Source organism: Pleurodeles waltl, chromosome 3_1 (genome assembly GCF_031143425.1).
Source record: "Pleurodeles waltl isolate 20211129_DDA chromosome 3_1, aPleWal1.hap1.20221129, whole genome shotgun sequence".
Classification (NCBI taxonomy): Eukaryota; Metazoa; Chordata; class Amphibia; order Caudata; family Salamandridae; genus Pleurodeles; species Pleurodeles waltl.
The window spans coordinates 1,827,019,029-1,827,866,818 of NC_090440.1; the positions used below are offsets into that span (position 1 = coordinate 1,827,019,029).

General features: G+C 46.1%; 1 protein-coding gene across 8 annotated transcripts; it reads left to right on the forward strand.

Annotated features, from left to right (window-relative positions):
• The first annotated feature begins 301,453 nt into the window (after positions 1–301,453).
• On the forward strand, positions 301,454–834,733 carry STAT1 (signal transducer and activator of transcription 1). 8 transcript variants are annotated; one of them, XM_069225881.1, is made up of 27 exons: positions 301,466–301,575; positions 303,009–303,093; positions 320,354–320,482; positions 374,785–374,929; positions 396,225–396,323; positions 402,935–403,024; positions 434,496–434,574; positions 443,044–443,135; positions 460,151–460,302; positions 510,886–511,044; positions 541,923–542,015; positions 558,940–558,999; positions 580,828–580,857; positions 580,942–581,035; positions 586,248–586,289; positions 587,135–587,218; positions 587,364–587,462; positions 603,226–603,361; positions 623,682–623,734; positions 640,457–640,551; positions 657,778–657,917; positions 668,125–668,310; positions 673,105–673,180; positions 704,810–704,912; positions 731,229–731,261; positions 826,580–826,629; positions 833,923–834,733. In XM_069225881.1, exons 3-26 carry the CDS (start codon positions 320,355–320,357, stop codon positions 826,589–826,591), a joined length of 2,280 nt encoding a protein of 759 aa, XP_069081982.1. In that variant the 5' UTR covers positions 301,466–301,575; positions 303,009–303,093; position 320,354; the 3' UTR covers positions 826,592–826,629; positions 833,923–834,733. The 8 variants fall into 8 exon arrangements, with proteins under 8 accessions (XP_069081980.1, XP_069081978.1, XP_069081985.1 ...); XM_069225879.1 differs by lacking the exon at positions 303,009–303,093 and having other exon boundaries at positions 301,454–301,575; XM_069225878.1 differs by lacking the exon at positions 826,580–826,629.
• The last annotated feature ends 13,057 nt before the right edge of the window (positions 834,734–847,790 follow it).

The window sequence follows — 847,790 nt, forward strand, 5'->3', positions numbered from 1 at the left end:
GCGGTGGTACTATAACACTTTTATATAGCTGGGTATCCAGATATACCACTCTCAAAAGGATGTAAGAGAGGGCATGTGGACAGGGTGATGGGATCCATTCACAGCCCCATGTCCTTTAAGCACTTAGTACCCTTGTACCCATTGGGCCAGGTAACGGTCTACAAGACTCTGATTCTCCCCCACTTGCTGTACTTCTTCATTGCACTCCAGACAGTCCTACACAAGAGATTTTCTGGTGAACTACATTGCCTCCTACTCAAATTAATATGGAACAAGAGTCGTCGACAGGTAGCATTCATCACCCTGCAACGTCCCTTAACTGAAAGGAGTCTTGATGAGCCCTCTTGGACCCAAAAGAGTGCTGAGATTGTACATAGATCATACCAAAGGACACCAGGTGGATGATTGGCTCTTTGTAGGGTTCTCTGGTGCAAAAAAGGGCAAGGCAGTGAAGAAAATAACCATCTCCCGCTGGATCATCCCCTACATTAAGATCTACTACACATTGGCAAAAGAAGCCTCCGGAAGATTACATTCTCATTCTACTAGGGCCAAAGCTGCTACCACTGTATTGGCACATGGAGTCCCTGTCCTTGACATTTGCCAGGTGGCTACATCGTCGTCCCTCTCTATGTTCACAATACACCATTGTATGGACAGTCAGGTTCAACGTGAGGGGAACTTTGCCGGCTCAGTTCTGTGTGACAGTCTAGTTTGAGTCCATTCACAGACCCACCTCCAAAAAAGCGTTGATTTGGTATCTATTCACCAGGTGAAGAATCTGCAGCTAACATTTTCTATCAGAGGAACAAGTTACTTACCTTTTGTAATGCTCTTTCTGGTAGAGACTTTATTAAACTGCAGATTCCTCAAGGATCCTCCCCATTGTGTGGTTGGACTCTATGCATTAATAAGATTCCACGTCTAGGAATCTTTACACTGGTCAGGTTAATTTGATTTTGGGGCTCTGTGTCTGGGGTTGTGGACACTCTCGAAATTAAATGCCATCAGCACACAGGAGTGGTGCCTATATAGGCTCTGCATCTCATTTCCAGAGTGGAACCACTTCAGTGTGAAACCACAGGGTGCCACCTACTTGTGCACAAAGGTACTGCTGAAAAGTTTCCAGATCTAGTCTCACACCGGTGGAATATTAAAAAGGTGAGGAATCTGGGCTAGATAGAGTCTCCACCGAAAGCTTCTTACTGAAAGCAAGTAACTTGTCCACCACAGCACCTGCAATGAGATCAATATTGCTTGGAGAATTTGGGGAAAGAAAAGGGGCACCACTCAGATTACAGAGAGCATATAGCAGTGTGTCATTTGAATCACTGAATTAAGTTTGTTCTAAATTTTCCAATCAAAAGTGTCCTCTTCGGGGCCTCTTGACTTTTCCAGCAGATTGCGGATGCCAAGGGATGTAACACATTTCTGACTACAACTGTTTTTAGACGATGGAGAAAGTGGGAGTTGAGAAAATATTTTGCAGAACCAATCACTTAGCATTCAACAATTACACAAAGAGTACTAGACAATTGTCGAAAGAAGCACCTACACATAATAAAATGCTTGCAAAGGCCAAATATTTCTAATGTAAAAGCTACAAAGTCTGCCTTGTGTTACAATTTTAACAAATATCGCTCTTTATGTCTTTAATAATGTAATCCGGAATGCAGGAAATGCACTGCTGAGGGTCGGTGGCTTAAACTTCAAAATGGATTGAGCATTTCGAGTTAATTTGCAAAACATTCTAAACTTAAATGATGAGCTTTCTTCCATGTGTATCGATTTACAAATAGAAAATGTATATGTCCTCGAATGAACTTCTGTGCTAAAACTACAACTGAATTTTTAATTACCCAAACTTTTAATGCAGGAAACAATGTAATTTAGTTTAGAGTGATTCTAATTTGTAGGCTTCGGTCCTAAAGGAACGCATCTTGAAAACCACCACCAAAATCATACACTACAAACATATTGTTTGCATTCATTTGGAATAAAAATCACCTTAAACCAATGTCGAGCCTCTGAGGAGAGAGTTCTTCATAGAATGTCAAGGAGAACCTTCCCCATAAATTGCAGTCAATCCCAGCATATATTCTATTTACCGAATTCGATCAACAGTTTGTCAACCACTCCTGCAAACAAATAGTTTTGGCATGCTGTGTTGTCAGAGGTAGATAAATGCCTTATCTGGGAACTTTCTCTGCTGTTCACCTAACAAGTAAACAGTGATGATGCAAAGAGGCCTCGTTTTTAACATGTACATGGACAATTTTATATAAATGCTTAATGGAGAAAGGAGCTACATAAATGGACTAATGCATGCTGGCATTGATGTAATTGAAGCACCAGATTCACGGCTAAATGTTTTTATTGTTGCCTCTAATACAGCACAAGTGAAAGGGACAGACACGCATATAAATAAGTAAAAATAAATGATAAATGTGTACAAGAACGCAATGCTTAATTTGTACTTGTTGTTTCCGGTGTGAAGCACCGGCACTTATTTTTGAGGGCTTATTCTTCCTCAAGCATTCGATGTGAGCAAAAGACACATATGGGAAAGACGGAGGAAGAGAAAAACGAAAAAGCGTCACAATGAGAGAAAGCAGAAAGCTGCAGAAGTGAGCTGAAGAGACAGGGGTTGGCTTTAAATGGATTGACGAGGCCCCCGATGACTTCAGGATTACACTGCCTCAGTATTCCGTGTTCCCACATTTAATTGCAGCAGGCGCTTGTTTGAGAGGAGGGCATTGAGCACCGGCACGTTTTTATTTACAAATTTAGCACTACAAGCACCTAAGAAGGATATTCGGGATTTGTCGTGTTATACAAAAAGGCGGTTTGCTTGCTCATGCTGGTGCTCAATTCACACAACAAGCAATCCAGTACGGCTGCTGAACATTGTGCACCTGTTCTGAGACTGTGCAAAAGCAAGCTCTTCATATCCTGTTGTTTGTGTTGTGGACGACTGTACTGCAGCTCTACCTAGCTGTATGTTAGCGAAGCATAATGAAAAGACACAATATACAAAAACGAAAGCTATTCAGGTGAGGGCAAGGAGAGAGGAATGTGTAGAGGACAGCAGAGAAGGGAAGGCTGAATGAAGAGTACAGGGGAGAACGTGCAAAAAGTAGCAGGCCTCCTTCACAATCACAAAACTGGTGCACCACAAATCGCAGTATTGCATACTCCCACTCATGGATTACATGAACATCAAGAGTGCAAATTTACTTCACACATAGGTGTGCATTGATGTCTGTATGTAGATTATCTGTTTGTGTATGCATGTTCACGCTAATTGTATGTAGTCAGAGGCAAGTCGGGGAACGATTGAAGAGATAACGAGTTTCCAAATGCAAAAGAGTAGACTGTGTCTTGTGATGTAATTTTCCTTAAATTGGAGCATCTTCACGTCTTTATTAAACTGGAGTGTGGTTGGGGATATCCCAAATCAAGCCTAACTGCTTTTGTGGCAAGCTACCGGAGGATTAAGCACAGGTTAATTTAGTAACGTTTTGTGGTTTACTCTGACAAGGACTGTGGATGTTATTTGCGTAGGGCCTCCATCCCTCTCAACTAATAACCCAATTTCTTATAATCATTCTGCAAATCCTTTAAAAAACATTGACCAAAATTCACATAGTCCAAGATATGAATGTAGCTGGTCACCGTCCCATTTGCCCTGAACACACATTCGTCTTTCTTGAGTGTGGAACAGTGTAATTTAGGCTTCACCCTTACATGTCGCAGAAGCAATACATATGTGTACCTGATATCATACACTCTGTGTGCCTTAACCTAATTAATGTAAAGTGAAGCACCAAAACGTATTACTGAGGTGTATTGACTGTAGAAACTACAGTTTTATATAAATATGTTTAACTTCACATGAAGATTTGTAGTTTTCATTTACATTTACATATTTTTTTCAAGATACACTGAATTTATTGAAAGTACGCTGCATATGAAATCGTGAATTCATTTATTTAAGCTCTGCATTTATTCTGACATTATGAGTGCACATATAATCATGCATTTGAAGCGCACATTGAAAATAATTAACTAAAGGCAGCTTGACTAGACCTTTATTTCTTAACCTTCCTTGCTTTAGATGTTCTTAACTTTGCACATTCATTTTTGTGATGTCAAAGCTAGACAAAGAAGTATTGTGTATTAGAGACAGTGCGGTCTTAGAAGAGGAATCTTGGTAAGAACAGGACAAGACTTGGTCATTCGAGTTCTGTGTCGGATTGAAAAGTCAACGATGTTGTCGATGCACACTGTGAGAAAGAGAAGTAATTGGATTTTTGGTAATGCATTAAGAGATATGGATGCTTCTGAATCTTTTGGTCTTACATTAGTGTTCACATTGTTAGACGGTAAAGCAGATTCCTTTTGACATTGAGAGGTACATACCTTTCGGCTTCCTTTTGTCCCTGTGAGTGTGTAGCTTCATGCTAAATGTTGATTTCCCTTTTAAGAAGAATTCTATTGGAGTCTTCATTATGCTGACACCTTTCTTCTTTTATTCTCGAATACTTTGAGATCTCTATTCTAAACATTCCCATTCTTAGCTTAGAGCCTGGTTTAAATAACCCTTAAATCTGTTCATGTTTAGAATGGGTGACCCGAATTTTTTTAAGAAGCGCCAATTTCTGTTTCTTAGTATCTATGTTGCTGTGACTGTATTCTTTGTATGACTCATGCTACTTAGACTGAACCTATTCCGGTGCTTCAACTTGCTGGTTCTGATTCTGTATCTTTATAATATAAGCTTGATATGCAATTATATTGGATTGATTACTACTTTGTAATAAACCTACTAAACTTTACATACCAATTCCTGGTCCTCATTGTGTGGCCTAATGGGCTCCACGAACCTTAAATTGTAAATTTGCTGTCAACTCCCCTGCTTCCTAGTCAACTAAAAAGATCCATTGGATGATGACTGACCTCCGTTTCTATGCATGCTTCATCAGACGGTAGCCTGTGGGATGGTTGGTTAGTTACTAAAGCAGGGAGTTAGAGTGCCTCATTCTAGACTTGCCCGTAGCTAATCCAAGCCCCTAAAGCACATGGTTCAATTTGGAGGACTGATGGAGTTCAAGCAGTTCGGTAAAGAGTTGTAACAGTGGGTGAGTGAGTATTAATTGGGTTGTGTGTTGTAATTGCATATGTCTAGCTTGCAGTGTTTTGCGGAAATAGTGTGTGGTGATATGGCATTGTTTTAAGTTGTTGTGTTAGTGTGGCACTAAATGCAGAGAAGTTGAAGTTGTTATCAGGTTTGATGTAGCCTAAGATCCAAGTATAGTAATATGTCATTGGTGGAGAAAACACCGTCTTATGTCTGCTACGTTTTGTGGTGCTCATCATGAGATTTAGTCAATGGCTAATTGAGACAGAACTTATTCTCACATTACTTGTGAATAATCACAATGGTCTGAAAGGATCTAAACATGAATGATAAAACATACATCAACACCTACTAGTTATCAATAGAATATATTAGAAATATACATATGTCCACATAAACTTGTTTTTTGGCATCAACACTGCATACCCTCCTGCCTGGATCACAGTCCAAATTACATCCAAAATCCAGGATAGAGAAGTACAGCACCTCTTGACTTCAACCATATGCATTCAAAGTCCCATCATAATCAGTTCCTGACGCGTTCACAAAGTATGTCAGTGAGGTGTCATAGTCAACCTTTGGGTCCTAAATGGTCATCCAGCCTCCATCAGACCATCTTCAGGACTCAATTTTCACTGTTAGTCAGTGTGGCTTTGGTGTTGTCCATGACTTTGGACAGGTATGGACACAACAGGGATTCATGACCTCTTCAGAGTCTCCTATAAGAAATGGGGAGTAAGTCAACAAACTGATTGAAGCATTACAGTTCCCTACTCCAATTGCAGTTGTGAAATGCTCTGGGCGCCACAGTAAAGATGACTATGTGACAGTAGGTAACAAGTATGCAGATGATAGCACAAGTTATTGTGCTCATGGTGCTCATGGAACGTGTACATTTAATGGTGAGTACTCAAATGAGGCTACAGATGAGACCAACTGCAACCTTTTTTAACAACAGCTGATACATGGGAAGAAGTTAAGAGATTGCAAGAGGAAGTGTCAGAACAGAACAGCAAGGTTGGGTCAGAGTAGGTTGTGTCAAAAGGGATGATGACATTTGGGTTTCAGTAGGTGTAAGACCTGTGTTGCCAGATAGTCTGTTGCCCCCAATGGCTGGGCATTTTCATGGTCCTGCTCGGGTAGAGAGGGATGCCATTGTCCGTCTGGTTTAATCCCATATTTAGACTAATGGCTGAAGGATTGTGTCACAGATGTGTTTTGTGCAAAAAGATGAATGTAGGGAAAAGAACTGCAGTAAAGCTGAGCCGGATAGGAAGGTACAGGTCGTCCCTTCAACAGGATGCAGATAGACTTTATTGCAATGCCTGTGTACAAGGGGCTGAGATACGTCCTAGTGATTGTGTGCATCTTCTCGCGTGAGTTGAAATTTACCATATGAGGAGGAATGACAGTCTCACTGTATTTAAATTGTTGTTGAGGGAACTGATCCCCAGGTTCTGAATTATAAACTGTGCCAGAGTCAGCCTGAGGGATTCATTCCAACAATGAGGTCCTGAAACTGATGTGTCCAGCATTACAAGCAGAACAAAGACTACATTGCAGTTATCGACCTGAGACTTCAGAAATAATGGAACAGGTGAATGGCACACCGAAATCCAGACTAGCTAAAGTGTGTACTTCGACATCTTTGAAGTGGCATGATGCTTTGACTCTTGTGTCTATATACCTGATCAGAAGACAGGACTTCCCCCCTATAATATAATCATGGGCAGAGCAATGAGACTGCCATATGCACTTGTCAACATTATAGGTGACATGATTCTTGATTACTGCAAAGGACTGACTGACGTGGTGAGTTCTACATCCCTCCACATTAGAACATCAAGAGTCTCACTACTTCAGGAGCAGTGCCATGACCTTAGTCCCGGCGACTGGATCCTCGTGAAGAAACATGAGGAAAACATGCTTAGAACCTCATTAGTGTGGGCCTTAACAAGTCATCCTGGTGACAACTACTGCTGTCAGATATGGAGGTCTCCCCAAATGGATTCATGCCACCCATACTCGCAGAGTTGAGTGTCCCCTTGATGATGTGACAGCACCTCTCCCTGAAAGTGCCAGCTGTGATAGAGATACAGTGTGAGCAGGTTAGACAAACTGTTGATAACCGAGAAGAGCCTGAAACAGCACATGCTTGGTCTGAGGGGGTCTGGATGACTTAACAGCTGAAACTGGGACAAGAGAGTCTCGCCCTGTGGTGCTGTGTTTAACAGCCGGGCTGGAGAAACTGCACAGACCCCATGACTGTATCTGAGCAGCAGTCCGTGCTGCTCAGACCAATCCTGGTGCTGCTTTCATGCTAAGCTTAGCATGAAAGCAGCACCAGGATTGAAGCAGAGCCTGTGCTGGTGTCCCAGCAGTGAATGCTGGGACACCAGTAGAGGAGGGATGAGCGAGGTGGCAGAGACGAAGGCAAGGTAAGTGCCCTTTTTTTTTTTTTCATCTCATCTCTTCCCCTTCCCCTCACCCTTTCCCTTGAGCTATGCGGCGGATGCCGCTGTGCAAGATAACAGTCTGTCTTGCACTTTCTTAGAATAGCTTGGCATGTTATTTGAGCCCCAATCCTCTGCTAATAAACCACCAAACTTTACATTTGCTGGATATTTCTTTCAGTGCTCTGACAAAATCTTTGTTAGGTTCGGCTGGACCTTGTGTCCATGTAAAAGAACTTTGTTGATGTACCTCGAAACACATTTCAAACTGCCTGACAACAACTTGAAATGTATCCAAATACAATTCACCATCAAGAGCTATTTATGGCAGAAGATTATGGGGGTCATTACAACATTGGCGGTAAAAGCCGCTTACCGCCGTGCAGAAGACCGCCAAAACACCGCTGCGGCCGTGGAATTCCGCCACAGCTATTATGACCCACATCTCGGAATCCGCCGAAATTCAGACACCCACACAAGTCCGCCACACCAAAGGTCAGTGTTAAACTGGCAATAACAAAACCTCCACCGTCACGCCAACAGAAACACGCCCATGCTCTCACGACCCACGAATCCACGCGGTGGTCTTTCAACCACGGTATTCTATTGGCGGTACACACCGCTGCGCTCAAAATACACACACATCTCCAAAACACCACCACATTGGACAATTCCAAATACACACACCTGATACAGATACAAATACCACTCCCACACAATCAATACAATATAAAACACACACCCACATCACCCACAAACCCCTGCGACCCTGTAGTGTGGTTAGTTTTACGTATCCTTTGCGCGTTAGCTTCAGGCTTTAGGCCTTTGTGAACTTTGCCCTGGATGTATTTTATTCATTTGCTGGCAGCTTAGAGCCTATGTGCACTTTGCTCTAAATGCTTTTTATTAGGCTTTGTACTGTTATTTTTCAAATAGCCAGTTCTACGGTTTTGTTTTTTATTCATATCACACTGTTTAGCCTACTTCAGCACTGGAGTTCTCCATAACACATTCACTCTGTGCTTCAGTCAAGGATACAGTCTGGTACATTGCCGATAGACGTGGTAGGAGTTTAGACTTGGCATTCTTGCGTAGGGACATTTTGTGATCACGCTGACATGTTAGTTATAAAATCACTTCCTTGTCCCAATACACGCAAGAGGGAGATTCCGACCAGGGAACCACAACTAGACGCTGACTGCCTCGTTGCAGATGCTGAACCAAGATCACAGGCCTTTGCTCAGGTATGAGGGCTGATGTCTCCCCAGTGATAAAGACAGGCAAGCTAGAAGCTTAACATGCTGTGCTCGAAATAGAAAAAGCAGGGGGAGAGTAGAAACTATTAGACACGATGATCGCTTTGTTCCTATGTTTGACTCTCCTGGTGACTATTTCAATCCTACTGTGTTGTATGGTTCTGGTTATTGCGGCTCATGCCTTATTATCTAAAATACAGTCGTTTTATTAAAACATTATATAAAACTTATACTGTCTTTGTCATTTGTATATGAGATCATATTGTAAATGAGAGAGTTGGTTTGGATCTGAGTGACCACGACTTCCCTGAGAAGTTCCAAAGATGTCATGCGCTCGGCTGCCCAATCATCTCTTCCCCGTGGGAGAAATGAGGCACTGCTAGTTAGCCGCAGCAAAAACCGGATTTAGGGTGACAGAGTTCCTTACACGTGGGTCAGACTCAGTCCCCCACACCGTTATCGATCCTGCTGCCTAGAAATCCAGTAGTCTTATTTAGTATAATGAGAGCCCATGCGACAACCCAAAATCAGAGACGAAGGCGACAGAGAGAGAGCACAGCAATAGAGAACCCCACCACACAGAGGCACACAACACCATCACCCATACAACATTCCACACACAAAACACATCACACCACTACACATCACCACACTCATCAACACATACACCACCCCACACATCACCTACACCACCCCATGGCACGCCAAAGACACCCCAGGTTTTCCGAGGAGGAGCTCAGGGTTATGGTGGAGGAAATCATCCGGGTAGAGCCACAGCTATTTGGATCACAGGTGCAGCAGACCTCCATAGCCAGGAAGATGGAGCTATGGCGAAGAATCGTGGACAGGGTCAACGCTGTGGGACAGCATCTAAGAAATCGGGAGGACATCAGGAAGAGGTGGAACGACCTACGGGGGAAGGTGCGTTCAACGGTCTCCAGGCACAACATCGCGATTCAGCGGACTGGCGGCGGACCTCCACCTCCTCCCCCACAACTAACAACATGGGAGGAGCAGGTCTTGACGATCATGCATCCAGAGGGCTTCGGAGGAGTCGGTGGAGGAATGGACACTGGTAAGTCAAATCTTAACTATCATATCCCCCACCCTACCTGCATGCTATCACACACCCCCACCCTCATCCCCTCCCCTATCACTCCAAATCCTCACTAATGTACTAATAACACAAACCACCCATCCCAACACCAAGCCCTGCATGCAACAACTAAGCATGGTCACCCCTCACTAAAGCATGCTCACTGCACATACCCATAACACCCCCCCAACCATCATCACACAAGCCCACACACAGGAATGCTTGCACTGGGGTACATAAACACCCACCCATTACACACCATGACACACACACCTGCAATAATCATGCTCTTATACCCCTGCAGGACCACTACGGAACGTTACCAGACAGGAGGGTCCAAACATCTCCACTCCACCCACAGAAGAGGCCCACAGTGATGACAGCAGCTCTGGCCAACTGGATCCTGATGACCAGCCCGGACCATCGTGGGCCTCGGGACAGTTGGTTCCCCTTGCAGAGGCACAGCCCAACACTGACCTTCCACCCTCTGGTAACACCAGCACAGTAACCACCCAGCGGGCCCATACCTCCGCACCCAAGACACGTCAATCAGCTGTGTGTCCACCACTACAGGGAACCCAGGATAACCCACCACCCCAACAACAACAGGGACCTGGGGGCAGTGGTAGTGGGCACACGGTCCAGGGGACGGAGGCCCAGGAACACAGGGGAACTGGGAGGGCTGCTGTGCGACAGGGGGCGGACAGGCCAAGGGAACCCACTCTCCACGAGGCCCTATCCTCCATCATGGGAGCATACCACCACTCCCAGGAGACGATGGCTACGGTCCTGGCCAAGTTTCAGGAGACCCAACGCATGCAGGAGGAACAGTATTTGGGGTTCAAGGAGGACCTCAGAACCATCAGCTCCGCCCTGGGCACCATCGTAGGGGTGCTGAAGGACATACAAAAGACCATGAGGGACACTGTGGCACTCCAAGGGGCCCCTGACACTAGCCTGGATGATGAACTGCCCACCACCTCCGCCGGCGCTAGTGGACAGGATGCCCCGCCACAGCACTACCACACCAGCACCCCACCCCCTGCAGACGGAGAACCACCCCGCAAGCGGTCCCTGAGATCCAGGAACAGGACAGAGCAAGATGGCAAGAACCCCGTCAGGAAATGAGACCACCCTGATTGTCCTCCCACTGTCCCACTTTGTTACCCTGTCCAGATTGGAACTGCCCCAGCTCCACTTCCTATGCCCATATGGGCAAAGCACCTGTGAGACGAATAGACGACTCTGCCATGGATATTCCTCCACCATCACCATTTTCCCACCCCGTCCATTTTTGAGCACTTAAATAAACACCCTTGAAGCACAAAACAATCTGGAGTCAGTCTGTGATTTTGAAAATGTGTATTAGTTATGTCTATGACAAAATCCTTTCGAAATTTTAATGTCAACATACCTATGTCACACAGCACAAGTCCATGAAGGAAGCAAGCAGATGACACACGTTGGTAACCACACATGTGAAACCGTAATAGAAATGTAAAACTCAGTTACCAAATACCGCTGCAAAGTGACAGACAGGATAGAGGTAGAAGTGCGAAAGTGAATATAATAGTAAACTAATCTTCTCACCTGTGTGTCACTGGAAATATTGCTGTATGACTGACTCCCTGTTGTCAATGTCTTCTTCCTCAGCTTCATCCTCATCACTGTCCACAGGCTCCACAGCTGCCACAACACCGTCATCTGGACCATCCTCCTGCAGAAAAGGCACCTGGTGTCGCAAAGCAAGATTGTGAAGCATCGAGCAGGCGATGATGATCTGGCACACCTTCTTTGGTGAGTAGAATAGGGAACCACCTGTCATATGGAGGCACCTGAACCTGGCCTTCAGGAGGCCAAAGGTGCGTTCGATCACCCTCCTAGTCCGCCCATGGGCCTCATTGTAGCGTTCCTCTGCCCTGGTCCTGGTATTCCTCACTGGGGTCAATAGCCATGATAGGTTGGGGTAACCAGAGTCCCCTAATAGCCACACACGGTGCCTCTGGAGTTGACCCATCACATAAGGGATGCTGCTATTCTGCAGGATGTAGGCGTCATGCACTGAGCCAGGGAACATTGCATTTACCTGGGAGATGTACTGGTCTGCCAAACATACCATCTGTACATTCACCGAATGATAACTCTTCCGGTTCCTGTACACCTGTTCACTCCTGCGGGGGGACCAGAGCTACATGGGTGCCATCAATAGCACCTATGATGTTGGGGATATGTCCCAGAGCATAGAAGTCACCTTTAACAGTAGCCAAATCCTCCACCTGAGGGAAAACGATGTAGCTCCTCACGTGTTTCAGCAGGGCAGAAAACACTCTGGACAACACGTTGGAAAACATAGGCTGGGACATCCCTGATGCCATGGCCACTGTTGTTTGAAATGACCCACTTGCAAGGAAATGGAGCACTGCCAGCACCTGCACTTCAGGGGGGGATTCCTGTGGGATGACGGATTGGTGACATCAGGTCTGGCTCCAACTGGGTACACAGTTCCTGGATTGTGGCACGGTCAAACCTGTAGGTGATGATCAAATGTCGCTCCTCCATTGTTAACAGGTCCACCAGCGCTCGTTACACCGGAGGATTCCGCCATCTTCTCAAATGTCCCAGCTGACGGTGCCTAAGAAGGACAACAGCGATCACAGAATCAAATAAAATCTCAGGTATGTTCCCACAGCTACACAGAACACGACACCAAATACAAAACTCTTCCTGTATGTGTGTTGAGTGTAGGCCTAGGTATGTGTGATGCAGTAGTAAATGAAGCCATGTGGGCCCCTGAAATGGCGGCTGCCTGACCTCTAAACTGGGACAATGGGATGTGAGGTAACAGCGCTGGCGTTGTACACCGTCGCAGTAGGGGGACGTAGACCGCGGCGCAATGCTGCATTGGTTAACATTATGGGTCCCAGGAGCCAATGATGAAGTGCGCCGGCGGTGATGATACGCACCACCGCGGACGTCACCGCCGCGGACGTGACCGCCATTTTCTATCTTTTCAATCACTCGATACCTGATCTTCGACAGGAGAGGACCTACACTGCAAGTGCTGCTGTGACCTCGGTCTGGAAGAGACAATGGCTGCTGCGTCTGGGGAAAGGGCCCCTGCCTTCACTGCTCAGGAGTTGGAGAAACTCGTGGACAGGGTCCTCCCTCAGTACACGCTACTCTACGGTCCTCCAGACCAACAGGTATGTACATAGGGAGCACGTTGTATGGGCTATGCCTGGGTGGAGAGGGCTGGTTGTAAGATGGAAGGGGGCAGAGTTCTGCGAGCATGAAGGACTGTGAATGCATGTGCCACATGGCAAGGGTAGGGATGTGGGCCACTCATTTCGACGGTGCAGTTGATAATGACTTCTCTTCTTCCCCTGTACTTGTCATGTAGGTCAGCGTCCACCAGAAGAAGGACATTTGGCGTGCCATCTCCAAGGACGTCCGGACACTGGGGGTCCACCAGAGACGGGGCACCCACTGCCGGAAAAGATGGGAGGACATTCGCCGCTGGAGCAAGAAGACGGCAGAGGCTCAGCTGGGGATGGCCTCCCAACGTGGGAGGGGTGCCCGTTGCCCCACGACCCCCCTCATGTTCCGGATCCTGGCGGTGGCCTACCCTGAGTTGGATGGGCGCTTGAGGGCATCACAGCAGACACAAGGGGGTGAGTACACTCTCATTCTGCAGACTTTGCGTGCAGTGGAGGGGTCTGGGTGGGGGAGGAGGACTGTGGCTTTCCCTAGGCCACGGCAAGTTACGTAGGCTGGCCCCTCCCTAATGCAGGCCATGTGCCACTCCACCCCACCTCTGTAGAGTGCCAAGTACAGGTATACATGCCCCTGTGTCCTCTATGTGGGCAGATGACACCCATAGCCATGTAGGTCATATCCCAGGAATTGCATCTGTAGAGGCCAAGAGCACGGCGTAGTGCAGGGGGCTGCTGTGTCTGTATTGCCCGCCAACGGTAGCGGTACGCCATGCACTCAACCTGTCTTTCTTCTGTCGTCGTCCCCCCTTTTTCTGCTCTCCCTGTTCTTTTGTGCATCAGCATCATCAGGCGGAGGTACAGTGGCACCGGAGCACGAGGGAGCTGCATCCCACATGGCCATGGAGGGCCACACCACAGACTCTGAATACACCAGTGGGACGGAGGGCGAGGGGAGCTTCACGTCGGTCACCGGATCAGCAAACAGCGACACAGACTCGTCCGCCGATGGGAGCTCCCTTGTAGAGGCGGCACCATCTGTGCCCCCCACTTCTACAGGTACAGCCACCACCCCCCCCTACCAGCACCGCCCTCCCAGCAGCCCCTCAGCCTTCGCTCCGTGCCCGATCACCCAGGAGGGTGGACATCACCTTCGCCCGAGGCACCTCAGCCCCTGCCCCAGTCACCCCTGCTGCCCTCAGTGAGGAGGCCATTGACCTCCTCAGGTCACTCACTGTTGGGCAGTCGACCATTGTGAATGCCATCCAGGGTGTAGAAAGGGAGTTGCAACACACTAATGCATTCCTGGAGGGCATTCATTCTGTTCAGGCTGCCCATCATCGAACCATGCAATCTCTGGCCTCAGCACTGATGGCAGCCATTGTCCCTGTGTCTAGCCTCCCCCCTCCAACTTCCTCCACCCAGACCCAATCCCCTGTACCCCAGCCTTTCCCAAGAACACCATCAGACAAGCATGCACACACTTCAAAACACAAAAGTAGCTCAGGCAAACATAGACACCACACAACCCACAGGCACTCACACAAGCATCACCCACATACAGACACAACAACATCCACTGCCTCCACTGTGTCCCCCTCCTCGTCGTCTCCCTCCTCCCTCCCAGTGTCGTCTACACTCTCACCTGCATGCACTACATCTACAGGCACTAGGACTCGCACCAGAACACCCAGCACCACACCCCGCTCACCTGCACTCACCACCCCCACTACCATTTACACGTCCCCTGTGTCCACTCCCAGTGTGTCTGTGACGCCCCCTCCCAAAGTACATAAACGCGGCCACCCACACACCCAACATCCATCCACCTCACGACAGCCTCCAGTACCTGCACCTGCACCCAAATCACCTAAAGGTACACCTCCTACAACCACCTCCTCTTCCTCCACTCCCAGACCCCCTCCAGCTACCCATCCCAGTGCTCGTCAGAAACTCTTCCTGAGCAACGTTGACCTCTTTCCCACCACCTCCACCCCTCCAATTCATAGGTCCCGTAGTGGCACCTCAGCCAAAAAAAGTCTGGTACCAGTGGTGTGTGTTAGAGGTCTGTGGAGTGCACCGGCCACCAGGGCAGCCAGTGTGACACGGAGCCAAAGCACTGCCAGTCCACCCCCTGTAAAGCACCTTAAGTTGGACAGTGCCAGACGGGAGGGGGTGAAGACTCCTGCCGGCAAAACTTCTCACAAGGGTCCCGGGGGGAGTGCCGAGTCAGCTGTGACTCCTCCCAAGGTGGTGAAGGGGCCAGAAGAAGTCTCCAAAGTCTGGTAGGAGCAGCACGGCGGGGAAGGCCGCAATCCTCCCCGCTGGCCAGGACGGCACCGCCAGCACTATTGTCACTGGTCCGGAGACCACCGCCAGCGTCAGTGCCCTGGAGGGCACCAGTATCGTCACTGGTCCGGAGACCACCGCCAGAGTCAGTGCCCTGGAGGGCACCAGTATCGTCATTGGTCTGGAGACCACCGCCAGCGTCAGTGCCCTGGAGGGCCCCGGCAGCCACAGCCCCGCTGGGCACTGAGGGACCGTTATGCCACACACCAATGCACAGGTCAGAGACAGCAAAGTGAAGCTCCGCTGAACAGGGCAAAGACCGCCATGGCAAAGCACCGCTGAACAGGTCAGAGACAGCAAAGTCAAGCACCGCTTAACAGGGCAAAGACTGCCATGGCAAAGCACCGCTGAACAGGTCAGAGACAGCAAAGTCAAGCACCGCTGAACAGGGCAAAGACGGCCATGGTAAAGACTGCTGAACAGGGCAAAGACCGCCATGGCAAAGCACCGCTGAACAGGGCAAAGACCACCATGGCAAAGCACCGCTGAACAGGTCAGAGACAGCAAAGTCAAGCACCGCTGAACAGGGCAAAGACAGCCATGGCAAAGCACCGATGAACAGGTCAAAGTCCGCCATGGCAAAGCACCGCTGAACAGGTCAGAGACAGCAAAGTCAAGCACAGCTGAACAGGGCAAAGACCTCCATGGCAAAGCACTGCTGAACATGTCAGAGACAGCAAAGTCAAGCACCGCTGAACAGGTCTGAGACAGCAAAGTCAAGCACCGCTGAACAGGGCAAAGACCGCCATGGCAAAGCACTGCTGAACATGTCAGAGACAGCAAAGTTAAGCACCGTTGAACAGGTCTGAGACAGCAAAGTCAAGCACCGCTGAACAGGGCAAAGACCGCCAACTCAAGCATCGTTAGCCCATGTGCAGCTGGGACAGTGACGGAACTGGGACCGTCAGGGGGAGCGTGATGCACTCTGGGCACCAGTCCCCCTCCAGAACCAGTGGAGACATGCATCCACTACCTCAGTCCTGCACAGGATGAAGCACTCTGGGCACCAGTCCCCCTCCAGAACCAGTGGAGACATGCATCCACTACCTCAGTCCTGCACAAGAGGAAGCACTCTGGGCACCAGTCCCCCTCCAGAACCAGGGGAGACATGCATCCACTACCTCAGTCCTGCACAGGATGAAGCACTCTGGGCACCAGTCCCCCTCCAGAACCAGTGGAGAATGTTATCGACTTGAGAGACTGTGGCTTTGCACTCCCCAGGATGTAACAGTGGGCAAACCACCCACTGTAGAGACTTGAGAGACTGTGGCTTTGCACTCCCCAGGATGTAACAGTGGGCAACCCACCCACTTGTGAGACTTGAGAGACTGTGGCTTTGCACTCCCCAGGATGTAACAGTTGGCAAACCACCCACAGTAGAGACTTGAGAGACTGTGGCTTTGCACTCCCCAGGATGTAACAGTGGGCAACCCACCCACTGCAGAGACTTGAGAGACTGTGGCTTTGCACTCCCCAGGATGTAACAGTGGGCAAACCACCCACTGTAGAGCCTTGAGAGACTGTGGCTTTGCACTCCCCATGAGGTAGCAGTGGGCAACCCACCCACTTGGGAGACTTGAGAGACTGTGGCTTTGCACTCCCCAGGATGTAACAGTGGGCAAACCACCCACTGTAGAGACTTGAGAGACTGTGGCTTTGCACCCCCAGGATGTAACAGTGGGCAACCCACCCACTTGTGAGACTTGAGAGACTGTGGCTTTGCACTCCCCAGGATGTAACAGTGGGCAAACCACCCACTGTAGAGACTTGAGAGACTGTGGCTTTGCACTCCCCAGGATGTAACAGTGGGCAAACCACCCACTGTAGAGACTTGAGAGACTGTGGCTTTGCACTCCCCAGGATGTAACTGTGGGCAAACCACCCACTGTAGAGTCTTGAGAGACTGTGGCTTTGCACTCCCCAGGATGTAACAGTGGGCAAACCACCCACTGTAGAGACTTGAGAGACTGTGGCTTTGCACTCCCCAGGATGTAACAGTGAGCAAACCACCCACTGTAGAGACTTGAGAGACTGTGGCTTTGCTCTCCCCAGGATGTAACAGTGGGCAAACCACCCACCTGTGAGACTTGAGAGACTGTGGCTTTGCACTCCCCAGGATACATCAATGGGCATGGAGCCCCGTCGTGGATCTGGAGTGGTGCTGTAATCCGGCTGAGGTGACCCCACTTCCCCCTGAGGTGCCTGTTGTATTTCTATCTGATGCCCCTGCAGTGTTCTCTCCGTTTGTGGACAGGTATCTAGTGTGGGCGTCACCCATGCTTTGTGGGCCCAGTGGTCCACGGACATTGATATGTGCATACCTGCACTACTAATCGTAATGTATAAATTCTATAATGTGTATATATATCTATATATATTTGGTTACTGTGTGTTGATACATTACAATGGTTGAACTGATTTCCATTTGTCTTTGCATTCTTCCGGGGGGGTTGTGGGTTGTTACTGTGATGTTTGGAAATGCATTGGTGTGTGTGTTGTAGTGTGTGAGGGTCGGGGAGGGGATGGGGGTGTTGCGTGTCCCCTCCCCTGACTTTTGCCTCCCCCTCCCCTATGTCGTAGGTGCAGTACTCACCGTTGTCTTCGGCGCCGCCGTTGCTGGTGTTCGTAGACAAGCAGGAAGACAAGGGCAGAGAGTATTTGTAGTTCCGGCTCCATGGTGACCTCCTTCCTCGTGGAGTGTGTTAAGCTGAGCGTTTTCCAATTGCAATTGTTTTTATCTGCGGTGAATCAGCCCCGGAAAAGGTGGCGGATTGGTGGGTTGTGATACTATGGGCGGTACATTGTCTTCCGCCTGTCTGTTGGCGGTGACCACCGCGCTGCTTGTCTGTACCGCCATGGTGGTCGGAGTGTTAAAGTGACTGTCTATGTTGGCGGTTTTCGCCACGGTCATAATTCCCTTTTTTTTTTCGCCGGCCTGTTTGCGGTATTACCGCAGCTTTAACACCGTCCGCCAGGGTTGTAATGACCCCCTATATCTATTCTGCCTTTCATTACGTAAGTACTAATACAGACCGTATAGAATCTTAAACCGTCTATGACACCTAAATAAAGTGCACATGCTGTTATTGAATGACGCAACTTTAGGATATCCAGAATCCTCCACAAAGGTGAAGGAGCTGTAACACTCTACATGTTGGAATTGGCAAACAAAGTACTTCAAAAAATGTCAATTGCTGATGATTCAAGAAGGAGAAAAGAAAAAACATGAATCTTCAGAGTTTAATTGTAAAGTGCATAAACATCATCACAGTTTGTTTCCTTTGGCAAATTTAGTTAAGTGGTCAAGACATTAAGGCCCTCATTACAACCCTGACGGTCGGTGTTAAAGCAGCGGTAATACCGCCAACAGGCCGACGGTAAAAAAAATGGAATCATGGCCACGGCAGAAACCGCAAACACATACAGCCACTTTAACACTCCGACCGCCACGGCGGTAGCAACAAACACCGCAGCGGTAACAGACAACAGTCAGGCAGAAGACAATGTACCACCCACAGCATTACAACCCGCTCATCTGCCAGCTTTTCCAGGGGGGTACCAATGCCATCAAAAGCACGGCGGAAACAGTGTTCTGAAGGGAAACTACTCACTTCTCAACACTCAAGGAAGAACCAGGACGCCATGGTGCCCGAGCTGCAGGTTTTCCCCATGCTGGTGCATCTTCTTATACACCAGGAGCACCAACGCTGGCGACGACTACCACAGTGAGTACTGCATCTAGCACACAAGGGAGGGGGTAGGAAAAAGAGAGTGCGTACACATGCAACACACAACACCCCCACCCTCACCCCAACACCATACACACAAACACATGCAACAACATTACATATACACCTCGTAACCCTCAGGAAGAACGCAAGAACAAAAGGAATGGAGTCAAATGAGTGTACTATTACAAATACTTAGAAATACATTCATAAATTAAAAACAGTATTTACAATATATACAATATACACAAAAGGCGCAATGCCCACTCAAAAATGTCCGTGGCCCACTGTGCCAAAACACATAGGCCAAGCCCACATTTGTCTCCTGCCTCAATACGGAGAGAAAACTGCAGGGGCATCAGGTCAAAAACACACAGGCACCTCAGGGGGACAGGGAATGAAGGGGCACCTCAGCCGGAAGATGAACACCACTGCTCCTGGAGAGGGCTCCATGCCCACTGCTTGGTCCTGGGGAGTGCAAAGCCACAGTCTCTCAAGTGGGTGGTTTGCCCACTGCTTGGTCCTGGGGAGTGCAAAACCATAGTCTCTCAAGTGGGTGGTTTGCCCACTGCTTGGACCTGGGGAGTGCAAGGCCACAGTCTCTCAAGTGGGTGGTTTTCCCACTGCTTGGTCCTGGGGAGTGCAAGGCCACAGTCTCTCAAGTGGGTGGTTTGCCCACTGCTTGGTTCTCTCAAGTGGGTGGTTTGCCCACTGCTTGGTCCTGGGGAGTTCAAGGCCAGAGTCTCTCTAGTGGATAGCTTCTCCACTGGTTCTGGAGGGGGCCTTGTGCTCAGTATGCTTCATTCTGGAAAGGAGGGGGTGAGTGGATACCTTCTTCCACTGGTTCTGGATGGGGCTTTGTGCCCAGTGTGCTTCATCCTGGCAAGGATGGGGTGAGTGGATGCCTTCTTCCACTGGTTCTGGAGGAGGCTTTGTGCCCAGTGTGCTTCATCCTGGCAAGGATGGGGGTGAGTGGATGCTTTCTTCCACTAGTTCTGGAGGGGGCTTTGTGCCCCATGTGCTTCATCCTGGCAAGGATGGGGTGAGTGGATGCCTTCTTCCACTGGTTCCGGAGGGGGCTTTGTGCCCAGTGTTCTTCATCCTGGCAAGGAGGGGGTGAGTGGATGCCTTCTTCCACTGGTTCTGGAGGGGGCATTGCACCCTGTGATACAGATGTTTTGGAGTGCAAGGTCACAGTCTATCACTTGGGTGTCACAACAACAGCTTTTGCAGGGGCCAGGACACACTGCAGCCCATGTAGTCACCACTACACACTGCTCTCCGGCGGTGACGGCTGCTCATTGAATCGCAGTTGTGCTGCAGGTGGCGGTGCTGGCAGTGATGGTAGCCTCCAGGCCTTCACCTGCAGCCTCGGACGGCTGCCCACTGGGGCTGCTGCTGCTGGCAGTAGTGCTGTTTGTGGCAGTGCTGGTGGCGGTGCTTGCGGCGGTGCAGATGGCAGTGCTGCCCGCGGAGCAGGTGGCAGTGCTGGCGGTTGTGGTGGTAGCCTCCAGGCCTTCACCTGCAGCCTCGGACGGCTGAAGTGCCCTGGCTGGTATTCTGTGCCCCTTCCTGCCCTCGGCAGATGGTGGTGCGCCTTGCTTCTGCCAGCTGGAGTCTTTCACTTGGCCTTGCTGGCTGGTTCTGCCTCCTTCTCCTTGCTGGATGCTGTCCTCTTCTTGCCCTTGCCAGGTGGTGGGATCTCCTTGGCCTTGGCAGGTGTTGGTGGCACACTGGCTGGGCTGATGGGTGCCTCCTTGGAGCCTCTCACAGCTGCAGAAACCACAGCAGACGTGGACTTGGTGGCGGAGGTGCTGGGCTGGGTTCTGGGTTCTGGGGTAGGGAAGAGGTCAACGGTGGTGAGGTAAAGCTTCTTAGGGACATTGGGGTGGGAAGAGGGTGAAGGTTTGGGAGTGGAGGAAGAGGGAGTGCTTGTAGGAGGTGTCAGTCTGCTGTGTTTGGGTGCAGGTGCATGAGCTGTATGCTGTTGGGTGGGTGTGTGCTTGCGTTTGTGTACTTTGGGAGGAGGGGTCACAGACACAGTGGGAGAGGACACAGGTGACGTGTGCATGGATGTGGGGGTGGTGACTGCCAGTGAGGGGTGTGTAGTGGTAGGCGTGCTAGTGATGGAGGTAGTGGATGAAGATGTAGTGCATGCAGGTGTGAGTGGAGAAGCTACTGGGAGGGAGGTGGACGAAGAGGAGGAGGGGAACGCAGTGGATGTTGGTGTGTCTGCATAGGGATGGTGCGTGTGTGAGTGCCTGTGAGATGAAATGTGGTGCTTGTGTTTGCCTGAGCCACTTCTGTGTGTTGATTTGGGTGATTGCTGGTCTGAAGGTGTGCTTGGGATAGGATGAGGTTGAGGGGATTGGGACTGGGTAGAGGACGTTGGATGGGGGAGGCTGGAGACAGGGACAATGGCTGCCATCAGTGCAGAGGCCAGAGCCTGAAATGCTCTCTGTTGGGCTACCACACCAGAGTGAATGCCCTCCAGGTATGCATGTGTTTGTTGCAAATGCTTTTCGACACCCTGGATTACATTCAGTATGGTTGACTGCCAAACAGGAGGTCAATAGCCTCCTCACTGAGGCCACAGGGCTGACTGGGGCAAGGCCTGAGGTGCCTGGGGCGAAGGAGATGCCCACCCTCCTGGGTGAGCGGGCACGGGAAACACGCTGAGGGGCTGCTGGGAGGGCGGTGTTGGTACGGGGGTGGCGGCTGTACCTGTTGTTGGGGTGGGCACAGAGGTGTCTGCCACCGCCAGGGAGCTTCCATCAGAGGAGGAGTCACTGTCGCTAGTGTACCATCCTGTCTACGTCGTGGTACTCCCCTCGCCCTCTGTCCCACTGGTGCCCTCACCGTCGGTGGATTCGAACTCCAGGCCCATGTGGGACGCAGCTCCCTCCGTCTCCGGTGCCTCTGCTCCTCCGCCAGATGATGCTAATGCACACAAGGACAGGGTGACAAAACAAGAAGGGGGGAGAGACAGAGGATACACTTGGACAATGCCAGCAACAACACTACAGTTGGCATACACAACACACAGGGATCAGCCCTATGCACTAGGCCATGCACTACCAGGTACAAAGCTAGTCACCAGCCGATGGGGTACATTGCCTAACGCCATTAGCTGCACACCTGAAACCAACAGGACCCTGCCCAGTAGTAGATGCCCACTAACACTATTGGGGGTTGGAGTGCTTCAGAGCCTGCCCAACAAGGGACCTAACCTGCTAGTTCGCCCTGGCCTACGGGCACCCACAGCCCACATCCCCCACCCAGGTAAAACCTTAACACGTGCAAAGTCATGATTCAGAATCTGTACTCACTCCCTTGTGGCTGCTGTGATGCCTTCAAGCGCCCATCCAACTCTGGATAGGCCACCGGCAGGATGCGGAACATCAGGGGGGTCAGGGTATGACGGGCACCCCTTCCTCGTTGGGAGGCCAGCCCCAGCTGGGCCTGCGCCGTCTTCCTTGTCCAGCGGCGCAGGTCCTCTCGCCGTTTGCTGCAGTGGGTGCTCTGCATGTCAAAGACCCACAGGGTCCGCAACTCCTTGGTGATGGCACACCAAATACCCTTTTTCTGATGGCCGCTGACCTGCAGGAAAATATGCATAGAAAAAATTGATTACTCATACCGTCCGGACTGTTACACTCATGGCCCACAATATCCATCCCATCCCCTTACGCACAGACATTGACCACCAGACATGCAGCACTCTGTCCAGGACCCCTCAGCCCCCCTACTACATGAGGCTTACACATGCAGCAATAGAAACAAATGTGATGCAGTCATTGAGAATATCTTATACAGCAAACATATGTAACCATCTTATTATGTCGCAAAAACAGTCCAATAATGATGTTCAGTTTGAGAAAGTCACGTCGGTATTGATATACAAGTTATCAAGTTCTACTAGTTTTGGATTTATCTTATTTTGGACACTTTTGGGCATCGCTTTTTTCCATTGGAAAGATTGCAATTTTCGCATAGTTCATTACCAGATTGAAGAGACTCCATTTGATGAAATCTCAGCCCTGAAGAAGTCGTTTGGGGGAATTCCCTAAGACGAAACACGTGTTGGCTGTCATGATGGTTTATATCGACAAACTTTCATCCATCAACTGAAATCCATGCAGTACTTAAGTACTTATCGATTTGTCTTTTTACATACCACGGAGTACGGTCTATCACCCAGGACAACTTGAAGTTTTTATGAATAAATCCTAAAGAACTGAACATCATTATTGGACTGTTTTTGCAACATAATAAGATGGTTACATATGTTTGCTGTATAAGATATTCTCAATGAGTGCATCACATTTGTTTCTATGTCTGTATGTGTTTACTTTGTAAACCAGTTAGGGGATTTGGGGTGTTCCCCTGCGTTTGCACCATTTATTTATGATTCAAAACTTTGATCCCTGAGCGCCGGATCTTTTTCCCCCAACTTACACCCTATCAGATTACACACACAGCAATCCATACATTCATGGCCCATGCATCATGCTCACAGTGTACTCACCTGTTTGTCTGGAGGACCGTAGAGTAAAGTGTACTGGGGTAGGACCCCATCCACAAGTCTCTCCAACTCCTCCGAAGTGAAGGCGGGGGCCCTTTGCCCAGACACTTGAGCCGTTGTGGCTTCCAGGCACCGGTCACAGCAGCACTTGCAGTGTAGGTCCTCTCCTGTTGAAGATCAGGTAGCAAGTGAGTGAACAGATAGAAAATGACAGTCACGTCCGCGGCGGTGCGTACCGTCACCACCGGCGTACATCGCCATTGGCTCCTGGAACCCATAGGGCCCAATGATAACCAATGCGAAGTTGCGCAGCGGTCATCGACCGCCGACCGTAATGGCGCACAACCACAGCGAAATTACCTCATTTCCACTTGTCTCTCCTCACAGGCCAGGCAGCCGCCATTTCAGGGGGGCACAGGCCATGGCACCTAATTGCGTCACAGCAGACATTGGTACATCAACTGACTCTCAAATTCACATACTGTTTCTGTAAAGGAAAAAATGAATTTTTATTTTCACATATGTGTGAATATGACCCTCTACTCACCTTTTTCCATTCTAGAGTTCAACCGCTGAGGATGAATAGGAGATGGCGACATCCCACTGTGTACAGACCCCTGGTGGACCTGACGACAATGGAAGACAGACACATTATACTTACCTACAGACTTGATAGGGCCACAATCCAAGAACTGTGTGCCCAATTGGAGCCAGACCTGATTTCAGCTATCCGCTAGCTCACAGGTATCCCCCCTCTAGTGCAGGTCCTGTCAGTGCTCCATTTCCTGGCAAGGGGTTCCTTCCAAGCGACAGTGGCCATGGCATCAGGGATGTCTCAGCCAATGTTCTCCAACGTGTTGACCAGAGTGTTGTCTGTCCTGCTGAAACACATGCGCAACTACATCGTATTCCCCCAGGTGGAGGATTTGGCCACAGTGAAGGCTGACTTTTAGACCCTGGGACATGTCCCCAACATCATTGGTGCCATTGCTGGTACACATATATCATTTGTCCACACCCCCGGAGAAATGTACAACTGTTCAGGAATAGAAAAAGTTTTCAATCTCTGAATGTGCCAATGGTGTGTTTGGCAGACCAGTACATCTCCCATGTGAATGCCAAGTATCCTGGCTCTGTGCATGATGCCTTTATCTTGAGGAATAGCAGCATTCCGTATGTGACGTCTCAACTCCGGAGGCACCGGGTGTGGCTAATAGGTGAGCCCATGGTCCCCACCCAGTTGATGTAGGTATATGGGTGTGGGTTTGGCCCTAAGGGTGAGTGTGTGGCTAACAGGTATCCTTCGATATTTGCAGGTGACTCAGGTTACCCTAACCTCTCATGGCTACTGACCCCAGTGCAGAATGCCAGGACAAGGGCAGAGGAACGTTACAATGAGGTGGATCCCTGTCCTACTCACCCAAGAAGGTGTACCAGATCATCGTTGCATGTTGCATGTTGCACAACCTGGCCTTGAGACGCCAGGTGCCTTTTCTGCAGAAGGATGAGCCTGGAGATGGTCTTGTGGCAGCGGTGGAGACTGTGGACAGTGACAAAGAGGTGGCAGAGGAAGAAGGTGTGGACAACAGAAGTTCACTCATCCAACAGTACTTCCAGTGACACACAGGTAAGACACTGTAACTTCACTTTCCATTGCAGTTTTGTGTTAGACATTGAACATGGCAACCTGAATTTCCTATGTCTATGGCCACTTACTGTACCCTTTGGCTCTCTATTTTCAGATCTCACTGACTTTTGGGCTGGCGGACTTGTGTGGGTGTATAGTGGCGGATTTCTCTGTGTGGGTCATAATACCCGTAACGGTATAGTGCCGCGGGCACGGTATGTTGGCGGCCATCAGTGGGTTATCAGGCACACTTTTGGGATTTTTGTTAGATAGCCAGGTAGTCAGGGGAATCCCCTGCAGCCGGGCCGCCAGCCATGCAGATTCAGCTGTAGTAGGCCTGTGGAGCCAATTCAATATCCACTGTAGCTGTGCAGCAGCATAATAAAGTTCAAAATTGGGGTCTCCCAGTCCGCCTGCACCTATTGGGCGCTGCAGCGTGGAGAGTGCTACGCGCGGCCTGCCCCCACCCCATGTAAGCTGCATCAGCATTGCATTAAGGTTACGTAAGAAACTTTTGGGGACATTGAGTGGCAGTGCCGCAAAGTAATATAGCAGCCTGGGTAGTATCAACATATTTGCCACTGCCACCCTGCCCAGTGGTGACAGTGGGAGTTTATTCCAGAAGCGCAACAACCCCTTCATTGAAGCCAGCGCTCTTCCCAGATTACCGTCTCTGAAGTCCTCAGTTTTATGATATATGTATACCCCTAGATATTTAAACGTTTCAAAGCACCATTTCAAGCGTCCCACTGGGGCATTATCTTGTCTTATCAACGACCAACTAGTTAATGGATACACACACGATTTTTCCAAGTTTACCACCAGGCCAGATATCCCTCCATAGTCGGACAGTAGTGATATTATAGAGGGTATCACTTCGCTTCCTTTCCGTGTGTATATTAATGCGTCATCGGCGTATAATGATATGGCATGGTGTGTCCTGTTCCTAATTATTCCCCAGCTTTCTGCTCTGGCACGTATTCGTGCCGCTAATGGTTCCATTGCTATGGCGAACAACAGTGGGGAGAGGGGGCAGCCCTGCCTTGTGTCCCTAGTGATCGGGAAGCTATCAGATATAACTCCCCCCATTTTCACTCTGGCTTTCGCCCTAGTGTATAATGTCTGCACCCAGCGTGTGTAATTACCAATTCCCACACGCTGCATAGTAGCGAGTAGGAAGTCCCACTCTAGAGTGTCAAATGCCTTCTCGATGTCTAGTGAGAGTACCATTTCATCTTGTGCATCCGGGGGGTATCTCCTATTACGCTCAACAGTCTACGAATATTTAAAAAGGTGCTACGTTTTGGGATGAATCCATTTTGGTCCTCATGTATCAGGGTGTGCATAATGGGGGCTATCCTGTTAGCGAATATTTTACCCAATATTTTACACTCTAAATTTAGGAGCGAGAGTGGTCTGTAAGATTTGACATCTGTAGGGTCACATCCTTGTTTAGGGAGGACCACTATCATTGCTTCTCTCTGAGTTGGGGGCAGTATTCCGTTGGCCCATGCTTCTTCAAATACTTTCAACAGATGAGGCCTTAAGCATGCCGAATAAGTAGTGTAATATTCTATCGGGAGGCCATCTATGCCTGGCGCTTTATTCCTAGGCATCTGCGCTAAGGCTAAATCTATTTCCCCCAGGGTCAGAGGAGCCTCAAGTGTCTCCCTGTCTGCCTGTGAGAGCTGCGGCAGGGGTGAGCGTGCCAAAAAGGACTCCAGTTGTTGAAACGTGCATGAAGTGCGTTTGGTATACAAGATCGCGTAATATTCTCTAAACGTCTCATTTATCTCATCTTGCGTGGTGACCATTGTGCTTGCACCTACCCGAATTGCCCCAATGGGGGATTGCTGCCGGTCCTTCCGCAGGAGCCACAACAGCAACCTTCCCGCCCTATCTCCCTCTGTTTGTAGTTACATTAAGTGATAATTATGGTCATGTCGGCGAAGTCTGATATCTGCCTCGTTGTATTTTGTGTGTGCTTCTTTTAGTACTGCATAGGGTGTTTCCTTGCGTGCCACTGCAATTTCTGCTGCCCTGAGTTCCTTTTCTAATTTACTGATCTCTGCATGTAGGGTGGCCTTACTCCCCATGTAGTTGAGATACATTGTCCTATGGCCACTGCCTTATGTGCATCCCATTCTACAGCTCTTGAATCTGTGGATAGATCATTTGTTTCCCAGTACTGTCTCAATGTTGTGCTCAATGCTTCTGCGCATGCCTGATCTTGAAAAGCATCCACCTGTAATCTCCACGTGGGGATCCCCTGGCGTTTCCTGCCCCAATTCAGTGTTATTCTCGACGGTGAGTGATCCGATAGTGTCTTAGCTAAATATTCTGTCTTATTAACCAATGCACCTATTTCCTGGGTTCCCCATATTATGTCAATTCTGGTGTGTATTTTGTGTGGAATGGAATAGAATGAATATTCCCTCTGTTGTGGGTGCCTCAAGCGCCATAGGTCATAAAGTCTCATGTCGCCTGCACACATCTGCAGTGGGCATTTGGCATTTCTGTTTGCTCCCACTTGGGTGCTTGACCTGTCTAATATTGCGTTTGGTGTGCTATTAAAATCACCCCCCCAAATGGCCGGGGTCGCTGGGTTTGTCAATAATGACGGCGTGAGCGTGCCCAGAAATCCCGTTATTCCACTGTTAGGGGCATATATGCCAATTAAAGATAGCTGCCTACCATCCAGCTGGCCTTCCACCACGACATATCTGCCCCCTTGGTCTATTCTGTGTGACGTTTGGACAAATAGGACGCCTCCTGCTATCCATATCAATACTCCTCTTGCAAAAGCTGAGTATGATGTGCCTATAACCTGTCCTCCCCACTTCGCGCGCATCTCCTGTAGATCCGGCTGCAGCAAATGTGTCTCTTGTAAGATGGCAATATGTGTGCCCAGGCGCCTGAGGCGTGCGTATACTCGGGATCTTTTACTTAGTGCCCCCATGCCCCTCATATTCCATGTCACTATATCATATTGGTGTGTGTCGCGTTTTGAGCCATATGACATTAGAAGTAGTGTCTACTTGTGGCGCACTCTTATTTACCAATCCCTTCCAGTCTCCTCCCCACCCTGTAAGGTGTTTTGTTGAGCTTACCAGTCCCAGCAGTGTTTCCTGTGTTGTAAGTAGACCCCTAGTGTACACCTTAACTGTTTCCCCCCTCCCCAACTAGTTCCCTAACCCAACTGTTAACTTGTGCTAAACTACTCATCCCTTGAGTATGTAGAGAGACCTGTATCTGTATGGATAACTGTGGTGGAGCTATCATGTCAACCAGATGTGGCTCTTTTACGGGGCTCACATCCTTCTGCAGACTTAGGCCCTCATTCTGACCCTGGCGGTTTGTAACCGCCAGGGCAGAGGGCAGAGAAAGCACCGCCAACAGGCTGGCGGTGCTTCCGGGGCAATTCTGACCGCGGCGGTAAAGCCGCGGTCAGAAAAGGGGAACCGGCGGTTTCCCGCCGGTTTTCCCCTGCCCCAGGGAATCTCCCGCCATGGGGATTCCGACCCCCTTCCCGCCAGGAAGAGGCTGGCGGGAACGGGTGTCGTGGGGCCCCTGGCCACATGGCCACTGGCATGGGCCCTGCAGGGGCCCCCTAACAGGGCCCCATTAAGATTTTCAGTGTCTGCAAAGCAGACACTGAAAATCGCGATGGGTGCCACTGCACCCGTCGCACCCCAGCAAATCCGCCGGCTCCATTCGGAGCCGGCTTAATCTTTGCTGGGGCCTGTCCCGCTGGGCCGGCGGGCGATCTCCTTGAGATCGCCCGCCGGCCCAGCGGGAAAGTTGTGATCACCGCGTGGTCATTTGACCGCGGTGCGGTGTTTGGGCGGTTTCCGCCCGGCAGGCGGCGCCCGCCGCCCGCCGGGGTCGGAATGACCCCCTTAGTCTGCCGATGCAGTTGGGTGCCACCGGGGTGCCCGCCTCCCCCACCTCCCCTGGCCGGGCCCAAGTGTCACACTCATCAAAAAGAAAAATGGAGGTTTATACAAAAGATACTCATTGTTTGGGACTGCAGCCACCAGCATGCAATCCCGCTCACGGGCACCCTGTGACTTCCTCTGGGGTCTGCGATCAGTTCGATAGGGGAAACGGTGCGGCTGCATACAGCCAAAGTTCGGCCGTAGATCTGGGGGTAAGTTTCGGAGCTTTCAGCACGTCTGTCATTGTAGAATCTGAGCTAGCTGCAATCAGAGTCCAAACTGTCCACGGGGGTCGCCTGGAGTGCCTCAAAAGCATTCTGTGTAAGCAGGGGAGTTTCCCTCAGTACTCTTGCCCTTTCTGCCGCTGCCTGTTTTTCAGTGGGTTGCCCCTTAGATCGCCTCCAGGAGCGCCTCTGTGAGGTAGAGGTTAGCCATTCCTCGCCTTCGTGCGCGCACTCTTGGGGGCGTGCAAGCCCCTTGGCGTGTAGCCATGTCCAGGCATCCTCAGGAGAGGTGAACACGTGGATGCGTTCCTCTGTTATCACTCTTATTTTAGCATGGAACAATAGGGCATATTTTATATTGTGCTCACGTAATCGCTGTTTGATTTTAACATAGGAGTTGCGTTGTCTTTGTACCTCTTGTGTGAAGTCTGGATAGCCATTAATAACTGAGTCCTCATAACTGAATGGGCCTTTGTTGCGGAACTTCTGTAATATTGCATCACGGTCTCTATAATTTAGGAATCTGGCTATCAGTGGTCTAGGTGGTTGACACGGGACCGGCGGTCTCCCCGGAACTCTGTGCGCCCTTTCCACAGAGAAGAACTTCAATGGAACACCGTTAAGCTCTTCTTTGATTAACCATTGTTCTAGGAATATTTCCGTGCTCAATTCCTGTAAATTTTCGGGGAACCCCAGAAAGCGAACGTTATTGCGGCGCGATCTACCTTCTGCCTCCTGTGCTCGCCTCCAGAGTATCTTCATCTCTGCGTCCAGGAGTTGGATTTGTTTTTGATTATCCGTAGTCATGGGAGTTAGTCCAGTCAATGCCTCTTCTGCTGAATTCACTCTCTCTGTCAATTTGCGGTGGTCCACTCTGAGTAAATTCAAATCTTGTGATACTGTATCTATTCTATTTTCCAGGGAGGATTTAGTGTCCATTATTGCCTGTAGCACTTTTTCAAATTGTGTGGAGTGGGCTTGGAGCGTACTTTCTAGTGATTGTAAGGTTGGGAATATTTGTTGATCACTAGGAGCTGGGCCCTGTGTGTTTCGGTCCTGTTTTTTTGCTGATTTAGATCTCCCAGCCATGTTGCTTAACTATGTGGTACCTTTTGGGGTATAGCAGGATGTGTCCAAGTGCAGCCCACTCCGCGGATTTCACTTTTGGTGTATCTTTGGTTTAGTGCTGATGTCTCTGCACTATGAGGCTGCCGGAGGCACTCGAGTTCCCTTGAGCAGGCAGGGCAGAGGTGAGGTCCGTTGCAAGCGTGGCTGATGGGCCCTCACTCCTGCTTTTTTACGTTCTTGAGCGGAAGCTTCCCTCCGGCCGGTCATCCCTGACTATACAGAGCCTTTAGTGGGCTGAAGCGCCCCCTATTGTATAGATTTTATGTAGTTCCTGCTTGTCTGTGTGGCCCCCCGAGAGGGCAACGGTGGGGGTGGGTGGCAGCAATGCCCCAGGAGGAGCGGCGAGAGGGAGAAGATAAAGGAAAAAGGAAAGATGGGGGAGAGAGAAGGTGGGGAGGACCTAGATTGCCTGGCCAAGATTCTAGAGCCACCGGGCAGGGGAGAGATCCGCCAGCGGCGGCAGCCAGCAGGCCCGGACCCCAGCTCGGGACTGGCCAAATCCCTAGTCAGTAGGCCTCCATAGTTGGTGGACGTGAGGTTCCAGCACACAGCACTGGGAGCCTGCCTCTGATGACTGCCAGCGGCACCCGGTGCCCCGAAGTGTCTCTGCTCCAGTGGAGGGAGGGAGGGAGGAAGTCCCAGCCGCGCACCGTCTCCCGCAGCCAAGGCTCCCGCCCCCGTTCACTCACCGCTCCTGATTGCCCCGCGCCGCTCCAGGCAGGAAGCCGCAATCTCGGCCCACGGCCGTCAGCACCATGCCCGGGCAGACGAGCGCCGGGGCAGCGCGGTGAGCAGATGTCCTCGTTCCGGCCGGTCCTGATTCCTCTCGCCTGTCTTGATGACAGGCTGCCTCCCACGTTGTGGCCCTCGGCTACCAACACCCCAGGGCCGGCGCCGATCCAACATTACCTTTACCATGTAATAACTAAACACTCTAGCCCACAAGTACAACCACAATACCCGATTACAAATGAAGCTAAAGTACTGGTGAGAAAGATTCTCTCACAAGTAGAGTACCAAGGTATATTCAACTCTGTGTATATCCTATGAATAATCCACTTTCTCCTTTAATTAAACCATATCATCCCTATCATATAGTCCTAAACTACAGACATTTAAACAGTCATACACACACTTTTGCAATTCAAAACTCCCACAACACGGCCTTAATGAACAATTTACAAAACAATATTTCCAATGGCTTTTTCTTCCAAAACATAGTATCTGAAAGCAGAGACTTAACTGTATTTAGCACTTTAGGAGTCCAGGGAAATTCTGCGAACTTCCACAGGGGTTTAAGAACAGTCCAGGACTGTTTGTTGTCTGAATAACGTAAATTTTACATGAAATTGACTCATAAGCGTAGTCCTACATTGATGACATATACCTCACAGACAATTACTTAAATACACACTTAGCCAGAGAAAATTGCATAGTTTTGGGATTAAAGATTGGTTGCCATGGGCTCATGTAATTCATATATTGAGTCATCAACATGTTGAAGTACATGTTGCAGGGAATTCTCTGGCTGATGAAACTGCAAACGCAGCAGTTCTGAAAGCTGTAGTAGCTGCGATTAGTCGTTCACACATAAGAGTGGATAATGACATCATGGCTGCTTTCACAACCTGTCACAGTTGCACTCCAGTGCCTAAAAAATACCCTGCAAAATATGACTATCTGTTGAATGCCCATGACATTCCCTTTGCTCGCATTCCCGGGGTGGGTGATCGAGTGATAGACAATCAGGACCACAGGCTAGAATTAATCATTGCTGCTCTTGAGGGATTAGCATCTGCCCATACAGGTGTGGCGACCACAGTTTTCTTAGTACAGAAACGCTATTGGTGCCATGGCCTGTATAAACCTACAAAACAATATGTTCTCAGTTGTGACGTCTGTCAGCAAATTAAAAGTTCCACAACAGCTCTCCCACCACAGACATCCCTCTCAGTTTCAAACAAACCTCTACAATGTGTGCATTTGGATTGTTGTTGACCTCTGCACTCAGATGGCGTGCTCAAATTGATTCTATCAGCCGTAGATTCATGTTCTAGATCTCTATGGATGGGGCCACAGTGATTGGCTGATGCTTGAACTGTTATTAAAAATTTGCGAGTCTTTGTCTGGAAATATGCAGTAGCAGCATTCCACCTGGACCAGGGACCAATGTTTTCCTCTAAGGTTTACCAGGATACCATGGGAACCCTGACTGTTTCTGTGCATTATTCCTCCTCCTATCATCCTGAGGGAAATTCAATAGTGGAAAGGAAGAACCATCACTTAAATCAGTCCTTAAAAGCTAGAATATTAAATTCAGGTTGTAGTTGGATTCATCACCTGTATAGAGTCCAGAGATCTTTAATTAATATGCCTAGAAGATCTTTGGGTGGCCGGGCCCCCTATGAGGTCCTGTTTGGCATCCAGCTATGTGTTGCAGATCTTGATAACACTGGCAGATACGCCTTTCAACATTAATGAACATTTTACAGCCTTACATGAACTACAAGACTTCCGATATGAGCTCAAACTAAATTTCCAAATATTCTGCCACTGACAAAGTGAAGGAGCAACCAGCATCTTCTGGCTGGATTCCTAAAGTTGGGGATCTTATTTGAGAGTAGGTTATGGATAAGAAATAGTTTGGTCCCTCGTACTGAGCACCGTTGCCAGTCCTTGTCATTTAGGGTCCCAGAACTGTAATTTTGCCACCACTTGCTGGTTGTAGAAACAAACAATTTGTTTTAATAGAACTGATTAAGCTACATCATGTGGCCAGTCCTACACATTAGGCCATGAAGGCTCCTGGGTAGTTCCCTGACTCCTTTCGCAGTCATACAGGAAAACTCTCCACAAGCATTAAGTGATGCCAATATTGCTGCTCCCCGGCTGGGGACTTCAGATGCTATACTTACACTAGTTGCTGTTGCTAGTGCTAACACAGGATACACATCAGACATAAGTCTACAGTTTTCAACTAATGCTTCTAACAAAGAAGCTGTTTATTATCAACCAAATGTGAGGTACCTACCAGTTCCCCTTCACCATGTGAAGTCCCTGTTTTTGCACAAACTTAAAGATCAATTGATAAACGTACAAAAACAACACTGACTGTCCAAAGTGACAAAAGAAACGCAATCTAATCAAGGCTTGAGCTACTACTTATTCCAAAGTTACAGTGCAAATTAATAGCAAGAATAACTGTGCAAACAATATTACATACATTTAGATTCAGCAAAGAAAAGACATCAAATATCATTCGATATAGCAAACTTCATCTGTGAGAACCCTAACTCACACCGGATTAGAATTAGCATGTTCATGCAAAACAATTTAGTCAACACAAATTTGGAAAAACATCTAACTATAGCTCTGTTAAAATAACGTGGGTGGTACCTAGAAACAAAAGCAAATAGACTTAGCAAACAACATTATAGTCAATATACCTATCCTCACTTTAGATCAGCGAGCAGTGACAGTCTTCATCATCAAGACATCAGTCTGGTCAGCAAGGCATCTGGATTCAGCATCAAAGTTCAGAAAAGGCAAAGTCTTTAAGCAGTAAAATTAAGCTTATCTCTTCTCAAGACGGTCAAGAAAATAACGGCAGTCTTAACGGCAAGATAGAAAATAGGCAAATGGTGTCTTCTTCTCAGTGCAGTACTAAGTTAGATTTGCTAAAACTGCTTCCCAAGTTCTTATTGGTGAAGGGATTGCATTTTCACACTTTGTCCAATAAAACTAAAATTTCAAATCTACATTTCTACTAGTACATGGTTCACATGTTGATGATTGGCTGCTTCCGTACTGTTCTCATCCATCCAGCTCGTCAGGTAACAATATTGTTGCAGGCCATACTCCAGTCAGAATGGTCATTGTTCTCTTCTGAGAAAGTCAGTCTTACACACATTACATTTACAAAGTTGCATTCGCAGGAACAGCATCTTCTAGCAAGCAGTTCTCATGAGAAAAGACGTTTAGCTGTGAGCACATTAAGTCAGCACAGTGGAAAATCACAATTTAATTCTCTAAGCAGACATTTTATTAAATGCCTAAAAAATACAGCTTGACATAAGGATGTGCAACTAAGTTAAGGCCTACAATTAATAAAGCTAATACATAATGCATAACCCTTAATAGGATATATTACTACATTAACCAAAAAAATCTCAACATTTCATATTAAGAAGTCATTAATAAGTACACTTTGTAAATATTAATGGCCACTCACGTCGTCACACTTTCAAATGTGTGCATTATTTTTCTCTAGATTATATAATTTTCTACGCAAATTCAACACTCCAATACATTAATATTAATTGATAAAATCAGCTTTAACAGTGGCACTTCATGGGGCGGTTAACACTTACATGGTCAATTTAGCATGTTATCTGACGGGTGTCCAGCCTCCTTGATTCAGCCAGTGTTTCGATTGCTTTCAATTTGAAGGTATTTGGTCCTGAATGGCCAAGCTTGTTGGGGGTTGAAGCCAGGTGTCCCATATTTGGTGACGGTTCCCAGGGTCGTGACCTACTGTAATAACATGCTATTTCCATCCACACATATGGTTAGAGAAATTACTTTATGGCCCTCCATTCCTATTTTTAACATTAACTTTGATAAGTCGACTGAAAGCCTAATTGTTTCAAAAGGATGTGGCATTAATACCTCCTCGAGAAACTTTTGATCTTCAAGTTGCAAGCTCTACCTCTGAAGTCCAATGGCTATTGCACACAAACTTGCAGCAGCATTTTGTTGAATTTGTTCACCAAATATTTAATGCATCAAATACTGTGGAGTGGTACACTTTTTTAAAGCGATTCAATCTGGCTTTGTGAGCACATTCCAGGCTGTATTGGGAGTGATACCGTCCTTTTTGCACTCCTTTGTTTCCAGTGTAGTTGGAGGCATACCGCTTGTTTAATTCCTAGTCATTGCTATTTTAGTACTATTTTTGTTGCTCCGCAATGGATATTCCACCTTGAGGCCAAATGGTGATGTACCTACCACATATCCTGCTGTATTGTAAATGCATGATACAGTACCTTGGAGTGCCTTTGCTCCAGGAACTGAACCTGAACTGGTCTTTGTCCTTCAGAGCTGTGTGGTTACAATGTGTACAACCTGTATTCCGCTGTCACTGGTGCCCTTTAGAGTGTGGAATTGCCATCTGTCTGGCTATGCAATTGGTTGATTCTACTGACACGTAGCTGCTTAAGCATCTGTTGAGGACCCATGTTCATTTCTGTCCTGTGAGGCTGCCATTGCTGCTGGATGCTTTCTATGAGCCATTGTTACCAGTCGATATGGGTGCTTCGCCTCCTGCAGTTGCACTACCGGATGTCATGCCTTCAATATCTGTTGATTGGGCTGGAGATGACCATGTTTGTTCCTTGTAACTTGCTTCTCACGCAAATGCTAATATGTCGAATATGGATGCAGATTCTTCCCTGTCCCCAATGACTCTCTGAATATGGAAACAATTGGCCTCCTACTCTTTAAGTTCGGTCCTGTTTGTTTAAAAAAATGTTTTTATTAGGTTCTATTAGTTGTGTGCTTTTAATTGACATTTTTACTGGCTTTCATCTACTTTTATCATTAAAGTACATTTTACATAAAATTTTTACTGACAATTTAGGCTAGCTTTTAGGATATTATGTGAGCTGAGTCTCACACATAGAAGGGCAGGGTGTGGTGAAGCACATTAAGGTCAGCGCTGAGTCTCCATTTTAGATTGTACATTTTAGCTTGATGTCTTTTTCTGATGAGTTTTTACATGTTTTTAAACTTATGCAATAATGTACTGAGAAGACACTGTAAGTGCAGCTTATTCCTAGTAAATGTTGCTGCCATGCAGTTTGTACACTCCGTCCAAGGCTAGGCAGACAGAATATGATGCCCTTGTATTATGATTGTTCATTGGAGACAGTTGTGATGCTCCAGACAAACCAGTGCCTCAGCTCTGCACCTTTGGCACAATGCAATATGAAGAGTACTTTTACTGTATAAACTGCTTCTCTGCTACGTTCGGTAGAGGAGCACTTCTGATGGGATTATGTTGGAACGCAGTGCGCTGTGACTGAGATGCAGCCCTGCTGACTCTGACCTCCAGCCCAAAAAGGATGAAAGTCTGCACTACATCAGATGGCTTCCTGGCACATTTTACCAAGGTATGAGGGGTAAGGCTCTCCCAATGGATCTGGCAGAGGGTGCTTCCAGTATGCTTTTGATACTATAGCTAGTAACAGATAGGAGTGTAACAACATAGTAACATTACCATGGTTAAATGGTTTATCCTTTTTTACCATTTTTATAATGCTGGTTACCATGCTTTGTTTCATCTGCCTAATAATCACAGCTCAAGATTTCTATACAAGAATACAATTGTTTCAATAAATGTTTGAAACGCCATTTTCATATCTTTCTTGTATTACCTTGGGCATGCAAAGTAATAACAAAAGGGTTGATCTGTTTCCATGAGTGTCTTGGGAATCGGAGTGGTCATGTTTGAGGTTGCTGATACTATCTGGTGTTCTGATAAGTTTAGGGGTTCAGATGGAGCACTGTGAGCTAGCTAGGAAATGTGTCACCATTGCCTGATGGTAAAGACAGACCAAGTTCCTATTTCCTGAAGTTTATGTTGACCTGATACACAGACCTACTTAATTCGTAGAAACTGTATAACAAGGGCGGCATCTGTGGTAGCCAGAGGGAATGTGCCTGTAACCTGGCCTTTCCAGCAATCCTTTGGTTGCTGGCCCCACCCAGGATGTTATTCTGAGAACTATATATGGGCGTACAGCAAGTGTAGTATGCATTCACCCATTGATTGGTGCCTCTGTAAACTAAGCATGCTGTCTATGTGCAAAGATGGTGCAGCTTGTGCTTATTTATTGGGAAGTGTGCACATTCATTGAGGTGTATATTTTGAACGTTTACAGCTTCTAGGTTTGTGTCTGTACTCAGCCACTGTTAAGCGTGTATGCACATGCTTGTGTGCAATTGAATACCACATTGTGCATATGTGCACAGTGAGTATGTCCCTATAATGTGATGGTATTTGTGGGCCGCAGGTAACTATGCAAATCAAACCATGAGGACTGCTGAAGACCCTTACAGTCTCTCAGAGACGGAGGTGATCCAAGGATTTCTTCCACTGTTTGCCTACCCTGTGCAGCTGCTCTCACTTTCATGGGTTACGTACACAAGGAATGTAGTGTGCGCAGTGCGTTAAATGGAAATATAGAAGTGCAGGTACTCTCCCCTTGAAATTAAAGAAGTGCAGGTACTCAGTACCGGACAGTACCTGCCCATTTAAAACAAGAGTCTGTGGCAATGAATATATGTGAGCACAGACATCGTGTTTATTATTGTGCATATTGTCTTGTGTGCACTGACAGAGAGGCGTCTCTGCACAGTCAACTGTATGTGAATGCCTACAACCAGTTGGAGAGGGTACATACCTCCCGTGGTGAATGCACGCAACTGGCATATGTGCACAGTCATTATGGCATGTGTGCCGGTTTGGAGATTGTACAGACAGCGTTCTGTGTGTGCAGAGTCTAAATACTGGATGTGTGTGCAGGCAGTATTGTGGAATGTGCCTACTCAGCCAAGAAAATGTGTGCACATCCTGCTATTAGTGTGTGTATAGCTAATGCAGTGACTGCATGCACAGTGGGTGTGTTGAACCTGCTTAGCCACTTGTGCTTCATTGTGTGTGGAGGGTTGTGTGATGTTGTGGCGTGTGGGCGGTGGTGAATTGGTGCAGGTGTGTTTAGAGTGCATCAGCAAATATCTCTGATTCCGCTTCTTGCGATAAGCCACCCGTCTGATGAAGAGCAGGCTGTAGAGAAGGGACAACAAACAGGACATATATGAGTGTATCTCATCATGGTGGTGGGAGTGAGCGTCGTGGATAGCAGGAAAGAGTGCAGCGACAGCTGGGACAACAGTGACAACCAGCAGTGGCGAGAACAAAGGACACCGATGGGGAAGAAACAGTAAGGGAGAAAAAAGATGCTGGAGAGGAAAAGGAATATAGAAAAGGCAAGAAGGGAGAGAACAGGTGCATCTTGGGTTGAGAAGAGACGAGGGGGAAAGCAAAGAAATAGCAGGGGACAAAAGAGAGACAGCAGGGCACAGAGGGAAAGCTTGTAGCTAGTAGAGAAGAGGCAGCAGGAGATATCAGAGTCACATCGGAAGAGAGAATAGAGAGCGCATGGCTATACAACAGAGACAGGATGGGATGGAGACGTGAGAGACATAGTGAGAGACAGCAGAGGACACATGATTAAAACGTAGGTGAGAATACAGATAGGAGAAGCAGAGAAGAGACGTCAAAGAAGAGGACAGAGACAATCGGTGCAGAGGTGAGCCAATGTGAGAAGACGAGGCAACGACAGATAGAAAAGAGACGACAGGGGAAAGAACTCAGACATAAAGGTCACTGGAGACACATGAAGGAGCAAAAAAGAGATCGAATGAAAGTGGGAACATAGGCACACTCGAGGCAGACTGGGTCTAAAAGAACGAGTAGTGAAAAGAGGAGCAGAAAAGCAGAGAGATGGGGGGGCGGGAGGTAGAGAGCAGGTGTCAAGGCAGAGAAATCAACATAGAGCACTGGACAGCAATGAGAGAGAACAGACACACTGCGGAGAGTGTGGGGGAGCAGGGGATGAGAGAAAGATGATACTAGTGTATGGGGAAGAAAGAGTAGAAGGAGGGAAGGAATTGGGAATGGCTGAGAGCAGAGACACAGCAGAGAGATCAGGACATAAAGTAGAGAGAAAGGACACAGCAGAAAGAGCAGGTGCAGAGGAGGGAGAGCAGTGGCACAGCAGAGAGATCATCTGAGCATTGAAGATTGTGAAAGTACACAGGAGGAGAGGAGAGAAAGCAGGGACTCTGCAGACAGATCCAAGCATGGAGGAGAGAAAGGACACACCAGCAGCAGCAGAGGAGAGGGGGCAGGGACGAGGAGTGGAGAGTAAGAACACAGACGGAAGACTGCAAGGAACTGAGGGGAAAGGGCAGGGGTAGAGGAGTATGTGCAAGAGAGAGCATGGACACAGAGAGTGCGACAGACAGAGTAGAGGGAGTAGGAGCGAATGAGATTAAACAGGTAAACAGCAGAGAGGGCTAGAGACAGGAAGTATCAAAGAGAGACACTTGGGCTTAGCTTTCATTGGGCAGGTGCAGTGGCATTAGGACCCAGAGCGCCCGAGGGGCCCAGCGAACCCTGATTATTGTATTTTATAATTTAAACAGCAGCAAGTGATCCCATTACCTATATTGCTTTAGGACCCATAGCACACTACTGGTTAGTATAACGTTTCTAAAAGAAAAACGTCACACTCCATTATCTGGGGCTATGCCCCCCAGCCAAATAAAGCAGATAATACACTAACTGGGAAGACTGTATCATAACTATTGTGTGCATTTCAAACCACCACTAACCCAAAGTGGGTCCCAGTGGCTCCAGCATTCACATGCTTGAAAACAACATGGAGTCCTGCTCCTCCTATCTTTTCAACCAACACCAATTTGTTCATGTGGGCAACTTGGTGGTCACAAAAGATCGCTATCACCTGTGGTGGCTCCGTGGGCTCTATCCTGTCTCCTGTCACTTTCAAACTATACATAGAGCCACTTAGTACTCTGTTCACATAGAACAGCATCAAGATTAACAAATATGCTGATGATACACAACTGCACTGTTGGAATTTTTTCCTTATGCAGGGTCACCCCCAATCTTTTTGCCTCCTGCCTCCTATTTTTTCTGCCCTGTTGCTGGTGGCTTTCGAACTCCGAGCACATTACCACTGCTAACCAGTGCTACAGTGCATATGCTCTCTGTGTAAATGGTATTGTTGATTAGTTTATCCATGATTGGAATATTTGATTTACTAGTAAGTCCCTAGTAAAGTGCCATAGAGGTGCCAGGGCCTGTAAATCAGATGCTACTAGTGGGCCTGCAGCACTGGTTGTGCCACCCACATTAGTAGCTCTGTAATCATGTCTCAGACCTGCCACTGCAGTGTCTGTGTGTGCAGTTTTAACTGTAAATTCGACTTGGAAAGCGTAGTCGCTTGCCAGGCCTAAACCTTCCCTTTTCTTACATGAAAGGCAACCCTAAGGTAGGCCCTACGTAGCACCAAGGGCAGGGTGCAGTGTATGGTTAAGGTAGAACATAACGTAATGTGTTTTATATGTCCTGACAGTGAAATATTGCTAAATTCGTTTTTCACTGTTGCAAGGCCTGTCCCTCTCATAGGTTAACATGGGGGCTACCTTTAAATCTGATTAAAGTGTAGATTTCCTTTGGGAGTGGATGGACATGTGGAGTTTGGGGTCTCTGAGCTCACAATTTAAAAATACATTTTTTAGTAAAGTTGATTTTAAGATTGTGTGTTTCTTGCTTATACCATTTCTGTGACTCTGCCTGTTTGTGGATTCCCTGTCTGGGTCAGTTTGACAGTTGGGCTGGTTGCACCTCACACTAGACAGTGACATAAAGGGATCTGGGGTGTAGTCTACATTTCCTGATGAGCCATCTGTGCTGGGAGTGAGGGGAGGAGTGGTCACTTACACCTGAAAGGGCTGTGCCTGTCCTCACACAATGCAGTCTCCAATCCCCTGCTGAGTGTCTGGGGCCTGGCCTGGGCAAGGCAGGATTTCACATTCAAAAGAGACTTTACTTTGAAGTAGGCCTACTTCAAAGGAGAAATTGGGTATAAGAAGGGCACCCAAAACCACAGACTTAAGAAGACTTCTGGAAACCAAGAGAAACCTCTGCCTGGAGAAGAGCTGAAAAGCTGAGGTAGAAGAGCTGCCCTGCCTGAGACTGTGCTTTGTGGAGCTATCCTGCAGAGGGCAAAGACTGGACTTTGTGTGCCTTCCATCTTGAGAAGATCTCCAAGGGCTTGATTTAGAGCTTGCCTCCTGTTGTTTGAAGTCTCAGGGACAGCAAAGACTTCTCTCTGCCAGCACCTGGAGTCTCTGGAGAAACTCCTACTCTGCCCTGTGGTGCCCATCTGGCTCCTGGGACCCTGAAAGGAGAAGCTGGCAGCTTAAGAGGAAGAAATCCACGCACAGAACGCCATGCGGGGAAGGATCGACGCGACTGCGATCTGTGGCTGGGAAATTGACACGCCGCCAGCTTCGCGGCTGAAAATCGACACTCACCTGTAACGCATCCGAAGAATCGATGTACGGAGCTGGACAAATGATGCGCAGCTGATGGAGGCTGGGAGATCGCAACCCGCGCTGTGTGGTTTTCGCATCATTGTGCGGCTGGATTTCCAACGCAAACACCTCTGGGCATGTAAAAACAACGCAAGGCCTGCCCGGACGCGAGAGTGCTGACCGGATCAACGCATCGCTCTCCTGCAGAGAGAAGAAACAACGCGCCCGACCCGACAAAAGGAGAAACTACGCAAGGTCTCACTCGTGAGTGGAATCGATGCATCTCAAGCCCTTTTTGACGCAGACTCGCCCGTGCGGGGTTATCTTTGACGCACCCAAGGTACATTTTCACGCTAACAGTGTTAGTGTGTGTTTAAAACTACACAAAGACTCTTTTTGGTTTTTAATTGATAACTTGACTTGTTTATTGTGGATTTTTTTCGTTTTGGTCTTGTTTTGTTTAGATAAATATTTTCTATTTTTCTAAACCTGTGTTGTGTCATTTTGTAGTGTTTTCATTAAGTTACTGTGTGTGCAGGTACAAATACTTTACACCCAGCACTCTGAAGTTAAGCCTACTGCTCGTGCCAAGCTACTAAGGGGGTAAGCAGGGGTTAGCTGATTCTCTTTTACCCTGACTAGAGTGAGGATCCTTGCTTGGACAGGGGGTAACCTGACTGCCAACCAAAGACCCCATTTCTAACATGTACTTTATACACAAAGGCCCGTATTTATACTTTTTGACGCTAAACTGCGCTAACGCAGTTTAGCGGCAAAAAATTTTGCGCCGGCTAACGCCATTCTGAAGCACCATGCGGGCGCCGTATTTATTGAATGGCGTTAGCCGGCGCAAGCAGACCGGCGCTGCCTGGTGTGCGTGGAAAAAAACCACGTACACCAGGCAGCGCCGGCATTGGGAAAAATGGCGTTAGGGCGTCTTAAAATGGCGCAAGTCAGGTTGACGCTAAAAAATCGTCTTAACCCGATTTGCGCCATTTTAAACGACGCCCAGACGCCATTTACATGACTCCTGTCTTAGTAAAGACAGGAGTCATGCCCCCTTGCCCAATGGCCATGCCCAGGGGACTTCTGTCCCCTGGGCATGGTCATTGGGCATTGTGGCATGTAGGGGGGCACAAATCAGGCCCCCCTATGCCAAAAAAAATATATAAAAAAATGTATACTTACCTGAACTTACCTGAATGTCCCTGGGGTGGGTCCCTCCATCCTTGGGTGTCCTCCTGGGGTGGGCAAGGGTGGCAGGGGGGGTCCCTGGGGGCAGGGGATGGCACCTGTGGGCTCATTTTGAGCCCACAGGCCCCTTAACGCCTACCCTGACCCAGGCGTTAAAAAGTGGCGCAAATGCGGGGTTTTTTGACCCGCCCACTCCCGGGCGTGATTTTTGCCCGGGAGTATAAATACGACGCATTTGCGTCGCCGTCATTTTTTTAGACGGGAACGCCTTCCTTGCATCTCATTAACGCAAGGAAGGCGTTCACGCAAAAAAATGACGCTATTTGCCCATACTTTGGCGCTAGACGCGTCTAACGCCAAAGTATAAATATGGTGTTAGTTTTGCGCCGAATTTGCGTCGAAAAAAATGACGCTAATTTGACGCAAACGGAGTATAAATATGCCCCAAAGAATCTCAAACACTGCTTGTGCATCATCTAGATCTGGATATCCAGCACCTACCTTAAGCTCAACCCATCCAAGACAGAATTTCCTTTATTTTCCAAGGTCACAAAACAAGATACAGTATAAACCAGGCTCAGTGACATGTACCTTGACAGCTTCAATCCCCAACTTTTACCGAATGACAGGTAACTTGGATTCGCCATGGACACCAACCTCGCCCTGAAGGAACACATTGCCAAAAAAAAAGAAAGAAAAACCAAAGACAGTCTCTGTCTTCTAAAGAAAGTCAAAACATTTCTTGAAGAATGCAACTTCAAAACTGCTGTTCAAGCCCCCCATACTCTTGCATCTGGATAGTGGTAATGCCATACTCCATGGCCTCCAAGATGCCACATTGACACTCTTTAGGGGCCTCTGGCATGCTGCAACACATCTTATCAAGGACCTAAGACATACCATCACACCATCTCATCCTGATTGAACTACATTGGCTACCCTGGCTGGCCCACACCATCTTCAAAACAAGCTGCATCATTTACAAAGCTATTATAGCCAGCACTCTTTCTTGTCTTGCAGACAAGCTCACTATCTCTGGTGGATATCGGCATACCCGCTGACAGGACACCATCAGGTCACTGGCCTAGAAGTGTAAAAAAGAATAAACAAGACAGCAGGCCTTTTCCATTGCTGCCTTTTGGGTAGGTTTGCACTACAGAAATACCATATACATATATACATGCCATTCACCATGGTTACACAAACACATTCAACGCACTAGGATGGATGCCAATACAGGGACTAGGAACAACATATAAGCAGAACATTATATGAGCAGCCCGTAGGTGGCACAGTCTCATTTGGTGCAGGGAAAAATACCTGTCCAACACTATGAATTCAAAAATGGTATGCGCCCCCACCTCTCACAGCACTTTTCATAATGGCACAGACAGTAGTCTCATGTCTGCTAGTTGGTAGATATTTGGTGCCACTCCTGAACTCACAGTCAGGCCCTTGGTCCCATGGTCAGTTTCAGGCCTAGCTTTCAGTGCACATGTATGATTTAAAATGTGCTAGGGTCAAAAGAAATTTAGGATATCAGTTTCACATGCAGTCATTTTGCCTGTGACAGCGCTGCACATCCGTTAGCATGCATGAAACAATCCCATCCTAACAGACACATCTGCCAGATCCTCCTATATCCTTACTCCACAGTTGGAAAAGTTCAGTCAGCGGATCGACAAAAGTGGCAGGAAAGTCCATCTGTATTCCCATGCTGCATTCCGGCGTTGTGTTCCATAGTGAAATCTACAATTAGATGGACAATGTCAGATGTGTGGTATTCTTACCCTTTATTTCTATGAACCATTTGAGTAGGTTGTAATCTATTTGGAGCACAAAACTGGAACCATGCAAGTAAGGTCAGAACCTCCTCAGGACCACACAATCGGATAGCATTCCTTCTCAATGGAGCTCAGTTTGGTTCCGTTGTTGGTTGCCTATGACTAATAAATGCCTCTGGGTGCTGTCTATGCTTGTCATAGAATTGAGTCAAGAGAGCTCTTGTATGAGGTGTTGGTCTGCAGAATGAAAGGCTTATGATAGTCAGGTGCCTTCAACAGAGGTGGCATTGTGTTGCCGCCAGGCCCTATGACATTCCACAGCTGAATAGCTTTCTCAGGCTACTGCATGGATGTTAGGTCTGTTTAAGGGCCCATCAATGCCCCCCGGGTTGGTCCTTAAGTTCCTGTAATAACCTGTGAGCCTTTAAAATGCTCTTGCTCCATCACAAACTGGATGTGCACATTCACTAGGTGGTTTTGCCAACCTTATGCCCAAGATAGGAATTTGTTTCTTTGGTGGTCATTGTCACTTCCTTTATCCTAGCTAGTACCTGTTCTAGGTGCCTCAGTTGGCCCTACCACCGATGGCTAAAGATGGCAGTGCCTTGCAGGCAGGCCATAATTAACTCTTCTAGCCATGATAGAACAGTTTACCATGCACTGAGAAGTGGTAGGAGCATTATTGAGGCAAAATGTCATGACCTTAAACTGACAGAGTCTGTCTCCTCTTTGGCACTAGGTGCTAATGTGATCTGCCACTTGACACTGGTCAGAAAGCTGCTCATGAGTCGGGCAGTGCTAAGCCTTTCCACCATATTGCCAGCTTGGGGAATATGATGTTCCTTGGTCTTGATCACTACACTGAGAACCCAATACCACACAAAAGCATAGGTCTGTCAATCCTTGCTCAGAAACCAACTTGAATGGGCTGGCCCATGCACTCTTAGAGCACTCAATCACTCCCAGCCCAGCATCTTAGCAACCTCCATCTTGATGCCCACTTCTGACATCCAGAACATCCTACCTGTCACGGGCAAGCATGTGTCTATGTCATGTATAGACAATTGTGCCAACCAAGGGGTTAGCAAGCAGAGATGGAAAAACATCTCAGTACCTTCCAACACTATTATTGCTGTCAAGGCATTGGATAAGAGGAAAACAAATACTCTACAAATACTTTTTTCATATCAATGTGCAACAGTTGTGGCTCATTGTCCTCCTTGGTTTTCTCTACTTTTTCACAGTAAAATCCCTCCAGGGGGTTGGTTTCAGCTTATTCATATGAAACACCTGCTTGTATTTTATCTGTCGGATTTAGGGTATGGTCTGATGAAACACCATACATCATGATGGAGGACAATTAATCACCTGATCTTCAACGATTGTAGGTAACTCCCACTCACCATAGACAGATACAACTTCCCCATATTTAAAGTTGTTGACCATCAGAGAGGAATAGAGGAACCCTCATTAAGGAAGACAACAGTGGGAGATGGGTTTTCTGACAGAGCACATTATTAGGTTTATGGATGCTTCTGTCAACACACACTTGTTCAAAATCAACTTATCAACAGTACCTGCAGATCACACTGCAAAACATGCTCCTCAAACCACACAAGCCATTTAACACTCACCACACAACACATCAGCAACAACCATATGTCACCTTTTCTTCTATTGAGCCACAGTTGTTTGGACCCCTGGTCAATGCAACAATTGTGAGCCAGAGAAGGCAAATGTGGGGCAGAATTGTTGATAGGGTGAATGGTGTCTACAACACCAGACACTCACAGGAGGGCATCCACAAGTGATTGAATGATCTGCAGTGGAGTTTGTTCCCTCACTTCGAAGCACACAAAAATGCTCTGGCAACTGACGGTGTCTCTCCCAAGTCCTTCAACCTCATGCCTGGAAGGAAAGGTTGTTGTCCATATTTCACATTGAAGACATTATGAGAATTGTAGGTACATTAGACACTGGTAAGTTCCAACACCAGCTCTCAATAATTAACAAATTCAACCTCACTACATTTTGTCACCTTAACTCCCAAACCCAAATCTCTCCACTATCTACAATCTATTTACACAAGTTTGCTAAATGATGTCTGTTACAACTCACTAGGCACTCTACCTAATCACAATCTAATGTTTCATAACTCTGTAACACTTTTGTCTTTAACAAAATTCATAATAGTAGCTTATTGAAAAACATAATATTTTCAGCACAGATCACGCCATCCTATATATAACGCATACATCTAAACATTTAATTATAACAGTTTGAGCTCTACCCACTATGACCTCATTCAGATACAACATACTAACTTTCTTTATATCATACAGTCTAAAGTACAGTATACGATAGTCAAAGTAAGAACAGATTAATTCATGTTACTAGGACTACAATTTTTCTAGTCTGGTTTAGAAAATTGCATATCACTGCATGATGTGGTTTTACTTTTATTCATTAGTTAGCATATCATTCAAAAAATATCTTTTGAAATATAAAAAAACTAAAAAATGGCAAAGTGAAGTTTGAATCAAATGCTCACATTTTATCTAATATGTAAACTCTGCTTTTGCACACATTATAATACAAAATAATGTTTCTCTTGTTCTTTACAGTTTTCTGCAGCAGTAACTACAGACATGTACATGGCCTTAGAAGTTGTCTAGAGTGCTCTATTTATAAATCTACCCAAACACTAAAAAGTAGCCAGTGTCTGCTGACCGGGTGTTTCAGCTGTCTTACATTCTGTTGTCAACATAAAATGAAAGAGAGTGTATATTAAAAAAGGTACAAAGGTACAAAAAATCTTTATTGTTTGGGTTAATAAAAACTGTAATAATGTGACTACGAAATACAAATATATCAAATATAATACATGATTAATAAACAAGATTTCATAAAATACCACAGTCTCATCGGAGACTAAAGTCTTCCTAAATGGTTTCTGGGAAATAACATCAAGATATCACAGTTCCAAGAGGTTAACGTACTGACATGATGGTAAATAATCCTCAGTAAAATGCCATGGTGCTGTTAAACTGCCTAGATCATTAATAAATAATAATCAACATACGCAATCCATTTTGCCAATAAATAATGTTGACCACTGTTAGCGCATCAGACCTTAATAAGTCGGGTAACAATATTGTTGCAGATTATACTCTAGTCAGTGTCTGCATTGTTCTTCTCCTGAGAAAGTCAGTCTTAAACATTTTACATTCATAATGTTACATTGAGCAAGAACAGCATATTCTAGCTATCGATTCTCATGAGAAAGACTTTTAGCTACAAGCACATTTGAACAGCACAGTGGAAAATCACAGTTTAATTCTCTGAGACAGCCATTTTATTAAACATTAAGAAATACAGCTTGACATGAGGCCGTGGAACTAGGCCAAGACCTCCACTAAGCTAAGGCTTTCAATTAATAAAGCAAATACATAATGCATTACCCTTAAGATGATTATTACTACATTAATCAAACATATGCCCCACATTTCATATTGATAAGCCATTAATAAGTACGCTTCGTGAACATTAGTGGCCACTTCTCGTGATCACACTTTCAAATCTGTGCATTATTGTTCTACGTTATTACGTTTTCTAAGCAAATTCGACACTCAAGATACATGAATATTCATTAATAATTCTTTGTTAAAACTCCTGCGCTAGCACCACCATACCTGCCAACTCACACAGTGCCACAGTGTGACACACTAAACCGGCTCTAATCACCAGGTCACACGGTGAGGAGCCGATATTACACAGTGGCAGGGAAAACGGACGCTTTTAACTGCCAACATCCATTAAGTGGTGTGAAAACACCTGTGGACATTGGCAGCAGCCTCAGTAAGCATTTTATTGTTTTTTTTGGAGAAGGAGGCTTGGGGGTGCGCTGAGTGCAAAAGTGCCACTTGGTACTTCTCGGCACAAGGCCCCACCCTCTCCAAGGCCCGCCCCCTCCTCCAAGGATGAGATTTTAATTTGAGTTTATTACTGTTGACCACTAGTAAAAAACAGCAGAACCCATGCTTTACCTATTATTGTTTTCCAATATATTCAACTAAAAAACACCAACAGTTCATCCGCCATAAGGTGTCTTTTAAACCTTAATTCTCATACCATCCAGTGATCTTGTTCCTGACCACCCAGCAAAAAGTCACCTAGCGAGTCGTTTTGATACAAATTGAATTGCTTTTTCATGCAAAATCAAATGTTTCATCATCTTACAGTTAAGCTGAGGGTCTGCTGGGGCAAGACCTTTTATAATTGCTGCCCTGACATTAAAACTCTTTTTCAGTAGTAATACACATGCTTTTTTTTAAAAGGGGCATATACAAATTAGAGGAATAAAATCATTTTTCTCGGCTCCACATAATCTACAGCATATAGGGCCATTGTATTCCTAGGATGTTTGATCTGCCAAGTAAGATAAAAGGCCAAATCAGATTGCCATTAGCTTTTTCTTTACATGTGCTGAATATGTCACATTTAAGGATGAAGCCATTTCAATTTGTCATAAGTTTGAAGGACAAGTCAATCTGTTTTTATCACCTAAATAAGAGTGCATTTTAGCAGCTTTATTTTCAACTAGCCAACATACAGTAAGGACAGATTCTTATTTCAGAGAGCGGCTGTGTTTGTTAACTTAATTGATGAATAAAAATGGTTGTGGTGAGTGGATTGAGAATCTCTTACCCATGCCAACCATAGTTAATTATTTAATACATTTCTTCGATTTGACCTGATCTTATACCAGATTGTTATTGTGGAATAACTTCTCCCTAGAACTTGTTGCATAAGACCGAAGTTCAAGAGATCTTGTGCTCGAGAGACATTCTGTCAAGTCTAAATACCTGCTTAAATGCGTTGACTTGCAGTCTGTCCAAAAGAGATGCATCTTTCCCATGCATGAAAACACTTGGGTTGGCCACAGTTGGTAGAGATTTGGCCACTATTACAGCCAATAGTGGCTTAAAGGAGGGACCATCCAGTTTCTTAGTGAGTGTCCAAAATGCATAAATTGGGGCATTGCCTTTTCTTGGAAATGTACAGTTTGTGATCTTGAAAATGTAGCCTATTTACGTACATTCCTAGATACTTGTAACGAATAACCTCCTCTAAAACATCATTGTCCAGCTTGATATTGAGTGGTGGCCCAGGTCGATCCCTATTAATTATTGTTTTAGTTTTGTTGTATTAAATTCAAGTTTATTAACCCTTTAACTGCTAGGCCTCCCCACCACAGTGCCTTTTTTTTTATTTCGGGTGGTAATGTTTTGTCCACATAAGGTATGTAAGAATATATTTCACCTTGGTTGCTTGGGAAACTCTTCCCCAGCAAAAAATATCCAAATGAAAAAATATCCAAATGAAATCCCTCTGGTGCCCGCACAAGAGGGATTTCATGTGCCATGTGCGTAGACAGCCGGGAGCTGTCTGATGCACATGAGCACTGCAGTGTCGGACGCTCACGCCCGTCCGACGCTCGCAAAGGTTTAACAGTGACATATTTTTTTAATTCGGTGAGTGATCTTTGGAGTCACACTCTTTTTAAACTGAGCAATACTACATCATCCGCATAGGAAAGGTGTGACAAACCTAAAGGTTCCAGACTCGGTGGTTGAGAATTTACCTGGTCTAGTCTTGGGGGTCTAATCTGCTATGAACAAATTAAACAGATGTGGGGCCAACACACAGCCTTGTTTAAGGCCTTTTTCCATAGTGATTTTCTTTCATAATCCTGTACCATCAGCCACTTTAACTGGAATCCAAGTGCATGTCTGCAATTATTCAATGGCGTGTAATAATCTAGCTGAAAGGCCCTACTCCCTTCACAGAATCCCTGATCTACATGGTTAAATGCTGCTTTAAAGTCTTTGAAGCAGAGGTGCAGCTTTCTCCAAAGGAGCTTGCACTTGTCTGGTATTAGGGTAATGGCTAGAGTGATCATGGTTGTTTCAAACACTCTTCGAAACCCTGTCTGATTGACTGGGACCAAGTTGTTTGTGTTTAACCACTCTATGAGCTCTGCAAGCAACTCATAAAACTTTGCTTCAGAGTCTATTAACTCTATGAGCCTATAGTTGGCAGAACTGGACCGTTCTCCACCCTTAAAGACCGGGTTTGTTATCGGCCCTCTCTAGCTCATTTGGATCAAGTCTGTTAGTTCGACTTCCTTGTATAGCCTGATAGAGGATTTGCCCAATATTCAGGATCTAGTCTGAAAATAACCTGCGGGTTGCCATTTGGCAGAGGTGCTCCATCTCTTCACCTTGCCCAGGTGGACAGCCCATAGTAATGCACAGATTGCTATTTCCCACTCTTTTGGGGTTTCTAATATCTATTGTTGCAGTTTCACCGGTGTTGCGGCTGCTTTCTTTGACCTCCGATTTTTCCATGTTGTTCTAAATAGGCACAAGTTTTAGTATAATAGAGAACCCTTTCCTTAATAGAAAGTCTCATACATTCAGCGCGCACTGGGTTCTTGAAGCGTGTGCCGTCGGTGAACATCTCAGTCAGATGGGCGACCTAAGCTTTCTCCAGCAAGCTTAAATTGTTTATTATGCTAGTAGACCTGCCAAGAGCATTTATAATCTCCCAAAATGCCCTGTAGGTCTATTGCTTAGCACTAAATAGCAGCTTTCTCCAGAATGCGTCTGTTTTCATTTTCCAATCTTCTCAAAGTTGTTTTTGGCATTGTTTTCACAAGTGACCCCACACAAAGTACTGATAACCCCCCACAAATCTTCTGGCAGACAGGCATGGTTTGAAAGCGGAACTAGTACACTTCAAAACCACTCTTTGAGGTCTCCTCCACTATTAGGGCACATTCGGGTATATGTACTGGGCCTGTGACCCCCCTAAAAAACAGACACTTCTGGACCTATAACTAGACCCTGTCAGAGGGGCTGCAGTGCAGCTCAAAGGACTCAACTAGACCGGGTTTCTGAAAGGACTGCTCTTCTGCTTGTTGCCCTGATGCCTGCTTCTCCCTGGCTCTGCTGGAAAGACTTTGCCTTCCCACTGCTAGTGATCTCCAAGGGCTGGTCAGCTTGCCTCCTAATAAGAAGAAGTCTCAGGGCCATCAAAGATTTCAACTAAAACAGAAAGTCCATGCATCAACACGTCACAGCTGAAAAATTGATGCAACCCCTGTCCCACAGCTGACAAATCAATGCAGCGCCTGCTGAATCGATGCAGCACCTGTTTCATTTTGGTTCCATCATCGCAGCACTTCTGGATTATCTATGCATCATCCCGGGGCGTCAATTTGTCATCAACCCCGCACCGTAGTAAGGAACTGAGGCTGCGTGTCTAGATCATCGATGCATCGCCTTTCCTGTGAGGAAAGAATCGACGCATCGCCTTCCCTGCACAGTATGGAACCGAAGCATTGCTTTATTTTTGACATATCTCAGGTACCTTGTGCTAAAGAAATACATCCATTGATTCCAATGGATTAAGATTTACTTACACCTCTAAAAAGTGATATCTTGACTGGTGCATATTGGGTTGTTGTCATTTTGGTCTTGTTTTATTCAGATAAATGGAATCTATTTTACTAAACTGGTGCGGAGTACTTTTTGTGGAGTTTTCACTGTTACTGTATGAGTTATTGCACAAATACTTTACACATTGCCTTTTAAGTTAAGCCAGCCTGCTCTGTGCCAAGCTACCGGAGGGTGAGCACAGGATAATTTAGGTTGTGTTGTGACTTACCCTGACTAGGATTGTGGTCTCTACTAGGACAGGGTGCATACATCTGCCAACTAGAGACCCAGTTTCTAACACTAGTGATCAGCAATGAGGATAGGACTTGTGTTTGTGCAGTGCCATACAATAGCTACATTTGAAATACATACCCACATTTAAAGGCCATTTCAATTTTTTTTTTATTCTTCTGCAATTTGCCCTGCTTTGCATTTTTAATACCTTCTATACATTGTTTGTCTGGCTGGTTCTACAAGTAGAGCCATAGAGTTTGAGCTGGCTAAGCTGGAGGTGTACGCAGTTAACTAGTTGAAAAGCTTTTGCAAAGGAATGGGGTTACCTGCCCAAGGAGCCACCAAGAACCACCAAGAAGGTAGAGATTCAAATGGCACTGAGGACCTGGGCAGAGTCCCCGCTCCCAAGAGAATGATGCGTTGAAGGAGCTGTGAATGGTGTAGGAAAGTACCATCTTGCCTGGTATGTTACCCCCATATTTCACTGTATATATGTTGTTTTAGTATATGTGTCACTGGGACCCTGCCAGGCAGGGCCCCAGTGCTCATAAGTATGTGCCCTGTATGTGTTCCCTGTGTGATGCCTAACTGTCTCACTGAGGCTCTGCTAACCAGAACCTCAGTGGTTCTGCTCTCTCTGCTTTCCAAATTTGTCACTAACAGGCTAGTGACTAAATTTACCAGTTCACATTGGCATACCGGTACACCCATATAATTCCCTAGTATATGGTACTAAGGTACCCAGGGTATTGGGGTTCCAGGAGATCCCTATGGGCTGCAGCATTTCTTTTGCCACCCATAGGGAGCTCTGACATTTCTTACACAGGCCTGCCAATGCAGCCTGAGTGAAATAACGTCCACGTTATTTCACAGCCATATACCACTGCACTTAAGTAACTTATAAGTCACCTATATGTCTAACCTGCACCTGGTGAAGGTTGGGTGCAAAGGTACTTAGTGTGTGGGCACCCTGGCACTAGCCAAGGTGCCCCCACATAATTCAGGGCAAATTCCACGGACTTTGTGAGTGCGGGGACACCATTATACGCGTGCACTGTACATAGGTCACTACCTATGTACAGCGTCACAATGGTAACTCCGAACATGGCCATGTAACATGTCTAAGATCATGGAATTGTCACCCCAATGCCATTCTGGCATTGGGGGGACAATTCCATGATCCCCCGGGTCTCTAGCACAGAACCTGGGTGCTGCCAAACTGCCTTTCCGGGGTCTCCACTGCAGCTGCAGCCAACCCCTCAGACAGGTTTCTGCCCTCCTGGGGTCCAGGCAGCCCTGGCCCAGGAAGGCAGAACAAAGGATTTCCTCTGAGAGAAGGTGTAACACCCTCTCCCTTTGGAAATAGGTGTGAAGGCTGGGGAGGAGTAGCCTCCCCCAGCCTCTGGAAATGCTTTGATGGGCACGGATGGTGCCCATCTCTGCATAAGCCAGTCTACACTGGTTTAGGGACTCCCCAGCCCTGCTCTGGCGCGAAACTGGACAAAGGAAAGGGGAGTGACCACTCCCCTGACCTGCACCTCCCAGGGGAGGAGCCCAGAGCTCCTCCAGTGTGTCCCAGACCTCTGCCATCTTGGAAACAGAGGTGTCTGTGGCACACTGGACTGCTCTGAGTGGCCACTGCCAGCAGGTGACGTCAGATGCTCCTTCTGATAGGCTCTTACCTCTCTTGGTAGCCAATCCTCCTTCCTAGGTAGCCAAAACTCCTTTTCTGGCTATTTAGGGTCTCTGCTTTGGGGATCTCACAAGATAGCGAATGCAAGAGCTCATCAGAGTTCCTCTGCATCTCCCTCTTCACCTTCTACCAAAAGATCGACCGCTGACTGCTCAGGACGCCTGCAAAACCGCAACAAAGTAGCAAGATGACTACTAGCAACCTTGTATCGCTTCATCCTGACGGCTTTCTCAACTGTTTCCAGGTGGTGCATGCTCTGGGGGTAGCCTGCCTCCTCTCTGCACCAGGAGCTCTGAAGAAATCTCCTGTGGGTCGACGGAATCTTCCCCCTGCAACCGCAGGCACCAAAAGACTGCATCACTGGTCCTCTGGGTCCCCTCTCAGCACGACGAGCGTGGTCCCTGGAACTCAGCAACTCTGTCCAAGTGACTCCCACAGTCCAGTGACTCTTCAGTCCAAGTTTGGTGGAGGTAAGTCCTTGCCTCCCCACACTAGACTGCATTGCTGGGCACTGCGTGATTTGCAGCTACTTCGGCTCCTGTGCACTCTTCCAGGATTTCCATTGTGCACAGCCAAGCCTGGGTCCCTGACACTCTAACCTGCAGTGCACAACCTTCTGAGTTGTCCTCCGGCGTTGTGGGACTCCCTTTTGTGACTTCGTGTGGACTACGGTTCACTCTTCTTCCAAGTGCCTGTTCAGGTACTTCTGCGGGTGCTGCCTGTTTCTCTGAGAGCTCCCTGAGTTGCTGGATGCCCTCTCTGTCTCCTCCTCCAAGTGGCGACATCCTGGTCCCTCCTGGGCCACAGTGGCACCTGAAAACCTCTACTGCAACCCTTGCAGCTAGCAAGGCTTGTTTGCGGTCTTTCTGCGTGGGAATACCTCTGCAAGCTGCATCGCGACGTGGGACATCCGTCTTCCAAAGGAGAAGTCCCTAGCTTTCTTCTTTCTTGCAGAACTCCAAGCTTCTTCCATCCAGTGGCAGCTTCCTTGCACCCTCAGCTGGCATTTCCTGGGCTCCTGCCCACTCTCGACACTGTCGCGACTATTGGACTTAGTCCCCTTGTCTTACAGGTACTCAGGTCTAGAAATCCTCTGTTGTTGTATTGCTGGTGTTTGTTCTTCTGCAGAATCCCCCTATCACGACTTCTGTGCTCTCTGGGGGTAGTAGGTGCACTTTACACCTACCTTTCAGGGTCTTGGGGTGGGCTATTTTTCTAACCCTCACTGTTTTCTTACAGTCCCAGCAACCCTCTACAAGCTCACATAGGTTTGGGGTCCATTCGTGGTTCGCATTCCACTTTTGGAGTATATGGTTTGTGTTGCCCCTATACCTATGTGCTCCTATTGCAATCTATTGTAATTCTACACTGCATTACTTTTCTTGCTATTACTTACCTAAGTTTGGTTATTGTACATATATCTTGTGTATATAACTTATCCTCATATTGAGGGTACTCACTGAGATACTTTTGGCATATTGTCATAAAAATAAAGTACCTTTATTTTTAGTACTTCTCTGTATTGTGTTTTCTTATGATATTGTGCATATGACACCAGAGGTATAGTAGGAGCTTTACATGTCTCCTAGTTCAGCCTAAGCTGCTTTGCCATAGCTACCTTCTATCAGCCTTAGCTGCTAGAAACACCTATTCTACACTAATAAGGGATAACTGGACCTGGCACAAGGTGTAAGTACCTCTGGTACCCACTACAAGCCAGGCCAGCCTCCTACAAATGGCTCTTCCATGGACCTACCTGCAGCAGTGGTCAGGGTTCCCACCAGAAGAAAGAGGGGAGATAAAAGCTTAAAACTAAGAAGCTCTCTAAAGGCCCTCAAAATAATTCCCAAGGGAGTAGTGGCAACCAGTCCCAGTCTGATTCTAAAAAGAAAGGGTTCATTGACCATAAGCCAGGGAGGTTTGTACAGAATGCTACAAGTATGGTCACTCTAAGGATGACTTCAAATGCCCCAAGAGGGTACAGCCCCTCACTGGTGGGCAGACACCTGGTTTGACCTGGGCAATGGGTGGAGGCTCTGGTTGACATAGGAGCCAGCATGACAACTGTCAAGTGTCAGCTGGTGTCAGCAGAGCAGGTCCTACTGAACACATTCCACCAAGTCATAGTCACCGACAATTGTGAGAGCTATCTACTGGTGGCTCTGGTGCCCTTTGAGTAGGGGGGTCTCTGGTACTCTGAAACTTGTTGCGAAAGTTCAGGTCTGCTTGTATATGAAGGGATTCCCTGAGTGGGCCTGTATGTCGATAAAGTCCATGGCTGACTGGGAAGGGAGTTAAGGGTACCTGGAGCCTGGAACGAGGGCCCAGACCACTGCCAAAGAGAGGGTCAAGGGGCGCTGGAAACCAGTCTCTGAAGTTGGCACCTGAGGTGGAGGCCCCTGTGCCAACCGGGGAGGACATTTCTGCCCTAGGTGATCTACCTGAGCTTGCTTGCTGGCAAGTTGAGGGTGGGCCCACCAGAGAGGAATTCTGCAAAGTGCAGAGATCGTGCCCCACTTATGAGGGCTTGAGGTGGCAGGCCTCAGCCCATGCCGGAGGTGAAGCCTCTGGGGATCACCTGATATACTGAGAGAATGATCTCCTTTACAGCAGCCTAACTCTCTGGGTACTGGGGCATCTCGTTTGCTGGTGGTCCCCCAGTGTTACTGGGCCTTCATACTGGGTTTGGCTCATGACATACACTTGGCAGGACATTTAGAGCAATACAAGACTTTTGCCAGGCTTATCGCCCACCTTTATTGGCCCAGAATGAAGACAGCCTCAGATACATTCTACAGCTCTTGTCTCACCGGCCAGGCCAGTTGGAGGTCAGGGGAAAATCTGAAAGCTCCCCTGTTCCCACTTCCCATCATTGGCACCCCTTTGAAAGGGTGGGCATCAACATCATTGGCCCATTGGACCCCAAGACAACCCTAGGCAACAGGTTCATTCTGGTCTTGGTGGACCATGCCACACGCTACCAAGAGGCAATCCCTCTGAGGACGTTGACTGGACCTGTGGTGACCAGAACCCTGATGGGGATCTTTTATTAGTGTGGGGCACCCCAAAGAGATAGTTTCTGACTGAGACACTAACTTCATGTCTGCGTACAGCCATAGTACTAGCAAAAACAAGGGTGCATCCTGTATTTCAAGGAACATGGGTATGAAAGTCATGAAGAAAAACAATGATTCCCTAGGAATTGTTCAAACATTATCCTAAGCATCAGTAAGGAACTACAATATATTGCATCCCTGCTTTCTGTACGCCTTATACAAAAAGTATGCAATGTGCAAACAAATGAAACAAGTGCACATTTGTATCTTGTCCACATATCATAAGGACATGGCAGACAGTTAAAACATAAGAAGGTGCTCCTGATGATGACAAAGTGCTAGAAAAAAATAATGAACCAAATAACATTGTGACCCCTCTTAGTGATTCAAATGGTGTCTTCCTCATAGCAGAACAAACAGGCAGCAACCTACAGAAAAATAAGAACTGGCAGTAACCACATGCCATGTGGCACAGCCAAGGGTGAGCTAATAAAAATGTCTGCTCATCTGACCATAGCATTACGGTGTAATCAGAAAACATCCAAGAACTGCATCTTGATTAGTGGACATCTGTCAAACAAAAGACTGAATTAAGTAATCAGGTCTACTTCATCCATTGATCTCCTAGTTCTCCTTCTTATTACCTACTTACCCCTTGGGATAAACGCGTGTGATCTCTTTTTGGGATTTTTTATAAAGTCACTAGCACTTTCAGTGCCTTCTACCTGACCTTTGGAGTGTGTGTTCATAAAAAAATACAAGTCTGAAGTCTTAAGAATGCTCTTAACAGAAGAGAGGTAGTACATATTATGCCAGCATGCTATAAATTGGTGACACCATTTCTAGTTTGCACTGGATCATTGATAGATCACAAAGGTCTTGTTAAAAGTTTCATTCTTTGAACTCAAGGACAGTTTTTAGTTAATAACATAGTTTACCTCATGTTGGCTGTTCTCTTTTGAAACACAGTTTTATAACCATTACCAAATATTCTACAAATAAGCATTGTAACAAAATACTCTAAAGATTGTCTTGATTCTCCAGTGTTCTCCCGTGCTTATGATTATGGGTAAGATATAATCAACAATGAGGTTCCACACACGTGCTCTGCAGAAATAGATCAATAATGGCCTAATAGGAAATACTCTCTTAGCTCTGGTTGTTTCTATGGCCATATAGTAGATTAGTAGACATCAGGTAGACCAGTTAGTGAACCACTTCCTTCCACATACTCAATGGAAAGTATCAAGAATCGGAAGGGTGTGGTATTTAGAGACCCATTTTCAAAATATCCACCGAGATTTCCAACTCTCATGAGACTTCCTCAGATCTCACAAGAGTTCAGGTCAGCAACATGCAAGATCACACTTGAGATCACTTAAAAGACTCAAGCCAGATGTAGGGGTGCAAGGGCTCAGATCTTCCTTAATCTCAGATAAGGAAGAATACAAATAGCAGTTTACATATTTTAGATGCCTCTTAACATTTATGTAAATACCTATATATGGAGCAATGTCATTGTAATTGTGTAATTAATAAACCACATTTTGTGCATTTCAAATCATGTTGTGTGTGCACTCCAAGGGCACTCCAACATTGCCCTTTTATTCACTGAGTGGGATTTTAGTGTGCAGTTTCCTCGCACTTACAAGAGATCTCCAAGTGTGTATCTTAGGGGTGCCTACGTTTTCATGAGTTATGCTAATTATGGCTCTTGGGTGCTGGACTTACAGGCAAATTAAGTTAGTGTATTAGGGGTAATTAAATTTAGCCATATATATTTTTTTTTCTAACCAACTTTTTATTATTTTTATGAAAGCAAAACCTCACATTTGTATAGTTGCATAGTTGCAGGAGTCAAGCATAACATATTGATGCCCGGTACAGCTATCAGAGCCCAGATTTACAGCATACAGCATCAAGACAATTGATGAAGCCAATATTGTCCACTGTGTTGTTCATCCCATCTACAATTGCGCTGAATCTAAACCAGACTGAATGTTCCCCAACCATCAAGCCCAAATCATAGCATGCTTCTGTGGGCATCCACGGGCCCTATACACCTATTGTTCCATTTGGGGGCACCAGTCCACACCTCGCCTCCACTGCAAGAGTGGGGGCAGACTGCTCGCTGTCCACTGTACTGCAAAATCTCTCTTAGCCACCAGTAGGGCTGTACCAAGTAAAGTTCTCTCCGCCCGTGGCCTCCCCATCCCCTCCATGACTCCCAAGAATACCACCAAGGGGGAAGGTGCTATAGTGTGACCCAACACCATGAAGAGTTCAATTAACACCTGCCTCCAATATCACGTAAAGACTGGGCAGTTCCGCACCACATGGAAAACATCAGCAGGCGACAAAGTACAACGGTTGCATTGAGGGAATGACCGAAGTCCATCACGCTGCAATCGTTCAGGAGTAAGGCAAGCGCAATGCAAGTAATATAGTTGCACCAGTCGCAGCCTGGATGAGATAGTCATTTCACAAGGTGCCATAAGGGCATCCCTCCAGTCAACATCTTCCACGATCCCAGTCATGTCTTCCAACAGGATCTCAGGAGTTGAAGGGGATCACCTGAGTTCAATATCAGAGACTTATATAGCTGGGAAACTCCTGCCCTCTCATAACCACTTTTGCTTCCATTGGGCTAAATTCAGGCACCAAGGCGTCCCTGGGTATATGCCTCCCCAGTGCATGTCGTAGTTGTAGAAATTTATGAAATTGTGTACCTGTTAGGGCATGGGTTTTCTGCAACATCTGGAAGGAGATCATATGGGAACCCAACCAGATATCTCCAGCCAGTGTTATACCAATGACGTCCCATCGAGAAAAGTCCTCCAGGGCACCCACCTCATGCAAACATTTCCCCTGCCATGGGGGTGTGCCGTGTAATTTTCCCCCACCATCCTGTGCGGCATTGTGCTGCACGCCACCCCACAAACACCTTCCTGGTGATCTCTGGAATACTGTTGGAGATTAGGCAGCCACAGAACAGGGCCAACACGCAAGGAAACCTCAGTGTTAGCTCTAAGCGTTATGCCGGATCGTCCCACCTCCCATAAGTCATTCATTGATTATCAAGATTTGGGCCAACAAATAATACAAGTAGAGATTGGACAAACCCAGGCCGCCCTCACAAGAGCAGCGTTGGCATGTATCCCAATTGATATGCAGTCTTTTGTTCTGCCATAGAAATGTGTTAGCCACCACATCCATTTTCTTGAACCAGTGACACGGTATGCTGATGGGAAGATTCTGGAAAAGATACAAAAATCTAGGTAGCACCAACATTTTGTATAGTGCCACATACCCATAATATGAAAGAGTAGGGAGTGCCACTTCTTGAGATCTGCCCCAGCCATACGTGCAATCGGGGTAATACTGAAGGCCTGGGTCATAGATGGGTCCAGGGCAATCTTAATGCCTAAATATGTGAAGCTAAGGCGTGGGATGGGAATAGTCGACAGCCAATCAATGACTTCCTGAGTCCTTGATGGTGCTAAGAGAAGGGATTTTTGGGGGTTTAGCTTCAGACCCAATGCCTCTACAAACAGACCCAGGAGGTGAAGGCAACAGGGACCACTCTCAGCTGGATTCAACATACACAATAATACATTGACAGATGCGGTCTTCGTCACCTGTTGGCCACCTCCAGCCGGTGGATAACAGATCACTGCATGTGAGCCATGCAAGAGGCTCTATGGCCAAGGCAAAAAGGAAGGGAAACAGGGGACAACCCTGCCTTGTCCCCCAGTGGATGCTAAAAGCCTCTGACAGTGTCCCATTAGCAAGGACATGGGTGGTTGATCACATATATCACAGTTGGACCATGTGCTGAAATGTGCCACCAAAACTAGCCTTACTGAATACCGGGCCCAGATAATCCCAGTCTACAGTATCAAATGCCTTCTCAAAGTCTATCAGGAGTAAGGCCAATGGTTTGTGAAGTTTATGATGATCGAATGCAACATGCAGATGCCGTAGACAGTGTCTGGTAATACGAGTTGGCATGAAGCCACATTGGTCCGAATGAATCAAGGAGCCCAAAACTGGACATAGCCAGTTCGCCAAAACAGTGGTGTAAATTTTTATTTCCCCATTAAGTAAAGAAATTGGATGAAAGTCTGCGAATGAGATCAACAGGGGCTGCGTTTTTGAGAGAACCACTATCATGGCTTGATCAAGATCGTGGGGGAAGGTGCCCAGTGTCACCGCCTCTGCATGTAATGCATGCAGACGTAGAACCAGGACACCTCTAAATTTTGAGTAGAACTTAGTAGGGGATCTGTCCAGACCAGGTGTTTTCCCAGTCTTGAGGGATGAGATGGTCTCACCGATCTCTTCTATAGAGATAGGCTGCATTAGTACCAAAAGCTGAGTGCTGGGAAGGCAAGACATGGCGACCTCCGTGAGAAGTGGCGTCTCTATCTCCAGGGCAGATTCTGGTGCCCCTTTATACAAAGGGGCATAATATTGTGCAAACGTAGCCGCTATGTTACAGGATTAATTTTGGAGAGACCCTGTAGAGCCAGTGACTTCAGGTATGAACTAGTCCAGAGAGCCTCTTCCGGCAACTTTATGAATGCTATGCTATGTGACAATCAGGAGCAAAACAGGGAAAAATAATACTTGAGCAGGTAAGTGTACAGAAAGCTCATCCAAAACACCCCAACTCCCTACACCCCATATTTCCCCCCTAAATGAAGAAGCATCTCTCACCCCCACCCAATCCCAACAGAATTGAGACTGAAATCTTTTATTACAATGTGGAGGGGTGGACTCCTCCAACAGAATGTCATGTCCGTCATTTAAGACCCATCAGCCTACTCCCCATGGGAAGTGATGTCATAACATGGGTGTTTAGCTTAGTCGCTCCCCATTTCATGCTGAGTCCTGGCCTCCCACTTCTGCACCCAGAGAGGAATCTCTTTGATGCAGGGATAACTGTGGCGATGGCCCCAAGCTCAGTGATCGTGAGTCTCGCTGGTTTCGCTCACGTTGTCTTATCTATATTTAAAAGGAGAGTACAGACACTTTAGTTCTGTGTAGCAGTGCAAAAAGTTCTAAATCCAGCAAAACACATATAACAAATATTGGAGGGAAATCAAGCAAAAGATTGTCATTTCCTACACTATAATTTACTAAATCAGTTTTTGTTTCTGCTTTCCAAGGTCAATCAGCACAGTTTTACACATTAGCATCAACTGTGTTGGCCCCTCAGCTGCAGGAAAGATTTGTAGCCTTCAGTGGAAGCAACACTCCTGCAAAGGAATGTGATCTAAAAGAGTAGCCAGGGCCATCAGGGTTGTATGGCAAAAGTCATATTCCTCCCTCTCATCCTCAGGGCACAAGAGCTGATACAGCCAGCAGAGTCACTTCTATATTACACAGCTGTTTGCACCCACAATCTACCAGTGGCACCACAGCAAGAACAAGTGTGGCAACCTCTGTCCTGGCTCCTGTGACAACAAAGGCAGCCATATCTGCTGTGCAATGTACATGTGGCCAACGCATCAAGGCTGAAGGGTGTTTTGGAAAAGGCTGGGGCAGGACCTTCTGCAGGAAAGGTGGCTCAGTGTGCAGCCATTAATGTCAACATCATGGTTAGAAATCTGACGGAACAGTTGGAACAGATTAAATAACTTTTAGGGGCCTAGACCTATCTGATGAGCATCTAGATTACTACCAGAAGGCTAAAATTTATGTCAAGGAGCATCACCTTAGTGTGAACACTTTGCATTCTGGGGTGGTACAGGATTGTTTCTGAGTAGGGCGTCACCCCCCTTGTTTGTTTGTCCCATTTTAAATGGTTACTAACTTCTGTGTTCAATTATTTTTTTTGCAGTGTGCGCCTTGGCCCAGGAAATGTTTAATTTACAGAAGAGTGAGGATGGGGTGGGACTGGGAGCTTTCTTAAGAGTGATTGACAGGTCAGGATGCCGGGCTTCCTTGGGGTGAAGAATGCATGTTGGTTTGGATGGGTGCCTTGCTCCCACCAGCCCAACATGCACTCTTGGAGCGTTCGCAGCAACTGATCGAGCTACGCTGCTTTCATGCTGTTTCGGAACTTAAACAGCAAGGGAGCAGCATCTAGGTTGGCTCAGGAGTTGCAGGGGTGGGACTGGGGGATGCGCCTGGGGGTGGTATGGTCACAAGTTTGATGCACGTGCACCTGGAGGTACGACACACCAAGTGATGAGTGTTCTTCTTCTCGCTGTCTCACTCTCTGTCTCTGAGACAGGCCAGGCTGGTGGCACATGGTGAGTGAGTGTGTGACTGAGTAATTAAATAAAATAACTTTCCACAGTGGTGCACATATTGATCAGAGAAGCTGCAGACTGTCAAGCAGCACAGCTTTCTTTTCCACGACTGTGCTGCTGTATATGCCTTGCACTTAACAAAGATTACTACCTGGTATTAGCTGAGGCTTGCTGTGTGTTGGGCCGGCCAAGACACATAATTTGGAGGGATAATGAAGCGGTAAGGATTCTATTTCTGCAACGTGCTGCTGCGCATGCCCTGCCCAATGAAACAAATGAATTATAATGTTTTGAATTAAGCATTGAACTTTCTTTCAGGTTTTGATCCTTCATATGTGTTGTTTTATGTATTGTGAAAAGTCTGTTTGATGCATCTCTGTCTAAAGTTGAGCTCATAGCTAATAGTCATTGCTCGCATAATCCTGTGTACATATTTCCCCACAATTAGAGTAGAATTTAGGATTAATTAAAACTCAAGAAAGGTAGAACTTTGCCAGTTCCTTAAAAAATGTCCTAACCAGTCATGGAGTCACCTTTAAGCCACATGCTATCTAGATTCCCCACGCAGGCCAAAAAGCTAGATAAATATTGCTGTGAATGACACACACATACTAAGGCACACACGTTCCCCTGGACAGAGGGGGGAACCTTCAACACCAATATTATATTTGACAAAAAATAAAAAAATGTATTGCTAATTGCAATATCTTCTCAAGTCATCAAACATCTCTACAGTTAACTACATTGTTGTCAGACTGAAAAAAACAACCTCATTTTAAAACAGGGGTCTACAACCTTTTCTGTAACAAGAGCTACTTATGTTCAATAAAAATGATCACAAGCTACTAATATCAGTGATGAAGTAGCGACCACCCCATCCAAGATTGTCAGCAGTAACCACATCAGAGCATTATGCAGGGCTGGATGCCTCTAAATAGGTAATACATAACAGCCATACCTGCATACCGCTGGCACTAGAGTAATAATGTGAATAATAAATCTCTCCAACTCAAATAATAGATTTAAATACATTTTGAAGATCCAAATAACACAATTTTTCTCCAAATAACACCTTATGAGTACTGAAAATACCCACATTTTCATTACAAATGTATGCTTTTTAATTTTGGCACACATATAATAATTCAACCAAGCAAAAGCTTCTATAGTAGTAGGCTGTGCTGCACACAGGAGAGCTACTGACAGGGAGCTGGAGAGCTACTGGTAGCTCACAAGCTACTCTTTAGAGACGCCTGCTTTGAAACCTAAATGTTATAGACAATATTTTTAATTTAACTGTGCAATCAGAGTTTTTTTTTGTATTATTTGATGCAAAGTCCATCAAGGTTGACATGCACTACACTGCAGACCATGTATCTCTGTATTTTGTTTGAAAATGTTATAATTGTTTTGATATAAGCAACGTGATGAATGACGTATACTTGCGTCGAAAATGCATTACTTTTTGCTATATTGCTACACATAACTAATCCTAGCATGTAGGTTTATGGCGGAGGATGTAACATAACGGCTACCTGATTTGTCTATCTTTAACAAAGGTCTACTAAGTGGAGTCAATACCTACATTTTCCGGCATCTGAGTTTCCCGCATTGGTTAAAATGATCTGTGATTGACAGAATCCATTATACATTGCTTAAGTGTTCATTGATATAAGCTGTGTCATGTGGGCATTTGCATTTTTAAGGGCATTTTGTCCCTTGCCTCCTAACTTTTAAGTATAGCAAATCTACTCATCTGTTCCCACTCATTTTCTGTTGCTGGGACCCACCATGCCTGAAGGAGAAGGTGACCGGGCTCCCAATATAACTCAAGAAGATTTGTATATTCTTGCAGATTGGTCCCTGACCATCCTCAGCCAGTTGTATGGGCCAACAGAGAATCAGGTAACCTCCAGATATTAAATGCACTTTGATTAACATGTATGATTTTTTTAAACGATTGTGAGTGACTTCACATTCTCCAAGCAATGTTTTAATACTCCCATCGGCCATAATTTTACACTTAATTATAGATAGTGTACTAGAAGCAGAAACACAAATACTAGCATCTATGTTATCATGGTATCACTAAACATTTCATATTTTAATGTGAATGTTGTTTAAATGACATCTAAGATTCTTTGACATGGGGCGTGGCCAAGATGGTGGCCGGAGCGGACGCTTGAACGAGGAGCTCCGCTCTCGGCCCACTAGAATCCTTCATCGATCCTGACCCCAGCGCCAAAATAATACTAAAATTGTAAACCGGAGCCTCTCCTAAGTCCTCTCATAGGATTGCTAGGCTCCGTAACACATGCAACAACTAGAAACGTGCGACGCGTGGTCTCATGGGGCCAGAGCCGAAGAGGATATCAATCGGCGCCCCGGCCGATAAGACCTCACGAGACTGGGATCGCGGCCCAGGACTTCGGACGAAAGGGACGGATCTTCGGCAAAGTGCGGCTATGTAGATTGGAGCTCCTCGCGGCCACACACTCGAGGCTCGGGGAACCGGAAGAGGTGTCGGCGGGGCGAGGCAGAGCACGTGGCTCAGGACGGGCTGGATTGGACCGTCGCAGAACTTGGAGCGGCGGCCCGAGGTAAGAAACGCAGTGGACACACTGCGATCCCGGGGAAGCGCTTTTCACAAGCTGATCGCGGCTCGATCGGGGCTATGAACGGTGGGGCGGCCTGATCCCCCGCTGGGTGCTCCCCTTTGCATGGCGGCCCGCAGGCCCGGAAATGGCAGAAGTGGCGGATTCGGGGCGAGGCAGTGCCCGCGGCCCCGAATGAGCTAGTCCCGAGACGAGAAGAATAAAAGTATTTAAGCGGACTTGAGGGGCGCTCCCTGCTGCCGTTCGCGGCTCGCCTTGGACAGTGGACACAGGGCTTCGGCCCCGAAGCCGAGAGGGGGGCCAACGATTGGAAGGACAGTATCATTGGGCCGGGTGCCTGCAGCGCCGCAGACGCCTGAAAACAAACACAATGCCATGGCCCAAGTGCGCAAAATATGCAATGACAACCCGTTCTAGCAGATAAACAACGTGGGCCCTCCCGCATAGCCTACCGCTTAAAAGCCGCCCGCTGGAAGACAACACCGCTTAACCGCAGCACTCAACGACCCCGTGTGGGCAAAGCACGATACCCTCGGATGATCCACAAGCATACTACAGAAGGCATAATGGTCAAACCAAAGCTACCCAAATTGGGACCCAGCTCGAACAGCGGCACCCAACCAGAATCACAAAGGACAACAATATCACAAGTGAATGAGACACTTCGCAAGCACTCGTTACAATTCGAAAAACAGCTGCAGACAGTCATGGACACTAAGGGCCTCATTCTGACCCTGGCGGACGGCGGAGGCCGTCCGCCAGGGTACCGCCGCTGAATGACCGCACCGCGGTCAAAAGACCGCGGCGGCCATTCAGACATTTCCTCTGGGCCGGCGGGCGCTCTCCAAAAGAGCGCCCGCCGGCCCAGAGGAAATGCCCCTGCAACGAGGACGCCGGCTCAGAATTGAGCCGGCGTAGTTGCAGGGGTGCGACGGGTGCAGTTGCACCCGTCGCGTATTTCAGTGTCTGCTTAGCAGACACTGAAATACTTTTCGGGGCCCTCTTACGGGGGCCCCTGCCGTGCCCATGCCATTGGCATGGGCACGGCTGGGGCCCCCAGGGGCCCCGCGGCACCCCCTACCGCCACCCTGTTCCTGGCGGGCAAACCGCCAGGAACAGGATGGCGGTAGGGGGTGTCAGAATCCCCCATGGCGGCGCAGCAAGCTGCGCCGCCATGGGGGATTCTAAGGGCAGCGGTAAACCGGCGGGAGACCGCCGGTTTGCCTCTTCTGACCGCGGCCGAACCGCTGTGGTCAGAATGCCCTGCGGGGCACCGCCGGCCTGTCGGCGGTGCTCCCGCCGACCCTGGCCCCGGCGGTCTTAGACCGCCGGGGTCAGAATGACCCCCAAAGACTTCCCTCGAGAGTAAAATTGACTTTGCAATCTCAGAAATCACCATTCTTCGAGCGGATCACCACAAACTTACAGATAGGGTTGCGGACACAGAAACAGCATTAGAAAATGTCCAACCAGAGGTAACTGTCATGAAAAACAAAATACAGCAACTAGAGGCGGAAATCACACAGCTACAGCGAAGAACTGAGGAGGCAGAGGGCCGGTCCAGACGCAATAACATCAGATTCTTGGGAATCCCAGAAAGAGCAGAAACATCACAGCCTGAAGTATTCCTGGAGAACTGGCTTAAAGACACAATGAAACTACAAGACTCTACTAAAGTTCCAATTTAGAAAGATTTCTAAATTGTAGAGACAGGGACCTTGTCTTACAGCATTTCAGAACCTCTGGCACGGCCAGCATGGAGAATTGCATTATCACTGCCTACCCGGACTATACGACTGAAGTTCCCAGCTCGCCTCCGGATAATTTCAGATGAAAAAACACTCATATTTCCAACGCCGGAGGACGCCTGGACCTGGGCACACGCGAAAGGCATAGTCGACCCAACTAAAGAAGACAAGCCAAAGGAAGAATGGATAACCCCATATCCCCATAGAGGGAAAAAAAAGAAAAACAACTTGGTGAGACCAACCAAAACACAAATGGCAGATGATCAGGCGCAAGCCTTAAAAGAGATCAGCACATTAGCACGTTCGCAATTGAGTACTAAGAATGAACCAGAGTGTATCGACAGTAGCTCGCAACACAGTGATACCAGCCCCTCCCTCTCTCCGTTGGCGAGGGGGCCGTGCCTCACCCCACGTGCGGCCGACGTAATATGAGAACCACTCTCTGGTATCCCCAAAGGGCCGAAACTAAAGACACCTGCCCTAAAATGTCTACGGACATAATACGAGGGAAAGCTCACTTCAAAAGTACACTGGTTGCATGCTGGTCCGGTTCGGCCGCGCGCTGAAGCTGAAATAACAACACCTAATTATAAGGAAACTCACATGCTGCCGCTGGGAACAACCTGTACTAATACGGTCCAGGGGCGAGAGACTAGCCTTCATCTACGCGCGCCCACCACTACCTACACGGTACCTGAATGGAACAGTACCCATTCGGACACGATTTAGGCACCGGTTGTGCCAAAACACTTAAAGTTGGGCTTTGCCCAGTGTATCCTTTTTATTGGTTTCTGTTGCTTTCTTCTATTCTACTTTTCTTAGTAGGTGCTTACACCAATTTCTCGGGGTCCTTAATATCCTACACATGCGGGACGGTAATCGGACGGGGGGCCAAAGCGTGCGACGATACTATGCCGGGCGATGCAAAGAGCCAACATTATCCCCTGAGGAGGACCCTCAGGGGGATAGCCAACACAACGTAAAATGACACACAAGGACACAACATACAACATAATAACATGGAATGTAAAAGGCATGGCCGTTGCAGTTAAACGCAACAGGGTACGGGCACACCTAAAACGCCATCATATACACATTGCTATATTACAGGAAACACACATCACTCCAGCAGATGCCAAATCATTGGAAAAAAGTTGGGCAAGACAACTATACACAGCAGGCAAATCATCTTTCGCGAGGGGGGTCATGATATGGATAGCGCCCAGGGTGCCATACTCTACAAAACATAATACAATAGATAAAGAAGGCAGGTATATCCAGTTGATCGGCACACTAGATGGAGAGCCATTAGCGATTACTGGGTTATACACTCCTAACGTTAAGCAGAGCGAATTTCTACAAACCACCATATCTCACCTATCAAACACCTTAAACATACCCAACATTTGGGGTGGCGACATGAACTGCGTGCCACAAATAGATATGGACGGATCACACGCCCGCTGGTGTCTGCCCCAGTAAGGAAAAACTCACAAACACTGCAATCCTGGATATCTGAGCGCCGACTGATTGACGTGTGGAGATACCTCCACCCATTGGACAGGGAATACTCTTACCACTCACCTGTGCACCTCCTACACACCCGCATAGACCTAATACTGTGCTCACTTGAACTGACATACAAATTCACCAAAGCTGAATACTCCGCTAGAGTGATCTCAGATCACAGTCGGCTCATAGCACAAATCAAGTGGGGCAGACCACGCACACGCATCCCAACGTGGCGTTTGCAACCACAACTTTTAATGGACCCCCCCTTCAGGAAAGAGATAGCCACTCAAATTACCACATATTTTGCACTTAATAAAGGAACCACAAAGTCCAGAGCAAATGAATGGGACGCACATAAAGTGGTGGTCAGGGGCATATGCATGTCATTGTCCAAGGGGGTAAGACAAACATTGACAAACGAAATCCGAATGCACGAGCAAAATGTGAGAACCACAGAATGTAAATTCGCAGAGGGAGCAATAGACAATGCGGGCCTCACAGCTATGCGCACATTGTGGAAGGACGCAGACCACCGACTGAGACAATACGACTATAAATATCATATGGCCCGTAGGCATTCAGAGGGCGATAGACCGGGCAGACATCTGACATGGCTCCTGAAAAATGAGAGACATAGTGCTCCTATCGGGGCGATACGGCTAAGCTCGGGAGCAATCGTAAACACCCAGGCTGAAACAAATGACGCCTTCAGAGAATATTATAGCACATTATATAGAGCGCACACCCACCCCACACAAGAACAACTGCGTAAGTTCCTTAGTGGAATACAAATAAAGCAACTCACACTAATACAGGCCGAGGAACTAGATAGACCAATAGACATCGCGGAAGTGCAACAGGCATTACGTCTGCTGACACACGGTAAAGCACCAGGAGTTGATGGCCTCCCCATAGAATATTATAACACCTTCCAAACGCAAACGCTAGCGGCATACTTTGAAATGCTGGGTGAAGCCCTTGAACGAGGTCAACTTCCCGAATCACAACGTGAGGCAATAATAGTGGTGCTGCACAAGCCAGGCCGAGACCCAATGGATGTCCGCTCATACCGACCTCTGTCACTATTAAACACAGATTGCAAACTACTAGGCAAAATACTAGCAAACCACCTTCTCCCACTGCTGTCGACTCTGGTGCACCACAACCAATCGGGATTCATACCCGGCCGCAGCACACATGTCAATATTAGGAACTTACTACGATTAATGGCAAACACCCCTGAAAATTAATACGGACGAGTAGCGGTGTCACTGGACATTGAAAAAGCGTTCGACACACTGGGTTGGCCTTTTCTGCTAGAAACACTTGAACTCATGGGCTTTGGCAAGACATTCGTTGGGTGGATTAAAACTTTATACTCTGAACCGACAGCTAGAGTTAAAACAGGCAAAACTATATCTGAGAGGTTTAGAGTTGAAATAGGCACAAGGCAGGGATGCCCATTATCTCCTCTGCTGTTTGCTCTCGCCATTGAGCCCCTGGCCGCCCGACTTCGCACGTATGCGTCCGACTGGGGCATTCCAGACAGCCCACGGCACCGTATAGTTTCTCTGTATGCAGACGATGCATTCATATTTTTGCGTGACTATGCCACCTCCCTTCCTGGTATGCTCGAGCTACTAGATCAATTTGGTACTATGTCCGGGCTTAAGGTCAACTGGTCGAAATCCTGTCTATTTCCAATGCGTGCGATTCCAGACTCATGCCGCATAGTCCACTCTTCGACTGAGCTGCAATGGTGCTACACTACATTTAAGTACTTGGGCATAAATATTTACCATGACACCCAGGATCTAAAGGAAGGTAATCTAGGACGCGCGATCAGAGCCCTCTCCGTGGATCCTCACCCTTCTGGTGCTCGCTCCCACTCTCCCCTCTGGGCAGAGTGGCCATTGCAAAGATGGTGGTCTTACCACGCCTGCTATTCTTTTTTTCTGCGCTACCACTGACACTCCCTGCCTCCTTCTTTAAATCCCTATCCTGCATATTGTCAGACCTAATTTGGGGTAACTGCCGTCGTAGAGTGGCCCAAAACAAAATACACTACCCACTGGCACAGGGCGGGATGGGGGTACCACGACTAGAACTATACTATGCATCCGCCCAGCTGCAGGGGGTGCTTAAATGTGTACGTGACCCTGCAAACACAGAAGCACAAAGTGTATACGGCGAATTAGGACATACTAACATAGTACGCCACCTATCAGATAGGGACGACACATGGCGTACGCAAAATATACTACTGCATAATGCACGACGAATATGGCACAAATATGTGCTGTGTGGTGACAGGACACCACAATACTCCCCCAAGATACCCTATTAGACATACCCAAAATTGAAATAATAGCTGCAAAACTAGATTTATCAACCTGGCCAGAGAAAGGCATACAAACAGTGGGCGACTTATTCAACGACGGGCAACTAAGCACATATGAGGCACTAGATGCCGCTCACAACCTAGGACGAGGTGATTTCAACACATTCGGAGCGGTGCGACAATTAATACACGCTACATGGAAATGCGGGAACAAAGAACCTACTGTAGCCCCAATCCTACACGAATTGTTAAATAACCCGCAAAACCTACCGAATATCTCGGGAATATATGGAACCCTGACCACACAATTCACACAAGGCCAAGAACAAGCTAAAAGTAGATGGGACCAGACCCTCACTTACACTCTATCACAACACGAGTGGAACCAGGCCATAATATCGACACACACAGTATCACGTAACCCCAGGCTCAGATGCACACAGTTTAACTACTTACATCAGACATACTTATCACCACACCGACTCGCACAAATGTTTCCTCAATCAACCCAGAAATGCCCAAGATGCGGCACCATCGAAGCTACTCTCCTTCACATGACATGGGAATGTCCCCCGATCTTGAATGCTTGGAGCAACATAATAACTCAAATAACTACATGGCTCGAAGTTCCATTGGCCCTCAGCCCAGCGCTATGTTTACTGGGAATAAGAGAAAGACCTAAAGGCAGAAAGCAAATACACAAATGTATAGACTTAGGGCCTCATTATGACCCTGGCGGTAGAGAACCGCCAGGGCCAACGGGGGCGGGAGCACCGCCGACAGGCCGGCGGTGCTCCCTTGGGCATTCTGACCGCGGCGCTTTGGCCGTGGTCAGAAAGGGAAAACCGGCGGTCTCCCGCCGGTTTTCCACTGCCCCTAAGAATCCTCCAAGGCGGCGCAGCTCGCTGCGCCGCCGAGGGGATTCTGACAATCCTTACCGCCATCCTGTTCCTGGCGGCTCGCCCGCCAGGAACAGGATGGCGGTAAGGATTGTTGTGGGGCCCCTGGGGGCCCCTGCAGTGCCTATGCCAATGGCATGGGCACTGCAGGGGCCCCCGTAAGAGGGCCCCGCTAGTATTTCACTGTCTGCGTAGCAGACAGTGAAATACGCGACGGGTGCAGTAGCACCCGTCGCACCTTCCCACTCCGCCGGCTCGATTACGAGCCGGCATCCTCGTGGGAAGGGAGTTTTTCCCTGGGCTGGCGGGCGGTCTTTTGGAGACCGCCCGCCAGCCCAGGGAAAAACTCATAATACCCTCCGCGGTCTTCTGACCGCGGAGCGGTATTATGGAGGGCGGCATCCTGGCGGGCGGCCTGCGCCGCCCGCCAGGGTCGTAATGAGGCCCTTAGCGTTAGTCTTGTACAGGCCATTAATAGCTATGCACTGGAAAGCTCCCAACGCACCAGGGCTGACACTATGGCACACAGAACTATTGCGCTGGGCAAAAGCAGAGACATACACATTGCAATCGCTACAGGATAGAGGGATCAAAGTGAAGGGCCTTACAACCTGGAATTCCTTTGTCACAACACTTGAAAGCAAGGACGATGAGCGCCCCCCCGACCACAAAAACACAAACACTCAAATGAACAGCAAACAATAGGAGTAATAGTAAACAGTGCATAACCTAAATAACAACACTAAATACACCCCGAACACCCACTAACCGAAAGAAGCCGAATAACACCGCTACAACAATGAAGCCGATCCTCTTGGCTCCCTATATCTGCCCCTTCCCACGCTCTTTACCACTATTACACTTACCTTTTCTCTTTAGTTCCTATCTCTCTTCTCTCACTCAAACGATCTCCGTGAATACTAGCAACAAACACCAAACGAGCCATTAATATAAGAAAGCAGAACACAAAGGTGTGACGGTAATATTGGTGCTATACATAAGTGTATTATTCAAAAGGTACTAATACTACGTATGGAGATTGTTTCTCATTTCTAATTTCGCTATTTAGCTTATATCTGTGTGTACTGTTCAATAAATACAAATAAGATGTTAAAAAAAAAAGATTCTTTGACATGACACTCTCAGTGCCAAGGAATACCCCAGGTGTGGAAATTAACTTTCAAAATGTGAGGTCACAGCCGAAAGTCCCTAGAAATAGATTACACTGCACTTGACTTACACAATGACCGTAGATTTATTAATTTGTGGACATTTTGAATGAGTTAACCTCTACAAAGAACACATCATTGTTGAGTTACATTTAGGCATAATGACTGCTCCATCACAATATGACATATAGGCCATGCTTAAAAATAAAAGTGGTGTACTTGATAAGGCAGTAGTACTATAGTGCATTGCCCATTTATCACATTTTCATGCACTAGGGCTTAATATTCCACAAATCTAAATGAACAAGGTCAGAAATGGCATCACACAACATTGTGCCATAGCCTAAGGAAAAGATCAATACACTTTTCTAAACCATAACCACCAATGTATTGCCCTGACCTAATACAACAGTGTACAACATATCTTTAGAATAAGATTTATAGTATTTCTGTCACTGTAGTGACAAACTAACACTTAAAACAAAAATGCCGCCAAACAATCAAAATGTCATTCGAGTTTTAATCTTTAGGCTGCCAGGCTTATGTCATATTTTGTGATTAATATTGCCATATGTTTTAGTCTTAGCAAATGTTCCTCCTCTTGATTGTACCCAGAAGGAAGATACTCATGCGTTAATAAGGAAATGTGCACATTGGATGAGCCAAAAACTTAGACATCAAGATGATCTAAATAATAGAATAATTATGGCTAGAAGGGTGAAGTGGTTAGGTTTGTCTAAAAAAGTATATGAAGGCGATTGTATAGTGATCAATTTCGCAAATTCTCATTGTGTTAATTATTTGTTGGCATCTCTACCATCGAGTCCAAAAGGGGAAGGTGGGATTAAAGGCTATCCATTAAGCTTCTTCTACAGGCCGCCCACTTCATCACTTCCTTCTACGAGGGCCTCCCATGGTAAAACATTTTTGTTTGACAAAGGCACCTTTACAGAATCCCACCCTTGACCCTGGGAGTACCCAAAATTACTCTTCCCTTGATGCAATTGATTGACAATTGGAGAGTTTGGGGCTCCCAAATGATTGTTTACAGGAATTAGAGCTGATGGGAGTGCATACACTTTTGGAAACACCCACAGGGTCTGATGAGCTAGCTAGCTTTCCACATCTTATAACAGATACAGCCATAATTGAGGAATTTGGGAAAATGCCCCAGCAAAGTAATGCATTGTTATCTTTAATTAGTTGGAATATTGCTGGGCTTCGTTCTAAAGCTGAAAATTCAGAATGGCTGGAGTTTATTTCCACATTTGATATCATTTGTTTTCAAGAAACTTGGCTTACAGCACCCTTCCATTTAAATGGCTACTTCTCCGTGTCTCAGCCAGCTACCCCATCTAGAGCAGGCAGAGCAAGTGGAGGTCTTCTGGTACTTGTGTCATTACTACTCCCAAAAATTGAGGTTTCATTGATTTGGTCTTCTGCTTTTTTTTGGGTAGTTTTATTATCAATATCTGGACGGAAAGATATTCTACTCTTAAACTTTTACAATAACATTCCAAGTGGTGCCCTGCTAGGAAGTCTCGAAGAGCTTACAGACCTGCTAGACTCTGCCGGGAAACTCCAGGACAGGGAATTTGATATGATCTGGGTTGGAGATTTTAATGTTCAGTTATGCAAGTAAGAATTACCCCACTTATGTGGTGTTGCTACAGAAGCCAGAGAATCACTTACTCATTTCATTCACTCTAATTTAGGAAATGCCTTGAATACCCTCATTTATAAATTTGATCTTGCCTTTGCAAGGGATATGGCAAACAGTCGGATAAGAGAAATTCCCACCTATACAGGGAGTACTAATGGTAGCATTATTGACTTTATTCTTATTAATTCCTCACTTTCAAGTTCAATAGTGGATTTTAAAATTAAATCTCACTGTGCCAGTGACCATAACCCTTTGAGTATAAAATTATCCTTTAAAACTAGAGTAATCTTACCTAGGATTGTATATAAAGGGAAAGAGGTGCTTAAAAGAAATTCTGGCCCTCGCATGAGGTGGGAGAGAGTAAACCCTAACACTCTTCACATGAACCTTATAACTCATAATAAGGCTGACATCAATACTTGCTTGTCCCTGCAATCCACTCCATTCCACCTTATAACTGCCTTTGAATCTTTAAGCTGTGCTATTTCTGAGGCTCTGACGTATGCCCAATATCCCAAAGGCGAAAAACCTCAACGGTGGTTCAATTCTGCCTGTACGGCGGCTCATAGAGATCTAAGGTCAGCGATTAAAACTATTCCTTGTAATCGGGATTTAGTTAAACAGGCCAGGGGCCGATACAAATCAGCCCTTGAAGAAAGAAAGAACAAAATACGCACTAGCGCTTGGGGAGACCTTATGGCAGCGACAGAACTACGGGATCCCTCTCAATTTTGGAAGGTGGTTAATCACCCATATTTCTCAGGAAAGGAAAATAGGGATGATGACTGTCTGATACCAGAGGGGGTTTGGGTAGACCATTTTTCTACTGTATTTCAATCTGCAAATAATCCTAATGATGGAGGGGAGGTACGTGGCCTCCCATGTTTCGGATACTCTAATTCCATTTAAGAGCGGCATTTTATTTGAGGCACACGAGGTCAGTACAGCAATAACTAAAATGAAATTAAGGAAAGCCCCTGGCCCCGATGGGATACCGGTGGACCTATTTAAATCTTTACCTGATCTGTGGGTTCCATTAATTACAAATGTTCTGAACAATGCTATTCAAAGTACTATCCCCTCCTCATGGTTAATGGCAATAATCGTCCCGATCTTCAAAAAGGGTAATAGGCTTGACCCTTCTTGCTATAGACCCATCTCTTTAATAGACTCCACGGCAAAGATATTGGGGGGTGTCATTCTGTCCCGGCTTGAGGATTGGGTTACAAGGACAAACATTTTATCGCCAATTCAATATGGGTTTAGGCCTGGATTAGGCACAGTGGATCAGGCCCTAAATTTACATCTTATCCTCAGTAAATATGTTATTGCCAAAAGGGAACCTATCCACTTAGCATTTATAGACCTGTCCAGTGCATTTGATATGGTGAACAGAGCAAAACTGTGGGACATAATGGATACAATGGGGATCGAGCAGGATTTGCTGGATTTGATCAAACGTTTATACTCTGACCTCTCTATTTTAATTCAGTTTGGACAACATGGTGAAAGGTCTCATCCCCTTGCTTCCAATCGAGGTGTTAGACAGGGCTGCACACTGGCACCTTTTCTGTTTCTACTGTACATAAACGGCTTGTACAGTTGTTTGGTCCAAAATGGTAAGGATTTCCCCAGGATGAGTTTTAGACAATTGCCAATTTTATTATATGCCGATGATGCTGTTTTAATTGCCCGCACGGCCAATAGTCTACAGACCCTCCTGGATCTTTTTTTAACACATACACGAGAGCTTGATTTGAAAGTCAATTTTAAAAAATCATACGTTATGACCTGCGGTCCTAAATCCACTCGCACCAAATGTTTTAGAATGGGGGGGAACACCTTGACAAAGGTTAAAGACTTTTGCTACCTAGGTCTGTATCTAAGTTCCACTTTGTCTTGGAAATTCCATTTGAATTTTAAGTTCCAACAACTGGCAAGAAATGTTGAGGTAATCTTTCGTTTTGCCCGCAGATTAGGGCACAGACCGGTCCACCAGATCATCACGCTATACAACTCCAAATGTGTTTCGGCAGCGATATATGGGGATGGCCTTTGGGGATATATCAGTCCAAGCATTCTACAGCTTGCAGAGAACAAATTCCTTCATCGGTTACTTATGGTACCTAAGAACATAGCAAACATTTTATGCCATGAGGAACTGGGAATCCGCTACATTACAGATTTGATAGATATTGCCCCACTTTTGCTATGGATAAAAGTATGGTCAAATCCGGCGGCTACTTTAACACATGATTGCGTAAAAGACTGTATTTCATTAACAAACTGTAACAAAATTCCATGGCTAAATTTTGTTCACAATGGCTTCCGAAACTTGGACTTGGAGTATATGTATTTTAAACCAGAGCTCCTGCCAGCCAATGCGAAAGAAATTGTTAAACTTCGACATAAGGAGCATGTTATGAATCTTAGATACCAAGTGGCAGAGAAATTTAGTTCTTTTAATTCATACATACAAATTCTATCATCAGACTTGTTAGAACCTTATTTTGTTTGGTTCCCGACCCATTCTTTATACTCTTTACTCGTACTTTTTAGATTTAATATGATCCATTTTAGAGTGGCGTTCCCGATAAAATGCGCGTGGGAAAAAACACTACCGCCATGCCCTTGTGATAATTTTTCGAAACAAAGTACTTGCCATTTTATTTTATTTTGTCAACTTTACTCAGTTCCCAGGAAATCCTTTCTATTACCCATTTTGCGTAACTTGCACACTTCTTCCTACAAAGACGGATTGATTGGCATCCAAAGCCTCTCATCCAAATAAACATGCATTTCTATTCTTAGTTTTATAAAATCTGCTATCACTATTAGAAACCGATATGAACTGGTAATGTGACCATTTATTAAGAGAAACTAGGCATTGTCTTATTACTATATTGTCCTATTATTATATATGTTTTTATAAGTATTTATTATCTTATACTGTTTTAGTAAGCTGGGGCGGTAAACTTAGATTTAATAGATTTGCTGTTGACGTATGCAATAAGTACTGTATTTTATGATGATTTTTATGTATGCATGTGCACTTTTATGGCAAAACGCCGAATAAAGTTATTTTGACTGACTGACTGACTGATTAATATTTGTTTTTCATGACCACAGTATGTCTGCTAAGGATATCGTGTGTGTATGTTTGCAGGGTTGTTTCTATAAGTGTATCTGTGATATTGCGCTGTGCACTCTTTTTTAAGTTATGGTATTTTTATACTGTTTTCATATGTTGCAGCCCTGATGAAGCCCAATTTCGGGCAAAAAGCAGTTGCTGCGCTTCTGTTTGTGTGTGTAGAAGAATAAAATAATTCAAGAATTTTCTTGACCAATGCTGTGTATCTGAGTGATTGTTACTCAGATTTTGTGTGTTGAGTCTTCAATGTATGAAATTGTGGTATTTGATAGTGCACAATTTGTTTCAAACCACAATCTCTTTTTATCTTTTTGTTTTTGTAAATACACCTAGAGGAGGACAATTTTGTGTCCCTTTTTCTTTTTAGTATAATAAAAATATCAATTTATACTAATTGTGTCTGTAGTTTACTTGAAGATATATTGTGTTTGAAAATTGTAAATAAATGTCCCATATATGATTACAGTATGATGGGTGTGTTAGCCATTTATTTTCATTTCCCGATTTTACACAAATTATCATGCCATGTACAGCTATCTGATCAATATTTTACTGCAGATGTTACAGTAAATTTATTAATTATGTAATGAAATATGTATTGAGTGCTGTAATTTGTGGGGTAATTAGCAGTGCATGGAGAGGGTGCAAGTTATAGTTACTTTACAGCACAAGTTATAGTTACTTTAAGTAACTCTAACTGTTTGAATTTCTCTGGTTTTGTGCAAGTGAATTCAGAACCTAACTATAACATCCCTGTAATCTTTGCTTTCAAAGTGAATTTCTAAGTTTTTTTTTATTGTAAGATAATTTACATTACTAATCCAAACACCACAGCTCACGGCCTTCAGCCATATGCGTCGGCGGTTGTCCAACCTCTATAACCACCAGACCTCGTGCAGTGCATGGCCAACTCCCATAACCCCCCAACCTCGTGCTGCACATGGCTTTTGGCTGCACGAGGCAGGGGTTGGCCACAGTTCCGAGTGCCCCCCCTCCATTGGCCGATTTCCGCACTGGGGACCCCATCCCCCAGGGCCGCACCTTCCAAGGGGACGGGAGCTGCGCAGCACATTCCCAGACGACCCCCTCCCCAGGCCAATCTCGGCCCCGGCGACCCTGTCCCCTGGCCTAAATATTTAATTTTTGGGGAAGGCAAGGGGGCTAGAGCAGTTTTATGTGCAAGCCACTCACCTGAATTCCAGGCGTTCTGATGGGCCAATGACCATTCCCTAATCCCGGTGAGGACTAACATGACCGTGATGAAGAGTACATTGCCCTCTCGCAAGTCCTCAAGGGGAACAGGGTTTTGGAAAAAAAAAAGAGAAAATACCAGCTTATGCTTTGTGGACTGAAGAATCGGACTGCTGGAACCTGGAATGTGTGTCGTGTTGGGCATCATGACGTCCGATTTCTCAAAATACTGGGTTCTTGGTTTTTAGAATTCTGGGCTGCAAAATAATTACCTCATTAATACATAGAACTTGCACAAACTTTTGTACATTGCATAATGTCATTATTGTTGACACATTGTGCATACATTTCTAGAAGGCTGAACATGTCCCTTCCTCTTTTTACAATATTTTCAGAGTCTCTGAAGCAATGTCCAAACTCAAAAACAATCAACTTGACTAAAGGACTTCTTTGTGTTCTATCATAATATCTTGCCAATAATGGTTTTGATAAACTTGCTCTCCTTCCAATCTCCTAATTCTCAGTGGAGAAATTGTTACTGGAAATGCATCTTTCCTTAATGTGTCTTTAGTGGTATCTTGGAATCCCACTCAAACAATAAATCATGCGAGTTCTTATTGTCATAAATTATTTAAAATACAGAGCTCTGTTTTGTTTCATTTAACCAAATAATCTTTCTTTACCTTGAAATGAAGTTACTTGCTTGAAAATTTCAGAAGAACACAAACTGGGTTTTTTCACCTTTCTTATTTTCTCTCCTTTACAGGAAATGTGGGATCGTCAGCAGAAAACGGAAGAGGAGAGCGACACTCCGCAGGAAGCCGACCAGAGGGCGAGGACTGCCGGAACTCGACTGGAGGCTGTCCAGAGGACGAGAAATGTTAGAACTTAACTGGAAGCTGATAGAAGAACGAGGAACACTGGAAATCGACTGGGGGCAGGGTGGTGAACAAGGAACTTGACTTGCACTGGAACTCGACTGGAGGCTGGAGGACAAGGAACTTGACTTGACTGGAAACAAGTGAGCAGAGCAATAGGCACGGAGCCCAGCAAGGCCTCAGACTCCCAAACATCCTTAAATAATCAAGTATGCACATGGGTCTTTTGGTAATTGATAGCTTGTTAAGAAAATGAGCAGTTATCCTCCTGGTTGTGCCACATGTTCAATAGTGATCACATTGTAAAGAGCACATGTTTTGGCAGTTACTGTTGGAGCAGGTGGAAAGGCAGTTGATTGCTTGTTAAGAAAATGAGCAATTATCCTCCTGATTGTGGCACATCTCCAATACAGATCACATTGTGAAAGCACGTTTTGGCAGTTACGGTTGGAGCAGGTGGAATACAATGTTCATAATCAACAAGCATTGTTATAATAAATGAGACATTTAACAAGCATTGGTTATTGCAAACTTGATATTCAAGGATGTAATGAATATGTTCAAATAAGTCTGAATGTTGCAAGCAACAGCACATTACTGTAATCGAGATCTCTGATGGGCTAATATACCAACAACAAGCAGCTCCCTCTCTGTGAGTGCAGTTTCCTCTGTTTCCCTGCCCGCATCTCTGCGGTCACGGAAAAAGAGTAAACCTCTGATTCCATGAAGCTTGCATCCGAACAGAGTGTTTGCTGTGACTTGGCGGGAGCTGTGCCCGCCCTGGGACATAGCAGGAGCCACCCCTGGAAGTGGCATTTCCCAGAGCCATCAATGTCTCTTCAAGGGGGGCTATTCAGCCCCAGCCAACATTTCAAGTAGCCCCAGGAGGGGTGGTCTCGGGCAGAGTGGCTGCAACGGACCCCTACGTTATTTTTATTCAGTAACGCCCCCCCCCCCGGCATTACATTTTTTAAAGCTCCAGAGAAGTGCCAGTCCCTGGTGCTGTGGGTGGGCCATGTGCCCCCCCACATTACATTTATTTAAAGTCAAGGGAGGTGGTGGTCCCCAGGGCTGCAGGGGAGCTGGGCGCCCCCCCACATTAATTAAGTTTAAACCCTGGGGAGGTGGTGGTCCCTGGTGCTGTGGGGGGAGTGGGCAGCCCCCTGCATTACACTTATGTAATGCCCGGGGAGGTGGTGGTCCCTGGGGCTCCGGGGGTGCCGCATGGTCCCCGCATTAATTTACTTTAAAGCCTCTGGGAGGTGGCGATACCTGGGGCTGCAGGGGAACGGGTGGCCGTCCACATCTATCTTTTATAAAGCCTTGGGGAGGTGGTGATCCCCAGGCGGCCCCCCGCACACATATTCAGTTTAGACCGGGCGAGGTGGGGTTCCCTGGGGCTGCGAGAGGGCCCCCCACATTAACAATAGCAATGCCCCAGGACTTGGTCCACGCAGGTCCTTCAGAATATGCTGTGAATTTGGTGCAAAAATCTTTTTTTAAGAGTGTTTGTTGACCTGGTTTGGGGTCCCTTAGGAACCTTTTTTGTTTTGGTGTAATTCCGTTCGGTAGTTTTTGAGAAATGTAATTTGTATATATAGGGACGCAAAGGATTTGTGACCCCTCCCGATCTCGTGCTGAGATCTGATTGGCTGATAATACTTCAACAACAGAAGCCGTTGAAGTGTTGTCAGCCATTTTAGGACTCGGCTGAAGCCAAGCTACAGCAAACACTTACATTTTTAACAGCTGGACCTGTCAAATGCATACAGGGGACAGAGATGCAATCCTTCAGCAAGCACGGAGCAGCTGTTAAAGCAGCTCTGTGCTTGATGAAGCAGTGGCACTGCAAGGGAGGCTTTAAGGCTTCCCCCACAGTGACAGATAGCCTGTGAAGGTCATTTTATAAAGTAAAAAAAATACAATAAAATAAGGAGGGGTCTCAGATAGCAAATTAAAGGGCTGACAAATAAAATAAAAAAAATCTATAGCTCAGTGTGAAGGTCGTAGACCACTCAGGGTTCGAGTCCAGCTTGCCTCGCTTCCCTCTACAAAATATTACAATTTTTAAAAATGAGAGATACATTTTTTTTTTAATTGGACAGAAATGTCTAATTCTAAGTATATCACACATCAAAGCCTAAACAACACTGTATCACTCTGCCTCATTCCTTCTCTCTCTCTCTGTTTCTCTTTCAATTTCTCCCTCACACACACACACTCAGACCCTTATGCACCCACTCACAGACCCACTCAGACACTCATGCACCCACTCACAGACCCACTCAGAGCTTCGTGTAAACACACACAGCCCCAGTCAAACCCCCACGCACACACTTACAGACCCACACAGACAGTTAATCACCCACTCACAGACCCATTCAGACTCTGACACATCCACTCAGAGATCCACTGAAAGCCTCATACACCCACTAACAGACCCACTGACAGCCTCATACACCCACTCACAGACCCACACAGGCACTGACACACCCACTAAAACACTGATGTATGCACTCTGATGTGCGCAGCGGTGTTGGGATTACTGTTTGGATTACTGTACAGTAATGTAAATTACTACGCATTAAAAAAATAAAGAAATTCACTGAAAAAAACAAAGGTTACAGGGATGTTATAGTTAGGAAATAGAATCAAAAGAGCCCATAGAACTTCACTTACAAAAACAAAGATTATAGGGACGTTATAGTTGGGTGCACATTTTAAATGTACCAAACCCTAGAAAGTCACCAGTTATAATTGGAGTTATTTCAAGTAACTATAACTCGTACCCTAAGGTAACTATAACTCGCTCCCTCGCCCTGCACTGCTAATTACCCTACAAATTACGGCACCCATGACATCTTTGATAACATCCTTGGAATATTTGCAGTAAAAATAAAAATGTAAGACAAAACTGTGCACGGCAGGGGCTCGGGTTATAGTTACCGTGGGGCACGAGTTATAATTACTTGCGATAACTCTAACTATAACTGGTGAGTTTCTATGGTTTGGTATGTCTAAAACTGTGAGCCTAACTATAACCTACCTGTAACGTTTTTTTTTTAAAGTGAATATAAATAGATATATACTTACCTGTAAGACCTTTACAATGAATTACCCTTTACCATTCATGCCTTTACAACAACATTTGTTGTAAAGGTATGTGTGGTAAAGGCATATTAGTTGTAAAAACACATGTGGTAAAGACATGGGTTCTGCCTTCGTGGTAAAGGCTGTTGCCCCATGACTCCACTACTTTATTTCTCATACTATGCAGTGGTACAATTATCTCACCTCTCATCAGTTTTTGCCCAACACAGATAATTCATCACAAACATCCCAGAACTTGTGACACTCTTCTGCAACAAATTTCTTCCCTGGCCAACTGTCTGTCACATATGATTTCACTCTTTCTAAAGCAGTGTCCTTGCCAATAGCTTCACACCACTCCTCCTTAGCTATCACACTATTTTTCTTTCCTTCTGCCCATGCTCCACTCAATTCCTCTCAATTTTCCTCTGGAACTGCACACAAAGGTAAGGGCAACGTGCTCAAGCAGTGGGTTACTTTGTCTTTTACACCAGGTACATACTGCAACTTGTATTTATAATCCCAAACTCTTATGCATAACCTGGCAAATAAGCAATCAACAACCGTTCTGTGAATAATATTTTTCCAAAAAGGTTTATGATATCGTCTGATTAACCCCTTCGCTGCTAAATCTTTCCCCCTCCTGTGCTAAGCCTTTTTTTGGCTACTTGGGGTAGTACGGGTTCAGGCCCCCAAAACTTTTTGTCCACATAAGCTATCCACGCCACATTTTCATCCTTTTTTTCAACATTCTTGTGATTCTAAAGGTACCAAGGGTGTGTGGAATCCCCAAGTGGTGACTGAGAAATTAGCAAAAATACAGCTACAATTTGGGGGGAATGGGAAGAAAGTGCTGCAGAAGAAAGCATCTGTTTTTTCCTTGCAATGACATCAACAAAGAGTTTGTGGTGCTAAAATCACCAACTTCCCACCTTTCAGGAACAGGCAGACTAGAATCACAAAATGAACATTTTCAACACAGTTTTTGCATTTTACTGGGACATACGTAATTTTTACTATTTTTAGTGCTTTCAACAGAAATTGGTGTGAAACCAATGGGGGATCCTGGAAAGTAGAAATAAGTCTGAATTCAGCAAGGGGTAATTTGTGTAGATCCTTCAAGGTTTTTCCTATAGAAAGTAACAGTTGCAATAAAAAATATTGAAATTGAGTTGAAAAAACAGCTATTTCTGTCTACGTTTTATCTGTAACCTTTTCCAGCTATGCTAGATTTTCAAAAGCAATATACCGTTATGTCTGATGGACCCTTCTGGTTGCAGGGATACATAGGTCGTGTAGGTTCTCTTAGGACCCAAGGTACCCAGAGCCAATAAATTAACTGCACCTTGAATTGGGTTTTTATTGCGTATTGGGTATACAGCAATTCATTTATACATTTAAAGATTGATAAATAGGTATCAAGGAAACCTATCTATTTCCGAAATGGGCACAGGATACAGACTTTGAAAGCAGTGGTTATTTGCACATCTTTGAATTTGAGGGTACCCATACTAGCATGTGAATTACAGAGCATTTCTCAAAATGAGTTATGTCTCACACACTATCTTACATTTGGAAGGCACAAATGCAAAGAAAGTAAATGTTTAATAACACTTGTTCTGCTATTCTGTGTTCTCCCCCGAGTCTCCCAATAAAAATATTACCTCGCTTGTGTAGATAGGCCTGGTGCACGTGACAGGAAACACCACAAAGCGCAACATGGACACATCACATTTTTCCACTGAAAATTGACACATGTTTTGCAGTGCCTAGCTGTGGACTTTGGTCTCTAGCGCAACCATCACTTAGGGAAACCTAGCAAACTTGCACATTTTTTAAAACTAGACACTCATGTGAATCCAGGATGGGGTGACTTGTGGGGCTATCATCAGGTTCTCTCACCCAAAATTTTTTGAAAACCTCAAAATTTGTCTAAAAACAAATTTTCCTCATATTTCTGAGATGCAAAGTTCTGGAATCTAAGGGGAGCAACAAACTTCCTTCCACCCTGCATTCCCCCAAGTCTCCTGATAAAAATGGTGCCTCACTTGTGTGGGTAGGCCTGGTGCCTGCAACAGGAAATGCCCCAAATCTCAGCGTGGACACATCACATTTTTCTACTGAAAAGGGAAGCGTTTTTTGCAAAGTGCCTAGCTCCGGACTTTGGGCTCTAGCTCACACACTGCAAGCCAATCTCCAGCTCACACACATCACCAGCCAAGCACCAGTTCACTCACACCACCACCCAAGTGCCAGCTCACTCACACCGCCAGCTAAGCGCCAGCCCATGCACACCACCAGCCAAGCACCAATCCACTCACACCACCAGCCAAATGCCAGTCCACGCACACCAACATCACTTTTTTTAACAAAAAAAACCCACAAACCACCTGTAAGTAAATAAAAAAATACAAACACAACAGCTCGGACTAAATACATCACACTAATGCCAACCGTGAAAGTAAACAACAAATATAAAACTATACAGACCAGGGAAACTCTCACTGGTGCTCCCAAAACGTTTTTTTATGTGGTACTGTTGAAAACTGGTGGACACACACAGCCCAGGTTTAGAAGGACAATCAGGGCAGTGCATACAGCTCTCCTTCCGCATGCCTTTTAACATACAGACTCTACATCGCTTACAGGGTTTGTTTTTTTGGGCATGGGAGGAGTGTGATCCGGAAAGTGGCAATCTTTCAATCTAGCCACATCCTCCACCACTCCAACTCTAGGAACACTAGCCTGTTCCACTACAACAAGGTTGCCTATCACAGATTTCTGAAACTGAACAAAAGTCTTCTTTGACTCTGGAAAACAATCCTTGAACACAACAAAAGCATTAAAGATTGCTAAATGGAAGAGATGCATAGCCAACTTCTTATCCCAAACGTAAGCCTTACGAACAGCATTGTAAGGTTCCAACCTCTTAAGTACTCTATTTACACCACCCTTGTGCTTATTGTAGTCTAAAATGCACACAGGTTTGCGCACTTCAGCAACCTGACCCCAAACAGTCACAGGCGAAGTACTTTCATCATGGACGGTAGTCAGCATGTAGACATCCCTCCTGTCTGCAAATTTCATAGCTAGCAGTTCATCATTACGCAAGGACCTGCACTGTTCCCTCTCAAGTTTTTTACACATAAGCTCCTTTGGATAACCTTTACGGTTAGAGCAGACTGTGCTACAAGCAACAGTGTGCACTTTGAACAATTCCCTGAATAATTGCACACCAGTGTATAAGTTATCTAGGTACAAATGGAGACCTTTGTTAAACATTAGTCTTCCAAGTTCCCTTACAACTTTCTCACTAACTCCAAAAGTGGACAGACAACCAGGGGGTCAACAGTGGAATCCCTACCAGTGTACATGTGGAAACTATAGACATACCCTGTACTATTATCAGACAGCATATAAATCTTAATTCTATAATGCGCCCCCTTTCTAGGAATTTACTGCCTAAAAACCAAATGGCCCTTGCACAGGACCAAAGACTTGTCCACAGCTATTTCTTTCCCTGGAACATAGATCTCTGGAAATCGATTGAAAAAGTGATCAAGGACAGGTCGTATCTTACAAAGACGGTCACAATCAAGGTGATCTTGTGGCAATACTAATGTATTATCAATAAAATTCAGCATCTGAAGTAGAAGCAAATACCGATCACGACTCATGATTGCAGGAAATGTGGCCGTTGCCATCAAGGGACTGGTAGACCAATATGAAGACAGCAACAGCTTCCTTATCAACCCCATCAAAAAAGTCAAACCCAAGAACTTCTTCAACTCTTCCAGAGTTGTGGGAGTCCACTTTGTAGCTCTAGAGTGTGACCCAAGTCTGGCACTGTTGTCCCTCAAATACTGTTCAGCATACAAATTAGTCTGCTAAACAAGCTCACTCGAAAATACATCGCCCATAAACAAGTCAAAGAAATTTATAGGCAAAATGTTTTCAGAATTCACTCTACACCCTGCAATACCAGTAAAGGCAGGCAGCACCAACTGCACCATGTTTGGGGCAATCCCGAGTTCAGATCTTCCACTAGGATGCCTTTCAGGCTCAGGCTGCTGCACTATCATCACATCAGTGTCCTCCTCTAAAACAGGCACTTCTTCTGCACTGAGAGTCACTTCATCATCAGATGATTCCTCTTGGTCAGAAAATATACTGCCAGAATCTTACACGTGCCCTTTTGCCTCAGATGTAGAGTCAGTCTCATAATCACAGTCAGAGGAAGATTAAAAAAGCATACCAACAACCTGCTGAGCTGCTTCCTGCAGACAGCCATGATCCTTCCTTATAAAAGTAACTTGACAAATACATCAACAACAATCAACACTGTGTAAAATAAGTAATAAACAAAGTGTGGCTTTATCTCAAAGACCTATATACTCAAAAACAATACCACGCACTTGCCTGAGACACCTAGACTCTACTCTACACAGCAAGCACCAGTGATATCCTACTGTAATGATATGTGAGTTTTGACTACTGACTCCACGTTGCACTTAGCCTAGCACTACACCGTCACATTAGTGACCACCAGTTTTATTTTCCCTATTGACTTTATTTTAGCATTAGCCACTGCCACGTTAAAAGCTGCAAGTAGTTTTCCACATTGTACAATGTGCACGTGTTTTATTTTTCGTGTTCTTTTCCCACCAAGGGCTTAGGCTGATAAGAATGTTCTCAGACTGTAGGGAACGGACTTGTTTTGAATTGGCACCTTGGGATTGTGGCCAAGTCTTGACATGTTATTTTCAAAGCAGGCCTAAAACAATCAGCATGTTTTTAAATAAAGAAACTTCTGCAGGAAGAGGGAGGTTCTAGACTTTTCCTCTCTTGTTTGTTCAAAGTATAAGAGGCCGAGGACAGATGGACCGGGGACAGAGAGTGTTTGCAGATCTCAGGCACATCCAGGACACTGGAGTGTGCTATCCTTCCCGTAAGGATAATTGATCTCTCTCTCTCCTCGATCGATTCTAGGATCTGGCGATCTGATGCTGAATAGGAGGGAGATGAAGCAGTGATACCCTTTTCTTATGGTGATGCATATTTTTTAATTCATTATTTGCTTTGCATTATAATATAGATACATATATTTTTTGTGTATATTGCAGTGGAGAATTATTTGTACATTCTTTCATTTCATTGCTGTGACCATTTTTGAACGTGTGCTTTCAGCATGCTAATCTCCTTTTAGGAACCTTGCCTAGTGAAATAATAAATATCTTCTTTGGACTAAGAAGCGCATTCCAGAGATTTTTGTCAGTGCATGAGTGTTTCAGCTCGGTCATTAGTGAAGCAAAACATTTTGGCGCTATCTGCAGTCTAAAAGGAGGTTGGAAGTTCAAAGTGTATGATTTAAAGGTTTTTATTCAGAAAGTTAAAGGAAGCACCGCAAACCATTTCTGAAAATACATGTGAAACTAAAATGCCTTATGGTGTCTTGGCAAATGTGTTTTCGTGTTTATCAGGACTTTCTAAATTATGGGATGGGTGCTTGGATAAAACAGAATTAATAACTGCAGTTATATGCTTTTTGAATGGAAACAGTTAGAAAATGAAAATCAGGAATTGAGGGAACAACTTGACACAAAAAAATATTATAACTATATTGTGTTGTCAGAATATGTTATTACAAGATAATGCTGATATTTACCAAGCCGTCACAGGGAAATCTGATTTTTCACATTCCAATAGTGAAGAGGTTAAAAAAGGTGGGGGTCAGTGTGAGCTACATGAGCAGAACATAGTTCGTGCATAAGCAATATTTAGATGAAAAATACAGAGTAGCCCACAGAAATTGGCAGGAGTTGAAATGCATTCTTTAAAAGATTACAGATAGCAAAGAGTTAAGGATGTTAACAATATATTCAAGGAGTTTTTGCAGAGTAAAATGTGGGCAGGACATAGACCGATGTTGCTACAGGTAAAACAAAGGATTCTGGAGATTGTTACTTCTAGCACCAAGCATGAGACACCGCAAATCATTAGATTGTTTCATTTTTGGAGACGGTATGACCCTTATCTGAGTGAAATCGTAACCCTTTGGTACAAAGTGACAAGGAAAAAACATGAGTTTGAATGCGGTGAAGTGCAGCAGTGTGCTTTTGATTTAGCAAAATAAATAATTCAACAAGCTTTAGACTTGTGGACTGTGCAGGAGGTAGACATTGTGCTACATGTAATTATCCAGGGACAATATGTGGATTGGAGCAGGTGGCAAAAGCAGAGAAGAACAGGAGTGTCCCTGGGGTTTTGGACTAAAAAATTATCTGATAGGACTTTGAAAAACTGAAGTGAGCATTTAACTGAAGCCCTCCAGATTCTGAATAACAGACCATTACAAAATGCTAAAACTGCCCTGCTGAAAATGTTAACTCAGATACAACCACATGTGGCCACCAACACCATTGTGTGCTGGGAAATAAAACCTGGAGCTTCAGCTCCTCACAGAGCCACACCAGAATCTACAGGCCTTGACCTGCATGCTTCCAAAATTACCCAACTCGTCATAGGTCCAGTGTATGGAGCTTTGGTGAGGAAAGGGACTGCCCCAGCCCTTCTGACAGTACAAGGAAAAGGAGGTTTTGGTTCAACTGACAAAAACCCTGATGCTAAGGTGTGGGTGGAATCCCCAAATGGCCCTCCAGAACCTGCAGAAATTATAGCCAAGGGCCCTAATAATGTCTTGCTGAGAATAAAACAAGGAAAGGAAAAGGGGAACACATTTCAGCTGACAAATGTTATTTGCAAGAAAGATCATACTTGTTTTTTTACAGATCATACTACGACTTGCCTTTGACCCTGAATATGCAGTATGGTCTCCCTTTGAGTGTGTGCGTGTGTGGTCAGGTGGAACAGCACCCCCAACCAGAGCCTGATTGATCAATTACATTGCACAACATCCCTGCTGCTTTTGAAGGGCAAAACCTATGGATTAATTTGGCGCTAATTGTGTTTCACAGATCAAAGTTCTGCATGGGAATACTGCAGAGTACCATGGATGTTCTTTCAACCTGTCTGATTGCACTCTAATGGAACAAACAACATGGCTTGTTATCACATGATGACTGCAGCCAGTCACATTAAGCATGTTTAAGTTTCCAGTTGGATGACTATTCGCATATGAGAATCTCACTTTTACTTACATTCTAGCAAACCTTACAGGTGGACCGTGTACCTTCACATGATTAGGACTCATGATGTTTCCATCTAACCCCATACCAACTCGTTATCCTAGAGACACTATTCAATCAGTTACTACCCAAATCAGAATATATAAGCTTCAGTCTTTTTATCGTAGGTGTGCCTGGTTTAACTGCTTATAATATTAATCCCACTTCCATCACTTTATAGTGATTGCTCTTGTCATTTCGTTATGTTGCTGTGTACGATACATACCTAATTTGCTTGTAATGTTTAAAAAAAAAAAAAAGAGAAGTTGATTTTAGGACTATAGAGTAAGAGTCATTGGTCAAAAGGGTGGAATGTAATGATATGTGAGTGTTGACCACTGACTCCACGATGCACTTAGCCTAGCACTACACCGTCACATTAGTGGCCACCAGCTTAATTTTGTCTATTGACTTTATTTTAACATTAGCCACTGCCACGTTAAAAGCTGCAAGTAGTTTTCCACTATGTACAATGTGCACATGTTTTATTTTTCATGTTGTTTTCCCACCAAGGGCTTAGGCTACTAAGCAACTACTCAGACAGCAGGGAACGGACTTGTTTTGAATTGACACCTTGGGATTGTGGCCAAGTCCCAACGTGTTATTTTCAAAGCAGGCCCAAAGCAATCATCATTTTTTGAATAAATAAACTTCTGCAGGGAGGGGGAGGTTCTAGACTTTTCCCCTCTTGTTTGTTCAAAGTATAAGAAGCCGAGACCAGATGGATAGGGGACAGAGAGTTTTAGCAGAACTCAGGCACATCCAGGACGCTGGAGTGTGCTATCCTTCCTGTGAAGATAATTGATTTCTCTCTCTCCTCGATCAATTCTGGGATCTGGCGATCTGATGCTGAATAGGAGGGAGATGAAGCAGTGATGCCCTTTTCTCATGGTGATGCATATTTTTTAATTCATTATTTGCTTTGCATTATAATATAGATACATATATTTGCTGTGTATATTGCAGTAGTGAATCATTTGTACATTCTTTCATTTCATTGCTGTGACCATTTTTGAACGTGTGCTTTCAGCATGCTAATCTCCTTTTAGGAACCTTGTGAAGTGAAATAAGAAATGTATTCTTTGGACTAAGAAGGGCATTCCAGAGATTTTTGTCAGTGCCTGAGTGTTTCAGATTGGTCACTAGTGAAGCAAAACACCCACTAAAAAGGAAAAACAAAATAAAATTACACATAAGACAATACAATTCACATTGTGCACAAATCTAAGGAGAATTTCACACACAACAAAACACAGACTAAATATGCTATTATTATTACATCATTCACAAAAATCTCATTCATGCATGGCAACAATACTCATTTGGAATAAACAGTACAAAATTGTTTTTCTTACCAAACACATGCAACTACGCAAACTGCAGGTCTACCGCTGCCAAAACCACAAGCAGGAGTCACAGCAAAGAAATCAAAAGCTTTGAATAAAAAAGAGAAATAAAACATTATGATTACAAATGCAAATAATGTGCCAGTCCACAAACACCCTGCCACCAAACATTCAGACAATTTCCCTGGTGAGTAGTGGTTTTCTGCACCTCTGGGGGCAGATGGTCCTAACATAAAAAGGCTGATCTGCCCCCTGGGGGGAAAGAAACTGCCAAACGGGTTGCCCCTCAAAGGGGAGCGACATGTTCCCAAGGGTCCGCCCCTCAAACAAAAAACAAACATACAAGAAAAAATCTCTGGTGCTAGTGTTTTCTGCCCCACTTGGGGCAAGAGGGCCTAACATAAAGAGGCAGATCTGCCCCCAAAAGGGACAGAAACAGCCAAAATGAATGTCCCTCAAAGTGGAGCAATCCTTGCCCAAGGGGCTGCCCTAAAACAAAAAACAAACATACAGGAAATAATTCCTGGTGCTTTGTGGATTCTGCCCCCTTTGAGGTAGATGGGCCTAACATAAAGAGGCTTATCTGACCCCAAAGGGGGCAGAAATGGCCAAAATGAATGCACCCCAAATGGGACCGACCCTTGCCCAAGGGTCCGCCCCCCCAAACAAAAAACAAACATACAAGGAATAATTCCTGATGCCTAGGGTTTCTGCCCTCCTTGGGGGCAGATGGGCCTAACATAAAGAGGCCAATCTGTCACCAAGGGGTGGCAGAAGCAGCCACAATTATTGTCCCTCAAAGGGGTGTGACCCTTTCCCAGGGGCCCAGACAAACAAAAAACAAGCATACAAGAAATAATCCCTGGGGTCTAGTGGTTTCTGCCCCCCTTGGGGGCAGATGAGTTTAACAAAGAGCTCGATCTGCCCCTAATGGGGCCGGAAACTGATAGAATTAATGCCTCCCAAAGGTGATCAACCCTTGTCCATGTGGCCGCCACCCCAAACAAAGAACAAACTTACCAAAAAATAATCCTTGGTACCTAGTGGTGTCTGCCTAACAAAGTGGTCGATATGCCCCCAAAGGGGTGCAGAAACACCAAAATGAATGCCCCCCAAAGGAGAGTGACCCTTGCCCAAGGAGCCACAACTCCAAAGAAAAAACAAGCATACACAAAATAATCCCTGGTGGTTTCTGCCCTCATTGAGGGCAGGTGGGCCTAATATAAATATGCCGATCTGCCCCCAAGGTGGCAGAAACAGCCAAAATGAATGCCCCCCAAAGGGGAGCAAACTTTGCCTAAGGGGCCACACCCCCCACATAAAATTTTAAAAAACAGCAAAATCCCTGGTGTCTATAGGGCATTCCTGCTGCACGATCGCTTTGTGATCATGCAGCAGGAATGCGTAAAGAGAAATTGGAGAAAAGGAAAGCCCATTCCTTTACTCCGGTGCCTTTTTGTTCAGTGTAACACCCCCCAAGCAAAAAGTACCTGTTCCTCCGAAGATGTGCTGGAAGCAAATGGCTTCCAGTGCGTCTGAGGCAACCTCTAATGATATTGGTGCGCGCTAATATAATTAGATGCCGTGGGGAGGATCCGCTACTATCCCTGCTGGGGCTGTGTAGGGGGGCATCCCACATGGGGAGCTCCAGCACGTTTGCCGTGGATGTGTGCTAGGCCGGCAATTACTAGCACCAAAGGGGTTAATACAGCAAAACCCCACACAAAGTTCCTAAAATGTTCATGGTCTCACACCACAGCCAATATTTCCCTTTCCACCACTGAGTAACATTCCTCGGCTTGAGACAATGCTCTGGGTGCTAAAGCCACAGTCACTTCAGTGCCACATAGATCTATTTGTGACAACACTGGCCCAAACCCTTTGTGTGGGTGTTGATTATACACTTACTGCTGGGGTCAATCAATCAATCAATCATTGAATTTATAAAGCGCTCTACGTACCCGTGAGGGTCTCAAGGCGGCGGGGGGGCTGCTGATTTTACTGATCGAAGAGCAAGGTTTTGAGGAGTCTTCTGAAGGTGAGTAGGTCTTGGGTCTGTCGCAGGTTGGTAGGGAGCGTGTTCCAGGTTTTGGTGGCGAGGTATGAGAAGGATCTGCCACCGGAGGTCTTTCGTTGGATGCGGGGAACGACGGCGAGAGCGAGGTTTGCAGAGCAGAGCTGACGGGTGGGGGTGTAGAAGCTGAGTCTGTTGTTCAGTTAGGTTGGTCCGGTGTCATGGAGTGCTTTGTGAGCGTGGGTAGAAGCTTGAAAGCGATCCTCTTGTCCACGGGGAGCCAGTGAAGGTTTCTCAGGTGGTGGGAGATGTGGCTGCGGCTGGGTACGTCGAGGATCAGCCGGGTGGAGGAGTTTTGGAAGCGTTGGAGGCGTAGTTGGTCTTTTGCTGGGATGCCTGTGAACAGTGCGTTGCCGTAATCTAGCCTGCTGCTGACGAGGGCCTGTGTCACCGTTCTTCTTGTTTCTGTCGGGATCCACCTGAAAATCCTACGGAGCATGCGGAGTGTGTTGTAGCAGGAGGAGGAGACTGGTTTGACCTGTTTAGACATGGTGAGGGAGGAGTCGAGGATGAAGCCCAGGTTGCGTGCGTGGTTGGTTGGTGTCGGTGGGGTTCCTAGTGCGGTAGGCCACCAGGAGTCGTCCCAGGCGGAGGGGGTGGGTCCTAGGATGAGGACCTCCGTCTTGTCCGAATTGAGTTTCAGACGGCTGCCTTTCATCCATTCGGCGATGGATTGCATTCCCTCGTGGAGGTTGGTTTTGGCTGTGCGCGGGTCTTTGGTTTAGTTTAGTTTAGTTTTTTGGATTTATAGAGCGCATAGTTACCCAAGGGCATCCCAGCGCTAACAGCATCAGAAATCACGTACAGGTAGGAGGACAAGAGTTAGTTACGGAAAAGAATAGTTTTAAGTTTTTTCCTGAAGAGTCGCTCTGAAGATTCATGGCAGAGCTCCGAGGGAAGGGCATTCCAGAGACGGGCAGCTTTACTGGAAAAGGAGTTGCTACCCCAAGTTCTCTTAGACCGAAAAATGTGAACATACCTAAGAGAGGAAGACTGTAGATTCCTAGATGGAGTATACAGGAAAATCCATTTTCTTAAGAGAATTGGGCCCCTAACATGTAGGGCCCTGTGAACAATACAAAGTGATTTAAAGTGAATCCGCTCCTTGATTGGGAGCCAGTGAAGAGTAGAGATAGCCGATTTGGCAGAAGAGTATTTTGGTAAATGAATAAGAAGCCTGGCTGCTGCATTTTGCACTCTCTGCAACTTCTTTATTACGTAGAGCAGAGAGCTAAGGAACAAGGAGTTTCCGTAGTCAAGCCGAGAGAGAATTATGGCTTGGATAAGAATTCTTCTAGCAGTGGGAGGAAGAAGGGTGAGAGAGGAGGATGAGCTGGGTGTCGTCGGCGTAGGTGAGAATGTTGAGGTTGTGGTGTTGGACCACTTGTGCGAGGGGGGCCATGTAGATGTTGAACAGCGTCGGGCTGAGGGATGAGCCTTGGGGGACACCGCAGATGATGTCGGTGGCTTCGGAGCGGAAAGGGGGGAGGCAGACTCTCTGGGTTCTGCCGGAGAGGAATGAGATGATCCAGTCAAGGGCTTTTCCTTGGATTCCGGTCTCGTGGAGGCGTGTTTTCAGGGTGCGGTGGCAGACTGTGTCGAAGGCGGCAGATAGGTGATCAAATCCACTGCCTGGATCAGGTGGTCAAATCCATGTAAGGCATTAGCTGAACTTATATCCTTTTTGAGCAACTCAACTTCTACCTGCATTTTCTCTAACCAATCAAATTTGCTCTTGTTCTTTGACATTTGTGGATTGGATTGGTGTAGGGTGGATTGGACTGTTGTGGAGTGGATTGATTGGAAAGAGGTGTACTGGATTGAAGTGAGGTAGATTAAGGTGGTTTGGAGTGGGGTGGATTGGACTGAGTAGTGTGAATTCATGTTGAATTGATTGAACTGGAGTGGGTGGATTAAAGTGGATTGCAATGGAGAGGGTGGATTGTATTGGAGTGAGATGGACTGGGTAGTGGTGGACTTGATTGGAGTGAGGTAGATTGGATTGGAGTGGGGTGGGTTGGACTAGAGTAGGGTGGGTTGGATTGGAGAGGGGTGCGCTGGATTGGATTGGGTTGGGCTGGATTGGAAATGGGTGGGATGGATTGGACTTGAGTGGGATGGACTGGATTGGGTGGGGTGGAGTAGGTGTATTGGATTGGGGTGAGCTGTATTGGGTTGGAGTGAGGATGTTTGGACTGGGCTGACTTGGGGTAGATTGGACTGGGCTGAATTGGGGTAGATTGGATTGGCGTGGGGTGGACTGGACTGGTGTGGGGTCGACTGGGTAGTAGTGGGGTCGATCGTGGGGGATTGAAGTGGGATGAATTTAGATGAAGTGAGGTGGATTGGATTAGAGTGGGGCAGATTGTTTTGGATTGGAGTGGGTTGTTTGGGTCTGGAGTGGGGCAAATTGGAGTTGGACAGGTTGAAATGGATTACAATAGGGCAGATTGTTTTGGATTGCAGTGGGGCAGATTAGACAGGAGCAGATTATTTTGGATTGAAGTGGGGCAGATTGTTTTGGATTGGAGTGGGCCAGATTTTTTTAGAGGGGGACAGTCTGGAGTGGGGCAGATTGCTTTGGAGCAAATTGGAGTGGGGCAGATTGTATTAGGGTGGGTTGGTGTGGGGTGTATTGGATGGGCGTGGTGTGTATTTGATGGGAGTGGGATGGATTGGAGTAGAGTGAACTCGGATGGATCTTGGTGGATTGGATTGGGGTGAGGTGGATTGGATTGGAGTCAGCGTACTGTTTGGATTGGAGTGGGATGGACTGGAATGGGACAGACTGTTTTGGATTGATTGGTGCAGAGTGGAGTTGGGTGGATTGGGCAGACTGTTTTGGAATGGAGTGGGGCAGATTGGAGTGGTGTGGGTTGGAGTGGGACAGATTGTGTTGGATTGAAGTTGTTTTGGATTTAAAGCGAGGCAGATTGGAGTGAGGTGGACTGGAGTGGAGCAAATTATTTTGGACTGTAGCGGGGCAAATTGTGTTGGAGTGCAGTGGGGCAGACTGTTTTGGATCGGGCATATTGGGGTGGGGACCATTATTTTCGATTGGAGTAGGGGAGATTGTCTTGGATTGGAATGCTGCAGATTGGAGGGTTCAAATTGTTTTGTATGAGAGTGGGGCAGATTGTTTTGGAGTGGTGCATATTGTTTTTCATTAGAGTTGGGTGAATTGGAGTGGGGCAGAATAGTCTGGGGTGGGTTGGAAGGATTGGAGTGGGGGTGGGTTGGAGTGCATTGGATTGGGGTGTGTGGTTTGGATTGGAGTGGGGTGAATTGATGTGGGGTAAAGTGGTGTGGATTGGGGTAGATTGGAGTGGGGCGAAATAGGGTGGATTGGTGTGTACTGCATGATATGTGTTGAAGCATCATTTCAGAAATTACACATAATAAAAAGACAATGTAACTTTGCAATATTTGGAAAAAGCTAATCGTCATCTTTTGAGAAGAGCGCCCACGAGCAAAAACAAATGAAAAAATAAGTTTAAAGTGAGAAAAGATGACTTGGCAAAATAAAAGAAAGATAGCTTTTAAAAATACAACTTTGCAATTTTGTTTTGTCCTGCTGGGCAAGTTTTTGACAGTCACAAGCCTTTGAAGTGCTTGCAGTGCACGAGAAGTTAAAAAGAACAAAATAGTACCTCAATCACGTCAGGAGCCGTGGGCAGGCACTAATAAAGTCAATCAGTGCTTGGTCCCTGGTTCAAACAGTGGAATGGAAATGATGCCAGACTTGCCTTGACGACTTACGAGGCTGTAAAGAAGAGTGCCACGCAAACCAGCAAATGGTGAAACACATGTAGGCTCCAAACCCTTAACTGTACACAACAGGGTCACGCAGGTGAGATGCATGCGCTAGCACAGTGGTTCCCAATCTTTTGAATTCTGTGGACCCCCACTTTAACATTAATGGAATCCAGGGACCCCCACTGTATCATCATGGGAATCCGGGGACCCCGCCTGAGTCATTACTGGAAGCAGGGGACCTAATTTGTCAATATTTGTTAATATTTTTTAATTTTCTAGGCTCTCGCGGACCCCCTGCAAAGGCTTTGCGGACCCACCGGGGTCCCCGGACCACAGGTTGGCAACCACTGCACTAGCACATGCACTTGCAGGCTCAACCCTAAAAAGGGCCTACTAAAGTAGACTTTATACAGTTTACAGCCAAGTAAAAAGGAAATGTAGCAAAGTGGAATAGGTAGGTTGGGGAGGTGGTGTTTGACTTGCAGACTAACGCTAAAGTAATACCAGAGACTTACAGTTTAGAAAGAATTAAGCCACATGTCCTTAGTATCTGAGAAGACACTTGCCCAATCCAAAGGGACAGAACTATGCCACTTGCCTCAAATTTATCCGTAAAAGTAATAACAAAATTGTGTCTGCCTCAGCTAAATCCATGGCATCTTGGTAAAAGAAATAAATGAATGCAAGATCATTTCCATTATCCACAAGTCAATCCAGTCACTCCCCAGGTACCTAACCAAACACTTTTGATCTCCCAGCCTCTAAAGAAAGATCTATTCTCCTGAACCTGCTGGCTACCTACTTGCATAGGCTCAGTGTTTAGAAGATCACTCGGTGTGCAATGATGTACTCTATGGAATGACCCCTTGCTGCTCAGTTGCTCTCCTCCCACACAGCCCCCATCTCCTGTACACTGCTCCTTTTTCCTCTCACCTCACACAGGAGGCAAATTCTAACTGTGTTCCTGAAAAGCAGTCACTCCCCCAGGCCTTGCTGTCACTCCTTGAGGTTTGGGATTATTTGTTATGGGAAGTGGTGCACATTATATTGTGCTTACCCAGACCAGCCCATTGTCATTCTGCACATGACAATGAGCTACATGTCTTTGTAAGTACAGTCACACTGGCTCTGTGCACACCAACCTTAAGGCTGTTGCATCCATTGGGTTGTGCACCAGTGGTCAAGCCAGCCCAAGCAAGGCGTTTATCCACAGTAATAAAAACATCTTCTTACCAAGTGGCTTGGTCATGGGCCGTCAGTCAACTGTGGATTCTCTACCTTCCCTACTTGAATCAAGCCCCTTCTTTGGGCCTCGCAGCACTTAAATCTGGCAGGGTGACAGCTGTCCATTATCAATTTGCAGGACACTTTTCACACACAGATATTGTAAGATGTTTGTTTGGTACTGGGGGACTATTAGTCACAGAACCCATGTTTTGTTGTCTCATTCCATTACCAACTGCTCTAAATCAGTCATTTATTAAAAGGCATTGCTAGGCTGGCTAAATAACTTGCTAATCTAATGTGATAAACATGACATACATATTTGAGTTTCATAACCGTTATCATATCTTGGAGAGAGCTTTGACTATTACTGCTGTTATGAGACATGTTTCCAAAAGGAATAACACTTAAACATTTGAAATTAAATAGTCTTAACTTCTGAAACAGCAATCGTAAACAAGGGTATCCACTGCTGATGCTGCCAATTATTCACCTATTGTCCTTGACCTAATGAAAAGGTCTCACAACATACTTCAGCTTTTTTCCTCTTACAGAAAAATATTGTGGGACATTTCAGAAAAATGTAGCAAAGAAATGTCAGACAACACAGAGGAGTTTTTAACCAGATGAAGGCATTTTAAACAGAGAAACACCCACAACTTGTTTAGTTTTTACATTGGTTGGAACGTACGACAAGGCAAGCAAGATATCGCAAAGGAAGGTGGTGGCAGGAGCAATGATCTCTAGATCTCCGGTCAGAACATGTGCAGGAAAGGGTCACACAGGGAGTGAGATTTATTAGAAAGATCAAGAGGAGTAATAGAGTAGACAGAGAGCAAGCTGAAATTTAGCAGACACATTGAGGATGGTTCAGAATCATAACCCCTCCAAAACTATGACCTAGAGCATCTATTTTAGGACATCCTCATTCCTCACTCCTCATCCCTACTTCTCATCCATCATCCCTACTTCTCATCCATCATCCCTGCTTCTCTTTCATCATCCCTGCGTCTCATTCCTGCTTCCCATCCATCATCCCTACTTCTCATCCGTGCTTCTCATCCCTACTTCTCATCCATCATCCATCATCCCTATTTCTCATCCATCATCCCTACTTCTCTTCCATCATCCCTACTTCTCATTCCTGCGTCTCATCCCTGCTTCTCTTCCATTATCCCTACTTCTCATCCATCATACATCATCCCTACTTCTCCTCCATCATCCCTGCTTCTCATCCATAATATATCATCCCAACTTCTCATCCATCATCTCTACTTCTCATCCATCATACGTCATCCCAACTTCTCATCCATCATCCCTACTTCTTATGCATCATACCTGATTCTCGTCCATCATCCCTGCTTCTCATCCATCATACATCGTCCCTACTTCTCAGAAGGGATGATGGATGAGAAGTAGGGATGATGGATGAGAAGTAGGGATGATGGAAGAGAAGCAGGGTAATGGATAAGAAGTAGGGATGATGGATGATTGATGAGAAGCAGGTATGATGGATGAGAAGTAGGGATGATGTATGATGGATGAGAAGCAGGGATGATGGATGAGAAGTAGGGATGATGGAAGATAAGCAGGGATGATGGATAAGAAGTAGGGATGATAGATGAGAAGTAGGGATGATGTATGATGGATGAGAAATAGGGATGATTAATGAGAAGTAGGGATGATGGAAGAGAAGCAGGGATGATGGATGAGAAGTAGGGGTGATGTATTATGGATGAGAAGCAGGGATGATGGAGGAGAAGTAGTGATGTATGATGGATGAGAAGTAGGGATGATGGACGAGAAGTAAGGATGATGGATGAGAAGCAGGGATGAGAAGCATGGGTGAGAAGTAGGGATGATGGATGAGAAGCAGGGATGAGACGCAGGGATGATGGAAGAGAAGTAGGGATGATAGACGAGAAGTAGGGATGATGGATGATGGATGAGAAGTAGGGATGATGGATGAGAAGTAAGGATGAGAAGCAGGGATGAGAAGTAGGGATGAGGAGTGAGGAATGAGGATGTCCTAAAATGGATGCTGTACTCCCAAAACTAAGACCTTTTTTTACATTTTTTATATTTCTTGCCCAGCCTCTTACCTACTCTCACTACTTCAGTCCCCTCTTATATCCACTTCACCCTTGCATTATCTCCTGTACACGTATCTCTCCACAAGCATCTTACATTCTCTCTTTGATTCTGCCAATCTTGAACACATCTTTCCCCTTAATACTCTACTCATTTCCTCTCATCTTTCAGTCCAATCTGTAATCATCTCTTGCCTCAACTTTTTTGCTGGTTCTGCCCCCTTTAAATATATTACTCCCTTCCCCCTTCCTCTTTTTGCTGGATCTGCCCCTCTTACATTCACATCTTCTATCCTTTTGCTGCTCTTTACCACACTTCTCCCCCTAGTCCTTTACCTTATTTCAGCTGTTCTCTTCCTTTATATCCATCTCCCCTTCCACCCTCACACTTTCCAAATATTTTTATACATTTTGCATGGATTCTGTTCCTCCTAACTTTACAGTCTCTTGCATGCTATTATAGGTGGGCTAGCCACTGAAAACTTGAGCCGGAGGCCTTGCTCTGCTCAGATCAAGGTGCTCTTGTAACCCGAGCCCAAAATCAAGCAAGCGTTCACAGGAGGCAATGTGGCCTAGTGCCTACAACTGACCCTCTGCATTAAGGGGGACAAGGCTGCAATCCCTGCCTGAGCTCAGCATCCGGTGAATCCAGGCAAATCTCTGTGCTGGAAAAATATTACTGTAGTCTGTGTTTGTTGTGAAGTGCTCTTACATCCATGGCCAAAGTTTGTGCTTGGTAAAACTTCCAAAAATACAATGTGGATCCTGCCTGCCACCCAGACTGTAGTCTCATCCTCCAAGAATTAAAGATGAAGCGTTAAGCTTTAATGCGACAAAGAGATGCCCATGTAGTTGCTGAATTGCACCATGAGAAACTGGAAAATCTAGGATCAATCCCAGCTTCCCTGCTTGACCAAATTGTTTGATTCTAGGCAAATGCTTTATTTCACCAACCTTATTTTGTTTACTACCAGACATCAAAACACATTCCAATACGTGCAGTCAGGGTGTGTGCTGCGCAACACTTAATTTGTTTGATGACATTTTGCTGTATACTTTATGAGAATGTAGCTCACATACGTGGTACAATTTTGGATTTGTCGCATTTGCTGCATAATCCATCTGCTCCATAATCTGCAGCTTTTTTTTAATAACAAAAATACATTTGTTTCTATCTGAAAAGGATTAAAAGTTACTAAAAACACAGCAACACTTTGTCCCTTCACAATGGATAGCCATTTGCAAAGGTTAACTGGTCGAACTTTATATTGCTTATCACTGTATTTGGAGGAATGTCAAAATAAAGAGTTAATACTATCACAAAAAGTGCAACCTTCTACCACATAATTTGCCTTTTCTTGCTGCATAAATTAGTAAACCCAGCCAACTAATTTGGTACTTTCTTTGCACATTATTCCAGTTGCGCTCCTCTTAGTTCATGAAAACCATCATCATCAGGGCATCATCAGGACAGGGACTGCAATGTTTCTAAGCTCATGTTAAAAAAGACACATTGCTTTTCATTCAGGCAAGGACAGGGCTCACTTCACACCTAACTGTCCATCTAATCGCTGTTATCATGCAGATGAAGCAATTAGATATCTGATTCCCTTTCAGTATACGGATGAGAGGCCCAGGAGGCTCACAGCGCTGAACCAGGGGCATAACAAACCCCCTCCCCCCAGCCCCACCCCCGCAGCCCCACTGAGAAACATCAGAGTCAGGATTTAAAACAACACCGTGATTAGTTGTCTGTACTAACAAGACTGTATTATTACTACTACTACTACTACTTTATTACAATGCAGAAGAATCCTTCTTTGCTAACTTAGATTAACAGCAGATAAAAACAATAAGAATCTAAACCCATGACTTGACGTTTGCATGCAGCTCATTGATGCTGGTTACAACACCATGGGTGATATTAAAAGGATTGCATCTGACGAACTGGAACAAAAGGACCTTTGCTTCAAAAGCGGGAGCCCACTTCTTCTTGTTACAGGATTTTGCAGCAGGCACATTAGCCCTATATACTGCTTTGAGAGTCAAAACGGGGTCTATACAAAACACAGATCTCGCCACCAAAGCAGTAACAGCCAGTTTTCGATTTTTGCCACTATTATTAACCACTGAATTGTGCTAGGCACACAATGATGTCTGCCGCAGATGTATAACCCGTCTTAAAATGCAGTCACTTTATGACAAGGTAATTAAGCAGCACAAATTTACTTTCACATTTATCTGTGTTGCCAATTTCTTGGCGACTTTATATTAAACAATAAATGTATTAGTTGACAGACTGCTTTTAATGACTTTGTTTCTTGTAGCTCCACCCTCTTTTCTTTCCCACACCGTGACTCTAATTTTTTTCAATTCCAGCGCTGTCACCATCTGCAGAATTAGACTCTGAAACAACAAACAAGACAACAGGTTAGTGGGTGAATGGTTGAGGCGGGGAGAGCTCGGGACTGCTTCCTTTACTGTCAAGTGGGCACTGATCTCTGCTATAAGGGTTACAAAACTAGAAACATCCGTGACAACTGTGACTTTCACTCTCGTTTTCCTCCCAACGCTGAACCACCAGGATCTTTTCTCGTAAACCACGTGGTCGGCTCTTCCGTCTACTAGCCAATCCACCTCCGTGGCAGCCATTTAAAGAACAAAGACGTGAGTCTGAGCAGCCCGCTGGGGGGCAGGGGAAATATGACTCCAAGGTTCGCAGGACTGAAAGAAATGTAGGACGTTTTTCCAACACCACACTTTTCATGCCATAAAACCAGAATGGCAATTAATTGTTTCAGTATCTACAGCAGCTTGCATCCAGATATGTCTATGCTCACCTTGTTTGGGAATTTGCAATCGCGTTATAATTATTTATGTGGATTTTCCCGCACAGCAGAAACACAATTTATGCATCAAGCGTTTAGCGGGACATTGAAAGGAGAGAAGAGACATTCTACAAATGGCCATGTGCGATTCGGTCAGCTGTCTCCGCAAGTTCGGAGTGCCTTATTACTACGTCCAAGCCATCATTTTAATAAGAAAATTGGTTCTGGCATTTTCCCTGAAATATGTTGTCAGTGAAATTTACGCATCACCCCATTTTCAGTGTTAGAGGACATCGCTGCAAGGTTGAGAATGATGCAACTGAGAAACATTGATGTTAAGGAGTTCAGGGCAGACGAGGGTTTGAAAAAAATTGCGGGTTATATCAACTTATAATGCATGATGCTCTTATTCGCTGCTGGGGCTTCTTAGTGTTCTGTGTCAGCACACCCGCGCATAGCCTTATTTGTCAATTGCAATAATTCTGTCTCTTTCAGAGGGAGTCTGGGTGTTGCTAACACGGATGCTTTGCATAGTAGCTGCAAAATGCCCAGTTATGGTACATGACAGCAACTTTCACGTTTCACGTTGCACTGCCCCCCCTCTTCCGATTCTAGTAGCAGAAATCCTGTGACAAACGGCGAAGGGTCATTTGTGCTTTTCATAGTTTCTGGGGCCTTTTTGTTCTTTTTTGGTCCAGTGAAAGCTATCCCCACCTCTCTCTTACAGTTTTAAAATTTAAATGCAACTTTGCAGATTTTTATAAAATGGTACTCCAAGCATTTAAAGGAAGAACCTTTCTAACCAGGTGCGCAACACCCTTTAGGCTGAAGGGGCTTCAGCACCCCCTGTTTATGTTCCATAGTATGGGCCAGAGGTCTTCAAAGTGGGGGGGGGGGGGGGAGGGGGGGGGTGTGCCTCAAGTGATCCCAGGGGGTCGCCAGACTCTGGCCAAAAGAAGCATTATACAGATAATAGGCCTTTGATTTAAGCAGAAGCATGTTATTGCATTTTTAAAAAGGTAACAGTACTGAAACGCAATGATGAAATAGGTCTAGACATATTTAAACATTGCCATCTTTATAAAAAATTGTGAGAACGTCTGAAGGGGGGGCAATGATTTTTATTTTTCAACTGGGGGGGCGCGGCATTAAAAAGTTTGGAGACCACTGGACTCTGCGCTGAAGCTGTGTGGGTGTTTGCTCCAGGGAAAGCCTGGGCGAAGTACGTCTGAAGGCGTGCATCCGAAAAAACATTTTGTTTTTTCAAGTGACAGCTTATCTTGCTGCTTTCAGAGTCACAGGTGATTCACAATATCAAGGACAAAATCCCCACAGTAGGGGTTCTAATTGTGCAAGTCAGTGTGCTTTACTGATCTCCCTTTGTTTCAAAAGGGAGACAATGCTTGTACATTGTCGCTGGTATGTGAGACCACATATGCACTTTAAAGGCAATCTCTGCCATCTTTCTATGCTTCCAAACAAACAAGGCTTGATTTCAAATTGCATTTCTATAGTGCTTACTAGTCTTGTGAGGGGTATTACGTGCTAAATAAATGCTAAAAAGGGAAGAAAGAGTTTTGTTTTTTTTCAAATGCAGTGAACATCCAGCAGTCCAGACTTTTATGTCAATATCAAGGGTGGTGGGATTTGTGGGTTTGGTGCTAAAAGCGCTAGGTACTGACTTAAATATAAGAGCATGCAAAGTGATGTTGTCAAAATAGGGGTGGGGTGGATAAATAGCAAAGAGAGACAGTGGGTAGCAGTCACAATCCTCTAGATAAAATGTTCCTGGCGTCTGTCGTTTTTTTATTTGTGCAGTTGTATATGGAGCAAAGGCATCAGGGTGCATTACATGAGCACCAAATTACAGTGCACAAAATCAAAAAAAATGTAGGCACATTGTGATTAAATCATTTACCCAGCACCACAGAATGTTGAGCTGTTGCTGGGATTCAAACCTTGTTCTCCATTTCTAAAGTTGGCAGCTAAGGCCGTTAGGCTGCACGTCGTCAGTTAGTTTGGGCGTCATTGGTGGCTGGTGGTCTTTGAAAGTAGTGAGGCGTAACATCACCCAGGAGTTTACTCAATTTTTTTCAAAATTTGCCTCACTCATACTCATTCCTGCTCACATGTAGACCCAGATAAACAACCATTTCTTTATGTTTGCATCACAAAAGTGATGCAAAACTGTGCAATTTTGTTTTTTAATTTGCTTTCCAGTGCCAATCCTGTTTTGCACTGAAAAGTTGCCTGAAAGTCATGCAAAGCTTTGCAAATCGCTGCTTTGTGTTACTCTGCGTTAAAGGGGCACTCCATGGGTCATACACAGGCATTCCCATGCAGCCACCTATGGTTTTGACATAAAAACTAGACAGTGTTTTGTGTCAAAAAATAAATGCCACTTGAAACCTGGACTGTACAGCACAAATCCAAAGTAGGAAAAGTTTTAATGTTAGTCAAAGCATAGCATTTTGTACTAGTATGGCATCCTTCCAGGCATCCTTCTAATACAAAACTTATGCTAGATTCACGCAGACACCTCTGCACTATGGTGCAAAGGTGCGTGCATGGTGCTGACAACATGATTCTGTGGCATCATTAGAGGAGAAAAAAAGGTGCCATATCCCTGTAGATATGGTGATTTCCTGCTCTCTCACCCTCACGCAACACAGCATTGTGCTGCGCTGTGTGGAAGTTTGGGTAATCATAGGGCTTAGTCACTTTTCCCTCCCTCACTCTAACTCTCACTTGCTCATTCTCACTCATACTCACTCCCACTTACTTTTACTCACACACAAACATGCTCATATTCACTCATTCTCACTTGCTAACACACTTACAGATACACCCACTAACTCTGGGCCCAGGTGCAACCACACCTGCTGCACCATTGATAGCTACAACCACAATTCACTTCAACTACCTCTCACAACCTCCACTCAATAACACATTCTGACACACTCTTACTCCGTCACTCACTCCCTGTGCTCACTTTCACTTATTCATTCACATTCCCAAACTCTGGTTCTCACTTTCACTCTCATTGACACTCTCAAACACACATGTCCACCCAATCCCATTCACTCTCACTCATAAACACATACACAAACACATAGAGAACTAACATTTTCATTTTACTTACCTGGCTTACTTAGCTGGCATCTCAGAGGAACCAGCAAGCAATAATTCCCAACAAGGAATCGGATGGAGCACCAAGGGCAAGATTAAAGGGGAAGACCCACCTCAATACCTCTTCTAGCTTCTTGATACGCAGGGTCACTGGAATTATGCATCAATTATGCATCACAGGAGGGCCAAATTATGTGGCGCAGTGATTAAACTATGCGTCAAGTAAAGGCAAAATATGCAGTGTAATGGAGCACATTTTGTAATAGTATTATTTCATTACTTTCTCATTTTTATACCTGTTAACACTTTCTGGGCATAGGTTGCACCTTGCTGGTGCCAATGTAACACCTAACTATAGCAATAAGAAACAGAAAGGCGACCATTCAACCTTTGCAAAGGTACTTCTGCTGCACAGCAGCACGTCTCTGCGATTTTAGTAATTTTTGCAAAGTTTGAGGTAGAAAACACATTTCTTTAAAATCTGGAGATTATGCAGCAGATTATGTGGTAAATGCACCAAAACAATAACTATGTAGAATAACTCCACAGCCGCACAATTGTACAATTCTAATGGCCCTGTTGACAGAACTGGAAGCACAGGCCTATAAAAAGCTGGGCTAATAATTGGGATCCTGCCCCTGCTGCACATTGGGGCATTTCATTTGCTTCAGGGATGCACTGGGTGCACCCTATTTTAACAGATATGCTGTGCTGCCTGAGGCATGTGCAGCACGCTTGCTAAATACAATTGATTGTGTCTGTATTAGGGAATCACAGTTGAACTACACCACTCAGGCATTTCACAGTCCACCTCTCAGAAGGCACCTGTGTGCCTCTTGCAGTTTTTTGTTTGATGGGCAGGCATAATAGCCTGAAGAAGTGGATCAGAATGATAGTGTGTATAGACCGCACCTGGCACTTCTCTCACCAAAGCTTTCTGTCACAGCAGCATTGTGTTCCCAGACTACTCTGTCTTCATGTGTTCTACCTCTTGATCATTCTTACTATCTCTGCAAGTGGCAGTTGGTGGTTGGAAAACCTTGATCCAAAGGGAGAATGGTGCCTGCTCTAAATCCAAGACACATTTACATTTCAAAGGATCCAAACTAGTAAGTGTAACACTGTGGGTTAAGACACCTACTTCAGAGACATACTCCACCTGACTGCCCTCTTTTCAGAGTCCACAAGTTTTAAAGCTTGAACTTGGTGCTCAGAGGCAAGAGTTCAGTTTTTATGTTTATTCTTTAGCTTAGCTTTTCTGCCCAGGCCCACTCTTTCCTTCCCATGTGCTACAATGCAGTTTAATTTCTATTGCAATGCCCATAGGTAGTCATTTGGATGTCCCTCTTGTCACTCTACATGTTGCTGCCTTCTCTCTTCTTCCCTGTCACCCTCCCTTTTAATGTTTTTCAACCTGCCTCTTTCCTCCCCATACATTTCACCTTTTTCTCATTTCATATGGTCTCCTTGTCTCAGGCTTATAACCCCCGCTCTTTCTAAATTTCCTCACTACAAATGCAGACCAAAAGCACATACCAAAATGACATAAAATCAGTGAACATCAAGAAGACGTTCACAACAAAGTGCCATCTGAGAAGGAAGAGGGTGGGCCATTCAGACGGGATTAGAAGACAAGGTAAATAGGGATCAATACCATGTGTCCATACTTTTGCAGTGTAAAGTCAATTGAAAAATCACCATTCAAAAGTGTGAAGTCTGCTCAGTATCAAGAAGCTCATTTCAGTGCCTATTTTATCAGGAAAGGAAGTTGGTTGTTCTTCTGGAGATAGGCTCTGGGCAGATTAAGCTGAGCTTGTCTGTACCTGAGGAAACAGGACCAGCTACTATTCTTTTGGAGTTTCACACATCTCTCTCCTGGATTAATTTTCCACAAGGCCTGATTCTGATAGGGAGTGATGAGAAGGTGGGAGGAAGTGTACGAAAGTATCATCTTGCCTGGCATGTTACCCCCATTTGTACTGTATGTATGTTTGTTTTTGTCTATGTGTCACTGGGATCCTGCTAGCCAGGACCCCAGTGCTCATAAAGTGTGCCCTGTATGTGTTCCCTGTGTGGTGCCTAACTGTATCACTGAGGCTCTGCTAACCAGAACCTCAGTGTTTATGCTCTCTCTGCTTTTAAAACTGTCACTGGAGGCTAGTGACTAATTTTACCAATTCTCATTGGCACACTGGAACACCCTTATAATTCCCTTGTATATGGTACCTAGGTACTCAGGGTATTGGGGTTCCAGGAGATCCCTATGGCTGCAGCATTTCTTTTGCCACCCATAGGGAGCTCAGACGATTCTTACACAGGACTGCCACTGCAGCCTGAGTGAAATAACATCCACGTTATTTCATAGACATTTTACACTGCACATAAGTAACTTATAAGTCACCTATATGTCTAACCCTCACTTGGTGAAGGTTAGGTGCAAAGTTTCTTAGTGTGTGGGCACCTTGGCACTAGCCAAGGTGCCCCCACATTGTTCAGGGCAAATTCCCCAAACTTTGTGAGTGCGGGAACGCCATTTCACACGTGCACTACATATAGGTCAATACCTATATTTAGCGTCACAATGGCAACCCTAAACATGGCCATGTAACATGTCTAGGATCATGGAATTGTCACCCCAATACCATTCTGGTATTGGGGGCACAATTCCATGCATCCCCGGGTCTCCAGCACAGAGCCCGGGTACTGCCAAACTAACTTTCCGGTGTCTCCACTGCAGCTACTGCTGCTGCCAACCCCTCATAAAGGATTCTGCCCCCCCTGGGGCCTGGGCAGTATGGTCCCAGGAAGGCAGAACAAAGGATTTCCTCTGAGAGAGGTTGTTACACCCTCACCCTTTGGAAATAGGTGTGAAGGGCCTGGCAGGAGTAGCCTCTCCAGGCCTCTGGAAATGCTTTGAAGGACACAGATGGTGCCCTCTCTGCATAAGCCAGTCTACACCAGATCAGGGATCCCCCCAGCCCTGCTCTGGTGCGAAACTGGACAAAGGAAAGGGGAGTGACCACTCCCCTGGCCAGCACCTCCCAGGGGAGGTGCCCAGAGGTCCTCCAGGGTGTCCCAGACCTCTGCCATCTTGGATGCAGAGGTGTGAGGGCACAATGGACAGCTCTGAGTGGCCAGTGCCAGCAGGTGACATCAGAGACCCCTCCTGATAGGTGCTTACCTTTCTCAGTAGCCAATCCTCCTCTGTGGGCTATTTAGGGTCTCTCCTGTGGGCATCTTACCAGATAACGAATGCAAGAGCTCACCAGAGTTCCTCTGCACTTCCCTCTTCGACTTCTGCCAAGGATTGACCACTGACTGCTCCAGGATGCCTGCATAACCGCAACAAAGTAGCAAGAAGACTACCAGCAACATTGTAGTGCCTAATCCTGCCGGCTTTCTCGACTGTTTCCTGGTGGTGCATGCTCTGAGGGCTGTCTGCCTTCACCCTGCACTGGAAGCCAGGAAGAAATCTCCCGTGGTTCGACTGAATCTTCCCCCTGCCAACGCAGGCACCAAACTTCTGCATCACCGGTCCTCTGGGTCCCCTCTCACCCTGACGAGCTTGGTCCCTGGAACACAGGAGTTGGGTCCAAGTGTCTTCGACAGTCCAGTGGCCCTTCTGTCCAAATTTGGTGGAGGTAAGTCCTTGCCTCCCCACGCCAGACAGTAATCTTGTGTACTGCGTGAACTGCAGCTACTCGGGCTTCTGTGCACTTTTGCAAGACTTCCTTTGTGCACAGCCTAGCCCAGGTCCCCAGCACTCCGTCCTGCATTGCCCAACTCGCTGAGTTGGACTCCGACGTCGTGGGACCCTCCATTGTGACTCTGAGTTGACTGCTGTCCTCAGATCTTCTAAGTGGCTGTTTAGGTACTTCTGTGGGTGCTGCCTGCCATTGCATGGGCTCTCTGTATTGCTGAGCACCCCCTCTGTCTCCTCCTCCAAGGGGCGACCTCCTGATTCTTTCTGGACCCTGGCAGCACCCAAAATCCTTAACCGTGGCTCTTGCAGCTAGCAAGGCTTGTTTGCAGTCTTTCTGCGTGGAAACAACTCTGCATCCTCCAGCACGCTGAGGGACATCTTCTGACCAAAGAAGAAGTTCCTGGCACCTTCCGTTGTTGCAGAATCTTTCACCCAGAGGCAGCCCTTTTGCACCTTCAACCGAGGTTTAGTGGGCTCCTGCACCCCCGGACACTTGCGTGACTCTTGGACTTGGTCCCCTTCCTTTACAGGTCCTCAGGTCCAGGAATCCATCTTGAGTGTTTTGCAGTCAGTTGTTGTCCTTGCAGAATCTCCTATCTCGACTTTACTGTCTTTCTGGAGTAGTAGGGTAACTTTACTCCTACTTTTCAGGGACTTGGGGGGTATCTTGGACACCCTTAGTGTTTTCTTACCCTCCCAGTGACCCTCTACACACTACACTATGCCTGGGGTCCATTTGTGGTTCGCATTCCACTTTTGGAGTATATGGTTTGTGTTGCCCCTAGGCCTATTTTTCCCTATTGCATTCTATTGTGTTCTACATTGTTTGCACTACTTTTCTAACTGTTACTTACCTGAGTTTGGTTTGTGTGTATATAATTTGTGTATATTACTTACCTCCTAAGGGAGTATATCCTCTGAGATACTTTTTGCATATTGTCACTAAAATAAAGTACCTTTATTTTTAGTAACTCTGAGTATTGTGTTTTCTTGTGATATAGTGCTATGTGATATAAGTGGTATAGTAGGAGCTTTGCATGTCTCCTAGTTCAGCCTAAGCTGCTCTGCTACAGCTACCTCTATCAGCCTAAGCTGCTAGAACACCTCTATTCTACTAATAAGGGATAACTGGACCTGGCACAAGGTGTAAGTACAACAATGTAACCACTATAAGCCAGGCCAGCCTCCTACAGGAAGGATGACATTGAGAGAGAAGGGATTGAGAGAAGCAATTGACAGAAAGAGAAAGAGAGAGAGAGAAAGACAAAATAGATAGTAGTGAAGTAGAATTAAGCATGTGTGTAAATATAGACAGAAAGGTGAAAAAGAAATGAGGAGAGTGTGACTATGATGGAAAAGAACAGAGACGGAGTGTGAAACGGGAGACACCAGAGTTGGATATGTATGAACAACACCACAACAATAAAATAATGCTACGGCAAGCTTTATGTTATGTTAACGGTATTTGTGATGTGCACATCTCACCTTGGAGAGTATCCTGGTACTGAGAAAGCGGGAAACATGTTGGCTGTGACTTGTCCCAGTGAAGAGTAATGTTTTCAGATTCTTTCACAGCTCACATACTGAAGAGGCAGCTCTAATGTGTAGGGGCTGGTCGTTCCAACCTTTGTGCAGAAGGTAGAGGAAAGCCTGACAGCCAACTCTGGTTCTTTCTATATGGGGGATGTGTGCGAGCAGGATTCCGGCTGAGCTGAGGTGTTGGTGAGTGTGTTGCGTGTTGGTTAGTGTGGGTTAGGGAATAAGGGGGCAAGCGGAGGTCTTTGTTGACAGGGGTGATGTGAACATTGGGGAAAGTCTATGTGTGAGTCTGGCCACACATTTTTTTATAGTCTGAAGTCTTCTAGCAGTTAGACAGTGATTCCAACAAAGTGTGTTGCCGTAGTCCAGCTTGCTGGTAACGAGGGCCTCGGTGACCATTCTGCATGTGCTGACTAGGAGCCATTTGAAGATTATATTGAGCATTTGTGAGGGTGGAAGTGGAGGCGGTGACTACATTGACGAAAGCAACCTTCACAGAATATTTCACCCATTTCTTTTCCTCCCTTCATACGAAGTCTGCCTTTCACTGTGTCCATGGGCAGTGCTGTTTGTGGACGGTGCAAATACAAACCTCCAAAGAAACATTTTCATCACCAGCACACATTTTTCTAGCAAATAAAACAGTGGGCTGGGGTGAAAGTGTTACTCATATGTGACAGATTCACTTAAAGGTAGTCTAGTCAATTTTGATATTGTGTTTCATGAGGAACATCAAACACAATCCCTTCACATACTGAAGTAGTTTGGCATTTTATACTTCCTTCCCTGGTGTGGTTGAAGCAGGCAAACCCCAAAGTGAGAGGATGGAGGAGTAAAGCACAATGCTTGGGACGGCAGGTCAACTTCAAGGGAGCAATAGGAGTGATTTCTTGCAGGAGCCTCTGATAGTGCATGTGTGCTGCCTATTCATGTATGGCTTGGTGGCACCACAAACAAAGGGAAGGACTCCAATCTTGGTGCCCTCAAATCATGGTGTCTTCAGCGGACAAAAGCTCTGCATACTCCCCTGTTCTGCTAGCTCTACCTTCCATCTTCCTGCCACAGAGCACCTGGCATCTGTTCTGGTGAAGGAACATGAGCCCTGCACTGCCACTGGGTGCAGGCATTGTGCACCAACAGGAGCTACATAAGCCCTTTGAGAGCGGTGAAACAGGGTTAGTGGCATGCACACACTTCCCCACAAGCATGGGCCTACTCATATGTCTCCTTTTTGCTACACCGATAGAAGTGTCTTATGCTGTTAATGCTTACCATAAAAAAAAAAAATGTCTTTTTTACATGGGTTCACCTGCCAACATTATTTCCCATGATGAATTTCTGTTGCAGCAAGCACATACGTAAATGTGTGCATCTTTGTCTAACCATTTTTCATCTGGAGAGAAAGAAACAGTGACTGTGTGCAAGTTTGGCTTACGTGTAAATGTGTATTTTTATAAGAAAATTAATCTAGAGCTAACAAAGTGGGGCCTGGCTGTATAGTTGTAATGTACAATAAAGCCTCATTTCTCACACAGCATTGTTTAGCTATTTTAAAGAAGTATTGCATGGCCAACAACTGAAAAAAAGATTAAAACACTCATTTGAACACTACCTTGGATGACATAAAATACCACATTTAAAAGATACTGATGGCTACAATAGAGATTATTGAGAAAACATAACATTTTGGAGTACAAAATGTGTATATTACACATTTTGGTACTTTTATTGCACAGAAGCAGATGTATTAAACCCACATATCAGTATGGTACCATGAAATATGAAAAATATTTCATGGTTACGTGTGAAATACAGATTTTGTTGACACTGTGGAAAGTTTTTACATTATTCAGGGAGTGGTGAAATTGTATTTTTGAAGTTTTTTTGAAAGGTCCAGTACATCAACTAAGGAAGGAGATGTGGTCTAGTGGCGAAGCCAGCAATCTGAGGACCTTGATTTGAATCCAGCTTGGCACTGACTGAAGATTGTGCAGTTCTGGGAAATCACTTAATCACAATGTGGCTAAAATTCAAATGTGTGAGATACTAGTGTAAATATGTATAACAAAAGATATAAGCCACCACTTGATGAATAGAATCTTGCATCATTTTCCATCACCTCCCATAACGGGCAACTCTGTTGGTCTTGAGCAAGGTCCATGCTATCGAAATACCAACACATGCATGCTTCTACATTGTGAACAGGTATCTGGCTTATTATGCTATGGATACCCCTTCCTTTGGAGCTGTTGGTGAGCCCACCTAATATTGCGACAGCTAGATAGAAGCTCCCACAATTTTCTTTATCCCGGTTTATTAATCACACCTCAAGTCCACTTCTCAATGTCTTTAGGAGGACTTTATTGGGCACATTGGGAGATTCCCCCACACACATCATCTTGTTCCCTGGAAGCATGCTATCACTATGCAGTTCATGCTACTCTTAATCAGAAAATAAACCTTTTCAGTAAGCCTTCAGTGCTTTCATGTGATATTCAAAAGACTTGCTTGGTACCAAACTTCTTGCAGACATCCGATGCTTGCAGGTCTGGTGGACACTCTGAGCTCCAGCAGTGCTTGGTGTTACAGGGGAATCCATTGGAAAACACAAAAGATCTGGGTTTAGTGTGCTACTGCAGGAAAAAGCAGGCATGGACATATGCCTTTTCCATGCATTGGCACATTACATTTGGACCTATTGACCTTCCAAATGTGTATTCTAATACTGTCTCGACCCCCAGTGTGCAAAGTGGTAACCCCACAACAATGTATTGTACAAGATCACCACCACTCCACTGAAGTTCGGGTCTAGTTGTGCCCTGCTTCTAACCCTGCAAGGCTGCCAGCTGCAGGCACCACTTTTGTAAAATTATCTTTTTTCAAGTTTTATCAGGCCATTCAAAATACAATCATCAAGGCTTTAAGCATCAATGGATGGAAGCAGATTTGTACAATATTATTGTCTCAATAGGCAAGATCACATACATGCCAACATTTTAGAACAGGACAGTGGGAGATTTTGAAAACAAATTGAGGGAATGTATTTTCCCCATTGACTTCTATTAAAGTAATGGCAATTTCAGGTGCAAGACAACCAAATCATAGCCATTTTGCCTTCAAACATCAGGAGTCTTCTGTCTTAATTGGGTCTGTTGGGGTATATGAGATCAATTGCAAAGTACCAGTACGTAAGCAAATGTTGCTGTTGATAATAGGCTAAAGGGGATTGAGGCAGCGATACAACCTATTATAATCGTTAAATACTTCACTCTTTCCACAGTGTATTATTGCATCTGATTGTTATGTTTGCAACATTGAGCACCAAAGAAAGCATCTGGCACGGTGTCCAAATAGCCTGCTATTGGTCTCCTTCAGAGATCCCTTTCTAGGTCTTGCCTAACAGTGTGCATACACTGTTTGCTGCGAGGGGTATTGTTTGCAGGGAAGGGCATGGAGCCTTCCCTTACTATCCATTGGTTCGCTCCATCTTCACTCTTCACTCTTCAATGCAGCCTCTTAATTGGGCATCATAGGCCATTGCAGCAGGTCCATTCCTTCAGTGCAGCATAGACAAAGTAATTTAACTTAATTAGTGGCGGTCAAATGCTAGCGGTACTACTTAGTTTTTCTTCAATCCCCCTTGTTTTTCTATCCCCTTTAGCGGGAAACGCGACTCGAAGGTATCGGAATGGTTTACATGATCACCAGTTATGTTACGTTCATGATTTTTTATTTAGGAATGGAGACACATTAAACAATATTACATTGATTTTCTATTTTTTTTGTTTGAGCACAGGCAATTAGGTGATTTTCTCAGAATGACACAATGTTGAGCTGATGCCGAGACTCAAACCAGGCCTTCCGTACCATTTTCCAGCAGTTGGTGCTTTGAATTGATTGAGCCACCTAGCCTGTACTCTGTCATGGTAGTCGTCCCTGCTTCCCCATAGTTGCTTCCTCGTTGTTGTTGCTCCTTTTTGTTTTCAAGCACTCCATACGAGTGCTTGTCTTCAGGCCCATCCAATACTTCTCCCACCTCCCCCATCTCTATGCCATCTACCACTTCCCTCCCCCTTGTGGACTCATTACAAGTAGGAGCTTCATGAAATGTATAATGAACAGGACAGCATTGGTCACCATTTCAACAGTGTACATTTAAATGTAGATCCAGCACACACAATGGCCCTTATTATTACCTTGGCGGGCGGCTACAGCCGCCCGTACAAGATCTGATCGCCGGGCGGCCGCCAATGCAGCCGCACTCCCACGCAGTCATTTTGAGATCCCCGCCAGCCCAGCGGGGATCTCGGCCGCTCCAAATGGAGCCGGCGGTGTTGCGCCCATGCGACGGATGCAGTTGCACTCGTCGCGCTTTTCACTGTATGCATTGCAGACAGCAAAAAGCTGCATAGGGCCCTCAGGGGCCCCGCGACTCCCCGTACCAAAAGGCTGGCGGTTGGGGACTCGTAATCCCCTGGGCAGCACCACCCTGGCGGATTATCACCGCCGGGGCAAATGTGGTGGGAAACCGCTGGCCCTGGCGGTGCGACCGCGGCGCTTCCGCCGTGGTCAAAATACACAAGATTGCACCGCCAGGGTTGTAATTACCCCCTATGTTTGGTCAGAAAAAATTATAATGTGTGTAAAAAATATGTGTGGCCTATAATGCAAATGATATGAAATAGAATTTATGTGTTCTTTCATTTTTACTAAATTGTTATATACTTTTCATTTTTACATCCCATGGTTTTTAAGTGCACTATTCTTACAGATTATGAAGTTAATATACTTAGAAGGTTAAAGTATTCCATTGTTTTCTACCCTGCTCAGGGATGTTGGTGAATGACTCCTATATCTATTCAAGCATGCCAGTTGCATCTGCTCACTGTGTTTTCACAACTTGTTCACTGTTCGCTCTCACTGATGGGCCAGGCTAGCATGGTTCTCGGTTCCTACTACAGTGAGTTAAGAGGTAATCATAAAGAATGCTCCATTATGAAACTCAAGATGTGACAAAAATAGACATACAATTAAAATCTTTGATTACTCTTATTCAGAGTGTTGGTTAGCCCTATAAATAAATCTGATTATAGTGTTTCAAAATATACGTTGCATACTGGCTAAAATACATTGCCAGAAGCTAATAGCTCTCATATAGGCAAGATCTATTGGCTTTGCCAATGCTTGTTCTTCCTTTAGGAGAGTGGCTGATGCCGGCACCACAATGAACCACTGCAAGCACCACACTGAGTCTAAGCAAGGAAGTCCACTGGACCTATACAGCCACTCTACTGAACTCTAGTCGGCACCCAACTGAGCTCTGGAAAGGATCCCACTGAGAAGTAGTAGGCGTGTAAAAGGTTTCCTGCAGGCATTCAATCGAACTTCTGAAAGGAGCCATAATTAGCATCTGTAGACCACTCAAATGAGCCCCTTTAAAAAAAACTTCTAGTTGTGTTCCCCAGAGGGCTCTTTTAACGGTTGTTGTATCAACTTATTTTTATTAAGACTCTGACTGCAGTCCCAGGCCTTCCTTTGACAATATGTTGTGCTCTGGGAATTGCAGCATGGAATTTCTTCCATTCAACGTGTTTGACTTGCACACAAATTGAAAAGATTTGTTTTAACAGAAAAGGTCAGCTTTGGAAATGTGGTATCCCAACAAGATGGATCTAGATTCCAGCAGAAGAAAGAGGGGGGAGAAAGGCTTCCAGAATGACCCCCTAAGTGTTGTACAACACGCACCCTGACTGCACGCATTTGAATGTGTTCTGATGTCTGGTAATGAACAAAAGAAAGGTTGGTGAAAAAAAGCATTTGCCGAGGATCAAGCAATTTGGTCAAGCAGGGAAGCCGGGATTGATCCTAGATTTTCCAGTTTCTCATAGTGCAATTCAGCCATTAAATGGGTATCTCTTTGTGGCATTAAAGCTTAATGCTTCATATTTAACTGTTGGTGGCTGAGAATAGAGTCTGGGTTACAGACAGGGTCCAAATTGTATTTGTGGCAGTTTTACATAACACAAACTTTGGTCATGGAGGTAAGAGCACTTCACAACAAACACAAACTAGAGTAATATTTTTCCAGCACAGAGATTTTCCTGGATTTACAGGATGCTGAGCTGAGGCAGGGATTGAAGCCTTGCCTCCCCTCTTAATGTAGGCACCAGGCCACATCGCCTCCTGTGAACGCTTGCTTCATCTTGGCCTCGGGTTATAAGAGCACCTTGAACTGAGCAGAGTAAGGCCTCTGGCTCAGGTTGTCAGTGGCTTTCCAATCTATAATAGCATGCAAAAGAGAGTAATGTTAGGAGGGGCAGATTCCATGCAAAATGTAATAAAACATTACGAAAACGTGAGGGTGGAAGGGGGGATGGATATAAAGGAAGAGAACAGCTGAAATAAGGTAAGAGAATAGGAGGAGAAAAGTGGTAAAGAGCAGCAAATAGAGAAAAGATGTGGATGTAAGAGGGGCAGGGCCAGCAAAAAGAGGTGAAGGGAAACGTTGAGGCAAGAGATGATGAGAGGTTGGGCTGAAGATGAGAGGGAAGGAGTAGAGCATTGACTTACCCCCGTGCACCGTGTGATTTGCAGTTGCCACTTGTGTGTGACCTTCCAAGAAGTTCTTCGTGCAGAGCACAGCTTAGGCCCCCAGCACTCCATCCTGAGACGCACAGCTTTCTGAGTGGTTCTCCGTCAGCATGTGATCCCTTTGTGTTGTGCTGCGTGGGCCTCCATTTGCACCTTCTTTGTCCCAGGCTGTGGGACTCCTGTGTGCGCTACTTGGTCTTCCGAAGGCTTTCTGAGTTGCTGAGAGCCCCCTCTGCCTCCCCCTCCTGGGTAGAGGCCACCAGGTCCCTCCTGGTCCCAGGCAGCGTCATTTTCTGCTAACGGCAAGCTTTGTGTGCCGAGGTTTGTTGGCGGAATCCAGTGACCAATCATCCATCCGGCGTGGGACATCTTCTGCACCAACCAGGAACCCGCATCTGTTTTATTGGGTGCATAAATGACTTTGGCCCTCATTCTGACCTTGGCGGTCGGCGGAGAGGCGGCAGTCGGACCGCGAACAGACCGGCGGTCAGAAAAATGGTCACCGCCGCGATCGACCGCCACTTCCCCACTCCGACCGCCACGGCGGTCATGACCGCCGGGCTGGAGTTTGCGCACTCCGGCCCGGCGGTCGTCCCAAGACCGCCAACGGTATCATGACCCTGCCTACCGCCGCGGTTTCTGGCGGTCGGGAACCGCCATGCGAACCATGGCGGTAGGCACTATCGGGGCCAGGGAATTCCTTCCCTGGCACTGATAGGGGTCTCCCCCACCCCCCACTACCCACCCGAGTCCTCCCCCCACACCCTCCACCCCCCTGCCACCCCCCAGAGGTGGTACGGACCCCCTCCCCACCCCCACCCCGACATGCACATACATGCACCCCGACATGCACACACCCCCAACATGCACAAATACACACCCCCTACACACACATACACAACGGGGACACATACCCGCACACATACATGCAGACATGCGCACCTGCCGAACAGCACACATTACCCATAGACACAGCAGCACCCCCGCCCGCATACACGCACTCACACACCCCCTCTACACACTCACACGCACACCCCCATGCACGCCCACATCACACAACACCCCCCCTCCCCCTCCCCTCACGGACGGTCAACTTACCTTGTGCGTTGGTCCTCCGGGAGGCGACGGGAGCCATGGGGAGGTGACCGCCAACAGAACACCGCCAACAGAAGACCGCCACACAGATATGTGGGTCGTAATTCTGTGGGCGGTGTTCTGCTGGCGTGGCGGTGGAGGTTAACCAGTCTCCACTTTTCCGCCGACCTCCAGTGTGGCTGCTGGCGGTTTCCCGGCGGAACGCTCCCAGCGGTCGGAATGCGCACAGCGGCATACTGCCGCGGTCGGCGGTCTTCACCGCGGCGGTAACTCGGCGGTCTCGCGAAAAGACCGCCAAGGTCAGAATGAGGGCCTTTGTCTTCTCATCGGTGGTTCTTCTTTTGCACCTTCATCTGGGTTAGCAGGGAATCTTCAGTGCTTCTTGGACTTGATCCCCTTCTTCCACAGGTCTTGGGGTCCAGGAATCCATCGTAGGTGTCTTGCAGTCTCTTCTGGTTCTTGCATAATCTTCAATCACGACTTCTTGAGTGTTTCAGGAAACCTACTGTGATTTACTCCTGTTTTCCTGGGCTCTGGGGGGGTTCTATTACTTACTTTGGTGTTTTCTTACAGTCCCAGCAACCCTCTACACACTACACTTGCTTAGGTGGGAAACCGACTTTCGGATTCCACTATTTTGTATATGGTTTGTGGTCCCCCTAGGTCCATTACAACCTATTGTGATTTTCACTATTTGCACTGTTTTCTAACTGTTTACTTACCTGTTTTTGGATTCTAGTGTATACGCTGTGTGCATATTATTGACCTCCTAAGGGGGGTATAATCTCTAAGGTATTATTGGCATTTGTGTCACCAAAATAAAGTACCTTTATTTTTGTAACACTGAGTATTTTCTTTCATGTGTGTGAGTACTGTGTGACTACAGTGGTATTGCAAGAGCTTTGTATGTCTCCTAGTTCGGCTTTGGCTGCTCAGCTACAGCTACCCCTAGAAAGCCTGGCTTCTAGACACTGACTACATTTCACTAATAAGGGATAACTGGACTTGGTATAAGGTGTAAGTTCCTTTGGTACCCGCTACAAACCAGGCCAGCCTCCTACATTGGTGGTGCAGCGGTGGGATAAGTACTTGCAGTTGCCTTATCACTCTGTCATCAGTGCTTTCCACAGGAAAATGTACTCTATACATAGAGCAATACAAAGGTATACCTAGTCTTTTCACTTGCTTTCTAAAAAGACTACGGCCCTCATTACAACAGGTTGGCGTTAACTACCGCCAAATTATGACATTGACAATGTACCACACCATCGGCCAGGGCGGTAACGACTGCCAGGCTGGAGACTGCTGTCTCCAGTCTGGCGGCCGTCACTAGTAAGCCTGCGGGATGATGACCCTGCATACTGCCATGGTTTTCGTGGCAGCTGTACTGCCACGAAAACCATGGCAGTAGGCACCATCAGTGCCAGGGAATCCCTTCCCTGGCACTGATAGGGGTCTGCCCCGCCCACCTCCCCCTCCCCACAGTCCTCCATCAACAGCCACGGCCCCTCTACCACCCACCACAGCTGATAGGCCTCTCTCCCCTCCCCCCAACCCCATTGCCCCCCCCATGTATACCCCCACCCCCCACTCACGTATTCACACACACTACACACACATACACGCGCACACACATGCACACACACATACACGATACACCCCCTGACACACATCACCCCCCCGCCTTCATACACGCACTCACACACCCCCTCTATACACACACAGCCACACTCCCATTCACGCACACACCACACAACGCTCCCCCACTCCCCTGTCGGACGATCACCTTACCTGCCTCAGTGGTCGTCCGGGAGGGAACAGGTTCCATGGGGCCTGCTCCGCGGCCAGTCCCCCGTCACCACAACACCGCCACGCCGAATACTGTAACGTAATTCGGTGGGCGTTGTTGTGACGACATGGTGGTGACGGTGGAGCAACCTCCACTGCACCGCCGACCGCCAGTATGGCTGCTGGCGGCTCTCTGCCCAAATTATGGGGGAGAGTCGCCAGCAGTCATAATATGGTGGTCAAAAGACCGCCAACACTGGCGGTCTTCGGTCTGGTGGAACTTCGGCGGTCTTCTTAGAAGATCACCAAAGTCATAATGAGGGCCTAAGAGTTAGGTGAAGTAGGCCTTTTACTTTCCGTTCACTTTAGTCTAACTCACTACACTATGGCCCTCATTACAACCCTGGCAGTCGGTGATAAAGTGGTGGTAATACTGCCAACTGGCTGGCGGTAATTACCACCAAATTATGACCATGGCGGTGAGAACTCAGAAAGACAGCCACTTTACCACATTGAACGCCAGGGGGGAAACAACAGCCACCACGGTGGTAGCCACCTACAGCCAGACGGAAGCCAATGTCCCACCCACCAAATTAAGACCCTGCAATCCGCCATCTTTTCCGGGGCATCAAAGGACTTACCATTGGAGACACAGGGAACAACCACGCTGTCATGGAGCCCGAGCTGCATGTCTTCCCAATGATTTTCTACTTGCTGCTCCACCACGAACACTAACGACGGCGAAGACGACGACGGTGAGTACAGCCGCCTAGCACACAGGGGAGTGGGGGGAGGAAAACGAGAGTGACACACGCAACACCCCCACCCTAACCCCCAACACTATACACACAATCAGCTGCAGTAATAAAAAATAAGTTAAAAAATAAGTACCCCGTACCTCGGATGAATAATGCAAGGACAACAGGAATTTATTAAAGTGAGTGTAATAAGATCAACACAATATAAATAAGAAATAATCAATGTAACTGGTATTTACAAATGTACAGTTCAAGGGACACTGCCCAGTCCTCAGTTTGCGTGGGCCACAGGCCAAAGTCCAAGGCCCCACTTGCCACCTGCATCAACACTGAGAGAACACTGCAAGGGCATCAGTTGGAAAATAGGCAGGCACCTCAGGGGGACAAGGAATGGGGGGGCACCTCAGCTGGCAGATGGAACAAGACCACTGGTTCTGGCGGGGGCAACATGCCTTATGCTTGGTGATGGGGAGTGCAAGGCCACAGTCTCTAAAGTGGGTGACTTGCCCACATGCTCTGGAGGAGGCAACATGCCCATTGCTCTGCCCTGGGGAGTGGGTGACTTGCCCACATGCTCTGGAGGGGGCAACATGCCCTGTGCTCTGTCCTGGAGAGTGCAAGGCCACAGTCTCTCAAGTGGGTGACGTGCCCACATGCTCGGGAGGGGGCGACATGCCCTGTGCTCTATCCTGGGGAGTGCAAGGCCACAGTCTCTCAAGTGGGTGACTTGCCCACATGCTCTGGAGGGGGCAACATACCCATTGCTCAGTCCTGGGGAGTGCAAGGCCACAGTCTCTCAAGTGGGTGACTTGCCCACATGCTTTGGAGGGGGCAACATGCCCTGTGCTCTGTCCTGGGGAGTGCAAGGCCACAGTCTCTCAAGTGGGTGACTTGCCCACATGCTCTGGAGGGGGCAACATGCCCTGTGCTCTTGATCCTGGGGATGCTGGGTTTGGTGGGTGTCTTACCCACTGGTTCTGGAGGGGGCATTGTGCCCTGTGCTCCTGATCCTGGGGAGGCAGGGGTTGGTGGGTGTTTTACCCACTGGTTCTGGAGGGGGCATCGTGCCCTGTGCTCTTGATCCTGGGGATTGCATGGTCACAGTCTCTCAGGTGGGTGTCATACCCACTGGATTTGCAGGGGGCACGCCGCACATCAGCCCATGGATGCAGGATTACATACCGTCCAACGGCGGTGACGGCTGCTCAGTGGTGGTAGTGGTGGTGATGCTGCTGCTGGGGGGAGACTCCAGCCCATCCCCTGCAGCCTCGGACGGCTGCCCAGTGGTGGTGGTGATGCTGCTGCTGCTGGTCGGGGGAGGCTCCAGCCCATTCCCTGCAGCCTCAAATGGCTGCCCAATGGCGGTATTGGTGGTGGTGCTGCTGCTGCTGCTGGTGGGGGAAGGATCCAGCCTATCCCCTGCAGCCTCGGATGGCTGCCAAGTGGTGGTGGTGGTGCTGCTGGTGGGGGGAGGCTCCAACCCATCCCATGCAGCCTCAGACGGCTGCCCAGTGGTGGTAGTGGGGGTGCTGCTGCTGCTGATGGGGGAGGCTCCAGCCCTTTCCCTGCAGCCTCAGATGGCTGCACAACCATGGTTGGTGGTGGGGGCTCCGTCTGAGTCCCTGCCCAGTCCCCTTGTCCTTCCTGCCTGCTGGTGCTGTCTCCTTGCCCTTCCTGGCTGCAGCTAGGGTTGGCTCCTTGCCCTTCCTGGCAGCAGCTAGAGCTGGCCCCTCACCCTACTGGGCAGCAGCTGGGGCTAGCACCCTTTCCTTGAGGCTGCCTGGTGCAGGCTCCTACACCCTCTGCACAAGTGCCCTGGATCCTTTCCCACCACAAGTGGGTGAGGAGACTACTGGGCCCATGGACTGGTTAGCTGAGGTGCTTGCCTGGGTTTTTGCCACCCAGGCCAGGCCTGAAGGGTGGGGGAGGGAGGGGTGGGGAAGCGGTCAATGGTGGAGAGGAAAAGCTTCTTATGGACATTGGGGCGGGAAGAGGGAGAACGTTTGGGAGTGGAGGAAGACGGAGTGGTTGCAGGAGGTGTCTGTCTGGTGAGTTTGGGTGCAGGTGCATGGGCTGGATGCTGTTGTGAGGTGGATGGCTGTTGGGTGTCTGAGCATCTGCTTTTGTGTACTTTAGGAGAGGGGCAGACACAGTAGGAGAGGACACAGGGGACGTGTGCATGGTTGTTGTGGAGGTGTCTGCCAGTGAGGTGTGTGTTCTCCTAGGTGTGGTGGTGATGCTGGAAGTGGATGAGGATGTAGTGCATGCAGGTGTGAGTGTAGACAAAACTGGGAAGGAGGTGGAGGAGGGGGTAGGGGAGACAGTGAAAATTGTGGATGTTGGTATGTCTGCATCTGGATGGTGTTTGTGTGAGTGCCTGTGGGATGATGTGTGGTGCTTGTGTTTGCCAGTGCCTCTCTTGTGTGTCGTCTTGTGTGCATGCTGGTCTGCCTGTGTGCTTGGGATAGGTTGGGGTTGAGGGGAATGGGATTGGGAAGAGGACGTTGGAGGAGGGAGGGGGGAAACAGGGACAATGGCTGCCATCAGAGAGGAGGCCAGAGCCTGGATCGATCTCTGTTGGGCTGCCAAGCCAGTGTGAATGCCCTCCAAAAATGCATTAGTTTGTTGCATCTGGGCTGCCAGCCCGTGGATGGCATTCACAATGGTTGACTGCCCTACAGAGATGGATCTCAGGAGGTCAATAGCCTCCTCACTCATGGCAGCAGGGCTCAGTGGGGCAGGGCCTGAGGTGCCTGGGGCGAAGGAGATGCCAACCCTCCTGGGTGAGCGGGCACGGGCAACTTGATGAGGGGCTGCTGGGAGGGCGATGCTGGTACGGGTGGCGGCTGTAACTGTAGATGGGTTGGTCACAGAGGTGTCCGCCTCCACCAGGCAGCTTCCATCGTAAGTGGTATCTGTGTCAGAACTGTCCCCTCCAGTCTCCACCGTGATGCTCCCCTCACCCTCCATCCCACTGGTGCCCTCACCGTCGGTGGACTCTGCCTCCTGGGTCCTGTGGGATGCAGCTGCCTCCATCGCTGGTGCCTCTGCACCTCCACCAGATGATGCTAATGCACATAAGGACAGGGTGACAAAACAAAAAGGGGGAGGAGAGACAAAGGATACAGCTGGTCAGTGGCTGCACCAACACCACAGTTGGCGTACACAGCACACTCACAAACAGCCCTACGCACTATGCATTGTACTACCAGTTATATTGCTAGCCGCCAAGGCATGGGGAGAGGCACACACTGCCAAATGCAACACACCTGGGACCCCCGCAGCCCTGACCAGTTGTGGATGCCTAGGAGCTAGGTAGCAGGATTATCCCTTCAGGACCCTTGCCACCAGGGGACCTACTCTGCAATGTCAGGCCTGGGCTAGGGGCACCCACTGACACACATCCCCCACCCGGATACCACCCTACCATGCGTAAGTTGATGGACACTGTACTTACCCCCTTGTGGCTACTGTTCCCTCATGCACCCATCCAGCTCAGGATAGGCCACCGCCAGTATGCAGGCCATCAGCGGGGTCAGGGTTTGACGGGCACCCCTTCCTGGTTGGGAGGCCATCCCCAGCTGGGCCTCCGCCGTCTTCCGTGCCCAGCATCTCAGTTCCTCCCTGCTGTAGACCCCCAGGGTCCGCACGTAATTGGCGATGACACGCCATATACTCTTCTTTTGATGGGCGCTGACTTGCAGATGGAATACACACAGGAAAATAGTCTCAGTCAGACAGTCCTGCCTTTTACACTTATGGCCCACCATACACCTTCACATCACAATTTGCACACACATGGGCCAGCACACAACCTATACACCACCCAGAGGACATCCACCCACCGCCCTTACACAAGGCCTTCACACACCACTCCAGTATTCATGCCACATGCATCGTGCCCACTGTGTACTCACCTGTTGGTCTGGAGGGCCATACAGCAGTCCGTACTGGGGTAGGACCCCATCCACCAGTTGCTCCAACTCCGCTGAGGTGAAGGAAGGGGCCCTTTCCCCAGTCACACGGGCCATGGTAGGTTCCAGACACAGGTTACAGCAGCACATGCAGTGTAGGTCCTCTCCAGTTGAAGGTCAGGTAGCAAGTGAGGGATCAGATAGAAAATGGCATTCACGTCTGCGGCGGTGCCTACCGTCACTGCCGGCGTAGATCATCATTGGCCACTGTACCTCATAGGGCCCAATGTTAACCAATGAGGAGCTGCACAGGACAGGCGGACACCATTTAAGGAAGGGGCAGGCCTGGGATAATAACTGCGTCACAGTTAAAATTTGGACATACAGGGCAAATCCTACTTACCCATTACAAATTGATATCATGCATTGTACTGTTGTGGCTCCTATGTTCAGTTTGTGACCAGCTACTCACTCTTCTGTCCCTTAGATTGCTACAGCTGTGGATGAATAGGAGATGGAGACATACCCCTGTGTACAGACCCCTGGTGGACTTGTCTACACTGGAGGACAGGCACATCATCCTCACCTATAGACTGGACAATCACAGAGCTGTGTGCCCAATTGGAGCCTGACCTGATATCTGCTATCCGTCACCCCACTGGGATCCCCCCTCTTGTGCAAGTTCTATCTGTGCTCCATTTCCTGGAAACTGGTTCTTTCCAAGTGACAGTGGGCTTGGCAGCTGGAATGTCACAGCCAATGTTCTCAATAGTGCTGACCAGAGTGTTGTCTGCCCTGATGAAACACATGTGCAGCTATATTGTTTTCCCCCACGTGGATGATTTGGCCACAGTGAAGGCTAACTTCAATGGAATGGGACAGATCCCCAACATAATTGGAGCAATTGATGAAACTCATGTTGCATTTGTCCCCCTGAATGTACAGATGGTGTGCTTGGCAGACCAGTACATCTCCTATGTCAATGCTAAGTATCCTGGGTCAGTGCATGATGCCTTTATCCTAAGGAATAGCAGCATCCCATATGTGATGGCCTAACTACAGAGGCACAGGGTGTGGCTAATAGGTGAGTCCTGGTTCCCACCCAGTAGATGTTGGTGTGTGGCTAAATGCTGTCCCTCGATATTTGCAGGTGACTCTGGTTACCCAAACCTATCATGGCTACTGACCCCTGTGAGGAATGCCAAGACAAGGGCAGAAGAACGTTATTATGAGGCACATGGGCGAACATGAAGGCCAGGTTCAGGTGCCTCCATCTAACAGGTGGATCTTTGAGCTACTCACCCAAGAAGGTCTGCCAGATAATCGTGGCATGCTGCATGTTGCACAACCTTGCCTTGAGACGCCATGTGCATTTTCTACAGGAGGAGCAGGCTAGAGATGTCCGTGTGGCATCAGTGAACCCTGTGAACAGTGAGGATGAGGAGGCAGAGGATGAGGATGAGGACCACAGAACAGCAGTGATGCGACAATACTTCCAATGACACACAGGTAAGACAGTGTTACTTCACATTTCATTATCATTATTTTGAACATCTTTGGCACTGGCATTCTGTTATTTCCCACTTCTATGTCTACTTACTGTACCCTTTGGCAATTCCTTTTACAGATGTTGGTGACCCACTATCGCTCCTGGTGTGATCACTGCAGCCAACTACAGGTCTTTCCTATGTGCACAATTACTGTACAGTTGAATTGCAATGTTTCAACCTGGTTAAGGAAATACATACTTTAAAAATGTAACATACTCCATACTTGTATTTTTTCCAAGGGTGTTTATTGAAGTGCTAAGAAGAAAAGGGGCAAGTATATTGGGATGGGGTGATGATGGAGGAAAGTCCAGAGTATTCTTCCATTCTATTTGTAGCACAGGTACATTGTCCAAGGGTCATAGGAAGGGGAGCAATGTCAGTTCAAGGTGGGCAGGGTGACAGAGTGGGACACAAGGGTGACAATAAGGAGAGTCTTGTTTCTTGGAGGGGGTCTTGGCAATAGCCTCTGGCTTCTGCCTGGATCACAGGGAACGTTTGCAGGGTGGTTCTCCTTCTGCAGGGGGAGGGGTTCTTGTGGCCTGTGAGTCCTGTGGCGGGGCCTCCTGTCCACTAGCGGCACCGGAGGTTGAAGGCAGTTGTCTGGCTAGTGGCAGGGGCCCGCTGTTGTGAGACTGCCTCCCTCATAATTTTGGCCATGTCTGCCAGCACCCCTGCAATGGAGACCAGGGTGGTGTTGATGGCCTGCAAGTCCTCCCTGATCCACTGGTACTGTCCTTCCTGCAGCTACCTGTTCTCCTGCACATTGTCCAGGATCTGGCCCATCGTGTCCTGGGAATGTTGATATGCTCCCAGGATCTCAGTGAGTGCCTCCTGGAGAGTCGGTTCCCTGGGCCCGTCCTCACCCTAGCGCACAGTAGTCCTCCCATTTTCCCTGTTGTCCTGTGCCTCTGTCCCCTGAACGATGTGCCCAATGCCACTGACCCAGGTCCCTGATTGTCTTGGGTATGAGGTGTGCCCTGGGGTCCCTGTAGAGGTGGACACACTGCTGATTGACGTGTCCTGGGGACAGAGATGTGGGTAAGCTGGGTGGATGCTGTGGTGGTGTTTGTTGATGGGGGAGGCTCTGTGGTGGTGTATGACTGGGCCTGGATAACCGACTGTCCAGAGGTCCCTGATGGGCCAGGTTGGTCATCCAGATCCAGGCCACCAGAGTTGCTGTCATCACTGTGGGCCTCTTTAGTTGGGGGACTGGATAGTGCTGACACCTCTTCTCCAGTGACATTGGCTGGGATACCCGTGGGGATGTAAATGATGTGTTATTGTTTCTATGTGTGACATATTGTGCATCAGTGGGTTGCCCTATTTGGTTGTATTTTCCCTGGCAGCTTCCACTTGTGTAAGTTGGTATATGGTGGGCTAGCTGATTCTCTCTAGTGTGCATGCTTTGGTGATAGATGTCCATGCAGGGCTGTGAGTGATGTCCATGCATTGGTAGTGTATGCAGGGCTTGGCATTGGAATGAGTAGGATGTGATAGTGGGGTGTGATGGTGGGGTGGGTGGGAGGTGGTGGAGTGATGGGAGTGAGGGAATGTGATGGCATGCAGGTAGAGGGGTAGTAGTAGTATAGAGTTGACTTACCAGAGTCCAGTCCTCCTCCTACTCCGGCCAGGCCCTCAGGATGCAGGGTTGCCAAGACTTGCTCCTCCCATGTTGTTAGTTATGGGGGAAGAGGTGGGGGTCCACCGCCAGTCCTCTGTACAGCTAGCTGGTGTCTTGCTGCAATGAAACGTACCTTCCCCCGTAGGTCGTTCCACCTCTTCCTGATGTCATCCCTACTTCTTGGGTGCTGTCCCATGGCATTGACCCTGTCCACAATTCTCTGTCATAACTCCATCTTCCTAGCTATAGATATCTGCTGCACCTGTGCTCCAAATAGCTGAGGCTCTACCCTGATGATTTCTTCCACCATGACCCATTGCTCCTCCTCTGAGAATCGGGGGTGAGTTTGGGGTGCCATGGTTGTTGTGTAAGGGGTGTAGGTGAGGGTGTGTAGGGTAAGGTGTTGGGTGTGTGATGTGGGTTGCTGTAATGAAAATATATATGTTTGACCACTGACTTTGTGTTGCACCACTTTGCATTTGGATTAGTTGTTCAGTGTTCACCAGTTGCAGATTACATTTTGTATTCAGTTTAGCTTCCTATTGACTTTATCGTGGCGTTAGACATTGCAGTTGAGCTGTGTTTTTCCACATGGTAAACTGTGCTTGTTTTTTGTATTCTTTCTCACAAAACAGTTAGTCAGTCAACATGATGAGAATGTACATGTTTTTTTTCAGTGCAGGGAACGGTTCGGCCTTGGGAGGAGAGCCTTGAGATTTTGGCAAGTTCTCAATGTCTTTCTTCCAACTCTGACCTACAGTAGCAAGCATGTTTGAATATTTCTCTTTCATGGGAGAAGCCTTCTCTAGAAAGCCTTTTCGGTTCTTTAAGATATAAAAAGGTGGCCCTGCTCAGTAGCGGTGGAATTTCCAAGACCTCGGCCAGGATTAGACGGCGATTGTCTGGCTTATCTGTCCCATGAGAGTGGAAACCTCTTTCTCGCAGTTGAACGGGTCATCTTCTTGCTGGCATGAGAAAGATGAAGAGCTTGGCAGGCCCTACGGTGATGAGTTTTTACTTTATTCTTTGCTTTGCAATTATGCTATAATATAATCCTATGTAATTGCTGTGTACATTGCAGTTGAGAATCATTGTGGGTATATTTTCCTTTCATTGCAGTGACTATTTTTAAACATGTGCTTTCAACCTACTAATCTTCTTTTTTGGAACCTCAAGGTGAAATAATAATAAATGTCTTCTTTGAACTGAGAAGTGCATTCCAGAGATTTTTGTCAGCTTGGTCATTAGTGAAAGCAAAACAGGTGCGTGAGTGGTGTATAGGTGTGAGTGGTATGTGGCTCTGGTTGTGTCAGTGCTCTTGCTGTCTCTCTCTGGTGGCAATTATTTGTAGTCATAAAGGGTTGTGGGTAACGTGGATGTGTGTTTTATAGTTGTGTGAATGGGTGGGTGTGGTGTGTGTATGGGTGTCAGGTGTGTGTTATTTAAATTGACCAATGTAATGTTGCTTTGCTTGTGTGTGTGTATTTTGAATGCGGCGGTATGTATCGCCAATGGTTTACCTCCGTTGAATGTCCACTGTGGTGATTTGTGGGTCATAATGTGATGGGCGTTGTTTTGTTGGCGTAACGGTGTGGGTTTTGATACCACCAGTTTATCGCTGACCTTTGGTGTGGTGGACTTGTGCCTGTGGCTGGATAGTGATGGATTGGTGTGTGTGTGTCATATTATGGTGGATATCCGCCGCAGTGGTGGTATGTTGGCAGCAGTCAGCATGGTGGTAAGTGGGATTTACCGACAATGTCATAATGAGGGCCTATGTCTTCCTCTAAGGCCACCCCGGGAGCCATGGGAACTTCCTATGAGAACCTGACTTTCAAAGTCCTAAGGGGGCTTTGCTCAGAGAGAAGCCTAGAGGTAGGGAAGAACCCTAACAAGAATTTCCTTTTAAGTCTCCTTCTTCGGGATGACCAGGAGCGGTATGGTAACCAGGAGGAGGAGAGGGAGGGGGATTCTAACCCTTTAGAATCAGGGGAACAGCTGGAGGATTCAGGGGAGGGTCCTTCACAGACTCTTCCCCCTAGCAAACCATCTAGTGTAGCTGGCATTAGGAAGGGGTTCACATTTAGGTAGAGCTCCCTTCACACCTAGTGGTCAGGTCAGTAGGGTTACCAAAGCTAGGGAAAGATCTGCCTCTGCACATTCCTATGTCACCTCAGTTTCTGAGGGGTCCCACACATCCAATCCAGGGGATGACTCCCTAGAGAGGGAACTCAGAAAGATGAGATTGGAGGAGGCTAGGCTGAGGTTGCAGCAGCAACAGCTGGCCCTAAAGAAGCAGGACTTAGCTTTGGAAAGAGAAAGGCAGGGGTTGGGGTTAGTTCCCCATGGTGGCAGCAGCAGCAGCAGTTTCAAAAGTTATAGGGTCAGGGAGGACACAGTTGACTCAAGAAACGTACACAAAATTGTTCCCCCATACAAGGTGGGGGATGATATCTAAAAGTGGTTTGCTGCACTTGAGAGGGCCTGTAAAGTTCAGAGGGTCCCTTATAGGCAGTGGGCTGGAATTCTTTGGTTGCCCCAGACTCCTCACTATTAGGGAGGAGGATTAAGACAATTATGACATTCTTAAACATGTAATCATAGATGGTTTTGGGCTCACCACAGAGCAATACAGAATCAAGTTCAGGGAAACCAAGAAAGAATCCTCACGGGATTGGGTTGACTTTGTGGACTGTTCTGTCAAAGCTTTAGAAGGTTGGTTACATGGCAGCAAAGTGTCTGACTATGAGGGTCTATATAATCTGATTTTGAGACAGCCTATTTTGAATAGTTGTTTGTCTGGTTTGGTCCACCAATACTTGGTAGACTCAGATCTGACCTCTCCCCAAGAATTGGAAAAGAAGGCAGACAAATGGGTCAGAACAAGGGTGAGCAGAAAAGCTAATTCAGGGGGGTGACAAAGAAAAGAAGAAAGATGGTGAAAAATATCAGGACACGTATGGGGACAAACATAAACATAAAGATTCCTCTTCAAGTCCACAACACTCCTCAGGGACGGGGATAAACCTTCTTCTCCATCTTCTATACTCAATAAAAAGCCTTGGTGTCATGTATGCAGAGGTAAAGGCCACAGGCCAGGGGATAAGTCCTGTCCAGGTAAAGCCCTTGAGCCTATCACCACTACTACAACCACTTTAACTTCTAGTGGCCCTAGTAGTAGTACTAATAGTGGTGGGACTACTGACAATAGTCAAACTACAGGTGTGGTTGGGTTCACTTTTGGGTCCATCATAGAAACTGGGGTAGGTGTAAAAAAAAAACAAGGCACTTTCTGTCTTACCTGGTGGCATTGGCCTTGCCACCTTGGCTGCTTGTCCCGTTAACATGGATACGTACAAGCAGTCAATTGAAATAAATGGTGTTGAGGCCCAGGCCTACAGGGACACAAGTGTCAGTATCACTTTAGTGACTGAAAACTTGGTGTCACCTGCACAACACCTCCTTGGATAGAAGTATCAGGTTACTGATGTCAACAACTCCACTCAGTCTCTCCCCTTAGCTGTAGTGCAACTTAGTTGGGGGTGGAGTTACTGGCCCAAAGCAGGTGGTGGTGTCACCTAGCTTACCTGTAGACTGTCTCTTAGGATTCTGCTAACAGGACCCCAGTGCTTATGGTGGCCTTGTCAGTATGTTTCATTGTTTTTGTTAGTATGCTTGACTGTGTCACTGGGATCCTGCTAACCAGGACTCCAGTGCTTAAGCTCTCTCTGCTCCCAAATTTGTCTCTACATCATGGTAACCCAGTATTGCATCCCAAATTGGCACACTGGTGCCCCCTTATAAGTCTCTAGTATTAGGTACAGAGATACCCAGGGCATTGGGGCTCCAGGGAATCCCTATCGGCTGCATCATGACTTTTGCCACCCATAGTGAGCCCATGCAAAGGAGCCATTGCAGCCTGTGTAAAAGGGTGTATGCACCATTTCACAGCCATTTCCACTGCACCAGGTCACTTATAAGTCACATATATGACAGGCCTTCCAACCCTGAAGGCTGGGTGCAAAGTAGCTGTGTGTGAGGGCACCCCTGCACAAGCAGAGTTGCCTCCACGTCGTCCAGGGCCATTTTCCCAGACTTTGTGAGTGCGGGAACGCCATTTTACGCGTGCACTGGACGTAGGTCAATACCTATGTCCAGCTTCACAATGGTAACCCCGTATATGGCCATGTAAGGTGTCTAAGAACTGAGAATTGTATCCCAATACTGATTCTAGTATTGGTTGCACAATCCCATGCACTCTGGGGGCTCCACAGTGGACCCCCAGTTCTGCCATACCAGCATTCTAAGGTTTTCCAGGCAGCCCCAGCTGCTCCCACCTCACAGACAGGTTTCTGCCCTCCTGTTGCTTGAGCAGTTCAAGCCCAGGAGGGCAAAACAAATGATTTCCTTTGGGAGAGGGGTGTTACACCCTCTCCCTTTGGAAATAGGTGTTACAGGCATGGGAGGGGCTGCCTCCCAGAGCCTCTGGAAATGCATTGAAGGGCACAGATGGTGCCCTTCTTGCACAATCCAGTCTACGTTCGTTCAGGGACCCCCAGTCCCTACTCTGGTGCAAAACTGGACTAAGGAAAGAGGAGTTACCACTCCCTGTCCATCACCCCAGGAGTTTTGCCCAGAGCTCCTCCAGAGTGTCACTGGGTTTTTCCATCTTGGATTCCAAGGTGGTGGGGCACTCTGGGAGCATCTGAGTGGCCAGTGCCAGCAGGTGACGTCAGAGCCCTCCCCTGATAGGTGCTTAACTGGGTAGGTGACCAATCCCACTTTCAGGGCTTTTTATGGTCTCTCCTCTGGGTGTTTCTTCAGATTCGGATTGCAAGACTCCAGCAGGAATCTTCTGCATCCTTTACTTCATTTTCTACAGACGGAACCGCAGCTGAACCCTCCAGGAACTCCACAAACTTCAACAAAGAAGCAAAGACGACTTCTGCAACATTGTATCTTTAGCTCCAACTGCAACAGTTTCCAGGTCATGCAACCTCTGAGGGATGCCTGTCTTCAACCTGCACTAGAAGAACCGAAGGAATCTCCCATGGAGTGATGGAGTCACTTTCCTGCTTCAGCAGGCACCTCTCTGCAGCGACGGCTGGTGGTGTGGGTCCCCTCTCCAGATGACGAGCGTGGATCCAGCAACATGGGTGGTAGACTAAAGTGACCCTGACAGTCCCAAGGTCCAGCTGTCCAAAGTTGGTGGAGGTAAGAACTTGCCTCCCCACGCAAGACAGTACCCCTGTGCACCGCGTGACTTGCAGTTGCCGAGGCTTGTGTGCGACCTTCCAAGAAGTTCTTCATGCACAGCACAGCTTAGGCCCCCAGCACTCCATCCTGTGACGCACAGCTTCCTGAGTTGTTCTCTGACAGCGTGCGATCACTTTGTGTTGTGCTGCGTGGGCCTCCATTCGCACCTTCTTTGTCCCTGTGCTGTGGGACCCCTATGCATGCTGCCTGGCCTTGCGAGGGCTCTCTGAGTTGCTGAGAGCCCTCTCTGACTCCCCCTCCTGGGTAGAGGCCACCAGGTCCCTCCTGGCCCCAGGCAGCGCCATTTTCTGCTACCCACGAGCTTTGCGTGTGCCAAGACTTGTTGCCGTAATCTAGCGACGCAAACCAGACTGCAATCATCCATCCGGCGTGGGACATCTTCTGCACCAAACAGGGAGCCGCATCTGTCTTCTTGGGTGCAAAACTGACTTTGTCTTGTCACCGGTGGTTCTTCTTTTTCACCTTCATCCGGGTTAGCAGGGTCTCCTGTTCTCCCTGGAATCTTCAGTGCTTCTTGGACTTGGTCCCCTTACTCCACAGGTCTTGAGGTACAGGAATCCATCGTTGGTGTCTTGCAGTCTCTTCTGGTACTTGCACAATCTTCCATCACGACTTCTTGGGTGTTTCAGGAAACTTACTGTGTTTTACTTCTGTTTTACTTCTGTTTTCCTGGGCTATGGGGGGGTTCTATTACTTACCTTTGGTGTTTTCTATCACTCCCAGTGCCCCTCTATACACTACCCTTGCCTAGGTGGGAAACCGACTTTTGCATTCTACTATTTTAGTATATGGTTTGTGATCCCCCTAGGCCCATTGCACCTTATTGTGATTTTCACTATTTGCACTGTTTTCCAACTGTTTACTTATCTGTTTTTGGATTCTAGTGAATAGACTGTGTATATTACTTACATCCTAAAGGGATATAATCTTTAAGGTATTTTTGGCATTTGTGTCACCAAAATAAAGTACCTTTATTTTTGTAACACTGAATATTTCCTTTCATGTGTGTGAGTGCCGTGTGACTACAGTAATATTGCAAGAGCTTTGCATGTCTCCTAGTTAAGCTGTGGCTGCTCCGCTACAGCTACCCCTAGACAGCCTGGCTTCTAGACACTGACTACATTTCACTAATAAGGGATAACTGGTCCTGGTATAAGGTGTACCTTTGGTACTCACTTAAACCAGGTCAGCCTTCTACATACAGTTGCTGCGTTTTCCACATAATTATGGATTTGTCGCATTTGCAGGATAAATGATCTGCTCCATAATCTGTAGCTTTTTTTAACAAGAACAATATTTTTGTTTCAGGCTGAAAGGGATTGAAAGTTACTAAAAACACAGCAACACTTTCTCCCTGCACAGTTGAAAGCCCATTGTGAAGGTTAACTAGTCAACTTTATATTGCTTATCACTGTATTTTGATGAATGACAATATAATGAGGTAATACTCTCACAAAATGTGCAATATTCTGCCACATAATTTGTCTTTCCTTGCCCTATTAATTAGTAAACCCAGCCATCTAATTTGGTACTTTCTTGCCACATAATTCTAGTGGCCCTTCTCTTAGTTCACTAAAACCATCATCATCAGGACAGGGCCTGCAATGTTTCTAAGCTCATGTTAAAAACTCTCACTTTTACTAAATACACCTCAACACAGTGATATAATCCCATGTACCAAGGTAAAACGCTTCTCTCTGTTAAAGAAGTGTGTGCGTGTGTGTGTGTGGTGTTTTTTCTTACATTTTGATGATGCTGGACTCCCTTTCCTCCACTCAAAGGTAATGGGACATTTGTATTTCTTTTCTTGTGAGCACTGCTAGACACGTGGCTTTTCATTCAGGCAAGGGCAGGGGTCACTTCACACCTAAGGGTCCAGCTAATGGCTGTTATCATGCAGATGTAGCAATTAGATATTTGATGCCCTTTCAGTACATGGATGAGGGGCCCACGGGCCTCACAGCGCTGAACCAGGAGCATAACTAAGGGCCCCATAGCCCAAGAGCACAGTCAGTATTTAAAACAACACAGTGGCTTGGTTGTCTGTACTACCAGTGCTTTAAATGGGCCGGTACTCTCCGGTACTGAGTACCGGCACTTTTTTATTTTGAGAGCAAGAGTACCGGCACATCTAAAGAAAAACGTAATACTTTTAATTGGAGAGTACCGGTACTTTTTGGAAACAAGCAGGTACTCTGGCACAGAGTACCTGCACTTTAATTTTTCCATTTCAAGCACTGTGTACTACTAAGACTCTATTACTACTGTTATGTCTTTGTTATTCTAAGGCTTTATTACTACTACTACATCTTTGTTACAACACAGAGGAATCCTTCTTTGCTAACTTAGATTAATAGCAGATTGAGAAAAAAGACAATAAGAACCTAAACCCATGGTTTGCTGTTTGCATGCAGCTCCTTAATGTTGGTTACAACACCATGGTGGTCATTATAACCCTGGCCGGCTGTAAAAAAATGGGAATAATGACCGTGGCGGAAACCGCCAACAAAGACAGCCACTTTAACACTCCGACCGCCATGGCGGTACAGACAAACAACGCTGCGGTCACCGCCAACAGACAGGCGGAAGACAAAGTACCGCCCACAGTATCACAACCTACCAATCCGCCACCTTTTCCGGGGCGGATTCACCGCAGATAAAAGCACGGCGGAAACAGGCCTTTCAAAGGGAAAACGCTCACCTCTACACACTCCACGAGGAACAATGACACCATGGAGCCGAAACTCCATATTCTTCCTGTACAAGTCTTCCTGCTCCTAAACGACGAACATCAACGCTGGCGGCGAAGACAACGGTGAGTACTGCACCTACGACATAGGGGAGGGTGAGGCAAAAGACAGGGACACACACACGCAACACCCCCACCCCCACCCCGTCCCTCACCCACTACAACACACACACCAATGCATATCCAAACATTACAGTAACAACCCCCAACCCCCCCGGAAGAATGCAAAGACAAAAGGAAATGAGTGGAACCATTGTAATATATCAAAATACAGTAACCAAATAAATACATATATATATATATACACATTAAACAAAATATACACCACGATTAGTAGTGCAGGTAATGCACCATTCATTGTCCGTGGACCACTGGGCCCAAAATGCATGGGCGAGGCCCACACTAGATACCTGATCAAAACGGAGAGAACACTGATGGGGCATCAGATAGAAATACAACAGGCACCTCAGGGGGAAGGGAAGGGGGGGCATCTCAGCCGGATGAGTGCACCACGCCAGATCCACGAGGGGGCTCCATGCCCATTGATGTATCCTGGGGAGTGCAAAGCCACAGTCTCTCAAGTCTCTACAGTGGGTGGTTTGCCCACTGTTCAATCCTGGGGAGTGCAAAGCTACAGTCTCTCAAGTCTCTCCAGTGGGTGGTTTGCCGACTGTTCAATCCTGGGGAGTGCAAAGCCACAGTCTCTCAAGTCTCCCAAGTGGGTGATTTGCCCACTGTTCAATCCTGGGGAGTGCAAAGCCACAGTCTCTCAAGTCTCCCAAGTGGGTGGTTTGCCCACTGTTCAATCCTGGGGAGTGCAAAGCCACAGTCTCTCAAGTCTCCCAAGTGGGTGGTTTGCCCACAGTACCATCCTGGGGAGTGCAAAGCCATAGTCTCTCAAGTGGCTAACAGTCTCCACTGGTTCTGGAGGGGGACTGGTGCCCAGAGTGCTTCATCCTGTGAAGGACAGAGGTAGTGGATGCATGTCTCCACTGGTTCTGGAGGGGGACTGGTGCCCATAGTGCTTCATCCTGTGCAGGACAGACGGCTAACAGTCTCTACTGGTTCTGGAGGGGGACTGGTGCCCAGAGTGCTTCATCCTGTGAAGGACAGACGGAGTGGATGCATGTCTCCACTGGTTCTGGAGGGGGACTGGTGCCCAGAGTGCTTCATCCTGTGAAGGACAGAGGTAGTGGATGCATGTCTCCACTGGTTCTGGAGGGGGACTGGTGCCCAGAGTGCTTCATCCTTTGCAGGACAGACGGAGTGGATGCATGTCTCCACTGGTTCTGGAGGGGGACTGGTGCCCAGAGTGCTTCATCCTGTGCAGGACAGAGGTAGTGGATGCATGTCTCCACTGGTTCTGGAGGGGGACTGGTGCCCAGAGTGCTTCATCCTGTGAAGGACAGAGGTAGTGGATGCATGTCTCCACTGGTTCTGTAGGGGGACTGGTGCCCAGAGTGCAACACTCACCCCATGAAGGTCCCAGTTGCCTCACTGCCCCTGCCGCCCATGGGCTAGCGGGGCTTGAGTTGGCGGTCTTTGCCCTGTTCAGCGGAGCTTGCCATGGGGGTCTTTGCCCTGTTCAGTGGTGCTTGAGTTTGCAGTTTTTGACCTGTTCAGCGGTGCTTGCCCTGTTCAGCGGAGCTTGCAATGGCGGTCTTTGCCCTGTTCAGCGGTGCTTGAGTTTTCAGTTTCTGACCTGTTCAGCGGTGCTTGCCCTGTTCAGCGGAGCTTGCCATGGCGGTCTTTGCCCTGTTCAGCGGTGCTTGAGTTTGCAGTTTCTGGCCTGTTCAGCGGTGCGTGCCCTGTTCAGCGGAGCTTGCCATGGCGGTCTTTGCCCTGTTCAGCGGTGCTTGAGTTTGCAGTTTCTGACCTGTTCAGCGGTGCTTGCCCTGTGCAGCGGAGCTTGCCATGGCGGTCTTTGCCCTGTTCAGCGGTGCTTGAGTTTGCAGTTTCTGACCTGTTCAGCGGTGCTTGCCCTGTTCAGCGGAGCTTGCCATGGCGGTCTTTGCCCTGTTCAGCGGTGCTTGAGTTTGCAGTTTCTGACCTGTTCAGCGGTGCTTGCCCTGTTCAGCGGAGCTTGCCATGGCGGTCTTTGCCCTGTTCAGCGGTGCTTGAGTTTGCAGTTTCTGACCTGTTCAGAGGTGCTTGCCCTGTTCAGCGGAGCTTGCCATGGCGGTCTTTGCCCTGTTCAGCGGTGCTTGAGTTTGCAGTTTCTGACCTGTTCAGCGGTGCTTGCCCTGTTCAGCGGAGCTTGCCATGGCGGTCCTTCATTGCCCAGCTGGGCTGGGGCTGGCGGTCCTTCATTGGGCAGCTGGGCTGTGGCTGCCGGGGCCCTCCTGGGCAGCTGGGATGTGGCTGGCGGTGGCCTCCTGGGCACTGACTCTGGCGGTGGCCTCCTGGCCAGTGACGATCGGGCTGCCCTCCTGGGCACTGACTCTGGCGGTGGCCTCCTGGCCTGTGACAATCGGGCTGCCCTCCTGGGCACTGACTCTGGCGGTGGCCTCCTGACCAGTGACGATCGGGCTGCCCTCCTGGGCACTGACTCTGGCGGTGGCCTCCTGGCCTGTGACGATCGGGCTGCCCTCCTGGGCACTGACTCTGGCGGTGGCCTCCTGGCCAGTGACGATTGGGCTGGCAGTGGCCTCCTGGGCAGCGGGGATGATGGCGGTCTTCTCCGCCGTGCTGCTCCTCCCAGACTTTGGTGTTTTCTTCTGCCCCTTACCCACCTTGGGAGGAGTCACAGCTGAGTCGACACTCCCCCTGGGACCCTTGTGAGCGGCTTTGCTGGCTGGAGTCTTGACCCTCTCCCGCCGGGCACTGTCCAACTTCTGGTGCTTCACAGGGGAGGGACTGGCTGTGCTGTGGCTCCGTGTCACACTGGCTGCCCTGGTGCCCGGTGCACTCCACATACCTGTAACAACAGGCACCACTGGTCCCGGAGATTTTTTGGCTGAGGTGCTAGTACAGGACCTATGAATTGGAGGGGGGGTGTGAAAGAGGTCAAGCTTGGTCAGGAAAAGTTTCTTAGGTACACTGGGACGGGTATCTTGAGGGGGTTTGGGAGTGGAGGAAGAGGTAGTGGTTGTAGGAGGTGTACGTTTGGTGACTTTGGGTGAAGGTGCATGTGCTGGAGGCTGTCGTGAGGTGGATGGCTGTTGGGTGGGTGTGTGCCTGCGTTTGTTTACTTTGGGAGTGGGCGTCACAGACACTGGGAGAGGACACAGGGGAGGTGTAAATGGTAATGGGGGTGGTGAGAGCACGTGAGCGAGGTGTGGTGGTGGGTGTGCTGGTGCTGGACGTAGTGGCTGTAGTGGTAGTGCATGCAGGTGAGAGTGTAGACGAGACTGGGAGGGAGACAACGAGGAGGGGGACACAGTGGAGGGAGTGGATGTTGCTGTGTCTGTATGTGTGTGATGCTTGCGTGAGTGCCTGTCGGATGTGTGGTGCTTATGTTTGCCTGAGCTTCCCTTGTGTGTTGACGTGTGCATGCTGGTCTGATGGTGTGCTTGGGATAGGCTGGGGTACAGGGGATTGGGTCTGGGTGGAGGAAGTTGGAGGGGGGAGGCTAGACACAGGGGACAATGGCTGCCATCAGTGCTGAGGCCAGAGTTTGCAGGGTTCAATGAAGGGCAGCCTGACCAGAATGAATGCCCTCCAGGAATGCATTTGTGTGTTGCAATTCCCTTTCTACACCCTGGATGGCATTCAAAATGGTAGACTGCCCAACAGTGAGGGACCTGAGGAGGTCAATGGCCTCCTCACTAAGGGCAACAGAGGTGACAGGGGCAGGGGCTGAGGTGCCTGAGGCAAAGGTGATGCCCACCCTCCTGGGTGAGCGGGCACTGGGCGAAGGCTGAGGGGCTGCTGGGAGGGCGGTGCTGGTAGGGGGGGGGTGGCGGCTGTACCTGTAGAAGTGGGGGGCACTGATTTTGCCACCACCACAAGGGAACTCCCATCAGCGGACGAGTCCGTGTCGCTGGTTGCAGATCCTGTTACCGCCGTGAAGCTCCCCTCGCCCTCCGTCTCACTGGTGTATTCCGAGTCCGTGGTGTGGCCCTTCATGGCCATGTGGGATGCAGCTCCCTCGTGCTCCGGTGCCACTGTACCTCCGCCTGATGATGCTGATGCACACAAGAACAGGGAGAACACAAAAAGGAGGGGGACGACAGAAGAAAGACAGGTTGCGTGCATGGCTTACCGCTACCGTTGGCGGACAATACAGACACAGCAGCCCCCTGCACTACGCCGCACTGTTGAGCTCTACAGATGCAATTCCTGGGATATGGCCTACGTGCCTATGGTTGACATCTGCACACATAGATGACACAGGGGCATGTATACCTGTACTTGGCACTCTATGTGGTGTGGGGTGCCACATGACCTGCATTACGGAGGGGCCTAGCCTACGGAACTCACCCTGGCCTAAGGAAACCCACAGCCCTCCTCCCCCACCCAGACACCTTCACTGCGCGCAAAGTCCACTGAATGATGTTGTACTCACCCCCTTGTGTCTGCTGTGAAGCCCTTAAGCGCCCATCCAACTCAGGGTAGGCCACCGCCAGGATCCGGAACATCAGGGGGGTCATGGTTCGACGGGCACCCCTCCCACGTTGGGAGGCCATCCCCAGCTGAGCCTCCGCCGTCTTCTTGCTCCAGCGGCGAATGTCCTCCCATCTTTTACGGCACTGGGTGCTCCGTCTCTGGTGGACCCCCAGGGTCCGGACGTCCTTGGCAACGGCACGCCAAATATCCTTCTTCTGGTGGGCGCTGACCTACATGAAATGCACAGGGGAAGAAGAGAAGTCATTAGCAACTGCACCGTCGAAGTGAGTGGCCCACATCCCTAGCCTTGCCATGTGGCACATGCATTCACAGTCCTTCATGCACACAGAACTGTGCCCCCTTCCTTCTTACAACCAGCCCTCTCCACACAGGCATAGCCCATACAACGTGCTCCATGTGTACTTACCTGTTGGTCTGGAGGACCGTAGAGTAGCGTGTACTGGGGGAGGACCCCGTCCACAAGCTTCTCCAACTCCTCTGCAGTGAAGGCAGGGGCCCTTTCCCCAGACGCACGTGCCATTGTCTCTTCCAGACCGAGGTCACAGCAGCACTTGCAGTGTAGGTCATCTCCTGTCGAAGATCAGGTATTGAGTGATTGAACAGATAGAAAATGGCGGTCACGTCCGCGGCGGTGCGTAGCATCACCTCCGGCGTACATCGTCATTGGCTCTTGGGACCCATAGGGTCCAATGTTAACCAATGCAGCATTGCGCTGCGGTCTTCGACTGCCTACCGCGACGGTGTACAACGCCAGCGCAGTTACCTCACATCCCATTGTCCCACTTTAGAGGTCAGGCAGCCGCCATTTCATGGGCCCACATGGCCTAATTACCAACTGCGTCACACAGACCTAGGCCTTGTCTCACAACACAAATACAGGCCAGATTCTGTGTATGAATGGGGTTCTGTGTAGACTGTGGGTACATACCTCTGAGTTGTTTGACTCTGTGGTCGCTGTTGTCCTTCCTAGGCACCGTCCGCTGGGACATGTGAGGAGATGGCGTAATCCTCCGGTGTACCGACCACTGGTGGACCGGTTGACAATGGAGGAGCGACATTTGATCATCACCTACAGGTTTGACCATGCCACAATCCAGGAACAGTGTACCCAGTTGGATCCAGACCTGATGTCAGCAATCCGCCATCCCACAGGGATGCCCCCTCAAGTGCAGGTGCTATCAGTGCTCCATTTCCTTGCAAGTAGGTCATTTCAAACAACAGTGGCCATTGCATCAGGGATGTCCCAGCCTATGTTTTCCAACGTGTTGTGCAGAGTGTTGTCTGCCCTGCTGAAACACATGCGGAGCTACATCGTTTTCCCTCAGGTGGAGGATTTGCCTACAGTGAAAGGTGACTTCTATGCCCTTGGACATATCCCCAACATCATAGGTGCCATTGATGGGACACATGTAGCTCTGCCCCCCCCCCCCCACAGGAGTGAACAGGTGTACAGGAACCGGAAGAGTTATCATTCCATGAATGTACAGATGGTATGTTTGGCAGACCAGTACATCTCCCAGGTAAATGCTATGTTCCCTGGCTCTGTGCACGACGCCTACATCCTGCGGAATAGCAGCATCCCTTATGTGATTGGTCAACTCCAGAGGCACCGGGTGTGGCTATTAGGGGACTCTGGTTACCCAAACCTGTTATGGCTACTGACCCCAGTGACGAAGCCCAGGACCAGGGCAGAGGAACGCTACAAAGAGGCCCATGGGCGGACTGGGAGGGTGATCGAACGCACCTTCGGCCTCCTGAAGGCCAGGTTCAGGTGCTTCCACATGACAGGTAGTTCCCTATTCTACTCACCAAGGAAGGTGTGCCAGATCATCGTGGCCTGCTGAATGCTTCACAATTTGGCTTTGGGATGACGGAGTTGTGGCAACTGTGGAGCCTGTGGACAGTGATGAGGAGGAAGCAGAGGAAGAAGTCATTGACAACAGGGACTCAGTTATCCAGCAATATTTCCAGTGACACACAGGTGAGAATACATTCCTGCCTACTACAAGTACTTTCACACTTCTACCTCTATCCTGTCTGTCGATTTCAACCAGTATATGGTAACTGAGTTGTACATTTCCATTACGGTTTCACAGGTGTGGTTTCAAATGTGTGTTATCTGCTTAGATTCCTCATGGACTTGAGATGTGTAACATAGGTATGTTGACATTACATTTGAAAACGCATTTTGGCACTGTCACTGCAAATACACATTTTCAAAATCACAGACTGACTCCAGATTGTTTTGTGCTTCAACGGTGTTTATTGTAGTGCTAAATATAGGAGGGGGGGTTGTAAAATGGTAAGGGGTGATGGTGGAGGAATGTCCATGGCAGAGTCCAGTCTATTAGTCTCACAGGTGCATTGCCCATATGGGCATAGGAAGTGGAGCTGGGGAAGTTCCAATATGGACAGGGTTACAAAGTGGGACAGTAGGATGAAAATCAGGGTGGTCTCATTTCTTGGCGGGGGTCTTGGCATTGTGCTCTGTCTTGTTCCTGGATCTCAGGGACCGTTTGAGGGGTGATTCTCCGTCTGCAGGTGGTGGGGTGCTGGTGTGTTGGTCCTGTGGTGGTGCCTCCTGTCCACTAGCGCCGGCGGAAGTGGTGGGCAGTTCATCGTCCATGCTAGTATCAGGGGCCCCTTGGAGTGCCACAGTGCCCCTCCTGGTGTTAAGTATCTCCTTCAGCACCCCTACGATGGTGCCCAGGGTGGTGCTGATGGTTCTGAGTTCCTCCCTGAACCCCAAATACTGTTCCTCCTGCAGGCGCTGGGTCTCCTGAAACTTGGCCAGTACCGTTGCCATTGTCTCCTGGGAGTGGTGGTATGCTCCCATGATGGAGGAGAGGGCCTCGTGGAGAGTGGGTTCCCTAGGCCTGTCCGCCCCCTGTCGCACAGCAGCCCTCCCAGTTCCCCTGTGTTCCTGGGCCTCCGTCCCCTGGACCGTGTGCCCACTACCACTGCCCCCAGGTCCCTGTTGTTGTTGGGGTGGTGGGTTATCCTGGGTTCCCTGTAGTGGTGGACACACAGCTGATTGACGTGTCCTGGGTACGGAGGTATGGGCCCGCTGGGTGGGTGCTGTGCTGGTGTTACCAGAGGGTGGAAGCTCTGTGGTGGCCTGTGACTGGGTGTGGGGAATCGACTGTCCCAAGGCCCACGATGGCCCCGGCTGGTCATCTGGATCCAGTTGGACAGAGCTGCTGTCATCACTGTGGGCCTCTTCTGTGGGTGGGGTGGAGATGTCTGGACCCTCCTGTCTGGTGATGTTGGGTAGTGGTCCTGCAGGGGTGTAAAGGCATGATTATTGCATCTGTGTGTGTCATGGTGTGCAATGGGTGGGTGAGCGTGTACCCCAGTGCTAGCATTCCTGTGTGGGCGCTCGTGTGATGATGGTTGAGGAGGGTGTTATGGGTATGTGCAGTGGCCATGCTTTAGTGATGGGTGTCCATGCTTTGTTGTGTCATGCAGGGCTTGGTGTTGGGATGGGTGGTTTGTGTTATTAGTACAGTAGTGAGGAGTTGGAGTGATAGGGGAGGGGGCGAGGCTGGGGGTCTGTTATAGCATGCAGTTAGGGTGGGGGATATGATAGTTAAGATTTGACTTACCAGAGTCCATTCCTCCACCGACTCCTGCGAGGCCCTCAGGATGCAGAATAGTCAAGACCTGCTCCTCCCATGTTGTTAGTTGTGGGGGAGGAGGTGGGGGTCCGCCGCCAGTCCGCTGTACTGCGATGTTGTTTCTGGAGACCACGGAACGCACCTTCCCCCGTAGGTCGTTCCACCTCTTCCTGATGTCGTCCCTATTTCTTGGGTGCTGTCCCACTGCGTCGATCCTGTCGACCATTCTTCGCCATAGCTCCATCTTCCTAGCTATGGAGGTGTGCTGCACCTGTGATCCAAATAGCTGTGGCTCTACCCGTAAGATTTCCTCCACCATGACCCTGAGCTCCTCCTCCGAGAACCTGGGGTGTTTTTGCTGTGCCATGAGTGGTGTCGGTGATGTGTGGGGTGGTGTATGTGGTGATAAGTGTGGTGAAATGTAGTGGTGTGTGGTGTTTTGTGCGTGGAAGTAGTGTGGGTGATGGTGTTGAGTGCCTGTGGCTGCTAGTTTGTGGATAGTGGTGTCTCTCTCTGGGCTTCTTTCATATTTGTTTGTCGTAGGGGTTTGTGGGTGATGTGGGTGTGTGTTTTATATAGTATTGAGTGTGTGGGAGTGGTGTGTGTATGTGTATCAGGTGTGTGTCTTTCAAATTGTCCAATGTGGCTGTGTTTTGGAGCTGTGTGTGTATTTTGAGCGCGGCGATGTGTACCGCCAATGGAATACCGCGGTTGAAAGACCGCTGCGTGGATTCGTGGGTCGTGATAGTGTGGGCGTATTTCTGTTGGCGTGACGGTGTCGGTTTTGTTTTCGCCAGTTTATCACTGACCTTTGGTGTGGCGGACTTGTGTGGGTGTCTGAATTTTGTCAGATTTCGGGATGTGGGTCATAATAGCGGTGGCGGATTTCCGCGGCCACGGCAGTGTGTTGGCGGTCTTCTGCACGGCGGTAAGCGGCTTTTACCGCCAATGTTGTAATGACCCCCTATGTGTGATATTATAAGGATTGCAACTGACGAACTAGAAAAAAAGGACCTTTGTGTCAAAAGTGGGAGCCCACTTTTTCTTGTTACATGACTTTGTTTGCAGTAGGCACATTTGCTCTATTTGCTGCTTTGAAAGTCAAAACTGGGACTATACAAAATACAGATCTCTCCACCAAAGCAGTAGCCACTAGTTTTCGATTTTTGCCACTATTATTAATCACTGAAATTTGCTAGGCACACAAATATCTGTGCAGCAGAAGTTTAACCCGTTTTAAATGCATTCTCTTTATGACAAATTAATTAAGCCGTACAGATTTACTTTCACTTTTGTCTGCCAATTTCTTTGCCGTTATATTACAAAATAAATGTGTTAGTTGCCAGACTGCTTTTAATGACTCTGTTCGGGACTGCTTCCTTTACTGTCAAGTTGGCATTGAACTCTTTGGAAGTGTCAGAAAACTATAAACATCCATGCCAACTGTGACTTTCACTCTCGATTTCCTCCCAACGCTGAACCACCAGGATCTTTTCTCGTAAACCACGTGGTCGGCTCTTCCGTCTTTTAGCCAATCCACCTCCCGTTTGTAGTCATTTAAGAGCAGCCCGCTGGGGGGCAGGGGAAATATGACTCCAGAGTACGCAGGACTGAAATAAATTTAATTAATGCATGATGCTCTTATTTGCTGCTGGGGCTTCTTAGTTTTCTGTGTCAGCACACACACGCATTGCCTTATTTGCCAATTCCACTGGAAACTTGCCTGAAAGTAATGCACTGCTTTGCAAATCACTGCTTTATGTTACTCTGCGTTAAGGGGTCACTCCGTGGGTCATACATGGGCATTCCCATGCAACCACCTATGGTTTTGACGTAAAACCTAGACTGTGATTTGTATACAAAAAGAAATGCCACTCGAAACCAGTTGTTAAAAAGAAGAAATGCTTTTATTTCTCATACCTTTTCCCACTTTGCATGTGTACTGGGCTATTCAGCACACCTCCAAAGTAGGAAAAGTTTTAAAGTTAGTCAAAGCATAGTATTTTGTACTAATATGGCACCCTTCCCGTACAAAACCAATGCTAGACTCACGCAGACTCCTCTGCCCTATGGTGCAAAGGTGTTGGCATGGTGCTAGACAGCATGATTCTGTGCCAGCACTAGGGAGAGAAAAGGATGGTGTCATATCTTTATAGATATGGTGATTTCCTGCTCTCTCACGCAACACAGCACCTTTGAGGGCATAACTTGCACCTTCTTCTTACCAATTTAACACCTAAATATAGCAATAAGAAAGAGAAAGGTGACCAGTCAACCTTTGCAAAAGGACTTCTGCTACACAGCAGCACGTCTCTGCGTTTTTAGTTCTTTTTTTTACTATTTGAGGTAGAATCACGTTTTTTTGTTTAAATCTGGAGATTATGCAGCAGACAATGAATTATGTGGCAATGGAGCAAACCAGTAATTATGCGGAAAAACTCCACAGACACCCTATTGTACATTTCCAGTTGCCCTGTTAACAGTACTGGAAGCACAGGCCTATAAAAAGCAGGGATAGTACTTGGGATCCAGCCCCTGATGCACCCCATTTTAACATATATACTGTGCTGCCTGAAGCATGTGCAGTATGCTTGCTAAATACATGAATTGTGCCTGTATTAGAGAATCATAGTTGAATTACGCCCCTCAGACATTTCACAGTCCACCTCTCAGAAGGTACTTTTGTGCTTCTTGCCCTTTTGTGTTTGATGGGCAGACATAATAGGTGTATAAAGAGCACCTGGCACTTAGCCCACCAAATCGTTCTGCCACAACAGCATTGTGTTCCCAGATTACTCTGTCTTCATGTGTTCTACCTCTTGATCATTCTTACTATCTCTGCAAGTGGCAGTTGGTGGTTAGAAAACCTTGAGCCAAAGGGAGAATGGTGCCTGCTCCACATCCAATACACATTCACATTTCAAAGGATCCAAACCGGTAAGTGTAACCCCTTGGGTTAAGACACCTACTTCTGCAAGAAACCCCAGGCCAGCTGCAGGCACCATTTTTTCTTTAAAATGATCTTTTTTCGAGTTTTATCACACCAATTGAAATACAATCATCAAGGCTGTAAGCGTCAATTGATGGATACCGATTTGCACAATATTATTGTCTCAGTAGGCAAGATCACATACATGCCAACATTTTAGAACAGGAAAGTGGGAGATTTTGAAAACAAATCAAGAGAATGTATTTTCTCCATTGACTTCTATTGAAGTAGAGGCAATTTCAGGTGTGAGACAACCAAAGTAAAGCCATTTTGCCTTCAAAAATCGGGAGTCTTCTGCCTTTAATGGGTGTGTTGACGTTTATGAGATAAAGTATTGCAAAGTACCAGTACTTAAGCAAATGTTGCTGTTCATAATAGGCTGAAGGGGACTGAGGCAGTGATGTAACCTCTTATGATTGTTAAATACTTCAGTGCAGAGTTGCATCTGATTGTTATGTTTGCAACATTGAACACCAATGAAAGCATCAGGCACGGTGTCCTAATAGCCTGCTATTGGTCTCCTTCAGAGATCCCTTTTTTAGGGCTTGCCTAACAGCACACATGCACTGTTTGCTGGGAGGGGTATTGTTTACAGTGAAGGGCTTGGAGCCTTCCCTTACTATCCATTGGTTCGCTCCATCTTCACTCTTCAATGCAGCCTCTTACTTGGGCATCATAGGCCATTGCGTCAGTTCCATTCCTTTAGTGGAGCATAGATGAAGTACAAACAAATTAAACCTAATTAGTGGGCGTCAAATGATTGTGGTATGATTAAGGTACTATTTCGTTTTTCCCCCCACTTCCCCTTGCTATTCTTTCCCCTCTAGCGGAAACCCGACTCGAAGGTATTGGAGTGGTTAGCATGAGCTCCAGTTACGTTACATTTATGATTTTTTATTTTATTTATTATTTAGGGATGGAGACAAATTAAACGTTACATTTCATTTTCTATTTCTTTTTTTTGTTTAAGCACGGGCGATTAGGTGATTTTCTCAGAATCACATTAAGGTGAGCTGATGCCGAGACTCAAACCTAGCCCTCTGTGCAATTTTCAGGCATTTGGTGCTTTAAACTGATTGAGCCACCCGGCCTGTACTCTGTCATGGTACTCATCACTGCTTCCCTCGTAGTTGCTGCCTCGTCGTTGTTGCTCGTTTTTGTTTTCAAACACTCCACACGAGTGCTTGCTTTTCAGGCCCATCCATTACTTCTCCCACCTCCCCTCCCCCCTGTATCTGTGTCATCTACCTGTCCCATCCCCTTTATTGGCACATTACAAGTAGGAAACAGAAGCCTCCATGAAATTGATAATGACCAGAACAGCATTGAAATAAACATGATGGCTGCTTCAACAGTGTACATTTTAATGCAGATTCAGAGCACGCTAATTTTGGTCAGAAAAAATTATAATGTGTGTAAAAAAGATGTGTGATCTATAAAGCAAGTTATATAAAATAGAATTTATGTGTTATTTCATTTTTACTAAATTGTCATCTATATTTCATTTTTACATCCCATGCTTTTTATGTGTGCTATTTTTACAGATTATGAAGACAATATAAGTAGAAGGTTAAAGTATTCCATCACTTTCTACCCTGCTCGGGGATGACTGTGAATGACTCCTATAAATATTCAGGAATGCCAGTTGTATCTGTTCAATGTGGGATAGGACACGGGAGTCCTTCTATTGTTTTCACAACTCGTTCACTGTTCGTTCCTGCCAATGGGCCAGACTAGCATGGTCCTCGGTTCCTACTACAGTGAGTTAAGAGGTAATCATAAAGAATGGTCCATTATGAAAGATGTAACAAAAATAGACATACTATTAAAATCTTTGATTACTCTTACTCAGATGTGCGGTTTAGCCCTATAAATAAATTTGATTTTAGTATTTCAAAATATACGTTTCACACTGGCTAAAATACATTGACAAAAGCTAATAGCTCTTGTATAGGCAGGACCTCAAAGAGATTACTTTGCGGATCTGGTTGAGTGCTAAATCAAACCTAAGAGGAATTAGTGGCGTACTTGTTGGTAAGTGTAGCAAGGAACGTATATACTTATTTTTAACCAGGGTAAGTTTCTGGGAGTTACAATAACCCCATAGTTCGGCACCATAAGTTGCAGCTGCACTGCCGCAGCATTGTATACCATGACAGCTGACGAGGTTTGCCCTCCCTAGAGTTTTTGATTTTCCTTCCAATCACCACTGACCGCTGCTGGAGGGCAACAACACTCTTCTTGATTTGTGCCGACCATGAGAGATTGTCAGATAGTCTTATCCACAAGTAATCAAATTGGCTAACCTGTTCTATGGATAAGCCCCCAACAGTCATTTTCCCCCTAAATGTCTTGTGTGGATTTAAAGCCATGAACTTAGTTTTGTCTGGATTAATTCCAAGGCCCCTCTTCTCTCAAAACATGGTAAATGCGTCTAGTTCATTTTGAAGTCCCAATGGAGTTCTTGACATCAGTAACGTGTCATCTGAAAACATAAGAATTGGGACAGGTGCTCCTGCTAGCTTAGGGGTGTCGTGGTTACACCGCATTAGTTGGTCTATGTGCACCATTGATCTAGAGGCTAAATAGGGTGGGAGCCAAAACACACCCCTGTCTCACCCCTCTGGCAATGATAATTAAGGATGTCAGGACGATACCTTGGGTCCATCGGACCCTTGCTTATGTTCCCTTGTGCAGATGTTTTATCAGACTCAGCAGTTCAATGTCTAGTTTATAAAGTTCCAAGACGCCCCATAGGAGCTCGCATTGAACCAAATCAAATGCAGCCTTAAGTCAATAAAGGCGACATACAAATGATCCCTTTTCAACATTAGATACTTCCAGCATAGGAGTTTAAATCTACAAACCTGATCAACTGTGCTGACCCCCTTCCTAAATCCGTCCTGAAAGTCAGAAAGGATCAAATGATCCTTGATCCAAGTGTGCAACCTAGCCAGGACCTGTTTGCAGAACACCTTTTGACTAATGTCAATTAGACTTATGGGTCTATAGTTACCTGGTAAATCTCTTTCCCCCTTTTTATAAATAGGTACTATTGTTGCTCCTCTCCACTGAGGGGGGAAATCACCTCCCCTTAAGATAGCGTTGCTTAGAGTATTTAGATACAACGCCCAGGTTCCAGGACGTGATAGATACAGATCGCCTGGTATACCGTCTGGGCCGGGGGCCTTCCTTTTCCGCAGTGATTGAAGAGCCAAAACAGTTTTCTTTCAAGGCGAAAGGGGCCAAGTCAAATCCTAACAGGCCTGAATTAGTGACAGGTGGAATAAAAGTAGTGGGGTTCTCTGTGGGTGTTCATGGAGATACATTACTACTGCTACTAGGGCCTACTCTAAAAAGGTCCTGAAAATGTGACACCCAGCTTTCAGGCTGGATTGATGGACAACTCTCATCTTTTTGGGGATCTTTCCTCACTGCCACCATCTTCCAAAATGATTTTGTATTGCCTTCACGAAGGGCATCAACTAAAGTATCCCATTTGGTGTTTTCCCACTCTTTTTTGGCTTTTTTCATAGTCTTTTTTATAGGAGTTCCTCGCCACCCTTATCTCGGGGTTGTTCCCTGTTTCTGCTGCTCTCAACAACTGGGATTTAGCCTGCCGACAAGAACTGGTGAACCACCTCAATGATCTACCCGTGTCTGCCCCTCTTTTCCTTGCTACCACAAACAGCGGTCTCAACCGATTAATCAGGCAACAGTGTACCTGAATAAAGTCCACAGATATAAATTCCGTAGACTTCAAAGGGGATAGATTCTCTTTAACTATGTAATAAATTGCAGCCTGGACTTTTGTGTCACTTACCACCACTGCCCACTTAACGTTCTTCTTATCATTAGTTGCCATTATATTGTTGCCAGTCACCCATTGTGGCAAGTTGTTACTTCTAAAAAAGAAGCTGTAAAGGCTACACAGAGGGTTTGATGATCGCTATCGGCCCTAGGAATAACTGCCATATCACTAAGGGACTGCCAAAGCACGTCATCTACGAAAATGTAATCTAGGAGGCTCACATAAATTCCTTTTTTATACGTGGGCAGGGCTGGGGTATCTGACTTGGTAGTCCTATTAACCTGCCTTAGCCCTGCATTAATTATTAGGTTCTCTAGCAGGGCTGCCGCTCCCACAGTTTGCCTTGTCACTTTCTGCACTGGGCCTGATCTATCCCAGGGGTCTGCGTACTAGATCGTAAGGAATCTTCATCAACACTTAGTTGCGTATTGCAATCCCCTGCAACAATCAGGCCCATTCCCCCAGGCAACTGGGTCAGAAAATCCAAAAGGTAGCTCAGCATGGGGTTCTGTGAGCTTTGTGACACGGGTCTGATGTAAATATTTACAATCACTATGCGAGTATACACCCTTTGTTTCCTGATACTCAGCTCCACAGCCAGAATGTCACTGTTAGAGCTGAGTATCTCTTTTGCCCTTGGAAATATATCTTGTTTTAACCAGATTACCAACCCTCCGAGGCTCTCCCAGAGGGAAATGGGAGAGCAAGATTCTGGAAGGTCAGGTAGCCTATTCTATGCATCACTTGTGGTGCCCACGTTTCCTGGAGCAAAATAACTTGCTGCTGGTCAATAAAATTACACCATTCTGGGTCACTAATTTTGGATTTCAGATCTGCCATATTCCAAGATGAAAGTTTTATTGGATGGTTGTCATACCCTCCCAGCTCTCGCCTCTATTCCAGATCCTTGGGTAGATTAATGATTACTTCACACCCCCACTGATCCTGGTGAACACTAGAGGTATTCTGGTATATTATTTATAAGGGGGAGGACACTAAGGAAGCTGGAGTTTAAACGTTGAATATTCTACTTCAACTCACCAATATAAGGAGTTGCTGTTGAAAGACCTGCCTCTTCCTGGCGCCGCCCCCTGCATCCCTGGGGCAGGGCGGTGCGGCAGGCAATGTATCCCATGCCGCGCCTCGGCTGGTGTGCTAAGTAGCACTCTGGCAGCCGGCGTCTGGGTCCTGGCGCCGCCCCCTACATCCCTGGGGCCGCACGGGGCGGCAGGCAACGTCTCCCACTCGGCGGGAAGACTGGTGCACTAAGTAGTGCTCTGGTGGCCGGGTCCTGGCGCTGCCCCCTGCGTCCCTGGGTCAGTGCGGCGCGGCAGGCAAAGTATACAGACATTAGGACACTGATTTCAGTCCTGGGCTTTCCTTTGACAACATATGGTGCTCAGAGGATTAAAGCAGGAAATTTCTTCCATTAAACACGTTTGACTTGAACACATATTGAAAAGATTTTTAACAGAAAAGGTCAGCATTGGAAATGTGGTATCCCAAAAACATGGATCTAGATTCCAGCAGAAGAAAGAGGGGGGAGAAATACTTTAACATAAGGAATTCTCTGAAGGCCTCCAAAATAATTCTCAAGGGAGTAGTGGTAACCAGTCCTAGTCTGATCCTAAAAAGAAGGGGTTCTTTGATCACAAGACAGAGAAGTTTGTGCCCCAGTATGCTGAGTGCTACAAATATAGACACTCCAAGGGTGACTCCACTAATGGACAGACACCTGGGTTGGCAAGCGTAGTGCTCGGGGAGGAGATAGTCCCAGTTAGCTTTAGGGAATAGACAGAGGTGACCCTAGTTTCCGTTTGGGATAAGAAGATGTAACCAAAAGCCCTCTTACTACTTCCAAGTATAGGCAGTGGGTCACCATAAATGGGCAAAGGGTGGAGGCTCTGCAAGACACTGTAGGCAACATGACTACTATGAAGTCAGCTGGTGTCTGCAGAGTAGATCCTACAGAACACATTCCATTAGTCAGAGTCGCCTACAGTCTTGAGAGTCATCTACCAGTGGCTCTGTCCCTTTGAGAGGGGGAGGGTCTCAGGTTCTCTGAAAGTAGCTGTGAGCGCTTCCATGCCGGTAGGTTGCCTGTTAGGCAACAACCTGAAGCACACTACCTGGAAAGAGGAAGAACTCAGGTCAGACTTGGAGACGTTGGGATTGCCTGAGTGAACCTGTCTGACCACATGGTTCATGGCTGCCTGTGAAGGGAGTCAAGGGCATCTGGAGTTTGGAACAATGGCCGGAACAGCTAACAAGAATGAGAAGGGCAAATGGTGTGGGAAACAAGCCCCTAGAGCTCCCACGGTGGCGCCTGACTGAGCCCATAAGGAGGAGGCCACCAAGCCAAATGGGGAGGACACTGCTGCCCTAGGTAACCTGCCTGAGGTTGGTGGCTAACAAGTTGAGGGTGGGCCGGTGGGCCCACCGGGAGGAGTTCTGCAAGATGCAAAATGAGTGCCACCTGACAGCCTTAGTTTGGTCTTCCTCCCAACATTTTGCCTGCCTCTCCACTATTCTACGTTGGCTCTGCTGATACTAGGACTCGGTGCACTTTATCACTGCTAACCATTGCTAAAGTGCTTGTGCTTTCTCCTCTAAACCTGGTAGTATTGGCTTATCCCCAATTCACATATTTAATTTACTCATAACACCCTAGTAAAGTGCACTACATGTGCCCAGGGCCTGTATATTAAATGCCACTTCTGAACCTGCAGCACTGATTGTACTACCCACTCAAGAAGCCTTTTAATCATGCCTCAGGCTTGCCATTGCAGAGCCTGTGTGCCCAATTTTGAACTGCCATGTCGACTTGGAAGAATAACCCTTTTGCCAGACCAACACCTTCCTTTTTAATACATATGTCACCCCCAGGGTAGGCCCTGGACAGCCCAAAGGGTAGGGTGCAATGTACAGGACATGTACTTCTAAGTTTTACATGTCCTGGTTGAAAAAAATAAAACATTAATTGTTCACTACTGTTATGACTACTTCTCCAATAGATTAACATTGGAGTTGCCTTATTACTATTTATGAGTGTAATGTCCAAATGAGAAGAAACAATTCTCTGTAATCACACTTTAAAAAACAAAATTATAGAGAAGTCAGATTTTACATTGCAATTCTGAAAATGCCACTTTTAGAAAGTTGACATTTTCTTACTTTGGCCATTTAGTGCCCGCTGCTTGTCTTTGATCACATGTCTGGAGTGGGTGATAGCTGGAATTTGTGTATTCCCCTTAGAGAGAGACACACAATGGAAGGTTAGGCGTGACTTGATGGGCCATCCTGGCAGGATGGGTGGGAGAAGCTGAACCCATCCACCCACCTGAAAAGGCTGTGTCCTGTCTCCACAGAAAAGGCTGCATGCCCTACTGTAGTGAGTCTGGAACTAGGGTAGGAAGAGAGGTTTTCTGTGCAACTCAACGGCATGTCTTTGAAGTCTCCCCCACCTCAAAGGCACTACTGGGTATAGCTGGACCTCAGACACTGTCACTTCAGTACACTTCTAGACCTGTGGATACTCTGTTGGATTGTACTCTGCGGGGCTCCTGCTTTACTGCTGTGACCTGCTGCCTGCTGCCCTTTTCCTGGGTGAGAAGGACTGGGCCTGCATTACGTGAACCCAGAACCCTCAGTGAGTCCTAAGGGTAGTTGGCTGAAGTCTCATGGACATAAAAGATTTCCAAGCACTCTGCTTCTTCACCTGGCCTCTGCAATCTGTGAGTCTAGCCTGCTAAGTGGTGCCATCTCAGTCCTGGACCCTTGGAAGTTGGTCTAAAGAACCAACACATCCTCTCTGCTGAGCGAAGCATCCCCGAGCAGAGCCAATGCATCTCCTTAGCTAAGCGGTGCATCCTTAAGCAGAACTGTCACATCGCTTCTCCTGTGTGAATTGGAATTGTTGCAAAAGACTTTCATCACTGCAGCATCCCCGCATCTTGGTTTTGAAGGATCACCTTCTGAACCACTGCTGGGCAATGCTTTTCTTAGCGCAAGCTCCTCACAACTCCTGTTGACGCACTGAGACATAGCCTTGACGGCGCAATGCATCCTTAACACCAGCCTTCCCATTGCAAGCCCCGTCAACGGGATCCTCAATGATGCAACATAATCTCGCACCACAACCTTGCTGCATCTCAGAACTAACGCATCACATCGGCCGCGTGATGCATATGCGACACAGATCCAGGCAACACTCCCTAGGATTTAAAGTACTTTGGTTCAGCAGGCCTAACTGGGTCCCTGTAGCCACCCTAAACTCCATTGCAGTTGTGCTGACCTTTTGACTTTTTCTCGCAGTTCGGTGCGACCACATACCCCCAACAGCACTATTTGCTTCTTGGTGCTATTTTTACTTCAAACTTTGAAATTAAATATCTCCAGTTCTACTAATAGGATTTGTGTTGTTTTGGTCTTGTTTCATCTATTACATTTTTATCTATTTGTCTAACCTGGTGTGGAATATTTTTGTGTGGTGTTTTCACTGTTTGAAGTTTTGCACAAATACCTTATTCACTGCCTCTAAGCTAAGCCTGACTGCTTTGTGGCAAGCTACCAGAGGCTGAGCAAAGGTTAATTTAGGGTTTACCTGCACCTTATTCTGGCTAGGATTGTGGTTGCTGCTTGACCATGGGGCCATACCTCAGTCAATCAACAACCCAATTTCTAACACCATAGCATAGAAAACTCCAGTCAAAGTATAGCAGCAGCTCCAACTCACTAATCATAATTGATCAAAATAACTGCCGGCAAGGTATACACAGCATGACCTCATCACGTATAATGTTTTAATCAGCAGCTCCAATGTTGCTAAGCAATGAGTCTTTGACGTAATGCATGGCTAAACACAGGGGTGGAGCGTAAGCAGGGCAAGCAAATGGCAGAAGGCACACAGAGCACGTAGATGCTCATGCCTAATCATAGGCTTGCGTTAAGCCATGCTCGTGTCCCTCAGTTGCTCACGCCTCTGCAATAGATCCACCCAATAAGCCACTCAATTTGGGTACAGGTACACAATGCATATTCTCTGAGGCTGCCTCTGCTATAAACCTCCACAGTAAAGCTGCTCTCCAATAAATAAAAAAAGAGCTTTCGCCGCACTGGTCTGTGGCTGAAGCTTCTCCAGTTACCATAGGCCTTACTTGTGAGCTCTCTGGACAGGGCTGAAACTCATCACCATTCTGTGATGTGCATAAACTCAGTCTCAATCCAGGACTGGAAATGTAAGTATGATTTTTGTTCAACCCAGTAAGCAGCCAGCACAGATATCGGCCTCCTTCTCCTACCAGTTCCAACTGACCCTATTCTAGTACCCTTTGAAATATAACATTCCATAACCCATTCCATAACTTATCATACCAGAAGATACCACAAGTACAACACATCAACCCATATTAAAGAATTTTCAGAGCCAGGGTAAGACATTTATATTTATGGATGCCAGCAATCATGGGTTAGGTGCAGTATAAGTATAGACAGTGGATGGTTAAGAGAAAATAGTAGGATTAGCATATGGAAAATTGAAAAATGCACAATTGTCATATTTGGTAACTGAAAGATAGGTAATGGATGCTACAGGGTGGTGAAATTTGTAAAATATTTTGTGTGGGCCCAGTCAAGACTAATCATAGACCCGAATTAATATTTTCAAATGTGGAAGAGAGTTGGATGGAAATGTGACCCTCAATGTGACACCCAACATAACAGGATGGATATTATGTGTTTTGCATTTTAGCTATACATTTCTGTCTGAAAGGACTGAAAATGTGTTGGCAGGCTGCATGTTTCGGCTTTCAATTGAAGAAGAAATTGATAACATGATTGAGGAGTTTGTGATACGTTTAGAGTGACAGTGGTAATTGAAAATGAATTAGCAAAAGAGGAAGAATAGGAGACAGATTACTTAGAGAGGGAAAGATGTAAGTATTTGGAGTGAAGAAGAAAAGAGATTTTACAAATGTAAATATCACAGGAGAAGCACAACTAAACACAAAAGCAGAGTTTTTGGTGGCCCCATGTAGAGGACTGCGATGTTAAGGAGGAAGTGAAATGTTATTATGTCTCTGTTAAAGGTGATGAAACTAAAGCTGTCGTAGACCCACAATTTTTTTTTTTAAACACCCAGTGGACCATAGGAGAAATTAGCACTTGATTTTCTAGGAATGGTTTAGATAGTAGAATCTACAGATAAGGAATCTGATTATCAGTCAGAGCGTTTGTAATAAACTGTATGAAGAAGGTGACAACAGAGATTATCATGTAATTCTTAACAGAAATTCTCATTTAAAGACTAATTCCCAAGACCATAATCTCGGATGATTAGTTGAAATGTGTCTTCAAATTCGTGGGAGGATTTTGAAGCAGAGTAGTAATTTAGCTTGGGAAAATATCATTATTCGGACTTCAAGTGTATGCATTAGTTGATAAAATAAATCAGACTGTGATGGAAAATATCTTATTGCCGAAGGTGAATGGTCTGTGTTAGAAACACCCACTTTGGTTGCTCTCACTCCTGCCACCCTCCCTTCCTCACACTCCTTGCTACAAGAGGCACCAGCAGCAGTGGCCATGAACAACATTCATATACCAATAATAACTTGTTTTTAAGGATTCTTGTGCATATTAAACACACTACTATTATATAATTTGTGATTTTCCATTTACCAACGTTTGGAGAAGATATAAACTCGTAACATGCCAATCACACTTTGTTCAAGTGATTGCTATCCCTCGGGCATGCTTACAGATATTTTACAGGTAGTTCCTCAGTTGTGAGAAGAGTTTAGCACCAGAGAGCCCATGTATAACAATATTAATACCTTGTTGACTTAGCCTTTACCCTTGAATATGTGTTTATCCAAAGTGTTTTAAACATATAAATTCAAGTACATGGCTAAAAGTTAAAACAATGTCAGACTTGGGCCTCAGTATGACTCTCCAGCTGCCCGGAGTTTATTGCAGGAGGCAAACAGGGGCATAACAAGAGAGAGAGTGTGAGACAGAACGAGAAAGAGATATAGGGAGGGAAAGAGAGAGAGAGAGAAATGAAAAAGAAAGACAGACAGATGTGGGGTGGTTTGAACATGTTTACCGCAGCTGCTTTTGGTTCCTAGCTTAGGGCTGTACCTGTGCCATCTTATGAAAGGATACTAAGGCCCACTGTCAGCATGGAGATGTGTTACTACCAGCTGCAGATCCGTTTTGATCTACACAAAGATTGTTAAAGAATTTGGAATTGGTATATGTTGCACTGTAGTGTGCCTTTAATAAAACAATCTGTAAGTGTTGTCATAGTAGCCGTGATATTCTACTTCAGACAGTTGTAATGAGCTGGCTGAGGGAGAGGTCACGTCCTGTTTGCTGGCTTATTAAATGTTAATTTACATGAAGATTGGTGTCATTACGGGTCCTTTACAACATATTTTGGCAACGAGCTGAAGCCAGCTCTAACTGCAAGAGACCGGTGTGACCTTCATCCCAAGAGGGTGTGAAGCGGACTGGAAAAGATACACGCAGGATTACATTCTATTTAACAGCTTTGTGATCAGAATTTCAGAAGGTAAGCGCTGCTGGGTGACCAGTGCAGTGCACAGACCACTAGACTACTCAATATATGTCTGTGCAAGTTTCTTTTGTGACTTGAAATTGAAAGGGGAGTGTGAAGTACCAGCGAGTGGAGTTTCAACTTCGGACTGCCTGTCTTCATTATTGCATAGAGTTCGGCGTTTGCATTTGATGAACGGTATCGAAGACCCATGCCCCTCTTATCATCATATTAAGTTGGTTACGAGCAGTGTGTACGGACTGTCTCCTCTCATTGTCACACGGAGCTCAAGCGCTGCATTTGAAAAGAAACATTGAAGTCACATGCCAGTACAGTCAGCATACGAAGTGGGTGTTGAGGAGCGCGAGCGTACTTGATGAAAATCAACCGAAGAATCACACGCTTGTAAAATTACCCGTCACACTCATTCTCTGAACATAGAGCAATAGATTATTGAGAATTTCAGCGCAATAAACACAGAGTAGTACCTTCTACCTGCTTCTAAACTTCATCACAACGTTAACTTCTTCTAACTGCTTATAAACTTCATCACAACATTACCAGAACTTAATCCTGGAACAGGGGAATACTTCCGGCTGCTTGAATTAAAGGCCCAATTAGGTGCATGGTGGGAGTCTACAGCATGATAATTGATCAGAACTGCTTTTGAACTTTGAGACCAGTAAACATTTCCTGTTTATCTTTCATTGTTTAGAGGAAAGGTCCTACGAGGGTCTGCAGTGGAAGTGGTTATAACGTATTAGTGGTTTCTATACGTTATTGTTGGGAACAAATCTGAAGAGGTTGGTAGAATTTATTTATGTTTTATTTTATTTTTCTTGCCATCACTTGTCGATAGTTAGCATTTTTAAGGAGTTTGTTAATTCATACATAAGATGGATATGCACTCTATTACAGCACCACCTCCATTCTTGTCTCAACCAGGAGAGCCGCCTGTTGAATGGGAGGAATGGTTGGACATGTTTGATAATTATCTTGAAGCATTAGATGGCCAAAGTTTCTCACCCAGCAGGAAAAGGGCAATTTTGCTGATTGCATTAGGAAAGCAAGGGCAGCATATTTTTAAATACTTACCTGCATTACTCATTCAGGAAGGGCAACCTGACATGGACGTTTATGCTAAAACACGGAAACATTTAGAGCTTAGGTTTGCAAAAGGTCAAAATATAGTACTAAGGCATCATACATTTCATACTCAGCCACAATGGGCAGGGGAGTCAATTGATGATTTTGCTACCAGATTGAGAGAGTTATCAGTAAAATGGCAATTTGGTCAGATGCCTGATGAAATGATACGTGACCAACTAATTGTGCAGGTTAGGAGTCGCACAATTCTAGATAGATTGTAGGCTGCGAAGAATCCTACGTTAAAATATGCCATAGAGATTGCAACAGTAGTAGAGGAATCTGAAAATTATATAAGGGAGATGGATAAGAGGGAAACAAAGGCTGATGTGCCGTTGGTTTAACAGCATACAAATAATGCAGTGGTAGGAAACACAGGTGGAACGATTGTGGGCAAAGTGAGCAAGACTGGTCAATTTGTGAAGATGAAAAACAAGATGTGTAACAGATGTGGCAGTTATAGTCATATTATGGGGGCAAACAACTGTTTTGTCATTGGAAAGTAGTGTAGAAAGTGTGGACAAAAAGGATATTTTGCAAGGGTGTGTCGTAGGTTGGCAAAGACGAAAGTGGATGTTCTGTCAGATGATCCTGATGAAACCTTCAGCTTAAATGCAGCTAGAGTATTATTTGTTGAGGATCAGGTAAACAGGAGACGGAGACCAACATCAGAATTTCTTGTTCAGGGAAAGTTGGTTCATCTAATGGTTGATTCTGGGTCGCTGTATACTATTGTTCCGAAAAAGTTGTTTACAAGTGAATGGCCAAATGTCAGGTTATTGCCTAAAGATATCAACCCTGGTGGCTATCAGGGTGAGGAAATAGATATCTTAGGATATATGTTGGCTGACATTACTTTTGTAAGGAGGAAAATAAGTGGGAAAGTATACGTTGCAGAGGCAGGTCCACCAATTTTGGGGTGGGTTCATCAATATGATTTACATATAGTAATATATCCACGTGCCGTTATTCCCATTATGGTAGTAGAGGAAGTGTCTTTGGAAGACATTATTAGAGGTGCGGATAAGGCGTTTTCTGATGAGATGGGAGAGCTAAAGGAATACTCACACAAAATTAGGTTAAAACAAGGGGCAATTCCAGTTCAACTCAAAGTTAGAAGGATACCTTTTATGGTCAGGGAAGAAGTTATCAAATGCTTGCAAGAGATGTTGGATGGAGGAGTAATAGAGCCGGTAGAGACTTCCAATTGGATATCTCTAGTAGTTATAACTCGCAAGGCTGATGGCAAGTTGCGATTTTGTGTTGACTTGAGAAGTTTGAATCAAAACGTGATTGCAGATAACTTTCCACTTCCTAATATAAATGAGCTTCTAGCCCTGTCGAAAGGTGGCAAATTTTTCAGTAAGTTAGATTCGAGACATGCCTACCACCAGGTCAAGTTGCATGAGGACTCCAAACCTCTCACAGCGTTTGTAACCATGGAAGGCACGTTTCAATTTAGTAGAATGCCTTCTGGTTTATATTCAGCAAGTGTTTTCCAAAGAGTAATGACAGATGTTTTTCGAGAGTGAAGAATGTCATTTATTTTCATGATGACATTTTACTTTTCGGAGATACTGTTGAAAATCATAATTTTACTTTGAAAACAGTATTGGACAGAATTTCAAAAGCTGGTTTGACTTTGAGAAGAGAAAAATGTGTATTCTTGGTCAGAGAAATTGAATATCTAGGTCATACTTTATCAGCGGAAGGTATCAAACCTAAGAATAATTTACTAGATGCTATAAAGTTAGCTCCTCCACCTCAGGACAAGGATCAGCTAAGATCCTTTTTATGGTTAATCAAGTATTACTCTAAATGTGTGAAGAACTTCACCTCCAAAACTGAGAATCTCAAAGTTCTGTTAAGAAAAGGTGTAAAACTTTCCTGGTCTTGTACACAACAAAGAAGTTTTGAGGACATTAAGGAAGATGTGTGTGGTGCTGGCATAATAACTCCTTTTGATATAAAGGAAAAATCTGTGGTTACTGAAGATGCAAGCGCGTGTGGAATAGGAGCTGTTCTTTCACAAATTCATTCAACTGGGGAAAAGACAGTTGCTTTTGCTTCTAGTTTCTTGACAAACACTGAGCAAAATTACTCTGTCATCGAAAGAGAGGCTGCATGGGGAATGGAATATTTTAGAATACACATTTGAGGATCTCCAGTGAAGTTTTGATCTGACCACAAACCTTTGATGAAAATTGTATCTTCTGGAGGAGCTGGCAAAAGTTCAGCAATACTGGCTCGGTTAGCAGCGAGGTTACAAGACTATAACTATGTCTTAGAATACATACCTGGTTGGAAAAATTTTCAGGCAGACTGCTTATCACATTTGCCTTTGGATTGGAAGTCAGTTGACAGAGAAGCTGTAATAAGGTGTGAGAGTGAAGGTGCTGTTATGAGTGTTTACGATGTGGTACAGTGCACATTTGGTACCGTGAGTAAGGAAGAGTGGAGTGATGCTATGTCACAAGATGATGTGTTGAAAGGAGTGTTCAAAATGATCTTGAATGGAGGAAGAAGAGAGAGTACGCTACCCAAAGCTTTAAGGATATTTGGGAGGGTGTTGGATGAATTGTCTATTGTGGGTAATAATATTTTGGTACAAGGTGAAAGGTTGGTACCACTATTTGGAGTTTGGAAGAAACTATTCCATATAGCTCATCAAGGTCATCTAGGATCTTGGAAGCCTAACACAAAATTGACACCGTCATGATTGAAAGCCTTGTTAAAAGGGAATGGAGAAGTACAGGAGTGCCAAATGGAGGCAGGGGGGACACAAAAATAAGATAGTGCTGGTGATTGGGTGAAAATAAAGTCTGGACGTAATACTGGAGGATTAAATACGTTTCGAGGGCCTTTTCAGGTTAAAGAGATTCATAAGTGGCATGTTGTATTAAAAAATGGCGAAAAATTGAATTTCAGAATAGTAGCAAAATTTGGTAAGGAGGATCCTGCCTGTAATGGAAGACAAAGACATGACTTCAGCTTCTCCAATTTTTGAGGGTGTTCAGTCCGATTCTGAGGTTGTTCAAAACCTAAACAATGGTTGCTTATCGAGTTTAGGTAACAGTACTAGTGAGAAAGCTGTTTCCACAGAATATAATATCTCTAGTTCAAGTTTAGCAAGGGCTGAAAGACAAAGGTGTTCTCCCTTGTATTTACGAGATTATGTGAGATAGTTATGATAGTTAAGTAATCCTTCTTTTGTTTTTTTATGTCAAATTGTTTTTTTTTCTCAATGTTGCATTCATATGAAATTGTAGGGAAGGAAGAGGATATGTTGTACTATAGTGTGCCTTTAATAAAATAATCTGTAAGTGTTGTCATTGTAGCTGTGACATTCTACTTCAGACAGTTGTAAGGAGCTGGTAACGTCCTGTTTTCTGGCTTATTAAATCTTAATTTACATGAAGATTGGTGTCATTACGGGTCCTATACAACAGTATAAACTCACCAACAACTCTCTCCTAAAGACCTTTCAGACGTGTGACAGATGTGAGTTAATGCAGCTGCTGCACTGGCCTGTTGGCGATGAAGTTAACTTGTAACTAAATCTGCTTTAAGATGCCAATTATTTGTAGTTTCTTCCTTTAAGAGTTTGTTTATGAACAAAAACACAAAGTTTTATTCGGTTTCCTTAAATTGTGTTGCCTTTCTTGGTCAAGACACATAGGGGCTCATTATGTGTGTGGTGGTCTACAGACTGCCACACTCAGGGTAGCAGTCGGAATGCTGCCAATGCGGAGGTCCGACTGCCACATTACAACTCTGGAAAGGACAGCTCTGCCAGGATCTTGGATCCTGGCGGTGGGGGCGGTCCTAATCCGCAAGCAGCCTTGCCCTGGGGATTACGACCTTGTTCTCCACCAGCGGTTTCATGTCGGTAGCACTCTGCAGGCGACAGCAGTATGGTGGGCTCGGTTACGAACCGGGGACAATGCTGTAACCTGTTTACCGCTAGGCCAGTGGGCGGAAACGTATGTTTCCACCTGTTGACCTAGCAGGAAACCCATAATAGCTCCGGAGGGGGAATTTGGCGGATGCAGTTTTCTATAATCAACCTCATAGTGTGTTGTGAAATGAAGCCTAGCTAGCCTCTGAACTGCTACTGGTCCTCAAATTTTGATCCCTTCCAAGTAACCCGATCTCCCAAATAAACCAGATTTGGCTATGTCCTTAATCTGCAAAATAAATAAAAAATAAGCGCAGGGACCCAAAATGTTTCTTAAAAGCCTACCTCTGGTTCTACCAAGTTCCTGGGTTGCTTATTGTCCAGACTTCCTTGTCCTGATTCCACCGCATGCCTGTTTTCCACCACCCTACACTTGCTGTCTCTATCTTACATTTGTGGCTTCTTTTTCATGCTTGCTTTCTCCAAATGCCATTGTTATATTATGCAATTGTTCTCCCTTTTCTGTGCCAAAGGTTCTGGCATTGAAAATCTTGCAGTTTATTTCTACTATTACTAATAATAATGAGAAACCTATTCAATGTGCTAAATCACATTTAGCAAAAATATACAAAATATAAAATTAAAGTGGGTTGGCTCATTCCCTCATATAGCACGGTTTGGTGGCCGAATGCAAAATGGAAATTAGACTTGACCAGACTAGTTCTTGAGGAAGGCTGACCAACCCCCCCCATGTATGTGTGTTTATGTGCTTTTATTCTGATATTTAATAAGGTTAGAAATAAATCTAAAGCTTCCTCTAGGCTATACCTAATTGGTCCGCTGCCCAGAGACCACCTCCAGTGTAGGAAAGGAGGAGATCCCACTGGTTCTCACATCTATTTCTGTGTTGAGATGGGATTTAGTCAACTCAGTAAAATATGCAGAATTTTTTCTAGTGTCATTTTCTGACACTGTACATATTTCAGCAGCGTCCACACTTCTTTCTATTCAGAGAAGCAACCTACAGGCGGTAAGTGGGCTTTCTTATTTTCCCTTACAGCTGAGCCCAAATGAAAACCTGATTTAACAGGGCATCAGCCCTCCTTTTGTTCTGAGTATCATCCTGGCTGGGAGCCATCTGGAGCCTAACAGCTAGATTGCAATGCACTAATGCAATGGAAGGAAACGAGGGCACATAACTTACCACTTCACAAGTACTTTAAAGAATTTATGCTTTGAAAGAAGGTTTTTAACTTTATTCAGTCCCCATATGAGAAATGTGCATGCACTGTAAGAATGCTAAATGTGTCTGCAGGTATGAGTGAATGCATAAATAACAATTTAAATGGCACTTACTAATCGATTTTTAATTATTTTAGTGTATCCTAGTGTAAGGTATTATAGCACTTACATCACACACCAGAAGACAATAAAACAAACAAGTGCTGGAAATGATAAATAAGACAATGAGTGTGAGTGTTAAAAGGTATAGGAGTCACATGTTGGCAACACTTGTAGGCATTATATGTTAAGTGCTTTGTTGGGACAAATACAAAGGTCCTCATTACAACATTGGCACCGCCATTGCTGCAGGGAGTTTGCCACCGCCATGCCAGTGGCATCCGCCCCAGTCGTATTACAATAGTCCTGCTGGGCTGACCAGCGGGAAAATCGTATTACGACATTCCATCCAGGCTGACCGGCAGGAACAGTGCTAGGGTATTGGCCTAGGATCTTTAAGGGAGCCGAGGCCAATACAGTAGCACACCAGCACCCTCAGAATGCGCGCGCTGTATGCAAAGCAGACAGTGCGCATTCTGATGGTGCTGGGAAGGGGGTGTCCCTGCACTGCCCATGCCCTGGGTATGGCCAGTGTAGGGGGCCCCCTTTTACTCCAGGCACAGCCTTTCTGCTAGCCTTTTAATGGCTGGGTCTCCACTATGAAAAGGCTGGTGAACAGTTGAGTTGTATTCAGCACTGCAGCGCTGAGTACAGCGCCGCAGTGGCTGATCACAACTTAGACCGCAGTCAGCCCGTCGGGAACAATGTTCCTAGTGGGGACGGCGGTCTTCAGGTGCTCCCGCCCGCCTGTGTTGAAATGTGGCAGTCGGACCGCCTGGAGTGAGGCAGTGCAACCGTCACCACGGGAACTAGACTGTATTACTACTTCTACTACTTATGCAGAAGAACCATTCATTGCTAACTTAGAATAATAGCAGATTGAGGAAAAAACAATAAGAATCTAAACCCATGGCTTGCTGTTTGCATGCAACTCATTGATGCTGGCTATAACACCATGTGTGATATCATAAGGATTTCAACTGATGAACTAGAACAAAGAGATCTCTGTGTCAAAAACAGGATCGCACTTATCTAAGCCTGTGGTCTGTGTTGTATCCTGAAACATGTTATGTTTATGCATGCTTATTCTCAAAAGTATTTGCACGTTATTGTGGTGTTGGAATGTTCTGTCATGGGCGTTCTCTTCTGGATGCATGCATGCATTCTGATTCCAGATTGCTGCCATTCAGGCAGTTGATGGTTGGAGCCGGCCTGCATGGATGCCAGCTGGTGGGCATGCTTCATTATCTTTAAATCTACAATAAGTATTGACTTAGTAATTTACCTTTCGTCTGGAGAACGATCATTTGAACACAACATATTTGGCAATGAGTTTGGAAGTGGAAAGAAGTGGCTCATCAGTATCATCGGCGGCAATATAGACATCCTTCAGCAGTGAAGAAGTATATCGGCAATATTGTGGCATCTACTGGAGAACATTGTCTATCACTGAGGAGGTGAAGGTGTTTTGAAGAGGTCAGATGGTTATCGTGAAAGGAAAGGCCTTCCGACAGCAGGAGGCAGATGAAATAGCATTGTGACTTGTCATGTCCAGGCACGCTGGATGACGGACCAGGTGGAACTGATTACACGGAGACTGCAGACATTTCAACTCAGGCAACATGCGCATTCGCGCACAGGAAGCTTTTTTGGAAGCAACAAAATCAGCTTCTGAGAACGATATTTTGTTCTTTTGTGCAAGTTTATTTATATTTTATTTCTTTGAAAAGGTCGTGCTCCAAATTTATACTGGTGTCTATCAAGTGTGCTCTGTGTACTATACGCTTACTCTAAATACAAGGTCAACTTTTCATTGAATATCAGCATTATTACGCCAGAGATAGTAAAAAACATACTAGTCCTTTAATTCTTATAAGCCTTATTCAACATGACTAGTGGGGGACATGTCAACAACCTCCACACTTTCTGGTTAGTACTGGGAAACCAGCATTAGAATGGAAAAGGTGGTTTCACGCATTTCAAAACTATCTGTTGGCTATAGATGCTAGTGATTATTCACCAAATAGAAAGTTTACTCTCCTATGTAACTGTTTAGGTAATGAAGGACAGAAGGTTTTAGGGCATTTACCAGTCATACTACCACCTAGTGGTGATTCGGGGGATTCTGTGAATTGGAATAACTTTATTGAGGCAGAGAAAAAACTGTCACAGCATTTTTCAGAGGAGTCCAGTATTGTAGTAGAATGTTTCAAATGTTATTCTTGCAAGCACGACATAGGAAAATCTATTGCTCAATATGTAGCTGCACTAAGAGTATTGGCTAGTACATGTAAATTTGATAATGCAGTTGATCAATACATTAGGGATTGAATTGTTTTGAATTGTCATATAAAAAATACAGGCGCAACTACTGTGCTGTACAAATCCAACCTTATATAAAACAATGAAAATTGCAAAGGGGATTGAACGCTCTGTTCAGTCTGTAAAAATACTGGAAAATGCTGTGGCAAGTCAGAGAGTCTAAATGTGAGGTTAGTTAAAATAAATTCAAATGGAGAAAAAGTGAATAATGTAATGCTTTGCAGTGGTGTATGCTTTAGGTGTGGTTTTCGTTACCATATGGGCAACAGCACAAGGAAAACGATGCAACAAATGCAATAAAATAGGTTACTTCATGAGATTATGCAAAACTGTAAAAAGTGAAGTGAAAATGAGTTGTGTTTCAGAAGTTGAGCAACAGGATGTCAGTAATATTACAATAACAACTATTGTTATAGTGGATGCAGGTGAGGTTTCAAGTATGAATGGCCCGTTTTGCACCATGAAGATTGGTGATGTGGGCTTAACTATTATGGCGAATTCTGGTTCCCCAGTGACAATGTTATCAGAAGAAACATTTAAGTCCTTATGGAAAAATATGCAACATAAGAATGCAGACATTAAAGCTGTAGCTTATAAAGATACTGAGATTGAAACATTAGGTTTTTTTGAGGATGAGTTACATTTTAGAAACAGAATGGTTGCTAAAAACATGTATTTGTGCGTAAATGGTAAAGACATTATAAGATGGATAGATCAAGGCAGATTTGATATTGTATTGAGACCTTGTACGAACGTTCCGACTATGATGGTTGATTGTAAGTATGACACCGTAAATGATATACTGGACAAATACCCACAAGAATTTGTTAATAAGATAGCCAGTGTGAAGGAATTTGAACACAAAAGTATTTTGAAGCAAAATGCTCCACCTATGGCGCACTGTTTGTGATGTTCATTTTATGTATAAGAGAGGGGTTGAGGAAACATTTAGATCAAAGGTGTGAAGATAAAATAAATGAACCAGTGAATGCAGCAGAGTGGGTAAGTGCTGCAGTGATACCAAAAAAATAAAGATGGCAACATTCAATTGTGTGTTGATTTACGCTTGTTAAATAAAAATATTGTTGTGGACTGTTATCTGCAACCTAAACTTCATTCAATTTTGACAACTTTATGGGGAGCAGAATTTTTTAGTAATATTGATCTTAAGGCAGCATACCATCAAGTGCCATTCAAGGAGGAATCACAGTCACCTACAACATTCATTACTCCATTTGGAGCTTATAAGTATTTACACTTACCATTTGGGCTAGCGTCTGCTGCTACCATATTTCAAAAGCTGATGTATTGTTTATTTAAAGATGTAGCTGAGGTACAGAACTTTCAAGACGACATCTTAATTTTTGCAAAATCCATCTACAAACACAACGGTATTTTAGATAACGTATTATCTATATTGAATGATCATGGAATGATTGTATCATGGAATAAATGCAACTTTTTAGAACATCTTGGTCATTGCATAACATCGGAAGGTATAAGGCCAAAGGAGGATTTGATCAGAGCCTTGAGAATTGCATCGGCTACACAAAACAAGTAGGAACTTGAATTGCTCATTGGTTTAAGAGATTATTATGCAAGATTTGTGAGTGGATATGTAACACTTATGAAACAACTCAAAAATGTTTGAGAAAAAAAGAAAAGTTTATTTGGGAAGATACTCAAAAAAGGTATTTGAGGATATAAAGAAAATACGTACTGATGTACCTGCTCTTAAATCCTTTGTTAGTGATTGTACATGTATCATATCTGTGGATGCTACTGCTGTGGGACTAATGGCGTTCCTTTGTCAAAGGGTGGGTACAGATGAGCATACCATAGCTTTTGCTTCAAGGACACTTTCAGAAGTGGAGAAAAGATATAGTACAATCAGAAGAGAAGCATTAGCAGAAATATAAAACATTTGTGTGGGCCACGAAATTTGTGTTATGGGCTTATCATAAGCCCTTGATGTACCTATTGGATGAAAAAAGATGGTCTGCAGCATCTTCTAGACTAATTCGTATTGTTTCAAAATAGCAAGAATACAATTTTGGTATCGGGTACATACCAGGAGGAATAAATGCTAGAGCAGATTGTCTGTTGAGATTACTTCTAAGGGAGGAAGAGGAAGCTTTGGATTTGATGACTGATGATTCTGAGTGTGTAGTGGCTGGTATTGATGTGATTGATATATGTTATGGAACTGTGAGTAAGGAAGAGTGGAACATAGTGTATGAAGTGGACATTATTTTATCTAAAGCGATAGATTATGTCAACAAAGGGTTGCCATCACTCAAACAGTTACAATTAGATTTACATTGTTGTAGTCAGATGGCAGATCAGCTCAATATTGAATCTGGTATTTTATTGGGAGCTGGCAAATTTATTCCACCAAATGTAAGATCTAAAATACTTGGTATGGCACTTGGGAACTACCGCTACTAAGTTGTTTTTTTCATATATCCCTTTATTGGGGTTAACACAACCAAACATTAAGAGATAGCGATATACAGCAATAAAAAGAAAAAGAAGGTAAGAAAATTAATATTAATATTGAAAAGAGAGAAAATAAAAATACAACATCTAACTATGCCACTTAGCGAGAGATGTTATTCCAGTAGAATTTACAGAGGTGGGGAACCATCATTTAGTTATAGGGTCAAATGCCCCGCAGTGGGTTAGAGTGTATTTCCACCGTCTCTAGGTGTTCTTAGCAGTGCCACGCAGCATAGCAGGTGTAGCAGGGAGGAGCACTGCATATGTACCAATAGCTAATGAGGGTATAAAGGGACATCATGTACGTGTGGGTATGGGCAACGGTGGGTTACCCCAACAAGAAGCAAGTGGAGTCACCAGAACAGTGTGGTCTGACCCTTAAATCTTAGTAGCAGCATAACTGCCTGGAAGGTGTGGTGGGGGTCCCGAAGTGCTCAGGGTGGACGTGTGTTATTTTGGCTTTGATAGTCACAATGAAAGCATCCCATATCTCATAGCCACCACCCGTCAACCCCTTAGACTGATGAGGTGCAAGGTTTGGGCCTTCGCGCTGGACCACTGAAGCAGACCTTGAAGCCTCTTAGTATAGCTAGAGGCATGAGAAGCCTTCCAGTGTGTGTCTATTAAGCTTTTAAAAGTTAAGAAGGCCAGATCAATAAATCTATGGAGCTGTTTATCTCCTTTAGCCCGCCGGCGCAGACCCAATAAACAGGACTCTGGGCTTAGTGTCAGGGCGTGATCAGTTATTTCCGCAGTTGCTTCAATAATGTGTTGCTAGCGGCTGGCAGTCCCAAATTATATGGTAGAAGTCGGCAACTGGTGTCGCGCAGCGGGGGCACACAGGGTCCGACGTGGGAAACATGCGTTTTATGCGGGATGGGGATAGGTAGGAGTGGTGTAGGTAGTTAAATTGAGTGTAGCGAAGCCTGGGATTACGTGAGACACATTTAACAGAGGAAAGCGCTGCTGTCCAGGCATGCTGAGACAATGGGGTGGGGAGTGCTACATCCCATCACGCCCGCGCGGCCTCTAGACTCGGGCAGGCCTCCCTCAACAATGTATTGTATAGCCGTGATATCACTTTTTTGGTGTTTTGGTTCTTTGGATGAGTATCTGCGATGTCTGGGGTTCGTCATCTCCTGTGTCCCACGTGGTTCGTAGTAGATGATATTGTGCAGTATGTCAGGAAGGCACCTGCGTGTGTCCCCACATTTTCCACCAGTTTGTTAAACGTTAACAGCGTAGCTTCCAAATAGAAATCGCCCACTCTCTCAAAACCAGTTTCCCGCCATGGAATCATGTTGTGATGTGCCAGCATTTCACGGGCCCTAGGCAAGTGCAAAAGTGGAATCAGTATGGTATGTTAGGACCCTTACCATGGACATAACATAGCCAACATGTTTTAGCAGTATCCAGTATGACGTTACCACGCTGTGTGGGACATGCTCTATTCGATAACCAGGTATATGGTGGTGTCGGAGTGAGTGTTTCTATTATTACTTTTTGCTCTGCAGTGCATTCTTCCCCTGTCCAGCTGATGGGCCACTGTAGCTGGGCGGCAGCATAATACAATTCGAAATTGGGCATACCTAGGCCCCCATTGTGCTACGGGCATCGTGTTGTTGTCAATGCCATGCGACGTCTGTCCTTCCCCCATAGTAAATCAGTTAGCAGAGTCTGTAGGGACTTAAAGAATGAGCGGGGAGAACAACTGGTAGCGCTGCAAAGTGGTGTAATAGTCTAGGAAGAATGAGCATTTTAGCTATGGCTACTCTGCCCATGGGCGATAGTGGGAGAGAGCCCCAGAAGGGGAACGATCCCCGTATGGAGCGAATAGTCCTGTCTATGTTGCCCTCTCTAAGGTAATTAACCGAGTGATACACTTGTATTCCCAAATACTTAACGGTGGTATGGCACCATGGTAAGTAGTATTCTGGTAGGTCCAGCTAGAGATCCACGGGGACTGGTGTTAAGGGGAATATGCAGGACTTAGACCAATTAACTCGCAGCCCAGATGTTTCGGGAAAGGAAACTAGTGTGGCCATTACCCCCGGCATAGAGACTAGGTGATCTCGTAAGTAGGTCAAGGTGTCGTCTGCATATAAGGATATAATGTGATGCGTGTGGAGTTCCGGAATGCCCCATTGACGTGCATGTGTGCGCAATTAGGCGACCAGGGGCTCTATAGCCATGGCGAACAACAGTGGAGAGAGCGGGAATCCCTGTGCCCCTATGTATAGGGAATGGGTCTGAAATTATTGACTCTGTCCTAACACGAGCTGACGGGTTAGAATATAATGTAGTGATCCATGTTATATATCCATTTCCAAAGCCCATTGCACCCAACGTTTTAATGAGGAAGTCCCAGTTCAGTGTATCGAATGCCTTCTCGATGTCTAACGAAATGGCCACTCCATGGTGGTATGTCCCTGTGTTACTGTGAAGTACTGCAAAATGTGAAGTAGTCTCCTGATATTCAGGAATGTGTGTCTGCCCGGAATAAATCCGGACTGATCCTCATGGATCAACTGAGGAATAAATGGGAGGAGTCTGTTTGCCAGTACTTTGCCCGGACCTTACAATCTGTGTTTAGCAGAGAGAGCGGGCGGTATGATCTGACATCTAGGGGATCCCGGCCGTCCTTCAGAAGCATAGCTATGAGGGCCTCGCATAGAGATCCCAGCAGCTGCCCCCTATTGTGCGCCTCATTGAACATGGTTAGCATGGGCTGCAAGAGGTAGCTCGCCTGTGTCGCATAGTATTCTATCGGTAAACCATCAGTGCCCAACGCCTTGTTGCGGGCCATTTGGGATAGTGTGAGACGTATCTCCTCTACGCATATGTGACCGTCATGTGCAGCCAATTGCTCCGGCTGCAAGCGCTGCAGGGGAAGGGTATCCAGGAAAGTGGATGCGCGCCCAGGTGGAGGGGTGGGGGGAGCTGCGTACAGCATTTGGTAGTATGAATAGAAAGTCTCATTGATAGCCGCCTGAGTGTTAACTATTACGCCTGATTCCATTCTGATTGCCCCTATGGGTGAGCGCTGCGGGGAGTCCCGGACCAGCCAATCCAGTAAGCCGCCCGATCTGTCGCCCTCTGCGTATTGTCTTGCCATGTAGTATCTATAAGCGTGTTTGCCCAGTCTAGCGTCAGTCTCATTATGGTTGGCCCGCAAGGAGCAAAGCTCCTCAGAGCGCAGCTCGCCTTTGGCCACAGCGACCTCCGTTATCTGCATTTTGGACTCTAACGCGGCCAGCTCCTACCAACGGACTCCCACAGAGGCGGCCATGCAATGGCCGCGTACTACTACTTTATGTGCATCCCATTCAGTTGCTCGGTGTGCTGTTGTGTTATTATTTTGCAAGAAGTAGGTGGATAAGCACGTGGAGAGCTCTTCGCGAAAGGCGGGGTCAGATATTGCCTCAACTCGCAGGCACCACGTAGGTATCCTTGTGTTCGTGTGGCCCCATCCCAAAACTACCCTTAAGGGGCATTGGTCTGACGCAGTGCGTGCCAGGTATCCAGAACTATGCACCCGCAGTGCCATTGTTGACAGTGCCAGAATCATTTCTATTCTAGTGTGAAGGTCATGAACGGGGGAGTAGAAGGAGTATTCATGCTCTGTTGGATGTCCCATTCGCCACAAGTCGCACAATCCATTCCCCGCTCTCCAAGCCTCGAACTCAAGGGAGATGTGACTACTTGGTGCATTCGGTAGTGGTGGGAAGGAGGGATCCAGATTAATATTAGGAGCACAATTAAATTCACCCACCCAAAGGCTCTCCCTGGCAGGGTCTCGAAGCAGACCGGTAGTCGTTCTATTCAAGAAGCATCTTTGGGTAGTATTGGGTGCGTAAAGCGCTACCAGGGACAAGGGCGCACCATGGAGATAGCCCTATGTCACTACATACTGACAGTTGGGGTCCACTTGTGTGTGGTCAGCTTCATAGGGCACTCCGGGAGCAATCCATATCGCCACAGTGCAGGCAAATGTTGAGGAGGAGGTTCAAAAGATTTGACCCTTCCAGCTAAAGCATAGCCTCCCAAGAGTGGTCTCTGACAAATGTGTTTCCTGAAGCATGGCTATAGGCACTAGGTGGGGTTCAAGTATGCTTGGATACGATGTCTCTTGTGTGGTGTGGCCATGCCCCTTACAGTTGATGTGATCACACTGTAGTGTGGTGCATAAGCTTATGTCTGTATAGCCATGTCTGTGTAATAGTCCAATCTGCGCTAGACCCCAGGGTGCCCCACCCACTCTCATACTAGTGAGGCCCGCCTGTGTCCTCCCTGAGGATGTAGTACCGCACTTGAGTCTGTGATCGCACCCGTTCCCTTCTCTCTAATATTGAGTAGTGGCAATAATAAAACAATCTAAAGAAAATACTGAAGGAAAAACATATGTGGGTCTAACAGAAGACCAAAACTGTGCTTCACTAACAACACACATCCAAAAAAGAAACAGAGTCTGAGATCAGGCGTAGGGATCAACTGGTCCATACGGGATAAGGCATGGAGGGTGAAAGCCAGGAAATACGACCTAAGCACTCAGCCATCCGGATGGTGACCTGGGTCCGACAACCCCAAACAACCACTGGGGGATCCGGGAATCCTGCACAAAGTCTTGACGTTGCTCCTCTTAGGGCTCATGTGGTGTGATCTGTTTCTTACAAGGAAGTATGGGCTCCTCCGACAAAGGGAGCCGGGCTCAGATATCATCCGCTGACCGCAGAGTGAGCAGCGGGCCATGAGGAGAGTCCTCAGAGTCGGAGCGGTCTCCCTGTTCAATGTCAGAGTCTTGGGGCTCCCGCAGGGCAGAGAATGGGTTAGTCGTGAACTGCGTAGCCTTGAGCAGTATACGGAACCGTTCCTCGACCGCTTGGGTTGGTATAGGCCTGGCCCTCATTCTTGTGCGACGTTTACGCTTCCCCTTTGGGGTCGACCACTGCCCTTCAGCTTCTTCCAGATGTATGGGTTGGGCAAGACCTTCCTTTGGCATGGAGCCAGGTCCTGGCGTCTGCTACTAAGAAGATGTTAAGATGTCATTGTTTTGGCCATATATGGATAAAATGTGGAGGAGTATGTTGACAAATGTGAAGTGTCTGCTATTGAACAAACATTGGAAGGTGAGGGAAACACCTTTAGTGCCTACTCCACTACCTGATTGTCCTTGGAGTAAAATAGCACTTGGTTTTCTGGACCCGTTTTGATTTTACTTGAGTATTTAACGTGCATGATAGTACTTAGTGATTATTATTCTAAGTGGGTCTATTATGGGTTTGTACAGGAAGTAAGCACACACGTCGCCAAGGTTATCCTCAAGAGCTGGTAATTGATAATGGTGTTCAATCACTTTCTGAAAAAAGGGAAAGCAGTATTTAGTCCAAGTTCTAATGGAGCTGTTGAAAGGGTAAATAGATCACTTAAGGAAACAATTCAAACAGCCTTGACCCGAGGTATGAATGTAGAAGAAATTGTGAGGGAAAAAGTATGGACATAACTTAACACCTCTCATAGCGTTACTGGGTTATCACATTTTTCCTTGTTGAGGGGTAGAAGTGCTTGTACTGGTTTATTTCTGGGCAGGTTAGATGAAAAATGATCTTCCAGAAAAGTAGAAGAGCAGATGGATATGATGAAATTCAAATTAAACGTAGAAGAATCACATAAAGAAATTAAAACATGCTATGATCATGATCATTCAGTGAAGGACAAATTAATTGTTATTGGGACTTGGGTAATGTTGAAGAATATGAGATATATAAAAAAAAAATGAGTTTCACTATAATGGACCATTCAAAGTAATCAAAGTTGCTCGTACACCTGTGCAGTTGGAAGATGGACGTTGGTGGTCCAGGAGGAATTTCATTCCTCTACAATAATTTCAAAGAAAGTCATAATGAGAAGGTTGGATGTACAAAGTAGTAATTTACTTACCTTTTATGTATCTCATCAACATGATGCTGTAAAAGGTTCACAACAAGAAATGCCTAGTGTACATTTTTCACCTTCCGAAGTGGCTGAATCTTCTGTATCTAATCAAGGAGTGATTTCTTTAAATCATGATCAATATAATGAGGAAAGTGTTAATATAAACAATCATCAGTACCCCCAGGTGTGGTTGCGTTTCCAGGAAATCTATAAACTTGCTGGAATTTGAAATGTAAATGTTTGGTTACTGTAGTACCAGATATTTAAGGTGGCATAAGTACTATCACCATCTGCAAAATGTAGGTTCTGGAGCAACAACAAGAGAACTGATTAATGGTTGAAGGGTGGAGAGCTAAGAACTGCCTCCTTTAATGTCAAGTTGGCATTGAACTCTGCTGGAAGTGTTACAAAACTATAAACATCCTTGCCAATTGCAAATTTGACTCTCCATTTCCTGCTGAACCACCAGGAGCTATTCTCATAAACCGCGTGGTCGGCTCTTCTGTCCTATCTACCCACGTCCTGTTAGTCCTTTACCAAAGACGTGTGTCTGAGCAACATGTGCGCATGCTTCGTGACACAATCATTACCACAATCCAGTACAGTGTCAAAGGCCATTTATTAGGACAGGAACTTCATCATCTGAACAACATTATCGTATTAACTTGCAATTTCTCAAGACCTCACCACCCCTTTTGTATCCCCACCTTTTCCTTCTGTTCCCCACTTTCACATCAGTTCACCTAGTTTCCTCTTTCCAATCACATCTTGACCATGCTCTTATTCCATGCCCCACCTGAACTGGGCATCCCACACCCTGTCATCCTTCACCCATGCTTCTCCCCAAAATCCCTTCCCCTGAAGGGGTGGACAGGTCTGCATCTGACTCTCTCTCCACCTCCCTCAGCAGGGCTGGCTTTAGGGGGGTGCGACTGGTGCGACCTCACTGGGAGCTGACCTGAAGTGGGGACGCTGACCTCGGGGGCTGTGTTTAGCAATAACTTACAATTTAAAAGCACCTAAAGCAGAGTGCCTTGTGCCTCCAGTTGTCAGGAAATGATAAAAAGGCCAAGATAACTCTTGTGATTAAATGCTCCTGATAAAGATCAAGTTTTGTCTGGTGGCAGTTTTGACTCGCCATAAAGTAGCGCAGAGGGTTAATATGACTACTACAAAGAACAGATCAGTATTTTATGTGGAAAGCTGAGTGGATTAGTAAAGCCAGCCTTTACCAGCGCTTCACAACACATGAAATGTATGTGAGAGAGAAGCTTTGGAAAGCTGAGGGGCACTATTGCCAGATTATCGTGCGGTTATCCGAGGAGGAGGTTATGTTAGGGGGAAGACCAAAAATAATTGTCACACAGGGCATCACTAGGGCTAAAGCCGGCTCTGCCCCTCAGCTAATGCCAACCAGCAGAACCACGGGAGGTGTTTCATTGCCACACCAGCTAACCCACTGCAACCGCATCCTTCAAACATTACTCCTGCACCAAACTCTCTCACCCCACAGTTCCCCCAGCAAATCACGCAATTCCAGGTTGTAGTATGCAATGCCCATGTCTGAAAGATGCACTCCATCATCATAAAAAAGTGCTGCTTCCTCCTCAGTAATCCCCACATGTGCCAACACCTTTATGTCATAAGCCCAGCATAATACCCTCATCGCCTGAACAGCTTCCTTCTAGCTCTTTCAATTACCCTCTGCTTCATTGCCCCCCTCCATTTGATACGAGGCATAAATTCAGTCCATACCAGGCAAGTCCCTGACATTTTATGCCACAATAACAAAAGGTCCTGTTGCTTGTGTTGCTGCAGGGTGAGTCCTGATAAGCAACCCAAACCATTCTCCCCCAGGTGAAGAACCATAATATCAGGACATACCCAGTTCAGAATCACAGACATTAAAAAAGAAGAGTAAATTTCCCCATCGAATCCCACTCTTCCTCCACCAGAGAACCTCATGGAGACTGCCAGGCAATCCGAGGGAGCATCCATAGCTCTGCTTCTCTGCATACTTCACTGCCCAATGGATAAAAGAGTGCCTCACCAGCCGAGTAACCACCTTGGGCCTCTCCGGACCACTCACACATCCTGTGAAAAGAGACATGAGTCAGTAGTGCTCTCAGTGACCTCTACCCCTCCCCTTAAAAAACTCTCCCTCCCCAGCAAGACCCTCTATGCTGAACGAGTGGGACCCGAAGTTGTCCGCCTTCTACCCAATCTTACGCAAAGCCACCCTCAAAACCTACAACAGCTGAAAGGCAGTAAGCTTCTCCCAGCCTGACAGAAAACAACTTCATTCGTGCCCTACACCCATGCCTTGAAACTTCGCTACTCATGCACCGGGCAAGCTTTGCAATTCCCACTTTACATCAGCCATACCCATTTAACTCTCTCCTTGTGGTCAGTTTTGGATTTCCACAACCAGATGCCCGATTTTTCACCTTCCATTCGTATCTCCGCATTCGCCACACCAATAGCTTTGCCCACACCCAACAGCTCAGATACTCTAAACGCCCCAAAAAACATTCATATCATATAAAACCTGAAACGTGACACCTCCTGATCATACCTGCAGCAAACAGGCAGCACAATCAACAAGTTGAACAGTAAATCAAACATGATAGCTTCTCTCATTACCCTGTCCTGCCCAGTCCTTTCCTTCCCCCACCCTTTTAACATTCTACTGATGATGTCGTCTCTGGCCGGATTGAAACCTAAGAACAATTTATCATAGAACGATAAACCTGATAACTTACCTGCTATTGTCATGGATGACAACCCTCTATGAATCAAAAACAGCACAAAACGTAACACTCTTGCTTTTATCGCACCTTGATCCTGACCCCACCATTCATCCCTGTTCCCATCAAAAGATGGAAATTCCACCTATGCTAAATGGTAGCTCCTCCGAGTGGACTCAGCTAAGGACTTTTCGACCAGCCTAATGACCATCAAGGCCCCAACTCCCAAATCTGTGCCGAAATAACTGTCTTGTGTTCATCTGCTCCAGGTGCCAGGCTGTGAAAATTGTGCCACTGTCAACGAGACAGCAAATCAGCTGTGGAGTTGTTGACTCCTGGGATGTGTGTCACTTTGAAAAGTACATTCAGTCTGAGGCAAATGAGCATAAACCACCAAAGCAGCCATAGCACCCTAAGATCCTTGGCCTTTTGCTGTTCACCTGCTCGACCACTTTCATGTCATCCACATGGAACATAACTGTCTGATTGGCCAATTCCTCCCCACAAACTGCAAGCACCAGAAATAATGGTAAAAATTCTAAGAAAGCTATGCTGCACCCTTTCTCCAACTATCGCTTAGGCCACTCTTCCACGCATCACCTGCCATCCCTGAACAAACCAAAACCTGAAGCCCCTGCCCACTCAGAAACAATTTGTACCTGCTACACTGTGTTATCCTTGCGAAAAACCATTGAAACCCTGTTGAAATCTGCCAAGAAAGTCTCCCAAACCCTGATGTCCTCCCTTATGACCACTGAAACACGTATCCGGTGATGTGGTAACACTGTACCATACATGGCCAGGCCCATTCTCCTGCAGAAAGTCTTTCTCCCCGCACCACTCTGCATGCAAAATTCAGAAAACCGAGTAGCTGTTGCCCCATCCTCAACTCAACTTTGTTCAGTTCCAGCACAATCCATAGAAAAATCACAATCTCTTCCACCTTGTCTGAAGGCAATGCACCACCAGGGCCACAGTGTCTAATTTGATACCCAGAAATGTCAGCACCCTGCTAGGGCCCTCCGTCTTTTGGGGCCAAAGGAACTCCAAACTCACGAGCCAGTGTCTCAAAACACCTCAAAATCTACTGCAAAAAAGTGCTGAATGATTCAAACAATATGTAGGAGACTGCACAACCCATCGGAAGACCCTGCCCACACATCTGGCCCCATCGCTTTGCAGGCCCATTCAAAAAAAATCAGCCAGGTCGAAAAGTAGCAGCTGAAACGCCACCTTGATGTTACACTTCACCAGTTCCAATCCCACATCGCATCTACGAATCATGAGAATGGCATCATCCACCAAAGCATAGACCACCAGCGTGTCCTCAGTTGCAATGAAATCACTCACTGATGCCCCCTCTGGCCAAGACAAATGTTGTATGAGGCAACATTTTCACTTTTTCTTTTTAGGCATCACCCCAAAGGTGAAATCATCAGATCATCGATGTGCCACCCGGGAAAAGAGCCCACAATCCTCCCTCCCTTCACTGACCTCCTTGCGCAACTTTTCCCTCATCACCCATGGTGATTTATTGGCCGACCACAAATTGTCGACCCATAGCTTCACTCTCAGTCCCTGATATCCCACCCTGAAACCTACTCTGAAACCCCACTCCAGCCTCAATGCGGCCTCTCTATCAGGGTAGCAACTCAGTCAGGGCAGCAACTTGTTCAGCTTAGTTGACATAGGCGCCCTTTGACCCAGCAACATCCAAAGCTCCTTGCCTTCTGGACGTCCACCATTATTCTGCTGGGCTAGCCAACAAGAAGCATTGCATGACTGGGTGTTTACCTCTGCACATGGAGCACTGATGCTCAAATTTACAGGGGTGTCAGGAGCAGAAACCTTTATCGAATTCCAGCAGGCTCACAAACTGGGCACGGGGGGCGCTGTGTGATACACACATCCGTCAGGGCGGGATGAGGCTGAAAAGACTTATAAACAATATGCAGACCACTCGATGTATGAGTCAATGCCGCCGACTGAGATGGCGACATCCACTGCATCCACAAATCAGAGTCTACGTCCTCCCAAGGTTTATCAGGATTCACACTCACCCTGGCCCCGAACTCCTCATCGTCATTAAGCCACTCATAGCACCCAAAATGCATTTGCGCTTTTCCAGATGATGTCCATGTATTTGAACAGAGCAATAGCTCTATCTAGGTATTTATCACAATAAATATTTGCATATATTTAAAAGGCAGAAGTCCAGTTCTCCATTGTGATGGGGACTCAGGGCCTACATGCTAGTTCCCACTCTTCCTCCTTGGACCCCTCTTTGGCCTGTATGTCCGGATGTAACAGTTTAAACACATCCAATTATTCATGTTTTCATATCCTGTCTTTTGTCTTATCAGAGACATGGAACCCACGCAGCATCGCTAACCCCATATAGGGAAGCCTCTTCTTGTATCCCCCCTTTCCTTGTCCTTAACCTCCTCATTTAATTTTACCTCTGCATCCATCCCCACATCCACCTTATTCGACGTGTCCACTTTATCCTGCCCTAGCATCTCCCTGTCACTCTTGTTTGGACTAGTCTCCTCATTTATGGACACCTCCCCCACTCCTGTCGATTTGTACTGTACTTCTTTCACAACACGCTGCAGGGCTTCCCACGTGGACCACCACTCACCCTTACCTTTGATCCCGTTCCTAGGTTGGCTTGCCAACTTCTGGCCCCGTCTGAGTTCTTCTTTGTGCTTCCCTGCCATGACTCCTTTGTCTGCACTGGACATCTTTAAAAAATCAACAGAAGAGTGTGTTGTGCCGCTGCTACGCCCTTTTCCCTTGCCAGCCACTTTACTCTCCTCCTCGTTGCACACCTCCCCATCTTCCCATTCATCGCTGTCATCCTCATAATCAAGCTCCACACCATTCTCCTCCTCCATTTCACGCATCTCATTCAGCAACTCAAAATCACCCTGCTGTGTCTCACTTCCATCTCCCACATGGAGCCTGCCTTAGTGTGCATTTGAGCGCTCCCTCGCTGTAGAGAAGGCTGCGGCTGGCCCTTAGTCCTTCGGGCCAACGTTCCGGGGCCGTCTTGACGCTACTTGCGTCACCTGGCCGCTCTGGCCATGTGTGTATTTCATGCTGCTGGCCCCATAAACTGCACTTGCTTCCTGTTCTTCCTTGCCACTTTCTTGCGGCACCCATACCCAGCAGCCCCCTACGCTTGCCTGTCCCCCATATTTGCTCCCCATCACAAGCCCTCTGTGTGGTTCTTCCTCTTCAACTGCCCTTCCCGACCTACAGCCCATTTTCTTTCCCTAAACAACCTCTCCCATCTGTCCTCCGTTTTAGCCACCAACCTGTGCTGCTCCTGTATTTTTACATCAATATCCACTGTGGACCAATCAGTGTTCAATGCCATTTTTCCCTGTACATCCTTTTTATTGGCTCCTAGGCCCTGTAATTGCACCTGCTGTACGTCAGTGTCCACCTGGCCATCTCAAACTGCCCTTCTGGGATGTGGCCCCTTTCTCTCTCCCTGCCTTACTCTTACTCTAGCACTTGTTTGTGTGTCCTCCTTCTGGCCCCTCATGAGCTGGCTGGCTACCTTTCCAGCCCCCTTGCCTGCTTCCCATGAAAGATCCAGGGGCATCTTCTCATTTCCAGCCTCATGCTGCCCAACATCAAAATAATTCTCCTTCCCTTCAGCCCTCTCCCCAGTCACACTAAGAGGCTCCTCCCCTTGTTGAGTCCCAGCCACCTCATGACCAGTAGTATTAGGCCTCTTTACCCCGTCTCTACTCCGCCATCTCCCCGGGGCCTTTATCGATGCAGGCGAGGTAGATGCACTGCATCCCCACTCACCTGCTGCCTTTTTTGCTACTCCCTTTGCCTTCGGCGATTGGCACACGGCTACTGCCACTGCCACACTGCTGCCCATGAAGGGTGCGACATTCCAACCCAGACCTGGTCAAGTACACCAGGCCTGAGGAGGTCTGCCCTACTGTTGGTCCAATAAGAGATATCCCCACCTCTTTCCTACAGTTTTCAAATTTAAAAGCAACTTTGTAGATCTTTATAAAATGGTAGTCCAGTACTTAAAAGGCGAGCCTTTTAATCTCAGGCGGATGGATCTACCAGACCCCTGCTAAACCCCTCTGCTGAGCTTCTACAAGAATCCCCTAGGACTACTGCAGGCACCACTTTTTATTTTAAATTATCTTTCTTCAAGTTGTATCAAACTGTTCAAAATACAGTCATCAGGTCTTTAAGCATCAACAGCTGGAATCAGATTTGTGCAGTATTATTGTCTCAATAGGCAAGATGACATACATGCCAACATTTTAGAACAGGAAGGTGGGAGATTTTGAAAATAATTCAGGAAAATGTATTTTCCCCATTGACTTCTATTAAAGTAGAGGCAATATGAGGCAAGAGAAAGCCAAATTAAAGCCATTGTTACCTTCAGAAATCGGGAATCTTCTACCTGAATCAGGTCTATTGGAATGTATGAGATCATTTGTAAAGTACCAGTACTTAAGCAAATGCTGCTGTGGATAATAAGCAGAAGGGGAGTGAGATAGTGTTGTAACTTATAAGAATCATTAAATACTTAACCCTTTCCACTGTGTAGTGTCGCATCTGATTGTTGTGCGTGCAAAATTGAACCCCTAAGGGAAAAAAACAAAAGTATACATGAACGGCCGCCCCTTCCCACTCCTCAAATGGGAACCCACAGCAGCTGCAGGGGACAGTGGGAGACTCAAGGCCAAAAGTCTGCATTAGTGCCTGCGCCTGGAAAGTACTCCAACGATCCAATGTATCAAAAAGAGGGAAGAACCATTTCAGCCCCCAGCTAGATTATAAGGTTTTATAAGAGGGAATGGGCAATGAGGTAACACTCCAGATTCAGTATGGCCACGATGGTGTGAGTGCATAAGCGGTGCAAGTAAGGAGTCTCTCTTACAGCTCTGAAATGATGGTGCAGCAATATGATTGGCAACAGCACAGACTTAATTAAGGTGGCATTACATCATCTTTAGCATGTTCATGAAGGCATCAAGCAAGGCAGCATTATAGCCTACTACTGTAGACCCCTTTTCTCCTTCCCTGAGGAGAGTTGCTGCTGCATGCACCAGAGTGAGCCACTGCGAGAACTACACTGAGTCCAAGTAAGGAAGTCCACTGAGCCTTTGCAGGTCCTCTACTGAGATCCAGAAAGGACCCCACTGACATCTAGCAGGTGTGTGTAAAGGTTCCCTGCAGGCATACAAGCGAATTCCCTGCAGGCATACAAGCGAAGACATAATTATCAAAATGGAGACTACCCAAATGAATCCCTTTAAACACCACTTTTAGTTGTGTTCCCCAGTGGGCTACTGTAAGATTTGCTGCACCAGCTCATTTCATTAGGGCATCATGTTTCCACTCCTGGGCTTTCCTTTGACAACATATTGTGCTCTGGGAGTTTAGCACTTTGGAATTCTTTGGAATTTATTCCATTAAAATATTTCACTGGCACCACTATTGATAAAGGTTTTAACAGAAAAGATTAGCATTGGAAATGTGGTATCCCTATGAGACAGATCTGGATTACAAATGGGAAGCCCATTGAGATCATGCACACATCGCACTAAGTTTGTGCATACAATGAGTTCCATAGGTACCTAACAAATTTTCACAGCTCCTAAAAGCACACTGAAAATCTGCACCAAATGAAGTATCTGCAGGCAGCTAATTGACCTTGTGCAAGGACTTCAGAGATTTAGCAGGGTGGCACACTGAACTACTTCAGGAAAACTCAGGCAAGGTCATCAAACGTTTGCAGGCAGTCTTACTGAGCTCCCAGGCTAAAGCCTTCAAGCACCTAGAGACAGCTCCATTGAACCCTTGTGGGTACTAAGCTTCTGCAAGATCGCTTCACAGCTTCCTGCAGTCATTCCCTTGAGCTCCAGCAAGTACCACACTAAACACAAGCTGGGTGGCAAACGAGCCCTGTGTCCTGTAGCCTCTCCACTGAGCTCCATTTAGCTGCATCACTGGGTTCCTACAGGTAGGTGAACTGAGTTTCTAAATAGACAGTGGACTGATCTAAAGAGTGTGGGAAGACTGAATGAGCCTACACACCCTTTAAACATTTAGTGGGCTGTGAAAATTAGAAAAGAGTGTCTTCCCTTGCCTATCGAATATGTATTTAGTAACAGTGGTGCTGGTACAATTTTCAAAGTGGTGGTATTGCCATCAGTGATGTGCAACAGAAGTCATAAAGATTTTGAAATTTCCAAGAATCACTCAAATGTCAAGGGTAGCAAATGAGCCACCACCATTCAGCAGGAGAGTGGTAAAGGTGTGGTATGTAGCCTGCAGTGCGTCTTGGAGCATACTATTGCAAATATATTACCAAAAGCGCACTGTTGTTCATCAACAGCACAATTTCCATAGAAGTAGCCCCTAAAGTTGCACAGACATGTAATTTTACTGATAACTCTATAGACCACACACATAATGTGTGGAAATTGGGTGATAGTAAATATTTATCATTTGTGCACCACCGTGTTAAGTGTCTTGATTTGATTTTATCCTAATAAAATATGTTTCTATTACACTTATTATATAATCACAAAATAAAGTGCTTAGTTTGTGCCTTAATAACTGTTGTTATATTTTTAACTTATTTGTACAGTTGACGGTTCATTGTGTGTTGAAAAAAAAAATCATACACTCTTTCCTTTCACACTAAGTACGATTGTCACATAGTTCACATTACAAAATCCTCTCACTTTGCAGAAAAAGAAAAGTAAAGACCAGTTTGCATGTTAAAAGAATAAGCAGCAAGTTATCAGAAGACAATGTCTGACGTTGGAACTTTAGGATAAAAACCATTTAAATGCATCTTTATTGCTCATTCACATTCTGAACTCCAACCTTGTTATTTTGGAGGTGCTGGAGCAGCCCCTGCACCCATAATTCCAGCACCTATGTTTACTGAAAGAGATCTGCAGTATGTTTTTAGACAATTTTTAACCAGCTAAAACTGAAATCCCTACCTTCATCTTTCTCATTTCTTTTAACTTTCCAAGATCCTTTTTATTTGCTTGAGAACTGAACAAACAATAACGTGAGGAAGCAATGAGTCAACATTTTTTTTTTTAAATTATGTCATCATGAAATATGCAATTAAACAGCAGAATCGTTGTGTACAATAAAACAATTAAGAATTATTCCAGGATGCATCTCATTTCCTCTGAATAGTTAGCTTTTAATTGTTTTAGTATGACCTGTTGTACTACTTGTGTAAACCACACCCTTAACTACACAGTTCATGACCTATTTAGAGATACACCCCACACACATTTTAATCCCACTTAAAATTCAGGATTCCAGAAAGTTTTCTAATTAATTCATCATTTCTAGGGTATGAGGGGGAGCTGGAAAGCTAATAGTAAATCAGACAGAATTTATTAAGCCAGGGAAATTTGTGTTAACTCGGGATTTAACATCATAAACAATAGACAGATAAGTAGATTAAGCTAGGTATTCAAAGCCACATTTTTGACAGGTCTGGTATTATAACTTATTTTATTTGTAGTTTACTTGCAAGTGTAATATAGAGGTCTCTGTTTCACATAAAAGTAATGTTATCCCAAAGACATTACAATTAACCATGTAAGCTCTAAGCGCCCACCCTCAGAAAGATCCTGGAAATCATTGGTGTGGTTTTCCCCATCACTTGCCTTCACCCCTCTTGTTTTCTGAAATTTGTTTTTGTTGATATTAGCACTCTGTGCACTTTACCAATACTAACCACTGCTAAAGTGCTTGTGCTCTCTCCTTAAAACATGTTACAATGGGCTTACATCTGATTGGCATATTTAATTTACTTATAAGTCCCTAGTATGTGGTACCACATGTACCCAGGGACTGAAAATTAATTGATACCAGTGGGCCTGCAGCAAATATTGTGCCACCCACTCATGCAGCACTCTAAAACATGTCTCAGGCCTGCCGTTGCAGACTGTAGTGCAGTTTTAGACTGCTAAATCAACCTGGCACAATAAACCTTTGCCAGGCCTAAACCTTCCTTTTTAAACCATAAAAGACAGCCCTAAGGAAGTCCTTAAACAGCCTTGGGGCAGGATACAGTGTATTTAAAAGGTAGGAAATATGTTTTAAAATTTACATGTCCTGGTAGTGAAAAAATCCTAAATTCTATTTTGGCTACTGTAGCACCTTTCTCTCCCATTGGATAACTTTGGGGTACCTTATTACATTTAACAAGTACTAACATTTGATTGGGAACAGATAGAAAAGTCACGTTTGGACGCAAGTTAAATATAATTTAAGATCCTCTTTAATGGTTACGTTGGATTTTAAGTCACATTCTGAACATGGCACATTTATGAAGTCGCAATAAGCATACAAAACAGTGATTAATGGAGCGCTTGAATTGATCCCAGCCACTGGTAGTATCCCAATCCATCATTATTTTGCACGCCATGCCACCACAGTTTGGACCCAGCTATATGCAAAGCAGTCTTGACCCTGCTCCAATAGGGACAGTCCAGCCTGAAATGCCAAGTCAAGTCCTCCCTGAAGCGGAAAACAAGCAACCCAGGACTGGTTTCTCCCTAGTTATAGACTCATCAGCTGGGTGCAGCTTGGTTCCAGGGACACAGTGTGACTGGGACCCTCATCTGGGCATACCTGTCCCACTTAGGGTGACACAATAAGTAAACAAAACAATGATGGATGGAATGCTTGAATTAATCTCAGCCACTGGTAACCATTCTGGGCCGCATTCCAATTTATTGTAATTCTGCACACCTTGCCACCTTTTATAAAGTTGGCATCTTTTTGTCCTAACCTTTGGTGTCTGCAGCCTGTGACCTGGGGCACATGACTGTGAATAGTTTGGCATTTGGCTTTTGTGTATTCCTCCAAGACCGTGGGACTAGGTATTGGCAAGATGCACCATCCTGCTGTCAGGATGGGTGGGGCACTTACATTTCAAAGGGCTGCCTTCAGCAAACACACAAAGGAACCTGACACCAGTCTTTTGTCATCTCAGACTTCTTGGAGCCTTGGTAGGGGAAAAGTAGAACTTTCCAGAACCAGATGTGGTGGTAGCCAGGATATCAACTCCACTTCAAAGACTGGCACCAGGTATAATTATTGGACCCCTTGACCACCTCTTCAGTACACTCCTGGACCTGTGTAAGAATTCAGAAAGACTGCTTTGTTCTCTGGAGGACTGCCCTGCTGCTACTAGAGGACAGGTCCAGAGACCTTGAACCCTGCCGCCGGCCTCTGTTGAGTGAGTCCTAACCCCTCAAGTAGTACCCTCTAGGTCCTGTACCCTAGGAAGTGGAGTTAGAGGTGCTGCTCCTGCCTGACCTAAAAATGTGGGACTTTCACCATAAAATGCCAGAAGAACCTACAGAAAACCAAGACCAATCTGCCTGCCAAACCGCCCAAGGTACATCGCTTGTTCGCCTGCTTTCACAGTAGTCCCCACTACCTTCTTCTCCGCAGCAGCATATCCTGTTTAGCGGGACCTACAAGCAACAGTATCCTGCCCATGGAGCTCTCTCGGCTATGGCTTTTAGTTTTATCCAGCTGGAGATTTTCTACTTCCAAAAAGTTGTCTCTGTCCAAAGGTAAAAATCTTCACTGGGCTTGACTGTGACAGGTTCCCCATCAATGAAATCCATCTTCTCCTGCTCTGAGGTTTTTCCTGTCATTGTCAATGGCTTCGTCAAGACTTTGTCAAGACTTTGTCCAGTGCTCTCCGGGTATGATGACTTCTCCTTTGATACAGCCTTCTGCCTGGCCCTGCTGAACTCTACCTTCTACTAAACTTTTCTTTGAAATTTCTTCTAAGTCCGAAGGTAAGCCGAGACTGGGCACAATCCACCTCGTGTATCCGAACTGCACTCCATCATGAACTGACTTAACTTTTGACTTTGCTCCAGTCGGTCATGACCATATACTAGCGGTTGGCACTTTGATTTTATAGGCGTAAGATTCTGCTAAAAATTTAAACATGCATAACTCTGGTTCTAATGATTGAATATATTTTGTTTGTGTCATTTTATTTATCAACATTTTCTCTATTTTTTTTAATTTGGTGTTGAATGTTTCTTGTGTTATGTTTTCATTTTATTACAGTTTGGGTACTGCATGACTACTTTACACAGTACCTTCAAGTTAAGCCTGACTGCTTTTGTGACAAGCTACCAAAGTGTTAAGCACAGGTTAGTTTATTGACTTTTTTGGTTCACTCTGACAGGTACTGTGGTTGTTTCTTGAGAAGGGTTTTCACCCCTTCAACCAAAAACCCATATTCTTACAAAAAGTTAGCAAAGTACTATTGCAAGAATGTGGAAGTTAACAATCTACATTACGAACACACTTCAAACCAACCTGGGGAAATGTAATTATGGTGGTAGACATTTTCAAGGAACTCAGTTGGTTGAAAGTTAGTGGAGGAAGGACTGACAGTCTTTGATTGTATCTTGACGTTTTGGGGTCAGAGCCTTTCATGCACTTGTAAGTAAAGCATGGAAACTAGAGGGAAATTCTTATGTGCATCGAGAACAAGCAGAGGCTTCTAAGACATTTTCAAGGAACTCAGTTGGCTGAAAGGTAGTGGAGGAAGGACTGATAGTCTTTGATTGTATCTTGACGTTTTGGGGTCAGAGCCTTTCATGCACTTGTAAGTAAAGCATGGAAACAAGAGGGAAATTCTTATGTGCATCGAGAACAAGCAGAGGCTTCTAAGTTGTAAAGCAACAGGTGTGAGCCATTCTACAGCTTTGTGGCATGCTGGTGTTCTGCATTGCTTCAGACTGAGAGCGAACAAAGTCAAAAGGATGCAAAGAATGTAGCACCCTTAGTCTGAGTAATGAATTTATTAAGGCACTTCACAGGTTACACGAAGATAATAACACAAGCACTTAATGTGAATGCAGCAACACACGTGCAAATCTTAAAATAATCACCAGTGGAATATTAATAATCAGAGAAAATGTAATACATCAACGATGAATATATAAATAGTGACTATGTATATTTATGCATGCACACAGCAAAGCTAGATAGTAAGAATTAAAAATGCATTACTATGGGGCTCGAATCCAACATCATCCTTTGTCTGCCAATGTCAAGCTGTGGAACCCGTGACAACTGAGACAAAAGAGACCGACCCCAATAGGAGTACTCTGAGCAATGCATCCATCCTCAGAGATGAGTTCCTTCTCTCTCAGTGTCAAGCTTTCCTACTTTATATACTTTAAATAAACTTAAGAGGAAGGCTTTAGAAAAACCTCCTGCTGTTGAGTACGTTGTGAAAGTTAAGCACTGGCTGTACCAGGTCAATGTTGAAAAAGCACGCTGGAGCCCAAAGTGTATTTTCAAGACCGAGCTGTACCATTCTGTACCATAAACATTCTCAGCCTGCACAATTTTATCATGGTTTCAGCCCCCATATTGTGTTTCCTTCCCTAGTGAGAAAAGTGCAAACATTTTAACAAGCTGTGCATGGAAAAGTAACTGCGCCGCCAATGTGAAGGCATTTGAAGCTAAGCAAAGCACAACATTGAGTCAGTGGTCAAGATGGAGATATCATTACAGCTGGCGAGCCTACATGCTATAGTCCAAATGGCAGTTAACTAGTACTCCAAATACTTTGGGACAGATTTCAGGAAGTGCAAAAACATTTTGTGGGTCAATATCAAGTAGTACAATGCTGTCTGCTCTACCATTTCTTCTGAGACTGAGGTCTGTATTTCTCACAGTATCTGTGACAAGGATTTGTCACAGAAGAAGGTGGAGGGTCATAAGAAGTTCAATAGTTTGTGTAGGTTGGGTGGGCCTAGTCCCACTATCTCAGGGAAAGAACTGCACACCAAAAGCATCAAGCTACATCATTTTAGATGTCTGTAGACAATACTCACATCCCTCTTTGTCTGGAGCTGGATGAAGGAGGGTCTCTTCTGCATGAAAAACAGATGTAGTGAGCCTTGTTTCAAAATCAAGCAACACTCTGACTTTTACATGGCAAAAATAGTAAGAAAAGCCTCCAGGCCAGTGCTACATGAGTTTCTTGTGTGGCTCCCAGATCGCGTTCATTTCTGTCATGAGTTGCTCGCTAAATGCCCATACTGCTTTTGTAGGAAAATGCCACTGTTGGCATGGTTACCCCTTACTTTTTGCCTAGTGCTGATGCCAACTTTGATTGAAAGTGTGCTGGGATACTGCTACTAGGCCCCAGCACCAGTGTTCTTCCCCTAAAACTGTACCTTTGTTTCCACAATTGGCACACCCAGGCACACAGATAAGTCCTTTGTAAATGGTACCCTTGGTACAAAGGGCCTTGTGGCCAGGGAAGGTCTCTAAGGGCTGCCGCATTTATTATGCCACCCTCGGGCCCCTCACTCAGAACATACACACTGTCTCATAGCTTGTGTGTGCTGGTGGGGAGAAAACGACTAAGTCGACATGGCACTCCCCTCAGGGTGCCATGCCCACAACCCACTGCCTGTGGCATAGGCACCCTGCCTTACAGCCCTAAGACAGGGTGCACTATACCACAGGTGAGGACATAGCTGCATGAGTACTATGCCCCTACAGTGTCTAAGCCAACTCATAGACATTGTAAGTGCAGGTTAGCCATAAAGAGTATATGATCTGGGAGTTTGTCAAACACGAACTCCACTGTTCCATAATGGCTACACTGAATACTGGGATGTTTGGCATCAAACTTCTCAGCACAATAAATCTACACTGATGCCAGTGTGAGATTGTTTGAGAAATGCACTCAGAGGGCATCCTGGAGATGAACCCTTCATGCCAGCCCAACTGCTAGTGCTAGGCTGACCGGTCTCTGCCAGCCTGCCACTTCCAGACTAGTTTCTGGCCACATGGGGTGAGTGCCTTTGTGCAGTCTGTGACCAGGAACAAAGCCTGTCCTGGGTGGAGGTGCCTCACAACTCCCCCCGCAGGAACTATAACACTTGGCGGTCAGCCTCAAAGGCTGAAGCCTGGTGTTACAATGCCCCAGGGCACTCCAGCTAGTGGAGATGCCTGCCCCCTGGACCACAGCCCCTACTTTTGGTGGCAAGTCCGGAGGAGATAATGAGAAAAACAAGGAGGAGTCACCTTCCAACCTGGACAGCCCCTAAGGTGTCCAGAGCTGAGATGACCCCTTCCTTAGAAAATCCTCCATCTTGGCATGGAGGATTTAGCCCAATAGGATTAGGGATGTGCCCCCCTCCCCAAAGGGAGGAGGCAGAAGAAGGGTGTAGCTACTGCCCTCTAGCCCTAAACACACCTCTAAATCTAGCATTTAGGGTGACCCTGAACCCAGGAAATCAGATTCTGACGACCTAACAAGAAGAAGGACTGCTGACCTGAAAACCCCGCAGAAAAGAAGGAGACTACAACTGCCTTGGCCCCAGCCCTACCGGTTTGTCTCCAGATTCAAAGAACCTGCAACAGCAACGCAACCAGCGGGCCCAGTGACCTCTGCTGACTCCCTGTAACTCCAAAGGACCAAGAAACTCATGTGGACAGCAGCTCTGTCCAAAGCAACAAAGAAGAAACCATATTTAAAGGGACTCCCACCTCACTCCTGAAGCGTGAGTCCCCACCACTCTGCACCCAATGCCCCCGGCCCATGTCCAGAGAAACCAACACCGCAAAGAGGATCCCCAGGAGAGTCCAACGACGTGTCCACCCTGAGATGACCTCCCTGCACCCCCACGACGACGCCTGCAGAGAGAATCCAGAGGACCCCCATGACTGCGACTCCCCAGTAGCAAAGAACCCGATGCTTGGAAGAAGCACTGCACCTGCAGCCCCCAGGCCCGAGAGGAACCAACTATTGGTGCAGGAGTGACCAGCAGGCGGCCCTCACCTTTGCCCAGTCGGTGACTGGCTCGAGAAGCCCCCCTGTGCCCTGCCTGCATCGCCAGAGTCACCCCAGGGTCCCTCAATTGATTCCAATACAAAACCCGACACCTTGCTTGCACACTGCACAGGGCCGCCCCAGGCCGCCCCTGTGCCGTTGACGGTGTATTTTGTGTGCCTGTTTGGGACCCTCCCAGTGCTCTACAAAACCCCCCTGGTCTGCTCCCCGAGGACGCAGGTACTTACCTGCTAGCAGACTGGAACTGGAGCACCCCTATTCTCCATCGGCGCCTATGTTATTTGGGCCCCTCTTTGACCTCTGCACCTGACCGGCCCTTTGTTCCTGATGCTGGGTGTTTGGGGTTAACTTGAACCCCCAATGGTGGGCTGCCTATGCCTGGAGACTGAACTTGTAAGTGCTTTACTTACCTAACAAACTAACCTTTACTTACCTCCCCCAGTAACCGTTGAATTTTGCACTGTGTCCACTTTTAAAATAGCTTATTGCCATTTTGTGATAAACTGTGTACATTACTGTTTTGATTCAAAGTTCCATATTTACCTATGCCAAGTACCTCACAATTTATGTACTTGATTGAAATCTGAATCTTGTGGTTCTAAAATAAATTAAGAAAAGAATACTCTTCCATGTAAAAACCTATTGGCCTGGAGTTAAGTCTGTGAGTGTGTGTTCCCATTTATTGACTGTGGGTTTACAACAAATGCTTAACACTACCCTCTGATAAGCCTAACTGCTCGAACACACTCCCACAAATAGACAATTAGTATTATCTATTATTGCCACTATCAACCTCTAAGGGGAACTCCTGGACTCTTTGCACACTATCTCTCACTTTGAGATATTATATATAGAGCCAGCTTCCTAAAGCTTTTGAAACTGAGCTTTCAAAAATGGAAGCATTACAAGACCTCAAACTTTGTGGTAAGAACCATTTCATTGCGGTCGCAGGTGGTGGAAATGTTGGCAAGACATAGGTTAACAGAAGTATTTTTCCCTCTCCAAGATGGCCACTATGTTTACAATGAGAATGTGATTTGAATCAGAAACTATTGCATGATGTGATTGGAGAACATGCATATAAATAGCTACCATGCCATCGCTCTGTGTCTGCTATTGGGAAATTCTGGTGTCCAGGAAGTTCGTGCTTCAGTGGGAGAAATCCTTGTATGATAGTCGAGTGGTGGAGTTTGTCGTTCGGTTATCGAGACGTGAGACGTTCACCCCTAGGAGCATTGCTGGCGGGACTTCGTCCGTCAGGAGACCTGAGGTATTTATTTCCCAACGGATTGCCCGTCTGCCGTTTGAAGAGACATCATGAAATACAATTGTTACGTCCGTTTATTCAATGCTATCAGCTGTATACTTAACCTTGCTGATTTGGGGACCTTGATTCTTCTTTTATTTAACAGCGCATGCATGTTTAATTTTGACTTCAGTTTTGTTTGTTGACCTTGAAGTGCGGCACTCGCGATTCATCTCCTTAGTTATTTGATAAACATTTGTTTTCTCAGACTTATATACATATAAATGAACCAACAATAACAAAGGATATATATCGGATTGAAAGTGTCACAGATTGTGTATGTAATTGCTCAATACTTTCATGATAGTGAACATTGTTTCATCTTGACCTTACTTTTCATTTCTATAGAAGGATAGTGTAAAAGGCTTGCTCAATTTATGGTGTACACCTATGGTGTGGCACCCTATACTGAGTTCAGGCAACCCTTAGTGATAGTGTTTAGGTGTCCAGATGGCAAGAGCTCTATGGGGTAGCTGTGGTAAGCAGCAAAAGCTTAGCCAGTAGGATTGTAATACACTTGCAATACCACAATAGTCAGTCAGTAACTAATCACAAGTAAGAGCCAGAGAAGTGTTTATTACAATACTAAAGCTATACTAACATTGGTATTATCTACACACAAAATATACACTTAGCAACAAGCCGAAAAGGCATAGAAATTCATGGAACTCTATGGGGGGGCATATACTAAGAAGATGGTAAAAGAATGGAAGTGTCCAATCAAGGTAAGTGTGTTAGAACCCCAGGGGCTGGGGGAGTAGGAAATTACCAGTGGTAAGTACTAGAAATCCCACAGGAGCCTGGGTGCAGAGTGGTTATCAAGCTGGGTGTCCCGTAGGCTAACACAGGACCATCATGGCTGTATTTTTATGGATTCAGGTCTTTGCACAGTGACCCAGAAGGAAACCAGTTGGCACAAAGAAGGTTGGAGCATGCCCCCTGTGAATACCCAGAAGACCCGAGTACCTACACAAGGGAGCCCAGGTGCGTAGGGGTGAAGTGGCGTCTTAAACCTTTGCTGGAGTCAATGGAAGCCTTGAGTGTCCATCTGCTGTTGTGAACTGTGTACTAGGTCGGTGGAACCCAAAGGTGGATTCCAGACGTGAAGAACCTGAAAAAGAAGGGGACAATGTCCAGACCACTCGGAGATGTCCAGGCAGGGCAGGTAGGCAATTCCCACCCTCTTGGGGATTAATTTCCTGCAGGAAAGTGAAGGAGGGAAGTCCAGCACATGTAGTCCAGGGGATGCAGGAGATCCTTGGATTCACCCACAAGCTTTCCCATGTCAGTCACTGGATTGCAGGAGGGTCAGTTGCCAGCAGGACCACCAACAAGCCTTGGAAAATGCAAATAGTTGTTTCAAGGAAGATTGTAGGTTTTTGGGGACCAGCAAGAGCCTAGTGACTCGGCCCTTGAAGGGGAATCAGGGCAGGGCTTCAGTAGGAAGGAAAGCTAGCCAGAGTCAGAGGAGTCTCCACGAGTGACCCACTGGCAGCAGGCACAGGGAGCCATAGGGAGGCCTCAGCAGCACAACAAAACAGGAGTCCCACATCGCATGAGCTGCAGGGTGGAGTCTGATCTTGGAGCTGCAGAGTGCTGGAGGCTGGGGTTACTTGGAGCGCAAGGATCTCTTGGAGGAAAAGTCAACAAGTCTTGGTAAAAGCAACAGTCACTGGGCACAGGGGTTCCGTTCCAGTGGCTCCAGCAAGGGTCCACCAGCCACCAAGTTGGTCAGAAGACCTTGAGAAGACCACAGTACCACCACCTGTGAGCAGAGCCTTTGCGTTGTCTGTGGGACAGCAGGATCCACCAGCTGGTCACTGTCATCTTGAGGTACCTGCTCATGCAGGTGACTCCTTCACTCCATGGGAGATTCCCTCTTGCTTCTTTTATGCAAAGAGTCCTTGGGACCCTGGAGGATGTATAGCCACAGATGCTGCAGAAATCTTATGGGATCTGGAGAAACAATGTTGTAGTGGGAGCCCTCCCAACTGGCTACAGTCTTGTTTCAGTTCCAGACCAGCAGCGATTGCGGAGGCCAGGAGCAGAAGATGTCTTACAGAGAGTTTCTTGAAGAGTCTTGCCCGACGAATCTGAGGACCCACCTTTGGGGTAGCCCTTAAGTAACCTTAAAAGTGGGTTGGTCACTCTCTGTAGTTACCAACCTATCAAAGGGGGTTAGGGACATCATCTACCTGGCCTAACCATTCAAATGCTCTCAGGGGCCTCTGCCCACCTTGGTTCTAAGATGGTAGAATCAACCGGCCTCATGGCAGAGATCTGTGCACCTACCTAGGGGAGAAGCTGTACTGGGGGGTGGTCACACCCTGGCCCTTTGTGTAGTTTTGCACCAGAGTGGGACCTGGGGGTTCCTGAACTGGTGCAAACTGGATTATGCAAGGAGGACCCTTCAAAGCAGTCTAGTGGCACTCAGTCGCCACCGCATCCCAGCCCAGAGACACCTATTTCAAAGGGAGAAGTGGTCACATCTCTCTCTTGCAGGAAATCCTTTGTTCTGCCTTCCCCTGCTTGAGTTAAGCTCATCCGCAGGAGGGCAAAATAATGTCTGGGGTCGGCAAGAGCGTGGGCTGGCAGTGAAACCCTTTAAGGCTGCACAGGCAGAGCAGGGGGATCTTCTAAGGAACCCCCAGAGTACATGGGATCATGCAACTAGCACTGGAATCGGTGCAGTTGCATGATTCCAACATGTTTGATGCAAAACATGCGTAGGTTTGGAGCTGCCATTATGTAGTTGGACCACTCGTGTTGGCCAGTGTCTACTACATACCGTAAGTTGGCTTCCCCGCACTTACTAAGCCCAGGGAATGGAATCTGGGGATTGTAGGGGTACCATGCTCATGCAAGAGTACCGTCACACTTAGAGACATGCACCCTCCCCTTGGGCTGAAGGGCCTACCAGAGGGGTGACTGACTGTGTCCATGTGTATTGATGCGATATAAGGCAAGCCTTACATTGGAAGTGAAAGGTGCATGAACCATTTCACGCAGGCTGCAACAGCATGCCTGCAAACACAGTTTGCATGGGCTCCCATGGGTGGCATAATATATGCTGCAGCCCATGGGAGACCCTAAGTGTACCAATGCCCTGGGTATCTAAGTATGATATACTGGGGAATTACATGGGTGCATAGGTATACTAATTGTGGGGTGTAAAGGTTTACCAGCAACCAAATTTAGAGGAGAGAGCACAGACACTGGGGTCCCTTTTAGCAGGAACCAGTGTAATAAAGTCTAAACACACTGACACCAAGAAAAAAGTGGATGTAACTATGTGTGAAAGATGCTACTTTCCTACCGATTGTAACTCTTATTCACATGTTTGAGAAAGTACATACATCATACTCCTTGATCATTTATGAGTAATGTTGATTTCCTTATTATTATCGAAAACATGAGTATTTTAATGTTTTCGGTGTATTCTCATTTAATCTTTATTTCTAACAATCATTTGTTGCTAGCTGATTGTAGTATTGGGATTTGGACCATCAACTTAACCATTTTCTTCTTTATTTTTGCCGTTTTTTTTTTTTCGAAACATGTTTCCTTGTACTACGATCTCATAGAAACTTCTACTGCAAATACGTACAAGGTGAATCATTTTAGTAGTCATATTGATATGACTCATATCTATTTGTTTTTCAGATCTCATTCCCTGCTGTAGCCTTTCTAATCCCCACCACCATTTAGCCACACAGTTCCTCTGTATTATACATCTAAGCCAGAGACAGAGTTGCTGAAAGGTGGGATTCTAGAAGAGTGATGGTCCTGAGGATCTCTCAAACCCAGTCGTGTCAGTTTTCCAGATCAAAGCAACATTAAGGGCACAGTTCCAAATGACCATGTGTTCACAGTCAATACTGTTGTTTGACAATACACTTGCTATAATTGACTAGATTTATAATCCTAAAAGTGGGACGTATCACTCCTTCCCAAGACCAGATTAATTCAAAATGGTGGTTTAAGGGCCTTTTACTTATCCAAAATATCAAGGCGCTGGATCGGGGTCCTTATAAAATCACAAGCCATACTTGTTTAAAAGTTTGTTTGGACAGTCAAAACGGGCAAATGGTATATCCACCGAATTTGCTACAGAGGAGCTGAGGCAAAACTGTAAGCAATTGGCCCCGGTTGGCCCAAATATATGCATCAAGCACCATAGCCAATAATCTTCGAAAGATATGGGGAGGGTGTAGGAGGCTGGACTGGCTTGTAGTGAGTACCAAGGGGTACTTACACCTTGCACCAGGCCCAGGTATCCCTTATTAGTGTATAGTGTGTCTAGCAGCTTAGGCTGATAGATAATGGTAGCTTAGCAGAGCAGTTTAGGCTGAACTAGGAGACGAGTGAAGCTCCTACAGTACCACTAGTGTCATATGCACAATATCATAAGAAAACACAACACACAGATATACTAAAAATAAAGGTACTTTATTTTTAGGACAATATACCAAAGTATCTCAGTGAGTACCCTCAGTATGAGGATAGCAAATATACACAAGATATATGTACACAATGCCAAAAATATGCAGTATAGTATCAGAAAACAGTGCAAACAATGTATAGTTACAATAGGATGCAATAGGGATAGGGGCAACACAAACCATATACTCCAAAAGTGGAATGCGAACCACAAATGGACCCCAAACCTATGTGACCTTGTAGAGGGTCGCTGGGACTGTAAGAAAACAGTGAGGGTTAGAAAAATAGCCCACCCCAAGACCCTGAAAAGGGAGTGCAAAGTGCACTAAAGTTCCCCAAAGAGCACAGAAGTTGTGATAGGGGAATTCTGCAGGAAAGACCAAAACCAGCAATGCAACAACGATGGATTTCCAGACGAGGGTACCTGTGGAACAAGGGGACCAAGTCCAAAAGTCACGATCAAGTCGAGAGTGGGCAGATGCCCAGGAAATGCCAGCTGTGGGTGCAAAGAAGCTGCTACTGGACAGTAGAAGCTGAGGATTCTGCAAGAATGACAAGGGCTAGAAACTTCCCCTTTGGAGGATAGATGTCCCACGCCGGGGAGAGTCGTGCAGAAGTGTTTTCCTGCAGAAAGACCGTAAACAAGCCTTGCTAGCTGCAAAGCTTGTGGTTGGCGTTTTTGGGTGCTGCTGTGGCCCAGGAAGGACCAGGATGTCACCAATTGCGTCAGGGGACAGAGGGGGCGTCCAGCAAGACAAAGAGTCCTCTCAGAAGCAGGCAGCACCCGCAGAAGTGCCGGAACAGGCACTACAAAGTGGAGTGAAATGGTGCTCACCCGAAGTTGCACAAGAGAGTCCCACGCCGCCGGAGGACAACTCAGGAGGTCGTGCAATGCAGGTTAGAGTGCCGTGGACCCAGGCTTGGCTGTGCACAAAGGATTCCCTCGGAAAGTGCACAGGAGCCGGAGTAGCTGCAAAACACGCGGTTCCCAGCAATGCAGTCTGGCGTGGGGAGGCAAGGACTTACCTCCACCAAACTTGGACTGAAGAGTCACTGGACTGTGGGAGTCACTTGGACAGAGTTGCTGAGTTCAAGGGACCTCGTTCGTTGTGCTGAGAGGAGACCCAGAGGACCGGTGATGCAGTTCTTTGGTGCCTGCGGTTGCAGGGGGACGATTCCGTTGACCCACTGGAGATTTCTTCGGAGCTCCTAGTGCAGAGAGGAGGCAGACTACTCCCACAGCATGCACCACCAGGAAAACAGTCGAGAAGGCGGCTGGATCAGCGTTACAGTGTCACAGTAGTCGTCGTTGCTACTTTGTTGCAGTTTTGCAGGCTTTCAGCGCGGTCAGCAGTCGATTCCTTGGCAGAAGGTGAAGAGAGAGATGCAGAGGAACTCGGATGAGCTCTTGCATTCGTTATCTAAAGAATTCCCCAAAGCAGAGACCCTAAATAGCCAGAAAAGAGGGTTTGGCTACTTAGGAGAGAGGATAGGCTAGCAACACCTGAAGGAGCCTATCAGAAGGAGTCTCTGAAGTCACCTGCTGGCCCTGGCCACTCAGAGCAGTCCAGTGTGCCAGCAGCACCTCTGTTTCCAAGATGGCAGAGGTCTGGAGCACACTGGAGGAGCTCTGGGCACCTCCCAGGGGAGGTGCAGGTCAGGGGAGTGGTCACTCCCCTTTCCTTTGTCCAGTTTCGCGCCAGAGCAGGGCTGGGGGATCCCTGAACCGGTGTAGACTGGCTTATGCAGAGATGGGCACCATCTGTGCCCATCAAAGCATTTCCAGAGGCTGGGGAAGGCTACTCCTCCCCAGCCCTGACACCTTATTCCAAAGGGAGAGGGTGTAACACCCTCTCTCTGAGGAAGTCCTTTGTTCTGCCTTACTGGGCCAAGCCTGGCTGGACCCCAGGAGGGCGGAAACATGTCTGAGGGGTTGGCAGCAGCAGCAGCTGCAGTGAAACCCCTGAAAAGGCAGTTTGGCAGTACCCAGGTCTGTGCTAGAGATCCGTGGGATCATGGGATTGTGCCAACAATGCCAGGATGGCATTGAGGGGGCAATTCCATGATTACAGGGCCATATTCGGAGTTACCATTGTGAAGCTACACATAGGTAGTGACCTATGTGTAGTGCACGCGTGTAATGGTGTCCCCGCACTCACAAAGTCTGGGGAATTTGCCCTGAACTATGTGGGGGCACCTTGGCTAGTGCCAGGGTGCCCACACACTAACCTTGCACCTAACCATTACCAGGTAAAGGTTAGACATATAGGTGACTTATAAGTTACTTAAGTGCAGTGGTAAATGGCTGTGAAATAACGTGGACGTTATTTCACTCAGGCTGCAGTGGCAGACCTGTGTAAGAATTGTCAGAGCTCCCTATGGGTGGCGAAAGAAATGCTGCAGCCCATAGGGATCTCCTGGAACCCCAATACCCTGGGTACCTCAGTACCATATACTAGGGAATTATAAGGGTGTTCCAGTATGCCAATGTAAATTGGTAAAATTGGTCACTAGCCTGTTAGTGACAATTTGTACAGAGAGAGCATAACCACTGAGGTTCTGATTAGCAGAGCCTCAGTGAGACAGTTAGGCACCACACAGGGAACACATACATATAGGTCACAAACTTATGAGCACTGGGGTCCTGGCTAGCAGGGTCCCAGTGACACATAACAAACATACTGAAAACATAGGGTTTTCACAATGAGCACTAAGCCCTGGCTAGCAGGATCCCAGTGAGGCAGTGAAAACACCCTGACATACACTCACAAACAGGCCAAAAGTGGGGGTAACACGGCTAGAAAGAGGCTACTTTCTCACACAACCCCCCCCCCCAAACGAAGGACAATAAGGCTAACCTTGGCCAGTTGAGACTTTATTGTCTAAGTGGTGATAAGTAGAGAGTAGCTCTGCAATAGACTGGTTACTCCCTTTATCATCCACTATATGGTTACTTCCCTGTGGGGATGTAAACCACCCTGTTTGAAGTTTTTTAGCTAAGCAACAATGTGAAGATGCATTTTCAGAGTTTCTATCAGTAAGTTTTAGTTTAGAGCTGTGGGAATTGTCCACTGAACCTACTTGTAGTGATGGAAATGCCAGACAGGGATGCTGTCTCAGTAAAGCCATAGCTGGGCAAAAACTTTGTCCATATGGCTGGAAGAGAGAACAGGGATGCTGTTTCTCTTGAGTTGGAGCAGGGCAGGGATGCTGTCCTGTGAGTTCCACACTAGGGCAGGGATGCTGTCCTGAGTGTTGTGAGGTAGTGCAGAGTTTCTGCACTAAAGTTTCTCTGGGAGGGTTGGAGGGATGCTCCATGTTAACTAAAATGGTGTTCTTTTTGTCACCAATGTTAGTTATCCCACAGAGAGGTACTTCTACCTCAGGGAGTACAGCTTTGCCAGCTGATGATTCCCTTGGAACAGGTGCCACCCCAGGAGAGGTTTCTCCCACCACAGGAATGATATACTGATTGGCAGGGTGGCTAGGGGATACTGTGATACCCTTTTTATTTGTTGATGGAGAGGGATCCTGAGTTTTCAGGCCTTCTCTCCTTAGCTTTTTCATTTCAGTAGAAATGAGAGGGAACAATTCCTCTGGGATGCCCAGCATGGCTGCAGGGGCATAAAACTCTACCTCAGCCCAACCTGAGGCCTCTAGGTCATTACCTAATAGACAGTCTACAGGTAAGCTAGGTGATACTACCACCTGCTTAGGGCCAGTAACTCCACCCCAACTAAACTGAATTATAGCTAAGGGAAGAAACTTAGTGGAGTTATGGACATCAATAATCTTATACTGTTGTCCAATGATGTGTTGTTCAGGATACACTAGGTTTTCAGTCACCAGAGTGATACTGGCACCTGTGTCCCTGTAGGCCAAGGCCTCAACACCATTTATTGAAACTGTCTGCCTGTACTTATCCATTGTAAGGGGACAAGCAGCCAGTGTGGCAAGGCCAATGCCACTAGGTGTGACAGAAACTGTCTTGGGACTGACTACCCCAGTTTCTATGATGGACCCATAAGTGAACCCAACTACACCCTTAACTTGACTTTTGCCAGCAGTCCCACCACTAGTACCACTACTGCTAGGGGCACTAGAGCTTGATGTATTAGTGGTGGTAGGCTCAGGGGGTTTACCTGGACAGGACTTATCCCCTGGCCTATGGCCTCTGTTTTTACACACAAAGCACCAAGGCTTTTTAATGTGTGCAGGTTGTGAAGAAGAGGAAGAATTTGTTTTATCCCCACCCCCTGAAGGGTGTTTAAGATTTGAAGAAGGATCTTTGGTTTTACCCTTATCCCCATGCTTATCTTGAGATTTCTCACCATCTTTCTTCTTGCCATCCTTGTCACCCCCTGTATGAACTTTTCTGTTCACCCTTGTTCTGACCCATTTGTCTGCCTTCTTTCCCAATTCTTGGGGAGAGGTCAGATCAGAGTCTACCAGGTACTGGTGTAACAAATCAGACACACAATTATTAAGAATATGCTCTCTCAGGATTAAGTTATACAGGCTTTCATAATCAGTAACTTTACTGCCATGTAACCACCCCTCCAAGGCCTTCACTGAATGGTCAACAAAGTCTACCCAGTCTTGTGAAGACTCCTTTTTGGTTTCTCTGAACTTCATCCTCTACTGTTCAGTGGTTAAGCCATAACCATCTAGGAGTGCATTCTTAAGAACTTTGAAATCATTGGCATCACTTTCTTTTACAGTAAGGAGCCTGTCCCTACCCTTTCCACTAAATGATAGCCATAGGATAGCAGCCCACTGCCTTTGAGGGACATCCTGTACAACACAGGCCCTCTCAAGTGCAGCAAACCACTTGTTAATGTCATCCCCCTCCTTTTAAGGGGGGACTATCTTGTGCAGATTCCTAGAATCATGCTCTTTTGCAGGATGACTATGGGGAATACTGCTGCTGCCACCATGGGTTTCTAAACCCAATTTCTGTCTTTCTCTTTCCACTTCTAAGGACTGCCTATCTAAATCCAGCTGTTGCTTCTTGAGCTTCAGCCTGGTTTGTTCCACTCTCAATCTATTGAGCTCCCTTTCTAACACTCTGTCATCAGGGCGGGTGGGTGGGGCATGCCTTGAAACAGAAGTATGGCGAGAATGAACAGAAGGAGACCTGTCCCTAACAGATAGCACCCTAACAGCGTGGCTAACAGAAACAGCACTTCTACTATGATGAGAAGGAATACTCTTACTGTGATGTGAGACAACACTATCAGTGTGATGTGACTCTACATCAGTACCAGCTAAGCTAGGTTGTCTGCTAATGGGCAGGCTAGGAAGTTTCCTTTCTAAATCTTTTGCTAGGGGTGCCCCAGGGTCAGATTGGGAATGAACCATCAGCTAATTTCTCAACAGAAGTGCCACCTCTGGCCTTATCCTGTTCAACAAGCATATTAACCAACAGTTCTCTAGAGGGATTCTTCCCTACACTTAAACCTCTTTCTATGCAGAGACTCCTTGCTCCTTTCCAGCTAAGGTGATCATAAGCAAGTTTGGACAGATCAACAGTTTGGCCTGTGCCATACATTTTAGAAAGTGTTTAAGTGATAGAAAAAGTGAGAAAAAGTTTTTCATAACTTTTTGAAAGACAGCAAAAAAACTTTTACAACTTTTTAAGAACTTTTTAGAAAGTTTAGAGGTACTTTTCAGCACTTAGAAAAGAAGTGAGAAAAGAAAAGCAAAACTTTTTTGTTAGGTGTACATACACTGAACTTGCTTTGTATACTTTTCTCTTATGAAAAGTACAATGACAAAAGTGGTAAGTAGTTGCAAAGTACTTATACCACCGCTGCACAACCAATGTAGGAGGCTGGACTGGCTTGTAGTGAGTACCAAGGGGTACTTACACCTTGCACCAGGCCCAGGTATCCCTTATTAGTGTATAGGGTGTCTAGCAGCTTAGGCTGATAGATAATGGTAGCTTCGCAGAGCAGCTTAGGCTGAACTAGGAGACGAGTGAAGCTCCTACAGTACCACTAGTGTCATATGCACAATATCATAAGAATACACAATACACAGATATACTAAAAATAAAGGTACTTTATTTTTATGACAATATGCCAAAGTATCTCAGTGAGTAACCTCAGTATGAGGATAGCAAATATACACAAGATATATGTACACAATACCAAAAATATGCAGTATAGTATTAGAAAACAGTGCAAACAATGTATAGTTCCAATAGGATGCAATGGGGACACATAGGGATAGGGGCAACAAAAACCATATACTCCAAAAGTGGAATGCGAACCACGAATGGACCCCAAACCTATGTGACTTTGTAGAGGGTCGCTGGGACTGTAAGAAAACAGTGAGGGTTAGAAAAATAGCCCACCCCAAGACCCTGAAAAGTGAGTGCAAATTGCACTAAAGTTCCCCAAAGAGCACAGAAGTCGTGATAGGGGAATTCTGCAGGAAAGACCAAAACCAGCAATGCAACAACGATGGATTTCCAGACGAGGGTACCTGTGGAACAAGGGGACCACGTCCAAAAGTCACGATCAAGTCGAGAGTGGGCAGATGCCCAGGAAATGCCAGCTGTCGGTGCAAAGAAGCTGCTACTGGACAGTAGAAGCTGATGATTCTGCAAGAACGACAAGGGCTAGAAACTTCCCCTTTGGAGAATAGATGTCCCATACCGGGGAGAGTCGTGCAGAAGTATTATCCTGCGGAACGACAGTAAACAAGCCTTGCTAGCTGCAAAGCTTGCGGTTGGGGTTTTTGGGTGCTGCTGTGGCCCAGGAAGGACCAGGATGTCGCCAATTGCGTCAGGGGACTGATGGGGCGTCCAGCAAGATGAGGAGCCCTCTCAGAAGCAGGCAGCACCCGCAGAAGTGCCAGAACAGGCACTACAAATTGGAGTGAAACGGTGCTCACCAGAAGTTGCACAAGAGAGTCCCACGCCGCCGGAGGACAACTCAGGAGGTCGTGCAATGCAGGTTAGAGTGCCGTGGACCCAGGCTTGGCTGTGCACAAAGGATTCCCTCGGAAAGTGCACAGGAGCCGGAGTAGCTGCAAAACACGCGGTTCCCAGCAATGCAGTCTGGCGTGGGGAGGCAAGGACTCACCTCCACCAAACTTGGACTGAAGAATCACTGCACTGTGGGAGTCACTTGGACAGAGTTGCTGAGTTCAAGGGACCTCGCTCGTCGTGCTGAGAGGAGACCCAGAGGACCAGTGATGCAGTTCGTTGGTGCCTGCGGTTGCAGGGGGACGATTCCATCGACCCACTGGAGATTTCTTCTGAGCTTCTAGTGCAGAGAGGAGGCAGACTACCCCCACAGCATGCACCACCAGGAAAAGAGTCGAGAAGGCGGCTGGATCAGCGTTACAGTGTCACAGTAGTCGTCTTTGCTACTTTGTTGCAGTGTGCAGGCTTCCAGCGCGGTCAGCAGTCGATTCCTTGGCAGAAGGTGAAGAGAGAGATGCAGAGGAACTCGGATGAGCTCTTGCATTCGTTATCTAAAGAATTCCCCAAAGCAGAGACCCTAAATAGCCAGAAAAGAGGGTTTGGCTACTTAGGAGAGAGGATAGGCTAGCAACACCTGAAGGAGCCTATCAGAAGGAGTCTCTGACATCACCTGCTGGCCCTGGCCACTCAGAGCAGTCCAGTGTGCCAGCAGCACCTCTGTTTCCAAGATGGCAGAGGTCTGGAGCACACTGGAGGAGCTCTGGGCACCTCCCAGGGGAGGTGCAGGTCAGGGGAGTGGTCACTCCCCTTTCCTTTGTCCAGTTTCGCGCCAGAGCAGGGTTGGGGGATCCCTGAACCGGTGTAGACTGGCTTATGCAGAGATGGGCACCATCTGTGCCCATCAGAGCATTTCCAGAGGCTGGGGGAGGCTACTCCTCCCCAGCCCTGACACCTTATTCCAAAGGGAGAGGGTGTAACACCCTCTCTCTGAGGAAGTCCTTTGTTTTGCCTTCCTGGGCCAAGCCTGGCTGGACCCCAGGAGGGCAGAAACCTGTCTGAGGGGTTGGCAGCAGCAGCAGCTGCAGTGAAACCCCTGAAAAGGCAGTTTGGCAGTACCCAGGTCTGTGCTAGAGACCCATGGGATCATGGGATTGTACCAACAATGCCAGGATGGCATTGAGGGGGCAATTCCATGATCATAGACATGTTACATGGCCATATTCGGAGTTACCATTGTGAAGCTACACATAGGTAGTGACCTATGTGTAGTGCACGCGTGTAATGGTGTCCCCGCACTCACAAAGTCCGGGGAATTTGCCCTGAACTATGTGGGGGCACCTTGGCTAGTGCCAGGGTGCCCACACACTAAGTAACTTTGCACCTAACCTTTACCAGGTAAAGGTTAGACATATAGGTGACTTATAAGTTACTTAAGTGCAGTGGTAAATGGCTGTGAAATAACGTGGACGTTATTTCACTCAGGCTGCAGTGGCAGACCTGTGTAAGAATTGTCAGAGCTCCCTATGGGTGGCAAAAGAAATGCTGCAGCCCATAGGGATCTCCTGGAACCCCAATACCCTGGGTACCTCAGTACCATATACTAGGGAATTATAAGGGTGTTCCAGTATGCCAATGTAAATTGGTAAAATTGGTCACTAGCCTGTTAGTGACAATTTGTACAGAGAGAGCATAACCACTGAGGTTCTGATTAGCAGAGTCTCAGTGAGACAGTTAGGCACCACACAGGGAACACATACATATAGGTCACAAACTTATGAGCACTGGGGTCCTGGCTAGCAGGGTCCCAGTGACACATAACAAACATACTGAAAACATAGGGTTTTCACTATGAGCACTGGGTCCTGGCTAGCAGGATCCCAGTGAGGCAGTGAAAACACCCTGACATACACTCACAAACATGCCAAAAGTGGGGGTAACAAGGCTAGAAAGAGGCTACTTTCTCACAGAGGGGAAGCTGCACAGGGCTTCTACCTGTACTGCAGAAACTGAATCTTCCAATAGGGGAACTACCATGTGTCGATGCTTTCTGATCCTTTCCACAGGACTTGAATTGTATTTTCTACATGTACACATCATGTGCCCTGAGCATCACACGGACTTCCAGCCATGCACTAACTGGCTTTAGCACAGACACATGCAACTCTGTCATGTTCATGGCTCACCCCAAGGCCAGACCGGGGCGCCGACCTTACAATAGTACAGGGACTTGTTATGGCAGAGAACACAGATTTAACATAGGAAAGAGCAGGAGACCTCTCCCCATAAACTCGTAACAAAAACAGCTTTACCATAATTGCTCACCACATAGAGTGGAAGTGGAGGGAACCTACAGCTCCTCACAACTATGAATGTTGACACTGTGAGAGGCTCCAGACTCAGCAGGGTCTAGAACGCTACTCGGGAGCAAAGCAGGTGAAAGCTTAATGGTGGTAATGAGCAATGCAGCAAATCTTCAGACAAAACTAATAGAATAACAGGGCAACTAACCGTACAGTACAGGGACTTTCTTCCTAATATTTTGTTTTGAAAGCACTCCAGTGACAGCCAGCAGTACACTTGGTAAAGTTAAGATCAAATGAAACATGCAGAAAATCTTCTCAAGTATCTGCAAATATACCTACATACAAAAGGCCTACCAAAAATGTGAGGTAAAAAGGCGTGGCATTGGCATGTCAAGTTACAATACAACATAAGGATCACAGCGGCCAATTGCACTGTCATTAAGGCTGGATGACTTACAGAGACTGCTGTGGAAGATTTGTCATTGTAGCAAAGGATGGATAGTTAGGGGTCCTCAGCACCTTTGTGGGCTGAAAACTTAAAATCTGCAATGGCAAGAATCTGGAAGACGTTGTGCAGCAGGAATCAGGAAAGTATCAGAAGGTCTGCAGCCAAATGTCCTGAACACTATCCACAGTATCCAATAGAGCCTAAAGTAGCAAATTAATCTGTTGCAAACGTCAAACTCATGGCGGTGTGTATGAAGTTAAATCTCTGTTAGCACATCTGTTTCTGAGTAGCCTATTTTGGCACAGTGGTGGCTGCCAGTTCCGGTATTTGCAAATGGCCATGTTGAGTTGGACTGAGGGTCAAGTGGGATAAACCTAGGTCTTCATTTACGAGGTTTTGGCGCAGGGCAGCGCTTGCTGCCTGCCTCCAAAGAAATAGGCATGCATCGTATCTATGATATACGGTGCATTCCTGTCCTTTTACCCTGTGCTGGCGCACAATGGGCTAACATGCCTCAAAGCAGACACCCTTGCACCATGGTGCAAGGGTTTCTGGGTTGTAGGGATGATTGTTTTTGAGCAGGAAGGGACACTTTGCTGCGCAAAAACAATCATAAGAGGCGTTTTCCTTTTCTATGTGTGCTGCAGAATAAAGGAATTTCTCTCCTCAGGGAAGTCGTAGGCTTTTGTGCATCCCAGGTTTACAAAATCTTGTAAATCTGGGAATCTGTCAAATGCCGTAGGTGTTAAAGCCCATGGCATGGCCCCCTATCACAGGGTGAGGCAATGCAGTGACTTGTGCCTCAATCCATATCCACAAGGCCATGAAAAGCCACAGAGGGTGGGTTTACGTCACCTTGTAGATAGGGCCCTGCTGTGTGCGCCACCTGACCGTCACTTAAAGTGATGTTACCCACCTGACCGTCACTCAAAGTGATGTTACAGTGGCTCACAGTGGCTTGTAAATACGCCACCTTGTCTTTGGGACGGCCCTTGACATTGAGCTTCCAGCGAGGACACAAGTGAGAAGGAGAGGGCATTATCTAGGGCAGTGATTCCCAACCTGTGGTCCGGGGAACCCTGGGGGTCCGCAAAGCCTTCTCAGGGGGTCCGCAAGAGCCTAGAAAATAAAAAAATATTAACAAATATTGACAAATTAGGTCCCCAGCTTCCATTAATGACTCAGGCGGGGGTCCCTGGATTCCAATGATGATTCACTGGGGGTCCCTGGGTTCCAATAATGTTAAAGTGGGGGTCCACAGAAATCAAAAGGTTGGGAACCACTGATCTAGGGCACTAATGGAGTAACAGGAGCATCAATGAGCACCTGTGGTGTATGTGTTTATTAAAGAGAAAGTGTCTTGAGCCTGGAAAAAATGGAGCAAGAAGCGTCATTCCTTTAGTGTGGACACTAAATAGTTGTCTCTCTACTCATGTTTCCCCAAATGATTGTAGGAACAGAGCCTACAAAGTGACCATTCAGGTCACTATACAGGCAAAGAGTACCACATCTTTGTCCTTGCTCACAAGGTAGCAGCTCCTGGTTTTCACCTACTAACACAGTTTCTTTAGCGACAAACGCAAATCATAGCATCAGGCAATGGAGTAGCCAGAAAATTAAAATATCCCCCACTATGAACTAAAGCTCTGAACCAAACCCTCATGATAAAATCACTCCTGTCTTTCCTCCAAGCATCTACTATTTCACCTTTACATTCTGTCATCCATTCATTCTTTCATCTATCATTCAATCTTTATTATTTCCACCCATCCATCCACTCAGCCAACTACCTATTCACTATGCCATCTACTCTGCCATCCAACCATCCACTCTGCCATCCATCCATCCACTCTCACCTCCATCCATCCATCCATTCAGCCACTCAGCTGTCCATCCACCCACTCTGTCACCCATCTGTCTACCAACTCTTCCATTCACTTACTGATCCATCCACTCTGCCATTCATTCTATCATCCATCCACTTTGTCATCCATTCACTCATCCTTTCACACACTCATCCATCCCTCTACTCTCTCATCATTTCATCTGTCCATCCACCTAGCCATCTCTTTACTCTGCCATCTTTCACTCATCCATCCATTAATCCATCCATCCCTTTACTTTGCTGTCCTTTCTGCTGTCCATCACCTATCCTTTCACTCACTCATGCATCCATCCATCTCTTTAATCTGTCATCCTTTTACCTGTCCATCCTCCTCTTTACTCTGCCATCCTTTTAGCTGTCCATCCACCTATCCATTCACTGATACTTTAGCCTATTCATTAACCTACCCATTTATTCATGCATTCTCTAATCCTTCTACCCACTTGTCCATTCTTCCTTTCACCTTTCCTTGTTTCCCTTTTCCATTTATCCAGCCTTCATTGAGTCGCACATAGCAGCGCACAAGTGCTGCTTTTCCGACGTGTTGGTATCAATGTAGGCTCTTAACGCCTCCCACCTCACTCCCCTCACTTGCACCCATTCGTGGGCTTGCCTTTCAAAAATCCTTTGATGACATTGGTAAATGTTCTATGTTTGTCCCGGGCCTGGGGCGGTTTTGATACCGCCTTGGGGACTGACCCTGGTATGTAGATAATTGCACGTTTGCCGATATGTTTGACCGCAAGTGAACTTCTTTTGTCTTTTGTGTCTCTCCTTCGCATTTATGCTCATGGCGGCCCTGGCGCTTTGAATTGACTTGCTTACGTCAACTGTTTTACTTTACATTTTCAATTTTTGTGCCAAAAAAAGTCCAGTTAGGAATTTGCAACGCAAATAGCACTAACTCGAGCAAATGCGAGACCCATTGCATTGCAAATGCTTGTGTTTTGTTTCTTCAGTGCAGCTGTCTTTGAAATGTTTTAGTCACAAATCAAAATGTCCATCACACCTAATAACTTTGCCTACATTTTGTCATGTCAGAGCTTCAGAACGACCAGGTGAAATCTATAGGAGTGGTAGCATGGTCTATGAAAAGGACTACATAGAAGAAAGTAAATAGATTTGCTTTATTAAAGGAGCATGTGGTGGTGCATAAACCGTGTTTATGCAAATGGCAGCTTCGCCATTTTTTAATGTGAGTTTGTTATCAGTTAAAATACAAGCTAGAATTTGGGTGGCAGGCCTGCCTCAGAAATCATTGACCTCTGGGTACAGCATTACTGTTATAAAGTACAATGGTCACCAAGGAAGATTTTTGTCTGACTGGAATATGCCCTGTCGCCCGGGAGCCAATTGTCCTGTACCGTCTTCTGGTCCTTTGTCCCGCTGCGTTTGACCTCTGTGACTTTCTTTTCATACTCTATTGGCCAGTTCTTGGAGAAAGGAGCTCTATGTCTGGCCTGTGTGGAGGCCCCGATTTTGTGCAGTGAAGGAGCGGAGGGTCTAGTGTGCCCTGTGTGACATTTCCCATGTCCACAGCTTCCTTCCAGCCAGAGACTATGGGGGTCATTTTGACCTCGGCGGTCTTTTGTCAAGGCCACTGAGGGACCGCCGTGCTGAAGACCGCCAGTGGTGGCGGTTTTCTGCTCGGCGTATTATGATTGTTGGCAGCTCTCCGTCCTTTTTCGGACAGAGAGCCGCCAACAGCCATACTGGCGGTTGGCGGGGAAGTGGCGGTTGCTCCATCTCCACCACCACGTCAACAGAACACCGCCCACTGAATCACGTCCTGTGATTCAGCGTGGCGGTGTTCTGTTGACTGTGTGGTGTCGGCGGAGCAGCCCCCATGGATCCCGTCCCCTCCCGGAAGATCGATGGCCCTGGTAAGTCAATCGTCCCTTAGGGGAGGGGGGTGTTGTGTGTTATGTGCGTGCATGGGGGTGTGCGTGTGTGTATGTAGTGGGGGGTGTGAGTGCCTGTATACTTGCGCGGGTGTTGTGAGTTTGGGAATGAGTGCGTGTATGTCTGTATGGTTGTGTGCGTGTATGTTTGAATGTGGGTGTGCGTGTCTGACTGTGTGTGTGGATGTTGGCATGTATGTCGGTGTGTGTGCGTGTATGTGCGTTGGTGGTGCCTGCTTGCGTGTCATGTGTGAATGAGTGATGTGATGTTGGGGGTCGGGGTGGGGAGGGGGGTCCTGCCACCTTTGGGGGTGGCAGGGGTGGTGGGGGCTGTAGGGGAGAGAGTCGGGGTGGGGGAGTGGGGGAGACCCCTATCAGTGCCAGGGAAGGAATTCCCTGGCACTGATAGTGCTTACAGCCATGGATTTCATGGCGGTTCCAAACCGCATGAAATCCATGTCGGTCAGCCGGGTCCAAATACTGCCGGCGGTATAGTGACAACCGCCGGGCTGGAGACCCAGGTCTCCAGCCCAGTGGTCGTCTCCGCCCTTGCGGGCAGAACGGAGAAGCGGCAGATGACAATGGCTGTAACCGCCATGGTCATAATTGCAACGATTTGACCGCCAGCCTGTTGGCGGTCTTACCGCCGCTTCTCCGCCGTCCGCCAGGGTCGTAATGACCCCCTATATGGCGATCCGTTTTACTATATGGCTATCCACCTGCCCCTCCCCAATCACTCTATCCACTATTTATGGGTTCTGCCAGGCCCAGATGAAGGATTTTTAAACCTGGTCCATGGGGGTCTTTCGTCATTTCCTCCCCAATTGCCATTTCCAATCTGCACTTCCTCTGCACTTGCTAATTCAGGCTAGAACGTAGTAGAACATGTGTCAGGTAAGAGACTGTCAGGCCCTTTTTTTAAGGGCCGTTTTTAACAGCATAAGAGGAGGCCGATTAGCACTGTACATCAGATAGGGATGAAACCGATTCTGGGATAAGAGGAATTATTCAGGAGAGACTTGATGCCTCGGGGGATCAGGGGGAAGATGCCACTGGTCTCGGGGCTTCAAGTAATACTCTTCTTTTTTTCTGCTGGCTCTATAGAGAAACACGCTGTGATGTCTTCATGTATAATTGCTTTAGCACATAACACCATACATGATCATGCATGATCACAAACACACATTTGGGGACATCCAATGCTGCTGCACCTTATGACCTATTTGGATGTGAGGATGAGTGCTTTACTGATGTCTAGGTAATAATTGTTTAAATAAATGAAGGAAGCTTGCATTGTTCTAGAGATATTAACTGCTCTCTGTGTTTGAGAATGCATGAACTTCTGCTACCTGCACGAGTACTGATCTTTACAGGTTAGGGAAGCTTGCACTGCACCAGAGACAATATCTGCTCTGTTTCTTGAGAAAGCATGAACTACTGCAACCTGTGCAAGTACTGTTCTTTGTATGTGAGGGAAGTTTGTACTGCACCAGTGACAATTCCTGCTCTGTGCGTTTGAGAACGCTTGAAATGTTATCTGTGCAAGTACTGTTCTTTGTATGTGAGAGAAGCTTGCACTGCGCAGGAGACAACACCTGCTCTGTGGGTTTGAGAATGCACAAGCTGCTGCAACTTGTGCAAGTACTGCTCTTTGTATGTAATAGAAGCTTGCACTGTTCCAGAGACTATACCAGCTCTGTGTGCTTGAAAAAGAACAGACTGCTGCTACCTGTGCAAGTGGCATCCTTTGAAGATTGGAGAAGCTGCTTTGTGTGTTTGAGAACGGATAACCTGTTGCTATCTGTGCAAGTAATGTTCTTTGTATATGAGAGAAGCTTGCACTGCTCCAGAGACAATACCTCAACTGTGTTTTTGTGAAAGCATGAACTGGTGCTATCAGTACAAGTACTGTCCTTTCCATATGAGAGAACCTTGCACTGCTCCGAGACAACACCTGCTCTGTGTGTTTGAGAACGCTTGAATTGCTGCTATCGGCACAAGTACTGTTCTTTGTGTGTGAGAGAAGCTTGTACTGCTCCAGAGACAATACCTGCCCTCTTTGTTTGAGGAAACATTGACTGTTGCTACCTCCACAAATACTGTTCTTTGCAGTGTAGAGAAGCTTGCACATCTCCAGAGACCATACCTGCTCTGTATGTTTGAGAACGCACAGACTGCTCTAACCTGTGCAAGTACTGTTCCTTGTATGTGAAAGAAGCTTGCCTGCTCTGTTTGTTGAGAATAAATTGTTGCAACCTGTGCAAGTACTGTTCTTTGAGTGGGATGAAACTCAAGTGGGATGAAAAAACTGGAGGGTCTCTGAAAGGGGCATGGGCAATAAAATTAAGGGAGAGGCTTGAACAAACGTAAGTTAAAAATCTGTGCTGAGCATAGTGTGCTGCCCCACTGGTATTTTGCTGATTCTTTCTGTCGTTGCATCCAGATATATAATACAACAAGTAACATTACACCTACAACAAGCCAAGACTATTGAATTTGTCAGTGGTTGCTAGATGCATAAGATAAATAAGTTACAGCTTCTTTGTATAAAATATTTAAAATGCTTCAGTTCTGAAATTATGAGACTGTGAAAGAACTGTAATAAGTATCTTTGAGGTTACGTCAAAGGCAGGGAAGGGTGGTACTGCTGCAGGGTTATGATTTTTCCTTCACCCCAAGGGTGAGGGCAAAATAGGAGATCTCGATAGGGACCCGTCTCAGCCCCTGCTTTTTATAACTGGTACTGCTGTGCACCGGCAGAACCCGACCCACTTAAAGCCCTGTTTGTGAGAGAAGCTTGCACTGGACCAGAGATAATACCAGGTCTGTGTGTTAAGACTGTTGCTATCTGTGTAAGTACTGTTGCTTGCACTCCTCCAGAGACGATACCTGCCCTGTGTGTTTGAAAATACACAAAATGCTGCTATCAGTGCAAGTGCTGTTCTTTGCAGGTGAAGGAAGCTTGCACTGCGCCACAGGCAATATCTGCTCTGTGTGTTTAAGAATGCATGAACTGTTGCTATCTGTGCAAGTACTGTTCTTTTGTATGTGAGGGAAGCTTGCCCTGTTCCAGAGACAGTACATGCTCTGTGTGTTGAGAACGCACAAACTGCTGCTAGCTGTGCTATTACGGTTTCGTATGTGAAGGAAGCTTGCACTGCTCCTGCATATGCTGTACCTGAGATGGGAGTGTTGTGTGAGAGTGAGTGGGTGATTTGTGTCTTGCACTACTGCTGCTGCATCCACCTTCCCTGCACTTGTTCTATGTTTTAGTAAACCTCGACCAGGTGGACCTTTGTTGTGGTTAGTAAGGCTTAGTAAGAATCTTTCTACGTATTTCCAGTGTTTGAGCTTCTTTTCAGCTGTTGGTTGTTGGTGCACCAGGCCCTTCGCTCAAGTAATTTAGACCCAGCAGACCCCTAGTTTCCCTCTTGACAACCTGCTCCCACCAACTGTACTCAGACCGTGCTGAAGGATGCCAGCAATGTGAGTCTCTCCTTGCAGCTTCAGGTAACTCATGTCTCCCTGAACACTGATGCAATCTGTAGGAGGCTGGCCTGGCTTATAGTGGGTACCTTGTGGTACTTACACTCTAATCCAGGCCAGGCTCCTACATTGGTGGTGCAGCGGTGGGATAACTACTTGCAACTGCTTTACCACTTTGTCATTTGGTACTTTTCATAAGAGAATCATATACCAAATAGTTCAGTGTATGTACACTTAACCAAAAAAAGTTTACTTTTCTATTCTAAAACTTTTAACAAAGTTCTGAAAAGTTTTTGAAAACTTCTAAAAGTGTTCTCAAAGTTTGATAACGTTTTCTTTCTGTGCTTTCTAAAGTTCTAAAACTTTTTCCCTCACTATCCTTAAACCTATACTATCATGTCTGTTGTACAGCCCACTCCCAAAACTGTTAATGCAACATATGAGAGTTTGAACTATAAAGGTTTGAGGGGTCTCTGCCTGGATAGAGGTTTAAAGATAGGTAGGAATCCTACAAAAGAGTTTCTCTTTAACATGCTCATTGTAGATGACCAGAACCAGTCTGGCCCATCTCAGGAGAGGTTAGAAAATGGGGAAGCTTCCCAGTCTGACTCAGAGGAGTTCCATGAGGAAGCTGGGGAGGGTTCTTACAAAGTCCTGCCCCCTAGCATGGCACCTAGTGACACTGGTTAGTGTTAGAGGGCTCCACACCAGTAGGGCATCTTTCACCCCTAGAGGCCAGGTTACTAGGATCCAGACAGTTAGGGACAGGTCTCCCTCTGAAACTTCGCACATTTCCTCTGTGTCTAAACATTCCCAACCCACCCACCCTGACGATAACTTGTTAGAAAGGGAACTCAAAACGTTGAGGGTTGAAGAGACCAGACTGAAGCTTAAACAGCAGCAGATGGCCTTAGATAGGGAATCCCTAGACATAGAGAAGAAAAGAAAGAGGTCAGGGTTAGTTCCCCATGGTGGCAGCAGCAGTATTTCTGATAGCAATCCTGTTAAAGAGCAAGATTCCAGGAATCTGCACAAGATAGCCCCCCCTCAAAAGGAGGGGGATGACATTAATAAGTGGTTTGCTGCACTTGAGAGGGCCTGTATGGTACAGTTGGTCCCTCAAAGGCAGTGGGCTGCTATTTTGTGGCTATCTTTCACTGGAAATGGTAGGGATAGGCTCCTTACTGTCAGAGAAAGTGATACCAATAATTACAAAGTTTTGAGAGATGCACTCTTGGATGGATTTGGCTTAACCACTGAACAATACAAGATTAAGTTCAGAGACACCAGAAAAGAGTCTTCTCAAGACTGGACATATTTTGTGGACTGTTCAGTGAAGGCCTTGCAAGGGTGGTTGCATGGCAGTAAAGTTTCTGACAATGAAATCCTGTATAATCTTATTCTGAGAGAGCATATTCTTAACAATTTTGTGTCTGACTTGTTGCACCAATACTTAGTGACCTCTGATCTGACCTCTCCCCAAGATTTGGGAAAGAAGGCAGACAAATGGGTCGGAACAAGGGTTAACAGAAAAGTGCATACAGGGGGTGACAAGGATGGCAAGAAGAAGGATGGTAAGTCTTCTGAGAAGGGTGGTGACAAAAGTAAGCATTCTGAGTCTTCATCAGGCCCACAAAAATCCTATGGGGGTGGTAGGTCCAAATCCTCTTCTAACAATAATCAGAAAAAGGTCTTGGTGTTATTTGTGTAAAGTCAAAGGCCATTGGGCAAGTGATTCCACTTGTCCAAAGAAAAACACCAAACCTCCCACCACCACAACCCCTGCTGCAAATTCTAGTGCCCCTAGTAATAGCAGTGGTGTAGCTGGGCTCACTATTGGCAATGTAGTTGGGGTTGGTCTTGTTAGGGAGACCACAGAGGCTGTTTTAGTCTCTGATGGTGGCATTGATTTTGCCACCTTGGTTGCTTGTCCCCTTAATGTGAGTAAGTACAAACAACTTCCCCTAATCAATGGTGTTGAGGTTGAGGCCTACAGGGACACAGGAGCCAGTGTAACTATGGTGACAGAAAAACTGGTCCACCCTGATCAAAACCTACTTGGTCAGCAGTACCAAGTGACAGACGCTCATAACAACACTCTTAGCCATCCCATGGCTGTTGTGAATCTCAACTGGGGGGGTTAGAGGGTCTCAGACAGCAAGCTGTCAAACAGCAGAATGGGGATGTCAGTGACAGTCACAGGGTGTACTGGGAAGACAACCTCTTGTACACAGAGTCAAGGGACCCAAAACCTGGAGCTGCCAGGAGATTGGTCGTTCCCCTGCAGTACAGAGAGTTTCTTCTCACCCTAGCACATGACATTCCTTTGGCTGGGCATTTGGGCCAGACGAAAACTTGGGGAAGACTTGTCCCCTTGTTTTACTGGCCTCATACATCAGAGGACACAAAAGACTTTTGTAAATCTTGTGTGACCTGCCAAGCTAGTGGCAAGACTGGTGGTGGCACTCCAAAGGCCCCTCTAATTCCACTTCCAGTGGTTGGGGTACCCTTTGAAAGGGTAGGGGTTGACATAGTTGCCCCCCTTGACCCTCCAACTGCTTCAGGCAATAGATTTATCTTGGTGGTAGTGGACCATGCCACAAGATATCCTGAAGTCATACCTTTAAGGACCACTACAGCTCCTGCAGTGGCAAAAGTCCCTCCTAGGAATCTTTTCCAGGGTGGGTTTTCCTAAAGAGGTGGTGTCAGACAGAGGTAGCAACTTCATGTCTGCATACCTAAAAGCAATGTGGAAGAAGTGTGGTGTTACCTACAAGTTCACCATCCCTTACCATCCACAAACAAATGGTCTGGTTGAGAGGTTTAATAAAACTCTCAAAGGTATGATAATGGGACTCCCTGAAAAACTCAGGAGGAGATGGGATGTCCTGTTGCCCTACCTCCTTTTTGCTTACAGGGAGGTACCCCAAAAAGGAGTCGGCTTCAGCCCCTTTGAACTCCTCTTTGGGCACCCTGTAAGAGGTCCACATGCTCTTGTGAAGGAGGGTTGGGAACAACCTTTAAAAGCTCCTAAACAGGACATAGTAGACTATGTACTTGGCCTAAGATCCAGAATGGCTGAGTATATGAAAAAGGCCAGTAAAAACCTTTAGGCCAGCCAGGAGCTACAAAAGCAATGGCATGAACAGAAGGCTGTCCTAACCCAGTACCAACCAGGACAGAAGGTGTGGGTATTGGAGCCTGGAGCCCCAAGAGCACTCCAAGACAAATGGATTGGACCCCATCTAATTGTTGAGAAGAAGGGTGAGGTTACTTATTTGGTAGACCTGGGCACTGCCAGGAGTCCCCTTAGGGTGATTCATGTCAACCGCCTAAAACCCTACTATGACAGGGCTGATCTCACCCTGCTCATGGCAACAGATGAGGGACAGGAAGAAGAGAGTGACCCTCTCCCTGATCTCTTCTCCACCACTGAAGCAGATGCCTTAGTGGAGGGAGTAGTTTTAGCAGATTGTCTGACTGCAGAACAGAAAGACAACTGCATCAATCTCCTAAGCCAATTTTCAGACCTCTTTTCACTTGTACCAGGTACAACATCCTGGTGTGAACATACAATTGACACTGGAGACAGCCTGCCTGTCAAAAGTAAAATGTATAGGCAGCCCGACCATGTCAGAGACTGCAGCAAACAAAAGGTGCAGAAAATTTTGGATTTAGGGGTGATTGAACCTTCTGAAGGGAATTATATGGGTGTACCAGTGTGCCTGGGCTAGCCCAGTTGTGCTTGTACCTAAACCTCACACCAAAGATGGAAAGAGAGAGATGAGGTTTTGTGTAGATTACAGAGGGCTCAATCAGGTAACCAAAACTGATGCTCACCCTATTCCCAGGGCAGATGAGCTCATTGATACACTGGCTTCTGCCAAGTATCTTAGCACTTTTGATCTAACTGCAGGGTATTGGCAGAAGATGCTAAACCCAAGACTGCATTTTCTACCATTGGAGGGCACTACCAATTCACAGTAATGCCCTTTGGTTTGCAAAAGCACCTGCCACTTTTCAGAGGTCGGTGAATACAGTCCTGCAAGGATTGGAGGCTTTCAGTGCAGCATATCTAGAAGATATTGCTGTCTTTAGCTCAACCTGGGATGACCACCTGGTCCACCTTTGGAAAGTTTTGGAGGCCCTGCAGAAGGCAGGCCTCACTATCAAGGCCTCAAAATGCCAGATAGGGCAGGGGAAAGTGGTTTATCTGGGCCACCTGGTTGGTGGAGAACAGATTACACCACTACAGGGGAAAATCCAAACTATCATGGATTGGGTTCCCCCTACAACTCAGACCCACGTGAGAGCCTTTTTAGGCCTCACAGGGTACTACAGAAGATTCATCAAGAATTATGGCTCCATAGCAGCCCCTCTTAATGATCTCACTAGCAAGAAAATGCCTAAGAAGGTGTTATGGATAGCTAGCAGTCAGGAAGCTTTTGAGGAGCTCAAACAGGCCATGTGCTCTGCACCTGTCCTAGAGAGCCCATGTTACTCCAATAAATTAATTGTTCAAACTGATGCATCTGAATTAGGGGTAGGGGCAGTACTATCACAACTGAATTCTGAGGGCCAGGATCAACCAGTTGCTTTTATCAGCAGAAGGTTGATTCCTAGAAGAAAAGAGGGAGGCCTTTGCTGTGGTCTGGGCACTGAAAACGTTGAGACCATACCTGTTTGGTAGTCACTTTATTGTTCAGACAGACCACAAACCTCTACTTTGGCTAAAACAAATGAAAGGTGAAAACCCTAAATTGTAGATGTGGTCCATATCTCTACAGGGAATGGACTATACAGTGGAAAATAGACCTGGGCGTACCCACTCCAATGCAGATGGACTCTTCAGATATTTCCACTTAGACAATGAAGACTCATCTGGACAAGGCTAGTCTTATTGTCCTTCGTTTGGGGGGGGGTTGTGTTGGAAAGTACCATCTTGCCTGGCATATTACCCCCATTTTCACTGTATGTAAGTTTGTTTTAGCCCTTGCGTCACTGGGATCCTGCTAGGCAGGACCCCAGTGCTCATGTTATGTGCCCTGTATGTGTTCCCTGTGTGGTGCCTAACTGTATCACTGATGCTCTGCTAACCAGAACCTCAGTGTTTATGCTCTCTCTGCTTTCTAAATTTGTCACTGCAGGCAAGTGACTAAATTTACCAATTTTCATTGGCACACTGGTACACCCATATAATTCCCTTGTATATGGTACTTAGGTACCCAAGGTATTGGGGTTCCAGGAGATCCCTATGGGCTGCAGCATTTCTTTTGCCACCCATAGAGAGCTCAGACAATTCTTACACAGGCCTGCCACTGCAGCCTGAGTGAAATAACGTCCACGTTATTTCACAGCCATTTTTCACTGCACATAAGTAACTTATAAGTCACCTCTATGTCTAACCCTCACTTGGTGAAGGTTGGGTGCCAGGTTACTTAGTGTGTGGGCACCCTGGCACTAGCCAAGGTGCCCCCACATCGTTCAGGGCAAATTCCCCGGACTTTGTGAGTGTGGGGACACCATTACACGTGTGCACTATACATAGGTCACTACCTATGTGTAGCGTCACAATGGTAACTCCGAACATGGCCATGTAACATGTTTAAGATCATGGAATTGTCACCCCAACACCATTCTGGTATTGGGGTGACAATTCCATGATCCCCCGGGTCTCTAGCACAGAACCCGGGTACTGCCAAACTGCCTTTCCGGGGTTTCCACTGCAGGTGCTGCTGCTGCCAATCCCTCAGTCAGGATTCTGCCCTCCTGGGGTCTGGGCAGCCCCGGCCCAGGAAGGCAGAACAAAGGATTTCCTCTGAGAGAGGGTGTTACACCCTCTTCCTTTGGAAATAGACGTGAAGGGCTGGGGAGGGGTAGCCTCCCCCAGCCTCTGGAAATGCCTTGATGGGCACACATGGTGCCCATCTCTGCATAAGCCAGTCTACACCGGTTCAGGGATCCCCCAGCCCTTATCTGGCGCAAAACTGGACAAAGGAAAGGGGAGTGACCACTCCCCTGACCAGTACCTCCCAGGGGAGGTGCCCAGAGCTCCTCCAGTGTGTCCCAGACCTCTGCCATCTTGGATTCAGAGGTGCTGGGGGCACACTGGACTGCTCTGAGTGGCCAGTGCCAGCAGGTGACATCAGAGACACCCTCTGATGAGCTCTTACCTCTCTTGGTAGCCAATCCTCCTTTCTTGGTAGCCAAACCTCCTTTTCTGGCTATTTGGGGTCTCTCCTCTTGGGTATTCTTCAGATAACGAATGCAAGAGCTCACCAGAGTTCCTCTGCACTTCCCTCTTCGACTTCTGCCAAGGATCGACCGCTGACTGCTCCAGGACGCCTGCAAAACTGCAACAAAGTAGCCAGACGACTACCAGCAACATTGTAGCACCTAATAATGCTGGCTTTCTCAACTGCTTCCTGGTGGTGCATGCTATGAGGGCTATCTGCCTTCACTCTGCACTGCAAATCCCGAAGAAATCTTCTGTGGGTTGACGGAGTCTTCCCCCTGCTAACGCAGGCACCAAACTTCTGCATCACCAGTCCTCTGGGTCCCCTCTCATCCTGACGAGCGTGGTCCCTGGAACACAGGAGCTAAATCCAAGTGACCCCCACAGTCCAATGATCCTTCAGTCCAAATTTGGTGGAGGTAAGTCCTTGCCTCCCCACGCTAGACTGCAAACCTGTGTACTACGTGATTTGCAGCTGCTCCGGCTTCTGTGCACTTCTCCAAGGATTCCTTTGTGCGCAGCCTAGCCTGGGTCCCCAGCACTCCGTCCTGCAGTGCTCAACCCTCTGAGTTGGACTCCGACGTCGTGGGACCCTCCTTTGTGACTCTGAGTCGACCGCTGTCCTCAGATCTTCCAAGTGCCTGCTCCGGTACTTCTGTGGGTGCTGCCTGCTTCTGTGGGGGCTCTCTGATATGCTGAGCGCCCCCTCTGTCTCCTTCTCCAAGGGGTGACATCCTGGTCCTTCCTGGTCCCCAGCAGCAGCCAAAAACCTCCACTGCAACCCTTGCAGCTAGCAAGGCTTGTTTGCAGTATTTCTGCGTTGAAACACTTCTGCAACATCCAGCACGCCATGGGACATCTTCCGTCCAAAGGAGAAGTTCCTAGCCCTTTTCGTTGTTGCAGAATCTTTGGCTTCTTCCACCCAAAGGCAGTCTCTTTGCACCTTCATCCGGGGTTTCCTGGGCTCCTGCCCCCCCGGACACTATCACAATCCGTCTTCAGTGCTTTGCTGGTGTTTGTGGTTCTTGCAGAATCCCCCTATCATGACTATTGTGTCCTTTTGGGGTAGTAGGGGAACTTTACTCCTACTTTTCAGGGTCTTGGGGTGGGGTATCTTGGACACCCTGACTGTTTTCCTACAGTCCCAGCAACCCTCTACAAGCTCCCATAGGTCTGGGGACCATTCGCATTCCACTTTTGGAGTATATGGTTTGTGTTGCCCCTAGACCTATGTTCACCTATTGCATCCTATTGTGATTCTACATTGTTTGCACTACTTTTCTTACTGTTACTTACCTGTTTTGGGTTTGTGTACACATAACTTGTGTATATTACTTACCTTCTAACTGAGGGTAATCACTGAGATACTTTCGGCCTATTGTCATAAAAATAAAGTACCTTTATTTTTAGTAACTCTGAGTATTGTGTTTTCTTATGATATTGTGCTATATGATATAAGTGGAATAGTAGGAGCTTTGCATGTCTCCTAGTTCAGCCTAAGCTGCTTTGCCATAGCTACCTTCTATCAGCCTAAGCTGCTAGAAATACCTCTGTTCTACTAATAAGGGATAACTGGACCTGGCACAGGGTGTAAGTACCACAAAGTACCCACTATAAGCCATGCCAGCCTCCTACACAATCTCCCTGATTGCTTAATAAATTCCTGAGTATGACTGTAAAAGTTATTTTAATGCATCTGTCAGGTTTCTTTCCTTTTTAGGTCGAGCATGCAAGCGCTTTGACCTGTTATAAGTATTGTGGGCTTTAAACCATGCCCATTGCACACCTATCATTTTCACTCATTCGTGGGCTTGCCTTTCAAAAATCCTTCATCATCATTGGTAAATGCTTTACGTTTGTTCCTCCTTGCAGCGGTTTTGTTACTGTCTTGCAGACTGCCCCTGTTACATGGGTATTTTCACGATTGCCAATACGTCTGAATGTGAGCGAACTTATTTTTCTTTTTATGTCTCTCCTAGAACTCATGCTCATGGCGGCCATGGCGCTTTGAATCGGCTCACTTATTTCAACTGTTTAACTTTTCATTTTCAACTTATGTGGCAAGAAAAGTCCAGTTAGGAATTTACAACGCTAAGAGCTCTAACTCGAATGCGAGACCCGTTGCATTGCAAATGCTTGTTTTACCTTGCTCTTGCTTGCTCTTCAGTTACCGCTGTATTCCTTTATAGCATAGCAAGAAGAGATCCATAAAAAAAACTCAACCCGCTGTAGTTGCTAAAGCTGAGGGTTCACAACACCCCTGGCTGACAGGTGCTGATTCAGGGTGTCTACTTAAAACGTTCTTTTATGTTTGTAGCGTTTTCATTCTAAGAGTTGGTAGTCTAGCTCGATTGGTGAAATTCAGTGTCTACCGTCATAGAGGCTGGAATAATCTGAGTGAGGGCATCTTTCGGTTCCTCACAGGGGGCACAGAAGAGCAAAATTAGTAATGAACAGTTTGGGCCTGATTCTAACTTTGGAGGACGGTGTTAAACCGTCCCAAAAGTGGCGGATATACCACCTACCGTATTACGAGTCCATTATATCCTATGGAACTCGTAATACGGTAGGTGGTATATCCGCCACTTTTGGGACGGTTTAACACCGTCCTCCAAAGTTAGAATCAGGCCCTTTATCTCCAATTGCAGTGGCGGAACTGGGCGATCTAATCGTGTAGGTGGTATCTGGCCCCTGAAGGATGGTCAGTAATTAGGTGCGTCTGGGGTGTCAAGCTCCCTGACCTTGAAACACGCCACACATCTTGTGTTTTGTAGCGGTAGAGTACTTCAGCACACGGCTATTATTTTGGTGTAAACACATTGCGCTCTTGGAGATAATAAATATGACCTTCACTAAGTTCTCGGGAAGTACATGAAAGTGGAAGAGGCATGGAGTCTGAAAGGCAGCGTTATTTCTCTGGGATTCCGCCTAAATGGTCCGGAAGGCTTTCAGCATAGCCATGTCCTGCGCTGCTGTGAACACAGAGAATCGCCTGCGTCTTCGGGCAGATGGGATACTAAGTGAGGAATAAGGGCAGACCATGTTCACACATGGGCCCTTCAGATGGTCCAGCCTGATCTAGATCATATTTGTGCAGTCCAGTAGGTTTGAGTTCTCCTGGCGACTGGCCAGTGCCTGAATTTTGACCTTTTTCGTTATTCTATAACAGGATTGACCAGTTCTTGAAACCTTGAGTATAGGCTCCAAATAAAATATGATAAACAAGAATTAAATTATGGGCTGTAATAAATCAAAGACTTGAAAAAACTAAAATCGTCACTGCCCTCTTCCCACATACACCGTGGAAGGAGCAAAAAGCCAATGTTATGCCTGAACTCAGTCCTCTAAGCATAAGGTTCTGCCATCCATAACATTTTGGGAATGGACCAGAAAGTAGCACCACTCGGTTTTATCGTTCCTAAAATTTTGCAAAAAAGTCAACAATCCTTTTGCTTTTTATAATTTGCGTAATAAAATTACAGTAATGCTTTTCCACCTAACCTGCACTGAAAGAGATGGGTGTTTTGGGTAACAAATTATATTGTTGACAATATTCTTCATTTCTTTTGTAAAATGTTTTAATATTGTCCTAGAATGGAAAGAAGGTATAGAAGTTGTATAAAAAGAAATACAATAAATCACCCAATATACGAGGGTGCTCTGTGTGTGAGATTATAATGTGGATTGTTTTAGTGCAAGATAATGGAGTTCGTAAAGAATGTGTTGGAAACATCCAGTACCACAGAGTCCCTATGGTAGCCCTAGCGCGACTTGTATAATTGTATGACGTTTGCGACCAAATGATAATGGCACATAATGAATATTCTAAAGGTGGTAATTAACACTCATTCTGATTATTCACTCTCTCCCAAGTAGCTGTCGACGCAGTCAGAACTCCCACTAGGCCACACTGCAAAGCAACATCACTTGCACACACTGGCATGCACTAAACTTACCTCAAGCAGTAAAGAGGCCCAGTGTCATATTGAGCATTTAAAGTCGTCAGCCAACCTATAATCTACCACGGAAAGACCACATCTTATGCTGCGTTGTATGCAGCACCAGACGACTTCATGTCACTGGGTCACAGTATTCCAGTCCTGGGCTTGCATTTGTCAAACTTTGTAATCTCCAGATTGCTCAATTTATGTGAACTAAGGTAGCAACTCCCAGACTACATTAGATGTTAAGTAAAAGCCGGAATCGGAGCTTAGTGTTTCAACAACATTACATCATCTATTAACACTACTTAAGTCACAGGTGGCAAATATTTGAAATGCCAGAGGTCTTTCTTGAACTGCTGGCATTTGATCCAGAATAATTTATAATTTATGACCACTTCTTCGTCCCTTCGACCACGACTACAAATTACTGGTGGGATTCCGCACCTTTCAGCATGGAGGTCAATTCACCAAAATGCCAGTGGTAGCGGAAGTGACATCACACTCCATTTCATCTTTACTTTCACACACACACAAACACATTCAGTAATACACACCTCTCTTTTACATAAACATACTCTCACCTGCAAGCAAGCACAGAACAAACATTTAAAAGTATTTTTTTACTTACCTCAGCTACCAAGGAGGGTCATATTCCAGCTAAATGTGCTCCAGTTTTTAATACACTAATGGCGAATAATAAATTATCAATTCGCTGTTAGTACTCTAAAAACGGAGTGAAAACAAGTGAAGCCCCAAGCAAAAGTTTATAAGGAGGAGCTGCTCCAGTGTTCCTGTCGCTGATTTTGCCAGCTCTGAGGCCAGAGGTCGCAGAGGCAGTGCCAGGGGACACAGGGGCAAAGTAGGGGTCGCAGCTGTGACCCTTGGCGACCCCTACAACACGTCCATTTTTTCATATGGGCCAGTGTTCCTCGGTGCATGAACACGGGGCCGAGTTTACCTTTGCATGGGGAATGTGCTGAAGTGCAGTTGAGTCCCAATCCGACCCTCTGCCTACACAGAGAGGAGCAGGTGACGCTCCACCGTCCAGGCAACATTCTCTCCTTTCCTGTCCTCCTCCGCCTCCCTTTCCCCCATTTTAAACCAGTTGCCTTTCACGTTTACCACCTGCAAAGAGCAGGTGGTACCTATGTGTGTTAAACGGCATTGAACTGCAGACTGCATGTGATTCCACCTGGTAACACGCCCATATTTATACTTTTTTAGCGCCGCATTTGCATCGTTTTTTGACGCAAAAACGGCGCAAACTTACAAAATGCAAAAATGGCGCAAACTTTCAAAATACAACTGTATTTTGTAAGTTTGCGCCGTTTTTGCGTCAAAAGACGACGCAAATGCGGCGCTAAAAAAGTATAAATATGGGCCCAAGTCCGCACAGTTATTCTCCATTCCACGGAGTTGAATTTATACTTACTGTGGAGGTACAGGCTGGAGTCTTAATTCCTGCTGCACGGTGCCTCCTCACGTATTCCCTTCTGACTCGTAATTGGCCTTTATTCTCTCTGTGTCTTGGTGCACTTAGAGACAGTAGCAGACATTGTGGTCTAACACCAGTGGACTGACACCTAACTTCAAGGTGTTTATTCTGTCCCAACCTGGGCTTCCAGCTAATGTTCACCCCTCCTTCTTGGCCTACTCCACAGTTCCAGGTGAAGAGTAATCATCTACTGAGCTGGGTGGCAGCCTTCTTTTCCAAGTACAGTCACCCCTTTCAGGCCTGCTAGAAATGGATCTATGTGAAAATAAAGGCTGCTAGAATGACTACACTCACCAACGACTACAAAAAGAAGAATGCATAATGACAATGTTTTCATTTAACTTTAGGTTGACTTTGTCAAAGAATCCATAATAAAGAATGCAGTAAACCTGACTAAACCAATAACCTTAGGCTTAATGCTGACCCATTCTCTCACCCTGAGCTTTATACTTATCCTTACTCTAATCATGGTCCTAAGCATTACTCTGTCTTACCCTTGCTGTAACCACAGTGTTAGATGTCAACTTAACACTTTTGTAACCCGACACTAGCATTTTAATAATTACTAAGCTGCTATTTTATTTTTTTAAATTCAGATAGTTTCAATGTTGTTTATTTTCACATAGTGCTGTAGAACTGGCTTATGTATAACTATCAATTGCAACATGTTCTGTTATTCTAAGGAGAAGTGAAATCATTACAGCTCATTTTAGGAGGATTTACAGTCAGAATCAATACATGATCCTTGAAACACGTGGAACAACGAAAAATGGAACTAAACATCAGAAAACGACTATGGCAATATAGTCATAATGGGCTACAGAAGTACTGGAATCTATCTGTGCGAGCTAGAACATAAACAGAGAGTAAGAACCTGAGTGTGGCTACAAAGAAGCAAGTAATAGAGGTTGGTTGATCTTCCTATTGCAAAATATCAATACGTTGCTAGAGAAGGTAGGACATGCTCTTAGGACAGTTGGCATTTGCTGACCATCATAGTAGTGTCTTGCCTTTGGCAGGGCTCTGAGTTGGCCATGGCCTGCTCTCCCACTAAAGCTAGAGACAATCAATTTAAACTGTAGGTTACATTGATATTAAAGGAGTTACATCCAATAGCCACAATAGTTGAGGGAAGGAATAGGTAGTGTCCATACTGCTCTATAGTCTAAACTAGAGGGAGAACATTTGCAATCTGGTTAGTTAGGTGGAATCATATTAGCGCCTGTTCTTGGGCGAGGCTGGCAGGGGGAGGTTCTTTTGCTTTTGAAAATTTAACTCTAGGTATTAGATAAAAAACAAGTAAAAAATCAAGTATACATATCTATAACACCACAAAACGTGGATTTGCAGTGCATACAGTTGTGTGGTCGGGGGGGGGGGGTTGCTAACAAAAAGAAAACAAAAATCAGAGGCAACAGCTCAACAATATCAATGCAAAGGAAACTACTCTCCTAGATTGTATAGAGACGGAATCAGTACCCTAAACAATACAGTATTCAGATAGCTACTTTGAAAGAAATGCACTGATTACAGCCGGAAATTGATAAACCAAGGAAATAATGGAGGGGGTATAATTTCACAACCCACCACTCCACGTATTCCAAGGAGTACTGTGAACGCTGAATTTTTATTAAAAAATATTCATGTACTTTGAATTATAAATCTACATAGAATTTGACATAGAAAAATAATATGCAACTTGTAAATGTGCCCACTTGAGTGGCCGTCATTAATCACGAAATGTCTTTATTAAAGGCTTATTAATATTAATTGAAGTATTTATACTAAGAAAATGTAGCAGTGTGATGTATTAATGAATTTGAGTTATGTATTTGCTCTGTTAATCGTAGGCCTTAAGTTAGTGAGGTTTTAGGCCTAGTTTGCACAGCCTCATGATAAGCTGTACTGTTCTAATAAAATCGTGGGAAATGTATGACTAGAGAAATAAATTCATGTTTTGTTTTCCGCTGTGTTGACCAAACTTTAGTAGATGTCTTTAACTTTCTTATGAGAACTGCCTGCTAGAATATCTTGTTTTAGTTATTGTTAATGTATATTTTGATGCGTGAGACAGCGATATTCCCAGGAACTGAGAGTGAATGCACTGACTGGAGTATGGATGGATACAAAAATGTTTCCTGACGAGCCTGACGGTGGGAACAGGAGAAGAGGAGCCAATCATCGACATGTGAAAGACAGTTTAGCTATATCTTAGATTTGAACTGTTATTTCTATTGGACTAATTGCAAACGTACAATTCTTTGACCAAAGGCAATGTGGGAAGTACTTTAGATGATTTTCAACTTAACCCGACTGCACAGAGAAGAGGAAACTCATTCCTATTGTACCTCCATAGAGTTATGCTCATTCCTATTTTGATTCCTCCTGAGAGGTTTATACTTAACTTCATTGCTTATACTTCTGATGCTGAATTCTGACCCCTTACACATTTCTTTCTGATGGTTTGGATAACTTAGAGTCCCCAGTTCTAAACCATTCCCTTTTATGGTCCTTTACTGATGCTGACCTAACATATATCCAACTGACGAAGATAATCGCAGATTGCTTATCCATATGAGGAGAGGTATAACAAATACTAATGTTCTTGTTGTAATTTTGTTTTTTGCTTCTAGGCACCAACCACTGTTTTGACAGAGCCATAGTTAGATGTTTTTCCACATTAATGTTGACTAAATTGTTTTGCTTGAAGCCCAAACATGCTATTCTAATCCTAAAGTAAGTATGGGAAACCCTGACAAGTTAACAGTTGCTATTAACACATATTTGATGTTGCTCAATTGCTGAACCTGATGTCTGCTATTTCCATTGCACAGTTACTTCTATTGCTAATTTGTACTGTGAGTCTAGAATATTTAGGGATCAATGCATTAATTAATTGAGATTCTTTAGAAGGTTTGGCCAACCAGTGTTGTTCTTATATGTGTACTAGATGGTTCTGAGACTAATTTACGTAATATTAGCATTGTTAATCTAGTGAAATAAACGTTCTAACTTTTACTAAAAGGTGTGGTTATTCACGGCCAAATGGGTCATGGTGCTCAAAGATTAGTGACTCCAAAAGTATTTACTGTTATTGTCGCGCCGCACCACGCGGCGCGAGCCGAGCATTCAGCTCGCGCCGCACAGCGCGTCCTTAGGACACGGCGCGCCCCGAGCCTTCTGTGCACCTCGCGAGGCCCCAGATTTTGCTTGGGGCCTCGCTCTGCTTTTCCTTGCGTCCCTGGTACCCCCTGACCCCTCCTTACCTGTTCTTTTTTCTTCTTTTCTTCTTTGAGGCATTTTATTGTACTTTCTTTATGTCTTTTCCCCCTTCCCATGTTACCTTTTTCTTCCCAGCATTCCTTGTTCCCTATTCTCTATGGTTCCTACTCTATTCTGTCCTATTTACTTTTCCCTATCTAAGATGGTGTACTTTTACTTCCTGTTGGTCATTTCCTGTTTCTTGGTATTTAAGGGCTCTGTTTTCTTCCTTTCCTTGCGCTGCAACACTATCTGCTCTGATTGTGTCTTCGCTCCTGATTCTTTGCCTTCGGTTCTGAATCTTGTCAAATTTCGTGTTTACTGCATTTTTGTTTCTTTTTGATTCCTGGTTTTTGTTCTTGTTTCAGGAATCTACTATTTGGAGGTTTTTTCCCCTTTTTAGGTTTTTTTTTCCCTCTGGCGCTATTTCTAAAGGGCACGTCTGTTCTTGGCGTTTCCATTGCCTACAGCACCGTGGCTACTAGAAAGAGTCGCCCCTTTCTGGGCCAAAGCCAAACCTTCAAGACCCACGCCACTCGATCTGCGGATTCCAGGCGTAAGCAGCACGTGAGTCGTGACAGATTGCAGCGCCAAACCATCCCGACGTCTTCTGACACCATGGACGATACAGTGGCGGCTGCTGCAGATCCTGATCAATCTCTTCTGAATACTATTCAGCAACAAGCTCAGGAATTGCAACAACTACGCAATGAGAATGCTGTGTTACGACAGGCTTTGGCCTTCCGCAGTGGCGATGTTCCGACTATCTCCGCTTCTTCTCCTCGTTTCTCTGGTGAACTGCGTGAATTCCTTGATGCATTAACGGTGTACTTCGCCTTCCGACCTACCCAATTCTCCCATGACAGGACAAAGGTGGGATATCTTATCAGTGCATTATCCGGTCCTGCCTTGGCCTGGGCAACCCCGATGGTGTCATCCAACGATCCGGTATTGTCGGACTACTCTGCTTTCGTGACTCGCTTCAAACAAATGTTTAGTCGTCCAGGATTGGAGGCCTCAGCAGAAGAAGCCTTATGTGACATCCAGCAAGGCTCCCAAGATGTCCTTCAATATATTACACGTTTTCGTCAACTAGCGGCAGAGACCACCTGGGTGGAGCGTACCCTGGTGACTTTGTTTCGCAGAGGACTTAAAGAAGAAATAAAAGATGAATTAGTACATTCCACCAGAGTTGAAGATCTTCGTGGCCTGATGGATCAAGCACTTTCCATCGAGTATCGTCTTCAAGCGCGACGAATGGAGAAGAGAAGGAGTAGAGGGTCTTCCCAGCCAAGCACTTCACGGGTGTATCTGCCTCGTTCTGAGGAATCTCGTCCTCCTGCTAGAGACATAGAGGGGGAACCCATGCAAGTGGATACTACTCGAGGGCCGCTCTCCGCTAGTGAGCGGGAAGACAGACGTAAGAAAGGATTGTGCCTATACTGTGGTTCCGCTGGTCACATGCTTCGTACCTGCCCTGTACGTCCACCAAGACCTTCGGGAAACGCCACTTCCCGTCCTCCTTAAGAAGGGAGGGGACAGATCGTCGGCTATACCTTCCATCAGTTCATTTAATGACAATACGACATACTTGTTCATGTTACCTGTCATATTACAACTACCTGATGGCCGTCAAGAAAGGACTATGGCATTACTAGATTGTGGTGCTAGTGGTATTTACATGGATAAGACTTGGGCCACTAATCAACAGATTCCAACACAACCCAAAGACATTCCTGAACAAGTGCACACAGTGGATGGTTCCTTGATATCCTCTGGTCCACTCGATACTACGACCTTGATGTTAAATTTACAGTTTGGTAATCATCAAGAACACATCTCCTTTGATCTCATTTCATCTCCCAACCATACCATCATTCTCGGAATTCCGTGGTTTACAAGACATAATCCGTATGTGAACTGGGTAATCCGGACTATTTCCTTGTCCTCACAGTTTTGCCATGAGAACTGTTTTGCTTCCGACAAATATTGGTCACCGAACAGATTAACTCCTATTAAAAGTACTACAGAATATTCCATCAATACGGTCCAAGGAGTCCCTGAACACTATTTAGAGTTTCAAGATGTGTTCCAAAAACCATCCAGACCTGTATTACCTCCACATCGAGAGTACGATTGTGCTATTCCCTTGGAACCTGGAACTGTCGTTCCCTTTGGGAGGATGTATTCTCTCACGGAACCTGAAAAGGAAGTTCTAAAGGAGTATCTGGAGGAAAAGGTACAGAGTGGTCTTATTATTCCATCGTCTTCTCCGGCAGGGGCTCCTCTCTTTTTTGTACCCAAGAAGACTAAAGATCTTCGTCCTTGCCTGGATTTTCGAGGCCTGAATAAGATAACTATAAAGGATCGTTATCCTTTGCCCCTCATCAAGGATATTCTAGAGGCAGTCAGAGGGGCTCAACGTTTTACCAAATTGGATCTTCGGGGAGCCTACCACCTCTTACGCATTAAGGAAGGAGACGAGTGGAAAACAGCATTCAGGACACCATTTGGTCATTTTGAGTACAAGGTCATGCCTTTTGGTCTTACGAATGCCCCCGCAATATTTCAAAGATTTATGGACTCAATATTTTCTGATCTCTTGAACCAGACAGTTGTAATCTATTTAGACGATATCCTTATTTATTCCAGACATCCCGAACTCCATTCTTCCCATGTGAAACAAGTCCTTCAAAGACTCCGGGCACATCAACTATCCTGTAAACCCGAAAAATGTGAGTTCGATAAGACGGAAGTCAAATATCTGGGTTATCATTTAAGTCCCACCGGCATAGCTATGGACCAAGAAAAAGTACAAGCAATTCTCGATTGGCCTTCTCCCTCTTCTATTAAAGAAACACAATGTTTCCTATGATTAGCTAATATTTATCGGCAGTTCATTCTAGACTTTGCTAAACAGACCAGCCATATAACTCATACTTTAAAGAAGGAAAATTTAAAGAAGGGGTTTGTCTGGACTAAGGCGACTGAAACAGCTTTTCAAGATTTAAAGAAGGCTTTCACTCAAGCCCCCATCTTAAGACATCCAGATACCAACAAACAGTTTATTGTAGTTACCGATGCTTCCGAAAGAGCTATTAGAGCTGTCTTACTCCAACAAGAAGAAGATGATGGTCTTGAACATCCTGTTTTCTATCTGTCCCATATACTCTCTACAGCAGAACAACATTACTCAGTACTAGAAAGGGAGTTATTAGCTCTGAAAACAGCCTGCCTAGAATGGAGACAGTTTCTGATGGGTTCCAAGGAGCCTTTTGAGGTGAGAACAGACCACCGTAATCTACAATGTCTATGTAATTTTGTATGCCAGAATAGTCGCCAGGCCCGTTGGGCCTTTTTCTTCAGTCAGTATGATTTTTACATCACCTATATTCCTGGATCCCAAAACATTCTGGCTGATGCTCTGTCTCGCCGTTATCCAGATTGTACTCCTTCCCCATCTCAGTATCTACTGGAACCTAGTAAGATCATTGGAGTTGCTCAATCTTTTCTGGAGGAGGTACAACTGGAGTACTCCAGCCTGTCTAACAGCGAAGTAGAGAAACTAAGAACCTTTTTATGCAAGAAGGAAGGATACTATTATCATCAGAATCTGTTATTCCTCCCTACGAACAGAGTTCGAGACAAGGCTTTACAGATGTGCCATGATTCGCCGGTTGCTGGTCATAGAGGCATCAAGGCCACACAAGAACTTCTCTCGCGATCTTTCTGGTGGCCTACCTGGAAGTCAGATGTTGAAAGATACGTTCAGGCTTGTCCCATATGTGCTCAAGTCAAGATTCCCCGTACCAGACCTGCAGGATTACTACAGCCTTTGCCTGTTCCACCAGCTCCCTGGCATACTATTTCTACTGACTTCATGTGTTCACTTCCACCATCAGCTGGAAACCAGGTTATCATGGTCACTGTTGATTCCTTTACTAAAATGGCTCACTTCACTGCCCTAAAAAAGTTACCTACATCCCAAGAATTGAGCCAGATATTTATCGACCATATTTTCCGTCTCCATGGACTTCCACATACCATTGTATCTGACAGAGGACCTCAGTATATTTCCCGTTTTTGGAAATATTTTTGCAGGACACTAAATATCAATATAGCACTATCATCCGGTTTCCATCCTCAGACCAATGGACAAACCGAGCGTCTGAACCAAGGATTAGAACAATACCTTCGCTGTTTTTGTAATTCTACCCAAAGCAACTGGAACACTTATCCCCCTATTGCTGAATTTTCCTACAACAATACTGTCCATAGTGCCTCCAAGGTCACTCCTTTTTTCTGTTCTTATGGCTATCATCCTACCTCTTTTCCTACTTCTCCTCAATCTACCTCTCCTCTGCCTGCGATTACATCTTTTTCCAAACGTCTCCTGCAAATCCATAGGCTAATTAGATCTAATTTATTGAACACCAAGAGATATATGAAGAAGGTCGCAGATAAGAAACGTGGACCCACTCCAGATTATCACCCTCAAGATAAAGTCTGGCTTTCCTCCAAATTCTTGCCCTCACGCCTTTCTCTTAATAAGTTCACACCTCGCTATTACGGGCCTTTCCGTATTCTTCAGTTGATCAATCCTGTCACTGTCCGTCTTCGCTTGCCTCATACTTGGAAGATTCATCCGGTCTTTCATGTGTCCCAGCTCAAACCTTATGTACCTGACCCGTTCTCTTGTCAGTTTCCTTGTCCTCCTCCTGTGTTGGTGAATGATGTACCTGAATATGAGGTTCAGGAAATTTGTGACTCTCGCCTTTTTCACAGACGTCTTCAGTATTTGATTCACTGGAAGGGATATCCTCTTAGTGAATGCTCTTGGGAAGATGCATCTTCTGTTTACGCACCTCTTCTGATTTCTCGTTTTCATCGTTTGTTTCCCTTCAAACCTGGGCCTTCGGGGGGGGGACCTACTGTCGCGCCGCACCACGTGGCGCGAGCCGAGCATTCAGCTCGCGCCGCACAGCACGTCCTTAGGACACGGCGCGCCCCGAGCCTTCTGTGCACCTCGCGAGGCCCCAGATTTTGCTTGGGGCCTCGCTCTGCTTTTCCTTGCATCCCTGGTACCCCCTGACCCCTCCTTACCTGTTCTTTTTTCTTCTTTTCTTCTTTTCTTCTTTGAGGCATTTTATTGTACTTTCTTTATGTCTTTTCCCCCTTCCCATGTTACCTTTTTCTTCCCAGCATTCCTTGTTCCCTATTCTCTATGGTTCCTACTCTATTCTGTCCTATGTACTTTTCCCTATCTAAGATGGTGTACTTTTACTTCCTGTTGGTCATTTCCTGTTTCTTGGTATTTAAGGGCTCTGTTTTCTTCCTTTCCTTGCGCTGCAACACTATCTGCTCTGATTGTGTCTTCGCTCCTGATTCTTTGCCTTCGGTTCTGAATCTTGTCAAATTTCGTGTTTACCTGCATTTTTGTTTCTTTTTGATTCCTGGTTTTTGTTCTTGTTTCAGGAATCTACTATTTGGAGGTTTTTTTCCCCTTTTTAGGTTTTTTTTCCCTCTGGCGCTATTTCTAAAGGGCACGGTCTGTTCTTGGCGTTTCCATTGCCTACAGCACCGTGGCTACTAGAAAGAGTCGCCCCTTTCTGGGCCAAAGCCGAACCTTCAAGACCCATGCCACTCGATCTGCGGATTCCAGGCGTAAGCAGCACGTGAGTCGTGACAGTTATTTATTGATGATATTGAGTTGTATTGGGACTTTGTGGTGGGAATTACTCTAAGCGCAGTCAAAAGGTCTATCGAACCTCTAACGCGTCCCTTTATAAATTAAAGATAAGAAACCAAATAAGGTCAGACGCGCTAACAGTACTTTTATGGCTAGCTGCAGGGTTTCTATTTCAAAAACAAGAATTATTTACAGGCCCTCAAGTGAGATGTGTTATATTTGTGGGCCTCCTTAATGGCATAGAAACTTGCTTAGTGAACATCAATGCATCCAATGTAGATGACAAATTATTTTGCCTACTTAGGGGGTCATTCTGACCCCGGCGGTCATGGACCGCCGGGGCCAAGGTTGGCGGGAGCACTGCCAACAGGCTGGCGGTGCCCCGCAGGGCATTCTGACAGCCTATACCGCCATCCTGTTCCTGGCGGTTCTCCCGCCAGGAACAGGATGGCGGTATGGGTTGTCGTGGGGCCCCTGGGGGCCCCTGCAGTGCCCATGCCAATGGCATGGGCACTGCAGGGGCCCCCGTAAGAGGGCCCCACTTTGCTTTGCAGACACTGAAATACGCGACGGGTGCCACTGCACCCGTCGCACCTTCCCACTCCGCCGGCTCAATTCTGAGCCGGCGTCCTCGTGGGAAGGCTCTTTTGCACTGGGCTGGCGGGCGGCCTTTTGGTGGCCGCCCGCCAGCCCAGTGCAAAAGCCAGAATCACCGCAGCGGTCTTCTGACCCCGGAGCGGTGTTCTGGAGGGGGGAACTCTGGCGGGCGGCCTCCGCCGCCCGTCAGGGTTAGAATCACCCCCTTAAACATAAGAGTTTTTTTGTGCAAGACACCTGAACCATTTCTTCAATAAACACACCAATAGATTCCCCCCAAATCCGGATTGAAACTGAGAATGTTATCGGCACTAAATGGCAGAAGGCAACCTGATAGACATTTGGAGATTTCTACCAGCCAACTGACCACACCCATCACACCTGCAACAGACTAGACTACATACTTACAAAAGCAGATTCCATACAGGGAATGGGAGATGCAATTTATGTAAACAGGTTCTTCTCAGCTCACTCAAAGGTGGTACTTACACTAAAATAGATACAGACCCAACATGCCATTATGGAGACTTAAATTGAGGCTCTGACCTACATACCCTTTGTTTGACATGTTAAGAAACATACTGCTCAGTTATCCGCATGCCCGGGATGCAAAAGCAAGAGGTGACCCTTAGTCGCAATAAGTGATAAACGCCAAGAAACATCTATCAGATATCTGGGGGAGTCTAGAAATGCTCACTGGCACAAAACAGGGAAAACATTAGACAGGAGGAGATAAGTCAGGTCAAATGCTGAGCTGGCTACTGAAAAAGGAGAGACCCCATGCACACATACTACAACTACAGCAGGAGGGAGGAGCAGATTTTACCACTAGAGAAGGAATTAATGTAAAATGTAAGGAATATCTGGGGAAGACCTACACACAGACTGACATTATAAGACTACCAAAGTTGTTAGTAGATCAGAGAGAAAGATTGAAAGACTCGCAGACCACTGAGGCACATAATGAAGCATTTGCTGGGGTTCAAAAACAAAGAAACACGTGGGAGAGATGGTATACCAATCAACCTATTTCAATGAATACCTGACCTAATTGGGGGCAACTTGCTAACAAGTTTTTGAAGAAGTGCAAGAGGTGGGGCAGCTACCTCCCACTCGATGAGAGGTACTGATTACCTCAATTCTATATGGTGACAGAGATCTAACACAGTTGGCAGCGTATCTCCCACTGTTGATGTCATTTACTTACATGAATGTGCTCAGCAAGGCATTAGCCAATAATCACAGTGACAGGCTTTCTAATTCATAACGACCAGTCCGGTTTCATTCCAGCCATAAGCACTAAGCATAATATCAGAATATTAATACAACTCATGTATTCACCAGTGATCTCAAAAGAAGACTGTGCCCTGGCTGTCTTAGATATAGAATGGGCATTTAATATGGTTTCCTTGCACTACATATGGTTAGTAATGGAAAAGATTAAATGCTGGCCTAAATTTTAAAATGGGTCAAGTTATTGCATGACAACCCCACTCCAAGGGTACCTAGTGAGAGATGGTCGGTGGATGAATAACACTTGAGAGTGGGACACAAAAGTGTTGTACGCTGCTGTGTGCTATCTACACGGAGCCCTTAGCATGTAGACTATGCACAGGCATGACACAACGGGGCATACAAAGTGGTCTAAAAATCATAGAACTAAATGAGCTAAATGGCTGTTGCAAGGGATGTCAGACAGTGGGCGACTTATTCCTTAACAAACAGTTCCTTCCATTTAAAAAAGTATTAGATGCTTTTGGACTATATATAGGCTGGACAATATCTACACCATATACTATTGACGCAGATAACCAGAGAGAGTAGGACCACGTTCTCTGAAGAACCTCCAGATACAGGAATAATGACAAACCTTAACATGGCAGGAAGTAGAAAAATAGGTGGTCATTCTGACCCTGGCGGTCTTTGACCGCCAGGGCGGAGGACCGCGGGAGCACCGCCGACAGGCCGGCGGTGCTCCAATGGGGATTCCGACCGCGGCGGTAAAGCCGCGGTCGGACCGGCACCACTGGCGGGGTCCCGCCAGTGTACCGCGGCCCCATTGAATCCTCCGCGGCGGCGCAGCTTGCTGCACCGCCGCGGGGATTCCGACCCCCCCTACCGCCATCCAGATCCCGGCGGTCGGACCGCCGAGATCCGGATGGCGGTAGGGGGGGGTCGCGGGGCCCCTGGGGGCCCCTGCAGTGCCCATGCCACTGGCATGGGCATTGCAGGGGCCCCCGTAAGAGGGCCCCTACATGTATTTCACTGTCTGCTGCGCAGACAGTGAAATACGCGACGGGTGCAACTGCACCCGTCGCACAGCTTCCACTCCGCCGGCTCGATTCCGAGCCGGCTTCATCGTGGAAGCCTCTTTCCCGCTGGGCTGGCTGGCGGTCTGAAGGCGACCGCCCGCCAGCCCAGCGGGAAAGTCAGAATTACCGCCGCGGTCTTTCGACCGCGGAACGGTAACCTGACGGCGGGACTTTGGCGGGCGGCCTCCGCCGCCCGCCAAGGTCAGAATGAGGGCCATAATGTCTAATCTAAAGCAGCAATGGTACAAGATAGGGGTGAGGACACGGAACGAGTGCAGGAGAACTCAGCACAAGAATGTCCAGAACCTTTGATTCAGATTGGAGGAAAGTCGGTGAACAAGTGAAACGAATTTCACCAATAGTATGCTTCAAGCCAACACAATTTCATTACCTGCACAAAACATATTTTACCCCTAAAACTTGTCAGAATGTATCCAGGTTGAATATCAGCCTTTAATACTAACAGAATGCCTGGGACTGACTTCCTTCATATGGTTTGGGAGTGTCTCTGGGTAGCAGAAATTTGGGATGAAGTGGTAGAGAGGTTGCAGACATTAAGTGAAGTGATGTCAATCACAAAATACATCAAGCAATGTTTATCAGGGATATTTTCAATAAGCAAACACATAAGATGAAAAAAACTAAGACTGGCTTCCCTGGGTACAACGTTGGCTAAAAGCGACATAGCAATACGTTGGATAAACCCCAAATACCACGCATGAAAAAAGACCTAATTGAAAGTGCTGTAGCGGATAAATGACATCTGAAAGCAACAAGGTGAGCTAAATGAACAGACGAGTTATCAGATTGGGCAGATATGCTTTCAAACCTCATATAAACACCCTCCCCCCATCAACAGACCACTTTCCAGTCATACAACATGTAATACATTGCTATGCAAGCATAAGTCTAACTGGATAATGTGCATTTTATCGACGTGTTAAATATGAAAATGTAATGAATGAAAGTAGGCAAAACATGGTATGTAAAACAAATCTAGGTGCAACATTATGGGGGTTATTCCAACTTTGGAGGAGGTGGTAATCCGTCCCAAATGTGACGGATTTACCACCAGCCGTATTACGAGTTCCATAGGATATAATGGACTCGTAATACGGCTGGTGGTATATCCGTCATTTTACCGTCACTTTTGGGACGGATTACCACTTCCTCCAAAGTTGGAATAACCCCCTATATCTATATTACTGTACACTATTATCTGAATTTTGAAAGACAGATGCAAAAATAACACGGAAACATGCATAAAAGAGTGGATTGCGCATAGAGGTCTAAAATGCGTTTATTTTAAAATAATCAGCAAGGATTTTAAAATTCAGCAAGTCAACTGCAGTTTCAATTGACTAAAGAAACTCGGCCCGGGTCAGTTGAAATGTATGATGCTAAAATCCATAAATTTTTCGATTATATCTATACAAGTTTTCTCAATTCAAGTAAATGGAAGTGGGAACGGGTGACAATAGTGAAACTAAATCATAGCATCTATCAAACCGGTACCAGGAACTTCTCATTGGAAGGAAGGTGAGAAGTTCTTAAACAAAAGATACAGCTTACATTGTCAAGAGGTTATACTACTATGCTCTAAAATCCACACTTCACTATACCAACTTCAGAACGAGGCTTTGCTACAAAGGTTCAGCGGAAATATCCAGTGTACAACATGAAGTAGTAGAATTATTGTTAATTTAAAATGTGCGTAAATTTGTAACGATACTTAAGTTTCAGTGATTTTCCAGCTGGTCAAAAACAAAATCACAATTGATTAATGCAATGTGACTATGCGTTAAGGCACATATGAGCATTTACCATTTTCACAGCAAATATAAAAGCACTAAGGCGCTATACGGGTAAATAGAGAGACACGTATCAAATGATCCAAAACAACAAAAACAGTAATTTACAGAAAATACTGGAGTACCAAACCTAGTTAGCTTGAGACTGGTTAATCTTCGATATTAGCAATGTTGTTGCATCCAGCTAATCTCAAATAATAATGCAGAAATTAGAAAAATAAATATAAATAAAAAAAAAAAACAATCATTGGCAAAGCAAGCTGGTCTGGATCCAGTAAACAGTACTTATGCATGCTTGTGTTACCACAATAAAGTTGGACGTTTTTGCTCTGCCAATATTTGTTTCATTATTTTTCTGCAGCGCTCAGGCACAAAGACAAGCCAGACAGGAGTGCGGAAGAAACAAAGTAATTACTGCTTGAGAGGAGAATGTGTTGCTACAAAAAGATCAACCATTCCTAAAATACCAACTTGTACGCTAATAGGAATGTTGAGTTCCCAATCTAAGATGGCAGACGACATTCACCATTACTTGCAGCACCTGCCCTTAAGAGTATTGCAAGCCAATGCTGGAAAGGAAAGTGAGCACAGCTCAGTTGAGAACACTGCTCGCGGCAGAGCAGGAGTGAGAGGTGATCAGCCACACGGGTGAAAGAGAAAGTTGACAAATGCAAACAGGTAAACAAACTGACCACAGGTAACGTTTGTAACAAGACTTAAGTGGCAAAGCACACAGAGTAATAAACAAAAGTAAAGATTAATAAAGACCAAAGGCATCAATGGTTTGATATAGGAAAAAGAAAAAAGTCCCCTTCCCCCACACCTCCAGTTGGGTTATAAGCCCACAGACGGCCTTTATGCCCTGTATACTAACGACGGCTTCACATACATGCACTGTGAATCTGCAGGAAATACACATCTCCTCATAACAGTAGACTGAAAGCTTCTCTAGCATGTGCCAGTATGTTGTCATTCACTGTTAGCTATTTTGTATACTTTTCCAAACACATGCATCGTTCTAAACTGCCCTCTGTATTGTGGTACCTGCCTTTTTGTTTTGTTTGTATTTTATTTTCTTTCTTGTACTTTTTGAAGAGCTTAATAAACAGAATTTGAAATTAAGTTGAGGTATAAAACAGCCCATCATTATTGCATCCTAATGGACAGAGAACGATGCTCCCAAGCAGGCAACTACATAACGGTGAAACTGAAATATTCCTCTGGGCTGATCTGTGATGTGATGTACAGCATTTCAAGTCAGTCGCAAAAGGGGACTGTTTCAAGCATGCTAATGTTTGGAAGAAAGTTGAGTCAAAGCCCACCCTGTCGGAATTCTTTGAACACAACAGACCTCGGGATGTATTCACCAGAACTAAACATGTCTGGTAACAACTAAATAAGGGATGGACAGAGCAAAGAAAATGGCATCTACAAGAGTTTCGGTAATTGAGCTTCTTTAATAGCATAACTAATTACAATGCTTAGCTTGTATCTGCTTATTTAGATGACTGGACATTTAGGGCCATATGTACGAACACATTTTCCCATAGACACAAACTGGGTAAAACCCTTTGCTACATCTGGCCCTCACTTCCTTAATTCCTTGAAACAAACCTCTGTCAAGTAAACCATTTGTGTTTACACCCTGTGGGTGCTTTCACCAAGTCTCAGAATGTAGAAATCCAAATGTTACTTCCAAAGTCAAATAAAGTAACAAAGCAATGTATGAGATGGAGGAACAGCATTTTTGTGTAGATAATGTTTTCACCCTGTCCATACCACATCATAGAATGCATTAATATGATGGGTTTATTAAAGTGCTGCATGCTGCTATAGGGTGCCTCAGGAAATATTGGGAAGGGGAAAGCATTGGGCTAGTACAATTGTGGTGACAATGTGGTTCACATAAGATCAGAATTGTCCAAGGCAATATACTTTCAACCGCCTGATTGAGTGTGTGGATGATAAAGTTGTGGGAGTGAGAGTCCCAGCCTAATTCCATGTGGTCACAATAAAGGCAAAATAATTGCATGGGAATAAAAAGTGTGAGAAATCCGACCCTAGACCCTTTTCTTACCTCTTGAAGGCATCTGTAATTGCTCCACTGACCACCCTCATGTCCAGAAGTCCTGTGAACACAGAAAAGGAAGGGTTAAACCAGGAGACTTTCCCCAATCACTGACATTAAAAAAGGACTACTGTGTTTTGGAACAAGGAGGCGGGACGAGCCAAGGACAAAACCAATCAGAGTAACCCAGAGGGGAAGAAATAGGCACTGTCATCAGACAGGAGGAGGAGAAAGGAGAGAACAAGAGTCTGGAAGGAGAAGGAAGAACTGTCTTGAGGGAGAACTTTTGAACACCGCTGCCGCCATTAAGGACTTCACGGAACTGGAGGGAGTCTCCGAGCTGTGGAGTGAGGAGTGGTGGACGCCATCAAAGGAAGTTGAGAAGCTACCGCAGCTCAGGAGAGTTGTGGCATAGCGGGTGAGTGCTGAGGAGAGGGAAAGAGAGAAGGTGTTGTGTGCAAGGGAGGGAACAGCATGTGTGAGGGTGTTTTTTTTTAATGGTGGTTTGTTGGGCCTGGACACAAGCGGTGGGACCTCATGGGACCATCGTGGAAAGCTTAGCATATTGAGCATACCCCTATTGTTTGTTCCACGTATGCTTTCATTATTAAAACCACCCATATGTAGGGCGTTTTTTTTCTCTTTCTTCTCTGGTATACCCAGGTTGCTGGTGAAACAAGCACCAAAGCGTGTTAAACCAAACGTCTCTTTGAGAATTAATACAGATAACCCAGGTGACGTTTTAACTTGATGTCAAACCCCTGCATGTCCTAGACTACTAATCACCTAAAATTTTCTCCGTTAATCTGTGAGGAATCCTCCATATATAAGCACAGTCATGGTATCATTTGAGTGCATGCTCCCCTCACTTTAGGAACATGGAATCAGGCACAGAGAGAAAAGCACACACACAGATGGTGAAGGTAAGCCATACTTATTTATTCCTTTGTACTTATTGATTTTTTTTCCAGAGACTCTGGGCCGGCGCAATCCCCGAGAAACCACCTGGAGAAAGGCGACAGAAGAAGCATTAGTCATTAGATGTTTCTAACAAACTATGATGTCACACTGTGGACTTACCTCTATATTACTTTATCTTTAACAATTAGTAAATATGAACAAAATGCTAAATTGAGAAGAAAGTGTAGCCTCCTCGTCCATATATCTACCTCCCCCGCTCTTGTGGTGTCAGAAGTACGATTAGGAAATATGGAGGCTGTGGTCAACCGAATGGCGGAGAGTCAGGAGAAACTTGAGAAGGTCATGGAGAAATTCCTAACCACTACTGTAGAGGATAGAGAGACACCCCACAAGGCCCTGGCAAATCAAGCTCAATCTCAAGATATCACTGTTGATAAACTAATCGATGCCCTGGGACAACAGAGAGGTCACGCTGCTTTGCCCTCAATGGAATTACAGAAATATGTCAGAGGGGAAGATCCTGTTTTTTTCTTTAACAACTTTGACAGGATAGCGCAGGCTGCAGCATGGTCTCCTAATAGAGGGGGGCAGTGTCTAGGCCCATTATTGTCAGGTGATCTCCAATCTGCATACCAATTTTCAAATCCACAAGGGACTACTCCAAATGGTGACATAAAAAAGTATGTTGGAACACTTGGGAGTGGACGACGAGTTCTATACGGTCAGAATACGCCAAATCAAAGAGGGACCACAGAAACACCTCAGGCCATGTATTATTGTGTTAAAGACATGACGGACAGATGGCTCAAACCTCTCACCGCTTCCAAAGAGGAGATCCTCGAAAAAATTTGTTTGGGGCAATATCGCACCTCCCTTCACCCCCCCTGTGCAGAAGTGGGCACACCAGCATACCCAACTGGGTATAGCAAGTGTTTTTAGTCGAGCTCAGGAGCTAAAGAAGGGGCAAGAAGACGCTAAGTGGAGGCATCAGGAACAAGAACTCTGAGACCTCCTAAGTTAACCCCGGCCAAGAAACCAGAGGCACTGACTTTACTCCCAGGCCCAATGCCTAGACCTACCCTTCAGGGTCCTCAGTGTTTCCAGTATGGGGCTTTCGGCCATATAGCCTGGTTCTGCCCACAGAAGGAAGAGCCTATGAAAATAGGGATGTTTTGGATCCTGTATTGCACTCCCTCTGAAGCTAAACCTCCCTACCACTGTTATTTGTCCGTAAATGGAGAACTAGTCACCGACCTTATTGTATTTGTCCGTAAATGGAGAACTGGTCACCGACCTTATTGATACAGGTTGTCTACAAGGTGCAATGGAACCTCAGGCCCTCCTGGTTGGGTGACTCAGACTAATGGGAGAGTAAATATCTAGTGTGCTCATGGGGACAACAAAAGGTATCCTATGTCCGAAATACAGATCCAACATCATACCGACCCTGTAGTTCCTCTATGAGTGGGACTGATACCAAAACTACCAGAACCATTGATCATGGGAAACAACTCTCCCTATCTTGAAATATTGGTCCAAGAAACCTGGAAGAAAGGGGATGCCTGGTGGGGAACTGCTCCCTTTTCCCGGGCAGAAGATCACAAATGGGCCTCCCCAAAAATCCAGAAGACAAAGAAGAGAAGAAAAGAAAGCATCCCACTACGTGTTCCCATATGTGCTGATGAATTTATTTGGGACACCAATCAGAATTTCAGGGCTGCCCAGCAAGAAGATCTTACGTTCTGGGAAACTTGGAATGTTGCGTCCGAATAAATCGACCCCTAACACGTAGGTCCACAGTTTTTTATAAAGGGAAGTTTGCTATTTGGAAAAGGAGGGAAAGCTGAACCACAACAACTGCTAGTACTCACACCTTTCTGTGAAAGGTTTTAGTTCCTAGCGCATAGTCATCTGCTAGTGGGCCATTTCAACTCTAAAAAAACTGAGAGGCCTATTCTAGAGCACTTTTATTGGCCAGGAATCTACCAACAAGTAAATCAATATTGTAGAGAGTGGCCCATATGTCAGAAAACAGTAAAAGTCTTCCATGTAAATTCCCCTCACCTGTAATAGAAGAACCCTTCATGAGAGTAGGTATGGAGATTATAGGGCTTCAGGCTCCCCTGGCACAGCGGCTACTATTATGTCATGATTCTTGTGGACTATGCCATTCAATTCCCCAAGGCAGTATCATTAAGCCAACCTAATACTACGAATATAGCAAAAGCTATGATTAATATATTTTTGAGATTGGAGTTCCCGAAGGAGATTCTAACAGACCAGGGAACTCTTTTTGTTTCTAAGCTCATGCGACAGATATGTCGTCAATTGGGAATTAAACAACTCCGTAACGCCACGGATCACTTGTAAACAGACTGACTGATCGTTAAGAAAACTGGTAGACCTTGAAACCAGGAGGTGCGAAGACTGGTTGCTCTTAGCCTTCTTTGCCATCAGATGTAGTGTACAAAAAGCACAGGGTATTCTCCATTTGAGCTTCTTTATGGCAGTCAACCACGCTCCCTCTTGAATATGGCTAGAGAAGAATGGGAACATGAAAAGGATGGGACCAATCCCCTCCTTGAGGACGTAACCAATCTTAAAACCCATCTTGGTCAGATAAGGAGCATTTTTAAGTTCAAATTTTGAAGAGGCACAGAACTCACAAAAAAACTACTATTACAGGAAAGCAAAGAAATGGTCCTTTATTGTGGGGGAATCAGTGCTCTTAATGATGCCCGCATCAGACCATAAACTATTGAGTCAATGGCAGAGCCACTATGTGATCACAGAAAAAAGAAAAACTTGTTACTTGCCATATTGAAATAGATCGGAACAAAAACACATCACAAATCTAGCACATCAACCTTTTTAAAAAATGGTAAGGTCCTGTACCGGTCCCGATGGGTGCCTCTAGAGAAGAACCCCCTTTGTTTGTACAGATTATAGATTCTAATCTCCCCCCAAAATTGAAACAGGAATTAACCGTATAACTGTCAGGTGGTGTGCTCTCTTTTGTCCCATAAGATAGACCTGTTAGAGCACCCCATAAATATGATTCAGGGGAAAACAGTATGCCTACGGCCCTACCACATCCGAGAAGCCAGGAGAGACACCATAGAGAAAGGAGAGGTACAGCTGTTACAATTGGGTGTCATAAAACCCTCCATTAGTGAATGAAACTCTCCAATTGTATTAGCACCCAAGCCAGGTGGATCAGTCCAATTTTGTATCAACGTTAGGGAAGAGAACAACATTTTGCAATTTAATACTTATCCACTTACTAGAGTAGATGAAATGATCAAAAGATTAGGAGAAGCCAAATTCACCAGTACCTTAGATCTTTGTAAAGGGTATTGGCAAGTGCCGCTTAAGAAACAGGATAAAGAAAAAACTGCCTTCTCCACTCCAGGGGGTATTGCCCTTTGGAATTCACAGGGCCCATGAGACTTTCCAACACATGATGAATGCCATACTTAAACCCAATGACTAGTATCCTGCTGCATATATAGATGATATTATCATATACAGTCCCTCCTGGGAACAACATTTAGACCATTTACAGGCAGTCATACAAGCCCTAGATAGAAGCACACTCAAGACCAACTCTGTGAAACATCATTTAGCAGCCAAGGAAGTATAATATTTAGGGTGTCTCCTGGGAAAAAGCCATATACGACCGCAAAAGGAAAAAATAGCTGCCATTGTGGAGGTTCCACTGCCTCAAACCAAAAGAGAGTTACAAGCTTTTTCAGGGCTCCTTGGTTACTAGAGGTGCTTCATTCCTGGTTTCTCCCAGATAGCAAGTCCCTTAAAGGATCTGTTGAAGAAGACAACCAAAGCCAAGATAGAGTTGAATCAGCCCTTCCCAGAAGTTCCGAAGTCCTTCCATACTCTGAAACAAACCCTTACCTCAGAACTTGTTCTATGCTGTCCAGATTATACTAAACCCTTTGTTTTGCAAACAGATGCATCAGATGTGGGTCTTGGGGCTGTATTGTCACAGATACATGAAAAGAGGGAGGAAAGGCCAATCCTGTTTATCAGTAGAAAACTGTTCCCAAGGGAAAGAAAATATTCTGTAGTAGAAAAAGAAGCCCTGGCCATCAAATGGGCTATGGACACCCTGCATTACTACCTAAAAGAAGCGAGTTTACTCTCTTTGCGGCTCATACCCCTCTTGAGTGGATGGCCCGAATAAAGGAAACAACGAACGGATACTTAGATGTTTTTTATCTTTACAGCCATTTTGATTCCCTACCTTCTATCGGAAAGGAACAGAACAGACCAATGCAGATTTTTTTATCTAGATAGCCACAGGAGAGATGTTTTATTAGTAAGAAAGTAATGGAAGAGGGATGTGAGAAATTAGTCCCTGAAGCCCTTTACTTACCACTTGAAGGCATCTATAATTTCTGCACTGCCTGCCCTCACGTCCGGAAGACCTGTGAACACAGAAAAGGAAGGATTAAACCTGGAGGGTTTCCCAAATCACTGACAGTAAAAAAAGGACTATTGTGTTTTGGAACAGGGAGATGGGACCATGCAAGGAGAAAACCAATCAGAGGAACCCAGAGGAGAAGAAAAGGATGCTGTAATCAGATGGCAGGAGGAGAACTGAGAGAATGAGAGTCCGGACGGAGAAGGAAGCTGTCTTCTTGAGGGAGAACTTTTGAACGCCGTTGCTGCCATTGATGACTTCACGGAGCCGTAGGGAGTATCCAAGCTGTGAAGCGAGGAGTGCTGGATCCTCCTGGAGGAAGCTCAGGAGCCCCTGCAACTCAGGAGAGGTGTGGCATAGGGGTGAGTGCCAAGGGAGAGGGAGAAGGTGTGGCGTGCAGAGGAGGGAACAGCATGAGTGAGGTTTTGTTTTATGTGGGGTTGTTGGGCTTCTGACACAAGCAGTGGGACTGCGTGGGACCATCGAGAAAAGTTCTGCATATTGGGCATACCCTTATTGTTCCACGTATGCTTGCATTGTTAAAACCACCCATATGTAGGGCGTTTTATTTTTTTCTTTCTTCTCTGTTGAAGAAAAACTTTATGGTAATGAACCAGCTCCAAAACGTTTTAACCCAAACATCTCTTTCAGAATTAATACAGATAACCCAGCTGACCTTGTAACCGGGTGTCATACCCCTGCATGTCGTAAGCTACTAATCACCTGAGATATTCTATGTTCATCCATGAGCAATCCACCATATCTGGGCACAGTCTTGGTATCATTCAAGTGCATGTTCCCTTCACTTGAAGAACACAGAACCAGATACAGAGGGAAATGCACACATGGAGATGGTGAAGGTGAACTATATTTATTCCTTTGTACTTACAGCTATTTTTTTCCGGAGTCTCCGGGCTGGCATAATCCTAAAGAAACCATCGGGACAAAGGAGACAGAAGAAACATTAGTCATTAGATGTTCCCTACAACCTATGATGTCATACTATTGACTTACCTCTATATTACTTTATATTCAACCATCTGTAAATACGAATAAAAAGCAAAATTTAGAAGAAAACACAGCCCCCTCATCCATATACCTTCCCCTCCCTCCTACAAGAAGTCAAAAACTGCTGCAGCAAGAAGTGGAAGACAATACAATAAACTTATTGAAGTCATTGAAAAAAGATATATGTAAACATTTGTGCTAAGCCTTGTCATATGGATCCTGTAATGAATGTGTCAAAGTTCATGCAGAACACAAATCCTCTGTCAATCGTGAGGACCACACCTTCTTGACTTTATTGAAATTAGACTGTCCTGATGACTTTTGCTCCGTGCTGGTTTTAAATCCTATGGCCTCTATGGTAGTAAAATCCTTAACCTCTTTCCTAAAATCTTAGTGTCATCAAGGGTGGCCCTCTAGGGTTGAATTTTTGTTTTATCAACCCTCTGTTCAAGAAACCGAGTTTGGGGGTCAGCATAAAGTTTAACGATAGAGCAGTCTCCATGTTGCAGACAGTTGTGAAAATGACACATCGGCTCCTGAATCACCCAATTTGCTGGACTCTTTTCAGATGGGTGCCCATCCAGAGATGGTAACTGATACCGCCTTGCCAACTAACAGTGTTGAATGATGATCTTAGGGTAAGGCTGGATGCTAGCCATCCCAGCTGTCTCTTCCTCCTGGACAGCACTACAGCCTTTGATGTGATAGACCAGGCCATCATAGTCCACAGTCTGGCAAGAATTAGCCTGCAAGAGCTGACTTTGGTGTGGTTTCTGACCTTTCTGACTAGACATACCTAATCCTCCCTATATTTCCAAATCTATGCCTTTCTTTTGTGGAATTATAGAGGGGCCCACCCTGCTCCTATTTCTTTAAATATAGACACACTGGTATTATAAGTTATTCCAGTGTAGTCAGTTTCCTATGTGGATAACACCTAGCTGATCCTGTGCCTTAACTGCCTCCCGCCAGAACGACAACATCCTCTCCAGTCCTCTGTCTTGCATTGAGGACCGGAAAATCAGAATTTTGAAGACACTCAATGCTAAAAACATTGAGGTCAGTGTGTGGAACATCATCTTCTGGCCAGCTCAGATGCGAACCCCAAGTATCCTGATTCCCAAGATTACAATTTTCTGCATTGATTATGAATTATGTTTTAGGGAGCAGGTGATCGAAGCTGTCTCCTCATAGTTTCATCAAATGAGAATGTTATGTACGATTTCTTCCTTTCATACCGCAACATCTATTAGTCCCGGTTGGGGGAAAATGTGTCCTTGCAAACCTGGACTGCACCACGTCCTGTTACCTAGAACTACCTTCTTGGACAACTCAGAAATGTTAGAATGTTAGAAATGTTAGAATGGAAAACTTGACCAGGTGTCTAAGACTCAGCAGGGCCTCCGTTGGCTTACCGATGCGCAGTGGCTTCAGTTTAAAATATTCTGTCTTGCATATCAGTCCATTTTCAATCACAGGACTCATTGTATTGGTAGGACACTGAACAGTCACGATCCTTCTTGATTGTTGTGATCTGGGACCATGGCAATACTGTGAACCAAAAGCAGCCCTGGCAAATTGTGCAGACTAGACTCATAATACATGTAGTGAGTGAGTGCAGCAAGCGAGAGAGGCTTGTGGGAAGTTCTCTCCACATGTAATTGTTGAAAAAAATGTCTTATTATACAGCCATGTGCAGTCACAGAATGGATATATGGAGATTGGAGACATGGCTGCATGGCTCAATGAATGAATAAGTAGTTGGATGGGTGAAGAGTGGTTGGATGAAATCATTCAAGAATGGATGATAAATAATAAAGATTTTATCTACGTGCAGCAAATGGTTTCAATATACTACAAAGGGTAGGTGCTCTGATTTTCATTTTAGCTTCTGCATTAAAACATTCCTCTTCCCAAACACTACCACCACCAATCTTTACAAAACATTCATAGCCCACATGGTTTTAACACAGTGCACTGATATAGAACCTCAAATAATTAAACACAATGCATTAAGCTTTGATCTAAAATAAGAGACAGAAAGAGGTAGCCTGTGGTGGTCGAGCTGCACAATATGAATCAGGATACGGTACATGAGTCCCGGCTTCCACTTGACCACATTGTGCAACACTATACAATTACTTTTTTATTCCACACTGCTGCTTTCCCTGCATCATCACATGAGAGCACAGATAAACACATCAAATCAGGGCTTGTACTGCACAAAAACAAAAGACCGCAATGTTACTCCATCTATAGAATCACCCTAGTCCTCGTGTAGGGGGCAAAAGATAACTGGCTTTCCATCTCGGCTCACTAAAAGCATTGTTGTTAGGGCAGTGGCAGAGAGCCATGAAATATTCTGATATGATGATTAAATTCTATTCTTACAATTATGACCCAATGTAATAGTATAAATAATGTACACAACTGAGATGCGTTTACAATGGCCATGATAGAAAGAAATGTAGTATTTTTAATTTTGAAGTGCCCTAATCATGTATGTACCGTACCCTCTGAGCCTAGCAACAGCTGACCCTTCACCCCTTACCTCCTGAACCCCTGAATGTCTGCGCTCCTCGTGGTGACTGCAGAAACCAAATAAATGGCTTTGAAACGACCGTGGTTGACCAGCACGCTTTACAAAACAATGCAAAACAAATTATTTTAAAGTGCGGAAGCCCTGCTGACAGGAAACATAGCTGGTCCGGCCCCAGCAATAATGCAGGCCCACACCAGCAGTACGAAACAGACCTCACCCTGCCACCCTTCCAGGAAAAACACCCAGTGCCAGGTATGACCAGACAAGGCCTGTCTGGGACTTAACTGTTTCTTGAACGGATCCTTATTGATCCTGACAAAGGATTAACAATAGTAGCTAGGCTAAGAAATCATACTCTCTCTATGCATTTTATAGAATGTAAATGTCCAAAGCAAACATTAGGGGAACAGCTACTAAACAGATCCCGCCCCCTGTGAACTCGGACTGTGTATTGGCTAACATATATCAAGAGTGTCCCTAGATTTCACCCTCAGCTAAAACCGGCGGATCTTATTTCACTAGGATTGCCTTTAGGAATTTAAGCAATCAAATTTTAGGATTTCGTGTACTGAAAGATTTTTATTAAAATAGTGAATTTGCCCGATGGAAACAAGTTTTTTTGCTCCCACCCTGTTTTTTTTTTAGCTTTATGCAAATCAGACACTTCTGCAGTGGCTATAAGGTGGGAGAAAAGGTGCTAGCAGATAATATTAGTATATATCAAAATTAACGGGTACAGGCAATTAGTATCAAATCTTGTATATGAAGAGGTGCTGCCAGATTGTATTACCTGGTGAAAGATTGGGACTTCCCATTGGCAACGTCAGAATCAGTTGGTCTCTAGGGCTATTCGAGCACCTAAATATAATAGTGTGGCTTTTTTGAGTAGGTGAATGCTCTATTATACCCCAGCAATAATTCAGAAAATGCATCCAACAGTTACACCCAGCTGCTGAATATGAGCATAACGATTGGCTCCATGTCGGATTCACCTGTCCCTTCTTGATCCAATTTTGAGGAGAAATTTTCTCAGAGATCAGCTTTAAATTGAGGTTTAATCTGATTCCTGATTTGCAGGGTGCTCTTTTTGGTATGGCAACTCAGAAGCCGGAGATCTCAACAGTTCAGCTGCCTTTTCTTTTTATAGCCCCTGTGGTCACGAGATCTTTAATATTGACAAATTGGAAAACTAAGGAAGTACCTATGCTGAGTCAGTGGGCTGCGAAAATGCAGAGAGTGTAGTAATTTGGATATATCTATGCTTTGAGAATATGTTCAATAGAGAGATTTATGAAAATATGGAAAAGTTAGTAAAGTAATTGAATGAAATTATTTAATATCTTCTGCACACTTTTTTGTTTGTTTTTACATTTTAGTCGCGTTTCCCTTGGAAATCTATAATGCATCATCCATGCTTGTTTGATGAAAGAAATTCTGTACGATGAATGAAATTTAAATTGCTTTTAAACTAGCTGCTACATCTAAAAAAAAAATAAAAAAAATATGTACAGTGTGCGCTCAGAACAATAGAACACGAAATGTGTGTAAATACAAAATGAAAATAATGAAAATTAGGACAAATACTGCTGCTGTGGTTCCAATTAATTGATCTTTTTTTATTCATTATTCCAATAATAATGAATATTCAGACAGTGCCCCTTTGGGCCAAATATTATATCCAATCTGGTCTGCCTCACAACAACAAGGCACATCAGCCTCTCAACAACTCCACTTTGTGGTTCACTGTTGCCGGATCTTTGCTGTCTTACATGTGTTTACCGAGATAAAAATTATATTACACTTAGTTACCTTTTTTAGAGAAAGCACAGATAGGGTTAATAAAGTTGACATTTAACTACCATTTTTCCAAAGGTAGCAAGGAAAAAATGTGTAAACAATTGACTCCAAAATCATTAAGGTAAAAATAGGATGTAAGTGCAAAAACTGTGTAAGAACAGGATAGGGCAAGTCACCATCTAGAGCTCTTAAAGACACAGAATGCAAACAGAACTGTGGCATGAGAAACAGTAAGTCAGAGAATACAACTGTTTCTCGTTTGAAGGTGCACACAGCGTAGGGCCACGTGTACAAAGGCTTTTTGTGGTTCCATACGGGCCGATTCACAGAATTGGCCTGTTTGCGTACTAAAAAAAAGCTTTTCCACATGTTCAAAGCCTTATTTGTGATTTGTAGCCAATTACAAAATCGAAATTGAGTTTGCGATTCGGTATTAGTAAGAGGCATGTTTAGGGTGTCCCTTTCTCATACGGAATCGCAGTGGTATGTGTGAATGTTTTGCGACCAAAATGCAGTTGCAGAACATTTGCATTTTCCCTCTTACTTTAAGTGGGTGGTAACCCTTTCACAAATGGGAAGGGGTCCCAAAGGGACCCCTTCCGTTTTGTTAAAGTTTGTAAACCCATTGTTGAGAGTAGGCCATGATCCCATGGACCACTGCCTACTATTAAAAAATGAAAAGAAAACTTTTCATTTTTTTTTTTTTAATCATTCCGTTTTCCTTTATAGAAAACTGGCTGCATTTGAAAAAAAAAGATTGCTTTATTTAAAAGCAGTCACAGACATGGTGGTCTGCTGACCCCAGCCGGCCTCCATCCTTGTGATTTTAACAATTCCCAATGGGCTGCACACTGAGACCTACCTTATTAATATTCATGAGGTAGGTCTTTTGGCAACTCAGAGGGAATCAAAAAATGTGTCAAATACACAATTGTACACTGGTGTTTGCGATTATCAAATAGCAAATTACAAACATTCACTATATGGTAATTGCAAACGATTACCTTTGTACATGTGGCCTGAAGTGTTTGGTTATGTGGCATGTTTAATATTGAAATGTGCAATATTTCAAGATGCTCTAGATAGATAGGGCCAGATGTATCATCCATTTTGCATTGCATTCAGTATTTATGAAAGGCATTCGCAACGCAAAGTTAAGGAATCGCTAAAATAGCGATTCCTTAAAATTGCGAGCCTATTTAGAGAATAGCAAATTGTGATTCTCTCAATAAGAAATAGCAAATAAGGAATCCTTATTTGCAATTTCTAAACCACATGTCACAAGCAATTCCTTAATGCAAATTGGGCATTAAGGAATCGCTATTACCACCAAGTTGAACTTGGTGGTAAGTATGTGCAAATTTTAAAAATGCATGAAAAATTCATTTTTTAAATTGACATGTAACGCAAACATGCCCCTTTGGCATGTGTGGGCCTTACATGTCCTTAAAAAAATTATTGGGGTGCAGCTGAGGGGGCCTTAGGCCCCCACCACCCTGGGTTTTCCATTTCCCAAATTTGTGAATTCCAGTTACAGCCCTGGCCGAAATTACAACGGGTGTGAATGGGGCCAGTATCGCAATTTGCGATTCGGTAATAGCATTTGCGATTGTTAAGAAATCGCTATTACCGAGTCGCAAATATGATACATACCATTTTGCGATTCAGAAATAGCAATTTCTTTAAAATCGCTATTAGAAAATCGCAAAATGGTTTGCTGATACATCTGGCCCTTTGTCTTTATGGGGAGAAATCATTCTTGTAGCCCTTGAAAAGGTTATCTCCACCTACAGAGCTGAACATGCCTTGCAAATTCAAAATGTCAGTTCTAAATACTTAAGTAAATGGGTGTTTATAGAGCCAGAAAAGTCTATGCAGAAAATTTGGAACCGAATATTGACTACCAAAATATTCTATATTTACCTATTGATAGTTTCATGATATGTTTATGTAGGCAGCATTCTGGCTACAATATTTTTGGAGAACAATACTTATGATTCAGTATTCTGGGTGTATAGATCTAGTTCTGACAGTGCTTAATTAGTGCTGGTGTTTCCTCAGTACTGGCACTTATTTAACAACGCCGGCACTCTGTCAATTTGTTTAGCAGAGCACATCAGCCAAGCATTTAAAACATATTTAAAACGGCAATAAAATTATCTTGTCCAAGCCATTCTTACAAGCTTGTGTGAAACGGAATTGTCATATTTATTGGAGTGTGGTGGTTAGTAGGCAACAGTGGCACTGGCATTAAGTAGTCACTAGCAGGGGCATCGGGTCGTACAAGCCGTAGTACTCTCCCGAATACTTTGGGGCCTGGCACTTACTTTTGTTTGAAAAATTAAGCACTGAGCACCGACATATGACCTTGGTAGAAACTGATTACTTGACTGTTACGTTTTAAGTATTTGGTCCTTAATGGTCTCAACCATTTATGTGCGTTAAGTTAGGTATCTAACTTTCATGAAAACAATCTAGACTCCCTCGCCTATGAGGGCCATTGGGATGTTCCTTTCAGTAGCCTATAAACTGAGAGAGTGTATGGGTCCTGATCTATCAAATCAATCCTGGCCCATGTCATATCTATTTTGGTATATGTTTGGTGAACATCCAAAAGGGAAACAGCCATTACAATGAGGTCATTACTCATATGCCTTCACCATACATGCCTTTGCCACACATCTTTACCATGAATATACTTTTGCAACGAACTTCGTTCTAAAGGCATGAATGGTATAGGCATATGCATGGTAAAGGTTGTAGAGGTAAGTCCAATTTTGTTTAATTTATTTTGTAAAGGCATGAATGGTAAAGGTGTATTTGTAAAGGCATGAATGGTAAAGATGCATGCGTGGTAAAGGTTTTGCAGGTAAGTACAGGTAAGTATTAAGTGTTTTATAAGTATATATCTATATATATATATATATATATATATATATACATATATATATATATATATATATATATAATCTAGGGGCGGCCGCCACTAGGTACTTAAAGTTAGGACCTAGTTTCTATATAAAGAGTGTTGCTTTTTTTACTTGCCTATATCTTTGGCGCTGCTTGACGAATCTTGACGAAACTCTTCAAGAGAATTTGCCAGTCCCGTCAGCTGCTGCCTGGAAAGGTTTGGGGTGATCCGTCCAGGGGGGCCAAGAAAAAAGGGGGTCTCAAAACAAGTTTCCCCCATTTATTTTTCCATAGGGATTTTGAACAGCAAAAGCACAAAAACTACCGGACAGAGGGGGTGATTCTGACTGTGGCGGGCGGCCTCGGCCGCCCGCCACAGTCCCGCCGACAAATGACCGCACCGCGGTCAAAAGACCGCGGCGGCCATTCTTACATTTCCGCTGGGCCGGCGGGCGCTCTCCAAAAGAGCGCCCGCCGGCCCAGCGGAAATGCCCCTGCAACGAGGATGCCGGCTCCGAATAGAGCCGGTGGAGTTGCAGGGGTGCGACGGGTGCAGTGGCACCCGTCGCGTATTTCAGTGTCTGCTTTGCAGACACTGAAATACTTTGCGGGGCCCCCAGGGGCCCCGCGGCACCCCCTACCGCCATCCCGCCAGGAACAGGATGGCGGTAGGGGGTGTCAGAATCCCCATGGCGGCGGAGCGCGCTCCGCCACCATGGAGGATTCTCCTGAGCAGCGGAAAGTCGGCGGGAGACCGCCGACTTTCCGTTTCTGACCGCGGCTGAACCGCCGCGGTCAGAATGCTCGAGGGAGCACCGCCAGCCTGTTGGCGGTGCTCCCGTGGTCGGTGACCCTGGCAGTCACCGGCCGCCAGGGTCAGAATGACCCCCAGAGTTACACCAGATTTGGCAGGAAGGTAGTCCCTGTTCAAGAAAGAGTACTTTTTTTGTTTTGGTGTTATTCTGTTCAGTAGTTTTTGAGAAATTAAACGGAAAACAAATTTGTAGAACTAGGGACACAAAGGATTCGCAACTCCTAACAATCTCCTGCTGAGATATGATTGGCTGCTAAAACTTCCACAACAGAAGCTGTTGAAGTGTTGCTGTCAGCCATTTAGGGACATCGCTTCAGCTGAGTCCCAAAAAAAAAAAAGATTAAAAAACAAAACAAAAGGGGCCAGGGTACGAACACCCTCACCCATTAGCTTTGGTTGTGGTGTCGTAAAGTGTCCCCCCAGGGCTAAAAAGCATTTTTTAAAATTTTACGAGCAGAGACGTGGTGGATCCGTGACTCTGCTTGTAAAATAAAATAAAAAAGAAGCGCATCTCCTGTGCTTAGTTAGCCTAATCCTCCTGAGTGGGCCAAGTCCCAGGGGCTTTTTTTAAAGAAAAGAAAGTGGGGGGAGAGGGCTCCTGCCCCCCCTCCCGATGCTCCGAGGACCACCACCTCCCCGGGGCTTATTCTTTTTTGTATGTGGGGGGAATGTGCCCCCACCCCCTGCTTCCCTGGGACCGTCACCCTCCCAGGGCGCTAGTAGTATGCGGGGACCACCACCTTTGCAGGGCGATCTCATAATTAATGCCGGCGGGGGCCTGTGCCCCCTCCACTGCCCCAGGGACGGCCACCCCCTTGGGCAACACTATATTTTGATTGGGTGAGTTGTGTGGCCCCCCCAGCTTCCCCAGGGACTGCCACCCCCCTAGGCAAATGTTTACAAAAACAAAGGAGGCCAGGCCCTGTGGCCAACCGTCACCGTGCATGGGCAAAGGCCGTGCGCAGCAGTGGCTGGATTAACGTATAGTAATTAAAATTACTATACGTTTAAAAAAAAAATGAAATTCACTGAAAAAAAAAACTAAGGTTACAGGGACATTATAGTTAGAAAATAGAATTTTAAAAAACATAGACATTCACTTAAAAAAACAAAGGTTGAAGGGAGGTTATAGTTAGGCTGTTGGCCCAATCTAGCAGCACATTCAATCATAGCAGCCTACCTGGAAAGTCTAAAAACACTAATCTACAACATAAATGTTGAAATTAAATGTAGAAAACCTCCTCCTAGTTGTTCCAATGACAGATTTTGTTTTAATTCCTATTATCACAGCTCCCACGTTCGTCACACATTTATATAATGTTCCAATTTACATCAAAGGATCATCACGGTATCTTTTTCAAATCTCCATTGGTCAAGTCCATTGTCTGATATTCAATCAGTTCAGCCATCCATTAAGCTAAGCCAACACGTGTTTCGTCTTGGGAGTACCCTTAGACTGCCTCAGGACTTCCTAAACGGCATTTACATAATATTATTATTATTATTATTATATTACAAATTCCATGCTCTCCATGTGGAAACCGTAAAATTTAAACCAAATATTTAAACTAAGTTACTCAGTGAATGTGCCCAAATAATATTGTCAATACCACGCTGTAATTTTACAATATCGTTGTACATTTGCTCCACTCATAATAGTTTTCCATTTAGCCTGGGTACATAATGCCCAAAATGTAATATTATAAAAAACTGTGTTGAGCCTGTATTGTGCTAACACCTTCACCAAAGTGTGCTAAAAATCTGTGCTCAAGGTACCACGTCTGACAACATACCTGTACGATATCTTCAAATTGACATTGTTTACCTTAACCCGTCAATGGTTTCAGATTTCATATACAGCTATATTAACGCATCTAAAATAATTGGGAAAACTCGTTAATAGCAAATTCAACCTTTGCAATTATGAGATAAGCATTGGCAGCTTAGCCCGTTGTTTCCCTTCTTACCTTCACATTAAAGCACAAACCGCGAGTACGTGCGATACTCCAAAAGAAACCTGCCATGATTCTCATTGGCGTTAAAATAGTCTAAAACGTGAAAATGGGCAGCGGACTACCCGACCCATTGAAATAAAAGACGGACTTATGCGAGTGCGCTCCCTACAATGTAAACACGCTGTGATTTCCTTTGGCGTGTTCCATACTCTAAAACCTAAAGAGTAGAAAACGGACTATTCGAACCCTCATCAGTGATGAAGGACTACTTATTCTAGTTTCACTAAAGCATTACGTATTTAATTACATCTATGAGCTTTGAACTAAAATTGAAGCAGGCTCGTCATTTACGATTATTATGAATTGAAAAGGAACTCATTATTTAACTAACTCCGAACTTAAAGACTAAATTATATCTCTAAAACAAAATAACTTGGACTATTGATTATTTCAAGCAAGCTCATAGTTTGGGCTTTATTGTAATTATGTGCTCAAATGCTGAAATTTTAAGTTCTAAACTCTTATGCTGCTTCATTATTTACAACTATAATGAATTGAATGATAGGCCTCCCAAAAGGGATTCTCTATCACAAAATTTCTCCAAACTACACTTCTCCAAATTTTCGCTTTAGCCAGTAAATTAACCACTTTTTCCCATTTAAATATGCAAGAATATTATTCCCAATTAGGGCAAATTGGGAGGCCTATCATTCAGCTTTTCGCATCTTGCGCACCAGTCCATTCCTCGTCTCCATTTAGCGAGGGTCGGAGCTTTTGCAGCCTTCCATTCTGACATGATGTCCCTTTTTGCCACCAAACAGGCTCTCCCTAGGAAAGTGCGATTCGCTCTGCCCAGCCCCAATCCGTCCATGGCCCCCAGCAAAATCGGGATCGGGGATGCCTCTATTCTAGACTGTAGGGTTTCAGAGATCTCTCCCAGGACTGACCCCCAGTATGACTCTATAACTGGACAGGCCAGATCATATGGAAGAAATCAGCGCCTGTCTGAAGGCATCGGGGGCACTCATCTGTGGGGCGGAGGTTAGCTTGATGGAGCCTTTTAGGGGTGAGGTAGGCTGTGTGTAAGTAGAGGGTTTGTAGCGCTTGAAATCGTGTAGATATGGCCAGTGTTCGGGGTGCGGCCAGCGCGTCTCTCCAGTCTAGTTCTTCCAGGGGGCCCACCCAACCCTCCCATTTCCGGCGAAGCTTCTCAAGGGGGGGAGAGGTGTTTGTTAGGATGACCCGATATACCTGGGAGATCCCTCCTTTTTTTTATGTGTCCCATCATTACCTCTGCTTCGAGAGGGCTGTGCTCCGGAATGTTGTCCCCCGGTTGCAGGTGTACTGCTAGGGCGTGCCTTAGTTGAAGGTATTTGTGAAATTGGGTCTTATTCAGATCGTGTGACCTCTGAAGCTCCTCAAAGTTTGTGAGTCTCCCCAGATATCACCCAGTGTGGATATCCCTATGATGTCCCACTTCCGGAATCCCGCCAGCGTGGAAACCTCCCTCAGCCACCTCCCCTGCCAGAGAGGTGTTTGTTGCGTTAGTCGGGGCCACCACCCCATAGTCTTCTGTGTCGCTCGCCACCCCTTCAACACCATTCCAGTGACTTCAGGGATAGTTTGTGGTATCGTTCCCCCATATAGCGCGTCAAAAACCCCATTGTAGCCCAGTGCTTGGAGCTCTCGTCTATATGCAGGGTCCGTCCAGCCCCCCGATAACCAGTCATTTATCACCTGTATTCGCATGGCTAGGTAATAAAAATAAATGTTGGACATCCCTAGGCCCCCTTCATATGTGTCCCTTTGACACGTGGCAAGGGATAGTTTGGTACGGGAGCCGTACCATAGGTATTGGCGCACAGTCGATTCGACTTCACTAAACCACTTCCGGGGGATTGGGTGTGGGAAGTTCTGTAGTTGGTATAAAAAACTAGGGAGTATCATCATCTTATACAATGCGATTCTTCCCAGTATGTTGAGTGGCAAATCTCGCCAGCGTTGAAGTTCTTTTTTGGTCTTTTTAAGAAGTGGTGTGATATTAAGCTCCCACGTTAGTTCGGGAAGCAGCGCTATATGGACTCCTAGATATTTAAAACTGTTACGACAGATTGGGATGTTTTCCTGCCAGTTTATGCAATCTCCAGAGGGGTGTAGGGGGATCAGCAAGGATTTACTAGGATTTAGGGTTAGACCCGAAGCTTCCAGGAGTTCCAAGACACGGGGGCCACTCCTCGCTGGGTTGGAGAGGTAGAGGAGAACGTCGTCAGCGTACAATGCCACATGGTCTTCCGGGCTCTCTGGCCATGCCCAGCCCGTCACCAGTGGGTCCTCTCTCACCATTGTGGCCAATGGTTCAATTGCTAGAGCGAAGAGCAGCGGTGACAGCGGGCATCCTTGCCGTGTCCCGCGACGGATGGGGAATGGATCAGAGGTCACACCGTTTATCTGAACACGGGCTGTTGGATTGGAGTAAAGTAGTTTAACAAGGCTGCGGAACTTGGGCCCAAAACCGTTTTTTATAAGGACTTGCTCTAAGTAAGACCAGTCCACCGTATCGAAGGCTTTTTCAAAGTCTATCAGGAGGAGAGCAAGGGGGGATCCAGTCAGGGTGCTACGTTGAGCCATCGCGACATGCAATCTCCTTATGCAGTGTCTCGTGCTGCGGGAGGGCATGAAGCCGCACTGATCTGGGTGTATCAGTGTGGGAAGTACCGCTTTCAGTCTTGTGGCAAGTATTGTTGATAGTACTTTGATCTCCGCATTTAGCAGGGAGATTGGTCTGTAGACTGATCTATTCGGTGATGGCGGTTGTGACTTTGGGATCACCACTATAGTGGCTTGGTCTATCCCAGCGGGGAAGTGGCCAGCCCTCTCTGCTTCATCAAACATGTTGAGTAGGTGGGGGGCTAGGATATCTCCGCATTTTTTATAGAGTTCAGCCGGAAAGCCATCTGGTCCGGGTGTTTTACCCGATGTCAGGGCAGCTATTGCCGTTGTAATTTCGGCCAGGTTTATGGCTTCATCTAGGCTCATTCTGGTCGTGTGCGAGATCCTAGGGAGAGTAATATCGTTCGAGAGTGGGGACTCCCTTTCAGCTAGTGGGCGATGACGCACCTCATATAACTTAGGGCCAGATGTAGCAAACGATTGCGACTCGCAAACGGGCCGATTCGCAATTTGCGACAGTGCAAAATCGGAAATGGGATGCAAAAAGCCCATTTCCGACTCGCAAAAAGCGATGGGACCCGTTTGCGAGTCGCATCCGTTGCGACCCCATTTTGCGACCCGCAAATTGCAAGTCGCAATTTGCGAGTCGCAAACCTTATGCAATTGCAACTCGCAAATTGCGACTAGTCGCAAAAAGCCCAGTTTGCAAGTCGCATTTACCACTAACTCAGAGCAGGTGGTAACCATTACCAAAGTATAAAAGGAGACCCAGAAGGCATCTGGGTCACTCAAGATGGCGGACATATACCTGATAGCAGTGAGGAGGAGAGTCTACGCAGCCCAGCAGAGGAGGAGGAGGGGCCACAGACAGGAGAAGATATATAGAACAAGGCAGACCCTTTTCCAGCAAACTGAAGAGGAGATCTATGATAAATACCGCCTTAGCAGCGCTGCCATTCTAGAATTAATAGATTTACTAAAACCACAGCTGGCACACAAGACTCTGCGTGGCTGCGCCATCCCTACGCATGTGCAAGTACTATGCACACTGCACCTCTTGGCCTCAGGGAGCTATCAGGGGGTCATTGCCGTGGCAGGTGGGGTATCCCAAAGTGCAGTGTCAAGGTTCCTCAGGGCATTCCTAGATGCCTTAGTAGCGCACAGGTCTCAGTTCATATACTTACCAAGGAATGAGGCAGAAATTAACAGCACGAAGCTGGACTTTTACCGCATTGCCCACTTCCCCCATGTCATTGGATGTGTAGATGGGACACACATTCAAATATGCCCCCCGCTAATCTGGAACATATTTTCCGCAACAGAAAGTGTACCCACTCACTCAACATACAGGTTGTTTGTGATGCCCATTACGTCATCACGGACATCGTAGCTAAGTTTCCAGGCAGTACCCATGACTCATACATTTTTAGACATAGTGGGATACATCAACGCCTGGAACGTGGGGAGTTTGGAGACGGATACCTCCTAGGTAGAGCTGCATACACCTTGCAGACATACACACAGGTCACTGTGCACAACTATCTGGACTTACTAACAGTGTACTTTTGTGCCCAACAGGTGACAGTGCATATGCTCTAAGGCCATGGATCATGACTCCATTTTTAACACCCAGCAATGATTCAGAGAGGCAATACAACAGTGTGCATAAGAGGACCAGGAACCTCATAGAGCGCACCTTCGGACTCCTGAAGGCAAGATTCAGATGCCTCCACCGCAGCGGAGGCGCCCTCCAATACACCCCCATTACCGCCTTCAAAATTGTGGTCGCATGCGCCATCCTCCACAACATAGCCACCAGACGTGGGCTACCTCTCACCCCTGCAGACCCAGATCCTGATGAGGAAGAGCAAGAACAACCACACCGCCATCATGGGGATAGGAGTCTAGCTAATCAAGGCAGACTGAGACGGGAACACATTGCAACGCAATATTTTGGACGGTACGTGTAAACTCCCACCATACTCACCCATTAACCAAACACTCCTTTTGTTAAGTGGAAGAAAAATAACTGTTTTAATAATGTAATGCATGAACTATATACAAGATGAAATTGTCCATGGGCAGGGAAATGCCAACCACTCATGTGGCACATTAAAGCCATGTGCCACATTTGTTTGTCCGGGCTGTTGGCTAACTTCTCCTGCCCCTCCTGCCAGCCTGGCTGGTCCCAGCCGCATCTATGGTGCTCTGCCTCCCACTCCTTAGCAGCCTACTGTCAGTGGCAGATACACTACTCACTGTGGAGCCCTCTTCACTATCTTGGGGTGTTTCCCCGGTGGCCCTCGACATCTCACGTGTCTCCATTAGTTCTATGATATGTGTGAGACGTCCCAGGCCCCTGGCAACATCCCCAGCAAAATGGCCCATCTCAATTTGCAGGCCAACTGTCCTCCTCGACAGGCCTGTTGTGTTGATGGCTAGCCTGCCGATTGATGTGGCCATCCTGTCCAGTCTTAACATAATCTGGCGATCCCTGCGCCGCCCTGCCTCTGCCTGACCCAGCAGTCCGGCCGCCAGTTCCCTGATGGCAGAGGCAATGTCCCCAGTGTTCTGGCACATCAGGTCCATCCGCCTGTTGAGGTGCTGCATGCATGCATGGTTTTGTCTTTCAATGCGGTGCAGCACCCCACTGATCCTGCCCAATATTGTGTTCTGCAGGCGCTGACCCCGCAGCAGATGTGCCTCACTGCTGGTTGGAGGATGAATCCGGAAATCAGATGCTCTTGTCCTGCGACGCCTGCGCAGTGGTGGCTGCCCTGTCCTCGCACCTGTATCCTCCCTGGCTGTTGCTGGGGCAGCTCCTGGCGTTGCTGTTGCAGCAGGCGTTACAACTGCAGGAGTGCTGCTGACTGTGCATGTGGGGGTGCTGGAGGGTCCTGGGGTGTCCTCCTGGGCCTGGGTGCTTGGGGTGTAGGGGGTGTCTTGCTGGAGACCTGTGGGACATGGGGAACACACTGTCAGTGTCTAGTATCTTTTGCACAATTCCTAATAAACATTTGCCTATGCACTGCCTATTGGACTACATTTCCCATAATGCATCATTCTGGCTTTTTCTACCCTGAAATGGAGCTAATTTGGTTGTGCATGCACATGTGTACATGGTGGGTGGGGTATGACATTGATAGGGGTACAGGCTTATCACATGGTACTCACCGGTTGATGTGCTGGGCTCTGAAGTGTCCAGGTCCCCAAATCCACACACTGCCTCCGGCTCAAAGGTTTGCTCAATCCTGTCTTCAAGGGGTGTGGGTGGTGGCACAGATGATGGTCCCCCTCCAGTGCCTCTCATCTCCCGGAGCCTTTCTGCCACCCTCTCCTTGGTCCGGGAGTGGAGGTCATACCACCTCTTCCTTATGTCCTCAATTGTCCTGTGGCTCACCCCCAGGGCATTGATTTTCTCTAGCATTTCCTGCCAGATTTTGTTTTTGGTGGCCTCTGGAACAGTGAGGGCAGCTCTCCCAAAGAGCTCATCATGGTGCTGACAACATTCTTCGGTCAGCACCTCAAGCTCCCTCTCAGAGAATTTAATTTTCCTTTTTCGGGGGGTTCCCTCCATGGCTGCTGCAGCTAGCTCAGTGTGCAGACTGGCAGTTGTAAAAGGGTGTGGTCCAGCCTCCTCCCAGGTGTATTTGTTAACTTCCTGGCTGTGATGTCATCATCATGTGCCAGGAAGTGTTTCCAGAGTGTTTTGGTGTGCTTTCTGGAGTGTTCTGCTGCACCTGCAAGCAATTTTGAGGGAACTTGCAATTTGCGACTCCAACTCGCTAATTGCAAGTTCGTTTTTTGCACACTCGCAAACAGCGACCTCGCAATCTGCGGACTCGCACACAGCGTTGCGAGTCCGGATGCGAGTCGCTAAATCGGACCGGTTTATTTCCTGGCATACCAAATTGCGAGTCGCATTTTGCGAGTCGCATTGACTCGCAAAATGCGACTCGCAATTTTTATTTTTCCTACATCTGGCCCTTAGCGTAATAGGAGGCAAAGCTCCTCGCAATTCCACCAGGGGTTCTCTCAACCAGGCCTGTCTCATCCACTACCTCGGGGACAACTCTGTTGGCCAAGGGGCTCGAGGCCAGCCAATGAAGGAGTTTGCCGTTTTTGTCACCCCATCCATAGACACGGGCCACCGATGCCCTCCAAGCGTGTTTCGCGGCTTCATGTACCGTCTGCTTTATTTCCTCTCTAGTTGCCGTTAGGCGTCTCAGAACTGAAGCCGAAGCGGCAGTGGTCATAGATCGCTCTAGAGCGAGGGCTCTTATCTCGAGGTCTGTCACTCGTTGATCCCGAGCTCTGTCTCGGGCGCGAACGTGATGCTTCGCGTAGCCTCTAAGCGTGGCTTTACATGCCGCCCAGATCGTGCCCGGAGATTGAACTGAGCCCACGTTGTGCTCAAAATATTGGGTAAGGTGCTCCCTTATTTCGGAGGTGTAGTCCTCGTCCTGCAGATACCATGCATTCATGCGCCACGTAGGGCGCTGATTGGAGGTTGCGCTCCCCAATCGGATGCGTATTGGGGAGTGATCTGAGACTCCTCTAGCCAATATCTCTGCGCCAGTGACTCTGGAGATGTCCAGTGCGGGCATGAACACCATGTCAATTCTTGCCTGAGAGTGGTGAGCCGCCGAGGTGTGGGTGTATTGTCTTGCCCTAGGGTGCCATGTCCTCATACCTCAAAGAGTCCCATTTTAGTAGCCCATCCGTTTAAACTGGATGCTCTCCCAATTCTGACAGAGGAGACGGGACCGGAAACATCTAGGTTGGGGTCTAAGACAGAGTTGAAGTCTCCCCCTATGAGCGTGAGTCCCTGGGGGAGGTCAGTAAGCGTCCGGCGTAGTTTTAACAAGTAGTTGTCAAAACCAACTGGGGGGGCGTAAGTACACACCAAGTTAATTGTCGATCCGTGTAATGTTCCAGTCACCGTTACGAATCTACCCTGCGGGTCTGACGTGGTAGATGTGATTACTATTGGAAGTGAGCAATGAAGTAGGATGGCCACCCCCCTAGAACCTCTAGTGAATCCTGCGTGGAAAACCTTGTCAAAACCCCCTCGCGCTAGGAAGGGGCATTTGGTTCCAAGTAGGTGGGTCTCCTGCAGGAGGACCACCTTCGGGGCGTATCTGCGCAGCGTGCTATACACTGCGGATCTTTTGATCCTGTCTAGAAGGCCGTTAACATTCCAGGATAGGATCTGTGTCAGTGGGGGACCAGTTTGTGCCATGTCTGCGTGGTAGGGATTAAAGGACTTGACCTGGGAACCAGAGATGGGCCTATTGCCTGAGGAGAGTTTATACAGTAGGTGTCAGTGTTGTTACGGTAACTTATCTTAACCACTATGCTAAGCCCTAACGTGAGCTTTAAACATCCCAACTTCCCCCCACCCCATACTTCTACCCTTGAAGCATCTGTCGCCCTAGAGCCCAACTGGGGCAATACAGTCGCGTCAACTGCCATTGAGTGGAGTGGTGGACCCCTCCTGTGTGTCGGATCAGTTGCAATTAGTTAGTGAGAAACCCCCACCTTTGATAACGTGTCCGGGGTGTACAACAAGTTTGGAAGCTTTGTGCCCCCTTGTCTCATTGATGTGGGGCGGCGTCCGAGACTGTCGGTAGGTCCAAGCAAGCCGGAGCTCGGTACATGCGGGGGCGCCATCAGCCAAGTTCAGGGGATTGGCTCAAACGATCCTCCAGTTTGTCCTCTCCCCCAGCTCCGTCGCTTGGGCAATCAATCGGGTCTCCCCCTGGCGAGGGATTTCGGTTAAGATGCGGTTCCTCTTCTACTCGGTGGCTGGGGCTTCCAGGCCTACCCCGCCTGGATCTGGTTCGCTTCCGACCCCTTCTCGTGTTCATCCGGGTAATCGGTTGTGTCCCACCCGGGTTCCTTGGCGGGTCGGTTGGGCCCCGTCGGTTTCCCAAACCCTCCTCCGTCAGCCAGTCCCATGCCTGCTCGGGTGACTCGAAGAAATGCGCCCTGCCCGCTAGGATTACCTTCAGGCGTGCTGGGAAGAGGAGCATGTATGTGAGCTGCATCGCTCTCAGTTTCTGTTTCGCTTGTTCATACGAGCGGCGTTTCGTTTGGACTTCACGGGTGTAGTCCGGGAAGACCAAGATTCTCTGGTTGTCCCAAAGGAGGTTGGGTGTGCGTCTGGATTCTCTGAGGACGGCATCTCGATCTTTAAAGTTAAAGAAGCGTGCAATCATGGGTCTTCGAGGGCCCCCAAGCGGGGGTCTCGGGGCCAAGTCCCTGTGTGCTCGCTCTATTGCAAACCACGGCGAGAGAGAGTTCTCCGGCATCCAGGATTTAATCCATGCTTCTAGGAATTCGGCGGGCTTGCCATCCTCCGCTCCCTCTTGTACTCCTACAAAGCGTAGGTTGTTGCGTCTGGAGCGGTTCTCGGCATCTTCGGCTCTGTGGTGGAGTTCTCCAGTCCGTGTCTGCAACTGGGCCACTTTGGTTCTTAGATCCGCCAGTTCATCTTCGGTTTGCGAGACACGGGCCTCCACCTCTGTGATGCGGCCCACCGCATTTCTAAGGTCTTGCCTCACCAGGCCCATTTCTTCCTTCACCTCTCCAATTTTGGATTCCACTGCCCGCTGTGAGGTTTGAATCGCAAGTAGGATGGTGCTGACTCCTTCTGTGGTCTGGTCAGAGGACGCGGTGTCACCTCCGGCCCGGGGAGCCGCCGGCGTGGTAAACTGGTCTATTTTCTGTTGGGATGCTTGCGTTTGCCTGGAGTCTCTGTCTTTCCCCATGCTGCCTATTCTGAAGAGTTACGCCTTTATGTGGGTGAAGTTCAGTTGTCTCGGGGGTTTTCGCGTCTCTTCTTTCCAGGGCCGCTTCGGGTCTATATGATCACCTGTGTGGGGGACTTGGTCGGCAGGGGGCTCGTTAGTCGGATTCCATCCAGTGACTTTAAGTTTCCCGCTAGTCCATGTGAGGGGAAGAGGGCCGACTGGATTACTGCCCGGCGGCCCTCGGACCAGGCTGGGCGGCGGGGGGGGCGGCCGGCCCTCCCTCCCCGACCGGAAGTCAGGGGTCTTGGCGTTCTTTTGGTCTTCTTGAGCACCTCGGACTCTCTTTGGTCGGATCTCTAATTATCTTTGCGCCCCCGAGAGTAGCGCCTCACGGCCAGCCCCAGACGCCAGACGTCTCACTCGGTGCAGGCCACAAGGCGAGCCCCCCAGCGTCCCGGCCCCCTCTTCTCTGTCCCCGCTTGGGAGGGCACAGTACCTCTCACGACTTTCTGTTTCTCCTCCGTGGACCCATGTCAGATGGGACTCGCCATCCGCGCACCCGGTCCTCCCTTGATTTCCAGGACTTTTTACATTTGCGCGGTGTCTTGCGGTGGGCCTCAGGCGTTTTCTCACCTCCCCTTCACTTGCTGCAGGTTCTCCTTACGATCGCCTGTCTCTATGAGTCTCCCAGGCTCCGATCAGTCAATGTCCCGGGACTTGTGGGCACTCCGTTCCTCAGACTGCCTCTGCCCGGCCTGCCACTCTGCTCCCTCAAGTTTTCCCGCAGCTTCTCAGGGGCTCTGGCCTCCGTTCCTACCTCCCGGTCGTTGGATCTTCTCATACCGCTTCCGGCGGTAATTCGTTGCCTCTAGTGTGGGGCCTCGGGCGCTCGTTCCCCCGAGCCTCTAGCTCCCGCCCGTTCTCAGGCGCTCTGGCCACGGAGCTCCGTGGCGCGTCATCGCATTCCTCTTTGTGGATTCTCGCGACCTCTGTCAGCCGCGGTTCCCACTAGGCACGCTGGGGGGGGGGGGGAAGGGGTACCTCTCTCCTCGCTGCTCCGTCGGCCCCAGGAGCTCCCGGTCGGCAATGCTCGCCCACCCGCAAGGGCGTGCTTCGGTCCGGAGCGCCAGACTCCTCCTCTCCGCCGCGCGGCCTGGAGTCCGCGTCAGTCTCTTTTCTCGCGCCGATCCGGCGTCCTCGGATCTCGGACTCGCACCCACGGGGTTCGGAAAGGACCCCCACCGCCCTGGGTCTCGGCTGAAGACTCGAGGGGGTCAGTTATGGTGGCAGGATTCGGGCGGATGACGGAGGGGTCCCGAGCACTCTTAGAGTGCGACCGCCATCTTGACGCCCGTAGTTATTTCGTTTTAGAGATATAATTTAGTCTTTAAGTTCGGAGTTAGTTAAATAATGAGTTCCTTTTCAATTCATAATAAGCCTAAATGACGAGCCTGCTTCAATTTTAGTTCAAAGCTCATCTTCAGTTGAAGAGTCAGGTTTTAAGGTACTTCCTGAACTGATGCAGCAATGGTGACTGCCTGAGGGGCAATGGCAGGGTGTTCCAGCTCTTTGCTGCGAGGAAGGCAAATGATCTTTCACCAGCCGAGGTCTTCTGTATGCGGGTATGGTGGCTAGGGCTTGTTGAGCGGAGAAGTCTGGTGGGGCAGTAGAAGGTGATGCAGTGGTTGAGGTAGGGGTGTCCTAGGTTGTGGAGGGCCTTGTATGCGTGTATGAGGAGTTTGAACGTAATCTTTTTCTCTATAGGAATCTAGTGGAGGTTTCTTAGGGGAATGTCCAGGATGAGTCTAGCAGAGGCGTTTTGGATGTGCTGTAGTTTCTTCAGGAATTTCTGGGTGCTGCGGGCAAAGAGGGTGTTGCCATAGTTGAGTCTGCTGGTGAACAGGGCGTGGGTGATGGTTCGGTGGCAGTCCTTTGGGATCCATTTATAGATTTTCCGGAGCAGTCGGAGAGTGTGAAACCAGGAGGATGCGACTGAGTTGACTTGGCAGTTCAAGGTGAGTGATGAGTCCAGGATGAAGCCGAGGTTGCGTGGTCTGTAGGTGTGGAGGGTGCCAGGGTGGATGGCCACCAGGAGTCATTCCAGGCAACTATAAAAGAAGATTCCATTCCCATTAAAATTAAAGTTGATCAAGAGACTTACACGTCAAAAGACTTTAAAGAAGATTTACTCAAGCATGATCATTCAACAGCATCAGGGAGTACGCTACCCTCAATGTCAGTGAGTTCCACGCTGGTTTACAATGCTACTGCCTTTCTTGAACCACCACCCCCATTTGACACTGTCGAAAAGCAAAATATTGGTGACGCATGGACTGCAGGGATAGAGACATTTGAAGATTTCATTGATGCTCTTGAGAAGACTGATAACAGGAAGAATATAAAATATCTCAAAAATCTTGCTGGTGATGGTGTGAAAGAAGTCATAAAAAAATGCTGAAAACTGACGAAGAAGTCACATACCGTCAGATTAGGAATGCTTTGAATCTCAAGTTTAATCCAGTAGCAAATGTCAATTATGAACGATATGTTTTCAGTCAATGAATTGGCGAAACAATCAATGAATTTGTGGAAAGGTTCAACACATCCATCAAACCAAGTCAGTTCAATTAATTTAATGATGAAGAAGCCATGGGGCTTATAGTGATAGATGGATACTTGTCCGAATGATTCAGATGTCGAAGGCTGAGAAAAACTCTTAGTATGGAGCGAGTGTTGTTGTCTGTCAGAGCTGAGGAAGGTGCTGAGAGACAAGCTGTTGACATAGAGGCTGGAGATGCCTAGTACGAGTCACTCATGAGTGTGAAAAGTCATTTGAAACAAAAGGCTGAAGGACACAAAGGGGGTCATTCTGACCCTGGCGGTAGACCACCGCCAGGGCCAACGACCGCGGATGCACCGCCAACAGGCTGGCGGTGCATCCAGAAACGGAAAACCGGCGGTGTCCCGCCGGTTTCCCGCTGGTTTCCCGCTGCCCTGAGGAATCCTCCATGGCGGCGCTGCAGGCAGCGCCGCCATGGGGATTCCGACTCCCTTACCGCCAGCCTGGTTCTGGCGGTTTTGACCGCCAGAACCTGGCTGGCGGTAAAGGGGGTCGTGGGGCCCCTGGGGGCCCCTGCAGTGCCCCTGCCAATGGCATGGGCACTGCAGGGGCCCCCTAACAGGGCCCCACTTAGATTTTCAGTGTCTGCATAGCAGACACTGAAAATCGCGACGGGTGCAACTGCACCCGTCGCACCCTTCCCACTCCGCCGGCTCCATTCGGAGCCGGCATCCTCGTGGGAAGGGGTTTCCTGCTGGGCTGGCGGGCGGCCTTCTGGCGGTCACCCGCCAGCCCAGCTGGAAACTCAGAATTACCGCGGCGGTCTTCTGACCGCGTAGCGGTATTCTGCCGGCGGGCCGCCCGCCAAAGTTAGAATCACCCCCAAAGTGATGTCTACACACAAAAAGAAGTTGTGTTTCAGATGTGGATTTATATTGTGTGGTAAAGAGAATCATTTTGCAACAATGTGCAGAGCGAAGAAAAAAGCAAGTGCATCACGGCACAAAGACAAAATGGCTGCCAGAGCAATCCAGAAGCAACGTTCAATGCATGCCCACAAGGCCAAGCCGCAACATCAGTTGAGGTAAACAGATACTAAACAAAGTTGATTGTCATCCAAATCATTGTCAAACAGTTCTTCAGCTTCAATAATAAGTGAAAGCAAGCAAAGTGATTGTGCCATGTCAATGTTTCCCTCTGAAAAACTTGCACATGTTGGACTAGTTGCTTCTGAGAACAAAAGTCAGTCAATGAAAGGTCAACATGTCAAAAAAACGAAATCACACAAACACTGTCCAAACATTACACTGAAAATAAATGGACGTTCAATAGCTTTCATCAGTGGTGCTTCAATAAATAAAATGCCTGCAGAAAAGTACAATGAATTGTCTCTAATATCGCAGCTCATGCTGTCAAAGACCACAGTATACACTTGGGCTGCATTGACACCCCTGATTCATTTATGGCTACAGTGAAACATAAGAAAACAAAGGATCAAGCACCGATCCATGTACTTCAAGATACAGCAGCAAGTGTCTTCTTGCTCACCTTGAGCATGGCTGCTGACATTGGACTGATTTCAGTGAATTACAACATGAATGCTCATCACAAGATACTAAGTCAATTCCCTTCATTGTTTTATGGTTTGGGAAAGTTAAAAACTATGGCCCTCATTTTGACTTTGGTGGTCTTTTCATAAGACCACTGAAGCCACGGGCGCCAGAAGACCGCTAGTGCTGGTGGTCTTCCGATCACCATATTACGAGTACTGAAGGATTTCCACCACAATATGGGTGGAAATCCTTCAGTAGTCATGCTGGAGGTCGGAGGCGCAGGGGTGGTTCCACCACCGACCACGCCCAGCCAAAAGGACTCCACCAGCCGTATTACGATCTGTAATACGGCATGGCGGTGTCCTGATGGCGGGAAGCTGCCGGCAGTGGAAGCACTTGTTCCCATTCCCTGCCGGACGACCTCCTCACTGGACAAGGTAAGTCGATAGTCTGACAGCAGAGGGGTGGGAGGGTGGGGGTGTTGTGTGTGCATGTGTGAATGGGTTTTTGAATGCCTTTGTGTATGCGTATGTGTATGGGTGTGTGTATGGATGTTTGCATGCGTGTATTATTGTTGAAGTGAATGGGTGTTGGAATGTTTGTGTGAGTGAATGCGTGTATGTGTTTGTGTTTGTGTGAGTGAATGTGTGTATGTGTTTGTGTGAGTGAATGCGTATATGTAAGGGTTGGTGAATGAGTGTATGCGGGGTGTGTGTGGGCGTGTGTGCCTATATGCGGGGAGGGGCATTGGGAGTGGGGTGCTGTTCTGGAATGAGGGTGGAGGGAGGGGGTGCTGTACTGGAAGGGGGGGTGGGAGGTCCTTGTATGGGGGCTTGGGGGTATTAGGATTGCAGGGGGGATTGGGGGAGTCTTCTGCCGGGGACAGGAAAGAACTTTCCCGCCACAGGTAGCCTTTCTGCCAGGGTTTTCATGGCGGTGCTACCGCCGCGGAAATCCTGGTGGAAAACCGACTCTTAATATCGCCGGCGGTCTTCATTGGACCGCCAGGTCGGAGATGCTAATCTCTGGCCCGGCTGTCCAATCCCCCTGGTGGTTCAGGCAGGGATGTGGCGTGTTGGCAAAGACCAACCTGCCACACATAATGTGTCAGTCTTCACTGCCGGCCCGTCGACGGTGAGATCGCCACCTTGGCCCTGACTGTCATTGGACTGCCAGGTTTATAATGAGGGCCAATTAAAGTAAAACAGCATATTAATGAGGATTTCCGTCCTGTTGCTCAGAGACATAGACAAGATGCTTTTCATTTACAAGAATCTCTTGAAAAAGAATGGGAGTCATTACTAAAGCATGACATTATTGAACGTTCACTCGTCCAACGCTGTGGCTTTCTCTCATAGGAGTAGTGCCTAAAAAGGACCATGAAGGAGCTATGTGCATATGCACTGACATGCACCAAGTGAATAGAGCAATTGAACGAGAGCGACATCCAGGGTCGCACACTGCAGACGTGATTATGCAATTAAATGGTACCAAGATTTTTTCTTGATTTGATTTGAATGAAGGTTATCATCAGTTAGAACTTGAAAAAAACTGCAGATATATTACAACTTTTGCTACACATGTTGGTTTGTGTAGATACAAGAGACTTAGCTTTGGTGCGGCATCGGCAGCAGAACTTTTCCAAGACATTGTACTATGCATCATACAACCTGTTGTGAATACATTTAACTATACCAATGATGTTTTGGCTTTTGGAGCTACACAGAAGGAGCACGATAGAGCGCTCACATAAGTATGTCAATTATTCAGTGATGCATGTTTGACTTTAAATGCCGATAAGTGTGAGCTCAATAAAACAAAATTACAATTATTTGGACACATATTTTAAGATGGGGGGAAATGATTCCTGACCTTGCAAAAGTACAATTGTATGAGGCTGGCTTAGTATATAGTGTACACCTATAGGCGAGGGAGCCTGTACTGAGTACAGGCAACCCTTAGTGATAGTGTAGGTGGCTTTAGATAATCAGAGCTCTCATAGGGGTAGCTGTGGAGAGCAGCTAAGTCTTAGCTAGAAGGGTGTAAAGCAGTTGCAATTACCACACAGGTCAGTCAGTGAAGTACACACAGGAAAGAACAACACAGATGTTAGAATTTTTTAAAATATTTATTATAACACAAACTATAGAACTAACTTAGTATATCTCCTAACTGGAGATATGGTCACACACAGGTAAGTAGAAGAATAAAATAACATGGACCCCTATTGGGGGTGCCAAACCATATACTAAAAAAATGGGATTCAAAAAACCATACCCAACTCACACTACCACCCAAGGACCCTTAGGACTGGGAAAGCACTAACACCCCAAAGGTAAGTAGGTAGGAATCCCCAGGCGCCCGTGTGCAGAGTAGAAATACTGGGTTAGTGTCCATAGGATAACATTGGGAAGTATCGGTTGGAGTATTCATGTTTTAGGACCTTCCCAGAGGACCCTGAGGAATCCTATTGGGACAAGGGAGTTTGGATAGTGCCCCCACCCATGGATACCCAGAACGGTGGAGTACCTACACCAGAGACCCCAGGAGCATACGGGTGACGTTGTGTTGGAACCTCCTGCTGAAGTCAATAGGGATCTCGGTTGTCCAGCTGCTGCCGTGACCCGTAGACCAGTTCGGTGGAATCTATGCATGGATTCCAGAGGAGGAGAACCAAGTGGTGCCCAGGGGGTGCAGGAGGGCAATGCCCACCCTTCTCAGTGATGCTTCCTAGGACGGTGGACGAAGAAGTGCAGCTGGGGAGTCCAGATGATGCATGAGGATCCCAGGGAGTCAGCTATGACAGTCATCAACACTCGCTCCATACTTAGAGTTTCACATGGTACACACTAGCAGTTTCCTTGGACCAAGGCAAACTCTCCAGGAGAGCACTTTCTTCTTCAGGTTACTTATCCCCTATCTCATTGCTAGTTGTAGCATCTTCCCCAGCCTGGTGCCTGCTGAATGACTAGGCCACACACAGAGCTGTGCATCACATGCCTTTATTCCTCTGCTATACCTGTGAACTCCCAACATTACAAAATAAACTCTCATACATTCTATTCTAGCGATTATGTCACACACTCATACAGAAACCTTGGAGCTCTATAAAGGTTCCATTCTAAATCATGCAAGACACTACACAAGAGAGTTCTGGATTATTCTTGGGATTATTGCAAGGTCATGCGGGTTCCTGCATGCACAACATGAACTATAATTAACCCAGTTCTCTTCCCCAAGTTACATCAAAATACCATCCCCTGAAAGACAGAACTTACTCAAGGTTAAACTAAGTTGGGCTCAGTACGTAGTATCCACATTAAAGTTCCAACAGCCTTTTGTGATACCGGGACGACAGTTCTCAAAAAAGTCCAGTTGATATCCCAAAGTTTGGGAAGTCCTTTAGGTCCTTAAACTCAGTTGGGAAGGAAGGTTGGTACTGTACAACTGTTTGTTGATTAGTTTCTAGTGAGGCACAAAGAGAAGCTTCCGATCTGTTCACCCCCTTCTAGTGTTGTGTGGTTGAATTAAGTTGTTATTCTTTTGGTTGTAAATTAGTTGATTTCCTTTATTTGTTTTTGTTAGGTTCGAGGGATCGGTGCAAGCTGCACCATGAGGAGATCATGAATGCCAAAAGTAGTACCTCACTGGATGGCAGAAATTCAAGGTTCAGGTAAGTTCTGGCTCACAAAAACTGCAGAGGCCTGCTGTATCCAAAGGGCAGAAAGCCAAACACATGCACAAATATGGGGTATGGCTTTTATAGCCCTGCAATCCAAGATGCCCAGCAAGTCATGTGACTTGGGAAATCCCAATGAAATCTTGTGAGATCTTGCAAACTCATGTATGCATGAGCCTAAGGCAAGGACAAATGGTGACAGAAGCCACTAGAAGGCCAGCGGGCTAATCTGGACTTTTGGGGATCTGGCATTTAGCAAATGATAAGCCATCTGTCCCCTGAAGGAAAACAACAGTAGTCAGAAGATGCCCAGCGCTGGGTATGTAGGGCCCACAATCATGTCTGGCCCAGGCACCCCTGGCCTTTTAGCAAATAGAGGTGTAGGGGGTCAGCAGAACTGACAGGTCATGACACAATCAAGCCTGGTGTCAGCACCAGTGTACCTCATATCCTTTGATTAGATTTGTCTCACTGGGACTCAAACGCCAAATTAAAGTCTTCTCCCACTAAGGGGGGGGTCAGAAGCCAAGTCCGCAATGACCTGTACTTGCTTGATTCGAAAGGCTTGCTGAGCCTGATGAAAAGTGTATAGAAATCCCAGCGATAAAGGATGGTTATGTGAAGGAAAGGGGAGTATAATGCAGTGGTGCCGGTTCGGCTTCACTATGTAATACTCTCACAATACCCCAAAGATGGTTCCTCAGATTCATAATAATAAATCTTAGCTCAGACCTGGTAGTGTGGCAAAGAGTAGTCAGGCTTTACTGGAGGAACACGTGTTAAGCATTTCAGAGTACTAACATGGACGATAAGTAATTGACACAATTCAAAAGAAATTCCACACCAATATATAAAAATAGAACAGATTTGATATAAATCTAGACACCAGTACAAAGCAAATCAGTTATGTATAACTGGAGTTATGGATTTTAAAGCAGAAATAAAATCAGAGCATTTACAAGCTGTCAAATCTCACTGTTGCGGTCAACAGGAAAAGTCAATAGTGACATTCGGTCACTTGCGGGGTGAGCTCAAAGCAACCCACTCGTGGTAAGGGTGATGTGGATCCCAAGGCCAAGCTGTGACAGGCAGACCAATTTTATCTGCCTCGTAGGGCCTGTGTACAGAGGTGTCCTGGCTGTCCTTGGTGCTGAACCCGGGAGCTGTGGGTGCTGAAAAATGGTACTTGTGACAATCAGTCACTTGCAGGTTGAGTCTGGTGAAGCCAACTAAGGGTTGAGCTTCGGTGGGCTCCTGGACCATGATTTACCAGGCCAAACTACTCCACCTACTCTAGGTGTTTCAGGTGCAGAGGTGTGCTTGGCTATCCTTGGTGCTGAACAGGAGCTGTGGTTGCTGGTTTTATCACTGAGGTGGTGAGGGTGAGGAAACAGATGCAAAAACTTGACAATGGAGCCCCAGGTGACATCAGATGAAGGGGTTGCAGTGTGCCCAAACATAATTGAGCTGGCGACTTCAGGTTTGCCTGGGTGCAAGTCCATGTTATACTATGAAACATTGTTCACTTATAGTAGCCTTTGATGGAAAAGGCCTCTATAGAGACATATAAGCTTGCAGTTATATGTCCACACCTTAAATATAGTGCACCCTGCCTTCTGGGCTCCGGAGTTCTACCTCAGGGTTGACTGATGTATATTAATGGGAGGGCTCGGGCTGTGCCACACATGGGGTAGGCACAGTAGAGTTCAAGCAATTTCCACTGCTTCTGCAGTGACAGGTCTGCTGTCAGTAGTTTGCTTGGGTCACACAGGGTGGCACAAATAGTGCTTCAGGCACTGGTGCCCCTTTAAAACCCATGCCCTGGGTACCACTGGTAGCATAGAGTAGGTAACTATTAGGGGGTTTAAGTACTTGCCAATTGGGGATTCTAATTCACAGTTAACAATTTAGGGAGAGAGCATTGGCACTGGAGCCAGGTTATCAGGTTAAAGTGCATTTTCTGAGTCATGACCAACAGCATCCACAGCAAAAAATGGGGGGTGACCATCCAAAAAGGGCACTTCCCTACAATATGTGAAGGTCCAATTCATTGTACACACCTCCCCTTCCTGTCTTTGTAGCGATGATTACCATTAAGGTGAGTCTAGAGGTCAGCAGATATTTAACCCCTGATGCCTTCTTCACACATACAGACAGATATTCCTAAGGGAAATATCGAAAAGCCAACCCCAGTCAATCTGCATTAGATGAGCCTCCTGTAGAAAACATACTTCTGCCTCGAAAGGCTGGAACTGTTTCATGGGGCGGGATCAATGTGCTAACACCAAGTATTCCATCAGCTCCATGTCCCCAAATGACTCCATGATCGTGGAATATCCTGCCTCCACCTCATGCTAGTTAATTTCTGAAAGTTCCTTTCTAGAGGCGTTGTCATACCCAGTTCAGGGGGCTGCAGGGTAAAGAGTGGCTACTGGGCCTCAGCCATGGGGGTGGGAATTTTTTCCTCAATGTCCCATGGCCTATTATGGCTTTACAAACTATTTACTGTCACAATAGTTGTGTTGTTCATATTATGTCATAGAAGCCAACAAGAGAGAGGGCAGTCCAACCCTTCAACCTTACCAACTATTGAATGACAATGCTGGCCAAGTATAACCCCTTCAGCACTTGACTGTCGATGGTAGCAATGGCAAGGGGTCTCAGGCTTCTCAGGAGGTAGCATGTGGGTGCCTCAAGCACAGAAATGAACAGTCACCCATCAACGAAATAACAGACTAAATAACCCAGTGGTTTACTTTGTTAAAGAAAAATACTTTAATACACAAATAAAGCTCAATACTATACAGGACAGGCATCCGATATGAAGGCTTAACTGGCAGGAGGCAACTACATTCAGGGCCAGTGCACCCCATTTCACTTTCTTCCCTTTTAACAAGTTCAAGTTCTATCTGGCCAGAAATAAAGCACATGCACAGATTACCTTTCTACTAATTTTTGCACTCCGTTCATTTAGAAGTAGTCACATGTTATTTTCTCACCACAGTGCAGTCTAATAATTCCTCTTGCACAATTGGCAGGGATCTGCACCATGCATTTGGCTCACTTCCCCATCGGGAGGAGAAATGCTGCCTGAAGGTGCTCAAGTACTTGGGCCACGACTGGAGCAGGTGGCAGTGGTGGCGACCACTTGGAGTCTTTGCAGGGTACAGGGTTCCAGCATTGTCACAGTTTCCAACTGGTGACAAGCCTACTTCTGAGCTTTGGGTCAGATGGGGACTTGGGCAACTGGGTCAAGGGTCATAAGGCCATCTGGATGCAGTCTTGCTAGGGTGACACAGCCCTACAATGGCTCAATTAATTGTTACCGCGGCACAGTACGATCTGCTACAGTTTGACATTTCAGTGGTACAATCTGCTCTGGCACAATTCATTATCTCAGTGGCACGGTCCACTCAGGCACAGTTTGTCATTGAAGAAACACAGTCTGCTAGGGCACCATTCATTGTCACAGCAGCACAATATGCTAGGGAAATATTCTTTGATGCCACGGTTCCTGACTTGACTTTAGAGACTGTGCTCAAGCTTAATAGAGCACACAGATCACTCTCAACAGTACTCCTTTGTGGACGGACCATCACACCTCTGGCAGGATTATCAGGCTCCTTTCCTCTCCTTAGGCAGGCAGGTTGGCGTGCAGGCCCCTAAGAACAGGGAAACAGCTACCTTCTTACAGACCCAGAGGTAAGACTCCAGGTGGTGCCTCCTCACCCCTAGGAATTTGACTAACAGGAAGACATCAGCTCTGGTTGCACAGCAGTAGTCCCCTGAGTATGCTGTGGAGCTCCCCTTTCCTTGGTCAATGAGACCTTACAACAAATAATGAGTGGCTCCTAATTTTATAAGTCACACCAGACAGGGTATGGGGATTCTTTGTCTGCACTTTTCAGAACCACTCGGGGTGGTCATCTTTTATGTGTCCTCTCCAGGCTCTTCTCCAGACACAGATTTTGTGCAGACTGGTTCATCTCATAGCAGTGTAGTCTCCAGCATGGTCTACCCATAACAAGCACTAACAAACAGGTGTGATCTTTCTAGACCTGGCTATTATCAGCCACACTGAACAGTGGAAGGGAAAGAGCCATATGGTCAGCCTCACCTAAAGGACAACAAGGTGCACAACCTTACTACTGTTGCAAAAATATTGTTAGACACAAACATCGTTTAAAAAATATTGTGATGTCAAGAATATGGTGGGACAGAATATTATAGGCTAGAATATTATTAAGCATTTCATATAATTTTATCTACTACAGTTGTACATAATGTTTTTTCCATAATTTTAGTATTTTGTATTACTTTTTGTGCTATATGTTATGTTAGTTATTTTTAGTAGAGTTCATTTTGACAATATATATTTAAACATTTTATTGATTTTATGTTAATTTCCTTTATTCATTGGTGGGTTGTTGGGTTTGTGGGGAGTTAGGATGGGAAGTTTTGTAATATATAATTTGTAGGTTTTCATAAATTATTTATTTATTTTATTTAGTTAAATTCGCTATTATATTATGAATTATGTACATTATTCATTTTTTAGGTAACTGTATACTTTGTTTTTTTTACATAATTAGCATGTTTAGTTATTATATTTGAAAATTAATTTTGTGAAATTTATTGTTTTCTAGTATTATTTTGATAAATGTTTTTGTGGGTTATTTGGTTTGTATGGAAGCAGGGTGGGGATTGTTTTTGTTATATTTCTTATAATTTTATTAATAGTTTAATCATTTTCAAATGTGATTATGCCAATTTGATTATTAATTATGTAAATTAATTTATTTGTAAATTATGTATTAGATTTTTTCAAAAAATGTGGCAATTCTTCTTTAACTATTAGTTGATTAATTGGGCTACCAATTATCTAAATTATTTAATAGTTTTTTGTTGCAATCATCAAATGTATTATGTTTAGTATTTCTACTCAATAGTTAGTTTTACTGTCTTATACCGTTGAACATTATGTGCTACAATTTTTTCTAGTATTATTTTTATATGCTGTGGGTTGTTGTGTTTGAGGATAGTAGGGTGGAAAGTGTTTGAAATAGATGTAAGTTTTAATGTTTTTGATTGGTAATTGTTTACATCATTTTACCAGTAATCTTAATTGTGAATGTTGTAATATTAATTTCTAATAATTCATATTATTATATATGTTTTAAATATATTTTGTATTTTTAACATATTTGTTGAAAAATATTTTTATGTGTTTTTTTAAATCAATAGTCAGTTCGTTTTTTAAAGTTTCGGATTAGGAACAATAAATCTAAACCCTGCAAAGTCCTACACATTCCCTGCTAGTGCTCAGGTTGTAATGTGAATAATAAATCTGAACCGTTCAAAGTCCAACACTTTGCCTACTGGTGCTGAGGTTGCAGTGGGATTAGGGTTGGAAAGTGAATGCAACACATTCAAAGTCCATCTCTTTTGCTACTGTTGCTTAGGTTAAAGTGGGACTAGTAATTCTGACCCCTCTAAAGCCCAAAACTTTACCTGCTGTTGCTGAGATTGGAGTGGGAATAAGGTTGGAATGAAATAGTAAATCTTAACAGTTCAAATCTAACACTTTGTGTCCTGTTGCAGTGGCTGGAGCTAGAATAGTAAATATTACCCCTCCAAAGTCCAACACTTTGATCACTGTTGCTTAGGTTGGAGTGTGAATAGTAAATTAGACCACTCTAGAGTCAAACACTTTCCCTTCTGTTGCTTACATTAGAGTCAAAATAATAAATCTGAGTCCTCCAAAGTGTCACACTTTACCCTCTGCTGCTTGGTTTGAAGGGGTCAGATTCAATATTGCCATTCTAAAGTCCAGTACTTCCACTTCGATAGCTTAGGTTGGTGTGGTAATAGTAAATCTCACCCCTTCAAAGTCAAACATTTTCTCTACTATTGCTTAGGTTGGAGTGGGAATAGCAAAATCTCCTTTCAAAGCCCAACAGTATCTATACTATTGCTTGGGTTGGCGAGGTAATAGTAAATTTGGCAACAATACAAAATCGTGCACTACCCCTTTTGTTGCTTAGAGTGAAATATGTATATTTTTTTAAACTTCTTTAGTTTGTAATGGTATGTTGATTTTTCTTTTATTTTCCTCACTATTGTCTCTTTATATAGTTTTGTTGTTAATATTATGTCATAGAAGCCAACAAGAGAGCGGGCAGTCCCACCCTTCAACCCTACCATCTATTGAATGACAATTCTCAGGAAAACTATTTAGAAGCCCGTCTCAGCAAAAGAAAGTAAGTGAATTTCTAAAGGAGCCTTGTCTCCTCTTTTCCCACTTCATTGTCAAGGACTCTACCCTCTAGCTTCAGGAATGTCAGCAATACACTGATATTGTCTGGGAAAACAACTTCATCTCCATCTTATGCACAGAAACTGCCATGGGGCTTCAAAATTAAAACATGCATGCTTTCATTACTCTGGTTTGCTCATTCCCACAATGCAGGTACTATACACATCACATACATACATACCATTTACTCAGGATGTTATCTCTAGGTTCTGGGCCAGCACATAGAAGCAGAACTTTACATGAGTAGGCTCGTAGGCCTCCACTCTTGTGATAGAAATAAAAAATGTCTGGTCACAACTGCTGTTTCAAAAAGCACAGAACACTGCAACCCCCACTATACATGCTAATCCCATGATAGGAACGGTAGTCCACTCTCAGAAAACTTAGGGCATGCTTGCTGCACCACTCTAGGTCCAGGACAGATCTAGGACTTCACCCATGTCAAGGGGCAGGCACAGGCTTTTGCACAAAGGCAAGGGATAAAATTAAAAACTGGATAACATATTCTTGCAGTTGGGCACTGAGGGCAGGGGAACACATCTGCAGACCATACAAGAGACAGCCCTGCTCTATGAGGCATTAACACAAAATGAACTATCCTTAAACATGTAATAACCCTAAATGTGTAGGTAGGGGCTAACCAAACAGGCCACGTCTAGCCTTCCATGCCAGGCCCTACCAACACTACTCAGCCACAGTTCCATTCTGCAACAGCTAACGTATATATGCCCCACATTGTTACCCCGACTTTAACAACAGCTCTGACTCAGTTATGGAAATCTCACAATTTTGCACTGAAGATCCTGAGTCACTGCCAATGCTGGATCACTCCCTGCCTGTCCGCTATGATCTCTGTCTTGTTTTATTCTCTTCGGGGTGCAATGGCACTCCTCTATCTGCCACTTCTCCAGCAGGACACAACTAGCAGTGGCCCAGGACTGAGATGATATTCTAGCATCTCCTAATACCATCCATACACCCCTGTGCTTCCTTCAGTGACGGCAATGCTTGTTGCTTAACCTTTACACCCCAATTTCTATCTGATCCCCTTGTTGAATAGATGCTCATTGACTGGGTGGAATGGTTAATGCATGCACAACGTCACTGGTGAGAGACTGTGAAATAACTTGCACTGTGTCCCAATGTATTAGTTTGAGTCACCAGCCCAGGCTTTGTTCATGATCCTCTCTGTGACTGGTAAATGTGGGATCTCTGGCAGAAAGTTTACTGTGAAACCCTCTCAGTCATGATTCCTTGTACTCCTTCGTCTTCTTAATCTGCCAAGATTACACCAAAGAACCCCTGCACATATTTACCCAGCTACCCTCCTTCAACTTTACAGGCAACCCCATGGATGTGGATTTTATCTGCTTTGAGCATTTTTTGAGGTCCTTACATTTGCTCTGCAAAACAAAGCTGCTCCTCCAGAAGCAGTATCAATGCTTGCAGGGACTCTCAGTGTTCAACCTGCCCATCCATCGACTTCTCTAATGTGTCCAGTTTATTGCTGAGCGCCATTACATCTTTGCAGGCCTCTTTCAGTCTCTGCTGTACGGCAGTGCCATTACAAAGTACCCTTCTATGGCACATGTTGCTTTAACTCTTGATGGCTTCTTTCCTGCTGACTTTAGGTGCCACATCTTGTTTCTGCCCCCTGTCTTTCCAAAAGCTGCCTATCACACTGGCCCTAAACAGTGCCCAAGGATGTCAAGTGCTATTTCATTACCAAGGGGCTGCCTTGGACCATGAATGCTATACTACTGTTTGTAATGTGGTCCCTCCTTGGCACCCTACCCAACTGCTTTCTAACAGGCTACCCCAGGCTCAGACAGCAACTGGTTGGGCTCACCTCAACTATCTCTACCCCCAGTGGATAGAGTTTTGTAATCGAGGGCACCACCCTGGTGGGTGAGAACTCTACATGTTAATGGTATGGTGTGGTAGTTGGGCATTCCTCATGTCACTAGGAAGCTTGTTGCCTCCAGAGTCAGTCCTCTTCTGGTGACCACTGTTCATCACTCCTCTAACAGGGACACACAGCATGGCCTCTCTAGCTCACTGCACGGCTATCCTGCCCAATCCACCACTACCCCTCAGACCCCACCACACTCCTCTGCAATGACTGTGGTTCTCAGTTCATTAGCCACCCTCTTACTCCTCCCATAACTGGCAGAGAGTAGCTTCCATGCCTCAGGCTCCACAGCTAATCTTAATTCCCTCAGGCTGCCATCTTGAACTGCCACCAGAGATAATTTGCTGCTATGACGTGGGTAGGGTGCTGAGAAATGTCTGTTAGGATATGCTCGGATGAAGTGCTGAATCTGTGAATGCTTGGCCAGATCCTCCAGATTTCCAAATAAAAGGTTTGTGTGGTCCATAAAGGAAAATCTTTGTAGGATGGCTCCATCAGGAAGAATTAAGGATCGGAATAGATCTGAGATCCAGTCAGTATATGTTATTAATGGTTACTCTGAATTGAATAGCAGCAGTGGCGTAACAAAGGCCCCTGCGTTTTGGGGGCTCTGAGCTCCAGTCACCCCGCTCAGTGGAGAACCCTGGGTGAGAGCTCCTTAGTGAGTGCAGGGGGGGCTCCATGTTCTTTGCTGGGGGACCCCCTCCTGTTTTGATATGCCACTGAATACCAGTTATGCGCAGTGACTGAAAGAAAGTTTTTCTAAATTATATTCAGAGAAACTAAAGAAAAATAAAGGTTTTCAGCATAAAATAAATGTGTTCATTCAGAATTTATGAATCATCAATTAACAATGCAATACAAAAAGAAAAACATAAAGAATCATCATATGTGAAACTCTCCACCCAGGGCATACAGTCTGGTGAACATAGAAGAGCAGGCTAACAAACACACAGCATTATCCTGCAACAGTCTCTATGCAGTGAAGCAGGGATAGGGCATGTTTGGAATGGGATGTGGGTGAGGTGCACGTGGGAGTGGGGATGGAACTGGGGGAAGCCACCAGAGGCTGTAAAAGGGGAGCACAGACATATTTCAACATTGGTAGTCTTGTGGTACACGCTTTTCATTCAATCTGTCCCAAGATGGGTCGGGCGTCTCAATACAGAGAAGGATCTGTGGGAGCCAAGTTGCAGTTGATAATTATGAATCCAGCCTCAGCTACTAATAGGTGGTGATCCTATAGCTGTATCATCTGGGGGTAAATCGGCATTCGCACGAAAGGGGATCTATATGCCCAGGAAAGTGTGTAGCTTATTATTGAGTTGATGAGCGGTCCATTCATGGCAGGCAACTTGGAGACGTTCAAGCAGCCATTCAGTATGTGTCAGAAGGTCTGGCTGTCACTAGTGTCAGAGTATACACAGTTTGGCTTTTGGCAAAGAGGCAGCCAGACAGCAGTGTACATGTGACTATAGATCAGGTAAGTCTTAGACATTGTGCAGTAGAGCCTGTTACAGAGAGGATGTTATCCACATGTAGCTACAGTGTTGTAGGCTATTCCACATTTGGACCCAACAAGAGGAAAGGCCCAGGCAGGTCCATAAGATATGAAGGAGGTCACACAGCTCAGCGCCCCACCTCCAGCACAGGTCGTGGGGCAACACTTTGGCCCGTCTGAGGTTCAGTGGAGTCCAATACTAGTCATTCAGTATCTTTAATAACAGGAATTTCAGTTTAGATTCCCAGAGGACTTTATCGTGAGATAATTGCATTTCTGTCCAGTCTTCCTGGGAGTATGCCTTTCTGGGCAGTGGTTGCCAAGTGAGTCTAGTGACAGCTGGGGTTGGGAGTGAGTGTTGAATTTTAATGAGGATCCCATATAGAACAAATACTAACACCCCCATGAAATGACCCAATGTGTACAGGTAGTGGAATATGTGACACTTTCAGCTCAATAGGGACTGCTCCACAGGCTGAACAGACACAACGGAACAGTTGTCAGTAACTCTAGTGGCTGGCGTTTCAGAGCTGAATTAATCACAGAGTGCGGTAAAGGACTCCAAGCTACCTCCATCCAGCAGTTGTTCCACTCGCCACAGACCTCGCTCCTTCCACGGTGCCCAGTAAAATGGCTAGCCGCCAATGCATAAATCTGCATTATGCCACTTTGGGGCTTTCTGATGCAACAGTGGGGGAATTCCTAACAAGTACGTGGTCCTCCCGCCAGGCAGTAGCTGTTGCCTTATGCCAGGCTACAGTAATCATGGCCAGTGGCTTGCACTTTGACCAGTTGATTTTGTAGGCTGAGAGGGCTGCAAATTCCTCGATGATGGACATCACTGTGGCAATCTAAGACTGAGGGTGAGAAAGAAGTATGATATTATCTGCATAAAATCCAAAAAGCAGAGCAGTAGACAGGCTTTCCCTGACCACCTCAATATTAGTATACACATCTTGACGTCACAGTGCTACACCTTCAACGGGTCTCACTACTCTCTGACCCCACCTTCTCACAGAAAAATCTCAACAGAGAAGAGAGCACTATCAAGTCACAATGGGGCACCTGGGTAATTCAATTATATAGCCATTACCTAGGATATCATTTAGTTCATCAAGATGGCAAGTTTGTCATCCAGTCCATAGATACACAGGAGCCATAATGTGATCTTCAAAACCATTTTGAAGACTCTACATTACAGCTCCCGTGTATCTATGGAGAGAATGAAGAACGTGCCACCTTGATAGCTCTCCCTTCTCTGTTAAGATTAATTTCTGCGTAAAGCACAGCTTTGAGTTCGCCAGCTTCCATAGAAACCCCTTTTATCTCCCAGGTTCTATGATTGGCAGCAGCCAGGGTTTCAATGGCTATGAGGAGCAGCAATGGGAACAGAGGGCCCCCGTGTCTGGTCCCCAAACTCACCAGAATGGGCTGAGAGAGGAGAAAAATAATTTCGAAGGGGAATGCGCTTCCTGTAAGACCTCAAGTGAAGAATATTCCTTTCACATTCAAGAATTAACCTAAGTATCTTTTGAATAATCTAGTTGAAGAGGTGCACATCATACTGTGCTTACCCAGACTGGCCCATCGTCATTCAGGACATGACAATGAGACACGCGTCTTTGAGAGCACAGGCAGACTGACTCTGTGCACACCAACCTTGAGGCAGTGCATCCTTTTGGGTTGAGCACCAGTGGCCAAGCCAGCCCAAACAAGGAGTTTATCCACAGTACTAAAAACATCTTCTCACCACGTGGCTTGGCCATAGACCTGTCAGTCAACTGTGAATTCCCGGCCTTTCCTAGTTGAATCAAGCCCCTTCTTTGGGCCTCGCAACACTTAAGTCTTGCAGGGTGACACCTGCCAATTATTACTTTGCAGGACACTTTGCACACACAGATATTGTAAAACATTTGTTTGGCACTGGCATGTTTGTTACTGGGTTGACATTACACATTTTATTGTTTCATTTCATTACCAACTGCTCTAAATCAGTCCTTTTTAAAAGATATAGGTAGGCTGGCTAAAAAGGGAAGGTGCTAATCTAGTATTATGAATATTCAAGTTTCAGTAAGGTTATCACATCTTGGAGAGAGCTTTAACTGCTCACTATTCCCGCTGTTATACTGAAATGTTTCCAAAAGGAGTAACACTTAAACATTTGAAATGAAATTGCCTTAAGTTCTGAAACAGTAATCGTAAACACTGCTATCCACCACTGATGCTGACAATTAATCACCTATTGCCATTGACCTAAAGAAAAGGTCTCACAATATATACTTCAGCTTTTTACTTTTACAGAAAAATATTTTGGGACATTTAAGAAAAATGTAGCAAAGAAATGACAGACAACGTGGGGGAGTTCTTAACCAGCTGAAGGCTTTTTGGGCATAGAATCAACCACAGTTTGCTTAGTTTTTTAAATTGGCAGGAATGTATGACCAGGCAAACAAGATGTTGCAAAAGGAGGTGATGGCAGGAGCTATGATCGCTAGATTTCCAGTCAGGACACGTGCAGGAAAGGGTCACACTGGGAGTGAGATTTAATAGAAAGGTCAAGAGGAGTAATAGAGTAGACAGAGAGCAGGCTGAAATTTAGCAGACACATTGAGGATGGTTCAGAATCACAGCCCTTTCTGAAGGATAACACATGATTTTTTTTTACAGGAAAATACATTTTTTTACCTTTTCTCCATCTTCATATTTATTTGCTGATTCTGCCCACTTCCATTCACCTCACTCCTCCATGCGCTACTTTTCACCTCATCTGTTGCCCAGCCTCTTCCTACACTTGGTGCTTCAGCCCCATCTTACATCCACTTCTCCCCTAGATTATCTCCTGTTCACGTATGTAGGAAAGTGCCACTGTTGGCATTGTTACCCCTTATCTTTTGCCTAGTGTTGATGCAAACGTTGATTGAAAGTGTGCTGGGATCCTGTTAAGGAAGCACCAGTGTTTTTTTCCAAAAACTATACCTTTGTTTCCATAGTTGCCACAAATCTGGCACACAGTTAAGTCCCTTGTAAAATTTCCCCATGATACTAAGGGCCCTGTGGTCAGGGAAGGTCTCTAAGGGCTGCAGCATGTATTGTGCCACCCTAGGGGACCCCTCACCAAGCACATACCCACTGCCTTGCAGCTTCTGTGTACTGGTGAGGAGAAAAGAACAAAGTCGGCATGGCACCCCGCTCAGGGTGCCATGCCCACAAACCAGTGCCTGTGGCATAGGTACGTCACCCCTCTAGCAGGCCTTACAGCCCTAAGGCAGGGTGCAGTATACCAGAGGTGAGGTCATAGCTGCATGAGCAATATGCCCCTACAGTGTCTAAGTCCATTTTTAGATATTGTAAGTGCAGTGAGGCCACATTGAGTTTATGGTCTGGGAGTTTGTCATTACGAACTCCACAGCTCCATAATGGCTTCACTGAAAACTGGGGAGATTGGTATCAAATGTCTCTGCTCAATAATCCCACACTGATGCCAGTGTGAGATTTATTGAAAAATGCACAGAGGGAATCTTAGGGATGCCCCCGGTATGTTAGCCAAATTGCTAGTGTAGGACTGACCGGTCTGTGCCAGCCTGTGACTTTCAGACAGGTTTCTGACCACATGGGTCTGTGGTCAGAAACAAGGCCTGTCCTGGGTGGAGGTGCTTCACACCCTCCCCAACTCCCCCACCTACAGGAACTGTAACACCTGGCTGAGAGCCTCAAAGGCTCAAGCCTCAGATTATAGTGCCCCAGGGCACTCCAGCTAGTGGAGCTGCCCACTTCCCGGACAAAGCCCCACGTTTGGCAGCAAGTCTGGCTGGAAAATTAGGGGAAACATGGAGGAGTGACCACCCAAGCCAGGACCACCCCTAAGGTGTCCAGAGCTGAGGTGAACCCCTCCTTGCAGAATCCTCCATCTTGGTTTGGAGGACAGGGACCAATAGGATTAGGTTTGCGCCACCCTCCCCAAAGGGAGTGGGCAGAGGGAGGGTGTAGCCACCCTCAGGGATAGTGACCATTGGCTAAAGCCATCTGCCCCCTAAAACGCCCCGAAATCTAGGATTTAAGGGCCTCCCTGAACCCAGCTCAACAGATTCCTGGTGACCTATAAGAAGAAGAAGGACTGCTTAGGTGAAACCCCCAGCAGAGAAGAAGGAAGATGAAACTGCTTTGGCCCCAGCCCTACCGGCCTCTCTCCTGCGTAAAAGAAACTGCAAAAAAACAGTGACACATCCAGCGGGACCAGCGACCTCTGCAAAGCTCCAGAGGACTGCCCTGTACCCAAAAGGACCAAGAACTCCTAAGGACAGCAGCTCTGTCTAAGAAAAACCTACAACCAAGGACTCCCACCTCACTCCGGATGCGTGAGTCCTGATCCCTGTGCACCCGACACCCACGGCCCATGTCCAGTTAGTCCACCTAGCAAGAGAGGGTCCCCAGGTGATTGCGAGCATGTGCCCACCCTGGGTTGACCTCTCAACCCCTACACGACGAGGCCTGCAGAGGGAATCCCAAGGACCCCCTTGACCGCGAAGCTCCGGACAAAGATATCTGATGCCTAGAGACACTCTGCACCCGCAACCACCAGGCCTTGAAGAAACCGACACCTGGTGCAGCTATGTTCAGCAAGCGGTCCTCCTCCCTGTCCGACCAGTGGTGTACCTGAGACACCCCCCTGGACCTCGCCTGCAGCCTCTGAGTGACCCCTGGGGTCTCCTCATAGACCAGCATAGGAAACCCGACTTCTTGTTTGCACCCTGCCCCGGCCGCCCCTGTGCCGCCCCTGTGCCGCTGAGGGTGTGTGTTTGGTGCCTACTTGTGGCCCCTCCAGTGCTCCTCTAATCCCCCTGGTCTGTCCTACAAGTCGGGGGTACTTACCTGCAGGCAGACCAAATTCAGAGTACCCCCTGTCTCCATAGGAGCCTACGTTAAAATTGCTTATCTTTGACCTCTGCACCCGGCTGGCCCTGTGTTGCTTGTGGTGGGTATTTGGGGTTAACTTGAACCCCAGCTGGTGGACTTCCTAAAACCCAGAGACTGAAACTGTAAGTGTTGTACCTACCTGTAAAGTGATCTAACATTTCTTACCCCCAGGAACTGTTTATGAAAATTGCACTGTGTCCATTTTTAAAACAGATTATTGCCAATAATTCAAAAACAATATAACTTATCGATTTCAAACAAAGTACTGTTAATACATGTGTGAAATACAAATCTATTGAAATACTTACCTGCAAGTTGAATCTTGTGGTTCTAAAAATAAATTAAGAAAATATATTTTTGATATATAAAACCATTGGTCTGGAGTTAAGTCATTAAGTGTGTGCTTCTTCTATTGTCTGTGTGTGGACAACAAATGCTTTGCACTACCTCTGATAAGCCTAACTGCTCGACCACACTACCACAAAAGGGGACATTGGTAACATCTACTTTAGCCTCTGTTAAGCACATGGGGAACCTCTGGACTCTGTACACACTATATTTCATTTTGATATAGAATATACAGAGCCAGCTTCCTACAACGTATCTCTCCACAACCATGTTGCATTCTCTCTTTGAATCTGCCACTCTTGTATCCATCTTTCCCCTCAATGCTCTACTCCTTTCCTCTCATCTTTCCACCCAACCTCTCATCATCTCTTGCCTCAACTTTTTTGCTGGTTCTGCCCTCTTTACATCAATTGCTCATTTTCCCTCTGCCTCTCTTTGCTTGTTCTGCCTCTCCACATCCTCTCTCCATTTGCTGCTCTTTACCACTCTTCTCCCATTAGTCTCTTACCTTATTTCAGCTGTTCTCTTCCTTTAAATCCATCTCCCCTCTTCCACCCACACACTTTCAGATTTTTTTTTTACATTTTGTATGGATTCTGACCCTCCTAACATTACTCTCTTTTGCATAATATTATAGGTGGGAAAGCCACTGAAAACTAAAGCCAGAGGCAAGGCTCTGCTCCGTTCACGGTGCTCCCGTAACCCGAGCCCAAAATGAGCCAAGCTTCCACAAGAGGCGAAGTGGCCTAATGTCTCCAGCTGCCCACCTTGAATCAAGGGGGCACAAGGCTTCAATCCCTGCCTCGGATCAGCATCCTTTGATTCCACGCAAATCTCTGTGCTTTTACGTCCAGGGCCAACGTTCGTGCTATGTAAAACTGCCAAAATTACAATGTGGATCCTGCCTGTCACTCAGACTCTAGACTCATCCTCCAAGAATTAAAGATGATGTGTTATGCTTAAATGCCACAAAGAGATACCCATGGAGTGGCTGATTTGCACAGTGAGAAACTGGAAAATCTAGGATCAATCCCGGCTTCCCGGCTTGATCAAATTGTTTGAACCTAGGCAAATGCTTTATTTCACCAACCTTAGATTTTGTTTATTACAAGACATCAGAACACATTCAAAGATGTGCAGTCAGGATGTGTGCTGTACAACACTTTATTTGTTTGATGTGATAGACTGTAATTTTGCTGCATGCTTATTAAGAATGTGGCTCACAAACAGGGTACACATAAACCTTACATGTCTCTTAGTCAGTGCCAATGGAACTATTCGATTTTACAGTTGCTGGATTATCCACATAATTTTGGATTTGTCACATTTGCAGCATAAGCCATCTGTTCCATAATCTGGAGCTTTTTTTAATAAGAAAAATAGTTTTGTTTCTAGTTGAAACAGATTAAGGGGGTGATTCTGAGTTTGGCTGGCGGCGGGCGCCGCCAGCCAAACGGGAACCACCAGAATACCACTGCGCGGTCAAAAGACCGCCGCAGTTATTCTGAGTTTCCCGCTGGGCGGGCGGGCGACCGCCAGAAGGCCGCCCGCCCGCCCAGCGGGAAACCCTTTCCCACGAGGAAGCCGGCTCCGAATGGAGCCGGCGGAGTGGGAAGGGTGCGACGGGTGCAGTTGCACCCGTCGCGATTTTCAGTGTCTGCCATGCAGACACTGAAAATCTTAGTGGGGCCCTGTTAGGGGGCCCCACGACACCCGTTACCGCCAGCCAGGTTCTGGCGGTCAAAACTGCCAGAACCAGGCTGGCGGTAGCAACGCCGCCATGGAGGATTCCCCAGGGCAGCGGGAAACTGGCGGGACACTGCCGGTTTTCCGTTTCTGACCGCGGCTGTACCGCCGCGGTCAGAATGCCCATGGGAGCACCGCCAGCCTGTTGGCGGTGCTCCCGCGGTCGTTGGCCCTGGCGGTCCATGACCGCCAGGGTCAGAATGACCCCCTAAATGTTACTAAAACATAGCAGCACTTGTCGCTGCACGGTGAAAAGCACTTTGCAAAGGTTAACTGTTCGCCTTTATATTGCTTATCACTGTATTTGGATGAATGACAAAATAAAGAGGTAATACTATCACAAAATGTGCCACATTCCGCCACATAATTTTCCTTTTCTTGCTGCATAAATTAGTAAACACAGGCATCTAATTTGGTACTTTCTTGCCACATAATTCCAGTGGCCCTGCTCCTATTTCGCTAATAGCATCATTATCATCGGGAAGGGCCTGCTATGTTTCTAAGTTCATGTTAAAAAACTCTCACTTTTACTAAATACATCTCAATGCAGTGATATAATCCCATGTACCGAGGTAAAACTCTTCTGTGTGTTAAAGTGTGTGTTTTTTTATTTTATTTATTTTTTTAACTTTGATGATGCCTGACTTTCTTTCCTCCATTCTAGGTAATGGGACATTTTTATTTCTTTTATTGTGAGTCCTGCCAGACATTCAGGCAAGGGCAGGGCTCGCTTCACACCAAGGGCCCATCTAAACAATGTTATCATGCAGATGCAGCAATTAGATATCTGATGCTCTTTCAGGACATGGATGAGAGGCCCACGTGCCTCACAGCACTGAACCACTGTTGCTCCCTGAGCTGTAACTTTGAAGTTTTTTTTAACTGGCGATGCGAGGCCCCTTACTTTGGAGCAGGCATTGGTCCCTAGACAGCTGCCCACACTGCTCATGTCTAGCACCGGCCCTTCATGGGGGAGGCCACGAGGAGCAGGGAGAGCATGATTGTTGTTGTAACAAGAAGAGCAGGTCTGGTGTAGTATAGTAAGGAGTTTACAGTGCTGAGCTATAATGTAACGTATTAATATCAAAGCTTCCACATTTTAAAGGAATACCGTTTTTGAATTTTAAAGATAATTTATCATATTTTCAGACCCTCGGCTGTGGCTCAGCTCTTCCTTTTAATTGTTGGCTTGCCCACTTGACTGACCACCCATCTGTAAATTTCATGGACTGCCCATAATTTAGCCCAGCCGTCAATTGTCCGTGATGGAAGGCTTAATGGATGGCATTTGTCTGTGATTTTAACCTTTCAGCAAATGCACAAAAGTTAATATGACAATTTAGTTTCCGCAACTGGAGTGTAAGGGAGGGAGTCTCTGTTCTCTGATCCCAAGGGAGGGGCAGACAGATAAGAAGCAGGCCTTCTTGCCAGGGTGCCTCCTTCCTGAAAGAAATGCAAATGTGGACAACCGGTAAATCTTTGTTTTTGAAAGGTACTGTAAGGGTGTTCCAAGCTGAGCTATGGAGTAAGTGGTTTTAATGGAAAGTTATAAAAAACGTTTGCACTAGGTATAACCTGTATATTATTGAAACCTATAGTTTAGAAGCACATTTTATGTTTAACCTAAATTCACATGCATATTTTGTGGCAGCCTATATTAAGCTGTGTGTAATACATGTTCAAAACGATGACTTGCACATTCACAGTGCTTTCAGGGACCCTGGGGCCTCATAGTACTAACAAACATGGGCAAAGTCAATAGGTCTCATCTGTGCAAGAGTTACTAGATTTGCCAATGTGTTTTAGCCATGTTATACACCAGAGTGGCTGCTATTCAGCATGGCTAAAAGTTAGTGGCAGAGAGGAAAGTGGGGAGGAGTGTCGTAGAGTGAAATGGTGAAGAGTGGAGTAGTGTGTTGTGGAATGGCAGAGAGTATTGTGTTTAGGAGTGGCACACAGTAGATTGGACTGGTGTAGAGTGCATTGGCATGGAGTGTTGCAGAATACCGTGGTGTAGAGGCATTGAGTGCGGCTGCATAGAATGCAGTGGCGTACAATGCTGAGACATAGAATGCAGAAGCATAGAGTGGTGCAGACTACAGTTGTGCAGAGTAGAGTGGCATAATGTGCAGTGGCACAGAGTAGAGTGGCATACAATAGAGTGGTAGAGTGTGCAGTAGTGCAAAGTGGTGTAGAGTGCAGTGGCGTAGGGTGCAGAGTACACTCGAGTGGCATAGAGTGGTTCAGAGTACAGTAGCAGAGAGTAGTGTCATGCAGAGTATAGTATAGTGCTGCAGAGTGCATTGGTTTAGAGCGGAGTTATGTAGAGCAGAGTGGCATAAAGTGTATTGGTTTAGAATGCAAGAGTACAGAGTGGTGTAGAGTACAGTGGCAGAGAGTGTTGTGTTGCTGAGTAGAGTGGCATAGACAGCAGTGGCGTAGACTACAGTGGTGCAGAGCAGAGTACAGTGGCGTATATTGCAGTTGCTTGGAGAGCATTGCCGTAGAGTGCAGTGAGGCAGAGTGGCGTAGAGTGCAGTGACGTAGAGTACAGTGGTGTAGAGTGCAGTGGCGTAGCGTAGATTGTTTCAGAGTAGAGTGAAGTTGCATAGAGTGGAGAGGTGCAGGGTAGAGTGCAGTGGCATACAGTGGAGAGGTGCAGGGTAGAGTGCAGTGGCATAGAGTGCAGAGGCGTAAAGTAGATTGTTTCAGAGTAGAGTGAAGTGGCATAGAGCGGAGAGGTGCAAGGCAGAGTACAGTTGTATACAGTAGCAGAGAATGTAATGGCATAGAGTATAGTGGTGTAGAGTGCCATGGTCCAACCACACCAGGAAGAGAGATGCCTTTCTTAGCCAAAAGGGACAGGGTCAATATATAAAAATAAATAAAGATTCCCTTTCGTACTCACACCCTTATTAGAAATATGTACAGGGGCTGCTTTCCTTAAAGAAGGAATAATGAAGATGAACAAACAATCCCATACACATATATGTCCAAAAAACAACCAGATACTCTTGAAATATAACAAATATATTTAGAGTGCAGGGACATAGAGTTGAGTGTTAAAGAGTAAAGTGCATTGGCACAGAGTGTATTGGCATAGAGTGCAGTGGCGTACAATACAGTGTTGCAGAGTGGCATAGAGTGGAGTTCTGCAGAGTAGATTGGTGTGGCATAGACTTGGCGTGGTGTAGCATGCAAAGGTGCAGAGTGCGGCGGTGTAGAGTGCATTGGCATAGAGTAGAGTGGTACAGAGTAGAGTAGAGAGGCATAGCGTGAAGTGGCATAAAGTGGAGAGGTTTAGGGTGGAGTACAGTAAAGTGTCCCAGAGTGCAGTGGCATTGGGTGGTGTAAAGTGGATAGGTGCAGAGTAGAGTGCAGTGGTGGGAGTGGTGCAGAGTAGAGTGGAGTATGCATGATGTAGTAGCACACTGCCATTTCAGACAACATGTTTTTAATTGAAATGACCATTGCATTGGCACAGACATACAGTTTTACTAATAAAACTATACAGTGCACAGACTATGATGTGTGGAAATTTCATCACCCAGTGTAATGAATGATTTGTTTTAATCATATTAAAGTATTTGTTTCAAGCACAGTTCACAATTAAAAAAATGGTGCTTCATTTGTGTTCCTAGTTCTGATATATTATTCTGAAATCCTTGCACAGTTCATTTAGGGGCAGATGTATCAAAGCTTTTTGCATTCGCAAACGGTGCGAATGCCCGTTTGCGAATGCAAAAAGCCATTTCAGAATGTATCAAAGGCATTCTGAATGCAATTTTAAGGAATCGCTAAAATAGTGATTCCTTAAAATTGCGACCCTGTTAAGAGAGTAGCAAATTGCGACTCTCTAAATAAGAAACCGCAAATAAGGATTCCTTATTTGTGATTTCTAAAGCACATGTAAGAAGCAATTCCTTAATGCGAATTGGGCATTAAGGAATCGCTATTACCACCAAGTTGAACTTGGTGGTAACCATGTGCAAATTTTAAAAATGCATTTAAAATTCCTTTTTTGAAAATTTACATGTAAAGCACACATGCCCTTTTGGCATGTGTGCACCTTACATATTGTAAAAAAATGTTTTGGGGTGCAGCAGAGGGGGCCTTAAGCCCCCAGCAGGTGCGAATGGGGCCGGTATTGCAATTTGCGATTCGGTAATAGCATTTGTGATTTTTAAGAAATCGCTATTACCAAATCGCAAATGTGATACATTGCATTTTGTGAATCAGAAATAGAGATTTTTTTAAAATCGCTATTTCCTATTCGCAAAAGGCCTTTTTCATACATCTGCCCCTTAATTACTGTCATATGATAGAAAAAAAACTCTTTCCTACCCCCATTATCCAGCAAGATTGTCACATAAATAGACTCACTTTGAAGTCAGAAAAAGAAAAGTAAACTCAAAGCTCCCACGGAAGACAGAGCCAGACATTTGACCATGTTATTTGAATGCACAGCAAATGTGATGAGATAAGAATAAGATTTACAGGCCTTCTTTACAGAAAGGGAGCACTTGGAAGGATACTGTACCTATGGTTTGGGCAAGGGAAGGGATGAACTCAAGCTGGACAGCTTAAAACATATAAAGCTAGTAAACTGAAAGCAACAAATCTGATTACAAGGATAATGGCAAGCATTGGGTGGACTGCATTACCAGGGAACCTCTCTTAATGTATTTAGAGTGGCAGCCGTGGGATACTTTGTGGGGAAAGTCCAGTATTTTGGCCTACTCCGTATCTTACAGAGGTTTCAATCAATCAATCAATCAAAAAAATGTATAAAGTGCGCTACTCACCCATGAGGGTCTCAAGGCGCTTGTGTGTGGGGGTGGGGGGTGAAGGGGGAGTTACTGATTGAACAGCCATGTCTTGAGGTTTTTTCTGAAGAGCAGGATGTCTTGGGTTTTGCGAAGGTTGGTGGGTAGGGAGTTCCAGGGAGGTTTGGCCACATCAATCTCCCAGGTAGTATTGCGAGAGGTCCTGCAATGGTCTCCATGTTGTAGGAAAGGTCTTTACACCCATCTTATCAGTTTGCCACCAGTGTAGGTTAGTGAATGGTGGTGGACATGAAATAGGGCTTTTAATGATTTTTTAAGGTGTTTGTAAGTAAGGAGTTGACCCGGGTAAAGATGGTAGTCTGCAACAAGGGTTTGGAAATCTAGTAGATTGCCATCCACAAACAAATCAACCAATTTTGAGACACCTGGTGCATGCCACTGACGCAGTTACCCTGAGCTCAGCCATCCTATGCGAGTGGAAAGGCCTAGCAGAGGTGGAGCAGGAGTGTAGGGTTTTGTGTCAGTGAGTTTATAGGTTCTAGCAAGGCAAGAGAAAGCTGGGCAAGATAACCCTGCATGGTGTTCCCTAAAATTGTCAGTAGGAAACTATGAGTAGTGTAGTACGCTCTCCTTAAAGTCTTTACGGATAAACCCATCTCAGACAGGGGATGGCAAGACAGCCAGCGAGCCATCTGTTGGAGCTGTGCAGCCAAATAATAGCATTCTAAGTCCAGAGGCCTAATCCACCCACAGTCACAGGTAGTTTTAGAGTGGAAAGAGCTACCCAACGGCACCCCAGCAACCAAATCTGATGTGTGGCGTGTCTGAAAAAGGAATGAGGGATGATCAGGGGAAGGTTTGCAGAATAATAAAATAATCAGGTAGCACACCATCTTCATTAGTGCCATGTGGTCCTCCTCTTTTAATCTCTTTGACTAGTAGTCTGGGCTCCCAGGTCTGAGATAAATGCAGAGTCCCGGACGTACAAAACAGACAAGTTGTGGGTACCTCACAATCTGACATTAGGTGTGAGACTGTTACCCACACCATCTGCTCTGCCTCATTATTTTTTTTAAAGTTTAAAATCCACTAGAGGCTGAGGTGAGCCAGATGTTTTTGTTCATCTTGTTTGAACTAGCGTAAGGTTGCTTACCTTAATGTTTCCCAACAGTTTGCCAAGGGTTTTAAAATGTGTAGAACCATAATCAGAATTTTGCCATTGCTTTCTCTCAAAGAAAGATTGGGTAGATCCGGGTAGGGGTGATGGCCTTTACACAGTGCTGAAGGGCATTAATTTACTACTGAACAAGGACATCATGTGACTCCTCAATGTAGCATAGCAGGAGGCAATCACAAAAAGACCATAGTGAATACTGCTATGTTGAAAATATTAAATAAATGCAATTATAACGTAGCCCTCTCCTTGGATGAGTCTGTAAAACGTGTGTTTGTTCATGAATTTGTGTCCTGAATTTTGACCCATTGGCCTGAATTTTTAACAGTGCTGCCCAGAATTTGCCTCCATGCCAGGTGGTAACCCTATTGCCACCTCTACGCCAGACCTAATAATAATAATAACAATAAAATGATCAATAAACACACGTTCAAGTTATTGTGTAACGAGGTGTTGCTGCGGCGGGCGCGAAGGGTCGTTTTCTCATGTTTCAGAAAATCTGAGGTAGTGTTGCAACAGAAGGTGTGTCCATTTGAAGGAATAGCTGAAGTGCCTGCCCTGAACGGCTGCTGATTTTGACGTGTCTTTGCTTAAGCGCTCTGTGATTGGCTACATGGATTCGATGACGTCCAATGTGAATCTGCCTTCCCGGTTACTACTTTCGGTTTCAATAGCTAAAGAAGTGCTGCTGCCGTCAGGAAGTGACTACTCCAGAGGAGTCGTGAAGACAGCTTGGTGCAGCGTTTTATAGGAGATACACCGTCGGAAATAATTCTTTCCAGGTTAGTATTCTCTTTTGTTTCTCTTAGGACCAACTTCCGAGAACGTCCAGTCTCACTTGGGAGGGTCGACGTACGGGTTGCTTCCAGTATAGAATACTTTAAACTTCCCAATTAATTCAGGTAACCTGTTGGTGTCAGCACTTTGAAAGCACATTTTGTCTTGGTTTAGAGCAGGGATACTCAAAGTACGGCCCCTCTGACCTTTAAATGCGAGCCCCTGGCCAACAGGAGCACTGAGCAGGTGTTTGCTCGACTCCACACTAACAATAAAAATATTAGAGACACAATCATTTAAACTTAAAAGAAAGGAAATAACTAGGGACTCCTGCACTCAACTTTAGAAACACCTTCATTTTTAAAGACATCTTGCAGCATAAGTGTCCTAAACTAAGACAGTCTCTTCAAAATTAAAAAAGTGTATTGAGTTAACATGCAGAACCTTTTCACCTTAGAACAATTTATTTTATCAGTGCATTGAGATGTATTAATTTAAAAGTGATACTTTTCAAACATACATTTGGAAACATTAATTCTTCCCCTTACCCTGATAACAGCACCAATAGTAAATTAAAGAGACAAGTCACTTGGTATGTGCACTTTATGGGTGGGCTGGGTTCCTATCATACATGAACAACAACATAGTTTAATAAATAAAACATAGAAGCAGGTTAGAAGCAGCAAATTAAACATATAAGCAGGTTAGAAGCAGCGCACACCATGAAATCATGTAATTCAAGGTCCTCTCATATGTGATAATGCAGAAAAAGGAGAGGAAGTGATATTAAACAATTGCCAAAGCTCACACAATTTAGAAAAGTGGATAAGCCAGGATTAATTCCATGTTTTCTGGTTTCCCATTGTTTATTTCAGCCACTAGATGTATATCCTTCGCTTCTCCTACACCTATCTTGCCACCAATCCCCCCCAGCCACCCCACCCGACCGCCACTGCCCTGGCATTAATGCGGCCCCGGGCACATCACAGACCAAACTTTTTGGCCCCTGGGAAAATGTTTGCGAGTACCCATGGTTTAGAGCGTCCCGGCTGTTGTCTATTTTGAACTTTATCTGTTGAGCTGGCACCTTCATGGAGCCGGAATATTTAGTGAATAACTGGTGCAGTGCATTTTCTTCAACAATCAGTGCAAACTGTGTATTTCCCCGCTCTAGTGTTTTAAATGCACTTTTTACACTGGTCAACATTTGCAAACGCATGTGCACAGTTGAGCTGTGCAAGTTTTGCACTAAGTGACTTGAATCTTAATGTTGTATTGTGCAGAACGTGTATGTTGCTTTCAGAAAAAAACATGATCTCGTGTACTCGATGCCTTCGAGTTCTAAAAAGTACTGAGAATTATACCTTAAAGCCGATTTCAAATGTATCTCTGCAAGTTAAGAGAAATAATTATGCAAGTAAAAATACTCCTGTTACAGAGGAAACATCCTGAACATTTTTCAACCTTAGCAAATGAAAGTGCGAAGAGGAAGAGGAAAGCATCCAAATTTAAAATCGTTTGAGGTACGAGATTATTAGTATGCGCGACATATTGATGATTCTGGACTTCTGCTTGCGTAAGAAAGTTTTGAAATATATTTTTCGCTAACTTTTCGATTATGTAAAAACTATATTACGCGTCTAAATAAAATGCACGCTATGCCTGCTACCATTCAAAGAAGGCAATGAATCATGGTTGAGTTGTGCTCCTATATTTGTTTGAAATTTGAGTTGGCCCTTCTTTTAATAAACTCCACAGTTTGATTGGCTGAGTCCAATTTGCTTACATTTAGAACCCTCAAAACATAAATAATGCAACTTTTGCACTTGAGCTATCAATTAGAATATTATAAATAGGCAACTGAATTGTCACTGTATCTGCTAATTCGATAACAGAACACATTTAAGCCTTTGCTGTATTTAATCTGTGGCAGTATTTACTTTATCAAGTCACACTGCTAACGGCAAAGACTACCGGTAGCTGGTGAAGAAAAGGTACAAAATCTTGTTATTAACACTTTCATCTTACTTTTTACGAGTCTCCTCTAGTTACATTGTTCGTGTCCACATCGTTATCAGCTAGCATACATTGATGCTCCCGGGATGTGTTTCTAATCAATGAACAGTAGACTGTTATCTCACATTTTTATGTCAACATCACCGATAAACACTGGCTGTTTAATATAAATCTGACAGACTTCCTGTAGATAAAAATGTATCTGTTGGTGCTTATTAAGGACTAGAGTACATAAGCAACAGAGAGCAATACAGGGTAGAAGTGGAAGCAAAAAATCTAGGTGGTGTGGAGAATTATTCAGGATTGAGCGCAATGAGAAGGAGAGAAAGGGAGCACATTTCTATAGTGGATGGATGTAGGGTTGTGAAGCCGATAGTTCTTTTCGATTGCTGACAAAGTGCATCCATGACGTCACGAGTCTTTAGTTCCTTTCTGAATCCAGTGGTGTTATTACAAGCTTGATACGAGGAAGATTTGTTACAGATTAAGTATACATAAATTAAAAATGATTATATCTGGTTTTTCTTTCTTGAAGTATACTGGTCTCCCGAGGTTCCTAGTCTTTCGGCCATATAGGTTGTACACACATTGTTATTGGTTTAAAGAAGCAGGTTTTGAGATCATGCGTACATAGAAGGCAGTTAGTGCAAGTCCATTACTGATGAGTAAAATGATCATAGTTCTTACTGTTTTTGATGAGTGGAGGGACAGTGTGTGGGACACCCTTCACAAAACTATAACCATAACCTGTTTCTTTTTGTCCCTAAACAGGTGAAATTGCATTGAGCGTACCATTCAGGCACCAAACTCTTACACATTGAACTGTAAATTAGAAACGCATTCTTAAAATTAAATCCTTGGGAGATGACTTCGTTTCAAGGTACTGTTGTGAGCTATGTAGAAGGGTAGACAAAGAAAATTTATTATTTAATTGATGTAGCAGTTGAATACACGTAAATCCTGGTTGAAGATACAGATCTGCTGGGTGCTGGTCAAAAAACCAAAGGTTAGAAGGGTAAATGAAGGGTGACACACTGTAGGAAGCTGGCTCTGTATATACTACAGGGAGTGCAGAATTATTAGGCAAGTTGTATTTTTGAGGATTAATTTTATTATTGAACAACAACCATGTTCTCAATGAACCCAAAAAACTCATTAATATCAAAGCTGAATATTTTTGGAAGTAGTTTTTAGTTTGTTTTTAGTTTTAGCTATGTTAGGGGGATATCTGTGTGTGCAGTTGACTATTACTGTGCATAATTATTAGGCAACTAAACAAAAAAAAATATATACCCATTTCAATTATTTATTATTACCAGTGAAACCAATATAACATCTCAACATTCACAAATATACATTTCTGACATTCAAAAACAAAACAAAAACAAATCAGTGACCAATATAGCCACCTTTCTTTGCAAGGACACTCAAAAGCCTGCCATCCATGGATTCTGTCAGTGTTTTGATCTGTTCACCATCAACATTGCGTGCAGCAGCATCCACAGCCTCCCAGACACTGTTCAGAGAGGTGTACTGTTTTCCCTCCTTGTAAATCTCACATTTGATGATGGACCACAGGTTCTCAATGGGGTTCAGATCAGGTGAACAAGGAGGCCATGTCATTAGATTTCCTTCTTTTATACCCTTTCTTGCCAGCCACGCTGTGGAGTACTTGGACGCGTGTGATGGAGCATTGTCCTGCATGAAAATCATGTTTTTCTTGAAGGATGCAGACTTCTTCCTGTACCACTGCTTGAAGAAGGTGTCTTCCAGGAACTGGCAGTAGGACTGGGAGTTGAGCTTGACTCCATCCTCAACCCGAAAAGGCCCCACAAGCTCATCTTTGATGATACCAGCCCAAACCAGTACTCCACCTCCACCTTGCTGGCGTCTGAGTCGGACTGGAGCTCTCTGCCCTTTACCAATCCAGCCACGGGCCCATCCATCTGGCCCATCAAGACTCACTCTCATTTCATCAGTCCATAAAACCTTATAAAAATCAGTCTTGAGATATTTCTTGGCCCAGTCTTGACGTTTCAGCTTGTGTGTCTTGTTCAGTGGTGGTCGTCTTTCAGCCTTTCTTACCTTGGCCATGTCTCTGAGTATTGCACACCTTGTGCTTTTGGGCACTCCAGTGATGTTGCAGCTCTGAAATATGGCCAAACTGGTGGCAAGTGGCATCGTGGCAGCTGCACGCTTGACTTTTCTCAGTTCATGGGCAGTTATTTTGCGCCTTGGTTTTTCCACACGCTTCTTGCGACCCTGTTGACTATTTTGAATGAAACGCTTGATTGTTCGATGATCACGCTTCAGAAGCTTTGCAATTTTAAGAGTGCTGCATCCCTCTGCAAGATATCTCACTATTTTTGACTTTTCTGAGCCTGTCAAGTCCTTCTTTTGACCCATTTTGCCAAAGGAAAGGAAGTTGCCTAATAATTATGCACACTTGATATAGGGTGTTGATGTCATTAGACCACACCCCTTCTCATTACAGAGATGCACATCACCTAATATGCTTAATTGGTAGTAGGCTTTCAAGCCTATACAGCTTGGAGTAAGACAACATGCATAAAGAGGATGATGTGGTCAAAATACTCACTTGCCTAATAATTCTGCACTCCCTGTATATCAAAGAGAGATAGTGTGCACAGAGTCCAGGGAATCCCCAGAGGCTTAACAGAGGCTAAAAAAGTTAATAATAATGCTCTATTTGTGGTAGTGTGGTCGAGCAGTTAGGCTTATCAGAGGGTAGTGTGAAGCATTTGTTGCACACACACAAGCAATAGAAGAAGCACGCACTCAATGACTTAACTCCAGACCAATAAGATTTTATATAGAAACATATCTTTTTGTTACTTTATTACTAGAACCACAAGATTCAGTTCAGAAGTCAATACTGTTGCAGGTAGTACTTAACATAGACATCAATGTAACTTGGTTTCACTTTAGTCAAGTTAACAGTTTTTAAGAAAACAGGCAATATTTATTTTAAAAGTGGACACAGCGCATTTTCTGAATAGTTCCTGGGGGAAGAAAATAAAGTACAGTTTTAGAGGTAAGTACACGACTTACAGTACAAGTCTCCGGGTTATAGGTAGTCCACCTTTGGGGGGTTCAAGTCAACCCCAAGCACCCACCACCAGCAACCCGGGCCGGCCGGGTGCAGAGGTCAAAGTTGAGCAATTTTGACATGGGCTTCTATGTAGACAGAGGTACTCGGAATCCGGTCTACCAGCAGGTAAGTACCCGTGGCTCGGAGGGCAGACCAGGAGGGATTAGAAGAGCACTGGAGGGGCCACAAGTAGGCACCAAACACACAACCTCAGCGGCACAGAGGCGGCCGGGTGCAGGGTGCAAAAAGGATGTTGGGCTCCCAATGCTGGTCTATGAGAGGACTCCGGGGGTCACTCAGAGGCTGCAGGCGAGGTTCCAGGGGCGTTTCTCAGGCACCCCACCGGTCGGACAGGGAAGAGGGCCGCTTGTTGATCGTTGCTGCACCGGGTGTCGGTTTCTCCAAGGCCTGGGGGCTGCAGGTGCAGTGGGTCCTTTGGCGTCGGATATCTTCTTCCGGGGCTTTCACGCTCAGGGGAATCCTCAGGGTTCCCTCTGAAGGTGTTGTCGTGTAGGGGGTCAACCCAGGGTGAGCACTTGCTCGGAATCGCCTAGGGACCCTCTCTGGCTGGGTGAACCACCTGGACATGGCCGTGGGCGTCAGGTGCAGAGTAGTCAGGACTCGCGCTTCTGGAGTGAGGTGCGAGTCCTTTAGAAGAGGTTTCTTCTTCTTTTCTTCTTTGGACAGGGCTGCTGTCCATGGGAGTTCTTGATCATCTCTGATGCAGGCAGTACTCAGGAGGTTTTTCAGAGGTCGCTGGACCTGCAGGACGCGTCGCCTTTCTTCTTTAGGTTCTTTGAAGCAGGAGATATGCCAGAAGGGCTGGGACCAATCATTTGTCTCCTTTCCTTCTCTTCTGGGGTTTCAGCTAAGCAGTCCTTCTTCTTGTGAGGTCGTCAGGAATCTGGCGAGTTGGATTAAGGGAAGCCCTTAAATACAAGATTTAGGGGTGTTACAGGGGTCAGAGCGCAGTACCCAGTGGCTACTGTCCCTGAGGGTGGCTACACCCTTCTTGTGTCCACTCCCTTTGAGGAGGGGGGGCACATTTCTATCCCTGTTGGTCCCTGTACTCCAAACCAAGATGGAGGATTCTGCAGGGAGGGGGCCACTTCAGCTCTGGACACCTTAGGGGTGGTCCCAGCTGAAGTGGTCACTCCTCCTTGTTTTTCTCAGGTTTTCTGCCGAACTGGCCAAAGGGGGGCTTTGTCCGGGTGGCAGGCCTTTCCACTAGCTGGAGTGCCCTGGGGCACTGTAACACGAGGCCTGATCCTTTGAGTGTCACCGCCAGGTGTTACAGTTCATGCAGGAGGGGAGGTGTGAAGCACCTCCACCTAGAGCAGGCTTTGTTTCTGGCCTCAGAGGGCACTAAGGCCCTCACCCCCTGGGGTCAGAAACTCGTCTGCTAGTGGCAGGCTGGCACAGACCAGTCAGTCCTACACTAGAGGATTAGGTAAAAGTCAGGGCATCTCTAAGATGCCCTCTGTCTGCATTTTTTAATAAATCCCTCACTGGCATCAGTGGGGGATTATTGTGCTGAGAAGGTTGGTACCAAACTTCCCAGTATTCAGTGAAACCACTATGGAGCTGTGGAGTTTGTAATGACAAACTCCCAGACCATATACTTAATATGGCCACACGGTGCTTACAATGTCTAAGAATGGACTTAGACACTGAAGGGGCATATTGCTCATGCAGCTATGCCCTCACCTGTGGCATAGTGCACCCTGCCTCCTTAGGGCTGTAAGGCCTGCAAGAGGGGTGACTTACCTATGCCACAGGCAGTGTTTTGTGGGCATGGCACCCTGAGAGGGATGCCATGTTGACTTTGCCTTTTTTTCCCCACCAGCACACACAGTCTGCAATGGCAATGTGCATGTAATAGGTGAGGGGTCCCTTAGGTGGCTCAACACATGCTGCAGGCCTTAGGGACCTTCCCAGGTCAAAGGGCCCTTGGTACCACTGGTACCTTTTACAAGGGACTTATCTGTGTGCCAGAGGTGTGCCAATTGTGGAAATAATGGTACCTTTTTAGGGAAAGGGTTAGCAGGACCCCAGCACACCCTCAGTCAAGTTAGCATCAATATCAGGCAAAAAGTGGGGGTAACTGCAACAAGTGCCACTTTCCTACACACACATACTCACACAGATCATTCAGAATATTGTTTTAGTGCAATCAAGTAAACGGCAATATGAAGAGAGCAAATTGTCCAGGAATCAAGTTTCTTCTCGAAAAGTTTTCAAAGCAGTATTAGCACTGTGATAGTTACAAAATATCTGTTTATAGTATATGTTATTAAATTAAGAAACATGAATCTTTGTATTACATCAAACACATGTATACACTGTTAGAACATAAAGCCTGCCACTGACAGCCGGTTACCAGCAACTGGACAGATGGATAGGTTTCTATGCTATTTAACCAGATGTTGAATCAGTAGTGAATTGTTGCAAATGCCCTTCCCTCTAAGGTCACCCCCAGAGAGTTTGCCTTTTCCCTCCACTTTTTGATGAATTTGTTTTTGTTGGCCACTGGAAAACACTGCTAAAGTGCATGTGCTCTCTCCCCTGAGCATGGTTCAATTGGGTTACACCTCTTTGGCAAATTTAATTTACTTGTAAGCCCGTAGGGAAGTGCACTATATGTGCACAGGGCCTGTAAATTAAATGCTACTAGTGGGCCTGCAGCACTGATTGTGCCACCCACTACAGTAGCCCTTCAAACATGTCTCAGGCCTGGCACTGCAGAGCCTGTGTGTGCAGTTGTAAACTGCCATTCCAACCTGGCATCTCTCCCATTGGATAACATTGGGATTACCGTCAAACATCTTTAAAGTGTAATTTCCAATTGGAAAGAGACAGGAGTTTGGTGTCCCTGGACTCACAATTTAAAATCACAACTTATGGTGAAGTTGTATTTTAAATTGTAAGCCTGAAGATGCCACTTTTAGAAAGTTGGCATTTTCTTACTTTAACCATTCTGTGCCTCTGCCTGTCTCTGAATATGCATTTTGAAGTAGATGACAGCTGTGCTTTGTGCATTCACACTAGACAGTCACACACAAAGGGAGCTTGGGTATGGCATTTGCATATTGCTGCCCCATCACCTGGCTGATGAGTCTTCCTAGGCTAGGTCGGTGGGCGGAGCTGATACTTACTCCTGAATAGGGCTGCACCTTTCCTCACACAAAGGGCTGTGTAGCCCCCTGTAGTGTGTCTGGAGCCAGGGAGGACAGGACATGGACCATGTAGACTTCTAAGGGAAGCCAGGAACTTTTTTCCACCTTCTAGAACCAGGGCACCAAAGTATAAATACTGGACCCCAAACCCTGCCAAATCAGATCTCTACTGGAATCAAGGACACTGCCAGGAGCAAGGACTGCTGTGCTGCCAGGAGGGACTGCCACTCAGCAACTACATTGCTGTGTTGGCCTACTGCTGGGTGTGCATTAGGAGGAGCTGCCACTTTGCTACTTGTTTTGCTGTGGTGGCCCACTGCTTGCTGTGCATTTAGGAGAGACTGCCACTTTGTTACTTGCTTTGCTGCCTGCTACCGCTTGCCTGCAGTGAGTGGGACTGGACTTGCTCTCTACATTCTTGAACCCAGAAATCACCAAGGGATTGTTGGCTTGCCCACTGTTTGTCTGTAGTCTCAGGTACATCAAAGACTGCCTACAACGCACCTGCTACAGCATCTGAACTCTGACATCTGTAAGTCTACCCTGCTGAGTTGTGCCACAACAGTCCTGGAACCTTGGAAGTGGGCTGAAGGTACTCTGATGTCTGTGGTGTTCATCAGAACCACTGTGAAGCAATGTAAGCCTCACCGCTCAGTTTCTTCAAACCGACTCTGGACGACACGAAACCTCGGAGAGCCATGCAGACCATGCACCAGGATTTAAGGTACTGTGTACAGTGGCCCAAGTGGGTCCTATTAGGCGCCCCGCGCTCCATTGCGGTAGACCTGAACTTATGACTTAGCAGCGATCCAGCGAGTCCAGATAACCACCATTGGCACTTTGAGCTTCTATGTGCTATTTTCACCTAAATCTTCGAAAATTGAATATCTCAGGATCTACTTATTGGATTGTTGTTGTTTTTGTCATGTTTTAATCAGATAAATATAGCTATTTTTCTAAATTGGTGTTGTCTTTTTGTGGTGCCTTTCACTGTGTTACTGTAATTGAGTGTTGCACAAATAATTCACGCCTTGTTTTGTAAGTTGAGCCTGCCTGTCCCGTGCCAAGCTGCCAGAGGGTGAGCACAGGTTAATTTGGGTTGTGTATCTGACTTACCCTGATGAGGATTGTGGTCCCTACTTGGACAGGGTGTACACCTCTGCCAACTAGAGACCCAGTTTCTAAAAGGAATAATATTGGCTGTGCCATCATGTAGTGATGAAAATCTATTTGTAAGACCACCAGCCAGATAAACATTTATGAGGCACAGCTATGTAAATAGCCACCAGATAACCAGCGAAGCATCTCAACAAGTTGACCAGGAGCTGAAAAATATGAAGAATTTCTAATTCTTCACTGGATGTTGGCTAATTGAAGTAAGAGCATTTGTGGTTTAACTTGCTGCAGGATAAAAAAGAATATTTATTGTTTAACTCGCTGCCTAAAAACAGTAAAATATCAGTGTCATTTAACTGCAGAGAGATACACAGGCAAAGGGCCTCAGAGCAGCTTTTAACCAGGGATGCTGGTCCTAAAGCGTGATTGAGTAGACGTGTGTATTTGGCCAGTTTAGGGTGGATTATCCTCAAAAAGGTCCAAGTGGCCAGCTGAGCTGAGTGCAGTCTAGGAATGTGTGGGTCAAGAACTGCAGCAGCAGTCCGTAACCATTGAAGTTCTCCCCCAAATGAGCCTGGGCTCCCAATAGGTGAGTTCCTTATCCCTGGGAGCATTTGCCCATTCCTGGAATATTGCTGGATGAAATTTGGTACTCGGACATGGATGTCTAATGGGGATTTAGAGCATGCCCCCTTTCTGTATCAACAGCTCATAGCTGTAGACCTAAAGCCAGGGCCTCAATTGATGCATCTGTCAACCTGGCAACTTGCAGTGATTGTCTACAGGTCTCCTGAGTGCCCTACAAGAATCCAGATCTTGGTTAAATCAAACATCTAGCTTTGACCAAGGCAAGACATAGTAAGATGACCTTGTGAGTTAAGGGTGGCCAGGGTACATGGATCAGACATCTATTATGATGTATGGGGATGTGTGGAAGAGTTTGATGGAGTTAGCCAGCAACTACGGGGAAATTAACTCCTTAAACAAAGGATGTCACTCCTTGTGTGTGTGATCACCTGCATCTGCTTTCTGGCGTTTTGCCATAAAAAAATAGTCTGAAATCCTCGGAAGACCTCTGGAAGACAGGCACAAGACTGAGGCAGAAAGCATTCTGGAACAAATAGCAGTCATTGCTTTTGAGAACTAAAATTTTGAAGGTTTGTATCGCCAAATCCAGGCAACAAGACTGGGCTTCTCTTTGAAAATACCAACCGATTGTGCTTCTAAATGGTGGATACTCAGCCAAAACCCTGCAGACTAGAAACACCCAGAAGACCTACAGATTATAGACCTGTAGGCACCAATCCAGAATCGGGAAGAAAACCTAAGGTGAAGAAACGCTAAATTGTCCTGCATTGGCATGAGGGAGTGGACAACTAGTCATGGGATAAAACTTCAGGGTTCTTCTTCTCCATAACAAGATGTTGTTTCCACAAAATCATGTATCGTAGAGACAGTCGTGAATCTGACCTATTATCTCATGGACTCCTTTTCTGCCTCCATTTTCTAAAGCAGTCGAAACCTATTTCTCCTTGTTTTGACAGTAACTGTTATAACTTGAAGATTCTCTTAAAGTTTCCTCCTGCAAGGTCTTGTCTCACTGTGGTCTTTCAAAGTCTCTTGCTTGTTACTTTATAACGTTTTTTTTCCTTGATGACAAACCTTCATTACTACTTAAAATTAGTTTTTAATTTAGGCCACTTTCTTGAAATTTGCCATGTTCGAAATACAGTATTTTTAAATACAATCATTGTTACTATTAAGTCGGTTATTTTCCAAATGCGAATGCACTCCTACCTGACACCAGAATGTTTCTGTGGGCAAGTCTGCAGCTCTCGGGTGCTGGTAGATAGGGGATTCAACAAGTCTCTTAGCATGCTGTACGCGTGCGACTCTCTTCTTCACATGCATCCAGCACACTTGACGTTAAGCATGTGACTCTTGATGTGGTTCACTTTTAAGGTGAAAACCACAATCAAGATGGCTGCAGCTCTTGTCTTGGAATTATGCAACTTATACCCTAATAAATATTCAGTTACCACTTTGAAATAGCAATGTACTGGCTGAGGGTCCTTCTTTCTGAAGAGTTCTGGGTGGCCTTTGCTGTGAAGCGATACATCAGCAGATCACCTTGTACATAATGTATTTATAACATGATTGAGGGATTTTGTAGCCCTTTTCCTGTAACTTTGCCCAGTGCATTATTAGATTACTATGCTTAGAGAGGTGGTATATTTGAAATAATACGTTTTTGCAGGTTCGCTGGCAAATAGGTCCTAGTTTTAGACTCCTAAACCTTCTAACAAGCATAGGCTCTCTGACAATTTACCAACTTGAGCAGGCAGTCGGGGGGACCGTAATGCACATAACTCATTCGACGTGGCAATGGTGCCTGTAGCATAATTATCAGTTCTGTGAGATTAAGGATTATTTATTGGTTATTAGTAAATTCCCTATCCCTAGTTCCCCCATTTCTGAACACACACGAGAAATACTCACTATATATTTAAAGAGTTTGTATTAATAATGCCGTAATCTTGTGCAAATTACATGAATAGATGTTACTACGAAATAAACATCATGGTTTTGATTACAAAAGTAGTTAAAGCATATCACCAAGATTAGCAATTTATTAAATGATGTTCATGAAATCAAAGCATTTAATGATAAGGCTTGCCTGTGGTAAAAAAAAAAAGATCCCTTTCTAGCCTTTAGCTAAATAACTCGTAGCACCAAAGCTGGTCTTGTGTTAATCTCTCCACATTCAAAATGTGGCATGTTTCATTGATTTGTGCTCGAAATCTTAATTGTCAATGGAATGGGCTACTAGATAGATGTTGTCCCGAGGAGGAAGCACAAACAGATATAACTGGGTTGCATGTGGAACTGACCAAGAGTTCTGGATCACTAAATGTGTGGTGTACGGAAGAACCTCAGCAGATTGCCTACTTATTCTATCTGCAACAAAGCTACCATAGTGAGGTAGAATATGTGCTTGTGTTTCAGGACATTTATAACAGCTGTGATGACAAGTAACCATTTTCTGACCATTCAGCACTTGTATGTTTGAACCAGGAAAAGCACTAGAATATCCACCTCTAGGAAAATTGTGAGTTGAATCATTGCAGGAACTAAGGCCCTCATTAAGACCATGGCGGTAAAAACCGTCTACCGCCTCTGCGACGACCGCCAAAAGACCGTCACTGCAGCTACCAGCCGTCTGCCATATTATGACCACAGCCGGATTTCCGCCACAAGAAGGGCGGAAATCCTGCTGTAGCCATACTGGCGGATGGCAGTAAGGTGGCGCTGCTACCACCATCTGCGCCACACCAGTAGACCGCCGCCAGCCGTATTATGAAAAATAATACGGCCTGGTGGTGTTCTGCTGGTGGGCGCTGTTGGCGGTAGCAGCGCCCCCACCTCGTCCCCGGCCGGAAGCCCCCCTGGATCCAGCTAAGTCGGGTTTCTGACAGGGGAGGGGGCGTTATGTGTGTGTGTGTGGGGGGTGTGTGCATGGATATGTGAGTATGTGCGTGAATGGGGGTGTGTGTTTAGTGTTGTGTGTGTAAGTAGGTGTGTGAGTGCGTCAATAAAACTGAGTGTGTATATATGAAAATGTGAATGCATGTCTGCGTGTTTGTTTCGATATGTGTGCGTGAATATCTGTATGTGTGTGTATGCTTGTGTGTGTAGGGGGGTGTGGATCTAGGCAGGGGGGGGCCTCCTATCAGTGACAGGGAAGGAGTTCCCTGTCACTGATAGGTCCTACCCACCATGGTTTTCATGGCATTACAAATGCCACGGAAACCATGGCGGTAGGCAGGGTCATAATACCGCCGGCGGCACAATAGTGGCCGTTGGGTTGGGGATGGTTATCTCCCGCCCGACGGCTGCTACCGCCATGGCGGTCGGAGTGGTACATTGGCGGGTTGACTTCAGCCAACCGGTCAATGTCATAATGTGGCGGTAAGTACCGCCAGCCTGTTGGCGGTACTATCGCCACATTAACACCGACCGCCGGGGTCATAATGACCCCCTAAGTTTTCATTTGGTGTGCCACACTAAACTTGAACAGTATATCCTTATTAGGGATGTATATGAAATGAGACACTAAGCAGAAAATGTTGTCACATTGGAGACAAAATCTTAGCAATTTTAAGAGGCAATTCTTATGCATCTGAGTACGGTAGAGAACATTATGACTGAAAAGAGATTGTCTCAGGAAAGATAAGACTCACTAGATATACACACGTGCTGAAGTGCAAAAGCTACATAAAAAGTGTGACATGATGGGTATAATGCTGTTCATCTGGACTGGTCAGGATTTATTCTATATAAAAATACAACCTTAATTTAAGTCGTTAGACCCATGTCAATTCTCGATGCCACTTCTTTTTGGACAACTTGGAAAAGTTTGGTGAGTTGACAGACATGTACTAAATGGCATCTGGCACCCAACCAGACAGTTTCCATGGTTTTGATGGTGGGATTGATTAAGAGTTTTCGTTATCTGGGAATGAGGTGTCAAAAGGACAATTTTTACCTACTAAGGTAAATGATTTGTACATATTATTAAAGATGCAATAATCCTTAATATCAAGAGGATAATCAAGAACCTTAGTAGACCAGCCACATCTTATGTTTCTCCTCTAATATCAGTAAACAGCTGTGTGGCATTGGTTAAAAAGTTAGTGCTACTACGCTTTCTAGTATGATACAGGGATTCTTCAAACAGATCTTCAAAACAATACAGAAGTTAGTGCACCTTTTATTTTGGTGTTTCACCAGAGCAAGGTAAAGCTGATTACACTGAAACCTCCTTATGAACGAGGACTGAGGCTCTATGACTTTGAGTTCTAATTGGTGTCTCAGCTGCAGAAAGCACTGAGGTGGACTGAATTTAGAAAAGGAAAAGTTGTCATACGGTAACCCATATAGAAGGAAACATTTGGAGCATCTCTTTATGACGGGGATGATACCAGAGGAGGATCCTCCATATCTAATCTACCTGATGGCCCACATCTGGAAGTAGATAGTCATAAAATTGATTAGGATGGATCCCTTTTATATGAAAGCACCCCTATGGGGACTACCAGTTTTCAGACAGTGCAGGAAGATGGGACAATAATAACATGGCTTGAGGGTTGCTGGTTTTGGTGGGACAGTTTTATAATGAGAATAGATTCCTCTATTTTGAGAAAGCTCAAACACATTTTTAGGTACAACAGGGTCAAGTTCTGATTTGTGCAAAAGTGGCTTTAGTAAGTGTCAGACAGTTTCAAGTCCAGTGCAATCAGAGAAATCTTGTCCCTTTCAGAAAGTAGTAGGTTGGTATGGGCTTTGTATAGAGTACTCCAGGCTTAGAAACAGCATTCTGCTCTGTAGGCAATGACCAGAAGGGTACAAAACGCCAGGATATCCATGTTGGAGAAACAGTACTCCCTATAAGTAAAGAAGTTGGCTAACGATGCTCACTTTAAAATAGTCTGGTTTAATTTCCTTCATACACTCTTATCTTGCCCCTACAGTCTTACCAAAAACCACCCCAGTCATTCAGACCAATCTTCCAGATTCAGAGAAGATGGGCCTGACTAGATTTTGTTCCTTGAAGGGTGTAACAGAGTTCAGTACTTACATCAGGACCAACCTAAGAAAGCAGTGAGATTACTAGGGGTGGTAGAACCAAAGCTTTGTTTGTTATAACTGCTGAAAGTTTGGGAACTAGAACTTAAACTGTCTTGTAGCCCAGAAAATAATTATCAATACATTGGTAGCTGCCTGAGGACCCTGGAGTGCAGACGTCCGGTACAGAGACATGAAAGAGTTGACATAGGCAAAGGAATAGCACACTGTCACCATAGAGGATATTGAACCATACCTGCTTTATCCATTGGAACCTCATCAAAGGTGCTATCTTATTAGATTTAGGTTTGGTATTGCACATCCCTTTGTAGCCTACCCGAGCAATGTGTATTTGGAGTTTTCTCTTGATTCCTGTCCATGTGACTCCAATTGTTTGCACTCTCTGTTGCACTTAATCTTCTTTTGCACTTTATATTCTGGGCTCAGGAAAACGTTTTTATTACCGCTGCAAAAAAGTTTGAACATTAGGAGGTGTAGGCCTGCCTTATATTTATCTTCAGCTTTTCCAGTCCGAAAACATATATTTGAGTATTTATAAGTTTATTTCTTCTGCTGTGAGACTTAGAGGTGTGGAGGGGAAGTAAAAGTTGCATGACTGCCCACACATGAAATGCACTGATGAGTCTTTAATCGTATTTGTTATGATATATTTTAATGTTGTACCGCCTTTTATGGTTCTTTTAACCGAATAAATAATGATTGTTTGATTGACTGTTCTGCCAGTGCTTATTTCCTGTGTTTTCCAAGTCTCAGACTTTATAATTTCCATATCTGGTTTAGCATAGTGATCACGTTAAAGGTCAGGGCCTTGAAAGCAATGAAGGAGTGGTATAAGCAATCCAATTTCAGAGGGTGATTTGTATGTGATATTTTCTTTAGGATAATCTTGTCAGTGAATGCACCTCATTTATTTGTAGGAAAGGTACTGTTGTAGAAGCTTGTTCGATATGAAGGATTTGGGAAGGTATCTGTGTGCCTTTGTCGCTTTCCCATTGAAGGTTGAAAACCTATTGGAGTATCTAATCAAAAGAGGAGGAGAACTAATCAGTGCTGTAATTCGGGGAAACAAACATTTTTTTTGCTGCCAGTTGGGCAAAGAAAGGCATTCAGCCTCAGCAATTATGTTAATACGTTTGTAATGTCCACAGTACAGCATTGGAACAATGCAGAGTTTATTGTGTTTATCTGTTTGTATTTATTCATCAAGCTTAAAAGAGTTGGTTGAGACATGAAGGCTACATTGAGGAACGGTAGTGACTACCAGGATTTATGTGAGTTTGGTCCTTGACTGTATTTAAAGCTGTATCAATGTAAGATCAGCTTTGTTCCAACTTATGGTCCAGACTACATTGATTTATTCAGGTATTATGTTGTCCCTTAGGGGATTGTGGGTGATACTGGGCAATGGGGAAGTGTAAAAGGGTGAGCTAGTGGTATAAAAGACAGTAGAGACAATTGTAGGCACCATGTATATCTTAAAACCTCTGCCTTGGTGAAGCTTTGGGGGCTTCAAGGATATCATCGTTTTGGGGGTTGGAGAGCAATCCTTGGCGGTTTATGTGTTTGATAATTGGATTTATTAACTTCTCATAGTCTACAGGGTGATGTGTGGTTCACATTCATGGTTATGGTAGCCTGGGATAGTGAGTTCCACCAACATATGATAAGAGATTTTCAAGTCTGGCTGGAGTTGGCTTTAGCTATTGCCAGAGTTCATGCATCACAACAAAAAACACTTTTTGTTGATTTTCTTCTTTGATGTGCCACTGATTGGGCAACTTATGTGTTAGTCTACCTAGGAAGTGATTTAGTTGCTCATAAAGCAAAGGAACTTAGTTAATGCAGAACTCATCTTTAGTACGTTAGGGATAGTTAAGTATGTTAGCTAGCATGAGGCTAGCCTGTGTCAAATACTTTAATAAAGGGTTTTTCTTTGTGCACTCGCAAACAAAAACAATAAGTAGGGTATTTATATTGTTTGAAATGGAGAGACTTTATTACACTGATCTCTAATTCAGCAGGGGCTAAAGAAGTCTGGTTTACATTGTGCACATTTTGTAATTTTAAATTATAGGCACTGATTAGAAATTGATTTATTACATGTTGTTGTGTGCTTTGCATAGCTATGCGTCTCTAGCCTCCACCTTTGCTTTTGTATGTATGCATTGGACTGCTTTACCTCACTACCATCAGGGACAAGAGCTAAAGGGGTGTAATAGGTGCTTACTTTGGGTGATGTTGCATTGTTATTTCCCAAAGCTCCTGGTCTCTGTGCCAGCTTCCTTCTGTGCATCTCTCCGCTCCTCATCTGACAGCTTGTGCCTTCTTCTCATTTGCCTCTCTCTGCTGTTTTTCCAGGTTCGGCCTCCTTTCTCTTTCGCCTCTCTCTGCTGCATCTACAGTTTGAGCCTCCTTTCCTCTCCTTTGCCTCTCTGCGTCTTTTCCACTGCTCTTGCCCCCTTCTTTCCAGAGTCCCTCCCTCCACCCAGGAGCTACTTAATGGAGGCCGCAGCGCAGATGCACAGCGCGCCACTGGTGCGCAGCGGTTCGTGAAAGGGAAGTCCATCTTCACCATCCATGCCTGGACCACACCCATCGCCAGAAAACCAAGTCTGCCCATCATCTGCACCTACACCGAGCTCTTAGCCTTGGACTCTAGCATCTGCAACAAGAACTGCTGCCACACCACTCCTTGCACTACTGCAGGATCCTTCACCTGCAGCACCGGAGCACCCTCGCACATTTCCTCCATCACCACACCAACCACAACTACTCCCAGACAACTAGACTGTCTCCTGCCTAATGCCTGATCACTCTGCAAACATGCCACAGAGATGTAGACCACCTTTACCTCCCTCATCCCCAACGTTGTCTTATTCACTGAGACTTGTCTCAATCCTGCGTCTACACCCGAGATCGTCGGCTACAGGATAGCACACCTGGACCGCATCAACAAACACAAAGGTGGGATCGCCATCATCCAGAAAGAATTAAACCACTGCACAACTGCCACAGAGGACAACACCCCGATCATGGAACACCTCAACTTCCAACTCGGAATAGACGGCAAACCACCAACAGAGCACTCTCACCCTCAAACCTCCAGGACCACTCCTCGGCTTCTGCGTTGCCATCTCCGATATTATCGCAAGGCATCAACACCAAACACTGCATCGTCTTCGGAGACCTCAATTTTCACCTCGATGACCCCAGTGACAACACAGCCAACCTTCCCGAAATCATGAACAAAATCTGCCTCACTCAACTAATCACTGACCCGACACACATCGCAGGACATACGCTGGACTCCATCTTCATTGCCACCGCCTGAGTCAAGTTCAGGTTTGACTTGGGGGGAGGGGGAGAAATCACTGGGCGCAGAACTTATTCCGCCTAATAAATGCCAGGTGCATTAAATTCCAAATGAATCGAAATAACAATATCTTTCTATGAAGAGTTCGCTTAGAGGTTGGAATTTTACAGCACAGTGATTGGACGTTTACAGCCCATATGTGACTGTGACCTAACTCACAAAGTTACAGAGTATGTGCATGTGATAAAAGCAGCACTATTTTTTTTAAAATTGGGAGCAGTGCTGTATTCTGTGTTAATAATGCTCTCTGTAGTCTTTCAAGCTTATCATTTATCGACTATACCTTGGTTATAAGTGTAGAAGCAGATGTACATTTTAGATGCTTCATATATTTTTCTATGCAGAATGACTCAGTGGTGCGAGTTGCAACAACTTGACGACAAATTCCTGGAACAAGTCCATCAGCTTTATGATGATAACTTTCCTATGGAGATCCGGCAATATCTGGCACAGTGGCTTGAAAGTCAGGACTGGTAAGATTCATTTTTCAGTGATATTCCTTTAAATATATGAAATATAAGACTTCATAAACTACTGTATTAGTTAATTGCCTAATAAATCGACTTTCCTAGGTTGCACTTAGGAACGTGCATTATTTAGCAGTATTTCTGAAAACGTCCATACAGGTAGGCTTGCACATCTTGTCAGTAATCATTAAGTAGAAATAAATACTAGCTAGTGTTAGTTAATGCTCTTTTTCATTTGCATAGGGTTTCGGAAAAGTGTATGTAAAACATACAAAGAGGCTAGTGAGAGACAAATTAATGTGACAATTGCAAGTAAGACTTGTTTGTCTGTCATGGGGGTCTCCCAACCTGTTCTTTTATAAGCATCATGCACTAATATTAAATTGTTCTTTATTTGGAAATTGATTTATTGGATTTTGATTGGTTGAAATTGTGAAAAAAAATTATTTCATTGCTGTGGTCCTCATTCTTCTTTTTATTTGTTTGTTTAAACATCTTCACCAATTGTCATGTCCAAACAAACAAAACTGTGCAAAACTCACTACATCATTACTAATAGAAATGGCACTACAGGCTTCCCCTTGACCTCATTGAGATACATTCATTTTACTGCCGCAGACATTGCATCAGCACTATTCATAGTCCATCATCCTAAAATTCCTTTTATTTAGTGGTTCCTTTTTCCTCCACCTATAGTTAAGACAGTCTGTCCACTTTATTTCCTCACATAATTAGATATAACTCACTAATGGCCTGGCTGCGGTGATTAAAAAAAAAACTTGTGGATGGCTAGCACTAATCTTTGGGTGTTTTTGGCTTGGATCAAAGTATGGATTTCTGGTGTGGCCTATGTGGGATGTGTTTTTGTGTAATGCCTGACGACCAAAGTTAAGTTCTTATCATGTTTGTGTCTCTGCACCTATGATGTGAAGTGATGCGAAGGGTTTCGGGACAGGACATTTAACCTTATAAGGCATAAGTGTATGCATTGAGATGTGTGTGAACATAGTGTAACCTATGTGAAATGTGTACCTGTCTTGTTGGAGAAAGCTGCTTATATTGTGTTGCTGCAAACTGAGAGTTCATGAGAACTAGCTACATTAGTCCATGTTCTAGAGCTATTTAGATAGTTCCATAAACCGTCCCTCAAGAAATAAAAATAAAAATCCGGCCTGATCACTAGTGGAGTTTCTCAGCATGGTCTGGGAGATGGAGCTCATAGGGGAAGGAACTGTTAGGATTTCAAAACAGAGAAAAGCAGGAAAAAGACTTGCATGATGGTTCACATAGCAAGTTCATGTGCAAGAATAGACATCATACCATAATTCCCTGAGGGAATTACAGAGTTACCTGATATTGACAGGCCTTGGGTTGGAGTCTACGGAAGACAGGACAGTGGCACATTAGACTAACTAGATCACTAACCATTGCAATGGTGGCATTTCCTAGTGTGGGAGTACTTGCATTGTCATTAACACCGCTGCAAACATGCCTCTCTGAGCAGCAACATCTCGTGGTTGTATTGGCTGTCCACTCCTGTACAGTTCAGTCACTCAGATTAACATCACCTTTCTTATTTGCTTCCATGTAGGTCTAATCCATGCTCTCTTACTTGCAAATGACCTGCTCTGTGGCATGCTGAGGACCAGTGCTGATATCCTGGTCAACGTCTAGTCCCAACATTGTGCCCTTTCTTTTCGAGGAGGGTGAAATTGTTATCCATATTCAGAACTCTTAGTCAACTTCTGTCTCAATGTAGTGCTCTTCGACTTATCCTTCTTACCCAGAGCACACACTGTCTGCCATTTACTCAGACAAGCATTCTAGCAGTCTGGGATTCAACCCCAATCTCGCCTCGGACTTACTAATGGTGTTCTCCAACAGCAAGTGCATCAGTTTTCTCTTACTCCATTTTCCCCATATTTCATTCTTGAGGTGGGTGAGTGCTCAGCACCTCTAGAAACTTCGAGTTGGGACGTGGACTCGCCGCAAACACTGACCTTCTTGAAGCTTAACTCCGTTACTGCTGAGGATTTCCCACTCTGGTGCTGAGCCCTTTTTTGACAGTTTGGGGTAGTTTATGGCTCCATAACCTTTTTTCCACATTAGGTATCTGCCTCAAAAAGCTACTTTTTTTGCCAAAGTTCTGACATTTTTCAAAGCGAGAGCCCATTTTTTCCTATTTTTTTGTGTGCTTTCAAACTACTTCAAGTTTGTGGTGGAAACCAGTGTTAAACCCATGGGGGATCCAGGAGAGATATAGATTTCTGAAAAGTAGACACAATTCTGAATTCAGCAAACGGTTGTACATGTAGATATCTCAAGGTTTTCCTGAAGAAACATATGGTTGAGATAAAGAAATATTGAAAATCAGCAGAAAAAAATTGCCATTTGTTACAACGTTTTCATCTGTACTTTTTTTTGGTGATTCTCAAAAGCCACATACCCTTATGTCCGCTGGACCCTTCTGGTTGCGGGATATTTAGGGTTTATAGATTCTCTGAGAACCTGAGCTACAGAGAGTCAGCAACCAAGCTGCACTGTACATTGTTTTTTCATTGTGTACCTAATAAGGACCAATTCATATGGTGAAATATGTGGAGTGAATAATGGGTATGCAGGAAACATATGTGCTTCTGAAATGGGCACAGGATATGGAGTTTAGCAGCAGTGGTTATTTATACATCTCTGAATTTGTGGGTACCCATGCTAGCTTGTGATTTAGAGGGCATTTTTCAAAATGTTGTATTTTTTACACAGTGGCTTACACTTGGAATGTACAACTACAGCAAAATCCAATCAGCAATAGCAAACATTCTACTATTCTGTGTTCCAACATGTCTTCTGATAAAAAGGATACCTCACTTGGGTGGGTAGACCTATGGCCTACAATAGGAAATAGTCCAAAATGCAACATGGACACATTACATTTTCCCACTCACAACTGACCCCTTTTGTGCAAAGTGGCAGCTCCCTGGGTTTTCTTACCCAGAATCTCATGTAAACCTCCAACCCTGAATAAAACCACACAATTTCCTCACATTTCTGTGAAAGAAAGTCCTTGAATCTGTGGGGTTCTATAACTTTTGTACCAGCTTTCTCACACCTCCCTTATTACAATGATACCCCAATTGTGTGGGTGGGCCAAGAGACCACCACACAAAAGGCCATAAAGCGCTACTTGGCTAGGCAGATTCATGATGGGCAGCCTTTTGCTTAAAAAAAATCCCTGGTGTCTAGTGGACTTCTTCCATCCAGGAGGGGCAGATTGAGGGTAACTCCCCCCATCCGCCCATGGAGGGGGTGTTGAAGGGGGTGAAAGACTTGCAACATATTTCTTTGGGGTGGGGCCAAGGCCATGCTCATAGTGGGCTGGAGGGGCTGGGATAAGCCCACTGGCTCGATTTCCTTTCACTTTACTGTAATGACATCATAACAGTAAAGAGAAAACAAAAAATTCAGCTGCTCAAGAAGCTCTTCCTGAACAGCTCAAACTAAAACCTCAATAAAAGAATCCCTCTGATGCAGAGCTCCTGAGGGACATTTACACCCCTCTCGAGTTTTGGCCAGTGGCTGACAGACGCACTGGGGAGGGGGTGTGGGTATTGGCAGTTGGCTGACATCTGCATTTAAGAAGTTAGGACAAATCATGATGGACGCCTAGCGTGACAGCTCCTGAGCCCGGAGCCTGTCATCTTGCTTAATCCCATATCCGGCGGCGAACGTAACTTGAAACGGGGCTGTAAGTTCTATCTCGTTATGCTGGAGACTTCAACTGAGCTGCGGCAGTGAGCTGAGAGGACAACTGTAACGCTGGCCAACTCCACAATCAAGGGACACGGCTTTGAGGCTCATGCAGAAGACTCCGAAAATAGGGCATGTAGAAATAACATCCACATTGTGGGAATGCTAGAAGGTGTGAAAGGATCACATGCAACAACGGTGGCCCCAGCAGGGCTGTCAAACTCCTTCGTAGTTGAATGAGCCCACCAAGTTCCTACCAGGAAACCTATCCCTGGAGATCTGCCTAGGCCCATTGTGGCAAAAAATTTAAACTTCATGACCGGGATGTTTTGTTGAAACATCCTCATGGGGAATACAAGGATTTCGATATTCTCTGAATATACTGTGGCAGTGCAGCGCCAATGCTCCTCCTGCCAAGAAGTTTAAAAAAAGCTTGCGGTTGTCTGGGCTTACCTATGCACTACTTTTTCCAGCCAAACTCAAAATAATACACCAGCAACACCTCCTCTTTTTTGACTCTCTTGACTCAGCACGTGAGTGATCGTAACAGAATTTCCCACCAACCAAAAAAAAGTACCCTCCAAAACCACAGCAGAGACGGCGTCATCGCCAGTGAGGTGAGACCGCTCTTAAAACAGAAGATTGAACACCTTCCCCACAGCAAGCCTTGGTGGGTCAGCTAGATCGGCATCCTTTTTTCGTTCTACAACAGTACACATCAGCTCGAGCCCGTCACACAGTAATACCTCAGACTCAGATTCTATGGGGAGTCTGGCACTGTTCCCATCCATAACCCTGCAGACAGCTAACGACTTGTGAGAAAAACTGTGTATCAGCCATAAGGATGAGTGAAGTTGTGGACACCAGATAATGGGTGCTATGGGAGGAAGGGCATACAGCTTACCATCTCCAAATGAACATTGTTGGGATCCTCTGCAGAGTTTGGCTATCTAATCAGAGTATACAGTGCCCTAAAGCAGACATTGTGCTACTTCCATAGCCACCATCAGAGATACTTCTCATAGGGAATCCCGGCTCCGGTGCCCTCTCTTTTTGAACCAGAATGTTATTGGAGTGTACTGACTTAATGTTTCTGCAGGCTACCCATGTTTACCCCATATACGTAGACACGAATTATGTGTTAACTATAATGTTATGGTTTGTTATTCAGTTTGGTCGAGCGCCGACACAGTGCTGGACTGAGTACTATGTAATTACTTTTAGTTGGTTCTTTTTTTTGATAAAGACTTTTTTTATTTTGCAAAGAGAAAAGAAAAGGGTAAATACAATGGTACAAACATAGAACAAGATGCCAACGTGCATCTAACAACAGCCGAGCCCATGCTCCCAGACAGTACAATATGATTGGTGGCTATACTTTGTTTAATCTAAGGACCTGCGGCAGCCTCCCACTTCCCCCATATCTTATCATATTTGTTTGGACAGCCTCTGGCCTCATATACAAGTTTTTCATTCTGCGCACACCAGTCTACCCCTCTTCTCCATTTAGTCAGTGTTGGGGCACCTATAGCCTTCCAGCCCGCCACAATATCCCTCTTGGCTACCAGGCACGCCACCCCAAGGAAAACTCGGTCCGGTCTCCTCAACCCAGTGTCGCCCATGATCCCCAGAAGAAGGGGCAGAGGTCTCCTCTCTATGTCTTCCTGTAGGACCTCGGAGATTTCCTGCAAAACAGCCTCCCAGTATGTCACTATGACTGGACAGGTCCATACCATGTGGAAAAAGTCGGCTGTGGGGTTTCTGCAGCGAGGGCATTCCGCTGTGGGGCGTAAGCCCGCTCTGTGTAGTTTGATGGGAGTGAGATAGGCTGTGTGAAGGTAATATGTTTGTATCAATCGAAGGCGAGTGGCCATCGCTTGGGCGCGTGGGGCCATCAATGCTTCGTCCCAGTCCATCCCTTCCATGGGGCCCGCCCATCCCTCCCACCTTCGGCGGAGCCCCCCCAGAGAACCCGGGGTGCCGGCGACCAGGGCACGGTATATCTGGGAAACACCTCCCTTACCCAGGTCCCCCATCAGCATCCTGGCCTCCATAGGACTGTGCTCGGGTATGTCTTCTCCCATTTGGACATGTGCTAGTAGGGCGTGTCGGAGCTGGAGATATCTGTGGAACTGTGTCTTATTCAGGGAGAATTTTTTTTGGGAGATCCTCAAAGGATCGCATATACGACCCTCTCCAGACGTCCCCCAGAGTAGAGATACCTATATTGTCCCAGTTTCGAAAACCCTCCAAGCCCGCCACCTGCGCCAAGTATCTCCCATGCCATAGCGGGGTCTGTTGGGTGAGACGCCCCTGCCACCCCGTCAACCTCTGAGCAGTCCGCCATCCCTGTAAAATCACCTTCATTACGTCCGGGACGTCTTGAGAGATTGGACCTCCGTAGAGGGTGCCAAAGATCCGAGGGTAGCCCATGGACTGAAGTTCCAATCGGTATGCCGGGTCTGACCACCCACCCCCCACCCAGTCGTTAATTACAAGCAGCTGCGTCGCAAGATAGTAAAAGTGGACATTGGACATGCCTAAGCCCCCCTCGTGTACATCTCTTTGGCAAGTTTTGAGCGCCAGTCGTGAGCGAGCTCCGCTCCATATAAATTGGCGCGCCAGTGAATCCATTTCCCGGAACCATTTTATGGGTATAGGGAACGGAAAATTTTGCAATAAGTAGAGGAGCCTAGGGAGGATCATCATCTTGTAGAGCGCTATTTTACCGAGCAAATTAAGGGGGAGGGTCTTCCAGCGCAGAAGATCAATCTTGATTTTCCTAGTTAACGGCGTAATGTTGAGTTCCCATGACAATTCGGGGAGGAGTGAGATGTGTATTCCCAAGTATTTAAAACTGTTTCTTCGTACTGGGATGTTTCGCTGCCAGTCCACACAGTCCCTAGAGCTGTGCAGGGGGACCAATAGGGACTTGGTGGGATTTAGGATCAATCCCGAGGCCTCCGCAAAGAGGCCTAGGATTTCCAGCACGTGGGGGCCGCTTTTGGCCGGGTTGGAAATATATAGGAGGACATCATCTGCGTATAACGCCACGCGATCCTCTAAGCAGGTGGGCCAGGACCAGCCCTCGATCAATGGGTCTCCTCGGAGTATTATCGCTAAGGGTTCTATTATCAATGCGAAGAGCAGGGGAGATAGTGGGCATCCCTGTCGGGTTCCACGGCCAATGGGGAATGGATCGGAAACCACCCCGTTCACCTGGACTCGGGCTGTCGGCCTGGAATATAGGAGTCTCACTAGGCTTCGAAATTTGGGGCCGAGCCCGTTTCTTTGCAGAACCTGTTCGAGGTAAGACCAGTCCACCGTATCAAAGGCTTTCTCGAAATCGAGTAGGAGTAGTGCCAAGGGTTTGTGCAACAGGGTCTTGTGGTGGGCCAGGGCCAGATGTAGCCGCCTGATGCAGTGTCTGGTGCTGCGGTTGGGCATAAAGCCACATTGGTCAGGATGCACCAGAGTGGGCATTACTGTTTTCAATCTAGAGGCAAGGATCGAAGAGAGCACCTTGACCTCAGTGTTTAAGAGTGAGATGGGCCGGTACGCCGAACAGTGTCGTGAAGGGGGTTGGGTTTTGGGGATCACTACAATCGTGGCTTGATCGATCCCAACAGGGAAGCGGCCCTGTCTCTCAGCCTCCTCGTACATGTTAAGAAGGTGTGGACCCAGAATGTCACTGCCTTTCTTGTATAACTCTGCTGGGAACCCGTCAGGACCAGGGGTCTTACCCGATGCCAGGCTGGAGATCGCGTTGGTGATTTCTTTGAGGCTAATAGTTTCGTCCAGCCTGTCTCTTGTCTCCGAGGGGACCTTAGGAAGGGTAATGTCGTTTAGAAGGGGAGCATCTCTCTCAATGATCGGGCGGGGGTGCCTCGCATATAGGCTGGCATAATACGAGGCAAAACTCTGCGCAATATCAATAGGTGTTTTGGTGAGGGTGCCCGAGGCATCTAAAATCTCTGGGAGAACTCTGTTGGCCAGAGGACGGGTGGCCAACCCATGCAAGAGCTTCCCATTTTTGTCTCCCCAGCCATATATTCGGGCAGTGGAAGCTCTCCAGATATGTTTAGCCGATTCTAGTATTATGTGTTTGATTTCGCCTCTGACTAAGGTCAGTTGTCTCATGGTAGAGGCAGACGGCAAGGTCGCTTGTTGGCACTCCAGCCTTAAGGCCTTGGCCTCCAGCTGGAGACCTGAGAATTTCGATCCCTTTCGCGGGAACGGAGGAGGTATTTAGCTTGCCCTCTAAGGGTGGCCTTACATGCTGCCCATAGTGTTCCTGGAGACTGGACTGATCCTGTATTCAGGTCGAAGTATTGGGTAAGGTGAGTCGTGACCTCGTGGGCATAGTCTTCGTCCTGCAAATACCAGGCATTCAGTCGCCACACCGGGCGCCTGGAGGGGTCTGTTCCGCCCAAACGAACACGTACTGGAGCATGATCTGAGACTCCACGAGGGAGTATCTCTGCCCCCGTAACGCTCGGGAGGTCCGTGGCGAGCATGAATATAAGATCTATTCTGGATTGCGTTTGGTGGGCAGCTGATGTGTGCGTGTATTGCCGCTCCCTGGGGTGCCAGGTTCTCCATACGTCACATAGGCCTAGGCTCTCGGTCCAGCTGTTGAGGGCCGAAGCCCTATTAGATCTACTGGCGGTGGCCCCGCCAGACACATCCAGGGTGGGGTCGAGAACGGCATTGAAGTCTCCTCCCAACAGGGTGGCCCCCTGGGGGAGCTCCGCCGCCACGCGTCGGAGCGAGAGTAGGAAGGGGTCCAGTCCCGCCGGAGGGGCGTACACACAGACAAGGTTTATTGGCGACCCATGGAGCGTCCCTGTGGCCACTACGAATCTGCCCTGTGGATCGGATTGTGTGCCTGTAATCATCATGGGTAGGGAGCGGTGGAGTAGGATGGCCACACCCCTGGAGCCTCTAGAGAAGCCCGCATGGTATATTCTATCATAACCTCCTCGCATAAGCATGGGGCACCTAGTCCCGAGGAGGTGAGTTTCTTGCAAAAAAAACACCGTCTCTACAGCGGATTGCGAAGTCTGGATGGCCTGGAGGATGGCGCTCACTCCGTCCGGCGCCGGGCCCCCACTAGCCGTGTCCCCCTCTCCCCGCTGTCCTGTCGGCGTCGTGAACTGGTCGATCTTTTGCTGAGGCGGTGGAGGTTGTTTGTTCGCCTTGTCTCTCCCCATCGTGGCGCAGGGGGGGGGAGTCGGACAGGTTAAATCTTGCCGTGTTTTGATTTAAATCTTGGGCCTTGGTTCACTTGTTATGATTGGGAATCCAAAGGGGTGGCTCGGATCCAGTCTCCCTGGATGTCGCAGTGTCCCAGGGTCGGTTCACGGCCTGTTTTTAGTCGCATTGGTGGTCGGGCCATTCAGGTCAGCGGCCCCGTCGGGGAGGGTGAGATTGGCCCGCCGGACCGCTTGTCGATAGCTGCTTGAAGAATTGATGGGGTCACCTCTGATCCCCCGAACGACTCAGGCATGCCACACGCTCCCGGCCCCCACCCCAAGACAATCAAGGCACCAGGGTGGGGGGAGGGAATGGGAGCCGCGGGTGGGCATCCTCCATACCACTGTCACGCTGTTCCTCCTCGTGCCAACAGCGTCCCACCTCCCTTCAGCGGGGTTCCGTGGGTCCTCTCCACCGACAGTTCAGCTGGGCGCCCGGAGGTAGTCCCGTTGGCGCAGGGCCCCTCTTCTTGGGCCGGGGCGGCGTTGCCTCCTCCAATCCGTGGGACTTCACACCCAGGGCGCAGCCCCAGTGCTCTCCAGGGTTCCTGGTGCGTCCCCCGTCCAGCGGGTTACCGCGGAGCCTCCTCGTCGATCGTCTCTGTGTGGGCACCCCGGGGCCGCCCTCTCGGTGCAGGGCCTCTCCCCCGAGCTGACATCGTCCCCTCAGTCCGCGGGGTTCCGCGCGTGGGGCGCGGTCCCAATGCCCTCCCGGACCCCCGGCGTACTTCCGGTCCGGCGGGGCCCCGCGGGTCCCTCACTCCGGTGCCTCCGCGCGGGCACCCAGGGGCGGCCCCGCTAACGTAGGGCCTTTTTCTCGGGCCGGGACAGGGCCGTCTCTTCCGTCCACGGGGCTCCACACGCGGAGCACGACCCAGCGCCCTCCAGGGCCCGCGGGGCGCCCCCAGCCCGGCGCCGCGGCGTCAGGAAGGGCAACAGTGTCGAAGCCAAATCAGCCACGGAGACCCCGTCCCAGCCGCCATTTTATTTTTCTTTCCCCTCGGTGCCGGTCGGGCTGCGGCGGCAGATCGGAGCCTGCCTTTCGCCACCGCTCACCTCCACCGGCTCCTCGGGATCCAGGGATCACGGGGAGAGTCGAAGCGGCATCCCTCGCTCGGCAAAACCGCGTTAGCTATGGGCGGATGACGGAGGGGTCCAGAGCACTCTCAGAGTGCGACCGCCATCTTGACGCCCGAAGCCACGCCCCCCTTTAGTTGGTTCTTACAGTCATCTACACATGGGGCCAGATGTAGGAACCGTTTTGCATGGCGCAAACTGCAAAATTCGCAGTTTGCGCCATGCAAAACGTGCATCGCAATGCACATTCCCATTTTGTGAGTCAGTACCGACTCGCAAAATGGGAATGCGACTCGCAAATAGGAAGGGTTCCCCTTCCTATTTGCGATTCGCACCGCGATGCAGAATTGCTTCGTGAACGCGGTCGCAAAGCAATTCGCAGTTAGCACCCATGTGAAGTGGGTGCTAACTCATTCGCAAAAGGGAAGGGATCCCCATGGGACCCCTTCCTCTTTGTGAATGTCGCCCAAAAATATTTTTCCAATGGACCACTGCCTACTCTGAAAAAATGAAACCAAATGGTTTCATTTTTTTGTTTGCATTGCAACTCGTTTTCCTTTAAGGAAAAGGGGTTGCAAAAAAAAAAAAAAACAGCTTTATTAAAAAAGCAGTCACAGACATGATGGTCTGCTGTCTCCAGGAGGAGAGGGTCACTTCCTGGCAGCGGGTTTGGTCTTGGCATCTGCTTTTGCTGAATGTCTGGATGGACGTCTACATTTGTGAGGGGACTTCTTCAACTACAGAGGGAGGGGTGTCTGAGCCATGGCCTTCCATCGGCAGGGCCCTCAATCCACTAGCTGCAGCAGATGTAGAAGGGGCAGATGTAACGTTGTTAGTGGAAGGGGACTCCTGTTGTGTGGAGAAGGTAATCAGGGTGGTGTTGATGTCCCTCAGCGCCCCTGCAATGGTAACCATGTGTGCATTTTGTGCCTGCTGCTGTATGACCTCCTGGTAGTGAAATGTGGGTGTTTTTGTGGGGATCTGGTAGCGGTGGTGTATACGGTGTGTGAGGGTGTTGTGATTGTAAGGGTGCAGTGTTGGGTAATTGGTGAGGTGTGGGTACTGCGATGTGAGTTGTTAGTTGTGGATTGTATGTGCTAGTGATGTGTGTATTGTGATAGTTGTGCTGCTGTGGAGTGTGTGCTGGGTGAGATGTGTATGTATGCCTATTGTGTCCAAGTTGAATTCATTGCTAATTTAGCATCTCAGTGGATGTGAGTGGCGTTTTGTTTCCAAAGGGGTGTGGGCTGTGTAGGGGTGTGTTATATAGTGCTATGAGTATGTGTGTCCGGTGTGTGGATGTGTGTCAGGTGTGGGGTATTCAAACTGTCCAATGTGGTGTGGTGTTCTGACGGAAGTGAGCTGTGACTGCTGCGGTTAACACTGCCAATGGTTTTCTGCCATGGAAGAACTGCTGTGGTTATTTGTAGCTCGAAATCTGATGGGTGAATCTGCTGTGGTAATTTGTTGCTCGTAATCGGATGGGTGGATTATTGGACGGCAGGCGGTGCTGGTGGTGGGACCAACTGTTTTCCGTGTCCTCCAGTGTCATGGCGGTTTCAGAAATGTGGCTGTTTTTTTGGCGGTCTTCACAGCGTGACTCTTAAAACGGTGGTTGGATCACCGCCAACATTGTGGTCTTTTGGTGTCCGCCACTGCGGCGGTCTTGCCAAAAGACCACCAAACTTGTAATGAGGCCCATAGTGTTAGACATTATCCAAGGCAGGGCTGGAGTACATTTGCAACTGTTTTGTGGCATTTTGGTCTGTATTAAGTTTAGAAGTGTAGTCATGAATAGCAATGGAGTGGGTGGGTGTTTCATAATCTTCTCCTAAATCCTTCATTACTCCTCAGTAAGCCCTTTTATTTTGCAGTAAGAATTCCCCATTTTACAACCACCCCAGTCCTCCCCACATTTATTACAAAAATGTATATTTGTGTGTGGAGATCTCCACCACTTTGGCAGAGATCTTTGCATAGAAAAGATATGAGAAAGAGAGGCCGATATCTCCACCTGTAGGTTAGTGAATATCGTTTTGTAGCAAGAGAACAGTAGTACTGAAGTATTATTTCACTTAGTACAAAATGTAGCTTATGAATAGGTAACTGTCCACTAATTCCATGAGCTCATCACACCTAGTAGAAGGCCTAACCACATGTGGCAACTAACTTACTTCAAAGGCCCTGATAAAATAAAACATGTTCTTAGAAGCTAGCCGACCTCTTTCAACCACTATTAAAAAGCTTACTGCAAATAAATCTTGATGAATTTATTCAAGATTTAACAATTAACTATCTAAAGAAAGACCATGTGCCTTCCTATCAAACTATTTCTGTATCTATTCACAAAAAGAAAAAAAACATTTTAAAGTAAAGAATGATTTCTATCACTTTTTAGAATATATTTCAACTGACCGCATTTCTGCCCATGTTTGAGAGGACAAAGGCCATCTTGGTTTGATCATCTGAAAGATTGCAGATTTGCACAAAAATTTAACTGATCCTACTTAAAGAATAATGCCAATTTCTTTTAATCTCAAGAACATACTAATTCTCTGTTAACTGATTTGTTCTCTTATTTAAGTATACCAACTTCCTGTTGTAATTTAATTCTGACCTCCTAGGTCTGAGACTGTCCTAATCCATCAACCTGGTTGGATAATATTGTGGCCAAGGTAATCTGTCAATCTGTCACCAGTGCAATAAACAGGATCCAACAGGAGTGATTATTCCAACCTCTCAGTAACTCTACCACCGATCACTTACACACAAAAATGAGGGCCATTTGTACATTCAGGGAAAGTGACATGGGATTTGAGGGAAAACAAAGACATGGGACTCCACCCCTTCTACCTTGTTACCTGGCAGGTCACTGAGATCTGTTGAATACAGTTTTTGCTAAAAAAACAATGGTGTATTGTAAATGTTCTGCCTTTCAGGGATGTTAAGATCATTATAGTTGTAAATAAAAAATACCCTAAATTTATCTCTGTACACCCAGCTGACTTTAGTTCGATATGCTCAAAAGTAAGGAAAGGTCCCTTGGCTCCCTAGCCAAGAAATGAAAGTTTCATTTCAGGATTGATTTTCTCTCCTGTTCTTTCCCAAACTCACAATCTACAACTGGTAAAGCTTAGTTTACCCTGGATGTCCTACAATCTTCTGTATACTGTATACGACTTACACATCAACACTTTGTACTAGTTTCAACAATTGGGGAAGACAGTCATTAAAGGAACAATTACCAGACAGATTGTTCAAACCATACAATTATTATATTCATAAGTTAACAAAACACTACTATCCAAACCAAGTGCTCACTCCATTATGAATATATCTGCTCCGCTAACTATTTTTGGAATTCTTTTCTTGACACTTATATGTAAAAGCAGATACATGGCTACCTGGTCACACATTTATTAAATATTTCTGTGTAGATGTTCACGTATGCCAAGAAGAGACATTAGTATTATAATCACAACAGAAGCAACCCATATACTTGGGGAGAATAGGGTAGTCATGAAGAAACAAATCTTCCTCTACAGGTTCCTTTAACATTTTTTTTTTTTTTCCAAACCGAATAGAGCATCTCAAAGAGACTGACTGACTCCCTTTGCGCGAGGCTCTCGCCATTTCCCCTCTGCACTTTCCCCGAGGCATCTGCCTAATGTATCCACTCTTCATACACATCCAGTTGCTGCCTCGCAGATGCCCAACAGCGAGATTCACATGCTTTCTTGGAATGTTTCAGGGGTTATTGGCAAAACTGTGGACCTCTTCTGGAACAGCTTTATGAATTAGTTCCCTATAATTTTAATGCAGGAATCCTGGGCTGTTTCTCTGCTTCATAGACCTTTGTATACTACCTACCTACCTACTACAACAATGCAACTCTATCTTCTAAAGGTAGAGCCCCAGGTAGATGGATAGTTCATCTCCTGACATTCCAGGGTTAAACATCAGCCCCTGCAAAGGGACATCTATTAATATTTTGTATTTTTATAACTGTAGGGTCCCTAAAAAAAAAAAAAAAAAAAAGTACTTTAGCCTTGCTATTGTGGAAAATTTCCTTTCTTACTACTTCAGCACCGAGTTTACGATTTTAGCTGGTGAGTTCAACACCACCTACAAACACATAGAGCTCATCACAACTATAATTCAAAGTGAAGGTGAAGCTATGGGCATCCCATCCCTAGAGGCTGACTCTCTAAAAGCTTGGTCTATGGTAGCATTACAGCTTGCCTCTCTAACACTTTCCTTTGGTCTCAGGGCATGTAGTGGCAGATCAGAGTCTGATAAATCCAGATCCTTTATGTTCAAAAGAGCTGACAAAAAAACACAAATCGACTACTGCATCATAGATACAAGACTCTGGAGCAATCTCTGTGATTTCAAGATTCTCCCAAGAGACGACAGTGATCATAATGCTCTAGAGATAACTCTCTCAGAGGTCTTTCTTTGTGACCTACTTGCCCCACAGACACAGGTACAATTCTATTACTAACAACAGAAGAGGCATTAAGGGGCCATTGATAGCAAAAATTGATTTGCTGTCCCAAATTTATACTTTTTTTTATTTTTTAGACAGTGCAGGCCAATGCCAAACACTGTTCTTCCCATAACTGCTGGTATTCGATAACCATCTTTCTTTTTTTTTTTCTTTCAGTCCCTTAAAGATGTATTCTTAAGGCCACATAGACAACCTTGCAATAAACTTTCAAAGTCCACTTCTTGGTATGATGAACATTGTCACTGGGACAAGACGTACCTTCTAAAGGAGATCAAATCCCACAACACAACACTGTTGCTGTTCGTGGTGCCCGACATCCTATAAGTAGATCCCCGAAGATAAACAGTGTACGTGTGATGAAACCATTTGGCAGGACGTTGCCCAGGGCAAGCATGAGGTGGTGTGCTGGAAGATCCTTTCACATGGTCTCTTTGAGGCCAGTTCTCCAACTGACCATTTTATATCTACATCTGCTTGTGAAAAACATTACTCGAAGCTCTGTGCTGACAACCCAACATGAGCAGCCCTTTCTGTCTAGCGTCCTTCTTTCATTCTGGCCGATAATGAGCTTTTCTTTTTATTATCGTACACAAGATTGGCCATTGAATCTTTACATCAAGGAAAGGCACCTGGACTTGATGCGATCCCTGGTGACCTATATAACTCAGAGATGGACATCTAGACCCCTTAAATTAATTTCCTTTCAAATTAAATCCTAAAGGTTCTGATCTACCTGCTACCTGGCCTGGGGCTCATGTTATGCCTATATTAAAAAAAAAAAAAAAAAAAAAAAGGTGACAGGTGATCCGAAAAACTACAGATCCATAGGTAGACAACTTACAAAAAAATTTTTTCTCTCATCGCCTAACCAAACTTGTCCCCCTTCCAGGCTGGTCTTCACTATAAGATCAGTACCTTAGACCAAGTGCTGTGATTTTCTTTCATATCATTTGGAACTATGTTTCCCTTTTTAAAGATCATCTTTACATGGCCTTTGTTGATCTTGGGCTATTTTCAACCTGGTCCCTAGACATATTCTTTGGGAAGTTCTCATTGATTTGGGAGCTCCCTCATTTATCCTAGTTATCCTCATCAGTATCCACCAGTCAAACTATGTGCGGGTCAGATAGGGCCTAGGTGGCAAACTGACTCAGCCCATACCTGTAAGTAGTGGAGTTCACAAGGGGCGCGTATTAGTGCCCACATTATTCTTCTTTTTCTTCAATAGGGTGGTTGATCATCTTAATACTGGGAAAGTTGATGACCCAAGGCTGAGTGGAATCAAGATCCCTGTGTTCCTCTTCACAGACGATACACCTCAAAGCTGAGCGGAATTAAGATCCCTGTACTCCTCTTTGCGGATGATATGGTTCTTCCTTATAGGACCACGTCCAGCCTACAAAACCTCATCTAAATTTGAGGAATTCTGTCTCTCTAGGGGGCTTGAAATTAATTCACAAAAGGTGAAACTACAGGCTCTAAGTACAAATTTACTATTAGACATTACTACCTTACAGTCGGTTCAAACCTTCGACTATCTTGGTGTAAAGATCACTAACTCTCAGTCCTTGTCCCCCAGATTCTCAAAAGCAGTCTGATCATCCCTCATACCTCTGCCATATTCTTAAAATGCATAGATCCTCCCATTTGCAGGCAAATTCCCTAGCCTTGAAGGTCTAGAGGCCTAAAACTCAATCAGCAGCACTCTACGGTGTAGAGATATGGGGAACAACCAACCTTTACCCATTAAAGGTTAAGGAGCTTAAGTTCATTAAAGCATTCTCAAACTACCCCTGACTGCTCTGTCTATACCTATAATCATTGACACTGCCCCCAAAGGAAAAGAACACCGTGCTGCCCTTAAAGCCCTTATGTACCTTAAAGCCCTTCTGTAGTGGGTTGGGCTTTGGTCTCATTACGAACTGGCCCTGTTCAGCAAGAATCTTCTGGAAGTCATGAACCTTGATACAGGAAAAACCAAGTGGTTTTCGCACCTAAACTAATGATTTGCAAAACTAGGCCTTCAGTCAGTCTATACTTCTCCTGAGACTATCAGTTCAAATTCTAAAGCACACTTAATAAAACTTTTTGGGACTTTCTAGTGACATTACTCTACCAACTTGTGATCTCTTTCTAAGCAATTTTGACCCATAAACCATTTCCCTAATTCAGTGCTTTCCTAGATGAAATCTCTCCTCTCCTTGTGAAAAGTCTTTACATTATATTATGTTTAGGTATTCTACCTCTAAAAGCTTTCACCAACAAATGGTCCTCAGGGGCTTCCTCTGCTGAGTGAAATATGCGTGGGTACAAAACTGAGGAAATTGACCATTTCTTGTTTTTCTGCCCTATTATGCAGGCCCTAGGCACAAATTGATCCATCTTCTGTCTTAACCTGGCCCTTAACAGTTTTTTGACTGCTCACAGTATCTTAATTTCTGATTCTTCTAGTATTATAGAGTTCTTGATCAGTAGATACCTGTTTGCGGACTAGTTATACGCTCTAGAAAATCCCTAACCTAGTTACTATTTTATAGAAGCTTAACATGAACACAAAACCTCCCCTGGGAACCCTGATTTTCAAAAAACGTTTACAGCAAGCATAAGGTTTACAGACTCTAATTGATTTATGATGCCTCATCATTATGCGCTTTACCTGATTGCTTTTGTTTACTTACTGCACCTTATTTGAACTTTTTGTGGGTTTTTTTTCCCTCTGTTATTACACTTTGTGATCACATGGCATTTTTATTATTAGTTCTAAAGATTGTGCATCAAGTTTATACTCTGTACTTTTATGGCTTTTGGCGAAATAAAGTTCTTTACTACTTCTACAAATCTCACACTAGGTTTCATTGAACAGGGCTACTGTAAATATTTGAGAAAGACATTCTCTGTACATAAAGGACTCTTGTACTGGTACTGGTCTCTGTTGACATTTGTTTGCTTGTGATGGTACAAATTGACAATCCTATATTTACAGTATTCATGTGTTGAATTAAGTTCGGAAGCAGACTGACGAAGAGGCATTAGGGTAGACAGTTTTAAAACATTTGACTGTGGCCACTCGCACGTCAGGCCCTTCTGCTCAGATGAAACACTTTTTGTAATCAGTGCGCGCATTTGGATGTAGAATAGGTTCATGCTGCAAAAGGAAAAAGTTAATGACCTATAAAAGTAGTTTTCTAGCCACTTGTAACCATTTCTGCTGCACAAATCACAATTTTGTTGAATATTCGTAATGAATTACAAGTATATTACAATCCTTTATCACAGTGGGCAATTAGGGAGCATTTAATCTGAGGATGGAAGATACTTTGTTGGGTATTGATGGCTCACTGTCGATGTTGTCGTGAGACTGTTGTCATAAAGGTGAGAACATTTATTAAGACGCTTTTTCAAGCCCAACCTGTATATGGTGGAATAAGGCACCACATGCTAAACATAAATAGCCTAAAACGACAAAACAACTTCCATGGGTAATCATTGATAGAAAGAATCAAAAATTGTAACAGTAAAAAACTAAAATTATTCCATAATCTTTGGCAAATACTGAAGGTATCCTTGCTGTTTCTCTTGCAGCAACCTGCATTTGCTTCAGCGCCTCTAAGTGAGGGCTGGTCTTAGCAGTAAATTGGTACTGTCCGTACGCACACTGAAAACTCCTTTGACTGTGTTGAATTGGTTTTTCCTGTTGGTGACTCTGATGAGAGTTAGTGACATTTGCTCCAAAGTGAGCAAGGGATATTCAGAATTAACTTCCCTAATGAACTGTGTCAAAGGAGGCATTTGCCAGTGTGTGTTTTTATTTTTATGTTGTTGTTTTTGCAGTGGTACATACAATAAACAGTATCAACTTCTCCCACTCCCATCCTCCCCAGAGAGGATGCTAGACAATCTGTGCTCGTATTATGTTTTCCACCATTCCAAACAATGTAACAAAAGCTGCAGTACAGTCTTTATGCCAAAACTCATTCATATATTCTCCTTATTTAGTATGGGTGTGTTGCATGTCATCCCATCTTTGTGGTTCTTTTTACTTGCTTGTTGCACCCGGATCTCCGCCATATTCCATATCATTCTGCCTCCTTGTCCCAAACCTGTCCGTACTAGTCTTTGTCTCACCCGACATTCAGCACACATCCGTTTCCCAAATTCCCATAGCCACTGCTTGCGTATGGGTGAATGAGTTGTTATCCTCTGTGTAACAATATGTTTCTTAGCCACTGCTAGCCCCAGTTCCAGTATTTTCTCTGCTGGTTTTGTGTGTCTGCTTTGTTTCACCAGTCTCAAAATGTATAACTGAATTGAGGGTCATGCCATGATTCCTGTTGCTTCTTACAGCGTTTCTGTCAACTGTTCCCAAAATGTCCCCACTACCAGGCAATACCACTATGTGTATTTAAGTCCCTATCAATATCTTATATTTGGGGCAATGTTCTACTTTATAGGGATCTATTCTGTGTATCCACTTTGGTGTCACATAGTCTCTGTGTACACATTTGTAGTGAATCAATTTTAATTTCGCATTACATGTCACTTTCCTGCAGTAGCTCAATGTGGCTGTCCAGTCCCGATCCCTTAGGTCTTCCCCTACATCCAGTTCCCATTGTGATTTCAGTTTATCTATTCGGTTAGCAGTCTTCGGTAATAGTAATGCATGCACACGTAATTAGTTTACTCTCTCCTCCCATGTCTGATAGCGCCTGATTTAGTGTGTGAGTGTCTGGTTCTTTTGGAAAAACTTGCCATGCCTTAAGTATTGTGGCAGCTACTCCTGCATATGCCTAAAAACTATCCTTCATTTTACCCCATTAGGTACAAAACTCTGCATATCTCATAATGCGGCCGTTCTCTTATAAGTCACCTAAAGTCTGCGATATCATCACCTCCACTCCATCCCTTGAGAGTAGGGGTGGCATTGGACTTATCCCCGTGTGTCATGGGAACAACTGTTGAGCATATATGTATTCATTTTCCTCCTCTCTGGACCTTGGTTCCATACATTCAAAATAGTCCTGAATTGTAATGGTAATATTGCTTTCCTCTTCCCCTGAGTCAGAGGTAATGCCAATAACTTGAACAGTTTGACCAATCTAGTCACCAAATGAGCTACCATTTCATTCTTTCCCTCTGTAAACTATGGGGCAACATGTTGTAATTGAGATGCCCACAAATGTGTGCAGAGGTTTGGAGCTTGCAATCTTCCTCTATCCCAGGGCAATCTTAAGACCTCCAAGCTTAAACGTGCTCTACCCGTGCCCCAGTATAATATTCGGAGGAGCTTGTCTATCCTTTGAAAACAATTCTCTGGTATTTGTATAGGAATATGTTGTAGGATATATAGCACTCTGGGTGACACAATCATTTTACTTAGTGCTATGCGTCTCATCAATGACATCGGGAACTTAAGCCACCTGCATTTACTGTTTTCTAGGAACTTAAGCATGTGGCCCACATTTGATTTGTAGACCTCAGTTAAATCAGAGTTCAGGTATATACCAAGGTATTTACAAGGAGTTGCTTGGAGGCTGTAATGATATGTGTTTAACCACTGACTCCATTTTGTGCTTAACTTAGCTTCAAACACATTATATTGTGCATGCAGGTATTTTTCTGCGCACAAGTTATGCTAATTTTTTCCGCTCATGTTTTCTCTTTTCGTCTCCTTTCTCACCAAGGGATAGAACATAGTACAGAATGAGGGTAAGATAAGGATGTACCAGGAGACCTGATTTAGCCAGCTTTTGAACCACAACTCACTGAATGGGAAGGGGTATTTCTAGAATCCTCCTCTCCAGCTTGTTAAAAGTATATTATTGGAGGAAACTGGACAACCCTGGATTATTGAACTCTGGTCGGGAAAGGGACGCCTTTGCCTGCCGTCACTCCCTTGTGGGTAGGTCTTTCTTCACGGTCGACTGGGTTCACGACCTGTTGCTGGAAAAGGAATGGAGGAAGCAAGCCCTATGGTGCTGAATTTTTCATTCTTATTTTCTGCTTTGCATTGTGCATGAATTTATATATATATATATATATATATATATATATATATATATATATATATATATATATATATATATATATATATAAATATATTTTCACACTTGATTTCCTTGGTTAAGGAAAAGGCAGCACTCCGAGGGTGACGATACCCTTGGAGTGCTGTCTTTTCCTTAACCAAGGAAATCAAGTGTGAAGTTATAGGCGAGGTAGCGCTCGCCATGAGATGAGCACCGCTGACGTTCTGGAGCAGGATTGGCACGCTAACAGAAAGTGTTCAATATATATATATATATGTGTGTGTGTGTGTGTTTGATGGCATGTGTAGCTGCAGATACACATGCTGTGCATATATCGCCATCTACTGTTGGGTTCGGAGTGTTACACGTTGTTTTTCTTCGAAGACGCTTTTTTCCCCGAGTCACGGGAACGAGTGACTCCTCCTCTGGGTGATAGTGCGCATGGACATCCATTCCTTTGGTAGATTGTTTTCTTTCTGCCGTCCGGTTCGGACGTGTTCCCTCTTGCTCTGGGATTTTCGGTTTGGAAATTCTCTGGAACTTTCTATCTTTTCTCTTACCATTGGTATTGTTTCGAAAGCGGTATCCTTCTGCACGATCTGTTTGTACCGTCTGGATCAATTAAATGACCTTTTGGACACCTGCACCCTTCTGGACCTCTTCGGGCCTACTGCATCATAGGCTCATGGATCGGACTCCTGTCACGCCGCGGCGGCCCCGGCCGCAAGCACGGGCCGCCGTGGCGCGGTATTTGGTAAACACCGCGGCCTGCATGCAAGCCGCGGGGGAAGCCGCGAGTCCGGCCAGGGGTCGCGGCACTTGCCGCGCCCCCTTCTTTCATTTGTGCCGCAAGGGCAGATGCGGCAGGAGATGAGACCCCGAGTTGGGTCTCGAACCTGCCGCGCATAGCGCATTTAGTGCGCTTCACATTCTGGCATGTAGGAAACCCTCTTCTTCACCACTTACCGGTCACAACAGGCAAAAGCCGGATGCCTGCACATGGTGGTGTTTTTATGCATGCCTTTTCCCTTTCCCAGCATGCTGCTCACTTCCTCTCTTCCCAGCATGCATTGTTTCTCTTTGTTTGGACGCATGTTCTTTATTCATTGTTATACTCTCTTCCCCAATCCAAGATGGTGGTGTTCCTACTTCCTGTCTAGGGGTATATAAGGGGAATTCAGCTTCTTGCTCATTGCGTTGCAACACTCCTTTGGTGGTAGTCACGCTCCGGCTGGTTTCCTCTTGTGGATCCAGTTATTCCTGACCTGTCTTCATCTCCAGTTTTCCTGTACTCTCGGATCTTCAGTTCTACCCCTACCTCGGCCAGAGTAGAACCTGCGGGAATCGGGGTCGTTCCCCAACCCTCATCAACTTCGACGGTAAGCCCAGTGAAAACCGTGACAGATTGCAACGCCCAAAAATCCAGTTGCAGTCCGGAACCATGGATAATCCAGTGGCAAATACGAACCCACCAGCCAGACCTTGCTCATGACTATACAACAACAGGCTCAAGAACTCCAACAGCTACATACTGAAAACACCGTCTATCGGCAAGCCTTTACATCCAGGAACACTGATGTCCCCTCAGTATCTGCCACTACACCTCGTTTCTCCGGGGATCCTAACAAATTGAGAGAATTCCTGGATGCCTTGACGGTTTATTTTGCCTTTCGCCCCTCGCAATTTGTGCAAGACAAGACCAAGGTGGGGTATTTGATTAGCGCCTTATCGAGGCCAGCCTTGGCTTGGGCCACTCCTTTAGTGACAAGAAATGACCCCTGCCTGTCTAATTATTCTAACTTCGTCACTACCTTTTAAACAGATGTTTGAGAGCCCTGGACTCGAGTCTTCAGCAGAAGAAGCTCTTTGCGATATCCAACAAGGAAATCAAGATGTATTACAATACATCACCCGTTTCAGACAATTAGCAGCAGAAACATCCTGGGTGGAACATACCTTGGTGACACTGTTCCGCAGGGGTCTCAGAGAGGACATTAAGGACAAACTGGTGCACTCTGCTAGAATAGAGAACCTTAAAGGATTGATGGATCAGACCCTGACGATAGAATATCGGTTGAATGAACGAAGAATGGAGAAAAAGAAGAGTCGTTTGCCATCACACTCAGTGACGTCTCGCATCTTCCCTCATCGTACCGGAGAAGTCCGTCCTGAACCTAAGGGGGCTACCGAGGAAGAGCCGATACAAATTGATACGGCTCGAGGACCTTTATCAGCCAGTGAAAGAGAACACAGACGAAGGAAGGGACTTTGTCTGTATTGTGGTGCAGCTGGTCACCTAATTCGCACCTGCCCCATTCGTCCAACCAAGCCTTTGGGAAATGCAAACTCCCATCCTCAGTGAGAAGGGTGAGGATGGGATATCGTGAAATACCTTCCATTTGTTCTTCCAGGGAGGAAGGAACTGCTCTTTTTCTTTTACCAGTTATCCTTCACTTAACTGATGGCCGGGAAGAAAGAACCCTGGCTTTATTGGACTGCGGAGCCAGTGGCATCTATTTAGATGAAGCATGGGCCAAAGAACGACAGATAGCACAAATACCTAAGGAAGTACCAGAACAAGTCCACACAGTGGATCACTCTTGGCCTCAGGACCCGTACAATATACCACCCCTACTTTCTGTCTACAGTTTGGGAAACACCAAGAAAATCTTTCGTTTGATTTAATTTCATCACCACACCACGTCATGATCCTGGGAATTCTATGGCTCACACGCACAACCCTTACATCAACTGGGAAACAAGAACTATTTCTTTATCCTCTCACTTCTGCCAACACCACTGCTACCTAGCAGGGGATTATTGGTCCCCAAAAGGTCTTTTAGCAGCACCCCCTAAGGTGGGATGCTCTATTAACGTCCTACAGGGAGTACCCAGGCATTATCATGAATATGCCAATGTATTCCAGAAGCCAGAAAAACCTGAACTGCCACCCCATAGAGAATACGATTGCGCCATTCCTTTAGAACCAGATACAGTGGTTCCTTTTGGGCGAATGCACTCTCTAACAGAACCTGAGAAGCAGATTCTTAAGGAATACCTTGATGAGAACCTACAGAGCGGATTGATTGCTCCCTCCTCTTCACCTGCAGGGGCTCCTCTCTTCTTTGTGGCTAAGAAGACGAAAGATTTGCATCCCTGTATTGATTTCAGAGGATTAAACAAGATCACTATTAAGGATCGGTACCCGTTACCCCTTATTAAGGACATCCTAGAAGCAGTCAGAGGGGCAAAGAGATTCACCAAGCTGGATCTCAGAGGAGCATACCATCTTTTAAGGATCAAAGAAGGTGATGAGTGGAAGACCGCTTTTAGGACACCCTTTGGTCACTACGAATATCAAGTAATGCCATTCGGACTCACCAATGCCCCTTCCATTTTTCAAAGGTTCATGGATTCTATTTTTTCCGATCTTCTGCAACAAACAGTGGTGGTTTATTTCGACGACATTTTAATATTTTCTGTCCACCCAGAGGAACACTCTAAGCATGTTCGCCAAGTTCTAGAGAGACTTCGACAACACCATTTATTCTGCAAATGCGAAAAGTGCATGTTTGATCAGACAGAGGTAAAATACTTGGGTTATTGCATTAACCAAACTGGGGTCGCCATGGATTCAGACAAGGTGCAAGCTATATTGGATTGGCCATCTCCCTCTTCCATCAAGGAGACTCAGTGTTTTTTGGGATTAGCCAATTTCTATCGACAATTTATAGCAGACTTTGCCCAGAGAACCAGCTACATTACTCAAACCCTTAAAAAAGACCATCTAAAGAAGGGCTTTTGTTGGACACAAGACGCAGAGTTAGCCTTTCAAGACTTAAAGAAAGCCTTTATTCAAGCTCCCATTCTACGACACCCAGACACCAGCAAACAAATCATTGTTGTCGCAGACGCATCCGAAAGAGCCATTGGGGCTGCCTTACTGCAAAAACAAGACGATGATGATTTAGAGCACCCTGTATTCTACCTGTCACACATTTTATCCGATTCAGAACTGAACTATTCCGTGCTAGAACGTGAATTACTCGCCTTAAAGACGGCGTGCACCAAATGGAGACACTTTCTGATGGGCTCGAAAGAACCCTTTGAAGCCCGGACAGACCACAGAAATCTACAATGCTTGAGAAACTTTCAGTGTCAGAATAGCCAGCAGGCTCGATGGGCTTTCTTTTTCAGCCAATATGACTTTTATATCACATACATCCCTGGTTCTCAGAACATCCTGGCGGATGCCTTGTCCCGACGTTACCCTGAGTGTAACGATTCTCCTGTACAGAACCTATTTGACAATAACAAGATCATTGGTTTAGTACAGACTTTCTTAGACCAAGTCAAGTCCGAATATGCCCGTCTAGAAGATGCAGAGCTGAATAAGTTGTGTCCGCAACTTCATATAGATCAAGGGTATTATTATCATGATAAGGCCTTGTTCTTACCCACTAAGCTAGTACAGACTGAAGCCTTACGTATGTGCCATGATTCCCCCATCGCAGGTCATCGAGGTTTGAAAGCTACCCAAGAACTTCTGCTTCGCTCCTTCTGGTGGCCAACTCTCAAGACAGACACTGAAGATTATGTATCATCCTGTCCTATATGTGCTCAAGCCAAGACAGCTCATACTAAACCAGTAGGATTACTTTGCCCACTATCAGTTCCCCCAGGTCCATGACACACTATCTCCACGGATTTCATGTGCTCTTTACCCTCTTCAATGGGAAATCAAGTAATTATGGTAACCGTGGACTCCTTCACTAAGAGGGCTCACTTCATGGCAAAAGAATTAATCCAAGTCTTTACACAAGAAATCTTTCGACTTCATGGATTACCTCAGGTCATTATATTGGATAGGGGTCCTCAATATATCTCCCGATTCTGGAGACAATTCTGTAAGACCTTGGGAATCGAAGTGGCCTTATCATCAGGGTTCCATCCTCAAACTAACGGACAAACGGAACGACTCAATCAAGGCCTCGAACAATATTTACATAGTTTCTGCAATGCTACACAGAGTAATTGGTCTACCTATTTACCACTTGCAGAATTCTCCTACAACAACTCCATACACAGTGCCTCGAAAGTCTCCCTTTTCTATGGCTCTTACGGTTTCCATCCTAGGGTCTTCCCGACTCCCCTAAAAGATACCTCCAATCTTCCTGCCATCTCCTCTTATGTTCGACAGCTACGGGGTGTCCAACGTGTTATCCATTCAAACCTTGTGGCCACTAAGTCACGCATGAAAATGATGGCTGATAAGAGACGTTGTGAGGCTCCTCACTATTAGATCCATGATAAAGTTTGGCTTTCCTCTAGATTTCTGCCTCTCCGTCTTACTCAGAACAAATTTAACCCCCGTTATTATGGTCCCTTCCTGATTCTCAAAAGGATTAACCCAGTGTCTGTGCGTCTTCGCCTGCCCCAGACTTGGAAGATACACCCTGTATTCCATGTCTCTCAACTCAAACCTTACCTTCCTGATCCTTTCACAGACAATTCTCCTGTCCTCCCCCTCTGCTGATTGATAATGTGCCTGAGTACGAGGTCCAGGAGATCTGTGACTCTCGGTTTTTCCATGGCCGCCTCCAATACCTTATTCATTGGAAGGGCTACCCTATGAGTGACTGTTCCTGGGAGGATGCCCATTCGGTTCATGCCCCTCTTTTGGTCTGTCGCTTTTTTCGGCTTTTCCCTCACAAACCTGGGGCCTCGGGGGGGGGACCTACTGTCACGCCGCCGCGGCCGCAAGCACGGGCCGCCGCAGCGCGGCATTTGGTAAACACCGCGGCCTGCATGCAAGCTGCGGGGGAAGCCGCGGCTTGCAGGCGGGCCGTGGGGGAAGCCGCGAGTCCGGCCAGGGGTCGCGGCACTCACCGCGCCCCCTTCTTTCGTTTCTGCCGCAAGGGCAGACGCGGCAGGAGATGAGACCCCGAGTTGGGTCTCGAACCTGCCGTGCATAGCGCATTTAGTGCGCTTCACATTCTGGCATGTAGGAAACCCTCTTCTTCACCACTTACCGGTCACAATAGGTAAAAGCCGGATGCCTGCACATGGTGGTGTTTTTATGCATGCCTTTTCCCTTTCCCAGCATGCTGCTCACTTCCTCTCTTCCCAGCATGCATTGTTTCTCTTTGTTTGGACGCATGTTCTTTATTCATTGTTATACTCTCTTCCCCAATCCAAGATGGTGGTGTTCCTACTTCCTGTTTCCTACTTCCTGTCTAGGGGTATATAAGGGGAATTCAGCTTCTTGCTCATTGCGTTGCAACACTCCTTTGGTGGTAGTCACGCTCCGGCTGGTTTCCTCTTGTGGATCCAGTTATTCCTGACCTGTCTTCATCTCCAGTTTTCCTGTACTCTTGGATCTTCAGTTCTAACGTCCTTGTGTCCTCCTTCTGTTTCAGGGAGTTCCTGTTGGAGGTTTTTTACCCTTTTGGGGTTTTTCCTCTGGGACTCCTTCTGGAGGGCACGGACTGTAGTGGCTTGCTATTGTCAAACAGCACCGTGGCTACCGGAAGGGGTCGCCCCTACCTCGGCCAGAGCAAAACCTGCCGGAATCGGGGTCGTTCCCCAACCCTCATCAACTTCGACTGTAAGCCCAGTGAAAACCGTGACAACTCCATTCCTATTCTGTCCTCGGTGCTACGCCAAGTTTCCGTACACCAATCAGCACTTGGTGTGTAATCTCTGCCTTTCTCCAGACCACCGGGAAGAAATATGTGAGGCCTGTCGGCCTTTTCGATCGAAGAAAACGCTACATGATTGAAGAGCAAGACGTTTGGAGATGGCGTAGAAATTCACAAAGCCCACCATCGACATCCATGACGAAGAAAAGGCACAAACGGCTGTCACCATTCCAGATTACGACTCCGAGCAGGATTCAGAGGAGGATAGCCAGCCTATATCTACGGTGCAGTACGTGAATACACCAGCCTCAACCCCAACAAGTAAAAAAACACACAAGGCCTTGGCTGCACCACTGCTTCTTAGCCATTGTTCCACCTGAAAACAAACAATCAACGACCAACCCTTGGGTTCGGCGCTGAAAAAGGCCAAGACACTTCCTCAACAGGCTACCAAACCTGTTTCGGTGTCATCGTCGAGCGGAAAGATGCAGGCTTCCACCTCTGAACAGAGTCGGCGTCCTGCTACATCAGAGCCGAAACAAGCGTGCTCCACTTTGGAGCCGAAACATCGGAGTCCATCTTCAGAGCCGTAAACATCTTCCTCTACAGAGAAAACAGGACTTTCGACTCGAATGAAGCATGTTGCCAGGAAGCTTACAGAACACTCCTTTAGAAGCACAAAACATTCTTCAGAACAACAAGGGGATGAATTGGACATTCAACCCCTTCTGGAGGTTATAGACAATAAACAAAGGAGAATTCAAATCCAGAAAGAGACTAGAAAAATTATTGCTTCTCCACCTCCTCATACCAAAAGAAAGTTAGCATTCAAGGAAACTCTGGATACTGCCCCACCACCTGCGAAAATCTACAAGCAAAAGGAAAAGCCAAAAACTGTTGAGCTTTCTCCACCACATTCGCCTCAGCTTTCCTTTTCACCACTGCCTTTACCACACACACTTATACTTCTTCACAAGATGAAGAAGGAGGTGATAATTGTCACACCATAGATCCGTGGGGTATGTATGACTCTGATCCCATCCCACCTAACGATCCTGATTTGTATCCAACCAGACCATCTCCACCCGAGGATACAACAGCATACAATTGGGTTATCTCCAGGGCAGCTGCATATCATGGGGTGCAAATGCTTGCTGACCATTAGAATAGGATTTCCTTTTCAACACCCTATCCTCAACTAACAAGCAGTACCAGTGTTTGCCAATGCTACTTGGTAAGCTCAAACATGCAGACCATATTTCTAAAGAACCTGTTAAAGCTAGAGTTCTAGCACCCAGAATTGATAAGAAATATAAGCCTGCACCAACAGACCCAATTTACATTTTGCAACAGTTACCACCAGACTCCATTGTAGTCAGTGCAGCCAGGAAGCACGCAAACAGCCAGTCTTCTGGGGATACTCCTCCCCCTGACAAAGAAAGCTGTAAATTTGATGTGGCAGTTAAAGGGGTGGTAACACAAGCATTCAATCAATGGCGTATTGCTAATTCCCAAGCCCTGTTAGCTAGGTACGACTGGGCACATTGGGATGAGATGGAAGAATTGTTGCAATATCTCCCCCAAAAAACATCAACAGAGGGTGCATCAAATTGTAGAGGAAAGACAAGCTATCACAAATAACCAAATTGGGTCTGCTCTAGATGCAGCTAGAGTAATAAACACCAGCATTACCATGAGGCGAGATGCTTGGTTGAGATCCTCAGGTTTTAAACCTGAGATACAGCAATCTCATAAACTAAAAAAGCATACAGCAATAATTGATAAACTAAAAAAGGACTCAGAAACAGGAAAGGCCATGGGAACCCTTTATACTTCACCATTTCGAGGTTCCTTTTGAAAACCTCCATTTAGAGGGGGATTTAAGTCCCAAGCTGCAGAGGCCTCCACTTCCCACTCAAAACAGGAACAACAGTATTACACTAGAGGGTAGAGGGTCCTTCAGAGGTTCTTACAGAGGACACAATTTCAGGTCCAGGGGTAAATTCCCTGCCTCAAAAGGTCCTTCTACCTCCTCAAAACAATGAATTCCCATCCGTTCCACAGCAACGTACATCTCCTGTGGGAGGAAGACTGCAGCATTTCCATTCTCACTGGCAACTAATTAAAACAGATCAAGGTTACTGGCAATTATCCAGAATGGATTATTGCCTAGAACACCTCTCTACTCCACCAAACATTCCACCCCGTTTTCACAGGCTTTCTCTCGAACACACTGCTCTGCTGAAACAAAAAGGACAGTCTCTACTTCTAAAACAGGCAATAGAAATAGTTCCCATCGGTCAGCAAGGCACAGGAGTATATTCTCTATACTTCCTCATACCAAAAAAGGATGGTACTCTCAGACCCATTCTCGATCTCGGGCTTCTACATCAATATATCCTGTCAGAACATTTTCACATGGTCACTCTGCAGATTGTCATTCCCTTGTTACAAAAACCAGATTACATGACAGCGTTAGACCTAAAGGATGCTTACTTCCACATTCCTATACACCCAGCTCATCGTAAGTACCTAAGGTTTGTAATAACGGGCAAGCACTGTCGATTCAAAGTACTACCCTTTGAGGTAACAACAGCATCAAGAGTATTCACAAAATGTCTATCTATAGTCACAGCATACCACAGAAGGCAGCACATACACGTGTTCCCTTATGTAGACAACTGGTTAATAAAAGACAGCAACATTCTAAAATGTCAACAGTACACACAATACACAATAGCTACCCTACACAAATTAGGGTTCACAATCAATTACCAGAAATCTCACCTTCATCCAGCACAAATTCAACCTTATCTGAGAGCAATTCTGAATACTCAGTCAGCATTAGCCTCCCCAAATTCACAACGAATACAAGCGTTTCACACTCTCATTTCCCAATTGCAGGTGAATCAAACGTACACAGTAAGATTTGTCATGAAGCTTTTAGGGATGATGGCATCATGCATAGCCATAGTGCCAAATGCACGTCTAAACATGAGACTACTGCAACAGTGTCTTTCGCAACAATGGTCTGAGTCACAGGGTCAACTACAGGATTTAGGGGGTCATTCTGACCCTGGCGGTAATTACCGCCAGGGCGGAGGTCGGCGGTAGCACCGCCAACAGGCTGGCGGTGCTCCGCCGGGCATTCTGACCGCGGCGGTACAGCCGCAGCCAGAAGCGGAAAGCCGGCGGGCTACCGCCGACTTTCCGCTGCCCGTCTGAATCCTCCATGGCGGCGGAGCGCGCTCCGCCGCCATGGGGATTCAGACACCCCCTACCGCCATCCTGTTCATGGCGGCTCTCCCGCCATGAACAGGATGGCGGTAGGGGGTGCCGCGGGGCCCCTGGGGGCCCCTGCCGTGCCCATGCCAATGGCATGGGCACGGCAGGGGCCCCCGTTAGAGGGCCCCAAAAAGTATTTCAGTGTCTGCCCAGCAGACACTGAAATACGCGACGGGTGCAACTGCACCCGTCGCACCTTCCCACTCCGCCGGCTCAATTCTGAGCCGGCATCCTAGTGGGAAGGTTGATTTGCCCTGGGCTGGCGGGCGGCCTTTTGGCGGCCGCCCGCCAGCCCAGGGCAAATGTCAGAATCACCGCCGCGGTCATTCGACCGCGGTGCGGTGTTCTGACGGCGGTACCTTGGCGGACGGCCTCCGCCGTCCGCCAAGGTCAGAATGACCGCCTTAGTGTTGTTGTACCACCAAACTTACAAATCTCTGTAATGGTGGAATCACACCAACTTATCAAAAGGGTGGCCATTCCAGGACCCTGTGCCACAGACCATAATTACAACAGATGCAGCCATGACAGGTTGGGGAGCCCATCTCAACAGTCTTACAATACAGGGGGAATGGGACTCAGACCATCAAACTTCCCACATAAACCACTTAGAATTGCTGGTAGTCTTTTTAGCCATCAAAGCAGTCCAACCACAGATCATACACAAAATAGTCTTAATAAGGACAGGCAACAATGTATTATCCGCAAAAACGGGGGGACACTCTCATCCCAATTGTCCCTCTTATCACAAACAATTTGGAAATGGGTAATTCACAATCACATACACCTGCTAGCGGAATACATCCCAGGGATACACAACCACCTAGCGGACCTCTTAAGCAGGACGCAGCAACAAATACACGAATGGGAGATTCACCCACAAGTAATTCAATATTACTTTCAGATGTGGGGAACACCAAACATAGACCTTTTCGCAACAAGCGAAAACGCAAAATGCCAAAACGTGGCGTGCAGATATTCACCCCCTCAATCCGAGGGCAATGCTCTATGGATCAATTGGTCAGGGATATTTGCTTACGCTTTTCCCCCTCTCCTGTTAATTCCGTTTCTGGTCAACAAATGCATCACACTTCACTCACTATGATACTCATAGCTCCCACATGGGCACATCAGCACTGGTACACAACACTATTGGATCTGTCAGTAGTACCACATCACAAGCTTCCAAACAGACAAGACCTATTGACTCAAAACAAAGGTCAGATGAGGCATCCCAATCCCAGGATGCTCAACCTGGCAATTTGACTCCTGAGGTCATAGAATACGGATATCTACAGCTTCCGTCAGAATGAACGGACAGTCTAAAACAAGCACGTAAACCAACAACCAAGCAGTGCTATACAAATAAATGGAAACGTTTTCTATATTACTGCCAACCTAAAAACATTGATCCACTTAAAGCATCAGTACAAGATATTGTATGTTATTAGCTTCATTTATAGAAAGAAAATCTTGCATATTCATCTATTAAAATTCATTTAACTGCAATATTAGCCTACCTCCAAAACAGACAACATACCTCTCTGTTTAGAATTCGTGTCATAAAAGCTTTTATGGAAGGACTTAAAAGAGTTATTCCATCTTCAGCTCCACCAGCTCCTGCATAGAACTTTAACATTGTACTCACAATACTTATGGGACCACAATTTGAACACATGCATTCTTGCGCTCTTCAATTTCTCTCATGGAAGGTTGCTTTCCTTTTAGCAATTACTTCCTTAAGAAGAGTAAGTGACATACAAGCATTCACTTTAGAAGAACCCTTCTTCCAAATGCACAAACACAAAATAGTACTTGGGACAAATCCAGAATTTCTACCCAAAGTGGTTTCACCATTTCACATTAATCAGTCAGTGGAATTGCCAGTTTCTTTCACAGCCAGATTCAGTTGCTGAAAGAGCTCTTCACACCCTTGATCTTGAAAGAGCTCTAATGTATTATGTAGACAGAACAAAAGACTTTAGAAAATCTAAGCAACTTTTTGTCGCTTTCCAACAATCTCATAAAGGTAATCCTATTTCCAAACAAAGACTAGCAAGATGGATAGTAAAGTGTATTCAAACTTGCTATTGTAACGCTAAAAGGCAGCTATTAGTAACTCCTAAAGCACATTCCACTAGAAAGAAAAGTTCTTCAATGGCATTCTTAGGAAACATTCCAATGGCAGACATATGCAAAGCAGCCACATGTTCCACACCACACCCATTTACTAAACACTACTGTGTAGATGTGTTATCTAGACAACAAGCAAATGTTGGTCAAGCAGTGCGTAGAACACTATTGCAAACTACTTCAACTCCTACAGGCTAACCACCGCTTACTTGGGAGGAGAACTGCTTTTCAGTCTGTGCACAGCATGTGTATCTGCAGCTACACATGCCATCAAACGGAAAATGTCACTTACCCAGTGTACATCTGTTCGTGGCATGTAGTGCTGCAGATTCACATGCGCCTTCCCTTCTCCCCAGAAACCAGTAGTACTTTATCATGTAAATATGTATATACATTGCATGGACATCTTCACTTTCTATGTATATTGGTACATACACAATTCTTCACTCCTTACTTCACCCTCCTGAGGGTGACCAATCTTACAAAGGACTCGATGCCCATACGCACTATCACCGAGAGGAGGAGTCACTCGATCCTGTGACTTGGGGAAAAAGCTTCTTTGAAGAAAAACAACTTGTAACACTCCAAGTCCAACACTAGATGGCGATATATGAACAGCATGTGAATCTGCAGCTACACATGCCACGAACAGATGTACACTGGGTAAGTGACATTTTCCACATAGGATATAAATATATTATCCATTGTTGAAGTCGTGTATTTTCTTTGTCTGTTTATATGATCATTATTATTTCACTGCTGTGACTATCTTTAAATGTGCACCCGTGTTGTGCGTAATTGACCTCCCTATTCGAACCTTGCAAAGTGCCTTAATAAATGTATTTTTCAGACTGAGAGTGTTGCATACCAGAAATTCCTTTAATTTTTTGTGTTTCTCCTCTTAGTCTGTGATGGAGCAAAACAGAGGCATATGTTGGGTATCCCTCTATTCCTTTCCCGGGTTCGACCCATGGGATACAACACTGATTTGATTGTGTCAAGTTTGAATCCCGAGTAAATCTCCACCTCCGTAATAGTATTACATACTGCCTGCCATGTGACCTCTGGGTCCCAAATAGTCAACAAGATATCTGCGTACAAGGAGATGATTTCCCTTTTGCCATCCAACACCACACCATCTGTTTCATGGTTAATTCGATTAAGGGGTGCCAGTGGTTCAATCACTAATGCAAATATAATCAGAGATAGGGAAATCCCTGTCAGGTCCCCCTCCCTATCTGCCAGCTATTTGATTCCCTAGTGCCCACCTTCACCCTCGCTCGGCTGTCGGTATAAAATAAGCGAACCCATTTCAAGTAGTCTGCCTCTAGATTGTATCTTTGCAATGCTTGATCCATGAATACCCAGTCTACAGTATCAAATGCTTTATGATCATCTAAACTCACCAGTGCACAGGCCTCTTACCCTTTTTCTATCCGTTCCATTATCAGTAGTGCCTTCCGGATGTTGGTAGTGGTTGTGCGGCCCCCCTACAAATCCAGCCTGATCTGGTTGTATAGCTTTCTTTCCCCACTATTTTAGACAATCTGTGAGCAAGTATCTTTCCCAGAATCTTTGTGTCAACATTAATCTGTGAGAGAGGGTGATGTAGCCTACATTCTGTTGTGGCTCTGCTCACTTTGGGAAGGACTACTATACAAGCTTATTTTCGGGAGCTAGGTAATATCCCAGTTTCAAACCCCTCCTTGTACATCGCTAATAACGGTGTACATAACAATTCCACATATTCCTGATAGAACTCTACTGAGAGTCCATCATTTCCCGGTGTCCTCTGTATGTTAATTTGTTTTATGGCCCATCTAACATCCAATTCCTTTTCCTGAACATATAACGCTTCTCTTGCTGCGTCATCTACCTGAGGCAGTTGCATTTTATCTAAAAGTTCAGTTATGCCAGCTGTGTTTCTTTGGTCCTGTTGCGTGTATAGTTCAGAGTAAAACTCCATGATGCATCACAATATGTCCTCCTGTGCTGTGAGGGTCACACCATTCGCATTCCTTTATAGTTGCTATTGCATTCCCTCCTCTCGCTCTGTTAACCAACCATGTGACCAATCTGCCTGGTGTGTCCCCTTGTTCATGTTGGGTTTCTGTATATGTTTTATAATCGTGTTTCCCAAGGCTATCCCGCGATTTCTCCAGTTCTCTCTGTAATCTGCTCTTGTTCTCCTATATTGTGTCTGTGTGAGGTGCTTGCCTATCTAAATCGCCTATTTGGCGCTCCGATTGCGTGACTATGTTTGTCAAAAATGTACAAACTCCAGGTGTGGTAGCCATACCTTTAACTCTAATGGTCACCTTGAATGCTTCCCATACTACCCAAGTAGAGGTAACCTATCCTGCATTGTAGGTAAAAATTCTCGAATCGCCTCTCTGATTTCTTCCCTGTACACCTGATCTCTCAGTGCATGGGGCTGAAACCTCCAGTGTGGGTTTGGTGCCCTGTAAATGCATCCGTTCAACTCTGCCATCAGTTGGGTGAGGTCCGATAATGTGCAGTCTAAATATTTGATTTCACTGAACTCCACCACTTGTTCCAGATATACTAGTAAGCAGCCGGTTCTAGAAAATGAACCATGGGGATGTGAGTAAAATGAATATCCTCTAGTATGTCTGTGCGTGGCTCTCCACAGTTCTATTAGATTCAAAGTGTCCATACCTTCCATAAATGCCTTTGATGCCCTTCCCAGTGGTCTAGCAGCCTGTCTGGAGCTGTCCAATATGCTGTTCAGCACACAGTTATAGTCCCCCATCCAAATTATATTGCAATGAGCATGCGGTTTCAGCAAGTCCACCACTGTCTCGAAGAAGTCTGGTGTCTCAATGTTAGGAGCATATGCATTTAATATTATCATGGGTGTCCCACCAATTTCTCTCACTACTCCAATGTAACAGCCATCTGCAGACTTTAATTCAATTTCTACTTGTATAGGGGCGCTAAAATCCACCCTCAGCAGTACCCCACATGCTGAGGAGTTAAAACTAGAATACCACAGTCTACCTCCCCACTTAGCACGCAATTTCCCATGTTCTTGTGGCAGCAGGTGTGTTTCCTGGAGCATAACTATCTTAGCTTGATGCTTGCAAACATATGGCCATATCCTTTGACATTTGATGGGATTATGAATCACTTTACCAACCAGGATAGGATTGTCACCCCCATGAAATGTTTTTCAGATCCCTCTCCTTTGGCTCGTACCACTGTGCTTATCACATCAGTGTGCCCCCCCTTTGCATTCTCTCCCCCTAATTTACTGTTATATCCATTCCACTTCCCCCTTCCCATGTGACCTACCCCAACTTGCCCCCCGTGTTATATGCATTATTTAGTCTCGCGCATGTACACTTATCACCAGATACTTGTGTTAGTTTTTAGTGGTTCTCCTAAAATTGCATGGCTTCTTCCGCTTGATCAAAAAATATTCTTTCCCTTGATGATCCACTCTGTTGTGCCGGCGGTAGTAGAGAATAAACCCAGTCTTTGTCCCTCAGTTTCCTTTCTACTTCTACAAATGTTCTGCGTTTCTTTTGTGTTTCTACACTGTAGTCTGGATAGAAGGAAATATGTGACCCATGAAATTCAATTTCTCCTTGCTGGCAGGCTGCCGCCAGTATGCTCATCTTCTCTTTGTATCTGAGCGTTTCAGCTATCATCATTCTAGGTGGTGCTCTGGGTTTGGGTCTTCCACCTGCCGTTCTGTGGGCTCTATCCACTGTCATGTCTGCTTCTGTACTTATGAACTTTGGGCAACCATTCCTCCAAGAACTGCTCCACTGATACTGTCTCCTTTCCCTCTGACAGCTCCAGTAGGCACACATTATTTCTGCGTTATCTGTCTTCTAAATCAGTACATTAGGCTTCCTGTAGGTTTAAAGGTCTCTCCTGTTCCACCAGTTGGCTAGTATGGGCCCCCAATATTTCCTCTGCACCATCTGCCCTGGTGCCCAGATCTTTCACTCACTCTCATTTTTTCAATGTCTTGACGTAGCATTGGTACTGTTACCGCCACTCCATCTAATTTTTCAGTAATAGCTTTGTTGCCCCCTGATATCAATTTTGTAATATCTAGCATAGACTCAGTGCCATGTCTCCTGTTCGCTATTCCACTTCTGTGCCGTTCCCCTGTGCCATTCTGGCCATGCCTTTCTCTATGGTGTGTCGTGATTTAGGGGTGGTCCCTGCTCCCCGATTAAGTATTGGAGGCATTCACAGTTAAGTCTGTTGTGTCGCAAACTCCACAATTCGGGATCTTACTGCTTTCACTTTATTCCTATATGCATCCACCTATGATCAGTCACTGCGGGGTAATGTCTCACTTTATCTTTTCCCACTTTTGTTTTCTTAGCGCTCCCAATACAGCTCTGGTGTCTCTAGTGAGATTGCAGCTGGTAGTAGTAAGCGTACTTATGGGAGCGAGTCACTTTAATTTGCAAGGGCAGTGTGTTTAACATAAAGAAATATTCCTGTGGTTATCCACCGCTTTCAATGCTTCCACTTTTCTTCCCATGGGCCCCATCTGCCATGTCGTGCAGTATACATCATTCTGAGCGATATCGGTTCTTTTCCTGTCCCCTGAAATGTTCGCCAAAATGTACTTCACTGCTGTAGTGACAAGAGGACAGCTCGTTGACTCCTGTCTGCCCTTCTCGGGTGTGCCATGCAAGCCCCCATATATAATTTTCCTTATTTCTGTGGCTCGCTGTAATTTCTGAGCTTCGCTTTTCACCTGTTGGGCTGCTCTGGTAGCTATGTCAAGTGCAAAGCGCAAGCTCTGGTACTCAATTCCCAGGCCACTATTTAAGCTCTCCATGTCGCAGCTTTTGCCCCCCTGCCACATCAGTTGGCCCCAGCGCCCTCTGCACCTCGCTTCCAGCCGCTCCTCTGTCCCTTCGACCCTGGATAGTCGCTTCCTGGGTGAACTAACCAGGTGTGTGTGAGGAGCGTAGGCCCAGCTGTCGGTTTTCAGATTTCCTACGTGCTCCCTTGTCTTCCACATTGCGGCCTCTGTGCCAGCACTGCATCTTGCTGCTTCAGCCCCTCCTCCACTCAGCTCTCGGTTGACGTGCTGTTTCTCTGCTTTGGCTCTATATATTTATTCACAGTAAGTAGCACCGCTGGCACAGACTGCAGGGGTCCTTGTGCTAGATGTATCAAGCGTTTTTGCATTCGCAAACGGTGCGAATGGCCGTTTGCGAATGCAAAAATGCCTTTCAGTATGTATAAAAGACATTCACTGTGCAATTTTAAGGAATCTCTAAAATTGCGATTCCTTAAAATTGCGAGCCCGTTTAGAGAATCGCAAATTGTGATTCTCTAAATAAGAAATCGCAAATAAGGAAACCTTATTTGCGATTTCTAAACCACATTTATCAAGCTTTTCCCTAAAGTGAATTGGGCATTAAGGAATTACTATTACCACCAAGTTGAACTTGGTGGTAAGCATGTGCAAATTTAAAAAATGCATGAAAAATGCATTTTTAAAATTTACATGTATCGCACACATGCCCCTTTGGCATGTGTGCACCTGATAGAGCAGAACGTGGTAACAATTTACCTGCGTTCGGACGCTCTTTAGGTCGATGAATCTTTTGACTAAGTGGGAACTCTCTGTACTCTTAATTGATCAAGCACCTCTTATCGATAATCAGTAACGAACATAAGCAACACCTTGAACAACATAACACTTAACAATTAATCCAGAATACATTTCGGCGAACCCTGACCTTTCAGCCAGGAATAACCACACCAGTTTATTGCAAAGTTAGTGAATTTATTTCCCTATATTAACAAAGCTAGCACGATATAGATGTGTCTCAACACCAAATGATAAACATAAATGAACATTAATAGCTGTCCATATCGTCGAAACAAGTGTAATCTATGTAGCATTTGAATCACAAGGCACTCGATAATAGCAATGCAAATCACTAATACGATAATCTGTAATGGGCTAATTGCGTACATTTAGTCAGCATAACAAGATCTCAAATTGCATCGTGCGACATATGGAATCCTCATCTAACCTCAAATTAGCATCAGCATGTGGGACTTCATGCAAAAACGATTTAGCAACATCAATTTAGGAAAACTCCTAGCTAGGGTCCTTATCAAAATCAGCAGTTGGTTACCTAAAAGAAACACAATGCAATTTTACAATTTCCTTTCATAATTACCAATTCCAATCAGCAATCAATGAAGTCTTCGTCTCACAGGTATCGTTTCTCGATCAGCATAGAACGGGACAAAGGGGCAGGGGTGAACGGGGCAATTGCCTCACGGCGGCAAAGTAAGGCTACTACTTCATGCAAAGGGGCAAATCAAAGTTAAAGTCTCTAGGGCAAGAATCATTAAAGTCTCTTTCTCTCGACTAGAGAAAGCATCAAAGTCTCTCAAAATGGCGTCGCAGCAAAATGGGTCATAGTAGCTACGAAGTCAAAATGGCGGGATGTCCGAAGATAGAGAGAGCTTTCCTCTCGTGCACCTGGGTTTTATAGACAACAGTTCAAGTCCAGTAGGGTCTCCATTGGAGGGTTCATAGGTTAGCTTCAAATTGACCAATCAAAAACGACAGTTCTCAAGCTTTTACTTAAGCATACATTATCCTTGGAGATGGGTACACAAGTTGCAACATTGTTTCTCGATTAGCTTACTCTCAGAGGCTCCATTGTCCGCACCTGCAAGCCGACCTTGAATTTAAGAGAAAATATGCCATGCTGGCACCAACTTTAAGATAAGCATGCAAGCAGTCTCTGTGGAAAAGTACAGCTTCAAGCAGAAATACACGTTTAATAGCACAGTGGAAAAATACGAACATCTAAACCGTGAGACCAGGCAACTAGGCCAAAGCCTCCGCTAAAGTAATGCTAAGCTAAGGCATTTCAAATAAGCAAATCGTAGCACACGTTTATGATTATGTCGGATTAGTGCAATTCTAATACACCACGTTATATAAAGCACGCGTATAAATGATGGCAAACTATTCTGAGGGCACATTTTGTCCCCGTACAATCTTTATTAATTCGGTTAATGTCACACATGATTAGTTCAGCACTACGTTTATGCGTTAATAAATCAAAACCTTCATTTTCTGCTTCATCAATCCCTCCTCTGATGACTACTTGTCATCACACAAATTTAGCCCACAAATTTTTATCCCATTAAAATTCTGTCAGCTCCCTTTTCCTTTTAGTTCCCCTAGTTTGCTCTTTGTATTCTTCTGCCATTCTCTTCATTATTTTCTCCTCCTTTCTTCTTTTAATTCTCTCCATAATCATTATTATTCCCCTTTTTATTCCCCAAATTCCAAATACACAAATTATCACTATTAATATCCCTTCTATTATTTTCAATAATATTCCATTCCAAATTCCCCCAATCCAATGTCCCACTGAAGCAAGTCCCTTTCCAACCTTCTCCCACACTCCGGGTTCTTTCAGTTCTTTCAAATCTGCACTTTCTTTTGTTAGATTAGCAAGCAATTTAATCTTCACACTATTATCAGGTATATAGGTGCAGCAGTGACGTGCACCAATCATTTTGCAAACGCCTCCATCCTTTGCTAAAAGAATGTCTAAAGCAAGCCTGTTTTGAAGAGTCATAGCTCTTTCCGCTGCAAGTTCAGCATCCATCAGGATTATAGCACCTGAAAACTTTGTCAGCATGTTATCCACTATAGTAGACAACTTTCTTATTTTGATGGAATTCAGCACAACTCCCAATGAAGGAATCATGGCTCCAAATATATCACCTACCACAGCAGCTGCGGTCTCTCTTTTCTGGATACGATGGGATCCAGGTGTCTTTTTAATCATCGATATGTCATCCAGTTGATAAACTTTTGGAAACACTATACCCAAATAACATCTTCCCCACCATCCCTTTGGAAGACGATAATAGGCATTATGCCCACAAATGTAATACACCCCTGGAATGACAGGGTCAAGTCCGTCCATCATGAATGTCCATTTGGCCTTAAAAATAAACGTATGTTTGCATTCACTCGCTCCTACAAAAATATTGTCATAGTAAGATTCACCTCGATATATACAAAACTTCCCTACATGCCAAGCATCCAAAGCGATTTTTCCTTGTGTCTTTATAGCAGCAAAGTCATAATTATCTACTGAAGTTCTCTTATGCAGCTCTTTTTCTAATTTCGCTTTCATTTGAGCCCTTCTATCATCTGTGCGATCTAAAAAGCTTATTTCTACAGCAGAGACGGAGCAAGTAAGGTTCTCCCTATGAGCATGAGCCGTTTCAAAAGGTTGCATTGGCTCGAAAAAGTCCCTCATAATTTTGTAATCCCAATATTTTGCAGTCTCGCTTAGCTGTGCTATTATAGGAACATAAGCAAAGGTAACATCATAATTTGAAAAAAAATACTGTATGTTAGCTTGACCATAAAACCTAGACATTACTATACTACATGTAATCCCGTATGTAAGAGGCATGTGGTGATAAGTCACCCCTTCCTTTACTGATGTCGGTATCTGAGTACACACATAACAATCTTTCGCATCCATAGTCTCAACATACTCTGTTAGTAAGCGATAGAAAACGTTATACGAAAGCTCTTTCTTATCATGCAAGAGCCTCTCATCCATTGCTAGCCTTTTCAATGGTGTTAGTTCAGTGACAGTAACAGGAACAATAGTAGAAGCAGCAATAGTCTCATTCTCACCCTTTCCATGCATTCCAAACACAATTGCCATTATTATTAGTACACATGTTAGTACTAAGCCTATACACACGTATTTACAATACTTCTTTCTATTGTTTTGCATAGCGTACCCAGGCATGATCTGTATAGAATCAGAGAGCTAGAAGCACTTATAAATGAAACTACTTAGCAATTCAGTTACAAAGCTTGAACGAGCACAATCTTCACACCGTCTTCTTTAAAAGGCCAGTCACTTTTCGGTTAGCAGCATTTGTCTCTATTCGGTTTAGCAATGTCTCAGCTGGTTGTTTATCTCACGTTAGATTGCAGCAAGCAATGCCATTTACTACCGTTTCAATCAACAGAGTCTATGAAACTTTTCTTTTCTATTGGTATCTCTTCTTCTTCCTCGATGCTTAGAGATACAAATTCATCAGTCCAATCATCATTGACTGCATATGCCCATTCAGGACCGGAATACCTCTTGTTTGGTATCCTTTTCCTTTTCAATTTTGCTTCTCTCTTTGATTCTGCTTCGCTGGCACTCTCCTCCTTCGCCAAGTCCTTTTCTTCACTTGACGATTGTTCCACGACGGTCACTTCCTTTCTTTTCTCTTTCACTTTCGGCCTTCCTCCTTCGTTCAAACCTTCTTTACCCTTTTCTTTTATCGGTGAGATACTTAGTCTTCTTTTTGCACCATGTCCGTTTGATGGACCTGCGATCCTTTCTGTAGATGTTTGAGCTCTTTCGTTCCGCTCTTCTTTGTCCCCACCTTCAGGGGAATCAGTCACGTTTTCCTTCTCTTTTTCTGTATCGTCTGTTTCTGGGAAAGCCCCCTTCTGCTCAGGCTCTCCTGCCTTCTCACTCTCTTCGAGCCCTTCGTCACCGTTACTTTCTTCAGGCTCCGTATCTCTTTCAGCTGCTTCAGGTTCCTTGTCACCTTCAGCTGCTTCAGGCTTTTTGCTACCCTCAGCTGCCTCAGGTTCTTTGTCACCTGCAGCTTCGTCGTCGCTGTCTGAACTTTCTCCTTGGTCTTCCCCAAGTGAGTCGGACTCTTCGTTCTCCAATAATATCTCTTTTTCTCCTGCTGTTGCTTGTTCGCTTTCAGTTCGCTTTTGTTCTGTCTCAGCCCTCGGCACCGTTTTATCAGGCACTGGTAGTTTCAGCGCTTCAACTTCCTCATCTGTGGGACACAACACCTTCTTTGTATGACTGGCGTGAATCCAGTTGGGAACCCCCGCGCACTTCACAGCGGTAGTTGTCGTCAGGATCACTTGGAAAGGACCTTTCCAACGGGGTTCCAGACACGACTTCCTCACGTGCTTCTTTATCACGACCCAGTCACCTGCTTTCAGTGCGTGTCCTGGACCTTGGATCGGTGACAAGGTGGTCGCCTCCACCTGGTGAGAGAAAGAGCGAACCACATCAGCCAGACCTTTGCAGTAGTCTAACACCATATCATCTGTAATATTCAAAAGCATGTTTGCGGGAACTGCAGGAAGTCTCATAGCCCTGCCCATGAGAATTTCGTGCGGAGACAATCCAGTTTTTCTATCAGGAGTGTTTCTCATTGACATTAGCACTAAGGGCAATGCGTCAGGCCATTTCAAATTTGTTGATGCACATATTTTTGCCATTCTCGATTTCAGCGTACCATTCATCTGCTCCACCAGTCCTGATGCTTCAGGGCGATAGCTACAGTGCAGCTTTTGCTCAATGTTCAGTGCTTCGCAAAGTAACTTCATCACCTCGTTGTTGAAGTGACTTCCCCTATCTGATTCTAAAGAGATCGGGAATCCGAAACGTGGTATTAACTCCCTCAATAATAGCTTGGCAACTGTAAGACTGTCATTTCTACGTGTGGGGTATGCCTCAATCCAATGACTAAAAATGCACACAATCACCAACACATATCTCAAACCTCCATGCACAGGCATCTCAATGAAGTCCATCTGCATACGACTAAAAGGACCGCTTGCCCTACCAATGTGGCTCGCGTTCACACCTGTTCCCTTTCCTGGGTTCATCTGTTGGCAAGTGACACATCGATGGCAAACTGCTTCCGCAGCTTGGAGAAATCTGGGGTTAAACCAATCAGTTTTGAACAATCTTATCATGGCATCTCTCCCTAGGTGAGCTTGCCCATGATAGAACCGCGCAAGCTGTGATAAGAGACCATTTGGCAGAACAAATTTTCCCTCATGTGAAACCCATAGCTCGTCTTGTCTCTTTATACATTGTGATTTAATCCAGGAATCTCTTTCATCCTCCCTGACATTATTCTGTAGTGCTTTTAGTTCTTCTATTGTATCTACGACCTTCAAGGCAAAGGCTTCAGCTGGTTCGAGTTCTGGTTCACTTATTGTATTCCAATCATCCCTTAACAATATACAGTTCAAGGCACAAAATCTTGCGACTTGATCTGCATAGGCGTTTCCCAGAGACACATAGTCCTGTCCTTTCGTGTGAGCACTGCACTTTACCACTGCAACTTCAGCTGGCACTTGAATGGCATGTAACAACTCCCTTATTCTCTCCCCATTTTTCACTGGGGATCCTGAAGAAGTCAGGAAACCTCTCTGTGACCACAGTTGTCCAAAGTCATGCACAATCCCAAACCCGTATTGGCTATCAGTGTAAATGGTGACTTTCATCAATGCAGACAATTGACATGCTCTAGTAAGGGCTACAAGTTCTGCTACTTGTGCAGAATAGACTCCTTGGAGCCATCCCGCTTCCAAGACCCCTGTTACAGTACATACAGCGTATCCTGCTTTCAAAATTCCCACCCCATCTCTTAGACATGAACCATCCACAAAAAGAATTTGGTCATTTTCATCAAGTTTTGTGTCCTTGATGTCCGGTCGGGGTTTTGTGCAAAATTCAGTCACCTGAAGGCAGTCATGCTCGACGTCTTCAGCGTTCTCAATTTCAGCATGTTCTCCAGGAAGCAAGGTAGCTGGATTCAACGTAGTGCACCTTTTCAGCTGCACATTCGGTGAGCCCAGAATAGTCGTTTCATACCTTGTGAGTCTTGCTCCAGTCATGTGCTGCGTTCGGGAGCGGGTCAAAAGTATCTCAACTGAGTGAGGGACCATGACTGTTACTGGCTGTCCCATCACTATTCCTTCACTCTGAGTGAGGCTGATACCAACTGCTGCTACGGCGGGCAAACACCCTGGGAGTGCTGCTGCAACCGGATCCAAAGTAGCTGAAAAATATGCTACTGGTCTGTTTACACCACCATGGGCTTGAGTCAAGACAGACAAAGAACATGCATCACGTTCATGACAAAACAATGTGAAAGGCTTCGTGTAATCAGGCATACCTAAAGCTGGAGCCCTGCACATGCACTCCTTTAATTCAACAAAAGCATCCATCTCATCCCCTTTCAGTTCGATCTGATCCAAGGCATCCTTCTGGGTCAATTTCAGTAAAGGCTTTGCTAGAGACGAGAAGTTGGGAATCCACTGGCGACAGTATCCCACCATTCCCAAAAACTTCCTCACCTCCTTCCTTGTTTTTGGTGGACTCATTTGAAGTACACTTGTAATTCTTTCCTTCATTATTTTCCGTGACCCTTTCTCTATCTGGTGACCCAAGTATTTCACCTTCTTCTGACAGAACTGCAGTTTGGAAGGAGACGCCTTGTGTCCATTCCCTCCCAAATGGTTCAACAGAGCAATGGTATCGGCTGTGCAGCCACTTTCTGTCTTCGATGCAACCAGTAAGTCATCAATGTACTGTACTAGGGTTGACTCGAATGGCAACTCCAACTCTTCCAAATCCTTCTTTAGAACCTGATTGAATATCGACGGTGACTCAGAAAACCCCTGAGGAATTCGGCACCAACTGTACACTCTGTCTAGAAATTTGAAACAAAAGAGGAATTGGCTGTCCTCATGAAGAGGCACAGAAAAGAATGCTTGTGACAAATCGATGACTGAGAACCACTCAGCTTCGCAAGGGATCTGAAACATTATCACAGCTGGATTCGGTACGACAGGGCAGCACTTTATTATGATGTCATTTATTTTCCTCAAATCCTGTACAAGTCGGACTTTCCCACTTGGCTTTATTAGTCCCATTATCGGTGAATTACATGGGCTGCTTAATACTTCTTTCAGTACTCCCTGCTTCACGAATTCGTCAATAAGTTGGGCAACTTTCATGAGGGTATCTTGTGGCATGTGGTATTGTGGGGTCTGGGGAAAGATCGCATTGGGCTTTACCATCACTTTTACTGGTTCTACTCCTTTCATCAATCCCACCTCTTTCCCTGTCATGTCCCACACTTTCTCTCCGACTGTTTCCCGTAGTTCTTCTTCAGTTATCATTGGTAAAAGACAAATCAGAGGATACTCTTCGTCAACTGTTTCTATCTCATCCCCCTCTACACTGTCCTCGTCTTCCCCATCATTGCTCGTCTCTATTGTTATTCCTTCGTTTGAACACATGATCGAGCAACCCAATTTACACAATAGGTCTCTTCCTAGCAGTGCTATCGGGCTTGAGTCACACACCACAAACTGATGTACCCCTTGATAGTTACCAATGTTGACTGGTATCGGATCTGTTATTGGGTTCGTCAGATGCCTGTTTGCTACTCCCACCACTTGAACTGTTCTCCCTGAGAGTGGCAAATTTGGTACTTCACTGCTCTTAACAGTTGAACGTGTGGCTCCCGTGTCAACCAAGAATGAAACACGATGACCCATTACTCTTCCTTCTACGTACGGACCCTTTTGATCAACTTCTAGGGATGCCGCAAGCACACAATCTCCTTCCTCTTCTGAGCTTTCACTCTCCCATACATTGTTTATTCCACTCTCACTGTGTAATGGGAACTGTTGTACTGTGCCATTTGTGCTCATTACCTGACCCGTTACCTGTGGAGGAACCATCATTTGCTGCTGACTCATTGGTGCCAAAGGTATTTGCATTTGCTGATTAGGTACCAAAGGTAACTGCTGTTGCATCGGCTGCATTTGCGTCATCTGCACACGGGGCATCTGCATCTGCTGCGGCTGCATAGGTTGTAATCCCTGCAATTGATTCATGGTCTGAAAATTTGGGTTTAGACCTCTCATTTTCGGTCCTCTCATTGTCTGAAATGCATTGACATCATTGTTTTGCTGACCAACACCTACACCTACACCTGCACCTTCCTGCACCACCAATGGGCACTCGCGTTTCCAATGACCTACGTTTCCGCACGCGTGACACGGCATCACTTTCTTCATTGCCTGCACACCTGTCACAACAGTGTTCAAATCCGGACCATTATTCACAAAACCTCCTCTGCCTCTGCCTCTGCCCTGTGGCTGAAACGCCATGTTTCCTTGCAACTGCGGCTGCTGTTGCTGAAACACCATGCCTCCCTGCAACTGCGGCTGCTGTTGCGGTACCTGCTGTTGGAACCCTTGCATCCCTGGCAACCCTTGCAGTCCTTGCAGACCTTGTAAGCCTGTCTGAGCCGCTTTAAGCTGCATCATCATCACCTTCTCTTTTTCTGTTTCACCTCAATTTCGTCGCTACAGTATTTCGCATAAGTCAAGACTTCATCAATCGGTTTCGACTGCCAGCAGATCAAATGCGATTTTATCATCTGACTTATATCTGGTCTCAGCCCTTCCACAAATCTGACCACAAAATGAAGCATATCTTTCGCCTCGATTGCTTCTGTGCCACTGTAATTCTTGAACGCCTTCAACAACCTCTCATAGTAACTATGAATCGATTCTTTAGCCTCTTGGGCACTTCGATCAATTTTCTGCCAATCCACATTTTTGGCGGCAACCTTCGTCTTCAAATGTTCAATCACCTTATAGTACAGACACATCACCATAGGTGATGGTGCACCCGTCTCTCTGTCTCTCTCTGGTTCACTTGTCGGCCAACCTACAGCTCTTTTGCAATCCTCCCACAAATCCGCCGGAACCACAATCTCAAATAGAGTGTTCAGGTCTTCCCAGAGACATTTGGCAAGCTTCACAAACCTATCAGTCTGTTGATACCATTCGATCGGCTTCTCCCTCAGTTTGGGAAAATCATTCGTAAAAGACTGAATATCACTCCTGTGCCATGGTACATGCACTAACTTTCCTCCTGCCGTCTCCCTCATTGGTAACATGGTTACGGTCTCGCTGCTCTGCGGTCTTTTCTCATTGTGTTCTGTAACACTGTCCCTCCTCTTATCCTTCCTCTTTACCCATCTGCTTTCCCACTTGTCTAAACACCTCCACACTTGGGCACTCTGCAACAATTCCTTAAGGTGTGCCTTCATGCCTGCTGATCTCATGTGTTCAAAATCTGTGGTCCCAAAATCCAATCTATAGCTCCTGCTCAAGTGTTTTGTCTTGCCTATGTCAATCCCGTTCCTGTCTGCTACTTCCTGCAAACTTTTATGTACCTTGTTTACCTCTTTCGTGATCTTTGGACATAGATACCTCAACTCCTCTTCCGTGTAGGACTCTAACCTGTTCACACCCATATTCCCTTCCACCAATTCTTGTGCTTCCATGTTCAGCCTCATCCTGCTCAAGTAATCGTCTCCTTTCAAACTGTCTGAACTTTGTGTTGAATTTAGACTGTTGAACCACTGTGTCAGCTGTTGCGCATTTACCCCCATCAGTGTAGCATTCATATCGACTGCCATCGATGGTTGTGGCAACTTTTCAGTATTCGATGTTAAAGGTATTATCCGTGGGGGGCTCGACCTCACCAGTGTTGATGGAGCGCATACGGGACTAAACTCCATCAAGGACCCAGACCCAGTTGGCTGAGCCACTATCGGGGTTATCCCTGGAGTGTTTTCTATGCACCTTCTTTCTGTCCCATTCTGCAGCATTTGTCCCTGACTGCTCATACCTAAGTTAGGCTGACTATACAAAGGTACCACTGGACCTACAGTAATGGGCAGTGATATCGCATCTGGATTTTGTCCATTTCCCATATTCTGAGGCATGTTCATCCCCATATTATGGGCCATCATTGCCGGCATGCCCATCTGACTCCCCGTGATTTGAGCATGAACACTTCCTCCCTGCATCTGCTTTTGAGGCATCATAAACTGAGTTGATTCAGCCTGTGCCATTGTTGGGTTGTAACCATTCTGTACGCCCCTTACGGTTGGATCTAGAATCATTCCTCCACTGTTATCACTGCTGTAGTACCCTGACATCTGCGGCTGATAGTGTTCTGCTGGTTTCAACACGGGCACATCTGGATACATTCTCCTGATCTGCGGTATCTGTGGAGTGAGCAGTAAGCTCGGATCCTTAGATCCCGATGGAACTCCTGTATTCTGCGTTTCCCCGTTCTGTACCGATGCCGGAGGGGCAGAACTGGTACTTGGACCTTGTCCATTCTCTGCATAAGGTGGTGGACGGTCGTTCAGCAACTCCATTATCAATTCCTCATCCTCTAGCTCCTCTTCTTTTCTCAACTTTTCCTCGTCCTCTCTGTCCTTGGAACACTTCCTGTCTGTCTTACAGGTAGCTTTCTTACCTGTCTCCTCTTCATCTTTAGTAATTGCGGGGAACAATTTTATTCCCTGCAATACATCTGACCTCCACACCTTCTGCGCATTATCCCACCTAGCATCCGCTAGTGTCTTTTCTACCTTCCTCATCCTTGTTTCAAACTTGTTTTTCTGTTGCTGCCTAGCCATGAGTTCCCATATTGCTAGAGCCTCAAACTGTGCTGGCCTTGGAGGTACTTTCATGTCATACATCGTGAATCTCAAATTCTCTAGGACCCTTATATTGAATGTCCCATGTATCGGGAATGCTACGCTCCCATGTTTCTCTGTCCACTTGTGCCATTGTTTTAGCCAAAGGCACGGAGCTACCCCTTTTTCCTCCATTACAATGTAAGCTGGTGTACCCTCGGGCGGCGTTTCCTCTCCTACGCTCGCTTTAATGTAAGTCTCCCCCTTCATCGCACTCCTAAATGCTTTAAGGAATTTCATTTTCTCGTCTTTTAATTCACAAAGTTTATAATCAATAGGTTACTGTTATTCCACAAAATTTGTAATCAATAGGTGACTTTAATTCCCGGAATACTCTTCACCTGCCTTTCCCCTTCCAATCGAGTGCCACGGACTGCGTCCAATCTGTGCGCGACCCTTCTTTCCAACCAACCTATCCCAGCGCGGCTCTTAGTGACGTCACACTCACACACACTGCGGCTGACAAAGCCTCGCGGCTAATCCTCCTTCACTCAGTTCCTCCCGTAACAACTTTTTGCATGTATCGCGAGCTACCAAAAACTAAAACAGATCTGTCGGTTTACTACAGGAAGGGTAACATAATCGCTTCAGGACCTTAGGGACCTTTCACTAACCTTGGCCACTATTCGATCTCTTTCACCAGCCTCGGCCGCTATTCCGTCTTTCTCAGCCCCCACATTCGCAAGCAAATCTGACCCGCAGACCTACTCTCAACTTGTCAATGATCTGTTCTAGTGCACTTAGAATCTCGTCAAAGCCCGAAGTCGAAGTTCCTATCACTCCCTAACACACGTACCCACTCGTTGACCACGCCCGATCAACCTACTAAACCGCCCAGACCACAACATGGATCAACATACTCCGGAGTCTCTTGACCTCGCAGGGCCCGTCTCAACAACAACAACCACGTGGACCTTTTTATGCACAAGCGCCAGACGCACATGAAGTTCGACGACTTCCCTACTCTCACACTCGGAGCCGCACCTCCGCTAACTCTATGAAGTTCGACGACTTCTCTACTTCTACACTCGGAGTCGCACCTCCGCTATCCTTAAAAGAAAACCCTCGCAACCTTTTCACACACCCTGCGGCAATAAGCTGTGCAAGCGCAAAACCCTAACTTCACTCATACCATCACTAGTACCGCCAACGCTGTTTCCACATCTCCTTTCTCTCCATTCGCAAGCTTCGAGATCCCGGGAAAGTCGCGGTGGACCTAGCCCATCATCATCTTGTCAATCAGTTTTATCCAAGAAAATCTAATTCAACTTCTCGAATGAGGCCTCAAAATGCGTAACCGTTAATCCAACACCATGTACTCTAATGGTACAGGGTCCCAAAAGACGTAACCATCCTCTGCTACCATCTACTGATAGAGCAGAACGTGGTAACAATTTACCTGCGTTCGGACGCTCTTTAGGTCGATGAATCTTTTGACTAAGTGGGAACTCTCTGTACTCTTAATTGATCAAGCACCTCTTATCGATAATCAATAACGAACATAAGCAACACCTTGAACAACATAACACTTAACAATTAATCCAGAATACATTTCGGCGAACCCTGACCTTTCAGCCAGGAATAACCACACCAGTTTATTGCAAAGTTAGTGAATTTATTTCCCTATATTAACAAAGCTAGCACGATATAGATGTGTCTCAACACCAAATGATAAACATAAATGAACATTAATAGCTGTCCATATCGTCGAAACAAGTGTAATCTATGTAGCATTTGAATCACAAGGCACTCGATAATAGCAATGCAAATCACTAATACGATAATCTGTAATGGGCTAATTGCGTACATTTAGTCAGCATAACAAGATCTCAAATTGCATCGTGCGACATATGGAATCCTCATCTAACCTCAAATTAGCATCAGCATGTGGGACTTCATGCAAAAACGATTTAGCAACATCAATTTAGGAAAACTCCTAGCTAGGGTCCTTATCAAAATCAGCAGTTGGTTACCTAAAAGAAACACAATGCAATTTTACAATTTCCTTTCATAATTACCAATTCCAATCAGCAATCAATGAAGTCTTCGTCTCACAGGTATCGTTTCTCGATCAGCATAGAACGGGACAAAGGGGCAGGGGTGAACGGGGCAATTGCCTCACGGCGGCAAAGTAAGGCTACTACTTCATGCAAAGGGGCAAATCAAAGTTAAAGTCTCTAGGGCAAGAATCATTAAAGTCTCTTTCTCTCGACTAGAGAAAGCATCAAAGTCTCTCAAAATGGCGTCGCAGCAAAATGGGTCATAGTAGCTACGAAGTCAAAATGGCGGGATGTCCGAAGATAGAGAGAGCTTTCCTCTCGTGCACCTGGGTTTTATAGACAACAGTTCAAGTCCAGTAGGGTCTCCATTGGAGGGTTCATAGGTTAGCTTCAAATTGACCAATCAAAAACGACAGTTCTCAAGCTTTTACTTAAGCATACATTATCCTTGGAGATGGGTACACAAGTTGCAACATTGTTTCTCGATTAGCTTACTCTCAGAGGCTCCATTGTCCGCACCTGCAAGCCGACCTTGAATTTAAGAGAAAATATGCCATGCTGGCACCAACTTTAAGATAAGCATGCGAGCAGTCTCTGTGGAAAAGTACAGCTTCAAGCAGAAATACACGTTTAATAGCACAGTGGAAAAATACGAACATCTAAACCGTGAGACCAGGCAACTAGGCCAAAGCCTCCGCTAAAGTAATGCTAAGCTAAGGCATTTCAAATAAGCAAATCGTAGCACACGTTTATGATTATGTCGGATTAGTGCAATTCTAATACACCACGTTATATAAAGCACGCGTATAAATGATGGCAAACTATTCTGAGGGCACATTTTGTCCCCGTACAATCTTTATTAATTCGGTTAATGTCACACATGATTAGTTCAGCACTACGTTTATGCGTTAATAAATCAAAACCTTCATTTTCTGCTTCATCACACCTTACATGTCCTTAAAAGATTCTTGGGGTGCAGCAGAAGGGGCCTTAGGCTCCCAGCACCCTGGGTTTTGCATTTCCCAAATTTGCGAATTCCAGATAGGAATTTGCAATTTGGGAAATGCAAAAAATCCGCAAATATAGGTGAGAATGGGTCCGGTGTCGCAGTTTGTGATTCGGTAGGAGCATTAGCGATTTTTAAGAAATCCCTTTTACCGAATTGCAAATATGATTCATACCATTTTGCGATTCAGAAATAGCGATTTCTTAAAAATCGCTATTAGAGAATCGCAAAATGGTTTGTTGATACATCTAGCCCCTTGTTTTTTATATAGAGCCTAGAGGAGGGCTCTGCACATGCGGTCTATCATAGCTCCGCTTACTTGCGCCCGTTCAAGTGGCCATACTAGTTCCTCCTGGCCATTTGCCAGGGTTTCCCCTGTTGCCCCTCCTCTTCATATTTCTGCCGGATTCCAATGTCCCCACTAATGAAAAAATACAAGACATTTAAGGATACTTTACCTTTGCTGATGAAAATAAGCTAATGGTATGTGTGGACAGTATATTAAACTTTTTATAGTTCTAGTGCCTTGCTGCAACTGCTCTTAGCATTCTTCCCTTTTTTTGGCTACAGAATCAATTGGGGCATAAGCAGAGTTTTGTCTATGGCTGTTTGTCTAACATTCACGAAAATGATGTCTGTTTATGTCTGTAGCAAAACATGTAAAGTGTCTGGGTATATTGCTCAGCGGGGTTATGTACGCAGTGCCATCAGGTAACATACTGCTCTTCTGGATTCCATAAATGCTGATGTCCTATGCTGATAGAAACTCCATGTTTCTTGATAGGGAAAGTTCTAGACTGGGAAAATGAGAAGTACCCCCATTTAAATTACATGTTGTCACTTACGATTCACAGACATATTCTCATTCTTATCCGTGAACTGATCAAATAGTTTGAGCGGGGTGGTGTCAAGCTTCAATTCAGGGCAGCTTATAAAAGTTCTGATATCCCATAATCTTACAGCCCTCCTCTGCAGCAAACCTAACATGACTGGACCCAATAAAATGAAAGGTGAGTAAGCTTACCAGTGCCTTTCTTTCCATAGCAATCAAGGCATACTGCAAGGGACTCCAGGAGGCAGTTCATCTCGAACTTACCCACCTGACCGGTGATGGTGCCAGAGGGAACCAATGCACCAGTCAAAAAACGCCAGGCGAGGCACCTTAGGAGTGCCTCACTCCTGGCACTATCATTGTTTTCTCCACACCACTGGTCCTTCCCCATGCCATGGACTGCACATGCTGCCAATGACACACAATCTCTTCAGGCACTGTATCACTGTTGCAGTGTTAAGCTCATGAATGCCTTGTGAAGAGATAATAGGGATGTTCAGTGCACCACCTCAAACCACCACTGCTTCCCATCACCGTTAGTAAAACTCCTGAAAGCAGAGGGGGAAATGTCCCAGAGGAAGCTTGTGAGAGGCACAAGCAGTGTAGGCTGTCCTTGAGATATCTAACAAGGAAGAGCATACCTTTTGATTCCCTTTCCAAGACGAATAAGGTTGCCTCATCCAGGGAACCCATCAGCCTCACAATGCGACCCTCACCTGTTTTTTTCAGCACATAGCCGGCAAAATGGTATACTGTTACCGCCCTTCCAAAGTTGACCATCTTTGCTTCTTCAGAGTGAACTCTTGCTCTCCCCAACATTTTGGCCTCTTTTGCTCTCTTTCCACAGCACTGCCCTGCACACTAGTCCATATCAGTGAGCAGCTACTACATGTTCTACACATTTGTCTACACAAGACAATGTCCAATGCCCAGCTTTAACCATTTGAAAATCCTGCCCAGCAGTACATACCAATGCCACCTGGCACTCTGTTTGATTTGGGACACCCTCAGAGTACTCCTTATTCTGTAGGCACTTTTTATTCACCTTTAAGGTTTTCTCTCCCTCAGCTTCAGCTTCAGTATGCCTACAGAGTTTTCATGCATCTTTCTGTAGGTTCTTTCACTACCTCATTGCTAATTTGTTAAGTCTTGAGGGTGGTTTAACATGAAAAATACATATTTTAAGTTACAACTTAATTGCATCACTAAAATCATCTTGTGCTTCGAATGTTGGGTCTAACCATTTAATAGTGAGTGTCTGGGTCCATTATGAACGTGAAAGGGTTCTGTCTAATCCCCTTCATACATTACTTCTCAAGAGTGATGTTTTTTATATTGTTAACTTTTTTTTAAACTACAGATCTCTAAACACCAAATCTAATTTTTAAGGGATCATGCAGCTGGAAATGTGTCTTTGGCTACAATATTATTTGTCAACCTCCTATCCCAGTTGGATGATCAGTACAGTCGGTTTGCCCTGGAAAGCAACTTCTTACTCCAGCACAACATCAGGAAAAGCAAGCGCAATCTTCAGGTAAGCAGCATGTAACCATACACACATTTAACTCCTTTTCATTAGCTCAGCTCCTTAACATTGAAGTACCTGTTGCAGGTTATACCAGTCATACCCTGGACCAGATCGTTGTTCCTCATATCTTCTTGTGATATGCCTTTAATTATATAAAAAATGTTTCTGTACCTGTTCAAAGTACATCTTCCCACAGTGAAGCACCCATACTGTTCTATTGAAATTATATGTGATTTCTAAATTATTTTGAAGTTAATTATTATTTATTGGAAGGAAATGGATTCACCATGCGTTCTTTTGTTTTCTTTTTATTTTTGTGGCGTTCTTGAAATGAATAATACGAAGTAAATTTTTCATCAGGCCAGCTTGCCAAGGCCACACCTATTGACTTTGCCAATGCTTGTTGCTTTCTATGCTCTCTCTGGCCTACACAAAACGTGAAATGCTGAAACTTAGCCAGTTGCACTTAGTTGTATTTTACTTGGTGTCTCGCCACTTTATCACATTTTTAACATTGTCCTGCCAAAATTTAGACTCAAGGATATCACCTACTACTAGATCAAAAGGTAGGTGTATACTGTATAGGTAACTATAGAATTAGTGCTGTATATTTTTTTAGTAAATATTTTTATTTTATTTTTAATTAGCATTTGAATCAAACATAACAACATGCCCAAATGGGGTTCATTCAAAGCAGCCGCAGCAAGGTAGCAAAGTAACATTACAATGTCTGACATTAATACACAGCACAGTGCTTATGTAATCGGGGATTTCTCATTTCAGGAGGGGTCACACCCAAGGGTCCACAACTTCCTATCACGAGTACCCTGGGGAGCACCCACTGCTGCCCTCTCCTAGCTCCTGTAGGCCGTAATATGTCCTCCAGGGTCCCCAAATCTTCAGGAATTTCCTTGGGCAGCCTCTGGCTTTGTACGTTACTTTTTCTGCCAACATGTAAAAGTCCATCCCCGTCCTCCATTCCCTCAAGGTAGGTATCTCGGGAGCACACCAATGTTTTGCCACATCCCTCTTGGCCACCACTAATCCCAAAGGACTGAAAAGGAGCTTATGGCATGCTTTGTCAATCTCCAAAGGTATGCCTAGCAATATGTACCATGGGTCTGCTGGGAGTTCTACCTCTATTATTTATCCAAGTTCTTTCATTACAACACTCCAGTAGGTTTGAATACAGGGACAGGATCAAAGTGTGTGTAGGAAATCCCCCCTTTGTGCCCTGCATCTTATACAGGACGGTGCTGAGGCCCTCCCCATTCTGTGTAGTCTTTCCTATTCAAAATATACTCTTTGTAATGTTTTTAATTGTATCAACCGTATTTGGATTTCTATGGCCAGTTCGTGTGGATACATTAGAGTGCCCTCCTAATCTCTATAATCCATGGGTCCCAGCTCCCCCTCCAATTTATCTCTCGGTTTTCTTAATTTATCAGGCATGTTATTATTCAGTGTGTTATATATCAAAGAGATCGCTTTCTCTGGTATATGGCCCACTAACAGTCTCCCTTCCAGGGGAGCGTACTCATAGAGATCTCAGAGTTATATTTATTTTCTCAACTTGCCAGGCATATGTCATCTGTATGTACTTTTAACGTTGTGTTGTGTTAAGGCGAAATTCCCTCTGTAGGGTCTCAAATTTCTTAAGGTTCCCGTCCCCTATCAGGTCACCTAATTTCACAATGGGGTTTCCCATGTTAAATTCCTACACCAGCCTATTTTTCGTTTTGCATTTTTCCAGGCCTCTATTAATTGGGTAGGCAGTAACAGATTCTGTAACCCTTTCCCCCGTATACGTAGTGAAGATGTGAGTTGTTGCCAAACTGATTCCTCTCCAGGGTATATGTGGGGTGATCACCTGGCATATGTTCCCAGTCATTAATGGCAACAAGATGTGCTGTCCAGCAGTATGCCACATCAGCTATCGGACCCCTCTCTCTGTCTTACTGAAGAGTTCTTCTGATATTCTCACATGTGTATTTTGAAGGGAATATAACAGTTTTGGCAGGGTTATCATTTTATACATTGTCGCTTTATCGAACAGCGTTAAGGGCAGATTTGCCCCATCTTTCTACATCATTGTGAAACTACTTCAGGACTCTCAACCCATTCCTTTCCAACCTACGCCCCTGGTCTAATGTCACGTATATCCCCAGATATGTGAATCCCTCTCTCTCCACTTTCAGATCACCTGGCAGCTCAAGCTGCCCCAAATTGCCTCCCACTCGGTAGGGGCTTGATTTGGACCAGTTAATCCTGTATCCCGAGTGCCTATCATACTCTTCAAATGTGTTAAGGATCTGGGACTGTGTTTCCCCCGGGTGGGTGACATACAAGAGGATATCATTTGCATATAGCGAAATCCGCTCATTGTCCCCCTTGCCCTTCATATTTACGGAAGCCCGGTTTGCCCGGATGGGAGTGGATAACACATGCCAGTGGCTCTAATGCGAGAGCGAACAACAAAGATGAAAGGTGAAAGGGGAAACCCCTCATTTGTACCCCTTAGCAGACATTTTCCCATTCACCCGGTCAGCCGCTAGGGAGGTTTGTAATCTGCAGAGGTTGAGCCTTGTCGACCTCTTGGGCATGAAGCCCGATTGGTCCTGGTGAATTAAGGAATTAATGACAGCCACCAATCTTATGGCCAGTATTGTTGCCAGGATTTTGGTCTCAACAATTAAAATAGAGATTGAACGGTATGAATTGCATTCTGGGGAGGCTTTCTGGCCTTGGGGATCACGACTATTGTTGCTCTGCGGAGGTCTCTCAGGAGAATGCCCACTTCTTTAACCTCCTGAAATAGGGAGAGGAGATATGGACTAAGTATGTTTTTTGTTTTTGTTTTTTTAAAACTTTTATTATTGTTTTATCCATAACATTATAACAGCCATCTTTACAGTTGCACAGTCCTCATTACAAACAGCCAGATGTTAAAAGGCAAGGTAGATCCTATGGACTAGGAATTGGATAAACTGTTGCACAATTAGAAAAACATAAAAAAAATAAAACAACAACAAATGCAATCAACTATGCACGGGTTATTTTGTCTCGTGGTACTCGGGGGTCGGGTCTTTCTGCGGTTTTGTGTTCACTCCGGTATTAGGGTCGCCCCCATTACCCCCCCCCCCCCCTCCCCACCGGGTGGTAGATCTTCCCTTTACTTCACTTTGTACCCAGGGCCCAGCCCGCCCCCCATCCCGGCCGTCCTCTGCTCTGTGCATGATAGCGCTCCTCACCCTTCTTATGGTTAGATATCGACCCAAGAGGGAGGGGCAAGGTCCACAGCTCCCTCCTCGTGGTCCTCCTCTTGTTTGCCCTTCCTCACTCCCAGTCTCCCATTTCCTTAGTCCTCCTCCGCTGTCCTCATTGCTGTTCCACCATCTAGTATCCCCTCTGACCCTTGCCTTCGGGCCTCCCAGGCCTCTAATATTTCCGACCACAGTGGAGCTATAGGTCTCATCCGCATCCCCCTCGCCTCCTCTCCCTGTAGCGCCTGCTGTTCGGCTTGTGCCCATTTTGAGACATCGTTCCTCCAGTCTTCCACTCGTGGGCCAGTCTGAGACTTCCAGGTCAGTGCGATGCGGTGTCTGAACAGTACCAGTGCTAATTCCAGAAATCTACCTCCCACCGTCCTGGAAGATGGGCGGTCATGCAGGCTCCATTTGTATCCCCAAGGCCTTCCCCATATCCTCTAACACCTCAATCCAGCACGTCTGTATACTAGGACATTCCCAGACCATGTGCCCAAAGTCCGGGTCCACTGCCCTACACCTGGGGCAGTCCTTAGGCTCTCCCCCGTAAATCACCCATATTCTGTGGGGGGTAAGATACGTTCTGTGGACGTAGTTGTATTGCAAATATCTAAACCTCGTGTTCCTAGATACCATCCAGGGGTGCGCCAGCACCCTCTGCCACTCTGTGTCTGTCAATTCCCTGCCCCCTAGCTCTTCCCACTTCGTCCTCAGCATCCGCAAGGGACGAACTGTGGAGTTGATGAGGGCCTTGTAAAGTTTGATGACCAGCCGTCTATCCCTCCCTCCCGTTATTAGTAAGTGGAGTATGGCATGTGTCTCTGGTTCTGCATTTATCGTGGGCCATCATTTCCTAACAGCTGGTGTTAACATCCATTACGTTAGAAATTGTCCCCCAGACACTCCGTCTTTGTCTAGTAACTCCGTAAAGGTGCGTAAAACCCCCTCATTGAAGAGGTCCCCCAGCTTCAACACACCGGCCTGTGTCCAAGCCCTCATCTGGTTTGCATTGAAAGTGCAGGCTGGTGCTCCTATCCGTATGGCTGTCAGCGGAATTTTGGGGGAGTAGGGTACCGCTACTTCAGAACATTTGAGGCACTTTTTCCAGCAGATAATTGCCATCCTCAGTAATCCGGATCTTATGGGGGGGGGGGGGGGGTCACCGGCTCCCAGCAACCCCGCTATGAGGCGATTTTGCAACATCTCGCACAACGCACGATCCACTGGAGTTGGCAGGACATATAGTACAATTCAAAATCTGGGACCGCCAATCCCCCCTCCAATGTTGGACGGCACAGAATGGATAATGACGTTCGCTGGCGCCCCCCGTACCCAGAGCAGTCCACTCAGTAGACCATTCAGTTCTCTAAACCAGCCCTTCGGGACTATCACAGGCAGATTAGTAAAGTAGTATAGGAGCTGCAGTAGTATGACCATTTTTGACAAGGCTACTCGGGCCATCATAGGAAGCCGCAGTGAACGGCAAAACATCACCGACGACCTCAAGGAGTGAAGCGCGGTTCCCAGGTTTCCTTCACGTAGGTCATCCAGGTCGTGGAATACCTGGATGCCCAGATATCTGAAGGAGCGGGGTGCCCACGGAATATCGTCCGGGTATGCAGGTGTGCGCTCAGCGCCCCCCAGACATCAGAAATGCGTACGTCTTCCTCCTGTTAATTTTGAGACCCGACCAATCTCCAAACTGTTCCAGTATCGACAGTGCCCATTGTAACCCGGTCTCCCCATTTCTGAGGTAGATCAGTAGGTCATCCGCTTAAAGCAAGATTATGTGTTCCTCCCGTCCCATTATTACCCCCTTACCCTGTCCCTCTTTCCGGAATTGTGCTGCTAATGGCTCAATTGCGATCGCAAACAGTAGGGGCGGAAGCGGGCAACCCTGCCTGGTGCCTTGGCCTATTTGGGGATGAGTCTGACTCCACCACTCCCACTCGCACCCTGGCCTTGGGGCAGTGGTAGAGCAGTTCAACCCATCTTACCCATTTCACTCCCAGGCCCATCCGTTCCATCACTTTACTAAGGTAATCCCATCTCACTGAGTCGAATGCCTTTTCCAGGTCAACCAACAGGAGCAATGCCTTAGAGTCCTGCTTCGCGCTCGGGTGGTGTAGTAACGCAAAGAGACGTCTCAGGTTTAAGGAGGTGCTGCGCTCGGGCACAAATCCGTTCTGGTCCGCGTGAATAAGGTGCGGGATATACAATAGTAGCCTATTAGCCAGTGCTTTACTCAATATTTTAAAATCGCTGTTGAGCATGGACAGGGGACGAAAATCCATCAGAGACGCCCCTGGGGATTTGGTCTTAGGTAGTGGAACCACTAACGCCTCACGCAATGACTCAGGTAACGTGCCCCTCTCAAAGGCCTCAGTGTATAATTCAACGAGCAGTGGTGGCAGAATGTCCCAATACACTTTATAATACTCCATAGGGAGTCCGTCTGTACCCGGCGTTTTACCGGGCGCCAGTTGAATGATAGCCGTTTTCACCTCGTCTAAGGTAATTGGTCCTCCCAGTAGGCCGCTGTCCTCCGCCCCGAGAACGGTCAAAGGGAGAGAGTCCAAGTAGCCCTCCAGCGATTGCGAAAGGTCACCACCCGGGCTTTTGTATAGGGACATGTAGTACAATTTGAACGCCTCGTTTATCCCAGGTGTGTACACTTGTTCCCCCGTCACCACCCGCACGCTTGTCACCAGGGTGCCACCCCCATCAGGGCGCACCAACCGCGCTAGTAGCCTGCCCGCTCTGCCCTCCTCCGCCTGTACCGTGGCCTTGTATCTCCGAAAATAATGGCATCTCAGCATCTCTAATGTCTGGTTATACAATTCTCTAGCCCTACAAAACTCTCAGTTTGCCTCTGGGTCTGTCCCCTGTTTAATCTCCCTATCATGTATGTCCCACTCCCTCTGGGTCAGTTCTTTAGTAAGAGTTCGCCTGATTCCTATCATTTGGGCCATACAGTGTCCTCTCGTCACCAATTTGAGGGCCTCCCACTCCAGTCCAGGCGAGCCCACAGAGTTTCTATTAATTCTGATGTGGTCAACCAGGTGAGCCCTTAGCCCCTCCCTATATACTGAGTCTTCTAGAGCCCTCGGTTGTAGCCTCCATGCGGGGATGGGTGATCGCTCTCCCCACACCCACCAGGTGATGAGTAATGGGCTGTGGTCGGACAACGTACGGCCCAAGTACTCCGAACAGGTCATCTCGTCAACGACAGGCCCCGAACTCATCACACGGTCAATTCTGGTGTGTAAGTGGTGCATTCCCGAATAGTAGGAGAAGTCTCTAGTTTGCGGGTGGTGAAGCCGCCAAATATCCTCCAGACCCCAGTGCCGCGCCCAGTCGCGAAGAATCTCTGCCATAGCATGTGCCTCCGCGCCCGCCGGGGGGAGGGAACAATCCAACCCAGTGTCCAGCACAAAGTTAAAGTCTCCCCCCACCACCAGGCGATCAATAGGGTTCCGAGCCATGCGCCCAGAAAGGGCCTGCCAAAATACGGTCTGTGCCTGATTAGGTGCATATATACAACTTAACATTATTGGTTTCCTGTACAATCTGCCCTCCATTGTGACGTATCTGCCGTCGGGGTCCAGCTCTATGTCTAGGGGCTCAAACGGAACCCCGGCTCCAACCCAGATCAAGGCCCCTCTCGCATACGCTGAGTGCGCGGTGGCAAAGAGCTGCCCCCTCCACCTCCGCCTCAGTTTATCTACCTCCCCAGCAGTTAGGTGTGTTTCTTGGCGTAGCACTATGTGGATCCCCCTCCTCTTTAAATAAGACAAAATCTTATGACGCTTGGCTGGGGTGCCCATCCCTGGATATTCCAAGTCATTAATTTACATTCCATCCCCATGTGCGATTTGGGGGTATCAGGCCCGCCATCCATTCCCAGAGACCTTTGGTTTGCGCACTCGCCCGCCTTCCCACATGTGTCTGTAACATAAATGCATATGTATGTAATTCCCTTTGCAACTGTTGTAACAAAAACATTGTGTCCCAACTCCCTCTCCCCGGGGCAGTGCCGCAACTGGCAGCTGCCCAGAATACATATATCAAACAAAACAGTAAGACTGAGTCAGGTGGAGTTCACGCCATGCAGCAGTTCCTGGTCGAGAGTCAGGGCAGGAGAGCTGTGTTCGCATATAGGCCCTTACCCAAGATGGAACCCCAGGGGTTGCCTTCATTTCCCCCGTTTATAGATCATCTGCTGCCCGCGGGGTCATTTTCGGGGCTTCGTCCGATTGACGAGAGTCCAAGTCCATAGAGTGTGTTCGGTGGTCTGATTCCTCTCCGCTGGCTTCCTCAGTCTCCCTCTCTCGCCACATTGATGCTGCTGCCTCGAAGGCCGATCGTTTGTCATGGTCCCTCTGTTCCGGTGTGGGCTGGATTCTCGGGCGGGACCTAGCCCGACGCTTTCTCGCTTTCCTGCGCTGTTGTTCACGATGTGCCCGCAGCGGAGTCTTGGAGCCTCCCCCCCACATTGTTTGCCTCTAGCCACTCCCAAGCCTCCTCCGGTGTCTGAAAGAACGTGCCACAGCCCTCCTGCATCACTCTTAATCGTGCCAGGAATAAAAGTGAGTATTGCACTCCTGCCTCTCTCATGGCTCGTTTCACTGCCATATATGACGCTCGCTGGGACTGAACCTCGGCAGTGAAGTCCGGAAATATGTTAACTGCTCCATTGTCCACCCTAAAGGGCCCGTCCTCTCTGGCCTTCTGTAGCAGAATGTCCGTATCTCTGTAATGCAGTAGTTTGGCTACTATTGTTCATGGGGGTCTTCCCGGTGCCGCCGGTTTGGCCGGCACTCGGTGAGCCCTTTCCAAAGCGAAGAACGGGGTGAGCAGGCCCGGGGCAACTTCCCGCTGCATCCTGTTTTCAAGGTAGGCCACCGCATCGGTCCCCTCGGCTCCCTCCGGCAGGCCAATTATGCGTACGTTACTTCTGCGATTCCGTCCTTCAGCGTCCTCGGCCGTACGTTCCAGCCTCTGCATGCGGTCCATTAGTTGTGTGTTCGTGGCCTGCATCTCTTGATGCGCCGGGGCCAGTGCCGTGAGCGCTGTTTCCGTGGACTGTACCCTATCTGCCAGCTTCTGGTGGTCCGCACGTAGTAGTCCAAGTTCCGCTGACACTTGTCCGATTTTTTCTGGACGGTGGTCTTAGACTCCTCTATGGCCCCTAATATTTTATCCAGAGTAACTTGTATAGTTCGCGGTACTGTTTCAGCCATGTCTGAAGTGCTCCTTTCAGGAGCGCAATCCTTCTCTAGCGTCCGACCTTTCTTATGGATTTTGGTTGTCATGCGGCCGCACGGGCTCCGGTGCCCTCCTTCCCCACCCCCCCCCCAATGCCAACAGGGGTAGCTACTACTGTGCTCCTGGGTGCTTCTCAGGCGGTTCAGCGCGTGTGGGAGCCATGTACACTGGGAATCGCCGCTGCGTCTTGTCACGGCCCAAGCCGCGGGCCCAGACGTTAACCTCAGCGCATTGGGGGGAGATATACCCTTCCGTTCTCCTTCTGGCCCGCCGGTCAGCGACGAGTCTCCCACCCCCACTATCCGGTAGACTACTGGTCAGTATCAGGTGTGTTGCCTCTCCCCTCTTCTGAGTCTTTATCGCCTACCCCTCACTGGAGTCTTTGCTGCGCCATCCCACAGGGTCTGGATACGGACCCCAACCTCCGTGTCTCGTAAAGTGCGCTGCTGCGGTGACCCTCAGTCCGCAGGGGGGCCCATCTGGCCTCCCCCGCCACACACTCCCGGGCTCTTCCTCACCTCACCCGCCAGTTGTCTCCGCTCTTGACGTCACCTGCTCGCACTACACCGTGTCCTAGCCCTCGTTACAGTGGTTCCTCTTGTGGGCGCGGTCCCCGCCAGCCGACCGCCGGCAGCGCCTTGCTCTCTACCATCAAGTGGGCTGCCCCTGTTCAGCCGCAAGTCCCCCTCTTGTCGGGCGTCCTTTCTAGCGTGCTTCTCGTACAGTAAACCGTTACCACTTCCACATACCACCGGAACGCAGTTTGCGCCGTCTTGTGATCGTCCCGCTCACCCAGCTCCTTTGCGGTCCGCTTCTCGATCCAAGAGCAGGCCGCGCCCCACCTCCAGGCCGCACTTCAGCTGTGTCAAAAAGCCCTTGTGGTTATTTTGTTCTGGCTTTTGGGCGCCGTTCCCTGTCCTCCCCTGTTGCGCTTGTCGCCCTGGTGTTCTCGGCGTCGTATGGGGTCCTCCCGGGGTCAATATACTAGGATGATTTTAAGGCCGTCGCAGAACGATGCTTTTACGCGTCCGCCATTGCTGCCGCTCAAGCCACGCCCCCTGGACTAAGTATGTTGGCTTTCCTTTTAAAGAGTTTTATCGGGAAGGCTGTTTGGTCCTTGTGTTTTCTCTGATTGGAGCTTTGCTATGGCTGCCTTAACTTCTGAGAATGTAAACTTTAACTCAAGGGAGTTATGATCTTCTTCCGACAAGTGGGGCATCACTATTCTATCGAAATATGTTCTGATTTGGAGTTCATCTGTAGAAGGTCGCGCTAGATAAAGCTTTCTGTGGAATACAGCAACATTCATTGGGTGTCTCTTGGTCGGAGTTGTAGCTCTCCCCCGTCACCCCGCACGTCTGTAATTCATGCCTCCCAAGCCACGCTAATAATCTTCCTGCCTTTTCTCCTGTGTTATATAAGTGATGCTGCAGTGCTAGGACTTGTGTTTTGACCTCATCACATGCCAGTGCATGGTATTCCTTGCAGAGAAGCATTATTCTATGCTGAGAGTGGAGAGTCTGTATCTGCTTGAGGATCTCTTTCCAGGTCGAGAAGCCGCTGCTTTATGGACTCTTATTTCCCTCACTGCCCATTTCCTCTTATTTGCTATTATGTTCTGGGCCCTGTCCCTGCGTACTGTTTTATACGCTTCCCAATGTGTGATAGCAGATGTGACTGAATCTTTATTTTCATTGAAGTATAGTTTGGTCCCTACTCGTAATCTTGTGTGCTGCGTGCTCGTCCTTCAGTTCCCAAGCATTCAGTCTCCAGTGATCCCTCCGTCTCTATGTTCTGGCTCCAATCACCAGCCATAATAGAGAGTGATCTGACAGCCCGCTCGGTAGGTACTCAGCCTCTTCTATAATGCCCACCTCTCCAGCTGGTGCCAATATGTAGTCTAAGCGTGAAAAGACTCTATGGGCACCGGCGAAGTATGAGTAGTGTCTAAGCTCTGGGTGGTGATGGCGCCATAGGTCAGTTTTGCCCAGCGGTCTCATCCAGTCGGGCAATTAGGTGTCCCGTGTGGGCGGCACCTGACAGTGGGAGCGATGTTTCTTAGGTTCATGACATCATTAAAATCGCCCCCTATTAGGTGAAAAGATGCACGCGACTCAAGTAGAAATGTCGCTAGGCTGGTATATGTCTGCATTTGGAGACGTGGCAGGGCGTAAACACTTATCAAAGTTACTTCCTTCCTTCCCCACCTTTGACCGCTACGTATGTACCATTCAGGCCATTCATTGTCCTATCTATTATGAAAGGGGGTGTTTTCCTCACTAATATAGCCACTCCTGGGGATCCAGCCGTGAATCCTGCGTGTGTGAGCAGTGTATACGCTCCCTTACCCAAAAAACTGCAACGGGAACCGCTTAGGTGAGTCTCCTGTAAGAAAACCACATCTGGCCTGTGTCTATATATGTTGCTACAAGCCCCAGTTTAATCTTGTTGCCCAGACCGTTTACATTCCAGGACAGCACTCTGTAACTGTGATTATCCTCCATTATCTATGTAAACAATGAGTCTCCATACCCCAGTGCCTATTCCTTTGCCTTCTACCAATCTATTAAAAAGACTTTCACATTGGAACTCCTTGCTTTGTTCTACAGATGCTATTAACTTACCCTCCTCCACCCCCTCCCATTGGCACCCTCACCACACCACCCACATTTCTCTGCAGGTTCTGTGCTCCCTTACTCCGCAAAGAGGACAGAGAGGTCTGTAATCCCACACCCCAATTCAGCGAAACAACCAAAACAGTTCAACCGAAAAAGAATGGGTACATTGCCCAGGTATATGGTGACCCCCAAACTTAAAGGTTTTATTGTGTACCAGATTGGCCAATTAGGCTATAGCTGGTGAATAGAGCTTGTCCATAGGTCAGTGCCCCTATGTTATTTCTTGTGGTTTGGTGATCGAGAACCCTGCCACCTAGGCTAATGCGGAGATACCTGGTGGTGGATTCCCAGAGCCGGCGGGTGTGTGCTCCAAGTTGTCTATAGCTTGTGCCAGAGGTTGAAAGGAGTCGGGAATTGCCTCGGAGTCTGTGTCCGGGGGGTCATTGGAGGGAGGACATGATTTAGTGACCACTTTGCTTCTTTTTCTAGAGACAAGAGGATCATCCTTTGTCTCTGAGGAGGACGGGGGGACAGGGCCACTGTTGTTGGGACGATGCCCGGCCTGCCGTCCTTTTCGGCCGTGGTGGAGTATGTCCCTTCCTATTGGATACTTTCTGATCTTTAGCATGGGGTTGTTTCTGTTGTGATCGCACACCTTTGAGCTCCCGCTACCCTGTTGGAGCCTGGTGCGGTCTTCCTTCAAGCCATTCCCAGACTTCCTCTGGAGTTTGGAAGAAGTGCATTTTGCCTTGGTATATTACTTTTAGACTTAGTATTCTCAACTACACACGTACATAGGTTAAAGGGGAGGGGTGTGTGTGTGTGTGTGTGTGTGTGCGCATATATACAATATATATTGTGGAATACAGTGATAAATTTCATTCAGATCCATCAAACTGTGCCAAAGTCATAATCAAACCAAAAAATTACTTTTCAATGTAAAGTGAATCTTTTACAGTAACACGCTTATCTCTGTCTCTGTAATATATCACACTGAACAGGTGTGAAATACAATTTGTTTATAACTGATTTCATGCAGATCCAGGAAAGCAGAAGACTAATGTGGCTGCAGAGCTGTCATAAACATTTTATCTCTAAAAACAGTTTCACCGTTTGATGTATTTATATGAAACATGAGAAGAAAGAACCGGGCTGTAGTTCCCATTATTTTCCAATTTTAGACAGAGTTATCACAGGGTAGGGTTGGCAAAGTTAAAGAGAAGGTCAAGCTAGCGGTCATTTGTAAATAACCTTTGCATCCTTTACTTAGCCTGTTCGTAATTTAGTAAACTGTTGGCACCTTAATTCCAGTTCAGGTATCAAAGATGTTGTGCAGAACCATCAAATGGTGCCAAAGAGTTTAGCAAATCAGAGTGTTTTCACTTCCCACTACTTTTTCCTTAACTTTACTCCCCTGATAAATCTGCACGAATTCTGGCATGTCAGGAGCAAACTAAATCTGCTATATATGATGACCTGGTTACTGGGATTCAATTGTAATAATTGAAGTTAATCACCACTGATGTCGTGGGACAACTGGACACCAAATTGGATAACCAAGTACTCCTTTCCAACGAGTATCCGACTTTACAATGCAGGGCTTTACAAAGCATGCCTTTTACCCCGCAATGAAGTTGTTCCAAAAGGCATACCCTACTATGGATAGCTTTCATCTCTATCAGACCCCCCTACAGTCGCTGAACATGCACTGAAAAATAAAGTTGATATGAGTAAAGAAGTGGTACTGTAAACAGAATTTACTCTATGGGGAGAGTTTACCCTGTACCACACTGTTTTTGCAGTAAAATTGTCATGTGAAATACATTAGAGAGCATTTCAAAGTATCTGCTAATAACGATGTACACTCTATGCAGCACTTGGCTAAACAAGACGCTATTCACTTCTTGGAAATAGGCCCAACTCGCTACCTGGCGTGTTCAATGCCCTGCCATCCAACATGGCGGGTCTGGGCTGCGAGTGCCGTGTTCCGCTTAGACCCCTTACTTTGCCACCTTACACCCTGCCGTGAGGCATCCCAAGGTGTGTGTTATGTTGTTCGCACACCCCCTTACTAGGTGTGTCCTCCAATGATTTTTTGGTAAAACTTTATCTGCCTTCCGCCACGCTGCCAGTGAGGCTCACGTCTCCTGGCAGCTCCCCTCCTTTTATACATCTATATATATATTTTTTTTTTTAAGACATGTTTTCAGCCAGGTTGGACCAGAAGATGCCCATCCCTTCCTCTGACAAATGCACGCCGTCTGGCGCATACAGCTCTGGTCTCCTGGGGTGGATCAGACCATGGCGGATACTCTCCCAACCATTGTATTTGCAGTACTTTGCGACTGCAGGTTCAGCTTCCTCCTGGAGTTGTCCACCGTCTTATCCGATGTTGCCCCGCACCAAGTGATCCGGGGGATTAGTTCTGACCATATGATGGTGGTGTTTCCCAGCCGCCTGGCAAGGCTCCCTAACACCTCCTTAATGTCGTTGAGGAGCGTCTTTCTCCCCAGCGTGGTCAGATCGTTGCCCCCCAGGTGCAGGATTATCGTATCCGGGTGTTCCTGGGAGGAGTCTAGAATTTTTTCCATGGTGGGGTGGAGCTGTGCCCATCTCATGCCCGGAAAACCCACCATCAGATCATGGTTGCGGGTCTGACCTTTGAATGCAACTTTCCGTTCCGCTTCCACCATGTTTCCAGCCTGGATATGAATGAGTGCCCTATGATCCATGTGAGTTTGGGGGGTGCCCCCACCCCCTGAAATGACAAGATACCGTCACAATAGGTGAGGGCGAATGTAACCCTTGAAAGCGCTGGAACGCCATCTACCGACTGCTTTGATTGCGTTTGCTTCTAAACCTAGGGCGGCGGCTGTGGTGGCTGCCGATGCGGAATGAATGGGAACTGAAATCTGCTGCGAGGAAACCTTCCCTCCCTAGGGCTTTCCGCAAGACCGCAGTGAATTGGAACCTGCTCAGATTGTTCCCATTGGCGTGTTTGAACAAGGGGCCTGGCCCGGCAGGGTGTGCCTGCAAATATTCTCTTATGCTGGCCACGGGACAATACTTTGGTTGGGTTATGCGTTTTAAAGTAATGCTAGTGCCCTGGCCCAGTTGATCCGTTTTGGATCGTCTCAACGTTAGCCGCACCTCGTCTGGTTCTAAGTGACAGTCCCCAACCTGCAAGCATGAATTGCCCCCTGAATACTTGGCTGCTGCCACCAGCTCGCCCACTCTGAATGCCCCGAAGAAAGCAGTGGAGAAGGCTGCCCTGAACAGCTGCTGCTCGTACTGGTTCTCAGCTATGAGCTGCAGGGAATCTAATAACTTTGTTAGTTTGCCGAAGTCAATGGGGTGTCTGGTGTCTTTTTTGCGCCTCTCTAAGCGTTTCCAGCCCTTCATCGCTGTTTTTATATAATGCGAGCTAGTGGGGTCGCTGCCCAATTGTAATTTAGAATGGTGGGTCACTGCCGCCAGGTGTGCTTGTGCCCAGGACTTTGTTTTCCCCTGTTTAAATGCACAAAGTATGAAATGTTCTGTTGCGCGCCTGGTTCCTGCCGCGTCAGATAATGACTCTAAGCCACCAATGTCCAAAAATACCCTGGTATATTTGTCATACCTCCGCTGTGTCTCTGCTGTGAGGGTGCTCCGTACTAGTATTGACAGGTCTGCTTTGCTAATTCCCACAGGTTTACTGGGAAGGGTGTCATCCTGTGGCTTGCTTCGGGCGCGAGTTTTCTGAATCTGTCAATCTGGGAACGAGAAAGGGCGTCCGCCCGTGAGTTCTTTGTGCCCTCTACGTGCCTGGCCCTGATGTCCAGGTTGTTTTTTAGCTGGATGTCTACTAGTCGCCTTAACAATCTCAGTGTGTTGTGGCAAGATGCGGACCCTTTGTTTATGGCCATGACCACTGCCAAGTTGTCTGACCACAGGGTTATTTTCAGATTTTTTAACTGAGATTTCCATATTGTTAGGGCTACTACTATGGGGAATAGTTCTAGGAAAGTGATGTTCCTGGTGATCCCTAGCTCCAGCCACCTGTGTGGCCATTTGGCCGCGCACCATTCCCTCCCTAGGATGGCCCCGAAACCGCAGCCACCTGTGGCATTGGTGAACAGTGAGATCTCCTTTGCTTCTACCCAGCCCTCTCTCCAGATGAGCTGGCCGTTGAATTTCTCCAGGAACGAGTACCACATGGAGAGGTCTCCTTTGACCCCACTTCCAAGCCTCACGTGATGGTGTTTCTCGTGTAGCCCTGCTGTCAACTGGCTCAGCCGCCTGGCGAACACCCTGCCTGCTGGGATAACTCTGGTGGCGAAATTAAGTTTGCCCACCATGCTCTGCAACTCGCCTAGGGTTGCTTTCTGTCTGCCTAATATGGCTTTGATGTCTGCTCTCAGCCCAGTTACTTTTTCGGGTGGAAGCCTGGACGTGCCCGTGACCGTGTCCAATTCTGTGCCTAAAAATACAAGTGTGGTGGATGGTCCTACCGTCTTTTCCCTTGCTAGCGGGACTCCCAACTCTCCTGTTAGTGTTTGGAAAGCCTCCAGGAGGCTAGCGCATGTACCATCATCTGCCCCTCCTATGAATAGGAAATCGTCCAAGTAGTGCATTTTTCCCCCTGCGGGGTGCCTGATGTGGAGTGCCCATTCTAAGAATGTGCTGAACTGCTCGAAATATGCACACGCGATGGAGCAACCCATTGGCATTGCCTTGTCTATGAATGTCTGCCCTTTGTGTTGGAAACCTAGTAGGTGGTAGCTGTCGGGATGCACTGGCAGTAGCCGGAATGCAGATTCAATGTCCGCCTTTGCTAAAAGTGCCTGCTTGCCTGTTGCTCTGATCATGTCAATTGCGTCGTCTAGCGTGGCATAGCCCACCGAGCATCCTTCTTCTGGGATTCTATCATTTACTGATGTGCCCTCTGGGTAAGAAAGGTGGTGGATTAACCTGAACTGGCCAGGTTCTTTCTTGGGTACCACCCCTAGTGGCGAGATGATTAGGTCTGTAGGGAGGGGGGGAGGAGCGGGCCCTCGATGCGACCCAGCTTAAATTCTTTGTTGATTTTTTGTTGGATGACCTGGGGGTGCTCTGTTGCGGATTTCAAATTCTTTGGGGTCCCACCAGCTATCTGTCCCTTTATTGGGATTATGAAACCTTCCTCGAAACCTCTCACTAGTGTGATTGCGTCTCGCTTATTATGGTATGTGTTGGCTAGCTTCCTTAGCGTGTTTGTAATGATCGGTGACTTGGCTAATTTGAAATTCAACTGGTTGGTCTTCAGGCAGGAGGGGGGGTGGCCGTAGTGTTTCTTTTTCTTTTCTTTCCTGTCTGACTTGTGCCTGTTTTTCCTGCAAGCTGATGCTGGGTGTTCTCCCCCGCAAGCGGAGCAGCTGTGTTTAAATTTGCAGTTCTGCCCCCAGGAACACTCATCCGTGTCAAATTTCCAGCATATAGCCTGCGGTCCTTTATCGCCTTGTGACTTCGCGCTGTGCCATGTTTTGTGCCTATGGGGTGTTTTAAATTTCTCGTGCTTCCCCTTGCTGTAGCCGTTCCGAAAGGGCTGGTCCCCTCTGCCCGCCCATGCGCTAACTTCTCTTGCGACCATCATTTTGTGGATGTAGCTGGATACATCCTCTTGGTTCCACTCCATTTCTGGGTGGGCTTGCATTTTTAATCTAAAGCTTTTATCATACTCTAGCCAAGCATCCCACGGGAATTGGCGGTGTGCCTCGTGTATCTTGGATTCATAAAGCCAGAGGTCCGCTGCGCTGTGTGGGAATTTTTCTACTATGACGCAAGCCATTATTCTAAATGCGTCTAGCCAGTTCTCAAAGTTTCTCTCTTTCCTGGCCCTCTTCCTTTCCCTTCTATCATCGTCCTTCTTGTCGCATACAGTGAGGTCTAGGCCTTCCAGCTGGATTTCTAGTAATGTGAAAATATCTATGAATTCTTTACGCCATATTCTTTCTTTAACTGGGAGTGGGATGGCAGTTGCCAGGCCCGCTGCTCTGGTTGTCATAGAGGGTGGGCCCAGTGACGGTCTTGTGTATGACTCAGGAGGGTTACCTGTACTGGGTGTTGGGATACCACCCTTTGCCGCCGCTCCCCACGCCGACAGGGGGTCGCTTGGGGGTGGGGGCTCTAAGGTGATCGCTGGGGTGTTATGTTGTCTGCCTATGGGTTGGGTCCTGTCTGTGGCTGGCCCCGCCCTATCCCCCCGCAGCAGCAGTGGCGCAAGTGACTTAAAACATTCTTTGATAATTGCGCTTATATGCTCACCCTCTGCAGGCGCGCTCGGTCCGCTGTCCACTGGTGTCGCTGCTGTCTCGTCATCTGTGGTCTGGATCACGACCCTTGCCTTCTTTGTTGGTTTGTTTGCTTGCTTCCCTTTAGATCTTCGCCGCCTGCCCGGTTTCTGTGGTGGGGGCGGGGGTCTTTCGGCTGAATTGTCTGCCAGTCCTGGCAGCGCTGTGGTGTCCCCGACGCGTTCTGCGGGTTCCCTGCTCCTGTCCTCCATCTTGGTGCGCAACCAATCTTTGCCCCGCCTCAATGCCTCTGCCCTCATGTGCGCGATCATTGTCTCCAAATCGTCCTGTTGCTCAGGTACCAGGTCCTCCTCCATGGTGATTTGCTTCTCCTGGGTCGCTGTCTGTTCGGCCAGTAGGGAAAAGCTCAAATGAGCACTTAATTTGCTGAGGCTAGCTCTCCCTGGCCTTGTGCGGGGTCGCGTCGCGCCGATGCGCGGTCCCCCCGGAGCAGCAGCTAATAAGGTAACAAACTGGGCGTGTAGCTGACTTACTCCTGCTCTAGGCTGTGTTGCCTGGTTTCTCTTTTATGCGATTTCCGACGTTGTCCAAGTGAGGGGAGGAGAGGGCGCTCTAGACAGGGCCGCGTTGCGCCTTTGCACGGTCCCCTGGAGCCTCTCCCAAATAATAATATGTGTGTCCCGCTTCTGTACGTTTGTGCCCCCTGGGTGCCGCAACGCGATGCTGTGCGGTCTCCTGGAAACCCACTCAGAGTGGGGCTCACTTGCCGCGTGATTTGCGGCTGCGCCTAAACGATGAGGGAAAACGCTGTCTCTGGTGGAAATGCCCGGGGTCGCGTCGCGCACAATGCGCGGTCCCCCGAGCAGAGGAGTGCCTCCCGGCGGCTGTGCGCCCGTTGAGGCCGCTCCTGGGGATCGCCGGCTCCACTTGTGCGTGTCCCCGGCCTGAGCTGTTTGAAAAAGCCGCGCGGACGGTGCCGACTCAGGAAGATCGGGGCGCGTTGAGGCCGCTCCTGGTGATCGCCGGCTCCACTTGGGCGTGTCCCCGGCTTGGGCTGGTTGAAAGAGCCGCGTGGACGGTGCCGGCTCGGGAAGATGGTGCCTGGGGTCGCGTCACGCAGAGAGCGCAGTCCCCCTAGGCAGATGCGTCGGCGCTGCGGGAAAGTGCGGCCAAGTTCGCCTGCCCCCGGAAAACGAGGGGGGCTGCCGCTGGTTGCTGCTTGTCTCTAGCCTCGAAGCAGGCAGTGCCCGGGGTCGCGTCGCACTGTTGCGCGGTCCCCCGGGACTTCTACCGTGGTGCCGCCGGGTCTGGTAGGAGAAGCTGTGGTGAAGAAATCGGCCCGACTGGCCAGGTGCTCCTTCGGTGCGATTTGATGCCGGTCGGAGAGGTCCGGAGTCCGCGTCCTCGGGGAAGAAAGGTGGGTGCAGTGGAGATCAGAGGTTCCCGATGTTTCTTCCGGCTGGCGAGCGTGTTGTCCTGCCCCCGATGGTCCCGATTTTGGGGGGGCCTGCAGGACGCTCGCCTTAAATGCCTCCTGTGCCCCCCCATGCATACCTGCGACGTTTTCTATTGGGGGGTTTGAAAAACGCAAACCCCCCACTATTGGTGGGGTCGTAACTGACCCCCCCTTACCTGATGGTCACCCTAGGGGTGTGGAGGGTGCGTCGCTCCTTCGCAAGGGCGCGCCCTACCCAAACCAGTTTAACCGGTCCCTTCTGGGCCAAGGCGGCCGTTAAGGCACCGGCCCTTTATGCCCCCTGCGGGGGCGGCCTTTGCACCAACATCCTGCCATCGTCGAAGCACACCAAACTACTTCATTCTGAGTAAATTGCTAGTTTCATGTCAAGTTTGGTGTAATTCCAATTAACAATTTGGATGTGGCAGGGAATATAAATTCCTATGCACCCTCTAACCCCCTCTGCTGACAGACCTGCACAGAACTAGGCATGCTGAAACTTAGCTAGATGTGCCAGATTTTACGGAGACAGCACGAACATTATTAGCAAATTATTAGGTCTGGCATTGGCTGTAAGCACCTAGTCATGGGCAATGTTTGTTTTGGTTTGTCTTGGTTTTTGCAAACTGTTGTTGTTGGAGAAGTCCTTGTGGTGTCTCCAGTCTCAAAAGAAAACATTGGCTAACAGTAAAAATATTTTTGGTCGCAAAAGGCACATATTGCCATTGCTTTTTGTATGTGGATATGCTCCCCAAGAAAAAGGAGAATCCCATTACTCACAATGACATCACCAAACTGCTGATTGGGCTAACCGACTGTTGCCTGCTGTATGCGAAAGTGGGTGGGAGAAAAATGTGAATGACACAATAACAGGCCAGTGAATAAAGAGTGCTGGCTAAAAGTCCCTAGAAGTAAGTAAATAAATATATAACATAATTTTCATAAAATCAAAAGGCCTTTGCTGTAGAATCTTACCCATTAAAATAAAGTCACTATTGCCAGTCTAAAAGAACATAAAGTTGCCTCGAGATGGGTATCATCTTTGTCTCTGTGAAAAGGTCCTGGGATTCCAAAAACACGAAGCTTTTTGGTGTTTATGAATTAGAAGATGTTTCTCTGATCTGATGGTACTTTTCTTCTTTTGACCTCATTTTTAAGTTCGAAAGTCTGTTGAAGTACACGCATCTTGATCGCTTCCACTGTGGTTTACAATCATGTATGATGTTTGAATAAGATTTGAAATCATGGGTTTATATTTTGTTTGAAGTAATTATACAAGGGTAACCGAAGTGAAAATAGCAAATGTATTACTCCTGTGGTTTCTAGTACTGAATTGCTTACTAATTAAATTTCAAAACAAAATAACACACATTTACGGAGCAGACAGTATTTCAACCAGTATTTTTGCCTGAACTAAAAGACTATTTGGGTTTATGGGTAACTCACCTCCTTAATTCCTGTTCCTGCCGTTTCACATTAACTTAACAAGCACACTATGAACACGCGCTGAAAAGTTTAAGATTGATCTTTATTGTTCATTTATGATCTCAAGCTCCAAACCTTATCTGCAGGTGGCCCTGCTTTTTGTGTGCCCTTTTAGAAAGTCATAGATTTGTAGCCAATAGCACCTTGCATGCTGCTTATTTTGTTTTTATTGTTTTTTAAGCCCATGCTTGCACTGCTAAAGGGAAACTAGGCATCCCATAATGCAACATGATGTTTGCTGAAATACATACATCTCGACGCATCCGCTTTGGGTGGGTTGTCATGTCCTGATGGCTCTAACACCCATTCTCCCTACGGCTTCCTTTTTTGACTGGCCTCGGCTTCCTTTCTGTGATCTGCAGTCAGCCGATGCCATTTTGATGATGCGACACTGAAAACAGTGATCTGACCATGCTGCCTACTGACTGCTTTAAAGCCAGAGATAAGAGAGACAGAGGAGGCCTTGTATCAAAGCAATGCTGCTTTGAAAAACATGACCCTGTTACAATGTGTTTATACAGTGATTCAAATGGGCACAAGAAATAAGCCAACAATACCTGTAATAAACGTATTTCTCAAAACCTAATGTGTATTTAACCATAAGGCTTCAAATATGATCTGAGACGAAAAATAATATCCCTTTTGGGTAAACTATTAAAGTAATGTTGGAAAGATGAGACCACATCCTGAAATGTAACCCCTCAGGATGCTGCAGAAGGTTGAGAGGTATGAAAATGCCATGACTAGTTTATTACCTCACACAAGACATGAGACTACTGTGCACTCTACGCAACTTGACTATTTTTTATGTGGACAGTCTTTGAATGTTATAGTGATGAACAGATTCATAAAAATTGTGAAGGTTACAGTGGTAACTTTAATCAGAAATTGTAAAAATTGTCACATAGTCATTTGCATATTTATTTTTTGTGACTTTAGGATCATTTTCAAGAAGACCCGTTGCAAATGGCTATGGTCATTAGCAACTGCCTGAAAGAAGAACGGAAAATTTTGCAGTATGCCCGTGAATGTGACCAGGTAAACTACTATAGCAGTGTGAAACACATATTGCAGTATTATGGTCCGCTTTAATACTTTTGGAAAGAAGCTTGCTTTTGTTTTTTTATAAACTTTATTTTCAAATTTTCCACTTAAACAGTTGGAACATGCAAATATTACCAAAAGTACAACAGCTTCACAGTGCCATTACATCATTTCCTGTTACATATTGAGGGTGAGGGCGGAGAAAAAAACTTGAGCTCCCAGGATTAAGCTGCAACAATCATGTCTGTTCGGACTTCTGCAGCACTCCACATTAGCAATAATAGCACAATAGTACCATAAACCAAATCGCTAAGCTAACACTATGACCTAGTGAGGTTATAGGAGTCCCTTACTCATTTGGCTGTCACAAATATAATACAAATAACATTTTATGCAGTTGTCACCCCTCTCTGTCTGCAAGAGACTCTGAGCTAGAGTCATCCCCACCAATGAATCGTTCCAGCAGTAGACCCCCACACAAGACCTTGGCTGCTGCACTGTCATCTGTGCGCACTAACAACATGTGCTATTCCTCTGCCGGCCCACATTCCATCAAGTCTTTCATCCAGTGTGCCAATTGCGGCTTCCTGGTCCCCATCCAGTTGTGGCCACCCTCCTCTACAGTGCAGACTAGTTCCAGGGCCTGCCTCCATTCCACATCTGATAACAGTAACCCTAGTTCTAGTTCGCATGCTCCTGTGCTACACCCGGTACGGTCTGCCTGTCTCTGTTAAGCGCCTTATTAAACAGCTTAATTAAATACCGCCCTTCCCCCCATTTTATGAGCTCCCCCCCCCAAAAAAAAACCAAACAAATCAGATGCTCCTGGGGCATTCGGAAAGTCACTTCAGACCTCCCGTGCCGCACTCTTCAATCCATCGTAGTGCAGGCCCCACTTCAAAGGTCTCCTGTGCTTCCTGAAAGGTTATGAATCACTCACTAGGGTAAAGATCCCCCGCTGTGAGGAAACCACCGTCCCTCCACCGCTTCATTGACATTCAATCATCAGTGGTACGAATTGGCACCAGATCGCATAAAGGCAATTCCCTGTCAAAGGATGTTTGTCGAATAACCTTACGGGACCACCTGTTCCCATAACTTAGCCGATACTTTCACCAGGTGCGGTATTGGGTACGGGGCTCTACCCCTCTTCATCAGGAGCTGTGGCAACGTATCCTTATCTAATAGACCTTTGAGCAACCTTTTCACCCACCCATATTATGACAGTCATCCATCTAGATGCATGTTGTAGCTGAGCTGCATAATAATAAAGCTGTATATCAGGTACAGCCAGCCCCCCTCCTCTAGAATTCTCCGTAACCCTGCTGCAATGACCGTCCCATATCAATGATCTCAGTAGCCCATCAAGCCAATGGAAAAAGTCTAGACTCAAGTGGATACAAGGAGACAGCGGGCAGGAAGGCCATATTAGCCACTGCTGTTCTGTCCATAGGGGACATGGGGAGTCTGTTCCAGAAAACAACAGAGTTCGCTATACCTCCCACCACTCTTTCCACATTAAGATTATTATGTGCCTCCTGCGTATGCGTGACCCAGATGCCAAGGTAGCTGAATCCTTCCAGCTCCCACCGTAACTCTACCTCGGACAATCGATCAGTGGGCTTTCCCGTCAGGCCCACAAGGGAAAACAATAACTATTTCCGGGCATTAATCCTAAACCCAGAAAATCTACCAAATGTTGCCAGCACCTGCATCAACAATGGGACTGACTCTTCTGGGGAGATGAGATAAACCAGGGCATCATCAGCATAAAAGGAGATGACCTGAGTTTTCACCCCAAACCTAATCTCTTAGCATGCCATATCCCGTCACAGCAATAAACCTAGAGGCTCAATCGCCATGGCGAACCGGAGCGGTGACGGGGGACATCCCTGTCTAGTTTCTCTGCCCACTCCCCATGCTTTGGAGAGCTCACCCCCCGGCCTAATACGCATGTAGGGTTTGCTATAAAGTAGGCAAACCCAGCACAAAATTTAGGGCCAAAGCCCATACCCTTAACGACTTCAGCAAGTAAGTCCAATCAATTGTATCAAAAGCCATTTCCAGGTCTAAAGATAATAGAGCCAGATCCTGCACCTTGCCCTTCATCTCATTTAGGGTATGAGCAATTCGTCTCAAATTAAAGGTAGTGCTGTGCGTTGGTATAAATCCACATAGACCTTCGTGGACCAAGCCTCGAATCACACCCCTCAATCTGGTTGCTAGGACCTTGCATTGAATTTTAACATCTGAGTGAGAGGTCTTTAGGAGGAAGGATCCGCCACACCCCCACCCTCAACATGAGATATACACTCCCTTCACGCATCGTAGCTGGTAGCACACCTTTCGCCCGCGTTCCAGAAATACCTCTAACAATTTAGGGAGAAGTGTGGTATCGTATGTTTGGTAGAAGTCTACGGGAAATCCATCCTCCCCCAGGGCTTTTGACTTATTAAGTGTTTTTATAGCCTCTTTCAATTCTGCTAATGTTATTTTCTCATCTAGCACCTGTGTCTGTTCAAGACCCGGGGTAGGGAGACTTATCCTCCTCAAATATTCCACCAGCTCGTGTTCCGGGCCAGCGGGGCCTGCTGCATAAACAACATGTAAATGTTCAACAAATGTAGCCAATATCACGCTTCTATTGGAAATTCCCTCCCCTGCTTTGTTTCTGAGGTGTAGGATATGCAGAGATTCTCAGTATCCATGCTAATAAGCGTCCTGACTTGTTTCCTTCCCTTTGCAGTTTCTGTCAATACAATCTAGAGGTCATTTTGTCAAGCCTATCCCAGTGCTCATTCATGTCTCTGTGTACTTGCAGTATTTGCCCAGCTGTGGTGGGGAAATCTGTTTCCTCTCCCTGTAGTTCCGTTTCCAGTTGACACCGCACTATCTATACAGTCCTCATACAGCCCTCCCACTCCACCACTCGACACTGCGTGGTACCCCAATTCAACTCTAGGAATTCCTGTAAAGATGGTGCCAGAACCTCCCGACCTGCAGAATCCGAGAGTAAATCCGGAGACAAGCTCCAAGTGCGCCTCTCCTCTATCCTGAGGCCCTCATTGCCGCTCCATCAGGATGGCGGCATGATCAGATAGAAATCTGCCTTAATACTTAACTGTGGATAATTGTGAGAGAGTTGATGTGCCCAACAAAAAAACGATCCAAGCGGCTATATGTCCCATGTGTTTTGGAGTGGCATGTATATTCTTCCCCATCTATATGTAATTCACCCCAGCCGTATAGAAGCCCCAAACAGCTCATCACCTTCCAGAGTAATCTCACCATAAGTAACTTACTTCCCTGCTTAGGCCGAAAGCGGTTCCTGTTGCCATTCAATACCCAATTAAAATCTCCAGCCCAGAGTATGGGGGTACCCACTGCCACCTGTAGTAGCTCCAGGATTCTGCCATAGAACATATAATCATCAGTGATGAGTGCATAAATGTTTATGATTCTTATAGTCATCCCATCCAGGATACCCTGTAGGAGGAGATAGCGGCCCTCCATATTGGCCTCGCTATATATATGTGTCTCTGAAAGGTACCCCGGCTGCCACTCAAATTGCCACCCCTGCGCTTAAGAGAAGTAAGCGGATGTTAACAGAACTAGGTTCGTCCAATTTTAAGATTTTATATTTGTTTTAAGTTTGGTGTGACAGCTGTTCTAGTCTGTGTGCTTAATTTTACTGACACCTTTATTGGATCTGTTTTTGGTTACCTTTGGGTGCTTTCTGACCCTTTAGCTTACTTGGCCGGTGTTCAGTGGCCAGTTAGCTTAGCTCGGGAGGGGTCTTATTTTTTTATTTGGGGCTTCCCCACTCCCTCCCGATCATCCCTTCTTGTTCCCCCACTTCCTACTTACCTGGGGGTTGTCCGCATAGTTTCTCTGGGGCTTTTTTTGGCCGCCTCCTTACACGCGGCCACCAATTTTACTCCAGAGTCAGCGGCACGTTTGACAGCCGCCATCTTTGGAGAGTCAGCGGTCTAGTTGATTAAAACTAGACCCTGATAAAACGCGCAATGCTGCGGTTGGCAACAGACACGCCTCTGGCGCACCGAAGGCATGCCTAAGGCAAGCCCGTCTGCGCCGGTCAGCGCCAGAACGGGCCCAGGGGTCAGCCTCTGGCACCCTTTCTCCTATATCATTTGAATTAGAGTAGTATTTAGGTGTCGGAAAGTCTCTGTAGGTATATTAATTGGTAAATTTACAAAATGGTATATAGGTGTGGTAGCATTACCATTTTTGCTAGAGCTATCCATTGGCATCTTTTGTGATTATGGCAGCAGCTGGGGGATCTAAACAACTCCTGTACCAGATTTTCTGATGCCATCTACCATGCTAGATTGCCCTGCACATGTTGAGGCAATGTGATCCTGAGTGTCAGGTCTTGGGAACTCAGATCCCAGTTCTCCAGAATCCATGTTACCAATTTCTGGAGCTGGAAACCTCACCAGGCTACAAGAAAGATTGTTGAGATAAGGCCCCCTTGTAGTCTCAGCCATGAGGACACCCTTTGAGCCTCTTGTCTCAACATTTCTAAAATATGACTCTGAATCTTGGCAGTCGAACATGCTGACAACAGAGCTCTTTCCAGCACAGTTTGCAAATGTGCTCCTGTAAAGGTTAGATATTGAGCTGGTGGTAAATTGGATTATTCCCCGTTTATGAGAATTTCATGCTTCTGAAGCACCTTCAGAAACCTGTTTGTATGTGACACCTATAGGCCTTATGGTGGAGCTTGGATCACCCAGTCGTCAAGATATGGATGAACAAAATTTCGTTCTGAATGTAGGAGTGTGACTAGGGATGCTAGAATTTTCGTAAAGACCCTACGAGAGGATTTAACCCCGAATGGAAGAACTTGAAACTGATAGTGGTCGTCTACCATTGCAAACCCAGGAACATTTTATGTGGTTTTCTGATGGGAACAAATGCACATAATCATCCTTGTAAGTCTATTGATGCCAATCAGTCTCCTGTTTTTATCAAAGGGATTATGTATTATGTACTGCAAATTCACCATTCAAGATTGGAGAGATCTTATCCAAGAATTGATCCATTTTAGTTCCAGGATGGGTATGAATGCTTCTGATACTTTATGAACGAGGAAGATATGGAATATGCTCCCATTTCCCTCTCTAACTGGGGCACCCTGGAGATTGTCTTCTTTTTGTTTTGTAAAGAAGTTGCATCCACCAAAAGTGCAAGACCTATCGGACCCCCTTTTAGTAGATTCATTGTCTGCACTCCACTTCTTGGAGGTCACTGTAAACAGTCTATTGAATAACATTTGTTGATTATTTTTAGTACCCCAGCGTCTGTTACATCAGTTTGACAGCTTTCACAACAGTGATGGATTCTTCCACCCACCAGCATCAGCTTGGGTGAACAGTAGTTGTCGGAATCCTTTTTGGGTGGACCCTTCTTGTCAGCATCCTTTTAGGGAGAAAAGGGCCTTGGCATACATTTCTTCCTTCAGAATGCAGAGATTTTGAATTCCCTTCGCAGAGGTATTTTGGCCCTCTGGACTAAAAACTTCTTTGTTTCTGATTTCCCTTTATATTAAAAAGCATGATTTCCCTTTATATTGAAAAGCATGCTTGCGGTGTTCGAATACCTTAGGAATCATTGAATCTAGTTGCTCTCCGAATGGCATCTTCCTCTGTAATGGATTTCTAAGAAGCACATTCTTTTCACAGCCTCCGTTATCCATTCCCTCATTCAGGGGTTTTTCTGGCTGCAATCGGCACTCCAAATGACCTTGTTGCAGCTTTGACTATGTCTGAAGAGACCTTGCCTAGCAATCACGCTTGTTGTTCCTTGCCTGCCAGGACTGTTCCTCTTCTAACCCTATAATAAAAAGGAGGATTCACGTTTGAAGAAGACCTTTCCAGCAGAGAACATTGCACTTAAGGCAAATATGTATGCAGCTTATACTGCCCAGTCAGTAATTAAGGACCTTGACTAACTGGCAGCCGCTATCCAGGAGGTGAGAACTGCTCAGAGCTACTGGCAGGCATGGAAGAACAAGCATGATTGCTAGACATAATCTCTTCAGACATAGTCCAGGCTACGGCAAGGTCATTCAGAGCACCATGTTAACCTCCAAGTGCAGAGGCTTAAGGAATGGAGGGGCTACCTTTGGAAGAGTTACTTTTTTCTCTCGACCACAGATCTTGTTGTAACTGATTTATACTATCCTACACAGCTGTCTCTCATCTTTGTGTTTTCTGTGAATCTTACTGGGACAGAGAACTTGTGGTACAAGGAGGGCTTTAAATTAATGAGCAACACTTTAATATTACTTTGCATAGCTTAATGTAATGTTATTAATTGCCTAGTGGTTAAATACAGAGAAACTAACAAATGGGAAAGAACCATACACTGTATCAAGGAGAAAGCTCATAGCTACTGGTACACTAGTTCATACACATCAGGCAGGATAACAATTTGTGAGCTTCTTTTAGGAAATAGTTCAATGTATAATGTTGTTAAAACTACTAAGGCCGCCCTAAGCATCACTTTGAATGTTGTTCAAACATGTTGCAATGTATAGTTTTTACTAACATTACCATATAATTCTATGTGTTTGATTGCAGAACCAGGTAGGAAGCACACAGACAACTGTGCTGTTAGATAAGCAGAAGGAGTTCGATAAGAAAGTTAAGGATGTGAAGAACAGAGTTTTGGTAAGTAAAACTCTTCAGAATCAAGTACACCTCTGGTAAACAAATTACTGTATCATCCAAGTTATTTTATACTGATTTAAATAGGGGCAACTGCAATTTAATCCTATCTAGGCTTTAATTTCGGATTGTTTTTCTGTCTTGTATGGCGTAGCTTGTCTCGTTAATTGGAAAGCCTTGCTACAAGTTAGGAATGTAGAATGACTCTGACAGGGAGTTGAAGTTAGTTGCAATATTTTGAGGTTGCACAAAAAAACAATGAACAGAGGAAATGGTGGTGGTCGTCATTTTAGTGTAGATAAGGCAGACAGCCATGCCTTAACAGTGGTTCGGGTTTTTCAGTCTGATCCAGTCTTTCACCAAGATCCATTACGGACTTCTCAGTGTGAGCGACGCTGAATTTCTTTCCTTTTTGGAGTTGATAAGTCGACCACCTCATTCAGCTTTACATTGCGTCTCCCTACCAACTTCTCCAGTTGTCGAAGAATGTGTATGACACTGACACAGATCTTTCGGGATCTGAGTAGAATGTAAATATAAGGTCTCTGAGCTGTCACTGAACTTTTATTTCTGTTAGTTTTGTATGTTTTAAAGCCCAGTAAAAAAGGACCAATTAGGAAAATTTATCCTGGGAGGCAGGTCATAAGGTGTATGAGAGAACAGAGGACAAAACAATGGAAGTAAGTATGTTGCTTTATGATTACATGTTTATTTTTTTTACATAATAGAAGGTTATGTCATTCGGCAATTCTTTTTCTGTTTTCAGTAAATTCATAACTGAAAATTAGATTTTTATTTTAGGTCTGAAACGCAAAGCTGGTCCTATTCAAGAATTAAGTGTACACTCACTTTATAAAGTATGAGATTCAAATAGGTGTCTAATCAAATGATCAGAAAATATTATATTTTTGAAAAGTCAGTTATATCCAAACGTAGATTTTCAACTTGCTGTCCGCAGTAGAACTTCATGTTGCCATTCTCTCATTCTTTTTTCTTGGATTTACTTATTGGAAGATTTTTTTTTTGCTTCAACCAGGTCTCTGTACAGACATTATTTTTAAATTAGCCAAATGTAATGTTCGTGGCATGTGTAGCTGTAGGTACATATGCTCTGCATACTCCTGCCATCTAATGTTGGGCTTTGACTTGTACAACATGTTTTTCTTAAAAGACGTTTTTTGGTTTCTGAGGTATAGTGACTTCAGCTAGGACTAGTACTGCACATGCAGATAGGCTCCATAGTCAGATTGTTTTCGTCCGCCATTGTGGTCAGACGTGCATCGCTTAGGCTCTGAGTCAACCTCACTTGGCGTTGGTCCTCGGGGCCTCTCGAGTCTTCCGCTCCCGTTTGCTGGAGGCTATCTGTTTTCTTTGTGATTTCTATTGACTCCGTCGTGGTTGTTCCATTGGTTGCATACCAGGTGTCTTCGTCGACACCCTGGTGGGGACCACGGCCCTCTTGGGCCTGGTCCATTCAGCTTTGTCCTTGTGAATGCGCAGACTGTGATGGAAAAATGCCTTTTTGTTGCTTTCAACAGTGCGACTTCAAATACTCATGAACAGATTAACACTCAGTCTGCCACCTCTGCTCATCAGCAAAGCACGACAAGACCTCCTTCTATGCCTTTCTCACATTCTGATCCAAGAAGACCATCCAAAACCATCAGTATCTTAGGTTTCCTTGATGCACCGTTGAACAGTGGCAAGACAAGTTATCTTCGAGGAGGACATCAAAGGATAGGAGGATATCGCTTAACAAGTGGCCCCCTCAGCCCACTTCCAGATTCACCTCAGTGACAGAAAATCTGCAGCCCACACCAGGCCGTCAGAAGTGAGTACAGCTCCCCAAAGCTCTCACCATTAGGTCACCCACCACCCCTATGGAAGTCAGGCACTGAGCCCACAATTGGGGACACACCCTTCCAGTCCGTCACTGCATCCAATCTATAGCCAGCCATGCCCAGAGGCTTCGGAGCAGACAACGACTCCATCCCTGGCATAGAGCCAGCTGCCCAAGACCAAGCCTTCTGGTGCTGACAGCTCCCTTCACTCTATCTGAATACCCAGCACCAACACCAATAGACACTTCTCAAGTGAAACACTGTTCAGTGTCAAAACTGGCCTCAAATCCAAAACAGCCCTTGACACCCAGCTGACTGACCATGGTAGACTCAGAGGAACAGAAGCTGCTGATTCTGCAATGTCTCCTGTAGGAGTTGGTAACTTGGCAAAAGAAACTGTTTATTTACCCCCACACAGGGAAAATAAGACATCCTCAGATAGATGACAGAGGGGACCATGAAGAACAAGGCTCCTACTTGCATACAGGATGGAGCTTCATGGGATTATGTCCAACTTGAAACTAGATAGGTCAGCTAGCATAGAAAGTATTGTAACATAACCTTCAGAACAACCTGGGACTAGCACATTTGAGCATCTCAACTTAGTTGACAGGACTGATTAAGGCCTGTTCTTAACAGTGGGTCCTTGAAGCACTGATAACACTATTTAGCCAAAAGTTCAATGCTACAGTCTCTCGATGTCACCCTGTTATGTGTAGCATTGCAGAAGAAATTCATCAAAAGATAGGTGGGCAGTAGGCTTATAGTTAAGAATAGAACACCATCCACAGAGCAACAGTACTTGCTATGGCACAGGGGTTCCAAAGCCATGAGTAGCACACTATGAAGATGGTGATTTCTACACTGTGACCTGCAGAGATTGAAACTATGGATATCTGCTGAGTTGTACTTAATCACCACCAGTGCAGGAATCTGTACACGCCACTTGATTATGATGGTAGATCTATTTATAATAACAACATTAGGACGATGGCTCAAACCAGGTTTTTCCTATCCTTTGAAGCTTTTAAAACCTGCTATATTGTGGCAGCTAGTATTATCCCATCTGAGTGGCATTACTGTGAAATAGCTAAAATACAACAAGAATTTAAAGACACAATTGTTATGATTCCTCAAAATTAAAAAGATGTGGTATTAAAGATAACACCCTTATTTCAACTGAAGTATTGCTAAAGGGTACCAGCAGGTGAAGTTTAGAGTCTAATTTCAATCGATAATCAGGATAAGCTTGACTTTTGCATTCTTACTTCGAGCTGCTATAAGGCAACTGAAAGAATGTTACGGATTCAGTTCTACTCTGCAGTTGTAAATATACCCAGGATGGCTTCATGAAACATCAAAAGCAGCCAGTAGTACTGAGTATACACCGAACCCCTAAAAAAAAAAAAAAAAAAAAAAAAACATTCCTTTCATATTTGGGGTGTGAAGTTTCTTGCTGAACAGTGAGACATGGAGCCACACTGCAAACAAACAAAAGCACCATGCTTACCGGGTACACTTTGTCAGTGTGAAAGGAAAATATTATTTACCATGTAAGCATCTATTTGTGGCATATAATGCAGGAGATTCAGATGCTCTGCATGCTCCTGCCATCTAGTGTTCGACTTAGACATGTACAACTTGTTTTTCTTTTGAGTCACGAGATATAGTGACTCCTCCTCTATATGGTAGTGCACATGGGCATCAGCTCCATAGTTAGATTGTTTTCCCGCACAGTACCCAGATACTTATGGCATGGGTAGCAAAGAGGATCCCTAAGGGCTGCTGCATGAATTGTGCTACCCTAAGGGACCCCTCACCTAGCTTATGCAAACTGCTGTTGCAGGCTGCGTTTCTTTGTGCAGTTAAAAGTGAAAACACAACATGGCACAGCCAGTGTGCTTTGCCCACTGACACTGCATGCAATATATGTAAGTCACCCCTTCAACCGGCCTTCCAGGCCTAAGGCAGGGTGCATTATATTGCATGTGTGCACATATCTGCAAGAGCAGAAATGCATTTGCTATGTCTTTGTCAATTCTTAGACAAAGTAACTGATCATGGAAGCTATTTTAAGTACATGTGCTGGAGCCTGTACAAATTCTCCAGCTGCATGATGGCTTCACCGAAACTAGGGATGTTTTTTATCAAACATCTTGTATTGATAAGTCCTCACTGATTCCAGTGATGGATTTAGTAGTACATGCACCCAGAGGGCACCTTAGAGGTGCTCCCTGAAAAACCTACCAACAACTAGTGTGCTAACGGACTGGTCTTAACCAGCCTGCCACCACAGACATGTTTCTGAACCCCAGGGTTCACCCTTTTTTCCACGTTCACACTGACATGATAGTTCTTAGAACTAACCCAGAATTCCTATTCAAGGTGATATCTTCTTTCAACCTCAATCAAACCATCTTGCTCCTGGTGTTCTTCCCACACCCAGACTCAGGAGCAGAAAGATTGTTTGACACACTCGAAGTAAAAAGGGCCCAGCCCTCATGTATTACATTCATAAGACAAAACCATTTAGTAAAACTCGCAAACTTTTTTCGACTATGCTAAAATGCACAAAGGTAGTGTAGGAAACTGTCTCTTTGCCCAATATAACTCTTTTTAGTATGCTATATAAATAGTCCAGGTATCCATTATAAGTGGACAGGGGCTTGCTGTAGCAATCCCAAGGTGCCCTCTTAGGGGGTAGTGTGGTTGAGGAGCCTTAGGTTTATCAGAGATGAGTGTTAGACATTTGCTGCATGCACACAGTCAATAAATGATAAACATGACTCAATAAGGCGATCCATGGCAATTTATTAAAATAACACCTTTTTAAAAACTTTTTTATTTGAGTAACAATAGCATAGGCCATACATGCTACAAGCATTCTTCGGTGCATCAGCAGGATTGAGCATATCACATCATTCCATAACAACAGCGGGCCTCCCCCAATTCACATTCCAAAGAGCAGGCACCCCCCTAGGGTTTATTCCTTTCAAACTTCTCTGCCCTCCATCTGTACCATCCTCACTCTGATTCCATTCCATCGTCCCGGTAAGCACTCCATTTACCCCAAATCTGTTTCCATTTTTTTTAATGCATCCTCTCCCCAAATACACTATTTCTTCTGCCCGTTGGCACCAGTCCACATTGCTCACCCAGTCATGAAGCCTGGGAGGCATGTGTGTGCCCCAAGCCCTGGCAACATTCCTTTTGGCCATTCTGGCCCCAACCCCAAGCCAGAGAATCATGTATTTCAACCAGGTCATTTCCCCCTTCCCATTCAAGAGCAGCCACTTGGCTTCCATTGGGAACTCCACCACCACTACCCTGGACATGAATTTCGTGACACCTTCCCAATAGGCTTTTTTCAATGGACAGGCCCACAGTATATGGGAAAAAGTGCCCTGTAGGAAGCTGGCTCTGTATATACTATACCAAAGTAAGGTATAGTGTGCACAGAGTTCAGTGAATCGCCAGAGGCTTTACAGAGGCTAAAATAGATAATACTAATGCTCTCTTTTGTGGTAGTGTGGTCGAGCACTTAGGCTTATCAGATTGTAGTGCTAAGCATGTGTTGTACACACACAGAAATGAGGCACACACTCAGTGACTAACTCCAGGCCAGTATTTTGTATCAAAAATATACTTTGTTACTTTATTTCTAGAAACAAAAGTATCTTTGTTGCAGGTAAGTACAGTTTCAAGTATGTATCACTTTCAAGTATCAAATGTACTTTGTTTAGAATTCACTTGTAAAACAGTAAGTAATACTTTTCAATTTCAAAAGTAGACAGTGCAATTTCTTGTAGAAAGCAATGAAGCAATGGAGTCCTAGGGGAGGAAAAGTAACGACACAATATGCAGGTAAGTACTAGACTTACGATGCCAATCTTCAGGGGTTAAGGTGGCCACAGGGCATAGTTTAGGAAGAGTGCACTACCAGCCACACGGGGCCATCCAGATGCAGAGGTCAAAGTTGGTGTGCGGCGCCCAATGGAATCCTATGGAAACAGGGGACACTTTAGAAAGAAACAGCTTGCAGGTAAGTATCCATGACTTCAGGGCACAGACCTGGGGCGTTTAGATCAGCACTGGGGGCCACTGGTCAGCACCAAACACACACCCTCAGCAGAGGGGCGACTGGGTGCAGAGTGCAAACATAGTGGCTGGTGCCCAATGCTTTACAATGAGAGGAACCCCGGGGGTCACAAAGATGAAGAAAACCAACAGCTGGACAGGTAAGTAGAGAGCCCACTGGATGTTGCTGGACGAAGGCCAGGGGGCTGCAGGTGCAGATTTACCCTTAGGCATCTGGAAATCTTCACAGGAGCCGGTCGCAATCAGGTGGGTCCTCTGGATTTGGCTGCCGGTGTTGTTGTGTTGGTCAGGAGGGGTAAACCCAGGGCGGACTCGAGGTCTGAATCGCCTGGGTACCTGCTCTGGATCGGCGGGTCACCTGGACAAGGGTCGTAGGCGTTGGGTGCAGAGTGGGCAGGACTCGAGGATCCGGGGCAGTTCTGGAGTTCTTGGAGGTTTGTTTGTGCACAGGGCTGCTGCCCTCGGGAGATCTTGATCCTTGGGTAGGCCGGTAGTCCTCCGGGAGTTTGTAGAGGTCGCTGGTCATGCAGGATGAGTCGTCTTTTGTAGCAGGAGTCTCGAAGCTGCAGACAGGCCGGTAAGGCTGCGGCCAAGTCAGTTGTCGCCTGGCGTTTTCTCTGCTCGTGCGGGCCTTCACTCCTGCTTCTTCTTTCCAGGTCACCAGGAATCTGAAAAGCAAGGTTCAGGGGTGCCCCTAAATACTAGATTTAGAGGCGTTTAAGGGATCAGAGGGCAGTAGACAATTGCTATTGTTCCCAAGGGTGGCTACACCCTTCCTGGCCCACTCCCTTTGTGGAGGGGTGCACATTCCTAACCCTATTGGCTAATTGCTCCCTAAGCAAGTTGGAGGATTCTGCTAGGAGGGGTTCACCACAGCTCTGGCCACCCTAGGGTGGTCCCAGCTGGGGTGGGCACATCTCCTGGTGTTCACTAATTTCCCACCTGACCTGCTGCCAAAAGTGGGGCTTGGTCCAGGGGGGCGGGCATCTCCACTAGTTTGAGTGCCGTGGGGCACTGTAAGACGAGGCAGGAGCCTTTAAGGCTCACCATCAAGTTTTGCAGTTCTTGCAGGGGGAGGTATGAAGCACCTCCACCCAGAACAGGTTTTGATCCTAACTCCAGAGAGCACAAACCCTCTCACCCCATGGGTTCAGAAAAGTGTCTGTTAGTGACAGGCTAGCACAGACTAGTCAGCCTTACACTAAGAGGGTTGGATGATTTACCCGGGGCATCCCTAAGATGCCCAATGTGTGCATATTTCAATACCTCCAACACTGGATTCAGTGTGGGTTTATTAAGCTGAGATGTTTGTTCCAAACTTTCCAGTCTTCAGTGAGGCAGTCATGGAGCTGTGGAGTTCGTAATGACAAACTCCCAGCCCATGTACTCAATATGGCCACAGTGCACGTACAATGTCTAAGAATGGACTTAGACACTGTAGGGGCATATTGGTCATGTAGCTATGCCCTCACCTGTGGTATAGTGCACCCTGGCTTAGGGCTGTAAGGCCTGCTAGAGGGGTGACTAACCTATGCCACAGGCAGTGGTTTGTGGGCATGGCACCCAGAGAGCGATGCCATGTCAACTTTGCCTTCTTTTCCCCATCAACACACGCAGTCTGTCATGACAGTGTGCATGTGGTTGGTGAGGGGTCCCTCAGGGTGGCACAATACATGCCGCAGCCCTTACCTGGCCATAAGGCCGTGGTACCACTGGTACCTTTTACAAGGGTCTTAGCTGTGTGCCAGTGGTTTGCTAATTGTGGAAACAATGGTACAGTTTAAGGAAAGAACACAGGTGCTGGGGCCTGGTTTAGTGGGATCCCAGCATTCACCCAGTCAAGTTAGCATCAGATATCAGGCAAAAAGTGGGAGGTAACCATGTGAAAAGAGGCACTTTTCTACATGTCCTCCTGCCCGCAACCTTGTATGCACTTGCCCGTGGGAGCCCTACCCATTTTGTGTTGTAATGTCACAGCATAATATCTATGTGCGATTCGAAGATTCATCAGGTGGAACCCAGCCCTCAGAGCTATGACTCTTGGGCCCTGCAGTGCCTCACTCCATTCCTCATCAACCATTTCTTCCATATCCTCCTCCCATCGCTGTCTAAGAGGACCTAAGTCATCAGGGGTGTAATTCATATATTTTTTTTATGATGGAGAAATAGCTTTTTCCATCATTGGGTCAAGAAATAATCTCTCTTCTAGAGGATAAGATTCTTCCACCCGAGTTCCCCCGGGCAAATGCACCATCAGGGCATGTACTACTTATAGGTCGCAATAGTGTTCAGAGTTTGCCAGTTGTAACTCTGTCTTTAAAGCCTTGAAGGGCCGGGGCTCCTGTCATATCCAACTATCTCCTAATCGTTCAATACCTAGGAGTGCCCACTTAAAGAAGCCCTCTAGCCTGCCCACTTCTGACAGCAAATCACTGTCCCATAAGGGGGTTTGCTCCGTCACTTTCCCTGCCCAACCCTGAACCTTCAGGGCCGTCAACCATGCCTCCACCACTGTCTTTGTATGCAATGGTAAGTCTTGTCCCTGCCCTTTTGTATATAGGAGCCTATGGTAGTCTCTGGATCCCATAACCTCCCGGTCCACCCGAAATGCCAGTTCCTGACGTTTGGAATACACCCATTTGTTTATGACCACTAATTGTTCAGCCAGTGACATGGAAGGATATCTGTGATTACCAAACCACATCATACACTCCCCTCTGGAGCTTCTCCTCTATCCACACACTCTCCACCCCCAACCCCATTCTGTAGGAGAAGGTGCATCTCTTGGTCTACTGTGTGGAAGAAAGTCCGTGGCACAGGTGTGTTCTGTAGGGCTTATAAACGTCTGGGTAGGGCAATCATTTTATATAGGGCTTCCCGTCCCATCAAGGACAACGGCAGTGTCTGCCAATGCCTGACGTCTCGCCCTGTCCTATTTAGAATGTTGTACAAATTCCTCCATAGGAATTACATGGGGTTGCGACATCCTTCGTGGCAACTGCGGTATACCACCCGTCAATGGAAATGGACAGGAGTTATCCCAATTAATTCAATTCCCAGAGTATTGTCCATAGATATATATAAAACACCTGTAACACTTTATTGACAATTGAGGGTTGCTTAAGTACAGCAAAATATCATCTGCATAATATGCATTCTTAACAGTTACCCACACCATTAACCCCCCTCTCCCCCCCAAATAAGTGAGTTGTCACAGACCCATGCAGCCAGGTTTTCCAAAGGAAGCGCAAAAATCATTGGGTATAGTGGGCACCACTGCTGGGTTCCCTTGTCCAAATTAGGCATTCGGGACAGCACCCCATTGACTCTGCTACCGGTTTCATATACAGAATGCGGGCCCAGACGCAGAATTTAAGGCCAAATTGTAGACGTCGGAGAACAGCAAACAGGTAATTCCATTCAAACTGTTGACGCCATTCATGTGTCCAAAGAAAGGACAACTCTTGGGTCCGTGTGGGGACCCCTACGTACTCAGGTGGGTACCCCATATAACGGTCATAGATTGAGTCGTGTTCTCCTTTGGGGCATGAGCCCGGACTGATTGAGTGAATTAGAGTGGTGATCACTTTCCGCAGCCTAAGTGCCAGCACCTTGGCCAAAACCTTGGCCTCAACATTTAGCATAGATATAGGTTTGTATAATGAGCACTCAGTCGGGGGTTTGTGGTGTTTAGGAAGCATCACAGTAGGGGCCATTAGCTGGTCAAGGAGGAGCTCTCCCTTTGTTACTGGTCCTTGATACATTGCCAGCATGTGTTTAGCCACCTTGGTGGTCATTCCTTTATAGATCTCTACATGCAAGGCAATTGGGGCTCATCTTTTTCCCGGAGTGTAATGACCTTATTGCCCCCACCAGCTCTCCCTCGGTCATATCACTCACCAGAGCCTTCTTGTCATCATCTGACATAGTTTGAACCTTAATGTTTTAAAGCAGCTCAATACAGTTCTCCAATGAGGCTTCCGGGGTGGGTGTGTACAGCATCTCGTAGTTAGAGGCAAAAGTATCTGTGATCCCTGAGGCCGCCTCTCACAGGTTCCCTTTCATGTCACTTATGGTGAGTACCCAGTTTCTACCTTGATCTCTCTTCTCCAACCAAGCCAGGAGTTTGAACGCCTTGTTTCCTGCTGGGTATCCAGGGTATGTGCCCTGGCCATCTCCTCCAAAAGCGCTTGGAATTCACTTTGTTTAAGCTGCTATTTGTGGCCCTTCTCTTGGTCAGTCTGAGCCTGACTGTCCCTTTCCTATTGGTGGATCCCACCCTCTAGAGTTTCCAGTGCCACCTGGGGCTCCTTTTTAATTCCTGCTATCAAACAGATTGTATGTCCCTGCAGGACGGACTTAGAGGCCTCCCACATTATATTAAGTGAGTCTACAGTGCCTTAGTTTTCTCAGAAACAGTGTATCGCCACATACCTTAGTTGTGCCATCTTAGCCTTGTCTTTGAAATACCAGAGATCTGTTTGTGGCATCGCATCTCGTTTGGGTGTCTGTCCCTTAAATATCCCCTCTGCCCGGAAATGATCCGAGATAACCCCTGGCCTTAAAGTGGGTCTGCGTGAACTTGTGTGCATGTATACATTGTTTCAGTAGGTATGCTAAACGAGAGTGACTGGAGTATGCCGCTGAATAAAGTGAATATTGACACTCACTGGGTGTTGTTTCCTCCACAGCTCTGTCAACCCAAAGGTATCAACAAAAGCTGGCAGACTAGAGGTCCCACCATCCCCGTCCGTCTGGATCTATCAGTTTTAGGGTCCATTACTACATTCATGTCCCTCCCCCTGCAAAATAAGTACCCCAGCGGCATTCCAACTAACGGTAAACTTAGTTTTGGCAGTGTTTGTGTGTGCATCTTGAGCGGAATGTAGACAGAGCACAAGTTCAAGGCACATCCCTGCCAGTTACCCGATTGTGCTACAAACCTTCCCGCCAGGTCATGCCACGTGTGTTTCTTGATAAATGGAGTCGATTTTTTTTTTAACCAGTATTCCCTCCCCTCTGAAATCGGTTGTGAAGACTGAATGTGCTGTAAGGGAATATCCCATCCTTTCCAGCCATTGGTGTCTGTTGTCCTGTAAATGGGTCACTTGCAAGAGGACAATGTCAGGGAGTGTTGTTTCAGATATTGTAATACCATGGTTCTCTTAATTTTACTTGCCAACCCGTTAACGTACCAGACCATTACCTTTAGCATGGCCTGCAATCCCCTGGATTGCTGTCCCAAGGTGTTTCCTACGAGTCATCTCTACCCCAGCTGTAACAACCTTCAATTCCTACACCTCTTAACAAAATCACAATAACACTTTTCTTTATATAATTTTAGGCATCAAGATTATCATGATCAGGTAAGTACGTTTCGAGTTATGAATTTCTACAGATTTGAAAAATCAACACTTGGTGCAGGAATGCTGTCCATTGGAGGAAATACACATAATGCATACAGGTAGTTTACAGTGACTTACGGAACCAATCTTCCAGACTTAAGGTGAATATGGAGCAGGGTCCAATGCAGCACCAACAGGTCACCTCAGGAGGCAGCAGGGCGTCTGGGTGCAGAAGTTCTTTTCAGGTTCCCTAATGTTATCCAGTGGGAAAAAGGAACTTATATACTGCATTCAGGCACTTAGCAACATCTTACAGGACTGTTCTTCTGCAGTTAAGGTAAGTATAAGGCAAAGTCCAAGGCAGGTAATTTTGGGAGGCACTGTGGCATCTGGGTGCAGAGGCGCTTTTTAGCTTTGGGTGCCTTATTGTTATTCTATAGGGAACGGTCCTGTTAGAAAGACTAGGGACCAGTCCGACTAAACCAAGAAAGGTGCTCAGGTCTCATGATGCTAAGGGACATAGGGACACCTTTTATCCTCTTCTCCTCTGGGTGCGGAGGTGTCCTGAGGTGGCGGGTTTTTGTCACCAGAGGCACTTGTGGTAGAGGGGGCCTGTACAAAGAGGCTACAGACAGCGTTCGGAAGTCCACAGTTGGCAAACTCAGGGTGGGCTTTGGGTGTGGAGGATCTGGGGACCACGCTGGCACTGTTGGACGACTTCAACTCGGGCTAGGAGGCACAGGTGCTGTGGTGCTTTCCGGTGTCAGGTTTTTGGGGTCTAGAGTCCTCGCAGCTCTTCTGTGGTGCTTGCAAGATGCATGAGAGCAGCTTTGCTACTCCGCAGGAGTTCATGGGTCTGGAGTGAAGGCTGGCTGTCCTCTCAGGCTTTTGGAGGCATGGGCAGCTGCAGGACGAATCCCAGTGCAATTGTCAAGGACAGCAGGCAGGCCAGCAGAGTTTGTGCCAACCCAGTTGCTGGTGTTCTGCTCTTGCTTTTGTGAGACTTCACATCTGTCGTATTCTTTCAAGTCTCAGGATCTGATTCTGTGGTGCTAGGGGTTCCCAAAAATACTGGATTTAGGGACGATAGAAGAGTGTAGGGTTCTTATCCCTGGGGTTACTATGCCCCCTATATGACCACTTCTTTGGGAAGTGGGCATGATCCTGTCTCAGAGTACCTAGTTCTGCCATCACCAAGACAGCAGACTTTCAGATTTCCGGTCCACCTCAATTTCTCTGACTACTAATTTTCCTGCCTGCCCAGGTGCCAAATGAACACTGGTAAAGGGGAACCGTATCCTCTCACCTCTGAGGGAAGCCAGATTTGCATACCAAAGGCTGCGGGCTCTCCTAAGCCGCCTGCCTTGGAATGCTAATTTGCAGGCCATCCTGTTGGATAGGTGTGTAACACCCCTGCCAGAGCAGGCTTTGAGCCTGGAGTTAACGCCCACGCCTAGGAGAGATTATAGCAAAGAGAAATGCCACTTTCCAAGGCAGAAATTCAGGGACTCAAAAAAGGGCCCCCATAAGCATAGTGAGCACCACATTAAGATTCTAGGGAAGGATTGGGGTTAACTTTGTTTTTTTTTTGGTGGGGCAGGTGTTATCCTTTTAAGGTTCCAAAAAGTCTTTAATACCAGGCATTATGAAAAGTGAAGTGTGTTCACTATTCTGTAGGTATTTTTGCATCTGCAGCCAAGTGTAAGCAAATTGACATGTAAGCTAATCCTGAGCATTGCAGCTTAAAAAGGTAACACTCTTGCACTGCAGGGTTCAGTAGATCATTGTGTTTACATAGGCAGTAGTGAAAAAACTTTCCTACTTGCTGCATAGTAGGCTCTAGTTGTAGGGTGGCAAGCTCCTTGAGGATGGGAGTTCATTCAAGAGGCAACTTGAGGTAGCCGAACTCTAGGACCTCAGGATCCAAATTGATAGGCTGCCTAAGTATTGGGGTGCCTGACTATGCCTTGATGTTGAGTGAGAAGATCCAGCCAGTTGGGGAGCTTCTTGTGAGGGACAACAGACAACACGTGGAGGGTTGTGTAGCACCATTGTCTGGCCCAAGGGGGAACCTCCAGGAGGAGGGAGGTTTGCTGTAGCCTCTGAATCACCTACAGAAGTAGTGGGAGAGGCGTAAAACATAGGAAAATATAGTTGACCAGTTAATCCATAGATCATTACCTAACAAGTGCAGGTGCGAGTACCTGAATGCACAACTTGGGTACTTTGCGTTTTCAGCGGTGGCAAATAGATCAGCCTCAGGGAACCCTTAATGGTGAAAATTTTGGAGCAGGGCTTAGGGGGGTGTGGAGTTCCCATTTGTGAACTTGTTGCTGCATCCTGCTGAGCAGGTCTGCAAAGTTGTGTGCTCTTCTAGAAGGTACTCCTCTAGTACATGGACTCTGTGATGGAGTGCTCAACACCAAATGCTCAAAGAAAGGCGTGACAACTGTGGTATGTTCTGTCCTGTTTCTGTAGGTAGTACATGGTGGTTAAACTGTCGATGCGAATTAGAACTACCTAGCTGAGAATATCACATTGGAATGTTTTGAGAGCAAGCTGGATTGCTAACAGCTTGAGGTGGTTGATATGGAGGCCCCCCTGACGGGGTGTACACAAACTTTGGAGAGTGAGAGAGGTCTTGCAGGTGTGCCCCCCACTCGGTTAGGAATGCAACCATGGTGATGGTCATGTGTGGAACTAGGTCCAGAAAAGATAGTTCCACTACTGCAGAGATTGATGAGTACATCCCCAGATCAACACTGGATTCTCCCAATGATCTTGCTCATGTCACCATTGTGCTGCCTGGCTTTCCTGTAGCGGGTGCATGTGGAGTGTGCATGGGGACTGTGGCAGTGCAAGAGGCCATCATGCTGAGGATGCGCATTACTGTTGACTGCTACCTGGTGAAAGTGGGTGAGAAAAGATTGAAATACTTTAACCCATGTGGGACTGGAGAATGTACACCCTACCACACAATTGAAGACTGTCTCCAAAAAGGGTTGAATTTGTAGGAGCAGAAGGTGATATTCTGTGGTATTGATTGTGAACTCTAGACCAGTGGTTTGTAACTTGTGGCCGAGGACACCTGGATCTTCCCAATGCCTATTCAGGGGGTTCCTGACTGTTTTAGAAAATTAAATAATATTATAGTTAATAATAATAATTTAAAATTATTAAAGCATTAACACATAAAGAAGCAAAATGTAAAATGGGAAAACATTTTCTATATTTGATTGTGAATTAAACAAAAAATGTTAATATTTGAGCATTTGTTTAGTGTATACATGTGTTTTATGGCATGTGTAGCTGCAGATACACATGCTGTGCATTAGTAGTCTACCATCTAGTGTTGGGCTCAGAGTGTTACAAGTTGTTTTTCTTCAAAGAAGTGTTTTCGAGTCACGGGATTGAGTGACTTACCCTCTTCAGTTCCATTGCGCATGGGCATCGACTCCATTGTTAGATTGTTTTCTTTCCGCCATCGGGTTTGGACATGTTTCCTCTCGCTCAGAGATTTCGGTTCAGAAAACTTTATAAAACTATCTTTCTGTCGGTATTGTATCGATCAGGTTAATATTCTTCCATCAACATCGCAGTATCGTCGGGAATACAACTTTGTGAGCCCTTTGAGGGTCGCGCGCCCAACTCGGGCCTATTCGGGCCGACCGTGTGGAAGCCTCATGGATCGGACTCCATTCCGATTCTGTCCTTGGTGGCATGCGAAGTACCGGTACACAGACCAGCATCTGGTTTGCAACTTCTGCCTTTCCCCAGATCATCGGGAAGAAAACTGTGAGGCCTGTCGATCCTTCCGATCGAAAAAGACTCTTAGAGACCGAAGGGCAAGAAGACTCGAAATTGCGTCGAGGAGCGGTGAACATCTCGACGTAGAAGAGGAAGAATTGATGCAGACGGCAGTCTCAGTTTGAGATTCCGAGTCCGAGCAGGAATCAGAAAAAGACAGACAAGTCACAGCAGGACAACATGTGAGTATGTCTGCCCCTGCACCCTAACAAAAGAAAAAGCACAAGGCCTTTGGTACGCCACTGCCGGAAGGCTATGGCTCGGCCCAAAAAAAGACTGTCGGTGACCAACTTTCCAGTTCAGCACCGAAAAACGCCACTCCTCCGAAAACATTGGAGACAAGAAAGAGCTCCGTTTCCGACTCCACTAGACACCACTTTTCAGAGTCAAAAATTAGAAAGCCAGTTTTGGAGCCAAAACTATTGTCGTCCTCATCTTTTTCGATCCCAAAAAAGCAAGCTTTGGAGCCGAAAAGGCCAACTTACACAGAGGAACATGGACTTTCAAAGAGGCTTAAAGAAAGCCACAAAACCTCTGAAGAGGAGTTAGATGTACAACCAATATTAGAAATTATGGATGAAAGACAATCCAGGATCCACATCCATAAGGAAACAGGGAGAATTCTGACAGCACCTCCTTTAAAAACAAAGAGGAAGCTAGCTTTTCAGGAGGAATTGGACACTATGAAGCCTCCAGCTAAAGTGCCAAAGCAGAAGGAGAAACCACCACCTCAGTCTTCTCCTCCTCACCCTCCTCCTCATTCTCCCCGCCTACCTACCTCTCCTCCTACTAGCCCTACACTAGTGCAGTTACCCACTCATTCTTATGATTCATAACAGGACAATGTGGATCCATGGGATCTTTATGACCCAGATCCCATTCCAAGTAACGATCCAGTCAGCTATCCCTCTAAACCATTACCACCTGAGGATAGTACTGTCTATACCCAAGTCATAGCTAGGGCTGCAGCATATCATGGTGTTACCATGCATGCAGAGCCCCTAGAAGAGGATTTCTTATTTAACATTTTATCTTCAACACAGTCTAGTTATCAATGCCTCCTGATGCTCCCAGGCATGGTAAAACATGTGGATCAGATCTTTAGTGAACCTGTTAAAGCTCACATCATAACACCTAGGATAGAAAAAAAATATAAACCTACACCCCCTGACCCTGATTATATCACCCGTCCGGTACCTCTTGATTCTGTGTTCAAGCAAGAAAACCCTACTAGAAAGTGCTATGCAAACAAATGGTTTGTATATTACTGGCAATCCAAAAATATAGACCCTCTTACAGCATCAATACAAGATATTGTATGTTATTTACTTCATTTACAAAAATCTAACTTGGCATTCTCTTCAATAAAAATTAATCTTACTGCAATTTCAGCATATTTACAAAATATACATCATAGCTCTTTATTTAGAGCTCCTATCATTAAAGCTTTCATGGAAGGTTTAAAACGCATAATTCCACCCAGAACACCACCAGTTCCTTCTTGGAATCTCAATATAGTGCTTACACAACTTATGGGACCACCATTTGAGCCTTTGCACGCTTGCCAAATTCAATTTCTAACATGGAAAGTTGCCTTCCTAGTGGCAATTACTTTTTTAAGAAGAGTAAGTGAAATCCAGGCCCTTACTCTTGAAGAACATTTCTTCCAAGTACACAAGCATAAAGTTGTACTAAGAACAAACCCATAATTTCTCCCAAAAGTTGTATCACCATTTCACATAAATCAAACAGTGGAACTGCCAGTCTTTTTCCCACAGCCAGATTCTGTGGCAGAAAGAGCTCTATATACATTAGGCATCAAAAGTGCTTTAATGTACTATATAGATAGAATTAAACTGTTTAGAAAGACTAAACAACTATTTGTCTCTTTCCAGAAACCTCATACGGGCAATCCCATATCAAAACAAGGTTTAGCACAATGGTTTGTAAGATGCATCCAAACATGCTATATTAAAGCAAAATGACAGCTTTTAGTTACTCCTGAAGCACATTCTATAAGGAAAAAAGTTGAAACAATGGCTTTTTTAGGGAAAATACCAATGGCTAAAATATGTAAAGCAGCCACATGGTCAACACCACATACATGCACTAAACACTACTGTGTAGACATATTATCACAACAACAAGCCACAGTAGGTCAAGCTTTTCTAAGAACATTATTTCAAACAACTTCAACTCCTACAGGGTAAGCACAGCTAATTTATGGGAGGACAAACTGCTTTGTAGTCTATGCACAGCAGGTGTATCTGCAGCTGCACATGCCATCGAACAGAAAATGTCACTTACCCAGTGTACATCTGTTCGTGGCATGATCCGCTGCAGATTCACATGCATCCTCCCTCCTCCCTGGAAGCCTGTAGTCGTTTAAGTTACAAACATTTGTACATATGTACATACATTTACATTAGCATGGAAATCTCTCACTCCTTCCTTTACCCTCTGCGGGAAAACAATCTAACAATGGAGTCTATGCCTATGCGCAATGGAACCGAAGAGGAGTTATCACTCGATCCTGTGACTCGAAAACACTTCTTCGAAGAAAAACAACTTATAACACTCCGAGCCCAACATCAGATGGTGGACTACTAATGTACATCATGTGAATCTGCAGCGGAACATGCCACGAACAGATGTACACTGGGTAAGTGACATTTTCCTTTTGTATTTGTGTGTATTGTTTCGAAGTTCAAATCATAGAAATTGCTTAGGCTGGGGTACCCAGCTTCCAGTAATGTCTCAGTGGACCGATTCCAGCATTGTTTTAGTGGTGGTCCACATAAGTCAAAAGGTAAAGAACTACCACCCTAGACACTGCAGCAGGCCTGTGGTGGCCTGGATGTGAGCCATGATCAGCTAGTCATCGAGGTAAGGGAAAGACATGGACGCTGCTCCCCAGAAGATGAGCAGCCACCGCCGCAACTCACTTTGTGAAAACTCTGGGACGGTAGTCACCCCGAAAGGCAGAACTTTGAACTGAAAGTGCTATCCACTTATCACAAACCTTAGGTAGCAGTGGTACGTTGGGTGGTTGTGAATGCGAAATAGGCAACCTTCGGATAAAAGGGCAGTCAGGAAGTCGCCTTGCTGCAACTGAAGGATGATGTCCTGGAGCGTGACCATGTGGTAATGCTCCAACAGTATGTACATGTTGAGGGGCCTGAGATCGAGGATGGAGACCCATTGTTTTTGGGTATTAGAAAGTAATGGGCGTACACACATCCCTTCACCATGTTGGTGTGGTGGCACAGGCTCTATGGCCCCTTAGGGTAAAGGGGCTTGGATTTCCTCTTGGAGGAGGCGCTAATGGTCTGTAGAGCGTGAGTGTTTGTGGGGGAATATTTGGTGGTGGAGTAGTAAGCACTAGACAGTTACCCCGCTCTTTAATGGAAAGTACCAACTGATATGAGGGGATGTGTTGCCAGCGAGTGAGAAACCCCAGCAGCCTTCTCCCGACAGGTATTGAGTGGTCAGGGGGAGGGAAAGAGAGTCACTATTTGGCAGGCATGGATCCCTGCGTCACCTGTGCCTCTGCCCCTGGTATTATTTTTCCTGTGGTTGCCCCTGAAGTAAACACAGGAGGATTGGTACTGGCGTTGCTAGCCTTGGTAGGAGATGGATGCCTTGAGGGAGATTGTTTTGGCTCTGCCGCAAAACTGGTCCCTATGAAAAGAATGACATGTCGATGGGATCTGAAGAGTCCCAACTGCGTTAGCGGTGTCTGTGTCCTTCTTGATTTTCGCTAGCAACTGATAAATGTGAGGTCCAAGGAGGTGTTGATCCGATGCTCCTAGACCTTTGGTTTAGATCCAGAGGCACAGAGCCAGGCATGGCCGCGGGTTAGGACACTCGTCCTTTACACCACTAGAAGTGGTGTCGGCCTTGTCTAGAGCACACTGTTTGGTTTTGTTTGAAATAGTCTGCCCTTTGGTGAGTAATTACTATGCCCACTGCCTATATAGATCCGGAAGGGGTTGGATCAAGACTCCCATGTCATCCTGCTGGCCCATGTTGTATCTGTAGAGTGTGTTAATGAGAGGCCAACGTCTTCCTCGTATTATCAATCTTCTTACTTTCCTAATCTGATGTACTGTCCCCGTCCCCTGTGCAGTAAATTGTTTGAGTGTTTTATGCACCACTAGAGGGTCTGGTGGGAGCTGGCCTCTTAAGTAGGGTGGGTTTGAAGGGGCCGACTTGTATCTTTTATCCACCCTTGGAGATGCCATCCTAGTCTGAACCTGATCTTTAAAGCTGTCCGTGCCCTTGAGCATAGAAAGGTTTGGTACTTCCAAGTAACTTTTAGAAAGCTTTTCCCTGTCTGAGGTTTCTGGAGGCTAAATTTGGATTTGCATTCCCACTTCTGCTTGCCAGTAATTAGTATCTGGATAGATGTGAAAAACGTTTGAAATGTTTACCAGGAGCAATAGCTGGTCTGACCTGGTGGGAACTCTAAGCATCCTTTTTGGTATTACATTGCCAAATCCTACTTGACAGGTCTGCTTGGTTTCATAGAGTATTTTGGGGCGTACTTGAAGGTAAGTGAAACGCGATGCCATCATAATACATATGTATCCACTGTCTGGTTGCTGAGAAACACTAGTTTTGTTCTACCAGATGTATGTCTCTGGATTTTCGCACATAACACTGGGGGCACACTTGAAAGGAAGGAAAACAAGATGCCAGAATGATTCATGTGTATCCAGCGTGTGGTTGCTGGAAAAACCAGCTATGTTCAACCAGACTTCTGTCTCTAGATTTATTGAGTGCACTGTGACAGCTTCAAACGGGAATTTGGTGTTACAGGAGGAAATTAGGATTACCATAGTGTACGCCTCAATACAGCCAGCCCTTAAAGCACAAGTTTAATGTACCTGAAGACTTTCGCCATCTTGCGTATCCTCAAGGTAGGTCCAGTTGGCTACATGGACCTTTATTACATTGGTTAGGGCATACCTAGTAGTCATTCCTACCCACTAGCTCGTGGCAGGCATAAATGTGGCACCTCCGTACACCCAATTAAGAACTCTCTTCTACTTGAGGAAGAACAGAAGAGGACTTGACCTGCTGTCTGTGACCTAGTAGAAGCCCTGAAGGACTATACCTACTCCCTGTTGTATCCAGGGCTCAGAAGTGAACTCCTAGGATCATAAGGTTTATCATAAGGTACAAAAGGACTCTTTCTGCAGCTGGGCCCCGCTATTGGCCTCTGCTGACACCCTTTGAGTCTCTAAGTGCCTCCTCTGAGGTCCTGGTGGACTTTAGAAGTTTACTCCTGTGGTGGATTGGGACTTATGGCACTGAAGTTGGAAGCTAAAATCTTTTTTTTATTTTTATTTTTTATTGATTTTATCATATCAACTTACAAAGGTAAAACAACAGTCCCTTCAAAGCAGTACATCTAACAAGCAGTAACCTTCCATCATAGTATCAATGTACATTCCTAACAGGAGAAGTCAAACAGTTACACATTTATCGCTCCAATCCCGTTGCCCCTCTAATTTCCCCTTCCAATATTGGGTACAGCGTCCGTATCTGATTACCACGGACCGCTTGCCAGCAGTGTTGCAGTAGTAAAAGCATGCAACCGAAGAGGGACATCAACAGATACAAACAGGAGGGGGAGAAAGCCAGACATCAGCAGTCATTCACCTTTCCTAGCGTATATGCCAACAGATAGAGGGGGCAATAACTCAGACCGGGCTTCTTTAGTTATATCACTCGCGCGTCTTGAGCTGCCAAGAAGTTTTTTAGCGGGGCCCATATATCTTTGGGTCTAGACCCTTCAGGCATCAAGCTCCAAAAGATCATAAGCTGATCATGACAGAAAGCAGCATCACGTAACCATTCAGAACATTGCGGCACTCTCCTCCCGCCCCAGTACATGGCCACTCTGCGCTTGGCCAATAGCAGTAGCAGGCCCACCAAGCGCCTATGTGTTGCCCGGATATCCTCCACACACCCAAGCAGCGCGGTTCTAGGAGTGGCAGGAATTTCTGTTTCAACCATTTCCGAGATTGCATTAAAAACTGCCACCCAGAAAGCGTGGACATCCGCGCACTCCCATGCCAGATGCAGAAAACCAGCCTCCGGCGCCCGGCAGCGCACGCATCGCGCATCTTCACGTAACCCCAAGGAGTGAAGCCACACTGGGGTATAGTATAGTCTGTGTAAAAATTTAAAGTGCAGCAGTCTAAGCCTGTAATTGGGTGTCAACGCTCTCATATGCGCGCAACAATCACGCCACAGAGCCTCCGAGATGGGCTCTCCAAGTTCCGCCCCCCACGCTAGTCTAGACGGCTCCCGGAGATTATTCCTCTGCTCCTGCATACAATTATATAATTTGGTGACCAGTCTGTTAGACGACCGCGCGCAGCAAAGGACCTCCAGCGCGCGAAACTCTACCGGGGCCACAGTCGAACTCCACAGACGGCTCCGCAGGAATGAACGAACGCGGATCACATACATACGCTGAAGCGCCGTGCACTCACGACCTGCTAGTATCTCTGATACGTCAAGCAGGCGGCCATCCACCATCCAATCTCTCAGCTCAGTCAGGCCAGCATCCCGGAGGAACCCTCGTACTCCACCGTCTCGATACAACTGTCCATCGGCTATCGCCATGACCGGTAAAGAAGGAGCGCATGGGACCGCTACCCCAGACCGCCGCATCATTATACCCCACGCCCGCATCGTACATGCCACCGTATCAATCCCCCGCACCCGAGACGGGACCCTTCCACCAAATGCCCTCGCCAGGTCGTCTGGCCACACAGTCTCTCTCAGGTGCCAGATGCGGCAGATAGCGGATAGGATTCAGCCAATAGTACGCAAAGTGTGCCTGAGCGCATAGATAGTACAGCTCCATGTCCGGCGCAGCAAGCCCACCCAGCTCGAACGGCAGCGTCAGCCTCTCCCATGAAATACGCGCTCGACGTCCCGCCCACACCAGGGAGATCAGTGCCGAGCGCAGACGTTTTAGGTAGCCCCTCGAGAGCGGGAGAGGTAGATTCACAAATAAGTACAAAAACTTCGGCATGACTACCATCTTTGCAATAGCAATCCGTCCTATCAATGATAACGGGAGGGCACGCCAGGTCACTACCTTCCTCTCCAGCCACGTCAGAGCAGCGCCATAATTAGCCAACCACAACTCCTCCGCATCGCAACTCAGCTGTATACCTAAATACCGCACCGGCCCTTCCGCCCACGCCAGAGGGTATCGAGAGTCATACCGCGTCACCCTGGGGGTCAAAGGTAGCACAACAGACTTAGACCAGTTAATAGTAATACCTGAAAAGGTACCAAAACGCACTATCTCATCTAGTAGTGTATCCAGATTCTGGTCAGGGTTCCGTACATATAATGCAATGTCATCAGCGTACAGAGATATCAAAATTGGCCGCTGCCGGAATTGTAGCCCTCTATTACTATATTTCTGTCGGAGTCGGGCCGCCAGAGGCTCCATCGCCGCAGCAAAAAGGAGAGGGGACAGCGGGCATCCCTGGCGCGTGTCACGCGCAACAGGGAACGGGACAGACACGTTTCCATTAAGACGCAGTCTAGCCGTAGGCATCGTATACAGCAATTTAATTCAACGGAGAAAGCGCACGCTAAGTCCCACCCGACCCAGCAAGGCAAACATATAGTCCCATGTCAAGGAATCAAATGCTTTGGCTGCGTCCAGAAAAACAGCTGCCGCATTATCGTCCTTTCCCAGTGTGCCCGCCACCGCAAAGAAGGTGCGCAAATTGTGACCCGTAGACCTTCCCGGGACAAAACCCGACTGATCCGGAAGCACCAAGTTAGGAAGGAGAGGCTGTAGTCTCGCCGCAATCATTTTTGCTAAAATTTTGTTATCAATATTTATCATGGACAGCGGGCGGTACGAGTCGCACCGGGTTGGATCCTTTCCGGGCTTCAGGATTGTCACTATCAGAGCCTCCCGGAACGAGGCCGGAAGCGACCCAGTCTCCAGGGCCTCTGCATATACCTCCAACAGCCGAGGAGCTAGGATATCTACATACTCTTTATAGAACGCAGGGGTCAGGCCATCCACACCAGGAGATTTCTCTCCGGGCAAACCACGTATAGCCGCGGCCACCTCCTCTAATGAGAATGGTTCGTTTACATATTTCCTATGCACCTCATCAAACCATATTAACGCAATATCCTCAAAGGGCACCTGTGCATCAGTCACGCTAGCGTTCGCCGGAGCCGCATAGAGTCCCGCATAAAACTCAGTGAACACCTGCATAATTCCACCCGATCCCGACACACTCCTCCCTCCTCCATCCACGACCTCAGAAACATAGTCACTGGCCCAAGGGTTACGAAGCAAAGCTGCCATCGTACGTCCCGCCCTCTCACCTTCCCCATATTGGCGTGCTCGGACCTCCCTCCCGAGGAAGCAAATTTCCCTGAGGGAGGCCTCCTCATACAGCGATACCTCACAACGAATCTCGGCAAGAACTTCATTGGACCAGTGAGATACCAGTCGCCTTTCCAGCTCAGCAAGCCGTGTCTCAATTTCAGCCATCTCTCGCCTGAAAGTTTTAACTATACCGTTTTGTTTCGAGAGACATACCCCTCTAATAACAACTTTAAATGCCTCCCAAAGAGTTCCTGGGGACCTCACCGATTCCTGGTTTTCTACAAAGTACAGTCTGACCGCCTCCCGCAATTCCTCAGGTAACCGCCACATAATCGACCGGCCAAGTTCAGTCGGTATCTCCAATTCCAGACTCACCGGCGAGTGGTCTGACAACGTACGGGGGAGATGGTCAACCGCTCTAGTCCAGGCCAATGTGCGGTCAATACGAGACCAACTACCATGCACATAGTTCAAACATGTTCCCTCTCTCGCGTCTCCGTGTCGTTGCCTCCAAAGGTCAGCCAGCGCACCATCTCGCATCACCACCTCCAAGGCTCCAGCCGCCGCAGCATGTTGCATCCTGGCTAGGCTCTCTCTGTCCATCTTGGCGTCTAAGACGACATTAAAATCTCCTCACCAAATCACCGCACCTGGCCCTAACGACTCTATCAGGCGCCACAGCTCTAAAAAGAAATCAGGGTCATCATCACAGCGACAAGACGACACGCCCTGTCCAGAAGCACACCAGTCATCAGCACATACCTACCATTGGGGTCCACCAGAGCCTCTTTCGTGCGCCACTGCAGACCCTTGCGAATTAAGATAGCAACTCGACGGGAGTAACTCGAGTATGTGGAGTAATGCATCTCACCCACCCATCCAGATTTTAGTCTGCTTGTTGTGGACCCCACCAAGTGCGTCTCCTGCAGCATACAGACATCAATTGCATGTCTCTTAACATACGCAGCCACAAGACGAGCTTTCCTACTATCATTAAGCCCACGCACGTTCCAAGTCAAACATCTGACCACAGACACTTCCTCACCCCTCGGCCCCATCAAAAATCAGCCAGTAGTACACACGAATGCCAACCACCACCTGCCTTGTATTTGGCGAAGGGACAAATAAAACATCCATACATGAAGGAAGGAACAATACCCCACAAGCATACAAGAAACCCCCCACCCCCCACCCACACAGGCCCCCCAATCGGACCCAACCAATGTCCCACCCATCTTGACCCCAAAACCCTCCCCGAGAACAATAACAGTGAATAACAGGACTCATCCCAGGGGCAATGACCGGCCTGGTACCTCTCCACCCATCTGACATCGGGAGAGAGGGGCCCGTGAGCCAACTACAAGTCACTAAACAGACGGGGCCAGGCAAGGAGCAGCCAGCGCGCCCACGCAGTTCCAACAGTGAATATCCAGTCGACCGGAGTATATTAGTCATTGTCGCTCAGGGCAACATCTTCGTCGCCTCGGCCCCGGCGTTCTGCGGTCTCCCGACTCTTAGGCAGCTGCCGGGCAAACTTGGTCGCTTGTTTCAGATCTGTAAAGTAGAGCATCTTCCCCTCGTGCCGCACCCTCAACTTAGCAGGGTATAACAAAGCGAAGTTTACACCCGCTTGGGACAACAGTCGCTTAACCGGCAAAAAGGCACGTCTCTGGGATTGCACGCCAATAGTGTAGTCTGGGAAGAAATTTATTTCAGAGTTCTTAAAGAGTAGCGGACGTCTCTCCCTTGCCAGGGGGAGTACGGTGTTGCGATCACGGTAGTTCATCAGGCGCGCAATAATTGCGTGTGGGGGAGTCCGGGGAGGGGGACGGGGTCCCAAAGATCTGTGAGCCCTCTCAACCACCAACATCCGAGAGAGCTCACCCGAGAACAAATCAGATAACATCTGCTCTATAAAGTCTTCCATTCGACCCATATCGGTCGCCTCCGGCAGCCCTACGATACGGATGTTGTTGCGGCGGGATCTTGATTCCAAGTCTTCATTCTTATTGCGTATGACCTCAAGTATTCGATCCATACGTGCAATCTGATCTCTGTCACCCTGGCGTGCATCCTCTATCTCAGATGTGCGTGACTCCAGTGCCTCAAACCTGGAGTTGTGATCATCTACGCGCGCCCTAATGCGATCAAGCTGTTCGGTTACATGGTCTAACTTGGCGTCAATGCCAGCCAAGCTGGCCTTAAGATCCAAGAACATGGACTTCACTGATGCCTCAGAGCTATCCTCTCCGTTCGGCTCCTCGCAGGGCTGGGAGCCAGCGGCAGCGTTCTTCTTTTTCCCCCCTTCAAAGGTAAGTTTGGCCTGGCGTTGATCAGCCTTACCCATCGTTCCAATCTACATCAACACCTCCGACAGGCCAGAGAATTAGAGCCAATCTAATGGAAGCTCAGACTCCAGGACATCCACCCATCAGCGCATTCCTCACCGTAGGCCCCCACATCAGCCGCTGGGGTCGTCAATTGGCGGGACCACAGAACATCAGTTTACCCTCACGGTCCCGATCAGCCTACACTGTACAGCCGGATGTTCGCCGCACATTCACCCACCTCGGGCCGCCACCATCTCGGTCTTCACTGCCTTCCTCCGGGTATACTCTGCATCCTCAGCTTAGCGGCCCGGGGGGCCCCTCCTAAATATGCAGACGGCTCCTCCCCAGAGCCAGACGAGAGCAGCCACAAACTCCAAAGGCTCCCAGAGAGGCATCTCCTCGGCGACCTATCTTCATTTGGGCCTCTTCCCGGCCCGTTTAAGTCACCGGGCCCCGGGTGAGCCACGAGTCTCGGCCGTGACTCCTCCACTGCAGCGCCACTATTCCTCAGCGCGTTGTAGGCCGCGACGCGATCCCGTCGCCGAGTGGCCCCCAGGCGCGGCCTCGCTCGCGGTCACGTACCTCCGGGAGCGGCCGCCGGACTCCACGTCCGCCCGCCCGCTCTACACTCCGCTCAGCTCCTCGCTCTGTCACGCTCCCTCGCCATTCGTCGCGGGCCTCCACGTCCGCCCGTTCGCTCCGCTCTCTGCACACGCGGGCGCGGCCACAAGAAGGCCCGCCCGCGTCTCTCTACAGCTGCTGGTCCGGTCGCCTCGCCACTCCTGAGCTGCCGAAAACGGCCCAGGTGTACCACTTATCAGAGCGCGCCAGACTGGCGCCCGCCAGCACCGTCGGATATGGCAATAAACGGATAAACGGCCCCAGGCCAGGCAGAGCCTCACGAAGTGACGGCCATCTTGCCCGCGGAAGCTAAAATCTTTGACCAGGACAGACCTGGTTTGTGTATCCATCAGCTTTCCATTGTGGCCAGCGTCAAATTGCACTTTCTCCTGGTTCTGAATGCTTCTTGGGGCTGAGAAGTTTAAAACTTGATATCTCTGGTTCCCCTTTTTGGACTTTTTGGCATTTTGGTATGATTTTTGTTTATTAGATTTTACTGCATTTTTCTAATTCATTTTGGAATTTTTGTTATTTTGCATTTTGACTTTCTGACTTTTTTGATACTGCATAAATACTTTGCACATTGCCTCTAAGTTGAGTCTGTCTGCTCTGTGCCACAGTTACCAGGGGGTTCAATTTAGGTTTATTTAGTGATGTTAGTGTTTCACCCTGACAAGTGATGTGATTATTCCTTGGGGTGGGTAGTCACTTATCCCAAATAATGATCTAATTTCTTACAGTGGACAAAAAATTTGCAGGCCTATGTCGCATGGGTGCATCCACAAGTATACAAATGAGTGATACCCAAATACTTCACCTGTACTTTCAGTAGTGGATCATATCCACCATTGACTTGTTTTCCACCACATTAAAAGTAAATGCTTAAGCTTCAGCTCCAGGTACCCACACCCTCCAATCATGTGCAATACACTATGGATGACTTGGCCAGACACATTTGCCTTCACTTTTCATCCTCTACCGCTGATGTCTTGTGTATAGGTCTGAAAGAACCAACTTGTGCAAGGTATACCTGGTTCTCATCACTCCTGGAACTGTCAGTAGATCCACAAGAGACGTCCTACCCCAGGGCAGATTTTCTGAGTTAGAATATCTGCCCTAAAGGGGAGCAACTCGCACGGAAATTAACATTGCGAATTGACACCTGGGTTCATAGAGTTTTTGTATCTCGTTAGCTGAGGAATATATGCAAACCCTTTGGCAGGCCTAGAAGCCCACTATGTTAGTCTGCTATGCTGCAAAGGAGAAACCATTTTCACATTACTGCTTCACTACAAACACAGCAAACAAAGGCACTGGTGTAAGTAGTTGTCTACCATCTCCTGCTCATTCAAAGGACATTAAACCATCAACTGCTGCATATATGCAAATGAGAGAACACTATCATCTCTTCAAAATTCGTGTCAACAAGGGGTAGAGTTTAAAGAGAATAATCCCTCCAAGAAAGCCACTGGTCCCTGCATGGAATCTTAACATGGTACTTATGCTGATTAAGGGGGCTATCCTTTTAGCCACTCTACTCTTTCACAATGCAATATTTTTTGTGGAAGGTGGATTTTCTAATCGTAATCTCTTCTCTGAGTAGAGTCAACAAACTGCAGGCTCTAACCGTGGAAGAACCCTTTGTTCATTTTTATATGGATAGAATTGTTTTGAGACCTAATTCCCATTTCCTACCCAAGGTGGTTTCCCACCCAGAGTTGGTGGAGGTAAGAGTACTAATCACATTAGATGTTAAAAGAGTGCTAATATTTACATTAACAGAACAAAGCCCATTAGCAAGATAAAACAGCTGTTTGTTGTGTTTGCCAAAGCCCACTTAGGAAATCCAACTTAAAAGTCTGGTTTAGCAATGTGGATTGTCAAATGTGTTCAAGATAGCTATACAAAAGCAAACCATCCTCTCTCTTGTTTGCCAAGGTCACGCTCCACCAGAAAAAAGGGGTTACAGTGGCTTTCTTAGCAGGCATTTGCAAACAGCTACCTCGTCAACACCAAATACCCTGCTAAATACAACTGTGGATTTTCAGACCTTTTAAGAGGATTGGTGTGGTGATATCTAAAGAAGACAAATGTAGGTGAATAGCAAAACCAGTACGTTTATTTAGTTTTAGGAAAACAAACTGTCCGGATGTGCATAGTCAGTCCAGTCCAACCACTGCCTTGCTTTTAAACATCAATATTCCATCCCTCACATGGAACCCTGGGACAACATTCTCACATTACTTGATAATGAACATAAATCCTAATCATGTATATATTATAAAAAAACATTTACCCCTTTTTCCCCGCAAAGGAGATAATAAAAATTGTCTTTAGAGCAGTACATTTAAAATGAGGATTATTATATAACTGAGTAGGTATAAAAACACCTAATAATAAGGAACCCTAGTGACCCAGCATATTTATAAACTAATATCCTAGTGATAATTCCCTTAAAATGTAATATCACTTTGACCATTCTCTCGACATTCAAAAAATTATGTCCTTTTATCCTGGCAGCAATATCATAAACATTATTGTTCTTGGTAGAATCTCCAAACTTGTATTCACCTTTCTTGATATGACCCAGAATTTTTATGCAGTTCACAACCCCTGCTTGAAACAATGTTTTTTGTGCTTCTCTTAATACCTACTAAAAATGTATTTTTGTCATGACCTTTATTGACATAGGTTCTCACAATCTCATCCAACTCACCAATAATCCTCCTCTTACCCACTTAAACATTCAAGGAGAACATACTTTTGAATTCATTTCCCTTTCCCACAGAAGCTCAAAAGGTGGCCAGTTACCAAATGAATGAGGAGTGACATGAAAAAATCATAGCATGGATTGTACTACTCCCAAAATCTCACACTTCTTCCCCAATACCCAGTGAATACATTATCCAACAACTCATTCATTAGTTCAACTTGACCATTGGTTTAAGGATATTACAGTGAGCTTATCAAGTGTTTGATACCAACTAACTCTAGTAATCCTAACACTTCTTAGTTTACAAATTACACTTGATTGTCAGGAATTAGAAATTCAGGTAGACCTTCTCTAATAATAAACATCCTTCTTAAAATCTATTATTTTCCTTGAACTAGGGTCTGACGTTAATTTCCTTTCAGCCCACCCACTGTAATAATCCATATTCACAACTGTAAAGCCTTGTTTTACCCGAAAAGCATAAAATGGCCCCACCAAATGAATCCCCACTTTGTTTCAGGGACAAACTGGAAGTTCAGTGGTTTGAAGAGTAGGAAAATTGGCCTTGAAACTCTTCCCACACCTCACAAAAATAACCCAGTTCCTTAGCTTTTCCTCCACTTCCTTGTCCATCCCACGTCGCCAAAATGTAGCTTGGACACATTCCGTCATAGTTAACGCTAATTGTCTGATTTGCACAGGTAATTTACACTTTTGAGTAAGTTTACTACTTTTTGGTATCCACAAACTCAGAGTCCAAGTTACTACTACTACTACAAACAATTGTATGTCCAGGGCTAAAGATGACCTGCCATGCTACTGCAACACCCTCCCATAGGAAATAATGTTAAATTAAATTAGTTATAATTATAAATGAGTGTTAAAAAATAGTAGATCTTTATTATTTTTTGATTTAATAAGAAAATGTTAATAACCTGTTTTGATAAAAAAAAAAAAAATGAAATGAATGTGTTAGTATTTCATATACAAATATTTTAACTATTAATTTTCGAGTTAGATAAAGTTTTTTTTCCTTATTCTTTACTATGCGGAGATCTTAGCCCTGATTGCAGAGTCTTCTATGATAAAGTATAGCCACATTTTTAAAAATAGTGTCCACAGCGGGGTTGGACTCTGGGCTTGGCCTCCGGCCAGGCCCTAGATCACAACCTCACCAATGTAAGAAAGTGGGTTATTAGTTGTGAAAGATGCAAGTCTTTCTCAAGCTATAAATCTGCAACATTCTGTCTACTTGGAAACAAGCATCCAATTGTAGCACATGACTGTCTCTCAAGATAGTGACACAGTCCGAGGTCTTCTCAGGTGAAGTGTTGTGGGATAGCACCCATTCTACAGGTACACAAGGAACAATACATCATTGTCCAGCCAGTGCTTTTATTTATCGTAAGGTACTTTGTTATCATACACTACCTGATGCAGTGCATTTATTTGCAAATATTTACAAGTATGTATTTGGAAATGCATATGGTAACACTCTCCTAACAATCCATACCTCCTAGGAAGCATTATAGCCATGCTCCCAAATAGACTAGGCACGATATAAGGGGTGTAGTTATCAAAAGGCTTGCCTACTGGCTTTTGTCAGTATGTCAAAACATTCATACGAATAGAAACTGACCATAACAGAGAAATGCAACACCAATAAAATCGTTTGCGATGATACCACCTTACAGTGACATTCATTAGAGCAAATATGGACTTACTTCTAACTTTGTGATAATCATCAAAACATTGGCATGACCTTCATTAGGACATGCAAAAGCATCATTGTTGTATTTGTCATTGTCAATAAAACATTACCATTTCAATAAAATATGAGCATGAGCCTTTATTTTACTTTCAACAGACTGGAAGAGAAACCTTTGAATAGCATATGCTCAACTTCTTTGTAGATTTGGTGTAACTCAGTTAACTGTTTTTTCTTTATTTGATAACAAACCTTTCTATGAAAAATAACATTGAAAATTGCTTTTTTGGGACTGCATCCCTCCTTTGTGTTTTTTAGCCCCGCTTACCGGATCAGCACAAAACTTTGTATGAAACAGACAAAATGGATGTGCTTTTTCTAAAAATACTTTGTGCAAATTTGGCGAGCACCAAAATTATTAAATGAAAATGTCTTTCTATGGAAACTTTGATCTAACTGTAAACTATGTACAGTTACAAAAGTACAGTTTGCCAATTTTTTTTTTGTATCTATCCTTTTCTAACCTGATTCTTACTGTTTTGTAGCATTGATTATAATTAGCAATGTATATGAGGGTGATCCTGAAACAAGTAAGACATTGTTAATGTTTTTGCCATGATAGGAAATAGAACAAGACATCAAGACTCTTGAGGATGTTCAGGACGAATATGACTTCAAGTTCAAAACATTGCAGAGCAGAGGTAAAGCATTTCTAAATTCTGCATTTTGAATGATATGACCAGTAAAATTCTTTCTAAGAATGTATCCAAGTGCCAGCCATTAATTGTTGAGTCTTTGATTGGCTCCTCCAACAAAAGTGACTCTCATAAGATTAAAATCGAGCATACAAAGTATCATCAAGTTTGAGTGGTTCATAGACCATTGGTTGGGGGAGACAGCAACATATCAACAGCTCATAACAAAATCAGTCACAGTAATATTATAATCTGCTTTTCTATGTACATATTTATGTTCCGAAAGACTTCGCTGTTTTGTGTCCAGAGGGGTTTCAGAGGAGAGTTCCTAAGCAGTTGTGAGGGCATGTTGTGCGGGCTTTCATAACTTTGAGTTGGGTAAGGGCACTTTAGCATAGAGTGTGTGCAGAGACATGACCCGTGAGAGGTTGCAAACTATAGAAGAGAGATGTGTTGTGAAAGTCCTTAAAATCCTTTGCTAGGAGCACAGTGTGTCTGTTTTTGACAGATAGCCAACCTGTCATCTTCTGGTGTGCAGTGATGGGAGAATCCTGTAGTAGCTTAATTAGTATCTGGTAGGCAACAGTATATTCATACCATGTGACGGCTGTAGTTACATCTGCCTGCAATACTGCTGCCATCTAGTGTGGGGCTCGGAGGTTTGCAACTTGTGTTTTTTCTAAGAAGTCTTTTGAGTCATGTGACTCCTTCTTTAGTCTGTGTTGAGCATGGTCATCGTCTCCATTGTTAATCGTTTTTGCTCTGCCATCGTGTTCGGGCGTCTTTTGGAGCTCCCGGATCAAAGCTTCAACACGTTTCTAGAAACCTTTCCCAGCAACCGACTCATCATCCTTTGACGGCTACTACAGAAAACAGCCTACAACTGGTTTTACAACAGCCTTCGTTCCACCTGCCCTAGCTCAGGCTTAGTTTCCACTTCGGCTTCCAAGTTTGCTGCCACCTTCTTTCACTCAACGCACACAGAGTGAGGGAAAAGACTCCCTTCAGCTTCTTCTACAAGTGTTGTGCCAAATATTCCAGGTAAGATCAACTCCCGGTCTGCAACCTCTGCCTGTCTCCAGAAGATGACAAATACACAATACAGGCACACGGAGCCAAAGATGCACCAGATAACTTTGGGGACCAGCAACAAGGCCTTCATACTGAGGAGGACATCAAAGAGAAGGCAGAAGACCACTTTGCATCGGTGGACAACCCCATCCTACTTGCCTGCAATGGAGAAGAGTCCGACTTTGAGTACAAGCATGAAGACTCTGACGGGGCACATGAGTACACTGGCGAAAGCCTCCCATGTTTATACAAAGACACACATACTGGCTCACAGAACCCCACTGCCCTTGAGCCATGGTGGTGCCCAGCACAAGGCAAAGGCACTTGTCACTCTACCTAAACAAACCTGGAAAGGCACTAAAAAACAAAACAAATGCACTGACCACTCCAAAGTCGAAGCAACTCTTGGCGTTGGTGACGAAGACACAAGCATTGAAACCTTAAAACTATTTGAGGTCTTCAGAGCCAAAATCTACACAAGAGAAACCTGGGACGCCTTTGGAGACAAAATCTCCCTTGGCGCCCAAAACACCCTCTGCCCCCTAATAAAATCTCCCAATGCCAAGCAGACTTCAATGCCGAAAACATCTTCGACATCCAAAGCCTTAGCGCCCACACTATTGGTGCTGAAAACAACAAAAACTGCTACTGAGCCAATTGAGCAGCCAGTTCAATGTATCCTGACCAAAATACTGGAAAAGCTCAACACCAAACAAAATACATTGTTTATAAACCTGTTCACAGAAAGAGTGGTTACCAAACCACATCTCCCACCCACAAAGACGCTCCCAAAGAGAAAGAAGAAATCTTGGGGCCTCAACCACAAAAGCCCCCACTAAAGAAGCATAAGGACAAGGGGACCAGACTCCTATAGTTCCCACAATTTCCACCTCCTCTAACACCTATTCCACCACGTACCTTTATCCTCTCCTCCTCCACCTAGTCTTCCTCTGCTGTCAACACCAACTACAACCCCATTTCATCCAACATCTCCACAATACTCTCCTCATGTCAACCATAAGGGTCTCCCACACCTTTGTCTGTAGGGGACCATAGTACAATTGACCATATTAACCCCTATGACACACTATATTTTCCCGATCCCCAGGACGACTATGGAGATATTGATGAACCATTGGATGACTATGACAGACCCTCTGGGTGATACAGACCATGAGCTTTACCGTTCAAAATCCTCGCCACCTGATGACATATTTACATACCATGAAGTTCTGCGTAGGTCTGCACAATACCATAAAATTGGAATACACACTTTCCAGGATGAGGTTGATTTCCTCGTCAAAACAGTGTACAAGTCACAGCCCAAAGTCAGGTTCTTACTGATGTTAAAAGGCATGCTTAAACCCACAGCAGAGGTATTTAAGCAGCCAGTAAACTCAAGGTTCATTAACCCACGGGTTGACAAAAAATACAAGCCCTCTCCAACTGACCAAACTTACATAAATGGGCATGTTCCTCTCAATTCTCTGGTGGTGCATACTACCAGGAACTGGGCCAGCTCACAGGGTATTGGTGATGTTTCTCCTACTGACAGGGAAAGCAAAAAGGGTGACTCAGGAGGTAAGCATGTGCCAGCGCAAGGAGTCAGCCATCTTATGATAGCTAATTCCACAGGCCTCCTCTCAAGGCACACCAGGGCACAATGGGATGAGATACAGGAATTACGCCAACATCTCCCTGACTAGTATAAACAGAGGGTAAGAACTAGTGGAAGGAGGGAGGATAATATCCAGTGTGACAGTTCAATGTGTATTAGATGCAGCAGACACCAGCACAAGAGAAGCCAATCTCAGCATTAATATTAGGTCCTATGCCTGGCTGGTATCAGGCTTTAAGCCTAATGTCCAGCAATATCTACTTTACTTAATATTTGATGTGGTACACCTATTTGACCCACAAGTAGATAAAATGTTGGAAACAAATAAAAAAATGACACATACTGCTAAAGTTATGGGTGCTTTCCAAACATATCACCACATGGGTTTCTTTTGGAGGGGCCCAAATACAGAGGTATATCCAAAACTGCTACCTCCACGGACACAGCAACCTTTCAAAAACTGCAAAGCCCCCATCAATTGCAGTACACTCGAGGGGCATACTATAGTTCACAGTACAAAGGTTACAGATGTCGTAGTCATGGATCCGCTTTCAAGGGGAACAATTCCTCTAAACAGTAACTCTTGCTGCCTCCCCCTCCGGACTTAACACCAGTAGGGGGATGGCTACTATGCTAATTGGGTACAGATTACATCAGATCAGTGGGTCATTTCAATAATAAAAGATGGACATTGTCTCAAATGCACACCTCCCCCTCCCAGTATCCCACCTCGAACACAAGCTATGTCACCTGCCACTCCTACAAGCTCTGCCAAAGACGGCCATGAGCCAGTCCCAGTGCAATATCAAGAACATGCTGTGTACTCACTGTACTTCCTTGTTCTAAAGGAAGATAGCACCTTAAGGCCAATACTAGACCTCAGGCCACTCAACAAGTGCATATTGGAGCAGTTCCATGTGGTAACGGTCCAAAAAGTAATAACACTGTTACAGCAAAGAGACTTCGGCACAACCATAGAACTAAAAGACGCCTATTTCCACATACCAATACATCCAGTCCATCGGCCCAACCTCCATTTTCAAGTAAGTGGCCAACATTATCAGTTCAAAGTGTTGTCATTCAGAATAACTGCACCAAGAGTATGCGCAAAATGTGTTGCAGTAGTAGAAGCTCATTTCATATGGGAGGGCATACACGTGTTCCCAGACCTAGATGATTGGCTGATTAAGAGTGCAAGCAAACAATGTCTGCAGGTCACTCAAAGGGTTATCAACCTTTTACACAAGCTGCGCTTTATGCTCACTACTACAAAAATCCCACCTTTTAACCTTTACAAGTGCAGCAGTGTGACGCAACCCTAGATTCTATCAGAACAATGGCATAGCCCAGTCCTGCAAGAGTAGGAATGTTCCAGCTTACGTTGCCTCTTTTTGAACCACATTGTCACATAACAGTCGAAACCGGTATAAGTCTTCAAGGCTTGATGGCCTCATGTATCTCCACAGTACTACATGCACAATGGCACATGCTCCACCCCTTCAGCAATGCCTCCAGTCACAGTGGTCTCAAGCGGAGAGGCACATACGGGATCAAGTGTTGGTAGGGCCAGCAACCCATCACTCTGCAGAGGTGTAGCAGCAACAATCTGTTGCAGTGTTGGCACTTCAAAGGCTCTGTCCTGCAGGTCACCATTATGAAAGACGCCTCCTTACAAGGCTGGGCTGTACATATGCAAGACCTCACAGTATGTGGGCAATGGTCTCCAGTGAAATCTATCCCCTAGAGCTTCTAGCAATTCAGTTAGCTCTCAGTGCTTTTCAGCAGCATCTTCACACAATGTGGTTCTAGTGCCCACAGACATGACCGCCATGTACTACTTTCAAAAACATGTAAACACACATTCCACACAGCTCTATCCCGTAGCAGAGCACATATGGTACTGGGCCATACAACATGACATCCACTGCCTAGCACAATACTTACCAAGCGTGGACAACAACTTTGCAGATATGCTCAGGAGAATGCAGCAACAGGCACACGACTGGGAGATCAATTCAACTTCTGTACTCAGACTTCCAACGATGGGGAGCCGCAGAAATAGACTTCTCCAATACACAACAGCACACAAAATGCCAAAACTTTGCCTCCAGGTTTCCCCAGAGATGGTCCAAAAGGCAATGCCCTGTGGATCAGCTGGTCAGGGATATTTGCCTATGCTTTTCCTCCTCTTCTACTCATCCTTTATGTGGTTCCGAAGGTTACTCAAACATCTCTCACACTAATTCTAATAGATCCATCATGGTCTCTGTTGTACTACACAAGAAACTGCCAATCTGCCCTCATCTTCTAACTGAGAAACAGGGAAGGGTCAGGCACCCAAACCCCAAACAATGGAATCTAGTGATATGGCTCCTGAAGTCCTAGAATTTGGGTACCTCAGTCTTCCACAAGAATGCATGACCATTTTAATACAAGCTTGCAGGCACACCACACAGGCATGTTATTCAGCAAAATGGAAAAGGTGTGTGGATTACTGTGTAGCAAAACAAATCCAACAACTTTCCCCTACGGTGCGAGACCTTATTTGCTACCAGCGCCATTTACAACAAGCAGGCCTTGCAAATACCTCTTAGGTTACACCGAGCAGCACATGCTGCCTACATGCAAAACAGACAACACTTCTTTGTTTAAAATTTGTTATTAAAGCATTTATGGAAGGATTTAATAGAGCAATTCCTCCCTTCATCCCAGCAGCACCAGTCTGGAATCTTAATATAGTTCTAACCAGGCTTGTAGGTCCTCCCTTTGAACCACGACATTCATATGATCTACAGTTCTTCACGTGGATGATAGTATTCTTGGTGGCTAAAACTTCTCTTAGACAGATAAGTGAACTTAAAGCACTCTCTCTAGAAGACCTTTTCTTCTAAATCCATTCAAATAATTGTTAGTAATAACAAATCCAGAATTCTTCCTAAATGCTTTACCCTTTCCATGTAAACCAGATGATTGAGCTACCAGTGTTCTTTCTGACACCAGAGTCAGTGGTGGAAAGGGCTCTACACACCCTCAATGATAAAAGAGCATTAATGTACTACATTGAGAGGACAAAGCCTTTCCTTAAAACTCAGCAACTTTTTACATCCTTTTCAAACCCTCACTTGCTCACCAGTATCCAAAGCAAGAATCGCAAGGTGATAGATAGTAAACTGCATTCCAACTTGCTACCCTAGAGCTAAATGTCTGCTACCTTCAGCTCCAAGAGCTCACTCCACAGGTAAAAAGAAAAGGCACATCTATGGCTTTCCTAGGAAACATTCCACTAGTACGTATCTGTAAGGCAGCTACATGGACTAACCCACATACAATCACAGAATACTATTGTTCTGATGTCTTAGCTAACCAACAAGCTAGAGTGGGTCATGCTGTATATGAACACTCCTTCAAGCATCTATGTCAACAAGTGGCTAGCTACCACATTTGGGGAGCACTGCTTTACATTTGATGCTAAGGATATGCATCTACAGACAACAAATGCTACAAGTGAAATATGATACCCTGTAAACATCTATTTGTGGCATGTAATGCTGTAGATTCATATACACCCACCATCCTCCCCAGAAGCTGATGGATGATGTACATATACCGCTGTACTGACCCACTCATCCTTATCAAACTATAACTTACATGTTCTTCTTTACTGTCTCTTTACTGATTCTATCTCGAGATCACACAATCAACCAAAAACAGTCTAACAGTGGAGTAGAGGACCGTGCACAATACAGACTATAGGAGGAGTGACCATACCTTGTGACTCAAAAGACTTCTTCAGACAAAAGCAAGTCGCAAGCATCTGACCTCAACACTAGATGGCAGAATTCTGCTAAGCATATGAATTTATGGTACACCACACTACAAATAGAAGCTTACAGGGTAAGTAACATATTCCTTATGTTGTTGGTGAGGGCAAACACATATTGTGTGAGACATTCCAGTAGGCTGATATTGTAGTCTTAATTTGCTCATGACTGGTATGTTGATGTGGTGTTTGGTTGTTAAGAAGGAGAGATGATTGCAGATGATACTCATATTGAGAAATTGAAATCGGCCTGCTGTTCTAGAGAAGATGATGAAAATTTGAGATGCGTGTATTGTTGAAGAGACCCCTGAAGGTCCTAGCTGTGGGATAAGGTGTCAGGTTGTTGGGAGATTGGATTGTGCAATGGCAGTTGAGAGGGTCAATGGGGCAGACTAGGTAGGAAGGAAATGAACATAGGGGCATTAGCATAAAAGTAGTATGAGAATCCAAAGGAATCTCAGGAACCATGAGATGTGGTTAAAGGTAGAGAGTTAAAGTTAAAGAAAGAGAGAATAGTAAAGGACACAAGATGGATCAAGATGGGGGCAACAGTAGGCAGATGGGTAGAATGATGGAAAAGGAGCAGAATACAATTGAGAAAGAGGATTTAGCACAATATCTTTGGAGACAAGAGTTGTAATGAAGATTGAGTTATCCACTGCCTTGAGTGCTGCTGAATGGTTGGATTCTTTTTTATGTAGCAAGTGGACATTCAGAGCTCAGTAACAATGTTGCAGCAAGCAGAAGGAATGTTTTTAAAATGGATTATGAAATAGGTAATTATGGTGTGAATTCACATGTATGTTTTGGATACCGCCCCAAGATTTGATCTTCTTGTACCAAGTACTCCTCATTACTGTAGTAGTTTGTAGTAATGCTTTACCCTACTGGCAGACAATCTTGGCATCTTTGCAATTCAGTATTCTGAAAGTTGCAGGGTTCCCTGTTGTTCATTCCATTTTCATGCTAGCTCTAATGATTCTTGAGTTTTCTTAGGTTACTAAGAATTATTAGTACTAAAGTACTTAGTAATTAAGTACTTTTAAAATGATAGTTCATCTCTTGGTTATTGGGAGCCTTCTACCAGGCACTCGTTTTAGCTCCACAGATTCTCTCAGCTCCTCTGGACTTGTCTTATAGTTGGAGAAATATTTTAGACTTCTGCTGACAGTTACTGAAAGCTCAGGTATGCATTGTTCTTTTGTTACTCCTAGGGTTGACATGATTTTGTACTGGGTACTGTAGGCTATTTCATCAAAATATTGGTCTGATGCCAATCACTCCTTGCAACTGTACTGGTTACTAAATACCCTTTAAAGAACTACTGATGCCTTTAATAACAAGGTTCTGTTTTATATTTGTGCGACTGTGGAATGATTTGGAATGGTTATTAATTTGCACATGGCCACTATGAAAATAAATATTTGCAGTTGGATTCAGAATGTTATCCTCTATTTGGTTCTTAGTTAATCTTCACCGCTGACCATCACCTATCTGTAGGCATCAGGCTGCAATAGTTGGTGATGGTAATACTTAATCTGGTAAATACCAGAAGTGGCAGGTGCTGAAATTACAGTGTTTGGTACTTCCCATTCTGAGTTTCACACCTAGGAATTGGGAATATTGAGGACACACTGCATGTTTTACCCAATTCTGAGTTGCAAAATTCCATCAGGTTTTTACTAGCTAAAATTTGCAGGAAGAGGTGAGGCACCATGGCACCTGTTATAGTTAAAATTTTAATGCAACCACCGTTTTGGCCCAAACTGGGATCCTCAGTACCCACTCTGTTGTTTCGAGGGAAGTACAAGAAGTAACTTGTGTAAGTTCACATACTCTGACATAAGATTCCCTGAGTTTCTATATTCTGTCAAGCCCACATGAACATTTACATGCAGATTATATCACCAGGAAAGGTTTGACCTTTAATGTTCCTAACAAATCAATGTATTGATTTATTTGACAGAACATGAGCCAAATGGCTTAGCACAGAATGAACACAGGCAAGAACAACTTGTGATCGACAATTTGTTCCGGACAATGCATATAAAGAGAAAGGTGAGATTCAATGTGTACATACTGTGTTTATATGAATCTATACTATGGTGTCAGTGACCATTTCTGAGTGTGTTACCTTTTGTTCTCTGTTAATGAAATGTGAACTGAATCAAAGAGCATTTATGAGGAACAAATTGTAATCCTCTTGCTACTCAACAGTCTCAAAATAAATGTGTTTTTATGAGGAAAATACATTGTTGCAAATTCAATCCAAATTTTTAAGTAAACATGTTCCTTTGATACTGAAGGAAGGAATCCTATCCAGTATGGTCCAAGGCCATTAGTGCCTAACAGCAAGAGTACGGCATTCACACAGCAAGCAAAGCATAGCGTTGTTTGGTGGTGCGTTGAAAGAAAGCGCTTGACATACAAAAGGCAAACAGAAGTAATGTACACTTACACATATATACCCTCGATTTTCACTTGTGTGTTGTCCGTGCAGGCAGTCTGTTGTGTTTTAAAATGTGCAATTGTAATTTGTCGTTGGGGGTGGGCAGTGTACCTTTATGGAATGTTGGGTGTGTGGAGTTCTGATGACTTCATCAGCTCCTGAGTCAGTTGCTGTACCTGGAGCTGTGAGGACGTTGGTGTTGATGTGGAAATAAACTTCGTGTTCAGGAATATTCCTTCTCTGTTTTTCCCTTCTTTTGGATACAACATAAATTGGCGACGAGCTTCTATCAACACCATCCGGACCCACGTAACTGTTATGATATTTATTTCTTGTCCTCACACTCGTTTACTTCATGGTTATATTAAGCGGAAATCTTTCAGCTGACAGAGTATGCTGGTGTTTTTAAATCAATTTTAAAGCAGATTACAATCTCGTTCAGGAATTTTGTTAAGGGCCTTTGCCTGCTTGCGCCCGGCGAAGTACTCTGGTTTCAGTTCCTATTGCCTAGTTACGCCTGTTCAACAAACATTTTACTCAGAGGAACCGGTTTAACTCTTCTTTGTTGCTGTAGTTAATGCGACATTGGGTTAATCTACATATTTTTAAACAACGTGGAGCAAATTCTGGCTACTGTAGTGTATGTTTTGGTTTACAAACAGTGATATATAAATCCGCAAATCGTCAGAGGAATTCTGTGTGCCTCTACTGTGTTTATTCACATAAACAAAGAAAACCTGTGCTGGACTTTCTGCACCAGAAAATAAGAATCCACTATCATCCGGACAGGTGCACAGTAATTCGCGCACTCTTCATTTTAAGTGCACCTTGTGGATTCGTACATATTCTGGTATTTATTTCACTGTTGCTATTGGATGGAGGATATTTCTACGCAATTGTGGATCTTTTCAGTGATTCGCACACTTCTATTCTGACTGCGAGAAAATAAGAATCCACCATCACGCGGACAGGTGCACAGTAATTCGCGCACTCTTCATTTTAAGTGCACCTTGCGGATTTGTACATATTCTGGTATTTATTTCACTGTTGCTATTGAATGGAAGATATTTCTACGCAATTGCGGATCTTTTCAGTGATTCGCACACTTCTATTCTGACTGTGAATTTACAGTGAAAGTACAAATTGTATGGACATGTGGACTTAAAATGTTATGCGCACAGTGATTCGCACATTCATCTGCTTTTCTGGATCTGCAGACCTGTGAATCTGTTTGCAATATTTCACGCACGTATCACGACTACTCTACATTGAAGGCGGTTGCAGATTTGTACATTGATTTGCACACTTATTCAATTTTTATCTTTAGTGGTGTCTTATTAGTCATATACACGTTCATACAGTGTCTATTCCTCGGTATGCAAACAGCAAATTTGCCACTGGCATTTTTGCCTGAACCCGGTATTCCCACGATAAAATGGCAACACTGGTCCAAGTCTTTTGAAAGTTACTTAGTGGCGATAGATGGGGTAAATTTTTCTGCGGTTCGAAAGAGGGCGATTTTGTATAATTGCCTTGGTACAGAAGGTCATAGAATTTTGGATCATCAACCCCAAGTGCAACCTTCATCCAATGATGGTTGGGATGTTTTTACTGAAGCTGTAAAGAGGTTAGAAAATCATTTTAAGGATGACCTTAGTATAATAGTTGAAAGACACAACTTTTTTACTCGAAAACAATTCCAACACGAATCGATTGATAATTTTGTAGCTGAGCTTAGGGTATTAGCAGCCACTTGTGAATTTTTAGGACCCCTCGATCAGTACCTAAGAGATCAGTTAGTGGTGAATTGTTATGATTCTAGAATCCAAGAACATTTTTTATGTTGTAGAAATCCATCTTTGTGTGAAACACTAGAAATTGCTAGAGGCATCGAGCGTTCAGTAACAGCTTCCAGAGAGTTAAGCAAAATGAAAGTAAGTCAGGCAGAAAATGTGAACATAGTTTTACAGAAGTCTAAGACAGTTATGTCGGGCACTCCAGATTTTTAAAAAAATAGTGTTAAAAGTTCACTATGCTTCAGATGTGGTTCTAAGTCACATGTTGCCAATTCCTCAAATTGTCCTGCACTGGGGAAAGTGTGCATAAAATGCAGGAAGTCTGGTCATTTTGCTCGTGTATGCAAGCAATCGCAAAAAGTAATGTTAGTTGAGCATCAGCAAGCCATTGACAAGCTGACAGATGGAGGGGAGGTGGACTTTTCAAAAAGATGTGTTTTGATTGTCGATGATATTAATTCTGATTGCAAATTTTCTAAGGATCCAGTATGTGAGGTTAAAATTGGGGAAGTCAAGCTAAGTGTCACTGTGGATTCAGGCTCACCTATATCAATTGTATCTGATACAAATTATCATTCACATTGGAGTAACCTTCCCTTGTCAGCTCCTGACATAAAAACAGTAGCTTTTGATGGTCAAGAAATTGATATGATGGGGTATTTCTTAGAAAGGATTTGTTATCAGCAGAAGACTATTAGTACAAAAATATATGTAGCCAAGAGAGGGTACAATATTCTGGGGTGGAAAGATCAAGGACAATTTGGGATGGTTCTGAGACCGGGTACTGAACGACCTATTACCCTGATTGAGAAAGTGGACATAAAACTTGATACTCTTAAAGATGTCCTAGACAAGCATACTGTGATTTTCAGGGATAAGCTAGGCTCTGTAAAAGGTTATGAGCATAAAATAATTCTCAAACCTGATGCGATACCTGTGGTACACAAGGTGCGTAATGTGCCCGTGAGCTATGTGCTGATGGAATCATTGAATCGACTAATTTGTCTCAATTGGTTTCTCCGATTGTGGTTGCAGTTAAGAAAACGGGGGATTTGCGATTATGTGTGGACTTGAGGTCTTTGAACAAAAATATTCTAGTTGATTGTTTCCCGCTGCCCAAAATACAGGAGTTATTGGCACGATTGGGGGGTATGAAAGTGTTCTCCACGATTGACCTCAAGTCCGCCTATCATCAAGTTGAGTTGAGTAGGGAGTCTCGTTCTCTTACAACATTTGTCACTCCATTTGGGGCTTACAGATTTTTGCGGATGCCTTTCGGTTTAGCTTCCGCAGCATCTGTGTTTCAGAAGCTAATGTATCAATTGTTTGGGGAAGTACACAGAGTGTTGGCATATCAGGACGATATTCTGATAGGCTCAGAGTCTATTCAGGAACACATACACAAACTTGATAAAGTCCTAGAAATTCTGGAAGAGCACGGGATTACGGTGAGAAAAGAGAAATGTAAATTCATGGTTGAGACGGTTGAATATTTAGGTCACACAATTTGTGCACAGGGAATCCTACCCAAGAAGGACTTATTAGGGGCTATTGGAAATGCTCCATCTCCTAATGATAAAGACCAGTTGAGATCCTTTTTGGGTCTTTGTGAGTACTACTCGCGATTTGTTCACAATTTTGCGTATCTGACAGAGCCATTAAGGAAGTTGTTGAGGAAGGGTGAGAAATTTCTGTGGCAGGATGAGCAGGCTCAAGCCTTCTTAACTCTTTAGACTCTCATAATTGAGGCTCCTGCTCTTCATCCTTTCAATGAAGACGTACCTTCTGTCATTACTGTGGATGCGAGTGTGATTGGCTTAGGAGCTGTTTTAAGTCAAATGATAGGTGGCAAGGAATTTACCATTGCTTTTGCGTCCAGACGACTTTCTGAGGCCGAAGTGAATAATAGCACAATCGAGAGGGAAGCACTAGCTTGTGTTTGGGGTGTCAACCATTTTTCAATGTATGTGTGGGGGAGAGAATTTACTTTGGTAACAGATCACAAGCCATTGGTTTATCTATGGAATGACAACATTTTCAATAAGACTAGTCCTAGATTGACCAGGTTGTTGGCTAAACTTTATGAGTTTAATATGAAAATGAAACATATTCCTGGGGAGAACAATGGTAGAGCAGATTTTCTTTCCAGGTGTCCGGTTCACAATCCAATTGAGGGGAAGCAAATGGAGGATGAGGATGTCATGGTGGGAATGATAGACGGAGTGTTTGTTTCTGGGGAAGTCATTTCCAGGCAGGTTTGGGCGGAAGCTATGAACAAGGACAATTCTCTATTGCTTCTTAAAAAATATATTTGTGAGGGTTGGCCGGCAGGGAATGGTGTTTTAGAAGTAATAAAACCTTTTTGTAAGGTTAGAGAGGAATTGAACGTGGAGGACGACCTTGTCATGAGGGGGGAACGTTTGGTACCTCCTAATGAATTAAGGCACAAGTTGATACAGCTGGCTCATGATGGGCATGTTGGAATCACTGGCACAAGGAAGAGGTTGCGTTTATATTATTGGTGGCCGGGTATGGACACAGAGGTGGAATTTGCAGTTAAGAATTGTAGCATTTGCAAGGGGGCGGATAAAGGTTTGCATACTAGAGAAGTGCCTTTGTGTCCTGTACCGTTTCCTGATAAACCTTGGCAGAAATTGGGATTGGATTTCATTGGTCCAGTTGGGGGTTATAATGACGGGAAGAAATATGTGTTGGTTGCAGTAGATTATCATTCCAAATGGGTTTCGTACAAGTTTTTAAGAGAACCTAACACCACCAATGTGATTGGATTTTTAAAAGAGATCTTTCATTGGGAAGGTATTCCCAGGTTTTTGGTCACAGATAATGGGGTGCAATTTGTATCGCACCAGATGGTTGAATTTCTGAGAAGACTTAATATTAAGCATCTTACAACTGCATTGTATAGTCCGCAGGGTAATGGGCTTGTTGAGAGAGTAAATAGATTACTCAAGGAAACTATTCAACTGGCCATCAGGTCAGGGAAGAGTATACAGGAGATGGTGGCAGAAAGGATATGGTGTTATCACAACACGCCACATTCTTCTACTGGTGTTGCTCCTTTTGTACTTTTGAAGGGTAGACATTCTTGCAATGAACTGTCTCCAGAGTGGGTTGTACAGGAAACTTTAGGAGGTGTTGTTGCTTCTGATATCAATCAGGTGAAAGACAAGGTGATTAAGCAACAGGTCAAGAGCAAATTGAGATATGACGATCTGAAAAGAGTTAAGGAGGTTCAATTTGGTATAGGTGATGTAGTTAGAGTAAAAAAACCTCAGGGGAAGGGAAAGGGATTGTCAAGTTTTTTTCCCACTGCCTAGGTGGTCAGAGTATCCAAACATTCTGTTATGGTTGAGGGTGGCAAATGGTGGAATAAGAGGAATGTGGCGAAAGTGACAGATGTAGCCCCTGGGGTAAAACATTCAGGTGTTTGGGCTGATGTTGAGTTGAAAGATAGTGGTTATGATGGCGGTGCTTTAGGTAGAGGATCAGGTGAGAATGTGGGGTGTGGTAGTTCTCCACATGAAAGAGGATGTGTGTTTTCTGGGCAATTTAGTGATCTAGGAAGAGGGTCAGGAGAAGACATACGAGAAAATAACATGCATGACGGTCGTGGAAATTTTGGCATAGGAAATACTGTGGGGGTGATGGGTGAGGGTGAAGTTGAAAGGTTGGAGGAAGGTGCTAATCTGGAGGGTGTGATGGGTAGGCCCAAAAGAAATGCTGTTAGACCCAAATATTTAAATCAGTTTGTGACGTACTAGGTATTTAGGGAGGCAGTGGGATATTGACTTTATTGCTTATATACAACTTGCCGTTATTGCCTATGTATAACTTGTTTTTCATTTCTTAGTCTATGTATGGAAGGTTTGGAATGTTTATTGGGATTTTTCATTTCCAATGTATCTTTTGTATATTTTATTGTAGCATAGAAGGGAATGTGTAGCATATGTGTTTGTATTTGTTCTGTTTGTTAAGGGGGAAGATGTGTTGTGTTTTAAAATGTGCAATTGTAATTTGTCGTTGGGGGTGGGCAGTGTACCTTTATGGAATGTTGGGTGCGTGGAGTTCTGATGACTTCATCGGCTCCTGAGTCAGTTGCTGTACCTGGAGCTGTGAGGACGTTGGTGTTGATGTGGAAATAAACTTCGTGTTCAGGAATATTCCTTCTCTGTTTTTCCCTTCTTTTGGATACAACACAGTCATATTATTTTTAAGTATCATTATTGAAACTGTACTAATTGAACAAAATAAAACGTCCTCCAGCAAGACTTCCATCAGGAACTCTTTATTGTTTTAGTGCTGGTCCGTCCAGTGGTGATCAAGAGTTGAGAAAATAGAATTTGTGCAACAAAGGGAAAAGTGAATGCACACCTTCCAGATTACAAAATAAATGTGTGTTCTGAATACAATACGGAGCACAGTCTTTAGCCAGATATTAATGAGTCCTCATCAAAAAACATTATTCACAAACTTAATTTAGATAAGTATTGTGCACATTTGCAAATTATCATATTGTGGTCATTTCCAGAACTGAATTTTAAACTTCCTGCCCATATTTGTTCTTGTCACTGTGGTCTGTATCCTCTAGGACTTCTTCAAGGCTGTTATTATGAAAACGTAGATAATAATATTGGCAGTCTACGGCCAGTATTAAGAGCTTTGATTTCTCTGTAGTAAAATCCAATTCAGTGCGGAGATTCCTAGTTAGCCTGAAGTGTGTAGATGGACTCCAGTGATAAAATGTTGGGATTAGTATCACCTGCACCACCATGAATGGTTCACATGCACCTGTATCTGGCATATATTTTGACACTGGGCAAAATGTGCAACTTGATATACAGGGAATTCATTAAAGTCAGAGAAATGATGTAAAGTAAAGTAGATAAAAGATATGTAGTAAATGAAGCAATGCTACATGCGTTGAGTTATTTTAGACATAAAGGAAAAAAGTAAAAGAAACTTTGGGAAATCTAAAGGTCTAAAGCATATTTAATGCCAACTTTGCCAATATGCAAGCAAAATCATGTGTGACCCTTGTCATTTCAATCGAGCAGAGCTTCTTCCCAAAATCCAGTTGGAGCATATCATGCTAAAATCCGTATGTTTACAGACACTTTTTTCCAGTTTTTGCTCTATATAAATCAATGGACACATGAGTATGTGATTGAAACTGTTAATTTGAATGAAACTAACTAATGAGCAGATGGCAGCTTCTTTTCATGAGAAAGAATGTGAACATTTTTTGAAGACTAAATACTAAAACATTAACAAACTCTAACTCCACTACTTTACTGCATTCACGCTTCGTGGGGCCAATCCTCAAAACGAAGCTATGCTTACTTCACAGCGCAGAAAAATGTGCAACTGTACATCACTGAATAAAATGGCTTCTTGGCCTTAGAACTGCATGAAACGCAGTCTTATTAGAACTACTGTGCACTTCAGGTTAATATGAGTAATGTAACATGTCATTTAGTACATGTTAAGGCATACGTGAGCATTACCTTTCCCAGAACAAAGCACTGCCACTAAGGCACGAAAATAAAGGATTCAGCTTTCTCAAACTAAGGATCAATTTGCAAATCCATCTAGTGCTACTTAAAAACAAGTAGAACTACAGCTGTTCAAGGGTATAGCAATAGGGTAATAATCATGGGGGACAGAGGAGAAGAAGATGAATCATGTCTAGCCTAGTGATGTAGGTCAGAAGGCAAAAAGGTAGTCTTAAGATGATGTTGTAGGCAGCTATCCAGAGTTCCGCAAAGAGGTTTATTTTACTGTTAATTATGTCAGAATGTTTGAGCACGTTATCAGCGCTGCAAGTGTAATACAAGCAGGTTGACCATGCGTGTTCAGATATTATAGCAGCATTTTCTCAGTTGGAAAGAACCTTATTTATGAGAAAGAGCAATTCTAATGGGAGGATGCACAGTTTGGCCAGTTTGTTGTAGATTCCTGATTGAATGGACGTACGGGCAGAGCACTTTTGTGTTCACTTTTATGTCTAACATATGCCTTTAGTTATTTATGAGACTCCAACACAGAAGGAGTGGGTCTATTCACTGTTGAACATTAGGCGTCAAAGATGACCTGGGCAATAATGGCAGCACCAACTATAGTCTGTATGTAAAAAAAACAAAAAATAAATAAAACATCTAATGCAGTTTGGTGGTGTCCAACGAGTCACTGTTTGTGATAGTACTGGAAAGACTCTCGAGTTGAAAGAAGATTATACAAGACCATTGTCCCTTTTAAGAATGGCTGGATATTTTCCAGATGAATTTAATTTGATATTGAACTTGGTAGAAGTTTACAAAGTTTTAATACCTTGTTTTTTTTATTTAGCATTGAACTTAAACAGAACTCCCTGTATATACTGTTATGATCCACCTCGACATTAAAATAAGGATTGTAGTCTGGGAAAGCTGCAGAAGTCCATAAAAAGCTGAAGCTCTGTAAAAAATTTAAACCAACAGGAAATCGTGGCCTCTCAAGTCTCTCTTCAAGGAGAGGCCTGCCATCCATTTCAATGTTTTGTTATCCAAAATTTACATCAGATAAGAGAATATTTTTCTAGTAAGCAACTTTTTATATAATTGGAGTAGAGCCAGTGCAGTATCTAGCATAGTGCATTTGGAGTACATCATTTTATGTTTGGTATTTGAAATGATAGTTGTTAAATGGTATGGTCTAAGATGTTTTTTAGTTTCTAGACACGTGTGAAGGCTTTCACTGTGAGAACATAGCCAAAGATCTTCCTGTGTTATAAATTTGCATGTGTATTAATTTGTAATTGTTTGCCAGGTGTACACTGCCCATTTCCTTCCCAAATCACAGTTTGAGCAGGGAAATGCTAGGTTTCTTTTCTTTCCAGATATATGGTGAAAATACCATGTTTTTTTTGTTGTTTTTTATTAGAAGTGCCGTGAGCATACTAAGGAGATAACTGATTTTAGGGTGGCTTTCATTTTAATATTATACACCAAGAAAACTTATTCACAACATAGTCCTAGAGCATTAGTAAGACAAAAAATCTACTTCCCAAACATAGATTTTTCTTTCTCTCCAAGCTAAGTGCTTGGAGGACCATCTGTTTTACATTTATGTAACCATAATATAAACTTGTTTTTGTTCTGCATAGCTGAAATACACATGCTGTTAAAGCAATAAAACCAGGTACTTCAAAGTATAGTAAGTGTAGGAAGCTGGCCTGGTGGGTGTGGTGAGTACCTATGGTATTATCACCTTATACCAGGTCCAGGTATCCCCTACAAGTGAAGTGCAGGCAGTGTCTAGAAGCCAGGCTCTCTAGAGGTAGCTGTGGATGAGCAGCCAAGGCTTATCTAGGAGACATACAAAGCTCATGCAATACCACTGTAGTCACACAGCACTTTCACACATAAAAGAACCACAAAGTGTGACAAAAATAAAGGAGGTAAGTAAACACACTATATATATGTACAGCAACAATCAGGAATAGACATAAAAAGCAATAGAAAACAATGAAAAGCAATAGGCAATACTGAAGGCCTAGGGGGAGGCCAAACCATATACTAAGAAAGTGGGATGCGAAGGTCGGGTCCCAACCCAAGGAAGTGGAATCAGTAGAGGGGAGCTGGAGGTACTAGGAAACCCCAAAGCTAAGTACTGGAATACACTATAGCGACCAGGAGGAAAGAGGTAATTATTCTACCCAAACCAACCTACAGGACTTCTCAGAAGGATATTGCAAGACCCAGACAAGACTTCAAGCAACAAAAGGTGGATCCTGAAAGAGGAAGACTCTTAAAAGAAGGGGACCAAGTCCATTTCCAGTTGAAGTGTCCGGTGGTGGCAGGAGCCAATACTCACCCATCTGTGGATGCAAGAGTTGGTTGATGGGGAGACAAAGATGGTCAGGGATGCAGCACTTGAGCAGATGAAGAGTTCCTTGGTGATGCAGTTGACGTCCCATGCTGGATGAAAGATTGCAGTCAGTCAGTGGTGTGGAAAAACCTACAACATGCCTTGGCAAACCAAATGTTGCGGTTGGAGGAAACGTGCAGCTGCTGGGGACCAGCAAGGTCCAAGGGGGCCTCAACTCACGGGAGAGTCCCAGGCCACCCTCAGCAGTGCTGAGAGTCCAAAGAATGAGAGGCAGCCCCTACAGAAGACCCACAGGCAAGTAGCCCAGGAGTTGCAGAGGGGCCCACGCAGCACACCTGAGGAAGGTCTCATGTGGCAGGAGAAGCACACAGGCAAGACTGTGCATCGCAGGGAACAGTGCTGGGGCTAGGCTACACAGAGCCTGAAGATCCCTTGGAGGAGATGCCAACAAGCCTTTGTAGCTGCAAGAGATGCGGTGCACGGCGGTACTGTCCTGTGTGGGAAGGCAAGGGCTTACTTTCACCAGAGTTGGTTACCTGGCAGAGAGGACCAAGTTGACCACCCTTGATGCAGGATCCAAGCAGCTCAGGATGAGAGGAGATCCACGCAGCCTGTAGTTGTTGCAGTTGGTGCCTGCAGATGCAGGGAAGTGAATCCTTCACTCGAGGGAAGATTCCTTCTTGGTTCTTGTGCAGACGGAAGACTTGTCGCCCTCATAGAATGCACAGCCAGGGAAATGTTGCAGTTGTTGGAAGGAGCTAGAGAAACAATGTTGCAGGGCGACGTTGTCACTGTTGCTGCAGATTGTAGGTTCCTGTGGAGTCCAGTTGCGGTTCCAGTGGCCGGAAGTCAAAGTAAACAGTGCAGAGGAGTCCTGCTGGAGTCTTGCCTGTCGAGTCAGAGGACCCATCCAAGAGTGAGACCCTAAATAGCCCTGAAAGGGGGATTGGTGTCCTATTCTGGTGACCACCTAACAGAAAGGGGCTCTGATGTCACCTGCCTGATCTGGCCACTCAGATGCTCTCAGAAGCCTCTGCCCACCTTCGATTCAAGATGGCAGAATCAAGGGTCCATCTGGAGGAGCTCTGGGCACCACCCCTGGGGTGGTGATGAACAGGAGAGTGTTTGTTCCCCTTTCCATTTTCCAGTTGGGCCCCAGAGCAGGGAGTGTAAGTCCTTGAACCGGTGCAGACTGGTTTATGCAAGGAGGGCACCAATTTTGCCCTTCAAAGCATACCATTGGCTTGGGGAGGCTACCCCTCCCAAGCCATGTAACACCTATTTCCAAAGGGAGAGGGTGGTGCCTCCTTCTCCCAAAGGAAATCCTTTGGTCTGCCTTCCTGGCCTTGAGCTGTTCAGCAGGAGGGCAGAAACCCGTCTGAAGGGTGGCAGCAGCTAAGGCTGCCCGGAAAACCCCAGAAAGCTGGTAGGAGCAATGCTGGGCGTCCTCTAAGGAGCCCCCAGAGTGCATGGAATCATACTTCCAATACTGGCAACAGTATTAGGGTGTGATTCTGACATGTTTAATACCAAACATGCCCAGGGTCGGAGTTCCCATTATGTAGCTGGACATAGGTAGTGACTTCTGTCCAGTACACGCGTAAAATGGCATCCCCACACACACAAATTCCATGAAAATGGAGCTGGAGTTTGTGGGGGCACCGCTGCTCATGGATGGGTACCCTCACACACAGGTACGTGCACCCTTACCTCTGGGCTAGGAGGTCCTACCATAGGGGTGACTTACAATGACCTTGTGTAGTCACCTGTAGTGAAAAGGACGCATGCACCCGTTCACACAGGCTGCAATGGCAGACCTGCAGATACACTTTGCATGGGCTCCTCCTGGGTGGCATAATACATGCTGCAGCCCATGGGGAACCCTTGGTGCCCCATTGCCCTGGGGATCTGGGTATCATATACTGGGGACTTATAAGGGGGCCGTATGTGGTCTAAGTTTAAAGGGAGAGAGCACATTCACTGGGGTCCTGGTTAGCAGTCAAAAACATACTGACAACAGGCAAAAAGTAGGGGTAACCATGCCAGAAAGAGGGTACTTTCCTACAGTAAGGTTGCATAGAAAATGTAAGGCTTGAACTGCGGTTTTGTTTCTGTTTAAGGCGTATGGCAACATATTTAAGTAGTCTTTTGGTTTGTCCTTTCTAGGATACAACAGTTATCTGAAGTTGGTGACGAAATACCTCTCTGTCATAAAGCCTGTTATGGATAACTTAATCTAATCTGGTAGCCCAAATTTTGGCACAGATCGTCCAATTTAAGTTTAGCAGGACTATAGGTTGATTATTCTTGTGAGAGAGGTCTTTTATTCTCGTTTCGATTCACCACAATTGTGGCATCAACTTCAAAGCCCGTGACTTTACTGGTTCTACAAAAGTGATTTGCAAATCTGAGACTGCTGGTATTAGCGAGCCCTTGCGAAGGCTAGGAGTTGTAGCCTTCCTTCAGCTATTTCAGGGAAACTGAAGGGCTCAGCAAGAGATCTCCTTTTGTCACCTGTAAGTCATGCGAGACTCGGGCTCTTCAAGTATTTATCTCACTGTAAGTTCAGCAGATCTGTATAATAAAGCATAGTTCATCTGGAAAATTGCTAAACTTTCAGCATCTATAATGTGGATGGTAGCACTGGTCTTGGTTGGGGAATGGTGTTGTAACTAAGCAACTGTGTACTTCACCCCTCACTGATGTGTTATAATTATCTTCCATACCTCTTATTAGGCACACATGGGGTCATTACGACCTCAGCGGTCTTGCAAAAAGACCGCTGAGGCCGCGGGAGACAGAATACCGCCATTGCCGGCAGTATTCCTGGCTCCCTATTATGACATTTCCGCTGGGCCAGCGGAAATGTCACATCAACATTGCTGCCGGCTCGTAATAGAGCCGGCGGCAATGCTGATGTGCAGCGGGTGCAGTAGCACCCGTCGCGCATTTCACTGCCCGAAATTCGGGCAGTGAAATGCGCGACGGGGCTATGCCTGGGGGCCCCTGCACTGCCCATGCCAAGTGCATGGGCAGTGCAGGGGCACCCCAAGTCCCCTTACCGCCAGCCTTTCAATGGCGGTGTTTACCGCCACGGACAGGCTGGCGGTCGGGGACTCATAATCCCCAGGGCAGCGGTGCTTAGCGGAATCCTGGCGGTATATTGGAGGGGCCGGCGGTATGGCCGTGGCAATTGCGCCACGGTCATAATTGCTGGCGGAACACCGCCAGCCTGTTGACGATGTTACCGCCACCTTACCGCCGACCGCCAGGGTCGTAATGACCCCCATAATCTTGATCAGAGGTATGAATTCCTCCTCAACACTGGGAGTCAGGGGTTCGCATCGGAAAATGGATACTGTGATAAGATTTGGTAAGTGAAACATTCAAAATGGTTCCAGAAGCAGTCAGGCAATCACCATGGTGGCTGATTCCAGGGCAGCTAAGGGAACATCTGTCTCGTTCACCAAAACACCTTACGATGACTCTCTGCTGACCCCCACCCTGTGTTTGCTTTCTTTGGTCTGAACCGCAACCCAGCAACTTTCTAAATGGCTAACACGAAACTTTAGTTTCGGCTGGCGGGGATCGCAAAGCTAACAGTGTGCCAGTGTGATAACCGATGTTTCTGGGATGAAAATGCATGATGACAGAAGGATGCAAGTGCATCAAGCACAGGTACAACACTCTCTTCTGTGCCACTCCAAATGTGATTTCTACATTCGTCTTCCATTTTTGAGGCAGGATCCGATTGTTGCAATACATGTTCCATGAAAACATTGTTCATTTTGCGATGGATTACTTAACATGTTTTACAAGGTAATATGTGCATCAGGTCTTGTAACCCAAGGTACATAAAGCTGCTTAAAAGCCCATGTTCGGCTCTGCTGTTAGGCTCTTAATATTTTATTAATCTTTAATAAGTTCATTATGTAGATTTTATTGTTTTCACCACCCGTTCTTAACTGGGCTCATATGGTGTTATCAGTTAGTAAATTAGGTACCCAGTCTCACCTTCCAGTTCCAAGTTTCACACCCATATCTTCAGCCTCCTGCACAATCAGCTACTCATACATAGCAGTAATGAGCTACAATATCAGTTGCTACCCAGTATCAGGCAGCTAGAACATGATGTTTATAATGTCTTGGCAATATTGCCCCTTACTGATATTTAATTGTGACTCACTGACTGTAATAAGGTAACTGCATAGTCTTTACCCTTGAATATTTGTTCAAAGATTCTGAGACCTAATTTGAAGAAACACAAAGGTGAGTGTCACATAACTTAATTGCTAAACCACATAGCGGTCTCACTTCCCACTTAACCAGAAGAGGCCCTATTGAAACAACCTTACTCTTAACTAGCTAGTTCACTACCTTTTTAGTAGACCTTGGCAAAAGCAAAGAATAGATAACAGAAAATGTCAGTTCTTAACAGGATGAAAGATGAGCCTCTGATTCACTCATCGGCCATTAAGGGGGAAGACTGATCCACCTAGTTCGGTATGAAAATACTTCCAGCCATGTGCAACCTAATTTAGAGAACCACAATTGACACTAACCTAATGCAAATGGAAAGAGCAGGCATCAGGAAAGATTTAAGCAATTTGTCAATTTTTGTCACTGAAGTAGAACCGAGGGCTGGGCACCTGGAGGACTCTGAGATCGCATTAAAATAATTATTTGATGTAAGAATATGGACAAGGAGACTGAAGTTATCGACTTGTGAAACAGGAACGTCAGCGGCAACCTACACCGCACTGTCCGGCCAGAAGAAACTGGGGATGTTTCAAATTAGATGGACCCTTCGGTGTGAAGTGAGCCATGCTCTTGCCTGAATGTAATGCAAAGTGTTTACAGGGTTAACAACAAAACAAATAAAAATGCCCCATTACCTAGGATGGAGGAAAGGGAGTCGGGCATCATAATTGTTTTTTTTTTTAAACACACCGTTCTTTAACACAGAGAATCATTTTACCTTGGTACATTGGATTATATCATTGCATTGAGATGTATTTAGTAAAAGTGAGAGTTTTTAACATGAGCTTAGAAACATTGCAGGCCCTGCCCCGATGATGATGGTTTTAGTGAACTAGGAGCAGAGCCACTGGAATTATGTGGCAAGAAAGTACCAAATTGATGGCTGGGTTCACTAAATTATGCAGCAAGAAAAGGCAAATTATGTGGCACATGTTGTGATAGTATTACCTCATTATTTTGTCATTCATCCAAATACAGCGCTAAGCAATACAAAATTCACCAGTTACCCTTTGTAAAGGGCTTTCCACTGTGCAGCGACAAAGTGTTGCTGTGTTTTTAGTTACTTTTAATCTGGTTCAGCTAGAAACAAAAGTTTTTCTTATTTAAAAAAAGCTACAGATTATGGAGCAGATGGCTTATGTTGCAAATGCGACAAATCCATAATTATGTGGAAAATGCAACAACCGTAAAATCGAATATATCCAGTGACACTGACTAAGAGGCATGTCCAGGTTCATGTGTGCCTTGTATGGGATCTACATTCTTATTAAGCATGCAGCAAAATTACAGTCTATTACATCAAACAAATAAAGTCTTATTCAGCACACACCCTGACTCCACGTTTTTTAATGTGTTCTGGTGTCTGGTAATGAACAAAACAGAAGTTGGTGAAATAAAGCATTTGCCTAGGATCACACAATTTGGTCAAGCTGGGAAGCCCGGATTGATCCTAGATTTTCCAGTTTCTCACCGTGCAATTCAGCCACCACATGGGTATCTCTATGTGGCATTTATGCTTAACACTTCATCTTTAATTCTTGGAGGATGAGACTAGAGTCTGGGTGACAGGCAGGGTCCACATTGTATCTTTGGCAGCTTTACATAGCACAAATGTTTGCCATGGACGTAAGAGCACTAGAGTAGTACTTTTCCAGCACAGAGATTTGCCTGGATTCACAGGATGCTGAGCCGAGGCAGGGATTGAAGCCTTGTCCCTCTTAATGTAGGGTGGGCAACTGTAAGCACTATGCCACATCGCCTCCTGTGAAAGCTTGGTTCATTTTGGGCTTGGGTTACAACAGCATCTTGACTTGAGCAGAGTCAGGCCTCTGGCTCAAGTTTTCAGTGCCTTGCCCACCTATAATAGTATGCAAAAGAGAGTAATGTTAGGAGGGGCAGAATCCATTCAAAATGTAAAAAAACATTTTGAAAGTGTGAGAGTGGGGGGGGTGGATATAAAGGAAGAGGACAGCTGAAATAAGGTAAGAGACTGGGGGAAAAGAGTGGTAAAGAGCAGCGGATGGAGAGAAGATGTGGATGTAAGAGGGGCAGAACCAGCAAAAAGAGGCAGAAGGAAAAGGAGCAGTTGATGTAAAGGGGGCAGAACCAGTAAAAAAGTTGAGGCAAGAGATGATGAGCGGCTGGGTGGAAAGGTGAGAGGAAAGGAGTAGAGTATTGAGGGGAAAGATGTATTTAAGAGTGGCAGAATCAAAGAGAGAATGTAAAATGCATGTGGAGAGATATGTAAACAGAAGATAATGCAGGAGTGAAGTGGATATAAGAGGGGACTGAAGCAGCGACAGTAGGTAGAAGCCTGGACAAGAGATTAGGTGAAAAGTAGAGCATGGAGGTGTGGTGTGGATGTAAGTGGGGGGGATCAGCAAAAAAGTAAGAGGCTTCAGAAGAGGTAAACAAATCTCATTTTCCTGTAAAAAATGGCCTCACTTGTTATCCTGCAGTTGGTAGTTTAAAGTATTCTGGAATAACACATGAAAGAGCACTGTGTTTCTATTTCAGTTCTTCAAAATTGCTTGGCTAGAGAGGCAATATATATTGTAGTGTAAGCATTGGCTGTATGCCATCTGCTTATGGGATAAAGACAATTTCACATGATCTACACACAAATGTAAAGACACAAATACACAACAAAGTGTCATTTAACCACTTATTATTTTATCTAGGACGTCGTACAGAAAATAGCTGAACTGCTACACGTAACTGACCTGACACAGAGTGCTTTAATTAATGAAGAATTGGTTGACTGGAAGCGCAGACAGCAAATTTCCTGCATCGGAGGGCCACCCAATGCTTGTCTGGACCAGTTGCAAAACTGGTAAGTTTTTCTCTCAGGCAACAAATCAGGGCTCCTTATTTAAATGATGCTTTCCGAAGTCAGGGTTGTGGGATTTAATAAAATATGTACTTGTCCATGGGACAGGTTGCTTTTTAAATCTACTTGTCCTGTAAAAAACAAAATAAATCTACTTGTCCCTTTGTCCCTTTGTTGCCATGTAATGCGGCGAAAAGTTATGGCAGCAATCTCATTATGTAAGAGCTCCGATAATAGCCGCTATGATTATGCCAGGGCTAATAATATAGTAGGGCTTGAATACTAGCAATGTCAAGCACTACTATAGCAATTTCCTTATTTTGCCACCTCTCCGCCTATCCACACGTTGGGGCAGGAGCAAGCAGTAAGCAATAGTTCCAGGGCTGGAATGCATTTGAGTCTGTAGAAACCTACTAACTTGCATGTTTTTTGGATTTTCACCAGCTCTTCTCTAATCTTTTCCCATACTCAGAAATATTGGAAATTTACTCCTGACAAGGGCAGAAGTAGAATTTCTTCCAGGGTTGGGAAATAATGTGGTTGGAGGGAAAGCAGACCTGTAAACACTCAATAGATTTTCATTTGAGTCAGTCTAAGCATGCATAATGTGCTTGTGCTAAAATACAGTTCACAGATATGTTCTAGAAGTATGATTTTCTTGTCTACTTCCGTGAATTCTTAAAAGGCACTGATTCAAAGACATATACCATGATTGCACTTTTGCAACTTTCTTTAAGAATTGGGCACCTATTTAGATGTGGCGTTAACCAAGACAAATTACTTTATTAAAATGCTGTATCTATTGGCTGGCTTTACCATGAGTTATAGCATTCTGCTCTTCCAGTAGGAGCATATTGTAGTTTTGTTTAGTGCCAGGAACTACTGTGGCAATGTGTGCTTTTTGTGACCCAAAAACTTTTCTTTCCTTTTTGCCAATGCCTGTTACAATGGTGATTGCTTTGCAGCTCCCGCAACAATAAAGCCATGTCAAAACAAGACCAGCATTGACAAAACCAGAAGACTGATAACCAATGTTGGATTGGTTGGCGTTTGTCAGTGCTTGTTTATTGCCATGTTTCCCATAATCTTGTTGAAAATGGTTACACAGTTTTTCCGTTATGAATATTTAAAAAAAATATTAGCATGCATCAACACATTTTACTAAATGATGCTTCAAAGAAATTGTTCCTAAAATTTCACAGTATTTTAGCACGTTTTTATTTTTCTATTTGCATTTTATTTTCTGGACATTCTATTTTGAAAGCAAAGAATCATTAATCCTGTCAATCATGCATACAAGCTTCTGCAAACATTTGCATCTAATCAGAGAGCATTCTGGGAGCAATATACGTAGCCTTATATTTATAAACTTTTGAATCGTGTGCACACTTTTTTTTTTTTTTACTGGAACCACTGTCAGTAGTGCAACGTTTATTTACAGCTCCCACCCCAATAATAAAGGCTTTGCATTAATGAATCTTAAATACAAATTCAAACCGCATTAACATATGGGCACATATATTACCTCAACTACAGACAGTTTCCTTCCTTGCAAACTGGCAGCCAGAGGGTTTGTGCTGCAGGGGGTAAGGCCTAGTTGTCCTAAGGACAAAATAAACATGAAGACCTGTTGCCCTTGACCCCAACAATATCTCCTGGGCATCGGGCTGTAGGAAATCTACACCCCTGAGAAATGGAAGTAATTAATTTTAAGTTATTATTTGCAGCAATAGTTAATAACAATATAAAAAGCATCTCCCATGTGCAACCAGAGCTAATTACATGTAAGCAAAAAGAGGCAAAGAAAATAATTAAAATGTGTCACGCTAGTCTTAATTTAGAAAATATTTACCCCAAACAAATCTGAATGTATTGAATAATTTTGCAGAACTCGCCTGGTAACCTCACTTAGCTCTATCTTTATTTCCACCTTCGAGCACCCCATGTGCAGGTTTCCTTTATTTTGTCTTCATAGGTATTTGGAAACTATACTCTAATAATGTATTTTTGAATTGCAATAGGTTTTAGTATCTCCGTCTCTCTGGCTACTTATTTAATGTTAATTCTATAGCCATATATATATTTGTTTAGTTCTACCCAGTTTTGAATGTTATTCTTCTTCCATAACCCATTTCTTTATTTCTACTGATGCTCCCAATTTCTCAAAATGCATGACCTCTACACACCATATCTATCTGCCCTTACTAGAGGACAATTTTAATGATAGTCATCTAGAAGAGGCATCAAAGGCCTGATTCACAAAGGTAAGCTTACAGTTTTGTATAAGTTTACTCTTTTATTTTTTTAAATTCACAAACTACGAGTTAATAGTAGGTTTACGACTGCAGAGACTCCGCAGTCAGGGAGGAGAACTCCTCAGGACCTGATTCATGAAGGTAGCAAGTTTACATTTTTTTGGTATTCACAAACTACGAGTTCATAGTATGTTTATTGTCATTTCATTTATCTAGCGCTGACTACCCTTGGTGAGCCATTGAAGCGCTTTACGGTGAGTAGCACACTACTCCTAAACCCAAATTTAGTTGTTAATCTAGTAGTCATTTTTGGTTATTGGAATTAGTCATGTGCTCTCAGGAAAAATATGCCTGCAGTTACTCCAGGTATTATTATTAGTTGGGGCTATGTGTTTTCAGGTGAATGGTTGTTACATTACATATAATAAACTGAGGCTTGTGGAGATTAGCTAATGTTAGATTACAGGGATGGGGTTTTTCAGAGGAGAGATTGTAATCTATAAAAAGTGGTATCAGACAATTGCATTATTACGATAAGAAGGATTGAGGCAGACAGGCATGACACTGAGAGGAGCCATATTCAGAAATGGGAAATATTTAGAAGATGGAAGGTAAGAAGAGGGTCACTCTGAAGATAGAAAATATGCCTAGATAACTCTTCAGCATCGTCAAGGAGTTCTCCAACCCCAACGCCAACGCCGTCACGCCCTCACAGGATTTGTGCGAATCCCTCGCCACTTTCTTCCATCGCAAGATCAGCAACCTCCACAACAGCTTCGGACACCAGACCCAACATAACACCACCGAACCCGCACCCCCGGCCATTACCCTCAACAACTGGACCCACATCAACACTGAAGAAACCAAATCCATCATGAACTCTATCCACTCCGGCGCCCCTTCGGACCCCTGCCCTCACTTCATCTTTAACAAAGCCGACGACATCATCGCCCCGCACCTCCAGACCGTCACCAACTCTTCTTTTTCTTCTGCTACCTTCCCCGAATGCTGGAAACACGCCGAAGTCAACGCCCTACTAAAGAAACCTCCGGCTGACCCGAGCGACCTGAAAAACTTCCGCCACATTTCTCTTCTGCCTTTCCCAGCCAAGGTAATAGAGAAGACCGTCAACAAACAGCTGACCACCTTCCTGGAAAACAACAACCTGCTCGACCCTTCACAAACCGGATTCTGAACCAACCACAGCACGGAAACCGCCCTCATCTCAGTCACTGACGACATCAGAACCCTGATGGACAACGGGGAAACAGTCGCCCTCATTCTCCTCGACCTCTCGGCTGCCTTCGACACCATCTGTCACCGCACCCTAATCACCCGCCTCCGCTCCACCGGGATCCAAGGCCAGGCCCTGGACTGGATCGCCTCCTTCCTCTCAAACCGTTCCCAAAGAGTTTACCTCCCTCCGTTTCGCTCGGAACCCACCGAGATCATCTGCGGCGAACCTCAAGGCTCATCGCTCAGCCCGACACTCTTCAATGTCTACATGAACCCCCTCGCCAACAACGTTCGCAAGCACGACATCATCATCACCTCCTACGCCTACGACACCCAACTTATACTCTCCCTCACCAAGGACCCCGCCAGCGCCAAGACCAACCTACAAGAGGGTATGAAGGACGTCGCAGATTGGATGAGGCTCAGCCGCCTAAAGCTGAACTCTGAAAAAACGGAAGTCCTCATCCTCGGCAACACCCCGTCCGCCTGGGACGACTCCTGGTGGCCCACGGCCCTCGGCACCGCACCGACCCCCACAGACCACGCCCGCAACCTCGGCTTCATCTTCGACCCTCTTCTCACCATGACCAAGCAAGTCAACGCCGTGTCCTCCGCCTGCTTCCTCACCCTCCGCATGCTCCGCAAGATCTTCTGCTGGATCCCCGCCGACACTAGAAAAACCGTGACCCACGCCCTCGTCACGAGCCGTCTGGACTACGGCAACACCCTCTACGCCGGGACCACAGCCAAACTCCAAAATCGCCTGCAATGCATTCAAAACGCATTGGCACGCCTCATCCTCGACGTACCCCGCAACAGCCACATCTCCGCACACCTGAGACACCTGCATTGGCTCCCAGTCAGCAAAAGGATCACCTTTCGACTTCTCACCCACGCACACAAAGCCGTCCACAACAAGGGACCGGAATACCTCAACCGACGCCTCCGCTTCTACGTCCCCACCCGCCTCCTCCGTTCCTCTGGTCTCGCACTCGCTGCCGTCCCTCACATCCGCCGCTCCACGGCGGGTGGGAGATCTTTCTCCTTCCTGGCGGCCAAGACCTGGAACTCCCTCCCCACCAGCCTCAGGACCACCCAGGACCACTCTGCTTTCCGGAGACTCCTAAAAACCTGGCTATTCGAGCAGCAGTAACCCCCCCTTTCCCCTAGCGCCTTGAGACCCGCACGGGTGAGTAGCGCGCTTTATAAATGTTAATGATTTGATTTGATTTGATTTTCATGCAGGGTTTTAGGAGTTCAGTGGGAGTACATTTTCTGAGATACACACATTTGGAGAATGGATGCTGCAGAAAGAAACAACATTATACATAGTGCTCCATATCTGTGGCAGACAGGTTAAACATGTGATTTTGACTGTACACAACATTTAAACAGGTCTTGCCTGTTGTGTACCAATCCTAGGAACCCCCTTTTAAACATTGTCTGGTGTGTCCCAACCTTTTTACAAGGTCTGTACGCTGCTTGGGAGTAGGCACTGAAAATAAAAACATCTCGTTTCAAGATCTTCCCTCAATATTTTAAAGATCTCCCCTTAATCTGTAATTAAAGATATTTAATTCACTCACTAAAGTAGTTATTTGGGACTGGCTGAAAGTGTCTCGTCAAAGCATAATCAGATGTATGCCCTGTTTTCTCATCTAATCCCATCCATGTGTATGTGCGAGTGTTTGTGTACGTGGCTATTGTATTAGATGAATAATCGAAACAGAGTGATGGATACCTGTATGCTCCATTATGACCGCTCCTTCCCCACCCCCCTAGGCCTGTTCCAGTGCACAAGTTAGGGTAATGTCAGTGGGACAGTGGGAGTGTATCACTATGCAGGAAAAAAGGATACCTAGCCAGAAAAGTGTGGATAAAGGAGGTTAGGCTCCTATAGAAATATCAGTTAGGTCCTTCCCACAGCACTGCCACGTTGGTAGATGGTGAAGGTGGCTGATGTCTGTTGTTCAGAGTGAGAACAGTCTTTTAAGTAAAACCACCCTTTTGTCTCTTTCCTGATCACTGCCTTTGTGCCAGTTCACATCCAGGTGCGGGTGGTTCACACCGCTATGTGCCTCTGTGGGTGCTCCAGGTTAGAGGCTACTTGGTTAGGATAATCACCCCACACAGAGGCTATGTCTACGGAACTGCATAGAGAGGTACTTGAATTGGAAGCCACCCCACACCAGTCCGCTTGCCTGCAGATTTCTGAAAAAATAGCACTTTACGGATTTCAGAGGGTTAACAAAAGATTTCCCTGCTTTTAGGTGGAGTGAATGAGAAAATCACAAGTGTGCACATTGTGCTGCAGGTCCCTTTGAATATCTTTTTCCCTGAGAAGTTACTTTTACAATATGGAGCTTTGGTAAATGCACCCCCGAGAGCAGAGCCTCATGTGCTGCAAAACATTAGAAAACAAAAAGTGTAATCTATACTCTTTGCATGGCCCAAAGGAAAAATTATATTTAAAAAAAAAAAAGCACGCAGAAAGACGATGTTTCGCTTTAGAACAGTCATTTCCCTCAGTCTAGTCTCTATAATATGTGCAGCCTCTGTTTGCTTAGGTATCACAAAACGTGGGAGGGCACATTACATCCAAATGGAACTCAAAGTCACAATAGAGTCTCCAGAAGGGGCATTTGAGGAAGAATCCAAGGAAGCCACTGAAATGAAGGTTGTTTGCGAAGAGAAGGAACCAAGACTGATTCCATCTGAGGTAGTTTGATGCTGGACAACAAAGGCCTCCTTTTACTCCAAATAAACCTGCAGTGCCCAGTCAGTACATCAAACCTCAGCCACACATGACAAGAACTCAACATTTTCAGTGGCCTCCTGAAAAGGGCCATTAAAACCTTATCAATCTCAAAAAGGCGATTAACTTTTAGAGGCAGACTGCCCTTAAAAAGAGTATAGATGTCAAGTTGGGGACTGACCTGTGTGAAAAATAGTTGGAGGGAGGTGGAATTAAGTCACAAGAAGTTGTTGCCTAGAAAAGAAAACCAACCAGATTGGCATTGACAGTTATGATCAGCATGATCAGCTGTTCAATTTAGAGTGTGATATTCAAACCAGGCGCATTTCTCCAGAAAACCAAAAATGCATTTTCGAGCTAAAAAAAAAGAGCTTTGTGCAGACACTTGTGTGAAACAAAGGATTCATATGATGATGATTGCATGATGTGTAACAACTTCCACAAACATGCAGTTTGTGAATACCACTTAGCTCCCTGAAGTTACAACTGTCTATAGTGACCACTCTGTCCCTCTCTTTTCAAGCCTTGCACTATCGGGCACTCCATTCATCTCTCAAGCTTTTTCCTGGTTGTGCTTCATGATGACTTTCTTTGCTTTTTGGGGGAGGAGGGGAAAATCAGCAGAAATAGACTTTGATCGCCAACTAATCCTTGCTACTGAAAGCCTGAATAAAGGATAAAGCTTTGATCTTTGTCATATGATCGAAGGAAACACAATTCATCCAAGGCCCAGTGTGCTGTTTTTCTGTCTCTTTCTTGAGGTGTCTGTTCAGTTTAAAAAAGCATGTCTGCCAGGTCCATGTGTGACTAATAGGTCCAATCCAGTTTTGTTTTTTTATTTGCATTCTAGGACTTGCAGCCCTGTTCTTATAATGGTATAAACTAGACAACAAGTTCAAGAATGCAAATTAAGGGGGGGCCAAGATGGCTGCCGGAGTGGACGCTTAAGTGAAGAGCTCCGCTCATGGCCCACCAATACTTCATGATCCTGTGCCCTGCCGCATCCTAAGTCGGGGATTGATGCGGGCAAAGATCTCACTTCCCGGCCTTGAACGCACCGGAAGATTCCTGAGCTCGTGGAGGCGGCGCCTGGTGGGGAACCGTAGACATGGAGGCGGTGGCGTGGCCTTCGTCTGGGTCCGCGGGCCTTACCTGAGTGCACCGCGCGCTGGCATCGCGGGATCTGTCCGGTCCCCCTGTGTCCCCGCCGGAGCTTCTTTTGATCGACGCTGCCGGGACGCCCGGGAGTGTGAGCCGCGGCGCTGGGGGCCATCCCCGGGGAGGTGAGCTGCGCGCGCTGCGCTCCAGCCCGGCTGCGCCCTAGCTGGGCGACCCGAGGGTTCGCCTGACTTGTGCGGGCAAGCGCGCACGGCGCATGGGAGCCAGCTCCTGGTTTCGCCCTTCAGATCAGCGGGATGCTGGAGGGGCTGCACTGGGGTTGTCGCCGGGACGAGGCGCAGCCCCCCTGGCTCCCAGCTGGATCGAGCTCGGAGTTGGGCCTGGCGCGCTGGGACGGGAGGGTGATTGGCCCCCCACGGCACGGAGGAGAACGCGCAGAGTCATTGGAGCCATAGAAAAACAGCGCAACTTAAAAACTAGGCATAAAAGTGGACTAATTACAACAGGGGACAATAGAAAAAAATCAAACATACAAATGAATAGAAACAAAGAAGACCAAGTTAAAGTTCAATATAACAAAGGGTCTCCTGACAATTCATTTATCTAAGTGGTAAGGCGACTGCCATCACCAGAAGTAAAACAATCAAAGGGGGAAAGCACAGCTTGAAAAGGGGACAAAGTTGTAGCACTCCGGGAAAAGACAGGAAACGGACAACAAGAAACAAGGTGTGCTGGGAGTGGAGTGGCTCGCGTACTGAGCGGTGTGCTGGGCTAAGGGCTGTATAATTTATAACCTAAGCGGGCACATGACTGGTCGTAGCCCTGGGTGAACAAACTCTCTGGGGCACTACTCTCGGCCCACAATCACACAGTGCATCCAGCCGCACCACCCATGCAGTATACATCGGCCCATCTGACAACACCGTGTAGCTTCTCTGCAGGGCAGAGACCCCCGCAATCGCCTGGCCTGGGCCCCCCGACTGCCCCACCCAGCTCAGTTTCGTGGAGCGGGTGGGGCTCCCCCTGGTCAGCTGGTCATTCGGACATGCAATCAGCTACACTTCTTCAACTGAATGAAACACTGCGCGCGCATTCCCTCCAGTTCGACAAAATCATGCAAGCAATAATGGACACTAAATCTTCATTGGAAGGGAAAATCGACGCCACGGTACTGGAAGTCTCACTGCTTTGTGCTGACCATCGCAAACTAACAGAAAGGGTGCACAACACAGAAACTGCACAAAAAAACGTCCAACCAGAAGTGGCAGACATGAGAACCAAAATCCAACAAATGGAAACGGATATAGCTCAACTGCAGTGCAGGGCTGAAGACGCTGAGGGTCGATCAAGACACAATAACATCAGATTCCTCGGCATTCCAGAACGTATTGAGTCCCCAAAAGCAGAGGAATTCATAGAGAGTTGGCTGAAAAACACACTGAACGTGCAGGACCCCGCCATAGCTCCAGTGATAGAGCGAGCCCACAGAATCCCAGGCAGATCCCCACGGCCCAGAGCGCCACCTCGCCCGCTGATAGCACGTTTCCTAAACTACAGAGATAGAGATTTGGTCCTCCAACACTTCAGAATCTCAAACCAAATCACTCTGGAAAATAGCAAGGTAACGGCCTACCCAGACTATACGATGGAAGTACTGCGCAAGAGAGTCGCATATGTCCAGATCAAACAATTACTGCGTGAACATGACATCACCTACTCACTCATGTTCCCAGCACGCCTGCGCATAGTCATAGATGAAAAAACTCTAATGTTTTCCACACCTGAAGACGCATGGACATGGATACATGCCAAAGGATTGGCAGACCCAGCCAAGGAAGATGCAGCGAACGAAGAATGGATTACCTCCAGCTCCAGAAAGAAGAAAAAAGCTAAAGCAACCTCCCGCACTACAAAATCACAAATGGCAGCAGACCAAGCACAAATCCTAAAGGAAACCAGCTCATTCACCCGTTCACTATTAGACACCAGGAGTGAAACAGATACCAATGACACCACCTCACATGGGGGGGACTCCAGCCCGTCCCCCTCCACGTTGCTGTTCGGCCCGGACCTCACCCCGCGATCGGCGGACGAACTCTAGGTGCTCGTAGTGGACGCCTGCAGCGCCTCCTCCGGGTGTTGCGGCAACCGTAGCGGGACCTCCCCCTTCCTCAGTAGTTTCATGCCAAGGACTGCGACGGCTATTGGAGGGGAGGTAGCTGACAGCCGCATCGGAAGCATTAACTGTCTCTTATAATATAACACTGACACACACAGGATCGCACATGCAATGGATCATCCTGGAGGTGGGCCAACCAAGGGCCTGACCTCAATCAATCCATGTCCCCCACTACCTGAACGGTACCCGAATGGAACTGAACTTCCTGGACGCTAGTCTAGGCACCGGTTGTGCCACTTTGTTTAAAACCGGACACCGTCCGGAATATTCTTTTTGTTGTTGTTTTTTTTGCTTTTCCTTACCCTCCTCTTTCCCACTCTGGGCTTTTTCTTCCTCTCTCAGGATCCGGGTTGCATGTGGGCGGGTGTGTGGGGTGAGGGGGTGGCTGGGGTGGATGCGCGGAGGCGTGGCGGCGAGGGGATGATGCACATAAGAATGGGATCTCAGGAACAGCCCATATAGTTCCTTTTAAAACCACTCAATACAATGAAGAAGGAACCCGTATATAATATAATAACCTGGAATGTGAAGGGTATGGCCGGAATAAATAAACGAAATAGGATACATGCATATCTAAGACGCCACCATATCCATATAGCAATCCTCCAGGAAACACACATCACACCGGAAGACATTACGCGGCTAGAAAAGAGCTGGGCGGGATCAATATACAGCTCTGGTAACTCGTCCTTTGCCAGAGGCGTGCTGATCTGGATAGCCCCGGGGGTCCCTTACACAGTGCAACGCAGCATAAAAGATAAGGATGGTAGGTTCATACAATTAAAGGGACTGTTAGATGGGGAGGAGCTTATGATTAATGGGTTATATGTCCCGAACATTAGACAAGGAGAATTTCTACAAAAAACAATATCACAATTAACAAATGACTTAACTACACCCTGCGTATGGGGCGGGGACATGAATTGCGTCCCGCAAATAGATATGGATAGATCACACCCCCCACTGGTGGCCGCCCCAATAGTGAAAAATTCCCAGACATTACGATTATGGATAAAAGAGCGTCGCCTGATTGATATATGGAGGCATTTGCACCCGCATGACAGAGTATACTCCTACTACTCCCCAGTACACCTTCTACACACCCGGATTGACCTCATCCTTACATCACAGGACCTCACACATAGAAAAATGAGTGCAGACTACGCCGCAAGGGTAATCTCAGATCACTGCCCACTTATAGCGCAAATCAGATGGGGCAGACACCGCTCCTGTATCCCAACCTGGCTCCTGTAAACTCAACTACTACATGACCCCCCTTTCAGAAAAGAGATAGCCACGCACATCTCTTCATATTTCACCCAAAATGATGGGACAACAAGCTCCAGAGCTATTGAGTGGGATGCACACAAGACAGTCTTAAGGGGGATATGTATATCAACGACAGTAGGTGTACGTCAAACACTGACTCGCGAGCTCCGTAAACTAGAACAAGAGAGTCACTCTTCTGAGTGCGAATTCGCAAAAGGCACGATAACACAAGCGAAGCTCTCTAGTATACGCTCTAAATGGAACGAGACAGACAACGACTCCGGCACTTTGACCATCGACATTACATGGCCCGTACACACGCAGAAGGGGATAGATTCGGCAAATTACTAGCATGGCTCATAAACAATGAACGTCATAATTCCCCTATAGGCGCCATTCGCCTCAATACAGGATTAATAGTTAATACAAAGGCAGAGATAAACAGTGCCTTTAGAGAGTACTATAGCTCACTATACAAGGCGCGGCCCCCACCTACTGAAACACAACTAAGCGAGTTCTTCAACAGCATTACTCTGAACCGCCTAACGGCCACACAGGTGACGGACTTAGACAGGCCGATAGATATTACTGAAGTGCAACAGGCACTGCAACAATTAACACATGGCAAGGCGCCCGGTAGCGATGGTATACCCATTGAATACTATAGTACGTTCCCATCCCAAACCTTAGCCCCATACCTAGCAATGCTAATGGAGGCTCTAAAACGGGGCTAGCTTCCTGACACTTGCCGTGAGGCGCTGATAGCAGTACTACCTAAAGCAGGCCGCAATGCATTAGATGTACGCTCATACAGGCTATTATCGTTGCTAAACACAGATTGCAAATTACTTGGCAAAATCCTAGCCAACCGCTTGCTCCCATACATATCAGAATTGGTCCATCAAGACCAATCGGGCTTTATCCCTGGCCGCAATACTTTCAGCAACATTAGGAATCTACTGCGCCTGATGGAAAACTCCAGTGAAGGCGAGTGGCATCTGGTAGCAGTATCACTAGACATAGAAAAAGCAAATGACACACTAGGGTGGCCCTTCCTGACAGAAACACTCTGTCGCATGGGCTTTGGCCAGACTTATATTGACTGGGTGAAAGTGTTATACTCCAATCCAACGGCTAGGGTCAAGACAGAGGATACGATCTCCGAGGCACTCAACATAGAAAGAGGTACCTGGCAAGGATGCCCATTATCCCCGCTCCTGTTCGCGCTGGCCATTGAGCCACTGGCCGCCCGTCTCTGCACAATGGCCCCTACATGGGGCGTCCTTGACGGCCGAGCACATCGGATAGTGTCTTTATATGCAGACGATGCACTGATTTTCCTCCGAGATTATACAGAATCCCTGCCTGGCTTATTGGACCTACTACAACAATTTGGCTCGGTGACTGGGTTGATGGTGAACTGGGCAAAATCATGCATATTCCCTATGCGCCCGGTCCCCGAGGTCCACAGGACACTATCAAGTCCGGGTGACCTGAAGTAGTGCCATGCCACTTTTAAGTACCTAGGTATAAACATATATCACGATAGTCGGGACCTAAGGGACGGCAACCTTGGCCAAGTGATAAGATCCATAAGGGGCTCCCTGCCCTTTTGGTGCTCGCTCCCACTGTCACCTATGGGCAGAGTGGCCATAGCAAAGATGATACTATTACCACGCCTTCTTTATTTCTTTATGGCACTGCCGTTGGTACTGCCTACTTCCTTCTTCAAACCCTTGAACAGTTTACTGACTGATCTAATATGGGGCAATGGCCGAAGATGCGTTGCGTTATCCAAAGTATACCAACCACTTACTCTGGGGGGACGAGGGGCCCCCAGATTTGAATTATACTACGCAGCTGCACAATTGCAATGGATATCTACCTGGATCAGGAATCACACCAGTGCAGAAACACAGAGGGTGTCATTGGATCTCGGCGGTACAGAGGTATTGCATTATCTCATGAATCGCGAGGGCCCTAAACATGTACGCAACATCCTATTGGCTACTGCGCACTGGGTCTGGGGCCGATTTCCACTACTAGGTGATAAAAACCCACAGTACTCCCCTAGGATTCCACTGTTGGCTCACCCGAAACTTGCGAAAATAGCAACTAAGGTGGGTTTGAGTACATGGGGGAAGCAGAGGCGTACATACAATCGGTGACACATACAACAACGGGCAACTCCAAACATATGAAGCACTGGTTGACAAATATACCCTAGGACAAGGTGGCTTCATAGCCTACGGAGCAGTGCAACAAGCAGTACGAGCATGGTGGAAAAGCGGCAACGCAGAACCCAATATTTCCCCCCATGCTTCACGAACTGCTAGGAAGCATAACCGCCTCAACAAGCATATCGAACATATACAAAACCCTCACTACTCAGACTGAACACAAACAGGAACAAGCAAAAAACAGATGGGACTGTGTACTGTCTGAACCCCTAACACAGCACACATGGGAACAAGCTATGAAAATGATTTACGAAGTATCCCGCAACCCTCGCTTCCGGTACACGCAGTTCAATTACGTGCATCAAACATACCTATCGCCGCACCGCATAACGCGCATGTTCCCCCGGTCGCCGAAGTTGTGCCCCAGATGCGGAACAGTATCAGCCACTTTCTTTCATATGACATGGGACTGTCCTCCAATCCGAAACACGTGGACTGACATAATAACTTTACTAGCCGAGTGGACAGACACCACACTAACCCCCAACCCCGAATTATGCTTACTGGGCATAGGACCCTGTCCCAAAAAACGCAAACAAACACTTTGATGTATCGCCCTAGCCCTAGTGATATACAGGCGCCTCATAGCCATGCAGTGCAAAGCGCCGAGCGCCCCTAGTGTTGCCCAATGGCGGGCAGAGCTGCTACGGTGGGCTAAAGCGGAAGCGCAGACACTGCAGAACCTATTGGACAAAGGTATCCTGGTTAAGGGCCTAGACATTTGGAACTCGTTCGTGATTGCTGTAGAAAACAAGGATGACGAGCATCCTCCCTGAAAATAGTAAAAAACAGACAACACCCGATATTCAGGTGAGAACCCCAAGACACTAACACAGGCGCTCACTGACACATACATAACAAGTTGTAAACCAACATATGCATTGAAATACGGCCTATGGGGACAGCCCAGGTATATCACTAGGGGCCCGGAACACTTAACCACATGGTAGACTCTGGTGTGTCTGGATGCTGTTGGTGTCCCCCTCTTGCTCCGGAGCTCCTGCGCCGTCGCCTTCTCCTCAAACGGGGGCTGGGCCTCGGCCCTCTTCTCAAATTACTCCTGGGCCGTGGGGGTGGAAGTGCGGCCCTGGCTGGGGTGCGGGCTTGTCGTCGCTAGAAAGGGGGGCTGCACTCCACCCCGTACCTTGTTCTCCCCCTCTGCTCTTCCTCCGCCCCTCCCCCCGACGGCGCTCGCTCAACCCGCTCCGGCTCTTTTCTTTATGTCTTTCCTCTGTACCCTTAAGTCTTTCTATTATTATCTTATATGGTGAGCCAATTATGCATCTCAAATGTACATTATCTCATGCCCCCTTTTTTTTGCCCTCGAGACCGCGGGTTTCCGCGCTCTCGTGTGTGCATGGGAGATGGGGCTCCCACACAGGAATTGAAGATGTGGCAAAGCAAGACAATTTCACTGTATATGTGCACTGGAACAAATTATAATCACCTGTATTTCACTCTAATGTTGCCTGATGGCTGATATAACAATAAAAACATATTTAAAAAAAACAAAAAAGAATGCAAATTAAAAACACGTACTGAAGCAGCTAATCGCACATGAAGTTGGGAAAACTTGGCAGGTCTACAAAACACATATTTGAAAGAAGGGACAAGATATTTAGTAAAATAAAGAAGATTCTAAACAATAGTATGAGAAAGCAAGAGACTGAGGCCCACATTATGACTTCTGCAAAAACAACAGAAGATGGACAGAATGCAGAACAAATCAAACATTCACCCCCAGTCACAGATCTGGGTTTAATCCATCATTTGTTTTGCTTGCCATCCCATTCCAGCTCAGACCCAGCCATATGTAAATCAGTCTTGACCCTGTTCCCCATGGGAACAGTCCAGCCCGAACTGTCAGGCCAGGTCCTCCCTGGACCAGAAACAAGCATCCTGGGACCGGTATCAGGGTATCACCCTTCATCAGCTAGGCTAGCTTGAATCTGGTGGCATAGCAAGCAACCCACGTCTGGGCATACCCTTCCCACTTGGGACGACAAATGCAAAAACAACAGAAGATGGACAGAATGCAGAACAAATCAAACATTCACCCCCAGTCACAGATCTGGGTTTAATCCATCATTTGTTTTGCTTGCCATGCCATTCCAGCTCAGACTTAGCCATGTGCAAATCAGTCTTGACCCTGTTCCCAATGGGAACAGTCCAGCCCGGACTGGGTCCAAACTGGGGTGGCATGGTGAGCAAAAGAACGATGGATTAAACCCAGATCTGTGACTGGGGGTGAGTGTTTGCATTGTTCAGCACTCCATCCATCATCGTTTTGTGTTGCTTAAGTCGCCCTAAGTGGGAAGGGTATGCCCAGATGTGGGTCCCTTGCTCACTGTGCCACTGGATTCAAGCTAGCCTGGCTGATGAAGGGTGATACCCTGAAATCGGTCCCAGGATGCTTGTTTCTGGTCCAGGGAGGACCTGGCCTGGCAGTTCGGGCTGGACCGTTCCCATGAGGAACAGGGTCAAGACTGATTTGCAAATGGCTGGGTCCATACTGGGTTGGCATGGTGAGCAAAAGATCGATGGATTAAACCCAGATCTGTGACTGGGGGTGAGTGTTTGCATTGTTCAGCACACCGTCCATCATCCTTTTGTGTTCACATTATGACTTCGGTGGTTTTCAGGCAAGACCGCCATGTGAAATGCTCACACCATGCCGCCAGTGGTGGCAGAACAGTGACTGCCGTATTATGAGTCACAAAGAACAAACCACCCAAATACATCCACAAAACCAACAATTCCTGACAGGAAAATGGTGACTAACCTACCGCTGGCCCCGCCACGTTGACCCTATTCCGACTGCCCTATTAGAAGTAAGTTTTCAGCACTGCAGCACATGCACAGTGGTAAACCAACGGCAGTCTGCACCGCTGCGGTACAAAAATGCACTGCCAATATTAGCCAACACCACATTGGACAGTTTGAATTCCCCACAACTGATAGACATACACACATCACACACACCTGCTCATGGTACCACATAACACTCCCCCCACACACCCACAATCCCTTGCGTCTATCATGACCAGCCACAGAGACACGAGACACGAAGCACACCCCATACACTACAAACACCTGCACATTGCACACTTTGCACACACCATCACCCACATCCAGACACAACCAATCACCTTGCACCGCACCCTACCCGCACGGCACCCCCCCCACAACATGTCACACCAGAAGCACTCACGCTTCACAGACAATGAGTTGCAACTGATGGGAGTCCAGGTCCAGCAAACATCCTGGTTCAGGAAAACAGAGTTATGGCAGAGGATCAATTGTGCGCCATGAGTGGTACATAAACCTGAGAAGACATTTGGCGGCATTTCAAGCAAGCCCCTATACCATGTGCTCCCTGCTGATGACAGGCTAAACCCAGCAACACGTGTGCAGGGATATACAGCACTTGCTGCGCCTACGGAGGTGAAAGACTTTATTACTTTCTGAACGGACTAAAAATTTGACTGCATTTACCATGATGCATTGGGGTTGGATTTTATTGCTGGAGTGTAGGCAGTGTGCTCCCTTTCTTTGTAATTAGGGTCAATTCAGTCGGCACCTATCCAGGCACAAGGGAGGATATCAGGAAGAGGTGGAACGACCTCAGGGGAAAGGTCCATTCCAGGGTGTCCAGGCACCAGATTGCACTCAACAAGACTGGCGGTGGTCCTCCGCCCCCTCTCCTTGACTTAACATCCTGGGAGGAGACTGTCTTGGACATCATGCATCCGGAGGGCCTCACTGGTATCATCGGAGGTCTTGACACTGGTAAGTCAACAATACCTTCCCAGGCACCTACCACTCCCACCCATCATGCCTACCCACCACTCGCCTATCCACCCCATTCCAACACCACTGCAACCCCACAATCACCCCATGCCCCTCCCCTACATGTCACACCACCCCTTTCCCACCATCCCTCCCCCCAATGCACGGATAACAATCACAGTGTGAAGAACCAGAACTCCCACAATGCATCACACCCCACACAGCTAAATTTCACTGTACTACTTCACAGTGGAACACATGCATGGACAACCATCTCACAGCCCACACCTACTGGTTGCTACAACTGCATCTCAACACATGGCAATGACAGCAATGCCAACCTCCATCCACAACCCACCATGGCACATAGAAACCATGGCTCAATCCCCATACCCGTATCAAAGTGCTGCAGCTGTCATTGCCATCACTGGTAAGCTTATCGAGCCACTGCCTGCACCACACCTTGAAAATGACAACTACACATCCACATCCAAACTCTCCCTATTTCCATCCACAGGTAACCCTGCCACTGCCACCCAGCAGAGGATGCCACGGTCAGACACCCCACCCCGGGATGAAGGCCCCAGTGGATGTCTGGATGGGGGACAAGTTGCCTGGGCCATCTGGGGTGACTGGTCAGTCCACTCCCAGCTGCCCCACCCTGGACACACCGGTCTCTCCTTCTCATGTGGCTACAACACCTCAGCCATCCCCTTCTCCCTAAACCTGTGCCCCAGGGACATCACAATCAAAAGTGTTCCCCCACAATAAAGGGGCCAGAGTCAAGGGCACACACTCTACACAAAGAAGGGTCTGGTCCTATTGAGAGTGGGCACACTGTGCCAGGGGCACAGGCACAGGGGGTTGGGGCAGTGGGAGGGGATCAGTGGTCCAAGGGTCGGGCAGCCACAACAACTGACTGCCCGGGAGGCCCTCACCCAAATCCTGGGTGCATACCACCAAACCCAGGACACCATGGCCCAGATCCTCGCCACTGTGAAGGAGACCCAGAGGCTGCAGATTCAAAACCACCAGGAGGCCATGCAGCAGTGGCAGACCCCCAATGCCACCATGGCAGGGGTGCTGAAGGAACTCAGCACCATCCTGCATGAGTTCATCTCCCAGCAGCAGGCCCCTTCCATTAGCCACATCCCATCTGAGCCCTCCATGTCAGCTGCAGCTAGTGGAATGGAAGCCCTGCAACAGGACCCACAGTACACCAGCACCCCTACCCCTGTAGCGGAAAAGCCCCCACGGAAGCGAATACGTCCAACCAGAAACCCTGCCGGAACTGATGCCAAGACCAAGACCACTGCCAGGAAGTGACCCTCTCCTGAACATTCTCCATTGTGTGTCACTGAGGCACCCTTCTGACTGTCCACTGTCATCTCTCCATTCTCTCATGGCCACCATACTGGACCTCGACTATCCACAGCTGGCGCAAGTACTCCGATGATCCCACCCGCCATGAACCCACTAATCACCCCTTGCACTTGTACCTCCCAAATAAACACCATTGAGCACAGTTACTGCCTACGTCTTCATTGTCATGTGTACAAAAGATACTGCCATCACATGTGCAGCAGTTAACCCAATGTCCTGCAGATGTATGCGTGAATGACAGAGTGGGAGCAATATGTAGCTAGGATTACAGTGTAGCAGGCAGTGGCTGCGGAGATGGGTCAATGGAGCCAACAGGTGAGGCAGGGACCAGAGTGCACCAAAACAATGTCCTGAAAGTAGAACAAGACAGGGACTCCAATCACTATAGGCATAACATATGCCAACGCAAAACATATGCACTGTCAGTACAGGAAGTCAAGCTGAGTTGGCAAGTCAAGGTCAAAAACATATGACCATAACAAACCCAAATTCCCAAGACACACCTCACAAATGGCCCCTTCCGCACAGCTAACAGAGCCACACGCTAAGCAGTTCACACTGCCATGAACAGTAATGTTGCACCGCCTCCCAATGTCGAATCCCAGGACAGGATGCAATACAGAGGAAACCACCTGGTGTAGCACAGATATTGCACTGGATCTGGCTGTTCAGGGAACAATGGTCCTGCATATAGATGTCAGAAGTGCAGCAACACAACAACAGGATGAGAATAGCACTGACCTGTGCACAGTAGCTAACCAACACATGACCACATGTAACCCCCTCCCCCCAACCAACCCAGAGTCAGAGCTCCAAAATCTCCAGTTATTAAAGACAGCAGTTGGTAGCATGGCACAAGGCAGACGGTGGAACAGTACACATACCATACATTAGACACATACCTGTTACTCACTGGAAGTATGGTCGTATCAGTTCTGCTCTGGAGGCAGCTGCTTCATCATCATCTTCCTCTTAATCACTCGCCATGTACCCTTCATCAGCCACTGGTACAGCTGCCACCTCCTCTTCATCTAGCAATTGGATGTGACATCTCAGGGCCAGATTGTGTAGCATGCAGTAGGCAACAATGATCTGGCACACTTTCTGTGGTTTGTAGAGTAGGGCACCTCAGGAGATGTCAGTAGCCAGGGAAGGGTGGGATAACCAGAGTCACCTGTGTGCACAGAGGTAAGAGACATGTCAAGACCTGGAGGGTGTAGTGGAGGTTGTGAAGAGTGTTGAGAGCAGAGGAGCACACATATGAAAGGATACATAGCGATAAACCAGGCCCGGTCCCTCTGTAGTGGTGCCATCGTGTGTGGGACGGTGCTGTTCCGCAGGATGTAGGAGTCCTGCACAGACCCAGGGAATCTGGCCATCACTTGTGTGCTATATTGGTCAGCCAGACACACCACCTGCACATTGGTGTAATAGAAGTTTTTATGGTTCCTATACACTTGTTCACTCCTACTGGGTGGCACCAGGGCAATGTGGCTGCCAGATCGTAGAAGGCAGCTTTGACTGTGGCCAAATCAGCACGATGTGGGAACCAGATGTAGCTGCGCTTATGTTGTAACAGGGCATAGGACGTCCCTCAGGACGTTGCTGAACATGGGCTGTGTCATCCCTGCTGCCAAACCCACTGTCATCTGGAAGGACCCTGAGTCAAGGAAGTGGAGGACTGACAACACCTGTACTGTAGGAGGGATAACACTGGGATGACGAATGACAGGCAATAGATCCAGCTCTAACTGGGTCACCAACTCCATGATAGTCAGACCGTTCAGACGATAGGTCTGTATGACGTGTTGCTCTTCCAGGGTGGCAAGGTCGACTAGGGGCCTGTACACCGGAGCATTCCTCACCCTCAGCCTTCAACCGTATCTGCAAATAGGAGGGAGTAGTAATTATGATATGCAGCATTGACTGTGTGGCCGGACGTAGTTGAGCTGGGCTCAGTTCACAAAATCACCCATGACGCACCTTAAATGCACCCTCAATACACATTTCACATGTAAAATGGCAGACACCTGTCCTTTATCTACTGAACAGTAGAAAGTGAGCTCTTTCCGGCAGCTTAGCACATCATGGCGGTAGGCAGTCTAAACCGCTGTTCAACTCCTCATTGGTTAACACGGTTGCCTATTGGAGACAGGAGCCAATGGTGATCACCGCCGGCATTGATGGTGATTACCGCAGCATCCGTTACCGCCATTTCATATGCTCATGCTCACTTGACTCCTGACAGTCGTGCGCTGAAGACCTCCACTGCAAGTGCTGCAGTGTTCTGAACCGGGTAGCCAAGATTCCACGTCCTGCATGAGATACTGCCCCAGCCTTCACCCAGGAGGAATTGGAGAAGCTCGTGGAGGGGGTACTACCCCTGTATGGAAAGAAGTATGGGGCACCAGAGCAGCAGGTGAGACCAGTGCGACTGTCCTCTCTGTGAGTGGTGCGTAGGGGGATGGGGGCCTTGGGACGTGGTAGAGTGACTGGAGAATGGACATGGGTGAGGAGTCTGAGCCTACGTGGATTGATGACGTGCGTGTGGTCATGAGATGTGTGCTGTCCCTGTGATGTCACTCTACATTACTTTTTCCTTCTGTCTGTGTCACCCATGCAGGTCAGCATCCATCAGAAGAAGGGGATGTGGCGTGCCATCGCCAAGCAAGTGCCGACCCTGGGGGTCTGTGCCCGGTAGAGCACCCACTGCAAAAAGAGGTGGGAGGACCTGAGACGCTGGGCCCGAAATACCGTGGAGGCCCAGCTGGGGATGTCCTTCCAATGTGGGAGTGGTACCCCCCATGGCCCGCATTTTGGCAGTTGCCTACCACGAGGTGGATGGGTGCTTGAGGGCAGCACAGCAGCCACGAGGAGGTGAGTACACGTTCACTTACAATATGTGTTGCCAAAGTGGCTCAGGGTGTACACTATTGGGAAGCTGTAGGGTGGGTACTAGGTGGATTCCACTATGAGTATTAGACAGCCGGGCAGGATTGGCACCATACATGTATGGCCATGTAGTCAGTGAATGGAGGGGCATTTAGCTCCAATGTGGAATCTGTGCTGTCATCTACTCCATAGATGTGCTAGGCAGCACATGCTAACTGGATCGTAGCATCTGTGCCAGGGGTGAATGAAGGGTCCTCATTCTGTTGCCAGGTACTGAATGTGTAGTGAGATAAGGTGGTCGAAGATGTCACTGTGCAATTTGACTATGGCCTAGTTGGCATGCCAACTAGCCATGCAGGGTTCTGTTGGTTCTGTAGTTCAGGAATAGTGTCTCTCTACGGACATGTGAAGAGGGCAGGTTTGGCGGGTATGCCTCTCATCATGTACACGATTGCATCTGTATCAGCATCAGCGGTGTACATGTGCATTGCTGTGGTGTCTCCGATGGTGTTCCATTGTTGTAGCATGTGTAGGTGAGGGCATGGTGTGTCATGGCATGGTATCAGAAGATGATGTATTTACTCTGTGACTATTGTTCTGGCATTGGCGATTGCACCCTGTCTCTCTCTGCCACCCACCCTCCCTCGCTGCCCTGCTCTGTCATTGTCTGCATCAGCATCATCGGGCAAAGGAGAAGGGGCACCGGCGAGTGGGGATGCTGCAGCCACTGGACCCAGGAGGCTGATACCAGCGGAGACAGGATTGACGACAGCATCTTCCGATACCTCCTCCGATAGGCGCTTCCTGGAGGTGGCAGACCCATCTGGGACCATCTTAGCGCCATTCTTGTCTGCCACCCCCCTTAACAGCACCACCCTTCCTGTAGCTCCTCACCCAGTTGCCCGTGCCTGCTCACTTAGGAGGGTGGGCGTCTCCTTCACCTCTGCCCCTGCCCCTGTCAGCCCTGCTGCCATCAATGAGGAGGCTATTGACCTCCTGAGGTCCATCTCTGTGGGGCAGTCAACCATCGTGAATGCCATCAAGGGGCTGCCATCCCAGATGCAGCAGACCAATGCGTTCCTGGAAGGCATTCACAGTGCCCTGTCTGGCCTGCAGAGATCGTTTCAGGCTCTTGCCTCCTACTTGACGGCAACCAGTGTCCCTTCTTCTGCCCCCCTCCCCCCCCACCCCCCCAGCTACCTGTTACCAAACCCACATCCCTCTCCCTTTACCCATCCAAGGCACACTTACTGACCCATATGCATCCACATCAATGGACACGGTACGCAAGGATAGACACCAGCACCACAAATGCCACCACCACCATGCACACAAAACACATTTAGATGCAGACATGCACTCCACTCCCTTCACCGACTCCCCATCCCACTCCCCCGACAGTCACAACACCACTCACATCTGTAGTCAGCACCTCATCAGACCCAGATCCTGCCACATGTGCCCTCACTGCCATCATCACCACAATATCAGGCTCCCATACGTGCACCCCATACCCCCCCCCCCTGCTAAACCAACACCTTCCAGGGGCAGGTCTAAGAAGCCCCCCTCCAAGCCCAGCCCAAAGGACCCGTCTTCCAAGCCTAACTCCCAACCCTCATCACCCCTGAGGTGCCTGCATGTCCCATTGATGCCCCTGCCCTGTGGAGGCCAGCACTTTGCAGTCAGGAGTCACATTGGGGCCTGCTACTCTGCCCCGTGTGCTCGGGCACTGCAGAACATTTTGGACTGGCCCTTGGGCCCCTTTTTATATAGTTTGTTGTTCATTTTTAATATATCTGTACCACTGCACCCTTGGTGTCGATGGTGACAACCTTGTTGTGGCTTTCCTTTAAGGTGTATGTGTGGTGAATGTGCGATTTTGTGTGTGTGTGTGTGTACTGATGTCCTTCCCTCCAGTGTGTGAGAGGCTGGTATAGTTACAGTTGGTGTCTTGGTCGGCGTTGCTGGTCCTGGAGGTCACTGGCCAGCAGGAGCATTGGTAAGACTTGCAATTTGCGTGCCACAGCAAATGCAGACGTGCCTGTGTTCCTGAAGGTGAGTGTTCCCTTTTATGATGTTTGTTTCTGCCATGCTTTTCGTGGTGGTGAGACCGCCCCGGAAATCCTGGCTGTGCGCAGCCTATTAATACAATTGTGGGAAACTGCCTGACCGTCTCCCTGGAGATGCGTGCCACCGGCTGCGGTGGTCCGTCCACACTGGCGGCTTGCACGGAAATCAGGCTGTGTTCTGCAGTTGCCTTTCCCCTACTAGTAATATGGTGGTCTTCACTGCCGGGCCCACGATGGTGCGACTGCCACCTTCACCGTGGTGTCCACAGACCGCCATACTCGTAACGAGGGCCTGAGTCTGACAAAGAGGGAAAATGGATGAGAGGAATGATCGAGTATCACAGAATGAAAAGAAGAACTTGAATGATGGTGCATGTGTTTATATGTGAAATATTGAATTTGGGGAGACAGCCAGAGAGAAGGAAAGAGAGACAGAGAGAAGGAGAAACAGAATCATGCATTTAGTTAAGAATCACAAGGTTTCAGTGACCCCATAATGGGTAGACTGGAATCCTATTTCCCAATGACTGATGGCAGATGTGGCAGATGTTATATAGCCAGAAAGCAGTAGGATGGAATTCCATGGCCTAATGACCAATGGCAGCTGTAAAGTGACCCACTCACTGATGTGCAGGCATTTTGTGATATACTGATGGACAGACAAACATTGTATGGCCCAATAACGGATGGAAAGGTATGATATCTCCTTGTACCTCTTGCTGAAATTAGTAATTGCTCCTTTGGGGTGTAGCCTTTAAAGTGCTGTTGAACGTGCTGCTTAGTGACTATTACTTGCATGTTTCTCAAAATCAATGGCTTTTTAAGAGCTGCCTTTTCATTTAGGTATTCATTAAATGTTCGCAGACATTTGACTCACAAGAAAATAATTTATAGCAAAGTAATATCTCATCCACCTCTAAACTCAATGGTGGCCTCTGAGAAGACATTACAAAGGTTGCTGGTAAATAAAAGTACAAAAAAAAAGACGTGAAAACATTGAAGAGAAAGCCACAGTGCTAATGTTATTGATTAAATAGTATGAAGTTTACAAATGACTCAATGCTGTTCAGCAGTGTTTTATACAGCACAGTAGATGCCCTTGGCATAGCGCCCACGACAAATAGAACAAGTGCCAATAACTCATGAGCTTCCGTTGTTCTACTATCTCATTGGAAAGATCAGGCTTTTCAGATGGCTGAACCGCTTCCCAATCCTGAGTTTTTGTATTCTGTGCGAACTGGGCTAACTACCAACATATTGTCTGAAAAACTCTGCTGTAGAGGAATGTTTATATGTGCTGTCTTACAACAGCTGAATGGAAAGCTTGAAAGTGCACATGTCACTTTGGCCGGCGCACAATAGTCAACCAAAGTGACGTGCTCCTTGGAGCATCCAGTCAGCCCTTCTTCTGTTCTCTGATGCCAATCGACAGCGGAAGACAATCCCAGCATATCTCTGGGCTCCGGGCTGGCGCAGCCGCTGTGCACATTTCTTTTCATTGGCAATTATTTTTTGCCTGTGCTCGCAGCGGGCAGAAGGACGACGCTCCTCCATCCTCGAGGGGGAACCGTAGCTGTCTGAGAACTATCTTCCGGTATAGTATTTGGTGTCTGGGTTACAGTTTGCATGGCTGTTTTGCGAGTTACTGATTGCGAAGCTCACAATAATCAACAAATGTGTTTTTTTGCTTTTAATTTGTAATCACAACTGTATTTGAAATGTGTTTTTATATATTCACTGAAAAAACAAAGGTTTAAGGGACGTTATAGTTAGGTGAAAATGTCAGCTAAAACATAACGGTCTAAACAGAACCACCTGAAATTCATCAGTTATGGTTACCTCAAGTAACTGTGACTTGTGTCCTAAAGTAACTATAACTTGTGCCCCCACCATGGTCTGTGTAGTCATCAGAGATATAATTTCAGATGTTGCAGTGATGTTATCCATGATGTCATAGAACATGTCATGAGTGATGTAATATGTGAGTTAATTAGAAGTGCATGGCGAGGGTGCCAGTTATAGTTACATTAGGGCATGTGTTATTGTTACTTCTTGTAACTTATGACTTGTATATGCTACAAAATGAAGGAAGATAAGTATATTGAATGTCCTGAAGAAGGTAGACAATATAAATTTTATGTCAAGACCGGAGGCTCTATTATGCATTCTTTTCTTACTTTATTCTTAACAGCAGCAGTCAAGAACTACGGCTCCCAAAAGGACTAGCAACAGGCTAGCCAATGGGAGCAAACCGAATCCAACATTAAACCAATCAGGGAAACCCACTAAGCCATAGAGACTACCCTTGGCTGCAAGCAGCCCTCTTTTCTTGCTGCTCGCAGTCAAGATAAGTACTCTTTCATGGTTTCTCCCTGATTTACGGTGATACTGTTTATTGTACATTCATGTTTATTAACTGTTATTTCCTTGCTATTTCCTGCCTATTAGTTACGCGGTTACCGCGTTTATTGTAGCTCTGGCTTCCCCTCCCTCCCCATTTACCGCATTGTGAGGCAGCGCGCGTCTTAACCGTCGCGCTTTCCATTCGTCCGCCTCTCTTTGTCCCTGTCAGCACGCTGTCTGTCTTCACGCGTCTGACCTCCAGGACGGTTCCCCTGGGCATTGCGCTGCATTTCAAGTCTTTCCGGCTCTGAAACGGCTTCCTTTGGCATCCGTTTCAGTTCGGGAGCTCCTCTTGTCGCGCTGCATCTTTCTTCTGGCAGCGAACTTCTGGGTGGCGAGGCTTTTCGGCCCGGCTTCCTGGTGCGACCCCGCCCTCGGGGAGTGGTTTTGCTATTCTCCAGAGAGTGTGTTGCTCTCAGTTAACTCCTGCCTGCCCAGCAATTTCATACAAACACCAGTTCCTTTGTTTTTTTTTTTTACAGTTTTTGCTTAATTTGGGGACTAATTTTACTAATGGATCCTGACAGCTCCCCTATGATGCCTGATATTAATGAGGATGAGGAAACCTTTAAACAGGATTTAAATATGTTTATTCAATCTTCTGTGAAACATGTTCTCAAAAGCATCTATGGACAAAATGTCAAAAAAGATTGAAAATTCTGTAATGTCCATGGTGTCCAATTCTCTGACCCATTCTGCGGGGGAAGGCAGAAAACGCAAATTAACTGCAACTAAATCCGGTAAAGGCGCGCAATTGGAAAGTGAGCTTGCCTCACAACAGACTGAGGACTTGATTCCTCCCAGGCCTCCTACGAAGGAGGGGAATATTACTAAAAAAACGGTGTCTCACTTAAAATGTAAATCTAAAACAAAGCATATTTCCACGCCTAAAAAGATTGTTATCTCAAAAATATTGGACACAGATGATGATGACATGGACGATTTATCTCAATCTGATAATCCTGATGATGTTTTTTTCTCCATCCTCTCCTCCTCCTAAACGTTCTAAACTTTCTTCCAGTGATCCCTCTTCCAGTGTTCACAATTCAGAGGGTGTCCCCATGTTCGATCCGTCTCTGATACAACACCCTAATTCCACTGAGTGGCTTCCTTTGGATCAAATGGGCGATTATATATCTTCTCGTTTACGTCTCCCTTTAGACAAACAGACTTGATCGAAACTAAAATCAGAATGTCCTAGACCTTTGTTGGATTCCAACATAACAGCCACTCCGTCTATTGACCAGTCGTTTATAACATTCTTTACCAAATTCGGCAAAGATCCCTGTAAGGGGTGGACAAGGCCTGGATGACGTGTCAGGATAAACTCCTGGACGTAGTGGGACCCCTCGCTAGAATCTTCGACTAGGCCGAAACAGCCAGACAGGAAGATTCCCCAATTGATCCTTCAGATCTTTCTCTTTGGACACAGAGAGCCTTCTTCTTCTTGGGAAATGCTAATTCGGCAATCATTCATGAGAGACAAAAGGGTCTCCTTCTAAGGATGGATCCTAAGCTGGCTAACCTTGCTACTTTGGATCCCAGCATCCAGGCCGATGGCAAACTTTTCGGTGATTCTTTCATCAAAGATCTCAGCCGCTTCGTCTCCACTTTTTCTTCGTTGGACAAAGCCCAACAGTCATTAAAAAAGGTCTTTAACCAGTGTGTTTTTGCCCGGGCCGGTAGAGGCAGGAGCCGCTTTACCGGCCACGCATATCGAAATCAAGACTCAAGAGGCTATTCCAACTCTTTCGGTACCCACAACCAGGAGTTTAAACCCCAATTCTACCCACAAAGGTCAAGGGGCTTCCGCAGCCGTGGACAACGCTACTCCAGGTCTACCGGCAATCAAGGTAAGCCAACTTTCTGGCCTTCCTGTGGGAGGTCGGTTATGTTTTTTCATACCAAAATGGAAGTCGATTTCCTCAGACCCATGGGTCTAAGCACCGTTCAGGGTTACTATATCGAACTCCTCCCTCCTCCTTTCCAGTCCCATATTCCTCCTTCCCCAAGATTTTCTCTCTCAATGTCCTCTCTCATTTCTTCAGAAATTCAGTCTCTTTTAGACAAAAATGCCATTCAACCTTGCACCCCGGACTCTTCCGGTTTCATCAGCTCTCTTTTTCTCGTTCACAAAAAGAACAAGAAACTAAGACCGGTAATCAATCTAAAATCATTCAACCAATTTGTCGTCTACCGACACTTTAAGATGGAAACCATCATCCATCTCCGAGATATTCTGCTTCAATACGATTGGTTGGTCAGATTGGATTTGCAGGATGCGTATCTCACCATTCCTATTCAATCTTCTCACAAAAATGTTTTACAGTTCCAATGGAATTCAAAAACGTATCACTTTTCCTCCCTTCCTTTTGGCCTATCTTCAGCACCCTGGTGCTTGACGAAACTGTTGAAACCTGTTGTGGCCTATCTTCGATCTCTGGGTATCAGACGTATTATTTATCTAGACGACATTCTTATCATGCACCAAAACGTATCTTCCCTTCTGGCTCATCTTCATACAACAACCACACTCTTTTCGGAGCTAGGTTTCCTTATAAATCACGAGAAATCCATGGTTGTCCCTTACCAGCAAATAGAATTTCTAGGCTTTCAAATAGACTCTGTCTCAGCCACTCTTCTCCTTCCTCCTTCCAAGGTTACCGCAATCAAAAGAGAGCTGATTCTATCGCTCCAAAAATACCTTATTTCCCTAAGGTCTCTCGCAAGGGTCGTAGGTCTTCTCTCCTCTTCAATCCAGATCATTTTCCCAGGGCCGCTACATTACCGCGCATTACAACGTCTCAAAATACTTCATCTTCGTCGAGGTTTGGCTTTTTCCGACCTCGTGTCTCTAGACCAAGAATCTCGAATGGAAATACAGTGGTGGATATCCCATTTAGATGCCTGGAACGGCAGATCCATCTTCCCCTCTGTGCCCGATCTTGTGTTAGAATCAGATGCAAGTCTCACGGGCTGGGGCGCCCGCTGTGGTTCGATATCGACTGGCGGTGTATGGTCCGCAGAGGAGTCAAAATTGCACATAAATTGTTTAGAGCTTGTTGCAGGCTCCTTTGCGATCAAAAGCTTTACAAAAAACAGGGTGCGATACTCCATTCTACTCTGTATAGACAACATATCCGCGGTGCGATACATCAACCATCTTGGAGGCACCAGGTCCAGACCCCTCGCTCTTCTAGCCAAGAGCCTTTGGGAGTTCTGACTTTCCAATAAATTTTCCCTTCTAGCCGAGTATCTCCCAGGATCCTTGAATTCCACTGCAGATTGGCATTCTCGCCATCTCACGGATTCCAGCGATTGGAAACTGCACCACTCAATTTTCCTTCATCTCGTAAGAAAATGGGGTCCCTTTCGCGTAGATCTCTTTGCGTCCAGACTCAATACTCAGCTTCCACTTTTCTTCAGTTGGCGTCCGGATCCTCTGGCCATCGCTACGGACGCTTTTCTCCAAGATTGGTCCCAGACACTCAATTATGCCTTTCCTCCTTTCATCCTAATCAACAGAGTCTTGAACCAGGTCAGACGTCAGAAAGTGTCTCTCGTCCTGATAGTTCCCTTCTGGCAGTCCCAGGTTTGGTTTCCTCCGCTACTCGAGTTAGCGGTAGACTTTCCAGTCCTGCTTCCGGTGTTTTCGTCCCTTCTCCTAGACCCTTTCGGTTGTCCCCACAAACTAATTCTCGACAACTCTCTAACCCTTCCAGCTTGGAACATCTCCGGCCTCCCCAACAGTCCTTCCCTATTTCGTCAGAAGCTTCGGAATTCATTAGTAATGCATGGGCACCCGGCACAAGACGAGCTTACAGATCAGCTTGGTCTCTTTGGTCAGGCTGGTGTGTGGGAAAATGTGCCAATCCCTTTTCAGCAGATCTAAATTTAATTATTAATTTTCTAGCTGCCCAAGCAGGTACAGGTAAATCTTATTGAATGATAAACCTTTACAGATCTGCTATATCTATGAACCATTCAAATATTGACAGCAGACCAATCGGAGAACATCCCTTGATTTGTCGACTTTTAAAGGGTGTGAAACTGTCGAGACCTCCGAATGCCAAGTATTCCCATGTCTGGGATATTTCCCTAGTCTTAAATTTTCTTCTTTCTTGGCCGGACAATTCAGGTCTTTCTCTTAAAATGCTTTCTGCCAAACTAACTATGTTGTTATGTTTAATTTCTATTAAACGAGTATCGGATGTTAAATCCCTAGACGTGTCCGCCCTGCAGTTCTTGCCTTCAGGTGTTCTATTTCATATTTCCAAACGTACCAAAACCAATTTACATTCTGTCTTCTATCCTTTATTTCCTGAGAAGCCAAAGCTGTGTGTGGGTCTCTGTTTAAAGGAATATGAAAAAAGAACCTGTAACCTGAGAACGTCCTCTTCTAACCAACTTTTGATTTCCTTTCGTAAGCCCCACAGACAGGTTGCTTCTGCCACTTTGGCCCGCTGGGTTAAATGGATTATGTCCCTTGCAGGTATTGATATTTCCATTTTTGGAGCCCATTCTTCTAGGGGAGCAATGGCGTCCAAGGCTTTCTCCCTGGGGTCTAGTTTGAGGACATTCTTAGGTCAGCAGATTGGTCTAATGACAATGTTTTTAAAACCTTTTATTGTAAACCTGTTAGAACTGCATCTTGGTTAGTTATTGACAAGCTTTAAACTTGTATAATAGAGCCTCCGGTCTTGACATAAAATGTAGATTTTCCTAGTAATTTATGATGGAAAGTCTTAATTTTGTTATAAGACACGGAGGCGAATATTATGCCACCGCAGTTTTTCTATTAACATGTATTTTTCTTTTTTCCCACCCATCGCCTCCTTTTTCAAAGGAAATCATCTGGATTCTTCTTACCAATCTCTACAGTATCGCCATCCTTCATCAACGTCTTCATGGTTTATTGCCGGTGTTCAGGATTTTTGCTCCGCTTCCCTCGCTCTAGCAATTGTTGGACTTATTTACCCTTTGTTTTATGACTCTGTTTGATATGCTCGCTCAAGAAAAGAGGGCTGCTTGCAGTCAAGGGTAGACTCTATGATTTAGTAGGTTTCCCTGATTGGTTTAATGTTTGATTCTGTTTTCTCCCATTGCTAGCCTGTTGCTAGTCCTTTTGGGAGCTGCAGTTCTTGACTGCTGCTGTTAAGAATAAAGTAAGAAAAGAATGCATAATATTCGCCTCCGTGTCTTTAATAAAATTAAGACTTTCCGTCATAAATTACTAGGAAAATCTACATTATCGCCACCAAAACCCATCAACTATTTTTATTATTTCAATCTCTTTTAACTGGTCAACTGTATACAATAAATTGGCTCATAATTGAATTAGGCAAATGTGATGTTTTTAAAGACTAATGAACCTGTCATTTTTGCCCCAGTGAGTCTGTCATCTATAACTTGTAACATTGGTCAGTTTCCATATTATTTTTAGTTATTTAAAAGAAATGTTATTAAGAGAGAGTTCTTCATCTCTCTGATGAATTAACGCCTTCAGCAGCACCGAAAACCACAGTTAAAGCCCCAAGGCATTGATAGCTTGTGCCCCTCGGGGGCTGATATCCGCCTCCAGTCCTAATTTAACAAAGAAAGCTGCAGTGGTGATGGAAACTACACCCTTTAAAAATCACGCTCGCTGCTATTCAAACTATACCTGGGGAAACCACTATTAGGTTTGCAAATCGTGCCTGCCCCCCGGCCACAATCATGCCTCTTGTCCCTAATACCTCTCCTTCAGATCCAAGAAGATGCTTGGGTATCAAAGAAAAATGTCCCTAAGGCCCATATCAACAAGCCAGGGTTTAAAAAGAAGTCTCACTGTGAGGTAGATTATTATTCCTGAGCAATATGAGCATTAATCCCCAAGCACAGAGGTTGAGAAAAGCCATTCCAAGGGTCCCTGCTGCCTTTGGGTGCTGGTAACTATTGACTAAACTTTTTGGAGTCAACCAAGCCTCCATCCATGGGTCTCAACCTCCATCTGCAGTTGTACGCGAGGCGCTCCAGTGCCCACAGATCCCATCCGAAGTCAGCACCACAGGCCCCATCAGCTCCGAAACTATTCTCCATACCTATATCCTTCTGAACACCAAAGTCAAGAGCAATGCTTACCTTGAGCCCCCCATGAACTGAGATGGGGATGTTGAGGTTCCGATCCTCTACGACGAGAATTGGATGCCAGACAGAAACACATGTTTATCCACCCAGTTACAGGCAAATTCACAATGAAAACGCGTCCACAGCTGCCTCTGTAACCTTTTTCACCAGTCTTCTTTTTCTGCCGCACAGTCTACCTCTGCAACCACCACAATGTCCATGCACATTATCCTGATTGCCTTTGCCAGAGGTGTTACCTCTTTCATACTGAGTGGCAGGTTGACCCTGTGGAGCCACTTTGATCTTACAACCAGCTCACCGGATAAGGCACCACTGATAATCCCTGGGATGACTATAAAATGGATCCCCATATGACCTGGTCTAGACCACTACCCAGTGAGTGCCCACCTCCTAATAACGCCACAATATATTTTAGAGAGCTGCAGTATATCACAAAGTGGACATGCGTGTCACCCAGGAGAAGGATGACAACCTTGTGAAGACACTCTCAGAATCTGAGTGTACCATCTATTTCCTGCCCATGCTGTAGTGCATGCAAAAATCAGCCTCTGACAGTTTTAAGGAGCCTGTTAAGGTTAGGGTAGGGTAGAACCCGGAGAGGGGAGAACGTTCATACCCTTTCCTAGGGACCCAACAAACATTAAAGGGCAGGTTCCACACAGCTCTCTAGTAGTCCAAGCGTCTGAAAGCATGTATCTGCTCATGCCACCAGTGAAGTTCCTTTCCAGCCAAGCAAAGCAAAACATTGACATGTCAGGCAAAAGGGCGGCAGTCAGAACAGGAACTCCTTGACAGATATAAAATTCAGTGGCACTCCTGGCACGTTATGATAGGGCACAGTGGTAGGAGATGGAAGAGCACCTTAAAAATCTCCTAGAGCAGTATAGGAAATGGGGGGAGGAGATAGTGTCTCAGGGCAAATACCATTACGCCGCCAGCAATCGCTACCTGCACCGACAAGGCCTCTAGCGGTATCAATACCAGTGTCATTCTTAGACACGTTGCTTGGCTCCATATTGCCAGGTTTGAGCCTGAGTACCATAGCAACTCAGCTTCCCATTTGATGGGGAGCACCTTTTATTGCTGAAGGTTGACAAGAAAAATATGAAGAAGCAAAGTCCATGGAACAGCACTACACCACTCCACATGGGGGCTTCTTTCACAACCAGTGGCCAACAGAGGGAAGAAAGGCCACCTCCCCCGATCAGCCTCACTCCTATCAAAGAGACAGTCCTTCCACCAGCAAGCTGGGAAGGGGTACAAAAGGGTGTCCTACGTGTAGGGACAGAGACGGCTTCCACAAATGAGCTGCCATCTCCAGTGTCTTGCCCTGCCTGATCACATGTCACTTGGTGGGAGGAGGATACAAAATTTACTCTGTTGCTGGCTGGAAATTACTTCCGACAAGTGGGTCCTTGCTGTAATCCAACATGGATATTGTCTCACGCCACACAACCCTTCCAATATCCCACCCTGTACACGCTCTCAGCAAAAAACAACTCTCCCTCTTTCACTCTAGTTTGTCATCCCACAGAAGGAAGGCTCTTTCAGGCTTATCCACATTCTTTCAGAACATATTTGTAATATAACGCTGCAGGATAGGATCCCCTTTATTGAATAGGGTGATTTCAATGAGGTGCTCATCTCACAGATGCATATTTCCACATCCCTATCCACTCTGCTGATGAACAATATCTTTGATTTATTGTAAATGGACAACACTAACAGTTCATAGAACTTCCTTTCAGGGTTACAACAGCTCCACGGTGTTTACAAAGTACCTGGCAGTTGTGGCTGCTTATTTGTGAAGGGCGGGCATTCAGGTGTTTCCCTACATTAATGATTGGCTGATCAAGAGTAGCAGCAAGCTGTAGTGCTTAGCACACACTCAGGCAGCAGTGTCCCTTCTCCACAGCCTTGGTGTCACCATAAAAATTACCAAGTTCCGCTTGCAGCGTATACAAATCCAACCCTTCCCTGGGACCATATAGGATGGAGCCACAGGGGAACGCTTACTCTAAGCAACAGAGTCACAACTTCTCAGCAGCTGCTTCCGCCATACAAACCCAGTTGTCAGCTCACAGTGCAGACAGTCATGCACATTCTAGGAATGATGGTCTCCTGCATCACCATTTTGCCACATGCAAGGCTTCACATGGGTTTCCTCCACAAGTGCATCTTGGTTCAGTGGTCCCAACCTCAGGGTCTCTCTGAATATTTAGTGTTGGTACAGGCAACAACACATTGATCTCTGCAGTGATGGAAAGCAACAACTTGTTGTAAGAGCATGCCTTTTGCAGACTCAGTACCACAAGTGACCAGCACTACCGGTACCTCTCACAGGCTGGGATGTGCATCTCAGCAACATCACTGTGCAGTGAAAGTGGCACTCGCAGCAACACTACGTTGAGGTTGTTAGCCATTTACTTAACACCAAAAGCCTTCTCATAAGTCATTCTGGTCAAAGTAGACCTTGTCAAGACAGACAACAGGAATGTCATGTACTCCCTATAAAGGCAGAGTGGCACACAGACACTCACTTGTTCAACACTGTTGGCAGTATTGGGAAGGGGTCCTTTCCATTCCATTGACTGCATTCTTGAGTATCAAAGGTAGACTGTGAAAGCCCAAAGGGGCATGGGCCCCGAAGTAGCATCAAGAAGGACACATCTACATCAGGGTTGAAATCTCTATCCTTCTGCTGACCATGAAGAGGCCTTCTGTGCATCCTGTCTTGCTATTTAGCTTGACACACCACAGAGCAGTGACAGTGGTACAATACCCCGGTCTCTTCGGAGACCGCAATGATGAGGAGGAAAAAGAGCCATGACCCTTGGCAAACCAGGCTGCCATCTCCCCAGATGACATCAGCTCATAGCATGTGGTCCTTTATTGGGCTGCTGACTTTCAAGAAAAGAGGATTTCCTAGTGGAGATGCTATCCTCCACCCAACTCTGTCCAGTTTTTACTCATGCTTAAGGGCATGCTGAAGACAACCCCAGAAATATTCAAGGAGCCGACCAAAGCCAAGGTGGTCATTCCTAGGGTGGACAAAAAATTTAAAGGTTCCTCCTCAGATTCTCCTTACATCAGAGGTTGACTTCCTCCAAACCTCCTGGTAGTCTGCACATCCCACAAGCGTGCCACCGTTTACGCCACCAGTGTTGCTCCACCCCTGTAAAAGAAGAGCAGAAAAGTTCATGCAGCTAGCAAACATGTTGCAGCTCAATCAGCCATCCTCTCTGTATCGCCAATTCAATGGGCCTCCTCTTCAGGAATGACCAAGCAAAGTGTAATGAAATGGAGGAGCTTTTGAAACCTCTTCTGGAGCAGTACCGGAAACAAGGTTGTGACCTCGTCACAGAGGGGAAAATTATATCTAACACCACTGCTTGGTGTGCCCTAGATGCCGCAAATACAGCAGCGTGTGGAATCAACTTGAGCGTACTAATCTGATGCCATCCCTTTTTGTGTGTCCATCTCTTCGAGCCAGAAGGTATAACAGTACCTGCTCACCTTGCTTTTGAAAGGGAGCATGTCTTAGGAACGCAAGGTTGTTTCCTTTTTGATTTTCTCAAGCATCTGGTCAAACACAGTCAAGGCCGTGGGTGTGCTCCAAGATATATTCTTACCGTGCCTCCTTCCGCAGGTCCCAGTACTGCGGAAAGTCCACCTACCCTGAAGCTGCTACCTTCTTTCAGAGGCAATAAAGCCAACAGGCTCCTTTGAGGGGGGTTTCTAGCAGGGGTCACAGGGGTAACAACTCCTGAGGTGGAGGAAGGGCGCTGCCACCCAAGGAACCACCACTGCCAAACACGCTCACTCATCTTCTCCCCCTTCCCCGTGATCTCGCTGTACCTATCTGAGGAAGTCTACAGTGGTTTCTCCCATGGTAGGCAGAAGTCACCTCTGATCAGTGGGTCCTTACCATCATAAGTCAGGGTTACTCCTGGAAGCTCACTACAACCTCACCAAACATCCCACCAGGCAAATGCACCCTCTCTCCAGAACACCAGCACCACTTTCAGGAGAAAGTAGAGGCACTCATTCCCAAAAGGGCCATAGAGCCTGTGCTGCCATCCCAGTGCGACGAGGGAGTGTACTCCTTGTACTTTCTTATTCCTAAGAAGGACGGGTCTCTTAGCCTGATACTCGACCTCAGGCCCCTCAACAAGTACTTTCAGTAAGAGCACTTCCACATGGTAATGCTCCAGGATGTTATGCCTTTACTGCAGCAATGCAAATTCATGAACACCCCACCACCAACCTCAACCCCCCCCCACCCGCCTTGATCTGAAGTTCCCCCTACTTTCACATCATGACCCACCCTGCACACCGCTAGTACCTCCCGTTCCTGTAAGTGGCCATCATTACCAATTCAGAGTGCTATGCTTCGGGGTCACTACTGGCTCCAGGGTGTTCCCAAAGTGTCTTGATGTGGTAAACTCTCATCTCAGGAGAAACATCATCCACATCCTCTTATTTGGATGGCTTGCTGATCAAGAGCACAGCCAAACAGTAGTACTTGGCTCACACCCAGGCCACCATAGTCCTTTTATATGGTGTAAGGTTCACCCTCAGTTCAGCAAAATACCACCTCCTGCCCCTTCAGATCGAGCCGTTCTTATGGGCGATGCTTAACTCAGTCACAGTGAAAGTCTATCCCAGCCATGAACCAGTCTAAGCTTTCCTATCATCCCTTTTTGAGCCAGATCGCCAAATAATGGTGAGGAATGTTATGAGCCTCCTCGGCATGATGAACTTCTGTATTGCTATGGGTCCCCATGTTAGGTTGCTCGTGTCCATTGCAAGAGTGCCTAGCTGCTCAGTGGTCTCTAGTGGAGGGTGACTGGGAGTATCTAGCATTGATCTGGGGCCACACCCACTGCTCTCTGCAGTGGTGGAAAAGCAACAATATGTTGCAGGGCCGACCCTTTCTCGACCCAGTTCCTCTAGCAACCTCACAACAGATGCTTCTCTCACCAGTTGGGGGGGTGCATTTACAGTATTTAATAGTATACTGTATATGGATGCCCCACCAACAGGGTTTCCACATCAACCTACTACAGCTGCTGGCCATTCAACTCTCATTGAAATCTTTTATCTCTCAGATTCAGCACAGTATGGTTGTTATTTGTACAGACATCATGACCACCATTTTCTATCGATATTAGCACAGGACATTAGGCGGTGGGCACTCCACCAGAGAGTCCATCGACTGGCAAAGTACTTACCGGGAGTCGACAATGACGTTGCAGACCTACTTAGCAGGATGCATCAAAAAGTCCATGAGTGGGAACTCCACCCACATTTCCTCCTCCTGTTCTTCTGCCGTTGAAGGTTTCCCAAAGTAGACCTCTTCGCAAAAGCTAAAAATGCAAAATGCCCAAGCTTCGCCTGCAGGTACCCACACTCGCAGTCCATGGGCAATGCACTATGGATGAACTGGTCAGGGATATTTGTGTAGGATTTTCCGCTTCCTCCATTCGTGGTTCGATGGTTTGACTGTCACACACTCACCTGGTTCCAACCACGGAGAGGACTAATATAGTGGCAAAAGTAGGTATTTCAATGAGATCAAAGGCCAAAGTCTCTGTGTGCCCTTCCTCTCTTAGTAATGATAGTGTTGTAGTTTGGTATACAGTCAACCCAGAAGAGAGCTCAGAGCCATCTACAGTTTTATGCTCTTGATAACCTGTGGAACATGCAACGAATTGGCTAAGGTTAAATTTAGGAAATTTCTTGTTGCCCAGAAGCAGTGAGCATAGATAACTTTAGCCTCAGTTGGAGTGAAATGATCAGGGTGACTGGAAGCATTATAGGTTGTGGATCTTTATTTGAGGTAGCAGCCATGTAAGGAAAGTCTGGATCAAGAATTGTGTTCAACTGACAGACCTCTCTGTAAGCTGGGCACTCAATTCTTTTAGGTTATCATGTCTGAAGCCAAAGCACTAACCCTCTGAATTATCTTCGGTTTGTCAGTACACTTGTGGTGGAATGCATTCCCTCACCGCAATAAAGACACAATTTACATTTCTTTCTGTGCTCCATTATTTTATGGTCAAACCTGACATCTGAATCATTGAAATGGAAACAGTCTGAGGAGCCTTTTGCAAAGTATGTTAACTCAGTACTCAATTCCCCATAAAAGGGAAACGTTTTTGTTTTGTCAGCAAGCCATGGAATCCCATGACTAGTTTACTGAAAACATTAACATAAATAGAATGGTTCTTACTGCCCTGATTATAATTTTGCAACTCGATATCAGTGGTCTGAACAAGGGTATGCTCATCCAGGAGACAAAGCATTGTCTTCTTAAGGTCTCCACTGTCATGCAAAGCCACCAATCCACCAGGTTCAAGGGGTAGCTTAGCCCAAATAACTGTGACATGGACCGCATTAACGCATCAGTTAGTGAAGGCATTTACTTGAGTTCTTAATTTGCCAGAGTGAACTGCAAACTGCATGTCCAGTAAGGCCCTGACTAGATCTAAAACTTTCAGGATTTCCTTGGACAGGGTCTGGGTCAGATCCAAAACATACATCTGATCATCCGTGTTGTCTAAGCAGTGGGAAGGCCGAGACTTGACCTTCTGTCACACACTCATCTGGATCCAACAGCAGAGACGACACTGGAGCCAGTGCTGTTCCTCCACTCCCTCTCAGGAAGACGTAGGACCCAGGGACAGTACACTAGGATCCGGCTTCTAGAGGGGGAAGGGACAAAAGAAGAAAAGAAACTTGCAGTACAGGTTCTGAACAGCGATGGTGCTACTCTGCTTAACAGGATTCTTCACTCTCTTGACCTTCTGGGTATGTGAAAGTAGATGTTTGCAGGACCAGTATCTCTGGTTTTGTGAAGATGCAATACAATGGGAACAACAAGAAGAGGCGATTACCATAAATACATCAACAAGCTTCCACACAATTTACAACACAGTGCTTCAAAAGCCAGCAGTTTCAAGAGCAGAATAATCAGATTCTTGGATGAGGATCTTGTGGAACTCTCGAAGAAGAACTTGAATTACTGATGGGAGCCTGTGAAACTCCTGGGGTAAGCTCCAAAAATGGATTGGAGCTACTGTCATTCCGAACGTTACACTCATTACATGGAATGCAGACAGGAACACTCCCAAGGCATACAGGAAACAAGGTTGCTCTCTGTACATAGGTTGGAACTTAAACAAACTCTCAAGTTATGCTAGAAGCAACGTTACTCTCTGAACTAGGTTATGCTGTGTACATAGGTTGAAGTTACTGACCAAAGTTACACTCTGTACATAGTTTACTCTTGAAACAAGGTAATGCTCAGAACAAGGTTATACTCAAACAAGTTTACACTCAAACACGGTTATGCTCAGAACAAGGTTAATACTGGAAACATGGTTATACTCTGAACAAGATTGGAGTTACTAAACACTCTCAAGGTTGTACTCAGTACATAGGTTGGATTTATGTAACTTCCAAGATATACTATATACAAGACTACACTTGGTATATAGATTGGAGTCAGGAACACTCCCAAGGTATGCTAGAAAACAAAGTTACATTTGGTACATAAGTTTAAGTTACAAGGTTCATACAGGATTCAGTCTCAAAGCCTTCCTTGAAGAACAACAGGGTGCACACATCTGAGCCCAACACCAGATGACAGGAGTGTGCAGAAACACTACATGCCAGGAAGAGATGCTTACACAGTAAGTCACATTTTCCTTATATTTTGTTTCTGTGTGTGGCATTAGTGTAGACTTTCCACAAGGTTCACAGAATTGATGTATGAGGTTGGTTATTGATTGATTGTTGATTGGTTTCCATTTGATTGCTGATTTTGAAAAATAACTGGGAGAGCACATATTCATTACAGTTTCGTGTTTTATTAGCGGAAAATGGTTCTGGAGACATTTGTATGAAAAGTAACCTTTGTTACCAATATCATAATACATGAGCTTTCAGAAAGCAAAGCTCTGCTCCGCTCTCAGTGAATGAGAATGACATTATGAAGGTGCCGTTTGCCCTGAAGTGATACACTTCTCGGAGTTCAGCTACGAACCTGCTGCCAGCTACATAGCAACATGTATTAAACAATGTGCTGAAGCCATGTTAGATGTACCATGCTCATTTGTGGATGTCACAACTGCATATCAAGAGGCTTAGCATGGCCTGGGTACATCATAGCGGGAGCATACATATCTGACAGGTTTCTAGAGGTAGAGGCTACTCTTCTACTATCTGATACCAAAAGGCACCAAAGCATTAAAAGTGAGGCAAACACTGGTGTTTTCCTATTTCTTCTGAGAAGCAAATATTCATTTTGAGGATGCGGCATAGGTTATAAAATTGAAAACTGGAATTCCTACATATGAATATTGTTCATTTTCATAGATATGCCTTTTATGACATAAATCGGTACATGTGTGGCAGCCCGCTGAGCAGTTTTCCTTTTTAGCAGGCTATAAAATTGCAACAGCATGGGGCATCTCTGGTATGTCACTTTTTAGTAAAGATAGTCAGATTATCAATTGGGTTGTCATTTCCATCTGTCGGCAATGCAATCAGTTTTTATATTTATTTTAATTTAGATAACGCCTCCTTTCAATGAAACTGATTGTTCAGCGATTTTGCTTGTGTCTAGTCAAATAATTGAAAGCTCTGGTAAGGACAGCCTAATCATAAATGAGGTAGACTGAGTGTGCAGGAAACTCATATTCAGATACATTTGTTGATACGTTAGCATTTGATGAAATTCACCTTAGTGCAAAACACTATAATTTCACATTTAGGCGGAAACATAGAACATTTTCACGCACTAGCAGTAATGCTAAAAGTATTAATTGGGTCATTAGAAGTGGCACTAATAGTTGTTGCAGTGCCAATAGTTATGTAGTAGGGATGCTGTTAGTAGGTAGAGCTTACATTAGCAGTGTAATGTTAGTAGTAGAACTATTAAGAACAATTGTATTACCAGCAACAGTAGTCACAATAGAGAAGTTAATTGTAGTATTAGTGCCAGATGTACTGTTATCTCTAGTGCTTGGTTCACTACCAGTAGGACCTAAATTGTGACAATACTCCCTATTTTGTCTGAAACGTTATTTAGTATTATCCATTTAAAGCAGATTAAATTTGACTCATTGCAGTGCAAATACCAGTGCATTTACTTGATGAGAAATAAGTCAACTAGACTGATGAGTGTGCATTAGATGAAAATGGACTATAAAAATGACATACATTCCAAGGAAGTGGATTATTTTTTTTCCCTTCAAATGCAATTTCAAGCTCCCAAATTTCAGTTAACGCTCAGAAAGCTTGTTTTCTTCAAAATGATTCTTTTTTATAACATCCGTACTCTTAGGGGGTCATTTTGACCCTGGCGGTCAGTGTTAAAGCGGCGGCCAACCCGCCAACAGGCTGGCGGTCCAAAAAATGGAATTCTGACCCTGGCGGGAACCGCCAACACAGGCCGCCGCTTTAACACTCCGACCGCTACGGCGGAACAAACAAACAGCGCGGCGGTCACCGCCAACAGCCAGGCGGCAGACAATGTACCGCCCACCCTATCACGACTCACCAATCCGCCACCTTTTCCGGGGCGGGAGCCCCGCTGATAAAAACACGGCGGAAACAGACATTTCCAATGGAAAACGCTCACCTCGACACACTCCGCGTGGAATCGGTACAGCATGGAACTGGAACTCGACATCCTCCCAGCCATTGCCTTCCTGCTCTTCTTCCAGGATCACGAACGTCGCCGCAGACGACAACGGTGAGTACTGCACCTACGACACAGGGGAGGGGGGAGGAGGAAAGGTTACGGGCACACACATACGCCACACACCCACCCCCACCCTCACCCCCACCGAAATACCTACACACCAATGCAGATTAAAAAGTCAGAGTGACACCCCAAACCCCCAAAACAAAAATGCAAAGACAAAAGGCAATGATTGTAAAAATAGAACTATTTTATAGCAATAATTAAGTATAGCGGACTAAGCAATATATAAAGAATTTTTACACATCTCGAATAATATATTTACAAGTAGCAAAAGTCCGGCACAGTTTTGCAAAGTTCAAATGTCCGTGGGCCAATGTGCAGCAACACATGGGCAAAGCCCACACACGAGATCGAGTCCATTGGAGAGAACACTGCTGGGGCATCACAAAAATAAAATACTGGCACCTCAGGGGGAAGGGAAGGGGGGGCACCTCAGCCACATGAGTCCACGACGCCAGATCCACGAAGGGCCTCCATGCCCACTGTGCCATCCTGGGGAGTGCAAAGCCACAGTCTCTCAAGTCTCACAAGTGGGTGGATTGCCCACTGTGCCATCCTGGGGGGTGCAAAGCCACAGTCCATCAGGTGGATTACAGAGTCCACTGGTCATGGAGGAGGCATGGTGGGCAGAGTGCCTCGTGAAGCCCTGCCCGACACAGAACCGGGCCTGCCAATGGGCCAGCGGTGCTTGACAGGAGGGCCCAGCGGAGCGGTGCTTGACAGGAGGGCCCAGCGGAGCGGTGCTTGACAGGACGGCCCTGTTCAGCGGTGCTCCTCACAGCGGGGCCCTGTTCAGCGGTGCTTCTCACGGCGGGCCCTGTTCAGCGGTGCCTGTCTTGGCGGGGCCCTGTTCAGCGGTGCTCTTCACGGCGGGCCCTGTTCAGCGGTGCCTGTCTTGGCGGGGCCCTGTTCAGCGGTGCCTGTCTTGGCGGGGCCCTGTTCAGCGGTGCCTGCCTTGGCGGGGCCCTGTTCAGCGGTGCTTCTCACGGCGGGGCCCTGTTCAGCGGTGCTTCTCACGGCGGGGCCCTGTTCAGCGGTGCTCTTCACGGCGGGCCCTGTTCAGCGGTGCCTGTCTTGGCGGGGCCCTGTTCAGCGGTGCTTCTCACGGCGGGGCCCTGTTCAGCGGTGCTTCTCACAGCGGGCCCTGTTCAGCGGTGCCTGTCTTGCCTGTCTTGGCGGGGCCCTGTTCAGCGGTGCTCTTCACGGCCGGCCCTGTTCAGCAGTGCCTGTCTTGGCGGGGCCCTGTTCAGCGGTGCTTCTCACGGCGGGCCCTGTTCAGCTGTGCCTGTCTTGGCGGGGCCCTGTTCAGCGGTGCTCTTCACGGCGGGCCCTGTTCAGCGGTGCTCTTCACGGCGGGCCCTGTTCAGCGGTGCCTGTCTTGGCGGGGCCCTGTTCAGCGGTGCCTGTCTTGGCGGGACCCTGTTCAGCGGTGCCTGTCTTGGCGGGACCCTGTTCAGCGGTGCTTCTCACGGCGGGGCCCTGTTCAGCGGTGCTCTTCACGGCGGGGCCCTGTTCAGCGGTGCTCTTCACGGCGGGGCCCTGTTCAGCGGTGCTCTTCACGGCGGGCCCTGTTCAGCGGTGCTTCTCACGGCGGGGCCCTGTTCAGCGGTGCTTCTCACGGCGGGCCCTGTTCAGCGGTGCCTGTCTTGGCGGGGCCCTGTTCAGCGGTGCTTCTCACGGCGGGCCCTGTTCAGCGGTGCTTCTCACGGCAGGCCCTGTTCAGCGGTGCTTCTCAAGCGGGCCCTGTTCAGCGGTGCCTGTCTTGGCGGGGCCCTGTTCAGCGGTGCTCATCACGGCAGGCCCTGTTCAGCGGTGCCTGTCTTGGCGGGGCCCTGTTCAGCGGTGTCTGTCTTGGCGGGGCCCTGTTCAGCCGTGCCTGTCTTGGCGGGGCCCTGTTCAGCGGTGCTTCTCACGGCGGGCCCTGTTCAGCGGTGCTTCTCACGGCGGGCCCTGTTCAGCGGTGCTTCTCACGGCGGGGCCCTGTTCAGCGGTGCTTCTCACGGTGGGCCCTGTTCAGCGGTGCTCCTCACGGCGGGCCCTGTTCAGCGGTGCCTGTCTTGTGTTTCGAGTGAACCACACCTGGCCAATACTTCCCGCTCAGTCAGCCTCGGACCTTTCCGTTGCGGGGCCCTACTGTGATGGAGTCCTGGGGCCCTGGGTCTCCTTCGATACCCCCGGAATGGGGCTGGTGGGGCCCTCATGGCCAGGTCGGCTGCTCCCTGCCTTTTGCGCTTTGCTGCCCTTGCCCTCCTTGGCAGACTCTCCGTGGCCCTTGGCTCCCTTACCTGATGTGGCAGGTGACGGTGCAAGGCTACCCTCCTTGGGGGCAGGCGTATCAGGCCTGTTGCGCCTGCCCTTAAGTTTTTTGCTCCTCTTCCCAGGGGGGGGCTGGCTGTGCCTTTGCTGCTGGCCGATGTCCCTGCCCAAGGAAAGGGCGGACTCCAAAAACCAGGCACGACGTTCTTGGGAGTTGCTGGGCTGGTGGTGGCTGAGGTGTTTTCTGAACTCTTACGAGATGGAGGGGGTGGGTCAGGTGAGGAAAAGAGGTCCACTTTAGAGAGGAATCGTTTTTTCTGAGCAATGGGAAGGGTAGCTGGAGTGGGTATGGGAGTGGAGGAAGAGGATGTGGTTGTAGGAGAGTCAAGTCTGGTGTCTTTGGGTGCAGGTGCTTGGGCTGGAGGCTGACGTGAGGTGGATGGCTGTTGGTTGGGTGCCTGCCTGCGTTTGTGTGGGTTGGAAGCGGGGGTGACAGACACACTGGGAGAGGACACAGGGGACGTGTACATGGCAGTGGGGGTGGTGACTGCACGTGTGCGGACTGGTCTGGAGGGTGTGCTGGTGATGGGTGTACTGGCTGATGGTGGTGTGCATGCAGGTGTGAGTGTAGACGTCACAGGGACTGAGGAGGGAGACGAGGAGGTGGGGGACACAGAGGAGGTAGTGGCTGTTGGCATGTCTGCATCTGTATGTTGCTTGTGTGAATGCTTGTGTGTTCTGTGGTGCTTATGTCTGGATGAGCTTCCCTTGGGTGTTGAGGTGTGTGCAGGCTGGTCTGTAGGTGTGGATGGGATAGGCAGAGGAACAGGGGAGTGGGACTGGGTGGAGGGAGTTAGAAGAGGGAGGCTGGAGACAGGGACAATCGCTGCCGTCAGTGCTGAGGCCAGAGCGTTGAACGATCGCTGATGGGCAGCCTGACCCGAATGAAGGCCCTCCAGGTATGCATTGCTTTGATGCACCTCCCTCTCCACACCCTGGATGGCATTCAAAAGGGTAGACTGCCCAACAATGATGGTCCTCAGGAGGTCAATGACCTCCTCACTGAGGGCAGCAGGGGTGACTGGGGCAGGGCCTGAGGTGCCTGGGGCGAAGGAGATGCCCACCTTCCTGGGTGAGCGGGCACGGGGCATACGCTGAGGGGCTGCTGGGAGGGCGGAGCTGGTGCACCGGGTGGCGGCTGTACCTGTAGTATCGGTGGGCACGGATGTTGCCGCCACCGCAAGGGAGCTCCCATCGGAGGACGTGTCGGTGTCACTGACGTCTGCACGGGTACCCGTGGTGGAGCCCCCCTCGCCCTCCGTCTCACTGGTCATGTCGGAGTCGGTTGCATGGCCCTCCGGGGCCATGTGAGATGCAGCTCCCTCTTGCGCCGATGCCACTTCTCCTCCGCCTGATGATGCTAATGCACACATTCACAGAAAAACAAAGAAAATGGGGGGGGTGGAGAAATAAAGACAAGTTGAGTGCATGCATTGGGGACACCGTTGGCGGAGAGGACAGACACAGAAGCCCCCTGCACTACGCTGCGCACTTGGGGTACACTACTCATTCACTGGGACATGCCCTACAAGCCTATGGGCGACAACTGCCCACACAGAATACACAGGTCCATGAATAGCGTTACTAGGCACCCTACAGAGGTGGGGGGCGGGGGCACAGGACTATACCTCACAGAGCGGCCTAGCCTACAGAAATCGCCCTGGCCTATGGATACCCACAGCCCTCCTCCCCCACCCAGGCACCTCCACTGCGCCCATCTAAATCTGGGTAGGCCACCTCCAGGATCCGGGACATCAGGGGGGTCAAGGTACGACTGGCACCCCTCCTAGGTTGGGAGGCCATCCCCAGCAGAGCCTCGGTGGTCTTCCTGCTCCGCGGCGGATGTCCTCCCACCTTTTGCGGCAATGGGTGCCCCGTCTGTTGTGGACCCCCAGGGCCCGGACGTCCTTGGCGATGGCACGCCAAATATCGATCTTCTGATGGGCGCTGACCTATGTGACATGTACAGGGGGGGAGAAGAAACATCATCACTTTTCTGCATGCTCGATGTGAGTGGCCCCCCCTCCCCAAACTTGCCATGTGGCACATGCTCTCATCTGTCGTGCCATGCATTCGCAATTCGCTCCCCTCCCCTCCATCGTACATCCACCCCACTCATCACAGGCATTGCCCACTATGCATTGGCCCCCGTGTACTCACCTGTTGGTCTGGAGGACCGTAGAGTAGCGCATACTGGTGGAGGACCCCGTCCACGAGCTTCTCCAACTCTTCGGAACTGAAGGTGGGGGCCCTTTCCCCAGTCGCAGCAGCCATTGTCACTTCCAGACCGAGGTCACAGCAGCACTTGCAGTATAGGTCCTCTCCCGTGGATGCTCAGGTCTCTTGTGATTAAGCAGAGAGAAAATGGCGGTCACGCCCGCGGCGGTGCGTACCGCGGCGGTGCGTACCGCGACCGCCGGCGCACATCGTCATTGGCTCCTGAAACCCATAGGGTTCAATGTTAACCAATGCTGCTTTGCGCCGCGGTCTTCGACCGCCTACCGCCACGGCGTGCCACGCCAGCGCAATGACCTCACTTCACATTGTCACACTTCACGGGTCAGGCAGCCGCCATTTCAAGGGCCCACATGGCTTAATTCCTACTGTGTCACACATGGCTAGGCCTTGCATCGACACTCATACAAGCCATTCAATCCAGAGAGAATAGTGTACTGTGCAGGCTGTGGGAACTTACCTGTGGGTTGATTGACTCTGTGCTCCATGTTGTCCTTCCTAGGCACCGTCCGCTGGGACTTGCGAGGAGACGGAGGAATGTTCCCATGTACAGACCGCTGGTAGACCTGTCGACAATGGAAGAACGACATGTCATACTCACCTACAGACTCAACAGTGCCACTATACAGGAACTGTTTGGCCAGCTGGAGCCAGACCTGATGTCACCCATCCGCCAACCCACAGGGATTCCGCCTCTAGTGCAGGTGCTGTCAGTGCTCCATTTTTTGGCTAGTGGATCCTTTCAAACTACAGTGGCCATTTCATCTGGGATGTCTCAGCCTATGTTTTCCAAGGTATTGTCCAGAGTGTTGTCTGCCCTGATGAAATACATGCGGAGCTACATCATTTTCCCTGAGGCGGGTGACTTGCATACAGTGAAGGGTGATTTCTATGCCCTTGGACACATTCCCAATATCATTGGTGCCATTGATGGTACCCATGTGGCTTTGGTCCCCCCAAAAGACAATGAACAGGTGTACAGGAACCGAAAAAGTTATCATTCGATGAATGTCCAGGTGGTCTGTTTGGCTGACCAGTACATCACCCATTTAAATGCCAAGTTCCCAGGGTCAGTGCATGACGCGTACGTCATGCGAAATAGCAGCATCCCTTATGTGATGGAACAGCTACAGAGACAGCGTGTGTGGCTAATTGGTGACTCTGGTTACCCCAACCTGCCTTGGCTATTGACCCCAGTGAGGAATCCCAGGACAAGGGCAGAGGAACGGTACAATGAGGCCCATGGGCGTACTAGGAGCGTGATTGAGCGGACCTTTGGCCTCCTGAAGGCCAGGTTTAGGTGCCTGCATATGACAGGTGGATCCCTAATGTACTCACCAAAGAAGGTGTGTCATATCATCGTGGCCTGCTACATGCTTCACAACCTGGCTTTGCGACGCCAGGTGCCTTTCCTGCAGGAGGATGGTCCAGATGGTGGGGTTGTGGCCGCTGTGGAGCCTGCGGAGAGTGAAGAGGAGGAAGACGAAGAGGACGACACAGACAACAGGGACAGAGTGATACTGCAGTATTTTCAGTAACACACAGGTAAGAATCTACTCCTGCATTTTATTTTATCTGTAACAGTACTGGCTCTCTACTGTCTGACCTTTCACCCCAATGTATGGTAACTCTGTTGTGAATTTGCCTTCCTATTTCAGTGATCTGGTCCCCACGGAGTGTCCTCTGGTTTATTTCCCCATGGACTACCGCTGTGTGACACTGGTATGTTGTCATCACAATGTAATTTGACATTTTTGGTTGGTTATATCGAATACATTTGGTTTAAAAAAAAAAATAGCAGACTCCTGATGGTTTTTGTGCAATAATTGTGTTTATTGAAGTGCAAAAATTGGTGTATAGTTCAAAAAGGGTGATGGGTGATGGTGGAGGCATGTCCATGGCAGAGTCCAGACTCTCGTTCGCACAGGTGCATTGTCCATATGCCTATGGAAGGTGGAGCAGGGGCAGTTCAAGGGGGACAGGGTGAACAAGTGGGACAGTGGGATGACATCCGGGGGGATCTGTGCATGGCGAGGGTCTTGACATCCTACTCTGTCTTCTTCCTAGGTCTCAGGCCTTTCTTGCGGGGTGGTTCATGTTCTGCAGGGGGTGGGGTCCGGGTGGCCCGTTGCTATTGTGTCGGGGCCTCCTGAGCACTAGCGCCGGCGGAGGTGGTGGGCTGTTCTTCCTCCATGCTATTGGCAGGGGCCCTTTGGGGGGCCACATGGTCCCGCAATGTGGTGACAATCTGGTTGAGTGCCACCACGATTGTACCCATTGCGAAACTGATGCTTCGCAGTTCTTCCCGGAACCCCATGTACTGGCCCTCCTGCATGGCCTGGATCTCCTGGAACCTGTCCAGGACCGTCGCCATCATCTCTTGGGAGTGGTGGTACGCTCCCATGATGGTGGTGAGGGCCTCTTGGACAGTGGGTTCCCTAGGCCTCTCCTCCCTCTGTCGCACAGCAGCCCTCCCAGTTCCCCTTTGTTCCTGGGCCTCTGTCCCCTGGACGGTGTGCCCACTACCACTGCCCCCAGGTCCCTGTTGTTGTTGGGGTGGTGGGTTGCCCTGGGCGCCCTGTAGTGGTAGAGACACCGCTGCTTGACCTGTCCTGGAGACAGAGGCATGCGCCCGCTGGGTGGGTGCAGTGCTGGGGTTTCCAGAGGGGGGGTAGATCTGCTGTGGCCTGTGGCTGCCTGAGGGGAACCGACTGTCTAGAGGTCCCCGATGGTCTGGGCTGGTCATCAGGTTCTAGGTCGACAGAGCTGCTGTCATCACTGGGGGCCTGTTCTGGGGGTGGGATGGACATTTCTGGACCCTCCGGGCCGGTGTGTTGGCGTTCGGGTCCTGCAGGGGTAAAAGAGTATGGTTATTGCTTCTGTGTGTGCCATGGCATGCGATTTGTGGGTGCCCTTGTCCCCCAGTGCTGGCATTCCCTTGTGGGAGGAGTTGTGAGGGTGGTTGGGGGGGGGATGGGTATGTGCAGTGGTCATGCTTAGGTGATGGGTGTCCATGGCTTGTGTTGGCATTCAGGGGTTGGTGTTGGTTTGGGTGGGTTGTGCTGGTGAGACATTAGCAGGGAGGATATGTGCTGGGGGGTTGGGGGTGAGGGTGGGGGTGTGGGTTGGCATGCTGGTGGTTGGGGGGGGGTGAAGTAGTTGAGATTAGACTTACCAGAGTCCATTCCTCCGCCTTCTCCAGCGAGGCCCTCAGGATGCAGGATGTTCAAGACCTCTTGCTCCCATGCTGTGAATTCGGGTGGAGTGGGTGGGGGTCCGCCGCCAGTCTTCTGCACAGCGATGTTGTGTCTTGACACCATCGTCCGCACCTTCCCCCGTAGGTTGTTCCAGCGCTTTCGGATGTCTTCCCGATTTCTGGGATGCTGTCCCACAGTGTTGACCCTGTCGACGATCCTTTGCCATAGCTCCGCCTTCCTGGCTATTGTGGTGTGCTGCACCTGTGTGCCATAGAGCCGGGGCTCTACCCTAATTATTTCCTCCACCATGACCCTGAGTTCTTGGTCCCAGAACCTGGGGTGTCTTTGGGGTGCCATGGGGTGGTGTGGATGAGGTGTGGGGTGGTGTTTGTGGTGATGAGTGTAGTGGTGTGTGGTGTTTTGTGCGTAGATGTAGTGTGGGGAATGATGTTGGGTTCCTGTGTGTGTTGTGGTTTGCGTTCCCTGTGCTCTCTCTCTGTGTATTGCGCCTTGTCTCTGAATTTCGATTTGTAGGGGTTTGTGGGTGATGTGGGTGTGTGTTTTATATTGTATTGGGTGTGTGGGAGTGGTGTTTGTATGTGTATCAGGTGTGTGTATTTGTAATTGTCCAATGTGGCAGTGTTTTGTAAAGGTGTGTGTATTTTGAGCGCGGCGGTGTGTACCGCCAATGGGATACCGCGGTTGAAAGACCGCCGCGTGGATTCGTGGGTCGTAATGGCATGGGCGTATTTCTGTTGGCGTGGCGGTGGAGGTTTGGTCATCTCCAGTTTATCGCTGACCGCTGATGTGGCGGCCTGCAGTCGAGGTCGGGTTTTTGGCGGTTTGGCAGTTGTGGGTCAGAATGACCCTGGCGGGTTACCGCGGCCGTGGCGGTGTTCTGGCGGTCTTCTGACCGGCGGTAACTGCCTTTTACCGCCAGGGTCAGAATGACCCCCTTAGTCTTTAATTTCCATGAATTTACAACCCAAACTCTGTTTCACTGGTTAATATTACACTTCCTCATCAAGTGTAATGCAACTAAGGATGAAATAAGCACAGAGCACAATTAGTGGTGGAACATTGGAGGATGCACTAGCACTCCAGACGTCTGTAAATTATGCATGTTTGCTAGTACAGTATTTAAATTGCTGCTGTTCCCATACAGTTCGAAGGGATGGAGCTCAGATCATTAGAAATGTTGTACATTGTTGGCTGTTTCGTATTTACAATCCAGTTTCTTCTGATAATATTTTCTCTTCTTAATAGTTGTTAATCAATCAAGGCATGTATGAGTGCTGATTAGCCACTCCGGAGCTATATTACCAATAAAATATTTGTGCAATTGTAGGTTCACCATTGTGGCTGAAAGCCTGCAACAGGTCCGCCAGCAGCTAAAAAAACTAGAAGAGTTGGAACAGAAGTTTACATATGAACCAGATCCCATCACACACCATAAACAGAACTTGCAGGAGCAAACGAACAGACTTTTCCGACAGCTTATACAAAGGTAACTTTGATTTTTGACTAGGTTTAACATAACATTTCTGTGGGCAGTGCTGTGCCTGTTATGTCTTCATTAGAAGGTCATTGTTCTCCTCTTATTTTTAACATTTTGGATAATGCTTGTGTTATGGGTTATATCTGTGTCTTAGTTGTCTGTCACTGGGGTTTGAAATCAACAATTTCTTTAATTTTGCCTGAACAAGCCAGTCCAGCTCGGTAGCTGAAAAGCTATCTTGGCATATTGTACAATTGCTCCTTGTATTCCATATGAAAAGGTATTTTATGAAGAATGGATAGAATGAGCTACCTTGCTTAGAATTCATTTAAAAGAGCAGGTGTATTCCTACAAATTTTTTGAACGTGAGAGATATACTATACACACAAAACATGATAGTCCTGTGCTTAGCTATTAAACTTATTCTGTAGGTACTCTGTTTAGGTTTCCTCAAAATGTACACATTTCAGCATTCCCCATACAGGTTGATGAAAGAAAAATTTCAGAAGTCTGCTGTTTGAATAACGTAGCCTATAAGTCAGTATTATTTTTCTAACATAACAAACAAAGGCTTGCACAGATGTTGCAGTAACAGTAATGGTAATGGTGGTGGATATAATGTAGGCAGTAGTGATGGTTACATTATTAGTTTTATTGTTTAATGCAGGCAATGGCTGTGGTGGTATTCGTGGTTGTGGTAACGGAGGTGGTGGTTACGGTAATGGTGGGAATAGTAATGTGGTGGTGGTAATTTAAGTTGAGGGTTAACAAAAAAGCAGTTGTCACTACTGGAAAGCCAAGCAAAGGACCAGAGCCAGAGAACAAGCAGGAGCGAGCTGAAGAAAAGCTGCTGGGATGGCTCTGATTTGTACATAGCATCCAGAAGGAGCCAAATGCAGCAGCATCATAGGAATACTGAATGAACTGAAAGTGTAAGCAGTGGTCTAGCAGCAGGAGAATAGCCACTGCCACTCTAGTAGTGAGGGTGGGGTGGAGCAATTGTCGTGACCTCACAAAAAGGGACAACCATTTTTGAGCTGTCCCATGCAAACACAAAAAACTATTAGGCAGGCACACATGAAAATCCTAACATCAGAATAAAACACAAAATGGTAAATAAATGCATAAAAATGTTTGATATCTATACACCATGCGTTTACAGATAAAAGGTAATGCATACATGTATTTGTGTGGTGTAAAAGTCTCTCATGCCTTGCAATTAAAACACCTCTTGTGAGGCACATTGATTTCCAAAACAGGCAATAGTATGTAGAAGTACTTTTCTGAGCCTATTGTATAAATATGATAAAAACAATTCCTTGCCCATTTCTCGGATTTCTTACTGTAAGTTAGTCCATGTGTGCTTTCATGATCTGACTGCGTTCTCTTTACAGTCCTTGGTTTCTATTTTTGTAATGCAAAGGCACAATATCAAAAGCAGTCTGTATTCAACTTCAAGAACCCATTATTGCTGACCATCTTCTGTATAACTACCAGTCTGCCTAAAGATGATGATGCACTACAGAAATCACTACCTTACAGTTAGACCTGGCATCCTTGGCATGATTTCCCCCTGACTTTTTGCCTCTAGACTTCCAGTTTCTGCTGACTTTGTTTTTCCTGGCCTAAGGATTCTACACACTTTACCACTGCTGACCATTGCTGAAGCGTCTGTGCTCTTTCCCTACAATATGGTAACATTGGCTCATTCCCAATTGTCATATTTAATTTACTTATGAGTCCCTAGTGAAGTGCACTGCATGTGCCCAGGGCCTTTAAATTAAATCCTTCTAGTGGGCCTGCAGCACTCCTTGTGTCACTCGCTTGAGTACCTATTTAAACACGTCTCAGGCCTGCCATTGCAGAGCCTGTGTGTGCGTTTGAACTGCCATTTCAACCTGGGAAAGTACACCTTTTGCCAGGCCCAAACCTTCCTTTTTAATACATGTCAACCCTAAGGTAGGCCCTAGGCAGCCCCAACGACAGGGTGCAGCGTATTTTAAAAAGTTGGACATTAAATTTTAGGTTTTACATGTATTGGTTGTGAAAAACTCTTAATTTCATTTTCCACTACTGCCAGACCTATCTCTCTCATAGGGAAACATGGGATTACCTTATTACACTTCGTAAGTGAAATTCACAATCTGGAAGAGATAGATTTTTCGTGTTTGGTGTCTCTGGAATCACAATTTAAAATCCTAATTTATGGCGAAGTTGAATTTTAACTCACAATTCTGAAAATGTCACTTCTAGAAAGTTGGCATTTTCTAGCTTTAGCCATCTGGTATCTTCTTCCTGTCTCTGACCATAGAAAATTGGGAGCTCAGGGGGGCGTTTGAGGGTATATCAGTAGTGAAAATATTATGTTTATAGCAGTGCTACAGCCTTGCAGGCAGTATTGTAAGTCTTCAAATGTTAATATTTAACAATGAATGACGACCACGGGCAATAAAGGAACCCTTGCAATCCTAATCTGTGTAGTGTTTGCCCGGTAACCTGTGGAAACAAATGGTTGTCAGCAGTTGTAGCACATCAGCATGCATTGCCATTGTGACCATGCCTTGCGTGTTCAAAAAATGTACCCATACTGATGAATGTTTAAGACATTTATGTGGTGAAGACAGCTTGTTATGACCGTTTTTCTTGCACGAGTAAGATAAGCAATATATGACATTTTTCGTTTTGCAATTGGAAAATGCTGATTGTCAGATATTTATGCCATTTAGTGTTAGACTTTGAGTCTGAAGTTAATTTACAGGTTGTGCATTGTTGGCATTTAAAGTGGCTGGTGATGGGAGGTAAACCCAATCGTTGGGGCAAGTCATTTGGGTGTTGGTCCACTCTTTTGGCATATACTAGCCAGTCTTTTAGATTCTTGAACCTTTTGAATGAAACTCAAGGCTTAAAAAAGTCAAATTGCGCCAGTATATGCCACTTGTGGAGAATAATATTCTTTACCCTATTAACCTTTGGGTTAAAGGTAAGTACACATGTCAAATGTCATATGTTGTTTTTTTGTTTAGGTGTTAACAGTGACTCACGTGGAGTGTACCACGCCCTTTCCATAGCATTTTTGACAAGCTTCTTAGGGTAGCCTTTTGCTGTTAACTTGCAGCTAAGAATTTCTGCATTTTTAAGATACCTCTCTTTAAGCATGCAGTTTCTCCTAATCCTGAGAAATTGGCCAGATGGCAAATATACTTCCTGCCTCTGATCACTTGTCTGGGGAGGGAGCCAGCTGGGCTTTGTGTATTTCCCCAAGGTAGCCACACACAAAGGGAGCTTAGGTGTGACATGATGGGTCATCTGTGTCCTGATGGGCAAACCTGGGCTGGGTGAGACGGAGGAGCTGGACACAAAGGGCTAAATACCCTGTGTATTGAGTCTGGAGCCAGGGGAGGAAGGGTACCACATCTGTGCACTTCAAAGGCCTGTCTTTTAAGTCTCTCCACATCAAATGGAACACTGGGTGTAAGAACTCGTCCTCACACACCACCACTTCAGTACACTTCTGGACCTGTGAATACCCTGCCAGGAAGAAGGACTGCTGTGTTGCTGAAGGCCTGCCACGCTGCTAGCCTGCTGTTTTCTGAACTCCTGTTTTGATGTGCTGGCCTGTGCCTGCTGCCTTCTTGCCTGAGGTTGGGAAGGACATGATTTGAATCCCTCCAACCCAGAACCCAAATTAACTTCAAGGGCTAGTTGTCTGACCTCCTAATCTGAAGTCTCAGGGACATAAAAGACTTCCAACCACCCCCTGCTTCTGCACCTGGACTTTGCCATCTGTGAGTCTGCCTTGCCAAGTGGTGCTACCAAGGTCCTGGACCCTTGGAAGTGGGCCTAAGGAGCTTGCTTCAGTGGAATTGACACATCCTCTTCTATGGGAGCAGAGCTGATACATCACAGCTGTTGCGTGGAGCCGAACTAGCGCATCACCTCTAATGTATGAGTCTGAGCTGTTGCAGCAGACCCGCATTGCCAAATCTTGGGACTGGCGCATCTCCTTCAGAACCACCACTGTACAATGCTTTATCTGGCGCAAGCTTCTCGCATTTCTCGTCAACAGCAGCCTCGATGCTGCTACCGAACCTCTGCATCGCGGCCACTGCGTGGATTGGAACCAACACATCGTCTCAACTGTGCCACACATCCTCGACACTGGTCTTCACAACTCAAGTCTCGTCGATAGTATCCTTGAGTCGGCATATTATGATCTCACACTGCAGTCTCACCGCATCTCGGAACCAAAGCACCTCCACGGCTGCGCAATGCATTTTTGCTTTGTACCCATACAATGCTCCACCAGGATTTAAGGTACTTTGGTTCAGCTGGCCTAACTGGGTTCCTGTAGCCGGTGCGCACTTCATCGTGGTCTGCCCGAACTTTTGACTTTTCCCTGGTCCAGTGCAACCAAATATCCAAAGTTGGTGCTTCTTGCTTCTCAGGGTTGTTTTAGAGTTTATTCTTTAAAAAAACTAAAGCTTAACTTTATTGGATTTTTGTGGGTTTTGTCTTATTTATTAAAGTATTTTCTACTTTTTCTAACCTGATGTGGGGTCATTTTTGTGAGTTGTTTCACTGTTTTGCAGTTTGAAGTGTTGGACAAGTACTTTACACATTGCCTTCAAGCTAAACACTACTGCTCTGTGCCAAGCTACTAGAGGGAGAACACAGGTTAATTTGGGGTTTTCTTGTGCCTTCTCTTGACAAGAATTGTGATTGGGGTGTGAACCCTGGTCAAGCAGCAGTCAACCAACAACCCAGTTTCTCCCATTTACACATAGTAGATAATGCCTTCCTGATCACAGATGAAGTTGACTCCTGCCTCCTGATGTTGCCAGTCCTTTCAGCTGCCTTCGACACAGTTGACCATCCCACCCTTATAAGCACTCTAGGATCTCAAATGAGAATCACCAGCAATGCCCTTCTCCTCCTGGCTTTCTAATTGACACCAGTTTGTTTGTATGGGCAAACCCAATTCCCAAAAGATTGCAATTCTCTGCAGAGTCCCTCAGGGCTCCATACCCCTGTCATCTTCGCTATATGGAGCTGCTTGGTGTCCTACTTACGGATAACAGCAGCAAATTTCACCAATATGCTGATGATGCACAACTCTACTTCAAATTTCCTCTGCCTTTTATAATACTGCCTGCACATCTTCTAGACCTTTAAGTCTAGTGCATACCTGAAGCTCAACCCAGGCAAGTCTACATTCCTGTTATTCACAAAGAACAACAAACAAAAAACAGTACCACTCCATCTCAATGACATGAACCTTGATAGCTTTGAAACCAAACTTTAACTGATTGCCAAGTCACTTTGATTCATCCTGTACACCAACCTCACTATCAGAGAATGCCTTGTGTATATATAAAATGGAGACTGGTCCAAGCTCTCTCTACTAAAGAAGGAGAAACTGTTTCTTTCAGACAGTGACTTCAGAACTGCTCTACAAGCTCTTGTATCTTTGTATCTTTATCAATCAATCAGTATTTGTTGAGCGTGGCTTATCACCCTGAGGGGTATCCAGGCTCTGAGGTGTGATGCTGCATACTTGGCGGCCTCTCGTCGAAAAGCCAGGTCTTTAGCTTCTTCCTGAAGTCGAGGAGGAAGTGTGTGGTTCAGAGGTGGAGGGGGAGGTTGTTCCAAGCTTTGGTGGGGAGGTACAAGAAGGAGGGGCCTCGGCAGCGACTCCAGTGGTGTGTGGGACATGTATGAGGGAGGTTGATCAGCGTTTTCTGGCAAGTTGGTGGAAGGTCAGCCGGTGTACCCTTGTCCAAGTCCTTTCATTAGAAAGAAGCCATACAGAGGGTCCTGGCATTGGAGATCGGAACTTGAAGTTATTCCTGTTTTACTTAGAGTTGAAAAAGGGTGGAGGTCTTCACTCTGTTTTTGACTTTTGACTCCTTAATTTTCTTTTCAATTTGCTCACCCTGGCATTGGTTCTGTCTGTTTGGATCCAGGAGATTGGATTGTGGGATTGTACATGTGGGGGGGTCTTATTTCCATATCCCTGTCCTGCAGGCCCACAGGTGCTACCTGGGGTTCAAGGTAGGCCATGAGTATTTTCTGATGCTATGCTCCCTTTCAGCCTTACCAGTGCCCCTCAGGTGTTCAAGAAGGTGATGGTTTTGGTCACAAGTTCCTTCGGAGTTTGAAGGTAATAGTCTGTTCTAGGCTTCTGTGGCTGTAGATACACATGCTCTGCATACTCCTGTCATCTAGTGTTGGATCTGAATGTGTGCAAGTTGTTTTTCTTCTAAGAAAGTCTTTTGAGTCACGAGTGCATGTGCTTCAACTCCATTGTTTGATTTGGTTTTCTCCGCCATTGGGTTCGGACGTGTGTGCTAACGCTCCAAGTCGAGACCGCTGTCAGATCTCTCTTTTGGTCCTATCCTATTGCTGTTGATTCTGTTACTGGTGGCATTTTTTCCCTTGTGGAACAAACCTCTACTATCCATCCAGTCGACACGGTTTCCATTGGGGCCCCATTGAGGTCCTCATCCTTCAGAGCATTCCATCTTCCTCTCCTGCTCCATTTTCTAAACAATGCCCTCTCGGTGATGGAACGTGCTCTGTTTCAGTTTTGCCCGTGTTGCTACACAAAATACCCCAAGACCGACTACCACCAGGTCTGTAAAATGTGTCTCCCCCGACCACAGAGAAGCTGATAGCTGCCAGGCTTTTCGCTCCAAGAAATGGCTGTGTCTTGTTGAGCACGCCATCTAGAAATACAGTGCAGATGGGCCAACCACACTCCCAACATCTTTGAACACCAGGATGTTGAACATGAGCATCAACCAGAGGCTTTGGTGGCTGAAGAAGAGGCCTTTTCTGTTGAGGCCAGCTCAGAGTCAGACCCCAAGTTTGACTTTGCCATTACCGATATATCAATAAAGACTGGCGCAGCAAGTACGTTGCCCCTCAGCCTCGAGTCAAATCCATCAAACGACTTATGCCTCCACAACAAGAGGCTTTTGTAAAACCACTGTCTCTAGGCCATGGTCGACACAAAGATTCCAGTTCAGATGCCCCGCCCTCCAGCTCTATGCCGAAACATCACTCAAAACCAAAGGCTTTGGTGCCGTCAACCTCCCTGGCCTCCATCCCCTCCAGGACGACAGCTTCGGCACCAAAACCAAAACTCTGCTCCAAAACTAAAATTGCTAAATCGGTGGGGGGCGTGGCCAACAAGATGGCTGACTGGACGCACTAGTCGAGTGCTCCCAGCCCCGGCTTCAACATCCGCCACCATCCTGCCGCCCCGCGGACCCGGCAGTTCAGTGGATGGTGACCGGAGTGGAGTGCAGGTGAAGGGCACGAACGCCGGCAACAGAGTCGCGGAGATGCACTCATGGTGAGTGCCTGACTCCAACATGGCGGCTGCGATTTTAGCTGTGTACTGGGCCGGCAGAGTTTAACGTGTCCGTACTGGGTATCCTGATCCAACGGAGCCTGGCGTAGGGTGTCTGGTGGGCTGAGGGTGACCAGCTTTGTCTCTCGACTCTCGGCAGTCTCGGAGAGCAGCGCAGGCGTGCAAGTGCAGTACGCCTGGCCTGGCGATCGGCACTCGTGGGGTGTGTTCTGCCCGGATATCACAGACATGTGAGGCACTGTGCTGAGCTGGGACGGGGAAGCTGGGAGGCTCTGTGAGGCAGATGGGGCCCTGTCAGTGGGCCGGTTGCTTAGGATGCTGTTTGCCCCCCTCCCCTTTGCTGCCTAGACATTGATGGATGGCAGGTTGATTACAGAGCTGACTGGCTGAGCAGGGAAGCACCCTAGGACGCAAGAGAGCCTGGATCGTTGGCATGGCCCCCGCTCGGTGTGCTTTGTGGCGCCACTGCAGCGGACACTCCTATCCGGCGGCTGGGACACAGTGAGACTTCAGAGTGAGCTTGGGCGCAGCGACTTGGGGGGGATCGGGCAGTTGGCCTGTTGCCCGGACGCGATCACCAGAACCCTGAGAGATCAGCAGAGGTCGGTGCTGTGGGCCTTGTACAATATGGGTAAAGACAGATCGAACAAAGTTGCACAGCAGACCAGGATGGACCAGTACACGGCCCAGGGTACAGGAGGGGGCCTACAGAAAGAATCCTCTGGATCCATGGAAAAGGTGGGTGAGCCCACCGGGTCACAGATCCTGGCGGCCATTGAGGCATCCGGACAGGCGGTACAGGTGCATATTGCCGCTACGGCAGGTAGACGTTAACTTATTGAGAGCTGATTTAAGGGTGGTGACAGAACGTTTGGTGGCCACTGAAAAGCAAGTGACTGGCATGCAGACGGACATTGATAAGCTGAAGGCCACAGTGGCCATCCTTGAAGTTAAAATTCACAAGCTTGATGGAAGGGCTGAAGATGTGGAGGGGAGGGTGAGGAGATGTAATCTACGAGAAGTGGGCTTCCCGGAGGGAGCCGAGGAGATGGCCCCAGAGGCCTTCCTAGAGGATTGGATCAGAAAGACAATGCCCACCCGCACCCCTATCGTCGGTGTTTGTGGTGGAGCGAGTACATAGAGCCGTACACCCCCGCCACTACCGGGAGCTCCCCCTAGAACGATTATTGCCAAGATTCTCAACTATAGGGATCATGACATTATCCTACAGGAAGTACGCAAACACGATGATCCTACCTACGAGAATCACACTATGCGCTTCTTTTCTGACTACACTAGGACAGTACAACTCAAAAGGCAATCGTATGTAGGTGTTAAGCAAAAGTTACAAGAAATGGGTTACACCTATATGCTACTATACTCAGCCAAGTTGATAGTCCTCTACAAGGGCCACTCGCATTTTTCCAGGCGCCTGAAGAAGTCTGGGACTGGTTGGAACTTAGAGGTAGTGAAAAAACCCCGGAAGCCCCTCACAGAAGAGGCCGCAGAGGGAACCGGCGGACCGGAGATTCTCAGGCCACTGCATGCAGGAATAACAGGCACCGCCGCACCAGCCATGGCAACAGGGTGATAGTGCGCCCAGATGGCACACTGAGTCTGGAGCGGAAGAGTGTGAGGAGGCCAGACTGTTAGTGAAACCCGTCACCTCAGAGAGATCCTCGCACTCCAGGTCGCTACGTGGCGAGGAAAGCCCAACCCCAGACTTGGACAATGCCGACACCTGAGCGCTGTTGAAGAGACACTGAGATGGAATACTGAAACTAAACCCTTGCCGGGCTTGGAAAAATTGACCCTTTTCTTCCTTCTCTCCTCCCTCTCACTCTCTCCCCCTCTCTTCTGTTTCGCTACTTATCTGTGCTGGGGGAGGCGGGGACTTGGGACTGCAACAACATACGGGGAGAGGGTGATCTAACAAACACGCTCCCCTGCTTCGGCCACGACTAACCTTGCCTTACTCTCTTTTACTCATCTAAGTGGCACGCACCCTGTTTTTTGTTTATGATCTTCTGTAGTGATAAGCTAAAATACTTGGGATTAGTGTGTGCATGGTTTGGATGGTTGTGGGAGGGGCACCGGAGAACCGCTTGCGCGTTGATCGCACCATCTTGAACCGTACCTTGCTGTTGAGTGGGGGCAGTGATTCGCTCTCTCCCACCTCTAGATTCTGGAGTGGATAGCGGGGCGCGCACACAGATGGGGCAGACACTAGTTGTGGGAGGTGTTTACCCGGGGGGAATGGGGGTGTTGAATGGGGTTCATGGTTGAGTTGGAGTTCTGTTTTATCCCCTTGGTGTACTTTATGCATTGTGAAGAAGAGAGGAATTGGAGTTGCACTGTTGAGTGCACGCTGGACTGGAGTGTGGGGTTTGGGTGGACACGGTAAGGGTGGGGGGGTGGATGAGGGGTGGAGCTGCGACTGTTGGCTGGAATAGATCGATGAGTACCGTAGTGCAAATTATTACATGGAATGTGAGGGGGCTGAACTCTTTTGTAAAGCGCTACAGAGTACACACTTACCTTAGACGAATAGATGCACATATTGCCCTCCTACAGGAGACACACTTGATGGATAATGAAGCGCAAAAACTACTGAAAAAGTGGCGGGGACAGTTTTATTCTGCGACATATTCATCCTATGCTCAGGAATAACCTGTACTTCGTAGATATATGGAGGGAACTGCACCCATGTCCATAATATACTCCTGTTACACACTCATACAAGGGGCATATAGCAGATTGGATAGATTTCTGCTAGCAAACAGCGGCACAATTAATGTTCGGCGAGCGGCCTGTCAGGTTAGATTCCTATCAGATCATGCCTCTCTGTTATAATGTTAGACAAAAGCATCTAAGTCAGCGATCCCCCTGTGGCGAATGCGGCCTGAGTTGCTTGGAGACCCTGAATGTAAGGAGACATACAGGCAGTGCTAAATGGATACTTTAGTGAGAAGTGGACCACGACCCGGGCACGCAGCATAGAATGGGAGGCCATAAAGGTCATCATCCGAGGTGAAAGCCTTGGTAAATCCTACGGTATTAGGGAAAAATAGGAACGTGAGCTCACGCAGCAGGAGGGCCTCCTAGCCACACTCCAGAACCATGTAGGCAGTAGAGACGTGGATGAGGCTGGCCACCGAGAGGCGCACAGAAGAATAGGGGCCATTTGGAATAGGCTGGATAGCTATGTCCGCAAGGACTTCAGACAGTATATACACCTCGCTGCAGCGCGAGGATGGGTGCCGAATGCGTGGGTACTTAGACTGGCTCCAACTTCCCCAGCTTGTTAAAGCTCAGACTGAGGAGCTGGAGGGAGATGTAATGTTGGAAGAGCTACAGGAAGCCTTAGGGGCCATGCCGGACGGTAAAACATCCGGCTATGATGACATACCAGTTGAGTTCTAACGTACATACTCTGCAGCGGTTCTTCCACGATTGTTGGAAACACTTTGCGAGGCCCATAGAGAAGGCACCTTGTCAACACATATGAGGGAAGCATTGATAGTCATGATACCGAAACCAAGGAAAGACCCAGTTGACCTCGGCTCCTATAGGCCATTATCCATGCTCACTGTCGATGTAAAACTACTTGTAAAAGTTCTGGCAACACGCTTAAGGCGAGTTGTTACCCATCTGGTGCTGGATGATCAATGCGGATTCATACCGAGGAGGGGAACCCATATGAATTTGCGAAGGTTATCTCATGTAATGCACGAGACGCGTGACTCTGCAGCCTGTGCCGCACTGGTGGCGCTGGACATAGAAAAGACATGTGATACTAGGTCTTGGAACTACCTGTTGGAGGTGCTGAGTAGAATGGGCATTGGACTCAACTTTCTGTCCTGGGTGCACCTCCTGTATACAGCACCGCAGACACGGGTGCGCACTGGGGCAATATTGCCAGACTAATTTGATATTAAATGAGGCACACAGCAGGGTTGCCCACTGTCGCCACTCCTGTTCGGGTTGGCTATAGAGCCCCTGGCTATACAACTGCGGGCAGGGCTGCAAAGGTAGGGCATACGGGTGGGGCAAGAACACACATCATATCAGTGTATGCAGATGATGATCTGGTGTATGATACAGACCCGAAACGGTCAATCCCACTCCTATTACATATGATGGATGAGTTTGGAGAGATAGCTGGCCTCCGAGTCAACGGGCGGAAGACGGTGTTGTACCCCTTGGTGTGTCTGATAACCGTTGCAGCGGCGAAGCTCCCGCAGGTTGGTTTGGCATGGGAGACCGAGACCTTTCAGTACTTGTAATATGAATTGAACATGGGTAGAGTGATGGACAGCCTCCGAGCCTCTGTCCAATTTTGGACCATGCTCCCACTGTCGGTTAATGGCAGAATCGCACTCAGTAAAATTGTCTTATCCTGCGTTGCTTGTATGTTATGCAAAATTAATTCTGCAAGCTACCCCTTTCTCTGTTTCGACACATAGATAAATTGCTGCTTGTTGCTGGGAGGATTGGGGCTACCAGCCCTCCATCTATACTACATGGCGGGCTTGCTGCAGTACGTGGCTATGTGGTGTGACAGTGCCTCCAACTGGGAAAAATAATTGCTAGAAGGCTCTATATGTATATCCTGACTCCCAGGCCTATTTATAGGTGCCCCTGATCTGCCGCAGGGTACCCCCTTTTTAGTATTGCAGGTGTCGTGGATGTGGGAACGTGCGGTCACACGGGTACTGTGGAGAGCGTCCTATGCGTGCCTACTCCCGCTCCGGTGGAGCCGTCCCTTTGCTAGAGTCACTAATATGCTGGACTTCTCAAATGGCGAGCAGGCGGATGTAATAATGTGGGTGATTTGTACCAAAATGGCACATTTGTCACACGGGGGATGCCCAGTCCCTCTTTGGAATTGACCAGGGACAATTCCTACAATATACAGGCCTATCACGGACGGCTCAGGAGATTTGGACTGCCTTCCCTGCGGAGCCCACTGAATTCCAACTCGTGAAGGCTGTTATTGACCCTGGCTGCGACCGGGGCCTACTCTCTCGACTCTACATGGCCCTAAAAAGAGATAGGCAGATAAAAATGGGATGAGAGCTATGTGGGATGCAGACCTGGGAACTTTACTTACAGATGGGGAATGGAACAGAGCCTGCTCACTAGTGCAGGATGGGACTAGCAATGCTAGATTTAAGTTGACGCAAGTTTACTATCTGCACAGAGCATATCTGACACCACAACGCCTTCACAGACTATTCCCAACATGACCCGACAGGTGTGCTCGCTGCGGCACATCCCCAGCCACTTTTGGCCACGTCACATGGACATGTAGCTCTAGTCTACCCTTCTGGTGCCAGATAGTGCAGACACTGAGGACTGGGATAGCTCTGAGAGCGAAGGCAACAATGAGTCACTGCTTGCTGGGACTACTTCCCATTCCTAAAAGAAAAGGCATAAAATGGCGTACAGATTTGTGCAGCTGGGACTTGTCTTGGCCAAGAGGTGCATTGCGATCCGGTGGACAAACCCGATCGCTCTGACGCATGATACGTGGGCATCTGCTGAGGAATGTCACCTCCGTAAGATACGTATGGATGAGCACGCTGAGCGGGATTTGAAGTCTGGTGTGGTATGATCGAGGGACTGCACGGAGAGCCCGTGGTGGAAGCGGGGGGGCACCTCAGCGGATGAATCCCAATAGCTGGGTGCTGATGAAGACTTGCCCCGTGGTGCAGTAAATTGGCGGGTGCTGACTTGAGGCTGAGTGTGGCTGGAAGACGACTTGCCCTCTCCTACCCGCCCGCCAGAGTTGGAATGACCCCCAGTGTGTTTGAAAATGCCACTTTTAGAAAGTAGACATTTTCTTGCTTAAACCATTTTGTGACTTTGCCTGTTTGTGGATTCCCTGTCTGGGTTAGTTTGACAGTTGGGCTGTTCGCACCTCTCTCTAGACAGTGACCCAAAGGGAGCTGGGGTGTAGCCTGCATATCCTGATGAGCCATCTTTGCTAGGAGGGAGGGAGGGTAGGAGTGGTAACTCACACCTGAAAGGGCTGTGCCTGCCCTCACACAGTGCAGTCTCCAACACCCTGGTGTGTGTCTGGGGCCTGGCCTGGGCAAGACAGGATCTCATAAACAAGTGAGACTTTCCTTTGAAGTAGGCCTACTTAAAAGACAGAAATAAGTATAAGAAGAGCAAACAAACCCCTGAAAATTACTTCCGGAATCAAGAGGAACCTCTGCCAAGGAGAAGAGCTGAAGAAAAGTGCTGCCCTGCCTGTGACTGTGCTTTGTGGAGCTATCCTGCAGTTGCTGCTTCTGCCTGTGAAAGGGGACAAGGACTGGACTTTGTTGTGCATTCCTGTTTGTGAAGAATCACCAAGGCCTTGAACTGAGCTTGCCTCCTGTTGTTGTAGTCTCAGGGCCATCAAAGAGTTCCCCTGTCAGCACCTGGACTCTCTGCTGAGACTCCTGCCCTGCCAAGTGGTGCCCTATCCAGTTGGGCCCTTGAAAGGTGAAGCTGGCAGACAAAGACTGAAAATCAAGGCACAGACCGCCGTGCGGGGAAATTTTCAACGCACCTTCCGTGACGCGCCTGATAAAAGACTCCTCGCCGGTTTCACTGCTGAAGTCAACGCTCCACCTGCATCACGGCTGGAAAATCCATGCAACGCGGCTAGAGGAACTACTTGCAACACCCGCTAACGGAGGCTGATAACGACGCAAACCCTACGCAGCACTGTTTGGTGATACTGTGCAACCTGATTTTCAAAGCAACATCTCTGGGTGCGGAAAAACAATGCACAGCCTGCCAGGACCCGAGATGCCTGTCCGGATCGACTCATCGCTCTCTTGTGGGAGAGGAGAAACGACATACGTTGACCCGACCGGAGGAGGAACAACGCACGGTCTTGCTTGCGAGTGAGAAACAACACATCGCTGGCCTTTTCTGATGCACACTCCCCCGTGTGGTGTTATTTTGATGCTACCCAGGTACTTTTGTACGCGAACAAAGTTCTCACTGTTTCCTAAAGGATTTAAGACTTTTATTCTCTGAAAATTCGTAATTTGACTTGTATATGTTGAATTTTTGTTGTTTTGGTCTTGTTTTGTTTAGATAAATAGTACCTATATTTCTAAACCTGTGTTGTGTCATTTTGTAGTGTTTTCACTGAGTTACTGTGTGTGTTGGTACAAATACTTTACACATTGCTTCTGAAGTTAATCCTGCCTGCTCGTGCCAAGCTACCAAGGGAGTTAGTGGAGGTTAACTGAGTGTGATTCTCCTTTACCCTGACTAGAGTGAGGGTCCTTCTTGGGCACGGGGTAACCAGACTGCCAACCAAAGACTCTATTTCTAACAGTGTACAATTACACAAGGAACCTCCATCCACACACAATACCTGCCTATGCTGAAATGCATGCTCCACCACACAATGGATATCTTTAAAGACCCTGTCAAGGCACATGCTATATTTCCTGCGTCAATAAAAAGTACAAAGCCTTACCCTTTGACCCTATATACCTAAGGGGACAAGTACCACCTGACTCACTAGTGGTATCTAGCGCTAGAAAGCCTGGTAATTCACATGCATCAGACGACACCTGACGCATTGAGGCTGCAGGCAAACAGGTTGCTGCACAGTCTGCTAACCAGTGGTGGATCGCCAATTCCATGGAGTTACTAGCACGCTATGACCGTGCTCGCTGGGATGATATGTAGAATTTCCTCAAGCTACTCTGAGACAAGCACAAGAAAAGGAGACAGGAATTAGTTGCAGAAGGGAAACTCATTTCCAACATGTCCATTAGGTGTGCCCTGGACTCTGCTGACTTGGCAGCCAGGAGTATTAGCACAGGTGTACTTCTTTGTAGACATTCATGACTGCGTACCTCCAGCTTTTAGCCTGATGTTCAGCAGAACATTCTTAACTCCCCTTTCGATAAGGGACCTCTCTTCGACCCACAAGTTGATGAGATGTTAGAAAGAATCATGAAGGACCCAGACTCAACTTAGTCCATGGGAGCTCTTCAAACCCCAGCCTCTAGAGGCTCTTTTAATCACTCCACCTATGATGGTGGTTCAGAGACCACCATCCTGGAAGCTTCCACCTTCTATTGGCGTGCACAGGGTCAGTATTCTCCCACAAAGTCCTACTGTAGAGGTTCCTATAGAGGAAACAACTCAAAGGAAAGAGTCAAGACTACTTGCCCACATAGTGACTCACTTTCTTTTCCCGCAGATCAGACTACACTTGTCGGGGGACATCTACACGATTTTTTTCCCCATCTGACCCAAAAAAAAAAAACAACAACACATCAATGGATGTTGGACATTAGCCAGCATTCCACCTTGCACTCATTGGCTCTCATTGGAACATCAAACATTACTCAAACAGGAAGTCCAAAGACTCCTTCACAAAGGTGAAATAGTTTCCGTCCCTTTCCAGTACCAAGGACTGGGTATAGTCTCTGTACTTCCTTATTCCCAAAAATGACCGTTCTCTCAGGCCAATCCTAGGTTTACAGACACTCAACTGGTACATTATTTTAGAGCACTTCCAGATGGTCACTCTGCATGATGTTATTCCACTACTTCAACAGGGCGACTTTATGTCTACTCTCAATTTCAAAGACGCATACTTTGTCATGTCAATCCACCCATCCCCTCGCAAATTTCTCAGGTTTGTAGTAGACAGAAAACAATACCAATTCAAAGTCCTCCCATTCATGATCACAACTGCACCATGGGTTTTCACTAAATATTTATCATTAGAAGCTATGCAGACAACAAATACAGATTTTTCCCCTATCTGGACGACTGGCTTATAAAAGCCACATCCCTAGAACCATGTCTACAGAGTAGCCAGGTTTCAATAATCTTACTTCGCAGTTTATGATTTTCAATCAGTCTTCCCAAATCCCACCTGCAATCTCTATAGATACAACCAAATCTAGGTGCAATTCTGGACGCACAAATCTAAATAGCCTATCCCAATTCCACCAGAGTTCAGAATTTTCAGCTCCTATGACCTCTTTTAACTGAAAAAGCAGATAAAAGTGAAGAAAATCATACGTTTTCTATGGATGATGGCTTCCTGTATCGCTATAGTACCCATTGCCCGTCTACACATGCATCCTATGCAGCAATGTCTACCTCATCAACAGTCTCAGTCACAGGGTCACTTACAAGATCTAGTGTTGGTAGACCGCCAAACTTACCAATCTCTGCAAGGGTGGAATCCCAACAATGTGTTGAAGAGGTGGCCTCCTCTGTACCCTGTTCCCCACACAACTCTCACAACAGACGCCTCACTCACAGGATTCGGTGCACATCTGAACGAACTCCTGATACAGCGTGTATGGGACACCACGCACAAGGATCTCCATACCCATTTCGTCGAGCTTCAAGCTGTTCACCTAGCCTTGAAAGCTTTCCTTCCTCACCTAATCCACAAGGTTGTCCTAGTCTAGATGGACAATATGACAGCCATCTATTATCTACAAAAACAGGGAAGGCAGTCTCTACAACTTTCACAACTGTCTCAGACCATCTGGAAGTGGGCTCTTCATTCCAACGTTCACCTGATGGCAGAGTATCTCAAGGGCATGGGCAATGACTTTGCAAACCTGCTAAGTAGTATGCATCAACAAGTCTACCAATAGGAACTCCAACCATAAGTCCTACTTCTGTACTTCCACAAATGGGGGTTCCCTCACATAGACATTTTTGCAACTGCAGAAAATGTAAAATGCCCAAACTTCACATCCAGGTTCCCATGCCCACTATCCAAGGGCTACACACTTCCATTTCTGGTTCGGAAGCTCAGGCAAATGTCTTTCACAATGATATTTGTAGCTCCCAGGAGGACTCGCCAACCCTGGTTCACAACAGTGCTGGACCTCTCTAGTTCCTCACAAGAAGCTCCCCAACAGGCCGGACCTTCTCACTCAGAACCATGGAGGAATCAGGCACCCAGAATCCAAGGCTCTGAACCTAACGATTTGGCTTCTGAGGTCATAGTTTGGTTACCTAAATTTTCCAAAAGAAAGTATGGACATTCTTAAAGAAGCACATAGACCTACTACTAGAGCCTGCTATGCAGCAGGCTGGAAACGCTTTGTCAGTTATAGTCACACAAAACAAATCAACCCTTTCATAGCCACTGGGCGCAACATTGCCAGTTACCTCTATCATTCAGAAAAGTCTAGGTTAGCATTCACATTTATAAGATTACATCTCTCTGCAATGGCTGCCTATCTACAAAATAGACAATACCTTTCTTTGTTCAAAGTTCCAGTGATTAAAGTCTTCATGGAGGGACTCAAAAGAGTTATCCCACTACAGATTCCACCCACATCCTCATGGAATCTTAATATTGTTTCCCACAAACCTCAAGGGCCCTCCATTTGAACCCCTACACGCATGCCCCCCCTCCTTTCTTGGAAGGTGGCATTTTTACTCGCAGTCAGTTCAGTTAGATGTGTTAGTGGGCTCCAGGCTTTAACCTGGTAAGAACCATTCCTTTCATATACATAGGGATAGAGCATTTCTACACACCAACCCTAAATTCCTTCTTAAAAGTGTTTTCTCAATTTCCCCGCATCCAATCAATTGAGTTAACGTTTTTTCTCCTCAACCAGGTAACTGTAATGGAAAAAGCTCTACTTACATTAAATGCTAAAGCATATATCGGAGCCTGAAAAGAATGCGGCTGGCCGTGGGAGAGTAGCACTGCAGTGGTTGGACTGCTTCAGACACCTGGACTTACCAGCAGCCAGGCCGCTTCTGACTATGCATCCAGCAGCGCTGTGGATGGCCTCACAGGGCCCAGGACAGTGGCTGCGGCTGAGCGCCACCATAAAGAATCTCTACCTGGGCCAGCAGCAGTAAGAGACTTGGCCCAAAACTACATTGGAGTGATGGGCGCCAGAAACGATGTTTGGTGCGGCAACCTGCAGACTGTCTGAATTCCATGGCTTTGCCGCAACCAAGAGGCTTGGAGTCAGCACCGGGCCTGGGCTCTGCAAAGGGCTGCTCTGAATCCCATCTGGGCTAGCAGCGGTGAGGGCTTTGGCCTGAGACTCTAGCGGTGGCAGGGCGAAGGTGAGAGATACACCCACCCCTCAACGATCCCATTGGTGCACAGTGGCTGGTAGCTATACTGAGGGAGGAGCCACCAACGGACTTCCTTATTTTCTTTTTTTCCCCGCCTACTGATGCAGGCGCCCAGCAGAAGTTGAATAGACTCCTGACAGCCTGACCCTTGGGGACTGCTCACCTCCCCACACCAACCAGCCTATATACCCTGATGGCAGCTTGATGCTTGGATGGTGGGGGGGAGGGGGGGGTCTGGGACTTGGAGTGTCAAGACCAGCATTGCCTTACCTCGCTGAGGTCCTGAATGCTGGCCTTGGCCTGGGCAGTCCTCCCTGGGGTGCTGTCAGAGGCTACCGGCATTCCAGTGTTTTAGCTGCACCGTGGTGGTGGCCTAGCAGAGTACCAGTACTGTGAGGCTAGACGGAGGACTTTCGGAAGGGGGATTGGAGGGCAGGATGCACCCCGTCATGAAGAGGGGGCACCACCACCACCGCCCTGTGAGGAGACATTTACTGACTACCTAACAGCGATATTTTGCTCCTAGAACCTGATCCATCCAGTTGACGGCCCAAACACACTGGAACCAGAAGGGGCGGCCAAGGTGATATTACCTGGCTAGCGAATAAGTAGATCCAGGACATTGGACCAAGGCAGCGAATCCCAAATATGGGCAATGACAAGGCCACAGCCCAAGTCCAGGGCCAAATTGACGAGTTCCCCAAGCCTGCAGCAGATAGGAAGGATGGCATGGTTGGCATCTCCCCGGTGGGCCTGCCCTCATCGGAACCCACAGCGGTAATACTACAAGCCATACAGGACTCTCACTCCTCCCTCAAAAGCAAGATAGGGAAGTTAAGCGTGGATCTCTTTGCTCCGTCAAGACCTTCGTAACACAGTGGAGAGGGTCACAGAGACCCAGGGATGGCTTTTCGAAGTTGAAGATGCCACCAGCCTCCAGGCTGAACTAACAACGCTTCAACAGTGGGTGGGCCTCCTGGATTACAGAGCGGAGGATGCGAAGGGCAGGTCCGATGCAACAATATCTGTATTGTGGAAGTCCCAGAGGACGCGGAAGGCCCTTGACCTGCGGCCTACATCTCTGGCTGGCTCATCTCCTGTGTTGCGCAGGACTCACTATCGGCCTATTTTGTGGTGGATAGAGCCTACAGGTACCTAATGCAGAGACCACCCCTAAACCGATTTTTAACTCGCTCCTCAAATTTGCTGACAGAGACATGGTCCAGCATGAGGCTAAGCAGAAAGGAGAACTATTTGGCAAGGGACACAAGGGCATGCTATTCCTCAACTATATATCAAAAGTCCAACAGCAAAGGCGCACCTTCTAGGCAATAAAGGAAAAGCTCCTCCCTATGCAGATAACCTACATGTTACAATTCCCAGTACACCTCAACGTTGCTTACAGTAAAAAGATTATTATTTTTTTGTCTCCCTAGAAAGTGCGAGGGCCCAGACTGAGGAGTGCCCTGCACTGGGCTCAGAGAGCCATAGGACATCTCCTGCAAGGGGAGGTGTGGGGGAGACCCTGCAGCAGCGACCTGTAGACCTCTCCCCAGATGACACAGAAAGGACAGGCATCGCCACAAACCAGCAGGCACAACCCCCTACCGCCAGCACAGTCAGTGCTCGACCTCAGTGGGTGGCATCCCCCGAAACAAAAGGAGGCCAATGAGGAAAATAGTGACTGCATCTGTTAAACTCACAAAGGGTTAAGCCGCTAAGTTGTATCCTTTTTTCGAGGGTCGGTGGACCTCCCCTCTCATAGTTGTGTTTTGTTTGGGAGTTCTGTTTTTATACAAGGGTGACAAATACTTCATGGGGGCAAGTGTGGAGTGGCGGGAGGGCTTTGGGCCTGTTGCAGCTCCACTGAAGTTTAAATGGGGAGTTCACATGTCCCTTTCTCAGTTACACGAGCACTGCGATGGGACCTGCATAGATTTAGCACTGGTACAAGCATACACACATTTTCCACACCACTGTAGTAGCCAACAATGGTAGGCTACTGGTAGGTACATAGATTCATCTCCTGGAGTGTCAGCGGCCTCAATAATATGATTCAGCAAGGGGCCTGTAGACGGGTCTCCTCGACCGTGTCTAGTAGCTCCGGGAGCTGGCGCCAGTCACACACCTCTCTGGAAACACGCCCGCGTTCCCATGACGACATGGGAACGCTGACAAACGCGTCAAACCCGGATTTCCGGGTTTTTTACAGAAAAGAGAGGACGGACTCCCAAAAGGGGGAGGAGGAGTTTCACCTGACAGAGAGGAAGACGAACAAGGAAAGGACGCTGAACGCCGAGAGGGAGCGACTTCACCTAGAAGAAACGCCGGACGCCGAACCCGAGCAGTTCCCTCAGGAAGAGATAACCAAGACCCGCGACGAGAATCTCTCAAGGAACCCAGAAACCAAGGCTTGCGAGTCCAGCCACGAGCCTGGAGGGTCGTGGCTCAGCAAGGTACGGTCCTTTTTAGGACACCGAACCCCTAACATAGCTACAAGGGAGCAAGGAAAGGGAACCGGGGACACGAGGGGAGGGTCGGGGTTGGGACAAGGGAAAGGGGCACCGGGTTAGCACTTGAAAACACTAATGGTCAGGGCTCAGAGGAAGAGAGTGATCGAGCCTGCCAAAAGCACGTGTGATCCACACCCTCACTACTGGTCACTTCCCTTCTACCCTTCTCCCTCCAACCAAGAGTACCCTTTTCTCCTTGCATGCCAATAGTAAAAGAACCCCTCAAAATATCCCACAACCAACTTACCTTTTGTCCTACCCTATGTTCTATTTCCGGTATCCACGGGAGACAAGATGAGCTGACGTCCACCCAAACTTAAAAGGAAGAGAGAAGCAGAGACGGTTAATAACAGACAAAGAAGACTCAACCAGACCTACAGTCACCACAATCTTCCTCCCCTCCCCCTTCATCACTGGAACTGCACCATCTACTTATATAAATAAAAATCACTTACCTTATCTCCGACTCCGAGTCCTCTGTACCGTCAGTAGCCTACCACAGTGGTGTCAGAAGTGGGATTTTAGAGCTGCGAGGCTACTGAGAGGTACCCAAAATGGGGGAGAAACCTACGCTAGAAGACATGATTAAACAGCTGGCGGAGGGCCAACGACACCTCCAACTGGTCTGGGAGGCGCATCAATGAGAGGCAAAAGAAGACAGAGAGGCCCTTCAAACCGCTTTAAAAAGCCAAGCCACAATCATGGCTAACAACCAGCTGGTACATGAGACTGCGCTGCAAAAACTAACGGACACCATAGCAGCCAGCAAGGTAAATCCTAATGTCCCGAGCTCTGTTTTACAAAACTTTCAGGAAGGAGAAGATCCCGACTCCTTCTTTACAAACTTCGAGCGGGTAGCCTCGTCGGCACAGTGGCCTGAAGAACGGTGGGGACAGTATATTGCGCCTCTCCTAACGGGAATCCTACAGACCGCCTACCAGGCCGCTAATCCAGAAGGCACCACACCATATAAGGATATCAAGCGTAGTATCCTAGAAAGGGTCGGTCACGACGCAGAATACTACCAAATGAAGTTCAGAAAGGTGAAATGGGGACAGAGTGAAGATCCCCGTACATTTTACTTCAGGGTAAAAGATTTGGGATTAAAGTGGTTGGGCCCTCTGGGAACAAGCAGAGAAGACGTAATTAAAACGATTATTCTGGAACAGTACCTAGACTCTCTCCCGAACAGCACCCGGAATTGGATAAGACAACATCCCAAGGTCGACACAGAACTGGCCATAGACTTGGCTTGTGCCTATCACCGATCTGCGGATGTTAAACCGATAAACCCCAGATCCACTGTGAGACCACCTATGGCCCCACTTAAATATACGCCCCGACATTCCCTGGAAGAAGCAGGGACACACAAACATGGAGAGGGTAGTCCTATGCAACAACCCCAGTGTTTTAGCTGTGGAGAGTGGGGTCACATTGCGAGAACATGTCCCCGTAAAAATGACGGGGTTGAACCTATGGAAATCGGGGTTACCCGGCGTAGAGTATTATGTACAGGTGGGGGAAATTATAAGTTCAGACAGGTCATAAAAATAAACTGACATCCCACCGAAGCCTTAGTTGACTTGGGCTGTAGCCAGTCAGTGATACGGAAAGACCTAGTGAAACCAATTGATCAAACACCGAGCCAGTGAGTCACTATTTGTTGTATTCATGGGGACAAGGAACAGTATCCACCAGGGTTGGTTAGGATAGAATGGGACGAGCATCACGATTTCCTCCCGGTAGGGATTATGGACAGACTGATAGAAGACTGCATCATCGGGACGGACTATATCCGGTTCTCTGAGATATTAGACCAAACCAGAGTACCCCGACAATTCCCCGACTGGTGGACAGAAGCACCTTTTTCCAACAGTAATATTGAGAGTCCTCCTGTTCGCATAAAACTAACAAAGAGGGAGAAAAGACAAGAAAAGCTAAAATATCAGGAGTCGAAGGCTGAACCAGACCCTAGCAAACTGATAGCCGGAACCGGTGACTCAACTATCTCCTTTCGGGATAGTCAACGACAGGACCCTACGCTCAGCCACGCCTGGAAATGAGCCAAAACGGAGTCCACAAACGAGGTGGGTCCCTATTTCTTAATACAGAAAAATCTTCTGTATAGAGTCACCAAATCTACAAATGGAGAAAAAAAGCAATTGGTGGTACCGAAATCCTATCGAAATCAGGTCCTGTTCTTAGCTCATAACCAGCAAGGGGGTGGCCATTACGGTCGGGAAAAGACGGAAGAGTATCTATTACGGAGGTTCTATTGGCCAGGGGTCTATGCCCACCTCAGACTATACTGTTTGCAGTGTCCTAGATGTCAATTAACGGAACCAGGAACCCCTAGGAAAGCTCCGTTGCAACCCCTACCCATTATAGATATTCCATTCAGCCGTGTAGGTATGGATCTAGTCGGTCCCCTCCTACCCTCATCCCGAGGTCACACCTATATTCTAGTACTCGTAGATTACGCTACGAGGTATCCAGAAGCTATTCCTTTATCTAGCATGACTACAAAAACAGTGGCTCAGGCCATGATAACTTTATTTTCTAGGACAGGTTTTCCCCAAGAGATCCTCACCGATCAAGGCACTCCTTTTATGTCAGGCCTTATGAAGCAGATTTGTAAACTATTAGGGATCACGCAAATAAAAACCTCTGTATATCACCCCCAAACGGACGGTTTAGTGGAACGCTATAACCGTACCATAAAAACCCTATTGCGGAAAATAGTAGATGATTCCGGAAAAGACTGGGACCAGAAGCTACCTCTGGTCCTTTATGCCATCCGGACTCATGAACAGTCCTCCACGGGGCACAGCCCTTTCGAATTGGTATTTGGGAGACAACCACGTAGTCTCCTTGATATGGCCGCAGAAACATGGGAAGAGGAAGCGGAAGAAGGGAAACCCCTACTGGAGTATGTCCATAAACTGAAATCGCAGTTGCAGACCATATGGGAAGATGTACGAATACATCTAGAGAAAGCACAGACAAATCAAAAAACATATTACGATCAAGGGACTGAATTACGATCTTTCCGCCCTAATGACCACGTACTCATAATGCGACCCACCTCTGAAAATAAATTATTAGCCAAATGGCAGGGACCCTATAAAGTGATAAAAGCAGTTTCCCCCATCACCTATCTGATTGAATTAAATCCACACCCAAGAAAAACTCAAATATACCATGTCAATCTACTAAAGAAATGGGAACAGCCGGAAGATAACATCAGCACCGTTGCTAACGGGTTCCTTACCACGCCATCCACGGCTCTAGGGTTAGAGCTCTGTCCCACTACGTGTAAAGAATTGGGAGTAGCTCCAGACGTAAATAAATCTCTTACCGACAGTGAAAAATCACAACAATCCACCCTCTTACAAAATCACTCACCTTTCTGTTCTGTGACACCAGGTAGGACCACATTAATCCACCACAAAATCAAGACCCCAGAGGGTCAGACTATTCGTCTCCGTCCTTATCGCCTTCCAGAAGCCCGGAAACACATTATAGAAGAGGAAATAAAAAAAATGCTGGCCCTGAAGGTAATCGAACCCTCGGTGAGCCCATGGTGCTCCCCGGTGGTCCTCGTCCCAAAACCCGATGGATCTGTTCGATTTTGCATCAACTTCCGCAGATTAAATGATATATCACACTTTGACACCTATCCGATTCCCCGTGTAGATGATGTATTAGAGAAGTTAGGAAGAGCTAAATATCTGTCTACCCTCGACCTCACGAAGGGGTACTGGCAAATTCCCCTCGCACCGGAAGACAAAGAGAAAACAGCTTTTGCGACCCAATCAGGCCTATATCACTTTACTGTCCTGACCTTTGGTCTCCCCGGGGCCCCAGCTGTCTTCCAGCGATTAATGGACCGGCTTTTGAAACCGTTCCATGACTTTGCTGCAGCTTACCTGGATGACATTGTAATCTATAGTAACACTTGGTCTGATCATCTACACCATCTCGATGAAGTATTCAATGCCTTGGCTGAAGCAGGGCTCACGGCTAATCCGAAAAAGTGCACCCTAGGTAACACACAAATATCATATCTCGGTTATCTAATAGGTAACGGGACTCTAAAACCCCAGAAAAGTAAAATTGAGGCCATCTCACAAGTACCAATGCCAAAGACCAAGAAAGACCTACGATTCTTTTTAGGCTTAGTGGGGTATTACCGCAGGTTTATACCCCAGTACTCCACGATTGCTGCCCCTCTCACCGACCTCCTAAAAAAACAACATCCCTCTACTTTAGCCCCGTTATCCGGCTCTCAGCTTGCCAGTTTTGAACACTTAAAACGATCCCTCACAACCGAACCAGTCCTTAGGTGTCCGGATTTTTCCGCACCTTTCTATTTATATACCGATGCCTCTAATGTCGGTCTGGGGGCGGTCCTCACACAGCCTGACAGGGAGGGTCATGATCATCCTGTTATCTTCATCAGTAGGAAACTCCTTCCTAGGGAGTGTCATTACCCCGCTATTGAAAAGGAGTGTCTCGCCATTAAGTGGTCTGTGGAGAACTTACAATATTACCTCTTGGGCAGACCTTTCGTTCTTTACACCGACCATGCCCCTCTCACTTGGCTCGCCTCTCATAAAGACACTAATTCTAGGGTCCTACGCTGGTTTCTTGAGCTCCAACCTTTTACCTTTCAGGTCCGCCACATACCGGGTTCGCAACAGGGCCCGCTGATTATCTGTCCCGATTTCCCGCCTCTTTGGTCCTCTACCAGTGCCGATCATGGGATGGGGAGTGTAGACGGGTCTCCTCGACCACGTCTAGTAGCTCCCGGAGCTGGCGCCAGTCACACACCTCTCTGGAAACACGCATGCGTTCCCATGACGACATGGGAACGCTGACAAACGCATCAAACTCGGATTTCCGTTTTTTTTACAGAAAAGAGAGGACGGACTCCCAAAAGGGGGAGGAGGAGTTTCAACCGACAGAGTGGAAGAAGAAAAAGGAAAGGACGCCGAACGCCAAGAGGGAGCGACTTCACCTAGAAGAAACGCCGGACGCCGAACCCAAGCAGTTCCCTCAGGAAGAGATAACCAAGACCCGCGACGAGAATCTATCAAGGAAACCAGAAACCAAGGCCTGCGAGACCAGCCACGAGCCTGGAGGGTCGTGGCTCAGCAAGGTACGGTCCTTTTTAGGACACCGAACCCCTAACATAGCTACAAGGGAGCAAGGAAAGGGAACCGGGCACACGAGGGGAGGGTCGGGGTTGGGACAAGGGAAAGGGGCACCGGGTTAGCACTTGAAAACACTATTGGTCAGGACTCAGAGGAAGAGAGTGATAGAGCCTGCCAAAAGCACATGTGATCCACACCCTCACGACTGGTCACTTCCCTTCTACCCTTGTCCCTCCAACCCAGAGTACCCTTTTCTCCTTGCATGCCAATAGTAAAAGAACCCCTCAAAATATCCCACAACCGACTTACCTTTTGTCCTACCCTATGTTCTTTTTCCGGTATCCACGGGAGACAAGATGAGCTGACGTCCACCCAAACCTAAAAGGAAGAGAGAAGCAGAGATGGTTAATAACAGACAAAGAAGACTCAACCAGACCTACAGTCACCACAATCTTCCTCCCCCCCCCTTCATCACTGGAACTGCACCATCTACTTATATAAATCAAAATCACTTACCTTATCTCCGACTCCGAGTCCTCTGTACCGTCGGTAGCCTACCACAGGGCCGTATTGTCAGATGTGAAAAAACACCCATGGTAGTTCTACTTCAGTATACCCATCTCCTGGGGACCAGGTGCCCCTTTTTGGGCTGCCACGGCTAATCCTGGGTTTACCACTCAGGCTACACGAGGGGGGTCAAGGAAGTTGAATATCCTCCTCCACTGCACTTTTCCATTGGTTGCTAATGAGGTACAGCATGACCAGTAGGGCAGATTTGTGATCCTCAGAGGCATATTGCATGGACAGGCAGGACACTGGGCAGTGTATATGCACCGCTGCATCTGATGGGAGTGACTTTGAGGCAGTGGCAGATCATCTGGCCGCAGCCATTCCCGGAGTCACTCTACTGGGGGGAGATTTTAATGCTTTGATGGACAAGCCCCCTGAGGACTGTTGGTTCTACTGCTCCATATTCCTCACCAACTTAGAAGTAAAGATCCTAGCTAAGGTCCTGGCCACCTGTCTGGCAGCGTTAGTCCATTCAGTTGTCTATGCAGATCAAAATGGCTTTATGCTGCAAAGGAGCACCTGTCATTGTCTGCGCTGGTTCCATGTGGCCCAAGCCAGATCGGGCAAGCTGAGGGACGATGCCGTATTACTCAAAGTGGGCATATAGTAGGCTTTTGACAGGAGCCACTAGCCCTACCTCTTCTCTGTCCTACACAAGATGGTGTTTGGCCCCCGCTTTTGTTGGGGGTGTATTGATACTCTGTAACGGGCTGTGGGCTCAGGTCTGAGTTAACTGAGCCCTCTCCACCCGTTTTCTGGTCAAGAAGGGCACCTGACAGGGGTGCTCACTTTCTCCCTTGTTATTTGCCAAAGTAAGGGAACACCTTGCAGAGCTTATTCGCATAGGTGCAAGGGTTAGATGTTTCAGTTGGGGCGACAGGCAGGAAGATAGTCTTGTTGCACGCTGGCCATAAGTTCCTATGTATACAGGGGCCCCACCACACACTCCTGAGACTTATGGAGCTTGAAGATATCTATGGTATGGCCTCGGCCTGAGTGTCATTCGGTCCATATCTACTTTGGTACCTGTCCGTGAAGAGGTGTTGGGCGACTGGGTAAACCTGCACCTCAAGATAGTGAGCAACAGCTTTCATTAACTGGACATGTCGGTCGCCCTAACCCAACCACAATACTGGAACCTCAGTGTACTCCCCATGGTGGGCCGAAGACGGCGCAGTATGACTGAATGGTCCAGGCTGTTGCTGTCCATTGCTGGTAGGAGAACCCTTTTTAAAACAGTGGCTCTCCTCTCTTATATGTACTATGGCTGGGCTGGGCGGATGTTTGTTTATATTACTGGGCCTCGCAGCATGTCAACATAGCTGCCTGGTTCTGGGCAGACAGGAGTGACCTAATCTGTGTGGCAGCACAATTACTGCATATAATATGCTGGTTCGGCACTGGCATCAACTAGGAGAATAAATTATTAGGTGGAACACACCCACCTGATGCTCTCCCTGAGGCCTTCATGATAAGAAACAACATACCAGCAGTCAGATGGGGGAAAACGTGTGTGAGAGGGTGTTCAAAGTCCTCCTAAATAAACAGCAATATGATCCTGAGATTACACATTGGTCGCTTAAGCCTTAACAAATCATCAGCAAAAGTATATAATGGCTAGATTGTGGGAAGGGTAATGTCACGCAGCAGACCTATTCCTAAACAAGCAGCTTCTCCCATTTGAACAAGTGGCAGATGCCTTTGGACCAGACCCTGACCAATTCCTGTAGTGAAACACTATAGGGTGATATTGAGGTTGGTCTCTCTTGGTATGGTGCTGGCTAAAAGGTGCATAGCAATACAATCAAAAAGACCAGTAGTGCCAAAATAAGAAGTATGTAAAAAAAAAAGTACCTGTTTGAATAATCTGTAGCAGATGATCACATATGAAAGTCGCAATGAGAGATGGCAAATTAATGGAAAACTTAGGAGAGATGTTCACAAAAGTGATAGACTCCCACTTCCCAATGAAAACACCAGAAGTCACACTGAATGTAACACAATGCTGTGTAAACATAAGTCAAGCTGGAAAATGTAGACTTGTATGCATGTTTAATTATGTAAGGAAAAAAGACATAACATGTTATGTTAAAATAAATCTAAGTGCAACATTATGTGAAAAAAGGTGTTAGCATTTGGAATTAAATTATCTTAAAGGGTCTGCACAAAATGTTTGGCAGTGCTGATGGTACATGAGAGAGACCATTCATGTTCACTTTTATCTAGAGAACTAGATGATAAAGGGAAATTTGTTTCACCAATTTTACACAAGTGTTCAGAGAGTAGTTGGACTCTTGTACTAGCAAGTGTTCACAGTCAATATGAAAAAGTCACCCACTTGACTAAAAAAGCATCGCAATTCCAATAGGTCGGGTTTTAAAGAAATATTCTATGGTAATGTGAATCATTGCAAGTAAATCACATGGAATAGATGTGCATTTTGTGGAAGCAAAGAACGGTACAATCATATTGGTGTAGGTCGGGTAAAAGGTCGGGTGACAGTTGCACAGTCAAGCCAAACCTAAAAACCTGTTTAGGTTAATGACTGCCCTTCTTCCATCTGAGCTCCTGCCAGAGAGAAAAAACCTAAATTATATAGTGATCTAAGGCACTATAATAGCATTTCAGTGCCGTGTTTGTGCCCGTGATAGGCAGCTGGATAAATAAAATGAATGATCACAGCTGTATGGAGGGTAAGCACTTTTTTGTGTAATTAACTTCTGCCCAATCAAAACGTGCTCTTGGCTCCAACATGTGGGCGGATCCAAAGCTCCTCTCTAGTGATGATCAGATAATTGTCTGGCAACAACTGTGCTCTCAAGCCAGACCATAAAAAGGAAGGTTTTTCTGACGGCATAGTTGAATAAAGAGATAGCCTTGGCAATTCCCACACCCAAAATAATGTCATTTTAACATGTTCACGTACACCTTTACTAGAGGCGTGTGAAAATATGTGTAATTTGTTTTTGTGAGAGTATGGCAAAATTATGTAAAATTGTAGTTAATTGCACAAAACACAAATCCATCATTTTGGGCTACATTTTAGTGTGAAATGATTCCTTGTGTCAATTTGTAACGCAATGACGCATTTATACAAAACCACCACAAAAACAATCAGTTGTGTTCTGTTATTCACATGTGCTCACCGTTACCGTTTACCATGAACTGCACATTCTCTGTGAGATTTTACTGTGAAGAAGGTTTAACTAAACAAAGTTGCATAATGGGAGTATTTCAGGAATCCCGCGTAGTAAGGGTAATGTGAAATTCCTGAAATATCCCAAATTACGTCGGTGTTATTTAAATTATGTCCCGGTTTAACCTTTGTCTGAAATCTCTATCTCTGTCAATTAGAAATGTGATACTGTTACTAGGAATTATGACTTAATTAATTAATGTAATTGCAAACACAAGACTTGACATGAAGCCGTATCAGAATTCCAACTCCACTGGGAGTAACTTGTCTTGGAAGAGATTTGGTTTATTGTTAAGCTTGTTGGAAGAGATTATAGCGACCAGCTGGGAAAACAATGTGTTTGATATCATTAATAATATCCTCTACGACATGTTTAAATTGAAAGTTTGTTTTGATCTTGAGCAAGATTATCATATCCTTAGAGATGGAGACAAATGAAGATTGAAATGAAAGGGAAACTGGTTTGATGTGAGCATTTTAATTTCGCCAGCTGCACAGCTACAGCAAAACCTATTGTGCAGTGCGACACATACCTGACCTGAGCCTGCCAACTGCTCCTCAAAGCTCCGGTGCACTTACTTGCCAAGCAGTAGTTCCGGTACTCAAGGAGAGGACTTTCAGGAGTGTCGGTACCCAGTACCTCTAAAGCACCGAAGGCCTGGCCATGTTGTCTTTTGAGATTTTGATTGAATTCCAAAATACATTAATATTTACCCTTTCATAAATAATGTTTATCTTTGATATTCAGTATTTATGCCCATTTATAATTCATAGGTTTACAGTTGGTAAGTTAGTACCTGAGTCACTGAAAAAATGCACCACATACTGTGTATCAGTTACAAAAACTGTACCCATTCTCCTGATTTCAGTGTGTGAGCAACTAGGCAACACCTTTGCTCCAGAATTAATTGAGTACTCTAAACAATTCTGTGGTACAAAAAAATAAATAAAAAACACCTTTCACCTTTTCTGTACAGTTCCTTTGTGGTTGAAAGACAGCCTTGTATGCCAACCCATCCACAGAAGCCAATGGTTCTAAAGACTGGAGTGCAGTTTACTGTGAAATTAAGGTAAGATTGTTCCCACAAATGCTTTATTTATGATTTGTAATCTTGTCTTATTTATTTAGCCCTTTTCCTAGACCGCAGCATTACATGCTATTACGTGCTGGTTACAGATGCATTGCAGATGCTTACAAAACTCAACATTTTAAAAGAGAACATGGTTTGTTAACTATAGACTGGTGCTTAGAGATGGATGGAGAAAGCAGGTATCCTGGCTTTTCTCCTGAAATTGAGATGTGAGTGCTAGTTTCAGGTGGAGGGATAGTTTGTTCCAGTCTACTGTACAAAGGAAGAGAAGATGTGTTTACTAGTTTATGGTTTCCTTAACTTCTACAGAGAGTAACAGTATACAAAGTTTGGAGCTGCTGGTGGTACTGGCTTCCATGTTATGCTCCCTGGAAGGGAAAGCCAGTAGAGATCGGCCATCACTACGATTTGGTTGAACCTTTGCCAAAGATCAGGAGGCCAGTCAGCATAGAAGACAGTTTTTGGAATGCTAAGTGTGGTGTTATGGTTACCAGGGAGTATGACATTGTCCCTAATTATGGGAGATACGGTATAAGCTCATACAGTAATATTTCAAGTTTGGATTGGGATATAAGCTTGACCCATTGCTGGTAACTGATATGTTACAGATATGGCACTCATGGTGAGTGGAGATGGGTAAAGCTGGTGTGCAGCATGTCATTGTAGCAGTTTACAAAGTGATATTGTTACACGGCAACTTAAAGGTAAGTAACTTATTTTTAGTACAAGTTTGCTTGAGAATCTGTGAACCTCGAAGACTGAGTAATGTCCAGTCAGTATCTCACACCCTTTCAGATGGGGATGGCTTCCTGAGATAGAAGTGTATGTGTTTAATGTACTGGTTAAGGCAAGCGGTTCCATGTCCACATTAAATACTGTTGGGTTAAGAACAAAACCCTCAGAGGCCCCATGTTAAATGGGGAGGCTACGTTCCTTAGAGAAATCTGAATGCATTCCTTCCTACTGGTTACAAAAGAGTACAGTTGAGTACTGTTTGAGAAATGTCCCCCGGACTGCAAGGGTGTCTAGTAGAACTTAGTGTTTCACAGTGATAGGTTGTGAATACTTGGAGAGTGTGCCAACTTTGCATTCTACAGGAGTATAACAAGGGTGTTGCAGGTAATAGTGTGGCCACTGTTGTGGTGTATGGTATTCTTTGATGTTGAAGAGACTTTGGTTGATGTTGGTTGACTTTTCATTGAAGTGGGACAGACTAGTAGGTAGAGTGGATTGATGCAGTGTTTGACTACTTTCAATAACCCGTTTTTTGCTGCTCACTCCTATGATGGTTTTGGTTTAGTGAATTGGGTTTGGTGTGGTGCATGGTATATTTTATGGTGTATTTGGAAGCACTGTTCTGCAACTATAATGAAAAGGAGGTCTTTAGGCAAGTTAGAGAAGTGGCAGTTTTTTTCTAGTTTCCACACATTTATTTATTTTTTGGCATAAAGGCATTGCGTGTTCCACAAGACATTCATGCTAAAGAGTAACCTTCTTTGTGTAGGGTAGACATATATGCAAGCAGGTGAGGTAATTTTGAATTGAGCGGGCTAAAGAGCATGAAGGTATCTGTAGAAAATGGAGTCTGTTTTGGCAATTTTGTGAAAGATCTGGAAGCGAAGATAAAGAGTTAGGGTGAGGATCTGTAGGTGATAGTAAGACAATTCATTAATCATTCCCAAGTAATAAGTTGGAAATCCTGTAAGGTTAAACACACGGTTCTAGTAGTTCAAGCCTGAGCTCCATCTTGATAGCTATGACCCAGAGCAGATGAGCTTAACTTAAAATAGTGTGTAAAGTTTTTTCTGATTGATCCTTCTAACAGCAGGTCTGCCCTCAACACTGTCTATGCCTATGGAACATGTTTTTGGTTGAGCTCCAACACCAGAGCTGACCCGACATCCAGCACCACAGTCCACACCACTTCCTCTCACATCAATACCGGCCAAATACCTCAAGCCGAAGAGGAGAACTACAGTCCTATTGTACTGTCTCACTGTTAACCAAATCCGCCTAGACCTTGACCGAGGTGATGTCTTGGAAAAGTCTCTACACAACTGGTCCTTGTTCACTCTGTCTCAAAAAGTAAGCACCTTTGTCTAGGAGCCACCTTCCAGCGCTTCAGCAACCATTTGGATTGCATTTGTACCAAAACTCGCCAGCCTTTGGTGAGGATGAAGTTTTCCCACAATAATATAACAACAATTTCTATTTAGACCTACATGAGATCAGTGGACTGAATACTTCCTCAGCCACTGGGTTGGATTCCCCCCAAAACATTAACAGAAGACACAGCCTCATTTGCTGTGATCATCAGACATGCAGCTGAAGCCCTAGATTTTCCATCTGTTGAGGCTAAAACTTATGTCCTCAGGGAAGATTTGAAGCCTGGGCGTACCTCGTCTGAACCCTTGCTGTCATTCAGGTAAGTCCTTACTGGCACTCTCATGGGCACCTGAGCTAAACCATGTTCCTACCCACCTGTAAATAGACAGGTAGCATAATGCCACAGGTCTGCTCAGGGTGACTGTGCCTTGTTGACTCAAAACCTTACTTAGGAGAACCTGGTAGTTCAGGCAGCTACTAGCAGGCTCAATCCAAGCTCATCCTCCGTGAACCCCCTCCCCCCACTCCCTCGCCTACACCCAATATATATACAGTTGAAAAGAGTTGAGGCATGTAGAAAACCAGAGTTCTCTTCAGCTAGCACTTGCCTTTCGGTAACATAGTGCCAGGTGTTTGTTGGGTAGGTGCTCCCATGCATTATGGGAACTGGTGACAGAAAACTTGCCAGCAGTTAATAATAATAATTGTAGGAAGCTGGCCTGGTGTGTGGTGAGTACCTAAGGTATTATCACCTTATGCCAGGCCCAGGTATCCCCTGTTAGTGCGGTATAGTCAGTGTCTAGGAAGCCAGGCTCTCTAGAGGTAGCTGTGGATGAGTAGCCAAGACTTATCCAGGAGACATGCATAACTTGTGCAATACCACTGTAGTCACACAGCACTTACACGCATGAAAGAACCAAACAGTGTTACAAAAATAAAGGTACTTTATTTTAGTGACACAAATACTAAAATACTATATAGGCAATACTGTATTAGCAGGTGAGTAAACACACTATTTTGTACACCTTACTTGTCAGGATTGAGCATAGAAAGCAATAGAAAACAGTGCAAATGCGATAGATAGTAGTGACCCTGGGGGAGCCCAAACCATATACTAAACAAATGGAATGCGAATGAGGGACCCCCATGCAGATAAGTGGAATCGGTAGACGGGAGCTGGAGGAACTAGGAACCCCAAAAGGTGAGTACCACAGTGAACCCCAGTGACTAGGAGAGAAGAGGTAACTACATGTTTTAATTTGGAAAAGGACTGTGCAAGACCCAAACAAGACTGCAAGAAACAGAAGATGGATCCAGACAGAAGAGGACGTACAAATGAAGGGGACCAAGTCCAATTGCAGTTGAAGTGTCCGGTTGGGGCAGGAGTCACTACCGATCCTTCTGGAGTTGCAGGACCAGGTCGACGGTGAGGACCGGGAGTCGCGTATACAGTATAGGAGCAGAGGAACAGTTCCAGAAGTGATACAGTCGATGTCCCACGTTGGAAGAAGAGTTGCAGTCCATCAGTGGTGTGGAAAAACTACCAACAAACCTTGGCAAAGGATTTCTGAAGAAGATTTGCAGAGTTGCTGGGGACCAGGAAAGACTGAGGGGACTCAACCCATGGAGGTGAGTCCCAGGTGTCCACCAGTAGTCAGAAGAGCAAGAAGACTTGGATGCAGCCCCTACAGCCAACTCACAGGCAGCAAGCACAGGAGTCGCAGTGAGGCCCACTCAGCACACTTGGAAGGGAGTCCCACGTTGATGTAGCAGCAGGCAGGAAACCACTTGTTACAGGAAAGAGAGCTGGAGGCCGGGGCTACACAGAGCCTGAAGGTCGCTTGGAAGAAGAGCCAACAAGCCTTCGGAGCTGCAAGAGTCGCGGTGCACAGGGGTACGATCCTGAAAGGAGAGGCAAAGACTCGCCACTTCCAAAGTCGGACAGCTGGTAGAGGAGACCAAGGGGACCACTCAAGACCACAACCTGTGTTGCAGGATCCCCGCAGAGTTGCAGGAGAGGACCCACGCAGCCGGTCGTCGTTGCGGTTGGTGCTTGCGGATGTAGGGGAGTGACTCCTATACTCCAAGGGAGATTTCTTTTTGCTTCCTGGTGCAGACTGAAGACTTGCCACCCTCAAAGGATGCATAGCCTGGGAAATGGTGTAATTACTGGAAGGAGCCAGAGAAACAGTGTTGCAGGACGAAGTTGTCACTAGAGCAGCAGATTGTAGGTTCCTGTGAAGTCCAGTTGTGGTTCCAGTGGCCAGGAGTCTAAGTAAAAGATGCAGAGGAGTCCTGCTGGAATCATGCACATCGAATCTGAGGACCCACCCAAGAGAGAGACCCTGAATAGCCCTGGAAGGGAGATTGGTCACCTAGCCAGGTGACCACCTATCAATAGGGGGTTCTGATGTGACCTGCCTGACCTGGCCACTCGGAACGCTCCCAGAGACCTCTGCCCATCTTGGATTCAAAATGGCAGAATCAAGGGGCCATCTGGAGGGGCTCTGGGCACCACCCCTGGGTTGGTGATGGACAAGGGGAGTGGTCACTCCCCTTCCCATTGCCCAGTTTCGCATCATAGCGGGGACTGGAGGTCCCGGAACCGGTGCAGACTGGTTTATGCAAGAAGGGCACCACCAGTGCCCTCCCAAGCCATGTAACACCTATTTCCAAAGCGAGAGGGTGTTGCCTCCCTCTCCCAAAGGAAATCCTTCGTTCTGCATTCCTGGGCTTGAGCTGTTCAAGCAGCAGGAGGGCAGACACCCGTCTGAGGGGTGGTAGCAGCGTGGGCTGGCCTGAAAATCCTACAAAGCTCATAGGAGCAATGCTGGGGGTCCTCCAAGGAGCGCCCAGAGTGCATGGAATCATACAACCAATACAGGCAACAGTATTGGGGTATGATTCCGACATGTTTGTTACCAAACATGCCCAGATTCGGAGTTACCATTATGTAGATGGACATAGTTAGTGACGTATGTTCAGTACATGCATAAAATGGTGTCCCAGTACTCACGAAGTCTAGGAAAATGGAGCTGGAGTTTGTGGTGGCACCTCTGTTCATGCATGGGTGACCTCACACACAAGTAGCTGCACCCTGCTCTCTGGGCTAGGAGGGCCTACAATAGGGCTGACTTAGTGACCTGGTGCAGTGACCTGAAGTGAAAGGGTGCATGCACCTTTTCACGCAGGCTGCAATGGCAGGCCTGGAGGCACATTTTATATGGGCTCCCATGGATGGCATAATACATGCTGCTGCCCATGGGGAACCCCCCTGGTGCCCCAATGCCCCTGGTACCATATACTAGGGACTTATAAGGGGGCATTGGTGTGCCAAATGTGGGGTGATTGTGGTCCAAGCAACCAAGTTTATAGGGAGAGAGCGCAGTCATTGGGGTCCTGGTTAGCAGGATCCCAGTGAACACAGTCAAAACATACTGACAACATGCAAAAAGTCGGGGTAACCATGCCAAATAGAGGGTACTTTCCTACAGCATGCAGCAGTGTTCTGCACTCGTTGGAGTCTATTGGCACAAGACTGTGACACCACGAGATACAAAACATTACAATAGTGAAGCCCCAATATAATCAGGGCTTGAACTACTATTTTATTTACCGACTCTGGCGGTTTTGTTGTAAAAAACAAATCTTCTCATCAAACCAAATGCCCAAATTCTAGACCTTAGGCTTAGAAAGGGGTAATGGGCCTAAATTGTTGGGCCACCAAGCGGTGGACCAGATGTCAGGTTGATTGCCTAAGGTCAGCCCCTTGGTCTTTCTAGCATTTAACTTGAGACAGTTTGACTACATCCATGTGGTGCATGGCACAGGCATAGAAAGGAGACCATATGGGAGGATTTCTGTGAAAGAATGATGATAAGCTGAGTGCCATCAGCGTATGAGATGATAGTAAACCATAGCGTTTGATTACCTCAGCTAAGGAGCACATGTAAATGTTAAAAAGGGTTGGACTCAAGGAAGAGCACTGCGGTACTCCTTGCTGGAAAGGAAGCACTTCTGACTGAATTTTTTTTCAGACTCCAGAAAAAGAGCAATCCTGCAGGAAAGAAACAGCCCACCTCAGAACTTTATGACCTATGCCGCAATTCCATAGTCTTACAATCGAGATGTTAAGGGACACAGTGTCAAATGTGGCACTGAGCTTCAGCAGAAGTAATGCTGCTGAATCGCCAGCATCCCAATTTTAACGGATTCATTCTTTAGTGAGCAGCAAAGCTGACTCAGTACTATAAAGTGGACGGAAACCTGACTAAGTCCTAGGAAGCAGATTATGGGCCTCAATGAAGGTAGAAAGTTGCTTATTGGCATGCTTCTCTGCGATGTTAGAGAAAAAGTGGAAGCAGTGAATCAGCCTGATAGTTTTCAGGCTTTTTTGGGTCTATAAAAGGCTTTTTAAGGAGTAGTACCGCCAGGGCATGGTTCCAACACTGTGAAAACCCATCCAGAGACAAAGGAGCTGTTAAGCATCTCATGTAGTACAGGATGGACAGCCTTCAGGCCCGCTCAAAAATGGCAAAAAATGCTGGATCAAGCAGGGAGCGAGATGTAACTGCAGAACTAGAGCAGGGTCCACTCCTCAGGTTCGATGGACTTAAAATTCAGCAGTCTGGAGCGGTCATCAGAAGGATCGAACCAGGTACTTAAAGAAGGAGCGTCTCTGGCCTTTGCAGGAAAGGATGCGTAAGTATTTGCCACCTTTTCAGAAAAACTTGAGCTAAGGCATTACAGCCCTCCTCTGAGGTGAAGTATGGGCTGAAACTAGAGAGAATGAGATGAGTGACTAGGCAATTGTTAAAATTTAGCAGGAAGAGTTCTTGGCAGTTTGAATTTTATTGATATAAAAGTCATGACGAGTTTGCTTGATACAACCATGGTAACATTTAAGAGCTGCCACATAGTCAGCTTTACAATCTGGATTATAGACTCTGCGCTAAAGGCGCTCAAGGCGCTTTCGGTTCTTTTTTAACGCCAGAAGTTCATTGTTAAACCAGTCAGCCAATTGTTTTTGCCTGCAAAAAGTCTTATTGACTAAGGGAGCTATTTGATCCAATACTACGCTGGTCCAGTTGTGAATTGGCCATATTGACACAACTATCCAAACTTAGAGGGGTAACTGTGGCCCACTAACATGCCTATAAAACATGGGCAGATACATGACTTAAGGGTGAGGTATTGTAGGTAACAGAAGAAGTTCTGGAGGAATTTGCTTCCACTTGGTGCAGCCCATTCAGCATGGCCGTGACATCTGATGGGAGGGTCCTGCACACTGCTTTCCTTTGTGACGCACTGCCTCTTCCACCTACATCAGAATGGCTTTCAGAGGAACTCTTTTCTGTTTGCCATGCTCCCATTCGGCCTCACCAGTGGCCCTCAAGTGTTCACAGAAGTGATGGTGGTGATCGCAGCCTACCGTTAGAGGTCTGACGTATCATTCTTCCCCTACCCTGACCACTGGCTAGGCACTGTCAGTCGCAGACCATCTCCAAAAGACAGTAAACCTTCTGACTTTTTTGGGGTTCACTATCGGTGTGTTGAAGTCACAACTGATTTCTTCATAGAGGCCTCCTTTTATCAGAGCCATCCTGGATGCAGTGCGTTACCAGGCCTTCCTTCCAGATCAGAGAGTCCAGGACATTCAAGTTATGATCTGATATTTCGGTCTCAGTCCTTGATCTCAGTGAGTGCCTCTGAGGCATCTAGGACTATTGGCTTTCTGAATTCTGCTCTTCGACTATACCAGGAGGCATATGCAAATTCAGCAGTCTGATCTGAAGTCTCAGTGGGCCCAGCAACTACGAACCCTGCTAGATTCCATCCAGGAGTCGGATGATACTACAAAGTAGATGCAGTGGAGGCTGCTCGACCTCAGTTGGATCAGTGGCAGATCCCTCTCCCAACCCCACCCTTGGTGAATGTGGTGATAGAAGTATCACTGCTGGATTGGGGAGGTCAACTGGGAGAGGTGAAGATCACCTCTGGTCTCTGGCAGTGACCCATCTCTACATCAGCTTGTTGGAGTTGATGGCTATTTGGCATTGAAAGCTTTTCTGCTGTCCATCAAGGGGAAGCTGGTTCAGGTCCTTAGGAACAACATGACTACCATGTTGTATTGCAACAACTAGGGCAGAGTTGGGCACAGAGCCCTGTGCCAGGAGATCTTGCGCCTCATCAGCTGGCAGAATAGTCAGTTTCCTGATTGCACACCATCTGACTGGATCTTTAAATGGGCAGACAAACTCAATCTGCGACACATAGTGGATCATGAATAGCAGTTACACTGGCAATACGAGAACTCTGGCTCAGTTTCATTGCCACAGGTGAGATCGAGCAGTGTCAAAGTTTTATGTGCTGAACTTTTCAAGAAGTCTGTCTCTCAAAGGGGCATTCCACCCTCAGTGGGGTACAGGACTCCTGTATGTCTTCCTGCTACTATGTCTCAAAAACAACTAGGCCCAAATCTTACTAGTGGTTCTGGACTGGTCCAGAGGAGTGTGGTCCCTAGAAGTTCTGGACACGAGCATCTGTGCTGATGATTTGGGAGGATCTTTGTCACAGCAGCAGGGCACAATCTTGCACACAGAACTGCTGAGTCTACATCTCCATGAGTGGAGATGGAACATCGGCAGTTGAATACATTTGATCTTCCTCCCAAATTAATAGATATCATCCCTATTGCCAGGTGCTCTACAGAGTCTGTTTATGTAGGTTTGCTGGCCTCATGGACAAGTTTGTGGCTTGGTGTGGCACCCATAATATGGACCCCATTGAGCCCAATCCGTTGGATGTATGTTTTGTTTTTAATTTGTGAATTTTTAAAGGTCTTTCAGTGGACACAGTTAAACTTTATCTTTCAGCCCATTCAGGCTTTTTGTGTTTATCAGACCAACCATCCTTGTTGACTCACCTGTTGTGATGCAAGTTCTCATAGGATTAGCCCATGTTCCCTCCTAAACCCATCATGATTCCTCAGTGAGATCTTCATTTGGTCCTTACTTTTCTTTTGTACTACCCTTTTGAGCCATTGATTCCTCTGTCTCCTGACCCTGCAATGCAATAATTTAAGCTCATTGCGAGCAAGCTTGAAGCTTGGTCAGTCCAGCCTCCTTACCCCACTTTCTTTCTGGACAAACTAGTGACAATGAATACAGTATCCTTTGTGCGAAAGGTTGTGATTCCCTTTCATATTGTTCAGTCCATCACACTTCCGATGTCCTTTCCTCCTCTTTTGAAGGGTGAGGTGGAGCAAAGACTCCATTGTTTGAACTCTAGAAGAGTACTGAGCTTTTTTATCTATTGCACCAAAAAACATTCAGTGGATGATTAGCACTTCGTAGGATTTTGTGGGGCAAAGAAAGACAATGCATTGCAGAGAGGACTTTACCCTGGTAGATAGTGTGCTACATTATAGATGTTGAACAAGAAGCAGCCTCCAGAGGGATTGTGGGCCCATTCCACTGGGGCCAACGTTGCTACAGTTGAGCTGGTACGCAAAGTGCCTGTCCATTATATCAGGCAGCAACATCTACATCAGGGCACACGTTCACAAAGCATTATTGCCTTGACTGCTAGGTCTGACAGTAAGGACATTTGACCGTTCAGTCCTTTTGGAAGTTTTAGTCTGAGTCATTCTACAGCCCACCACCAGGGCAGGTACTGCTTTGTTATCTGTATCTGTTCTAAAGGTACAGAATCTGTAGTTAGATGTTTCCATCAGAAAAATGAGTTACTTACCATTGGTAATGCTCTTACAGGTGAATAGTCCATGTAACAGGTTCCAAATTGGAAATCTGCACACTATCACAAATAATTGATTTTTGAGCTCCAAATGCACAGATAGTGTCAAGAAAGACACCGAGATCAACACGTATGGGTGACACTTACATGCAACTGTAGCAACATGTCTGGGACGGATAAGGGTTAAATCAGAGCCACATGATGCCACCAAACAGGCATACTCTGGGTATGCTGAAAAAATATTTCAGATCCAGTCTGGCACATCACAATAGTCTAAAGGTGAGGAATCTGTGGTTTGATAGAGTATCCACCAGACAGAGAGTTACCAAAGGTAAGTAACTTGTTCACCAGTACCAAAATAGTTAAAAAGTACAAACTCAGAACAATATAAATCCCACAACCAAGTTCCTGATGGGAAAAATCACAATAAAATTATTAAAAACCAATAAAGGGAAGGGAAGATATGAATTTTTAAAGTTTTAGGACAAAAGAACCTAAGAAAAATAAAGAACCAATCAGAAGTTTGCTGATAACCAGAATCTAGGAACATACAGAGGCTGACAGTGATGAAGTGGAAGTCTGATACATCAAGTTGGGTCATCCCAGTCAAAGTTTTTACCTTAAATTTTGTAATGGAAGTTAAAATCCTCACCAGGGCAAGGCTGAAGGCTGTTTCAATGACGTTCTCTTGAAGATGAATTGCTGGTGGACAGTATTCACCAGTAAAACCTGGTACCTTTTGGTGACATCCCATCAATACTGTGCAATTATGAGTTTATATCTGTGGAATTTGGAAAACCATACATACCTGGTTTTACTGGGTGAAAATCAGCACAATATTCGTTTTCTGTGGAAATGATTACCTACTTTGACATCGTGCAAGTGGCAAATGTGAGTTGGGGGAGGGGGTTCGGGAGGATGGAGGGGAGGTTGAAGATGTTCCATGAAAACTGCATTATCGCATTTAGAGCAATGCTAACCCCCTTGTACCATGGATGAGGGTTGGGTAGGAGAAGGACAAGGGCCCGAGCTGCAATGCAGCCTTTTTCCCCAAATCAGTTTTACTGTCTGGTAAAATCGGGTCCGTTGTTCCCACGGTGTCTGGTGCAACAATAAAGGCAGAAAGAAATTCTGTACAGAAATTCCGCTCTGGTAAACTAATAATCAGGGCCTTGTAGGTAGATGAATATTTGGAAAGCAGTATAATAACAATAACCTCGGCGCATCTGAGTATATCTCATGATTTTATGCCACCAATCAAATGACCATGAATAACATTTCTGCAAGCCATTTTGCCCGTCACACAGATGAGATAGAGACTTCTAGTTGCAGATTCCTTGCCTTAGAAATTCCCCCAGGTGTCGGACTGGATCCGGAGATTTTTCTTCGAGCAGTACCCTTGTGTACCGTCAAGTGGTGCTGGTTGACTACGCATCAGTCGTTGGCGCCATGGTTGACTGTGATGATGTCAGGGTCGCATACAGGCGCCGCCTCAGTGCAGCGACGTTAGTTCTTTTCATACCGCGTTACGCGCTGATCCGGAGAGAGCTACCCTGGTTTTGACAGATTTCAACACTTCTGTTGTGTTTTTGGCGACCTTTGGTGCGTTGAGGATGTCCCCGAAGACCGGGTTCAAACCATGCGAGGACTGTCACCGCATGATGTTGGTGACTGATCCGCACCAGGCCTTGCACCCGAAGGCTTTGAGGGAGTGGTCCTTAAAGCTCATGGTGGCCCGGTGCTTACTGCACATCGCTCCCAGAACCGCTCGAGAGGAAGGTCTCGAGACTGCTCACGTAGTCACCACTTGTCATCCCCCTAGTCTTCGGGTCACTCGGGTAAGAAGAAGAAGAAGTTGAAGAAGGCTAGGCAATCCTGTCGCTCAGCTGATGAAATGTGGGATGAGTGCCAACGCTTTAGGCCTCCATCCGTGGAGCCTACTTCTGGGTCCGCTCCACTCTTCCCTGGGTTTCCAGGAGCCAGAGCAACCCCAACCTAACTAAAAGATTTCTACGAGGCCATGCGTCTCATATTTGGGCAGTCAGACCCCCTGAGGTGCTTTCATGGCCTTGGGGTTCAGCTGGGGTCCTTCGGGTTCCACGCTGGCGGCTTCTGCCTTGGCCTCCAAGAACCCCTCCGAATCCACTGCCAGATCTGTGCTGACGCTGGTCGTACAATTGCGTCAACGCTCCAGACATCGGTTGGGCCCACGATCAACGTCGACCCGATCCTGATTCCTGACGACCCGGAGCTGGAACAACATTGGCCGCCACTGCTTCTGACTTCGATGGGGCCTACTCACCCCAGGTCAGATTCTGATCCTTTTTTCTATGGGTGTGAGTGTGTGTAGGGATAGGAGGGGTCGTTGGACCCTTATGAATACCAGCTTGATGATCCTACTATGGACTGGGCACAGGAATTGGGCAAGGCCAGTGGTCTGGATACTTCTCCAGACGCTGGCATGCTTTCTTCTTTTACTGTGGCTACAGCAGAGGGAGCTTCTTAATTAGTGGTGGTCAGTAGTGCGGCTGAGGTCCTTAGACTTGTGGTGCCAACTGTAGCGTTCAGGACTAATTTCCTGATGGAAGTTCTTTTTTCCTGGGGCTTCCACTTGGGAGCCTCTCCTCCCTTTTAATGAAGCCCTCACTGATGTATTTCTGGGTGCTTGCTTGGTCCAGACCCAGCACAGGGGCTCCTGTGATTAGGACAATTGTTGCCCGCTATCATTCCACCCCGAACAACCCTAAATTCCTGTCCCATCACCCCACACCTGAGAACCTTGTTATCCAGGCATCCTCATGATCTGGTGCATTCCCATCTGCTTCCCCAGTTAGGGAATCGGAGGCTGTACCAATTTGGGAAGGAGATGTTTTCCTCCCTCCAGTCTGGCGTTGCAGTCAGTGAACACTACATGCCTTTTGGTAAATTATACTCACTCCTTGTGGGATATGGTCGCGCAAGTCTTGCCGCAGATCCCGGAGGAGGCCTGGACTATCGTCTCCCAAGATGTTGCTGATGGGAGAAACGCGGCGAAGCTCACTATTCGATGTGGGCTGGACACGACTGACTCTCTGGGTAAATCAGTTGTTCAACAGTGGGCTTGAGGCCCCCCACTTGGTTTTTCGGGGGATGTTCAATAGCCCCTTATGGACATGCCCTTTGATGGCACCCGTCTATACGGAGAGAAGGCGGACCCGGTGCTAGAGAGGTTCATGGAGTCCCGGGCTTCGGCTCGGTCCCTCAGCCTTTCAGCTGCCCCTTGTCCCCATTAGTCTGCCTTTCTCCCCTTTCTTGGCCATGGAAGGGGCTCCCTATCGCATCCCTGTCCCAGCCACTGCACCACCCATGCTACTAAGCCCCCTGCATGGCTTGGGACGCAGAATTCCGCTGGCTCATGGGACAGGGAACCAGAGGTCTGCCCAGCCCACCCTCACCCCTGCTGCAGTCTCCAATCCTTTCTATTCTGTCCCCACCCCATCTCAGACCAGTTGGCAGCAGGATTGGCCATCCCCTGCCCCACTGGGAATCCATCACAACGGACAGGTGAGTTTTGCAGATCGTCCCAAGGGGCTACTTCCCCTCCTTCGAGACTGCCCCTCCGACCATGCCTCCATTCTTTGGCTGCCTACCAGAGGATCATCTGGCACTTCTCTGCGAGGAAGTCACGGCTGTCTTGGCCAAGGGAGCCATAGAGAGGGTTCCTGCACCAGAAGTAGGTTATGGTTGTTATTCTTTCTACATTCTGGTGCCCAAAAAGGACAAAGGCTTACCTCCTATCCTAGATTTTAAGGCCCACAATCTCTTCCTCAAGAAGGAGAAGTTCAAAATGCTCACTCTGGCTCAGGTTTTGTCTGCCTTGGACCCAGGAGACTGGATGGTAGCGTTGGACCTGCAGGATGCTTTTTTCCATATCCCCGTCTTGCCTGCCCACAGACGTTGCCTGCGGTTTGTGGTAGATCATGAGCACTTTCAATTTACTGTGTTCCCCTTCCGCCTTACCAGCGCCCTCTGGGTGTTCATGAAAGTGATGGCGGTGTTTGCAGCTCATCTGCGCAGGTTAGAAGTATCAGTCTTCCACTACCTCGATGACTTGCTGTTGAAGGCTGACACACCCTAGAAAGTCACCTTCCACCTTCAGACTAGGGCGAACCTTCTGCACACACTGGAGTTCATTATAAACATGCCGAAGTCACACCTGACTCTCTCTCACACGCTCCTTTTTATTAGAGCTGTTCTGGACACAGTGCAGTTTTGGGCCTATCCTCTTGAAGTCCAGGATATTCAGGCAATGATTTTGATGTTTCAGCCTCTATCCTGGGTTTCAGTGAGACTGACTATGAGGCTGTTGGGCCACTTAGCCTCCTGCATCCTGCTAGTGACACATGCCATATGGCATATGCAGACTCTGTAGCGGGACTTGAAGTTCCAGTGGGCGCAGCATCAGGAGAATCTCTCCGACAAGGTCTGGATCTCGGAAGGGACTGCAAAAGATCTGCAGTGGTGGCTTTTGAATCGCAATTGGATCAACAGCAAACCAGATCTTACAGTAGTGATAGAGGCATCACTCCTGGATGGGGGTGGCGGAAATCAGAGGTGTCTGGACTCCAGATCAATCTTTTGGAGCTTCAAACGATCAGGCTTGCATTGAAAGCATTCCTTCCCTCTCTCAAAGGGAAAGTGGTGCAGAATTCACGGACAACACTACCACCATGTGGTACTGCTACAAACAGGGTAGAATAGGGTGCTGGACCCTTTGCCAAGAGGCTCTGCACCTCTGGACATGACTGGCACATCAGGGCATTAACCTGGTGGTTCAACATCTGACGGGCTCTCTGAACTCCAGAGCAGACAAACTCAGCTGTCGATGCATAATCGATCACGAATGGCGTCTCCATCCAGGGGTGGTGCAAGGTCTTTTTCAGCAGTGGGGAGAGCCTTGGTTAGTTCTGTTCACCTCCTCAGAGGATGCGCAGTGTCAGCTCTTCTGCGTGTTGAAGTTTCCAAGGTGGCACTTGCTCTGCGACGCTTTTCGTCTTGAGTGGAACTTGGGCCTCCTCCACACCTTCCTGCCCATACCACTACTTCTGTTCAGAGTTCTGAAGAAGATCAAGACCGTCCGGGCCCAAGGAATCCTTGTGGCTCCGGACTGGGCATGGAGAGTATGATATCCAAAGCTACTGAGCATGGCCACAGATCCTCCAATCAGACGGGCCCTCAGGAGGATCTTCTGTCGCAGCAGCAGGAGACGGTCCTTCACCCGAACCTGTCCAATCTCTTTCTTCATGCGTGGAGATTGAGCAGCAGCAGTTGACAGCTTTTGACCTTCTGCCCCAAAGACTGTGGTGATGTCTTAGCAGCCAGGCGTCCCTCCACCAAAACTGTATATGCCTGTCATTTAATTTTTGGCATGGTGTACTGACAAGTCTATTGATCCCCTCTCTGCTCCTCTCTATCTGAGGTTTTTTTGTCATCCTTTCTTCAGCCCAGCAGGGCTCTGCTTTGGATACCCTTAAGGATTACTTATCGGATCTCTCAGCCTTTCTTAGATTGCCAGACCAACTTTCCCTTTTTAAGTCTCCTTTTGTTAGTAATTTCCTTAAGGGTCTTACCCATTTGTTTCCCCTACTCCATTTATCATTCCTTAATCTTGTTCTTACTTACTTGATGTGTGCTCCTTTTGAGCTGTTACACAATTGTATTTTTTAGTTACTTACTCTCAAAAGTGCATTTCTTGTTGCCATCATCTCTGCTCGCAGAGTGAGTGAGTTTTATGCTCTTTCTTCTAAGAGGGCCTCCTTCCTTCCTAAAGTAGTTACACCTTTTCATGTAGGCCAATCCATAACTTTGCCTACTTTTTATCCACCTCCACGTCCTTCTCATGAAGAGGATAGACTCAACCATTTAAATCCAAAAAGAAGGTTGGCGTTCTACCTCAGTCCTACCGAAGATTTCTGGGAGGACGATCAACTCTTTGTTGGATATATGGGTGCGAAGAAAGGGAAAGCAGTGGAAAAGCATATAATCTCACGATGAGTACTACTTTGCATCAAAACGTGCAAAGGCAAAGAGGCAACCCCCTGAGGGTTTGCGCGCTCACTCCACTAGAGCAACTGCTGCTACCACAACATTAGCACGCAGAGTTCCTGTCCTGGATATCTGCCAGGCTGCTACTTAGGCCTCTCCTCACACATTCACTAAACATTACTGCCTGGACAGTCAGGTCCACAGAGACAACTACTTTGGTCACTCAGTCCTGCAGGACTTTTTAGTATGATCTTAGTTCGCAGCCCATTACCGAGGATGGTATTGTTTGGGTGTCTATTCTAAGTTCAGGAATCTGCAACTAGAAGTCTCTATCAAATTAACAAGTTACTTACCTTTGGTAACAATATATCTAGTAGAGGCATATTCTAGTTGCAGATTCCTTACCGACCCACCCATCCTCCCTGCTGGCGAACTGATTTCTAGGGACAGGGTTTCCCTTTTCAGGGCTATAGTTCTGGCTCACCATTTTCAGTGTTCTTTATGGCAGCGCACTTTGCTGTAGAAAGTCGTGAAAATGAACTGATATCACTGTGCCGAGGCAGCGCCTATATGTGGCCCCCGATGTCATCGGGGTGACCACGAAGACAACGACAGAGGCAGGGCCAACCAACACCACCAGACAAGGGTACTGCTCGAAGAAAAATCTCTGGATCCAGTCTGACTCCTGGGGGAATTTCTGTGGTAAGGAATCTGCAGCTAGAATATGTCTCTATCAGATAAATCGTTACAGAAGGTAAGTAACTTGTTCTTTTGTACCATCTAAGTGATTGATTGTACTTGTTATTATTCTGATTGAAGTTTCTTATTGCATATTTGTTATGCACGCCTCTTTTACTCAAACCGTCAGAAGAAAATTAAATCTATGGCAATTCTTATTTTGAAAAGACATATGTGATTTATTCCACTCAATTGCAGTTAGTATATTTCAGTTCTCTAGTTCTGCAAGTAAAGTAATACAATGTTTACCTAATAATTTATTTTCTGACTTTCTTTTCAGGCTTCTGGTTAAATTACAAGAGCTGAATTATCAATTGAAAGTGAAAGCCCTATTTGATAAGTATGATTGATACACGTCTGTTTTTATATTTAGGCAAAAGAACATTGAAATGTAGCTTCTGTTGTACATATTACGCAAATTAGATTCACAAACCCAAAAACTGCGCACGTTTCGCTATATGTCCCTAGTATGATTGTATTTTTTTTTTATTTTAAACCCTTTTTTGAGTTTTCAACAAGTAAACAAACAGCTATCTACAGCCACTGTTTCCCTGCTTTAGCGAGCATAGAAAGTCCCACATCCATTGTCATCGAATCTTGTTACCTTCCCCCTCCCGCCCCGTCTGCTTTCACCCACCTGTCCCAATCGCATTCTCCCCCCGGTCATGTTGAAGGCTACACATCCTAACACCGGCCGAATTATAATTTTTTATAGTGATACATTTGCTACATGACATAATTGTCCATAATGTATGTTCAACAAATAATATACAAAATATTCGCCATCATTATTGAAGACTTGGTTAAAATATTTTCAGTATTGCCATGTAATCAATGCAATGTTGGCCTACTTGAAAACCTCATGCTTTACCGCACCACCACAAAGCATGTGGCTCTTCATGTAAAATTGTCAGAAGTGTGGGTATCCGTGTGCAGTGGCAGTGAACCGGGCTGCAAGGGTGCACCGCAAATGTAAATACGTTTTTGCTATTACTTAAGGGCACGTGGAGGGGGCATGTTCCTTACAAGCGCTAGGGCCCAACATAACCTCTGTCAGAAGCAGTGTCAAAGTAGAAATGTGCATGTTTTGGTAATTTAAACCTGTCCGTTTTAGGTTTGAGTTCCTACATTTGTTAGACGTGAACCTGGCAACAATAACAATATGTTTATTAGAATAAGGCCCTTGTAAACAAATTGTATTAAACAATGGTGACCAATCATAAAAGCCGTTGCAACTTGTCATTGCACCAAGCTGCAATCAGGCAGCATGGTTTGCACTTCAAATTTTACCCTTCACATTCGGAAATAGCCCTTAAGGCTTTCCCAACAGCTAAAACTACTAAAGGAGTTTCCAACGAAATCAACAATGCAAATGCCTCACAATTATTCCGTGTGCCACTCTCTGTTAGTAGGTGTAAATATAACTTCCTGTTATCAGTGAGAAAGGACACGTTAAACAATACATAGCTCGAAGTGTCTGTAACCTCCCTATACCCCCTCCCCACAAGCCTTTCGCAGATGGGTTTCTCGGTTGTCTCAAGAAATGATGGCATTCTCAAATTTATATTTTCAGGATTCCACTATACTGAGTAAAGATAGCATTTCTCTAGTCGAAGTTAGAAAAGTCGATTGGCCCAAATCACTTTAGCGACACACGGTCTTATTGCTAGGTGGATGTTTGACAGTACATTTCAGAATTAATATAACATTAAAAAAAAATCCTTGCCCTTCGTTCGTTGCTCCTATACTTTGAGTTTGGAAGCTTCAGTTTATATGAAGAATAACTTTATACATTAATTGAACTCATAATTGACGGGAGCTTAAAGGATGGATATAATCTTGTTGTGCAGGAAAGGTATGCTTAAAAAAAACATGCTTTTATAAGTCCTTTGCCAGGTCTTACCTACTTATTCTCAAGTGTGTTAAGTTAAGCATTTCAGTCGGTCTTCTTACATCAACACCACTCATATATGTTTCTTGCTGTGAAGAGGTCCACGGCCACACTGTTTCTCTGGTGGCCACCAGACTGCTGCAGTTCTTCTTCTGCAGTATGTCCAGGCAGCAGCCAGAGCAGGAAGCAGCAAGGACTTGGGCACAGCGTCTGCCGCGGTTCGAGAGTTGAAGAAACAGGCAATACTCGGCTCCAGCCCAAGTCACACACTGGTACAGATCAATCTACCTTCTAAAGTTACAGGGGTTTAGCTCCAGGTTATGTTAACAGTCAGATGGGCAAAACCTCCTCTTCCAATTAGGAAGCCAGAAAGATTAAACTTTTGAGATCCATCCTAAAAGGCAAAAGGTGTTTTCAGTGGCTTCCTTCCATAATAAAGATTCAGAGGTTGGCTTAGTGCATATCCCACGTGTTTAGCAGGGCAAAGGCAGAAGTATCAACATTACTGTATAGAAGTGGTTTTCCTGGCAGTTTTTCCTATGTTCCAGCTGTTTTGCCTGCACAGTCTTAGGTAAGCTGGCTAAAAACATTATTTGTTTCAAGACCAAGAGCGCAAACAATGAAGATGTGAATTTACGCAGTCTATATGTGTAACGAAATGCCTCCTTGGCATGGTTACCCCCTGACCTTTTGCTTTTTGTTGATGCCAGTTATGATTGAAAGTGTGCTGGGACCCTGCTAACCAGGCCCCAGCACCAGTGTTCTTTCCTTAAACTGTACCCTTGTTCCCACAGTTGGCACAGCCCTGGCACACAGATAGGTCCCTTGTAAATGGTACCCCTGGTACCCAGGGCCCTGTTGCTAGAGAAGGTCTCTAAGGGCTGCAGCATGTCTTATGCCACCCTGGGGAACCCTCACTCCCACATGCACACTGCCCCACAGCTTGTGTGTGCTGGTGGGGAGAAATTGATTAAGTCGACATGGTACTCCCCTCAGAGTGCCATGCCCACCTCTCACTGCCTGTGGCATAGGTAAGTCACCCCTCTAGAAGGCCTTACAACCCTAAGGCAGGGTGCACTATACCACAGGTGAGGGCATATGTGCATGAGCACTATGCCCCTACAGTGTCTAAGCAAAACCTTAGATATTGTAAGTGCAGGGTAGCCATAAACAGTATATGGTCTGGGAGTTTGTCATACACGAACTCCACAGTTCCATAATGGCTACACTGAAATCTAGGAAGTTTGATATCAAACTTCTCAGCACAATAAATGCACACTAATGCCAGTGTGGGATTTATTGTAAAATGCACCCAGAGGGCATCTTAGAGATGCCCCCTGAATACCAGTCCAACTCCTAGTGCTAGGCCGACCAGTTTCTGCCAGCCTGCCACAACCAGACGAGTTTCTGGCCACATGGGGAGAGTGCCTTTGTCACACTGTGGCCAGGAACAAAGCCTGTACTGGGTGGAGATGCTTCTCACCTCCCCCTGCAGGAACTGTAACACCTGGCAGTGAGCCTCAAAGGCTCATGCCTTTTGTTACAGCACCCCAGGGCATCCCAGCTAGTGGAGATGCCCGCCCCTCCGGGCTCTGCCCCCACTTTTGGCGGCAAGGCTGGAGGAGATAATGAGAAAAGCAAGGAGGAGTCACCCACCAGTCAGGACAGCCCCTAAGGTGTCCTGAGCTGAGGTGACCCCTACCTTTACAAATCCTCCATCTTGAGATTGGAGGATTCCCCCAATAGGATTAGGGATGTGCCCCCCTCCCCTCAGGAAGGAGGCACAAAGAGGGTGTAGCCACCCTCCAGGACAGTAGCCATTGGCTGCTGCCCTCCTGACCTAAACACACCCCTAAATCTAGTATTTAGAGGCGACCCAGAACCCAGGAAATCAGATTCCTGCAACCTACAACAAGAAGAAGGACTGCTGACCTGAAAGCCCCGCAGAGATGACGGAGACAACTGACTTGGCCCCAGCCCTACCGGCCTGTCTCCAGACTCAAAGAACCTGCACAGCAACATATCCGACAAGGACCAACGACCTCTGAAGCCTCAGAAAACTGCCCTGAACCGAAGGACCAAGAAACTCCAGAGAACAGCAGCTCTGTTCAATAACAGCAACAACTTTGCAACTTTTTAGCAACTTCCAAAGAACTGTCCTTTCCCGCCGGAAGCGTGAGACTTCTCACTCTGCACCTGACGCCTCCAGCTCGAACTCCAGAGAACTAACACCGCAGAGAGGGCTCCCAGGCGACTACGATGACGTGAGTACCCTGAGTCGACCTCCCTGCAACCCTACAGCGACGCCTGGAGAAAGGATCCAGAGGCTCCCACTGACCGCGACTGCTTAGTAACAAGGAACCCAACACCTGGACTTAGCACTGCACCCGCAGCCCCCAGGACCGAGAGAAACCACCTTCTAGTGCAGGAGTGACCAGCAGGCGGCCCTCTTCCTAGCCCAGTCGATGGCTGGCCTGAGAAGCCCCCCTGTGCCCTGCCTGCATCGCCTAAGTGATCCCAGGGTCCCTCCATTGCTTTTAATAGCAAATCCGCCACCTACTTTGCATACTGCACCCAGCCGCCCCTGTGCTGCTGAGGGTGTGTTTTGTGTGCCTGTTTGTGTCCGCCCCCCTCCCCACCCCCAGTACTCTACAAAACCCCCCTGGTCTGCTCCCCGAGGACGCAGGTACTTACCTGGTAGCAGACTGGAATCAGAGCACCCCTGTTCTTCATAGGTGACTACGTGTTTTGGGCCCTCCTTTGACCTCTGCACCTGACCGGCCCTGTTGCTGGTGCGGTGACTTTGGGGTTGCCTTTAACCCCCAACGGTGGGCTGCCTATGCCTATGCCTAGGAGACTGACTGTGTAAGTGCTTTACTTACCTGAGAAACCTAACCAAACTTACTTCCCCCAGGAACTGTTGATTTTTGCACTGTGTCCTCTTTTAAAATAGCTTATTGCCATTTTAATTAAAACTGTGTGTACTACTGCTTTGAATCAAAGTTCCATATTTACCTGTGTGGAGTACCTTGCATTTTATGTGCTTACCTCAAATCTTGAACCTTGTGGTTCAAAATAAATTAAGAAAATATATTTTCTATATAAAAACTATTGGCCTGGAGTTAAGTCTTTGAGTGTGTGTTCCTCATTTATTACCTGTGTGTGTACAACAAAGGCTTAACACTACCCTCTGATACGCCTACTGCTTGACCACACTAACACAAAATAGAGCATTGGTATTATCTAGTTTTGCCACTATCAACCTCTAAGGGGAACCCTTGGACTCTGTGCACACTATCTCTCACTTTGAGATAGTGTATAGAGAGCCAGCTTCCTACAATCCCACACTTGTATCAGTGTGCATTTATTGTGCTGAGAAGTTTGATACCAACTTCCCAGATTTCAGTGTAGCCATTATGGAACTACGGAGTTCGTGTTTGACAAACTCCCAGACCATATACTCTTTACCGCTACTCTGCACTTACAATGTCTAAGGTTTTGCTTAGACATTGTAGGGGCATAGTGCTCATGCACGTATGCCCTCACCTGTGGTATAGTGCACCCTTCCTTAGGGTTGTAAGGCCTGCTAGAGGGGTGACTTACCTATGCCACAGGCAGTGAGAGGTGGGCATGGCACTCTGAGGGGAGTGCCAAGTCGACTTAGTCATTTTCTCCCCACCAGCACACACAAGCTGTGAGGCAGTGTGCATGTGCTGAGTGAGGGGTCCCCAGGATAGCATACGACTTGCTGCAGCTCTTAGAGACCTTCCCTGGTAACAGGGCCCTTGGTACCAGGGGTACCATTTACAAGGGACTTATCTGTGTGCCAGGGCTGTATCAATTGTGGGAATAAAGGTACAGTTTAGGGAAAGAACACTGGTGCTGGGACTTAGTTAGCAGGGTCCCAGCACACTTTCAGTCATAACTGTCATCAACAAAAGACAAAAAGTCAAGGGGTAACCATGCCAAGGAAGGTATTTCCTTACACATGCCCTTTGATGGCTCACGTCTCTTCGGAGACAAATCTGACTCGACCTTGGAGAGATTCATAGATGCCCGGGCTACTGCTCAGTCTCTCGATCTTTCCTCTGCCCCTCGCCCCCCACAGTCTGCTTTTTGCCCCTTTCGTGGGCATGGAAGGGGCTCCCTGTCGCGTCCTCCACCCAGCCACATGCTGCCCACGCTGTTCAGCCTCTGCGTGGCCATGGTACAGGGAACCAGAGGTTTGCCAGTCCACCTCTGCCCCTGCTGCAACCTCCAAACCCTCATAGTCCGTCCCCTCACTCCCGTCCAGTTGGTGGCAGGATTCACCATGACCTGCCCCACTGGGAAAACTTCACCATAGACAGGTGGCTTTTGCAGATAGTTCGAAAGGGCTACTCCCTCCCTTTCGAATCTGCTCCACCATCTATGCCACCATCCTTCAGTCACTTTCCAGAGGATCAGTTGGCGCTTCTCCACCAGGAAGTTGCAACTCTCTTGGCCAAGGGAGCTATAGAAAAAGTCCCTGTGCCAGAAGTAGGTCGTGGTTTTTATTCCCGCTACTTTCTGATACCAAAGAAGGTTTACGTCCTATCCTAGACCTTCAGGACCTAAACTACTTCCTCAAGAAGGAGAAATTCAAAATGCTCACCCTGGCTCAGGTTCTGTCTGCCTTGGACCCAGGAGACTGGATGGTAGCATTGGACTTGCAGGACGCTTATTTCCACATCCTCATCCTGCCTGCCCACAGACTTTACCTACGATTCGTGGTAGGTCACAAGCAGTTTCAGTTTACCGTGCTCCCCTTTGGCCTTACCAGCGCCCCTCGGGTGTCCACGAAAGTGATAGCAGTGGTTGCAGCTCATCTGTGCATGTTAGGGGCCTCAGTCTTCCCCTGCCTCGACAACTGGCTGTTGTAGGCAGACTCACCCCAGAAAGTCGTCTCCCACCTCCAGACTACGGCAAACCTCCTGCTCAAGCTGGGGTTCACTATAAACGTGCTGAAGTCACACCTGACTCCCTCTCAGATGCTCCCTTTTATTGGAACGGTTCTGAACACAATGCAGTTTTGGGCTTATCCTCCTGAAAAGCGAGTCCAAGATATTCAGGCTATGATACAGATCTTTCAGCCTCGGTCTTGGGTTTCGGTGAGACTGACTCTGAGGCTGCTGGGCCTCCTGCATCCTGCTAGTAACACATGCCAGATGGCATATGCGGGCTCTGCAGTGAGACCTGAAGTTCCAGTGGGCACAGCATCAGGGGAATCTCTCCGACATGGTCCAGATCTCGGAGTGGACTGCGAAAGACCTGCAGTGGTGGCTTTCGAATCTGCATTGGGTCCATGGCAGATCCCTCTCCCTTCCCCAACCAGATTTCTCTATAGTGACAGATGCATCACTTCTGGGTTGGGGCAGCCACATGGGGGAGGCGGAGATCAGAGGACTCTGGTTTCTGGCAGAGTCTGGGCTCCATATCAATCTTCTGGAGCTCCGGGTGATCAGGCTCGCGTTGAAAGCATTCCTTCCCTCTCTCAAAGGGAAAGTGGTGCATGTGTTCACGGACAATACTACCGCCATGTGGTACTGCAACAAACAGGGCGGAGTAGGGTCCTGGACCATTTGTCAGGAGGCACTATGCCTCTGGACATGGCTGGTACATCAAGACATTACCCTGATGGTTCAACATCTGGCTGGCTCCCTCAACGCCAAAGCGGACAAACTCAGCCGTCTATGCACAGCCGATCACGAATTGTCGCCTCCATCCGGGGGTAGAGCAAGGTCTCTTTCGGCAGTGGGGAGAGACTTGGTTAGATCTGTTCGCCTCCACAGAGAACGCGCAATGTCAGCTGTTTTGTGCATTGGAGTTTCCAAGGCGGCACTTGCTCGGAGATGCTTTTCCTTTCGAGTGGAACTCCGGCCTGCTTTCCGCCTATACCTCTTCTGCCCAGAGTTCTCAAGAAAATCAGGAACGACCAGGCCCAAGTCATCTTGGTGGCTCTGGACTGGGCACGGAGGGTATGGTATCCAGAGCTATTGAGCATGTCCATCGATCCTCCACTCAGACTTCCTCTTCGGGCGGATCTTCTGTCACAGCAACAGGGGACGGTTCTTCACCCGAACCTGTCCAACCTCTGCCTTCATGCGTGGAGATTGAGCAGCGACCATTGACAGCTTTTGCCCTTTCACCCGAAGTCTGCAATGATATCTTGACAGCCAGGCGTCTTTCAACCAAAACTGTATACGCTTGTCGTTGGAATAAATTTATGGCATGGTATACTAACAAATCTGTTGATCCCCCTTTCTGCCCCTTTGTCCGAGGTTCTTCTGTTCATTCGTTCTTTGGCCCAGTAGGGGTCTGCTTTGGGCACCCTTAAAGGGTATTTATCTGCCATTTCAGCTTTTCTTAGGCTACCTGATGAGCTCTCAATCTTTAAATCTCCTATTGTGAGTAGATTCCTAAAGGGACTCACCCATTTATTTCCTCCCACTCCATTTATCACGCCTCAGTGGGACCTCAATCTTGTACTTATTTATTTGATGTGTACTCCCTTTGAGACAATGCATAATTGTCCCTTATGGCTCCTCGCCTTCAAAACTGTCTTTCTTGTTGCAATCACCTCTGCACGCAGGGTGAGTGAGCTCCAGGCCCTTTCCTCTAAGCCTTCATACTTGTCTGTGCACCCTGACAAAGTTGTGTTGCGCACTAAGGCTTCTTTCCTTCCTAAGGTGGTTACACCTTTCATGTAGGACAGTCCATCACTCTGCCTACTTTCTACACACCCCCCACATCCTTCCCATGAGGAGAGACTCCACCATCTGGACCCAAAAAGAGCATTGGCGTTCTACCTCAATCAAACTAAAGATTTCCTCTTCGTTGGGTATGTGGGTGCGAAAAAAGGGAAGGCGATGCAAAAGTGTAACATCTCTCGATGGGTGCTTCTTTGCATCAAAATGTGCTCCGCTCTGGCCAAGAAGCAACCTCTTGAGGGCTTGTGTGCTCATTCCACCAGAGCAACTGCTGCTCCCACTGTGTTAGCACGTGGAGTTCCTGTCCTGGATATCTGCCAGACAGCTATGTGGGCGTCCCTGCACACGTTTGCTAAGCACTACTGACCATACAGTCAGGTCCGTCGGGATGGCTACTTTGGTCGCTCGGTCCTGCAGGACTTCCTAGTATGATCTTGGCTTGCAGCCCACCACCGAGGATGGCAGTGCTTGGGTATCTATTCTAAGGTAAGGAATCTGCAACTAGAAGTCTCAACCAGATGTACAAGTTACTTACCTTCGGTAACAAAATATCTGGTAGAGACATATTCTGGTTGCAGATTCCTTACCGCCCACCCATCCTCCCCACTTGCGAACTGATTTCTAGGGACAGGGATTCCCCCTTTCAGATCCTTAGCTCTGGCGCACCAATCTCAGTGTTCTTAGCGGCTCTGCGCTTTGACGTCGAAAGTCGTTAAAAGAAACTGATGTCACTGCGCGAGTGCGGCGTCTATGTACTAGTCCTGACGTCATCACGGCGACTACGACACCAACGACGCTTGCGGAGTCGACCGACGCCACCTACCGACGTGCAAGGGTATTGCTTGAAGAAAAATCTCCGGATCCAGTCTGACGCCTGGGGGAAATTCTAAGGTAAGGAATCTGCAACTAGAATATGTCTCTACCAGATGTTTCATTACCAAAGGTTAGTAACTTGTACATCAATTACTTGTAGCCACCTTGGCCTGGTCTGGATAGGTAAGATGGTTTAAAAATAACTTAAGAAGAAACAAGTTCACCATTCTTATGATTGACCAGATATCAGCAGTATACTAGTGGTGATCCAAAGGAAGACAAAGCACGCATGTTTGACCCCATAGTCAATATATTCTTTCAAAGTATGAATGCAGGCTTAACTTGATCAACCAACATGCCACAATTGGAACAATCACAGTTTCAACCATTGGTACAGTGATGTAGTTGGTGTAAATGCCCTTCATTTTTCTTCATGCATAGTATTATAAATACTGCCATCTGCTGTAAGGGCAACTCCTTTCAGTGAGACTATGTGTAGGAAGTTGCCTCTGTATGCACTATTTCAAAGTAAGAAATAGCATGCACAGAGTCCAAGAGTTCCCCTTAGAGGTAAGATAGTGGCAAAAAGAGATCATTCTAATGCTCTATTTTGTGGTAGTGTGGTTGAGCAGTAGGCTTATCAGAGGGTAGTGTTAAGCATTTGTTGTACACACACAGGCAATAAATGAGGAACACACTCAAAAGACAATTCCAGGCCAATAGGTTTTTATATAGAAAAATATATTTTCTTAGTTTATTTTAAGAACCACAGGTTCAAGATTTACAAACATTACTTTAAATGAAAGGTATTTCACTCGGGTATCTTAGGAACTTTGAATCATCACAATAGCATGTACAGTTTTGGTAGAAATGGCAATAAGCTATTTTAAAATTGGATACAGTGCAAAATTCAACAGTTCCTGGGGGAGGTAAGTATTTGTTAGTTTTTCAGGTAAGTAAAGCACTTACAGGGTTCAAAGTTGGGTCCAATGTAGCCCACCGTTGGGGGTTCAGGGCAACCCCAAAGTTACCACCCCAGCAGCTCAGGGCCGGTCAGGTGCAGAGGTCAAAGTGGTGCCCAAAACACATAGGCTTCAATGGAGAAGGGGGTGCCCTGGTTCCAGTCTGCCAGCAGGTAAGTACCCGCAACTTCAGAGGGCAGACTAGGGGGGTTTTGTAGGGCACCGGAGGGGACATAAGTCAACACAAAAAGTACACCCTCAGCAGCACAGGGGCGGCCAGGTGCAGAGTGCAAACAGGCGTCGGGTTTGCAATAGGTTTCAATGGGAGACCCAGGGGTCTCTTGAGCGATGCAGGCAGGCAAGGGGGGGCTCCTCGGGGTAGCCACCACCTGGGCAAGGGAGAGGGCCTCCTGGGGGTCGCTCCTGCACTGGAGGTCGGATCCTTCCGGTCCTGGGGGCTGCAGGTGCAGTGTGTTTACCAGGCGTTGGGTCCTTTGAAGCAGGCAGTTGCGGTCAGGGAGAGCCTCTGGATTCCCTCTGCAGGCGTTGCTGTGGGTGCTCAGAGGGGTCAACTCTGGCTACTCACGGGCTCACAGTCGCCGGGGAGTCCTCCCTGTAGTGTTGGTTTTCCGCAGGTCAAGCCGGGGGCGTCGGGTGCAGAGTGGAAAGTCTCACGCTTCCGGCGGGAAACGTGTGGTCTTTAAAAGTTGCTTCTTTGTTGCAAAGTTGCAGTCTTTGTGGAACAGGGCCGCTGTCCTCGGGAGTTCTTGGTCCTTTTAGATGCCGGGTAGTCCTCTGAGGCTTCAGAGGTCGCTGGACCCTGGGGGACGCGTCGCTGTTGCAGTTTTTCTTGAAGTGGGGAGACAGGCCGGTAGGGCTGGGACCAAAGCAGTTGGTGTTTCCGTCTTCTCTGCAGGGGTTCAGGTCAGCAGTCCTTCTTCGTCTTCAGATTGCAGGAATTTCTCTTGCTTGGTTCTGGGGGCCCCTAAATACTCAATTTAGCGGTGTGTTTAGGTCTGGGAGGTTAGTAACCAATGGCTACTGGCCCTGAGGGTGGCTACACCCTCTTTGTGCCTCCTCCCTGAGTGGAGGGGGGACACATCCCTAATCCTATTGGGAGAATCCTCCATCTGCAAGATGGAGGATTTCTACAAGTCAGAGTCACCTCAGCTCAGGACACCTTAGGGGTTGTCCTGACTGGCCAGTGACTCCTCCTTGTTTTTCTCATTATCTCCTCCGGCCTTGCCGCCAAAAGTGGGGCCGCCAAAGTGGGGCATCCCAGCGCCACTAGCTGGGTTGCCCTGTGGCGCTGTAACAAAGGGGGTGAGCCTTTGAGGCTCACCGCCAGGTGTTACAGTTCCTGCAGGGGGAGGTGAGAAGCACCTCCACCCAGTACAGGCTTTGTTACTAGCCACAGAGTGACAAAGGCACTCTCCCCATGTGGCCAGTAACATGTCTGGTGTGGGCAGGCTGGCAAAACTAGTCAGCCCACACTGGAAGTCGGGTATGTTTTCAGGGGGCATCTCTAAGATGCCCTCTGGGTGTATTTCACAATAAAATGTACACTGGCATCAGTATGCATTTATTGTGCTGAGAAGTTTGATACCAAACTTCCCAGTTTTCAGTGTAGCCATTATGGTGCTGTGGAGTTCGTATATGACAGACTCCCAGACCATATACTCTTATGGCTACCCTGCACTTACAATGTCTAAGGTTTTGCTTAGACACTGTAGCGGCATAGTGCTCATGCACCTATGCCCTCACCTGTGGTATAGTGCACCCTGCCTTAGGGCTGTAAGGCCTGCTAGAGGGGTGACTTATCTATGCCATAGGCAGTGTGAGGTTGGCATGGCACCCTGAGGGGAGTGCCATGTCGACTTAGTCATTTTCTCCCCACCAGCACACGCAAGCTGGCAAGCAGTGTGTCTGTGCTGAGTGAGGGGTCCCCAGGGTGGCATAAGACATGCTGCAGCCCTTAGAGATCTTCCCTGGCATCAGGGCTCTTGGTACCAGGGGTACCAGTTATAAGGGGCTTACCTGGATGCCAGGGTGTGCCAATTGTGGAGACAAAGGTACAGTTTTAGGGAAAGAACACTGGTGCGGGGGCCTGGTTAGCAGGCCTCAGCACGCTTTCAAATCATAACTTGGCATCAGCAAAGGCAAAAAGTCAGGGGGTAACCATGCCAAGGGGGCATTTCCTTACACAACCCCCCACCCCCCCAAACAAAAGAGGATGAGACTAACCTTTCCCAAGAGAGCCTTTATTGTGGAAGAACCTGGAAAGGCCATCTGCATTGGCATGGGCAGTCCCAGGTCTGTGTTCCACTATAAAGTCCATTCCCTGTAGGGAGATGGACCACCTCAACAGTTTTGGATTTTCACCTTTCATTTGCATTAGCCATCTGAGAGGTATGTGGTCAGTTTGAACTACAAAGTGAGTACCAAAGAGGTATGGTCTCAGCTTCTTCAGGGACCAAACCACAGCAAAGGCCTCCCTCTCAATGGCACTCCAACGCTGCTCCCTGTGGAGTAACCTCCTGCTAATGAAAGCAACAGGCTGGTCAAGGCCATCATCATTTGTTTGGGACAAAACTGCCCCTATCCCATGTTCAGAGGCATCAGTCTGCACAATGAACTGCGTGGAGTAATCTGGAGCTTTTAGAACTGGTGCTGTGTACATAGCTTGTTTCAGGGTGTCAGAGGCCTGTTGGCATTCTATAGTCCAGTTTACCTTCTTAGGCATTTTCTTGGAGGTGAGTTCTGTGAGGGGTGTCACTATTGATCCATATCCCTTCACAACCCTCCTGTAGTAGCCAGTCAAGCCAAGGAATGCCCAGAATAGTCTGGATCTTGGGCTGGAGTGGCTGAACTTGGCCTCCACCTACAAGGTGTCACAAGTAAACCACAGTTCCCTGCCCTATCTGACATTTGGATGCCTTGATAGAGAGGCCTGCTGCTTGCAGGGCCTTCAAAACCTTCTTCAGGTGGACCAGGTGATCCTGCCAGCTGGAACTAAAGACAGCAATATCGTCAAGATAAGCTGCACTAAAGGACTCCAAGCCAGCAAGGACTTGATTCACCAACCTTTGCAAGGTGGCAGGGGCATTGTTTAAGCCAAAGGGCATAACAGTAAACTGATAATGCCCATCAGGTGTGGAGAATGCTGTCTTTTCTTTTGCTCCTGGTGCCATTTTGATTTGCCAGTACCCTGCTGTCAAGTCAAAGGGAAGTATCTGGCAGCACCTAGTTTGTCAATCAATTCATCTGCCCTTGGAATGGGATGGGCATCTGTCTTAGTGACAGAATCAAGTCCTCTGTAGTCCACACAAAACCTCATCTCTCTCTTACCATCCTTGGTGTGAGGTTTGGGGACTAAGACCACTGGGCTAGCCCAGGGGCTATCTGAGTGCTCAATGACTCCCAATTCCAGCATCTTATGGACTTCCACTTTGATGCTTTCCTTAACTTAGTCAGACTGTCTGAGAATTTTGTTTTTGACAGGCATGCTGTCTCCCGTGTCCACATCATGGGTACACAGGTGTGTCTGGCCAGGGGTTAGGGAAAAGAGCTCAGCAAACTGTTGTAAGACTTTCCTACAGTCAGATTGCTGTTGGCCAGATAGGGTGTCTGAATAGATCACTCCATCTACTGAGCCATCTTTAGGGTCAGTGGAGAGGAGATCAGGGAGAGGTTCACTCTCAGCTTCCTGGTCCTCATCTGTCACCATCAACAGATTCACATCTACCCTGTCATGAAAGAGTTTGAGGTGGTTCACATGGATCACCCTTTTGGGGGTCCTGCTAGTGCCTAGGTCTACCAGGTAGGTGACCTGACTCTTTCTTTCTAGCACTGGGCAAGGGCCACTCCATCTGCCCTGAAGTGCCCTGGGAGCCACAGGCCCCAGAGCCCAGACTTTCTGCCCTGGCTGAAACTCAACCATAGCAGGCTTTTGGTCATACCACATCTTCTGGAGTTGTTGGCTGGCCTCAAGGTTTTTCCATGTACTCTGCCATCCTGGAACGCAGGCCTAGTACATAGTCCACTATATCTTGCTTAGGCTCATGAAGAGGTCTCTCCCAGCCTTCTTTTACAAGAGCTAGTGGTCCCCTGACAGGATGGCCAAACAGAAGTTCAAAGGGGGAAAACCCTACTCCCTTCTGAGGCACCTCTCTGTAGGCGAAAAGCAGACATGGCAAGAGGACATCCCATCTCCTTTTGAGCTTTTCAGGGAGCCGCATGATCATGCCTTTCAATGTCTTGTTAAATCTTTCTACAAGACCATTGGTTTGTGGATGGTATGGTGTGGTGAATTTGTACGTCACCCCACACTCATTCCACATGTGTTTCAGGTATGCTGACATGAAGTTGGTACCCCTGTCAGACACCACCTCCTTAGAAAATCCCACTCTGTTAAAGATACCTATGAGTGCTTTAGCTACTACAGGGGCAGTAGTGGACCGAAGGGGAATTGCTTCAGGGTACCTAGTGGCATGATCCACTACCACTAGGATATACTGGTTCCCTGAGTCTGTGGGAGGTTCAAGTGGACCCACTATGTCCACACCCACTCTTTCAAAGGGGACCCCCACCACTGGAAGTGGAATGAGGGGGGCCTTTGGATGTCCACCTGTCTTACCACTGGCTTGACAGGTGGCACAGGAGACACAAAACTCCTTTACTTTCTGGGACATGTTGGGCCAATAGAAATGGTTGACTAACCTCTCCCAAGTCTTGGTTTGTCCCAAATGTCCAGCAAGTGGGATATCATGAGCTAAGGTCAGAATGAATTTCCTAAACTCCTGAGGCATTACCACTCTCCTAGTGGCACCAGGTTTGGGATCTCTTGCCTCAGTGTAGAGGAGTCCATCTTCCCAATAGACTCTATGGGGGTCATTCTGACCCTGGCGGTCCAAGACCGCCAGGGTCACGAATGACGGAAGCACCGCCAACAGGCTGGCGGTGCTTCCAAGCCCATTCTGACCGCGGCGGTAAAGCCGCGGTCAGAAAACCGGGGCCGGCGGTTTCCCGCCGTTTTTGCCCTAGCTGGGCGAACCCGCCGTGGCAGCATGGGGATTCTGACCCCTTTACCGCCAGCCTGTTTCTGGCGGTTTTCACCGCCAGGAAGAGGCTGGCGGTAACGGGTGTCCTGGGGCCCATGGGGGCCCCTGCACTGCCCATGCCACTGGCATGGGCAGTGCAGGGGCCCCTAACAGGGCCCCATGAAGCTTTTCACTGTCTGCCTAGCAGACAGTGAAAAGCACGACGGGTGCAACTGCACCCGTCGCACGCCCGCAACACCGCCGGCTCCGTTTGGAGCCGGCTTCTGTGTTGCAGGCATCCTTCCCGCTGGGCCGGCGGGCGGGAAGGTTGGAATGCCGGCAGTGCTATTTTGGCTGCGTGGCGGCCAAATGGCGGTTCGTATGTGTTCCAGTGATTTTTCCTTTGGTGTCTTCAGCAGCTTGCTGCCTAAGGCCTTCAAGAGAGGGACATGTTTCTTGCCCCTTACACAACTGTTCCCTTATGGGTCCCCCTGGGCCTAAGAGTTCAACCTGATAAGGTTCCAACTCCATGGGCTCAGTTCCCTCAGAGGGCAGAACTTTTTCCTGGGAAAAGAGGTTTCCTTTCTTTTGTTGTGTTGAAACTGGTTCACCAGTCTTCTTTCCTTTCCTCTTGGAGTGTTGGGACATTATTCCAGGCTCCAACACCACTTTTTCACCCTGAGCTTTGCACTGTGCCCTTGTCTTGACACACAACAGTTCAAGGATACCCAGCATGGCTGCATGGGTTTTGAGTTCTACCTCAGCCCATGCTGAGGACTCCAGGTCATTTCCAAACAAACAGTCTACAGGGATATTTGAGGAGACTACTGCCTGTTTCAGGCCATTGACCCCTCCCCATTCTAAAGTTACCATAGCCATGGGATGTACTTTAGTCTGATTGTCAGCGTTGGTGACTGGATAAGTTTGTCCAGTCAGATATTATCCTGGGGAAACCAGTTTCTCTGTCACCATGGTGACACTGGCACCTGTATCCCTCAGGCCTTCTACACTAGTCCCATTAATTAAAAGTTGCTGCCTGTATTTTTGCATATTAGGGGGCCAGGCAGCCAGTGTGGCTAAGTCCACCCCACCCTCAGAAACTAATGTAGCTTCAGTGTGAACCCTGATTTGCTCTGGGCACACTGTTGATCCCACCTGGAGACTGGCTATTCCAGTGCTAACTGGAGTAGAGTTTGAAGTGGAACCTTTCTTGGGACAGGCCTTGTCTCCAGTTTGGTGTCCCTGCTGATACACCAGGCCTTCTTGGGATCAAAGTTTTTACCCTTGTACCCAAAATTGGATTATGAAGAGGTTTTGGACCCTCCTTCCTGAGCAGGTTTTTGGGGCCCTGTAGAAGACTCTTTACTTTTACCCTTGGATGTCTCAACACTCTTTCCCTGGGGAGCCATTGTGACCCCTTTCTTTTGGTCACCCCCTGTGGAAGTCTTGGTCACCGTAATCTTGACCCAGTGGTCCGCATTCTTTCCCAATTCTTGGGGAGAAATTGGTCCTAGGTCTACCAGATGCTGATGCAGTTTATCATTGAAACAATTACTTAACAGGTGTTCTTTCATAAACAGATTGTATAGCCCATCATAATCATTTACACCACTGCCATTAATCCAACCATCCAGTGTTTTGACTGAGAAGTCAACAAAATCAACCCAGGTCTGGCTCGAGGATTTTTGAGCCCCCCTGAACCTAATCCTGTACTCCTCAGTTGAGAATCCAAAGCCCTCAATCCGGGTAGCCTTCATGAGGTCATAGGATTCTGCATCTTTTCCAGAGAGTGTGAGGAGTCTATCCCTACACTTTCCAGTGAACATTTCCCAAAGGAGAGCACCCCAGTGAGATCTGTTTACTTTTCTGGTTGCACAAACCCTCTCAAAAGCTGTGAACCATTTGGTGATGTCATCACCATATTCATATTTAGTTACAATCCCTTTGGGGATTTTTAGCATGTCAGGAGAATCTCTGACCCTATTTAAATTGCTGCCACTATTGATGGGACCTAAGCCCATCTCTTGTCTTTCCCTTTCTACAGCTAGGATTTGTCTTTCCAAAGCCAATCTTTTGGACATCCTGGCTAGCAGGAGGTCATGTTCATTGAGGCTGCCCTCAATGCTTCCAGAGTTGCTGGACTCTCCTGTGAGAGAAGCAGCATCTCTGACTATCACTTGTGGAGTCAGGGTTGGAGAAACCCTGGTCTCCCTATCTAGGACTGGAGGTGGGAGTTCCTCCTAATCACTAGTGTCCCCCTCTGTGAGGCCATCATCAGAGGGGTTGTTTTTAGCAAACTCTGCTAAAAGCTCCTGGAGCTGTACTTTGGTAGGGTTTGAACCAGTTTTTATCTTTTTGATTCTGCAGAGAGACCTTAACTCTTGACATCCTAAGATGCAGGTAAGGGGTGAGGTTGAGTCCCATCACTATCTCTTCTGTTGTAGACATTTTGGGGGTCATTCTGACCCTGGCGGTAAATACCGCCATGGCGGAGGTTGGCGGTAGCACCGCCAACAGGCTGGCGGTGCTCCGCCGGGCATTCTGACCGCGGCGGTACAGCTGCGGCCAGAAGCGGAAAGCCGGCGGTGTACTGCCGACTTTCCGCTGCCCATGGGAATCCGCCATGGCGGCGCAGCTTGCTGCGCCGCCATGGGGATTCTGACACCCCATACCGCCATCCTGTTCCTGGCAGTTCGCCCGCCCGTCCAATGTAGCCCACCGTTGGGGGTTCAGGGCAACCCCAAAGTTACCACACCAGCAGCTCAGGGCCGGTCAGGTGCAGAGGTCAAAGTGGTGCCCAAAACACATAGGCTTCAATGGAGAAGGGGGTGCCCTGGTTCCAGTCTGCCAGCAGGTAAGTACCCGCAACTTCAGAGGGCAGACTAGGGGGGTTTTGTAGGGCACCGGGGGGGACATAAGTCAGCACAAAAAGTACACCCTCAGCAGCACAGGGGCGGCCAGGTGCAGAGTGCAAACAGGCGTCGGGTTTGCAATAGGTTTCAATGGGAGACCCAGGGGTCTCTTGAGCGATGCAGGCAGGCAAGGGGGGGCTTCTCGGGGAAGCCACCACCTGGACAAGGGAGAGGGCCACCTGGGGGTCGCTCCTGCACTGGAGGTCGGATCCTTCAGGTCCTGGGGGCTGCGGGTGCAGTGTGTTTACCAGGCGTCGGGCTCTTTGAAGCAAGCAGTCGTGGTCAGGGGGAGCCTCTGGATTCCCTCTGCAGGCGTTGCTGTGGGGGCTCAGAGGGGTCAACTCTGGCTACTCACGGGCTCGCAGTCGCCGGGGAGTCCTCCCTGTAGTGTTGGTTTTCCGCAGGTCGAGCCGGGGGCGTCTGGTGCAGAGTGGAAAGTCTCACGCTTCCGGCGGGAAACGTGTGGTCTTTAAAAGTTGCTTCTTTGTTGCAAAGTTGCAGTCTTTGTGGAACAGGGCCGCTGTCCTCGGGAGTTCTTGGTCCTTTTAGATGCAGGGAAGTCCTCTGAGGCTTCAGAGGTCGCTGGACCCTGGGGGACGCGTCGCTGTTGCAGTTTTTCTTGAAGTGGGGAGACAGGCCGGTAGGGCTGGGGCCAAAGCAGTTGGTGTCTCCATCTTCCCTGCAGGGCTTCAGGTCAGCAGTCCTTCTTTGTCTTCAGGTTGCAGGAATCTCTCTTGCTTGGTTCTGAGGGCCCCTAAATACTCAATTTAGGGGTGTGTTTAGGTCTGGGAGGTTAGTAGCCAATGGCTACTAGCCCTGAGGATTGCTACACCCTCTTTGTGCCTCCTCCCTGAGGGGAGGGGGGCACATCCCGAAACCTAACGGGGGAATCCTCCATCTGCAAGCTGGAGGATTTCTACAAGTCAGAGTCACCTCAGCTCAGGACACCTTAGGGGCTGTCCTGACTGGCCAGTGACTCCTCCTTGTTTTTCTCATTATTTCCTCTGGCCTTGCCGCCAAAAGTGGGGCCGTGGCCGGAGGGGGCGGGCATCTCGACTAGCTGGGATGCCCTGTGGCGCTGTAACAAAGGGGGTGAGCCTTTGAGGCTCACCGCCAGGTGTTACAGTTCCTGCAGGGGGAGGTGAGAAGCACCTCCACCCAGTACAGGCTTTGTTACTAGCCACAGAGTGACAAAGGCACTCTCCCCATGTGGCCAGCAACATGTCTGGTGTGTGGCAGGCTGGCAAAACTAGTCAGCCCACACTGGAAGTCGGGTATGTTTTCAGGGGGCATCTCTAAGATGCCCTCTGGGTGTATTTCACAATAAAATGTACACTGGCATCAGTGTGCATTTATTGTGCTGAGAAGTTTGATACCTAACTTCCCAGTTTTCAGTGTAGCCATTATGGTGCTGTGGAGTTCGTGTATGACCGACTCCCAGACCATATACTCTTATGGATACCCTGCACTTACAATGTCTAAGGTTTTGCTTAGACACTGTAGGGGCATAGTGCTCATGCACCTATGACCTCACCTGTGGTATAGTACACCCTGCCTTAGGACTGTAAGGCCTGCTAGAGGGGTGACTTATCTATGCCATAGGCAGTGTGTGGTTGGCATGGCACCCTGAGGGGAGTGCCATGTCGACTTAGTCATTTTCTCCCCACCAGCACACACAAGCTGGCAAGCAGTGTGTCTGTGCTGAGTGAGGGGTCCCTAGGGTGGCATAAGACATGCTGCAGCCCTTAGAGACCTTCCCTGGCATCAGGGCCCTTGGTACCAGGGGTACCAGTTACAAGGGGCTTACCTGGATGCCAGGGTGTGCCAATTGTGGAGACAAAGGTACAGGTTTAGGGAAAGAACACTGGTGCTGGGGCCTGGTTAGCAGGCCTCAGCACACTTTCAAATCATAACTTGGCATCAGCAAAGGCAAAAAGTCAGGGGGTAACCATGCCAAGGAGGCATTTCCTTACACTATGCCGTTTCCGATTTGTGGCTACTAGCAAACACTCACCTTCTTCCCCTAAGCAACTGTCGTGTGTTTTAAAGATATCCCTGTTAAATCCATTCCGTGCTTTATTGGCTCATTTATGACAAATTGACCCATTTCTCATGTCCTTTGAATACTCTTTACATCCACATAACTCCCTGATGCTGAGAATGCAGTGCTAGCTAGCTACATAAAATGAATGTCATTTAATTGCATATTTCTTCCTGAAGGCATAGTTTCTGCTGGTGTTTACAGTGGGGTGCCCATATTTTGTATTTTGATTGTTATAACTAGTGATCAAATATAATTTGTTAGGAGGTGAGATGTCAGTTGGTTTCTTTACCAGGAATTCCTGCTGTTCTGCTAGACTCATTATGTATGTGGGGTTTTGTTTAGATTAAGAACCTCATTATGAGTTTGGTAGTCCCACCGCAGGACTGCTAAACTTGTGGGGAGGACGCCCCCCAAGCATATTACAATAAAAGTGCTACTATATTGGCCTTGGCTCCCTAAAGGGGGCAAAGACCAATATCAAAGCACTCCAGCACCGTCGAAATGAGCACTGCCTGCAAAGCAGACAGTGTGCATTGTGACAGTGCTGGGCAGTACAGAGGTCACCCTTTGGCACCCGGCACTGGCTTTTCGCCAGCCTACTCATGGCAGGGACCCTGCAATGAGAAGGCTATTGGAAATCCGAGCTGTACTCAGCCAGGCTGTGCTGAATTCAGCGCTGCTCTGGCTGAGTACAATTCAGACTGCCGTAACCACGTCGGGAACCATGTTCCTGACGGGGACATCGCTCTTCAGACGGGTCTGCCCGCCAAGGTTGTAATATGGAGGTCGAACTGCCTGGAGTGCGGCAGTCCGAATGTCACCACAAGTGTGGCGGTCCTCAGACCGCCACACTCGTAATCAGTGCCTTAAGATCTGGAATACATATGAAAAGATTTTTTTAAAGTGCCTTTCAAAATTATTTGTAAAATTCTAATTCACAGCATCGATCTTTTTACCTAAATCCACGTTTCCTAACCTTTGCAACAATTGCTTATCAATGGGGCTTAACAAGTGCTGTAATGTTTAGATTCATACAAATTTGTTCTGGAATTTGTTATATCTCAGAAACATTCTTTAAGCAAATATTAGATTTTTTTTTATCCATAGTTCATAGTTACTGACAAATCTTCTTTTATCTATCTTTACCCCACATTTGTATTTTGCTAATCAATAACCACTCAAAAAATTGATAAAATATTAAGATTTACCCAAACGTATGCATCGCTTCCTCCTGATGTTAGGCCACTCAAACTTTCCTTATGTAAATGATCAACATTGTTTTTACACTTTCAAATCTCATAGAGATGAATTAGATATCAGTTTTTCATTTGCTAAACAGACACACACCTATAAACAGTGATCCCAGAAACCCATTTTGATTTTTTGTCTTCTTTTTAGCAATCCTATTTCTTGCATTTGTTGCACTTTATTCAGTCAAATGTATGTATTTCTTTAATTCTAAAAATGCCAAACATAGATATGTTGGATTCTGCGGTGATCCCCATATACAGTATATGTGCTTAGCAAACAGCGGTCTTATTTTAACCTGGCATCTAAGTTGAAACAGTCCTTCATTTACTTTAATTGCCTAGTGTTAATGGAATATGGCCATCAACTTTATTTTAGCTATATCATCTGAGGTAAGATATTTTCTAAGCTTACCAATCCCCTCAAGAACCTTGCTTTGTGGCGTCTGCTTTAAATGTCAGTTAATTTGGTTGACAGAGCAGAAATATATTTTTCCTTTCCTCATCCTAATTCTCTCTGTTTCTGTTTCAGGGATGTAAATGAAAGAAACACAGTTAAAGGGTAAGTACTTTGTGTATTGCTTTACCTTTCCATTTGTCTAGTACTTCAACATTTAACTAAACTCCCCTTTCTCCCTGTTTATAGATTCAGAAAATTTAATATCTTGGGAACAAACACAAAAGTAATGAATATGGAAGAATCAACGAATGGAAGCTTAGCAGCAGAGTTCAGGCATCTGGTAAGGAACAAACTTTGTTGATATGACATGACATTAGAATAGAGAGCTATAAAGATAAACAGTATTGGCACCTTTTTTTACAAGAAACAGGAAGAAATTAGTTTGAAGAGTCTCTTCACACTAAACAGGGTACTTGGTGTATGTCTCCAGTGAGCATACACCAGCCCTGATTGCAGAGAAATGTTAAAGGGATACATCAGAAGCACTTTAAACTGCTAAGTGTCATTCAGTTAGAGATAGGGCATGTTTTTTTGGTAGCAGGAAAGAATGTACACCAATAGAGCATTTCAATAACCTAGCTTCACAAGAGAATAGTGGAGGATTGCAAATATAAGAATAAATTAGCTGACAGTTATACATTCCTTAAAAATAATTAAAAGATCAGTTCGACATTACTGGGGACTGTTTTGATATTATAAAAACCTATTTCCTGGTAGACTGTCTTAAGGTTTAAAGAGTCATTTGTTTAAATGTATGATCTTGCTTCAGAATGTCCCTGAGACATTTTAGAATAAAAACCTTACAACCTTTGGCATTTCAAAAAACAGACAGGCTCTCAGAAGAATTCCTCATATTTGCTCCTGTTCCATTACTAAACTTGTGGATCTGGGGCTGAACCATCTCTGTTATGTTCTTGACTCGCCATACACAATATGTGTCTCTACCATTCTCATGGAACTTTTCTTGCCACTTTGATCCACGAAAAAAGAAGGTGAGATTGCTCAACATGTGTGAAAACTTTGACTCCTATGTTAGAGCAAAAGTCCTCTGCATACCTTTGACAGTGTGCCACTATGCCTTTGAATGTTTTCCATTCTGTACATTTTTTTTGAACCATCTTTTTTAGCATATGTCACATACATTTTGCAGCGGTTTTGCCAGCTCTTGCCAGCCGGACACATTTCTCAATGGGAATAAATTTGCCAACATAATCTATGATATCATAATGTGCCATTTCTGTGGGTGTAGGAGTTACATGCTCGCAAGATGTTAAGGAATAAAGAGCAGAGAACAAAACTAAACAGTAAGCCACACTCTCAGTCGTCATGTACAGGGTATCCCTTCATGGTGGGAGAGGCCCAGCCATCCTAAGATACTTGAGCCCCCATTCACAATCCCCTTGTGTATTAGCATGTATCGCCTCTTGGAGTAGATCCCACAACACAGCTTTTCACCATGGTCCCCCAACCCATCTATGAGGTGAAAATCATTCCCTGATGGGAAGGAATCCCCACTATACTTGGTCAACATGATGTATTTTCTTACACCGCAACCTTCAGTGGGTGCCTTCAGTACATCTAATAGCTCTTCCCAGTCCGTTGCTATAGGCCTCTTCTCGCCTCAATGCTATCGCCTCTGCCCTAAACCACTTAAGCGACTCTGCACTCCAACGCTTCACCGCAGGCAATGCCACGGCCTTCTAATGCATGTCTATCAGTCTGCGGGTCATTAGCATTGCCAAGTCTATGAACTGCGTGGTTGCACCTCCATCCATTTCTTTCTGTGTAATCCAAGCAGGCAACTGAGCAAATATAGCGTGAAAGTTAGTGGTACCGATGAGGGACGTGAGTTTGTTCGTAACTACCAGCCACAGATTGTTAGCCGTTGGACAGTTCCAGAACATGTGCTAGATTTTCCTCGAGCTCCATACAGCGCGGGCATTCCATTGAAGAGAAGAGGGTTGTTCTGGGACTCAACACTGTACTCAAGTTACATTTTATTACCAATATATATTTGGTTAATTTCAATAGGAGGATGCAGATTTTCTTTGCTGCTGCCCCAACTTGATGAATTACCTTGTAGCCACCTTGATCTGGCCAGGTGGGTTAGAGCATCTCCAGTTGTCCATTTCCTTAATGTTAATTGCCTTATTTAATTACATAGCTGTTTTTCCTGCCACTATTTGTGTTTATGGCCTCTATGTGTTTGCAAATGTTATGTTTATTTTAAGTAGTAATTTTAGGTTTACCCTAAAAAGTACTTTGGATGCATATAAGCAATATACTTATTCTATCCAGTATAGACTGAGAGTGGACCTTGTGTCTATGCATTTTCATGAGTTGATGCCTTTCTTGTCTGTCTTAGTTTCCTGCTTCTGATTCTGTGGCTTTCCACCATATTCTTGTGTTTGTCGTTCCCAACAAACATTTCAGTCTTTTGTATTTTTACTGGAAGAATTCTATCCATAAGCTGCTTACCTCAGGACCGTGCATTGCAGTACATGAGGGATTATTTTCTCTCCGTTTCCTTCTACTCTATCTCCTTTCACATCCATATTCTTTCTTTTAAAGAATTACTTACCTGCCCCCCTAAACCTCCTGCTCTGACTGCTCCTCCATTCTCAGTAAATGCCAAAGTTTATGCAGCCAGTTAGTGTGTTCTGACCTCCTAAGTGAGACAAGGGCTTGGTGCAGGTTTGACTCAGACAACCCACAGTCTCTTCCATGTTCAAATGACAGCTATTCTTTGGCAGCCAGTACGCTGCCAGCTGAAGAAGCAGTTGTCATGCAGGACCGGAATGAAGTCAGGAAATAGATGATTAGTGGCATTGGCAATGGAAACATTGTTAAGTCTCTCTTGCCCTGTATCTTGTTCTTGAGTGTAGACCCTAGGCCCTATGTTTCCGCTGAAGAGAGGGAACCTTCCATATGTGTGTCCACAATTACCTGTCCATGAAACACCAGTGATTTTCAGTTTCTGCCCTGCTCCGTTCTACCATAGAATGGGTGAGCTGCCTGATAATACTGGATAATGATAGGAACTTCAAGTTCCCCCTCGGTTACAGGTCGGTAAATCTTGTTTTGGTGCTTGCATGTGTTCCTTCCTCCCACACACATCTGTTTGGTTTCATTTGTATAGTCTTTAATGTTTTGGGGATATGGGTTGCAGTGGAAGCGTCTTAAACAGAAACAGGATTTTAGGCAAAGTGTTAATTTATAAAAAAGCAATTTGTGCTAACAAGGACAGTTTGCATTGCTGCTATATAGGTCTTGTTTCAGCTGTTGAGGTAGCAAACGATAATTAGAGCAGTTGTGACAATTTGTAAGCCCGGGTATCCAATGGAGGTCTCCTCCCAAGTTGTTGGTTATTGGGCATAAAGATGTTGTTGTTAAAACGGTGAGACTGTGAGATTTAAAAATTTCAATTTCTGAAGGTAATTTAAAATCAGGGATAGTTCAAAGCATTGGGTGCCTCTTTCAGGGTGGGCATAGAGTGTAAAGTCTAGCCCCCACTGTTGCATCGTCAACCTAGAGGCTTATGGTATAGGTTTCCCAATCAAAAACAACCTCAGAAATAAATGGGTTGTCCCTAACTTGTTGTGCCAGAGGGTCCATGTAGAGAGCAAAGAGGAGAGACGAGAAGATAGTGGAAAACCCTGGGTCTTTCCCCTCGTATGGTGAAGGATATAGAGCAAGGACAATTTACCTGTACCATTGCTCTTGGAGAGCTATATCTGCATAATATCCACTGGCAAAACCTGCTGCCAAGTACTAATGAGATGGGGGCAATCAACCCTGTCAGTTCGAAAGAGTAGAGCCTCACTCTTGGTTCTGTGCATCTTGTTTCTAAGATATATTATACATTTAGGGGGTCATTCAGTGAAATACGCGACGGGTGCAGTAGCACCCGTCGCACCTTCCCACTCCGCCGGCTCGATTACGAGCCGGCTTCATCGTGGGAAGGTTGTTTTCCCCTGGGCTGGCGGGCGGCCTTTCGGCGGCCGCCCGCCAGCCCAGGGGAAAACTTGGAATACCCTCCGCGGTCTCTGGACCGCGGAGCGGTATTTCTGCCGCGCAACATTAGCGGGCGGCCTCCGCCGCCCGTCAATGTTGGAATGGGGGCCTTAGTTATTTCTTACTTGAGTCCCAGGATCACAGTGTCTCTGCACACGACTTTGCTATGCCTCACTTTGTTTGGTAGATATTGTCAGGGTGGAGCCTCAATATTATTTCAGATGTGTGTGGTTTAGCCTTGGCTCTGTACAGTTCATCACAGGGATTTGTGTACCTCCACCTTGCAATGCATAACCAGACCTGTGACTCATGGGGACCCTGCTGTCCGGTGACATCTAATATGCAACTTCAGAGTGCCACCAGGAGCTCGACGTATACCAAGTTTTATTTGGGACTATGCACTATCCTGTTGAAGCAGTGGGCAAGCAGGAGGATACATTTGTGCTTTGGTAGGGCCTTGCTCCATTGTGTCTCTGCAGCTCTTGCTCATGGTGTCTCTGCCCTATTTGTAGCGACTACTGGTGCAGGACATCCAGATCCAGGACCGCCATCAAGGTATTGAGGTTCAGCTTGTAATGGGAGGCATGTGGGGAGCCTTATCCTTGTTTGCTAATCGGGGTAAGCATGGGGAACATTGCAGCCTCCAGCACCTACGTCCCAGGTTGGGGAGGGTCTGTTAGTGGACACCAATGGCAGGCATTATGGTGCACAAGGGATCTAATGCCGTCAGCGAAAGCCATCCAGTCCATTCTCCAGGCCTCTTTGGATCATTAACGCTCTCCAGATTTTCACAGTTGCCGTCTTGATTAGGCACAGTCTTAAGCCAGCCATGCCAGGAGCTCCTAAAAGTTGGAGGCATCCACACTCCGCTCACATTTACTTCTTGGCACCCATGGTAGCACTCATGAGGGCCCCCACACAGCTTGCAGCCAAGCTCCACCACCCTTTGCTTACTTACTGCTTTGGGTGAACGGAGAAGCACAAAACATGTTTTAAACAGTTGCCATGTTGGCCACACCCCCAGATGTCCACCCGTGCATGCAAATATGCATATCTGGTCATCTTAGAATGTTAAGATTGACCCCGTGCAGGCACACAAGCCATCTTGGGTGGGGAAAAAACATGGGCAAAGTCAGTTGATGTTATGAGTAAGACCTGTTAACTTTTCTAATGTTTGTCATCTAGTTCCTATGGTGCCTTCTTTCTCGATGCTCCTTAGTTATTCTTTGTTTTTGCCAAACTTCTTACTATTACTAGTTTGTGTTTGATTCTTTATTAACAATTACATAAGTATTAATTGTCAGGTTATTTTGTGGTTAAGGTATGGTGTTCGGTGTTTTAGTCGTTCTTTGTTCGCAGTTAAGGTGTCTCTTCAGATGTCATCATTGTGAAAATACAAATTGCTGTCACAAATTAACATTTTATATATAACATTGTACCAATGGTACATCAGAATGTTAATTTCTTTGTATTTTCAGCAACTCAAGGAGCAGAAAAATGCTGGGACCAGAACTAATGAGGTAACATTTGTGGTGCCGCTCTTTACATTGCTTCCTCAGATTTACTGAGAAAACTATCTAATGTACCCTGATAAAGGGATACCTGATCTGTGAGTAAAATTAAAACTATTAATTGTCATTACCTGTTTAGTTACTGTAAAGCATATTGCCCTATCTATCATGTGTAGTATTATTTTGTCCCTCACACTCTGAAAGGAGATTATAATTGCTGCAGTGGCACTTCTAGTCTTTTAAAAGCACCATATGTACAGGCAATATCTATAAAATAAATATAATATCCTGTGTCCTTGCAGAAACAAAATACATGCCATTAAAGAAGAAAATAGAGGGCAAACTTGACCCTAACATAGAAAAAATAATCTCAGATTGTTATACGTCTTTGAGATGTGGTCATTTTTGCTTTGTCGGTGAGATGGCATCTTTATGAGTAACAGATGCAATTGCATTAAAAGTGCCTAAAAACATTGATCAGTCCTTACCTGGAACTAAGCTTCCCTTCTAGCTCCCTCTAATTTGTTGCGTTTTCAGAAGTGAAAATGGGTTTCTAAATAAGTGACGAGTAAAGAGTTTAATTAAGCAGTCTTCCTAGTTCTAACTGCTTACATCTGAACTGAATAATAACTTGGTCTCGAAAGGTAATGTATTCTACCATCTCTCACTTTCTTTCTTAGAACAGTGAAAGTTAGTGTGATTTTGCAGCTTGCAGAAAATTATGTATTCTGTTATAGAGCTTGCCTTTAAGGATCTCCACCCATCTCTGTGAATTCTGTTATTGTGCTGGGTAAATGTTCCTTTCATGCTTTTATCACCTCAGTTTCCTTCTGAACATCTTCTCTTTCATGTAGGGTCCACTCATCGTTACAGAAGAGCTTCATTCCCTCAGTTTTGAGACACAGTTGTGCCAGCCTGGTTTGGTGATAGATTTAGAGGTAAGCCATTTCGTAAATTGATTCAAATTTACATAATGTGCATTTGAATTCATACTTATTGATTTTTTTTAAAGCTAATTAATGTGTCTTTTAAAGATAAATAATCTCTTATCATGATGATTCATAGCTACTTTCTCATTTTTAGATAACCTCTCTGCCTATTGTGGTGATCTCAAATGTTAGCCAGCTTCCCAGTGGATGGGCCTCTATTCTGTGGTACAACATGCTGACAAGTGAGCCCAAGGTATCTTTCCCCATCCCTGCTGTTAAATAAGCTTGACTTGAAAGTAATGTTCTGTTTGTGCCTTTTGTTTAAACATTGTTTTCTTTGTAGGTGTAATGCAAACATAGGATATCTGATAGAGACTTCTAGTTGCAGATTCCTTACCATAGAATTTCCCCCAGGCGTCAGACTGGATCCAGAGATTTTTCTTCGAGTAATACCCTTGCACGATGGTAGGTGGTGTCGGTCGACTCCGCGGGCGTTGTTGGCGTCATAGTCGCCGTGATAACTTCGGGAGTAGTATATAAACGTCGCCTACACGCAGTGACATCAGTTCTATTCTTTCCGCGCCACATGCTTATCTGGAGAAGACCTACCCTGGTCTTTTTTTGACCGACTTCGACCACATTGTCGAGATTTTGTGAGAACTTTTGGTGCATCAAGGATGTCCACAAAGACTGGTTTCAAGCACGATGTCGGTGACAGATCCTCATCGGGTTTGTCTGTGGTGTCTCGAGCGTGACCACGACCCGAAGTCGTGCTCAGAGTGCCGGGCCATTCACCCGAAGGCTTTGAGGGAGCGGCACTCGACTCCTCATAAGTCACGGTCTCAATCGAGACGAAGATCTCAAGACCGTTCGCGGAGCCATCACCACTCGTCTTCTTCTGAATCCTCGGGTACAGGTAAGAAGAAGTCAAAGAGATCTCATCGCTCTCCGACTTTGCCCCGTCGCTCGGCTGACGCGACGCAGGAAGAGCGTCGGCGCTCAAGGCCTCAGTCCTCGGAGCCTGCGTCTGGGTCGGCTCCGTGTTTACCCAAGTTTCCCGAAGCTGGAGCAACCCCCGCCCAGCTTAAAGAGTTCTATGAGTCCATGCACCTCATCTTTGGGCAGACCGACCCAGATACAGCGCCTACGGGCCCAAGGGGTTCGGTTGAGGGGCCTTCGGGTTTCGGCTTTGGCTCCGGGTACCGAAGTCACCTCCGGATCCGCTCGCGGATCTGCACTGGCACCAGTCGCCCCCTTGAGACCTTCCCCGGTCGATTGTTGACGCTCCCGACGTCGGTAGTGCCCACTATCAACGTTGACCCGCTCCTTATCCCTGATGACTCTGAGTTGGAGCGCCGTCGGCCGACGCCGCCTTTGTCTTCGATGGGGCCTATTCGCCCCAGGTCAGATTCTGACCCTTTTTCCTATGGGTACGAATTTGGGGAGGGATTGGAGGGGTACCTGGACCCTCATGAATACCAGGATGATCCATCTTTGGTCTGGGCTCAGGAATTGGGAGACGCCAGTGGCCTGGATACTTCTCCTGATGCTGGCATGCTGTCTCCTCCTACCGTGGCTAGGGCGGAGGGAGAGACTTATGGTATGGTGGTCAGTAGGGCAGCTGAGGTCCTTGGCCTTGAGCTTCCTACTGTAGAGGTCAGGTCTAATCTCCTGACGGAGGTGCTTCAGCCTGGGGCTTCCACTTCAGAACCCATTTTGCCATTCAGTGATGCCCTCACCGATGTCCTTTTGGGTACCTGGTCCAAAGCCAACACAGGGGCTCCTGTGAATAGGACTATCGCACGCCGCCATCGGCCCGCTCCGAACGACCCTAAATTCCTGTCCCAACACCCCACGAGTCTTGTCATCCAGGCTTTCTCTTCTTCAGGCGCATTCCCTTCTGCACCCCCAGAAAGGGAATCAAAAAGGCTGGAACAGTTTGGTAAGAAGTTGTTTTTCTTCCTCCAGTCTCGCTCTGCAGTCTGTGAACACTGCATGCCTTGTGGGCCGCTATACCCACTCTTTCTGGGATACGGTTGGCAAGTCTGGCTGCAGATACTGGAGGAGGCCTGTGCTATCGTCTACCAAGCTGTGAACGATGGGAGAGATGCGGCAAAGTTCACAATCCATTGTGGGCTGGACACGACCGATTCTCTGGGCAGATTGGTTGCTACGACGGTGGCCTTGAGACTCTGGGGATGTCCAACAGTTACTTATGGACATGCCCTTTGATGGCTCCTGTGTCTTTGGAGACAAAGCAGACTTGGCCTTGAAGAGATTCGAGGATTCCCGGGGTACGGCTCGGTCCCTTGGTCTTTCCTCTGCCCCTCGCCCCCTCAGTCCGCTTTTCGCCCCTTTTGTGGCCATGGAAGGGGCTCCTTGTCGCATCCTCCACCCAGCCACCGTGCCACCCATGCTGTCCAGCATCTGCGTGGCCAGGGACGTGGAATCCCACGTGGGTGTGGGACAGGGAACTAGAGATCTCCACAGTCCGCCTCAGCTGCAGCCTCCAAACCCTCCTAGTTCGTCCCCTCGTTCCCATCCAGTTGGCAGCAAGGTTCGCCATCACCTGCCCCACTGGGAATCCATTACTATGGACAGATGGGTTTTGCAAATCGTTTGAAAGGGCTACTCCCTCCCTTTCGAATCTGCTCCACCAGCCATGCCTCCATCCTTCAGTCGCCTCCCGAGGAACATTTGGCACTTCTCTGCCAGGAAGTCGCATCTCTCTTGGCCAAGGGACCTATAGAAAAGGTCCCTGTGCCCAAAGTAGATCGTGGTTGTTATTCCTGCTACTGTCTGGTGAGGAAAAAGGACAAGGGCTTACATCCTATCCTAGACCTTCAGGACCTGAACCACTTCCTCATGAAGGAGAAGTTCAAAATGCTCACCCTGGCTCAGGTTCTGTCTGCCTCTGATCCAGAAGACTGGCATTGGACTTGCAGGACGCTTATTTCCACATCCCCATCCTGCTAGCACATAGATGTTACCTACGATTCGTGGTAGGTCACGAGCAGTTTCAGTTTACCGTGCTCCCCTTCGGCCTTACCCGCGCCCCTTGGGTACTCACGAAAGTGATGGCGGTGGTTGCAGCTCATCTTCGCAGGTTAGGGGTGCCAGTCTTCCTCTACCCCGACGACTGGCTATTGAAGCCGCACTTGCCCCAGAAAGTCGTCTCTCACCTTCAGACTCCGGCAAACCTCCTGCACACGAGGGGGTTCACTATAAATGTGCCAAAGTCACACCTGTCACCCTCTCAGACGCTCCCTTTTTTCAGGAATCTCTCTGACATGGTCCAGATCTCGGAGGGGACTGCAAAAGACCTGTAGTGGTGGCTTTCGAATCCACATTGGGTCCATGGCAGATCCCTTTCCCTTCCCCAACCAGATCTCTCTGTAGTGATAGACGCGTCACTTCTGGGTTGGGGCGGCCACATGGGAGAGGTGAAGATCAGAGGCCTCTGGTCTCCGGCGGAGTCTGGGCTCCATATCAATCTTCTGGAGCTCCAAGCGATCAGACTTGCGTTGAACACATATCTTTCCTCTCTCAAAGGGAAAGTAGTGCAGGTGTTCATGGACAATACTACTGCCATGTGGTACTGCAACAAACAGGTCGGAGTAGGGTCCTGGACCCTTTGTCAGGAGGTTCTACGCCTCTGGACATGGCTGGAACAACAGGGCATTACCCTGATGGTTCAATATCTGGCGGGTTCCCTCAAAGCCAGAGTGGACAAACTCAGCCGTCGATGCACATCCGATCATGAATGGCTTCTCCATCCGGAGGTGGCACAAGCTCTCTTTCAGCAGTGGGGAGAGTCTTGGTTAGATCTGTTCGCCTCCACCGAGAACGCGCAATGTCAGCTGTTTTGCCCGTTGGAGTTTCCAAGGCGTCACTCGCTCGAAGACGCTTTTCATCTTGAGTGAAACTCCAGTCTCCTTTATGCCTTTCCGCCTATACTACTTCTGCCCAGAGTTCTCAAGAAGATCAGGAATGACCTGGCCCAAGTCATCTTGGTGGCTCTGGACTGGGCACAGAGAGTCTGGTATCCAGAGCTATTGAGCATGTCCATCGATCCTCCACTCAGACTGCCTCTTCGGGCGGATCTTCTGTCGCAGCAACAGGGGACGGTTCTTCACCCGAACCTGTCCAACCTCTGCCTTCATGCGTGGAGATTGAGCGGCGACAGTTTACGACTTTTGATCTTCCACCTGAAGTCTGCGATGTTATCTTGGCAGCCAGGCGTCCCTCAACCAAAACTGTATACGCCTGTCATTGGAATAAATTTGTGGCATGATGCAGCAACAAATCTGTTGATCCCCTCTCTGCATCTCTATCCGAGGTTCTTCTCTTCATTCTTTCTTTGGCCCAGCAGGGCTCTGCTTTGGGCACCCTTAAAGGGTATTTATCTGCCATTCGTCCTTCCTTAGGTTACCCGATCAGCCCTCACTTTTTAAATCTCCTATTGTAAGTAGATTTCTAAAGGCCTCACCCATTTATTTCCTCCCACTCCATTTATCATGCCTAAGTGGGACCTCAATCTTGTCCTTACTTATTTTCAATGTGTACTCCCTTTGAGCCGATGCACGATTGTCCCTTGTGGCTCCTCACCTTCAAAACATTCTGTTCGGTGGCATGTGTAGCTGCAGATACACATGCTGTGCACAGTCCGCCGTCTGGTGTTGGGTCGGAGTGTTACAAGTTGTTTTTCTTCGAAGAAGTCTTTTCGAGTCACAAGACCGAGGGACTCCTCCTACTTTGGTTCCATTGCGCATGGGCGTCGACTCCATGTTAGATTGTTTTTTTTCCGCCATCGGGTTCGGACGTGTTCCTTTTCGCTCCGTGTTTCGGGTCGGAAAGTTAGTCAGAATCAACTGAAAATTTGTCGGTATTGTTTCGTTCGGTATCGGGTTAGATTAGAATCGACACCGAATCTTGAAGAGCTCCGGTAGCCCTTCGGGGTAATTTCGATCCCCCGTCGGGGCCTGGTCGGCCCGACCGCGTGCAACATTGAGACTGATGGAACGGACCCCGTTCCGATTCTGTCCTAAATGCCACAGTAAATATCCCTATACAGACCAACATTTGGTCTGTAACTTGTGCCTGTCACCCGAGCACAAAGAAGAAACGTGTGAGGCCTGTCGAGCGTTTCGGTCGAGAAAAACGCTCCGAGACCGAAGATCCAGAAGGTTGCAGATGGCGTCCACGCCTACAGGACAACAACGGTTCGAGGAAGAGGGAGAAGAAGAAACATTCTCCATCCATGAATCGGATTCCGAAGAATTCGACGTCGAAGAAACCGTGAGTAAGACGTCGAAACAAGCATCACATAGAAAAATAGACAAAGCCCAGGGGACGCCACTGCCGACAGGCCATGGCTCAACCCATAAAGTAGGTGACCGCCCATCGGCACCGAAAAAGGGCGAGCTGGTGCCGAGATCGTCCGACTCAGGTCGAGACACAGGCACGCAGCAATCTCGGGAACGAGAAACTGACGCAGAAAAGGGTCGACACCGAGACAGCGGCACCGAAGCTGCTCAGCACAGAGATAGCGGCACCGAAGATGGTCGACGCCAAGAAGGTACGACACCGAAAAAGAGGAAAATCTCTTCGGAGCCGAAAACAACAAAAGACACGGTTTCGGTGCCAAAACGCCCAGCAACCGAACCGAAAGCCAGTTCCTACTCAGAGGAACAATCACTGTCCTCCCAACTTCAAAAACACAGATTTGAGGAGGAATTACAAACAACAGCTGTAGATCACACGCAAAAGCGGATCTTTATACAAAGTGGTACAGGGAAGATCAGCACCCTTCCCCCAATCAGAAGAAAAAGGAAACTAGATTTCCAACAACAAGAAAAAACACCACAAGCAAAAGTGGTGAAGAAGGTAACTCCACCACCCTCTCCACCACCGGCAACTCATATATCACCGGCACAGACTCCGTCACAATCACCAGCTCATACCACCATGAGCCAAGATGACCAGGACGCATGGGATCTCTATGACGCCCCAGTATCGGACAATAGCCCTGAGTCGTACCCCACTAAGCCCTCACCACCTGAGGACAGTACAGCGTATGCTCAGGTGGTAGCTAGGGCAGCAGAGTTTCATAACGTATCACTACATTCAGAGCCTATCGAGGATGACTTCCTTTTTAACACCCTGTCCTCCACCCATAGCAATTATCAAAGCCTTCCTATGCTCCCGGGAATGCTAAGGCACGCTAAACAAATCTTTAAGGAGCCAGTTAAAAGCAGAGCAATAACCCCAAGGGTGGAGAAGAAATACAAGGCACCACCCACAGACCCTGCTTTTATTACATCACAACTGACACCAGATTCAGTTGTCGTAGGAGCAGCTTGTAAAAGAGCCAACTCGCACACATCAGGCGACGCACCACCTCCAGACAAGGAGAGCCGAAAGTTTGATGCAGCCGGGAAAAGGGTTGCAGTACAAGCTGCAAATCAGTGGCGCATCGCCAACTCGCAGGCACTCCTTGCGCGATATGACAGAGCCCATTGGGACGAGATGCAGCATCTCATCGAGCACCTCCCCAAAGAATTCCAAAAACGGGCAAAACAAGTGGTTGAAGAGGGACAAAACATATCCAACAACCAAATCCGTTCTTCTATGGATGCAGCAAATACAGCTGCAAGAACTATAAATACTGCTGTAACGATAAGGAGGCACGCATGGCTGCGCACATCCGGCTTCAAACCTGAGATACAACAGGCAGTGCTCAATATGCCGTTCAATGAACAACAATTGTTTGGACCAGAAGTGGACACTGCAATTGAAAAATTAAAGAAAGACACTGACACAGCTAAAGCCATGGGCGCACTCTATTCCCCGCAGGGCAGAGGCACATTTGGCACATTTCGCAAAACTACTTTCAGAGGAGGGTTTCGAGGTCAAGCCACACAAGCCAGCACCTCACAAACAACACCGTCTACCTACCAGGGACAGTATCAAAGGGGAGGTTTTCGGGGCCAATACAGAGGGGGCCAATTCCCAAGAAACCGGGGAAAATTTCAAGGGCCCAAAACCCCTCAAAACAAGCAGTGACTCACAAGTCACTCAACCCCTTCACACAACACCAGTGGGGGGAAGACTAAGCCAGTTCTACAAATCTTGGGAGGAGATAACAACAGACACTTGGGTCTTAGCAATTATCCAACATGGTTATTGCATAGAATTTCTCCAACTCCCTCCAAACGTCCCACCGAAAAAACACAAGATGTCCAAACAGCATATAGACCTTCTAGGACTAGAAGTTCAAGCATTACTGCAAAAAGACGCAATAGAATTAGTACCAAAAACACAAAAGAACACAGGAGTTTACTCACTGTACTTTCTAATACCGAAAAAGGACAAAAGTCTGAGACCAATATTGGATCTCAGAACACTAAACACCTACATCAAATCAGACCACTTTCACATGGTCACGTTACAAGACGTAATACCACTACTGAAACAGCAAGACTACATGACAACGTTAGATCTAAAAGACGCGTATTTCCATATACCGATACATCCCTCGCACAGGAAATACCTAAGGTTCGTATTCGAAGGAATACATTACCAATTCAAAGTGTTGCCATTCGGAATAACGACAGCACCAAGAGTCTTTACAAAATGTCTAGCAGTAGTAGCTGCACATATCAGGAGGCAGCAAATACACGTGTTCCCGTACCTAGACGATTGGTTAATCAAAACCAACTCGCTAACAAAGTGTTTACACCACACAGATTATGTTATACAAACCCTTTACAAACTGGGTTTCTCCATCAACTATGCAAAGTCACATCTTTTGCCGTGTCAAACACAGCAATACTTAGGAGCGACAATCAACACAACAAAAGGGATAGCCACTCCAAGTCCACAAAGGGTTCAAAATGTTCACAAGGTGATACAAGCTATGTATCCAACACAAAAGATACACGCAAAGATGGTCTTAAAACTCCTAGGCATGATGTCCTCATGCATAGCCATTGTCCCAAACGCAAGATTGCACATGCGGCCCTTACAACACTGCCTAGCATCACAATGGTCACATGCACAGGGTCACCTTCTAGATCTGGTGTTGATAGACCGCCAAACATACATCTCGCTTCTATGGTGGAACAGTACAAATTTAAACAAAGGGTGGCCTTTCCAAGACCCAGTGCCACAATACGTGATAACAACAGATGCTTCCATGACAGGGTGGGGAGCACACCTCAATCAACACACTATCCAAGGACAATGGGACGTACATCAAAGAAAGTTTCATATAAATCACCTAGAATTGTTAGCAGTATTTCTAGCGTTGAAAGCATTCCAACCAATGATAACCCACAAATACATTCTTGTCAAAACAGACAACATGACGACAATGTATTATTTAAACAAACAGGGGGGAACACACTCGACACAGTTGTGTCTCCTCACACAAAAAATATGGCATTGGGCAATTCACAACCACATTCGCCTAATAGCACAGTTTATTCCAGGGATCCAGAACCAGCTAGCAGACAATCTCTCTCGGGATCACCAACAGGTCCACGAATGGGACATTCACCCCCAAATCCTGAACACTTACTTCCAAATTTGGGGAACACCTCAAATAGATCTATGTGCAACAAAAGAAAACGCAAAATGCCAAAACTTCGCATCCAGGTACCCACACCGGCAATCTCAAGGCAATGCTCTATGGATGAATTGGTCAGGGATATTTGCGTATGCTTTTCCCCCTCTCCCTCTCCTTCCATATCTAGAAAACAGATTGAGTCAAATCAAACTCATACTAATAGCACCAACATGGGCAAGACAACCTTGGTATACCACACTACTAGACCTCTCAGTAGTACCTCATGTCAAACTACCCAACAGGCCCGATCTGTTAACACAACACAAACAACAGATCAGGCATCCAAAACCAGCATCGCTGAATCTAGCAATTTGGCTCCTGAAATCCTAGAATTTGGACACTTGAACCTCACACAAGAATGTATGGAGGTCATAAAACAAGCTAGAAGGCCATCCACTAGACACTGCTATGCAAGTAAATGGAAAAGATTTGTTTGTTACTGCCATAATAATCAAGTCCAACCATTGCATGCATCTCCAAAAGATGTAGTAGGATATTTACTACATCTACAAAAATCAAATCTAGCTTTTAATTCCATAAAAATACATCTCGCAGCAATATCTGCTTACCTGCAGATTACTCATTCAACTTCCCTATTTAGAATACCTGTCATTAAAGCGTTTATGGAGGGCCTAAAGAGAATAATACCACCAAGGACACCCCCTGTTCCTTCATGGAACCTCAACATTGTCTTGACAAGGCTCATGGGTCCACCTTTCGAACCCATGCATTCTTGTGAAATGCAATACTTAACGTGGAAAGTTGCATTTCTCATTGCGATTACATCTCTAAGAAGAGTAAGTGAAATTCAGGCATTTACTATACAAGAACCATTTATTCAAATACACAAAAATAAGGTAGTTCTAAGAACCAACCCAAAATTCTTACCAAAGGTCATCTCACCGTTCCACTTAAATCAAACAGTAGAATTGCCAGTGTTCTTTCCACAGCCAGACTCAATAGCTGAAAGAGCACTACATACATTAGACATCAAAAGAGCACTAATGTACTACATTGACAGAACAAAACTAATTAGGAAAACAAAACAACTATTTATTGCATTTCAAAACCCTCATACAGGAAATCCAATATCAAAACAAGGTATAGCTAGATGGATAGTTAGGTGCATCCAAACCTGCTATCTTAAAGCAAAGAGACAGCTGCCTATTACACCAAAGGCACACTCAACCAGAAAGAAAGGTGCTACCATGGCCTTTCTAGGAAATATTCCAATGAACGAAATATGTAAGGCAGCAACATGGTCTACGCCTCACACATTTACTAAGCACTACTGTGTAGACGTGTTATCTGCACAACAAGCCACAGTAGGTCAAGCTGTACTAAGAACTTTATTTCAAATTACTTCCACTCCTACAGGCTGAACCACCGCTTTTGGGGAGATAACTGCTTACTAGTCTATGCACAGCATGTGTATCTGCAGCTACACATGCCACCAAACGGAAAATGTCACTTACCCAGTGTACATCTGTTCGTGGCATTAGTCGCTGCAGATTCACATGCGCCCACCCGCCTCCCCGGGAGCCTGTAGCCGTTTGGAAGTAATCTTCAACATTTGTACATTTGTAAATATATTACTTTAACCTTCATTTTGTACATACTTATTCATTCCATTGCATGGGCACTATTACTAACATACACAACTCCTACCTCACCCTCTGCGGGGAAAACAATCTAACATGGAGTCGACGCCCATGCGCAATGGAACCAAAGTAGGAGGAGTTCCTCGGTCTCGTGACTCGAAAAGACTTCTTCGAAGAAAAACAACTTGTAACACTCCGACCCAACACCAGACGGCGGACTGTGCACAGCATGTGAATCTGCAGCGACTAATGCCACGAACAGATGTACACTGGGTAAGTGACATTTTCCTTCTTGTTGCCATTATCTCTGCTCACAGGGTGGGTGAGCTTCAAGCCCTTTCATCTAAACCTCCATACTTGTCTGTGCACCCTGACAAAGTGGTGTTGCGCACTAAGGCTTCTTTCCTTCCAAAGGTGGTTACGCCTTTTCATGTAGGCCAGTCTGTCACCCTGCCTACTTTCTACTCACCCCCACATCCTTCTCATGAGGAGGAGAGAATCCACCGTCTGGACCCAAAAAGAGCGTTGGCGTTCTATCTTAATCGTACTAAAGATTTCAGGGTGGACGATCAACTCTTTGTTGGGTATGTGGGTGCGAAAAAAGGGAAGGCGGTGCAAAAGCGTACCATCTCTCGATAGGTGCTTCTTTTGATCAAAATGTGCTACGCTTCGGCCAAAAAGAAACCCCCTTAAGGCTTGCATGCTCATTCCACCAGAGCAACTGCTGCTTCCACTGCGTTAGCACGCAGATTTCCTGTCCTGGATATCTGCCAGGCAGCTACGTGGGCATCCCTGCACACGTATGCTAAACACTACTGCCTGGACAGTCAGGTCTGTCGGGAAGTCTACTTTGGTTTGGTCCTAGTATGATCTTGGTTTGCAGCCCACCACTGAGGATGGCATTGCTTGGGTATCTATTCTAAGGTAAGGAATCTGCAACTAGAAGTCTCTATCAGATGTACAAGTTACTTACCTTTGGTATTCTGGTTGCAAATTCCTTGCCCCCCTCCTCCCCGCTTGCAAACTTATTTCTACGGTCAGGGATTCCCCTTTCAGGTCCTTAGCTCAGGCGCACCAATCTCAGTGTTCTTAGCATCTCTGCGATTTGGCGTGGAAAGTCGTTAAAAGAAACTGACATCACTGCGCGAAGGCGGCGTCTATATACTACTCCCGACGTCATCACAGCAACTACGACATCCGCGGAGTTGACCGGCACGCAAGGGTATTGCTCGAAGAAAAATCTCCGGATCCAGTCTGTCGACTGGGGGAAATTCTGAGGTAAGGATTCTGCAACTAGAATATGTCTCTACCAGATATTTAATTACCGAAGGTAAGTAACTTGTACATTAATGTGCGTAAAATGGTTCTCTGTCCTTTTATTGAATGCCAGGCATGTTTGCATGATCCAAATCCACTTTGGTTGAAGTGATTTTTCTGAGATAATTGTGACTTAAGATGTGTGTGGTTGGCTAGCTTGCCGTTCCTGCCAGTTGGTCCTCTGTCTCTACACCCATGTTGATATTCCCTTGATGAGTTGTATCCTGTTAGGAAATAAAATATTGTCATTTTGTGATTTCTGCCCCGTATATTTATTGTCAAATGCCTAGGGCACTAATATTAGAACAATCTTTTTTTGTAGGTCTTATTCAGTACACTAGCCATTATACTACCTTGAATATTTTGTCAAGGTGCAAATGCTTTCTTTAAAGGCTTTTGTTTGGGTCCTGGGACAGTCGTTTGTTATGTGACAATATGTGTGGTGAATACTGATGTTTTCTAGAGGCCTCACATACAATAGTGTTAAATTTAGAAAGCAAGTTATTCCTTACTCACACTTGACTTTCCAGTGGCAGTATAGTTGTGGCGCCTTAGCTTACTCTAAGAGGTGGCAGTAGTAGTTTTAGACTCAAATGCAATATGGCACACTAACACAGCCATTCAGTGTTCTGTAAAATGTATTAGAGGGTTACCTCTTCATTAATAATTTGGTATGCAAGACTGGCTGTGCTGCTCTGTTGTTCTGACCCTGTGTAGTTGAATTGCCAGCAAATATGTACAAAAGCCCACATTACCCATTTCAACAGGAGCTAGATCCCCCACTTAATTTCAAGTTTAAAGTCAAAGTCCTCAAACGTCCAGCAGCCAGTTGATAGGACAAGAAGAGATGTTATAATCTGAGGATGAAGTGTGTTTGTGGGCTGATAGACTGGAACTTGACACATTGGGGACACCATTGTCGCAACTGGTTTCTGTTTAATGCATGAGGACTGTGTGCTGATCTGGAGCTACAACCCACAACAGTGCCCCTGCGGTGCCAAGCCTCAACATGCGTGGGTATGTCAGAATGTTCCTGTCACAGTCAATGTAGGAGCACTGTGGGATTGGAGGCTGGAGTGAGCAGTAGGGACTAGTAAATTGTATTAGTGTTAGGAGTGAGCCACAGCTTTTAACATGTATAATGTTGTGACCTAAAGACACTCGTTGGTCACATGGTTTAAGCCAACAGTCCACTAACATAAAACCTTGGCCTAAATTAGTAAAATCTAGATACAGAAGAAAATACTCTGTATCCATCTGTGTCTTGAAATAGACAGAAATCAGAGAGAATATAGGTTCAACATGCTCACAGTTCTGGATTTTGCCTCGGCTGCCAATCAACCACTGGTAACATAGTAACTTTTTATGTCAATTCTGGTCATCCGCATTCTAGTCCTTGGGGCTTCTCAATGACTCACTTCATGTAGACTTTATTAAGCGGGCCTTGCTCTGATCTACTTTATAAGAAGCCAGCTGATCCCCTCTCAATATTTTCCCCCTTCCATAATTCATAGAAACTGTGATCACCACCACCATTAACCCTTTAAATAGTGAGGGACTCATCAGATTAATTGCTTAAAAAATGAAAAAGTTGGTGCAGGATCCGAGCATAGGTGTCATATTAGATGAGGTACTGACTATATGACCATGTCAATGAAGTCCCTAGCAATTCTAAATTGATATTTTTTCAGCTGAATTATAATTCGCATAGAATGTATTTCACCACTGACCTTTAACATATTGTAGAATGGTAAGATATTCAGCAAAGGTCACAGAAGTCTGGAGGTGGGGCAGACTTCTACTTTATGACATGGAATTGTTCACTCAAGTAATGAATTCAGGCCAAGGAACTTTGACCTAAATATGCCTGCTGTGTATCATCTCAGAGGAAAAGGGTACAGTTGGTTATGGTCTCAGAGCAGGCTTTCATTTTAGGCTGAAGGGAATATAGTCCAGTAGCGGCTCGTGGGGCTTTGAAGGGGCAGGGTGGTGCAGGGTGGAGGTGGGGGGGTGAGCTTCTCTCCTGCAGGCACAGGCTCTCAGCCTGCCCTGTGGCCAATCCTGATACTGCTCAGAGCAGCATTAGGATTGGCCTCCCAGGCAGAGTGGGAACCTGTGCCAGCACTCTGTTGCCGGGCTGGAGAGAGCACAGTGTGCATGTGTGTTTGGCAGGCCTGAGAAGGCCAAACATACATGCGTACTGAGGGGGGTACTTTGGTCATTCCCATCCATGGCGGTCATCCCCAATGCCTCGCCCCTTTTACCAGTATCCAGGTACCCCTCCTCAAGTCCTCTGGGGTGGGCATTCACAGTGCATATGCTTCTGAAGGATCCTCCTGCCCAGGATGAGCACTGCAGTCTGCCCCTCAACATACAAGTCTACCGTTGGCTAACAAAGAATGGAGTAGTGTTGGCAGCTCTGTTATGCCACTTGGTGTACTGTAGGAAAGGGGCATGTAGTCAGATTTGAAATGAGGAATGGAAACTGCCTCAGCCATGAACATCCAAAAAGACGCTGTCTTCTAGATAGTGAGAGAAGTGCAAATTCATAACCTTTTTCAGAATTCTTATTTGTAAGGGCAGAAGTGGATTAAGGCATTGTTTTCATATCAATAGGGTCCGCATTGTGTTTTTTTCTGTAGGGATGTGACAGTGACTTATTTAATACAATTAGGAACATAAGTGCTCACTATTGGGAGATTAAGACTTTAGGAAAAGAATTGGGACTACATTAGTGACTTCTTTCTTTAGATGAACAGGATGGGGTCACGAGGTGACACAGGTCTAATGAAGACAAGTTATTTTATTGATATTCTCCCAAGTCAGCAGCAAGAAATGATAAAAGTGTGGACAAGGTGAGAATTCAGAAATGGCAGGAAATTAAAAAATAGAAATCATTCTACAAATGCTATTGATTTTGGAACTAAGAAAGAATATTTCTCCTTGCATAAGACTTCAGAGAAGATAATGGCACATGATTTATCTGCATGATCACTAAGTTTTCAGTGCTTAGAATTACTTTAGAAATGTTAAAAAAATATTTTAATACAGGTTTCTGGCAGAAAAGACATCTCTTTTCTAGATTGCTAGTTCCACTAAATGTACGACTTTAGGCCTGTAGTTTTTTTCCTGCATGTGTTACTTAAGCTTGTTTGTTGATTTCCTGGCACCAAGTTCATAAGAGGAGCTGATGGGTGAGATCTTTTGAAAGTAGAGGTTTTCAAAAGATACGTCATTGAAAGCAGTAAATATCTATACATTAGTTTGGGGAATGTATGTTTGTCTATCAGTTAAGGTAGGCAGTAAACAAAATATAATGGCAAGGTCACAAGAAAATAATCAAGACCAATGTTGAAAACTAGAAATTAAAAAGTGTGAAATGTGGATTGAAACAAATCAGTTAAGCATATAATTGCATAGTCAAAGAGAGATGTGAAGTAAAACGTCCTGTCACAAGAGTGGGATAGCAGGAAAAAACAGGTCTAAAGGGTGGCATGCATGTTGTGAGGGAATGTTATAGAATGGACTACGGAGTAATTGTAGAGAGACTGTAACATTAATCAAACATCACTTCAACAAGGTAGAGCCACACATAAGTTAATGTTGCCAAGAAGTAGAACAGTCATAGTGGAAGAATTGTAGAGAGCCTCAAAATTGAGAAGAAACTCCATAGTACCACGCAACGCCAGGAGGGTGTTCGAGGAAAAGGTTAGAACAGGTGACAGAGGAAAAAGCATTGGATAGATTGGTGAGGGGAGAGAACAATTCATTCATCATTACCTCAGCCTGTGAGAAAGGAATACGTTGTTCTGAGGTGAATGTGTTGATTAATAATGCTGCCACAACTCCTCCTAACATAATCCTAATTTTTTAGTCTGGCGATTTGGGCAGAATAATATCAGAGACAGAAAACAAGTAGCAAGTTTTCTCTGATAGCAGGCATGTCCAGATTATGATCTACCAACACCATCTGGTCAGGAAGTGTGTGCTTGGATTGAGAATGAACATTGATTAAGAGGCTCTGAAGTTGGTAGTGCCTGAGTTGAAGGATCAGAACCTTCTCTGATTTCCTTACCTTCTGAGTCAGGTGAATGGCTGTCTTGGTAGTTGGGGCGAGCAGGAAGTCCTTGGAGTAATAGATCTGCTGATGTGCTTACAGTAGGGCCTGGTCGGGCTTATCTTTGGTACAAACTTGGTACATGTACAGTTTTCATCTGCAGGTCCAGCTGCATTGAGTATCCCTTCAATTTGTGGAAACCAGAGGCCTGAATGCAATGTGTGTATTCCACGTGGTTGTGATTGTTGAAGAAAGACAGCGTGGCCTGTATTCTATATGTGGAAATTGAAAGAAAATTTTAGTGTAGTTTTGTGACGCTGCATTTGTTGTCTTATTCAGTTTTTTTATATGTGTATGCACACAGTCACATAAATCCTTTTTGTGGTGCTAATATTGGCCTTTCTTTGTTTAGACGCTGTCTTTCTTTCTGAACCCACCAGCTGCAAGATGGCCCCAACTATCTGATGTTTTGAGCTGGCAGTTTTCATCTGTAACAAAAAGGGGACTGAACCAAGATCAGTTGAATATGTTGGGAGAAAAACTGTTAGGTATGTTCATATTGGAGCATTGTAAATTATTTTTAAGTTGCCTTTGTTTTTTTATCCTTCTGCACACAAAATCATCATGTTTTCTGATTACGCTGTTGGGAAGACAAAGGCTTTATCCAGAGGGGCCATGTTGTCTGTTAGGGATGAGGTCAAATTCCATCGTTTTTAGGTATCCATAAAGAAAATGAATATATTAGGACTAACGTGGCACCTACATGAAGCTAAACATGAATGTCATCAGTCCCAAAATGTATTTAAATAAATGTCATAGTTCTGGCTAACATGATACTACAACCTGCAAAGTTTGTTCCACCTATTTAACTGTTCATGTCAAGAACATACGATCCACCTTGCTAGCGGAATGTCTTGAGGGTGAGGGGACATGGGTGGCACATCCTGTGCCCTGTGTTAGGCAACTACACACAGGATAACATTGGTGGGCCTGGTTGTACCTGCCATACTCTCTCTCTGTTTTAAGGGTTTTAGAGTTGGGAGATTTGACAGGAGGAATGTATAATTTGAAGAACAATTAAAACAGATGGACTGAATTCTATTAAATTCTTCCTGGTTTACCATGGTTGCCCTCTGTTTTTTTGTAGGTCCCTAGTATATGGTACCCTGGTACCCAGGGCATGTATGTTCGAAGTATCCATGAGCTGCAGCACTTGTTGTGCCTCCTTGAAGGTACCTCACATAAAACGAGACCCCCCCCCACCAGTCCTTCACTACAGGCTGGTAGAGCAGTCGTGCACTGCTAGCCTAACTTTGCCATTGAGAGTAATGACAAAGCCACTACCTCCCCCACCAAGTCCTAAAACAGGGTGCAGCATATAACACAGGCAGGACATGTCTTTTACATGTCCTGACAGTAAACATGCAGAACTACCACTTTTACTATGGAAAGACTTGGTCGCCCAGTTGCCGAGTACAGGGTTACAGGCTGACCATACAGCTGTGCTAACTCCTGAACAGTGCAACCAAAGTGGGCACTTTGAGGTATCAAATTTCTTTAAGCCCGACTTGTATCTCAAGGGGCACTTAATGTAACTTGTTGCATTGTGCAGCTTTTACAAAGCTGCCACTTTGTTGCCATTAAAAAATGTGCACCTTCCCATGCACAAATGAAGTTGGTTCCACAGGACAGTTTTCTGCCCTCCTGGATAGATATGCCTATGAGTCTCAGGAAGGATAACAATGAGGGATTGCAGGGCAGGGAAGCTGTCGCCTTCCTCCTGCAGGAAGTCACTTGGGTTTTAGCCACAAAAGGCAGGCTTTAATGTGTAAGCTGCCTATCAAGGGCAGATATGTAACACCAGGAGGGAGGGCTGCCCCATTGTTTAGGCAGACAAGCTGGCACAAGCCTTAGAGAGAGGTTTTCCCCGGGGCGTGTAGACCTGAGGTAGCCACACCCCAGGGGTGGGCTAGTGAGTACTAAACACAAGAGAATGGTTTTGCCATCTTGGGAGTGGGCAGAATGGTGCATCCTGGGATAGCCAGATGCCACACTCCAATGGAAGTGGTCACCAGGTGGGCGGGAACAATTGGCTACCAGCCGCATCCTGCCCTGAGGGCACTTTCCAGCCATTAAACGGGCACCCTGGGCACCCAGTCCTCAGATCTCAATAGACTTGGAGGGAGGACCGCCCTGCTGCACCGAGGGACCAGCAAAGAAAAGCTGCACCATCAAATAGTGCACTTGCTGCACCTGGTGGTTAGCGCAGAAAGGGATTGTGCCTGCTGTGTCCTGCTCAAGAAGAGACTGTCTCCAGAATCCAGTCAAGTTAAGAGACTCCAAGGGCCAGCTGACTGGCCCCCGCTCGCAGCACAGGTACAAAATAGCTGAAGAAGCCTTCTGGGGCAAGTTGGTAGCTCAAATTCTTCAAGCCACGACCACCACTGCCGTGCAGCACCAGGGAACAAGACCTGACTCACCGAGTTGCACCCGGGTTCACTGAGCTCGGGAGTGCTGTCGGAGATCTGCTGGGACCCTCAGAAGGCAAGTTATTGACCTGGGAAGGATGGGCCTGTGACCTTGACATCGGGCGATTGGTAGTCCAGTGGTGACTAAACTTTGGCCAGACCAGAGAGGATCTTGTGGGATATCAACCCTGCAATCATGCCCCCGCACCATCTACATGGACTGAGGAGTGCCTTCAGGAAGACCCCTGAATCCATTGCAATGCAGATAAAGTGCCTGGAACTGCTTGAGGACTGGTCCTTCTGTGGCTTGCTAGTTCCCCTGACTAGCTCCCTACCTTAACTGATTGTCCCAAGTGCTCATACGCGACAGCATTGACAATTACCGTATTTATCGGCGTATAACACGCACTTTTTCTCCCTGAAAATAGGGGGCAAATGATGTGTGCGTGTTATACGCCGATATAATGTTAAGGACCCATAGTACATACCGAAATTTAAGTTTTTGAGGTGCGTGTTATACACCGACAAATACGGTACCTACATTTTCCTTGAAAAAGTTTCTAAGTGTCATAGTCATTGGATTTCCAAGGCTTGTTCGTGGTTGAATGAAAATGCTTTGATTTATTATTTCTTGTATAATCTTTATCTCTGGAACCCTCCTGTGGATTTTTTTAGTTTTAGTGTCTCAATTATTATGAAAATACAATCTATTTTTATAAATTGGTGTCTGATTTCTTGAGTTTTGTGTAGATTTCTTCTTCAGTTGTTTTGGTGCTGTTTAAATGGGCTACCCTTGTTCCTCTGTGTAAGCCTTGCTGCTCAGTGCCACTGGTATCCAGTGTAGAGCTGAGGGTTTGACAGTTGAAACCTAAGGGTCCTAAAGGGGTTGCTAAGTGTATTATATGGTGAGATTGCACAACCACACCAGGTACTACACCCCATTTCCTCACACTCAGTCTTTGTTGTCTCCAAAGTCTGTATACATTCCCAGCACACTGTTCTGCAAAGTCATTATCTTTGCTGGACTGATCAAATAGCTTTATTCTTCATATCCCACTATTGATAACCCTCCCATCAAGTACAACACAAATCATTTAAGCACCAAGCCTTATTAGTTAAGAACTTCCTTACTGCGATACTCCCTAAAAATCTTGCCCTCCAAACAGACTCCTCTGACAACCACAGCACTGTAACCATGTGTCTGAGTCACGTATGGCTGTAGATACACATGGCGTGCGTACTCCTGGCATCTAGTGTTGGGCCCAAATGTGTAAGTTGTTTTTCTTCTAATAAGTCTTGAGTCATGCGGTACAGAGACTCCACCTATTGCTGGTAATGCGGATCCATTGTTAGATTGTTTTCTTTTTGCCGTCTAGTTCGGACATGTGTTACCAAGCTCCTGATTGAAGCTATTATGGTGATCTGTCTGTGCCTACTCAGTTCCTCTTTCCTCTGTTGGTTTTGTTATTCTGTGCATTACACTTTTCTGCATTGACTCAGCGGGTGTCTAATTGGCCTGTTTGCCGTTTGGAGTGACGTTGATGCCTAAGCTGCAGCGTTGCTGTTTGGGGCCTTCCCAGTCTTTTCTCCACAGCAGACATGTCTCTGCTGTGATGGAACTGATGATGTTCTACTATTACTATTTTCCTCTCTGTCATGCTAAATACCCCTGGGCATATCTATGCCAGGTCCTGCAACATCTCACCAGAGCACATCGAGGCCTAGCGATTATACACTGAACATCTTTGGTACCCAGGACCTCGAGGGCAAGCCAGAGCAGTCAGCTGCCAAAAAAAGAGGCTTTCCCGCCAGAACCCAGCTCTGTTTCTGACCTGGAGGTACAGGAAGTCCCTCCCATCCAGCAGGCAGTGAGTACTGACCAGCCTGTCCTTTTCCCTGGCAATGATCGCATTCTGAGCACCCCGTCCGAGGGATCATGCATTCAGTCTCGAAGCCGTAAACAGGATTTCGGTCCGCCACTGCCTCTTGGTCATGGTTGGTGCCGAGTACACACTTCGGACCCCAAGCTCAGCTTTGGCTTGGCGCTGAAGAAGACACTGAAGCTAAACCACTTGGAGCCGGCTGGCATGTCTGTGCCGACAGCTTCTTCGATAAGCAAATCGAACATAAAAGCTACACAAATGTTCACATGAACCTGGGTTTATACATCTCAGCAAAAACAAACATTCATGTGAAACTTATGAATAATATATAATCAAGTAGGACTTCCTGCTACCAAATTAATCTGAAAACAGTGCTCCTATCTAGACCGCTGAATAATCTGTCAATGATATACAGAATCATTGAGTATGATATACAGTACAACCAGTATGTACACTTAATTATATGTGCTTTTATTATTGTAAATTACTCTCATCAAGTGAAAAAACTCTAATCATGACGTGAAAGGTAATAGAGAAAGTGATAGCGAAGAAAGTGCACCCCAAGTGAGAAAACATCACATAAACAGCACAATTAGAAAGTCATGTTGTTGCTATAATGATTGGTGTTTGAATGAAATTACACAAAACAAAACAGCCTCTCTCATATTTCAAACACATGCAATTCTCCTCATGGGATAATTAAATAGTAGGATCTGTCTTGTTTACTGTCGATGATAATACCACGCGATAAGGAAAATAAGAAGATTTATGTTGCTCGTCACTCCTCAATCCACCACCCACTGACGCACTGGTGACTCAGTTGGATTACTTTCCAGATATGAGACAGCACACTGGGAGGAGATGGATAAGCTCCTCCTGTATGAGTAGGGCAAAAGAGGTCAAGAGTTGGCCCCTGAAGGTAAACTCATCTCAAACACCTTGATACACTGTGCCCTGGATGTTGCTGACACTGTGGAGTGTGACATTTATTGTAACATCCTCATCTGTAGGCATGCATAGCTTTGTATCTTTGGATTCAAGCCAGATGTCCGATAGCGTCTCCTCAACTTGCCCTTTGATGGGGAATATCTCTTTGGACTGCAGGTTGATCAGATGCTGGAAAAGATCAAGAAGGACACGGAGACTGCCAAGGTCATGGGTGTCCCTCAAATTCGCTGTCTTCATGGGTCTTTTCGGTGGTCCACCTACCAAGGTGACTCCAAGGCCACTACAACAGCCACGTCCATCTCCTTTCAACTCCAGCAGCCCTCCACCAGTGTTTACTTTTGTTGTACCTGCAGAGGCAACAACTGTAAAGGGTGGTCCTGCCAACAGAGCTCCCCACCAAGCAGTGACTCACTCCCCCTTCCCCCAAACATAAGGCACCTGTCCGGGGTCGACTTCAAGAGCTCTACACCACATAGCAGCACATCACTTCAGACCAGTGGGTGCTAGACATCATACGCCATGGTTACTGCTTGGAGCTCACTTCCACTCCTCCAACCATCCCACTCCACAGACTCTGTCGACAATACCAATGTACTCTGTCTACTTTATTAATCCCAAGACGTATGGGTCACTCAGACCTATCTGAGACCTCAGGCCCCTCAACGAGTACATCCTCTCAGAGCATTTCCACATTGATACTACAGGATGTCATACCACTGCTGCAACAAGGTGGCATCTTGATTTCCCATCAACCTCAACGACATCTACTTCACATTCCAACTCACACAGCTCTCCGTCGCTAACTCTGGCTTGTGGTAAGTGGCAAACATTATCAGTTCAAGGTGCTACCATTCGGTGTCACCACTGCCCCGAGAGTGTTTACAAAGTGTTTAGCAGTGTTAGCTGTGCAACAGAATTCAAGTGTTCGCATACCTGGACAGCTGGCTGATCAGGAGTGCAACTAACCAGCAGTGCTACTATAAACCTTTTATACAAATTGGAGTTTATCATCAGTGTCATCAAGTCCCACCTACACCCACTTCAGATTCCATGCACCACTCAGTAGGTGGGCAGGGCCTATCTCAGTCCTGCAAGGATGAAAGCCTTCCAGGTATTGCTTCCTCTTTTTCAGCCACATCACTGAGTCACAGTGAGAACAGTCATGCACCTCCTCTGAATGATGGCCTCCTGCATATCCATAGTCCTCCACGCCAGCTTACACATGTGCCCGTTGCAGGAGTGCTTAGTGGAACAATGGTCTCAAGCGAATGGCCACTGGGAATTTGTGGTCTGGAGCTGCACTTGTCTCTCTCTGCAGTTGTGGAACATCAACAACCTATAATAGGGACGGTGCTTTCTCAATCCCATTCTGTAGATCACCATTACAATTGACACTTTCCTGTTGGATTGGGGGTACATTTACAGGACCTCACTGTCCAGGGTCATTGGGCACCCTGTCACCAGGCTCGCCACATCAGTTATCTAGAACTGTTGGCCGTTCATCTAGCACTGAAAGCCTTCCTTTGTCACATTGGGGGCAAAATAAGCCTCATTCATACAAACAACATGACTGCCATGTACTATCTACAAAAGCAAGGTGATACTTACTCTCCTCAGCTCTTGTAATTAGCTCAGACCATTTGGAGGTGAGTGCTCCACCAGAGAGTCCATCTGCGGGAGGAGTACCTTCCGGGAGAGGACAACAACTTTGTGGACCTCCTCAGTAGGATGCAGTAACAGGTCTGAGAGTGGTAATACTACCCACAAGTACTTCCAGTCGTGGGATGTTCCCAACAGACCTCAAAATGGCAAAATGCCCTAGATTTGTCTCCAGGTACTCACATACTCACACCCATAATCTGTGGACAGTGTACTATGGATGAACTAGTCAGGATATTTGCCTATGCTTTTCTGCCTCTCCCACCTCTTCCAGTACAGGTTTGTAGACTACGACAGACGTCGCTTACCCTTAGCCTGATAGCTCCCACATAGGCCAGATAGACCTGGTTTACCACCCTTCTCAAAACTTTGGTGGTTCCAAACGAGAGGCTTCACAACAGGGCAGACCTTATAATGCAGAGCCCTGGAGAAATCATGCACCCAGACCCCCCCAAAACACGCAGCCCCGCAATTTGACTCCTGAGGTCCTAGAGTTTAGCTATTGATGCTTTCCTCGGGAATGCATAGACATCCTTAAAAAGCATGCAGACCCACTTCTCATGCTTGCTATGCAGCAAAGTGGAAACGATTCATCCACTACTGCTTATTACAACATATTGACCTTTTGTCTGCAAGTGTCCAGGACACTGTTTGCTACCTTTTCCACCTATAGACCTGTTGACTAGCCTTCACTTTCATTCAGCTCCACTTAGCTGCAGTGGCTGCCTCCCTTCAGAATATGGAACGCCTATTCCTCAGGATTCCGGTTTGAAGCTTTCATGGAAGGCCTGAAAAGTCATTCCTCCAAATGTACCCACAGCCCTATGGAATCCCTCTTTGTTCATGCCCTCTTCAGTTGCTCTCCTAGAAGTTTACCTTCCTTGTGGCTATCACCTCACTCAGATGTGTCAGTGATCTCCAAGCTTTAATGCTGAAAGAACATTATCTTTCGAGTCCACAAGGATAGTATTGTCCGCCGCACTATTCCTAAGTTTCTTCCCAAGGTAGTTTCTCCTTCCACTGTAGCCAGTTCATAGAGCTGCCACTTATTTTCCCCAAACTGATTAAAACTGATTCAGTCTCAGAAAGGGCTCTCCATACTCTGGATGTGAAGCAAACCCTTATGTACTATGTGGTAGAACAAACCCCTTTTGAAAGACCCAACAATTTTTGTTGCCTTAAAACCACACAAGGGTCAGGCTGTGTCCAAAGTGAGGTGGGTTGTTAAATGCATACAAGCATGCAGTGCAAAAACAGAGAGGCATTTGCCTATTCCTCCTAAAACCCACACTACCCATAACAAGCATTCCTAAATGCATTAGGTTTTGCCTACGCTATTAATAATACCCTGTTTTGTTGCAAGTTGTAGCTTGGTGAATAGTTGTGCAGTATAAGTCACTGAAACTCCTTTCAAGTGTTATGATTTCTTTTTTAAGAAAGGCAACGTACTGTGCTGTTACTGGTTATAAATTGTAGAGATTAGTTAAATGGGATAGTACTGTATATGGTGGCAGAGGGGTGGCAAGACATAACTGCTTCTGGTGCCATAGGAATCCAAGCTCCTGCCCTAAAGTTACCTTCTCGCCATCAAAAGAGCTCGCTGATCGTGGGCATCAATTGCAGAATTCCTTGTCTAAGATAAGTCGTATGACAGGGCTCCAGCGGCGACTCTGGTGCGGTTCACTGGCTCGGGTTACTGGGATAACCCCGGTAGGTGCCCGGGAGAACAACGAAGAGCAGATTCTCCCGAAGTGAGAACTTCTTACGGAGGCGGTCCGATGAAGAGGGCGAACAGGCGCAGGAAGAGAAGGAGAAGATAGCTGATGGTGAGTGTGAAGAGGAAGGAAAAGGCGCGGAACCCAAGCTAGTGGAGCCAGGGACATGCAGGAGAGAAGATGCAGGATATGAGCAAGTGGAGCCAGGGACGCACAGGAGAGAAGACGCGGTACTCGAGCGAGTGGAGCCAGGGACGTGCAGGAGAGAAGAGGTGGGACCCGAGCGAGTGGAGCCAAGGGACGCCCAGGAGAGAGGACACTGGACCAGAGACGAAGGAAGAAGAAGAGCCCAACAAGGCAGAACACTAGGACAAAGGAGTAAGACTACTCTGAGCGGGCTGGGGAGCCAATGGAGGAGGAGTCCGGACCCGACAACCACACCACATTCCTGGAGGAGCATGGCTAGACAAGGTATGGTCTTTGTGGCACAGAAACATAACTACAAAGGAAGGTGGGGAAGGGTGGTGAAGAGACAGGGGAGAGACCACACCCTAAGTGTGGCAATTTTGGGGTTCTGTTGGAGGGCCCCTCTTAAAGGCACATATGCATAGTGTCACAACACGAGTTTTAAGTCATTGAGAGTTTACAATCCCCACCTGTCACTCACGAACACCTTCCTGGTTTTCCCACCCCATATCCCTGAGCCTTGAAGCACTTATCTGATTCCGGTTACTTGTTCTTTTCTTGCTCTTTGTCCGAGGTGGACTGGCTGGAGTATTACGGGCTGCCAGAATACATCCTCAATGCTAAAGAAATAATAGGAAGATAAAACAAGTATGAAGAGGGTACCATGGAGGAGAGACAAAAAGGACACTTAAGTGACAGGCAAAGGATGAAAGAAAGAAATAAATACAACCAACACTAACACAAACCACCTGGTTACTCGTTATTTTAGCGCATAACCCATGACAAGTCGCTTGGTTGAATCCTTAACGAGCAGCTCAGTCTCTCATGCTTCTGAGGTCAATACAACTAGTACCATTGAGATGGGTTTGTACATTGCATCACATGAAAATGTTCTAAAGTGACACAGGGAACAGCAAGACCTGTATACATAAAAAGCCCTATTAACACCTTATCTTGTGGTTAGGCCAAGAGTCGGTGAGAGCCGCATTTCTGCCCCTTCAGAGACATGGTGGAGTGAACTGTGTCTGCAGCTCCTTTCTTGAACCTCCACTGACTAGCATCCCTTACCTTTCAGTAGTGCGCTGATGACGCCGTCTGCTGCTACTGTGACAGTATTGAAATGTGCAGATTGTTAGTCAAAGAAGTCACAGAAGGAACAAGCACAGGGCAAGCGTTGTGCAGGCAAAACCCTTAAAAAAAAAAAATAGGTCCACAAAAGCAGATGGAAACAGTACTTGGTTGATGGGAAACTGATAAGAGCTAACACATGAGAAAAAAAGCATTGGTAAATGCAGGAAATATGCTACAGCCAATAAAAATGGAGGAAAGGTAAGTGGCAACCACAGGAACCAATGAAAAGCAAGGAGGGCGGGATGTAAGCCCCTTTTAAGATTTATATTAAATATAGCTGTTGAATTGTGCTTGAGCAACCGTTACATTACACAAAGTCAGACTCATTTTTTAATTTTTAGCCGAGGAAAGATAAGGTGATTTTCTCACAATGACAGCATGTCAAGTTGCCGTCAGTGACTCTGGCTGGAACACCACACCCTCCCCAAGGTGCCTGGTAGTTAGCAATTCCTTTATCTGTGCGTGGAATGCCAACAGATTCCCTCTGCATTTTTTTACTAATGGCTTTTGCATTTAACTGCCATCATAAATAATTACTTTACCAAAATGATAAAATGTAGGTCCTTAATCGTGAGGTCATGCACTTTCTTTTTTTATTTTATTTTTACTTCAAGCCTTGTTTCACAGCAGGTCAACTGCTCTCCGCCATGTTGAACAAACCTTTGGAATGCAGTAGGTCTCGCATTTGCTCGGGCTAGAGCTATTAGCATTGTAAATTCCTAACTGGACTTTTTTGGCACATAAATTGAAAATGAAAAGTAAAACAGTTGACATAAGCAAGCCGATACAAAGCGCCACCGCCACCATGAGCATGAGCGCAAAGAAGAGACACAAAAAGAATAAAGTTTGCTCGCAGTCAAAAGTATCAGCTAAAGTGCATTTATCCATTTAACAGGGTTGATGGCAAGGCGGTAACAAAACCGCCCCAAGGAGGGAAAAACATAAAGCATTTACCAATGATGACAAAGGATTTTTTGAAAGATAGGCCCATGATCGAGTGATAGTGATGGGTGTGTGGTGGGCGTGGTTAAAAGCCCACAGATAGATTACAACATGCCAGAGCGCTTGCGCGCTCCACCTAAAAACATTGACAAATAGATTTGGCATGGGCGAAATGTAAAGTCAGGTGACGCATGGGAGAACTTCTCAGGGTCTGACACTCAGCTGAAGAAAAGTATTCATTCAATGCTTAATAAATTGCTGCTTCCTCTTTTTAAAAAAAACTTTGCAAAAAAATCCTCTCTACTTTTTTTGTTGCAGTTTTAATTATTGCCAACTCAAGTCCCTTTTAAGATTTATATTGAATACAACAGATTTCCAAAGCACAGCTCCAGTGCTTTGCAGGTGAAACCTAGCACAGCGCAAATATGAACCTCACGGCTTCAATGCAATAGTATGCTGTCACTGCTTGTGGCACAAGAAGGCAACTGCATAACAGTGAAGATGTGATTCATTAAAACTGATTATACTGTTTTTCAAAACCCTTGTTTTTCATACTGATTATAATCAACCCCCTCCCAATCAGTAATTTGTCAGTGAAATGGCATCATGATTTTACCATCAGAGGGCAAGCAAAAGGGTTAACAATAAAACTGCTAAAATATTGGAACACAGCTAAAAAAACAAGCATTTGTAATGCAATGGGTCTCGCGTTGCTCGAGTTAGAGCTATTAGAGATGTAAACTTCTAACTGGACTTTTCTTGCCACACAAACTGAAAATAAAAAGAAACAGCTGACATAAGCTAGCCAATTCAAAGTGCCATTGCCGATGTGAGCGCAGAGGGGGAGCGCAAAGGAGAGACACAAAAGGAAAAAGAAGTTTGCTTGCAGTCAAAGTTATCTGCAAAAGTGCAATCATCCATGTAACAGGGTCGATGACCAAGGCGGTAACAAAACCGCTCCAAGGAGGGACAAACGTAAAGCATTGACCAACAAAAACAAAGGATTTTTGAATGAATGAGTGATAGTGATGGGCGTAGTTAAAAGCCCAGATACATACCAACATGTAGGAAAAGCAGCGCGTGCGCATTGCTGCTCTCAACCTAAAAAGTACATATTTATGGTTTATGAGAAGCTGCTGAATAATTGATACTCCCATTCCTATACCATTCGACACAAAGAACAGGGGGCACATTGGCTGTCCAACATTAATGCCCAACTCCTGGCTATGCCTATCAGTGAAGCTATGATTTATTTAACTTAGCTTTACAATCAAGGTGTGAAGCTAGTACAGCAAACCATTTGTGACAAAAATATCCAACACTAGCCAACTAAAGGGGACATTCTTAACATGAAGACACAGGACTGTCCATTTTAAGAACTGTTTACTTTTGTAGTCTAAAAAAATCATTTGTTGGTATCATGTTTCAAGGAAGGAATTGTGCCTGCCTCTGGGTTGATCTTAAAAAAAATCAAGAAAGCATTTTTTTTGCTAAATAACACATTGATTTGAACCCTTTGTACTGCATTACCCCACTTCGAGTAGATTTAATGCTAAATAAACACAATGTACAATTTATGGGGGGTGAGTGCTTTCCTTTCCACTGTGTCACTCAATTCCTATTTTCTGTCATGCTTGTTGAACAAGAGCGTGTACTAAATATATTGTCATGTTGTCACAATGAGACTCACCTAATATATTTTCTTTTGGTCAGGAGTATGCTGAGAGGCTCTCTGGCACACTGCAGCATTCTATGCTAAGTTATGTCAGTACTTTTAGAGTGCATTATTACCGACACAGGTGTCCTGGCGCAAAGGTAATTTCCAATAAAGCATAATGAACAGCAAAGACAGAAGCATACTACTGAGCCTCTAGTGAGGTTTTAAGGCTTTTCTTAAAGTTAACAGATCTTCTGTTTTGCACATCAAGAAGGGAAGTGAGTTCCACAATTGGACCGCCCCGACCAAAAAGGGGAGTTCTACAGTTGGGCCGCCAGCAGAAAAAGATCTTCCAGCTGTTAGCACCAAAACTTTACAATAAACACAATGTGCGCATCTTTAGAGTACAACTTTGAACAGGCATGTGATGTACCTATGAACACACACTAAGAGATTTGAACTTGACCCTCTTCAACAAAAGTAGCCTGTTTAATGAGTCTAGGTCAGCAGAGGCGGGTGAATGCGGAGATCATTGTATCACAAGTCTGGCAGCAACTTTCTGAATCTGATGCAGCCTGTTCAAAAGGGCAGCGGGACAGCAGGGAACTAGTGAGTTGCAATAGTGCATTCCGTTAAGATTAGTCAGTTGGACCACAAAGGGACAGAAAGAAACAGGAAAAAGTGGTAAATTTGTCTGCAAGACTCAACAATTAGACACAGGTTGCAGATAACTGACTGACCTGCCTAGAAAGGGGTAGTTTGTTGTCTATTTAGAATCTGAGGTTTTGAACCGACTCAGCTGGACAAGGAGACCCATAGGGGGCTGGCCAAAACTTTGCAGGTAATGTAAGTCATAGACTATCATCAATGCAGCACAGAACTTCAGTTTTGGCCATGATACATTTCTACGATTTGTCTGACAACCAAGAATCAACTGCTGCATCACTGATGAAACGTGTCTAAAAGAGGCATCAAATAATCCACAGATATAAGCAGTTGCATATCAACTGCATAATTCGTGATGTTCACACCATGAAATCTGGTGAACTGCATTAGAAGATGAATACAAAGGTTAACAAGCATTGGCAATGCCAACAGGTCTTAGCAAAACGAGAGTTATAGGCGTTGGCAATGTTAACGCATTTGTGTATGGCTCTGGGCTGGTTTTATTACATGCACAATGCATTAACACTGCTAACGCCTTTAGTTCTCGGATTGTCGAAAAAGGCATGGCATAGCTTTGTGCACCACGGTCGGGGTACGAGTCAGCTGAGTAGAAAATGCAATCCTGCTTCGAAACAGTGGCAGCACCCACACTATGGTAATCCCAGTTAACGCTGTACCTCTTCTCGTCAGGAGCCAGATTTCGGTCCCTGCCCAGATTGTGTGTGTGTGTAAAAAGTGTGTTGGAGAACGGAGGGTCAGAAACACGAGCGCTTGTTTGGTTTGTTTTCAGGATTTAACACGAGCCTTTGTGTTTTCAGCTGCTCCACGCTCTGACGCACATTTTTTGTTTGTTTTCAGCCCTTAACATGATTGCTTGTGTTTTCAGCCAAAAACAAGGAAATCAAGCACTCGTGTTACATGCTTGGCCATGTATGTCTGGAGAGCTAACGGGATCTGCGGTAGGTCGGGCAGGCTTATTAGGGATTAGGGTTCTCTTGGAGTTCTAAGAAAGATAACAATAGTCAGTTCCCATGCTGTTATATACCACAGAAATATGTGGATGAAAAACTTTTTAAAAAAACAAGCATTTGGAATGAAATGGTGTCATGTTTGCGCGAGTTACAGATCTTAGCATTATTAATTTACTGACTGGACTTTTTTTGCCAGACAGACTGAAAATAAAATTAAGAGGAAGAGAGCAAGAGCGAGCTGTCCCCTGGAAAAGCCCCCCTCTATTTTATTATGTTTGCAGAGGGAGCTGGTGGGGATGAGGGACTGAACAAGCACACACACTGTTGAGGTGAAACAGGCAAATGCCCCAATAAGTCCCTTACAGAAGAGACAAGCATTTGCAATGCACTAGGGTCTCGCATTTGTCGGAGTTACAATTGTTCACAGTTGTAAACTCCCAACCGGATTTTCCCTGCATTAAAAGAAAAAAACAGCGCGATTGCGCTGTACAGTTTACCAGCAAAAGTGCAATTAACGAAGCGCTGGACTTCTGCCCAGCGAGATCGCGCCCCGAAAACAGAGAAAAAGTAGTCCACAACCCCAGCGAGCCTCGCATGTTTCCCGTACTTGGTCGCTGTGCGCGAGGAGGGCTAACCACGGAAAAGTCATGACGTATGCGTGCCTTCCACTAATAAAAAGAAGCAGGTTCTAACAGGCAAGCCAACTTGCCAATGAAAGACACTGACGTGACGTTGACGGGGCTCCAAGCCCTTTTCTAATACCTTAAGCGTCTCGCTAGCAGCGACGCAGGCTCGACCCTTAAAAACAGGACATAGCGTAATTAAACAGTACTTTGTGCTGCTCCCAAAGTGAAAAAAGGCAGGACAAAGAGGCAGAACTGACCACTAGCAAGCAAGGAGTTTTGAAGGACACTGCCACTAACAAATCAAATAGCTTTTCTTCACAATATAAGTCCCATTTAAAGCACTGATTTTGCCTAGGCAGTAAAGTGTCTAACCAAAGTAATACGGATAAAGTCGTAATCTTGGCAGCATTTCTCTCATTCCAGACGACAAAAACAGTGAACACGTGAGCACGTTATTGAAAGTAGAGAGTAAAGATGTAACGGTATCTTGCGCCTAAGTGGGCTAAATATATGCGGGTGAAAGACACGAAAATGAAGGCACCGGATCACCTTAAATAAAAGACTGAATGGCAGTATGTTAAATGCCTGAAACAAAAAGCACATAGAAAAAAAGAGGGCATGCTTGCTGAGCTAAACTGATGAATCGACGTGATATTATCATCAGTGATGAAGAGAAGCACACCGAGAATGTAACTACGCAATATCTCAATCTCATCATGAGCTCTTGCATCACTAATTTATAACGAGTGTGCCTGCCCACGGCCCTGGTAATTGGGAGCAGAGCAAAAAAACACTTGTCTAGTGCTTTGAAATAAATTGCTGTGCTGCCTCAATAGGCGCACAGCGGAGGATGGTTTAAAGTTCTCACCCTTCAAACAAACCTCTCTGTGTAGGGAACATGTTTGGTCTGCGCCTGACTCTTGCTAACTTTAGGTCTCCACATGTCACAAAATAATTAGAAAAGATAGATCTGCATGTTCCGTGCATTGTGTCCCGGCTTTGTTGCTCTTTATACTGGCTTGAAATAAAGTGCTGCAGGTAAGTTCACAGTTCACTCATTGGCCTTTCTTACAATTTATTGACTGACGGTGGCATTTTGTATTCTAACGCCCCCCCCCCCCCCCCCCCCCCCCCCCCCCGAGGCACTTAATGGGAGCAAAGAAGCGCACTTCTTTTCACGAGAAGCGCCTGCATATAAGTAGGGGCGTGCAGAAGTATGACTACTTCAGTCAAAAGGTCACAGACCCAGTAAGTGATTTCAAGTGACATGGCCTCAAAGCACGACACCTTGAAAAGCTCTAACAATGGCTATGATTAGCAAAGAGAAAAATGTGTGTTATAATTATGCAGCTCAGTGGTACTCCTTGTTTCCTCCTGGGGAGTGTGAACAGCTGAGTTGAGTCCGTGACACTTCTCTCCCGCAAGCTGTCACCTCTTCTGAACGATTTTAGCTGCTGTGCTCATTTTCACGAGGAGGGGTGGGGGCGCCTGTTGCTCATGCTGCACAAGGGTCAGAATAACTGCCAGTCCATACATATGCTTATTGATCTGTTGCACAGAGTATACAACTCAAAGGCTGCGGAGCCACCGCCTAGAAGCTCTTGTACGTTTAGTTGAAGAGAAATTACATAGAAATAACGTCTCGTATTCACACTCAACTCTATATATTTCTGAATATGTACATGTATGTACTCAAGCTATATACTATAAATCAGTGGTTCCCAACCTTTTGACTTCTGTGGACCCTCACTTTATCAATACTGGAGCCCGGGGACCCCCACTGAATCTTTATCACAATCCGTGGACCCCCTACTGAGTCATTACTGAAAGCTGGAGACCTAATCTGTTAATATTCTTTAATTTTCTAAGCAGTCGCGGACCCCTTGAAGAGGCTTCACGGACCCCCAGGGGTCCCCGGACCATAGGTTGGGAACCACTGCTATAAATTATACTGAAACTGGAAGGTTAGTATAGAAAAGGAACACAACGTTTATCTGCCTTGAAAGCCTCACACAGTGACACAATAAGTATGAGGAAGCGAGGGGGTGAGGGCCTTTTGCTTATTGCCACACAGTGACTGGGGAGTGTATCTTTCTGAGGGATGAAGAGCCGAGCGTCCTTCATACAGGATATATTTAATATCTATTTATGTACATCTTAGGCATGTTGTAGAGCATGGGTACTCTCAAACATTTTCCCAGGGGCCAAAAAGTTTGGTCTGTGACATGCCTGGGGGCCGCATTGATGCCAGGGCTGTGGCGGTCAAGTGGGGTGGCTGGGAGAATTGGGGGCAAGGTAGGTGTAGGAGAAGCAAATTATATACATCTAGTGGCTGAAATAAACAATGGAAAACTAGACAACCTGGAATGAATTCCGGCTTACCCACTTTTCCAAACTGTGATCCTAGGCAATTGTTTAGTCTCACTTCACTCCTTTTTTTGCATTATCACATTTAAGATGACCTCGAAATACATGATTCATGGTGTGCGCTGCACAAAACCTGCTTCTATGTTTGACTTAATAAACTATAATGTTGTTAATGTATGATAGGAACCCAGGCCACCCATAAAGTGACTGGCCTCTTCAGTTTACTATTGGTTGTGTTCTAAGGATAAGGGAAATAATTAATGTTTCAAAATAAATTGTACTAAGGCAAAAAGGTTCTGCATGTTAACTAAATACACTTTTTATTTTTGAAGAGACTGTCTTAGTTTTACACTTGTGCTGCAAGATGTCTTTAAAAATGAAGACATTTCTAAAGTTAAGTGCAGGAGTCCCTAGTTACTTCCTTTCTTTAACACCAATTAAGTTTGAAATAAATGATTGTGTGTGTATTTAATATTTTTGTTGTTAGTGCAGAATCGAGCAAACAGCTGCCAGTGCTCCTGTTGCCCCAGGGGCCGCATGTAAAGGTCAGAGGTCCCGCATGAGGCCCGCGGGCCGTACTTTGAGTATCCATGTTGTAGAGCGTGGATCCGGAGCTCTACTGCAACAGGATCTCTTTAAAGACAACGCGCTCTCCATGAGATGGGTGCTGCGTGAGGTCAGGCTGAAACATACAGCAGGCACTGCCCACGTTCTGCCAGGGGGAACAGTCTCTCGGGCATACGGCTAGTGGCCTAACACCCCTTCTTTAGAAGTGTTCCGCACGTTGCTTGTCTTTCCTCGTAGGTTGTGGCATTGGCTTTGCCCCATGATTAGACTAGCACTTGTAATAGTGTGCTAGACAAACCAAACACTCTCATTTAAAAGCAGTTTTTCTAATTTTTCAAAGAATACATTATTGTTTCCCCTCCAGCACTTCCAAGCTCGGACGACGTGAGCACTAACCACACAATGTGTTGCATTTGCGAAGGATAAACATCTCAGCATCACATCAGAGGGATCTTGTGTACCAGCATTTGCATTTATGTAGTGCTTACTTAACGCTGTTCCCGCAATGCAAGTTGTGAAGCCATATCCACTCAGTCCATGCACTTAAGCTTGCTGCACGCAGTGATTGACATAGGTAAAGTCGTGAGAATAAGACGAACCATGTCCCACAGCGGTGGCCACATAGCACCAGAGGCTGGCAACGTGTCAGTTGTTACACACCTACAAAAAACAAAACAAAATAAAGCCACGAAATGGAATGCAATCCTGGAACAAAAACAAGAGTACCGAAAATAAAAGCGAAGGGGCAGGACAGAGGATGTGGCGTAACGGACCAGAACTGCCGCCTTTGGAGCTGGGGAGCCCGGTTCAAGCCTCAGTGTCGGCTCAAAATCACTTACAAACAAGTGTGGTAACACAAAAAGGTTAAATTAAAGACATCAGCAGTCGACAAGCACACCTCAAACGGCGCAGAGAAAGAGTAGGTAAATGTAAACGAAGACATAGTGCCGACAAAACTGAATAAAAGAAGTTCTCTCCTTCACTGTCACTGCATGCAACTAAACCATCTCTGCATTCAGCAAAACCAAAGCAGATAAACACAGTAATTGGGCGTCGGGAAATGATAAGAGCAAACATAGGAGGAACAAGCAGCATTGGTAAATGCAGGACATAGTGCTACAGCCAATAGGAATGGAGAAAAAGTAGTTGGCAAGCATAGTAACCAATGAAACACAAGGTGGTGGGTTGCAAGCCCCTTTTATTATTTATATTAAATACAATAGATTTCACAAGGACACCAAAAGCGATGTACAGGCGAAACCTAAAAAGGGGACTCTAAAATCAGTTCTTGCAATAAGCAGGTCAAGACCTCAGTGCCATGGTACCACCAAGACCTCACAGACAGCAGTTGTATCACTGGAGCTGATGATCACACCTTCTAAGAAGACATGCTCACCTTGAATAATCTTTGCACCACGCTTATAAGCTCATGTTAAAGGACAAGACGTCCTGCTATTTGACTATCAGCAGCAAAGCCTCCATCAATGATCTATAAATCCATCAAACTATGTGTTAAGATGAGCTTTAGTGTGCTTTATAAAATAATCTACAGGCAACATTGACTTCTTCAAGAAAATGGATTGATGAATCCAAAAATACATCAAGCACATGAAACAGCAAATATATCTTACACAGTATCACCAAGCACTGTACTCACTTGGACAGTCTTCAACCCTCACTCCGCCATGACATATCTAAATTCCTGGTTGGTGAAGACCAGTTCCAAACAATGCAACTACATCCCTTCTTGTATCACGAAAGGCATCTCTGGAGCGCTCTTACACTACCTCTGAACATTGCCAGTGCAACCCTTAACTGCTGTGCCGTGCCTCACCCGCAATACTGGACATATCCTTTCCTATGCTCATGAAGTTTAATTTATGTCCTAACAACCTCCCAAACTAATGTCCAGTGACATTCTTAGATAGGTTTACAACAAGATCAAGATCAATGCCTTCTGTCAAGTCTATCAATTGGGGCTTTTTGTGCTACATGCTAAGGATCTGTAACAGTATCTTGACCAAGATTCAGCAGGCTCCCTCCCTTGCCCACCTCTGAAAAGGGCTAAATTCCTTGCTGTTAGAGCAGCACCTCATTTTGGTAAAACCCCTAATTACCAGGCTACCTCCTTCCCTATTTCAGCCAAGTAGTTCTTCATTTTCCTTACTTTGAAATCTTTGCTTTGCTTTCCTTTTCACATTGTCTCTTTTGTACAGAGGTCCATTACTTCTTTTGCCAAGCTGCATATACAAGTCTCACACATAGATTCACTTCCATTATGTTGACTGTCAGCTTTATATTCCTTATTAAACTGTCAGGTCAGCAAGAAGAATGCTGCAGGAGAACAGCGAAGATTTCTCCATGTGTTAATTCTCATTTATCTGTTGATTCCTTCTACGTTACATCTTTTTATATCTTTCACTGCATAGGACCAGTTTTTCCCTACTATCCCTTTTCCCTCTTTCCTATATAGACACACTGTAAAACACAAATGAAGCTTGTTTTTTCCCCAAGAGATTAGTCATGCCCCTAACTGTAAATGTAGATAAGAGGTCGTCCAGTTTTGGTTTGATTGTTTTCTTCAAAGTGCATGGCCTGCTGGGGTTCTGTAGGGACTTCAAATTATTGATTTATTCAGTGGTTTTCCTAACATGGGTTGGATGCGGCCCTACTATCTTGGACAGACCTGTTTACCACCTTTATCCAACAAGGCAGTCCAGGACACCAGAAATATGCATTTTGCCATCACACTCCTTCTAGTTAGATTAGTTTCATGTTATGACAGAAAACCCCACATATGGTTACCTCAGACCACAGTTTTAGGTACAGCAGCTGTAAAGCTATGTCTCTGCAGGGTTGATGGGCGAATTGGTCTGTTGGCAAGACCACATTCCAAACCTGACCACTTTTGTGTTTCCTGTAGTTCAAGAAATTGTTAGCAGTAAACTTGTTATGTAACACATATCTCAATTGATCACAAATATCCCCCAATCCAAAATGTATGTATTCCTAACTGTAGCTGAGTATTTGCCATTGTAATCTTATGTTTGCACTGTGAATTTTTATCTCATGCTTTGCACAGGTCCAAATTCCATTAGTGATGATGGCCTTATTCCTTGGACAAGATTCTGTAAAGTAAGTTAAAGCTGTGCTTATTTCAGCAACGACATATGCAATTATCTTGGCATTACACTGTGCATGTTTTATGTTTTTAAATGTTTCTAGAAGTAGTACTGTTTGGAGTTAAAGTGCTGTGTGAATGAGCTAAAACTGTGTCTGGTGATTGTGAATGATTGTTGAACATAATCTTCATATTAATCCAAAAGGTTGTTGCAGTATTGAGTAAACTGCACATGCCTTTGTTTTTCATTTTTAATTGTAATCTTCTAACGCTTAACACAGATTGGAACAGTAATCTGTAACTCACCCATGCTTTTTCGTAGAAATAAAATGCCTTGTGTTTAGTAGTGAGAAATAATGATTAAATGTTTATAGCCATGTGAGTACCCGATGTGTAAATTTTATCAAAATTTGAAAAACCTGTTAACTACAGCGGACCCGAGCAATTGGGTTTGTCATTGCTTATTCCTCTTTCGCTTATAATTAAAATAACCATTGCTGAGTCTTATCACTTCTAAAATGTGAGGTGTCTTATTTTCTCTGATCCTGATATTACATATTACGGTTGGGCCAATTCTCTTTGAATATGACTAATACATTTAAATCCTTGGGTATTGTAAACACCGTAAAATTACTTTAGCAGGGGTGACTTTAAATACTCATCTTGTGTGAAAAAGCAGTATTCTCATTCCCGGTGTGCAACATAATGTTCAAGGAATGTGTGGCTGTAGATACTCAGGCTTAGCACAATCCTACCATCTAGTGTTGGTCTCCGAAGTGTGCTTTTTCTCTGAAGAAAGTTTTTCGAGTCACAAGGTAGAGTGACTCCTCCTCTTGCTGGTAATGTGTATGGGAATTGACTCTATTGTTAGAATTTTTTTTTTCCCGCCGTCAGGTTCAAACGTGTGCTACTCTGCTCAGTCTCTGCTTTGTCGTTTCCTAGTTTAGGCCCAGTGTCGGTACTATTTTCGATCACGATTAGTTCTCAATCCTTCTTTGATCGTCCACCAACATCTGCCTCGTTGGGCAACTAGGCTTGACCATGGCCTGCTGGACTTCCACCCTTCGGTGCAACATTTCCACTTCGATACCGTCCGTGCCATGTCTGTTTGGTAATGTAATGGACACCCTTTCGGTTCTGCCCTCTCTGCCATGCCAAGTTTCCATGCAGCTGACATCAGGTGTGTAACTTGTGCCTCTCTCTGGACCATCAGGAAGACATCTGCAAGGCTTGCAAATCCTTCCGGTCCAAGAAGACGTTGAGGGATCCACAGGCTCAACAACTCGAAATGCCCCAATGCAGTGCTGACAACACACTGGATATCTTTGGACCGGAGGAACCTCAGGAGGCAGCAGGACCCTATATCTGTCCAAGAGCAATCAAGGTCTTCCTCCTGGACCGCCACAGCCTTCAGGCCGTGGTCAGCACTGAACAGCTGTGTCTGCAATGCCCAGCCCTGCCTCAGCACTGAAAACATAGCAGAAGATGCATGTTCCCAAGCAGACTCCCACACCATTTGAGTTGAGCCGAATATCGGAGCCAAAAGTGCTGACAATGAAACACTGGTCTGGCTAGGTGCCGATGCTGACAAAGTCAATGCCAGAAGACACTGCATCGAAGCCCTCAGTGCTGAAAGCGGCTTTGGAGCCAAACCTATACTCCTTCTCAAGGCAGCCTTTTGGATACAAACCTATGGGACCAATCCTTCAACGGCTTCAGCAGAAGATAGACTCCAGACAACGGCACCTTGTCATCCACATGGACACTGGGTGTATATTAAGAAGACCTCTATCCACTGCTGCACAGCCAACCAAAAAAACAAAAAAAACTTTTAAGAAGGCTTTGGACACAAAACATGGGAAAAAGACTGACAAGGCCACTAGCCCACTCCACCATCACCACCTATTGCACCTCCTTCATCCGCACTAGAACCATGTTGCCTAGAGATGTTCATACATTCTTTTTGGGGGGAAGAAGATGAGGGAGACCAGCACTCCACCCCACCTTAAGATGATCTGTGGTACACATATGATGTTCAATCACCTATAAATACATACCCTGATCTATACCCAGCCACGCCCTCTCCCCTAGGATGACACTATTACATATCATGATGTCGTCCTAAGTAAAGCAGCTACATACCATAAGTCGAGCTCTACACCATATGGGATGATTTCTTATTCTAAACCTTCTCCTCTAGCCAACGATCAGCACAGTATCTACCGATGCTTAAAGGTATGCTCAGACACACACCAGACAAAGAAAGAACCTGTCAAAGCCCATGCCATAACTCCAAGGGTCGATAAAAAAAATATACAAAGCAACTTTATCCGACCCCACATATATTAAACATCAACTGCATCCTACTTCAAGGATGGTCGCTACAGTGAGAAAAAGGACCAACTCACAAACATCTGGTGAGTTGCCACCACCAGGCAAGGAGAGCAGGAAGATAGATGCAGGGGGAAAGAGGGTGGCTACCCAGTCTGCCAAACAATGGAGATTTTCCAACTCCTTTGACCTCCTCTCCCGCTACAGTGGAGCTCACTGGGAAGAGATGGATGGGCTCCTCTAACATCTCACAGATGAATACAAAAAAGGACGTATGAAATTGCCTCTGAGGGCAAGTTAATTTCAAACACCTCAGTCGGCTGTGCCTTAGAGGCAGGATGCAGCCGACAGCAGCAAGGGGCATTAATTCCAGCTTACTCCTCAGAAGTCATATCTGGTTCAGGATTTCAGGCTTCCAACCAGAGGTACAACAGAACAAAGTGGCACTGCCCTTTGATGGAGAATATCTGTTCCACCCTCAGGGGAACACCCTGCTTAGAAAAAAAAAAAAGACAGTGAAATGGCTAAAGCTATGGGAGAGTTGCAAACATCATCACAAAGGGGATCCTTTTGCCGTTCTCCCTACTGGGCAGCTAAAACCACCTCCACAGATATGGCCACATCCTCAGGCCCAAACCAAATCAGCCAGGGGTTACTATAGAGGCTCTTACAAGGGCAATAATTCTAAGGGCTGAGGAAAATCAGGCTTCACAAATCCCTCTGCCATCATAACGAAGCCTTGACTTGACCACCATTGCTCCGACCACACAACACCTGGCGGGGGACGATTACAAGGGTTTCTTCCAGCCTGGTGGAACATCACCTCTCACCAGTGGGTGCCGGATACAATCCAGCATGGTTATTGTCTGGAGCTCACTTCCAAACATCTGAACATTCTGCTTCACGAACACAAACTATCGCTAGAATATCAACAGTTTCTCAAGGAGAAAATGTAAGGCACTTAAAAAAAGGTGGCCTTAGAACCAGTGCCAGCACACCAGCAAGGCACAGAAGTCTATTCACCTTACCTCCTTATTCCCAAAAAGTACAGGTCCATGACACCAGTCTTGGACCTCAGACCCCTAAACCAATATTTCCTTTCAGCGCACTTTCTCATGGTCACTCTACAGGATGTCATTCCACTACTACAACAAGGCAACTTCATTGCAGCACTCAACCTGAAAAATGCCTGTTTCTACATTCCCATTCACCAGGTGCATCGCCAATACCTCAGGTTCCTAATAAACAACCACACATTTACAATTCAAGCTACTACCCTTGGAAGACACAACCACCCCTAGGGTCTAAACAAAATGTCCGACAGTGGAAGCAGCCGACTTTTGCAGTCAAAACATACATGTTCTCCATACGTAGACTATTGGCTTATCAAAAGCTGCAGTCATCATAAGTGCTTCTAACACAGTTAGGCTACCATATTTACTTCATCAGTTATGCTTCACCATCGGTGCAGTCAAATCCTATTTCCAGCCTCTCCAGATACAACCCTACCTAGAAGCCATCCTCGATTGACGAGGTATAGCTTACCCCAGTGCTACCAGGATTCAGTCCTTCCAAACAGTTATTCCCCTTTTTTAATTTCATTAACAAATAACAGTGAGGACAGCCATGTATCTCCTCAGTATGATAGATTTATGCATAGCCATAGTATTTCAAGCCAGACTCAACTTGCGTCTTTTGCAAGGGTGCCTAGCGCGCCAATGGTCTCAAGAGGAGAGTTGCTTGCGGGATGTAGTGTTGGTTTACTGTCAAACTTGCCACTCTCTGCAATGACTGAACAACCGCAATCTCCTAAAAGGATGGCTTTTCCTGAACCTAGTTTGGCGGAGAACCATAACAATGGGCACCGCCCTCACAGACTGGGGAGCGCATTCACTAGATCTCACTATTCAGGGACACTGGACAATCAACAAGATTCCTCTCCATATAAATCACATATAGTTGCTAGTTTTTCATCTCAGCAAGAAACATCTCCATATAAATCACCTGGAGTTGCTAGTTTTTCATCTAGTGCTAAAAGCCTTCCTTCCTCACCTGATCAGTAAGGTAGTGTAGGCGGGTGTCGTCCACCTCGCCTACCGACGCTCGGACCTGGCGCCGACCGCGCACCTCCTCCGTCCCCGTCGCCAAGGAGACGCATGGGGGCGGAGCACCATATCGGCACTGGACTTCCGGGTTGCCGCACCTGAGGGACGCGAGGACGGCAAAATAAAGGGAGACGCCGAACGTGGAGAGGCGCGCGCCGGTGAAGAGGGAGACACGGAGGAAGCAACAGAACAGGGAGAGAAGACGACCGACACGAGTGACGAGGAGCAGGAGCCCAGCCCACGCGGAGGAACAGAGGAAGAACCGCGAGGAGGAGAGAAGCCCTGCCACGACCCAGGAGGGTCGTGGCGGAACAAGGTACGGGCCCTATTAAAGGGGCACCGACAATAGAGGGATAAGGGGGCGGGGAGGACAAAGAGGGAACAGGGCAGGTTGTTTTGGGTGCCGGGGACAGGGGAACTACAGATCACCTTCCCACCCTATTAACAGCCTAAAATAGCCACTTCAGTAGCCCGCTCCCTCCTTGGTTGCATAAACCCGGCTAACACACTACCTCCTGTAAGTCTTTCCCTCACAGCCCCCTTATACTAACAGATTAAAGAGATAGCAAACTACCTTCCTACTTACCTAGACATATCCTCTTCTTTTTCCGAGAGTCCACGGGAACCAAGAAGAAGCTGTCTGGAGAACGCCACCTAAAAAGGAAAAAGAAAGACCATAAAAGACTCATAAAAAGCCACCCGAACTGTCACCAGAAAATCTTCAAAGAGAATTTGTGAAGAAGTGCAGCCATTATTATTATTTCAATCTCCTTACCAAAATAAATAAATGGTACTTACACCCTTATGGGGCCCTAAAATCTCGAGTCTGAGTCCTCTGTACCACTGACCTCCCCTCACAGGTAGTCCTCATCAAACCAGACAACATGACTGCGATGTACAATCTCCAAAAGCAGGGGGGCACCAAATCCCCTCAGCTCTCTCACCTATCTCAGACCATTTGGAGCTGGGATCTCAGATACAACATTCACCTGTTAGCGGAGTACCTTCCAGGAGTTGACAACGACTTTCCAAATCTCAACAGGAAGCGTCAACAAGTCCACAAATAGGCACTTCACCTGCAAGTCCTCCTCTCATACTTCTGGTGTTGGGGTCACCCAAAAATAGACCTTTCGATACACAAGAAAAAGAAAAACACCCAGCCTTCACCTCATGGTTGCCACACCTATAGTCCAAGGGCAACACACTATGGATCAGTCGGTCAGGGATATTTCCTTACGCCTTTCCACCTTTGCTATGCCTATAGCTGAAATATGTAAGGCAGCTACATGGTCAGCACCACATACATTTGCCGAACATTAATGTGTAGATGTGCTGGTTCATCAACAAGCTAATGTTTGCCAAGCATACACTATTTCAAATAACAGTAACCTCCACAGGTTAACCACCACTTATTGAGGAGGACTGCTTTTCAGTCTATGCTAAGCATGTATTTCCACAGCTACACATGCCTCGAACGGAAAATGTTACTTACCCAATAAGCATCTGTTCGTGGCATGTTGTGCTATAGATTCACATGCACCCACCCTCCTCCCTGGTCACCTGTGTGTTACAGTTACTTTTAGCATGGACAGGCTACTATACTTCGCTGAGGGCCTGGTTACGACATTGGCGGTGGGGATTACTCCGTCCCAAATGTGACCGATATCCCATCCGCCGTATTACAATTTCCATTATATCCTATGGAACTTGTGACACAGTGGACGGGATATCCGTCTTATTTGGGATGGAGTTATGTCCTCAGCCAAGGTCGTAATCAGGCCCTATGTTTCCACTCCATCTTCACCTGCCTTGAGGGAAAACAGTCTAACAATGGAGTCGATGCCCAAGCGCATTACCTGCAAGAGGAAGAGTCTCTCTACCTCGTGACTCAAAAGACTTTCTTTTAAGAAAACCAGCTTGCACGCTTCCGAGCCCAACGCTAGATGGCGAGATTATGCTAAGCATGTGAATCTACAGTCCTACATGTTGCAAATGTAGGAAGCTGGTTCTTCATATAACATATCAAAATGCGATCTATCGTGCAAAGAGTCCAGCGGTTCCCTTTCTAGTAGACAGGGGTTTGCTCTAGCAAAGGTTGAGCAGCCTTAGGCTTAGATGAGGGGAGCGTTAGACATCTGCAAACACAGACACAGTCAATAAATGAGACACACGACTCAAGGAGGAGATCCACCCCAGTTTACAAAAGTAACAATTATCTTTATATATGTTTTGGCACTGGCATCCTTATAATCAGACAAGTACGTTTTGCAAGAACAATCTTTACAGTTTTGAAAAGTCGACACCGCTGCTTCTGGAAGCTGCAATGGTATCCTAAGGAAGAAAAACAAAGAGGGCAAAGCAGGTACAATATAGCAACTTACGAGGCCAGTCTCCTGGATTTTAGGTAAGTATTGGACAAGGGTCAGGACTACACCAGCAGGTCACAGTGGGCGGCACTGGGGCAGCTGGGTGTAGAGGTGTAGTATGACGTCTGGTGCCAAATGTTAGTCAATGGGGATCGGTCCGGTTGAAAAGAGGCTGCAGGTTTGGACAGGGAGGCCAGTCGAGGAGAACCAACAGGTGGGTTCAAGTCTTCAGATGCTCAGGGATAGAGGGGTACCTTAGGTCCTCTTCTCCTTGGGCCAGGATCAACAGGTACAGAGGTATCTTTTCTCCACCAGGAGTACTCATATTTGAGGGGACCTGCAGGCAGAGGCTGCAGGCAGCGTTGGTGAGTCTACAGTGGGCAAGACCAAGGTGGGCTTTGTTTCTGGAGTGGTGGGGGACTGCGTTGGCACTGTTGGGCAACTTCAGCTCGGGCTAGGCGGCACGGGTGCATTGGTGCTTTCAGGTGTCAGGTGTCTGCAGTCCGGAGTCCTCTCGGGTCTCTTGAGGTACTTGCAAGACGCAGAGACGCAGCTCTGCTGCTCCACGGGAGTTCCTGGGTCTTTGTTGAAGGCAGGCAAGCTACCCAGGCTTTTGGAGATACAGCAGCTTGCAAGACGAGTCGACTTTGAGACAAATCGGCGAGAACAGCAGACAGGCCGACAGGCCAGGGCTCAAGTCAGGTGCTTCCTCCTCAGGCTTTGCTTTTGCGGCTGTTGAATGTCCTTCATAGGATATCTTTTTTCCTAGTGCCAAGAGCGCCCTTAAATACTGAATTTAGGGGCGTTTCGGGGAGTGTAGGGTAGTAGCGCTGCCTGCCGGATAATGTACCTGATTTCACCAACCTTTCCCTGACGGAATGGGTGCCTCAGGGCCCCTCTGGCATGAGCAGTGCAGGTGCCCGCGTGCACAGCCCTGTCATGCTTGTCACTGCCCGATTTACGGGCAGTGATATGCGCGACGGGTGCTGCTGCACCCACCGCACTGCTGCATTGCCGCCGGCTCCATGTGGAACTGGCGTCAATGTACCGGCCCTACATACAGCTGGGCCGGCTGGCAGAAACACTGTTCATAATGTGGCCAGCGGGGTCTTCATCGCGCTGGCGGTCTTTTGTTGACCGCCAGCGACGAACTCAGCGGGTTTTCCCGCTGAGTTCATAATGAGGCCCTAAATCTCCCGCCTGTCCTGGTTCCAGATAGACCTGGGGGAAGGGGGCAAACCAAATGCAAAAAAAACCAAATAGGTAAGTAAAGGCACAGCTAACCTGATACACAAGTACCCTAAGGACTGGGGAAGTACTAGAACACCTGAGGTAAGTAGCAGGTATTCCCTAGGAGCCCATGTCCAGAGGTGTTACTTAGTGTTGGGTGTCCCATAGGATAACATTGGGTAATTCATGGTTAGGAAAAGGTTGGAAACAGACACATCCCAGAGGACCCCGAGGAAACCCGTTGGAATAAGGAAGGTTCAATGGTGCCCCCACCTGTGGATACCCAGAGAAGTGGGAGTCCGGGTGCATAGGATTGCACTCCGGTCTGAACCTCCTGTTGAAGTCAGTGGGGACCGCGCCTGTCCAGCTGCTACAGTGACCCGTGGACCAGGTCGGTGGAACCCAGGTGTGGATTCCGGACAAGGAGCACCTGTGGAAAGAGGGAACAGAGTCCAGGCCATCCGGAGTCACCCAGGAGGGCAATGCCCACTGTTCTTGTGGATGCTTCCTCTGTGTGACGGTTGTCGTGAAGATGCAGTTGCGGCGGCCAGGCAATGCACAAGGATCCCAGGAATTGACCACGAGCTGTCCCATGTCAGTTGTCAATTTCAGTGGGGTCAGTGACCAGCAGGACCACCAACACACTTTGGCAAATGTAAGAAGAGAGTTGCAGTAATGGGGACCAGCAAGGTCTGAGGTAATCAATCTTTGAAGATAAGTCAGGGCCGGCCCTCGGCAGTGAGGAGAGCTAGCAAGAATCAATGGAGACCCCAGGAGGACCCTTAGGCAGCAGGCACAAGGAGTTGTGAGGATGCCTCAGCAGCACAAAGAAGATGGATGCCAACGTCACAGGGGTTTCAGTGAGGCTTGAGGCTAGGGCTTATTGGAACTAGGAGGTCATTGAGCTGAAGAGCCAAAAAGCCTTGGTGACAGATGCGGTGCACAGGTCTTCTGTCCAGGGCAGGACCCAATGTCCAGGTCGCAGAAGAAGTCTTGAAGACAAATCTGGGGTCCCACCCGGGAAAGGGGTTGGGCAACTACCTTGGTGACCCACCTATCAGGAAGGGTCTGGGACGCTACTGACCTGGACTGACCAGTCCGCTGCTCCCAGGGACCTCTGCCCATCCTGTTTCCAAGATGGCAGACTAAAGTGGCCACTTGGCAGAGCTCTGGGCATTTCCCTAGTGGAGAAGCTGGATGGTGGGGGTGTGTTAGTCACTTTCCTGTCCTTTGTGTGTTTCACACCAGAATGGGAGCCTGGGGTCTCCTGCACAGGAAGAAAGCAGTTGTAGCAGAAGGGCACAAAATGTGCCCCCCAAATGACTCTGATGGTGCTCAGGATCACCCCAGCCTATCCCAGAGACACCTATTTCTACAGGAGAGTGTGGGGGGGGGGGTAACACCTCCCCTTCAAAGGAAATCCTTTGTTCTGCCTTCCCCTGCCCTAGTTAAGTTCAGCAGCAGGAGTGCAGAACAGTATCTGGGGTCGCCTGCAGCACTGACTTGCATGGAGACCCTGCATAGCTGGACAGGCAGACATGGGGGATCCTCTAAGGAACCCCCAAAGTACACAGTACTGTGCAACCAGCACTCCAACTGGTGTCGTTGCATGATTCTAACATGTTTGATGCCAGTGGTTTGGAAAAAACATTATGTAGTTGGACATCTCGTAATGGCAGTGCCCACTACATACTTTAGAATGCTTTCCTGCACTTGCAGTGCCCAGAAAATGGAGTCTGGGGTTTGTAGAGTGCCTTTGCTCGTGCAGGGGTACCCTCACACTTAAAGCTGTGCATCCTGCCCTTGGCTGAAGGGCCTACCTTAGGGGTGACTTATAGGGTCAAAGTGCAGTGACCGCAATATAAGATAAACCATATATCTGGGGTGACAGGTGCATGAACCTTTTCACACAGTCTGCAATGGCAGGTCTGTAGACACACTTTGCATTGGCCTCCATGGGTGGCATAATACATGCTTCAGCCTCCTGGTATACCAATGTCCTGGGTACCTAAATACTATATAACAGGGCCTTGCAGAGGGACACCGGCATGCCAATTGTGGGGTGTAAGAAATACTTACCAACCAAATTTAGGGAAGCATACACTGATACTGCGGTCCTGGTTAGCAGGATCCCGGTGTACTTCAGTCAGAACACACTGACACCAGGCAAAAAGTGGGAGCAACCATGTCAGAAAGACCCTACTTTCCTACACCATTGTCTAGCACATATACTTAAAATGGCTTACCTGGTCACTCACTGTCTAAGAATTGACATACACATAGCATGGGTATATCAAGGACATAACTGCGCTTGCAGATTTGCCCTCACATGTAATATAATGTTCGATGACATCTGTCGCTGTAGATACGCATGTTTTGCATAGCTCGCCATCTGGTGTTGGGCCGGAGTGTTACAAGTTGTTTTTCTTCGAAGAAGTCTTTCGAGTCACGGGACCGAGTGACTCCTCCTTTTGTCTCCATTGCGCATGGGCGTCGACTCCATCTTCGATTGTTTTTTTTCCGCCATCGGGTTCGGACGTGTTCCTGTCGCTCCGAGTTTCGGAACGGAAAGATAGCTAATTTCGGAAGATTTTCGTCGGTATTGTTGCGTTCGGGATCGGCGTAGTTAGATTCAACACCGCATCGAAGATCGAAGAGCTCCGGTGCCCTTCGGGGTAGTTTTTTCGATCCCCCTGTCGGGGCCTGGTCGGCCCGACCGCGTGCAGAAGAACGCCGATGGAACGGACCCCGTTCCGTTTCTGTCCCAAATGCCACAATAAATACCCCTATACAGACCAACACTTGGTCTGTAACCTGTGCCTGTCACCTGAGCACAGTGAAGACACTTGCGAGGCCTGTCGTGCGTTCCGGTCCCGAAAAACACTCCGAGACCGTCGAGCCAGAAGACTTCAGATGGCGTCCGCGCCGACAGCCCACCGGGAGTTCGAGGAACAAGAAGAGGAGGGAACCTTTTCGATCCAAGAATCGGACTCCGAAGGATTCGACGATACACAAACCGTGAGTAAGACGTCGAAAGCCACTCAGAAGAAGATTTACAAGGCTCAGGGGACGCCACTGCCACCAGGCCATGGCTCGACCCATAAATTCGGTGACCGACCGTCGGCACCGAAAAAGGCCCAAACAGTGCCGAGATCGTCCGACTCCGGTCGAGACACCGGCACGCAGCCTTCTCGGGACCGAGAAAGTGCTGGAGACAAGCATCGACACCGAGATACCGGTGTAGACACGGCTCGACGCCGAGACAGCGGCACCGAAGAAGATCGGCGCCGAGAGGTTTCGGCCCCGAAAAAGAAAAAAGTCACCTCGGAGCCGAAAAAAGATGCAGACAGGGTTTCGGTGCCAAAACAAACTGCAACCGACCCAGTTTCAGGCTCTTATACAGAAGAGCACTCGCTAACCTCCCAAATGCAAAAGCATAGGTTTGAGGAAGAGCTACACTCAACTGATGTAGACCATACGCAAAAGCGTATTTTCATTCAGCAGGGGACAGGAAAAATAAGCACCCTTCCCCCTATTAGAAGAAAGAGAAGATTGGAGTTCCAAACTGAACAGACACCACAAACAAAAGTGGTGAAAAAAGTTACCCCACCACCCTCTCCTCCACCTGTGATTAACGTCTCACCAGCACAAACTCCATCACATTCCCCAGCTCACACCACCATGAGCCAGGGTGACCAAGATCAAGACGCATGGGACTTATACGACGCCCCAGTGTCAGATAACAGTCCGGAGGCATACCCTACGAAGCCATCTCCACCAGAGGACAGCACTGCGTATTCTCAAGTGGTGGCTAGAGCAGCACAATTTCACAATGTAAGCCTCCACTCAGAACAGGTCGAGGATGACTTTTTATTCAACACACTCTCCTCCACCCACAGCTCCTACCAAAGCCTGCCTATGCTCCCTGGTATGCTCCGGCACGCAAAAGAAATCTTTAAGGAGCCGGTCAAAAGCAGGGCAATCACACCAAGAGTGGAAAAAAAGTACAAGGCGCCTCCTACAGACCCGGCTTTCATCACTACACAGCTGCCACCAGACTCTGTCGTTGTAGGAGCAGCTAGGAAAAGGGCCAACTCACACACATCTGGAGATGCACCACCCCCAGATAAAGAAAGCCGCAAGTTCGATGCAGCTGGTAAGAGAGTCGCAGCACAAGCTGCAAACCAGTGGCGCATCGCTAACTCCCAGGCACTACTTGCGCGCTATGACAGAGCCCATTGGGATGAGATGCAACATCTCATTGACCATCTGCCCAAGGACCTACAAAATAGGGCAAAACAAGTGGTTGAGGAGGGACAGACCATTTCCAACAACCAAATCCGCTCCTCCATGGACGCTGCAGATACAGCTGCACGGACAATTAATACATCTGTAACTATCAGAAGGCATGCATGGCTCCGAACGTCTGGATTTAAACCAGAGATTCAGCAAGCAGTTCTCAATATGCCTTTTAATGAAAAAGAACTGTTCGGTCCAGAAGTGGACACAGCGATTGAGAAGCTCAAAAAAGACACAGACACTGCTAAAGCCATGGGCGCACTCTACTCCCCGCAGAGCAGAGGGAATTACAGCACATTCCGTAAAACACCCTTTAGAGGGGGGTTTTGGGGTCAGAGCACACAAGCCAGCACCTCACAGGCAACACAGTCCAGTTACCAGGGACAGTACAGAGGAGGTTTTCGGGGACAATATAGAGGAGGGCAATTCCCTAGGAATAGAGGAAAATTTCAAAGCCCCAAAACCCCTACTACTAAGCAGTGACTCACATGTCACTCATCCCCTCCACACAACACCAGTGGGGGGAAGAATAAGTCATTATTACAAAGCATGGGAGGAAATCACTACAGACACTTGGGTTCTAGCAATTATCCAACATGGTTATTGCATAGAATTTCTACAATTCCCTCCAAACATACCACCAAAAGCACAAAATTTGACAAAACATCATTCCAATCTCCTGGAGATAGAAGTGCAGGCACTATTGCAAAAGAATGCAATCGAATTAGTGCCAAACACACAAATAAACACAGGGGTTTACTCACTGTACTTTCTGATACCGAAGAAGGACAAAACGCTGAGACCAATCCTAGACCTCAGAATAGTGAACACATTCATCAAATCAGACCATTTTCACATGGTCACACTACAAGAAGTATTACCATTGCTAAAACTACACGACTACATGTCAACTTTAGACCTCAAGGACGCGTATTTCCATATACCAATACACCCATCGCACAGGAAATACCTAAGGTTTGTATTCAAAGGAATACATTACCAATTCAAGGTACTGCCTTTCGGATTAACAACCGCACCAAGAGTCTTTACCAAATGTCTAGCGGTAGTCGCTGCACACATCAGAAGGCAGCAAATACATGTGTTCCCATATCTAGACGACTGGCTAATCAAGGCCCATTCGTTAATAGAGTGCTCAAATCACACACATCAGATCATACAAACCCTCTTCAAACTAGGGTTCACCGTCAACTTCACAAAATCCAACATTCTGCCGTGCAAGGTACAACAATACCTAGGAGCCATAATAGACACAACAAAAGGAGTAGCCACTCCAAGTCCCCAAAGAATTCAAAATTTCAACACCATCATACAACGCATGTATCCAACACAAAAGATACAAGCAAAGATGGTATTACAACTCTTAGGCATGATGTCTTCATGCATAGCCATTGTCCCAAACGCAAGACTGCACATGAGGCCCTTACAACAGTGCCTAGCATCACAGTGGTCTCAAGCACAGGGTCATCTTCTAGATCTGGTGTTAATAGACCGCCAAACTTACCTCTTGCTTCTGTGGTGGAACAATATAAATTTAAACAAAGGGCGGCCTTTCCAAGACCCAGTGCCACAATACGTAATAACAACAGATGCTTCCATGACAGGGTGGGGCGCACACCTCGATCACCACAGCATACAAGGACAATGGAACCTACATCAAACAAGACTGCATATAAATCACCTAGAACTTCTAGCAGTTTTTCAAGCACTAAAAGCTTTCCAACCAATAATAGTTCACAAATACATTCTCGTCAAGACAGACAACATGACAACAATGTATTATCTAAACAAGCAAGGGGGGACGCACTCCACGCAGTTAAGCCTGCTAGCACAAAAAATTTGGCGTTGGGCAATTCACAACCAAATTCGCCTAATAGCACAATTTATACCAGGGATCCAAAATCAACTCGCAGACAATCTCTCTCGAGATCACCAACAGGTCCACGAATGGGAAATTCACCCCAAATTCTGAACACCTATTTCAAACTCTGGGGAACACCTCAAATAGACTTGTTTGCGACGAAGGAGAACGCAAAATGCCAAAACTTCGCATCCAGATACCCACACAAACAGTCCCAAGGCAATGCCCTATGGATGAACTGGTCAGGGATATTTGCTTACGCTTTTCCTCCTCTCCCTCTCCTTCCTTACCTGGTAAACAAACTCAGTCAAAACAAACTCAAACTCATATTAATAGCACCAACTTGGGCAAGGCAACCCTGGTACACAACGCTGCTAGACCTATCAGTAGTACCCCACATCAAATTGCCCAACAGGCCAGATCTGTTGACACAACACCACCAAAAGATCAGACACCCAGATCCAGCATCGCTGAATCTAGCAATCTGGCTCCTGAAATCTTAGAATTCGGGCACTTACAACTTACCCAAGAATGTATGGAAGTCATAAAGCAAGCCAGAAGGCCATCCACCAGGCACTGCTATGCAAGTAAATGGAAGAGGTTTGTTTGCTACTGTCATATTAATCAAATACAACCATTACACACAACTCCAGAACATGTAGTGGGTTACTTGCTTCACTTACAAAAATCTAACCTGGCTTTCTCTTCCATTAAAATACACCTTGCAGCAATATCTGCATACCTGCAGACTACCTATTCAACTTCCCTATATAAGATACCAGTCATTAAAGCATTCATGGAGGGCCTTAGGAGAATTATACCACCAAGAACACCACCTGTTCCTTCATGGAACCTAAATGTTGTCCTAACTAGACTTATGGGTCCACCTTTTGAACCCATGCACTCCTGCGAAATACAGTTCCTAACCTGGAAGGTTGCATTTCTCATCGCCATTACTTCCCTAAGAAGAGTAAGCGAGATTCAGGCGTTTACAATACAAGAACCTTTTATACAACTACACAAAAATAAGGTCGTCCTAAGGACTAATCCCAAATTTTTGCCTAAGGTTATTTCACCGTTCCATCTAAATCAAACAGTGGAACTTCCAGTGTTCTTTCCACAGCCAGATACCGCAGCTGAAAGGGCACTACATACATTAGATGTCAAAAGAGCATTGATGTATTACATTGACAGAACAAAGAACATCAGAAAGACAAAACAACTATTTATTGCATTTCAAAAACCTCATGCAGGAAACCCAATATCAAAACAAGGTATAGCCAGATGGATAGTTAAATGCATCCAAATCTGCTACCTTAAAGCTAAACGACAGCTGCCCATTACACCAAGGGCACACTCAACCAGAAAGAAAGGTGCTACCATGGCCTTTCTAGGAAACATCCCAATGCAAGAAATATGTAAGGCAGCCACATGGTCTACGCCTCACACATTCACAAAGCACTACTGTGTAGACGTGTTATCCGCACAACAAGCCACAGTAGGTCAAGCTGTATTAAGAACATTATTTCAAACTACTTCCACTCCTACAGGCTGAGCCACCGCTTTTGGGGAGATAACTGCTTACTAGTCTATGCAAAACATGCGTATCTACAGCGACAGATGCCATCGAACTGAAAATGTCACTTACCCAGTGTACATCTGTTCGTGGCATCAGTCGCAGTAGATTCGCATGTGCCCACCCGCCTCCCCGGGAGCCTGTAGCAGTTCGGAAGTTACCTTCAACTATTTGTATATATATCATCTCAACCTTAAATAGGTACATTCTTAGTCAATCCATTGCATGGGCACTATTACTACAATTCAACTCCTACCTCACCCTCTGCGGGGGAAAAACAATCGAAGATGGAGTCGACGCCCATGCGCAATGGAGACAAAAGGAGGAGTCACTCGGTCCCGTGACTCGAAAGACTTCTTCGAAGAAAAACAACTTGTAACACTCCGGCCCAACACCAGATGGCGAGCTATGCAAAACATGCGAATCTACTGCGACTGATGCCACGAACAGATGTACACTGGGTAAGTGACATTTTCATTACCCTGCCTTAGGGCTGTAAGACCTGCTGTAGGGGTGACTTACATATATGTTTGGGGACAAGGCTCAAAGGCTGTGTGTCATGTTTGTGTTTTCAGTTTTATCTGCCCCCAGACACGCAGCCTACAATGGCAATCTGCATGTGACAGGCGAGGTGTCCCAGAGGGTGGCACAATATATGCTGCAGCCCTTTAGGACCCTCTTTGGTGCCCGTGCCCTAGGTCTCCGGTACCATTTACTAGGGACTTACAGGGGGGACAAAGATACTGCCAAATGAGGAACAATTGCACAGTTTTAGGAAAAGAGATATGGCACTTGGGACCTGGTTAGCAGGAACCCAGTTCACTTTCATTCAAAATTGCATCAAATTCCAGGCAAAAAGTGGGGGTGACCATCTCAAAAAGGGGCACTTCCCTACGACGAACAGTGCTTACTGGGTTAGTAACATTTTCCTTTTGTTTTTACAATTTCAGGAAAATATAAACGAAAAGAATTTCCCTTTCTGGCTCTGGATAGATGGAATCCTTGAACTCATCAAGAAACATCTCTTGCCTCTTTGGAATGATGGGCAAGTGTAACAGATTGTTATTTTTGAAATACTACATGTTCCTATTGTTTATTTTGTGTGATTGTTTCATGTGATAGATGTGCAAGCACAGATGTTTGGCTTAGCAAGTTCCAGTAAGATGCTGAACACCACTGTGACTTAACATCTAAGTATTGGAGAAAACCTAAGTGGATGCAGCAGCCAACTAAATGACTTAGAAATGTAACGGGATAGTCTAACTCTGAAAGAATTCTCCAACTCTTCATTAAAAGAAACAAAGTATGAGTGAGTTCAAGAGCTCCATAAAATATATTTTGATGGTCATTGGTCTCAGGCCACGAGTTTACAAAAAACAAAGCTGTCTGTACTTAAGAGGTGCCAACTGTCCAAAAATGGTGATGTTGTGAAGACTGATGCAAATTTATTGGATTGAATAATATTTTGGAGCAATGACCCTCATGCTTGGCATATAGATGCCAAGACTTAAAAATGAATGACAGTCGAAGTCATATTTTTGCATGTATTGTGAGTTTCTTGTGTTAAGATAGAGGGGCAATTGAGGCTCGCTTTACAGAATTGTTAAATGTCTACTCTGTGGCACTAAGACAGAATCGCATGTTATTGTGCTATACCCTAGGCTCTAGAATTGTGGAAATGCTAGGCAGATTAGAAAAAATGTTGTGCTGTTTTTTATCTAGTCTGTCAGCAAGAGGGAAAGCCACCTTTTCAGATGGGCAGACATAAGAAGTTTCCTGAGGGTAACATTTTATGAGATAGAACTACAGTAGTCATTCTACTTCTTCCAGTCCCAGAGGGGGCCTCCACTAGGTAGCAGGTTATTTACTATGATCTTCTATTTCCATTTCCCTTGCCAATGTGCAATATTTATACTGGAGCACTCAATATCAAGAAGTCCAAGCAGTACAAATAGAGTCCAGGACAAATGTACTAAGCAGTAATCCAAAGTACATTTAGTGGTCAAGTCTTCTCGTCATCCTTTCAATGCCTACATACAAATGACAAAGGCAGCCAGCACGTTTCATCAACTTGACTTTTTCAAGGCTGATCTGCTAATGTCTATACAAGGCAATGCCACCAACAGTTGTTCCCCATAATGTGACAATCTTTTGATGAAGCACAGTTGTTCACCTGGAATGTGACAATCCTACTATTATATACTGCATACTCATCTGAGAAAAAACTGTTTTTTATGAGGTTCTAGTATAGAGTATAGCTTCAATGGGAATCCATCAGGCGTGGGCACGATGAGCTTGCCACAGAGTTACTCTGGACAACGGGCGCATTGCAGCTTTATTTGTTGGTTATAGTTTGGGCCTCGAGTAAAATATAGCATACCATTTATTTATAGAACACACACATCTCTGTTTTTGTGAAGAGACAATACACTGTGAATAACAAGAAGAGGCAATTAACATCAATACTCTAGCAAGCCTCTGCATAATTTACAATACACTTCTTCAATAACCAGCACTTAGAGGTTTTTTCAAAATACTGTATAACAGTAGAATAACTAGAATCTTGGAACAGAATCTTCTGACACTCTCGAGGAAGAACTTAAAGTACTGATTGGGGCCTGAGACACTTGCGGGGTAAACTCAGGGCATCGATTGTAGTTACACTTGATACATGGATTGGAGTCAGGGACACTTCCAAGGCATACCAGAAATAAGGTATTTTTTAACAACTTTTCTATAGATTTTTTTCATGCAATTCAAACTCTAACATTACAGTGAGAGAGTTACGAGATCACCAATACAGTTCCGTCTGAAGAAAGGCCTTAACACTTACAGGTGAGCAAAATAACACATGCGTCAGGATTGGCAACATATTATACCATATAGTGTGGTAACATAGTAAATAAACCAAGTATAATTACTAAATCAGCGTAAAAGTACAAGAATTCTGAGATGAACACAGCGGGTTGTTTCATTAACCTCAGTATACATGATAGACAGACAGGTCAGTCCTCTGCATTAGCACTGGTTTCGGATTCTGACGTATCATCATCATTAAAGTGCTCCAGCAATTGTTCCCATGCCATCAAGTCTGCCTCAGCCCTGTCATCTGTACGAGCCAAGCTCATATGCCATTCCTTCACTACTCCTCACACCAGAAGTTCCTGAAGCTAGTGATCAACCAAAGGCCTCCTGGAGCTCATTAGGTTAGAGTTTAGAGAAAGTCTCAAGGTATGCTAGAAACAAGATTTCACTCTGAACTAGGTTACACTCAGAACAAATGTGGAGTTACTGACACTCCCAAGGATGTACCCAAAACATGGTTTCGAGAGAGGGTCTGGAGTGAGAAGCAAGGAGCACTGAAGGAAAATTACAGTGAATGAACCAGAGACAGGTCTGGAGCCTTGAAAAGGCAGATAGTCAGGCCGGCTTATTACTATAAAGGATTAGTGTTCACTAACCTGAAGGGAAAGAACTTAGCCTTGTCTAGTACTTTAACTGGCAACCGAAAATGGCAGGGGTTTCGGTGCAAGAAGCTAAAGAGAAGGCGGAATCCTTTCTCATGAAGGAAGGCACTGGAAGTGTTGCAGAGGCCAGGGTCACAGGATAAACACGAAGCTTGGCTTGGAAGACTATAGTGCTATTAACTCAGGGCAACTCAGGAGACGAGTGCAGGGATATTGCTTGCACAGGAAGGGGACGAGGCCAAGCCCAATCCAGGTTCAGAGGAGGTATTTATACAGGGAGAAGAGTGTCCAGAAGAGCATATGTCCCATGTGAAAGCATGGAATATTCCAATGAAACTGGGGAAGATCATGTGTTAAATACATCGGAAATGAGGCCTGCCAGATGCAAATGGTAATTGACAACAAAAAACAAGTACAACGGAACCCCAAGTGCATGATGGGACAATTCTTTGGTTCATAGTGGAAATGTAACTATTCTGACTAGACATGTGATATCTTGAGGTGCACAGTAGACCAAACTTGCATAGTAACAGCACAGGAGGGTTAATGGTTCAGGTTTCCTGAGATGAAAATCAGAGTGCTCGAGACTGGAAGGCGCCATAAGGGAAGAAATGACTTAAAATAGTTTGGGCAGTAGTTATTTCTTTAAGAGGAATAAAATGTCATCTTGGATGAAAGATCAATTACTACCACAACAATGGTATAGCTGTTAGAGTTTGAAAGATAAGTAATAATTTCCATCATGATGGCATGCCAAGAAAAAAGGAGGTCTGAGCAAGAAACTTGAATCATCTGTAAGGGCGAAGTGAAAAGTCTTGTCTTAAAAAGTGTTGGACTAGGCAGTGATGCACATTCTAAGACAACGTGGATCACTCAGACCATAGCTGACAATCTTTTAAAATCTCCTGGATTCTTAGAACTTCTATTAACGGAATGTCAGAACACCCAATTAAGGTTTCTTGTCTAGATTCTTTTGTAGGAGTAGATGAGGTGGTACCATGGTGAGAGAATTGCTTGGGTACATAATGATCTTTTTCAGTTACCCAAGAGTCATTTTCTCCTCTACTAAACCTCTGCCTAACTCTCCCCAAAAAGGATTTCTGCCCACTGTAGTGTGTTCTGAGGGAACTGCTCTAGAAAGGCAGATCCTGAGTCTCCTGCCTAATATGTCTGTGTTCCACCGGTAATACCTGTCGTACTGTTGTGCTATGTGGGATCTCTTCCCACTGCAATCTGTGAGGCACCAGCTTCCACAAGAGAAGGTTGAGAAGGGCCTGAATGTACAAATACTGGGGTCTCATTTGTATTCATGGTCACACCCTTGGGGAACAAGATTTGTTCTGGGAATTCAGCAGATTGAGCATGAAACATGCTTTTATTGAATTTGGCAAAAAAGAGGACTTTCTGTTTCAGGCCCTGAAGGAGCGTCCGTTTGACTATAGGAATGTGTTGCGCCTGATGTGAAATCTGTGCAGCAACCAAATTCCTTATGAGAAGATAGTTGTGTATTGTGTTGTTCATCGAAGATGTCTTGAAAGTTCGGGTTACTCCCTGAGGGTAGAGTCAAGGAGTCAAGTAAAAGAGCTGCACATGCCTAGAGAGACAGGTCTCTCAACACTTTATCATAGCAATGAGTTTGACAGTAATATGATTCAGAAGTGACAAAATGGAGAGACCAGTCAATGGTAGGACTGAGCAGCTGAAGCCAAGGAATTCTTCATATAGCGCCAAAGGTAGGTATGTCAATGAGATCAGATGTCAAGATCCCTGCGCCCTTTCTCATACTAATGCTAGTGGAGTAGTGTGGTGTACAATCAACCAAGAAGACAGCTTAGAGCCCTCTACAGTTCTACCCTGCTCAGGTTCAGTCTTAATAACCTGTGGGGCTTCTAAGAAACAGGCTAAGGTTAAATCTATGAAATTCCCTGTTGCCCTGGAATCGTTGAGCATAGATAACCCCTGTCTCTGTTTGGGTGAAATGATCAGGGAGATTGGTATCATTATATGTTGTCAAACCTTATGTGAGGTAGCAGCTAGGTAAAGAGGGATTTGGTTCAAGAATTGTGTCCAACTCACTGACCTCTATGTCAACTGGGCACTGAAGTCATTATGATAACGTATATGAAGTCAAGGCACTAAACATCTGAATTCTCTTCGGTTTGGCAGTACAGTCTTGTGTAAAATGCTCCGCCCCACCGTAAAGACACAGTTTAAATGTCTTTTTACGTTTATTATTTTTATAAATTGGAGTTGAATTTCTTACTTGTCTCATTTCTTTCTTTATTCAATTGTTTTGGTGCCGTTTAAATGCTCTACACTTGTTTATTTGTGTAAACCAGACTACTCAGAGCCACAGCTAAAGGTTTGACAATTGAAACCTGACGTACTAAAGGGATTGATAGTGTATTGCATGGTGAGGTCGCACCACCAGACCATAAAATACACCACATTGCCTCACACCAGTGGAGAGCATCTTTAGCTGAATCAGGTGTGGTCTGACCTTACTTGCCACCTCCATAGGGTGTGTCAGTGCTGCCTCTCAATCTGTATCCTTCTGTGACCCTAGATTTTCTTCCCACTTAGCCCTCAGCCTCCAAAGGTCTGGCATATTGTTAATAAGGCTTTTATATGTGATGAAAACACTTCCCTCCCAGATTCCCCCAGGAGTATTATGTTTTCCATTGGGGTATATTACTGGACCTCAGACCATTTAGTCCTCTCTGCTTGGAGGGCATGTTGCAGTTGCATATATTTGTATGTCTGTGTTTGAGCCAGTTGATATTCTACCATGAAGGTGTCAAATGATTTTCAATCACCCCGGCCTTAGATCCTACAATTTGTAAATGCCTATCTTCCCTATGTTTTGAAGCCACATCACTTGTGCAACTCTTTCAGAATTAGTCCTGTGCTGTTTCTCACATGTTTAACTTTCTGTCCCAGGCAATGTGAGGCTTTTTCCCTTCCAATCAGTTATGTCATTGCAGCTAGTAGCAGCTTTCACCTCCTGTTCCCTTTCAGTGCAACTCTCATCAGGGTCCATTATTCATTGTCTCTGGGATTCGAGAAGCTGTATGCTGTATACTGTAAAGTCCTTCTGGTGGTGTTATTGTTTTGAATATTGCAGCCATTCCCATTTATTGGTAGGTTCTTTCATATGGCCACATAATATTGAAAGTCCACTAGTATCTGTTCTACATTCCGCTCTGCTCTGGTTTGGTTTTGGTATCATTTGGATTCCTAAGGAATTGAACCCTGTTTCTGAAATCTTTATACCCTGGGGTGGTCGGGGAAGGGCGAGTCCCCTGCGTAACCCAGCAAGTAAATTAGTAATAGAAGAGTTCCCCAGTTTATTTTGTCTCCACTGTATTCCCCATATTCTTGGAACATCTGGAAAAGCGTCAGGATAGCTGTTAGGGGCTGCAAGACATAAAGAAGGAAATCATCAACATATAATGAAATATTTTGCTCTACAGGGCTGGTGTCATCTTTAAAGGCTTTAATTTCTCCGTGGGCAACATGCCGGCTGCTCATACAGTGTAAATAAAAATGGGTACACAGGGCACCACTGTCTGCTATCTGTAGTATCTTGTGAGTTAGTGATGATGGGACCCTTTTGCTTCCTGATGGACTCTATAGAAGTCTCTTCCCAGCCTCAAAGGACAGAATCTGGGCATTTAGTTAGAGCTCCAAGACAACTTATTCAGGACTTTTAATAGTTTTATGTTTTCGAAGAAAAACAACTTATAACACTCTGAGCCCAACACTAGCTGTGGAAGCTATGCATAGCATGTGTATCTGCAGCTACACATGTCATCGAACATTATATGTTATAATATACATTATATATATATATATATATATATATATATATATATATCGAACATTATATGTTATAATATACTATATATATAGAGAGAGATATAATGTTCGATGACATGTGTAGCTGCAGATACACATGCTATGCATAGCTTCCGCCAGCTAGTGTTGGGCTCGGATTGTTATAAGTTGTTTTTCTTCGAAGAAGTCTTTTTTCGAGTCACGGGATCAAGTGACTCCTCCTCTTGGTCATATTGCGCATGGGCATCGACTCCTTTGTTAGATTGTTTTATTTCTGCTGTCGGGTTCGGATGTGTTTCCTCTCGTTCCAAGATTTTTGATTCGGAAACTCTATATAACTTTCTTTGACCGTCAGTATTGTTGTGATCGTGTTTTCATCTATAGTCGAGCCAGTAGTACAGTCGAAAACCAAATTACTCCCTTTTGCGCACGAGCGCCCAGCTTGGGCCTGTTCAGGCCTACCACGCCGAAGTCTGATGGATTGGACTACATTCCGATTCTGTCCTCGATGCCATGTGGAATTTCCGTACACGGACCAACACGTGGTATGTAATCTGTGTCTCTCTCCTGACCACCGAGAAAAAGACTGTGAAGCCTGTTGGCCGTTCCGATCCAAGAAAACACTGCGTGACCGGAGAGCCTGAAGACTGGAAATGGCATCGAAGACTACAGAATACATCAACACCGTTGAGGAAGAACAGGCCCAGATGACAGTTTCCATTCAGGACACAGGAGGATAGCCAACTCATCCCTGCGGGTCAGCACGTGAGTACGACTGCCCCTAAGCCCACTCCTAAAAAACCATCAAAGGCCTTGGATGCACCACTGCCAGAGAGCCATGGTTCTACCCGAAAGAAAATAATCGGCGACTGACCTTCGGGTTTGGTGCTGAAAAAGGCCACACCAACTTCGATACCGTAGTCTAGCAAATCTACCAAAGATTCACATCCGAACCGAGCCGACGTCCACACTCTTCGAAGTCGAAACCTTGACGTCCTGCCTCGGAGCCGAAACAACAGGCTGTATTTTTGGGACCAAAAAAATTGCCAACTTCAGAGCCGAAAAAGTATTCATACACAGAAGAACAAGGACTTTCGTGCCGATTAAAGCAGAGCTCAAAGACATTTGATGAACCAGTCCTCTAAATCACCAAAAACATCAGAATATATTTCTGAAGACTCTGACATTCAACCTATTCTTGAAATCATGGATGAAAAGCAGTCAAGGATTCATATCCACAAAGACTGGGAGGATTATTGCACCACCTCCTCCACAAACAAAATAAAATTGGCTTCTCAGGAACATCTTCATACTGCTCTACCACCAGCAACGATTTTTAAAAGAACGGAGAAGCCATTACCCTTGCAAAATCCTCCACCACATTTGCCACAATTTTCTTTTTCACCACCACCTCTTAGCCCACCACCCTTACCTTCACCAGCTCACTCACACACTTATTCGCATGGTGATAGAATTGATCCTTGGGATCTGTATGATCCAGATCCCATACCAACTAATGACCCAGACCTCTATCCTTCAAAACCTTTGCCACCAGAAGATACAACTGCATACACACAGGTCATTTCTTGGGCAGCTGTGTACCATGGGGTACTTATGCATAGTGAGCCATTAGAAAAGGATTTCCTTTTTAATACACTATCCTCCATGCATTTACATTACCAGTGCCTACCAATTCTGCCTGGCATGGTCAGGCATGCAGACGAAATATTTAAGGAACCTGTTAAGGCTAGCATTTTAACACCACCCATAGATAAAAAATATAAGCCTGCACCTACAGATCCAGCGTATATCACACATCAGGTACTTCCAGACTCTGTTGTTGTCAGTACTGCCAGACAAAAGGTCAATAGTCAATCATCAGGGGATACCCCTCCCCTGACAAAGAAAGCAGTACGTTTTATGCTGCTGGCAAGAGGGTAGCTACACAGGCAGCTAACCAGTGGCACATTGCCAATTCACAAGCCTTGAGACGAGATGTCCGGAATTATTACAACACCTGCCAAAAGAACATCAGAAGAGGGCTCAACAAATTGTTGAAGAAGGTCAAGCAATAAGTAACAACCAGATAAGGTCTGCTCTTGATGCTGCAGATACACCAGCTAGGAGTGTAAACGCTGCTATAACCATATGCAGACATGCATGGTTACGATCTTCTGGATTCAAACCAGAAATACAACTGGCAGTGTTAAATATGCATTTCAAAAAGAAACACCTGTTGGGTCCTGAGGTTGACACCACAATCGAAAAAAATCAGGAAAGATTCAGACACTGCTAAAGCAATGGGAGCCCTATACACAACACCTTATAGAGGCTCCTTTCGTAAGCAACAATTTAGAGGAGCATTCAAGCCCCAATCTACAGATGTTTCTACCTCCTAACCTAAACAAGGCTAACAACAATACCAGGGAGGGGGATTTAGAGGCTCTTATAGAGGTCAACATTTCAGAGCCAGAGGCAAATTCCAGGCCTCAAAAAGCGTCACTACTCCGTCAAAACAGTGACTTCATAAGCATACCACAACCCCACTCATCTCCTGTGGGGGGCAGACTGTAGCAATTCCACTCCCAATGGCAAAATATCACCACAGACCAATGGGTACTTTTAATTATCCGCAATGGTTATTGCCTAGAATTGATTTCTACCCCTCCAAACATTCCTCCTCGTTTTTACAGTCTGTCCCCAGAACACAACATTCTGTTACAAAAAGAAGTACAATCGCTACTACTAAAAGAGGCAATAGAATTAGTTCCAAAATCTCAACATGGAACAGGTGTATACTCACTATACTTCCTCATTCCCAAAAAGGATGGCACTCTCTGACCCATTCTAGGTCTCAGACCACTAAATCTATATATCCTGTCAGTAGACTTTCACATGGGAACTCTGCAGGAAGTCATTCCACTACTACAAAAACAAGATTACATGACTGCATTAGATCTCAAAAATGCATATTTTCATATCCCCATACATCCAGCTCACAGAAAATACCCAAGGTTTGTGATAGTGGGAAAACACTACCAATTCAAAGTTCTGCCATTCGGCATAACAACAGCTCCAAGAGTATTCACAAAATGTCTAGCAGTAGTAGCAGTTTACCTAAGAAGACAACACATACATGTCTTTCCTTATCTAGACGATTGGCCAATCAAATCAAGCAATATTAAACAATGTCAACAACACACTCAATACACAATAGAAATCCTACAGACATTAGGGTTCACTATCAATTACCAAAAATCTCATCTTCAGCCAGCACAGATTCAACCTTACCTATGTGCTTTTCTCAATACACAAAAAGCCTTAGCCTATCCAAATACACAAAGGATACAAGCTTTCTAAAACCTCATACCACAAACGCAACCAAATCAACAATACACAGTAAGATTTATCATGAGACTATTGGGAACGATGGCGTCCTGCATAGCAATAGTCCCGCATGCAAGACTAAATATGAGAACACTACAGCTGTGCCTCTCACAACAATGGTCTCAAGCACAGGGTCAGTTGCAAGATCTAGTGTTGTTTGACCACCAAACGCACAAGTCCCTTCAATGGTGGAATCACAACAATTTAATGAAGGGGCGGTCATTTCAGGACCCTGTGCCTCAGACCACAATAACAACAGATGCATCAATGATAGGCTTGGGAGCTCATCTCAACAACCTTACCATACAAGGGGAGTGGGATTCAAAACAGTTAAATTATCACATAAACCATTTAGGATTATTAGCTGTGTTCCTTGCCCTAAAAGCATTTCAACCCCTTCTCAAACACAGGACTGTCTTGATAAAAACAGACAATATGACAACCATGTATTATCTGAAGAAACACGGCGGGACACATTCATCTCAACTGTCCCTTCTAGCCCAAACAATTTGGAAATGGGCAATTCACAATCACATTCAACTTACTAGCAGAATACATTCCAGGAATACACAATCAGCTAGCGGATCTGCTCAACAGAACACACCAACCGATACACAAATGGGAAATTCAGTCTCCGGTACTTCAACAGTACTTTCAAAAGTGGAGGAGACCAGAAATAGACCTGTTTCGCAACAAGCGAAACGCAAAATGCCAAAACTTAGCATCCAGACACCCACACCCTCTGTCCAAGGGCAATGCTCTATGGATCAAATGGTCAGGGATATTTGCTTACGCTTTTCCCCCTCTCCCACTACTTCCATTTGTGGTCAACAAACTGTGTCAAGACTCTCTCACAATGATACTCTTAGCCCCAACGTGGGCATGACAACATTGGTACACAACACTCCTAGATCTGTCAGTAGTACCTCACTGCAAACTTCCCAACAGACCGGATTTGTTAACAAAAAACAAAGGACAAATCAGACATCCCAATCCCAGTGCTCTCAACAGCGATTTGGCTCTTGAAGTCATAGAATTTGGATACTTGTAACTTCCTTTAGAATGTATGGAAGTTCTCAAACAAGCATGCAAACCTACAACTAGACAATGCTATGCTAACAAGTGGAATTGTTTTGTTTATTACTGTCAATCTAAAAATATTGGCCCACTTACAGCATCAATACAAGATATTGTATGCTACCTACTTCATTTACAAAAGGCAAATTTAGCTTGCTCATCTATTAAAATGCATCTTACTGCTATATCAGCATACTGGCAAACTATACAACATACCTCTCTCTTTAGAGTTCCTGTTATTAAAGCCTTCACTGAAGGACTAAAACGTATTATTCCACTGAGAACCCCACCAGTTCCTGCTTGGAATCTAAATATTGTACTCACAAGACTAATGGGCCCACCATATGAACCCATGCTTCCGTGTGAGATTTAATTTCTAACTTGGAAAGTTGCTTTCTTAGCAGCAACTACTTCATTAAGAAGAGTTAGTGAAATACAGGCATTCACTCTCGAGGAACCATTCTTCCAAGTACACAAGCTTAAAGTTGTACTAATCCACAATTTATGCCAAAGGTTGTATCCACTTTTCACATTAACCAAACAGTGAAATTGCTAGTCTTCTTCCCACAGCCAGATTCAACTGCGGAAAGAGCCCTTCACACTCTTGACCTTAAAAGAGCTCTAATGTATTACATGGATAGAACAATTGAATTAAAAAAAACTAAACAGCTTTTCGTTGCCTTCAACTAACACATAAAGGTAATCCTATCTCTAAACAAGGATTAGCTGGATGGATTGTTAAATGTATTCAAACATGTTACATTAAGGCAAAACGACAACTTTTGACAACACCTAAAGCTCATTCCATGAGGAAGAAAGGTAGTTCTATGGCATTTTTAGGAAACCTACCAATGGCAGACATATACAAAGCTGCCACATGGTCCACATACATTTACAAAGCATTACTGTGTGGATGTATTTTCAAAGCAACTGGCCAATGTTGGTCAAGCTGTCCTAAAAACATTATTTCAAACAACTCGAACTCCTACAGGCTAGCCACCGCTTATTTTTGGGGCGAGCAACTGCTTTTTAGTCCATGCATACCATGCGTATCTGCAGCTACACATGCCATTACGGAAAATGTCACTTACCCAGTGTAAATCTGTTTGTGGCCTGTAGTGCTGCTGATTCCCTCCCCGGAAGCCTGTAGTCGTTGCAGTTTCTTATTTGTACATATGTATATACATTTATATTTTCATGGACATCTTATTTACTTATTACATTTTAAAGCAAATTTACATTCTTTCACTCTACAACTCCTTCCTACACCCCTTTGCGGGAAAACAATCTAACAAAGGAGTTGATGCCCATGCGCAATATGACCGAGAGGAGTCGTCACTCGATTACGTGACTCAAAAAAAGACTTCGAAGAAAAACAACTTGTAACACTCCGAGCCCAACACTAGATGGCGGAAGCTATGCATAACATGTTAATCTACAGCACTACATGCCACGAACAGATGTACACTGGGTAAGTTACATTTTCCATATATATATATATCTATATATATATATATAGATATATATATATATAGAGTGTGTGTTGGTCAGTAAACAAAATTTATTTTTTATTTATCAGGGGGGGATATGTATTGTCTTGTGAGTTAGCGATGACGAGACCCATTTGGTTCCTTATTGACTCCGTAGAACTATGGCGTAAGCGTTTGGGTGTGGTGAATAGATTTCATGTTTAGACTATTGAGTTCAGGCTTGTACGCAGAGGAATAAAGATGTGTAAGACCAAGCTCCATTTGACATATGCATTTACACATACTAAATTCATGCCTCTCAATCATAACGTTAGGTTCATCGAAATAATGCATTCATAGCCTTTCTACATTTTCTTTAAATTGATTCCATTCACCATCTCCTGATTGACTGTGCGGTGACCTTCCAGAGGGGTGACATACCTATGCTACAGGTAGTGGTTTGTGGGCATGGTACCCTGAGAGGAGTGCCATGTCAACTTTGCCTTTTTCTGCCCACCAGCACACACAAGCTGCAAAGGCAGTGTACATGTGCTTGGGGACATTCCCTGGCCACATTGCCCTTGGTACCATGGGAACCTTTTACAAAGGATTTAACTGTTTGCTAGGTGTGTGCCAATTGTAGAAACAAAAGTACAGATTTTGGGAAGGGACACTGGTGCTGAGGCCTGGTTAGTAGGTTCCCTGCACACTTTCAATCAAAGTTGGCATCAACATCGGGCAAAAAGGGGGAGGAAGGGCATGCCAACAGTGGCACTTTCCTCCAGTTGCCTACCATTTTCTGGGATATTTAGTGAATGTGAGTTAGCCATATTAAAAAGATAGGGATCAGAGTTGGGAATGAGGGAAATCAAGCTTGAACAACCTACAGCCTCAGTTAGGTACACCCAAATCTAGCTAAGGATTTTCCCTCACACTACAGACCTCTTTGCATAAGGTAATTAGGGTACCTTTAGCATGTCCGAGGGAGAGATACTCAGGAGACCTATAAATAAGTGCGTTACCAACTTTGGTGGCGCCATGTCATAGGACTTTTAACTTAAGCAAGACAGCTGGTCTCAGGAGGCAACACCACTGCATGTGGGGGACTAAGTTGATCCCACACTATCAAGTAGCTGTTGGCCTACCCCTTTTGGCTAGCTAGCAGCACCTCACCCGAACCTATAAAGTAGAGGCAATTTGTGGCAGCCTGACGCATGACACTGCCTCCTCAGGGAAGTCGTGGTTGGCAGGTCCTGCTCCTTTCTCTCATTTGCACGAGTCTCACACAAGCACAGGCAGACAAAGAGATGCAAGGCAGTTTTTAATGCATTTATTGAAAACACTGCAACCTATGATAAGATATGAGCTGCCATTATTAGGAGGATGAAACATATCACAGTTATAAGTGTGACGATAAGTATGAAACATATTGAATATACATTTGCCTTCAAATTTCTACCTACGCTTCTAGCATTTATATGAGAGCATAGCCCCTTTCTGCCCATACTAGTCCATGGAAGGAACTCTTGCCCCATATTTAAAATCGTGGGTCTGCCTGCCGTCTCCTTTGTTGGTTGTAGAGACAGGGCTGAGGTCACCAATATTCCAGAATGAAGTTTGGTCATTACGCCTACATGCATTAAGTCTTCTCATCTACCCTGGCCCCACACTCTTTTAGCACTAGTGACAGTTTTTTAAATAGGAAGCTGTCATAGTTTTGATGTGTGTTCTATCCTGGCACTTAATTGCATTGATTAAAGCCTGTTTGGCTATTCTGCCCTGTTTGTAAAACCACATAGGGTGGTTGCTTCTGGCTTCTGCTTTTTTAGCTTCTAAATAGAAATGTTGTTTAAGTTTATCGAATAAGTGTAAATGGACCTCTTCAATCCTCGTGGAACAGTCTGCAGTACTGACATAAAAGACTAAGGGCCATATGTACTAAAGCATTTTCCCATTGACACAGAATGGGTAAAACCCTTTGATACATCTGGCCCTAAGTTACTCGGATCCTCTAAACTTTGACCTACCAACTGACAAATTAGTTTTAATGCTTCTTGCATGCGTGCTATGTTTTTCCATTTGATTGTACGTCTGTTTAATGCCAAACGGAGCCTGCCTTCAACCTGGTCACACCAGGTCACATAGGATTTACAGACTAAGGGGTTAGCTCCGGAGCCAGGGCATTGTGATCATTTTCGTGTCTGGCCACAACTGTCAGATCGGAGACATAAAGCCATAGCCTTACATCAACCAGGATATAGTCTATCAAACTGGTACTCTGATTTCGTTTGAAAGTATGCTTCCCATCCCTATTGGATGGAGTTCTACCGTTGCATGCACGAATGGATTCACTTAATGTAATGGCATTAATTTGAACGGCCAGTGAACGCCGTGTTTTAATGGGTCATAGGACCAAATCTGGAATACTCTGTGAAAGGTCTTTTAGACTCTCTTCTAGGGACTCAAATTGGCAGTTAAAATCCCCCTCCCTCTGTATTTGTAAGCCTTCCCCTGGTAAAACAGACATGGATGGCAAGGATGTCCACAATAGGCGATTCCTGTCCGTTACTGGTGGGTCTAGAGTAAACAATATATATATGTAGACATCTAGTTTCAACTGAAACCTAAGTTTTATACAGAGAATATCTTCAGTTGCTACTTCAGTCCTCTTTGCTGTGCACCTAAGGTGAGAATCAGTCCGTGTAACCAATCCTCCCGAGGGTCTACCCCAACTCCTATCATTTGCTTCTATGCTGTGAGCACAAAAGCCAGCCTGCTGCACTTTCTTGGTTAGCCAAAATTCTTGAAATAAGCAGATGTCAAACTGGTTATTGAAACAGCCCCAACTCGGGCAGTCATTTTTTGTGCCTACGCCAGCAACATGCCACGAAACTGCCTTTACCATGGGGTTAGATGGAACCATTTTCTGAGACACCTCAGTTGTTCCTCGAATTGGTGTTTCTCCTAGGGTACCTCCTTCTATTTGGAGAGCCCTGGCCTTAGCTTTTCCTACACTGCTGTTCGAACTGGTCCTGCATGTACCTACTTTGTCCAGTCGGTGGTGTATTGCAGTTATATTTCCCACATCATTAACCAAAGAACTAACTAGGTTACCTACAGCTTTTGGTGCACAATCAGCTGTATTTATTACACCAGGGCTGGCCAAGAGATTGGGGACTGACCCTAGTTCCTCAGGTAGATGATATAATGGATTTACCACTACACTTGCCCCTGAACTCGGCTGGTTGACTTCGTTATGGGACGAGTGGTCTATTAAATATGTTACATATGGGCTACCTGAAAAATTAGTAGCTGGTCCACAGCTGTGCTGGGCTGTAACTTTATCATCATAATCTGTAAAGTTAGACATACTCCCAATATCTATGCATACCGCCCTAGCCTTATGTGATGCTAAAGTACCCCCCTGCCCGCATGGAGAAACTTTGGGCGCCCATTTCCTTGGAAAGTCAATCCACTCTCTCCAGAGCATCAAACCGGTTTGAAAAGTGAATATTATACTGGCTATAATGCCCTTGTTGGCAGTTGGGGTGAATCAACATGGGCGGGTATTGGGATGGAGGAGGCAAATAATCCCTTTTTTCAGGGACCAGAGGTTTATAGAAATAGCCTATGGGCAAAAGAAACATATTTGAACCCCACTCGTGGGTATGTCCTTCACCCACTAATAGTCTATAGACCAAATTAGGGTCCCTAAGTTGATAATGATGCAGTCACCATGACTGTCCACCCGACTCTTCCCAATCCTTCCAACTCTGCATGTTAGAAGAATTTTATGCACCAACATGGGTGGGAAATTTTTATTTCTCGTAAGCCAATTCAAACATTTATTGGGCAATTCCTCCTGGGTTTCCTTCTGTCGCTTTGTATGGCCTGGCGCAGATCTCCTCCTCCCTTCAGGTGTGGCCACAGGAGCACATTCTGGCGTAGTGAGTCTTGCGACATGGAGTCCCTGTCAGGCGGTGCTGGTCCTTCTGGGCGTCCCGCGCAGCGGGATTCAACCTGGCGCTTTATAGCGTCTGGTGCAGATCTTTCTCCTGCAGACTTGGCCACCAGAGTGCCTCCTGGCTCGAAGACTTCTGGGACCTGGAGTCCCTGTCCGGCAGTGCAGGCGTCCCACGCAGCGGGATTCCTTCTGGCGCTTTGTAGCGCCTGGTGCAGATCTCCTCCCCTCTGCAGGCGTGGCCACCAGAGCGACTCCTGGCACGCCCAGCCCTGAGACCTGTTGTCCCTTGCAGGCATCCCCTCCTAGAATTTTACACGGTGCAGAGAGAAGTGATTTTGGAGACTGTCGTTAGGATCTTCATCCGCCCAATGCTAGCAGTTTTTCAAAACTGAGGCCAAGTGAGAGAATGAAAATGTCATATTTGGCCGACAGCGTTTCGTATCTCCAATTATCGGACGCACTGTTCTTTTCCTGTGTGGAGTACACCCGCCATTCGCACGCTAGTGAATGCACATTTTTGGATAACTGAGACAAAAGTGACAGTTGAGGAAATGGGTTTGTTTTAAGGAGGTGTGAGGCTGAGTGTAGAGTCTCGTGTTAACTGTTGAAAAACTTTGTTTTTCTTTATCTTACGGGAAACGTACGTACAATGAGTTGTTGGCACTAGTACGTAGAGCTGTGTTTAAATACTTTTTGAAATCATCATCATCTTCTGTTGATTTATGAGTGTATGCCACATTACCACTTTAAGAAGCGTTTGTCAGCAAACACACTTTACCTTGTCTTTCTCAGTGTATAGGGGAGTGCCAGATGTCGTGAGTACCTCGTTCTCAGCCAGCAGAGGTTTGATGAGCCTTCTCTTGATTTTGTGTGTTTGAGCTGAAACGTATGTCGTCCCGCACCATTGTTAAATGTACCGAGAGGCATCTCTCTACATAGTCTAAATAGTAAACAGAAAAGCACCGCAGTATGCCGTCTTAAACGTGGTTAAATCAAAGTGCCTTTTGCATAGGAGTGCTTCTTTCTTACTATTTTATTTTTTTCTGGTTATAATTCCTTTTTTATTACAGCTGTATAATGGGCTTTATCAGCAAAGAGAGAGAACGTAGCCTGTTGAAGGATCAGACACCTGGAACATTTTTACTGCGATTTAGTGAGAGCAGCAGAGAAGGAGCCATCACATTCACCTGGGTAGAGCGACTCCAAAACGGTAGGTAGATACATATAAAATCTCTTTTTAAAGTGTTCCTGTCGTGCATTTTGAGTATTACTACTTTCTGCACCTGCATTTCTTTAAGGGTTACGCACATTCTAATCAAATCAGTTTTATTAATAATTGGGTAGGGAAGGGTAAAGCTTGAAATGCTTGCATGGTTCTCAGGGCCTTGGCTGTCACAGTGGGGGCACTTCCCACAGTACCCTACTTGTGTTCCTGCTGTGATGCGAAACCTGGTATCCATTCGGTAGGGGCACCCTGGGAAACCGGATTATCTTGTGTCTGTGAGTTCTTGTAGAACAGCAATCTGCTTCCACGGATATTTGTTCTGCTATGTGGGATGAAAATTTAATAAAAAGGGAATTAGGCGTTTATGGCACTGGGTTAGTTGTTTAGAGAGATAGTTCATAGAAAGCAGGGTGGTACTGATCAATGACTCTCTCTTTGTAATGCAGTGGCAAAGTGAATGAATGTAGAATATGGCATTGTAGAGTAAGTCGCCTCCATGGTCATATGTGAACTTAGCATTCACCATGGTGGCAGATGCAGAGACAGGTGCCACTGTACGCTCCCCCAAAACCTCCTCTGGATAAAGGAAAAGTACTTCACTTTCCATACTCCTGCAGTAACTGCCTTCTTGGACAAGTTGTTGAACAAGGTTTATAGTTAGTTACAGTTATGTTTGTCTGATTTGACTTCAACTGAAGTAAATATATTTTCTGACAGACCATAGAACAAGCATTGTTGGCAAATTAACCTGTTTTATTTGATAGTCTTGATGAGCAAAGAAAGATAGTTCAAAATGAACAGGCAAGTTTCTAGGCAGTACTATAACCTTGGAAGAGAGGACTTGGGATGGTCTGTGCCACTATAATGTTATGCAGCTGCCTGTCACTAACTACATGGGGAGGAAGGACACCTCCAGTTGAAAGCACCTTTGCCATCCGTCCTTTCTGGCAGAAGCAGAGCCTTGCCCCATGGCTGAATGCCTTTCTTGATTTACTTTAACTCAAAAAGCTGCATGTTGTAGTTTGGGCCCCAGTTAGCACACGGTTCATGTAAATGGATCTCAGGGTCTGCCTCTACTTTCCTCCATTCTTGATGGAATTAGAAGCAGTAAGTTGATGGCTTTTCAAACCATGTAGAGGAGAGGTCTGCATTAAAGGACATGTATATTTTATATACAATATGTTCTGATAAGGCCTTTCACACGCAGATTCCTCATCTTTTGAGAATTCCCCGGGCATCAGTTTTGATCCAGAAGCTTTTTTCATAGTGTCACACCTGAAGGTGGCGCTGTGTCACTCTGTATTGACGCTGTTCTGCTGTGGAAGTGACCTCTGGGACCTATAAAGGTCAGTTCTTGTTTTTCCACACCTCTGGATGTGGATCTGGAGCGTCACATGTCTCTCAGAGACTGCTTTTTGTTAGATATTTTCTCCAAATTTTCAGCAGTGTGCAAGGGATGTCACCCACTAAGACGACTGGTTTGAAATCCTTTAAAGACTGTTTCAAGCAGATGTCTTAACAAATGCCGCTAAGTTTGCCTGTGGTCTCTGGGGTCGAACTATGACTCCACGACCTGCGGGGACTGAACGTAGATGAACCCAAAGGCAATCAGGAAACGCACAGCAAAAATGTACGTAGGCAAACACAAAAAAGACTACACACCAAAACCCCTCCAAGTCCCGTTCCAAGTTGAAAGCTCGTTCTCAGTCTCACTCCCTTTTCTGGATTCGAAGGAGCCGCTTCCCAGGCCAGTTTTCACTGTGCTCCAAATCCTCATGTAAGCACAATCAACATAAAAAGTCAAAGCAGAGTTCCACTCGTTGCATCATTACCACTCCCGTGACAAAGCTCGTGGGTGTCACAGCGGCCCTGTTCCCGCTCCCAAAGTCAGCCACCTTTTGAGCCCATTCTACAGCTGGTTCTAGCACAACACAAGTTTACAAGGCCTTCAGCTGCGTGGCACCAAATTGAAGAGTTTTACTCAGCTGTGCTCAGGCTCTTCAGATCTTTACCGACTCCCACTGATGCACCTTTCGGCCCCGTGGATCCAAGAGGGTTACCACTTGGACTATGCTGGTGGGTTTGGCATCGGTGCCAGATGGACCCTCAGTGCCGCTTCTGCTCTCGGCTCGGCTTCAATACTGAATAGGCCCTCGGCTCCCATAATCAATCCAGACCCCAGCAAGTAGAGGCTGATTACGACTTTGCCGACTGAAGAGAAGACCCTGATTGTTCTTTCTGATGCTGACTTGGTGCCGGTCTGAATTCACCTGATGTCCCAGCTGAATCAGACTCAGGTTTCTGTTCTTGCCTTACCACCAGTCAGACAAAACTCCCTACACTCATTTTTTGGCACAGACTTTGATAATGATCCTGATCGTGGTGATGAGTTTGTTCAGCCCTATGCCAATGACAATTGAAATAAGGATTTGCAAGATGCGAGAGGGCTATACACCTTCCCTGAGTCAGCCCTCTTCTCCTCTCCTGGACCGGCCACCGAAGAATCTGCGTCCTACGCCAAGGTTATATGTAGGGTGGCTAAAGTATTTGGCCTCAAGCTTACCACTATGGAAGCCTAAAACAACGTCCTGATGGTAGTAAAGCTGCAGACAGGCCAGAATGCTTCTGAGCCTCTCCTACCTTTTAGTGGTGCCTTGACAGATACCCTTTTAGGTGTATGTGCTAAGCCTTGTACCAGCCCTCGGGTTAACCGTCAAATTGGCAGATGCCATCTTCCTGCTTCGGGCCTTTTTGTCTCATCAACCTTGTCCTGAGAGCTTTGTGGTAGAGGCCTCCACCAGCCATATAACCTCAACAATTTTCCTACCACTCCCCTGACAGGGAATTGAAGTGAGTGGAGCAAATCGGTTAAAGCCTTTTCTTAGCCACCAGTTTGGCCCTATGACTATGGTCCATTAATGCTTCCTACTTACTAGGTTGCTAGATTCATGCTCTCTGGGACTAGTGGTGCAAGTCCACCAAGGTGTCTTTGAAAATCTTTACCTTGTTCTGTCTCAGGTCATTCAGGGTGGTCTTGATGTAATCAAGTTTACTATTCGTGGTGGATTGGACAGCACCGACTCCATCAAATGGGCTATAGGCACCAGTGTTGCTATTTGTCACCATGTATGGCTATGCTGATCTGGGTTCTCAGGTGATGTCAAGTCCTACCTGATGGACATGCCATTCAATGGGGCTTGTCTGTTCCGGGACAAGGCTTATTCTGCCCATGAATGCTTCAAGGATAGTAGGGCTAAAGCTTACTCCCTCGACCTTTCTACCCAACCTCACCAGCAACACGTTTGTTTTGTGGCTTCAGCCACAGCATTTCGTATTTCAGGCCTGTCCCATCCAAAGGTAAATCCAGCAGTTTCACAGGTGAGGCAGTGGTGCCCACAACCCCTGCAGCCAAAGTCCGTGTGCCGCTCAGTCCACCATCCCATTCCCAACCTGCAACCCCTCCTGCCAAACCTCTTTGTTGTACCTTTGCAGGGTCACAGCCATCCAGTTAAGGCAGAATCCACGGATTGTTTATGTGTTTGCAAGTGATCACATCGGACTGATGGTTCCTCAAATTGTTAACAAAGTGTATGCATTATCCTTCCTTTCAACCCCAGCGCACCTTCCTCCTTCTATACTATGGGTGTCAGAAAACCATCTCTCCATTTTGCTGCAGGAAGTGTAAGCCCTTTTGGCCAATAGGCCTGTTAAAGAGATTACACCAGTGCCATAAGTAGGACATGGTTATTATTCTAATATTCCTGCTACTTCTGGTGCCCAAGAAGAAGGGAGTTATTCAGTCTGTTTTAGATCTGCTTCCTCTCAGTTTCTTCCTCTTCACAGAGAAATACAAAATGCTCACGAACGTCAAGACTTGATGGTGGCGTTGGACCTGTAGGGCACCTGTTTCCATATTCCCTGTCCTGCCCATTGGTGGTTAATGCGGTCTGTGGTGGGAGAGGTGAATGTTCACTTCACTGTCCTCCCCTTTGGTCTCACCAGCGCCTCTCGGGTGTTCACGAAAGTGATGACTGTGCAGGCTGTATACTGTTAGAAGTTAGGGGTGCCAGTCTTCCCATACCTCCTCAACTGGCTGTTGAAGGCTGACTCACCCCAAGCAGTCGTCAACCACTTCCAGGCAAAAGCAGAATGCCTGTGTAGGATGCTGGCCTGGTGTGTGGTGGGAACCTAAGGTACTTACACCTCATTCCAGGTATCCCCTATTAGTGTAGTGTAGGCAGTGTCTAGAAGCCAGGCTCTCTAGAGGTAGCTGTGGATGAGCAGCCAGGGCTTATCTATGAGACATGCAAAGCTCATACATTACAACTGTAGTCACACAGCACTCACACACATGAAAGAAAACACTCAGGGCCTAATTACGACCTTGGCAGAGGGGATTACTCCATCCCAAATGTGACGGATATCTCGCCCGCCGTATTGCAAGTTCCATTATATCCTATGTAACTTGTAATACGGCGGACAGGGTATCTGTCACATTTGGGACAGAGTAATCCCCTCCGCCAAGGTCGTAATTAGGCACTCAGTGTTACAAAAATCAAGGGTCTTTATTACAGTAACACAATAAGAAAACACTAGATAGGCAACCCTCCAATTGGAGGTAAGTAGACACACTAAATATGTACACTAGTTATCAGAAGTAGGCATAAAAAGTGATAGAAAACAGTGCAAGTGCAGATAGACAATAGTGATCCTAGGGGGAGCCCAAACCATATGCTAAAAAAATTGAATGCGAACACAGGACCACCACCCAGGTAAGTGGAATGTGTAGAGGAAAGCTAGGGGTACTAGGAAAACCCAAAGGTAAGTACCACAGTGCCCCCTAGCGACCACGAGGAAAGGAGTAAATTAGTAGATTGTCCCCCAAACCATCCAAAAGGAAGGAAAAGCAGAAAATGCAACTCCCAGACCAGACTGCATGAAACCAGCGGTGGATTCCTGAAGAGGAAGACCTGTGGAAGAAGGGGACCAAGTCCAGAAGTCACAGAAGAGTCCAGGAGGAGTAGGAGCTATTACCCACCCAGCTGTGGGTGCAGGAGTTGATCGACGGTAGGACAAAGATGGTCAGGAATGCAGCCCTGGAGCAGGTGAAGAATTCCTGGAGGATGCAGTCGACGTCCTACGCTGGATGGATGGTTGCAGTCGGTCAGTGGTGTAGAAAAGCCACCAACAAGCCTTGGCAAAGGCAGAAGTCGTGGTGAAGCAAGAGTGGAGCTACTGAGGACCAGCAAGATCCAGGAGGACTCAACCCATGGGGAGAGTCCTAGGGGGAACCTCAGCAAGGCAGAGAGTCCAAAGAGGAAGAGGCATTCCCCACAGGAGACCCACTGGACAAGGAACCAGGAATCACAGAGGAACCCAAACAGCACCACTGGAGAAGGGTCCCACACAGCAGGAGAAGCACGAAGAGGGCTGTGCGTCGCAGCATGGAGTGCTGGGGGCTGGGGTTACATTGAACCTGAGGATCCCGTGGAGAAGATGCAAACAAGCCTTGGCAGCTGCAAGAGACCCAGTGCACGGGGGTACTGTCCTGCATGGGAAGACAGGGGTTTACCTCGACCAAAGTTGGACAGCTGATCGAGAGGACCAAGAGGACTACTCCGGACCACCACCCGTGATGAAGGATCCCACAGCTCAGGATGAGAGGAGATCCACGCAGGCGGTCGTCATTGCTGTTGGTGCCTGCGGATGCAGGGGAGTGACTCCTTCACTCAAAGGGCTATTCCTTCTTTGTTCTTGTGCAGCCTGGAGACTTGGCGCCCTCAGAGGATGCAGCACCAAGGAAATGTTGCAGAAGCTGGAATTAGCCATGGAAACAATGTTGCAAACAGAGCCTTTGTCGTGGATGCAGATTGTTGGTTCCTGGAGGGTCCAGTTGCGGTTCCAGTGGCTAGAAGTCAAATTAGAGGTTGCAGAGGAGGCCGGCTGGAATCTTGCATGCTGAATCTGAGGATCCACCCAAGAGAGAGACCCTAAATAGCCCTGACAGGCTGATTGGTCACCTAGCCAGGCGACCACCTATCAAGAGGGGGCTCTGACATCACCTGCCTGACCTGGCCACTCAGAAGCTCCCAGAGGTCCCTGCCAAACTTGAATTCAAGAGGGCTGAACCCAGGGACCCTCTGGAGGAGCTCTGGCCACCACCCCGGGTGATGGACAGGGGAGGGGTCACTCCCCTTTCCATTGTCCAGTTTAGGGCCAGAGCAGATAGAGCTGAGCAGATCGTGCCTGAACAAGTGTAGACTGGTTTATGCACAGAGGGCACCAAATGTGCCCTTCAAAGTATACCAGTGGCTTGGAGAGGCTACCTCTCCCAAGTCATATAACACCTATTTTCAAAGGGAGAGGGTGTTACCCCTCCCCTGAAGGAAATCCTTTGTTCTGCTTTCCTAGACTTGAGCTGTTCAAGCAGCAGAAGGGCAGAAATCAGTCTGAGGGGTGGCAGCAGCTTGGGCTGCCCAGAAAATCCCAGAAGGCTGGTAGGAGCAATGCTGGGGGTCCTCTAAAGAGCCCCCAGAGTGCATGGAATCATACTTCAAATACTGGCAACAGTATTGGGGTATGATTCTGACATGTTTGATATCAAACATGCCTAGGGTCAGAGTTACCATTATGTAGCTGGCCATAGGTAGTGACCTATGTCCAATACACACATAAAATGCATACCCTCACTCACAAAGTCCATGAAAATGGCACTGGAGTTCGTGGGGGCACCTCTGCTAGTGCAGGGGGTTCCCTCACACACAGGTACTTGCACCCTGCCCTCTGGGCTAGGAGGGCCTGCCACAGGGGTGACTTACAGTGACCTGGAGTGCAGGCTGCAATGACAGGCCTGCAGAGTACTTTGCATGGGCTCCCTATGGGTGGCATAATACATGCTGCAGCCCATGGGGATCCCCTGGTACCTCAATGCCCTGGGTACCGTATACTAGGGACTTACATGGTGGCACCAGTACGGCAATTGTGGGGTGAAAGTAACTATGTTACCAAGTAAGAAGAGAGACAGCATTATTACCGGGATCCTGGTTAGCAGGATCCCAGTGAACACTGTCAAACACACTGAAAACAGGCAGAAAATGGGGGTAACCATACCAAGAAAGAGCGTACTTTCCTGCAGACAGTCATCTTTGGGGTTCACTGTCAACCTGCTAGAGTCACACCTGACTCCTCACAGGCTCTTTTATCTGAGACACTGTAGATACTGTTTGGTTTCTTGGCTTGCCCCCGAGGATGAGAGTCCAGGACATTCAGGCTATGATCCTGGTCTTTTAGCCCTGATCCTTGATTTCTGTGAGGTCGACTCCGAGGCTACTGAGACTGGTTGCCTCCTGCATGCTGCTGGTCGAGCACGCCAAGTGGCATATTCAGGCTCTGCAGTGGGATCTGAAGTACCAGAGGTCTGGACACCAAGGAGACCTCTCCAACCATGTCCAGATCTGAGGGGAGACTGTGAAAGATCTGCAGTGGCGCCTGCTGGACAGATGTTGGGTCAGTTGCAGACTCCTCTCTCTTCCTTACACAGTACTGACAGTGGTGACTGATGCATCGCTTCTGGATTGGGGTGGCCATCTGGGAGAGGTGGATATCAGAGGCCTCTGGTCTCCAGTGGGGTCTAGGCTCCAAATATGCCTTTTGGGGCTGAGGGCTATCCATTTGGGTCTGAAAGCGTTCCTAACATCCATCAAGGGAAGGCTGGCACAGGTGCTCATTGACCACACCACTTCCATGTTGTACTGCAACAAACAGGGTAAGGGTCACTGACCCTGTCCCTGGAGGCCTTGTGCCTCTGAAAATGGCTGGACCAACAAGATATTTTGCCAGTGGTGAACCATCATGCCAGATCATTGAATTCCAGAGTGGACAAGCTCATACGCTGGCGCCTGGTGGACCATGAATGGCAGATTCATCTGGAGGTGAGGCAAGATCTCTTTCACAAATGGGGAGAACCTTGGCTCGATCTTTTAACCATCGCTGAGTACTCACAATGTTAGCACTTTTGGGCGTTGCAGTTTCCAAGGTGTCTCTCACTCGAAGATGCTTTTCCTTCTTGAGTGGAGTTCGGGACCCATGCATACCTTCCCACCAATACCATTCTTGCCCCAAGTTCTCAGGAAGATCAGGACAAACCGAGCCCGAGTCATCTTAGTGGCTTTGGATTGGGCACAGAGTGTACGGTATATGGAACTCCTGGGCTTTAGCATATGCTCTTCAATCAGGCTGTCCCTCCCAGAGGGTCTTCTGTTGCAGCATAACTGTTGGGTTTTCCACCCTGGCCTTTACAACCTCCATCTTCATGCATGGAAATTGAGCAGCAACAGATGACCACTTTCAACCATCCTCCAGAGACAATTGATGTCATCATGGCAGCCAAGTGTCCCTTGTTGAAAATTGTATACGCCTGTCATTGGGACAAATTTGTGGTGTGGCATAGGCCAGATTGACCCCTTCCAGGCCAGTTTATCTGTTTTTTTATTATTTGGTCTGTCTCTCGATGGCAAGGCTTTGCCTTGTGAGCAGTTAAAGGTTATTTTTTGCCCTTTGCAGCTTTTTAATGGTTGCCTGATCAGCCCTCTTTCTTTAAAACATCTGTTGCATTTTTTGAAAGGACTGCAGTCTATGCTTGCCCCATCTTCATTTGTAATGCCCCAATTGGACCTCAATCTTGTACATCTGTATCTTATATTTATTCCATTCAAGAGGCTCCACAGTTGTCCTCTATGGTTTCTCACAATCAAGACTGTGCTCCTCATTAGCATCACCTCAGCACAGTGTAGTTGGCTTCAGGCTTTGTGTGTTCATCCACCATATACCAACCTTCTTCCCCGACAAGCTGGTTCTGCATACTTTCTGCCAAAAGCTGTGATGCTATTCCCACATCAACCAGTCCACCACCCTGCTGGTGTTCCATGCTACTTCTCACCCCTCTAATGAGGAGAGGCTTAATCGCTTGGACCCTAAGAGAACGCTTATCTTCTGCATCTGTTGCACAGCAGACCACCTCGTGGATTATCAGCTCTTTGTGGGGTTCCCCAGAGTGAAAGAGGCAAGGCTGTGCAGAAGCTAGATCATTCTGTGCTTTAAGATCTGCTATGCAGTGGTGAAGTGTGCAGCCACCAAAGGACTGCATGCCCATTCCTTCCAGGCTAAGGCTTCTCCCAGTCTGTTAGCATGCAGAGTCTCTGTCCTAGACATCTGCCAGGGAGCTAGGTGGGTGTCCTTTCATACATTCAGGAAGCATTATTGTCTAAACAGCGAAGTCTGCTAAGAAGGGCACTTTGCCCACTTGATCCTGCAGGACTTTCTGGTTTGAATCTATCCACAGCCCACCTCGCTTAGGTACTGCTTTTGTATCTGTTCAACAGGTGAGAAATATGTGGCTAGAAAGCTCTATCAGAAGAACACGTTATTTACCTTTGGCAACATTTTTACTGGTAGAGACTGTAGCTGGCCTCCGATTACTCTCCCAACTCTTCCTCTTAATAAGCTACCAATTCTGGTGGTCTGCGCCCTGGTCTGCTAATTAGTTTTTTGGGCCCCATGTCTGGAGGCATGGACAGCGTCCAAAGTAACTGACTTCTGCAACTGGGAGTGGTGCTTTTATAGGCTCGCTCGTCATTTCCAGAAGGGGGGATGGGGGCAACATCAGTGTAGAGCTGTACGGTGCCACCTTCCAGCCCTCCGAGGTACTACGTAAACAGTTCCTGGACCCAGTTATATGCCTGGGGAATGTTCAAAAGGTTAATATTATGTGTCTAGATTGAGTGTACTACAAAAGAGAGTTACCAAAGGTAAGTAACTTGTTCAACACTAGTACTGTATTCATCTTTTCAGTGCTCACTTACACCATAAGGAAAGCAACATTTTAAACAGTATACTGGCACAAAGTATAATATTTTAAGGTGGCAAAGTCTTTCAGAAGTGACGTAAAAGCTCTGAGAGCCAAAAATAGTTTGAATACGTTTTGATATTCTCCCAGTGACCTGTGGGTTGGCCACTGGCAATCCATTGACGGAAAGGAAATAAGATTTGGATAATTGGCTAACCAAAGATAGTTAGGCAACAGATAAAATAATGAAATGAAGTTTAGGATTTCTTAGTGTTGACTGTCATATTTAAAACGATTATTGTTTATGTGCACTTTTGTAAAAAAACCTTTTAAACAACTTTTTTTCAGATCCTCAGTTCCATGCAGTTGAGCCCTACACCAAAAAGGAATTGTCTGCTGTAACGTTCCCGGATATCATTCGAAACTATAAAGTCATGGCAGCTGAAAACATCCCAGAAAACCCCTTGAGATTCCTGTACAAAGATATTCCAAAAGATATGGCCTTTGGAAAATACTACTCCAGACCTAAAGAAAGTATGTTATACAGTTTCATTTTAATTTATTGTTAGTAGCAAATTAAACTTGGACAGGAATATGCACTATTCGCAGTAAAGAAAGATACCCTTTCCAGTGAATTCATTATTAAACCAAGTTAATGTTTTCGTTAACACAACCAAATTAGTCAGTATTTCTTATTAATTTATTAAAATGGAATTGTATGTTAAGATGAGCAGACTCAAAGCAGAGGTCATAAACGTTTCTCCTACATACAGACTCTCCTGTTGTCAGTTTTGTGTGTAGCATTCCACCCAGTTGTGGGACGGGAAACTGTATCTTATTGCCATTCACTAAAGCTTGCCACATTGATACATAGAAAATGTGCATATGAAGCTTTAGACAAATGCTGCAGTCACAGAGCAATATGTCCTACATGGTCACACCACTAAAACTGGATGGGGTAGATACCTTTACCAGTCGTTTGTTCTGATCGCTTTCAGGTATGGATTGAAACCTGCTTCTCTCTTACTCCGAGACTGACTAGGCGGGTGCACAGTCCTGCTTATTCACTTGATAGTGTGATTCTTGTGCTCTTTTTCCCGTTTTCTCTCTCTTTTTCGATCTCTCACCCTTTCGCGCACGCTCTCTCTCACCTACCCTTCCTTTAGCTCAGATATCTTTTGCCACAATATTCCAGCTTTAAATCCATGCATTGTGTCACCTTCCATGTGCAGCCCCTGATTCACATGACCAAAGCATCTTCTGTTTGTAGAATCCAGTATTTGCTTATGCTGTTTGTTTAAGGTTCCTTTAAGGGGGGGGTTCAGAAAATGGCGACCTTCCTATTTCATGTGGGGTAGCGCTCAGTTTCTGAACTCAAGCGATGGAACCATGGGGAGGGTGAAAACATATAAATGTATAATATATTCAACATTCACTTTTTGCCTGATTAGTTCCAAGATCAAGGGAATGGGAGCCAAAAGATTGAGAAGGCGGAAGGCCACTTCACTGATGTTGCTTTTGAACCTCTGTTTATTGGTGGGCTGAGTTCCACTTACCATCAGGGCACAGACATTTGAAGCTGCTGTTTCTCTGTGATTGAGCCAGTTTCCCTTTCTCTGAATGATTGTGCCAGCTCAGTACACAAGGTTGAGCAACCCCTTCCTCAGCTTGAACAGATAATGACTTGAAAGGGTTATCCAAGTGGAGTAGAACTTGGCTTCTCTTTTGAATGCGCTCAGTGACAACCCAAGTTTGATGATGTCAATTCATTTTCTGCTTCCATATCCTCTACTGTTTCGACCAGACACCACCCTGTGCAAAGGATGTTTGAGAAGGGGGAGACAACAAAGCCTCTGCAGGTGGAAGTTGGAGGCTTACCCCCCCATACCTAATGTTAATTCCTTCTGCCTAGACGTGCAAGGATACTGAAAGAAGTGCAGGTATAGAGAGGCCCTAGTACCAGTGGAGTTTGCTCTTCGGGTGACCCATTAGAAGCTCCACCATTGTTTGTAGGGCACTCTGACATTAGAGTAGCCCCACACCCAGAAGCGTTTAAAACTGAACCCAATGCTGCTTCTTGTTATATTAGACAAGAGTTTGCACCAATCCTCTGTGCACCTGCAAATCTTTTGGAGTCAGAGCCATTACAGTCAGTTAATCTCCTCATTACTCTGACACTTCGGTTTTCACTCATTGTTGACCCTCCCTATAGGAATGTAGACTCTGTGGCATACAAGCATGACACATCTAATACTTAAGTTCAACAGTGGGTGGAATGGCTTAGATTTCCAGTATTTGCCTAGATGGCTGCTTCTAACCTATTCTGGGAACTTTTGGCAGGTATATTGAGGGTTGATACATGTCCACAGGATCCATCGCCATGGGCTTCTTACCCCTAAGAGGCCACTCTTAAGTGGTCCAGCCTATTACCCCTAAGAGGCCACTCTTAAGTGGTCCAGATGCCAAGATGGCTCCAAAGACCCGGAAAGCTTGGACCTTGCCTTGTAGTACATCTTAATTCTAGCCTAAACTCTCAAGGCTTGACCCATAGAGACGCAGATGCCCAACTGGAGAATGAGGGCCTCTGTGCACATGTGCCAGCCTCAGTCTCCCCCTTTGAAGACAGCTCTCATCCACTAGTCCCATCACTTCAAGCAGGTTAAGGAGGCCAAGAAGAAAACTTTCCGAGTCTACAATCCTAAAGTCTCTTGACAGCACAGATTGGACATATGAACACTGTCTTCTTTGCCTCTGGGAACTCCCCCAGCCTGGCCTGTTGTGGTGTTGACGGCTTCCCTAAAGTACTGAACATCATCTTCTGTGATGTCGGGAATACAGTCAGAGTATCAGGTTGCACTTGGGGTACAAGTTTGAAAGGTAGACCTCTGTGCTCCCTGACTATACCTAGGAGGAGTAAGCTTTATGGTTAAACTGGGTATCGAAGCTGCTGGACAAAAAGTGCTGATGTCCCAGGACAGTACTGACACTGCTACCAGAACAATGTACACTGGATATTTTCCTGCACAGACATGACACGCTCAAGTTTTTTACTTAAGCCTGATAAACAGGACAAAGTCATCTGTTTCCTACTGTATTGGTAGAATTTGTTCGTTTCCACTTTGTTCCACATTTTATTGTGTAGCAGTCTGTGTCATATACCTATTCCATCATGTGCAGACTTAAAACCTTTTCCCAAACTCCGCTAAGGAAAACAAGTGGCATCAACATTGATAGCGATGTTTAACAGTACCATTTGATACATTTACCTATCAGCAGTCAAGTATAATTGTCACAATATTGTGCCTGATTATACTAGCCACATTCACCCGAGTCAAATCTTTTCGCTTCATATTTTCTAATAAACAGTCAAGGTAGTCTGAATGTTTGACCTTTCTGTGGAAAGATAAGGTTCCTTGAAAATATTTTCCATAATACTAAATCATAGATCAGGTTGCCATCTATCCTGACAAACGTTAATCTCACTTCTTCAGAGCTGTAGACTGCTATAGCTCCTCATTCTTTCATCACAGTGGTTCTTAGTTCTTCCATTTAATGGTAAGTCTATGTCTCGCCAACAGCAGCTTGAGTAAATTCACCCCCTTTTTCATCATTTTATATTATCGTAACAGTTTAATGCTTAACAAATGTTTTAGGAGCACATTTTGTTGCAGTACTCGCTACATTACCAAGACTGTCACATACCTACTTCACTAATCAACCATGTATGGGCAATTTCCATATGGTGGGCAATTGTCATATGGTGAAAGGTGGTCTCTCCCCCCGTTTACATTTGTAGCCAGTATCTTGTCTTGTCTGACCATTCTTATTTAACATGCTTATTGATGTGTAATGTCTATGCAGCATGTGAAACTGAGGTGACCTGAAAGCCCTCACCAGAGCTCAGTGACTGAGGTTCTGCCGTTGTACCTTGCCAATGAATATCAACCTACTCATTTGTTTAATGGACTTCCAGCCGAATCAGTCATCAAAAATAATATTTGCCAGAACACTTAGAGGACATTGGATCCTAAGGAAATAGAGCAGAGAAATCCTTCTTACTTCCAAAGAGGTCACAGACCAACATCGGATTGACCACTTGCTCCTCTTCGGTCGTAGCAGGTGTCCTGCATTCTTTTGGATCCCAGCCTGGTTCTAGCTAGATTGATGCATAAACCCTTTGAGCACATGGCCTTCTCTGACTTGCATCTCCCCTTTTTAGGTCGTTTTGAGCAGTACTTCCTTTTGAACTATACAACATGTCTATTTGAGGCAATTTGATCCTGAGGCTCTCTCCACATTTGTTCCCAGGGCGTTAAATGAGTTCTACATAAATGAAGAGATTTTTCTTGCTATTTTCTTAAACAAAAAATAATTATTGTATTTTATCCATAACAAAAGACAAATACATTTGCTTTTTCACTATGTTTTAACATGCTTGCATGTTTCTTGTCTGAGCAGAAGCTGTACATCGTCAACATAATGCTTTCCTTAGATTTCTACTTTGTAGAAACAGGGCTCTACATTTGATAGACCCACATGTTGTCACCTCTGGAGGTATTGGTGCTTGATGAGCTATGACTCAGGCCACTAGTGCCAGTGGATTACATCTTGCATCTCCCACTGGTGTAGTTTCCACAGAACAGACCCTCGGGCTAATGTCATGTTAGACTTCACTCCATCTGTGTGGGATGGGGGTTTGCGGGGGCGTGGATTCATTGGGATCCACCTACATGTTACATACCTGCCAGATAAATAACATCGCAGCTAGGTGTGGTACCCCCACTTGCTTTTGGCAAAAACTAAGTACTTGTGGCTTTCACTTGAAACAATCTTACTGTGGGCAGGGGGTTCTACAGAAGCTATTTACTCAGCCACCTTTCTATTTTCTAGAACAGGTCATCTGTTGGGAACGGTATAGAGCCATGACAATGAACTAGGATGCAATTACCTTTCTTCTGATGACATTACTCGTATTCCACTGGCTGTCTCCCTTTTTCCTCAGTATCCCACAAGCTCCTTGGCTATCAGGCAAATACTAGTTCTGATTGATCATGTTTTAAGAAGTTAAATGGTATACTAGCACATCCAAATGGGGTTGAGTGGTTTTTCCTTGGTTGACATGCATGCAACAGGCACGTAATGGTTGAGTGTCAGCAGTAGAATGTTTTTGCTCCTGTCTCTAAGTCGTGTGGTACCCAAAGGTTAATAGTGTGTGAGAGTCTACATATTAGGAGGTACAGAGTATCCAGAAATATAAATGTATTCATGATGTAACTGCAGATTTTATGGTGGATGAACGAGTACACATCTTTTTTCATTTGTTTTTAGCATCAGAACCAATGGATGTGGAAGGGCAAAGTGGAACTGGGTACATAAAGACTGAATTAATTTCGGTGTCTGAAGTGTAAGTATAAACCATTGACAAGAGAATCATTTGCTCTGGTAGTGCAGTGTGGCATTGGTGTAGCCCAGCTACAGTCAAATCGCTGAGAAACTGGTATTTGTCAAATTTTGTAGCTAATATATATATATATTTTTTCATTAAATTATCTCACAGCAATTTACATATACAGTAGCACATATGTATGGCATTAAGCCCAAAGTCCATTGCCTGGAGACCAACGATTTTCATCCTTAGAGTTAATGAGTAACAATCAATATAAATGGGTTTGGCAGCGGGCGATTAGGGGGTGTATATCTAGTGTCAGCTCGTATGGGGATGAGGGTGTGGGTGAGGTCTGAAGGAGGGTGTTGGCTATTATCCATGGGTACACTTCTGCCTAGAGGCGGCATTCAGTGGCACTCAACACACATTCCACTGGAAGGGGGGGGGGGGAAATTGGGGTTCAGGAGTCAAATATTCTTCTTCATGTAAATGAGAAAACGTTTGAAAAATTGTGCAGTTATTTGTTGTTATGTTTATTAAAGTGCATTTGTGCATAACATCATATACATCTTGCGATGACATCCAAAGATATTATATTGTATCCCAATATAAAAGAAATTATGACAATTGTTTTTGAAGACCATAGTTATGTCATAGTCAAACTTGATCAGATTTAGGCATCTTTAATTAGTCTCAAGCATTTTGTAGGTGAATGGGCGTAAGAGAATTGTGTATGCTAAGTAAACAACATATTTTATACACTTAATACATATAGTTGTATGAGTTGATAATTGGAGTAATGTATTACATATAGAAAATTAAGATGGCTGTTTCTCCAAAGTATTTGCCATTTCTTGATAACACAGCTGCCAAGATAAAGTTTGAGCAGATGGGTATGGAGTTTGGGCTACTATGACAAAGAGTAAGGGGTGTTGCTGAATTTGGTGTTAAGTAAGAGTGCTGTGCAATAGGAGAAGAGTGGTGCAAGACGAGGGTGCAAGTACAGCTTAGTAGCAGGTAATATCGATAGACTTCACATAGCTTTTCTGAGGGCATTCCATAGCTGCTGTTATTTGTGGATATGGTGGTCCTTGAAGAGATGGATCCAATTCATTGCAAACTGGAGTAGCGAAGGGGATAGATGGGTTTGTGTTTTAATGGAGTTTCACAGCCTGTATGTGCCATGAGGATTCTCTTTACCTTACATTTCATGACTTCAAGCTTAGCATTGTCATTGCTGTGTTATGTGCTTAATAATTGTAGGAAAGTACCCTCTTTTTGGTATGTTACCCCCAATTTCTGGCCTGTTTGTAAGTATGTTTCACTGTTTTCTAAAAGTGTCATCGGAGTCCTGCTGTCTAGGACCCCAGTGCTCATGCTCTCTCTATTTCCAAATTTGTCCTTACATACAGTGAAATCAGTATTTCACTCCAAACTGGCATCCTGGGCCTCCCCTATAAGTCCCTTGTATATGGTACCTAGGTACCCAGGGCATTGGTGTTACAGGGGATCCCTATGGGCTGCAGCATAACTTTTGACACCCAGAGGGAGCCCATGCAAAGTCGTCTTTAGGATTGCCATTGCACCCTGTGTGAAATAGTGCATGCACTATTTCAATGCCATTTTCACTACACCAGGTCACTTATAAGTCACCTATATGTCAGGCCTTCCAACCCTGAAGGCTGGGTGCAAAGTAACTGTGTGTGAGAGCACCCCTACACTAGCAGAGGTGCCCCAACATTATCCAGGCCCATTTTCCCGGGCTTCATGAGTGCGGGGATGCCATTTTACACGTGCACTGGACATAGGTTAATACCTATGTCCAGCTACACAATGGTAACCCCGAAAATGGCCATGTAAGGTGTCTAACAACTGGGAATTGTACCCCAATAGTGATTCCACTATTGGTTGCACAATCCGATCCCCAGTGGACCCTCAGTCCTGCCATACCAGCCTTCTAAGGTTTTCCAGATAGCCCCAGCTGCTGCCACCTCACAGACAGGTTTCTGCCCTCCTGTTGCTTAAGCAGTTCAAGCCCAGGAAGGCATAAAAAGGATTTTCTTTGGGAGAGAGGTGTTACACCCTCTCCCTTTGGAAATAGGTGTTACAGGTATGAGAGGGGTAGCCTCCCAGAGCTTCTGGAAATGCTTTGAAGGGCACAGATGGTGCCCTCCTTGCATAATCCAGTCTACACCGGTTCAGGCACCCCCAGTCCCTGCTCTGGTGCAAAACTGGACAAATGAAGGGGAGTGACTACAAACCTGTCCATCACCACCCCAGAGGTGGTGCCCAGAGCTGCTCCAGAGTGTCCCTTGGTTTTGCCATCTTGGATTCCAAGGTGGTGGGGCACTCTGGGAGCATCTGAGTGGTCAGAGACCTCCCCTGATAGGTGCTTACCTGGTTAGGTGACCAGTCCCCCTTTCAGGGCTATTTAGGGTCTCTCCTCTGGGTGTTTCTTCAGATTCAGATTGCAAGACTCCAGCAAGAATCCTGTGCATCCTTTACTTCATCTTCTACCAGCAGAACCGCAGCTGAACCTTCCAGGAACTCTACAAACTGCAACAAAGAAGCAAAGAAGACTTCTACAACATTCTAACTTCAGCTCCTGCCAGCAACTGCAACAGTTTTCAGGTCGTGTAGCCTCGAAGAACCAAAGCAATCTCCTGTGGAGTGACAGAGTCACTTCCCTGCTTCAGCAGGCACCCCTCTGCAGTAATGACCGGTGGCGTGGGTCCCTTCTCCAGATGACGAGCATGGATCCAGCACCACAGGTGGTAGACTAAAGAGACCCTGAGAGTCCCAACGTCCAGCTGTCAAACTTTGGTGGAGGTAAGAGCTTGCCTCCCTACGCAAGACAGTACCCCTGTGCACCGCGTGACTTGCAGTTGCCAAGGCTTGTATGCGACCTGCCGAGAAGTTCTTCATGCACAGCACATCTTAGGCCCTCAGCACTCCACCTACAACGCACAGCTTCCTGCGTGGTTCTCCGGCAGCATGGAATCCCTTTGTGTTGTGTTGCGTGGACCTCCATTTGCAACTTCTTTGTCCCTGGGCTGTGGGACTCCAGTGTGCCTGCCTGGTCTTCTGAGGGTCCCCTCTGCCTCTTCCTCCTGGGGAGAGCCCACCAGGTCCCCCCCCCGGTCCCAGGCAGTGCCACCTTCCGGTAAGCGCAAGCTTTGCGTATTCCAAGGCTTGTTGGCGGAATCCAGCGACGCAAACCAGACTGCAATCATCTATCCGGCGTGGGACATCTTCTGCACCAACCAGGAACCCACAACTGTCTTCTTGGGTGCATACTGACTTTGTATTCTCACCGGTGGTTCTTCTTTTGCACCTTCATCTGTGTTAGCAGGGGCTCCTGTTCTCCCTGGACTCTTCAGTGCCTCTTGGACTTGGTCCCCTTCTTCACAGGTCTTCAGGTCCAGGAATCCATTGTTGGTGTCTTGCAGTCTCTCGTGGTTCTTGCATAATCTTCTATCACAACTTCTTGTGTATTTCAGGAAACTTACTATGATTTACTCATGTATTCCTGGGCTCTGAGGTGGGGGTATATTACTTACCTTTGGTGTTTTCTTACACTCCCAGCGTCCCTCTACACAGTACACCTGCCTAGGTGGGAATCTGACTTTCACATTCCACTATTTTACTATATGGTTTGTGTTCCCACTAGGACCATTGCAACCTATTGTGATTTTCACTATTTGCACTGTTTTCTGACTGTGTACTTACCTGTTTTTGGTTACTAGTGTATATATTGTGTATATTACTTACCTCCTAAGGGAGTATAGTCTCTAAGGTATTTTTGGCATTTGTGTCACCAAAATAAAGTACCTTTATTTTTGTAACACTGAGTATTTTATTTCATGTGTGTAAGTACTGTGTGACTACAGTGGTATTGCAAGAGCTTTGCATGTCTCCTAGTTCAGCCTTGGCTGCTCTGTTACAAGCTACCTCTAGACAGCCTAGCTGCAAGACACTGACTGTATTTCACTAATAAGGGATAACTGGACCTGGTATAAGGTGTAGGTACCTTTGGTACCCACTACAAACTTTGCCAGCCTCCTACAATAATGGGGTGTTGTGTTTGAATTTTCTGCCTTTAAAATTAGTCAGCAAATCTTGAATGTGATGTGGGTAGGGAGAGGGAGCTAGCGTATTTCCTGAAGAGCAGGGTGATCCGTCCGATTATTGATGAGGTGAGTGGCTAAGTGTAGGGCGTTCTTCAAAGGTGCCATGTGGATATCTGGAAGATGTTCTAAGCAGTGGGCAACACAATACCCTTCAGGGAACAAAGTTACAGTAATCTCTTTTTAGACAACTAACCCCAAAAAGGGCTACACTTAGGTAATATTTTTCAGTTTTATACTGTCTACTATCCAGGGCTGAGTCCCAGTATAGTAAATATGTAAGCTTGTCCATTGTGATGCGATAATTTTTTTTTTTTTACAGATTGAAAAGATAGTGCAACAACAGTCACCAGCAGAAAGTTCTGCACAGTTGTATATAGTTCACTAACATTGTAGTTCCAAATATAATACTGACTGGAATAAGGTGAAGAGTTCACTTGAGTACATGATAGAATAAGTAACTTGAAATGGTTGCAGTTAAAGGCCAACTCATGTTTAGTATGCATGAATGAATTTACGATCTTAACACACAGGCTCACTGGAATGTACTTTGTGTTTTCAAATAGATTGTAACCTGATTAGGCAATGGGTGGAGGAACTCTAATCAGTTCAGACTACAAAGAGATCTTAGGTTCACAGTGAGAAAGCACACACTATTAAATCTGTATTTACCGCAAATATGCATGCATTCAAGAATGAAGAATGTTTAGTTTGCCAAGCTTTGTTAAAGTGACAAATGACACATGTGTAGGGGATTAGGTTAGAGTTTAGGGTTACAGGGTCATAGGTGTTCTAGTGTTTTCTGTTTTCAATATGTAACTGACAAGTCAATTATCATTTGCTGTACTGCAATAAAGGATGTGTAGTAATTTAGGTTAAAGTTTAGGATCATGGGGTCACAGGTGACCTGATATTTTTCACAATTAATGTATGACTATGTAGTGATTCAGTATCTGTTGTTTTGTAATAAAGCATTATGTAGTTTTGTTTATAAGAAGCTGTATGTGCAACATCGGATTGAGACAATCTGCCTGCCTGTGTGAGGAGGGTTGATCTCCCTGTTGCAATAGTAAAGAGCTGTCTTTCCACTGCCAAAGAGGAATCTGTCCTTTTTTCATTTTCTAACTTTCTGGATTAATCTGCAACAGTTTCATTTATTAGCTTTGTGAGTAATAAATTCAACAGTCAGGGAAAGTCAGATGTGTAAAAAATGTATCTTATACAAAACGTTTATACAGGCAGAACAACAGACAGTAGGAAAAGTCGACATGTTAGACACAAATGCTGGTATATTTTCATGAAACTAAGGTTACATTCTTTAATTTGACTGTTCCTTCCTTTTATTGCATCTATTAATGTATTTTTAGAAGAGAATTTCATCCTGTGAATTTGATCTTTTAAGTCTTTTGTAATAAATGTTGCAAATTATCATCAGGACGGAGGCTTAGTTTGCTCTATTAGATGGTCTGCTAAATAAAGCATAATACTAAAAAGTGATGGGTGGAATGCTTGAATTAATCCAGGCCACTGGTAATAACTTGAGGCAGCATGGCAGTCCACCCCCTTGTTTTTTTTTCTCACCAGGCCACCTCTGACGGTCAGGTCAGGTCACTCAAGCAACCCCAGGCCAGTTTTGATGTATTTGGGCCTTGTGTGTAGGGTGCAGCTTGACTCTTATGGCAGAGTGAGCACTGGACTCAGGTCTGAGACTATCTGTCATACTTAGGGTGTCAACTGTGATAAATAACAAGAATGGTACATGTTCAGAAGTGACGTCGCCTGATATTGTTCTAGGAAGCAAACCACCACATTATTAATCTCAATGGAAAGGGAAGGGTCCCTTAAGGCTATAAAATGATTTTCTAAGCGAGCCTTGAATTACCTTTCTGCGCTCCAGACTTTACAGACTCTCGGCAGTCCACCCCTTTGCCTGATGTGGCAAATGCCTGTGCCCAAACGCCTGACTTTTCCTTTGCTCCCAAAAGCGTGCTTTTGCCTTTGTGTGGAAAAAATACATTTGGGAAAGCGTTTGTGAACCTGTTACAGGCATCTCCTCAACCACAGAGGTCTTAGTGTCTTATCTTTCTCGTCTTGAAACGAGCTTCCATATTGCTCCACCTCGTCATAGGCAGAAGCTCAGGGTCAGGGCTCAGTTTGTGCCACCCTATCAAGCACAGCTGTTTCTGATGCTCATGCAGTAATGTAGGCTTCATCAATTCACTCATGTATTATTCATCCATCCACACAGGATACAGAACTTTCCTAGTAGTTGTTGTTAGCACAGGATTTACTTGGCGACAATACAATGCTTAGAAAATAGTCAAAAGTTTTTTTTTTTCAACGTTGGTAAGGGAGTTTGCTTTGCGAGTTTCAGTGTTAAATTGATGCTCTAGCCTGTTTGTTGCTGTTTCTAAATTAGCTTTTTAGAGCTTCGAGCCTGCCTTTGCAGTCTGTCGACTTGAATAAAACAAGCATAGGTGAAGCCGAAAGGTCTTGCTTTTTATTAGTGCAAAAGTTAGGTAAGTGATGAGTCTGTCCATTTGGTGTTTGTGTGGGTGTTTTATTTATGAGCAAGTCAATGAATGTTGGGGTTATGTGAGTGGTTGAATTTAAGCAGTCATGGGTTAATGAGCCAGGAAGTGATTGGTACAGAGTGGTTAAATGTGTGAGGCAATTGATAAGCAGCAGTTATGAGAGTAGAGAATAGCCCCTGCCATGAGCATGTCTGTCATCCAGTCATGCTCACACATTGATCATCATCCCCATCTAGTAATCCTTGCACTCAAGACTCACCCATTAGTTTAGCCATCCAATACACCCATCTATTCATCCAGTCATCTGACCTTGTTCTCACCTGTTCAGTTACTCATTCATTTGTCGGTGTAATCATCCATCCATCAATCCACCATTAGATTCATTCTCTCGTGTACCCACTCAAGAGTCTGACAACCACACCTGCTGAAGTGGATCAAGGAAGAAGCTCTTTCACTTAAAAAAAAGCCAGATCTCGTGACTTTGGCGATGTTTAAGCATATAATTTGCACTTGAGTATTCAAATTTCTGTTATGCCTGCAGCAGTGAAAATCCTTGCACCGTTCCTGGCCATATGAAACCAGGCAGCCTTCTGAGAAGATCACTCATGAAATCGGAAAACTGGGGCTTGATTGCATGTACTGCTATAATTTTCTTTTTAGGTCTAACCTACTTGACAGCGTATGTCCTGTATGCTGGGCGGTATATTGTGGCTTATTAAGAACATGGAGGGGCTTAGAGCCTGTCTTTTGCTTGGCATTGGTCGGAGTTCTTTCTCACTGTCATTTGTCTGCTTCTTATTAGTGTCTCAGCTTTTCAATCTTGTGTTTGTCACTCCTATGGAGCATTACCTCTTTACAATTTCTTTGACTGACTTGCATCGCTGTTTCCACTGCTTGCTTTCCAAGCATTACGTTTTTTCTTTTGTGTGAAGCACTAAATTAGAGTACATGTTTTTTCGAGCTGTCTCCTTTGTGAACATCTCTCCCCCTGAACTACGTGTTGCTCTTTTTTTCCCAACTGCTTCTCCCCATCCACTCCCCCTTACACTCACCCGTGTGCTTCTCCCCTTTGCTACCACCAACTCCAGTGTTGCTTTTGCTCCCGCCCTCCCTGTTACTTTTGCTTACCCTCCAGCAATCCCCTCTTTATCTTTTTGTCTTTCCTCCCTTGTTACTTCATCGTCCTCCACACAGTCTTTCATATTACTTTGCTGTTTGCCCTTCTGCTCTGCCTGCTTAAAAAATACTTGTTTTATTTTCTTTTTATTTGTAAATCCAACTGGGATTGATAGCTAAAAACAAAAACACAACAAAAGCGCCTGTGTCATTGTGGAGGCACATACACTTGTGGTACATGTGCCTACAAAATCATGCAGCCGACCGTGTCAAAGGGATTTCTTTTTTTCTTTTTTAAGGATGCTGTGCAGCATGGCTAAAACTTACTGGCAAAACCAATAGATCACAAAGGTGAGACCAATGTAGCTAAAAACTATTGGCAGAACCAATAGATCACAACGGTGAGACCTATTGGCATTGCTGCGGCTTGTCAAATTTGCATCTCAGTTAATGCCAGCATTTTACTAGGCAGGGGAAAGGTTACTGTCTTAGAGAAGCACCAATAGGATGCACCAGATTACAAGAAAAATACAGAAGATTGCTTGTTTATGAGGTGTTGGGGAGGGACTCCTATAGCAAAATGCTATTTTCTCTTGAAGAACACAGATTCTTGCTCAATTCCTTTGCGGTATTTTGCACCACATAAGACCTTGTAATGCTATGTTATTTTAACCTAGTTGTTTTTTGTTGGGATAAGTACTGTTTTACACCAGAGAAATTAAGCCGATTTGGCTTGTAGAGAATTCTTCTTTGTTCAGATAGAATACAAACATAAACACAGACAGCACTGAGGCTCCTCTAAAAGAAATGAGATGAATAAACTCTTTAATACAAATGCGTAGTACACTGTTAGTGTAGGCAACTCAACCTCTCATTTTTCTGATATCGATAAATTGAGTAATGGCTGTTGTTTACAGTACTTACAAATGGCACATCTGCGGATTTAAGGGTTTTACTTTTAGTAAATAGTATCATGGTGTGAATGGTCACAGAATAAGATACAGGATAATCCCAGCAAGTTGTGTAACCTGTCCCCAGGAGTGCCAGCTGAACTAGGGTTAAGCTGTGACCACGTTGGCCGTCGGTCCTGTAGGACTTCCTAGCATGATCTTAGTTCGCAGACCCACCTATGCAGATGATATTGCCTGGGTATCTATTCTTAGGTAAGGTATCTCTAACTAGATACCTCTCTCAAATGGACAAGTTACTTATCTTCCGTAATGCCTTATCTGGTAGAGCCAATATCTAGTTGCAGATTCCTTACTGACCCCGCTGTACGACTTGATTTCTAGAGACAGGGACTTCCCCTTAATGGGCCTAGTATTGACGCTCCAGTGGTCAGTGTTCTTCATGACTCTGCGCTTCTGACAAGGAAAGTCATGAAAAAACTGACGTCAGTGCACCAGGGTGGTGCCTATATAGGACCTGAAACATATCCCAGGTGGATGGCGCTGATGATGGATGCAGAGCCGATCGAAGCCACCCAATGGCGTGCAGGGGCATTGCTCAAGAAAAATCTCCAGACTGACTCCTGGGGGAAATTCTAAAGTAAGAAATTTACAACTAGATATTGTCTCTACCAGATAAAGCATTACCGAAGGTAAGTAACTTGTCCGCTAAACCCAAATGCTCTCATAGGTGAGACCAGTGTTTTTTAGTGCGAACATATGCCACAGAAATAAAAAGGAAAAAAGAAAGTATGACATCACCGAAACATGGCTGACTTATGCTTCCAATAAGAAATTAAATTTAAAAAGTACATTCAAAGATTGAGGACTTGTTATAAGTAATTTTTCCTAAAAAGCCCTTCCTTAACCCCTTGGCAGCCAAGGACGTAACGGTTACATCCTTGGCTGCGGTGCTGAGGCGCCAAGGACGTAACCGTTACGTCATTGGACTGGCTCATGGGATGAGTGCTAGCGCTCCACCTCCCATGAGCCTTGCATCTGCGCCCCCACTGCAGGGATGGAATAGGAATCGCTCCCCTTTCACCCCCACCCACCCTCGTGGCGTCTGATGACGTCAGCGCGCTGACCTCATCAGAGGCCTTCCTGTGCGGATCGGAGGAGAAATACTTTTGCATTTCACCTCAGATCACGTGGAGGGGCCGAGAAAGGCATCAAAGGAAAGGAAAGGCTTTTCCTTGTCTTTGATGCCTTTCTCAGCATTTCTGCTGCCTGATTGTGATTCGATTGGGCAGCAGAAATGCCCACTAGACACCTGGGAATTTACAGGTAATTGTCATGAGGGGAGCGGCCCCTTGGGCAAGGGCTGCTCTCCAGGTGGCCAATTTATTTGTAAGCCATTTCTGCCCCCACCTGGGTCAAAACCCCCTGGACACCGGGGATTATTTTTTTTGGTTTATTTATTTTTTTTATATTTGAGGAGCTACCCCATAGGCAGGGGTCGCTCCCCGGGGGGCAAAGTTACTTTTAGGCCATTTCGGCACCCAATTTCTGAAACCCCTAGACACTACGGATATATATTTTTTATGTTTACTTTTGTCGTTTACATATGGGGAGCACCCCTTTAGGCAAGGGTGACTCCCCTGGGGGACAAATTGTATTTAGGCCATTTCTGCTCCCCTTGGGGGCAGATCGGCCCATTGTAATAAGGCTGATCTGCTCCCAGGGGAGGCAGAAAACCCTAGACACCAGGGATTTTTTTTTGTTTATTTAATTTTTTTATATGTAGGGAGCAACCCCTTAGGCGTGGGTCTCTACGCTGGGGGGCAAATGGTCTTTAGGCCTTTTTTGCCCCCCTTGGGGGCAGATCAGCCTATTTTTATTAGGGCGATCTGCACCCAAGGGGGGCAGAAACCACTAGGTACCAGGGATTTTGTTTTGCACCAATTTCACGCAAGGGGAGCGGCCCCTTAGGCAAGGGTCGCTTCCGGGGGGGGGGGGAATTTATTTTAGGCCCTTTCTGCTCCCTTTGGGGCCAGATCGGCCTATTTCTATATGGCCGATCTGGCCCCCGGGGGGCAGAAACCACTTACGCAACAGGGATTGGTGTGTGTGTGTGTGTGTGTGTGTATGTGTGTGTTTCGTTTCAGGTGGCAGCCCCTTGGGCGAGTGTCGCTCCTCATGGGGGCACTTTACTGTTGGCCATATCTGAACTCCTTGGGAGCAGATCAGCCTATTTTTGGAAGGCTCATCACACCTTGGGGGGGGGGGGGGGGGCAGGGGGGAGAGAGTCTACTAGATGGCAGGTAATTAAAAGAAATAAAAAATAGTGGGGTGGTGGCTATCAACCAGTATGGGCCTGATTATGCCTCCACCCCAACCGAAGGGGGTGACGGTCCTTCAGCTCTCCCCCGCTCACTAAAACATCTTATCCCACGGCAAACACAAGGACATTTGATTATTTTGGGTTTTGATTTTACATTTGGGCCATGAGAGCTTGACAAACTCTCAAAATCGTCCCACTTGGGCTGCACTTGGTGAGGGCTGCACTTTTTGGACTTTGGGACACTGCCATGTAGAGAAATCCACAAGACCTAGACACATCTGAAAACTAAACATCTGGGTGATTCCAGGGTGGTGTGCTTCACATTCACTCTGCACCATTTCTTACCCACAATGCCCTGCAAACCTCCAACTTTGCTGGAAATCACAATTTTTTCCCACATATTTGTGATGGAACCTTCCGGAATCTGCAGGAATCCACAAAATTCCTACCACCAAGTATTGTCTCATCTATACCGATAAAAATTCTGCTGCACTTGTCATCCTAAAAATGTTTTTTTCAAACTACCCTTTTGGACCCGCTTTGGTTCCCCCTCAATTTCAACATGTTTTTGGTTCTTTCCTGTCACAGGCACTTTGTCCCGGTGCGGTGATCCCACACAGAAATGAGTTTTTTTTTTTTCAGCTAAATTTGAGGTTTGCTGAGGATTCTGGGTAAGAAAACATTGGGGGATCCACCCAAGACACACCTCCCTGGACTCCCTCGAATGTCTAGTTTTCAAAAATGTCTGGGTTTGGTAGATTTCCCTAGATGGTTGCTGAGCCCAGGACCAAAAACGCAGGTGACCTCCCACCCCCCCCCCCCCCCCCCCCCACCCCCAGCAAAAATAGGTAGTTTTGTATTTGATAATTTTGATGTGTCCAGAAAGTGTTTTGGGGCATTTCCTTTCATGGGCAGTAGGCCTACCCACACAAGTGAGGTACCATTTTTATCGGGAGACTTGGTGGAACGCTGGGTGGAAGGAAATTTGTGGCTCTTCTCAGATTCCAGAAATTTCTGTCACCAAAATGTGAGGGAAACAGAACCTGGTGAGAGCTCCACAAGTCACCCCATCTTAGATTCCCCTAGGTGTCTAGTTTTAAAAAGTGCACAGGTTTGGTAGGTTTCCTTAGGTGCTGGCTGAGTTAGAGGCCAAAATCCACAGCTTGGCACTTTGCAAAAAACACGTCAGATTTCAATGTAAAAATGTGATGCGTCCATATTGCATTTCCTGTCGCGAGCATTAGGCCTACCCACACAAGTGCTGTATACACAGTTTAGAATAAAAACCCATTGCAAGGTGCAGCTCATTTATTTGCTCTGGCTACCTAGGGTTCTTGATGAACCTACAAGCCCTATATATCCCCGCAACCAGAAGAGTCCAGCAGACGTAACAGTATAATGCTTTCAAAAATCTGACATTGCTGGAAAAAGTTACAGAGTAAAACGTGGAGTAAAATGGCTGTTTTTTTCACCTCAATTTCAGCTGTTATTTTCTGTAGGAAAGCCTTGTAGAATCTACACAAATTACCCCTTGCTGAATTCAGAATTTTGTCTACTTTTCAGAAATATTTAGCGTTCCGGAATCCAGCATTGGTTTCACACTCATTTCTGTCACTAACTCGAAGGAGGCTGAAAGCACAAAACAATAGTAAAAATGGGTTATGTCCCAGTAAAATACCAACATTGTTTAAGTCTGCCTGATCCTGAATGCTGGGAAGATGGTGATATTAGCACCGCAAACCCTTTGTTGATGCCATTTTCAGGGAAAAAACCACAAGCCTTCTCCTGTGGCCTTTTTTCCCATTTTGTTTTAAAAAACAACATTTTTGCTGTATTTTTGCTAATTTCTTGGTCTCCTTCAGGGGAACCCACAAAGTCAGGATATCTCTAGAATCCCTAGGATGTTGGAAAACAAGGACCTAAATTTGGCGTGGATAACTTATGTGGACAAAAAGTTAGGAGGGGCTAAGCGTGAAGTGCCCCAAACAGCCAAATAAAGGCTTGGCATCTGAGGGGGAAAAGGCCTGGCAGCGAAGGGGTTAAATTATTATTCTTATTATTATTATTATTTTTGTTATTAATTTGTTGTTATTATTACTGCTACTATTCGTGAAGGAAATGAGAATAAATAACCATCTAACCAGTTTGCTCCACTCATAGGCAGCTACGTTATACACAGTCACTTAAACATTTTATAAAAAAAGTGTAATTATTGGGAGATAGAAATTAAGTTGCTATCAAACATGCACTCAATGTGCAGGCAAAATAAAGAGCCAGTAGATTAAAGTTAAAAAAAAGAAATTGAAAAGGGACACTTTGAAGCAGCTTTCCAATTGAAGAGAACAAAGTATTTTTAGTTAGACCAATGTGCAGTCACTCAGAGTGAAGGGAGCCCATGGGTAAAGTAGGCTAACTGCTCCATATTGTTTTCTACTGTATTCTAGGGTGGGTGGAAGCAAAATGTGAATGACCATTTATGAGACCGGTAGATGAAGTCTACTTCACTTTTCTCAGTGTGCTTAGACTGTTTTAACTGGGACCATGCTTACCAGGACCCCAGTGATTGTGCTCTCTCCTGTTAATTTGGTTGCCTTGGTAACCTTTACACCCCGCAATTGGCATACTGGTGTACCCTTGTAAGTCCTTAGTATATGATACTTAGGTACCCAGGGAACTGGTACACCAGAGGTCCCCCAGGGGATGCAGCATGTATTATGCCACCCATGGGAGCCCATGCAAACTGTTTGCAGCCTGTGTGAAAAGGTGCATGCACCATTCACTGCTGGTCACTACACCAGCTCACTGTAAGTCACCCCTGTGGTAGGCTCTTCCAGCCCTAAGAGCAGGATGCAGGTCCCTTTATGTTTGGGCAACCTATGTAATCCAATTCCAACTCCCTGTACTCCGTAAGTGCGGGGAAGACATTTTAGTTATGTACTGGCCATAGGTCACTACCTATGGTCCAGCTACATAATGGTAACTCTGAACCGAGGCATTTTTAGTATCCAGCATGTCGGAATCATACCCCCAATACAGATGACAGTATTGGTGGAATGATTCCATGCACTCGGGGGCTCCTCAGTGGACCCCCAGAATTGCACCTACCAGTCTTCCAGGGTCTGCGAGCAGCCCACACTGTTGTAGCCCCTCAGACAGGATTTTGCCCTCCTGCTGCTAGACCAGCTCAATCAAGGGACGGCAGAACAAGGGATTTCCTGTGGGAGAGGGTTGAAACCTCCTCTCCCTTGGAAATAGGTGTTACAAGGCTGGGGAAGGGTAGCCTCCCCACACCACCGGCTTGCTTTCAAGGGCACATTTGGTGCCCTCCCTGCATAATCCAGTTTGCATCAGTCCAGGGACCCCCAATCCCTGCTCTGGTGTGAAACTACAGAAAGAAAAGGGGAGTGGCCACTCCCCTGTCCATCATCAGTGCAAGGGTGGTGCCCAGAGCTCCTCCAGGTGGCCACTTGATTCTGCCATCTTGAAACCAAGATGGGCAGAGGCCCCTGGGAGGATCTGAGTGGTGAGGACAGGCTGGTGACGTCAGTGACCCCCTCTGATAGGTAGTCACCTTGCATAGTGACAAATCCCCTTTTTGGGCTATTTAGGGACTCCCTAGCGGGTTGGTCCCCGGATCTGACTCCACCACTCCTCTGCAATGGCCTCTTCTGCTCCTGGCCACTGGAACCACTGCTGGACTCCACAGGAACCGAACAAGACTGCAACAACGAGACAACATCGCCCTGCAACATTGTTTCCACAGCTTCTGTCAGATCTTTGCAACATTTCCACGGCTGTGCATCCTTTGCGGTCGGCAGGACCTCAGTTGCACCAAAGATGCAATAAGGAATCGTCCCGGGAGTGAATGAGTCACTCACCTGCATCTAATGGCACCTAAGGCAATGACGTCCAGCTGCTGAGCTGTGCTGTCCTCTGGATCTGTGAAGATTCTCCAACACAGGTGGTGGTTCTGAGGGGTCCTCCGGGTCCTTTTTGCCTGCACACCGCAACTGTTGCAGCAACTAAGGCTTATTGACTCCTTCCCAAGGGATCTTCAGGCTCCAAGCAGCCCTGGCTCCCAACAGTCTCCTTTGCAAGGACAGTCTCCTCTCTGCTGCTCCAGCGACATGGGACTCCTCTTCAGATGTGCTACCTGGGTCTCACTGCGACTAACTGTGCCTGCTGCCAGTGGGTTGCTCGTGGGAGCTCTGACTGCTTCTGCTGGCTCTCCTGTCTTCCTAGGGTCAGCCCGGACTCCCCTTCAAGTGTTGAGTCCCCTGCCCTGCAAATCTACTTGAGCACCAACTTGCATTTGCTTGTGTTTGTTGGTGGTCCTCCTGACCACTGATCCGTCTGCATTCCAGCATTCGTCGATGCACAGCTCCTAAACAACTTCAGGGACTCCTCTGCAGCTCCTGGACTCCGTAACTAGCCTTCACCCATCACCATCATCCCTTCATCATTCTACTCCACGGGTCTAGTCCTGTTCTTGCATAATTCCAATTCTAAGTCCCCAGGTTAGCCTATGAGATGACCTGGTAACTTACCTCTGCTCTCCTGGTCAATGGGGAACTTCTAGATACTCACCTCTTGGGCTTTCATACTCTTCCAGCCCTTGGCTAACTACTCTATAACCTCTGATGGGGGACCCATTCTCACATTCCACTATTCTAGTATATGGTTTGGCCTCCATTTAGGGCCCTTACTATTTCTAATGTTTTTAATGCTAATTCCTAGTACTTACCTGTGTATATTTTGTGTGTACTTACTTCCAGAGAGGGGGGATTGCCTATAGTATTCTAGTTCAGTGTTACTATAATGAAGTACCTTTATTTTTGCAACACTGTGTGGTTCCTTTCATGTGTGATAAGTTACTGTGTGACTACTCTGGAATTGCAAGTGCTTCACACTCCTCCTAGACTTGTCTTATCAGTCTCTGTTAAAACCTACTAGGACCCACCCACCCGTCTCAGCCTGGTTATCTTAGGAGATCCACACTCCTAAGAGGTCATTATCATTTTGAAGGGAAGAACAGTTTAATGGGAAAGAGCCTAGTGGTTATCATAGCTGACCCTCTTTCATCATCAGCTTTCATGAGCTTTCTGGAAGCTTAACCCACATTGGGCAATTATAGTGTTGGCTCAGAGCTTTGCATCTATGAAGACAAATGCAAATTACTGACTGGGCAGTGGGAGCTGCAGGGCCCAGTGGCCCCACACAGAATTAGAGGCAGGCAGCTGCACAGTTCTAAACCCAGATTATTAATGGTTACATTTCATCTGTGTATATATATATATATATATATATATAACAACAAAGCAGCGCATTCAATTGGCGCTGCGCTCCATTTACCGGTGCTCGTACCGAGGGCAAGCTGTACCCTCAATTAGATATTTGAGAAAAAGGACGTTGGGCAAAGCACTCCACCAAGGATTTTATATAAATTTTTTACTGCACGACTGTGAGCAAAAGTACAACGCGTTTCGACCGACATAGTCTTTATCGAGTTCTAAAGTCCTGTAATCCATTCTTGTCTATTTATAGCTAATAACCTTATAACAAAAATAATGCATGTTGGGACTGGTAGTCCAATTAAATAAAGCAACAACTCATACTAACAGAACTCATTACAACCCCTTCAATGCTAACATTAGTGATTACCTATATATTCACAAAATATTTTTACATGAAGGCAAGTTATTAAATCAACATTAATTAAAAATATATAATATACAAATCAAAATCAAACTAACTTAATATATACATTAATTTGTCACATATTAACATCCCCCTTGTGCACTTAAACCAAATCCTATAGTGATTATATATCATTCCCCTACTACCTACACTAGTCAATTATTTATTCAATCAAATCACCATTAAACCATTACCCTTAACAAAGGTTTGTCATTTTGCCCTGAAATTCGTTTTGATTATGTGGACACTCGGATTGACATCTATGAGTGAGTCTTCATTTACTTGGTGTTCTGTTGTAAGGAGATGCTTAGCATAAGCACTGACACAGTTGCACACCTCACAGTGCAGCTGCAGTCCGTCAATACCACCCAAGTCATCTTTAGCAAGGCTGCTTCTTTCGACGCTGAGGAGGAAGGGCAGGAAGACGTCTAGTCTCGGGGCCTGCTGCTACGCCTGCCCAGCCCAAAAGTGATATAATCCAACTCCTCAAAATCAGAGGATCTCGAACAAAAATATTTTTGCTCCACATGTACTACAGTGCCTCAAATGAAGTTCACACCATGGGTCTTAAATATGGATGAACCTCAACACCATAAAGCTCTCAAACAGTTACACACTGAGGCGGCACACCGTCTCTTGGAGGAAACCATCCAGTCTATTACACAAGACGGTCACCTCACAGGGCCTCCACAGTCTTCAGTCTCTGGTCGGCGGCAAGGCAACACACTTAAAGAGGGGCTGGAACAAAGGCTTCAGTCTCCATTGTCCATTGGTCCTCTGGTTCTTACAAACCCAAACAAACGTCGAAGCTGAAACACTAGTAGGTGCGGACATCCCAGTCAGACGCAAATAAGTCCTCAGCCCTGAAGCCGCTTTGAGACCTCCCTCAAAGATGTTGTCTGCACCGAAACCCCATCAACCTCACGACCACCCTCCACTACTGTCTTGAGGACTCTGAAAATGCAATCATCAAAAGTCTTCAGAAGGAGTTTGATGAGAGGCAGTGTTGAATTCCCATTCACCCATACACAGGGCAAATTTATTCTAAGGACCCTAAAGCCTCAATATCCATAGTAAAGAGGAGGCTGATTTTAGACAAGGAGCTCATGCCAGACCCTTTATGTGAGGTGACTTCACCATCACCCCTTCATCATCACCCCTTCATATTCCACATCAGGACCTCCACAGTTTTTCTCAGACACAGGCTGCCCCAGGCCTTATACCCTCCTGAGGACTACAAGACGCACTTTTATCCTCACCTAACAGATGTTTTTTTTATTTTTTTATTTATTTTTATTTAAATCCCACAGGGGATGCAGACCTAGAGCCTATTCAACTTGCAGCATCTCCTCCTTATGACCACAGGCTCCTCCAAGGAGCTGCACACTTTCAAAAAGTGGATATGCACCCCATTCCCAAGGAGGAGGACTTTCTCGAAGAAACACTTCCCAAGTCTGAGTGCTCCTTGCAGTTTTTCCCGATACACGAAGAGCTGATTAAAGATGCCCCAGACATTTTTGAGCAATTTGTCCATTCCTGGGTAGTTAAGCCCAGGGTAGGAATAAAATACAAGCCTTCTCCCTCAGATATCACCTACATTAGGGGGCACATCCAACAGCACTTCAAAGTGATGCATGCTGCATGTAAATGGACCTCTTTCCAATCAAAAGGAGAGGCTCCTTCACCACTTAAGGAGAGCAAATTTATTGATGCTGCGGGGAAAAGGGGCTCAGTGGGAGGAGATTGAGAGTCTGCTACAACATCTCCCAGGCCAATCTAGGAAGAGGGGGAAGAAACTGTATCCGAGGGGAAGGTAATTTCCAATGTCACTGTACAATGCTCCTTAGATGTTGCATATACGGCAGGCAGAGAGGTTAGCACCTCAGTCAGTCTATGAGACACTGTTGGCTCAGTGTCTTTGGTTTTAAGCCAGATGTGCAGCAGAGGAGAGGTTGATGGGGAATATCTCTTTGGTTCACAAGTGGACCAAATGTTAGAAAAAATAAAAAAAGTCTCAAATAGCCAAAAGTGTGGTGTCTCTGCAGACAATTACTAATAGGTACTCATTTCAAAGGCAACAGTACAGGGGTGCAGCAAAGACCACTTCCCCCGAACAGCCACAATCCTATCAACATCAACAGGACCAGCAACCAGTAGGCAGTCAGGGGATATTCATGTGGCGCACAGGGGCAACTCCATTTGAGGCAAAGGCAGAGGTACTCCCAATAAGGGAACCTCTGTTAAAAAGGACTGGCTTACCACACATTCCCCCCCCAGAGGACACCATACCTGTCTAGGAAGACTACAGTGGTTTTTCCCTCACTGGTAAGAGAGTACCTCAGATCGCTGGGTTCCAAGTATAATAGAGAAAAGGTACTTCCTATAATGCCTTTCGACCCCCACCAAGTATTCCACCTTAAGCACACACCCTAAACGCAGAGTACCTTCTCCGTCTGCAAGAAAAGGTGCAAAGGGGCTATAGAGTGGGTGCCCGTCCACCAGTAGAGCAAGTGGGTTTACTCTTCTTTCTAATTCCTAAGAAGGATAATTCCCTACTGGATCTCAGACCCCTTAAAAGTGGGCCGGAAAACTGTGGTTCTCAACCCTCCTCAAGATGTCTGTTAGTCTGCATGAGAGGCTCCACCAGCAGGCTCTCACTAAGGTAACAGGGCAAAGTCAGAGAGCCGGAACCCTAACAGCTCAGTCTAGCAGTCGGGCACATATGAGGTCTTTGAATTTGGTTATTTAAGTCCTACGCATGAATGTGTGTATATTCTAAAATAAGCCTTTAGATCTACTACTAGGGCTTGTTACACAACGGAGTGGAACAGTGTCTATTATTGTAGCTCCAAGAACATAGACCATCTTAAACCAGTGGTACAAGACATTCTTTTTATCTGGTCCACCTAAAGAAATCCGGGTTAGCATATACTTCCAGGCACCTACATCTTGCAGCCATTGCTGCATACATGCAGAATAGAGAGCATTCTTCTCTCTTCAAAGTTCCCATAATCAAAGCCTTTATGGAAGGCCATAAAAGAATGATTCCACCTAAAGTGCCACCAGTCCCCTCTATGGAACCTCAACACAGTGCAAACAAGGCATATGGGCCCCTCGTTTGAGCCACTGAATTCTTGTCCTTTGTAATTTCTTTCTTAAAAAGTAGCTTTCCTGTGAGCCATTACATCCCTGAGATGCATATGTGAGCTCATTTATATAGTTTTGTGCAGATATGGTTGTCCTCGGAATTGTCCCTAAATTCATTTCCAAGGTGGTTTGTCCTTTCCACCTTAATCAGATAATGGAGCATCCAAAGGTTTTCCCACACCCAGACTCTGCAGTAGAAAGAGCTCTTCACTCTCTAGATGTCAAAAGAGCCTTAATATACTGTATCATCAGAACCAAGCCTTTTTGTAAAACTCAAGAGCTTTTTGTCATTTTTCCTAAACCCTGCAAAGTACACCATATAACAAAAGCTGGCATAGCTAGATGGGTGTTAAATCTGTCCAAACATATTACCTTAAAGCCAAGTGGGTCCTGCCCAATGCCCCTATGCCTCATTCTGCTAGAGGGAAGGGGGGGGCAACCACTGCATTTTTAGGGAATATTACCACAGCTAACATTTGTAAAGCAGTTATATAGTCACTTTGACCAAGCTTTACTAAATGGATATCCTCACCCATCAACAAGCTAGAGTTGGCCAAACTGTAGCAGAACTTTATAATTGTAGCATCTATTGGCTGCAGAAACACATGCTATGCATACTCCTGCCAGCTAGTGTATTGGGCCTGGACTCTGCAAGTTGTTTTTCTCAAGGAAGTCTTTTATGATCCACAAAGTGCTTTCTCAACGTGATGTGCATGTTCAACGGCTTCTTTGTTTGATTATATTTTTCTGCAGTCCGGCTCGGTCAGACTGCGTTGGGGCTCTGTGCAGCTTCAATACCCTTGCGGCCTATGGACGCCTGATGGCACAGGACAATCATAAGTTGACCAATTTGACCAAAATGGTTCTAGCAGACACTGGAACTGCTCAAGATTGAATTGATACAACACTTCTATATCTGACTTCGATTGCATTTCCTTCAAAACACCCTTCGGGAAGGTGATGGAAGCCAAAAAAGACAGGCTTTTTCGCAAATGCCCTCAGTGTGGGGCAAAATATGCTTACTCTGCCACCCACGATGTCTGCAACCTCTACCTGTCTCTGGAACACTGAGAACAAGATTGCACCACCTGCAACCTGCTTACAAACAAGAAAACCTTAGGGAACAGAAGAGACCGCTGACTGGCCCTCGCCATAGAAATGGCAGCGGAGGCAGTTTTTTCCCCTGAATACTATCAACTCGAGAACATCTAGGGGAGCGAAGGAAAAGATGATGATGTCAGGGATAGGAGCGGATATGTAATCGCAAGTCCTAACAACACATCTGATCATTCCAGTAAGAAGGACAAGTCGGACGTGCATCTTCAACCACCTCACACAAGGCTCCACTGCCAGGGTCAAAACCCAGGACGAAATTTACTCAACAATCTGTGAGTACGCTCGACCCACCCCACATTACAAAGACCGTCACAAAGCCTCTCTCAGCACGCCAAGGTGTGCCACAACTCTCAGGCTCTGGCTGACACAGAGAAAGGCCATCAGAGCCACAACAGGACGAGATTTATCTTGATCGGGCTTCAGGGCAAAGGAGGAGAAACATGGAGCTGACACAAGGCCTGCATCGATGCTGAAAAAAACATTGACTCCAGCACACACAATGACACCAAAACCTACATGTCCTGGTTTGGCCCAGGTGAAACACTTGGAGCTGCAGCAGTGCCTGGCGTGCAGTTATATGGAGCCAAATCAATCCTCAACACTGATAAAGTGGAAACACCATGGCTGGGCCTCGACTCCGTACAGGAGTTTTGCCTCCACAATGAAAAAACCAAAAGCATCTTCGTCAGCAATGAAAGTGGTGACCAAGAAGCTGACAAAACCAGCAAAAATGCCCATGCTTCCAAAAGAAGGTGGCAGTGTCTTTGAGGGGCTACATGAGCTCATGTAAAAGCACCGACAAAATGTTGTTAACTGCAAAAAAGCGGCCAAGTGACAAAACAAAGATTTGGACGTTCAACAACCATTGCTAAAAAGGGTGACAACAGAACACAGGGCCACAAGCCTCATGCCACAAAGCTTCCCAATGTCACCGGGCAGCAGGTCACCCTCGCCCACACAAGAGCAACAGAGATGGTCAGTGATCAGAACACATATCTTTCAGAATACCAAGGGGAAATGCCACAAAGCCTAGACCCATGGAATAACTATGATGTGGTCCTTCCAGAGACAGACATAGAGCCACCCATTCCTTCGAAAACTTCTCCTCCAGTAGACACTTCATCTTATCACAGCTCCATTCAAAGGACAGCAGAATACCACGAATAACTGCTGCATACTACAGAGGAAGAGACTGATTTCCTGGTGGAAACACTGTCCAGGAGAGAATGCACTGTGCAATACTTGCCAATGATTGGTTCTATGCTGAAGGTCTCTAAGAAAACCTTTGAGGAGCCTGTAAAATTCTGGGTTCTAAAGTCAAGGATTAAAAGGAAGTATAGGCCTTCACCCTCTGATTATCTCTATATCAGAGGACACCCAACTGCTAACTCACTCTTGGTAACTAGGATGATAAAAAGGGCTGCTTCACAAAGTACAGGGGATGCGCCACCCCCTGACAAAGAATATGATCACAAACTCAGTAGGTCTTCTCTGATGCTATGTCAGGTCGACATGGGATGAGATGGGGGATCTCTTCCAGCATCTCCTAAACCCATACAAAAGTATTGGGGAAGATCTAGTGGCCAAGGGATGGCAGATCTCCAGTGCAACCATTTGCTGTGCTCTAGACTTCCCAGACACAGCTGTAAGGGGGATCAGTTCATCTATCATGCTTCGTAGACATGCCTGGCTTCGCATCTCAGGATTTAAACCGGAGGTCCAACAGCACATCTTGCGTGTTCCTTTCATTGGAGACCACCTCTTTGGTCCGGAAGTTGGTATTTAACTGGAAAAAAATTAAGAAAGACCCACAGACCGCAAAATTAATTGGAGCCTTGCAGTCTATGTATCATCCCTTTTGGAGATACCATGGAGCAGGGGCCTCTTAGAGCAACACCCAGAGATCCCAAGTAGCGCCACCAGCAGAAGTACCATCAACAGTTAGAAAGAGGTTACTACAGAGGTGGATTCATACCTAAGGGTATAGGAACACCTGCAAAGGGAGCCTCTACCATAAAACAGTGACTTCCTACCATCTCCCCCAATCATACATCACCTGTCGGGGGAAGGCTGCAACAATTCCATCACTTGTGGCCACAAGTCACATTGGACAGTAGGTCCTAGACATTGTCAGTCAAGTATGCTACCTCACAAACACAGCTGCAGCTCTAGCTTCATCTGCTAAAAGAAGAGGTTAAGGCGCCCCTCCAAAAATAGGCCATGAAACGGATCCCATTCAAACACCAAGGGAGGGGAGTATACTCCCTGTACTTCTTAATACCCGAAAAAAGATGGAACGCTATATCTTGTATTGGACCTGCGCTCACTCTATCTGTACATCCTGTCCACACATTCCACATGGAAACACTACAGGATGTGATGCCACTGCTACAGGAAGGTGACTTCATGATAGCATTAGATCTGAAGGATGCTTACTTCCATATACCGATGCACCCTGCACTTTGCTGGTACCTCCGATTTGTGGTAAGTGGACTGTAGTATTAATTCAAAGTTCTACCATTTGGGGTAACAACAGCCCTAAGTGTGTTCACCAAATGCTGAGTAGTGGTAGCAAGCTTAAGAATGAAAAACATTCACGTCTTCCCTTATCTGGATGCTTGGCTCATCAAGAGTCCCAGCAAACAGAAATCCCTACAGGACACGCAAACCATCATCAACTTATTACACAGACTGGGATTCACAGTAAATGCAAAAAAATCCCATTTGATGCTGCTCTAAATACAGCCTTACCTTGCGACTATACTCAATTTGATCAGTGCAAGAGCTTAGCCCAAACCACAGAGTTCTTAATCTTGAAATCTAACTAGTTCTTTTTCAACCACATTGCCATCTTGCATATCAAAAGTTCCACATGCAAGACTATATATGCACCTCCTACAGGAGTGCTGGCATCTCAGTGGTCACAAGCAGAGGGCAACTTAGAGGCTTTAGTGGTGGTTTCACTCAGGGTCCATCAAGCACTTAAGTGGCGAACTGCTCACAACACAGAAAAAAAGGGAGAGACTTCAGGGCCCCAATCCCACAGGTGACAGTCACAACAGATGCATCACTCATGGGGCTGGGGGCTTACAGAGAGGAAATTGGTGTACAGGGACAATGGACAGCACAACAACACACTTTACACATAATTGTTCTAGAGCTGTTAGCCATAGAATTAGCATTCAAAGCTTTTTTGCTAAACATAAGGGGGAAGAATGTGTCGCTACGTACAGACAATATGACAGCAATGTACTACATACCTAAACAAGGAGGGACACTTTCTTTGCATGCTTTTCTGCCTCTCCCACTCATTCCATATCTGGTCAAAAACACTCAGACAAACATCTCTCAAAATGACCCTCATTGCTCCAACATGGACACGACAGTTCTCATACACCACTCTACTAGAACTGTCCCTAGTACACATGAGAAGCTTCCCAACATTATACATTTCACACACAGCATGGGGCGAGTCAGGCTGGCTTTCTGGCTCCTGAAGTTGTAGAGTTTGGATAATTAAACTTCCCAACAAAATGCATGGACATCCTAAAAGAGGCCAGACAGCCAACCACAAGAGAATGTTATGCAGCGAAATGGAAACGTTTTGTCCACTATTGTACTGCACTCAACATAGACTCTTATACGCCAACAGAACAAACAACTAGTATGCAATTTGTTAAATCTTCAAAAATCCCATTTATGCATCTGGCAGCAATCACAGCAGAATCAGAAACATCAAACTTTCTTTCAAATACGTGTAATAAAAGCTTTCATGGAGGTTCTCGAAAGAGTTATTCCACCACATACACCACCTGTACCCTCATGGAACCTGAACATAGTGTTGACAACACTAATGTCCACACTTTTTCAACCTATGCAGTCACGCTCATTACAATTTTTATCGTGAAAAGTGCCATTCCTTGTGGCAATTTCATCACTAGGTAGAGCTAGGGAAATGAATGCCTTATCGAGGGAAACTTACTTCCAAGTTTTCCAAGACAAAGTTCGCTTACGCAAAAATCTAAAGTTTCTGCCAAAAGTCATCACACCTTTTCACTCAAATCAGACACTAGATCTCCTGGGGTTTTCTTCCTAAAACCAGAGACAGTGACAGAAAGGGCACTACATACCCTTGAGGTTAAAAGGGCCCTTATGTAATACGTGGAAAGAACAAAAACATTTTGTGAAACACAACAGCTGTTTCTAATCCAAAGAAGGGCAATGGCATCTCCAAAACAGGAATTGCAAAATGGATTGTTAAATCATCCAAATCTGCTTCATCAAAGCAAAAAGGTCCCTACCCACAGTTCCAAGGGGCCCAGTTCACAAGAAAGAACGGAACATCAGTGGCCTTCCTAGGGAATATTCTCTTAACAGACATTTGTAAAGTGGCTGCCTTGACAAACCCACACACATTTACCAAACACTACTGTGTGGTTGTACACGCCAGACAACAATCTCTGCTGGGACAAACAGTGCCACACACATTATTTTCAACAAATAAACCATCTAATGCCTGCAGCCCCCACGAGGGGAGTACTGCTTTATAGTCTATGCATAGCATGTGTATCTGCAGTCAACACATGCTATGAGTGGGGTATGTTACCCTATAAGCATCTATTTATAGTATGTAGTGCTAGAGATTCACATGCACCCTCCCACCTCCCCGGTAGAAATCAGATGGTGTCCAATATGCACCAAATTAAAGCTTGCTCAGTATCATCCACTAACCTAATAGATTATATATTCACCTACCGCATGGCAAGGGGAAAAAAGTGCAATGTAACAAACAAACCTTTGAACATGCACATTATCTTGTGGAGGAAAAGACACAACATCGATCATAAAAGGCTTCCTGTAGAAAATCAGCTTGCCGATTCTGAGCCCAACACTAGATGTCAGGAGTAAGCATAGCATGTGAATCTGCAAAATGACCTGCTATGAATAGATGGTTAAAGGGTAAGTAACCTACTCCTTCATACATCTGTATCATACACTGACTAGCCATCATTTTAGGGGAGTACTGCTTTACAGTCTATGCAGAGCATGTGTATGTACAGCCACAGATGCTACAAACTGAATGTTTCTTACCCTGTAAACATCTGTTCATAGTTCTTCTAGTTCTGTAAATGCACGTGCACCCACTCCTCCTCCTCTGAGGCAGTGTCACATCTGTGTATCATTTAGTAGTTGCCTTACTATTATTCATCATTTGCATAGTCACCACATTCTCACTGTCAGCCACCACTTACTTACACTTACGCTGTGCAGAGAAAAATAAATCACGGAATAGGTTCTCATTCTTATTCCTTACTAAGGGAGAAGTCACAGAAGACATTGTGCCTCGAAGACACTTCTTCAAACAGAACCAACTTGCAGCATCTAAACCCAACACTAGATGGTAGGAATACATGTGAACCTATAGCACCGCAAGGTACAAACAGATGATTAAAGGGTAAGTAACATTCTTCCCTTTCCAATAATTCACATAACCTCTCTACCAAGAAGGTAGGTTGTCTAATGTTAGCTTCCATCTGACCTTGCACTACCATAAAGTTATCGCCAAGATGGCTGACCCCCAATGGTCCCCATCACTTTAAACTCTGGGACGAGAGGGACAAGATAGCTGACGTTTGCTTACAGCTTCTTTTAAGCACCCTACGAATACACTTAAATATTTATGCTGTCATTCTTTTCTACAAATGAATTTAAGAGTTGTTCCCTACTTGCACATGTAAAACTAGAAAATACATGTTCTACTTTTTAATCTCTGGGCTCTCCAGACCTCAGGGTGTCTCAGACCTATTCTGGACCTTCAACCTCTGAATGCCTTTTCCTGGGAGGACAAAGTCAAAATGCTCAGGCTGGCCCAGATCTAGTCTGCTCTGTAACTGAGTAACTAAATAGTGTCCTTGTGCTTGGAGGTTGATTATTTCCTTATACCTGTCCTGCAGTCCTACAGACATTATCTACTGTTCAATGTTTTTCAGGATCATTTTCAGTTTGCTGTGCTCACCTTCAGCCTCACCAGCACCTTCCGAAGTTGAGCATACCTGACTAGCTGTTGAGGGTGGGCTGGCCACAGTCTGTTGTGGGCCACTGGATGATAGCATGCCACGTGACTTCATTAGGGAGAGGTGGAGGTCAGAAGGCTGGTCTCCAGCAGAGGTTCTGCTCCATGTCTGTATCCTGGAGAACCACAATCATATGGTATTGCAACATGCCACTCAGAGTCGGCCCTTGGGTCCTGTGTCAGGAGGCTCTGTGCTAGTGAAGGTGGTTAGATTGTCAAGGTATTTTCCTGATAGCTAGTGACCTATCAGGGTCTCTGAACACTGTAGCAGATCATGAGTGATGTCTCCATCTCAAAGTGGCACAGTCTGTTTACCAGTAGTCGGGAAAACCCTGGATACATATTTTTACCACTGTTAACAATGCACAGTGTTGACAGTTTTGCACATTGGAGTTTCTGCAAGAACACTGCTAAGAGCATAATTCCCACTGGAACAATGGACTAATGTACTCCTTCGGCCTTCCCTACCTTGAGTTCTGAAAAATATCAGGAGCAACGAGGCTCAAGTAATCCTAGTTGCTCTGAGTTGGGCCCAGAGTGTGGTACCCAGACCTTTTGAGCATGAGCATCTGTTCTCTGATTAGGCTGCTACTTAGAGAAAACCTCCTATCTTAGCAATAGAGCAGGGATCTTCACCCAAATCTACAGAGTCTACCCCAACAGAGTGAGAGCTTCAGTGGTGGCAGTTGAGTGTGTTTGATTAACCACTTAACTTGGTGGAAGTCATCCTTGCTGCCAATTGCCCTTCCACGAAAGGAAATCCATTTAATTTAGCATGCTGGGACATATTAGTGACTTGTTGTGGAAAGTGCAAGACTCCTTTCAAACAAAACTGTCAGGCTCCCTTTTTTAGTTTGTTTTGGCCCAGCAAAGTTGTCATCCTTTTTGGGCTTTCTTAATTTTCTGGGGCAACCAAACTTGTGTAAATCACCTTTTGTAATGAGGTTTATTAAAGCTTGATACTCGTTCCCTCCCAAACCATTTGTGATGCCATTGTGAAACCTTAACTTCATCTTCATGTTTCTCATGTGTACTTCCTTTGGGCCGACACATAGCTGCTTGCTATGTTGTCTGACGCTAAGGACCATTTTACTCATTGCAGTAACAATAGCTCGTTTCACAAGTGAACTTCAGGCACTTTTAGTATAGCTGCCCTACACCACCTTTTTCCTGGACGAGTTGGTTCTGAAGAGTCACACGGTCTTCTTTTCGAAAGTTGTGAATCCCTTGCTCCCCCTATCTCTTTGAAAGAATAGAGGCTCCATCAGTTGAACCCCAACAGGGCTTAAGGGTTTACATTGGCCATTGAGTGGACAGTCCGCTTTTTGTGGGATTCTGTGAAGAGAAGAAAGGGAATGCAGTGCAGGACTTTGTTGATATTTATTCCTTTGTATTAAAGTCTGCTACTCACTCGCCAGGAGAGAGCCGCTGGAGCGGAAATGTCACACCATTTGGCCTTTACACACACACACACTCTCACACACACCTATACACACACACACACATTCTCTCACACACATAAACACAATCCCATCCATAAGCACATTGACTACATATATTTAAAAGCATTTTTTACTTACCTTAACTTTCAAGGAGTGTCATACTCCAGCTAATTGTACTACATCATTTTTTATTACCCTATTAGTAAATAATGTAATATTATTCACTTTTAGGGCAATAAAAAATTGTCAGAAAACAGAGTGGAACCCGCACCAGTGTACATAAGGGCAAGATGCCCAGCGCTCCTGACACTGATTTTGCCACCTATGAGGCCAAGGGTATCAAACAGTGTCAAAGGTCTAAGCTGCGACCCCTAAATGACATCTAGGCCCTGGAACATCTAAGAACCCATTGCAACAGGGTCAAGGGTATTATCACAGTGCTATTCCAAGGTAAGTATTCTGTGGTTAGAAGTGTCCATCAGAAGAACATGTTACTTACATGTAGTAATGGTCTGTTTGCAGCATATGTGGCTGTAGATACACATGCTTTGCTTACTCCTGCCGGCTAGGTATTGGCTTGGACATTAAATCTTCTTTATCATTGAAGGAGCATCTTTGAGTCACAAGATGTTGTGTGACTTCTTGTGTAGTCTACAGTGTGTGTGGGCACTGACTCCAACTTAGATTGTTTTTTTTTTCTGTCATGGGGTTCAGATGTGTTCCAACTTCCTTGAAGACAACAACCTACTCGACCCCTCTCAGTCCGGATTCCGAGCCAACCACAGGACAGAAACCGCCCTCATCTCAGTCAAAGACGACATCAGAACTTTGATGGACAACGGAGAAACAGTCGCCCTCATCCTCCTCGACCTCTCGGCTGCCTTCGACACCGTCTGCCACCGAACCCTAATATTCTGCCTCCACTCCACCGGGATCCAAGGACTGGCCCTGGACTGGATCACCTCCTTCCTCTCCAACCGCTCCCAAAGAGTCTACCTCCCACCTTTCCGCTCAGACCCCACCGAGATCATCTGCGGCGTCCCACAAGGCTCCTCGCTCAGCCCGACTCTCTTCAATGTCTACATGAGCCCCCTCGCCAACATCGTACGCAAACACAGCATCATCATCACCTCCTACGCCGACGACACTCAGCTGATACTTTCCCTCACCAAGGACCCCACCAGCGCCAAGACCAACCTGCAAGATGGAATGAAAGACGTTGCAGATTGGATGAAACTCAGACGTCTGAAACTGAACTCAGACAAAACGGAAGTCCTCATCCTCGGAAACACCCCGACCGCCTGGGACGACTCCTGGTGGCCCACAGCCCTTGGCACCGCACCAACCCCCTCATACCATGCACGCAACCTCGGTTTCATCCTGGACCCCACTTCTCACCATGGCCAAACAAGTCAACGCCGTATCATCCTCCTGCTTCCTCACCCTCCGCATGCTCCGAAAGATCTTCCGTTGGATCCCCGCCGACACCAGAAAGACCGTGACCCACGCCCTCGTCACGAGCCGCCTAGACTACGGCAACACCCTATACGCAGGAACGACTGCTAAACTCCAGAAACGTCTACAACGAATTCAAAACGCCTCCGCCCGCCTCATCCTCGACATACCCCGCAACAGCCACATCTCCGCCTACCTGAGACACCCGCACTGGCTTCCCGTCAACCAAAGGATCACCTTCAGACTCCTCATCCACGCACACAAAGCCCTCCACAACAGGGGACCCGAATACCTCAACCGTCGCCTCAGTTTCTACACACCCACCGTCAACTTCGCTCCGCCAACCTCGCTCTCGCCGCCGTCCTTCGCATCCACCGCACTACGGCAGGTGGGAAATCCTTCTCCTACCTGGCGGCCAAGACATGGAATTCCCTCCCCACCAACCTCAGGACCACCCAGGACCACTCCGCATTCCGGGCTCAGTTGAGTCCTCTTTGATCTCCGAGGAGCTCACCTCGAAAAATGACAAGAAGGGGGTAATGAAATGCACACCCTTCCTCTTTTCTTCAAGGTGCAACACTAAATAGTGGACGGACTAGCACTTCTGCCTCTCCCCTGACCCTAACAAGTCATCCTATGACTTCTGCTTTGAAAAGGTATTGGGCGTTTTCAAAGATACAGCAGCAGTCCTCTTCCGAGAAGAGTCCGAGGCACCCATTCTTGACAGACTGGCTGAGAAACTCAACACCAAGCAAAATCATTCATGCAGCCAGAAACTTGCAAGATTTCTGCTAAGCTGCCTCCCTGGAAACCATTGATCGAGCTACCATTGATCGAGCAACAACTTTAAGGACCCGTCCAGGGTCAAGATGGTCACTCCACAAATAGAGAAAATGTTTAAGGCCTTTCCTAATGACCCCGCGTTACATCAGAGGACAAATCCCACCAACTCTTTGGTGGTCAGTATTGAAAAGAAACAGGCCTGCATCCAGGCTACAAGAGACTCCTTTACCGCCGACAGCCCCTGCCCCAGATAAGGAGAAAGTGACTCCATGCTGCAGGCAAACGTGTTTTTGTTGGTGCAACCACCCAGTGACTAATTACAAATTTGGTGTGTTTGCTGTCAAAATACGACAGGTACTATAGGGAGGTTATGGAGGCCTTAATAGAGCACTTCCCTGAGCAAACTGGAAGAGGAGTGTCGACCTAATAGCGGAAGGAAAGATAATCCAAAAAGATTTCCAATGCAAATATGTTTAGCACTAGATACCACAGACACTGCTTTTAGCAGTGCAATTTCAGTATCCAAATTCTTCCTGTGATGGCTGTTATAAATTGCCTGTCGTGAAAGCTTTCCGATATTGCATAATTTTTCAGTAACTGTATGTTTAATGTAAGTGGGGCTTGCCAAAACCTTTCACTGAAAGGTAACAATAAGAAGGTTAATGGTGACGCATTTAAAGTAATGTAAAATACTAACGTTTCATTATTGAGACGTAGGAGAAAGGTGTTTAACAAAATTTACTGTAACTTTAGAAACAATAGAATAAGGTAAGGAAAGAGAAAAGAGGATTGAGATGGAAGATTAAATATTCGTCCTCTGCATTGCAAACATCCTATTACAAGCCGCTCCGCCGGCCGGAACGATTGCTACCCGCTGCTTTCAAGCAATTGTTTCATAAGTATTCTGCTCTTTCCTCTTCTTTTAGCCACCCATCCAGGCTTCAGACAACAGACAACCTATTACCCATGTCTCCAGAAGAATTTGATGAGGTGAAACGGATTGTCGGTCCAGCAGAAATCGATACTGTGGTGAGTACATTCACACAAGGGACTCCATGGAATTCGATTCCCATGTAGGTAGCTGGTGCTGTTAAATTAGAGGTGCTGGGATTCAGCTCTCTTAAACCCAGATATTATCACCAAAGACTCGCCATACACTCTTCAAGAAAATACAGGCAATTCTCCGACTCGTCACCTCTGTGACCTCTGCAGTGTCCGATATTTGAAGGCCCGAAGCGCTTTGAGGCAAGATAACACTGATGCAGTGGCATCATTCTCATTTTGCCTCTAAATGCTTCATAAATATCACACAAAAATAAGGTTTGTGGAGCATTTAAAGGTAAACGGAAAACCTGTTGTTTTAAAAGTCCCACTTAACCAGATTTGCACTACTTGTCACACTTGTGTTACATGCATAAATGCAGGTTCTTATAAATCCCACACTGTAGCTATTGCAGTTCACAATACAATAGATTTTTCTATTATAGATTTTTACGTTTACACTTTCATTCAGATGAATGCAGCTAGTATTGTGTTCTGAGATGTGCTAGCCATTACATGATGGTTCTACATCTCTGAAGAGGTTATTCCATCTCCAGAGTAATTCAAAACACTAATCATATGCACAAATGACTTGTTCTGTTGGAGCGGTTTGCCTGCCCGCTTTAATGCCGCAAAAGACATCCTGAGGCACTGGCTGTGCCCCCAGCCTTCTCCTGGTTGAAGAGGGGCCTTGCGTCAGACAAAAGACCTACTTACCTGCAGGAGACATCTCAAGACATGGCTGTTCGAGCTGTAGCAGCCCCCCCTTCCCTCAGTGTCTTGAGACCCTCACGGCTGAGTAGTGCGCTTTACAAATACTCTGATTGATTGATTAATTGACTTGCTCTAAAGCGCCACATCATTTCTGCAGCGGGAGACGCACCCTGTCAAAGACCGGGCTAAAAACGGGCCCATCTGAGTCTGTCCGCGGCTGGTCGAGGCTGGGCTGGGCCATATCACACTTACCCTGATTATGCTTTGGTATTCAATATGGTCCAAACAAGAGACCTTGCTTAACCTGGAGAAAATAAATGACTGTCTATCTCTTGACTATGCATGTAGTATAACATGGTTAAGATTTGTAAATAAGCAATTTGCTGTGCTAGGGAGACCTGATTGCTTTGACAGTCCTCAGAACATTTTTACTGTCCCTGGACGTCAGTTGAAGTATGTTCTTCTTGACCTATAAAAAAAAACCGTAGAGAAGTTTCAGTGAAGGGTATGAAGACGATGGAAGGGGCATCTTCCATTAGTGACCATGGTTTATATTGAACCATATCTTCTCTTTCCATTTCAACCTCAACAAAGATTTTATCTTGTGAGATTTAGGTTCAATATTGCTTCCTTTTTAGTATCATACCCTAGTAATGTTTATTTTGACTCTGCTCTTGAATCATGCCCCTGTGACTCATGTTTTGCATAGTCTATGTTGCACTATGTATTTTTTTTGTACATTATATGATGAACCTAGAAGGACATTTTTAATACCTTTGCTGAGAAGCTTGAATATCAGGAAATGCAGACCTGCCCAGCTTTATCTCAAGCTCCTACAATCTGAATATGTCTGTCTGATGATCTATACATTTATTTCAGGAGCTGTGAGATTGAGAAATTTGGTGGGGAAATAGCATGCAATGTAACTTCGCAACCTGTTGTGTCTTCACTTGCTTATATTTGCAAATGGTACCACTTATGACTCTTCTCGAGTAGATAGAATAGTCCCCTGAAGATTGTGACATATGCAAGTGCTTAACATATATTGACACATTGAAACTTGGCACTTTATACTCTCTGTATGTTTTTTAACCAGTTTATGGTTTTTAAACGTTGCTTCTTTGTTGTGATGTCTTTTATGACTTTTTTGAGTAGATAAAGTGAGCCCTTGAAGAATGGGACATATGTGGGTGTCTAATATGTATTTGCACTTTGCATTTTTGCACTTGATATTTCTGTAATAGAGATTTTTCTGATCTGGCTTGTACCAAGTGTCATGAGAACATAGAACCCCCACCTTTGTGCAACATGTAGTGAGAAATACCTACATTCCCACTGTCAGGCCACTTTACATATGTATAGCAAGCAAAGTCAGTTTGTCTGGCTTTTGGTATAGCTACAGTGCTTAAAGGCTTAAAGTAGTCAATTACTTTAGGTCCCTCTTGAGTAAAAAGCAACAGTTTGAAGTTTTTAACAAGACTTCAAGCCTGTGTCAGAAGCAACTCCTTACAAGTCTTTCACAAAGCTTCCGGACCTCAAGTTGTTACTGCATGGCTGTCTAGAGCCAGATGCAACTGCTTCAAAGTCCTTCAAAAAGCTGAGGTGATGTGTCTTCAGCATAAAAATAGAGATACACTTTTGGTATTCTAATGAATTGTGCTTGCTTTCTATAGGATAAGTAAATTTGTCAATGCTGGTCTGTGATGATGAGTCAATATTTCTAGGTTTAAAAAAAAAAGTCTTTTGTACTAAGGAACACTTGCTATGACAATCGAGTAAACATAGAGTATAGAAGTCACTGGTAAAATCAATTCCATTACATCTTATCCTTTGCAAACTGTTTTTTGACTGGCAACATACGTGGGTCACTCAATTGCAGTTGCTTGCAATAATGTCTGTCTATAACTGAATTGTGGTAATCAGTTGCCCTAAGCTGTGTGCTGTGGTAGGAAGAAGCAAAATGTTGGTCAGTTAAGCAGACCAATAGTTAAAGAAATTTGATTAAAGGTGCTGATGTACATACTATATTTTTACTATGAACTTTTCTCAAGGAGCATAAGACATTCACATTATTGCAACCTAAACTAAATGTCTTGATCACTGTGGAATACTTGTGATGACAACCTAGTATATATAGGTACTAGCAGTCACAGGTAAATTCAAGTGCCTGCCTGCAAGGTTACTTATAGCAAACTGTTTTTTGAGCAGCACTTTACATAAATGCAAAAAACTGCAGTTATTTATATATATACATACACACACACACACACACACACTCTCTCTCTCTTTCTTTCTCTCTCTCTCTCTCTTCACACACACACACACACACACTTGTTCTCTCTCTTTCTCTCTCTCATTTTCTCTCTCTCTTTCCCCTCTCCCCGCCCCTTGTCCCCTTCATGAATACTCCTCCCCCCATGCCATCATCTGTAGTCAGACTGACGGAGAATCATATTTCTCTTCTCCCCAGGAAGGTGCAGCTTTCTTGGCTTAGGGAACCATAGAGAGGGTTCAGAAGCAGGCCCTGTTTGCTAATCCTGCTACTTTCTGGTGCCAAAGAAGGACATAGGTCTTCATCCTATCCTAGACTTATGGCCCCTCAACTACCTCCTCAAGAAGGAACAATTCAGGGTGCTTACCTTGGGTCAGGTTCTGTCCACCCTGGATCCAGAAGACTGGATGGTAGCAGCGGACTTACAGGACGCATATTTTCATATCCCTGTCCTGCCTGCCCACAGGCTTTACCTGTGGTTCACAATCACCCACAATCATTTCATGTTTGCCATGTACCCTTTTGGCCTGACCAGCATCCCTGGGTGTTCACCCAGGTGATGGCGGTGGTTACAGCTCATGTGTTCAGATCAGAGGTGTCAGTCTTCCCCTAGCTCCTTGACTGACTGTTGAAGGTGGACTCACACCAGGCTGACATCACCCACCTCCAGACTTACGTGAACCTCCTGCACTTGCTGGGGTTCACCATAAGCATGCCAAAGCTCACACCTGACTCTCAGATGCTCCCCTTCAATGGAGCTGTTCTCGACACAGTACAGTTTTGGGCTTATCCTCCAGAGCAGCTAGTCCAGGATATTCAGGCAATGACACCTATCTTTCATCCTCTAGCCTGAGTTTCGGTGAGATAGACTCTGAGGCTGTTGGGACTCACGGGCTCCTGTATCCTGCAGGTGACAAATACACATTGGCATATGTGGGCTCTACAGTAGGACCAGAAGTTCCAGGGAGCACAGCATCAAGATAATCTCTCTGACATGGTCCAGATCTCAGAGGGAACTGTGAAAGATCTGCAGTCTTGGCCAATGAACCGCAATTGGATCAGAAGCAGATCCCTCTCCCTTCCCCAACCAAATCTCTCAAGAGTGACAGATGCATCACTCCTGGGATCTGGAAGAGGTGGAGATCAGAGGACTCTGGGCTCCACAGAAATCTGGACTCCACATCAACTTGCCGGAGCATTGAGCGATCTGACGGCATTGAGCGTCTTTTTAATCTCCATCAAGGGAAGGCTTGTTCAGGTGTTCACAGGCAACACCACTGCCATGTGGTACTGCAACAAACAAGGCGGGGTGAGGTCGTTCCGAAGCCTCCTATGTCATTTTGGCAGCCAGGTGTATGTCCACTAAAATGTTATATGCCTGCCGTTGGAAGAAATTTGTGGCTTCCTGTTCCGACAGAAATATCGATCCCCTTTCTGCCTCCTTCTCTCAGGTTCCTCTCTTTATTCTTTCTCTTGCACGCCAGGACTCTGCTCTCGACACACTCAATGGTTATCTTTCTGCTATCTCTCATTTTTAAGTTAGACTAATTAACCCTCTCTCTTTCAATCCACTATTGTACATAGATTTTTGAAAGGTTTTAGTCATCGTTTTCCCCATTCTTCTTTTATCATTCCTCAGTGGGATTTAAATCTGATTCTCACATTCTTGATGTGCTCTCCTTTGAGCCACTTCATGATTGTCCCCTGCGGTTTCTTGCAAACAAAAAAGCTTTCCTCATTGCTATTAAATTTCCCCGCTTAGTTAGTGAGCTGCAGGCCTTATCATCAAAGCTGCCCTATTCCTCTGTCCATCCTGACAAAGTGGTGCTTCGCATGCTGGCCTCCTTTCTCCCGAAGGTGGTGATGCCCTTTCTTGTAGGACAATCCATCACCTTGCCTACTTTCTATTCTCCACCTCATCCCTCCAAAGATGAGGAGCATCTCCATCTTCTGGGCCCCAAATGAGCATTGTCGTTCTATCTTGATGGCACGCAAGAGTTCCAGGTGGACGACCTACGCCTTGTGGAGTATGTCAGAGCTAAAACAGAGTTGTGCTATGCAGAAAAGGACCATCTCCGGATGGGTCATCCTCTGCATTAAAATCAGCTACGCATTGACTAAGAAGCAACCCTCTGCGAGCTTGTGTGCTCATACTACCAGAGCCAAGACTGCGACCACTGCGTTAGCAAGCGGAGTTCCAGTCCTGGATATGTCAAGCAGCAAAGTGGGTCTCCCTGCACTTGTTTACCAAACATTACTGTTTGGACAGTCAGGTCGGTTGTGATGGACATTTTGCCCCTTTTGGTCCTATAGGACTTCCTCATTTGAAACTTGTCTGTAGATCAACCTCAGTGGATGGTTTTGCTAGGGTATCTATTCTAAGGTAAGGAATCTGCAGGTAGAAGTCTCAATCAGTTGAACAAGTTATTTACCTTCGATAGCGCCAAATCTGGTAGAGACTGTATCTAGCTGCAGATTTTTTTTCTGACCCACTCATCCTCCCCACTCTACGTGGGATGGGGGGTCCCAAAACACTTTTCCCTCAGGCAATGGCTATGGGGATTTTCCAATTTTTAGACTCCGCTACAACCTGAACCACTAAATAGAATTATACCAAATTTGGCAGAAAGCTAGATCTTAGTCCGTAGATGGTACTTTTGTGATTTGGTGTAAATCTGTTCAGTAGTTTTAGAGTTTTTAAGGGAAAAAATATAGATATCTAGGGACACAGATCCACCTGTGGGAGATCTGTGGATCTGGGCAACAAGCAAGACCCTGATTGGCTGGCTGCAACCTGAAAGAAAAGTTGCTGTCGCCGTTTTGTTTCTCGGTCGGCTCAGTGGCATGGGGGTGAAGAAAGTGAAAAATCTCAAAAGGGGTCAGGATAGAAGTGTCCTGACCCCATACTATACATGGAGGGGTCTGTAAGTGACCCCTTTTTAGCAAAAATTGCTCTTTTTTGGGGGGGCAGATCTGCAACCCTGTGCATCTACTACGGGAATAAGTGTGACCACCACTCCCAGTGTAGCTTAGTGCGGGATCCACAGATCCAAAGCACAGTGGAAAGAAGAAATACACCCACTCATACACCAAACCTCTGCTGCGCACGCCCAAAGGCTATACACAACATGTGGTTGGATGCATAAGGGTAGGTGGCTCTGTGGCCAACACCCTGCTGCGCACAATCAAAGGCCATGCGTGGATTTGGGTGCATGCAGGGGAAGGGGGGGTTTGACCGCATGGCCTGACCACTGGCCAACTCCCATTGCACACAACCTTCGGCCATGCTCAGAATTGGTTGTGTTAACGTACGCTAATTTTATATTACTTTACATTGAAAAAACATAGATATTCACTGATAAAAGAATATGTTACAGGGACATTATTATAAGATTCACATTTTACTCACACAAACCATAGAAATCCAGCAGTTATAGTATTACTTATCTGAAGAAACTATAACTTGTGCTGTTGAGTAACTTTAGGCCACAAGTTATAGTCTGTTAACATATTGCCATGTCCAGAGCTTACCTGTTCCACCCCATTCCTCATCTTCTCCTCCCCGGACTTTGTCACCTCATAGTCACCCACCCTCCTCCATGCTCACTGGGGTCCCACTCCCAGTGTCCCCTCAGGGTTTCCCTCCTTTACAATATGAGGGGCCACTACCATGACTCATCTGATGCCACTCAACCCTCCATCGTTACAAGGGAGAATTATATGGTGGATCACCATGTGATACCGACCTGAATCTATTTCCAGCTCAGCCCCCTACACCTAACAGTACCACCACATACCACAAGGTGGTGCAGAGGGCTGCTGCTTACCATAAGGTTGTCATGTATAAGAAACCAGAGGATGCTGACATCCTCACAGATACCTTACTAGACACACAGAGGTCTATGTAATACCTTCCTATGTGCCAGGGTATGCTTACACTGGCCACTGATTTCTTTAAGGAGCCGACCAAGGCTTGCACTATTACAGCCAGGGCGGTCAAAAAGTTTAAAGCTGTCCCGTCTGACACTGCATAAGTCTGAGGTAAATTGCCACCAGACTCTCTAGTGGTTTGCACTGCATGTAACCCTGCGGGTTCTCAGGGTACCATGGATTTCCCCCCACCCCCAGACTTGAGAGATGGAAAATAGACGAAGCAGGCAAAAGGGTGCTGGCACAATCTGCTGCGCACTGACATATCGCTAATTCAGTTGGAATGCTCTCCTGGTAGGACCATGCCCAGTAGGACGAAGCTGAGCTGTTACAACACCTCCTCGACTAGAATTAACAGTGAGGCAATGCACAGCCAATGAAGGGTAGGTAATCTCCAATTTTACCGTTAAATGCGCCTTACATGCAGCTGAAACGGCTGCTCACAGCATCAGTAACAGAATCCTTCTGCGCAGAAATACCTGGCTGCGAGTGTCTAGTGTAAAACCAGAAGTTTAATGTCTTACTAACTCACCCTTTGATGGCGTCCATCTCTTTGGTGCTGAAGTGGACCAAATGCTAGGTCAGCTTAAAGATTGTGAGACTGCCAAAGTTAGGGGTACCTCACACACCCCTTGAGGTCAGCCATCCCTTCTAGTGCTCCGCTTCATGAGAGAGCAGTAGTGGCAGCAGTTGACCTACTGGGGTCGATAGGGGGAGGGAGGCAGAGCCAATATTGGTTGTGAAAGAGGGGTAGGGTGCAGCCCTAACAAACACCACCACATGTACCTGAAAGGTTCCATCCCTTTCTCCCCACCACTGGACAGAGATTGTGTCGCAACAGTGGGTTTTGGATGTCATAGTTCAAGAGTCCCTGTCTGGGACTCCCACACCTCACCACACATCCCACCTGCAAAAACACACATGTCCACAAGACAGCAGCTTCTCCTACAAGGGAATATGTATACGCTGATTGTAAAATAGTCCATAGATCCTGTGTACCTCAAACATCCAGGCATAGGAGTACACTTCTACACCCCTTCGTACCACAAGAAGGTAGGTCTCTCAGGCCCATACTCACCCTCGGATCCCACATCAGATTCATCCTAATGTAAGTACTTTCACATGGTGCTGATCTAGAATGTCATGGCCCTGCTACAGTGAAGCAACTTCAGGACTACCATCAAGCTGAAGGATGCCTTCTTCCACATACCCATCCAACAAGTGCATCGAGGACACATGTAGTTTGTGGTTGAATGGACTTCAATATTAGTTTAAGTTGTTACTATTTGGCATAATCACTGCTGCCAAGGTGTTTAGGCGCAACATCCACGTCTTCCCTTTCCTGAATGACTGGCTAATCAAGAGAGTCATGCAACATCAGTACCTAAAGCACACCCAGACTAGCCCATTCGCTTCCTCACAGCTTAGGGTTCCTGACCAATGTGGCCATATCCCACCCTCCAGTCTTTACAAGCACAATACTACTAGTGCACTCAAACCTGCAATATATTTTCAGCCAGTTTGCCAGATAACATACCTCTAGCTGACATTTGCAAAGCAGCTACATGGTCCATACATACTTACTAAACATTACTGTGTGGTTGTCAGGTCCCAACAGCAAGCTAACGTTGGCCAGTATGTATTGCATCCTCTATTCCTATCATCATCAACATCCTTAGACTGAGCCTTTGCTTTTGGGAGGGCTACATTACAGTCTGTGCACAGCTTGTGTATCTAGAGCCACATTATCCCACAAATGGATAATGTTAGTTACCCTGTAAGTATTGCTTCGTGGCATGTACTTCTATGGATTCACATGCACCCACCCTCATCCCTGGTCGCCTATGTTTGTTGCAGATGTTCCTTACTAACGTTATCTTTGAATTACTTTGCATGGTCGTCTTTGCTACATCACTATGCTCAATCTACAATCTCACCATTTTAGCGGGACAAAACAGTCAAACAATGGAGTTGATGCCCTTATGCATTACCTGCAATAGGTGGAGTTACTAAGTCCCATGACTAAAGAAGACTTAATTCAAAGAAAAGAAAGTTGTAAATGTCCGAGCCCAACACTAGATGGCGGAAGTAATCACAGCATACAAATGTACAGCACTACATGCCACGAACAGATGCTTACAGGATAAGTAACATTTTCTTTTCATTGTAAACCTTAAAACTTGGCTGATAAACATATATAAATGTGTTGTTTTAAAAAAAAAAAAAGCTTTTTGAAGAGCCACCTATATCATGTCAAGTTTAATTATGTTCAATTTTCTTGCCTGATAATTTTGAGGAAGTGCTGCTTTAACCGGTAAACCTTTTACAAAATATACAAAATCAATAAAAATACCTTTCCTTAACTCTATAGACTTTGCTAAACTGCCTCATTTTTTCCTATACATTACTAAAAAGGGTAATAAGCTATATTTCACCTTAAAACACAGAACAAGGAGAAGGTGTGGGCTAAATAAGATGGCTGCCCTTTTATTTTGCAGGGGATTTCATTAACCAATAATATTGTGTTTCATCATTGCCATGTACTGCAGTGTACCCCAAAGGTACCACGATATACTGTGGCCCATTATATCACTAATTTGCTGTCCCTTATTACTTAAAAACAAAAAAAATTAGATCAAATAACAACAGGAACCCTATCGGATAGTGACTTCTAGCTGTAGATTCCTTACCTTTAAATTCCCCCCAGTCTTCAGACTGGTTCCAGAAGATTTTCGTGAGCAGTAGCCCTACGTGCCGCTAGGTGGTGTCAATCGATTTTGCCTTCCCGCGTTGTCCGTGCCGGATATGTCGTTGTGGTTCCTATCTATGCACCTCTCCGGCACACTGACATCAGTTATTTTCTTTCTGCGCCAGCACGCGTTGATCCGAAGAGAGCTAATCCTCTGTCAATTTTTGGCTGGCTTTTTTTTTACTTTTTTTTTTTTTTTAGTGTTTTTCAAGTGTTCTACTCCTGGTGCATCGGGGATGGCCTCCAGAAAGACCGCCTTCAAGCCCTGTGGATCCTGTCATTGGGCGACTTCTGTGACGGATCTACACCTTGTGTGTCTTTGGTGCCTGGAGCATGACCACGACCTATAGTTGTAATCCAAGTATCGGGCCATGCATCCAAAGGCTTTCAGTGAGCAGTTCCTGAAGCTGATGGTGGCTTGATGCTGCGCACAAGTCGAGATCTCGGTGGAGAGATCGGTCGTGGAGTCCTCCATCGTCATCATCGTCCCACTCCAAGTCCTCGGGAAATCGGGAAAGTCAAGGCATAAGAAGAAGTCCAAGAAGTTGAAGCGTTCTTCGACTTCTCCTTGTCCTTCAGCCAATGAGACGAGACAGCGTCGATGCTCTAGGCCTTGTCCTGCAGATCCTGCTCCTGGGCCGACTCTGCACTTCCCCGGGTTTCCAGGAGCCGGAGCAACCCCTGCCCAACTCCAAGAGTTTTACGAGGGCATGCGCCTAATTTTGGGTAGCCTGACACCTCTGAAGAGCCTTCGGGTCATGCAGAGTCATAAGGGGCCCCTTTGGATTCTGCACTGGCAGGTTTGGCCTCAGTACAGAGGGGCACTCTGGGATCCAGTCCCAGATCTGGACCGTTGTCGGTTGTACCACCCTGACTTTCCTCAACGCCGGTCCCAACACAGACACTTCTGGTGCCATCTGTGCCCACGGGTGGGGCCCCATTCTCATTGTAATCCCCAACTCTGACAAAGCCAGATAGGTGTCATACGACACAGATTCTGACGTTGGCAGGAGCTTTGCCTCCTAGATTGGATCCTGAGCCCTTTAATTATGTGTTAGATGTTGGGGGATGAATGGGAGGGGTCACTGGATCCTTTAAAATATTAGCTCCATGAAGGAATAGACTGGCTTGAAGACTTGGGTGAGGCCAGCGGATTGGATACTTTTCCAGATAATGGCATGCTTTCACCCCCTCCACCGTAGCTACAGATTAGGGAGCGTCTTATGCTGTGGTGGTGAGAAGAGCTGCTGTGATCCTAAATCTTCAACTGCCTTCGGTGGCCATCAAGACCAAATCTATTGACAAAGGTGCTGCAATCGGGAACTTCCACCTCAGAACACCTGCTCCCGTTTCATGAAGCCCTCACTGATATTCTGTTGGGTACTTGGTTCAAACCCAGAAAAGGAGCACCTGTTAGCAGGATGATTGCCCACTGCCATCACTCCACACTTGGGTTCCCAGAATTCTTGACGCAACACCCCACCCCTGAGAACTTGGTTGTTTAAAACTCTACCTCCCAGGGCGTGTTCCCTTTCGTTCCCCTTGATAAGTTTGGACTCACCTTCCATTGTGGTCCATAAACACCACATGCCTTTTGAGCCATTATTCCCACATGCTGTGAATATATGGTTGTGTAAGTGCTGCCATAGGTCCTGGAGGAGGACCGGGCTGTACTCTCTCAGGATGTTTTTCAATGGGAGAGATGCAGTGAAGTTCACAATCCGTTGTAGACTGGATACGACCGACTTGCTGGGCAGAGTTGTTTCATCAACAGTAGTTCTGAGGTGCCACGCCTTACTGAGGACATCTGGCTTTTTTCAGGGGATGTCCGCTTCCTTAATGGACATGCCCTTTGATGGCACCTGTCTCTTCAGAAACAAATTCAGGCCCTCACGGCAGCCCCACATCCCATTAGTCTACCTTTCGCCCCTTTCATGGATACAGAAGGGGCATCCAACTGTGTTCATTCCTGACCAGCCATCATGCTGCACATGCTACCGAGCCTCTGCATGGCCGAGGGCACGGGGTCAACTGACCTCTTGGATCATCTAACCAGCGATCTGGACAGTCTGCTGCCCTGCCCCCCCCTCAGCAAAAGCACCTAAACCTTCCTAGTCTAACTCTCCCCCCACCAAGGGCCATTTGGCATCGGTTTTCGCTATCACCTGCTCTGCTGGCAATCCATCTTGTGAGGCGAGTGGGTTTTGCAGATAGTTCGAAGGGGCTACTGCCTCCCCTTCAAGGCCACCCCTCCATCCATGCCACCATCCTACGGTCAGATGACAGAGAACCATTTGTCCCTTCTCATTGAGTCCAAGGGAGCCTTAGAGCGGGTTCCTGTGCCAGAAGTAGGTCTCTTGGCCAAGGGAACCTTAAAGCGTGAACCTGTGCCAGAAGTAGGTTGTGGTTGGTATTACCGCTACTTTCTGGTCCCTAAAAAGGACAAGGGCCTCCACCTTATCCTAGTTCTTCGGTCCCTCAATCTTTCTCAAGAAGGAGAAGTTCAGGATGCTCACTTTGGCTCAGGCTCTATCTGCCTTGGACTAAGGAGACTGGATGATAGCAGTGCACTTATTTGCATATCCCTGTCCTGTCTGCCCACAGATGTCACTTGCGCTTCATGGTAGGCCATGGGCACTTTCAGTTTACTGTGTTCCCCTTTGTCCTTATCAGCACCCCTCGGATGTTCATCAAGGTGACAGCGGTTGTTTGCTGCTCATCTGTGGAGATCAAGAGTTTCAGCCTTCCCCTATCTCAATGTCTGGCTGTCGTCTTGTATTTCCAGACTATGGGGGGCCTCCTGCATTTGCAGGCGTTCACTAGAAACATGCCAAAGTCACACCTGACTCCCTTTGACTCTTCCTTTCAGAGGAGCTGTTCTGGGCACAGTGCAGTTTCGGGCTTGTCCTCCCAAGCGGTGAGTCCAGGATATTCAGGCTATGATACAGATGTTTCAGGCTTTATACTGCACTTTGGTTAGAATTACTCTGAGGCTGCTGGGCCTCATGGCCTCCTGCATCCTGCTGATGACACATGCCAGATGGCATTTACGGGCTCTACAGTGGCACCTGAAGTTCCAGTGGGCACAGCATCAGGGGAATCTCCACCATCACCCAGATCCAGTTGGAGCAAGCCCCTGACCCCCAGGTCGTGCCCCTCAGGTCTTGGACCTTGACCTTTGGTGTGGCCTTCATTGGAGTTGAATTGAAGTGTCTGGGCTTTTCGCAATCGTGCCACTGGCACCAAAACTTTGTTGCTCAAAGTCCATGCCACAGCCGAGTTCCGTCAACCTGACCGTTAGCACTGAAGTATTGACCTTTCACAGGGAGCACCACCGCAAATCTCCAGCCCGACCATCCGCGATTATAACAGGATCTTTTCACTACAGCAATGACTGTCCACACCACCGACTTGCTCTTTGCGCTATAGTGACCATGGTCTGCGACGCTTCCCTATTCCTTGAGGCACTCTTAGCCGCAAAAGGAACTCTTTACGCTGGACTGAGAAGGTAACCTTTTCAGCGCGACTAACATGGTCCCTGTATCAGACCCGCGCTACACTGTGGTCGGCCTGAGCTAGTGACTTCCCCCATTTTAGCACAACTAAATAGTTGCGAATGGAGCATTGTGCCTTTTGGCTCTATTTTCACTTAAAGTTCACTCACTTTCTAAATTGGTGTGCGATTTTTCTTTTCACTTTATTACTCTTTAAAGTGCTGCATAAATACGTTACATATTACCTCCAAGTTAAGCCTGACTGCTCTGTGCCAAGCTACCAGGGGATTGTGCACAGGTTAATGTGTGGTTTGCTTGTAACCTTCACCCTGACAAGGATTGTGGTTGCTGCTTGAGAAGGGTTTCAGTCCCCTCAACCAGAAACAGTTTCTTACACTGGTGATCAGTTGTGAGGATTTTGAGCTTGTGTTTGTGCAGTGCCATACACTAGTTTTGTGTTAGTCTCCTAGCCCATATAAATAATTTGAGACCTTTTTTTTTTATTCTCCTTGATTAGATTCTTTTTGTTTTTCCAAATTTACTCTAATTCCTACGTAACTGCCTGTGATTATACCCCCGGCAATAGAATTAGAGCTGGCCGACTCAGAAAGTTTTTCTGTGGTTGAGCTCAGTCAGTTCGGCAAGGAAAGGGAGCTCCTTGCCAAAAAGGGTATTAAGGTGTTTGAGCTGCAGAAAGCTCTAGGGCTTGGCGAAGGGTTCACCAGTCACTAACAGCAGCAGAGGAGGATATGGATGAGCAGGATCAGGATCTGGAAATCAACCCTGAAATACAGCCCTCAAGGGACAAGGATGAATTATCTTCTGAGTAAGAACTCCCTGCCAGAGCAGGAAGCAGTGTGTCCTTGCATAGTCTGTCCCCAGACGAGTAGCTGGATGACATACAGGCAGAGAGTGAGTTTTGGCTACAAATAGCTCAATGCAAGATGGAGGAAAATAAGCTAGAACAGGAGGGGCTTAATGGGCAGTGGAAAGGGAGAACAGTGTGGATTAGGGTTATTTAAAAGACTCTGTCCCTCATTATGACCCTGGCGGTCTACTGACTGCCGGGGCCACGGTGGCGGTTTCACCAGCAGTCTGGCGGAGAAGACTGCAAGATGACTCCCTAGCAGACAACTCCCCCCTCCCAAGCACAATTCTCCCCCCCACCCCTGTCCCCCCTCCAGGTAGATTGCCGCGCCCCCCACATCCCGCATACATGCACACAGACACCCACATGCACCCCGCATACACTCATTCACCAACACTGACATACACACATTCGCTCACATGCATCCATACATGCATTCACCACAACACTCATACTCGCATGCACACACGCATACACACATTCATGCACACATGCAGACAACACCCACTCACAAGCACACACCACACCCCCCCCCCTCCTTTCGGACACCCTACTTACCTGGTTAGGGGAGGAGGTCATCCGGCAGGGATTGGGCGCTTCTGCCTCTGGCAGCGCCCCAGCTATCAGGACACCTCCACGTCGTATTATTGCACGTAATACAGCAGGCGAGGTCCTTCTGGTGAGGTGGGGCCAATGTTGGAACCGCCCGAGCTCCTCCACCCGACAGCACGGCTACTGCTGGATTTCTGCCCAAAATATGGCAGAAATCCAGCAGTACCCATAATATGGTGGGTCAAAGCCCGTGGCTTTGGCGGTCTTTGAAGAAGATCGCCGAATTCATAATGAGGGCCAATTTGTTGTAAAATGACCAACAGTTTTAAGAACTTCAAAACCAAGAGGAAATAAAGTGTATGTGTGTTTGTCTGTGTATGCAAGTAAAAACCAAAGGTGAAAACCTGCAGCCACTTCACTATACTTGATTGAAATCATCTGTACCCAACTATTTACTAGAGAATCCATTTATTGGGGACTTGAAACAGTGCACACACTCCCTCTCCAGAAGCTACACCCCTGCATACCCACAGTGTCTGAAGGATTCAAGAAAGTCTGCATACACTGTAGGAGGCTGGCTCTCTACATAGGGTACAAAATGATTTGCACTGTGCAGAATCCAAACAACCCCACCTTGGCATCCAAAGGTATTAAGTTGACCACTTAATGCTCTATTTTTAGTAGTAGCTTGATTGAGCAGTTAGCTCAATTAACCTTGGAGATGTGCTAAGCATTTGTTGTACTCACAGTATTAGTATATGTGTGCACAGACTGAAAAGAATAACTTAAGACCAATTTACAAAATTACTTCAGATTTTTAAACAATTTTAATTGCAAGATCATCAAAATCGGGTAAGTGTTTTTCAAAATATGTTTTTTTAAAATTTAGCAAAAATAGTCTTTTTGTCCCGAATTATGCACCGTAAGAATCAAATGGGCATATAAAATCAGGTAAAACTCTTGCAGGTGTCACGTTCTGTTTTAGGTCGAGGTTGTCAAAGTGCCCTGTGGGCCAGCTGGAGAAGTTCAGGTGGTTCCTGGTTTGAGCAGGAGCAGCTGCTGAAAGTCTTGGAGCTGGTGCAGAACGGAGAAGGGGGCCACTTGGAAATACACTGCACAGGTGGGTTAAAGGTAATTCGGGTGGGTCCTCTTGAATTGTCGCGGTTGCAAGGGGTTAGGGACCCCTATAGCACCGCTGTTTTTATAAGGCAGGGGCCAGGGAGGCCGGGTGCAGTGCAGATAGGTCATCATAGTGTCCTTGGAGCCAGGTGCGAATCACTTTGAGGGTGGATTGCAGGAAAGCAGAACCACTCTGGGTGGATGGTTCTTGGTTGTACTGAAGTCCTTCAACCGGAGCTTGCTTCTGGACTAGATTTTTCCACCGGTTTTCCCCCTCAAAGTGGGGGAAAAACCATTGGGTGACCATCTGCTGCTAGCAGCAGTCAGAGTTCAGATTTCAAAGGCGGTAAAGCCATTTAAGCTGACCGCTGGGTATGGATGCCTGCCTGGGGTAGGAGGTGTAACACCTCCACCCAGGAAAGGCTTTGCGTTCTTGTTCCTGAGAGCAGAGGCTTTCACACCAGGAATCCAGATTTGTGTCTGGTGGTGGAAGGCTGGTAAAAACCGGTCAACAGCCATGCCAGGGCATGACAGAGCTGGGTACATGGTATAATAAATCCAACACTGGCAACAGTGTGGGTTTCTTATTCTGAGTTTTTGATACCAAATAACCCAGTCTTCAGAAAGGCCATCATGTAGCTGGGGAACTCGTAATGAGACGTGTCCAGCACATGATTCAGTGCCGGATTACCAAATAGGCAAAGTAGGCACAGAACTATGCACCCGACTCCCTTTAGGGGCCCCGTGACAAAGGATCAAAATAATATTGATTTGATTTTGAAGAAAATTTACAATCAAGCTTTCTTAAATTGTTTCCAAAAGATAGAAGGGAAATGTATTGACTCAAAGAAATGAAAACTTTACATTAAAGACTCTATAAAGAAAATACTTTATTAATGTAATGTACCCATTAACAACTTAAAGTACATAAAACATAGACATCAAATTCACATAACATTTTGTCTTTTAAAAACTCATCTTGTCAGCTCTCAGTTTCTAAAACAAATTTGGTGCAAATTACGTACTTGTAATGTTTTGTGAAATAAGATTGGCTTATTAAAATTGTTGGTTGGTAAACTTAACAAGTATTTGCAATGCAGTGGGTCTCTCATTTGTGAGAGTTATAGTTATTGGCATTGTAAATGATAATGTTTTTTACCTATGTGTTTTATTTTGTATTGTAGTGGATGCTTGGGGTGTGTAGTGGAATTTTGCGTGTTGTATTGGAATATTAATGAGGTGGGATAGTGTGTGAGAGAGCGAGATAGATGTGAAAGAGAGAGTACAATAGAGAGATGTAGGGAGAGGTGGAAGGGACACGTGGCGGGAGGAAGGAATGGGAGAGATGGACCAGTGCACAGAGGAGATAGGTAATGTAAGGGAGGGATGAGAGGGGGCTGAGTCATTGCAAGATGAGGGGGTATTGGCAATGTGAGAGAGATAAGAGGGGCAGTTGGTGTGTGGAGAGGAGAGGGCGGGGAGTAATGAGAAGTGGGGAAGTGAGAAGTCCAGAAGCAGTGTGAAGCTGCTGGGTATCTTACAAAGTATTAAAATAAAAAAAATGAAGCAACAGGGAGCAAAGGATAAGCAACACAGGTTGGATAATTTGAACACTTTATCCTGCAGTACCTGGACATTTCCTTGTTATTACAGTTCTTGGAGCTGACTGAGACAGCTCAGACAGCTGCCTCCTTGTCCACAACGGCACTTTATAGCTTTCAGACACACACATGCGCCGCTCTATATCCTATGAATAAAAGATGCAGTTTAAAAAGGCCATATACTCAATACCTCAGCCGTTTTAATATGAAATCAGCAGTGTCGACAAACACTTAAAAAATGCTTAAGAGGGAATAGCAGGCAGAGTGGGGGGAGGGAGAAGTAGGACCTGTTGCCCCAACACAAGTAAGAACTATTGTTACATAGTCACAAAATGATTTATACCAAGATTGGCATTTGCTAGACGAGGATCACATCTCTTTACCAGCTTGTCACATCATTTTTATTAACCAGCTTAATGTCATCATGTCTCCGAATTTACTTTGAGCATATAATTGGTAAATATTTACCTTTCTCAGCTTAACTAAGAATGAAACCTCTGTGACAACATGCTCCCCGTAGTCCCCTCAAACCACAATACTATGCAATGAGTCAAACTTCAAGAAGTCAGGCTAATAAATCCCACAGACTAATACTTACAGAAATGAAAAGGGAGCCATTAGATTCAGGTTCCCGCAGCTCTTTAAGTGAGCTTTATATAACAACAGCTATGACAATAGACTCAGTTATAGAAAACATAATATTGCCATTTGGAAAGAATACGTTGAAATACGTTAACACTAAGATATCACAACATGACATGTTTTTGTCGAGTGTGTTAACACGTAGGGTATCTTGGAATAACAGTCATGTATTGTGATCCAGCTCCACGGTACCCATTTTATTGACCTCCTCAGTAGTACTCTATTAATCTCAGAGGGATGAGAAGCCGACTCTAACATGTGGAATTCAAACCTGTGACCATAACGTATAATTGCAAATTATCTACATTGTGATTGCAAATGTAAATTCTATTTACGAAAAATGGTTTATAGTTTAGTTAGCGCCTAATGCTTAACTACTTCCATCTTCATCTAGGTGAAAGCTACATGCTAACAATACAAACAGGAGAAACAAGTTCATTTCAAAATACCATGTGGTATCTTTTAGCACTCTATGGGGATGGCTAACCTTTAACCCACTATTCTCTCTCTGTTGTATTTGTTGTTGTCTGTGTTATCACTGCCACATCTAAGGAACAATAGCTTAATATTATATCTGGACTATTCCTTTACAATTTCGATTTGAAAAAATGGTTGCCGGTTTACAGGATTCAAGCTTTCACACACTTTTGCACTTCCAAACTGCATACACCTGCATACACCTATATTTACATAGTTATCCTTAACAATTCAATATGCATTTTAAAAATGTATCTTTGGACATGTTAATGTGACACTCTGGTCACAGTGTCATTTCAAAATTACTAACTTCTATACAAGAAATAAGTACACATGTTCCGCGTAAAAGCATGCATTGGTATGCTGCATGAATTGCATAATGTGGAGCATTTAGTCAAATGTATGCCTTTTAATATTTAAATAGCATTAACATTTGATCAAAAACAAGTATGGACATTCATTTGAAATAAAATACATGTTTATAAGGTCTTGACCCATCTGAAAATAAAGCAGAAAAAAATAATCAGGTCGAGTTTAATGGATGATTCCACAACGAACACGCAGGGGAAGTCTTTTTCAGTAGTAAACGCAAACTCGGATAATACTATAAATCATCTGCAAGTGGTGAGTTCAAATAACACCATGCATAAAATAGCATGCATGTGACGGGATTAACACGCTTCTGCACTGTTGCACAATATGGTAAATAAACATTCCTCACAAGTAAAAAGAGCAGAATTCCTTTATGCCTCCCACAAAGATTTTATTTGAAATAAAATACATGCTATTAGGTCTTAACCATCTGAAAATAAAACAAAAAAAATAAAAAATCATGCGAAGCCGAGTTTAATGGAGGATTCTACAAAGAAGCACGCGGGGAAAGCCTTTTTTTTATACGTAAATGCAAACTTGGATAATATTATAAATTACATGCATTCTTCACAGAAGCCAAATACAAACGAGTGCTTACTGACAAACACGAGAGGCAGGAAACAGTCTGTCCAAACAACAGAAAAACAATCCAGGCGTAATTCAGCTGTACTTGGCTGGTGCTCCTCAGCCAAGAACAGGAAGTTTGTATCGGCTGCCACACCAGTTAGGAGGCAGCAAAAAAGAGCAAAACTGCCATCAAACGGTGGTAAGCAGCCGGCAGATGCAAGCGGGAGCAAAGTCCTTCACTCATTCCAACAGGTCTTGCAGACAGCGCATGCACACTGTCTAGGCTCGACCTAAAAACGTATTAAGAGATAATTTGTGAGGGGGGCTCTAAAAATTTGACTGCTTAGGGGCCTCCACAGGGTTTAATCTTGTACAGCATGTATTTGCTATGGCTTTCCTGTACACTTACTATGTCTTAAGGTTTTGTAAAGATACAGTTGGGTCATATTTATGATTCGATGTCCCATTCCAAGATGCTGTTATCAGTCATATGAGGCATCTGAGTATGCCTAAAACAATTACAAACGTGGGACTAAGTTAGTACTTTGAAAATGGTGCCTGACTTAGACAGAAAACAGATCACTTTGGCAGGACCATAGACTGGTAAGTCTTTTCTACTGAGGCAGATTAACTAATCGTTATTTTTGGGGTAGCCATAGTTTTCCCTGCCAAAACTTGTTCTGACCCAGAACCAATTAAACCGGAACCTAGTTCCCCTAATGCTTTACACACATCTTATTCTTAGGTAAGTATCCACGCTACGCTGACTACACTGTATGCTAACCAGGACCCCAGTGCTCATAGTTTGTGGCCTATATGTGTTCCCTGTGTGGTGCCTAACTGTGTCACTGAGACTCTGCTAACCAGAATCTCAGTGCTTATGCTCTCTCTGCGTTTAAGATTGTCACTGCATGCTAGTGACCATTTTCACCAATTCTAACTGGCACACTGGAACACCCTTATAATTCCCTAGTATATGGTACCTAGGTACCCAGGGTATTGGGGTTCCAGGAGATCCCTATGGGCTACAGCATTTCTTTTGCCACCCATAGGGAGCTCAGACAAATCTTACTCAGAACTGCCATTGCAGCCTGAGGGAAATAACATCCACGTTATTTCACAGCCATTTTACACTGCACTTAAGTCACTTTGTGAGTGCGAGGACACCATTACACGTGTGCACTACATATAGGTCAATACCTATATGTAGCTTCACAATGGTAACTCCGAATATGGTTATGTAACATGTCTAAGATCATAGAATCATCCCCCCATGCCAAATCTGGTATTGGGGTGCCAATCCTATGCATCCCCGGGGCTCCAGCATGGACCCCGGGTACTGCCAAACTAGCTCTCTGGGGTTTTCACTGCAGCTACCACTGCTGCCAACCCACAGACAGGCTTCTGCCTTCCTGGGGTCTGGGCAGCCCAGTCCCAGGAAGGAAGAACAAAGGATTTCTTCTGAGAGAGGGTGTTACACCGTCTCCCTTCGGAAATAGGCGTTAAGGGCTGGGGAGGAGTAGCCTCACCCAGCCTCTGGAAATGCTTTGAAGGGCACAGATGGTGCCCTCCTTGCATAAGCCAGTCTACACCAGTTCAGGGATCCCCCAGCCCCTGCTGTGGCGCTAAACTGGACAAAGGAAAGGGGAGTGATCACTCCCCTGTCCATCACCACCCAGGGGTGGTGCCAAGAGCTCCTCCAGTGTGTCCCAGTCCCCTGCCATCTTGAATGCAGAGGTGTGAGGGCACAGTGGAGGCTTCTGAGTGGCCAGTGCCAGCAGGCAAGTCCTACAGCAGTATGCTGATTTCTTTTCGCTCACCCCTGGTCACATTAACTGGTGTGTCCATGATGTGGACACTGGTGACCATATGCCTGTCAAAAGCAAAATATACAGACAGTCTGACCAAGTGAAGAATAGCATCAAAGCTGAAGTCAGCGAGATGCTGGTGTTAGAGGTTATTGAGCCCTCTCACAGTCTCTGGGCCAGCCCAGTGTTCTTAGTCCCCAAAACTCATTACAAGCGCGGTAAACCAGAGCTGAGGTTTTGTGTGGACTATAAAGGTCTGTGTTGTTACCAAGACAGATGCACACCATATTCCAAGAGCAGATGAGCTCATTGACATGATAGGAGCAGCCAAAATACTCAGTACTTTTCATTTACGATCAGGGTACTGGCAGATTGATTTGACCCCAGGAGCAAGAGAGAGATCAGCATTCTCGACCCCAGACGGACATTGCGAATTTATTGTGAAGTCATTTGGTCAACAGAATGCCCCTGCCACCTTCCAAAGGTTGGTGAATAAGTCCTTGCTGGATTGGAGGCCTTTAGTGCAGCATATCTTGATGACATTACTGTCTTTAGCTCCACTTGGCAGGATCGCCTGATCCACCGTGGCAAGGTTCTTGAAGCTCTGCGAAGTGCAGGCCTTACTGTCAAGGTAAGCAAGTGCCAGGTAGGGCAGGGCGAGATTGTATACTTGGGCCACCTTGTAGATGAAGGCCATGTTCAACCACTGCAACCCAAAATCCAGGCAATTCTGGGAAGGTCAAACCGCCCAGACCTAAGTCAGGGCATTCCTTAGCTTGACTGGATGCTGTATAAAGTTTGTGGAGGGGTATGGTACCTTTGTACCACTTCTCACAAAACTGACCTCCAGGAATATGCCAAAGAAAGTAAACTGGACAGTGAGCAGTCAAAAGACTTTTGACACTCTGAAAGAAGCAATCTGATTTGCACTCATCTAAAAGCTCCAGGTTATTCAAAAGCGTTTTATAGTGCAGACTGATGCCTCTGTACATGGGATAGAAGTGGTTTTGTCCCAAATCAATGATGATGACCATGACCATGACCAACCTGTTACTTTCATTAGCAGGAGGTTACTCCCCAGAAAGCAGCTTTGGAGTGCCATTAAGAGGGAAGTCTTTGCTGTGGTCTGGTCCCTGAAGAATCTGAGGCCATACTTCTTTGGTTCTCACTTCTTCGTTCAAACTGACCACCAGCCTCTCAGATGGCTTCTGCAAATGAAAGGTGGAAACCCCAAACTGTTTGGATGTCCTTCTCCCTAGTTTACAGTGGAACTCATACCTGGGACTGACCATGCCAGTGCAGATTGCCTTTCCAGGTTTTTCCACTTAGACAATGAAGACTCTCTTGGAAAGGTTAGTCTCAGCCTCTTTTTCTTGTGATGGTGGAGTGGGGTGGGAGGGTAGGAAAGTGCCTTTTTTGTCCTGGTTACCCTCACTTTTTGTCTGGTAGTTAATGCAATTTTGACTGAAAGTGCACTGGGCTCTTGATAACCAGGTCCACAGTGCCAGATATCTTTCCCTAAAACTATACAATTGTTTCCCAATTTGCAGCACCTTTGGTGCCCCTGTACCTAGGGCATGTGCAGCAAAGAGGGTCCCCAAGGAACGCAGCTTGTATTATGCCACCCTCAGGGACCCCTCTCCTAGCCCATGCAGACTGCCATTCCAGGCTGCGTGCCATGGCGCAGCTAAAAGTGAAAACACAACATGGCATACAGCCTGTGAGCGATGCTCACTAACACTGCATGCAATATATGTATGTCACCCCTACAGCAGGCCTTCCAACCCTAAAACAGGGTGCATTAAAGTATATGTGTGGACATAACTGCAAGAGCAGATATGCCTTCTATGTCTCTGTTGATTCTTGGACATAGTGAGTGGTTAGGGAAGCATTTTAAGTACATGCAGGAAACGCTGGTCAATACGAGTTCCCCAGCTACATGATGGCTTCAGTGAAAATAGGGATTTTTGGTATCAAACATCTCGTATTAATAAACCCACACTGATTCCAGTGATGGATTTATTAATACATGCGCCCAGAGGGCATCTTAGAAGTACCTCCTGAAAAACTTACCATCTTCCGGTGTGCTCTATGACTGGTTTCAAATAGCCTGCCACCAACAGACAGGTTTCTTACCCCCCAAGGGTGAGAGCCTCTGCTCTCAGGTGATCATGAACACACCCCTGCCAACAGGTTGGCATGCAAATCTGCATTCTAAGGCAGAGGGTTTCAAAGAAGCCCACCGCCCTGGGTATGCAGATCTGGCCTCCCTCAGAAGAGAAATGCTGACCCACCCACCCCAGGGCCTATTTGGCACCTAGACAGGCAGGAAAATTATTGGCCAGGAAGCTGTGTCTACTCTCAGGTTAGTTCCACCCCTGAGGTGAGCTGCCTGATGTGTACACAAAATGTAAAAGTCTGCCATCTTGGTGGTGGCAGAAGTGGGAACTCTGGGATAGGGTTATGCCCACTTCCCACAGGAATTGGTCACATAGTGACCTCAAAGGGTAGGTAGCCCTTTGACATCTACCCTACACTCACCTAAGCCCCCCTAAATTCAGTGTTTAGGGGAGCCCCAGGCACCAGAAAAGCAGATCCTACTGACCTGAAGATGAAGGACACTCCAGAGACGCAAAAGACAAGAACTGAAGACTAGTGAACGACTCTGTGCCAACCATGCGAGCCTGCCCGCAGACTTCAACAATTGCGAGAAAAACACCTCGTCTTTCAGCTGCAGAACCTTCCAAAAGCCCGGGAAGACTGCCAGCCTTCACCTCAGCCCAAGGCACTCCCATGGAGTAGCGGAGCTGCATCCTTTCAGGCACCCAAGACACACTAAAGAGCACTCCGCACTGCCTGAACCAGACGCCGGACAGCACCACTGCACTCGAGCCCTCTAGCCCGAGTTGAAGTAGGCCAACAGTGCCATTATGGTCCCCAGCCTCTCCAGAGACAAAGTCCATTGTGGGTTTTACTCGCTGCGGCCTTCACACCGATGTCTGCAGCCTTTTTGTGCAGGCCCCCCTCACCTGTGACTGCCTCCGGTGACGGGAATCCGACAGTCCACAGTGCCTGCACCCGGATGCCCTGGACCATGGAGAAGAAAACCACTGATGTTCCTCCGTCCCCCAGACTCACATGGTATGAGCCCATTTGTTAGTTTAGCTGGACTGATCCCCCAGTCTACGTCTGCAGCCTGGTTTTGCGGTTCCCTTCACCATGACTGCCACTGGTGACGGAAACACGACTGTCAAAGGCCCCTTTGAACCCGGACACCCCGAACCAAGAAGAAGAGGACCACTGGTGTCCCCACATCCCCGAGCATGCAAGAACTGAACCCACTTGGTGATTCACCCTGACTTGTCCCCTAGTGTTTACCTGCAGCATCTTTTTTGCCCGGACCAATCCCTATTGATTTTAAACAGAGCACCCAATGCTAAACTGCACAACTGCACCTGGCCGCCCCAGTGCCGCCCGAGGTGACCTGTTGATGTTGCCTAGAACCCTGCGCCATACTTACCTTAAGTCCAGAAGATTGGTCTTATAAGTTGCTGTGGCGTACCTATTTGCCCTATATGTTTTCTTTCCCATAGGGTAACATTGCAGCTTCAGAAAATTGCACTGTTGACTTTTCAATCCTGTGATAATTTCTATTGCAAAACGTACTTACCTGGTCATATTGATTCTGGTGCCTGAACATATATAAAGATACTTGCTATTTTTGTAAATCGGAGTGGATCTCTTTCTTGAGTCACGTGTTTCATTTATTGACTGTGTGCCTATGGTAAATGTCTAACACTCTTTTCTGATAAGCCTAAGGCTGCTCCACCACACATCCCCAAGATAGCACCTTGGGATTGCTAGAGCAAGCCCCTATCCACTAGTAAGGGAACCCCTGGACTCTTTACACAGTATATCTCATTTTGATATACCATATAAAGAGCCAACCTCCTACATTATATATAGGGGCTTTCTACAGGCAGGACATTACCAAGTGCCATGTGTATATGAGTATATGTAGAATTATTGGAAGATTAAAAAGTAGTCTAAATAGCTCAAAACAAATGAGAATGTCTTCTAAGGCTTTGTGTACCTTTCCTTGGATAGGATTTCAGAAGGTATGCTGGTCGCTACTGTATTTGCATGAAATAGAGCCGATTTTGAATGGGGCTTGTACTGGAGCAGGATTGGAGGTGGACAGAGCTGCATCTTGACTGCAATAGCTCGAAAACAGACAGTTTTAATATATTTATCGGCCTTGCGCATTAACCTAGACCTTTTGATTTGACTATCTATCTATATTTCTATCTTTCTTAGGGTGTTTTATAGCCAGTCCTCTTCATCCATTGGTTTGTTGTTGCATCATTCACATTTGTCTTCTCAGACACTACAGCATCACGCATCAGTGGGCTAGCCCACTCCAGCCATTAGCTAATTTTACTGTGCGTGACAGCATTCTTCCCCATTCAGAACATACACACACAGTGATTCTCGTCAGTAGCAGAAACCGCTATGGAAATTTGTCCTTTGTGTGGCCAGAAATATTTTTGCTTTTAACTAATGTTTTTCCATAATGCGAGGCCAGAGCAACTGCTCAAAAATTAAGTATTACAAAAATCTCGACAAATTTAAAACCAGCATTGACAAAGCGAAAATGCTGACAGCCAGACCTATTGGCTTTGTCGGTGCATGATTGTATAATTGTTTATTTGTGATACTTCATTGTTAGTAGTATATTGACACCAAGGACAAAACCATATAGATTTTAGCATTTGTACTTTTTAGTAGTAGACGTTCTATGATAGTATAAAAGAAGTGGCTTCCATTTGTAAACCAATAGGAAGAATGTCACACCGATGACCGTTTCCCATTCTTGCTTGTTTGCTGGGTGGATCTCCAAGGCGTTGGTACTTTTACATCAAAATTAGGGCAATGCTTTTGTTGTTTACATCTTGCAGATCTGGATCTTTGCCAATTTGTTTATACCCTGTTTCCTGTAAACACGTATTGTCCTGTGACTTCTTATTGCTGCCCTTCTCCCTGCATCTAATCTTTTTTAACTGAATGGCTTCAACTTTCACATTTATTATTGTATAATGTGAATTTGGCCTCTCTCTCTCTCTCATTTATGTGCTGTAGCTATACGGTATCGAAGCTTCTGATGAAAATGAGGTAGGTATAGGATTTTGCATGTGAAAATAAGCTTCACGCGAATTAAACAATTATACATTGTTTGTCATGTAAAGCAGCAGTACTACCAACAAATACTTCCAAACCTGCGATCAGTTCTTTTTTGCAGTCTGTTAACGGTATTTACGTTTTACATCAGCTAGTGTCAGCATTCTAATTCCAAATGCTGCAATTGTGAGTGGCTTCTTGTGCTTTATGCAGCGTGAAAATATGTATGACACTATATCTGGCAACCACAGTATATGGAAATGAAAACCTGCAAAACAGCCCGGAAGGAGCAGCTCACACGCTAGTATGAGAGTATAGGAAGGTCGGCACGTGTAGAGTGCAGAAAAAAGTGAACAGGGTAGGAAATAAATTAAAAGAGAAACTGACTCTAGATCATAACATTGAGCGTTGTCAAGAAGTATTTTTCATGTTTGAGTATTTTGGGGTCGAACTGCTGTTTTTTATGTTTGTAAATGACTTAAACCAAGCAGCCATTCTAGTTTTGCATCATGCTAACCTCACGGTAGTGAGCAGAAAACTATAGCCTTTCTTTATTGTCTATAAAAGTATGGGGGGACTGGAGGAGCAAAACTGTTTGAATCAAGCAAGCATGCGTTCGAGGGTAAAGCTGCATAACTGTTTCATGCCCCCCCCCCTCCCCCACAACCACCCACCCACCCACCCGCATGTGTACTGAACTGGACAGAGCTAACGAGTCCGCGGCATGTGCGCATTTAACCACATTTGCTTCTCTTGCGCCCAACCGATGCACTTCGAATAGATGTTTCTATCTGCAGATTGCTCGTATTTTGAAATCCACCCAGGTGCGGACGGGGGACCAACAACCTTTGTAGCACCACCAATAGACAATGGAGCAACTTTAGCAACCTCATCCTAGGGCAACGGTGCGCATCGACATTCAGTGGTGGTCTTTTTTGAAAACACCACGCTCCAGACTGGAAAAAACATTCTTTCTTTTAAAAGTCATTAATATTTTCTTTTAAAGGACAGTAAATATCACATCAAGCGAGCGATACTGTGAATCAAAAATTAAGGAATCTGGTGAGAGCAGATTCTCTCATGATAGAAGTGCAACGCATTCAAAATACTGGCAGGTATATTCTTATTTATGGAGAACAAATTAGCAATAAAGATGCCAGGTCCTTGTTGGTGCGAGACTGGCAAGTGCCGCCCCCATACGATTCTGCAGATTGTCCGGCCATTGCTTTACTTGCTTATTACATCTGTTTCAGTTTTATATCCACAATAAGCTTTCTCCGGGCTTGTAAAAAACCTGCCTGTATAACTCTCACTTTTGCCAGTGTGCCCACAAGACTATGCCTTATACTGTTTTCCTTAATTAATCTAGGATTGATGACTGTAGCCCAGACATTAAGTAAGTTATCCCCTCTTTGTTTACACCAGCTCTAATTCACTTCTGAGTTTTTAGAAATCGAGCATCTCCTCCTTTCCTCATCCTCTGATTCATCATTTATAGTGTATTTTATGGCAGAAATCAAGATTCACCTTCTTTAAATCAAGTTTTTTTTCTCAATAAGTGGAATTGCACATGGCAGTATTTTGTCTACTTTTTATCATGTAATACTTTGCTCTCAACAGATTATTAAAGTATACATTGCTTGACTGATCTTTAATTATACGTGACAGTCACTGGCCAATGTGAAAAGCTCAAAATTTTTGTAGTTCACCCCACCGTGTCCTGACATTCCTGGCACTTCATTTGTTTAGACATTATGTAGGAAGGAGCCACTGAGGTGTTTTAGCACCAAGATTGAAAACACTTTGGATGGTCCTGGGCAGCATGAGGAAGCAGATGACAATTTGTACAACAGATGTCTGCCTCTTCCTCTAGATGAGGGATTCCACTTGAAGAACATGAGTTTGATACTTTCTCTGAGCTGGTTTTCTTCATTCCTCCTTAGGGGCTATCAGATTAAGTTGAAGGCCACAGAGTCCATGAACATTTCACTGCCATTGGTTAAGAAAACGTCTAACAAATGTAATGATATTCTGGAAGCAGGCACAAATGGGAGGTGCTGCTACCATTAAATGAATCGTTCTGATCCATATTGGCCCCTTTTGCTACACCTTTATTGACCTTATTTGTTTTTAAGAAGTTACAACATGCACTTTCTGCTTGTTAACTTTAAACCCCTGTACTTGGATAAATGTGTTGAGTTCATGCAGAAGGGCTGGGAATGTAGTCAGTGGGCTAGTTGCCATCACAGGACTTCGTCTTTGTAAAGTGCTATCTTATGGGCTGTTTTCCCAGATGTGATACCCATGATTTTTGGGGGTTCGAGGTATTGCCCAAGCTAAGGGTTCCATATATAGTGCAAACAAAAGCGGTGGTGAAGGGCAGCCCTGCTGTGTTCCCCTCTTATCTCAAAGAGTCGACAACTTTAGCTATTATCCTGGGCTATCCTGCTGTTCGTAGCCACTAAATACCCATCTTTGGAATTTGAGTTCCATTCCACTACTCTCAAAGACATCTTGGAGAAAAGGCCATTGTACCCTGTCGAACACCTTCTCGGCATTGATAGATAAGAGAAAGACTGGTATTTGAGCTTGGGTCAATTTGTCTGTGATGTGTTGTATGTGTTTCATGTTATCTGGGCAACTTCTTTCTGGGATCAACCCCGTCTGGTCTGGGCTCACAAGGTATTGCTTATAGGGGGCTAATTGGCAGGCCAGAGTGCCTGAGAAGAACTTTGCGTTGACATTGAGTAGTCAAATTGGGCGGTATAATAGACCGGCTGATGGGCCTTTGCTTGTTTTGGCCATTAGTGTGATTATAGTTGCGAGCATCGAGGGCGTGATTGATGTGGGGTCTGCAAAGAAGTTGTAACGCTTAGCAAGTATGGGAGCTAAGTGGGGGGGGGGTACATTTTGTAAATGGCTGCCGTAAACTCACTGGAGTCTCAAGCCTTCCCAATATAGATGTTAGTTGTGACATGTGGCATGAGAGTCGGTAGCAGTGTTGCGCCCATGTAGTTTTGTATGCTCCTCGTGGGGGAAAGCTCTGTGGCATAGAGTGGAATGCCTGAAACGCCTCAGCCATTCCTTCCAGTGTGCGGGTCGTGTCCACTGTGTGGGTGGTAATATGGGCCACATTACATATGTGTTGTTTTGCCCTGAGTTTGCAAGCTTACCTGCTTTGTCTCCTGCTGTGTAGTAGCTATGTTTAGTGTAGAGCTGGGCATATTTCGTAGCCTCCAAATCTAGTGTTTTAAGCTGTTGCCTCGCTGTGGTAAGTTGGTGCTAGGCTCTCCAAGAATCCAATGCTTTACGCTAGGACTCAAGGTCACTCATCTTCCCCTCCAATTCCGTATGTGTCGCCCTCCTATCCATGATGAGTTTAACCATGATCGCTATGAATTCCACCCGAGAACTGCCTTAACAGCATCCCATATGGGGTGGCAATGTGTGTGAGACTGAACCATCATTTTCTGCCAAATAAATGGAAACTCGTTGGTGAGTGCACCATACCTCTGTTGGGGTGGGGGGATGGTTATTGATATTGCTGTGTGTGACTAGTACTGTGGCATCGTCAGATAGGAGAATGCCCCCAATGTTGGCCTACTGTACCCTTGATATGAGTTGTGTTGTGCCCAAATAAAATTCTAACATGTCTGGTCTGCTGCTGTGAAAAATGTGTAGTCTCTAGTGGAGGTGGGGTGTCGTGCTTGTCAAGCATCCAATAGCTGAAGGTCCTTGAGCATGTGCGACCTCCATCAGAGAGTGCTCCTTTCTGCCCCCTTCCATGGTCTGACTGGTCTATGTAAGTATCCATCGCCGTATTTAAGTTCCCACCATTTTATCTCTGTATCTGGTGTAGAGATTGCTGACCGGAGAACGTTTTCATGAGTGTTGTTAGGGGCATATATATTGCAGGCGGTAATAGTATGTGATTATTCCATTAGTCGCACTGCTAGTAGTCTCCATGGGATCTCAGCAGTTGTCGTAAATATTTTTCCTGTGAATGTTTTAGTTAAGAGTATTGCTAGCTCCCCTTCTTAGCTGAGCCAAATGATAGAATCTGTTAATTGAAACAGCTGCTTCAGAACCAGTTCCAGTCTTTTTTTAGGTAGTTGAGTTTCTTTTGACAAGCAGATATCACAGCCTGATTTTTTTCTTTGAATATTTATTTATTATTTTGTACATAACAAAACATACAATAGCAACATCATGCCATAACATGCACGTTGGCCCCCACAGTCACCTTGGAACCCCGCACAACACCGCTTCAAAATCAGAGGTCTTCTCGTCATTACTTACATCTGACAAGATTACAGCCTACACCCTGTGCCCATGTCTCTCACACAGGTGAAATCTGTCTGTTCATTTGGCCCCTACCCTTCTTCTTCTTAACAGAAGTGCAAACACATGTCCCATCCGAGTCCTCAAGCGGATCCCGCATTGCAGCCGCCCAGGTTTTTTCAAACTCCTCTTGACATCTTTATCTTTTGTAAACCTCCCTATCCATGAGTTTGCAGTGTTCCATACCTGCCTCCTAGGTGCAGTGGTGGGAAGGAGTCTCATTTTTTTTAGCATAATCTCGTTTTGCCACCATGCAACCCAAGTTTACTAGAATTGTCTGATGCCTAGATAGATCTGTTGGTCCCTATATGCCTAGAAGTGCCAGGTGAGGCTGTAGCTCTAGGGGCAGTCCCTTTGCCTCCTCTAGGGAATCTCTCACCGCCTCTCAGAAGTCCTGTAAGCGGGAACAACTCCCAAGTTTGTGCAGTAGCGTGCCTTCTGACCCGTAGCCTCTGAGACAGTTTGCATCCTCTGCCCTGCCTATCTTACGGAGCAGCAATCCTGCGTAGTAAGCTCAGTGGATAATTTTAAGCTGGATCCGGCAAAAACTTTCCTTTATTGCCACGTCCGCGAGAAATCCGAATGCCATCTGCCAGTCATCTTCTAACTCACATAAATCCTACTCCCATCTGTCCTGCAGTTTCAGCAAGGAGTGCTTGTGTGTTCCTCATTATAGTGCCATATGTCATTGAGATTAGTTTCTTATTTGCCCATTCATCTAACAGTCTCTCTTCCTTTTGGGATTTCTTCTGTGTCTCCTACTCCTGTGACACACATTCCCTGAGAGCATGTTTTAGCTGGCCATATCGTAGCCACTGTGTCTCTAGCATCTGATATTCTGTTCTCTAGAAGCCGAACAGCACCACTCTATTGGTGTCCCAGACATTTGTCAGCACAGAAAGGCCAATGTTGTCCCAGCCCTGAAAGGCTTTCAGCGCCACCACTGGGTCCATTCGGGAACCCTCTCATAGGAGTTTCTTCGGGGGTTAACCTAGTATCCCAAACCATTTCTCTGATCAGTCTCTTCCATGTGTCCACCTGCTCCAGGCGTAGCCTGTCCTCGAATAGCACATGCATTTAGCTTTGCTTACCCATACTCAACCTGTCCTGGCGGAATGCCGGGTTCTTTCAAATCTGCATATGCTTAGTTGTTAACTAAGCTTACCTGTGCTGTTTCGAAATATTTCTGGATGAATGGTAGAGCAATGCCTCCCTTATATTTGGATCTCTATAGGACCTTCAGAGTTATGCAGGGTTGTCCCCTTGCCTAGAGCAGTGTTCTCACAAGCCCAGCTACCCTAGCGAACAAAGCATCTGGTATCTTTTAGGGACTGTTCTGGAGGATATATTGCAGTTTGGGAAGAGCTACCATCCTAAACATTGCTGCCTTTCCCACCAGCGAGACAGGCAATGCCTGCCAGTGTTTCACATCCTGTTCCAAACGTTTTAGCATGGGTCCTAGATTCACCTCGTAATGAGAGTCTGGGTCCTTAGTGATCCAGATCCCACGATATCTGAACCTCCTTGTCTCCACTCTAAGAAGCAAGGAGGGCACCCTATCCTGTTCCCAGCCACCTATCATAAATAATAGGGTTTTGTCCCAGTTTATGGAAAACCCAGTGTGTTTTCCGAAGATGTGGAAGACATCTCACAGTATGGTCAGTGTCTGGGCTGTGTTCCTCAAATACAGCAAAATGTCATCAGCATATAGTGATATACACTGTACCACCCGGTCAACCCCAGATCTGCACATCAATCCGTATACTTATTCCGCCAGGACTTCTATCTCTAAAGCGAACAGCATTGTTGAAAGTGGACACCTCTGCTGAGTACCCTTTTGCACCCTAAACACCTGGGAGGTGTGGCTGTTAATCTTCACTCTGATGTTCAGTCTATCATAAAGCAGTTTGACCAATCTAATATACTTCATTCCAAAGCCCATCTTAGCCAGAACCTCAAATAGGTCAAAGGCTTTATTTGGGTCAAGCGATGCAATGACCTGTCTGTCAGTCAAGGCCACCGTCGCTGCCAGGTTAATTTGGATCTGCCTTAGGTTCAGTCTGGTCGAATGAGTGGGCCTGAACTCTTTTTGACCCGGGTGCACCAGCTCAGTCACTACTGTCCGCAGCTGGGTTGCTAAGGCCTTGGCCAGGATCTTAACATCTGCTTTAAGCAATGAGTTGGGCAGATTGGGGTTCACACCCTATCACAGAGCTTTCCATAATTTGGAATGAGGACGACTGTCCATCCGCATATCCTTCTATAACTCTCCCTCTTTAAACGCAGTCATAAAGGCTGCATGAAGAGGAGCAGCCTGATCAACCCACAGAACAGCGCGACCGGGAACCCATTCATGCCCGGAGCCTTACCTGACTGGATCTGTCCCATGGCCAAGGAAACCTCCTCTACCAGTATATCTGCCTCCAAGTCCCTTAGTTGCTGTGGTCTCAGACGCCTCATGGGGCAGCCATTTATAAAGGCTAAAACTTCCCCCACTGGGACCTGTAGTGGCGTGCTATTGAATGTCTGTAGATAACTTGCAAATTTCTCTGCTGTCTATTGGCTGTCCCACACAGTATTCCCTGATTCTGCCACAAGTTCTCAAATTGACATACCTTCCCTCCACTTTCCTTGCTACCAATCCATGCCAATAATTTGCCTGCTTTGTTTCTGGCTTAATAGATACAGTGCTGTTTTGCTAGGTAGGTCATTTTAACCTCATGATCGGCGATTGACTGATACTTGGTCCACTTCAGATCCATATCGCTTCTCAAGCTGTACATAGGAGATGCCACTTATTCTCTCTCCAACTGCATTATTTCTCACTCTAGGGTAACCAGTCTGTTGCACCTCTCCCTCCTATTTCCTATCTCCCCAGCAATGATGACATCACTGAGTGTTGCCTTATATGGTTTCCACAGTATAGCAGGGCTCTGCACTGTATCCTTGTTCTCCTCAAAGTAGAGCTTAGTGGCACTATCCAATCGTTTGACTTCTTGTTCATTTGAGAGACACCAGGTCTCCGTCCTCCACTCCCCATGTGTCCTTCGCATATTAGTGGACAGAGTCACACACAGGGGTGAGTGATGGCTAATCCACAGGGCCATGTACTTTGACTCAATAAACCTGGGGAGCGAGCAGCCAGAAGTGAGAAAGTAATCAAGCCGTGTGTACATGTCATGAGCACCAGAGAAATAAGAGTATTATCCTTTCTTGCAGCCTTGGAGAGCTCTTCAGACATCGCATACCCTAAGTGCCTGCACAAAGCACTCTAACGTGCCTCAGGTCACCTCCCCCTCTATTCTTGTGTTCGTTCTATCAAGCAATGTGTCCAGTGCGAGATTGAAATCCCCACCAATAATTTAGTGCTGGAGGAGCTTCCAGCAGAATGTTTCTGACTTTCTGAAGTGTTGGAGAATGAAACCCCGGTGGAGCATATACATTAATCAGTAACATTGTCTTGCCCTCAAATTCTGCCACAAGTGCCACATAGCACCCCTGTGTGCCTGTCCACATACTAAGGTCCAGAATTGTATTGTGCATAGCCTACCAGTTTGTATTTGCCCTTCCTTTTGCTTCAATGTTGTCTCCAGTGAGGTGTTTTTCCTGCTGGAATGCTGCCAGATTTGTGTCTGCTTGAGGATTATGACAACCAACCCCCTCTTTACCCTATAACCAAGTCCATTGCCTTTCCAAGTTAATAGGGTCAATGCCTGTATTGGTTGCATGGTGGTTGTATAACTTCCTTCCCTTTTTCAAGTTCCGCCTCTGAATGTGTGTGTGTGTGTGGTCTATTATTCCTCCATCGCTGTAGTGTGTCAAGGTGCTACAAGCTACCCCTGTAAGTAACCCCCAACCTACCATATCGTGATCCTAAATCTGACACCCCTCCTCACCCTCCCCAAGTCATGGTATATTAGATTCCCAGACAACAATATAACATCTTTTGCATCTGCCGCTGGGGTGCAACCTGAGACCACCTGTACACAGCAGTCCATAGTTGGATGCCTCCCATCAGGCAGCCTCAGCATACCAAGTAAGCTCCATTTCCCTCTACGACCACAGGGGCCAAGATCATGTCTCTTTATTACTACATCTTGTAGTCAATCAGGTTCATTAAACGAGGAGCTGATTACATCCTCTACCCCAAATGTTCAGACGTCATGGGCATAACTGGCAGCATTTGTTTGTCCTCCTTTTCCAGTTATGTCTCGGACCGGTTCGAGCCGCTACCCTCTTCCTCTGAGACAAGGGACCCCCCCCTCCTTCCATAGGTGTTTGAGTTACATCACAGCTTTCTCTTACTCGCAGACCCTTAATTTGTTCCTTTGTTGGTGAGGCAACAATGCTCTTGTTGTTTCTTTGCTGTGATTGCACCGGCCACCAACCAGTGTTCTTCCTAGAGCCAGGCTGTGGGTCCGACCAAAGACCCTGTTTTTCTAACCACGACCAGGCCTTCTCTGCAATTACCATGAAGTGTGTCTTCCTCGTGCACAATCCATAGTTTTGTCAACAAGAGGAGCCCACATTTGAGGACAAGCTGGTGCAGCACCCTCTTAACCGGCACAAATGCTTCCCTCTGCCTTTGGACCAAGTTTGTATAGTCTGGGTGCAGATTTAACTCCTCTCCATCAATTAACCAAGGGCCATGTTTATGCACCGCCTGTAGGATGACATCCCTGTCCCTGAAATTCATCATACGGGCTATGATTGGGAACGGGCACGTCCCAGGTGGCAGAGGGTACACTGGTATTCTATATGCATGCTCCACTGAAAAGCCACAAACAGTTCCGTATTGGGCCCCTCTGCTTTTTCCGGAACTAGGCCAGTCTAACATTCCAGCAGCAAAATCTACCCACTGCATCTTCCAGTCTGTTTGCCAGCATTCTCACTTCCTTCTCCATAGCAGAGCATGTCAGTGTGAGATCTTTCATCTGCGGCAGGGTAGCACCCAAATGTTTCTCCATCTCTTTAACATGATCTGCCAGTTTTTGGTGGCTGTCTCTCAGGAGTCCCACTTTGTTTGCCTCTGAGGCAATCTTCATTTCGAGGGATGTCCTGTATGGCCTCCAAGATGGTCGCTGTGTGTGCAGCCAAGGACATGCTTCCCTCTTCTCTCTCAGATTGGCCAACCTTGGTGGTTACCGCCCTTGAGTTGGGGGGGTCCCCCTCTTGCAGCGCAGGGCTTCCCTTTGTTCCAGCTGCGTGTCCCCCTGTGCACTCAGTTGACATAGGAGGGCTAATTCAAGATTCAAATGAAGTGCCTTGTCCCCACTCACACAGGGCTCACTGCCTCAGCCCCTACCAGAAGGCACAATAGGGATGTCTCCCGGGGTGAATATTAGCTGCGTCCCATACACTAGTAGTCTTCTTGCCCATTTCTGAGCCACCTTCTGGTCTCTCTTCAGCTCTGAAGTACACGCTTCTCTCAGTGGCACAGGCAGCTCTGCTGAGATCCTTCTCGGGCCACTTTAGTGCTCGGCTGGCTCTCAACACTGTTTAATATCTGCTAGCACCTGGGGCAGAGACACTCCCCCCCCTCCCTCCCCATGTCCAGCAATCATCTCCTCTGTTCCCATGTGCAGCTTCATGCACACCCTGAGTACTTGTGTCACCACTCCACTCGCAGACGGCTGGTGGGGGGTGGTGAAGAGTTGGGGCTCCAGAGGGCAAGCTCCCCAGTGACAGTGTCGGAGCTGATACCCTATTAGGCACTCCTCAGGCCAGCAAGCCACACGCACTCTAGATAGTGCACATGCCCAGTCTTTAGTTGCTTCCTGCCCCTGCATGCGCTTTCTCACCCCTGTACTCTTAAGGGTGTGCTTAGTTGTGTGGATCCAGGGAGACCTGCATTTACCCTTCGTGGGGCTTTTCTTCGTGCCCTAGTCACCAGGCCACCCGGCTGTGTCCGATCAGCTCTATCAGGCTCCCTTATGCCCGAGAGCCTCCTCTTCCCTTTTAGGTCCCTTGCAGGGTCTCACTCTTGTGGCTCGGTTGAATCCACTCATGCCCTCATGGCAGCTGCTGGGAGCTCTGTCTTCGGTCGGGCAGCATCTAACACTGGGCAGTCACCAACCTGGCTGCCCGGCCGCATTCACCAGTTACTGCCGGGGCCGACCCCTCACTGTCTACTCTGACTTCTCACTCGGGTATCCATACTATACTTTCCTGGCCTGGCGTAGCACAGATGTCTTCCCCAGCGGCTGTTGGCAGCCTCCGGCCCATGGGCGATGCCTGCGCCCCCATCGCCTTCACAGCTTTCTGGCTGCGCTCTACTGTCGGGTGGCCACCATCTTGGCCTCCTAGTCCCTCAAGTAAACGCAGTCCCAGTTGTCCGCTGTTGGCAGACGTTCGCTGGCTGTGCAGTCCGCCCCCAGGATCACAGGAGTGCCCCCTCATGTGCCAGTCATGAGACTGTGATTATGCAGAATAAATGGTTCCGGTACCTCCAGCGGGTGCAGGAGCTCTGATGTGCATGTCTTACTCCATGGACAGTCAGGCAACGCCTCCACAGCCTGCTCTTTTGAGCATACGGAGCACTGCGCTGTGCTTTGCTGGGATACTGCGATCCCTGGTCTTCAGGCTAAGGATTTGCAGTTGTGTGCGATGGTGGTCTTGCTGTGGGTTCCCATCCAGAATCGTAGATGTTGTTGGGTCGCTCCAGGTTTTCATGTCAGATGTCTAGTGAAAAATGGGGGCTGTGTAGTGGTGTGGTGTGGGGATCCTCAACTTCCCTTATAACTTTAACAATCAAATTAACAGGTTTCTACAACCCTCTCACCTCTACTTTAGAGTGGTTTATATGGGTTGTGGGATAGTAATGTAGCCACCTTACCAATCAAATCTAAGTCTTCTGAGATCCCTCCTGCTTAACTCCCCTGTTGGCTGGCCACTCTATTCCTCATCACTAGTTCATTTTCCGGCTCCCCGAAGCAGGCACTCCCCCTGGGGAGGGGTGCCTGGTTGGGGTATTGAGTCCACTGGGTGAGGAAGCTGTAGGATCGCATCCACCTCCTTTAGGGAACAGACAGTGTGAGCCTCCCATTCCAAGGTAAAAACCAGATGGAATGGATTGGCCCTTCTGTATGGCACATCTTTGCTTTAGAGGAAGGGAGTGAACGGCTTCAGTTTCCGGCAACGCTACAAGGTGCCCAGTGCCAGCTGTTAGTAGAGAAACATTGTGGCACCCTCAAATTGAATAGTCTGTTTTGGAGGCGGCCTCCATGATAGCTTCTTTTTGACAGAAGTATTGTAAGCTGTTCAGAATGTTTGATGGGGTACCACCAGATCTCATGGCCCTGTTGACACTTTGGGTCCTGTCTAATTGTCTCTCTGCTATTGCCAGCTCTGAAAGGCCCAAATGGAAAAAGGGCTTAACATATGTTCCAATATCCTCCTTTTTACTCTCCTTCGGGTGGCTCCATGGACGCAGATGTTTGATCTATAGGACCTGTTTTCTAGGTCCTCCAAGTGCGCTTGAATAGTGAGGTTTTTGTCCCTCAAGTCAACTAACTCCTATCTGTAAGAATCCTGTTCCTCCTTTCTCATGTCCTCCAAGGTGGAGATTCTGTGTCCCAGTTCCCCTATATCCTGGCACATTTCCTTTATGTACCTCAAGACATCTGCCCTGAGCAACGTAATTTCTTGATGCAGTTCTTCAAACAGGCTTTCCATAAAGGTCCTGGTGAGGAGGTCTCTGATTTTGTTGGCAAGATTGTGTGCGGGTAGGTCTTCCTGCTGTCTCCTGGACTGCCATAGCTGCTGTGATGCAGGTTGAGGAGGCGTCGGGAGTACTGTCGAAGCGGGGCGCATGCTATTTGGGGCTAAGTTCCACCAACCGGCCCATGGAGTGGGGTTCAGGGTTGGGGCCGGGGCTTTCGTCCCACAAGCCTTGCACCCTGCACCTCAACCCAGTCTTCGCACTCACAGCGTGCATGTCCAGTCCGCCCAGGATGTGAAGCTACAGGTATGTCATGAGACCAGACAGATATATGGTTGCAATCCGAGCCTTCGCTGTCCGCCAGTGCATTCGTGGCCCCGCTGACGTTCACGTATATTCCTAGCAGGCGCAGCTCACGTGTGCGCGTGTGTGTGTGTTTGGAGGTGGGGGGGGGGCTGGCCCCACAATACTCTGCATAATCGGCCTCCAGCGCGGAATTCCACTGGTTTAGATTGAACCTGGAAAATTGAAATTACTGACAAATGCTGTCCGTTAACATCTTAATTAGGACTTTATGCTGATTTTATGGACGGTCCGTGAAATTAATGGATGGGTGGTCACCCTAAATTCCAGCTGGTTCTCTGATGCAAGAGGGCCTCGTCTCTGCTGGCGTCTCGCCTATCCCAGTGGCTGGGGGTGTCCAGTTGATGCTGGTATATTCTCAGGATGGTCAGGATCCAATATAGGTCAGCCCAAGGCCCACCTGCGATGCAGGGGCGCTTTCCAGTCTTGGCGGGGTGCACACCACCGTGGCTATCTGCAGCACTCCTCTCCATGTGACACCTCCTCCTGGCATGCCCTGTAGAGCTCTTGCTGTCCTCTCCTGAAACATGAGGTTTCCGGTCTGCAGAGTAATAATGTTGGTGGGTATTAGCTCATTGGGTGGCCGCAGAACGTGTGATCCTGGGCTGCTGGAGGTGCTAGCATCCAGCCAGTATCTCTTGGTGGAATGTGGGCTTGGTTCTGACTGGAGGCCTGGGCGGTAGGCCGGGCGCGGAGATGAGGAGAGATGCTTCTTCTCTATCCCCATCTTGGCAAGGCCCCTGCTTCTTACTTTTTAATGTAGTGCCCTAGTTCCACGTCGCCCAGAAGGGCCATCGTCCCATTCTATTTTTTTTAAACTCCTCTCACATGCCAGAGAAAACATTTAATTACCTGGAACTTGAGAAAGACTTGAGTTTTATGCGTCAGAATTTCCATCATCACCTCTTTGTGGTGTGTACTGATTGTATTAAAAAAAAAGGCAAGGCGTTTTCTTAACACATAATTTCAAGATGTATTATCTTGTGTGTTAAGATATTTCAGGAGTTAGTGGACAACTGGAATCCCAATAACAACAACGCTTGACCTAACTGGGTTTGGGCAGTTATTTGGGTGTCCTGTTATGCTTCTTGGTATATTTTATTGCTCATTGGGCTTCTACTAACATTGTTCCCAATCTTCACAGTTCTGATACCATAAAACAAGTGGATGCCTGTTTTGAACAGTTTTGGTTTAGGATATACGTTCCTCTTTTTCTGACCTGCCTTCTGTCTGCTCACACTGCTTTGGGAGTGTTTCAAAATATGTTTAATGTGAAGAAGTAGGTTTTCCCTTCAAAGAGGAAATTGCTTTTGGTAGTAATATTTTAATGGGTACTCTTTTGCCCCTGCAGATTCCTCTTCCATCTCCCCCTCCCTTCTTGACTAATGGTATTGCACTTGCACTGAAATTGTGGCCTCTGAGCTGTAAAGCAGAACTGAGGGAGGGGGGCAAGGTTATCTTTCTCAAAATCTACAGATATGTATGTTTGTGTGTATGTGTATATATGTCTCTGTGCATAAATATAACATAAATGTAACTTGTGGTCTTTGTGGTTGTAGCAGCCTTGGTGTCCATGTTGCTGGACATTTGATTCACTGTGGTAGTTGTTAACAACTGGTTACCAGTTTGACACTGGACACATTTCAAAATATGGTGATTTTGCAGAAAGAAGAATATAGCCACCAAATATGATACTGAAGACAAGAAACACATTTGTTTGTTACAAATTAATATAGTGTCCAACTGTTTATTTTTCTTCTTTTATTCCAGGAGTTTATACATTCCATTCTTAATTCATGATGAGAAAGCACGTAGACTAAAGCTTAAGCTGTCTTTGCCTGAGATAGTGATAGTCATCCTTGATTGTGGTCAAATTATTGGTAGAAGGCCTCGCTTTTTAGGGCTAAGACTATATTGAGTTTGCTTTTTTAATATCCTGACCTTACACCCATATAGCATCAATGTGGTGCAAACTACCAATTGTATAAAAGGAATGAAATGGTGAGTTTGCTGGTGAACCATGGCAGAAGATATGGGAACAAACACACAATATGAGTGTTAAACAATGTGTAAGGGAAATAGTAAAAATGTTTAATGACAGTACTAATTCATACATGTAAAACAAGCATTGTTACATCATTGGTTGGAAAGCTTGTGTGAGGGGCTGTGTCAGTGGTGGAACTTGAATATGACTCATGGTTGCCTAGATGGAGGCCTCAATGAATAAGTGAGTGCATTGATGGATGAAGGGACTAAGGATAGTGTATGAAATAATGATAGTGTAGTTTGGAGTAGTGTGAGCAGGGCGAAGGAAGTTTGTGGTGGGTCTGGGAAAATGTGTGAGGAAATAAGCAGTGCATGGAGGTTGTGGCAGTGTCTGAGACAAATGCTGCGTGCACAGAGCTGTGGCAGAATGTGCAGGGCAAGTAGTGTTAGTCTTTGGCAGTTTGTCAAGACCATGGTGGTTTTTGGGGAGCTTAGACTGATGGCAGCTTCCTTTTCGTTTAACCATGTAGAGCCATCTAGGTCTGCAGACTTGGGGAAGGAGGTGAGCAATCGGCAAAAAATGCCAGATTTCTTCATATTTAAAACACACATGAAATGCTTTAGATTTAGTTTGTGCAGTCATTAGTGAATTTCTTGGAACAAGCGTTTGTGAAGTTTTTCTTTCCAGCCTTTTAACCGTGCTTAGAAGATCTGCTATGGCCCAACTGAGAGTAGTCCTGCCTTCAGTGACTGACAAATGCAGGTCTCAACTCTACTCAGCGACCCAACTCTGATGGCAATATTTGGCAGTTTTTGAGGAGCACTGTCATTCTCTCCCTGAAATATCTTGATGCACAGTCAAGGGAAAAGGACACCTCTCCCTGTATAGAACCATCTGACTGCTGCAACAATCAAATGTGTGCTTCTGCACAGGCATACTTAAGAAACAAACAGCCAACAAGTGGCTGATAATTGTGGGCTGTTCTATATGTGAATGATTTATACAAGTCAGTGGCTAAGGGGCTGCCTACGTGCCTGGGTCTCTTTGTATAAGTCATATCGGCTGTGCGAGACAGCTAAAGCTATCTCTAGCCAAATGTAGAAAGGGGAAAAGGGTAAAGAGTAGGGAAAGCGAGAATTGTGGCATGTCTCAGGAAAAACATCATTCCACTTTCTCTGATACCCCACCTTCATATAATAAATGTTGACGTATAGTAATAATATTGATATTATATTTTATGCCATAATGTAATCAAGCACTCATATGCCCTGAAAGTCATCTTACCACTTCCACTTCCATCATGGATAGCATGAAGATGCAGTGATAACTTGTCTCACTATTTGGAGCCAAAGCAGTGGTAAGAAATCTTTAGACTCTCTTGATGTTTCTGCAAAAACATTGGAATAAGAAATGGTCTGTGTGGGCAGATGGGTCTGTATCTAGTGTTACATGCAGTAACAGGCACATTACAGTAAAGAAAACCTAGTGCCTAATAGAGCTTTGAAATCAGTTTCTTTAACCACTAGAAGACAGGGCAACTTCTGGAATCTAGGGTCGATATGGTTCCTGTATTACAAGCGGAGGCTTTTAGGAGCCCCTGAAAGCCCAGCAATGATAACCTTGAAGCAATTTTACATTTGGTCTTTATGGGAAGGTCATAGAGGTAAATAGCACTAAAGATTACATGTATAAAATGCTGGTCTTCGTTACAGCTGATGCGTGTGCCTCCTTGTAAAGGACTTAGTGGAATGTTATGTTGGTACCTGACTAGATGGGGTAGAGCAACTGTTATAGGGTATGCCACGAAGTAATGTTCGCAACTGTAATCAGAATCTCTAACTTCATTTCATGAAATTAGTACTTGTGCAGGAGAAAAGTAGATTTATTCATAAAGCCAGGCATTTTAGAATTTGGGAATGACCAATGCAATTGTATATGTGAAATCAGATGATGGTTTAGCTGATTATTAAGACATTGGAGAGCTTTGTCATACCCCACAAGTAAATTTGAGAAGTCAAAACTGCATGATGCAAGTAAGGCAGTGGACCAGTAGCCGGAGAGGAAGACTTTCCCAGTCTAGAACATCTGATGCACACATGAGTCACACAGTCTACAAGATTGGATGGTTAACACCAAAAGCAGCAGGACTCATATTTTGTTTTTTTTTAAATCGTCTTTATTTGTGTTTTAGTGCAAGGTGCAAACCGCAGGGTTACTGTCAAAGGAGGATACTTAGAATAGGCCAAGTTACTAATTTAATATGACACTATCAAATGATGAGTGAAGACGTTTCAGTACCTAGATGAACACTGTAGGAAAGTACCCTCTTTTAGCATGGGTATCCCCACTTTTTGCCTGATGTCAGTGTGTTTTGACTGTGTTTACTGGGATCCTGCTAACCTGGACCCCAGTAACTGTGCTCTCTCTCTCTCTGTCTCTCTCTCTGTCTCTCTCTTTATGGAATTAATTGTCCCTAATGTTTTACACCCCACACTTGGCATACTAGTGTCCCCTTATAAGTCCCTACTATACGGTACCTAGGTACCCAGGGCATTGGGGCACCAGAGGTTCCCCATGGGCTGCAGGATGTATTATGCCACCCAGGGGAGCCCATGCAAAGTGTGTCTGCAGGCCTGCCATTGCAGCTTGCGTGAAAGGGTGCATGCACCCTTTTCACTACAGGTCACTGCAAGTCACCCCTATGCCAGGCCCTCCTAGCTCAGAGGTCAGCAGAGGTGCCCCCACGAACTCCAGCTCCATTTTTCTGGACTTCGTGAGTGCTGGGAAGCCGTTTTAGCCGTTTACTGGACATATCAATCAATCAGTCAGTCAATCAGTATTTGTAAAGTGCGGCTACTCACCTGTGAGGGTCTCAAGGTGCTGGGGGGAAGGGGCCTCATCTGAAGAGCCACTCTTGAGTTTCCTCCTGAAGAGGGTGAGCGACGGGCTCTGTCTGAGGTGCAGGGGGAAGTTGTTCTAGCGCTCCTCTGCATTGTGGGTAAAAAATCGCCCTCCGGCGGAGGTTTTGCGGATGCGAGGGACGGTGGCCAGGGCCATCTGGGCAGAGGGGAGGGATCTGGCAGGGGTGTGGAAGTAGACGCGTGGTTCAGGTAGGCTGGTCCTGCGTTGTGTATGGCCTTGTACGTGTGGGTGAGAAGCTTGAAGGTGATTTGCTTCTCGACCGGTAGCCAGTGAAGGGTCCTCAGGTGTTGGGAGATGTGTTCTCGGAGAGGGAGGTCCAGAATGAGTCTGGTGGTGGCGTTCTGGATGAGTTGAAGTTTTCTGATGTTCCTAGTTGAGGTGCCGGTGTAGAGGGCGATGCCGTAGCAGGGCTTTCTCGTGACTAAGGCATTGGTGACTGTCCTGCAACAGTCTGCTGGGACCCATCTGAAGATCTTCCGGAGTTTGCAGAGTGTGTGCCAGCAGAAGCAGGTGACAGAGTTTACCTGGTGGGTCATGGATAGGGAGGAGGTGAGGATGAATCCTAAGTTGTGAGCGTCCTCAGTCAGTGCAGGGGGGTGCTGGGGGATGTGGGCCACCAGGAGTCGTCCCAAGCTGAGGTGGCGTTTCCCTTTTACGCGCTGCTCACTGACTGCCTCACTGCTCCGGCCCGGTCTGAAGGGCCTTAACCTCAGGCTTAACAAGGCCTTCTCTACTCTACATTCTTACGCGTTCATTACTTGGATCCACCACACCTGTTGCTGTTTGGGTAATACCCCAAAAGAGGCTAAGACCTACTTTACAAGAATTCAACTACCGCCTAGGGCCCACCTGCCTTACCGTAGGGATCTTCCGTGTTCTGCTTCTCTGGCCGGACGGCCCAGCCTTGATGAAGTCACCTGAGTGACGAAACACGTGTTGGCTGTATCTTGATGAATGATCAACCCTGGGGCCAACTGTGCCTACAAATAAAGACACTTTCCACAACAGTTTCAGGATCTTCACGTTTTTGCTATCTCCAACTACAACTACACCACCAGGGATATAAATCCTTGCTACGTTATTGGACTATTTATTTCTGTGTGCTGTGGTCACATTGATTTTGTTGTTTCTGTGTACTCTGGTACTCAATTTGTGCCTACTGGGTAGTAAGGCACTTGACCACCTGGCACCAGATTCCGTTTGCATTCACTTCTGTTAACCAATACTGTTTTACTTCCTAGATGTGCGGCATCTCTTCACCCCTACTACCCCTATTTGTGTTTTAGGGGTTTCCGAAGATGATGAGCTCCGCCTTGTCGGAGTTCTGCTTGAGGCAGCTTTCTCTCTTCCAGGTGGCGACGGCTTCCATTCCTGTGTTAAAGTTCCTTTTGGCCATGCCCGGGTCTTCGGTGAGGGAAATTATGAGTTGTGTGTCATTGGCGTATGGCATGATGTTCAGACCATGGCTTCTGACGATGACAGCAAGAGAGGCCATGTATACGTTGAACAGTGTGGGACTCAGTGAGGATCCTTTGGGTACTCCGCAGTTTACTCCTGTGGGTCTGGAGGTGTGGGGGGGGGGGGGGTGAGTCTGACCCTCTGCGTCTTCCCAGAGAGGAAGGAGTGGATCCATTCCAGGGCTCTTCCGCAGATTCCTATGTCATGGAGCAGTTGATTGTGTTACGAAGCTCTGGACGATGGATGCGCTGGCTCTGATCTATATGTAGTGCAGGGAGGGATCCGAGGAGGCCCCGGAGTGGGTGCTGTTCATGATGTTGACTGTTTCCTCTGTGGTGAGCGTGGACCAGTCATGGATGGTCTGGATGGGTTCTGGGTGGTGGGTCGGTCGCAGGTTCCGGTGCCAGGTGACAGGAAGCTGTTGTAGATGTCCAGGATCTTGTGGTGGAAAAAGAAGGCGAGTTTGTCTTGTGACAGGGAGATGCTGGTGGCTTCGGAGGGGGGATCTGTGAACTTGTTGATGACTAAGAAGAGTTCTTTTGAGTTGTGTGCGGAGGAGTTGAAGTATTCCCGGAGTGCTATCTTTCTTGCTTTCTTGCTTTTTCATTGGTGGGCGGCAGTTGCGGCGTTGAATGAGGCGAGGTCTTCGCTGGGTTGGCTGTTCCTCCTGTTTTTTTTATAAACATCTGCGGGTACGCTTTGATTTTTGGTGTTCGGTGGTGAACCATCTGGCCTTCTTAGGTATGCGTTTGGCCGTTGTCAGCCGGGGAGGGGCTAGAGTGTTGGCGCATTCGGTGCTCCATGCGTTGAGATTGTGTGCTGCTGTGTTGCATCGTCAGAGGGGGGAGGGAGGGATTTGGCTAGCGATGAGGTGAGTTACTCATTGGTGATTTCATTCCATTTCCTGTGAGGGGTCCTGGAGGTGCGGCTGCTGGGTGCAGTGATTGTTGAAGTGTATGCATTGGTGTTAAGTCCAGTCTGGGGTGGAGATGGTCTTGGTGGTGATCCGGTCACTTGAGGTGAAGATGGGGTCCAGTGTGTGTCCTACGATGTGTGTGGGTGTGAAGACCAGCTGTCTAACGCTGAGGGTGGTGAGGTTGTCGAATAGAGCAGTGGTGTTTGAGCCGGTGCGGTCCTCGAGGTGGAAGTTCAGGTCACCGAAGAGGAGGTAGTCGACTGACGCCAGGGTGTAGCAATGTCTACGACGTCATCTATGAAAGCTGGGTGGGGGCTGGGTTGCCTGTACACCAGGGTGCCGCGGATGGAGGAGTTGTGGTTGGAGTAGACCAGGAGGTCACTACCTATGTCCAGCTACATAATGGTAACTCCGAACTTAGGCATGTTTGGTATCAAACATGTCGGAATCATACCCTAATAGTGTTGCCAGTATTGGTTGTATGATTCCATGCACTCTGGGGGCTCCTTAGAGGACCCCCAGAGTTGCTCCTACCAGTTTGCAGGGTTTTCCCGGGCAGCCAGCGTTGCTGCCATCCTACAGACTCGTTTCTGCCCTCCTGCTGCTTGAACAGCTGCTCAAGTCCAGGAAGGCAGAACAAAGGATTTCCTTTGGAAGAGGGAGGTAACACACCAGTCCCCCTTTTAGGGCTATGTAGGATCTCCCTCTCAGGTGGGTCCTTAGATTCGACGTGCAGGATCCCAGTAGGACTCCTCTGTAACGATTACTTCAACTTCTGGCCAAAGACACCACAACTGGGCTTCACAGGAACCTACACTCTACAGCTCCAGCGACGATTTCGCCCTGCAACATTGTATTTCCGGCTCCTTCCAGCAACGGCAACATTTCCCTTGCTGTGCATCCTCTGAGGACGGCAAGTCTTCAGTCTGCACCTAAAAGCCAGAGGGAATCTCCCTTGGAATTAGGGAGTCATCAACTGCAACAACAAATGGCTGCGTGGGTCCATTCTCCTGCAACTCTGCGTGGATCCTGCAACACAGGTGGTGGTCTTGAGTGGTCCCCTCTATTAGCTGTCTAACTTTCGAGGTGGTGAATTTTGCCTCCCCTTGCAGGATGGTACCCTTCTGCACCGCAACTCTTGCAGCTGCAAAGGCTTGTTGACTCTTCTTCCAAGGGATTTTTCAGGCTTTGTGTAGCCCCGGCCCCCAACACTCTTCCCAGCAACGTTTGGTCTCCTGCCTGCTGCTCCAGCGACGTGGCACTCCTTTCCAGGTGTGCTGAGTGGGCCTCACTGCAACTCCTGTGCTTGCTGTCTGTGAGTTGCTTGTGGGAGCTGCATCCACGACTTGTTTCTCTCCTGACTGCTGGGAGATGTGTGGGACTCCCCTCCTTGGGTTGAGTCCCCTCGGACCTTCCTGGTGCGGCAGCTCTGCAGTTCGTCTTCCGCAACTCTTGCCTTTGCCAAAGCTTGTTGGTGTTTTTTCTACACCGCTGACGGACTGCAACTCCTCTTCCAACGTGGACATCAAATGCATTACTTCTGGAACTCTTCCTCTGCTCCTATTTTGCATAGCCAACTCCTGGTCTTCACCATCGACCTGGTTCTGCATCTCTAGAAGGGTGGATAGTGGCTCCTGCCCCACCGGACACTCCAACTGGAACTGGCCTTGATTCCCTTCATTTTCAGGTCCTCTTCTGTCTGGATGCATCTTCTATTCCTTGCAACCTTGCTTAGGTCTTGTACAGTCCTTTCACAAAGCTTCTCTGTGGGTTTGGGAAAAAACACATACTTAACTCTTCTCTCCTGGTCCCTGTGGGGGTTGGGGGGGGGGGGGGGGACTCTGGTACTTGCCTTTTGGGGTGCCTAGTTCCTCCAGCTCCCCTTTAAAGATTCCACTTACCTGGGTGGGGGTCCATCATTTGCATTCGATTTTTTTAGTATATGGTTTGGGCACCCCCTAGCATCACTATTGTTATTGCACTGTTTTCTATTACTTTCTATGCTTATTGCCTATACAGTATTTTAGTATGTGTGTTATGAAATAAAGTACCTTTCTTTTTGTACACTGTGTGGTTCCTTCATGTGTGTAAGTGCTGTGTGACTATAAACTGCATGCGCTTCGCATGTCTCCTAGATAAGCCTTGGCTGCTCATCCACAGCTACCTCTAGAGAGCTTGGCTTCCTAGACACTGACTACACCTCACTAATAGGGATACCTGGTATAGAGTGCTGACACCATAGGTGCTCTTGACACACCAGGCCAGCTTCCTACCAACACTATCTGCCAGCTACCCCTTGTAAGGAAAACCGCTTCAAAGGTACCAGTTTGAGATGTGTTGCATTTGAAATAAAGTAAGCTTGGAACTCAAACAATTACCCAAACAGGCAAAGTGTAAAGCATAGTTCTGGGTGGTAGCAGTGCAAGAAGTGTCAGGTTGAGAGTGTGAACACAGTTGCTGTTAAAACGGTTATGTCCATAGGTTGTGCTATTTAACTTCTTAGAGAAGTGATAATAGTAGTATTACATATGAAGCTGCAACACTGGAATAAAACCTACAAAGTCCTAAGCAGTAACATGGTTGACTGCAGCAGTGTGTTGTTTTAGGTTAATCGTTCCAGTTGATAAATATATCTTCCCCGTCATTGGCTGTAGGGTGTTTTTGTAAACATCTTCCTTCCTCTCTATGTAAGGCTTTACTCAGCCTTAACCCACTTGAATGTGGTCTGGCAACAGTAATTTATTGTGGTGGTATATATATAGATGTCTGACCTTCCATTTAATTGATATTGCCCTTGTATCAATCAAGATGGTGAGATCCAGAAAACAGACAAGTGTTTTGTTTTTTTGTGAACGTTAAGAAAAACCCAAGGTGCAGACATCCCAGTGACATGTATCCTGGGGGTATACCCTAAGTGTACAGGTTTAGATCCCCTAGCCCTATACACAAGGCTTCAATGAGCTATATATGAGGAACGCGAATCTGGTGAACTGCAGACTCACATCCAGCCTAGTCTCATGTGGGAGAGGTGCTTTCTGGTAAACAAACAGTCCATTTGTTTTCAAGGACTCGGTGGTAATTGGGAAACCCACCCTTTTCTGTTTAGAATGTAACACTCCAGCTTCTGTACTAATAATGACTCAAGGTATGTTTAAAAACATTTATTGCTGTGACCTGCTACTTAATACATGCGTTGTGATCGCATGAAATATAAAACATTCCTATAATTAAGATTACTATTTATACCTTTTTTCTTAGGAATATGTTTATATTTATACCTTGTTTCTTAGGAATATGTTTCCTAAGTCCTTATTCACCAGTCTGAGAACATGAAGTAAACTAACTCTGCCTAATGGGAGAATATGTGGATTGTCCCATGCATACTGGAACATACCTCTGTGTTCATCAAAGAGACTCAATTTGAGCAGAAGGAGGAGGTAATGCGGCTGTTCTTTCATTGAAAACATGTTCCTTGGCAGCAGAGCTCAGCTGAACTCTGCTTCTGTTTCATGTGTCCAACCTCCATCCATGGGGGACAGTAACCAGCAGTCTCGGCTCTGACCTCCTCTGGATACTTCTGGAGCAAAGGCGTCTCTAATCCAAATGGTCAAGTCTCAGTGTTTATAAAACAACCACTGGTTTGTCTAGCTCACCATGAGTGAACAACAAGGTAGAAATGCAGCAGTAAAATCCAGCTGGAACCAGTATTCATAATATGTGTCACCTCTGTGAACATGTCCTCTCTCTGTCTTGGTGTCTGTACTAGACATCTTGAGAAGTCGATACTCAGGGCATCTTGGCCAAACTCATGTCTGCTGCTTTGCTGCTAAGCGAGAAAGTGCTGTTGTGCAATCTGAATGTGCCTGCGTGTAGTGAAATATGCAGACAACTTGTTTGAAGATGAAATCAGAAAATAACTCAGTCAGGATAATGCTAAATATATTTAAAAATGGAGTCAGGCTCAGAATTCTATATCCCCAGCACATGAGGTTTTCTGAAGTCATTGACTCCTAGTCAGTACTCTGTAAGTGACAAATAGCTCCAACGCATGCTTAAGATTCAGGCTGAGGGTGATGCACAACAGGGACAGGAAAAGTCAGCATCTGAGAATATTCTGTTGATCTTGCTAGTGATTAGGTATGCTCAAATAAAGATATTGAATTGAGTGAGTTTAAACTTTGCATTTCGGGAGATAGTGTTTGAAAAACAAGGATACCTTCCTGCTCTTTATTATGCAGTGCATGCCCAATTTCACTTTCCTATGTCTTGCAGATATTTGTATGAGCGTTGAAGGCCCCGTACAGCCAGCTAATGTGTCTCTTCCCATTTCCTATTATAAATAAAGTTTGTATGAGAATGTTTGAGGATTTTCATGAATAATAATCTACTTTAGCCAGACAGATTTAATCAGAACTCTTTAGGTCAAGAATTGCCCCCCCTTCCTACATCAAATTGTTCTCTCTATGAGTCAGCTGTGACAATCTGTTCCTCTTGAAATGTCTTTCAATGTCATGCGGCCCACATTAGTCCAGTGTCTCAAGTCCTGAGCTGCCTCGGTGCTTTCACAAGCCAGCCAAGTGGATAGCAGTAAGTGTAAGGTGTAACATGGCTGGTGCTCATTAAGCACCTCAAATACCAACTCAAAGCTGTGCGTAATAGTCAGGGCAGCTCACATCTCGGCTTAGTGCCTGGTGGGTAATACTTGTGCAGGTCACCTGGTTGCAAGTTGTCCTGACTAGACAAGTCTCTTCAGGTTCTGAGACCCAATAGCAAGTAATAATGCCCGTAGTTTGGGCCGGCCAGTCCACCCTTCTCAACTGGGAGGGGCAGTCAGGCGAGCACTATCTTACGTGTTGCATTAAGGTCACAAAATAATTTTCACAGGAGAAATATTGGGCCATTAGCAAAGTAATACAAGAGATGGACCAGCATCACCACCTTGGACAGAGCGATGCAGCTTATAACAAGAGTGGGAGGAACTTCCAAAACTTTGTTTTGGCCCTCAGGCAGATACAGCTTTAGCAAGATTCCTGTCTAGTAGATCTTGCTTGGCATGGAAAATTCTCATCCCTAGGTTGTGGAATAAAACACAGTCCCACCTGATCACACCCCCTTCCATGTCTGTCTATGTTGGTTTTACTGTAGGTGGTAACACCCCTCCCGCTAGCCTGACAATCCATAATGTACATGTTGTTAGTGTATAATGATATTTTTGTGGGTTTGTACTCTGACAGGATGCCTCAGGCCCCTTGCCCATCGCAATCTAAGGGTTAAAGGTTCCATGGCCTGAGAATGTAATAAGAGGGATAAAGGGAAGCACTGTCAGACCCTCTATGAACTCTGAAAATAAATACATTTGCAGACTTGGACTCTACAAGTAGGGTCTGTATAAAGTAGTATACCCCGCTTCCCAAAGCTAAATTGAATCTTTAAATAGGTATTTCCAACACAATGTTTAAATGTCTTATCCAGGTTAAGGACTGGGCAGGCTGTGTTGAGCCATATATCCGAAGCTGCCTCCATAATTCTATAGAGCACAGATACTCAAAAACATTTTCCCAGGGGCCACAAAATATGGTCTGTGGTGAGTCCGAGGGCTGCATGGATGCTAGCAGGATCGGAGTGGGGCTTTGTAGATGCTTAAAAGGTGCAGGATACTTTATTTGCTGCTTTTCTATGACAAGGGTAAGAGGGCGCAGGCGGCCCCCAAGCTGTACTTTGAGTATCACTGGTATATAGTCTCCTAATGTTCAGGGAAGTGCTCCTTCCAGGAACAAAACCTCATTGGTCCGAATATACATCAGGAAGCATCTGCAGAATTAACCCAGGAATAATTTTGCTGAGAATTTTGGAAGTCAGGATTGACACTTCTCAACTGTATAAGGAATAGTTGATAGGGTTTCTTCCCGCCAGATATAGGTAGTGAGAATGCCAGCATCTCCTTAAGGGATGGAGGTACTTTACCCTCAGTGCATAGGGTTTCATGCAGGAGGGCCAACCTTGGATCTAATAATTCAGCATAAATTTGATAAAACTACAATGGACCTAAGGTAGTGATTGCTCAACCAGGAATTAATCTATTTCGGCATCGGATCACTGACAATCAGAACCAAAAATATTGTGTCAAAAATATTGAATATCAAAATATTGAGAATGTAAACACAAATATCTAAGTGTAGATTTACTATTCTTAACTCCACATCTGTGTACCTTGAAGAGGTACAGTGTGTGTGGAATTATATGTAGTAAAACTTTGCTTAGCTATAGAAACTTACTTTCACAATATTTTTGCCCTCAATATTCTTGCACAATATTTTGTCCCTCAATATTTTTTCACATTTGATGATCCACGCTAACAGTCTGCTCTTTGTGCCTTCTTCAGTGTTGGCTGTGACTGTAAGCTGAGTAATCTACACACCATAGTTGTTCTGTCAGAGCGGCACGTTTTTCTTGTCTGGCATTAAGAACGTTCCTAAGAGTAAGATCACAAACTGATTATCTTTCGATACGGGGCAGGTATTTTTCTATGGTTTGTGGTTCTTTTTTGAGAACTCTACAAACTCACACCGTAGCATGGATGCAATAGCCTGTAGAAATACCTCAAAGGCTTTCCATTTCACTGTTAAAAGTGATCTGATCCATCATTGCTTTCTAAGTAGTTGTGTACTTTATAAGATGGGATGCTGTGAAATATTAGGTCCTTAAGCATAGATTCCTGAAGTTGCCAAGTCAGCATAAGAGGATGAGTTGTTCCTCATGCCAGCCCAAGTTTCAAAGAGCTAGGGTCAGAGAAGGTTCTACCAAGATAAAGAAGGAACAAGGGGGCCAATTGACTCAGTGCAGATTATCTGGACTAGTTGGATATAGATGTTATGTGGTGGCGAGTAGAAGGAATATACTTTTACTACAGGTTTTTGCAGCCTCCATATTTCTACCAGAAACCAAAGTTCAGCCATTAGCATAATGCTTTAACATTATGGGTTGTCAGGCTAGCGGGAGGGGTGTTACTATCTATCCAACTTGACATTTAGTGAACAATTAAAGTCATCACCCAGGGTCGGAGGGCTGTACACCTGCTCAGCAAGTGGCTGTGATAGCATAATCAGAAAAGCAGGCTGATCCTCATTTGGGCTATAGATACTCTAGTTGAGAGCTATTTTGATGCAGAAGGGGGAGAGCTTGTCTAGGGCCACAAACACTTTAATCAAGCTTTCCTGGAATTCCCACCTCTGGGTGTACTAACAATTCTAATGTTGTTACACCAGGCCTATCCTTCAGCATCCTCCACGCTGCCATCCAAATAAAACGCACACTAGATCTATCACATCAATTTTAATTCAGACATCTGTGGCTCAAGTTATTGTAAGTGTTCACTCATTTGGGACACTGTTTCGAAAGCCCTTTTTGCTCTTCTCTTAAGAGGCCAACATCAATAGCCATTTTGGCTTTCAGGGAACAATTGTCTCTAACAAGGCATCAGAGCTGAGCATAATTTCCTGACAGGTAGCTTGGAATTTCAGCTGCAGTGGGCGCTATTGCCTTTGGGCTCTGGTGCTCATCAGACTTGGTGGTCAATTTGGCAGCATTTAGTCTTCCATTCCAGCAGGGCCTCATCGCACAGGGCACAACTATCAGCAAGTTGTTTAGGACTGGACGAGAGGTTGGACAAAGGTGTGCCGTATGTCACCCAGAGCAAAGGATTGTGAAGGGAAGCCATCAGGCCCACTTTCTGTCACCTGCTGCCCCACAAAGTAACAAATAGAGACTGCAGCACAAGCAGCCAGAACACTAGTGAGGGCGATCCTCAAAGATAAGTAGGTCATGCTGAGGAAGGTTGGGGGCCATTGCAGGGGGAAGGCTGTGGACGGTTCAGGTGGGGGGGAATATGTTGTCCAAGCTTGCTTAGCAAGCCCCCTTGAGTGTTGCCATCCATGTCTCCATCTGAATGTTCTCCGCTACGAAGGAGACAGGAGTACCGCAAAGCTGGTGATGTCGAAGAGCTGCATTAAGGCAGCAGGCCAGCCCCTACATTGACCCTATTGGTTTAACGTCTTCTGCCTGTATTCAGCAGTGCAGGGCTGCTGAATAGAGGCGGAAGAAGTTAAACCAATAGGGTAACTTATTGTGCCTGCTGCAGAGTGACCTGACCCGACCTATCAGTGCCTCCCTGCAGTACGTCTGCAGCTGTATGGCTTCTCTAGCTAAAAGACCCTTGTCATACTGGGCGCTGCACAGACATCCGTGCACTCGTCAGTTATGGAGGCAGGAAGGAGTTGGATTATTGGAGCGCTAGACAATCTGTAGCCATGCCCCCAGTAGCTGTATCAAGATGTGGGTCCGCCCTGTTCACAATTCCTTGTTAGGATGTTAAAGACAGTCCACCACTCACTTCATCCTTTTGTCCTAAATATAGCTTTCAAGGGATCAGTGAAATTGTTGTAGAGCCAGTAGAGCTGGATCCAACCCATAATGTTCCTTTTCGGAGTATGGAATCTTTCTGTAAAAAGTGAGCCTTTGGATGGCTTCTTAAAAAGAATAAGGTGAACAATTGGGCAGCCATAAATGTGTCACTAGCTAAAGCCTTGAAGATATATAGAATGACTTGTCCAATGTTGAACTTGAGTAGGATGTTTTACATGCAGTGTTAACAGAAGGAATCACTCTTCCTTGGCCATAGCTGGATTAGCTGTGATTCTTTGTGGAAATGTTAGTTCTATCCCTGGATCCATGCTCGTATCCAAAAAAGTTCTCTTAGATCCTATTATTGTTCATATCTCTCTTCGTTCTTGGGCTTCATTAGCTCATTCCAATGGTCTTGGTGAACTACACAGATTGTAAGGAAGTAGAGATTCGTGAGCTGTCAGGACAACAAGGTAACATAAAGCGGTGACCAGAATATTCACTTAGATTTGAATATCTTTAACCAGTGGTAGACAAGTTATCCACCCCATTTTATGGATATCCAGGTTAAGAATATTGGAATCGAGTGGTTCTCCAACTTGTTTAGTAAACATAGGCAATGATCATATCACCTAGAATTGAACACCTCATTCAATAGAGAAGCCGCTAAATTGATTTTAGGTTTTGAGAGGTTCCATATACTTTCTTTTGAGACTATACTGTCACCGAGATTGAGAATTGTCTGTACCAAACGGAGGAATTGAGCATTGGAAACTATCTTAGCTATGCTATGAAGTTGCAGTAGCAAATGTATTTCTAAAATATTGTGAAAACTTAACCTGCTACAAATCCTCTGTATTCCAACTTGCTGATGAGCAGGGTGTGAGTAACAGTTTTTCTAGCATAGCTTAGAAGAGCTTTTTAAAGATCTTCCACAGTATCTTCAGTGTGGAAGCAGGATGCAGTGATGGGTTTGACATGTGGGGTCATGTCCGGTTTGCTGTTGATGATTATTCTGCGGTTCCTGGTGTGGATAATGGGTGTGGATTTGGGCCCCAGTTCGGCAAGCCACCAGTTGGAAGTCTCATGATGAGGTATTCTTCCTGAAGATCACTACTTCTGCGTTGTTGAGTTGTCTTTCATCCAGTTGCCGACTTCGATCATGCAGCAGGTGAGCTTATTCCTTGTATTGGGGTCTTGTACGAAAGGGAGAGTATGTGTTTTGTGTCATTGGCTTATGAGAGGGTGTTGATGTCATATACACTTGCCAGATGTACAATGTATGTGTTGAAGAGGGTGGGCTAAGTGATGAGCCTTGAGGCACTCCGCAGATGTGTTTGCTGACTTCCAAGGAGTAAGATGCCAAGCTGACAGCTAGTGTGTTGTAGAATTCACTTGGTTTCACCACCACTTCTTGTACTGTCTGAGATGTTGCTAGATGCTCCTCTTGCAGTGCAAATTGTTTTCTTTTAACATTCTCATCTGCTTCCTGGAGCCAAATTTACAACTAAACAACTAAAATGAATGAAACAGGATTTAAAGTACAACCACATAATTTGTTGTGTGCACCCTGCTAGTGTTTCATGTATTATGTGTTGAACATCCTGGGAGGTTTTGGGAGCATTAAAACACTGGTTGGACCACCTTGTGAATGATCCAAACGCCAAAGATGTTTTTCACTGCTGCCTTAAAAAGAAATTATGTAAACATATCTCCTGTTTAACTTTGTCAATGTTGCCCCAAAGGAAGAAAGCAAAGCCAGCAAACTTGAATCTTTGCTAATGGAACTATACCGGATTTGACAAAAAACAGACAAACCTTAAATGCCTACTGCCAGTTTGACTCCGAAGTTAGTGAGAGTGGACGTAGAAAATGATGTCTGCATGCAGCCTTCAGATTGATCATTTCGTAGTGGCATACCTTTCAAGAACTATCTGAGCTTTTGTGACTGATGGTCCAGTTGGCTGGAACTGTTTTTGTGAGTTCTTCCTAGGTAGGCCAAGCAGCGGCCTTGTAGAATTGAGTTTCAGAATTTTGTAAAATTGTATGCAAGAAAAAGTCACAATATATTACAAATAATCTTCCAGAATGTGCATTTAAAGTTAATACAAATATTTCAATGCATTTGCAGTTCTGTAAAGTTGCATTGCCTTAAAGCTGAAGAGACCTTAGTAATGGTTAATGGATTAAATATTGTTGAAAGTTTATTGGGTTTCAATTACAGGTTTAGAAATGTAAAAATGTCAACTTGTGTCAAAATAATTTTCAAACGCTTCTGGCAATAGTTCGGGTGATGTGCAATAAGCTTCTTAAGGGAAAATTAAAAATAAGGATTGGGAAAAATGCCACCACTGCTAAACATTCAGGGCCTGATTTCGGCAGATGAAATACTCAGTCACAATCATGACGGATATCTTGTCCACCATATTATGACCTCCATAGGATAGAACTATTCACGACAAAGGACCTAATTATGAGTCAGTTGGAATGGAATAACTGTATGTTGGAACACAAGACCTGATTTTCACGGGCGGTAGCACTCAGTAACATTGTATGAGGCACTGCCTGCAGCAGCAGCCAAGCTGCATCTCTTGATTTTTTCTATTTGCCGTACTTTATCTGTCCTTTCCCTCTCAAAGACCTCCACCCCAAACCTACACAGAGGGTCCCAAAATGTATTTACCACCTGCCTAGAGCAGGTGGTAAATGTATGTTTTAAAACACTTAATTCCACTGTACTTGTGTGGTGTTAACACATGGTAATGTAAATTTTGCATGTGGATTTACCACCCCACTATTACTGTGAAACGCATAATCAGACTCCAAGACAGTAAGGAGGTTGAAGCCTTTTAATTAGTCCAATAGTTTACTGGGTGGCACAAGATGTGACATGACTGGTGCAGTAGGAGCACAGGCTTGAATTACTTGCTTGTAATTTTCATTACTCCAGTTATTCTTTCTTCATCCCAGTCCTTGCTTCCTGAGTTGTCCCACATAACCAGACAGTTATCTAGATGGTCCGACCCAATACACCTATCTGTACATACAACCTCACACTGAGTACTTTCATCTTTTAAATATACCTGTGCCTTACTTCGAAGTTCCTTATGATTAAGCAAAAACAACTCCTTTACACCAGGAAGATACTTCCACCACCCTAGTCCTGCATGCCATATAGAAGAAAATGAATCAAGTCAGCCAGCAGGAGGGACTCAGAAATAGCCCATTTAAGGCCCCTTTTGTTAGATAACAGTGGTAACGGAATACAACAATGAAAGGATAATGTGGGGCAGTCCAAAGGTACCATGATGAAAATCCCCTATAAAGGCAATCTCACTTTTTCTCTGCATCACCTCTTTAACTTTTTCCTAAGAAATATGCCGATGGAGGATATGCTAAAGGAGGAGAAAAATGCTCTGCTGCTCAAAACATGCAGATGAATTTTGCAGGGAAGCTTAATTTGCTGGAATGTAAGCAGAGCATCCTGGCATTCAACACCACCAGAACTGAGCAGTGAGAGCGAGGAACTGATTTGTAACCCCACCTGAGGCTGAGGAGGAAGGTTTACCCAAAGTAGAAACCATCTCTTCACAGACCATAACAAGAAGGCCACCATGCTGATCCTCTTTTTGTGAGATGGAGAAAAAAGCAAAAGGATATTCTCTAAAAATGCCTGCTAGACTAAATATTTGCACTGTAGAAAAAAAAAGAGCTCAAAGATAACTCTAATTGGTGCTCACATGTCTGTACCTGAATGCATCTAGCTTACCCTATGAGAGGAGTGTCAGAATGTTTACACAAGTGCTGAATACCCGTTTTGGCATCCATGCAGGGTGTCATTGCCATGTCTTTTGAGGAGCTGGATACTTGAAGTTGAGTCTACAATAGCTACCCTAGAGTTGATGTTTCTCCATCAGTGTGATCCTGCCACATTCCATAACTTCCCATGTCCTTCCAAGACTTGTTATGGCTATACCTTGGGGGAGAAGAAAATGGGCCATTGTGAGTGCAGTTCCTTTGTTCTGTTGATCCACAGGTAGGTATCCCCCATTTGATGTTGAGGGAAGCCATGAACCTAAATAATCTACGTAAATTGAAATCTTCACATCATAGGAATTATTTAGGGCTTCTTGGGTTTTTACTGATAGGTTTCATCATTCATCCCCCATAAATGAGATATTTTTGGATGACTTATTATTCCACCTAGCATCACTTGCTGGATAACAGGCACATGCGTGTAAATTTTCTCTGGCATCATTTCACCCTTGTCAGCAAAAAAGTAATGCTATTCAGGACCCTTTTCTGTAGGCTTTTTGGAGTAGAAGATTGTGCAACTTTGGAACGAAGAAAGTTTCCTACTTTTGTGTCTTTGCAGTGATCTGGCCAATGAGCATAATTCGGCTATTTGATTAAGGGGCAGTCTCATCAGAGAATCGAACGATAATGAATCCCACAATTCAAGGAATAATTCTAAATATAGTGGTATTCTAAGGAGAGACTTGAACACACATTATGAATATATTTATGTTAATTCATCTTCCTCTCACTAAGGAAAGGGAAACAGCTAAAGACGGTACATTAATATATGGGAATGCTATCCAAAAACAAAGGTTAAGGAACATGATAACATTTGTATTCTTCTGAACTTTTAATTGATCTGGTTGCATTCTGATGTGGCATTGGAGAGTTCCTTGGGGAATAGTTGTGGTGGTGAAGAGATCTACCTCCCGAAAAATAGTGTTTAGTCTGGTGGATAAGCAGCAGGTTTCGGGAAGCTCACATTAGGTATAAAGTCAGTGGATAGGATTGCATTCTAGTGTATCGGAGTGGATGACCTTATATTGCTTTTGAGTGAGGCAGGTATCTTGATGTCAGTGCATTATTGATTTGTTGATAGGTGACTGTTACAAGAACATAAGTGTAGCACAGGTTTAGAAGAGAACTGAAGAGTTGGTCTGAAGGTTCAATATTTAAACCTGACGACAGCCTTTGTAGTGGGAGAAGCTTCTAGACCCCCCCAACACATCTGGTTCTGGAAATTTCCTTCCTCCCCTGCCCAACATCCAAGAGGTCTAGGGTGACAATAGGCTATTGTCAAGTTATTTGTGAGTGTGTTGAAGCCAGCCTCTTTAAATTGTAACTGGGACAGGGAACAGCTCCGACCCTCCCATCCTGCCAAAGCATAGTCCACTCTTTGTCTAACTGTCTGGGAGGAATACACAAAGGTTAAACTGCCACTCTATTCACAGTTGTCAAGTGATATAGAACACTGGCTGCAAGCTCCAAATGGTTAGGACAAGAAAACACCCACTTTCTAAAACTGTCCTTTTCACAATTGTGGCTTACAATCCAACTCCACCATTAAAAAGGATTTTACACTACAATTCCTTTGAGACCAAACATGAAATGTCTACCTGTTCCCAATCAAATTAGCTCTTACTAAATGTAATAAGGTAATCCAATGTTATCCTGTGGGAGTAGTAGGCCTCATAGTAGTGAAAAATTAATTTGGGAGCTTTTCACTTCCAGGACTTGTCAAACTTAAAGGTACATGTCAGACCGCCCAAATACAATCCATTCTCTCCTCTGGGCTGTTTAGGTACTACCTTACGGGTGGCTTATATGTATTAAAAATTGAGATTTAGGTCTGGAAAGAGGTTTATTTTGCCAGGTCAAATTGGCAGTTTAAGACTGCACATAGGCTGCCATTGCAAGTCTAAGACATGTTTTATGGAGCTACCTAAGTGGGTTGCAGAATAGGTGCTGCAGGCCCACTAGTAGCTTTTAATTTACATGCCCAGGTACATGTTGTGCACCTGCCCTAGGAATTACTGGTATCAAGCCTTGCAAGATCTATCATGGAACATTCCCAGACCCCGTATATGTTATTACATCTCGTCTAGATTCTAACTCAGACCTGTCTGATCTCTTTATTATGGGGCTCTCTAAGATATTCAGGACGCTTCTGATTTAAAACCCATTGGCACAATATACTTCACAATGTAAAGAATTCTGACTGGGACACACAGTGCTCATCGGATCTTACCAGTTTTGATCCTCCTTCTGACTTCATGTTTTATATTTGTTTTCTCATATGGAACTCTTTAATCATTGAACTGTCAAGAAACCACCACCATGCCCTCCTAATTTTAGTCTGTTGTTTATGAATAGGTTCCTTGCCTACAAGTCCTCCTGTGTATGTACTGAACCACCTTCTGGCTAGCTGGAATCCTTTACTCAATGCCTTGTAATATACCTAATTCACAACCTTTAGCTTTTGAGAAAGAGATCATGTGATGGCCATTGATTATTCAAGTAAGAGAGGCTGACAGAACATTTTCTGCAGCAGATATCCCAGAAGCAGAAGAAAAAGAGTGCTAGTAGATCAAGAAGAACATTGTTAGAGGAATCTCCATTGTCAAGTCCTGCCTGTCAAAATATAGTTGAGTTTGAAAGCTTTGGCTGCCTTGAGTGGCAATGCAAGTTATCTCCACTAATCATGTTCAATAACGCTGATCATAGTATTAGCCTCTAGTGTCGAGCATGCTGGTGAGTTATTCTTGAATATGTTACTTGCCATTGGTAGTTTGTAGCCGTTTGATATAGAAGCCGCCTGGCAACTTATTTCTGCCTCCATTGGTATTACCTACTGGATTTTTAACCATGTGGGCAACACCAATTACATCATATAGCAATTGCACTCAGGATCCCTGAAGGCCAGTACAACTTATTTAAGTCCCCTATACAACCCTGGTTAAGTTGTTTAGCCTCCAGTGGCATTACGTGAATGAGAAATGTATTGGTTAAATTAAGGATGTTTACTTATATGTCCTTTGGAAATCAGAAGTATATAATTATCAAACATGTTTCAAGAGTTACTAATGTTTTTTTCTTAGAATATAAGTCCCTAAATGTGTTGTGGCCACATGGTGTTAAAGGGATTTATATGATAGAGGTTTCTAGCTGCAAATTCCTTACCTTTAGAATTTTTAGATGTCAGCATGGAATCCTTAATTTTGGCTGAGCAATACCCCTACGTGTTCTGTATTGTGGCGTCCTTCGGATCCGCGTGGCGTCATTGGAGCTGTCTTTGACTTCACAGTTACCTATAAAGGCACAACCTAGGTGCATGTACGCCAGTTCTTTTCCTTTCACCCCAGTTAAGCGCAGATCCAGGATAGAGCTACCCAACCATTTTTTACACACCTTTTTCGACTATTTTGTTGAGTATTTTTCATCTGTGCAAAGGATTACTTTGGGGAAGATGGGATTTAAGCTATTGAGGAAGATGGGATTTAATCCATGTGGTGCCTGCCATCGCGCCATGTCGGATCCCCATCAGGTATGGCTTTGGCGTCTCGAGCTCGACCACGATTCAAAGTCGTGCTCAGACTGCTGGACCGTGGCTCTGAAAGCTTTGAGGCAGCGGTCCCTAAAGCTAATGGCAGCCCGGCAGTCAACATCGGCAGGAATGACTCCTCATAGTTCACGGTCCCGATCAAGGAGAAGGTTGCTAGACCGCTCTTGGAGCCCCAAGTCCTCTTCATCCCACTCGAGGTCCTCTGGGCACTTGAGGAAAATGCACAAGAAGAAGTAGTAGTACAAGTGGATTCCGGCCTGCCCATCGGCCGACAAGGCATCTCGGGAACGTTGGCTTTCCAGGCATGGTTCCATAGAATAGTTGCCAGGGCCAATTCAGCGCCTTCCACCCTTCCCGTAAACCAGAGCGGCCCCCACTCAAATAAAGGAATTTTACGAGGCCATGCATCTTGTATTTGAGCAGGCTGGCCTCCCCAGAGCGCCTTCGGGCCCTGCGGGGTTGGTGGAGGCCCCATAAGGTTGTGTGCCAGCGGCTTCGGCCTTGGCTCTGGTAGGGTCTCATGGATCCGATACCGGGTCTGGAACAGCGCTGGCTTCACATAGTCGACCTTCTCTGGCACCACTCCCGACGTCGACGCTCCTGGTGCCCACCGGTCGCTCAAGACCTATTCTCATCACCGTTGATCTGGAGCTGAAACTGCATTGTGCGATGCCGATTTTGGTGCCAACAGCACCCACATGTGCCATATCATTGAGGTTTTGCTCGATCAGCCATGCACTAGTGAGGAATGGGAGGAGTCTTAAGACCCTTTAGAAACCTATATGGAACCTTTAGACTGGTATGAGGAACTAGAGGAGGCCACTGGACTGGACGCCTCTCCATATACTGGCTTGCACTCCCCTCTTACTCTGGCTACAGAGGAGGTAGCATCATATGTATTAAGGGGCGTGAAGGGCAGCGGAGGTCCTTGACCTTGAACTGCCTGGTGCAGGTCAGGACTATTCTCCTGAGAGAGGTGCTCCAGCCGGGGGCTTCCACATTTGAACCAATGTTGACCTTTAATGAAGTCCTCACTGGTGTCCTGCTGGGGACGTGGTCCAAACCCAGCACAGGGGCTCCTGTAGATAGGACATTTAACCTCCGCCATCGCCCGGTTCCATGCTACCCTAGTATCTGCACCCAACACTCCGGAGAATCCACTTCCCAGGGTGCCTTTCCTTCTGCACCTACAGATAGGGAACCCAAGAGGCTAGGGCAGCTTGGGAAGAAAATGTTTTCTTCCAGCAGCCTGGCATTGAGGTTGGTAAACACCTAATGCTTATTGGGCCGTTTTTCCCACACTTTGTGGGAAACAGTGGTGCAGGTGCTGCCTCAGGTCACAGAGGACGCACAGGCCATTCTTTCACAAGCAGTTAAGGACTGGAGAGATGTAGCAAAGTTTATTATAAGGTGTGATTTGGACACGACTGACTCGCTGGGTAGGGCGATTTCATTGACGGTGGCCCCTGGATGCCACCCTTGGCTACTTACATCTGGCCTTTTGGACATGGCGATTTCATCAACAATGGCCCTTGGATGCTATGCCTGGTTATGTACATCTGGCTTTTTCAGGGATGTCCAGACAAACCTTATGGACATGCCCTTTGATGGGTCCCGCCTGTTTGGGGAGAAAGCGGACTTGGTGCTGGAGTGCTTTAAGTACTGTAGGGCTATGGCCAAGTCCTTAGGCCTTTCACCAGCCCCTCGCTGTGCCTTTCATTCCTTCCATGGATACTGAAGGGGCACGGTGTCACAACACTCACATGTTAGCCACCGTCCGGTGCCAGGCCCACAGTCTGTGGTCGTGGTGCTTTCAGACCCCACAGGTCTGGCCAGAAGTTGTCTTCTCACAGCCCACTGCCTCTACAGTGTCCAAGCCCTCCTAGTGTGATTCTGCAAGGCCATGTACATCCAGTTGGAGGGAGGATTCAATATCATCTCCCTCACTGGCGGGCCATAACATTGGACAAATGGGTCTTGCAGATCATATAGATGGGCTATTCCCTCCCGTTCCAGTCTTTCCCTTACCCCAATGCCTCCCTCAAAATACCGGCTGATAGAGTATTGCTTAGTTTTGCTCCACAAGGAATTTGCTGCTCTCTTGGACAAGGGAGCCATAGAAAGGGTCCCAATATCAAAAGTAGGCAGTGGTTGTTATTCCTGTTACTTTCTGATACCCAAAAAGAACAAGGGTCTTTGCCCTAGTCTGGATTTACAGGACGTCAATCTCTTCCTCAAAAAGGGAAAACTCAAAATGCTTACTCTAGCTCAGGCTTGGATTGAGCTTGTTTCCTGTTTCCTGAAGGGCCAAAAAGACTTGGGGGGTCATTACAACCCTGGCGGACGGTGTTAAAGCAGCGGTAATACCGCAAACAGGCCGGCGGAGAAAAAAAGGGAATCATGACCCTGGCGGAAACCACCAACAAAGACAGCCACTTTAACACACCGCCCGCCACGGTGGTACAGACAAGCAGCGCGGCGGTCACCGCCAACAGACAGGCGGAAGACAATGTACCGCCCATAGTATCACAACCCGTCAATCCGCCACCTTTTCCGAGGCGGATTCACCATGGATAAAAACACGGCGGAAACAGCTTTTGCAATGGGAAAACGTTCACCTGAACACATCCCACGAGGAATGAGGACTCCATGGAGCCGGAACTCCAAATCCTACCGGCCCTTGTATTCCTACTCATCTACGAAGAGCAACGCCTGCGCCGGCGACGACAACGGTGAGTACTGCACTTATGACATAGGGGAGGGGGCAGGCAAAAGTTAGGGGGACACACACGCAACACCCCCACCCCCAATCCACCTCCGCATATTACAACACACACACCAATGCATACACAAAAATGACAGTAACAACCCACAACCCCCCCGGAAGAATGCAAAGACAAACCGAAATCAGTCCAAACATTGTAATGTAGCAATATAAATGTCTCAAAAATATACAGATATTTTAGAAAATCATACAAAAGTATATAATTTCCGAGAAGTAGTGCAGATATGCACATATCAATGTCCGTGCACACTAGTCCAAAAATGCATGGGCGAGGCCCACACAAGATACCTGTCCACACACGGAGAGAACACTGCCGGGGCATCAGATAGAAATACTACAGGCACCTCAGGGGGAAGGAAAGGGGGGGCACCTCAGCCAGTGGAGTGCAAAGCCAGATCCACGACGGGGCTCCATGCTGTAGGAGGCTAGACTGGCTTGTAGTGAGTACCAAGGGGTACTTGCACCTTGCACCAGGCCCAGTTATCCCTTATTAGTGTATAGGGTGTCTAGCAGCTTAGGCTGATAGATAATGGTAGCTTAGCAGAGCAGCTTAGGCTGAACTAGGAGACGTGTGAAGCTACTACAGTACCACTTAGTGTCATATGCACAATATCATAAGAAAACACAATACACAGTTATACTAAAAATAAAGGTACTTTATTTTTATGACAATATGCCAAAGTATCTTAGAGTGTACCCTCAGTGAGAGGATAGGAAATATACACAAGATATATATACACAATAGCAAAAATATGCAGTATAGTCTTAGAAAACAGTGCAAACAATGTATAGTTACAATAGGATGCAATGGGGACACATAGGGATAGGGGCAACACAAACCATATACTCCAAATGTGGAATGCGAACCACGAATGGACCCCAAACCTATGTGACCTTGTAGAGGGTCGCTGGGACTATTAGAAAATAGTGAGAGTTAGAAAAATAACCCTCCCCAAGACCCTGAAAAGTGAGTGCAAAGTGCACTAAAGTTCCCCTAAGGATAAAGAAGTCGTGTTAGAGGAATAATGCAGGAAAGACACAAACCAACAATGCAACAATGATGGATTTCCAATCTAGGGTACCTGTGGAACAAGGGGACCAAGTCCAAAAGTCACAAGCAAGTCGGAGATGGGCATATGCCCAGGAAATGCCAGCTGTGGATGCAAAGAAGCTTCTACTGGACGGAAGAAGCTGAGGTTTCTGCAGGAACGAAAAGGGCTAGAGACTTCCCCTTTGGTGGACGGATCCCTCTCGCCGTGGAGAGTCGTGCAGAAGTGTTTTCCCGCCGAAAGAACGCCAACAAGCCTTGCTAGCTGCAAATCGTGCGGTTAGCGTTTTTGGATGCTGCTGTGGCCCAGGAGGGACCAGGAGGTCGCAAATTGGACCAGGAGGTAGAGGGGACGTCGAGCAAGACAAGGAGCCCTCTTAGCAGCAGGTAGCACCCGGAGAAGTGCCAGGAACAGGCACTACAAGGATGCGTGAAACTGTGCTCACCCGAAGTTACACAAAGGAGTCCCACGTCGCCGGAGACCAACTTAGAAAGTCGTGCAATGCAGGTTAGAGTGCCGTGGACCCAGGCTGGACTGTGCACAAAGGATTTCCGCCGGAAGTGCACGGAGGCCGGAGTAGCTGCAAAAGTCGCGGTTCCCAGCAATGCAGTCTAGCGAGGTGAGGTAAGGACTTACCTCCACCAAACTTGGACTGAAGACTCACTGGACTGTGGGGGTCACTTGGACAGAGTTGCTGGATTCGAGGGACCTCGCTCGTCGTGTTGAGAGGAGACCCAAGGGACCGGTAATGCAGCTTTTTGGTGCCTGCGGTTGCAGGGGGAAGATTCCGTCGACCCACGGGAGATTTCTTCGGAGCTTCTAGTGCAGAGAGGAGGCAGACTACCCCCACAGCATGCACCACCAGGAAAACAGTTGAGAAGGCGGCAGGATCAGCGTTACAGAGTTGCAGTAGTCGTCTTTGCTACTATGTTGCAGGTGTGCAGGCTTCCAGCGCGGTCAGCAGTCGATTCCTTGGCAGAAGGTGAAGAGAGAGATGCAGAGGAACTCGGATGAGCTCTTGCATTCGTTATCTAAAGTTTCCCCAGAGACAGAGACCCTAAATAGCCAGAAAAGAGGGTTTGGCTACTTAGGAGAGAGGATAGGCTAGCAACACCTGAAGGAGCCTATCACAAGGAGTCTCTGACGTCACCTGGTGGCACTGGCCACTCAGAGCAGTCCAGTGTGCCAGCAGCACCTCTGTTTCCAAGATGGCAGAGGTCTGGAGCACACTGGAGGAGCTCTGGACACCTCCCAGGGGAGGTGCAGGTCAGGGGAGTGGTCACTCCCCTTTCCTTTGTCCAGTTTCGCGCCAGAGCAGGGCTAAGGGGTCCCCTGAACCGGTGTAGACTGGCTTATGCAGAATTGGGCACATCTGTGCCCAAGAAAGCATTTCCAGAGGCTGGGGGAGGCTACTCCTCCCCTGCCTTCACACCATTTTCCAAAGGGAGAGGGTGTAACACCCTCTCTCAGAGGAAGTCCTTTGTTCTGCCATCCTGGGCCAGGCCTGGCTGGACCCCAGGAGGGCAGCTGCCTGTCTGAGGGGTTGGCAGCAGCAGCAGCTGCAGTGAAACCCCAGGAAGAGCAGTTTGGCAGTACCAGGGTCTGTGCTACAGACCACTGGGATCATGGGATTGTGCCAACTATGCCAGGATGGCATAGAGGGGGCAATTCCATGATCATAGACATGTTACATGGCCATATTCGGAGTTACCATTGTGAAGCTACATATAGGTAGTGACCTATATGTAGTGCACGCGTGTAATGGTGTCCCTGCACTCACAAAGTCCGGGGAATTGGCCCTGAACAATGTGGGGGCACCTTGGCTAGTGCCAGGGTGCCCTCACACTAAGTAACTTTGCACCTAACCTTTACCAGGTAAAGGTTAGACATATAGGTGACTTATAAGTTACTTAAGTGCAGTGTAAAATGGCTGTGAAATAACGTGGACGTTATTTCACTCAGGCTGCAGTGGCAGGCCTGTGTAAGAATTGTCAGAGCTCCCTATGGGTGGCAAAAGAAATGCTGCAGCCCATAGGGATCTCCTGGAACCCCAATACCCTGGGTACCTCAGTACCATATACTAGGGAATTATAAGGGTGTTCCAGTAAGCCAATGTAAATTGGTAAAATTGGTCACTAGCCTGTTAGTGATAATTTGGAAAGAAATGAGAGAGCATAACCACTGAGGTTCTGATTAGCAGAGCCTCAGTGAGACAGTTAGTCACTACACAGGTAACACATTCAGGCACACTTATGAGCACTGGGGCCCTGGGTTACCAGGGTCCCAGTGACACATACAACTAAAACAACATATATACAGTGAAAAATGGGGGTAACATGCCAGGCAAGATGGTACTTTCCTACACAACCCCCCCCCCCCAAACGAAGGACAATAAGACTAGCCATGACCTGATGAGTCTTCATTGTCTAAGTGGAAATATCTGGAGAGTCCATCTGCATTGGAGTGGCTACTCCCAGGGCTATGTTCCACTGTATAGTCCATTCCCTGTAGGGATATGGACCACCTCAATAATTTAGGATTTTCACCTTTCATTTGTTTTAGCCAAAGTAGAGGTTTGTGGTCTGTCTGAACAATGAAGTGAGTGCCAAACAGGTATGGTCTCAACTTCTTCAGAGCCCAGACCACAGCAAAGGCCTCCCTCTCTATGGCAGACCAACGCTTTTCTCTAGGGGTCAACCTCCTACTAATAAAAGCAACAGGTTGATCCTGGCCCTCAGAATTAAGTTGTGATAGGACTGCCCCTACTCCTAATTCAGATGCATCAGTTTGGACATAGAATTTTTTAGAGTAACAAGGGCTTTTCAGGACAGGTGCAGGGCACATGGCCTGCTTCAGCTCCTCAAAAGCTTTCTGACAGTTTGCTGTCCATAATACCTTTTTAGGCATTTTCTTGGATGTGAGGTCATTAAGAGGGGCTGCAATGGAGCCATAGTTCTTAATGAACCTCCTGTAATACCCAGTGAGGCCTAGGAAGGCTCTCACCTGAGTCTGAGTGGTAGGGGGAACCCAATCAATAATTGTTTGGATTTTCCCCTGAAGTGGTGCAATCTGTTCCCCACCAACAAGGTGTCCCAGATAAACCACCTTACCCTGCCCTATCTGGCACTTTGAAGCCTTGATAGTGAGGCCTGCTTTTTGGAGGGCCTCCAAAACTTTCCATAGGTGGACCAGGTGATCATCCCAGCTGGAGCTTAAGACAGCTATATCGTCCAAATATGCTGCACTGAAAGCCTCCAGCCCTTGCAGGACTGTGTTCACCAACCTTTGAAAAGTGGCAGGTGCATTTTTCAAACCAAAAGGCATTACTGTAAATTGGTAATGGCCTCCAATGGTTGAAAATGCAGTTTTAGGTTTAGCATCTTCTGACAATTTGATCTGCCAATACCCTGCAGTCAAATCAAAAGTGCTTAGATACTTGGCAGATGCCAGTGTATCTATGAGCTCATCTGCCCTGGGTATAGGGTGAGCATCAGTTTTGGTTACCAGGTTGAGACCTCTATAGTCTACACAAAACCGCATTTCCTTCTTTCCATCTTTGGAATGGGGTTTTGGTACAAGTACCACAGGAGAAGCCCATGGACTTTCAGAGTGCTCAACCACTCCTAGTTCTAACATTTTCTGCACCTCTTGCTTTATGCAGTCCCTGACATGGTCAGGCTGCCTATAGATCTTACTTTTGACAGGTAAACTGTCTCCAGTATCTATAGTGTGCTCACACCAAGAAGTGGTACCTGGCACAGTAGAGAAGAGTTCAGAGAATTGATCTAGGAGATTTATGCAATGGTCTTTCTGCTCAGCAGTAAGACAGTCAGCCAAAACTACACCTTCCACAAGAGCATCTTGTTCTGTGGAAGAGAAGAGATCAGGTAGAGGATCACTGTCTTCTTCCTGTCCCTCATCAGTTGCCATGAGCAGGGTGGAGATCAGCCCTGTCATAGTAGGGTTTCAGGCGGTTTACATGGAGTACCCTAAGGGGACTCCTTGCAGTGCCTAAGTCAACTAAATAGGGGACTTCACCCTTTTTCTCAACAATTGTGTGGGGTCCACTCCATTTATCTTGGAGTGCTCTTGGGGCCACAGGCTCCAAGACCCACACTTTCTGCCCTGGTTTGTACTGAACCAAAATAGCCTTCTGATCATGCCATTGCTTCTGGAGCTCTTGGCTGGCCTGAAGGTTTTTACTGGCCTTCTTCATATACTCAGCCATCCTTGATCTGAGGCCAAGTACATAATCCACAATATCCTGCTTAGGAGCTTTTAAAGGTTGTTCCCAACCCTCCTTTACAAGTGTGAGCAGACCCCTAACAGGGTGTCCAAAAAGAAGTTCAAAGGGGTTGAAGCCCACTCCTTTCTGGGGTACCTCCCTGTAGGCAAAAAGGAGGCATGGTAACAGGATATCCCATCCTCCTGCGGAGTTTTTCAGGGAGACCCATAATCATGCCTTTGAGAGTTTTATTAAATCTCTCCACCAGTCCATTTGTTTGTGGATGATAGGGTGTAATGAACTTGTAAGTTACACCACACTCCTTCCACATGGCCTTTAAGTATGCAGACATGAAATTGCTTCCCCTGTCTGATACTACTTCCTTTGGGAAGCCCACCCTGGAAAATATTCCCAGGAGGGCCTTTGCCACTGCAGGAGCTGTAGTGGTCCTTAAAGGAATAGCTTCAGGATATCTTGTGGCATGGTCCACTACCACCAAGATAAACCTATTGCCTGAAGCAGTAGGAGGGTCAAGGGGGCCAACTATGTCAACCCCTACCCTTTCAAAGGGAACCCCAACCACAGGCAGTGGGATAAGGGGTGCCTTTGGAGTGCCACCTGTCTTGCCACTGGCTTGACAGGTTTCACAGGACTTACAAAAATCTTTTGTGTCCTCAGACATTCTAGGCCAATGAAACAAGGGAACAAGTCTGTGCCAAGGTTTCATTTGTCCTAGATGCCCAGCTAGGGGAATGTCGTGGGCAAGAGTTAGGAGGAACTTTCTGTACTCCTGAGGAATCACTAATCTCCTGGCAGCTCCAGGTTTAGGATCCCTATGCTCAGTGTACAAGAGGTTGTCCTCCCAGTAAACTCTGTGAGAGTCACTGACATCCCCATTAGCTTGTTTGACAGCTTGCTGTCTTAGACCCTCTAATGTGGGACAGGTTTGCTGTGCCACACTCAGCTCCTCCCTGGCAGGCCCCCCTTCACCCAAAAGCTCAGCAGTGTCTGCTTCCAGCTCCTCTGGTGTAGGTTCTGCACAGGGTGGAAATTCTTCTTCCTCAGAAGTAGAATCCACTGTAGAGGGAGGGATAGTAGGAAGTGGTTTGCTTCTACTAGCCCTAGCTTTAGGGAGCACTTGGTCCATTGTTCCAGGATCCAAGCTTCCCTGTCCTTTTTGCTTTTTGGCCTGAGCCCTGGTTAAAGCAAAAATATGCCCTGGGATGCCCAGCATTGCTGCATGGGCCTCCAACTCCACATCTGACCAAGCTGATGTCTCCAAATAATTTCCTAGTAGACAGTCTACATGTAAATCTGTGGCTACCACAACTTTCTTTGGACCAGTAACCCCCCCCCCCCCAGTTGAGATTAACAACAGCCATGGGGTGGCTAAGTGTGTTGTTGTGAGCATCGGTTACTTGGCACTGGTGACCAAGTAGGTGTTGTTCAGGGTGGACCAGTTTCTCTATGACCATAGTCACACTGGCACCAGTGTCCCTGTAGGCCTGAACCTCAACACCATTTATTAGGGGTAGTTGCTTGTACTTATCCATATTAAGGGGACAAGCAACTAAGGTGGCTAAATCAATCGCCCCCTCAGAGACTAACACAGCCTCTGTGGCCTCCCTAACAAGGCCAACCCCAACTAAGTTACCAATAGTGAGCCCAGCTACTCCCTTTGATTGGCTATTAGTAGGTTTGCTCCCACCACCACTGCTATTAGTAGGGACACTAGGTGTAGCAGTAGGGGTTGTAGTGGTAGGAGGCTTGGTGCTTTTCTTTGGACAACTGGGATCTGTTGTCCAAGGGCCTTTTACTTTACATAAATAGCACCATGGTTTCTTTTCTTTGTTTTGATTAAAGGAGGATTTGGACCCACCACCCCCACCAGGGTGTTTTTGTGGGCCTGATGAAGACTCATTTTTAGATTTGTCCCCACCCTTGTCAGAAGACTTACCATCCTTCTTTTTGTTGCCATCTTTGTCACCCCCTGTATGAACTTTTCTGTTCACCCTTGTTCTGACCCATTTGTCTGCCTTCTTTCCCAATTCTTGGGGAGAGGTCAGATCAGAGTCCACCAAGTACTGGTGCAACAAATCAGACACACAATTATTAAGAATATGCTCTCTCAGGATCAAGTTATACAGGCTGTCATAATCAGTAACTTTACTGCCATGTAACCACCCCTCCAAGGCCTTCACTGAATGGTCAATGAAATCAACCCAGTCTTGTGAAGACTCCTTTTTGGTCTCTCTGAACTTTATCCTGTACTGTTCAGTGGTTAAGCCATAACCATCCAGGAGTGCATTCTTAAGAACTGTAAAATTATTGGCATCACTTTCTTTCACAGTAAGGAGCCTATCCCTACCTTTTCCACTAAATGATAGCCATAGGATAGCAGCCCACTGCCTTTGAGGGACATCCTGTACAACACAGGCCCTCTCAAGTGCTCCTTATAAGGGGGAACTATCTTATGCAGATTCCTGGAATCATGCTCTTTTGCAGGATGACTATGGGGAATACTGCTGCTGCCACCATGGGTTTCTAAACCCAACTTCTGTCTTTCCTTCTCTAATTCTAAAGACTGTCTATCCAAATCCAGATGTTGCTTTTTAAGCTTCAGTCTGGTTTGTTCCACTCTCAACTTATTGAGTTCCCTTTCTAACAATCTGTCATCAGGGTTGGTGGGAGGGACATTTCTAGATACAGAGGTATGATGGGAATGAACAGAAGGAGACCTGTCCCTTACAGAGGGCACCCTAACAGCTTGGCTGACAGTGTAATGTGAGAGCACACCATCTGTATGATGTGACTCCACCTCAGTACCAACTATGCTAGACTGTCTAGTAATGGGCAGGCTAGGAAGTTTCTTTCCTGAATCTTTTCCTGGGGGAGTCCCTGGATCAGATTGGGAACCATTAGCTACTTTTTCAACAGATGGGGCACTTTTAGCCTTATCTTGTTCTCTAAGCATGTTAAGTAACAATTCCAAGGAAGGATTCTTCCCTACACTCAAACCTCTCTCTACACAGATACTCCTTGCTCCTTTCCAGCTAAGGTGATCATATGCAAGTTTGGACAGGTCAACATTTTGGCCTGTGCCAGACATTTTTAGAGAGAGTTAAAGTGATAGAAAAAGAGAAAAAAGTTTGTCAGAGCTTTTAGAAAGACAGAGAAAAAAACTTTTAAAACTTTTTAGAACTTTTTAGAAAGTTTAGAAGTACTTTTCAGCACTTAGAAAAGAGTGAAAAGAGGAAATGCTCAACTTTTTGGCTATGTGTATATACACTGAACTTGTTTTGTATATTTTTCTCTTATGAAAAGTACAATGACAAGAGTGGTAAGTAGTCTCAGAGCACTTATCCCACCGCTGCACAACCAATGTAGGAGGCTGGACTGGCTTGTAGTGAGTACCAAGGGGTACTTGCACCTTGCACCAGGCCCAGTTATCCCTTATTAGTGTATAGGGTGTCTAGCAGCTTAGGCTGATAGATAATGGTAGCTTAGCAGAGCAGCTTAGGCTGAACTAGGAGACGTGTGAAGCTACTACAGTACCACTTAGTGTCATATGCACAGTATCATAAGAAAACACAATACACAGTTATACTAAAAATAAAGGTACTTTATTTTTATGACAATATGCCAAAGTATCTTAGAGTGTACCCTCAGTGAGAGGATAGGAAATATACACAAGATATATATACACAATAGCAAAAATATGCAGTATAGTCTTAGAAAACAGTGCAAACAATGTATAGTCACAATAGGATGCAATGGGGACACATAGGGATAGGGGCAACACAAACCATATACTCCAAAAGTGGAATGCGAACCACGAATGGACCCCAAACCTATGTGACCTTGTAGAGGGTCGCTGGGACTATTAGAAAATAGTGAGAGTTAGAAAAATAACCCTCCCCAAGACCCTGAAAAGTGAGTGCAAAGTGCACTAAAGTTCCCCTAAGGATAAAGAAGTCGTGTTAGAGGAATAATGCAGGAAAGACACAAACCAACAATGCAACAACGATGGATTTCCAATCTAGGGTACCTGTGGAACAAGGGGACCAAGTCCAAAAGTCACAAGCAAGTCGGAGATGGGCATATGCCCAAGAAATGCCAGCTGTGGATGCAAAAAAGCTTCTACTGGACGGAAGAAGCTGAGGTTTCTGCAGGAACGAAAAGGGCTAGAGACTTCCCCTTTGGTGGACGGATCCCTCTCGCCGTGGAGAGTCGTGCAGAAGTGTTTTCCCGCCGAAAGAACGCCAACAAGCCTTGCTAGCTGCAAATCGTGCGGTTAGCATTTTTGGATGCTGCTGTGGCCCAGGAGGGACCAGGAGGTCGCAAATTGGACCAGGAGGTAGAGGGGACGTCGAGCAAGACAAGGAGCCAGCCCTCTTAGCAGCAGGTAGCACCCGGAGAAGTGCCAGGAACAGGCACTACGAGGATGCGTGAAACGGTGCTCACCCGAAGTTACACAAAGGAGTCCCACGTCGCCGGAGACCAACTTAGAAAGTCGTGCAATGCAGGTTAGAGTGCCGTGGACCCAGGCTGGACTGTGCACAAAGGATTTCCGCCGGAAGTGCACGGAGGCCGGAGTAGCTGCAAAAGTCGCGGCTCCCAGCAATGCAGTCTAGCGAGGTGAGGCAAGGACTTACCTCCACCAAACTTGGACTGAAGAGTCACTGGACTGTGGGGGTCACTTGGACAGAGTTGCTGGATTCGAGGGACCTCGCTCGTCGTGTTGAGAGGAGACCCAAGGGACCGGTAATGCAGCTTTTTGGTGCCTGCGGTTGCAGGGGGAAGATTCCGTCGAACCACGGGAGATTTCTTCAGAGCTTCTAGTGCAGAGAGGAGGCAGACTACCCCCACAGCATGCACCACCAGGAAAACAGTCGAGAAGGCGGCAGGATCAGCGTTACAGAGTTGCAGTAGTCGTCTTTGCTACTATGTTGCAGGTTTGCAGGCTTCCAGCGCGGTCAGCAGTCAATTCCTTGGCAGAAGGTGAAGAGAGAGATGCAGAGGAACTCAGATGAGCTCTTGCATTCGTTATCTAAAGTTTCCCCAGAGACAGAGACCCTAAATAGCCAGAAAAGAGGGTTTGGCTACTTAGGAGAGAGGATAGGCTAGCAACACCTGAAGGAGCCTATCACAAGGAGTCTCTGACGTCACCTGGTGGCACTGGCCACTCAGAGCAGTCCAGTGTGCCAGCAGCACCTCTGTTTCCAATATGGCAGAGGTCTGGAGCACACTGGAGGAGCTCTGGACACCTCCCAGGGGAGGTGCAGGTCAGGGGAGTGGTCACTCCCCTTTCCTTTGTCCAGTTTCGCGCCAGAGCAGGGCTAAGGGGTCCCCTGAACCGGTGTAGACTGGCTTATGCAGAATTGGGCACATCTGTGCCCAAGAAAGCATTTCCAGAGGCTGGGGGAGGCTACTCCTCCCCTGCCTTCACACCATTTTCCAAAGGGAGAGGGTGTAACACCCTCTCTCAGAGGAAGTCCTTTGTTCTGCCATCCTGGGCTAGGCCTGGCTGGACCCCAGGAGGGCAGCTGCCTGTCTGAGGGGTTGGCAGCAGCAGCAGCTGCAGTGAAACCCCAGGAAGGGCAGTTTGGCAGTACCAGGGTCTGTGCTACAGACCACTGGGATCATGGGATTGTGCCAACTATGCCAGGATGGCATAGAGGGGGCAATTCCATGATCATAGACATGTTACATGGCCATATTCGGAGTTACCATTGTGAAGCTAATATAGGTAGTGACCTATATGTAGTGCACGCGTGTAATGGTGTCCCCGCACTCACAAAGTCCGGGGAATTGGCCCTGAACAATGTGGGGGCACCTTGGCTAGTGCCAGGGTGCCCTCACACTAAGTAACTTTGCACCTAACCTTTACCAGGTAAAGGTTAGACATATAGGTGACTTATAAGTTACTTAAGTGCAGTGTAAAATGGCTGTGAAATAACGTGGACGTTATTTCACTCAGGCTGCAGTGGCAGGCCTGTGTAAGAATTGTCAGAGCTCCCTATGGGTGGCAAAAGAAATGCTGCAGCCCATAGGGATCTCCTGGAACCCCAATACCCTGGGTACCTCAGTACCATATACTAGGGAATTATAAGGGTGTTCCAGTAAGCCAATGTAAATTGGTAAAATTGGTCACTAGCCTGTTAGTGACAATTTGGAAAGAAATGAGAGAGCATAACCAATGAGGTTCTGATTAGCAGAGCCTCAGTGAGACAGTTAGTCACTACACGGGTAACACATTCAGGCACACTTATGAGCACTGGGGCCCTGGGTTACCAGGGTCCCAGTGACACATACAACTAAAACAACATATATACAGTGAAAAATGGGGGTAACATGCCAGGCAAGATGGTACTTTCCTACACATGCCCATTGTTGTATCCTGGGGGGTGCAAAGCCACAGTCTCTCAAGTCTCTACAGTGGGTGGTTTGCCCACTGGACCATCCTGGGGAGTGCAAAGCCACAGTCTCTCAAGTCTCTACAGTGGGTGGTTTGCCCACTGGACCATCCTGGGGAGTGCAAAGCCACAGTCTCTCAAGTCTCTACAGTGGGTGGCTTGCCCACTGGACCATCCTGGGGAGTGCAAAGCCACAGTCTCTCAAGTCTCTATAGTGGGTGGCTTGCCCACTGGACCATCCTGGGTAGTGCAAAGCCACAGTCTCTCAAGGCTCTACAGTGGGTGGTTTGCCCACTGGACCATCCTGGGAGTGCAAAGCCACAGTCTCTCAAGGCTCTACAGTGGGTGGTTTGCCCACTGGACCATCCTGGGGAGTGCAAAGCCACAGTCTCTCAAGTCTCTACAGTGGGTGGGTTGCCCACTATTGAATCCTGGGGAGTGCAAAGCCACAGTCTCTCAAGTCTCTAAGTGGGTGGGTTGCCATGGCGGTCCCGGACTGTTCAGCGGGGCTTTGCCATGGCGGTGTCTGGACTGTTCAGTGGTGCTTTGCCATGGTGGTCTCTGGACTGTTCAGCGGTGCTTTGCCATGGCGGTCTCTGGACTGTTCAGCGGTGCTTTGCCATGGCGGTGTCTGGACTGTTCAGCGGTGCTTTGCCATGGCAGTGTCTGGACTGTTCAACTGTGCTTTGCCATGGCTGTCTCTGGACTGTTCAATGGTGCTTTGCCATGGCGGTCTCTGGACTGTTCAGTGGTGCTTTGCCATGGCGGTGTATGGACTGTTCAGTGGTGCTTTGCCATGGCGGTGTCTGGACTGTTCAGCGGTGCTTTGCCATGGCGGTCTCTGGACTGTTCAGCGGTGCTTTGCCATGGCGGTGTCTGGCCTGTTCAGCGGTGCTTTGCCATGGCGCTCTCTGGACTGTTCAGCGGTGCTTTGCCATGGCGGTCTCTGGACTGTTCAGCGGTGCTTTGCCATGGCGGTGTCTGGACTGTTCAGTGGTGCTTTGCCATGGTGGTGTCTGGACTGTTCAGCGGTGCTTTGCCATTGCGGTGTCTGGACTGCTCAGCGGTGCTTTGCCATGGCGGTCTCTGGACTGTTCAGCGGTGCTTTGCCATGGCGGTGTCTGGACTGTTCAGCGGTGCTTTGCCATGGCGGTCTCTGGACTGTTCAACGGTGCTTTGCCATGGCGGTCTCTGGACTGTTCAGCGGTGCTTTGCCATGGAGGTCTCTGGAGTGTTCAGCGGTGCTTTGCCATGGCGGTCTCTGGACTGTTCAGCGGTGCTTTGCCATGGCGGTTCTGGACTGGGCATTGGTGTGTGGCATGACGTTCTCTGGACTGGGCATTGGTGTGTGGCATGATGTTCTCTGGACTGGGCACTGGTGTGTGGCATGACGTTCCCTCATTGCCCAGCGGGGCTGTGGCAGCCGGGGCCCTCCTGGGCACTGACTCCGGCCGTGGCGGTGGTCTCCGGACCAGTGACGATACTTGGGCCCTCTTGGGCACTGACTCCGGCCATGGCGGTGGTCTCCTGACCAGTGACGATACTTGGGCGCTCCTGGGCTATGACTCTGGCGGTGGTCTCCGGACCAGTGACGATACTTGGGCCCTCCTGGGCTATGACTCTGGCGGTGGTCTCCGGACCAGTGACGATACTTGGGCCCTCCTGGGCTATGACTCTGGCGGTGGTCTCCGGACCAGTGACGATACTTGGGCCCTCCTGGGCACTGACTCCGGCCGTGGCGGTGGTCTCCTGACCAGTGACGATACTTGGGCCCTCCTGGGCTATGACTCTGGCGGTGGTCTCTGGACCAGTGACGATACTTGGGCCCTCCTGGGCACTGACTCCGGCCGTGGCGGTGGTCTCCTGACCAGTGACGATACTTGGGCCCTCCTGGGCTATGACTCTGGCCGTGGCGGTGGTCTCCTGACCAGTGACGATACTTGTGCCATCCTGGGCTATGACTCCGGCCGTGGCGGTGGTCTCCTGACCAGTGACGATACTTGGGCCCTCCTGGGCTATGACTCTGGCGGTGGTCTCCGGACCAGTAACGACGGTACTGGCGGTGGCGTCCCGACCGCCGGGAAGGATGCCGCCCTTCTCTGCCGTGATGCCCACACCAGGCTGTGCAGACTTCCTCTGGCCCTTCCCCACCTTTGGAGGAGTCACAGCTGACTCTGCAATCCCCCTGGAACCCCTGCGAGTTGTTTTGCCTCCAGAAGTCTTCACAGGGTCCCGTCGGCCACTTTCCAATTTCAGAGCCTTTACAGGGGGTGGGCTGCCAGTGCCTTGGCTCCGGGTCACACTGCCTGCCCTGGTGGCCGGTTCACTCCACACACCTTGAACAGGCACCACTGGTACTGGAGGCTTTTTGGCTGAGGCGCTATGACGGGACTGATGAATTGGAGGGGGGGTGGGGGCAAAAAGGTCAATTTTGCAGAGGGACAGTTTCTGACGGACACTGGGATGGGTAGTTGGAGGGGGGATCTGGGAGTGGAGGAAGAGAAGTTGGTTGTAGGAGGTGTCACTTTAGGTGTTTTGGGTGCAGGTGCAGGTACTGGAGGCTGTTGTGAGGTGGATGGATGTTGGGTGTGTGGTTGCCGGCGTTTGTGTACTTTGGGTGGGGGCGTCACAGACACACTGGGAGAGGACACAGGGGACGTGGAAATGGGAGTGGAGGTGGTGAGTGCAGGTGAGCTGCTTGTGGTGCTGGGTGTCCTGGTGCAATTTCCGGTGCCTGTAGATGTATTGCATGCAGGTGAGAGTGTAGATGACACTGGGAGGGAGGAGGCAGACGACGAGGAGGAGGACACAGTGGAGGCAGTGTGTGTTGGTGTGTCTGTATGGGTGTGATGCTTGTGTGAGTGCCTGTGGGTTGTGTGGTGCCTATGTTTGCCAGAGCTTCCCTTGGGTGTTGACATGTGTGCATGCTGGTCTGTAGGTGTGCTTGGGATGGGCTGGGGTACAGGGGATTGGGTCTGGGTGGAGGAGGTTGAAGGGGGGAGGCTAGACACAGGGACAATGGCTGCCATCAGTGCTGAGGCCAGAGATTGCAGGGTTCGATGATGGGCAGCCTGACCAGAATGAATGCCCTCCAGGAATGCATTACCGTGTTGCAACTCTCTTTCTACACCCTGGATGGCATTCACAATGGTAGCCTGCCCAACAGTGAGTGACCTGAGGAGGTCAATGGCCTCCTCACTGAGGGCAGCAGGGGTGACTGGGGCAGGGCCTGAGGTGCCTGGGGCGAAGGTGATGCCCACCCTCCTGGGTGAGCGGGCACGGGGCGAACACTGAGGGGCTGCTGGGAGGGCGGTGCTGGTAGGGGAGGTGGCGGCTGTACCTGTAGAAGTGGGGCGCACAGATGGTGCCGCCACCACAAGGGAGCTCCCATCGGCGGACGAGTCCGTGTCGCTGGTTGGTGACCCTGTGGCCGACGTGAAGCTCCCCTCGCCCTCCGTCCCACTGGTGCATTCAGAGTCCGTGGTGTGGCCCTCCATGGCCATGTGGGATGCAGCTCCCTCGTGCTCCGGTGCCACTGTACCTCCGCCTGATGATGCTGATGCACAAAAGAACAGGGAGAGCACAAAAAGGGGGGGGGAGACAGAAGAAGAACAGGTTGAGTGCATGGCATACCGCTACCGTTGGCGGACAATACAGACACATCAGCCCCCTGCACTACGCCGTGCTCTTGGCCTCTGCAGATGCAATTCCTGGGATGTGGCCTACATGGCTATGGTGGACATCTGCACACATGGATGTCACAGGGGCATCTATACCTGTACTTGGCACTATACTGCGGTGGGGTAGAGTGCCACATTGCCTGAATTACAGAGGGGCCTAGTCTACGTATTTCTGCCTGGCCTAGGTACACCCACAGGCCTGCTCCCCCACCCAGACCCCTCCACTGCGCGCAAATTCCGCAGAATGAGGTTGTACTCACCCCCTTGTGTCTGCTGTGATGCCCTCAAGCGCCCATCCAACTCAGGGTAGGCCACCACCAGGATCCGGAACATCAGGGGGGTCATGGTGGGACGGGCACCCCTCCCACGTTGGGAGGCCATCCCCAGCTGAGCCTTCGCCGTCTTGCTGCAGCGGCGAATGTCCTCCCATCTCTTCCGGCAGTGGGTGCCCCGTCTCTGGTGGGCCCCCAGGGTCCGGACGTCCTTGGCGATGGCACACCAAATGTCCTTCTTCAGGTGGGCGCTGACCTACATGGCATGCACAAGGGAAGAAGAGAAGCCATTACCAACTGCACCGTAGATGTAAATGTCCCCCCTCCCTACCCTTGCCATTTGGCACATGCATTCATGTTCCCTAAATTCTGCCCCCTTCCCTCTTACAACCAGCCCTCTCCACCCAGGCCTAGCCCATACAACGTGCTCCCTGTGTACTTACCTGTTGGTCTGGAGGACCGTAGAGTAGCGTGTACTGGGGAGGACCCAGTCTACTAGTTTCTCCAACTCCTGAGCAGTGAAGGCAGGGGCCCTTTCCCCAGACGCAGCAGCCATCGTCGCTTCCAGACCGAGGTCACAGCAGCACTTGCAGTGTAGGTCCTCTCCTGTCGAAGGTCAGGTATCTAGTGATTGAACAGATAGAAAATGGCGGTGACGTCCGCGGCGTTGCGTATCATCTCCGCCGGCGCACTTGTTCATTGGCTCCTGGGACCCATAGGGTCCGATGTTAACCAATCCAGCATTGCGCCGCGGTCTACGACCGCCTCCCGCGACTGTGTGCAGCGCCAACGCAGTTACCCCACAATCCCATTGCCCCAGTGTAGAGGTCAGGCAGCCGCCATTTCAGGGGCCCACATGGCTTCATTTACTTCTGCGTCACACATTGCTAGGCCTACACTCAACACACATGCAGGAAGGGTTTCGTGTTTGGTGTCGTCTTCTGCGTAACTGTGGGTACATACCTTGCATAAAATTGACTCTGTGGTCGATGTTGTCCTTCCTAGGTGCCGTCAGCTGGGACATTTGAGAAGATGGCGGAATCCTCCGGTGTACCGACCGCTGGTGGACCTGCTGACAATGGAGGAGCGACATGTAATCGTCACCTACCGGTTTGACCGTGCCACAATCCAGGAACTATGTACCCAGTTGGAGCCAGACCTGATGTCACCAATCCGCCACCCCACAGGAATCCCCCATGACGTGCACGTGCTGTCAGTGCTCCATTTCCTTGCAAGTGGGTCTTTTCAGACAACAGTGGCCATGGCATCAGGGATGTCCCAGCCTATGTTTTCCAACGTGATGTCCAGAGTTTTGTCTGCCCTGCTGAAACACGTAAGGAGATACATCATTTTCCCTGAGGTGGAGGATTTGCCTACAGTGAAAGGTGACTTCTATGCCCTTGGACATATCCCCAACATCATAGGTGCTATTGATGGGACCCATGTAGCTCTGGTCCCCCCCCACAGGACTGAGCAGGTGTACAGGAAAAGGAAGAGTTATTATTCCATGAATGTACAGATGGTCTGTTTGGCAGACCAGTACATCTCCCAGGTTAATGCTGTGTTCCCTGGCTCAGTGCATGATGTCTACATCCTGCGGAATAGCAGCATCCCTGATATGATGGGTCAACTCCAGAGGCACAGGGTGTAGCTATTAGGGGACTCTGGTTACCCCAACCAGTCCTGGCTATTGACCCCAGTAAGGAATCCCAGGACCAGGGCAGAGGAACGCTACAATGAGGCCCATGGGCGGACTTGGAGGGTGATCGAACGCACCTTCGGCCTCCTGAAGGCCAGGTTCAAGTGCCTCCATATGACAGGTGGTTCCCTATTCTACTCACCGAAGAAGGTGTGCCAGATCATCATCGCCTGCTTGATGCTTCACAATCTTGCATTGCGACGCCAGGTGCCTTTTCTGCAGGAGGATGGTCCAGATGACGGTGTTGTGGCAGCTGTGGAGCCTGTGGACAGTGATGAGGATGGAGCTGAGGAAGAAGACGACGACAACAGGGAGTCAGTCATACAGCAATATTTCCAGTGAGACACAGGTGAGAACAATTTTATTTTTTACCATTACATTCACTGTCACACGTCTTCCTCTATCCTGTGTGTAATTTAATGGCATTATTTGGTAACTGAGTTGTTCCTTTCCATTACGGTTTTACAGGTGTGGTTACCAACGTGTGTCATCTGCTTGCATCCTTCAAGGACTTGTGATGTGTGACATAGGTATGTTGGCTTTACAAGTTGACACGCATTTTGACACTGTCATTGATAATACATAATACCAAATCATAGACTGACTCCAGATTGTTTTGTGGTTCAAGGGTGTTTATTGAAGTGCTCAAAAATGGAGGGGGGTTGTAAAATGGTGAGGGGTGATGGTGGAGGAATGTCCATGGCAGAGTCCAGTCTATTAGTCTCACAGGTGCACTGCCCATCTGGGCATAGGAAGTGGAGCTGGGGCAGTTTAAGTATGGACAGGGTAACAAAGTGGGACAGTGGGAGGACAATCAGGGTGGTCTCATTTCCTGGTGGGGTCTTGCCATCTTGCTCTGTTCTGTTCCTGGATCTCAGGGCCCGCTTGCGTGGTGGTTGTCCATCTGCAGGTTGTGGGGTGCTGGTGTGGTGGTCCTGTGGCGGGGCGTCCTGTCCACTAGCGCCGGCGGAGGTGGTGGGCATTTCATCGTCCTGGCTAGTGTCAGGGGCCCCTTGGAGTGCCACGATGTCCCTCAAGGTCTGCTGTATGTCCTTCAGCACCCCTACGATGGTGCCCAAGGCGGAGCTGATGGTCCTGAGCTCCTCCCTGAACCCCAAATACTGTTCCTCCTGCAGGCGCTGGGTCTCCTGAAACTTGATCAGTACAGTCGCCATTGTCTCCTGGGAGTGGTGGTGGGCTCCCATGATGGAGGAGAGGGCCTTGTGGAGAGTGGGTTCCCTTGGCCTGTCCGCCCCCTGTCGCACAGCAGCCCTGCCAGTTCCCCTGTGTTCCTGTGCCTCCGTCACCTGGACCGTGTGCCCACTACCACTGCCCCCAAGTCCCTGTTGTTGTTGGGGTGGTGGGTTTTCCTGGGTTCCCTGTGTTGGTGGACACACCGCTGATTGACCTGTCCTGGATACGGAGGTATGGGCCCGCTGGGTGGGTGCTGTGCTGGTGTTACCAGAGGGTGGAAGGTCAGTGTTGGGCTGTGCCTGTGCAAGGGGAACCGACTGTCCCGAGGCCCACGATGGTCCGGGCTGGTCATCAGGATCCAGTAGGGCAGAGCTGCTATCGTCACTGTGGGCCTCTTCTGTGGGTGGAGTGGAGTTGTCTGGACCGTCCAGGGTGGTGACGGTCCTTCGTGATCCTGCAGGGGCATAAGGGCATGAATATTGCATGTGTGTGTGTCATGGTGTGCAATTGATGGCTCACCGTGTACCCCAGTGCAAGCATTCCTGTGTGGCGGCTTGTGTGATGATGGTTAGGGGTTGCTATGGGTATGTGCAGTGGGCATGCTTTAGTGATGGGTGTCCATGCTTTGTTTTGTCATGCAGAGCTTGGTGTTGGGATGTGTGGTTTGTGTTATTACTACATTAGTGAGGAGTTGGAGTGATAGGGGAGGGGTGAGGGTGGGGGGGGTGTGATGGCATGCAGGTAGGGTGGGGGATATGATAGTTAAGATTTGACTTACCAGTGTCCATTCCTCCACCGACTCCTCCGAGGCCCCTGGATGCATGATGGTCAAGACTTGCTCCTCCCATGTTGTTAGTTGTGGGGGAGGAGGTGGGGGTCCGCCGCCAGTCCGCTGAATGGCAATGTTGTGCCTGGAGACCGTTGAACGCATCTTCTCCCGTAGGTCGTTCCACCTCTTCCTGATGTCCTCCCGGTTTCTTGGATGCTGTCCGACTGCGTTGACCCTGTCGACTATTCTGCGCCATAGCTCCATCTTCCTGGCTATGGATGTGTGCTGCACCTGTGAGCCAAATAGCTGTGGCTCTACCCGTAGGATTTCCTCCACCATGACCCGGAGCTCATCCTCGGAAAAGCGGGGGTGTCTTTGGCGTGACATGGGGTGGTGTGGGTGATGTGTGGGGTGGAGTGTGTGGTGATAAGTGTGGTTATATGTAGTGGTGTGTGGTGTTTTGTGCATGGAAGTTGTGTGGGTGATGGTGTTGTGTGCCTATGGATGCTGCTGTTCTTGCTGGTGCTCTCTCTCTGTGCTTCTTTCAGATTTTTTGGTCGTAGGAGTTTGTGGGTGATGTGGGTGTGTGTTTTATATTGTATTGGGTGTGTGGGAGTGGTGTTTGTATGTGTATCAGGTATGTGTATTTGGAATAGTCCAATGTGGCGGTGTTTTGGAGATGTGTGTGTATTTTGAGCTCGGCGGTGTGTACCACCAATGGAATACTGCGGTTGAAAGACCGCTGCGTGGATTCGTGGGTCGTAATAGCATGGGCGTGTTTCTGTTGGCGTGGAGTGGAGGTTTTGTTTTCGCCTGTTTAACACTGACCTTTGGTGTGGCGGACTTGTGTGGGTTTCTGAATTTCGGCGGATTCCAAGATGTGTGTCATAATAGCTGTGGCGGATTTCCGCGGCTGCGGCGGTGTATTGGCGGTCTTCTGCAAGGGGGGAAGCGGCTTTTACCGCCAATGTTGTAATGACCACCTTAATCTCTGCAAAGATCTCCTTGTGAGGTGAAAAATCGATGCACAGCCTGCCGGATATGACGCACAGCCTGCTTAGCGGGTAAAGAATCCCCGTATCGCTGAACCGGAACGACTCAGCCCGGCTCCCCGAGTGGACATTGACGCAGCGCCAGCATTGCGACCGGAACTTCAACCCACAGCCCGCTGGATCGACGCATTGCCGAGCTGGAACGATGCAGCCTGACTTCCTGCAAGAGGAATCGACGCAGTGGCTCCCGTGTGACCGAAATTCCAACGTGTCACCTACCGGATCAACACAGCATCTGTGAGTTCATCCTGCACGCATCGTCCCTAGGTGTCAAAAGACCCTGCATTGCAAAGATAAGCCTGCGTGCCGGAATTCGATGCAAAGCCCTTGCTGCATAGAAAAGAATCAACACATCGTCTGTGTACTCCCGGAAATCTGGCGCACACCTACCTTTTTCAACGTATCTCCTCCTCTGCGGTCTTCGTGCGTGTAATTTTGATGCAAACCAGGTACTTTGTGCTTGCAAGAGACAATTGTAGCTTTTAAGAACTGAAAACTCATCTTATCATTACAAAAGTGATATTTCAACTTGTATTTATCAAATCTTGATCATTCTGATCACTCTGACCTTAATCTACTCAGATAAATATTCTATATTTTTCTAAACCTGTGTGGGGTATTTGTGTGGTGTTTTCACTGTGTTATTGCATGATTTATTGCACAAATATTTTACACATTGCCTTCTAAGTTAAGCCTGACTGCTCAGTGCCAAGCTACCAGAGGGTGGGCACAGGATAATTTGGATTGTGTGTGACTTACCCTGACTAGGATTGTGGTTCCTACTTGGACAAGGGTGTATACCTCTGCCAACTAGAGACCCCATTTCTAACAGAAACACATTTTGTATTATTGTACAGAAAGATCTATTGATCCTCTTTCTGCTACTGTCTCTGATATCCTCCTCTTTATTTTGTCCCTTGCCCAACAGGGATCTGCATTGCGCTCTTTCAAGGGATATCTTTCTGCCTTGTCAGCTTTTCTCCAGCTGCCCGATCAACCCTCTTTGTTTAAATATCCTATCGTAAATAGATTCCTTTAAGGGCTTGTACATATGTTTCCTCCTAAGCCCTTCATCATGCCTCAGTGGCACTTAAATCTGGTTCTCACTTTTATCATCTGTGCTCCTTTTGACCATTTGCACAATTGTCTCCTGTGGCTGCTCACCATCAAGACAACCTTCTTAATGGCAATAACATCTGCCAAGATGCTGAGTGACATGCAGGCTTTCTCATCTAAACCTCCTTATCTCACCCTGTTTTCGGACAAAGTAGTGCTTCTCACTCGTGCCTCTTTTCTCCCTAAGGTGGGGACCCCATTTCACCTGGGTCAGAACATCAACCTGCCCACCTTCTTTGCTTCACCGCATCCCTCTAAGGAAGAGGAGCGACTCCATTAACTGGACCCAAAAAGAGCATTGTCGTTCTACCTTGACCACACAAAAGAGTTCGGGGTGGATGAGCAACTCTTTCTAGGGTACATGGGAGCAAAGAAAGGTTGGGGAGTGCAGAAACAAACCATTTTGTGCTTCGTCATTTTCTGCATAAACATTTGCTACGCTTTGGCTAAGAAGCAGCCTCCTGACGGCTAGGCTGCTACCACAGCGTCAGCACGAGGTGTCCTAGTCCTGGACTTCTGTCAGGCTTCAACGTGGGCATTGCTGAGCATGTTTGCTAAACACTGCTGCCTGGATAATCGGGTCCAGAGAGACGGGCACTTTTCTCAGTTTGAAGTGAATTTGTCTGCAGCCCACCACCAGGAGGTTATTGCTTGGGTATATATTTTGAAGGTAAAGAATATGCAGCTAGAAGTCTCTATCATATGGACAAGTTACTTACCTTCTGTAACGCATTATCTGGTAGAGACTATATCTAGTTGCAGAATCCTTGCACGCACCCATGCCTTCCCGCTCTGCGGACTCATTTACTAGTGTTAAGAATTGTCCCTTTCAGGGCCCTGTTTTTTTAAACAGATAAAACTGTTGTTTCTTCCCATGGCTCTGCGCTTCTGGCGTGGAAGTTTGTGGAAAAGTAGTGACATACGCGCGCCTGGTTGGTGCCTTTATAGGCGACAGTGATGTCGCAGGTGGCTCCAACGACGCCAAGCGGATGTCACCCATGGCGCGCGAAGGTGTATTGCTCAGCAAAAGTTTCGGATTTCAAGCTGACGCCTGGAATTTCTAGAGGTAAGGAATCTGCAGCTAGATCGAGTCTCTACCAGACAATGTGTTACCGAAGGTAAGTAACGTATTAATTGCTACCAATGTTAACACTTTAACAAACACCCTTGTTTGTGTGCACCGACACTATGGCCCTGATTCCAAGCTTGGCGGGCGGCGGTCGCCGCCCGCCAAGCAGGAACCGCCAGAAGACCGTACCGCGGTCAAAAGACTGCGGCGGTCATTCTGACTTTCCCGCTGGGCTGGCGGGCGACCACCAAAAGGCCGTCCGCCCGCCCATCGGGAAAGCACCAGCAACGAGGAAACCGCCTCCGAATGGAGCCGGCGGAGTTGCTGGTGTGCGACGGGTGCAGTGGCACCCGTCGCGATTTTCAGTGTCTGCCAAGCAGACACTGAAAATCAATGTGGGGCCCTGTTAGGGGGCCCCTGCAGTGCCCATGCCAGTGGGCACTGCAGGGGCCCCCAGACGCCCCACGACACCTGTTCCCGCCAGCCTGGTTCTGGCGGGGAAAACCACCAGAACCAGGCTGGCGGGAAGGGGGTCAGAATCCCCATGGTGGCGCTGCTTGCAGCGCCGCCGTGGAGGATTCACAGGGGCAGGGGAAAACCGGCGGGAAACCGCTGGTTTCCCTTTTCTGACCGCGGCTTTACCGCCGCGGTCAGAATTGCCCTTGATGCACCGCCAGCCTGTTGGTGGTGCATCCTCCGTCCCCTACCCTGGCGGTCTCGGACCGCCAGGGTAGGAATCACCCCCTATATGCCTCATTACTTGAAATATATCAGCTGGAATTTGTTCCGAAAAGTTTGAAAATCAACATCCCCCTGACAATTGTCAACATGCTTTTCCAAACATTTACAGGTCCTTTGCCAATCCTGTTACAATTAGTGTTTTTCCAAGTTAAGCAGTTTGGGGGCTTATCAGTCACCAAACCACACCCCATCCTCAATGACAAAGACTTTGGTAAACGTGTTAATAAATAATGATAACTGCAAACAGTTGTAGTAATTGTGGCACTAATGCCATCATTCCTATTACAGCATTGGCTTTCGAGAAATGTTGAATCTTGCAGGTGTTTTAGTAATCCTGTACCTTGCCTTTTTTTCATGAATATGAAGAAAGACAAAATATTATCTGTCATGCCAAAAAAATGCATGAAAGTGGCTTCAAACATTAGGCTCACCACTTTCAGAAAAGGCTGCTTGACGTTTAACTTGAGATCAGATTGCTTTACCAGTTCAGCTTTCTTTCTGGGGTCTCCACTACAGGAGTACTCTGGTACCGCTATTTCGTAACTCTCAGACTAAACAGTCTCCCTGACCAAGGAGGCTCCCTGATCTAGGATAACTCATTCAAAGCATGCAGTAGTTCTAAATTGAAGCTCAGCTTAGTTAACCTGATACACTAGTGCCAAGAGGTGAACATATTGCTATTTCAGGAGCTCAGAGCAAGTGTTCTGGTACCTGTAATCTTCCAAGAAAAGGTCTGCTTCTGAGCCTGCCCCCTTTCTCATAAGAGAATAAAATATGACGAGAAAGTAAGAATACCATGCCTTCCAAAACCTCTTCCTTTGGAGTACATTTTTCAGATCCCCTCTTACTCAAGGCAAAGAAAACCGAGGTTGGTGAGATACTTTCAGCAGAATTGGTACTGTTACTGCATCACCCATACTGTTTCAGACTTTGAGTTATGACGGTTCTAAAGGTATTGGAAAATAGAATTTCAGCTCAGGCATGCCTGCGATCCACAGTTTGCCTAATACATGCAAACAGAGGATCCTTGTTTAACCTGGTTACAACAGTTGTAAACTGAATTGCTTGGTTATAGTTCTGTCCAGAATTTGAAGCAAAGCCTAAGGTGGGCCAAGATTCAAATCAAAGTCCAGATTTGCCTTTTTATGGGCGAGCACAAAGTGCTCCATCCATTCTGTTATCTCTCTTTGGGCATGAAACCACACCCATGCCACTTACATTGGTTCGTGAGCTTGCCTTTTAAAATCTGCTTCCTTTAATTTGTGAAAGGCATGCATACGTCATGCCTTTTCCGGTGTTTAGCCCACCTACACAGCACCGGTAAAGTACCAAAAACAAACGAGGCTTGATGTTTTCAGCCTGAAGTCCAGACTACTTTATCTGTTTATTTTCCACGCAGCGCGATCGCGCTGCATTTTACATAGCGTGATTACGCTTTGTTTTTGTTTTACAACGCTAATAGCTTTAACTCGAACAAATGCGAGACCCGTTGCATTGAAAATGCTTGTTTTTTGTGCGGGCACTCACAAAACGCTAAGCGCTGTAGGAGCATCAATCAACTTCCTGGTGTTTGAGTTCTTTAGCCCCATAACTTTATGTAACAGTTAAAATTATTTGCACCATTTCACCAATACCCTGTTAATGTATGAAGAGTAGGTGTGACAGATCAGCAGCAGAGCAAAAACCCATAAGTTGTGGCCCAAGCGAACCTTGTAAGCTTGCGTGACCTGCCCATGCACCAAATCGTAATGCCAAAGAAAAAGACACTGCAGACATGCGGTAAGCATATTAGCACTTGGTATTACCAAAGGTACTGTCTTTGAAATTAAGCATTTCACACTTTTGCCTGTTATTGTTTTGAAATTTGTACTGGTCGCTGGTCTCATTTTCTGTGCAAAAGGAAGACTAACTGTTTGGACTAGATCCAATTCTCCAATTCAAAAGAGTACTGTAGATGACTTTGGTTTCCAGTGCAGGTGAAGCACCTCCAGTACAAACCTTGAGCCCTATAAAAGGTCAAGGGTTGCGAGTCCCGGAATTCCATAACTTACTTTCTTGTCATACAGCTAAAGAGTTTCACTTTTACCCCTTCTTTAGGACATTTTGCTGATATTTGGTACTTTGCTTACTGCACCTCTCCCATCAAGTTGCCTGTATGTATTAGCCCATGTATGTTGAATTTGGAATAGGAAGGTTTTCCTGAACAAAACTGCTATACACCTGGATTGCCCCACTAGCATCTCTATTAAAGCACGTGTGGTCTGCAAAAAAAAACCATTGTCATAAAAAATAAAAAAAAACATTTTTTGCTTCGTGGTCTCCACGAGTAGGTTTGATGTGGAAACAAGACTTCTGGGGAATATCTCTACAAATTGCATTGTGTTCACAGATTGATTTCATTGAGTATGACATAGTTTTTACAGACTGCATTCCAGCACCCCTGCTTCATTCTGTTGAGCAGCCCATGAATACCTCAGGAAGTGTGCATTCCAAGAAACATCTCTGAAGCGACCTTTGCCACACCTTCATTTTCAGCCATGTCACTTGCCAGCATGCATCATACCTCGCCAAATGAACATTGTAACTCACAAATGGATGCCTATTTCCCTCCCAGCCTGACCATCCCACCCTCTACTTCCACTATAGAAGCATCTTTACCCTAACTTCCTAAATTGTTTTCCAGTTAGACTGACCTTAATATCCACAAAGGCACCTCTGAAAGTGGCGTGACCAGCAGGGAAAATTGCCAACCCTTCAATCCCTCGTAGTTTCTGGTGATTGATCTGATTTTGCAGACAATCAACAGTTGCCATTCAGATCATGCTGCTCATTAACTGTGAAACGTTCGACTTCTGTTCAGTTTCCAGAAGATTGTGCTGTTACGCACTGACTCCCACATGCTGATGCACTATAGGCAGACTGGCAGTTGCTTGTAAAGGTCTTTCTGCAAGGGTCTACATAGATTGCCTCTCATGAAGTTGTTATGCTCCGAATGGAAGACTCAAGCTGCCTCATGTGCCTTGAAGAAAAAAGTCTTGGTGCTTTATATATAACCTTGTGCTTCACTGCCTGCCAAGTTTTTCGTTTACTTCTTCAAAAGATTAACATTTCTTTTGTACCAACTTTGTGCCAGAGTTCCACCTTACAGAATTAATAGAACAAGAGGCATTTCTTCTGTGCTGCCCAGAGAATACGATCAATGGCACAATATTGTGGTAAACAATATTGTTAACAAATATGTAAAAGAATCTGTTTACCACATTTGTGTTCCTATACTCATAATGGTAAGTGCAAAAATAATAGGACAAAATGTTTTGTTGAGAGTAGTATCATCAAAAAACGTACAAAAATATTGAATTTGTGCATATGTGTAGCTACAGATACACAAGCTGTGCATAGTTCGCCATCTAGTGTTGGGCTCGTAGTGTTACAAGTTGTTTTTCTTCGAAGAAGTCTTTTCCCGAGTCACGGGATCGAGTGACTCCTCCACTCAGTGATACTGCACATGGGCATCAACTCCTTTGTTAGATTGTTGTCTTTCCGCCGTCGGGTGCGGCGGTGTTTCCTCTTGCTCCGATACTTTTGATACGGAAACTTTATATTAACTTTATTCTACCATTGGTATTGTTTCGTCCGTGTTTCCATCTGCAATCTATCCAATAGTACCGTCGGGATCAAGGAAATGCCCTTTCGGGCGCTTGCACCCTACTTGGGGCTGTTCAGGCTTACTACGCCATAGCCTGATGAATTGGACTCCATTCCGATTTTGTCCTCAATGCCATGCGAAATTCCCTTACACTGATCAGCACGTGGTATGTAATCTTTGCCTTTCTCAAGAACATCGAGAGGAAGATTGTGAAGCCTGTCGGTCTTTTTGGTCGAAAAAGACATTGCATGACCGGAGAGCAAGAAGACTTGAAATGGCGTTGTAATATACAGAGTCCACCAACACCTTAGAGGAGGTGCGGGCACAGATAGCTGTTTCGATTCAGGACACCAACCCCGAGCAGAATCCTCTGAAGACAGCCAAACTATCACAGCGGCTCAGCATGTGGGTACACCTACCCTTACGCCCACTTTCAAGAAATCTACTAAGGCCTTGGGTGCACCACTGCCAGGAAGCCATGGTCCCACCGAAAGAAATTTGTTGGCTACCGATCCTCCGGTTTGGCGCCAAAAAAGGCCAAGCCACGCCTGCTTCAGTGTAGGAGTCGAACAAACAAATAAAAAGCTCCACCTCTGAGCCGACATCTACACTCTTCAGAGTCGAAAATACAGCATCCGGCTTCAGAGCCGAAATCTCAGCTGATATCTTTGGGACTGAAAAAACTAAGTATCATTTCAGAGCCGAAAAAATCCCTCTACACTGAAGAGACAGGACTTTCGAGCTGTCAAAAACATATATCAAAGACAACTACTGAACAATCCTCTAAAAGCATAAAACCATCTGAATATCAATCTGAGGACTCTGATATCCAGCTAATCTTGGAGGTTATGGACAGTAGACAGAGAAAGATACATATCCATAAAGAGGTAGGAAAAAGTATTGCTTCACCTCTCCACAGACCAAAAGGGAGCTGGCATTTCAAGAGACTCTTCACACTGCTCCACCCCCAGCAAAAATATTTAAAAGAAAGGAGAAGCCATCACCTCTACAGTTCTCTCCACCACATTCGCCACAGCTTTCTTTTTCTCCTCCACCTACTACTCCACCACCACTACCCTCACCATCACACTCCCACACCTACTCACAGGGAGATACAGTGGACCCTTGGGACTTGTATGACTCAGATCCTATACCGTTAAATGACCCAGATCACTATCCTACTTAACCTTCACCACAAGAGGATAGTACAGTTTACACTCAGGTCATATCTAGGGCAGCTGCATACCATGGGGTTCAGATGCATGCAAAACCATTGGAGGAAGATTTTCTTTTTAATACAATATCCTCCACTCACTCACGCTACCTGTGCTTACCAATGCTGCCTGGTATGCTTAGACATGCTGATGATATATTTAAGGAGCCAGTCAAGGCTAGGGTTTTAACCCCAAAAATAGATAAAAAAATATAAGTCTGCACCAATAGACCCAGTCTACATTGGCCAACAAGTACCACCAGACTCCATTGTGGTTAGTGCTGCTGGGAAAAGGGCTAATAGCCAGTTAAGGAAAGGAAAGTAGGAATGATGCTGCACATAAAAGGGTAGCTACACAAGAAGCTAACCAATGGTTATTGCCAATTCCCAAGCCCTGTTAGCAAGGTATGACAGGGGCACACTGGGATGAAATGCAAGAGTTCTTGCAATATTTACCCAAAGAGCACCAGAAGAGAGCACAACAAATTGTTGAAGAGGGACAAGCAATCACTAATAATCAAATTAGATCTGCCCTTGACGCAGCTGATAATGCAGCAAGAAGTATCAACACTAGCATAACAGTTCATAGACAGGCATGGCTAAGATCCTCTGGGTTTAAACCCGAAATACAGCAGGCAGTGCTTAACATGCCTTTCAATAAAGAGCATCTATTCGGACCTGAAGTAGATACTACTATCGACACTGCAAAAGCCATGGGAGACCTATATACCACACCTTTTCGGGGGTTTCTTTTGCAAACAACAGTTTAGAGGAGGCTTCACACCCCAAACTACAGAGGCTTCCACCTCCCATCCCAAACAAACGCAGCAATAATATCCAAGAGGGTCATTTAGCGGCTCTTACAGAGGCAAACACTTTAGAGCCAGAGGAAAATGTAATACCTCAAAGAGTGTTACCACTCCCACAAAATGTGTTATTTAAAAGGTTAGGGGGGTTCAGATACCTCGACCATGTCCTGCAGATAAGATGCTCCAAATCAATTGATGTTTAGACGCACCAATGCATGACAGGAGCAATAACAGTAATGTCAGAAAATAGGATGTAATCCCAGCTCCAAAATCATTGTGGGTAAGAGACGTATCCGGGCTGACTTTTAAAAAGATTCTTAAAAACGTTCTCTGTGATTTCCAAACATTTAGTATTGCAGCACCATATTGCTGAAGCAACAGCTTTCCGTCTGTTGATTTGGAGGCTAAAACTCAATACTTTAAGCCGCAGAATGGCATCAACGAGCATTTAAGATTAGCTAGTGCTTTATCGATATGCCCAAGACCTAGAGAATTTGTTTTAAGCACCCTACTTTGTCTGTAGCCAACAGCTGTGACAAGGTGTGGCAGTTAAGACGGATGTAAAAGATGCCACAGGTGAAAAGTAAGGTTTTGATGTTGCCATTTCCAGCAACATAGCTCAATGTGTATAGCACTGGCAGTGGGCTTTTATGCATACCTTGAAGGTTTCAGTTAGAATCTCAATAGTGCCATCTCAGCATTTCATCTCATGGAGGTCTGTACCCTGAGTAATATTTGTTTGTAGGTTAGTAACACTTTGTACTTATATCTCTTTAAAACAGCAGTAAATAGTGTTAGAAATTGGGTCTTTAGTTGGCAGAGATATGCACCTTTGTCCAAGTAGGGACCACAATCCTAGTCGGGGCAAGTCAGACACACAACCTAAAATAACCTGTGCTCACCCTCTGGTAGCTTGGCACGGAGCAGGGAGGCTAAACTTAGAAGGCAATGTCTAAAGTATTTGTGTAGCACTACGTTACAGTCACACAGTGAAGGACACCACAAAAACACTCAACACGAGGTTATAAAAATAGAGAACTTTATATTTTTAAAAATAAGAGCAAAACAACAAAAATCCAATTAATGAACTCAGTTATGCAGTACAAGATAAATAAGCAGAATAGGTCTGAAGATCCCAAAAAGATTATTATTGATGTGACTCCTAATAATAGGAAAGGAATACCTTTGTTTCAGTAGTGCCAAATTTATTAGTGCCTGTGAAGCCACGTTCCCTCGAGGACCAGGTTTCCAGAGATCATGCAGACGCTTCCTTTAGGGGAAGTGTGGTAGTTGAGAGTGTGATGACGGTTTGAGTTTAAGTTGGAGCTGCCCAGGTACACAGGAGCGAAGGCTGGGAAAAGTGTGAGGCACATTTGTTAGGTGGACTACAGCGCTGTTCTCTCCACGGCCGTCCTAGATTTCCGAGTGTGGGAAAACGCATCCCATGGCATAGACTCCCTCACTGCCCCACAGGTGAGTCCTGCCTCCTCTGACGTTCCTCTGGCTTTGGTCGCTAGGGGACACAGCGGCTGATCCTAAGGAGGCCCCACCGCCCCCGGGCTCCACTATTCCATTGCTGGTGCTCCTCATGGCACCGACAGAGATGGAGGCACTGACACGGCCTCGAGGAGGTGCCCAAACCTGCTGATGTTTCTTTTGGTGCATTCCGGCACAGGTCCCGTGCTCTCCAAGGTGACTGAATGGCAGCTCAGTGACTACCGGCCTGATCAGGGGTCCCGGGGGAAATTAAGGTGCACTCAGGTTGTCACACAGCCCCTGAAAACAGGGGGAACACGCTCCGGAAGCGGACAGTGTGCTAAAAAGTGTCTGATGGGCAAATGTGGTTTACCTTGCACAGAACCAGGAGGCAAGCCAGCAAACCCTTGGAGACTCTTGGGGGGAGCATAGACAGAAAGGTCCAGTCCTTCTGTGGGACAAAAGCAGCAGGCCAATACACAAAGCAGCAGCAGCATGATGACTGTCCCTGCAGTGAGCCAATACAGCAATGCAGAGCAGAGTGGCCGTCTCTCCTAGCAGCACAGCAGTCGTTCTTCCTGACAGAGGGGTCTTGTCCTGATAGACTTTTGATTTTGTGGGGTTTAGGGTCCAGTATTTATACTTTGGTGCCCTGGTTCTGGAAGGTGGGAAAAACATCCAGGCCTTCCTTTGTAAGGTACAGATGCCCTACATCCCCTGTCTTTACTCCAAGCTGGCTGGAGTTGCTATACAGGGTCCTTAAGCCCTATTGTGGGTGGACAGGACAAGTCTATTCAGATGTAAGTGACTGCCCCACATCAAGCCAGTTAATGGCCCATTAACGCTCAACAATTCATACCTAAGCTCCTATTGAAGGAATGCACTAAGCCCAGATGTCAGCTTCCCCAGACATGTATTCAGAAACAGGCAGAGGCACAGAATGGCTAAAGTAAGAAAATGCCAACTTTCTAAAAGTGGCATTTTCAGACTTACAATTGAAAATTCGACTTTACCATACATTGTGATTTTACATTGTGAGTCCAGAGACACCAAACTCCATATACCTACTACATTGTGAGTCCAGAGACTCCAAACTCCAGATACTTATCTCTTGCCAATTGGAAATTACACTTAAAAGATGTTTTAAGGTAGCCCCAATGCTAGCCTATGGGGGCGATAGCCCTTGCAATTGTGAAAAACGAATTTAAGGGTTTTTCACTATCTGGACAGGATTAACTTGAAAGTGCATGTCCAACTTTTTAAATACACTGCACCCTGCCCTTGGGGCTATCTAGGGCCTACCTTAGGAGTGACTTACATTTAACAAAAAGGAAGGTTTGGGCCTGGCAAGTGGGTACACTTGCCAGGTTGAAATGGTAGTTTTAAACGGCACACACAGATCATACAGTGGCAGGCCTGATACATGTTTGAAAGGCTACTGTAGTGGGTGACACAATCAGTACTGCAGGCCCACTAGTATCATTTAATTTACATTCCCTGGGCACATATAGTGCACTTTACTGGGGCTTACAAGTAAATTAAATAACAGGTATAACCCAATTATACTGTTTTTAGAGGGGAGAAAACATGCACTTTAGCACTGTTTTGTAGTGGTAAAGTGCCCAAATGTTTTAATGGGTTAGTTCCTATTGTAGTTTTTCTTTCCTCATTGAATTGATGAAGTCATTGTTCAGGTGATATTCTTCATTAATTATTAGGTCATACGTTGGCTCCTAAAATACTGCTGTGGAGTCTCTTTTTTTTTTTACTGTTCTGTTACATAACAGATACAATTGTGATATTCCACTTCACTTATCTATGCCAGAGAGGGAATCTGGCTCAAAGTTGGATATAAATAGTATTTTACTACTAAATAGTACCTGTTGCTGACTCCTCATCTTGAAATATCTCAAGGCATTAGACTAGTTCTGGTCTATTTTTCCAGCAGTTCATCCCTCTGATGCTAGGTGATGGCTCCAGTGCTTCATTTGTGCTTGTTGTTTCCGGTGCTGAGCACCGGCACTTATTTGTGAGGGCCGGGGCTTATTCTTCTGCCTCATGCATTTGCTGCGAGCAAAAGACACATATGGGAAAGACGGAGGAAGGGAAAAACGAAAAGGCGTCTCAAAGGGAGAAAGTAGAAAGCTGCAGGATGAGCTGGAGGGGCATGGGTGGCCGTAAATGGATTGAAGAGGCCTGAGATGGCTTCAGGATTACGCTGCCTCAGTATTCAGTGCTGGGAGATTTAATTACAGCAGCCTTGTGTTTAAGAGAAGGGCTTTGAACACCAGCACTTCTTTATTTACAAATTAAGCACTGGATGGCTCTCTTTGGCCAGCTGAACCTCTGGCAGAAATCTTCTGCACAAATGACATTCAGGGTCTATAAAGGGTATTCATGGTAGCAGATCTTTTTAATCTGTGTACCTTACATGCTAGAGCAAAAGTTTGGCAGGCTGTGTTTTTCATCGCTTTTTGAAGAGGGTTTTCTCAAGAATTTTCAATGTTCATACCTTAATCAATCCCTCCCTTAATTGCAGAAGGCAGGTGTTGGGCTCAGATCAACACTTAACCTGGTTCTGGTGTCTTGGAGTAAAGTATGATGCAGACTGCTGTGTCCTATGAACCGAACCGGATTAAGCGAAAGGGAAAGAAAGCCTTTCATGCCTTCTTACAAATAAAGCCTGACTTCATCCTATGTACGTATTGGCTGCTCTGCTTTCAGAGAGAAGTGCTACTGCCGTGAACAAAATGAGAAGAAAATTACAAGATCAGTTCTTTCTCCCACCGAGATCAGGCTTTCAAGAAAGAAAAATCCTAAAAAGAAAGAAGACGAACACTATCATTCCTCCTCAGAATCAGTATGGTAGAAGTTAGATCCAATTTATGAGGTTTCCCACCTCCTCAAATAAATCTAGAACAAAATGTTACCTTCAAATGTGTGTTTTTGTTTGAAAGGCTTTGCACGCAGCCTCTCATGTACCCATCGGAGCCATTATAATTAATCCTGGATGGCGGCATCAGTTCCGGATCAGAGTGTTTCCTTCTTAAAGCCACTGTCTTTAGCACCAACCCCAACAATGTCAGAAATACCACCTTCACAGTGCTGCCAGCGTTCATCTATCAGATGTGCTATGAAATAGGAGCTTGTTTAGGTTTGGTTTTGTGGAAACCCTGCCCTAAATACAGGGAGTGCAGAATTATTAGGCAAATGAGTATGTTGACCACATCATCCTCTTTATGCATGTTGTCTTACTCCAAGCTGTATAGGCTCGAAAGCCTACTACCAATTAAGCATATTAGGTGATGTGCATCTCTGTAATGAGAAGGGGTGTGGTCTAATGACATCAACACCCTATATCAGGTGTGCATAATTATTAGGCAACTTCCTTTCCTTTGGCAAAATGGGTCAAAAGAAGGACTTGACAGGCTCAGAAAAGTCAAAAATAGTGAGATATCTTGCAGAGGGATGCAGCACTCTTAAAATTGCAAAGCTTCTGAAGCGTGATCATCGAACAATCAAGCGTTTCATTCAAAATAGTCAACAGGGTCGCAAGAAGCGTGTGGAAAAACCAAGGCGCAAAATAACTGCCCATGAACTGAGAAAAGTCAAGCGTGCAGCTGCCACGATGCCACTTGCCACCAGTTTGGCCATATTTCAGAGCTGCAACATCACTGGAGTGCCCAAAAGCACAAGGTGTGCAATACTCAGAGACATGGCCAAGGTAAGAAAGGCTGAAAGACGACCACCACTGAACAAGACACACAAGCTGAAACGTCAAGACTGGGCCAAGAAATATCTCAAGACTGATTTTTCTAAGGTTTTATGGACTGATGAAATGAGAGTGAGTCTTGATGGGCCAGATGGATGGGCCCGTGGCTGGATTGGTAAAGGGCAGAGAGCTCCAGTCCGACTCAGACGCCAGCAAGGTGGAGGTGGAGTACTGGTTTGGGCTGGTATCATCAAAGATGAGCTTGTGGGGCCTTTTCGGGTTGAGGATGGAGTCAAGCTCAACTCCCAGTCCTACTGCCAGTTCCTGGAAGACACCTTCTTCAAGCAGTGGTACAGGAAGAAGTCTGCATCCTTCAAGAAAAACATGATTTTCATGCAGGACAATGCTCCATCACACGCGTCCAAGTACTCCACAGCGTGGCTGGCAAGAAAGGGTATAAAAGAAGGAAATCTAATGACATGGCCTCCTTGTTCACCTGATCTGAACCCCATTGAGAACCTGTGGTCCATCATCAAATGTGAGATTTACAAGGAGGGAAAACAGTACACCTCTCTGAACAGTGTCTGGGAGGCTGTGGTTGCTGCTGCACGCAATGTTGATGGTGAACAGATCAAAACACTGACAGAATCCATGGATGGCAGGCTTTTGAGTGTCCTTGCAAAGAAAGGTGGCTATATTGGTCACTGATTTGTTTTTGTTTTGTTTTTGAATGTCAGAAATGTATATTTGTGAATGTTGAGATGTTATATTGGTTTCACTGGTAATGAAAAATAATTGAAATGGGTATATATTTTTTTTTGTTAAGTTGCCTAATAATTATGCACAGTGATAGTCACCTGCACACACAGATATCCCCCTAACATAGCTAAAACTAAAAACTACTTCCAGAAATATTCAGCTTTGATATTAATGAGTTTTTTGGGTTCATTGAGAACATGGTTGTTGTTCAATAATAAAATTAATCCTCAAAAATACAACTTGCCTAATAATTCTGCACTCCCTGTAGTTAAGTCTTGAACCCTGTCACAACTCTTATACCCCATCTCATTAGCTGTGGAGGTAACACCAAGTTTCCAAAGGTGTACCTTGAGCAGACTCATCTCTCGGAAACCATGAACCTGGCAGCCCATTATCTAGAGGGTGTCCCTGTTTGTAGCAAAACCCCTTACCTGTGAAGGGTGGGCATGCCACAACTTATTTTTCATGTACAGGTCTGCCATGCAAGACATGGTGGTCCCTGGCAAGAAAAGAGAGAAATGTCCTGGAAACCCTTTTCAATAGTATTCAGTACCTCAAAAACACAGTGGGCTGTCTTGCATTCACTTTGGCACAAAGTGCATCCGTCACACCAATAGATGAATGTAAAGAAATGCCTTCCTTGGCATGGTTACCCCCTGACTTTTTGCCTTTTGTTGACACCAGCTATGATTGAAAGTGTGCTGGGACCCTGCTAACCAGGCCCCAGCACGAGTGTTCTTTCCCTAAACTGTACCTTTGTTACCACAATTGGCACACCCCTGGTACACAGATAAGTCCCTTGTATATGGGACCCCTGGTACCAATGGCCCTGTTGCCAGGGAAGGTCTTTAAGACTGCAGCATGTCTTATGCCACCCTGGGTACCCCTCCCTCAGCACATGTACACTGCCTCACAGCTTGTGTGTGCTGGGAGAAAATGACTAAGTTGACATGGCACTCTCCTCAGAGTACTATGCCCACATCTTACTGCCTGTGGCATAGGTAATTCACCCCCCTAGCAGGCCTTACAGCCCTTAGGCAGGGTGCACTATACCACAGGTGAGGGCCTAATTGCATTAGCAATATGCCCCTATAGTGTCTAAGCAAAACATTACACATTGTAAGTGCAGGGTAGCCATAAAGAGTATATGATCTGGGAGTTTGTCAAAAACAAACTCCACAGTTCTATAATGGCTACACTGAAATCTGGGAAGTTTGGTATCAAACTTCTCAGCACAATAAATGCACATTGACACCAGTGTGGAATTTATTGTAAAATACACCCAGAGGGCATCTTGGAGATGCCCCCTGAATACCAGTCCGACTCCAAGTGCTAGGCTGACCAGTTTCTACCAGCCTGCCACAACCAGACGAGTTTCTGGCCACATGGGGAGAGTGCCTTTGTCACTCTGTGGCCAGGAACAAAGCCTGTACTGGGTGGAGGTGCTTCTCACCTCCCCCTGCAGGAACTGTAGCACCTGGTGGTGAGCCTCAAAGGCTCATGCCTTTTGTTACAGCACCCCGGGGCATCCCAGCTAGTGGAGATGCCCGCCCCTCCGGCCACTGCCCCCACTTTTGGTGGCAAGGCTGGAGGAGATAATGAGGAAAACAAGGAGTCACCCACCAGTCAGGACAGCCCCTAAGGTGTCCTGAGAAGAGGTGACCCCTACCTTTAGAAATCCTCCATCTTGAAATTGGAGGATTCCCTAATTAGGAATAGGGATGTGCCCCCCCTCCCCTTTGGGAGAAGGCACAAAGAGGGTGTAGCCACCCTCCAGGACAGTAGCCATTGGCTACTGTACCCCAGACCTAAACACACCCCTAAATTCAGTATCAAGGTGCGACCCTGAACCCAGGAAATCGATTCCTGCAACCTACAACAAGAAGAAGGACTGCTGACCTGAAAGCCCTGCAGAGACAACGGAGACAACAACTGACTTGGCCCCAGCCCTACTGGCCAGTCTCCAGGCTCAAAGAACCTGCACAGCAGCATATCCGACAGGGACCAGCGACCTCTGAGGACTCAGAGGACTGCCCTGAACCCGAATGACCAAGAAACTCCTGAGAACAGTGGCTCTGTTTAAAAAACTGCAACAACTTTGCAACTTTAAAGCAACTTTTAAAGAACTCTCTCTTCCCGCCTGAAGCGTGAGACTTCACACTCTGCACCCGATGCCCCCGGCTCGAGTTCAGGAGAACCAGCACCGCAGAGAGAACTCCCAGGCGACTACGACGATGGGAGTACCCTGTGGCGACCCCCATGCACAGCCACAGCAATGTCTGCAGAGAGGATACAGAGGCTCCCCCTGACTGCGACTGCCTGGTAACAAAGGAAGGGCTTGTACAACCAGAAAAGTAAACAGATCTCACTGGGGTGCTCTCATTTGGGAAATGTTCACTGGAAAGTGTAGGGATAGACTCCTCACACACTCTGGTAAACATGCAGAAACTTATGACCTCATGAAGGCTACCCTGAGTGAGGGCTTTGGAACCTCAACTAAGGAGTACAGGATTAGGTTCAGGGGGGCTCTAAAATCCTCGAGCCAGACCAGGGTTGATTTTGTTGACTTCTCAGTCAAAACACTAGATGGTTGGATAGCTGGCAGTGGTATAAATGATTATGATGGGCTGTAAAACTTGTCTATAAAAGAACATCTGTTAAGTAATTGTTTCAATGACAAACTGCATGAACATCTGGTAGACCTAGGTCCAATATCTCCCTAAGAATTGGGAAAGAAGGCAGACCACTGGGTTAAGACTAGGGTGACCAAGACTTCCACAGTTGGTGACCAAAAGAAAAGGGTCACAAATCCTCCCCAGGGGAAGAGTGGTGTGGCATCCAAGGGCAAAAGTAAAGGGTCTTCTACAGGGCCCCTAATACCTGCGCAGGAGGGTGGGCCCAGAGCCTCTTCACAGTCCACAAATGGGTATAAGGGTAAAAGCTTTGATCCCAAGAAAGCCTGGTGTTGAAACTGTAGTCAGCATGGACACCAGACGGGAGACAGGGCCTGTCCAAAGAAAAGTCCCACAACAAATACTACTCCAGTTAGCACTGGAATAGCCATCTCCAGGTGGGATCAGCAGTGTGCCCAGAGCAAATCAGGGTTCACACTGAAGCTACATTAGTCCTGAGGGTGGGGGTGGAATAAGCCACCTTTGGTGCCTGGCCGCCTACCATGCAAAAATACAGGCGGCAGCTCTTAATCAATGGGACTAGAGTAGAAGCCCTGATGGATACAGATGCCAGTGTCACAATGGTGACAGACAAACTGGTTTCTCCAGGACAGTATCTGGCTGGACAGACTTCACACTCTGCACCCGGCGCCCCCGGCTCGAGTTCAGGAGAACCAACACTGCAGAGAGGACTCCCAGGCGACTACAATGACATGAGCACCCTGAGTCGACCCCCCTGGAAACCCACAGCGACGCCTGCAGAGAGGATCCAGAGGCTCCCCCTGACCGTGACTGCCTGGTAACAAAGGAACTGACACCTGGACCAAGCACTGCACCCGCAGCCCCCAGGACCGAGAAGAACCACCTCCCAGTCCCAGTGCAGGAGTGACCAGCAGGCGGCCCTCATCCTAGCCGAGTCGGTGGCTGGCGCGAGAAGCTCCCCGTGCCCTGCCTGCATCGCCCCGGGTCCCTCCATTGCTTTCAATAGCAAACCCGATGCCTACTTTGTCCACTGCAACCAGCCGCCCCCGTGCTTCTGAGGGTGTTTTTGTGGACTTGTTTGTGTCCTCCCCCTGCCCCCCCAGTGCTCTACAAACCCCCCTGGTCTGCTCCCCGAGGACCTTACCTGCTAGCAGACTGGAACCGAAGCACCCCTGTTCTCCATAGGCGCCTATGTGTTTTGGGTCCTCCTTTGACCTCTGCACCTGACCAGCCCTGTGTTTCAGGTACTGTGGCTTTGGGGTTGCCTTGAACCCCCAACAGTGGGCTGCCTATGCCCAGGAGACTGACTGTGTAAGTGCTTTACTTACCTGAAAAACCTAACCAAACTTACCTCCCCGTCGAACTGTTGATTTTTGCAGTGTCCACTTTTAAAATAGCTTTTTGCAATTTTAACTACAACTGTGTGTACTACTGCTTTGAACCAAAGTTCTATACTTACCTGTGTGAAGTACCTTGCATTTTATGTACTTACCTCAAATCTTGAATCTTGTGGTTCTAAAATAAATTTTCTATATAAAAAATATTGGCCTGGAGTTAAGTCTTTGAGTGTGTGTTCCTGATTTATTGCCTGTGTTTGTAAAACAAATGCTTAACAGTACCCTCTGATAAGCCTACTGCTCGATCACACTACCACAAAATAGAGCATTAGTATTATCTAATTTTGCCACTATCAACCTATAAGGGGAACATTTGGCCTCTGTGCACACTATCTCTCACTTTGAGATAGTATATACAGAGCCAACTTCCTACAATGAATTTTCAGCAGAAGTGCCCACCAATGTTGCAGGGTGATCCTACAGTGAGAGGCAGTGATGACTCTTCTGCTCATCCAGTGAACCCTGCGGGTCACCTGTCCAACAATAAATGAGGCAATTAGTGTAGGAAAGTACCCTCTTTTTGGCATGGTTACCCCCCCCCATGTTTTGCCTGCTATCAGTATGCTTAGAATGTTTTCACTGGGATCCTGCTAACCAGGACCCCAGTGGTTGTGCTCTCTCCCACAAAATTTGGTTGCCTAGGACTTTGCACACCCCAAAATTGTCATAGTGGTGCCCCCTTATAAGTCCCTAGTATACGGTACTCAGGGCATTGGGGCACCAGGGGATCTCCATGGGCTGCAGCATGTATTGTGCCACCCGTGGGAGCCCATGCAAAATTTGTCTGCAGGCCTGTTATTGCAGCCTGTGTGAGAACATGCATGCACCCTTTCCACGCAGGTCACTGCACCAGGTCACTGTACGTCAACCCTACGGTAAGCCCTCCTAGCCCAGGGGGCAGGGTGCAGTTTCCTCTGTGTGAGGGCACCCCTGCATGAGCAGAGGTGCCCCTACAAACTCCAGTCCCACTATACTAGATTTCGTAAGGGTGGAGAAGCCATTTTACCTGTGTACTGGACACAGGTCTGTACCTGTGTCCAGCTACATGATGATAACTCCGAACCTGGGCATGTTTGGTATCAAAGGTGTCTGAATCATACCCCAATACGTTTGTCAGTATTTTTGGGAGGATTCCGTGAACTCTGGGGTCCCCTTAGAGGACCCCAAGTATTGCTCCTACTCTTCTGGGGTTTTCCGGGCAGTCCACGTTGCTGCTACCCCTCAGACAGGTTTCTGCCCTTCTGCTGCTTGAACAGCTCAGGCAGAGGAAGGCAGAACAAAAGATTTCCTGTGAGAGAGGGAGGCAACACCCTCTCCCTTGCAAATAGGTGTTACAAAGCTTGAGAGGGGAGGCATCCCCAAGCCACTGCTTTACTTTGAAGGGCATATTTGGTGACCTCCTTGCATAAACCAGTTTGCACCAGCCCAGGGACCCCCAGTCCCTGCTGTGGCACGAAACTATACAAAGGAAAGGGGAGTGACCGCTCCCCTGTTCATCATCATGCCGGGGTGGTGCCCAGCGCTCGTCCAGGTGGCCACTTAATACTGTCATCTTGAAACCAAGATGTGCAGATGCCCCTGGGAGCATTTGAGTGGCCAGGTCAGGCAGGTGACGTCACAGCCCCCTCCTGATAGGTGGTCACCCTACTAGGTGACCAATCCCCCTTTCAGGGCTATTTGGGGACTCCCTTGAGGGTGAGTCCACAGATGCAATGAGCAGGAGTCCAGCAGGACTCCTCTGCATCGTTTACTTCATCTTCTGGCCACTGGAACCTCAACTGGACTCTTCAGGATCTGACAATCTGCAACTCCAGCGTTGTCTCCGCTTTGCAACATTGTTTCTCCAGCTCCTTCCAGCAACTGCAACATTTTCCCAGCTGTGCATCCTCTGAGGTTGGCAAGACTTCAGCCTGCACCAAGAAGCAAGAAGGAATCTCCCTTGGAGTGAAGGAGTTACTTTCCTGCATCTGCAGGCATCAACTGCAATGACGACCTGCTGCAAGGACCTGCTCTCCTCCAGAACTGCATGGATCCTGCATCACAGGTGGTGGCCTGGAGTGGTCCCCTTGGTCCGCTCTGCGAGCTGTCCAACTTGAGAAACAGTAAGCCTTTGCCTCTCCGTGCAGGACAGTGCCCCTGTGCAACACGACTATTGGAGTTACTAAGGCTCCTGCCCAAAGGGATCTTCAGGCTCCATGTAGCCCCGGCCCCGAGCACTTCTTCCTGCAAAGCACAGTCTCCTCTCTGCTGTTCCAGTGACGTGGGACTTCTCTTCAGGTGTGCTGACTGGGCCTCACTGCACCTTACTGTGCCTGCTCTCAGTGGGTTGCCTGTGAGGGCTGCAACTGCTTCTGTTGGCTCTCCCGACTGCTGAGGGTCCCCTTGGACTCCCCTTCCTGAGTCCAGTCCCCTGGGTCTTGCTTGTCCTCTTCAGCCTTGCAACTCTTCTTTTGCTTCTCTTGTATTTGCCAAGGCTTGTTGGTGGTTCTTTTGCACTACTGACCATCTGTGACCCGACAACTGACGTGGGACACCATCTGCACTGCTCCAAGGACTCCCTTTTAGTTCTTGGGCTCCACACCTGGTCTTCTTCCTTTCCCGTCGAGCTGGTTCTGCGTCCACAGAAGGGTGGGTAGTGGCTCCTGCCCCAACTGGACACTCTGTCATGGACTGGACTCTGTCCCCTTCTTTTGCAGGTTCTCTTCTACTCGGAATCCACCTTTGGGTTCTTCCTGTCTGATCCTGTTCGTGTACAATCCTTTTTCTAAGTCCTCCTGTTAGTCCTTGGGAAGACCAGGTACTTACCTCTGCTCTCCTGGTCGCAGAGGGTCACTCTGGTACTCACCTCTTGGGGTTCCTAGTTTCACCAGCTCCCCTCTAACAACTCCACATCCTTGGGTGGGGGACTGTATCTCGCATTCCACGTTCTTAGTATGTGGTTTGGCCCTCTAAGGGCCCTTTCCATTTTTAGTAAGTATTGCCAATGCTTGTTGCTTGTTATGCTATTTGCTGATTGCCGTTGTGTATATAATTAGTGTGTACTTACCTCCAGTTGGCGGGGGGCTGCCTATAAGTATTCTAGTGTTGTGTTACCATATTAAAGTACATTTATGTTTGTAACACTCTGTGATTCTTTCATGTATGATTCCTTGCTGTGTGACTATAGTGGTATCGCATAAGCTTTGCATGTCTCCTAGATACGTCTTGACTGCTCCTCTGCAGCTACCTCTAGAGAGCCCTGGCTTCCTTAACATTGCCTATACTTCACTAATAGAGGGTACCTGGACCTGGTGTAGGGTGACAACCCCATAGGTGTCCGCCACACACCAGGACAGCTTCCTACAATTAGTGCTTAGCTGCATCAGGTATGGTCCCGGTAGTAATTGCTTTGACTTCAGCACCATCGTGGTCAATGCTGGGGATACTAACTCTACCTATTACACCCACTTTGCATACTAATCATGACAAGCAAGCATTGGCGTAGCCAATAGGTCTTGCCTTTGGGACCTTATAAGTGTTTAGCCAATGTCTTTAAACTGTGCAGTAGAGCATTGTGGCTGCTGTGCAGCATATTTAAAGTAATACAAGTGTTAAAAGCAATACAATATTCCAAAACAAAAATAACAATAATATGATGATTGAAGATACAACTCAAATCTTTCCACCAGGGAATTGGAAACCAAACTATGACTCGTAAACCTAAAGATCTATATAAACGGAAAAGATTAAACAACTGCAGGTCATAGACAAGACCTGTTTAAGTGTGTATCTGCTTGTAAAAACTAGTATCCTCCAAGACCATCATAAGTCTGCTCAAAGATATTTCAGAAACACTTATTTATTGCTTTTCAATTAAAAGATTATGACAAAAACAGCATCAGGCAAGGAGAAACGTATTGTTTAACAGGCAGGGTAATGCATAAGGTAAATTCCTTCTATGACTGATTGTCAGTCACACATTACTACAGCTGTGGTGTGACTGATGAAAACATTGTACATTCCTTTTTGCTCGATGAGCAGACCTTCAAGCAACGAGGTCAGTGGCAATACCCCACGCAGTGCTCTCAGCGCGGTACACACGAGAATTGTTATTAACAGCTCTTAGACAGATGGTAAAAGAGCTGTATGAATTGCTGAGTAAAAAAAAAAGTGTTACTATTAATAACATTGTATTGTACTGTAAGAGTTTTTTTTTTGAAGGCGTATAAACCAGTTGAGCAGTCTCACAGGTTACCGGTATCAGTGCTTGGATACTACCCATCTGAGCGCTATAATAACACATGCCTAATAAAAACAAGCAGTGCCTGACATTAACACCCACAGTCCCCAAACATGCCTGTCTCATTTTAGATGGATCCCTGTTCCTCCTATTGCAACTGCTGTGGTACAAAAAAATATAAAAATCATGAGAGCTGCAAAACAAGCACTACAGTTCGTAAAAAAGAGCCCACAATAAGTTCAGCCCAGGAAAAGAAACATTAAACAAGCTCACCCCCAAAATGACGTTATTATGACACTTAAGCCAATATTGACAAATGTATTTATTTCTTCCGTCTACATTGGAATTGTCTTAGTTTATTTTTTATCATTATTGTTACTATGATGATAGTGGTGTTCGGGACACGGACTGAGCATAATAAACAAGTTTCAGTAATTGGACCTTTCATCAAAACAAGTTTGCTTTTTAGGTTAGGGGTCTGAGAAGCTGTAGGGTAATATACAGAGCTGCCGACTTTGGTACTGGGGAACTGGGTTCGAGTCTTGGTATCTGCTCTCCCCTAAAAAAACAATTGCTGATCGTAACTAATAAACTTAACCCCTTCACTGCCAGGCCTTTTTTTGGCTATTTGGAGCAATTTGCGCGTAGGCCCTCATAACGTTTTGTCCACATAAGCTACCCACGCCAAATTTGCGTCCTTTTTTCCAAAATCCTAGGGATTCTAGAGGTACCCAGAGTTTGTGGGTTCCCCTGAAGGAGACTATGAAATTCACCAAAATAAAGCAAAAATGTAGTTTTTAAAAAAAACAAAATGGGGAAAAAAGGCTGCAGAAGAAGGCTTGTGGGTTTGTTCCCTGAAAATGGCATCAACAAAGGGTTTGCGGTGCTAAAATCACCAGGTTTCCAGCTTTCAGGAACAGGCAGACCTGAATCAGAAAACCACATTCTTCAACACAATTTTGGCATTTTACTGGGGCATACCCCATTTTTACTATTTTTTGTGCTTTCAGTCTCCTTCCAGTTAGTGACAGAAATGGGTGTGAAACCAATGCTGGATCCCAGAAAGCTAAACATTTCTGAAAAGTAGGCACAGTTCTGAAATCAGCAAGGGGTAATTTGTGTACCTACAGAAAATAACAGCTGAAATTAAAAAGATATTGAAATTGAGGTGAAAAAACAGCCATTTTTCCCTAATGTTTTACTCTGTACCATTTTCCTGCAGTGTCAGACTTTTGAAAGCAATATACGGTTATGTCTGCTGGACTCTTCTTATTGCGGGGATATATAGGTCTTTTAGGTTCATCAAGAACCCTAGGTATCCAGAGCCAATAAATGAGCTGCACCTTGCAATGGGTATTCATTCTATAATGGTTATACAGCAATTCATTTGGTGACATATAAAGACTGAAAAATAGGTATCAAGGAAACCTTTGTATTTCCAAAATGGACACCAGATAAGGCATTGAGAAGCAGTGGTTATTTGCACATCTCTGAATTCCGGGGCGCCCCATACTAGCATGGGAATTACGGGCAATGACACTTGTTCTGCTATTCTGTGTTCCCCCAAGTCTCCCAATGAAAATGGTACCTCACTTGCGTGGGTAGGCCTCATGCCTGTGACAGGAAACGCAACATGGAAACATCACATTTTTACACTGAAATATGACGTGTTTTTTGCGAAAGTGCCTGGCTGTGGATTCTGGTCTGTAGCGCAGCCGGCACCTAGGGAAACCTACCAAACCTGAGCATTTAAACAAAAAAAACACGCAGGGGAATCCAAGATGGGGTGACTTGTGGGGCTCTCATCAGGTTCTGTTAATCAGAATCCTTTGCAAACCTAAAAATTTGGCTAAAAAACACTTCTTCCTTACATTTAGGTGACAGAAAGTTCTGGAATCTAAGAGGAGTCACAAATTTCCTTCCACCCAACGTTCCCCCAAGTCTCCCAGTAAAAATGGTACCTCACTTGTGTGGGTTGGCTTAGTGCCTGCGACAGGAAATGCCCCAAAACAAAATATGGACACATCACATTTTCCCACAGAGCAGTTTTTTGCAAAATGCCTAGCTGTGGATTTTGACCTCTAGCTCAGCTGGCACCTAGGGAAACCTACCAAACCTGTGCATTTTTGAAAACTAGAGACCTAGGGGAATCCAATATGGGGTGGCTTGTGGGACTCTCACCAGGTTCTGTTATCCAGAATCCTTTGCAAACCTCAAAATGTGGCTAACAAAACACCTTTTCCTCAGATTTCGGTGACAGAGAGTTCTGGAATCTGAGAGGAGCCACAAATTTCTTTCCACCCAGTGTTTCCCCAAGTCTCACGATAAAAATGGCACCTCACTTGTGTGGGTAAGCCTAGTGCCCGTGACAGGAAATGCCCCAAAACACAACGTGGACACATCACATTTTCCCAAAGAAAACAGAGCTGTTTTTTTGCAAAGTGCCTTGCTGTGGATTTTGGCCTCTTGCTCTGCCAGCACCTAGGGAAACCTACCAAACTTGTGCTATTTTGAAAACTAGACACCTAGGGTAACCCAAGATGGTGTGACTTGTGGGGCTCTCACCAGGTTCTGTTACCCAGAATACTTTGCAAACATAAAAATGTGGCCCAAAAAAACACTTTTTCCTCACATTTCGGTGACAGAAAGTTCTGGAATCTGAGAGGAGCCACAAATTTCCTTCCACCCAGCGTCCCCCCCCAAGTCTCCCGATAAATATGATACCTCACTTGTGTGGGTGGCCCAGGTGCCTACAACAGAAAAAGGCCAAAAACCTGTAGAGATTTAGCGGATAGCACAGTGAGTTCATAAGCACATATTTTTCTTTTACACATCTTTAGGCTGGCTCTGCCTTTTGAGACCCACACAAGTGAGGTACCATTTTACTTGGGAGACTGAGGGGGATGTTGGGGGTAGCAAAGAAAAGTGAGGACAATTTGCTTTTTTAAGCAAATGTTGAGGTTTGCAGAGGAGTCTGGGTAAGAAAATGTTGGGGGATCCATGCAGGCCACACCTCCTTGGACTCCTTGGAGTGTCTAGTTTTAAAAAAAATCTGGGTTTGGTAGGGCTCCCTAGATGAAGGCTGCACCTGGGACCAAAAACATAGGTGCCCCTCCCCCCCATACACAGGTAGTTTTGTAATAGATCATTTTGATGTGTCCACGTACTTCTGTGATGTTCCAAACACTAAAAGTGTGAAAAAAAGCACTTCGGTTATGTTAAAAAAAAAAAAACCTCACCCACAACCAAGTTGGTGGCATGCTTCATCATTGGGGTCCCACCTGAGACACCTAGCGTGTCACGGGTGTGCTGCAGCGCCTGATTACAGTGGAGCAGGTTTTGTCATTTTTACCACACAATCTGGTTGGATTTGGCATAAGTGTGAGTGATGGTTCAGTAGATCAAATTTTATTAACAAGAGATTTCACAAAAGTGAAATGCACTGTTAATACCTGAAAGGCCAAAAAACTGAACCAACGACTCACAACTCGTGAGCTGTAAAGCTGCGTCAAGGCACCAACCGCATTACAGTCCATTCATACACCTTTCATACATGACATGCACAAGACAATTCACACCCCCAGCCGCAGGCCCAGCACATTACAACACTCGCATCAACAGACAGCGCCATTCAAGGGCCCATCACTTTCATATGCGTACATGCCTGATACAGCAATCACACCAGCTGATGGGAGTGTGTGGACTGACGTTTGGCCGACACCGCCAGCCAAGCGCCACCCCACGCACACCACCAGTCAAGCGCCACCCCACGCACACCGCCAGTCAAGCGCCACTCCACACACACCGCCAGTCAAGCGCCACTCCACGCACACCGGCAGCCAAGCGGCACTCCAGGCACACTGCCAGCCAAGCGCCACTCCACGCACATCCATCACTTTTTTTTGTTTTTAAACAACAAAGAAACCACTAACTAATTATAAATAAGTACAAAACTACAAACACAAAGCTCTACCTGAAAACATGACAGAAATACCAACCATGAAACTGAACATATGAAAATATAAAACAGGCAGTTTGCGCTCACTGTATTTCCCAGAATTTTATTTTGTTGTGGTAACTCCTGAAACAGCCGACCACACACAGCCCAGGCTTTGAAGGGCCATCAGGGCAATACATCCTGCTCTCCCTCCGGATACCTCTTTGGGCAGAGACTCTACATTTCTTAGTGGGCAAGTCTTTTTTGGGAGTGGTAGGAATGTGATCAAGAAAGCAGAGATCTTTCAATCTAGCCACATCCTCCACCACTGCTACTCTAGGAACTCTTGCCTGTTCCACCACATTAAGGCTCTCTATCACTGACTCCTGAAATTTAACAAATTTCATCCTTGACTCAGGTGAACAATCCTTGAACATAATAAAAGCATTAAAAGTTGCCAAATGAAATAAATGTATGGCCAACGTTTTATACAACACTTAAGACTTAAGAAGAGCAGTGTAAGGTTCTAACCTCTGATCTACTCTATCAACACCACCCATGTGCTTATTTTAGTCCAAAATGCATGCAGGTTTGCGCACTTCGGGAACCTGACCCCAAACAGTCACAGGGGAAGTACTCTCATCATGGAAGGTAGTTAGCATCTACACATCCCTCCGGTCTAAACATTTCAGAGCTAGCAGCTCATCATTCCGCAAGGCACTGCACTGTCCCCTCTCAGGTTTTTTACAGACAAACTCCCTTGGATAGCCTTTCCGGTTAGAACGGATTGTGCCACAAGCAACAGTGTCCACTCTGAACAACTTCTTGAACAACTGCACTCCAGTGTAGAAATTATCTACGTACAAATGGTGACCTTTGTTAAACAGTCGTTTATCCAACAATTTTTACACTGGAATCCCTACCAGTGTAGACCCGGAAATTATACACATATCCTGTACTACTTTCTGACAGCATATGCAATTTAATTCCGTATCGTGCCCTCTTGCTAGGAATGTACTGCTTAAAAACCAAACACCCCTTGAACAGGACCAAAGACTCGTCCACACGTATTTCTTTTCCTGGAACATACACCTCTGAAAACCAATCTACAAAATGATCAAGGACAGGCCTAACCTTAAAAAGACGGTCACAATCAGGGTGATCTCATGGCAAGGCTAAAGCATTGTCAGCAAAATGCAGCATCCGAAGAAGAAGCAACTAGCGATTAAGAGTCATGGTTGCAGGAAATATAGCCGTTGCCATTAGGGACTAGTAGACCAATAAGAAGCCAGTGACAGCTTCCTTATCAACCCCATCAAAAAAGACAAACCTAAGAACTTTTTCATCTCTTCCAGATTTGTGGGAACCCACTGGGTAGCTCTAGACTGAGACCTAGGTCTGGCAGCGTTGTCCCTCAAATACTGCTCCACATACAAATTAGTCTGCTCAACAATCCCTTCCAAAAATACATTGTCGATAAACAACTCAAAGAAATTGACAGGCAAAAAGTTTTCCGTATTTACTCTATACCCTGGGAGACTAGTAAAGGCAGGCAGCTGTGGCTTCTCCATGTTTGGGGCAACCCAGGTGTCAGGTCTTACAAAGGGAAACCTTTCAGCCCCAGGCTGCTGCACTATTGGCACATCAGTGTCCTCCTCTAAAATAGGCCCTTCATCTGCACTCAGAGTGGCCTCCTCTTCAGAAGATTCCTCTCGGACAGAAAACTCACTGCCAGAATCTCTCTCTTCCTCCTCTGCCTCAGATGCAGAGTCTGTCTCATAATCATGGTCAGAAGACAACTCAAAAAGCATGCCAACAACCTGCTGAGCAGTCACTCTGTGGCTAGCCATCATCCTTTCATACAACAAGTGGATTTCCAACAACAACCAGCACTTTCTAAAACAAGTAATAAACAAAGTGTGGCTTTATCACAAAGCGTTATGTACTAAAAAACTATACCACTCACTTAGACAAGCTAGACTCACCAGCAACTACTCTGCACAGACACAGCAATCACCAATGTTATCCCACTAAAAAGAAAAGCAAATTAGACATATGACAACACAAATATCAATGTGCACAAATCTAAGGACAATTTCACACACAATCCTGCATCTAGTATATCACCTACAAACATGTCATTCATGCATGTCAACAATACTCCTTTGGAGTAAATTGCTTTTACTTACCTAAAACATGCAACTACGCAAACCGCAGGTCAACTACAGCCAACACCACAAGGATCCACAGCAAAAGAAGCAAAAACTTTGCAGGAGAACAAAAAGAAGAAATAAACTGTTATAATCACAAATACAAATACTTCACCAGATGACAAACACCCTGCCACCAAGAATTTACAAATTTTCCCTGGTGCCTAAGTGGCTTCTGTCTCCCTTGGGGGCAGATGGGCCTAAAAAAATAGGCCGATCTGCCACTAAAGGGGGGCCAGAAATGGCCATCAGTAATGTGCCCCCTTCGGGGGGTGACCCTTGCCAAAGGGGCCGCCCCCCGCACAAAACACCCACACACCCACAAGATCCCTGGTGCCTAAGTGGATTCTGCCCCCCTTGGAGGCAGATGGGCCTAAAAAAAATAGGTCGATCTGCCCCCAATGGGGGCAGAAATAGCCAACTGTTCTGTGCACCCTTCGGGGGGACAACCCTTGCCAAACGGGGTGCCCCCAGCACAAAAAAACCAAAGGGGAACAAAAAAAACCTCCATTGCGTCTTGGTGGCTTCTACCCCCTTGGGGGAAGATGGGCCTAACAAAAAAGCTGATCTGCCCCCAAGGAGGTCAGAAATGGCCATCAGTAATGTGCCCCCTTTAGGGAGGGTGACCCTTGCCAAAGGGGCCGCCCCTCCACACAAAACACACACACACACAAGATCCCTGGTGCCTAAGTGTATTCTGCCCCCCTTGGGGGCAGATAGGCCTATAAACGAATAGGCCGATCTGCCCCCAAGGGGGGCAGAAATGGCCAACAGTTCTGTGCCCCAATAGGGGTGCGACCCTTGCCAAAGAGGGCACCCCCAGCACAAAAAAACAAAGGGAAACAAAAGAAAAAAATCCCTGCCGTCTTGGTGGCTTCTGCCCCCCATGAGGGTTTTATTGAAAACCGAATCCCTGGTGTCTAGTGTGTTTCGACCCCCCCGGGGTAGATCAGCCGAAAAAACAGCCGATCTGGCCCCAGGGGGCCCAAAACACAGATATATGTATGCCCCCAGGGTAGCGACCGTTGCCCAAGGGGTCGTTCCCCAAAACAAACAAGGAAAACATCCCTGGTGCCTACTGGGTGGATTCCTGCTCCACGGATCGCCTGCCTCGCCCGTGATCATGGAGTAGTAATCCACTCAAAAAAAGGCACAGCAGGAAAGGAAAAACTCTTTCCTTTCCCCCGTGTCTGTTTTCCACCCCCACCTGTCCCCCAGGGGAAGGACTCACCTTACACGCGTCCTCTCTCCACTCGTGCTGGAAGCAAATGGCTTCCATCGTGTCCTCGGCAGCATTTGATGACGTTGGTGCGCTGTGAGCCTGCTGACGTCATCAGATTGCCGAGGTCGGGGCGGACGGGAACTGTGTGCGAGGACGAGTCCAGCTTGTCCCCGGCACCCTACTGGTTAAACAATGGCAATTGAAAACAAATAGGAACGAAACTAAATTACAAATGGCGATCCAACGACAGCAATGGTTAAAGCAGTGGTTAAACTCTCTTTGTGAATGAAGCTGCGCATGCTGATGCAACAAAAGCTGTGGAAAATTACAAATGCCGATCCAACTACGGCAATGGTTGAACTATCTTTGTGAATGAAGCCAATCATGCTGATGTAACAAAAGCCATGTTTGAAGTAATGGTTAAAAACTCTTCATAAATGAACCTGTGCATGCTGGTGCAACAAAAGCCACTTGGGCTACAAAAGCATTTAGATGTAGAAACTTGCCCCTGCTCATCTTATTCCTAATGCCGTTTCTATGTTTTACTGGCCAAGCACACAAAACACCACATTCTTAAAACACGGGCGAGAGGAAAAATAAAAAATAGGGCCTAAATCGACAGGAGTGAAGATTGCATGCAATAGGGCTAGGCGCCATAGGAGGGAACGAAGCACACAAAGGAGGGACAAATAAAAAACAATGCACCAATGAAAAGCCCACATTTCAGAACGACACACAAAATAGTGAATGAAAATCGATGTGCGTGCTAAAAGCCCACAGAAGAGATACAGCATGTTGAGACAGCACATGCACGCTGCCTAGCCTCAACCTAAAAAGAGCATCTGAATACCTGTCAACTAATGAAGTAAACTAGGGAAAGTTAAAAGATTGGATTTTGAATTATTATCAGTTGAGACCAGCCCAAATAATCTTACTGAGCTCCATTCAGATACATCTAAGGGATTTGTTAGAGTTTTGCAAGGCAGGAGCAATTGCTGTAAACTGAAGGCCTTCCCACCACACCCAACTCATGGTTTGTAAGCTTCAGCTGGCTGTACAGCTGGAAATGCTTTACCCTGTCCTATTTAGAATAGGGGGACAATCGCAGTCGCTCATTTACCTACTCATGTTTGACAAGCAAGGCATGATGGATGTAGGCAGAGAAAAAAACAGCAGCCCCCAGGCACAGATAGAAAACTCCCTGCAAATAATGGTCATTGATTTTTTGTGTCTTTGCACTTTGGGAGTTCTTTGTGTGAAACTAAAAAATAATGTTGAGAAGAAAATTTGTGCCTGCACAGCATTCAGCTCTTCCTTCAGCACATCTGCTACTCCACATCTCTAGATAGGGATGACATTCCTCCAGCTCGGCTGATGGAGGTGGAACTTTTGGTGACTGGTGGAGCCCCCATCAACATTGACCTTAGTTTAGATGACCCATTATTGATCTTTGATAAAGTATTGGTGGACAAGCTAACCTAAGAATGGGAGAAGCTACTTATAGTAAATAGTCAAGAAACCGAAAAGGAAAGTCTTGCCTTGAATAATACTACATTCCATTCACCTAAAATTGCACGTAAAAGTCTGGAAGTTCAGTGATCACTGGGTAAATGAAACTCTATGTTTTTCCCAGGGACTATCCTGATGGTGAATCTAAAGAAAATGTTCTGTGGTGGATCACAAAACATTTAGGTCTGGACGCTTGTCATTTAGAATCATGCCTACAGGTTCCCATTCCTAATAGGGTGATTTGATGAGAACATCTTTACTAGAACATATGTGAAAACCTGATTAAAATATTCCTCAGCGCTCCAAATCAGGTTACCACTGTAATATTATTACATAGATAGAAGAGTCCTATATGCAGTTTGTGATCAATTCTTTATTTTTCATTATCTCAAAAAAGTGTTTTGATTGTAGCCACAGCTTTAGGATTTTTCTGTAGTTTCATTGAAACATGGACAATAATATTGTATTGGTGACTTGATTTGGAGTGCTGAGTAATATTGTATCGTATTCATGAGCAAGTTGATTGCCTAACAAAGGGTCTGTGGTGGCTGTTTCCTCATACTCCCATTTTTCTTGTTTTCCTTTTGGAACTAATCAAACACACTGAAGTTTTAACCGCGGTATTGGCTGTCCCAAACAGTGTTTGTAAGTCATTTGATATGTGAGAAACTCTAATGCAGTTGATAAAAGATAGGAGCTATGAGTCAAAACCATGTGATTTACGCTTCCTAAGATGAAGTTGAGCAGAGGCCAGGTCGTTGGGCATGGGTGTAGATATGTCTGTGATTGTGTTCCGCTCCATTTTCTTGTGCTATACAAGCCCAACTAGAATACATGAGCTTAGGTGGTGAATGGTTGTTTGGAGGAAATTCAGATAGCTCCCTTGAGAGCTATCTCAACAATCTTATCTGCTTTCCCAAACCTTCCAGACACCCATGCTCGCCCGGACTCCTACTTGCACATATTCCATGCATGAGGAAAACCAGATCTGGTAGTCGAACCTTCTCCTACATTGCTCCTAAAACTTGGAGTGACCTGCTACTACACGTGAGAGCCTCCTCCTTCTCACTTCTCGAATTCTACAAGAAGGTGAAATTTGAGTAGTCCCACTAGACTATAGGTGTGGCTAGACTCACACCTGAACAGCGGCAGGATATCATCTTGTGTGATAGTGCGCTCTACAAATCTTCATAAAATAATATAACAAAGGTTTAAACAATGTACGGATACAGTATTATCTTTGGGGTTGACATCTCCTCTCTGACATTTTCACCAGAAATCTTGGCAACTTTTGTGGTTATGGGCGGGGCTCCAATCAGGAACTCATCAGCCATCTGAGCCAGTTTAACATCTGTAGTTATTTCCCTATTATGGAGTACAACCAAAGAAACAACAATAAAAGTGATCATCTTTGTGATGTGAACAATCAGCCTTCATATATGGCCTCCATTTCTCCGACAGCAAAACCTATTCATGTATTGAACTTCAGAAAAGTGTAGAGTCTATCTTTTATCCAGTCTAAATATTCACTACCATTTTTCAGGAAGCCTCCCTGGTTTTCTTCATTAGTCTCGTCTTTTCTCCTCACAGACCTGCAGGTACCAAGAGGTGCCAGCTCCAGCTGAGTCCACCCTTCCGGTCAATTATTAACAATAATGCAGTAGTCTCTTGTGAGGAAGGTACTCCAAGCCTGGATCAGCACAGGAACCAGGAGTATTTTACATTGCCCTCATTACTCCCTCTTAGGATCTTGGAAAGCTGAGAGTTTGCACCATAGTCCCAAGTGATGACTCCAGGCCCTTCGGGTCAGAAGCAATAGATGTGGACCATCTCATGAGAAATCCACTGCTTCAGAAATCCCTTGGTTGTCCCCCTGCCCCGGAAAGGTGGATGCCATGATCAACAGGTTTGACAGCTCTGGTCTGTCACATTATGAGAGACGTTCACTCACTATATTCCACTACCAGTTTTCAAGCTGCTGACCTCTCTCCTTGTTTTACACTAATTTATTGCTGTGTGTGGATATAAAGGACAGAGAGACTGCTCCTGCAGATCAGTCCTATTGCCAGTGGTGTGTACTCTGGTGTAACCAATTTATCAAAAAAACAAAAGTACACAGTTCCAGCCAATAGACTAGTACAAATATAAACAGTAAGTAATAGAGTCTATGAGTCTGCTCTTATTAGAACAAGAGCCCTCACTCACCAAATGGTGACATGCTTCATCATCGGGCTTTTGCTCCTCGTCAGGCCAGCACTGCAATGCCTGACGGACCCCTCGTGGGGGCTCTTTGCCAGAGATCTTTTGAGTGTAAAGAATGCCGGTAGCTGAGTGCTAGTATTTGGGATTGGTATATGGGTATGTGAAAATAAAAATGTCTAGAGGTCTGAAAATATTGTATTTAATCAACCCAGACCCCTGTCATGCTTAAAAGCAGAGTGTGGGTAAGGATTAGAAGTAATGTCTAGTCCACCCTCAGAAAAAAAAACTGTCAGTCACTGAATTAGGGGAATGTGGAGAGTTATACAGAACTAACTATACTTCTATCATCGGGGTCAACATGTTTCTCGCAAAAAATGTCTGTTAAGATCGGTGCGATTCGTCAGGACCAAAAAACGTACCTAATCCCCATGTTATAACCCAATACGGGATTTCTTCGTACCACAAAAACCCTCCTTGTATTAAAGGATGGGCCCCATCAGGATAGCGATAAGCATCAGTGGTCCAGGCTTGCATAGTCAACCCGCTCGTGTGGCCACTGGGTGGATAACCTACCCCTGCTCCGTGTCCCAGAAAAAGTGTTGGGTTTTAACATGGGGATTAGGTACGTTTTTTGGTCCTTACCTCAAATCTTGAATCTTGTGGTTCTAAAATAAATTTTCTATATAAAAAATATTGGCCTGGAGTCTTTGAGTGTGTGTTCCTGATTTATTGCCTGTGTTTGTACAACAAATGCTTAACAGTACCCTCTGATAAGCCTACTGCTCGATCACACTACCACAAAATAGAGCATTAGTATTATCTAATTTTGCAAACATGGCTTTAGGCCTACCCTATGTAGCCAGACTACTACAGTGGTAACCCTGAAGTGCAACCTTCCAAAATAATATTTTTAACATGTAAATACTTCTCTTTTGAATATTAATAAGCCACCTGTATGTAAACCTTGTAGTCCACAAGGTAGAGTGCATGGTATTGTAAAGTGGAACATGTAGAAAATTAATATTACCATCTCTGTACAGTAATAAGGCCCAATAAAGCTATTTTCACAGTGGCATGCCTAGGTAGAAAACCAGAGTGCAAATTAAAATACTAATACTGCTAGCCCAGGAAGGGGACCAGCTAGAAAGATCATTACACAACTATGTTTTATTTAAAAAAATTAAAATACACTTTAATAGTGAAGTCTGATTTTAAAAGTAACTTTTAGAAAATTAATGTTTATCTCTTATAATGATGAATGGCTAAGTATCATAAGAATCTACCAGCTCTCAGCCTGTTCTCCAACCTCAAATAGGTGTGACTGAGGTGTGAAATGCCTCCCAGGAGCAAACAATAGTTTGACCTGAATGGGCACCAGTGACTCCTCTTTGCTCAACAGAATTTGCAGGGTGAGATCTGTGGGCCTCCTTTTGAGAGCATAGTGTCAAATTCTGCTTTACAGGTCGGTTGAGTCACATGACACGTGGCACATTTGGAATAAGAATAGGATGTTGAGACAGTTCTTATGAATCCCCTGTCTGATTGCCAAATGATCTTACTTTTGCCCTACCAGGTTGCTGGGTTTGTTGTGGATACATTCCCTGCTTCAAACTGTATCTTAGTGTTATATGTGTGAGGACACTAGGATTATCATAGTACACTCTGGTCTCTCATCCCTAGCCTCGGAGCCCAAGTTTAGTGTGGTGGACGACCTTTGCCATCTTGGATTTGCCCTTATATATTGCGTTTTTGGACCTTCTTGCAGTATGGCAAACAGGAACTACTGCAAAAGTAGGTAGGTCAGGGCCTGAGAGTCTACCCCATAGGTTTATGATTGTCAAGAGTCACCCCTAGCTAGTGCCAGGTGTAAATGTAGCAGCCACATGCTCCATCTTCAGAACACTTTCTGGGCCTACAGAAGATCAGAAAAGGACTGGACCTGCTGTCTGTGACCTGAGAGGAGCACTAAAGGACTGAACCTGCTCTCTCTTGGACCCAGGACAAAGAAAGTGGATTGTAAGGGCCAGTTGACTGCAGGAGGCCTTTTCCTGGAATTACTCAACTGAGCAGTGGCAACTGGACCTGGGCTGGTCCCCAGTGTTGCCCTTTGGCTGACACCCTGTGAGTTTCTAAGTGCCCAACTACCCCAGCTCCTGAGACCCTTAGAAGCGCACTCCTGTGGTTGAATAGGATGAAAAATATTATGTCAGAAGGTAAAACCTTTGACCAGGACCAACTTGCTGGTGTACCTGACTACGGTCGGCCTGAAATCGTGCTTAGGTCCCAGTCTACCGCAAGTATAGATTATCATTGTCTTTGTGCTTTTTGTTGCTATGTGTACCACAAATTCTACTAATTCATATCCCTGGTTCCCTTTATTAGATTGTTGTCATCTTTGTGTCAATTTTTTTATTAAATTATGTTCTATGTTTCTAATTTGGTTTGGGAATTTTATTATTTTATTATTATGTATAATTTAGACATGATTACTGTTTTAGTGCTGCATAAATACTTTACACATTGCCCAAATTTAAACCTATATGCTCTGCTCCATAGCTACCAGGGGGTTGAGCTCAGCTTAATTTAGTGACTTTAAGGGTGCATCCTGACAAGAGTTGTGATTATTCCTTGAAGTGAGCAGTCACCCACCCCACATAATCCAGTTTCTTTCACCAGCCATAAGCAAGTGAGTCTTGGCCCTGGTCCAAGAGGAGGAGTTCAGCCCGAACTACCACAAAAATGTGCAAGAGTTTGTTCATTCAGAAGGGGCAGTGACTGTGACGCTCTTGCAGGAAGCACATACAGCTGAAATATGTTAAGCTGACTTGTTCATGGCATCACAAGTTACATATGCATTTCTTTTTTGATTTCAGTGGAAGATGTGAGGCTCAGGATGAAAAAGTACTTGATCATCATTGTTGGTGTAAGAAATGAATGTCCTTATATCTCTTGGACCTTTGGGTGTTTCCTTATTGTTTCTCTGTATTTTTTTGCCCTGGCCTTTGTGTACATTGGGAAATTGTGTAGACTGATGTCACTAACATGAGTGGCACTTTTATTGGATCTGGTATCTCATCTTCGGAGATGACTGATGATTTGGATTGGCAATACAGTACAGTAGCACTATCTAGTGCCCAAGGTGTGATTTGCTATTTTTTTTAAATATATTCTTGTGCTTAACAATACTTCAAAATGAGGACTGAGTCTGTAAAAGTGTTACCAAAAGTGAGTTCCGTCTGGTGTGTGTTTCCTCCATCTCCACAATTAATTCCTGCTTCAAAATCAGCAGCCAAGACTTTGGGAATAGGTGAAGTTGAATGTGAGGAGGTGCTCCTATATGCCATCTCTGCATACTTTTATTTGACAGTCCGCACTCTACATCCAAATCCGTGGCTATAAAAGCACAGTGGGAGTGGAGCGAGAACTCAATGCAAGGGAGTACAAATGCTTGTGTTTTACTAGTGAAAATTGTTCACTTTGTTCTGGTATCAATCGACACAGTGGTGCTTTATCTTGCTCTCTGTTGCATTAAATAGTTTCTTGAAGAAAATAAAACTAAAGTAAAAATCATGGTGTGTGTCAGGCTAAGAATTGCCACTGAGATAAGATGATTCCACTTCCAGGTCTGTGTAGCTGGGACTTGAAGTCAAACTGCTGTGTCTAGATATTCATTTGGGACCGCGGGAGGGATTGGTCACTGCACTTTTTTTTTATCTCTGCAGCCTTCATTGGTCCTGGCCCCTTGATATACGTCGGCAAAAAAATAGTTGTCCAGAGATTTTCTTTTTTGTTTTTGTATCATTAGAGAAGTAATTTAGCTTGGGTAAACATTGCTACAAAGAGATGATTTTATCTGAATGACATTTTTAAAAATGGCGGATGTGTTGCAGTGATGATGTAATATTTCAGGAACCATGAGACATATATAGTTCATTTTAGTGTCAAAACATAGGTTTTGGGGGTTAAGTAGTCTTATAGAGACCAAAATAACTCTTTACCTCCTGACAGAGTGTTGTTAACTACAAAATCTGAGGACCCATACAACAAAGAAAAATGTGTCATATGTCAAACTAATCCGAAAGTAAAGCTAACATCAACTGCGGCTGGACAGAAGAGAGTTTGGGATGCTGCAGAAATTCAGCAAGACGAAGTTCATAAAAGTCTGCATACGACTTTTAGCACCCATCAGTTTCAATGGAAAAACCTTGTCAAACAATAGCAGAAACCAGTGAATCACAACACGGATCTGAGTCTTCTGAGAAAGCGATGACGACCAAACCCAATGCCCATCTACTTAGAAGATTGATGGCTACCCCTCGTCCACCTCCAACATCTGATCAGAAAGCAGAGGATCTTCAATGTATTTGTGGTTTAGCCAGAACACGGGCCAAAGAGATTGACGAAAGAACAAAGTACAGAGTATCTGAATCTCAAAGAGCAAACATGTTTTTATCTGCAGATAGTTTCTTCCAAGGTGAAGTTTTCAGCCAAGTAGCTGATCTAAATAGCAAGATGAGTGTATTTGCAGCAGATTTGTATAACCACCCGAACTGCATGCATGCATATATTTGAAAATATGCATGTTTAATGAGCTCCCAGCAACAGCATAACCGCCAGCCTTCAGATAAGTATGCACTCTTTGAAAAAGCAAATTAAGTTTTAAAGCCACTCGAGTGCTGGCTATGGGTTTACCCTCAGTGAGATCAGAGAAATAATGGTCAACACTGATGCTACTGTATTGATCCATAATAATCAAATTAAGATATTTCTGGTGAGAATGTAAAATGACAGAATTTGTTTTTGTCACTCTAGCAAAATGAATGAGCTACTTATTGTGTTTTCAGTTGATTTGACTGCTGTAGTTCTTGCTACCAAAATAAGATCACAGGATGCAGTAAAATCATCAGGAACCATTTTAAGAAACGTCCTGAAAGATTTTGGACTTAATGACACATTTTATGATGCCCCAGAGCTCTGCAAATCACTGGAGTCTACAAGAATGCCTGGTGTTGTCTTAATATTTTTTACATCATTGTTTAATATCAGAAAAGCAAAACTGTTACAAACTAAAGTTCTTGAGTTTGAACAGACGCCAACAACATTGATGATGGCTTTGAAGATGTAAGTGAAGAAGTGGAAGACAATCCCATGAACCGACAAGCTTATGCTGTGCAAATGTACTGTCTTTTCCAAATCATGTTTTGTGACTCACATCACGGCAAAAGGAAAACTCTGCTACCCATGACTGCCCACGCAACCTATGACATGTGCAAAAGTAGAGAGCTAATCACTTCAATGAATGTATCAACAAGTTATAATGACATAGTATGAAGCAGGAACTTGTAAGCAGCTCATGCTGTCAAATCTGGTAAATCTGACAGCACACCACTTCTAAGTCACTTTCCCAGGAAACAATTGCTGCTCTTGATAATTTTGATTTTGAAGACAGCTCTTCCTAGTCTGGATCAGCCGGCAAACATGATACTGCCATTGTGATTTTTCAAGACTGTAGCAATGAAGTAGCTGCTGGAAAACAATCTGTCAGCAGTAGACATAAACAAATGAAGCTGCAAACTTATAACTCAGCTGCCTTGCTAACATGTGCAAAATCACTACACAACATCAACACGCCCCTGTTTACCAGAAAGGCTCAAAGTGGCTGCAGATATGCATCTTCTTTTACAAGATGTGCTGTCCTCAAAGCTGATTTCCCTGAATTTATCATATTGCTTATTCGGTGCTGACTGAAGGATGAAGAAAAGCCAGTTCCTCTGTGGGCTGGAATTCATGCTCTAATCTCCCAGCATAACGTCCCACTGAAGAAGGTTGGGTTTTTTACCAGTAATACCATCTCCAGTCCCAAGCTACACAACAGTATACACTGCTCTAAAATTTCCAAAATGTGCGTGCTCAGCTTGGAGACCAGCCTATCTTGCCAATTTTCTGCGAAGAAGGTGTTATCCATATTGTAGCTGACATTTCTAGGAGCAGTCCAGAAGACTTTGATGATTTTTATCTAATGATGGGCATTTTCCACTTGACAAAAGTTGTGTTGCAGTGTGCAGGAAGTTATCTCTGTGGATGTGGCATAGACAATGCACATATTGAGGCTAAAATCTTTGGAAGCAAAACTGTCCAGTCAGTATTGAGCGGAGCTCCTTATGTTTATTTGTTACAAGGTATGTTAATCATAGTTGAGGCTATAGAAACATTGCACTGGAATGCTTTGTAGAACAAAAATGACAAATTAGATTTAGCCTACCTTATCTCAGATGTGAACAGGGCACAGGGTGTATTTCATTCAAAAGACATAATGCAAAGCCAGGCAATGTTCAATACACTCAGTTCCAAATCAGAAAACCTGAAAAACAAGTTCTTAGAGTTTGTCAAAGAATGCGAAGAAAAATCAGAACTTTGCAAGTACTGGGAAAATGTTTTACACATGATAGCTCTAGTGAAAAACTTGGTACATGCTGATCAGGAAGGTGATTGGGAGCTGCACGTGAAGACTGTGGGGTCACTGATTACTCTGTTTCGCGAATTCTATTGCATAAACTACCTGAGATATGAGTCCTGGTGTTTGGAAAGAGTGAAGAAGCTAGAGGTTGAAAAACCATACCTCTACAGAAAATTAATCAAAAGACATTTTGTGGTGAAAGAGAGGTTCAATGCGTTGGCTCCAGATATGAAACTGGAAAAGACGATCCAGAGATCACAGAAAAGATCCAAGGAAATAGTTGGTCAGACATGTAAAAGTGAATATGTTGCTCAATGGCGGCTAGTTTACCATGATGTCCTTTTTATTTGCAATGTTTTGAGAGAGATGACAAATTCAAAATTAATGGACCATCGTAAAACTGTTCCTCACCATGAATTTGTGGGAAAGAGAGGGGAACATTTTAATAAACACGTTGACAGCCTTCTTCATTTCATGCTGCAGCAAGGAAACCCCTTTGAAATGACTGAGCGTGTGCGACTGCACAACTTTGTGACCAAACAATATGTGGATAACAATAAAAAGACTCATCTATTAGATGTCCTGGAACATGAATCGAAACTATACAGAGAACTGAAGCAGGAGGGATTTGTATTGAAAGAGAAGGCTGTTAGACATAATCACTAAAGCTAAACTTCCATGCTTTAATTGCCATGGTAAGAGTTTCATCCAACCAGCCACTACAAAACAAGCTACAAAAAATTGCTTTCGCAAGCCCATAGAGAGATGGATGTATCAAAACAAAGGGGTGAGTTTATCAAGGACATTCTGTTGCATGATTTTCTTGCAACAAACGCATTATTTGATAGAGATGCTGCAACCAAATTAGTGAAGCACAAACTTGTACAAGAGCTCCAAAAAAAAACTTTCACCTGAAGAATTTCAATTTGAAAAGGTGTCCTCATTGAAAACTGTTGTTGTTGTGGACTATATGTCACAATTGGAATGGTCAAGATTTCATCCATGTGAAACTTCAGAGAGGTCATTCAGATTGTTCTGTAGATATCAAAGTCAGTGTGCCCCTTGGAAGAACTGCACATTGCATTTGACAGGTATTCTTGAACTAGCTGTCAAAGAATGTGAGAGAGTCAGACAAATGTCTACAAGTGAAACACTTGAGCTTGCCTCCACCACAAAATTCAACACCTACACCTGGGAAACTTGATCAGTTCTGGTCATCAACATCGAAGAAGATGAACTTGGAGATGCTAACTCGCCAAAACATTGCTGATGCATCAGTGAACACTGAAGTTTCGGTTGTTGCAAGTGGAATGATTGCCAGGAGTTGGTGCCTGCAGAGATATTCAAAAGATACGGGCCATATTGTTCAAGAACTTACCAGCAAATTGGAGGAAGCTGATATTTGTGTTGTGCTACATAGATTTGTTGCAATGTTCATACGTCAAGGATTGTCAGAGTTATGGATATTTTATGGAACAGGCAAGAAGAGAGACTAAATCCCTATTCATATTCTGTACAAGAAACTTGACCCAGAGATGTCCTGTTTTCTTATCAAGTCTCATATTCATATGGATGATGACACTGAGCAAAATTGGAACAAACCTTGGACCTTTAACTGCTGAACCTGTGAAGTTTCTGAAAGGATTTGCTGAGACAGTAGAAGAATGTGACTTTCAAGATATAGAAAAATACCTTGTGCATGGGTGGAAAACGAGTACTGACTGTCACACATTTGACGATCTTTGGTACAGTGAGTTCAAGAGATCAGTCCCACTAAGTGACCTGCCACTGACGTCATAGTCTGTGCGTGGACAATTTAAAAGAGCATTCTACTTGATCAGAAGATGTGTAAATGTTTTGGTTCATTCATATGTAGAGAAAGAAGCGCGTGAATTTTGTTGGGAAGATACTGATTGGGTGCTAAAACCTACGAAATTTCTAAAGCCTCTACCCACAGAACTTACACATACATGTACTTTCAAAACCTATGCTACAAAAAGATGTCCCTGTCAATATGCTCTTCTCAAATGTTCAACTTTCTGCAAATGTACCACAAGCGAATAACAAAACACATAAAGGAAATGAACTATGAAAATGTGTCTAAAACAGGGGTGGTAAAGATTATTTTTTTCCTATTCCGATCATAAACATTGTTTTGTGTATACATAAAAGGATTACAAACCATTATTATGTGTTTTATTTCTATATATGTCTTTTCTTCCTTTATTATAGCTGTCATTTTGGAAAATGGCAGAAGGGTTGCTCTGAGGAGTTATTTTCTGTCTCTACAAGACTACTTGACCCCCAAAACCTATGTTTTGACACCAAAATGAAGTATACAGGTTTCATGGTTCCTGAAATATTACATCATCACTACAACACATCCGCCATGTTTAAAAATGTCGTCCAAAAGAATTCGGCATGGATAAACAGTGTCTACCCAAGCTAAATTACTTCTCTAATGATCGTAAAACACAAACCAAAAATGACAATCTCTGGACAACTATTTTTTTACGGAGGTATGTCAGGGGCTGGGATTTTCAAAGGAACATTTTTTGGTGGCAGGCACGTTAGTTTCATATTCGTTTTCAGCTATTTTTTTGTTTTTTATGTCTTGCCACTTGCTCCCCCTTACGTTGTTGATGGGGCTGGCTGATTCCTTGGAGTTGATGGTGTGCTTCTGTTGCAGGTAGGGTTGCTACCTTTCAAAGAGAAAAATACTGGCCATTTGATAGTGTTTTAAGAGTCTGCAAAGACCCGAAGTGATACCAAATAAGGCTTTAGACAAAATTGTATATATTGCAGGTGTAAAAGCTCACTTGTGATTTCGAGTCAGACACCTAAAGAGATTACAGACCCCAGCTTACACGTTAGACAGTGAGGCACAACAAATGAAGGCTTTGCCACAGGTAGGGCATTTTTATTTCTTTTTTAAAGTTGTGCACGTTAATTCCAAACAAAAGCAGGCTGGCATCTAAATGATTCCCCACCACTAAATGGGGAACTGAATAAGTGATTGGATGCACTGCAGAAAAGAGAATTCACAGTAGTTTACAATCTCTTCAAAAAATTAACAAATTCATAAGGTCACAAAAAAACTGAAGAGGCAGGACAGGAAGAGGAGCTGGAAAAGGGAGCAGAACGGGTGCCCATCATGTTAATGTTGCTGGTGCTTGTGCCCCCCTCGTACATGTTGAAGGAGTGGGATCCACAGAGGCAAGCTGGTGTGTCTTGGAGCTGTGGTTAGGAGGCCGACCCACCATAGCAACTAGGGTGCATCAACAGCCCAAGAATTTTTACACAGCTGGCCCTGCAACTAGGGTTGCCACCTGGCCTGTTTTCTACCGCACCACTGTCATTTTAATGTCCCACCGCTACAAAAATAAGCAAAATCACAATTTTTAGCCCTGTTCTGTACATACCTCAAACTGCCAAAATAAACAAAATCACTTTTAAATGTGTCCTAGAATTGCGTTAATGATCCATGAGTATTAATCAAAGTAAACAAAGACAGAAAAGTAATGTTAAAAATGATTAAATGCTGCTCTAATCATGTCTCGAGAGTGCTTGCTTGAGCGAGTGGATGTAATGTGACCAGCACGACTGAGATGGATATGCAAACCGGTCTCCTCTAGTTTTTAGGTTATCCCAAATGGCAACAAGATTAGGTTGCAATATTTATTTTCCTAGAAAAAAATGGTGAATATGTGACAAAGCGCCGTTCTATATTTATTTACAGTGTGCATTCTTTTTTTCCAGATGTGTACAGCAGCATATTCACACTGAACGCTCATCGTCGCTTGTCTCCGAGTCATTCATTCGTCGTGTCTTGAAGAATGCTGAGCCTATTGGCCAGCAGGCAGCAACATGGACCTCAGCTTTAGTGAAATACCAGCAGATGTTGAAAAGTCTTCTGATGTGTGCTTTAGCACGTGTTGCAAAACGATCATTCACTGCAGGCCTACAAGGGAGTGCCTGAGGCTTTTGTGCTTTCCGCTGTGTATTTGCCGTAGGTGGAGACCTATTGTAGCTTCATTGTATTGCTTGTGCTGACAGCTTCCTCCCCTAAGCACACCTTGTGCATGATGAACAAGGGACTGGGAGAGGGTATATAAGGTTTGCAGACATAATTAGAACATACATTTTTAAAAGTCACTGTGAAAGGGAGTACTGCAAAGTATCTTGTTTAGCTGAGCCTTGTTCTGATAGGATGCTGTTTAGTGTTATTTTCCTTTTGCTCTACACCATGCATTCAGGTACTAAAGGTAGGTGCCAAACAGGTACTGCTGCACAGTTTTTGTCATCATCTAACAGACCAGTGTTACAGGTCACTTTCATTAAGTCAGGTTAAATTAGTGTGCATTAAAGTGTTGCAGGATTGTACCTGTGTTTTAATTGATGATGTTTACCTAATTATCTAACTGTATATTATAGAGCAACTTGCATATGAGCTGATACAGTTATTGAGAGAAGTGAGAGTAGGTCCCAGCAGGCAAATGGATAAGACATTTCTAAAACTGGGATAATGAAAGCTTTCAGCTAAAGGAAAATAAAAAAAAAGTGTACCCCTCTTTTGCCCAGACCTGTTGTCTCACTGAGCTGTGAAGTGATGGGTGCTCATGATTTAAAACAAATAAATGTGCAACCGGCAATGCAGGACGCAAGCTGTCACAGAACCCTGCATGTCTGTCTTGCTCTTAGGTTTCCTCGTCTGCACTCGGGAAGGCGGGACACAGTGGTGGGAGTCATACTTGCAATCTGCCAGGTGGTGGACCAGGGTTGGATGTGTGTATATAGGGCAATCTGGCAGTGACAGATAGTCTGCTCTGATAGGCCAGTGCATGTGCCGTTGTATAGGTCTCGCCTAGGCAGCGCATGCGCTGTCTCTTTGAGACATGCTGTTTCTACATTCTGGGCTTCACCACGCCCGCTACTTTCCATTCGTTCAACTGTGTGCCTTTCAAAATTCCTTTAATTTCTGTGGTGAATTAGTCACATTTGTTTCTCCTTTCTGTGTGTTGTTCCCGCCAATGGCGACTGGCTCTCCAAGGCCACCGCACGGACAAACGTTGTACAGGACAAAAGAGGACAGAACCGCTCACGTTTACTTCTGCCATCCGTGATATTATTCGGGTGCGCTTACGGGGTCTTCAGTACTTGTTCATTGCCACCATAGTTGGGAGATATGTGTTAACGTTTCTTTTTCATGTTATCAAACTGTTTACTTCTGGCATCTGTGATGTCATTCTGGTGCACATACAGGGTCTACAGTACTTGCACATTGCCACCGCTGTTGGAGGATATGTGCTTTTTGTATTTCTTTGGTAGGACGTGTGCATTTTTTGGTCTTTTCAAGGGTGAGTGTGCCTGCCTTGGATTTCAGACCTGGCAACACGAGTGGCAAGGTGAGACGCTGTCGTGGTGCCCGTGCCTTTAAAGCGAGCACAGAGTGTCTATGGGGCGGCACGCCAGCTGCCCCGGTGCCCCCTTGCAGAGCCCGCATGTGCTGCACCCCCTGCTATTGTCGTTAGTGTGGCTGCAGCCTGTGGCCGATAAGGTACAGTAGTCTGTGTCTGCATGAGGTGGGGGAATTGCAGAGTGTAGTATGTTATATTCCAAGTCTCCCGTTGTTAGTTACACCTGCTGTGTCCCTCCCATATTCCCATATTGCTGTTGCTTATATTATTTTTCAGCAGCACTCCACAAGTGCATATGTTTTTACAGTTCTCTCCCCTCGTGTGCTTCCCACAAGGCCAAACATAACCCTGCCCAGTGCTCTGTGTTGCTATGCTTTACGTTTCTCCAGAGTTGTGTGCTCGCTCCCTTGTCTGCTTTCCCACTTAACCCGCCACTTAACACTTAATCCTGAGCTCATTTCTTTCAGCTCAGGTGCTTCCAGATCCCTGAAATCCTCCGGACCCCCACGCCGCGCTCTATGTTGCACTTAATGCGCCATTTCTCCTTGGCGTCTGACGGGTACACTCTGTAGTCACTTTATACTTCTGTGCTTAAAAACACTGGAAACAAAGCGTACATCTTTCTTAGTAACTTTATCCTACATGGTGTCGAAGGTATACTTTATCTGTGCATGTCCCATCCTCAAATTATTTGCGGTTACTTTTTGGTTGTTGGGTGTGGACGATGTTACTGCTACGCTTATACAAAAATAAGCACATGCTTGTTGGGAAAGTGGTTTATTTATTTTTGGAGTGTCTCAAAGTGCTGAGTAAAAAACACCCAAAGTCTGTTTACTTTCTTTGGAGCAAAGTCTGTCCTTCCTATAACCCCCGTTTCCTTTTTTTTGCAGTTTTATATACACCGAAAAGTGCTTCGACGCCTCCGCAGGCGCTACATAAATACAATTACAATACAATACAATACAAAATAGCACATATAATGAAGAAGGCTAACACTGGTGAATTTTTATTTTTATTTTTGCAGTTTGGTAGAGCGCTTACAATGAAGAATGCTAGCACGGATGAATTGTGCATACATTGCAGAAGCAATAATACACTGTTGTATTTAAAGAAGAAGCAGCAAATAATCGAAGCGCTTTACACAAACAACAGTTACATTACACAAGGTGACGCGCATGGGGAGATTGTGATTTGCCCAGAATCGCAGTATGTTGAGCTAATGCTGAGACTCGAACTTGGTTCCCCGGGTTCATAGCAGCTCTAAGTGTAACGCCACATCCTCCCCTTCTTTCGTCTAGAGACCCCACCTGTTGTGCGAGGTCTAACAATGTGAGCAGAGATAGACTCTCACATGGCACAGGAAAGTGTACGTAAAAAGTCAGGTGGAAAAGAAAACGATGGCTTGAGTCTGGCGAGAGAAACGAACAGCTCTCATTAGCAGTAAGACAAACATTGACAAAGCCATTGTGAACCATGCTGCTTTGGCTAGTAAAACGAGCATTGCAAGCCAATAGGTTTTTTCCTATCCAAGAACATTGGGTTTGTCAATGTGTTTTAACCATGCTGCCATGGCTAGTAAAACAAGTATTGGCAAGCCAACAGGTCTTCCCTATGCAATAGCTATTGGGTTTGTCAGTGTCTTTTAACCATTGACAAAGCCAATAGCTCTGCGTAAGGGAGACCTATTGGTTTTTCCAATGCTTGTTTGGTGTTTGTGGGCGTGTTTATGGTCTGTAGGTTTTATTGATGATTTCTCTGCTGTTACTACAAATATTGCCCGTAGAAGGCGCAAGTGCATGCAGTCTCCTTGCTTGAAAAATACTTGTACAACATCTCCTTCCAAGTTTAAAACTGTTCCAATTTGAGGATGTGGGCCATATTTTTTGCTATCTAATTTACTAATAGATTCCACTTTAATCTTGGTAACAGGAATATTTTCTATCCCAGTAGGACTCTGTGATCATCCGACTGGTCCTTAGGGTTCTCTTTATGTGGGCAGAACACCATGTTTCAAATTCTTGTGCTTCCTTTCACAAATTATTCTTATTAGGCACTTTATAGTCTGTTGGTTTGTTTAATACAAACAGATTAAAACTGCCAATAAATTGAAGCCCAGGACCATAAACAAGTTCTCCTGTCATCACGAGTGATGTGGAAACTCTGTTTTGGATTTCAGTACTGTAGTATGATACTTAGGCCCACCAGATTTACTAATATTTCATTCAACGCAAAGCAGCAGCCTAAGTTGCTGCACTGTCTTGTGTCAAAGGGAGAGAGGAAAATGCACCATATCCTCTAAGATTTCATGCTTTTTTCTCCTCTCCTCCACTACTGGGGCACTTTTGGCTGCCATGCGACAATATACACACCATTGCCCCATAGTGTAAGGGTGTGTGAATTCTCTAAAGCATAGGTTTTGTACTGCAAGGGGACCCTTTCAGTATAAAAACAACCATTTAAGACTTTTTGTACGTGTGCTGTACATGCAAAGTTAATTAAATAAGGAGAAGTAAGAACATTTCTCCTCGTTATGCCTAGTTCGAGGTGGCATAAGGTTTTGGTGCAAATCCCTGTCTACGAATGTTAGTAGATAGTAAGCAAGTAACATTTATTGCATAGTTACTTAAATCCGTTGCAGAATACACAAAGCAATACAAACAATTTATAAAATGTAATGCTAGCTAAATAAAAAGAACATTTTAAATCAGATTTCAAAGAGAAGCTTAAGGGGCAGAACATATATAACCTGGCAGCATTTGTTAGAACCTGTGCCGCGCCTGGGCTCAAGTTGCCTTTTGAGGCCAAGAATGCTATTGAGTAATTAGGACGTCTTATAGAGCTGCCTTGCTCATAGTTGCAGGCTAGGGCCCCTCTCTGGGGACCCAGCTAAGAGCCAAAAGCCAAGGAGCCAAGGTACCATGCAAGAAATAGATAATGGCTGAGAATAGCTTGTGCATTCCTTAATAGCGGAGGCTTCAGCAGTTAAGCCAGAGAGCTCATTCATTTGCTCTGCACCTCGTAGTGCTGCCTGGTGCGTGGTTCTGAACCAAAGCCCATCGCTGGGGGTCCATATACAAAAGCCAGTAGCCAAAGGGCCAAACGACCAATGCAAAGAACATACAAGGATCAAAAGTGACATGTGCATTCCTTAATGGCAGATGCTTCAACAATTTAGCTCACAGTGCTATGTGCAACTCACAAAGCTGTTCAACGGCAGGCAGCCCATGGTAAAACTCTGCGCTCAGGGCCCATATACAAGTATTGCAGGACCTCCACACGGCCGTCCTTCAAGTTTGACAGAGACAGTGAAAAGACAGATACATTTATTACGACTGTGCAGCTAAAGACCGGAATAATCCAGGTCAAGGCGCCACAGCGTCTGCCTTTTGCATTTTCTTGTAGGCCAGTGCAAGAAACTTTACAAATCAGCAGATGAGTTGGGGGTCTCCAGGGGCGAAGCAGGCCATCACTGTCTGCCTCCGAGAACGTATTCACCTTTGGTTGAATTAGGTTTTTGGCAAAGTCTTCTTTCCTCCAACAGACCCCCCACAGGTTAACAGTAAGTGTGGCATGTTTTTCAGGTCTGTGCTGCTTATTCTACAGACCTACGCTGTACTAACTCTGCCATTTGGGGAAGTGCTGGGAGAAGGGTAGCAGACCCAGACGTTGTTTCAGAAATTTCTCTTTCATAACTATGGATAAACCTAAACTAAGTGTTTCTGGAGCGCTAACGTGGTGTAGGTGGGCAAGACTATCCAAGTATGAGTTCTACCAAAGAAGGTCTCCTTGTCTTCAACTAACGATTGGCGCTTAATAGACTACTACACTACTTTTTTAAACATGGTGTGACTGGTGGAGGCTTCCCACAGCTCAGTTAACCCAGGCGTTAAGGTAGGTTCCGGTTGGTAATGTTTCCCTCCGTTTTAACGACTATTTACGGCAGGAGCAATGTGAGCCTGACAGCGCCTTCCTTAATTTATCTCAGAATATGATGAAAACTCCTTGCCTTGTCAAAGACTGTCTCAACAGACCAAACTCCAGCCTGATCTGTGCCGGAGAGGTGTGCTTTGGCAGACTAAAGATTATTCTGTATGCCTTCACTAATGTGCTGTCCAAGATTTTTGCATCCCAGCCCCTTTAGAGTGTGTTGCCATATGTTAATGTCAATATGTTTGGCTTGCAATGCCTGAAGAAGTGGAGACAGCATTGGCCTGTTCAGCTTTGATTTAAGGTTCTTTAGCAACACTGCCAATGACAGCCCTATCTGATAGAGACTTCTAGCTGCAGATTCCTTACCTTAGAATTCCCTGGCGTTAGCTTCGACTCTGGAATTTTTCTGCTGAGCAGTGCCCTGCGCGCGCCGTTTTGTGGCGTAGTTCGGACCCGTGTGCGTCGTCTGGCTCTGCGTGGCGTCGTCAGCATCGTTGGAGCCGTCTATGACATCACGGTTGTCTATATAGACGCCACCTCAGCAAGTGTAATTCAGTTCTTTTCCTTCTGCGCTGGTTAAGCGCAGATCCGGATTAGAGCTACCCTTTCTTCGACGATCGTCGAGACCTTTTCATCCTTTCGACATGTCTTCAAGAAAGACTGGGTTCAAGCCGTGTGGTGCATGTCATCAAACCATGTCGGTGACAGACCCGCACTGAGTTTGCCTTTGGTGCCTCGAGAAGGATCACGATTACACCTCGTGCTCTGACTGTCGGGCCATGACTCCAAAGGCCTTGAGGGAGAGCTCCCTTAAGCTTCTTGTGGCCCGACAGCCGTCTTCGGTCGGCACGACTTCGAGGAGGTCACGGTCCCGCAGTAGGAGGAGATTGCGGCACTGCTCCCGGAGCCCCCAAGTCCTCTTTCTCCCATTCGAGGTCATCTGATTATTCATGTAAGAGGCACAAGAAGAAGAAGTCCAAGCGGACTTCAACTTTGCCCCGCCTGTTGGCTGACGAGGCATCTAGGGAACGTCAACGTTCCGAGCATGGTCCCGTGGAGCTGTCGCCAGGGTCGACTCCGCATCTTCCCCTTTTCCGGGGACCCGAGCGACCCCCACTCAAAGTAATTTTACGAGGCCATGCGTCTCGTTTTTGAGCGGGCTGCACCCTCAGGTGGATCTTTGGGCCCCGCGGGGTCAGCAGGGGCCCCTTCGGGTTCGACATTGGTGGCTTCAGCGCCGTTGGGGACCCCAGGATCCAATACTGGATCCGGACCGGCGCCGGTCCCTCACAGTTGACCTCCTCCGGGTCCGACGGCGACGCTTCCTCCACCACCGGCATCCACCAGTTGTAGCCCCATCCTCATTCCGAATGAGCTGGAGCGACGTCGTACGACGCTGACTCCAACTTCAACGGCACCGATTCTGCCCAGATCATTGTCTGAGCATTATTTAGAACTGCCAGGCACAGGAGAGGAATGGGAGGGGTCTGAAGACCCTTTGGAATATGACCTAGAACAGGACTGGTATGAGGATCTAGGGGAGGCCAGTGGACTGGACACATCTTCAGATACTGGCATGCACTCTCCTCCTAATGTGGCTACGGCGGAGGAAGCTTCTTATGCTATGGTGGTGCGTAGGGCAGCAGAGTTCCTGGACCTAGACTCCTGACAGGTGCTTCAACCGGGGGGTGACATCAGAGCTGATGTTGTCCTTCAATGAGGCCCTAACAGACGTCCTTCTGGGTACATCGACCAAACCCAGCACAGGGGCTCATGTGAATAGGACAGTCGGCCACCACCATAGACCCGCTCGGAGCGACCCTAGTTTCCTGACCCAACATCCCACCCCTGAGAGTTTGGTAGTCCAAGCCTTTACTTCCCATGGTGCCTTCCCTTCCGCACCCCCGGATAGGGAATCCAAGAGGCTAGACCAGCTTGGAAAGAAAATGTTTTCTTCCCCAGCCTGGCATTGAGGTCCGTAAACACCTCTTGCATTTTGGGCTGTTTTTCCCATACTTTATGGGATACAGTGGCACAGGTGCTGCCCCAGATCCCGGAGGGGTACGGGACACTCTCACCCAGGCTGTCAAGGATGGGAGAGGTGCAGCCAAGTTTACGATCAGGTGTGGATGGGACACGACTGACTCGCTGGGCAGGGCGATTTCACCATCAGTAGCCCTATGTCACCACACCTGGCTACGTTCAACGGGCTTTTCGGGGGATGTCCAGTCAAGTTTGATGGACATGCCTTTTGATGGCTCTTGCCTTTTTGGTGAGAAGGCAGACTCCGCGCTTGAGAGGTTCAAGGATTCTCGAGCTATGGCCAGATCCTTGGGCCTTTCAGCGCCACACAAAAGCAGTCTGTCTTTTGCCCCTTTTGAGGCCTCGGAAGGGGCGTGGTACCACACCAGCCACAGTTTAGCCACCATCCTCAGGCTTCACAACATCCCGGAGGAGGATGTGGTCATGGCACCATCAGACCCAGAGGGTCTGGCCAGAGTTCAGCCACAACACAACCCCCCTCCACTGCGCTCAAGCCCTTCTAGTGTGGTTCTGCAGGACCACATCCGTCCAGTTGGAGGGAGGATTCAATTTTACTGGCTTTCCATCACAACAGACAAATGGGTTCTGTAGATCATACGGAAGGGCTACTCTCTCCCCTTCCAGTCTTTCCTTCCCTCTATCCCTCGGACAAAGGAAAGGCTGATGGAGGACTATCTGGTTTTGCTCCGCGAGGAAGTTATGGATCTCTTGGCCAAAGAAGCCATAGAAAGGGTCTCAATGTCAGAAGTAGGCAGTGGTTGTTATTCCCGCTACTTTCTGATTCCCAAAAAGAACAAGGGCCTTCGCCCTATCCTGTATTTAAGGGACGTCAATCTCTTCCTCAAGAAGGAGAAATTCAAGATACTCACTCTTGCTCAGGTCTTGTCTGCCCTAGATCAAGGAGACTGGATGGTAGCAGTGGACTTGCAGGATACTTATTTTCATATCCCATCCTGCCAGCCCACAGGCGTTACCTGCGTTTCAGGGTGGGCCACAAGCACTTTCAGTTTACCGTGCTCCCCTTCGGTCTCACTAGTGCCCTTTGGGTGTTCCCAAAGGTGATGGCGGTGGTAGCAGCTCATCTGCGCAGGTCAGGGACTTCAGTCTTCCCCTACCTCGACGATTGGCTTTTGAAGACTCCCACCCCCCAGGCTCTCGTCATCCATCTCTAGACAACGGTGGACCTCCTGCACTCACTGGGGTTCCCTATCAATGTGCCGAAGTCACACCTGACTCCCTCTCAGAAGCTCACTTTTATCGTAGCTGTTCTGGACACAGTGCAGTATCGGATCTATCCTCTCGAGCAGCGAGTCCAGGATATTCAGGTTATGGTACCGATGTTTCTGCCTCCAACCTTGGATTTCGTTGAGACAGACTCTGAGGCTGCGAGAGGTGGAAATCAAAGGTCACTGGTCTCCAGCGGAATCCGGGCTCCATATCAACTTGCTGGAGCTTCGGCCGATCCGACTAGCATTAAAAGCATTTCATCCTATTGTGAAAGGGAAGGTTGTGCAGGTGTTCACGGACAACACTACCGCATTGTGGTACTGTAAAAAGCAAGGCGGTGTGGGGTTGTGGACCCTTTGTCAAGAGGCTCTGTGTCTCTGGACATGGCTGGAACAGAAGGGCATAACCCTGGTGGTTCAATACCTGGCAGGTTCTCTGAACGCCAGGGCGGACGAGCTCAGCCGGAAATGCTTAGCAGATCACGAATGCTATCTCCATCCAGAGGTGGTGCAAGGACTCTTTCAGTAGTGGGGAAAGCCTTGGTTAGATCGGTTCGCCTCCGTAGAGAACGCGCAATGTCAGCAGTTTTGCGCGTTGAAGTTTCGAAGGGGGCTATCGCTAGGTGTCGCTTATCGTTGTGAGTGGAGTTCAGGCCTCCTGTACGTCTTTCCGCCCATACCACTTCTGCCCAGAGTTCTCAAGATAATCAGTAATGACCGGGCCCAAGTAATCCTAGTGGTTCCGGATTGGGCATGGAGAGTCTGGTATCCAGAGCTTCTCAAAATGAGCATCAGTCCTCCAATCAGGCTTCCTCTTCAGAAGGATCTTCTGTCACAGCAGCAGCAGGGAAGGTTCTCCACCCAAACCTGTCAACTTTGCGGCTTCATGCGTGGAGGTTGAGCGGCGGCAGTTGATGGTTTATGACCTCCCTTCCGAAGTCTGTGATGTCATTCTGGCAGCCAGGCGTGCCTCTACTAAGTCGATTTACGCCTGCCGATGGAAACGTTTTGTTTCATATCGTACAGAGAGTTCTGTTGATCCTCTTTCTTCTTCTCTTTCTAATATCCTTTTGTTTATTTAATCTCTCGCCCAACAGGGTTCCTCCTTAGGGATCCTTAAGGGCTATCTTGCTGCCTTATCGGCTTTTCTACGCTTACCCAATCAACCATCTTTGTCTAAGTCTCCTATCGTACACAGATTTTTAAAAGGGCTTGTGCATTTGTTTCCATCTGTGCCTTTCGCCATGCCCCAGTGGGATCTTGACCTTGTTCTTACCTTCCTAATGTGTGCTCCTTTCGAGCCCTTGCATAACTGTCCTCTCCGGCTGCTCACTATTTGGTGGAAATTACATCTGCCAGGAGAGTGAGTGAGCTGCAGGCTTTATCTTCAAAACCCCTGTATCTCACAATATATCCTTACAAGGTAGTGCTAAAAACTCGTGCCTCTTTCCTCCCCAAGGTGGTGACTCCTTTCCATCTGGGTCAAAATATCACCCTGCCCACCTTCTTTGCACCACCGCATCCCTCTAAGGAAGAGGAGTGTCTCCATCGGCTGGACCCAAAAAGAGCGTATTGTTCTACCTTGACCCCACAAAAGAGTTCCAGGTGGACGACCAGCTCTTTGAGGGGTAAGTTGGTGCAAAGAAGGGTCAGGCAGTATTGAAACGGTCCATTTTGCGCTGGGTCATTCTCTGTATATAGATATACTTTGGCCAAGAAGCAGCCTCTGGAGGGTTTGAGAGCTCACTCTGCCAGAGGGAAAGCTGCTACCACTGTGTTAGCTCGTGGTGTACCCGTGTTGGACATCTGTCAGGCGGCAACTTTGGCTTCCTTGCACACATTTGCAAAACGCTACTGCCTCGATAGCCAGGTAAGAAGAGATGGGCATTTTGCCTGCTCAGTCCTACAGGACTTCTTAGTATAAAATATATCCTTCAGACCCACCGCCATGGGTTATAGCTTGGGTATCTATTCTAAGGTAAGGAATCTGCAGCTAGAAGTCTCTATCAGATGAAAAAGTTACTTACCTTCGGTAACAAATTATCTGGTAGACTATCTAGCTGTAGATTTCTTACACCCACCCAAGCCTCCCCGCTCTGCGGATATGTATTTATACATATATATATATATATATATATATATATATATATATATATATATATATATATATATTTTTTTTTTTGGCATTTTTACATTTCTTAAAAGCATGCCAATATTTTTCCTTCAAACAGTCAAGTGAAAAAGCTAAAATCCATAACTGATAGCTCTTCCATGACTCTGCGCTTCTGGCGTGGAAAGTTGTGGGAAAAGAACTGATGTACACGCGCCGAGGTGGCGTCTAAACCGTGACGTCATAGACGGCTCCAATGACGCTGACGACACCACGCGGCGCCGGACGATGCACACGGATCCGAACGATGCCACCCGGCGGCACGCGCAGGGTACTGCTCAGCAGAAAAATTCCAGATTTTAAGCTGACGCCAGGGAATTCTAAGGTAAGGAATCTGCAGCTAGATAAAGTCTCTACCAGGTAATTTGTTACCGAAGGTAAATAACTTGTTCTTCTGTTTTATTGCTTCCCTTTGGTGTGTGAAATTGTCTTCCTTGTCAACTAATACCCTAGAAATTTGTATTCTGTTGTTGATACAATAGCTGTGTTGCCCCAGTACCAAGTCGGCTACTTTTTCTGGGTGTAATTTATGGACAAAGTGTGTGTCTTATCAAAGTTGAAAATTAGGCTATTTTCATCTGAGTATTTCTGCACTGTGTGGAGGTGGTGTTGCAGGCCCACTGGAGTGTGATTAACTAAGACTGTGTAGTCTGCATACAGGAGGCTCAACAGCGGCAGATCCCCCAACCTGGGGGCATGGCAATAACAGTTGTCAAGTGGCAAGGTCAGATCAGCCAGGAATAAGTTGAAAAGCGTAGGAACCAGCACACACCCCTACTCTAACCCTTTGGTTGTTGATATTTGTCTTGAGAAGTGTGTCCCTTCATCCTTTTTAACCTAAACCCATGTATGGAGAGCGATTAGCATGTCCAGGAGAGATCGTGGGATCCCCCAACTTTCTCCAGAGCCTGGCCAGGTCCACATGGTCGAAGGCTGCTCTAAAGTGGATGAAACAAAGGTGGAGTGATTGTTTTAAAGATTTCACCCTGTCTACTAGTAGTGCAATGGCCATGATATTGGTAATTGTCCCAGAGGTTTTTGATAAAACAGTTTGATTAAGTGGGATTGTTGCATTTTCCGTTGCCCAGGCCAGAAGTTCTTCAAGTAGAGTCCCCACAAAATATTTTGCCTCGTTGTCAGTCAGACGATTGTTTTTGGCAGCGACTTATCCCCACTTCTATATATTGGGGATATTAACGATCCTCTCCTGGAATTATGCCTGTGAGCCTAATTAAAAAAAAAAAAAAAAAAGTGTCTCTAAAGCTTCCGCCCAAAGGTCTGCATTCTGTTTGGAAATCGCTGGAGAAATACCTCCATCCTTTCTGCCTTTGCCTATTTGCTGTCTGATTAAATTGACCCTGGTGGACCTGGGGAAAGGCCCTGACCCATTTGTTGACCAAAATAAGTGAATTGGGGAATTCCCTGTTCTTAGAGAAATTGCAGAGTGTTTGTTACCTTCATGCCAGTTTCCCGATCCATACTGGGGACAATACCACCTTGGTTGAAGTGTTCCCTCAAGAATTTCACCCAGTTCTATTCTGACAAATGTGATGTAATACTCCTATGCGATGTGTATGCCATATTGTTTATCGTTTTTCAGAAATGAGCCCTGTCTTTGTACTTCATGTCAGCAAGCAGTTTTGCCCAGACGTCATCCTCATGCACTCTGTTTGCGGCCCACTTAATCTTCTTTAATGTAATTTTATGCTGATGTAAGGGGGTTCACAGAAGACTATTCTCTGGATGTAGTTGCAGGGATATTTGGGTGCTGTGTATGGATATTTTAAGCAACCTTATCTCAGTCCGTTGTGCCGTGGTGGTGCCCCCTACTAAATGAGACGTATGACATGGCTTGGTTTTAAGAGCTGTAGCTAAGGTTTCCGCCAGGCTGTGAGTAAAGGACAACCACCTTCTTAGTTTGCTAACAGCCAAGTTCCCTTGGGCATGCAGGAGTGCCACTGCGGTCTGAGATAATTGCTCTATTTTTGCCTGGGCAAACTTGATCCTTTTGTAATTAACTGTGTAAATAGTGTCTGGGGCCAAAGGCATCCGGGCAAATGTGGAGAGTAGTGTTGGTAATGTAATGTTGAGGCCGATGATCACGGTCTCCTTTGTTGCCCAGTCAGAACAAAGCCATTTGATTGAAGAGAGGAAGTAGGGAGACAAAGTGTAGTCTATTGTTTGGGCAGTGGAGGAGTGAAAGGATGCTGCTGGTGGGTAATCGTCTGCAGTCCTGCCATTAAGTGCCCTAAGATTAAGGTGCTCTAAATCTTCAGCAGACCTATCCCATATCAAAGTTTGAGCAGCCAATGTGTCATCTGAAGAAGAGCCAAGCAGGTGTAGATTTGAGTCCCCTGTGAGGATAAAGTTTGAGGGTTCGCCATGGCATAGATATTCTGTAAGCTGATCCACCAGCTGGCGGACAGCATTAACTTTATGTTTCCGGTGGATATAGGCAGTGATGATTGTTCTCTGTCGTGCTGTTTTGAGGATAGGTAGTGGTTCTGACTGCATATCTATCTGGGGAATCGGAACGTAGAGGGTTTGACTAAGCCGTGCAGGCTATTCCAATGTAGGTAACTAGTCCACCCTACAGGTGGCCATATTTCCCTAACTTAACTGCAGGTGTGGAGAAACATAAATAACCCTACAGATTGTAGGGCTCAACTAACCAAGTTTGCTGCATCAGAACAATGTCAAAGCTTATGATGTAACTAAGAAAGGCATAATCTGAAACTTTGCTAGCAAGATCGTTGATGTACATTATTTGGAATCAGGCCTGTGTTTCTTACCTTGTCATTGGCTACCAGGCGAATTGTTGATAGTTCTTGAGAGCCGCCT

What these genes read in the sequence shown, in the direction of transcription:
- STAT1 (XM_069225877.1), top strand. Translation starts at nt 320,355, where the DNA reads ATGACTCAGTGGTGCGAGTTGCAACAACTTGACGACAAATTCCTGGAA. An exon ending in GAAAGAAACACAGTTAAAGG is followed by an intron (nt 580,858 to 580,941) that starts GTAAGTACTTTG and finishes CCCTGTTTATAG; the next exon opens with ATTCAGAAAATTTAATATCT. An exon ending in AAGCTTCTGATGAAAATGAG is followed by an intron (nt 731,262 to 833,922) that starts GTAGGTATAGGA and finishes CTTTTTTTCCAG; the next exon opens with ATGTGTACAGCAGCATATTC.